Genomic DNA, 1,063,035 nt, shown 5'->3' with positions numbered 1-1,063,035 from the left:
TTTTATTTTTTAATTTTAACACAAAAAATAAATACAGTAAATTAAATTAGCCCCTGGTGATATGAGAGTTAACAGTCCTGATGGCCTGTGGGAAGAAACTCCGTCATCCTCTCTGTTTTCACAGCGTGACAGCGGAGGCGTTTGCCTGACCGTAGCAGCTGGAACAATCTGTTGCTGGGGTGGTAGGGGTCCCCCATAATGTTGCTGGCTCTGGATCTGCACCTCCTGATGTATAGGTCCTGCAGGGGGGGCGAGTGTAGTTCCCATAGTGCGTTCAGCCGTACGCACTACTCTCCGCAGAACTTTCCTGTCCTGGGCAGAGCTGTTCCCAAACCAGATTGTGATGTTCCTGGACAAGATGCTTTCTACAGCCCCAGAGTAGAAGCACTGAAGGATCCTCAGTGAGACTCTAAATTTCCTCAACTGTCTGAGGTGGTAAAGGCGCTGCCATGCCTTACTCACCAGTACGGTAATGTGTGTTGTCCATATCAGATCCTCTGTGATGTGGACTCCCAGACATTTAAAGCTGCTCACCCTAACCACAGTAATCCCATTTATCTCCAGTGGCGTGTACGCCCTCGGATGTTGAGCCCTTCTAAAGTCCACAATCAGCTCCTTAGTTTTTGTGACATTCAAGAGGAGGCTGTTGTCCCGACACCAGAGTGCCAGATCAGCCACCTCCTCCTGGTAGGCCTTCTCATTGTTATCGGAGATCAGGCCCACCACCACCACAGTGTCATCAGCAAACTTGATGATGGAGTTGGAGCTGAACCTGGCCACACAGTCATGTGTGTACAGTGAGTACAGTAGGGGGCTAAGGACGCAACCCTGGGGGGATCCTGTGTTCAGGGTGAGGGGGTTAGAAGTATGTCTCCCCATCTTGACCTCTTGTGGCCTGTCGGTGAGAAAGTCCAGGACCCAGGCACACAGGGGAGTGTTAAGCCCCAGTTTCAGCAGCTTCTCAGCAAGTCTGGTGGGGACTATTGTATTGAAAGCTGAACTAAAATCAATGAACAACATCCTCACATAGCCCCCCTTCTGGCCGTCAAGATGCGAGAGAGCGGTGTGCAGAACCTGGGAGACCACATCATCCGTGGATCTTTTTGGACGGTATGCGAACTGCAGCGGGTCCATATTGCGATGGGAGGAAGGCACAGATGTGGTTCTTGATCAGCCTCTCGAAGCATTTCATGACCACCGAGGCGAGGGCCACCGGTCGATAGTCATTCAAACAAGCTGGAGAGGCATTCTTTGGCACTGGTACGATGATGGATCTTTTGAAGCATGCAGGGACCACGGACTTGGCCAAGGAGAGGTTGAATATAGTGGTGAGCACTGGAGCAAGCTGAGTGGCACAAGACTTTAGTACTCGCCCAGATATACCACCTGGGCCTCCAGCTTTCCTCGTGTTCACACGCATCAGAGCCCTCCTCACGTCGTGCTCGGACACCGAGAATGTGTGCACATCACCGGCGGTGGATCCCCCTCCAGCCTCACTAGCCAGCGCGCTGGCGTTGTTTTTAGACGGCGAGCTAGGGGGCTGTGAGCTTCATGACATGAGCAAGTGCTTTGTCAGATCCCGTGCATCCACATCACGTGTAATATGGATTAGAGTCATACAATCATACAGCGTGGAGGCAGCCCAACCTTTCCACGCTGACCAACATGTTCCATCTACGCTAGTCCCACCTGCCTGCGTTTGACCCATATTCCTCTAAACTTGTCCCATCCATGTATCTGAATGCTTCTTAAACGTTGTGATACTCCTCGACTCAACTACCTCCTCCGGCCACTCGTTCCATACACCCAGCATAATTTGCGTAAAAAAGTAACCCCTCAGATTCCTATAAAATCTTTCCCCTCCTCACCTTAAACCGGTGCCCTCTGGTTCTCGATTCCCCTCCTCTGGGCAAGAGGCAATGTGTCCACTCTGTGCAGATTATTCATTTACTTTTATTGCAGAATATTTAACTGCAATTACTGTACCACAGTACTCAAGTTTCGAGAAGAAAGGCGACTGTTTTGATAGTTTAAATATTAATCTTGTGATTGCCTCACCACCAGCATGAAAGGGGAACACGCAATGTATTGGCCCAAAACCTTTTGTTAGAGCAACCAGAAAATCCTTTGAAGGCTGTGGCAATGTTTTTAAAAAAACATTTGTCCTACCTTTTGAAAACACCAAGCACACAGTGGGCCAAGTCTCAGACAATCTTCACAAATGACTGCATTCCCAGAAGAACAGGAACCTGTGCAGAAAGTAACGCTGGCATTACTGACCCCAGTCTGCATTAGTCAAGAGTCAAGAGAGAGTCACGAGTGTTTTATTACCATAAGTACCGCAAAGTAACATTATTACAATGGACAATGGAATTCTTATATGCACAACAGGTATGCAAACGCAGTACTCAATAGATCATATAATAAGCAAACATAAAAACAGTTCAATAAATTAAAAAAATATATAGTGCAAAAGCAAAACAAACCCGAAAGGTCTGAGTGCCATCAAGGCAGCTTGAAGTTTGTAGCATTCAATAGCCTGCTGGGTTGTTGCAAGAGCACTTCCCAGCAGTTGTAAAGTGGGAGATGATTCTTTTTTAAGTAGTTGGTGTGCAGAAAAAGATGATTTTTTAAAGGAGTTGATGTACAGAGGGGGATTTTTTAAAAAAGTTTAGTTTTGTTTATTGTCATGTTATGCGAGGTACAGTGAAAAACTTTTTTTGTTGCGTGCCATCAGTCAGTGAAAAGTCAAAACATGATTACCATGAAGCCATCCACAGTGTGCAGGTACAGGAAAAAGGGAATAATAATTAGTGCAACATCAAGTCCAATTAAAGATAGTTTGAAGGTCTCCAATGAGGTAGATAATAACTCGAGACCACTCAATAGTGTTGGTAGGATGGTTCAGTTGCCTGATAACAGCTGTGAAGAAACTATCCCTGAATCTGGAAGTGTGCATTTTAACACTTCTGTACCTCTTGCCTGATGGGAGAGGGGAGAAGAGGGAGTGACTGGGGTGAGTTGGAGGGATGAGAGTTAGTGTACAGAAGGAGATGATTATGTTAAAAGTGGTTGGTGTACAGAGAGATGCTTTTTTAAAGTAGTTTGTTTACAGAGGAAGATTTTTGTCGTTTTTTTTAATCTTCTTCTGTACTAAATACTTTTACTAATTCTTCTCCCTCTGTACAGCAATTACCATCAATTGCATATGTGGAAATCAGGACAATTAATTATACCCAAGACACAAGGACTGCAGATGCTGGTTTACATAAATGATAGAACAGTACAGCCATAATGTCGGTGTCGAACATGCTGCCAAGACCACAGCTTATCTACCTGTGCAGAATCCATATCCGTCCATATCCATGTGCCTATCCAAAAGTGTCTTAAAAACCACTAAGGTATCTGCCTTCACCACCACACCTGGCAGTGCGTTCCAGGCACCCACCACCCTCTGTGTAAAAAAAAAACTTGCCCCCTACATCTCCTTTAAACTTTGTCTCTCGCTTAAAAGCTCTGCCCTCTAGTATTTGACACTTCCACCCGAAGGAAAAAAACAAAAACAGGTTCTGACTTTTGTTTTACAGAAGAAGAAAAAAGACACAAAGTGCTGGAGTAACTCCGCGGGTCAGGCAGCATCCCTGGAGGGAGAACGTGAGGAGGCGACGTTTTGTGTTGGGACATTTCTTCAGACTCGGTTAATTATAACAATGCATTCACAAATAAAACACTGACATTAGTTGGAGTGTGCAGGTGGGGATACACAATCTGCATCGGATTGAATGGCTACGTTATCAAAACCCAAAGGGTTTGATTTCACCTGCAGCGGTGCAGTGAGTTTGAGGGCACGTTTTCAGAAATACCTGAGATTGTCAAACTAAACGTGTTTGGCCTTCGCTTTCAACCTGCGTAAACATGAGACCAAGGAACAAGTGAAGGATTCCAATGGCCTTGAACTAACCTGCGGCACGACTCAGCGACTTGGGCAGAAGCAGGAGAATTGTCAACAGCCTCGCCGTCATGTCTTTGAATGTGAATCCAAAAGAAAACAATAAAGAGGCGGAGAAAACAAACAAGAAAACAGAGAGATGTTGAATTCCAAGCAAGAGCAAGGAGCAGGCAAGGTGTTCCTGGAGTGTGTGCCTGTGCCTGTGCGAGTGAGGAGGCGTGCAGGCAGTTAGTTACCTGTGTGGAGGTGGGGCGGGGCAAGGGACTGACACCAGCCACCGCCAGAGTGGAACAGCCTCTCCTCTCCAGCCCACTTCCTGACTCCTTTTATGGTAAGGACAGGTGTGCAGAAAGGCAAACAGTCTGTTGGTGGGGAAAAAAAAGGTGAGGGAAGGGGTGTCGGCGCCCACATCCTGTAATAGAAAGGGGAACTCACTCGGTGTCAATAACTTGGGAAGCGGGACCCTGGCACCTTAAACCGTGCTGAGGCTCAGGAGCAGCTCTTAACTACAGCCTATTAGGCTGCTAAACACTACAACCTCCAAATAGGCTCGGAACTACATAGGCTTGGGGGCATTAGTTTTGTCTTTCTGCACCATTATTATTTGTTTGATTGTTTTATGTGTATGTGTGTGGGTGTGGAAAAAAAAGTGCATGTGTATGAAAGAAAAACAAAAATAATCAGTACATATATATATTCAACATTCAACATAGCTTTATTTGTCATCCAATATTGGACGAAATTCAGTCACCCACAGTCCAACAATAAAAGCATTAAATAAGCATTAAAATTACACAACCCCAAAAACCCCCCAAAACACAGTCCAACAATAAAAGCATTAAATAGGCATTCAAATTACACAACCCCAAAACCCCCAAAAACACAGTCCAACAATAAAAGCATTAAATAGGCATTCAAATTACCCAACCCCAAAAACACACAAAAAAAGAAACATCCATCAAAGAAACATCCATCACAGTGAGTCTCCTCCAGTCCTCTCCTCACTGTGATGGAAGGCCACAATGTCTTTCCCTTCTCCCGCTGTATATCTACTGTATATATATATATTTGTGTGTGTGTATATGTATATGCATGTGTATATATATGTGTGTGTATGTATATAAGCATGTATGTATGTATGTGTATACACCTGCGTGCATGAGGCCCAGATATCCCTCTAAACCTTTCCTGTCCAAATATCTTTTAAATGTTGAAACGACACAAAATGCCTGCACGTAACTCAGCATGACACAAAAAGTAAGTCAGCATTCCAGGAGTGATATGGCAGTCCGAAGAAGGGTCCGACCCAAAACATCACTTGTTCCTTTTCTCCAGAGATGCTGCCTGATTATTTTATATATATATATATACACACACCTATAAATAAAAATTCTGTATATATATGAAATGTATATGAAATGTATACGAAATGTATATGAAAAACATTCTTTATATATACAGTATATATACTCTGAATAATTTTTTGTTTATTATATTGCTTACAGAGTACCATGTTTACATATTCTGTTACGCTGCTGCAAAATAAGAATTTTATTGTTCTGTTTGGGACATATGACAATAAAACACTCTTGATTCTTGATCAGTTTGTTTCAACTTTGCAGCTCCACCATTCCAACCAAGTGTGTCTGTAGCATGCAAGGCATTGTTATGGCAGGCAGAAAGGAAAGCTCTACAGCGGGTAGTCCATAGAGCTCAGAGGGCCATCGGAACACAGCTACCAGACTTGGAGGGCATCTACAACACACGATGCCTCAGAAAAGCCACCAGCATCCACAAAGACTCTTCACACCCTTGCAACAGTCTGTTCGAACTCCTTCCATCGGGCAGACGATACAAGGCCTTCTACGCCCGCACCTCCAGACTCAGGAACAGCTTCATCCCCAGGGCCAAAGCTGCTATGAACCGGTCCTGCTGAGCCGGATGGTCACAACGCATAGATCAACTTGCACTTTACCCTGTCTAAAACTGTTACATTTGTTTCGTTGGGTTGCTGTTGTCTAGATTACTTAAATTATTGCATCGTATGGGAGGCGCAATCCCAATCTCGTTGTACCCCTGGGTACAATGACAATAAAGATATATTGTATTGTATTGTATTGTATTGGGTGCAGCAAGCACTGAGGGCACAGGACGTCTCTCTCTCTCTGTGATGGTTTACATGGAGAGTGTGAATGAATGTACAGAATGTAAACAGTCAGAGAGAGGCGTCCCGTCCCTTCAGAACACTCTGGAATCACCCCTCCGGGTGGCATTCCATGGTGGTTGAGACAGGCGGTGGCCACAAGTGGAGACTTGTCCTTGCAAAGTACTGGCACTGTTGAGGAAATCTGAGACAAAGAACAAAGATTCCTTGGGGAATCCAGAACCAGAGGACATTGGTTTTAGGGGAGCGGGGAAAGAGTTAATAGGAACCTGGGGGGGCAGAATTTTCCCACACAGAGGGTGGTGGGTAAACGGTGACGCAGCGGTAGAGTTACTGCCTTACAGCGAATGCAGCGCCGGAGACCCGGGTTCGATCCCGACTACGGGTGATGTCTGTTTGGAGTTTGTACGTTCTCCCCATGACCTGTGTGGGTTTTCTCTGAGATCTACGGTTTCCTCCCACACCCTAAAGACGTACAGGTTTGTAGGTTAATTGGCTTGGTAAATGTTAAAAAAAATATCCCTAGTGGATATAGGATAGCGTTAATATGCGGGGGATTGCTGGTCGGCGCGGACCCGATGGGCCGAAGGGCCTATTTCCACTCTGTATCTCTAAACTAAAAAAACCGAAACGTTTAAATGTCTGAAGAAAAGTCCCGACCCTGAAATATTGCCGATCCATGTTCTCCAGGGATGTGTAGAAAGGAACTGCAGATGCTGGTTTATACAGAAGATAGACACAAAATGTTGAAGGTACTCAACTGGTCAGGCAGCATCTCTGGAGAAAAGGAACAGGTGATGTTTTGGGTCGGAGCCCTTCTTCGGACTGCCACTATCATTCTCCTGGTATGCTGAGTTACTGCAGAATATTATGTCTTTTCCACATTTAAAATATTTGGTCAGGTACATGGGCAGGAAAGGTTTAGAGGGATATTGGTCTAATGCATGCAGGTGGGACTAGTGTAGATTGGGTATCTTTGTCGGCATAGGCAAGTTGTGCCGAAGGGCCTATTTCAATAGACAATAGGTGCAGGAGTAGGCCATTCAGCCCTTCGAGCCAGCACCGCCATTCAATGCGATCATGGCCGATCACTCTCAATCAGTACCCCGTTCCTGCCTTCTCCCCATACCCCCTCACTCCGCTATCCTTAAGAGCTCTATCCAGCTCTCTCTTGAAAGCATCCAACGAACTGGCCTCCACTGCCTTCTGAGGCAGAGAATTCCACACCTTCACCACTCTGACTGAAAAAGTTCTTCCTCATCTCCGTTCTAAATGGCCTACCCCTTATTCTTAAACTGTGGCCCCTTGTTCTGGACTCCCCCAACATTGGGAACATGTTTCCTGCCTCTAATGTGTCCAATCCCCAAGGACAGGATCCCCCTCGTTCTCACCTTCCACCCCACCAGCCAGCGGATCCAACATATTATCCACCAACATTTCCGTCACCTACAACAGGACCCCACCACTGGCCATATCTTCCCATCCCCTCCCCTCTCTGCGTTCCGCAGAGACCGTTCCCTCCGCAACTCCCTGGTCCACTCGTCCCTTCCTACCCAAACCACCCTAACCCCGGGCACTTTCCCTTGCAACCGCACGAGATGCAACACCTGTCCCTTTACCTCCCCCCTCAACTCCATCAAAGGACCCAAACATTCTTTCCAGGTGAGACAGAGGTTCACCTGCACCTCCTCCAACCTCATCTATTGCATCCGCTGCTCTAGATGTCAGCTTATCTATATCGGCGAAACCAAGCGCAGGCTCGGCGATCGCTTTGCTGAACACCTGCGCTCGGTCCGCATTAACGCAACTGATCTCCCGGTGGCCCAGCACTTTAACTCCCCCTCCCATTCCCAGTCTGACCTCTCTGTCATGGGCCTCCTCCAGTGCCATGGTGAGGCCCGCCGGAAGTTGGAGGAGCAGCACCTCATATTTCGCCTGGGCAGTTTGCGGCCCGGTGGTATGAACGTCGACTTCTCCAACTTCAGATAGCTCCTCTGTCCCTCCCTTCCCCTCCTCCTTCCCAGATCTCCCTCTATCTTCCTGTCTCCACCTATATCCTTCCTTTGTCCCACCCCCGACATCAGTCTGAAGAAGGGTCTCGACCCGAAACGTCACCCATTCCTTCTCTCCCGAGATGCTGCCTGACCTGCTGAGTTACTCCAGCATTTTGTGAATAAATCGATTTGTACCAGCATCTGCAGTTATTTTCTTATACCCCAAATTATCTTATATGTTTCAATAAGATCCCCCCTCATCCTTCTAAATTCCAGTGTATACAAGCCTAATTGCTCCAGCCTTTCAACATACGACAGTCCCGCCATTCCGGGAATTAACCTAGTGAACCTACGCTGCACGCCCTCAATAGCAAGAATATCCTTCCTCAAATTTGGAGACCAAAACTGCACACAGTACTCCAGGTGCGGTCTCACCAGGGCCCGGTACAACTGTAGACGGACCTCTTTGCTCCTATACTCAACTCCTCTTGTTATGAAGGCCAACATTCCATTGGCTTTCTTCACTGCCTGCTGTACCTGCATGCTTCCTTTCAGTGACTGATGCACTAGGACACCCAGATCTCGTTGAACATCCCCTCTTCCTAACTTGACACCATTCAGATAATAATCTGCCTTTCTATTCTTACTTCCAAAGTGAATAACCTCACACTTATCTACATTAAACTGCATCTGCCATGTATCCGCCCACTCACACAACCTGTCCAAGTCACCCTGCAGCCTTATTTCAGTGCTCTTTGACTCTATTTCACCAACATGAAACTGCAAACATGAAATTGCTCAAATCGCATTCTTTGCCTTACTCCAGCATATCAGATACTGGTCCTTCCTTTAATCTCCCTTTACATTTTCTCACACCTGTCCACCAGCACTGTGACACTTCTCCTGACTCTGACATCTCCTATTTCTGTGCTTTCCCAACATGCCAACATCCAAACTTTTCACAACTGTAGGATCATGTTGTAGGGGTCAGACTGCATATCCTTCCTCAGTGTATCCATCACTTTTTGTTGTTCAACTCTGTTTCTCGCTCCACTCACATCGTGTTTCCAATGTGTTTCATGCATCTGGCCCATTTTCCATTTCTGTTTCAAACTCACAGTATGTGCAGCTTTTGTGATTGCTTTCCATAAGATCATTGTTCCCTTTCAGTGGCTCCAAAGTAAAAAACATTGTGACTTCTCTAAGGTTCATCATCCTGACCTCAGGTACTATCTGTGCGGAGTTTGCACGTTCCTCCTGTGCCCAAATGGGTTTTCTCCGGGTGCTCCAGTTTCCTCCCACATCCCACAGACGTGCAGGTTTGTGGGTTAATTGGCCTTCTGTAAACTGCCCCTAGTGTGCATGGAGTGGATGAGAAAGTGGGATAACATAGAACTAGTGTGAACGAGTGATCGATAGTTGGTGTGGACTCAGTGGGCCGAAGGGTCTGTTTCTATACTGTATCTCTAAAAAAAATCATTGTTATTTTAGTCTCCTGAGTTTGCTGAAGGTATTTAATTTAAATTTAAACTAACTTATCTTTCCTGGTAATATATATTTGAATTTAAATGTAAACTTGCTATTGTAGCTTCTACACTCCAGCTAGGGTACCGTCCCATTCACCTCTACCTCATTGAGACATTGGATTTTGTCTATGGAACTGGTGTGTGACAATACCGAGAAATATATTCTGCACTCTGTATCTTGCCCTTTGCTTGTCCATCTCTAATTGACTTTGAACTGACCAAAAAATTTGTCTAATATTATGATTTGGGGTAAGAGAGGAGAGAGTTATAAAGGACCTCAGGGGCAACGTTTTCAGTCAGTGTTTGGACCGTATTTATAAAGCGCCCCCCAGAGGAAGCTATTGAAGTGGGACGCAGGGCCCGTTTCCATACTGAACAGCTCAAAATCTAAGAGCCAACCTTAGTGGCGTGTCTGAAGGTACATTCAAGTAGGACGGGACAAAGGTGATGGGTTTCCTTTGAAAGATATAGATTGGGAAAATGGGTTTTAGTGACAATTTAGTCTTTTCATGGTCACTGATAAATGTATTTCAAACCAGAGTTACTTAATACCTTGATCTAGGATTCCCCAGTTGGTATAATGGGCTCCAAATTCAATCGTGTCTATAGTCCGAGTTTTACCTTAAATACAACAGCATTATCCGCATTGTATAAAGGACAAAACAGAGTGGCAGAAATGATTGAAAACACAAACCAGGTTAGGAAGTTGTGAGATAAGCCTCTCTATGTGGCACTTATAAAATAACAAACCATTGAATACCCATCTTCCGCCCAAAGGAAAGTTTAATTCTCAGTGGAAAGATAGTCAGAGAGTATCACACAAACAAGCCCTTCAGCACAACTTGCCCATGCAGACCAAGATGCCCCATCAACACTAGTCCTACCTGGCCACATTTGGCCCATCTCACCCTAAATTGTTCATAAAGACATCCAAACATCTTTTCAATGCTGTTATAGTACCTGCCTCACCAAACCTCCTCTGGCAGCATGTTCCATACATCCTCCACCTTAGAGTCTTACCTTCGAGAAACACAGAGAACCAGTGAATGGTGCAGATTGAGGTTGCGCCAGCTCTCTTGAAATAACAATCTGTAAATCTGTTTTATGTTCCTTTTCCATGTGGCAAGGTAACTTAAAAGTTGAAACAGGAAGTTATTTTGTTTTTGGAAGTAAAGGCTACAGATTAAAGTAAGCAGATTGCCATAGTGCTGAAATGTTCCCCTTTCACTTCTTTTTAGCTCTGTTCTCCTTTGTGGAGATTCAGATATAAAGCTACAAGTTACAAGCAGCTGATCTGTGCGTCCATAGATAATTGCTGCAAATAATCAAGGCAGCGAATTGTAGCACCAAAAGAGATTAAGATTACAGGATATCAGAGACGGGCATGCTCATGACCAGCGCAGTGGCTGGTTCACTTATTATCACTGGGCATCTTTCTCTTAGTTTAATTTTGAGACACAGCATGGAAACAGGCCCTTTGGCCCATGCCAACCATCGATCACCCATTAACACTAGTTCTATGTAATCCCACTTTATCAACCACTCCCTACACACTCGGGACAATTTACAAAGAGCCAATTAACCTACAAACCCGCATTTCTTTGGGGAGATGGGAGGAAACCGGAGCACACAGAGGAAACCCATACAGGGGTGAATATGCAAACTCCACACAGACTTCGGCTGAGGTCAGGTTTGAACCCGGGTCCCTGGTGCGGAGAGGCAGCAGTTCTGCTCGCCGCGCCACTGTCCAAAATATGAAACAGGGTAGACAGGAGCAGTGATTAATTACATAGGCAAATAGATCAGAGACACAGGATTAAGTGGAAAATGTTTCTAACATGAAGATTTAGAGTTGTGGAATTCCTAAACCAGAATCGATGACTAAGGCACAACACTGCACTGAAAATGTCCACGTCTTATTATCCTAGACAAGCCTCGACCCGACCAACTGCTTGCAATTATTGAGATAGTTCAAGATAAGAGTTGCCAGGTATTTGGGAGCAGCAAAAGCAGTAAACAAAATCTAAATGCATGAAAGAGCCCAGAGGAGGTTTACGAGAATGATCCCGGGGAAGACTGGGTTAACATATTATGAGCCTTTGACAGCTCTGGATCTGTACTCGCTAGAGTTTAGAAGGATAAGGGGAACCTCATTGAAATTTACCGAATAGTGAAAGGCCTGGATAGAGTGGATGTGGAAAGGATGTTTCCGCCAGTGGGAAAGTCTAGGACTGGAGGGCTACGCCTCAGAATAAAAGGATGCACCTTTGATGAGTATGGGTGTCAGGGGTTATGGGGAGAAGGCAGGAGAAGGGTTTGAGATGGAAAGATAGATCAGCCAAGATTGTATGGCAGTGTAGGCTCAATGGGCCAAGTGGCCTAATTCTGAATCCATGACTTATGAACTTAGAAGTAAAATATACAAATTATCTTTATGAATTTTAAATTTGTTTGACGTTTGTCAGTGTTATTTGCCTGGAAATCTGATCAGGTGCATTTTATCAACATAAAAGTGTTTGAGAAGTTGTCCTAAAATATTATGTTGTTCAGCTTACTATGAATTAAAGTTGTTACTACCAACTAAAATTAACAATTTGATGTAAAAAGGTAATAAAAAGGTAATAAGAAATGGCTGGTGAAGTGAGCAAGAAAAATCCTGTTGCTTTGGAGAATTTGCTAAGTTTAATTTAATCTAATTAGCTGCACAATTCTTACAAAACTGGAAAGGAATGTTCTACCCGTGGCTACTGGTTCTGCAGGTTACACCATGAGATATTTTAAACGGTTCCCATGTCCTGGAGGTACAGGGATCAAAGAGGTCAAACTCAGATCATGAATGGAGTTTAATACTAGTGTGAGTGGCCTGCTCTCGCGGGTCAGAGCCCGGGTTGGGAGAGCGGCTGACGGAGCCTGGGTCGGGGCCCAGCTGGGGTATCGAGGATCAGAGCGGCTGACGGAGCCTGCGGCTGGGGCCCGGGTCGGCACCACGGAGGCGTGAAGTGGGGTGTCGACAGCGGTGAGGCTTCGGCAGCGGTGAAGCAGCAGCAACACAACGATGGGGCTTCGGCGTGGTGAAGCCTCGAGGCGGCGACGATGCCTCGCGGGTCGACCCATGGTCGACGATCGATGAGAGCGTGGGAGGACCGCCGTGGGGGAGGGGGGGAGAACAATGGAGGACCCGGCGTGGGGGAGGTGGGGGGAGAACAATGGACAATAGGGAGGGGAGGGGACATTGTGTATGCAAGCAAATAATTTCACTGTGCCCAGTCACTTGTGACAATAAAGTATTCCTATTCCTATTTGTATAGAACATAGGACAGTACAGCACTGGTACAGGCTGTTCGGCCCACATCATCTGTGCTGAACCTGATGTCAAACTAAACTAATCCCATCTGCCTGCACATGATCCATATCCCTCCATTCTCTGCTAGTCTAAGTGCTTCTTAAACATCGTTGTTGTATCTGCTTCCTTCACTTGTGTGGAATTAGTAGTTTAATCAATCCTAAATTTTCAGCTGCATTCAGCACCATTATTTTTGTTAGAGATGCAGTAATACAGAAACACAGTGCAAATAGATGCTTTAGCCCACCGAATCCACATCGACCATCGATTACCAGTACACTAGTTCTGTTATTCCACTTTTGCATCCTACACGTTAGGAACAATTTACAGAAGCCAATTAACCTGCAACCCTGCACGTCTTTGTTTTCCCTGAGTACTTTCTATCTCTTGAAATCCACTTGCAGTACATCTCTTCTCAGTTTCTTTCTTTAAGAGAACACACCACCTCAACTTCCATTTAAGATTGGGGAAGTGATGATTGCCCACAATGGAAGGTCCACCCCCCCATGCCTCTACCTCCTTTGCTTCACCAACCTCAGACCAATGTTGAGTGAGCAGATACACCACAATAGCACGGCAACCGCAAGCATAAACTGATACCTTGTTTGTCTGGCTCTCAGCCTCATTCTGTGCCAATCCAGAACCCAATGGACCGCAGCTATGGCCTGGGGAGCCCGCCGAGCCAGTCCCTGATTGTGCCCCGAAGACCAGAGCCCGGGACGATGGAGCCGGCGACAACGACGGACGTGACCAGTGAGGAGTGAGGCCCGTAGGACGGGAAAGGGAAACGGGGTCTGGCCCACCGCACCCTCGAGGCCGGCTGCGGGAGGCAACCGGGGGAACAATGGTGGACGGGTGAGGAGAGGGACGTCGGTTCACAGGTTGCCCTACATGTCCAAGGGAAGGCAATGGCTGGAGGATGCAGCAGCCTGGTGCTATGTACTGGACTTTGAAGATGGCCAAAACATGGCGCCTCTTGCATGCGAGCACAGTCGACTACTTTGGTACCATTTTCTAATTGGGGATGTGCTTAGGTGTGAGAAAACTACTGGATTGTTTGTACAAAAAGAATTTCACTGTGTATTTGCACTTCGCACACGTGACAATAAAAGCACCATTGAACCATTGAATTTGTGCACACTGTAAACACATTCAAGGAGCAAAAAGTAATTAGGATAAATTTTAGGTTTAAAGTCGGAAAAACGAACATTTTCAATGAGAAATAATCCAATTCCATAGACCATCAAAAAATCTTCTAAAACCTTCCCATCCATGTACCTGTCTAAATGTCTTTTAAATGTCCTTCTTGTACCTGTCTCATCTACTTAGTCCAGTCTAAAGAATGGTTCCGACCTGAAACATCACCAATCTATGTTCTCCAGAAATGCTGCATGACCCGCTGAGTTACTCCAGCACTTTGTGTCCTTTACTTAGTACAGGACCAGGTTAGATGGGGTATCATGATCGGCAGCAATGAGTTGGATTGAAGGGTCTGTTTCCATGCTGGCTCCATACAGTATATTCAATCAATACCTTCTTTGCAAAGGAGTTCTCTGAATATAATCTTAAAATTAGAATCAGAGGACATGGCATGTATACAAGAACATGTTGTAAATATCTTGCTGTTCATTTGCAACAGTGAAAATCAATTTAAAGATTTGTGTAAGTTGTAATGGGACTAGCTTTGATGGGACATCTTGGTCGGCATGGACAAGTTGGGCTGAATGTCCTGTTTCTGTGTTCTATGACATTTAGTTTCAGTTCAAGAAATACAGCGTGGAAACAGGCCCTTCAGCCCACTGAATCTGCACTGACCAGCAATGCCTGTACACTAGTTCTATCCCACACATTTGGGACAATTTACAGAAGCCAATTAACCTACAAACCTGCACATCTTTAGAGTGCGGGAGAAACTGGAGCACCCTTGAGAAAACCCACAGTCACAGGGAGAACGTACAAACTCTGTACAGACAGCACCCGTAGTCAGGATTGAACCCGGGTCTCTGGTGCCGTAAGGGAGCAACTCTACCTCTACGCACGCCACTGTGCCCCCCATTCTATGTGCCACCTCGGGTCTATGACTATAATGGAAACTAACTGTCCACAAGTTGTTTCCTTAGTTGCATTCAGAATTTCCATGCACTTAGATTTCATTACCCTTTTTTGTTCTCTAATTCAAGAATGTTTGGGAAGAATCTGTTTCAGTACAGTGTTAATGATTGATTCAAGAGAACAGAACTCAATGATTGAAACATTTTTCTCATTCCATGTTTTTTCCTTTTTAGGGAGGATAACATACCATCCATCACCACCTCCTCCTCGATTGCTCAGATTAGTGCTTGTGTTGGATGTGCACTGTCCCGTGCTTGCCAAGAAAACACGTGATCAGCTGAGTTATGAAATTATACAATATATCATTATTGTCATTGTACAGGGATACAACGAGATTGGGAATGCACCTTTCAATAGAATGCAATAAATTAATTAGCTAATCAGTATAAATTTATACATCCCAGTGAAACAAAATTAGAAAAAGTTTTCAGAAAGTATAAAGTTCAAGTACGTCTGTGCCGGTTCACTGTGCGATGTGACCATCCGACTCAGCAGGACCGGTTCATAGCAGCTATGGCCCTGGGGATGAAGCTGTTCCTGAGTCTGGAGGTGTGGGCGTAGAAGGCCTTGTAGCGTCTGCCCGATGGTAGAATTTCGAACAGACTATTGCAGGGGTGGTGAGGAGTCTTTGTGAATGCTGGTGGCTTTTCTGAGACATCGTGTGTTGTAGATGTCCTCCAAGGCTGGTAGCTTTGTTCCGATAGTCTTCTGAGTTCTATGGTCTACCCGCTGAAGAGCTCTCCTCTCTGCCTCCGTGCAGCTGAGGTACCACACAGGGATGCCATGCGTTAGGATGCTCTCTATGGTGCAGCGGTAGAAGGTTGTCAGCAGCTGTTGGGGCAGACCAGACTTTTTCAGTGTTCTCAGGTAGAACAGTCGTTGCTGCGCCTTCTTGACCAGCGCAGCGGTGTTAGTGGTCCATGTGAGATCCTCCGAAATGTGAGTGCCCAGAAACTTGAAGCTGGACACTCTCTCCACACTGTCCCTATTGATGAAGATCGGAGCATATTCCCCGTTGTGTGATCTACGGAAGTTGATGATCAGCTCCTTGGTCTTGGAGGTGTTTAGGGACAGGTTGTTAACTGAGCACCAGTCCGCCAGGTTCTGCACCTCCGCTCTGTAGTTTGTTTCATCACCGTTGGTGATCAGCCCGATCACCGTTGTGTCGTCTGCAAACTTGACAATGGTGTTGGTGTCGAATGCAGGAACACAGTTGTGTGTGAATAGGGAGTAGAGCATGGGGCTCAAAAACAGGTGGTTATTACATAGACACCTGCAAAAAGATGAGTAGAAACAAAGAACTGCAGGTGCTGGAGTAACTCCATTACCAAAGATAGACACAAAGTGCTGGAGTAACTCCATTACTCCCGCTGAGTTACTCCTGCACTTTGTGTCTATCTTACCTACAAAAAGATGTTTGCTTTGTAGTTGTTAAGTTCCAACATAGATGTGGATGGGGAGAGGATGTTTCCACTGGTGGGAGAGTCTAGGACCAGAGGCCATAACCTCAGAATAAAAGACATGATTTTAGAAAGAAGAGGAAGAATTTATTTCATCAGAGGGTGGTGAATCTGTGGAATTCATTGCCACAGACGGCTGTGGAGACAATCAATGGATATTTTTGAGGTGGAGAATAACGGATTCTTGATTAGTACGGGTGTTAGGGGTTATGGGGAGAAGGCAGTAGAATGGGGTTGAGAGGGAAAGATAGATCAGCCACGATTGAATGGTGGAGTAAACTTGATGGACCAAATGGCCTAATTCTGCTCCAAAAACATATGAATTTATGAACTCAGAAACCACTGACAGGTACCTCCAAACTAGCCAGGAGTAAATCAAAGAGATAGAATACTTACTTTGCAAGTTTTTCATAGACTTTCATCAGAAGGGCTTGACAAATCTTGGTTGTTTTTGGTGGTGGGAAGCATTATATAAAAATAGTTTTCATAACTATATCACATATGATACAAGTTGGCAACGCAGGGTAATCATTTCCATCTGATATGCATGAAACCCAGTTTTCTCTTTCACTTTTGCTCTGATGTTCATCTTGTCCAACTCGATCCCAATGCCACTTAACAAATCGCAACGTTAGCAGGTTCCAAGAAAGTGTTTTGGAAGCACCCTGACACATAATGTATGGATAGAGTTCAGGGAACAAGGTAGTCTTTGCCTTTTGATAGTTGTAAGGGCATGGAAACATGCCCTTTTGTTCAACTTGCCCACGCTGACCAAGATGCCTCAACTACACTAGTCCCACCTGCCTGTGTTTGGCCTAAATCCCTTTGAATCTTTCCTGTCCATGAACCTGTTTAATGTCTTTTAAATGCTCTTATAGTACCTGCCTCAACTATCTTCTCTGGCAGCTTGTTCCATGTACCCAATTTCTGTGTGAAAAAGTTGTCCCTCGGTTTCCTATTAATTTGTCCACATTGAAGCAATGGCCAAGGAAGCACACCAACACCTCTACTTCCTTAGAAGGCTGAGGACGGCTTAGGAAGTTCAGCATGTTCCCAACAACTCTCACTAACCTCTACAGATGCGCTGTGGAAAACATTTTATAGGGATGCATCACAGCATGGTTGGGGAACAGCTCCATCCAAGAGCGCAAGAAATTGCAGGGAGTTATGGACGCAGCACAGACCATCACACAAACCAACCTCCATTCCATTGCTGGGGTGTCAGGAGTTATAGGGAGAAGGCAGGAGAATGGGTTTGAGAAGGAAAGACAGAATAGCCAAGGTTGAATGGCAGAGTAGGCTCAATGAGCCGAATGGCCTAATTCTGAACATGAACTTAGAAGTAAAAAATACAAGTTACAACAAAAAGCTTTTCACAGTATCTTGGTACACATGACAATAATAAACTAAACTAAAATAATAAAACAGTATTAACTAATTGTCAATTTTAGTTTACAGGTACAGCATGGAAACAGGCCCTTCAACCCATCATTTCCACGCCGAACATTGATCACCCATTCACACTTGTTCTACATTATTCCACTTTTCCTACACACTAGGGGCAATTTGCAGAGGCCAATTAACCTCCAAACCTGCACGTCTTTGGAATGTTGGAGGAAACCGGAGCACCCGTAGGAAACCAACGCAGTCACAGGGAAAATGTGCAAACTCCACAGAGATGGTACCTGAGGTCAGGATCATACCCGGGTCTCTGGCGCTGTGAGGCAGCTGCTCTACTGCCACTGTGCCACCCTCAAATTTGGTGAATAAAATTAGGAAACAAGTTCTTTATTAAAATAAAGGAAAATTAGGTTTGGGTAAAGAATTATGGAGACTTCACAATTTACTTTTCTGCCAAAAAGATGCATTTACAGCAAAACCATAAAGCTGGTGAATTAGTGCCAATATAAAAACTGGCATTTTCATATCACCTGATCACCTCACCATCACCCTCAAACCTCGTTCTTTGTGTAACCTGCTCCAGCCTCCAACTTGATGAGGATACTTTATTGTCACGTGTGTCTAGGTACAGCAAAAGTCTTTGCTTTGCATTCAATCCAGTGGAACCATACTGTAGATAAGCACATCCGTAGATAAGTACAATGGTGCAACGGTTGTAGTGTGATAGTAAACTTCACCAAGACAGTACACAGAGTCGCCACGTTTCTGGCACCCACAAAGTTTCAAAGTTCTGTGGAGTGCAGTCTCATCCTGGCCTTAAAAGCCCGTTGTCTTGGCAGCACCGATCTTCGGCATCTAGAACTTCTTAAGATCTTGGTGTTCCTCCAATTCGTGCACCTTCTCCAGGTGTAATTATTCCACACAGTGGGTTGTATACTTTCAGAACAATGTGTACAAAGTTCTGGAAAGCTCTTCCAAATCTTCTCTGCCTCTCCTTCCTTATGTAGCTCTGTAAAATCTTTCTGTTTTTTGTTCAGTCACTTGATAATTTGCCTGAATGTCATACAGAGTGGAAAAGGGCTCGTCGGCCCAACTCGTCCATGCTGACCAATATGCCCCCATCTATACTAGTCCCACCTGCCTGGGTTTGGCCCACATCCCTCTAAACCTTTCCTATTCATGTACCTGTCGAAATGTCTTTTGAATGGTGTTATAGTACCTGCCTCAACTACCTTCTTTAGACCAGAGATACAGCATGGAAACAAGGGCCTTCGGCCCATTGTGTGTCCATGACAATCAGCGATCACCCCGTACATTTGCACTATCTTTCACACCAGGGACAATTTACAGAAGCCAATTAACCTACAAACTCGTACGTCTTTGGAGTGTGGGAGGAAACCAGAGCACCTGGAGAAAACCCATGTGGTCACAGGGAGAACGTACAAACTCCATACAGACAGCACGCATAGCCTGGATCAAACCCTGGTCTCCGGCGCTGTAAGGCAGCAACTCTACCACTGCGCTACCATGCTGTCCCTGATGGTCCCTGCTCCGGCAGCTCGATCCATACACCCCTCACCCTGTGTGTGAAAACGTTACCCCTTAGGGTTCTTATTATATCTTTCCCACCTTATCTCACCTTAAACCTATGTCCCCTGGTTCTTGATTCCCCTACTCGGTAAAAGACTGTGCATTTACCCTATCAATTCACCCTCAGGATCTTGTACACCTCTATAAGAAGGTGAAGGGGAAAGTCGGCGGCTGTGAACCGTCAGTGAGTTCACCCCCCAAGCTCTTGGAAAGTGCCCTAAATTTCTGTAGTCAGTTTGGGAAAGCAGGTCACGGTGACGTCGGCGCATGGAAGCAGAGGGGTGGCAGCCAGAGGCGATGGACGGCACGTTTGCGGTGGTCACGGGCGGTGGTGTTTGCGGATTCAGCCGCTGGAGGCCCTGCAACAGCTGGGTGAGCGAGTGGATACGATACAATAGGTTAGAACTTCATTTATCCCAGGAAGGGTCTGCCAACAGTCATAAAACACAAGATACATGAAATTAAAGTGACGAGTGGAAAGGATAGGGGATGTGCAAAGATTGGCAGGAGGGGGGAGGGGGAAGTCAGTCTACCCCACGACAGAAGGGGGAGGAGTTGTCGTTTGATAGCCACAGGGAAGAAGGATCTCCTGTGGCGTTCTGTACTGCATCTTGGTGGAACCAGTCTGTTGCTGAAGGTACTCCTCAGGTTGACCAGTGTGTCATGGAGGGGGCGAGCAGTATTGTCCAGGATGCACCAGTTTGAGGAGCATCCTCCCCTCCCATGAATCCAACTCCGCCCCCAGGACGGAGCCAGCTTTCCTGATGAGTTTGTTTTTCCTGTTGGCGTCCGCGGCCTTCGCCCTGCTGCCCCAGCACACGACAGCTAAGATGACACTGGCCACCACCATTGGTAGAACATCTGCAGCATCTTACTGCAGATGTTGAAAGAGGGGAGCCATCTCAAAAAGTGCAGCCGGCTCTGTCCCTTCTTTTACAGGGCCTCTGTTCCTGGACCAGTCCAGTTTACTGTCCAGGTAAACTACAAGGCATTTGTACTCCTTGGTAAACTGCACATCCACACCATTGATGGAGATTGGGGACAGGGGTGTTCCTCTCCTCCTAAGGTCCATCACTAACTCCTTAGTCTTGTCGGTGCGAGCTGCAGGCGATTCAGCCGACACCACCCAACGAAGTCGTTGACTACACCTCTGTATTTAGGATCGAGCGCGGCCTGCGGCAGCTGCGTGGAGCGGCGGTGGACGGAGCCGACAGCATCACGCTGGGCCAGGCTGGCCCCTACTTCATCGAGCCAGTGCTGCCAGGACACAGGGCCTTAAAGTGAGGAAATAAGGAATTGCAGATTTCCTTGGGCTAAGACTGGTCTATTTAGAGACTTGGGAGTACAAACTTGGCAACTCTCTGTGTGCTGTTCCAGGAGAGGGTTTACTTAGTCATTTCACTCTCTTACTTTTGTGCAATTGCACACACGTGAAACGTGTAGTATGATTTAACTGGATAGCATGCAAAAATAATTTTTCACTGTATCTCAGAGCAGGTGACAAAAGTAAATTAAACTAGTTTAGGGGCAGTGGAGTGGTGGTGCAGCACAGTTGCTGCCTTGCTATCCGGGTGCCATCCTGAATACAGGATCCTGTCTGCACGTTCTCCCTGTAACCGTGTGGGTTTCCTCCGGTTGCTCCAGTTTCCTCCCATACTCCAAAGACGTGCGGGTTAAGTTAATAGGCTCTAGTGTGTGTGTCAGATAGTGTACGGAGTGATTCCACGCTGTATCTCTGAAGTCCATCTCTGAACTAGACATATTCTGATAAACAGATTTCTACCACATTTCTGACTTGGAAGGGATTGAAGAGGCAGAGAGGAGTCAGCAAATGTGTTGCAATATATCTGGTTTAACGATCATTACGTTCTCCCTCGATGATGGTATTTGAGTGGTGCAAATGCCAGTTATCGTCCCACAATCGGCTTTGTTCTTCTTCATTACCTGTACAGGTCCTCAGTGGGGCTAATCACTGTAGTGATAATTACAAACAGACACACGGTGATCGATTTGAAGCCGTTGACAAATAAGCTCAGGATATTTAGTTTAGTTTACTGATGGAAACAAGCCCTTCGGCCCACCAAGTCCGTGCCGACCAGCGATGACCCGTACACTAGTTCTACCCTACCCACTAGGGAGAATTTAGAGACCAAATAACCTACAAACCTGTACGTCTTTGGAGTGTGGGAGGAAACTGGAGCGCCTGGAGAAAACCCATGTGGTCACAGGGAGAACGTGCAATCTCCATACAGACGGCCCCCTTAGTCTAACCCGCTGGCACTGTAAGGCAGCAACTCTACCGCTGCGCCACCGTGCCACCCTTATAAATTAAGAACTTGCTAGCCTGATAAGGAACGAAGATGTATTTTGTTTATTTGGATCATGGGTGAAAACCAGACTGAAACTTGGCCTCCAAAACCCAAATATGAACAGAGGTGCTGGAGAGTATCTTTCAACTCTCCACACTCCGTCCTGCCTCTATGATTTGAACTTTGTTTGGGCTCCTCTAATGTCACGTTCTGCCGCATTGTGTTGTGATTTAACTTTGTGGATATTTCCACGGATCCCACTAATGGCTTTTGAAACACAATGGTCTGAATGAAACCAGTATGAGGATCATTAATTAGCTTAATTAATGGGAATCTAAGTTCCTTTGCTACATCAACAAGGACCTCTACTATCATGCTAGGGATTGATTGAAAGATATGGCATGGTAACAGGCCCTTTGGCCCTCCAAGTCCATGCTGACTATCAATCACCTGTTCACACTAGTTCTATGTTATCCCACTTTCTCATCCACTCCCTGCACACCAGGAGCTTTTTTAAAGAGGGCCAATTAAACCTACAATCCACACATCTTTTGGATGTGGGAGGAAACCAGAGCACATGGAGGAAACTCACATGGTCACAGGGGCAACATGCAAACTCTACACACAGACAGCACCCACGGTCAGGATAGAACCTGGGTCTCTGGCGTTGTGAGGCAGCTGCTCTACCCGCTGTGCCACTGTGTTGCCGCCCCAGATGATTACAAGTATTGGGTAATAATTTATCATGTTGGACTTTTCATTCCATTTGTGAAGATGATCCATCTGGAAGATGTTTGTTGAGTAAATAACCATCTACACATTGATATTTATCATTGCTGAAACATCTTGTCAACATGTGACAGGAGATCCAGAGATGAACGTGATTTGATATGAAGACATCATGATTATTTTAGATTTCCCTTTTCAATGTTTCAGCTTGCATCCAAGTTTGCCTGATGAGTCAAAGCACCCTGGCAAACCCACCATAAAGAAAAAATGAGAAGCAATCACATTAATACAACTGTAAGATTAATTATTTTAAATTGGTCTTTTTTTATTCAAAAGTTTTCCAAAAGAAAATGCACAGAAATACTAAGGAACCATCTAAAATTAATTTACAGTTCAAATATGTTTTCTTGGCTTAAACAACTTAGGAAACAAAGCTACAGAACGAGTCTTTTGGAACCGGACAAATAGGTTACCACTGGCAAGTTTGTGGCATGAGTAAAACAATTTAAAAAAAATTAACTCTCTTGATCATATAGACATCTCTATGAAAAATTTTCAAACAATCTGTACAAAAGGTCTTCATAAATTAAATTTCTTTATAATTTAATGGTTGTCTACTAGGCGAGCCTTTAGTAACTGATTATTTCTTTATGTACAGAGGGTTTTTTTTTTCCAAATCATATCCAGATAATAAGTTTGGCACTTAAGTCAGATACCAAATGCAGCCAATTCCATGCAGTTATAGACCTCTCAGATTTCGGAATTAAACAATTCATAGTAATCCGGCAATTATCTGTAACTCTGATTCTGGCTATCATCCAAGTAGGCAGGAATGCTGCAATTTGCCGAGACTTGTACACACCAGAGAAAGTCTTTAAGGAGCACTAATCAGGTAACACAAAAGGACACAAAGTGCTGGAGTAATTCAGCGGGTCAGGCAGCATCTCTGGAGAACATGGATAGGTGATGTTTTGGGTCAGGACCCTTCTTCAGACCTATCACTTGCCAGGCTTTGTTCTGTCCCACCTCTCTTCCAGCTTTCCCCCTCCAGTCAGCCTGAAGAAGGGTCCCAACACAAAACATCACCTCTCCTTGTTCTCCAGAGATGCTGCATAACCCGCTCAGTTACTCCAGCAGTTTGTGTCCTTTTGTGTGTTAACAAGCATCTGCAGTTCTTTGTTTCTACAGGTAATACCACAATTATCTTGCTTTTTAAAAAAAAGATTACATGTGTTGAGAATCTAAAAACTAATTTAAAAAAAATCTCCTAAGCAACAAATATTTTGAAACTATGAAATACACTGATGAGAACTTAATATATTACAATAATTCAGAAAAATAAACACATGAACATAAAACATTCACTGCTAACTCCTGAGCTAGAGTGATTTGGTCTATTGAGACAGGCAGGCCAATGATTTGGCCAAGCACAACAAAGAACAAAACCTGAGGTAGATAACTGATCAAAAGCTGACCAAATGCACAGTCACTGGAGGATGACCTGTTTAGCTTTAAAATACATGTTGTGAATAAGGCAAACTTTACTTGATACAATGTCTAATGAAACAGAGTCTAACCAGATAAAGCTGCAATAAGTTCTTAGATTTCATAGCTTCAAAATCATTCTTATTATATCTAGCACATGTAGTGACAACGATGGAAATAAAAAATATATAAAGTGTGGCACTGCTTGGATGAAAACGTTCCTTCATGCTTTTTTTGTGTCCCTACATTTACACAAAATTAAATGTAAATGCATGTAAAAAGGCACATCGAACTGGTCCGGCACAAAATAACATAAAAAGAGAATTGAAGAAATTCTAAGCTGAGAGATATTTTTTTCTCTCCATTTGTCGAGTTGCTAGCTCAAAATTCTTTGGTAATGTTAAAAGTGCCAAGTATTTTTAAAAAAAATAAACTTATCAGAGAGCTAGTACCCAAAGTTTTGCTAATCTCTCAGCAGTTTATTTTCTACTTTAGCTTTTTTATTTGCTGTAATAATAGATCATTTGCTACCTCACTACTACCTTGTGAGAAATCATAAATTATTTAAGCTTCAACAGTCTCAAAACTTGCTAAAGCGAAGTATAAAAATTGTCATGATAAGCCCACCAACTTTTACCCCTCTGTCTACTCTATTAGAACATCGATTTAATCTGAAAAGTCAAAGGATTGGTTTTAATTTTTCTATATAGCAGAATTCTCAGCTCATCTATATTATAACCCAACCACCTTAACATTTCATTAAATTCAGAAAAAAACACTCCTTTTTTCCTATCATTTCTACTTAGCTAAGAAAAGAAAAATTAAAATCATCTACAATAAAAAAGGTGTGATCCACAACGAATCAAATCGGAAATTTTAATGTTACAAAAAATCTAACAATGCAAGACATTGTTGAGCTACTTTCTACGATTAAATCATTATATCTTTAAAACACTTCAAAACATCTAATGAAACAAGAGATTTAAGGCAGATTGCAATTTGAAGAAAAATAAAATCCTGATGACATCTCTCCACTTCTAATGAAGTAGACATTAACAAATAAAAAGACTCATTAAAAATATCACTTCACAACACTCACACAGCAAGCGTAGAACATCAGTGGAAAGGTGATCTGGTCACTTGTGACACTTCAGAAATTTCCTAGCAAATAATACAGAAGATAAATCAAAGCAGAAGTTGTTAGTCTTCGAAGACCAATCTGACCTGCAACTTGAACAATAAATTTCACTCCATCAATCCATGAATATATATGTCAAAGGTTTGAGAAAAAAAATCTTAAAAATAACCTCTCTCTTTTTACCAAAATAAAGATATTTCCTAGAGGTTTATTTACCTCTTTATGAATGTTAGCATTTATATATACTTGACAGAACTTATACCAAAATATTTGTTTCAGTTGATTTTATTACAAATATTTTTTTCTTAGAATCTGTGCAAAAGTTGACAATTGTTAGAGAATATTAGATCAGAAGCCATGATTGTTTCAGTCCTTATGTGTTCTCCGCCCACCAGGGAGAGGGCCGATCCTGTAGATCTGAAACACAAGAGTAACGTTTTTAATAAGAAGGACTTTTCCACCTTTAATGCTCATCCATTTAAAGAAACTGCGGTTTTCTTCCATTTCTCTGGCTTAGAAGAAAATTTGGACTCATACTCAATGAAAGGAGAAACAATAGGGAAGGGGAGGTGGGGAGGTTGGAGCAGTGGCCCTAAGAAAGGCTGTCCCCAGGGGCTACAACGTGAGCCACAACAACAGCCATGTTACCGGAACGTGTGGCGGGCGAAGAAGTGCTCGCTGGTGCACCTTACGAGTCGGGAGTGGGGTCGGAGGTCGGAGCTCTAAACGTCCGGGGAGACGGTGGGAGCCAGGTCATTCCATTCACATTCAGCTTGCATTTTATACTTGTTTTATTTACGTTTCTGGCACTCCATGATGCTTTAGAGACATGGGAGGGGTGTCATTAGCGGGCCAGTGGTGCATTGTCGTTTCATTATCACGTGACCTCTATTGGTCCAGAAAAACGGACAATCCAGAAAAACTCTGGTACGGAGGGTGCCGGAAAATCAGTGTTCAACCTGTGGTACCTGGCTCAACGAGAGGACGTACATCATTTAAAAGACATTTGGACAGGTTTATGGATAGGAAAGGCGCAGAGAGATGTGGGCCAAATGCGGGCAGGTGGGACCAATGTAGATGGGGCATCTTGGTCAGCATGGGCAAGTTGGGCCAAAGGGCCTGTTTCCAAAGGGCTGTATGACTCTATGACCTACCCCAGGTCCAGCACATCGATGTAATCATGAAGAAGGCACACCAACGCCTCTAAAGTTCAAAAAGATTTGGCATGTCTCTGAATACTCAACAAACCTCTACAGATGTACTGTGGGAAGGATCCTGACTTGTTGTATCATGGCCTGGTTATAGCAGTTGTAATGAACAGGGACTGCAGAGAGTGGTGGACTCAGCCCGGGCCATCACGGGCACAGCCCTCCCCTCCATCTAAAGCTTCTACACCAGTCGCTGCCTCAGGAAGGTGGCATCTATCATCAGGATCCCCAACCTCCAGGCTGTGCCCTCGTCTCACTGCTACCATTGGCAGGAGGTACGGAAGCCTGAAGTCCCACACCACAAGCTTCAGGAACAGCTACTTTCCTCTATACTATGTTCTAATTTAACGGCATCATGTTCGGCACGGACATTAAGAGCCTGTTCCTAGTGCTGTACTGTTCAACAGAGACAACGAACTGCAGATGTTGATCTACAAAAAAAAAAGACAAAGTACTGGAGTAACTCAGCCAGTCTGGTAGCATCTCTGGAGAACATGGATAGGTGAAGAAAGGTCCCGACCCGGAATATCACCTATCTATGTTCTCCAGAGATGCTGCTTGACCCGCTGTGTTACTCTGGCACTGTGTGTATGTACTGTTCTATCTCTTCTTATATTGACTTTACCTTTAAAATGCGCTGTGTTGTATAAATAGGTTGGTTCTGTTATTCTGTCATTTAATTTGCCCTCAGGGAATAACCCAGGAATGAAAAAAAAGACCATGAACACAGGGTATAGTTAATAGCTACCTGAGGATCACTTGCTTTGCTGATAGGAGTAGGGAGAGTGTTCAGATGAAGAATCCACAGAAACTTGCTGCTGCTGTTGACCGCTGGGTTCCTACAATAACAACACGTTTTATACCCTTGTCAAAGGAAGTTCACTACAATTAAGTCATAAGTTCTCATGGTCACCTGCGGCTTCTTACTAATAAGCATCTGTAGTTTAGTTTTGTTTAGAGATACAGCATGGAAACAGGCCCTTCAGCCCACCGAGTCCATGCCGACCAACGATCACCCATTCACACTAGTTCTATGTTATCCCACTTTCACATCCACTCCCTACACACTAGGGGGCAATTTACAGAAGCCAATTAACCCACAAACCCGCACGTCTTTGGAATGTGAGAGGAAAAACTGAAGCACCCGGAGCAACCCCATGGTTACAGGGAGAATGTGCAAACTCCACACAGACAGCACCCAAGATAACGATTGAACCGGCGCTGAAGGACAGCACCCCTACCAGCTGCGCCACTATGCCGCCACAAGTAATTCATGACTATTACTCATGAACTTTATTGCACAGGTCTAGGTGTTTTACTGTCAAGACAATTATGCCAGAAAGAGTTAAAAACATTCGGTAAATCACTCTTTTTGAATGTCCATTCTCCACAAGAACATTAGACATTTTTGCCATCATCATGAATTATTGTCAGAATATGTATGTAACAAGAAGATTGAGTATTAATCATTATACAATGTTAACATACATCAAAATCATGTATATGTCAGACATACATTTCCCATATAAGAAGTCATATTACAGCAATTGTTAAGGTTCACATTTTAAGAGGATGTTTTTTTTTAACTTGAGACCTCGAGCTGTAGGGAGAGATTGGGCAGGCTAGGACTTTATTCCTTGGAGCGCAGGAGGCTGAGGAGTGATCTTATAGATGTGTATAAAATCATGAGGGGAATAGATAGGGAGAATGCACAGTCTTTTACCCAGAGTAGGGGAATAATGAACAAGAGGACACAGATTTAAGAGGGGAAAGACACATGTGAGAGGGGAAAGACAATGGGAACTTGAAGGGCAACGTTTTCATACAGAAGGTGGTGGGTATATGAAATGTGCTGCCAGAAGAGGTAGTTAAGGCAGGTGCTAACAAATAAATATTTGGACAAATACATGGACAGGAAAGGTTTAGAGGGTTCTGGGCAAAACGTAGGCAGGTATGGTCAGCACGGGCAATTTATTTCCATGCTGTCTGACTCGCTGCAGTTGAAAGTAAATAACTGTTTCCATAACTGCTTATACTTGACGGATATACGATGTGTACACTTACTCACCTCCATCGGAACAGTGGCTGTTGGCACATGTGCATACTGGGGAATGTATGCTCCCTGCATGGCCGTGGCAGTCGGAATGTACTTAAAATGAAACCAAACAAAACAAAAATCATTATTATTAACAGTCTCCGGATCCCATCAGCTCACTGATTCGCCAGCTAAGTACACCGTAAGTTATAGCTTAGTTTAGAGATTAGTTTAGAGATACATGGTGGAAACAGGCCCTTCAGCCTACTGAGTCCGTGCCAACCAGCGACCACCCCGTACGCTAGCACAACCCTACACACAAGAGGACAATTTTTACCAAAGCCAATTAACCTACAAACTTGTGCGTCTTTGGAGTGTGGGAGAAAACCAGAGCACCTGGAGTAAACCTGTGCAGTCTCAGGGAGAACGTGTAAACTCCGTACAGACAGCACCTGTAGTCAGGATCAATCCCAGATCTCTGGCGCTGTAATACAACTCTCCCGCTGCGCCACCACTTTTATACTAGATTTCATTTTAATCAACATATAAGAGAGGCAAGAATGGTGAAATAATTTAACATATAAAACTCAGAATATTGAAACATTATTTAAAAGCTGGATGTTTTTTTGAAGGCACAAATAACTATTTGACTATCTCGGCCCCTCGACAGTTTAGGTGGACCGATCCGTTACCACTGGACTCCTCTCGGAGGCCGTGACCTCTGATGATCTGGCAAAATGGATAATCCAGAAAGGTTGGGAACCAAGGGTGATGGAAAATCAGTGGTGGACCTGTATTGCATTCATCAGATCAACTTCCTTCAATGAGATTAATAACTTAAAATGATGCTGCCTTGAGACACCACCTACCGTTCCTGCGTTGTTTATTGAAAGATGACTCATTTGTTGTGCCAGTGGGCTCATCATTGATGTTGGTTGCATTGACATTTGGTGTTCCATGGATGGAGACATTACTGCACCCTAAATGAAAAGAGAAAGCAATTTATCAAGGCACAGAGATGTTTGTTTGGGTTGCATCAAAATAAAGTGGCCGTGTGAGGCGAAGAGATGGAGCGTTTGCGGGTTGATGTGTCCGAGTCTTGGTGATCGTGGAGTGGGCCACTGGAGGCCCTGCAGCAGCGCTCCAAGAGGCCGAGCATGTGGATCGGAGCCGGCCTGCAGTGGCCCCTTGTAGGCAAGTTGGGCAAAAGGGCCTGTTTCTAAACTGTAAGACTATGACACTTTGTGGCATGTTACATACTTCAGAACACCCACAACACTTTCTACCTCTCTGCACAGCAGCTCCTTGGGGTCAAGTCTACAACTCTCTGAAAGTGACAACACAAGTAGGTAGAGTAGTAAAGAAGGTATTTGGTACACTTGGTTTCATAGGTTATGGCATTGAGCATAAGAGTCAGGAGGTCATGATGCAGCTTCACAGGGCTTTGGTTTGGCCGCATTTGGAGTATTGCGTGCAATTCTGGTTGCCCTATTACACAAGTGATGTGGAGGCTTTGGAAAGGATGCAGAGGAGGTTTACCTCAATGATGTCTGGATTAGGGAAATATTATCTATATGGACAGACTTGGATTGTTTTCTCTGGAATGCTGGAGATTGAGAGGAGACCTGATCGGAGTATATAGAATTAGAGGCAGAGATAGGACAGACGGTCAGAACCTTTTTCCAAGGGTGGAAAAATCAAATACTAGAGGGTATAGTTTTGTGAGAGGGGCAAAGTTTAAAGGAGATGTGCGGGGAAAGTTTTTGTGCACATATGGTGGTGAGTGTCTGCAATGCGTCACCAGTGGTGGTGGAGGCTGATATGATAGTGGCATTTAAGAAACTTTTGGATAGGCACATGGATATGCAGGTAATGGAGTGATATGGATTATGTGCAGTCAGATAAGAGTTGGTCTTGGCATCATGTTCGGCACAGACAATGCGGGCAGGTGTATGGATAGGAAAGGTTTAAAGGAATAGGAGCTAAACGCGAGCAGGTGGGACTAGTGTAGATCTTGGTCGACATGGATGAGTTGGGCCGAGGTGCCTAATTCTGTGCTGGATGACTCTATGCAATTGGAATATTCGTCCCTGCAAACTACAAGCAGTACGTTGCGGGTAAACTTACAGCGTGTTGCATTAGGTAAGGTTGGTGAGGCATCCATGATGTATTCTGCACCTGCAATGTAATGTAGAGAGAATCAAATTATATTGTGCAAAAAGGCAGACAGTGTTAAATCCCTGATGGAACTATCACGTAGCATGGAAACCCATCACTAATGGGGAATGACACAAAGTATTGGAGTAACTCAATGGGTCAGGCAGCATCTCTGGAGAACATGGATAGGTGACGCTTCGGGTCGGGACCATTCGTTAGTCAGAACAAGGGTCCTGACCCGAAATGTTGCCGATCCATGTTCTCCAGAAATGCTGCCTGGCCCGCTGAGTAACTCCAGCATTTTGTGTCTTTCCTTGGGAAGCCAGGATCCACAATTCCTTGTTTCTACGTCATTAATGAGGTATGGAAGTACAAAGCATACGCCTGAAAACATGAATGCACAGTGGGATTTGGGGGCCAATTGCATTACCCTTAGCACCACCTGAATTCAAGGCACAAACAAATATTAACTCAGTCAGTGTCATTCTCAATCTACTGGAGCATTTAATTGAAAAATTAATGAATTCATTTTTAAAATGAAGTCCAAGGCTAATGTAGCTACTCAAAAAATATTATCTTGCATTACATTTTTTTAACACACCGCTGGAATAAGTTTAGTTCAGAGATACGGCATTGTAAACAGGCCCTTCGGCCCACTGAAACCATGCCGACCATCGATCACCCATTCACACGAGTTCTATGTATTCTCCTGCTTTCTCATCCACTCCCTACACACTGGGGACAATTAACGGAAGACAATTAACCTACAAACTTGCACGTCTTTGGGATGTGGGAGGAATCCGGAACATCCGGACAAAACCCACGTGATCACAGGGAGATCGTGCAAACTCCCCGCCCCCCCCCCCCCCCTCCCCTCTCAACAAACACACATACAGCACCCGAGGTCAGGATCGAACCTGGTTCTCTGGCGCCTTGAGGCAGCGGCTCTACTTGCTGCGCCACTGTGCCACCCCTGGAAATTATTCGAGATGCTTCAAAACATTTGACACAAAATTATTTTAAAATCAGCCACACTTTACTCCTCGCAACCCAACCTGAAGTCTTGTAAATTTATTATTACGGTTCCTCTCAAGAAACAGAAATGATTTGAAAAGTTTGAAAACCGACCTGATAGGTTGAAACAGGAGATGCAATATACGGTGCAAGTGATGTCTGTGCAATCATTCGATTTGCTGCAATACTGTAAGGTGCTGAATAAAATCTAAAAAAAGACACAACAAACTGCAGAGATCAACATGCGGCAATCGGCAGGATATGGCAATGAAATTGCAAATGTGGGAAACAAATGTCACACCCAACATAATGCTAACTCGTTCAAAAGAAGCTTTGACAGGAGATGGAAAGCACTTAGCATTACTTACCCATTCTGCAAAGCTCCAGGATCATACGCAAGGGTCATGCCAGCCTGAAAATTTAATCGGGATCATCTTAAATAATATTGTTAAATTCCTGTAATAATCTAATATTGTAATTATTATAATATATTAATACTGTTACTAATATTAGATAATGTAATAATCAAGATTTAGCTGTTTCTACTACTTTAAGGAAACTATTATGACACCAAGATATCAAGCAAACAGTTCTCATCATTGTGTTTAAACAGATAACAAAATAGTCAATACTTCAGACAAACTTTAAAAAAATATTATTTCTGTAAATCTGATACAAAATTAATGAGACTTTAGACTTAGATAAGGCAGACTTTAGATACAGCGCAGAAACTGGCCCTTCGGTCCACCAAGTCTGTGCCGACCAGCGATCATCCCATACACTAACGCTATCCTACACACGAGGGACAATTTTACAATTTTTACCAAGGCCAATTAACCTACAAACCTGTACATCTTTGGAATATGGGAGGAAACTAGAGCACCCAGAGAAAACCCAGGGAGAACATACAAACTCCCTACAGACAGCACCCATAGTCAGGAGCAAACCCGGATCTCTGGCGCTGTAAGGTACCAACTCTACTGCTGCGCCACTATGACACCCCTTAATTCTTGTACATTGTTTCAATGCAATGAACTCTTGTCTGTATAATAGCATCTGATGGCTTGAGTTTGTTTGATACACAATATTTGGCCCCAGACCTAAAAGTAGCATCTTGTCCAAATAATAAACTAGTGACTGTTACTATCGATACACCTTCAAGTTTATAGATTATGGACGGCTGTGCACTCATTGGGTCCAAATCTCTGTTGTGGGTGGTCCTGTGGGCGCGGCTAAAGGGGGGGGGGGTTGAGGAGGGATGGAGTGGGTGAGAGGGGGGGGGGGGGGAAGGCGGGATGGAGTGGGTGAGTGGGGGGGGAAGGGGAGGGATAAGGGGGGTTCAGGGGGGATTGAGTGGGTGAGTGGGGGGGGAGGGGGGGATAAGGGGGTTGAGGAGGGGATGGAGTGGGTGGGACAGGTGGGACTAGTGTAGATGGGGCATCTTGATCGACCGAGGCATTGGGCCGATGGGCCTGTTTCTATACTCTAATACTCTATAGTGGTTGGGGTGGAGGGGGGAGGGGAGGAGGTGGGGGGGGGGGGGGGGAGGGGGAACTTCCACTCATAGTGTAGTTAGAGGGGGAAGGGGGGTGGCAGTGAGTGGGTCTTCCACTCCTAGTGTAGTGAAGGGGGGAGGAGGGGGAGGGGGTGGGGGAGGGGAGTTGGGGGGTGGGGGAGAGAGGGAGGAGGGAAGAGAGGCTGTTGGACCAATGCAGGAGAGATTTGGGACCGGAACCATTGGGTGGAAAGCTCTCCTTCGGGCCCAGCAACCCTACTGATCCGTGCACCCATTGGCGGGCGGGGAGCGTCCCCCGGGGCCGCGCCGGGCCAAACCACCCTACAGATTCGTGGACCTGTTGGCAGGCGGGGAGCATGGGCGGGTGAGGTGGGACAGGGAGAAGCCACTGACGTCGGCCTCGTTTCTCCTGCTGGGCTCTCCTGCGGGCCGGGAACCCTCCGGCAACTGACGATCCTGTGGGCCCGGGATCTCGTGGACCTGTTGCCGGGCGGGGATGTCCCCCGGGGCTGTGGGCGGGCAAGGGGGGACAGGGAAGGGGAGAGGGTGCCACTCATCTCGGCCCCATGCCACCAGCGCTGCAGCCTGAGCGAGCTGTGGAACAAAAGCCTCTCCTGCATTGGTCTAGCACCCTCCCCTCCCCCACACCCCCTCCCTTCCCCCTCCCCCCACCTCCTCCCCTCCCCCCTCCCCCCACCTCCTCCCCTCCCCTCCACCTTCTCCCCTCCCCCCCAACCACTATAGAGTATTAGAGTATAGAAACAGGCCCATCGGCCCAATGCCTCTGTCGATCAAGATGCCCCATCTACACTAGTCCCACCTGTCTGTATTAGGCCCATGTCCCTCTAGATCTTTCCTATCCATGAACCCGTCCAAATAGGTCTGTTATTCTGCCTGCCTCAACTGGCATGCTGGCCTTCATAAGGAGAAGATTTGAGTACAGGAGCAACAAAGTCCTTCTGCAGTTGTATAGGGACTTGGTGAGACTACATCTGGAGAATTGTGTGCAATTTTGGTCTCCTAATTTGCGGAAGCACCTCCTTGCTATTGAGGCAGTGCAGCATAGGTTCACGAGATTAATCCCTGGGATGGTAGGACTGTCATATGAGGAAAGATTGGAAAGACTGGGTTTGTATTCACTGGAATTTAGAAGGATGAGAGGGGATCTAATAGAGACGAATAAAATTATAAAAGGACTGGACAAGCTAGATGCAGGAAAAATGTTCCCAATGTTGGGGGGAGACCAGAACCAGGGGACAGAGTCTAAGAATAAAGGGGAAGCCATTTAAAACTGAGGTGAGAAGAAACTTTTTCACCCAGAGAGTTGTGAATTTGTGGAATTCTCTGCCACAGAAGGCAGTGGAGGCCAATTCACTGGATGAATTTAAAAGAGAGTAAGATAAAGCTCTGGGGGCTAGTGGAATCAAGGGATATGGGGAGAAGGCAGGCACAGGTTACTGATTGTAGATGATCAGCCATGACCACAATGAATGGCGGTGCTGGCTCGAAAGGCCAAATGGCCTCCTCCTGCACCTATTTTCTATGTTTCTAGTACGGGTGGCAAGGGTTATGTGGAGAAGGCAGGAGAGTGGGGTTGAGAGGCAAAGATAGATTAGCCATAAATTGAATGGCAGAGTAGACTTAATGGGCCAAATGGCCTAATTCTGCTTCTATATCTTATAAACGTACAAACGACCTCCTCTGGCAGCTCGTTGCATGTACCCACCACCCTCTGTGCGAAAAAGTTGCCCCTCAAGTTCCTGGTAAATCTTTCTCCTCTCACCTTAAACCTATGTCCTCCTATTTCACCATCAGTGGTTTCCACCCCTCTCCTTCCCTTTCAGCGTTTCAAAGATATCGCTCCCTTGCGACTCCTGGGGTTCGCTACTGTGTCTCTTCATTCCACCCCTTGCCCTGTCCCTACCATCTGTGCTGCCGAGACAAACTTGTTTCCCTCTTTCGCAGTTCTGAGGGGCACTCGACCTAAAACATTGATTATTTTCTCTTTCTGCAGATATTGCTCGATTTCCTGTTTATCCAGCATTTTCTCTCTTTATTGGAAGTACCAATGTTGATTGAAACACGAGTAGAAAAAAGCAAATTTCCTAAATAGCGGTTTAATGTATTGCATGAATATCTACTTTGAACTATCTGCACAAATGTGGGCACTGTGGCACAGTGCCAGATCCTAATTGTGGGTGCTGTCTGTACAGAGTTTGTACGTTCTCCCTGTGACCTCATGGGTTTTCTCCAGATGTTCCGGTTTCCTCCCACACTCCAAAGACGTGTAGGTTTGTAGGATAATTGGCTTCTGTAAATTGTTCCTAATGTCGGGTAGAACTCATGTATGAGGTGATCCTTGGTCACCTCGGACTCGGTAGGCCAAAGGGCCTGTTTCCACGCTGTATCTTTAAACTGAACGCACATCATTAAAAAACTCCTCATTTTGACCAGTTGTCGACAATATTATTTCCACAGGGTTATTTTAATTTCATGAGAGCACTTACAAGTCTCACCTCTCCCTCTCGATGCCAAGCCCGGCCATTCTGCACAAATTTGTTTTGATTTTGCCGCTTTTTCTGACCACCATCTGCAAACTTGCAGAGTAATGGTTCTATGGGAGCTGTGAAGACACAAGATCAAGCTTATGGAGTTACATTCTTGTGTGTGTGACTTAAAAACATGAACATTTTACTATTTCATACCACTACACCATTGTTTCCATCTACACCTCACACTGCCTCAGGAAAGCAGCCAACATAATCCATGACCTTCTATATCCCAGTCATTCCCTCTTCTCTCTCTCATCCGGCAGAAGATACAAAAACTGAAAAGCGGGTACCACTGCTCAGGAACAGATGTCAGGCTTCTGAACGGTCCTCCCGCAAGCTAGGGAGTAGTCCCGATACCTCATTACGGACCTTGGACTTTTTCTCCGTAACTGTGCTACTCCAATGCAGTACAACTATATTTTTCCCTTTGTACCTGTTGTACTTGTGTATGTCTTGGTTGTACTCATGTATAATATAATTTGATTGGGTAGCATGTGAACAAATGTCATGCAAGGAAATAGGCCCTTTGGCCCAACATATCCATACCAACCAACATGCCCCATCTACACTCGTCCCACCTGCCTGCATTTGGCCAATATCCCTCTAAACCTATCCTATTCATGTACCTGTGTAAATGTTTGTCAAACATTGTGATGGTACCTGTCTCAACAACCTCCTCTGGCAGCTCCTTCTGTTTAGCCACCACACTTTGTGTAAAAAAAGTTGCCCCAAAGGTCCTATTAAATCTTTCCCCCCTCGCCTTACACCTAAGTCCTCAGGTTCTCGATTCCCCTATTCCGGGTAAAGGATTCTGTGCATTTACTCTATCTGCTCCTCTCATGATCTTATACATCTCCATAAGATCACCTCTCAGGCTCCTGTACTCCAAGGAATAAAGTCCCTGCTTGCTCAACCTCTCCCTATAACTCAGGCCATCGGGTCCTGGCAACATCCTCGCAAATCTTCTCTGCACTCTTTCATCAAAGATAAAATGGGCTGTAGTTATTCGGCAGTCTGAAGTAGGGTCCCAACCCGAAATGTAACCTATGCATGTTCTCCAGAGATGCTGCTTGAGCCGCTGGGTTACTCCAGCACTTTGTGTCTTGTTGTGGTAAACCAGCATCTGCACTTCCTTGTTTCTGTTGTTATTACTGCTGGAGGAAGTAGGGCTCAGGCCTGACCTCTGGTGGCGTCTGTGTTGACTTGCACCCAGAAGGTGAACTGGCTGAAGTGACGCCGAGAGTTAAGTGAAGGAAGGGTTCCGACCTGAAACGTCACCCATCGTTTTTACCAGGTTGTTGAGGGGCTGAGCTAAAGGGAGAGGTTGGGCAGGCTAGGACTTTATTCCTTGGAATGCAGGAGGCTGAGGGGTGATCTTATAGAGGTGTATAAAGTCATGAGGGGAATAGATAGGGTGAATGCACATACCAAGAGTAGGGGAATCAAAAACAAGAGGACATATGTTTGTGATGGGGCAAAGATTTAATACAGACCGGAGGAGAAACCCTTTCCACAGAGGGTGGTGGGTATATGGAACGAGCTGCCGGAGGAGGTAGTTGAGGCAGGTACTATAACAACATTTAAAAGACATTTGGACAGGTACATTTGGAAAACTTTAGGAGATGGGCCACACGCAGGCAGGTGGGACTAACTTAGTTGAGACATCTTGGTCAGCACGGATGATTTGGGCCGAATGGCCTGTTTCTGTGTTGTATGACTATAAAAGCTGAATAGCTCTGGGGCAAGCACTCACCTTTCTGATACTCTATTCTTCCGTACTTTTCTGAACTCAAACACCCAGAACAAAGGAGGTTGTAAAAGTGGTGGACACTGCCCGATCCATCATGGGTACTGACCTCCCCACCATCGAAGGGATCTACAGGAGTTGCTGCCTCAAAAAGGCAGCCAGCATCATCAGAGGCCCACACCACCCTGGCCGCATAGCACTCCTGCCATTGGGAAGGTGGTACAGGAGCCTGAAAACTGTAACGTCCAGGATCAGGAGCAGCTTCTTCTCTACAACCATCAGGCTATTAAGTACCACAACCTCCAAATAGGTTCTGAACTACATGGACGCGAACATTATATTTGCACTATTATTGAGCATTTATTTGTATGTTTTATATTATATATATATATATATATATATATATATATATATATATATATACACACTGAACTTTTTTGTAGGAAGTAACTGCAGATACAGCATTGTCACTGAACTTTTTTGTTTCTTACAGGATTTACAGAGTACTATATTCACATATCTGTGGTGCTGCTGCAAGTAAGAATTTTATTGTTCCGTTTCGGGGCATATGACAATTAAACTTGACTCTTGAATAATGTTATCGTCAAAATCTTGACTCTTGAATGCTTGTGCTCTCGCCAGTCGACTATTTCCTTGTTTGGGATACGTGTGTGCATCAATCACAAAAGGCAGAATGCATGATGATCTGGCAAGCAAGCCTTGTGTCACGCCCTATGACATGCTGCATTGAGGTCATGGAACAAGATGGCTATTTTAAGATCGAAACTGAAAATATTTCTCAAACACATTACTCAAGTTCAGCATTAATTGCTTTCCACTTCTGACTTTCTTTTCCCCGTTTTTAAAAAGCATTCTCATTACTTGAAACATAGGCTGAAAGAAGGGACTGTGTAAAAATAAACTTGCCCTGCACATCTCCTTTAAACTTTGCCCCTCTCGCCTTAAATCTATGCACTCTAGCCTTTGACATTTCCACCCTGAGAGAAAGTTTCTAACTGTCTACCCCATCTGTGCTTCGCATAATTTTATATCTCGATAAAATGTTGTACTTCAATCAGGTCTCCCCTCAACCTCTGGCATGCTCAAGAAAATAATCCATGTTTTGTCCAGCCATTCCTTGTATCTCTTACTCCTTACTCCCTTATTTTTCATTGTTGTGTCAGATAAATCAGTATTCTTAAATAGATGATTTCACATGCCTAATTCTTTGAAATATTCGGACAAACCCACAGTGTATCATCATTTCTCAGAAGTAATCGGATTTCTTCATCATCATCAATAACATCATCTGTTCCATGAATTCACGTCTACATCAGTTTAACAAAGGCCATCAAAACTCACCAGGGACTCCAGGAATGGTCTTAATAAATTTTCCATTAAAATGTGCTATGACTGTCTCACATTTCTCTGTCGATTCCATCCTGGCAAAAAAAAGATTTTTTTGTTAATTTACAGTTATAAAAATTAGCTGAAAAAGCATTAACCACTTTAAGGTGATTGGGGAACCTGAGGGGTAACCTTTTTACATAAAGGGTGGTAGGTGCATGGAACAAGCTGCCAGAGGAGGTAGTGGAGGTAGGTACCACCACAGTGTTTAGAAAACATTTGGCCAGGTAAATGGATGGGACAGTTTTAGAGGGAAATGGGCCAAACATGGGCAGGTTGGACTAGTGTAGATGGGGCATGCTGGGTAAGTTGGGCCAAAGGGCCTGTTTCCATGCTGTATGACTCTATGACACTGGGTAATTAGTCTGAAAAGGTCAGCATGATGATTTTTATATATCATTCCTTTTTTCCTTTTGGGGCAGCACAATGGCACTGCAGTAGAGTTGCTGCCTCACAGTGCCAGAGACCCGGGTTTGATCCTGACTACAGGTGCTGTCTGTACAGAGTGTTCTCCCCGTGATAGCATGGGTTTTCTCCGGTGTTCCAGTTTCTTCACACACTCCAAAGACGAAAAGGTTTGTAGGTTAATTGGCTTCGGTAAAAATTGTAAATTGTTCCTAGGGTGTAGGATAGAGCTAGTGTACGGGGTGAATGCTGGACAACGTGGACTGCCTGGGCCAAAGGGCCTGTTTCCACGCTGTGTCGCTAAAGTCTCTAAATCATATCTAAACAAGAACTTGATCACCTTATTTTATAAAAGATAGAGTGGATTCTGAGCAGAATAGGCGTTCGAGAGGAAACAGGTGAAGATATTAGACAAGAAGGAAAGAGGGGTTTGGCTAAGGAGCAAGAACTGTCAGAAGCAATAATTAATTTTAGAGAATCCTATGAAGAACTGCGAGATCATGTGCAGACTTTGTTTTAAATTAATTTTACTTTTTGTATGTTAATTAAGGTCAATCAATCCTTGGTGTTTCTCATTGCTGAAAACATATTTAGGTTTGGGTTATCAACTCATTGGAAAATAAATCAGATGATGAGGAGCAACATATTTGGATAAAATGCGGGAAGAGGAGTAGAAAAACAGTACGGAAAAGATAAACAAAAGCAGAGGCTGAGGGAGAAATAAAATATTTACATAATACAGAAGAATAATGCCTCCATTCCCTGCTGAGTATTATAATGACCACGTGATGAGTAGAAAATACAAAAACCTATAAGTAAAAAAACTCAGATAATGAGCGTAGAAACAAATTGACATCACCCAGACTACATTGGTGAGGCCACATTTAAAGTATTGTGGTCAGTTTTTGGCACAATGTTATAGGAAAGATGTCAAGCTGGAAAAGATGCAGAGAAGATTTATGAGAATGTTGTCAGGACTCAAGGACCTGGGCTAGAGAGAGAGGTTGAGCAAGCTGGGACTCTATTCCTTGGAGCGCAAGAGACTGAGAGGTGATCTTATAGAGGTGTACAAAATCATGCGAGGAATAGGTTGGGTAAATGCAGAGAGTTTCTTGTCCAGAGTAGGGGAATCAAGAATCAAAGGGCATAGGTTTAAAGTGAGCGCAATCTGGAGGAACAGCAACTCATAATTCCAATTGGGTAGCTAACAACCCAGCAGAACAAAGAATACTCTTTCATTGGAGGGACAAGGAACTGTATGTTTTGCTCAAGATTCCAGCATCTAGAGTCCTGGAGTAACCCAGCGAGTCAAGCAGCATCTGTGGACGACCCTACTTTTTCTTTGCCTGGGTTGGAAGAAGTAACATAAAGGATAACTAGTGTATTTTTCATAATGTATGAAAAACGTATTTTTCATAAGTTTTTTCTTCTTTGTTTCCATTTTGCTCCTTATTGTAAATAATGATGACCAACATTCAACAGTTGAAGCTAAACAAATTGAAGACAAAGGAACCGCAAATGCTGGTTTACAAACTAAAATACAAAGTGATGGAGTAACTCAGTGGGTCAGGCAGCATATCTGGAGAACATGGATGGGCAACGCAAAGGTGATGGAATAGGTGACGCCAGTCTGAAGAAGAGTCCCGACCCGAAACATCACCAGAGTGTTCTCCAGAGATGCTGCCTGACCCGCTGAGTTACTCCAGCACCGTATGCCTTGAATTGACACTGGATATTATTCCTTCAACAATTTAAACAATCTTCTCATTCTGGATGTACTTTGGAGCTGAACAATGTATGCACTGGGATTGATAAAACAGTACCAATTAAGCTTTTAAAATAAAAACAATATACCTTGCGAAGCCAACTCCACGACTTGTTCCGTTGGAATCCCGCAATATCCTTGTGGAGATTACTTGACCGTATGGCTTTAGCATGTTCTCCAGTTCTTGTTCATCCATGGATGGTGGCAGATTGGAGATGTACAAGTTTGTGGGGTCCTGTTCTTGTTGCTGAAATAATATTAGAAGGAGCACTCTGTTTTAAAAGATTAATTGATCTCCATATACTCAAACCTCGCAGTAGAATGGCTTTGAGACCTAGAACGTTCACATTTCCCCCTCAGATGTGATCTGCATGTTTATATTTAGTTTACAACAAGCACAGTGAAGAATACTTTTTCATTGGAGACAGGAAATTGCAGATATTGGAATCAGAGACATAAATTTATACAGCACGGAAACAGGCCCTTGAAGCCAACTCGTCCACACCGACCAAGATGCCCCATCCAAGCTGGTCCTATTTGCCTGCATTCGCCTTATCTCTCTAAAACCATTCTTTCCATTGTGTTTGATTATTTAATTATAACATGAGTGTTTTTGAATTATAATTGGAAATTATTTACTGGAAACACTTAATTCCATCAAGATAAGACAAACATGCTTGTTCAATTTCCTGCAAGAATACAAGAAAACTACAGAACTAAATGTAAAACCCCACTGGAATTCTCAACATTGATTATGAAGCAAATATAAATAAAATTTAAAAAAGGAGAGGTGCAGGGCAAGTTTTTACACAGTGGGTGTTGAGTGCCTGACACACGCAGCCGGGGATGGTGGTGGAGGCAGATACGGAAGTGGCATAGGCAAATGGATATGCAGGGAATGGAGGGATACAGATCACGTGCAGGCAGAGGAGATTAATTTAATTTGGCATCACGTTTGGTACAGGTATTGTGGGCTGAAGGGACATATTCACGTGCTGCATGTTCTATGTATATGTTCTAATGCTGATTTAAAGGAATAGAAATTGGGGGAAAAAGGCACAAAGTGCTGGAGTAATTCAGCGGGTCAGACACGTATCTCGTTGAGAAAATGGATAGGTGACGTTTCAGGACTGGACCTTTCTTCAGAAACAAAACGTCCTCCAGAGATGCTGAGTTACTCTAGCACTTTGTGTCTTCATTTGTAAACCAGCATCTGCAGTTCCTTGTGTCTGAATAAAAATGGGAAACTTGTTCAAAACCCCCCAAAAATTTACTAAAATCTATTGCACACAAAGTGCTGGAGTAACTCAGCAGGTCAGGCAGCAGCGCTGGAGCACATAGATAGACAACGTTTCGGGCCATGAAACCCTCTTCTGACTATTGCTCATTTCTTGCTTTGATGCTGTAAAGTTGTTAAATCAGTTGATTGTTCGTAGCAACATTTCTTGCTTTGATGGCACCTTGAATAGTCTGGAAGTAGTTAAAAGGAAAGCAGGGTTCGTACAAAGGACAGCCTGACTGTAATTGATGCCATTTTGAAAGCGGTGTTGTGTTCAGGGACCTTGCTCAACACAGGACTCTCAGTCATCAAACTAATGTGTAAAAGCGTTAACAATACTACTATGTGGAACATTTCCCAAAATAAAATCAGGGGAAAATGTCAGATGAACAAGGCCCACGTTTGTGTGAAAAGAATTAGGTCAACAAATCAACTGCTCACTGTGCCTGTCCATGTCATCGCAAAAACAATACTCTCATAGTGTCTGCTCATTAAATCAGGGCTGAAGTGCAATAAAAATACACCAAATCAACCTTTTTCGTAAAGATATAAAACTTAGAATCTTTACTTTTCCTTTAGTTTCATGGTCATAGAACCAATGTTTTCAAGGATGTATTTATAGCAACCAGCTTTAGGGGCAGCACGGATACTCAAGTACTTATCATATGATTACTAATCAATATCAGTATATAAATATGGGCTCAAATGGGCTTAGTAATCATACTGATTTTAATTTCTAGGTAGTTACCTTTGCCATTTGGGCTTGGATACCGTTGCCCTTTAAGGCAGCCACTGCCTTCTGAGCTGCAGTCGGACTGTCAAAGTCCACAAAGCCATAACCTGAAACACAACAGCACAAGCACAGTTACCACGTTATTGAATTCAGCCAAGTCTTTGTGCAATTAAATGACAAGTCCGCTTCATTGTCTCTTGAGCATTAATTCAACTCAGAAGCCAAAGATATTGACAGTTCGCTTAACATTTAAAAAAATATATATATGCTTTTTAACAGAAAGGTAAAGCATGATGAGATAACTTTGCTGAATAGATTTGAGCTTTGTACGATCTTAAACTACCTACTTGTAACCTCCTATATTACTGATATCAAAGATAACAGGGAAAATAATGCAATTATTTCAGATCCATATGTCTCTTTTAAATGAGCCACCTCAAACACAACTTACTCATATATATAGTTTGAATTTCTTATTTTGTTGCAAGATGTTACTTTTTTTTTAAATCACCATCAAATTTTCAGCTATAGTCTGTCATTTGTCATCATCAAATACTGTGCTGAGGTTTGTCATTGTGGCATTATAGAGACCAGGCTCCCTGTGATGAGTGACTCATCTCATGTCAACACAAAGACCTTCCAGTGGTCACAAGATACGGCAGGAGCAATGCGGAATAACCTCACTTCTGCGCTGTCATACATCGTACTCCACCAAACAGCCCCTTCAGCCCAACGTGTCCATGCCGACCAAGAGTCAAAGACTCTTTTATTGTTCTATGTCTCGAAACGGAACAATGAAATTCTTATTTGCAGCAGTCCAAGAGAAGTGTAAATATTGTACTCTGTAAAACCCGTAATAAACAACACCAAAAAAGGTCAGCGTGTGTGTGTATATATAGGGAGAAGGCAATAGCCGTGGACCTGTTGTGGCATCTGTGAATTTCTGTGAAAAGCTTTTTAATTGCACGCTATCCAGTCAGTGAAACCCTGTAACTTCCAGCCTAACATCCCCTTGGGAATATCTTCAGCAAAGGGATTGCACCAGTTCAAGGCAAAGGTTCAACACAACCTTCATGGGTAACTACAATTAATGGCACATTCAATGCTGCCCTTGCAAAAACACACGTCCTGGAAAAAGGAACAGAAATCAATGCATGTGGTGAGAATTCCATCACGTTTCTGACTTTGTGCCTTCACAGCTGGTGGAAAGTGGTGAGTCATTCACTGCAGGAGGGCCAGTCTCAGAACTGTTCCTCGTCACTGCATTTATGTCTAGTTTAGAGACACAGAACGGAAACAGCACAGCACAGCCCTTCGGCCCACCGTGTCCACACCGACCATCGATCGCACATTCACTAGTTCCATGTTATCCCACTTGTACATCCACTCCCTACATACTAGGGGCAATTAACAGAGGACAATTGACCTATAAACCCGCCCGTCTCTGGGATGTGGGAGGAAACCGCAGCACCCGGATGAAAACCCACGTGGTCACAGGGAGAACGTACAAACTCTGTACAGCCAGCACCTTTAGCCAGGATCGAACCCGGGCTCTGCTGCTATAAGGCAGCAGGTCTACCGCTGCGCCACCCTAATGACTCTTACCAACTTCTACAGATGCAACGTAGAGAGATCCTATCCGCTGGACCACAGTTTGGTGTGGTAAATATTCTATCCAAGATCTCAAGAATTTGTGAATGCCAACAATCCATCAAATAGACCAGACTCACCACCCATCAACTGGGAAAGCAGCCAAAGTAAACAAGGACCACTTCAACCCCAGTCATTCCCTCTTTTCCCCTCTCCCGTTTGGCAGAAAATACAACAACGAAAGTATGTATCACCAAAATTCACAAATAGCTTCTGCTCTGCTGTTGTCAGACTCTTGAACAGACCTATCATTTTTATCTGCACTTTCTCTGTAACGTTAGACCCTGCACTGTTACTCTTTCACACTACCTTAATGTAGTCTAGTTTAGTTTAGTTTAGAGATAAAGCGTGCAAACAAGCCCTTTGGCCCACTGAGTCCCTGCCAACCTGCGATCCCCGCACACTAACACTATCCTACACACTCGGGACAATTTATAATTTTTACTGAAGCCAATTAACCTACAAACCTGGAGTGTGGGAAGAAATCAGTGCACCTTGATTTTTTTTTAAATGTTGCTTGCAATCTGTTTTCACGTTGTCTGGGAGATCAAGTTGCTTGGAATGGCAGGAAGTAAATAGAAATTAAAAGCAAAGCTGATAACCAATGAAAAGCTTCTGTTAATACAAATAATGGTCGCAAATTACAGGAAAGCTCTGATAAATCAGCATCTGATTTGGAAAAGGGGAGATACAAGGAACTGCAGGTGCTAGAATCTTAAGCAAAAAGACAAAGTGCAGGAGGAACTCTGCGAGTCAGGCAGCATCAGTGGAGGGAATGGACAGATGACGTTTCAGGTCAGGACCCTACTTCAGACTGATGTAGTAGGGGAGAGAAGACTGGAAGAGAGAGGTGACGGCGGAATAAGTCTGGCAAGTGAAAGGTGGATACAGGTATTGGGGTCGTGTTATCAGATGGGTAAGTAAGTGACAATCTAACCAACTACACCAATGTGTTTGATTCTTAAGTACTCTCTGAATTGGCATTGTACCTCCAAGGGAAATTTGGAACACACAATAAATATTGGCCTTGCCAGTAATAATTATTTCCTAATAATGAATAAATAGAACACAATTAAGAAACAATTTAGAACATATAGAAAAGAGCTAGCACAATGAGTTGAATTGAGATGCAGCCTGCATCAACAACATACCTTTGCATTTGTTAGTTGTCTTGTCCAGAATGGCTTTCGTTGATACTATTTTGCCGTACCTATAAACAGAAATAAATTATATACATTGAAAACAAACACTACAGCATTGCATAATAAAATCCTTGAACAAGTTGCAAATCAACCAGGGTGTTCTATTCAATTTTTCATGGTTAATAGCCATCACTTTACAAACATTTAGTCCATCTTTATGGCCAGTACTTTATAAACATTAAAGCTCCATCACCGATTTTCTGGCACCCTTGGTTCCAAAGTCTTGCTGAATTATCCGTTCTGCCAGACCAACGGAGGTCACGGCCTCTGACAGGAGTCCAAAAGTACCGGAACGGTCCACCTAGGCCTTCGAGGGGCCGAGATACCGGCCCGCATAGTCGGCCTCAGAAATCGGCTATGGGAACAGATCTGCTGGCTCTGGCCAGGGTGGACTTCCAGAGCCCCGGCCGCAGGCTGCAAATTCAACCCACAGAAGTCACATTGAGGTCAAGATCGGTCGCCTCACCCGGCCTACGCGCCACGTTCTCAAGGGACTTCTAGGGTTGGGATTTCAGGTGCACTCTCGTAATTTTGTATGGATTAAAAGAGGTGCCAGACCACCAGTTGCCAGAAAAATCGGTGGTGGATCGGTATTAAAACACTAAGATTTGAAAAGCGGGCAGAAAATCTTCTATGAAGAAACAAAGAAAGCTAAAGAAGGGAATGTCAGTCACCTATCCATGTTCTCCAGGAATGCTGTCTGATCCGCTTAGGTACTCCAGCCTTTAGTTTAATTTATTATTATTGGCTCATGTACCGAGGTACAGTGAAAGCTTTTATGTCTTTCCAATGAAATCTTCTATTGCAGTTATTAATTCATTGAATTTTTGTTTATGATTAATTATTTATGTGTATCATGTTTACAGGCCTGTTAAGCTGCAGCAAGAACTTCATTATTCGGTAGTCAATACATATGACAATTAAACACTCTTGATTCTCTTGAAAAGAACATAAACCACAGAAAGGGAAAACTATTAGTTTCCTTGTGCCTTCTCCTCCATTCAGCAAAAGCTTGGGCCCTCTTTTGAGTTTGAGTTTAGTTTATCGTCACATGTACCGAGGGATAGTGAAAGGTTTTGTTGCGTGCTAACCAGTCAGCAGAAAGACAATACATGATTAAGACATACATGATTTTACATTGACATGAACAAAATCCTGCAGTAACACCCTATCACTTGATTCTCTAAAAATCTAAAAACACAGTCTCCATCCGAAATATACTGAGCCCCCATCATCTAGATGAAAAAGACAACAAAGATTCTCTACCCTTGATGAATCCGTTGCCTCTTATCTCTGTCCTGTCTGCCCAATCACTTATTTGGTGACTTTATCAGCAGTGTGTCCTTCCTTGAGAAGACATCAAACCCTATGAACAATTTTCCATCTACTATCTCAACAGGGCCAGCGATGATTACATTAAAACATCCTTGGCCATAGTACATTGCCGTAAGTACTTACTGTACCTTTGTGTTAACTTTCAGCGATTTGATCCAAGGATGTCCGTCATTCAAACCACCTCAAAGTCTTCTCCACGCACTCCCCGGCTAATGCAATAGGCAACTTACGTAAAGTAGCACTTAATTTTTTAAGCCCGCTGCTTAGTTAGAAAATAGTAGGAGGCCATTTGGCCCTTCGAGCCTGCACCCCATTCATTGTGATCATGGCTGATCACCCACAATCAGTAACCCGTGCCTGCCTTCTCCCCATACCCCTTGATTCTGCTAGCCCCAAGAGCTCTATCTAACTCTCCTTTAAATTCATCCAGTGAATTGGCCTTCACTGCCTTCTGTGGCAGAGAATTCCACAAATTCACAACTCTCTGGGTTACATTTTTTTTTTCTTATCTCAGTTTTAAATGGCCTCCCATTTATTTTCAGAATGTGGCCCCTGGTTCTGGACTCTCCCAATATTGGGAACATTTTTCCTGCATCTAGCTTGTCCAGTCCTTTTATAATTTTATGTGTTTCTATAAGATCCCCTCTCATCCTTCTAAATTCCAGTGAATACAAGCCCAGTCTTTCCAATCTTTCCTCATATGACAGTCCTACCATCCCGGGGATTAACCTCGTGAACCAATGCTGCACTCTGTGAACCTACACTGCACTCTGCTGCACTGGTTGCGTGTCTCGGTAGCAGTGCGCTGTTGCCGTCGCCTGCGGCCATTTCCACAAGCGAGTCAGCTGATCTCATAGATGCTCCGCTAGAGGTCTCTGTGTCGGAGCTCCCCCCAGACCTCTGCCTGGGAGCTCCATCGTTAGTAAGCACTACCCGACCTCGAGGGTGGTGAATCTGTGGAATTCTTTGCCACAGAAGGCTGTGGAGTCCAAGTCAGTGGATATATTTAAGGCAGAGATAGATAGATTCTTGGTTCGTGCAGGTGTCAGAGGTAATGGGGAGAAGGCAGGAGAATGGGGTTAGGATGGCGAGATAGATCAGCCATGATTTAATGGCAGATTAGACTTGATGGGCCAAATGGCCTAATTCCGCTCCTTTCACTTATGATCTTGTGCATTCTGAAATAAATTTAAGTATGCATTGGGCCTCAGCAGTTCGGGTGGCATAGAGGTGCAGCAGTGGAGTTGCTGCCTTATAGCACCCGAGACCCGGGTTCAATCCTCACCATGGGTGCTGTTTGTGCCGAGTTTACACGTACTTGCTGTGACTGCATAGGATTTCTCCGGCAGCTCCGGTTTCCTCCCACATCCCAAAGCTGTGTGGGTTTGTAGATTAATTGGCCCTCGGTAAATTTCCCCCTGCTGTGCAGTGGATGCGAACGTGGGACAACATAGAACTAGTGTGAGCGAGTGATTGCTGGTCAGCATGGACTTAGTAGGCTGAAGGGTCTATTTCCATTCTGTATCTCTAATATTGAAACTAAAACTAGTGCCACAACAAAGAAATGCATTTATAACTTTAACATGCTTAGAAAAGGTCTTATAGTATGTAATACACCAAACCACCACACGGGGGAGGATTCAGACTAAAACTGACGCAAGCTAATTGGGGAAACAGGGAGAACTGGCTTAGTGTTTAGTGAAAGAAAGATGGAGATTTTACAGTACAAAATGATACCAAGGGGTGTCACAAGAGCAGTCAAAAAGAAATATAATGCAAGCGGAAGACTTTGATCTTAAAGACGTGTATAAGTCATGAGGGGGAATAGATAGAGTAGATGCATAGAATCTTTTACCCAGAGTAGTGAATCAAGAACGAGAGGGCAGAGGTTTATGGTGAGAGGGGAAAGATTTTTTGGGAAACTGAGAGGCCATTGTTTCACTCTGAGGGTGGTGGGTAAATGGAACGAGCTGCCAGAGGAGGTAGTTGCAAGGGTGCAGATTTACTAGGATTTGCCAGGACTCACAGAACTGAACTGTAGGGAGGTTGGTCAGGCTAGGACTTTATTCCTTGGAGCAGAGGATGATGGGTGATCTTATAGAGGTGTATAAGATCATGAGAGGAATAGATAGAGTAAATGCATAGTCTTTTATCAGAGATGGGGAATCAAGAACCAGAAAACATAGGTTTAAAGTGAGAGGGAATAGTGAGAAGGAAACTTGAATAAGATAGAACTAGTGTAAGTGATCAATGGTTGGCATGGACTCGGTGGGCCGAATGGCCCGTTTGAATGCTGTGTCTGTAAAGCTAAACAATTCATTGTCAGATGTGATTTGGGCCACATCAAACATTCTTGGCATTGTCAAAACTGCTCATTGCTTCATATCATTGAATGCAAGACATTCCAGAAGTCTTCTTGTGTTTTCAGTACCAACTATTGCATTGAATCTCCCTGCCCTTCCCACCCTCACCATAGACAACTAAATAGCCTCTCTCTTTACAAACAAGGTAGAGACCTTGTCCTTGAAACTGATACGAGTATTTATTTTGATCTTTATGCCGTGGAGGCCAGGTCAATGGGTAATTTTAAGGAGCAAATTGACAGGTTGGCGGCGGCGGCGGCGGCGCTGCCCTAGCAGCTGCGGCTTACCTGCAGTCCATTTGTCTTTGTGTTTTTGTTGTTTTTGTTGTCTTAATTGTAGTTGTGATGTGGTGTTTTTGTGTTTGTGTACTATGTGTGTATGTGGGGGGGAGGGGGGGAACTGTAAAATTGTAATATGTGTCCCTTCCGAACGGAGACCCGACCTTTGTGTTCTGGGCCGTGTCTCCGTTCCTGTTGCGGCCTACCATCGGCCCAACTCCTGGAGCTGGCGGCCTCCAGGGCTCTGGTTCGCAGAGCCCGCGGACCAGACTCACCATCAGCGGAGCCGGCCGTTCTCGGAGGCTGCGGGAGCGGCTGCGACTCGCCTTAGGCTCGGGCCGCGTGGATGCCGACATCGGGAGCTCCGGCAGCGGCAGCGGATCGCGGGGCTTGGGTCGGCCCACCGCGGACATTTCACCGTCCGGCGCGGCCTGAAATAGGCCACGGAATTTTCTCTGCTCGGCGGGGGCTTCAATGTCGGGAGCCCCGACCGCCCCGACTTACAGCGGGGCTTGGGTCGGCCCGTTGCGGACATTTCACCGTCCGGCGCAGCATGGAACATGGCAACGACAACAGCCTGACCGCAGGAGAAGACGGCAGGGGAAGAGAAAAAAGACATTCTGGCCTTCTATCACAGTGAGGAGGGGACTGGAGGAGACTCACTGTGATGGATGTTTCTTTTTGGGGGGTTTTGTGTTGGTTGGGGTTGTGTAATTTGCTTATTTTATTGCTCTTATTGTTGGACTGTGGGTGACGAAATTTCGTCCAAAAAACTTGTTTTTTGGATGACAAATAAAGATATCTTGAATATCTTGAATCTTGAATCTTGAGGTTCTTGATTAGAAAAAAGGTGTCAGGGGTAATGGGGAGAAGGCAGGAGAATCGGGTTGAGAGGGAAAGACAGATCAGCCATGATTGAATGGTGGAGTAGACTTGATGGGTCAAATAGCCTAATTCCTCTCCTATAACTTATGAAAACAATGCAATGTATCACCTAACTTTTTTCATAAAAGTTACATAACGCTTATGGGATTGATTATGGTGCATATCAACTCCATTCTCAGCAAGAAGCAGGGCCCTACAATTTGCCTACCACCACAGTAGATCAACGGGGGATGCGATCTTGCTCGCTCTTCACTGGACCACTTGGACTTTAAACACACATACATCAGGCTGTTAATAGACTGATGCTCCGCGTTCAACACCATCATCCCCTCTAAACCTGTTACCAAGCTCCGGAAACTGGGTCTCTGTGCATCCATCTGCAACTGGATCCTTGACCTCCTCACCAATAGCACACAATCCGTACAAATTGGCAGAAATGCTTCCTTGATAACCATCAGCATGGGGGCACAACAAGGCTGTGTGCTCAGCCCCCTGCTCTATATCCACGACTGAGGAGCTGGACAAGGTTCCAACGCCATCTTTAAATTCATTGATGAAACCACCATTGTTGGACGAATTACATATAATGATGTGTCAGAGTTTAGGAAGTAGGTCAGTCATCTGATTGATTGGAGCCAGAACAACAACCTTGCTCTCAACATTAGTAAAACCAAGGAACTGATTATTGACTTTAGATGAAGGTCAAGGATCTACAAACCTGTCTTTATTAATGGGTAGGGGTGGAGGGAGTCAACAACATCAAGTTCCTGGGCATTCATATCTCTGAAGATCTGTCCTGGACCCAGCACATTGATGCAATCATGAAGAAAGACCATCAACCTTAGAAGATTGAGGAGATTCTATGTCGATGAATACTCTCTTGATCTTCTACAGGGTGTACGGTAGACAGCATATTGAGTGGTTGCATCACAGTTAGGTTACTAGGTTAATTCCCGGAATGACGGGACTGTCATATGTTGAAAGACTGGAGTGACTAGGCTTGTATACACTGGAATTTAGAAGGATGAGAGGAGATCTTATCGAAACGTATAAGATTATTAAGGGGTTGGACACGTTAGAGGCAGGAAACATGTTCCCAATGTTGGGGGAGTCCAGAACAAGGGGCCACAGTTTAAGAATAAGGGGTAGGCCATTTAGAACTGAGATGAGGAAAACCTTTTTCAGTCAGAGTTGTGAATCTGTGGAATTCTCTGCCTCAGAAGGCAGTGGAGGCCAATTCTCTGAATGCATTCAAGAGAGAGCTAGATAGAGCTCTTAAGGATAGCGGAGTCAGGGGGTATGGGGAGAAGGCAGGAACGGGGTATTGATTGAGAATGATCAGCCATGATCACATTGAATGGCGGTGCTGGCTCGAAGGGCCGAATGGCCTCCTCCTGCACCTATTGTCTATTGAAAGCCCAGGAACGAAGATTACAAAAAGTGGTGAACACTACATGTGAAGTCCATCATGGGTATTGACCTCCCCACCACCAGGGGGGTCTGGAGGAAGCATTGCCTCAAAAAGGCAGCCAGCACCTTCAAGGACCCACACCACCCTGGCCACTCTCTCACTTCTGCCCTCAGGAAGAAGGTCCAGGAGTCTGAAAAATGTACCGTCCAGGTTCAGGAACAGTTTCATCCCAACAACATTCAGGCTACAAAACACTACGAACTCCAACTAAACTGAACTACGAACTGCCTTTGTTGCCCGAGGGACTTTGGGCTTTGATTTGTATTTTTGCAATATATTGAGTGCTTTTTAAAATTTCTCGAACTATTTTTATGCTTATTTATTATATAATCTATTGAGTACTGTGCTAACAAATTTGTTGAGCTGCTGCAAGGAAGAATTTCTTGGTGCATTTCGATACATATGACAATAAAACACTTGCTTTTGACAATTGAGAACATCATTTCAAGGATCACAGAACAGGATTATCAAGTTTTGCTGGGTAATGTCACTCTGAAACTATTGGTTCAATGGTTTCTTTATTATCACGTGTGCCAAGCAAGGTACAGTGAAATTAATTTTTGTTATACAACTCAGCAAGACTATTCCCGTTCATGACACAATCCCCCGGTTAGTACAGAATGTACAGAACAGCCCTCCGAGTCCATATGCAAGAGACACCATTCTGGTGCCATTTTACGGTCCAGGCTGCAGCTGGCCACAAGGGCCCGTTTTAGCCAGCACCTCCACTTTGGTCGTCCCACAAACCAACGTCCCTTTCCTTGTCTGGCCCTCATCAGCCCTTGTTCCCCGGGATGCGCCTTCTGCAGCGGACCTCGAGGGAGTGGAAGGTACGACCCCCCCCCTCCCCGGAACTCCTTACCTGTGGTATGTTTCAGCGTGATGTTCCCTATTTCAGTGTTTGCAAGTTTGAAGGATCTGAAGAAGGCTTCCGACACAAAATGCCATCTATCCATGGTCCCCAGAGATACTGCCTGACCCGCTGAGTTGCTCCAGCACTCAGTGTCTTTGTTTGTATGGTTGTTTCCTTGCAGTCTTTGCAACCAGATCTCAAAGAGACATGCAATACACTTGCATTTGCAAATGCAAACACGTCACTATTGGAGGAATGCTGTGACAATGGGAGGGGTTTTTACAGATTGGGGCATTTGAGCAGGCTGTCTGCACATTCTTTGCATAACGGAGGGGACCCCCAAAAAATTCCAGGAATGCAGTTAGGCACTTCTGGAAAAAAGATTTGTCGTGTAATTGCCCCTCTGTAAATTGCCCCTTGTGTGTAGTGAGTGGATGAGTAAGTGGGAATAACATAGAACTAGTGTGAATGGGTAATCGATGGTTGGCGTGGCTTGTGATGGTTATGTTGTATTCATCTTTCATACATTTTTGCAAAAAAGAATTTGTGATGATTTCTTAGCATCACCCACGTCATGAAATCTCTGCCCTTTCCACCTTCTCCACAGACAGACGGTCATCGAAATAGCATCTCTCTCCACAAACAAGGTGATTTTGTCTTTGAATCTTGGCTTTGAAATTGATCCGTCCTTACTTTGATCTTTAAAACACTGTAGTGTGTCACCTAGCTTTTTTTGTGATAACTACATGATGATTGAGAATGTCATTTGACAAGGATCTCAGAACCAGATTATCAGGTTCCCCAGTACAATGTCACTTTGAGACTGAAAAACAAAGTGGTGGATGAACTCAGCAGGTCAGGCAGCATCTGTGGAGGGAATGGTCAGACCACATTTCAGGTCAGGACCCTTCTTCAGACAGGCAAACATGTTTACGTCTAATTCTGACGTGTGAAGTACTTGCAAAATTGATGTCCACAATGTGCCGATAAGATTTTCTGTGGCAATTTCACTTAAATTATATTAGAGTCATAGAGTCATGCAGCATGAAAACAGGCCATTCGGCCCAACTTACCCACATTGACCAAAATGCCCCAACTATATTATTGCTGGCTCAAGGCCCCAACTATATGATGGTGCTAGCTCGAAGAGCCAAATGGCCTCCTCCTCCACCTATTTTCTATGATTCTATGCCTGCATTTGGCCCATATCCTTCTAAACATAATTTCAGAAGTCATAGGAGCAGAAGTAGGCCATTTGACCAAATGAGTCTACTCCTCCATTCAATCGTGGCTGATCTATCTTTCCCCCTCAACCCTTGACACCCTTACCAATCAAGTATCTGTCAACCTCTGCTTTTAAAATACTTGGCCTTCTCAGCCATCTATGGTAATGATAATACAGATTCAACACCCATTGACGAAGGAAATTCCTCCTCATCTCCTTTTATTCGGAGGCTATGACCTCTGGTCCTAGACTCTCCCACAAATGGAAGCATCTTCTCCACATCCACTATCCAAGCCTTTCACTATGCAGTAAGTTTCAACGAAGTCCCCCTTCATCCGTCTAAATTCCAGTAGGTACAGGCCCAGTGACGTCAAATGCTCATCATACATTAACGTAATCATGCATGGGATCATTCTCGTAATTCATTTTCTATCCATGTACCTGTCTTTTAAATGTTGTTAAAGTGTTCCCTCCACTGATAAGGTTTATCTTTGATATTGGCTCTTGGCAGAACGGACCTTGTGAGTTTGGCCCGCAGCCACTCTAGACAATGCTGAAAAATTCAGGTATGTTTTAGTTAACATGAAATCGCTAAATGCTCTGTGTCCTCGCCACCCACCATCTGTACTTTGGGTCACAGACTCTCTGTTCAACATCTGCCTCCAGGTGCCTGATAAACATTTATTTTCTCTAGAGGCCAAGTGGGTTTTACAATTCAAGAACGCGTTACATGGTGGTTAATTAGCTCTTCATTAGTTTATCAGCCACCGTGGAACCGGGAAAAGTGGACCAGATGCAACTAGTTCTCAACCTTGAGGGATTGCCAAATTATGTTCTATCCAGGGATTCTTTACACTGTCATCAATAGTTTTCTAAATGTAGTTATTTTACAGAACCCGCTTTAGTCAGAGGGGGGTGGATCAGTGGAAGTCATTACCACAGAAGCTTTAGGCTTTAGAAATACAGCATGGAAACAGGCACTTCGGCCCACGAGTTCACGCCGACCAGTGATCATGCCATACACTAGCACTATCCCACACACAAGGAACAATTTATAATTTTACTGAAGCCAAGTAACCTGTAAAGCTGTACGTCTTTGGAGTGTTGGAGGAAACCAGAGCATCTGGAGAAAACCCACGCGGACACAGGGAGAACGTACAAACTCCGTACAGACAGCACCCGTGGTGAGGATTGAACCTGGGTCTCTGGCGTTGTAAGGCAGCAACTCTACCGCTGCGTCACTGTGCTGCCCTTTTTTGGAACATCAGGTAAAAAAGGTGGAGGCCAAGTTATTGGGTATTTTTGAAGTGGAGAGTGACAGATTCCTGATTAGTACAGGTGTCAAAGGTTATGGGGAGAAGGCAGGAGAATGGGGTTGAGAGGGAATGATGGATCAGCCATAATTGAAAAGCAGATTACATTCGATGGGCCGAATAGCCTAATTCTGCTCCGATGACATGAACCTATTGGAGGGTGCTGATAAAGAAGCCAAGAGGTTCTTCATAGACGTTGGTCATCGTGGACATGAGGACAGTCCAGAAGTTGTGGACACACTATGGTTCTTGTTGGTCGGCACCTTCAGGTTGTCTATGAAGCGCGAACCCTGGGCACACAAGACCTTCCTCGTGATTTTCCGACAGCAGTATTTCCGTTCCCTCTGTTGTTTTGGGGCCAGACCGGTGGAGATTAGGATGGTTTAGCTGGCAGCAGGTCTAACTCTCTTTAGTACTGCCAGTGTGCTTGCAGACCTCCCTGAGATAATTACATACCAGTGACTAGATAATGTGAAGCCCTGTATTCTCTGACAGCTTGGCATTGTGGGACAGCTGGTAGAGCCGCTGCCTCACAGCGCCAGAGACCCATGTTCTATCCTAAGCTCAGGTACTGTCTGTGTGGAGTTTGCACGTTCTCCCTGTGACCACATGGGTTTCCACCCACATCCCAAAGACGTGCTCGTTGTAGATGAATTGGCCTCATCAAATTGTCTCTGGCATGTAGCGAGTAGATGCAGAAGTGGAATGGCATGGAACTAGTGTCAACTGGTGATCGCTGGTTGGCGTGGCTCGGTGGACCGAAGGGCCTGTTTCCATGCTGTATCTCCAAACTAAAACTAAATTAAAAACAAATGGAATTAGAATAAGATGACGACTGCGTGTTTTGCTGCAGGATGGGGCAGTGGCAGAAGAGGTGAAATAATTATTGATCCCTGTCTTCTGCAACGTAGCCATCCAAAACTGCTTGAGGACGTAGCTCAGCGGTAGAGCGCATGCTTTGCACGTGTGAAGTCCCGGGTTCAATCCACAGCATCTCCAGGTTTACTTTTGGATGGCCACCGTGGTGCAGCGGTAGAGTTGCTGCCTTACAGAGCCGGAGACCCAGGTTCAATCCAGACTGCGGGTGCTGACTGTATGGAGTTTGTACGTTTTCCCCGTGACTGTGTGGGTTTTCTCCGAGATCTTCGGTTTCCTCCCACCCTCCAAAGACGTACAGGTTTGTAGGTTAATTGGCTTGATGTATGTGTAAATTGTCTCTAGTGTGTGCAGGATAGTGTTAATGTGCGGGGATCGCTGGTTGGTGCGAACTCAGTGGGCTGAAGGGCCTGTTTCCGCACAGTATCTCTAAACTAAACTAAAACTGAACTTCCAAGGTATTCGTCAGATGCCAAGGCAGCAATGAGTCAAGAAAGAGTAACAAGGTAAACAAGTTGTTTACAATGTACTTTAACACATGGAACTGCCAATGCTGGTTTACTAAAAAGGACACAAAGTGGTGGAGTAACTCAGCGGGTTAGGCGGCATTTCTGGAGGACATGGATAGATTTCTGGTCAAACACAAACTGCATCAGTCTAAAGAAAGGTCCTGACCTGAAATGTCGCCTATCCATGTTCTCCAGAGATGCTGCCGAACCTGCATAAAGCTTGATTTGACTGGAGAGCATGCAGAACAAGCTTTTCACTGTATCTCTGCACACGTGACAACAAATAAATCAAACGGGCTGCCAGGGAGAATAAAACCGCATGATGCAAACCCCAGAAGCCAAGAATAAACACCTGAGACACCCCACCCTCCTCCTGCCCCAGGGATCTGCAAGACCCAGACAGTCTGCAAGTTCCACGTCTGCCTCATCTTGCTCTGCGTAACCAGAGTGGAAGCATGTAATCTTCAATCCAAAGGAAGAACTAAGAACAAAGACTATCCAGTCAAAGTGGAGATACAAATATAGCCATGAATGACAGGGACAATAGACCAGGGTTCATTAACATTGGAGTTACGAGTGCATACGATAATCGTTGATCAGCTAACAGAATTAAAAGTGTTGGGCGGGTTGGACTACATGGAGGAACTTTGGACCAAGAGGATGTACCATTGGTGAGACACTATTGATTGGGCAGTTAGAGTCATAGAGTCTTACAACAGGCCCCTTGGCCCAACTTGCCCACACTGACCAACATGTCCCATCTACACTCATTCCACCTGCCTGCATTTGGCCCATATTCCTCTAAACCTATCCTATTCATGTACCTGTCTAAATGTTTCTTAAACGTTGTGCTAGTACCAGCCTCAACTACCTCCTCCAGCAGCTCATTCCATGCACTCACTGCCACCACCACAGTTGTTTGAGTACATTGAAGCAGTGACAGATTTCCTGGAAGAGCTTCTTGCAGAACACAAAGATTCACATTAAAGAGAAAGCTTTAATGATCATCCTCAGCCATAATTCCAGTTTAAGTCTGGAAGCAGTCCAATTCTTAAATTCAAAGTCACGGTGACCTTGATGGCCACTGGGATTGCGGTTATCTTTCTAGTTAGTAAGTGTTTGTGGCTGCAGCAGTAACATCATCTTCATTGAAGTGCTGCACTGCTAGGATTGCTTTTAACATGTTAAACCGAGGCTCTGACTGCACACATTGAATGCAAAAATTATTCCTAAGTACTTTTATTCTCAAGAGTAACAGGCAAGTTGCCATCAATGTCTTAAATGCTTTACCTTCCAATTAGCATTATTTGCTATTAATATGCCTCCACTGCTGAGGCCTATGGTATTTCCTGGTTGCCAACCATTTTAAATTCCCTTCCCATTCCCGTATTGACCTTTCTGCCCTGGGCCTCCTCCACTGTTCGAGTGAGGCCACACACAAATTGGAGGAACAGCACCTCATATTCCACTTGGGTAGCTTACAACCCAACGGTATGAACATTGAATTCTCAAATTCTCTATTGTCTATAAATTTTAGGCAAGCTCCAACTAAGCACTCCACAGCTGCAGATGCTGTCTACACCCAAGATAGATGCAAAATGTTGGAATAACTGTTCTGAACCTTTTCATGCCTCTAGTTCTCCCCCCCCCTCCCTACTCTCAGACTGAAGAAAGGTTTTGACCCGAAACGTCACCTATTCTTTTCCTGTTCTCCAGAGATGCTGTTTCACCCACTGAGTTAATCCAGCATTTTGTGTCTATCCATAGGTTTTAAGATATGAAAGAGACTTCAGGCGGGGGGGGGTACTAAGTTACGGTACAGCAGATTGCTACATTATCAGGCAAGAGCTAACAAGAGTAAATTGGGAGCGGCTGTTGTTGAGAAAGCCCACGTCAGACGTGGGAGTTATTTAAAGGACAGCTGATCAGAGTTCAGGACCGGCATGTTCCAGTAAAGAGGAGGGATAAAGATGGCAGGGAAAGGAAACCTTAGATGACCAGAGAGGTTGTACATTTGGCTAAAAAGGAAAAGGAAGCACATGCAAAGTTTAGGAAGATAAAATCATATACAGCTTTTGAGGAGTATTATGCAAGCAAGAAAGAGTTAATTAGAAAGGCCAAAAATGGCCACAAAATGTGACTGCCAAGGCAGATTTAAAAAAAACCCAGGGCAGACAACACCAAAATTGGTGGAGTTACGGACAGAGAGGAAGGTTGTCAAAGGACACAGTGCGAGATAGATCAGTTACAGAAATGGGCAGAGAAATGGCAGATGAATTTTTTACTGAACATGTGTGAGGTGATATGCTTTAGAAAGTTAAAAGAAAGAGGCAAGTAGACAGTTAATGACAAAACCCTTCACAGCATTGATGTACAGAGGGATCTTGGGGGTCCAAGTCTGCAGCTTCTTGAAAGTAGCAACACAGGTTGATAGATTAATAAAGAAGGTGTATGGCCTGCTTGCCTTCATCGGTCACTGTCAGGTAGTCATTACAGCTGTATGAAACTTTGAATGGGCCACATTTGGAGTATTGTGTGCACTTCTAGTTGCTCCATTGCAGGAAGGATATGTAGGCTTTGGGGAGGATGCAGAGGAGGTTTACTAGAATGCTGCCTGGATGAGAGGGTATCAGCTATAAGGAGGTTGGACAAATTTGGATTATTTTTTTCTGGAATGTCAGGAGGCCGAGGGAAGACCTAATAGAAGTATATGAAAATTATGAGAGGCTTAGATAAGGTAGATCGTTAGGACCTTTTTCCCCAGGGAGGAATGTCAAAGACAAGAGAGGATAGCTATATAGTCAGAGGGGGAAAGTTTAAAGGAGATGTGCGTGGCAAGTTTTTTTTAAAACACACAGATTGTGATGGGTGCCTAGAACATCCAAACAGGTGTGGTGGAAGCAGATACGTTTGTTGCATTTGTATAGGCACATGGATATGCAGGGAATGGAAGGATATGTATCATAGGTAGAGGAGATTAGTTTAACAGCATCATGTTCGGCACAGACATTGTGTGCTGAAGGGCCTGCTCCTGTTCCATGTTCAATGTTAAATGTGCTGCAACTTTACTACTATACAGCATCAACTATACTGTTTTCCACAGAATTAATGGTTTGATAGAAGTTTACATCACAATTGTTTAAGAGACAAATGACCAAACAGAATTTCAGGAATTAGGGCAGCGCAGTGGTAGAGTTGCTACCTAACAGCGTCTGGGACCCGAGTTCCATCCTGACTATGGGTGCTATCTGTACGGAGTTTGTGCGTTCTCACTGTAACCGCGTGGGTTTTCTTTGGGTGCTCCGGTTTCCTCCCACACTCCAAAGATGCCCAGGTTTGTAGGTTCATTGGCTTTGGTTAAATTGTAAACTGTCGCTAGTGTGTAGGATAGTGCGAGCGTACGGGATGATCGCTGGCCAGCGCAGACATGGTGGGCCGAAGGGCCTGTTTCCACACTGTACCTCTAAAGTCTAAAATAGTTTTCACAATATGCAGCGAGATATTTATCTGAAATGGAGCTGAAATAAAACATGATGGGATACATGGCCTCAATGTATGTTTAGCATTTCTGTGACACCCCAAAATATCAGAGGCTGACTGGCCTATGACAGCTGAAAGTGTGGTCTCAGGAAAAACACAAAAGAGAAATAAAGGCAAATTTCCAAAAGGTTGCAGAAGCTGGATTGTCCACCAAAGCAAGAACACAATTCTGCAGATGCAGCAACACTGACGAAAAGTCATCAACATAAAAAGTTAACTCTTTCCCCGACCACAAACATTGCCTGGCCAGCGGAAGAACGAGAGTTGCAGAGTAGGTCATGCAGGTGCTGCCAAAGACTCTGTCAAGAGAGACTATTGAGCAAGTGTCATATTGACTGAAGAAGGGTTCCGACCCAAAACATCACCTATTATTTTTCTCCAGAGATGCTGCCCGACCCGCTGAGTTACTCCAGAATTTTGTGTCTATCTTTGCAACAACTTTGTTAGGTCTAGTAATTATCACCTGCATGCACACCTGCAGACATTTCTTGAAGCATACATGATGAACTCATTGATTACAGAGATAGGAAGGATTTATCATCAATTTGAATATGATGCCCAAATGTTCTTGTCTGAATAAGTTCCAAAACACATAATTAGACGCACACTTCCAGATTCAGGGACAATTTTTTCCCAGCTGGCTATCAGGCAACTGAACTATCCTATCACCAACTAGAGAGCAGCCCTGACCTCCCATCTATCTTTAATCGGACTTTACTGGACTCTATCTTGCACTAAACATTATTCCTTTCATCCTGTATCTATACACTTTGGAAGGCTTGATTGTAATCATGTATAGGCTTTCCGCTGACAGGTTAGCACACAACAAAAAGCTTTTCACTGTACATCGGTACATGTAACAATAATAAACTAATCTAAACTAGACAGGCATTTAATGTTGAATAACAGCACATTTTAAAATGAGCAATAACAAATGGAAGTAAACGGTTTTGATGGGTTTGTAGCAGATACTTACGGCTGGCAGAGTTTCACCAGATCTTGGTCAGTGGTGCCCGGTGGCAGTCCTCTGATGTAAAGGTTCGTCTTACTAAGCTGTTCCCACCCTGCGTTACTGCTGCCACTGCTGTTGTTGCTGCTCGTGAGGGGACTGGGAGGGGCCATTGGATGCGAGGTGGGTACACAAGAAGTCTACAAAAAAAAGGAAAATGTACTTCATTTTATATTCTTTACACTTTAGACATTTAGAGACACAGCGTGGCCTGCCTAGTCTGCACCGACCAACCATCACCCCATACACTAACACTATCCTACACTATCCTAGGGACAATTTATCATTTTACCGGCCAATTAACCTACAAACCTGTACGTCTTTGGAGTGTGGGAGGAAAGAAGAGCACCCAGACAAAACCCACGCGGTCACAGGAAGAACTTACAAACTCTGTGCAGTCAGGATCAAACACGGGTCTCTGGCGGTGTAAGGCAGCAACTCGACCACTACACTACTGTGCCACCCACAAATTTATTAAACCTGACAGGCAGACTGCATATTTCTCATATACACTGGAATCACATTTGAAAAGTAGATTCTTAATGATTTTAAGGGTAGCAGAGCTGGCAAAGCTGCTGCCTCACAGCACTAGAGACCCAGGTTTGATTGTGACTTTGGGTACTGACTGTATGGAGTTTCCCCATAGAAACAAGTAACTGCAGATGTTGGTTTACAAAAGAGGGCATAAAATGCTGGAGTAACTCAGCGGGTCAGGCAGCATCTTTGGAAAGCATGGATAGGTGATGTTTCACATTGGAACCCTTCTTCACATGCTTTCCCTGTGACCAAGTGGCTTCCCGCTGGGTGCTCCCATTTCCTCAAACATCCCACAGACATGCAGGTTTGTAGGTCAATTGGCCTCTGTAAATTATCCCTAGTGTGTAGGGAGTGGATGCAAAAACTGGGATAACAAATAACTATTGAGAACAGGTTATCGATGGTCGGCGTGAACTCGGTGGGCTGAGGGCCTGTTTCCATGTTTTATTATTAACAGTAAAACAAAATTAATACATGCAATATGTTTATCAACATACAGAAATAGTAATGCGAAATTGTATATCCACTGCTACTAAAATTGAAGTGCAATGGTTAAAGGTAATTGTGTCGTTGAAAAGTCTTGAATAGGCCCGTTGATATGCAGGGGATGGAGGGATATGGATCACGTTGCAGGCAGAGATTAGTTCAACAGTCAAGACTGTTTTATTGTCATATAGGTCCCTGACAGAACAATGAAATTCTTACTTGCAGCAGCACAATAGAATATGTAAACAAACCACTCTGTAAATAATATAATAAACAGGAAAAAAGTTTTTATACGCACATACACATAAAAACAAACAATAATTGTACAAAAAGACAAAACCAATGGCCCCAAATCAATGTAGTTCAGAGCTTATTTGAAGGATGCAGTGTTTATTAGCCTGATGGCTATAGGGAAGAACCTAGCAACATGTTTGGCATAGACATTGCAAGCAGTAGGGTCTGTTCCTGTGCTGTACTGTTCTATGGAATGTGATTTTAAGCCAACAAATCTGGTTTTGCACTCAGATGAAGGGGTTCAATACCTTAAAGTTCAATTGAACTAAATCATTTTTCTTCAATTATCTTGAAGCTTTCTATTTATTCTCAAATTCAATCTTTTTCAATAAGTGAGGTCGGTATCTCGACTACACATGTCGATCATTTGCGATAAACATTCTCGCCGGCTGAGCTACTGTGTGTATGCAGACCTGCGTTTCATCCGTATTTTCCAGTTTTGCTTCTTCGAGGTAAGAAAATACTGCTTTCAAAACTATTAACTAGGTGTATTTATGGTTAATTTGTACAAAACTACGATGATTTTGTTGGTTTTATTGCTTTATGCTTCGATGAGTGAACGAGCTAGTGATGATGAATAACAAACATTTTTTTTGTTTTTTTGTTTTGGAGGTGGGGGGCGAATGAAATGAAATGTATGATTTCTATAACTATCAATAGACTTCTGAATGAGTTCTGCATGTACATGTGTAAGTAAAGTTGTGTAGTGCAAAACTTAGTCGCGAGTCTCCTGACTAATCATGTCTCTTCTGCTTCCCATAACATTGGATAATTTTAATCAGTATTTGATATTCTAATTTTCTGTTATAATCTTGTGATTGTGTAAATTAGTTTAATATACTTGCACCATTTTCTTTTGCATTGTAACTTGGACCAGTATGCAATGGACATGCTTACAAGACTCTATTTGAATTAACATATGATTGACTGTTATTTATTTTGTTTTATATGTTACTGCGCAAAGCCATGCGAATTTGTGCAATTTTGGGCTGTGGGAGTAGCACGTATCACCTGAATAAGTGGATGCAGAATGTGTGTGACTGCCGCAACTGTAAATTTGCAACGGGAAACGGTTTCTGCCGAAACAGTGAGCAGATAGTTTCCCGTTGCAAATTTACAATTAGCGCTAACCAGGTTGTTTATCATTCTAGTGCCAGTAGACCCCAGAATCAGTTCACCCTCACTAGAGGGGGGATAAAGATGGCATGGTAAGGAATTAACATCATGAAGGGACTAAGGGGTAACATTAGATGACCAGAGAGGGTGTAAATTTGACCAAAAACATAAAAAGGAAACACATGCAAAGTTTAGGAAGAGGAAATCATGTACGGCTTTTGAAGAATATAAAGCAAGCTGGTAAGAAATCAATTAGAAGGGCCAAAAGGGGCCACAAAATGTGACAACCAAGTCAGAAAAGAAAACCCCAAGGCAGACTACACCAAAATTGGTGGAGTTGTGGACAGAGAGGAAGGGTGTCAAAGTGCGAGATAGATCAGTTACAGAAGTGGGCAGAGAAATGACAGATGGAGTTTATTCCAAGCATGTGCAAGGTGATGTGTTTTAGAAGGTTGAATGAAAAGGGCAAGTGGGCAGTCAATGACAAAACCCTTCACAGCATTAATGTACAGAGGGATCCTGGGGTCCAAGAATCCCTTGAGTAGATGAGAAAGTGAGATTCATGGAACTAGTGTGAACCTAATCTAAACCTAAACCAAAGTGAGGTGCAGAGGCCCAAGTCTCGCAGCTTGGTTTGGAGGGGATGATTGTGCTGAACGCTAAGTTGTAATGGATGCAACTCATACACAAGTTGATGCACCGCATTTCCATCACACGCGCTTTCACACAAAGAGTGGTGGGTGTACGGAATGAGCTGCTGGAGGGGGTAGTTGAGGCAAGTGCTATCGCAATGTTTAAGAAACATTGACAGGTATCTAATCTCATTACAGAGTGCTATAATTACTCCTTTTACTGTTAATTCGCTAAGTACTCTCATCCCCTGGGACAACCGAGTGGTAAGCAAGATATTGATATATATATATATATATTCATACCTTTTTGTTGCTCTATTCATTGGTTCTATTATTGAAGATCAAAACCCACTCTTACCACCAATTTCTCATAAATTATAAAATGTCATAACCACAGTGGACGACTATTTCCTTCCCCATTGATACAGAAAAAAACCATTTTAAGACAAAACCTTCCCCTTAAATACATCAATCCCTTTCTGTTGAATATCACACGCTAGACGGAGAATAAAGTGGCATCGTGTAAAGGGAGGAAGTGAGCAACAAGAATCAAAAGGGGAAGGGGAAAACAGCAAAAGAATAACTGAAGGAGTAGTCCTCTTCAACCCTCACCACGTCTACCGATGCTCCATAGACGGCATATTATCAGGACGCATCAAAACCTGGTTTGGGAACCTCCATCCAAGGCCACATGAAATTGCAGAGAGTTGTGGACGCAGCCCAGACCATCACGCAAACCAACCTCCCTTCCATTGACTCAGTCTACATGTCACACTGCCTCTGCAAGGCCACCAGCATAATCAAGGACCAATCTCACCCTGGTCACGCCCTCTTCTCCCCTCTCCCAGCAGGCAAGAGGTACAGTAGTTTGAAAACGCACAGCTCCAGATTCAAGGACAGCTTCTTCCCAGCTGTTATCAGGCAACTGAACCATCCTCTCATCAGCTCGAGTGACCTGGCAGTGACCTGACCCCCCATCTCCCTCATTGGAGACCATTGAACAATCTTTAATTGGACTTTATTGGGCTCCATGTTATATCTTGCACTAAATGTCGTACCCTTTATCCTGTATCTGTACACTGTGAACAGTTTGATTGTAATGATGTATAGTCTTTTCTTTGACTGGATAGCACACAAACAAAAGCTTTTCACTGTACCTCGGTACACATGATAATAATAATTTAAACTAAACAAAACAGAGAAGTGAGATAGCGAAGAGCAAGTGGCCACATATGCGCTATAAATCAGCAAGAGCAAACACAAGAGCAAGGGAAGACAGTTCCTTTCAGAGTCATAGAGCACGGAAACATATCCCTTGGAGCATCTCGTCCAATGCCCCAGCAATTAGTTCCCTAGCTTCTCACAATGTCTGGGACTCTGAGGTTCTATCGCCCTTAATATTCTTAAGAAGGGGATACAAAGAAATGCAGATGCCAGTTTACAAAAAAAGGACACAAAGCGCTGGAGTAATTCAGCAAGACAGGTAGCAAGTTCAGTTTAGTTTAGAGATATAGCGCGGAAACGGGCCCTTTGGTGAACTGGGTCCGCACCGTCCAGCAATCCCCGTACATTAACACTGTTCCACACACACTAAGGACAATTTTTACATTTACCAAGCCAATTAACCTACAAACCTGTATGTCTTTGGAGTGTGGGAGGAAACCGAAGATCTCGGAGAAAACCCACGCAGGTCACCGGGAGAAAGTACAAACTCTGTACAGACAGCACCCCCGTGGTCGGGATCGAACCCGGGTCTCTGGCGCTGCAAACACTGTAAGACAGCAACTCTAAGGCTGCGCCACCGTGCTGCCTGTAGAAAAGAACTGCAAATGCTATTTGTCAATTAAGATAGACACAAAGTGCTGTTCAGGCAGCATCTCTGGAATCCCCTATTCCTTTTCTCCAGAGATGCTGCCAGAGTGTGGGTCCGAGGCTTGTCACTTGCTCGCCCTCGAGGACCAGGAGCTGGAAGGAGGAGAGAGCCAGCTCCACCGGCAGATGCTGGGCAAAGGGCTGGTAGGAGAAACAGTGGCGGGTCTAACCTTCCACGCCTTCAAGGTCGGCTGCGGGAGGTGCCCCCCGAAGCACGAAGGCTGATAGCCTGGAGAGGAGAGATGGACGGCTCGGCTCGCTGGCAATCTGAAGGAGGTGATGGCTGCAATGGGCCTTATGGTCAGCTGCAGCTTGGACTGTGTAAGATAGTGCTACAATCTGGCGACTATTGCATATGGACTCAGTGGGCAGTTTCTATGCATGGGGTACTTCATCAGGGACTGTCTTTACGTGTGGCAACAATCTCACTGATCTACACACCACACAGTTGTCAGAGGTTATGGGGAGAAGGCAGGAGAATGGGGTTAGGTGGGAGAGATAGATCAGCCATGATTGATTGGCTGAATAGACTTGATGGGCCAAATGGCCGAATCCTATTCCTATCACTTATGACCAAACAAATATATATCACTGTACCTTGGTAAACGTGACAATTAAAAAAAAGAACCATTGAGAGAACCCAAAGCAATTTTGCAATCTGCGTGATCTTTGCAAAGATGACCTGATCACATTTGCTGCTTGGGTTTGGATTAAATTCCTCTAGGTGATGCACAAGAACATCAACCTGAACTAAAGAATTCCACGCCTTTTTGTGTTTGGACATCAGGCCACCTCACCCCACTTATCGAACAATGGATGTTAAGTGTGATTGGTGATTAAACCACATAACCACAAAGTAATGTAGTACAGGAGCTTGCATCAGTCAAAGTTAACATGATTCTCTGCTAAAGGGCACAAAGTGCTTGAGTAACTCAGCAGGTCAAGCAGCATCTCTGGAGAACATGGATCAGTGGCGTTTCAGAATGAGATCCTTGAGGGCAAGGGTGTCCATCCAAAACATCACATTGTGAGCACTTTAAGGCCCCATATCTGAGGAAGGATGTGCTGGCTTTGCAGAGTTTCCAGAGGAGGTTTACAAGAATGATCCCTGGAATGGTTGGGTTAACATATGATGAGCGTTTGACGGCACTGTACTCGCTGGAGTTAAGAAGGATGAGGGGGGGATCACATTGAAACTTACCGAAGAGTAAAAGGCATGGATAGAGTGGATGTGGAGAGGATGTTTCCACTAGTGGGATAGTCTAGGACCAGAGGCCATAGCCCAGAATAAAAAGATGTACCTTTAGAATTGAGACAAGGCAGAATGCTATCTGAAGAATTTCTTGAGTTTAGTTTAGTTTAGTTTGGAGATACAGCGCAGAAACAGACACTTCAGCCCACTAAGTCTGCACCGACCAGCGATCCCCGCACATTAACACGATTCTACACACACTCGGGACAATATATACTTATACCAAGCCAATTAACCGACAAAACTGTACGTCTTTTGATCTCGGAGAAAACCTACGCGGTCACAGGGAGAATGTACAAACTCCGTACAGACAGCACCCATAGTCGGGATCGAAGCCGGGTCTCTGACGCTGCAAGTGCTGTAAGGCGCAAATTGGAGGAACAGCGCCTCATATTTTGCTTGGGCAGCTTACACCCCAGCGGTATGAACATTGACTTCCGCAACTTCAAATAGCCCTTTGCTTTCCCTCTCTCTCCATCCCCTCCCCCTTCCCAGTTCTCCCACCATTCTAGCTCTATCCCGCCCACACCCCTGACACCAGTCTGAAGGGTCTCGACCCGAAACGTCACCCATTCTTTCTCTCCAGAGATGCTGCCTGTCCCGCTGAGTTACTCCAGCATTTTGTATCTACCTTTGATTTAAACCAGCATCTGCAGTTCTTTCCAACACATCCTCGTAAACCTCCTCTGCACTCTCTCCAAAGCCTCTTCATACTTCTTGTAATGGGGCAACCAGAACTGCACGCAATACTCCAGTTTACAATTCCTGGACGTTACCTTTTCTCCAGCTCTACAACCTGCTCCAAATTCTTAGTTCATCTTGGTACAATTGGCAAAATTGCTTTGCATTCTCTGAAAGCCTGTCCAATTTTTTGATATGAAGTTGCCTGGAATTGGCTCCATGGAAGAAAGCAGAGGGTGATGGTGGAAGGTTGCTTCTCAGGCTGGAGGCCTGTGACTAGTGGTGTGCCTCAGGGTTCGGTGCTAGGCCCGTTATTGTTTGTCATCTACATCAATGATTTGGATGAGAACATACAGGGCAAGATTAGCAAGTTTGCTGATGATACAAAAGTGGGTGCTTTTGTAGATCGTGAAGATGGTTGTGAAAGATTGCAGCAGGATCTGGATCGATTGGCCAGGTGGGCTGAGGAATGGTTGATGGAATTTAATACAGAGAAGTGTGAGGTGTTGCATTTTGGGGATGTCTAACAAGGGCAGAACCTACAAGGGCCATGGTAAGCCTCTGGGGAGTGTTGTAGAGCAGAGTGATCTAGGAATACAGGTCCTTGAAGGTCGAATCGCAGGTAGATAAGGTGGTCAAAAAGGCTTTTGGCACATTGGCCTTCATCAGTCAGAGTATAGAGTATAGAAGTAGGGGGATCATGTTGCAGTTGTACAAGACATTGCTGAGACCGCATTTAGAATATTGTGTTCAGTTCTGGGCACCATGTTACAGAAAAGATATTGTGAAGCTTGAACAGGTTTAAAGAAGATTTACGAGGATGTTGCCAGGACTAGAGGGTGTGAGCTATAGGGAGTTGAGTAGGCTGGGTCTCCATTCCTTGGAGCGCAGGAGGATGAGGGGTGATCTTATAGAGGTGTACAAAATCATGAGAGGAATAGATCTTCCAGAGTAGGGGAATTGAGGACCAAAGGACATAGGTTCAAGGTGATGGGGAAAAGATTTAAACAGGAATCTGGGGTAACTTTTTCATACAAAGGGTGGTGACTTGACTTGGGTGTATGGAACAAGCTGCCAGAGGAGGTGGTTGAGGCTGGGACTATCCCAACATTTAAGAAACAGTTACAGGGGTACATGGAGGGGACAAGTTTGGAGGGATATGGACCTAGTGCAGGCAGTTGGGATTAGTGAAGCTGGAACATGTTGGCCGGTGTGGGCAAGTAGGGCCGAAGGGCCTGTTTTCAACACTGTATCACTCTATGACTCAAGTTTAAGGTGAGTGGGGAAAAGATATAATAGGAAGCTGCGGGCAACTTTTTTTACTCAAAGGGTGGTAGGTATATGGAATGAGCTGCCAGAGGAGGTAATTGAGGCAATTACTATCACAATGTTCACAAAACTTTTAGGCAGATACTTGGATAGGATGGGTTTAGATGGATATGGGCCAAACACAGGCAGGTGAGACGAGGTTAATTTAGTTTAGAGAAACATTACAGAAACAGGTCGTTTGGCCCACCGTGTCCGCACCACCCAGCGATCACCCGTACACTAGTACCATCCTACAAACTTGGGACAACTTACAATTTTTACCGAAACCAATTAACCTACAAACCTGTACGTCTTTGGAATGCGAGAGGAAACTCTGAGCACCCGGAGGAAACCCACACAGTCGCAGGGAGAACATGACCATAAAAACAGCTGCTGTAGTCAGGATCGATCCCGGGACTCTGACGCAGTAAGGCAGCAACTCTACCGCTGTGCCACTGTGCTACTAATGTAGAAGGGATCTGTTGGTCGGCATGGGCACATTTGGGCCAAAGGGCCTGTTTACACACTGTATGACTCTATCTCAAATTTTATACACAACTAGCTCTCATTTGGCACTCATAAGTTTCCTTGGATCTGAGGCCCGTGATGCCCAGCCCATTGCAGGCAGACACAGACATTAGGATAAAGTTATGGCTGCTTCCGAATTGAAGGATCATTCCCGCAAGTGGGCGGTGAACTCTGAATCCGACACTTCAATTTCCTGTCAGATAAGTCCTTGGAGAGTTATTTTCATTTCTCCCTGTCATCCCATCAATCATATGCATTCCAATGAAAGGTCATCAACTCTTCTAAACTCTCTCACACACACTCGTGCTCTCTATCTCCATCTCTTTCTCCCTCTCTCTCCAATGACACTGGCCAGACTGACCACATTTAATTTTTCACTGTGGATTTCAAGTGTTTTTCATTTAATTCCATAATGTGTTTGATCCCATTGCCAAAAAATGTCCAAGCACTATGAAAATGGGGGATGAAGGAAATTGTGGGATCATTTAGTTCATTAAGCCATGGAAAAGCAGCAAAGTGGTGCAGCATTAGAGCTATAGCCTTACAGCACCAAACACCTGGGATCGATCCTGACCTCAGGTGCTGTCTGTATGGAGTTTGTACGTTCTCCCTATAACCTTGTTGGATTTTCTCCGGGTTCTCCGGTTTCCTCACACATTCCAAAGACATGCAGGTTTGTAGGTCAATTGGCTTCTGTAATTTGTCCTTGTTGTGTAGGATGCGAAACTGGGATAACAGAGAACTAGCGGGCTGACGGGCCTTTTTCCCACGATGTATCTCTAAGCCAAAAACTAATCTTCAGAATGGGAATGAAAAGTAGTGAAAAGGATGCAAAGAGGCTTTAAAAAAATATTTTGTCAAGTCCAAATATTCTTATCTCAACATGCCCTTCCACCTATTTTTGTGTCATAGGCAAACATGGACACTTTAAATTCTGCCTCCTTCTTCAGAATATTAATATACATTGCAATTAATTGAGAGCCAGGAACAGATCCCTGGATAGGCCACTAATGTCATCCTACCCAACCGAAGAAGCCTCATTTATTCCAACTCTTGTCTGTGGCAACCAGTTTTCAACCGATGCTACCAGATTTCCTCCAATACCACAAATTCTTTTTTTAAAAGTTTAGTTTAGAGAATCAGGCCCTTTGGTCCACCAAGTCTGCACTATCCAGCATAGCACTATCCTACACACTGGAGACAAGTTACAATCTTTACCGCAGCCATTTTACCTACAACTCTGTACGTCTTTGGAGTGTGGGAGAAAACTGGAGCTCCCAGGGAAAACTCAAGTGGTGACAGGGAGAACGTACAAACTCCGTACAGACAGCACCTGAATTCAGGATGGAAATTGGATCAGGTGCTGTAAGGCAACAACTCAACTGCTGCGCCACTGTACCGCCTACTCTTTTGGAAATATGCATAAGTATCGCATCCGCGAGCTCCCTTCTATTTACTCTGGTTGTTACATGAACTATCGCCATTTTGTCAAATATGATTTGCCTTTCATAAACCATTTTGACTTGGCTAGATTATATTCCACTTTCCTAAATGATTTGTCATTTATTCTTTGATTATTGACTCTCGTGTCTTGTCAACAATAAATGTAGAACTAACCGGCCTATAGTTTCTCATCTTTGGTCTTCCTTCCTTCTGGAATATCATTTGATGTTTTGTAATCCAGAGTCCCTCCTGGAATTCAGTATCTCTGCTGTCATGTGCTATAAAATCCCCAGAGGAATCCACCGGGTCCTAGCAACCTGTCTGCCTTTAGTCATAGAGTCACACAGCACGGAAACAGGCCCATCAGCCCAACCTTTCCATGCCGACCAAAGTACCCCATCTAAGCTAGTCCCACCTGCCAGTGTTTGGCCCATATCCCTCTAAACCATTCCTATCCATGTACCTGTCCAAATGTCTTATAAATGTTGTTATGGTACCTGCCTCAACACCCTCCTCTGGCAGCTCGTCCCACATACCCACCACTCTCTCAGTTTTTCTGATGCCTTGTCCCTCATGACTGCGATGTTTACAAGTCCTGCTATGCCATTTGAAATTAATTAACATCCCATGATAACAGATGGGCTGTGTCCTCCATGGTTACGACATGCAAAATAATGGTTCAATATATCTGCCATTTTTCCTCATATTAAATTTTCCAGCCTCAACTTACTTTACCCACCAACTTCCTTTTATATATCCAGAGAAACATTTACAGTTTGCTTTGATACTTCAGGCATGTTTTGTCTCAAACACTTCGTGAATCTGTGGAATTCATTGCCACAGAAGGCCGTGGAGTCCAGGTCAATGTATAATTTTAAGCAGAGATTGACAGATTCTTGATTAGTAAGGAGTTACGGGGAAAAGGGAGGAGAATAGGGATGAGAGGGAATGACAGATCAGCCATGATGGAATGGTGGAGACTTGATGGTTCAAATGGTCTAATTCTGCTCGTATAACATATGAACTTCTGAAATCAGTTCCACCCCTTATGACCATTTTAGTCTTATTTTTGCTAGTTCCCGAAAAAATCCCAGTCCTCACATCTTTTGCTACTCCTTGCAACTTTTCAATTCAGCATTATTTTTGATTTCCTTTGTTAGCCAGGGATTGTTCCTCTTTCGCCTGGAATCTCTTTCCAAATACAATAGATATAAATTGCTTCCAAACATTATGAACTTGCTGCAAGTCTAAAGAAGGGCCCCAACCCAAAACATTGCCTGTCCATTCCTTCCACGGATGCTGCCTGACCTGCTGAGTTCCTCCAGCACTTTGTGTTTTGATCAAGTTTGCAGCATCTCCAGTTCTTTGTATCTCTGTCGGTACAAATCTACTGAGTTATCTCTTATATAATTTATTTAGTCCATTCTGGACAATGCCAGCCTCATTGCAATGTAGTTGAACTTAAATAAGCTCAAGACACTACTTTAGACCTGGGGTGTTAACTCTCAAATTATCTCTGGACCTTTCTCCTGGCTGAGGAATCTATGAAAAGGGGCGCAGCCTCACAATAAGATGTAGGTCAATTAAAGAAATGTGGACATGCTAGACCAGACCGTCACACAAACCAATCTCCCTTCCATTGACACTTCACGCTGCCTCGGCAAGGCCACCAGCATAATCAAGGACCGGTCTCACCGCGGTCACTCCCTCTTCTCCCCTCCAAGGGTGTCAGGGGTTCTGGGGAGAAGACAGGAGAATGGGGTTGAGAGGGAAAGGTAGATTAGCCAAGATTGAATGCTGGAGTAGACATGATGTGCCGAATAGTCTAATTCTGATCCTAGAACTAATGAACTTGCCAACCATTTCAACTCCCCTTCCCACACTGACCTTTCTGTCCTGGGCCCCTCCACTGTCAGAGTGAGGACATACACGCTGGAGGAACAGCACCTCATATGGGTAGTAGCTTATAACCCAGCAGTATGAATGTTGAATTCTCTCATATTAAGTAACTTCTACTAACACTCCCCTCCCTCTTTGCCCCCTTCTCCTTCCTCCACCCTAGTTGTTTAACCAGTTCCACAGTTCACCATATTGTATCCCTCTTGAGATCACACCTTCCTCAGCCAACAATGGGCCTACCAGGGCACCTCCCTGCCTGAGGTCATTTGTTGCTGGCCCTGATCTTTTCTCACCACCAGCTCTTTACACCCCCCTCCCCCCAACCACTACATTCAGTCTGAAGAAGGGCCCTGACCCAAAACGTCACCCATCCTTTTTCTCCAGAGATGCTGCTTGGCCCACTGAGTTACTCCAGCACTATGTGTCTATCTTTACTGGTTCTTATCACTGTATGGAGGTGCTTCACACCATCAAAGCTTCACCTTTCCCCCCTCAACCTTTGTACTTTAACAATGGCTTGACTCGAGAACCGACCAGTTTAACAGGGCTTTCTCAACTTTAATCTCATAAAACACTTCAAATCATTAACAACTGACAGAAGATTCTTCTTTTTGAGTTTTTCATCGCTGACTGGCCTCTATTTAATTAATAGGTTTATAGTTTCATTTTGAAATAATCACATAGGCAATAGGTACCTAATAGTTCAAAAAGTAAAATTACTTTTTGCATGCCCAAGGAATCATTTGCATTGCTACTGGAAAACCAGAACTAAATATTGAAAACTTGAATTTAAAATATGCAGAAACAAGGAACTACATTTGTTGATTACCATACATAATTTGTGTATTTTCCTTTAAAGATGTAGGGTATTCTTTAATATGGGAATACCATGAACAAGTAAATCACCAATATAATTTAAATAAACAATCATAATCTTTTTTCCAAACTGCATATTATGTTTTTAAAGAAGGATATATATTATTAAGTTTTCGCACTCTTCAGTACTTTAGTGTGTATGTTCCCTACAGAACACATGCACACACACACAGTTGTAAGAAAATAACTGCAGATGCTGGTACAAATCGAAAGTATTTATTTCACAAAATGCTGGAGTTACTCAGCAGGTCAGGCAGCATCTCAGGAGAGAAGGAATGGGTGACGTTTCAGGTCGAGACCCTTCTTCAGACTGAACACACTCTCACACACACACACACACACACACTAATCTAATATCCACCTGAGCAGCCTCTAATAAAAGTAAATCATTCCATAAAGTTGCAATGCAAGAAATACTGATAATTTACATCAATTATTTTCCATGAGGTGGTTCAAAATCATGGACTGAAGATGAGAAGGAGAAGTTTCAAAGGGAGACACAAAGTGCTGGAGTAACTCAGCGGGTCAAACAGCATCTCTGGAGAACATGGATAGGTGAAGTTGATTCAGGTCCCTGAGTTTCAAAGGGGATTCAAGAACTTTTTAAAAAAACCACAAAGAGTGGTTGATATATGGAACTCTCAGCCAGAGGGGGTGGTGGAGTCATAGAAAGAGTCATACGGAACAAAAAGAGGCCCCTCGGCCCAACCTGTCCATGCCGTCCAAGATGCCCCATCTACACTATACTGCATTTATAGTCATATGTATACATAGAGTCAGTTACAATCAGAGGTGGTTATTAGAGGCTGCTTAGATGGTTATTAGATTGGTGTGTGTGTGCGCATGTATGCAGGCACAATACTGTACTGAAGAGTGCAAAATCTTAATATTGTTAAAATCAGAGATATTGAGACAGGCACGGCACAGATGGATACTGAACTAAATGGGATGAATGGAGATGGGCAAAAAGGTTGGCATAGGCATCATGTGTGAATGACCCGCTTCTGTGCTGAGCAACTCTGATTCTATTTCATGTGCACAAATAAAATGGAAGTTCCATGAACATTCTTCTAAATACTACATCCCGTCAATTCTGTTGGAAGGAAGGTTCTTCTGCAAAGGTTGTGCAAGATGTTGGTGAGACCACATTTGGAGTACTGTGGTCAGTTTTAGTCATCCAGCTCTGGGAAAGAGGTCATTAAACTGGAAATGGTGATCTACGAAGAGACTAGAGGGCTTGAGCTATTGGAAGAGGTTGGTCAGGCTAGGACCTCATTACTTGGAGTGCAGAAGGCTGAGGTGTGTTCTTACAGAGGTGTATAAAATCAGAACGGGGATAGATAGGGCGAATGCACAGTGTCTTTCACCCAGAATAGGGGAATCACGAACCAGAGGACGTAGGTGAGAGGCAAATGAGTTAAAAGGGGCTCAAAGGGCAACCTGCTTAGATGGGGCATCCGGGTCAGCATGGACAGGTTGGGCCGAAGGGCCTGTTTCCATGCTGTATCACTCTGTAACTCTAATTCTTTGTCAGGTCAAATATCTGCCTGCTGTTAAATTCCTCACTGGTGCTATTATCCTGTACAGCTGTTTGAGGTGCAGATTTAGTTTCAAGTGAAAACACAATGGACTCTCTGGTCCAAACTACACATCAGAGATCACATCAAAAGTCAAGTACTTGGCTGATTAGGAAAAAATATACATGCAGCCCATTCTGGTATTTCAAAAACCCAGCCATTTCCCAAAATAAATAAAATCAAGGAAACATTCAAAGCAAAATTTTTAAACAAATCTCCATTTTTTAATTTTAAAATTGCTTTAGAGCTTCACATTATCAGTTTGTTTGGCTGCTTTGCAGAACTTTAGTAAATTATCGTACCCTAGTGTATAACTTGCACAAGTTTAAACAAGTCTAGAAATACTTCTAACTTTGAAGGAATGCGTTTGGTCACTCAAATTCCAGTTGCTTTTTTCCTAACAGTATCATATTAATTTTGATTTTTTTGTTCTACCAAAACCAAAAAATTATCAAAATGGAAAATTCGCTCGGGCACCAAACTAAAGCCTTAAAAAACATGTTAAAAAAAGAGGGGTTAGATGATAGAAGGGACAAAAGCTGTAATTTTGGGCTGTATAATAAAAGGAAGGAATGAATCATCAATCTTGCTGCAAACCCTGAATACAAAGTAATTCAACCTCAGAGGTTTAATTGCGGACAAAAGGAATCTCCAAGTTAAATGGCAATGCATGCCCTGGGTTCCATGTCCATGTGGTGTCTGCACATTGACTGCTTCCCTTGTCATTCCTGCACTGAAAGCCTGTTTGTTTTCCTGAATCTGTCAGCCTATTCAAGCCTTTCAGTCTATAGACGAAGCGTGTAAAAAGGAGCATCTTATCAGCATGCTCCAGACCAGCCGGCTTAGTCACATCCGCAGAAAAGTTACACAGCCATTCCAACTGTAGGCCTCACCCACAAGGCTTGACTCATTCTCAGTGCAAACACCCTCTGCTATTGTGCCAGAGAGCAAGAGACACAGCCATGTGTTGTTTCTGTCTACAAACTATTTTAAAGGAATGAAATCATACATCATGTACAAATACAATTTTTACTCTATTCATAATTCACTCATTAAATTACATAAGTTATTTTGAAATTTACATTTTCCAAAATGTTATTAACATTTGGACGACACAGTGGCGCAGTGGGAGAGTTGCTGCCTTACAGCGCCAGAGACCCGGGTTCAATCCTGACCATGGGTGCTGTCTCCGGATTCCTCCCACATTCTAAAGACATACAGGTTAGTCAGTTAATTAGCTTCTGTAAATTGTAAATTGTCCCTTGGGTGTAGGGTAGTGTTAGTGTATGGGATGATCAATGGTTCAAATGTGATACGGCCATTCAATGTGTATTTGATCAACTAATGGTTTATCGCAACTTTAAACAAAATTTACATTGGTTAAGTTGCTTTGTTTTCTTCACATTTGAAACATTTCTTCACACAGAGATGAGAAAACATTTCTTCACACAGAGTGGTGAGTCTGTGGAATTCTCTGCCACAGAAGGTAGTTGAGGCCAGTTCATTGGCTATATTTAAGAGGGAGTTAGATGTGGCCCTTTTTGCTAAAGGGATCAGGGGGTATGGAGAGAAGGCAGGTACAGGCTACTGAGCTGGATGATCAGCCATGATCATATTGAATGGCGGTGCAGGCTCGAAGGGCCGAATGGCCTACTCCTGCACCTATTTTCTATGTTTCTATGTTTAATTTCATTTCTATTACTTGTCATGATAACTCGATTTCAGTTACATTTAGTTTTACTTTGACTCTCTGAAATAGAGTCAATTTCTAATGGATATTGATAGGAGCAATACTAAAGATTATAAGAAAAGACCAAGTGGACCCATTGGGCCCAAACCTCTCCTGCATTGATGCAGCACCCTCTCCTCCCCCACTCCCCTCTCCCCCCTCCCTCCTCCCCTCCCCTCCCATTCCGTCCTTTCTCCCCTCCCCCCTCCCCCCACTCCAACCCCCTCAACCCCCCTCCCTCGCCCTTTCCCCCTCCTTCCTCCCTCCCTCCACCACCTCCCTCCCCCTTCCTTCCCTCCCTCGTAGATTTTAACTTTAAAATATGAATAACTAAAAATATAACACCGATTTCAATGAAACCTCTTCCATTAACACCAAAGGGACGACGGTGATTAAGATGGGCCTAAAATTGTCGCGCTATCGTGTACCGTTTTGGCTGTAGTTCAGGAACAAACAAACAAGAGTTTTAGTAAATAGATAGCAGTTATAAACTGCACAAGCATTTTGGGGAAAAGAGAAAACTTAAATAAGAACATTCATCCTGCATAAAAAGTTAACAGGAACTTCATAAGTCACAGGTGCAGAATTAGGCAATTTGAACCACTATTTAACCATGGCTGATCTATCTTTCCCTCTCAACCCCATTCTCCCCATAACCCTCACTAATTAAGAACCTGTCAATATCTGGCTTAAAAATACTCAATGACTTTGACTCCGCAGCCATCTGTGGTAATGAATTCCACAGATTCATCACCCTCTGACTAAAGAAATTCCTCATTTCCTCAATAGGAGTGTTAAATAATGGGTCCAGAAATGAAAAAATATATTTTTTCATTTTGCCACCAAAACACTTATCCTATTTTCTCACAAAAGGGAACATCTATTGAAAAGTCCTCGCAGCCTTTTAAAAAGACCATCTTCAATCTGAAAGTTTGGAAATTATTTATCAACAATAAAAAATGTGATAGAAAAACTGTCTTGGTATGACTGCAATATGGCTTCCTGTGTATAATATATATTAAAGCTGCCACTTTCTCTCTGGAGGTTTTTTTTGTTACAAGTGACAAACCATGGACTGTGCGCCAAATTAGATTTCCTTGTCCTCTGTTTTCTTGCACTGGGGCAAGCAAAATATTTACAACGCATGCAGCAGATGTTATATGTGCATTATTAAATTAGTAAATTAATATTGGATAAAAATACCTAAAAGTGAGTGATCAGTTCAAATGTAACATGAAACATAGAACATCCAGTACAGCACAGGAACGGGCCCTTCAGCCCACTCTGTCTATGTTAAACATGATGCCAAGACCAACCCCTTGGGCAGCACAGTGGTGGTGTGGTAGAGTTGCTGCCTTACAGTGCCAGAGACCAGGGTTTAATCCTGACTACTGGTGCTGTCTGTACGGAGTTTGTATGTTCTCCCTGTGACAATGTGAATTTCTCTGGGTGCTCCGGTTTCCTCCCACACTCCAACGACACACAGGTTTGTAGGTTAATTGACTTTGGTGAAGATGTAAATCGTCCCTAGTGTGTAGGATAGTGCTAATGTACAGGGATCGCTGGTCGGCGCGGACTCGGTGGGTTGAAGGGCCTGTTTTGCGCCGTATCACTAAACTAAAACTTAACTAAACCAAACCCTGTCCACCTGCACATAATCTATATCCCTCCAATTCCCTGCATTTGCCTATCCAAAATTATTTTAAACACCACTACCGTATCTGCATCCACCACCACTCCTGACAGCGCGTTCCAGACATCCATCACCCTCTGTATATAAAAACATAGTTCACAAGTTCTAGGAGCAGAATTAGGACATTCGACCCATCAAGTCTACTCCGCTATTCAATCCTGGCTGATCTATCTTCCCCCCTCAACCTCATTCTCCTGCCTTCACCCCATAACCCCTAATACCCCTGTCCTGCACATCTCCATTAAACTTGGCCCCTCTCACCTCAAAACAATACCCTCTAGTATTTGATTTATTTCCACCCTGGGAAGAAAAGGTTCTGTCTATCTTATCTATACCATTCAAACTGTTGGATTAAATAATTATTCCATGATGTTACACACAGTTCCCCTTTCACTAACAGAACTTTCTTCCAAATGAAATACCTGAACTTCCATATACTGAAGAAACTCTTTACACCAATGAACTTTGGCTGCAGTCGACATTTTTGTTCCCCTGTGAACAAAGGGTTAACTACAGCGCGTGCAATGATCAGCAACACGTATCTTGTGCTTTATTTTGCATGCATTCAATCTTGTGGTTAGGAGACGCTGGTGATTTCAGTCATAAAGTAAATGAAAAGCAGCCAACATAATCAAAGTCAGCCTGATCAAACATAATCAGTCTGAAGAAGTCCTGATCTGAAATGTCATCTATCCATGTTCGGCAGAGATGCTGCCCGGCCCAGATGAATTACTCCAGCATTATGTGTCTTTTTTCAACATAATCTATGACTTGGCCACCTCCGGTCATTCCTTCTTCATAGTTTGTAAGTTCTAGAAGCAGAATTAGGCCATTTGGCCTATCAAGTCTCCTCCGCCATTCAATCTTGCCTGATCATGGCATGTTCCACTCCCCACTCCCACCCGACAGAAGTTAGAGAAGCTTAAAAGTACACACTACCAGACTCAGGCACAACTTCTTCCCCTCTGTTATCAGGCTTCTGAACGGTCCGTCCATTCACCTCTACCTCATCATGGTCATTGGACTTTGTCTCTGGAACTGATGTGCTATAATGCTTAGAACTGTATTCTGCAAAATCATCATCTATGCATGTTCTTCAGTGATGCTCCTTAACCTGCTGAATTAATCCAGCACCTTGTGTCCTTTTCTCCACCCATTGTGCATGTGTTTGACTTCATGTCATAACAGGTATAACAGGTTTAACAGAGCTTTATTTGTCGTTCGGTACCGAAGTACCGAACGAAACTACATAACAGTCATAGAGGAAAAAAAAAGAACACAAGACACATAACCCCAACACAAACGTCCATCACAGTGACTCCAAACACCCCCTCACTGTGATGGAGGCAACAAAACTTCCCCTCTCTTCCCCACGCCCACGGACAGACAGCTCGTCCCCGACCGACCCGCACAGTCCCCGCACCGGGCGCTGAAACGTCTCGCGGCCGAACCGGGCGATGAAAGGCCCGCGACCAAACCTTGCGCAGCTAAGTCCCGCAGCCGAGTTGCACCGGGCGGTGTTAAGCCCCGCAGCCGAGCTGCACCGGGCGGTGTTAAGCCCCGCAGCCGAGCTGCACCGGTAGCAGTATTAGGCCATTAGGCCCATTGAGTCTACCCCACTATTCAGTCATGGCTGAACTATCCCGCCCTCTCAATTCCATTCTCCTGCCTTCTCCCCATAACTTTTGACACCCTTACTAATCAATAACCTGTCAATATCTGCTTTAAAAATACCAATGACTTGGCATCCATGGCAGTCTGTGGCAATACATTCCACAGATTCACCACCATCTGACTAAAGAAATTCCTCATCTCCTATCTAAACGCCTGTCCTTTTATTCTGAGGTTGTGCCCTCTGGTCCTAGACTCTCCCAGTAGTGGAAACACAAGTCAAGAATATTTCATTGTCATATGTCCTGAAACAGAACAATGAAATTCTTACTTGCAGCAGCACAACAGATAGGTAAACATCATATGCTGTAAAAAACGATAAACAACAACCAAAATTTTCGGTTTGGGGTCTGAGGAAGGGTTCCAACCGGAAACGTCACCTATTCCTTTTCTCCAGAGATGCTGCCTGACCCGCTGAGTTACTCTAACATTTTGTGCCTATCTGCAGTTTGTTTCTAAAGATATAAATTTTTAGAAACATATACATATTATATACAGACACATTTATATCTATATATATATATAAACAAACAGACAAATAAGTAAACAATAATAGTGCAAAATCAAAAATAAGACCCCAAGTCCAGATATAGTTCAGAGCCTATTTGGAGGTTGCAGTGTTCAAACGCCTGATGTTTGCAGGGAACATTGATGTATGTATATATGTAAGTTCAGTCTGAGGAAGGGTCTCGACCTGAAACGTCGCCCATTCCTTCTCTCCTGAGATGCTGCCTGACCTGCTGAGTTACTCCAGCATTTTGTGAAATAAATACCTTCGATTTGTACCAGCATCTGCAGTTATTTTCTTACACTACTTGATGGTATGGTATGGTCTTTTTTGGATCGCATGCAAAACAAAAGCTTTGCCGTGTACCTGGGTACATGCGAGTGAGAATAATAGAGGTAAAGCATAGTAGGAGCGCAGACCTTTCTTGCCGTGAACGTGTCAGGCAGACTCTGTGCAGTGTGGGCGTTGTTCTGTGATCCGGCCCATTGTGGAAGGGGAAATATGCAGAGCCGCCAAGTCCAATACCAGAGCGACTTACATCTCAACCAGTGCGGCAGCCGTTACGACAGAACCCATTTGCTGGCCCTCGGTGCAAGACCAATTACTGTGCTAAAAATACCTTAATAATAAAAAAAACATTATATAAATCTCCCCCCCCACCCCAGGCAAAAAAGAAAGGTTTAAAGCCCACCTGCTTGCTCGATGGATTTCTGATGGGATGACTTGGGAAGATCATTCTTTAACTGGTGCAATAAGTTTGACGAAGGGGGCAAGTTGCCTGACTTCTCTTCTACAACACGGTCGCTCCACTCATTTGAAGTGGGAAGCAGGAAAACGCCCTCCCCGACTATTCTTCCAGGGGAGCCTTTTGCCCGCTAATGCAGCGCAACTGGCCAACTTTTTTCACACGCACGCACGCACACACACACACACAAAGTAAAAGAAAATAAAGTCGCAAGAAGTAAGTTTGAGCGTTGCAACCGGTTGCTGGCGTTGTGTGTTTCACCTCACATCGCGGCTCCCCGCAGCCCCGGCTCCCTCCTCCCTCTCGCTCCCTCCCGCTCCACCAGCCCACATCCAGGGATCACCACACACCCTGCCAACCCTTGCACACCCCACCCCTGCACCCTGCACCCTCCCCCGACCCACCGCACCCCCATTCCCCCCCACTGCCCCTCTCCAAGGGTGATAGGGAGCCAACTCTGCTGTTTTAAGGCAGCTTCCCCAAGCCTAACTTCTGGAAGAGAAAGCAGACCTTCCTCTCAGTGCAATGGTAGGTTCCAACATAAATACTTGGCATTCCAACCACTAACCATCAGATCCTCCCGGGCCGTTCGAGGGAGAGAGAGAGTGAGTTTATCAGATCAGGCGCTTGTGCAAATGGGATCATTTAAAAAACATGGGGGGGAAAATTGACACAAAGTACAGGAGGAAGAAGACACTGCAGATACTGATTGACAAGAAAACACACAAGGTGCTGGAGTAACAGGGAACCGCAGATGCTGGTTGACTTTAAAAAAAAGACACAAAGTGCAGGAGTAACAAGGAACTGCAGATGCTGGTTGACAAAAAAAGACACAAAGTGCTGGAGTAACAAGCAACTGTAGATGCTGGTTGAGTTCCTAAGGCACTTTGTACTTATCCATGTTCTCCAGAGGTGCTGCCTGGCCGCTGAGTTACTCCACCAATTTGTGTATTTTTTAGGTCGGAAATGCAACAGGTTCTGGAATACATCCCATGGAATCAGAGAAAGTCATGGCACAAAAGGAAGTTTAATGCCCAACTGTGCCCACATCTACCACAAGTGTTACTGAGGCTGCTCGTATTTCCTTTTTCTGGTCTTCAAGTGCTCATTCAAGAATTTTTGAAATGTGACATGGGTTTCTGATTCTACCATCATTTAAACCAGTGAGTTCATGAAATTGACTCCAGTGACGTAAGGGCAGCACAGTGATGCAGCGATAGAGTTGCTGCCTCATAGCGCCAGAGCCCCGGCTGACCTTAGGTGCTGTCTGTACGGAGTTTGTACGTTCTCCATGTGACCACATAGGTTTCCTCTGGGTGCTACGGGTTTCTCCCACTCTCCCAAGGTTTGTAGGTTAATTGGCTTCTGTTCATTCTCTTTAGTGTGTAGGATAGAACTAGTGTACGGGTAGGGGTGCCAACAATATCACTCCCAAATAACGGACAAGGTGACATCACCGCCCTGCGCCCCACGTGTCCTCACCCAGCCAGCGGCCACGTGCTCCCGCTCCACCAATGGCGGCCGCACAGTCTGGGAGGCAGGTTGCTACGCAGCCTCCGTTAGGCGGCGCCCGGGCCTCCAGACCTTGACTGTCCGGAGCTAAAATGTCGGAAACTTAAGAGTGTCGGGACCTACAGCATCAGGGCCTACAGTGTCCGGGACTACAGTGACCACTGGGCCTAATACGGGACAAGGGCAGTCCCGTACGGGACAAACCAATTTTGCGCAAAATACGGGATGTCCCGGCTAATACGGGACAGTTGGCAAACCTATGTATGGGTGACCGTTGGTCGGCATGGACCCGGTGGGCCAAAGGGCCTGTTTCCATGCTGTCCTCCACATTGTTTCTCTCTTGAGATCACACCATCCCAAGCCAACAATGGACCTACCAGGCACCACCCTGCCTGTGGCATTTGTGGCTGGCACTGATTGTTCCTGGTCTTTTCGCACCTCCAGCACTTCACCTCTCCCGTCCACCCCCAACTTTCAGTCTGAGGAAACATTCCGACCCAAAACGTCACCTGTCCTATTACTCCAGAGATGCTGCGTGACCCGCTGAGCTACTCCAGCACTTTGTGTCTATCTTTGATATAAACCAGCATCTGCAGTTAGAGTCATAGAGTCACACAGCGTGGAAACGGGCCCTTCGTCCCAACTTGTCTATACCCACCAACATGTCCCACCTGCCTGCCTTTGGCCCATATCCCTCTAAACTGATCCTATCCATTTAGCTGTCTGAATGTTTCTTAAATAGTCCCTGCCACAAATACATCCTCCAGCAGCTCGCTCCATACATCCACCACCCTTTGTGTAAAAAGTTATCCCTCAGGATCCTATTAAATCTATCATCACACCTTAAACCTACTGTGTCCTCTGGTTCTCGATACCCTACTCTGAGCAAGAGTTTGTTCATTTACCCGATCTATTCCTCTCATAATTTTGTACACCTTTATAAGATTGCCCCTCATTCTGCTGCACTCCAAGGAATAGTGTACTTGCCAGCTCCACCTCTCCCTATAGCTCAGGCCCTCAATTCCTGGCAACATCCTTGTAAATCTTCTCTATCATCCCTTCTTTTCTACAGGTAGCATGCTGTATCTCTAAACTAAATTAAATTAAACTAAACTCAACTCAACTAAACCCACCCCTTTTTGGGGGAAACTAATTTTCCTCTCTACTAATCCTTCATTCAAATACTAGTCATTAACCTCTCTACCAAGGGAACAGGTCCATCCTGTCCACTCTATCTCAGTCCTTCAAAATTTTGTATTCCTCAGAATCTTCTGTTGAAAGAAAATACCCCAGTGTGGTACAGGGTATAAAGAGGTACAGAGGTTTGAAAACCCATACTTCCAGATTCAGGGACAGTTTCATCCCAGCTGTTATCATGCAACTGAACCATCCTACGAGATGACCAAAGAGAGAGCACTCCAGACCTCCCATCTACCCCTTGAACTATCTTTAATCGGACTTTACTGGAATTTATCATGCACTGAACATTATTCCCTTTATCCTATATCTGTACACTCTTGACGGCTTGATAGTAATTATGTATAGTCTTCGTTGACTGGATAGCATGCAACAAAAAGTTTTTCAATGTACCCTCGGTACACATGACAATAATAAATTAAAGTAAACCAAATGTGGCCTAACAGTGGCCTAACAGGGATCAATGCAGTTCGCGAATGAGACAATCAGTCTGAAAAAGGGACAAATGTCACCCATCCATGTTCTCCAAAGATGCTGTCTAACCCGCTGAGTTACTCCAGCACGTTGTGTCAGAATGATGATGTTGCTCACATACTCAAATTCCATAAAGACAAAATACTTCATGTTATTTGAATCATCTGATCCCTGATTTTGATTATGCACCTGAAGGTCCCATTGACTCTCTTCACTCCTTATATCCTAACAATTACAATTATTACCTTATTGTTAGCTCTCTTAAAATGCATAAGCTAACAATTCAGAATGAATTGAATTTGCCACTTTTGACTCCAACGAACCAGTCCATTGATATTTTAGTTTACATTATTTTTGTCCATATGCCGAGGTACAGCAAAAAGCTTTGTTTCGCATGCTATCTATACAGATCAGCTAATACTATAAATAAGCACAATCAAGTCAAACTCAAGTACAATAGGTAGAGCAAAGGGGAAGATACAGAGTGCAGAATATTGTTCTCAGCATTGTAGCGCATCAGTTCCATAGACAAAGTCCAATGTCCACAATCGTGTAGAGGTGAATTAGACAGCACCCTAGTTTATTGTAGGACCATTCAGAAGCCTGACAACAGAGCTGTTGATGGAAGAAGCTGTTCCTGAGTCTGGTGGTGCACACTTTCAAGCTTCTGTACCTTCTGCAGGACAGGTGCAGGGAGAAGAAGTAATGATCAGGCTGGTGTCTTCCTAGGCTCCAGGAAGACACCTGGTGTTTTCCAGATGAAGCTTGCTTTGTCACTCCCAACCACACTGCCACTTTTAACATTATTAGATAATTTTGTAATCTCAGCACCTATATACAAGCCTTAATAATTGACCTGTACCCAAGAAAAGTAATAGTTTGAGTATTGAGTCCAGCAGATCCCCACTCCATTCAGCCCTCTGTTACCAGGCGTCTGAAGGGTCCTTCCATAGGCTAGGCCACTGTCCTATTCACCTCTACCCCATTGTGGGCATTGGACTTTGCCTCTGGAACTGATGCGCTACAATGCTGAGAACTATATTCTGCATTCTATATCTTCCCCTTTGCTCTACCTGTTGTACTTGAATTTGACTTGATTATATTGATGTAAATATCTGATCTGTTCGGATAGCATGCAAAACATAGCTTTTCACTGTAGGTCGGTACACGTGACAATAAACCCAAAGTTAACCTGAATTCTAAACCAAGTCTGACGAAGGGTGCCAACCTGAGACGGCACTTATCCATGTTCTCCAGAGATGCTGCCTGACCCACTGAGTTACTCCAGCACTTTGTGCCTTGTTTTAAATCTAGACTTTACTTTAGACTTTAGAGATACAGCGCAGAAATAGACCCTTCAGCCCACCGAGTCCACGCTGACCAGTGATCACCCCGTACACTGACACTATCCTACACACTAGGGACAATTTATCATTTTACCGAAGTCAGTCAACCTACAAACATGTCCTTATTTGGAGCGTGGGACGAAACTGGAGCACATGGAGAAAACCCACGCAACCACAGGTAGAACGTACAAACTCCGTACAGACAGCTCCCGCAGTCAGGATCGAACCCGGGTCTCTGGCATTGTAAGGCAGCAATTCTACCACTGCGCCACTGTGGCGTCCTAATTAATAGTTGTGCCTTCTTATATTTTAATTTATGCCATCCCTCATAATTTTTTTCCAATAACTATCACACTACCAATGTTCGGCTGACTTGCTGTTTTTTTAAAACATCCTTCTAAAATTCAACATCCTGCTAAAATCAGCAACCTTCCCGTTTTCAGCCACTCCGAGTTTAGACTGGAAAATGATAAGTCCGAGCTGACTGCATTTCCTCCCTCACTTCCTTTAGCCACTGAGTACATATTTAATTCATGCCTGCAACTGCCAGTATTCATTGGGCCAAATAGGGTGAATGCACAGAGTCTTTCACCCAGGGTAGAGGAATCAAGAGGACATTAGTTTAAGGTGAGAGGGGAACTGTGCAGCTCAAACAGAACATTGATTTTTACTGGGTTTTGATTTTATATTATCTGTGTGTTATTGTGTTTACAGACCTGTGCGAAGTTGCAGCGAGTAAGAATTTCATAGTTCTGTTGTGGGTACATATGACAATTAAATACTCTTGAATCTTGAGAGCTGTGCTTTAGTTACACTTCACAGCTGCCCTCCTCTTTTTTTAATCAAAATCAGAGCATTTACTTTTAATTTAGTTCCATCTTTTACTGAACAGCCTACAAGTCCATAGGATAATCAAAACTACAGATTGCAAAGGCAATGAGATTGGGCCAATGCATAGTAGGGCCAAAAACATCTCTTTATTGTTGTGATTCAGACTTGACTGCATAATGGGCAAATTCTGACCTTTCCAATTAGTCAATACCTCCCTGGAATCAAAGCAAAGTCATGATCTATTAAAGAATGGCCTTTTCAAACAGGCAATGTGCGAGACAGGCACAGAAGCACTATGTAGCTGGTCATAAAATGGAGAAGCAAGGGCCGGTAGGAGGGTGAACCGGGGTAATGCCTCCAGCGTCTTCAAGGTCGGCTGTAGGAGGCGCCCCCGAGCCATAATGATGGGCGGCGAGGAGAGAGACGTCGGTTCGCGTGTCGATCCGGTCAAAGGCGATGGAGGAAGGCCCTGCAGGAGCCTGGGGTTTCCTGGATTGGGAACTGCTCCAGTAGACTGGGCATGTTGGTGGACCGGACTTTGGACATGGTGCCGAAGTATGGCGGCGCCCGTATGTGTAAATATGCAGAGAATTTCACCGTGCAGTTGCATACGTGACAAATAAAGCACCATTGAACCGTTGAATTGGGAGCAGCTCTGAATGTGCAGTCAGAGAGCATGTTATGTGGTCATTATGTGGATATGTAGGGAATGGGGGGGAATTCAGATTATGTGTCGGCAAGTAAGAGTTGGACTTGGCATCCTGTCCAGCACATACATTGTGGGCCCAAGGGCCTGTTCTTGTGCTGTACCATCAGCTATGTTCCATCAGCTGTACATCATGCTATGTTCCATCAGCAGAATGTTTCTTTGCCTGCTTGGTCTGATGTCTAGAGAGTTCATGGGATCTGGAGCCAAGGTTTTAATCTGCCATGGCCATTTCTTTTCACATGTGCATCAATGTGCTGTCATCTCCAGTGTGGCTTTCCTGCCCGTGCGATAGAATGTACCCAGAGATTTTAGACACAAGGAACTTCCTTGGCAGGTTGAATTTGTCCCCTGCCACCGGGGCTCTGGAACTCCAGGCTAGTTGATGCCGGCAGATCCGTTCCCATAGCCAACTTCAGAAGCCGACTTTGCAGGCCAGTATCTCGATCCCCCCGGCAGCCTAGATGGACCATTCCGTATCATTGGACTCCTCTGGGAGGCCGTGACCTCTGTTGGTCTGACAAAATGGATAATCCAGCAAGGCTCTGGAACCAAGGGTGCTGGACTTTTACTAGGTGCCATCCTTACGAAGAGCGATCACATCAGTCCCAACCCCCACCCAGTCACCAGGCTCCGCAAATTATTTTGCCTCAGAGAAATGAGAAACAGCCGTCACAGATTAAACAGATCAGAGCATTTCACAGTACAATCTCACACCCTATCTCTTGCAAACATCAGGGACATTTTGCTCAGCAGAAATTTGCTGAGCAAGCTCACAAAATATACTTGAAGTAAATAGCACAAGTGAGGAACAGATAATGGTTCTAGCACATTATCATCAACATGGCAAGACTCCAGCAGCACTATACATAAATACAATCAAGTCCAACTCAACCACAATAGGTAGAGGAAAGGGGAAGATACAGAGTGCAGAATATAGTTCTCAGCATTGTAGCGCATTTGTTCTATGGACAAAGTCCAATGTCCGCAATGGGGTGGAGGTGAATCCGACAGTACCCAAGCTTATGGAAGGACCATTCAGAAGCCTGATAACAGAGGGGAAGAAGCTTTTCCCGTGTCTGGTGGTGTGCGCTTTCAAGCTTCTGTACCTTCAGAGCAACAGGAGCAGAAGGGACAAGTCTTTGATTTTGATGGCTGCTGAAAAAACAAAGAACTCCAGATGATGGTTAACACACCAAAGGACACAAAGTTCTGGAGTAACTCAGGGGGTCAGTCAGCATCTCTACCTATGTCTGGGTCTTTAACATTTCGGGTCGAGGCTCTTCATGAGAAGCTGTTCCTGAGTCTGGTGGGGCGTGCTTTCAAGAGAGGAATAGATTGTGTAAACATGAGATATCGGATAAATTCAGAGTTTCGTGCCCAGAGTGGGAGCATCGAGAATCAAAGGACAAAGGTTGAAGGTGAGGAAGGAAAGATTTAATAGGAACCCGAGGGGTAACTTCTTTTGCCAAAGGGTGGTGGGTGTATGGAACGAGCTGCCGGAGGAGATGGGTGACACAGATACTATCGCAACATTTAAGAAACATTTAGACAGGTACATGGATATGAAAGGTTTAGAGAGATGTGGGCTTTACGCAGTCAGGTGGGACTAGTGTAGATGGGACATGATGGTTGTTATGGGCAAGTTGAGCAAGTATGACTCAGTGACTCAATAGTTTATAATAATAGAAACGAGGAACTGCAGATGTTGGTTTACAAAAAAAGGACACAAAGTGCTGGAGTAACTCAGTGGATCAGGCAGCATCTCTGCAGAACATGGGTAGGTGACATTTTGGGTCTTGACCCTTCTTCAGTGATTGTAAGGAAGCGGAGGGAAGAAAGCAGGAAGGGAGATTTATACCTTCACTTAAATCAATAAATGTTTAGTTTGGTTTACAGCGTGTAAAGAGGTCTTTCGACCCACCGAGTATGCCGACCAGCGATCCCCGTACAGTACACTATCCTACACACTAGGGATAATTTTACAATTTTATCGAAGCCAATTAACCTTCATACGTGCGCTTCTTTGGAGTGTGGGAGGAGACTGAAGCACCTGGAAGAAACACACGAGGTCACAGGGAGAACGTGCAACATTTGCACATGGTCAGGATTGAACCCGGGTCTCTGGCACTGTGAGACAGCTACTCTACCCCTGTGCCGCCCAGTGCTGTACGGTTCTCCAGTCATGGAACTTAGGAGAAAACTGATGTGTTCTTTCCATGTTATATATTCCATGTTCTATGGTCCATGTTAGCCTGCAGCAGCCCTGACAATACAATACAATACAATATATCTTTATTGTCATTGTACAGGGGTACAACGAGATTGGGAATGCGCCTTCCATACGATGCAATAAATTAATTAGCTAATAAGTATAAATTTATACAACCCAGTGAAACAAAATTAGAAACAGATTTAAAACAGTATAAAGTTCAAGTAGGTCTGTGCCAGTTCACTGTGCGATGTGACCATCTGGCTCAGCAGGACTGGTTCATAGCAGCTATGGCCCTGGGGATGAAGCTATTCCTGAGTCTGGAGGTGCGGGCGTAGAAGGCCTGCCCAATGGTAGAATTTCGAACAGACTATTGCAGGGGTGTGAGGAGTTTTTGTGAATGCTGGTGGCTTTTCTGAGGCATCGTGTGTTGTAGATGACATCCAAGGCTGGTAGCTGTGTTCCGATAGTCTTCTGAGCTCTATGGACTACCCGCTGAAGAGCTCTCCTCTCTGCCTCCGTGCAGCTGACAATGCTGGAGCTCAGTTAAACAAGGGATCGTGGCTTTACACAGCAACTCAAATGTTCTGTACCAGACAACAGTTACGCTCCAGGACAGTATCTGTTTAGTTTGACAAAGTAACATCTTATTCATCTTCTGTGTTGTCAGGATGGTTATCAGGCACTCAGTCCGGGATGAGACCAAATTATCTCCCGTTAAACTCTGGGAAGATCAAAGACACTCTCTACCCTCACCGCAAATTCTATTCTCTCAGCGTTGATTATAACCCTCTCCCTGGCCAATGTCTCTGGCTTAATTGCAACCTTATTATCTGATCACATCCCACGCAGGATGTACTTCCAACAAAGTCCCAATAACACGAGACCCTGTGTTTGGTTCTATCGCGGCAGCCGGAAGGTGAAGTGTACATCTGACTCCATCCTTTCCCAGCAACAGCAAAGTGTTTCAAGAAAAGACACAAAGTGCTGGAGTGATTCAGCAGGTCAGGCAGCATCTCTGGAGAACATGGATCTCTGGAGAACCCAGCATCTGCAGTTCCTTGTACCTATAGCAATAGGCTTCTGTTAGGCCAAAGACTTGTAATCAGTCACCCTCTCCTTTCCCTCTTCCATATGCTAATTCCCATCATCGAGTCCCTCATTTCCCCTTTACCTCTCCTCTTTCCCTCCCTCTGACCCCCTTACACCCATATCCCTCCCTATGGCTTGACATTTCACTCCTCCTCTTCTCTCCATATCTAACAACCTTTTGTCTCCTTTTCATCTTCAGCCTTTGTCACTTACTCCACCCATCTGCCAATCAACCTCTCCTCATCTGTATCCACCAAACACTTTAGTTTAGTTTTTAGTTTAGAGATACAGTGTGGAAATAGGCCCATCGGCCCACGAGTCCGTGCCAACCAGCGATCCCCATACACTAGTTCTATCCTACACACTGGGAACAATTTTACAGAAGCCATTTAACATACAGACCTGCACATTTTTGGAAAGTGGGAAGAAACCGGAGCACCAGGAGAAAGCCCATGCGGTCACAGGGAGAATGTATAAACGGACAGCACCCGAGGTCAGGTTCAAACCCATGTCTCTGGCGCTGCAAGGCAGCAACTCTACCACTGTGCCACTGTGTTGCCCTTGCCAGGCTTTGTCCCACCGCTCCTCCCAGTTCTCCTTTTCAGCTTTCTTCCCAATACTGAGTATGGTCAGTCTGAAAAAGGTCCCGACCTGAAACATTTGCAGTCCATTCCTCCACAGATGCTGCCTGACCCCGCTGAGTTCTTCCAGCACTTTGTGTTTTGATCAAATATTACATCCCTCAATCCTGTTCTCTCTAAGTTCATCCATTGCTGAAAATCTTGCATTGGAAACTCTGTTGCCTAAACTTAATTTACCCTGACCACGTTATCTAAAACCCTTCTGTTTGCTGATCTATTAAACTGGAGAAGGGTTCCAACCCAGAACGTCACCTATCCATGTTCTCCAAAGATGCTGCCTGACCCGCTGAGTTACTCCAGCACTTTGTGTCTTATGACTCTTGAAATGTTGGCCAAGTTTATGTTTTCAATTCCGAGACTGGCACTAACATGTAATCTTGATTGTCGCAAAGGAAGAGGTTTTCAGCTAGACTGGTGAATGGGACTGAAACTTACAGCATCAGCCTCCCTGCCAGTCAGATTTAACCTTTCCTATCATTCTCTGAACAGATTGGAGGTGGGGCAAGAGAACTAAAACTCCACAAAAATCTTTCTTAAAAATTATCATCTTGCAAACAGCAAGTTAAGGAGGTGTAAGAGATTGGGGCATTTTGGTCAACATGGATGAGTTGGAACGAAGGGCAAGTTTCCATGATGTATGTGACACTGGATGTTGGGACAAAGGGCAAGTTTCCATGATATATGTGTCTGTGACACTCGATGTTGGTATCTTGAATAAAACACAAAGTGCTGTATGAACTCGACGGGTCAGGCAGCATCTGTGGAGGGAACAGATAGACGATGTTTTGGGTTGGGACCCTTCTTCAGTCTGATTGCAGTGGGGGCGGGTGGCGGGACAAGACTATTGACTGTAGAAGGGTCCCATCTCAAAACATCGTCTGTCCGTCCCCTCCCCAGGTGCTGCCTGACCCGCTGAATTCATCCAGAACTCTGATTTCAGCAATTGCATTATCTCTTTAAATTATTATTTGTAAAATTATCATTTTTAAGAAAGTGGGTCGGCTATCATCTACACTGGGAATGGCCAGACAGTGTTTTATTTAGGTTGAGGCCCTTCTTCGGTCTCATTGAGTAAAAAGCAAATAGCTCGAAGAACTCAACAGGTCAGGCATCTGTGGAGGTGGAGGGACAGTCTGAAGAAGGGGCCTAAACCGAAACATCGTCAGTCCATTTCCTTCCACAGACGCTGCCTGACCTGTTGAGTTCCTCCAGCACTTTGTGCTTTGTATTGGGAAATAAACTATCTCCTGAAAAGAGTAATCTTCCCAGTTACTGAAATTGACAAAACAAAAATTAATTGCACGCAATAATTTTAATCACACAATATGATTAATATTTTTTTAAATGACAGGATATCCAAATCCGGAAACAAATTGATACACATCTGATTATTTATACCTCACCCTGGCAACTCCTTAAAATTGAACAAAACTGTCACAACAGTGGTGTCATGTTTCATGACACCACTGATGAGGTATTGGCGGCAAATCCCGTCATAATTAAGACTATCCATTTCCACCTCCATAATGTCAAACAACTGCACCTTCCTCAGCTCTGGGTCACTATAACCCTCATCCACGTCTTTGTTATTCATAGAACATAGAGCAGTACAGCACAGGAACAGGCCCTTCCACCCACAATGTCTGAGCCGAACATGATGCCAAACTAAAATAATCTCCTCTGCCTGCATGTGATCCATATCCCTCCATTCCCTGCACATCCACGTAAACAATTTTGGACATGAAGTGTACAAGATGGCACCTACATGTGGCGACTCGTGTATGTACTCAGTGTGGCCTTCTGTCTTGTACATGGTATGATTGTGCCTGATGTGTAGCAGGATTGTCACTGAACTGTATGCAAGAAAATAATTTCATTGTATTTAGGAACACGTGACGATAAAGTACCATTGGATCATTGAACTGTCTCTTAAATGCCACTATCATATCTGCTTCCACCATTACTTCTGGCAGCGCATTCCAGGCACATTCCAAAGCACTTGAGTTTGAGTTTAGTTTATTGCCACATGTATCAAGGTACAGTGAAAAGCTTATGATGACTGCTAACCAGTCAGCAGAAAGACAATACAAGATCACAATCAAGCCATCCACAGTGTACAGGTACATGTTAAAGGGAATAACGTGAACTTCTGCTATCCCTCCCTCATCGAACCTTAAATAAAACTCTGTGTCTGGATCCTACCTTGTGCTATGTTTTATTCACCCATCACTCCTGTGCCTGCAAAACTGTACAAAGGTCAAGGGTTAAGAAACACCTCAGTGTTAAAATGTTTATGTTTGTATTTAAAACTCCCTATAGATAGACCCTTTTTCTCTTTCATCTGCTTTAGCCTCACAACACTCAATGTTATCTGCATTGCCTCCACTGATGCTGCCTGACCTGCTGAGTGACACCAGCACTTTGTGTTTTGCTCAAGAATCCAGCACTGCAGTTCCTTGTATCTGCATCCTGGTTGCCAAACTCTAACTCCCCTTCCCATTCCCACACTGACCTTTCTGTCCTGGGCCTCCTCCATTGTCAGAGCGAGGCTAAATGCAAATTGGAGGAACAGCACCTTATATTTTGCTTGGGCAGCTTACAACCCAGCAGTATGATTATTGATTTCGCTAACTCCAAGTAACCCTTGCATCCCCTCTCTCTCTCTCTCTCTGTCCCTCCCCCACCCAAGTCGTTATACTACTAGTTTCACTGTCGTCCAGCTGAGTTTCACTCGATCATTTATTATCACCTTCCCCATAGCCAACAATAGACCATTGTGGACTCTACATTTCCCTGATCATCATTGATTTTTGCATATCTTTCATTTATATGTACCTTCTACATCTCCCCTTTCCTTCTCCCCTGACTGTCTGAAGAAGAGTTTCGAGCCGAAATTTCATCTATTCCTTTTCTCCAGAGATGCTGCCTGACCCGCTGAGTTACTCCAGCATTTTGTATCTCTCCACTATTGGAGTCTGAAGAAGGGCCCCGACCCAAAACGTCACTCTCCATCCATGTTTTCCAGAGATGCTGCATGACCTACTGAGTTACTCCAGCACTTTGTGTATTTTTTTTCTAAGGACATCCTGTGTATAATCTCCATGTCCTGAGATCTGGAAAGAAAACCCTTAAGATCCCTACCTTTTAAACTCTCTTTCTACTTTAAGATGTGCCATAAAGCCTTGCTTTCTGAGCAAGCTTTTGGTCATTTTAATTTAGTTTAGTTTAGATTATTATCGTCGCATGCACTGAGGTACAGTGAAAAGCTTTTGTTTGTGTGCTATACAGTCAAAGGACAGACCATGCATGAATACAATCAAGTAGCCCACAGATAAAGGATAAATTAATTAATCGTAGATTTAGAGGGATATGGGCCAATTGTTACAATTTGTTTCATTGGGTTGTTTAAATTAATACTGACTAGCTAATTAAATTATTGCATCGTATGGGAGGCGCATTCCGAATCTCGTTGTACCCCTGTACAATGACAATAAAGATATATTGTATTGTATTGTATTGTATTGTAAAAGCAGGCAGGTGGGACTAGCGTAGATGAGGCAGGAAGCATGGGCAGTCGAGCCTGTTTGCACGCCGTATGACTCTATGATAAAGGGTATAACATTTAGTGCGGGATAAAGTGCGATTAAAGATAGTTCAAAGGTCTCCAATGAGGTAGATGGTAGGTCAGGAACGCTCTCTAGCTGGTGAGAGGACCGTTCAGTTGCCTCACAACAGCTGGGATGAAACTGTCCTTGAATCTGGAGCTATCTGTCCTTGTGGCCATTTGCAAGGCTCACAGTCTCTAACTGTGTCTGATGGCACTTCTCTGTAAAGAGCTTTGGGACATGTCACTACATGAAAGGCACGAGATGAGTACATGGTATTGTTGATTGTTCAAAATATCCGAGTCACCCCAGTTTGACCTGTACTCATTCCCCATATTCTAACACAGCTGTGCTGAAAGGAATGGCCGGAAGCATTGAGCCTATTTATCAGCTTGTCACCTTTGTATTTTTTGTCTAACATTCGGGACTGGTAGATCACTTCAGCTTCCTCTGCAAGCGACCACTAGATTCATGTGGCAATTCTTTATAAATGTGTCCCTGTTGATAAACTACTCCTCACATTGCAACAGGTATAATTGTTTAGGTGGGACCAAAGTAATGATAGCCTTCACTTTAGGTTTCCTGTGGATCAAGAACATGTTATTGGCAAGTTCAATAATATTCTTGGCAACACAGTACGATGTATCTGGGGACTAACAGCAGTGTTTAAATGATAAACAAGAATAAATTGCCATTTAACTGATAAAAGAAAATTGTAATGGAGGCCAAACATGAATAAAATGTAAACATTCAATTAAATGCTTCAAACACAAAAATATGCTATTTTATTCCACTTCTGTATCACACTCTTCTCATTCCATGGACATATTGAAAATATTAACACAGATTTGTTCTGGCCTTTTCTCTCCTCCAGTTCCCTCCCCCCACTCTGTATTTCAGTCTAAAGAAGGTTTCCGTCCTGAAATGTCGCCTATTCCTGTTCTCCAGAGATGCTGCCTGACCCGCTGAGTTACCAGCATTTTGTGTCTGCCTTCGGTGCAAGCCAGCATCTGCATTTCCTTCGTACACATATTAACACGGCCGTTCTGCTGAATTTAAACTAAAATGGGACTGCAAGATTCCTTTGGAAAAATCTACCCGCTGCCTCAGCAAGTTACATAGGAACCATTTTATCGTGCTGTGAATTTTGTCTAACTTCACAAATATGCAATAATGGTTTTTAAAAACATATAAAGTTGTCCACCCACTGAATTCAGAGGTGGCCATAACATTCCACAATTGTCAAATCCACACAGCAGAGAACATCTCCCCCACATTTACAAATTAAGCAAAAAGCCAAAGAATTTACAGCATTTTTTAAACTACTTTTCAATGATCCAGTGACTGACATGATTCACAAAACATTACATGAAAATGAATGTGAATTTTAAGAAGACCAGAGTTGTGCAAAGAAGATGTTGGCCTGGCAACTGTTCTAAGAATTCCACTGCTGGGGGAACATGACAAGACGTCCTTTGATGAGCCTGCCTGTGTTTCTGCAACTTCCTTCTCAGTCACATCCTTAATTTTTTTTTTTTAAACCCAGCCCAAAGAACTACGTGCTTCAATTTTTTTTTCAGAGGGAGATTGTGTGAAAGACTCACTGGCCGACTCACTGTGGAGCAGAGCCAGGGGCTGCCAAAAGCAAGAGAGAAAAGCCTTTGTGTTACCTTTTTAGCTTGCTGTAGACGGTGTGAGCGAGGGCCATATCCCATCGGTGGCACAGACAGCAGCATCTTTTACCGAGCTTGGGTGTCACACCGACAAGCCGCACAGGGGGAGATTATGTTCCACAGGAAGCGAAGCTCGAACAGCGAATCTACAAGCCGGCCAATTTGTCGGGGGAGCGCCACATAACTCACTGCTGTACACGGACAGTCAGTCAGTCCCTGGCAGATCAGTAGGCCTGAGTATTGGGAGGAGTCTGCACAACCACAGGGCAGAGGGAGGAGGGAGGGAAGGGAAGGGAAGGCAGGCTGAGATCACACTGATGAATGAATGGCATTATGCCTGGGGCAGACGCAGGCAAATCCCTTCTGCAGAAAGTGATACAAAAAAAGAAGAGGAGCCATTGTTTTCAGTTAAGAAAGATACCAATCATGAACAGTTTTCTTGCATTGAAGCTCTAAACAGGAACATTTGAAAGATTAAATAATGGCGTAATCAGTACAAAACTCACAAAGTGATTATGCACTGAAACTATACAGAACCATGCAGCATGGAAACAGGCCCTTCGGCCCAACTCATCCATGCCGGCTAACATGTCCCATCCACACTAGTCCCGCCTGCCTGCGTTTGGCCCATATCCCTCTAAACGTTTACTCTCTATGTACCTGTCCAAATGTCTGATAAATGTTGTTATAGTATCAACTACCTCCTCTGGCAGTTTTTCCACATACCTACAACCCTCCGTGTGAAAAAAATATCTGTGTAGAATAAAGGGAAGCACAAGGAACTAGATGCTAATTTCCCAAAAAAGGTGCAAAGTGCTGGAACTAGGGTTCCGACCCAAAATGTCACCTATTGCTTCTCTCCAGAGATGCTGCCTGACCTGCTGAGATACTCCAGCATTTTGTGCTTATCTTCAGCATAAACCAGCATCTGCAGTTCCTTCCTACATGCTCAATATTGGAAAAGCAAATATTCCAGTATTTGATACCTGATGCTTTCCTAATAAGACTGGTCTTTTGAACAATATATATTTACTAGTGAGATGCAAAGATATAAAATATGGTTTTTTTTAAACGACTGCTGGAGGAATTCAATGGGTTGGGCAGCATCTGTGGATGTAGAGGAATGCTTGACGTTTTAGATCAATCCCTGGATCACGACTGAGAGTGGAGGGAGGGGGGAGAGATCCATTGAGCCAGGTAGAGGGAGATGGGGAGGGAGGGTTGCAGATGTACTTGCTGGTTCAGAAGGATGAAGGGGGGATCTCATTGAAATGTACCGAATAGTGAAAGGCCTGGATTGAGTTAAGTTTGAGTTTGAGTTTTGATTATTGTCACGTGTACTAAGCTACAGTGAAAAGCTTTTGTTGCGTGCTAACCAGTCTGTGGAAAGACAATACATGATTACAATCGTGCCATCCACAGTGTACAGATACATGATAAAGGGAATAATGTGAATAACGTTTAGTGCAAGACAGTCCAGCGAAGTTTGATCAAAGATAGTCCAAGGGTCTCCACTGAGGTAGGTCAGAACTGATAGTTCAGTTGCCTGACAACAGTGGCAGAGTGGATGTGGAGAGGATGTTTCCACTAGTAGAAGACCAGAGGGCACAGCCTTAGAATAAAAGGACATACCTCTAGCAAGGAGATGAGCAGGAATTTCTTTAGTCAGAGGGTGGTGAATTTGTGGAATTAATTGCCACAGATGGCTGCGGAGACCAAGTCGTTGGGTATTTTTAAATCAGGGATTGACAGGTTCTTAATTAGTAAGGACGTCAAAGGTTATTGGCAGAAGGCAGGAGAATGGGATTGAGAGGGAATAGATCAGCCATGACTGAATAGTGGAGTGAACTCGATGGGCTGAATAGCCTATTTCTGCTCCTGTGACAGGAACCTCTGATGGGCAGATGGAGCTGGGATTGGGAATGGGCTTCGGGAGACAATGGCTGGTGGGTGAAAGGGAGAGACAGATAAGGAGAGAGAAGAAAGAAGTGGATAGAGCCAGGAGGGAGAGGGTGGGGGATAGAGACGGAGGCTAGAAGGTGATGCGGAGACACAAAAGGCTGCAGATGCTGGAATCTGATAAGTAAGGAAAGTGATAAGTGGAAGCAGGTAAGGGAGGGACAGCAGATGGCTAGAATCAGTTGGGAGGAGGGACAGAGCACTCGGTAGATGAGGTGTGTGGGTGGTGGGCAGATGGAACTAGGTGGGGGAAAGGGAATGGAGCTGAGTGGCAGAGGGCTCATGAGGGTCAGAGGAGCCGGGTGGATCAGAAGAACAAGGAACGTAAGCAGTAGGGGCAAGCTGAATTGGAGAATTCTACAGGCAGAATACGGAGAACAACACCTTTGCTCTCCCTTGATCTCTGCTCCCTGTCTATATCTCCCCTCTCCCCATCTCTTCTCCCCCTTGCCCCACCTCTCCCCTCCTTTTCCACTTTCTCCTCTCACCCTCCCTCACTTCCCTCTCCCCCTTCTTTCTCCTCTCCCCTCCTCTATCCTTTTTCTTTCCTCCCTCCCCTTTCTTCCTGCTCCCCTCTCCTCTTCTCCTGGCTTTTCCTCTGCCCACCTCTCCCTCCTATTCCTCTACCATCCTCTCCCTCCCCTCTCCTCCTCCTGTCCTCTCCCTTCTCTTCCACTCCCCCTTTTCTTCCTCTCTCTCCTCCCCATCTTCCTCCCCTCCATCTCCTCCCTCATAACACACCTTCCCCACCTGGCTCCATCTGCCCATCATCACATTCCAGGTTCACGGCTTACTCAAGGTGGTAAAGAAGGTTACAGGGAGAGGCATATTGTACAAAGGTTAATCAAGGGGGGCATTGGAGTGGACAGACTAAATGAGTGGTAATTGTATGGAGGGCAAACTCATGGCTTTGACATGAGAAGGATGTGTGCAAGTATCGTGAAAAGAGAAGCAGCTGATTAATGATATCGCTGTGAAGTGGCCTTTAATGAAGAGCAGTATAACCTGATACAATTTAAAATTAAAACGGAAAATTATTTAGTTCAATATGAAACCAGGGTCTTTAATCTAAACAAAACAATTAAAGAAGACGTGAGGCATTTTTTTGATTTTGGTAGACTGTGAATCTACCTCAGATGCTTAGACAGAAAACTTTTGTCCAACCATCTGTCAATCCCCCCCTCAACCCCCCCCCCCCCCCCACCTGTGTTCACCTATTACCTGCCAGGCTTTGTCCTCCCTCCCCCCTACAATCAGACTAAATAAGAGCCCCGACTCAAAACATCACCTATCCATGTTCTCCAGAGACGCTGCCTGACCTGCTGAGTTACTCCAGCACTTTGTATCATTTTTGGGGGTAAACCAGCATCTTTAGTTCCTTATTTCTGCAGGTAATGGCTAATGTTCAAAGGTTTAGGCCAAAGTTTAAGAACAAGTCCTATCCCTTTAAGTCATTAGGCCTAACAGGACAGAAGTGATTATTTGAAAGCTAGCATTCAATTAAAGAAACAAACATGTAGCAGGAAACCAGATTAGAAGATTTTTTGAAGAATTCAGCAAAAAATAACCAAGGCAATAATAGCAATAATGCTGGAAATAATAGCAAATCACCGATCAAATGTAAATCACTAGCTGGGGAAAACAAAGTATTTTAAAAGTAAGTAGTGTTGGTGTAATGAATGGAATTGAAGCTGATGTAATGCACTGCATGTTTAGGTTGGGAATAATGGATGTGTGAGTTGTTGTCTACCAAAAATTCCACAAATTCTTTGCTTGTTCCTACAGATTGACAGATAACAATTGTATTTCTTACAAACAGAGGGAGGAATGATAAACTTCAGACTAGCTTACTTGACATGGGGAAAATGCACAAGTCTGTTTTTAATAAAGTGATCAGTCTGAAGAATGGTCTCAACCCGAAATGTCACCCATTCCTTCTCTCCAGAGATGCTGCCTGACCTGCTGAGTTACTCCAGCTTTTTGTGATACCTTCAAATTATCTTTGACAAGTCTGCTATGAAGATTTTGAGCCTGTAACAAGTTGAATAAACGAGGGAGTGCTGGATGTGTCCGGGTACTCTAGTTTTCTCCCACACTCGAAAGACGGGGTACAGCTTTGTAGATTAATTGGCTTCAGTAAAAATTGTAAATTGTCCCCAGTGTGCAGGATAGTGTATGGGGATCGATGCTCAGCGCAGACTCGGTCTAGAGTAAAGAGTGCTCATTGTGATTGTTAGCAGGAATGCATAGGTGGGATAAGAACAATGAAGGAATGGGAAAATTGGATGTTTATTGATAACAAAACTAGAAGAAATGTGTAGGAAGGAACTGCAGATACTGGTTTACACCAAAGATTGACACAATGTGATGGAGTGACTCAGCAGGTCAGGCAGCATCTCTGGGGAAAAGGAATTCCAAGCGCTAACACACAGAACATAGAACAGTACAGCACAAGAACAGGCCCTTCAGCCCACAATGTCTTTTCCGAACATGATGCCAAGACCAACCCTTATCTTCCTGCACATAATCCATATCCCATCATTCCCTTTACCGCCACTTCAGGCAGCGCGTCCCAGGCACCCACCACCCTCTGTGTGTAAAAAAATAAATTCTCCATGCATCTCATTTAAACGTTGCCCCTCTCACCTTAAAGCTATGCCTTCTAGTATTTGACGTTTCCATTCAAGAGAATGGTTCTGTCTACCCTATCTATACCTCTCATAATTTTATGTACTTCTATTAGGTCTCTTCACAACCCCCAGCATTCCAGAGAAAACAATTTAAGTCTGTCCAACCTCTCCCTGTAGCTGATGCTCCCAAATCCAGGCATCATTCTGCCAATTAACCATACATTATGATTGTATACTCAAGGAACTGCAGATGCTAGTTTACCAAAATAATGACACAAAGAGCTGCAGTAACTCAACAGGTCAGGCCGCATCTCTGGGGAACTTGGATAGCAGATGTTTCGGGTGGGGACCCTTCTTCATGGTTGTATGTTTAATAGCAGATTACTGCAAAAGTTGAGAAAGGTTTACCAATCACTGATAAATCAACCAGATAGTAAAATTATTCAGCACATCAAGCATCTGTAAGGGACACAAGGATTCAGAAGAGTTTTAGCAGAATAGACACAAAATGCTGGAGTAACTCAACGGGTAAGGCAGGATCTCTGCAGAGAAGGAATAGGTGTTGTTTTGGGTTGGAACCCATCTTCAAACTGAAAGTAGAGTTGGGGATGGGGGGGATAGGGGTTGGAAATAAACTGTAGGCAAGAAACGACCAGCACAAATCAGGGCCGGCAACAGATGACCTCAGTAAGGGTGGAGCCCACAATGGCTGGATTAAAACATGGTCGGGGAGCAGTGTGAATCACAGAGGGGGAGCAGTGAAAGAGGGTGTTGCAGAACTCCCGTCAGAGGGAAGGAGGGGGGGGGGGTGGGGGGCTGGGCAGGATTTGTGGGTGAGGAAGCAGAAGGGTTAGAGGGGGCAGGGTGTTTGAGAAAGAAGGGTTTGTGGGGGAGGATGGGATGGATAGAGGGAATGGAAAATGCATGAAGAGAGAAAGGGTAACAAGGGAGAGAATAGCCCTCTTTAAGGATCACCATGGCCATCTATGTGTGGAGCTACAGAGCAGGGCAGCACAATGGTGCACAATGCAGCTGGTAGAAAAGCTGCCTCGCCGCACCAGAGACCGAGGTTCGATCCTGACCACGGGTGCTGTCTGTGTGGAGTTTGCACATTTTCCCTGTGACTGCGTGGGTTTCCTCCGAGTGCTCTGGCCTCCCACTTGCAGGTTTGCGGGTGGATTGTCCCTCTGTAAATTGCCCCTAATGCGTAGGGAGTGGAAGCGAAAGTGAGATAACACAGAACTTGTGTGAATGGGTGATCGATGTTCGGCGTATCCGTATCTTTCAATCGAACAAAACATAATGAGAAATGGCAAACAATTTTTACAATATCAAAAGATTGAAACAGCCTCAAAGATAGATTTCATTCAACCTGATTTTAAAAGTGAGATACAACTATGGATTTATCATCTCAATTATCTTTATTAATGTGGTGTGCAAAAGTTAGATCACCAGAGAATCTCCAACTGACGTGGGAAATCCACTTTAAATATAAATGTTCACTAAGAATCTAGTTGAAAACATCCCGCAACCTCAGCTGATGGTCACAAAGCAGGGTGTGGGGGGTTGTCACACAAGCATTTACTGTGATTTTTAAACCAGTTTAAAGTCGTAATGGTGCCAAAGGAATTCCATATGGTAAATATTAAATCCCTGTTCAAGGAAGGAAATTGCTGGATATCCAATGCCAATAGGCTTTTCTTGGAGGTGATTAGATTCTTAGGATATGGTGTTAATTTACACAGTTTAGGAGATGTGAGGTGGTGCATTAACATCCGCAAGGCTTGCACTTTCTGACCCATTCCAGAGTCGTTCCCCTGTTTACAACCTAGTTTCTGATGATGATGTTATTTTATTGTCACATATACCTATGTATCTAGGTACAGTGACATTCTTTGTTTTACATACAATCCAGTAAAATCATACAACAGATGAGCACATTCATAGATACAGTAAGTACAACAGTGCAACGGTTGTAGTGTAATAGTAAACTTCACCGAGATGGTACACAAAGAGTTGCTACGTTTCTGGCGCCCACAAAATCTTAACGTTCTTAAAAGTACAGTCGTATCTCGACCTGAAAGGCCCGTTGTCCTGGCGGCACCGATCCTTTCCTCCATCCGCCGCCATCTTGAAAATGGTCTTTATTCGAGCGTCCGCTGCCATCGTTGGGCAAACATGAATGTTCCAATATTGTCAGGTCATGTATGAATTTTATTAAAAAGTACCTGTATTTAGAACACAAGACAATAGGAGTAGGAAGAGGCCACTCAGCCGCTCTAGCCTACCCCACCAAAGCTAATCTAGCCCAGCCCTTCCCTCTTCTCCTGTGTCAATTACCCCGAGCTTTCAATTCCCTGATCTGTCAAAAATTCAAACTGTTTCTATTTCCTCTTTAATGATATGCAACTCACGCTGTTTCAACACAAGCAAACAAACGGTTAGCCTTAATCTCAAAGAGGCTGAAAATTGCAAAGGGGACGAGTTTAATGGAATGTACTTCAATTTAATGCAGCTTTGATCTGGCAAGATCTGCAGAAGTTTCATTCAGTTTTATATGCTACATTTCAGATTACAATTAAAACACAAAGTACTTGTGCTATAACTCCAGTATAAGCACTCGACTAAGAAAACCAAGCCCAAAGCCAAAGTATTATCTATCTAACTAATTTACAATATCTATCTCACCAATTTTCAATAGATGACTCCAAAAAACAGCTACCTACATATTTTACAGCTCTTTTAAAAAATCTAATCCTGTGGATGCAAGTATATCATTGGGGTTGTCAAGTGGGCACCTCCCTTCATTGGTGTTTCATTGAATTAGGCCCACGACACCTCGGGAAGGCTCAGAAAGGATATCCTGTCTTTGAGAAGTTGCATATCAGAGAAATATTGTATAATGAATAAGTGTTTACAAAAGAAGGGTTTGGAGAATCAGGACAGAATAACAACAGAATTTCAGAAACAAAAGTGAAATTCAGGAACAAAAGTGAAATTCTGAAACAAAATTGAAATTCAGAAACAAAAGTGAACCAGTCCCCCGACATCAGTCTGAAGAAGGGTCTCGACCCGAAACGTCACCCATTCCTTCTCTCCCGAGATGCTGCCTGACCTGCTGAGTTACTCCAGCATTTTGTGAATAATTACATCTCATTGAGCTAATTTGAAGATACACATCTCCAATTACATACCAGCGCATCAAACCTTCTGAAAGAGACATATATTCAAAGACACAAAATACTGGAGTAATTCAGCAGGTCAGCTAGCATCTCTGGAAAAAATGGATTGGTGACGTTTCAGGTTGGGACACTTCTTCAGACTGATTGTGGTGGGGAAGAAGGCTACAAGAGAGAGGGGCAGTACAAAACCTGGCAAGTGATAGGTGGATACAGGTGAGGGAATTTCTTTGATAGGCAGATGAACGCACAAAGAGCAGAGATGAAAAGACAAAGGTGTGAGATAAGAATAGAAGAGGTACGAATTGTAATGTATTGGTGAAAGGGGAGGAGGAAGGGGAGAACTGGGTGTGAGTCCAGGCAAAGCACAGGGAAGAGGAACAAAATCCCTGAGACATTTTAATCCGATTTCTGTTTTGGAGGCACACCAGGAACAGTGGGAGATTTACTAATGACTCATGCCTTTGTAAAAGTGACATTTTCACTATTCTTCCTAAAATCGTTCCAAAGGACAGAATCAATTTAGAAATTAAGTAAGACCCTAACTCAATGATGTGGAAAATCAAGTTGCTTGTGTGTCCAAGAAACAGCCCAGATTTATTGAACTGGAATATTTCTCCTGCTAAACGATCAGAAAATTTATCAGTTATTGTGTGCTTGGGAAGACTTTGGAGAGGGTGCAGCAGATGTTTACCAATGATGCCGTGATTAGAGGGTATTAGCTATAAGGATAGGTTGGACAAGTTAACTCCAAACACCCACCACCCTTTGTCTAAAAAGGTTACCCCTCGTTTCGATTAAATCACCCTTGCCTGCTCAACCTCTCCCTAGTGTTCAGGGTTTGGTTTATTATTATCACCTGTACTGAGGTACAGTGAAAGCTTTTTTTCCATGCTTTCCGGTCAAAGAATAGTTTAGCTTCTTCCCAGCATTCATGGCCCTCGGGGCTCCTCGTTTCTTGGCTGAACTGTTTAGTTTAGTTCAGAGACACGGCGTGGAAACAGGCCCTTCGGCCCACCGAGTCCACGCTGACCAGCAATCATCCATACACTAGCTCCATCTAACACAGCAGGGGCAATTTACAGAAGCCAATTGACCTACAAGCCGGAGCACCCGGAGAAAACCCACACGTTCATGGGGAGAATGTACAAACTTCACACAGACAGCATGTGTCGTCAGGATCGAACCCGGGTCTCTGGCTCTGTGAGGCAGCAACTCTCCCACCGTGCCACTGTGCTGCCCACAACTGCTTCAGGTCTGGCTTGTATCCCTCTGTTGGGAGGTCATGGAGGATTCAAGACATGATTACAAAGTCTCCACACCTGCAGTGCTCCTCAGACTGGTTCAGGCATGAGAATCTCACCTCAAGACACCCATTGACGGTCTCTGTCACTGCCCTAGTAATGAAATGGTTTTCATTGCATGTGGAGTGATAAGTGTCAAAAGCCACATGATTTGCAAGTCGAATCGGTAGGAAGGAAGGCGAATGCAATGTTAGCATTTATTTTGAGAGGGCTAGAATATAAGAGCAGGGATGTAATGTTGAGGCTTTATAAGGTACTGGTCAGACTGCATTTGGACTATTGTGAGCAGTTTTGGGCCCCATATTTCAGGAAGGATGTGCTGGCGTTAGAGAGGGTCCAGAGGAGGTTTACGAGAATGATCAAAAGAATGACTAGACTCACAAATGATGAGCATTTGACAGCACAGGGCCTGTACTCGCTGGAGGTTAGAAGAATGAGAGGGGAAACTTAAAACTTACTGAATAGTGAAAGGCCTGGATAGAATGGATGTGGAGAGGATATCTACACGAGTGGGAGAGCCTAGGAATAGAGGTCATAGTCTCAGAATAAAAGGACGTACCTTTAGAAAGGAGAAGAGGAGGAATTTCTTTAGTCAGAGGGTGGTGAATCTGTAGAATTCATTGCCACAGATGGCTGTGGAGGCCAAGCCAATGGATACTTTTAAAGCGGAGATTGACATTCTTGATTAGTAAGGGTGTCAGGTTATGGAGAGAAAGCAGGAGAATGGGATTGAGAGGGAAAGATTAATCAGCCATGATTGAATGGCGGAGTAGACTTGATGGGCCAGATGACGTACTTCTGTCCCTGAACGTATGTATAAGTATTGTATAAGTAAAAAGGATCAGTCTGAAGAAGGGTCTCGACCCGAAACGTCGCCCATTCCTTCTCTCCTGAGATGCTGCCTGACCTGCTGAGTTACTCCAGCATTTTGTGAATAAATACCTTCGATTTGTACCAGCATCTGCAGTTATTTTCTTACACTATAAGTATTGGGTAACTCTTAACTCCCAAAATCCACCTCTCAGTGTGCAAACTGGACTCCCAAAGCATTATATCAGCCTCCAGGATCATAAGTTTTTAGTGTAAGAAGGAAGTGCAGATGCTGGTTTACACCGAAGATAGAAACAAAACGCTGGAGTAACTCAGCAGGTCAGGCAGCATCTCTAGACAAAAGGAATAGGTGATGTTTCGGGTCGAGACCCTTCTTCAGACTGATGGAGTAGGAAGGAGAAAGTTGGAAAAGAGAGCAGGCATGGGCAGCACATTGGGTGTGGTGTGCAACGGTAGAGCTGCTGCCTTAAAGCACCAGAGACCCGGGTTTGATCCTGACAACAGGTGTTTTCTGTAAGGAGTTTGTACGTTCTCCACGTGACCGCGTGGACTTTCTCCGGGTGCTCCGGGTTCCTCACACACTTTAAAGACATATAGGTTTGTAAGTTCATTGGCTTTGGTAAGTTGTTAACAAAAAATTGTCCCTAGTGTGTAGCTCAGTGTGCGGGGTGGTCACTGGTCAACAAGGACTTGGTGGGCCATAGGGCCTGTTTCCGCACTGTACCTATAAAGTCTAAAGTCTTCAGGAGCGGTGGGGATAGGACAAAGCCTGACAAGTGATATGTGGATGTAAGTGAGGGGATGGCAGATGGGTGGAGTAAGTGACAAAAGCTAGATGTGAAAAGGAGATAATAGTGTGTTGGATAAGGAGAAAAGAGGAGTGAAATGTAAACACGATGGGAGATTTGTGGGCAGAAGGGAAACGGTGGGGAGGAAAAGAGAGGAGAAATTCACAACTATAATGTGGCCATTACAACACAGTTCCATTATAATCGTGGATAACTTAATTCATTGTGGAAAATATGATTGAATTTATGATTTAAAAACAAAGATAACTGTACCTGCTTACACCTGCACTTCCAATTATCCTCCTTCATCTGAAGGCTGCATTTGGTCTCCGCTTCTAACATGAAATGTAAGTTGACATTAATTTTGTATTTAATTCAGCAAATTAAATTTATGTATCTTTTGAGGTAAAGAATTGGAGCAATTAGTTTTCAGACTAAATATAATCTGGTGGCATTAATAGCCTTAGCCTGTGTTTGATGTATAATTTTATACAAATTGGTAATAGTTATGGACAGGTTTAATATAAATTTGTTTATTTCAAGACTTTAGCTTTTTACTCTTAATTCACAGATTATCTGAAGGAACCTTGGATCTGAATTTATCATGAATATGTGCCACAAAAAAAAAGCAAGTTGTTTATGAGGCCACAGTTGGGAGTATTGTGTTCAGTTTTTGGCTACCCTGCTCTAAGAAGGATGTCATTAAGCTGGAAAGAATGAGAAAAAGATTTACGAGGAGATTGCCAGGACTTGAGAGCCTGAGCTAAAGGGAGAGGTTGAGCAGGCTAGGACTTTATTCCTTGGAGTGTAGGAGACTGAGAGGTGATCTTACGGAGGTATGTAAAATCATGAGGGAAATAGGATGTATATGCAGAGTTTTTTTTACCCAGGGTAGGGGAATAAAAAACATGAGGTCTTCAGTTTAAGGAGAGCGAGACAAAATTTAATACAAACCTGAGGGGTAACCTTTTCTCTCAGATGTTTGTGGGTATATGGAACGAGCTGCCAGAGGAGGTAGTTGCAGCAGTTACTATAAAAGCATTTAGAAGACACTTTGACAGTTACATGGAAAGGTAAGGTTTAGAGGGATATGGGCCAGATGTGGGCAAATGGGGCTAGTGTAGATTGGACATGGACACGTTGGGTCGAGGGGCCTGTTTCTGTGCTGTGTTACTCTGTGACTCTGTGTGAAACTATGTCCAATTCACTTAAGCGCCAGGAAGTAATGAGGTGAGTAATGTTTGTAATTTTTGCATCATTTAACATTCAAAATCAACTTGAACAAAATGGATATGTTAGCATGCCAAAAGAACCCAGCGGACTTTGGATCTGTTTCAGGAAATTAATCTGCAGGAAGAAGGGTCTCGACCCAAAAGGTTGCCTGTCCATTCCCACCACAGATGTTGCCTGACCGCTGAATTCCTCCGGCACTTGCGCAAGATTGCAGCGTCTGCAGTCCCTCGTGCCTCCTATCTGCAGGAAGAGATCTTACAGGAACACAAATAAAAGTAACCCCTGGATACGACTTCCTTTCTCCATAGTGTTTCTGTGACGTAATTGTCTGCACAATTCCCACTGTCAACTGATGCCAAAGTTCATTCGATGAAGAAATTTTCAAGCTGCTGATAAACTAAGGAGCTCTCCCTCCTCAACTCAACTTTCCAGCAAAAAATTTAAATGCCGGAAATAGTTTAGTTTAGTTTAGTTTAGAGATACAGCGCGGAAACAGGCCCTTCGGCCCACCGAGTCAGCACCGACCTGCGATCCCCGCACATTACGCCAATCCTACACACACTAAGGACAATTTACACTTATACCAAGCCAATTAACCTATAAACCTGTACGTCTTTGAAGTGTGGGAGGAAACCGAAGATCTTGGTGAAAACCCACACGGTCATGAGTAGAACGTACAGACTCCGTACAGACAACACCCGTAGATATGATCGAACCCGGGTCTACTGGCACTGTAAGGCAGCAACTCTACCCCTACGCTACCGTGCCGCCCAAATACTCAGCAAGTCAGACTGGGAATTTGGGAGAGAAATAGGGTTGACCCTTTGTCTGAACTAGGAAGGGTGGAAAAGAAGCTTGTTAGGTTGCTGGGAGGGGTTTGTCTTTGAAATCCTGAGAAAGATTAATTCTAATTTTTCTTCCCTATAAACTGCTGAGTATTTCCAGTGATTTTCTGCAATTTTAACATTTAAAGGAAAACTAACTACTACACAACCAATTACGTTGGACTGTAGTTGATTGATACATATATTTTTGTTTGCCAATAGCCTCAGTAAGCCCAATTAAGGTCGTTATTTTGTTTTTTAGTTCAGAGATACAGCTCAGAAACAGGCCCTTCGGCCCACTGAGTCCGCACCGACCAGTGATCCCCGTACATTAACACTAGGGACAATTTATACCAAGCCAATTAACCTACAAACCTGTACATCTTTGGAGTGTGGGAGGAAACCGAAGATCTCAGATCTGTACAGACAGCACCCGTGGTCAGGATCGAACCTGGGTCTCTGGCACTGTAAGGCGGCAACTCTAGTGCTGCGCCACCGTGCCACTATTAGAAACAAGGAACTGCAGATGCTGGTTAATAAAAGACCAAGACACAAAGTACTAGAATAACTCAGTGAATCAGGCAGAATCTCTGGATAATTAATGTTTCAGGTCAGGTCCTTTCTTCAGGCTCTGTTGTAGTTAGTTCTCCCTTATACCTATTCTCAGCCTACATCTATTAGGGATTACGCTTGTCACCACTCATTGAGTAACTCATTCAGACCCCGTTTGAAGAAGGGGCCTGACCGCAAACGTCACTGATCCATGTTCTCCAGAAATACTGACTGATGTTCTGAGTTACTCCAGCACTTTGTGTCTATTTTTTCAGTCTTTGGACTTTGGACTTTAGACTTTAGAGATTCAGTGCAGAATCAGGTATTTTGGCCCATCGAATACCCACTGACCAGCGATCACCCCGTACACTGACACTATTCTACACACTGGGGACAATTTAACCAAAGCCGATTAACCTATAAATTTGAAGTCTTTGCAGTACGGGAGGAAACCGGAGCACCTGGAGAAAACCCACATGGTCACAGGGAGGACATACAAACTCCGAACAATACAATACAATACAATATATCTTTATTGTCATTGTACAACGAGATTGGGAGTGCGACTTCCATTCGATGCAATAAATTAATTAGCTAATCAACAGAAATTTAGACAACCCAGAGAAACAAAATTAGAAAGAGTTAAAACAGTATAAAGTGCAAATAGGTCTGTGCCGGGTCGCTGTGTGACGTGACCATCCGAAGGAGACAGTTCAGGGGGGGGGGGGGGCACTCAGCAGGACCGGTTCAGAGCAGCTATAGCTCTGGGGATGAAGCTGTTCCTAGGTCTGGAGGTGCGGGCGTAGAAGGCCTTGTAACGTCTGCCGGATGGTAGGTTCGAACAAAGGAGATGTGAGGAGTCTTTATGAATGCTGGTGGCTTTCCTGAGGCATCATGTATTATAGATGCCCTCCAAGGCTGGAAGCTGCATCCCGATAATCTTCTGAGCTCTGTAGACTACCCGCTGAAGAGTTCTCCTCTCCGCCTCCGTGCAGCTGAGATACCACACAGAGGTGCCATGCGTTAGGATGCTCTCTGTGGTGTAGCGATAGAAGGTCGTCAGTAGCTGTTGGGGCAGACCAATCTTTTTCAGTGTTCTTCGGAAAAACAGTCATTGCTGTGCTTTCTTGACCAGCGCAGCGGTGTTAGTGGACCATGTGAGGTCCTCCGAAATGTGTGTGCACAGAAACCTGAAGCTGGACACTCTCATAGTTAGGATTGAGCACGGGTCTCTGGCGCTATAAGGCACCAACTCGACCTCTGTGCCACCAGGCCGCTGGTCGGCACAGACCTTATTAGGTTCATGTGGCCATCGCTTAGACTGAAAACTAATAGCTAAATACAGTGCTGCAGTGCTAATTTTTTTGGTGCCGGAGCTGTCACTGGTGCCGGAGCGGCCGCTGTTAAATTCCCCGCTAGTTAAAATTCCCCGCTGTTTATTTTGACTTTTCTTTACAGAGGTGCCGGAGCGGCGCTCCAGAGAGCTTAATAAGGTGGGAAGAGCTGTCCCTGAATCTGGGTCTCTCATTTGCAACACCTGTCTCTCTACCTCCTCCCTCGATTTATACAGGGATCCCAACAGTCTTTTCAGGTGAGGCAGAGGTTCACTTACACCTCCTCCAACCTCACCTACTGTTGTTCTCAGTGTGGACTCCCATATTTTGGCGAGACCAAGCATAGACTGGGCAATCGTTTCGCTGAACACCTACCTTCAGTCCTAGGCCTACGTGATTTCACAGTTGCCAAACATTTTTACTCCCCTTCCCATTTCCATACTGACCATTCTGTCCTGTGCCTCCTCCACTGTCAGAGTGAGACCACATGCAAATTGGAGGAACAGTACCTCATATTTCGCTTGGGCATCTTACACCCCAGCGTTATGAATATTGACTTCTCTAATTTTAAGTAACCCCTGCATTCCCTCTCTCTCCGGCCCACCCTGGTCATCCTGCTAGTTCCACTATTCGCATCCGTATATCCCTTTGTAGTCACCTCTTCCACAGCCAACAATGGATCATTGTGGGCTCCATCTTTCCTTGGTCATCGGTGTCGGCTCTGACTTAATTCAGAAGTCAGCCCTTTTCCATATAGTTAAATGTTTTGCCAAACTCCTGTGAAGCTCACTATAACTTAAAATGTTACTCCCATCCCCATTTTTGAGAGATTCTTGCAAATTTAGTTTAGTTTATTATTGTCACATGCACTGAGACGCAGTAAAAAAAACGTTTTATGTGCCACCAGCCAATTCATCATGAGTATAATCACACATGAGTAGAAGAGTGGGACTCAAAGTGCCGGAGTAACTCAGCGAGTCAGGTGGCATCCGTGGAGAACATGATGTTTTGCGATGTTTCAAGTCGGGACCCTTCTTCAAGTTGAACTCATCTGAATCAGAAGAAATTGTTCAGTCAAGCACACTACCTCAGGAAAGCAGACATCCCACTCCTGTTATTCCTTCTTCTCTCTGCTCCCATCAGGCAACAAAATACAGAGGCTTGAAAGCATGCACCACCAGACTCAGGAGCAGTTCCTTTCCCTCTGTTGTCAGGCTTCTGACTGGTCCTTTCATAAGCGAGGGTACAGTCTGGTTCACCTTTACCCCATTGCAGACATTGGACTTTGTCGAAGGAACTGATCCACTACAATTATGAGAGTGTAAGAAAATAACTGCAGATGCTGGTACAAATCGTAGGTATTTATTCACAAAATGCTGGAGTAACTCAGCAGGTCAGGCAGCATCTCAGGAGAGAAGGAATGGGTGACGTTTCGGGTCGAGACCCTTCTTCAGACAATTTTGAGAACTACATTCTACACTCTGTATCTTCCCAAATACTCTACCTATTGTTCTTGAGTTTGTTTGCTTGTATTTATGTAGAATAATATCTGATCTGCTTGGATAGCACACATAACAAAGCTTTTAATTATACCTCAGTACACGTGACAATGATAAACCTAAACCTAAAGTATTCTAATTGACTGTTCTCAGTGGAGAAGGTATAACCTGTTTGTCAATTTCCAAAGTAACTTTAAAGTGGTACTTAAGTTATGCATTACAGTGTATATATCACATTGGTTTTCCACCTGTTATTCATATAGATAGTAAATAGCTGTGTACTGTAAATAGTTGAGCCTCCTGCATTGTTTCCTACAAACCTACAAATAACCCAATTATCCTTAATAAAAAGACAAACAGTGCTGAAGTAACTCAGCGGGTCAGGCAGCATTTCTGGTGAACAATGATAGGCAACATTTTAGGTCGGGACCTTGCTTCTACCTATTACCCTTAATCTGTTTTGTGCCATCGCACTAATCCTGAATCCACACTTGCAAAAGCTCAGATCCCATGAGAATTTATCGTCAGCAATAACCTTTCATGCAGGACCTTATCTAATCGCTTTTGGAAACGCAAATAAACCATATACTAATCATATTATACGTTGTGTGTTATCGGTTCCTTAATAAAGGCATCAGTACTTTCATGACAGGGGATGTTGTGTTATTAATTCCCTATTTTCTCTCTTCTTCCTTTGATACATGGCGATACTGCACATGTAATTCACAAGAACCTTTACAGAATCTAGGGAATTTTGCAAGATTACAACCGATAAATTCACTGTCTTGGCAACCGCTTCTTCAGAACCCAAGGATGCAGGCCATCAGACCCAAAGGAAATGCCAGATTTTGGTCCGTTTAGTTTTCCTTGTACATTTTTCCTTGTGACTTTAACCATTTTAACTTCTTTCACTTGTTTTCTCCAACCATTTCTGTTTTGTTTTTTTACCATCTCCTATGGTGAATCTAGATATTTGTCTGATGTCTCTGCCACGTCCTTTTCTCCCATTATTAAGTTCCACATTTCTGTTTCTAAGAGACTTTTCTGCACGGTATTTTCTTCCTTTCTTTTCACCTCTAGAAACAAAAGGAAAGACACAAAATGCTGGAGTAACTCAGCGGGTCAGGCAGTATCCCTGGAGAACATGGATAGGTGATGTTTCGGGTCAGGACCTTTCATCAAGCTGATTGCAGGGGTGGGGGAAAGAAAGCTGGAAAAGCGAAGGTGCAGGACAAAGCATAGCAGGCCATCACATAAGCGTGTAACCTGCTTTTACATTTTATGTTTGTTCATTCTCATATTCCACTTTATCATTTTTTCATTCACCCTTTGTCCGTCTCTAAAATTCACCCAATCCTCAGGCCCACTAGAGTTCTTTTAAGCCTTTACCTCAATCAAATATAACTTTTAACTTCATTAGTTACACACAGATAAATTGCTTACTCAGTGTCCTTATTTCCCCCCAAAATTATTGAGAATTATGAATTTGTTTTTAATATCTGCCTCTAGTTATCAAGCATCATACTTTTCAATCATGTTCTGAACTACCTTAACAAGCTCACCCCTCTTAATTAATTGCTTAGACGTAGCAGAATAAATATTTGAATGCCATTTTAAAACAACTTCCAAAATCGTACTTGTATCAGTAAACATGTAGATCTTGGTTTGAAATAAAAAATACCTAGTCCAAAGATCCTTGGAAGTTGGCAGTGCATATTTAAGCTAGACAAATACTACCCAGTCTACCCCACAGGTTCAAAATCTTTTACACAAGATTGAAAAATCAAATACTAGAGGACATAGCTTTATGTTGGGAAGAGCAAAATTCAAAGGAGATGTGCAGGGCAAGTTTTTTTTACACAGAGGATGGGGAGTGTCTGGAATGCACTGTTGAGGCAGACAAGATAGTGGCATTTAAGAGGCTTTTGTTTCGGCATATAGATATGCAAGGAATGGAGGGATACAGATTATGTGCAGACAGATGAGATTTGGTCTTGGCATCATGCGCAGCACAGACTCTGTGGGCCGGAAGTCCTGTTCCTGTGCTGCACTGCTCTCTGTTCTGTGTGAATGGAAAGCTGGGCTTTTTTATCTTAAGGACTGTAAAACCAGGAGTTACTAAAGTGTGCCAGTCATGCTATAGCTGTACATAACTTTGGTTTGACCATAATGAGAACACTTTGAATAGTCATAGACATTACAGACATGAAGGCCTCAGAGGGGTTAATTTTCAAGAAAAAATTACTAAAACTATAATTGTTGTCCGTGGAAATGAAAAGCTCCCAGGATTCATTTTATCAATGTTTTCAAAGTATTTAAAGAAAATTATACCATAGAAAAAGAAAAATTGGATCTGCTGATTAGTGAGTCAAGAAACAGAAGAGATAATATATTAATTCAAGTCACACACTTTGTTTATAAACTAAGAAATAATTTCTACGCTCACAGGATTGTGGAATTTTCAAACTCTGCACAATCAACTGTTGATTAGTAAATATGGATTAGTAAATATGCAGATGATACTAAGATAGGTGGTGTAGTTGATAGTGAGGTAGATTTTCAAAGTCTACAGAGAGACTTGGGCCTTTTGGAAGGGTGGGCTGAAAGATGGCAGATGGAGTTTAATGCTGATAAGTGTGAGGTGCTGCATTTTGGTAGGACAAATCAAAATAGGACGTATAGGGTAAATGGTAGGGAATTGAGGAATGCAGTGGAACAGAGGGATCTGGGAATAACTGTGCATTGTTCCCTGAAGGTGGAATCTCATGTGGATAGGGTGGTGAAGAAGGCGTTTGGTATGCTTGCCTTTATAAATCAGAGCATCGAGTATAGAAGTTGGGATGTAATGTTAAAATTGTACAGGGCATTGGTGAGGCCGAATCTGGAGTATGGTGTGCTGTTCTGGTCGCCAAATTATAGGAAGGATGTCGACAAAATGGAGAGGGTACAGAGGAGATTTACTAGAATGTTGCCTGGGTTTCAGCACTTAGGCTACAGAGAGAGGTTGAACAGGTTGGGTCTTTATTCTTTGGAGCGTTAGAAGGTTGAGGGGGGACTTGATAGAGGTTTTTAAAATTTTGAGAGGAACGGACAGAGTTGACGTGGGTAGGCTTTTCCCTTTGAGAGTGGGGAAGATTCCAACAAGGGGACATAGCTTCAGAATTGAGGGACAAAGGTTTAGGGGTAACATGAGGGGGAACTTCTTTACTCAGAGGGTGGTGGCTGTATGGAATGGGTTTCCGGTGGAAGTGGTGGAGGCTGGCTCGATTTTATTATTTAAGAGTAAATTGGATAGGTATATGGATAGGAGGGGATTAGAGGGTTATGGTCTGAGTGCAGGTAGATGAGACTAGGTCAGGGAGAATGGTCGGCGTGGACTGGTAGGGCCGGACAGGCCTGTTTCCATGCTGTAGTTGTTATATGTTATATGTTATATATGTTGATGCTTGAGATTTTTGTTACACATTAGGTCAACTATTCATCAGAAAGAACAGCAACTACAATGTTGACTTTTTTTCCCTCTAAGATGCTCCCTGGCCTATTGTGTGCAAGCAAGCCTGTGTTTTCTGTTGTTATTGCTGATTTCCAGCATATGGTGCTTTAACTTTTGGATCATTACACAATGGATTGTATTCAACACATTACAAGAGTAAAGGGAAGAAAAAAATAACAACAGAGTATTGGCTCATTTCTTTATTATCTCGTTTTGGTGAGATTTATAAAGTGCATTAGCCCCACCTAGTAACAGAACAAAGTGCTGCAATTAAATTGAATACATTTTATATTGGCTGATTGATTTTACTTATTCCGTCAGGAAATATTAATATCCCTTTAAAAAAGAAAATATTAAAGTTACCTCCATAATTAACCATTTGATACGTTACCATGCACCATTTAGTTCACACAATCTTCTGCCCCCCCATGAGATTTCAATATGAACTGCATTTTCAGATTTCAATTTACAGCGTACATGGGAGGCTTCGTCAAAGCTGGTCAGTGGATGATGGCATTGGAAGTTTGAGTCAATGGCTGTTCGAGTTTCTCCCTTTTAATTGTCGTTCTCATGGCAGTTGTCAGCACAACCTGGGAGTTCAGCCAGGAATCTGCATAGTAAATGGCAGAATCTATAAACCACTCATTTAAAAGGATGTACATGGCTGCTTCAGAAATCTTATATGGAATGAAGATATAGTTCCTGTCTGTAATGCTTTTTAAAAAAACATATTTTATTTTTATCTTCCTGTCCACGTTAAGCATGCTTAATATTACTTCTTGTAATGGCAAAATCCAACTCTCCGTCGCTCTTCTGCTTCCCCGGGTAAATTTTAAAATGTCTTCTCAAATGGACTGACAAATTACTTAGTTCGGGGGACAATGAGGGAGGGTTAACAAATGCTGGCCTTATAAGTGATGCCCACATCCCTCAGCAAAAACAATGTAAACAAAGCTTTGGCTATATTCTGTCTCATCTTACCAAGATGAGAAGAGATCATGAAAATAGCTCGGAATCCATGACATTAACCACAGGCTTTGTGAGGCCTTATGATCTAAGGCAAGGTCCTGTTAATCACCATCTGTTGCCTTCAATGGTGGTCCAATTGAATATCATTTGGAATAACCACATAGGACACTAAGGTCAAAAAAATAAACACTGATTATCATTTCATTTTCCATCAACAAGAACAAGTTGGTAAAGTCTGAAGGTCTCGACCCGAAACGTCACCCATTCCTTCTCTCCTGAGATGCTGCCTGACCTGCTGAGTTACTCCAGCTTTTTGTGTCTATCTTTGGTAACGTCACCACCCACTGAACTGGCTGAACAACGCTGTCAGGTTGGAGGTACAGAAGGTGGTGAGATAACCTACTGTTTCATCTTTATGCGATCAAATAATAAGCTGCAGATGTATTGCTCCCAATGAACACAGGTAGGAGTAACACTTTGAGCAACAGTGTCCTCCTCCATCATTTCATGTACCACTATCATGGTGCTAAGTGAGATAGAGCCATACAGTCATACAGCATGAAAACAGGCTTTTTGGCAGCAGCCAGGAAAGCACACCAACTTCCTTAGAAGGCTTAGGAAGTTCGGTATGTCCCCAACAACCCTCGCCAACTTCCACAGATGTGCCTTAGAAGGCATTTTATCAGGATGCATCACAGCATGGTTTGGGAACAGTTCCATCCAAAACCGTAAGAAATTGCAGAGAATTGTGGACGCAGCCCAGACCTTCACACTAACCAACTTCCCCTCCATTTGCACCTCACATTGCCTCAGCAATGTCACTAGCATAATTAAAGGCACCCGGGCCACTCCCTCTTCTCCCCTCTCCCATCGGGCAAAAGGTACAGAAGTGTGAAAATGCACACCTCCAGATTCAGGAACAGTTTCTTCCCATCTGTTATTCGGCAACTGGATCATCCTACTAACAACTAGAAGCAGTTCTGAACTATTATCTACCTCGTTAGAGACCCTCGGACTACCTTTGATCGGACTTTACTGGCTTTATCTTGCACTAAACATTATTCATGCTATTCCCCTCATCATGTAATCTGTACACTGTGGATGGCTCGATTGTAATCATGTGTTGCCTTTCTGCTAACTGCGCAACAAAAGCTTTTCACTGTACTGAAGTACATGTGACAATAAACTAAACTCAAACTAAAACTCAGCTGCCTGCATTTGGCCCATATCCCTCTAAACCTTTCCTGTCCATGTATCTGTGAAAATGTCTTTTAAATGTTAATGTACTTGCATCAACTACCTGCTCTGGCAGCTCGTTCCATACACCCACCACCCTCTGAGTGAAAATGTTGCCCTTCAGGTTCCTATTAAATCTTTCTGTGCTCACCATAAACCTTGATTGTTTTGATTTCAGATTTTGTTGCTTTCCTTGAGAAGGGAAACAGGCCCTTTGGCCCAACTTGCCTATGCTAGCTAAGATGCCCCATCCACACTAGTCCCACCTATCCACATTTGACGCATTTCCTTCAAAACCTTCCCTACCCATGTACTGCCCAAGTGTCATTTAAATATTACTAGACCAAGTGGACCCGTTAGGCCCAAACCTCTCCTGCATTGGTGCAGCACCCTCCCCCTCCCTCTCCCCATCCCTTCTCCCCATCCCCTCCCCCCTCCCCTGCCCCCCCTCCCCTCCTCCCCTCCCCTCATCCCCTCCTCCCTCCTTCATCCCCCTCCCTCCTCCCCTGCCCCATCCCCCTCCCTCCTCCCCTGCCCCTCCCCCCACTCCATCCCCCTCAACCCCCCTTAACCTCCCCCCTTAACCTCCTCCCTCCCTCCACCCCCCTCCCTCCACCCCTCCTCCCTCCCTCCCTCCCTCCCTCCACCCCTCCTCCCTCCCTCCCTCCCTAGGAGATAGATTTAATTTTTGAAATGTGAATAACTTTAAAAATATAACACCGATTTCAATGAAACTTCTTCTATTAGCACCAAAGGGACAACGGTGAATAAGGTGGGCCTAAAGTTGTCATGCTATCGTGTACAGTTTTGGCTGTGGTTCAGGAACAAACAAACAAACAAAAGATAGTTTTAATATATAGATGTTTAGTACCTGCCTCTTCCTCCTCTGGCCGCTTATTCCATATACCCACTACTTTTTATGTAAAAAAGTTACCCCTCAGCTTCCTATTAAATCTTTCCTCTCATCTTAAACCTATGTCCTCTGGTTTTTGATTCCCCTACTCTGGGCAAGAGACTGTGCATTTACCCAATGTATTCCTCTCATGATCTTATACACCTTTATAAGATCACCCCTCATCATCCTGTGCTCCAAGGAATAAAGTCCTAGCCTGCATTACCTCTCCCTTTAGCTCAGGCCCTCAAGTCACGTCTACCGAGGCAATGAAAAGCTTTCAAGGATAGTGCCGTCAGTGGCTGGAGACTTGAGCACTAGCCCGTTAGCTGTCAAAGAGTGTCCACTGCACGGCGGTGGGTCGGGTGACTGTTCCAAAGCTGAGTCGCATTTACAGTCACATAGCGTGGAGGCAGGCCTTTCGGTCCAGCTCGTCCATACTGTCCAAAATGCAGACACAAGCAACATAAGGGCTTGGCTCATTTTCCCAATGGAATGTCTGGTATTATTCACACTCTGTTTTCAGGAACCCTCTTGAATGCACCCAGTCAATGTTGGGGAAATAAAGTCACCCACTGTGAAAATCCTACTGCCTTTCATAATCTGCCTACATATCTCTTCCACTCTCCCCCACTAGCGATTAGGAGGCCAAGAGTCATCATAGTTTTTGCACCTTTCTTATTTCTGAGCCTTACTCATATTGCCTCAGATAAACCCTCCAGTATATCCTCTGTGTGCAATTGTGACATTCCCCTGATCAGTAATGCAACACATGGGTTTTCTCCGAGTGCTCTGGTTTCCTCCCACATTCCAAAGATGTGGAGGTTTTCAGGTTAATTGGCTTCTGTAAATTATGTAGGACATAGAACTAGTGTATGGGTGATCATGGTCAGCACAGTCTCTGTGGACCAAAGGACCCTTTTCCACACTTTAACCCTAAACTAAATTAAATTAAACTGCTCCACCTCTTTTCCTCCCTCTCTCGCGTTTGAAGCATTGAAACCCTGGAACATTGAGTCACCAGCCTTGCCCCTCTCTCAGACTTAGACACAAAGTGCTGGAGTAACTCAGCGGGTCAGGCTGCATCTCTGGAGAAAAAGGATGGGTGATGTTTTGGATCGTCCACGATCCAAAACATCACCCATCCTTTTTCTCAACCAGGTTCGCGGAACCAGGTTCTCTCAACCAGGTTCACGGAAAAGCCACAAGATCATGGACTAAGTACATCTGTCTTGCCTATAATTCTCCTTACAATGAAATAAATCCATCAGTCAACTGTGTGTTTAGTAACCTGACATGTTAAATTATAAATTTAACGTATGGCCCAGTGTTTTCACCAAATTGCCTCTTCTACTCCATGTTTTATTCAGTGAAGTGAATTTTGCTCATGTAGTGATCAATGTTCTCAACTAATGTCACCAAATAAATGAATAACTGGTCATTATCTCAGCTTGTCCTGTCTCTGTGGGCTGATGCAAAATTGCTGCAGTAGTTGCAAGAAGTTGCTCTTCAATGATAATTTGTGAACTAATTTGAAGCAATCCAAAATGGTGGACTACAGCATACATGTAAGTAGATTATGAACTTTAATTTATTAATATTATTAGGAGCAGCAGCACAAGATTTCACTTGTCACGATTACAGTTGGAGCTTTTCACTTATCACCTTGTTTCAGCTATCTTTTAATCCATCCTGAAGATAGACACAAAGTGCTGGTGGAACTCAGCAAGTCAGGCAGCATCTCTGGAGAAAAAGAATAGGTGACGTTTCGGGTTGGAACCCATCTCATTTTTTTCTTGATGATTGTTGAACTTTAAACTATTTGAAAGATCCACAGATCTAACTTCAGTAAATAACTCATAGTACTCTGAATAAATTAAACCTGATAGTCGTTCATTAGTTTAAAATCCCATAAGTTGTTCAACATATTTAGAAATTAATGTCAAAATTGGGAGTATTATAAACAATAAGATACAAAACATTCATGAGATTGTATGATAAAATAACATGATGATGATACTGGAATTACAGCTGCAGAAGTCCTTGTGACTTTTTCAAAAGGCGAGTAGTCTAATTAATACAACTATCAATGAAGATTTTGGTCAGTGACAATGGGAAAATGCAGAAAAATGTTGTTTGCAGTTACGCTAATGCATCTTAATCCTTCAAAAAAATTCCAAACCAAACAACCAGATTTGTGTATTGTTGTCAGCCTCAAAGCTCCAGGGGAGTGTCAATTGTGACAGAATGAGCATGTCTTGATGCTGTCACAAGAAATTTACCAACAGATGGATAACATTGCAAGTATCACAACCCTCCTCTGATTATTCACAAATGACAACCCTTTCCAACTGTAGAGTCAGATTGGATTCTGTGGCTTTGCATGCATTGCAACATTCATGCAATCTGTTACCTTCAGATACAAAGAAAATTATGTCTGTTTTCCCTTATTTTACAAAAGGAGATTTGGCAATCTGCAAACCAAAGCAAAGTTGCTGTTAAACAATACAATATGGATGGTAGATTGCTCAGTCCTGTAATAACATCCGCATGATCTTGAACTATGCAAGAAATATAGAAAGCACCACCAGAGATTATAGTCATGCAGCTGGCAAAGATATACGTAATTGAGAATTTAATTTTAAATAACAATTCCTGAAAATGTCCAAAGTCTGTAAGCCTGATAATCTTTCACAAATATGCTTAGAAATGCGGCTTTTTCTTCTCCTATTCAAAAATATCTGAGAAGACATTGAAATTTGTCAAGCTTGTTCTGTAGTTTATTAGAAGGATGTTATTAAAACATTATTTATAATTTTTACTCTCTCAAAGAATTATAGTTAAGGATTTATTAGCAGTTGTTCTATAAACAAGTATACATCTGGCTGTTATAATGACCACGTAAAAATAGATACATAGAACCACAGTTTTGCCTATATTTTTGGTTGCAATGAGCATAAAAAAAGAATCATTCATGTTCAATAATTATTTTGCCCAAAATAAATATATGAAAGACAGAGATTCTTTCATGTAATCAATGCCAAAAGAGTATTGAGATATTTCCATTTGCCACTATGATCCTGTCCAATAACAACGGTGTAATATTATTTGCCTCTCACAACACAATTTATTCTTTCTGTCCAGAGTTTCTCTTTGGTTGCAAATGGGAAGCAAACATAAATTCTCAGAGCTACACTAAACATTATACCCCTTATCCTGTATCTGTACACTGGAATGGCTTGATTGTAATCATGTACAGTCTTTCCGCTGACTAGTTCGCATGTAACAAAAAGCTCTTCTCTGTACCTCGGTGCATGTGACAATAAACTAAACTAAACAATTAAGTACTTGCATTAGGCATTTCGTGTATGGATTAAATAGGAACAACAGTGGTGGATCTAAATCATAAATTTACATCCCCTTGAAGTGAAGCTTTATTGTCAGAAATCTGTCAAAAGGAAGCAGCAAATGTTTGTCATTGCTGGAAGATTTCTCATCTGGGGCACAGTGCAAGCTCAGTGACTCCAATTGCACTGCCTCGGATTCCTGACCAGTTACTAGTTACTGGTGGATATTGCTTTATTATTGCCACATGCACTGAGAAACAGTGAAAAGCTTTTGTTTGCATGCAATCCAGTCAAAACAAATCATATTATATATGAGTACAATCAAGCCATACACGTACAACCGGAAGTGCAAAGAGAAAAATACCAGAGTGCAGAATATAGTGTCACAATATTACAGTGCTACAGTTAAGTGTTACAGAATAAGTCCAATGTCCGCAAAGAGGGAGGTTGGAAGATCCGAACAACATCCTAGTTCATGGGAGTTCTGTTCAGAAGTCTAGAATAAGATTATTGACATGCTAAGTTTTTCAAAATATGAACAAATTGATTTAAGCCATTGCTCTGCCTAACGGTAGGGAGATGTCGGAGATGGTCCAAGTATATTTAAGAGCAGGGCAATCCCTGTTCCAGGGATACACTGGCCCAATCCCCGAACTCTACCTCCGCTACATTGACGACTGCATTAGTCCTACCTCTTGTACCCATGCAGAACTCACTGATTTCATCAATTTCACCACTAATTTCCATCCTGCTCGTAAATATACTTGGACCATCTCTGAAATCTCCTTACCATTTCTGGATCTCACCATCTTCATCTCAGGAGACAGACTAGTGACCGACATCTACTACAAACCCACTGACTCCCATAGCTATCTTGACTACACTTCTTCCCACCCCATTTCCTGTAAAAACTATCCCCTACTCCCAATTCCTCCATCTGCGCCCAGGATGCAGTGTTTCATACTAGGGCAAGGAGATGTCCACATTCTTTAGGAAACGGGGGTTCCCCTCTTCCATTATAGACGAGGCTCTCACTAGGGTCTCCTCAATATCCCGCAGCTCCGCTCTTGCTCCCCCTCCCACCATTCGAAACAAGGATAGAGTTCCCCTTGTTCTCACCTTCCACCCCATCAGCCGTTGCATACAACAAATTATCCTCCAACATTTCCACCACCTCTAACGGGATCCCACTACTGGCCATATCTTCCCATCTCCACCCCTTTCTGCTTTCCGCAGAGACCGTTCCCTCCGTAACCCCCTGGTCCACTCGTCCCTACCCACCCAAACCACACCCTCCCCAGGTACTTTCCCCTACAACCGCAGGAGATGCAACACCTGTCCCTTTACCTCCCCCCTCGACTCCATCCAAGGACCCAAACAGTCTTTCCAGGTGAGGCAGAGGTTCACCTGCACCTCCTCCAACCTCATCTATTGTATCCGCTGTTCCAGATGTCAACTTCTCTACATCGGTGAGACCAAGTGCAGGCTCAAAACCTCCGCTCAGTCCATCTCAACCAACCTGATCTCCCGGTGGCTCAGCACTTCAACTCCCCCCTCCCATTCCCAATCTGACCTTTCTGTCCTGGGCCCCCTCCATTGTCAGAGTGAGGCCCAGCGCAAATTGGAGAAACAGCACCTCATATTTCGCTTGGGCAGTTTCCACCCCGGCGGTATGAACATTGACTTCTCTAACTTCAGGTAGTGCCTACTTCCCCTCTCTATCCCCTCCCCCTTCCTCGTTCTCCCACTAGTCTTCCTGCCTCCCACTACATCTTTGCCCTGCCCCCTCCCCTGACCGTCACCCAAGCCTTCTCTCCCAAGATGCTGCCTGACCCACTGAGTTACTCCAGCATTTTGTGTCTACCATTGATCTAAACCAGCATCTGCAGTTTATTTCCTACTCCCTTCTATTGATTCCATTTATACCTCATGCTGCATCGGCATAATCAAGATAGACACAAAAAGCTGGAGTAACACAGCGGGACAGGCAGCATCTCTGGAGAGAAGGAATGGGTGATGTTTCGGGTTGAGACCTTCTTCAGGCATAATCAAGAATGAGTTGCACCCTGGCCACTCTCTCTTCTCCCCTCTCCCATCAGGCAAAAGGTATAGAAGTGTGAAAACGTACACCACCAAATTCAGGGACAGTTTCTTCCCAGCTGTTATGAGGCAACTGAATCATCTTACCACAACCAGAGAGCAGCACTAAACTACGATCTATCTCTTTGATAACCCTCGGACTATCCTTGATTGGACTCTGCTGGCTTTACCTTGCACTAAACGTTATTCCCTTATCACATATCTAGACACTGTAATGGCTCAATTGTAATTATGTATTGTCTTTCTGATGACTGGTTAGCATGCAACAAAAGCTTTCCACTGTACTCGGTACTCGTGACAATTAACTAAACTAAACTATTTGTATTTAAAGTGCTCTGAGGGGATAGACAATAGACAATAGGTGCAGGAGGAGGCCATTCGGCCCTTCGAGCCAGCACCGCCATTCAATGTGATCATGGCTGATCATTCTCAATCAGTACCCCGTTCCTGCCTTCTCCCCATACCCCCTGACTCCGCTATCCTTAAGAGCTCTATCTAGCTCTCTCTTGAATGCATTCAGAGAATTGGCCTCCACTGCCTTCTGAGGCAGAGAATTCCACAGATTCACAACTCTCTGACTAAAAAAGTATTTCCTCATCTCAGTTCTAAATGGCCTACCCCTTATTCTTAAACTGTGGCCCCTTGTTCTGGACTCCCCCAACATTGGGAACATGTTTCCTGCCTCTAACGTGTCCGGATGGTGGAGGAGTGGAAATAGCTGGATCGGTTTTACATTGGGCCACTGTTGACAAGACAGATCAAATGTCTTCTTCTAGGCTATGAAGAATTTCTTACTGGAAATTGTCAAATGAATTTTCAAAGATAGAGCTTTGCTTGCTCATCCCCTAATTGACTGTGACATTTAGTAATCTGTTGACAGAAGGTAGCCTCCACTATTAATAACAAAAGAAAATACACAATTTCCTGAGCATATAAGTGAGAATAAATAAAGATGTAAATAAGTCAAAATAGTTTTGCTTTGTAAACATGATAGAGGGTACAGGAGCAAAGAAGTAATGATAAATGTGTGCAAGACAATATTTAAGTCACACTCCACAGGAAAGGTGTGCAGTTTAAATGCTTCTTTATAGGAGGCACATGGAAGTGATAGACACGTACAGTGCAGATTCAGTAGGGTTTTGTTCGGATTTTTAAAAAGTTCTCATGAGACACATGGAACACAGGGCTTAACTTGAACTGTTCAGAAAGACAAAAATGGTTGATTCAAAGTTGTCAAAATTACTTATTTGAAAGGATGAATAGAGAAAAACTAGCATCTGGTTGAGGGTGTATTGGCAAGAGTCATCAATTTTAAAATATCAGACGGATGAGAGAAGTTAGAATTTTTTAGTACACAAAATGTTGGATTGCAGATGTCTTTGTTCCAGAGAATACTTCACACTGTGGTAGTCGCACTATTAAAGTTGACCTATTGAGTCTACACCGACCATCAATCACCCTTTCATACTAGTTCTATATTATCCCACTTTCTCATCCACTCCCAACACATTACAGACTGAACCCTACACATTACATATGTTATAAAGACTGAACCAAAGATAAAGCCAGCACTCGTGAAAGATAGAAACTTGGTTGGACTGCTTGCAAATTCTCCAGCAAAGAGCTGCCACTTCCATAATATCCTGCACATTAGCAAAAGTTGAAGAGTGGAATTTCAAATGAGAAGTTTGGAAGACCGAGCTTCCCCATTTGGTGCTGAGGTTTCACAACCATTTGTTGCTGACGATCCCCAAGGTTTGTGCAATCAGTGGCCATTAAAACAATGATGGCTACTGTGACGTAGTTGTTTCTAGCACGATATCATACAACATTTGAATTAAGAGCACAAAGTGTTCCATTTCTGACCACATCGATGAAACTCTGATGCCACAAATTTGACTTGATTTTCCTGTTTTTGAACAAGGAAGCTTCAGTCGCTTGTCATTTCTCCCAACTGCACCAACTCTGAATGTCACAAGGAAAATTCCATAGCCTGCCATTTGTTTTGTTCTTTTAAATATATAGTTCATCATACCAATTCATGATATTAGTGCTTCATCCATACATGGTCACATCTAATATTATATATGTACTTGTCCACCACCAATTTTCTGACACCCCTGGTTCCAGAGCCTTCCTGGATTATCTGTTTTGCCGGATCAACAGACATTACGGCCTCTGAGAGGGGTCCAAAGGTGCCAACCTGCAGTGAGCCATGGAAATCGGCTATGCCTCCGACCGGGATGGAGTTCCAGATCCCCAGCTGGAGGGGGCAAATTCGACCCGCTGATCAGCCACGGAAGGCCCGATGAGGTGAAATCGGCCACCTCACTTGGCCTAGGCACCACATTTTCGGGGGGGATTTCGAGGGGGGAATTTCAAGTGCGCTCTCGTATTTTTGTCTGGATTAAAGGTGGTGCCGGACCATTAGTGGACCTGTGTAAGAATATTGTTCACGCTAATAAATTATTTCCCTCTGTTATCAGACTACTGAATGATCATCCCATAAGCTAGAATGTAGTGCCAATCTTCCAACCTACCTCATTGCAAAAGTTGGACTTTTTGTCTGTAACTGTAATGCTACAAAGCCGTAACACTATATTCCGCACTGGAATTTTCCCCTTTGCTCTACCTGTTGTACTTGTTGATAAGTGTAAGAAGGAACTGCAGATGCTGGTTTAAACCAAAGATGGACACAAAAAGCTGGAGTAACTCAGTGGGACAGGAGAAAAGGAACGGGTGACGTTTCGGGTCGAGACCCTTCTTCAGATGTCTGAAGAGTCCTGAACTGAAACATTAACTATCTATGTCCTCCAGAGATGCTATCTGATTCACTGACTTACTCCAACACTTTGTGTTCTTCTTTGTGTTCTACTATAGAACTTGTTTATGGCTTGATTGTACTCAAGTATAGCATGATTTGATTTGACTGGATGGCATGCAAAAAAATGCTTTTCACTATCTCAGTATACATAATCATAGAGTTGTAGAATCATACAGAGTGGAAATAGGCCCACGCCAACTAACATGCCCCATCTACACTTGTCCCATCTACACTGCCTGTGTTAACATGACATGACATTGATAAACCAATAACAATATGCAAATTCTGAATTCATTCACTATTAACACATATTTGAGGATCGTATAGTCTGGTATGCAGCCAATAAAGGAGTCTAAATGGAATTGTGATTATGTCTATACTTTCCTTGATGTAAACTTGTCATGAAAAGAAAAGTTAAGTATGAAGACACGTTATTTATTGGCTTAAGACCACAACCAGGGCCTCCGCAATGGCCATGCCAGAAGTAACGAACAGTTAGTTATTAATGGGGTTATAGTCATGCACTCCCACTAATCCCTTGTCAATTTGTACGGTAACAAAAAGGACAAATATTAGTATCAGTCATACAATGTATTTTGATGACTAGAGGGCTGACCCTCAGATCCCCTTTAAACTTTTCCCCTTTCACCTTAAAACTATGGCTTCTAGTATTTGACATGATAGTTATTATTTAACCAGTGTTTAACCAACGTTTAAGAAACATTTAGACGGGTACATGATTACAATACATCTTTATTGTCATTGTACAGGGGTACAACGAGATTGTTAATGCGACTTCCATATGATGCAATAAATGAATTAGCTAATCAACTGAAATTTAGACAACCCAGAGAAACAAAATTAGAAACAGTTAAAACAGAATAAAGTGCAAATAGGTCTGTGCCGGGTCGGTGTGCGACGTGACCATCCGACTCAGCAGGACCGTTCAGAGCAGCTATGGCCCTGGGGATGAAGCTGTTCCTGAGTCTGGAGGTGCGGGCGTAGATCTGGAGGCATCTGGAGGCCTTGTAGCGTCTGCCCGATGGTAGAAGTTCGAACAGGCTATTGCAGGGGTGTGAGGAGTCTTTATGAATGCTGGTGGCTTTCCTGAGGCATCGTGTATTGTAGATGCCCTCCAAAGCTGGTAGCTGTGTCCCGATAATCTTCTGAGCTCTGTAGACTACCCGCTGAAGAGTCCTCTCTGCCTCCGTGCAGCTGAGATACCACACAGGGATGCCATGCGTTAGGATGCTCTCTATGATTAGGATATAGGCCAAACACAGGCAGGTGGGATGAATGTAGATGGGGCATGTTGGTCGGCGTGGACAAGTTGGGACGAATGGCCGGTTTCTGTGCTCTTTGACTCCATCACAATGTATTTAAGCTTCAATCAACTTACAGAGCATGGGCATGAGTCTTGCAATAGTATAAAAAACCTTTACATCTCCTTTAAACGTTTCACCTTAAAACTATGCCCTCTAGTCATTGATATTTCCACAACAATAATAATGGCCTGATTAAGAAGGTTTGTAAGGAAATTGGCAGAGTAGATTTTAGGCTTTAGACAGCACGGAAATAGGCCCATTAGCCCACACAGTCCACACCGACCAACGATTACCCCGTACATTTAACTATCCTACACACGAGGGATAATGAACAACTTACAGAAGCAAATTAACCTACAAACCTGCACATCTTTCGAGTGTGGGAGAAAACTGGAGTACCCAGAGAAAACCCTCATGGTCACAGGGAGGACGTGCAAACTCCATTCAGTCAGCACCCGAGGTCATGATCGAACCCGGGTATCTGGCGTTGTGGGGCACCAACTCTTCCGCTACACCACTGTGCCCCACAAAAGTAAACAAGGGGACATCGGACGGTATGCACAAACATGGAATACAGGGCGATAACTCAAGTGGAAAGAGTACTTGTAAACTGACTAATAATGAAGAGAGCACAAACCGTGATCACAGGTCTTTCCATTTCAATATCAACACTAATGTGCTTAATTAAAACAATAACCATTCTTATAAGGGAGGGAAAATCAAACCCACTTATTATCTGGAGCAAAATATGTTCCTCTCTTTTCATGGTGTTTAAATCATATCTTTAAGCAATCAAATGAGAGAACAGTGAATAAAGAAGATACATAACACATTGCATTATTATTTGGTGGTTCTGCTACAGATTCTGTTGACAGGTTTAATATCTTTTGATTTTAATTTGCACCTTCTTTCTCAAATCAAGACTTTTTGTATTAAATTTAATTACAGAGTATTGACTCCCCCTTCAGTTCAAGTGTTCTTTCATTGTTCGAAGGATTGATTGTATTTGACATGTAACTATAGATTAATTCAGATTTCATTTTCTTCATCTGGTTAGGACAGGAGATGCTGCTGGATTTATATAATCTGTGCAGCTGGATGACAGTTGTGCGACTCTACTTGCAATATTGATTTTTGTGTTTTTCTGAAATAAGCTTGTATTGAGTTTTACAATTCTGATTTTCAAAGTGTCAGCAAAATTATAATTTAACTATGATGTGTTACTGTTTTATCTCAGTTGTTTAGTCTTCTTTCTCCCTTATTGATTCTTATATGAATGAGTTCAAAATGTAGATTGTCAACTAACCCATACGTAACTTTATGAACTTGTTGTAAAATCAAAAACTACTGGAAATGTTCAGCTCAACAAGCAACATCTGAGGAAGAGTGGACTTAAGGAACTGCAGATGCAGGAATCTTGAGCAAAAAAACTCAAAGTGCTGGAGTAACTCAGTGGATCAGGCAGCATCTCTTAAGAACATTGATAGGTGATGTTTTGGGTTCATTTGACAGATAAGCAAGTTAAATACACAGAGTCATTGAGTCTCACAGCATGGAAACAGGCCCTTCGGCCCAGCTTGCCCATGCAGACCAATTTACACTAGTCCCAACTGCCCGCATTTGGTCCATATCCTTCTAAACCTTGGATAGACATAAATGCTGGAGTAACTCAGCGGGTCAGGCAACAGCGGGTTTCGAATCGGAACCCTCCTTCAAATGTTCTGACCCGAAACGTCATCTATTCCTTTTCTCCAGAGATGCTGCCTGACCTGCTGAGTTACTCCAGCATTTTGTGTCTATCTTTGGTATAAACCAGCCTCTGCAGTTTCTACCTACATATTCCCATTAAATCTTTCCTATCCATAGCAAAGGTAAGAATCTGGAGTTAAGCTTCATTATCTAAATTTCTATTTTCATGGAGAATTTTAACAGGAGTTTTTGATTATAATGGTTTCAATTCAATTCCGATGAATTGGGCTGAAAGACCAGTTTCTGTGCTGTATAATTCTATGATTCAATGCAGGCCATTAAAAATTGTTTCTGTAAGTAGAAAACTTCTTACGATTTGGACGTTGAGTGGGTTAACTAAAACTAGTGATATCAGTCATTACGGCATCCTGGAGTTTGTATATTACATCAGAAGGGTGGAGACTGAAATGAAAAAAGAGTGCGATCACACATGGCTGCTTTTTTATTTCCTAACATGCTGGTAGCTTTGGGGGGGGCATTTCAAATGTTGTGAGGAAGAAGCCTGTTGATGAAACAAAGAAGAAGTGTGTGGAGGTCGTCAATGAGGTCACCAGAGGGAGCGTGTTGCTATGCACGTGGTTTAATACCAAAACCAGTTCAATATCCTCGGCCGTTGAGGAAGTGTGAGTATAGTGGAAACGTCAGAGGCATCCTGATATTTATATCACCTCCATTTTCTCACTCTCTTCCCTCAACTCCATTTCACTTTTGTCTTTGGGGTACCGCAACACATTGATTATGCTGGAGTGGGATCCAGTGGTTTGTACTTATTATCCAGGGAAATTCGTTCAAATATCACCACGGTAGCTGGGAAATAAATTTTAGTGAATCAAATATTTTGAATTAAAAAATTTTTTTTAATCCATAATGATAACCCAAGAAATTATCAGATTGTCAGAAAAATTTAACAGGAAATTTATGAGAGAACAGGAAGACGGGCAAGAGGGACTAGCTTAGATGGGGCACGTTGGTTCGCAAGGGTATGTTGGGCCGAAGGGCCTGTTTCCACGCTGTATGTCTCTATGACACTATGAAGTAGTTCGAAAGTCAAGAGTGTTTTATTGTCATATGTCCCAAAATGGCACAATGATGTTCTTACTTGGAGCAGAACAACAGGTGGCTTCATAACCCGCTTTTTTCACAGTGGCTATAGAAGAAGAAAGACAGTGCTGGGAAGTTTGTACCATTTTGAAGCATTTGTAAAGTGGACATCACTATGGGGAAAAGTGAAATTATGAGACACTAAGAGAGCAAGACTCATCAGCAAGCTTCCAAAATGAGTGAGGATCTGGCTAAATCACAACCTGGAATCCAGACGTTCTTTCAGTCTTCATCAAGTTTGTTTTCTAAAATGGAAATAAAGATATGTAGTTTCTTGGATGAAAACAATCTTCCAATATCTCTCAGATCTGCTTGCATTGCTGAGGAGTTTATTTCCCTGTGTTACTTTAGGTAAACAGAAAGCAACCAACACAATCAGACACGTGCTAGGCTTTCATTACATGAAAGAGGTTGAGCAACTGAAAGGTCACAAATTTTCATTAATCATCGATGAGACAACGAACAAGTCAACAAAGAGTCAAATGGCTGCAATTGGAACATACTTTGATGCAGAAAGCTTCAAAATACTGTATTTATTGATCTCATTGATCTGCCAAATGGAAAGGCAGATACCATCTACAATGCAGTTATTCAGTGTTTGCAGGAAAAACATATTCCAATGGAGAATGTAATAGGATTTTGTGCTGACACATGCAATGTTATGTTTGGAGTCCATCATTCAGTTTCTCAGCTGCTTCGAAAGCATCACCCCTGGATCATGCCAATCAAATGCTCGTGTCATTTAATTCATCTGTGTGCGTCTCATGCTTTGTTGAAGCTACCAAAGTCACTGGAGGACTTGTGCAGGAACATTTACTCTCATTTCCGCATGTCCTCACAATGGTGTGATGCTTTCAGAGAATTCCAGGATTTCTTTGACACAGACAATCATAATATCCTCAGGGCAGGACAAACCAGGAGGCTTTCAATGAAAATGTGCATAGACCGAATACTAGAACAGTATGAAGCTCTAAAACTCTACTTCCAAGGAGTTGCAATTGAAGATTCTACACATACAAATGACTCAATCCTGAAGAGCCTGACCAGTATGTTCACATTGGCATACCTTGAGTTTATGTCATATAACCTTGGCAGGCTCACTTCATTCAATAAACTCTTCCAGAGTGAGATTCCTCTTCTGCATGTTCTCAAACATGAAGTTTCACAGTTGTTGGTGGGTCTTTCATCAGATTTTATGGAGCTGTCACATGTCAGAATGTGTGACCCCTTAAAACTCAATGTGAATGATGAAGAACATCACATACCACTATGTAAAGTGTACACTGGGGTGAAGGCCTCAAGCACAATTCAAAGTATTAGTGACAATGTTGGGGCAAACTACCCAGACATTACATTGTTCCAGAATCACTACAAGCAGTTTCTCATGGAATGTGTGAAACAGATCCAGCAATCTTCAGGAACTGGATTTCCGGCAATGTCTAAACCCAGCAGTTGCATACAATCTGACTATACCATCCTCGGCACAATTGTACCAAAAAACTGCTATACCTGGAGGAAGTTGCATCAGTTCAAGATGTTGACATGGAATGGAGGACACACTCCATGCACCCCACTTTGAATGACAGTTTGTCAGTACAGGAGTATTGGAGAGGAGTGTTCACACAGAAAGATAGATGCCTGTGGATACCAAGTGCACCCAAATTTGAGCAAAATAATCAGTGTGTTGCTGTCATTTCCTTTCTCAAATGCTGCCGTTGGAAGGGTTTTCAGCCAACTCAAACTGATAAAGAATGACCACAGGACAAATCCAAGCGAGCTTGCTTGGACTGCTGTTAACAAAACTAACATTTCAGAAGAAAGGGCAACAGCAAGCTGCACAGTTGGATCCTTGCAAGGACATGCTCAAACTATATGCCAAGATGCAGGCTAATGCAAATAATGCAGAGGCAGCTGAACTTCACAGGAAATTCATGGCTGAGTTCTGCTAGTAAAATGGTAAGTTATGAAATGTATTCTTTTTTCAGTTCATCTTTCATCCATCCAAAGTTAATTTCTGGGTACATATACTGTACAGTAGCTGCATGTTGCAGTCTGAACCAAAGACCAGTAAAGAGACTGAAGTGAACATAGTCAATGACCTTTGTTGTATTGAGTTCTTTGTGACACTGTATTCCAGGCACACACTGCACTGGACAGACAATATGCATACCATGCAGGCTAGGCTACATCATATATGTGCACAGTGCATAATGCCTTGCATAACACTGTACAAGTGAGTAACAGAAGCAGGCAGATATGGTGTAGTTACATAGATCTGTTTTGCCTTGTTCCTGTTTGGGTTGCGAAAGAAAAACAACAAATAGCATGCAGGAAGCATTTTTGAATATTTCAGGAAATACCATCAAATTCCAGGATATTTGGGATTCTATTTAAGGATTTTTTTTTTGTGATGTGGAAGCACTGACCTACACTGCCTCCTTGGCTGCTTCCCCACCGGACCAACTGTCGCCACAGCCGGCCCACACAGCTTCCTTGGCTGCTTCGAGGCCACACATGCTGCCACCGCCGACACTTACTTGTACTCCGGCCGCCCACGGGCTGCGACCATCGACTCCGCCGATCCTCGCCTCTCCCCCAGCAGGCCGGGGCTGACAACTCCCTGGATTTCAGGCCCTCTCCAGACCTAGAGACCAAAGAAGGCTCTCCACCCGAAACGTCATCTATCCATGTTCTCCAAAGATGCAGCCTGACCTGCTGAGTTGCTCCAGCACTTAGTGTCCTTTTGTGTATTAACCAGCACCTGCTTTTCTTTGTTTCCACCACTTATACAATGAGAATTCATTATTCGGTAATTCCTTTTTTATTTATAGTAGACAATCTGCAATAATGGTCACCATTGACCTCTCCTGTGGTTCGTTATAACGAGGATTTGCTGTAGTTACTTTTCAAGTTGGTTTTGTGAAAAGCATGGTTTGCATGCCCTGGGTTGAATGGCAGGTTGATGGGCGCCCAAGTTGAGTTGTAGGGTGCCCATGTCAAGTTGGAGGGTGTCCACATTGAGTGCTGGGTTGGAGAGTGCTTGCTTTGAGTGGTGAGTTAGAGGGGTCCCATGTTGAACAGTGCCTAGGTGGAGTCGTGGGCTAGAAGACACCCCAGGAGTGGTGGGTTAGAGATGAGTATGTGGAGCAGTGGGTGACGAGATGCCTGGGTTAAAGGGAGCCCATGTTGGGTGTGACCAGGTTGTCATGAGTTGGAGAATGCCTGTGTTGAATTGTGGGTTGGAGGTAGCCTACATTGAGCGGGGCCCCGTGTTGAGTGGTGGGCATGAGGGTGCCCTGGTTGAGTGGTGAGTTGGAAGGTGCCTGTGTTGCTGAAGGTTGGAGGGTGACTGTGTTGAAGTGGGTTGGTGGATGCCCAGGTTAGAAGGTGCCCATGTTGGGTGGTGCCCTAGTTAAGTGGTGGCCAGGAGGGTGCCCACATTGAGGGTGCCCATATCGAGTGGTAACGCTAAGGTTGGCAAAGGGGTGTCCATGTTGAGGTGGGTCAGAGGAAGCCCATGTTGAGTGGTGCCTGGGTCGAGCGGTGGGCTGGTGGGAGCCCGGGTTAGAGGGAGCCCATGTTGTGAGGTGGGTTGAGGAGTGCTCGAATTAAAGGGAGCCCATGTTGAGCAGTGGACTGGAGGGAGCCCTTGTTAAAGGAAGCCCATGTTGAGTTGCACAGGTAGAATGGTGGGTTGTAGTGCCCAAGTTAGAGAGAGACCATGTTGAGCTGTGGGTTGTTGAGTGCCTGGATTATAGGGAGCCCATGTAGGCTAGAGGGAACCCATGTTGAGAAATGCCTGGGTGGAGCAGTGGGCTGGAAGGAGCCCAGGTTAGAGGGGGGCCACGTTGAGCGGTGGGGCTGGAGGATGCCCAGGTTAGAGGGAGACCATGTTGAGCGGTGGGCAGGAGGATGCCCGGGTTAGAGGGAGACCATGTTGAGCGGTGGGTTGTAGTTCCAGGATTAAAGGGAGCCCATGTTGAGCAGTGGGATGGAGGGAGCCCATGGTAAGTGGTGCCCAAGTAGAATGGTGGGTTGTAGTGCCCAGATTGGAGTGAGCCCATGTTGAGGTAGCCCATGTTGAGCGGTGGGCAGGAGGGAGCCTGGGTTAGAGGTAGCCCATGTTGAGCGGTGGGCAGGAGGGAGCCCATGTTGAGGTAGCCCATGTTGAGCGGTGGGCAGGAGGGAGCATGGGTTAGAGGTAGCCCATGTTGAGCAGTGGGCAGGAGGGAGCCCAGGTTAGAGGTAGCCCATGTTGAGCGGTGGGCAGGAGGGAGCCCAGGTTAGAGGTAGCCCATGTTGAGCAGTAGGCAGGAGGGAGCATGGGTTAGAGGTAGCCCATGTTGAGTGGTGGGTTGAAGGGTGCCCATGTTAGAGGTAGCCCATGTTGAGCGGTGGGCAGGAGGGAGCCCAGGTTAGAGGTAGCCCATGTTGAACGGTGGGCAGGAGGTAGCCCATGTTAGAGGTAGCCCATGTTGAGCGGTGGGCAGGAGGGAGCCCATGCTAGAGGTAGCCCATGTTGAGCGGTGGGCAGGAGAGAGCCCATGTTGAGCGCTGGGTTGAAGGGTGCCCATGTTAGACTAGCCCATGTTGAGCGGTGGGCAGGAGGGAGCCCATGTTAGAGTAGCCCATGTTGAGCGGTGGGCAGGAGGGAGCCCATGTTGAGCGGTGGGCAGGAGGGAGCCCATGTTAGAGTAGCCCATGTTGAGCGGTGGGCAGGAGGGAACCCATGTTAGAGTAGCCCATGTTGAGCGGTGGGTTGAAGGGTGCCTAGGATGAGTGGTGCCCGTTCAGTGGTGGGCAGGATGCCCGTGTTGAGCGGTTGAGTGGAGGGGGCTCAGGGTAGAGGGAGTCCATGATGAGGTGATGCCCGTGTTGAGGGGAGGGTGAGGGGGGCGCGGCCCGGCTCCGAGTCCCGGACGGCCGGACGGGGCGGCGGAAGTGGGCCCAGGCCCAGCCCAGCCCGGGGATTCCCCGGCCGGGAATTTCCGAGCCACCCCGGCCTCCGCCCGCAGCCAATGAGCGGCGCCGCCCAACCTGCAGCGCAGCGGTGGTGTCGGGCCGGGACTGCACTGGGGGACGAGTGCTGGGCCTGAGGGAGCTGAGCTGAGCCGAGCCGGCACTGGGGGGGGGGCGAGGCAGGGGACTGCGAGACCGGGGCCTGGGCTTGGGCCTAACCGAGCTGTGTCAGTCAGTCTGTCCGGCGGGAGGGCAGGGCCAGGTTTCTCCCCGCTGCTGGGGCTCGGCTGACGGGCTGAGGCCTAGGGAAGGTGGCCGGGCCGGGCCGGGCCGGGAGCGGCTCCCTGGGGAGGGGAGTGGAGGGAGCAGCACCGTTACACCACGACTGCCCTGCGACCATCCCTGGGCCTGGCTGCAACCTGCCTGCTGGTGAGTTTACAAACTGCTTTTTCCTGTGTTTTACTGCGTGAGCACCACAGTTTGTGGAGCATCATCACAGCCCCCCCCCCGCCCCCGCCCGCTGTGTGTGTGTGTAGTCAGTTTAGTCAACTTTACATCGACAAGTGTAGGTGGAAAGTTCACTAAAACGACATCAGGCTCAAGGAACTGTGATCCCTATAAAACTGCTTTCTCCCGAGTGTTTTTACTGTGTAAATGGGTCTATAAAGTGTAGGTGGAAAATTCACTAGAAGTGACAACTGTGATCCTTTACAAACTGCTTTCTCCTGAGTGTTTTACTGTATGAAGGATCTATGAAGTGATGGTGGAGAGTTCACAAAAATGTCTCGACCCGAAACGTCACTGATTCCCTTTCCATGTTTTGTAATCAATCCATTACGAAGTATTAAGCCTGAAGAGGGGTCTCGACCCGAAACGTCACCCATTCCTTCTCTCCCGAGATGCTGCCTGACCTGCTGAGTTACTCCAGCATTTTGTGAATAAATCGATTTGTACCAGCATCTGCGGTTATTTTCTTATACGAAGTATTAGGTGAACCACAAAGCATTTATTAAAACCCATACAGGGTGAACAATAAATAATGTTGCACTCCTCCTATCAATTTACAGACTACTAAACTAAAGGGACCAGCAGGCTGTTGTCAGTGGCTGCAATCCTACTCAAATCCCGGACTGGATTGCATGGTGGAATGTGTATCATGCATAAGATATGTGGTGAAGGTCATATTGACAGAGATAAATATGGTTGATCTACACCAGTGATGCTGCCTGACCCGCTGAGTACTCCAGCTTTTTGTGCCTATCTTCACTAAAACGACAACAGGCACAGAGAGCTGTAATCCATTACAAACTATTTTCTCCTGGTTTTTATTTACTGTGTAAAAAATCTACAAAGTGTAGGTGGAAAGTTCACTGAAATGATAACAGGCTCAAGGAACTGTGATCCTTTACAAACTGCTTTCTCCTGTGTTTTTTCTGCGTAAGCATCACAGTTTGTAGAGCATCATCACAGATCCCCATGTGTGTAGTCATTTCAATCAACTTTTTTATCGACAAGTGTAGGTGGAAAGTTCACTGAAATGACAACAGGCACAGGGACCTGTGATGCTTTACAAACTGCTTTCTCCTGAGTGGTTTTACTGTGTAATTGATCTATGAAGTGTAGGTGGAAATTATAACTGGCACGAGGAATTGTAATCCTTTACAAACTACTTTCTGCTGAGTTTTTACTGTGGGAGCAATGGAGTTTGTAGAGCATCACAGCTCCTTGCGTCTGTAGTCACTTTAGTCAAATTTTCATCTACAAGTGTAGGTATAAAGTTAACTAAAGTATCTACAGTCACAGGGAACTGTGATCACAGTTCCTTGGGTAGGTAGTCATTTCAGTTAGTTTTCCACCTACATTTCATAGAGCTAGCAGTCTGTATGCACCACAGTTTGTAAAGTATCACAGTCCTTTGAGACTGTTGTCATTTTAGTTAACTGACCTATCTACCCCATTGGAGACCTAATCTACCTCATTGGAGACCTTTGACCTGACCTATCTACCTCATTGGAAAGTTAATTAAAATGACTACAGATACAAGAGACTGCAGCAGCTAAACTGATGGGCGGAGTATCAAGAGTATAATACCGTAGATGCTGGATGTCTGAAATTAAACGTGCTCAGGTTGGGCAACACCTGGGAGAGAGAAACGGGTCAGGTCATCGAATAATGGAAAGGCAAGGCTAGCAGGAAAAGAGGAGCATCAAAGGAAAAGTATGATGAAGGGCGTGAGATCAGTTGACAAATGAGGTGGTGGAACTTGGTCAGAGAGAATGGTCAAGATTCATAACTTCGTAAGTTCATACATTATACGTTATAGGAGCAGAATTAAACCATTCAGGCCATCAAGTCTACTCTGCCATTCAATCATGACTGATCTATTTTTCCCTCTCACCCCCATTCACCTACCTTCTCCCCATAACTCCTGACACCCTTAATAATCAAGCATCTGTCATTCTCCACCTTAAAAATAACCAATATCTTGGCCTCCACAGCTGTCTGCGGCAATGGATTTCACAGATTCTCCACCCTCTGACTAAAGAAATTCCTCCTCATCTTTCTAAAGACATTTTATTCTGTCCTTTTATTCTGAGGAGATGGCCTCTGGTCCTAGACTCTCTCACTAGTGGGAACATCCTCTCCACATCCACTCTATCCAGGCCATTCACTATTATGTTGGCTGTTTTTCCAAAGCAGTGTGAGGTGTAGATGGAGTCAATAGTGGAGGTCTGATCTGCGTGATGGACTGGGCTACATCTACAACTCACTGCAATTTCTTATGGTCTTAGGCAGAGCTGTTCCCAAACCAACCTATGAAGCAACCTGACAGTATACCTTCTACGGTGCATCTGTTGACGTTTGTAAGAGTCACTGGAGACATGCTCAATTTCTTCAGTCGCCTCAGGAAATAGAGGCGTTAGTGTGCCTTCTTGGCTGTCGAATCAATGTGGTTGGTTCACGACAGATTATTGGCAATATTAACCCCAAGGAACCTAAAGCTCTCAACCATTTCCACTTGATTCTGATTCGGACATGTACTCCACCACGTTTCCTAAAGCCAATAACCACCTCCTTTGTCTTGCTGACATTGAGGAAGAGGTTATTATCATGAGATCATGCCACTATGTTCTCTATCCCCTTCCTGTACTCTTGTCATTGCTCGTTATCTGGCCCACCACAGTGGTGTCGTCTGCAAACGTAGCCAATTTTGGCCATGCAGTTGTGAGCTTGAGTTGGCTTTGATGGAGCCTAGGAGGCTAAAAATTAAGGTTCTAGTGAAATTGGGTTGAACACTGGAGTTACAGGGAAATGAGAGCTTGAATCCACACTTGAGAGTCATACAGCTTGGAAACAAGTCCCTCGGCCAGCTTTCCCACGCGGACCAACATGCCCCATCTACACTAGTCCCACCTGCCTGCATTTGGCCCTTATCCCTCCAAACCTATCCAATCTCTGTACCTGTGTAAATGTTTATTAAATGTTGCGAGAGTACCTGCCTCAACTACCTCCTCCGGAAACTCATTCCATACACCCACCACCCTTCATGTGAAAAGTTACCCCTCGGGTTCCTATTAAATCTTCTCCCGTCACCTTAAACGTATGTCCTCTGGTTGTTGATTTCCCTACTCTGGGCATTAGACTGTGCAATTACTCAATCTATTCCCTTCATGATTTTGATCATCCCTCATCCTCCTGCGCTCCAAGGAATAAACCCCAAGCCAAACCTGGGCCTTCTTGTCCTGGCAACATCCTCGTAAATGTTCTCTGCATCATTTCCAGCTTGATAAGCATCTTTCCTATAACATGGTGATCAGCACAACTAGGTCCCCATGCTCTACAACAAACACTTCCCAGAGCCCTGTCATTCACTGTGCAACATTTAGTGCAATGATACAACATTGAAGTCCAATTAAAGATAGTTGAAAGGTTACCAACGAGGTAGACGGGAGCTAGACACAAAATGTTGTAACTCAGCGGGACAGGCCGTATCTCTCGAGACCCTTCTTCGGACCCAAAATGTCAACCCGAAATGTCATCCATTTCTTCTCTCCAGAGACATTGCCTGTCCCACTGAGTTACTTCAGCATTTTGTGTCTATCTTCAGTGTAAACCAGCATCTGCAGTTCCTTCCCACACAGTTAGGTGGGAGGTCAGGACTGCACTCTAGCTGGTGAGAAATCTGTAAAATTGTTTTTGGATGGGCAGCTATGGCTCCTTTAAATGTAGGGGAAGTGGGTACTGGTGGAGTGCAAGAGAGGACCTCGGCATTCCAGGAGCAATGGTCCCTTTAGGATGCTGAAAGTTGGTGCAGAAGAGGTATCACGCTGGAGGTGTTAGGAGAAGCAGTGGTAATGAAAGCCCTGGATAGAGTGGATGTGGAGAGGATGTTTCCACTAGTGGGAGAGTCTAGGACCAGAAGACACAGCCTCAGAATAAAGCCACAGCCTCGGTTCCTTTAGAATGGAGTTGAGGAGGAAATTCTTTAGCCATTAAATCTGTGGAATTCATTGCCACAGATGGCGCCATTGGGTATTTTTAAAGTGGAGTTGATAGATTCTTGATTAGTTAGGGCATCAAAGATTATGGGGAGAAAGCAAGAGAATGGGGTTGAGAGGAAAAATAGATCGGCCATGATTGAAAGGGTGGAGCAGTCGATGGGCCGAATAGCCTAATTCTGCTCCTATGTCTTTTGGGTGGAGGGTAGGTATGGATGTGGGGAATATTTTGTTCTGATGGTGAAGAAAAGGAATAAAAGCAGGAGTGTGAGAAGTAGAACAGGCATGGTTGTGGGCCATGTTAGCATTAGCAGAGGGGAACCCATCATTGAGAAAAAAAGGAACAACTTATGGAAAAAAAGGAACGACTTATGTGATATGGAAAATGGCTTTGACAGCATCAATGTGGTGGACTAAAATATAATGGAGTCCTTGCAGAAAGTAGAGTAACAAGAAGTGGAGTTCAGTCAGTTGTGGGGAATTTGTAGGTTTACAGAGGATGATAGTCACTCAATTTGCCCCTGTATTGAAAATCAAGAAGTAGGGTAGGGGAGAGATAGGACTGCACCAGGTGCAGGTCCAAGGTAGGTGTAGGTCAGGAACTGGCAGTGAAGGTAATTATGTGTAGGGGAATTTTAATTATTTTTTGACTAAGGGGAAAGTCTAGTGACTGCGACACTCTGTCAACCTAAAAATTCCCCAAACTGCCTGAACTACACTTCTTCCAACTGCTTCTTGCAAGGACTCCTTTCTATTTTGGCCCCTCACATCTGCGCTGACGATGCCTTCTTCCATATCAGCATCTCGAAAGGTAATTAAACTTTCTAATTAGAGTCATAGAGTCAAACAGGCCCTTTGGTTCAACTTGTCCATGCCGACCAAGATGCCCCGTCTAAGCTAGTCCCATTTGTAAGCTTTTGGCCCATATCCCTCTAAACCTTTCCTTTCCATGTATCTGTCCTAGGGTCTTATAAATACCATTCTAGTACTGCCTCAACCACATCCTCTGACAGCTCGTTCCATATACCCACCATTCTCCGAGTTGAAAAGTTGTCCTTCAGGTCCCCTCGTATATTAAACCTATCCCCTCTGGTTTTTGATTTCCCTGCATGATTTTATACACCTCGTAACAATCTTGGAAATCTTCACTGCATTCTTTCCAGCTTAATGACATAATTCAGTGAGGAGAAGAGGAAGCTGTGCTGATATAATCATGAATATAATCATGGGCGGCATGGTGGCGCAGCGGTAGAGTTGCTGCATTACAGTGCTTGCAGTGCCAGAGACCCGGGTTCAATCCCGACTACGGGTGCTGTCTGCACGGAGTTTGTACGTTCTTCCTGTGACCGCGTGGGTTTTCTCCGAGATCTTCACTTTCCTCCCACACTCCAAAGACGTGCACATATGAAGGTAAATTGGCTTGGTAAATGTAAAATTGTCCTTAGTGTGTGTAGGATAGTGTTAATATGCGGGGATTGCTGGTCGGTGCAGACCCGGTGGGCCGAAGGGCCTGTTTCTGCACTGTATTTCTAAATTAAACTACCAGAAAGGAGGTGGGTGGAGTGATGCCGAAGGAGAGGGGCTAGGGCACGGTGGCGCAGTGTTAGAGTTGCTGCCTTACACTCCAAGAAGGGAGGGGGTGGGGGAGGAGGGAGGGAGGGGGTAGAGGGAGCAGGAGAGAGATGGAGGGGGGAGAGAGAGGAGGTTGAGGGGAGGGGGGAAGAAAGGTGAGGTGAAGGGGGTAGGGAGGTGATGTCGATACAGGAAACCTTCCATCTGCATCAGGTATGGCCATAGCCTCAACTTCCCACAACTGTGTTTTTGTTTTGAAGGAGCTGAGTGGAGTGGTGGGAAAGGTTTGTTCAGGGTAAGAACAAGTTGAGCCAGGTAACGGAGGCTGGTCTTGGATTCAGACTGATGTTTGAATCTGTTCAAGGAAGCAGAAAGTCGAGTGTCCTGGTGGGAGATTGTGGATGGACATCAAGAGAAACGTTGCCAGCCGGAGGCAGGAGATGGGAAGTTGCAGTAATGTCGTGGTTATTAATTTATTGGATTGGATTTAATATTTGTGTACTGTATTTACGTGCCTATTAAGCTGCTGCGAGTATAAATTTAATCGGTACATGTGACAATTAAAAGCTTTTGACTTTCAACTCGGTAGTGGGGAAGGGTTTACAGTCAGAAATGATATGGATGTAGTTAAGTGCGTTTTATTGTCATATGCCCCGAAAAGGAACAATGAAATTCTTGCTTGTAGCAGCACAACAGATATGTAAACATAATACCAATAATAAACACCAAGAAAAAAGTTGAGTATATATGAGGGGCGGCACAGTGGTGCAGCAGTGGAGTTGCTGCCTTGCAGCACCCGAGACCTGCGTTCGACCTGACCTGTGGTCCTGTCTGTACGGAGTTTGTACGTTCTCCCTGTAACCGTGTGGATTTTCTCTGGGTGTTCTGGTTTCCAAAGATGTAGACTAATTGGCTTCTATAAATTGTCCCTAATGTGCAGGATAATGCTAGTGTATGGGGTGATCGCTGGTCGGCATGGACTTGGTGAGCCGAAGGGCCTATTTCCGCACTGTATCTCTAAAGTCAAAAGTGCTCCCTGGCTTCCTTCCCCAGCCCCGACCTCATCCCAATATCTTTCTATGAAATGGAGAGACAAGGAACAGTGGAGGGGTTGGTTTACAAAAAAAAGACACAAATGTTGGAGTAATTCAACAGGTCGGGCAGCATCTCTGGAGAACATGGATGGGTGATGTTTCAGCCCACCAAGTCTTGACCTAAAACATCGTTTATCCATCCATGTCCTCCAGAGATGCTGCCTGACTTGCTGTGTTATCCCAGCACGTTGTGACTTTTTTTTTTCATTCTTGGGTCTATTTCTTTCTGCCTTATGGTGAAAGGTGATGAGACTTCAACGATTTAGTGTATTTGTACAGTGTTCTGAAGGTTGAAATGCAATAGTTGATGATAAATATTATTTTTGTGTTGCAGATAATTTTAGACTTGTAATATTGCTTTGGTAAATATGGATAAAAATATTGGAGAGCAGCTCAACAAGGCGTTTGAAGCATACCGCCAGGTTTGTGTGGAGAGGGACAACATCAAGAAATCTTTAGAGCAACGGGTATGTTGTCTGTGAATAGATTATTGTGTACTAAAATTTGGTGTACATTATGTACACTTCAGTGAAAACTCTTACATTATATGCCGTACCTAGATAAGGCTGTTGCCCGTACACGAGCACTACCCTTCACACTGAGGACAATTTACATTTTTTTATCAAAGCCAATTAGCCTACAAACCTGCACATGTTTGGAGTGTGGGAGGAAACTGGGGCTCCCGGAGAAAACCCACGCAGGTCACGGGGAGAACGTACAAACTTCAGAGACTGATGAGGGTCTTAACCTGAAACGCCACCTATCCATGTTCTCCAGGAATGCTGCCTAACTGCTGAGTTACTCAAGCACTGTTTTTTTTGTAAACCAGCATCTGCATTTCCTTGTGTCTCTCTCTAAAAGATAACCAGGCTTTATTTGGAGGAACAGAACATACAAGTATGTGTAATTTGCAAATAGAATCAGAGTAAAGAAAACTTTTTTTCTTGTTCCTGGATACAAAGTGCTCAGGATGTTTGAGGAGTGTGATATCAAATGTATTACAGTGCGAAAAAGAAAGAATGAGGCAGAGAGGTCAAAGAGAGAATCTGTTTAATTATTCTCTAGAACAGCAGAGGGAGCAGTGCACTGCTGAGTGTATTCTATCAGTCGAGGTGTGGGAGAAATACAGAAGAGCAAATATGCTGGAAATTTAGAGGAGCACAAATTAAAGGGATTTTATAATGGAGACTGCACGTTCCTCGATCTAAAACTGAAATAGCACGATTGTTAAGGGCTGAGAGAGAATGAAGAATGTGTAAAATGTGTCCAGGTATTTTTTAAATGTTTTTGGTCCTACAAGGAAGGAGGCGTTATGGGATCTCGTTCTGCAGAATGAGGTAGGTCAAGTTCACCAGGTTTTGGTAGGGGGACATTTGGGAGATGGTAATCATAAACAAATTCAGGTCAGTTGGAGCAATCCAAAGTCAAACTCAGAGAAAGGTCCATTTCAATGGGCTGAGACAATGTGGTCCAGGTAAAACAATAGGCTGTATCTGAGGAAGAGACCATTCAGGTGCATTTGAGGCACATTCCCAGGAGAGGCACAGGGAGAAAAAAACAAATCTGGAGCACTTGGAATTATAATCTGAGTGTTTACACACCTTGTTGCTCTGATTTTATCTTAGATTTCATAAGTGCCTGATCTTTGATCTATTGAGTGCATTATTTTGCCTCCTTGAAAACCATTGCCCCTTCCATCATAGCTAGCAACTGTGATCCCCTCTATGCAGGCAAGGTAGGTGGATGGGGTCAATCAAGGATTTGAAAAGGGAAGAATAATTTGAAAGAAAGAAAAAGCCACAAAAGTGCTGGATTAACTTAGCGGGTCAAGCAGCATCTCTGGAACCTTTCTTCAGACTGATTGCAGTCAAAGGACGAGATCTTGAAGAAAGGTGGGGGCAGGAGAAAACCTGGCAAGTGATAGGTGGATGCAGGTCGGGGGGTTAATATATACTGGTAGAATTCCCGTGCTCTTGCACAGAATCTACATCTAACTCAGAGAGCTAGGTATTCCTCTATTTTATGTCTCATCCAAAAATCACCACCTTTTTATGTACATTGTTTCTTCAGTACTGCACCTTGCCGATATTAGGTGTTCAAATATCCAGAATGGGTCCTGGACCCACAGACGTCTCACTTTACTTCGGAGCACTGTGTCTTGCCAAGTCTAACACATGAATGAAGCTTGTTTATGAGGCATGTTGCAAGATACATGTCTTGTGTCGAGGGAAATTGCTGAAGAGACGGGAAATGTGTTTGGTAATTGCAATATTGCTGATGTGATAATAATTAGGGAACATAGAGGACTGACAAATTCGGGGCATGAGGAACTGCAGATGCTGGTTTACAAAACAGAAGACAAAAAGTACCAGAGTAACTCAGCTGGTCAGGCAACAGCTCTTGACCCAAAATGTCACCTATCCTCGTCTTCCAGATATGATGCCTGATCCGCTGTTCCTCCTGCACTTTGTGTCTTTTTTAGACATATAAATTCATTGTCTTTATCACCAGGTGAATGTTTTATTCATACTTCATTCTCAGTTGCCTTTTATTTCCTTTGCACTCTCAGGAACACTTGGTAGTTGCAAACAGTAGGTTGAAAGAACAGATAAAGGATTATCAGCAAAAGCAAACAGAACTTAAAAACAACATTGAAGAAAAAGATAATCAATTGAGGCTGCTCAGAAAAGAATTGAAGGAGTACACTAAGTCCACAAATATTGAACAACTCCACTGTCGGCCAGCCTTGGAGGTAAGATGTAGAAATAAGATACCAAACAATTCCCTCAAATATCTTTGATAGTAGGCTAGAGGTGACATAGCATGTATCTTCCATAAAGGGAAGGATGGTTTCTTCTTTAAAATCAGTTTTTTTTCTGGAAATGCTGCCCAATGACTCAAGGGACCAAATTGTCCATTGGGTTTTTGCACCATGCTATTATTCTGCTTCATTGCTTGAGGCATACTTTTTGTTTGAGTTTTCTGATTGAAAAATACTAAATGGAAACAGGTCGTGCCCGCTGAGTCCACGCCCACCATTGATCACCCGTTCACACGTTCAAGAGTCAAGAAAGTGTTGTTATCACACAATATGTTCCAAACAGAACAATGAAATTCTCATTTGCAGCAGCACAATAACTGTAAACAATATAATAAATGAAAAAAAATGATATATGTGTGTCTATGTAAACATATACACACAACTTAACTATATACTGAACTATTTTTTGTGTGTGTGTCAGGAGGTCAGGTTCATAGAGGAGATTTTACAGTGGGAAATGTAGAAACAAGGAACTGCAAGTGCTGGTTTACAAAAAGGGCACAAAGTGCTGGAATAACTCAAGGGGTCAGGTACCTATCCATGTTCTCCATGAGGTCACCTATCCATGTTCTCCAGAGATGCTGCCTGACCCGCTGAATACTCGGGTCTCTATTGCTGTGAGGCAGCAGCTGTACCAGCCGTGCCACATTGCTGCCCTTGAGTTGCTGATCTGTTATTATTTCAGATGTTTTTTATGTTTTAGTATCATAATATGGTTCAAGTTTTAATGTTACAGTAAGAACAAGAAACAACATGATGCAGTTTTCTTTCTGAAAGCTCTCCTCTGATTTTGGTAAATCAGATTACAATGACAGGTTAATTTTCCTGGGGAACTTTGCACTAAATTTTTCTGGTGTTTATTTTTCACTCTTTCTAGTGCTTTGACGCTTCAACTGTTGATGTTGTCAGTTGTGTTAGTATTTTATAAAATTAGAATTGAAATGAAAATAAAACCCAGGTGACATCTTGTTCAAGAGAATATGTAGAAATAAGGAACTGCAGATGCTGGGTTACAAAGCATTAGAGTATTCAGCGGGTCAGGCAGCATCTCTGGAGAACATGGATAGGTGACCTCATGGAGAACATGGATAGGTACCTGACCCCTTGAGTTATTCCAGCACTTTGTGCCTTTTTTTGTAAACCAGCACTTGCAGTTCCTTGTTTCTACATTTCCCACTGTAAAATCTCCTCTATGTATGCCTATGTATGTATGCCTACTTTGAAGAGGTTCTCCTCTCTTCAGTGTCTGAAGAAGGGCCCTGACTCGAAATGTTACCTATCCATGTTCTCCAGAGATGCTGCTTGAGCCGCTGGGATACTCCACCACTTTGTATCAATAGAATTTATAGTCTCTTTTATATCTGGAATGGAAGTTGGACAAGGTGTGACAATTAAAAGTCAGTGAAAGCATGATGGTAGAGAGCAAAAAACACTACAGCACAGGAACAGGTCCATCGGTTCCACAATATCTGTGACAATCATGATGCCAAGACAAACTCTTATCCATATCTCTCCAATCCCTGCATAGCCATGTGCCTTTTTAGGGGCAGCAAAGTGGCGCAACAGTAGAATTGCTGCCTCACAGCACCAGACCCAGTTTCGATCCTGCCTACGGGTGCTGTCTGTGTGGAGTTTGCATGTTCTCGCTGTGACCGTGTGGGATTTCTCCAGGTTCTCCAGTTTCTTCCCACACTCCAAAGACGTACAGATTTGTAGGTTCATTGGCTTTGGTAAGTTGTAAAATTGTCCCTAGTGTGTGTAGAATAGTATATGGGGTGATTGCTGGTTGGCACGGACTCGGTGGGCCAATGGTCCGTTTCCGCTCTATCTCTACAGTCTAAAGACTAAATTTATCTAGTCCCATTTGTCCGTGTTTGGCCCATATCCCACTTAAACCTTTTCGATCCATGTACCAGTACAGTGTCTTTTAAGTGCTGTTGTGGTACCTGCCTCAACTACCATCATTTTTTTCCATATAACCATTACCCTCTGAGCGAAAAGATTTCCCAACATGTTCCTATTAAATCTTGCCCCTTTCACTTTAAACCTGCCCTCTCAATCTTAATTTCCCTGCTCTGGGTAAAAGAGTTTGTGCATTCACCCTATCTGTTCCCCTCATGATCCTATACACTTCTATAAGATCACCCCACATCCTCTTGTGCTCCAACGAATAAAGTTCTAGCCTGCACAACCTCTCTCTATAGCTCAGGCTCTCGAGTCCTGGCCACATCTCAAATGTGGCCAGGTGGGGTTTTTTTTCTGAAATCTCAAATCAGTGAATTGAAACTAGAATCTGTAGATTTTACCAGAATGCAATGTGCTGTCTGCATAACTTACCCTGATAGGCACTTGCTGGGTCTCTTAATTACGTGTTTTTCTGCCTGATTAAATTGGGCCTAGATTCGGGAGGTAGCTGATCTTAATCCTGTTGTCATATTGGTGTACATTGCATATTAAAACTGCAAGATCTACTCGTGCCAACAACTTGCAACGCAAACTCTTCTGAGAGCGGATTTGAGCTTTTCACATTCCCTTCTTGTTGGTCCTGCAAATCTTTTAAATGCCCCACACAGACAAAGGCTCGATGTGTCCTCCGTTAGATCAATACTTGTAGTCTTGCACAATTTCAGCAGATGGTGCTCACTGATCGCGAACATGCTTAGTCAGTTGGAATTGGCAGCTATAACCTCTAGTTTGTTATTTTTTACATAAAGGCAGAAAAAATATGCAATTTGTTTTTTTTTAAAAGTTTATCCTCATGATATGCCATCCCAGTTGTAAGGTGATTTGCTTATTTTCAAATATACGTCTTCAAAGTAAAATCTAGTTAATCACAATATATTTCATAATTATATTTCAATATATTTCATATATTTATATTTCAAGGCGAACTGGAAGTTGACTGATTCACCGTTAAAGAAGGATGTCCCTCTGGCAGAGACAGAGCACTGTGCTCCATACAAGTACGTTTTCTCTCCCCTGCTAAATGGTTATTTTCTACAAATAACATTCGTTAACTCTAGACTTGATTTATCAAACTCTGGCAAAAAAACAGATCACAGCAGTTAGAAAATCAGGCACTTTCTCATAATGCTGATTAAAAAAATTTCTATAACAAAGTATGGTAGCATCAGTCAGTGGTTTAGGAGGTTTCTTGAAAATTCCATTCATCTTCAATAAAGGTTGATAAAGTTCTTCAATAAAGAATGAAGACACTGTGGGCTGTGTGTCTTCCAGCGCCAGAGATCTGAGTTCGTTCCTGATTACCTATGCTGTCTGTACGGAGTTTGTACATTTTCCCTGTGACCATGTGGATTTTCTCCGGGTGTTCCGGCTTCCTCCTGCACTCCAAAGATGTACAGGTTTGCAGATGAATTGGCTTCAGTAAAATTGTAAATTGTCTCTAGTGTGTAGGATAGTACTAGTGCATGGGGTGAACGCTGGTCGGCATGGAATCGGTGTGCCAATGGGCTTGTTTCCGCTGTATCTCTGGCCAGTTTCTGCTCTGTAAAATATGAATTTGTATCTTAGTGCAGCAGAAATGAGTTTGTTGGGCTTGATAAGTGCAACATGAAATTATGGTGAGTAAGAGGGAACTTGCCACCTGCTGAAACTGAAGTGCTCTGGTTTCCTCCCATATCCCAAAGAAGGGGGGGTTTATGGATTAATTGTCCCTCTGTAAATTGTCCCTCGTGTGCAGGGAGTGGATTAGAAAGTGGGTCAACATCCAATTGTTGCGAACAGTTGGACAGCATTTACTCGATGGGCCGAAGGGTGTGTTTCCACGCTGTATCTCCAAACTAAACACTCACTGCCCATTGTTCTATTTATTGTACTTTGACTTGCATGTGCTTATGCATGGTATATCTGATTTGTTTGGATAGCATGCAGAATAAAGCTTGTCACTGTACCTCGGTACATGTAACAATAATAAATGCTAAACCTAAAGATATTTTTAAGAACATGTGCTGTAGTTTCAAGTTGGGTTTTTTTTTAAATCCTTTTAACAAATCGTTTTTAACAACGGTTAGGACCTGACAGTTGAAGTAAATGAACAAAGCAATATAAAGACTTTAGACTTTAGAGATACAGCGTGGAAACAGGCCCTTCGGTCCACTGAGCCTGCGCCAACCAACAATCACCCCATACACTCGCACTATCCTACTACACACTGGAACAATTTACAATTTTACCGAAGCCAATTAACCTGCAAAGCTGTACGTCTTTGGAGTGTGGGAGGAAACCGGAGCACCCAGAGAAAACCCACGCGGTCACAAAGAGAATATATAAACTTCACACAGACATCAGCCGCAGTCTGGATCGAATCCAGGTTTCAGCGCTGTAAGGCAGCAACTCTACCACTGTGCCGCTTCTTTCAGCTGATTCTTTGGTTGCTCGCGTCTGACTCATTTTAGTCAATTTTTTCATATCGTTTTTGTGAAAATTGCATATCTAATCTGTTTTCTATATAATTTATTTTGAAAATTTAAGGTAGTTTGGCCCTCTTGTTGTGAAATGTGGTATCCAATATTTACAATAAAAGGCAAGCCGAATTATAGACAGCAACATCACAATCAACCATTCATTACCTTTTGTTTTCACCCTATTAACTTGAAATAAATATCTATAATTAAGAACCTTGCATACGACATAACACATTTCTGTGAGTGGTATATTAAATCTAGTTGGAAAAATCAAGCTTTTATAAGTAAACAAGGCAGGCATGTTAATTAGCTGAAATTTGCAACAGCAAAGATCTCCCAGATAACAAACAACATGAAAGGTTGCAACTTCATTTTATGCCTGACCACATTTGTTCATTCAATGCCTTTCTGCCTGTCATTTGTTGGAACTGAGATCATTTCGGCACTGACAGTAGGATAGTGCTGGTGTCCGGGGATCGCGGGTCGGCGCGGACTCGGTCGGCCAAAGGGCCTGTGTCTCTCGGACTATCCTTGTTCACTGGCTTTATCTTGCACTCAACGCTATTCCCTTATCATGTATCTATACATTGTAAATGGCTCGATTGTAATCATGAATTGTCTTTCCGCTAAACACGCAACAAAAGCTTTGGTCGGCCAAAGGGCCTGTGTCTCTCGGACTATCCTTGTTCACTGGCTTTATCTTGCACTAAACGCTATTCCCTTATCATGTATCTATACATTGTAAATGGCTCGATTGTAATCATGAATTGTCTTTCCGCTAAACACGCAACAAAAGCTTTGGTCGGCCAAAGGGCCTGTGTCTCTCGGACTATCCTTGTTCACTGGCTTTATCTTGCACTAAACGCTATTCCCTTATCATGTATCTATACATTGTAAATGGCTCGATTGTAATCATGAATTGTCTTTCCGCTAAACACGCAACAAAAGCTTTACACTGTACCGCAGGTACATGTGACAATAAACTAAACTGAACTGAACTCTAAACTAAACCAAACATTGTGGGCCGAAGGGCCTGTTCCTGTGCTTTGTTGCTTTATGTTCTATTTTTATTCTGGGTTAACTGAACATACAGTTGTTTGTGATACGATTTTTTAAATATTCTCGAATTCAATCTATCCTTCTATTTCCAATACTATTTGTTTCCAGAGGCCCACTTGTGCTTTGTATCTTGGATTTTTTTTTCTCATGTGCAACCTCTTTAAAATCCTTTTCCTATCTTTGCTTCATTTCCTTCCTTTGTAGTCAGACCCAAACAGAAGTAAGTTAATCTGTGCCCCACTTGGACCCCCTCTTTCCTGTGATCCACCTGGATGTGCACCCATTTCTCCCCCCCCCCCAACTTCTTCCACCTATATTCCTACCATTTTGCACATCTTCTATTATGTCTCCTTATGTCACACCAGGTGACTTTTCATCTCTGTCCGTTGTCCAATCATCTGCCAATCAAGCCCACCACGCTTCCCTGTATCCACCCATCACTCACTAGACTTTGTCCTGCCCTCTCTCACCTCTCTTCCAGCTTTTTCCCCACTATAACAATCAATCTGAAGGAGGGTCCTGACCAGAAACTTTACCTATTTATGTTCTCCAGAGATGCTGACTGACCTACTGAGTTACTCTTTGTGTCTTTTTTTGTTAACCACCATTTGCAGTTCCTTGTGTCTAAATTAATCTCGTGATTCGCAGCGTATGGCTTTGGAGTATTTAATTGAAAATTCCCTTTTTACATTCTTCATGTGCTTGACGTTCAGATCTTGGGTTCAGCTCTTTCTCTGCTGAAGAACAATAAATACTTTCTTCTTGTCCACTCCCGCTACAGTTCCAGTCTTTGCAAGCCTCCAATCTCGTGAATCGACCAATTCAATCTGAAAAACAATCAGGATTTGAAAAGTCACTTTTGTTTAACATTTGAACTTTCACAAGTCCATAAGGTCTGTTATTTATAGTGCAGAAGATTTTATAGAGTCATACAATGTGGAAAAAGGCTCTTCGGCCCAACTTGCCCACACCAATCAACATGCCCCATTTACACTGGTCCCACCTGCCTCTGCTTTTGGCCCATATTCTTCTAAATCTATCCTATCCATGTACCTGTCCAAATGTTTCTTAGCAAAATGTACACTACTTGACTAACTCAACGGATCAAGAGCATCAAATGACGGCAAAGAGATGGTCAACATTTCAGTCCTGGTGCAGGGTCTCAACCCGAAACCTCGACCATCCCTTTGCTTCCACAGATGCCCTCAACCAGCTGATTCTTCTCCCAGTTTATTGGTTGCCCCAGATTCCAGCATCTTGTAGCTTCTTGTTTGTTTTGCGCAATTAAGCTATTACAGTAGGATTCTTGGCATTAGTTGGAAGAAGACATCCCAAATTCTTGCCCCAAACCTCCGGCCAATGATCCATGACAAAATTTGGAGGTATAAGATGAGAGGATTAGAGGTATAGGTCGGGTAGATGCATAGAGTCTTGCACAGAGTAGGGGAATCGAGGACCAGAGGACATAGGTTCAAGGTGAAGGAGAAAAGATTTAATAGGAATCCGAGGGATAACTTTTTCACACAAAGGGTGGTGGGTGTATGGAACAAGCTGCCAGTAGAGGTAGTTGAGGCTGGGACTATCCCATTGTTTAAGAAACAGTTAGTCAGGTACATGGATAGGGCAGGTTTGGAGGGATATGGACCAAGCGCAGGCAAGTGGGGCTAGTGTAGCTGGGACATTGTTGGCCGGTGTGGGCAAGTTGAGCCGAAGGGCCTGTTTCCACGCTGTATCACTCTATGACCCTGAGGATTCATCTTGTTATGATTTCATCACTTTTGAGAAGTCCATTGACATGTACATTGGAAAGAAAGGCCTCTTGGGCTACTTATACAAACCTTTGCCACTGTTCGTGAGATTGAAGTTTGAAAGAAAAAAAAAACTGAAATTAAATTCCTTTTTATTTTGCATATGTAATTGGAACACGATATAGTTGAGCAGGTCATTTTATTGGGTCATTAACCAGTGGCAGCAAAACCTTACTGAATGGAAAATAGATATTTCACAGATAAGTGCATAGGATGCCAGATTTACAAAGCCAGTTTGCACTCCTGCCAGGGCCTTCAGTGAAGTACCTCTGCATTGCTGCTGGCATGTTACCAACCCCTGAAGGGGTGATTATCTTGCCATGCTGGTATAAGTTTGGAGCAGTAATTCAGCAGGATTTACAGTGCCAATCTAGTGCTGGATCTCTGTAAATGCCAGATTAACTTGGACACAAACTTGGCAGTATAAACTGGTTATAAAACATTCAACTTCTGTGTTGAGGAATTAGTTCCAAAATGTGATATTCTCCCATGAAACTAATACATAGTTCCAAAATATTAAAGGTTACACTGCAATAAATGTCATTATATCTGCAACCGAAACTGGTGCAGAGGGGTGTTAGAATTCATACCTGCACGAAGTAAGAAGCCAAAATGTGATTCTCTTCACTACCTGGTGGCTTTCCTCCCAACCAGATGATCGCAGGTTCAAGAGATGTAGGAAAATTGGCTGTTTTGTGTTGTTACAAGTACACCTTCTGTCTGCTAATCACGTACCAGCATTGATTATAGTCATGGCCAATGGAGATCAAAACTATCCCTTGTTTTACCAAAGAAGGTTGTGTAGTGTGCCTGATACTGAGCGATATTAACATTGAGCCATTTTTTTCTGACGTACGTATACTTGCATTACAGAGAGACCATGGAGTTTGCTTTTCAGGGGGTTTATCAAGAATTTAAACACCTGTCCGCCTTGACCAAGAAACAAACAAAACTTCTTGGTAAATGTATCTACAGCAAAGAAGTAATAAGTGAGTACCGTACACATTTGTATTGTACATCAATTGTTTAGGGAATCATTGACATTTCTGTAAAACTGAAGACCTGATTATTTTTATTGTAACAAACTCCATAGAAAATCTTTTTTTTTTTGTTGCTATCTGACACCCTTTATTTCGATTTGCCTTTCCTTTGCCATTTTTGGAACTGGAATGAGCTTTTGTCACAAGCAATGGGCAAATATTTAATTCCAAAGGGAGATTTTGAAGATTTTCTTGATGGGATTGCCAATTCAGTTCAGATAACAGCTTATTGATTTTGCCATGCTGTGTAAAAAAAAATGTTTTCACCTTTTTAATTTATATCCGTTCTTAAAGCCTTCTGCTGCTTCTGTGCAATGATCAACAACCTCAGCATTCAAAGTATGAATTTTGAATACTTGAAATCGTGCAAAGGGAGGAAAACACAGGTTAAAATTAAATTATCGAAAGTTTCATGATGGTGAAATGCTGCTAGAAATATATTTATGGTGCAAAATCCGTAATTGTGTGTAAAATGTTCCTTTCTTAATTCACTATACCCAAACATCAAGATGTTTTAATTATTAACTACCCCAATTACCTCAATAATTATTAAAGAAACTTGCAAAAAAAATTATTTGATAAATGATCAAAAATATAGGCCGTACATTGGTTTAATTTTAGTACTTTAATTTATTTTAGTTTAGTGATATAGCATGGAGTCAGACCGTTTGGCCCATTGAGTCTGCGTCGACCAGCGATCACCCTGGATACATGCTAGGGACAATTTACAATTTTACAGGGGCCAATTAACCTACAAACTTGCACGTCTTGCACGAGTGTGGGAGGAAACCAGATTACCCGAAGAAGATCCACGCGTTCACTGGGAGAACGTGCAAACTGTACAGACAGTACCCAAAGTCAAGATCGAACCTGGGTCTCTGGTGCTGTAAGGTAGCAACTCTACCGCTGCCCCACAGTGCTGCCCTCTACTCAAACAATCCAGATTTATCTTTTGGTATTACAGCAAAGAAAGATTAAACTATTAATAAAGGAATAAGTAGAGAATATAATGAAATTTATCAAGAATTTAAAAATAATAAAAGTATCTATGGAATTTTGAGGAAGTTACCAACATCCCCCAATCTTTTATATAGATAGTGAGTTTGGGAGATCAGTAATGGAAAACATGGAGATGCAAAAAAATACAGAGCATAGAACAGTACAGCACAGGAACAGGAACTTTGGTCCATAATGTCGGAACAGGATGCCAAGACCAACTCTTATCTGCTCGTACATGGTCCACATCTCACCATTCCCTGCATATCCCATGTGCCCATGCAAACGTTTCTTAAAAGCCAGACAACCTTAAATTAAACAGGCATATTGCATCAGTATTCATTATGAAAGATACAGGTACATTTCCAGAAAAAAATTGTGAATTTGGAATTGGAAGAAGATCAACAAAATTTGTGTCATACAGCACGGAAGCAGACCCTTTGGCCCAACTCATCCACATCAACCAAAATGCCCCATCTACATTCGTCCCGCTTGCCTGCCTTTGGCCCACATCCTGCTAAACCTTTCCTACCCATGTACCTGTCTTGTGTTTGACCTGCTGAGTTACTCTAGCATTTTGTGTCTATCTTTAGTATAAACCAGCATCTGCAGTTCCTTTTTAATACATTTTATTCCATTTGCCTGCGTTTGGCCCTTATCTCTCTAAACCCTCTCTTCCCATCCATGTACCTGTCAAAATGTCTGTTAAATGCTGTTATTGTACCTGTCTTGACTACCTCCTCTGGCAGCTCGTTCCATATACCCACCATCTACTGTGTGGAAAAAGTTACCCCTCAGGTTCCCATTAAATCTTCTCCGTCTCATCATAAACCTATGTTCTCTGGTTCTTGATTCCTCTACCCTGGGGAAAATGCTGTGCAAATTGTTGGAGCTGGTGGCTGACCAATCTCTAGGCCCTGAAAGATTTCAGCCTGGTGACTTAAAATAAGTGGCTAGTGAGATAGTGAACACGTAGGTTTTAATTTTCCAAGATTCCCTGCATAGTGTCAGTGGTGCTGAGATTTAGAAAATCAGCCACTTTTGTAGTGAATAGTGGGCCAGGCTCAAGGGTCTGAGAGCAGGAATCCATATTATACCACGCTGCAAGATTACCAGTATAATCAAGGATGAGTCTCGCCCCGGTCACTCCTTCTCCCCTCTCCCATCAGGCAAGAAGTGTGAAAACGCACACCTCCAGATGTAGGGACAGTTTCTTTCCAGCTGTCATCAGGCAACTGAACCATCCTCTCAACAACTAGAGGAAGGTCCTGAACTCCCATCTACCTCATTGAAGACCTTCAGACTATCTTTAATTAGACTTTACTGGACTTTATATTGCACTAAATGTTATTCCCTTTATCCTGTATCTGTACACTGTGGATGGCTCGATTGTAATCATGTATGGTCTTTGCTCTGCCTGGATACTACTTAACAAATGATTTTCACTGTGACAATAAAATGAATTAAAGCCATCTGTTTATGATGTTCCTAATTTGTGATATAAATACCAATAACAAAAATGTGTTTTTTTTCAATTTTAGCCATGCCTTTCTCGATGCCTGTACAATGCACAGATAAAAGAGAACACGAACATGTTGTAAAAGCTATTGTGAAGGATGGAAGTGCAACAAAGGACTTTGCACCACAAGGGCACAGAGCTCAACAGGGAGAACTTCCACTTGTTGAGTCATTGTCTGAGCTGGATATCAAGTTCCCACCCTCTGATAATGACTATGATTTCCTGCACAGTGCACCAGAAAAACCAGGAGTGAAGCTTGCTATTGAAGCTCCTCCTTGTGCAGGAGAAGAGGAGCTGTTGAAAGAGAATGTCCAGGACCTTGACAGTAAAATCTGCATTAAGCAAGAGTGGCCTTCGTTTGAAATGTGCCACGATAAACCAACCAATGAAATGTCTGCCGATCTTTTTTGTGGCGAACAAGGAAAGGGTGCAAATATTAATAAATCCACAGTGGACAGAAATCCATTTAGAGGTCCTTCGAGCCCTTCAGATCATAAACCTCCAGATCTTTTCCTAAAGGTTGAAGAATCTAACCTTAAGCTTCCATCAACGGAGATGAGAGGGCCGCAACAGGTAGGTCACCATTACAAAACCAGCTTGATGCATAATTTATTCCAGTTGCATTATTGGTTTACTTGGTGTTATAGTTCATATTTACAATTGGATCCGATTTTAGTGTCAAAATGACAGGGGCAGTGTTTATTTGTGTTTACATAGTACAGGTCCACCACCGATTTTTTGGCAACTGGTGGTCCAGTGCCTCTTTTGATCTGGACAAAATTATGAGAGTACACTTGAAATCCCCCTCCATCTCCCCCCCCCCCTCCCAGAAGTCCCCTGAAAATATGGCACCTAGGACGGGTGAAGCGGCCGATCTCTTCTTCATCGGGACTTCAGCGGCCGATCGGTGAGTCAAATTTGCCCCCTGCGGCCGGGGCTCTGGAACTCCAGCCCAGCCGGAGCCGGCAGATCCGTTCCCAGAGTCGGCAGATCCGTTCCTGTAGCCGACTTTGTGGGCCAGTATCTTGGCTCCCCTGCAGCCTAGAAGGACCGTTCCAGTATCATTGGACTCGATTAAAGATAGTCCGAAGGTCTCGAGTGCGTAAATAGTAGCTCAGGACCGCTCTCTAGTTGTTGGTGAATGGTGGGCCAGGCTCAAGGGTCTGAGACTTGAGGTAAGGTCCAATTAATTATAGTCCGAAGATCTCCAATGAGGTAGATGGTTCGGTAGCCTGATAACAGCTGGGAAGAAACTGTCCTTGAATCTGGAGGTGTGTTTATTCACACTTCTCTACCTCTTGACTGATGGGAGAGGGGAGAAAGGGGAGTTACCGGAATGAGACTGGTCTTTGATTAGACCGGTGGCCTTGCTGAAGCAGCGTGAAGTATAGATAGAGACAATAGAAGGGAGGTTGATTTGCCTGATGGTCTGGGCTGTGTCCACAATTCTCTGCAATTTCTTGCGGTCTGGATGGAGCTGTGATGAATCCCGATAAAATGCTTTCTATGGCGCATCCGTAGAAGTTGATGAAAGTATGTATGATACCTTTTCACGTCATGACTGAACTTACCAATTTTATCTACTTGTGAAAATAGTTGAAGTACAGCAAGGAATTGTTGCTGATAAGATCAGCATTTATTACCCCATCCATAATTGATCTTAGGAAGTTAGTGGTAAGCTGCAAACTGATGCTATTATACCTGGTTGTTGGTGTTAATGTTTGCGTTGATACTGGATCAGGACCCAACAAAGATGAAGGATCTGCAGATGCTGGAATCTTGAGCTAAACACAAAGTGCTGGAGGAACTCAGCGGGTCAGCATCTATGGAGGGAACGGACTGGCCACCTTTCCGATCAGGGCTCTTCTTAAATGATGAAGGAATAATTGTTTTCAAGTAAGGGCAGAGGATGACTGGAAGAAGCTGAACATGGTTGTATTCCCATGTGCCTCAATCCTCATCCCTTATGGTTTGAGAACTGGTGTCGGAGTAGCCTAGGATGATTGGAGTTTGTGAACAGTGCACACTAGTTCCAGAGGTTGAGAGAGTGAACATTTCAACTCTTGTCTGGCAGAAGGTACAGAAGCATGAAAGTGCACATCACCTGACTCAGGAACAACTTCTTCCCCTCTGTTATCAGGCTTCTGAACAGTCTTGCCATAAGCTAGGATACTGTCTAATTCACCTCTACCCCATTGCAGACATTGACTTTGTCTATGGAACCGAACCGATACTCTACAATGCTGAGAACGATATTCTGCACTCTGTATCTTCTCTTTGCTCTACCTATTGCACTTCAGTTTGAACTGATTGTATTTAGACAGAGCACCAGTGAGGTTGTGCTGCGTTACTGATGGAAACTTGGAATTTCTACATTATGCTATATGTGAAAATCTTGAAGTTGCTGTCAGTCGCTCTGAGTAATGATGATGAACTCTCCTAGTTTCGTTACTACTGCAAAGCCAGAGCCATTAAGTTCTGAATTTGCAAAGAATTATTTGCGACGAATTTTCCGACAACCATGCTTCTCAGCATTAACTGAGTGATATTGGGAAGAAAAGTGCAGCTGATAAAACACTGATGACTGCTCATCATCGTTACTTAATTTCAGCAGTTTATATCCCATCTGAAATTTGAGGATCTGTACAATGAAACACCCAATGCTGAGTTCTGTTGAAATCCACTAGTTTTCTTTTGTGAGATATTCTCATTGGAAAGCAGCATGTTGTGGTGTTGCTTCAATTTAGTTTAGAGAAATAGTGCGGAAATAGGCAATTCGACCCACCGAGTCCGCGCCGATCCCCATACACTAATATTAGCCTACACACTAGTGACAATTTACAGTCTTTACCAAAGCCAATCAACCTACAAATCTGTATGTCTCTGGAGTGTGGGAGGAAACCAGGGCACCCGGAGAAAACCCACACTGTCACAGGGAGAACGTACAAACTCAGCACAGACAGCACCCCTGGTCAGGATCAAGCCCGGGTCTTTGGTGCTACGAGGCAACAACTCTACCGCTGTGCCGAGGCAACAACTCTACTCTACACCATGCTGCCCCAGTCTTTGCTCATGACAAAAAGGCATTACAAGCGGCATTGAAATATTACTGGAAGATGCTTTTCAGATAAATAATGGGCACAAAGTGCTGGAGTAACTCGGCAGGTCAAGCATGGATGGATAGGTGACGTTACAGGTCAGGACCCTTCTTCAGACTGATTGGGGTGGTGGAGGGATCATAATTTCCTGCTGCTTCAAACAGCAAATTATCGAAGCAGCAGTCTGAAGAAGGGTTGCGACCTGAAACGTCACCTATCCGTGTTCTCTAGAGATGCTGCCAGACCCACTGAGTTATTCCAACACTTTGTGTGTATCTGTTTTGGGAAACCAGCCTCTGCACTTCTTCGTTTCTGCATGTTTTTCAGATGCTGCCCCTCATTATTTTTGCAGCTTTTAAATCTTCGATGTGCATCTCTTTCCTGCTGCTTTGCTCCTGATTATATATTTTTTTGTCTCTGCAGTTGCTTCTTGCTGCCCCACTTCCCCTTCCCCTCACTTGAACCTTGTTTTAACTATCTGTTGTTCCAGGTGCCGCTGCAAGCTCCCTGGAATCACTCCGCCGCCATCATTTCCTGCGGCCTCGAACAGCGAACTGTCAGTAAACAGCAGGATTAGCACGCTGGCAGCTCACTTTCTGCATTTAAATAGGGGTTGATCAGACAAATCAGTTCAGCCACCTGCCCAGGGAGGGTTGGTGAAGCACACACACGCCACCTGACTACCCTGTGTCTGCCAGAGAAATCTGCAACCCCACCCCAGTCATTAACAAGCCGCAGAGAGACCTTTATCATTTTAGTTTTATTTTAACAGGAAAAAATGTGATTATACCGTGATTAGAAAACAGTGCATTATTCGATACCGAACCAAAATCACGAATGCTATTTTAATTAAACAACAATTTAACACACAGTGGCAGCATGGGGGTGGTACAGTGGGGCATCAGTAGAGTTACTGCCTTACAGGGCCAAAGACTTCCTGACTACAGGTGCTGTCTGTACGGTGTTTGTAGGTGCACCCTGTGAACGCGCGGGTTTACTCAGGGTGCTCTGGTTTCCTCCCACACTCCAAAGACGAGCTGGTTTATTGGTTATGTGTAGGAAAGAACTGCAGATGCTGGTTTAAATCGAAGGTAGATCACAAAATGCTGGTTAATTCAGCGGGACAGGCAGCATCTCTGGAGAGAAGGAATGGGTGACGTTTCAGGTCAAGACCCTTCTTCAGACTTTATAAGTTAATATAGGTTGATAGGTTAATTGGCTTCTGTAAATTGTCCCTAATGTGTAGGATAGAACTACTAGACAGGTGATTGCTGGTCGGTGCGAACTCAGTGGGCCGAAGGGCCTGCTTCTACACTGTAGCTCTAAACTAAACTAATCAAATGATAATTACATTTTAATTCACTGAAGTACTCTGAACTTCATCAATTACATCATGCTCTTAAGACAGCTCAGTGCCCTTCCACATCCCAAAGATGTATGGGTTTGTAGGTTAATTGATCTCTGTAAATGGCCACTAATATTTAGGGAGTGGATGAGAAAGTGGGATAACGTAGAACTAGTGTGAACGGGTGATCGATGGGCCTGTTTCCATTCTTTTTCTCTAAACTAAACGAAACTAAACCTGAATATAGATTCAGCAAAGGCATCAAGTGAATGGTTTTCTATTCACTTAAATAATTTGTTTTATGTTCAGTTTGAAAAGGAACTGCAGATGCTGGTTTATACCAGAGATAGACACAAAATGCTGGAGTAACTCAGTGGGTCAGGCAGCATCTCTGGAGTAACCTATTTTTCCAAAGATGCTGTCTGACCCGCTGAGTTACTCCAGCATTTTGTGTCTATTGCGGGCAATTGGGACCAGCTTTGATGGGGCAACTTGGTTTGCATGGACGAGTTGGGCCTGAGTAGAAAGTCTAGGCAGGTACTACAGAAGTATGTAAAAGTGAGATTGCTCACCAACTAATGAAGATTCTCCAGTGGAATAAATTGTTGGATGCTATCTTGTGTAATGTTATACGAATGTAAGTGGTGCCTTTTCCAATTATATATGTATAACGTTGTTTGGTCAAAGTGATGCATGCTAAAGAAGAAATCTCTTCAATCTGCTTCTCATTAATCTACATACGAAGTTGGATTTATGTTGAGCAACTTTATTTACCATAGATCTTAGGATGAACTGGATCTAAATGGTCAGCTTGTTGTTGGACATAGTTTTCAGAGTTTGAACGAATGAGTGAATGATATTTTATTGTCACCTGTATCTTGGTACATTGAAATGCTTTGTTTTGCTTGCAACCTAGGCAGTACGCAAGTGTTGCCTCGTTTAGGTGTCAACAAAGTTACAACAGTCCTATCTATTGCCTGCCCCCACATGTTGCAGCCTCCCCCCCTCCATTGATTCCCCCTTCCTTCTTGACGCCAATCGTTCTCGACATCCCCCCACCTGCTCCCCCAGTGTTCTCAGCAGCCCCACGCCGGGTCCCTCCATTGTTCTCAGTGGTCTAACTCGCTCTCGACATCCGCCTCGTTCATGGTCCCTCCTCGCTCTCGGCAACACGGTTCCCGTTGATGCCAGTGGCTCAGGGCTGAAATCGGGAGTCCACGGTGGGCAAGCCAGGCCTACCGGCAGGTCGCTGGTCCGCGGCGAGTAATCCTCAATCCACAACGAGCGGTTCACTGTCCTCGGTCCATGCCAAGCGATCCTCGGTCCTTAGCGAGCACTGCTTGCCGAGACACTCAGAACAACTGTCTGGTCTATATCCTTTCAATGTTACAGTATAGGTTCTTATGTCCAGTATCATTTCTTGCACAGTTAATGTGATAATAGGCAGCATTCTTGAGGTTGAGTAGAGCATATTATGGAAGACATTTACTTGGAGACTAACCACATGAGTGCAAACATGTGTAGGAAGGAATTGGCAAATGCTGGTTTACACCGAAGATAGACAAAGTGCTGGAGTAATTCAGCGGGTCAGGCAGCATCTCTGGAGAAATGGAATAGGTAACGTTTTGGGTCAGAACTCCTCTTCAGACTTGCAAACTTGTATATCTAAGCCCCATGTAAACCGTGTTGGAGTTCGAGACATCAGAGCAGTTACAGAAGGCATGCACCCACAACTCCTGCTACTTATAACTTGGATTTTGGAGTAAAAATCTAACAGTTTCATGGTTAACCATTTTTCCAAATTAGACCCAGCATAATTGAATGTTTTAATTTGTGTGCATGAATACTACAGGGCAAAACATCTTGATTGTGATTCTTGGTATCTCACAGAGCATAAAGTTAAAACAACTTCTGAAGAAGGGTCTCAACCCAAAATGTTGCCTACCCTTTTTCTCCAGAGGTGCTACCTGAACAACTGAGTTACTCCAGCACTTTGTGTCTATCTTTCCCACTAACTAGTATGGGGAATCTGCTCAAAGTCTTTACAAAGAACAAAGCGATGTGTTAGTAGTTTTACACCACTTTAATTGATTTAGTAATGTCATTTTTAATTTGTAGTTTTTTAAGATAATTTCTGTACTTGCTAGGAAGGGCATGAATTTAAGTCACTGCCATTTTATTACATATTGAGGGTAGGTCCTCTTGGAGCTGTCCAAGTCATTATTTGCATGGCGGCCCTGACACTATACTGCATTGCCACTGTGCATTGGGATGGCTTCTTTCAACAAGTTCCCACCAAGTGGTTTGGTTCGGTTTGATTTCAAGTCATAGGAGCAGAAATAGGCCATTTGGCCCATCGAGTCTGCTCTGCCATTCATTAATGGCTGATCTATCTTTCCCTCTCGACCCCATTCTCCTGCCTTCTCCCCAGAACCCTTGACCCCCTTACTTATCAGGTATTTGCATCCGAGATGTCCTCATACTTTAGGGAAGGGGGGGTTCCCCTCTCCCATCATAGATGAGGCCCTCACTCGTGTCTCCTCTGTACCCTGCAGCTCCACCCTTGCTCTCCCTTCCCCTAGTGGTAACAGAGATAGCCCCCCTAGTCCTTACCTTCCACCCCATCAGTCGGCGCATACTACACATAATCCTCCGAAATTTCCGCCACCTCCAACGGGATCCCACCACTAGCCAGATTTTCCCATCTCCACCCCTTTCCGCCTTCCGCGGAGTCCGTTCGCTCCGCAACTCCCTGGTTAACTCATCCCTTCTCACCCAAACCATCCCCTCCCCAGGTACCTTGCCCTGCAAATGCAGAAGATGCAACACCTGTCGCTATACCTCCTCCCTCGACTGTCCTTTCAGTTAGGCAGAGGTTCACTTCACCTCCTCCAACCTCATCTACTGTATCCATTGTTCAGGATGTGGACTCTTAAACATCGGCGAGACCAAACGCAGGCTGGGCGATCGTTTCGCGGAATACCTTCGCTCAGCCCACGTGAACCAACCCGATCTCCCAGTTGCTGGACACTTTAATTCTCCTTCCCATTCCTATACAGACCTTTCTGTCCTCGGTCTCCTCCATTGTCAGAGTGAGGCTAAACGCAAATTGGAGGAACAGCATCTCATATTTTGCTTGGGCAGCTTACAGCCCCGTGGAATGAATATTGATTTCTCTCACTCCAGGTAGCCCCGGCATTTCTTCTCTCTCTATCCCTCCCCCACCCAATTCGCACTGGCTTCTCATTTTCACCCAACAATGGCCTGTTTCCTTTATCATCATTACTTTTTGGCATATCTTTCATTCATTGATCTTTATCTCTCCACATCACCGTCTATATCTCTCGTTTCCCTTACCCCTACCTACCCGAAACGTCGCCCATTCCTTCTCTCCAGAGATGCTGCCTGTCCCGCTGAGTTACTCCAGCACTTTGTGTCTATCATCTGTTAAGTTTGGTTTGGTTTATTATTGTCACGTGTACTGAGGTAGAGTGAAAAGCTTTTGTTTGCATGCTATCCAGTCAAGGACTATACATGATAACAATCAAGCAGAGACCCGACCCGAAACTTAGTCTGCCCCATTCCCTCCACATGCTGCCTGACCTGCTGAGTTCCTCTGGCACTTTGTGTTATTTTTTCTGCTTTCAGAGCTTGGTGAAGCAGCACCCACAAATCCTAGCCAATACCTACATGTACTAGTCTTTTTCTCGCAATGAAATCAAACACTCCATCCTCAGATTTTCTCACGTTGTAGTCCCATCTGTCACTCGCTCGCCTATTTTACTAAAACTATCTCTTCCTTTGCAAGCGCATTGTATCTTAACCACTTTCTCAAGCTCACTTTCTCAACCAGCTTTGTGTTGTAAACAAAAGTTGATCATGTTATTCTTTCCCTTGACATCTAAGTCATTAATACATATTGAGAATATTTAGTTTAGTTTAGAGATACATAAGTTCATAAGTACATAAATTATAGGAGCAGAATGAGGCCATTTGGCCCATGAAGTCTACTCCGCCATTCAATCATGGCTGATCTATCTTTCCCTCTCAACCCTATTCTCCTGCCTTCTCTCCATAACCCTTGATATCCTTACTAATCAATTTGTAAACACACTCTCAATCTCTGCTTTAAAAATACCCAACAACTTGGCCTCCACAGCCATTTGTGGCAATGAATTCCACAGATTCACTGCCCTCTGGCTAAAGAACAGAGTGGGAAGAGACCCTTCGGCCCACCGAGTCTTTGCCTTTTGCCCTGGCGACGGCACAGGGTTGGAGATGTAGGGTGGTCCTGGCCAGACATTGTTCTTGGGTCCTCCACCACTGCACTGCTGCCTCATGCCCCACATCACTGTAGCTGTTCCCAAATAATCTTTTTCAAGAGTGTTTAATTGTCGCATGTACCGACAACGGAATAATCAAATTCTTTCTTGCTGCAGCAATCTCTTTGCATATCACTCCATCATCCACCAGCTGCCTCTCCTCTTTTTTTTCGAGGTACATTGTGAAAACAGGCCCTTCAGCCGACCGAGTCCGCGCCGACCAGCGATCACCTCGTACACTAACACTATGCTTGACACTAGGGTCAAATTACAATTTTACCGAAGCCAATCAGCCTATAAAGATGTGCATCTTTGGATTGTGGGAAGAAACCGGAGCACCCAGAGAAAACCCACGCGGTCATGCAGAGAACGTACAAACTCCGTACGGACAGCACATATAATCAGGATCGAATCTGGGACTCTGGTACTGTAAGGCAGCAGCTTTATCACTGTGCCACTTTAAGCGGGTCCTCAGGGGCAACCTTTTCACTTGGCGGGTAGTTCGTATCAAGAATGAGCTGCTAGAATCAGGATTGAACCCGGACTCTGGTGCTGTAAGGCAGGAACTCTACCACTGTGCCGCCCATTTATTTCTATAAGAAATGGGAAGCAAATTTTGTCCAACTTTGACTGTAATCCGCAAACAAAGCTGGGGTGATACTGGACATCTAAAATAAATACTTAAGAGAGAGAGGAACTGGTTGAGGAGCAGGAGAGATAGAGATTGGTTTCAGGGCAATGACTTAGACTTCATTCAGTTTCTACAACTTTACGGAGATAGGAACAGCCACTGCTCCGAGTTGTCTTTGCCTATGTGATCAACCTTTTAGCGTATATTTTGCCCACATTTGGGTCTGAGTAATAGCGCTCGTTATTACCGATCTGCCATTTTTGATTGAAAGATACAGCATGGAGATAGACCCTTTGGCCCACCGAGTCCACGCTGACCATTAATCACCTCTTCATTCTAGTTCTGTGTTATCCCACTTTCTCATCTACTCCCTATACACTAGGGGCAATTCACAGAAGCCAATTAACCTACAAACCCGCATGTCTTTGGGATGTGGGAGGAAACCGGAGCACCCGGTGGAAACCCATGAGGTCCATGAGAGAACATGCAAACTCCATATACAGGTAGTGCCCGAGGTCAGGATGGAACCCGGGTCTCTGGCACTGCAAGGCAGCAGCACTACCAGCTGCGCCACTGTATTTTTATGTCACAAATTATATTTGGAGGAGGAGATCAGGGAGTATAACATTCTAATTGGCGATATCAACGTTAAATAATCTTAAAAGTGTATAAAAATCAACAAAGCAACCAGTAGAACTCCAAAGAAATTCATTCAATTTTATTGTTGGAGTAAAATGCAGTGTCCGTAGGATTTCCTCAGCATGTAGGCACAAGTTTTGTTGCCTGCAGTATAAACCGTACAGTATATTAATTCTTTTGCATCATGTTTATCACCATTGCTGTTGTAAGAGATTTAGCAAAAACAAATTACACTATTTCCTCTATTGCTTAGAAGCCCTGTGGAGCTGTGAAACACACACACTCTATCACATTACTTGTTACTAATGCCTTTTTCTATTATCTCATTGGATTGTTCTTTTACTAGTTATCTGAGTATCTATTTTCAGTAGATGGCACCCTGCTTTATACAGTGCAGAACTGTACAGAAGCTAAAGAAGCAGCTGATATATACGACGTGATCATCTTCATATGGAATTTAAAATGTACTAAATAAAAATTGCTGCTCTGTGAATTGAGATACATACTCATGGAATAATGATATGCGATGCTTAACAGAGTCGTGTAAAAGTCTCTGAAACTGATGAGAACAGAGAAGCAAACATTTCAGTTTTCGTTAACTTTGTAATTTCCGAAAACTTTTTTTCCCAAGGCAATTAATGAAATTATATGAAAAAAAGACCGCACTTGCCATCATCGACTATTCCTTCAACATCGTTGTCTTCCGTTTGGAGTTGCATCGCTTTTTGCTTCTCTCTGTTCCTAAGTTTCCATCCATCTGTTTGATTTTCCGACCGAGTATACGCAATATACAGGAAGATTCTTACCATACTGCGTATTTTTATTCAGAACAATGGATTTTGGCTGCTTGGGTCTGCAATACTGGCACCTCACGTTTTACACAGGGGCGACATGCTTGAAAAGCAGTGCGTAATTCAAAAACAAGTAAATTGAACATATATGCTGTCAACAGTACATTTGAGCGCGTTGTTCCAAAAATACAAGTGTGTCGATTAAGCTTCGGTATTAAAGGATCAAATGCATTATTTCAAGAAAGCATAAATCATACACGTGGAAAATGCGAGGTGCCTGTATACTCAAAATGTTTAATTGGGATCATAATAAATTTAACAAAGTATGTCTGTATATACGCTTTGTACCATTTTAATCACGAGACCACCTCAGAATGTTTCTGTGTAAATCTGAGCTTCTCCCATTTTACAATGAATCAAAATGTTATTTTGCTAAATTTCTTCTCTGCTTTGCCACAGACGTTTGAATCCTTGCTGGGACAGAGATGTACGTGTCCCAGGGGGGCTCTGATGCATCAGCAAGTGGCTATTATAAAGGTGTTAGGTTTTGCAGTGAGTGTAAGGATGCTGTTCTGCTACCAGAGCTGTGGCAGCTGAGCCCAATTAAGCCCCTGCCTTGCGTGCACACATGTGGTGTTCCAACAGGGGTCACTGGATGAGGAGAGTCTTGGCTAACGGTGCCCTCCCTCCTTGGACAAGTTCTCAGTGCCAGTAATCCTCCGATTTACTCTAGATCCCGTTCCTGCATTGTTTTTGTTGGTGGCTTGTCCAATGAAGGACGCGCAGTATTTGTGTAGAAAGGAACTGCAAATGCTGGTTTATACCGAAGATAGATACAATATGCTGGAGTAAGACACCATCTGGAGTAAGACACAATATGCAGTCAGACACCATCTCTGGAGAAAAAGGATGGACGACGTTTCGGGTCGGGCCCTTCATCAGACTGAAAGTAGGGGTGTTGGAGAGAGGGAGAGAATGCCTTCAAGATAGGCATACCTTGAGGAGGAGTCACCCCCTACTTTCAGTCTGAAGAAGATTCCCGACCCAAAACGTCACCTATTCCTTTTCTCCAGACCTGACCCGCTGAGTTACTTCAGCACTTTTTGTCTATCTTAGGCACAATATTTGCTCTTGTAGTTAATGCAGCTTGTCTCTCAGCAGTATGAAGCTTCCTCTCGGTGGTCTATAACTGTCACGTGAATAGGAAGCCCGTACCACTAGATAGGGAGTGGTGGAGGTTCAGTTTGTTCCCGATGTTCAGCTCTGCTAAATTGGCAGAAAATTAGATCTGGGTCTATTTTACCAGTTACAGAGCTGGAGTAATTCAGAGGATCAGGCAGCATTTCTGGAGGACATGGATAGATGACATTTCAGGTCGGGACCCCTTTTTCCGTCTGTTCTCCAGAGACGCTGCCTAACTACTGTTGTATGTTTTTTTGAGTATGTATATATATATATATATATATATGTGTATGTACTTGTGAGTATGTGTGTATATATACACACTGAACTTTTTTTTCTCTCGTTTATCTTATTGTTTTCAGTGTACTATGTTTACATATTCTGTTGAGCTGCAGCAAGTAAGAATTTCATTGTTCTATCTGGGACATATGACAATAAAACACTCTTGACTCGCTGAGTTACCCCACACTTTGTATCTTTTTTTGGTAAACCAGCATCTGCAGTTCCTGGTAATAAAAAGGAACTGCAGATGCTGGTTTAAACCAAAGATAGACACAAAATGCTGGAGAAACTCAGCGACTCAGGCAGCATCTCTGAAGAAAATGGATAGGTGATATTTCGGGTCAGGATCCTTCTTCAGAGTGAAGGAGTCTGAAAAAGGGTCCCAACCTGAAATGTCACCTATCCATTTCTCCAGAGATGCTGCCCGACCCACTAAGTTACTCCAGCACTTTGTGTTTATCTGCCGTTCCTTGTGTGTCATTTCTACCAGCACAGTTTGCTTTAAAGTAAGTTTATTCTTTTCAAAAATAAAAGGCATACCACATTATTAACTATTACCTCTGGTACAAACTAAAGTGCAGGCGTTTAGTTCAGTCGCAATCTGTGCAACCAGCGTTTCTACTGCTTTGTGTGCTAACGTACCAGTGTCGTCTCAATGCCAAAGTAAAATAGAAAGACCAGTTAACATTTCTTAGTTTGCAACGCAAGATCCTCTTTATAAATTACACCCTCCTGGGACTTGTTACAATCTGCGTTTTATATTCTGTAATTTACAGTATTTAGCAAATACATATGTTTCAGTAGCTCGAGATAAATGTACTGTCTCCACCTAAGCAGACTTAATGTGCAATTTGTTTCAGTAGCTCGAGTTAAATGTTCTGTCTTCACCAAAGCAGACTTAATGTGCAACTGCTAGATACATACATCAAGCAAAATGTTTATTAACAACAGGAAGCAGTGCTATTACACTTAAAATTGGGATATTAATATGCATTGTTAGTGACCCAGCTCTGCAGTTAGAATTAATGTTGGCTACAGAGTAAATTTATAGTTCAAATCGGGATACTGAAGATATTACATGGTTAATACATTTTATTTTTTAGCTCCAAGATGGCAAGTGAAACATTCTGCCTATCAAATTGTTCACAAGCCTTAAGTTCTATAGTTTGAACTGAATTAATTGAAAGATACAGCATGGAAACAGGCCCTTTGACCCACCGAGTGCACACCGACCATCGATCACCCGTTTACACTAGTTCTATGTTATCCCACTTTTGTATCCACTCCCTACACACTCGGGACAATTTACAGAGCCCAATTAACCTACAAAATTAACCCGCACGCCTTTGGGGTGTGGGAAGAAACTGTAACACCCTGAGGAAACCCACACGTTCACAGGGAAAACTTCCAAACTCCACGAAGGCAGCGTCCCAGGTCAGGATCGGACCTGGGTCTCTGGTGCTGTAAGGCAGTGGTTCTACCAGCTGTGCCATTGCCAGCTGCACGCTGTGCTGCCCTAATCGTTTAAAATTATTGTTTTACATGAAAATTCAAGTCTGTGAGAAGTTTAAATGGCTAACTATTGAAATCTCTGGACTTGGAATAAATGGTCACCATTGAGTAACAGTGCATCGCTTTTATTGATCCTGTTATTGAGTATTTTTCACGTTGTAATTTAACAAATGATTAATTTTCATCAGCCAAAAGTAATCTTTGGTACATGTGCGCATTTATTGCTGCTGAGTCATTGTTGTAGAAAAATCTATTTTGTAAAATGGGCATTTTGAGCTGGTCTCTTTATATTCAGCACTGAAGCATATAAAGGGTTGATCAGAATGTATTTTTCTAGACTGCCATAAGGGCTGATTATTCCACTAAAGCTGTTGCATTATAATCTGACTTTTATAGACATATGGTGTGTTTTTTCATTTACACAGCATGCTTGGTAATGAAAAATGTTTCCTCTCTCTCCTGCAGCCTGTGTGGAGTCCTTACCACAATAAGGAGGGGAGATTGCTGCTTCAAGCATCCAGTGACTCTGACCCCGACCGAAAATCCAAAATCTGTGAATTCTGTCATGCACGTTTCCCGGCCAGCACCACATCCAGGGAAGACTTCCTCAGGCATCTTAATTCACACTTTGTGCACGCCACTAAAAATGGATTTTAATGCTTGTACCTTTCTGCAATTGAGATGAAGAAAACAGCCCTGCAAACTTAACATGTTTTACATGGTGTCCAAAATATCTCTTGTTAGTGAGTGGGATTATAAATTTCAAAAGGACATCCTTCAAGGACGGTACAGTAACATATTTTCAGAATTTTTCTATCCTCTTAGGAACTTTTTAGCTCTGGAACAATGTCAGATTATTTATAAAGAAATGCTTTGACAAGATCATTTGAAACTAATTGTCCTTTTGGGCCATTTAATTGTAATTCATCCAAATCAGCATTTAAAGCAAAATCACTGACTATCGCACAAGGAATCTGCTGGCATAAGTACAGTGAATTGTTAATTTTGTGAACTTTATCCATTTTTTAGAGACAATGTTATCTCAAAGTAGACCATTCGGCCCATCGAGTCTACTCCACCATTCAATATTGTCTGATCTATCTTTCCCTCTCAGCCCCATTCTCTTGCCTTCTCCCCATAACCCCTGACACCCTTACTAGTCAAGTATCTGTCAATCTCCGCCTTAAAAGCACTCAATGATGGCCTCCAAGACCATCTGCGGCCATGAATTCCACATATTTACCACCCTCTGACTAAAGAAATTCCTCCTCTTCTCCTTTCAAAAGCTACTTTTTATTAGCGTGTCTTTTTCTCATTTTGTGTTTACTTTAATTGTGACCAGCCCATTGAGCTTGGTATTTACTTGTATTTCATTGTGACCAGCCCATTGAGCTTGGTATTTACTTGTATTTAATTGTGACCAGCCCATTGAGCTTGGTATTTACCCAATCCTATTGTACACAAATTTTAATCTTTCTTTGTTTCCCCAATCGCTCTTGATTCATCTTGTTCATCTTCTTTCCCTTAACTGACATCCCACTAAAATGATGACCAGCCAGTCTAACATCTTGCCGTCCTTTGTTAGTTTATATTGTTCTCAGTTCTTACTCCATGGCTATTGAACCATTTTGTTCAAATCTACCATTGATGTCAATGGTTCAGTGGTACTTTCTTGCCACATGTACCTAAGCACAGCAAAATTCCTTTGTTTGCATACAGTTAGTCATAGAGTCATACAGTGTAAACATATCCCCTTTGGCCCAACTTGCCTATGCCAACCAACAGGCTCCATCTATGCTAGTCCTATCTTCCTGTACTTTGCCTATATATCTCTAAACCTATGCTATCCATGTCCCTGTTTAAATGTTTCTTAAACATTGTGATAATACCTGCCTCAACTACCTCCTCTGGCAGCTCATTCCATGCACCCACTACCCTTTGTGTAAAAATAGTTACTCCTCAGATTCCTCTTAAATCTTTCCCCCCTCACATTAAACCTATGTCCTCTGGTTCTCGATTCCCCTACTCTGGGCAAGAGACTCTGCGTTTACACGATCTATTCCCCTCACGATTTTGTACACTTCTATAAGATCACCCCTCGTCCTCCTGCACTCTAGGGAATAGAGTCCTCACCCGCTTAACCACGCTCTATAGCTCGAGCCCTCGAGTCCTGGCAACATCCTTGTAAATCTTCTCTGCACCCTTTCCAGCTTGACAACATCCAAATGTGGCCTCATTGTCGTCTTATATAGCTGCAACATAACCCCCCCCCCCCCCAAACTTCTATACTAAATACTCTGACTGATGAATGCCAAAGTGCTAAAAGCCTTTTTGACCACCCTATCTGATGATGCTACCCAGTGATGCTACTTTCAAGGAAAGTGGTGTTGCAGGTGGTGCAGAGTTGGGTAGAATCCCCTTGAATTGCTTCCATTCTTTCCTATCCATTTTCAGCTACTGATTTTCCTGTCCAATATCTGGTCTCTTCTCCGGATATATTCCAGGTACTCAACCTCTATTTCATCCAGGAACTGCCTCCAGGAAGCGCAGGTTTGGTTTCTACATCCAAGTTAACACTGTTCAACTGAACCTCATGGCCCCCCTCTCGGAACAGTTGCAATGTCACAAACATTGTCAGACTGTTAATATGACAAATTGCACTGAATGAGAAAAAATATGTTCCAACCCAAGTATTAGGAAGACAATACCCATCGTCTTCAATCCCTATCGCAAGCATAGTTCCTCAGTCATTGCTGCTGTCTTCCTGGCTACTCTAGGAAATTGATTTGCGCTATTCATAATATTGGTGTTGTCACTTTTGACTTCATAAGTCATCGGAGCAGAAGTAGGCCATTCGGCCCATCGAGTCTACTCCATTTTAAATCATGGCTGATCTATCTTTCCCTCTCAATACCTCATGCCTTCACCCCGTAACCTTTGAACCCCTTACGAATCAAGAACCTGTCAATCTCTTTAAGAATACCCAATGACTTGGCCTCCACAGCCGTCTGAGGCAGTGAATTCCATGGATTCAGCACCCTCTGGCTTAAGAAATTCCTCCTCATCATTCTAAAATTACGTCCTTTTATTCCTCTGGTCCTAGACTCTCCCACTAGTGGAAACATCCTCTCCGCATCCACTCTATCCAGGCCTTTCACCATTCCGCAAGTTTCAATGTGTGCCTACTTCCCTGATGCCTATACAACTCTCTTTTAAAGGCACTGATTTATTTTGTTTCCACCACTTTAGTAGGCAGTGATTTCTGGATCCCAACTGTTCAGAGTTTGAAAACAAAATCCTCTCGCCTCCCTGTATTTCTTGCCCAATGTTTTAAATCTTTGCTCCCTGGTTCTTGAACTATCCATGAATGGGGATATTTGTGGTGTCCTTTTTCCACCAAGATAATTACCTGTCTTCTCCACTGCCCATACTTGTCCACTTCCAGAACACACTTCTATTATCTGGAGGTGGAATTGTTCCAACGTATACTAAGTTTCATGTTATCCAAAATTGTTTGTGCTCTACTTTGTTTCAGGAGGATTCTCCCCATTCTTCTTATATGGGGAGAAGGCAGGAAAATGGGGTTGAGAGGTAAAGATAGATTAGCCACGATTGAATGGCGGAGTAGACTCGATGGATCAAAGGGTTTAATTCTGCTCCTATGACATGGATATGTTGGACATGTCAGGCTTGTCAGGAGAACCAGTGGATGTGTTATATCTGGACTTCCAGAAGGCTTTCGACAAGGCCCCACATAAGAGATTAGTATGCAAACTTAAAGCACACGGTATTGTGGGTTCAGTATTGATGTGAATAGAGAACTGGCTGGCAGACAGGAAGCAAAGAGTAGGAATAAACGGGTCCTTTTCAGAATGGCAGGCAGTGACTAGTGGGGTACCGCAAGGCTCAGTGCTGGGACCCCAGCTATTTACAATCTATATTAATGATTTAGACGAGGGAATTGAATGCAACATCTCCAAGTTTGCGGATGACACGAAGCTGGGGGGCAGTGTTAGCTGTGAGGAGGATGCTAGGAGGCTGCAACGTGACTTGGATAGGTTAGGTGAGTGGGCAAATGCATGGCAGATGCAGTATAATGTGGATAAATGTGAGGTTATCCACTTTGGTGGTAAAAACAGGAAAGCAGACTATTATCTGAATGGTGGCCGATTAGGAGAAGGAGATGCAACGAGACCTGGGTGTCGTGGTACACCAGTCATTGAAAGTAGGCATGCAGGTGCAGCAGGCAGTGAAGAAAGCGAATGGTATGTTGGCATTCATAGCGAGGGGATTTGAGTATAGGAGCAGGGAGGTTCGGCTGCAGTTGTACAGGGCATTGGTGAGACCACACCTGGAGTATTGCATACAGTTTTGGTCTCCTAATCTGAGGAAAGACATTCTTGCCATAGAGGGAGTACAGAGAAGGTTCACCAGATTGATTCCTGGGATGGCAGGATTTTCATATGAAGAAAGCCTGGATAGACTCGGCTTATACTCGCTGGAATTTAGAAGATTGAGGGGGGATCTTATAGAAACTTACAAAATTCTTAAGGGGTTGGACAGGCTAGATGCAGGAAGATTGTTCCCGATGTTGGGGAAGTCCAGAACAAGGGGTCACAGTTTAAGGATAAGGGGGAAGTCTTTTAGGACCGAGATGAGAAAGTTTTTTTTCACACAGAGAGTGGTGAATCTGTGGAATTCTCTGCCACAGAAGGTAGTTGAGGCCAGTTCATTAGCTATATTTAAGAGGAAGTTAGATGTGGCCCTTGTGGCTAAAGGGATCAGAGGGTATGGAGAGAAGGCAGGTACGGGATACTGTTGGATGATCAGCCATGATCATATTGAATGGCGGTGCAGGCTTGAAGGGCAGAATGGCCTACTCCTGCACCTATTTTCTATGTTTCTATGTATAATCTGAAGTTTGGAAAATCAGAGAGGTTTCCACTGAACCATTTCAGATGCTGAGGAGATTCTCCTCGCTGCCCCTCACACCACCCTCCCCTCTCAGCTGCCATCATCTCCCACAGTACCTCGCCCAAGCATTCCCCACCCTCCCCCCCATGACTTCCCTCTTTCGGAATCTCAACCACCCTCAGAGATACTGATAGCCCCTTTAAATCTAGCCTCTTAATTCACCCCTCTCCCGACCCATATAATTACTGTTCCCACAACTGTTCTCAGCTCTTGAATTCCCCCTCTGAACTGTGCCCTTCATATACACTGCACCTCTCCCCAATTCATGTGTTCCTTCAAACCTGCTGCTTTATAGAAGCCATGGTCAGCCTCTGTAATATCTCTGTATGTAGCTCAGCATCGATGTTTTGTTTGATAGCGCTTCTGTGAAGTGTTTAGGATTTTTTTTGCTGTGTCGATGGCTCAAATAAATGAAACGTTGTTCAGGTCGGCTGTCTTTCACAGTTTGACACTGAGCGTCAACTTCACACTTTTACTATACAGTAAACCCTCGTTATTACGGACCTCTTTATAATGGAATTTGGTTATAGCAGATGGACCGATCAACCTTCACTGTCAGGCCAGGCTGCCAACGGCACTCCCAACCTGCACTGCCTCCCCGGCTGCTTCCAGGCCGCACCTACTGTCGCCACTGCCCTCCCACACAGCTTCCTCGGCCGCTTCCAGGCCGCACCCACTATCGCCACTACCGTCCCACACAGCTTCCTCGGCCGCTTCCAGGCCGCACCTGCCGCCACCATCAACCCTTACCTGCACTCCGGCCGCCCGCAGGCCGCGACCATTGTCTCCGCCGATCCCCAACTCTCCCCCTGCCGCCAGCAGGCCGGGGCCGTCAACTCACCTGGATTCCAGGCCACAGTTCCTGATCGACAGTCTGAAGAAGTGTCTTGATCCAACACGTCACCTATCCATTTTCTACAGAGGTACTGCCTGACACAACGAGCTACTCCAGCACTTTTGTGCATTAACCAGCGTCTGCAGTTCATTGTTTCTACTACTTGTACAATGATAATCCCTTACTTGGTTATAGCGAACAATCACCATTTCCCACCCCCCCCCCCTCCCCTCCCCCTTGGTCTGTTATTATGAAGGTTTACTGTACTTGCACAACATGCCTAAACATGAACCTCCAACGTTTTGTCCACTTGTGACAATTTCTGCATCTATTTGTTGTACGAATTTTCCAATTTAATGCCAGTGGGAAAAAAATTGTGAAGAGCTTGCTGAAGTTTTATATGATTGAGAGTCTTTAAAATAAATCATTAAAAAGCAATATTTATTGCAATGCTCTAGCCTGTGACCTAAGATGGAAGTTGTATTGTGGAATATTGCATCTGATATTCCAAAATGTGTTCAAAACCTATTTTAGATTATTTTAGAGATACAGCATGGAAACATGCCCTTCGGCCAACCGAGTCCACGCCGACCAACGATCATCCCGTACACCTAAACACACGAGGGACAATTTTTACATCTTACCAAAGCCAATTAACCTACAAACCTGTACTTCTTTGGGATGTGGGAGGAAACTGGAGCACCTAGAGAAAAACCCACGTGGTCGCGGAGAACATTCAAACTCCGTACAGCCAACACCCGTAGTCAGGATCGGACCTGGGACTGGTGCTGTAAATCAGCAGCTCTATTGTTGTGCCACTGTGCTGCCCCCAAAGTATCTGAAAGTAGATTTTGAATTTGTAAGGGCTCCAAGGCTGATCGGCGGGTTGAATTTGTCCCCTACAGTCGGGGCTCTGGAACTCTGGCCCGGCTGGAGCCGGCAGATCCGTTCCCATAGCCGACTTCCGAGGCCGACTTTGTGAACGGAATCACGGCTCCTCGGCGGCCTAGGCGGATTGTTCCAGTACCGTTGGACTCCATTCGGAGGCCGTGACCTCTGTTGGTCTGGCAAAATGGATAATCCAGAAAGGCTCTGGAACCAAGGGCATCTGGTCCATCACGGTCCATCTGGACTCCCACTGTTGGGGGAGTCCAGAACCAGGGGCCACAGTCTAAGAATAAAGGGGAGGCCATTTAAAACTGAGGTGAGAAGAAACTATTTCATCCAGAGAGTTGTAAATTTGTGGAATCCTCTGCCACAGAAGGCAGTGGAGGCCAATTCACTGGATGAATTTAAAAGAGAGTTTGATAGAGCTCTAGGGGCTAGTGGAATCAAGGGATATGGGGAGAAGGCAGGCACAGGTTACTGACTGTACTCGCTGGAATTTAGAAGACTGAGGGGGGATCTTATAGAAACATATAAAATTCTTAAGGGGTCGGAGAGGCTAGATGCGGGAAGATTGTTCCCGATGTTTGGGAAGTCCAGAACCAGGGGTCACAGCTTAAGGATAAGGGGGAAGTCTTTTAGGACCGAGATGAGAAAACATTTCTTCACACAGAGAGTGGTGAGTCTGTGGAATTCTCTGCCACAGAAGGTAGTTGAGGCCAGTTCATTGGCTATATTTAAGAGGGAGTTAGATGTGGCCCTTGTGGCTAAAGGGATCAGGGGGTATGGAGAGAAGGCAGGTACAGGTTACTGAGCTGGATGATCAGCCATGATCATATTGAATGGCGGTGCAGGCTCGAAGGGCCGAATGGCCTCGTCCTACACCTATTTTCTATGTTTCTATAAAGGAGCATCGCATTGCAACAACAGTGATGCCTTCCCTTCCGGACAAGCTAAATGACCTTTATGCGCGCTTTGAGGCACTTAACACCGTGCCTGGGAGGAAGTCCACCCCTACCACCGAGGAGCAGATAATAATCCTGGATTCAGTCGACGTGTGCAGAGCCCTAACCAGGGTCGACCCACGGAAAGCCCCAGGACAAGACAACATACGTGCTCATGTGCTCAAGGAATGTACTAACCAGCTGGCGGAGGTCCTCACAGACATTTTCAACATCCCCCTGTGCCAAGCTACCGTCCCCACCTGCTTCAAAGCCGCCACCATCGTCCTGGTGCCAAAAAAGTCATCTGTCTCCTGCCTCAATGACTACCGTCCCGTGGCACTGACCCTCATCGCGATTAAGTGCTTCGAATGGTTAGTCGTGGGACACATCAAGAATAGCCTCCCCACCTCACTAGACCCCCACCAGTTCGCATACCGCCCTGACCACTCCACAGAAGATGCCATCTCCTCCACCCTCCACGCAGTCCTCCCCCACATAGACAACAAAAAAAACACCTACTCTAGAATGCTATTTATTAACTTCAGCTCGGCATTCAACACAATCATCCCTCAGAAGCTGGTGGGGAGCTCTCCCTGCTCGGCTTCAATACCCCCCTCTGCAACTGGATCGTGGGCTTCTTAACACATCGACCGCAGTCAATCTGTGTTGGCAACAACATCTCAAACACCATCATCCTGAACACCAGAACCCCCAAGGCTGTGTGCTTAGTCCACTACTATTCACACTCAGGTCTCCCCTCAACCTTTGATGTTCCAGAGAAAACAATCCATCTGTCCAACCTCATTCTAGGCACCCACCACGCTCTGTGTAAAAAAACCTGCCCGCACATCTCCTTTAAACTTTGCCCCTCTCACCTTAAAGCTACTGGAATGGCACAGTGATGTAGCAGTTGAGCTGCTGTTTTACAGCGCCAAATTCCAGGGTTTGATCCTGAATATTAGTGCTATCTGTACGGAGTTTGCACGTTCTCCCTGTGACTGCGTGGGTTTTCTCCTCCCACACTCCAAAGATGTGCAGGTTTGTAGGTTAATTGGCTTTGGAAATACTGTAAATACTGTCAATTGTCCCTAGTGTGTAGGATAGTGCTAGTATACGGGGTGATCCGGGGTGATCGCTGGTCGGCGCAGCACTGGTCGGTGGGCTGAAGGCTGTATTTCTAAAGTCTAAAAATTAACAGAAAACAGACAAATCCACCAACTTTCAGATTGATGTTTGCCGTGTCAATTTTCGGTAAAATTCACACCTCTCTATTTACCGATTTATTTTCCAAAGTCTATGCCCTCTAATCTGGGACATTTCCACCCTGGGTTCACCATCACTACAACTGCAAAATCTGGGCCAGTGTAAAATTAAATCTGAATTAAGTGATAAAATTGAAGCCTTTTTTTTCCTCTTTCACCAATACTTAATGAAAACCAGAAGCAGATAAAATCAGTCTTCAATGATGCAGACATTTTTCATTCTGTCCCCAACATGTGTTGTTCCAACCAAGAGTAATGTGGGTTTACATTAATTTCTACTAATTTAGTGAAACGAGGCTCTGTCGGAGCTTGGGGCTTCCCGGGATCGGGAGCTGCTCCTGTCGACCGAGCAAGCGGGTGGACCGGACTTTGGAAATGGCGCCCATATGTGTAAATATGCAAAAAAGATTTCACTGTGCAGTTGCACATGTGACAAATAAAGCATCATTGACTTTAAACTTTAGAGATACAGCGTGGAAACAGGCCCTCCGGACTACCATGTCTGAATCCACAAACCTGTACGTCTTTGGAGTTTGGGAGAAAACCAGAGCACCTGGAGAAAACCCACGGGGTCACAGGGAGAACGTATAAACTCCGTACAGACAGCACCCGTAGACGGGATTGACCCCAGGTCTCTGGCGCTGTGAGGCACTGTGCCGCCCCACGAAGCACCATTGAACCATAAAACATGTACAGTATTTAATGAAAGAGCATCATCTCGCAATCATGAAACAGGGTGATTGTTATAATTTTTTTAATTTGGGGATTTAATTTATCAATTTTACATTATCATCAATGTTTTATTTGGTGCATATTTTAGGTTTTATGAATAATTAGAAATTCCTCAGTGAAATATTTTTCCTAACCATATCTAACGTTCGGGTCACATATTCTGCATCTTCCAGTACAGTAATGACAGCTGCAGAATGAGATCTAATCCGTGGTTCTGGTTTCCTTGCGTATATAGTATGAGCACAGATCAATAGCAGAAGAACATTTGCAGAAATCGTGTTGGCATAATCCATTTCCATTTAAACGATTAAATGATGAGGCATCTGTTCACTGATATGCATGAAGACAGCATCAACATCGTGCTCTAGGATGGGTAAACTGTTGTAGCTCCTGTTTATCCAACTTCTCGCTGCCAACATTGTTACAAAAATGAGCAGAAAACATGCAAATCCACTAAATTTCAGGTTGTGGTTTGCCTGGACACTGAACGCTAAAATTTACATCCCTCTATTTCACCAATAAACTGATTTATTTCCTCTTCTTGATGTTTATTGCCCTCGGCTGAAAGTATGCCATACTCGGGCATAGTAACTTATTTAACCTGGAGAAACAAGGAACTACAGATGCTGGAATCTTGGGTCGAAGTGCTGGAGGAACTCAGCGGGTTAAGCAGCATCTATGGAGGGAATGGATAGACGATGTTTTGGGTCGGGACTGAGCTGCTTGTTTTTAAGATGATTGGAAACAAAAAGCTTGTATCATTTTCATGGACACACTCCTACATTTTACAGTTGACAGATCTGGTGACCATGAGGTTCCTTGCTGATTATCTAAGTAACCTTCCTGGAGAGGAGTGAGAACAATCAAAGTGGTGCAGCTGGTAGAGCTACTACCTCACAGCGCCAGAGACCCGGGTTTGATCCTGACTGCAGGTGCTATCAGTGTAGAGTTTGCAGTTTCTCCCTGTGACTGCATGGGTTTCCTCCGGGTGCTCCGGTTTCCTCGCACATCCCAGGGTCGTGCGCGTTTGTAGCTTCATTGGGCTCTGTAAATTGTCCCGAGTGAATAGGGAGTGGATGAGAAGGCGGGATAACATAGAACTAATATGAACGGGTGATCGATGGTCGGTGTGGACTCGGTGGGCTGAAGGGCCTATTTCCATGCTGCATCTCTAAAATAAACTAATCTTATCTTTCTGTGGATCCACTGCAACTCTTGAGTCCTCTCTGTGATCTGCAGAGCTCTGAGGATGCAGATGTTGGTCGTGAAGAGGGCATTTCCATGAGTTCATCCATCCCACCAATGAATTTTTTTTAGAGATACGGCATGGAAACAGGCCCTTCAGCCCAAGATTTGAAGAGTCTTGCAAAAACAACATCAATGGCACATCTGTGTTTGAAAATTCCACTGTATGTTTGCATGTCTCTCAAGTGGATTAGGGATCATTATTGCTTCACACATCACGCGTTTTGTGCCACATTTGAAATTCACTGAAATTCCTTTTTCTCTGATGTTGAAGGTTGTTTTAGTTTTAGAGATACAGCGCGTAAACAGGCCCTTTGGCCCACCGAGTTCATGCCGACCAGTGATCACCCATACACTAGCACTATCCTACACCACTGGGGACAATTTTACCAAAGCCAATTAACCTACAAACTTGCACATCTTTGGAGTGTGGGAGGAAACCGAAGCACCTGGAGGAAACCCAGGCAACATTGAAACTGGGTCCCTGGTGCTGTGAGCTGTAGGGTGATAGGGCGAGGTTGAGCAGACTAGGACTTTATTCCTCAGAGCACAGGAGGATGATGGGTGATGTTATTGAGGTGTACAAAATCATGAGAGGAATAGATCGGGTTAAACGCACAGTCTTTTGCCCAGAGTTGGGGAATCGAGAACAAGAGCATATAGGTTTAAGATGAGAGGGAAATGATTTAATAGGAACCTGAGGGGTAAACTTTTCACACTAAGGGTGGTGGGTGTATGAAACGAGCTGCTGGAGGAGATAGTGGAGACAGGTACTATCACAATGTTTAAGAGACATTTGGACAGGTACATGGATAGGATAGGTTTAGAGGGATATGGGCCAAACACGGGCAGGTTGGACTAGTGTAGATGGGGCATGTTGGTCGGCATGGCCAAATTGGGCCAATGGGCCTGTTTCCACGCTGTATGAGTCTATGACTTTAAAGCTGCAGCAGGTAAGAATTGCATTGTTTTGTTCCAGGTGCATGTGGAGTCTTTTAAGTCTGGACTCTGAATTCATATATTCATAAGTTATAGGAGCAGAATTAGGCCATTCGACCCATCAAGTCTACTCCACCATTCTATCACGGCTGATCTATCTTTCCCTCTCAATCTCATTCTCATGCCTTCTCCCCATAACCCTTGACACCCTTACCAATCAAGTATCTGTCAATCTTCACTTTAAAAATACCCAATACACAGATTCACCACCCTCTGGCTAAAGAAATTCCTACTCATCTCCATTCTAAAGGTGTGTCCTTTTATTCTGAGGCTGTGGCCTCTGTTTCTAGATTCTCCCATTAGTGAAAACATCCTCTCCACATTCACTCTATCCAGGCCTTTCACTATTTGGTAAGTTGCAATGAGGACCCCCTCACCCTTCTAAACTCCAGTGAGTACAGACCCAGAGCCATCAAACGCTCTTCATATATTAACTCAATCGTTCCCGGGATCATTCTCGTAAACCTCCTCTGAACTCTCTCAAACGCCAGTACATCCTTCCTCAGATATGGGGGCCAAAACTGCTGACAATCCTCCAAATGTGTTCTGACCAGTGCCCCATTTAGAAAATAGTCACACCTTTATTCCTTCTACCAAAGTGCATGACCATACACTTTGCTATGCTGTATTCCATCTACTATTTTGCTCACTCTCCCAATCTATTCAGGTCCTTCTGCAGCCTTTTTGTTTCTCAACACTGTCTGCCCCTCCACCTGTCTTCGTTTCATTGGATAATTTGGCCACAAAACCATCAATTCCATCAGCCAGATGGTTAACATATAACGTCAAAATGGCTGACCCAACACCAACCTGTGTGGAACATCACGAGTCATTGGCAGACAACTGGAAAAGGCCCCCTTTATTTCCACTCTTTGCCTTTTGTGAGTCAGCCTCTTGGGTCTTGGATGGTCTTGGGGCTGGGAAGAGAGGTGTGAAATTTTTAACAGTTTGCAGCTCATCACGTAAATTAACCTTCAGTATGAAGCATACTATATGTGAGCTGAGGTATGGCATCAAAAAGGATTGAGCAGAGGGTTGGCACTAACCCAATCCAAGTGCTTGTTGCAGGCTGCACTTTGGTTGGATTTGTGGCAGGTACATTGGTGGGCGTTGTGGCTTGCATGTTGTAGTGGAGCAAATGGACAATGACTAGACATTTTTGAGATCAGCCAAAGTTGGGAAAAATCCATCATCTCTCTTGGTTGATGAGTTGAGGGCTTTTATGCGCGCAAACAAAAATAGCAATTCATGGAGGTTGATGTTGCTTCCTGGAATTGTTTTATTTGCTACATCCCAAAGATGTGGATTTGTGGGGTAATTGGCTTCTGTAAATTCCCCCCAGTGGGCAGGAAGTGGATATGAAAGTGGGATAACATAGAACTAGAGTGAACAGTTTGATCGATGGTTGGTGTGGACACAGTGGGCTGAAGAGCTGGTTTCCATGCTGTATCTTTCAATCATCAATGGTGAAGGGTAGTGTGGTGGAGCAGTGTTAATGTTGCTGCCTCTCACCTCTGGAGAGCTGCTCTCAGTCCTTACTTTGAGGGAATTTGCACATTTCTCTACTGGATATTCCCAATTTCCTATAAATCCCAATGATGTGCTGCCCTTAATATGGGTTACAAGCCAAAAGGAGTCAAAGGGATCTCAAGAATGTTATTACAGAATTACAGAGTGGGGGAGAGGGACTAACAGGATTGATCTCTTGAGGGTCAGCATGGACTCGATGGGCAAATGGCTCCTGCTGTGGCATCATCAATGTAAGCTGTCCATGCTCCTGGTGTTTGGAATCTGCTCCACAGAGGTGATTGATGATGATTCTTCCAAAGGCTTTCTTTGTGGTGGTGGATGGAAAGCCTCTCATTCAAATGGGCTTCTGTCTGCTTTCTCTGCAAATGATCACAATCCCAGTGTTTCTCTCCAGGGAACTGCAGATGCTGGAATCTTGAGCAAAACATAAAGTGCTGGAGGAACTGAGGGGGTCGGGCAGCATCTGCCAAGGGAATGGGCAGGCGACGGTTCCGGTCGGGACCATTCTTCAGACAGTGTCACCACCATCCCCAGGCATGTTCTCCCCTTGTAGAAACAAGGAACTGCAGTTGCTGCTTTACACAAAAGGACACAAAATGCTGGAGTAACTCAAGGAGTCAAGCATCATCCCTGGAGTCTAAAAAGGTTCAGAGAGGATAGAAAGCCAGCGAAGGCGAGTGGGGTTCCAAGAGGAGGGGGAATGCTGGAAATGAGTGTATGGGGTCTTCATTGGAGGTGAGGACTCCTTCCCATAGAAAATACCCCAGAAGCAGAGGCACCAGAAGAAGTTAAGAAGATTTAAAAAAGGTCCAAAATGTTCTTTTCCCAGAAGAGCTCATGATTTTGCATTGGTGTACGTCATGTATGCTACTTGTATGCTACTTATAGAACATAGAACAGTACAGCACAGGAACAGGCCCTACGGCCCACAATGTCTGTGCTGAACATGATGCCAAGACCAACTCTTATGTGCCTACACATGATCCATATTCCTCCATATCGCCATACTTACAGCGGAGATATTCTTTTGATAGAACTACTTTGTTTAGGGTATCAAAAAATATATATATTTTGTTTTCAACCACCACACTCATTTAGCCACATCTTCAGTTCTGGCAAAACCAATCTGAAACCCTGTTGCTCCATCCACAAAATGCCTCCTGGCCCATTGAGAATTTCCAACAATCTCCCTTTTACATCCAGAAATTGCATTAAAAAATATATAGTTATTCCGGATGATGCTAAGAACATATTGCACTATTCAGACGACCCTCTGGTTATAACACACCGAATATCACAGTCCTATATTTAGCTGTAGACACAGGGAACTGCAGATGCTGGAATTTCAGGCCAAACGCAGTGGTGGAGGAACTCAGCGAGTCCGTTTGGAGAAGGGTCCTGACCCGAAACGTCGTCTGTCCACATTGCCCTCCACAGATGCTGCCTGGCCCGCTGAGTTCCTCCAGCACTTTGTATTTTGCTCTTTATTTCTCTTTTTCTTGCTGTTTGCTTGATCTCGTTGCTAGAGTTGCTTACAGAACGGTTCAAGAACACATCAAATAATTATTGTGAAATAGATAAATAGATTAACCTCCCCCCCCCCCCCCGGAAAAATCGATAAGACAATTTCAGAAACGTGTCGTTGTTTCTGACAGAAACACTGGTGTAATAACGAATATAAAACTTCGAAGTTTTAATCCATTTTCAAAGCGAAGGGTTAGAACTGAAATACACAGATATCCTTTCTGTGCGAGGGGCAGACACATTGTGTATTAAGTGCGTGAACCTATACGTTTATGTGGTTCTTAAAAAGAACAATCAGCCATTCTAGTGTCTTGATTTAGAGGTCCATCAAGGCTGGCGAAGTGGGATATAGATTGCATCTCTGCTACTGTAATAATTATATCATGATTAGAAAGTGAAAGTTGAACAGCAAACCGGGATTCGATTAAAATTCTTAATATAATTTTATATAATGGATTCATTCTGCAGCCTATCCTCACCATATACCTTATAAAAATAACTGGCAGTGAAAAAAAAAACCTTTGCATGTTCTGCTAAAAATAAGAAATAGATTATAGGAACAGAATTGTGAATTATAAAGCAGATTTTTAAATGAACTAAACTCACGAGCTATATATACGTATGAATTATAAAATGGAATATGTTTTAATTAAATGCCAAAGTAAATGTAATACGAAAAATATATGGCATGCTACATCTTTGAGATTGAAGGAACACCATTTTAGAAGTGACAGTGAACGTCCAATGGGGATCTAATCTAAAATGGGGATGTGAATGTCATGACATTTATTTTTATTGAGGGAGATTGATTGCTAATTCTGGAGTTACTTAGTCGCATTTGGAAATTAAATCCTGGTAACAAATAATTGTAGTAGCACTCTGGAGGGGCAGAATCGCCTCTACATGTCACTGCGCTCCTCTGATATTAAATGGATTATTCAGAAAATCTGCCCCGGGTTTGCGATGATGACGTGCCTATTTATTAGTTGGGGTCCCTCTTCAAGAGGAACCGTTTTCCTTTAAAATTGTGCGTTGGTTTGTAATGTGAATTAACCATTAATATATGGAGTACTAACGCAAAGTGTGATGGCGTTACAATAGGATGGTGTAACTCAACCCGAAAGATAACACGTGAAAAATGAACGAGTGCCGGTAACTGGTGGCTGGCTTATCAAACTGTTGGCAGAACTATCGCCGCAGTAACACAATTTGCAGGTTTGGAAATTGTAGGATTTATTACCCCAATAATGGGAATTTCTTAACATTAATGTCAGAGAAAGAGAGGGAGACAAATAGGAGCATATTTCGGCGAATGAGTGGACTTAGTTGTACAAGCCGTGAAAAGTCTCTGATCGGCTTTTCATTAAAGGGAACTTTAAATTCTTAAGATGTCTTTAAATCGTTTGAGGCACGAACTGCATTAACATAAAGACCGTGAAGTGATCATAAGAAATCCGTTCGGCGCAGCGCTGGAGATTATTTTAAAAGGAACCTCGCGTCTGTGCTCATTGAAGTGAAGCCTTCACTTGTTTCATGACGTTTGTCCATTTGCAGTTGTGTCAATAAATGATTTTTATCGAAAACCGATCATCGTATTTGGAATTTATTCTTAGTCTGGTGTGAAACACACAGTAAGGTCTTGTAAATTTAAATCTTTCGTTTTTCTTTAACGAATGGGTCCGCACTTGACGAAGCTTGTTCAAAATATTATTGTGTTAATCTTTCAAAATATGCTGTGCTCGAAATCACGGCACTCGAATGAAATGTGTGGTCATATTACGGCGTAAACTTCCAGTAACCGATTGCATTTATATTATATTTAAAAATATAGCAGCGTTTTATTAATATTAGTTTAACGACGGCCAGCTAATTTACTTGCATTGAACAATCTAACCAAAGCCGCGACAGTAGAAAACAAAACATGACTTATTGGATCGGGTTCATTCTACTTTCATCTCTGGAGCATAAACTTTGATCCGAATAGTACGGAACTGTTCACTTCTATTGTACGCTTACAATTTATTACCAGGGCGGCTGTACATTTGTTGCATCGGCAATAATTTTTCTTTAAGCCATGGTGAAAATATTTTAAAGTGAAATTTATCTCTTTAAAGCACCTTCAGCTAAATTCAGTCCACAGAAGCCGTTTAATATTCGCGTGGATGTCAGGTACATAAATAAATATTGCATCGAGATAATTTGAGTTATTGAATAAAGTGTTTTACAATTGAGATAATCCAGTTGTTCAGTTCTCAGATTTCCCACTTATTTACCCCAAAAAAAGTGTTTGCACAAAAAACGGATTCATTTAAAATAAATAACAGCTGTAAATACATTCTGCCGAGAAAAAAAGAACACATTTGCTTCATCGTGCACCCTTTTGTAACCACTGACTTGGGTAACACTCTTTGATGCTGAAGGTGATCTTTTATGTATGGATTTAAATGATCAATGAACGGCGATATGAATCATATTCTGCGCGCGGAGCCAAAGCGCAGATGACCCCAATTCATCAGCGATTGGCTTACAATGATATTGTCTGAAACATTTCTATAAACAAGTATTTTGAGCTTATTATTGTCCCCACTTTGAATACAATGCCACACTTGGGGCATTTCAAATGAACCGATTTATTTATGTAATTACCAGTATATTGTGAATGAGTGCGTGCAGTTATAATTTACTGAGGCGGATTTTGAGCCTATTTTTCTCTCTCTCTCTGTGTCTTAAATCTGGTAGTGGGAGGGATGGAGTTGGAATTCCTTCTGTCGCGGTGAATGTAATGTCCTCCCGAGTCTCATTTTCCCGCGCCCTCTTGGTGCGGCTGGTGGTAACCATAGAGGCAAAGCTTGTTTGCTTTATTTTTTTTATATATGTTTTTTTTTGAGGCGGTACAATGAAGAGATTGGAGGTAGAGACAAAAAATGGAATCGGGCGAAGCAGCAGGGCTGATTACGAGGTGTCAAAATTGCCAGGAGCAAGAAGGTGATAGCAATCAGGAGCTGAAGCAGGGTGAGAAGATTGCGGCATTCGTGCGGGCAACTAATTATACATCTCATTTATCGACTTGATCAGCAGAACTGGGGAATAGTGACAGATTGGTGAGGCAGGATCGGGAGGTGTTAAAACAATGGGGCCGACTTGACTTCATTATGGCATGCTAATCAGCGCGGGCTGTGTGTGTGTATGTGTGTGTGTGCCTAGATCCTAGGCATAGGGATAGAAAGACATGGATCTGTGCTCTTCAGAATTGCTTGTTCCTCGAGTGGCGCCGCGCCAACAGGCGCTTCCCGCTCTATCAGCTGGGCGCCAAATCCGACAGTAGAACTTTTATCACAATCAGTGGAAACTAAAATGAAATATTCCCTACCTGAGCTACAGCAAAACATTTCCGATCCACCATTAAGCTGGAGGGGCGTTTAGTTATATAAAAATGTAAAGAAATCACATTTAAGGTCAAATGTTTTTTTCCTCCCGCTTTCATCACATTTTTTTTTCAGTGGAGCGAGGTAGATAATTTCGTCCTATTATCAGCCTGAACTGATTCATGTTAACAATCAGGTATAGGCGGGATAATTACAGGTTGCAAACAATAAAGAAATGGTCACAATAACAGTTCAAAATGAGAATGTTAACACACTTCCGTGCGTAAATGGTACATCGGTGGAGAAAGGCGTTTAAAATGTTTCTCATTCTTCAGCACTCTTGTATAACAATATATTTCTATTGTTTCGTTTTCCATAAACACAGTCTGGATATGTGTTCACAAGCCTGTAAAGGATGATTTCACATACGTTTAGATCATGCGAGGAGTAAGAATTTATGTCAATCTCGAGGTCAGAATGTGGTGCTGGAAACCTGAACTATATGTCTATCCAGTTGGAGGTGAAATCGGTTTTAAAGAGTCCACTGTCCCTTTGCAACCGTTTACTGAAAATAGCACCGCCAGGAAATGGTGCAACATGCAAAGAGGGAGCGGAATTTAATCGTTATTACAAAATCATGGAGGCGCTTAGTTAAATGGAGGTAAAATTATTAATTCGACCTTAAAATAATCTAACAAAAGAATGACATAACGCGGATATGATAAATGCGTCATGGGTTCGCTATCACCTTTTGATTTTTTCCGTCTATATCTCGACCGTCACTATAAACAAGCTTTTTTTTTAGTATGTTTGCACTTTATTTAGATGAAACTGCCCGTCCTTTATCACTGCGATTAGCGTCAACACGCCCTATCAATTAGTCAAATTTACAGATCTAATTTACGAAATATAATATAGATTGGACACACCTTCGTTCTGTAATATTGCTTCACTTTCCTATCGCCAATATATGATTACAGACCCCATCGTTAGTCAGATCGGGATTTAAATATTTATTTATTTTAAGGAGAATCGTTGTGTTGAAATCAGCCGACAGGTGCCTGATATTGTTTGTTTTACAGGTACTTCTTTACACGGGTAGAGTGGTGTAATTGCTATACACTGGTGTTTAAAAAAACTAAACCTGAGGGTGGAACGTCGAACTTGTTTTCGTCGGTTATTTTGGGTGGGTCATCTCATCATACGTTCACAGTTCATGGCCAACAGTTTGGCAAGTTTTTTTGCGGTTTAAGACATCTATCTGACATTAAATATCCACACAAATATAAGAACCTAAAATACCTACGGATATTCAATCGTCTGCAAAAATCGCACTTCGTTGTCGCCCTGTTATTAAATGCAATTTGATTTACGTTTGTCAAATTTTCTAGCTTGCAGTAAACTAATTACATAACATTAGCATATTCAGACGCCTATGGACTATTTTGAATTAGGTGTTAAATAGACCTAAGTGAGCCAAACTGCCTTTAAAAGCACAGCATGACCATGTAATTCTTTTTCCAGTTTTTTGGAACGAAACGACAAAACTTCTTTCCAAGTAGCTATCACCCACATTTAGTGTGAAAAGTAATGTAATTGTAATTCACGCTGTCGGGCCTGTCAGATGTTCACGACTTGCTGAAGCTTTCTTTAAAATGGGAAAACTGCCAAATGCACTGTGATATCTCCATCAAGCATTCCAGAGTCAGGTTTGAGCTAAGGTAGCATCTGCAAACGCATGTAAATTGCCAATTAATGTATTAGCATCCCCCCAAAATTAAAAAAAACACACAAAAAATCTGAGATCCTTCTAGCAACCTTACCAACATAATGTGTGCCTTGCCTAAACAGATGAACACTAATTATACTCTGGGGAGTTTCGAAAACCACATAGGTTCACCGAACATTGTTTGCAAAAAATATATATATACCTTCATGGGTGTCAAAAATAGTTTCCATCAGGAACTTAGAACTGAGTAAACATTCGCGATTTTAGCAATGTTCTTGTTGGAACTTGTATGTTTTAATAAATTACTGTAATGAAACAATGCTGTTCATAAAACTTCGGAAATTTGAGTGTTACATGATAAAACAAAATCTCAATATAATCAGAAGGGTCTCGACCCGAAACGACATCTCTTCCTTTTCTCCAAAGATGCTGCCTGACCTGCTGAGTTACTCCAGCATTCAGTGTCTTCGGTGTAAACCAGCGTCTGGTTCCTTCCTGCACAATATAATTCTTTGCAAAGCCGAACAACATAAATTAGCGGGCAACGACATATTAGCACTATTACACAGATTAAGTTGAAACATAAATTAACAAATGTAAACAGAAAAAACACGTTTAGCTAATTCTGGAGAGCATGTATAGTTTAGATGGCGATGTTGCTGTTAAATATATTTGTTTTCTCAGACCGATGAGAAATGGTAATTCTCCAGCAAGAAACTACCTATGCAACCTTGTTAACATTTTGTTTGAAGGCCGTCCGGGGCATCTTATATTTTGCCTTTGGACCCCAGGACACGCATTTCTAATCAATACATCTGATAACATTTCCATAGCGTTGATGATATTTGCAATTCACCAATCGTTTCGGCTGGAAACCGAAATGACTTTCTGTTCCGAATGAATCATAAATATTTATTTCCTAGTCGCAGGAAAATACACATTTTTAGTTCTGAATAAAATTTGGTATCATGGTGTATTTTTTGCTCCAGAATCTTTCTGTTTGGTGATCATAATGTACTTTCATCTCAGACTAAAGTTTTATTTTAACACATATCCTCACCTTCAAATTCACCTTCGTGTGTAATTAATAATTGCAGCTGATAAAGTATTGAAAAGGAAGAGAACACACAACGAAACTGATTTTCTTAAAAAAATACCCATTTTATAAACACAATGCTGGAGTTATGAAACGTTGCACAAGGATTGCTGAGTCTAATCTTTCATCATGTACACGGAATTTAAAGTATATTATTTATTTTATATATTGATATCTGCTGTATATATTAGAATGTTACCTCAACACAAATTTAAGCATTTGGGTGGCTCCATTTTTTTACATCAGTAACAATTGTGAAGATGATTTTTTTACGGTCGACACAAAATGCTGGAGTAACTCAGTGGGTCAGGCAGCATCTCGGGAGAGAAGGGATTGGTGACGTTTCGGGTCGAGACCCTTCTTAAGGGTCTCGACCCGAAACGTCAACCATTCCTTCTCTCCGGAGATGCTGCCTGACCCGCTGAGTTATTCGAGCATTTTGTGTCTACCTTCAATTTATACCAGCATTTGCGGGTTTTTTCCTACACATAAATTATTTTTTTAAGGTTCGTGAAGCGAAATGAGTGTGTATTACTGAGGCAGGCTGTGCAGTAATTCTCGTGAAAACATGTCCTTTATTTTACAGCATAAATTTGTCACATTTATTTCCCTTTTAAAAAAAAAAATATCCATTCAACAATTGCAGGACTGCTGCATTTTATTTTTGCAAAATAAAATGTATAAATTATTTACAAGGTGGAAATAGTTAAATGTATGTAATAATGCCCAACACAAATGTCAAATTGTTAATTGTTCAAAACCTGATGTTAATGATTCAATTTAAACAGAGGAATTCATTAAAAAAAGTCCCACTTTCTCCATAATAGTGTTATTGTGCAAAAACTATGAAGATGCTGTTTCTGTTCCTGAATTATTTGTCCTTGAAATCAATTTAATGCTCAACTGGTCGGACAAAAATAAAAATGCATTGTGTCAGCTTATTGTATTGTTGAATATTTGTTCAAAGCTATTTAGTATTTTAAGTGGAGAGCAGTTATAATCATACTGCGGTAATTAGTTTGAAGGTTTTGCACACATTATGGAAAATTATTTTGAAAGTAATTGTTGAGAGAGTATCCTGACTCAGTTGGTATTTTGCAGAATACTTACAGTGCTCATCAGAATCTCTGCTGGACACACATGGATGAATTTACTGGTAAGAAACCAACCTATTTATTTTGAGCCAGTGCCTAAGTATTGAGGATAGAAACAAATGCTGCAGTAACTAGTGGGTTAGGCAGCATCTCTGGAGAAAATGGATGTGTGACGTTTCGGGTTGAGACCCTCCATTGGGCTGATTGTAGGGGTAGCTGATTGAAAGATACAGCACAGTAACAGGGCCTCTGCCCACCGAGTCCATACTGACCATCGATCACCCGTTCAATCTTATTTGATGTTATTTCACTTTCTCATCCCCTCCCTTACAGCAGCCATTTAACCTACAAACTCGCACATCTTTGGGATGCAGGAAGAAAGTGGAGCACCCAGAGGAAACCCATGCGGTCACAGGGAGAACGTGCATAACCCACAGACAGCACCCAAGGTCAGGATTGAACCGGGACCTTTGGCTCTGTGTGGCTGCAGCTCTACCACCTGCGCCAGTGCCGCCCCTAAATGTTGATGGTTCTGGTATGTTGATCCATAAGACCTTAAGACATAGGGGCAGAATTAGGCCGTTTGGCACATCAAATCCGGCCCACCATTCGATCATGGCTGATCTATTTTTCACTTTCGACCCCATTCTCCTGCCTTCTCCCCGTAACCTTTGATGCCCTTACTAAACAAGAACCTATCAATTTCTGGTATAAAAATACCCAAGGCCAGCACATCCTTCCTCACATATGGAGCCCAAAACTGTTCATAATATTCCAAATGTGGTCAGACTAGTGCCTTATTCCTTGGTTGTCTTCTAAAATAAACTTGGATGTGCTTGTCATAGCGGAAGCACGGCAAAGATTCGAGGTGCATGGGAAATTGTGTGACTGGGACTGTATCAAGTCGAGTTGATTGTCACATGCATGAGTATGGTGAGGTACAGGTACAATGAAAATCTTGCTTGCAGCAGCAACACAAGCACACAGACTCGGACACCGAGGCAGAAAACATAAATTACACATACATGCTACTGGAGGCCTTAAAAATAAAAAATGTGCAGAAACAAAACATGAATGCAAAACATAATTAGCAAAAAAACAGATAATAGATACAGCCAGGCCAAACTCAAATACAATTGATAGATTTGAAGCTTCCCACCGAAAACATCCCCAGTCCATTCCCACCACAGATGTTGCTTGTCCACTGTTCCTGCAGCACTTTGTCTTTTGCTCAAGATTTCAGTATCTGCAGTTCCTTGTTTTTGTGTTGCCATGTTAATGTAAGAAAATAACTGCAGATGCTGGTACAAATCGAAGGTATTTATTCACAAAATGCTGGAGTAACTCAGCAGGTCAGGCAGCATCTCAGGAGAGAAGGAATGGGTGACGTTTTGGGTCGAGACCCTTCTTCAGACTGAAGAAGGGTCTCGACCCGAAAGGTCACCCATTCCTTCTCTCCTGAGATGCTGCCTGACCTGCTGAGTTACTCCAGCATTTTGTGAATAAATGCCATGTTAATGTGTTCTTTTCAAAACTGCCAGGTCAATGGGTTGATAAAGGCAACTCAAGCAGGACAGCAATGGCAGATATGAGTGGCAGTTGTAGAGTTGCTGCCTTACAGTGCCAAAGACCCTGACATGAGGTACTGCCTGTGTAGAGTTTGCCCGCTCTCCCTGTGACTATGTGGGTTTTCTCTGGGTGATCGGGTTTCCTCCCACATTCCAAAGGTGTGCAGGTTTGTAGGTTGATTGGTTTCTGTAAATTGACTCTAGTGTGTAGGATAGAACTAGTGCATGGGTGATCATTGGTCGGCATGGACTCGGTGGGCTGAAGGGTCTTGTTTCCATGCTGTATCTCTAAACTAAAACTGAACTTAGAGAAAGAGAACAAAAGCAATTGTAAAAGTTGTGAAATGTAGGCTTGAGCTGCTATAGAGAACTGAAACCAAAACCCAACCCAAAACATCACCTATCCATGTTATCCACAGATGCTGCCTAACCAATTGAGTTACTGCAGCACTTTTGTCATTTTTGTAAATCTGTACCTGGAGTTCCTTGTGTCTTCAAAAGAGAATGTTTGAAGGCCCAGAAGATCAGATGTTATGTGAGGTGAACTAAAATTGATTTAACTTTATAACAAGGTTGGCCAGTTCTGACACAAACAGATATAGTAGCTGAGATAGTTGAATTAGGTATTGACTCCTGAAAGTTGCAAGGTGCCATGATGGAAGATGAGATGCTGTTTATCAAGCTTGTGTTGGGTTTCATTGGAACAGCACGAGGGCCCACAAACAGATTGGTCAGCGTTGGGGAGTGATGGACAAGTATATGCACAATGAACAAGAGATATCCGCAATGCCAGCATCCAATCTCCACTTGGTTTCTCCAATGTAGAGGAGTCCATATGATGAGCACCGTCTTTCAGATATGCAGGAAATGGAGGGATGTGGATCACATGCAGGCAGAGTTTAACGGCATCATGTTTAGCACATACGTTGTGGGTTTAAGAGCCTGTTCCTGTGCTGTACTGTTCTACCTTCTATGAATGCAACGCAGTAGATTAGAACTACAAGTGAATCGTTGCTTCACGTCAAATGACTGTTTGGAAAGGATTAAGTTATAGATGAGGTGTTTCACTCCCTTCAGATGCATTAGGATACACGTGTTCTGGTTTATTAAAAGGCCACCCTAGATAACTTGTACAAAGTTGACGATAGTAAAAGTAATTATTTAGCTGCACAATGCTTTTGGGTGTCTGAGGATATGAGATTTTATCCTTTGATCATTGAATCAAATTGAATAATTGATTCCTTCGATATACGTGATCATTTCTACAACCGGAGAGCCACAGAAATATGATTTTACTCCTCTGCTTATTTTTGTAGAGCTCTTCTCCATTTATTTCTTCATTTTACTCTCCTTTATGCTTTATTCTGGGATACTGTCACATGGTTCTCTCTTTTCTGTGTACTTCACCACTTTATTACTTTTGTCCCTCCCTGCTGCTTCATCTTCCCACTCATCCCGTGCTGCTGTCTCTCATGGTGCGGTGATCTTGACACATTACGGCTTCTCATCAAGCTGTTGCTGCTGGCTTTCTGGGGCTCTGCCCGTGATCACTTTGATTCAGTTGTCTTTCACTTACTTTGCTTTGCTCAAAGGTTCAATTTTATGCCTTTCCATTATCCCTGGAGTTGTTTTAATTAAATTCTGCATTGGAGAAACAGATTTTGTACACGGGGTTGTCAACAGGAGTAGATTGTTAAAGCTGAAAGGGAAGGGGGATTGTTAGTGTTCATCGAGTCATGCAGCACAGAAACAGGCCCATGTCGACCAAAATGCACCCAAACTAGCCACATTTGCCTGCCTTTGGCCCATATCTCTCTGAACTTTGCCAGTTCATGTACCTGCACAAATGTCTTTTAAATGTTGTTATAGTTCCTCCCTCAACTCCTCCTCAGGCAGCTTGTTCCATATACCCACCGCCCTCTGAGTGAAAACATTGCCCCTCAGGTTCCTATTAATTCTTTCCTCTCTCACAACCTAAGCCCTCTGGTTCTTGATTCCCCTATCCTGGGTAAAAGACTCTCTGATCGATCTAATCCTCTCATGACTTTATACACCTCTATAAGATCCACTCCAAGGAATAAAGTCCTAGCCTATCCAACCTCTCTCTTTAGTTCAGGCTCTCAAGTCCTGGAAACATAAACCTTCTCTGTACTCTTTCCAGCTCAATGACATCCTTCCTATAGCAACGTGACCAAAAGTTGCTGCCTTGCAGCGCCAGAGACCCGGGTTCGATCCTGATCAAGGGTACTATCTGTACATTCTCCCTGTGACTGCGTGGGTTTTCTCCGGGTGCTCTGGTTTCCTTTCACAGTCCAAAGTCATGCAGTTTTAGGTTAATTGGCTTTGGTAAAAAATGCAAATTGTCACTAGTGTGTAGGATAATGCTAATATACAGGGTGATCATTGGTTGGCGCGGACTCTGTGGGCCGAAGGGCTGCTTTCACACTATATCTCTAAAGTAGTGGAAAGTGCTCCCACTCATTATGTGGGACTATTCGGCTTGGAAATAGCAAAGAGAATAAGCACATCTTAAATGTACATGCAACTTGCCAATGAAATTAGTTAAAATTAACTTGTACAACTGATTATTAATTTATTGTAAAAACCATGCAAATGATGGTTAATACACAAAAGGATACAAAGTGCTGGAATACCTCAGTGGGTCAGGCAGCATTTCTGGAGAACGTGGATACGTGATGTTTCGGGTCGGGACCCTTCTTTAGGCCGAGTTATTCAACAAATTCCGATAAGTTATCAGTGTGTAATATAACATACCATCTTCTACTAATTTATTTTAACATTCATGATTGTAAAAATGTGTGTTATTACATTAAAGCTGCAGCAAGTATGAAATTTATTGTTTCATTATTGGTACATATGCCAAATAAACACTCTTGACATACATCCACCGCCACTGGACATACACTATTTGCAATATACTACTTGCAGTTGGGTTTAGTTCTGCCAAGGTGAGGTAATAGTCAGGTGGGTGAAGTCACAACAGACTCCAGTCAAGACATTTTATTTAACATAGCGACAGAATTTGCACCTCACACTTAACTCTACAGACAGCTGGCTGAAGAGGACACCTGTGCAGATGTTGCCTGAAGGGCTGCTGTGCCCTTGCATCTGCACACACCTCTGCTTTTTGTAACTCCCACACATACATCTGGCTGCTGTGGACCCCCCCCCCCCCCACACACACACACATCTGAACTCACCTCTGGCTGATGTGACCCTCCTCACATCTGCACTCATCTCTGGATGCTACAACCCCCCCCCCCCTACATCTGGCTGTGGTCACCCCCACACCTGCACTCTCCTCTGGCCACTGCAAACCCCGACACCTCTGGTGTTGTCACCCCCACACCTCTGGTGTTGTCACTCCCACACATTTGGCATTGTCACTTCCACACATTTGGCATTGCCGCCCCCACACATTTAGCTCTGTGCATCCCACACATCTGGCGGCTGTCACCACCACACAGCAGGCAGCTGCAGACCCCACCCCCCCCCCCCCACCACACACATATCTGCACTCATCTCTGACTGCGGTGACCACTGCCTCCCTTACATCTGGCCACCTTCACCCCCCACACCTCTGGCCGCTGTGACCCCCCCCACATCTGGCCAATCTCACCCCACCCCATCTGGCCTGCCACCCCCCACATATGTCCTGTAGCCCCCCCAACATCTGCCCTGTAACACCCATCTGTCCTGTAACACCCCCCTACATCTGTCCTGTCAACCCCTGCCCACATCTGTCCTGTAACACCCCCCACACCTGTCTTTTATCACCCCCCTCATCATCCCGCACATCTGTCCTGTAAACCCCCACATCTGGCTGCTGCGACCGCCCACATCTGTCCTGTAACCCCCCACCATCTGTCCTTTATCACCCCCCCACCATCTCCCACACTTGTCCTGTAAACCCCCTCCCACACCCGTCCTGTAACCCCCCACACCTGCCCTTTAACCCCCCACACCTGCCCTGTAACCCCCCACACCTGTACTGTAACTCCCCCCCCCACACCTGTCCTGTAATCCCCCCTCACACCTGTCCTGTAACCCTCACACCTGTCCTGTAACCCCCAACACCGGTCCTGTAATCCCCCTCACACCTGTCCTGTAACCCCTCACACCTGTCGTGTAACCCACCCACATCTGCCCGTCACCTTCCACATCTGCCCAACCCCCCACATCTGCCCGTCACCCTGCACATCTGCCCGTCACCCCCCACACCTGTCCTGTAACCCTCCACACCTGTAACCCCCCCCCACACCTGTCATGTAACCCCCCACATCTGCCCGTCACCCTGCACATCTGCCCGTCACCCCCCACACCTGTCCTGTAACCCCCCACATCTGCCCATCACCCCACCTGTCCTGTAACCCCCCACATCTGCCCGTCACCCCCCATATCAGCCCGTCACCCCCCACATCTGCCCGTCACCCCCCACACCTGTAAACCCCCCCACATCTGCCCTGTAACCCCGCACATCTGCCCTGTAACCCCCCCACATCGGCCCGTCACCCCCCACATCTGCCCGTCACCCCTCACACCTGTCCTGTAACCCCCCCACATCTGCCCGTCACCCCCCCCACATCTGCCCGTCACCCCCCCACATCTGCCCGTCACCCCCCCACATCTGCCCGTCACCCCCCACACCTGTCCTGTAACCCCCCACATCTGCCCGTCACCCTGCACATCTGCCCGTTTCCCGCGCGCTCACCTCTGCCTCCAACGGCCGCGGACGCGCGCGCTGGGAAGCGGAAGTGTTCCCTTGGCCCGGAAGTGGAAGGCAGCGGGAAACGGCCCAGTCATCGTCGGTGAGTGAATAAGAAATAAGGAATATGGAGTTAGAATAAGAACGCGTGTCTGACTCTGCAGCCTGAGTCTGAGCCTGAAGCGAAACCGCGGCCTGTTGCCGGGAGCGGTTGGTCGGAGGTGCTGGGAGTTGGCGGCAGAGTTTGTGCGGTGACTGCACTCCCCGGGCTGAGCTGAGCTGAGCCTGAGCTGAGGAGATCTCTCCTCTCGAGGAGAGCCTCCTCTCACCCATCCCTTCTTGCCCCCCACCCCCCTTCCCCATCCCTTCTTGCCCCCCACCCCCCTTCCCCATCCCTTCTTGCCCCCCTTCCCCCATCCCTTCTTGCCCCCCACCTCCCCTTCCCCATCCCTTCTTGCCCCCACCTCCCCATCCCTTCTTGCCCCCACCTCCCCATCCCTTCTTGCCCCCACCTCCCCCATCCCTTCTTGCTCCCTCATCCCTTCTTGCCCCCACCTCCCCTTCCCCCTCTTCACATGGAGCAGTCCAGCACAGGAACAGGCCCTTCGGCCCACAAAGTCTGTGCCGAGCATGCTGTCAAGCCCAACTCATATCTGCCTGCACGTAGACCATATCCCTCCACTCCCATCATAGCCATGTGCGTATCCACAGATCTCTTGACCATCATCGTATCTGCCTGCACCATCACCCTTGGCAGCGCGTTCCAGGCACCCACCACCCTCTGTGTAAAATAAAACCTGTCCTGCACATCTCCTTCAAACTTTGCCCCTCTCACAAACCAGGCTATGCCCTCTAATTTTTGACATTTCTACCCTGGGGAAAAGGTTTTAATTGTCTAACCTATCTATGCCTCTCATAATTTTATATGCTTCTATCAGGTTCTCCCTCTGCCTCCGGCGTTCCAGAGAAAATAATCCAAGTCTATCCAACCCCTCCTTGCAGTTGAAATCTGTGAATCCAGGCAGCATTCTGGTAAACCTCCTCTGAACCCTTCCCGTAACGGGGGCGACACAGAATCATAAGATCATGGGAGAGGAGTAGAATTAGGCCATTCAGCCCATCAAGTTTACCCTGCTGTTCAATCATGGCTGATCTATCTCTCCCACCTAACCCTCCTTTCTCTCCCCCTTTCACCCTCCTGTCTCTGCACCTATCTCTCTTCCAATGCTGCTGATTTAGTTCATAAGTTACAGGAGCAGAATTAGGCCATTTGGCTCATTGAGTCTACTCCACCATTCAATCAGCTTTCCTTCTCAACCCCGTTCTCCTGCCTTCTCTCCATAACCCCTGACACCCTTACTGATCAAATTTACTCCAGCACTTTGTGTTTTCCACAAGATTCCAACATTGTAGTTCCTTTGCTCCATAATACCACCACTATCGTGGACTTAAATTGACAAAGGCGTGGGGAGAGATAGTGCAGGGGGAAGGTTGAGATGGGAAGACAGCAGATACTGGAATTTTGAGCAAAACACAAAGTGCTGGAGGAACTCTGGAGGGAATGGACAGATAATGTTTCGGGTTGAAAGCCTTCTTCGGATTCAGTGTTGTCTGTCCATTTCCCACCACAGCTGCAGCCTGACCCGCTGAGTTCCTCCAGCACTTTGTATGATAAAGGGTGGGTTTGAAGTAATGGCACTGAGATGACCATGGAGGAATTGTAACTGAATGAGCCCCTGCAGTCTGGAGATAGCGAATGACTGGGAGTTGGGTCGCAGATGTCTCTTAACAGAAGCCAGGGTTGATGATGACATGGTGAATTGAAGGGAATTGTACAGGGCTTTGGTGAGACCGCACCTGGAGTATTGTGTGCAGTTTTGGTCTCCTAACCTGAGGAAAGACGTTCTTGCCTTAGAGGGAGTACAGAGAAGGTTCACCAGATTGATCCCTGGGATGGCTGGACTTTCATATGAGGAAAGACTGGATAGACTGGGCTTGTACTCGCTTGAATTTAGAAGACTGAGGGGGGATCTTATAGAAACACATAAAATTCTTAAGGGGTTGGAGAGGCTAGATGCGGGAAGATTGTTCCCGATGTTGGGGGAGTCCAGAACCAGGGGTCACAGCTTAAGGATAAGGGGGAAGTCTTTTAGGACCGAGATGAGAAAACATTTCTTCACACAGAGAGTGGTGAGTCTGTGGAATTCTCTGCCACAGAAGGTAGTTGAGGCCAGTTCATTGGCTATATTTAAGGGAGTTAGATGTGGCCCTTTTTGCTAAAGGGATCAGGGGGTATGGAGAGAAGGCAGGTACAGGCTACTGAGCTGGATGATCAGCCATGATCATATTCAATGGCGGTGCAGGCTCGAAGGGCCGAATGGCCTACTCCTGCACCTATTTTCTATGTTTCTATGAAATAGGTTAGAATAATACAATGGATGTGAAGAAATGTTGAAATTGCCTCAAGACTGGCATCTGTGGTGAGGGGGGGGGGGGGGGGGGGGGGGTCGGGGCGGGATCATTCCTTTGGCATTTCTGGATGTACATGGTTGTAAATGCTTCTGACCTCCTTAATCCTAGTGTGTCATGGGTTGTCATTGCTGAGAATAGAATGTATTTGAAACCTTTCATTAACTTCTTAATTATCAACCCTCATTCATGACCAGATGTGGTAAAACCTTAGGGCTTGAACAGATCTGTTGCTGGCAAGATTGCTTTGTTCTGCCTGTTGCTGTCTAGGGCACACATAGTTCTGTGTTGTAGTCTTACCAGTTTGGTTCTGGTTAGGAAAGCCTGGTGCTTCTCTTGGCATGCTGTTGGCTGTCTTTATTACATTGGTTTGATGGTAATGGTAGGCTGATGAAGACACTGGGGCAAGAGGCAATGCATTGTGGTGGTTCATATTTCTGCTTCAGTTTATATCCCTTTTGTGCAGTTTTGATCTGCTTTGAATCTGCCATTTAGACTGTTGGTGCCACACAACATGATGGAGTGTCTTCTCAATGAGAAGTCGAGAAATTGTCTCTTCAAGCATCGGGCATGTGTCACTGCTTTGATGAAGATGTGTTCAAATTATGTTACCTTGCTCTTTACCTGCTGCAGAACCAATCTGGCAGATGTCCTTCAGTGTTTGGCCAACTCAGTCAATGGTGGTGCCCCTAACCAGGGTGAATTTGCTTCCCAGAGTACATTCTGAGCCCTTGATACACTCAATGCTAATTCCATATGTTGGTCAACATGTGGGACACTGGTTGAACCTGGAGCGACACTGGTTCATCATCTGACGAATGGTGGCCAATGTTAAAGATAGACACAAAATGCTGGAGTAACTCAGCAGGTCAGGCAGCATCTCTGGAGAAAAGGAAAAGGTGACGTTTCAAGTCGGAACCCTTCTTCAGACTGATCTGAAGAAGGGTTCTCACCTGAAATGTCACCTATTCCTTCTCTCCAGAGATGCTGCTTGACCCACTGAGTTACTCCAGCATTTCGTGTTTATCTTCGTATAAACAAATATCTGCAGTTCCTTCCTACATATGATGGCCAATGTTAATCAGATGGAGGTTTCCTTGGATATATTTGACCTGATGCTACAAGACTTTATGGGGTCTGGAGCCAATATTGAAAACTTTCAGATGATTTGATAACAATGAAATAGTTGTGGAAACAAGAGCTATGTAAATGTCATTGCCATACAAATATTTGCCAAGCTTTATTTTAATCTTTTGATATTTATTAATTCAATTTTTTTGTTGAAAATATTAACTAAAGACTATTAAAAAGATTGACTGCTTTGAAGCATACTTAATAGCCTTAATGTCTTAATCTGCTGCACCTTGCTAATTGGTCATTCATCAAGTGTGAACTTTAAGTATGATACATCTGGTCTGGCTCCAAAGAAATACTGCGATATGCAAACTTGCTGATTTGCTGAATTAGCAGCTTATTTCTTGGATGCTGAATTCAATTTTATTCCTTGCAAACTAGAATCTGAGCAATGTTTCTTTATGGCTTATAATTCAGTGCTAAAATGCAGTTGCCCACTGAGTCATTAGGCTGAGGGAGGTGTAGGCAGAGGTCATGAAAATCTCTTAAGATATGCCCATGTTTTGTAATAAAGCTGATTTTATCTTTGAAATTCTCTGCCTTGGGAGGCAGTGGAGGCCAATTCTCTGAATGCATTCAAGAGAGAGCTAGATAGAGCTCTTAAGGATAGCGGAGTCAGGGGGTAGGGGGTGAAGGCAGGAATGGGGTACTGATTGAGAATGATCAGCCATGATCATATTGAATGGTGGTGCTGGCTCGAAGGGCCGAATGGCCTACTCCTGCACCTATTGTCTATTGTCTATCTCTGATTTTCATCCATTTGGCCATCCAATATCTCTCGCACTGCAACATAAAAACAGATGTCAATCAATGAGACATCTGCTGGAATTGAAAATGGGGAAATGTTAAGAGATTTTTATCTTTCAATAAAACATTATTGATAATACAGTGTCAATGTCTCAGAGATGGTGTGGAAATCACGACAAACCTAGAGCCAGCATTCTATTGTACAACAAACAAAGTGGATTTACTCTGTTTTCAAATGGTCGGGGAACCAGCACCGAGCCAGCACCGCCATTCATGGCTGATCATCCACAATCAGTACCCCATTCCTGCCTTCTCCCCATACCCCTTGATAGCACTAACCTTAAGAGCTCTATCTCACTGCCTTTTAAATGCATCCAGTGAATTGGCTTCCACTGCCTTCTGAGGTAGAGAATTCCACAAATGCACAACTCCCTGTGTGACAAAATTTTTCCTCATCTCAGTTTTAAATGGCCTACCCCTTATTCTTAAACTGTGCCCCCTGGTTCTGGACTCCCCTAACATCAGGAACATGTTTCCTGCATCTTGTGTGTCCAATCCCTTAATAAATTTATGTGTTTCTATAAGATCCCCCCTCATCCTTCTAAATTCCAATGAATACAAGCCCAGTCGCTCCATTCTTTCATCAAATGACAGTCCCACCATCCCGGGAATTAACCTTCTGAACCTACGCTGCACTCCCTCAATAGCAAGAACGTCCTTCCTCAAATTAGGAGACCAAAACTGCACACAATACTCCAGGTCTCACCAGGGCCCTTTACAACTGCAGACGGACCTCTTTGCTCCTACACTCAACTCCTCTCATTATAAAGGCCGACATGCCATTAGCTTTCTTTCCTGTTGTATCTGCATGCTTACTATCAGTGACTGATGTACGCGGACGCCCAGGTCTCATTGTACTTCCCCTTTTCCTAACCTGATACCATTCAGATAATAATCTGCCTTCCCGTTCTTGCCACCAAAGTGGATAATCTCACATTTATCCACATTATACTGCATCTGCCATGGATCTGTCCACTCACCCAACCTGTCCAAGTCACCCTGCCTCCTCAAAGCATCCTCTTCACAGAGGGAGGCAAGAGTTTTTATTGTCATTATTCCCAGACAGAACAATGAAATTCATTTTTGCAGTAGCACAATTGAATATGTAAACATAGTACTCTATGTATTTTTATATATGTATATATATATATATATATATTTATAACATACATGTCTGTGAACATACATATGTACATACATACATTCATACATACCCATACATACATGCATACACACATACAAATAAAATCAAACACAATAATAGCGCAAAAAGACAAAACCAATAGTTTCTAGCTTATTTGGAGGTTATAGTGTTTAATAGCCTGATGGCTGTAGGGAAGAAGCTATATGCAGTTGTCGTTATATGCAAATTTAAGTCAACTTCAAATCACATTAAGCAATCAAGTTTGAACAGTTAAGGCATAATTGTAATTCCTCACAGTTGGAGAATGTGGTGTTTGAACAGTTAAAAATGAAAATAATTTGGTCTCCATCTGGACTACTGATTATACATATATTGCCTACACATGTGAGTGATTGTCCAGCTGTGATCTCATGAAGTTTGAAGTGACAAGAAAGACACAATTTGTATTCAAGTTCTTAAAGACTGCGTGTCTGGATGGTTGGAAGCAGTGACCAGATGCATGGTTTGTCAATATCATATCATATCATATCATATATATACAGCCGGAAACAGGCCTTTTCGGCCCTCCAAGTCCGTGCCGCCCAGCGATCCCCATACATTAACACTATCCTACACCCACTAGGGACAATTTAAAAAAAAAACATTTACCCAGCCAATTAACCTGCATACCTGTATGTCTTTGGAGTGTGGGAGGAAACCGAAGATCTCGGAGAAAACCCACGCAGGTCACGGGGAGAACGTACAAACTCCTTACAGTGCAGCACCCGTAGTCAGGATCGAACCTGAGTCTCCGGCGCTGCATTCGCTGTAAAGCAGCAACTCTACCGCTGCGCTACCGTGCCGCCCTAAATACTAAATCTGGATGATGCGAATTACATTTAATTGCATACCTTGTTCACTGTTCTCTTTTGGTCTGAATTTGAGGGGCGTCCTGATAGAAATACAGCTCCAATACCGATTGCCTGGCAACTATTGGTCCAGCATCTCCTTTATTCCAGACAAGGTTACAAGAGCGCACTTGAAATCACCCCCGGAAGTCCCTCCCGAAAATGTGGCGCGTAGGCCAGGTGAGGTGGCCGATCTCGACTCGATCAGCGGATGGTACCTTTCTGCCTGCAGCTGGGGCTCTGGAACTTTGGCCTGGCTGGAGCCGGCCGATGCATTCCCATAACCAACTTCTGCCGCCGACTTTGCAGGTTGGCAAAATGGATAATCCAGAAAGGCTCTGGAACCAAGGGTGCTGGATAATCAGTGGTGGACCTGTATATAAAATTATGAGAGACATAGAAAGGGTAGACAGTCGGAATCTTTTTCCCAGTGTAGGGGAACTGTCAAAAACTAGAGGGCATATCTTTAAGGTGAGAGGGTCAAATTTTGAGGGAGATGTACAGGGCAAGCTTTTTTACACAGGGGGTGGTAGGTGCCTGGGATGTGCTGCCAGGGGTAATGGTGGAGGCAGATAGGAAAGTGGCATTTAAGAGACTTTTAGATAGGCACATGGATGAGCTGGGAATGGAGAGTTATAGATCACGTGTAGGCAGATGAGTTTTGTTTATCTTGGCATCATGTTCAGCACAGATCTTGTGGGCCAAAGGGCCTGTTCCTGCGCTCCTATGTCCTGGATTTCTATGTTCCGTTCTAAGGTTGACGGTGTTAGAATGTAATGAGGGGGGCTCTACCCGTTTTGGAGATTCAACAAAATTAGGCCTCTACAGCAATATGTTTGATCTTCTGAACTACTCTTGCTTTCAGGGTCTCTGCATTTTACTTTGGCTGCTGCTGATATTTGTGATTTCCCTTTCTGCTTAAACCTGTCTCCTCCTTCAGCTGAACTAAACCAATCATGTCCTTGGATTACAACACCGATTACAGTGCATCAAGGGATGTACATTATGAAAATAAACAATAATTACCATGGCAAAACACTCCATTAACATGATTTAATGATAAGAAAGTGTTTCTAAAAAAAAAAGATGCTTCCTTGCCGCTGCAACCCCAGAAACAAATACATTTACTATGCAATTGTGTATTCTGCAGATTACATAATTAATAGAAAGTAAATATTATTTTTCCATTATTTTACCTTACTTATCTGCAACTAGCTGCGATTTTGGAACCATCATCTCAGATTTTAGATAGAATCTTGTTTAATGATCGAATATTTCAAAGTTATCAAGCAATAATACTTCTTGGTTAGAAAATAGAATAATGAACATCAATCTGACCACTGAAATACAAATTAAACTGCAGATGAATTACACAAAAGGATATAAAGTACTGGAGTAACTCGGTGGATCAGGCAGAATCTCTGGAGAACGTGGATAGGTGACGTTTCGGGTCAACACCCTTCTTCAGTCTCTACCTGAAACGTCACCTATCAGTGTTCTCTAGAGATGCTGCCTGATCCGCGGAGTTACTCCAACATTTTGTGTTATCTTATGCATCTGCAGTTCTTTGTTTCTGCAAATGAATTCGTTTTGTAGGCTTTTCTAACCAGGATCTCGTTTTAATTGTCCCAAATCAATGGCTCCCAAAGTTGTGATTGTGGAACAATTGCTGAAATGAACAAAATAATGGAGATGGAGAGATGATTGATGGTGCAATTTTAGTAAAATTATTTTCACTTGGCAATGTAAGTTGTATACTACCAACATTTTGGCATGTATCATTTCATGTATAATTCTTGTATATTTCACTGGGCAGCATTCTGGTGCCGCAGTAGAGTTGCTGCCTCACAGCGAGAGAATCGGGTTCGGTCCTGACTATGGGTGTTATCTGTCCAGAGTTTGTATGTTCTCTCTGTGACTGCGTGGGTTTCTCCAGGTGCTCTGGGTTCCTTCTATATTCCAAAGATGTTCAGGTTTGTAGGTTAATTTGCCTCTAAATTGCTCCTCGTGTGTAATTGCGAAATTAGTGTGCAAAACTGGGGTAACTTTGAACAGGTGTATTGTTGATCGGCACGGATTCAGTGGGCCAAAGGGCCTGTTTCCAAGCTGTATCTCTAAAGTAAAATCTATTAGATTGCTTTAAAGGTTAATGGTTTGGGGTTAGGTTTATTGTCACATATACTGATGAGCCAAAACATTATGATCACCTGCCTAATATGCTGTTGGTCCTCCGTGTGCAGCCCCATACGCAGCAGGGTGCGATGCACTGTGTATTTTAACACATTCCTCCCGTGACCACCATTAAAATTTTCTATGACTTGTACCACAGTAGACCTGTCAGTTCGGACCAGACGGGATAGCCTTTGTTGCCCTCGCGCATCGATGGGCCTTGGGCGCCCAACACCCTGTCGCTGGTTTGTGGTTTGTCCCTCCTCAGACCACTGTCGGTAGGTACTCACCACTGCTGACCAGGAGCACCCCACAAGCCTTGCCATTTCAGAGATGCTCTGACCCAGTCGTCTGGCCATAACAATTTGGCCCTTGTCAAAGTCGCTGAGGTCTACTGCCCATTTCTCCTGCACCCAACACATCAACTTCAAGAACTGACTGTTCACTTGCTGCCTAATATATCCCACCCCTTGACAGGTGCCATTGTAACAAGATAATCAATGTTATTCACTTCGCCTGTCAGTGGCCATAATGTTTTGGCTGATTGGTGTATATCAAGGTACATTATAAAGCTTTATTTTGCATGCTAGTCAGATAATACTATACATAAAAACAATCAGGTCAAATAAAATTTAATTGCAGTAAAATAAACCACTTTTGCAGCAAATAAAATAATTTTTGTAGAATTTTGAGAATGATATTATACACTGTTCTGCTTTATTCCTTTTATATCAAACACGTGTTAAATAATTGTTTTGCATTTAAAAAGACTGCACACGGGTAAATGTCCTGCTTTCATTTCCTGCAGTCCCTCAGTTTCAAGGATGGCTTGCTTTTGTTCTATTTCTGTGGGTCTGTGGCTGAGGAGGTCAATGTGGGAACAGCAGATGGATAGAGGTTGCTTACAGGGATGCGTGGGTTTGTAGTCTGGCAGTGAAGGAGATATTAAGAAGATATTCAAAAATCTTCAACCTGTCCCTTTTAAAATCCACCATCCCTCCCTGCCTGAAGTCCGCCACAATCATCCCACTGCCGAAAAAGTCTGTCATCAGCGGTCTTAACGACTACCGTCCGGTAGCACTCACACCGTCATCACAAAGTGCTTCGAGAGACTGGTCCTGCAGCACATCAAAGCCAGCCTCCCACCCACCTTCGACCCACACCAGTTTGCCTACAGAGCAAATAGGTCTACAGGGGATGCCATCGACACTGCTCTTCACACTGCACTGACCCACCTTGAACACCAGGGGAGCTATGTGAGGATGCTCTTCCTCGACTTCAGCTCTGCCTTTAACACGGTCATCCCGAGCAGACTGGTCACCAAACTTTCCGACCTTGGATTTTCCCAAACCATCTGCCAATGGATCAAGGACTTCCTGACCAACCGCCCCCAGACCGTCAAAATAGGCCCTCACCTCTCCTCCACCATTACACTGAGCACCGGCTCACCACAGGGCTGTATGTTGAGCCCCATCCTTTACTCCCTCTACACTCACGACTGCGCCCCCACCCATCCCACCAACACCATCATCAAGTTCGCGGATGACACGACTGTGGTTGGACTCATCTCAGGAGGAGATGAGACAGCCTATAGGGATGAAATCCAAAGGCTGGCAGCATGGTGTTCAGTGAACAATCTGGTCCTGAACTCCTCCAAAACAAAGGAACTTGTAATTGACTTTAGAAAAACCAGTGTAGAATACGACCCACTCTACATCAATGGGGTCTGTGTGGAAAGGGTACCCGCTTTCAGGTTCCTGGGTACGCACATCGCAGAGGATCTTACCTGGTCTACCAACACCATCACCACAGTAAAGAAGGCACAGCAGAGACTCCACTTCCTGAGGATCCTCAGGAAAACCAACCTGCAGGAGAAGCTCATGTTGTCCTTCTATCGCTGCTCCATCGAGAGTGTGCTGGCATACTGTATAACCACATGGTATGCCAGCTGCTCAGAAAAGGACAGGAAGGCCCTTCAGAGGGTCATCACGACGGCCCAGAAGATCATCGGCTGCTCACTGCCCTCCCTGGAGCACCTGTTCAGCCTACGCTGCCTCAGTAGAGCAGGCAAAATAATAAAAGATCCATCCCACCCCGGCCACCGTCTGTTTGTTCATCTGCCCTCTGGTCGACGTTTCAGGTCGATCAAATCCCGAACAAACAGACTTAAGAACAGTTTTTACCCCAGGGCCATACGAGAACTGAACACTACCTTTGCACTAGGCAACACCGTTAAAAAATCTTGTACTTAATATAATTGTATTTATGTATTTATTTGTTTTTGCATTTATTGCATATATGTTTGTACGCACCGTCAGGATTGGCTATTTTTTAATTTCGTTGTACTCGTTGCAATGACAATAAATGAATATTATTATTATTATTATTGAAAACAGCCTTGAACTATTTTCTCTTCACCTGGCAATTCCCTGCTATGATGGAGCTGTTTTGGGAATTTGGTGTTGGTTGTCTGTATTACATTCGTTTAATTAGGGCCTCAGTGCTGGTGTTGTTGACCTGGGAGAGGAAACTGATGTAGGTTTGTTCATTCTGTCAGTGGATTTGGAGACTTTGCAGGGACAAATTGGTACCTCCCCAGTGCTCTTAAGTTGTTTGCTACCATGTCTCTGAGCCTTGCAGGAGGGCAGGGACCATTGTTGACTGATTCTCACACACGTGGTGTTAACAGCATCATCTTGGGGTTGCAGGATTTTCTAATCTTTAAATGGAGTCTTTCAAAGAGATGTTTGAAAAATATTGTCCTACAACTTTCAAGTTTTGGTCAAAGAACACTTCACAATTTAGAAGTGTTTTCTTTCCATCACAAGCAAAAGGGAAAATGTAACGGTTAATTTGCAATAGTTGCTGAGTCTGGTATTTTCAAATCAATGTTTCAAATATTTCAAATCAACAATAAGTTATATTTAATGTTGTTGAAATGCACATGGTTCATGATCATAATACACAAATGGACTCCAATCCATCTATACAACATTATGAGAATGTGTCTTCACCTCAAGGCATAAAAGTACCATGAGAAAAGACAGAGCAACCTTTTTTCTCCAGAGCTAGAGGTATAAATTAACATGATCTGGCTATCTACAAGTTTCCTTCATCCACGTAGTGTTGCATCCTGATTTCAGTTATATTTGAACTCGTTTTTCACATACCTGAGTTAAAGGTATGAAACTGACAGATCAGGAAGACTGCCAGCTTAAATACAGGTGATCTCTGAGCAGAGTTGCCAAGTTGAACTAGTATTATGAAGAGGTACAAAGCTAGCTGGCCAAACTGTTGCAGGTAAGGAGAAATACTTAGAAGGTTGTACAGGAAATAAACTTAGGAGATTTACGCCACTGTAAAGATATTAAGTTATTATATCGCTTATTGATGATCTTGCCTGTTCTAGCTTGTACACACAACTTGTTTAGCCTCCAGCCTTTGAATTCCAGAACTCTATTATGATAAACAAGTCTGCACAATGGGATTTAGCCTTGATAAACTGGCAGTCTTGAATTCTAAATACAACATGACACCTTCAGCATAGTGACAGACATCCAGATTACTGTGCGAACTGGCTTTGACAAACCAGCAGTTTTGAAATTCCAACCACAAAATAATTTGCAAGCAACTGTTTTAGGTTATAAATAGTGTCAGCAAAATAGCAGAAAAGAGACTTATTACACGGTTGTATATTTCTAAATTATTTCATTTGAAATTGTGCAGAATTTTCATTTGGAGCATTTATTTTGTTGCAGCAGTGATATTTACAAAATAAATTTTATTTGAACCATTGATGCCAAGATCCGATGATTGATTACTTTGCAAAGATTGGCATAATAGATTGCTTGATTAATAATGATAGTTTGATTGCAGCAGAAATAGTGCTATCTGAAATATATTCCAATCATTTTGCTGATTGAATAATGTTTGTTCGCAGTGGAAGTTAAGCTATAGTCATTTAATCAATTACAAATAATTTCTTAAAGAACGGTATGATTCCTTTTAAAATAAAACCATGGGATTTGCCACGGTAGAAGCTAGTACTTATTGTGAATCCCTAATTGCTTTGGCATGATGGGCAGTTAGTTTCCACCATAAACTGCTGCAGTCTTTCTGCTGAAGGCACTCTTATCAGTTTAACCAGTTTAGACCTCACAATGGTTCCAATTCAGAATATTGTGTGTCAAAGGGAAACTTGCTGGTGGTTTTGTTTTGGTTTGTCGATTGCCTTTCTTCTTGGTGGTGGAGGTCAGTGATTTTGGAAGTGCTAATGAAGCAACCTTAATGCAACGTAAAAACAACCGTAAAAGCAACGCATTCTGTGGATGCTCTGTGCAGCACTGGTGAATGTAGTGCATGTGTCTTGGATACATGAAATCCATTGAATGTTGGTGAAATGACGCTCATCCAAGGAAATCCAGACTATTCCATCAAGTAAAGTCAAGTCAAGTTTATTTGTCACATGCACATACACGATGTGCAGTGAAATGAAAGTGGCAATTCCTGCGGATTGTGCACAAAAAAGAATTACAGTTACAGCATATAAATAAAGTTAATACAGTTAATACAGAGAAGACAAAAATTAGTCCCTGGAGTTATAAAAGTTAACAGTCCTGATGGCCTGTGGGAAGAGACTCCGTCTCATCCTCTCCGTTTTCACAGCGTGACAGCGGAGGCGCTTGCCTGACCGTAGCATCTGGAATAGTCCGTTGCTGGGGTGGCAGGGGTCCCTCATAATCTTGCTTGCTCTCGATCTACACCTCCTGATGTATAGGTCCTGCAGGTGGGCGAGTGTAGTTCCCATGGTGCGTTCTGCCGAACGCACTACTCTCTGCAGGGCCTTCCTGTCCTGGGCAGAGCTGTTCCCAAACCAGACTGTAATGTTGCCGGACAGGATGCTCTCTACAGCCCTAGAGTAGAAGCAATGAAGGATCCTCAGAGACACTGAATTTCCTCAGCTGTCTAAGGTGGTAAAGGTGCTGCTTTGCCTTACCCACCAGTACGGCAATGTGCGTTGTCCATGTCAGATCCTCTTTGATGTGGACTCCCAAGTATTTAAAACTGCTCACCCTATCCACAGTAGACCCATTTATCTCCAGTGGCGTGTACGTCCTTGGATGTTGAGCCCTTCTAAAGTCCACAATCAGCTCCTTAGTTTTTGTGACATTCAAGAGGAGGCTATTGTCCTGACACCAGAGTGCCAGATCAGCCACCTCCTCCCGGTAGGCCATCTCATCGTTGTCCCTCCTCCCGGTAGGCCATCTCACAGTGTCATCAGCAAACTTGATGATGGAGTTTGAGCTGAACCTGGCCACACAGTCATGTGTGTACAGGGAGTACAGTACGGGGCTAAGGACGCAACCCTGGGGGGATCCTATGTTCAGGGTGAGGGGGCTAGATGTGTGTTCCCCCATCCTGACCACTTGGGGCCTGGCGGTGAGAAAGTCCAGGACCCAGGCACACAGAGGGGTGCTAAGCCCCAATTCCAGCAGCTTCTCAGCCAGTCTGCTGGGGACTATTGTGTTGAAAGCTGAACTAAAGTCAATGAACAGCATCCTCACATAGCCCCCCTCATCATACTTCTGATGTTGTTTGAAAATGTACAATGATAGGAAGTCAGGAGAGGAGTAATATAACACAGGATGACCGATCTCTGAATGATATTTGTAATTGGCAGTATTTATGTAACTGATTGACTTAAACTTCTGGTCCAATGAAGAGAATGCAGAACATTATCAAGGTATTTTTTAAGGGGGGAATGGAACATGAAAAGCGAATGTTGGATGGAGATAATAATGGAAAATTACTGGTTTGATGCATTTGTTTTATTAATGCTTAACTTTCAAATATTATGTGAACAAAATATACTTGTTATAAGAGTGGCACACATTTAAGCATCTAGTAATGAGTTAAAGTGTGTTGAATTTGAATGCAAGACACTCTAGTTACCATGTGTGTTGCAGTTAGTTACGGCAAAGAAGACTTCTTAATTTATTGATGTGAGCATGGGATATTGTAGGAGACAATTTCATAATGCTAAGTTTATAGTTAGTTGATATCTAAACATTAGCCCTGGCACACCCGGGCTTTCCAAATTCCCCAGCCCAGTTGGATTCCTGTTGATTTTCTCCTGATCTCATCACCAGGAATCTATCCAGGAACCAAACTCATGTATAATTATTTCCATCCATCAAATTACAGATTTCCCATTTGTGTTTAGTTTAGAGGTATAGCATGGAAACGCACCCTTTGGCCCACCGGGTCCATGTCGACCATCCATCACCCGTTTACACATATTCTATGTTATTCCACTTAAGGGAGTGGATGAGAACTCCTTTCATACTGGGGGCAATTTACAGAGGCCAGTTAACCTACAAACCCACACATTTTTGGAATGTCGGAGGAAACAGGAGCACTGAGTGGAAACCCACACTGTCATAAGGAGAACATGTAAACAAGCTCCACACAGACAGCATCTGAGGTCAAGATCAAACTTGGATCTCTGGCTGCAGTGAGTCAGCAGCTCCACCAGCTCCACAGCCACTGTGCTGTCTTTGTACTTCAGTGCTCACAGATTGAGGGGTTCCCTCTTATAAAGTTTTTGCCATCTTCCCAGACCTGTTGGAATCTGCAATAGTGCCCTTACCTCAGCAGTAGACCATAATCTGTGCAGTAAAATATAACTTCATGTGTACCAAAAAACATATCTTTAAATTAAATGTGTGTGCATGTGTATGGAATCTTGTGATGGCATGTGCTTCCTTCCTCAATCCTGTTTTTTCTTGCACTGTGCTGTTAGGTTTTAGCATTTAAAATTTATATTTCTACATTTAACAATGGAAGCTTGCCATGCTGTGTTTACACCTTCCACTGCCAATGAACTTGTAACTCCTCACTCAGATTGCTGAGAAATTTCTTTGTCCCGATCAACATTGCTTCCAAATTGTTGTAACTTTTGTAATTTATTAAATCATATTAATTTATGCACTGCAAAACTTTAATTTTATAATATCAAGGGCGGCACTGTGGCACTAAGTGCTGCACAGCGTCGCAGCTGATAGAGCTGCTGCCTCACAGTGGCAGAGACTGGGTTTTTATCCTGACCTCAGGTGCAGTTTGTATTTTCTCTGTGGGTTTCCTCTAGGTGCCTTGGTTTCCTCTCATATCCCAAAGACATGGTTTGTTGGTTAATTGGGCTCTGTAAATTGCCCCCCCCCCCCCCGGTGTGGATAGGACGGGCAATGGAGTGGACGGGAAAATGGGATAACATGGTACTGGTGTGAACGGGTGATCAGTGGTCGGTGTGGACTCGGTAGATCAAAGGGCCAATTTCCATTCTGTATCTTTCAATCAATCAACTTTCAAATAAATGCTGTGTAGGAAAATAACTGCAGATGCTGGTCCAGATTGAAGGTATCACAAAATGCTGGAGTAACTCAGCGGGTCAGGCAGCATCTCAGGAGAGAAGGAATGGGTGACGTTTCGTTTGGCCGTAGTCGTGAATTGATAAACCTGCCTCCTGCATTCACAGTAGTCTGTTCAATAAGCCTGTACGTTTTCAGAATAATTCTTTGGCACAAACCTCCTCAGGTGAGCTGGTTTCATGCCGATTGGTGAGGTTCAGGGCGAGGTCTTTCTAATTGGAAGCAGTGAGCACAGCTTGCAAACTTGCTTTGACAGCCAATAAATTCTTGCTCCAAAGCTTATTGGCTGAAAAAAAATCATTGAATATTTGTGAATGCCGTAGATATTTAATAGCATACAATTAAAATGCTAATTGATTATAAAAATTATGGATTTGAATACTTCAGTAGAAAACATGAATACATAGAAAACTAAATATATTTATGCTAAATCAATTAAATCACAAACAAGTTAATTGTCATTTATCATGTGTTTCTTCCTTCCACTTGTTCTCCATTCAAATGAAAGCACTCACTGTTTCTGGACCATAAATGAAGCTAATGCAGCAACAAAGACCAACATTTGTGGCTTAAGTGTTGGACAATCTACTTACATTTGCTCTCAGCGCCTTGGCTTCAGGAGTGTCCAACATTGGAGGAGAGTTATGAAATTCCAGATAGTCACATTACAGGTGTTTGTACAGGAGTGTCCAGTTTCCATTCTGTTGTTCAACGCTGATCACCTGTGTGAACTGCTTCTATGTGAACGGTGTAAGAGTGTAAATCTGCACATCTTACTCCGTTTAATCCCGACCTTTTAACTCTGCTTAGCTGAAGTAGGCACTTAGTCTTGACTTCTGGTGTGTGCAGTGTCATGGGAGTTTTAGCTGTTTTAAAGTCCTCATAGAAGTGCTGTATGCAAGAGCTCCATGCTAGGCTCATTTGTTTTCATCAATTACACCCAATGTGCATGCTGCATATAAACTGCCCATCAGTCTCATTAGTGGGATAATGTACAGTTTCCACCCAGGCTTCATAAACTAGCTCAGAATCCCCAAAACCAGACATAAACATGTCTTCCTTGATCCCGAGGAAATGATGAAAAAGAGGCAGCAGACTTGATTTGCCTATTGAATTGCATTTGTGTCTACCATGGTTGTGAATGTAAAATGAAAGATTTAAGTGACTTTCCAGGCGTTCATTTCTGCAGATCCATTTTTCAAATTTTGAGTTGAACAGCATAATGAGTTTTTCTGGTGTTTTTGCCTTTAATAATAGCACTTGCTTTTCAGATTTTCTTCCAATCAACTGATTTTGGAGTATGTGCTGAGTTTGAGTATCTTTGTTGTATTTAACAGTTCTTTATATATGTATTTTAAAAGTTTGTGATTCCTTCTGGAACTGTTTTAAATGTTTATGATTCTCATGAAATTTTACTTAAAAATATGACCATTCCCACTGTTTACATTTGGCATGTAACAACTTTGGTTGTGGAGTGCAGTTAGATTTATGACTACACTTATTATTAATATGTAATAAAACAGGATTTATCATGTGGCAGACCAATGACTCCTGCCATTTTTCCTGGCTGACAACTGGCCACAAACACTTTGTGGCTCATTTTTGGAAATGTACATTAATCTTGTGTACTTTTACAGCATTAGGACCCATACAGGGAATCTCTGGTGTCTGTACGCACAACAGTAACAGCAGGACTCTTCATCTGATCAGATAGAATCCTCACTGAGTTGTTTGTGTAGAATCCAAATCTGGAAGTCAAAAGTATGCATTAGATTTAAATGATGAAAACATCACGCCCTGGTATTCGATGGAATTACCATCACAGAATGCCCTGTTATCAATATCCTGGAGGTTCCCATTGGCTTCTAACTGAAGTGGAGTTGGCACAAGAGCAAGGAATCCTGGGCTGGGGGACTTGTCTCCTAACTCTCAAAAGCCTGTCCATCATCTATAATGTCCAAGGTAGACAAAAAATTCTGGAGTAAGGCAGCATCTCGGGGGAGAAGGAATGGGTGACGTTTCGGGTCGAGACCCTTCTTCAGACTGACGTCAGGGGAGGGGGCGGGAAAAGATAGGATATAGTTGGAGACGGGAAGACTAGGGGGAGGTGATAGAGAGGGAAAGAGGAACTGTCTGAAGTTAGAGAAGTCAATGTTCATACCGCTGGGGTGTAAACTGCCCAAGAGAAATATGGAGCTGTTCCTCCAATTTGCGCTGGGCCTCACTCTGACAATGAAGGAGGCCCAGGACAGAAAGGTCAGATTGGGTATGGGAGGGGAAGTTGCTGAGCCACCGGGAGATTGGGTTGGTTAAGGCGGACTGAGCGGAGTTGTTGAGCGAAACGATGGCCGAGCCTGCGCTTGGTCTCGCCGATGTAGAGAAGTTGGCATCTGGAACAGCGGATACAATAGATGAGGTTGGAGGAGGTGCAGGTGAACCTCTGCCTCACCTGGAAAGACTATTTGGGTCCTTGGATGGAGTCGAGGGCGGAGGTAAAGGGACAGGTGTTGCATCTCCTGTTGTAGGGGAAAGTACCTGGAGAGGGGGTGGTTTGGGTGGGAAGGGACGAGTGGACCAGGGAGTTACTGAGGGAATGATCTCTCCCCCTCCCCAGGAAAGCAGAAAGGGGTGGAGATGGGAAGATATGGCCAGTAGTGGGATCCCGTTGGAAGTGGCGGAAATGTTGGAGAATAATTTGTTGTATGCGACGGCTGATGGGGGTGGAAGGTGAGGACAGGGGGGACAGATGCGGCATAGACAGGAATTGGGAGTTGGGGATAGAGTTTTTACAGGAAACAGGGTGGGAAGAAGTGTAGTCAAGATAGCTTTGGGAGTCAGTATGTTTGTAGTAGATGTCAGTTACTAGCCTGTCTCCTGTGATGGAGATGGTGAGATCCAGAAATGGTAGGGAGATGTCGGAGATATATGGTCTAAATATACTTAAGAGCAGGATGGAAATTAGTGGTGAAATTTATGAAGTCAGCGAGTGTTGCATGGGTACAAGAGGTATAAGAGGTAAGAGGTATGGGTACAAGAGGTATGCAGAACTCACTGACTTCATAAATTTCACCACTAATTTTGCTCTTGGTATATATGATAATTAAATACACTCGACTTGACTTGACTTTTAATGGTGGGAGTGAAAATGGAAGGTGGGCTGTAATGGCCAACATAGAAATCGTGCAAGATTTCAATTCCCTCTCCACAACCATTGATTGGCAGAGTTCCCCAAGTATTCAATAATTGTGTTCCTAGAGATAGAAAGTTGTGTTTCTTGAATAGAATTAATTGATTTTTGCTAAATGTTGATAAAAATACAAAACAACAGAACTTTACCAAAAGGATTAAAAGCAAAATTCAAACCCTATAAATAGGGTATAACTTCTGTTTATCGTTATAAATAAATATAATTGTATTTGAGCAGGTCAATAAAAGATGTGCAGGTTTATCAAATAAATTCCATGCATTAAAATTTTAAAGGGAATTAAGTGTGTATTACCATGCAAGATTGGGAGAACGGAGATGCTATTGTACAACTGGGATTCAGTCGCTCAAATAATGCCAAGCCACTTAGCATTTATTGTCATTGTTAGTGCTAGCTAAATTAAGCCTGCAAGTCTAAATTGCTTTAAATGATTGCAATTGTACTACAGGAGTAAAAAGTGCAACTTAAATTAAAAAGGGTTTTTGAAGTTATTTTAATTCTCAAAAAAAATTAAATAAGCGGATGAAAACATCCAAAGTTGTAAATGTAATTTGAGATAATTCCCTCTTGGTATTTTTGTTCAGCTATTTCAAAATGGCTATTTTGATCAGTTTGTACAACGTGAATGAAAAATGAATATTGTTGCTCAATTGTAATATAACAGCTGTTATTTGATAGAATATTTTGTGTAAATGATTATTAAAATATTCCCTCTGTTAATTGTTTATTTTTTAAAAACCCTTTAAAATGCAGGAGTAAGAAATTTAACTCCAAGCTTTTGTCCTTTCATTGATACTATTGCTGATTGTGTGTTTGAAATCTTTTGCCAAATGTTCACCCTTTGTCTCAGATATATTCAATGACTAAGCATCCATGGTGATCTGATTTATAAATGCACAATCTTCAGGGATAAATAAATGTTTCCCACATAGGGAACAGCCTCTCAGTATGTATCCTGTTGATCAGGCTCACTTTTTCTTAATGAAACGACCTTTTATTCTTCTAAACGCCAATGAGCTTTGGACAATTCTCCTAATTTCTGGAGCCAAGTTCGTGAATCCAGTGCAGCTTTAGATTTATACAACCAGCAAAAATAGGTAAAATTGAGTAAAACACAATTTAATGGGGTTGCCAATCCACTGGAAAAAATTACGAGCTTGAGCTTCTTTATTTTTAATTAATTTTTTTAAATTCCTGTGTGTGGATTTTAAATAACTCGGATATTTAAAAACTGTAAATGCGGCAAAAATCATCAGGGTCTGTTGGGGTTTAAGCAGAACCTCATTGATATGCTGTATAGGAAGGAGCTGCTGATGGTGGTTTATACCAAAGATAGACACAAAATGCTGGAGTAACTCAGCGGGTCAGGCAGCATATCTGGAGAAAAGGAATAGGTGTTGTTTCAGGTCTGAAGAAGGGTTCCGACCTGAAATGTCACCTACTCCTCAATGATATGCTGCCTGAGACCAGTTACTGCTGGAAACTGACCTATCTCTTTGGATGTTTATTTGGTCATCCATATGTGTGCAGATCTGAGGTGATAGGCAATGAGTCTGGATAATAATTTGTACCTGGATGATACTATCCAGTGTGTTCATTAACAATTTAGAGTAATAAACATGTTTCCTTTGGAAACATTTTATCTGAAGAAGGGTCTCAAACTGAAACGTCACCTAATCCTTTTCTCCAGAGATGCTGCCTGACCCGCTGAGTTACTCCAGCCTTTTGTGTTTGTCTTTGGTTTAAAGTATCATCTGCAGTTCCTCACCACACATTTCCTTTGATAATGCTCTCTTCCTAAAGAAAGGTTGAGAGAAGTCTGTTTTGTGCACAGCAGAATCCTCTAATGCCAATTTTAAAGCTTTAGGACTGTGTATCTTGAGACTTCTATCTGATCACACCATCACTTGCACGCAATATTGATGATAACTGACAAGCTGCAAGTTAATTAACATCGAGCTTACTAATTAGATGTACAATTTTTAATTTGAAAGTGACGATTCCTATTTGTGCAGTCTGTACGAGTTGTCGTAATATATCTAGTGCTCGAAACGAATGCATCAATTAGTAAAAACGCAATCTTTTTAATATGATTGAACTATATAATCAAAAATCCACATCAAATATTTGCAGTGGCAAGTATAAACATTGTGATCCTGTGTAAGAACTTTGAGGTGGTTTTCACTTGTGAAATACTGTTATGAAATTGGGGATAACCCAACAAAAAACAAAAGCGATGAAATTGGGTCCGTTAATTAGCAAGGATGACAGGTTCTTGAATTAGTATGTGGTGATAATTAACAGGAAATCTGATGTTGTGTTGTAATTACCACCAATATTTTTGACATAAGGAAAGATTGAAGGTGAATTATATAGATGATAATTGAGTTTAAAAGTTTCATGGTTAATTACTTTTGTGTGTTTTTGTTTGCAGAAAAATGGACAGACTTTTACGACTAGGAGGTGGTATGCCTGGACTTGGACAGGTTAGTGTCCCATTTACAGTCACAGAATCATTGAGCATGGAAACAGACCCTTCAGCCCGACTTGCCCCTGCCAACCAAGATGCCCCATCTATCCTATTCCCAACTACCCGCATTTAGCCCATATCCCTCCCATTTTCTCTGTTAAATTAACATTGAAATATTAAATTAACATTTTGGACAAAAATAGTTTCTGCTGTATTTCTGTTTGTATTTCTCTGGCTGAAATTTTGTTGAAAAGCTTGAGTACACATGTAAAATGATGTCATGCATACAAAAATGAACTTATTTTGTCCCTATGTTTCTAAGAATCACAAAAGTTTACAAAATGGTATCCCAAAATTGCACACATTTTGGGTGTATTTTTGAATGAAACATTCTAATACATTTCCAGCTACTTTATAGCTCTAGAATATGTCTGAAGATACTGCATAAAGATACACAGAATATATTGTGTTTAATAATTCGTAAATGCCAAACCCAGAATATATTGAAGATCTACAGCTGAATTGTTTGTGAATAAATAGAATATTACATGATTTATAATGTTATTTTTTATTTTTGGATGAAAGTCTGTGATAAGCTTATTGTAACTATTCAGTTAAAGATTTTTTAACTTTCATACAAATTTTGTGGTATATGTGCTCATTGACACTGATGCTCATCTGAAGATTGTATTTTAATAGCTTTGTTTGTAATGCTTAAAGGTATTTGTTGGATATGCAATTGGAACATAAATAACTAAATGAATCTTACATTTTGTGTGCCTAATCAGATTTACAAAAGCATTTTGTTGTGCACTTTCAGAGTCAGTTTTTCAAATCATCTGAGAGGGGAAAAGTAGACTAAGGGAAGACTTTTCAGATATTAAGCAACAATCCAATGCTGAGATATAATCCAAAATATTTTGTATTTGCATTGAAGTTTATAATTCTTTTGCTATCATATGTGTGTTATTAATTCTTTGCACATATCCATTTACTATTTAACGGAGGAAAGACACATATTGCGGGAGTAACTCAGTGGGTCTAGATGCATCCCTAGAGAACATGGATAGGTGATATTTTGGGTTGGGGCCTTCAGATTGATTGTAGGAGAAAGAAAGGTAGAAGAGCTTTCGCCCCACCCTTGCAATGAGGCTGACGAAGGATCCTGACCCGAAACGTCACCTATCCATGTTCTCCAGGATTGCTGACTAACCCGCTGAGTTACTCCGGCATTTTGACTTTCCTTGGTAAACCTGCGTCGGCAGTTCTTTTTTTTTTCCTATTTAACAGATCTGTTTATTAGTTTCTAGTTTAAATTGCAGTTTGATTAGGGTTTCAATCTGCTTTAAGTCAAACAACTTCATGCAAATATAATAATCTGGTATTTTAACATCTATTTCCTGGACTTATATTAGAAATTCCCCAGATACAATGCACTACAACATAGTTGAATGAAGGCTCGATTAAAAGAGATGTTTGAGGCAATTAATTGAGTTAGGATTCCTGATTAACCCAGTTTAAAGTGTAATTGGAAATAAATAGTATCAGAAATGTATTGTGAAATATTGCAGATTAGTTGAGGTAATAAAATTACATACAGGTCATACAATTTGCTCTATCTTTGCCTTTCCTGAGAATAGTGACGTTAATTATTGTTTAAATTATGGAATTAAGAGTTTAGTTAAGGTTTTGTTTTTTTCCCTCACCTACTCCCAGATATATTCTCAATTGCTCGCAGAACATGTTTGTCCCCGTTTGGAGTCACGGTCGTTACTTAATTTATTTCCATATCTCATTGAACAAGTCATATCAAGGATGTTTAGTTTCTCATCTGGGTAGTGGAAACAAACTGAGCCTTTAAGGGGTTAAGGCAGCCTGAAATAATTCATTTCCACTTTAATGACCTCGTCTTGCTGGGCCAGGACGACAGGGAACATGCTCCCGACTTGTACAGCGTTTGCCAATTAACACCTCCTATAACAGGTTGCCTCAACTCATCATTGAACTGGGGATAGCAGAAATAGTTTACATTCGGCTGATATTAAGACAGTCTGTTATGCAGTTCTGATTTGCTGCACTAAATAGCGGTTTTAATGTAGATTTGCACAGCTGTAAATGGTACCATTTAAAACTTTGTGTTTAAATATCACTTTTCCCATTTTTTAGGAAGTTTTTTGTTTTGTGAGATTTTCAAATTTATTGCATTTGACATAATACTGTTAAAGCTTATGGTCTTTCTGTGTCTTAGCATCTACTGTTTAGAAGCATTGTGGGGGAGGGTCATTGTTTTATCCAGAAAATAATCAGCAGGATTGAAAGCTTGAAATAAATATTGAAAATAGAACTTGCACACCATTTGTTAATTGGTACTTTCATTGTGCATGTAAAACTGAATGCAAAGACCACAGACTAAGAACCAAACTGTATTGTATTATAATTTTATGTTAGATGAATATTGCTAAAATAATTATTGATCCACTTTAATATTATCAGTTCCATTTTTTCATGTCGCTTTTAAAATATTTAGTCTTTAGAATTTTCAAATTGATTTAGTATTGTAAAAGCTGAGAATCAGCATGGCAGTCACTCATCGATGCTTGTAGCTTTCAGGTGTATTGTTAAATTAAGTGACTGAATTGCAGTGTTGAACTAAGCAGTTTAAGAAAGCGGTTAACAGGTTCCTTTGCAATATTAACACAGAATCCAAGAAAGAAAAGCAGCACTAAACCATTTGGCTCTTCTCGATTGTTCTGGCGTTCAATAAGAGTATGGGTGATATACCTAAGTGCCACTTTCCTGTACTAACTCAATATCCGCTAATTCCCTTCAATTTAAAAAATGCATCATTCTGCCTGGAACACACTTAGTGACTGAGCCTCCTCCTGCCTTCTTGGATAAAGAACTCCACTGAGCAACTCCAGCACTTTTTTTTGTAAACCACTAATTGCATTTCCTTAAACTCCAAAGACTTTCTCTGGATGAAGAAATTTCTTCTAATCCATTCTGAACAGCTAACCACTGAATCTGAGTCTTTGGTTCCTGGACCAAATATCCTTGAATGTACACTGTTATGCCTCATAAACGTAGAACATGGAACAGTACAGTGCAGGAATGGGCCCTTTGGCCCACAATGTTTGTCCCGAAACATGATGCCGTTATTCAGCATCTTGAACGTTTTAATGAAAGATAGATAATATTTTTTTACTTGGGGAAATATAAAATACCAGGTTTAAAGGTGTAATCTGTAGCCATTTCATAAATGGTGGTAAATAAATGTTTCTACGCTTTCTAGTATGCATCAACTATATGTCCTTCCTGTGAAGGAAGGTCATTTTACCTGAACTGTCAACTCTTTACTTCTTCACTGATGTTTACATTTCAGAAGTATTTTAATGGTTGTGAAGTGCTTTGGAAGAGGCCCCGAGTCTGGAGAGACACGATATAAATAGACATACTTTTTCTCTTTTTAGGAGAATTGTAAAAGAGTTTTATGTCTTGCTCCTTTTTTCAATGGTGATCTGAGGAGGAAAATATAGCACACTTTCTTGCTTTACCACTGGTACTTTTGTACTGCAATCACTAGAATATAGAATGGCTTTTGCTGCTTGTTAGGTTGTATATTGTTTACTGTTTAAATTTTGCAAATAATCTTCTTAACAATGGTAAAAATTGATGATGGGAATGTATTATTGTCTGCTCTGCTTCCACTGTCCTGTATTCACATTCATTCTGAAATTAAAGGACTTTTGGTGCGTATATTTTTTTATTTTTCACAACTTCTGTCATCACAATCTTGCACCAGCTACCGACTGTAGCATTTATTTAAGCTAAAATAAATAGTGTCAATGTTCTGTGTAGCACAAAGTGACACTTTGGTATATGTTTAATCAGCAGGTATTTTATTAACATAGAATAGAATTGGCTGAATAATTGATACCGGTTCACACCATGGAAAAGGTGGAGTAATCTAACTAATAGTGTTAATAAATTTGCTAAAAGGACTGAGCAGATAACACTTTGAGGTGTTAGCTTTATGCTGTTATAATGGCAAAAGCCTTTTTTAACACTTTGTCAACAAGAGCAGCCCGAATGAAACTGGAGGTTTTTATGGGTTCATGTATTACAGTAGCTGAAAGAGCTGATATTTGTGCTTTTCAGTTTCGTGAGATGCACATATATGCTGCAATAGAAGGATATCTATCAATCACAGCTAAGATTTTGTTTCTCAATGCAGTAAGGTTTGCAAAATTTCAAATGAGTGGTTTTAATTGTCGTATTGCCCTATCATTCTTATGTAAGGAGGTAAATTCTCGTTTGTGATGAAGGTAAGCTTAAAATTAGTGATCTTTCTGGGGTGTTATTGAATCACCAGACATGGACAGGGTTATGATTACTGCTGTGGAGGTCGGTTCATTCAGTAACAGTTTGTAACAGTGTGTGTGTGTGTGCTATAGTCAGCAATGCCTCATCCTTGCAAACCATATAGCCATACACGTATGCATTGCAACTTCGCTAATTGTTTGGAACAACGTAATTTACACAATAATGTGCCAAGCAGCTTGAATGGTTCATTGTCACATGCTGTGTATTGCAGGCGATGTGCAGGTGGATTGATGAATTGGGGTGAACCAAACAAAAGATTACAATGTTTTGTTTTACCACGGCATTTTTAATCCTGCTTTCGTAGAATCAGGCAAGATGCTGCATTCAGTTTAATTATATTGTGCATCTATATAAACTATATGGTAGGGTGCATAAATAAATCAAACATTCTCTTTTGCAAACTGAATTACGGTTTCCCTTTTTTGTTTGTTTTCTTTTTCTTTCTCAACCTATCGTATGATTCCTACAGGTTTGTAGGTTAATTCTTTCTCGGGCTCCAGAGCTTTATTCACGTGGTTGATCATTAAATGTGCGTCTACTGAATGGACTTGCCTCTTCGGGAAGAGGAACATGCCAATAACAAATCTCAGTCTAATTTAACTCTTACCACTGCAAGTATACTTTTGATTAAGGCTACTGATTGTAATAGAAATAATGGCATGACTCTTCCGTCTTAGTAAAATTGTAGGAATAATTGTAATTTTTCCCATTACCCCAGAGAGCAGATGTCTTAAGGTCTTCACTGGGACAGCAAAACACATCTGAACTTGGCGACCAGCGACAAGAACTTTAGGAATGGCCAGGTTGTTCATGAGAAGGAACCTCTTCATTCTTGCTGGGGGACCAGACATCACATAGTCAAACTTTTTTAACTTTTTGGATTGGCACATAACATCCTCCATATTTTGACCCCCCGAATGCTGCACAGCAGAGGACTGTGTAGCATTTGACATAATTTCAGGTTCAATAGAGCATCATACAATTAGAATCTGAAATCATCACTGAAGCAATGATTACGTTCTCTTGAACATTGCTTCACCACATATCAGGTCAAATAAAACATATATTGAAATGTTTGGGAAGGAACTAACTCTTATCATGCAACCAAGCAAACACCACATCAATATAAGACCTAGGAGCAAAATTAGGCCACTCTGCCCATTAACATATAACATATAACATATAACATATAACAACTACAGCATGGAAACAGGCGTGTCCGGCCCTACCAGTCCACGCCGACCATTCTCCCTGACCTAGTCTCATCTACCTGCACTCAGACCATAACCCTCCAATCCCCTCCTATCCATATACCTATCCAATTTACTCTTAAATAATAAAATCGAGCCAGCCTCCACCACTTCCACCGGAAGTCCATTCCATACAGCCACAACCCTCTGAGTAAAGAAATTCCCCCTCATGTTACCCCTAAACCTTTGTCCCTCAATTCTGAAGCTATGTCCCCTTGTTGGAATCTTCCCCACTCTCAAAGGGAAAAGCATACCCACGTCAACTCTGTCCGTCCCTCTCAAAATTTAAAAAACCTCTATCAAGTCCCCCCTCAACCTTCTACGCTCCAAAGAATAAAGACCCAACCTGTTCAACCTCTCTCTGTAGCCTAAGTGCTGAAACCCAGGCAACATTCTAGTAAATCTCCTCTGTACCCTCTCCATTTTGTCGACATCCTTCCTATAATTTGGCGACCAGAACTGCACACCATACTCCAGATTCGGCCTCACCAATGCCCTGTACAATTTCAACATTACATCCCAACTTCTATACTCGATGCTCTGATTTATAAAGGCAAGCATACCAAACGCCTTCTTCACCACCCTATCCACATGAGATTCCACCTTCAGGGAACAATGCACAGTTATTCCCAGATCCCTCTGTTCCACTGCATTCCTCAATTCCCTACCATTTACCCTGTACGTCCTATTTTGATTTGTCCTACCAAAATGCAGCACCTCACACTTATCAGCATTAAACTCCATCTGCCATCTTTCAGCCCACCCTTCCAAAAGGCCCAAGTCTCTCTGTAGACTTTGAAAATCTACCTCACTATCAACTACTCCACCTATCTTAGTATCATCTGCATATTTACTAATCCAATTTGCCACACCATCATCCAGATCATTAATGTAAATGACAAACAACAGTGGACCCAACACAGATCCTTGGGGCACTCCACTAGACACTGGCCTCCAACCTGACATACAATTGTCAACCGTTACCCTCTGGTATCTCCCATTCAGCCATTGTTGAATCCATCTTGCAACCTCACTATTAATACCCAACGATTTAACCTTCTTAATCAACCTTCCATGTGGAACCTTGTCAAATGCCTTACTGAAGTCCATATAGACAACATCCACAGCCTTGCCCTTATCAATTTCCCTGGTAACCTCTTCAAAAAATTCAAGAAGATTAGTCAAACATGACCTTCCAGGCACAAATCCATGTTGACTGTTTCTAATCAGGCCTTGATTATCCAAATAATTATATATATTGTCCCTAAGTATCTTTTCCATTAATTTTCCCACCACAGACGTCAAACTAATAGGTCTATAATTGCTAGGTTTACTTTTAGAACCTTTTTTAAACAACGGCACAACATGCGCAATGCGCCAATCTTCCGGCACCATCCCTGTTTCTAATGACGTTTGAAATATTTCCGTCATAGCCCCTGCTATTTCTGCACTAACTTCCCTCAATGTCCTAGGGAATATCCTATCAGGACCTGGAGACTTATCCACTTTTATATTCTTCAAAAGTGTCCATACCTCCTCTTCTTTAATCCTCCTAATTTCCATCACTACTCTACTTGTTTTGCTTACCTCACATAATTCAATATCCTTCTCCTCGGTAAATACCGAAGAAAAGAAATTGTTTAATATCTCCCCCATTTCTTCCGGCTCAGCACATAGCTGTCCACTCTGACTCTCTAATGGACCAATTTTATCCCTCACTATCCTTTTGCTATTGACATATCTGTAGAACCCCTTGGGGTTTACTTTTACATTACTTGCCAAAGCAGCCTCATATCTTTTTTTCGCTTTTCTAATTTCCTTCTTAAGATTCCATTGAGCCTGTTCCGCCATTCAATCATGGCTGATCTATTTTTCCGTCTCAATCTCATTCTCCTGCCGTCTCCCCATAGCTTTGACGCCCTTACTAATCAAAAATCTATCACTCCCTGCTTTAACAATACCATTGGCTTGGCCTCCACTGCCATATGTGACAAAGAATTCCACAGATTCACCACTCTCTGGCTACAGAATTCCTCCTCATCTCCATTCTTAATGTCACTGAAAAATGGTTGCAATTGTGCATCCTGTTTTGGAATTCTCTGCGGGACATGATTAACTTTAGTACAAGTGAACAAAAAAAGAAAAATAATTCAGCTGTAATGCATGTTTCCATTACACTCATTGGATATAATGCGATTAATGAATTAGGGAAGATAGGCACAAAATGTTGGAGTAACTCAGTGGGTCAGGCAGCATTTCTGGAGAAAAGAAATACGTGACGTTTGAGGTCGAGACCTTTATTCAGATTGAGGGTCAGGGGAGAAGGAAACTAGAGGTATGAAAAGGTTCAGAACAAATCTGAGCTGGCACTGATGACTAAGGAAAGATTGAGCTCACAATGTCCATTGTTAGCTGTGAAAGAAGTGAAAATGAAGGGATATCTGGATACAAACAGTGGAACTAGTAATTCCTAACAACTAGGGTGGGGGAGGGGCAGAAGCAGAGAGAGGGGGAATGCAAGGGTTACTTGAAATGAGAGAAATCAATATTCATACGTCTGGGTTACTTTAACTCCCCCTCCCATTCCCACACTGACCTTTCTGTCCTGGGCCTCCTCTATTGTCAGAGTGAGGCCCAGTGCAAATTGGAGGAACAGCACCTCATATTTCACTTGGGCAGCTTATACCCCAGCAGTGTGAATATTGACTTCTCTAACTTCAAGTAACCCTTGCTTTCCCCCTCTCTCCATTCCCTCCTCCTTCCCAGTTCTCCGACCAGTCTTACTGTCTCTGACCACATTTTATCTCTGCTTTATTGTTACCTTCTCCCAACTGACAATGATATATGTGTAAGAAGGAACTGCAGATGCTGGTTTAAACCGGATAGACACAAAAAGCTGGAGTAACTCTGAGGGACAGGCAGCATCTCTGGATGATCTATTCTACATTTTCCTTGATCTCTATTCCCTTTGTCCTGTTTTCACACCTTACACTTCCTTTCCTATATATTTCCTTATCTATGTACCTCCCACTCCCCTGACATCAGTCTGAAGAAGGGTCTTGACCCAAAATGTCACCCATTCCTTCTCTCCAGAGATGCTGCCTGTCCTGCTGAGTTACTCAGCATTTTGTGTCTATCTTTGATTTAAACCAGCATCTGCAGTTCCTTCTTGCACTGCTGGGTTGTACATTGCCCAAGAGAAATATGAGGTGCTGTTCCTCCAATTTGCGTGGCCTCACTCTGACAGTGGAGGAGACCTAGGACAGAAAGGTCAGTGTGGGAATGGAAAGGGAAGTTAAAATGTTTGGCAACCGGGAGATTGCATCGGCCAAGACGAACGAACCAGGTAACACCGAAGATAGACACAAACTGCTGGACTAACTCAGTGGGACAGGCAGCATCTCTGGAGAGAAGGAATGGCTGCCACTTTGGGTCAAGAACCTTCTTCAGAACACTATTTGCATTAGGTGGGTTATAAAGCGATTTTGATTGGGATCTGGAGAAGCATTACAAAGTAAATTTCTGAATTGGCAATGAGGAAAAATAAAAGTTGTCTTGGGGAAAAGAAGCAGTCGAGGCCAAAAAATACTTGTTTCCATAGACACCGGTGTCTTAAGAACACAGCTGTTAGTTTCACTGCGGGTAGCCACTGAATTTGACAAGCAATTGGTTCCCTTGACACTTGATCATCTATTGAACAATGTAAGGTGCAACCTTGAGTACTTTTAGTTTGAAGTAACAAATATAAACTTATTGCTATTTAAAAAGACCTTTATTTTTGAAAATCTGGCATAAAAATAACTTTATTACTGCGAGTCTGAAACTTTCTCACCCACTAACCCCCTTTTCCCCATTGACACAATTATTTTTATAAAGTGATTTTCGCCAGGTTTCTTAGGAATGCAACTTTCACATTATAGCAGAACTACGTGTCATGACAGAATCAAATTGCATAAACGTGTTGGTGAATCTCATCATTCTAATCTATCCAGATATAACTAGGGAGGGAGTTTGTGCTCTGAATATTGCTATTGCTTTGTGAGCATTTGGTTTCATGCAATGAAATTGTTTGCTTTTGTTTGGAGATAAAATAAAATGTTGGCACAGAGGAGCAGCGGGTCGAGCTGCTGCTTCACAGTGTCAGAGACCCGGCTTCAATCCTGTCCGCGGGTGCTGCCTGTGTGGAGTTTGCTGATGTTGAGATGTTTAAAATGATTTTTTTTTAATGTGTTTGATTATAAGACATATAAAGAAAATAATCATAATTTAAGTTGCCAGCACTCTAGGGCCCAAGCTATAAGGAGAGGTTGGGCAGGAGGATGAGGGGTGATCATATAGTTGCGTATAAAATCATGTGGGAAATAGTTAGGGTGAATACATAGTCCTTTACCCAAGGGCCAGAGGACATTGGTTTATGGTGAGAGGGGAAAGGTTTGATAGGAACCTGAGGGGCAGCTTTTGCACACTCATGGGTGGTGGGTATATGGAACAAGCTGCTAGATGGAGTAGGTGAGGCACTTGGACCGACCGGTATATGGATAGGAAAGGTTTAGAATGTTATGGGTCAAACATGGGCAGGTGGCACCAGTATGGATGGGGCAAGTTGGTCGGCATGGGCAAGTTGGGCCAAAGAGCCTATTTCCATGCTGTATGATATAATGACTCTTAAGTCAAGAGTATATAATTATCGTGTACTGACAGAAAAATGAAATTACAGCATAACAGGCTTGTAAACACAATGCTCATAGAGCACATTAAAAAAAAACAATAATCAAAAATAGACCTTGATTAATTTAAAGAAAATAGAATAAATATATTTTTAAATAACTTCAACTTCATTAAAAATTAGTTGAAAACAAAAATAAAGAAAAATAAAACATTTTATTGTCTAGCTTTTTGATCATGATTGTTGATGCCATTGAAGTTGGAAAAAAAGACACAAAGTAACTCAGTGGGTCAGGCAGTATCTCTGGAAAACATGGATAGGTGATGTTTCAGGCCTTTGCAACCTGAAACATCACTTATGGTGTTCTCCAGAAATGGTGCCTGACCCGCTGAGTTATTCTAACACTTTGTGTCTATGTTTGTAAACCAGCATCTGCAGTTGCTTGTTTCTCCACCGGAATGTGGCCCTACTTTATATGCCATCCAAGTGATACACAATGTCCTGGGAGTGGATGTGTTGTATCCATCCTTTCTGCTTTGCTTGAGCTTCACTTTTAGACCTGGTAGTGAGTTCAGCAGTGCAGCAAGTTGTCAGTTGTTCTAACAGCTCGTATCCAGCCTGTTCTTAGCTTAGCCTTGCAATGCACAGGTACGGAAGGGCGGCACAGTGGCGCAGCGGTAGAGTTGCTGCCTTACAGCGCCAGAGACCCATCTTTAATCCTGATCATGGGTGCTGTCTGTACGGAGTTTGCACGTTCTCCCTGTGACTGTGTTTTCACTGGATGTTCTGGTTTCTTCCCACACTCCAAAGATGTGCATGTTTATAGGTTTATTGGCTTCTGTAAATTGTCCCCAGTGTGTAGGGTAGTGCAAGTGTACAGGCTGATCGTTGATCAGTGTGAACTCGGAAGGCCACAGGGCCTGTTTCCATGCTATATCTCTAAACACAAATTAAACTAAAGTCAGATCAGCTGGCCCAGGAGATTTTTGCCCTCGCCAGAGATGGCCCAACAAAGTTTTATTTAAATACACTGAATTATAAATGCTAAATTAGCAGTTACATCTATTTTCTAGTTTGAACTGCTGGTGTCAGTAAACAGCTGGTAGATTGGAAGTGGATTCACAATCCTCTGCTTCCAATTATGTTACTAATGTTGCCCTAAGTGTTATTAATTAGATGCTGAAGTAGCTAACTAATAAATTATGTTAATTGCACAGTCTGAAAAGGGGTCCTGACCTGAACCATTGTCAGTCCTTTCCCTCCACAGATGCTGCCTGACCCACTGAGTTCCTCCAGCACTTAGTGGTTTGCTAATAAATTGTATTGATTTCCATACCAATCACATATGCAATGCTCCTTTGCGAAACTGAGGTGGTAGGGGGTAAATAGATGCCTGATCTTTTATGTTGAATTGCTAAAATAAATCTACGCACTGATATTTTAACAGGTTTTTAATCTATGAATCTGTAACACAAATGATCTTGTATATGCCTGCAGGTGATCAGACTATTCCCATTGTCTAAGTGCACTGAACTCTTTAAATTTTCATGCACACTGGACATAATTTCTAAGAAGAATCTGATTGTTAGTATTAAATTGCACGCTGATTTTGCTGTCCTTTTAATTAGATTATTGATAATAGGTTAGATTGATTGCACAAAAGGAAAATAGTGTAAAGCGAAGAAGTGACATATGAGAAAATTCTGCAATACCAAGCAGGTTTGGTGGCATTTGTGGAGAGAGAAACACTTATGATTTTGGGTTGCTATTTTTCATCAGACTGGGTTGCAATGGCTGCATAATATGATGTGGATCTTACAAATAGAATAACGAACGAGATCATAGAAGCTTGTGAAGCAATGCGGAGAGCAGGAAGCCATTCACCCCATTATAATTATGCCAGCTTCTTGCTGAACTATCTGTTCATTTCCAATGTCCTATTCTTTTCCTGTTGCCCTATTTATTATATTATTCCCTATTTATTATATGCCTATTCAAATAATGAGCAAAAAGTGATATGGCGTGTCTGGATGCTTGTACTTTGTTGAAGAAGTTTATTGCGGTAGCAATATTCAATTACAAAGGATAACAACCGAGATTACAGACAACCATTAACTCAAACTGTTCACATCGAAGTTCTCTTCCCACTGACTGGATTTGGGCGCCAAAACCACCACGTGACCCTGCTGGCCAATCCGAGGGTTCGACTCTCATGACCAATCCCTATGGTCGCTAGAGTGATCCATTTAATTTGAAAAATGTATATGCTCAAGTCTGACACAAGGCACTCAAACTATTTACATGCTAACAACTAGCTAGTTAAACCTCTTTAACAGTCTACATTAATATTAGCTGATTCTGGAAAAACTCATGGACCACATTATCTAAAACTCTGCAAGAATGACAAAGGCAAAAGTTGTGATGAGGATTAAAAATAAATGGTACAGAGTCCAATTATAGGTCATTGTGCATTGTTTCTGGTAGCTTATTTTTGATATGAATGGAACAGGTTTATACACAGACTTGGCTTCAAGAGCAATGTGCAGGAGACCAAGTGAGAGCTGTTGCCTCAAATACTCAGGAAAACTGGAATAAATTAGTCTCCCTTGAGCCATTGTGAAATGCTCAGTGGTGGGATTTCTCTGATCACCAATGGCGGCAGCTCACCTCACTATAGAAGATGATTTAACTTATTTGAATGTCATTGCAGCTTTGAGATTTCACCGCAGAAGATGCTGAAAGAAATGTCCTTGGAGCAACCATCTTCAGCAGTCTTCCTCTCCTAACATCATGATTCCGACTGTTTTCTGCTCTTCAACACGTGCCAGCTTTCAGCTAATAAAATTCTTAGGGGTTGTGTCTGCAGATCTCAAATCCTGTTTGATCCAAAATGGTGACTCAAGGAACTGCAGATGCTGGTTTACAAAAAAATGCATAAAGTGCTGGATTCTTCTGTAGTGCTTGTTACTTGTTTGTGATGCATCATTCTCATCCAACATTTCTCTTCCATTAGGTAGATCTAACCTGGCTGCATTTTTGTTCATCTAATCATAGCCAGGGAATTTAATCAATAGCTTCTTTTCCAAACCTTTGGAGATGTCATGATTAGTCCTTTACCTTAATCTTTCTCAACTGCATGCTTCCCCCTTTGTTCAGATAAATGAAAGGTCTCAGTAATCTTCCACACCTTTATTTCACCATTCAGCTTCAGTAATAGCTTCCAGTGGTTGTGTTGCCGACAGTTTGTCCAAAGTCCAAATTTAACATCTAATTGAAGGGGGACAAGAGATTCAGCTTTCACCCTTGCCCATATCTTTGTCACCAATCCTCGTGTGGGCAAGTGGCACAGAAGTGAATGGTGATTTTGCAAGAGGCTGTGTGGAGGAGGTATAGTCCAAATATCTATGGGTGTACAGTAAATCTTTGGAATAGGCAGGGTGAGAGTCCAGGTGTAGTTTACTTCCCCTTTGACTATAAACCCATTGACTCCCACACTTCCGTGGACTACACCTCCTACCACCCTGCCTCTTGCAAAGCCACCATCCCATGAATCTTAAGAAGAGTCCCGACTCGAAACATCACAACCCGTAATCTCAAGAGATGCTGCCTGACCCTCCAGCACTTGTGTCTTTGTTAATCCACAATGTTTCTTCCTTAGGAAATCAAGTCAATTGTGGAAACATTCATCCTGGCATGTTTGAGTTTATGTTCTACATCAATGAAGGTTTTAACTGTTCATTTAGATTTAGATTTAGATTGAGAGATACAGCGCGGAAACAGGCCCTTCGGCCCACCAAGTCCGCGCCGCCCAGCGATCCCCGCACATTAACACTATCCTACACACACTAGGGACAATTTTTCAATTTTTAAAAAAACATTTTACCCAGTCAATTAACCTACATACCTATACGTCTTTGGAGTGTGGGAGGAAACCAAAGATCTCGGAGAAAACCCACGCAGGTCACGGGGAGAACGTACAAACTCCGTACAGACGGCGCCCATAGTCAGGATCGAACCTGAGTCTCAGGCGCTGCATTCGCTGTAAGGCAGCAACTCTACCGCTGTGCCGCCCGTATTATTACAGGCGGCACGGTGCATGCCCTGTAATTACAGTTGAAGCTTGTTTGTGTCTTCAACAGTTACAAAAGTGACCCAGCATAATTCTACTTCCAACATTAAATCTGTAGTCATTCAGGGCAGAATTACAAACTACATTTAAAAGGCACATGCATCTGTGTACCTTTTAAATCTATTGAAGGATTCTACCCACACTACTTCACCACACTTCTGTCTTCTTCTTTGTGAAGCAGCCACAGCCAGACATAAAAGCAGCTTTTTTAAACGACTAGTAGTTCTACTCAATAACCAAAGTCTGTAGTCTCTTTTTTGCTCCGGTTTACTTTCACCCACATGTTTAGACCGTAATGTTGTATCCTTATTGTTTTGATGTGGTTATGCTTTATTCTTAATTGTTAACTGTTTGTTTGTGTTGTCATTTGTGAGCAGAGCACCAAGGCACATTCCTTGTATATGCACATACCTGGCCAATAAACTTATCCATTATCATTATCATTATCTTTTCTGTTTCTATCCTCAATCCTTTCTTCGAATTACTTGACATCTGCCCTTGCCTTAATTTTTGTCACTTCTAATAGACCGCTGTTGCGGAACAGCTCAGAAGGTTCATACTTGCCATTCATACATTGCGAGAACCGTTCAAGTTTTTAAAAAATCTTAAAACTGTCAACTTTGTTTCTTTTAGAAATAATTTTCATGTGTCAAGATGATGGATTGAAAGAACAAGAACTGTATTTAAATAGAGCACAAAGGAACACTTCTGGTGTTCTGCAAGGCCCACTTCTGTGACCTATACCAGTTCTTAGAATTGGCACGGTAGTTGTGCCTTCTGCCTGAATCATTTAAATGGCATTTCGTAGAACTGGGATGAATGTGTTGAACTTGGAGCATCTATCAATTTAACAACCTGGCGTTTTTTTAAACCGAAATATAAATTTGAATATTTCTTTTTAGAACACCCTTTCTTACATAATTATTATTGTAAAATCAATTTCTGAAGTGAAGATTAGGTGTGTTGCTGTTCATATTCAGTTTTGAATTTGTATTGTACTCGGTGTCTAGTACAGTAAAATCATGATCAATCCTCCCTTTTGCTGTCTGGTATCTCAACAATGTTCTCAACTTAAGATGAGCATTTATCAATGTATTTGGTGATCATTTCTATTTATATTTAACCTTTCGTTTCTGATTGCTAAAAGCAAGGTGGTTCATATTTGCACATACTTGTGGTTAAATGCTGGGATTCATTAAATAGTAGTTCTTAGTCTTGGCAAAGAATTTAATTTATTCTGCCTCTGCTGGTTTGAAAATCTTGATCTCAAAGATGAAAAGGCCAATTGTTAACAAATTTTAGTATCCAATCCTTGCTGCTATGAAATTATAGTGAATTGTTCTATTCCTTAATAAAGATGCTCTTCTTTATTGATATCAAAAGTCGTTTTTAATTGTCAGATGTACAAAAACAGAATAATAAAATGTTTACTTGCAGCAGCATAACAGGTCTGTAAACACAATGCACACAGATAATATATAATAAACTAAAATTCAATAAATTAATAACCACAATACCAGTCCAAAACTATAGAACCCTAAAGTCATTAGTGCAACCAAAGACGGTCCATAGAGGTTCATAGTTGAGGTTAGCATTGTGCAGTGTTCAAGAGCCTGATAGTTGTTGGAAAGAATCTATTCCTGAACTGGGTAATCATGGTTTTCACACACCTTTACCTTCTTGCTGATTTCTTGGGACTTTTTCTTAATGACAGAGGAAAGACAGAAGCCGACAAAGCAGAATTCTTCTTACGATGATGATGCATGTACTAGACTACTTGCTATGTCAGATAGGCAAAGAATATCAGTTAACAGGAGTCAAGAATATTGAATTGGCAGATGTACCAACAATGGAACATTTAAATTCTTACTTGTAGCAGTGTATCATGCCTGCAAACAGAATACTCATAGATAACATATAATAAACAAAAAAATCCAATAAATTAATAACCCTAATGCAAAAAAAAAAAATCCAAGTCCCTCGTGGAACCAAAAATAATCCATAATCATAGGTTAGCATTTTATTGTGTTCAGGAACCTGATGATTACTGGGAATAAGCTGTTCCATCCACTAGGTGGCGCCGCAATGGCAGCCTCGCCTACAGTCTGCCTTTTTCAGCTTTTTTGTTATTTTTAGTGTGTTTAAAAAGTATGTGTTAATGTTCTCTGGTTTGTTTTATGTGGGTCGGGCTAAACAAAAGAAACCATTTTTCAATTTCTTACCTTGCCAGAGATGCGATTGTTTTCCGTTTCATATCTCCGGTCGTTCTGCGGCCCAACTTTGTGGAGCTGGATGCCTTGCTCGGGACTGACTTTGAGCCCCACCACGGGGACATCGTGGACTTGCCATCAAAGCGTGCGATCCCCTGCTTGGGATCGACACACCAACCGCGGCCTGCGGAATTTAACATCGAGGAGCTCACAGTCTCGAGTAGAGACCGATGTCGGGAGCTCCAAAGCCGCACGAGGTTCGACTGGCCCCGACCAGGGGTAGATTGCCCAGCGCGGGGGAGCCGAGATTCCCCCCCCCCCGCCCCCCGATGCAGGAGCTTGATCGCCCCGAAGAGGAAAGCCCGACTGCCAGCTAAGGGAGTCAAGATCGTCCCGTCAACAGAAGGTTCGAGGCCCCCGACCACTGGAGGACAAAGAAGGGAAGAGATTGAACTTTTTTTTCGCCTTCCATCACATTGAGGAATGTGGAGGAGTCACTGTGGTGGATGTTCATGCTAAAATGTATTTTGTGTGTTCTGTTGCTTATTATTGGTATGATTGCATGGCAAATGAAATTCCTCGTATGTTGCAAAACATACTTGGCTAATAAAGTAGGATTATGATTATGATGATTATGATTCTTGAACCTGTCGGACACATTGTCAGACTCCCTTATCTTCCACATGGTTTTTGCAAGACGAGAAAATGGCTAGGATGGTGTGGGTCTTTGATGATGCTGGCTGCCTTTTTGAGGCAGCATCTCTTATAGATCCTCTCAATGGTGGGAGCGGGTCAGTACCTGTAATGTACTGGGCAGTGTCCACCACTTTCTGTAATCTCTTTCGTCCCTGGGTGTTCGAGTTGCCGAACCAGACCATGATGCATGATGTAATGAGAAAAACAGGAAAATAAATTTAAGAAAAATGAAATCTCAAGTGCTGTGGGGTTTAGGAATTGATGGTGAAAGTAATTGTTCCTGGTTTGAAACGCAAATGAGAGAGTTACATTGAACCTGAAATATCATCAGTTTGCCAAGTTGGCTTTCAAATTCACAGACCCTTCCTGTTTATCCAAAGTTAAAAAAATGCCTATCACAAAAATAAAAAACATCACAAAATAAAATATTTTGAAAATTTGAAAATGAAAGAAAAAGTATATCAGATGAGGAAGGAAAAAATAAAATTTAAGTTCAAGAAGGTAACCATTTAAAGGCATGGTGAGAATTGAGGTGCTTGGTTCACTAGTAAGTTGATCGTCATAGAAATCTGGATGCATGACACTAAAATTAAAACTATTGTAGTTTGAGAGAAATAGGGTTTGTCTGTTTTATGGAACAGGAAGGAGGTGCTGGAAACAGTAACAGCATCTGTTCGGAGACTGAATCTGATTTCCAATTAATTAGAAGGTGTTTTCAAATCATCAAAACTATTTTTAATCATTGGCCATTCGCAAAGTGTGTCACGGTTTAACGTTCCCTTTCCCAACTGCGTTAGTTATGGAGAAAGGGTCCTCTTGCAACCCAGCATAATTGCACACTGGAGTCCTCCATTAGGTTTAGTCTTCTGGAAGGCTCAGATGCATTTAAGGAATTTTGGGAAGCCACCTCAGATAGAAGGAAGCCAGGAAGGAAGATGTGGAACATTAATATTAAAGTTATAGAGTCATACTGCAGAAAAAGACCATTCGGCCCAACTTACCCATGCACACCAAAATGTCCCTTCTACGTTAGCCCTCCTGCACTCATTTGGCCCATATCCCTCCTTTCCTATCCATGTACCTGTCCAAATGCCTTTTAACTGTTCCTCTACTACCACCTCTGGCAGCTTGTTCTATATACCCACCATTCCTCTGTGTGGTAAAAGTTGCCCCTCAGCTTCCTACTAAATCTTTCCCCTCCCACTTTTAACCTATGTCCTCTGTTTCTTGATTTCCCTACTCTGGGTAAAAGACTGTGCATTTGCCCTATCTATTCTCATGATCTTGTACACCTGTCTATAAAATATTCCCTCTATCTTCCTGGGCTCCAAGGAATAAAGTCCTTATGTTTCATGGTCTTTTTCCCAGAATTATTTTTCATTTTTGCACTGCTATGGGTATGCAGCAAGAATATCTCAGAGTGCATGTAGTGGTCTGCCGTGCAGGCAATGCACCAAATATCTAGAATTGCTTGGAAAACTGCTTAGTTTAGTTTAGAGTTGCAGTGCCGAAAGAGGCCCTTCGGCCCACCAAGTCCACACTGACCAGCGATCTCCGCACATTAACACACTCTAGGACAATTTTACATTTTTATGCCAAGCCAATTAACCTACAAATCTGTACCCCTTTGGAGTGTGGGAGGAAACCAAAGATCTCGGAGAAAACTCACGTGGTCACAGAGAGAATACAAACTCCATACAGACAGTACCCGTAGTCAGGATTAAGCCAGGGGCTCTGGTGCTGTAAGGCAAGAGCTCTACTGCTACGCCGTCGTGTTTCCCAGAAATTATAGTTGGATGAAAGATGTGTGGACAAGAAAAGGCCAGTTGTAATGGATATTTTCACAATCTGTAAATTTCCACAGTGTGGGAACGAATAAAGGAATATATTATTATTATTACAATCTTTTGTAACGTTTCAGAAGGTTAGTTATCAAAAAGGTCACTTGCTCTATTTGAAGTATCAGTGTCATTTGAAGTATAGGTGTCATCAAATTCAAACTTGTTACTAGTAAGAAGCTTATTTATAAATTTCTTAAGCAGGGGATTCATAAAAATTATGGAATATTATGCTACAGGAAATGATTGAAGCAGAGAAGTTTCCAGGGAAAAGTGGATGAAGATTTGAAATGTGAAGAAACAGTGCTATGGGAAGAGAGTGGAATCAAATGTTATGGGTTTTAGATTGATCAAGAAAAGAGCTGGCACAAACATAATGAGCCAACTATTGTCCCCTTTTATTAAAACTTTCTTTGATTATGTAAATAAGGTATATGGATGGGGGGGACACTGGCACAGCGGTAGAGTTGCTGCCTTACAGAGCCAGAGACCTGGGTTCAATCCTGACTCTTGGTGCTGTCTACGGAGTCTGTACGTTCTCCCTGTGATCCCGTGGATTTTCTCCAGGTGCTCCGGTTTCCTCCCACAATCCAAACACGTGCAGGTTTGGAGGTTAATTGTCTTTGATAAAATTGTCCCGAGTGTATAGGATAATGTTAGTGCTGGTTGATGTGGACTCAGTGGTCCGGTGTTTCTGCGCTGTATCTCTAAAATATAAAGTCTAGAGATAAGAATTTGGTATACACCATTTGGTTGCTGATGTCTTGGATATCTTCTGGGGGATAACATGTAGACATTGAATAGTTTGGTTTAATTTACTGATGACATTTTTGATTATGTTGGCATGGTTAACAAAAGAGAGAGATCAGACATGTCTAAGGTATTTATTCACAAAATGCTGGAGTAACTCAGCAGGTCAGGCAGCATCTCAGGAAAGAAGGAATGGGTGACGTTTCGGGTCGAGACCCTTCTTCAGACTGAAGAAGGGTCTCGACCCGAAACGTCACCCATTCCTTCTCTCCTGAGATGCTGCCTGACCTGCTGATTTACTCCAGCATTTTGTGAATAAATACCTTCGATTTGTACCAGCTTCTGCAGTTATTTTCCTACACGATCAGACATGTCTGGTACTACATAACATTATAATTTCCATTTTTTAACACGTGAGTCACTAAATGGATAAACCGAATTTACACAGGTAGATATTTGATATTTACTTGGTGATCTGATTTGGTTTATTTTCAGATCTGATTTGCTTCATTTTCAAACTAGACGACCAAAGGGAACTTTCTTGCCAGTTAGTTAGTATCTGAGGTTCAATCAGATAAGGTTCAGGTTTTGTGAATACTGTTAAATTGTGTCATTAAGGTGCTGGGTAGTGCAGCCTGTATGAATCAGTGATGGGTGCATCTTGCATTAAATTCTGTTCCGGTATGAAAATCATCCTTACAATTTAATGGTTTCTTTTGTTTAAAGTCAAATTGAAAGTACATGAATTTGTACTCTGGTATTTGTGATAAATGAGCATTAAATATTTGAAGAGCTTTTTTGTTTAAGTGGCCTGTAAGACATCTTGAGGTATATTTTGTTCACAGCTGTTACACCTAAGGGATGTTGGTGCATTTTCACAAGCTGTAGCTCGGGCTGTTCTTGTAAAGGCTCCCACATCCCTCATTGGGATGCAGAAGAAGGAAGCTGCTGTTAGCTGCAGTAAGGATTATTCATGTTAGATCAGTGGGATCATTTACGCCATTGTTTTAACCGCAGGTATTGGCAAATCAGATTTTTGACAGATGTGACAGGGCAACTTTCTAATGTGGCATTCTTTCTGAGCATTCAACCAAGTGCTTATTGAGGTAATCAAATACCTACTGTTAAGTTATTATGTGCCATTAGTTGCTGTACAAAACCACAACTTATGTCTATTATTTGTCCATCCTATTGAGAGAATGATCACAGTTTTCTTTTGCATTAAAAAAATCATTCAACAATTGATTGATTTTGGATTTTGTTTGGTTTAATTTCCTAATATGTAATCAAGCAACTGTTGGTTTGTATAAAATACGAGTTTTGCGAACTGGTGCTTGAGTGCGGCTCTTAAATATTATAACTATTTTGAATACTAATTGAATTATAAATATAAATTTTAAGGTCAAAATGTGACTATCAAATTTGGTTTTCATTTGAAAATCACTTTCTTTGCCTATTTGAAACAAATTATTTCAGCTGTGGTGATATATAAAGCAAAAAAAGAAATGAGTCAATGAGTTTGTCTTCATGAAACTATTTGGTGGTTAGAAACGTGTGTTTTTTTTTTGTATTTCCAGGGCCCACCGACTGATGCCCCAGCTGTGGACACAGCAGAACAAGTCTACATCTCTTCCCTCGCTCTGCTAAAGGTAAGTTTAAATTTGCTGGCTCTTTGATCATAATTAATAATGTAATTCAGAATTTAATAAGATTAAGCCTTTCTCTATCTTGGTCTTTTAAATAAATATTACAGCTCTTTGGTGTTTCAATTGCTTAGCTTTCTGTTTGCATTCGAAACAGTGCCTGGTGTCCTTAAATGATGCTTAATTGAGACATGCAAAGGTAGTGAGGAAACAACAAGTCGTCGATTTAGTGTTATGTGGTGGTGTTTAACACCTTCTAAAACATCGTGCTATCTTACCAAGTTGAAAAATACTGAGATGTAATATTCTTGATGTCTTTTGGGGGTGTGCAGATGTTGAAACATGGACGAGCTGGTGTTCCAATGGAAGTGATGGGTCTTATGCTCGGTGAATTCGTCGATGACTATACAGTCCGTGTTATTGATGTTTTTGCTATGCCTCAGTCAGGCACGGTGAGCAATACTTTTATCTCCTTTATCTGAATTAAATGATCAATTATCTGTTGATGATTTTGTCCAAAGCTCAATTGATAGATATATTATTTTACCTGCCTGTAAAGACTTTGCCTTTTTATTTTTCTTTACTTAGGGTGTTAGTGTTGAAGCTGTTGATCCTGTGTTTCAAGCCAAAATGCTGGACATGTTAAAGCAGACAGGCAGGTAGGATACATGATCAAAGTGATCACCAGAAATCCCTGCTTAAAATATCCTTTTTTAAATTAATTTTTCATATGTGCAATTGAATTAAATTTATTTGTCGTCGGTGTATAAATATTTGTGTTTATATCTCTGAAGTTGATATTTTATTTAGCATCTTTTTGTAGTTTCATTTTATACCTATCAACAGTTGTCGTATGCTTGTTCAAATACCTTCACTGTGAAAAAGCTTAAAAATTAATGTTAACAAAAGGCTCAGCAGCACTGCAGAATAGTGTAAATTGCTTCTTGACTGAGTTCCTGGTCCCACTGCTGCTTTAATTGATATTTGAAGGGTGGATATTTACTCTCAAGTGCTGAAAGGGTAAAAACTGGCTCAGGGAAGGTGTGGTAACAGGGTGAAAAATTGAAAGCATGATCTACCACTGCTAATACACATCTTTTTTAATGATAGCGCTTGTATGACACACTTTTTTCACTTCCACACCATCATAAATGTATGTTGAATGAGTTCCCATTTTTCATACTTTATCATGTTATCATGTGCGTGTTGTCCTTTTTGTTGAGCTTAATTTATTTTTTGCCTTCTTTGCTCATAGCAGTATTTGGCCTTTTATTTTCTAAATAAAAACACTCAACCATTTGCTCTGTTTTAGGCCTGAAATGGTTGTTGGCTGGTACCATAGTCACCCTGGCTTTGGATGCTGGCTTTCAGGAGTTGACATCAACACGCAGCAGAGCTTTGAAGCCCTGTCAGAGCGAGCTGTTGCCGTAGTAGTGGATCCTATTCAGAGTGTAAAGGGGAAGGTATGATCAGATTCTTCACAAATATGCTGTTTATCCGACATTAAATCTTCCGTTTGTAAAATACATACCATATATTATTTTATTTAAAGTACTGAAAATGCTCTAATGCCCATTCTTGGTTAATGCTGTGAAGAATGTTAAGTATAAGAGATTAATGTGAGCTGAGCCTTATTAACCGATAATTTACCTTGAAGTTTTACTATCACAAGTATGCATTAAATTTTCACTTCATGGTATTTTTAATTATTGAGATCCATTTACATTTCTTGACTTCTAATTAGAGTAAACCAACATTGAATCATTAGAGGCATGAAGTAGAACTTTGAGCCCTCAATAAATATACCTCCTTGGGGTACAAATGAAGAATTTAGCTTTATTTTTTTACAGATTTTATAAAGAAGATTGAATTATGAAATGATTTGTTTCCCTTGTTAATTATGAAGCTAACCATAAAGAACCATTGCATGAGGGTGTATTAATTTTCCTTTTTTGTTTTAAAACAATGTTGACTAGCAGAGATACGCCACAATCAGAAAGAATGGTTCTGGAGCCCAAAAAATATATAATATAATATAAATTTCCCAAATTGATTGTAAGTTAAAAAGGACTGCACGTTCTTATGCCCATTTTACTGAACTCATTCCAATATATAAAGATAGTTTTTAACTTTGACAATATTACTATGGAGATTTGAGTCCCTATACCATCAACACTCGAGTCTGATGATTGTTAAACTAATGTAGTACCTTGCAAATAATAAAGACTGACGTAGCATGATAATAGCTTGCTGAGTATATAATGAATATCCAGGTTATAATACCTTCCAGAATTAATTGTAAATTTTGAATGTTAAGTGACCACTTCCAATCATTTCTGCTACTTTAATATACCTGCAAGCTAGATAATTGGGAATGTTTAACATTTCCAGTTAGATGATTGAACCGCAGTTTGGGGTACAATTCACCTTTGTTGCAGTGTGTTCTTTCTGTTATTGTTCTGTTCCTTTCTTTTTTATTCTCTTCTGGCCCCATATGCCATTTTCCCATTTCCTGTCTCATGACAGCAGGGAGCAGGTCTATTATCACCTTCTCAGAGCTGTCTGCAAATGTGAGAGGCAATTCGATTTTGCTCTACCACAGGGAGGGTATGTTATAAAGAGAGCAGAATGTAAAGAAATTGACTAGGCGGATTACTGGCTTAAACCACTGCTGAGTAGTCTTGTTGCAGCATGTATGGCCATTCTGATGAGGAAGTTAATGAAGTCATTATTAATAATTTGTCATTTTAGTTACTGGAGGTAAATGTACTTATTACATTTTATGACTAATTTTATCATAGCATGACAGTCATTAATCTTCTGCAAGATACTGCACTAAATTTTTGAAAGGCAATATGTGTAAAGGACATTAGATGTTTTTTAAATGTACTTTTACTTTTCAAAAGTAGCTGCTGAGTTCTCCATTCAGAACAAAAGTATTTGATATCCTATTGTGAGAAGATGCATTTGTACCTTTGAGGCATTGTGCACTGGGTTAAATGCATCATTTATTATTATTAACATCAATATAATATACATTTTCCATTATGGAGAGCCATTTTTTCTCCTTTACAAATTGGTTTAATTTGCTTGCTAATTACAAGACATACACACCATGCACTGTCCCCGCCTTTGTCACAGAAATATCAAAATGGGAGTTATATACTTCTAACATTTGGCTATGTAGATTCTGAATCTGATTTGTAAGATGCTTGACATGATGTAAAACTTTGTCAATTGCACAGATTGGAATTATCTTGCAGGTTGATTAATTGGATGTTGTGCAGATGTGCTTGTGGTTTTCCAGTGTGATTTTTTTTTCCCCATTTAAATATTGCATTCAATTCTGTTTGGCCAGTGTTCATTTTTGTTTTTTATTTGGATTGGATGTTCGCTTTTTGAGGTGAAATATAATAAACCTTTCTTTCCATTCATGGAATAGCAAAGGGAATAGGAAGGGAAGCCAAGAAGAGCTCAGCCTATAACACCAAGGAGGAATTGCTAGTCAAATTGATTATCTCGATAAGACTTTGACCATGATATACTGCTGAGGAATTCATGGGATACCTAGCATTTGCATAACATTTTCAAATTTGATATGCAAACAGATTCAGAGTGCTTTTTATCAACAAATCAGCCTTATTATAATTTACAATATACCCAGGTCACATAATACATGTAGCCCTTACAAAAATAGATTTGAATTTCTTGCAATTTTCACATTGCCTTGTTTTATAAAATTTGTCTTTATGTCTGTTTTGACATGATCATAATAATTTTTGAAAACTTGGTTTGATTAGCTTTTATAAATGCTACTTGGTTCAGTAGTGCAAAGCCAGGTTTATAACCAGTATTACTGTTGCTTCAAACTTCATCAATCCCTGCCATGGGATGCAAATAAGTCCCACTTGAACAGGACAAAATGGTCACAATTACCAGCTGAGAATAATAAAAAAAACATTGAGGAAGTTTAGTTTAGTTTTGTTTAGAGATACAGCAGGGAAACAGACCATCGGCCCACTGCGCTAACCAGCAATTACCCATGCACTAGTTCTATGTTATCCAAGTTTTGCATCCCACACACTAGGGGCAATTTACTGAGGACCAATTAACCTACAAATCTGCACGTCTTTGGAATGTGGGATGAAACCAGAGCACGCGGAGAAAGCCCACGCGGTCACAGGGAGAACATACAAACTCTGCACAGAGAGCACCCGTAGTCAGGATCGAACTTGGGTCCCTGGCGCTGCAAGGCAGTAACTACTGCTGCGCCACTATGCCACCCCAATTAACCTATGTTCTCTGGTTCTTGAGGTTGGACATAGGTTTAGAGGTCCAAACACAGTGAAAATGGGAGTAACCTAGGTAGGCAGCACGGTCAGCACGGTCGAGTTGGGCGGAAAGGCTTACCTCCATGCTCAATAATTCCTTGATTCTAACGGTGCCACCTAAGTGACAATTGTACACGGGTGTAGTTCAAGATACTTACATAGTATTCATTTATGAAGGACATAACAGCTACCTCTGATCATGTTCTCACTTGATGGTTCCAGACATAATATCCAGCAGGAAGCAATAGGAAAGCAAGAAGGAGCCAGAACCACTATTGATTTTTTGTTTTAATCCCTCCATAACTAAGAAACAGAATTGGCAACTGCAGTATCCCAAGTTTTCTACTGCCGAAGATAGTCACAAAAAGCTGGAATAACTCAGTGGGACAGGCAGCATCTCTGGAGAGAAGGAATGGATGACGTTTCAGGTCGAGATCCTGCCGAGTTCAGACCAGGGAGTGAACCAGGTATCTTCTGTGTGATTTGGCATAAATCATACAAAATGGCATAACCAATACAAATGATTTTAATAAAATGGAATCACTAATTTGGAATCTGCATTTTTATTCAATTTTCCATCAAATTGCCCTTAATTAAACTTTCAAAATTAACTCAGACTGCAAAATAAAATTTGGAATAATATCAATGTAGAATACATGCAGAACACTTCACCTTCAGCAGTTAGTCATGGAGTTATAGAGCAGGGAGGCAGGTCCTTCGGCACAACTCTACCATGCTGATCACGGTGCCTACCTGAGCAACTCTCATTTGCAAATGCTGGCAAATGGGACTAGCTTAGATCAGGAACTTGGTCAACACGGACGAGTTGGGCCAAAGGGCCTGTTTCCGTGCTGTATGAATTTATGACTCTATCCATGTACCTGCCTAAATGTCTTTTAAATATTGCAATTGTACCCCCTTCTATAGCTTCCTCTGGCAGCTCAATCCATATACCCATTACTCTCTGTGAAGAAATAGTTGCCGTTCAGGTCGCTTTTAAATCTTCTAGTTCTCACCTCAAACTCTAGTTTTTGTGTCCTCTACCCCAGAATAGAGACTGTGACCATTTGTCTTATCTTTGCCCCTCATGATTTTATATACCGCTATAAGGTCACTCCTCCCTTTCCTGTTACAGGGAAAAATGACTCACCCAAACCAGCTTCTCAAGGCCTCCAGTACTTGCAACAAACTGGTGAATCTTTTCTGCATCCTTTTCAGATTAATGACATCCTTCCTGCAGCAGAGCTTCCAGAACTGCACAAAATGCGCCGTGTGATCTCACCTACGACTTGTACAGTTGGAACGATGTCCACTCCTGTAGTCTATGCACTGTCGAGTAAAGGCAAACACCACCTTTACCACCCTGTCTACCTATCTCCCACTTTCAGGGAACTATGTGCCTCTTCCCCTAGATCTCTTTATTCTCCAACACTCTCCACAACTCTACTGTGTGCATCTAGCCCTGGTTTAACATCAAATTGCAACACCTTTCAATTGTCCGAATAAAATTCCATCTGTCATTTGGCCCTCTCGTTGTAATTTAAGATAACCCTCTTCACTGTCTATTATACCACCAATTTTGCAAAATGTCTAACCATGTTAACACAATGGCCATCCAAATCATTTATATAGATGACAAACAACAGTGGACTCAGCTCCAATCCATGTACCACACCACTGGTCACAGGCCTCCAACCTGGACAAACAACCATTCATGACCACCCCTTACACCATGCTAATTTTCTATCCAATTTACTAGTACACTCTGGATCCCATCTGAACTAACCTTTCAGACAAACCTATCGTGTGGGACTTTGTCAAAGGCCTTGCTGCAGTCCATGCAGACAACGTCCACTACAATTCTTTTCAAAAAACTCAATCAAATTCATGAGATACAATTTTCCACGCACAAAGCCATGCTGATTATGCCTTTTCAAATACTGCTGGATCCTGTCTTTCAGAATACCCCCTATTAATTCTCCCACTGCTGAATATAGGGTCACTAGCCAAAAGTTTCCCAGCTTGTCCCTGCCGCTCATTTTAAACAAAGGCAACATTAGCCACCCTGAAGTCTCAGGGTACCTCACATGTGACTAAAGATGATGTACATATCTCTGCCAAAGTCTCTGCACTTTACTCCCTAGCTTTCCATAGTGCCCCAGGATACACTTGGTCAGGACACAGGGATTTATCCACCTTAATATGCTTTAAGATCACCTGCACCTCATCTTTAGTGATGCACATATGCTCCAAGACATTACAGAATCTTCTTTATCTTATTTTCCTTAGCTATGTCCTGTCGTGTTTTTGCTCTCTTGACTGCCTTCTTATAAGTGCACACTCGCATCTCTTATACTCAAGGGTTTCTGTTGATCCCAGCTGCCTTTACCTGTCATACTTCACTCCTATCCTAGAGCGTCACAGCGAAGCAGCACAAGAGACCCAGGTTCCATCCTGACATCGGATGCTGTCAATGTAGAGTTTGCATGTTCGCCCTATGTCTGTGTGGGTTTCCGCTGGGTGCTCCGGTTTCCTCCCACATCCCAAAGATGTGTGGGTTTGTAGGTTCATTGGTCTCTGCCTCAGTAGGCAGTGGAGGCCAATTCTCTGGATGCTATCAAGAGAGAGTTAGATAGAGCTCTTAATGATAGCGGAGTCAGGGGGTATGGGGAGAGGGCAGGAACAGGGTACTGATTGTGGATGATCAGCCATGATCACATTGAATGGTGGTGCTGGCTCGAAGGGCCGAATGGCCTCCTCATGCACCTATTGTCTATTGAGTCGGCACGTATCTGGCGTAGACAAAGTAACAAAGTTACCTATTGTCTATTGTCTCTGTAAATTGCCCCTAGTGTGCAGGAAGTGGATGAGAAAGCCGGATAAGATAGAACTGGTGTGAACGGGTGATTGATGGTTGGTGTGGACTCCATGGGACAATGGGCCTGTTTCCATGCTGTATCTCTCATCTGTAACAGGAACAGCTGTCCCTGAACACTCCCTTTCAAACTTTTGAAACCTTCTCATTAGCCAATCCTCCCTTTAACTCCAAATAGCCTCTCACAATCAGACGTTGCAACTTTCTGTCTCCAAAGCTGTTAGAATCCTTCTCGAGAGTTCAGTCATGGAAAGAGCCTAGCTCTGATGGTGCACCTGGCCATGTTCTCACACCTGTATGGAACAATTGGCTGGAATTTTCATGGTCGTCTTCAAATAGGTTTTCACCAATTTTGCAAAATCATCCATAATACCGATGTGGAGGAAGGAACTGCAGATGCTGGTTTACACCGAAGATAGACACAAAATGATGGAGTAACTCAGCGGATCAGGCGGCATCTCTGGATAAATGGAATAGATGATGTTTCGGATTTGAGAAGGGTTCTGTCCTGAAACATCACCTCTTCCTTTTCTCTAGAGATGTTGCCTGACCTGCTGAGTTACTCCAGCTATTTGTGTCTATCCATAATACTGATGCCCATGAAGTGCAAGATGACATTCCTCAACAATCACCGAACAGGGGCATTTGTGTCCATTATGATGAAGTGTTTGGATATGAGCAAATCAATTTGTCCTCAGTAATGACCTGAACCTGCTTCAATTTGTCAATCACTACAACAGGTTGACAGTTGATGTGACCTCGCTGGATCACCACTTTGCGCTTGACCATGTGGCCAATAGGAACACCTACATCAGGCTGTTCGTTGACTACAGTTCGACGTTCAACACCATCGTCCCTTCCAAACTCATCGCAAACTCAGGGAACTGGAGCTGTGCTCCTCTCTAAGCAACTCAATCCTTGACTTCCTCGGCAGCAGACCTCAATTCATACAGATCGGCAACACCTCCTCCTTGCTGAGATCATCAGCACAGGCCACCTTCGGGTTGTATTCTCAGTTCCTTGCTCTACTTTCTCTATTCCAATAACCGTGTCGCCAGATACGGCTCCAATTGTGAATCTGCTGACTATACCACCTTCTTTGGACGAATAGTGGGTGAAGACGGGTAAATGGGTTAGAGTGCAGGAAGGAGATTGACAGTCTGGTTGAGTGGTGCCAGAACAACAATCAAGATCGTGGCTGCCTGTTGACTTCAGGATCACAAAGCAAGGGACCGTACATCAGTCTTTATTGGTGGGATGGCATGGAGAGAGTCAACAAGTTCCCGGGCATACAAACCTCTGATGATCTTCCCTGGGCACAGCACACTGATGCAAACGCAAAGAAAACTCACCAACCCCTCAGCTTCCTTAGACGTTTGAGGAGCTCTAGCACATTGCTGAATATTCATCAAACCCGTATAGGTATATGGTGGAGAGCATACTGACATCACAACCTGCTTAAGAATGAAAGAGGCTATAGGACGTGTTGAACAATGCCCGATCTTTTGCGGGTACTGACCTCCCTACTATTGAAGGGATCTACAAGAAGCAAAGCCTCAAGAAGGCAGCTGATATCAACAAAGAGCCACACCACCATGGCCGTGCTCTCTTCCCACTGCTATCATCAGGAAGAAGGTACGAGCCCGAGAACCGTTACCACCAGGTGCCTCCCGGGACACAGAGGTGGTCAAGTGAGGAGAGAGACATCTGCTGCAACTTGGCGCTTACCTGGGTTTATCTGGATTGGGGGCACTGCAGCATTTCCAGCATGCGGACTGGACTTTGGACTTTTTCTTTGTAAATGCTGCCAAAATATGGCGACTGTGTATTTGTGGATTGTGCAAAAAGAATTTCACTGTGCTGTGCATATGTGACAATGAAGAACCATTGAAGACCGGCTTCTACCCATTAACCGTCAGCTTCTTGAACCACACTGCACAACCCTACCTCAACCACTTCCACCCTACCAAACCTCTGTAGTCTTTGTCCTGCTGTTGTGCTTTGACCAAGCCAAATTTTGGCGATATTTACATTTATTATCCAAATCGCAAGGGGGGATTATGATGTATGCAAGTAAGGAACAGTTAACTCAGTACGCACTGAAAGTGTTGCGTTTGTGAAGAAAACAAATCTCTCCAATTATTTTCATGTTAAATTCTACATTTGTTAATTGTCATGTAGAATTGCAGTCACTTTCATATAACAATCAGTATTAGTTTAACAAAAGTCTGTTCTGATCAGACTGAAGCATTTTGTAAGCATTTTGAGAGTATTTGTTGCCTCATAATCAAAGGATAACAAAGGCATTGCAACTATGAGGAAGAACTTTTTCAGTCAGAGAGTGGTGAAGGTGTGGAATTCTCTGCCTCAGAAGGCAGTGGAGGCCAGTTCGTTGGATGCTTTCAAGAGAGAGCTGGATAGAGCTCTTAAGGATAGCGGAGTGAGGGGGTATGGGGAGAAGGCAGGAACGGGGTACTGATTGAGAGTGATCAGCCATGATCGCATTGAATGGCGGTGCTGGCTCGAAGGGCTGAATGGCCTACTCCTGCACCTATTGTCTATTGTCTATTGTCTATAAGGTTTTAAATCATGTTCCGTATTTCCTTTATCGAGGGATGTTTATTATTCTTTGAGTTAACAAGATATGATAGTAATAATGTGCTTTCACTTGAACTAATGCAGAGAACTGCAGGCTACTCCAGCATTCCCAGTGAAACCTCTTGGATCCAATGCCAAATTTAGATGATTATTCCCACCTCGCTGCTGCTCCTTTAAAGTTTATAGTAATGGGGACACGAAGCTAAGAAGTCTCTAAGGAAAATACAAGAAATGCACACACTCTTACCCTGAGGAAGGTCTTTTCCTCGGCTAAAATCGATGTTTTATAAATTATTTCACTGTTTAAAAGTCTAAGCTCACAATCACAGTCTTTCAATGATATTCATTTGGCATGAGTCAGTTTCATTTCTGTGTGCTTTTCATCAGAAATCGCCTGAAAAGTAAGATTTCTCTGAATTTTTTATGCTGTGGGCTTACTGAGGACAGATGATGATGTTTTTCACTTCGGGATGCTTGACAGTGCATTGCAGCATAAAAAAATCCAAATGGTCACAAAACCTCGCTGCTCTTTCAAGGTCACACATTTCACTTAATTTTTAAAGTAAACTGCTGCGAACTGAGTAGTCGATAACTGGTCAGTTGTGGGTGATAAAATAAATTTTAGATGGAACATTAGTCTTTCTCCCAGCTTGCCACATTCACATAATGCCTTTTATTATTTTATGTTCTAATTTTTCCTCAGGTTTTGTTTACATTTGTTTACGTTGGGTAGAATTGGAAGAGATTTCTTCTGCTTTATTTTATTTACTCTTTAAATCTTTACAACCTTTGGAAATGTACTCCACATTTTGTCGCGTTACACTGAATACTGAAGATCAGGAAGCTTACTCTTGGAAAATATGCTATTTTTGGCAATGGTAGTACAGAAAAACAAACAAAAAGAAATGTATTTATGACTGACATACAACATCTGCTTCCAGAAATGACAGTTTGTGAAGAAAGCTAACCAAGTCACACTGCTTTAAGCTAATTATATTTGCAAGGTTGTAGTGAGTGCATATATTATGCAAAAGATAGCATTACATAATTGTGATTCAGCCAGTTTGCCTATTACATTGCAATTTATTGATCTTTGTTTGAAAAAAAAAATGCTCCCAGAACAGAAAATGGTGCATGCTAATGTTTATCTTGCTACCAGTAAATTCACAGCAATCATTTCTGAACATCTCTCCAATAAAGATGTGTTAATTACAAATCAGACAAGGTCTTCCATTATATTAAAGCTACTAACAAGAAGACAGCAGGAATCACACATGTAAATAGTATCATCAGCCCCCACTTAGTCCTATATTTTGATCTGTGGATGCTGCTTAGACTAAAGGTGCCATTAAAGTCTAGTTCCATGAAATAGATCGCAGCCTAAGAATCAAATTTATTCAACAAGAAAATAGACCTTTAACATGAATTTAGCAAACCTGAGAAATAAAAATCTATTGGTGTGCCCAGCTACACGCAGTGGTAATCAGCAGCAAAAATCAAAATTTGTTCCTTCCAGACTGAACAGAATTGCCCAATTGGTCTGTTAAGAGCAGATTTTTGTAGTTACAACTTTGAAAACTTAAAAGGTAATTAAAAATAGAAATTCGGTTTGAAAACATTTGGATTTTGAATAGTAAAATATCTCAGTGTTTCTACTACAGTGTCCAGTCACAGTTTATATTTATTTGTGAAGTTCATGAAAGATGAGACCGGCTTTGACTTCATTTGTGCACTTCATTTCCCTTGAACGGCTTGGTCCAGGTTATGTCCAGATTGGAGTGCTCCATGGTTTTGGGGACTTCAAAGAAAATTAAGTGTACAGTGTATTGATTAAAGAGTCTTGATTTGAAAAGTCATGGACATTAAAGGCGATGCAATATTGCAGAAAATGTTTACTAGAAGGCTGACACAAGTACTGGAGAAACTGAGCGGGTCAGGCAACATCTCTGGAGAAAAAGGATGAGTGACGTTTTGGGTTGGAAACCTTCTTCAGACTCTGTCCCTGGTATCTGAAGAAGGGCTCTGACCTGAAGTGCCACCCATCCTTTTTCTCCAGAGATGCTGCCTGACCCACAGAGTTACTCCAGCACTTTGTGTTTATCTTTGGTATATACCAGCATCTGCAGTTCCTTATACATCATTTACCAGAAGGCTGCCTGGATTAGAGAGTATTAGCTATTACGAAAGATTGGACAAACTTAAATTGTTTTTTCTGGAGTGCTGGAAGGATTGAGGGGAGACCTGACAGAAGTATATAAAATTACTAGACCAAGTTGGGCCCAAACCTCTCCTGCATTGGTGTAGCACCCTCTCCTACCCCCCTCCCTCCCCTCCCCCCCTCCCCACTTCCCCTTCCCCCTCTCCATCCCCCTCAACCCCCCTTATCCACCTCCCTCCCTCCCTAGGAGATAGATTTAAACTTTTAAATGTGAATAACTTAAAAAATATAACACCAATTTTAATAAAACTACTTGCTTTACCATTAAAGCGACGACGGTGAGTAAGGTGGGCCTAAAATTGTCAACCTATCGTGTTCCGTTTTGGCTGTAGTTCGATCACAAATAAACAAACAAACGAGAGTTTTAGTATGTAGATGAGAGGTACAGGTAGAGTAGACGGTCAGAACCTTTTTCTCCAGGATGGACGTTAAAGACCAGAGGGCATAGCTTTAAGGTGAGAGGGGCAAAGTTTAAAAAGATGTGCGGGGCAGGTTTTTTCACACAGGGTGGTGCGTGCCTGGAACATGCTGCCAGAGGTGGTGGCAGAGGCCAATATGATACTGCCATTTGAGAGGATTTTGGATAGGCACATGGATATGGAAGAAATGGAGGGATATTGATTTCATGCAGGCAGAGGAGATTAGTTTAATTGGGCATAATGTTCGGTACAGACATTGTTGACTGAAGGCCCTGTTCCTGTGTTGTACTGTACTATGTTCTAAATTGACTGCAGCCTAATAATTAACATGAAGTGCCTTAAATATTCTCTCCTCCCACCCTCAGTACACCATGGCTGCAATCGACAATCTGCAAAATGCACAGCAGCAACTCCCCTTCAACAGCGACCCGCAAATCCTCAATCCTTAGCGCATGGAAAGGTCAGGCAACTGGTGCACGGGAACAACACATTCTTGAAGTTCCCCTCCACAGTTGCATACCAATCTGAGTTGACAATGTGACCTTATTTTTTTAATCCTTTCTCGAAATAAATGCAGATATTTCCTCCTACCTTTATCACATGTAGATAGGGTGGTCAAAAAGGCTTTTGGCACATTGGCTTTCATCAGCATTGAGTATAGAAGTTGGGAGGTAATGGTACAGTTGTATAAGATATTGGTGAGGCCACATTTAGAGTATTGTGTTCAGTTCCGGGCACATGTTATAGCAAAGATGTTGTCAAGCTGGAAAGGGTGCAGAAAAGATTTACGAGGATGTTGCCGGGACTCAATGGCCTGAGCCATAGGGAGAGGTTGAGCAGGCTAGGACTCTTCCTTAGTGCGCAGGAAGATGAGGGGTGATCTTACAGAGGAGTACAAAATGATGAGAGGATTAGACGCCCAGAGTCTTTTGCCCAAAGAATGGGAATTGAGAACCAGAGGACATAGCTTTAAGGTGAGGGAGGAAAGATTTAATAGGAACCTGAGGGATAACTTTTTCACACAAAGGGAGGTAGGTGTATGGAACGAGCTGTCGGAGGAGGTAGTTGAGACAAGGACTATTGCAATGTTTAAGAAACATTTAGATAGGCACATAGATAGGACAGGTTTGGAGGGATATGGGCCAAATGCAGGCTGGTGGGACTAGTGTAGATGGGACATGTTGGCCAGTGTGGGCAAGTTGGGCCATAGGGCCTGTTTCCACATTGTAAGACTCTATGGCACTATGACAGTACCAGTGCCAGAAAGATTACAAGGGTTCAGGGAGGCATCTCACTAGTGGTCTGACCCACTGAGTTACTACAGCACTTGTGTTATAGAGTCATAGAGCCACAATGTGGAAACATGCACCTCGGCCCTACTTCCCCACAAAAGTCACAGATTTTACTAAAACTATTTTTGTTTGCTCTCTTGCTCAGCAGGAGGTTGAGTATTTCGGATAATTAACTTTAATTTGAGAACAGAGTTTAGCAGTCCACACATTAATTCTCACAACCACCATTCTAAGTGCAAACCTGTTAAATCAACTTGATCTTGATAAATAGTTATTGTTGCTTTTTAAACTTAAAATAATAAAGCACACAGTAATTTCTATCACATATCTTTAAATATAAATTTCACCGAATGCGCATTCAAAATATTTTTCAATGTTTTTTATTTGCATCATAATTCCCCAATAAAACCTGAAATAAATTGTTTATCAGTGACTATAAGGAGTTCCATTGGGCCCTTTCTGAAGCACTCTGGTGTAATTAACACCTTGCTTACCTTGTGTTCATCAAAGTGCTGGCCATTAATGAGTCTGTTATAGTAATGTGCTGGAATTCAGGATTATGACTGCTTGGGGAAAGAACAGAATCATTCTTCCAACAAAATTAGCAGTTGCAATACTGTTTTTTTTAAAACCTGAAACATCAGCATTGGTTCGGGACCCTTCTTCAGTTAATACAGCTTTATATTACAGTATTTGACAATACTGCTCACCCCCTCCATGACACACTGGTCAACCTGAAGAGTACCTTCAGCAACACTGGTTCCACCAAGATGCAGTACAGAACGACACAAGAGATCCTTTCTCCCTACGGCTATTTATCCTCCTCAGATAAATAAAGTTCAACCCAATTGTATCGTATAATTAATGCCAATGAAATTATACTGGTATTTTCTAGACTAGAAGATGACAGCATGGTTCCCCCAAGGTCTCTTTACAAAAATATTTATTAATGATATGGGCAAGCACTGTATACATTGGGTATCTGGTAAGGCCAGGGAGGGAACTGCGATTGACCCGGTTTGCTACTTGGGACTAGCGCTGGGTGTATGGGCTGAATGGTTTCCTTCTGTGCATGATTCTGTGGTTGTGGAGGCTAGTTATCACATCTGGACAATTTAGATAGATAGATAGACAGACAGACAGAGCAAGAGGGAGAGAGAGAATAGAGAGAGAAGAGAGAGAGGAGAGAGAGAGAGAGAAAAAAAATATGACCATGGCGACCATCGATCACCTGTTCACACTAGTTTTATGTTATGCTACTTTCTCATCCACTCCCGACACTCTGAAGGCAATTTACAGAGGCTAATTAACGTACAACCCTCAACGATTTTGGGATGTGGGAGGAAACCAGAGCAGCCAGAGAAAACCCATACAGTCACAGGGAGAATGTGCAAACTCCACACAGTCAACCCCAAAGGTCAGGATCAAACCAAAGTATCTGGCATTGTGAGGCATTGGCTCTACCATCTGCAGGACTTTTAATATCTCTGCTAGATCCAGAAGCAGTAAGTGCAGTGAGTTCCAGATTATCATTACTTTCATTTAAAAATCACTATGCCGCAGACAGACATAATCAAGCTTCCCTTATTTTTACCATATTTACACCAGTATTGACCTTGTTTGCCTCTGGCATCTCCTCTCAAGCTTCATTGTTCCAAGAATTACCGCAGGTTCTGCATTGTAATCATCAGAACCATTCTACCGACTTTTTGTCACGCCTTCCTAAGAATCATCACATCTTTTCTAAAAGAATCCATTCAAGACTGCAAGAAATTGCAGAGAATTGTGGACGCAGCACAGACCATCACACAAACTAACCTCCCTTCCATTGACTTCATCTACACTCTACAGGTACAGAGGTACAGAAGTGTGAAAACTCATACCTCCAGATTCTGGAACAGTTTCTGGAGCAACCTTAGAAATACGCCATTTAGTCATTATTCTCTCTTGTCTCTCCTTTCTGTTGAGGTTAATGATTCTACCCCTGTAATAAATTTTATCTGCCATTTATCTGGCCACTTTATTAGGCTACCTGTCCTCCTGTAGCCTACTGCGGTGTTCTTCATTGTTTACAAGCTTTGTGTCATTGTCATATTTAAACATTATACAGTACACACCCATGTCATTAACAAAAGTTTAAAAAAAGCAGTGGCCCCAGAGGAAACAATACTGTCATCCTCCAGTCTAGAAAACACCAGTTTGATTCCAATGGCATTAAACCGTTATTTGGCTTGTTTTAGTGATACAGCACGGAAACAGGCCCTTCGGCCTACTGAGTCTGTGCCAACCAGTTTTCACCTTCTGAAGTGGCACTATCCTACACACTAGGGACAATGGACAATTTACAATAGACTGAAGCCAATTAATCTTCAAACTTGTATGTCTTTGGGATGTAGGAGGAAACCCGAGCACCCAGAGAAAATCCATGTGGTCACAGGGAGAACATATGAACTCCATACAGACAACACAGGGAGACAGGATAGAACCCGGGTCTCTGGCGCTGTATGGCTACAACTCTCCTGCTGCACCACTGTGCCGCCCAGTTGTGTGAGGCATGAGCAAAAATCTTCCAAACCCCTGTGTAAGCAAATTTGCTTTCATCAACCCATCTTTCATTAACCCATTTTATCTCATAAAATGCAACCGGATTAGTTGTAGGTGATTTGTCTTCAATAAATCTTTTGGCACTCCCTTATTGACTCAAAAGGGCTGACCACAGTTATGGGAATCTTTTATAAACAATGCTTATTTCAGTTTTTCCATGCTTGTTGTTTATCAAAGATTCCCGCAACTGTGTCAGGCCTGAAGTTGATGTCCATTCCCCCTTTCGCCATTTTCCTTATCATCTGTCACCTTCTGTAGTATCCACCCTTATTTCCCGAAGCTACTGGGATGCATTGGTTCTGGACCAAATGAGTTGCATATTTTATGCTTAGCCAGCCTTTTTATTATTTTCTCCATATCAATTTCAACACCATCCATCGTTTGTACTACCTCAAAGTGCAGGAGTAACAGCAGTCAGTCTGAAGAACAGACGTGATGCACAACATCACCTATCCATGTTCTCCGGAGATGTTGCCTGATCTGCTGAGTTATCCGAGCACTTTGTTTTTGCTTTGCAAACCAACATCGAAGCAATGGCCAAGAAAGCACACCAACGCCTCTACTTCCTTAGAAGGCTGAGGGAGTTTGGTGTCTCCCCAACAACCCTTACCAACTTTTACAGATGTGTAGAAGAAAGCATTTAGCATCGCCACATGGTTTGGGAAGAGCCCCATCCAAGACCACAAGAAATTGCAGAGTGGCGGACATAGCCCAGACCATCACACAAATCAACCCCCCTTCCATTGATTCCGTGTACACCTCACTCTGCCTCGACAAGGCCATCAGCATAATCAAGAATCAGCTTCACCCTGGTCACTCCCTCTTCTCTGCTTTCCCATCAGGCAAGAGGTACAGAAATGTGAAAATGCATACCTCCAGATTCAGCGACAGTTTCTTCCCATCTGTTTTCAGATGACTGAACCGTCCTCTCACTAGCTAGAGTGCGGTCCTGACCTCCCATCTACCTGGGTAGGAAGGAACTGCAGATGCTGGTTTAAACCAAAGATAGACACAAAAAGCTGGAGTAACTCAGCGAGCCACTTATATACTTTTATGGCACAACCTCAATGCCCCAACTGTCAACAAATTCAACCTATTCCATTTTCCATTATACTAAGAATGACAAGGGTTTAAAAAAAATTAATTCACAAACATTGTCTCAATGAGAGGATAAGATAGATCAACCACGAATGAATAGCAGAGTAGACTTGATGGGCCAAATGTACCCCTCCCAACCCTTCTGAATTTGGCGGAAAGTTTCCGCTTTCTTATTTAATTTCCGCCATTCCGATTTCACCTCACATTTTTCCGCAAAACAGTCGTTAATTGCAATTTGTCAATCCGGCTGCTGGAGGTCGCTCAGGGTTCTGCTAGAAATCCCCCCGCCCTGGAAGTCTCCCTGAAAATGTGGCACCAAGGCTGGGCAAGGCAACCAATCTCAACCTCATCGGGACTTCCATGGCCAATCGGTGAGTTGAATTTGCAATCTGCGGCCGGATCTCTGGAACTCCAGCCCAGCTGGAGCCAGCACATCTATCCCCATAGTCGACTTCCTTGGCCGGCTAGATAAGCCTGCAAAGCTCTGGAACCAAGAGTGCCAGAAAATCAGTGGTGGAACTGTAATGAGTAAATATTAAATTTAAATGCAAGATTATATTACTATATTCATTAATTAAGATGGGGTTAAAATATAAAACACTGCAGAAAAGCCATTTGCCACCTATTTGGGCTGATTATCAATGAATGTGCAAATGTACTTCAACTTCCGTATGCTTAGTCGAGTCGCATATAGCAACTCTTTTTTCATAACTTAGTCATACATTTTATGACCATTGTTCTTTTATTCAATACCAAGAAAATTGGGATGTGTAAGGAAAAGGCAAAATAGAAAAAACAAAACAAAACAATTTTTTCGAAGGTAGACACAAAATGCTGGAGTAACTCAGCAGGTCAGGCAGCATCTCAGGAGAGAAGGAATGGGTGACGTTTCGGGTCGAGACCCTTCTTCAGACAATTTTTTCTTTGTGTTGCAAAAAGTATCTGTTCAATAACCTTTCTATAAATAGCAGAATACACTCATGATAATCCTGACATTGTACATGTAGTCCAAGAACTAGACTGTTGGAAATAATAGTAGATTTTCACACATGAATGTAGCATAACGCGTATGCGCATTTGGCGTGCATACTTTTTTTTTGCTGAAAAGTTGCATTACATGCCATATTATGAATTTTGATGTAAAATTCTGAATTTTGGAGATCAAAATTATGAATTTGTAAAATCAAACATTGGGAGGTCTGCAAATGGCCTAATTCTGCTCATTTGAGCAGAACTTATGATGTAAGAAATAATCACCTATCTCAATTCATCTCAGGAATTCAAGTCTGCCTTTGAGGTACAAAGGTTCAGTGGTGCTTTTATTGTCACATGCATAAACGCACAGTGAAGTTCTTTTCTAACATACAACCCAGTACAGTATCCCCATAAAAATGTACAGAAATGTCTACTGTGCCCGCATGCAAGAGGCGCCAGGTTTCAGAGCCATTTTCAAAGTCCAGTCCGTGCTCCAGTTGTTATGAGCATTGCCTGATCCAGGCAAGCCCCTGTCTGCTGCAGGTCTCCAGCCATCACCTTCCTTGGAGGAATGGATCGACCAGCGAACCAACATCCGTATTCTCGGCCGTGCACCTTTGTGCCTGAGGTCGCCTGAGATCGCAGTAGGCCAGACCCCGATTATCTTTCCAACCGGCCTTGTTCCTCGTCCTTTGTATTTGTCAATGTCATCGGCTCCATCCTCCTGGTCTCTGGTCTTTGGAGGACCAAGCAGGGGCCAGCTCGTTGGCATCCCCCTGTAGGTCGCGGTTCACCGGGTCCTGCATTCGGCAGCGGGAGATGAGGAGTGGTGATAATTAAAAATAATAAAAAATGTGGATGGCATTTACAGGATTAGAAACAATTTGTTTGTAATAGGGAAATAATGTTTCACAAAGTTCTTCTACTTGTAACTAGGACATCCTGGACAGAGTAATTACTGGGTTGAGGAATAAGAAAGGGAGAACAAGGGGAAAGATTTAATCAGAACCTGAGGGGCAACGTTTCACTCAGTGGGTGGTGGGTATATGGAACGAGCTGCCAGAAGAGGTAGTTGAGGCAGGCACAATAGCAACATTTCAAAGAATTTGGACAGGTACATGGTTTAGAAAGAATTGGAAGACTATAGGCTAAATGTTGGGCAAATGGAACTAGCTTAGATCTGGGTCAGCATGGACAATTTGTGTGGAAGATCCTGTCTCTATGCTCTATGACTAATGGCTGCAGTGTTTTGGGATTTTAAAGAAAGCTTTTGATAAGATCCCCCAAGAGGTGGGGTTGGGTAAATACTTTGGACTGTCGGTCTCATGCAGACGTGGATTGAGGAATTCATTGACAGATGGAAACAGAAGATTAAGAAGACAGAAAGACACGGAATTCTGGACTAACTCAGCAGGTCAGGCAGCATCTCTGCAGAACATGGATAGGTGAAGTTTCAGGTCCGGACCCTTCAGATTGAAGAAGGGTCCGATCCAAAATGTCACCTCTCTGTGTTCTTCAGAGATGCTGCCTGATCTGCTAAGTCATTCCAGCACTGTGTCTTTTTTTAATATAAACCAGCATCTGCAAGGTCCTTGTTTCTGCAAATGCAAAGACACCTTTTTCTCAGAAACGTGTAGGCTGCTGCAGGGATCTGTGCTTGGACCTCAGCCATTCAGGGTAGATATACCAACGATTTGCGTGAGGGAATTAAATGTAATATCTCAAATTTTGCAGACAAGACAATGGCAGCATTGTAATTTTTCGATGACATTCACTGGCAGAACATATGTCAAAAACAAAACAAATCTGCAAAATTAATTACAAAATGGCTGTCGGCATTTGTGTGCAACTTTATTTAGAATAAATTTTAACAGGTATATAATGTGCTTACAGATCTGTGGATTTGGATATTGGTTTTATATTGATTCAAATTAAATTAAAGATGAGAATTCAATTTGAATCAAACGTAATTTCACTGTTATTCACTGACATATTTAAATAAACCAGTACAGAGGATTTATTGTCAAATTCTGCTTTTAAATACAGTTTTTGGTTTAAATCCGTCTTCAATGCAATTTATTTCAGATTCACGGTGATCACCCTTCATGATTTGCAAGCTAAACTTAAACTGAATATTTCATACCTTTATCATAAAAATAGAAGTCATGAGAATGTAATTTAAATCAGATAACCCTGGAGGAAAGTCAAATGAATCCATCTGGGACAGTGAGTGCCCTTATCTCTGGGTAAAATGAGTTAATAAGGGCTTAATAAAGGCAATGATTGTCAATACATTTCTCTGAGGATGAGTAGTGTTCTCTCTTCCAAAGCAGAAGCTGATTTGCGTTGACACTGGAAACTCTTGAGCTGAGAGAAGATTGCATCCAATGTCACCAGAGACGAGTCTTGTTGTGGGCTTGGATATATAGTAGGAGAGAGGGGAAAGCCTGTCATTTTGTTGAAACAAACAACATTTCTGTTATTATGGATGGATAGCATCAGGCAGTCTATTGTGTAATATCATGAATATGTCTACATTAATATTTTATTTATACTACAAAGCTGGCTAGAAAGTAACCTGTCGTGGATCAGTGGTGACCTTGCCTTCGGTTTATCATCCTTTGTTTTTGTTCTAATTGTGACTCTGATGAGGGCCATCTAATTCTATTAGACAAGCAACAGACTCTTTCGTTGAAGAGGGTAAGCAGAGGCTTATGACTGGAGTAGAATGCAAGAGGGAGTTCCTTGCTGGCTATAATTTTGTTGTCATTTCGAGTGTTGTGATCATTTCATTGATGTGACAGGCCTGGGCTTTCCATATAATCCCTCAGCCTGTGGTCACTTTCAGTATTATTTGCTTTCATGGTGATTACATGCTATCTGACTGATTAATATATGTAAGAACAACAAATTATTCAGTTATTGTACCAAGATAACATAAATGTACGTTACATATTTTGGGAAGATGTTGGTTATTAATAACAATTTATGTAAATAGGTTGTCAGATGAGCAAACATACTTTTATAACTGTATATTCCCCTATTGATGTTGCATACAAATTATGTGTTTAATTGATGTCACCTTGCATTACAAGTTATAAAGAGGTGTGTGGATGGCACAATCAGCAGGAAATTCCTTCTACTTGGCTTTTCATTAAGTCTTTGTCTGGAAAGGAGCCAGAGCCAGAGCCAGATGTGACACCAAAGTTCTCTTGAACTGAAACAAAATAATGCTATTTTTCTTTCTTTCCAAAAGGTTGTTATTGATGCCTTTAGACTGATCAATGCAAATATGATGGTGTTGGGACATGAACCGAGACAAACTACTTCAAACCTTGGACATCTCAACAAGCCATCTATCCAGGTATATTTGTCCAGCTGTAAATTCATGGTTCAAATTATTTGCGAATACGCACATCATATTTTACAGGTTGACTCAAATGGAACCTCTATCTTTTATTCTTGAAAGTTTGTACCACTTGACCATCTTAGTCATGTTGGAACCAACCTTTTGTTGACTCATATTACATAGGAACAGCACAGGAACAGGCCCTTCGGCCCACAGTGTCTGTGCCAAACATGATACCAACATAAACTAATCTCCTCTGCCTGCACAAGATCCATATTTCTCCATTTCCGGCATATCCCTGTGCCTATCTAAAAGCCTCTAAAATGCCTCTCTTGTATCTACCTCCACCACCACCCCTGGTAGTGGGTTTCAGGTACCCATCACTCTCTGCATAAAAATAACTTGCCTCTCACCACCTTTAAACTGTGCCTCTCACCTTAAAGTCTTTGATGTTTCCATCCCTGGGGAAAAAGGTTCTGATTGTCTACCCTTTCTATGCCTCTCATCATTTTATATACTTCTATCGGGTCTCCCCTCAATTTCTGGTGTTGCAAAAAAAAAAAAAACAATCCGGCTGTCCAACCTCTCTTTATAGCTAATACTCCCTAATCCAGTCATTGTTCTTGCAAACCTCTCCTGTACCCTTTCCAAACCTCCACATCTTTCCTATAATGGGGACATTCGGAACTGTATGCAATACTACAAATACAGCCTAACCAAAGTCCTACGGACGTTGCAATATCAATGGTACTTTATATGGAGTCATATTATTTGTAACAATATGACTTCATATATTCAATGCCCTGGTCAATGAAAGCAAGCATACCCTGTAACAGTATCTGGATTTTCAAGCTGCAATTATTGTATTGAAGAAAATTATTCTATAATACTAAGCATGATGATTTATATTGCTCTGTGCTTATTGTTTTATGTTGTACTTTTGTTGAAGTCTACGAAAGTGTAAAAGATAATGAGCAGAAATGTGCCAGGGGTTTTGACCGGGCATAGACAAGCCCATGCATGCATATTTCATGAGACTAGTTCCATGCCCCTTTGATGACTGTGCAGTAATGACCTCTCTTGTTAATTTCATGACATTGTTCCAAATCATTACTACAGGATAATGGCTTTCCATAGCCTGAGCTAATCTAGTGCAAGGGAAGTACCTTTGCATTAATAATTGCAACTGTACATAAGTGTGACTTTTCATAATATACATGCCCCCTTTTATTCCAAAAGAGTTAAAAATCTTTGAAAATAACTCGAAGGATTACAGAAGTACTGTGATCACAGTCCCAGCCCAGAGGCAGGTTATTCAGAGACCAGTGAGTCACTTGATTTGCCAAAGTCTCTCCTTTATCAATGAGGTAGTGAGGTGGGAGGGGTGATGCCGGGAACAAGGAGAGACCCAGCGGGGTCGAGAACAAGGAAGGACCGGGGGGGGGCTGAGAACAAAGAGGGACCGAGGGGGGGGAGGGGGGGGGGTCGCCGAGGGATCATCGGGACTCTAATGAGGTCTTTTGTAACTTTGTCTACGCCAGATACGTGCCGACTCAATAGACAATAGGTGCAGGAGGAGGCCATTCGGCCATTCGAGCCAGCACCGCCATTCAATGTGATCATGGCTGATCATTCTCAATCAGTACCCCGTTCCTGCCTTCTCCCCATACCCCCTGACTCCGCTATCCTTATGAGCTCTAGCTCTCTCTTGAATGCATTCAGAGAATTGGCCTCCACTGCCTTCTGAGGCAGAGAATTCCACAGATTCACAACTCTCTGACTGAAAAAGGTTTTCCTCATCTCAGTTCTAAATGGCCTACCCCTTATTCTTAAACTGTGGCCCCTTGTTCTGGACTCCCCCAACATTGGGAACATGTTTCCTGCCTCTAACGTGTCCAACCCCTTAATAATCTTATACGTTTCGATAAGATCTCCTCTCATCCTTCTAAATTCCAGTGTATACAAGCCTAGTCGGTCCAGTCTTTCAACATATGACAGTCCCGCCATTCCGGGAATTAACCTAGTAAACCTACGTTGCACGCCCTCAATAGCAAGAATATCCTTCCTCAAATTTGGAGACCAAAAGTGCACACAGTACTCCAGGTGCGGTCTCACTAGGGCCCTCTACAACTGCAGAAGGACCTCTTTGCTCCTATACTCAACTCCTCTTGTTATGAAGGCCAACATTCCATTGGCTTTCTTCACTGCCTGCTGTATCTGCATGCTTCCTTTCAGTGACTGATGCACTAGGACACCCAGATCTCGTTGTACTTCCCCTGTTCCTAACTTGACACCATTCAGATAATAATCTGCCTTTCTATTCTTACCACCAAAGTGGATAACCTCACACTTATCCACATTAAACTGCATCTGCCATGCATCCGCCCACTCACACAACCTGTCCAAGTCACCCTACAACCTCATAGCATCTTCCTCACAGTTCACACTACCACCCAGCTTTGTATCATCTGCAAATTTGCTAATGGTACTTTTCATCCCTTCATCCAAGTCATTAATGTATATTGTAAATAGCTGCGGTCCCAGCACCGAGCCTTGCGGTACCCCACTAGTTACTGTCTGCCATTCTGAAAGGGACCCATTTATCCCCACTCTTTGCTTTCTGTCTGTCAACCAATTTTCTATCCATGTCAGTACCCTACCTCCAATACCATGTGCTCTAATTTTGCCCACTAATCTCCTATGTGGAACCTTGTCAAACGCTTTCTGAAAGTCAAGGTACACCACATCCACCGGCTCTCCCCTGTCAATTTTCCTAGTTACAGCCTCAAAGAATTCCAGAAGATTAGTCAAGCATGATTTCCCCTTCGTAAATCCATGCTGACTCGGAACAATCCTGTTACTACTATCCAAATGCTCCGCAATTTCGTCTTTTATAATAGACTCCAGCATCTTCCTCACCACTGATGTCAGACTAACTGGTCTATAATTTCCCGTTTTCTCTCTCCCTCCTTTCTTAAAAAGTGGGACAACATTAGCTACCCTCCAATCCACAGGAACTGATCCTGAATCTATAGAACATTGGAAAATGATCACCAATGCGTCCACAATTTCTAGCGCCACCTCCTTAAGTACTGTGGGATGCAGACCATCAGGCCCTGGGGATTTATCAGCCTTCAGTCCCATCAGTCTACCCAACACCATTTCCTGCCTAATGTGGATTTCCTTCAGTTTCTCCGTCACCCTAGGATCTCTGGGCACTAGAACATCTGGGAGATTGCTTGTATCTTCCTTAGTGAAGACAGATCCAAAGTACCGGTTCAACTCGTCTGCCATTTCCTTGTTCCCCATAATAAATTCCCCCGCTTCTGTCTTCAAGGGACCCACTTTTGCCTTGACTATTTTTTTCCTCTTTACATACCTAAAAAAGCTTTTACTATCCTCCTTTATATTATTGGCTAGTTTACCCTCATACCTCATCTTTTCTCCCCGTATTGCCTTCTTAGTCATCTTCTGTTCCTCTTTAAAAGAGTCCCAATGCTCTGGCTTCCCACTCTTCTTTGCTTTGTTGTACTTCTGCTCTTTTATTTTTATGCTGTCCTTGAAGCCACGGGTGCCTTTTACTCCCCTTGGAATCTTTGCTCCTCTTTGGGATAAATTGATCCTGCAACTTCTGCATTATTCCCAGGAATACCTGCCATTGCTGTTCCACCGTCTTCCCTGCTAGGGCCTCCTTCCAGTCAATTCTGGCCAGCTCATGCCTCTGTAATCCCCTTTGCTATACTGTAATACTGACACTTCCGATTTTCCCTTCTCCCTCTCAATTTGTAGAGTAAAACTTATATTGTGATCACTGCATCCTAATGGCTCTTTTACCTCGGGACCCCTTATCAGATCAGGTTCATTACACAACACTAAATCCAGAATTGCCTTCTCCCTAGTAGGCTCCAGTACCAGCTGTTCTAAAAATCCATCTCGGAGACACTCCACAAACTCTCTTTCCTGGGGTCCATTACCAACCTGATGTGTCTATACACTTCAGAACTTATTATTATGCTACTACCATCAGCAGACTGGAGTGACTGGGCTTGTATACACTGGAATTTAGAAGGATGAGAGAGGATTTTATTGAAACATAAGATTGTTAAGGGATTGGACATGCTAGAGGCAGGAAACATGTTCCCAATGTTGAAGGAGTCCAGAACCAGAGGCCACAGTTTAAAAATAAGGAGTAGGCCATTTAGAACAGAGATGAGGAAAAACGTTTTCACTCAGAGAGTTGTAAATCTGTGGAATTCTCTGCCTCAGAAGGCAGTGGAGGCCAATTCTCTGGATGCTTTCAAGAGAGAGTTAGATAGAGCTCAATGATAGCAGTCAGGGGGTATGGGGAGAGGGCAGGAATGGGGTGCTGATTGTGGATGATCAGCCATGATCACATTGAATGGCGGTGCTGGCTCGAAGGGCCGAATGGCCTACTCCTGCACCTATTGTCTATTATCTATTGTCCATTGTTGTATCATCAATGAAGATAAGTGACCAGTACCTTCAGCATCCATACATGCCCAGGCCATAGCACCCCCACCACCGTGTTTCACAGATGTGCTGGTATGCTTTGGATTTTGGGCAGTTCCTTCTCTACTCCTTACTTTGCTCTTGCCGTCGCTCTGATACAAGTTCATCTTCGTCTCATCTGTCCACAAGACCTTTTTCCAGAACTGTGGTTGTTCGTTTAAGTACTTCTTGGAAACCTATTTTTGCAGCTAACCAGTGGTTTGTATCTTGCAGTTTAGCCTCTATATTTCTATTCATTAAGTCTTCTGCAGACAGTGGTCATTGACAAATTCAAACCTGACTCCTGAAGAGTGTTTCTGATCTGTCAGACAGGTGTTTGGGGATTTTTCTAGAGAGAGAATTCTTCTGTCATCAGTTCCTTGGTCTGCCAGTCCCTTTGTGATTAGTAAGCTCGCCAGTGCTCTCTTTCTTCTTAATAATGTTCCAAACAGTTGATTTTGATAAGCCTAAGGTTTGGCTGATGTCTCTAACAGTTTTATTCTTGTTTCCCAGTCTCATAATGGCTTCTTTGACTTGCATTGGCAAAACTTTGGTCCTCATGTTGTTAAACAGCAATAAAATTTTCCAAAGGTGATGGAAAGACTAGCTGCTGACAGCTCTCTTATACCTGCATTAAGGAGGCAATTAAACACACCTGAGCAATTACAAACACCTGTGAAGCCATGTGTCCCAAACATTATGGTGCCCTGAAATGGGGGGACTATATATAAACACGGCTGTAATTTCTACATGGTGAAACCAAAATGTATAAAAATGACTTTTAATAAAATCTGACAATATGCACTTTAACCACATGTGATTTTTTTAATTACAAATCTCAAATTGTGGAGTACAGAGGCAAATAAATGAATTGTTGAGACTTTGTCCCAAATATTATGTTAGATGGGACATAAAGGCTACGGACAACATAATTTAATTGCTATTAATATCCAGTGCAAAACCCAAAGCATAAAAAACACAAAAAGTGCTGGAGTAAGTGCGGGCCATGCAGCATCTCTGGGGGAGATTTCCACAAAAAGCTGGAGTAACTCAGCGGGACAGGCAGCATCTCTGGAGAGAAGGAATGGGTGAGATGTCCTCATTCTTTAGGGAACGAGGGTTCCCCTCTCCCATCATAAATGAGGCCCTCACTCGTGTTTCCTCGGTATCACACAGTTTCGCCCTTACTCCCCCTCCCCCTAGTCGCAACAGACGGAGCCCCCCTAGTCCTTACCGTCCACCCCATCAGCTGTCGCATACTACACATAATCCTCCGAAATTTCCGCCACCTCCAATGGGATCCTACCACTAGCCACATTTTCCCATCTCCTACCCTTTCCGCCTTCCGCAGAGACCGTTCCCTCTGCAACTCCCTGGTTAACTCATCCCTTCCCACCCAATCCACGCCCTCCCCAGGTACCTTCCCCTGCAACAGCAGAAGATGCAACACCTGCCGCTGTACCTCCTCCCTCGATTCTGTCCAGGGACCCCGACAATCCTTTCAGGTTAGGCAGAGATTCACTTGCACCTCCTCCAACCTCATCTACTGTATCCGTTGTTCAAGATGTGGACTCTTATACATCGGAGAGACCAAACGTAGACTGGGTGATCGTTTCGTGGAACACCGCTCAGTTCGTGTGAACCAGCCTGATCTCCCGGTTGCTGGACACTTTAATTCCCCGTCCCATTCCTACACAGAACTTTCTGTCCTCGGTCTCCTCTATTGTCAGAGTGAGGCTAAACGCAAATTGGAGGAACAGCATCTCATATTTTGCTTGGGCAGCTTACAGCCCAGTGGTATAAATATTGATTTGTTTCACTTCAGGTAGCCGCGGCATTCCTTCTCTCTCTCTGTCCCTCCCCCATCCAATTCACACTAGCTTCTCATTTTCACCTTACAAATAGCGTAAAATGGCCTGTTTCCTTTATCATCGTTACTTGTTTGCATATCTTTCATTCATTGTTCTTTATCTCTCCACATCACTGTCTGTATCTCTTGTTTTCCTTATCCCTAACCAGTCTGAAGAAGGGTCTCGACTCGAAATATCACCCATTCCTTCTCTCCAGAGATGCTGCCTGTCCCACTGAGTTACTCCAGCTTTTATGTCTCGCATCTCTGGAGGACATGGATAGGTGACGTTTTGGGTCGGGACCCTTCTTCGGGATGCTTCCTCAGAAGGGTCCTGACTTAAAATGTCACCTTTCCATATCCTCCATAGATGCTGCCTGACATGTGGATGACTCCAGGACTTGGGTTTTGTTTGTAAACCAGCACCTACACTTCCTTGCATCTGTAAAACACAAAGTGCTGAAGGAACTCAGTGGGACAGGCAGAACCTGTGGAGGGAATGGACAGACGACGTTTGGGGTTGTGACCCTTCTTCAGCTTTGGTTCCTTGGGTCATGCTGCCTGACACACTGTGTTCCTCCAGCACAGTATTGCTCAAGATTCCAGTGTCTGCAGTTCCCAGTGTCTCTATTATAACTAATGCTGATTTTTGTAGAATAAAAGATGTTGGTACACATATCATTCCTTGCAGTTGGTGTCTATGGTGGATCATTGTCTGATAAGCTGCTTAAGCTGTTGAAGGGCCTGAACATCTAATTTGATTAATACATTTTATTTTTGATACTATATTCTTTTTGTAATATAAAAAAATATATAAAAAGGTGAGAATTCCAGTTTTTAACATTTTAGAGGTATCATACAAAAATTGTCACAAAAAATCACTGATTAAAACTATTAATCACATTTCATTTCAATTATATATTTAAATGATGCACATACTTAATTTTATGGTGGTGATCTGCAAATTGTGCTCAAGACTCTGTGGTTCCAACATCCATAACCCTTGCTGGTCAATGACAAGGCAATGGATTAATTGTAATTAAAATTTAATCATCTGAATATTTTGCAAAGATTTTTTTTGTCATGTAGCTTCCATGTTTAATTAATGTTGAAATCCTCCATCAGTTTTACTCATTAATTGCTCTCACAAAAACTCTTCCAAGAGATTTCAATGCATAAATGTGATCTTTGATGAAGTTAAGGCCTTTATACCCCATGAATATTAATTAGCTCACCAATTAATTGAGCTGTGTATCATACAAGTCAAAATGTCATTTTTGAGCTGTGTATCATACGTCAAAAAGTCAAAAGTTATTGTGGCAAGATCATTGTTTAATCAATTTATTTTCTCATTGTTTATAGTGTACAACTGATTATTTCTTAAAGATTGGTTGGTCCACAGCATGAACGATGCTTCTGCTGTAAAACACATTTTAAACATGGGATATTTTAACAAGGAGAGGTTCTTTGATTAATCTGGGTGGAGATTTTCTTAATCCCGAAAGATATTGAAGGAAAATATGATTTACTTTTGGGTAGATTAACTAAGTCACTGACGGTCCACAGAGCACAACTTTTCAGGGACATCTCAAAATTATTTATTGCACTTTTTAAAGAACTACGCATCAATATTTACAGATGGCATGCTATTGCTGTCAATGTCAATATTTTGACCTAGTTCCAGGTCTCTATAAAGCAGCTCGGTTGGTAAGATGGATGCAGACAGCTGTACTGTATTACTTGTAAACAAAGGCATGTATGTGAATTATAAATCCCAGTGCAAAAATAATATTTAGTTTACTTTTTGAATGAATTATATTTCAATAGATACAAATTGCACAAGAAAATATTCTTTACTTCCCTTCTCAGTAGTATGTTCATTAGCTTAGATAGTACATTGTAAAACTATGCTATGCTCTGGTTTTTAAAAAAAAGCTTTGTGACAGGTTCATTGGAGAATATCTCTGAGGCGCACTGCTGGAAACACTTTTTTAAATTTCAAAAATATGCTTTATTAAAAAAAAATAGAGGTAATGTAATCAGTGCATGCCTTAATATTCATTGTGTCATCAGATACATACATTCCCTTGGCAGTGCATCAAATGCCACTCCTGCAGCATCACTACTCAGCTTTTACTGAACCTTTGAGGTTGGAAGATTTTATCCTGTGCGATTCATTGGGAACCTTGTCCAGGCAACATTACAGTAAGGCCAGATAGGCTTCCCATGGCAAAGAAAAATGTGAATATCATCATCCTCCATTTCCTCAATTAACATCAAGATTGTTTCAGAAAAGGTTTGGGGTGGTCAGACAGAATCCACCTTAAAGTCAACAAAGTATTATTGAAGGTATATATTCACAAAATGCTGGAGTAACTCAGCAGGTCAGGCAGCATCTCAGGAGAGAAGGAATGGGTGATTTCACAGCATTTTGTGAATAAATACCTTCGATTTGTACCAGCATCTGCAATTATTTTCTTACACAAAGTATTATTGAAGTTAGTCCTTGTAGGGTCATAGTCATACAGTATAGAAACAGGCCCCTTATCCCAACTCATCCATGCTGGCCACGATGCCCCATCTAAGCTAGTCGTAGTAGCTTGTTTTTGGCCCATATTCCTCTAAACATTTCTTATCCATATACCTGTCCAAATGTCTTTTAAATGATAGAAACAAGGAGCTTCAGATGCTGATTTACAAAAAGAAGAAGAGACCCAAAATGTCGCCTATCCATGTTCACCAGAGATGCTGCTCAACACACTGAGTTACTACAGCAATTTGTGTCTTTTAAATGTTATTATTGTACCTGGCTCAACTACTTCCTCTGGCAACTCGTTTTATTTGCTCACTGCACTCTGTGTGGAGGTTCCTGTTACATTTTTCCCCTCTCACCTTAAACCTGTCGTCTGGTTCTTGATTTCTTACCTTGGAAAAAAGACTTACCCTGTCGATTTTCCCTCGTGATTTTATCCATCTCTATAAGATCACCCCTCAGCAATCTGTGCTCCAAGAAATAAAGTCCTCATCTGCCCAACCTCTCAGCCCTTGATTCTTGGCAATATCCTTGTAAATCTTCTCTGTACTCTTTCCAACTTGGTGGTGTCTTTCTTATAGCATGGTGACCAATACTGAACACAATACTCCAAGTGCGTTCTCATCAACATCTTGTGTGCAAGCTATTTTTTTAATACATAAAAGAGTAACAGAAATTTGAAGTTTTATTTCAAATGTATTTATGAATGAATTACACTGAACAAATCTGGTCATAATTGACTGTGATATTGTAAATTTGATGTGAGAAATACAAATTGTGTATGCTTTTAAAACGCGTGTGAACATCAATTTGTTGCCAAATACACCTTCTGTCAATTTTTTTCAGCAGATAATTTGAAACAACCAAAATATGCAGGTTAGCTTAGTCATGTAGCTGTTCCCATTTCAATTGTTAAGCTAGGAATTTTGTTCTTTTAGGCTTTGATTCATGGATTAAACAGACATTACTACTCCATCACCATCAACTATCGGAAGAATGAACTTGAACAAAAGGTAATTGTAATTATTAATCTTTTTTCTGTCTTTTTGATTTACACTTTTACTACTTAACATCTTTGCACATTTAACATGTTGTATTTAAGATTGTCAAGAGGTTAACAGTGGATGACTCCTGCGCACACACACCTCTCATGATTATAAACTAAGTTTGCTGTCTTATAGTAGCACAGTGGTACAGCTGGTTGAGCTGCTGCCTCACAGCACCAGAGATTCCGGGTTTGAAGGTTAATTGGCCTCTATAAACTGTCCCTAGTGTGTAGGGACTGGATGAATTTAGAGGCAGTTGACCTACAAACCCGCACGTCTTTGGGAGGCTGGAGGAAACTGGAACACCAGGAGTAAACCCACCTGGTCACAGAGAGAACGTACAAACTCCACACATACAGCACCCGAGATCAGGATCAAACCCGGGGCTCTGGCGCTGTGAGACAGCAACTCTACCAACTGCCTACCATGCCAGGACTGAAATGCATCCTTTTGAACTTGTTATTTTATGTTTCGATAAGGTCATGAACAAGGTCATAAACCAGCATCTGCAGTTCCTTATTTCTACAGAAATTAGATTACCTAACACGCAAAAACAGATGGTGCCTTGCCATCCTGTCGTCACATAAATGTTAATGGAATTGATGACACAAAGACCTGCAGATGCTGGAATCATGAGCAAGACACAAAATGCTGGAGGAACTCTGCGGGTCAGGCATCTTCTGCGGAGGGAATGGACAGACGACATATCAGGTTGGAACCCTTCCTGATTGGAAATGTCTCTGTCCGTTTCCTTCACAGATGCTGCCTGACTGGTTGAGGTCCACCAAGGGGGGGGGGGATTATTTAATATTATAAGGGGCCAGCACATGTATGCTGAAACTCTGCTTCCAGCTGCTCAATAAACAGGTTACTTTTGCTTGAATTTGTCACTACAGATGTTGTTGAACTTGCATAAGAAAAGTTGGATGGAAGGGCTGACACTTCAGGACTACAGTGAGCATTGTAAACTTAATGAAACCGTTGTGAAAGAAATGCTAGAATTGGCCAAGAACTACAATAAGGTAAAAAAAAAGAAAATCTGCACTAATCTCTGATTTCATTCCTATTTTTAAACTGGTCTGTTAATTACATTAAATTATTTTTAAAGATTATAAATTATATATACTTGAATATTTATTTATTTAACAGGCTGTGGAGGAAGAGGATAAAATGACTCCTGAACAACTGGCAATTAAAAATGTTGGAAAACAAGTAAGTATGGATTGTCTAATTTTGTTTAGTTTAGATACAGCATGGAATCAGCCCTTTGGTCCACTGAGTCCACTCCAACCATTGACCACCCATTCACATTACCTATCCCACTACACTCTAGGGGCAATTTACAGAGGCCAATTAACCTACAAACCCTCATGTCTTTGGGATGTGGGAGGAAACTACAGCACCCAGAGGAAACCCACGCATTCACAGGAAGAACCTGCAAACTCAACACAGACAGCACCTGAGGTCGGGATTGAACCTGGGTCTCTGATGCTGTGAGGCAGTAGCTCTACCGCTGTGCCACTGTGCCACCCTGAATCTGAAACTTTCTTTTCTCTATTATCAGTTTAACTCTCACCAAATTAATGATTGGGATGAATTGCATCTAGGTACAGTCCTGAGTTTTTAAAATATTGGAAATAATTATATGTCTTCCTACAAAAGAAAGGAAAATGTGCATTTATTTCATACAGGTGTATAAAACCATGAGGGGATGATAGCGTGAATTCACAGTCTTTTACCCAGGGTAGGGGTATCAAAAACTGGGGGACGTGAGAAAGAAAAGATATAATATGAATCTGAGGGGCAACTTTTTAATTCAGAAGGTAGTGGATATATGAAACAAGCTGCCAGAGGAAATAGTTGAGGCAGTTACTATAACAGCATTTATAAGATACTTGGACAGGTACATGGATAGGAGCGCCTCAGAGGGATATGGCCCAAACCTAGGCAAATGTGACTAGCTTAGATGGGGCATGTTGGTCGGCATGGACGAGATGGGCCAAAGGGCCTATTTCCTTGCTGTATGCCACTGTCTTTACAGAACATCATAAAACACTTTTTAGTGAATGAAATATTTTAAGTACATCGTACACACAACTCCCAAAAGGAGCAATGCGATAATGACTAGATAATCTGTTTTAGGATTGGTGATTCATAGATAAGTGTTGTCCAGGACTCTGGGGATTACTACGCTACTCTTTGAAATATTGTCATGTGATCATATTTTACAGTGAATGGCAGGCTCTGGGGAGTGTTGTACAGCACTGGGATCTAGGAGTGCATTGTACCTTGAAAGTGGTATCACAGGTAGACAGGGTGGTCAAGAGGCTTTTGGCACATTGGCCTTCATCAGTCAGAGCATTGAGTATAGAAGTTGGGAGGTTATGTTACAGTTTGCAAACATTGGTGAGGTCACATTTGGAATATTGTGTTCAGTTTTTGGCTACCTTTTATAGGAAATGTGTTATTTAGTTGGAAAGAATGCAGAGAAGATTTACACCGATGTTGCCAGGAGGTTGAGAAGGTTGAGAAGGTTCGGAGTTTATTTCTTGGAGAGCATGAGGACAAAGAGTGACCTTGTAGAGGTGTATAAGATCATAGGGGAATAGATAGGGTAAATGCACTGTATTTTACTAGTAGGGGAATCAAGAACCAGAGGTTCTTACACAAGAATGGTGTTTTTACACAAATGGTGGTGGGTGTATGGAACAAGCTGCTGGTGGAGGTAGTTGAGGCAGATACCTTCACAATGTTTAAAAGACATTTGGACAGGTACATGGATAGGACAGGTTTAGAGGGATATGGACCAATCACAGGCAGGTGGTACTAGTGCAGATGGGGCATGTTCGTTGGCATGGGCAAGTTGGGGTGAAGGGCCTATTTCCATGCTGTATGACTACAAATCTAAATCCTCATAAGAGAGTAGAAGTGGCCTCAATCCAACAAGTGCAATTCTCCCCTTTCATTAGAGCATTAGTCTAGACTTTTGTGCTCAGGTTTCTGGTTGGGATTTGAACCAAGAACCTTCTGCCAGGAATGCTGCCAACCATCACTTATATTACTATAAGTGTCAAGTCTTCTTTGGCTTGCTGTCCAGTATAATGGGATTGAACCTCCCCACACAATCTCTACTTCTGAAGGGATTTTCTGTTTCTGTCATATGGTTGCTATTTTTTATACAGCCCTCCTTATTCCTTAACATCCAAGGTTCCCTGGCGTTGCAGATATTTCTTTTTATTTGCTGCCATTTTTAAAAATGGAACATATTGGCTTTGAATTTTTACAATTTCACATGTAAATGCTTCCCACTTACAGTAGACCAACCTTCAAGTAGTTGCTCCCAACCTCCTTTTGCCAGATTTTCTCTTATGCTTTTGAATTCAGGTTACATTCAGAACCTGAATTTTAAGGTCCACCATTTTTCTTTTCTGTAACTACCTTGAAACTTGGATAGACACAAAATGCTTGAGTAACTCAGCGGGACAGGCAGCATCTCTGGAGAGAAGGAGTGGGTGATGTTTTGGGTCGAGACCCTTCTTCATACTTGGAGTTATGGTCACTATCTCCGAAGTGCCCTCCCACTGGCACTCCAGTCTCTGACCCAGCTACATTCCCTAAGAGTCTGAAGAAGGGTTCTGACCAAAACCGCCATTCGTCCTTTTTCCCCAGAGACGATGTCTTACCTGCTGAGTTACTCCAGCATTTTATGTTTATCTCCCCTAAGATTAGGTCCAGTACTGCCCTTTTTTCCAGTCGGAATATCTACGTACTTGATCAAAGTGTTCTCCAGGATACACCTTAAACATTCCACCCCTCTGGGCCTTTCACTTTCAAAACAGTCCTAGTTTAGTTTAGTTTAGTTAAGAGATACAGTGCTGAAACAGGTACTTCGGCCCATCGAATCCTCGCCGACCATCGATCCCCGCACACTAACACTATCCACACTAACACTAAGGACAATTTACAATTATACCAAGCCAATTAGCCTACAGACCTTTATGGCTTTGGAGTGTGGGAGGAAACTGGGGACTCGGGAGAAACCCCACGTAGGATACAGGGAGAACGTACAAACATCGTATAGATACACGCCTGTAGTCAGGATCAAACCCGGGTCTCTGGCACTGTAAGGCAGCAACTCTACCGCTGCACCCCACCATACCGCTGTTAATATTGAGGAGATCAAAATCCCGTCCTGCTCTGGCACTATTACTCTTGTGTCTCTCTAGTATGTCTACATGTCTGCTGCGCGAGCTTATCCTGACTGTCAGGATGCCAGGAGTACCAACATCAAAATGATTGGCCCTTTTTTGTTCCTGGTCTATTAAAGGGGCTTCATTTGAAGATCCCTGTACAATATGCATCCTCATTACTGCAGGAATCGATTCCTTCATCGATATTGTAATGAAAGGGGATTAAACTGAAACGTTAGCTCAGTCTGAGGAAAGGTCCCGACCAGGAACATCACCTCTCTGTGTTCTCCAGAGATGCTGTCTGAGCCGCTGAGTTACTCCAGCACCTTGTGTCCTTTTACATTAACTGTTTCTTTCTTTGCAGATGCTACTTGACTTGCTGAATGTTCCCAACATGTTTTGTTTTTATTACATGTGTACATTAACTAATCAATTGTCACCTGATTTATTTTTTCAATCGATTCTCTTTATACATTTCTACATATAAGCCAAATGAAATACTGAGTAAAATTTGAGGAAAATGTTGTTCTGTTGGTTAATTGGCCGCTTTAAAATTGACCCTAGTGTACGGAGTGGGTGAGAAAGTGGGACATTATAGAACCAGTGTAAACGGGTGATCGATAGTCGGCATGGACTCAGTGGGCCGAAGGGCGTTTCCATGCTGTATCTCTAAACTAGTGTATTGTACTGCATTCATTGCTAACTTGATCTTCGCTACATAAGAAAAATAATTGGATGATTACTCTGCGGAGCACCTGTGTTTAGCTTGTAGGGGAGGAGACTCTGAGATTGCCATTGACTTTAGACGATAATGATGATGATATTTTATTGTCATTTGTACCTATCTATGTGCAGTGAAATTCTTTGTTTTTGCATACAAAGTACACAAAAGACTTGCCACAAAGGCGCCGACAAAGTTACAAAAGTACTCATCAGCGCGGAGACAGGCCATTAGGCCTACCGAGTCCGCATCGACCAGCAATCACCCCGTACACTTGCGCTATCCTACACACTAGGGACAATTTACAATTCTTTACCGAAGCCAATTAATCTACAAACTTTCGAGTGTGGGAGGAAACAGGAGTACCCGTAGAAAACGCAAGTGGTCAGAGGCAGAACGTACAAACTCCATACAACCTTTCATCAGAATATTTATTCATTTACAGATGTCCTCCATTTGTTCACCATCCTCTCTACAGCTCCAAAGTAACCCATTTACTTTCTTTCCCAGTTCTGACCATGTCTTTCACCTGAAATGCTCTCTGTTTCTCACTTTATTTCCACACAGGAAATTGAGGGTTGATGAGATTTTAGAATTTTTTTAGATTTAGAGATACAGTGCGGAAACAGGCCCTTCAGCCCACCGGGCCCGCGCCGCCCAGCGATCCCCACACATTAACACTATCCTACACACCCTAGGGGGAATTTTTACATTTGCCCAGCCAATTAACCTACATACCTGTACGTCTTTGGAGTGTGGTAGGAAACCGAAGATCTCGGAGAAAACCCACGCAGGTCACGTGGAGAACGTACAAACTCCGTATAGACGGCGTCCGTAGTCAGGATCGAACCTGAGTCTCCGGCGCTGCATTCGCTGTAAGACAGCAACTCTACCGCAATATAGAGGTGTACAAAAACATAGGGGGAATTGATGGGGTGAATGCACAGGGTCTTTTACCCAAAGTAGGGGAATCAAGAACCAGAGGACATAGGTCTGAGGAACAAATATTTAATAGGAACCTGAGGGGCAACATTTTCACACAGAGGGTGGTTGGTTAATGGAACAAGCTGCCAGAGGAGGTAGTTGAGGCAGGTACTATAACAATATTTAGTAGACATTTGGACAGGTACATAGAGAGGAAAGGTTTAACTGGATATGGGCCAAATGCCAGCAAATGGGACTAACAGAATAGGGTATCTTGGTCGATGTGGAGGATTTGGACGAAAGGGTCTGTTTCTTTCTGAAACTTTGTATCATTCAATAATGCACTCTTGAAATATTTATATAGATTAAATGTTGTATTTATGCATTTAAGGTGCATGGTAGCAAAGCAATCCAAATGTCTAAGAAAGAACTGCAGATGCTGGTCTAAATCGAAGGTAGACACAATATGCTGGAGTAACTCAGCTGGACAGGCAGCATCTCTGGAGAGAAGGAATGGGTGACGTTTTGCGTCTGAGGGCAGCATAGCTGGTAGAGCCTCTGCTGTACAGCGCCAGAGAACCGGGTCTGATCCTGACTACAGGTGCTGTCTGTGTGGAGTTTACTCGTTCTCCCTGGTATCTCTAAACTAAATTAAGGAAATCTGTCGTCCTTGTGGCATCATTACCAACAACCACAGAACGACACCAATTCTTTTCAACTTGATACTGCACTTAAAAATGATTATTTGATCTGGGCCTTAAAATGTTGGCCATGCCTGTGAAATAAATTTAAGTGAATAGTAATGTTTTCCTGTTTACTTGCAGTAAAATCTCTGAATGTGGGCCCAGCAAATCAGCATTTATGGAAGTTCCAATTAAAAAAAATTACACAAAGACACAAAATTTCAGAAATGTCTTTAAACATTTAGAACAAATTCTTTTGTACATTATACCACAATTCTTTAACTGCATGAAATAACTTAATTTTATCTGCTTTGAACATCATTGAGAGATCAAGAAATCAGTGAAAATGGTTCCTCTGTTCTTTCACTCATTTTGTCTGTGGGGAAAAAAATCAGTTGGCATCCTTCAATGAATTCTAAACTGTAATTAATCTTTTTTTAGCTGAGGATTACCACCTGCATCCTTCCTCTGAACTATTGTCTGATATGTATTTTAGAGACTCGGGATTTGAATATGGTCCACGAATTATTTTCCTTTATAATCAAGAACTCTCTAGTTTAAATCATTTTAAAATTGCTTTGTTTTAAAGCTGCAAGACACTTTCATATTGTATATAATTGGACATGCGGTATTGGATCTGGAATAATGTGGCAAACTCATAAAATTACTACCTTGCCTGGAAAACAATGTTATTTGTTAATAGATTATATCTTTGTCTTTCAGGATCCAAAACGTCATTTGGAGGAGCATGTCGATGTGGTGATGACTTCAAATATTGTACAGTGCTTAGCAGCAATGTTGGATACAGTTGTATTTAAATAGTGAACTGTAATATTATAACGTATTGAGGCATTTTGTTGTGTTTTATTATGAGGTAGTTTCTACACAATTCCCATTATCATTGAGACTGCTGAAGATGACCTAAAATCACAGCCATTACATCTAAAGCTGAGAACAATCGTGCAGTACCTGCCTTTGTTTTTCAACCATTTGTCAGGACAAATGAATTTCAGCTTTGTTTTTCCCATTTTTAAAAATATGGTCGAAATGAGTGTCCAAGTTTGCTTTTTGGTATTTGCACTCGTGTAAATTTTTGCATCTCAAAACTACCAATAAAATAAAAGTTAGAACTGTTCTTTGTTACATGACTTCACACTGTCACATACAGATTTTTCCTGCCTTAAATTTAAAAAAAGGGTTTTGCAATTTATGAAGACTTCAACCTAAAATGCGGCAGCCTTTTTAAAGCCGAAATCTCGACTAGATAAAAGCAGTTAGATGTTCTCTGATCCTTGTTTATTAAGAGTTGTTCTGCACTGCAGAGGTAGCACATGTCTAACACCTCTAGGGTCGGAGCTGTGAATATGGCAGATGCTAAGGTCAAACTAGAGTCTAGTCTGTGAAGAATGACATTTCTGAACCAACTGCTTGGCACGGGGAGACGTTAAGGTACATTAACCCACTAATTCATGAATAAGAGGTGCACAAGATTTTTTTTGGGGAATGTTATGTTATGATTAACCTTGCTACAATCCGGCCATAACTTGCAATGACTGGCGGTTTTAAACGACAATACTCCATAGTCATGACAGATTGTTATAAAAAAATGTTTCTATCATTTATTTGTAAGGGGTTGGTGGTTTTACAGTATCAGGAATAAATGGTGTAAACACATCTGAATGTATCATTGAGTTGCAGATCTGACACAATTGGTATGCATTTCATTCTTGCACGATGAAAACATTTAATTGTTCACCTGTCAGCATTACAATTTTCTTGAAATAAAAAACAAACATAGCGGACTGTGCATGAAATGCAACTATAGAACGGATATAAACATTTCTGAACTGCAGGGCGCTGGATATCAGCACATTTATCATGGAAGGCTTTAACGTCCGTGGTAAAACAACAGTCACGGCGAGGATAAAGTTTTGCGTATGGTGTAATGCACATTTGAAAGTGTTCGACGCTTTGAACACTGAAAATTCTCAAAGCTTTTGAAACTGGTCATTAGATATTTGTTTTTTTATCCCCTCGTGTTTAAACCTTTTTTTCAAAGATCTTGAAATATCCCGAGCTATTAGGAGGTGATCGATTCCTATCAACTTTCAAAGAAAACAAAATATTGTCTTCAGCTCTCTTACTTGGATATTTCCACAACTACCCCCCCCCCCCCCCCCCCAACTTTCCCGGTACTGATAGAGAACTCGGTAATAGTACCGTCTTGAAATGGGTTGGACGATTATTCATGCGGTAGAATTATATAATCAATCTCCTACACGAACAAATTATCTGCAACATCTTAATGTACCAGGCACTTGCTCGTTGTGCACTCCCACCAAACGCTTTTATTGCATTGGTATAGTTATATAGTTGTAACTATATACATAGTTATACCAATGACTAAAGTACTTTGATAACAGAAACTATTATGTGCGCGGGTAAAAATGTAATGAACATGAACCACGTAGATACATAACAGCAAATCCTGCTTGTACTAATTCACAAAGTCCCCACTGCATCCTGATTTAAAGCGGCTTGATTAAATTATTGTATTGTAAGTTTCACCGTATGTGCTTGAACTATGTAATAATTTTAATAGGTGCAAATTCAATTGACAATAGATTTCATTACATCAATCCGACGCGCTGGCGAGTGACCAGATTACACTATTCTCCACTGTTTAGTTTTAAATGCCGAGGAGTAATGGATGAAGTTCCCCAAACGATAATTCCAAAAGGCAACATTATGTTCAACCCCCATATTAATGTATTACCGAGAGAATTGTGATTTCGCTCCTAGTTTGGAGCATAGGACTCCCAAGTGTTTTGACGATAGAACCCTGTGCCTACATATATATAATTCCATGTTATGTTGACCATTTAGTCACTTTTTTAATATATAATTTTTCTACCTTTTTTTCAAATCACATTAAGTTGTGATTTGCATTGTCCCAAGTACTTGGAAATACTACATTTTCCGCGGCACGTTCAGAATAATACTCATACTGGCGCCAGTGAGGCCGCGGTGCAATTTCAAATCACATTTTACATCCGAAGTTTTTAGTGATGAAATCTGCCAATGCGCACCTTAACAAGGGCATTGTCAGACAGAAGAATCATTCTGATTCTTAGCAGAACCTAGCCGGCTATGGTGCGGGGCAACACGGGGGAATTGGGTAAGTTGAGAGGAACATTTGAAGGTGCTTTCATTGACTATAATGCTTTCCAATTCACAGAATAACAGGAAACGCGCGCAAATGTGAAACAATGATATTTAATAAAATAAACTAAAAGTTATTCAGCCGATTGCGTTCACTTCATCTTAAGCGAAAAGGTGATATGTGGAATATTATATACCTACAATATGTGCAATAACTCCAAAGAATGGATTAAAAATGAGTTAAATGAATAATTTAGGATAGCGAATTAAAGTCCAGCAAGTTAATAATTCTTTGTAATAAGCGCAATTGAAGCAAATGACAATGTTTGGGGTATCAAGGAGAATACAATTAAGTATCTTCAATGGCTGGTATGAAAATACGTTGATCTGCAATGCACATTTATCTGTGCGTTTCTATTGATGACATTCTCGCTAAAGCGAAAGAATTACTCTGAGTAAACAGCCGGGAAAATGGCTCTTTCCCCACATGAGCCCCAAATGGCTCGTCCACACATGAAAAGACGCAATCTGAACCAGCACTGCCAGCGTGCAACTTAAATCCCTGCACTTTTCCTGTGAGTGAAAAGGGAAAGAGGCGAGTTCTTCTGCAGAATTCTTCACGTATAGGTACTCTTTTGCAACTTTGCATTCACTCCGTATTTAAAAGATGAACGTCTCTCGTATTGCAAACTTATTTGTTAATATTACTTTAATCATTGCGGGTTTTTTGCGTATCCTTTGCTAACTTTTGTTTCCCGAAAAGGTCTGAGAAACCCGTACAGTCGCTGACGTTGCGCTGGCAGGTTTTTTTCACTATTCATAAATAAATAGATTTAATTAAAAACATATCAAGTGGCCTGCAAGAAGTTGACCCCCCCTTTAGATCTTAAATTGGTCTTCACCCTCAGCCAAAGCGACATGTAAAAATGAAGTCATGCCGAAAACTATTATGCAGTACAAAAAGCATAATTCGCAGATCATAAAATAACGACTAACAATGTTGAATTGCGAACAAAAACCCGCAACAAATAAGTGGCGTGGGAGTATTGGTTATTTACAGTGAAATTACTTTTTCCTCCTCTGTCTGCTAATGCTCATGATTTCGGCAAGAAATCAAAGTCCACAAACAATTTGTGGATCCTTATTCTTTGCAAATTTGCTCTCCTCTGCCCACATCATCCCCCGTCCTAAAATGGGGGAGGGAGGAAGGGATGGATGCATGCTTGTTCGCAACACGCAAACTGTCTGTGCAATGAGATCATCTTGCAATTTGCCATCAGGACTCAGGTGATTATCCCAATTAATGTCTGTCTAATTAAATTACTGTCAGCTGCTAACCAATAGCAAGAGTCGTTTCATTAGTTGTGCAACCGGAGAGATCAAAAGCGAGTCCTTCGTTACTACTGCAAACTGTCAATTGGCCAATTGCTTTTGGGAGAAAAAAATCGAGTACAAGCCCTTTGTGAGAGTGTTTAAAGAATTGCTTTCAAACGCGTTGTGTTTTTTTCCCCTCGCTGTTGCTGAGGGGTTTATTGTCGGGTGAAGTGCTTGCTTGTGAAGCTATGCAGTTGGAGCATTGCTTATCATCATCTATAATGCTCTCGAAGAAATTTCTGAATGTGAACAGCACTTATCCCAACAGCGAGCTTGCTCTGCACGATCCCATCATCTCGGCCACTGATAGCCTGGAGAGAGGTTCACCTCTGAAAAAAATTACCAGGGGAATGACGAATCAATCAGAGGCAGATAATTTTCCCGACTCCAAGGACGCGTCGGGGGACGTCCATCGAAGCAAGCTCTCTCCTGTTTTGGACGGGGTCTCTGAAATTCGTCATAATTTCGATGGATCAGCGGCAGAGAGATACATCCTGTCACAGTCGAGCCAAGCACAGCAACCGACTGCTACTCCGAGTACTATGTTCCCTTACACCGGCCAGCATGGACCCACGCATCCAGCGTTTTCCATCAGCAGTCCGAGTAGATACATGGCTCACCATCCCGTGATCACAAATGGAGCCTACAATAGCATTCTCTCCAATTCCTCTCCCCAAGGCTATCCGGGATCTGGTTACCCTTATCCCCAGCAGTATGGACACACCTACCAAGGAGGACCTTTCTACCAATTTTCTTCTGGTCAGCCAGGGCTAGTTCCCGGCAAAGCCCAGGTGTATTTATGTAACAGGCCGCTCTGGCTTAAATTCCACAGGCATCAAACGGAAATGATCATCACCAAGCAAGGCAGGTGAGTGGATCTTCTTGATTCTTGTGAAAACCACCAATATTTGATTTTAATTGATGCCGCACTGAACGCTAACCAATTTCAGTTGGGAGAATTAGATTGCCATCGCAGAGTCACGGCCACGTTTATTTATTTCGAAACGGCAGACACTAGAAATTAAGTTTCAAAAGACCAGATATTTTAGACAGGACTCGAAATTGTGGAATTTTAATGTATAAATTAATAATTATTCTGTAGTCTGTGGAGAACCTCTCAAGTCCTAGCAATTTGGGGGTTCTATGCACACTGCAGAGTAGTTAACATGTACCTATTCCTTTATTGTTCCTTTATGTACTTATTCCTTTATCAATGTGTTTTTTTTAACCAAAAAGCTTGCGTTTCTAACACCAATGAAGGGATTTTATTTTGGCATCTCTTTCACTTTTTAAAGCACATGAAAGCAATACAATTTTCAAAGTCGGGGCAAAGCAGTGAGTTGATAACTATGCGTTCTGACACAAACAAGCTCGAACACATCTATATTTTAAATTTTTAATGTCTTTCTGTTTTTTATTTCTTTTTGATTTGTATCTCGGTCCTTCTATTTCAGGCGGATGTTTCCATTTCTGAGTTTTAACATATCTGGTCTAGACCCGACGGCACATTACAACATCTTTGTTGACATCATTTTAGCCGATCCAAATCACTGGCGGTTTCAGGGAGGCAAATGGGTGCCTTGTGGAAAAGCGGACACCAACGTGCAAGGCAAGTTATTCTTTCTAGTGACCTGTTCTAGATTCGGTTCGGCAATTAGAGTAACTTGTACAATCACACTATTCCGCCAACTCCTTCCCACAATTGTTCCTTATTCCTCAAATCCCAAACAGTGTGCGTGTGTATGTTTCTGCTTGGCGACCAGTTCCTCTAATGGAGGGACATTCCATTGCTCCTCTTTAGGTAATAGGATTTACATGCACCCAGATTCGCCAAACACGGGCGCTCATTGGATGAGGCAAGAGATTTCATTCGGAAAATTAAAACTGACTAACAACAAAGGCGCATCAAACAACAACGGTCAGGTAATGGATGCATTCTGATGCCATTTCCATGTTCTCCCTGTGAAAAGAAAATCAAAGATTTAAGACCTTTTTCTATAGTGAATTTCAGCACTTAATAAATGAGTTTTGAAACCACTATACGTGAGTGCTATTCTGACGGGAATAGCACTGTATGACAGCTGATATAGATATGGATATATAGAGAGGGTGAGGAAATAAAGCGCGTTTGTTTCTCGGCCAAAGTAATGCTTTTCCGCGTTGTTTTACGGACAGATGGTGGTTCTGCAGTCTTTACATAAATACCAGCCAAGGCTACACGTAGTGGAAGTGAACGAGGACGGAGCGGAGGATTCTAACCAGCCGGGCCGAGTACAGACCTTTACCTTTCCAGAAACACAGTTTATCGCAGTCACAGCGTATCAGAATACAGATGTAAGCAAACCGGCGGCAATGCAGAGCATACAATTGCAAAAGCCTAACAATTGTCTTTATGTGGGGTGGGAGGGAGGAACAAAATATGAATTGTAAATCACACCTTGGTCTGCTCCCATCCTTTTAAAAAAAACTAGAGTTATTTTAATAATTAAAATGCCTAATTTTGGATTAAACGTAGACGCAAAGTGCTGGAGTAACTCAGCGAGTCAGGCAGCATCTCTGGAGAACATGGATAGACAACGATTCGGTTAGAACATAATTTGTCCATGTTCTCCAGAGACGCTGTCTGACCCGCAGAGCTACTCCAGCACTTTGTGTTTGTTTTGTTTTGTAAACTGGCATCTGCAGTTCCTTGTGTACATTGAATTACGCTTAGTGTCAGACGGTACATGGAATGTTATGTTAAAATCCGGAAGTCATACCTGCCGGGTTTCTGATCATTTACAAAAATGTCATCCTTTGAGTTGTGGAATTAAACGCCACAAGGGAACAAAGCCCTTCTCGTCATCTTGTTACCCGGACTTTCGCACTGTATTCCACAAATCTTTTTTTTAAAACCCTTTCAGGAAGCAAATGTAAATTGTTTGCCCCTTGTTGGGTTCCTGAGAAATTGGCGCGGTTTGATGCAAATATTTCTTTATTTTAATTTTAAACAGATAACGCAGCTGAAAATAGACCACAATCCTTTTGCCAAAGGATTCAGAGATAACTATGACACGTGAGTTTGTTCGTTTTATTTTTTTAAAACGTTTGCTGAATTGTTATCGCATTTTAACCGTAGACTTTATATTCCTCTGGCGATTCACGTTCTGGGATCAGATACAGGATTTTTAGTTTGTGATGTGCGTTTTTTGTTAAGAACTCGTTTTTTTGGATACATTTGTGTTTAAATCCCAAGTATTTATTATATTTTTGTTGCTGTTTCCTTGCGGATGTCAATATACTAACAGTAGCAGAGGAATGCTTTGAGTCTAAATATTCACGTGGTGCATGGGGTGTCTTCGAGGTGACCAGACCAACGTAGGGTTGTTGACGTGGGGTTGTTGATTTGGACAGCAAGTTGTCGCGTGGAGAAGCAGTCCACAATGTGAGAGGTTAGATTGGGAGGCAGCGCCAATGAACAGGGAGACTCACTCCTTTCACTGCTGGACATTGAGGGGCAGAGACCGGTGAGGACACCTCTCAAACAACGGATGAGATATCACCCCAGGGGGCACATGTGTGGCAATGGTGCGATATGTAAGGGAAAATGGAGGTGCTAACTACTGGCTATAACAATGGCAATATTGAATGTAGAGACACATTAAGAATCTATTAAGTGTTTCGTGTATATTTAACTTATTTTTGAAATAATGCATTCTTTGTGGAGAGCAGCGAGTCTCTTTATTTCAAAAGTAAACTTTATCCGCAATAAAACAAATGTACAATGTAGACATCGTGCAAAACTCCTAACACAGTGACGGGAGTGATTTTTGGCTTTGCACGGTTTTTATTTCACATTGCTTATTTTATTTTAAATAAAGGTTATTTTTGAAATACTAGAAGACTCGCCCCTCCCCATGAAGAATACACTAAGAGTTACGCGCGGTTATGTTACCTGCTTTATTTTGAATAAAGTTGTTTTTTGAAAATGAAATGCTTTCTTAGTGGAAGGAATGAGTCTGAAGAGTTTTGCACGCTTCTTTTACATTGTATGTAAGGTTTGTCTCTGAAATTTAACACAAGACTCTCTTCTCTCCAGTAAGAATATATTTGGTATTTCTGTTATTTTGCACTGTTGTTTTGAATAAAGTTATTGTTTTGAAAAATAAAAGACTTGCTCCTCTTGACAAATAATATAAATAGTTCTTTGCGGTTATTTCACATTGTGTAAGTCCTTTATTTTGAATAAAGTTTATTCTTTAAGTTAAAATTTATTATTAGTGGCGAGGAACGAGTTTTATGGTTCTTTACACATGCTTTATTTTGAAATACAGCTCGCTGCTCTTCACTCCGAATGGATTAGCAGTTTTGAACGGCTCTTATAACATTATATATGTTTTATTTAGAGCGGTTTATTTTGAAATTTATACAAAAAGACTCGCTGCGCGTCACTACACTGGGTACTAACTTACACTGTCCTTTTTACGCTTTATTTTTAAATGTTTACTTTTGAAATATCTAAGATTCACTGTTCCCCATAGTTTTAACTGAATATGTTTTAATTTGAAATAACACTCGCTGCGCTCCACTAAGAATATATCAAGAGTCTACGTTTCTTAGACGCAATCAGTTCCAACTAAAGCACAATAGGTAGAGCAAAGGGGAAGATGCTGAGTGCAGAATGTAGTTCTCAGCATTGTAGCGCACCAGTTCCAGAGACGCAATGGTGCAGAGGTGAATCTGACAGCACCCTAGCTTATGGATGGACCGTTAACGGAGGGGAAGAAGCTGTTCCTGAGTCTGGTGGTGCGCGTTCTTTTGCACTGTTTATTTTGAGTAAAGTTTTTAGTTTTGTAACAAGTAAGACTTGCTGCTCGCCATTAAGAATGCATTGGGAGTTTTGCTCGGTTTTACGCTTTTATTTTGAATGTAGTTGTTTAATAGGCCTCACAGCTCTTTCCATCCCCTCTCCCTCTCTCTTTCCTCTTTTTCTTTCTCTCCTCTCGCTCTTCCTCTTTCCTCGCCCTCTCTCTCTTTTGCTCTCTTCTCTCTCCTGTCACTTTCTCTTTCTTTCCCTCTCCTCTCTCCTTCCCCCCCCCCCCTCTCCCTCCCAACCCTCTCTTTCCTCCTTCCCTCTCTCCTCCTCTTGTGCAGGATCTACACGGGCTGCGAGGTGGACCGACTCACCCCGTCTCCCAGCGACTCTCCCCGCTCGCAGATCGTGCCGGGCACCCGCTACGCGGTCACCCAGTCCTTCCTACAGGAGCAGTTCGTCAACAACTACGCCAAAGCCCGCTTCCACCACCATGGGGGCCCAGGGCCGGGGGGAGGAGAGCGCAGTGTGCCCCATACCAACGGGCTGCTCTCTCCACAGCAGCAAGCGAATGAGGAACCTGCGGCGCCGTCGCCCCAGCGCTGGTTCGTCACCCCGGCCAACAACCGCCTCGACTTCTCGGCTTACGACGCCGACTTCGCCGGCAACGCGCTGCTGTCTTACGGGGTGGGAGTGAAGGCGCTGCCCCTCCAAGCCAGCAACCGCCCGCTGGGCTACTACCCAGACCCGTCGGGCTGGGGGGCGCGCAGCCCGCAATACTCCTGCAAAGCCAGCTCCGTCTTGCCCTGGGGACGAGGAGCTTCCACCAACTCGTACCTGGAGGAGGCGGCGGCGGCGGCTGCAGCAGCGGCGGCAGCAGCCGAGGGCTTGGGTCCGGCACCGGGAACCGGCGGCACCGACCGCTCCCCCCTATCGGCCGGAGCAGAAGACTCCAAAGGCAAGGAGTTGCCCGACGCCGCCTCTTGGATCGAGACGCAGTCTACCATCAAGACCATGGACTCGGGGGCGGACGCCGGCATCTACGAGCAAGTGAAGAGGAGGCGTATGTCGACTGACGCCCAGCCGCCCGCCCCCGCTCCCCCCGAGAACTCGTCCCCCCTCAAGAGCGAGGCGCTGGCCCCCCGAGACTGCGAGAAGAACTGTGCCAAGGAGATGGCTTTCTACGGCTTCTACTCTCACGCCTGAAGCCCCCCCCCTCCTGCCTGCCGGATAGGACCCACATGCTCTCCAGATCTCCCCACCCTCCAGGTTCTACCAATTCTCCACTACATCATTCCAGATCTCCTCAACTCCTAGATCCCAGAGATTACTAGATCCACAGCCATTCCAGATCTCCTCAACCCCGAGATCCCAGAGATTACTAGATCCACAGCCATTCCAGATATCCAATTCCACCCTGTATCTCACCCAGATCTCCAGAAACTCCCAGACCCCCCCACATCTCCTCCAGATCCCACCCACATCTCGTCCAGCCACCTCCCAAGGATTCCATCCAGATTCATGGGATCCACCGGGTCCTGTCCAAACCTCCTCCAGATCCCACTCTGATCTCCAGATCCCTCCCGCTCCCGGAACAGTGCCAAATCCGAGGCCGGCTTCAGTCTTTGGACCGGGAGATTCCAGCGTGCTGCACAAAACCTATCCATCTCGCTCCAGCCCCCCTGTGTTTCCTCTTCTCCCCCTTGTGCTGCTGACTCCTTCTCTCGGTGCCAATCCTAGGCCGGTTTTTTAAAAACAATTTTGCAAACACCCATCAGTGTTCTAAATGTGATTTAAATAATTATAAGCGTGAAGTTTTAAAATCCGTGTGTTCATCTGTACAGACCACTCCCCAGTATTTCCATTGAAGCTTGGTTTTGTAAATCATGTCTGTACAGGAAAAAAATCCCTTCAATTCCTTTGGCCAACGTTTTGGCGTTGGCGTTCTATATACATGATGTGTACATATTATCATTTTAAATGGTAGAACGGTGGGATTATTTTGCGTTGAATGTCCTCGGGCTCCAGAATAGATTTTAATGCACCCGTTTTTAATGCAGCATAGAATTTTAGAGTCCAGTTCCTGACCATTGCCACGTTGTTTCAGTGACGGAGATTCCCCCCAAGAAATATATCTTGATCTGTTTGCAATAGGGGGGGGGGGGGGGGGGGAAGGGAGGGAGGGGGTTGGGGTCCATGACGTTTTTTCAGGGCTGACATGTAAATTTTGTCTATTCTGTAAAGATATGAACGTGCTTGTATATGGGTATACTTTTCCGTTCCCTCTGAAGTGAACGTCACAGATACTGTTCTTTTTTTTTTCTTTCGCCAGTTAATGTGTAAAGTAAAACAATAAAAAGAAAATTAACCCGTGGTGGTCTTGGTTATATTTATTACAGTTAATCTTTTCTGATTTCCTGCCGTATTTACAGAGCCCCAATTTTTTTACCCTTTTGATCCAATGGCTCGTTTGCTGGATAGCTTAATATAGCTTAATATTAAATATAGTAGGGAAGGAGAGTAATTGTATATGTTGAGCACCGTAAAATGCTAGTTTTGAGTGTGTGTGTGTGGTGGGGGGAGGGGGTGGTAGTGGAGGGTGAAACATTTGCATGTTCCATGTAATCTACTACATAATAAGGTTTTAAACGTTCGCTAGAGTTCAGCTTTGTGAGGAATGTTCTTACATTGAACTTGCAATAATATTTTTACGTGGCTTAAACCCAATGTAGTTTATGGCTATCATCGTCACATCTAGTTGCGGATGCAGGCATGTTCGTCTGTAATCGGAGTTATTTAAAAATCATTTTAATGTTTCTCTCCTTACTGGGGCAGCTAATTCGACATTATATTAATTATTTTGTCTGAATCTTTTCATTGCTCGGTTCGGTATTTGAATCGATAATAAATCCTATAATGATCAGAAATCTTATATTTGTTATGTTCCTATTACTTACAGTTTCTTGCAATTTTTAACATGGTTCAAATCCAATTTAGTTTACAGCGCTCATATTCGCATTTTACCAAGGCAGGCAATAGGCTTACTGTTCATAACTGGAATTTAAATTAATTGTTTCTCGTTTACATCAAATGATCTTTAATTTGTTTTCGAATAATGCATGTTGAATTAATAAATATCCCGTTAGAAAACATCGTGCAAGTAGAGAAAATGAAGTGTCCTGCGACAATTGTTCAAATTAACTAAGATTTTTAGCAGGTACTACCAGTATCTGCAGTTCCTTCCAACTATTGCTTTTCTCCAGAGATGCTGCATGACCTGCCGAGTTACTCCAGTATTTTGTGTCTATCTTCGGTATAATCCAGCATCTGCAGTTCCTTCCTACCGATTTTTAGCAGGAATCTTTAAAAACGTGAATCTGATTTCCCTATAGTAGCATTTCTAAATTTTTGAATTTTCAAAAATACCTACTTTCTACTACTAACTATACAAATGCTGGGGTAACTCTGCAGGTCAGTGATACGACCGCACCCGCTGAGTTACTCCTGCACTTCCCCCCCCCCTAAACCAGCATCTGCAGTTCCTTGTATCGACATTGAACAAAATATAGTAACTATTTAAAGAATCATTGGGTATAATTGTATGGAGAATGGAAAAGATAAGATGTGTCCTGAGAATTTTAACAGTTCAGTCCCAAACTTTTTCCTGATATTCCTACACTCAAATAAAACCGGTTGCACATACTATGCCAACTTATAATCACTAAACGTCTGCATTTTACTGTACATTTTGTCTGATGGGAGAGGGGAGACGAGGGAGTGACCGGGCTGAGACTGGTCCTTGATTATGTTGGTGGCCTTGCCGAGGCAGCGTGAAGTGTAGATGGAGTCAATGGAAGGGAGGTTAGTTTGTGTGATGGTCTGGGCTACGTCCACAATTCTCTGCAATTTATTTTATACCAAGCATATGTAGTTCCTCGTGTTCCGATATTTTGTTTACGTTCGTTGGGGTAAATTTCTGCCATTACTCATTTCCCATGAAAAGAGAACTCGGAAAAAAGTTAATTCATGGTAAAAGATGTTAACATTGGTTCAGGTGCGCTTTCAGCGCATTTTAGAACAACTTACCTCTTAAACTTCGATTGAATGGAAAAAAGCATCCAAACTATGCTGTATCTTTTATTCAATGTGTCGTGACAGAGTTACTCCATCACTTTGTGTTTTCTTTTGTAAACCCACACCTGCAGTTCCTGGTTACTACCTGTAACTTTTATTGTTTGCAATTGCTTTTCTTTTATTTTGACGAGCAGTGATTTTGGGTTTCTGATTGCTGGTGAAGTGCAACGCCTATGATGCCTCGTTTTCTTTACAACAGAAGCACAAACTACATGCATGTAACCGGAGGCCGTTACTAAGGCCACACCGACACGGATCTTCCTTCATTGAACACGGATCGCACTTTCCTGCGCTTATTAAAGCCCTTAATACAAGTTTACGTGGAGTCAGATACTCGCGGAGAGACTCAATTGCTGGAGCAACTCAGCGGGTCAAGCAGCATCTCTAGAGAACGTGGACAGGTGAAGTTACAGGTCTTCACCGCCTGTCCACCTTCTCCAGAGATGCTGCCTGACCCGTTGAGTTACTCCAGCACTTTCTGCCTTTTTTGTAAACCCGCACCTGCAGTTTCTTGTACGTCCGATATTCATACCCCCCGCCCCCCACACCTGCAAATGCAGCGTACCTGCGATATGTCGGACAACTATTTACTTTTTCACAAGTCGTCTCCATGCGTAGTTTAGTTTATTGTCGCGCGTACCAATGTACATGGAAAACCTGTTTTTACCGTGTGCTATCCAGTCCGCGGGAAGACTATACTTGATAACAATCAAGCCGCCCACAGTGTACAGATACTGGATAAAGGGAATAACATTTAGTGCAAGATCAAGTCCAGTAAAATCCGATTAAATATAGTCAGAGGGTCTCCAATAAGGTAGAGCGGAGGTCAGCACCGCTCTCTATTTGTTTACAGGGTGGTTCAGTTGCCTGATGACAGCTGGGAAACAACTGTACTTTACTCTTAACCTAATAAGAGCATTTTACAACTTATAACGCGCTACGTGTTATGTTGATGCATCACGTTCACAAATAATGAGCTGAGATGTTGGGAAATGCTTCCTTAGACAAATGTATCGAATCCGCAGAAGGTGTATGCTTTCAATAATAGTCATGCTCCAAGCCCAGATCCTTCGGATGCAACGTGTAAATACTGCGCACGTTGCTATAAAGCCGACGGGACTCAAAGTGCTGGAGTAACTCAGCGGGTTCGGCAGCATCTCTGGAAAGGTCTCGGGCCGGGGCCCTTCTTCAGATGTAACCAGCATCTGCAGTTCTACGTTTCTACTATAAACCTGGCAATATACAGTACCTGTAAACATGGTCAAGGAGAATGATTCACTGAGCGTTTAAATAACTCATTTTGTGGGTTTTTTTTTCGATTCTTCCAACCCGAAACATCACCTGTCTCTGTTCTCCAGAGATGTTGCCAGATCTGCCGAATTACATCAGCACTTTGTGTCTTTTTCGTTTTGGGGAAACGCTGGCTTGATTGCTACTCTTGGCAGCTCATTTCTGGTGTGGTGGGGAATTGTTTCAGATGGAGTAAACGGTTTCAGTAAAAAAAATGGAGATTAATGGCCTATCTAATGTTTTTTCCCCCCAATGGAATACATCCCCTTGACTAAATCTGAGTTCACTGAAGAAGGGTCCCGACCCGAAATGACACCTCTCCATTCCCTCCACCGATGCTGCCTGACCCGCCGAGTTCCACCAACACTTTGTGTTTTCCTCAAGATTCCAGCATCTGCAATTCTTTGTATCCACTCAATGCTAATCGCCGATTCAATTCGACATACCACTTCATGGCTGACCCTCTGTGACCTTTGGCTCCCACGACCAAGCGATTAATACTTAAATTAGAGACTGTTAATAAAAATATATACTTAGGATATAATGTATAAATACTCCGCACATTACTATAAAGCCGACGGGGCACAAAGTGCTGGAGTAACTGAGAGAGTCGGGCAACATTTTTGGGGAACATGCATAGGAGACGTTTCAGATGAAACAATTCGAGGAACTCTGAATTTCGGCAATACATTTGATTTTTGCGCGGGGGGTAAAAAACTAAACACAAAAATAACATTTGCGCATAAATATGTTAAAGAGAAATCGTTTGACATGGAGATGTCTCACAAAAAAATGCTGAGTCCAATTTCTGACAGTTCCAACAGACCATGATTTTAATTTATGTGTCGGAAGGAACTACAGATGCTGGTTTAAACCGAAGATAGACACAAAGTGCTGGAGTAACTCAGCGGGTCAGGAAGCATCTCTGGAGAAAAGGAATGGATGGCGTTTCGCGGCGAGTCGTCTGAAGAAGGCTGTCGACCAGAAACGTTACCTGTTCCTTTTCTCCAGAAATGCTGCCTGACCCGGTGAGTTACTCCGGCTTTTTGTGTCTATCTAAGGTTTTAACAGATCTTAACGCTAAGCTAAACATGTTGAGGTCTTTGTAAGAGTAAATATGATTTCGCCCGAACAAGTTCACATGCATACAATGCTCTGATATGTGACACGATGACATCCATATTAGTTGCTTGTTATATGTGTGCTGTCGTGGTGGTATATAAACAGGGAGCTTGAATCACAAGTGTCCATATCTGAATCAGGAGATCTGCAAAACAAGACCAGCGGTTTTGCCTATCTGCAAGTGAATTCAACGCTAAATTAGGAACACTCGTCTCATTAGGAGTCTGGAGAAGGGTCCCGACCTAAAACGTCACCTATCCATGTTCTCCAGAGATGCTACCTGGCCCGCTGAGTTACTCCAGCACGTTGTGTCCCTTTAGGATCGCTGGTAACGAAGTTGTTGATTATGCTGAGAGCTTGTCGACAGGGGAGCCACAAGAAATTGCAGATGCTGGAATCTTGAAGAAAACACAAAGTGCTGGGGATCTCAGCGGGTCAGGCATCAGGGAGGGAATGGACAGGTGACGTTTCGGGTCGGGACCTTTCTTCAGATCGTCAAAGAGAATGCATTCCATTGAAAAAAAACATTAACAAGACCTTTAGCCGCAACATTTTTACTGAAACCGTGTACTCCATCTGAGACGATTCCCCACCAGATGAAATCGAGCTGCCAAGAGTAATAATCACGCCAACACTTCCCAAAAACCTTTACAAATCCAAATGATATCTGTACGCCAGTACTGTTCGGGGAAATATTAAATTTATTTTTGGGTAGCGGTGTTTAAGAGGCTTTAGGATAAGCACATGGATATGCAGGAAATGGAAGAATGTAGATCACCATCGTTGTTGCCCTGATATCACAGCTTGTTATTCTTCCTGCAGCATTTATGCCATTTAAAAGTGCTTTCTTTATTACCATCATTCACTTCAAGTCTATGCCAAGTACCTCTTTGAGACTGCAATTAGATTCACCCCCTTGTTGCACTATCTGCAATCATTATGCTTTGTTGGGATTTGCATGCCGACAATGGGTGCCTTCTCTTCTGGCAGTAAAACAGGTAAAGTTGAGATAAAACTCAGAAAGTGCTGGAGGAACTCAACGGGTCAGGCTGCACCAGTGGAAGGAATGGAAAGGTAACGCTTCCAGTCGAGACCCTTCTTTGGAGTCAGTTCTGACCCAAAACATTGTCTGTCCATTTCCCTCCACAGATGCTGCCTGACCGGCTGAGTTACTCCAGCACTTTGTGTTTTGCCCAGGATTCCAGCATCGGATTTCACATTATACCCATTATCCTGTATCTGTACACTGTGAACGGCTCGATTGTAATCATGTATAGTCATGATTATACTTTCCGCAGACTGGATAGCATGCTCAAGATTCCAGCATCTGCAGTTTCTTGTGTCTCCAATCATCCACATGCCCATCTTAAGAAATCTTTTAATACCTTATTACAAAACTATTTCAGATATCATACTTTCCACTGACATATGGGAACATTCTAAGACGGGGCACAGGAAGGATTTGTATGCGGAAAAAAAGTCACAAACTGCCGGAGTAACTCAGTGGGTCAGGCAGCATCTCTGGGGAACAATGTTAGATGTGCTTCACGTCACGACGCAATTTCAATCTGGCTTATATTCACTGGAATTTAGAAGGATAAGAGAGGATCTTATAGAAACATATCCAATTCTTAAGGGATTGGCCAGGCTAGATGCAGGAAAAAAGTTCCCGATGTGGGGGGAATCCAGAACCAGGGGCCACCGTTTAAGAATAAGGGGTAGGCCATTTAGGACTGAGATGAGGAAAAAACTGTTCACCCAGAGAGTTGTGAATCTGTGGAATTCTCTGCCACAGAAGGCAGTGGAGGCCAATTCACTGGATGTATTCAAGAGAGAGTTAGTTAGATTTAGCTCAGGGCTAACGGAATCAAGGGATATGGGGAGAAAGCAGGAACGGGGTACTGATTTTGGATGATCAGCCATGATCATATTGAATGGCGGTGCTGGCTCGAAGGGCCAAATGGCCTATTCCTGCATCTATTTTCAATGTTTTTATGTTTCTATGTTTCCTGAAATAGTCCCAGCCAATCCAACCTCTCCTTATAACTCAAGCCCACAATCCCTGGTAACATCCTGGTGAATCTCTTCTGCACCCTCTCCAACTCAATGACTTCCTTCCTGTAGCTGGGTGACCAGAACTGCACACGGTACTCCAAGTATGATCTCACCAACAACTTGTACAGCTGCATCATGATGTCTAATATGTACCATGGAGATAAAGTGATTAGGGAACATGGGACAACATAATAATTATCAAAGCCAAGTGAAAAGGAAGTCGAGTCACGAGTGTTTAATCTACTGCTGCACCACTGCGCTGCCCTAGATATTGATCCTTAACATCTAGAGCACGGAGCCAATCACACCACTTATGAGGCAGCCATAATTTAACGCTCTTTCAATGGTGAGGTCCCATGTGTCAACGAGTTTTATCTGAATGTGTTCACTGTCATTCCCACACACAAAATAATCTTGGAGATTCAAGGAACTGCAGGTGCTGTTGTTTACAAAGACACAAAGTACTGGTGTAACTAACTCAGGAGGTCAGGCAGTAATCGGGCTACCCTCCAGTCCACAGGAACTGATCCAGAGTCTATAGAACATGGGAAAATGAACACCAATGCATCCGTGATTTCTAGGGCCACCTCTTTTTTTGTGTTATCAAAAAATGTATTCAGTTATTTAAAAACAATATTTACAATGCAGTAAAACAAGCAGAACCCACCACCAGAATACAATACAAACAAATATACCAAATGAAACTATTATACAATTATATTATAATCCCTATCCAGGATGCATCCAATCCCCCGCGGTGCCCAGCGGTCCCGGAAATCCCCCAGGGTGCCCATGGACAGCGCATGATCCCCCTCTAGCACCACCCGGGTGCGGATGTATCCCCGGAAAAGGGGTAGGCAGAGCCCTCTTCCGCCTGGCGTTGTGAGTCGCGGAAGGCCTGCTTGGCCAGGCCCAGGAGCAACCCAACCAGGACATCTTCGGCCCTACCTTCTCCCCTACGCACAGGGTGTCCAAATATGAGGATGGTGGGTGAGAAGTGCAGTCAGAAGGCAAGGAGCAGCCCCCTTAGGTATTGGAACAGGGGCTGCAACCTTACACACTCCATGTACACATGGAACACAGACTCTTCCAGCCCGCAAAAGTGGCAGGCAGCTGGCGAGTCTGTGATCCGCGCGAGGAACAGGTTGCAGGGGACTCCTTGGTGCAGTACCCTCCACCCCAGGTCCCTAATGGAGAGGGGCAGATCCTTGAGTACTCTGGGATGCAGACCATCAGGCCCTGGGGATTTACCGGAGGACAGCTTCATTTATCTTCAGGCTGAGTCAGGGCAGAGGGAAACTAGGTGTATGAAAGGGTACAGAACTATTTAGAGCCCGCACCAATAGCCAAGGAGCCCACAATGGTCCATTGTTGGCTGTGGAGGAGGTGATAATGGAGGGATATGATCAGTAAAGCAGTAAACTGTGTAGGAAAATAACTGCAGATGCTGGTACAAATCGAAGATATCACAAAATGCTGGAGTAACTCAGCAGGTCAGGCAGCATCTCAGGAGAGAAGGAATGGGTGATGTTTCGGTTCGAGACCCTTCTTCAGACTGATGTCAGGGAGGGGCGGGACAAAGAAAGGATATAGGTGGAGATAGGAAGACAGTGGGAGAACTGAGAAGGGGAGGGGGAGAGAGGGACAGAGGAACTATCTAAAGTTCGAGAAGTCAATGTTCATACCACTGGGCTGTAAGCTGCCCAAGCGAAATATGAGGTGTTGTTCCTCCAATTTCCGGTGGGCCTCACTATGACACTGGAGGAGGTCCATGACAGAAAGGTCAGACTGGGAGTGGGAGGGGGAGTTGAAGTGCTCAGCCACTGGGAGATCTGGTTGGTTAAGGCGGACTGAGCAAATGTGTTGAGCGAAATGATCGCCGAGCCTTGGTGCAATCTCCCGGTTGTCAAACATTTCAACTCTGATGATACTGGCTGCCTTTTTGAGGCAGCGACTCTTGTAGATCCCTTCGATGGCGGGGAGGTCAGTACCTTGGTTGGACTGGGCAGTGCCCACCACTCTCTGTAGATCCCTTCGATGGTGGGGAGGTCAGTACCCATGATGGACTGGGCAGTGCCCACCACTCTCTGTGATCTCCTTTGCTCCCAATCCAGGCCGTGATACAACGAGTGAATATGCTCTCTACCACACACCTGTAGAAGCTCAAGAGAGTATTTGGCGACATGCCATTGAAGCAGGAAAGGAAGTGGAAGCCCTGGAGCAGATGGTAACTCCTACACCCTAACCCAGAGCATTTCCAGCTACGCGCGAATGGTGTCTGCATGCAGGCAGTTCTGCAGCCAAGATCATCCACTTGGACTGCTCAGCCTATGAAAGTGATGACCAGTTTTATTTTTTGAGAAGATTGAAGGATCTGTGCAAAATCGCCCAAACATGTATTTATCAGGTAATTGACACTCTTGGGAGAGCTGAGGATTTCATCCCATTTGGCATTACAGTGAGACAACAATGCGTTCGGTTCGTCCAATATTATGGTGTCTCAGAGGCAGGTTCAACAGATGGTAAACACACAATATTGCAATCTCCGACTTCTGCCACCTTTGTCCTGATGGGAAGGAATAATGTGACTGAACATAGACACAAAATACTGGAGTAACTCAGCGGGTCAGGCAGCATCTCTGGAGAAATGGAATAGATGACGTTTCAGGTCGTGACCCTTCTTCAGACTGAAGGGTCTGAAGAAGGGTCTCAACCCAAAATGTCACCATTTCCTTTTCTCCAGAGATGCTGCCTGACTCGCTGAGTTACTCCAGTATTTTGTGTCTATCCGCAGTGTAAACCAGCATCTGCATTTCCTTTCAACACATACTGTGATTGAATGTCCATAACATGTGTGATCATCTGCAACAAAGTCTTCATGCTGTTACAAGGAACAGCAGATGCCCGTTTACAACAAAAAAAGACACAAAGGAGTAACTCAATGGGTCAGGCAACAACTTTGGAGGACATGGACAGGCGACGATTTGGGCCGGGCCCTTCTTCAGACTCCAAACTCTTCATGCCACTGTAGTCTTGCTGGAATTTGTAGGATTGTAGAAAATCTCAGCGATTCCTACCACCAGGAACTTTCTCCAAGATGGGGAGACCTGATAGAAGTATATAAAATTATCATATCATATCATATCATATATATACAGCCGGAAACAGGCCTTTTCGGCCCTCCAAGTCCATGCCGCCCAGTGATCCCCGTACATTAACACTATCCTACACCCACTAGGGACAATTTTTACATTTACATTTACCCAGCCAATTAACCTACGTACCTGTACGTCTTTGGAGTGTGGGAGGAAACCGAAGATCTCGGAGAAAACCCACACAGGTCACGGGGAGAACGTACAAACTCCTTACAGTGCAGCACCCGTAGTCAGGATGGAACCTGAGTCTCCGGCGCTGCATTCGCTGTAAAGCAGCAACTCTACCGCTGCGCTACCGTGAAAGAGGCAGGGCTGAAATATCAAATACTAGAGTACATAGCTTTAAGATGCGAGGGGCAAAATTGAAAGGAGATGTGCGGACCAAGTTTTCTAACTGAGGGTGGTGGGTGCCTGGAACCAGCTGCCAGGGGTGGTGGTGTTGGCAGATAAGATAGTGGCGTTTGAGGCTTTTGGAAAGGTACATGGACATGCAGGGAATGGAGTGATATGGATCACGTGCAGGTGGAACAGTGGCGCAGCGGTAGAGCCACTGCCTTACAGCACAGAGACCTGGGTTTGATTCTGGCTACGTGTGCTGTCTGTACGGAGTTTGCACGTTCTCCCTTCCGGGTGCTCGATTTCCTCCCACACTCCAACAACGTACAGGTTTGTAGGTTAATTGGCTTCGGTAAAAATAATAAATTCCCTCTAGCCTGTTGGATAGTGCTAGTGTATGAGGCGATCGCTGGTTGGTGTGGACTCGGTGGGCTGATGGGCCTGTTTCCGCACTCTCTCTCGAAAGTTTAACGTCTAACGTAAAGTTAAGAGTTGGTCGGCATCATATTCGGCACAGATATTGAGGGCCGGATGGTGTGTTCCTGTGCTGTACTGTTCTAGGCTCTATGTTATGTAGTGAAGTCAGCGGATGGCTGTGGAAAACAAGGCATGTTACTCATTGACATGTAACTATTGTTAACATGACGAACATTCACAAAATGTGCAGTTTGTGTGTGGCATCTTTGTAATGTGATGCGTCAGACAGCGGTAAATGAACGGCGGGAGTATATATTAGAATGTTGCAGATAGACATTTTCTTTTGTTGTACAGACAGGAAAACAGTGCAAAGTTTAGTGAGTCATGTTTTGTTTCAAGGGAAATATATGAAGATGATCACTTGTGCAATTTATATTTATTTGGTATTTATTTCTTGATTTGGAATTGGGTAAACTCTTACATTTACTTTACCTTGCAAGCAGGTTTCAAGCACAGATTCATTCGTAGAGTCATATAGCACAGCTTGTCCCTGTCAACCAAGATACCCCATCTATGCTTGTCCCATTTGCCCGCATTTGTCCCATATTCCTCTAAACATTTCTTGTCCATGTACCTGTCCAAATATCTTTTAAATGTTGTTTAGACTTTAGACTTTAGTTTAGAGATACAGTGTGGAAACATGCCCTTCGGCCCACCGAGTCCGCGCCGATCAGCGGTCACCCAGTACACTAGCACTACCCTACACACAAGGGACAACTTACAATTTTACCAAAGCCAATTAACCTACAAACTTGAGATAGACACAAAAAGCTGGAGAAGTGACCAGTCTGAAGAAGGGTCTCGACCCGAAATGTCACACATTCCTTCTCCCCAGAAATGCTGCACGTCCTGCTGAGTTACTCCAGCTTTTTGTGTTTATCTCCAGTTTAAACCAGCATCTGCAGTTCCTTCCTATACATTTAACCAACAAACCTGTACGTCTTTGGAATGTGGGAGGAAACCGGAGCACCCGGTGAAAACCCACTTGGTCACAGGGAGAATGTAAAACAGCCGTAGAGTTGCTGCTTTACAGACCTGGGATCGATCCTGACTACGGGCGTTGTCTGTACGAAGTTTATACGTTCTCCCCTTACCTGTGTGGATTTTCTCTGGGAGCTCTGGTTTTCTCCCACACTCCAAAGATGTGCAAGTTTGTAGGTTAATCGGCTTTGGTAAAAAAATCGGAAATTGGCCCGAGTGTGTAGAAAGTGTTAGTGTACGGGGAGATCGCTGATCGGTGTGGACTCGGTGGCCAATGGGCCTGTTTCCTCACTGTATCTCTAAAGTCTAGTCTAAAATCTCCAGATGCTAAAAAATGTTACATTAAAAAATGTATCAAAAATTGAAAAGGTTCAAAGTGCGGAAGTTAACCAAAGTCATAGAGTCATAGACTCAAACAGCATGGAAACAGCCCCTTCAGCCCAACTTGCCCACACCGACCAACATGCTCCTATTACATTGCAGACGTTTGGTCCATATCCCTCTAAACATGTCCTATTCATGTATCTGTCTAAATGTTTCTTAAATGCTGTGATAGTACCTGCATCAACTACCTCCTTCGGCAGCTTGTTCCATACCCCCCACTACCATTTGTGTAAAAAAGTCACCTCTTAGGTTCCCATTACATCTTTCCCCTCTCACCTCGATTCCCCTACTATGCACAAAAGACTGTGCGTCTACCTGATCTATTCCTCTCGCGATTTATACTCCTCTTTTAGATCACCCTTCATCCTCCTGCGCTCCAAGGAATAGAGACCCAGCCTGCCCAACCTCTGAGATGTTGCCTGTCCCACTGAGTTACTTCAGCATTTTGTGTTTATCTCCCTGTAGCTCAGGCCGCCGAGTCCACAGAAAGTAATGTGAATGGGTTGCATGAGTGTCTGAAAGACTCTGCCTGTTGGCCAGCCTTACAGTGACATGGAGGGAGATCAGAGCTGGTTGCTTCCCAGCTTCTGAGCCAGCGACAGGGTACAGTCGAGGGAGACCAAAGAGAAGGAATAGGAAAATTATGCATGCAGCAGCAGCAGCGCTCGAGTGCGATAATTAGTACCAGCTTCCAAAAGAGAAAAGAGAAATTTCACACAATAAAACTCAAGTAGTATAATAGCAATCATAGACTGACAGACCTGCTGAGTGTACTTTGCAAAAGTGGCTCCCACACACTAACAAATGACTTGGCATATGGTCTCATTGTTTATTCAGTGCACAGGAGCTATTTATTGCTTTGTAAACTTGGCTGCATGAACACATATCACTTAAATCTGGATAGACACACAATGCTGGAGTAACACAGCGGGTCAGGCAGCATCTCTGGATGAAAAAGAATGGGTGATGTTTCGGGTCGAGACCCTTCTTCAGACTGACTCAGGGGGGGAGGTAAACTAGTGGGCGGCACTGTGGTGCAGTGGTAGAGTTGCTGCCTTACAGCGCCAGAGACCCAGGTTCAAACATGACTACAAGTGCTGTGTGTATAGAGTTTGTACATTCTTCCTGTGACCTGCGTGGGTTTTCTCTGGGTGCTCCAGTTTCCTCCCATAATCCAAAGACGTACAGGTTTGTGGGTTATTCGGCTTGGTAAAATTGTAAATGATCTCATAGTGTTAATGTGAGGGGATCTTTGGTCGGCGCGGACCCGATGGGCCAAATGGCCTGTTTCCACACTGTATCTCTAAACTAAACTAAAAGACACAGAACAACCGGGAGATTACCTTTTTTACTTGCAATCAGTGTTTACACTTAGTGAGTAGACTTAAGTCTACTGAATATATTGGCCTTCACGATCTTCCAGTTATTGAACATTTTAACTCCCCGTCCCATTCCCATACTGACCTTTTTGTTCTGGGCCTCCTCCATTATCAGAGTGAGGCCACGTGCAAATTGGAGGAATAGCACCTCATATTCCACTTGGGCAGCTTACAACCCAGTGGTATGAATGGTGATTTCTCTCATTTCAAGTAACCCCTGCATTCCCTCTCTCTCTCCGTCCCTCCCCCATCCTAGTCGTACTGCTAGTTTCACTGTTCATATCCCTTTGTTATCACCTCTTCCACAGCCAACAATGGACCATTGTGAGCCCCCACCAGTCCTGGGTCATTGGTGCTGGCTCTTAATTTGTTCTGAACCTTTTCATACCTCTAGTTTCCCTCCCCCCTGACTCTCAGTCTGAAGAAGGGTTTTGACCCTAAACATCACCTATTCCTTTTCTCCAGAGATGCTGCCTGACCCACTGAGTTATTCCAGCATTTTGTGCAGTTCCTTCCCACACAACTTTAAAAAAATGATATGTATTAATTTAGTTTTGTTTTCAGTAAGTGTGAAGACTTTAACCTAGAAATTTATATTGGTGTTATTTGCAGACAATCCCTTAACACATTCCTTTGCTATTTTAACACAGGTGTTGATCTATTTAATTGAAATGGGTTAATGTTTCCTTTAAAACATTGGACAACAGAATATTTTACGTGCATTCATCATTTGTTTGTTGATATCACTAATAGTGTTGTTTTAAGACTTGCATGGGAAATATTCTATGTAGAAACAAGAAACTGCAGATACTGGTTTACACAAAAGGACACAAAGTGCTGGAGTATCTCAGCGGGCTAGGCAGCAACTTTGGAGGACATGGATAGGTAAGTTTTTGAGTTGGGATCCTTCATCAGAAATATTCTCCTGCTTGGTAAAGTAATGATAATTCTAAGGATAATTTGGGAGGAAACCGGAGCACGGAGAAAACCCACGGGGTCACAGGGAGAATGTACAAACTCGATAAAGACAGCACACATAGGTTAAATGATGGCGTTTTGGACAAGTTTAGTTTGTGATTATGCATAACTGAGCTTCAAACATCATCGGTATATCCTGAAAGAGTATCACACCATATATTTATATTGTTCTTGTCTTAATCATCAATGAAAAAGCCTCTTACTATTGCCATTTTAATCATAATTTCAATGGCTGCAATGAACTGTTTTTTAAAGCTACAGCATGGAAACAGGCCCTTCGGCATGCCGAGTTATGCTGACTATCGATCACCCGTTCTCACCAGCTCTATGTTATCCCACTTTCTCATCCACTCCCTACACACTTGAGCTAATTTACAGAGGGTCAATTGACCTACAAACCTGCACATGTTTGGGATGTGAGAGGAAACCGGAGCACACGGAATAAGCCCACATGGTCAGAGGGAGAACGTGCAAACTCCACACAGACAGAAAACCAAGGTCAGGATCGAACCCAGGTCTCTGGCACTGTGAGGCAGTGGCGCCACCCGCAGCACCACTGTGCCGCCTATTGGGATCTATTATGCCCAGAAATCTTTTGTCACATTTTGGATCCGAATGCTAAGGAATCTTCGCTGGCAGAATGTTATTTTGCCTGCAAGAGAGGGGTCATTCTAATGTGACATACTGTGCCCTCCATAATGTTTGGGACAAAAAACCATCATTTATTTGCCTCTGTACTCCACAATTTGAGATTTGTAATAGAAAAAAAAATCACATGTGGTTAAAGTGCACATTTGTCAGATTTTAATAAAGGCTATTTTTATACATTTTGGTTTCACCATGTAGAAATTACAGCAGTGTTTATACATAGCCCCCCCCCCCCCCCCACCTTTCTAGTCCCTTTCAGTTTTCTCTTCAGCATATAAAAGGCATGCTCAATTGGGTTCAGATTGGGTGATTGATTTGGCCACTCAAAAAATGCCATTTTTTTAGCTTTGAAAAACTCCTTTCTTGCTTTAGCAGAATGTTTGGGATCATTGTCTTGCTGTAGAATGAATTGCCGGCCAATGAGTTTTGAGGCATTTGTTTGAACTTGAGCAAATAGGATGTGTCTATACACGTCAGAATTCATTATGCTACTACCATCAGCAGTTGTCTCATCAATGAAGATAAGTGAGCCGGTACCTTCAGCAGCCATACATGCCCAGGCCAGAACACCCCCATCACCGTGTTTCACAGATGAGGTGGTATGCTTTGGATGTTGGGCAGTTCCTTTTCTCCACCATACTTTGCTCTTGCCATCACTCTGATCAGATAATCTTTGTCTCGTCTGTCCACAAGACCTTTTTCCAGAACTGTGGATGCTCTTTTAAGTACTTCTTGGCAAACTGTAACCTGGCCATCCTATTTTTGCAGCTAACCAGTGGTTTGCATCTTGCAGTGTAGCCTCTGTATTTCTGTTCATGAAGTCTTCTGTGGACAGTGGTCATTGGCAAATCCACACCTGACTCCCGAAGAGTGTTTCTGATCTGTCAGACAGGTGTTTTCTTTATTATAGAGAGAATTCTTCTGTCATCAGCTGTGGAGGACATCTTTGGCCTACCAGTCCCTTTGCGATTAGTAAGCTCACTAGTGCTCTCTTTCTTCTTAATGATGTTCTAAACAGTTGATTTTGGTAAGCCTAAGGTTTGGCTGATATCTATAACAGTTTTATTCTTGTTTCTCAGTCTCATAATGGCTTCTTTGACTTTCGTTGGCACAACTTTGGTCCTCATGTTGATAAACAGCAATAAAAGTTTCCAAAGGTGATGGAAAGACTGGAGGAAAGACTGGGTGCTGAGGCAATTAAACACACATGAAGGAGGCAATTAAACACACCTGAGCAATCACAAACATCTGTGAAGCCATGTGTCCCAAACATTATGGTGCCCTGAAATGGGGGGGACTATGTATAAACACAGCTGTAATTTCTACATGGTGAATTCAAAATGTATAAAAATACCCTTTAATAGAATCTGACAATGTGCACTTTAACCACGTGTGATTTTTTCTATTACAAATCTCAAATTGTGGAATACAGAGGCAAATAAATAAATGATGGGTCTTTGTCCCAAACATTACGGAGGGCACTGTATCAGTGGTCTGGAAACTACATAGTTCTATTCTACTTTAATAATATGACCAGCTATAGATTTGTATCCTGATGAGATCCCTGGTCCTTCTCTGGCCAGGGTCAGTCTACATGTTATGGTTCAATGGTTCAATGGTCAATGGTTCAACGGTGCTTTATTTGTCCCATGTGCAGCTGCGTAATGAAATTCTTTTTGCATATTTACACATGCAGGCATCACCATGCTTTGGCATCATTTTCCAAAGTCCAAAGTCCAGTCTGCTCGCACGCGCTCAGTCTGCTGGAGCGGTTCCCGATCCAGGGAAGCAAGGGCCTTCGATTGGAACAGCCTGTAAACCGATGTCTCTCTCCTCGCCCGGCCATCTTTGTGTCTCGGGGTCGCCTCCTGCAGCCAACCTCAAAGGCGCTGGAGGCAATACCCCGATTCACCCTCCCACCATCCCTTCCCCTCATGTCCGACATCTCCAGCCGTTTCCTCCCGGTACCGCCGACTGCCAAGCCTTCGGGTTTACAGGGTGGGCCTGTTCCTGTGCTGTACTAGACAATAGACAATAGACAATAGACAATAGACAATAGGTGCAGGAGTAGGCCATTCCACCCTTCAAGCCAGCACCACCATTCAATGTGATCATGGCTGATCATTCACAATCAGTACCCCGTTCCTGCCTTCTCCCCATACCCCCTGACTCCGCTATCTTTAAGAGCTCTATCTAGCTCCCTCTTGAATGCATCCAGAGAATTGGCCTCCACTGCCTTCTGAGGCAGAGAATTCCACAGATTTACAACTCTGACTGAAAAAGGTTTTCCTCATCTCCGTTCTAAATGGCCTACCACCTTATTCTTAAACTGTGCCCCCTGGTTCTGGACTCCCCCAACATTGGGAACATGTTTCCTGCCTCTAACGTGTCCAATCCCTTAATAATCTTATATGTTTCAATAAGATCCCCTCTCATCCTAAATTCCAGTGTATACAAGCCTAGTCGCTCCAGTCTTTCAACATACGACAGCCCCGCCATTCCGGGAATTAACCTAGTGAACCTATGCTGCACGCCCTCAATAGCAAGAATATCCTTCCTCGAATTTGGAGACCAAAACTGCACACAGTACTCCAGGTGCGGTCTCACTAGGGCCCTGTACAACTGCAGAAGGACCTCTTTGTTCTATGTTCCATGTTAGATCTGCCCAACGCATTTGTTGATTGCTCTTCCAAATACTAATTGCCTCATTACAATCCAATGAAATTGAGAAAACATCGAGTTGTGATCCAGCCTTAATTCTTGATTTGATTTTTAGTTCAAACTAACTTTTCAGATAAATAAATAAACCATCAGGATTGCTTAAAAAAAATCTTACTCACAGAAGTAGTATCGACTGCAATTTCTATTTATTCCAAGAAAATAATTACCATAACACGTCTGTCATTTTCTTTTCCTGAATATGCTGTCCCTTGTTTCAGATTTGAATTATCGTTTTCTAGACTACTGAAAGTGCTAAGAATACTCTTGGAAGTGGCGTGTTGTTGACAAGTTTTGAACTGCTGTTTATTAGGGTCGTGATCTGAATGCTGGTCTGAATCCAACAGAGACCATATTTTTGGTAGCGATTCCAACGTTTACATTGCCACATCACGCAGCAACCCCCAACCAATATGTCGTGTAGGTAATCTACTCTCATGTCTTTGCCAAATCTGTCTCATGGTAATCAGACATAAAAGGTATTCAATAACACAACCAACTATTTAATGATTTAATGAAACTTTATTGTCACGTGTACCCAGGTACAGTGAGATGCTTTGATTTGCATACAACCCACTAAAATCATACAGCAGACCTCAATTAGGCAGTTCAGAAGAGTTGCCATGTCTCTCATTCTGCCTTGAAGAATACCTTTAGTGTTCCCTTCCTCGCATTTTAAGTTCAGTGCGAAGCATTCTAAGATGTCAAATTCTCATCAGCAGTCAACCATTGAGTGAGATTTTTATGCACTGTTTCTGCATATTTTTCCATTTTTGTTGCATTGTGCAATTCTTGCTTATGTAGAAAGATCTATCTTGAGGTTAGGATTTCTATCAGCATAACATTGGCAGTAAAATGAATTGCATGACCCACTATAATGCCACAGGGTTTCAGGTCCATTGTTCTACAAAGTGCAGAAGAATTTTCTCCCGGTCTTATTACCTGCGCTCTGTCTGCCTAGGCCTCCTGGATCACCCGTTTGCTAATCACTTTAACTCCCCTTCTCATTCCCACACTGACCTTTCCTTCCTGGGCCTCCTCCATTGTCAGAGTGAGGTCACACACAAACTGGAGGAACAACAACTCATATACTGCTTGGGCAGCTTACAACCCAAAGATATGACCATTAAACTCTTCAATTTTAGGTAACTAACCTACAAACCCCTTGTAACAAAGTACTTAAGTGCATGCTAAGATACAACGCATAATTTTATTGAAGCACTTACAGCATAGGACCTGTAGTACATTACAGCTCCGAGCTGCTACATCTACTGCCTGACGTAGGCGAGTTCTTAATATTATAAAGCACGTACTAAGCGGGACTACTACTAACAAGCACTACGATTGGTTAGCATACAATAGCCCATCTACATCCCCCCCTCCCCCCCTCTTCCCTGTGTCCCACCTGGATTCATGCCTGTTTCTCCCTTTCCCCATTCCCCGCGTTCCCTTTAGTTTAGTTTAATTTAGTTTCGAGAAATTGCAGAGAATTGTGGATGCAACACAGACCATCACCCAAACCAACCTCCCTTCCATTGACCCCATTTTTACCTCACGCTGCCTCGACAAGACCACCAGCATAATCAAGGATGATTGGCACCTGGCCACCCCCTCTTCTCCCCTCTCCCTTCAGGCAAAAGGTATAGAAGTGCGAAAATGCACATTTCCAGATTCAGGGACAGTTTCTTCCGAGCTATTATCAGGCAACCATCCTACCACAACTAGAGAGCGGTGCTGAACTACTGTCTACCTCATTGGAGACCCTCAGACTATCTTTGATCAGACTGTATCTTGCACTAAATGTTATTTACATTATTTCCTTTACAATGTATCTGAGCATTGCAGATGGCTTGATTGTTTTTCCACTAACTAGTTAGCACACAACAAATGCTTTTTACTGTACTTCAGTACAAGTGACAATAAACTAAACTAAACTAAACTAATCATCTCCCAACTTTCTTCCCCTCCCCAACCACACAACAATCTGTCTGAAGAAGGGTCCCAATCTGAAACGTGTCCTCTCCATGTTCTCCAGAGATGTCCCTGACCCACGGAATTACTCCAGCATTTTGTGCCTTGTTATAGTATTTTGAAGAAATATGGGAAAAAATTGGAAATGCATCTTGGTTTAGTAAATTATTTCGGCAAAACAGACTAGCATTATAATAACTGATAGGCTGACAATGCAGAATAAATATTTACATTTTACACAAGAATATGTGTAGACACTGCCTGGCCCATTGACCTACCCTTGACTCTTGATTATCGGAACACAGCTACCAGCCTTGGAGGGCATCTGCAACACACGATGCCTCAGAAAAGCCATCAGCATCCACAAAGACTCCTCACACCCCTGCAATAGTCTGTTCGAACTTCTACCATCTGGCAGACGCTACAAGGCCTTCTACGCCCGCACCTCCAGACTCAGGAACAGCTTCATCCCCAGGGCCATAGCTGCTCTGAACCGGTCCTGCTGAGTCGGATGGTCACATCGCACAGCGAACCGGCACAGACCTACTTGCACTTTATTCTGTTTTAAAATTGTTTCTAATTTTGTTTCACTGGGTTGTCTAAATTTATGTTGATTAGCTAATTAATTTATTGCATCGTATGGAAGTCGCATTCCCAATCTCGTTGTACCCCTGTACAATGACAATAAAGATATATTGTATTGTATTGTATTGTACCCCCTTGTGCTTCTGGTAATGAGCATTTTAGAATTTAGTCTTTAATGTATCCTTTCCCCATTTGGACATTACTAAGATGCTCCATCATAGTTCAAAAGGCTTTTCGCTGTATCTCGGTGCACATAACAATAATAAACCTAAACCTAAACCTGAAACGTGAATGTGTAGGAAGGAACTGCAGATGCTGGTTTTACAAAGATGTTGCCAGGTCTCGAGAGTCTAAGTTACAGGAAGAGGTTCAGCAGGCTGGGACACTATTCCCTGGCGCACAGATGAGGGGTGATTTTACAGAGGTGTATAAAAACATGAGAGGATTAGATCGGGTAGATGCTCTTGCCCAGTCTCTTGCTCATAGTAAGAAATCGAGAAGGGGGATAGATTTTATAGGAATCTGAGGGGTAACGTTTTCACACAGAGGATGTATGAAACAAGCTGCCGGAGGAGGTAATTGAGGCAGTGACTATTGCAATGTTTAAGAAACAATTAGACAGGTACATGGACAGGACAAGTAAGGAGGGATATGGGCCAAACGCAGGCAGGTGGGACACGTGTAGATGGGACATGTTGGTTGGCATGGGCAAATTGGACCGAAGGGCCTGTTTCCACACTGTACGACTCTTTCGACACAAAGTGCTGGGGTAACTCAACGGGTCAGGCCTGAAACCTGAATGACTGGGATGATTCCTCTGATATCTATGAACTGGATTTGCCATCAGTAATCCAGGCAAAGATTTCAACTGTTCAAAGTAGCAAAGTTTACATACTCAACGAGAGCAAATCTGCCACATCTTTGACATCCTGGTTCTTTTGTTTGAGTGGATTATCTGCTGTATCGGAAGTGCTGAATCTCACATGCCGAGATTAGGTGTCTCAAGAACATCCTTTAATGAATTTACAAAATTGAAACAGTAGCTGTGATCAGCCATCTGATGTGACAGTCGCTAATTGTTTTTGCTCTGTTTCAAAGACAAACTAATTTAGTTAAGCAATCTCATCATGTTCCAGTTACTCAGGCATCAAGTGCAGTATGGTGACGTTTATAAATAAATACCTCCTTTCCTAGTTATTTATACAGTCAAATATCTTGTAGTACAGCACAGCACAGCAAAACAGGAACTCAATGACCTAGTTATATCACTGATATTCATTCCAGGATTTCAGAGGATGGAATTTAAATAGTTATCCTAAAACAATAAATGGGCAAAGTACCATATTTTGGATGAAGCAAGATTCATCTGCTGTGTTTTGGAAAACTATTAAGGGTACTTTTACACTATAATGAATGATACTTTATTATCACATGTGACATGACACAGTGAAATTTGTTGTTTTGCATACCATACATAAAGTATGCAAAGGTTTGCCATATATAGGGCGCCAACAAAGTAACAGTGTTCAATGTCGTCCCAATGGTCCATCTTTGTTTTCTTGGCGGCCTCCCCTCCCCCCCAATGTCCAGCAGTGGAAGGACCCGAGACTGTGATCCTCCCCCATAGAGCCTTGGCTTTGGCTGCACCAAGCTTCAGTGCGTCCCTCAGCACGTACTCCTGCAGTCTGGAGCGGGCCAGTCGGCAACATTCCCCAATGGACATCTCACTCTGCTGGGAGACACATTATATTGTGTACAGAGCACTATGTTTACATATCTGTTGTGCTGCTGCAAGTGAGAATTTCTTTGTTCTGTTTGGGACATATGTTGATAAAACACTCTTGGTTCTTGATGTTCTGTCTGGTCTGTCAGGTCCAAATCTCATAGCATTGTTATGATAGTGAAGAGGCAATTTATCCCGCTGCTCAAGTATCGTACAAGACATATTTTTGGGTCATTATCGCATCATAGTTTGCGTTTGTAGTGTGAAAATATGTTGGCCTGTTTAATATATTTACAACAAGGACTACAATTCCAAAACAATATTGTTACAAAAGGGCTTCCCAACATCTCAGGTCATGAAATGTGAAGGAAGAAACTGCAGATGCTGGTTTACACCAAAGATAATAGAGCAGAGCAAGATAGACCACTCGACCCTAATAACCGTGGTATGTCATGGCGCCATTTTAGTAGGCAGAAACGTGCAGAAATATTTTAAAAGAAAAATAATAAAAATCTGTGAATTGATAGATGAGATATATTTTGCATTTTTATGGTATCATCACACATACTGTTCCCCCACAACACTGATTGCACTGCGAGGCATAGCGAATGGTGGGTTTTGCCTATTAAAATGGCTGACGTTCCGCTCCTTTGCGTACTACACTCCAGTATAGGCGATTTCGACGGAGTGGTCCATCTTGCTCCTCTAGTATCTTTGGTTTACACTGAAGATAGACACAAAATGCTGGAGTATCTCAGCGGGTCAGGCAGCATCTCTGGAGAGAAGGAATGGGTGACGTTTCGGGTCGAGACCCTTCTTCATCCAACGTGTTCTATTTAATTCTGAAGAAGGATCCCGGACTGAAACAAGGATCCTCTCCTTGATCTCCAGAGATCTCCCCCGAACCCCTCCCATATTCCCTCCAGCTGATTTCCTCCCTCTGGCCTTACAGTCCACATCAAACAATCTTTATCCATCACATAAACCAACCTCCCATTGACTCTACATTTCGCCTAGCCTCGGCAAGGCCAGCAGCACAATCAAGGACCAGTCTCATCCCGGTCACTCCCTCTTCTACCTCTCCCATCAGGCAAGAGGTACAGAAGTGTGAAAACACACACCTCCAGATTCAGGGAAAGTTTCTTCACAGCTGTTATCACGCAACTGAACCATCCTCTCACCAACTAGAGAGCTGGTGACAAGGCTCTGTGGGGGAGGATCACAGTCTAGGGTCCTTCCACTGCTGGACATTGGGGGGAGGGGGGGGCAGAGTTTGATGGGGACACCCCTCAAACAAGGGAAGGGATATCACGATATCACCTTGGGGGGTGATATTTGGCGCTATGGAGATTGGCTCTGGTGTGTAGATAGTGGATGAGAAAGTGGGATAACATAGAACTAGTGTGAACAGGTGATCGATGGTCGGCGTGGACCCAGCGGTTGAGGGGGCTATTTCCATGCTGTATCTCCAAACTAAACTATACTGTTATGTGAGGACTAGAAAAACCAGGTTAAAAACCCATATTTAGTTTAGTCTATTGTCACGTATTGTCAGGTACAGTGCAATGCTTTTTGTCGTGTGCTATCTATTCAATGGAAAGACTCTACAAGTTTGTAATTGAACTGTCCACAGTGTAAGATACAGGATAAAGGGAATAATGTTTAGTGCAAGATAAAGTCCAGTAAAGTCCAATTAAGGATAATCCTAGGGTCTCCAATGAGGTAAATGGTAGCTCAGTACCACTCTCTAGTTGGTGATAGGACAGTCCAGTTGCCTGATAACAGCTGGGAAGAAACTGTCCCTGAATCTGGAGGTGTGCTTTTTCACACTTCTGTACCTCTTGCCTGATGGGAAATGGGAGTGACTGGGTTGAGACTGGTCCCTGATTATGCTGGTGGCCTTGCCGAGGCAACATGAAGTGTAGATGGAGTCAATGGAGGAGAGGTTGGTTTGTGTGATGATCTGGGCTGACTCCACAATTCTCTGCAATTTCTTGCACTTTGATGGAGTAAAGGCTCCCTGTTCTATACACAAAATAAAAGAAAACTTTTCATGTGACAATAATAAACCTAAACCTTTTAGTTTTAATTTCAGAGATACAGCGCGGAAACAGGCCCTTTGGCCCACAGAGTCCGTGCCGACTGGCAGTCTTCATCCAACACAATAGAGACAATTTACAATCTTTACCAAGGCCAATTAACCTACAAACCTGTACATCTTTGGAGTGCTGGAGAAAACCAGAGCACCCCAGGGAAAACCTAAGCGGTCACGGGAAGAACGTGCAAACTCCATACAGACAGCAGACGTAGTCAGGATCGAACCCGGGTTTCTGGCACTGTAAGGCAACAACACTACCACTGCACCACCATGCCGCCCCAAAACCTAAACTGTTCTTCCTGATCAAGGAGCAGGACATTCAATCAGGTAAACTTTATGTAAGATTTCCAAAATGAAGTTCTGTACTTTTTTTAGCTGTAACTATTTTCGTTTCACTTCTGCCTTACCTTCTGTTCACTGTAATGCTTCAAGGCAGCATTAATTAAAACAACTCGATTTGATAGATGTCCGGATAGCTTAAATTAACTCAGTCGATTTTACTTTCAAATCTCTTGGAAATTCTCTCATAGATTTATAAATGTTCTCACTGATGTGAAGGCAATTGATTAATTCTGCGTGTTTCAGTGTTGCAGCTAGACATGGTGACCCAGATTGAAGTAGACGCTGTTCTTGTCTCAAGTTTAAAATGGAAGACCAGATGCAATCTCTCTGAGAGATTGGTGGGTCACGTGTTAAGATAAAGGCTTCTTTGATTTGGGATGCGATTGAAATGGTGGAGATCACAAGATATCAGCACCTGTGGTGACATCTTGTGATCTTCATAATTTCAACTATAAATTACACCTCAGCGCACAATAGCAGATGCTTAACACCATTATATATCGAAAAGGATCACCTCGTTAATTATCTCCAGTAACTGTGCCTCATCATTTTATATTAAGGACATTATCGCCTGTGATTTTCTGATGTATATTAGATACTGTGATTGACCAAACTTGCTTATAAAAGGAATTGGTTATAATCCAGTCATTTTTGGCATCTGAAGTGTATTTCAAGAAATTAATTGAGTCATAGTCATGCAGTGTGGAAAAAGGCCCTACGCCCCAACTTGCCCACGCCCCATCTACACTAGTCCCACCTGCCTGCGTTCGGCCAATATCCCTCTAAACCTATCCTATCCATGTATAAGTCCCAATGCCTTTTAAACGTTGTGATAGTACCTGCCTCAACCATCTCCTCTGGCAGCTCATTCTATACACGCACCACCCTTTGTGTGAAAAAGTTGCCCCTTGGGTTCCCGTTAAATCTTTCCCCCTTACCTTAAACCTATGATCTTTGGTTCTCAATTCCCCTACTCTGCGTAAAAGATTCTGTGCATTTACCCTATCTATTCCTCTCATGATCTTATACACCTCTGTAAGATCACCCCTCATCCTCCTGCGCTCCAATCCTAGCCTGCTCAACCTCTAGCTGTAGAGGCCCTTGAGTCCTGGCAACATCTTTGTAAATCTTTTCTGCAACCCATCACAGATTTAATGTAGTGCCAGGAATAATATTTAACCATCCTCACTCCAGCCTGGAAAAATATTACATAGATGCTTCATTTCAAATATAAGCCCAGACCATAACACAAACCAACCTCCCTTCCATTGACTCCATCCACACTTCAGGCTGCCATGGCAAGGCCGCCAGCATAATCAAGGTCCAGTCTCACTCCAGTCACTCCCTCTTCTCCCGTCTCCCATCAGGTAAGAGGTACAGATGTGTGAAAACGCACACCTCCAGATTCATATCATATCATATCATATATATACAGCCGGAAACAGGCCTTTTCGGCCCACCAAGTCCGTGCCGCCCAGCGATCCCCGCACATTAACACTATCCTACACCCACTAGGGACAATTTTTACATTTACCCAGCCAATTAACCTACATACCTGTACGTCTTTGGAGATTCAGGGACAGTTTCTTCCCAGCTGTTATTAGGCACCTGAACCATTCTATCAACAACTAGAGAGTGATCCTGACCTCCCATCTACCTCATTGGAGACCCTCAGAAAAACATTTTTCATTGGACTTCATCTTGCACTAAACATTATACCATTATCCTGTATCTGTACACTGTGTATGGCTTGATTGTAACCATGTATAGTCTTTACGCTGACTGGATAGCACCAAACAAAAAAGCTTTTCACTGTACCTCGGTACACGGGACAATAATAATAATAAACTGAACTAAACTTTTAAAGAATCTTGGTGCATCGTTTCAGTGGAGTCATAGAGTCATAAAGTCATAGAGCGTGAAAACAGGGCGTTTGGCCCAACATGCCCACAGCGACCAACATGTTCCATCCACACTAGTCCCGCTTGCCTGCATTTGGCCCATATCCCTCTAAACCTATCCTATCATGTACCTAGCCACTGTAAGAATATTATAAAGAATACAATGTTTAAAAAGATTATAAATTAATGAATGCCTTTGTCTGAGTCTGTCGCTTTACTGCTTGTTTAATCTATCCTATTAACCACAGGAAGGTGCTTGATTCTGGAAACGCATAGCTTGCAATTTTCATCTGAAACAGTAGAGAGCAGTCTTGCACTGAACTGACTGACTCTATGGCTGAAAGCAGATAGTCATCAAGCCATACAGTAAGGATACAGGCCCTTTGGCCCAACTTGCCCATGGCCACCAATGTGTCCCATCTACACAAGTCCTACCTGTCTATGTTTAGCCCACATTCTACTAACCCTATCCTATCCATGTACCTGTCTAAATATTTCTTAAACGTTGTAATAGTACCTGATTATTCATTCTTTTTAGATAGGAACCTCAGGGCATGACTTTATGGTGAGGGGGGCAAAGTTTAAAAGAGATGTACGAGGCAAGGTTTTTACACAGAGGGTGGTGGGGACCTGGGACGTGCTGCATGGCATGGTGGTGGGGCAGATATGATAGTGGTGTTTATGAGGCCTTTAGATGTGCACATGGATACGCAGAGAATGGAGGGATATGGATCAAATGCAGGCATGGACGTTGTGGGCCGAAGAGTCTGTTTCTGTGCTGTACTGTTCTGTGTTTTGTGTTCCAATGGGAATAAATGGTTGTGTGAGGTACTTTATATGATTTATGCAAAGTCCATGCGGGGGGTGGGAGGTGGGGGGAAACTTTTTAAAATCTCTTACCTCGACGGAAATGTGATTTTTTTCCGTCTGCACTGCGAGGATACGCAGAGAATATTTCTGGCAACCTCTTGCTGGGGATCGACATTGGGAGCTCCAACCGCGGGAGCCTGTGGACCTAACATCATGGAGCTGGCGATCCCTGTCAGGGGATCAACCTCGGAGCTCCAACCGCGGGAGCCTGCGGACTTTAACATTGTGGAGCTCACGGTCCCTGGTTAGCGACCGACTTCAGGAGCTCCAAGCTGCAGGAGCTTCGACCGCCCCGATTGCGGGAGCTTCGATCGCCCCGACACGAGGGCTTCGATCGCCGGCTGCGGATGGTTCGACTGCCCCATCCGCGGGAGAACAAAGAGTGAAAAAGATTAGACTTTATTGCCTTCCATCACAGTGAGGAATGTGGGAAATCTGCTGTGGTGGATGTTTATGTTAACATTTATGTAGTTGTGTGTTTTGTTGATTTTTATAGTATGACTGTATGGTAAATCGATTTTCACTGTACCTTAATTGGTATACCTGACAATAAAATACCCTTTGAACCCTTTGAACCTTTGAACCTTTAAACATGGGAGGCTGCTAAGGAAGATGAGAGCTCATGGTATCAAAGGGCAGATACTAGCATGGATATCAGTTTGGCTGGATGGCAGAAGGTAAAGAGGCATTAAAAGGGGCTATTTCTGGTTGGCTGCCGGTGACTAGTGGAGTTCCCCAGGGCTCGGTGCTGGGGCCACTGCTCTTCACGTTGTATATTAATGATTTGGATGAGGGGATTGAAGGCTTTGTGGCCAAGTTTGCAGATGATACGAAAATAGATGGAGGGGCAGGTAATGTCGAGAAAGCAGGGACTCTGCAGAAGGATTTGGATAGGTTGGGAGAGTGGGCAGAGAAATGGCAGATGGAATATAGTACAGCAAAGTGTGGAGTCATGCATTTTGGTAGTAGGAATAAAGCCATAGATTATTTTATAAATGGGGAGAGAATCCAGAAATCGGAGGTGCAAAGTGACTTGTGAGTGCTGGTGCAGGATTCCCAAAAAGGTAATGAATGAATGAATGATTAAATGAATGAATGAATAAGTTTATTGGCCAAGTATGTACACATACAAGGAATGTGTCTTGGTGCTCCACTCACAAGTAACAACACGAACATACAGTAACAATTAAGAATAAAGCATAAAACATTAAAACATTAAGAATACAACATTATGGTTTAGAGCAAAAAGAGACTACAGACTTTTGGTTATTGAGTAGAGCACTACGCGTGGAAAAAAGCTACGTTTATGTCTGGCTGTGGCTGCTTTGACAGTCTGAAGTCGCCTTCCAGAGGGCTTCAAAAGGTTCGTGGCCAGGATGAGAGGGGTCAGAGATGATCTTGCCCGCTCGCTTCCTGGCCCTTGCAGTGTACAGTTCCTCAATGGGGGGAAGGTTGCAGCCAACATCCTTCTCAGCTGACCGAACGATTCGTTGCAGCCTCCGGATGTCGTGCTTGGTGGCTGAGCCAAACCAGACCATGATGGAGAAGGTGAGGACGGACTCAACGATGGCAGTATAGAATTGGACCATCGTTGCCTGTGGCAGATTGTGTTTCCTCAGCTGCTGCAGGAAGTATATCCTCTGTTGGGCCTTTTTGACTGTGGAGTCGATGGTGGCCCCTCATTTAAGGTCCTTGGCGATGATGGCTCCAAGGAACTTAAATGACTCCACAGATGTGACTGTTGTGTTGTTGATGGTGAGTGGGGGGAGGGGAGGGGGAGCTCTTCTGCAAGTCGAATCAGTAGGAAAGAAAGCAAATGCAATGCTAACGTTTATCTCGAGAGGGCTTGTATACAAAAACAGGGATGTAATGCTGAGGCTCTACAAGGCGCTGGTCAGGCTGCATTTGGAATACTGTGAGCAATTTTGGGCACCATATTTGAGGAAGGATGTGCTGGCTCTGGAGAGGGTCCAGAGGAGGTTTACAAGAATAATCCCTGGAATGAGTAGGTTAACATATGATGAGCATTTGATGGCACTGGGCATATATTCGCTGGAGTTTAGAAGAATGAGAGAGGACCTCATCAAAACATCCAGAATAGTGAAAGGCTTGGATAGAGTGGATGTGGAGAGGATGTTTCCACTAGTGGGAGAGTCTAGGACTAGAGGTCATAGCATCAGAATTAAAGGATGTTCTTTTAGGAAGATGAGGAGGAATTTCTTTAGTCAGAGGGTGGTGAATTTGTGGAATTCTTTGCCACAGATGATTGTGGAGGCAAAGTCAGTGGATATATTTAAGGCAGAGATAGATAGATTCTTGATTAGTATGGGTGTCAGAGGTTATGGAGAGAAGGCAGGAGAATGGGGTTAGGAGGGAGAAATAGATCAGCCATGATTGAATGGTGTAGACTTGATGGGCCGAATGGCCTAAATCTACAACTATCTCTTGTGATCTTATGATCTTATGATCACCCAGAGGCAACCCACACAGTCACAGGGAGAATGTACAAACTACACGTAGACAGCACCCGTAGTTAGGATTGAACTAGGTTTCTGGCACTGTGAGGCAGCAACTTTACCGATGCGCCACAGTGCCGCCCCTAGTATTTGATTTTTCCAACCTGGGAAAAGGTTTTGGCTGTCAACCCAATCTATGCCTCTCATCATTTTATATACTTCTATCAGATTTCCCCGTATCTCCAGTGTTCCATAGAAGACAATCCAAGTCTGTCCAACCTCTCTCTCCCTGTCGCTAATACCCTCTAATCCAGGCACCACTCTGGTAAACTTACTCTGCACTCTTTCCAAAGCCTCCGCATCCTTCCTGTAATGGGGTGACCAGAACTGATGCTATACTCCAAATGCGGCCTAGATTTTGGTGGTGGTGAGCTGGCTCCTGGAAATCCCATCGTTCTTGCACTGAAGACAACATCTGGTTCTATTTGCTAGACTTCAAAACAGTGGACCTCCCTTTAACATAAAATGTTTTGTTTTTTAAAATGTGACAATGGTATTATCTTAATGTTACTTGTATTCATGTTCAGCTTGAATATTGTGGGCCGGAGGGCCTGTTCCTGTGCTGTACTGTTCTACGTATAGCAAGGAACTGCAGATGCTGGTTTATACCGATGGCAGACACAAAGTGCTGGAGTAACTCAGCGGGTTAAGCAACATCTCTGGAGAAAAAGGATAGGTGACGTTTCAGGTCGGAACCCTTCATCACACCGAAAGTGGACGAATGTGGGGAACTGGAGGTATGAAATATCCGGAACAAATCAGGAGTGGCAGTAGATGACCAAGGATGGGTGGAGCCCTTAATGGCCCATTGTTGGCTGGGGAAGAGGTGACAATGAGAGGAATGCAGGGATGCGAAGAGTGGAACTGGCAGGACGGCTAAGGTGGGAGGGGAGAGGGAATGCAGGGGTTACTTGAAATTAGAGAAATCAACGTTCATACCCCTGGGTTGTAAGCTGCCCAAACGAAATATGAGGTGCTGATCCTCAAATTTGCATGTGGCCTCACACTGTTCTAAGTTGTAGTATCGAGCCTTGCTGACATTTTCGGTGAAGTTTTGCGGACTGCAGTTATATGTGTGGTCACTAGGTGGAGGTGTTGCATGATCATTCTTCACCGTGGGGCTGCTTTCTGAATAAATTATTTGACTCCCAAATTTTGACTCTCAAGTTACTGCTGAAAAAGTGGTTTTTTTTGTCGATATTACCATGAAGCATTGTAAGGTTCAAGTTAGGACAGCACAGTGGCGCAGCAGTAGAGTTGCTGTCTTATAGCGCCAGAGACCCAGGTTCGATCTGTAGCACTGAGTCCGCGTCGACCAGCGATCACTCCGTATACTGGCACGATCCTGCACACCAGGGACAATTTACAATTTTTTACAGAAGCTAATTAATCTACAAACCTGCATGGAGCACCTGGAAGAACCCCATGTGGTCACAGGGAAGACATGCGAACTTTGCACAGCCACCCTTGGTCAGGATCGAACCCAGGTTTCTGCTGCTGTAAGACAGCAACTCTATCGCTGCACCACTGTGCCGCCTGCATTCTGAATTTGTTCTCTGTGGAAGGCGTGATTGTAATCAGGTGCAGTCTTTCCGCTGACTGGCTAGCACGCAACAAAGAATCTGCACTGCACTGACATATAAAATTATAAAAGGACTGGACAAGCTAGATGCAGGAAAAATGTTCCCAATGTTGGGGGAGTCCAGAACCAGGGGCCACAGTCTTAGAATAAAGGGGAGGCCATTTAAAACTGAGGTGAGATGGAACTTTTTCACTCAGAGAGTTGTAAATTTGTGGAATTCTCTGCCACAGAAGACAGTCGAGGCCAAATCACTGGATGAATTTAAGAGAGAATTAGATAGAGCTCTGGGGGCTAGTGGAACCAAGGGATATGGGAAGAGGTTGGGCACAGGTTGCTGATTATGGATGATCAGCCAGGATCACAATGAATGGAGGTGCTGTCTCAAAGGGCTGAATGGCCTCCTCCAGCACCTATTTTCTATGTTTCCATGTTTCTATGTACCTTGGAACACGTGACAATAATAGATAAAACTAAACTAAACTAAACTAAACTGAACTAAACTAAACTAAACTAATATGACTGGGGAAATAGAAAACAGTGCTTAACCCAGGTAATATCTTCACAAAATATTTTCTGGCCATCATTGTGTGTTAAAGTCTTTAATTTCATTTGCAGTCATTATTTGATAATGTTCCTTGCACAAATGGCGATTATAACACTTGTTTAATTCTGATGAAAAACATGGCCTAAAATAACAAGGGGCTCGTGCAAACTTATTCCATTGTTTGAAGTACGTGCAATCTTGCTGTTCAATAATTTGTGTGTTTAGATAGCACCGCGTTAAGGTTCTTGCATCAGTGCATAATATTAGAGTGATATTTCAAGAATTCCCACTGCTGGCTGTCAACCAAGGCTGACAATAGTCACAGTCGTATCTCTTAAAGGGGGAGTCTGCCCAGCCTGCAACCACTGCTGGATGTCAGTTCTCACTGAGGGGAATATCGCACAATTTGTACTGCTACGGGCAAGAAAGCAGACCACCGCCTCTACCTCTTTAGAAGACCGAGGAGGTTTGGCATGTATCCAAGGACTCTTACTGACATCTACAGATGCACCTCGGCAGGCATCCCATCGGGATGCATAAGACGACACAAAGTGTCCTCTACCGGTCAGGTAGCATCTCTGGAGAGCATGGATGGGGGGAGTTTTCAGGTCGGGACCCTTCTTTAGACTTTTGACTTTAGAGATACAACGCGACAACAGGCCATTCGGCCCAACGAGTCCACGCCGACCAGCAGTCACCCTGTACACTAGCACTATCCTACACCCGGGGGACAATTTACAATTTTTTCCAAAGCCAATTAACCTACAAACCTGTACGTCTTTGGAATGTGGGAGGAAACCAGAGCACCCGGTGAAAATCCAGGTGATCTTGGGGAGAATGTACAGACAGCACCGTAGTGAGGATTGAATCTGGGTCTCTGGCACAGTAGGGCAGCAACTCTACCGCTGCACCACTGTGCTGCCCTGTGGACTGATTGTGGTAGTTGGGAAAAAGCTGGAAAAGAGGACAAATGCTGACTGACCTGCTGAGTTACTCCAGTATTTTGTGTCTATCTATGGTGTAAACCAGCATTTGCAGTTTCTTCCTACACAAATGCAATGTCATTTGTGTGGAAATTTATCATGGTCAGAGTAACACATGATTTTTAATACTGTTCTTGCCCCATATACAAAAGTAATCATTTAAGCAGTAGTGAGGGGGAGGGTGATAAATATTACTGTACTGCTGGGAATGTGAGTAAGTTGTGATAACAGCTGGCATAGGGTTATTTGATACATAACGTGTGATACGTCATGTGATTGTAGCATTGAAACAAAAACCCGAATGGATTAATGTGAAGAGAGATCTAGGGGAATAATTTACACAACATTGAAGAGCATAAATAACTTCTTTAGTCCCTAGAGTCTGTTTTATCATTCAACGACCTTGTTGCTGGAAAGTATTCTAATTTTAACCACTTTTGGTTCATTGAGCTTTTTTTTTTAACACCCTGCATTTAAACAAATCTATCAAATTGAGATTTGAATTATTAATTGAGCTAACATCTGCTGCTCTTATTTGATGATGATTCCACGCTTTTATCAGCCTTTGTGTGAAGTATTTCCTAACCCATCTCCAGAAAGGCCTGTCTGTGATCTAAAGATTACATTCTATTGTTAGCAGATAGAACATAGAACAGTACAGCTCTGGATCAGGCCCTTCAGCCCACGATGTCCATTCTGAACATGATGCCAAATTAAACTAATCTCCTCTGCCTGGACATAATCCGTACTGCTCCATTCCCTTCATATCCATGTACCTTTCCAAAACCTTCTTCTATTCTATCTGCGTCCACCACTACCCCTGGCAGTGCTTCTCAGGCACCCACTATGCTCTGTGTAAGAAAATGTGCCCCGCATATCTCCTTTAAACTTTGCCCCTCTCACTTGAAAACTATGCGCTCTAGTCCTTCGCAGTTCCACCTTGGGAAACTCATTAAAGTCCATTCAAACTCATAAAAGCCTAAATCAAAGCAGATTTATTTATCTAAAATAAATCAATCAATGTATAAATCTAAAAATAAATCAGGATGTACTAGAAACACTCGGCAGTCAGGCAGCATTTATGGAGAGAGAAACCGAGTTAACGTTTCAGATAGGTTCTTTACCAGAACTGGGAAAGAGAGGTTGTTTTATATTGCGGAGAAGGGAGGGTAAGGAGGTAATGAATATAGTGTAACTACTGTAGTTTAGTTTTAGATTTAGAGATACAGCGTGGAAACAGGCCCTTCGGCCCACCGAGTACACGTCGACCAGCGATCACTCATACACTAGTTCTATCCTACACACTAGGGACAATTTACCTACAATCCCAATTAACCTACAATCCCATATATCTTAGGAATGTGAGAGGAAACTGGAGCACCCAGAGGAAATCCAAGCGGTCACAGGTAGAACGTGCAAACTCCATTCAGACAGCCCACGTGGTCAGGATCAAACCCGGGTGTCTGGTGCTGTGAGGCAGTTGCTCTACCCGCTGCACCACTGTGCCACACAGAAGTCACAAAGGTACTGAAGAAAATATAAAGTCAGCTAAAACAAGCATTTGTAAAACATACCTTATAATAGTTATTATATAGAAACTGTATTGCGATCATATATCAAGAAGAATGATTGCTATTATATAATACAATAGTTACGCTATATTCACTATTTCGAGAAACCGGGGCAGCACAGTGACGTAGTGGTAGAGTTGCTGCCTGACAACGGCAGAGACCCAAGTTCGATCTTGCCTACAGGTGCTATCTGTACGGAGTTTGTGTGTTCTCCCTGTGACCATGTGGGTTTCCCCCGGTTTCCTCCTATAGTCCAAAGACGTGTTGGGTTAAAGGTTAATTGGCTTCTGTAAAATTGTAAATTGTTCCTAGTGTGTAGGATAGAGTTTGTGTGTGGGGATCATTGGTCGGTGCGGACTCGGTGGGCCAAAGAACTTGTTTCCGCACTGTATCTAACTTCTAAAAGTCTAATGAAAGCTAATAGATATATTTGCTATCATTATGGTTTCTCGAGGTAGTGAATATAGTGTAACTATTGTCTTGGAGATGAAGATATAAGTGATGGTTGAACTCATAAAATCTCATACTAGAAATCTCCCAGTGGGGTGAACAGTTACACTTAATATAAAAAGGATTTCAGTTTGAGCTTGTTAAATCCCAAGCCTACAATTATTACCAACAAGTTGCAATCTTTGATTTCAGTAGAAATGTTTTCATCTGATTCAAAACTATTTTCTCCTGAAACATAGAAGAATCGTCTACAATCACGCATTGAGTTATCATACACCATCAAGCAGTATATATCACATTAATACATGGAGGTATGTGCGTGTGATTGAGAGGGCGCGTTTATCCCAAAGATTAAATGGATATGATCAAGTATTTCTGAGCAGTGGAACATAGTCATACAGCATGGAAACAGGCCCTTTGGCCCAACGTCCATGCCGACCAAGATACCCCATATAAGCTGGTCCAATTTGCCCATGTTTGGCCCATAACATCTAAACCTTTCCAATCCAAGTACCTGTCCAAATATCTTTTAAATGTTGTTATAGTACCTGCCTCAACTACCTCCTCTGGCAGTTCATTCCACACACCCATCACCTTCTGTGTGGAAAAGTTGACCCTCAGGTTCCTATTAAATCTTTCTCCTCTCGCCTTAAACCTATGTCCTCTGGTTCTTGATTCACCTACTCTGGATAGAAGACTGTGCATTCACCTTATCTATTCCCTATCATGATTTAATACACCTCTCTAAGATCACCCCTCAGCCTTCTGCGCTCCAAGCAATAAAGTCCTAGTCTGCTTAACCTCTCCCCAAAGCTCAGCCTCTCGAGACCTGACAACATCCTTGTAAATCTTCTCTGCACTCTTTCTAGCTTAATGACATTTGTATTTTATGAAAGTAATCACAAAATAGCAAGTGTATTCTATTGATTGTAGGCAGCGGGATCATTGCATAATGATATTGATTGGGTTGTGATTATTATGGGAGATAATAATGATAAGTTTGGCTACATATAACCAATTTGGTTTCACACATGATGTGCTGTGATATATTTATCTGTGACCTTAAAACCACTTCATATTTTCTCTTCTTCATCATTCAATAAGGGGCAGCACAGTGGCACGGCGGTAGAGTTGCTGCCTTACAGCGCCAGAGACCTGGGTTCGATCCTGACTACCGGTACTGCCTGTACAGACTCTGCACGTTCTCCCTATGACCACGTGGGTTTTCTCCAGATGCTCCGGTTTTCTCCCAAACTCCCAAGACATACGGGTCTGAAGGTTAATTGGCCTCTGTAAAATCGTAAATTGTCCCTAATGAGTAGGATGGTGCTAATGTATGAGGTGATTGCTGGTCGGCGCAGACTCAGTGGGGGGAAAGGCCTGTTTCCACACTGTATCTCAAATAAAGTTTATTAAAAGCTTAAAAGATACACAAGCATTGATACCACACCATGGAATGCAGCATTGAAAGCCTGCTTGGTGCATCTGAGATTCTTAATTAATTTACTTGTTAGCTCAGTATCATTCCAGCATCAAAATTCCAATTTTAGCTCCAACTGCGCGTCTAATTTTTGAAGATTAGATTGAGCAGGGAGCTCTCAAGACTGCCCTTTCCACAATAACGTATCTTGAAGAGCAGAGAGGGAGGCACAGTGGTGCAGCTGGTAGAGTTGTCGCCTCACAGTGCCAGAGATCCGGGTTTGATCCTGACCTCAGGTGCTCTCTGTGCGGTGTTTGCGCGTGACCGCGTGGGTTTCCTCTGGGTGTTACGGTTTTCTCCCAAATCCTAAAGATGCGCTGGTCTGTAGGTTATTGGCCCTCTGTTAATTGCTCCTAGTGTCTAGGAAGTGAATGAAATAGTGGCATAACATAGAACTAGTGTAAACGGGTGATCGACAATCGGGGTGGACTCGGTGGGCCGATGGGCCTGTTTCCATGCTGTATCTTTTAATCAATCAATCAATTAATCAATCTTTATGTCCACATTTAAAAATTATTATGGATAATTTCTGGAGTTTAGCATTATTATTTTATTTGCCCAATAAGTATATGAACCAAAGACCATCCTACCTGACCAACACCTAATCACATTTTGGAATGGTGCTTGTTTTCGAGTAAAAAACTTTACTTGACCTTATGAAGAAATTGGAACAGATTGGATGCTTGTAGAATCAAGGAACTGCAGATGATGGTTTACAAAAGAGGACACAAAGTGCTGAAGTAACTCAACAGGTCTAAGCATCACCTATCCCATGTTCTCCAGAGATGCTGTCTGACCCGCTGAGTTACTCCAGCAGTTTGTGTCTAAGTTTCGGGTCAGGACTCAATGCCTATATGTTTAAGAATTCACCATCAATATAATCTTCTAAATTGTCAAGTTATAAATTAAACACAGCTGGATTTGGAACATGAAACTGGATATTCATTAAAGGTCGCTCATTCAAAAGGGGCGAAGCACATCTAATATAAAATGGATTGAAAATTTAATTTCTTACAAATTCCATTCCCCAACAGTAAGATGGATTAGCTACCCGACATAATAAGTGAAATTGTTTATAACTTGGTGTAATTGTAAAGTTATAATGTTAGACTGAACAGCACTGGGTCAAAGAGCATTACAGGCCCTGATTTTGTTGAAAGATTGATTGCCATACAGTGGCAGATTTGATTCTGAACTTGGGTGCTGTATGTGTGGAGTTTGCACGTTATCCTTGTGAGCCATGGGGTTTCATAAATTCTAGGAGCAGAATAAGGATATTTTGCCCATCAAGTCTACTCCGCCATTCAATCATGGCTGATCTATCTTTTCCTCTCAATCCCATTCTCCTGCATTCTCCCCATAATTCCTGACACCCTTGGTAATCAAGAATCTATCACTCTGCTCCTTAAAAATATCCATTGATTTGTCAGTTAATTGGCCTCTGTTAATTGTGAATGAGAAAGTGGGATAACATTGAACTAGTGTGAACAGGTAATCGATGGTGGTTGTGGACTCGGTGGGCCGAAGGCCCTGTTTCCACACTGTGTCTCTTTATTAAAAAAATGGAAAAAAAAGATTAATATAACAGATCTCCAGCATTATTCAATATTTACATTGGGATAAGTTACATCCCTCTTCCTTTGTTAACTAAATTTTGCAGCTTTCTCCAGAACCACAAGAAGCTGCAGATGCTGGAAACGAGTGAAACAAAGTACTGGAGGAATTCAGCAGGTCAGGCAGCATCTGTGGAGGGGAATGAACTGATGACGATACATGTCAGGATTCTTCTTCTAAAATACATTTAATGAAACAGAAAGTAGTGTGCCAACCCCTTATAAAGGTGAGGGGAATAGAAAGGGTGAATTTACAGAATCATTTCCTCAGGTTAGGGGGATCAAGAACCTGAGGACATAGGTATAAGATAAGATAGACACAAAAAACTGGAGTAACTCAGCGAGACAGGCAGCATCTCTGGAGAGAAGGAATGGGTGACGTTTTGGGTCGAGACTCGTCTTCAGACTGAAGATAGTTGACCCGCTGAGTTAACAGGAACCTGAGAAGCAATTTTCTCACACAGAGGATGGTGGGTGTATGGAATGAGCTGCCAGAGGAGATAGTTGAGGCAGGTACTACCACAGCATTTAAGAGACATTTGGACAGGTACATGGATAGGAAAGTTCAGTTTAGTTTAGTTTAGTTTAGTTTAGAGATACAGCATGGAAACAGGCCCTTTGGCCCACTGAGTCCTTGTCAATCAGCAATCACCCGTATACTAGTTCTATCCTACTCACTAGGGACAATTTACAGAACCCAATTTAACTCCAAGCCTGCACGTCTTTCGAATGTGAGGGAAACTGGTGCACCCGGAGGAAACCTATGTGGTCACGGGGAGAATGTACAAACTCCGTACAGACAGCACCCGTAGTCAGGATTAAATCAGGGTCTCTGGCGATGTGAGGTAGCAACTCTATCGCTGCACCACTGTGTCGCCCCAAAGGTTTAGAGAAATATGAACCAAACATGGGCAGGTAGGACTAGCTTCGATGAAGTACCTTGGTTGGCATGGATGAATTGGGCCAAAGGGCTGTACAATTCTATGACTCTAATATCAAGGAGTGTGTAGATTAAGTTTAAAAAATCATCAGAAGTTGGCCTTTATTTCCCCTTGCACCTAAAATACTAGATGTAATCTTTTTGTATTAACATAATTACAGGAAATTTGTGTATTACCATTTGTAACCATGGTGATGGGAACATTATATTGAAAAAGACACATTTATATAGTGCTTTCCAGAGCACTTAGCAGCAAATTAAGTCATTATTGCAATGTTGGAAATCAGGCATTTAATGTGCTAATGGCCAGATAACATTTGCTTGTGACATCAACTGAGGGTTAAATATTGGTCAAGGCATTGCATTCTTTATGTGGGCGGCATTGTGGCACAGCCACAGAGTTGCTGACTCACCATGCCAGACTTGGGCCGATCCTGACTTTGGGCATTGTCTGTGTGTGGAGTTTACATGTTCTGCCCGTGACCTCGTGGGTTTCCTCTGGATGCTCTGGTTTCCTCCCACATCCCAAAGATGTGCGGGTTTGTAGGTTAATTCGCACTGTAAATTGCCCCCTAGTGTGTAGGGAGTGGATGAGAAAGTGGAATAACATAGAACATATGATCGATGGTCGGTGTGGACTTGGAGGGCTGAAGGGCCTGTTTCCATGCTGTATCTCTAAAGTACGACAAAACCTGGCAAGTGCATCTGAAATGCGTCTGAAAAAGAATCTCAACCTGAAACGTCACCTATTCCTTTTCTCCAGAGAAGCTGCCTGACCCGCTGAGTTACTCCAGCACTTTGTGTCTATCCTGGAAAGTGATATGTGGATACAGGTGAGAGGGCGAATGGGTGATTGGCAGATGGTCATCATATTATAGGAAATATGTTGTTAAGCTAGAAAAGACGCAGAGAATATTTACGAGGAATATATCAGGTAAACGCATAGAGTAATTTGTCCCGAGTAGGGGAACCGAGAACCATAGGACATAGGTGGTGTACAAATATGACTCCAACATCACAAAGAGTGATGGATGTGTGGAACGAGCGGCCAGCGGAGGTAATTGAGGCAGGTACTATCGCAATGTTTAAAAAACACTTAAATACATGGATCGGACAGGTTTAGAGGGGTATGGACCGAACATGGGCAGGTGGGACTAGTGTAGATGGGACATGTTGGTCAAAGTGGGCAGGTTGGGCACAGGGCCTGCTGCCATGCTGTACAACTCGATGGGATGGGTGGAGTAAGTGACAAAGGTGAATTTGTCTTTGAATCATCAATGAGCAAAATGTAAAGTGTTGGAGGAACTCAGTGGGACAGGCAGCATCTGTGGAGGGAATGAACTGATGGTTTTGGGTCGGGACCCTTGTTCAGACCGCACTTTGTATTTTGCTCAACATCCCAGCATCTGCAGTTCCTTGTGTCTTCAAATCATCTCTAGTTTGGCCCTTCCTCTCAGCCAGCCGTGCAACCCTTTGAGATTTCTTCAGTAGTTTTTTTTCTGGGCTCTGATTCATCCCAGAATTTTATTGTGCTGGAATTTGGCACCCCCTACTTTCAACTGCCATCTTTTGAGTTTTGGAAGTAATTAACTAATGGAACATAGAACAGTCCAGCAGAAGAAAAGGCCCTTCAGAACACAATGTCTGTGATGAACATGACACCAGGTTAAACTGATCTCCTCTGCCTGCACATGATCCACATCCCTTCATTCCCTACATATCCATGTGTCTATCCAAAACCCTCAAATGCCATTATCATATCTGCCTTCACCACCACCCCTGGCAGTGCGATCCAGGCCCCCACCACCCTCTGTGTAAAAAGAATTGCCCCGCACAACTCCTTTTAAAATTTGCCCCTCTCAACTTAAAGCTATGCCCTTTAATCCTTGATGTTTCCACTCTGGAGATAAAAGGTTCTGACTGTCTACCCTATCTTTGCCTCTCATAATTTTATATAGTTCTACCAACTCTTCCTCTCGTTCTCGGGCATTCCAGTTTTTGACTAAATTATAGGTTACCTACCTTAATGCCCCAAATAGTAACCGAATAGCATTTTATTTAACTGAATACGTATCTTGGAACGTTTTTTTTTTGTTGCTACTTTAAGAGCACTAACTAAATGTAGGGTTATCGTTGTTAGATTGTTGCCTCTGCGGAGTTCCGTTGCGTAGCTGGGGAGACTGTGTTTACGACGCTATGTGCTATATTAAGAATGGTGCCGTGAGTTACCAACTATGCTGGGGTAAGCACAGCGTTATTATAATGCAGCGGCGTTTTCCCGGAGGCAATATTTTTACAGCTCTTTCCCCTCTTCGATTTATAGCAGAAACAATTCGAATATTTTTCCTTCCCCTTGATTAATTTGTAAACTAAGCCATCAATTGCATCTTGCTGCATTTTTAAATGAGATGGCTGATGGAAACGCTCACAGAGGTGTACAGGAGAGGCAGAGGCGCAATTTTATTCCTCCAGATTACGCTGTGTTCTGTCCGACCACATTAGGAAAACACTCACATAGACAATAGTTGCTGCTTGGTGCATTTCTCGTGTTTATTCCAACGCTCAATGCATTTAAAAGGAAGTGCAAGCTGTGCAAACGTGCTGTGAATCTTCCTGCAGACCCTTATCCTGACGAGGGCTGTCTTGAGTCAGTACCCCCCCCCTTGCATTTCCCTTTCTCTGCTTTATTCCGATTGTCATCATCAGTGACCTCTAAATAGCAATTCAGAAAATTAAAAAATTGCAGTTTAACATTGCAAACGTTTGCGTTGCATTCTATCCAATCCGCAATTCCAGTTTGGGGTTAGGATAGCAGCTAAAATTAAAATGCATATATATGTGACCAGGTGCATCAGAAACGAGGACAAGTCAGTGCAGTATTGCCCTTGAGTGGGAGAGGACCCACTGGCTTAAATACTACAAGTCCCACAATCCCCCGCGCACGCCGACGGCACGCCGTTGGTGTTTGATTGGGCGCCCGCGTCCGTGTTACCTGATACGAATAGCAAGCAGCGAGACTGTGGCTGAGTTTGGAGTCAGGTGCAGGCGGCAGGCAGGCAGGGATGGACATCAAGGAGCAGGGAGTACAGATGGAGCCATTGTTACCAACGGTAATTCTTCTTTGGACCTTAAAATACACGTACATGTTTTTATCTGTAGGAAAACAAATAATGTTTTGCAATAATTCAATTGCTTTGGAGATTAATGTAGTAAAGAGTGGCCAGTGGATTACTGATGCTGTAAATGCTGCAAAAGCAATTGTGTTTTTAATCTGCTTTTTGTCCCAATTTGTGTTTTCTTTCAACGAAAGGCATTGATTGAGATTTATTCTACTTGACCTGGCAGAATCCTGTCGCTGCCAGAGTCCAGGCATTGATAGCACGTCAAATACGTTGTGTTTTTAAAATTAAATATGTTGCTCGCACATATATTTTGTTATTAGTTAAAATACAAAGCATTTTTCTGTGAGCCTTAGGCAAATTATAGATATGCATTAAAGTTCACCTCAGCAAGGCTGTGAGTCATGAATGCGGAACATAAGCTGGATGAATTGGCAATGGTCAGTGGCTTCTTTTTGTGTTTGTATGAATTGGAAATAAAATCCAAGGGTCGAGCGGTGAATAGGCTGTGGTGGTGAGAAAGCAAGTCTGAAACATCGACCTGATACAGGGATGGACGTGAGGATTTATTTCTCTTGTTTCATTTGTCCTGACAACTGACATACAGAATGACATTTTCACCAGAAATACCTGGAAATGTTGAATCTGGCAATTAAAATTATCATCTCAAATATCTCAATACTAAGTCCCTTCAAAAGCTTCTTTTTAAAGCTGAAAGCATTTTTCTTGATGTTATTTTGTTCCCTTTCTCATAGTAGTTTCAGTGATCCCCATCTTTTTTAAACCTGAAATTATTAGGAATGAATCTCTTCGGAAGTATATTTTGAATTAATGAATTATTAAGAATAAATTATTTCTGAAATATATTTTAAGAATGAATCACTTCTGAATTATATTTTGAATGAATTATTAAGAATAAATTCAGAATTCTATTTTAAGAATGAATTACTTCTGAACTATATTTTGGATGAATGCATTATTAAGAATGACTTCTGAATTACATTTGGATTAATGTATTAATAAGATATTTTAGTCGTTTTTCTTTACGAGGTTAAATTTTGCCAACTTTAAACTGTGTCATGTGGCACACTTTCTTCTGACTCGATCTTATGTGCCCAACATCCACTTGAGTCTTGTGTACAATAACCTAGATTTGCCTCTTCAGTGCAACACTTTTGAAGTGGCTGCTTTATAAATGGCTTATCTTAAAATACATATGAGTAGTTCACCTGGCCCTTGACACTATTTCATTTACAACATTGTAGACAATGCCTGCCTCTCCATCACAGTATCACAAAAAAGATCCCTGTTTGTGATTGCGTTGAGTTTGCTACGTAGACAATTGCTGCTCTTTCCTTTATTATGAGTATCTCGCTTCAGAAAGTATGGTTCTCTTGCTGTCACGTGTACCAAGGCACAGCAAAAAACACCCTTTGCATTCTTCCCCACGGCCATCAGGCTATTAAACAATACAACCTCTGAACTACATAGACTTGGGAGGCATTGGTTTTGTCTTTTTGCACTATTATTGTTTGTTTTTATGTATATGTGCATGTGCGTATATATGTGCATGTGTATAGTATGTTGAAAGGCTGGAGCGATTGGGCTTGTATACACTGGAATTTAGAAGGATGAGGGGGGATCTTATTGAAACATACAAGATAATTAGGGGATTGGACACATTAGAGGCAGGAAACATGTTCCCAATGTTGGGGGAGTCCAGAACAAGGGGCCACAGTTTAAGAATAAGGGGTAGGCCATTTAGAACGGAGATGAGGAAGAACTTTTTCAGTCAGAGAGTGGTGAAGGTGTGGAATTCTCTGCCTCAGAAGGCAGTGGAGGCCAGTTCGTTGGATGCTTTCAAGAGAGAGCTAGATAGAGCTCTTAAGGATAGCGGAGTGAGGGGGTATGGGGAGAAGGCAGGAACGGGGTACTGATTGAGAGTGATCAGCCATGATCGCATTGAATGGCGGTGCTGGCTCGAAGGGCTGAATGGCCTACTCCTACACCTATTGTCTATTGTCTATTGTATATATATGTATGTGTATATACACACTAACTCTTTTCTCATTTATTATATTGTTACAGAGTACAATGCTTTGCATATTCTGTTGTGCTGCTGCAAATAAGAATTTCATTTTTCTGAATGGGACATATGACAATAAAACACTCTTGGCTCTCGATCAATGTGATTATTGTACTCCAAAGACGTTCAAGTGTGTAGGTTAATTGGCTGGGTAAATGTTAAAAAAATTGTCCCTAGTGGGTGTAGGATAGTGTTAATGTACGGGGATCGCTGGGCGGCACGGACTTGGAGGGCCGAAAAGGCCTGTTTCCGGCTGTATATATATGATATGATATGATAAAGACATTCCCCAACTAAGTAACTCGTGCAGAGAAACAGCCTATTGAGTCCATTTACAATAGTTGCCAGATTTTGGCTCCATCTTGCACAGTTCCAGCTGCAGCTAGCCAGAAAGGCCTGTAGCAGTCATCGCCACATTCAGATCGTCTCTCTTTGCCGGCCCTTGATCCTTCGTGCCCCGGGAGCTGACCCCGAAGGCGCAGAAGGTTTGACCCCCCCGGTTCTCCGACCGGCCCTTTGTCCAACGTCCGCTGGTGTCCCCAACTGGATCACGCTCAGAATCTTTGATGTGACCCAAGTTATGAAAAGTGCAATATTAGTGCAAGCTTTTCTCTCAATCTTGATCAATTTACTAAAGCTGATCAGCAAAAGTTTTTTGTGATGTGTTTGTTAATCTTGGCTTGTTTATAAAATAAATCAACCATCTATTTTTTTTTTTTTTAATTGTCCTGACCTACAAATAAGCTGCTAAATTTAATTTTCTATAAAATTAGCAATGTACATGGGGATTTGAATAAATCATTATGACCTTTAAATAGATAAATCTGGAACATTGGATTGATAAAGTGATTTGGCGACTGTTTTAATTTTTTTGGTCTACAAAATTTAACAATCCTATAAAATTAGATTAATATGCTGCCGTTGATAAGCTTTTAATGATGGACGTGGATTTGGGTAACTTTATCAGAAAGACTACCTTTGTGGGTTAATGTTCAAATTATTTTTCGAGTCATGTTTATTTTGTATTAATTTTAAATGTGGCAACATTTTAAATGATAGAATTGTGAAACTTTCCAAACCAGAAGGCTATGTTTTTTGCTTGGCCAATGAGTTATCCATTTAGTTTATTTCGCTGCCCACTTTGTCACATTCATGAATTATTTATCTGTGAAAGATAGCTGAAAATGTCTAGCATCTCCACCAGTGGTGCAGCGGGTTGAACTGCTGCCTCACAGCATCAGAGACCGGGGCTCGATCCTGGCCTCGGGTGCAGTCTGTGTGTGGAGCTTGCATGTTATCCCTGTGACCACGTGTGTTTCCTCCGGGCGATCAGATTTCCTCCCACATCCCAAAGGCGTGCGGGTTTGTAGGTTAATCGATCATTGGTAATTGTCCCTAGTGTGTAGGGCGTGGATGAGAACGTGGGATAACATAGAACTAGAGTGAACAGGTGGTCGATAGTTGGTGTAGACTCAGTGGATTGAAGTGCCTGTTTCCATGTTGTTTCTCCAAACTAAAAGCTACATTTTTTTCATTATCAGATTTGTTTGCTAATGAATATGCAGATTCTTCAACCTTCGCTTATAATGAAAAAGACATGCCCTTAATGTTTCTTTTCTACCTAACTTGTGTCCTTGACATCATTCCTTCTCAAGATAGGAAATATAAAATAAGACTCACTGCTCTAATTGTAGTGAAATTATTACTTACATTTATTAAGTATTACCTATTTGCTTTTGCATCTAACACCACACTGCCAAAAACTAGTATTTGTTGTTATCCCAGGTTTTTCCAACTTAGACGAGAGGACATAGCTTCAAGGTGAGCAAGACAAATTAAAATAGATGTGCAGAGCGAGTATTTTATACACAGAAGATGGTGGGTGCCTGGAATGTGCTGCCAGGGGTGGTGGTGGGGGCAGATATAATAGTGGCAGATATGATAGTGGTGTTTAAGAGGCCTTTAGTTTAGTTTAGAGATACAGCACGGAAACAGGCCCTATGGCTCACCGAGTCCATACTAACCAGCGATCCCTGCACATTAACACTATGCTACACATACCAGGGACAATTTACACTTCTACCAAGCCAGTTAACCTACAAACCTGTATGTCTTTGGAGTGCTGGAAGAAACCGAAGATCTCAACGAAAACCCATGGGGAGAACCTACAAACTCCGTACAGACAGCACCCATAGTTGGGATTGAACCTGAGCTCAAGCACTGTAATGGAAGCAGCAACTCTGATGCCACGCCCTGCAGGGAATAGAGGGATATGGAACAGGCAGAGGAGATAACTTTAACTTCTCGTCATGTTCAGCATGGGCATTGTTCGATGCTCTATGCTCTCCTTTCAATGAAACCCTAAATTTCTCTGCTGTGTCCTGTTGCTAACTAACTTGGTATGGTCAGATTAGCACCAAGTAGAGATACGCATGCTGGAGTAACTCAGCGGGGCAGGCAGCATCTCTGGAGAGAAGGAATAGGTGATGTTTTGGGTCGAGACCCTTCTTCAGACTGATGTCAGGGGAGAGGAGGGTACATAGATAAGGAAGTGTAAGGTGTGAAAACAGGACAAGGGGAATGGTGATCAAGGAATTTGTAGAATAGATCATTGTTAACTGGGAGAAGGTAACAACAGAGCAAAATGGAGTTAAAATGTGGTCAGAGACAGTAAGTGTCGGATAACTGGGAAGGGGGAGGGATGGAGAGAGAGAGAGAAAGCAAGGGTTCCTTGAAGTTAGAGAAGTCAATGTTCATACCACTGGGGTGGAAGCTGCCTAAGCGAAATATGAGGTGTTAATCAATAGGTGCAGGAGTAGGCCATTTGGCCTTTCAAGCCAGCACCGCCATTCAATGTGATCATGGCTGATCATTCACAATTTGTGCTGGGCCTCACACTGACAATGGTGGAGGACCAGGACAGAAAGGTCAGTGTGGGAATGGGAGGGGGAGTTAAAGTGTTCAGCAACTGTTGTCTTTTTGTGTTTATCTTTGTTTAAACCAGCATCTGCAGTTCCTTCCAGCACCAAGTAAGATGTGTAATGGTGCTCATTCATTCAGCATTGAATTTGCTTGCTTTGAGGTAAATTATTGTGCAAGTTGACGCAAATTATGCATTTTATTTCAAAATTTAGAGAGTATGTCTTAAAATGTAATTGTGTATGTCCGGAATGGAACAAGGGGAACCTCACTGAAATATACCTGAGAATATATGAATCTATGATTGTTCTCTAATAGTTTTAAACATACATTAACTTGTCTGATTATATTGGATAACTGCATTTATATAGTACCATTTTCAAGATGTGGAATTGACACTGGACAGAGAATATCTAAGACTTGAACAAAAGATTATAACAGAGTCATACAGTGTGTAAACAGGCCCTTTGGCCAAACTTGTTCACACTGATCAACATGCTAGTCCCACCTGTCTGCATTTGGCCCATTTCCTTCTAAACCAATCCTATCCATGTACCTGTCTAAATGTTTCTTTAACGTTGTGATAACATCTGCCTCAACTACCTCCTCTGGCAGCTCATTCCATACACTCACCACTAGTTGTGAGAAAAAGACATTTACCTCTCAAGATTCCTATTAAATCTCCTCCCCCCCCCCCCCCCCCCCCCCAGAAGTCCCGCAGAATTCTCAATGGAACAATTCTTTGCACAGTGCTAAATATCAGAGGAGAGAATACTTTAAACATGATTTTGCTTAAACCATTTTAGTTTAGAGTCCTTCTGGGTCCTTTAATCTATTGGTTGTAGACCAAAGAGACAACGCTTTCTATGGCTTTGTTATGTTTCAGATACAATGAAAAAGGTTTAAGGGTAATTCAAGTCATACAAGACATTGAGGCCACATTTAGACTATTGCTCTCTGTTTTAGTCACCCTGTTGTCAAGCTGGAAATGGCTCAATGAAGATTTACGAGGATATTGCCAGGACTTGAGGGCCTAAGTTATAGGGAGAGCTTGGGCAGGTGAGGACCTTATTCCTTGGAGCGCAGGAGGATGAGGGGTGATCTTGTAGAGGTGAATAAGATCAAGGGAGGAATAGATAGGGTAAATGTACACAGTCTTTTACTTGGAGTAGGGGAATTGAAAACCAGAGGACATAGGTTTGAGGTGAGGGGGGGAAAGATTGAATAGGAGCCTGAGGGGCAAAGTCTTTACACAAAAGGTGGTTGGTGTATGGAATGAGATGTCAGAGGAGGTAGTTGTGACAGGTGTGATCACAACATTTAAAAGACAATTGGATAGGTGCATGGATAGTAAAGGTTTAGAGCGATATGGGATGAAGCCGGGCAGGAGGAACGTGTAGATGAGGCATGTTGGTCGGCATGGGCAAATTGGGTCGAAGGGTCTGTTTCCACGCTGTATGACTTTATGACACTGAGATGGGTGTAGTAAACGACTAGTGTAGATGGGGCATGTTGGTTGCCATGGACAAGTTGGGTTGCAGAGCCTGTTTCCATGCTGAAAAATAGAAAAAAAAGGTATTTCATGGGTTTAGTAACCAACTGTGTTATGTGGTGAAGTGCTGAGTAGAGCAGTTGTCGATGATCAGGTTGTCGTGTGTTACCAGATTTTAATCAAGGCAGTAGGTTGAAATTGGGGAAAGGAAGAAGTAATTAAATGTAGACACAGATGCTGGTTTAAACAAAAAAAAGACACAAAGTGCTAGAGTAAATCAGCAGGTCAGGCATCATCTCTGGAGAACATGGATGGGTAATGTTTTGGGTTGGGACTCATTTCAAATTGATTGTAATGGGGGGAGAAAGTTTAGTTTGGAGATACAGCTTGGAAACAAGCACTTCGGCCCAATGACTCCGCACCGACCAGCAATCACACCATATACTGGATCTATTCTACACATTGGGAACAATTTGCAGAAGTCAATTAAACCCACACCCCTGTACATCTTTGGAGTGTGGGAGGAAACCGGAGCACCCGGAGGAAACCCACGCAGTCACAGGGAGAATGTGCAAACTCCGTACAGACAGTACCTGTAGTTGGGTTCGAACCCGGGTCTCTGGCACTGTAAGGCAGCAACTATATCCATGCGTCACTGTTCCGCCCTGGAAGAGAGGTAGGGTTGGGACACAGCTTGGCAGATGACAGTGATGGGTGGACAAAGGCCAGAGATGAGCAGATAACTAAAGACTGAGATAAGGAAAGAAGTGTTGTGAAAGGTGATGAGAAGTAGGTGGAAGGGGATGTGACGGGGTTGGTGGATGAAATGGGTGCATATCCAGGTTGTGAAAAGGGCAGAGAGGGGGAAGAATAAAAGCGTGGTTCTCCACTGATTTTAAAGGGGGAGGGGGAAGAGGATATAAAGCTTGAAGAGAGGAGAGGCAGGACAAAGCTTGGCAAGTAATAGGTGGATACAGCTGGGCCGCACAATGGTGCAGTGGTAGAGTTGCTGCCTTACAGCGCCAGAGACCCGGGTTCGATCCTGACTGTGGGTGCTATCTGTATAATGTTTGCACATTCTACGTGACAGGAGGGTTTTTCTCCGGGTGCTCCGGTTTCCTCCCATGCTCCAAAGACGTGCAGGTTAATTGGCTTCAGTGAATTATCCCTAGTTTGTAGGGTTGTGTTAGCGTACGGGTGATCACTGGTCAGCATAGACACAGTGGTCCGAAGGGCCTGTATCTCTAAAGTCTAAAGATGAGGATGATGTTTTGAATAGGTAGATGGTTGGACAAAGGCCAGAGATGAAAAGACAGGTGTGAGACAAAAGGGTTGAAGAGATGCAGATTGTGAAGCTGAAGGAAGGAATGTAGGTGGAGCGGGGAGGGTAGCAACGGATGCAAGTCCAGGTGGGGCACAGGGGACGGTGTGGACAGGGATTAAAACCCTGGCTTGCCTTCTGATCACGCTCTATTTCTGGTGACTGGAAAGAGTACATATCCACAATATTCTGCAAGGGCATGAACAGACATGCCCACACTCCCTTGGCAGCCAGGCAGCCTGCAAGTGTTTGACGTCAAAGTGTGCGTCAAGCATAATCACTCCATTAAGGGGCCTTTCAGTGCTGCTCAAATAGTATTTCCTGGAGTCAAGAGCTTTAAGATTTGACACGACGTTTGGGGAAAAAATAAATCCCAGGTTAAAAGAAATGCACAGTTTACAACCCAGTGGTATGAACATTGATTTCTCTAATTTCAAGATGCCTTTCCATTTTCTCTCTCCCCATCTCTCCCGACAACTAGTCGTCTTGCTAGCATCATTGTTCGTATTCCTTCGTTATCATCTCATCCACAGGTCTGGACCCGAGATGCTGCCTCTTCCTTTTCTCCAGAGATGCTGTCTGACCCGCTGAGTTACTCCAGCATTTTGTCTTTCCATGTACATTTAAATGTTGATTATAAATTGGTTTAATAATTTAGGGTAAATGAGTGTTCATTATTCTGACAATTTTTGAATGAGTTTAGAAATAAATGTATTTAATAAAAGCAAAGATACTTTTAAATTATATAAAATGTGTACATTTCTGACCAGAGGAATAGCACCTGCAAAAGATTGATTTTGCATCTATTTTAAGTCTGTTTTATTTTTTCAAAAAGTAAATGTTGTTATTGTTTTAAATGTTAGAGATACAGTGTGGATGTAATGTTTAGTAACATTTTGGGTTGGGACCCTGCTTTAAATTGATTATAGTAGGAGGAGAAAATTTAGTTTAGAGATACAGCGTGGAAACAGACCATTCGGCCCCCCCTGTCCGCACCAACCAGCAATTGACCTTTACTCTCGTCGGAGATGTCCTCATTCTTTAGGAAACAGGGGTTCCCCTCTTTCATTATAGATGAGGCTCTCACTAGGGTTTCCTCAATATCCTGCAGCTCCGTTCTTGCTTCCCCTCCACCTATGCGTAACAAGGATAGAGTCCCCCTTGTCCTCACCTTGTACCCCATCAGCTGGAGCATACAACAAATTATCCTTCAACATTTCCGCCACCTCCAACGGGATCCCACTATTGGCCACATCTTCCCATCTCCACCCCTTTCTGCTTTCCGCAGAGACCGTTCCCTCCGCAACTCCCTGGTCCACTCGTCCATACCAACCCAAAAAAAAAACCCTCCCCAGCTACTTTCCCCTGCAACTGCAGGAGATGCAACACCTGTCCCTTTACCTCCCCCCTCGACTCCATCCAAGGACCCAAACAGTCTTTCCATGTGAGGCAGAGGTTCACCTGTACCTCCTCTAACCTCATCTACTGTATCCACTGTTCTAGATGTCAACTTCTCTACATCGGTGAGACCCAGCACAGGCTCAGCGATCGTTTCGCTGAACACCTCCGCTCAGTCTGTCTTAACCAACCTGATCTCCTGGTGGCTCAGCACTTCAACTCTCCCCTCCCATTCCCAATCTGACCTTTCTGGCCTGGGCCTCCTCCATTGTCAGAGTGACGCCCAAATTGGAAGAACAGCACCTCGTATTTCACTTGGGTAGTTTACACCCCAGCGGTATGAACATTTACTTTTCTAACTTCAGATAGTCCCTGCTTCCCCTCTCTCTCTCCCCTTCCCCTTCCCAGTTCTCCCACTAGTCTTCCTGTCTCCAACTACATCCTATCTTTGTCCCACCCCCTCCCCTGACATCAGTCTGAAGAAGGGTCTCGACCTGAAACGTCACCCATTCCTTCTCGCCAGAGATGCTGCCTGACCCGTTGAGTTACTCCAGCATTTTGTCTACCTTCGATTTAAGCCAGCATCTGCAGTTATCTTTCCTACGTAACCTACCAACTCGGCAGCTTAGGAAAGTGGGAGGGAACTGGATCACTCGGAGAAAACCCAGAGAATATACCAACTCCACACAGATAGAACCCGCACGGGGAGAATATACAATCTCCACACAGATAGAACCCGTAGTCAGGATTGAACCCGGGTCTCTGGTGTTGAAGGCAGCAACTCTACTGCTGCACACTGTGCCACCCCTTTTTTAATAAAAAGGGGGGGGGGGGGGGGGGGGTGTGGTGGGAAACAGGGGGGAGTTGGGAAAGAAGGGGGGTGGGGTGGGAAAGAAGGGGAGTGGGAGGGGGGGGGGTGGGATTATGTAGTTACTTCCCATTGGACAATTCAATGTTCCTACTGATGGGTTGTAGGCTACCCAAATGGAATATGAGGTGCTGTTCTTCCAGTTTGTGTGTGGCCTCACTCTGACAGTGGAGGAGGCCGATGACAGAAAGGTCAGGTTGGGAATGTGGAGGGGAGTTAAAATGGTTAGCAACGGGAGATCCAGTAGGCCTTGGTGGACCGAGTGCATGTTTTTGGTGAAACGATGGCCTGGTCTATGTTTGGTCTTGCCGATGTACAGGAGGAAACATCGGGAACACGGGATGCAGTAGATGAGGCTTGGGGCGGTGTAAACAAAGGTGAGTGTGGTTTGACCTTTGATTTTGAGAGGGCGAACAGTTTGTAGTTTAGACCTTGAATTTCCCATCCCAACTGATCTGGTGTGTGTGTGTTCCAATGGGAGGGTGATGTGCCTCCTCTAGGTGACCCTGCCCTACTAAATCATATTGCACTGCTGCTTGGAGTCCCCTCAGCTGGGATTCTGGGGTGGTCAAGGTTGCATGATGTATATTTACACAGTGAATGGTAGGGCTCTGGGGAGTGTTGTACACCAGAGGGATCTAGAGGTGCAGGTACATAGTTCCTTAAGTGGCAGCACAAGAAGATAGGCTGGTGATTGAATGAATACTTTGTCATATGTGACGAGTCACAGTGAAATTCTTTGCATGCATACCCACGATATGCAAATAGTCATCAAATAAGGGAGCTGATAAAGTTACAAGTGTACATGTTATTTGTGCCAGGTCCCCCTTTGTTCTCTCCCGACCCAGGCTCCACCGGCCGTGGGCTCTGACGCGCGGGGGCTCTGGCCTCGGCTACTCCACGGTTCACTGGGAGGTGTGTGCCGCAGCGGCTCGAAAAAGGTTATCAGCACATTGGCCTTCAACAGTCAGAGTATTGAGTATAGAAGTGGGGAGGTCATGTTGCAGTTGCACAAGACGTTGGTGAGACCACATTAAGAATATTATGTTCAGTTTTGGCCACCCTGTTATAGGGAAGATGATGTCAAGCTAGAAAGGGTGCAGAGAATATTTATGAGGATGTGGCCAGGACTCAAGGGCCTGAGCTACAGGGAGAGGTTGGGCAGGCGAGGACTCTATTCCTTGGAGAGCAGGAGGATGAGCGGTGATGTAATAGAGGTGTATAAGATCATGAGGGGAATGGATAGGGTAAATGCACAGAATCCTTTACCTAGAGTAGGGGAATCAAGAACCAGAGGACATTGGTTTAAGGTGAGAGGGGAAAGATTTAATGGGAACCTGAAGGGCAACTTTTTTACACAAAAGGAGTAAGCCTATGAAACAAGCTGCTGGAGGAGGTAGTTGAGGCAGGTACTATCACAACATTTAAGAGAAGATGCCTGACAGCTAATGGGTACTAGTTGGGTTTAATGGGTACTGTTCCCTCCCTTGTATCCCTTCATTATCACCTCTTCCCCAGCCAACTCTGGGCCATTATGGGCTCCATTGTTCTTGGTCATCTATTGCTGCCCCTGGTTTGTTCTGGCCTTCCCTTCCCTTTACTTTCAGTCTGAAGAAAGACACCAAAACGTCTATTAAAAAAAAAATCCAGAGAAGCTGACTGACCTGTTGTTACTCGAGCAATTTGTGTCTATTTTAGGTAATGGGCTGATACAGGAGGGTTTTTTGATATGTAGCTGGTTGGACAAAGGGCAGAGATCAAAAGACAGGTGTGAGACAAAAGGATTGAAGAGTTGTGAATTGGGAAGTATACGCTTTTTGATTTTGATATTGTTTCAAAATCTTACTTCAAATTGCTTTTTCTTTTCAAATATGCCATTTCTTACCTCTCAAACACAAGTTGCAGCTCAATATGACTAGTTCAGGCTGTATTTGATGTATTGCATGCAGTTTTGGACGCGCCATTGCAGGAAGGATGTGGTGGCTTTGGAGAGGATGCAGGAGAGGTTTACCAGAAAGATGCCTGGATTAGAGGGTATTAGTGACGGGGAGAGGCTGGACGAACTTGGACTGTTTTCTCTGGAGTGTCAGAGGTTAAGGGGAGACCTGATAGAAGTCTTTAAAAATATGACACAGGCATAGACAGGGAAGACGGTCAGAACCTTTTTACCAAGATGGTAATGTCAAAGACTAGAAGGCATAGGTTTAAAGTGAGAGAGGCAAAATTTAAAGGAGATGTGCAGAACACGTTTTTTTCCCCAAGGAATGCACTGATGGGTGGTGGTGGAAACGGATACGATAGTGGTGTTTGAGAGGTTTTTGGATGGGTAGGTGGATGTGCAGGAAATGGATGGATATAGATCTTGTGCAGGCAGAGGAGATTGGTTTAACCTGGTATCATGTTGGGTGGGCACAGACATTGTGGGCCTGTGTTGTATAGTTCTGTTCTCTCTGTGAGGAGTCTTGAAATAGGGTGCAAGAAGAAGTAAAAATCTGGATAACAAAATTAATTATCTGAATTAAAGATTTGTAAATCTTCTGCCTTCTGATCTTAAACCCTCTGCACATGTTTGACCTGGACTTTGTGGATTATTTTTATTCTGTTTCAAATTAATGTTGCGATAATTAAATGGTTTGGAGTTTCACTCAAAATTTTAATAATGTCACTGCAAAGGTTTTCATTGCTAGTAAAGCACTGTTTGAAAGCATTGTTTGTTGTACAATGAATTATGGTTTTGTTTCTCACTGCTACATTACAATTTAAAATAATTTTTGGTTTGAATCCATTTCATCTTGTGAATGGATGCAGTTATGAAACTAAAGTAAATACACATGATTTATTTGTGGATGCATGTTGTGATTTTCTGGTTGATGACACACAGCTTCTAAAAGCAAATAATTTATCCACTTATTTTACAGTGTCTTAAATATTTTAAGATCTAGAACATAGAACAGTACAGCTTGGGAAAAGGCCTTTCGGCCCACAATGTCTGTTGAGCATGATGCCAATTAATCTCCTCTGCCTGCTCATAATCCATATCCATCTCCTGCATATCCATGTGCCTATCTACAAGTCTCTTAAATGTAATCAATTCAAACTAGAGTACATTGGATAGAGAAAAGGGAGAAGAACTAAACTGGTACTTGTGGACTCCCCCAACATTGGGAACATTTTTCCTGCATCTAGCTTGTCCAATCCTTTAAGAATTTTATATGTATCTATAAGATCTCCCCTCATCCTTCTAAATTCCGGTGAATACAAGGCCAATTGACCCATTCTTTCATCATATGTCAATGCAGCCATCCAGGGAATTAGCCTGGTGAACCTACGCTGCACTCCCTCACTAGCAATAATGTCCTTCCGCAAATTAGGAGAACAAAATTGCACACAATACTAAAGGTACGGTCTCACCAGGGCCCTGTACAACTGCAGTAGGACCTCCTTGCTCCGAAACTCAAATACTCTCGCAATGAAGACCAACATGCCACTAAGCTTTCTTCACTGCCTGCTGTACCTGCATGCTTACTTTCAGTGACTGATGTACAAGTACACCCAGGTGTCGTTGCACCTCCCCTTTTCCTAATCTGACATAATTCGGAAAATAATCTGCATTCCTGTTCTTGCCATCAAAGTGGATAACCTCATTTCTCCACATTATACTGCATCTGCCCACTCACCCAACCTATCCAAGTCACCCTCACAGCTCACACTGCCACCCAGCTTTGTGGCATCTGCAAACTAGGAGATGTCACATTTAATTGCCTCATCTAAATCGTTAATACCGAGCCTTGCGGCACCCCACTAGTAACTACCTGCCATTCTGAAAAGGACTTGTTAATTCCTACTCTTTGCTTCCTATCTGCCAACCTGTTCTCCATCCATGTCAATACCCTACCCAATATACCACGTGCCCTCATTTTGCACACTAATCTCTTGTGTGGGACCTTGTCAAAGGCTTTTTGAAAGTCCAGATACACCACATCCACTGGCTCTCTTTATCCATTTTACTTGTTACATCCTCAAAAATTCCAGAAGATTAGTCATGCATGATTTCCCCTAGTCAAGCATGATTTCCTCTTAATGTGCAGGAATCGCTGGTCGGTGCGAACTTGGTGGGTGGAAGGGCTTGTTTCCGCGCTGTATCTCTAAACCAAACGATTTCAGACCAGCAGTGTAAATGCATGAGTTCACAAAGCATAGAGAGTACGTGAATTTTAATCATACCGTGTAGACACGCCAGATGATGATCAAATTAAAATTGATATATGAGCTAATGGTGTCTACGGCTAAATTAGGGTTGAGATAGTTATTCGATCAGTGAGTCAAACCGTTCATCTGTTCAAGCCTAAGCACTATGGAAGAGTGTACATGAATTTGGTTATCAGTTTAATTTTAGCTATTTAAATTATTTTGACATATTAGCTAATGTATTCATCTGGCATGAACTTAAGTGAAATAAATTTGCTTAAAATGCTGCATTAAAGATCACTGTTTAGTAACACTAACCCCAAGTTCTCAGCTTGATCTACTAATTTTCTGCACTTGGGCATTGAGGCTGAATTTCCAGGATGAACATAGAACACAGAACAGGACCGTGCAGCACAGAACATTGCCTTCAGCCCACAATGTCCATGCCAAACATGATGCCAGGTTAAACTCATCTCCTCTGCCTGCATGTGATCCATATCCCTCCTTTCCCTGCATATCCATGTGTCTATCTAAAAGCCTCTGAAATGCAAATCTCGTATCTGCCTCCCATTACCACCCCTGACAGCGCATTCCAGGCACCCACCACTCTGTGTTTATTTATTTTTAAAACACAGCCCTACACATCTCCTTTGCTCCTCTCCCCTTTAAAGGTAGGCCTTCTGGTCTTTGATATTCCCACCCTGGGGAAAAATGTTCTGACTGTCTCCCCTATTGATGCCCCTCATATTTTTATATAAAAATAGCAGAAAAAGTAAGGAAATTTGTGTTTGGTAGATTATTTCTTTGTTGTAACAATGCTTCTTGGCAATAAATCTTATACCGTTGGAAAGCCTGTTTATTTCCCTTTTAAATGGTGCCACATTTGTAAGGAACATGCATTTGTGGGATGAGCAGCAGAGCTGAGTATGTGGGTTGCGCCCATGAAAAATTTGCCAAATCTTCTCTGCCAATGCCAAACAGCTTATTCTGCTGTTGCTATTGACTCTTGTTTTGAGCTTCTGGTACCCCCAGGTGCTGACAATCAGGTGCCTGATTGGCACCTGATTGGCAGCATCTGTGAGCATGGGCCCTGCTACAGTGGTCAGTAGGTGTCTGCTCCAAGAATCGGCATGCCACGTTTGACTGATCTGGATAGGGCCCGTGCGATAGGGCAACTTCAAGCTGGTGTTCCACAAAACCAAGTTGCGGCATTATTTGGAGTGAGCCCTAGTACCATCTCCAAAGTGAAGGCCAAGTTCCATATAACGGGGGATGTCAGAGACAGGCCGCGAAGTGGGCGTCCCAAGAAGACGACACCCGAAGAAGACCGTTTCCTCACCCTGTCAGCACTTAGGAACCGTAGGCTGTCTTCTACAGATTTGCAGTCAAGGTTTGCAGGACGATATGGCCGACGGCTCTCTGCCCAGACAATTCGGAACAGACTGCACGCAGCCGATCTCCGGTCTCATAGGGCTGCCAGGAGGCCTGCCATGATTGCCCTTCACCGTCAGGCCCGTTTGCGCTGGTGTCGGCAACACATGCACTGGAACCTGAACATGTGGAGGAACGTTATGTTCAGCGATGAGTCCAGATTCTGCCTACGGCAGTTGGATCATGGGGTCAAAGTGTGGAGAAGACGCGGAGAACGCTATGCTGATTTCTACACCGATAGAGTAACATCTTTTGGTGGAGGCAGTGTGATGGTGTGGGGCGGCATCTCCCTCACTGGAAAAACGAGGCTTGTCATCATTGGAGGCAATCTCAATGCAGAGAGATATCGAGATGAGATTCTGCAACCAGTGGCAATCCCATATCTCCACAGTCTGGGACCGAACTCTATCCTCCAAGATGACAATGCTCGCCCCCACAGAGCAGGATTTCTCAGAGACTACCTCCAGAATTTGGGAGTGGAGGGGATGTAATGGCCTGCCAGCAGTCCTGACCTCAACCCCATTGAACACTTGTGGGATCAGCTTGGGCGTGCTGTTCGTGCCAGAGTGACCAACACAACCACATTAGCTGACTTGCGACAAATGCTGGTTGAAGAATGGGATGCCATCCCACAACAGTGTGTGACTAGGCTGGTGACCAGCATGAGGAGGAGGTGCCAGGCTGTTGTGGCTGTGTATGGTTCTTCCACACGCTACTGAGGCTCCTGTTTATTAAATGAATAAATTGTTAAATTGCCAATATGTCTTGTTTCTTCAGACTTCAATCATCCAATCCACCAAACAACACCGAACAAGAGTCAATGGCAGAATAAGCTGTTTGACATTGGCAGAGAAGATTTGGCAGATTTTTCATGGGCGCAACCCACATACTCAGCTCTGCTGCTCATCCCACAAATGCATGTTCCTTACAAATGTGGCACCATTTAAAAGGGAAATAAACAGGCTTTCCAACGGTATAAGATTTATTGCCAAGAAGCATTGTTACAACAAAGAAATATTCTACCAAACACAAATTTCCTTACTTTTTGTGCTATGTTTATTTTCAATCAGTAAAATGACCCTCTCATAATTTTATATTCTTCTATCAGGGCTCCCTCAATCTCTGGCATACCAGAGAAAACAAACCAAGTCCAAAATCTCCTTGTAGCTAATGCCCACTGATCCAGGCAGCACTCTGGTAAGCCTTCTCCATAGCCTCCGCATCCTTCCTTTAATGGGGTGAGCAGAACTGCAAGCAATACTCCAAATATGGCCTAAGCAAAGTTGACTAACACTGCATCTGGCTGTTGTGCTCAGTGATAGATGGGGTTTTAGGTTTATTATTGTCCTGTGTACAGAGGTACAGTGAAAAGCTTTGTTTCGCATGCTATCCAAACAGATTGGATATACCATACATAAATAAAATGTCAAACTCCAGTACAATAGGTAGGGCAAAGGGGAAGATATTGAGTGTAGAATATTGTCATAATCTATCCAGTCAGCGGAAAGACTATACATGATTACAATCAAGCCACCAAGCAGTGTACAGATACATGATAAAAGGAATAATGACCGCTCTCTAGTTGTTGCTAAGATAGATCATGTAGAATATAGTTCAACATTATAGCGCATCAGTTCCATTGACAAAGTCCAGGGTCCGCAGTGGGGTAGAGGTGAATTGGACAGTACCCTAGCTTATGGAAGGACCGATCAGAACCCTGATAACAGAGGGGAAGAAGCTGTTCCTGAGTCTGGTGGTGTGTGCTTTCAGGCTTCTGTACCTCGTGTTGGATGGGAGCTGGGAGAAGGAGGAATGACCGGGGTGGGACGAACCTCCACTTGAGAGAAACCTTCTCTCTGCTGTAGGTTGATTGATATGTGGGAAGGTTGTTGCTGCATCCTAGGGAAGGATTCTCCAGGCTTGGAGTTCCTGCCAATCCCTTGTTTAACTGGAATCCTAAGTGGCCTCAATGCAGTTACATCTGGTCTGACCAAGTGGAATGGTCCTCCGTTGGTGATGCAGGATCCTGACCCAAAACATAGTTTAGTTTATTGTCATGTGTACTGAGGTACAGTGAAAAGCTTTTTTATTGCATGCTATCCAGTCAGTGGAAAGACTATACATGATTAGAATCAAGTCATTCATAGTGTACAGAGGCATGAAAAAGGGAATAATGTTTTGTGCAAGATGAAGTCCAGTAAAGTCTGATTAGAGCTAGTCCCAAGGGTCTCCAAGGAGTTAGATGGGAGATCAGGACTGCTCTCTTGTTGTTGGTAAGAAGGTTCAGTTGCCTGCTAACAGGGAAGAAACTGTCCCTGAATCTGGAGGTGGGATTTTTCACACGTCTGTACCTCTTGCCTGATGGGAGAGGGGAGAAAAGGGAGTGACTGAGTTGAGACTGGTCCTTGATTATGTTGGTGGCCTTGCCGAGGCAGCATGAAGTGTAGTTGAGTCAATGGAAAGGAGATTGGTTTTAGCTTGCGGTCTTGAATGGAGATGTTCTCAAACAGAAAAATGTTCACATTAGTTTAGTTTAGAGATCCTGCATGGGAACAAGCCTTTCAGCCCAATGAGTCCATGCTGACCATCAATAATCCGTTCACACTAGTTCTATGTTATCCCACTGTTGTCCCAAGTGTGGATGGAGTCGATGGAAGATGGAGTCTGTCCATTCCCTCCATGGATGCTGCCTGACCTGTGTTCCACCAGCACATTGGATTGTTTTGTGCTCAAGATGCCAGCATCTGCAGTGTCTTGTGTCTTCAGAACTGTATTGTGTGAACCACAAGTACTTAGTCTGTTGTTCCTCCACGCAAACATTGGGCCTGGATTCAAAGTGAGTAAGGGATGCTGGATTTTTCCAGAACTAACAAAAATGATTTGAAGCCACTTGCAATTGTTATACTTGAAGCGCACACTTTGTTTTAGGGTCATAGATAGTCATAGAGTGCTACAGCATGGAAACAGGCCCTTTGGCCCAACCTGCCCTCACTGGCCAGCTACACTAGTCTCGCCTGCTTGTGTTTGGCCCATATCCCTCTAAACCTGTCCTATCCATGTGCCTGTCTAAATGTTTCTTAAACATTAACTTTTTCTCAGGCAAGGCTTCATATGTTAAACAACACCACATGCTCACAGACCAAGTTTTGCTTTTGGCAGATGCAACCTGAGTATATCCAGAATTTTCTGTTTTTATTTTAGATTTCCAGCATCTGGACTTTTGTGCACAGGCCATGATTTTTTAAAAACACGCTCTTGATTTTATTGTTTGTGTAAAGCTTTGACATTTTGAGTTGGGATCCTGCAGCATCAACATCAATTTATTGCATCAGATTGAAAATCTTCATCAAGATTTGTAAACCAGGCTGTCTTTACTCGTGCCTACACATCCACAGAGCTTGTCATCATCTCATTAAAGCTAACTGCTGTTGACATTTGTAGCGTCATTGGACAACCAAATCAATTGTGTTCTGTGTGTGCATTGTTTGCAGAGTAGCCTGAAGGTGTACATTTACTGCCCTACTTACAGCCATCTGATGCTAGACTATTGGAGGATTGTTGCCTCGAGATTAGATTGCCAACATTGACATTTGTCCATGGGGCAAATTAATGTTGCAGTTTTGAATTGATCATGAACGCAGTACTAATGCTCGAGAATAGCGTCACGTAAACAGGCCCTTCGGCCCAACTCACCCATGCTAACCAAGAAGCTCCATCTAAGATGGTCCCTGCATTTGGCTCTTATCCGTTTAGTTTATTGTCACGTGTACCGAGGCACAGTGAAAAGCTATTTTTTGTTGCATGCTATCCAGTCAGTGGAAAGAATATACATGATTACAATCAAGCCGTCCACTGTGCACAGATAGAGGATGAAGGGAATAATGTGTAGTGCAAGGTAAAGTCCAATTAAAGATAGTCCAAGCTTCTCCAATGAGGTAGATGGGACTTCAGGACTGCTCTCGAGTTGTTGATAGGATGGTTCAGTTGCCTGATAACAGTTGGGAAGAAACTATCCCTGAATCTCGAGGTGTACGTTTTCACACTTCAGTACCTCTTACCTGATGGGAGATGGGAGAAGAAGGAGAGGGTGAGACTGGTCCTTGATTATGCTGCAGGCCTTGCCGAGACAGCATGAAGTGCAGATGGAGTCAATGGAAGGGAGGTTGGTTTGTGTGATGGTCTGGGCTGTGTTCACAATTTCCTATGAACCTTTCCTATCCATGTAGTTTAAGAAATTTGATCCACTCTTTCATTTGAGGTGCACAATTATCTGATGTCTGGGTCTGAAGAAGGGTCCCGACCTGAAACGTCACCTATCCATGTTCTCTAAAGATGCTGCCTGACCCACTGAGTTACTCCAACACTTTGTGCCCATTTGTGCATTGATCAGCATCTGCAGTTCTTGTTTTTACATGATTATCATGAATTGGTCATAAGTGATAGGAGTAGAATTAGGCCATTCGGCCCATCAAGTCTACTCTGCCAAACCTAGAGGTTGGGCAGGCTGCAACTTTATTCCTTGCAGTGCAGGAAGCTGAGAGGTGATCTTATAGATGTGTATATGAGGGGAATAGACAGGGTGAATGCACAGTCTTTTTCCTAGAGTAATGGAATCAAGAACCAGAGGGCTTAGGTTAATGGTGAGAGGGGAAGTTTTGATAGGAACCTGGGGGGCAACTTTGTCACACAGTGGGTGGTGGGGATAAGGAACGAGCTGCCAGTGGGGATAAGGAACGAGCTGCCACTAGCTGGTGCAGTAACAACATTTAAAGGAAATTTGGACAGGTACATGGATAGGAGGAGTTTGGAGGGATATGGGTCAAACAAGTCTGCAGAAGGTTCCTGACCTGAAACTTCACCTATCCATGTTCTCCAGAGATGCTGCCTGACCCGCTGAGTTACTCCAGCACTTGGTGTCTATCACGGGTAAACGGGCCTAGGTTAGATTAGGCTTCTTGGTCGGTATGGACACATTGGGCCGAAGGGCCTGTGACTCTAAAGGGAAAGACGAAGAGCTCTCAATAGCAGGTCATAGCTTTTGTTGTGTGTGAAGGAAGGACTTCTCCCAGCTAGACAGTTTCTTTAGGAATGTTTTCACTAAAAATTGCTGAATGTTGCAGCCGCTAGTACAACTTTTGAATGGAGTGAAAACCACTTTGCCGGTGTCTGCTAAGGTAACCATGGCCACAGATGTTTGTGTCTGGCTCCTTTCATACCAGAGCTGGAGATATTTGTCGCCCACAGTGCGTAAATGGATCATTCCCATTCTGCATTCAACAAAAGCTGCTTAAATTTAATTCCTGTTTTTGCCATGGCCCTGAAATCAGAGCAAGCAAAAATCTCTCTGTGACGATTGTAAGTCCAGGTTTCTTGACGTCTGCACAAGTGCGACGAGGTCCAGAAGCAATGGAAACGCTGCAGTATCACAGGCACAGATACTGATAACACATCAAAACATAAATTATACATAGACATAAATCGCACAAAATTCTAAAAGAGCAAAGACTGCAGGAAAAAAAAAACAAGTCGACCCTGCAATGTCCAAGTTCAGTCACAGCTTCATTACAGCCATCAGGCTATTAAACGCTACAACCTCCATGTTTTATGTGTGTGGACATATGTATATGTGTTTGTGTGTGTATATATTTTATGTGTATACATTGTTGTATTCTGTTGTGCTGCCGCAAGTAAGAATTTAATTATTCAGTTATCAGGCAACTGAACCATCTTTTGGAACATATGACAATAAAACACCCTTGACTTTCTTGACATTAGTATTTGGTTTTTAGTTTAGTTACTTGCCAAAAGTACTGAGGTACAGTGAAAAACTTTTCTTGTGTGTTATCCAGTCAACGGAAAGACTGTACATGATTACAATCAAGCCGTCTGCAGCGTACAGGTAGAGGACGAAGGGAATAACGTTTAGTGCATGGTAAAGTCCGATTAAAGATCGTTCGAGGATTTCCAGTGAGGTAGATAGTAGCTCAGGTTCTCTCTCAAGTTGTTGATAGAATGGTTCAGTTTCCTGATAACAAGGAAGAAACGGTCCCTGAATCTGGAGGTGTGTGTTTTCACACCTGTACCTCTTACCTGATGGGAGAGTGGAGGAGTGTGCGAGGTGAGACTCATCCTTGATTATGCTGGTGGCCTTGCCGAGGCAGCATGAAGTGTAGATGGAATCAATGGAAGGGAGGTCAGTTTGTGTGATGATCTGGGCTGTGTCCACAATTCTCTGCAATTCCTTGCGGTCTTGAATAGAACTATTCCCAAACAATGGTGTGATGCATCCTAATAAAATGCTTTCTACGACGCAAGCACATACCATTAAATAAGCTCATAGTATTACAAGAGGTCTGTAATGCCTTTTGTTGAGGTTGGATTAGGGTTGTGCATGTTATTCAAGAACCTGAGGGTTGTAGGAAAGTTGCGGTTCCTGAACCTGGTGGTGTGGCACTCAAGGCTTCTGTATCTCCTGTCTGACATGAGCAGAGAGAAGAGGTCACGGCCTGGATGGTGGGAATCCTAGATGATGGATGCTGCCTACTTGAGGCAGACTTGGATTGTTTTCTCTGGGATGCCGGAGGTTGAGGAGAGACCTACTTGAAGTGGATACAATTATGAGAGGAATAGATAGGTCAGAACCTTTTTTCGCAGGATGGAAATATCAAAAACTAGAGGGCATAGCTTTAAGGTGAGATGGACAAAGTTTAAAGGAGATGCGCGGGGCAAGTTTTATTTTACACACAGAGGGTGGTGGGTGCGTGGAACAGGCTGTCAGGGGTGGTGGAAGCAGATACAATAGTGGTAATTCAGGGGCTTTGGGATAGGCACATGGATATGGATGACATGCAGGCAGATAAGGATTGGTTTTGGCATCATGTTCATTACAGACATTGTGGGCGTTAGGGGCTGTTCCCGTGCTGTACTGTTGTAAGCGCAGCAATCCATCGCCTTTACTTCCTGAGAAGATTGAGATTTGGTATCTTAACCAATACTCTTGTGAATTTCATGACTGACTTTAACCACAGTGTTGCTTATTTTAGACTTTAGAGATACTGTGTGGAAACAGGCCCTTCAGCCCGCATAGACCATGCTGACCAGTGTTCGCCCTGTACACTAGCACTACCCAACATACTAGGGACAATTTACAATTTACAGAAGCCAATTAACCTACAAACGTGTATGTGTGGGAGGAGACTGCAGCACCCGGAAGAAACCTACGCAGTCACAGGAAGAACGGCAGACGGCGTCCGAGGTGACAATCGAACCTGTGTCCCTGGAGCTGTAGGGCAGTAAATCTACCGCTGCGCCACTGTGCTGCCCAGGGAGCAGAACATAATGTTAGATAGCAGGTAGCATGTTATTGGGATGTTGCTTGCCTTGAGTTTGGTTAAATTCTTCGGTGTCTCTGCACAGCTGTCAAATTTGGGCCTTAAGAATTTTTTTTTTTCTCTGAAACTTTGCTCATTATTTCACACTGACCGCTTATTTTTAGTAAACTTATGGAAGTTTAGACATTACTTTAGAGATACAGCGCGATAACCTCCAGCCTACCAGCGATCACCCCGCACATTAGCACTATCCTGCACACTAGGGATAATTTTACAACTTACCAAAGCCAATGAACTAGAAACCAATTTATATTCCTTACTTTGTATTCCTCCTTTAGTGATCCTGGACAACTTCAGCAAAGTCATATTATTATGGTACCAAGCCTATTTGTGGATATGCTGCGTGCGGAGTGCTAAAAATAAGTACCTGTTGTGACAAAGATAGAGAAATGAGCCAGAAAAGGAAGCAAATGCTGGAGTAACTCAGTAAAACAGGCAACATCTCTGGAGAGAAGGAATGTGTGACGTTTCAGGTCGAGACCCTTCGAATTGTCACCCATTCCTTCTATCCCAGAGATGCTACTTGTCCCGCTGAGTTACTCCAGCATTTTGTGTCTATCTTCAGTTTAAACCAGCATCTGCAGTTCCTTCCTACAACAGAAAAGGAAGCATGTCGTTGGGACAAGTTTTTCAAGGCCATTTCAGGATTTGTCACATAGGATTTGAATTTTGATTTTCTTGTTTTTTAAATCAGTACAGAAACAGTAAGCTACAAAGCCCAATGACATCAATGTTCTTTTCATCATTTTTCCATCAGATATTCAAGCAGGAATCTAGTGGGTCAGGCAACATCTTAGTTTTTCACCGAAGAAAGGTTTCGACCTGAAACACCACCTATTCCTTTTCTCCAGCGATGCTGCCTGACCCGCTGAGTTACTCCAGCACTTTGTCTTCTACCTGCTTTACCAGGTGTGTTATTTGGGATGCAGACAGCCTTAGCAGTGACAATGAAGTAATTCTTCCTTCCAGTGCTTCTCACAGAGGATTATCTCGATTTTTCTTTATGTTAATGTTTGGTCCAGGTATGGACCCCTGTATATTGGTGAGACCATGCGCAGGGTCGGCGATCGTTTCGCTGACCACTCCGCTCAGTCCGCCTAAACCTACTTGATCTCCTGGTTGCTCAGTACTTTAACTCCCCCCTCCCATTCCCACACTGATCTTTCTGTCACAAATTGGAGGAACAGTACCTCATATTTTGCTTGGGTAGCTTACACCCCAGCAGTATGAACATTGACTTCTCTAACTTCAAGTAGCCCTTGCTTTCTCTCTCTTATCTTCCCCTCCCCCTTCCCTGTTCTCCGACCAGTCTACCTATCACCGACTACATTTTATCTCTGTACCGCCCACTCCCCTGGCATCAGTCTGAAGAAGGGTCTCAACCCGAAAAGTCAGCCGTTCCTTCTCTCCAGAGATGCTGTCTGTCCAGCTGAGTTACTCCAGCATTTTGTGTCTAACTTTAATGTTTGTACAAGTGCAGGATCACATTTCTCTCACCTCACTTGGCAGATTACAACGGTGGAAAGATTAGCACGTTGGGCTGGAAACGGAGAAATTCAGTGTTTAAACATGTCACGACAAGTCATGGCATTAAAAAAACAAAACAATTCTGGTAAATATTTGGCTATGATTATGAAAGTTATTATCGGCATCTAAATTTGTCAGGATTGGGTTGGTATGATCGGCTTCTAAACCAAAAATCCTGCCTCAATATCAGCCAGAATTATGAAGGAAAGAGTATTTTGTTGGTCTTTGTAGCTTTGAGCCTCCACATTCAGGGACAGTTTCTTCCCAGCAGTTATCAGGCAACTGAATCATCCTCTCACCAACTAGAGAGTGGCGCTGAACTGCTATCTACCTCATTGGAGACCCTTGGACTATCTTTGATTGGACTTTACTGCATTTATCTTGCACTAAATCTTATTCCCTTTATTCTCTATCTGTGCACTGTGGATGACTCGATTGTAATCATGTATAGTCTTTCCACTGACTGGATAGCATACAACAAAAGCATTTCACTGTACCTCAGTGCACGTGACAATAAACTATCCATGCACTTATCCAATAGCTTCTTGTACACCACTATCAGACCTACCTCCTGGCAGTGCGTTCCAGGCCCCCACCACTCTCTGTGTATTAAAACATGCCCTGCGCATTTTCTTTTCAACATTGTCCCTCGCACTTTAAAGCTATGCCCTCAGGTTCCACCCTGTAGGAAAGAAGTACGACTGAGTGAGTGGTTTCTGCACTTTCCTTTTTTATTTTGGATTCCCAGTATCAGATGATTTGTTTTTAACGTTTTCACTATCTAGAGAAAAGCTATTTTTTCTTATGAGTGGCCAACCCCTAAAGGTAATAGACTTTTTGGCACTAGTGAAATGTGTCGAGGGAAGAACAATATTACTTTTCCCTCAACAATGTATCAAGATCAGAGGATGTTGGACTTTGTCTCTGGAACTGATGCACCACAATGCTAAGAACAACTGGGATAGGACATAGGTTTAAGGTGAGAGGGGAGAGATTTAATAGGAACCTGAGGGGCAACTTTTTTATACAGAGCTGCCAGAGGAGGTAGCTGAGGCAGGTACTATAACAGCATTTAAAAGATATTTGGTACATGGATAGGAAAGGATTAGTGTCTATCAATCTCTATTTTGGAAGATTAAAGAAGGATCCTTGCATTCTGTTAATCTTTGGACTAATTACTACACCAGTGCCATCAAACACACATCATAAGGTGTAGTCCTTAGTCCAAAGATTAACTCTCCCACTAATGGAAACATCCTCTCCACATCCACTCTATCCAGGCCTTTCACTATTCTGTACGTCTCTGGCTGGAGTTTAGAAGAATGAGGGGGGGCTTCATTGAAACGTACAGAATAGTGAAAGGCCTGGATAGAGTGGATGTGGAGAGGATGTTTCCATTAGTGGGAGTCTAGGAAGAGAGGCCATAGCCTCAGGCGTTCTTTTAGGAAGAAGATGAGGAGGAATTTAGACTGAGGTGAATCTGTGAAATTCTTTGTCACAGAAGGTTGTGGAGGCCAAGTCAGTGGATATTTTAAAGGCAGTGATAGATAGATTCTTGATTAGTATGGGTGTCAGAGGTGATGGGGAGAAGGCAGGGGAGTGGGGTTAGGAGGGAGAGATAGATCAGCCATGATTGAATGGTGGAGTAGACTTGATGGGCCGAATGGCCTAATTCTTTCCTATCTTGTATGAGCTGTTAATTGTTTTAAATGTATTGTTATTTCAGAAGAAGGTCCTGATCGATTAAATTATAGTTCTCTTTGGATAATTAACAAAGTATTTGCTCTATTTTTGCAGAGGACTGATGAAGAAGCAGTGGTGGACAGAGGAGGGTCGTGCGGTATTCAGAAAACACATATTGAAAAAGAAGACCTGGAAGGTAATGCAAAGTCACCGGATATAAGAGGGGTGATTTTAATGCCCCCTCCAATTTCCCATCACATTCTGTTCATTCTAACACCTAAGAATTCAGTTTCATGGTTATATTAAAAAAATACTCATTCAATATTTCTAGTTAATTGTATCTGCAACTCACAACTTATTAATGGTTCTGCATTGAATTCTGAATGACTGTAACAATGAGTTTAGTTTAGAGATGCAGCATGCAAACAAGCCCTTTGGCTAAAATATCTACTACCAAAGTGACAAAATTAAGATGCTGTTATAAAAATTTTGGCTCTTTTTTAAAATACAACACCATACTCAAAGTTTAAAAGCTACATCAAAAATTCAGACACAAAGTGCTGGAATAACTCAGCGGGTCTCTGGAGAACATGAATTAGTGCCATTTTGGGTCGGGACCCTTCTTCAGACTGTCGGGGGAGGGGGGTGGAGGGAGCTGGAAGAGAGCTGGAAGAGAGCTGGAAGAGAGCTGGAAGAGAGCTGGAAGAGAGCTGGAAGAGAGCTGGAAGAGAGCTGGAAGAGAGCTGGAAGAGAGCTGGAAGAGAGCTGGAAGAGAGCTGGGAGAGAGCTGGGAGAGAGCTGGGAGAGAGCTGGGAGAGAGCTGGGAGAGAGCTGGAAGAGAGCTGGAAGAGAGCTGGAAGAGAGCTGGAAGAGAGCTGGAAGAGAGCTGGAAGAGAGCTGGAAGAGAGCTGGAAGAGAGCTGGAAGAGAGCTGGAAGAGAGCTGGAAGAGAGCTGGAAGAGAGCTGGAAGAGAGCTGGAAGAGAGCTGGAAGAGAGCTGGAAGAGAGCTGGAAGAGAGCTGGAAGAGAGCTGGAAGAGAGCTGGAAGAGAGCTGGAAGAGAGCTGGAAGAGAGCTGGAAGAGAGCTGGAAGAGAGCTGGAAGAGAGCTGGAAGAGAGCTGGAAGAGAGCTGGAAGAGAGCTGGAAGAGAGCTGGAAGAGAGCTGGAAGAGAGCTGGATGAGAGCTGGATGAGAGCTGGATGAGAGCTGGATGAGAGCTGGAAGAGAGCTGGAAGAGAGCTGGAAGAGAGCTGGAAGAGAGCTGGAAGAGAGCTGGAAGAGAGCTGGAAGAGAGCTGGAAGAGAGCTGGAAGAGAGCTGGAAGAGAGCTGGAAGAGAGCTGGAAGAGAGCTGGAAGAGAGCTGGAAGAGAGCTGGAAGAGAGCTGGAAATGGCACAAAGTTTGGCAAGTGACAGGTGGATTTTGTTAGTTTAAACCGAAGCTAGACACAAAAAGCTGTAGTAATTCAGCCTGTCCCACTGACTTACTCCAGCTTTTTGTGTCCATCTTTGGTTTAAACTAGCATCTGCAGTTCTTTCCTACACATTTCGCCTGCTCCACTGCAAAAATCTCCTCAAGGTATGTGTACTAGAAGAAATTCTCCTCCTCTCTCTGACGAGAGTTCTGCAACACCCTCTCTCCCTGTTGCCCCTCTGTGATTCCTCCTGCTCCGACTACTTTATTGCATATCTTTCATTCATTGTTCTTTATCTCTCTACATCATCGTCTATATCTCTTGTTTCTCTTATCCCTAACCCGTGTGAAGAAGGGTCTCGACCCAAAATGTCACCCATTCCTTCCCTCCAGAGATGGCTCCTGTCCTGCTGAGTTACTCCAGCTTTTTTGTGTCTGTCTTCAGTGAATTTTGTGAGGTATTGTTAACTGGAAATGTATTTTAAACCTTTGCACAATCTTGATTGGCTTTGGGTTAAAGTGATTTTTCAACTATTTTTTAATATAATGGAATTCCATAGGTTCAACAAGCTTCTGATTAACAAATCCCAAGTGCTGGAGGAACTCAGCAGGTCGGGCAGCATCTGTGGGGGGAATGGGCAGAGGATATTTCGTGTCGGGTCCTGAAGAAGGGTCCTGACCCAAAACGTTATCTGTCCATTTTTTCCCACAGATGCTGCCTGCCCTGCTGAGTTCCTCCAGCAATTTGTGTTTTGCTCAAGTTCCCAACATCTGCAGTTCCTTGTGTCTCTGGGTTTCTCATTAAACCGTACAGAGCTGCTGCCACTTTAATTAGGACTGATTTAAACTTTACACTTTATAGTGAGGAAACAGACTCTTCGGCCCACCGAGTCTATGCCGACCAGCGGTCACCCCATACACCAGCACTATCCTACACACTAGGGACAATTTACAATTCACACAAGCCAATGAACCTACAAGCCTGCTGGAGTGTGGGAGGAATCCGGAGCACCCTGGACAAAACCCACACGATTGCAGGGAGAACATACAAGCTCCCTACTGACAGCACCCGTAGTCAGGATCGACCCCTGGTCTCTGGCAGCATCTTTACCACTATGCCAGTAGGCTGATCTCTATTTATTTTCCTCATTGAGGTTTTCATAAAGGAATAGTGTATTTCAATATCTCTCCCAGATCTGTGCTGGGGAATCGAATGCTTCAATTGAATCTCTTTCACTTCCTTTCCCTTATTATAAATAAAAATAAAGTTGACTGCTGTTTGACTCTTCTTCTCTCTCCCCATAGGTCTTTAAGGCAGGGAAAATATTGATTTTGTCCAATCTAACTTGGGGAACAATTTTCCCTGCAGCTAAAATGTTGTTTCCTGACAAATAAAAATGATATAAATTGATTTATCATTTTTGGAAATGTATTTATTTTCGTTCAGGTTCCATTCTACTGAGCTCACAGCTGCAAGCGTGGTCTGATTAAAGGTTTTACTAAAACTACCTCACAAGGGTAGTTAATCTATGGGATTCATTGCCGCAGACAGCTGTGGAGGCCAAGTCAGTGGATATTTTTAAGGCAGAGATGGACAAATTCTTAATTAGAACGGGTGTCGAGGGTTATGGGGAGAAGGCATGAAAATGGGATTAAGAGGCAGCGATCAGCCATGATTGAATGGCAGAGTAGACTTGATGGGCTGAATGGCCTAATTCTACTCCTATAACTTGTGAGCCTATCTCCACCTATCGCTTAGGTGACATTTTTAGTTGGGATCCTTTATACTCGAAATGTCACCTATCCATGTTCTCCAGCGATGTTGCCTGACTCGCTGAGTTAGTCTGCAATTTGTGTCTTTTCTTGTAAACCAGCATCTGCAGTTCCTTGTAGATCCATCTATTATTGCCAGGCTTTGTCCCATCCTTGGTTCTCTTTTCTGGCATTATCTCTCCAACTACAATCTGCCTGAAGAAAGATCCCGACCCAAAACTTCACCTCCATGTTCTCCAGAGATGCTGCCTGTTCCTCCAGCACTTTCTGTTCTACATAAGATTCCCGTATCTGCTGTTCCTTGTGCCTCTTCTTAACTAAAATGGTGTCAGGCAAGGAATAAAACAATGCAAGTTAAGCCCCTGTTTCCAGTTGGTTTGGAGTACAACTATCAACTATACACAATATAAATATATATATACATATTGCCAACGCTGCTTTTTGTAGTAAAAATGATGCCGGTATTGTTCCTTGCCGTTGATGTCTATGGCAAATTGCCATCTAATAAGTTGCCTAAGCTGCTTAAGGATGAGTTTCAACCCAGTCACTCCTTCCTCTCCCCTCCCTCATTAGGCAAGAGGTACAGAAATGTGAAAACGCACACCTCCAGATTCGGGGACAGTTTCTTCCCAGTTATCTGGCAACTGAACCATCCTATCACCAACTAGAGAGTGGTCCTGACCTCCCATCTACCTCATTGGAGACCTTCGGACTATCTTTAATTGAACTTTACTGGACTTTATCTTGCGTTAAACGTTATTCCCTTTATCCTTTATCTGTACACTGTTCGGCTTGATTATAATCACGTATAGTCCTTTCACTGACTGGTTAGCTTTTCACTGTGCCGCTGTACACGTGATAATAATAAACTAACTGAGCTAAAGTCCATGATCGCAGATCTCAGAGCAAATCCACGTGGTCACGGGGAGAGCGTACAAACTCCGTACAGACAGCACCCGTAGTCGGTATTGAACCCAGGTCTCCGGTGCTGCAAGCGCTGTAAGGCAGCAACGCTACCGCTGCGCCACCGTGCTTCCCAGCGTTTCTGAAACATTGTGATAGTATCTGCCTCAATCACCTCCTCTGGCAGCTCGCTCTATGCACCCTCCACACTTTGTAACAAAAAAAAAGTTACCTCAAGTTCCTATTAAATCTCCCCCCTCTCACCTTAAAACCATATCCTCTGGTTCTCGATTTCCCCTACTCTGAGCAAGAGATGCTGTGCGTTTACCCAATACATTCCTCTCATGATTTTATACACCTCTATAAGATCACCCCTCATCCTCTGCACTACAAGGAATAAAATGCTTTCTTGCTCAACCTCTCCCCATAGGTCAGGCCCCCTAATTCTGGCAACATCTTTGTAAATATTCTCTGCACCCTGTCCAGCTTGACACCATCTTCCCTATAACATGGTTTCCCAAAATTGTACACAATACTCAATGTGACCTCACCAATGTCTTGTATAACTTCAGTATGACCTCCCAACTTCTGGACTCAATACTCTGACTGATGAAGGCCAATGTGCCAAAAGCCTTTTTTGACCACTTTATCTGCACTTCCATGGTACTTTTGATTCCTTGTTTTGTGTTTAAGAGAATGCAGATCATTGCCAGAGGATTGTCAGCGGAGATGGTGATATGAAATCTGTGCCCGCTGGTGATTCAGATGTCTGTTTATTTGTAATTACTAGTCAGTCATGCAACGCTGCGATGTAATGATCACTGTTGTCTCACTAAACATGCTGAGGAGTTCCTTCCTGAAAGTTTGTGGTGAACTAACTCCCACGGGGTTATTTAGAGGTAGTTCTAAAATTTAGCAATCACACATGGTCGTCATAGACCCTGGAACATAGCACAGCACAGGAACAAACCGGTGGCCCAAACCTGATACCAAGTTAAACTGATCTCATCGTTCCTGCACGTGATCCATATTCCTCTTCTGTGCATTTCCTTGTGTCTATCGAAAAGCCTCTTGCACAGCACTATCGTATCTGCCTCTATCACCACCCCTGGCAATGCTTTCCAGGCCCCTGCCTCTCTGTGTATTTAAAAAGAATAACTTGCCTGCATATCTCCATTAAACTTTCCCCCTCTCACCTTGCAGCTATGCCCTTCAGTGTTGGATTCCATTTTATTCTTCTAAATTCCAATAGGTCTCCCTCTCTTTGATCATTGGAAGATCCTCTTATCCCAGGAATCAATCTACTAAATTCATGCTGCACTGATTCTGAGATAATTTGTACGGCAAAGCCGCCAATGTAATCAGACTTGTCCCACTCTGGTCATTCCTCCTTCTCCCTGCTCCTGTCCAGCAGAAGGTGCAGCAGTTTGAAAGTGTGCTCCATCAGACTCAGGAACAGCTTCTTCCCTTCTGTTATCAGGCTTCTCAATGGTCACGATGATAGACACAAAAAGCTGGAGTAACTCAGCGGGACAGGCAGCATCTCTGGAGATAAGGAATGGGTGACGAGACCCTTCTTCCGACCTTATGTTTTGTGATTCCTTCTGAATGGTCCTCATAAGCTAGGGTATTGTCCAATTCACTTCTACCCCATTGTGGCCATTGGACTTTGTCTATGAAACTGATGCGCTACAATGCTGAGAACGATCTGGGTAGGGCATGGGTTTAAATGAGAGGGGAGGGGAGGTTGCCGGGGGTGGTGATGGAGGCAGATACGATAGTGGTGTGCAAGAGGCTTTTCGATAGAAACAACATTTCAAATACATTAGAGCAAGTGCATGGATAGGTAAAGGTTAGAGGGGAAATGGGCCAAATGCAAGGAGGTGGGACTAGTGCAAATGGGACATCTTGTTTGGTGTGGGTAAGTTGGACCGAATGGCCTTTTTCCATGCTGTGTGACTCTATGACTATGTTCTGCACTCTGTATCTTCCCCTTTGCTCTACACTATTGTACTTGTGTTTGACTTGATTGATTTTTTTGTGCATTCAAGAGAGAGCTGGATATAGCTCTTAAGGATAGTGGAGTCAGGGGGGTATGGGGAGAAGGCAGGAACGGGGTACTGATTGAGAATGATCAGCCATGATCACATTGAATGGCGGTGCTGGCTCGAAGGGCCGAATGGCCTCCACCTTCACCTATTGTCTATTGTCTATTGTAGTATTATCTTATCTGATTGGATAGCAGGCAAAATAAAGCTTTTCACCGTACTTCGGTATGCATGACAATAATAAACTAAAATTTAGGAATAGGGGGATTAATATGAATTGGAAAATCAAAATCTGGTTGTATTTTTAATAATTCAGATGCTACTGAGGCAATGAGCTTTAAGTGTATGTGATCTGTACAAAATAATTTCTGATACAACGGTTCATACTGGTTATTGTTGCTTTGACTGCATGTTCATAAGTTATAGGAGCCCATAACGTCTACTCTGGCAATCCATCTTTACAGATCTATCTCTCCCTCCTAATCCCAATCTCCTGCCCTCTCCCAATTACCCCTGACACCCGTACTAATCAAGAACCTGTCAATCTCCACCTTAAAAATATTGATTGAGGTATACAGTATAAACATATCTGAAGATACGTCCTTTTTTTAATGCGACTACTATAGCTTAAGGAAAAACGGTTGACAAGTTTAACTATTTTCTCTTAAAAGAATCATTTGTGAGGTTGGGCCTGGACAGAGTGGATGTGGAGAGGATGTTCCCACTAATGGGAGTGTTTAGGACCTGAGGCCATCACCTCAGAATACAAGGATGTATCTTTAGAAAGGACATGATGAGGAATTTCTTTAGCCACAGGGTGGTGAATCTGTAGAATTCATCGCCACTGACGGCTGTGGAGGCCAATGGATATTTTTAAGGCAGGGATTGACAAGATTCTTGATTTGTAAAGGTGTCAAAGGCAGAAGAGTGGGGTTGAGGGGGAAGATAGATCACCCTTGATTGAATGGCGGAGTAGACTTAATGGGCCGAATGGCTTAATTCTGCTCCTATAACTTATGAGCAAGTTCATCGTGATTAGTTCTAGCTCATCTTCTCCTCTGACTCGCTCTAAATGTCAAAATGAAACTCTGAATAAAGGAGTCTTGTATGCCCAAATTGGTTTACAGTATAATTTGTGGGCAATAGGGATATGTTTTTTCTATTTACTGCACTGAATTACAGAGGTGAAAATAGATTGTGACGTTTACCAGGAAGAGATGAGTTTGAGTTTAGTTTGAGATCTATATAATTAAGTAAAAGGCAGCAATATATCCTCAGGATTGGAAATCGTTGTTCCCAAAATAATTATTGTTTATTTGTGTTATTATAAGAGTTGTTTTCCCGACTCTCTTGGGATTCTTCACACATTCGGCGAATAAATTTACTTGTAAATTCAAAGTGTTTATTTTGGAGACACACGAGACTGCAAATACTGGATTCTTGAGGGTGGCATGGTGGTGTAGCGGTAGTGTTGTTGCCTCATGGTACCAGACACCCAGGTTCAATCCTGACGACGGGTGCTGTTTGCATAGAGTTTGCACGAACTCTCTGTAACCTGCATGGATTTTCGCCACTCTGGCTTCCTCCCACATCCCAAAGATGTACAGGTTTGGAGGCTAATTGGCTTGGTTAAGTTGTCCCTAATGTGTGTAGGATAGTGTTAGTGTGATCGCTGGTTGGCGCAGACTCGGTGGGCCGAAGGGCCTGCTTCAGCGCTGTATCTCTAAACTAAACAAAGCACAATAGTGCTGGAGGAACAAGGTGGGTGAAGATTCTCTGGAGGGAATGGACGTGATGTTTCGGGTCGGGACCCTGCTCCAGACTCCGAAGGGTCTGATGAAAGGTCGTGACCTGAAATGTCATCTATCCATTCCCTCCACAGATGGTGCCTGATCAGCTGAGTTCCTCCAGCACTTTTTTTTCTGCAAAAGAAAAAATTAGGCAACCATTATCCATATCAAAAGTAATTGTGGGTCCCCAGCATATGCCGATAAAGGGCCTAATGCATTGTGTAGGAAGAAACTGTAGATGCTAGTTTACACCAAAGGTAGACACAAAATGCTGGAGTAACTCAGTGGGACAGGCAGAATCTCTGGATAGAAGGAATGGGTGATGTTTTGGGTCGAGACCCTTCTTCAGACTGAGTGTCGGGAGAGGGTTTTACAGCGATAAGGAAGCATAAGAGATCAAAAGAGATGCAGTTCAAGGAAAATGTAGAATAGACCATTGTAAGGAAATAGAAGGTGACGACAAAGCAAACAGAGATACGATGTAATCGGGGACAGTCAGACTGGTCGGAGAACTAGGAAGGGGGAGGGATGGAGAGAGAGGGAAAGCAAGGGTTACTTGAAGTCAATTTTCATACCGCTGGTGTGTAAGCTGCCAAAGCAAAATATGAGGTACATTGTGTTAAGTTCAAGATTGGTTGCTTTCGGAAGCTTGAACCAAGTTTAGTTCAGTTTGTAGATACAACATAGACTCAGTGGGCCGAAGAGCCTGTTTCCATGCCGACCAATGATCACCCACACACTAGTTCTATGTTATCTCAGTTATGCATCCTAAACACTAGGCGCAAATTACCAACGCATTTAATCTATAAACCTGCACATTTTTGGAGTCAAGTCAAGTCAAGTCAATTTTATTTGTATAGCACATTTAAAAACAACCCACGTTGACCAAAGTGCTGTACATCTGATTAGGTTCCAATGGAAAAAAAATGAAACATGCAGTAGCACGCAAACAGTTCACAGCGCCTCCTCAATGAGCCTCAAACGCTAGGGAGTAGAAATAGGTTTTGAGCCTGGACTTAAAGGAGTCGATGGAGGGGGCAGTTCTGATGGGGAGAGGGATGCTCTTCCACAGTCTAGGAGCTGCAACCGCAAAAGCGCGGTCACCCCTGAGCTTAAGCCTAGACCGCGGGATAGTGAGTAGCCCCAAGTCGGCCGACCTGAGGGACCTGGAGTTAGAGAGGGGGGTTAGAAGATTTTGATGTGGGGGGGGGAGTATCCATTTAGGGCTTTATACGTGAATAGGAGGAGCTTGAAGTTGATTCTGTACCGTACAGGGAGCCAGTGGAGAGAGGCCAGAATCGGGGTGATGTGGTCCCTTTTACGGGTACCCGTCAGGAGTCTCGCTGCGGCGTTTTGGGCCAGTTGCAGGCGGGACAGGGAAGATTGGCTGATCCCAGTGTATAGGGAGTTGCAGTAGTCTAGACGGGAGGAAATGAAAGCGTGAATGATTTTTTCTGTGTCGTTGAATTGGAGGAAAGGTTTGATTTTAGTTATGGTTCGAAGTTGGAAGAAGCTGGCTTTTACCACAGCGTTGACTTGCTTATCAAATTTTAATGCAGAGTCAAATATCATGCCGAGGTTTTTGACATGCGGTTTGACTAGGCAGGATAGACTTCCAAGACTGCCTTTTATCAATTTGATGGAGTCGGGGGGGCCGAATAGGATGACCTCAGAGGGCCCACATTGTCACAGGGAGAACTTGCAAGCTCCACTTAGACAGCAGCCGAGGGCAGGATCGAACCTGGGTCTCAAAGCAGTGGCTCTAACAGCTGTGCCACTGTATCAAGGATCTAAAGATCAGGGATTCTTCGTGATCTCCACTGTCGTTTATTTAATCACATTTAATGTGAAACCAAAGAGTTTGTTTTAATTTAGAGACACAGCATATAAACAGGCCCTTTGATCCACTGCATCTATGCTGACCATCGATCACCCTGTGCACTAGTTCTACGTTATCCCAGTTGGGATGCCCTTGGGAAGTGGGAGGAAACCAGAGCACCCGGAGGTAACCCATGCGGTCACAGGAAGAACGTGTCAATTTAATACAGACAGCACCCAAGGCCAGGATCAAACCCAGATCTCTGCGCCACTGAAGCAAGGATCTAAAAATCAGGTATTATTAGTGACCTCCAAGATAGCTTCTGTAATCACATTTAATGTGAAACCAAAGAGAGAGCCATTGTTTCTTCTGAACCAATATTTGAGACCTTTCCTGGGTCAATGCTTCTCCTCCTGACTCTGAACTCCACTATTATCACCGCTCTCAAATTGTAATCCTGGACTCCAACAATTATAAGGCAAGTCATCTCAATCTCTCTTTGTTGCGGAATGGCGACGAGGGTAGGGCATAATTAAATGGTATTGCTTTAACGAGATGGTTTAATAAATACTGGATCTGGCCCCGGTCACAAAGGAACAAGAGAGACATTGAATCACTCAAAGCACCGTGGCACAGAAGATAAATGCCAAATCCTCGTAGCAATGTTTTGAGCAAAGCCTTGAGAGCAGGTGGCTGCTAGGTGACCAAGGGGAAATGGAAAGGATCGTGAAAGATTTCAGACAGAACTCTGACCAGAATGGTTTTAATTGATATCCGAGACACAAGTTCAAACTAGAAAGGGGCAATTGTCGGAAAAAAGGTTAGGAAATTCTTCTCCACACAATTCTGGATGGAGAGGAACACAATTGATGTATAAAATTATGAGGGGAATAGAGTTGAATGCATCATCTCTTTCCCAGGGAACACAGTAATATCAAGTCACCCCTGCATTCCCTCTTTTGCCCCCTCCTCCAACTATTCCACTGTTCGCATCCTTGTATCCCTTCATTATCACCTCTTCCCCAGCCAACAATGGGCCATTGTGGGTTCCTTGGTTATCTGTTGCTGGCCCTTCTTTGTTCTGGGCTTTTCCTTCCATCAGTTCCCTCCCTCTACTTTCAGTCTGAAGAAGGGTCCATGCAAGTTCTCGCTGTGACCATGTGGGTTTCCTCCGGGTGCTCTGGTTTTCTCCCACATCCCAAATATGTGCGGGTTTGTAGGTTAATTGGCCCTCTGTAAATTACGTCTCGTGTAGGGAGTGGATAGGAAGGTGGAATAACATAGAACTAGTTTGAACGGATTATTGATCGTCGGTGTGGACTCACTGGGCTGAAAGCCTTGTTCCCATCTAGGATCTCTAAAGTAAACTAATGTGGACTCGTTGGTGCACTTTTTTCTGTTTGGGAACAGCTCCATTCAAGAGTTTGCAGAAAAATGCGGACGCAGCACAAACAAGCCTCCTTTCCATTGACTATTCTACACCACACTGCCTCGGCAAGGCCGCCGGCATAATCAAGGACCAGTCTCAACTTGGTCATTTTCTCCTATCCCATCAGGCAAGAGGTACATAAGTGTGAAAACGCACCCCTCCAGATTCGGGGACAGTTTCTTCCCAGCTGTTATCAGGTAACTGAACCATCCTTTCACCAACTATAGAGCATCCTGGGCTACCATCTTTGTCATTGGAGACCCTCAAGCTATCTTTAATTGGACTTTAATCAGACTTTATCTTGCATTAAACGTTCTCTACCTTTTATCCTGTGTCTATACATCATGGATGGTTCAATTGTAAGGATGTATAGTCTTTCCGCTGACAGGTTAGCACACAAAAATAAGCTTCTTGCTGTACCTCGGTACACGTGACAATAAACTAGAGTTGGATGATGGGGTGAATGAGAGAATTGGGCAGAAGAGGTCAAAGTGATAAAAGATGCAAGTGTATGGAGGGTTATGGAGCTCTGTCCTTGATGTGAGCAATTCTCTCCAAGCTCTGAGATGTTTGTGTTTTTTTGCCACTTAATCAGTTCAGCTTATTGCAGGTTGAACAGTGCAAATTGCTTTGCCTGTGGATGTCAAGTTGACCTTAGCTATTGGACCTTGGCTCCTTCGAGCTTGCAACTGGAGATATTTGTAAGAAGTTTTATTTTAATTTGTTGTTATCTAAGGAAAGTAATTGAAGCTCTTTATTTAAACCTTTTTTCCTCTTTACCAGAGAGCAGCAGATAGAGAGGATAAAAGATGGACACCAAGTTCAAGAGTAATTCCATTACTTTGCACTATTACTGTTGCACACTGAACTTTTTGTTGTTTATTACGGGTTTTACAGAGCATTATGTTTGCATATCTGTTGTGCTGCTACAAGTAAGAATTTCATTGTTCCGTTTTGGGACATATGACAATTAAACACTTGACTCTTGAAAGTGCTTACCCACCCTTAAGAACACAACAGTAAACAAATTGGTATCGCAAAACAGGCAAATCCTACCTGAATAATGAATAATTTTACACTGCGAGTCAATTTTAACTATAAAAATGGAGCAACAAGGAACTGCAGATGGTGGTTTACCAAAAAAGACACAAAGTGCTGGTATAACAGTCAGGCAGCATCTCTGGAGAACATGGATGGGTGACATTTCGGATTGGGACCTTTCTTCAGACTGATTGTGGTTGGGGAGGGGTGGGGGTGGGTTGATGGTAGAGGGATCGGGAGAGAGGTGGGGCGGGCCAAAGCCTGGCGAGTGATGGGGGGGGGGGGGTTTATAGGCAGATGTTTGTCACTGAGGAAATTCACTTGACTGTGGTTACACCATCTTATGTTCTTCAGTTTCATGATCGTGTTCAACTCTGAAATTCTTTGTGGGAGTTTATATGGCAGTCCATGAATATAATTTGCATAAACAATCAGTCATCACCTCAACGATTAATCAGATTTGTCAGTCGTGATCTACTTTAACAAATCTGGACCAGCTGCCTCTGATCAGCTGAAAATATTCACCATATTTAGTCACTCTTTCACTAATTATGGATCAGTAAATTTCAGACAGCAAATGCAAGGATTGTAGTTTATGAGATGCTTTTGCTGATTTCTGAATAGTAAGGACTGCACGGTGGCACAGTGGTGGTTTTTGCTGCCTTGCAGCTCCAGAGACCCAGGTTCCAACCTGACTACAGGTGCTGTCTGTATGAAGGATGTACATTCTCCCTGTCTCCGGTGCTCTGGTTTCCTCCCACACTCCAAAGACATACAGGTTTGTAGGTTAATTGGCTTTGGTAAGCATTGTAAAATCGTCCCTGGTGTGTAGGATAGTGCTAGAGTACAGGATGATCAGGCGTTGTATCTCTAAAGTCTAATGTAAAGTGCTTTGTGCGACTTCCAAGCCTCAGAGAATGGGTTCTCGAATCAAGAGAACTTCATTTGAGCACTTCTGACATGCTCTCACCAAATCCTTTCCTTGGGATTTGTCAATCTTATGTGCCATTATTTCCGTCTTCTACCATTTTGTTTTATTTTAGTTTAGTTCAGAGGCACAGCATAGAAACAGGGCCTTCTCCCCACTAAGTCTACACCTACCATTGATCACCCGCTCACACTAGTTCTACGTTTTACCACTTTCTCATTCACTCCCTCAATGTCACATTAGAGGCAATTTTAGAGGCCAATTAATCTACAAACCCCTGCACGTCTTTGGGACATGTGATGAATCCGGATTTTGTGTATAAAATCATGAGGGGAATAATAAGGTGAGTGCACAGAGTCTTTTACACGGAGTTGGATGTGGGAGGAAACCACACCCAGAGGAAACCTACGTGGTCACAGGGAGAACGTTGAAACTCGAAGCAGACAGCACCCGAGGTCATGATCGAACCCAGGTCTCTGGCGCTGCAAGGCAGCAGCTCTACCTGCTACACCTCTGTGCCACCACAAGGATCAGGATGAGCTCCTTTGTGTCTTCCAGCACCTGCATGATCCTCAGTCTTCCTCTCTTAATGGCACGGGCTGTCTTCAAGTTTATGTGTGACCTTAATAATTCTGTATTTCAGCTCCCTAATGTGGGGTTGGGCACTTCACAGTGCAGTTCGTGCTGCCTGCCTGCCTGCCTGAATCAATCATGTATATAAGCAGGCAGCCCAGAGTTGGCAGTCTACATTAGGAACCACGTGCGTGACCTAATTGTACATTGTGATCTGACTGATCCCTGTCTGTTTCTCTCAGAGGATGTCTAAATCTCAGCCCCCTTGTGTGTAAGACTAGTAAGAATCGGTAATATTGTTCCTGGTGTGTAGGACAGTGCCCGTGTATGGTTGTGTTTGCTCTGGGTGCTCTGGGTGCTCCCACATTCCAAAGGCTTGCAGTTTAATTGGTTTCTGTAAATTCTCCCTAGTGTGTAGGATAGAACTAGTGTATTGATGATCATTGGTCAGCGCGGCCTTGGTGAGCCGAAAGGCCTGTTTCCGCACTGTATTTCTAAAATAAACTAAACTCTCTACTTTCATTACTTCGTTTTGTCAACATTCATTGTTCTGTTACGGAGTTTGTGTTCATGGCTTAATTTTAAAATTCTTTACCAGTTTGCAGTCTGACGCTTACCTCTAGATAATAGACAATAGACGATAGGTGCAGGAGGAGGCCATTCGGCCCTTCGAGCCAGCACCGCCATTCAATGTGATCATGGCTGATCATTCTCAATCAGTACCCCGTTCCTGCCTTCTCCCCATACCCCCTGACTCCGCTATCCTTAGGAGCTCTATCTAGCTCTCTCTTGAATGCATTCAGAGAATTGGCCTCCACTGCCTTCTGAGGCAGAGAATTCCACAGATTCACAACTCTCTGACTGAAAACGTTTTTCCTCATCTCCGTTCTTAATGGCCTACCCCTTATTCTTAAACTGTGGCCCCTTGTTCTGGACTCCCCCAACATTGGGAACATGTTTCCTGCCTCTAACGTGTCCAACCCCTTAATAATCTTATACGTGTCGATAAGATCTCCTCTCATCTCATCCTTCTCAATCTCCTCTCATCTCATCCATCTCCTCTCATCCTTCTAAATTGTAGTAAACTCTCAGAAAGACAAATGAGTACGAACGGTTCAAATATTTACAGCAGGAATAAAGACTGAAAGAAATGTATTTCAGTAAATCATTTAGAATTGGAGGGGGGGGTTGGGGTTGTGGGAAAAGACACAAAGTGCTGGAGTAACTCAGCAGGTCAGGCACCATCTCTGGAGGACATGGATCGGGACCCTTCTTCAGGCTGGCTTGTGGGTTTACTCTCGTTTTGATATGATACGATAAGATAGAACATGGCAATGAAGAAGGTGGCACTGGCTACCATCGATTGGTAGAACATCTGCAGCATCTTACTGCAGACGTTGAAGGAGCGAAGCCTTCCCAAAAAGTACAGCCGGCTCTGTCCCTTCTTGTACAGGGCATCTGCGTTCCTGGACCAGTGCAGTTTACTGTCCAGATACACTGCAAGGTATTTGTACTCCCTGGTAAACTGCACATCCACACCATTGATGGGGACAGGGGTGTTCCTCTCCTCCTAAAGTCCATAGTCTTGTCAGTGTTGAGCTGCAGGTGATTCAGCCCACACCACTCAACAAAGTCATTGACTATACACCTCTGTATTCAGCTTCCCTCCCCTCACTGATGCAGTCCACAATTGCAGATTCATCTGAAACCTTCTGTAGGTGGCAGGAGACAGAATTATATCTGAAGTCCGAGGTGTAGATGGTGAACAGGAATGGAGGGAGGACCGTTCCCTGTGGGGCCCATGTGTCTCTCACTAACATGTGCGAGACACAGTTCTGTAGCCTGACATATTTTGGTCGTCCAGTCAGGTAGTTGATGATCCAGGACACCAATGGAGCATCCACCCGCATCTTCGTCAGTTTGTTCACCAGCAGTGCAGGCCGGATGGTGTTAAAAGTACTCGAGAAGTAAAAAAACACGACTCTCACAATGCTTCCCGGCTTATCCCGGCGAGCATAAGAACGATGGAGCAGGTGGATGATGGCGTCTTCAACCCCAATCTTTGTTTGGTAAGCGAACTGCAGGGGCCCCAGGTAGGGTTTAACCAGGGGTCGCAGGTGAGTGAGCACCAGCCTCTCCAGGGACTTCATGATGTGTGAAGTTAGCGCCACTGGTCTGTGGTCATTGGAGGAGCTGGGGCGTGTCATATTTGGTACAGGAACCAGGCAGGATGTCTTCCACATCACAGGAACCCTCTCCAGACTCAGGCTCAGGTTGAAGATATGCTGGAGTACTCCAGACCACTGGCTGGCACACGCATCGAGTACCCTGGGGCTGACACCATCGGGACCCGTGGCTTGTCCTGGGCAGAGTCTGCTCAGCCTTGATGGTCAGGTGTGACAAAGACAGGGCAGAGGAAGTGGACCAGGGGGATTGAGGGGGCGAGTCTGTTGGGGAGCAGGGGGGAGGGTGGGCAGAGGCCCCATCATCAAATCTATTAAAAATACACGTTTAGCATGTTGACCCAGTCCTGATTGCTTTCCCTCCCCAGTCTTCTTGTAGCTTGTAATGCTCTTCATACTGCTTCACACATCCCTCCCTCGTGTTGTTCTGCTGAAGTTTCAGCTCCAGCTTCCTCCTGTAGTCGTCCTTGCCCTGTCTTAGTCTCGCCTTCAGGCATTTCTGCACCCGTTTCACCTCCTCCCTGTCACCATTCCTGAAGGTCCTCTTCTTTGGTTGAGAAGGGCCTTTATGTCACTGGTGACGCAGGGCTTGTTGTTGGGGAAACAGTGTACAGTCTCCTCGGGTACAACGTTATCCACACAGAACTTTATGTAGCTGGTACACAGTCCGTAAGTCCATCAATGTCCTCTCCATGGGGACTACAGAGTGCGTCCCAGTCTGTCCTCAAAACAGCCCTGTAGAGCATCATGGGGTTCCTGTGACCACGTCCTCACTGACCTTGTGATCACAGGCAGCCTCTGGATCATTGGATTTTACCTGGCTAGCAGGTGAACCAGGTTGTGGTCGGATCTTCCCAGTGGCGGAAAGGCAATGGAGCTGTCCGCCTCTTTAACATTGGCATACAACAGGTCCAATGCTTTCATATCCCTGGTGGGACAGTCAACATCTGAGTGAACGTGTGGAGGGTAGTGTCTAAAGTCATGTGGTTGAAATCCCCCAGAGAGCGATGAAAGCCTTGGGTGCTGTGTCTGGAGTCTGGCAGTGACTGTGGATGACGTCACTCGCGCGCAGCGAGTTGGCAGACGGAGGAATGTGAACAGCCACCACAAGGGCGTGTGAGAATTCCCTGGGCATGTAATATGGACGGAGACCCCCAGCCATCAGTACAATGTCCGGGCTACACCCACGCTCCTTAACTGTGATGTGACCAGGGTTACACCATCTGTTAACGAGAATAGCAAGTCCTTTACACATCCCACTCTCTCTGCAGTCCCTGACTGCCCGAACAATCTGAAAGTCATCCACACTCGCGTTGAACTCAGGGATTGCCTCGTGGAGCCGTGTCCCTGAGAAACACATCACACTGCTCTCACGGCACTCCCTCTGGGTCCTCACTAGGTGCAGCTAGCTCATTCATCTTGTTATCAACGATCTCACATTCCCCATTGTGATGGAAGGCAAGTATGGCTTGTACCTCCTTTTCTCCGCACGATGTTTTATTCCCGACCGGCATCCCCTGTATTTCCTCCTCTGTTCATTGGGGATTTCTGATGTAACCCTGGCAAAGCTAGCCGGTCGGGGTGGTCGGAGCTCCAGCAGTTGATCCCTGGTGAAGCTCACAAAGAGACCAGCTCCTCGTTGTTGCAGCCGCTGTGCAGAGACAGAGAGACTGTGAAAAAGAGAGGAAAGAGATAATAAGTTTCCCCCACTGCAACATGGTGCAATAATCGAACTAACCAAACCCCCCCCCCAAATAATTAGGAATTAAATCAGTAAAAATAAAGGAAAAGATGATTGACTGTTGGCTGGCTGCCATGTGCACAGTGCCCGAGCTCATTCCAAAGATGTGCGTGTTTGTAGGTTAATTGGCCTCTGTAAATTGCCCCTAATGTGCAGGGAGTGGATGAGAAAGTGGGATAACATAGAACTTGTGTGAACGGTGGTTGGTGTGGACTCGGTGGGCTGAATGGCTTGTTTCCATGCTGTATCTGTAAACTAAACTAAATTAGGATACTCTTCAGATCTTGGTAGGGTTTGTTCTGCTGGAAGTAGCTTGGCCATAAGACTGAAATATTTGATTATGATTTATATTCATTTTGATTCAATTCCAAAGTGCTGTATTAATTTTAATGACTCAATCAAATGGCCATCATTAGTTCAGTAAATTTCAATTACTTGAATTTCCCATGAGAGAGAATAATCTACCGTTTGCTCCTAAGGAAGCAATGAATCTAAATATTAGGAATAAGAAGGTAAATAAATATGTAAGGTTTTTTTTTGTTTTTTTTTGCATCGCTGTGAATATTGTTGGATTACAACATGGGGGTCAGGATTCTACTTAAAAATCCAGGATACACAAGGTACTGCAGGCGCAGGTTTACAAAAGAAGACACAAAGTGCTGGAGTAACTCAGCAGGTCAGGCAGCATCTCTGGAGAAGACAAAATGTGTAGTAATGAACGGCAGCTGCTGGTTTAACCGAAGATGGACACAAAATGCTGAAGAAGGGTTTCATCTCAAAACATCACCTATTCCTTTTCTCCAGCGATGCCGTCTGACCTGTTGGGTTACTCCAGCACTATGCCCATCTTCAGCAACTCTGGAGGACATGGGTAGGTGATGTTTTTGGTCAGGATCCTTAGTACTGATTGTGGTGGGGAGGGAGAAAGCTGAAAGAGAGAAGGGGTGGGAGACAAAGCCTGGCGAGTGATAGGTGGATCCAGGTAAGTGAGGTGAAGTTGATGAACTGATGGATGGACAAAGGCCAGAGATGAAAAGGCAAAAATGTCTGAGATAAGAAGGAATGGGCGGCACGGTAGCGCAGCGGTAGAGTTGCTGCTTTACAGCGAATGCAGCGCCGGAGACTCAGGTTCGATCCTGACTACGGGTGCTGCACTGTAAGGAGTTTGTACGTTCTCCCCGTGACCTGCGTGGGTTTTCTCCGAGATCTTCGGTTTCCTCCCACACTCCAAAGACGTACAGGTATGTAGGTTAATTGGCTGGGTAAATGTAAAAATTGTCCCTAGTGGGTGTAGGATAGTGTTAATGTACGTGTTAATGTACGGGGATTACTGGGCGGCACGGACTTGGAGGGCCGAAAAGGCCTGTTTCCGGCTGTATATATATGAAATGATATGATAAGACAGAAAATGCCTGAGATAAGGACAAAAAATGCTTGAGTGATTTGAATAGAAAGGCACAAAGTGCTGGAGTAACTTAGCGGGTCAGACGGCATCTGTGGAGAACATGGATAGATGATGTTTCGTGTCGGGACCCCTCTTCAGGCTGCAGAAACTCAATGCAGGATCTGTGATGTGGCAGTGCCGTGTTATTTTCTATTCGCATGACTAAGTTCTGCAGCAAGTCTAAGAAGCACATTTGATTAGCTTGCTACAGGTTTCAATTTGCATGCAGGCTTTGTAATCCATGATTAAAAATTTACAATGCTCTTAATATGGGTTAAAGAAGTGCCAATTTGTAATTGGATTTTATGTCCTGTTGAATTTCAGTTTGGTTGTGTTTCTCAGTAAAACCCATTGTCTTGAAAGAGATCAATTTTCAGCATTTCATTTAATAGAAAGGTTCTGAGTCTATGAACAAATTTGGTTCACTGCTTGAATGTTGACTACTGGCGGCATGGTGATGTAGCTGCCTCACAGCGCCAAAGACCTGGGTTTGATCCTGACTGTGGGTGCTGTCTGGACGGAGTTTGTACGTTCTCTCCGTGAACACGTGGGTTTCTTCCGGATACTGTGGTTTCCTCCCACTCTCAAGACATGCATGTTTGGAGGGTAATTGACCTCTATTTCTTGTCCGTAGTGTGCAGGATAGTACTAGTGTACGTGATCGCTGGTTGGCATGGGCTGAAATACCTGTTTCCACACAGTATCTCTAAACTAAACAAAAAGACTAACAACAATGTTGCAATGTAAATGTAGTTCTGAGATATGTAATTATTTGATAGACACACAAAGCTGGAGTAGCTGGGTCAGACAGCAACTGTGGAGGAAAGGAATAGGTGATATTTCGGGTCGAGACCCTTCAGACTGAGAGTCAGGGGAAAGGGAAACGAGAGATATAGACGGTAATAGGACAAATGAATGAAAGATATACAAAAAGCAACGGTGATTGAGGAAAGGTGGAGCCCACAATAGTCCATTGTTGGTTTTGGGGTGGATAACGAGTTATACAGACAGTGAAACTCAATTGGACAGCAGTGAAACTAGTACAACAACTTGGGTGGGGGAGGGACAGAGAGAGAGAGGGGATGCAAGGTTTACTTGAAGTTAGAGAAATCAATATGCATACCATTGGGTTGTAAGCTGCCCAAGCAAAATATGAGGTGTTGCTCCTTCAATTTGCATTTGGCCTCTCTCTGACAATGGAGGAGGCCCAGGACGGAAAGGAAAGTATGGGAATGGGCAAGGGAGCTAATGTGCTTGGCAACCGGCAGGCCAAGGCAGACTGAGCGAAGGTGTTCAGTAAAACAATCGCCCAGTCTGCGCTTGGTCTTGCTAATGTCTAGGAGTCCACACCTGGAACAGCGGATACAGTAGGTGAGGTTGGAGGAGGTACAAGTAAACCTCTGCCTCACCTGAAAGGATGGCATGGGCAAGCTGGGCCAAAGAACTTGCTTCTGCACTATGACTCTATGACTCGCTGGCAATTACCATTCTCATCCTGTGTGAGATGTGTTGCAAGCCAAAAGAGATTCACAACCAAGTTAGGGCCGATCGTGTGACTTTAGTGCTGAATTTGGGAAAAAATAGATTGCACTAGTTGGTGGCATAGCACTGCACATCTTCATTTCTAGCAAGCTTGCTTCTATCCTGACTTTAGGGTGCAGAATTTGCAAGGGTTCCCAGGATCCTCTCCCTTCTGCTCCCACATCCTGAAGTGGTGCGGGTTTGTTGGTGCATGGCAGGAGAATTGGTCGAAACGATGGGGGTGTTTGATAGAAGAGAACAGATCGCAAGTGTCAAGAGTGTTTTATTGTCATATGTCTCCCAGATAGAGCAATGAGATTCTTACTTGCAGAAGTTGAAAACAGCCTTTGGGGCCAGTATTGAGATGATAGGCTGAATAACCACCCACTATGTTGTAAGAATAAATTTGAGAAATAACACTGAAGCCATCCAAGATCAGGACTTGTCGTAGCATTGAGTATTGAATCTTCTCTAGAATGGACACAAGGAAATGCAGATGCTGATTTGCAACAAAAGATGCAGAGCTTGTATAACTCAGCAGGCCAGGTAGCATCTCTGGGGAAGGGTCCCGACCCGAAATGTCGCCTATTATTTCTCCAGAGATCCTGCCTGATCCACTGAGTTACTCCAGCACTTTGTCTCTCTTACAGATTGATGACATTTTGGATCGTGACTGAGGAAAGGACTCCTTTCTCATGTTCTCCAGAGATGCTGCCTCACCTGCTGAGTTAGTTCTGCACTTCATGTTTTTTCGTTTAATTTAGAGACACAGTGCGGAAACAGGCCCTTCGACCCATTGACGTTGTGCTGACCAGTGATCCCAGTTCACGAGCACCAGCCTGGACACTAGGGCCAATTTATAATCTTTACTGAAGCCATTTAACCTACAAACCTGTACGTCTTTGGAGTGTGGGAGGAAACCGGAGCACCCGGAGAAAACCAATGCAGTCACAAGGGGAACGTGCAAACTCCGTACAGACAGCACCTGTAGTCAGGATCGAACTGTAAGGCAGCAACTCCACTGCTCCACCACTGGGCCGCCAATTTTATTGAATTATCTCTTGTGGCTCTGCACAAAACTACATGACCATGTCCATCTTGTGACTCTACACAAAGCCACATGACAATGATCATGCCCATCTTTAAGAGGACCTATTCGTTCTCTAGCTACCCTTTTACTCTGAATTTTAATCAAGATGCTCTTGATATGTTCCTTCACCTTGCCTTCCTGCTCCATTTCTACAAACTTGCTAGCATTTCCCCATTATAGTGCACGTATATTTCACAGCTGTATAAGCCAGTTTTTCAGCATTTATACAGATAAAGTATTCTCATTAGCATTTGACAAGTGTTAAGGCATTATTACCAATGAACCATGTACTTTAGTTCTTCTTAATGATGTTGAGTTCTTGGGCATTGCACAGATTTTAATTGTGGCTTCCTGCGTTTTAATGAAACAAACAAGAGGAAACGTTTTATTCCACTTTTCGTGCCTGAAGCTGTTATCATTAGCCAGGACTTTGCAGAATATTGTCCATGTTCTTTTTTCCGACAACCAATTGTCCGATTCCAAACTGGTTCAGATCTGCAAGGCGAAATTTGGTACTGCCTCCATTGGTGAGACCATGTGTGATCAAAGGGTTTATGGCCATAGAGTTACACAGCACAGAAACAAGCCTTTAGGCCCAACTCGTTCATGCTGACCAACATGCTCCATCTACACTAGTCCCACCTACAGTGCCCTCCATAATGTTTGGGACAAAGCCCCATCATTTATTTACAGACCCATCCACAATTTGAGATTTGTAATAGAAAAAAAATCACGTGGTTAAAGTGCACATTGTCAGATTTTAATAAAGGTCATTTTTATACATTTTGGTTTCACCAGGTAGAAATTACAGTTGTGTTTAAACATAGTCCCTCAATTTCAGGGCACCATAATGTTTGGGACACAGCAATGTCATGTAAATGAAAGTAGTCATGTTTAGTATTTTTTACATGCAATGACTGCTTGAAGTCTGCGATTCATGGACATCACCAGTTGCTGGGTGTCATCTCTGGTGATGCTGTGCCAGGCCTGTATCGCAGCCATCTTTAGCTTATGCTTGTTTTGGGGGCTAGTCCCCTTCAGTTTTCTCTTCAGCATATAAAAGGCATGCTCAATTGGGTTCAGATCAGGTGATTGACTTGGCCACTCAAGAATTGACATTTTTTAGCTTTGAAATATTCCTTTGTTGCTTTAGCTATATGCTTGGGATCATTGTCTTGGTGTAGAATGAACCGCCGGCCAATGAGTTTTGAGGCATTTGTTTGAACTTGAGCAGATAGGATGTGTCTAGAATTCATTATGCTACTACCATCAGCAGTTGTATCATCAATGAAGTTAAGTGAGCTTGTACCTTCAGCAGCCATACGTGTCCAGACCATAACACCCCCACCACCGTGTTTCACCAAAGTGGTGGTATGCTTTGGATCTTAGGTAATTCCTTCTCTCCTCCATACTTTACTTGCCATCACTCTGATATAAGTTAATCTTTGTCTCATCTGTCCACAAGATCTTTTTCCAGAACTGTGGATGCTATTTGAACTACTTCTTGGCAAACTGTAACCTGGCCATCCTATTTTTGCGGCTAACCAGTGGTTTGCATCTTGCAGTGTATCCTCTGTATTTCCGTTCATGAACTCTTCTGCGGACAGTGGTCTTTGACAAATCCACACCTGACTCCCGAAGAGTGTTTCTGATCTGTCGGACAGGTGTTTAGGGATTTTTCTTTATTATAGAGAGAATTCTTCTGTCATCAGCTGTGGAGGTCTTCCTTGGCCTGCCAGTCCCTTTGCGATTAGTAAGCTCACCAGTGCTCTCTTACTTCTTAATGATGTTCCAAACAGTTGATTTTGGTAAGCCTAAGGTTTGGCTGATGTCTCGAACAGTTTTATTCTTGTTTCTCAGTCTCATAATGGCTTCTTTGACTTTCATTGGCACAACTTTGGTCCTCATGTTGATAAGCAGCAATAAGAGTTTCCAAAGGTGATGGAAAGACTGGAGGAAAGACTAGGTGCTGAGAGGTCTCTTATACCTGCATTAAGGAGGCAATTAAACACACCTGAGCAATTACAAACGCCTGTGGAGGCATGTATCCCAAACATTATGATGCCCTGAAATGGGGGGACTATGTATAGAAAGGCACAAAGTGCTGAAGTAACTCAGCAGGTCAGGCAGCATCTATGGAGAACATGGATAGATGGCGTTTCGTGTCGGGACCCTTCTTCAGGCTGCAGAAACTCAATGCAGGATTTGTGACATGGCACAGTGTCATGTTATTTTCTGTTCGCATGACTAAGTTCTGTGGCGGGTCTAAGAAGCACATTTGATTAGCTTGCTACAGTTTTCAATTTGCATGCTCATTCTCATGTTCTCATGTTCTCCAAAGATGCTGCCTCACCTGCCGAGTTAGTTTTGCACTTAGTGTCTTTTAGTTTAATTTAGAGCAGTGCAGAAACAAGTCCTTCGACCCATTGATGTTGCGCTGACCAGTGATCCCCGTACATGAGCACCAGCCTAGGCACGAGGGCCAATTACTGCTCTCATTTCTACATGGTGAAACCAAAATGTATAAAAATGGCCTTTATTAAAATCTGACAATGTGCACTTTCACCACATGTGATTTTTTTTCTATTACAAATCTCAAATTGTGGAGTACAGAGGCAAATAAATAAATGATGGGTCTTTTGTCCAAAACATTACGGAGGGCACTGTACCTGCATTTTGCCCATATCCCTCTAAATATTTCCTATCCATGTACCTGTCCAAATATCCTTTAGATTATAGTACCTGCCGCAACTACCCCACTCCGGCAGCTCGTTCCATACACCCAGCACACCCTGTGTGGAAAAGGTTGTTGCTCATGTTCCTATTAAATCTTTTCTCCCCTCACCTTAAACCTACGTCCCCTGTTTCTTGATTCCTCTACTCTAGGTAAAATACTCTTGATCTTGTACACCTCTATAAGACCACCCCTCAGCCTCCTGCACTCCAAGGAATAAAGTCCTAACCTGCTCAAACCCTACAGCTCAGGCCCTCGAGTCCTAGCAACATCCTCAAATCTTCTCTGCTCACTTTCTGTATCGAATATGTGCTCCTGTCTAGTAATACTTGTACTGAACTGTATGCAAAAATGAATTTCACTGTACCTCGGTGCATGTGACATATAAAGTATCATTGAACCATCCAGAGATGCTGCCTGTCTGGCTGAGTTACTCCAGCACATTGTGTTCTGTTAACAGTGGAGAACTTGGCTGTATCTATTTGCAAGTCATTATCATCAAGTGGCAGGTCAGGTGGAGGAAGGGTTTATCAAGACATGCACAATTCTGAGCTTTGTCAACAGAAGCAGAGATGATAAAAGAGGAACTTATGATACAACTTTGCAAAGGTTTTGGCCTGTCATCCACTTGGGGAGGTTGGATCCTGACTAAGGCTGTTGGCAGTACAGAGTTGTCCGTTCTCGCTGTGACAGTGTGTGTTTTCTCCCGGTGCTCTGGGTTAGACAATAGACAATAGGTGCAGGAGTAGGCCATTCAGCCCTTCGAGCCAGCACCGCCATTCAATGCGATCATGGCTGATCATTCTCAATCAGTACCCCGTTCCTGCCTTCTCCCCATACCCCCTCACTCCGCTATCCTTAAGGGCTCTATCCAGCTCTCTCTTGAAAGCATCCAATGAACTGGCCTCCACTGCCTTCTGAGGCAGAGAATTCCACACCTTCACCACTCTCTGACTGAAAAAGTTATTCCTCATCTCCGTTCTAAATGGCCTACCCCTTATTCTTAAACTGTGGCCCCTTGTTCTGGACTCCCCCAACATTGGGAACATGTTTCCTGCCTCTAATGTGTCCAATCCCCTAATTATCTTATGTTTCAATAAGATCCCCCCTCATCCTTCTAAATTCCAGTGTATACAAGCCTAATTGCTCCAACCTTTCAACATACGACAGTCCCGCCATTCCGGGAATTAACCTAGTGAACCTACGCTGCACGCCCTCATTCGCCCTCATTCTCCCACATTCCAAAGACAGACAGGTTTGTAGGTTAATTGGCTTCTGTAAATTGCCCCTAGTGTGTAGGATGCAAAATCGAGATGACGTGGAACATGTGTATGCGTGATCGTTGGTCAGCTCGGACTCATTGGGCCGAAAGAGCTGTTTCCACGCTTTATCTCTAAAACTCAAACTCTGTGTTCTGTCCATTTCTTTTTGCAATGTTGTAGGAAGGATGCAAAGGTATGAGTGAGGGTCCAGAAAAGAATTGCAAGAATGATTCATGGGATTAGAGACGATGGGACAGTTTTCTGTGAAGAGAAGGAGATTGAAGTAGTGAGGAAGATCTGATGAAGGTACAAAGTGTGGGAGTAACTCAGTGGTTTAGGGAACATACTGAGAGAAGGTCAGATTGAAGTTCGTGAAATGGTGAGGAATCTGGATGGATCCATTTGGCACCTGCAGTTCCTTCATACACATATTTATTTTCCTTGTCTGCAGGCCATCGGACTTTGTACATCGGAGTTCATGTTCCGCGGGAGAGGCGAAGCCACCGAAGGCACAGACATCGCGGGCACAAACATCGCAAGCGTGACCGAGAGAGAGACTCCAGTAACGAGGATGGGAGGGAGTCTCCAACTTACGGTACGGCATTTTGCTTTCACGTTGAAGGTCCACAGTGCTTCTCTAATCCTGGCCTCTTGTGCATCTGTGGATGTATTGGTTGAAGCAAGGAACGCCCACCGAGCCCATGCCGACAACTGATTACACTGTTATCCCACTAGTTTCCCCTCCCTCCCCCACACCTTCCTATTAAATAGGTTCCTACTAATTTTTTTCCCTGTCCACTTAAGCCTATGTCCTCTGTTTCTTGATTCCCCCACTCTGGGTAAAAGACTGTGCATTCACTCTATCTAATTCCCTCATGATCTTATACACCTTTCTAAGATCACCCCTCAGCCTCCTGTGCTCCAAGGAATAAAGTATAGCCCTCTAGCTCAGCCCCTTCATTCCAAGCACCATCCTCGTAAACCTCTGCACTCTCAATCTAAATCTGGATCCATTTATAAAATGTGTCTACTCTGTGTTTCAGATACTCCGTCCCAGCGTGTGCAGTTTATCCTTGGGATTGAAGATGATGATGAACAACATATCCCCCATGACCTCTTCACTGAACTCGATGAGATCTGCATGCACGATGGTGAAGATACAGAGTGGAAGGAGACAGCGAGGTGTGTTGTGTGTCTGAATACTGATCAGTGGCACAGCGGTAGAGTTGCTGCCTCATAGTGGCAGAGACCTGGTTCGATCCTGACTATGGGTGCTCTCTGTATGGAGTTTGTACGTTCACCCTGTGACCACGTGAGTTTTCTACAGGTGCTCGGGTTTCCTCGCACACTCCAAAGACATACAGGTTTGTAGGTTAATTGGCTTTGGTAAAATTGTAAATTGTCCCTAGTGTGTGGGATAGTACTTGTGTAAGGGGTGATCGCTGGTTGATGTGGACTTGGTGGGCCGAAGGGCCTGTTTCCATGCTGTATCACTAAACAAATGAAGTGTGAAACTCTGCTTCTGATCTTTAAATGTTGTTCTGGGTTTAGCTAATTAAATCACAGATAAGATGACAATGGCGCAGCTGGTAGAGTTGTTAGCTTAGTTCAGTCTAGAGATGCAGCATGGAAACAGGCCCTTTGGCCCACTGAGCCCGCAACGACCAGTGATCACCCGTTCACACTAGTTCCATGTTATCCCACTTTCTCATCCAATCCCTACACACTAGGGGCAATCTACAGAGGGCCAATTAACCTACAAACCTGCACGTCTTTGGGAAGTGGGAGGAAACCCATGCAGTCACGGGAAGAAAGTACAAACTTTCACACCCAGTCTACACCCAAGGTCAGAATGGGACCTGGGTCTCTGGCCAGCGGCTCCACCAGCTGCTCCATTGTGCCGCTCCAAATATAGAATAGTCACGTCTTTGGGATGTGGGAGGAACCGGGAGGAAAACCACTGTCGCTCCAAACCTGTGTACTACATATGGCCCAGGAACCTTTTTTAACACCTGATATACTAACTATTTAAAATGAGTTGATGCATTTAAACTTCTGCCCTGTGAGATTAGATGGCTGAAGTTTGAAGAGGATGTTGAGGACGGTGGAGATCGGTGGAGCAAACCGTATGTCGCCACTCTGTCGTTGCATAGTCTGTTTGAGCTGAGGAGCTGCATTCTCAATGGAACGGTCCTGTTGGACATGAAAGCCAGCACCATCGAAGAAATCGGAGGTACATTAAACGGCAGCGTTGATAATAAGGCAACGGTGGGTCAATAGTGCTTGATTGTCACGTGTGCAAACGCATCGTGAAATTCAGTTGTTTTTTTTGGCTTTCAGTTCAGTAAAGTATTGCCATACCTAAGCACATTCCCTGATTTGCAAATGTACAGAAATAGTCCGCTGAGACCGTGTGCAAGAGACGCCAGGTTTCGGCGCCATTTTCAATGTCTAGTCTGCGCTCTAGGTTTTATGTGCGGAGCCCGATCCAGGCGAGTCCCAGGCTGCTGCAGGGCCTCCAGCCGTCGCCTGTCTTGAACATGTGGATCGTTCAGCGAACCGATGTCCCTCTCCTCACCCGTCCAACTTTGTCCCCAGTCTCCCTTAGTCAACCATGAGGGTATGGAAGGCCAGATCCCAGTTCTCTCTCCTGGTATAGCCAGCTATTAACATGTTGATTATAATTATTAAGCAATTTTGCCATATTCATGAAATTGGAGAATGGGATTATGAATCACAAGCATTGGTATTGGTTTATTACCGTGTTTTGAGATACAGCAACTAAGACGTTGTTTTGCATGGTATCCGGGCACATTATACCACACACAAGGACTTTCAGAGAGTGCAAAAGATAAAATAATCAGACTGCAGAATATCGTGTTAAGCTTCAGAGAAAGCGCAGATGAAAACATGCAAGGGCAGCAATGAGGTGGATTGGGAATTTATCCTTGCCATGTGGGCAGTCAGTTCAAGAGTCTGATAGCAGTGGAGAGGAAGCTGCTTCAACATGGCAGTACATGCTTTTAAGCTTTGGTATCTTCTGCCCCTGTTGAGAAGTGGGAAGAGAGAATGACTGAGAATGGTGTGAGTGGTCCTTGACTCTGACTGCTTTCCTGAGGCAGCGTGAAGTGTACATGGAGTCCATGGGGGTGAGGTGGGGGGGGGGGGGGGGTGGGGAGCACCTTTTTCATGCACAGGGTGATGGGTGTATGTAACTAGCTGCCAGAGGGGGTAATTGAGGCAGGTACAATAACACCTTGTAAAAGACACTTGGATGCATGGATAGGAAGGGTTTAGAGGGATAGATGGACAAAATGTTGGCAAATGGGACTAGTGTGGATGGGACATCTTGAACGGTATGGAGGAGTTGGGCCGAAGGGCTTGTTTCCGTTCTGCATGGCTCAATGACTCTGTTGCAACTCACTTTTCACAGATTTAATCCTGGACCAGCAAATAGCCTCAGGTCTAAGCGATGAGATCCGTCGAAAGGTACACCAAGCTCTCCTGAAGCAACATCATCATCAAAGCCAGAAGAAGTTCAGCAACCGTATTCCTATTGTGAGATCCTTTGCCGATATTGGGAAGAAACATTCTGATCCGCATTCCCTGGATAAAAATGGTGAGATGCCAGCATCTATGCTTAAAATCTGTAAAGGAGAATAAAGTCTGCGATAAAATAAGCAATTTCCTTTGTAATTAGAATTAATATAAATATTGAAGCACAACAAACATTATTTATAATAATTGTAAATGATGGAAGGAATATTACATTTTCATTTAATTTTGTTCAGTTAAAAATATTATTTTTTTCAACACCCATTTGTTTCATCCCATTTTAAATTTTTTTTAGATGTTTGTGCTTTTTACAGTGCTCTTTTCAATCTTTGGGAACAGTAAAGCCAACATGATAATTGTGTGTCTTGAAAAGTTGTCTGACCATTCCCCCCACAGATAAAGACACAAAGTGCTTGAATAACTCAGCGGGTCAGGCAGTATCTCTGGAGAATGTGGACACGTGACCTTTTGGGTCAGGATCCTTCTTCAGACTGCTGCTGCCAGACTCGCCACAGGTGCTGCCTGACCCACTGAGTTCCTCCAGCACTTCAAAGGTATTTATTCACAAAATGCTGGAGTAACTCAGCAGGTCAGGCAGCATCTCAGGAGAGAAGGAATGGGTGACGTTTCGGGTCGAGACCCAACTCCAGCACTTTGTCTTTTGCTCAAGATTCCATGGCGTGCAGTTCCTTGAGTTTGCTTCCGGGCATTTGATGAATGGCAACCGGCAAGGAAATGGAAGATACCTGACACTTGTAGTACATAGGTCAAAGTGCTGAGGACAAGGCTGAATTATAAATGCTTTTAGTTTAGTTTAGAGATACAGCATGGAAACAGGCACTTGGACCCACCAAGTCCACACCGACCAGCGATCACTGCACACTAACACTATCCTACACACAAGGGACAGTTTACAGAAACCAATTAACTTACTGTATGTTTGTGGAGTGTGGTAAGAAACCGGAGCACCTGGAGAAAACGCACACAGAGAACGTCCAACTCCGTCCAGACAGCACCCCTTAGGACCAAGCCCGGGTCACTGGCGCTGTGAGGCAGCAACTGAGCCGCCGGCCGTGTCATCCCTTAGATTTCAGATTCACTGGCTGAACTTTACATTTATTTTTAAAACTTGCATTCATCATTTATCCTGTGCGTAGCATCTTGTGTCATTTTGTGAAAATATATGGAACAGACGGAAGTTGTTCACACCATTGTGTTCATGCTGCATAAATCACAGAGCGATTGAGAAATCCCTTTTTCTGGCACGGTGCAAAGCCTTGCATTTTGCAGCTCATCCCTCAATGCTTCTTTATTGAGGTACAGTAAACTTTGTATTATTTTGCATACAGTTCAGTACATTATCACCATACCTAAATACAATCCCAGATTAGGTACAAAGTGCGTAGAAATAGCCCAAGAGCTACCCAGCAAGGGAGGGCTGCCGAGAAGGATGGGGGGACCCGGCAGGCCGCTGCCTGTGGCCTTGTGTGGCGGGAGGAAGCTGCCTGTGGCCTTGTGTGGCGGCAGGACGCTGCCTGTGGCTATATGTGGCGGCTGGCCTGGTTCGCCACTGCCTGCGGCCATGTGTGGCGACAGGACGCTGCCTGTGGCCATGCGTGGTGGCAGACCCCAGCAGGCTGCTGCCTGTGGCCATGCATGGAGGCAGGCCCCAGCAGGCCGCTGCCTGGGACCATGTGTGGCGGCAGGACGCTGCCTGTGGCCATGCGTGGTGGCAGACCCCAGCAGGCCGCTGCCTGGGACCATGTGTGGCGGCAGGCCCCAGCAGGCCGCTGCCTGTGGCCATGCATGGTGGCAGACCCCAGCAGGCCGCTGCCTGGGACCATGTGTGGCGGCAGGCCCCAGCAGGCCGCTGCCTGGGACCATGTGTGGCGGCAGGACGCTGCCTGTGGCCATGCGTGGCGGCAGGCTCCAGCAGGCCGCTGCCTGTGGCCATGCGTGGTGGAAGACCCCAGCAGGCTGCTGCCTGTGGCCATGCGTGGCGGAAGACCCCAGCAGGCTGCTGCCTGTGGCCATGCGTGGTGGCAGGCCCCAGCAGGCCGCTGCCTGGGACCATGTGTGGCGGCTGGCCTGGTTCGCTGCTGCGAGAGAAGATAAAACTGTTTGATGAACTTTTGTAACTTTGTTGGCACCAGAGACGTGGTGACTCTGTGTACTTTCTAGGTGAGGTCTGTTGTATGACTTTACCTGTTGTATGCAAAAACAAAGCATTTCACTGTACCTAGGTACATGTGACAGTAAAGTATCACTGAATCACTTAGCCCATATATAAGAGTCGCCATGTTTTGGCGCCATTCCACCGTCCCAGCTGGCATTAGAGGTCTGTTGCCTCTGTCGGGATAGTCCAGCGGACCATCTCCCCTCTCCTCGCCCGGCTTCCTTCAGCCTTGGGGGTCGCAGAAGATAAGACCCCTGGTTTGCCTAACTGTCCCTTTGATCTTGCATCCGCTGCCATGAACAACCCCCTTCTACCTTCCTCTCTGGTTCTCCGGGTTTCAGGGGAGAGCAGGGGCTGGGCTCGGCGACTTCCCCTGCCGATGTATGGTTGAGGACAGACACCCCTCAATTCTGTCTCCTTTGTCACTGACTCCACATCTGCCCATCCAGTCTCCCTCGCCTGTATCCACCTATCACTTGCTCGGCTCTGCCCCGGCCTGACCTCTCTTCTCCAGCTCTTTTGAGATACAGCACAGAACCTGGCCCTTTGGCCCACTGAGTCCGTGCCGACCATCGATCACCCATCCACGAGCACTATCCTACAAACTAGGGACAATTTACAGAAGTCAATTAACCTACAAACCTGTACAACTTTGAAGTGTGAGAGGAAACCGGAGCTCCTGAAGAACACCCACGTGGTCCCAGGTGAGATAACCTCTGTACAGACAGTACCCATAGTCAGGATCAATCATGTGTCACTGGCGCTGTAAGGCAGCAACTCTACCACTGTGCCACTGTGCTGCTTTTCTCCCCACCACCACCACCACCACCACCACTACTACAGTCAGCTCATCAAGAACTAATCCTGGCACCAGCCAAACGATGCAAGTTTCAGCCTCAACTGAGAGGAGCAAGATTTAATAGAAACCAGAGGGGCACCTTTTTCACTCGGAGGGTGGTGGGTATATGGAATGAGCTGCTAGAGTGGTAGTCCAGGGAGGTACTAAGACAGCATTTAAAAGGCAATTGGACAGGTACATGGATAGGAAAGATTGAAAGGGATGTGGGCCAACCACGGGCAGGTGGGACTAGTGTAGATGGGGCATGTTGGTCGGCATAGAGTCAAAGCATATTTTTTTGTCATATGTCTTGAAATGGAACAATGAAATTCTTACTTGCAGCACAACAGATATATAACCATATCACTCCGCAAAACCCATAATAAACGTAAACAAGTTCAGTATGTGTGTGTGTATATATATATATATATATATATATATATATATATATATATATATATATAAAAAACAAACAGACAAATAAATAGCAACAGTAGTGCAATGTCAAAAATAATGTGCCCATGCCTCTATAGTTCGGAGCCTATTTGGAGGTTGTAATGTTTAATAGCCTGATGGTAGTAGGGAAAAAGCTGCTCTTGATCCTGGACGTTAGTTTTCGTGCTTCTATACCTTCTTCCCGATGGCAGGAGTGAAATGAGAGCGTGATCAGGGTGGTGTGCGTCTCTGATGATGCTGGCTGCCTTTTTGAGGCAGCGACTCTTGTGGATCAATGGTGGGGAGGTCAGTACCCACGATGGACTGGGCAGTGTCTCCTTTGTGCCTGGGTGTTTCAGGTGCCGAACCAGGCTGTGATGCAACCAGTCAATATGTTCTCCACTGTACATCTCACCACAGCTGTGTTAAAATGATTTTCTTTCTCTGACTCTAATCCTTACATGTATTTACTCAAATATACATCCTTTAGTTGCCCTCTCTGCTTGGAGTTTTAAGTCCCATCCATTTACTCTCTGTCATGATTTAATTTTCCATATGCTTCATTCTGCAAAAAGTAACCCAAGCTATGTCAAATATAACTCAAAACCAAAAGTTCTTCACTGACCAAAAACTCTCAAATCTTCATCACATTCTCCTTATAATACATTGGCCAAAGAGGCTATGCTATTTGATTGATTGAAAGATGCAGCATTTAAATAGGCCTTTCAGTTCACGCCGACCTTCGATCACCCGTTCACACTAGTTCTACGTTATCCCACTTTCTCATCCACTCCTGACACAATAGGGGCAATATTTGCAGAGGATAATCCATATCCCTCCATTCCATGCATATCCATGTGCCTATCCAAAAGTCTCTTGAGCACCACTATCATATCTGCATCTACCACCAGCCCTGGCAGTGCGTTCCAGGCACCCACCACCCTCTGTGTAAAAAAAATAAAAATTTTGCCCCACACATCTTTATACTTTGCCCCTCTCACTTAAAGCTGTTCCCTCTATTATTTGATATTTCTGCCTGGGGAAAATGATTCTGACTGCCTACCCTATCTATGGCTCTCGTAATTGTACATCGTTCTATCAATCTATAGAACTACGCAATGAATCCACAATAATTCACTATCAAGCCAATTGATTGAATGACAGATACATCATGGAAACAGGCCCTTCAGCCCACCAAGTCCACACCAACCATCGATCACCTGTTCACACAAGTTGTATGTTATCGCACTTTCTCATCCACTCCCTACACACAAGGGGCAATTTTCAGAAGCCAATTAACCTACAAACCTGCATGTCTGGGATATGCGAGGGAATTGGAGCACATGTAGGAGGCTTACTATATTGTTCTCTAATGATTTGGCTGTTTCATTACTCCAAGCCTGGAAAGGGAATTCCATTTTTCTCCTCAACCATCTTATCTTCCAGGGTAGTAACCTTAAGTGATCATTGTCAGTGTCAATTCTACTTCAGTTTTTATTTCCTTTAATTCCCGCAGGTAAGTTTTATTAGGAAACATTTGCATTTGTTTTGAATGCTGACCATCGATCACCCAAGTTATCCCTTTTTCACATCCACTGTGAGGGTGGACACACACTAGGGGCAATCTTACAGAGGACTAATTAACCGAGAAACCTGCATGTCTTTGGGAATGTGGGAGGAGACCGGAGCACCTAGAGGAAACCCATGCAGTCACAGGGAGAACGTGCGTATTCCACACAGAAAGCACCCGAGGCCAGGATTGAACCAGGATCTCTACCAGCTGCGCCATCGTGCCACACTGGACTGTCCATATTTTCTTCTTAACCTTTGCAAAGTTCTGCTCAATTCCTATCCTTCCCAGAAGTTTGTTTAATACTTTGTGTCCTCTAATTTCATAATTTGTATTGCATTTTCTGCACTATAAATGTGTCTTGCATCTTTTATTGTTCATGTCCTCATTAGTCCTTATGAGTTCTGTGCCTTGTTTCCATCTTTATACCTACTTCTAACAGGCCCAACTCTTTCTGCTCTCTCACTTGTTTCTTTATGGCCTATCGAAAGCTGGTGGGAAGACCTCGAGACACGCTGAAACCTCTCCACAAAGACCTTCAGGTGATTGATTGCTTATTCCCATCACATTTACACATTACTGACACAGTCATAGAGTCATTCAGCACGGAAACATTCCCTTCGGCCCAACTTGCCCACACCGACCAACATGCCCCGTCTACACTAGTCCCATCTGCCTCCTTTTGGCTCGTATCCCTCCCATCCTGTCCTATCCATGGTACCTGTCCAAGTGTCATGTTCATAAGATCATAGATCATAGGAGCAGAATTAGACCATTTGGCCCATCAAATCCACTCCACCTTTCAATCATGGCTGATCTATCTTTCCCTCTCCACCCCATTCTCCTGCCTCCTCCCCATAATCTTTGATCAAAAGACACCCTCAAGATGTATTTTAAATGTTATAGTATCTGCCTCAGCTACCTCCTCTGGCAGCTGATTCCATATACCCACCACCCTCTGTGAAAATGTTGCCCCTCAGGTTCCTATTAAATCTTTTCCTTCACACCTTAAACCTATGTCTGGTTCTTGATTCCCCTACTCTGGGTAAAAGATCCTATCTATTCCCCTCATGATCTTATACACCCCTACAAGGTCACCCCTCAGCCTCCTGCACTCCAAGGAATAAAGTCCTAGCCTGCCCTACTCTCCCTATAGCTCAGGCCCTGAAGCCCTGGCAACATCCTTGCAAATCTTCTCTGGACTCTTTCCAGCTTAATGATGTAGCCTTCCCATATCAGTATAGTAAGGGGTAATTTGCAGCAGCCAATTAACCTGCTATTATGTCTTTGGGATGTGGGAGGAAATTGAAATGCTTAGTAGATATACACACACGTCATGGTGAGAATGCAAATTCCACACAGGCAGTGTTTGAGGTCAAGATCAAACCCCTGTTCTTGGAGCCCAGAGGTAGCCTCTCAAGAAATAAATGGCCTTTTAATTTAAGGGTATTTAAAATTACATTACGACAATGCAATCATTGTTTTCTAATCATGTGTGTTTTGTTTAATGAACATTTTTGGTAAGATAATAAATTTAGACATATGCAATTTTATTGAAGCCAGTTAACCTACAAACCCACACGTCTTTGGGATGTGGGAGGAAACCCACGCGGTCACAGCGAGAATGTGCAAACTCTGTACAGACAGTATCGAAGGTTAGGATTGAACCTTGGTCTCTGGCGCTGTAAGGCAGCAACTCTACTGCTGTGTCACTGCTGCCCCAAATTGTATCACAGAAGCACTGACTGTTGTGAATGATTGATTGTGAGGTATTGAAGCTAGCTTATTGCAATGAGTTATTTAGTTCTGGATATATACATTTTTTGGAATGCTTTGAAACTGATTTTAAAGATTCTGTATCTCTGGAGGACTCTAATCCTTTCCTGTGCATCAGGTCAAATGATCTCTCCACAATCCGCTCCCGCTCATTTGGAAGGCAAAACGGACGTCAGCCGAGAGAACAGCACGGTTGATTTTAGTAAGGTGAGTCACGCCGTGTCTGGCTAACGACCTTAAACAAAAGAAACGTGGTTTTCAACTGAAACATACAAATTCACTTGCGTTGTATAGTTACGTTATGAATTCATACTTTCCCACTGTTCTTACAAAAGCATGGAACACAGCACAGGCCTTTCTGTCCACAGGCGAGTGTGGTAGGGCAGAGGGATCTAGGAGTGCAGGCACAAAGTTTGTTGAAAGTGGCATCATAGGTAGATAGGGTGGTCAAACAGGCTTGATTGTAATCATGAATAGTCTTTCCACTGACTGGACAGCATGTAACAGAAAGGCTTTTCACTGTACCTTGGTACATGTGACAATAAACTAAACTAATGATAGTCACAAAGTGTTGGAGTAACTCAGTGGATCAGCAGCATCTCTGGAGTAAAAGGATGGGTGACGTTTCATATCAGGATTGGGTCTGAAGAAGGGTCCCGACCTGAAATGTCACCCATCCTTTTCCTCCAGAGATGCTGTCTGACCCACCGACTTACTCCAGCACTTTGGTATAAACCAGCATCTGCATTTTTTTTGTATTTAAACTAAACTAATCCTTATATGCCTCTACATGATCCATATCCCTCCATTCCCCGCAAGCTGAGCACCACTGACAAGGCATTTGTTTCAAATAGTGCAGGTCCATGTGCACCGGTCATGACAGCGGCTGGTCCTTGTCCCGCCCCACCGGATGTCAGGGAAGCTCGAACGTGTGGAGTGCCTTGCTGCTGAGCAAACCCCTGCTCAGCTGGATGTACTCGTAAGGCCTCTTGTTACATGGCGTTACATGTACACCGTCAATAAGATAGCAAATCGCACTGCTTTTGCACACTGTCTTAATTTGTATATCCCAATTGAAAATTTCTACATCAGATTTCTCATGCAGTGCCATTATAGCACATGTCTCATTCCCAAATAAACGTTCACTTCTGATAAATTAATAATTTATGGCCAAGTAATTAAGTTTACTGTAATCATTTGAATTTCAAATGCAGTTGAGGTACATTTTTCCACATATGCCCAAAATAAAAACACTGCCCTGATGTGAAATGCAATGTGCTGGAGTAACTCAGCTGGTCAGGCAGCAACTCTGGAGAAAATGGTTAGATGATGTTCTGAGAAGAAGGATCCTGACCCAAAATGCTGCCTGTCCATGTTTCCCATAACATTGAAACAAGGAACTGCAGATGTTGGTTTACAGAACAAAGCCACAGAGTGCTGGAGTAACTGAACGGGTCAGGCAGCATCTCTGGAGAACATGGATAGGTGACATTTCAAGTCTTGACCCAAAGGTCTGACCTGAAGCATCACCTATCAGTGTTCTCCGGAGATGCTGCCTGACTCATTCAGTTACTCCAACACTTTCTGCTTTACTCAAGATTCCAGCATCTGCCGTTGCTGAGTTACTGAGCTGCGGGCATTAAATTATTTTTCTCAGCTTAATGGAGCAAGAATTAAATGTGAAAAGCACTATCCATATCGTGAACAAACACTAGACTGATTTGTTGTATTTGATCGGGAAGCATTCGTTATTTTGCACAGAGTGTACATTTATGGAGATTAACGTATGGAACTGAACTTTTTAACCAAATATTATTCTCAAGGTTTAGCAAATTTGATTTTAAAATGCGCAATGCAATCACAATTGAAGTAAAAAGAGCCGTTAGCAAATGTGACTTTCAAGTCAACCCATGTTAAGAAGCTTCGAAACAGGCTTATTTTAATCCCCTTTTATGTTTGCTGATACAATAAACCAAAGCATTACATTCTTTACTGGATTCTGTTCAACTCGTGGCCTAGGTAGTGAATGAGATATAATTGCTAAGTGCTTTGAATAAGTACAATTCACTGCAAGCCAAACTAGGTCTGGGTGACAATAGTAAATACTATTTCATGTGGGGCATCTGTTAAAGTGGATATTTTTTCTTTCTCACTTGTTTTATTTCCTCCTCTGCTATCATTATTACTTGGGTGTGAAGTTGGGCAGGTGGTTTATACTTGTTAAGATTAAGGGGTACAACAAATCAGTCATAAGATCTAGGAGCAGAATTAGGCCATTCAGCCCATCAAGTCTACTCCACCATTCAATCATGGCTGATCTCTTTCCCTCTCAACCCCATTCCCCTGCCTTCTCCCCATAATCCCTGACACCGTTAGTAATCAAGAATCTGTTGATCTCTGCCTTAAAAATATCCATTGACTTGGCCTCCACAGTCGTCTGCGGCAATGAATTCCACAGATTCACCACCTTCTGACTAAAGACTAAAGAAGTCTACTCTTAAACTGCATTCTTATTAAAATGGGACAGTACAGCACAAGAACAGGCCTTTCGGCCCACCATGTCCATGCTGGATATGATGCCAAGACCATTATTTGTCTACCTTGACGTAACCCTTACCCCTCCATTCCCTGCATGTCCATGTGCCTATCCAAAACTATCTTAAATGCCACAATCTTATCTGCCTCCACTATCACCCCTGGCAGTGCATTCCAGACACCCACCACCCTCCACGTAAAAAGAAAACTAACCCCACACATCTCCTTTAAAATTTGTCCCTCTCACCTTAAAGCTAGTATTTGATTTTTCTATCATGGGAGAAAAAATGTCTGACTGTCTACCCTATCTATTGCCTCTCATAATTTATATGCTTTTATCAGGTCTCCCCGCAAACTCTGGCGTTCCAGGGAAAACAGTCCAAGTCTGTCCAACCTCTTCCTCTAGCTAATGGGCCCTAATCAAAGCTTCATTCTGGTAAACCTCCTCTGCACCCTCTCCAAAGCCTCCACATCTTTCCTGTAATGGTGCAACCAGAACCGCATCCAAATGCAGCCTAAACAAAGTCTGACAGAGTCTGTAACCTGGTTGCCATTGACCGGGGCCCCCTCCACCGGCGGAGGGCGACAGCGCGGTCGTGACAGCGACTACTCCTTGTCCCACCCCACCGGGTGTCAGGGAAGCTCGAACGTGTGGAGTACTCGCGGCTGAGCAAACCCCTGCTCAGCTGGATGTACTCGTCGGACCCAGGCTCCGAAATCCTTCTCGGAAGCCGGCCCCACACAACATGAGCCACCTTTCTTCGACACCCTTCATCTCCCTCCGAGATGCAGGGAAGCATCTCCTGTACGGGCTCCTCCTCCACACCCTGCACTTCCTCGCCCTGCTCCACCGTCCAGACACTAAGTGGCGGTCGGTGTTGCCTTTTGCTCATGAGAGGGCCCCCAAGTGGTGGTCCCTCTATGCAGGGATTCTCACCCTCTACATCAGGGACCTGGGGTGGAGGGTACTGCACCGAGGAGTCCCCTGCAACCTGTTTCTCTCGCGGTTCACAGACTTGCCAGCCGCCTGCCATTTTTGCGGGCTGGATGAGTCTGTGTTCCGCGTGTACATGGAGTGCGTGAGGTTGCAGCCCCTGTTCCAATACCTAAAGGGGCTGCTACTTGTCTTTTGGCTGAACTTCACACCTGCCATTCTCATCTTTGGACACCCTGTGCGTAGGGGAAAGGGTCAGCTGAAGTTGTCCTGGGTGGGTTGCTTCTCGGCCTGGCCAAGCTGGCCGTCCGCAAGTCATGGCGCCAGGAGGAAGAGGGCTCTGCCCGACCTGGCTGCCTGCCTGCCCGCCCCTTTTCCGGGGTTACGTCCGTGCCCGGGTGGTACTTGAGAGGAACTATGCGCTGTCATCGGGCACCCTGAGGGATTTCTGGGACTGCCGGGCACCGTGCGGGGTGGAAGTCATCCTCGATGGGGATTGTAATATCGTTATATAGTAGTTCATTTAGTATATTTGTTTGATTCGTATTATGGTGGTGGGTTTTGTTTTGTTTTATTGTGTACTGTAAATATTATTTTAAATAATTGATTAATTTTTTTTTGATTTAAAAAAAAAAGAGCTGCAATATGACTTCCTGACTCACTACGCAATGCTCCGTATATCTTCATTTCTGAATACATGTTGGTACAATGCATAGACAATTATTTCCCTCCAGTAATAGCTTCACTTGCAAACTTGCTTGTCGGGACAAAATTGTAACTAGATTCATATTTGCAATGTTTCACTGGAATATCAGTGACTGAGGGGAGACCTGATAGAAGTACATAAAATTATGAGACGTGTGGACAGGTTAGAGAGCCGAAACCTTTTTCCCAGAATGAAAATGTCGAAGGTTTAAGGGCACGTGTTTAAGGAGAGAGGGGCAAAGTTTAAAGGAGATGCGCGGGGCAAGTTTTCTTTTACACGGAGAGAGAGATGGGTGCGTGGAACTCACTGCTAGGGGTGGTGGTGAAGGCAGATACGATAATGGCGTTTACGAGGCTTTTAGATAGTCACATGGATATGTAGGGAATGGAGGGATATGGATCATGTGCAGGCAAATGAGATTGGTTTAGCTTGGCATCATGTTCGGCATGGGCATTGTGGGCTGAACGGCCTTTTCCTGTGCTGAACTCTTTACTTTAGACTTTAGAGATACAGTGCGGTCACAGGATCTTTGGCTCACTGAGTCTGCACCGACCAGCGATCACCCCATACGCCATCTTACACACTAGGGATAATTTACAATTTTACCGAAGCCAATTAACCTACAAACCTGCACGTGTTTGGAGTGTGGGAGGAAACCGGAGCACCTGGAGAAAACCCATGCGGTCATGAGAAGAACGTAACTAAATCTTAAAAAAAAAATCTAAACGTGCAAACTCCGTGCAGACAGCACCTGTCGTCAGGATTGAACCCGAGTCTCTGGTGCTATGAGGCAGCAACTCTACCACTGTGCCACTGTGCTGCCCCAAACATTGTGTGTCTGTGCCCTGCCTTACCTTACCTGGTGTAGAAGTCCACATCCATTGGTGTTTGTTATCCCTACTTGCTGGTGGTTTCTCCACTTTGCAATTCCTTAAAGTTCTATCCTCCTTACATTTCAGTCCTCCACAGTTTATTGTCAGTTTATTGTTCATAGGTTTATGTGTCATAGGAGCAGAATTGGGCCATTCAACCCTTCGTGTCTACTCTGCCATTCAATTATGGCTGATCTATCTTTCCCTCACAACCCCATTCTCCCGCCTTCTCCCCATAACCGTTGACACCTGTAGTAATCAATAACTTGTCAATCTCCGATTTAAAAATACCCATTGACTTGGTCTCCACCGATGTCTGTGACAATGAATCCCACCTATTCACCATCCTCTGGCTAAAGAAATTCCTCCTCATTTCCTTTCTAAAGGTAAGTCCTTTTATTCTGAAGAAGGGTCCCAACTCGAAACGTCACCCATCCACATCCTTCAGAGATGCTGCCTGACCCGCTGAGTTACTCCAGCACATTGTCTTTTTTTTGTAAGCTAGCATCCGCAGTTCCTTGTGTGTGCAACTGAATGGCTTCCGTTCGTACAGTTATTTTGCAAATTAAATTGAGCTCAATTATTTGAAGAATTAATTTTGAAAACTAATTAGAGCCTTTGCACCCAACTGTTTAAATTAACTATAACAACTAAAATTATTTTCCTTTGGATGCAAGAGGAGATATCAGAATTTTCTTTACTGCTAATTGTCAAAAATATCATGGGATTATGATTTTAAATTTGCATTTCTCAGAATTGGATTGCACAATAAAATTAATTCACAATTTGTTGGAGTAATAATCTTTTATCACTCTCGCAGAGCTTTTTTGTTAATTAGACAATCTAACAATCGAATGCTCAAATTTTCTTAAGTATTATAATGAATGAAAGCATCTGTTTATTATTAAAATAATATAAGGAAAGATTGTGTAGAAAGGAACTGCAGATTCTGTTTTTTTATCGTCCTATCTGAAGAAGGGCCCTGACTGAAATGTCACTTCCGAGTAAAAAAACTTGACCCGCACCATGCTTTAAACGCTTTTGAGATACAGCGTGGAAACTGGCCGTTTGGCCCACCGAGTCCACACCAAACAATGATCACCTGTACACTAGGAGTATCGTACACATTAGGGGCAATTTACAATTTACAGAAGCCAGTTAATCTACAAACCTCTGGAGAAAAAGGATGGGTGACTTTTCGGGTCAGGAACCTTGTTCTGAAGAAGGGTCCGGACTCAAAATGTCACCCATCCTTTATCCCCAGAGATGCTGCCTGACCCGCTGACTTACTTCAGCACTAGGTGTCTAAGGAGAGATTGTGCAGGCTTTAACTTTATTCCTTGGAATGCAGGAGAGTGAGGGGTGATCTTAGAGAGGTGTATAAAATCATGAGGGGAATAGATAGGGTGAGTGCACACCAGTCTTTTACCCAAGGTCGGGGAATCAAGGACCAGAGGACATATGTTTGAGATGAGAGGAGAGTTTTGATAGGAACCTGAGGGGCAACTTTTTTACACAACGGGTGGTAGGTACATGGAATGAGCTGCCAGAGGATGTAGTTGAGGCAGGTGCTATCACAACCTTTAAAAAATCATCCCCTAGCTAACAATGATCTATTCTACATTTTCCTTGTCCTTCGTCCCCATTGATGTCTCGTTTTCACACCTTACATTCTTTCTCTCTGTCTCCCTCTCCCCTGACTATCAGCCTGAAGAAAGGTCTCGAGCTGAAACGTCACCCATTCCTTCCATCCATTTTGTGTCAAACTAAACTAAACTCCTCAGAAATTTGAGATGATTCCATATGCACCGAATACTCTCTTGAACTTCTATAGTGCACAGTAAAGGCATTTCGACTGGTTGCATCACAGTCTGGTTCTGTAATTCGGAAAGAAGGAAATTACAAAGAGTGATGAACACTACCTGGTCTGTCACGGGTAGTGACCTCCCCACCATCGAAGGGATCTACAGAGAGTGGTGGACACTGCCCAGTCCATCATGGGTACTGACCACCCCACCATCGAAGGGATCTACAGAGAGTGGTGGACACTGCCCAGTCCATCATGGGTACTGACCACCCCACCATCGAAGGAGGTGCTGCCTGAAAAAGACAGCCAATATCATCAAAGACCCTCTCCACCTTGAGACCCTCTCATCTCACTGCTATCAGTGGGAAGGAGGTACAGGAGCCTGAAAACCATGACCTCCAGGTCTTCCCAGCAACTATCAGGCCCTTGAACCACTGTGTGTAATCCAAACCACAAGCATACCTCAGTAGTAAACCAAAATGTACTTTGTTTTACTTTCAGTTCAGTTTATTGTCATGTGTACCAAGGTACAGTGAAAGGCTTTTTGTCACGTGTAGTCCAGTCAAAGAAAAGACTACACAAGATTACAATCAAGCTGCCCACAGTGTACGGATAAAGGGTACAACACTTAGTGCAAGATAAAGTCCAATTAAAGGCTTTCCAATGAGGTATATGGGATATTGGGACCACACTAGCTGGTGAGAGGATGGTTCAGTTGCCTGATAACATCAGGGTTTTCCCTACAATGGTTGACCAATGTCTTTTAGCACATTCTTGGTCCGGTTTACTGAGAATAACTGATAATTTCATAGACATATAGTCATACAACATTTTCATTGAGTCGTACAGCATAGAAACAGCCCATTTGGCCGAACCTTCCCACACCAGCCAACATGTCCCATCTACACTAGTCCCACCTGCCCACATTTGGCCCATATCTCTCTAAACCTGTCTTATCCATGTACCAGTCTAAATGTTTCGTAAGTGTTGCAAAAGTACCTGATGTAACTACCTCCAGCTGCTCGTTACATACACCCACTGCCCGCTGTGTAAATAAAGTTGCCCCTCAGATTCCTATTAACTTTTTCCCCTTCACCTTAAATCCATGTCCTCTTGATTTCCCCTACTCTGGGCAAAAGATTCTCCTACTCTGGGCATTTTGGTGGCAAAAACAAGGAGGCGGATTATTATCTCAATGGAGTTACGTTAGGTAAGGGGGAGGTCCAGTGAGACCTGGGTGTCCTTGCACACCAGTCACTGAAAGTTGGCGTGCAGGTACAGCAGGCAGTGAATAAAGCTAATGGAATGTTGGCCTTCATAACAAGAGGATTTCAGTATAGAAGTAAAGAGGTTCTTCTGCAGTTGTATAGGGCCCTGGTAAGACCACATCTGGAGTATTGTGTACAGTTTTGGACTCCTAATTTGAGGAAGGACATCCTTGTAAGTGAGGCAGTGCAGCGTAGGTTCACGAGATTGATCCCTGGGATGGTGGAACTGGCATATGAGGAAAGATTGAAAAGACTAGGCTTGTATTCAGGAGTTTAGAAGGATGAGAGGGGATCTTATAGAAACATATAAAATTATAAAAGGACTGGACAAGCTAGATGCAGGAAAAATGTTCCCAATGTTGGGCGAGTCCAGAACCAGGGGCCACAGTCTTAGAATAAAGGGGAGGCCATTTAAAATTGAGGTGAGAAAAAACTTTTTCACCCAGAGAGTTGTGAATTTGTGGAATTCTCTGCCACAGAGGGCAGTAGAAGCCAAATCACTGGATGGATTTACGAGAGAGTTAGATAGAGCTCTAGGGGCTAGTGGAATCAAAGGATATGGGGAGAAGGCAGGCACGGGGGTATTGATTGGAGACGATCAGCCATGATCACAATGAATGGCGGTGCTGGGTCGAATGGCCTCCTCCTGCACCTTGTTTCTATAAAACTGGGCATTTACCCGATCCATTCCTCTCAAAATTTTGTACACCTCTATCAGATTGCTCCTCACCCTCTTGCGCTCCAAGGAATAAACCTCTCCCTATAGCTGAGGCCCTCAAGTCCTGGCAACATCCTCGTAAATCTTCTCTGCACCCTTTCCAGCTTGACCACATCTTTCGTATAACATGATGACCAAAACTGCACACAGTACTCTAAATGTGGCCTCACCAATATCTTATATAACAACATGACCTTCCAACTTTCATACTCAATAAATGTAATTTATTGTATATTTATTTGATGTTGCATCTAATGTGACTGTGAAGCTGCAGCAAGTTAAAATTTCATTGTTCTGGTTCAGAAACATAGCGTGGAAACAGGTCCTTCGGCCCACCGAGACCACGCCGATTAGCGATCGCCCCGGACACTACTGTAGTTCTATCCTACACACTTGGGCCAATTTACAGAAACCAATCAACCTAGAAACCCTCACGTCTTTGGGATGTGGGAAGAAACCGGAGCACCCAGAGAAAACCCATGTGCTCACAAGGGGAACGTACAAACTCCTTACAGACTGCACCTGAGGTCAGGATTGAACCCGGGTCTCTGGCGCTGTGAGGCAGCAACTCTACCGCTGTGCCAATGAGCTGCCCCCTATTAAGTACAGATGACAAATAAACATGTTTAATCTCTCTGAAATCATGTGCATGTGGAGCAACCTTTTATATTTATCATATATCATTCATGCATTTGAGCAGAGCTGTAACTATTATTTGTACACCTGGGAAACTATATCTAGAAGCATAGCTTAATTTCTTTTGTCTTTTAAAAGAATGCAGAAAATGCAAATTCCCATAAGCTGATTAATAGAGTAAGGATTGAATATTTCAATTTATTGTAAAAGGAACTGTAAAAGATTTGAGCTGATGGTTCAGTTAATCAGGAGGGATGTTTGGCTTGAGTGAATGCAGCTTAGAGTTGCAATGGCTGCCTCTATGCTAATTCAGTGTAAACCTTTCACTATTGCAGTTGCCAGCACGGCTAATGTAATGTTCTCTTTGCTGTGACTGCCACCTTATGTTGCTGTTTTGACGCATTGCAGCAGATTGTGAGATTGAAACAGCATATAAATCAAGCAGCATTTATGTGAATCCATATTATGTAAGGACAAGAGGAGCTGCAGTTATCTGAAAACCCCTCACCCTGGAGAATGTGAGGTTTCTAGATGCTTCCTGCAGTGTTTTATTTTGCAGCTGACACATATTTAAGGTAGCTAATCACTTTCATAATAAAACTAAGACGGCGACATGCCATTTAGTTGAGAGATTGAAGACGTGATGCTAAAAACAATCAGGATGTTTCTGCTCTGTAAGGGATGACATCAAGGATACTAATTCCACTGATTGAATACATTGAAACATGGATGATGGACATGAAAGAAGAAGATCAAATTATTCCTGCACATCAAATTATATATTTGTTCAGTGTTCTACGAATTTCAGTTTGAGTTCTGGGAACTACCAGATGGAAATGTACAAGACATGTTTTTAAGGTGCAAGGGCAGAATTTAAAGGAGAGTTTTAAAGGGAAGCGAAGCAGTGGAGTTTCTGCCTTACATCCCCAGAGACCCAGGTTCGATCCTGACCACGGGTGCTGTCTGTATGGAATTTGTACATTCTCCCTGTTACAACGTGGGTTTTCTCCGTGTGCACCGGTTTCCTCCCACATTCCAAAAACATGCAGATTTGTAGGTTAGAAACAAAGAACTGTAGAAGCTGGTTTAAACCAAAGATAGGCACAAAGTGCTGGATTAACTCAGCGGGTCAGGCAACATCTCTGGTGAAAAAGGATGGGTGACGTTTTGGTTTGGGACCCTTCACCAAAACAAGGGTCCGGACCCAAAAAAACATCAAACATCCATTTTCTCCAGGGATTTGTAGGTTAATTGGCTTCTGTAAATTGTCTGAGTGTGTAGGTTGGTGCTAATGTATGGGGTGATCTCTGGTCGACGTTTCTGCATTGTATCTCTAAAGTTTAAAGGAGATGTGCGGGTCAAGTTTTTTTTAAACAGCGGGTTGTGAGTACCTGGAACACACTGAGGCAGTGGAGGCAGATTATGATAGTGGCATTTAAGAGGCTTTTGGATATATTTTAGATATGTTCGGCACAGAAATTGTGGGGAGAAGGGCCCACAAGAAAAGTTCTTGTGCTGCACTGTTCTATGTTCTAACTAGCTATATAATCATCCATTAAGTTCTGAACCTTTAAGTAAGTGGATTTTAATATTTGATGCATAGAATTTAATGATCTTGCTCATGGAAACACTGAGTAGTGGATGTGGGATTGATTAAGAGATACAGCATGGAAACAGGCCCTTTGGCCCACCGACTCGATCACGTGTTCACACTATTTCTGTATTATCCCACTTTCTCACCCAGTCAATTTACAAAGAGCCAATGAACCAACAAATGTTAGATTTTAGAGATGCAGCACGGAAACAGGCCCTTCATCCACCGAGTCAGCACCGACCAGCGATCACCCCGTACACTAGCACTATCCTACACAATAGGAATCATTTATAATTTTACCAAAGCCAAATAGCCTACAAACTTGCATGCCTTTGGGATGTTGGGGGAAACCGGAGCATCTGCGGAAACCCTCACGGTTACAGGGAGAACGTGCAAACTTCACACCGGCAGCACCTGAGGTCAGGATTGAATTTGGGTCTCTGGCACCGTGAGGCAGCAGCTCTACCACCGTGAGGCAGCAGCTCTACCACTGTGAGGCAGCAGCTCTACCACCGTGAGGCAGCAGCTCTACCGCCGTGAGGCAGCAGCTCTACCGCCGTGAGGCAGCAGCTCTACCGCCGTGAGGCAGCAGCTCTACCGCCGTGAGGCAGCAGCTCTACCGCCGTGAGGCAGCAGCTCTACCGCCGTGAGGCAGCAGCTCTATCGCCGTGAGGCAGCAGCTCTACCGCTGTGAGGAAGCAGCTCTACCACCGTGAGGCAGCAGCTCTACCACCGTGAGGCAGCAGCTCTATTGCCGTGAGGCAGCAGCTCTACCACTGTGAGGCAGCAGCTCTACCACTGTGAGGCAGCAGCTCTACCACTGTGAGGCAGCAGCTCTATCGCTGTGCCATTGTGCTGACCTTAGTAATTTAATAGTTTGCCTAAAGTTGACCTTCAATGGGTAAAATGATCAATTATTCAGGGATGATGTATTGGGGCTTGTTTTGTGATACCAATATTTTTAATGTTGCTCCCTCTATTAGGTGGATATGCACTTTATGAAGAAGATACCTCCAGGAGCAGAGGCTTCCAACATTCTCGTTGGAGAACTTGAATTTTTGGATCGACCGATAGTTGCATTTGTCCGCTTGTCTCCAGCTGTCGTCTTATCGGGTGTCGCTGAAGTTCCCATCCCCACACGGTTAGTTTAGTTTAGTCTATTGTCACATGTACTGAGTACAGTGAAAAGCTTTTTGTTGTGTGCTATGCAATCAGACTATATATGATTAGAATCGAGCTGTCCTCAGTGTACAGGATAAAGGGAGTATCGTTTAGTGCCAGATAAAGTTCAGTAAAGTTTGTGTAAAGATAATCGGAGAGTCTTCAAGGAGGTAGATGGGAGGTTTGGATCAATCTCTAGTTGGTTGAGTGTAGTTTATTGTCACATGTACTGAAGTACAGTGAAAAGCTTTTATAGTGTGCTAACCAGTCAGCGGAAAGACAATACGATTACAATTAAGCCATTCACAGTGTATAGTTACATAATAAAGGGAACAACATGAATAGCGTATAGTGTAAGATAAAGTCCAGTAAAGCCCAATTAAAGATAGTCCAAGGGTCTCAGACGAGGTAAATAGTAGCTCAGGACTGTTCACTAGTTGTTGGTAGGAAGGTTCACTTGCCTGATAACAGCTGGGAAGAAACTGTCCCTGAATCTAGAGGTGTGCGTTTTCACACATCGGTACCTCTTGCCTGATGGGAGAGGGGAGAAGAGGGAGAGACCGGCGTGAGACTGGTCCTTGATTATGCTGGTGGCCTTGCCGAGGCAGCGTGAAGTGTAGATGGAATGGTGGTTGGTTTGTGTGATGGCTGCATCTACAATTCTCTGAAATGTTTTGCTGTCTTGCATTGCAGAGTGTGGTCGCAGGCCAGACCATCACGCAAACTAACCTCCCTTCCATTTTAGTCTTGTTAGTCTTGTGGAATCATGTGACTCTTTACTTTGTGGTAACCACCTGTTCATGGTGAATGCATTGAAAAAAATTAATTAGAAACAAAAGCATTTCAGCTGATAAGAAAATATAAAACATATTCTCCCTTTTAAGTTCAAAGCATGGAAACTCAAATATTTTAGATCAATCTAGAACTAATTGCAAGGCGAAAAATATTAGGCTTATTTCCCAGATCAACAAGAAATGTTTGCGTTTCCTCTTAACGCCAATTATGAATAGATTGTTTGGGCTCTCATTCAAATGACATTTGGGCAGGTACATAGAAAGGAAAGGTTTAGTGGGATGTGGGCCAAACGCAGGCAGGTGGGACTAGTGTAGATGGGCATGTTGGTTGGCATGGACGAGTGGGGCCGAAGGGCCTGCTTCAGAGTTGTAGGACTCTATGACTAACTTTAAAGTACGTGGGGGTGGGAAACGTGATGTGTATTAAGGCAGACATTTTGCGATGAGCTTGTGAGAGATCTCTGCCGTCATTAATATTGATGGGATTGGAAATTATTAATGTGGTAGCGATGGATAGGCTGCTTCTGTGTTACAAGGGCTTGAATGATGGATGCAAGCAATCTGATACGTGAGGAGATTGGTTGTTGCCTAGAAATGAGGATCGAGGACAGCAAGGATACTTTATGATAAGGGTACATTTACACTTAAATCTTGCACTTACACTTAAATTCTGTCAACATTTTGGACCTTAGATATCATCCATAGAAGAACTGGATGATTTTGAGTCAGTTTGGGTGTTGGAAGTGTACGTAATGGCGCCATTGTTAGTGTAAGAAAGGTGGAGAGTTCTTGTGGAAAATTAGATCATGTTAATTCACAATGAGTCTTAGCTGGTCACTGAAAACTCAGCCAGGTATACATTGCTGCTCTGCCTCCCTGAACAAGTCCCAGACCACTGCTGTGAACTCGAGGCACATATAGCTTGGTTTAGTTTATTACTGTCACGTGTACCAAGGTACAGTGAAAAGCTTTTTTGTTGCGTGCTATCCAGTCCGCAAAAAAACTACACATGATTACAATCAAGCTGTCCACAGAGTACCGATACAGGATACAGGGAATAACATTTAGTGCAAGTTAAAGTCCATTGAAGTCCGATTAAAGATAATCTGAGGGTCTCCAATGAGGTAGATGGGAGGTCAGGGCCATTCTCTAGTTTGTGATAGGATGGTTCAGTTGCCCATAAAATGCTGTCTACGACACATCAGTAGAAGTTGGTGAGGGTTGTTGGGCACATGCCAAACTTTCTAAGTCTTCGAAGGAAGTAGAGACATTGGTGTGCTTTCTTGGCCATTGCTTTAATGTGGTTGGTCTAAGACAAGTTGCTGGTGATATTTACTACCAGGAACTTGAAGCTTTTAACCATCTCTACTTTGGTGCCTTTAATGTATGTGTACTGCTTTGCTTCCTGAAGGTGAACACTACCTCCTTTGTCTTGCTCACACTGTACATCTAATCTGGACCCTTTTGCCCACATTTAGTCCATATCCCTCTAACCTTTCCCATCCATGTACCTGTCCAAGTGTTTTTAAAATGTTGTCATTGTACCTGCCTCATCTACCTTAATTATCTAGGCATTGAGTCTCCTATTTTTCGTGGCACTCTACGCCCAATAAGTTCCTTTACTTTCCTTCAGACTTTACTTTAGGGATACAGTGTGGAAACAGGCCCTTCAGCCCACCGAGTCCACACCGACCAGCGATCCCCGTATGTTAGCACTATCCTACACACTAAGGACAATTTAACAATTTTACCGTGGCCAATTAACCTACAAATCTGCATGTCTTTGGAGTGCGGGAGGAAACCGGAGCACCTGGAGAAAACCCACACAGTCACAAGGAGAATGTACAAACTCCATGCAGACAACACTAGTAGTCGGGATCCTATGTCACAATCCAAATGATTTACTCTTTAAGCGCTTAGATTAATCCTGGGGAGAAATTTTAATCCTACGTTCACCACAAATTTCCTCACTATTAGTTTTGGACCTATTATGCATTGTTGATGGCATTTATGAAGCTTGTAAAGCTGAAATGTTCAAAGTTCCTATTTGTCGCCTACCAAACAAAAAATTCACGATGACCAAGTCTGCTCCTAATGCGTGTTGGATTTACTTCTTTGTCAAGTCAACTTGAGCGTGAGAAAATGTAATATTTACTCTGGTGTCAACACTAATAGATCCTACCAAATGTGTGGACATAAGTAACTACAGATGCTGGCTTACCGATAAAGACACAAACTGCTGGAGTAACTAAGCAGGTCAGGTAGCATCCCTGGAGGACATGGATAGGTGGCGTTTTATGTCAGGACCCTTCTTCAGACTGATGAATCTTTATACAGTCTTTTATACAGTGTATCCCCAAAATCTAAGGAACTTACTCCATAATAAAGTTGTGTATTTGTTCCAAAGAGCATCGAGCTATTGGGTTTATCCCATTTTGCTTCACATGAGATTTGGAATGAGGTGTAAGGTGAGAGGAGAAAGATTTAATAGGAACCTGAGGGGAATCCTTTTTACACAGAGGGAGGCGGGTGTATGGAATGAGACAGTTTGAAGAAGGCTTCCGCCCTGTAACATTACCCATCCTTTTTCTCCAGAGCTCCTGCCTGACTTGCTGAGTTACTCCAGCACTTTGTGTCTAATGTTGCCACAGCAGGTAGTTGAGCCAGGTGCTATAACAATGTTTTTGGAGACATATGGACAGGTACATGGATAGGGAAGGTTTAGTAGGATATGGGCCAAATGTGGGCAGGTAGGACTAGTGTAGATGGGGCATATTGGTTGGCATGGGCAAGTTGAGCCAAAGGGCCTGTTTCCGTGCATTATGACTCTAGTCACTCCCTAAAGGGGTAATTTGTGTGACTTGTGCGAGCTCGGCAGCCTGAATAGACAGCAAACGCCAGAATGAAAATGCAATACTCTGCTGTGATCACTCTCTGACCACTTCCCCTCTATTGCAGTCTCACTGGGAGCGAGGGATTATAGAATTAACCATCTGGATATGAACTCCTGTGATTTTAAGTTAATGAATAGCTGAACAGTAGTATATCTTCATTAAGTAAAACTGTGAACTGGTTTGACAAATCAGCTTTGTTTGCACATATTTCTCACAAAAAGGTGTTCAGTTAATATTTTTACAACATAAAAGACAGGTTCAGGTTCATTAAGTAAAATGTCGAAACAAGGAACTGCAGATGGTGGTTTACACAAAAGGACACTCAGTGCTGGAGTAACTTGGAGCATCTCTGGAGAACATGGATAGGTGAAGTACCAGGTCGGGACCCTTCTTCAGACTGGTCCAAACCCTAAACGTCACCTATCCAATGTTCGAAGAAGGGTCCCGACCTAAAATGTCAACTATCCACCCCTGACCTCCTGAGTTACTGCAGCACTTTGTGTCTCAGTAGCAGTTATATTAAATGTGTGTAAACTTGACTAGTTCACACTTAGGAGGTCAACATCTTGAAAAGTGACCAAAGATTAGGGGAAAATGGAAAATATAGTTAATACCCATCAGGAAAATTAAAGATCCTTAATTTATTTTCCTTTGAAGATAAAGACTGAGAATGGGGGGTGGCACAGTGGTGCAGTGGTAGAAATGCTGTCTCACAGCGCCAGAGACCCTTGTTCGATCCTGACCGTGGGTGCTGTCTATGTGGAGTTTGCACATTCTCCCTGTTACCACGTGGGTTTCCTCTGGGTGCTCTGTTTCCTCCCACATCTCAAAGACGTGCGGATTTGTAGGTTAATTGGCTTCTCTAAATTGTCCCTAGTGTGTAGGGAGTGGATGAGAAAGTGGGAAAACATAGAACGAGGGTGAACGGGTGATCGATTGTCGACGTAGGCTCAGTGGGCCGAACGGCTGTTTGCATGCTGAATCTTTCATTCAATCAATTGGCTTGACAAAGATTTATTAAGTGAATTCATTGGGTAGTTCTATGACAAGCTAGATGCAGGAAAAATGTTCCCAATGTGGGAGGAGTCCAGAACCAGGGGACACAGTCTAAGAATAAAGGGGAGGCCATTTAAAACTGAGGTGAGAAGAAACTTTTTCATCCAGAGAGTTATGAATTTGTGGAATTCTCTGCCACATAAGGCTGTGGAGGCCAATTCACTGGATGAATTTAAAAGAGAGTTAGATAGAGCCCTGGTACTAGTGGAATCAAGGGATATGGGAAGAAGGCAGGTACAGGTTACTGATTGTAGATGATCAGCCATGATCACAATGAATGGCGGTACTGGCTTGAAGGGCCAAATGGCCTCCTCCTGCACCTACTCCCCCCCTTCCCCCACCCCCCCCCCTCCAGTGGGTCTTGTAATGGGCTGCCTGAGGTAGTAGTGGGAGTCCGATGCAAGAGTGGTGTTTAAGAGACTTTTGGATAGGTACATGCATACGCAAGGAATGGTGGGATATAGGTTATTTGCAGGCAGATGAGATAGTCTTGGCATCATGTTGGGCACAGACATAGAAAATAGGTGCAGGAGGAGGCCATTTGACCCTTTGAGCCAGCACTGCCATTGTGGGCCGAAGGGCCTGTTCCTGTGCTGCACTGTTCGACGTTCTACATTTTTTGTAGGATGACGTTTATTCCTAACACAGGCATTCTCTGACTTACGTAATTGTTTGTTCTGTGAACCCTTATGTAAGTCAGATTTTACTTACGTCGGAATCCCCATCTCAGTGGTGACCCACTGCATCTGGGACACTTTCTGCAGCATGTGGCCTTCTGGGTAAGCACCATCGCCATTGTTAGCTGTTTGCCGATGTAAACAAATGAAAGGACTGGATAGTGTGAATGAGGAGAGAAGGTTTCCACTAGTGGGAGCGTCCAGGACCAAAGGCCATGGCGTCAGAATGAAAGGATGTTCCTTTGGAAAGGGGATGAGGAGGAATATGTTTAGTTGGAGGGTGTTGAATCTGTGGAATTCATTGCCACAGAGGGCTGTGGAGGCCAAATCAATGGACATTTTTAAGGTGGAGATTGACAGGTTCTTGATTAATAAGGGTGTTAGGGGTTATGGTGAGAAGGCAGGAGAATGGGGTTGAGAGGGAGAGATAGATCAGCCATGATTGAATCGCGGAGTAGACTTGATGAGATGAATGGCCTAATTCTGCCCCTGAAATTTATGAACTTATAAACTTGAATGATCGCAGTGGTGTGGAAATTACAAACTGCACTAGGGACTGATTACAGAATTGTTTAAGTAAATGTGACTTTACGCAAGTTGCCTGTGGCGCATGAGTCGGGGAGTGCCAGTACTTATATTCCTGTTTCTTTCCTCCACATAGATTTTTGTTTATTCTCTTGGGTCCCCTTGGTAAGGGTCCTCAGTATCATGAAATTGGCAGGTCCATCGCAACACTGATGAGTGATGAGGCAAGTGCTCGATTCTAAAGTTATACAAAAGATTTAATTGTGTGTGTTCTTATTTCTGTTGTGCACTTTGATCATTGATCATTTGTAAATTCAATGATAATTTATTGTCACGTGTACACCTAGGTACAATGAAATGCTTTGTTTTTTTGCATTCATCCTGGTTTAATCATACAGCAGACCTAACCTCGGCAGTACACACAGTTTCTGACGCCGACAAAGGTTTTCCCAATAGTCGGCTAATGTAATTATAGTCGCATTTTTAAGAATGCATAGTTTTAATAATGTTGGCGGATGGGAGGGTAGAATAAAAATTATACAAGAATGGAGGGATGGTCATTTAATTTCATTTTGGCTTCACATTTTTATGCCTGTATAAATCCAAAAATGGAAAGGGCCATATGTTCCTGGTTCTTCCAGAAACAGGTCTGTGTTTAACACGGCTTTGCTTCAGTTTGAACCAGCCCACGTATCTCCATGTTGGATATGAGGAAAGGTCTAGACCCAGAACGTCACCTATCCATGTTCTCCAGAGATGATTATGTGTCGGAAGGGACTGCAGATGCCGGTTTAAACCAAAGATAGACACAAAATGCTGGAGTAAGTGGGTCAGGCAGCATCGCTGGGTAGAAGGAATGGGTAATATTTTTCAGGCCGAGATACTTCGTCAGACTTCAGACCCTCTGAGATACTCCAGCACTTTGTGTCCCTTTACCAAACTGTCTTGTTGGATGTGATGCCATTGGATTTGGTATAGCCAATCCAGCAATAATACATCTGAAGAAGGGTCCCGACCAGAAACGTTACCCATCCATGTTCTCCAGAGATATAGAAAACTCACGTGGTTACAGGGAGAATGTGCAAACTCCGTGCAGACAGCATATGTAGTCAGGATTGAACCCGGGTCTCTGGCATGGGGGGGGGAATAAGCTCTGTGTCAAGGCAGAAGCTCTACATCACTGAGCCACCCCCTGTGTCTTATCCATTCCTCCACAACCTTTTATGCAAGAAGTTTCAGATACTTTTATCAAAATTTATGTCAATTGCCAAGAGTTATTGCGACGGACAAATCAGATTTGGGGAAATCACTCATTTAAGTTTAAATACATAGCAGGAGAATTGTAATAGAAATAAATAAAATGTATTGGGTATTTTTAAAGCAGAGATTGACAGATTCTTGAATAATAAGGTTGTCAAAAGTTATGGGGAGAAGGCAGGAGAATGGGGTTGAGAGGGAAAGATAGATCAGCCATGATTGAATGGTAGAGTAGACACAATGGGCCGAATGGCCTAATTCTGCTCCTGTGACTAATGAACATACTTTTAGATACTCATGATGAACAAATACACACCATATTTCCACAAAAGTGCAATATTCATTCAACACACACTTTGCACTTGAATTAGATGCTAACGTGATCTTGTTTGCAGTTTCAGAATAATTCCCATGTGATCTTTAGACATTAGTTTACTTTAGAGATACAGCATGGAAACAGGCCCTTTGGCCCACCGAGTCCGCACCGACCAGTACACCAGTACACTAGTGTATACCCATACACTAGCACTGTCCGACACACCAGGGAAAATTTACAGTTTTACCAAAGCTAATTAACCCACAAACCTTTATGTCTTTGGAGTGTGGAAGGAAACCTGCGCACCTGTTGAAAACCCATATGGTCACAGGGAGAACGTTCAAACTCAGTACAGACGGCACCCGTAATCGGGATTGAACCTGGGTATCTGGTGCTGTAGGGCAGCAACTCTACCGCTGCACCACCTTGCTGCCCTATTGTTCTTTAGCAAAACAGTAAATTATTGTTCAGAATAAATTAGACTGAAGTTGCAATGGTGGAATTCCTGCTAACTGGTGTGTGAGGATGTCATGTGTAATTGGTTCTTATTTTCTGTGTATATATTGTAGGTATTTCATGACGTTGCCTACAAAGCAAAAGACAGGAATGATCTGGTGGCTGGTGTTGATGAGTTTCTCGATCAAGTGACTGTACTCCCACCGGGAGAGTGGGATCCCTCAATCCGGATAGAACCACCAAAGAGTGTACCTTCCCAGGTATGTGTACGGACCAATGATGTCCTAGAGTCATAGTCCAAACAGCACCGAAACAGGCCCTTCCAACTTGTCCATGCCACCACGATGTCCCATTTATGCCTGTTCGTGTTTGGCTAATACCTAGCCATTTACCTGTGCCAGTTTAGTTTAGTCTAGAGATACAGCATGAAAAAAGGCTCTTCAACCCAACTCTTCCAATCTAGCCAAGATATCCCATCTACGACGGTCCCAGCTGCCTGCGTTTGGCCCATATCCCACTAAACCTTTCATATCCATGTACCTGTCCAAAAGTATTTTAAATGTTGTTATTGTACCTGCCTCAACCTATCTGGGTGTTGAGCATCCTATCTCTTGTGGCAATCTCAGTCCAGTAAGTTCCTTTACTTTACCTGAGACTTTACTTTCTTGACCAAGGCCAAGATGCCCCAACTAAGCTAGGTCTGCGTACGTGCCCACGTTTGGCCATCCCCCTCATCCACCTGTCCAAGTGGCTTTGAAATATTGTTTACTCTTGGATCTTGAACCTCAATGTGCTTTTATTCTTTCATAACTTGGGCAGGAAAAACGAAAGATTCCAGGAATACCGAATGGAACCACAGCTCACGGTGACTCCGAGCCACATGATGAGCATACTGGACCCGAGTTACAGAGAACGGGGAGGTTGGTGAAGGCACCATTCATGTTAAGATGATTGTATTTTACGTGCTTCAATCCCATACTGTTTGAGTGAATACTACAGTGGTGTTGCTAAACGTAACCTTTTTGCTCACCATAACTTTTTAGTTTAGAGATACATCTTCGTATTTTCTTGGTCTGGATGCTTTAGTTGTTCTGAGCATCTATTTATACTGTGGAACCAAGATATTAGAGTCAGGACATTCAGGATTAGAGATATCACTCCTGAATCTTTTCTGCATTTGACAAATTACAATGTCCCAATTCGTGATTTTAAACCCATCTTGAATTTCCTGTTAAACAGATATAATTAAGCTGGAAAGATGGCTGAGAGGATTTACGAGGATACTGCCAGGACTCGAGGGCCTAAGTTACAGGGAGAGGTCGGGGCTAGCTAGGGCTTTATTACTTGGAGCCCAGATGGCTGAGCGGTGATCTTAGAGAGGTGTATAAAATCTTGAGGGAAATTGATAGCGTGAGTCTTCCCCCCCATCCCCCCAAGATACTGGAATCGGGCAGCGTGGATATCGGAAGCCCGCAGGCCCCTGGGTGGGGGCCGACATTGGGAGCTCCAGCAGCGACAGCGGCAGCGTCTTCGCCCGCCCCGAATCGCGGGGCTTGGGTCGGCCCGCTGCAGACCTTTCACCATCCGGTGCGGCCTGGAATAGGCCGCGGGATTTTTCACCGCCCGGCGGGGGCTTCAATGTCGGGAGCCCCGACCACCCCAATGTGGCAACTTCAACAGCCTGACCGCGGGAGAAGACGGCAGGGAAGAGAAAAAGACATTCTGGCCTTCCATTACAGTGAGGAGGGACTGGAGGAGACTCACTGTGATGAATGTTTCTTTTGTTTGGTGTTAGTTTATGACTATGTGTTATTGCATTTTTATTGATTATTCTTATTGGTCTTATTGTTGAACTGCGGGTAATGTTTAATTTCACTACACATTTATGTGTATGTGACAAATAAACGACTATTGACAGAGGGCATAGGTTGCAGGTGAGAGGGGAAAGATATAATAGGAACCCGAGGGGCAAACTGGAGGGTATGTGTATATGGAATGAGGAGGTAGTTGAGTGAAGATGATGTTTTTTAATCTATATGCTATTTAATGAAACGTCTTTTGATTTCTCTACAACCAGGCTCTTTGGTGGATTATATGAAGACATTAAAAGGAAAATCCCATTTTTCTGGAGTGACTTTCGAGATGCCTTCAACCTGCAGTGTGTAGCCTCGTTCCTGTTCCTGTACTGTGCGTGTATGTCACCGGTCATTACATTTGGCGGTCTCCTGGGTGAAGCTACAGAAGGTTGCATCGTAAGGCTCTCTTTGCACAAAATAATATTTGTAATATTTGTTGGCGTTGGTCGTTCAACATGAATAGTGAGAGGCCTGGATTGAGTGGATATGGAGAGGGTGTTTCCACTAGTGGGAGAGCCAAGGACCAGAGGCCATGGCCGCAGAATAAAAGGACGTACCTTTGGAAAGGAGATGAGGAGTTTTCACATTCTCCCTGTGACCTTGTGGGTTTCCTCTGGTTGCTCTGGTTTCCTCCCACATCCCAAAGACATGCGGGTTTGTGGGTTAATTATCCTCTGTAAATTTCCCCTAGTGTGTAGGGAGTGGATGAGAAAATAGGATAATATCGAACTAGTGTGAACAGGTGATCGATGGTCGGCGTGGCCTTGGTGGGCCGAAGGGCCTGTTTCCATGCTGTATCACTAAACTAAACTAAAATGAATGATCCAGGTTTGACCCTGACCTCTGGTGGTGTCTGTGTGGAGTTTGCAGTTCTCTCTGTGCCCTGTGTGTTTTCTCCAGGTGCTCCAGTTTCCTCCCACATCCACAAGACATGCAGGTTTGTAGGTTAATTGGCCCTCTGTAAATTGCCCCAAGTGTATAGGACATAGAAGGGTTCAGTTTACAGTATATAGAGGTTTACAGGTGACTGAAGGTTGGCTTGATCCAAAGGGCCTGTTTCCATGCTGTGTGTCAATCGCTTCATTTGATCAAAAGTTTCAACATTCTTATTCCATGGTTTTTTTTTGGTTTAATATTTTTACATTCCTTTCTGAACTTGGTTGACAAGTTGACTGCGGTAAATATTTTAGATTAATTGTGAGCTGTGGGAAAGCCCTTATTTCAGAAAATGAGATTTCTTGCAAGACCATTGATTATTGTTGATCTCCAGTTGCCCTTGAGAAATATGGGTCATCTTTTCGAACTGCTGCAGCACTTGTGGTGAAGGTAATTATTTAATTACACGTAATTTATTTCTAGTCAGCAGACCAGAAAGCAACATGCAGCATTTTAAATGTGTCTCCTCTCAGCCCCACGTGCAGCCCTTGCTTCAGTAGTCAAAGGATTTATTATGCTTTGAAAATTCTTTACATTATTACCAGAATTATACCATGATTAGGGAGTATCAGCTACAGGGAGAGGATGGACAGACTTGGATTGTTTTCTCCGGAATGCTGGAGATTGCAGGGAGACCCGATAGAGGAATATAAAGTTATGAGAGGCATCCTTCTTCCACAGGATGGAAGAATTCAAATATTAGAAGGCATAACTTTAAGGTGAGAAGGGCAAAATTTAAAGGTGACTAGATGGGCATGGACCTGTTGGGTCCAAATCTCTCCTGCCCGGCAACCCTCCATGCAAACCCACTCATCCACTCACCCATTCCACCCTCCCTCAACCCCCCCCCACTCACCCACTCCATCCTCCCTCAACCCCCCCCTCACCCACTCCACCCTCCCTCAACCCCCCCCCACTCACCCACTCCATCCTCCCTCAACACCCCCCCCACTCACCCCTCCCCCTCGTGTGTAGGATAGCGCTGGTGTATTGTATGGTCGCTGGTCAGTGCAGACCCTGTGGGCTGAAGGGCCTGTTTTTGTGCTGTACGGTTCTATGTTCCCATATTTGCTGTCGGCCTGTTTGATTGAAAAATGGATGCAATTACACGTCTTCCGCAGTTACGGCAGGTTGCTGCTCCTGAGAACTGTTTATAACCCCAACAGCTCTCACTGAGTCCACAAACCCCATTCTCACATGTGTAGGAAAGAACTGCAGATGTTGGTTTAATTCGAAGGTAGACACAAAATGCTGAAGTAACTCAGCAGGACAGGCAGCATCTCTGGAGAGAAGGAATGGGTGTCGTTTCGGGTCTTCAGACTGAAGAAGGGTCTTGACTCGAAATGTCGCCCATTCCTATTCTCCAGAGATGCTGCCTGTCCTGCTGAGTTACTCCAGCGTTTTGTGTCTACCCCCCATTCTCACATGGCAGAGATGCCTGTGGCAATTGTTTGTCCCATAGAAATCTTGGCAGTTCCGGTCGCCCCATTACAGGAAGGATGTGGAGGCTTCGGAGAGGGTGCAGAAGAGGTTTACCGCAATGATCCCTGGATTATCCTCAGTGGATATTTTTGTGGCAGAGATAGATGGATTCTTGATTAGTACAGCTATCAGAGGTTATGGGGAGAAGGCAGGAGAATGGGGTTAGATGGATCAGCCATGATTGAATGGTGGAGTAGACTTGATGGGCCGAATTGCCTTATTCTACTCCTATTCCTTATGATTGGAGGGTCTTAGTTATAAGGGGAGTTTGGACAAACTTGGATTGTTAGAGATTCTTTGAATGTTGGTGTGTTAGTGGGTGGCACAGTGGCCCACTAACTGCTGCCTTACAGCGCTGGAGACCTGGGTTTGATCCTGACCTCGGGTGCTGTCTGTACAGAGTTTGCACGTTCTCCCTGTGACCACGTTGTTTTTCTCCGGGTGCTCCAGTTTTCTCCCACATCCCAAAGAGGTTCGAGTTTGTAGGTTAATTGGCCACTAATCTGTCCCTAGTGTGTAGGATAGAACTAGTGTGAACGGATGATCGCTTGTCGGCTCGGACTCGGTGGGCCGAAGGGCTTGTTTCCATGCTCTATCTCTAAACTAAAAGAATTGCACAGCAAACTACAGGACCACATCCATCCAATGGTTGAATGGTTCTTTATTATCACATGTACAGATGTACAGTGAAATTCTTTTTTTTCCCCAACAGTTCAGGAAACTATGGCCTTACCCAAACACAATTGCCGAGAGTACAAAGAGCATCGAAATGGTCCCCTGAGACCGCATGCAAGGGTTGCCAGGTTTTGGCGGCAGTTTTTAATTCCTCTGGTCCGTGCGCTCGGTGTCCTGGAGTGGTGCCCGATCCAGGCGAGCCCCAGGCTGCTGCAGGGCCTCCAGCCGTCGCCTCCACCATACAATTATCAGTGCGTTCTATGTCAATATGATTTACTGAAATTATTCTTTTGTTTCTAGAGTGCCATGGAGTCTCTGTTTGGAGCATCAATGACTGGCATTGCATATTCGCTGTTCGCTGGGCAACCACTCACAATCCTAGGGAGCACAGGGCCTGTCTTGGTGTTTGAAAAAATACTCTATAAATTCTGCAAGTAAGTATCTCAATGACAGGCTTCAAGTTGCTGCACGGGTTTGGTTGAGTTTGGAGATACAGCACGGAAACAGGACCTTTGACCCACCGAGTCCGCACCATCCCTCGATCACGCCGTACACTAGCCATGTCCAGCACACTAGGGACAATTTACAATTTTTACCAAAGCCAATTCACCTACAAACCTGTACGTCTTTTGAGTGTGAGAGGAAGCCAGAGCACCCGGTGAAAACCCATGTGGTCACAGGGAGAATGTACAATGGCAGAGATGGGCATCTTGGTTGAATGGACGAGTTAGGTCAGTGCTGAATGACTGAAATAATCAGTGCTTTGTAGAAACAAAGAACTGCAGATGCTCGTTGATACACAAAAGGACACAAAGTGCTGGAGTAAATCAGCGGGACTGGAGAACATGGATAGAAGCATTTCGGGTTGGGACCCATCGGTCTGAGGAGGGGTCTCAATCTAAAAGGTCACCTCTCCATGTTCTCAAGGGATGCTGCCTGAACTGCTGAGTTACTCCAGCATTCCATGCAGGTACAGCAGGCAGTGAAGAAAGCTAATGGCATGTGGGCCTTCACAACAAGAGGATTTGAAAATGGGAACAAAGAGATCCTTCAGTTGTACAGGTCCCTGGTGAGACCACACCTGGAGTATTGTGTGCTGTTTTGGTCTCCAAATTTAACATTCTTGCTATTGAGGAAGTGCAGTGTAGGTTCATGAGGATAATTCCCGAGATGGCAGGACTGCCATATGTTGAAAGTTTGGAGGGACTGGGCTTGGAAACACTGGAATTTAGAAGGATGAGAGGATCTTATTGAAACATATAAGATTATTAAGGGATTAGACACGCTAGAGGCAGGAAACATGTTCCCGATGTTGGGGGAGTCCAGGACCAGGGGCCACAGTTTAAGAATAAAAGTTGATAAGGTCCCACACGGGAGGTTGGTGAGCAAAATTAGAGCACATGGTATTGGGGGTAGGGTATTGACATGGATAGAGAATTGGTTGGCAGATAGGAAGCAAAAAGTAGGAATAAACGGGTCCTTTTCAGTATGGCAGGCAGTGGCTAGTGGAGTGCCTCAAGGCTCGGTGTTGGGGCCGCAACTATTTACAATATATATTAATGATTTGGATGATGGAATTCGAAGTAACACTAACAAGTTTGCAGATGACACACAGCTGGGTGGCAGTGTGAACTGTGAAGAGGATGTTAGGAGGTTGCAGGATGACCTGGACAGGTTGAGTGAGTGGGCAGATGCATGGCAGATGCAGTATAATGTAGATAAATTTGACATTATCTGCTTTGGCGGCAAAAACAAGGAGGCAGATTATTATCTCAATAGTGTCAGCTTAGGTAAAGGGGAAGTACACCGAGTCCTTGGTGTCCTTGTACACCAGTCACTGAAAGTAAGTGTGCAGGTACACTAGGCAGTGATGAAAGCTAATGGCATGTTGGCCTTCATAACGAGAGAATTTGAGTATAGGAGCAAAGAGGTATTTCTACAGTTGTATAGGGCCCTGGTGAGACCACATCTGGAATTGTGTACAGTTTTGGTCTCCTAATTTGAGGAAGGATGTCCTTGCTATTTGATGCAGTGCAGTGTAGGTTCGCGAGGTTAATCCCTGGGATGGAGGGACTGCCATATGAGGAAAGATTGGAAAGACTGGGCTTGTATTCACGGGAGTTTAGAAGGATGAGAGGGGATCTTATAGAGATGTATAAAAGGACTGGACAAGCTAGATGCTGGACAAATGTTCCTAATGTTGGGGGAGTCCAGAACCAGGGGCCACAGTCTTAGAATAAAGGGGAGGCCATTTAAAACTGAGGTGAGAAGAAACGTTTTCACCCTGAGAGTTGTGAATTTGTGGAATTCTCTGCCACAGAAGGCAGTGGAGGCCAATTCACTGGATGAATTTAAAAGAGTTAGATAGAGCTCTAGGGGCTAGTGGAATCAAGGGATATGGGGAGAAGGCAGGCACAGGTTACTGATTGTGGATGATCAGCCATGATCACTATGAATGGCTCGAAGGGCCAAATGGCTTTCTCATGCACCTATTTTCTATGTTTCAATGTAATAAGGGGTAGGCCATTTAGAACAGAGATGAGCAGAAACTTTTTCACCCAGAGAGTTGTGAATCTGTGGAATTCTGCCTCAGAAGGCAGTGAAGGCTGATTCTCTGGATGCTTTCAAGAGAGAGTTGGATCAAGCTCTTAAAGATAGCGGAGTCAAGGGATATGGAGAGAAGGCAGGAACGGGGTACTGATTGTGGATGATTAGCCATGATCACAGTGAATGACGGTGCTGGCTCGAAGGGCCAAATGACCTACTCTTGCACATATTTTCCATTGTCATTTTGTGTCTTTTTGGTCAATTTCTACCAATTCTGAGGCATTGATTGATTGCAATATAAAGACTGGAAATAAGCCCTTCGGCCCACTGAGTCCACATTGACCATCGATCACATCACCCGTTCACACTAGTTCTACATTATCCCACTTTCCCATCCACTGCCTACACACTAGGGGTAATTTACAGAGGCCAAACGATTTTAAATGGTTAATAATTGTCAAAAAAATAATGACTTGTTAAAATGTTGTTATGTCATCTCCTCATCATCACCTTTTATAATAGGGAATACGGTTTATCCTACCTGTCTCTGAGAACGTGCATTGGGCTGTGGACCGCCACTCTCTGCCTGATTCTCGTGGCAACCGATGCAAGCTCGTTGGTCTGTTACATCACCCGCTTCACCGAGGAAGCCTTTGCCTCCCTTATTTGCATCATATTTATCTACGAGGCCCTCGAGAAGTTGTATCATCTCGGTGAGACGTACCCTATCAACATGAACATTCGCCTGGAGCAGCTGACACACTACTCGTAAGTCTCTTTCAGTCATTGTTCCAGCATTCCCCTCTCCCATCAGGGAAGAGGTACAGGAGTAAGCGCCCTTTACGTGGTGACTATTTGCCTACCTTGGGTATGCAAGCCAAGAATTTCACTGTGACTTGCCACATGTGACTATAATGTATTCAATTCAATTCAAGTGTGAAAATGCACACCTCCAGATTCAGGGGCAGTTTCTTCCGAGCTGTTTTCAGGGAACTGAACCATCCTATCACCAACTAAAAAGCGGTCCTGAGCTACTATCTACCTTATTGGAGATCCTCGGACTATCTTTGATTGGACCTTTGTGGACTTTATCTTGCACTACACGTTATTCATGTTATTCCCTTTATTCTGTATCTGTACACTGTGGATAGCTCGATTATAATCATGTATTACAGTACCTTTCCGCTAACTGATTAGCACCCAACAAAAAACATTTCACATAGTATAAGAAAATAACTGCAGATGCTGGTACAAATCGATTTATTCACAAAATGCTGGAGTAACTCAGCAGGTCAGGCAGCATCTCGGGAGAGAAGGAATGGGTGATGTTTCGGGTCGAGACCCTTCTTCAGACTGAAGAAGGGTCGTGACCCGAAACGTCACCCATTCCTTCTCTCCCGAGATGCTGCCTGACCTGCTGAGTTACTCCAGCATTTTGTGAAAAAACATTTCACTGTACCTTGGTACACCTGATAATAAACTAAACTGACATTTACGGGGACTTTGCAAGGACCTGTGGGCCCTGAGCAATAGGGGGAGGTTGAGCATGCTAGGACCTGAGTCTAAAAGTGTAAGAGATCTCCTGACCTTGCAATCTCCCCTCCAGCATTACACCTGATAGTTCCCTGGAGGCACAACATTTTAGACATAAGGAACTGCAGTTGCTAGTTTACTTAATAAAAACAAAGTGCTGGAGGAACTCAGCGGGTCAGGCAGCATCTCAGGAGAATGCTCCCGGATAGCCTTTGGACTTTAGAGATACAGCGCGGAAACAGGCTCTTCGGCCTACCGAGTACGTGCCGAACAGCGATCACCCTGTATACACTGTCACTATCTTGCACAGTAGGGTCAATTTATAAATATACAGAAGCTAACTAACCTACAAACCTGTACGTCTTTGGAGTGTTGGAGGAAACCGGAGCAATGGGAGAAAACACACGCGGTCACACTGTGAACATTCAAGCTCCGTACATACAGTACCCATAGTCAGGATCGAACCTGAGTCTCCGGTGCTGTGAGACAACAACTCTACCGCTGTGCCACCGTGCTGCCCTCCTGCATTTGTCAGTGAACCACGTTTGTTAACTCAATCGTAACAAAGAAATCATTAAAATGTTGAACCAGGAGGTACACAGATAGTGATAATGGAACTTTATCATCACTATTCCAAAAGAAAACATACATTTCTTGTTGTTAACTCCGAAATTTGACTTTGCCTATTGATTGACAAATATTACATTTTGCTAAAATGACACTATTTAGTTTAGTTTGGTTTAGAGATGCAGTGTGGATACAGGCCCTTCGGCCCACTGAGTCCGTGCTGACCATCGATCACCCGTTCACCCGTTCACAATTTTACGTTACCATCATTGAGTATAAGTAATGGAACTCCTTGCCCAACAGCTGTGGAAGTACCATTGTAAGCGTACTACCATCTTCACTGTTGCAATTAGGAAAAGCAATGATTGCTAAACTTGCCAGTGGTAAAGGGTCCATATCCAGGCATCATTCTGTTAAACCTCCACTGCACCCTTTCCAATGCCTGCGCATCCTTCCTGTAATGGAACGAGCATAATTGCACACAATACTCCAAATGTGGCCTAAACAAAGCCCTATAAAGCTGCATCATGACTTCCTGACTCTTATGCCCAGTGCCCCAACCTATGAAAGCAACCTTGCCAAATGCCGCCTTTACTACTCTATCTACTGTACTTGTGTTGCCAATTTCCCAAGATCCCTCTATACATCAATACTGTTAAGGGTGGTGCCATTAATTGTATATTTACCCTTGCATTTGACCTCCCAAAGTGCAACCTCTCACTTGTTCAGATTAAACTCCATTTGAAATTTCTCAGCCTGTCTCTGTAGAATCTGTTAAATGAAATTTAATCCAGGCATGTGTGAGGTGTGGCACTGTGGGAGGTTAAATGTCATTGGATCAATTAGGGGGCAATTAACCTACAAACCTGCACGTCTTTGGGATGTTGGGGGAAATCGGAGCGCCTGAAGGAAACCCATGCAGCCGCAGGGAGAACGTGCAAACTCCACACACAGAGGACACCCACGTTCAGGATTGAAGCTGGATCTCTGGCGTTGTGAGAAAGCAGCTCTTCCAGCTGCACCACTGTGCTGCCCTTGCATATATCTTGGTGTCTTGTTCAGCCATTTAACTAATGCCTTGTGAAAGCTACACCAAGTCAACATACATCATTTGCCTTCCTTGTAGCAGCACAACCTCAACTCAAAGCAAAATTAAAATAACAAGTCCTAACTCTGCATTGCATGGAGCAACTATGCTTGTTGAAGGAAGTGTTATTCCCCAGGGCCATGTATAATTAAACTTGCCCTGAACCGTTTCACCTGTGGATAGTTTATTGTGCGAAATGAGAGAATCCTTATTTTGTTAGCAACATGTTAATAATAGTGTAGGATTTACACTACAGCTCTTCTGTGGTGTTAAACACATGTTGTTTTTAGATTAGCTGTCAGGAAATTGAAAAGAAAACATTTTACCCAAATAAGCTTTCAGAGTTTATTTCACCTTGCGTTTCTTCTCACGTACTGGTCATGCATATTTGTTCTCTCTATTGGCCACATTCATACTAGTTGTTAGTGCCGAACATTCTGGGTAATTCTGACCATATTTACTGCATGGATTTTCTCTGGGTCCTCGGGTTTTCTCTCACACTCCAAAAACATGCAGATTTGTAGGTTGATTGGCTTCTGTAAATTGAAAATTGTCCCTAGTGTGTAGGATAGTGCAAGTGTATGGTTTGATCACTGGTCGGCGCAGATTCGGTGGGCCGATGGGCTTGTTCCCATGCTATATCTCTAAACTAAAGCTAAACTAAACTGAAATATTGAGCGTTAACCTGTGATTAAATCTGAGCATGAAACAATTGTCGTAAAATATTAGAGAATGAATACTGCAATTTAAGGGTCGACTAACGAATATTTCTTGTTCCAATAAAGAAGACAATTGTGTTGGTTTTTCTAAGATCACTCTCTTTTTTGTTAATAGCTGCATTTGTTTGGAACCACAAAGCCCCAGCAATAAGACAGTGGAGTACTGGAGTAACAATAATATCACAGCGACAGGAATTCCATGGGGAAATTTGACTCTGTCGGTAAGTTTGCTTTGAAACTACTTGCATTCAATGCTTTACTAACTGTGGTAGAGTATTAGTCATACAGCATGGAAACAGGCCCTTCGGCCCAACCTGTCCATGCTGATCAAGATACCCCATCTACACTAGTCTCACCTGCGTGTGGCCAGTATCCCCCTAAACCTGTCCTATCCATGTACCTTAAAGATTTCCACTTCTCTGCCTCTCCACCTCCCTTGCATCATAAAATCTACGTGTTTAACAAAGGTTTTGTCACCCTGACTCTCATAGTCTTACAGCACAGAAAACGTCCCTTCAGCCCAACTCGCCCATGACCAAGGTGCCTCACCTATGCTTGTTCCATAATCCCAAAAAACCATTGATGTAATTACCGGATACATATCTTCAACGTTATTTTTTTGAACCACCCACCCTTCTGACCTACCAAATAGATTGGAGAGTCTCTTGCCCAGAGTAGGGGAATTGAGAACCAGACGACATAGGTTAAAGGTAAGGGGGGGGGGGGAGGGGGGAGATTTAATAGTAACCCGAGGGGTAAGGTTTTTACACAAAGGGTGGTTGGTATATGGAACGAGCTACTGGAGGAGGTAGCTGAGGCAGGTGTTATCGCAACGTTTAAAAAACATTTAGACAGGTACATGGATAGGATAGATTTAGAGGGATATGGGCCAAGCACAGGAAGTTGGGACTAATGTAGATGGGGATTGTTGTTAGGTGTGGGCAAGTTGAGCTGATGGGCCTGTTTCCATACTGTGTGACTCTTTACTCTATGTACAATGATATCGCTAAATAAATGGAGGATATTGTTTTATGGCCTTATACTGCCATCTGCTTTGAGTTTAGTTTAGAGATACAGGTTGGAAACTTCAGCCCATCAAGTTATGCCGACCATCAATCACCCATTCACTGTGCCCAAGTACATGTGATGATAATGACAAACCATTGAATAGTAAAGGGACAAAAATCAAGATGGTGACATAGTGGCTTAGTGGTAGAGTGGCTGCCTTAAAATGCCAGCGACCCAGGCTCAATTTTGACTACAGATGCTATCCGTATGGAGTTTGTACATTCACCCTGTGACCCTGTGGGATTCTCTGGTGTTCCGGTTTCCCCCTTCATCCCAAAGACATAGAGGTTTGTAGGTTAATTGGCTTCTGTAAATTGCCCCGAGTGTGTAGTCTAGAATTGGTTGATTGTTGGTCGACGCGAACACGGGGGGCTGAAGGGCCTGTTTCTACGCTGTGTCTCTAAAGTCTAAAGAGGGGATTCCACTGTTGAATCTTTCACGTTGTTAAACATAAACAGGCCCAATGCTTGCCACTCCTGCCACATCTCTCTTATTTCTGTCTTGACCCATCTCATTAAACAAAAGATAATATTTCTTCTGTTTGGCTATCCTTCAGAATATTTTTTTCTGCTGGAAGTATTTGCCAATGTCATAGCAATATGGCCAAGTAGACAAGGGGTTATTTCAACAAAGGGGTGGCACAGCTGGTACAGCCACTGCCTCACAGTGCCAGAGAACTAGGTTCGATTCTGACCTCAGGTGCTGTCTGTAAGGAGTTTGCACCTTCTCCCTGTGACCACGTGGGTTTCCTCTGAGTGTTCCAGTTTCCTAACAATTCCCAAAGTCTTGTGGGGTTTGTAAGTTAATTGCCCCCCCTGTAAATTGTCCCTAGTGTGCAGGGAGTGGGTGAGGAAGTGGAACACATAGAACTAGAGTGAACGGATGACCGATGGGCGGCGCGGACTCGTTGGGCCGAAGGGCCTGTTTCCATGCTGTTGTCTAATTATACGTGGAATTGTAGGCATGTTAACGTGAGTACCTTGACAGCTATGTTTACAAATCTCCCTGGTATTTTAAGCTGTGAGATCTTGACAATATAATAATTTTCTGTTTTAGGAGTGTATCCAATTTCAAGGAACGTTTTCTGGAACAGCCTGTGGTCACCATGGTCCTTATGTTCCCGATGTTTTGTTCTGGTCAATAATACTGTTCTTTTCCACCTGCACCTTATCACACTTCCTGAAACAATTTAAGACAAGCCACTATTTCCCTACCAAGGTACGTCATTTTGTTTTTCACAGCTAGATTTTGATTCGAGGTGAAGTTGCCATTGAGAAAATGCGAATTGTCTCTAATTTAGAGAAGCTTAAAACGTCTAAGCTATTTTTCACTAGAATAATACCAAGTGAAAACACAAAAGCACAATGAGGACTTTGTGATTCATTTTTGGCTTCAGATATCAAAGAACCAGAGGACATTGGTTCAAGGTGAGGGAGGGACGATTTAATAGGGACCTGAGGGGTCACTTTTTTACACACAGGGTTGTGGGCATATGGAACGAGCTGCCAGAGAAGGTAGTTGAGGCAGGTACTATAATAATATTTAGATATGATGTTTCCAATTAATATCTCAAGGATCTTACCAGGACTGGAGGGTCTGAGTTATAGGGAGAGGTTGGGCAGGTAAGGACTATATTCCTTGGAGCTCAAGAGGATGAGGTAAGCTTATAGAGGTGTACAAAATCATGACAGGAATAGATCTGGGGTAAATGTGCAGTCTTTTGCCCAGTAGGGGAATTGATAACCAGAGGACATAAGTTTAAGGTGAGGGGGAAAAAACTTTAATAGGAACCTGAGGGATAACTTTTTTTTAATGCATAGGGTGGTGGGTATATGGAACGAGCTGCTAGAGGAGGTACTTGAGGCAGGTACTATGGCAACGTTTAAGAATCATTTAGACGGATGCATGGATAGGATAGGTTTGGAGGTGTATGGGCCAAACAGGCATGTGGGACATATAGATTGGGCATGTTGGTTGGTGTGGACAAGTTGGGCCGAAGGACCTATTTCCATTCTGTACGTCTCCCTCTCTCTCTCTTTTTATTCTCTCATACAGAATACATTGCCATCCAGTGCATATCAGTAGAACTGCAGTCCTTTGGAAATAAATAAAACCTCAAAATAAAACAATGAAGTGCTAATAATAGCGTTGATGTGGTCATGAATGTGGCAAAATAAATGTTGTGTGGCTTTTTTTGCACTGGAAGCTTCACTTGTGAGATGCAAGCTTGTAGTGCCACAAAAGAAGCGTAATTGTGTGCTGTTCCTGGTTGGTTGGAGTACTGTTCTCTCCAGCATAGGATGCTTTACATCTGACCGCCCGCGGGGCCGCAGTCATCGAGTCACAACCTGGAAACAGGACATTCAGCCCAACTTGCCCATGCCGACCAACATGCCCCATCTACACTAGTCCTACCTGCCTGCATTTCCCCCATATTCCTTAAAACCTATCCTATCCATGTACCTGTCTAAATGCTTCTAAAACATTGTGAACGTCCCTGCCTCAACTCCCTCCTCTCGCAGCTCGTTCCATATACCCACCACCCTATGTGGGGAAAAAAGTTGGCCCTCAGGTTCCTATTAAATCTTTTCCCCCCTCACCTTAAACCTATGTCCTATGATTCTCGATTCCTTTTCTCTGGGCGAAAGCGTCTATGCATTATCTGATCTATTCCTCTCATGGTTTTATACACCTCTACAAGATCACCACTCATCCTCCTGTGCTCCAAAGAATAAAGTACTGGCCTCTCAACATCTCTCTATGGCTCAGGCCCTCGAGTCCTGGCAACGTCCTCAAGCTATTAATAGGGAACATCTAAAATTCATGTTTGTATGCTTCATACAAAAGAAATTACTCTGCTACGATACAGTTTTAGAACTTGTATTTGATGCCAATAACATTTGCGTAACTTCAGTTTCCCATTTAATGCAATGATTCCCCATTTGATTAGTTGTGCAGGATGTGTAATTTGTGTTCATGTAATGGCTCTGTCAATGCAGTGTTACGATTCTTTGAACATGCAGATCCACCTCCGATTTTCCGGCAACTGGTGGTCCAACACCACCTTTAATCTGGACTACATGACGAAAGCACACTGGAAATCTTTGCGTCTATCCATGATTTCCTTTTACTTCAGTTTTACTATTTGTTTGGACATGAACACATTCCTTACAGAATTAAACGGACAGTTTAACCACCTGTTTACACTTTTATCTGCTAAGTGATTGATTCTTGATAAAGACTGAGTCATGAATGTTATCTACTTGTCACAGGTGCGGTCGTCAATCAGTGACTTCGCTGTCTTTCTCAGTATTTTAACGATGGTTTTAATTGACTACGGTCTGGGGATTCCGTCACCAAAGCTCCAGGTCCCCAGTGTTTTCAAGGTATTGTATACAATTCAAGTTGCTGTGGCAGGGCATTGACTTTATTGCCTTCTACAAAATTCACCAAAACTGCAAACCGCACAGAAAGAGGTCATTTGGCCAATTGCTGAATCCCACCATTGCTAGTTCAAAGCTGAAGCAATCCAAAGATAATCCCTCCCTCTTGCTTTCTTTAGGTAGCTTCATTGCTTTATTCAGAAACAAAGAACTGCAGATGCATGTTTTAAAAAAAGACACAAATTGATACATAGATACATAGATACATAGAAAATAGGTGCAAGAGTAGGCCATTCAGTCCTTCGAGCCAGCACCACCATTCAATGTGATCATGGCTGATCATCCACAATCAGTACCCCGTTCCTGCCTTCTCCCCATATCCCTGGATTCCGCTAGCCTTAAGAGCTCTATCTAACTCTGTTTTGAATGTATCCAGTGAATTGGTCTCCACTGCCTTCTGAGGCAGAGAATTCCACAAATTCACAACTTTCTGGGTGAAAAAGGTTTTCCTCATCTCAGTTCTAAATGGCCTACCCCTTATTCTTAAACTATGACCCCTAGCTCTGGACTCCACCAACATGGGGAACAGTTTTCCTAGATCTAGCCTGTCCAATCACTTAATAATTTTACATGTTTCTGTAAGATCCCCTCATCCTTCTAAATTCCAGTGAATACAAGCCCAGTCGCTCCATTCTTTCATCAAATGACAGTCCTTCCATCCCGTGAATTAACATTGTGAACCTACGCTGTACTCCCTCAATAGCAAGAATGTCCTTCCTCAAATTAGGTAGAGTAATGATGGAGTAATTCAGCTGGTTAGTCAGCATGTGTGGGGAACATGGGTGACATTTTGGGTCGGGACCCTTCATCAGACCAACCCTTTCCCGACCCGAAAAGCCACCTCTCCATGTTCTCTAGAGATGCTGCCTGGCCCGCTGAGTTACTCCAGCGCTTTGTTTCTATCTTTGGTATAAACCAGCATCTGCAGTTCCTTTTTATCTCATCCCCTCATACCTTGACTCTGCCTTCATCATTTAAAAAATGTTTATTTTCTCTTTTGAGGAATTACAATTCAAACATCATGTATAACACAAGTGAAACATGAACAACATTTTAAACCATTTGGGGCAAATGGATTGTCTATGCTGTACTTTATGTATGAAATATGTATGTATTTAGATGTTAAATTTTTACTTAATAAACTTATTTTGCGTTTACAGAACAGATTGAGATCTCATGCAGTATTTTATATTCAATGACAGCAGATAGATGTTGACGGTTTAAGGATATTTAGTTTAAGGATCTTTCTTGTAACTTAAATCAGAGAGCAATTTTTTTTCTACTTAACCCTGCATTATCAATTGTAAGACAATAGAATTATTCTCCGAAATTCTATTTACTAACGTAAATGTACAAAACATTTAACAAAACATGTCCAAAACAAAGCACTTACATAAAGAATGGATGAGAAACTGTTAGAATTTAAGTGATGTTTGAGAATACATTATTTGGTTAAGATTTTTCTCATCATTTCTTTATTCAGCCGACGCGAGATGACCGTGGCTGGTTGATTAATCCTGTGGGCCCCAATCCGTGGTGGACAATTTTGGCTGCTTTTATACCAGCTTTGCTTTGTACCATACTAGTCTTCATGGATCAGCAGATTACTGCGGTGATTATCAATAGAAAGGAACATAAATTGAAGGTCAGTGCATTTCCACAATCTTTCAACAAGTCGTGACTGTTAAGAAGTATTATTTTTAAATGGAGATCAAGAAGGGTTTCGACCAGAAATGTCACCTATCCATGTTCTCAAGGGATGCCGCCGCATCCACTGAGTTACTCCAGCACATTGTGTCAGCCACTATTTTTAAATCCATAGTTTAGACTTTAGAGATACAGTGTGGAAACAGGGCCTTTGGCCCACCGAGTCCACGTCGACCAATGATCATCCGGTAGCCCTAACGGTATCCTACACACTAGGAACAATATTTACAATGTTACCAAAGCCAATTAACCTACAAATCTGCATGTCTTTGGAGTGTGGGAGGAAACCGGGACACCCAGAAAAAACCTACTCCACTTTGGGAGCGGTCTGTATGGAGTTTGCACGATTTCCCTGTGACCACGAGGTTTTTCTCCAGGTGCTCAGGTTTCCTCCCACACTACAACGACATACAGGTTGCTAGGTTAACTGGCTTTGGTGAAATTTGTAAGTTGACCCTAGTGTGTAGGATAATGCTAGTGTACGGCGATCATTGGTCAGCACAGACTCAGTGGGCCGAAGGACACGTTTCCACACTGTATATCTCTTCCTAAAAGGGGGGATAGGGTTGTTGATTAGTTATCTAAAAATGGAGAATTCATTATTCGTATTGTTGGGTTGAAGAAGGGTTTTATGCCGCCCACAAATCTACAATTCCACAGTAGATAAGAACGTTGCCCGATGGGAGTTGTCCACACTTATCTCAACCTAGATAGGCTAGCACAGTGGCGCAGCGGTAGGGATGCTGCCTTACAATGCCAGAGACCATGGTTTGATTCTGACTATGGATACTGTCTGTACAGAGTTTGTATGTTCTCTCTGTTACTACGTGGGTTGCTCCGGTTTCCTCCCACTCCCCAAGAACGTGCAGGTTTGTAGGCTAATTGGCTTCTGTAAATTGTCCCTAGTGTGTAAGATAGAACTAGTGTATGGGTGATCACTTGTCGGTGCAGACTCGGTAGGGTGAAGGGCCTGTGTCTATGCTGTATAAACTAAACCAAAATGTGATCAGCACAAATTTGTCTATTGTTTACACAAGTGCTATGTCATGTACACAGCTGTAGAGTGTAAAACTCAATGTATTTTATCTTGTCATTTTAAACAGTTTTCATCCTTATTTAAGATACCATAGAAGCTCCAAACCCTTATAATGATTTGCTATTTGATACGTTCTGTAATGTTTCCGTTGTTTTACAGAAAGGGTGTGGTTACCATTTGGATTTGTTTGTAATGTCCATCATGCTTGGGATCTGTTCCATCATGGGCCTGCCCTGGTTTGTTGCGGCCACGGTACTCTCGATATCCCACGTCAACAGTCTGAAGCTGGAATCAGAATGCTCGGCACCTGGCGAACAGCCAAAGTTCTTGGGTATCCACGAGCAAAGGGTAACTGGCCTCATGATCTTCATCCTCATGGGGTCATCTGTCTTCATGACCTCCGTTTTACAGGTAATCTCAATGACTTTAGACTATAGGCTTTAGAGATACAGCGAGGAAACAGGCACTTCAGCCCACCAAGTCCGTGCTGACCTACGATCACCCCTTACACTAACGCTATCCTACACACTAGGGACAATTTACAATTTTACTGAAGCCAATTAACCTACAAACCTGCACGTCTTTGGAATGTGGGAAGAAACCAAATTTGGTTTCCCCGGTGTGGGATGAATAAAGGAATATATTATTATTATTATTATTATTATAACTGGAGCACCTGAAGAAAACCCAAGCGATCACAGGGGAAATGTACAAACTCCATTCAGCCGACCCCCATAGTCAGGATTGATCCAAAGATGTACAAGTTTGAAGGTTAATTGCCTTCAGTAAAATTATCCCTAGTGTGCAGGATAGTGCTAGTATGGGGTGATTGCTGGTCGGCACTGACTTGGTGGGCCGAAGAGCCTGTTTCCGCGCTGTGTTTCTGAAGTATAAATTCCATATTAGTATTTCTGGCTCTGGTTTTGTGCAGACATTCCCAGTGAATGGAGATGAGATACTGACTGGACAACTAGTTAGATAGTTCTATTTGATGGGAGTGATTTCACAACAGTATTAATTAGATGGCTCTCTGCTGAGATTAATGAACTTTTCACACTTCCAAAAATGACTTTCATAATTAGAGATCCTAATGTACTGGATGTAAAGCAGTATAACTCAAGTTTACTTCCTTCCCTCAGGCATGGAACAGAGAAATGTTACAAGTTACTAATGTACATTGATGTTGAAAAATGCAAGTGCAACATTTTAATATAAACTATAGTGCTTTAAAATGAAAGAAAAATAAGTGCTGGAGTAACTCAAGGGTCAGGCAGCATCACTGGAGAACATGGATGAGTGGTGTTTCGGGTCGGGACCCTTCTTTAATCTGAAAGTTGGGGGTGGGGGTGAAGAATTGGAGGCAAGAAAATACCAGGACCAATCATGGAAACATAGAAAAATAAGTGCAAGAGTGGGCCATTCGGAGCTTTGAGCCAGCACCGCCATTCAATAAGGTCATGGCTGATCATCTAAAATCAGTACCCCATTCCTGCTTTTTCCACATATCCCTTGATTCCTTTAGCCCTAAGAGCTAAATCTAATTCTCTCTTGAAACCATCCAGTGAATTGGCCTCCACTGCCTTCTGTGGTAGAGAATTCCACAGATTCACAACTCTCTGGGTGAAAAAGTTTTTCCTCATCTTAGTCCTAAATGGCCTACCCCTTATTCTTAAATTGTGACCCCTGGTTCTGGACTCCCCCATCATCGGGAAAAAATTTCCTGCATCTAGCCTGTCCAATCCTTTAAGAATTTTATATGTTTCTATAAGATCCCCTCTCATCCTAAATTCCAGTGAATACAAGCCCAGTCGACCCATTCTTTTATCATATGTCAATCCCGCCATCCCGAGAATTAACCTGGTGAACCTACGCTGCACTCCCTCAATAGCAATAACGTCCTTCCTCAAATTAGACCAAAATTGCACACAACACGTCAGGTCTCACCAGGGCCCTGTACAACAACAGTAGGACCTCCTTGCTTCTAAACTCAAATCCTCTTGCAATGAAGGCCAACATGCCATGAGCTTTCTTCAGTGCCTGCTGTACCAGCATGATTACTTTCAGTGACTGATGTACAAGCACACCTAGGTCTCGTTGCACCTCCCCTTTTCCTAATCTGACACCATTCAGATAATAATCTGCCTTCCTGTTCTTGCCACCAAAGTGGATAACCTCACATTTATCCACATTATGCTGCACCTGCCATGCATTTGCCCACTCGCCCAACTTATCCAAGTCACCCTGCAGCCTCACAGCATCCTCATCACAGCTCACACTGCCACCCAGCTTTGTGTCATCCGCAAACTTGGAGATGTCACATTTAATTCCCTCTTCTAAGTCATTAATATATATTGTAAACAACTGTGGTCCCAGCATCGAGCCTTGCGGCACCCCTCAAGTCACTGCCTGCCATTCTGAAAAGGACCTGTTAATTCCTACTCTTTGCTTCCTGTCTGCCAACCAGTTCTCTATCCATGTCAACACCCTACCCCCAATACCATCTCTAATTTTACACATTAATCTCTTGTGTGGGATCTTGTCAAAGGCTTTTTGAAAGTCCAGATACACCACACCTACTGGCTCTCCCTTATTCATTCTACTAGTTACATCCTCAAAAAATTCCAGAAGATTAGTCAAGCATGATTTCCTCTTCATAAATCCATGCTGACTTTGACTGATCCTGTCACTGCTGTCCAAATGCGCTGCTATAACATATTTAACAATCGACTCAAGCATCTTCCCCACTACCGATTTCAGGCTAACTGGTCTGTAATTCCCTGTTTTCTCTCTCCCTCCTTTCTTAAAAAGTGGAGTTACATTGGCTACCCTCCAGTCCACAGGAACTGATCCAGCGTTGAGAGAACATTGGAAAATGATCACCAATGCATCCTCGATTTCTAGGGCCACGTCCTTGAGTACCCTGGGATACAGACCATCAGACCCCGGGGATTTATCTGCCTTCAGTCCCAACAGTTTACCTAACACCTTTTCCTGACAAATGTGGATTCCCTTCAGTTCCTCCCTCCCACTAGATCCTTGGTCCCCTAGTATTTCTGGGAGATTGCTTGTGTCTTTCATGAAGACAGAATCAAATTACTCTAACCGTTCTGCCATTTCTTTGTTTCCCATTATAAATTCACCTGTCTCTGATTGTAAGGGCTACATTTGTCTTCACTAATCTTTTCCTTTTTACATATTTAAAGAAACTTTTAGTTTTTATATTCCCTGCAAGCTTTCTTTCATGCTCTTTTTTCCCCCTCTTAATTAACCCCTTTGTCCTCCTCTGAGTTCCTCCGGCCAATTTATATGCCTTATCCTTAGATTTAACATTATCCTTGATTTCCCTCGTTAGCCACGGTTTTATTTTTTCGCCAGATAGGGATGAACAATTTTTGGAGTTCATCCATGCAGTCTTTAAATCCTTGCCATTGCATTTCCACCGTCAACCCTTTAAGTATAATTTGCCAGTCTATCTTAGCCAATTCCTGTCTTATACCTACAAAGTCTCCTTTCTTTAAGTTCAGGACTCTTGTCTCTGAATTAACCGTGTCATTCTCCATCCTAATGTAGAATTCCACCATATTATGGTCACTGTTGCCCAAGGGGCCTTGCACAACAAGATCGCTAACTAATCCTTCCTCGTTACACAATACCCAGTCTTGGATGGCCTGCCATCTAGTCGGTTCTTCTCCATATTGATTTAAAAAAACATCCGTATACATTCCAGGAAATCCTCCTCTTCAGCGCTGCTACCAATTTGGTTGGCCCAATCTATATGTAGATTAAAATCACCCATGATAACCGCTGTACCTTTGCTACCCGCATCCCAAATTTTCTGCTTGATGCTAACTCCAACCTCTCGATCAGGGCCAGCAACAAATGACCTCAGGCAGGGTGGTGCTTGGTAGGCCCATTGTTGGCTAGGGAAGGTGTGATCTCAAGAGGGATACAACGCGGTGAACTGTGGAACTGGTTAAATGATTAGGGTGGAGGAAGGGGCCAAGGGAGAAGAGGAGGGAAGTGTTAGTAGAAGTTACTTAAAATTATAGAATTCAGTGTTTATACTGTTGGGTTGAAAGCAGCCAAGCAAAATATGAGGTGCTAGTTCTGAAGAAGGGTCCCGATCCGAAACCTCAACTATCTTTTTTCACCACAGATGCTGCTTGACCCACTGAGTTACTCCAGCACTTTGTGTCCTTTTTAGCAAACCTGCATCTGCAGTTGCTTGTCTACATTAAAGAAAAATATATATTTTTGTCTCTCTTTTAGTTTATACCAATGCCGGTTTTGTATGGAGTATTTCTTTACATGGGGGCGTCAAGTCTAAGAGGAATTCAGGTAAAGATTCTGTGTTTCTGTGATTGTCGAGAATCAAGAGTGTTTAATTGTCATATGTACCGATAACGGAACAATGAAATTCTTACTTGCAGCAGCACAACAGGCCTGTAATCACAATACACACAGATTAATAAATAACAATTCAATAACTATTAACTGTGCAACTTTCATTAAAAATAAGTTTTGTACTCGTAAAGTTATGCTGAAGAGTTATTCCTTGAGAATGGAAATCCTTCATATCAATGAGCACGAGGAGATACAGTACAAGGAACTGCAGGTGCTAGAAATCTAGGCAAAATGCAAAGTGCTGGAAGAACTCAGTGGATCAGGTAGCATCTGTGGAGGGAATGTACAGATGATGTTTTAGGTCGGGACCCATGAGTCTGAACCTATCGAACAGTGCTGTTACTCAGAGTGATGGGTGCCTGCAACACGTAGAGATACAATGGTGGAGGCAGATACAATAGTGATCTTTAAGAGGCTTTTGAATTGGCACATAGTGATGGATGGTTATGGAAGAGGTGCAGGCAGATAAGAGAGGGTCTTGGCATCGTGTGTGTCACAGATATTGTGGGCTGCAGGGCCCTTTCCTGTGCAGTGCTGTTGTAAGTTTTATATTGTAGATCTATGAAGAGCAATGCTGACCTCCCATCTACCTAATTGCAGACCAACAAACTATCTTTAATTGGACTTTACTGAACTTTATTTTGCACTAAACATTATTCTCTTTATTCTGTATCTGTACACTGTGAACGGCTTGATTGTAATCATGTATGTGTAGGAAGGAACTACAGACGCTGGTTCATATTGAAGATAGACAAAGTGTTGGAGTACCTCAGCGGGTCAGACAGCATCTCTGGAGAAACAGAAACAATGATGTTTTGGACCCAAAACGGTAGCTATTCTTTTTCTCCAGAGATGCTGACTGACTCGCTGAATTACTCGAGCATTTTGTGTCTATCTTTTGTAATCATGTATATTCTTTTCTTTGACTGAAACTCATGCAACAAAAAGCCTTTCACTGACAATAATAAATCACAATAAACTAATTCACTGACAATAATAAACTAAGCTAAACTAACTTACTTGTGCAGTTATGATATACAAGTGATATTTCTGAAGATATAAAGGTTTGGCCACTTTTGTCTATTGCTCAGTTTAGAGATGCAGTGCAGACAAGGGCCCTTCGGCCCACTGAGTCTGTACTGACTAGCGATCATCTCATACACTAGCACTATCCTGCACACTAGGAACAATTTCAATTGTACCAAAGCCGATTAACCTACAAATTGTACATCTTTGGACTGTGGGAGGAAACCGGAGCACCCGGAGAAAACCTACGTGGTCACAGGTAGAACGTAAAAACCATACATATAGCACTCAAGTCAGGATCGAACCCGGGTCCCTGATGCTGTGAGGCAGCAAATCTACTGCAGTGCCAACGTGCTGCCCCATTGAATTAAAGTATTGTATTAAAGTTGTAGTAAATCAATCTTTACAGAAAGTTATGATCTTTGTTTTTTGTAACAGCTCTTTGATCGGTTGAAGCTCTTCGGGATGCCTGCAAAGCACCAACCTGACTTTATCTATCTTCGGCACGTGCCCCTAAGGAAAGTCCATCTCTTTACCGTCATCCAGGCATCTTGCCTGATCATCCTCTGGGTAATAAAAGCTTCTCGGGCAGCCATAGTCTTTCCTATGATGGTAAGAACCAAGCATCGTGAAGACAACTCACAAATTATTTTCACAGTGAAGTCATTTGTAAACGGACACTTCTGTTCTACTTTACACTATCTTGACAATATTGAATTAAAACTGAAAAGCAAATAGGAATGGTTTAGAGGGGTATAGGCCAAACATGGGCAAATGGGACTAGGTGCATCTTGCAGTGGCATGGATGAGTTTAGTTTACAGCATGGAAACAAGCCCTTCAGCATGCACTCTCTGGGCCGACCATCTGTGCACACTAGTTCTATGTTATCCCACTTTCTCATCCACTCCCTACACATGAGGGGGGGAGGGCAATTTACAGAGGGCCAATTCACCTACCAATCCGCAACTCTTCGGAAAGTGGGAGGAAACTGGAGCACCCAAAGGAAACCCAGGCGGTCACTGGGAGAATCTACAAACTCCACACAGACAGCAGTCGTAGCCAGGAACTGACGGGAGTCTCTGGCGCTGTGAGGCAGCTACTCTACCAGCTGTGCCACTGTGCCGTCTGTGGAAAAAACATGACGGTCAGCATGAATGAGTTGGAATAAAGAGCCCATGCTGTATGGTTTTATAACTCCATGAGGGAGAAGGTAAATTGTCAGGTATAAGGGAATCTGAGGGGTAATTTTTAAAAAAATAAAATGATTGCTATTGGCAACGTGCTGCCAGAGAAGATGGTGAAATTAGCCACAATTAATGTTAAGGAGGCAATTTAACAGCCACTTAGGGAAGTCATAGCAGGATAAAGGTCCTAATGTGGATAAGCTAAAAGACTGGAATGGACAGAGGGCTGAAGGGTGTATTTTTGTGCTGCATGACGTCATGGAGTTTTTTCACAAAAAAAATTACAGTTCTTGTTTCTTTAATATATGTAGGAAATATTTAAAACTCGAGCTCAGAATATTATTTGAATTTCAAAAATAGCTGGTTATTTCCAGTTCCGTTAAACTTTAGACCAGCGATCACTAGCACTATCCTACACACTAAGAAATAATTTACAATTTTACCAAAGCCAATTAGCCTACAATCCTGTTTATCTGTGGAATGTGGGAGGAAACTGGAGCACCCGAAGAAAACCCATGTGGTCGCAGGGTGAACATACAAACATCGTACCAATAACACCCATTGTCAGGATCGAACCTGGGTCTCTGGCGCTGTAAAGCAGCTACTCCAGCGCTGTGACTCTGTGCCGCCCTCTGTCACATTTTTCTGGCCAAAGCATCACGTTTTTCAAAGATGGACACAAAGTGTTGGAGTAATCAGCGGTGGAGGGGGAAGGGGAGAAACTGGTGCAAGATCAGCCAGGGTTCGGGGGGAGTGGGGGGGGGGGGGAAGAAACGAGGGGGAGGTTCTTGGGCAAGAAAGGGAAGGAAAGGGGGGAAATCATAGGGTTGGATCTTGAGGGAGAAAGGGGAGGGGGAAGGTGGCTATTGTATGATAGTTGCTGAAAATTGGAGAATTCAATGTTCATATCATTGGGCTGCCAGCTACCCAGGTATAATATGAGGTGCTGTTCCTCCAGTTTGTGTGTGGCCTCACGCTGGCAACAGAGGAGGCCCTGGACAGAAAGGTCATTGTGGGAAGGGGGTTAAAGAGGTTAGCGGGAGATCCTGCACGCCTTGGTGGTGGAGGTAGATATGAGAGTGGCTTTTTAAGAGGCTTTTGGATAAGCACATGGATATGGAGGGATATGAGTGATGTGCAGACAGAGGATATCAGTTTAACAGTATCGACGACTGCATTGGTGCTACCTCTTGCACCCATGCAGAACTCACTGACTTTATACACTTCACCTCCAATTTCCACCCTGCCCTTAAATATACCTGGACTATCTCTGACATCTCCCTCCCGTTTCTGGACCTCACCATCTCCATCACAGGAGAAAAACTAGTGACGGACATTTATTACAAGCCCACCGACTCGCACAGCTATCTGGACTACACTTCTTCCCACCCGGTCCCCTGCAAAAAGTCTATCCCCTACTCCCAATTCCTCCGTCTACGCCGCATCTGCGCCCGGGATGAGGTGTTTCACACTAGGGCTTCCGAGATGTCCTCGTTTTTCAGAAAACGGGGCTTCCCCTCCTCCATTATAGATGAGGCTCTCACTAGGGTCTCTTCTACATCCCACAGCTCCGCTCTTGCTCCCCATCCCCACACTCGCAACAAGGACAGGATCCCCCTCGTTCTCACCTTCCACCCCACCAGCCAGCGGATCCAACATATTATCCACCAACATTTCCGTCACCTACAACAGGACCCCACCACTGGCCATATCTTCCCATCCCCTCCCCTCTCTGCGTTCCGCAGAGACCGTTCCCTCCGCAACTCCCTGGTCCACTCGTCCCTTCCTACCCAAACCACCCTAACCCCGGGCACTTGCAACCGCACGAGATGCAACACCTGTCCCTTTACCTCCCCCCTCAACTCCATCAAAGGACCCAAACATTCTTTCCAGGTGAGACAGAGGTTCACCTGCACCTCCTCCAACCTCATCTATTGCATCCGCTGCTCTAGATGTCAACTTATCTATATCGGCGAAACCAAGCGCAGGCTCGGCGATCGCTTCGCTGAACACCTGCGCTCGGTCCGCATTAACGCAACTGATCTCCCGGTGGCCCAGCACTTTAACTCCCCCTCCCATTCCCAGTCTGACCTCTCTGTCATGGGCCTCCTCCAGTGCCATAGTGAGGCCCGCCGGAAATTGGAGGAGCAGCACCTCATATTTCGCCTGGGCAGTTTGCGGCCCGGTGGTATGAACGTCGACTTCTCCAACTTCAGATAGCTCCTCTGTCCCTCCCTTCCCCTCCTCCTTCCCAGATCTCCCTCTATCTTCCTGTCTCCACCTATATCCTTCCTTTGTCCCACCCCCGACATCAGTCTGAAGAAGGGTCTCGACCCGAAACGTCACCCATTCCTTCTCTCCCGAGATGCTGCCTGACCTGCTGAGTTACTCCAGCATTTTGTGAATAAATCACTTGTTCAGTTCTGTTGAAGTCTGCGTACGTTACAGGTACTGGCGCTGGTGTTCATCCGAAAGCTGATGGACTTCATCTTCACCAAACGAGAGTTGAGCTGGCTGGACGATTTGATGCCTGAGAGTAAGAAGAAAAAGTTAGAAGATGAAGAGAAAGAAGTAAGTGAAATCAACACCACCAAAGCTTGATTTGCGGATCGGATTGGGTTTGGAGCATGTCGAAGAGGTTTTGGCAGAGTCTCAGCCAGCTGGAAATGATCCCGGATATTCGTCTTGTTTTATTTTCAGATGTTATTTTCACCATGTTATAGGAAAGATGTTGTCAAGCTGGAAAGGATACAGAGAAGATTTATGAGGGTGTTGCCAGGACTAGAGGGTCTGAGCTATAGAGAGAGGTCGAGTATGCTGGGACTCTATTCCTTGGAGCACAGGAGGAAGAGTGGTGATCTTATAGAGGCGTATAAAATTAAGAGAGGAATAGATTGGGTAGATGCACAGAGTCTCTTGGCCAGAGTAGGTGAAACGAGGACCAGAGGACATAGGTTTAAGGTGAAGGGGAAAAGATTTATATGGAATCTGAGGGGTAACATTTTCACACAAAGGGTGGTGGGTGTATGGAACAAGCTGCCAGAGGAGGTATTTGACGCAGGGACTATCCCAATATTTAAGAAAATGATGGATAGGACAGGTTTGGGAGGGATATGAACCAAACGCAGGAAGATGGGACTAGTGTAGCTGGGACATGTTGGCCAGTATGGGCAAGTTGGGCTGAAGGGCTTGTTTCCACACTGTATCACTCTATGCCTCTATGGGCGAGATTGCCGCTATTTGATTTGCAAAACTCCAAGGAGTGGGTGCATTTGACTTGATACTTGATGAAAATCTTGTGGAGTCAGATCTGGAAATTATATATCAGTTGTTGGTGTTGTCGGCCTGAGATTGTGGACAGTTAAAGATCAATGCATTTGATTGTTTTTACAAATTATTTAAAGATTTCCTTCTGGCTGTTGGATCCGCAATTTTTTTGTGTCTTCTGCTAGTATCCGAGCCTCCCACATGAAGGTTTGTTGGCAAAAGAACGTAGGTAATCTTTTCAGATGACTAACATCTCATCTGTTTACGAAAAGCAGCATTATCAATATAATTGAAGATGGAGAGAAAATGTGTAGGAAGGAACTGGAGATACTGACGTAGAGGGGAGGGAACTATAGTGTTGAAGTTAGACACAAAAAGTTGGAGTAACTTAGCAGGACAGGCAGCATCTCTGGAGAGAAGGATCGTGTTGGGTAGTTCCTTGAGATTGTTATGTTCGATGTGTGTCATGTCTTTAGAGGACATTTTGGGAAGAAAGCATATAATCCGTCAATTCATCGCCGAATTGCCAGAGGAGGTAAGAGGAAGGAACTGTAGGTGCTGGTTTATACCAAAGATAGACACAAAGTGCTGCAGTAACTCAGCAGGTCAGGCAGTATCTTTGGAGAACATGGATTGGTGAATTTCAAGTCACGACCCTTCCTCAGATGGAGAAAAACATTAGCTTAATTTCTGGTGAAGCTAAATCATAAGTGAACAGTGCAATAGCTCTGTTTAATTCCAGTACTTAGAAACATAGTCATAGAACACGAGGTCGAGGGTCATCTGAAGAAGGGTCTCGACCCGAAACGTCACCAATTCCTTCTGTCCAGAGATGCTGCCTGTTCTGCTGAGTTACTCCAGCATTTTGTGCCTATCTTCAGTGTCAACCTGTATCTGCAATTTCTTCCTACACGGAAGTTCCCATCTGCTGCAGGTAAAGCCTTTGACTTTAACTGGTGTATTGATAAGGTCATGTTATTGGAGCAGAATTAGGCCATTCGGCCCATTGAGTCATTGAGCTAGGAGTGACTGTAATGCTTGCTATGTCTCTGGTAGGCAGGCATCTGCCATGGGCAAGCTGTGTCTTAGAGGTTGTTGGGTCGCCCATTCAAGTTGAAAAAATCTAAATGGGTGCCAGCCAGCAACCTCTGACCAAGGGCAGGTTCATAAATCGTGGGACCAGAATTAGGCCATTTGGCCCATCAAGTCTATTCCGCATTCAATCATGGCTGGTCTATATTTCCCTCTCAACCCCATTCTCCTGCCTTCACCTCAACCCCTGACACCCTTACTAATCACAAATCTGTCAATCTCCACCTTAAAAATACCCAATGACTTGGCCTCCACCGCTATCTGTGGCATCTGTGGATTCCACAGATTCACCACCCTCTGGCTAAAGAAATTCCTCCTCATCTCCTTCCTAAAGGTACTTCCTTTTATTCTGAGGCTATCCCCTCTGGTCCCAGACTCTCACACTTGTAGAAACATTCTCTCCACATCCACTCTATCCAGGCCTTTCACTATTCGGCAAGTTTTAAAGAGGTCCCCCCCTTATCCTTCTAAACTCCAGCGAGTACAGGCCCAGTGCCGTCAAATGCTCATCATGTGTCAACCTAGTCATTCCTAGGATCATTCTTGAAAACTTCCTCTGGAACCTCTCCAACACCAGCACACCTGTCCTCAAATATGGGGCCCAAAACTGCTCACGGTCCACCAAGTGCGGTCTGACCAGTGCCTTATAAAACCTCAGCATTACATCCCTGTTTTTATATTCTAGTCCTCTTGAAATAAGTGCTAACATTGCCTTTGCCACAGGTAAGGTCACACTCTCTCCTTTTATCATTTGTGGACTCGGCACAAATAATCTTTAAGGACAGGGACCTCCAAGGTGTCGTCTTCACCTTATTGTGCTTTAGTTTGGAGCAAGCACCATTTTTCCGATGATACTTCCTCTCCCCCTCCTCATTTAAACCCAGAGAGATGGCCACATTCAACCAAGATCAACTTTAGGTGCTGAGGCAAACCGCAGAGTAAAGAACTTACCTCGGGATGAGAAGAGAAGAGAAAGATAATGGCCATGCGGTCAGGCTTGTGTGAATTTATTTGTTGAAGTGAATAACCATTTATGAATAGAACATTTCTTAATTCCATAGGAAGAACAAATAATGCTAACATTAGCAGAGGAAGGAACAATTCAGTTACCATTGGAAGGAACCTACAGGTAGTATTTATGTTACAGGTTTTCTTTAAGGTATCAATCAGTTTTATTATAAGGAAATATTCACTGCTGTTTTGTAACTGAGGGGGAAAGACGATTGTGGTGCTTTGCCCATTCCTCTGGAAACTGAAAAAGCAGCTGTCTGTACAGAACGCATAGTTGTGTTGAAGGGGTGTTGTGAAGGTGGGTGACTGGGCAGGGCAGGGGGTAGATGTTATGGCCAGCCTTGCATCCAGTAAGGCACAATTGGGGCAGTGCAGCAGTAGAGTTGCTGCCTCACAGCGCCAGAGACTCGGGTTCAATCTTGACCCCGGGTGCTGTCTGTGTGTGGAGTTTGCACGTTCTCCCTGTGACCGTGTGGGTTTCCTCCGGGTGCTCTGGTTTCCTCCCAGGTTCCAAAGAGATCAGATAATGGTATACATAAATCCAATCAAGTCAAACTCAAGTACAATAGGTACAGCAAAGGGGTCCTCGTAGGGTTTCCATTGTGACCTGGGGAAATTGCTTTTTTCTTTAAAATAAATTGTCTGTTAAAAAAAAAAAATAATGTCAGTGGGGGGGAGAGGAGGAGGGGGGAGCGGAGAGGAGGGGGTGGTGGTGGAGAGGACGGGGGGGTGGAGAGGGGTGGGGTGGGTGAGGAGGGGGAATGGGGTGGGGGAGGAGGGGGGAATGGGGTGGGGGAGGGGAACGGGGAGAGGGAGCCACTGACACCATCCTTCCAGCGGCCATCTTCTTTCTCCTTCACTCCAAAATTCTTAAGGGGTTGGACAGGCTAGATGCAGGAAGATTGTTCCCGATGTTTGGGAAGTCCAGAACAAAGGGTCACAGTTTAAGGATAAGGGGGAAGTCTTTTAGGACTGAGATGAGAACGTTTTTTTTCACACAGAGAGTGGTGAATCTGTGGAATTCTCTGCCACAGAGGGTAGTTGAGACCAGATCATTGGCTATATTTAAGAGCGAGTTAGATGGGGCCCTTGTGGCTAAAGGGATCAGGGGGTATGGAGAGAAGGCAGGTACAGGATACTGAGTTGGATGATCAGCCATGATCATATTGAATGGCGGTGCATGCTCGAAGGGCCGAATGGCCTACTCCTGCACCTATTTTCTATGTTTCTATGTAAGATACAGAGTGGAGAATGTAGTTCTCAGCATTGTAGTGCATCAGTTCCAGAGACAAAGTCCAATGTCCACAATGGGTAGAGGTGAATCGGACTGCACTCTTGCTTATGGAAGGACCGTTCGGAAGCCTGATAACGGCGGGGAAGAAACTGTTCCTGAGTCTGGTGGTGCAGGCTTTCAAGCTTCTGGATCTTCTGCCGGCTGGGAGCAGAGAGAAGTAGGGATGACTGGGATGGTGCCAGCCTTTCATTACGTTGGCTGCTTTTCTGAGACAATTCTTTCTTTCCACATATAATATTGAGGATTCTCCCTGGTCTTTAGATTGTTTGGGAAACTAATGCCCTTCAAGATCCTTCTTCTGGTCTCTCCCTGACGCTTACGATCCTCTCTGATCCCAAGTTTGAGTGGGCAGAAGTTTTAGCACCAATATTCATCAGGACAGCTCTTTATTAGTCAAACAGAGATCAAATGACAGGAATTGCCCCAAACTAACTCATTTCCATTTCTGTATCTTTTTGTTGCTACACCTTGGGTCTATGTATTTGGTGTGATCTTAGAAATCTTGGATATGTGTTTAGACACAAAATGCTGGAGTAACTCAACGGGTCAGGCAGCATCTCTGGATAAAAAGGTTGGGTGATGTTTTGGGTCGGGACCCTTCTTCAGTCTGGGCAGTCCAGCATTTTGTGTCTATCTTTGGTATAAACCAGCATCTGCAATTCCTTTCTACACATTCCATAAGTGTATGACGGAGATACAAGGAACTGCAGATGCTAGAATCTTGAGCAAAACACAAAGTGCTGGAGGAACTCAGCGGGTCTGGTCGCATCTGTGGAGGGAATGAACGGACAACATTTCAACTCGGGATCCTTCAGCCTGAAGAAGGGTCCTGACCCAAAATGTCGTCTGTCCATTCCCTCCACGGGTACTGCCTGACCCGCTGAGTTCCTCCAGCTGTTTGTGTTTTGCTGGATACATGCAGTATGTTGATCACCCTTGGTAAAGGTGCTGTGAGGCAACTTCTTTGCAATGGGGAAGATTAATCTGTCATTAGCACGGTAGTATAGGCATTCTAAATCTTGCTTGTATGTTTGTAATGTTTCCTTTACAATAGGTACAAGAATTGAAATGTGTAGTTGTTTTACATTCAAAATGCTGGCTGTTTAATCATTTAGAAAAAAATATTCATTTTTGGTAGAATGATTTTTCAAAAATATAATTTTTTAAGGCATGATCCTTCTGATATTAACATATCTGATGAAATGGCCAAAACATCTGTCTGGAAAGCTCTCCCCATGAATGCGGAAAACGCTAAAAATAAGAACACATCCTTTCCATCAAAAAGGTACTTTTATTTAAATTTATTTCGATAATGAGCTGAAATTGATGTTACAGTAAAATTTCTTTAGCTAACAAGGGACTCTATTCCTTGGAGCGCAGGGGGGTGAGGGGTGATCTTATCGAGGTGTATAAAGTCATGAGAACAATAGATCGGGTAGATGCACAGTCTTTTGCCCAGAGTATGGGGAATTGAGAGCCAGAGGACATAGATTTAAGGTGAGGGGAGAAAGATTTAATGGGAACTTAAGGGATAACTTTTTTTACACAAAGGCTGGGGGGAGGGGGGGGGGGGGGGGGGTGGGGGTGTATGGAACGACCTGTCGGAAGAGGTAGTTGAGGTAGGTACTATCGCAATGTTTAAGAAACATTTAGACAGGTACATGGATAGGACAGGATTAGAGGGATATGGACCAAATGCAGGCAGGTGGAGCTAGTATAGAGTGGCATGTTGGTCGGTGTGGGAAAGTTGGGCTGAAGGGCCTGTTTCCACTCTGTATCACTCTAGGACTAGAACATTATGTCGTAGACAATATGGTCTGGTGGTCTGGCACCTCCTTTAATCAGAAAAAATTCCGAGTGTGACCTTGAAATCCCCCTCAGAAGCCCCCCCTGAAAATGTGCCTAGGCCGGGTGAGGTGGCCAATCCCGACCACATGGGGATTTCCGTGGCCGATCTGCGGGTTGAATTTACTCCATGCAGCCGGGGCTCTGGAACTGCGGCCTGGCGAAAGCCATCGGATCCATTCCCATAGCCGGTTGCCGAGGCATCGGATCCATTCCCATAGCCGGTTGCCGAGGCCGACTTTGCGGCTGGTGTTCTGGCGCCTAGGCGGACCGTTCCAATACCATTGGACTCCTCTCGGAGGCCATGACCTATGTTGGTCTGGCAAAACGGATAATCCAGAAAGGCTCTGGAACCAAGGGTGCTGGAAAATCTTGGAAAAAGCTGCCGGTGGACTTGTACAACATTTAGTGCAAGATATAACATTGTTGGAAGTTCAAATGATAAACAAATTAAAAAAACTCTACCCAGTACAAACCTCCGAAGAAAGTTCTCCTAGTTCTTGTTCGGATTCTTGGGGGAAAAAATTGACCTAATTGATTATTTGTAGCTGTGCTGATTGAGACAGAATTAGCATCTCTCTTAATCTCCTGTTTTCATTCCATTCCCGTCATAAGCTCCCCTTCCTTACCTCTCTAGAAGCTAATCTCCCCAAAAGGTAAGTCAGTCTTCCCTTTGATCTCTTCACCATTCATACTCCATAACCATGTAGCGATTTATTGATCACTCTCTGGCTATTAATACTGTTTTACACAAGCTGTGTGGTACAATGCGTGGTAGAAAACATCAAATGGAGACACAAGGAACTGCAGATGCTGGAATCTTGAACAAAACACAAAGTGCTGGAGGAATTCAGCGGGTCAGGCAGCATCTGAATGGACAGTTGACGTTTTGGGTAGGGGCCCTTAGTTATAGTTCGGTTTAGAGATACAGTGCGGAAACAGCCAATTGGCCCACCGACCAGCAATCACACCTACGTTAGTTCTCCTCCTACCCTACATTAATTCTGTTCTACACTAGGGGCATTTTACAGAGGGCCAATTAACCTACAAACCTGCACATCTTTGGGATGTGGGAGGAAACCGGAGCACCTGCAGAAAACCCACGCCGTCACAGGGAGTATGTACAAAATACACACACAGACAGCACCCTAGGTCTGGATCGAACCCGGGTCTCTGGCGCTGTGAGGCAGCGACTCACTTGGAGAGGAGGAGTACTTCTTCAAAGTTGTCAAACTCTGAAGGGATTTCTCAATGAAACAGCAGAGTGTAGACACGAGGAACTTGCAGATGCTGGAATTTAGTCTGAAGATCCCGACCCAAAACAGCGGCTGTGTATTCCCTCCACAGATGCTGACCGGTTGCGTTCCACTTTGTTCTTTGCTCAGGAAAACCATAAAACATGGAGCAAAATTAGGCCATTCAGCCCATCTAGTCTACTCTGCCAATCAATCATGGCGGATCTATTTTTGTCTCCAAACCTGAACCTCAAATATTCGGAGAAATCAGACACAGAGACCGTTCAAATAGAAAGTGAACTTTGACGATGTTTTCTCTGCACAGCACCTGTGTAAAAGGTGTGATTTTTGGTCTTGTTTTACTGCTTGCTGACATGCTGTTTTCTTAACTTATTAGTTTGAATGAAATAAAAGTTGCAAATATAAGGATGTGCGTTTGATTTGCGGAGTGTGGCGGAACGACTGCATGGAACATCTCACTTCAAGTCATTGCAAGTTGTATTTGCATGCAGTTCAGGTGTGGTCCAACCAATCTTCGGCAAATGTAATTTTTCTTTCCCTTTTTATATTCTCAGCTCTCCTGCTTGCAATGAATGGAAAATGGACAAGAAAGCTTACTCAGGGAAGGATATTGACAGGGAAACATGTCTTTAATCGATTTTGCATTTATTTCATGTTTAACTGCTCTTTGAAAATCGGTGCCACCTTTAATTAGTTTCTTCCATTCAATTCCAAAGCTACTAGACTTGTAACGTAATGGTTTGTTATTGAGACCAGCGTGTCATGGTGTGCGTTGGTTACACAGTTTTATCCATTAGGTACTAACAAAGCATCAAAGATTTTAACTATAGAACTATAGAAGTATTAGTATATACCATATAAGATAATTAGAATATTGGACACATTAGAGGCAGGAAACATGTTCCCAATGTTGGGGGAGTCCAGAACAAGGGGCCACAGTTTAAGAATAAGGGGTAGGCCATTTAGAACGGAGATGAGGAAGAACTTTTTCAGTCAGAGAGTGGTGAAGGTGTGGAATTCTCTGCCTCAGAAGGCAGTGGAGGCCAGTTCGTTGGATGCTTTCAAGAGAGAGCTCTTAAGGATAGCGGAGTGAGGGGGTATGGGGAGAAGGCAGGAACGGGGTACTGATTGAGAGTGATCAGCCATGATCGCATTGAATGGCGGTGCTGGCTCGAAGGGCTGAATGGCCTACTCCTGCACCTATTGTCTATTGTCTATTGTCTATTGCAGTTAATATATCCAAAGACTGCCATATGTTGTAACGTAGTGGTCTAATATCACATTTAGACTTTTTACCTGTAATTTGAAAGTCAATGTTTGTGATTTGGCATTTTAAAGATAAAAGTATCTGCTCTATGACACGTTGCTTTATATTGGTTTACAAGTTTATATTTCGGTCTTAATATTTCAAAGTAATGAGTCTGTGATTTAGGTATCGTCCTATTCAAAACCTACCATCTTGCTAGATGCTTTTCATATTCTGTAAGATTGTATTATGCAATATTCAAAAGCTTTATCCAGAAAAATACAACATAGATATAGGTTTTCAAAGAATTATAGTTATTTAAAATTAATTAATATATTTTCTAGTTTTAATCCATCCCTAAATCCATTCTGGATTGATTTTTAAGATCATGACACAGGTACACCACATCTGGATGCAACATTAATAATGTGATTTAATTTGTTGTGTGGAACTGTTTAGAATTTACTGGCCAAGAAATTATTTCTACTTTTTCTTTCTGTGCATTAAAACAATGTTGTGTGTTGTGCTAACATTGATTGTAGAAGTTCCCTTGGATAGTCTTTATTAGCTCGTCTTTTGAACGATTCCCTGGTGGAGTGGCATAGTGCGTCCACGTAAGGACCACCAACAAGCCGATGTGTACAACCCAATGTTTTCTACATTGAATGATCAAATGTTATGCTCATAAGTCATAGGGGCAAAAGTTAGCCCATTTGGCCCATCGAGTCCACTCCGCCATTCAATCATGGCTGATCTATCCTTGCTGCTCAACCCCACTCTCATGCCTTCTTCCCCATAACTTTGACACCCTTACTAATCAAGAATCTGTCAATCTCTGCTTTAAAAATGCCCAATGACGGCCTCCACAGCTGTCTGCGGCACTGAATTCCACAGATTCACTGCCCTCTGGCTAAAGAGATTCCACCTCACCTCCTTTCTAAATGTACGTCCTTTCAGGTAACTAACCAACAACATAACTTTAGAATGGAGATGAGTAGGAATTTATTTAGCCAGCGGGGGGTGAATCTGTGGAATTTATTGCCACAGACGGCTGTGGAGGTCAAGTCATTGGGTATTTTTAAAGCGGTGATTGACAGGTTCTTGAGGTGTCAAAGGTTATGGGGAGAAGACAGGTAAATGGGGTTGAGTGGAAAAGATAAGTCGGCTGAGATTGAATGCCAGAGCAGACTGGATAGGTTGAATGACCTAATTCTGCTCCTATGTCTTACAACCCTTTCCCTCCCCCACTTTTATTCCATTTCACATGTATCCCTTCCTCTGACTTCACATTTCAGGCCTCTTCAGCAAAAGCTGTTCACAGAGGGGTGTTCCGGTGATGCAGTGGTAGAGTTGCTGCCTTACAGTGCCAGAGACCCGGGTTTGATCCTCACTATGAGTGCTCTTTATGGAGTTTGTACACTCTCCCTGTGACCATGTGGGTTTTCTCCCATATACCAAAGAGGTACTGGTCTGTAGGTTAATTGGCTTCGGTAAAATTGCAAATTGTCCCTAGTGTAGGATAGGGAGCAAAGCAGCAAAGTTTGTAGTTGACCGGGATTGGCTGTTTAATTAATCGTGTCTCAGCTGAAACATGTTGCTCAAGTCAAGTCAAGTCAAATTTATTTGTCACATACACATACACGATGTGCAGTGAAATGAAAGTGGCAATGCCTGCGGGTTGTGCACAAAAAGAATTACAGTTACAGCATATAAATAAAGTTAATAAGTTACTATTAGTGTTGACAAAAATTTAGTCTCTGGGGTTATAAAAGTTGACAGTCCTGATGGCCTGTGGGAAGAAGCTCCGTCTCATCCTCTCCGTTTTCACAGCGTGACAGCGGAGGCGTTTGCCTGATCGTAGCATCTGGAACAGTCCGTTACTGGGGTGGCAGGGGTCCCTCATGATCTTGCTTGCTCTGGATCTGCACCTCCTGATGTATAGGTCCTGCAGGGGGACGAGTGTAGTTCCCATGGTGCGTTCTGCCGAACGCACTACTCTCTGCAGGGCCATCCTGTCCTGGGCAGAGCTGTTCCCAAACCAGACTGTAATGTTGCCGGACAGGATGCTCTCTACAGCCCCAGAGTAGAAGCAATGAAGGATCCTCAGAGACACTCTGAATTTCCTCAGTTGTCTAAGGTGGTAAAGGCGCTGCTTAGCCTTACCCACCAGTGCCGCAATGTGCGTTGCCCACGTCAGATCCTCTGCGATGCAGACTCCCAAGTATTTAAAACTGCTCACCCTATCCACAATAGACCCATTTATCTCCAGTGGCGTGTATGTCCTTGGATGTTTAGCCCTTCTGAAGTCCACAATCAACTCCTTTGTTTTAGTGACATTCAAGAGGAGGCTATTGTCCTGACACCAGAGTGCCAGATCAGCCACCTCCTCCCGGTAGGCCTTCTCATCGTTGTTGGAGATCCGGCCCACCACCACAGTGTCATCAGCAAACTTGATGATGGAGTTTGAGCTGAACCTGGCCCCAGTCATGTGTGTACAGGGAGTACAGTAGGGGGCTAAGGACGCAGCCCTGGGGGGATCCTATGTTCAGGGTGAGGGAGCTAGATGTGTGTTCCCCCATCCTGACCACTTGGGGCCTGGCAGTGAGAAAGTCCAGGACCCAGGCACACAGAGGGGTGCTAAGCCCCAGTTCCAGCAGCTTCTCAACCAGTCTGCTGGGGACTATTGTGTTGAATGCTGAACTATAGTCAATGAACAGCATCCTCACATAGCCCCCCTGGCTGTCCAGATGAGAGAGAGCGGTGTGTAGAACCTGGGAGACCGCATCATCCGTGGACCTGTTCGGACGGTATGCGAACTGTAGTGGGTCCATGTTGCGAGGAAGGAGGACGCAGATGTGCTTCTTGACTAGCCTCTCAAAGCATTTCATGACAACCGAGGTGAGGGCCACCGGTCGGTAGTCATTTAAACACGCTGGAGAGTAATGGGCAGCAGAGTGTCGCAGCGGGTAGAGCTGCTGCCTTACAGCACCAGAAACCCGGGCTCAATCCTGAGCTCTGTGTGGAGTTTGCATGTTCTCTCTGTAACTGCATGGGTTTCCTCCAGGTGCTCCGGTTTCCTCCCACATCCCAAAGACATGCGGGTTTGTAGCTTAATTGGCCCTCTGTAAATTGCCCCAGTGTGCAGGGAGTGGATGAGAAAGTGGGATAACATAGAACCAGTGTGAACGGGTGATCGATGGTCAATGTGGACCGTTTCCATGATGTATCTGAACTCTAAATGCAATTAATTTCTTGGCCACAAATTCAAAATGCAGTGAAGAGAATAGAATAGTTGGTGTACCACAGTGATAATAACAATACTTGAGGCTGCAAAATAAAGCAGTTACTTTGCGCAATACGTGACGTACATTCTCTCTGTGTGTTTTAAAGTTCTGTGAATTAAATGAAAGCAGCTACTTAAGGAGTCAATGTCGTCTGTGAACACTATCTCCCTCAACGCCACACCACTCATCTCTTGAAGTACGAAATAACAAAATAAAAGAATGTGCAAACACTTCTGATTTATCAATATTTCTCTTGATGTATTGTATACTTTACATTATACACTCTAAATGGGACATTTGAATTTAGAGATTTCACTTCATTCCATAACTATTTTAATTGTAAATGTATCATGTTTTTAAACTTGGTGTGATTAATTTTTCAGTGAATCACAAAATCCTGTATTAGATGATTAAACAGTATTAAAAATGATAAACCGGTTTATTTTAAACTCTTGTGATTTCTTGATGAAGTATTAGTTTGGCAGCAAGAGACACCTGCATCATAGAACATGCAAACGTAGGGCACAGGAACAGATATGGCAATATGGTGGCGCAGCGGTAGACTTGCTGCCTTACAGCGTCAGAGACCCGGGTTCAACCCTGACTAGACTGGTGCTCTCTGTACGGAGTTTGAACGTTCTCCCTGTGACTGTGGGTTTTCAACGGGTGCTCCGGCTTCCTCCCACACTCCAAAGATGTGTAGGTTAATTGGCTTTGGTAAAATTGTAAATTTTCCATAGTGTACAGGATAGTGCTAGTGCACAGGGTGATAGCTGATCGGCATGGACTCGGTGGGCTGAAGGGCCTGTTTCCAAGCTGTTTCTCTAAAGTCAAGGTTTCAAGGTCAGTTTATTGTCCCATGTACCAATTAAGGTACAGTGAAATTTGAGTCTAAAGACTAAACAGATATTTTTATCTTTATACTTATGATTTCCAACATAACTGCTAACTTATTCATCCAAAAACGGATACTGAATGCACAGTAAAACAAATTTGATGCAAAAGACTGCTTAAGAAAAAATACCCAAAGTGCTCGGCGGGACAGGCAGCATCTTAGGAGAACATGGATAAGTGACCCTTCCTCAGACAGATTGTAAGTGTAACAAAATATATGCAGGATTCAAGGATTCGGATTGATGAATGGAGAAAGCACATGCTGGAGCACACAACTATTAAAGCAAGGTATAAGTAAAGCACAGAAAAACTATGAACTATCAATAAAGTAACAATACAAAATACCAGGTCTCGCGCCCCTCTGCGTATATGATTCTCCTGGCTGGCTGTCACCAAGCTCTTCCCCCCCCAAGGTGAAGCATGTATTTATATAATAATTTTTATCACTAAGAACAACAGGTGATTACATGTCAAGCTAGCTATCCTCCTTGCTGTCTCATCCGGGAGAGATGCTGCTAATTTAGCTGACAACTCCATTTTAGCTGACATAGTCTGTCATCTCACATTACGGGGGGGGACGGGGACTGGAAGCAACAACACACCAGGACAAACCAGGCCCGGGACCAGATGACCATGACCAGGGTGGTTCCCTGATAACCTGATTGTTGTCTAGGGACGATGTGATCCCAAGAGAACTGTGAACTGGTTAACCATCTTTTAATGGAGGAAAGGGGGCAAGGGGAGGAGGATGGAAGGGAGCAGGGAGGGGAGCATTTGTAGGTTACCTAAAATGGGAGAATTCAATATACCGCTGGGGTGTAAGCTATCCAAGCAAAATATGAGGTGCTGTTCCTCCACTTTGCGTATAGCATCTCTGGCAATGGAGGAGGCCCAGGACAGAAAGGTCAGTGTGGGACTGGGAAGGGGATTTAAAATGGTTAACAACGGAGATATCCAGCAGGCCTTGGCCGACTGAGCTCAAGAGTGCAGGGCGAAAAGGTCGCCAAGCCATCGCGTGGTCTCACCGATGTACAGGAGGCCACATCTGGAACACCGGATGCTGTAGATGAGGTAGAGCAGGGACATGTGAACCTCTGACACTTTGGATCCTTTCGTGTAAACCAGCATCTGTAGCTCCTTGATTCCATGGACAGTTGATAGAATTGGTAGTGAGATCATCTGGTTTTATTGATGCATAGGAGTAATCTGTTGTGTTTTCAGATGATTTTAAGAGACAGAATGTGGCTGAGAACAGCATTTTAATGTTCATAACTCAGTGGAGTAGAATTAGGTCATTTGGCCCATTGAGTCTACTCCACCATTCAAACATGGTATACAATACAATATATTTTATTGTCATTGAACAAGTACAGCGAGATTTTTGAATGTTGCTTCCATATCGATGCTATCAAATATATAAATAAATCACGGCGAAAATGAAAACAACAAAGGGGGGGGAAAGGAAAAAATAAAGGGGGAACAAGGTAAAGAGCAAAAAAAGGTTTGTGCAGGGGTCAGTTGTGTCAGATGGCCCTGGGGGCAGAGACAGATCATGGTGGGCTCTCGGCAGGACCGATTCAGAGCAGCTATAGCTCTAGGGATAAAGCTGTTTCTTAGTCTGGAGGTGTGGGCGTAGAAGGCTTTGTAACGTCTGCCAGATGGAAGTAGTTTTATCTTTCCCTTTCAACCCAATTCTCTTGCCTTCAACCTTTGATGGCCTCACTGATCATAAAATGGATGGAACACTACTGCACAGGAACAGGCCTTTTTGACGTTTCCACCCTGGGGAAAAAGGTTCTCTCCGTCCACCCTGTCTAGGCCTCTCATAATGTTATACACTTCTCTCAGGTCTCCCCTCAGCCCCCAACATCATGCACATCTTTTGAGGAAAGCTGCCCATCAAAGAAACGTTAAAGAACAATCACTGATGTGGGATCACTGCTGAGTTAGGTTCTCAACAGTACTCATCTGAAAAGAATAATACTGATGGTAATTATGGTCCCCATTTAAAAAAAAAAAGCTTTTGTGGTTTTCTGCTTTTTTCATTAAAAAAGCAATTCCAAATTTAAAAAAAAATCATATCTTATTTGTTAATTATAAAAATATATTAATTACTTAAAAAAATACATTTAAAAAAAAAGCACAGTGTTGGAGAAGCTCAGCAGGCGAGGCAACATCTGTGGAGGGACCAGACAGATGTGGTTTTGGGTTGTGACCCTTCTTCAGACTGGTCCAACCAGGATTTTAGACATCTCTGGTCTTTGTTTAACCATCTGCCTATCAAACCTCCCCCCCCCCCCCCACCTCAACTGTATCCACCCATCACTTGCCAGGCTTTGAGCAAACACCAAAGTTACTGTGTATCAGATGATGCCAAGCTTACTTAGTGCTTTTCTGTTTAGTTTAGCTTAAAGATACAGCATGGAAACAGGTCCTTCTGTCCACTGACCAATCACCATTAACACTAGTTCCATGTTATCCCACTTTTTCATCCACTCCCTACACAGGGGCAATTTATAGAGGGACAGTTAACCTACAAACCTGCACGTCTTTGGGATGTGGGAGGTGACCCATGCGGTCACCAGAACATGCAAACGCCACATAGACAACACCTGAGGTCAGAGCGGCTGAGTTGTTTCCTTACAGTGCCTGAGACATGGGCTCGCTCCTGACTACAGGTAGACGTACGGGTTTGTCGGTTGATTGTCCCTCTTTCCAAAGACGTACGGGTTTGTAGGTTAATTGTCCCTCTGTAAATTGCCCCTGGTGGTAGGAAGTGGGTGAAAAAGTGGGATAATATGGAACTAGTGTGAATGGGTGATCAATAGTCAGTGGGCCGAAGAGCCTCTTTGCATGCTATATCTCCTAACTAAACTCTGGCGCTGTGAGGCAGCTGCTCTCCCAGCTGCGCCACAAAGCCGCCCCAAACAAGTGTTAGATTAAAAAAATGTAGCCCGTGTTAAAAGATGAGCGGCAACTGAGATGCTTATTAATCCATTTTATTTTGAGGAACGAACTTCAATGGAATGAAAACACCGCAGAGCAACAATTGCGTGAGGTGGCGGGGGCAGGTAAGGCCGCGGGAGGCCTGGGAATGCTGAGCTGGCTTAGTAAGGGATGCAGACTAAATCGCTGTCTGACTTGTCTTCCATCAGGTCTTCTAGGTCGATTGGCGGTAAACTGCTCAACGGCTGTAGTAAGTAGCGGGCGGGCTCCTGGTCTGGTGCGTCCCCCCAGGTGGGCATGTTCTCTGCATGTTGCAGCCACATGTTTTCAGGCTCATTGCTTTCGTCGTCACTAAACCACGCCTCCTGGTAACAGAATATCAGTAAACCCTCGTTATAACCGACCACGAGTCAGAGATTACCGAGTAATCTTGGTAGGAAAAATTAAAAAAGATTCACAAAGAGTGGTGGGGATATGGATCTTACAGAAATGTATAAAGTCATGAGAGGAATAGATCAGGTAGATGCAGAGTCTCTTGCCCAGAGTAGGGGAATCGAGAACCAGACATAGGTTTAAGGTGAGAAAGGAAAGATTTAATAGGAACCTGAGGGATAACGTTTTTTACACTAGTGCGTGTTTGGAAAGAGCTGCCGGAGAAGATAGTTAAGGCAGGTACTACCACAACATTTATAAAACATTTAGACTGGTACACGGATAGGACAGGTTTAGAGGGATATACGTGGCAAATGCAGGCAGGTGGGACTAGTGGAATGGACATGTTGGTCAGTGAGTACAAGTTGGGCCAAAGAGCCTGTTTCCACGCTGTATGACTCTATGATTATACACAATTGAGGCCGAGATAGAGTGGATGTGCAGTAGATGTTTCCATTAGTGGGAGAGTCTAGGACCAGAGGGCAGAGCCTCAATAAAATGATGTACCTTTACAATGGAGATGAGGAGGAATTTCGTTAACCAGAGGAATATCTGGAATTCATTGCCACAGACAGCAGTGGAGGCCAAGTTAATGGGTATTTTTAAGGCAGAGATTGACAGATTCTTGGTTAGTAATGGCGTCAGGAATAATGGGGGAAAGCAGCAGAATGGAGTTGAGAGGGAATGATAGACCAACAATGATTTTGTATACCTCTATAACATAGAAACATAGAAAATAGGTGCAGAAGTAGGCATTCGGCCCTTCGAGCCAGCACTGCCATTCAATTTGATCATGGCTGATGATCCAAAATCAGTACCACGTTCCTGCTTTTTCTCCACATCCCTTGATTCCGTTAGCCATCTCAGTCCTCAATGGCGTACCCCTTATTCTTAAACTGTGACCCCTGGTTCTGGACTCCCCCATAATCGGGAACATTTTTCCTGCATCTAGCCTGTCCAATCCTTTTAGAATTTTATATGTTTCTATAAGATCCCCTCTCATCTTTCTAAATTCCAGTGAATACAAGCCTAGTCAACACATTCTTTCATTACATGTCAGTCTCGCCATCCTGGGAATTAACCTGGTGCACTCCCTCAATGGCAAGAATGTCCTTCCGCAAATGAGGAGACGAAACTGCACACAATACTCCAAGTGTGGTCTCTCCTGGGGCCTGTACAACTGCAAGGACCTCCTTGCTCCTGAACTCAAATCCTCTCGCTATGAAGGCCAACATGCCATTTGCTTTCTTCACTGTCTGTTGTACCTGCATGCTTACTTTCAGTGATGCTATCCAAGAACGCCCAGGTCTCGTTGCACCTCCCCTTTTCCTAATCTGACACCATTCAGATAATAATCTGCCTTCTTGTTCTTGCCACCAAAATGGATAACCTCGCATTTATCTACATTATACTGCATCTGCCCACTCATCCAACCTATCCAAGTCACCCTGCAGCCTCATAGCATCCTCCTCGCAGATCACACTGCCACCCAGCTTTGTGTCATCTGCAAACTTGGAGAATACTAGACTGGTCAACCTCTCCCGAGGCCTTAGAGTCATGGAAACATCCTCGTAAATCGTCTCTGTACCCATTCTAGCTTGGCAACATCTTTCTTCTAATATGGTGCTCAAAATTGAACACAATTCTCTAAATGCGACATCACCAACGGCAATATGACCTCTCAACTTTTACACTCAGTACTCTGATTTTTGTTTAGTTTTTAGCTACAGCATGGAAACAGACCCTTGGACCCACGCCGTACACTAGCTCTATCCTACACACCAGCGACAATTTACAGAGGGCAATTAACCTGCAAACCTGTACGTCTTTGGAATGTGGGAGTTTCGTGTTCTTGACACCAATTTCGTGTTCTTGTTCTATGCCTGTATGAAACTTTGCGAGTCTTCAAAGTACAACAGAAGTCTTAATTACAGTAACTCAATGCTGGCAGCAAGACAACTAAAATGGCTGCCACCCCACAATCTGACTGAACACTCCACACTGTGTACAGCCAAGATAACTATGTACAAAACATCTCCCTTTGTCCTGTGCAGTGCCACCTGCTGCACGGGAGGATCAACAGGTCCTCCCACCCCACACAGTCCACCAAACATCACAGGGAGGAAGCCAGAGCATCTGGAGGAAACCCATGCGGTCACATCTGAATGTGCAAACTCAGTACAGGGAGCACCTGGATAGTGCACAAACTATCAAGAAATGTCCAATCCTGTGGCCAGGCATTAAGGCCTGAGTTGCAGACAGAGGTTGGGCAGGCTAGGACTTTATTCCTTGCAGCCGAGGAGGATGAGAGGTAATCTTATAAAGGTGTATAAAATCATGCGAGGAATAGAGAGGGTAGATGCAGAGAGTGTTTTACTCGGAGTAGGGGAATCACAGTATCTTGGTACATGTTACAATAATAATAAACTAAATACACTAAAATGGATGGCAACTGGGAAATCCAGAAAGTCTTAGCTTCAATTGGTTAGCAACCGGGAGATAATCATACAGTGTAGAAATAGGCCTTTCAGCCCAGCTTGCCCACACCAACCAACATGCCCCATCTACACTAGTCCCACCTGTCTGCATTTGGCCCATTAGCCCTCTAAACCTGTCCTATCCATGAACCTATCCAAATGTCTTTTAAATGCTATTATAGTATCACCTCCAGCTTAACTATCACCTCCAGCAGCTCATTCCATACACCCACCACCCTTTGTGTGAAAAAGTTGCCCCTCAGGTTCCTATTAAATCTTTAACCCCGTACCTTAAACCTATGTCCTCTGATTCTTGATTCCAGAGGTCTTGAGTCATAGAGTCATACAGTGTGGAAACAGGCCTTTGGGACCAATTTGCCCATGCTGACCAACTTGCCCCATCTCTGCATTAAACTCCATAACCATTCCTTAGCCCACCTGCCCAACCAAGATCCTGCTGCAATGTTTGACAGCCATTCTGCTCCAATTTATGACAACGTTTTTGAGTTAAAATGGCTGGCAACCAGGATATAAGTTCATAACTTATTGGAACAGAATTAGATCATTCGACCCATTGAGCCACCATTCAATCATGGCAGATCTATCTTTCCCTCTCAACCCCATTCTCCTGTCTTCTCCCCATAATCCCTGACACCCTTACTAATCAAGAATCTACCAATCTCCACCTTAAATATATCCATTGACGGCTTCCACAGCCTTCTGTGGCAATAAATACCACAGATTCACCACCCTCTGACTTAAGAAATTCCTCCTCATCTCCATTCCAAACGTACATCCTTTTATTCTGAGGCTGTGCCCTCTGGTCCTAGACTCTCCCACGAGTGGAAACATCCTCTCCACATCCACTCTATCCAGGCCTTCCACTATTGGGAGATATGCTGGCACTTACTTTGCTCTTATTTATCCAATGTTCCTCCAGTACATTTCCATGCAACTTGCTGAAGGTTAAGGCACGTTCCAGCAAATGGCTCGCAGTTCCTATCTGTCCAGCCAACATGCGGCAGTAAGCTTTGAGATGCAAGAGCCGTGTATAAAATACTGGCAAGGTTTCACACTGTCGTTTGAAGTCACGGAGGTGCTATTCAAATCCGAAATAAAATGACACCATTTACTTATTTCAATATTTTGTACAGTTTAGAAATACAGCGGGGAAACAGGCACTTCAGCCCACCAAGTCAGCGCTGACCATCAATCACCTGTTCACACTGGTTATATGTTATCTCATTTTCTCATCCACTCCCTACACACTGGGGAGGTGGTGGGGAAGGGGGGGGGGGGGGGGGGGTTATCAGAGCCCAATTAAGCTACAAACCACCACGTCTTTGGGATGTGGGGGGAAACCAGAGCACCCGGAGGAAACCCACCCAGTCACAGGGAGAATGTACAAACTCCATACTGACAGCACCCGTGGTCAGGATTGAACCTGGGTGTCTGGCGCTGTAGGGCAGCAACTCAACCGCTGCACCACCGTGCCGCACAAGTGAGAACATCATTGATTTATTTTCAGTAACCATGACAATTAAACATTTGATTATTATGAAGGTGCTGAATCATTGTAAAACTAAAAATACAAAGGTTTCAATAATATGCTTTAAAACTTTTGATTTCCTGCCATCACGTTTTACCTGACCAACATGCAACTTCAATTACCTTAATGGTTTTACTGGCAACTTCAAAAGAGCGGCACGATGGCGCAGCGATAGAGTTGCTGCCTTACAGCGCTTGCAATGCTGGAGACCCGGGTTCAATCCTGACTACCGGTGCTGTATGTATGGAGTTTCTACGTTCTCCCCGTGACCTGCGTGAGTTTTCTCCGAGATCTTCGGTTTCCTCCCACAAAGATGTGCAGGTATGTAGATAAATTGGCTTGGTGAATCGAAAAATTGTCCCTAGTGTGTGTAGGATAGTGTTAATATGCGGGGATCGCTGGTCAGCACGGCTGGTCAGCGTGGACCCGATGGGCCAAAGCGCCTGATTCCGCACTGTATCTCTAAACTAAACTGAACTAAAAATTGGATAAAAATAAATGTAGAACTGTACAGCAGAGGAACAGGCCCGTTGGCCGAATGTGACTGCACGTTAAACTAATCTCCTGTGCCCGCCCTTGATCCATACCCCTCCAGTACCTATATATCCATGTGCCTGTCCAGAAGTCTCTTAAACGCTCATATTGTATCTGCCTCCATCACAGTAAGTTCTGGGCACCCACCACTCTGTGTAAAAATAAATTTGAACTGCAAATCTCCTTTAAATCTTCCCCCTCTTTCCTTTTATGCTATGCCATTTAGTCTTTGACATTTTCATCCTGGGGAAAAAGGTTCTGACTGTCTACCGTTTCTGTGTCTCTCATAATGTTATATACTTCTATCAGGTCTCCTTGTCACCTCCGGCATTCCATAGAAAAAAAATCAGTTTGTTTGACGTCTCCTTTTGGCTAATACCCTCTCATCCAGGCAGCTTTCTGGTAAATAACAGAGGTGATACCATTTTAATAAAGACTTGAAGAATAAAAAACAAACCTCTTTAGTTTGCTGGTAAACCTCCATGACCGTTTCTTGTCTTTCTACCAACGCTTTTCTAAACACCAATATCTGACACTCCAAAAACTTGGAATAACCGTACATGGAGAACAGTGAAGCATTCGTGTGAGCCGCCAATTTCTTTGCGATTTTAAAAGACGGAATAGCCTTCCTCCAACGTGACAACCTTAGAAACCTATGTAGAAACCAAGACTAAATGTTAGCAACGGGAAACATTGCAGTTAAAAAACATCAAACAATTGCATGGTGGTGCAGCAGTTGAGTTGCTGCCTCACATCGCCAGAGACACAGGTTCAATCCTGACTTCAGGTGCTGTCAGTGTGGGGGTTTCCCCTTCTCCCTCTGACCATGTGGGTTTCCTCCGGGTGCTCTGGTTTCCTCTCACATGCGTAGGTTAATTGGCCCTTTGTAAATTGTCCCCTAGTGTGGAGGGAGTGGATGAGAAAGTGAGATAACACAGAAGGACACAAAGTGCTGGAGTAACTCAGCAGTTCAGGCAGCATCTCTAGAGAACATGGATAGGTGACGTTTCGGGTTGACACCCTTCTTCAGATTGAAAAAGTGTCTCGACCCGAAATGTCACCTGTCCATGGTCTCCAGAGATACTGCATGACCTGCTGAGTTATTCCAGCATTTTGTATACTTTTGTGTAAGCCAGCCTCTGCAGTTCATTGTGTCTACAGGATAACAGAAACTAGTGTGAATGGGTGATCGATGTTTGGTGTGAGAATCGAGAATTTAAAAACTAGATTTTTAACCAGATAAAACAATTTATCTCTGGTCTCAAATCTGGTGATATTGCAGTTTGTTACAAAAGATGACTATGAAGTATTTGTTACAGTGGTGCTTAGTATTTTGGGTAAGTAGAAAGTGTATTTTGAAATTAATAAAATCTTAGATTGTTGTTTAGAAGATATTCAAAGAGGATATTGAATTTATGTTTCTCTGGAACATCAGAGACTTGATAAGAGTTAATTTAAAAATATGAGAAGCATAAATAGGGTAGATGGAGCCATTTTCACAGGGTAGAAATGTCCACCACTAGAGGGCATAGCTATTTGGTGGGAGGGAGTAAGTTTAAAGGAATTGTGCGGGGCAATTTGTTTTACACGGAGACTAGTGGAGGCCTGGAACGTACTGCCAGGGGTGGTGGTGGAGGCAGATACGATAGGGGCGTTTAAGAGGCTTTTGGATCAGCTTATGGAAGTGAAGGGAATGGAGGGATATGGATCATGTACAGGCAGATGATATCAGTTTAACTTGGCATCATGTACAGCACGGACATTGTGGGCCGAAGGGACCATTGCTGTGCTGTTCTATGTTCTATGTTCCATGTTCAGGAAACGTGATGAAGGACACACACCAAATCAGCGACTTTGATGCTGAAGTAGAAATGGTCAAGAGCTTCAAGTTCCGGCATAAATATCACCAACAATCTGCCCTAGACCAACAACGTTGATACTATGGCCAAGAAAGCACACCAACGCCTCTACTTCCTCAGGAGACCAAAGAGGTTCTAGTGGAGAAGGATACGATGGTAGCTTTTAAGAGCTGTTGGATTGGCACATGGATGTGCAAGGAATGGACGGATATGGATCACATACAGACAGATGTGATTAGCTTTAACTTAGAATCATGTTCAGCATTGACATTGTGGGTTGTTTCAAGATCATGAAAGGTCTTGTCCTACTGCCTTTTGTTCTTTCTATTAGCAATAAATTCCACCGGGTGGCGCATCGTTGGCAGCCTCGCCTACAGTCTGTCTGACCCTTTTGTCTTTTTTTGTTCATTTTAGTGAGTTTAAAAGTATGTGTTAATGTTTTCTGGTTTGTTTTATGTGGGGGGACAGGGGAAACTTTTTTTCAATCTCTTACCTTGCCAGAGAAGCGATTATTTTCCGGATCGTATCTCCAGTCGCTCTGTGGCCTAACATCATGGAGCTGAAGGTTTATCTCGGGACTGACTTTGAGCCTCACCGCGGGGCATGGACTTGCCATCAGAGCGTATGATCCCTTGCCTGGGATCGACGTTCCAACTGCGGCCTGCGGACTTTAACATCAAGGAGTTCGCAGTCTCGGGTTGAGACCGACGTCGGGAAGCTCAAAAAGCCACACGACGTTCAACTAGCCCCAACCCAGGGTAGATCGTCTGGCGCGGGGGAGCTGAGATTTCCCCCCGATGCAGGAGCTTGATTGCCCCAAAGAGGAAAGCCTGCCGCTGGCTATGGGAGTAAAATGGTCCCGTCAACAGAAGGTTAGAGGCCCCCGACCATTGGAGGACAAAGAAGGGAGAGATTGAACTTTTATTTCACCTTCCATCACAGTGAGGAATGCGGAGGAGTCACTGTGGTGGATGTTCATGTTTAAATGTATTTCCTGTGTTCTGTTGCTTTTTATTGGTATGATTGTATGAAATGAAATTCCTTGCGTCTTGCAAAACATACTTGGCTAATAAAGTATGATTATGATAAATATGAATTTACCAGAGGGCCACTGATGCGTGGAGAGTCAGCATTATATTCTTTTCCGACTTTATTAAGGGATCGTCAATGATTCCATTAACAAAATTAAGACATTCTTCAAACGGCCTTAGTGCAAAACCTATAAACAAAAGAATCGCAGTGTGATTTCCATGTGTTCCTGGATCAGTCACAGACCGTGCTCCAGCTGACGAGAAGACCAATCAGTTGCCTAATAATAGCTGCTGGTCTTCTGGGAAGGAACTGTCCCTAAATCGCGAGGGGTGAATTTTCACACTTCTGCACCTCTTGAGGTGAGACTGGTCCTTGATTATGCTGGTGGCCTTGCCGAGGCAGAGATGAGAGGTTGGTTTGTGAATTAGATGCAGCTCAATCCATCACACAGACCAGGCATCTAAGATCATAAGATTGTAAAGCATAGGAGCAGAATTAGGCCATTCAACTCATAGAGTTTTCTCCGCCATTCAATCATGGCTGATCATTTTTTCACTCTTGGTCGTTCCAATCTTTAACGCCCTTACAAATCTACATGTTGTGCTGGCTTGGAAAAGCAGCCAACATAATCAAAGACCTGTCCCGCCCCTGTCATTCCTTCTTCTCCCTGCTACCGAACCGTAGAAGGTACAGACGCTGGAAAACACCCATCACCAAACTCAGGAACAGCTTCTTCCCCTCTGTTGTCAGACTTTTGAATGGTCCTTCCATAAGCTGTTATACCATCTGATTCACCCTCCCCATTGCAGACATTGGACTTTGTCTCTGGAACTGGTGTGCTACAATGCTGAGAATTATATTCTGCACTCTGTATCCGAGATGTCCTCGTGTTTCAGAAAACGGGGCTTCCCCTCCTCCATTATAGATGAGGCTCTCACTAGGGTCTCTTCTACATCCCGCAGCTCCGCTCTTGCTCCCCATCCCCACACTCGCAACAAGGACAGGATCCCCCTCGTTCTCACCTTCCACCCCACCAGCCAGCGGATCCAACATATTATCCACCAACATTTCCGTCACCTACAACAGGACCCCACCACTGGCCATATCTTCCCATCCCCTCCCCTCTCTGCGTTCCGCAGAGACCGTTCCCTCCGCAACTCCCTGGTCCACTCGTCCCTTCCTACCCAAACCACCCTAACCCCGGGCACTTTCCCTTGCAACCGCACGAGATGCAACACCTGTCCCTTTACCTCCCCCCTCAACTCCATCAAAGGACCCAAACATTCTTTCCAGGTGAGACAGAGGTTCACCTGCACCTCCTCCAACCTCATCTATTGCATCCGCTGCTCCAGATGTCAACTTATCTATATCGGCGAGACCAAGCGCAGGCTCGGCGATCGCTTCGCTGAACACCTGCGCTCGGTCCGCATTAACGCAACTGATCTCCCGGTGGCCCAGCACTTTAACTCCCCCTCCCATTCCCAGTCTGACCTCTCTGTCATGGGCCTCCTCCAGTGCCATAGTGAGGCCCACCGGAAATTGGAGGAGCAGCACCTCATATTTCGCCTGGGCAGTTTGCGGCCCGGTGGTATGAACGTCGACTTCTCCAACTTCAGATAGCTCCTCTGTCCCTCCCTTCCCCTCCTCCTTCCCAGATCTCCCTCTATCTTCCTGTCTCCACCTATATCCTTCCTTTGTCCCACCCCCGACATCAGTCTGAAGAAGGGTCTCGACCCGAAACGTCACCCATTCCTTCTCTCCCGAGATGCTGCCTGACCTGCTGAGTTACTCCAGCATTTTGTGAATAAATCGATTTGTACCAGCATCTGCAGTTATTTTCTTATACTGCACTCTGTATCTTCTCCTTTGCTCAACCTATTGTACTTGAGTTTGAAGTGATTGTATCTATATATGGTTTATCTGATCTGTCATCTAATCATCACCTGTTCATTCCCTCCACCGAATAGCCTAATTCTGCTGCTGTTTTATGACCAACCCAAAATGCCAAGTATCCATGTTCTCAAGGGATACTGCCTGACTCGCTGTGTTACTCCAGTACTTTGTCTTTTTTTTGTTGTAAACCAGTATCTACAGTTTCTTGCCCCTCCTGCTTACCCATTCTTGTTATTTGTTTAGATTTTGTTAATTATGTGATTATTGTTTTAACTATTACGTTTTTTAATGTTTAAGAATTTAACTTTTGGAATAAAGGCATAGTTTTTTATTTTGAACGTCACAAATCTGGACCAATATTATTATGGTTTAAATTCATTTCATTGTTCAAGGCGTAATAACTGTATCCTAGTGTTACAGGTCCCCCTCTCCTCCCCCCACAATTTTCTGGCAACTGGTGGTCCGACACTCCCTTTAATACACACAAAATGGCAAGAGTGCGCTTGAAGTCCTCACCTGGAAGTCCCCCTGAAAATGTGGCACCTAGGCCGGGTGGGGCAGCCGATTCCGACCTCATTGGGACTTTCGTGACCGATCGGCAGGTCGAATTTGCCACCTGCGGCCGTGGCTCTGGAACTCTGGCCTGGCCGGAGCCGGCAGATCCGTTCCCATAGCCGACATCCGAGGCCAACTTTGCTGACCCATTGAGTTTCTCCAGCACTTTGGTTTTGGCTCAATGACACCATGAACTAAATTATTTTTTTCATAGTACCTGGAATAATTTACTAATGGAGATTTTGGTGATACATTTAATTTAAAGGCCTACTAGAATTAGGCCTTTGCTACCATTTTAACTCCTCTTCCCATTCGCACACTGACCTTTCTGTCCCGGGCATGCTCCACTGTCAGAGTGAGGCCACACGCAAACTGGAGGAACAGCACCTCATATTTCGCTTGGGCAGCTTACAACCCAACATTGAATTCTCAAGTTTTGTGTAATTTCTACAAACACGTCCCTCCCTCTTCCCCCCATTAAAAGTCTGTTAACCAGTTCCACAGTTGGCAACAATGCATTCCTCCTGGGCTCACACCATCCCCTATCAACTTCCTTCCCTGAGGTCATCTGGTGCCAGCCCTGATTTGTCCTGGGTTTTTTTTTTGCTTCTATTTTTTCCCCTCTCTCCCTCCTGTAATTAGTCTGAAGAATGGTCCCGACCCAAAATGTCTCCTATGCATTTACTCCAGCATTTTGTGTGTATCTTTCGGGTGGCACAGTGGCGCAGCGGTAGAGTTGCTGCCTTATTGCGCGAGACAAGACAATAGACAATAGGTGCAGGAGTAGGCCATTCAGCCCTTCGAGCCAGCACGGCCATTCAATGCGATCATGGCTGATCACTCTCAATCAGTACCCTGTTCCTGCCTTCTCCCCATACCCCCTTCACTCCGCTATCCTTAAGAGCTCTATCCAGCTCTCTCTTGAAAGCATCCAACGAACTGGCCTCCACTGCCTTCTGAGGCAGAGAATTCCACACCTTCACCACTCTCTGACTGAAAAAGTTCCTCCTCATCTCCGTTCTAAATGGCCTACCCCTTATTCTTAAACTGTGGCCCCTTGTTCTGGACTCCCCCAACATTGGGAACATGTTTCCTGCCTCTAATGTGTCCAATCCCCTAATTATCTTATATGTTTCAATAAGATCCCCCCTCATCCTTCTAAATTCCAGTGTATACAAGCTTAATTGTTCCAGCCTTTCAACATACGACAGTCCCGCCATTCCGGGAATTAACCTAGTGAACCTACGCTGCACGCCCTCAATAGCAAGAATATCCTTCCTCAAATTCCTCAAAAGACCCATGTTCAATCCTGACTACAGGTGTGTCTGCACGTTCTCTCTGTGACTGTGTGGGTTTCCTCTGGGTGCTCCGGTTTCCTCCCACACTGCAAAGACGTGCAGGTTTGTAGGTTAATTGGCTTCTGTAAACTGTCCCTAGGATGTAGGACGGAACTAGGGCACAGGTGATCGTTAGTCGGTGCGGGCGGTGGAGCGAACGGCCCAATTCCAAGCTGTATCTTTAAACTAAACTAAACTTTTCTATATACCAGCATCTGCAGTTCCTTGTCATTACAATTTAATTTCTTTTGTTTTGTTCATTGGGATTTAACAGCAGAGTCACAAGACGTCAGTCCGATATTATGCAGATAAATATAAATATTTTAAAAGTTACCAATCGTAGGATACTTACCTTGCTGGAGTGAAAAATCCAGGCAAGCAGCATAGAATGAAGCTTGTACCAGCACATTGTGTCGTGAAACTGCAAAGTCTTTCATAAATGCCATGAGTTCCACATAGTCTGAGAGTCTACAAAGCAAAGAACGACTTATTTTAATGATGCATTATTCTTCTAGCTTTTTGTTGAATCATCGTCACAAGAAAGAGTTGACCTGTACATTATCTGCTGCCCATATATGGATATGATTAGATTTCTGATTACAGTATCTATAGCAAAGAACGTTGTCACCCCCTGTGCTGTAACTTTGAAAGAGCTATCACATAACATCCCCTCTTTTCCAAATTTCTCCATATCAAACGGAGACCCATTGTTACCATTGAATTTAGACCCAAGTTACCATTGAATTTACCAGCACTATCTTTTAAAAGTCATGAATGCCAGATCAATGCCCGTGCGGCACAGTGGTGCAGCAGTAGAGCTGCTGCCTTACAGTGCCAGAGTCCATGAGAGGAATAGATTGGGTAGGCACACAGAATCTCTTGCCCAGAGTAGGGGAATCGAAAACCAGATGACATAGGTTTAAGGTGAGTGGTGAAAGATTTAGTAGGGGTCTGAGGGGTAACTTTTTCTCACAAAGAGTGGTGGGTGTGTGGACCGAACCGCTGGTGGATACAATTGAGACAGGTACTTTCGCTATGTTTGAAACCTTTAGCCAGGTACATGGATAGGATATGTTTAGAGGAATATGAGCCAAACACCAGCAAGTGGGACTAGTGTAAATGGGACATGTTGGTCTGTGTGGGCAAGTTGTGCCGAAAGGCCTGTTTCCATACTGTATGAATCTATGCCCGTGACTCAATAACCCGGGTTGGATCCTAACTAAGGGTACTGTCTGTACAGAATTTGCATATTCTGCCCATGGATTTTCTCCGGGTGCTCCAGTTTCCTCCCACATTCCAAAGGCGTACGGGTTTGTAGGATAATTGGTATCTGTAAATTTGTCCTTGGTGTGTAGGATAGAACTAGTGTACGTGTGTACGCTGGTAGGAGTGGACTCCACGCTGTTTCCACGCTGTATCTCTAAACTAAACTGAAGAAGGGTCTCAACCCCAAAAGTCACCCATTCCTTCTCTCCTGAGATGCTGCCTGACCTGTTGAGTTACTCCAGCATTTTGTGAATAAATACCTTCGATTTGTACCAGCATCTGCAGTTATTTTCTTAAACTAAACTATCTCTCAATTCAGCATAAGAAATATATGTCCTTATTAGCATCCAGATTTGTTTTTGTAAATTCATTTAAATCCATGTCCTCGAACTGCTAATTCTCACCGAATATCACAACTATACATAATTGTGAATTCATCTTTCTCTCGGTTTCTCAAGCCTGGCCACATAACTAAATCCCCTTGTTCCCAAGACAATAGTGGTGAATTTGCTGTGCACTCTTTCCAAGCCCTTTACATCCTTCTTGAGATACATGGCCATGAGATGTAATCAGTGAATTACTAAAGTTGCCAATCAAATTTCTTGCTTTGTTTTTGTTTTGCTTGGTCAGAAACACATGAACCTTCATTTCAAAAGGTTTACCTATGTTCTGTTATCCTTGCAGTTGTGTAAAACACAAAGTGCTGCAGCGGGTCAGGCAGCACTTGTGAAGGGAATGGACAGATGACGTTTTGGGTCGGTACTCTTCTTCAGACAGATGGAATGGAGGGGTGGGAGGGGGGAGGAAGAAAGCTGATAAAGAGACTTTGGGGCAGTTTAAAGCCTGATAAGTGATAGGTGGATGCAGGAGAGGGAGTGATTGGCAGATGAGTAGAGGAAGTGACAAAGGCTGGAAGTGAAAAGGAGAAAAGGAGTTCTGGGCACCATGTTATAGGAAAGATATGGGCAAGCTTGAAAGGGTTCAGTAAAGATTTACGAGGATGTTGCCAGGACTAGAGGGTGAGCTATAAGGAGAGGTTGAGTAGGCTGGGTCTCTATTCCATGGAGCGCAGGAAGATGAGGGGAGATCTTAGAGGTGTACAAAATCATGAGAGGAGTAGATCGGGTAGATGCACAGAGTCTTTTGCCCAGTGTAGGGGAATCGAGGACCAGGGGACATAGGTTCAAGGTGAAGGGGAAAAGATTTAATAGGAATCTATGGGGTAACTATTTCACACATAGTGTGGTGGGTGTATGGAACAAGCTGCCAGCGGAGGTAGTTGAGGCTGGGCCTATCCCATCATTTAAGAAACAGTTAGACAGGTACATAGGACACGTTTGGAGGGATATGGACCAAGTGCAGGCAAGTAGGACTAGTGTAGCTGGGACATTGTTAGCCGGTGTGGGTGAGTTGGGCCGAAGGGCCTGCTACCACACTGTATCACTCTATGACTCTATGACAAAAAGGTGTCAGATAAGGAGAAAGTAGAAGATGGAGTGAAATGTAAAGCCGGTGGGACGGATATGGGTGGAAGGAGTAGTGGTTGGGGGTTTGTAGGTTAATTGGCCTCTGCAATTTGCCTCTAGTTGTAGTGGGATAACTAGTGTGAATGGGAGATCGATGGTCGGTGTGGATTCGGTAGGCCAAAGTGCCAGTCTGCGTGCTGTAAACTCGAAAGACCTATATAGTGAAGTTATTCGTTTTGAGACCTGCTTCAATAAAAACAGTGTTACTGAAGTCCACAAGAGCAGATCTCTATATTTTAGCTTGGTATACATAATAGGTTTGCATTTTGCTTCATTGACTTAATGTGCAAACTCCGTGCAGCCAACACCCATAGTCAGGATGGAACCCGGGTCTCCGGCACTGAAAGGCAGCAGCTCTGCCGCTGTGCCACTGTACAGCCCATTTAAAAGACATTCGGACAGGTACATGGACAGGAAAGGTTTAAAGGGATCTGGGACAAATACGGGCAGGTGGGTCTAGCTTAGATGGGGCATCTTGGTCGTCATGGACGAGTTGGGATGAAGGGCCTGTTTCCAACACTTGGAAAAGTATTGACGTTCCTTCTTTGCCATTGAATTAAAATCCTGGAACTTTGTAGCTAATGTTCATTAAAAATACTGTCTGGATTCATGGGTGTGATTCGGCATCAACTTCTCACAAAGTTTGAGATATCCTGGCCTTGCTGGCAATGAATACTAAAATATAAATTGGGGAATGAGCAGAATAGATAGGGTGAATGCACAGTCTTTTACCCAGAATAGGGGAATCAAGAACCAGAGGACATTGATTTAAGGTGAGAGGGAGAAGATAAGAACCTGAGGGGCTACTTTGCACACGGGGTGGTAGGTATATGGAATATGCCAGAGGAGGTAGTTGAGGCAGGTCCTATAACAGCATTTAAAAAGGCATTTGGACTGGTACATTGACAGGGCCAAATGAGGAATATGGGCCAAATGCGGGCAGGTGGGACTCATGTAGATGGGGCGTGTTGGTTGACATGGTCAAGTTGGGCCGAAGGGCTTGTTTCCGTGGTGCATGACCCACTGACTCTCCTGGTACAAAAATGTAAAATTAATTTTGAATCTAATTATCCATCATCTCTTTGGGCATGCAATGATTTTGAAAATTTATAAACGATACACTTACCGGCCTGTCAGAAGCAAGGCTTTGGTCAGAATAGGAATGATGTAAATATCCAAATTGGGCTTATTTAACAGTCCAGCAATTTTGTGTGCCTGGCGTCCTTAAAAGTCCAAAGAAATATGTTAGAGTTACAGGAAATTTACATAAGGAGTGTAGCAATATGATTGTATCAGTGTTTTAATAAGAACCTGAAGAGGAACTTTTTCACATAGACGGTGGTAGGTATATGGAATGAGTTGCCGGAGAAGGTAGTTGAGGCAGGTACTATAACAACATTTAAAAAGCATTTGGACATGTGCATTTAGAAATAAGGAACTACAGATGCTGGTTTATCAGGAAAGACCTGAATTAAGAGGGTATTAGCTATACAGAGAGGTGAGCCAAACCTGGATTGTTTTCTCTGGAAAGTCAGAGGTTGAGGGGAGACCTGATAGAAGTATCTGACAGAGTGGAATAGCCCAATGGGTCAGGCAGCATCCTGAAGAACATGGATAGGTGTGGTGGCACAGCGGTGCAATGGTCGAGTTGCTGCCTTACAACGCCAGAGGCCCAGGTTCAAACCTGCTGATGGATGCTATCTGTATGGTGTTTGTACATTCTCCCTGTGACCACAAGGGTCTTCTCTGGTTTCTTCCCACACTCCAAAGACTCCAAAGGTTTGTAGGTTAATTGGCTTCAGTAAAATAGTAAATTGCGTCTAGTGTTTAAGATAGTGTTAGTGTACAGGGTGATCACTGGTTGGCACAGACTCGGTGGGCCGAAGGGCCTGTTTCTGCGCTGTACCTCTAAACTAAACTATAACATACCGTATTCAATACATTCAGCAAGCTGTCCACCACAGAGCTTTACTTCAGAAAGGGCGCATAATAAACGGCCAATCATTTGCATTCCATCCTGATTCTTGTTCAGAGCCAAACACTTCTGTAGAACTACTATTTCCATTCTCGTGCTCCTATCTCTGTAACCCATGAATTGATAGCAGCGGAAGGCATCTATGTAAGCAGCTATTATCTGTGGATTACAGAAAACCACAATTATTCGGAAAAGTGGGGTTGAAGTTTCTACTCTGTTGAATTATTCTTATTGTTTATCTTCATAACAACTGGTAAATAAATGTTCATGGAAAATGCTTGGAGAACAAGGAAGGATGTTGTTAAGCTGGAAAGAGTGCAGAGAATATTTACAAGGATGTTGCCAGAACTCAAGGGGCTGAGCTATAGGGAGAGGTTGGGCAGGCTTGGACTTTTTTCCTTGGAGTGCAGGAGACTGAGGGGTGATCTTTTCGACGAGTATCAAATTATGAGGGGAATAGATAGGGTAAATGCATGGGGTAAATGCACAGGATCTTTTACCCAGAGTTGGGGAATCAAGAAAAACTGGACATAGATTTAAGGTGAGAGGGGAAAGTTTTAATAGGAACCTGAGGGGCAACGTTTTCACACAGAGGATGGTGGGTGTATGAAACGAGCTGCCAGAGGAGATAGTTGAGACAGGTACCCTAACAGCATTTAAAAGAAATTTGGACAGGAACATGGATGGGAAGGTTTAAAGGGATGTGGGCCAAACGCGGCAAATGGGACTCGCTTAGATGGGCCATGTTGGTCGGTATGGTCGTTGGGCTGAATGGCCTGTTTCTGTGCTGCATAACTCTATGGCCTTAGTGAAGAACACATTTTAAAAAGGAATCAATTGTATTCAAAGCAAAATCTCTTATGATAAATTAATTTCAGCAGCAATAATCAATCTTAACTATTAAATAAATTCTGGAACACCTTCCAAAGCACTGTCTATGTTTAAACCGCTGCGGATTGAACATATTGGCAGATTTCATGTTCAGAGGAAGTGAGAAGTTTAGTAGAGGTGAGAAAATACCAGTTTAAAAAACACTGGATTTTTGGACGATTGTGTCTTGAGTCTAAATTCCGCTCTGTTTAAATAATTAAATGATTAGAAGTACAAATTGAAGAGAGTACTTTGACATCTATCTTGTGTATGCATTATGCTAACATCACAATTATAAAGGTGTGCTGGAAATCACCGTGTGTTGTGGCAAGACACATATGCGGCGGGTAACTTAGTTTTGAGAGTCGAGGTTAGAATGGGGAGAATTTGCACCAGGATTATGCCCACTTCTGATGTTTCAAGGGCATTGCTGGATTGAGATCAGATGCACCAATTCCTTGGCACCCCATTCACAAGCTCACACATGCTAAGTAGATGGATGGCATCTGCTACCAGATGTCCCGACATTTCCATCCCTTAAAAATTTCCGTCAGTGTTATTTACGGCAGATAAATAAAGAAAAACCGCCAGGGCCTGATCTGCAGGTGGAAGCGATCCATTAAAGAGGACCACTGGTTTTATTTCTTGTGACCATGTTTGGAAAATCATTGCTCTGCACTTTAATGAACATTGTCACGGTTTCTGATCTCTGGTGCATTTTTCACATCCAACTTCAACCAATCTTCGCTATCCACATCACCTCCGATTTCTTCGTCATCTGCAAACATACTTGTCAGACCTACTACAATGACATCCAGGTCGTATATATATATATATGAAATACATAAAATAATATATAATATACTGTGGAATATATATAACAATGAACAGTGTGGCAAAGCTGCTGCCTCACAGCACCAGAGACCCGGGTTCGATCCTGACTACGGGTGTTTGTATGTTCTCTCTGTGACCGTGTGGGTTTTCTCCGGGTGCTCCTTTTTTTTATCCCATACTCCAAAAACATGCAGGTTTGTAGGTTAATTGGCTTCGGTAAATTTTCCCTGGTGTGTAGGACAGAACTAGTGTATGGGGTGATCATTGGTCAATGTGGACGGTGTGGGCCGAAGGGCCTGTTTCTACACTGTATCTCTAAACTAAATTAAACCATAGGTACAGTAAAAGACACTTGGACAGGTACACAGTTAGGAAAGGATGGGAGGGATATGGGCCAAATGGGACGAGCTTAGATGGGGCATGTTGGTTGGCATGGACAAGTTGGCCCGAACGTTCTGTTTTGGTGCCATATGATTCTATCACTGAAATCCCTTTGTACCCTACCTATGGTTCTGTGACTCGACAGTAAGAATGTATGACACCTTTACATGGGCTTTAAACCTAATCTAAATGGAGAAGGAGAACAGGAAGGTTGGCGGTTGGGAGGAGACCTGATTGAAGTGTATAAAAGTATGAAAGACATAGATAGGGGAGCCAGTCAGAACCTTTTCATCAGGGTGGAAATGTCAAAAACTAGAAGCCATAACTTTAAGGTGAGAGGGGCAAGGTTTAACGGAAATGTGAGGGGAAAGTTGTTTTTTACCGAGAGGGGGCGGGTGCCTGGAACGCACTGCCGGGGCTGGTGGTGGAGACAGTGACGATTAAGAGGCTTCCAGTTGAACACATGGATATGGAGGGGTATGGAGAAGCTTAATTTAACTTGGCATCTTGTTTGTCCATGTTCACAAGTCGTAGGAGTGGAATTAAGCCATTTGGCCCATCGAGTCTACTCTGCCATTCAGTCATGGCTGATCTATCTTTCCCTCTCAACATTATTGTCCTGCTTTCTCTCCATAACCCCTGACACCCTTACTAATCAAAAACATGTAAATCTTCACTTTAAAACACCCATTGATTTGACCTCCACAGCCATCTGTGGCAATGAATTCCACAGATTCACCACCCACTGACTAATTAAATTCCTTATTATGGATGCTATTATGGATAGGATATTATGGATATATAGGTTTAGATATCAGATATTATCCATATTATGGATAGGATAGCTATAGATATGGGTAGGCAGGTTTAGAGGGATATGGACCAAATCTCAATCTCAATCTCGTTGTACTTGTACAATGACAATAAAAGATATTGAATTGTAAAGGCAGGTGGGACTAGTGTAGCTGGGACATTTTGGTCGGTGTGGGCAAGTTGGGTTAATGGGCCGGATTCTGTGCTGTATGACTCTATGACTATGACTCCTCATCTCATGAAAGGTACGTCCTTTTATTCTGAGAGTTATTCCAGCATTGGAATAGATTGGGTAGATGCACAGAGTCTCTTGCTTGGAGTACAGGAATCGAGAGCCAATGGGCAGAGGTTTAAGGTGAGGGGAGAAAGATTTGACAGGAATTTAAGGGGTAATTTTTTTGCACAAAGGATGGTGGGTGTATAGAACAAGCTGCCGGAGGAGGTAGTTGAGGCAGGGACTATCACAACTTTTAAGAAGCAATTAAGATAGGTATAGGGATAGGACAGGTTTGGAGTGATATGGGTCAAACGCAAGCAGTGGGACTAGTGTAGGTGAAACATGTTGGTCGATGTGGGCAAGTTGGGCCAAACGGCCTGTTTTCACACTGTATGACTATGACTCTATGACACTTGGTGGCTTATTCTTGTTCGGCAAGGGCATGGTGGGCCGAAGGGCCAGTTTCTGTGCTGTGCCGTTCTGTGCTCTATGATACACACATATTACAATCGTCATTGTTGAGGCAAACCTTAAATCCATTGTTGGAGAGTTCGGCACAATTAATTTCCATTACTATAGTCAGCAAAGCGGGCAACTTGCACGTATTGTTCCTTTTGAGACAAAACGTTTGCCACAGGAAGGACAGGCAGTGGATCTGCTGATAAACAACCGGTGCGACTCTGTCCCTGCAAAACAAAGACATCATCGTTCAAACATTATTCACAATAACGAGATCAGGATCGAACCCGGTTCACTTGGCTCATAACCGTCTCATCCTTTCCTATCCATGTACATGCCCACAATGTTCATGCTGAACATGATGCCTGGTTAAACTTATCTTGTTTGTCTGTATCCTTCCATTCCCTGCATATCTATATGCCAATCCAAAAGCCTCCCAAATGTTACGATCGTATTTGCCACCATCACCACCCCTGGCAGCATGTTCCAGGCCCCCACAACTCACTACGTAAAAAAAAATACTTCACACATCTCCATTAAATCCCCCCCCCCCCCCACCTTGTAGCCCTCTAGTGTTGGGCTAGTCCACTCTGGAAATAAAATCTCTAACTGTCTATCCTATCTCTGCCTCTCATAATTTTATGTACTCCTATCAAGTCTCCCTTAACCTCCGATATTCCATAGAAGACAGTCCAAGACTGACCAACCTCTCCCTGTAGCTGAAGCCCTCTAATCCTGGCATCATTCTGGTAAACCTCCTCCGCATCCTCTCCAAAGCCTCCCCATCCTTCCTGTAATGGGGTGACCAGAACTGCACGCAATACTCCAAATGCAGCCTAACCTAAGTCCTGTAGAACTGCTTCATGAAATATCTGAATTATAATTTAAGAGAATCTACAAGAAAGATCCACTATTGTTGGTTGTAGTTCCTTCACTAATCTATAGTAACTGAAACCGGGCATTGTCTATTTATTTGTCTGACATTTTTACATACATTGAACTTTTTGTTGTTGTTTGTCACAGATTTTACAGAGTACTATGTTTACATATTCTGTTGTGCTGCTGCGTTAGAATTTCATTGTTCTGCTTCGGGACATATGACAATAAAACTCTCTTAACATATCATCAAGTTGCCGTTTAGTTTAGTTTAGAGATACAATGCAAAAACAGGCCCTTCGTGCCCACTGAGTCCACACTAACTAGCGATCCCTGCACACTAACACTGTTCTATACACACTAGGAACAATTTACAATTATACCAAGCCAAATATTCTGCAAACCTGTATGTCTTTGAAATGTGGGAGGAAACCGGAGCACCCAGAGAAAACCCTCGCAGGTCACGGGGAGAATGTATAGACTCCATACAGACAAGCACTTGTAGTCAGGATCGAACCAGGCTCTCTGGTGCTATAAGGTAGCAACTCTACCGCTGTGCCACCAGGCCGCCCAAGAGATATGACAAAATAAAATAATGTGTTAAATATATTAAAATGATTCCTACTCAGCCAAGTCTGTTAAGATTTCTTTGTCCAGGTGTCTCTGTGCCTGCTTGTAGTTTTCAATAGCATATCTAATTAATTGCGTCAGAGCGAAATTTGGAAACTTCTTGTTCAGGAACTTTAACCCTTTCTTGAACTGTTTCTCAGCTTCTTCCAAGTGGCTAGTCTTAAAATGCACCTGAAACAGATTCAATGGATCAATGCACCAGAAAACCTCAGCAGAGAACATTAGAGCAATTTAGACTCACAGGCAATGGCATCACACAAACCAACCTCCCTTTCATTGAAGATAGACACACAAAATGCTGGAGTAACCCAGCGGGTCAAGCAGCATCTTTGGAGAAAAAGAAAAGGTGATGTTTCGGGTTGAGACCCTTCTTCATACTGTCAGGGGAGAGGGAAATTAGAGATATGAAAAGGTACAAAGAACAAATGAATGAACGGTATGAAAAGGAGAAATCAAAGCCAGCCACGATGATCAAAGAAAATGGTCCATTGTTGGCTGTGGAGAAGGTGATAACGAGAGATGCGAACAGTGAAACTAAGCAGGACGACAGTGAAACTGGTATGATGACTGGAATGGGGGAGGGACAGAGAGCGAGGGGATGCAAGGATTACATGAAGTTAGAGAAATAAATACTTATACCGCTGGGTTGTAAGCTGCACAAGCAAAATATGAGGTGCTGTTCCTCCAATTTGCATTTGGCCTCACTCTGACAGTGGAGGAGTCCCAGGACAGAAAGGCCAATGTGGGAATGAGAAGGAGAGTTAAAGTGTTTGGCACTGGGAGATCGCGTAGGCCAAGGTGGACTGAGCAAAGATGTTTGGCGAAACATTGAGTCCATTTACACCTCACGCTGCATTGCAAGACCAACAGCATCATCAAGGGCGAGTCGCACTCCGGCCATGCCCTTTTCTCCCCTCTCCCATCAGGCAAGAGGTAGAGAAGTGTGAAAACGCACACCTTCAGATTCAGGGACAGTTTCTTCCCAGCTGTTATCAGGCAACTGAACCATCCTACCAACAACTAGAAAGCAGTCCTGAGCTACCATCTACCTCATTGGAGACCCTCAATGCTTTAACTGGACTTTATCTTGCACTAAACATTATTCATTTTATTCCCTTTATCATGTATCTGTACACTGTGGATGGATTGATGGTAATCATGTATAGTCTTCCAACTGACTGGTTAGCAAGCAATAACACGTGACAATAAACTAAGCTAAACTAAATATGCTGGAATCTTGGTGGGTCAGACAGCATCTGTTGAGAGTCTCGAAAGGCATTTTGGGTCGGGACCCTTCATCAGACTGATGGAGTCGGGGGGAGGGGGTGGTGGAGGGAGAAAGGTGGAAGAGAAAGATGGGAGACAGGGCAAAGCCTGGTAAGTGATAGGTGGATAGAGGTGAGGGGGAGGGAGTGTTTGACTGACAGATGGGTGGAGTAAGTGACAAAGGCTGGTGGGGAAAAGGAGACAAAAAGGATGTCAGATAAGGGGAAAGAAGAGGAGTGAAATGTAAAGCTGGAGGGATGGATATGGTTGGAATAGAAGAGAGAGGATAAAACGGAGAGATGAGACTCTGGGATGGGAGATTAGAGTGTGGCGGAGGGGAAAGGGGAGGGTTTATTTAATTAGGTTAGCCAAGCTGAGACAGGGAATTGGTTTCTCTTACCTCTCCTTTGAGGATAAATACACAGGCTCGTTCGAAGGCAAGGATTTTAACATTCTTTGAGGTGTCGGCATATTCAAAAGCTGGTTTGCCTTTGTGAATTAAATTCAACATATTTTCTGCTTCCGTTAGATAAGACAGAGCCTGTCGAGAAAACATGGACAAATCCAGTGTTAGAAGCCAGTTGATCTAGACAGCTACATGGATAAGAAAGGTTTTGAGGGATATGGGCCAAACGTAGGCAGGTAAGACTAGTGTTTTGTTGCCTTAACTCTAATCAGATATTTAAGAATAATATAACATATAAAATCATGAGGGAAATAGATAGGGTGGATGCACAAAGTCTTTTACCCAGGGTAAGGGAATCAAGAACCAGAGGACATAGGTTTAAGGTGAGAGAGAAAATATTGAATAGGAACCAGAGGGACAACTTTTGTACACAAAAGGTGGTAGGTGTATTGAATGAGCTTTCAGAGGAGGTAGATGGGGCAGGTACTATTGCAACATTTAAGTAACATTTTGATAGGAACTTGGATAAGTTTAGAGGGATATGGGCCAAACACAGGGGACTAGTGTGGGACTAGTGTAGATGGGGCACTTTGGTCGGCATGGGTAAGTTGGGCCAAAGTGCCTCTTTCCATGCTGTTTGACTCCATGAATCTATGATCACATGTTTCAATTACACATGTTTAATGCAGCTTTGTCTGATATAATTTTGATTTTTATGAAGACATAATGAACTGCAGATGCTGGAGTCTTTACTTGGACTTTACTGGACTTTATCTTCCACTAAACGTTATATCCTTTATCCTTTATCTGTGCATTGTGGAAGGTTTGATTGTAATCATGTAGAGTCTTTTCTTTCTCTGGACAGCAGGCAAACAAAAGCTTTACACAGTACCTTAGTACACGTCACAAAAATAAACTGGACTAAAATGAATGCCAGATGATGTAAACGCACCATCAGGTTATTGGATACGTGCAACGCTGCAGCAGCAGTTTCCAACAGATAAAAAAATGTCTTTGCCACATTTCCAGTTCCCATCCAGTGGCGAACGAGAGGACAATAAACAGACTCCAATATTGGTTTACAATCACAACTCTTGCCAAACAGGTATGTGTATTCTTCACAATCTTTGAGCAATTTGTCTATCCTTTCAATAAATTCAGAGTCGTCGCTGTAAGGAAACATATTGACCGTTAATAGGATGGCACAGTGGCGCAGCAGGTAGAGTTGCCGCCTCACAATGCCAGAGACCTGGGTTCGATCCTGACTACGGGAGCTGATGGTGGGTGGAGTTTGAACGGTGGAAACGTTCTCCCTGTGACTGTGCGGGTTTTCTCCAGGTGCTCTGGTTTCCTCGCACATTCCAAAGCCGTGCAGGTTTGTGGGTTAAATGGCTTCGGTATTGTAAATGGTCTTGAGTGTAGGATAGTGCTAGTGTACAGGTGATAGCTGTCTGTCTGTGTGGAGTTTGCACGTTTTCCCTGTGAACGCGTTGGTTTACTCTGGGCGCTCCTGTTTCCTTCCACATCCCAGGACGTGCGGGCTTGTGGGTTGATAGGCCTTTGTAAAATTGTCCTTAGTGTGGAGGGTGTAGATGAGAAAGTGGGATAACATTGAACGAGTGTGAAGGGGTGATCAATGGTCTCGGTGGGCCGAAAGGCCGGTTTCCACGCTGTACCTCTAAACTAAACTAAACTAAATTATTGATTCTTCGAATGATTACATTCTTAGGGCAGCATGGTAGTACAGTGGTGGAGTTGCTGTCTTCAGCGTCAGTGACCGGGTACGATCCCAACTATGGGTGCTGTCTGTACGGAGTTTGTACGTTCTCCCCGTAACCGCATGGGCTTTTCCTGGGTGCTCTGGTTTTCTCTCACATTCCAAAGATGTGTGGGTTTGTATGTTAATTGGCTTTGGTAAAGATTGTACATTGTCCCTAGTGTGTATGGGAGTGCTAATGTACGGGGTGATCGCTGGTCGATGTGGACTCGTTGGGTTGAATGGCCTGTTTCCGTGCTGTATCTATAAACTAAACTAAACTACACTAAACAAAAAGTAGCTGCTAAAATTGTAAACGTTTTAAACATTTTCTTTTACCTTCCGGCTGGTACATGCATGCTTGTGATCACAGGACCTGAAAGATAAAGAATAATTTGCTGTAATACTGTACTAAAGAGACAAGTTACTTCAAATCAACTATACAGAAATCAAATAGGTTGGCACAGTGGCACAGCTGGTAGTGCCTCTGCCTCACAGTGCCAGAGACCTGAGTTTGATCTAGATCTCAGGTGCAGTCTGTGTGTGGAGTTTGCATGTTCTCCGTGTCCGTGTGGGTTTCCTTTGGGTGCTCCAGTTTCCTCCCACATCACAAAGACGTGCAGCCTTGTAACTTTTTGTAATTTTACAGGCTTCTGTAAAATTGCCCTTAGTGTGTGGGGATTGGATGAGAAAGTGGGATAATGTAGAACTAGTGTGAATGGGTCGGTGTGGGACCGTGGGCAGAAGGGCCTATTTCCATGCTGCAGCTCTAAACTAACCTAAATAGCATGGTAAAGTACTTTTTTGGACTTAGTACCTGGCTTCTGAATGGTCCTTTCATAAGCTAGGGTACTATCCAATTCACCTCAACCCCATTATGGACATTGGACTTTGTCTGTGGAACTGGCGCGCTACAATGCTGATAAATACAGGGGATGGACGTAGGTTTATAGTGAGAGGGGAAACATTTAATAGGAACCTGAGAGGCAACTTTTTTTATACCATGAGGGGCGGGGGGTGGGGGGGGGGTGCGGGTTGGTGGGGAGGGGGTTAATAGGTCACCTAAAATTGGAGAATTCAATCTTAATATTGTTAGGTTGTAAGCTACTCTTAAAAGAGCGTAGTTTAAGATTGGTTGTAAGAGAGAGAAGAACGATAGAAGCATTTTACAAGTGTTAGCCCTATGCTTCTGAAGCTAAAGACACATGGTGGAAGAAAGGTAGACAGAGGAACACAAAAGGGCACAATTAGATCATATTAGACTCATACAGCGCGTAAAAAGGCCGTTCAGTTCAACTTGCCTATGCTGACCAGGATGCCCCATCTAAGCCAGTTCCATTTGCCCACGTTTGGCCCACATACCTTTAAATATTTCCTTTCCATGTACCTGTCCAAATGTTTTTTAAATGTTGTTATAGTACCTGCCTGCCTTAACTACTTCCTCTGGCAGCTTGCTCCATATACCCACCATCCTCGGTGTGAAAACAATTGCCCGTAACAGGCATAGGTTTAAGTTTAGTATTGTCACATGTATCAAGGTTTGTTTTGCATGGTCTGCAAACAGATCAGATAATACTATACATAAACACAATCAAGCCAAACTCCAGTACATTTGGTAGAGCAAATTGGAAGACGGAGTGCAGAATATAGTTCTCAGCATTGTAGCGCATCAGTTCCAGAGACAAAGTCCAATGACCGCAATGAAGTAGGGGTGAATTGGGCAGTATGCTAGCTTATGGAAGGACATGCCTGATAACAAGGGGAAGGAGCTGTTCTTGAGTCTAGTTGTGCATATTTTCAAGCTTCTGTATCTTCTGCCGGATGGGAGCGGGGAGAAGAAGCAATGACTGGGGTGGGACAAGTCTTTGATTATGTTGACTGCTTTTCTAAGGCCGCGTGAAGTGTAGATGGAGTCAATAGTGGGAAATCTGGTCTGTGTGATGGACTGGGCTGTATCCACAAATCCCTACAAGTTCTTATCAGGCCTGTTAAGTTAAATAAACATTTATAAACAAAACTATTCAAATGCCATCTTTGAGAGATTTAAGTACCTTCTACACGTCCGAATAATGCTGAGTTACTAATAGCGAGAGAAACATTACTGACAACTAAATGAAAACGAATAATTGTGACTTTGGTAAATTTTTACAGAGAAACACATTCTCACTTGTTTTGGAACCAATAATTTCAAATATGATTTATGCCAATAAAGTACGTTTGGACTGACTTGCATTTGGATATAATTCACAACAGTCTCACCTATCATGCTTTTAAACTTTACTTTACTTTAGAATTTATAGGCCCTTCAGCCCACTGAGTCTGCACTGACCAGCGATCACCCTGTACACTAGCACTATCCTATACACTAAGGACAATTTACAGAAGCCAATTAACCTACAAACCCACATGTCTTTGGAGTGTGGGAGGAAGCCGGATCACCCGGAGAAAATCCACATAGTCACGGGGAGAACTTTCTGTACAAGCTCCGTACAGATAACACCTGTAGTCGGGATTGGGGTGGGACCTCAATGAAACTTAAAGAATAATGAAAGGCTTGGAGAGGATGTTTCCACTAGTGGGAGAGTCTAGGACCAGAGGCCATAGCATCAGAATAAAAGGATGTACCTTTAGAAAGGAGATGAGGAGGAATTTCTTTAGTCAGAGGGTGGTGAATCTGTGGAATTCATTGCAACAAATGGCTGTGGAGGCCATCAATGAATATATTTATATTGACAGATTCTTGATTAGTACGAGTGTTAGGGGTTATGGGGGGGGGGGGGGGGGGGAGGCAGGAGAATAGGTCTGCGAGGGAAAGATAGATCAGGCATGATTGATGGTGGAATAGACTTGATGGGCTGAATAGCTTAATTCTGCTCCTATAACTTAGGGATTTCTGGAGCTGGTGTTCGAAGGCAGTGACTCTACCGCTGTGCCACTGAGCTGCACCCAGTGCCATTTAGGTCATTTGAACTTGCGATTTTTATTCGTTACCTTGTTCAATATATTTGATGGGACTAATCGAGGATTGGCTGGTTGACGTATCTATTGGATAAGCGCTGGATGACAGACTTGGATTTCCGAGCCTTGATGGAAGATCTAAAGAATGAAATGACTTTGAGACAACATGTCATGAAAAATAAGACTTTAAAAGCAAAGAAATGTAAAAATCCAATGGAAATCATAAACAAACATGGAACTGTACAGTAGAAACAAAGAACTGCAGATGCTGGTTTATACCAAATATAGACACGAAGTGCTAGAGTAACTCAGTGGGTCAGGTAGCATCTCTGGAGAAAAAGGATAGGTGACGTTTTGGGTTAAGACCCTTCTTCTCCAGTCTGGAGAATGGTCTGAACCTGAAAAGTCACCTATCCATGTTCTCCAGAAATGCTGCCTGACCCACTGAGTTACTCCAGCAATTGGGGTACATATAGGATCTCTAGTTGTACTGCACTTGTGTGTTGGTCCACTGTAGACTGACGATTCTCTCCTCAAATGGACACACCAGAAATTGTAGCTGGCAAGAGTGTTTTATTGTCATATGCATTGACAATGGAACAATCAACCTCTTACTTGCAGCAGCTTAATAGTCCCGTAAATGCAATAACAAAAAGATTTAAAAAAATAATTACAAAAATCAATAAATTAATAACCGTAGTACTAGTACAAAAAAAACAAAGTCCATAGTGCAACCAATGGCACAGCCCATGGAAGATCACAATTACTGAGGTTAGTGTTGTGCAGTGTTCAAGAGCCTGATGGTTGCAGGAAAGAAGCTTTGTAGTTTAGTTTAGTTTATTTTATAGATATGTATCATCTTATCTAACTGCAACATGACCTCCCAACTTTTATACTAAATACATCAAAGAATTTTGTGACCGTAGCATATAGAAGACACAGTTTCTCTCCACCTATGATTTTTTGCATGGTGGTTGATTACCTTCCTCGCTGCCTTTATCTGTGGAATAGCCACCTACATTGGCGTGGCTCATGGTGGTGTACAATTCCCTGCGCCTCTGTATGGTGCTCTCGCTCTCTGTAACGCCAAACTTTACCATGGTCCGGTGATCGTAAATGAAGTCACCGTCTCCACAAGTACGGCACCTGCGAGCTGCGTTCTCCAGGAACCTGGTGCACTTCAGGTGTAGGGACCTCTTCTGCTCCTTTAGCCACAGATCGTTGGCTGTTTCGTGCACAAGGGCAATACAGAAGCGCATCACTTTACACTTCAAAACCAACGCTTTGTCTCGTATGTCTGAAAGGAGAAACATCCATTGTTAAAACCCATCGCTTATTAGCGGCATCTACGCAGCAATTTTGGCCTGTCCACCTCCCTTTTAAAAGCATTTCTTTACTCTGGAATTAATTTGTGTTTATATTCCTAATTCTATTTTTTTAGTGCAGTTTAGTTCAGTTTAGTTTAAAGTTTAGGGCGGCAGAGTGGTGCAGCGGTAGAATTGCTGCCTTACAATGCCAGAGACCCAGGTTCAATCCTGACTTTGGCTGCAGTCTGTACGGAGTTTTTACGTTCTCCCTGTGACCGCATGGGTTTCCTCTGGGTGATCTGGTTTCCTCCCACACTCCAAAGATGTGCAGGTTTGTAAGTTAATTGGCTTACAATTAGAGATACAGCGAGGAAACAGGCCCTTCGGCCCACCGAGTCCGCGCCGCCCAGCGATCCCCGCACATTAACACTATCCTACATACACTAGGGACAATTTTTACATTTTACCCAGCCAATTAACCTACACACCTGTACGTCTTTGGAGTGTGGGAGGAAACCGAAGATCTCGGAGAAAACCCACACAGGTCACGGGGAGAACGTACAAACTCCGTACAGATGGCGCCCATAGTCAGGATCGAACCTGAGTCTCCGGCACTGCATTCGCTGTAAGGCAGCAACTCTACCGCTGCGCCACCGTGCCGCATGCCCGCGCCATCTGTAAATTGCCCTTAGTGTATAGGATAGTGCTAGTGTACAGGGTGATTGCTGGTCGCCGCGGATTCGGTGGGCTGAAGGGCCTGTTTCCACACTGTATCTATAAATTCTAAAGTAAAGTTTAAAAGCATGATAGGTGAGAATGTTGTGAATTATTATCCAAATGCAAGTCAGTCCAAATGTACTTTCTTCGCAGTTTGCACATTCTTCCTGTGACCGAGTGGGTTTCCTCCAGGTGATCCGGTTTCCTCCCACATATGCAGGTTTGTAGGTTAATTGGCTTCTGTAAATTATCCCAAGAGTGTACAGGTGATCACTGGTCGGATTGAACGGTAGGCTGAAGGACCTGTTTCCACGTTGTATCTCTAAATGAAACTAAGCTAAGCTAATGAAACTAAGCTCACCGATCACCCTGTACGCAAGTTCTATCGGACACTCTAGGGACAATTTACAATTTACCAAAGTCAATTAACCTACAAACCTGCACATCTTTGGAGTGTGGGAGGAAACCGGAGCACCCGGAGAAAACCCATGCGGTTACGGGGAGAAGTTGCAATCTCCTCAAGCACCCATGATCAGGATCGAACCAGCTGTAAAACATCAATTCTACCACTGCGGCACCGTGCCATCCATTTTTAAAATTACATAGCACTGGTGCAGATAGATACTATATTCTATCCAACTATGTCCTTGCATCAGCTCGATCAAGCCAAAAGAGGGGAAACTATGGGCCTGTTTGACTGACTTCAGTGGTTGGTAAGATTTTAGAGTCCATTGTTAAGGATGAGGTTTCTGAGTAATAAGCACATGATAAATAGGCCGGAGTCAGCATGGTTTTGTGAAGGGGAGATTTTGCCTGACAAATCTGTTAGAATTCTTCAAGGAAGTAAATAGCAGGATAGACATAGGAGATTCGGTAGGTGTGTACTGTATTTTCTGAATGCCTTTGATAAGATGCTGCACGTGAGGCTGAGGTCTGATGAGAGCCCAAGGTATTAGAGGGAGGATACTAGCATGGATAGCAGGTTGGCTGGATGGCAGAAGACAAAGAGTGGGAATAGAGGGGCTTTTTCTGGTTGGTTGCCGGTGACGAGTGGTGTTCCACATGGGTCGGTGCTGGGGCCGCTGCTCTTCATGTTGTATATCAATGATTTGGATGGGGGAATTGATAGCTTTGTGGCCAAGTTTGCAGATGATAGGAACATAGGTGGAGGGGCAGGTAGTCTAGTGGAAGCAGGGAGTTTGCAGAAGGACTAGTGTAGATGGGGCACAAAATGCTGGAATAACTCAGACAGCATCTTTGGAGAAAAGAGAATAGGTGACATTTTGGGTCGGAACCCATCCTTAAACACTTCCTATAGATGGGACATATTGGTCAGTATGGATGAGTTGGGACAAATGGCCAGTTTTCGTGCTGTATGACAATGACGCTAATGGTTTGGCCGACATATGCAGACGAGGGCAGATGGTTGTTTCCGGACACTGGAAAAGAGGTTTCCCAACAGATATGACCATTTACGATGCTCCCAGAGTTTACCTCTTTCATCATCGTCCTCGTGTAGATGTTCATCGGAGTCTCCGATGTGGGCACAGAAGCACTGGAGGAGATGGGTCTCCTCACTCGCATCCATGGGAGCACTAAAGCCGCTGTCATTCCTCGATGCACATTCGAATGTCCGAGACTTCACCAGGGATATAAGGGACTGATTCAGCTTTTGCTCAGCGCCTTCAGGTAAGATGTACCGAAGCATTTTGGTGGTGAAAGTGTGCCCAATGATTGAGGCACACTTGACAACAACCTGTTCTGTGGTGTTCATCCTATCAAGTTGAGCTAAGGCTATACCTGTAACGCAACAAAAATATATTTTGGTGTTATGAAATTGTGGTATAATTCGTTAAATAAACGGATCATACAACAGGCCCTTTGCCCAACTCGCCCATGCCGACCAAAATGCCCCATCTACCCTAGCCCACCTGCCTGCATTTTCCTAGATCCCTCTAAACTTAATCCATCCATGTAATTGTCCAAATACATCTTAAAGTGGCAACTGAACCATCCGATCATCAACTAGGGAACATCCTGACCTCTCTTCTACCTCAGACTATCTTTAATCAGACTTTACCTTACGCTAAACATTATTCGCTTCATCCTGTATCTGTACACTATGGGCGGATTGATTGTAATCATGCATAGTCTTTCCGCTGTCTGGATAGCATGCACCAAAAAAGCTTTTCACTGTACTTTGGTACACATGACAATAATAAACTGAATTAAACTAAACAATTTCTTTTAAATGTTGTTATTGTACCTGACTCAAGGACTCAAAGATAGACACAAAATGTTGGCGTAACTCAGCAGGACAGGCAGCATCTCTGGAGAGAAGGAATGGGTGACGTTTCGGGTTGAGATGGGTGTCACCCATTCCTTCTTCAGATGGGTGTCACCCATTCCTTCTCTCCAGAGATGCTGTCCAGCTGACTTACTCCAGCATTTTGTGTCTATCGTCAGTTTGAACCAGCATCTGCAGTTCCTTCCTCCACATATGACTCAACTACTCTTTTAGAAGCTTTTTTCCTACTAACTCACTACCCTCTGTGTGAAAAAGGTGCACCACAGGTTCCTATTAATTCTTTCCCCTCTCACCCTAAACCTACGTCCCTCTGGTTCTTGACTCCCCCACTCTTCATTTCTGTATTCATTGCAGCTAAATGGCTCCATCATAATTTATAGGCATTACAGAAGGTTAACAGATATGGCATCATGCTGGGCTGCAGGGCCTGTTCCTGTGCTGTACTGTTCTATGTTCCATGTAAGTGTGAATGTACTAGCATTTTCAAACTAACATTTTGATTGATTGAAAATAGACCCACAGTGCTGGAGAAACTCAGCGGGTCAGGCAGCATTTCTGGAGGGAAAGGAGGGGTGGCATTTTGGGTTGGGCCCTTTCTTCAGACTCAATTGAATTGATTGAAACGTACAGCATGGAAACAGGCCTTTGGTCCACCCAGTCATCGGAAAGAAAGTACAGGAGTCTGAAAACCATGACCACCAGGTTCAAAAATAGTTTCTTCCCAACAACAATCAGGCTATTGAAGACTACACAAAACAAACTGATGAACTATGGACTGTTTTTGGTTGCACTAAGGACTTTGGCCATTTCATTTCTCTCATATTACAACATAGAACATGATGCCAAGACCATCTCTTATGTACCTTCGCGTAATCCATATGCCTCCATGACCTGCATATCTATGAGCCTATTCAAAAATCTCTTAAATTCCAGGCACTCACCACCCTCTGTATAAAGAAGTTGTCCCACACATCACATTTAAACATTGCCCTTCTCACCTTAAAGCTTCGCCATCTCGTATTTGATTTTTCCATCCTGGGAAAAGGGTTCTGACTGTCTGAACTATCTTTGCCTCACATCATTTTCTATATTTCTATCGAGTCGCCCCTCAACCTCCAGCGTTCCAGAGAAAACAATCCAAGTCTGCCCAACCTCTCCCTGTAGCTAACACCTCCTAAACCAGGCATAATTCTAGTAAACCTCTTCTGCAGCATTTCCAAAGCCTCCACATCCTTCCTGCAAGGGACCGACCAGAACTGCATGCAATACTCCAAATGCAGCCTAATCAAAGTCCTATAAAGCAGGGAGTTATGGACTTTGATCCCAGGATTCGTCTGTACCACAATGCTGTTAACGGATATGCCATTAATTGTATACACTCCCCTTCCATTTGACCTTCCAAAGTGCGTATATATCTGTAATTTGTAAATTGTCCCTAGTGTGTAGGATAGTGCTTGCTGGTCAGTGCACACTCGGTAGGGCCTTGGGCCATCACCCGTTCACACTAGTTCTATGTTATCTCACTTTCTCATCCACTGCCTACACATAAGGGTCCATTTACAAAAGCCAGTTCACCTACAAACCTGCATGTCTTTGAAATGTGAGAGGAAACTGGATACTCGGGGAAAACCCACGCGGTCACAGGGAGAACGTGCAAACATTACACGGACAGCACCCAGAGTCAGTATCGAACCGGGGTCTCCAGCGCTGTGAGGCAGCAACTCTACCGCTGCGCCAATGTGCTGGCCTTTTCCAATCAGCTTCAGCCCAACTCGTACATGCCAATGAAGGTGCCCCATCTCCAGTGGCACAGTGAAGCAGCGGTAGAGTTGCTGCCTTACAGACCCGGATTTGATCCTGACCACAGGTGCTCTCTGTATGGAGTTTGTAAGTTCTCTGTGTAACCATGTAAGTTTTCTCCGGGATCTCTGGTATCCTCCCACTCTCCAAAGGTGTCCAGGTTTGTAGGCTGATTGGCTTAGTAAAATTGTAAATTGTCCCAAATGTGTGTAGGAAAGTGCGTGAATCACTGTTTGGCATGGGCTCAATGGGCCGAAGGGCCTGTTTCCGCATTATCTCGAAACTAAATTAAATCTACACTAGTCCCATCTGCCCGCGTTTGGCCCATGGCCCTCCAAACCTTTCCTGTCCATGTACTCGAGAGGTAGCTGTTGCCCATAGACTCACCTTTCAGTGTAAGTGGAATAGTGATTTCCTGTAGGTTCACGGTTTCTCCGATACTGCACACAAACTGCTGGTTGTCGGCCTTTGTGTTCTGATCCAGCGCTATCACCTTTCGGCACTTTTGCGCCTCCCCCCCCGAAAAACTTAATAATTTGTCTTTAAAATGAGAGAAATAAAATGTAAATGAAACATTTGCAAAAATTCTGACGTTAAAGTATGGAGTGGAAATACCAGGAGGTAACTATGTACAGTATATTTGATCACAGACTCATACAGCAGAGGCACAGGCCCTTCGGCCCAACTTGATTTATTACTGACCGATATATTTGAAATGAAGGATTACTTGAAATAAACAAAATTGATTTGGAGTCAAGGAGTCACAGTATGGAAATAGGCCCTTCAGCCCAACCCGTCCATGCCAGCAAGAATGTTCCAGCTACACTAGTCCCACCTGCCCATGTTTGGTCCACATCCCTCTAAACCTTTCCTATCCATGTACCTGTCCAACTGTCTTTTTTATGTTATTGTTGTACCTGCCTCAACTACTCCCTCTGGCAGCACATTACATGCACCCACCACCTTCTGTGTAAAAAAAGTCACCCCCCAGGTTCCCATTAAATCTTTCTCCCCCTCGCCTTGAACCTATGGCTCTTGATTCCCCTACTCTGGGTAAAATACTCTGTGGGATTTAGGGATTTACCCCAAATATTCCCTTCATGATCTTACACACCTCTATAAGATCACCCCTCAACCTCTTGCGCTCAAAGAAATAAAGTTGTAGCCTGCCCAACCTCTCCCTTTAGCTCAGGCCCTCGAGTCCTGGCAGTTGTGCTGAGGATGTTGACAGGACTTGAGGATCTGGGCTATCGGGAGATGTTGGGCAGGTGTGAGGGGAAAGATTTAATAGGAACTTGAGCGGCAACATTTCCCAGAATGTAGTGGGTATATGAAACAGGCTGCCAGAGGAGGTAGTTGAGGCAGATACTATAACGACATTTAAGCCATTTGGACAGGTACATGGTTAGGAAAGGTTTAGAGAGATATGGTTAAACACAGGCAGGTGGGACTAGCCTAGATGGGCCATCTTGGCCAGCATGAACAGATTGAGCAAAAGGGCCTACTTTTGTGCTGAATGACTCTATGACTACACCGATGAGCCAAAACATTATGACCACCTGCCTAATATGCTGTTGGCCCTCCGTGTGCTGCCAAAACTGCGCCGACCCGCTGAGGCATGGACTTTACTAAACCCCTGAAGGTGTCCTGTGGTATCTGGCACCAAAACATTAGCAGCAGATCCTTCAAGTCCTGTAAATTGCGAGGTGGAGCCGCCATGGATCAGACTTGTCGATCCAGCACAACCCACGGATGCTCAATCGGATTGAGATCTGCAGAATTTGGAGTCTAGAGCAACACCGTGAACACTTCATCATGTTCCTCAAACCATTCCCAAATGATGTGTGCAGTCTGGCAGGGCACATTATCCTGCTGAAAGAGGCCACTGCCATCAGGGAATACCATTGCCATGAAGGGGTGTACCTGGTCTGCAACAATGTTTAGGTAGGTGACATGTGTCAAATTGACGTCCACGTGAATGGCCGGACCCAGGGTTTCCCAGCAGAACATTGCCCAGAGCATCACACTCCACACTCCCTCCACTGGCTTGTTGTCTTCCCACAGTGCATCCTGGTGCCATCACTTCCCCAGGTAAACAGCGCACACGTACACGACCATCCACGTGATCTGAAAGAAAACGGGACTCATCGGACCAGGCGACCTTCTTCCACTGCTCCAAAGTCCAGTTCCGATGCTCGCCAATGTAGGTGCTTTTGACGGTGGACCCCTAGGGGTCAACATGGGCACTCTGACCGGTCTGCAGCTATGCAGCCCCATACGTAGCAGGGTGCGATGCACTGTGTGTTATGACACAGTTCTCCCATGACCACCATTAAAATTTTCTGTGACTTGTGCCACAGTAAACCTTCTGTCAGTTCGGACCAGTCGGGATAGCCTTCGTTGCCCTCGCGCATCGATGAGCCTTGGGCGCCCAACACTGTGTCACCGGTTTGTGGTTTATCCCTCCTCGGACCACTGTCGGTAGGTACTCACCACTGCTGACCGGGAGCACCCCACAAGCCTTGCCGTTTCAGAGATGCTCTGATCCAGTCGTCTGGCCATAACAATTTGGCCCTTGTCAAAGTTGCTCAGGTCTTTACTCCTGCCCATTTCTCCTGCATCCAACACATTAACTTCAAGCACTGTCTGTTCACTTGCTGCCTAATATATCACACCCCTTGACAGGTGCCATTGTAACAAGATAATCAATGTTATTCACGTCAGTGGTCATAACGGCCCCATAGCAGAAGCGTCCACGTCACGGGGCTGGAAACTGGAAGTGTCCTGAGCTAATTCTGCTACCAGTGAAGGCTCGCATTGATTGTCGCCGGAAGCCTGCGCCCTTTTCAGGACGGACAATGACAATGATGTAACATTAGAAACATGGATCATGGACACGAAGGAAGAAGAAGAAGTGGTCATAATGTTTTGGCTCATTGGTGTATTATCCCCAACAGGAATTCCTGAAAATGTTTAAGAGCTCAATAGAAAATTTTTGAGCAACTTTAGTTTAGTTTAGTTCAGTTCAGTTCAGTTTAGTTTTGTTTGGTTTAGTTGATTTAGAGGTACAGCATGGAAATAGGCACTTGGGCTCTCTGAGTCCACGCTGGCCATTGATCATCCATTCACACGTTCCATGTTATCCCACTTTCTTATCCACTCATTCCCTCTCTCCTAGATGCTGCCTGACCTGCTGAGTTACTCCAGCATTTTGTGATACTCTACACACTAGGGTCAATTTACAGAATCCGATTAACCTACAAACCTTTGGAATGTGGGAGGAAACTGAAACACCTAGAGCAGTGCTTCTTAAACTACTTCAGTGTCATTCACCCTTGAGTCTTTATCACAAAAGTTCATTCACCATCGACTAAATTTTCTTATGATTTTTGGTAATTTTCGTCTTTCTCCCTTGTGTATAATTTGATATATAATTTATTTTGTCACATGAGCAAAAAACATAACTCAACTCATTTCTTATGTGTTTATTTTATTGAACTTTTTGAACATCCTAAAAATATGTAAAGAAAACTAGGAGTGAAAAAAAAGAAGCTTAATTACCACTGGAGTTGGAAAATCATTCTATTAGAATGATAAAAAAGCATTCCAACGTCTAAACACTGGGCTTCAGCCCCATCTTACCCTTTCGGGCTTTGATTACTTGGAAAAGTAATATTTTCTTGGAAAACTAGCTCAAAAAACCATGGAGTATGTGATTTAATATATTAGTATCCAACTAATATAATTTCCTACAACTCTCCCCGACGAAAGCTCACAATACCACCAAATATCAACTTGTCATATTTGGTATACTTCTCTCCAGAAGCTGGCTCTTCCAAATCCAGATATATTTTAAAAAGTGTGCATGTGTACTGACATGTATTTGTCACATGCATGCTCAAAACATCATCACAACATTGTTGCTCAGTTCTGAATATCTGGCGCCTTCCCATCCTCCCAACTAGGAGTGACAAAAAAATTAAGAACAGACAAATTATTAGAATTTTTCTAGTTTACCCATAAAGTAAAGTTAGTAAACTGTCTTAAAACTTAGAAACAATGTTTTCTTGTTGTGTATGTTTACCACAAATAAATGACAAGCAGTATACTTCTACACTTATCATCAGTGACTAGGATGTTCCTGTACACTTGTGACAAGCTTCTCAAACCGACGTTCAATTTCCTTCTCCAAAGCAACCCGCATTACCGAATCAACAGACTGAAGCGAATTGCTTTTTTTAGATTTCAATTCTACCAAGGTCGAAAATCCTTGTTCAGACAGGAAAGTTGTTGTCATCATTACTGGTGGTTGAAGGGCCTCCAAGGCAATTGATTTGTATTCAGGGAAAGCAAGTAATCCAATCCAATCGTCTCCATCATAGGAGTACCTCTCAAAAGATGATTTTTGAGTGAAGTCATAATGAAGCTCCATCAACACTTCTGACATTTCCCCAAAATCTACTTGCTTGATGTGGCTGGTGATAAAAGGATTAACTATCCACATCTGATTTTCCAAGTCCTGCAGATGCTTCTGAGGAAAATATGTTTCAAAATTTTTAGACAGCAACTGCAGATGGTCGGAAATGATGTCGTTCAGTGTTTTCTCCAGATCAGGTTGCTTTTCTTCCCACTCACACTCTTTGAGGAAGCTTTCCAAATGTGGGAAATTGGAGAAATTGCCTTTACGAATGTTAACATGCCACATGGTGATCTTCATTTTAATGGCTTCTATTTTCCCCAAGGAGATCGAAGATGTCACCTCCTTTACCTTGAAGTGACAGGTTGAGCCGATTCAAATGTTCAAAAATAGAAGTCACGTAACACAATTTGGCCAGCCAAAAATCATTGTTGAAATGCATTGCTTTCACGTCACCTTGCTCAGTAAAAAATACAGACAGTTCATTCTTCAGGGACAGTACTCTTTCAAGACTCTTCCACGTGACAACCATCGAACTTCAGAATGCAGGAGGAGAATCATGTGATCTGCAGACATATCCTGGCATAGCTCAGCAAACAGCGAACATTTTTTTGCTTGTGGGTGAATAGCATTGACAATTTTCACCACATCTTGCAACAATACTTCCAGCTCATTTTTCTGGTCATTGCAACAAGTGTTCAGTTTCTTGGCAGCCAGTGCTTCCCAATGTAAACAACAAGGTAAAACGGTGCAATTATGGGATTTTTCTTTGATGCGAGCGGTGACTCCTTTATGTTTCCCCATCACGGCTGCAGCACCATATGTAGTCACATCAACACATTTGCTCCAAGATAAATTTTCATTTTCCATGAATTCGTCAAGCTTGGAGAAAATAAATTCACCTGTAGTTTGCTCTCCGACTGGCAAGCAAAAGAGGTAATGCTCAACAATGTTTCCCAAGCTTTGATCCGGGAAACGACAAAACACAATGAGTTGTGCATCGTTTTTAATTTCATCAAACTACTGAGCGGAAAATGGTGCTTCCAACAGTTTTGCCATCAGCTGATGCTTCAGATCTTCAGCAATCATAGTAGATCGAAGTTTCATTGTGTCATTGGACAAAGGAATTTGCACTACTTTATCCACTGCTTGCTTTCCACTGTGTGGTAGATTGGCAATGATTTTCAAAACACAGTTTGACAACTTTCTCAGCCTCTGTGTATTGCTTTTTTTCTTTCAGGAGCACATAGGACATAGATGGGACATGGGACATAGATACAGGGTAAGGGGAGGGAGGTTTCGGGGGGATGTGAGAAATAACTTTTTCACCCAGAGGGTGGTTGGAGTCTGGAACTCACTGCCTGGGGTGGTGGTGGAGGCGGGAACACTCACAACGTTTAAGAGGCATTTGGATGGGCACTTGAAATGCTACAACATTCAGGGCTACGGTCCAAATGCGGGAAAATGGGATTAAAATTAAACTGTGTTTTGGTAACGGGCGGCGCGGACACGATGGGCCGAAGGGCCTCTTACTGTGCTGTAGGACTCTATGACTCTATGACATGTGCTATTTGAAGAGAGGCAAGAAGAAGAGGTTTTTTAGTCACAGTGTCATTCTTTACCATCGACTGGAAGAAATTCTGCTGCTTCCACAAATACTCACAAGTGTTTTTGAAAAACTCTATGGAGTTGTTTTGATGATTGCTATGCTTTCTTCTTAAATGAGTCTGTAATTTTGAAGGAGCCAGGCACTGGTTGCTATATTTTACACTGCAAAACATGCACTGAGTTGAGGCAGTAGGGCTTGTTAGTTCCTGGTGGGGAAGGAATATGCTATAAAATGATATATTCTTCGTTCCACTTTGTTTTCTTGAGTTTTGATGAGTGGGTACTTTGGTCCTGGTATTTTCTCTTGAGATTAAGTTTTCCTTGCCCATATCATTAACAGAGTCATCATCTGTAACATACGTAATTGCATTTTTAAGCTTGTTATCCTCAGTTTCCTTGTCACAAGTGACTTGTCTGCTGAAAATACCTCCTCTTGAGTCCTGTAGGAAAATAACTGCAGATGCTGGCGCAAATTGAAGGTATCACAAAATACGGGAGTAACTCAGCAGGTCAGGCAGCATTTGGGAGCGAGGGAATGGGTGACGTTTCGGGTCGAGACCCTTCAGTCTGAAAAAGGGTCTTGACCCGAAACGTCACCCATTCCCTCTCTCCTAGATGCTGCCTGACCTGCTGAATTACTCCAGCATTTTGTGATACCTCCTCTTGAGTCCTGTTCGTTTCACTTTCTTTCAGAAATGAACTACTTCCTCCTGCACACTCTTCCTCTCGAGCTGGTTTCTTTAGGTACTTCAACAAAGACATAGTGTCTTAATCTGCAAATCAAACTCACAAAATACTGAAGTCGCTAGAATAGAAAATGCAGAATATCACTACAAGAAAATGGCACAATCTAACTTTAGATTGCCTAAAAACGGGGTTCAAATCTCCTTAATGTAGCTAGAATTCATGTTGCTTGATGCAAATAAGTGCTAGTAGATTGAAGTACAGTAAATATATATATATAATTCTAGTATTAGCAGAAAAATAGCTCAATTGGCAACACAAAGTAAAGTTACAGTTCGACAGTTGCCTACGGTGATCCTCCAGTGTTGCCGTTTATAAATTTATGATCCCACTAGCTTGTCTGGTCTTCCCTAAAAGGTTATATTACAGTAAATCTGGGAAATATCCTGCTACTTTGAAATTAGAAAACCATAGGTAGAGAGAAAAAACATATCAAATTTCCAGCTCCACTGCCATTAAAACCAATAAGAGCTTACTAACCACTTTAATGGCATTGGCTTTTTTACGTATAGAAAAAATATATATAAATATCTGAATAAATGAAGTAATTCACCCTTCATTCACCCCTCTAGTTTTATTCACCCCCAAAATAATTTCATTCACCCTTGGGTGAACCATTCACCAGTTTAAGAAGCACTGTCTTAAAGTACTATTATCCATTAAACGGAACTGCAGATGCTGGTTGAAACCAGTATGTTGCTTCTATGTCCTGTCCTCTTTAATCTGACTATTATCTTGCACTAAGTGTTATTCCCTTTATCGTGTATCTGTACACTGCGGACAGCTTGATTATACTCATGTCTATCCGCTGACTGGCTAGCATACAACAAAAGAAGCTTTTCACAGTACTTTGGTACATGTGATGATAATGAACCAAACCAAACAATGATCTAAAATGCATTTGCTTTTCTGTCTGTTTCTCTGCTGGCTTGACTGGCGGTGCTGTGCAAAGACAGACTCACGCTGCATGAGTAACTTGGTTCCGGTGTTAGAGAGTACAATGTCACTCTCATCCTCATCCTCTTCCTCCAGGGGTTCCAACACGACGAGGTCGCTGTAATACAGGCTCCTGAGTATCTCTTCACAGTAGTATGGCACTCCGTAACTACGTTCCATCAGCAACCTGTCCCCCAGAGCAAAGGAAAACAACAACCTTACTTAGTTTTTAGTTTTAGTTTTAGAGATACAAGCGCAGAAACAGGCCCTTCGGCCCACCGTGTCCACGCCGACCAGTGATCCACGGCACACTAACACTATCTTACACCCTAGGGACAATTTACAATTTTATCTAAGTCAATTACCCCACAAACCTGCATGTCTTTGGAGTGTGGGAGGAAACCAGAGCACCTGGAGAAACCCACGCATAGTCAGGGAGAACGTACAAACTCGCACTTACTGAAGGAATATAATTAAGTTTGCAACAGAGAGACATACAAGAGAGCAGATACTGGAATCTAGAGCAAAGCACAACGTGTCCTGGTATTAATAGATGCAGCATGGTAACAGGCGGCACAGTGACACAGCGTTAGTGTTGCTGCCTTACAGCGCCACAGACCTGGGTTCAATCCCGACTATGGGTGATGTCTGTACGGAATATGTACGTATTAAATCTTTCCACCCTCACCTTAAACCTATGTCCTCTGGTTCCCGATTCCCTTATACTGGGCAAAAGACTCTGTGCATTTACCCAATTTATTCATCTCGTGGTTTTGTACACTTCTATAAGATCACCCCTCATCCTCCTGCGCTCCAACGAATAGAGTCCTCGCCTGCCCAACCTCTCCCTATAGCTCAGACTTTTGAGTCCTGGCAACATTCTGGTGAATCTCTTCTGCACCATTTCCAGCTTGACAACATCTCTCCTATAACAGGGTGACCAAAATCGAACACAATACTTTAAAGATAGACACAAAATGCTGGAATAACTCAGCGGGTCAGGCAGCATCTCTGGAGAAAAGGAATAGGTGATGGTTTGGGTCAGGAACCCTTTTATGTAGACTGGTTTTCAGACTCTAAATGTGGCCTGACCAATGTCTGGTTCAACTGTAACATGACATCCCAACTCAATGCTCAAGACTGATGATGGCCAGTGTGCCGAGAGCCTTCTGGCCCACCCTAGATACCCTCTGATACAGGTCCTGTGGGGTTTTGTACTTACATCTCCAACTCTCGTGGGATACTAATCACGCCCAGGATCTGGCAGGCAAGTGGGCGGATTATACTTGGATCCAAGCCAGACAGCTTCACGTAGGACGTTCTCTGGCTCCTCATGACCATGATCGCGGCTTGGCACGGCGGCTTCTCCGCTGTAAATGGTCGCAATGCCATCACCATAAACAGTGGCAGTGTTGCACGCATCTGCAGGATAAGCTCCCATGACGGCGTGTCAATATATTGGACTTGATCGATGACCAGCAACACCGTGTCAGTTATAACGTTCTACAGGGAGCATGGCAAGAATAGACAATTAGACGTACATCTGCTGGTCAATTATCTCCAGTTGATCTACTTGCAAACAATAAGATTACAATTATTATAAATGTAATTACTTTTCTGAATGGTCCTTCCAAATGCATCTTGCACTAAATATTATTCCCTTTATCCTGTATAAGTACACTGTGGAAGGCTTGATTGTAAAGATGTATAGTCTTTCTGCTGACTGGATAGCACGCAACAAAAGCTTTTCACTGTACGTCGGTACATGGACAGGATTAAACTAAACTAAAACTAGAAAGTAAGCCAAGGTACTGTCCCATTCACTTCTATCCCAATTGAGGACATTGGACTTTGCCTCTGGAGCTGATGCGCTACAATGATGGGAACTATATTCTGCACTCTGTATCTTCCCCTTTGCTCTACCTTGGACTTGAGTTGGGCTTGTTTGTATTTATGCATAGCATTATCTGCTCTGATTGGATATCTAAGCCTATTTTCTAAATATAGTAGAGTCATACAGCGCGGAAACTGGCCCTTCAGCCCAACTCATCCATGCTGACCAAAATGCTTGATCTAAGCTGTCCACTTTGCTCGTGTTTGGTCCATATCCCTCTAACTTTTTCCTATCCATACACCTGTCCAGGTTATTGTAATGCTCTTATAGCACTTGCCTCAACTATCTGCTCTGCCAGCCTCTTCCATAAACCCACCACTCTCTTATTAAAATCTTGCCCCTCTCACCGTAAACTCTGCGTCTTGATTCCTCTACCCTGGGTAAAAGACCCTGTGTATTCACCTTCTCTATTCCCCTGTTGATCTTAAATACCTCTGTAAGATCTCCTATACTCCATGGAATAAAGGAGAGACTGGGTCAATCTCTCCTTTAGCTTAGGTGCACGAGTCCTGGCATCTTCCCCGTAAATCATCCCTACATTCTTTCCACCTTATATGAAGGATTCTAGTTGAAAATGTAAGTATTTTCTGACTATCATAAACAGACTTCAAAGAACTGGCAAGAATTTAATAATTAATGTCTATGTATTGTATCAGTATTACTTTAATTTGACAAATATGGTTAAATATTTCTTAAGCATTCATTTTAGAGACTTTAAGCTTTAAAGATACAGTGCGGAAACAGGCCCTTCGGCCCACTGAGTGCATGCTGACCAGCGATCACCCCGTACACTAGCACTGCCCTACACACTAGGGTAATTTACAATTTACAGAAGCCAATTAACTTATAAACATGTACGTCTTTGGAGTGTGAGAGGAAACCGAAGCACCCGGAGAAAACCCACGTGGTCACAGGGAATACGTGCAAACTCCGCACAGGCAGCACCTGTGGTCAGGATTGAACCCAGGTCTCTGGCACTGTGAGACAGCAACTCTACCGCTGCACCGCTGTGCCCCTCCAAATTAATTGTATTGATTCACCGGTTAAAATACTTAATGTCTTGAAGGTAAGGGCATGCCAGCAGAAATAATTATACCAACAAACACAGTTCTCCCAACAGGAAGTGAAATGCTGATAAATCAGGATTATGCCTATTTGTTTAATTCTTGACCAGAAATGCATTGGCTTTTAAAATCTCATTAAACAATTGTTACCTGTCTGATTACAGCAATCACGTAATTTCGAAATGTCCTGTGCTTGGTTCTACTGTCCATGAGAGATACTCTTTCAGAAATTGGAAACTGAAAAACAAAATTAAGATATTACACTCTCCCAGCCACCATTTTTTGTGTCCAAACATAAAACATGATTACAGTTAGACATTTGACGATGGAAAGTATTTTTTTGCAGGAGAAGCAATGAACTGCAGATGCTGGTTTGTAGAGTCCTGGAGTAACTCAGCAGGTCAAGCAGCATCTCCGGAGAACATGGACAAGTGACGTTTCAGGGCCTGGACCCTTCTTCAGACTGATTCTTCAGACTTCAAGAAGATTACAATCGAGCTGCCACAGTGTACTGACACAGGATGAAGGGAATAACGTTTAGTGGGACATAAAGTCCAGAAAAGTTTGATTAAAGAATACAGAAGATAGACACAAGGTGCTGGAGTAATTCAGAGGGTCAGGCGGCATCTCTGGAGGAAATAGAGAGGTGGCCTTTCAGGCTGGTCCCGTTTCAGACTGATTGTGGAAAAAAAGATGGTAGAGTGGAGGGACAGGAAGAAGCCTGGCAAGTGAGAGGTGGGTACAAATGAGGGAGGAAAGAGGGTTGACAGGCAGATGGTTGGACAAAGGTTAGAGATATTGAAATTTTGGTTTGGTCAGTCTGACCCGAAACATCACCTATCTATGTTCTCCACTGATGCTGCCGGACCCGTTGAGTAGCTGCGGCACATTGTGTCTTTTTGTTGCTTTCCATTCTGACTGGTCGTGTGATGGAAGTCACTGTCCAGGCGCAGAATTCTCAACCTCACCATTTTATCACGGCGGAAGAAACAGTCCAAGTTACTGTTAAAAAGTTTGATATTCTAACAATTACTCTTTGTCTATCTCTTTTCTTGATCAACTAAATTTCAAACTAAGATCTGTACTTGATCAAGAGCCATACAACAACCATCCTTCGGCCCAGTTCGTCCATGCTGACTCATTATTTGTCCTGCTTGACCCATATCCCTCTAAATCTTTCCTATCCATGTACCTGCCCAAAGATCTTTTAAATTTTGTTATAGTACCTGCTTCGCCTACCTTCTCTGGCACCTCGTTCCAAATACCCACCACCCTCTGTATGAAAAAGTCACCCCTCAGATTCATATTAAACCATTCCACTCTCACCTTAAACCTATGTGGGTCCCTTGAAGACAGAAGCAGGGGAATTTATTATGGGGAACAAAGAAATGGCAGACGAGTTAAACCGTTACTTTGGATCTGTCTTCACTGAGGAAGATACACACAATCTCCCAAATGTTCTAGGGGCCGGAGAACCTAGGGTGATGGAGGAACTGAAGGAAATCCACATTAGGCAGGAAATGGTTTTGGGTAGACTGATGGTACTGAAGGCTGATAAATCCCCAGGGCCTGATGGTCTGCATCCCAGGGTAGTTAAGGAGGTGGCTCTAGAAATAGTGGAAGCATTGGAGATCATTTTTCAATGTTCTATAGATTCAGGATCAGTTCCTGTGGATTGGAGGATAGCAAATGTTATCCCACTTTTTAAGAAAGGAGGGAGAGAGAAAACGGGTAATTATAGACCAGTTAGTCTGACATGAGTGGTGGGGAAGATGCTGGAGTCAATTATAAAAGACGAAATTGCTGAGCATTTGGATAGCAGTAACAGGATCATGCTTGACAAATCTACTGGAATTTTTTGAGGATGTAACTAGGAAAATTGACAGGGGAGAGCCGGTGGATGTGGTGTACCTCGACTTTCAGAAAGCCTTCGACAAGGTCCCACTTCGGAGATTAGTGGGCAAAATCAGAGCACATGGTATTGGGGGTAGCGTACTGATATGGATAGAAAATTGGTTGACAGACAGAAAGCAAAGAGTGGGGATAAATGGGTCCCTTTCGGAATGGCAGGCAGTGACCAGTGGGGTACCGCAAGGTTTGGTGCTGGGACCCCAGCTATTTACGATATACATTAATGACTTAGATGAAGGGATTAAAAGTACCATTAGCAAATTTGCAGATGATACTAAACTGGGGGGTAGTGTGAATTGTGAGGAAGATGCAATAAGGCTGCAGGGTGACTTGGACAGGTTGTGTGAGTGGGCGGATACATGGCAGATGCAGTTTAATGTAGATAAGTGTGAGGTTATTCACTTTGGAAGTAAGAACAGACAGGCAGATTATTATCTGAATGGTGTCAAGTTAGGAAGAGGGGATGTTCAACGAGATCTGGGTGTCCTAGTGCATCAGTCACTGAAAGGAAGCATGCAGGTACAGCAGGCAGTGAAGAAAGCCAATGGAATGTTGGCCTTCATAACAAGAGGAGTTGAGTATAGGAGCAAAGAGGTCCTTCTACAGTTGTACCGGGCCCTGGTGAGACCGCACCTGGAGTACTGTGTGCAGTTTTGGTCTCCAAATTTGAGGAAGGATATTCTTGCTATTGAGGGCGTGCAGCATAGGTTCACTAGGTTAATTCCCGGAATGGCGGGACTGTCGTATGTTGAAAGGCTGGAGCAATTAGGCTTGTATACACTGGAATTTAGAAGGATGAGGGGGGATCTTATTGAAACATATAAGATAATTAGGGGATTGGACACATTAGAGGCAGGAAACATGCTCCCAATGTTGGGGGAGTCCAGAACAAGGGGCCACAGTTTAAGAATAAGGGGTAGGCCATTTAGAACGGAGATGAGGAAGAACTTTTTCAGTCAGAGAGTGGTGAAGGTGTGGAATTCTCTGCCTCAGAAGGCAGTGGAGGCCAGTTCGTTGGATGCTTTCAAGAGAAAGCCGGATAGAGCTCTTAAGGATAGCGGAGTGAGGGGGTATGGGGAGAAGGCAGGAACGGGGTACTGATTGAGAGTGATCAGCCATGATCGCATTGAATGGCGGTGCTGGCTCGAAGGGCTGAATGGCCTACTCCTGCACCTATTGCCTATTGTCTATTGTCTATTGTCTATGCCCTCTAATTCTTGAAGATAGACACAAAATGCTGGACTAACTCAGCAGGACAGGCAGGGTCTCTGGATAGAAACAAAATGGATGATGTTTTGGGTCGAGATCCTTCTTCAGAATGAGAGTCGGCGAGAGGGAGACAGAGAGATCAAAGGGGATAAAGCTCAAGGAAAATGTAGAATAGATCACTGTTATCTGAGGGGAAGATGACAATAAGGCATACAATCAGTTAAATTTAATCAGGAAGACAGTGAAACTAGTCAGAGAACTAGGATGGGGGAGGGATGGAAATAGAGGGAAAGCAAGGGTTACTTGAAGTTAGAGAAGGCAATTATCATACTGCTGGGTTTTAAGCTGCCCAAGTTAAATACTAGTTCTTGATTCCTCTACGCTGGAAAAAATGAGTGTGTGCATTCATTCTATCTATTCCCCTCATGATTTTATACACATCTATAAGATCACCCCTCAGCATCCTGTGCTCCATTCTTAGCCTCCCCAAAATGTCCAATTGTCCAGCCTCCCAAACTATCGTGCACTGACCCTTCTAAAAAGAACCAAATTGAGGTACAACTGTGATATGTCTACAGAACAATCTCTGTTGTTAGAGCACAATTATAACTGGAATAGATTTTACTGTGGAATGATTGATTGATTGAAAGGTTCAGACCCTTATGCCCACCGAATCCATGCCGACCATCCATCACCCGCTCACACTAGTTCTATGTTATCCCACTTCCACGTCCACTCCCTGCACACTAAGGACAATTTACAGAGGACCAAATAACCCACAACCCGCACGTCTTTGGGATATGGGAGGAAACCCATGCGGTCACAGGTAGAACGTGCAAACTCCACACAGGGTCACAGAGAGAACGCACAAACTCATGCACAAGCAGGCAGCATCCGAGATCATGATCGAACCCGGGTCTCTGGCACTGTGAGGCACCGGCTCTACCCACTGTGCCACTGTGGAGAAGTGATAGAAAGACTGCTTATGAACATATCAAAAACATGCAACGTAGACATTGTTAAGTGGGAACAAGTTGTTCACGATAAGAAGGGACATCATGAAAATACTTCCCATAGTGAACCCATCACACAACTGATGGTAACACAAATATCAAAGGAAAATGCAAGATTCTGCATTGTCACATGCAGGATTCACTGAATAATCTTTGCTTGTCTGCTCCCAGCAAAAGAATCAGTCTCGCTACTCATCACAGAAATCTACAAAATGTTTGATGATATTCTTGCCTCTTTTCTATAACATGGATGAAAGAAATAGTAATTGATACAATGTACAGACCCTTTGGCCCACCCATTCCGCGCCGACCATCCATCACCCGTTCACACTAGTTCCATGTTATCCCACCTTCTCATACACTCCCTACACACTAGGGGTCAGTTTACAGAGGGCCAAGTAATCTACATACTCACACATCTTTTGGATGTGGGAGGAAACCGGAGTACCTGGAGGAAGCCCACACTTTCACAGGGAGAACGTGCAAACTGCACACAGACAGCACAACTGAGGTCAGGATCAAACCCGGGTCTCTAGCGCTGTGAGGCAGCAACTCTACCACTGCGCCACTGTGCCGCCCTTCTCCACAGATGCTGCCTGACCCAAGAGTTCCTCCAGCATGCTTTGTTTTGCTCAAGATTCCAGCATCTGCAGTTTTCTTGTGCCTCTATATATTGTCGTACAATTGGTTAATGTTCGCTCGCGAGAGATTGTTTTTTGTACCTTCACAAAAAGTAGATCATTTAAGAGACATAAATCTTCCACCAAGTCTGGCTTTGTAATCTTGCTCAATAAAACTCTTTCTCGCTCGGCATAGCTTTTACAGTGGTTCACCTGCAGCAGTAATGCCATCATGGTTTGAATAGTATAATAGGGCTCAGTAATGTCCATTTTCCCCAATTCATACGGTAACACCCTGTACCGGACATCAAAAAGAATGAAAAACTGATATTAATTAAAGGATCAATTCATTCCAGTCGTAGAATCATACAGCATGGAAACAGGCCTTCAGCCCAACTCATCCATGTTGACCAAGATGCCCATCTAACCTATTCAGATTTGCCTGATTTTAAAGGCTTTCCTATCCATGTATCAGTTCAAGTGTAGGGAACTTGATTCCCCTACTCTGGGTAAAAGATTTGCTGAATCTATTCCCCTCATGAACTTTTGTGCCTCTATGAGTTCACCCCACAGCCTCCTGCACTCCAAGGAATAAAGTCCTAGCCTGTCCAACCTCTCCCTGTAGCTCAGGCCATCGAGTCCTGGCAACATCATCATAAATGTTCTCGGCATTCTTTCCGGCTTATTGACATCCTTCCTACAGCAAGGTAACCAAAACTGAATACAATACTCCAAGTCCTGACTTACCGACACTTTGTACAACTGTTTTATTTGAAAGTGAGTTTGGTTGCCTCTTCTGCCACTTTCATGCAGATGGTTTGCCAATGTGTTGCAACTGTGCCTTAGGTTTAATTAATTGAGACACCTAGCTGTTTGGAGAGGTGGGGTTAGCTGTCACAATGGTGTCCAGCCCTTTCACAAATTCCCTTCTGATAATTCTGTTCTTTAGAAAATAACTAACCTTTGTACAAAAGGACAAGAGTGCAAAGAAGATTTAAGGGCCTGTCCCACTTAGGCCACTTTTTTGGCTACTGCTGGCGACTGCCGAAATGTTCTTTTACCCGACAATGACCACGACAATGCCGAGTCAGGTCGAGATTACACCGTCTTCGGAAACATCGCAAAATTCCCATGCTGTCGATGCTTCTCTGGCGTCCTAATTTTCGCTGAAATCACTGACAAGTCGGTAAGTACTTGAGAGTTTTGAACTATAACATCTTGTATGGGTTACTTAAAAACCAAGCTTCACTGTAACAAGGCATAAACTGGATTTACTTCCAATTTACTAATAGCTGTATTAACAAAAATAATTTAATGTGGTTAAGTGGATTTTTGTGAAAAGTGTGTGGGCATTCTTTGAAAATGTACGGGAGATGCATATTTGGTTTCTGGGTTGCATATCTGGGTAGGGAGCCCACTTTAAATGTAATGGCTGATGGCCATAAACATCGCGAAAATTCCCACGCTTACCTGACCGTCAAACTGTCGCCTTCAATCTACCTGTCAAATGTCCTGACGGTAAATAAATTGGTTAAACACAAACATTTTATGGTATTTTGAAATGACTTTACTTATTTTAATATTATGTGCTTCTAAATGCATCTAAGAGAACATATCAAACCTGGGGACAGCTTGCGACAGCGCCCGCAATAAGCAACGATAACTGGCGACAAGCCAGCTGTCGCCAAGAAATTTCACTCCCGATGATTTCTCAGCGATGCGCTGAGATCCACTATGATTTTTGGAAGACTCCTCACGATCGTGCCCGCGACATCCCGGCGATCTGACAGCGACAGCCTAGTCGCCCGGCAGTCGCCTTAAAATCGCCTAAGTGGGACAGGCACTTGACAATGATGTTGCCAGGGCTTGATGGCCTGAGCTATAGGGAGAGGTTGGGAAGGCTCGGACTTCATTCCTTGGAGCGCAGGAGGCTGAGGGGTGATCTTATAGAGGGATGTAAAATCACGATAGGGTGAATGCACAGTCTCTTACCCAGGATAGGGGAATTAAGAACTTGAGGACAGGTTTCAGATGAGAGGGGAAAGATTTAATAGAAACCTTGAGGGGCAACATTTTTTCACTCAGAGGGTGGTAGGTATATGGATGAGCTGCCAGAGGAGATACTTGAGGCAGATACTATAACAACATTTAAAACACATTTGGGCAGGTACATGGATAGGAAATGTTTAGAGGGATATGGGCCAAATTCAGACAAATGGGAATAGTTTAGATGGGGCATCTTAGTTGGCATGGATGAGTTGGGCCGAAGGGCCTGTTTCCGTGTGATATGACTACAAATTAATTTTGTTTATTTGAAGTAATACTTAATTCAAGTGTATCGTTCGATAAGAAGTAATTGCTTTTGAGCCACTAACCTCATGTCTTGTGCTAGTGATGTACGGATGATTTCGGCGAGGAGTCGGCTTTTGCCGTAGCCAACGGTCCCCTCGTACATGATCACCTGGCAACAGTCCATGGACTGCTGGGCCTTCGCTGTTACAAACTTCTTAATGGCCTTGTGGAAAACTCTCATTTCCTTCTCTCGGCCTTTAAGGAGAAAAGATTGAGGGGAATAGATCGGGTGGAGTCTCTTCATAAGTTCTAGAAGCAGCATTAGGCCATTTGGCCCATCAAGTCTACTCTGCAATTCAATCATGGCTGATCTATCTTTCTTCTGCCTTCTCCCCATGACCACTGACACCCTGACTAATCAAGAATTTGTCAATCTCCACCTTAAAAATATGCAATAATGGCCTCCACAGTCGTCGGTGGCAATGAATTCCAGAGTTTACCTAGAATAATGGAATAAGGAACCAGAGAACATAGGTTCAATGTGTAGGAAGGAACTGCAGATGCTGGTTTACACTGAAGATAGACACAAAATGCCGGAGTAACTCAACGGGTCATGCAGCATCTGTGGACGTCATGGAAAGGTGACGTTTTCGAGTTGCAATGCTTCCTCAGACCAGAGCTAGGGGAGAGGGAAACTAGATGTATGAAAATATTCAGATCAAATCAGAGTTGGCACGATGGCCAAAGAAAGGTGGAGCCCACAATGATCCATTGTTGGCTGTGGAAGAGGTGACAACGAAGAGGTATATGGATGTGAACGGTGTAACTGGCAGGATGACACTAGAGTGGTGGAAGGGGGGACGGAGAGGGAATGCCAGAGTTCAGCTGGCCTCTATGGCCAGCAGCAGCTTGCACTGTGTAAAATAGTGCCAAAATCTGGCATCTACTGCATATGGATTTAATGGGCTGTTCCTGAGCATGGATTTTTTTAGGGATTGTCCTTATGCATGGCAATAATCGTACTGATTTTTAGTTTAGTTTAGACTAAACTGAACTAAACTAAACTAAAGTTGAACTGAACTAAATTAAACTAAATTAATCTCAAACTCATGGGTGATCGATGGTTAGTGTGGACTCGAACGGTTGAAGAAGGGTCCCGATACGTCACCCATCCTTTTTCTCGAGGGATGCTGCCTGACCCGTTGAGTTTTGCCAGCACTTTGCGCCTATTTATCGGAGTGGCTGTGCTGTATCTCTAAACACTTCTCCGTGGATTGTCACCTTGCCATGGTGGAGAAACTTGTGTGGTCCTGAGATCCTGAGAGCGATGCTGTCTGGAGCTATGCCTGACAAAGAGAAATCCAACCAAGACATCAACGGTAGAACAAGCGGAGGATGATGGCTGAATTTAATGGAGCGTCACAACAGCTGGGAAGGCGGATGAATGGCTGCAGCAGAAAAGGGTCTCTGGTCGTCTTGGACTCCATGCCACTGGATCCTGACCCAGATCTGTCAAGGACCATGTGGTGGCTGTCTGTGCACCAGTCTCCCCACGTTAAACAAAGTCACGCGCAGGCGTCCTCCAATGGAGAGGACAGTCATACTCGCTTCGAGTGACCGCCGATGATCTCTAAACAAAAACAATAAGATACTTCCCGAGTTTTGCAATTTGGTTAACATGAACTCACCTAAAAGAGGATAATCATCATCTTTTTCAACGGAGATTCGAGGTTTTCCAAGTATCCTAAGGAAAATATACAAGGAACTTAAAATGATTTATTGTTAATCTTAAAACATAAGCAATTAATTATTTTTCAACTTTTGTTGTTATTGTTAGTTGATCAAGAAGCTCAATCAAACCCTGAGCTCAACAGCGGGCTTGCACTATTAGTAATTATAATTAACACAATAATTAATTCATGCTATTGTAATGTTAATTATTCACTATATTGAACTGAATATTTTTTATAATCCAGTAAAGCAAAAGTTGGAAGTACTCCACGGAGCAGGCAGCACCAACGAAGAAGTAGTTAATTAGAAATAGATTTTAGTGTTTAGTATTTGGAGATACAGTGTGGAAACAGCCCTATCAGCCTTCTGTGACCTTGCTGACTAGCGATCACCCATACACTAGTTCCATCCTACACACCAGGGGACAATTTACAGAAGCCAATTATCCTGCAAACCTGCAAGTCTTTGGGATGTGGGAGGAAACCGGAGCACCCGAGGAAACCCCACACAGTCACAGGGATAAGGTACAAACTCCATACAGACAGCATCCATAGTCAGGATTGAACCCAGGTCTCTGGTGCTTTGAGGCAGCAACTCTACCACTCCGTCACTGTGCTGCCAAGTTGCTGTCTAACTTGTTAAGTTTGTGTCTTCTCCTCAGGAGTAGTTGGATATTTTGAGAACTAAAATTGTGGAACAACAACTTTTTACTGCCTTTTATGAGGATGTTGGGCAGGCTAGGGCTGTATTCCTTGGAGCATAAGGGGTGATCTTATTGATGTGTATACGATCATGAAAGGAATAGATAAATGCACAGTCTTTTATCTAGAGTATGGAAATCAAGAATCATTGGGCATGGGTCTATATATATATGTATATATATATAATCATATATATAATCATATACTAGCACAAGTGTGCCCGTTGGGCCCGTCCTCGTAGGGTTTCCATTGTAAACGGGAGGGGAGTGGGGGGGAGGAAAGGGGGAGGGAAGGGGGAGGGAGGGAGGGGAGGGGGAGGGAGGGGTGAGGGGAGGGGGGAAGGGGGGGATGGGGGAGGGAGAGGGGAGGGAGGGGGGTAGGGAGGAGGGAGGGGGGAGGGAGGGAGGGGAGGGGAGGGGAGGGGGAGGGAGGGGGGAGGGAGGGGGGAGGGAGGGGGAGGGAGGGAGGGGGAGGGGAGGGGGGAGGAAGGGGGACCTCCCCTTTTCCCAGTACCCCTCTTTCCCCGTTGGGCCCGTCCTCGTAGGGTTTCCATTGTAACCGGGAGGAGGGGAGGGAGGGAAGGGGGAGGGAGGGAGGAGGGAGGTGTGGAGGGAGGAGGGGAGGGGGAGGGAGGGGGGAGGGGAGGGAGAAGGGGGGGTGAGGGGGAGGGAGGGGGGAGGGAGAGGGAGGGGGGAGGGGAAGGGGGGAGGGGAAGGGGGAGGGAGGGGGACCTCCCCTTTTCCCAGTACCCCTCTTTCCCCGTTGGACCCGTCCTCGTAGGGTTTCCATTGTAACCGGGAGGAGGGGAGGGAGGGAAGGGGGAGGGAGGGAGGAGGGAGGTGTGGATGGAGGAGGGGAGGGGGAGGGAGGGGGGGAGGGGAGGGGGGAAGGGAGGGGAGGGGGGAGGGAGGGAGAGGGGTAGGGGGGAGGGGGTGGGAGGGGGAGGGGAGGGGGAAGGGGGAGGGAGGGGGACCTCCCCTTTTCCCAGTACCCCTCTTTCCCCGTTGGGCCCATCCTCGTAGGGTTTCCATTGTAACCGGGAGGAGGGGAGGGAGGGAAGGGGAGGGAGGTAGGAGGGAGGTGTGGAGGGAGGAGGGGAGGGGGAGGGAGGGGAGGGGGAGAAGGGTGAGGGAGAGGGGAGGTAGGAGGGTAGGGGGGAGGGAGGGGGGAGGGGAGGGGGGAAGGGGGAGGGAGGGGGACCTCCCCTTTTCCCAGTACCCCTCTTTCCCCGTTGAGCCCGTCCTCGTAGGGTTTCCATTGTAACCGGGAGGGGAGTGGGGGGGAGGGAAGGGAAGGGAGGAGGGAGGTGTGGAGGGGGAGGGGAGGGGGAGGGAGGGGGGAGGGGAGGGGGAGAGGGGAGGGGGGAAGGGGGGGGGGAAGGGGGGAGGGGAGGGAGGGGAGGGAGGGGGGAGGGGAGGGAGGGGGTAGGGGAGGGAGGGGGTAGGGGAGGGGTAGGGGAGGGAGGGGGACCTCCCCTTTTCCCAGTACCCCTCTTTCCCCGTTGGGCCCGTCCCCGTAGGGTAACCAGAAGGGGGGGAGGGAGGGTGGAAGGAGGGGGGTGAGGGAGAGGGATGGAAGGGTGGAGGGAGGGGGACCTCCCCTTTTCCCAGTACCCCTCTTTCCCCGTTGAGCCCGTCCTCGTAGGGTTTCCATTGTAACCGGGAGGGGAGTGGGGGGGAGGGAAGGGAAGGGAGGAGGGAGGTGTGGAGGGGGAGGGGAGGGGGAGGGAGGGGGGAGGGGAGGGGGAGAGGGGAGGGGGGAAGGGGGGGGGGAAGGGGGGAGGGGAGGGAGGGGAGGGAGGGGGGAGGGGAGGGAGGGGGTAGGGGAGGGAGGGGGTAGGGGAGGGGTAGGGGAGGGAGGGGGACCTCCCCTTTTCCCAGTACCCCTCTTTCCCCGTTGGGCCCGTCCCCGTAGGGTAACCAGAAGGGGGGGAGGGAGGGTGGAAGGAGGGGGGAGAGGGAGAGGGATGGAAGGGTGGAGGGAGGGGGGGGAGTTAGGGGGGGAGGGGTGAGGGAGGTGGGGAGGGAGTTGGGGAGGAGGGTCGGAGGTAGTGGGGATGGAGGTGGGAAGGAGTGGGGAGGAAGGGGTTGAGGGGGGAAGGGGGGGGAGGGAGGGAATAGGGGCCCCATGCTGATCTTTAAACAACAATCATTTGCTTTTCGCAACAATGTAGAACCCATCTCACACAAGCATTGTGACGTCACAAGCTGAAGACCTTGAAAAAAAAGTTAAAAATAAAAAAATGTAAATTTGTAAAGAGTAGACACCCAATAGCAGCTGCTTGTCCATTGTGACGTCACACGCTGAAGACTAAATCCGCACCGCAGCGCCCCCTATAGGACCATCAATAATTCATGGCGGGGGGGGGGGCAGCGCTTTAAAACCTCTGTAACTTAACAAATATGCGTCCGAATTAAAAACAAACATCATTTTCCAGCAGATGTCCCCTTGGTGATTAAGGCTGCGCAAAAATCTTGGCGCTACGGTTTACCGTTTTGGAGAAATCAGCGAAATCAAATATACATACATATATATTACCATACAAGATCTGAGTTTTAGTAGTATACTAGCAAAGAGGGCCCGTTGGGCCCGTCCCCACACCCCCCATTCTCTCCTCCCCCAGCCCCACTCTTACTCTCCAAGTGTGCCACACCCCCCATTCTCACCTCCCCCAACCCCAATCTTACTCTCCCCACACCCCCCCTTTCCCCACGACCTCCCCTTTTACGACCCCTGTTGTCCCCCTCCCCAGTCCCCATTCTCAGACCCCGCCACCATTCTCTCTCCCCCAGACACACTCTTACTCTCCCCCACCCCCCCCTTTCGCCAGCACACCCCTTTCCCCTACTCTCTCTTGCCCCCAGCACCAACAGGTCCGGGGGGGGGGGGGGGGGGGGGAGGGGGGGGGGGGGGAGCGCATCAGTGAAAGGTCGGGGGGGGAGGGGGGAGCGCATTAGTGAAAGGTCCGGGGTGGGGGGGGGGGGGGAGAGAGCATCAGTGAAAGATCCGGGGGGGGGGGGGGGGGATAGCGGGGAGAGGATCTCCCGGGTGTGGGAGAGAGGAGAGAAGCAAGGGGAGAGAGGGGCACAGACGCACAGCAGCGCCACGCTGAAAGCCTTCAATAAATCAGCAGGAGGGGGTTGCATGGGCATTTTGACGTCACACGCTGAAGGCCATGGAAAAGACGGCTGGAATTTTTTTTTTTAAACTAAAACCTCTGTAACTTAAAAAATATACGACCGAATCAAATAAAAATATCATTTTCCAGCAGCGTTCAGCGTGGTGATTAAGGCGGTGCAAACATCGTGGCGCTATGGTTCACCGTTTATGCCGAAAATCAGCCGAAAAAATGAGAGATTTAAAAAAAGACCTTTAAACCTCTGTAACTTAAAAAATATACGACCGAATTAAATAACAATATCATTTTCGGCAAGCGTCCAGCGGTGTGATTAAGGCGGTGCAAAAATTGTGGCGCTACGCCTCACCGTTTTGCAGAAATCAGCCGAAATCACTGTTACAAATATACATACAAGTCAGAGTTTTAGTAAGATTAGATAGATATATAATCATATATATATATATATGATCATATATATATAATCATATATATATTTGATTATATATATATATTTGATTATATATATATATAATCATAGGTGAGAGGGGGAAGATTTAATTGGAACCTGAGGGGCAACTTATTTCACACAGAGGGTGGTGGGTGTATGGAACAAGCAGCCAGAGGAGGTAGGTGAGGCAGGTACTATAACAACTTTTACAAGGCCTTTTGAATAGGTACATAGATAGGAAAGGTTTAGAGGGATTTCAGCCAAACGCAGGCAGGTGGGACTAGTGTAGATGGGCCATGTTGGTCGGCATGGGCAGATTGGGCTTTTTCCGTGCTGTATGACTTTGAAACTTTGAAATCTCTTTGTATCCTTCTTAGAATTCACAGTCCTACACAGTTTATTGTTGTCAGTTCATAGTTCATATGTTCATAGGAGCAGAATTAGGTGATTGAGTCCAGAAAGTCTACTCCACCATTCGACCATGGCTGATCAATTTTCCCTCTCAAGCCCATTCCCGGTTTAATCCTTGACACCCTTACTAATCAAGATCCTTTCAATCTCCATTTTAATAACACCCAATGGCCTGTCCTCCACCTCCGTCTGCGCCAATGAATTCCACAGATTCACCACCCTCTGGCCAAAGAAACTCTTCGTCATCTCCATTCTAAGCGTGCAGCCTTTTTATTTGAGGTTATGCCCTCTGGTTCTAGACTCTCCCACTCGTGGAAACATCTTCTCCACATCCACCCTCTCTTGGCCTTTTATTATTGGGTAAGTAGTTAAACGATGACTTACTTCTGATGTTTCTTGGACAGGTACTGGTAGATAGTGCCTGGGTTAGCTACACCTTTCATAGCTCGCTTGGGAAGTTCAAGGAAGTAAGAAGAAGGCATCTTGGCGTGGTAGTGAGTCTCTTCATCACAAGAGACCATTCCTGGATAAGTCATCATCAAGCGTGCGGCCAGATTTACTTTACGACCAATCACTTTTCAATGGGAAATGATATAAAATTACTTCTTACAATTATCATTGCATATTTAATACATTTAGTTTAGTTTAGTTTTTAAGATATAGCGTGGAAACGGGCCCTTCGGCCCACCGAGTCCACGCCTACCAACGATCAGCCATTCACATGAGCACTGTCCTACACACTAGGTACAATTTACCAAAGCCAATGAACCTGCAAACCTGCATATCTCTGGAATGTGGGAGGAAACCGGAGCATCCGGAGAAAACCCACGCGGTCACAGGGGGAACGTACAAACTCTGTATAGACAGCACCCATAGTCAGGTACAAACCCGTGCCTCTGGCACTGCAACAGTATGCAACAAAAGGCTTTTGACTGTACCTCGGTACACACGACAATAATAAAGTTAACTAAACTAAACAAAATATGTAAAACAAGAAATTGTCAACACAAAACCTGCTAAAATGTGCAGACCGAAACTGCAGATGCTGGTTTATACCAAAGATAGGCACAAAGTGCTGGAGTAACTCAGCGGGCCAGGCAGCATCTCTGGAGAAGAAGGGTTGGTGATGTTAGGGTCGGGACCCTTCTTCATACGTCAGAACGGGCCAGACCCAAAACGTCACCCATCCTTTTAACGCTGAGTTACTCCAGCACTCTGTGCCTAACTCCGACAAAACCTACTACCTTTGGGTTAGCTATTATAACTTGACAAAAGGTGTCTGTTTACCTGTGTACTCGTGGCGTAGAGGGTGCCCAACAACTCCACAGAATAAAGGGCCACTGGCCACGCCGATTGATGCTACGCTGAAATATGGGAACACATAGAGTGACAGAGAAACACAGCACAGAAGCAAACCCCTCTGCCCACCATACCCACGCTGATGGGACCTATTCACCTGGGGGTCCCAGTGTGGTGCCGCTGGGAACAATGGGGGAACCGGCGGGTCGGGGTGAGTTGGGGGGGGGGGTTCTGTCACCATGTGTGGCGACAGACGGTAGAAAGAACTATTTGGTACTTTTGTAACTGTTGGCGCCAGGCGGGGTGTTGACCCTTGTGTGCTGCCTAGGTTATATGCAGAACAAAGCATTGCACTGTACCTTAAGTAAAACTGTTCTCAGCAGATATTTACATGGCACAGATTCGAGCTGTGCATTTGGCAGTAATCTTGATGTTTTCCTTATTGCCTCTGCAAATGAATCTAAAGTCAGTTTTACACAAAGGGTGGTGGATGTATGGAACAACTTGCCAGAGGAGGTAGTTGAGGCAGGGGCTTTCCCAGCATTTAAGAAACAGTTAGACAGGTACATGGATAGGACTGGTTTGGCAGGATATGGACCAAATGCTGGCAGGTGGGACTAGCGTATCTGGGATATGTTGGCCGGTGTGGGCAAGTTGGGCCAATGGGGTGTTTCCACACTGTATCACTCCCTGACTCTCGGTTGAATGCTTACCTGACATATCGCAATTTAGTGCAGAACTCATGCACATTGTGGGCACACTGTAAAGCATTTCCACATTCATCTTCTCCTTTGTCACCAGGAAGACCAAAAGCACAAAGAAATGTACATCCCTTAAATTAAGAACATACATGTTACAAGCATGAATGTCACAATTGGATTTAAACACATGTTTACAACCGACCAGCACTGTGAACCGATAGACCTCTGCTGTAGATGCATAAAGTCATACAGCGTGGACACAGGCCCTTCAGCTCAAATTGCCCACACCGACCAACATGCCCCTTCTACACTAAACCCACGTGCCTGCATTTTGCCCATATCCCTCTAAATCTATCCGATCCATGTACCTGTCTAAATGTTTTTTAACTCTTGTGATAGTGCCTGCCGCAACTACCTCCTCTGGCAGCTTGTTTCATTCACCCACCTCCCTTCGTGTGAAAATGTTGCCCTTCATGTTCCTATTAAATATTTCCCCTCTCACCTGAAACCTATGTCCTCTTGTCTTTGATTCTCCTATGGCTCTACGGCTCTTAAGTAAAACTGTTTTCAGGGGATATTTACCGAGGATGGATTCAAGTTGCGGATTCGATGGGCCGAAGGGCCTGTTTCCATGTTGTTTCTCTAGACTAACCTGTTAGTGCCATCTGCTGGCTACTTACTTTGTCAAACATAAAGACTTTATTTATCCTCCCCTGATAGTTTCTGAATTCGTTGTTGATTCCAACACAGCAAGCCTGAATGGATTGGCATTGATGGTACATGGTCGCATTTTCCACAAACTGCAGGTTCACAAACACCACCGTCGCAGGTCGCATTTCAGACAAATAATCCAGCGGTACAGCATCGTCAATCTAAACATCAACAAAAATTCACTCGGTTAAGTGATGCAACTTAGAACAGATAGAGCTTTCATATTAGAATCAGAGAGACATAGGCGTCACAGTGGTGCAGCAGTAGAGCCGCTACCACACAGGGCTAGAGACTCGGGTTCGTACCTGACCTCAGGTGCTGTCTATACAGAGTTTGTACCTTCTTCCTGTGACCCACGTGGGTTTTCTCTGGGTACTTCGGTTTATTCCCACATCCCAAAGAAGTACAGGGTTATAGGTTAATTGTCCCTCTATAAATTGTCCTTAGCGTGTAGAATAGAACCAGTGTACGATGGTCGGCATGGACTCGGTTGGACTAAGGTCCTGTTTCCATACTGTATCTTTAAACTAAATTAAACATTTGGCAGGGAAACAAGTCCTTCAGCCAACTCGTTCATGCTGACCAAAATGCCCCGTCTATGCTGGCCCCATTTTCCCCTGTTTGTCCCTCATTCCTCTAAACCTTTCCTATCCATGTACCTGTCTAAATGTCTTGTTATTGCGCCTGCCTCACCTACCATCTCTGGCAGTTCTTTCCATATACACACCATCCTCTGAATGAAAAAGTTGCCCCTGAGTATATGTTTCCTATTAAATCTTTCTTCCGTCACCTTATACTTATACTTACAAAATTCTTAAGGGGTTGGACAGGCTAGATGCAGGAAGATTGTTCCTGATGTTGGGGAAGTCCAGAACAAGGGGTCACAGTTTAAGGATAAGGGGAAATCTTTTAGGACCGAGATGAGAAAGTTTTTTTTCACACAGAGAGTGGTGAATCTGTGGAATTCTCTGCCACAGAAGGTAGTTGAGGCCAGTTCATTGGCTATATTTAAGAGGGAGTTAGATGTGGCCCTTGTGGCTAAAGGGATCAGGGGGTATGGAGAGAAGGCAGGTATGGGATACTGAGTTGGATGATCAGCCATGATCATATTGAATGGCGGTGCAGGCTCGAAGGGCCGAATGGCCTACTCCTGCACCTATTTTCTATGTTTCTATGGTTCTTGATTCCCCTACTCTGGGGAAAATACTCTGAACTGACACCAATAAACTGTGTAGGAATGTGAATTCTAAGGATACAGAGATTTCAAAGTTTCAAAGTCATACAGCACAGAAATAGGCCCTTTGGCCCAACCTGCCCAGGCTGACCAACATGGCCCATCTACACATCCCACCTGCTTGCGTTTGGCCCATATCCCTCTAAACCTTTCCTATCTGTGTACCTGTCCAAATGCCTTATAAAAGTTGTTATAGTACCTGCCTCACCTACCTCCTCTGGCTGCTTGTTTCATACACCCACCATCTTCTGGGTGAAAAAAGTTGCCCCTCGGGTTCATATTAAATCTTTCTCCTCTCACTTTAAACCCATGTCCACTGGTTCTTGATTCCCCTACTCTGGATAAAATACTCTGTGCATCTATTCCCCTCATGAATTTATACACCTAAGATCACCCCCCAGTCTCCTGTGCTTCAAGGAATAAAGTCCTCTCCTGCTCAACCTCCCCCGGAAGCTTAGGCCCTCGAATCCTTGTAAAATGCTGAACAAAGTTTATGTTCCACAATTTTAGTTCTCAAAAGACCCAACTACTCCAAAGACCTTGTGCACGGGTGATCGCTGTTCGGCATGGGCTCGGTGGGCCGATGGTTTGTTTCCATGCTGTATCTTTAAACTCTACACTGGCTCTAGACATAAATGGACATTAATATTTCATACCTTAAGTAAAACTGTTCTCAGCAGATATTTACGTAGCACAGATTCGAGCTGTGCATTTGGCAGTAATCTTGACGTTTTCCTTATTGCCTCTGCAAATGAATCTAAAGTCAGTTTCTTGCGAACACAGAAAATGCCCTAATCTTGGTAGATGATCGCCTGTGAAAACTAGCACCAAGAGAATTAACATACTTTTACTGACACCAACTTCTTGATATTCCAAGTGAGTCCCACATTTTGCCACGTACGCTTCAACTGAAAAGCGAGGATCTCTCTTTATATAACGCACCTGCATTAAAAGGACATTTTAACATGTAAACGTACTCTGTGTTTGTGGCTTAAATCAATAGATGGCTTCCTTTTTTATTGCCAACATTTTTTACATTGTTATGGCTAACTTGCAACAGGTATAAGAGTGTAACTCCATCTATCTATATATTACGAAAACTCTCATCTTGTTAGTTTGTATATATGTTTATTGTTCCCGAAAGAAAGCCAAAACTGTACACGATAGCGCAACAATTTTAGGTCCACCTTACTCACCATTAATAAATGCGCTCCCCCCCCCCCCCCCCCTGCCGGGAGGACCGGCGTCCGTCCCGGCGTGCCCCGCGCCTGACCTTCCTCCCATGGTGTAGCACGGCGGCAGAGGGTTAAACAAGATGGCCGTTTCCGCCAAGCTGCCACTGCAGGAGAGGTTTCCACCCAACGGGTCCACGGCTCGCGATGGCTGATGTGATGGCTGCCCGGGGCCGAGGTGAGTGGCTCCCTCTCCCCTTTTTTCTCCCCCCTCGCCCGCCCACAGCCCCGGGGGGCACTCCCCGGCTGGCAAAGGGTCCACGGATCGTTCATTGGGGGAGGGTTGCTGGGCACGCAGGAGAGGCTTGCACCCAACGGGTGAGGTTTGCACCCAATGGGTGCAGGAGAGGTTTGCACGGAGGGTTGCCATGCCTGCAGGAGAGTTTTGGATCAGTTGGGGGAGGGTTGCAGGAGAGGTTTGCACCCAACAGGGGTTGCCACGCCAGCAGGAGAGGTTTGGACCCAATGGGTCCACGCCCGTCTAGTTTTAAATTAAAAATGTGAAAATCTCCACTGCCTTCTCCACAAGACCATAAGACATAGGATTTAGACTATTCAGTCATTGGGCATTTTTAACCCAGAGATTGATAGGGTTTTGATTAGGGTGTCAAAGGTTATGGGGAGAAGTCAGGAGAATAGGGTTGAGAGGGTAAAACAGATCAACCATGATTGAATGGTGGAGTAGACTTGATGAGCCGAATGGCCTGATTCTGCTCTTATGTCTTATGAATTGATGTGCTACAATGCTGAGAACTATGTTCTGCATTCTGTATCTTCCCCTTTGCTCCTCCACCTGTTGTGCTTGAGTTTGATCTGATTGTATTAGTTAGCTAGCTTTGTTTATTGTCACGTGTACCGAGGTACAGTGAAAAGCTTTTGTTGCATGCCAACCAGTCAGCAGAAAGACAATACATGATTACAATCGATCCATTTACAGTGTGTAGATACATGATAATAGAATAACGTTTAGTACAAGGTAAGGCTAGCAAAGCCCAATCAAGGATAGTTCAAAGGTCATCAAAGAGGTAGATAGTAGTTCAGCACTGCTTTCTGGTTGTGGTAGGATGATTCAGTTGCCTGATAACAGCTGGGAAGAAATTGTCCCTGAATCTGGTGGTGTGCGTTTTCACACATCTATACCTTTTGCCTGATGGGAAAGGGGGAAGAGGGAGTGGCCAGGGTGTGACTCATCCTTGATTATGCTGCTGGCCTTGCTGAGGCAGCTTGAGGTACAAATTGAATCAATGGAAGGGAGGATGGTTGGTGTGATGGTCTGGGCTGTGTCCACAATTCGCTGAAAATGTATTGCGGTTTTGGATGGAGCTGTTCCCAAACCAAGCTGTGGTGTATCCTGATAAAATGATTTCTATGGTGCATCTGTCGAAGTTGGTGAGAGTTGTAAGGGACATGCCAAACTTCCTAAGCCTTCTAAGAAAGTAGAGGCATTGGTGTGCTTTCTTGGTCGTTGCTTCAATATGGTATTATCTGATCTGATTGGATCAGAAACAAAGCTTTTCACTACACATGACAATAATAAAGTTAAACCTAAATTAGGTCTGTAATTTAGTGAGAAATATTGAACGTACCTTTACAGCTCTTTCATTCTCGATCTTCTCGACGACAATATTGGATCGATCACACAGCTCCCAGGCATTTGGGGATAAAATCACAGTGTTGGCTGAAGCGAGTCCTTCAGCTTTACGGACTTCATCGATCGCTCGCCCTATTAATGCATAGTAACGGGAATCCTCGTCTCCCATCACCACTTTGGAAAGCTTCCCCGCCGAAATACCTGCAAAGAAAGAACAAAGACTGTGAGTTCATAATCGATACTTCAAAACTCACTCGTTGAAATTTCCAGGATGCTTAAAGGCCCGGATAGAGTGGAAGTGGAGGTAGGGAAAGGCCAGAATAAATCAGGGTGCACATCAGACGACCAAGGAGGAATGGAGCCCACAATCGCCATTGTTAGCTGGGGAAGACGTGATAATGATGGGATGCAGTTATGTGAACAGTGGAACTGGTAGGGTGACTAGGGTGGGGAGAGGGGGGTGGGGGGGGGGGGGGGGGGGGGGTGGAGGGAATGCAGGGGTTACTTGAAATTAGAGAAATCAGCGTTCATACTGCAAGTTTGTAAGTTGCCCAAGCGAAATATGAGGTGCTGATCCTCCAGTTTGCATGAGGCCTCACTCTGACAGTGGAGGAGACCCAAGTCAGAGATGCTGCCTGCCCTGCTGAGTTACTCCAGCATTTTGGGTCTATCGTCGGTTTAAACCAGCATCTGCAGTTCCTTCCCACACAAGGTCAGTATTGGAATATATTGCAGCCCTGATTTGTTCATGTCTTTTCCTCCCTCCAGTTCCACCCCCCCACCCCCCTCTACTTTCAGTCTGAAGTGTCCCAACCCGAAACGTTACCTGTTCCTGACCCGCTGAGTTACTCCAGCGCACTCTGTCTATCTATGAGCAACTATAGTTCTTTCCCACACATGTACCTGTCCAAATGTTTTTTTTAAAATTGGCGTGTTTCCCTGCTGTATTTCTAAACTAAACTAAATTAGAGATTACCTATTTTTACTCTGAGCTTCACTCCCACTTCTGTTTCCCTGTTGTCGCATTTGTCCTGGATATTCATGCTGCACTTCACAGCCAAGGAGAGCACCTCACTCAGCTCTTTCCTGTGTTCTCTCCACAATGCCAACATCGCATCACCTGTGAAGACACAAAATGGAGGCACAGTAAAGAACCATAATGAAAAGCCATTGAACCATTGAAATAATCACCAAGTTTCAAAAAATGTTCATTTACAACTTCTCACCTGCGTAGTTCACAATGTCTCCCCCTGCTCGAAGAATATCTAAAAGATATTAGGATTAATAAGAATTATTTGGAATAGCTATGATGAGCAAAACCAATTAGCCACATCACTACACGTTGCCTTTCTTAAAAGCTATCAATAGATTGATTTTGATTGATTGAAAGAAATAGCAGCAAAACAGGCACTTCGGCCCATCGAGTCCATGCTGACCATCGATCACCCTTTCTCACTAGTTCTATGTTATCTTCAAAGCGCGAACCAGCTTCTGTTATCAGGCTTCAGTTCTGTCCCTTCCATAAGCTAGGATACCATCCGATTCATCTCTACCCCATGATAGAAACAAAACGCTGGAGTAACTCAGCGGGTCAGGCAACATCTCGAGAGAAAAAGAAAATGTGACGTTTCAGGTGAGAACCCTTTTTCTGTCTGAAGCAGAGTTCTAACCTGAAACGTCGGCTATTCCTTTTCTCCAGAGATGCTGCCTGACTTGCTGAGTCACTGTTCATACCACTGAGTATGAACAGTAAGCTGCCCAAGCAAAATATGAGGTGCAGTTCCTCCAATTTGGCCTGAGCCTCACTTTGACAATGGAGGAGGCCCAGGACAGATAGGTCAGTGTTGGAATGGGAGGGGGAGTTAAAGTGGTTAGCAGCCGGGAGATCAGGTAGGTTTAGGCAGACTGAGCATGGTGTTCAGTGAAACGATTGCCGAGCCTGCGCTTAGTCTCATCGATATACAGGAGTCCACTCCTGGACCAGTGAATACAGTAGATGAAGGTAGACACAAAATGCTGAAGTAACTCATCAGGTCAGGCAGCATCTCAGGAGAGAAGGAATGGGTGACTTTTTGGGTCAAGACCCTTCTTCAGACAGGTGCAAGTGAACCTCTGCCTCACCTGGAAAGACTGTTGGGGTCCTTGGATGGAGTTGAGGGGGAAGGTATAGGGACAGGTGTTGCATCTCCTGCAGTTGCAGGGGAAAGTATCTGGGAAGGGGGTGGACTGGGTGGGAAGGGACGAGTTAACCAGGGAGTTGCAGGGGAATGGTCTCTGCGGAAGGCGGAAAGGGGTGGAGATGGGAATATACGGCTTGTGGTGGAGGTGGTGAAAATGTCAGAGGATTAAGTACTATATGCAACGGCTGATGGGGTGAAAGGTAAGGAATAGGGGGACTCTGGCTTTGTGCGACTGGGGGGGAGGGGGAGCAAAAGTGGAACTGTAGGATATCGAGGAGACATGTGAGGGCCTCATCTAATAGAGAAGAGCGGAACCCTTGTTCCCTAAAGAATGAGGACATCTCGGATGTCCTGGTATGGAACCCCTCATCTTGGGCACAGGTGCTGCGTAGATGGAGGAATTGGGAGAAGGAGATAGTCTTTACAGGAAGCATAGAAAATAGGTCCAGGGGGAGGTCATTTGGCCCTTCGAGCCAGCACTGCCATTCATGGTGATCATGGCTGATCATCCACAATCAGTAACCTGTGCCTGCCTTCTCCTCATATCTCTTGATTCCACAAGCCCTTCGAGCTCTATCTAACTCTTTTAAACTCATCCAGTAAATTGGCCTCCACTGCCTTCTGTGGCAGTGAATTTCACAAATTCACAACTCTCTGGGTGAAAAAGGTTTCTTCTCGCCTCAGTTTTAAATGGCCTCCCCTTTATTCTTAGACTGTGGCCCCTGGTTCTGGACTCCCCCAACATTGGGACCATTTTTCCTGCACCTAGCTTGTCCAGTCCTTTTATAATTTTATACGTCTCTATAAGATCCCCTCTCATACTTCTAAACTCCAGTGAATACAAGTCCAGTCTTTCCAATCTTTCCTCATATGATAGTCCCTCCATCCCAGGGATTAACCTCGTCAACCTATGCTGCACTGCCTCAATAGCAAGGACGTCTTTCCTCAAATGAGGAGACCAAAACTGCACACAATACACCAGATGTGGCCTCACCAGGGCCCTATACAACTGCAGAAGGACCTCTTTGCTCCTCTACTCAAATCCCCTCGTTATGGCCAACATGCCATTAGCTTTCTTCACTGCCTGCTGTACCTACACACTTACTTTCAGTGACTAGTGTACAAGGACACCCAATCTCGTTGCACTTCCCCTTTACCTAATCTGACACCCTTGAGATAATAATCTGCCTCCTTGTTTTTGTCGCCAAAGTGGATAACCTCACATTTATCTACATGATACTGCATCTGCCATGCATCTGCCCACTCACTTAACCTGTCCAAGTCTCACTCAACCTATGCAAGTCAAGCAGGGTGGGAAGATGTGTAGTTTAGATAGCTGTGGGCGTCAGTAGGTTTATAATCGATATCCAGTCGATAGTCTATCTCATGCAAATGAGACGGTGAGATCAAGAAATGGTAGGGATATGGCGAGTCTGGAAACTTGTTCTTTGTTGAAGAAGTTTATTGCGACAGCAATATTCGATTACAAAGTTTTCTTAACAAGATTATAGACAACCATTAAAACTAACTGTTCTCTTCGAAGACGTCTCCCAACTGACTCTTTTTGGGCGTCAAAAGCGCACATGACCACGCTCTCCAATCAGCGGTGTCGCTCTCTGGACCAATCCCTACGGTCACACCCACACGTGACCTTGCTGGCCAATCTGAGGGTTCGACAACTAGGACCACTTTCTATGGTCGCTACAGGGTGATGTTGGAGATGGTCCAAGTGAATTTGAGTGCAAGATGGAAATTAGTAGTGGTTAATTAGTAGTGAAGAACTGTAGATGCTGGTTTCCACAAAAAAAGCACAACGTGCTGGAGTAACTCAGAGGATCAGGCACCATCTGTGGAGGGACTGGTTAGGTGATGTTTCAGGTCAGGACCCAATCAGTTGACGATGCGTCCTGACGTGAAACGTCATTTGTCCGTTTCCTCCACGGATACTGCCTGACCTGCTGAGTTCCTCCAGCACTTTGTGCTTAGCTACAGAATAGTCCCTGTGTGACCGAGGCCTGGTGCGGTAGGCCTGGTGCAGTAGACACCAGCCCCGAGCCCACTGTCCGTTGTTCCCTCCCCCCCGCCCCTCCCCCTACCTCACCGCCCTTGCCCCTCCACCACTACCCTGCCCCATGCAACCCATCTCCAACCACCACTGCTCACCCCTCCCCCTCCATTCTGTCCCTCCTCCCCGTCCCAACATGCTCCTCCATGCAACCAGCCCCACTCCCCGCTAGACTCCCCATCCCTCCCCCTCATCTCCACCCCTCCACACCGTCCCTCCCCCATCCTTACCCGTGACCCCCTCCACTCCTGCTACTGCCCCCATCCCTCCCCCGCCACCACCTGCCCCTCCATGCGACCCCCTCAATCCCTGTTACCCCCCCTTTCTCCCCCCATCCCCACCACCCCCACTCCCCGTCCCTACCCCCCTGTTCCTCTCCCCCTCCGTCTTCACTCCTCCTCCCTCCCCCACACTCTCCACATGTCCCTCCATGCCACCCCCTCCACCCCGCTACAACCTCCCCATATCCCCCCCAGGCGGAGGCCAGCATGCGTTGCCATGCTCCCCACCCCCAAGCCGACAGCCGGCCACCTGCCTGGAGTCAAGGGGTATGGGGAGAAGGCAGGAACAGGGTACTGATTGTGGATGATCAGCCATGATCACAGTGAATGGCGGTGCTGGCTCGGGGCCGAATGGCCTCCTCCTGCACCTGTTGTTTATTGTCACTTACGGTCCACGATTTCGGTGATGTAGCCGTTGAGCGTGCGGGTGAGGTGGTCGGCTCCGCTGCCTTTCTTACTGTTCTTGGTGTAGGTCTCCGTCAGGCTGGTAAACCCTGCAGTGGGCACGGCAAGTGGGTCACGGCACCTGGCGGTCCCAGCCCTTACACTCCTCGTCCCACAACCCTACATCCCATCCCCCTACACACACCTGCCTCACCCCATCCCCCACATCCACCTGCCTCACCCCATCCCCATCCCCCTACACCCACCTGCCTCACCCCATCCCCACCCCCATCCCCCTACACCCACCTGCCTCACCCCATCCCCACCCCCATCCCCCCACACCCGCCTGCCTCACCCCATCCACCCACACCCACCTGCCTCACCCCGACACCCCCATCCACCCACACCCACCTGCCTCACCCCATCCCCCCACATCCACCTGCCTCACCCCATCCCCATCCCCATCCGCCCACACCCTCCTGCCTCACCCCATCCCCACCCCCATCCCCCCACACCCACCTGCCTTACCCCATCCCCACTCCCATCCCCCCACACCCTCCTGCCTCACCCCGACATCCCCATCCCCATCCCCATCCCCATCCCCACTCCCATCCCCCCACACCCTCCTGCCTCACCCCGACATCCCCATCCCCATCCCCCCACACCCTCCTGCCTCACCCCGACATCCCCATCCCCATCCCCCCACACCCACCTGCCTCACCCCATCCCCACCCCCATCCACCCACACCCACCTGCCTCACCCCATCCCCACCCCCATGCCCCCACACCCTCCTGCCTCACCCCATCCCCACCCCCATCGCCCCACACCCACCTGCCTCACCCTTCCACTCTCATCCCTCCTCTCATACATTCCCCACCCCTCCACTCCCCACCCATGCATTCCTCGCCCCTCAACCCCTGAATCCCCTTCTCTCCACTCCTTCCCCTCCACCGCCCACCCTGTCCCTCTACCCCCAGAGTCTCTGTCCCTCTAACCCCATCCCTCCACCCTCACCGCTCCACCCTCACCCCTCCAGTCATACACTCCCTACCCCTGCCCTACCTGTCCCTCCACCCATTCCTAGTCTCAGGCCCACCTCCACCCTTCTACCTCACCTTATAGCTATGCCCTCTAGTCTTTGACATCTCTACCCTGTGGGGAAAAAGGTTCTGACTGTCTACCCTCTCTGTGCCTCTGCTGGTCTCGTGGCCCTCAGTCGGGGTACCTGAGATGTCAGCGAAGAGAAGGACTCCATGGAAATGCTCGACATCGGGGATGGGTCTGTCCACCCCCTCATACACCACCAAGTCTGGCACGTTGGCGGCCAGCTTGCAGATCTTGTAGGTGCCGGCGAAGAATGACCTCTGCTTGATCTTCAGCCGGGCGAGAGGGCGGACGAAGCTGACGGCATGCCTGTTGGCGACGTGATCCATGTCCCTACAGTGCCCCACCAGGGTTCCTCCCTCCTCCCTCTGCTCCTCCTCCTCCTCCTCCCCTCCAGACGCCCGTCGCCCCCGGTTACCTTCCCCGGCGACCACTGCATTGTGAGGTCACATGGAGACGGTGGGGGTGAGTGGTCATAGTTCCAGAATGATTGCCCCCCTTTCACCGATGGACCTTCGGACAGGGAAGGTGTAGAGAGGGACATGTGCCAAACGCGGGCAGAGTTGCTGCCTCGCGGCGCCAGACACCCAGGTTCGATCCTGAGGACAGGTGCTGTCTGTGTGGACAGGTGCTCCCTCTGGCCACATGGGTTTTCTTCAGGTGCTCCAGTTTCCTCCCGCATTCCAAAGACAGAGAAACATAGGCAATAGACAATAGACAATAGGTGCAGGAGTAGGCCATTCAGCCCTTCGAGCCAGCACCGCCATTCAATGTGATCATGGCTGATCACTCTCAATCAGTACCCCGTTCCTGCCTTCTCCCCATACCCCCTCACTCCGCTATCCTTAAGAGCTCTATCCAGCTCTCTCTTGAAAGCATCCAACGAACTGGCCTCCACTGCCTTCTGAGGCAGAGAATTCCACACCTTCACCACTCTCTGACTGACATAGAAACATAGAAAATAGGTGTGAGAGTAGGCCATTCGGCCCTTTGAGCCAATCAATATGATCATGGCCGATCATCCAAAATCAGTACCCTTGTTCCTACTTTCTCCCCTTATCCCTTGATTCCGTTAGCCCTGAGCTATATCTAATTCTCTCAATCATACAGAATTGTAGGTTAATTGGCCGGTAAAAAAATTGTAAAATGCCCCTAGTGTGTAGTACAGTGCCAGTGTATGGGATTCGCTGGTCGGTGTGGACTTGGTGGCCAAAGGGCCTGTTTCTGTGCCATATCTCTAAAGTTTAAAGTTGAACGTAAAGGTAGGTCAAGCTTAAATGGGGCATTTTGGTCGGCATGGTCGAGTTGGGCCAAAGGGCCTGTTTCCATGCTGCATGTATGCTGTATGTACTCAATCACAATCAGGGACACAATGAGTAGATAGACACAAAGTGCTGGAGTAACCCAGTGAGGCAGGCAGTATCTCTGGAGAAAAAGGATGGGTGACATTTTAGGTTGGGACGCATCTTCATGCACAGCACTAGCCAATTTGCCCCCTTAACTGATTTGTAGGTTAATTGGCCTCTATAAATTGCGAACTCAGTGGGCCGAAGGGCCTATTTTGGTGATGTATCTCTAAAACAAAAGTAAAGTTTAATCCGTGGTGATGGGAATGATAAAGAAACAAAATAATAGTTAGATTGTTAAGACCATAAAATGTTAGTAATCAGGAAAATCTCTGACCTCATAAAAGGAACAAAAGGTTAGAGCACAGTAGTTAGGTAGGCAAATGGAATATAGGTTCACCACTGATTTTCCAACACCCTTGAGGAGAGAGGAGTCCAATGGTACCGGAACGTTCTGCCTAGGCTGCTGGGGGGCCGAGATATCGTCCCGCAAAGTCGGCTATGGGAACAGATCTGCCCGCTCTGGCTGGGCCTGAGTTCCAGAGCTCCGGCCACAGAGGGCAAATTTGACCCGACAAATTCGGCCGCGGAAGTCCCGATGAGGCCTGACCCGGCCTAGGCACCACATATTCAGGGGGACACCTGGGGGGGGGGGGAGTTTCAAGTGCGCTCTCATAATTTAGTCCGGATTAAAGGAGGTGCCGGACCATCATGTTAAACACAAATTGCTGGAGGAACTCAGCGGGTCAGGCAGCATCTGTGGAGGGAACGGACAGACAGTGTTTCGGGCCGGGGCTAATAGTGTTGGGTGGGTAAAGCTGGAAAAGAGAGATGAGGGCGGGACAAGCCTGGTAAGTGATAGGTGGATACAGGTGGGGGGGGGGGGGGTTAATTGGCAGATGGGTGGAGTAAGTAACAAAAGGTAAAAAGGAGGCAAAAGAGTGTCAGATAAGGGGAGAAGTGAGATGTTCAAAGGTTGAAAGGTTAGTTTATTGTCACATGTACCAATTAAGGTACAGTGAAACTCGAATTACCACTGTAAAGCCAGAGGGAGGGATATGGGTGGAAGGGGATAGGGGGGAGGGGAACGAGGGAGATAAAAGGGAAACAGGGGACTCGGGGATGGGAGATGAGCATATGGAAGTTCAAGCTCAAGTCCAAAACACTATTTGTCCCCATGGGGCAATTTACATAGGCACGTAGAGCAGTACAAAAACTATTGGGGGGGGGGGGATTAACGGGGTGAGCAGCTGGACGGGGTGGTTGGGAGTTGAGAAGCTGAACAGCCTTGGGGACAAAGGTTGCCCTTCTCCTCTGTGTCCTACAGCCTGGAAGAGGAAAAGAAGCAAGGTGACTGGGGTAGTAGGAGAAATGTGTACATACAGGTGAGGGGGGCGGGGGAAAGGGGGGTCATTACTTGAAATTAGAGACATTAAGAGTCAAGAGCATTATCTTTGCAACATGCCAATTTTAACTCTTGATTCAACTTGCACCCTATAATCCAGTATACTGTTTGGGGGCCTGTAGATAACTCCCATCGGGGTCTTTTTCCCTTACAATTCCTCAGTTCTTTCTCCGGTCAATACAATACAACAGATTGACCATACAGTTGTGAAAGTTAAATAGTACAAAATCATTGTATCAAAAATAAAAACAATATAATCACACATGATGTTTTCTGACCAAAAAAAAAGGTGTCGGCAGAAGGCAAAGCTTATTGTGCCTTCCCTTAATACTTAACAAAATATAATGAAAAAACCACAACATCATAAGTCAGAAGCAGATAAACAAAACATAGAAAGAAACACAAATATAGTCAAGAACCATCATTTCTGTCATGTCTATCCACATACTGCCTCTACATCTCCTGATTCTGTCACCCCTCGCAAGGGACTGAATTTCATTCCTCACCAATAGAGCTACCCCACCCCCTCTGCCCACCTATCTGTCTTTTCGATGGGGCGTATATGCCTGAATATTCAGTACCCAGCCCTGGTCATCTTGCAGCCATGTCTCTGTAATTCCCACAACATCATATTTGCCAATATCTAACTGAGCCTCAAGCTCATCCACTTTATTTTTTATACTTCGCACATTCAAATACACTTTAACTTCGGTATTCACCTCCCCTCTCACACCGGTCACTATTGGCCCTGACCTTACTCTCTTATCCCTTCTCGAACTTTCCTTCCCATTAATTCGGGAGTCTTTTGCAACTTTTCCTGTACTCACTTCCCCTTTAACTCCATCTTTATACTCCCAATTTGTCAACTCATTCCCCCGCTATTTAGTTTAAACCCACATGTGTAGCACTAGCAAACCTGCCCGCCAGAACGTTGGTCCCCCTCCAGTAATTGAGGCAGTGCAGCAAGGGTTCATGACATTGATCCCTGGGATGGGGCGGGACTGACATATGAGGAAAGATTGAAAAGACTAAGCTTGTATTCACTGGAGTTTAGAAGGATGAGAGGGGATCTTATAGAAACATATAAAATTATAAAAGGACTGGACAAGCTAGATGCAGGAAAAATGTTCCCAATGTTGGGCGAGTCCAGAACCAGGGGTCACAGTCTTAGAATAAAAGGGAGGCCATTTAAAACTGAGGTGAAAAAAAACTTTTTCACCCAGAGAGTTGTGAATTTGTGGAATTCTCTGCCACAGAGGGCAGTGGAAGCCAAATCACTGGATGGATTTAAGAGAGAGTTAGATATAGCTCTAGGGGCTAGTGGAATCAAGGGATATGGGGAGAAAACAGGCACAGGTTATTGATTGGGGACGATCAGCCATGATCACAATGAATGGCGGTGCTGGCTTGAAGGGCCAAATGGCCTCCTCCTGCACCTATTTTCTATGTTTCTAGTTAAGGTGTAACCCGTCCCTTTTGTACAGGTTACCCCTACCCCAGAAGAGATCCCAGTGGTCTATAAATCTAAATCCCTGCCCCCTGCACCAGCCCCCCAGCCACACATTCAGATCCCCTATCTCCCTGTTCCTGCCCTCACCAGCACGAGGTACAGGAAGCAATCCAGAGATAACCACCCGAGAAATCCTGCTTTTCAGTCTTCTTCCTAACTCTCTAAACTCATGTTGCAGAACCTCCTTCCACTTCTTCCCAACGTCGTTTGTGCCTACGAGAGCTGTCTTTGCGGAGTTTGTACGTTCTCCCCATGACCACGTGGGTTCTCTCTGGTTTCCTCCCATATTCCAAAGCTGTACAGGTTTGTAGGTTAATTGACCTGTACATGACTGAATTGAATAAACGTTATTAGCCAAATATGTACACAGACAAGGAATTTGCCTTGGTGCTTTGCTCACGAGTAACAACACGATATACAGTAAACAATTAAAAATAAAACATTATAATTGAAACATGTGAAGAATGAAATAAAATACCAGAGCACAAGGAAGTTACAGACTTTTGGCTGTTGCTCGTGGAAACAAAGCAAGTGCTCGTGTGCCAGTGATTGCTGGTTGGCACTCACTGTATCTCTAAAGTCTGAAGAAACATTTTTGCCTCGTTCTCAATTAAGCTAACTTTGTTGAGAATGAAGTGACGTTTTGTTCGTGTTGTTTCCTTCATCGCCTACTGTGGACTTTGTCCCTGGGAACACAATAAATCGGGTCTGTAGATGTTTAAAGTTGGATCAATTACATAGGAAGTTGGAAGAGTTTGTGGGAGATCAATTATCTCAGTCCATGATAATGTTTAAAGGTCTCCAAAGCTATGCTTGGTCAGGCCGACCCTGCAAGGCTGCCAGGCCTTCATGGGCAGGCCAAGAACTCTGCACTTACAACAGCTGGGACTTGAAAATAGCACCACTAGCGACTCTGTATACTGTCTCAGTGTGTTACTGCTGTACACTTGTGAAGAAGGGTCTCGACCCGAAACGTCACCCATTCCTTCTCTCCCGAGATGCTGCCTGACCTGCTGAGTTACTCCAGCATTTTGTGAATAAATCGATTTGTACCAGCATCTGCAGTTATTTTCTTATACACTTGTACTGTATCTGAAATGCTTATCTAAGATGTATCTAAATACATGTAGAGTATAGTGATACTGGTACTGAATTGTACACAAAAATGGATTTCACTGTAAATGCAGGAAGGATCTGCAGATGGTGGTTTACACCAAAGATAGACACAAAATGTTAGAGTAACTCAGTGGGTTAGACAACATCTCTGGAGAAAAAGAATAGGTGTGTTTTGGGTTGAAACCCTTCTTCAGACCCATTTCGCTGAAATGTCAATGACTTTCACTGTACCTTGGTACATGTGATAAGTAAAGTGCCATTGTATCATTGCACCATATTCTGCAGGGCTTCATGTCCCTATCATGTTTAATTACTTCAACATACCAACATTTAAAAGACATTTGGACAGATACATGGATAGGACAGGTTTAGAAGGAAGGTGGGCTGAGTGTAGGTGGGGCATGTTGTTTGGCCTGGGCAAGTTGGGGGTGAAGGGCCTGTTTCCACGCTGTATGACTATAACTCAGCAGGACAGGCAGCATCTGTGGAGGGGAATGGACAGACAATGTTTTGTGTCAGGACCCTTCGACAGAACTGTCAGAGTCACACAGCAAAGAAACAGGCCCTTCAGCCCAACATCCATGCTGACCAAGATGCTAACCATCTAAGCTGATCCCACCTGCCTGCGTTTGGCATATCCCTCTAAAGCTTTCCTATCCATGTACCCATCCAAGTGTCTTAAATGTTGTTACAGTAGCATCATCAGTGTCATGTGTTTTTGATCATTTTTAACCCTTTCTGTTGCTGGTTTAAATTTAAATGACATTGGGTTATTGATTTGTCATTTTACAAAAGGTTCATGAGTGATATTCGTTTTGTTGTCAGCTCTGTACGATACGATACGTTAATACTTTATTTATCCCAGGAGGGAAATTGGTCTGCCAACAGTCATAAAACACACAAAGATACATGAAACATGAAATTAAAGTGACGAGCGGAAAGGATTGGGTATGTGCAAAGATTGTGGGGAGGGGGAGTCAATCTACCCCACACGACAGAAGAGGGAGGAGTTGTACAGTTTGATAGCTGTCAAACTAGGCCAAAACCCCATCCTCCCCTCCAAGATCAGCTTCCATGAATCCAACTCCGCCCCCAGGATGGAGCCAGCCGTTTTGATGAGTTTGTTTTTCCTGTTGGCGTCTGCGACCTTCGCCCTGCTGTCCCAGCACACGACAGCGAAAAAGATGGCACTGGCTACCACCGATTGGTAGAACATCTGCAGCATCTTACTGCAGACATTGAAGGAGTGGAGCCTCCTCAATGTATATATGTACATCCATGATTATGATGGAGGCAGAAGCGGCAGCAGATGCTGGAATCTGTAGCCAAAACTTAGCAGGTCAGCCAGCTCACAGGGAATGGACAAGTGACATTTTGGGTTGGGACCCTTCATCTTCACTGAAAGAGAGGAGGGGATGTAACCAGTGTAAAGAGATAGGGTTGGGGTGGGGCAAGGACAAGCCAATGATAGGTGGATACAGGTGAGGTGTACATCTTTGGCTTGGTAGATCTTGTCTCACCCCTCCCCTCCATCCCACCTATTGCTGCTGGCTAACCTCCCCTCTTAATCTATCATCCCACCTATTTTTACTGCTTCTTCCCCTCTACAGTGAGGTTCCCGAACCAAAAACGTTGACTATCCATTTCCCTCCACAGATGCTGCCTGGCTCGTTGAGTTACTCCAGCATCACCCATTATTTTTGACCTATTATTATAGTTTTCACTCGGTTACCTGTACTGCTGAGGTGAAATTAGTTTAGTGCCCCCCCTTTATAGTATATCAAATAAATAATGTGTGTAAACAATCTTCTGTGCGAGATTTCTCTTTAAGAACTTTACAATTTGCTTGCTGGATATGAGCATCTTCAACACCAAGCAATGGATTAGAGATAGAACATTAAGGTTAAACAAAATGTTAATAGGATGCTACAGTGGTACATCTGGTAGATTTGCTGCCTCACAGCGCCACAATCCTGACCATTGGTGCTGTCTACGTGGAGTTTGTACGTTCTCCCTGTGACCGCGTGGGTTTCCTCCGGGTGCTGCAGTTTCCCCCCACATCTCAAAGATGTACAGATTTGTAGGTTAATTGGCCCTCTGTAAAATCACTCCTAGTGTTTAAGGAATGGATGGGAAAGCAGGATAACATAGAACTAATGTGAACGGGTGATTGATGTTGGAAGGTCCTGTGTCTATGTTGCTCTATGTTGCTCCCTCCCTCCCTCCCTCCCTCCCCCTCTCCCTCCCTCCCTCCCCCTCTCCCTCTCTCCCTCTCCCCCCTCCCTCCCCCATCCTGTGTTGTGCCCCTGGATGAAAATATAGTTGAACGATCATATATTTGCATCCTAAATGAGGATGAGAAAACATTTCTTCACACAGAGAGTGGTGAGTCTGTGGAATTCTCTGCCACAGAAGGTAGTTGAGGCCAGTTCATTGGCTATATTTAAGAGGGAGTTAGATGTGGCCCTTTTTGCTAAAGGGATCAGGGGGTATGGAGAGAAGGCAGGTACAGGCTACTGAGCTGAATGATCAGCCATGATCATATTGAATGGCGGTGCAGGCTCGAAGGGCCGAATGGCCTACTCCTGCACCTATTTTCTATGTTTCTATGTTTCTAAACATAATGAAGATTCAGTGAAACTGAACTACAGATTTAGTGCCATGAAAAGTTTTATTCATGCTTACAGGTTGTGCCTTGTAGAGGTTTGCAATAGTTATCTGCTTAAAACATACTTAATTTCAAACTGGGATATTAGACTTTTTGTTTAAACAAATCTTTTAAATGAAAAAGATTTAAATAGATATTGATTACAATTATTTGTTCAAATATATACAAATTATTTGTTAGAAAAATAATTTTCCAAAATAGATCTGAACAGGTAGTTTGGTCCATTGATACAGAATTGCTGAGGTGATGCTTAAACTTCTCATGCTATTCCTTTAAAGTATCCTTTTAATAACATTTATTTACTTAAATTCCTGCTTCAAAACACATTACACTTTAAGTAGATTCTTTTGCATGCAAAGCAATATGGCTTCATATAACATTGTGTTACTTGCAAAACACATAGCTGTAAATATTTTATCAAGGCATGGCCAATGTTACATCACAAAATGCTAAACTGAAATCAGATCCATCTTTTACTTGAACTCGCTGAAAATTCCATTTCAGAGTCCCTGCAGGGAGAACAGCAGTTAGATTCTTTGCACAGAAAATTAAGCTGCATAAAGATTTGTGAATAATATTACTCAAGTCAAACAGTGAACGCAATATTCATAAACGCAATATATATTTCAGGTCTCGACTCATTAAAATAGCAAAAGGACTCGATATTGCCAGAGACCTGATAGAAGCATATAAAATTATGGGAGACACAGATAGAGCAGACAGCAACTTATAACCTTATAGCAGCACGGTGGCACAGCAGCAGATTTGCTGCCTCACAGGACTTGAGACCCGGGTTCGATCCTGACTACGGGTGCTGTCCGTACGGAGTTTGTACGTTCAAAACCTATCAAAACCTCCACTCATCTGTATCCATCTATCACTCACCAAGCTTTGTCCTGCCCCCACCTCTCTTCCAGCTTTATTCCACACCCACCACAATCAGTCTGAAGAAAGGTCCCAACCCAAAATGTCACCCATCCATGTTCTCCACAGGGTGTCTCAGTAGCGCAGCTGTAGTTGCTGACTCACAGTGCCAGAGATCCAGGTTCGATCCTGACTATAGATGCTGTCTGCACAGAGTTTGCAAGTTCTCCCTGTGACTGCGTGGGTTTTCTCCTGGTGCCCCATTTTACCCCCACATTCCAAAGAAGTGCAAGTTTAGAGATTAATTGGATTTGGTAAAATTGTAAGTTGTCCCTAGTGTGTAGGATAGTGTTCAAGATGGGCCAAAGGATCTGTTTCTACACTGTATCTCTAAAGTTTACAGTCTTTTTCCCTGGGAGGAAATGTCAAAGACTAGGGGCATAACTTTAAGGTGAAAGGGCCAAGTTTGAAGGAGATATGTGGGACAAGATTTTCACTCAAAAGGTGTTGGATGTCTAGAACGTGTTTGCAGGGGTAATGGGGAGGTAGATACGATAGTGATGTTTCAAAGGCTTTTAGATGGGCATGTGTATAGGCACTTGGACAGGTACATGCATAGAGAATAGATAAAGGAATAAGGAATGCAGCATTAGGGATAAAGGAAGATCAAAGTGGTTAGAGTTATACAGTGTGGAATCGGGTCCTTCGGCCCAGCTTTCCCGTGCCAACCAACATACCCCATCTACACTAATCCGCCTACCCATGCTTGGCCCATATCCCTCTAAACCCATCCTATCCATGTACCTGTCTCAATGTTTCTTAATGTGAGAGGGGGAAAGTTTTAAGGTGAGACAGGGGACGTTTTAAGGTGAGAGGGGGAAAGTTTTAAGGTGAGACGGGGGACGTTTTAAGGTGAGAGGGGGAAAGTCTAAGGTGAGAGGGGGAAAGTTTTAAGGTGAGAGGGGGAAAGTCTAAGGTGAGAGGGGGAAAGTCTAAGGTAAGAGGGGGAAAGTTTTAAGGTAAGGGGGAAAGTTTTAAGATAAGAGGGGGAAAGTCTAAGATGCGAGGGGGAAAGTCTAAGGTGAGAGGGGGAAAGTTTTAAGGCAAGGGGGAAAGTTTTAAGATAAGAGGGGGGAAATCTAAGGTGAAAGGGGGAAAGTCGAAGATGAGAGGGGGAAAGTTTAATGGAGATGTGCTGGGGAACATTTTTTTTTACACAGACTGGTTGGGGCTGGAACGAACTACCAGGGGTGGTAGTGGAGGCAGATACGATAGTGGTGTTTAAGAGGCATTTAGATAGGCACATGGATATGCAGGGAATGGGGGGATATGGATCACGTGCAGGCAGATGAGATCAGTTTAACCTGGCATCATGTTCGACACAGGCATTGTGGGCTGAAGTACTACACTGTCGTACGTTCTATGTTCTTTGGCTGTAGATATATTTGGCAGTAGTATAATTGCTTCTTACCTTAACTCGTCCTTTTTGGATCCAGTTGACAAAGTCCTTGGCAGCCTTGGTGTCCATTACAGCGCTAATCTCACTGGAGAAGGTTCCATCGTCATGTCTTCTGTCCAATTCATCAGGAAGCACTTCGTTCGGGTTTTCTTTACTCTCTTCTGAAAACCTGAACATTTGGCAAGAACTTTAGAGAATGAATGAGTTCATAAGTCATAGCAGAATCAGGCCATTCGGTCCATGGAGTCCACTCCGCTATTCAATCATTGCTGATCTAACTTTTCTATTTCAACCTCATTCTCCTGCCTTTCCTCCTTGACCTTTGGCACCCTTACTAATTAAGAACCCGTCAATCTCCACCTTAAAAATAACGAATGACTTGGCCTCCATAGCCTTCTGTAGCAAATAATTCCACAGAGTTACCACCCTCTGGCTAAAGAAATTTCTCCTCATCTTCTTTCGACAGGTATGTCCTTTTATTCTGAGGCTGTGCCATCTGATGCTGGTCTCTCCCACTATTGGAAACATTCTCTCCACATCCTCCCTTTCCAGGACTTTCACTATTCTGTAAGTTTTCAATATCAAATTAGCCCAAGTTAAATTAAAGTGGTATAGATAGCTCTTCTAAAAAGTGTTTCCATAATGCTAATTGGAAATAATATAACAAATGAATCAGAGAAAACTATTTGTATTACAAGAGCCACGTTGGTTATAATACAATCTCAATTGAGCAGTAGAGAATCGCTTAAAAGTTACTATGGAACTTGACAAGTAGAAAAAAACCTGTCTTTTGGAAAAACAGAGGGGGTGGGGCGGGGGGGTGAGAGGGAATGTTTCCATGTAACCTCTCCGCAGCATTCAGACATCTTTGTCTCTTAAAAACACTATCTGTCAGTTGCACCTCAGGTGGCCATGGAATTGATTGACAATTGTTTCTTTTGACATTTGTGCAATTATACTCTATTAATCAATATATCAGGTTTTAGTAAGCCTGAAAGTAAGCATGCAATTACAGCAGGCAGTGAAGAAAGCAAATGGCATGTTGGCCTTTATAGCGAGAGGATTTGAGTTTAGGAGCAAGGTGCTTCTACTGCAGTTATACAGGGCCGTGGTGAGTCCACACCTGGAGGTTTGTGTGCAGTTTTGGTCTCCTGCTATTGAGGGAGTGCAGCGTAGGTTCACCAGGTTAGTTCCTGGGATGGCAGGACTGACATATGATGAAAGAATGGATCGACTGGGCTTACATTCACTGGAATTTCGAAGGGTGAGAGGGGACGAGAGGGGATGTTGTAAAAACATATAAAATTCCTAAGGGATTGGACAGGCTAGATGCAGGAAAAATGTTCCCGATGTGAGGAGAGTCCAGAACCAGGTGTCACAGTTTAAGAATAAGGGGAAGGCCATTTAGGACTGAGATGAGGAAAAACATTTTCACCCAGCGAGTTGTGAATCTGTAGAATTCTCTGCCACAGAAGGCAGTGGAGGCCAATTCACTGGATGTTTTCAAGAGAGAGTTAGATATAGCTCTTAGGGCTAACGGAATCAAGGGTTATGGGGAGAAAGCAGGAACGGGGTACTGATTTTGGATGATCAGCCATGATCATATTGAATTAGGTGCTAGCTCGAAGGGCCTACTCCTGCACCTATTTTCTATGTTAGTATTTTTAGCTTGGAGCATCAAAAATGAGCTTATTGAAAATCTTAGGGGAAAAAATAACTCTGTTAGTGTGAGTCTGATATGCTCTCACCTCAACCCCTTCCCTCCATTGACATAATTGTCTTTATACGGCGATTTATTATAACGCTGGATTTCTTGGGATGGCTATATGCCTGATGGGAGAAAGGAAAAGAGAGAGTGAGCGGAGTGAGCCGTGTCCTTGAACATGCTAATGGCCTGCATGCTGCCTCAGCAAGGCCAGCAGCATAATCAAGGACCATCTCACCCCGCTCACTCAGCAAGGCCAGCAGCATAATCAAGGACCATCTCACCCTGCTCACTCAGCAAGGCCAGCAGCATAATCAAGGACCATCTCACCCTGCTCACTCAGCAAGGCCAGCAGCATAATCAAGGACCATCTCACCCTGCTCACTCAGCAAGGCCAGCAGCATAATCAAGGACCATCTCACCCCGCTCACTCAGCAAGGCCAGCAGCATAATCAAGGACCATCTCACCCTGCTCACTCAGCAAGGCCAGCAGCATAATCAAGGACCATCTCACCCCGCTCACTCAGCAAGGCCAGCAGCATAATCAAGGACCATCTCACCCCGCTCACTCAGCAAGGCCAGCAGCATAATCAAGGACCATCTCACCCCGCTCACTCAGCAAGGCCAGCAGCATAATCAAGGACCATCTCACCCCGCTCACTCAGCAAGGCCAGCAGCATAATCAAGGACCATCTCACCCCGCACACTCAGCAAGGCCAGCAGCATAATCAAGGACCATCTCACCCCGCTCACTCAGCAAGGCCAGCAGCATAATCAAGGACCATCTCACCCCGCTCACTCAGCAAGGCCAGCAGCATAATCAAGGACCATCTCACCCCGCTCACTCAGCAAGGCCAGCAGCATAATCAAGGACCATCTCACCCCGCTCACTCAGCAAGGCCAGCAGCATAATCAAGGACCATCTCACCCCGCTCACTCAGCAAGGCCAGCAGCATAATCAAGGACCATCTCACCCCGCTCACTCAGCAAGGCCAGCAGCATAATCAAGGACCATCTCACCCCGCTCACTCAGCAAGGCCAGCAGCATAATCAAGGACCATCTCACCCCGCTCACTCAGCAAGGCCAGCAGCATAATCAAGGACCATCTCACCCCGCTCACTCAGCAAGGCCAGCAGCATAATCAAGGACCATCTCACCCCGCTCACTCAGCAAGGCCAGCAGCATAATCAAGGACCATCTCACCCTGCACACTCAGCAAGGCCAGCAGCATAATCAAGGACCATCTCACCCCGCTCACTCAGCAAGGCCAGCAGCATAATCAAGGACCATCTCACCCTGCACACTCAGCAAGGCCAGCAGCATAATCAAGGACCATCTCACCCCGCTCACTCAGCAAGGCCAGCAGCATAATCAAGGACCATCTCACCCCGCTCACTCCTTCTCCCCTCTGGCAAGAGGTACAGAAGTGTGAAAACACACACCTCCAGATTCAGGGACAGTTTCTTCCCAGCTGTTATCAGGCAATTGAACCATCCTATCAACCACTAGAGAGCAGTCTTGAGCTACCATCTACCTCATTGAAGACCGTCAAACTCTCTTCAATCAGCTTTTATTGGACTTTATCTTACACTAACCGTTATTCCCTTTATCCTGTATCTGTACACTGTGGACGACTCAATAGTAATCATGCACAGTCATTCCTTTGACTGGTTAGCATGCAGCAAAAAGCTTTTTACTGTACCTATAAACTAATAAACTAAAATAAACTTTTCCAGAACAGCTATTGAATTTGATGGATATTTGAGCAATGATTAGATTTGCAGTTAAATTAATACAATATTGAAACTGTTATAACATAACAAAAAAGACAGCTTAATTTTAAATTTTATTTGTACGATACAATCTTTCTCTATCGCTCTTATATTATTAATAGAAAGCATAATTCAATTGTAATAATACTGCAGTATTATCTTCTTAATGTTTTCTAATTTACAGTGGATTGATTTTACTGTTAATTTACTTAACTAATATTGCATTATTTATTGAACATCTGACTTTTATAAAATAATTTAGCTTATATTTATTATTGTCATGTTGTACATTGAAAAGCTTTGTTTTGCATGATATCCATACAGATCAGATATAGATGGGTCTCGACATGAAACGTCACCTACCCAAGCTCTCCAGGGATGCTGCCTGACCCACTGAGTTACTCCAGCACTTTGTGTGTTTTTCAGATTGAGCATACAACCAAGTCAAACTCAAATAAAATAGATAGAACAAAGGGGAAGACAGTGAGTGCAGAATATATAGTTCTCAGCATTGGAGCGCACCAGTTCCATAGATAGATAAAGTCCAATGTCCGCAATGCGGTAGAAGTGAATTGGACAGTACGGTAGCTTATGGGAGGACAGTTCAGAAGACTGATAACAGCGGGGAAGAAGCTGGTGCTGTGCGCTTTCAAGCTTCTCTACCTTCTGCTGAACGGGAAAGGGGACAAGAAGTTACTGCTATTTAATTCGTTTTTAGTTTTAGTTTAGTTTAGTTTATTGTCACGTGTACTAAGGTACCGTGAAAAGCTTTTCTGTTACGTGCTATCCAGACACTGGAAAGACTATATATAATTATAATTGTCAAGGGTCAAGAGTCAAGAGTGCTTTATTGTAATATGTCGAAGATCGAACAATGTTCGAAGTCGATTCCTGACAAAGGGATCGCAAGCTCCACGATGTTAGACCGCAGGCTCCCGAGGTTGGAGCTCCCAAAGTCGATCCCCAGCAAATGGACCGCCAGCTCCACGATGTTAGGCCACAGTGCGGACGGAGATACGACACGGAAAAAGTCGGATATCCATCGAGGAAAGAAATTAAAAATGTTTCCCCCACCCCCCCCCCCCCCCCCCCATAATACAAAACTAAAGATACACTAAAACATACATTCACACACAGACTAAACACAACAAAAGAAAAAAAGGAGGAGACAGACTGTTGGCGATGCTGACATCGTACGGTGCCACTCGGTGTTATAATATGTATCATATAATATATGATTACAATCGAACTATCGACAGTGTACAGATACAGAGTAAAGGGAATAAAGTTTAGTGCAAGATAAAGCCCAGTAAAGTCTAATTAAAGATAGTCCGGGTGTCTTCAATGGGGTAGATGGTAGCTCAGGACTGCTCTCGAGTGGTGATAGGATGGTTCACTTATCAGGCCATTGAACCATCCTATCACCAACCAGAGAGCGGTTCTGACCTCCCACCTATTTCATTAGAGACCCTCAGAATATCTTTGATTAGTTGGATCTTTGATATGTTTGGTCTAAAATCACATAACAATAGTCATAACGTGAATGATTCAATAATAATTGGAAGTACTTACTCCCTTCTGCTGTGTCCTTTTATCAGCCAGTCAATGAAATCCCTTGCCACTTTCATCTCCAGATATTCACTTAAGTTATTCTTGTAGCTTCTGTCTGAGTATCTGGTAGATTCAATGTTTCTCTTAGAAATGCCCCTGCTAAATTTCAGCAAATATTTTTCCGTATGAGTGGAGCTGGTATTTAGAGTAATATTAGCACACCGCAAACATTTCAACAAAGATAATCCCGATATCAAGATGTACAAACATTAGTAATGTACAAGTTCCACATTGCATCCATTTGTATGGCATCCACTCACATAACACACTGGGGAGTGTTGTAGAGCAGAGGGATTTAGGAGTGCAAATACATAGTTCCTTGAAAGTGGCATCATAAGTAGATAGGGTGGTCAAGAAGGCTTTTGGCACATTGGCCATCAGTCTTGAGTATTGAGTAGAGAGGTTGGGAGGTTATGTTATAGTTGTACAAGACATTGGTGAGGCCACATTTGGAGTATTGTGTAGAAAGGAACTGCAGATTCTGGTTTATACAGTAGACACAAAATGCTAGAATAACGCAGTGAATCAGGCAGCATCTCTGGAGAACAAGGATAGGTGATGTTTCAGGTTGGGACTGGAGGTAAGAAAAGGCCAGAACAAAGCAGGGCTAACAACAGATGACCAAGGAAGCCTATAATGGCCCATTGTTGGCTGGGGAAGAGGTGATAACGAAGGAATACAATGTACAATTTTGTTTACTCTGTTATAGGAAAGATGGAAAGAGTGCAGAGAGGATTGGCAAGAATGTTGCCAGGACTCGAGGGAATGAGCTCAATGGAGGGGTTGAGAGGCTAGGAATTTATTCCTTGGAGTGCAGGAGGCTGAGGGGGGTGGGTGGGGTGGGGGGGGGGGGAATCTTACAGAGGTGTACAAAATCATGAGAGGAATAGATTGGATAAATGCAAAGTCTTTTACCCAGACTAGGGGAATTGAGAACCAGAGGACATAGGCTTAAGGTGAGGGGGGGAAATTTAATAAGATTTAATTTAATTTGAGGGGTAACTCTTTACAGAAAGGGTGGTTGGTGTATGAGCTGCCAAAGGAGATAGTTGAGGCAGGTATTATCACAATGTTTAAGATACATTTAGACAGGTACATGTATAGGATAGGTTTAGAGGGGAATGGGCCAAATGCAGACAGGTGGGACTAGTGTAGATGGGACATGTTGGTCCATGTGGGAAAATTGGGCCGAAGGGCCTGTTTCCACACATTATCACTCTTTAACTTGCTTTGTTTATGAAACTTGATTGTACTCATTGAAATAGCAATTGAAAAGAATGAAAGATTCGGGGCAATTGAAGCTCCTACGGCTTGGAGCTCCCGAAGTCGGTCCCTAACCAAGGGACTGCGAGCTCCATGATATTAAGTCTGCAGGCTCTTGGTAGCGGTTGGAGCTATCAAGGTCAATCCCCAGCAAGAGGCCACCAGCTCCTTGATGTTAGGCCACAGTGTCGATGGAGATATGATATGGAAAAAAATTGCATCTCCGTCAAGGTAAGAGATGAAAAAAGTTTCCCCCAATCCCCCCCCTACCCAATACAAAGCTAAAGAACACAAAAACATACATTTAACAACATACTAAAAACAACAAAGAAAGAAAAGGACGACAGACTGTTGGCGAGGCTGCCATTGTACAACGCCACCAGGTGGATGAGTGACTCACCCATTTTGGTGCTTGCCGTAACCTGCCAGTGAATCTACAAAGAGTTTTGCCTTGAAGTAGTCGGAGATGGAATCAACATCACTTGTATAAGTTCCTTCTACGTGTCTCTTTGCTTTGTCACTCCTTGAAGAGAACTTAAACCATGAGTAAGTGGCACATGTAAAAATTACATTTGCAAAATCTTTTACCCCAGGAAGCGGCCGCCATTACAATTTTAAGTTATGTCATGATCCTAAGATGCAACATTTGTGACCCGTATCCATCTATCACTTGCTAGGCTTTATCCTGCCCCCACCTTTCTTTTTGTTTCCTCCCCCCCACTACATCAGTCTGAAGGGTCCTGACCTGAAACCTCACCTGTCCATTCCCTCCACAGATGCTGTCTGACCCGTTGAGTTCCTCCAGCACTTTGTGCTTTGATATTTAATGGACAAGAAATTTATGATCAGGAAATTATTTTATTTTGCGAAATAGTGAGATTTTATTATTTAAATGCATTTCTTAAATGTTGATTTTATACAGCAAGTGAATATAAAACATGGAAAAGTACAGCACAGGGGGAGGCCCTTCGGCCCACAGTCCATGCCGAACGTAATGCTGAATCGTGTGCCTATTACATGTGCCTATCCAAAAACCATCTAATGACACAATCATATCTGCCTCCAGCACTCCTGGTAGTGCATTCCAGACATTCACCACTCTTTGTGTGAAAAACCTGCCCCGCACATCTCCTTTAAACATTGCCCCTCTCACCTAAAAGCAATGGCCTCTCATCTTTGACATTTCCATCCTGGGAAAAAAAGGTTCTGACTGTCTACCCTATCTATGGCTCTCATCAATAGACAATAGACAATTGACAATAGGTGCAGGAGGAGGCCATTCGGCCCTTCGAGCCAGCAGCGTCATTCAATGTGATCATGGCTGATCATTCTCAATCAGTACCCCGTTCCTGCCTTCTCCCCATACCTCCTGACTCCACTATCCTTAAGAGCTCTATCCAGCTCTCTCTTGAATGCATTCAGAGAATTGGCATCCACTGCCTTCTGAGGCAGAGAATTCCACAGATTCACAACTCTCTGACTGAAAAAGTTTTTCCTCATCTCAGTTCTAAATGGCCTACCCCTTATTCTTAAACTGTGGCCCCTTGTTCTGGACTCCCCCAACATTGGGAACATGTTTCCTGCCTCTAACGTGTCCAGCCCCTTAATAATCTTATACATTTCGATAAGATCTCCTCTCATCCTTCTAAATTCAATAGACAATAGACAATAGACAATAGACAATAGACAATAGACAATAGACAATAGACAATAGGTGCAGGAGTAGGCCATTCAGCCCTTCGAGCCAGCACCGCCATTCAATGCGATCATGGCTGATCACTATCAATCAGTACCCCGTTCCTGCCTTCTCCCCATACCCCCTCACTCCGCTATCCTTAAGAGCTCTATCCAGCTCTCTCTTGAAAGCATCCAACGAACTGGCCTCCACTGCCTTCTGAGGCAGAGAATTCCACACCTTCACCACCCTCTGACTGAAAAAGTTCTTCCTCATCTCCGTTCTAAATGGCCTACCCCTTATTCTCAAACTGTGGCCCCTTGTTCTGGACTCCCCCAACATTGGGAACATGTTATCTGCCTCTAATGTGTCCAATCCCCTAATTATCTTATATGTTTCAATAAGATCCCCCCTCATCCTTCTAAATTCCAGTGTATACAAGCCCAATCGCTCCAGCCTTTCAACATACGACAGTCCCGCCATTCCGGGAATTAATCTAGTGAACCTACGCTGCACGCCCTCCATAGCAAGAATATCCTTCCTCAAATTTGGAGACCAAAACTGCACACAGTACTCCAGGTGCGGTCTCACCAGGGCCCGGTACAACTGTAGAAGGACCTCTTTGCTCCTATACTCAACTCCTCTTGTTACGAAGGCCAACATTCCATTGGCTTTCTTCACTGCCTGCTGTACCTGCATGCTTCTTTTCAGTGACTGATGCACTAGGACACCCAGTTCTCGTTGTACGTCCCCTGTTCCTAACTTGACACCATTCAGATAATACTCTGCCTTCCTATTCTTACCACCAAAGTGGATAACCTCACACTTATCCACATTAAACTGCATCTGCCATGCATCCGCCCACTCACACAACCTGTCCAAGTCACCCTGCAACCTCATAGCATCTTCCTCACAGTTCACACTACTACCCAGCTTTGTATCATCTGCAAATTTGCTAATGGTACTTTTAATCCCTTCATCCAAGTCATTAATGTATATTGTAAATAGCTGCGGTCCCAGCACCGAGCCTTGTGGTACCCCACTAGTTACTGCCTGCCATTCTGAAAGGGACCCATTTATCCCCACTCTTTGCTTTCTGTCTGTCAAACAATTTTCTATCCATGTCAGTACCCTACCTCCAATACCATGTGCTCTAATTTTGCCCACTAATCTCTTATGTGGAACCTTGTCAAAGGCTTTCTGAAAGTCAAGGTACACCACATCCACCTGCTCTCCCCTGTCAATTTTCCTGGTTACATCCTCAAAGAATTCCAGAAGATTAGTCAAGCATGATTTCCCCTTCGTGAATCCATGCTGACTTGGAACAATCCTGTTACTACTATCCAAATGCTCCGCAATTTCGTCTTTTATAATTGACTCCAGCATCTTCCCCACCACTGATGTCAGACTAACTGGTCTATAATTTCCCATTTTATATACTCCTATCAGGTCTTTCCTCAGCCTCTGGCATTCCAGAGAAAGCAATCCAAGTCTGTCCAACCTCTCCCTGTAGCTTATGCCCTCTAATCCAGGGAGCATTCTGGTGAACCTCCTCTGCGCTCTTTCCAAAGCCTCCAGCCTTCCTGTAATGGGGTGACCAGAACTACATGCAATACTCCAAACATGAATGCAGTTTTTCTAACAGCAATCTGCTAACTGATTGATATTTGCCAATAGAACCAAATGTGTAAAAATAATTCATTAGGTTTAAAGAATGGCTGTTGATAGAAAATTGGCTAAAGAGCAAGATATTAATAAATGGAAATCTTTCTGAGTGGAAAGTGTACGGAATATTGAAGATTACTATTGATTACTGAGCACCAGGATTCGGAGATTTTTTGATTATCGCAGAACTAGACCAATAGGTGTTAGATGAATTTTATCACAGATAATCACAACATATTATATGTGTGAACAAGGAAGCAAAAGAGGGTACAAATGTTAAGTGGAACTGCTTACTGATATTGATGAGATTCAAGTGGTTAAGACTATAATCTCTGAACCTTACTGCGCTGCTGTAGTAGAGGTAGAATGGTTAGCAGTAGAAACAAAGAACTGCCGGTGCTGGTTTATACCAAAGATAGATACAAAGTGCCAGAGTATGTCAATGGGTCAGGCAGCATCTCTGGACATAAGGGATGGGCGATGTTCTGGGTCGGGACCCGGTAACAGTTGGATTAACGGACTGAAAGAAATAACAAACTATGGAGATGCTGTAAATCTCGTGAGAACATGAACGACTAGAAGACTCAACAGGTCAGTAACCATCTATAGAGAAAATAGAGATGTTCGCTTATAATGTTAATCTTCTTCAGAGAAGAACATCGACAAACCAACTTGAAGAGTCAAAAATGAAAAGATACTCATTTAGGTATTATGAATTTAAGTTATGGTGAAAGGTTAATGAACTTCAACTAATTTATTGGTGTGGGCATTATGGAAGTGCAGATGCTGGAATACAGAATACTGGAGGAACTCAGCGGGTCTGGCAGCATTTCTGAGAAAAAGAATAGTTAACGTTTTGGGTCGAGGCCCTTATTCAGACCAATAGAATTTTGAATAATCTGAAGACGGGTCTCAACTTGAAACGTCACCTATTCCTTTTTTTCCAGAGATGCTGCCTGACCCGCTAAGTTACTCCACAATTTTGTGTCTATCTTCGGTGCAAACCAGCATCTGCAGTTCCTTCCTGCAGACACTGGAATCTTGTGGTAGAGTGGATGTGGATAGAGTGGATACAGAGAGGATATTTCCACATGTGGGAGAGTCTAGGACAAGAGGCCATAGCCTCAGAATAAAAGGACGTACATTTAGAAAGGATACGAGGAGGAATTTCTTGAGTCAGAGCGTAGTGAATCTGTGGAACATTGCCACAGATGGCTGTGGAGGCCGTCATTGGGTATTTTTAAGGCGAAGATTGTGACAGGTTCTTGATTAGTGGGTGTCAGGGGTTATGGGGAGAAGGCAGGAGAACGGGGCTGAGAGGGAAAGATAGATCAGCCATGATTGCATGGTGGAGTAGACTTGATGGGTCGAATGACCTAATTTTGTTCCTAAAACTTATGAACTTCCTGTGCTGTACTGTTCTGTGTTCTATATGACACATAGAGGTGACTAAAGGACATTGTTCAGTATTACCAGAGACACTTATTGTAGGTGTAAAAAAATACTAAAGGAAAATACTTTACCCATTTGCCGGGTGGTTCAACAGCCATTCTACGAATTGTTTGGCACGCACCTTGTCCATATGTATACTGTAGTCACTGCCAATCATGCCTTCTATATGCCGTTTCACATTCTGTAGTGAATTGGATTTATCCAGAGAGTTCTCTGAAGTGTCCAATGTACTGTTTAGAAATATAGTTGCATATTATTATTCATACCTAACAAATGATGCATGAAATCATTTATATCACATGCTTAATATTTCTCTGTAACTACATAAATGGAAACAGCAAATTAAATCAGGTTCTTCAACACTATACAACACTAACCTCAGCAACTATGATCTTCTATGAACTGTGTCTTTGGTTGAACTACAGGCTTTAGTCTTTGCACTATTACGGTTACCGCATATGATGATTATTAATTTGTTCTATTTTTTATCATTTATTGTCTGTGCTAATGTACCTGTGTTTACAGGCTGTTTAGCCTCAGCAAGTAAAACTAATTTTGCCATCAGTACGTATGACAATTGAGTACTCTTGACTAAATTGACTAGGGTCCTCTCACCCCTTCCAAGGTCTATTTGACCAGCGGTTCAGGAACAGCTTCTTTCCCTCAGGCTGTTCGTCTACTGAAATGCTCCACCTGACTCGGAGGGGGGGGGGGGGGGGGGGGGGTTTAGCACCTCACATAGCACTGCACTTTATAATCTCATTTAATGTGCAATTAATAATTTACCTGCTCTCATTGATGGTTTTAAATTCACCGTTTACATGCTGTAAACTCTAGGTTAAATGCTTTACCTTTTACCGTTTACATGCTTTAATCCCCTGTCTATATGTATTGTATTGTATTGCACTGTCAAATTGTATTGTACTGTATCGTATTGTACTGCACTGTCATCCCCTGTCTATATGTTTTGCATTTGTATTGCAATATGGCCCCTGGAGGCACTTTGTTTCGTCCCATTCGGTGCATGATCTGTAAGGAGTGGAATGACAAATAAACTAAACTTCAAACTTCAAACAGTGGAGCAGTGGGTAGAGCCACTGCCTTAGCACCAAAGCCCCAGCTTTGATCCTGACTACAGGTGCTGTTTGTATGGAGTTTGAAAGTTTTCCCTGTAACCGTGTGGATTTCCTCCAGGTACTCCGGTTTCCTCCCACACTCCAAAGACGTGCAGGTTTGTAGGTTAATTGACTTCTGTAAATTGTAAATTGCCCCTAGTGTGTAGGATAGTGTTAGTGTATGGAGTGATCACTTGTTGGCGTAGACATGGTGAACCGAAGGGTCTGTTTCCGCGCTGTATCTCTAAAGTAAAGTAAATAGCCATTCATTTAATTTAGTGTTTTGGGATCTCCCTTGGTATAAATTCAGGAGATAGAGGGCTTCCTGTTTGCAAATGCGCTTGAAATAATAGGAATAAAACCTCCAGAAATCGGAGGTGCAAAGGGACTTGGGAGTGCTGGTGCAGGATTCCCACAACATTCATCTGCAAGTCAAATTGATGGTAAAGAAAGCAAACTCGATGCTAGCATTTATTTCAAGAGGGCTTGTATACAAAAACAGGGATGTAATGTGGTAAGGAGCTGGTAAGGCCATATTTGGAATATTGAGAGCAATTTTGGGCACCATATCAGAGGAAGGATGTGCTGACTCTGGAGAGGGTTCAGAGGAGGTTTACAAGAACGATCCCAGAAATGAGTAGGTTAACCTATGATGAGTGTTTGTCGGCACTGGGCCTGTACTCTATGGAGCTTAGAAGAACGAGGGGGGACCTCATTGAAACATACAGAATAGTGAAAAGCTTGGATAGAATGATGTGCAGAGGATGTTTCCACTAGTGGGAGTGTCTAGGACTAGAGGTCATAGCCTTAGAATTAAAGGACATTCATTTTAGGAAGATGAGGAGAAATTTCTTTAGTCAGAGGGTGGTGAAGCTGTGGAATTATTTTCCACAGAAGGCTGTGGAGGCTAAATCAGTGGATATTTTTAAGGCAGAGATATTGGATTCTGGATTAGTGCAGGTGTCAGAAATTATGGGGAGAAGGCAGGATAATGGGGTTAGGAGGAAGAGATAGATCATCCATGATTGAATGGCGGAGTAGACTTGATCGGCCGCATAGCCTGATTCTACTCCTATTCCATATGACCTAGATTGCACCAAAGTCATGGTTGAAAGTTGCACTCAGACTTAGTTGCAAAGGTGATATATTCTATGAAGCAGCACAATTGGGCAAAGCATTAGATTTATTTTCCTTTGCATTAAAAATATATTTAAAAACTTCGAGTAACTTTATTAAAACAACAAAAATTGAAATGCATAACGACAAAACTAAAGATGTAAAGCGGATATTTTTAACCCTTAAATGTCTGCAATTATCACTGAAACAATGATGTTCGTGATACTGACATAAATAATAATAAAAGTTAGCTTTGGAAAATGGGTGTTTTGATTCACGTAAGCAGCAATAAATGGTGCTAGTCTTCCCGAATGGGTAGTTGAGTTAATGGAATCTGGTTTTGGCGGCATAACAGATATCAGGATGACTTTTTAAGAAACGTATCAATTTAATAAAGTGTTCGAACTGATGGCTAGTTGCCTTTCAATGTCCGTTAGCTTCTGCAGTTCATTTTTCGGAAGAATAACGTACCTGGATGTTTCTTCCGAGTCCTGTATTGGTTTTTGGGAACTATTCTGTGCTAGCATCAAAAGCAGCACTACCACAACAGAGTCAATGCCTTTCATCTTATCCTGCTGCAAACAAGCACACATTCAAAGGAGAGCATAAAAAAATAGCCGATTTCACTGGTGGAAAAAACGAAGAAATTATTCATGTTCATACATTTATGTTCATAAGTTCAGGTCTACTCTGCCATTCAATCATGGCTGATCTATCTTTCCCTGTCAACCCCATTCTCCTGCCTTCGCCCATGACCCCTGACACCATTACTAATCAAAAATCTGTCAATCTCCGCCTTAAAAATATCCCTTGATGGCCTCCACAGCCATCTGTGGCAATGAATTCCACAGATTCACCACCTTCTGACTAAAGAAATTATTCCTCATCTCTTTTCTAAAGGTACGTCCTTTATTCCGAGGTTATGGCCTCTGGTCCTAGACTCTCCCACTAGTGGAAACATCCTCTCCAAATCCACTCTATCCAGGCCTTTCACTATTCGTAACTTTCAATGAGATTCCCACTCGTCCTTCTAAATTCAGGAAAATGTAGAAAATTCTTGGAGTTAAAAATGAATTGCAACTCAGACACAAGCAAGTCATCTCATCTTCCACATCAATAATAGACAATACCACAAACACAGCTTTCTTCTTCTTTACACTCCCCTTTCTTTTTAGTTTAGTCTTGTGGTACAGCGTGGTAACAGGCCCTTTGGTCCACCGAGTCCGCGCTGACCAGCGATCGCCATACACTAGCACTATCCTACACACTAGGGACAATTTATAATTTTTACCGAAGCCAATTAACCTACAAACCTGCATGCCTCTGGGATGTGGGAGGAAACCGGAGTGCCTGGGGAAAACCCTCATGGTCACATGGCAAGTCACGCCCCGGTCACTCCCTCTTCTCCCCACTCCCATCAGGCAAGAGGTACAGAAGTGTGAAAATGCACACCTCCAGATTCAGGGACAGTTTCTTCCCAGCTGTTGCCAGGCAACTGAACCGTCCTATCAATAACTAGAGAACGGTCTTGACCTACCATCTATTGCATTGGAGACCCTCGGACTATCTTTAATCAGACTTTACTGGACTTTGTCTTGCACTAAAACGTATTCAAGTCAAGTCAAGTCAAATTTATTTGTCACATACACATACTGTGCAGTGAAATGAAAGTGGCAATGCCTGCGGGTTGTGCACAAAAAATAATTACAGTTACAGCATATAAATAAAGTTAATAAGTTACTATTAGTGTCGACAAAAATTTAGTCTCTGGGGTTATAAAAGTTGACAGTCCTGATGGCCTGTGGGAAGAAGCTCCGTCTCATCCTCTCCGTTTTCACAGCGTGACAGCGGAGGCATTTGCCTGATCGTAGCATCTGGAATAGTCCGTTACTGGGGTGGCAGGGGTCCCTCATGATCTTGCTTGCTCTGGATCTGCATCTCCTGATGTATAGGTCCTGCAGGGGGACGAGTGTAGTTCCCATGGTGCGTTCTGCCGAACACACTACTCTCTGCAGAGCCATCCTGTCCTGGGCAGAGCTGTTCCCAAACCAGACTGTAATGTTGCCGGACAGGATGCTCTCTACAGCCCCAGAGTAGAAGCAATGAAGGATCCTCAGAGACACTCTGAATTTCCTCAATTGTCTAAGGTGGTAAAGGCGCTGCTTAGCCTTACCCACCAGTGCGGCAATGTACGTTGCCCACGTCAGATCCTCTGTGATGCGGACTCCCAAGTATTTAAAACTGCTCACCCTGTCCACAGTAGACCTTTACCATGTATCTGTACACTGTGGATGGCTTGTTTGTTATCATGTTTAGTCTTTCTTTGACTGGATAGCAGGCAACAAAAAAAGCTTTTCACTGTACCTCGGAACATGTGATAATTATAAACTACACTTCAGCCCAACCTGCCCATGATGATCAAGATGCCTTATCTATACTAGTCCCACCTGCCAGTGTCTGGCCCATATATCCCTCTAAACCTTTCCCACCCACAAAAAGAGCTCCTTTGACAGAGGAGTACAGTACCAGTTAATTTCAGTTTAGTTTAGAGATACAGCGCGGAAACAGGCCCTTCAGCCCACCGAGTCCGCACCGACCAGCGATCCCCACACATTAACACTATCCTACTGCTAGGGGGAATTTACACTTACACCAAGCCAATTAACCTACATACATGTATGTCTTTGGACTGCGGGAGGAAACTGAAGATTTCGGAGGAAACCCACGCGGTCATGGGGAAAATGTGCAAACTCCGTACAGATAGCACCCATAGTCGGGATCGAACCCGGGTCTCTGGCGCTGCAAGCGCTGTAAGGCAGCAACTCTACCCCTGCCCTGGGCAAATTCTGGGCTCGACCCACCAATAATTGAAAGGCAAGCAATATTTGATGGTGAGGGGGAAGATTCAATAAGAACCTGAGGGACAACTGTTTATTTGAGTGGTGGGTGTATGGAATGAGCTGCTGAAGGAGGTAGATGAAGCAGCTACTATTGCAATGCTACAATCGCAAAGTTTAAACATATTTGAACAGGTACATATATAGGGTGCTGGTTTGTTCCGAAGACAGACACAAAGTGCTGGAGTAACTCAGCGGGTCAGGCAGCATCTCTGGAGAAAAAGGATGGGTGATGTTTCCGGTCGGAGCCTTTATTCAGACTCCCGAGTCTGAACTTGAGTCTGAAAGGCCCCGACCCAAAATGTCATCCATCCTTTTTTTCCCCCCAGATTTGCTGCATGTTCTTCAGAGTTACTCCAGCACTTTGTCTCCATCTTAGGTTTCGAGGGATATGGTCCAAACATGGGCAAGTGGGACCAGTATAGATGGGGCACGTCGGTCAGCATAGGCAAGTTGGACCGAAGGGCCTGTTTTCACGCTGAATGACTCTATCGTACAGGACCATCTCCCCTTCTACAGGTTCTCCCCATGGTGTTAACGTTCATCCTTACCTTCCGAGGAGTCACTTAAGATCAGAATCAATCCTGCAGATAAACCGTAGCTTCTCTTCCCCTGAGAGGCGGTGATGGTGCTGAAAGCTTCTCAGTGCTCCCACAGAAACATGATCCCTTTATATAGTTGATGGATGGTTGGGCGATTGGAACAAGTGACGTCACTTCCATTTAAAGAAACTCACTTTGCGCAGTTGCTGCCCCTGTCCCTCTGACATTTTGGATCACTAATTGTTGAATCATCCTCTTTTTTTAAAACTTTGCATTCCACCTGATTTCAGGAAAATCACTTAAGATTTTTTACTCTTCCGGATGGCTTCCTATTTTCCGAACAATTGAATGCTTTTAGCTCGGAGTGAATGGTGCATAACAAAGCCGTTCCGTTTCTTTACATTGCCAGGTGTTTGTGCTCAGTGAGTTTGATGGTTTACGGAGAGGTGAATGAGTTAGAGGGGGAGTGAAGCCGACCATGGCCCAACCAGGCAGTCCTCTTCTAGTAGACAACAATTGGGCGAATTCAATCTGGTGTCTGCAGAGCAAATAGTTGAATATTTTGTTTCGGATTAGTTTTGTGGCGGAGTAATTGAGCGGGTCTGGCAGCATCTCCGGAGAGGTGACTTTGGGTTACATTTCACGGGATGGATGAGGTTTCTGGTCGGTACCTTTTCTGCACAGAGTTTAGTTTAGAGATACAGCTTGGAAAAAAAGCCTTTCAACCCACCGTGTCCATGCCGACTATCGATCACCCGTTCACATGTTATCCCACTTTCTCATCCACTCCCAACACACTGTGGACAGTTTACAGAGGGTCAATTAACCTACAGACCCGCACATCTTTGGGATGTGGGAGGAAATCAGAGCACACGGAGGAAACCCACAAGGTCAGAGGGAGAACGTGCACAATTTCGACATAGAAGAAAAAATATATATAAATCATCTTTTTGAGACCTGGATTGTTATATTTTATCAACACAAATGCTTAAATGGAAATAGTTGTATATTGGAACTATTACAATATTGGAAAATCAAAACCTCAGATGTTGAGAAACTGAAATGTTGGAAGAACTCAGTAATTTGAGCAGCATCTGTGGATGAAGAAACCGTACAATGTGTCAGGTCAAAGACCCTTCGTTAGAATTCAACAAAGGGTCCACCTAACTGGTTGTGTTTATCCAGCATTTCTTGAGTTGTCATGTTTAATGCTTGCTTAAAAATGTTTTCAGCTGTCAGTGACTGAGGGAGAAACATTGTTGTAGGAAGTGGGACATGTGGATGTAGAGATGGCTGTATGCAGCACCACCTAGATTATGGTTCTTGTCCGTATACCACTGAAACACAAATGAGAACAACAATCACGGCTTGCTTTGAGATGGAAGTTGCTTGCTTTTTAATTTCTTTCAAGAACCAACCAAATAATGGGCTGGTCATTTTTTTTAGTAATGTTTTAGTTTAGTTTTTTATTGTAACACGTGACAAGCTTTTTCCATTGCGTGTTATCCAGCCAGCAGAAAGGCTATACATGATTACAATCAGGCTGTCCATGGTGTACAAATGCAGGGTGGTGGGAATAATACAAGATAAAGTCCAATAGAGTCTGATTGAAGATAGCCCAAGTGTGTCCAACGAGGTAGATGGCAGTGTGTAGGAAGGAACTGCAGATGCTGGTTTAAACCGAAGCGAGACATTAAAAGCTGGAGTAACTCAGCGGGACAGGCAGCATCTCTGGGAGAGAGAGGTTAGGACCCCTGAGGTAGTTGAGACAGGTATTATAACAACATTTAAAAGACACATGGACAGGTATAGGAAAGATTTACGAAAGAATTCGAGGGAAATGTACCAAAAGCAGGCAAATGGGACCAGCTTAGATGGGGCATCTCAGTCGGCATGGACAACTTGGGCCTCTGACTCTATATGGCAGGGCAGCAACTAGTCAAATAACAAGCTGAAAGAATTAACAATGGTTTTTCCACCAAGAATTGGCCCAGTATTTTACACATGATTTTACTTAATAACATGGAACATAGAACAGGTCTGTGCTGAACACAATGCCAAGACTGTGTAGGAAAGAACTGCAGATGCTGGTTTAAATTGATGGTAGACACCAAATGCTGGAGTAACTCAGCGGGACAGGCAGCATCTCTGGAGAGAAGGAATGGGTGACATTTTGGGTTGAGACCCTTCTTCAGACTCGTGTCAAGGGAGGGGGCGCAACAGAGATAGAATGTAGTCGGAGACAGCAAGACTGGTGGGAGAACTGGTGTTGGAGACAGTAAGACTGGTGGAGAACTAGTGTTGGAGACAGCAAGACTGGTGGGAGAACTGGTGTTGGAGACAGTAAGACTGGTGGAGAACTAGTGTTGGAGACAGCAAGACTGGTGGAGAACTGGTGTTGGAGACAGTAAGACTGGTGGAGAACTGGGTCAGAGATAATGCCAAGTCTTTTATCTGCCTGCACGTGATCCACATCCCGCTATATCCATGTGCCTCTGTTGTATCAGCCTCCACCACCACCCCTGGCAGTACATTCCAGGCACCCACCACCCTTTGTGTAAAAAAACTTGCCCCGCACATTTCCTTTAAACTTTGCTCCTCTCAACTTAAAGCTATGCCCATTAATATTTGACATTTTTATCCCAGGAAAAAAGGTTCTGTCTCTTATAATTTTACACACTTCTATCAATCTCCCAGAGAAAACCATCCAAGTCTGCATGACCGCTCCAAAGTGGATGGTTTAAAATAAATAATTTTCAGGGAAATTTCCTTTAAAGTCACGTAGCGTTTTATAAACTGCAGTGCTCAACGTACCATGGCTTGGAAATCCACTTCTTTGTCAACAAGAGCTTTTGAAATGTGTGCTGCTTGTTGGAAATGGACATTATCTGAAAGAGACTGTATTAGTGAGATGATATTCCACTTTGCGCGATGTATTAAGCTAAGGCAAACAAAATGGAAGTGATAATTCCGAACAATATATTGACATCTTTCAGCGAGCATTATAATGCATTAAACTGTACAAATATGCGTTCTGTATACATGCACAGAAAATTACTCAGATGTTAAATAGAATGTCTAATGCTCCATAATGAAGTATTATTGCTAATGCAGTTTGGATTGCAGATAGGTCTACGATCAGCAGTTTAAATATAGGTATGATTTACTTAAGCCACTGAATGATCGAGTAGCTCTCAACCTCATCATCTGCTGTTCCATGAATCAGGAGATAATCAACCAATCTGAAATTGTCATCTCTTTCCATCAGGGGCTGTTGCTGGTGGCAATGGATGGTGGGTTTGCAGTAGTGACGTTGAGGGCTGTGCGAGGCCCTACAGCAGCCTGGCGAGGGATGTGGTCCAAACCGCGGGCAGGTGGGACTAGTATAGATGGGGCATCTCGGTTGGCATGGGCGAGTTGGGCTGAAGCCCTGTTTCCAAGATATATGACTCTACAACTATGATTCTAATATCAAAAGTCAGTCTTTAGACTAGGTATAGAGCATGAATACAGGCCCTTCGGCCCACTGAGCCCGCGCTGACCAGTGATCACCCATACACTAACACTATCCTACACACTAGGGACAATTTTACCAAAGCCAATTAACCTTCAAACCTGTACCTTTGGAATGTGCGAGGAAACCAGAGGACCCGGAGAAAACACATGTTTCTACAGGAAGGAAGTACCCACTCCATACATACAGCACCTGTAGTCAGGATCGAACCAGGGGCTCTGGCACTGTGAGGCAGCAACTATATCTCTGTGACACTGTCGCTACAAGAGTCCCTGGTATGTTGAATCATAAAGCATTAAGAATACAATTTACAAACAGTATCATTTATTTGCAAATGACGCAATTTACATAAATTTTTAAATATTCTTAAACGAACAGCTTTCGTTGTTGAATTTAAAAAAAATGTCAAGTCAAGTCAAGTCAATTTTATTTGTATAGCACATTTAAAAACAACCCACGTTGACCAAAGTGCTGTACATCTGATTAGGTACTAAGGAAAAAATGAAACATAACAGCATATACAAAACAGTTCACAGCGCCTCCTCAATGAGCCTCAAACGCTAGGGAGTAGAAATAGGTTTTGAGCTTGGACTTAAAGGAGTCGATGGAGGGGGCAGTTCTGATGGGGAGAGGGATGCTGTTCCACAGTCTAGGAGCTGCAACCGCAAAAGCGCGGTTTTGATGCAAATGATGCAAACTGACAATGTATAATAACATCTGATAATGGAACAAAATTCAAAAATATCTTATGCAAATATAGCATTGAACCGACAGATTTTCATAAGTGGTGAATATAATTTGAAACACTTTGGCCATTTTTGCAAAAATAAGTCAGGTTACAATAATGTAGCATTTAGTTTAATGACAGGTTACAACTGGACCATCAATAGATTCCATCAAGGAATTAATGATCTTTTAATCTTGAATCAGTGAAACAAGGTATAGAGAGAAAATGCTGAATAATCTATCACATCCACTATAGAAGCAGATACAATATACGACAACTAAAAAACACATTTGGGCAGATGTATGGCAAGAAGTATCGAGGACAATGGGCCAATGGAACTGGCTCGGTAAACCAACTTTTCAGCATGGACAATGTGAGGCAAATAGTGAGAGGCCTGGATAGAGTAGATATGGAGAGGATGTTTCCACTAGTAGATTAGGACCAGAGGCCATAGCCTCAGAATAAAAGGACGTACCTTTAGAAAGATGAGGAGGAATTTCTTTAGTCAGAGGGTGGTGGATCATTGGAATTCATTGCCACAGATGGCTGTGGAGGCCGTCAATGGATATTTTTAAGACGGAGATTGACAGATTCTTGATTAGTAAGGGTGTCAGGGGTTATGGGGAGAAGGCAGGAAAATGGGGTTGAGAGGGAAAGATAGATCAGCTGTGATTGAATGGCAAAGTAGACTTGATGGGCTGAATGGCCTAATTCTGCTCCTATAACTTATGAACTTACGATTATATCACGTCATTTTAACTTCAACGAATTTCCAAAATGAACCATTTGTTTGATGTTGGCAATTGGACAAATGAAAACATAAAAAATTTCACATAATACATTAACAATTTGGACATAGAAGAAAAAATATATATAAATCATCTTTTTGAGACCTGGATTGTTATATTTTATCAACACAAATGCTTAAATGGAAATAGTTGTATATTGGAACTATTACAATATTGGAAAATCAAAACCTCAGATGTTGAGAAACTGAAATGTTGGAAGAACTCAGTAATTTGAGCAGCATCTGTGGATGAAGAAACCGTACAATGTGTCAGGTCAAAGACCCTTCGTTAGAATTCAACAAAGGGTCCACCTAACTGGTTGTGTTTATCCAGCATTTCTTGAGTTGTCATGTTTAATGCTTGCTTAAAAATGTTTTCAGCTGTCAGTGACTGAGGGAGAAACATTGTTGTAGGAAGTGGGACATGTGGATGTAGAGATGGCTGTATGCAGCACCACCTAGATTATGGTTCTTGTCCGTATACCACTGAAACACAAATGGGAACAACAATCACGGCTTGCTTTGAGATGGAAGCTGCTTGCTTTTTAATTTCTTTCAAGAACCAACCAAATAATGGGCTGGTCATTTTTTTTAGTAATGTTTTAGTTTAGTTTTTTATTGTAACACGTGACAAGCTTTTTCCATTGCGTGTTATCCAGCCAGCAGAAAGGCTATACATGATTACAATCAGGCTGTCCATGGTGTACAAATGCAGGGTGGTGGGAATAATACAAGATAAAGTCCAATAGAGTCTGATTGAAGATAGCCCAAGTGTGTCCAACGAGGTAGATGGCAGTGTGTAGGAAGGAACTGCAGATGCTGGTTTAAACCGAAGCGAGACATTAAAAGCTGGAGTAACTCAGCGGGACAGGCAGCATCTCTGGGAGAGAGAGGTTAGGACCCCTGAGGTAGCTGAGACAGGTATTATAACAACATTTAAAAGACACATGGACAGGTATAGGAAAGATTTACGAAAGAATTCGAGGGAAATGTACCAAAAGCAGGCAAATGGGACCAGCTTAGATGGGGCATCTCAGTCGGCATGGACAACTTGGGCCTCTGACTCTATATGGCAGGGCAGCAACTAGTCAAATAACAAGCTGAAAGAATTAACAATGATTTTTCCACCAAGAATTGGCCCAGTATTTTACACATGATTTTACTTAATAACATGGAACATAGAACAGGTCTGTGCTGAACACAATGCCAAGACTGTGTAGGAAAGAACTGCAGATGCTGGTTTAAATTGATGGTAGACACCAAATGCTGGAGTAACTCAGCGGGACAGGCAGCATCTCTGGAGAGAAGGAATGGGTGACATTTTGGGTTGAGACCCTTCTTCAGACTCGTGTCAAGGGAGGGGGCGCAACAGAGATAGAATGTAGTCGGAGACAGCAAGACTGGTGGGAGAACTGGTGTTGGAGACAGTAAGACTGGTGGAGAACTAGTGTTGGAGATAGTAAGACTGGTGGAGAACTAGTGTTGGAGACAGTAAGACTGGTGGAGAACTGGTGTTGGAGACAGTAAGTCTGGTGGAGAACTGGGTCAGAGATAATGCCAAGTCTTTTATCTGCCTGCACGTGATCCACATCCCGCTATATCCATGTGCCTCTGTTGTATCAGCCTCCACCACCACCCCTGGCAGTACATTCCAGGCACCCACCACCCTTTGTGTAAAAAAACTTGCCCCGCACATTTCCTTTAAACTTTGCTCCTCTCAACTTAAAGCTATGCCCATTAATATTTGACATTTTTATCCCAGGAAAAAAGGTTCTGTCTCTTATAATTTTACACACTTCTATCAATCTCCCAGAGAAAACCATCCAAGTCTGCATGACCGCTCCAAAGTGGATGGTTTAAAATAAATAATTTTCAGGGAAATTTCCTTTAAAGTCACGTAGCGTTTTATAAACTGCAGTGCTCAACGTACCATGGCTTGGAAATCCACTTCTTTGTCAACAAGAGCTTTTGAAATGTGTGCTGCTTGTTGGAAATGGACATTATCTGAAAGAGAGTGTATTAGTGAGATGATATTCCACTTTGCGCGATGTATTAAGCTAAGGCAAACAAAATGGAAGTTGTAGCGACCATAGAGAATGGTCCAGGTCGTCGAACCCTCGGATTGGCCAGCGAGGTCACGTGGGAACGCGACCATGGGGATTGGTCCAGGGAACGACATCGCTGATTGGCCAGCGATGTCAGGTGCGCGTTTGGCGCCCGTTTTAGTCAGTTCGGTGAAGTCTTCAAGGAAGACAGTAAGTTTGTATTGGTTGTCCTGTACCTTGTTGTTTAACTCTGTATTCGTGTATTGCGGCTGCAATAAACTTCGTCTACAACCAACAAGTTTCGGACTCGCCATATTGGTGACCCCGACGTGATCTGGACGATCACCGACTGAGCAGGAACCCGACGCCTCGTTGACGATGGCTGAGCAGGGCACACCGGAGTCAAGCGCGGCAGGCGTTCATCTTCCGTTATTTTGGACGTACGCACCGCAAGCTTGGTTTATCCACGCCGAGGCTCAATTCCATATAAAGAAGGTGTCGGACGAGTCCACGAAGTACTTCTACCTCGTCAGCGCGCTATCGCCGGACACAACCAAGCGCGTGATGCGGTTCATCGTAAATTCACCTGCGGAAGACAAATACGAGGCCATGAAGAAGGTATTACTACGAACCTTCGGGTTGAATAAGCATGGTGGTGCGGCAAAACTTCTGCACCTACCGGATCTTGGAGACCAACTGCCTTCCGTCCTCATGGCCGAAATGATGATGTTAGCCGGTGAGCATACGGATTGCCCGATGTTTGAACAGGCATTCCGCGAGAAACTTCCCGAGGATGTCCGACTGCTGCTTACGGATTGTTCTTTTAAGGACCCCGAAGCATATGCAGCGAAAGCGGACGCGCTCATAGCGGCAAAAAACAAGGCAAGTGGTTCAATCAACAAAGTCTCGACATCAGTGACCACGCCACAGCGACGGCAAGATGGCGCCACGTCTCCCGCCAATTCTCCGAAAGCCCGCCAAAAAGATCTGCACAAGCGCGGCTAGTGCTATTATCACCTACGATGGGGTAACGAATCCCGCAACTGTCGTTTGCCTTGTACCTTCGCGGGAAATGCCTCGGCCGATCGTACATAGGGGCAGTTACGATTGGCCAGAACCGGCGCCTCTATGTCCATGATCGATTCACGGACACAGAATTTTTGGTAGACACGGGAGCCATCGTCAGCATAGTGCCGCCGACCGACCTCGAAACCAGATCGGGTAAGACAGGTCCCACCCTCATCGCGGTTAATGGCAGCCCAATTCGCACTTTCGGTACACGGAAGATGTCCCTTGTGTTAGGCCTCCGCACGTACGAATGGCCATTCATCATAGCCGACGTCAAACAAGCGATCCTGGGCGCAGATTTTCTCTGGGCTTTTTCACTGGTTCCTGATGTCCGCGGTAACGACCTCCGACCCTCTGCCGAAGATGAGCACGTCGCTCCGACAATCGCCTCCTCGCCCAGCCCTACTGTCCAGGCCGTCGTCGCGGCCCCCGACTCGTATGCTGCGATTCTGGCAGAGTTCCCAGAGCTGCTCGTCCAACGTTTTGACGCACCTTCGGCTAAGCACGGTGTGGTCCATCACATCCGCACCGAAGGCCCTCCCGTTTTCGCTCGGGCCAGGAGACTACCGCCAGACAAACTGGTGGTGGCAAGGGCGGAGTTCAGGAAGATGGAGGAAATGGGAATTGTCCGTCAGTCTGACAGCCCGTGGGCCTCGCCGTTACACATGGTCTCCAAGGCATCTGGGGGGTGGAGGCCATGTGGCGATTATCGGCGTCTCAATGCTGTCACCACGGCTGATCGCTACCCCATACCGCACCTACAGGACTTTTCATCTGGGCTGGAAGGAGCGGTGGTGTTTTCCAAAATCGATTTGGTGCGAGGATACCATCAGATTCCGGTGCGACCGGAGGACATACAAAAAACTGCAACTATTACTCCGTTCGGGTTGTTTGAATGGTTGCGTATGCCTTTCGGTTTAAAGAACGCGGCACAGGCTTTCCAGCGACTGATGGACCGCGTGGGCCGGGGTTTACCCTTTTTGTTTATTTATTTAGACGACATCCTGGTAGCCAGCCCCTCAGTGCAGGAACACCAGGCCCATTTGCGGACCGTGTTCCAGCGGCTCCAAGACCACGGGCTCATTATCCAACCCTCCAAATGTCAATTCGGCCTGCCTGCCCTCGATTTTCTAGGGCACAGAATTACTCCTGCCGGCGCCGCCCCTTTGCCCGAGAAGGTGGAAGCTATCCGGGCTTTTCCCAGGCCTACCACAGTAAAAGGGCTGCAGGAGTTCGTAGGCATGGTTAATTTCTACCATAGATTCGTCCCGGCAGCGGCGCGAGTCCTGCGCCCGCTTTTCCAATGCCTTGCAGGGAATCCGGTAGAGTTGTTGTGGTCCCCGGCCGCAGAGTCGGCTTTTACGGCAGCTAAGGCAGCCTTGGCAGACGCCACCATGTTGGTCCATCCGAGCCCCTCCGCCCCCACGGCCCTGACGGTTGATGCCTCTGACGTGGCGGTGGGTGGAGTTCTGGAGCAGCAGGTCGGTGGCCGTTGGCAGCCTTTAGCGTTTTTCAGCCGGCAACTAAATTCGGCCGAGCTGAAATATAGCGCATTTGACCGAGAGCTTCTGGCTCTCTATTTAGCTGTCCGTCATTTCAGGTATTTCCTCGAGGGCCGCCCATTTGTGGCATTTACGGACCACAAGCCATTAACATTTGCTTTTTCGAAATTGTCTGACCCATGGTCGGCCCGCCAGCAGCGGCACCTGACTGCTATCTCCGAATTTACCACAGATGTCCGTCATATCGCGGGTAAGCTTAATGCCGTGGCTGACGCCCTGTCTAGACCTGCTTTTCCCCCTATTTCGGCGGTGGACTGCGAAGTGGATCCCCAGGAGCTCGCGGAGGCACAGCTCTTAGCGGATACCGTTTCGGCTTACCAGTCCACCACTTCGGGATTGAAGTTGGCCCAGGTAGCTTGTGGGTCGGAGGGCACGAAAGTCTGGTGCGATGTTTCTCTTCCTCGTCCCAGGCCGATAGTACCGCCCTCCCTTCAGCGCCGGGTTTTCGATGCCATTCATGGGCTGGCGCACCCGTCCATCCGCTCCACCTCTGCCTTGGTAGCAGCGAGGTTTGTCTGGCATGGCCTGCGGAAACAGGTAGCGGGGTGGGCACGTTCCTGCGTGCCCTGTCAGACCGCTAAAGTCCAGCGCCACGTCCAGCCCCCCGTACAGGATTTCGAGGTCCCGGTTTGTCGTTTTTTCCACATCCACGTGGATTTGGTCGGGCCTTTGCCTTCCTCCCGGGGCTACACCCACCTCCTCACGGTGGTGGATCGGTTCACCCGGTGGCCAGAGGCTTTCCCATTGTTTGATATCTCGTCAGCGTCTTGTGCTAGGACTTTGGCCCTTCATTGGGTAGCTCGTTTCGGGGTCCCGGCAGTTATTACAACTGACAGAGGTCCACAGTTCACTTCGTCCCTCTGGGCCGCGCTGGCGGAACTGTACGGGTCCAAGTTACAACCCACAACTGCATATCACCCCCAGGCAAATGGACTCGTAGAAAGGTTCCACCGCCAACTTAAGGCGTCCCTCAGTGCAAGGCTTGAAGGCCCGGACTGGGTAGACCAACTCCCTTGGGTTCTTTTGGGCATCAGGACTGCTCCTAAGCCAGATCTCGGTGCGTCGTCCGCAGAGCTAGTATATGGCTCGACACTTCAAGTACCCGGAGATCTGTTTCCGGACCCTTCAGCCCTGCTCCCTACAGTCCCATCAGCGTTAGCATCTCTCCGGGAACGGGTGGGCTCCCTGGCTCCAGTGCCGACTTCACGTCATGGGTGTTCCATGGTACATGAACCGTCTTCCCTGAAGGACTGTGAGTTTGTTTTTCTGCGTAAAGATGCCCATCGCGCCCCGTTGCAGAAGGTCTATCAAGGGCCGTTCCGGGTTTTACGTAAGGGAACGGCTACTTTCACCTTAGACATGGGCGGCAAGAGTGAACTCGTCTCGGTGTCCCGGCTCAAACCTGCCCATTTGGACCCGGATCAACCAGTCCTGGTCGGTCAAACCCCTAGGAGAGGCCGACCTCCGTTAGTTCCGCCCAGTCCAGAAACCCCCGTTCCGACAGTTCCTCCAGGACCCCCCGTTTCGGCAGTTCCTCCAGAACCCCCCGTGCCGGTAGTTCCTCCAGAACCTCTCGTTCCGGCTGTTCCTCCAAGTCCGGAACCTCCGGCTCCTGTGGTTCAGGCTGTCCCTCTCCGTACTCGTTATGGTCGCGAAATCCGGCTCCCAGCTAGGTTCCGCACCTCGGGTTCTGAGGGGGGTCATGTAGCGACCATAGAGAATGGTCCAGGTCGTCGAACCCTCGGATTGGCCAGCGAGGTCACGTGGGAACGCGACCATGGGGATTGGTCCAGGGAACGACATCGCTGATTGGCCAGCGATGTCAGGTGCGAGTTTGGCGCATGTTTTAGTCAGTTCGGTGAAGTCTTCAAGGAAGACAGTAAGTTTGTATTGGTTGTCCTGTACCTTGTTGTTTAACTCTGTATTCGTGTATTGCGGCTGCAATAAACTTCGTCTACAACCAACAAGTTTCGGACTCGCCATAAAGTGATAATTCCAAACAATATATTGACATCTTTCAGCGAGCATTATAATGCATTAAACTGTACAAATATGCGTTCTGTATACATGCACAGAAAATTACTCAGATGTTAAATAGAATGTCCAATGCTCCATAATGAAGTATTATTGCTAATGCAGTGTTTGGATTGCAGATAGGTCTACGATCAGCAGTTTAAATATAGGTATGATTTACTTAAGCCACTGAATGATCGAGTAGCTCTCAACCTCACCATCTGCTGTTCCATGAATCAGGAGATAATCAACCAATCTGAAATTTTCAGCTCTTTCCATCACTTTAGAATTCTGGAAAACAATTCAAAAGATTACTCATAGAAGCAAAGAAGTGCAGATGGACACAAAAAGCTGGAGTAACTCAGCAGGTCAGGCAGTATCCTCTAGAGAAAAGGAATAGAAGAACAGGAAGGTCTCCACCCGAACGTCACCCATTCCTTTGCTCCAGAGATGTTGTTTGACCCACTGAGTTACTCCATCTTTTTGTGTCTACCTTCGGTTTAAACCAGCATCTGCAGTTCCTTCCTACACAAAGAATTGCAGATGCCGGTTAATACACAATTCAGGCACAAAGTGCTGGAGGAACTCTGTGGGTCAGGCAGCATCTATAGATGGGATGGACAGATGACATTTCAGGTTCGGACCCTTCCTCAGTGATAAAATTCTATTTAATGTAGAGATGGCTGTAGCTTCTGAAGTAGTCACCTATGATTTAAGAAAAGTCAGCGAGACTTAACAGTTTTCATGTTCATAAGCCTTGGAGGCAGAATGAGGCCATTCAGCCCTTCGAGTCCACTCCACCATTTCAATCATGGCTGATCTATCTTTCTCTCTCAACCCCATTCTCCTTCCTTCTCCCCATTTATCTTTCAATATGTAGAAATATGGAACTGCAGATGCTGGTTAATACAAAAAAAAAGGTCACATAGTGCTAGAGTAGCTCAGCAGGTCAGGCAGCAAATCTGGCGAACATGGATGTTTTCGATAGTGGTATGGATATATTTTAGAAAGTTTCGATTTGTTTAGTTTAGAGATACAGCATGGAAACAGGCCCTTCGTCCCACCGAGTTTTGCTCAAGATTCCAGCATCTGTAGTTCCCCATGTCTCCATCTCTCTATCACCCTCTGTCACTTAAAATAAACTCACTTTCTGTTCTCCCCACTTCTGATTGATGATCTTTGACCTAAATGTTAATGCTGTTTCTCTCTCCACAGATGCTGCCTAATCGTGTGTTTCTTGCATTGTCTATTTTTGTTTGAAATATTTGAGTAGTTCTTCAAATCCTGCAGTAAATTAGAAAAGTTTTGAATTAGTTTAGGGAAACAGCATAGAAACAGGCCCTTCGGCCCAGAGTCCATGCCGACCATCGATCACCCGTTCACACTAATTCAGTGTCGGAACCTTGTCCATGTTCTCCAGAGATGCTGCCTGATCCGCTCAGTTACTCCAGTACTTTGTGTCCATTTTCAATAAATAGTAACATTGGCTGGGATACACAACTCAATCCCAGACCATCAAATTAGGTTAAAATTGCTGCAGTGTGACTGAAATCTTAAAAATGACGAGACCTCACCTTGTAGAACTGAAGGTTGTCCTCTTTCGTAGGGTAGCCCATGTAACGCTCAGTATAGATAGAATCTGTAGATAGATCAGCCATGATTGAATGGTGGATTAGACTCAATGGACCGAATGCCCTAATTCTGCTCCGATAACGTATGGACTTATGGTAACATTTGAAACACAGCTAATTTAAGTTAAATAACTCCTAAAGAATATACTCAAACAACTCTTCCAAAAGTATTGATTTTGGATATGTGAATTATGTCACATTTTTCAATTTTCATATTCAGTGTGTGCTGGTTAGCTTAGTTTAGAGATACAGCTCTAAGTCCATACCGACCATTGAGCACCTGTTCACACTAGTTCTACGTTATCCCAGTTTCTCAACAACTCCCTACACGCTAGGCACAATTTACAGAGGGCTAATTAACCTACAAACCTGTCTTTGGGATGTGGGAGGAAACCGGAGCACCTGGAGGAAATCCACGCGGTCACAGGGAGAACGTGCAAAATCCTCACAGACTGTACCCCGTGGTCAGGAGCAAACCCGGACCACTCTGCCACCCATAAGCCACTCTAAACCTTCTACTGTTAAACAAAATATGCCTGCTCTGATTTAGCACTGGAAATATACTAAATATGGTTTAAACATGCATTCTTTTAAGTATTGTGGGAGATATTTCCATTTAGTTGAATTGTTCTTTGCTGCTCTAAGAACAAACAAGAACATTGAGAAATTAAAGATTAATATTGATACAGCATTAAAATCGGCACATGGCTTTATAGAGCTGTACAATGTGGAAGCAGGCCCTTTGGCCCACCTTATCCATGCCAACCAACTTAGCATTTTGGGCCAGTCCAACATGTTTGCATTTGGCCCATAGCTCTTTTTACTCAAGTTGAATAATGAATCATTATTATGTTAATTCAGCTGTCAAATCTTGACTAAATTCATCCATTTTTAGTTTAGTTTATTGTCACGTGTACCGGGATACAGTGAAAAGCTTTTGTTGTGTGTTAACCAGTCAGCAGACAGACTGTACATGATTACAATTGAGCCATTCACAGTCTACAGAGACATTTTCAAGGGAATAATGATTATATTCTGCATTTTGTATCTTTCCCTTTGCTTAGTTCAGATGCTCACTATAACACACGAAAACCAAAAACCAAACGTGTCTCCACCACAGATATCGGACACAAACAGTTAATTTTAAAGTTATATCTATGTGGATGTTGCCAGGATTTGAGGGCCTGAACTACAGAGTGAGGTTGAACAGGCTCAGACTTTATTCCTTGGAGTGCAGGATGATGAGGAGTGTACTTATAGAGGTGTATAAAATCATGAGGAGAATAGATAAGGTAGAAGGCACAAAGATAGCCTTGTAGGGGCACAGGGATTGGTCCAGACCATCGAACCCTCTGATTGGTAGAAGAGGTGAGGTGGTGCACAGGTAAAGGTACCAGGCAGTCTGGTTTAGAACTCCGAGAGAGACAGTAAGATTTATGGTTGTCTGTCGTTTCGTGCGTTGGTTGTCACGGTTGTTAATCTTACGATAAACGTCTACCTCAACGCACATCGCCTACGACTCGCCATAGTGGTGACCCCGACGTGATCACAGATCACCAAGATGTCCCATCGGGAGGCATCGACGCCGAACGCAGTCGGCGTTCATCTGCCCCCGTTCTGGGCCCACCAACCACGCCTGTGGTTCGCCCAAGCAGAGGCACAGTTCCACCTCCGGGGAGTACAGGAGGACGAGACCAGGTTCTACCAACTATTGAGCGTCCTGCCGTCGGAGACGTCCGCACGGGTCGCACAGTACGTCACCGACCCGCCAGAAACCGGCAAGTATGCGGGCCTCAAGTCGCTGCTGCTGAAAACCTTCGGCCGCAGCCAACAACAGCGGGCCAGCACACTCCTGCACTTACCTGAGCTCGGAGACCGACCGCCGTCGGTCCTCATGACGGAGATGATGACTCTAGCGGGAGAGCACACCAAATGCCTCATGTTCGAGGAGGCATTCCGCGAGAAGCTGCCAGAGGACGTCCGCGTAGTCCTAGCAGACGTTACTTTCGGGGACACGATGGATTTCGCAGAAAAGGCGGACGCACTGGTCGCGGCAAAGACGAGGCGCGCCGGCTCAGTAAATCGGGTTTCCATACTGGTGAGCGACCGACCGCGCGGCCAAGATGGCGCCCATCCGCCGCCACTTTTCAAAAAACCCGCCAAGCTGCTACGTCGACGGCGGCCATTTTGTAACAGGCCCGCGACATAGAAACACACCAGCGCGGCTGGTGTTTCTTTCATAGACGGTGGGGAGCAGCGGCACGCAACTGTAGAAGCCCCAGCACATTCTCGGGAAATGCCTCGGCCGATCAAATGTAGAGGCAATCTCGATCGGCCAGAACCATCGCCTCTACCTTGCTGAGCAACATACAGGTACCGTTTTCCTCGTGGACACCGGGGCGATCGTCAGCATTGTGCCTCCATCCTGCCAGGAAGCGCGATCAGGTAAGACCGGCCCCCCACTCATTGCGGTGAACGGCAGCCCTGTCCGTACCTACGGAACATGGGACATGTCCCTGTCCTTTGGTTCTAGAACCTACAACTGGACTTTCATCATCGCAGATGTAGGCCAGGCAATCCTGGGAGCGGATTTCCTTTGGGCTTTTTCATTGATCCCGGACGTCCGCGGGAAGAGCCTGCAGCCGTCGTCCAGTAGCGTTGACCCTCCCGCTCCTTCGGTTTCCGTGTCATCCAGCCCGACTGTCCAGGCCATCACCACGACCTCCGACCCGTTTGCTGCGATACTCGCTGAATTCCCGGAGCTCCTAGTCCAGCGTTTCAACACACTTGCCGCCAAGCATGGAGTCGTGCACTTCATCCCTATGGAGGGACCGCCTGTTTTCGCCCGAGCCCGACGCCTACCCCCTGATAAGCTGTCAGTCGCTCGCGAAGAGTTCCTCACTTTGGAACGGCTGGGGATCGTATGCCCGTCAGACAGCCCGTGGGCCTCACCGTTACACATGGTCCCAAAAGCATCTGGGGGTGGAGACCATGTGGCGATTACCGACGTCTGAACGCCATCACCACGGCTGACCGATACCCGATCCCGCATATTCAGGATTTTTCTGCCAGCCTAGAGGGTGCCACGGTATTCTCAAAACTGGACTTAGTCCGAGGGTATCACCAGATCCCGGTTCGCCCTGCAGACATCCCTAAGACCGCCACGATCATCCCGTTCGGGCTTTTTGAGTGGCTGCGGATGCCTTTCGGCCTCAAAAACGCCGCCCAGGCGTTTCAACGCCTCATGGATCATGTGGGTCGGGGTATGCTTTTGTGTTCATATATCTGGATGATATTTTCGTGGCAAGTCGGTCGGCTCACGAACACCGGTCCCACCTGCGCTCCATATTCCAAAGGTTGCAGGACCACGGTCTGATCCTACACCCGTCCAAATGCCAATTCGGACTATCCTCAGTCGATTTCCTGGGTCATCGGATCACACAGGCCGGTGCCGTTCCCTTGCCCGAGAAGGTGGCTGCGATCCGCTCTTTCCCCCGCCCCGACACTATCAAAGGGTTACAAGAGTTTGTAGGCATGGTGAATTTTTACCACCGATTCGTCCCGGCGGCAGCTCGCATCATGCGCCGGCATTGCCCTAGCAGCTGCGGCTCACCTGCGGTCCATTTGTCTTTGTGTTTTTGTTGTTTTTTTTGGTCTTAATTGTAGTTGTGATGTGGTGTTTTTGTGTTTGTGTACTATGTGTGTATGTGGGGGGGGAGGGGGAAACTGTAACATTGTAAATATGTGTCCCTTCCGAACGGAGACCCGACCTTTGTTTTCTGGGCCGTGTCTCCGTTCCAGCTGCGGCCTACCATCGGCCCAACTCCTGGAGCTGTCGGCCTCCACGGCTCTGGTTCGCAGAGCCCGCGGATCGGACTTACCACCACCGGAGCCGGCCATCTTCGGAGGCTGCGGGAGCGGCTGCGACTCGCCTTAGGCTCGGGCCGCGTGGATGCCGACATCGGGAGCTCCGGCAGCGGCAGCGGGTTCGTCCGCCCCGGATCGCGGGGCTTGGGTCGCGGACATTTCACCGTCCGGCGCGGCCTAAGATATGCCGCGGGATATTTCTCTGCTGGGCGGGGGCTTCAATGTCGGGAGCCACGACTGCCCCGACGTGCAGCAACAGCGGCAGCAGCGTGTTCGCCCGCCCCGGATCGGACTTATCATCGGCGGAGCCGGCCGTCTTCGGAGGCTGCGGGAGCGGCTGCGACGCGACGCGCCTTGGGCTTGGCCCGCTGTGGACCGTCCGGTGCGGCCTGCAACCACAACAACCTGGCTGCGGGCGAGGACAGCGGGAGAAGGGAAAGACATTGTGGCCTTCCATCACAGTGAGGAGAGGACTGGAGGAGACTCACTGTGATGGATGTTTCTTTGATGGATGTTTCTTTTTTTTTGGTGTGTTTTTGGGGTTGGGTGGTTTGAGTGCCTGTTTGATGCTTTTATTGTTGGACTGTGTTTTTGGGGGTTTTGGGGTTGTGTAATTTGAATGCCTGTTTAGCGCTTTTATTGTTGGACTGTGTTTTTGGGGGTTTTGGGGTTGTGTGATTTGAATGCCTATTTAATGCTTTTATTGTTGGACTGTGTTTTGGGGGTTTTGGGGGTTGGGTAATTTGGGTGCCTGTTTAGTGCTTTTATTGTTGGACTGTGTTTTTGGGGGGTTTTTTTGGGGGTGTAATTTAATGCTTATTTAATGCTTTTGTTGTTGGACTGTGGGTGATTGAATTAACATTTTGTTCAAGATGGCCGCGCCGTTGTGTTTGGCTGCCTGCCACTGTATGTTTCTTTTTTTTTCCTAGTCAGATGTGCAGCACTTTGGTCAACGTGGGTTGTTTTTAAATGTGCTCTACAAATAAATTGACTTGACTTGACTTGACTTTTCCAATGCCTCGCGGGTAACCCCACTGAGCTCGTGTGGTCCCCTGCTGCCGACGCGGCTTTCACGGCGGCCAAGCTGGCCCTCGCGATCGCCACCATGCTCGTCCACCCGCGCTCCTCTGCCCCCACCGCCCTCACCGTCGATGCCTCCGGCGTGGCGGTGGGGGGCGTCTTAGACTGGCAGGTTAACGGCCTCTGGCACCCTTTGGCATTTTTCAGCCGCCAGCTCACTGGCCCCGAAATAGCTTACAGTGCCTTTGATCGGGAACTCCTGGCCCTCTACCTGGCGATCCGTCATTTTCGCTATTTTTTAGAGGGTCGCTTTTTCGTGGCTTTCACTGACCACAAGCCACTGACGTTTGCTTTTTTGAAGGTTTCCGATCCGTGGTCGGCCCGCCAGCAGAGAAACCTCACTTTCGTTTCGGAATTTACCACCGACGATCGGCACATTGCGGGAAAACTAAACGCCGTGGCGGATGCCCTGTCCAGACCAGCGGTTTCCCCGGTTGCCGAGGTAAGTTCCGGGGTGGATTTCCAGGAGCTCGCGGAGGCTCAGCGCCTGGAAGACACCCCCTCCCTGTACCCCCACACCACCTCGGGGTTGCGGTTGGCACAGGTAGCCTGTGGTCCCACGCGTACCAAACTCTGGTGCGATGTTTCTCTGCCACGCGCCCGCCCGGTAGTGCCCACTTCCATGCGGCGCCAGGTTTTCGATATTATTCACGGCCTGGCACATCCGTCCATCCGGGCCACTTCGGCTCTGGTTGCGGCTCGCTTTGTCTGGCAGGGGTTGCGGAGGCAGGTGGCCGCCTGGTCCCGCTCCTGCATTCCGTGTCAAACCTCCAAGGTACACCGGCACACTCGGCCCCCCGTCCAGCAGTTCACGGTCCCTGCAGTCCGATTCCTCCACATCCATGTGGATCTCGTCGGCCCGTTACCCCACTCCAGGGGCTACACCCACCTCCTCACGGTAGTCGAGCGGTTCACCCGGTGGCCAGAGGCGCTCCCGTTGTCCGACATCTCAGCAGCCTCCTGCGCGCGGGCTCTGGCACTAAATTGGGTTGCCCGTTTCGGCGTCCCGGATGTCATCACTACCGACCGGGGCGCCCAATTCACCTCGTCCCTGTGGGTGGCTCTGACTCAGCTGTGCGGGTCCCGATTACAGCAAACCACCGCCTATCACCCCCAGGCCAACGGGATGGTGGAGCAGTTCCACAGGCAGCTTAAAGCGTCCCTCACTGCCCGCCTGTCCGGCCCCGACTGGGCCGACCAGCTCCCATGGGTTCTCCTGGGTATCCGCACGGCTCCGATGCACGATCTCGGAGCTTCCTCGGCAGACCTGGTCTATGGCTCGCCCCTGCGGGTACCAGGCGACGTTCTCCCTCAATGTTCCACCCCCCCCCCTCCATGCCAGCACTCTTAGCTTCACTCCGAGCGTGGGTGGGGTCCCTGGTCCCGGTCCCTGCTTCTCGTCACGGGGATCCCCCTTCACATGTCCCGCTGGCCTTGGGCGACTGCGAGTTTGTGTTCCGACGCATCGATGCCCACCGTCCCCCGTTCCGGCCGGATTACCAGGGTCCGTTCAGGGTAGTGAAGAAAGGCACAGTCACCTTCACGTTGGAAGTGGGCACACGACAGGAGGTCGTCTCGGTGGCCCGCCTCAAGCCTGCTTATTTGGACCCAGACCAGCCCGTCACAGCGGCTCAACCTCCTCGCCGGGGCCGACCTCCGGCCGCGGCTCCCGTAAAGCAGTTTTCCCTCTCGCTGCCCCCGTTCGGGACTCCTCTTCCCCCGGTCGCCTTGCCACTGCCGCCTCCGGCTCTGTCAGTTCCCCCTCCTCCCGCGGTGCCGGCTTCCCCATCCCCACCCCCGGTGGGGCCTCCCTCTCCTCTCCGCACCCGCTCCGGTCGGGTGGTCCGGGCACCTGCCCGGTACCGCGCCGAGGGTTCTGGGGGGGGGGGGGGTCATGTAGGGGCACAGGGATTGGTCCAGACCATCAAACCCTCTGATTGGTAGAAGAGGTGAGGTGGTGCGCAGGTAAAGGTACCAGGCAGTCTGGTTTAGAACTCCGAGAGAGACAGTAAGATTTATGGTTGTCTGTCGTTTAGTGCGTTGGTTGTCACGGTTGTTAATCTTACGATAAACGTCTACCTCAACGCACATCGCCTACGACTCGCCATAGCCTAGCCTTTATGCCAATGAGAAGTGAAAACTAAAAAACAAATTGGGGAATGAGAGGAATAGATAGGGTGAATGTGCAGTCTTTTAGCCCAGACTAGGAGAATCAAGAACCAGGGGACATGTGTTTAAGGTGAGAGGGGAAAGATTTAATAAGAATCTGAGGAGCAACGTATTCCACACAAAGGGTGATGAGTATATGGAATGGGCTGCCAGAGGAGATAGGTGAGGCAGAAACTATAACAACATTTAAAAGACATTAGAAGAGGCACGTGGATAGGAGAGGATGAGGGCCAAACACGGCCACGGGGGAAATGGGGTATCTTGGTCGGCATGGGCAAGGTGGGCCGAAGGGCCTGTTGGCATGCTGTATTAATCTATATTTCCATTGTCCATAAAAATATGATGGTACATTAATTATAACTTACCATAATATGTCCAGTTGGACACAGGAGCAACAGCAATACCACCTTTAAAGACTTTGGAGCCTGCTCCAAGTACCATGGATGTGACATAGCCTCCATAAGACTAAAATGAATGGAAAGCAACAAGTTATTTTCAATTATCATGCACTGTTTAGTTTAGTTAATCATCACGTGTAACGAGCTCCAGTGAAAGCCTTTTTGTTGCGTGCTAACCGGTCAGCGGAAACACTACACGTGATTACAATCAAGCCGTCCATAATGTACAGATACAGGATAAAGGGAATAACGTTTAGTACAAGATAAAATCCAGTGAAATTCGATTAAGGATAGTCCGAGGGTCTCCAATGAGGTAGATGGGAGGTCAGGATTGCTCTCTAGTTGTTGATAGGATGGTTTAGTTGCCTGATAACATGGGAAGACTGTCCCTGAATCTGGAGGTGTGCGTTTTCACACTTTTGAACCTTTTGCCTGATGGGAAAGGGCAGAACAGAGAGTGACTGGGGTGAGGCTGATCCTTGATCATGCTATTGGTCTTTTAAATGTTGTAATAGAAGCTGCCTCAACTACCTCCTCTGGCAGATCATTCTATAAATTCTCCACTCTCTGTGTAATTCCCCTCATGATCATCTACACCTCTATAAGATCACCCTCAGCCTCCTGCGCTCCAAGGAATAAACTCCTAGCCTGCCCAATCTCTTCCTAGAGCTCAGACCCACGAGTCCTGGCAACATCCTCGGATATCTTCTCTGCATTCTTTCCAGTTTATTCCTATTCCATTCTTTTCAGACATCATTCCTACAGCAGGGTGACCAAAACTGACCACGATACTCCAAACATGGCCTCACCAACAGCTCATTATGAAACCCATGCTCCCTATATAAAATAATCTATCATTATTCATTTTGTAGGCATACCCATCAAGAGCTAGCAAAGTTATATTTACACAAGTAGTAAAATGTAATTTTGAATAAAAATCCAGTTATGGTAATGATGATGCAACTTGTTTAACACAGAACTTTGAAGTCTGAAGAATGGTCTCAACCCAAAACGTCACCCATTCCTTCTCTCCAGAGATGCTGCCTGTCCCACTGAGTTACTCCAGCTTTTTGTGTCTATCTTCGGTATAGAACTTTACCTGATCCACTCATGAGTTTTAGGGAAGGGAATGTGTTTGCATTGCATCAGGTAAAATATTCCAGAATCATCCTAATCTCCCTCTGAAATAATCTGGCAACCCATTTATTTCAGAGTTAATATGGGATGGTCAATAAGTGGTAATAAACTTTTGTGACAATGTAGATAATGCTAGTTGTGTGCTGTTGTGTTCACTTCATCCCTCTTAACTAACCTGGTGCACTACTGAATTAATAGCACTGCAAACATGTTATTAATTTTTCAACAGCATAATACAAATGAATCCATAAAATACATACAAGAAAATCATATTCGTACTGGAAATAATTTGCAGACTTACCCATCCCCAAATTGCTATTCTAGTTTCATCGATGAATCCCATTTCTATGAATTTTCTGTAAAATAACAAATATTGCCTAGTTTTATTGAGCATACAAGTTAGTAAACTGAGACATGTTTTGTTCAAAGTCAATATTTTAAATACTTTAAACTAGTGTAATGCCATAGTCACAGTCATACAGCATGGAATCAGGCCCTTCGACCCAATTTGCACATGCCAACCAAGAAGTCTCATCTACACCAGACCCATCTGCCTACATTTGGCCCATATCCCTCTAAACCTTTCCTATCCATGTACCTGTCCACATGTTTTTTACATGTTATAGTTCCTTTGGAGCTCGTTCCAGATACACACCACCCTTTGTGTGAAAAAAGTTGCCCAGGTTTCTCACAACTTAAATCTATGTCTCATTCTGGAGCATCCGCGATGCTGAGAAGGTCGTGGATAGCACGTATAGCGAGTTGGCCACACCACAAGTAAAAGATAAGCGGACAGAAAGGAACGGGTGGCCACTAGCCAGCGTAGCAGTAGGCAGGTAATGCAGGAGTCCCCTGCGGTCATCTCCCTCCTAAACAGATATGCCATTTTGGATACTGTTGGGGGAGATGCCTCATCAGGGGAAGGCAGCAGCAGCCAAGTTCATGGCACCGTGGGTGGCTCTGCGGCAAAAGAGGGGAGGAAAAAGAGTGGAAGGGCTATAGTGATAGGGGATTCAATTGTAAGGGGAATAGATAGGCGTTTCTGCGGCCGCAAACGAGACTCCAGGATGGTATGTTGCCTCCCTGGTGCAAGGGTCAGGGATATCTCTGAGCGGCTGCAGGACATTCTGAAGGGGGAGGGTGAGCAGCCAGTTGTCGTGGTGCACGTTGGCACCAACGATTTAGGTAAAAAACGGGATGAGGTCCTACAAGGTGAATTTAGAGAGCTAGGAGATAAACTAAAAAGTAGGACCTCAAAGGTAATAATCTCTGGATTACTACCAGTGCCACGTGCTAGTCAGAGTAGGAATAGGAGGATATTTCATATGAATACGTGGCTTGAAAAATGGTGCAAGGGGGAGGGATTCAAATTTTTAGGACATTGGAACCAGTTCTGGGAGAGGTGGGACCAGTACAAACAGGACGGTCTGCACCTGAGCTGGAATGGAACCAATGTCCTCGGGGGAGTGTTTGCTAGTGCTGTCGGGGAGGATTTAAACTAATGTGGCAGGGGGATGGGAGCTGGAGCAGAGAGACAGAGGGGTGTAAAATGAGGGTAGAAGCAACAGGTAGCAAGGTGAAAAGTAAAAGTGGCAGGCAGACAAATCCAGGGCAAAAATCAAAAAGGGCCACTTTTCAACATAATCGTACAAGGGGTAAGAGAGTTGTAAAAACAAGCCTGAAGGCTTTGTGTCTCAATGCAAGGAGTATACGTAATAAGGTGGATGAATTAAATGTGGAGATAGTTATTAATGATTATGATATAGTTGGGATTACGGAGACATGGCTCCAGGGTGACCAAGGCTGGGAGCTCAACATCCAGGGATATTCTATATTCAGGCGGGATAGACAGAAAGGAAAAGGAGGTGGGGTTGCGTTACTGGTTAGAGAGGAGATTAAAGCAGTGGAAAGGAAGGACATTAGCTTGGAGGAAGTGGAATCGATATGGGTAGAGCTACGAAACACTAAGGGGCAGAAAACGCTAGTGGGAGTTGTGTACAGGCCACCTAACAGCAGTAGGGAGGTTGAGGATGGCATCAAGCAGGAAATTAGAAATGCACGCACTAAAGGCGCAGCAGTTATAATGGGTGACTTCAATCTACATATAGATTGGGTGAACCAAACTGGCAGGGGTGCTGAGGAAGAGGATTTCTTGGAATGTTTGAGAGATGGTTTTCTAAACCAACATGTCGAGGAACCAACGAGAGAACAGGCCATTCTAGACTGGGTATTGAGTAATGAGGAAGGGTTAGTTAGCAGTCTTGTTGTGCGAGGCCCCTTGGGCAAGAGTGATCATAATAAGGTAGAGTTCTTCATTAGGATGGAGAGTGACAAAGTCGATACAGAAACAAGTGTTCTGAACTTAAAGAAAGGTAACTTTGAGGGTATGAGGCGTGAATTGTCCAAGATAGACTGGCGATTGATGCTGAAAGGGTTGACGGTGGACATGCAATGGAAGGCATTTAAAGGTCGCATGGATGAACTACAACAAGTGTTCATCCCAGTTTGGCAAAAGAACAAACCAGGAAAGGTAGTGCATCCGTGGCTAACAAGGGAAATCAAGGATAGTATTAAAACAAAAGATGAAGCATACAGATTAGCCAGAAAAAGTAGCATACCAGAGGACTGGGAGAAATTCAGAGTCCAGCAGAGGAGGACAAATGGCTTAATTAGGAAAGGGAAAATAGATTATGAGGGAAAACTGGCAAGGAACATAAAAACAGACTGCAAAAGCTTTTATAGATATGTCAAGAGGAAAAGATTAGTTAAGGCAAATGTAGGTCCCTTGCAGTCGGAAACAGGTGAATTGATCATAGGGAACAAGGAGATGGCAGACCAATTGAACAAATACTTTGGTTCTGTCTTCACTAAGGAAGACATAAACCGTCTGCCGGAAATAGCGGGGGACCGGGGGTCTAATGAGATGGAGGAACTGAGGGAAATCCAGGTTAGTCGGGAAGTCTTGTTAGGTAAATTAAATGGATTAAAGGCAGATAAATCCCCAGGGCCAGATAGGCTGCATCCCAGAGTGCTTAAGGAAGTAGCCTCAGAAATAGTGGATGCATTAGTGATAATTTTTCAAAACTCTTTAGATTCTGGAGTAGTTCCTGAGGACTGGAGGGTAGCTAATGTAACCCCACTTTTTAAAAAGGGAGGGAGAGAGAAAACGGGGAATTATAGACCAGTTAGTCTAACATCGGTAGTGGGGAAAATGCTAGAGTCAGTTATTAAAGATGTGATAGCATTACATTTGGAAAGTGGTGATATCATCGGACAAAGTCAGCATGGATTTACCAAAGGCAAATCATGTCTGACGAATCTTATAGAATTTTTCGAGGATGTAACTAGTAGAGTGGATAAGGGAGAACCAGTCGATGTGTTATATCTGGACTTTCAGAAGGCCTTCGACAAGGTCCCACATAGGAGATTGGTGTACAAACTTAAAGCACACGGTATTGAGGGTTCAGTGTTGAGGTGGATAGAAAATTGGTTGGCGGACAGGAAGCAAAGAGTAGGAATAAACGGGTCCTTTTCGGAATGGCAGGCAGTGACTAGTGGGGTACCGCAAGGCTCAGTGCTGGGACCCGTTATTTACAGTGTATATTAATGATTTGGACGAGGGAATTGAATGCAACATCTCTAAGTTTGCGGATGACACGAAGCTGGATGGCAGTGTTAGCTGCGAGGAGGATGCTAGGAGGCTGCAGAGTGACTTGGATAGATTAGGCGAGTGGGCAAATGCATGGCAGATGCAATATAATGTGGATAAATGTGAGGTTATCCACTTTGGCGGCAAGAACAGGAAAGCAGAGTATTACCTGAATGGTGACCGATTGGGAGAAGGGGAGATGCAACGGGACCTGGGTGTCATGGTGCACCAGTCATTGAAAGCAAGCATGCAGGTGCAGCAGGCAGTGAAGAAAGCGAATGGTATGTTGGCATTCATAGCAAGAGGATTTGAGTTTAGGAGCAGGGAGGTTCTGCTGCAGTTGTACAGGGCCTTGGTGAGACCGCACCTGGAGTATTGTGTGCAGTTTTGGTCTCCTAACCTGAGGAAAGACGTTCTTGCCTTAGAGGGAGTACAGAGAAGGTTTACCAGATTGATCCCTGGGATGGCGGGACTTACATATGAGGAAAGACTGGATAGACTGGGCTTGTACTCGCTGGAATTTAGAAGACTGAGGGGGGATCTTATAGAAACATATAAAATTCTTAAGGGGTTGGAGAGGCTAGATGCGGGAAGATTGTTCCCGATGTTGGGGGAGTCCAGAACCAGGGGTCACAGCTTAAGGATAAGGGGGAAGTCTTTTAGGACCGAGATGAGAAAACATTTCTTCACACAGAGAGTGGTGAGTCTGTGGAATTCTCTGCCACAGAAGGTAGTTGAGGCCAGTTCATTGGCTATATTTAAGAGGGAGTTAGATGTGGCCCTTGTGGCTAAAGGGATCAGGGGGTATGGAGAGAAGGCAGGTACAGGCTACTGAGCTGAATGATCAGCCATGATCATATTGAATGGCGGTGCAGGCTCGAAGGGCCGAATGGCCTACTCCTGCACCTATTTTCTATGTTTCTATGTTTCTATGTTTCTATGGTTATTGATTCTCCTACCCAGGGTAAAAGGCTCTGTGCATTCACCCTATCTATTCCCCTTATGATTTTATTCTTCAAATATCAGGTTAGATTAAAGGCAGCAAAACATAATTATCGTAAAAGTCTGCTAAGTAATATTCTTGATTCCCCTACTCTGGGTAAAAGGTTCATGAGAGGAATACATAGGTAAATGCACAGTCTTTTACTCTGAGTAGGGAAATCAAGATTTAGAGGACATAGGTTTAGGGTGAGAGGGGAAATATTTAATAGGAACCTGAGAGACAACTTCTTTTTACACACAAAGGGTGATAGGTGTATTGAATGAGCTGCTGGAGGAAGTGGTTGAGGAAGGTACTATAACAATGTTTAAGAAACATATAGACAGGTAGCTGGATAGGATAAGTTTAGAGGCATGTGTGCCAAATACAGGTAGGTGGGACTAATGTAGATGGGGCATACCTGGGCAAGTTGGGCTGAAGGGCTTGTTTCCATGCTGTATGACTCTATGACTATTTACCCTGTGCCTATGCACTGTGGACAGCTGGATTATAAGCATGTATAGTTTTTTCTTTGACTGGATAGAACACAAACAAAAGCTTTTCACTGTACCTCGGTACACGTGACAATAAACTAAACTAATACAGCGTTATAAACTCCGAGTGTTTACGCACCGTGTTGCTCTGATTTGGTCTTCAACTTCATAAGTGCCTAATCTTCGATATATTGCGTGCATTATTTTGTCTCCTTGATAACCACTGCCCCTTCCGTCAAAGCTGGCAACTATGATCCCTTCTGTACTGGCAAGGTAGGTAGCCCAGCCGGTGGAGAAACTGGCGTCAGCTTTCTGACTGCATGGGCCTCCGTATCTGCAAGAGATAATACAGCAGCAATTTTACTTTAGTGATATGGTGTGGAAACAGGTCCTTCAGCCCACCGATATTAGTTCTATCCTACACACTAGGGACAATTTATAGAGGCCAATTAACCTACAAACCCACACTTTGGAGTGTGGGAGGAAACCAGAGCCCCCAGTTGAATCCCATGTGGTCACAGGGAGAACATACAAACTCCATACAGACAGCACCTGTAGTCAGGATCGAACCCGGATGTCCGGCACTATAAGGCAGCAAGTTTACTGCTGTGCCACTGTGCCGCCCTAAATCACTTTAATCAAACTTTATCTTCCACTAAATGTTGTGCCCTTTATCCTTTATCTGTGCACTGTGGACGGTTTGATTATAATCATGTATAGTCTTTTCTTTGACTGGATAGCATGCAACAAAAGCTTTTCACTGTACCTTGGTACACGTGACAATCAACTAAACTAAACCAAATGACAACCAAAGATGCAGTCCATAGAGGATCATAGAATATAGAAACAAAGCACTGCAGATGCTGGTTTACTAAAAGAAGACACGAAACGCTGGAGTAACTCAGCAAGTCAAGCAGCCTCTCTGGAGAACATGGATAGGTGACAATTTGGGTCGGGACAATTTGGATAGGTGACAATTTCAGTCCAACCCATCCATCAATGTCCTGATCTGAAACGTCACCCATCCATGTTCTCCAGACCCAGTGAGTTACTTCAGCATTTTGTGTCTTTTCCATGGAAGATTACAGTTGTCACTGTAACTGTACAGTGTTAAATTTGGATAATGTTTTTAGGTTAAAGCAGCTTTTAGGATCTCACTTACACATCGATGAGCAGTGGATATTTCTTTGTCTTATCAAAATGTGGTGGAAGTACCATTTGATACCAATAATCTGAAAAACATTTCAATTAGTAGCACTTAACACAGTTGTCATTGACACGGAACAAAATTTGTCTTGGGACATGACAAGGATAACATCCTGCCACTTTGTATTTTTTACTTATCTGACTTTTAAGCAAATATTGATGATAGATAAGGCACTTCCCACTGGGTACACATAGACCTTTTATTTCTAGATCTTTACAGTACATTCAACGCACATATTAAAGATTAACCAATGTTCAAATAAAGCTTTGCAGAAGTGTGTGAGATGGCTTTTTATCAAGCTGTCTTTATTAGCAGATCGGGAACAAATACCATTTTGCCACTTTCATTGTTTGTTACATTTTCCTTTTCGATTAGATTTACTTTAAGGGTACTGTAAAGTTTGGTTTAGAGATGTAGTGGGGAAACAGGCCCTTCAGCCTACCGATTCCACGCTGACCCGTACACTAACTTTATCCAACACACTCGGGACAATTTACAATTTTTAACTGAAGCAAATTAACCTACAAACCCGCACATCTTTTGAGCTTGGGAGGAAACTGGAGGGAAAACCCACGCAATCACGGGGAGAACATTCAAACTCTGTAGAGACAGGCACCCATAGTCAGGGTTGAACCTGGATCTCTGGGGCTGGAAGGCAGCAATTCTACCACTGCACCACCCTTATGTTGAGAGATAATTCTAATATAATGTCATTCACAGATTGTACAAGACATTGGTGAGGCCACGTTGTGTTCAGTTTTGGTCACCCTGTTATAGGAAAAATGTTGTTAAGCTGGAAAGAGCGCAGACAAGATTCACAAGAATGTCGTCAGGATGAGGGCCTGAGCTATAGGGTGAGGTTGAGCAGGCTAGAACTTCATTCCTTGGAGCTCAGGAGGATGAGGGGTGATCTTATAGAAGGTGTATAAGATCATAAGATCATAGATAGGGTAAATGCACAGTCTTCTATCCAGGGTAGGGTAATCAAGAACCCAGAGCACATAGGTGAGGGGGGAAGATATACTAGGATCCTGAGGGGCGACTTTACACAACCTTTTCACACAAAGGGTGGTGGATGTATAGAACAAGCTGCCAGAGGTGGTAGTTGAGGCAGGTACTTTCACCATGTTTAAGAAATATTTAGGCAGGTACATGGATAGGATAGGTACAGAAGGATATGGGCTAAATGCTAACAACACCTATGTCACCACCGAGGGCGGCACAGTGGCGCAGCAGTAGAGTTGCTGCCTTACAGCGCCAGAGACCCAGGTTCGATCCCAACTAAGGGTGCTATCTGTACGGACTTTGTATGTTACATACATAGAAAATAGGTGCAGGAGTAGGCCATTCGGCCCTTTGAGCCAGCACCGCCATTTAATGTGATCATGGCTGATCATCCACAATCAGTTCCTGCCTTCTCCCCATCTCCCTTGATTTTCTCCCGTGACCGCATGGGTTTTTAGTTTAGTTTAATTTACTCCAAAGACGTACAGGTTTATTGGTTAAATTGCTTCTGTAAATTGTAAATTGTCCCTAGTGTGAATGGCCTAATTCTGCTCCTATGTCTTATGATCTTAACACTATATTCTACATTGGTATATTTTTCTTTGTACTACCTGTTGTATTTGTGTATGGTTTGATTGTACTAGTGTATAGTATGATCTGATTTAATTGGATATCATGCAAACAAAAGCTTTTCACTGTACCTCAGTGCACATGACAATACCCAGACCAAAAGTTAATCTATATCCATCTTGTTGTGGAAACAGAAGGCTTTGAACCATGCTGCCTGTGTTTCTTTGGAAGATGTATCTAATTAATCCCACTTCTGTGATCCATTTCCCCCAGAGCCCTGCACATTTTTATCTTTAATTATTTATACAGTTTTCTATTGCAAGTTACCATCAAATCTGCTTCAACTACATAGAACATAGAACACCCCAGGCAATTCATTATAGATCACAAAGAATATTAATAGTGAATTTTCATCAGCTATGACAAACAAAATAGTTATCTGATTTCTGACTAGTTTTAACTATTAATATCTATCGGCTGTGGACTGTTAACTAACAAAAAGGCTTAATTATACATTCTATTTTCATCACCACTGTACAGAATAACTTTTATTTAGCACAACAACATTAAAATGTTAGCAGTCCATTAGTCTTTTCTGTCTAATAATTGAAAAGAGTTAACTTACTTGTTCCATCTAATTGTAAAGACTTGAGAATTTTTGTTGGCATTTGAATATCCTTCATATTTTCTTCCAAATCTTTATTATCTTCGAGAATTGTTATCACTTGAAGCAAAATAATATGTCTTTAGTTTCCCAAAGATCCATTATGATGACAGAAAGGTCAGTATGGGAATGGGAAGGAGAGTTAAAGTGTTTAGCAACCAGAAGATCGCTTAGGCCGAAGCTGATTGAGCAAACTCTAACTCTCATTCCCACACTGATCTTTCTGTCCTGGGCCTCCTCCATTGTCAGAGTGAGGCCAAACATAAATTGGAGGAACAGCACCTTATATTTCAGCTCACAACCCAACTGTATGAATATTGATTTCTTCAACTTCAAGTAACTCTTGCATTCCCTCTCTCTCTGTCCATCCCCCACCCTAGTCATTGTACTAGTTTTACCATCATCCTGTTGAGCTCCACTGTCTAACTTTTTTATCATCTATCCCACAGCCATCAATGGACCATTGTGGGCTCCACCTTTCCTTGATTATCATTGCTTTTTGCATATCTTCCATTGTGCTGACATGGATAGAAAATTGGTTGGCAGACAGGAAATAAAGAGTAGGGATTAATGGGTCCCTTTCATAAGAGCAGGCAGTGACTAGTGGGGTACCGCAATGCTCGGTGCTGGGACCTCAGCTATTTACAATATACATTAATGACTTAGATGAAGGGATTAAAAGTAACATTAGCAAATTTGCGATGACACAAAGCTGGGTGGCAGTGTGAACTGTGAGGAGGATGCTATGAGGATGTAGGGTAACTTGGACAGGTTGTGTGAGTGGGCAGATGCATGGCAGATGCAGTTTAATGTGGATAAATGTGAGGTTATCCACTTTAGTGCTAAGAACAGGAAGGCAGATTATTATCTGAATGGTGTCAAGTTAGGAAATGGGGAAGTACAAAGAGATCTGGGTGTTCTTATTCATCAGTCACTTAAAGTTAGCATGCAGGTACAGCAGGCAGTGAAGAAAGCTCATGGCATGTTGGCCTTTATGACAAGAAGAGTTGAGTATAGGAGCAAATATGTCCTTCTGCAGTTGTGCAGGACCCTAGTGAGACCGCACCTGGAGTACTGTGTGCAGGTTTGGTCTCCAAATTTGAGGAAGGATACTCTTGCTATTGAGGGTTCACTAGGTTAATTCCCGGAATGGTGGGACTGTCATATGTTGAAAGACTGGAGCGACTAGGCTTGTATACGCTGGAATTTAGAAGGATGTATCATCTGCGGCTCTTCCCTACACAGTATTCTGGTAAACCTCCTCTGCACCCTCTCCAAAGTCTCCACATCCTTCCTGTAATGGGGTGATCAGAACTGCACGCAATACTACAAATGAGTCCTGACAAAAGTCCTATAAAGCTGCAACATGACATTCTGACATTTTGACATGCCGAGGTAACTCAGCGGCTCAGGCAACATCTCTGGAGAGAAGGGATGGGTGACGTTTTGGGTCAGGACCCTTCTTCATAATTCTATCAGGTCTCATCTCAACCTTTAATGCTCCAGAGAAGGGTCCTGACCCGAAACCTCACCTCCTTTTCTTCCAGAGATGCTGCCTGAACTGCTGAGTTACTCCAGCCCTTTGGGTCTATCTTTGGTGTGAACCAACATCTGCAGTTCTTTGTTTCTACTTCTTAATTGTTCATGATTGTGGTTGACCAATTTTGTATCTGCAATCCCATAGCAAGACCCATGAATAATCCATCTTCAACAACACGCCATTCATTATACAAACTATGATATTTGTGATCACCTGTATCATCAGAAGCATTGTAAATTCCAAAGGTAGGAACACCAGGTCCTGCATAGAGTAAAAGGTGGATATTAAGTCCATGTTAGCTGGCAGCATCCTGTTTTAAACAATTATTATCCATGTTTTGCTTACCGTAACAAGACAGCAAATAATAGTTTCCATTTCTGCTAAAGTAGGCGGAGTAGTACTGGCAACGCTCTGTCATCAGCTCACAGGTTATACACTGTGGCTTCTGGGTACCTGCTCCAATGTTAACTCTGTGTGTGAAATAAAATTAAAATAAACCATGTACTGAACTGAAGTGGACTTCACCCAGGTTTATTGAGGAATGGGTGTGAAACGAGTTGTCCTTTTTACATAGAAACAAGGAACTGCAAATGCTGGTTTACAAGCTTTTCGGCCCACCAAGTCTATGCCAACCAGTGATCACCCCATACACAAGCACCGTCCTACAAACTAGGAACAATTTATAATTTTTACTGAAGCCAATCAGCCTACAAACTTGTATATCTTTGGAGTGTGGGAGAAAACCAAGCACCTGGGGAAAACCCACGCAGTTACAGGGAGAATATGCAAACTCCGTACAGACAGCACCCATAGTCAGGATCGAATCCGGGTCTCTGGCACTGTGAGGCGGGAACTCTACTGCTGCACCACTATGCCATCCAGGACTTCATTCAGGGTTATTGAGGAATGACTGTGAAATAAGTTGTTCTTTTTATGTAGCAACAAGGAACTGCAGATGCTGGATTACAAAAGAACACAAAGTGCTAGAGTAACTCAGCGGGTCAGGCAGCATCTGTGGAGAACATGGAAGGATGATGTTTCAGGTCGACATCTTCTTCAGACTCTTCTTTTATTTGTTATAACTTGAACCGGGAGTAGAAAGTAGAGAATAGCCTCCAGCATAATCAAGGACCAGTCTCACCCTGGTCACTTCCTCTTCTCCCCTCTCCCATCAGGCAAGAGTACAAAAATGTGAAAACGCACACCTCCAGATTCAGGGACAGTTTCTTCCCAGCTGTTGTCAGGCAACTAGACCATCCTCTCACCAACCAAAGAGCAGTCCTGACCTCCCATCTACCTCATTGGAGACCCTTGGACTATTTTTAATTGGAATTTACCTTGCACTCACGTATTTCCCTTTATCATGTATCAGTACATGATGGATGGCTTGATTGTAATCATGTATTGTCTTTCTGCTGACTGGTTAGCATTTAACAAAAGCTTTTCGCTGTACCTCGGTACATGTGACAATAAACTAAAACTGATGATTCAGAACCCGGAGAATTACAAACTTTAAACAGAGGTCTGGATGGGGAATTGACAGCTAGTGAACACAATCTCTCTTGTAGCCCTGGCCACCTCCATTGCCAGAGAGAGGTCACACACAAACTGGAACTATCATCTCATATTCTGCTTGGGTAGCTTATGGGTGGCATAGTGGTGCATTGATGGAGCTGCTGCCTCAGCGCCCCAGGCCAGGGTTCGATCTTGACTACGGGTGCTGTCTGTACGGAGTTTGCATGTTCTCCCCGTGACCGCGTGGGTTTTCCCCAGTTTCCTCCCACATTCCGAAGACGTACAGATTAGTAGGTGAATTGGGTTCTTTACATTTTCCTTAGTGTGTAGGATAGTGCTAGTGTATGGGGTGATTGTTGGTCGGTGCAGACCTGGTGGGCCAAAGGGCCCGTTTCCGCGCTATCGCTAAACCGAACCTAATGGTATGAACATTGAATTCTCCCATTTTACGCAATAACCCTCCTGTCCGCTCTCTCTTTCCTGTGCCCCCACCCCTCTCCCTCCCAGAGAGCCCCCATTTATTTCAATACTCCTCTACCCCCTTATCCCTGCACCCCTAACACATCTATTTAGAACATACAACAGTACAGCACAGGAACATGCCTCTGGCCCACAATGTCCAAGTGCTGCCTGCACATGATCCATATCCTCCATTCCCTGCATATCCATGTGTCTATTTAAAAACACCACTAATGCATCTGCCTCCATCACCATCCCATCCCCCACCATCTCTCACCACTCCAGTCACCCTGCTCCTTTCCACTCCTCCATATGCTAATTTCCCACCAGACTCCCACATTTCTCATTTATACACCCCCACCCCCCCCTTCCACCCATGTCCCTCCCTCCAGCTTTACATTTCCCTCCTCCTCTCCTTATCTGACACCCTTTTGTCTCCATTTCACCTCCAGCCTTTGTCACTTCCTCTACCCATCTGCCATTCACCCCCCTCACCTGTAGCCACCTATCACTTGCTGGTCTTTGTCCTGCCCCCGCCTCTCTTTTCCAGCTTATTCCCTCGCTACTCCTATCCATGTACCGTTAAAGGTGGACACAAAGTCATGGAGTAACTCAACAGGATTGGAGCAAGTCAACTCCAACATCTCTGGAGTAAAAAAGGATGGGTGATGTTCAGGGTTGGGACCTTTCTTACGGGTACCCATGCCACCCGTAAGCTACCCTGGTGCACTAACAGTAACATCATATACAGCCACTGCTCTCCTGATTTGGAAGCAGTGACTGTTAAGTGCAGATCCTTCTATCTGCCGTGTGAGTTCACTGTAGTACTCATTACTGTGGTTTACATACCACCAGATGCTAACGCCAGCATAGCTCTCACCCTGCTGCATGACACTGTAAACAAACAGCAACAGGCTCACCCTGAAGGAGTGCATGTCATTGCTGGGGACTTTAATAAAGCATGCTTAAGGACAGTACTCCCCAAATTTGTGCAGTATGTACAGTGTGCCACCAGGGGGAAGAACACACTGGACCATGTTTATTCCAACTTAAAGCACGCTTACAGAGCAGTACCTCTCCCACATCTGGGTCTCTCAGACCACCTTTCACTGCTCCTGATCACAGCATACATCCCACTCAGGAGGCAAACTAAGACAGACACAAAGGTTATAAGAACCTGGCCATCAGGAGCACTCACAGAGCTTCAGGACTGCTTTGCACGCACAGAATGGACTATATTTGAACACCAGGACCTAGAGGAATATACGGAAACTGTTCTGTCCTATATAAAAAGCTGCACCGATAATGTGACTATTAACAAACACATCCGGGTATACCCCAACCGCAAACCCTGGATGATTAGAGTGGTACAGTGTCTTTTGGAAGCGCGCTACTCTGCCTTCAAGTCTGGAGACAGAGCACAATACAGCGCGGCAAGGGCTGAGCTGAGGAGGGGCATCAAGGCAGCTAAGGAGGACTACAAGAGGAAAATAGAGGACCATCTAACTCAGAACAACCCACGACAGGTGTGGCAGGGTTTACAGCAGATAACCAACTACAAGGGCAAAACATCTGTGACTTCCAGCGTGGATACCTCACTGGCAGAGGAACTAAATTATTTATTTGCCCGTTTTTAGACTGCAGTGCCACACACAGCCATCCTGCCCCCACCATCTACCACACCCAACACGCTCACTTTACAGGAACACCAAGTGAGACGTGTACTAAAGATGGTGGATCCAAATAAAGCAGCAGGACCTGATGGAGTACTTGGTAAAGTGCTGAAAGCTTGTGCTGACCAGTTTTCAGAGGTCCTCACAAAGATCTTTAACATCTCCCTGACACAAGCCACCATCCCATCCTGCTTAAAATCGGCTAATGATTATCCCTGTCCCCAAAAAGCCTGCTGTCAGTAGTCTAAATGACTACAGACCAATAGCCCTTACATCGGTTGTGATGAAATGTTCCTCCCACACTCCAAAGACGTACAGGTATGTAGGTTAATTGGCTGGGTAAATGTAAAAAAAAAAAATTGTCCCTAGTGGGTGTAGGATAGTGTTAATGTACGGGGATCACTGGGCGGCACGGACTTGGAGGGCCGAAAAGGCCTGTTTCCGGCTGTATATATATGATATGATATGATATGATAACACATCAACGCCATCCTTCCTCCCAGCTTTGACCCTCATCAGTTTATCTATCGAGTAAACAGATCTACAGAAGACGCCATCAATACAGCCCTCTACACTGCACTGAGCCACCTGGAGCGCCCGGGGACCTATGTAAGAATGCTTTTCATAGACTACAGCTCGGCATTCAATACGATCATCCCAGGCATATTAGTGGACAAGCTGTATAATAACCTGGGTTTTCCCCCATCCATCTGCGCCTGGATAAGAGATTTCCTCACAAACCGCCCACAATCTGTTAAGATCGGCCCCCACCATTACGCTCAGCATTGGCTCCCCGCAGGGCTGTGTGCTGAGCCCCCTCCTCTATGCTCTGTACACACACGACTGCACTCCTATTCACCCCTCCAATTCAATCATCAAATTTGCAGACGACACAACTGTGGTTGGTCTGATCACTGGAGGGGATGAGTCTGCGTACAGAGACGAGGTTCGTTCTCTGTCCGGATGGTGCGAGGCAAATAATCTAGCACTAAACACAAGCAAGACAAAAGAAATGGTGCTGGACTTCAGGAAACAAAGAGCGGCACCCACCCCATTTCATATAAATGGGGAGGAAGTGGAGAGGGTCTCCACCTTCAAGTTCCTGGGGACCACCATCTCCCAGGACCTCTCCTGGACTGCAAATACCAAAGCGGTAGTGAAAAAGTCACAGCAGAGACTGCACTTCTTAAGATTACTCCGGAAAAACAGACTGAAGGAGAATCTGCTGGTGACCTTCTACCGCTCCACCATTGAGAGTGTACTGGCACACTGCACCATTGTGTGGTATGCTGGCTGCTTGGCTGCAGACCAGAAGGCCCTCCAGAAGGTCATCAGGACAGCAGAGAAAATTATCGGCTGTCCACTACCTTCTCTGAAGAACATCACCAGCTCGCGCTGTCTGAACAGGGCCAGAAACATAATCAAGGACAGCACTCATCCAGGACACGAATTGTTTGCTCTCCTGCCCTCTGGGAGGCGCTACAGGAGCCTAAGGGCCAGGACAAATCGACTCAAAAACAGTTTCTTTCCCTGGGCCATAAGAACAGTGAACGGAAGCACATGACTTGACTACTCTAATTTTCGTCGCATATTTTAAAAAAGAGACTTTTTTTAGAATTTTAGGTGTAAAACTCATTCATTATTTATTAGGTTTTTTAATTGTTTTCTTTTATTGATACTGGTATTTGTTGTGTTGGTTCGTATGTCTATGCAATTGTCTTTGAAAGATATGCACTGTCGCACTGTTATCAGCTGTAGCACTTCTAATTTTGTTGTACCTTGCGTACAATGACAATAAAGGCATATTATTATTATTCTTCTGTCTTTTAAATGTTGCTATAGTACCTGCCTCAACTACCTCCTCTGGCAGCTCGTTCCATACACCCACCACCCTCTAAGTGCAAGTTCCCCCTCAGGTTCCCATTAAATCTTTCCCCTCCTTAAACTGATGAACATATATTAGTCAAACTACATAATTTTAACCCCCTAATTTTATTATTCATGGAATATTTATCGTTTTAGTTTTAGAGATACAGTGCAAAAACAGGCCCTTCAGCCCACCGAGTCTGCGCCGACTAATAATCTCCGAACACTAACCCTACCAGACACACTGGGGATAATTTACAATTTCACCATGGCCAATTAGCCTACAAACCTGTACATCTTTGGAGTGTGGGAGGAAACTGGATATATACACATGCATACATATACTTAAGTTAGATTTAATTCAATTGACGAGGAGCTCTATAAAAGCTGATCACACAGTGATTTCCAGCACACACCACTGGACTCAGCCACTAATTCTCCATTTCACTCACTTATAAACGTTTCTTCGTCCTGGATAGTCCTTGTACTCGTTGCTGATGTAGTATCTGCAAGGCAAGCAAAGGTACAAGGCATATTAGGCTATAACAAATGAAAAACAACAATTAGCAAATTATTTCGAACATAGATTAGTACAGCGCAAAAACAACACAGTGGCGCAGCGGTAGAGTTGCTGCCTCACAGCCCTGAGAGCTAGCTTCAATCCTTACCATGGGTGCCTGTCTGTATGGAGTTTGTACATTCTACCCGAGACCGTGTGGCTTTTTATCCGAATGTTCCTAAAAGTCTAAAGATAGAACTAGTATACGGGTGATTGTTGGCTGGCATGGACCCAGTTCTCTAAACTAAGCTAAAGAATAGGCCCATCAGCCCACAATGTCTGTGCTGAACATGATGCCAAGACCATCTCATCGATTGGGCTTAATCCATATCCTTACATATCCTTGTGCCTATCTGTTTTGTAGCATTAAATCCCACTATTGTATCTGCCTCCATCACCACCCCCACCCCTGAACAGGAACATGGATGAGAACGGTTTAGAGGGATACGTGCCAGTTACAGGCAAACGGGATCAGCTTAGATGAGCCATCTTGGTTGACATGGGCGTTGGGCCAAAAGGCCTGTTTCCATGCTGGATAGAACCTAAAACAGTCTTTCAGCAAACAACTGAGTTTGTGAACAAACCGAAACCAATATTTGAACAATGTGTTAAGGATTCTAGTAAGAGATAATTTATTTTTAGTAGAGATCTAGTAAGAGATTAGGAGTGGCACAGTGGCGTAGTGGTAGAGTTGCTGCCTTACAGCGCCAGAGACCCAGGTTCAATCCTGACTATGGGTGCCGTCTGTACGGAGTTTGTACATTCTCCCTGTGACCGTGTGGGTTTTCTTGGAGTGCTCCAGTTTCCTTCCACACTCCAAACACAAGCAGGTTTGTAGGTTAATTGGCTTCGGTAAAAATTGTAAATTGTCCCTAGTGTGTAGGATAGTGCTAGTGTACAGGGCGGGACGATTGCTGATCAGCGCGGACTCAGTGGGCCGAAGGACTTGTTTCCGTATTGTTTCTCTAAACTAAGCTAAATATTCTTGTTTTATTTCCCATGTACTTACAGTGTGGAGTCTTTCAGAATCAATATGTTGATCACTTCCCATTTTCCTTTGGTCACTGCTGTTGCTTTTAGCTTAAACAGAAAAAGTATTACAGCTCGTTAATTTGCATCAGTTTAGAAAAGGTTTAAAAAGACTGAAATAAAATGCTTTTTGTTTACATACCGGATTTCCTTCCACCTTGTGAATATGTTTATATCCATTACCATCACTCAACACTTTGAAGAAACTCGAACCGTCACGTGTAAAGAATGGATCTGAAGGGCGGAACTGCAAACAATAAAACAAAAATCTGAAATATTGGTATACTACGAGGTATATTCAAGAGTAAAACAATGAAAAACACATGGACTGCTCTGAAAGTAAGTATATTTGAAGTCAGAGTCATACAGCACGGAGACAGGCCCTTACCCATGTCCACCAAGATGTCCCATCTACTCTAATCCCACCTGCCCATGTTAAACCCATAGGTGATACATTTACACTGTCATAGAGAGATACAGCATGGAAACAGTCCACACCAACCATCGATCACCCATTCACACTAGTTCCACGTTATCTCAATTTCTCATCCACTCCCGACACTCTAGGGGCAATTTACAGATGGTCGATTAACCTACAAAACCCGCACGTCTTTGGGATGTGAGAAGAAACCGGAGGAAAATCCACACGGTTACAGGGAAAACGTGCAAACTCCACACAGACAGTACCCAAGGTCAGGATTGAACCCGGGTCTCCAACGTTGTGAGGAAGCTGCTCTACCAGCTCCAGAGTGCTTTAGCTGAATATTTTATAAAGAACATTGTAAACCAAATGAAACTTTAAGACAGTCTAGTAGGTTTGTGGCTATCATTATTAAAACTAGATTGTTACCAACTGAATTTAAATCTTCCAGCCCCGTATGGCGGGATTTAAACTTGGATCTTCAGATCGTAAATACTGGCCTCTAGATTACTAGAGGACTATAAGGATTTAGGGTTGCTAAGTGGCGTAGCAGTAGAGTCACTGCCTGACACTGTCAGAGACTTGGGTTTGATCCTGATCTCGGGTGCTGTCTGTATGGAGTTTCTACGTTCTCCCTGTGACCACGTAGGTTTCCTCCGCGGGGAGTCAGTGGGCCAAAGAGCCTGTTTCCGCGCAGTATCTCTAAACTAAACTAAAGACAATTAAATACTCTTGAGAAAAGAATGCAGGCATGGAAAGTTCAATACACTAATTTGCAGAGAAGTAATTTAACTAAGACCATCATACCGCACCAATCCATCCCGTTGTACTTTTCTCAGCAAACTGTTGCTCCTAAAGAATAAATATTCCGATTAAAAAATATTTAGACTACCTGCGCATAGAAAGATGTTAGACACATTTTAACTAGTAATTATGACATCTGAGGGAAAATGATTTAAAGGTCGTCACCTTCAGACATGTCCAAATATTATTTTCCTTTACATCGCAGATTGTTAAAACAGAATAATCTTGTCTTCTTTCTAACCACTGCACAGCGATCCGATTTTCTGTGACCCAGGTTATTACACTGAGATAATAACTAAAAATACAAATAAAAACACTGAAAATACTCCGATTTGCACATTGAAAAATAGTTATTTAGAATGTAGAAGTCCACTTTATGTTTTAATACATTTTAGATGATACATACTGGTAACTTTGAAAGATCATCGACTTTGCTGTGACATCTGAAAATTTACACTGGTTGACTTTTTTTAAAAAGTGAAAACAAGTGTGGAAACAGGCCCTTCGGCCCACCGAGTCCGTGCCAACCATCGACCATCCTTTCACACTAGTTCGATCCTACACACTAGGGACAATTTACAGAGGCCAACTAACTTACAAACCTGCTTATCTTTAAAATGTGGCAGGAAACCAGAGCACCCGGAGAAAACCCACACGGTCAGAGGGAGAACATGAAAACTCCGTACAGACAGCACCCAAGGTCAGGATCAAACCAGGGTCTCTGGCACTGTAAGGCAGCAACTCTACCACTGCGCCACCCAATGAATGACATTACCTGATAAACCAAATTTAATGATACAGCATAAAGATAGCCATTCTTTCATACAAAGTACATTTACAAGACATTGAGAGCAACGCTTATTTACATAGCACAGTCATTTAGAAAAAAATGTCTCAAAGAGTTGAAGGCTGACTAAAAATTTGGTGAAGGAGCTGGATAGAGGAAAGAGGTGGAGTGGGTAAAGAGGTAGGGAGGGATTATCAGAGGTAGGAACCTGGTACATTGGAAGTAGGGCTATCAAAAGTGGAAATAAGGGAGGAAGATATACACCAGATGAAGCATAGTGGCACAGTTGCTGCCTTACAGCACAAGAGACCCCGGATCAAAGCTGACCATGGGTGCTGTCTGCATGGAGTTTGTACGTTCTCCTTGTGACCGCGTGGATTTTCTCCGCATGCTCTGGTTTCCTCCCACACTCCAAAGACGTACAGGTTTGAAGGTTAATTGGCTTCGGTAAAAATTGTCCCTGGGGATAGTGCTAGTGTGGGGGAAATTGTCCCTGGGGATAGTGCTAGTATACAGGGATCACTAGTCAGAGCAGACTCAGTGGGCCGAATGACGTGTTTCTGTGCCGTATCTGTAGAGTCTAAAGTCGAGATGCTGAGAGCTCCAGGCGATGGGAAGGATGAAAGGATAGACATAACTAAGAGCAAGGGGCCAAGGTCAAGAAGGGATTAAACAAGAAAATAAAAACATTGCATCTGAAGTGTTGGGTGTATTTCCACTTTTGATAGCCCTACTTCCAATACACCAGGTTGCAAGGTGCTGTGGTTCACTGGTAATATGGTACAGTATAGATTATGGACATCAATATTTTGGATAGATTTTCTCAAATTCTCCATGTCTCTCAGTATTCCTATTCAATAACCTAACTTTTTTTTCCTTTCAATTTGCCCTACCTCTGTTGGTCTTCATCACTAAAGCCCCTCTGCTCTGTTATCATCCAAGTATCTAAAGGTATCCCCTGTTATCAGGCTTCTGAACGGTTCTTCCATAAGCGAGGGTACTGTCCGATACACCTCTACTCCATTGCAGACATTGGACTTTGTCATGGAACTGATGTGCTACAATACTGAGAACTATATTCTGCACTCTGTATCTTCCCATTTGCTCTACCCAATGTACCCGTGTTTATCTATGTATGTATGGTATATCTGATCTGTTACACTGCAACCTAAAGCTGTGTTGCATCTCTTTTGTGTCTCTTCATTAAATACTAATAGAAAATTCAAGGTAGCCCCCTTGGCATGACCTTTCACAGCACATCCTGCTTTTCCTGAATTAGCTACTTGCCATTTCCATGAGATCTTCAATTATTCCATGACTTTCTGGATTAGTGTGAATTTTAGTTCAAACTATGGCTTTGGGAAATCTTCACAATTTAATTTGTTAGGGTGACTATATGCATCTTTAGTGCAGTTTAGTTTAGAAATACAGCATGGAAATAGGCCCTTCAGCCCATCGATTTCACACCAACCATCGATCACTCGTACACCAGTTCTACACGTCTACACTTTCGCATCCTACACACTAGGGACTATTTACAGAAGCTAATTAACCCAAAAACCCGCACGTCTTTGGAGTGTGGGAGGAAACCGGAGCACTCGGAGGAAAGCCATATGGTCATGGGGAGAATGTACTAACTCCGTACAGACAGCACACATAGTCAGGATCGAACCCAAGTCCCTGGCGCTGTGGTAGCAACTCTACCACTGTGGCATCCGCTCTTTGATTTGTTGTTGCAAGATGGTGTTACCTGCTAGTCCGACGATGTTAGGGGATATCTGAGCTACAAAGAGGAAACATGCTAAGGATCCCAACCCAAAGCTTTGTCCGTCCTTCATAAGTTAGGCCATTCCGTCCATCAAGTCAACCCCGGTATTCAATCATGGCTGATCTATCTTTCGCTCTCAACCCCATTCTCCTGCCTTCTCCCCACAACTCCTGCCACCCTTACTAATCAAGAATCTGTCAACCTCCACCGTAAAAATATCCATTGACGGCCTCCACAGCTTTCTGTGGCAATGAATTCCACAGATTCACAACCCACTAACTAAAGAAATTCCTCCTCATCTCCTTTCTAAAGGTACATCCTTTTATTCTGAGGCGATGGCTTCTGGTGCTAGACTCTCCCACTAGTGGAAACAGCCCCTCCACATCCACTCTATCTAGGCCTTTCACTTTTTGGTAAGTTTCAATGAGGCCCCCCTCATCCTTCTAAACACCAGCAAGGTAAGGCCCAGTGCCTTCAAACGCTCAGTCATTCCTGGGATCATTCTCGTAAATGGAATCCTTTTCCCTCCTCAGATGCTGCCTGACCAGTTGAATTTCTCCAGCACATTGTGTATTGCAAAGGAAAGTAATGAGGTTGAACTGCTGAGCTCCCTGTTGTCAAATACCAAGCTGGTATTTACTATTCAAGCATTTTAAAGAGTTTGACACAGGGGAAATAACTGGAGAAAATACACTCCAAGACAACAGAGAAAGCAAAATAAAAATGGTGTACCTTGGTTTAACTTCTTCTGGGGCTGGAAGTTCAACGGACATTAAGGTCTCGGTATCTACAACAAATAACCTTGCAGTAGGACTGTTAGATCCAGCCTAATTTTAAGAAAAAAAATTGTTTCCATGGTAATAAATATAGCCCTAAATTGTGTCAGTGAGAATCAGGAATACGGTCTCTTATCAATAGTAACTGCTCAAGAAAGATAAATGTAAATTGCTATACTTTTAAATATTTTTTATTTCACACATTATTGATTGATTAGTGACTATTGTTTGACTATTGATCAGCAAGGTTGTCAGGGGTTATGGGGAGAAGGCAAGAGAATGGGGTTGAGAGGGAAAGATAGATCAGCCATGATTAAATGGCGGAGTAGACTTGATGGGCCGAATAGCCTAATTCTGCTCCTATAACTTATGATCTTAATGAACACATTACACAGAGCGTATATATGAAGGAACTGTAGGTGCTGGTTTACACTGAAGATAGATACAAAATGCTGGAGTAACTCAGCAGGTTAGGCAGCATCCCTGGAAAAAAGGAATAGGTAATGTTTCAGGTTGAGACCCTTCTTCAGACTGCACAGATTACAGAGAGTGATGAATACCTGGAACACACTGCCAGGGGCGATGGTGGAGGCAGATATGATAGCGATGTTTGAGAAGCTGTTTAGATGGATAGCAAGTTTTAGAGGGATCTGAACCAAATGCAGGCAAATGGGACCAGCTTAGATGAGGCATCTTGGTTGGCATGAACGAGTTAGGCTGAAGGGCCCGTTTCCCTGCTGTATGACTCAATGACATGCAGGGAATGGAGGTATATGGAGCACATGAGATTAGTTCAACTTGGCAACATGCTGATTAGTGTTGGCAACATGTTGATTGGCAGATGAGATTAGTTCAACTTGGCAACATGTTGGGCATGAACATTGTGGGCTGAAGGGCATCTTCCTGCACAGTATACTGTTCTATGATTTATATTTTATACTTTAGAGATTCAGCATGGAAAGATTTAATAGGAATCCACGGGGTAACGTTTTCACACAAAGGTGGTGGACATATGGAACAAGCTGCCAAAGGAGGTAGTTCAGGCAGGGAATTTTGAAGAAACAAGTAGACAGGTGCATGGATAGAACAGGTTTAGAGGGATATATAGGCCAAAGGATCAGGTAGGACTAGTGTAGATGGGGCAGATTGGTTGGTGTGGGCAACTTGAGCCGAAGGGCCTGTTTTCATGCTGAATGACTCGATGACTCAGTGACTCTAATTTAGGAAGATTCTGGGAGTTTTGCAGACCTACAAGCACTCTGCAGTTTGAAAAGTCACAGCCAAAATAACACACAACATAGGAGCAGAATTAGGTCATTTGGCTCATCGAGTCCGCTCTATAATGATGTCTTGAGTTGTAGAGAACAGACCGTTACCTTTTTAAAATACATGTCTTTATGGAAAATATTGAAAGGACTTTTGTACCTTGGGATATGGAATCGACACTGTTTCTGGGTACTGTCCATTGCCGTAAAATGAATACTCTATAGCCTCTGTCTCGGTATCGTTGTATTGGCCATAGGCAAGGAACTTTCCATTTGGTGACCACCAAAGAGCACTGTATGTGGAAAGCATTTCCTCTGTGACAGGAGAAGAGGTATTGTTTCAATGATTATTATTCTTATTTTCATTTTTGCAATAAACAGATGCTGGTTTGCACAAAAAAAAAGACACAAAGTGCTGGGGTAACTCAGCGGGTCAGGCAGCATCTCAGAGGATGCATTTCAGATCAGGACCCTTCTTCAGACTGCATCATTTAGTAAATAACACAATCTCTGGCCACTCAAGGAACTGCAGATGCTGGAATCTGGAACAAAATACAAAGCGCTGGAGGAACAGGGGCAGCACAGTGGTGCAGCTGGTAGATCTGCGGTTTCACAGCACCAGAGATCCAGGTTCAATCCTGTCTTGGGGCGGTATCTGTATGGAGTTTACACGTTCTCCCCGTGACTATAATCCTCACCTGCCGAGTTAACTCTTTTTCTAACGTTTATAATCTTTTTTAACGTCCAGTGCAAAGACATTACCAGCATTATTTAACGGACTGTTAAAGTACTAAACAATAATATACAATTAAGACATTAAAAAATTATTGTCAGAGGTATTGCTGAATATATAACAGTTTACTTCATAAAATGTCACTGTAAAACCATTCACACTTTGGAAAACAGGACTTTGATTTACAAATCCCTTTCACTCTTGGCTAATAATTTGTCACTCCTTGCACAGAGGAATATTCTGTTCCAAAACAGACATAATTAGTCATAGAGTCATACACCATATAACCTTATCCTTCAGCCGAACTCGTCCATGCCGACCAAGATGCCCCCTCTACACTAGTCCCACCTGCTCATGTTTGGTCCATGTCCCTCTCAACCTTTCCTATCCATGTACAGTGCATTGAGAAAGTATTCAGACCCCTTCACCTTTTCCACATTTTGTTACATTATAGCCTTATTTTAAAATGGATTAAATTCATTTTTTAGCATCAATCTACACACAATGCCCCAGAATGAAGAAGCGAAAACAGGTGTTTAGAAATTTTTGCAAAGCAATTAATAAGAAATAACACATTTACATAAGTATTCAGACCCTTTGCTATGACACTCAAAATTGACCTTAGGTTCATCCTGTTTCCATTGATTATCCTTGAGATGTTTCTACAACTTGATTGGAGTCCACCGGTGGTAAATTAAAATGATTGGACATGATTTGGAAAGGCACACACGTGTCTATATAAGGTCCCACAGTTGACAGTGCATGTCAGAGCAAAAAACCAAGCCATGAAGATGAAGGAATTGTCTGTAGACCTGTGAGACAGGATTGTGTCGAGACACAGATCTGGGGAAGGGTATAAAACAATTTTTGCAGCATTGCAGGTCCTGAAGAGCCCAGTGGCCTCCGTCATTCTAAATGGAAGAACTTTGGAAGCACCAGGACTCTTCATAGAGCTGGCCGCCTGGCCAAACTGAGTATCGGGGGAGAAGGGCCTTGGTCAGGGGGGTATCCAAGAACCTGATGGTCACTCTGACAGAGCTCCAGAGTTCCTCTGTGGAGATGGGAGAACCTTCCAGAAAGACAACTATATCTGCAGCACTCCACCAATCAGGCCTTTATGGCAGAGTGGCCAGACGGAAGCTACTCCTCAGTAAAAGGCACATGACAGCCCACTTGGAGTTTGCCAAAAGGCACCAAAGGACTCTCAGACTATGAGAAACAAGATTCTCTGGTCTGATGAAGCCAAGATTGAACTCTGGCCTGAATGCCAAGCGGCACCGCTCATCACCTGGCCAATACCATACCTATGGTGGAGCATGGTGGTGGCAGCATCATGCTGTGGGGATGTTTTTCAGCGGCAGGAACTGGGAGACTAGTCAGGATCGAGGGAAAGATGAATGGAGCAAAGTACAGAGAGATCCTTGATGAAAATCTGCTCCAGAGCGTTCTGGACCTCAGACTGGGGCAGAGGGTCACCTTCCAACAGGACAATGACCCTAAGCACACAGCCAAGGCAATGCAGGAGTGGCTTCGTGACAAGTCTGTGAATGTCCTTGAGTGGCCCAGCCAGAGCCCGGACTTGAACTCGATTAAACTTCTCTGGAGGGACCTGAAAATAACTGCGCATCGATGCTCCCCATCCAACCTGACAGAGCATGAGAGGATCTGCAGAGAAGTATGGGAGAAATTACCCAAACACAGGTGTGCCAAGCTTGTAGCATCATACCCAAGAAGACTTGAGGCTGTAATCGCTGCCAAAGGTGCCTCAACAAAACACAAAGGGTCTAAATACTTATGTAAATGTGATATTTCAGTTATTTCTTTTCAATTACTTTGCAAACATGTCTAAACACCTGTTTTTGCTTTTTTATTATGGGGTATTGTGTGTAGGTTGATGACAAAAAAAAATCAATTTTAAAATAAGGCAGTAACAACAAAATGTGGAAAAAGTGAAGGGGTCTGAATACTTTCTGAATGCACCTGTTCAAGTGTCTTTTAAATGTTGTTATGGTACCTGCCTCAAATGTCCCCCTGACAGCTTGTCCCATATACCCACCTATCTCTAAGTGAAAAAGTTGAATCTCAGGTTCCTATTAAATCTTTCCCTTCTCAACTTGCACCCATGCCCTCTGGTTCTTGATTCTCCAACTCTGGGTGAAAGACTGTGCATTTACCCTATCTATCCCCCTCATGATCTTATACACAAGATCATAAAAGAATGTCTAGATCCCTCTGCAATAATACCTCTGCTAAACACTATTGCTCAACTTGAGAGAAGCCTGTGAGATAGTCTTTGACTTTAAATGTTCCTAGGATTTTATAAAACGTTAACATTAATTAGATTAAGGGGAGACCACATTTGGAGAAGGTTCTTGGCACTGACAGGAAATGTTCTTGTAATAACAGGATGCGGTCGAGATGACCTTTTATAAAACATGATTTTATCTCATGCAGTAGGAATTGAGAAATAAATTATGATGTAAAACAGATTCAAATCGTCTGCAGTAATCTTGTCTCTGATCACTGCTTACTAACTCCCATGGAATGTGCAAACACAATGTGTCATCTCATGTAGACCAGGTAGACAAGGCGGCTTTTAGCACGCTGGCCTTCATCAGTCAGGGAACCGAGTATAGAGGTAGGGACCAAGAGACCAAGTGCAGGCTCGGCGATCATTTCGCTGAACACCTCCTCTCAGTCTGACTAAACCTACCTGATCTCCCAGTTGCTAAGCACTTTAACTCCGCCTCCCATACTGACATTTCTGTCCTGGGCCTCCTCCATTGTCAGTGTGAAGCCCAATACAAATTGGAGGAACAGCACCTCATATTTTGCTTGGGTAGCTTACACCCCAGCAGTAGGAATATTGACTTCTCTAACTTCAAGTAACCCTTGCTTTCCTTCTCTCTCCATCCCCTCCCCTTCTTCTTCCCAGTTCTCCAACCAGTCTTACTGTCTCCGGTTACATTTTATCTCTTGTTGTTATCTTCTCCCAACTATTCTACATTTTCTTTGATTCTCATTCCCTTTGTCCTATTTTCACACCTGACACTTCCTTATCTATGCATCTCCCTCTCCCCTGACATCAGTCTGAAGAAGGGTCTCGACCCAAAACATCACCCATTCCTTCTCTCCAGAGATGCTGCCTGTCCCTTTGAGTTACTCCAGCATTTTGTGTCTATCTTCGGTTTAAATCAGCATCTGCAGTTCCTTCCTGCACATAGAAGTAGACGTTATGTTACAGTTATACAATTCATAATAAGTGTGAGGTGTTGCATTTTGGGAAGTCAAACCAGGGCAGGACCTAGACAGTGAATGGCGGGGCCCTGGGGCGTGTTGCAGAGCAGAGGGATCTAGGGGTGCAGGTACATAGTTCCCTGAAAGTGGTGGCACAGGTAGATAGGGTGGTCAAGTAAGTATAGAAGGTCATCTCGACCGCATCCTGTTATTACAAGAACATTTCCTCTCAGTGCCAAGAACCTTCTCCAAATGTGGTCTCCCCTTAATCTAATTAATGTTAACGTTTTATAAAATCCTAAGCAGGCCTTCATTAGTCAGGGTATTGAGTATAGAAGTTGGGATGTTATATTACAGTTGTACAAGATGTTGTGCAAAGCCCCTTGGGCAGCAGTGACCATAATATGGTGGAATTCTGCATTAGGATGGAAAGTGACACGGTTAATCCTGAACTTAAAGAAAAGAGACTTTGAAGGTATGAGACGGGAATTGGCTTGGATAGACTGGCAAATTATACTTAAAGGTTTAACGGTGGAGATGCAATAGCAAAGATTTAAAGACCGCATGGATGAACTCCAAAAATTACTCATCCCTGTCTGGCGAAAAAAATAAAACGGGGAAGACGGCTCAACTGTGGCTAACGAAGGAAATGAAGGATAGTGTTAAATCCAAGGAAAAGGCATATAAATCGGCCAGAGGAAGTAGCAAACTGGAGGACCAGGAGAAATTTAGAACTCAGGAGGACAAAGGGTTAATTAAGAGAGGGAAAAATAAAGAAAAAAATATATAAAAACTGACTCTAAAAGCTTCTTTAGATATGTTAAAAGGAAAAGATTAGTGAAGACAAATGTAGGTCCCTTACGGTTTATAATGGGAAACAAGGAAATGGCAGAACAGTTGAACAAGTAGTTTGGTTCTGCCTTCACTAAGGAAGATACAAACATTCTCCCAGAAATACTAGGGGATCGAGGATCTAGTGGGAGGGAGGAACTGAAGGGAATCCACATTGGTCAGGAAATGGTGTTAGGTAAACTGTTGGGACTGAAGGCAGATAAATCCCTAGTGCCCGATGGTCTGCATCCTAGAAAGACAGTAAAAGCTTCTTTAGGTATGCTAAGAGAAAAAGTTTAGTAAAGACAAATGTGGGTCCCTTGAAGGCAGAAACGGGTGAAATTATTCTGGGTAACAAGGAAATGGCAGAAGAGTTGAACAGGTACTTTGGATCGGTCTTCACTAAGGAAGACACAAACAATCTCCCAGATGTACTAGTGGACAGAGGATCAAGGGAGACAGAGGAACTGAAAGAAATTTGCATTAGGCGAGAAATAGTATTGGGTGGACTGATGGGACTGAAGACTGATAAATCCCCATGGCCTGATGGTCTGCATCTAAGGGTACTCAAGGTGGTTCAAGAAATCATGGACGCTTTGGTGATCATTTTCCAATGTTCAATAGATTCAGGATCAGTTCCTGCGGATTGGAGGGTAGGTAATGTTATCCCACTTTTCAAGAAAGGATCGAGAGAGAAAATGAGGAATTATAGACCAGTTAGCCTGACATCAGTGGTGGGGAAGTTGCTGGAATCAATTATTAAAGAGGTAATAACGGCACATTTGGAAAGCGGTAAAAGGATAAGTCCAAGTCAGCATGGATTTATGAAGGGGAAATCCTGCTTGACTAATCTTCTGGAATGTTTTGAGAATGTGACAAGTAAAATGGATGAAGGAGAGCTAGTGGATGTAGTGTATCTTGACTTTCAGAAAGCCTTTGATAAGGTACCACACGGGAGGTTGGTGAGCAAAATTAGAGTACATGGTATTGGGGGTAGGGTATTGACATGGATAGAGAATTGATTGGCAGACAGGAAGCAAAGAGTAGGAATAAATGGGTCCTTTTCAGAATGGCAGGCAGTGGAGAGTGGAGTGCCGCAAGGCTCAGTGCAGGGGCCGCAACTATTTACAATATATATTAATGATTTGGATGATGGAATTAGAAGTAACACTAGCAAGTGTGCGGATGACACAAAGCTGGGTGTCAGTGTGAACTGCGAAGAGGATGTTAGGAGGTTGCAGGGTGACTTGGACAGGTTGAGTGAGTGGGCATATGCATGGCAGATGCAGTATAATGTAGATAAATGTGAGGTTATCCACGTTTGCAGCAAACACAAGGAGGCAGATTATTATCTCAATGGTGTCAGATTAGGTAATCTCAATTCTCTTGACGACATTAACAGCCATATCGAAGCAATGGCCAGGAAAGCACACCAATCCCTCCACTTCCTTAGAAGGCCTAGGAAGTTCAGCAGGTCCCCAACACCTCTCACCAACTTCCACAGATGCACTGTAGAAAGGATTTTATTGGGTTGCATTACAGCATAGTTTGTGAACAGCTTCCTCCAAAACCGCAATAAAATCGCAGAGTTGTGGATGCAGCCCAGACCATCACGCAAACCAACCTCCCTTCCAATGGCTCCATCTACAGTTCACACTGCCTTGGCAAAGCCACCAGCATAATCAAGGATGTCTCACCCCAGTCATTCCCTCTTATCCCTTCTCCTATCAGGCAAGAGGTACATATATGTGAAAATGCACACCTCCAGATTCAGGGACAGTTTCTTCCCAACTGGCATCTGGCAACTGAACCGTCCTCTCACCAATTAGGTTGCCGTCCTGACCTCCCGTCTACCTCATTGGAGACCCTTCGGATTATCTTTAATTGGACTTTATCTTGCAAGATAAATTATTCCCTTAAACCTGTATTTGTCCACTGCGGACGGCTTGATTATAATTGTGCATAGTCTTTTCACTGACTGGATAACATGCAACAAAAAAGCTTTTCACTGTACCTCGGTATACGTGACACTACACCAAACCAAACTAAAAATGAAGGATCTATGGTGAAGATGACTGGGATGGGATTTGGATATTTTAGCCAGCAGGGTGTCAGTTATCACAGGCATTTCGACGTTCAGCAGAATGTCTGGACCAAAATATATTTCTAATCATTATCTAATTAACTAAAATGATCATGTCTCTTAATTTACCCTCATAAACCCAGTCAGGGATGCCATTGTAAATTGTATCTTTCTTTCCATCGTTTGTTAAGGCTACAGCAGTACTTCCAGGGTTATCTTTGAGATAAATATTGTAATTCCAAACATAGACCTGTAGAGAAGAGGAGATTAGTTTTAAAATATCGTGTGGAAATTCTCTCAAAACATCAGGAAATAAATAAAATATAAAATACCATCATTTCATCAATTAGTTCAAAGATCCAACTAAAGTGGCAAAAATACAAGCTTTGCAGAAACCAACAATTAATAACGTGACTAAATCTTTTTAAATGTTGGATATTATAAAATGACCCATGTTTCATGTTTTAACAGAATAAACTTTGGCTTGCATGCAAAATGATTTATGTTCAGTTAAATATTATTAAAAATGTACTTTGGAAACAAGATTGTTGAATAAATATAACTAACCAACTTATGGCCCACTGGAGCCCATTTTATATTCTGTATTTGGTGATTGAGGAAAGCATTCTTCACAAAGTTACTAAGGAAGAAGAGATTATCTTAATAAAGCATCATTATATTTTCAACATAAAGCACAAATAATAATATTTTGTTCCAAAATTCTCACTCACCTAATTGCCAAATTATAAATGGAATATGAGGCTGTAAATGAATGTCTCCAGTGCTGTGAAGGAGAGAGAGGGTGTCAGTGTACAACCAATTGCATAGGACATTACTTCACAATCAACCATTATGGACTCTAACCTACTGATGCTGGGCCTGATTTGCTCTGCCCTTTCCTCCCCTCCTGTTTATTTTCCACCCCCACCCCCTAACCCCTACTTTCAGTCTGAAGAAGGGTTCCGACCCGAAACGTCACCTATTCCTTTTCTCCAGAGATGCTGCCTGACTCGCTGAGTTACTCCAGCATTTTGTGTCTACCTTCATAGGTCTCAATGAGCGTTTTCACCCCACAGCTTGGCCGAACTCACACTTGCAGGGAGGTTAGCAGACTTTGCCCAATTCATTTTAGGTTCGGTTAGAGATACAGCACAGAAACAGGCCCTTCGGCCGACCGAGTCCACGCCGAACAGCGATCCCCGTTTCACTAGCACACACAACACACTAGGGCAATTTACAATTTTAACCAACGCCAATTAAACCTACAAACCTGCACAGCTTTGGAGTGTGGGAAGAAACCGGAGCACCCGTAGAAAACTCACAAATGTACAAATTCTATACAGACAGCCCTCTTAATCAGGATCGAATCCGGGTCTCTGGCACTGTAAGGTAACAACTCTACCGTCAGTATTAATTCCTAATAGGTGTCTTCTTTTCCAGGCCAATCTACACCCTGCTCCTTCCTCCTTCTCAGACTGATCCTTAATTGTTCTTGTATATCTTGCCTTCCATATCTGTTTAGCTTTAGCGAGGGTCTATTTGGTTTAACTCCCCATGCACTTTGCATTTGAAATAAAATAAATCAACAAAAAAGAAATGGAAACTTCAATAACTTTAAACCTTCTTGCGGTGCTAGCTCGAAGGGCCAAATGGCCTCCTCCTGCACCTATTTTCTATGTTTCTTCAGTCTAAAATAATGATGAAAGTTTTTAGTTGCACAGTTTCATTTGTCAGGATAGACTTTGAACCTAAATAATGCATAATGGTAGGGAATATAATATTTAATAAAATTAAAAGATACTCTGGGACTTTATTCCTTGGAGTGCAGGGTGCTGAGGGGTGATCATGAGGGGAATCATGAAGGGAATAGAAAGGTTGAATGCAAATACTCTTTTACCCAGTGTAGGGGAAATAGAACTAAAGGATGTAGGTTTAAGCTGAGAAGTGAGAGATTTAATAGGAACCTAAGGGGCAACTTTTTTCTCACCAAGGGTGGTGGGTATATGGAACGAGCTGCCAGAGGAGGCAGTTGAGGGAGGTACAATAACAACATTTAAAAGACACTTGGACAGGTACATGATTAGGAAAGATTTAAAAGTGATATGGGTCAATCGTGGGTAAATGGGACTAGCATAGATGGGGCATCTTGGTTGGCATGGATGAGTTGGGCAGAAGGGCTTATTTCCCGCTGTGAGACTCCTTGACTATTTATTGGGAATTTGAACCATCAATAAAGATACATGTCAGTGCTCACATGAACGGAATATGGGGTATTTGTTTCAATAAAATGTTTACCATTCTGGAGTCTGCAAGATTTGCAGGTGTTCCCACTGGAAGTGTTCAATGCTTTTGATTGTACTAAACCAATAATAAAGATCACATAAAATTGCCGCATTACCTTTGTGTGATTACTTTCCAGAAGTACATATTTTCGATCGGCTGAGAGAGCATAATTAACAGCGTAGACTTCCGCCTAGACATCAAAAACAATAGGTAAAGTTAAAACAAGATGACTAACATCAACATAAGGAACTGCAGATGATGGAACCCTGAGTAAAAGTCTGCAGGAGGGTCGCAACCCAAAACGTCACTTGATGAGATGAGAAAACATTTCTTCACACAGAGAATGGTGAGTCTGTGGAATTCTCTGTCACAGAAGGTAGTTGAGGCCAGTTCATTGGCTATATTTAAGAGGGAGTTAGATGTGGCCCTTTTTGCTAAAGGGATCAGGGGGTATGGAGAGAAGGCAGGTACAGGCTACTGAGCTGAATGATCAGCCATGATCATATTGAATGGCGGTGCAGGCTCGAAGGGCCGAATGGCCTACTCCTGCACCTATTTTCTATGTTTCTATGTTTCTATGACCATGTGGGAGAGTCTAGGACCAGAGGGCACAGCCTCAGAATAAAAGAATGTACTTTTAGAAAGGAGATGAGGAGGACTTTTTTTTTTACAATAAAGATCAACATACCGGATAAACAAGCCTTTTGGTCCACAATGTCTGTGCCAAGCATGATGCCAAGTTAAAACTAATCTCCTCTGCCTGCATGTGATCCATATCCCTCCGTTCCCTGCAAATCCACATGCTATCTAAAAGCCTCTTAAATGCAGATATCGTATCTGCCTCCACCACCACTCCTGGCAGCTGATTCCAGACGCCCACCATTCTCTATGTTAACAAAACTTGGCCCACACATCTCCTTTAAACTTTGCCCTCCTCACCTTAAAACTATGTCCTCTAGTCTTTAGCATTTCCATCCTGGGAGAAAAGGTTCTGACCATCATCTGTCTATGCCTCTCATAATTTTATATATTTCTATTGGGTCTCCCCTCGGACTCCGACGCTCCAGAGAAAATAATCCAAGTTTGTCCAATACCCTTTAACCATTCTGGTCATCCTCCTTTGCCCCTCTGCAAAGCCACCCCAGCTTCCCTGCCAGACCTACTGTCGCCACCGCCGGCCCACACAGCCTCCGCAGCCGCTTCCAGGCCGCACACACCGCCGACCCTTCCCTGCACTGCAGCCGCCCGTGGACTGCGACCATCGACTCCGTCGATCCTCTTCTCTCCCCCAGCTGCCAGGAAGCCGGGGCCATCAACTCACCTGGATTCCAGGCACGGTTCCTGCGACCGTCTGAAGAAGGGTTTCTACCCGGAACGTCACCTATCCATGTTCTCCAGAGGTACTGCCTGACTTGATGAGTTGCTCCAGCACTTTGTGTCCTTTTGTGTATTAACCAGTATCCAAAGTGGTTTGTCTCTAATACTTACACAATGATCCTTAATTCTTTCATTTCATTAATAATAAATAGCGGACAATCGGCAATAACAGACACCATAATGGTCTGTTATCATGAGGGTCTACTGTATACTGATCCTATTTTCCTGAACTTGATCCATAATGTTCCATTTTGGCAGATAAAGTGTTCATTTGGACACTTCTTAAGTGTAGTAAAAATCTCTCCCTCCATCAGACAGGTGGTTCCAGATCCTAACATCCTCAAACCCCCTCTCAGAGAAATGGCAGATGGAGTTAAATCCGAGCATGTTGCACTTTGGGAGGCCGAATGCAAGGGGAAAGGTACAGTTACTGGCATGAACTCTAACAGCATTGATGTGCGGAGGAATCTTGGGGTCCAAGTCCAAAGGTCCCTGAAAGTGGCAACACAAGTAGGTTGAGCGGTATGCTTGCTTTCATAGGGCTGGGAATATAAGAGTCAGGGAGTCACGATGCAGCTTCATAGAACTTGGGTGAGGCTGCATTTGGAGTATTATGTGCAGTTCTGGTCACCTCATCATAGGAAAGATGTGGAGGCTTTGGAAAAGATGCAGAGATGGTTTACCAGAATGCTGCCTGGATTAGAAGGTAATTTTACACAGAGAGTAGTTGGTGCCTGGAACATGCTGCCAGGGGTGGTGGTGGAGGCAGATACAACAGTGGCATTTGAGAGGTTGCTAGATAGTCACGTGGATATGCAGGGAATGGAGGGATATGGATCACGTGCAGGCAGTGGAGATTAGTTTAACTTGGCATCATGTTTGGTGCAGACATTGGTTGAAGGTCCTGTGCCTGAGCTGTATTGTTCAATCTTTTATGTTCCCTTTCAACATCTTATCTCTTGTCATAAGCTGATTATGTTTTTACACACTTCCACTATGGAAAAAACAAGGACCTGCAGATGCTGGTTTACAAAATAAGGACACAAAGTACTGGAGTAACTCAGCAGACAGCATCCCTGGCGAACATGGGTAGGACCCTTCTTCAGACTGGCAGTAATATTAGGTTTAAAATTATTATTGTCACATGTAGCGAGCTACAATGATAAGCTTTATTTTGCATGCTATCCAATCAAATCAGATAATAAATACTGAAATACAAATCAGGTCAAACTCGTACAATAGGTAGAGCAAAAGGGAAGATACAGAGTGCAGAATATAGTTCTCAGCATCGTAGTGCATCACTTCCAGAGACAAAGTCCAATATCCGCAATGGGGTAGAGGTGATATTCTATTTACCAGATCTTTGCGCTATTACTAAACCAGTTTGTGTCTCTCCGTAAGCAAATTAAACTGCAGGTGCTGGAATCTTGAAGGGAAAAAAACAAAGTGCTGGAGGAACTCAGCAGATCAGGCCATCTCTGTGGAGAAAAATGGATAGATTATGTTTCGGGTCAGGACCCTTCTTCAGCCTGATATAGGTTTAAGAGTGGTAGGAGGTGAGAGATTTAATAGGGACCCGAAGAGCAATTTCCTTACACAGAGGGTGGTAGGCATATGGAACAAGCTGCCAGAGAAGGTAGTTGAGGCAGATACTATCACATTTAAAAAAAACATTTGGACAGATACATGGATAGGAAAGGTTTAGAGGGATATGGTCCAAACAGAGTAGAGTAGATGGGGTAAGTTGGTCAGCATGGGCAAGTTGGGCCAAAGAGCCTGTTTCTACGCTGTATGACTCTAGGTTGGGTAGAAAATGATTTAAGCTGTAATAAATCAGGAGGTGGTGAAATGCTTGCTGTCCTTCATTTTTAACCAATGCTTCGAACATTAATTAATCCTTAAGCATTGCCAAACTACAACTGGCAAATTGGGCCAAAGGGCCCATTTCCCCGCTGTGTGACTCTATTATTGATGTCTTCTTTTCACAAATGCTGCCTGGCCCACTTAATTCCTCTAGCACTTTGAGGTTTGCTCTGTATCCCTCTGAAGTCTTCTCACAATCAGCCTACCTTTGTATCATCGGCCAATTTTGCAGTCACTTTGTGCCAAATATGAAAAGCTGAGACTCCAGCTCCAATTCTGGAGTCAAACCACACCTTGAATTAACCAGAAGCAGCCCCTCTTATGACTAGCCTCCATTTCCAATCATCCAATCTATTTTGAGAGCATCGACCCCATAAAAATCGAACACACAGACATGTGCCACAGACATGTACTATTTCAGGTCATTCGATGCCAAAATCGGTTTAGAAATGTGGAAACATAAATTTTCTCAGTGTCCACAGCAGGTCAAACGAGCACAGTAGAAAGGTCAAGGTGACTTTTGTACCTGGAGGTATAAAATGTAAAAGCTCTACAGTTATAAAACACTGGCCTGGCCTCAAACAGAGGTTTGTGCTCAGCAAACATCACTACATTATTAGAAGGACATGAAAGTGTTAGAGAGGCCCCCTAAAAAAGTCACACAAGGATGGTTCCTGTGACAGCATCAATATGTATGTAGAAATAACAAACTTCAGATGCTGGTTCTACAGGCTTGAAGAAGGGTCCCGCCCAAACAAGTCACCTATTTATGTTCTCCAGAGATGCTGCCTGACCTGCTGAGTTACTCCAGCACTTTATATCTATCTTTGGTACAAACCAACATCTGCCAACAATAGTTCCTTCCTATTGTGTTATAATAGTCACTGGTCTGCTGCATATAAACTAAAATTGTTTTGTTTAATTGGCCATTTTAACTCACTTTTTTTTCCCCCCAAGAATTACCCAGGTTTATTGATCATTGCCATAAGTTCATTTGCCGCACAGGTTTAGTTTAAATAACATGACAAACTTCACAGCAGACAGAAAAATACTGGTGCAAATCAATACATCTGTAAGCCCAACTATATATCACATAATTATACAAGTATGAAATAAAAAATACTTACAGAAGTGGTGTTGTGCAACAACACGAGTGATTCATTTGTTTCAACGTTGTTCAGAATAACGTTGTTGTATTTGGATCTATGTAAGTATTCAGACTCTGAAAGTATCAATGGGGCAAGAGAAATATTTTAAGTATCAATGTATTTGCATACATTTCAATAATGAGAAAATATTAAGGTAACCTTGGTGTGTTCTAGAAAAGGGACAAGGAAGGAGGATATCAGAACCAGATAAAAATATTAAGGTATCTGAAATCACCACTTGTAAAATTGATGGTTATCAGGAACTGCAAATGCTGGTTTACAAAAAGAAAAGGCAAAGTGCTGGAGTAAATCAACAGGTCAGGCAATAGAGGGAAGCACAGTGGTGCAGTGGTAGAGTTACTGTCTTACAGCACCAGAGACCCAGGTTTGATCCTGACTATGGTTGCTGTCTGTATGGAGTTTGTACGTTCTCCCTGTGACTGCGTGGGTTTTCCCTAATTTCCTCCCACATTCCAAAGACATGCAGAGTTATACATTAATTGGCCTCTGTAAATTGTCCCTTGTGTGTAGAATAGAACAGGGTGATCATTGGTTGGCGTGGACTTGGTGGGCCAAAGGGCCTGTTTCCACTTTGTGTCTCTAAACTAAAGGAAATCCAGAGGCTTTGGGAGAAACATAAGATTAACTGCAGTGCATTTTGAGGTGATACACACTGCAGCGGCTCCGTAACAATGGAGGAAAGAGTGAATGTTTTGGATAGTTGATGAGGGGCAATCAAATGTCAGATGATGATGATGATGTCTCTGAGAAGCGTCATCTGTCCATTTCCCTCCACAGATGCTGCCTGGCCCACTGTTCCTGCTGTACTTTTTGCTCAAGATTTCTTCATCTGTACTTCAGTGGATCGGGCAGCATACGTGGAGGGAATGTGTGACCGATACTTCTGGTCGGAACCCTTCAATCCAGAACATCGCCTGTGCATTCCATCCACAGATGCTGCCCAACCTTTTGAATTCCTCCAGCACCTCGTGCCGTGCAATAGGGACTGTTTCCACAACATTAGCTGCAACATGTTTGGAATAGATAGGGTGAACGCGGAGAGTCTTTTACCCAGGGTAGGGGAATCAAGCACCAGAGGACGTAGGTTTAGGTGACAGAGGCAAGTTAGAATAGGAACGCAAGGGGCACTGTGGTGAATGCATGGAACAAGCTGCAGAGGAAGTAGTTGAGGCAGGTTCTATAACAGCATTTAAAAGACACTTGGACAGATACATGGATAGGAAAGGCTTAGAGGGACATGGACCAAATGTGGGCAAATGGGATTAGTTTAGATGGAGCATCTTGGTTGGCCTGGATAAATTGCGCCATAAGCATTATTCCTATGCTGTATGACTATGTTATATCCTATTGATGGATAGTCCTATCCATGTTCTGCAGATTTACTGGCTGACCTGAGTTACTCCACCACTCGATGTGTTTTATGTTGTAAACCAGCATCTACAGTTCCTTTTTATTTAATCCGTTACTCTGGATAGGTGAAAGATTCAAAGTTAAATTTTCAAATAAACAATAACATGCCTATTTTGTCTCTTGTAATCTTCATCAATACAGCTCTATCATTGTTATTTTAAAAAAATGAACCCCTTTGACGATTTTAAAATCAGTGTTGTTATGGAGTGTGAAACAATGAAACAATAATCGTTACCTGATATCCACCAAATATAATATGATTTATATCTGTATGTTCCTCGGAAGAAGTCCAATAAAGTAAACGTTTGACGATCATCCTTTTCCTGGGTTCCTAAGTCAAAAATGGTAAAATACAAAATATCATTTATCAACTTAAATAGAATGTTGGCTAACTAACTTAGTATTTAATGCTTCTCAAATAAGATACATGACTTTTTTATAAAACTATGCATCAGAATGGCACCAAATGCCTTTGTAGCCATTGTCTCTGGAACAAGAATTGATATTAGAGCATATTTCAGTACAGCACAGACACAGCCCCTTTGGCCCACAGTGTCTGTGCTGAACATTATGCCAAGAACAACACTTTTACCTGCCTGCACATAATCCATATTCCTCCATTACAAGACTGGCAAAATCATCCTAATCCCAATGTGAAAGCTTTCCCCTATTTCATCTTTATCCTTTCCCATAACTGCAAAATCCAGCTGAATTTTGATTAGTGTTACAACAATCTTCCCTGTACATCTCCTTTAAACGTTGCCTCTCTCACCTTAAACCTATGTCCTCTAGTTCTTGACATTTCCACCCTGGGAAAAAGATTCTGACTGTCTACCATATCCACGCCTCATAATTGTATATGCATCTATAAAGTCGGCCCTCAACCTCCAATATTCTAGAAAAAACAATCCAAGTCTGTCCAATCTCGACCTGTAGCTAATATTCCCTAATCCAGACAGCTTTCTGGTAAACTTCTCTGCACCCTCGCAAAAGCCTCCACACCCTTTCTGTAATGGGGTGACCAGAACTGCACACAAGATCAGTGTCTCTCTTCTAACTTAAATTACACTGAAAGACACAAAGAACAATTTCCAGAGGCCAATTAACCTACAAACCGGCACGTCTTTGGAGAGTGGGAGAAAACCAGAGCAGTCATGGGGAGAACGTACAAACTCCATACGGACAACACCCAGAGTCGGGATCGAACACGGGTCTCTGGCTCTGTGAGGCAGCAACTCTACTGCTGCGCTACTGTGCCTCCCTTGACTAAATTCTTGACAGAAGGTGGCTCTGGAATTGTTGGCCCAGTAACAAGCAAAAAGAGTATGCGCAAATATTCTGCACATTGTTGTGCAGAGGAAGAAGATAATGGAAATTGAAGGCAAGAAAATATTTGTAAGTCACCATGGCAACTAACGTGTCGAAGGCTGAAGACTGAGATAAGAGGTGAACATCTGACACCACAGCTGGAAACATCAACGTTATAAAATACAGAAGTGAAAGTACCAAGATAAGAACTATATGGATTGCAAAATCTACCATTGGGAAGGTGCTCAGGGTTACAGAGATCTGTTTTGCTTATATCAAAGTCAGGGAGTCTTACAGCATGGAAACAGGCCCTTCGGCCCAATTTGCTCCCACTGACCAACATGCTTCAAAAGAGATCCTGTTTGCGACAAATGTTAGGAAGCGTTTATTTTCATTATTGGTGTACTTAAGCACTGTCATGCTATCAGTCAAGAAGGTAGATTCCTCCAGCTTAAGCTGCAGTTCTTTTTGCAGCAATGTGTCGATTCTGACAGCTAAGACTGTAGCTGCAAGCTCCATTCTGGGAATCGTCATTTGCTTCAATGGTGCCACTCTGGCCTTCCCCATTAAGAATGCAGCATGTACTTCATTGTTATCATTCTCCAGTCTCAGATATGAAGCAGTACCGGAACCACTTTCACTTGTGTCAGAAAAGTGATGCAGCTGTGCAAATTTGATTTGACCAAAGTTTGTAGGCTTCATTCACCAGTCCACTCTGAACTCCGAGATCTTCTAACCACTCTGTCCATCGCTGGGAGAAGATTTGCGTTATACTCTCATCCCATCCAAGTTTCTTCTTACAGAGATCCTGCTAAATTAACTTGGCTGGTAGTGTAAATGGTGCAAGAAATCCCAAAGGGTCGTAAACAGAACCAATCACAGACAGGATGCCCCATCTTATACATGGTCGATCCTGAATCGAGATTCTGAACTTGAACACATCTGTTTCAACGCACCAGTGCAATCCCAGTGCTCTCTCCATGGGCAGATTGTCTTTGTCCAAATCCAACTCCCGGGTCTCCTTGGCTCTGTTATCTAGTGGAATGGTTTCCAATACAGCACGGCTGTTGCTAATCCATTTCGATAGCATGAATCCTCCTTTGTTGCAGAGGGAAGTCAAATGTTTTACCATTTGAATCGCTTCTTGTTCCGTAGACATGGATTTTAAACAATCGTCCACATAGAAATTGCTCCTTACTGAGTTTGTCACTTCTTCAGAAAAATTAGCTTTATTGTCCTCAGCGGTTTTCCTCAATGAGAAGTTTGCACAACTTGGTGATGACACTGCTCCAAAGAGATGTACCTTCATCCGGTATTCAATAAGACCTTGTTGTGCATCACCATCCGGCCACCATAGGAATCGCAAGTAGTCAACATGTTTTTCCAATACCTTGACCTGATGAAACATTGCCTTGATATCCACCATCAAAGCTACCAGCTCTTGTCTGAATCTAATGAGAACTCCGATGAGTGAGTTTGTTAGGTCTGGACCCTGTAGCAGTTGACAGTTAAGTGATTTACCCTTGAAAACCGCAGCACAGTCGAAGACCACTCTTAATGTTCCTTTCTTTGAATGCTACACCCCATGGTGTGGGATATACCAAAGCTCTCCATCACTTCGATTCAGCTGGTCTTCTAGCACCCTTTCGGCATAACCGTTATCAATCATCTCTGTGAGGAAAGATGTATATTCATCATGACATTTCGTATTCTTGCCAAACTTGCGTTTCAGATTCTGAATGCGTTGTTCTGCAATGCAACGATTATTTGGCTGACTAACACTTTCTTGTTTAAAAGGTAAATCTAGGCAATAATGTCCTTCTATCATCTTTACTGAGTGATTCATAATTTCCAAAAAATTTACTTCTTCTCTGGACATTTCTTCTGATTCCTTGCTGGTTCTTTCATTGAAGTCGTGATTATATTGTTTGGTCAACAACTCCTCTAGATTTACAATTGATATTCGATTGACGGCAGCAGGAGTATAGTTATTCCTTTTCCTGCCTTTGTTGTTCCTTCTCAAGGAGCCATAGATAACCCATCCGAGTATGGTTCTCACAGCAAACGGTCCATCTCCTTGACTGGTAACAGCCTTTCTAGATTCTAATGCCTTCAAAGCATTCGTTCCGATAAGTAGGTCGATATCAGAATTTATTTTAGGTATCTTGACATCCTTCAAGTAAGGCCATTTTTCCAAGTCTTCTTGCTTAGGTATATTTGGATGAGAGACGGGCATACTCTCTTGTGTAAATACATCAGATATTTGTATAAAATTGTCTTCCTCCAGACTAGATATTTCCATACTTGTGATATGATAACTATCGTAGCATTTCTGACCATTCATGGTGTTCAAGAGAAGCTTAACCTTTTCTCCTATAACGTCCAGCCTTCTCATCAAGCTTTCTGTGCATAAGGTAGCTGAACTTCCACTGTCCTAAAATGCGGATATTTCCAACACTGTATTCCCCACGCTGCTCCTTACCTGTACTGGTAAGATGGAGAAAATACAGGTTTCTACCCCGGCCCCAATATGTGCATTTAACTGAGGTGAGGCAACAACATCGCTCGTAGCTGGCTTCTCATTTTGTTCCATTTGCTCCGGCTTCTCGTCCGTATTCCTCTGTTCAATGTGAAGCAATTCAGGAAGATCTTGTTTGCATATATTACAAGTTATCCGATTCCTGCAGTCTTTAACCATGTGTCCTTTCTTCAGATATCCATAACAGATTCCTTTCTCCTTCAAGAAGTCAATCTTTTCTTTATATTCCTTTTTCTTGAATTTTCGACACCATCTTATAGTGTGACCAACTTCATTACATGAAAAACAAAACCCTTGTGGTTTAACGGTAGATACATCCTTTTTCATTCCGTCCTTCATTTCTACGGGTATTATGGCAGCAGCAAAACTGCTTTCCTTAGGTCCTGATCTTCCCTTGGTTTTAGTAAAGGTAGAGCCTTTGACAGCTTCTGATTTAGGATCTTGAATATTCCCATAGCGTAGGTTTGACATTAACCGTACTTCTCTTTCCATGAAATTCACCAGGTCAGGAAGCATGGCCTCTCTATCGTCAACCTCCTGTATCAGACCTGCTTTATCTCTCCACTTTTCTCTAAGCCGATAGGGCAGTTTTAGATGATAGCCTTCATATCACTAACAACATTCATTTCTTCCATGTGGATGCTATTTCTCATTGAATTACAACAACCCCTAAGAAATATCGTGAACTCATGCAAAGCCTTCACATCTTCCGCCTTGATAACTGACCAAGCAAAGGCCTTTTTCATGTATGCGTTAGCAATCTTGTGTTTGTTACCAAAATGCTCTTCAAGCAACTCTCTTGCCATTTGATAACCCTAATCCGCAGACAAATGTCGACAACTCTTAACAAGCTGCTACGAATATCCGCTGTTGTATTGCTCCAGAAATCGTAAACGATCTCTGTGACTTGTAGTTTTCATTTCCACTCCTTCTTCAAACGCTACTATGAAAGTTTCATATTGTAAAGGATCACCATCATATTTAGGAATTTCCATTGGGGGTAAGGTGACAGAAAGATTTTGTTGAACCATGAGCTCGCTGAGTCTCATTTGATTCCTTACCAATTCATAGAATTCATTTTGAAATCCCTGGCTTAGTGCAGATCGATCCGAATAAATGTTGTCACGAGCCCCATAATCCGTTGTTTGTCTCTGGCTGGGTGCAAGGTAGCTGATGAACAGGCCTCTGAGAAGAGTACTGGGTTGGCTCTTTTCGAGCCTTAACAGACATCCCAAAGGTAGGTTGCTTCAGTCTAGTTTTGTCGGCCATCCACTTACTCAGTGCCAGTTTGGCATCACGAGACCAGACTGGCTCTGGCTGTGGGTTGACTTTAGCTGTTGTTTCCAGCTTAGTAGCTCCTTCTTGGATTAAGGAACTCTTCTTCTGAGACACTCTCGAGCTGCATTTTGATCTTTGGCCTTCCAGTATGTTCCTCCTTGCCCCAGCAGCTGCCAGCTTTGTGGCTATTTACAACTGTTCCTTCTCTCTCTTCAGCTGTTCTGCTTGTCTTTCAGTCTCTCTCTTCAGCTGTTCTGCTTGTCTTTTCAGCTGTTCCTCTTGTCTCTCAGTCTCTCTCTTCAGCTGTTCTTATTGTTCCTCAATCTCATATTTTGTCTCCAAGGCGGCAGCTTCTAGCGAGAGAGCAGCCATCTCAGCTTCAGCTTCCATTTGAGCAGTTGAACTGGCTACAGAACCAGATTTACGTCTAGATCTTCGCGTTGATATGTTTGAAACACTATCCTGAGGTATAATTTCTTCTTCCACTTCAATACCTTGTTGCACCGCACCTTCTACTGTAGAGTGCAATGTTTGAGCGATGGCTTCAGATAACCACTTCTCCGCGTCAGCCGTGGAAGCCGTCCAGCGAATGCAGCGCCGGAGACTCAGGTTCGATCCTGACTACGGGTGCTGCACTGTAAGGAGTTTGTACGTTCTCCCCGTGACCTGCGTGGGTTTTCTCCGAGATCTTCGGTTTCCTCCCACACTCCAAAGACGTACAGGTATGTAGGTTAATTGGCTGGGTAAATGTAAAAATTGTCCCTAGTGGGTGTAGGATAGTGTTAATGTACGGGGATCGCTGGGCGGCACGGACTTGGTGGGCCGAAAAGGCCTGTTTCCGGCTGTATATATATGATATGATATGATGAAACCATCAAAAAATTCCACCCTCTCTTGGAACCACTGAGTGTGCCATTCGAGTTGCTCCTTTGGTAGTTGTATACACAGTATTGAGTGTTGGTTTTCTCCAACCTCATCCAGATTAGATTGTACAATGTTCGCATTTTCATCTGATTCCATTAGTTCCTTCAGATATTCAATTAATTTGATGACCTGCTTCCACAACTTGTCTCTCTCCTTCTGGCATCTTTCCAGATAGGCTGCTTGCCCTTTTTCCAAAAGTTGAATGTCTCTTTTCTCATATCTTCTTGATTTTTGTTCCGCATTTCCCTCCTGTGGCGGTTCTTCATACTTACCTGATGGAAGATCCATGATGAATTGGTGCTTATCGCTATGTTCCAGAAACACCAGAAGAAATCAAAACAGAATGAGTATTTTTTCAAAACACATGATTAATTCCAAGGCTGAAAGTCTTCGACCAGTACTTATGGTAAACAATTGCTAGCTGAGCACCTTATCTTGTAGAAGTTCACAACATTGTTAATTTTCAAGGTGGTTGATTCTACTGCACCACGAGGTTCTTGGTTGATGGGAAGGATACTGGAGATCATGCCAGACGTTAAAGGTTTTGTGCGTACTGTACGACTTCAAACTAAGGACAACATCTTGGTAAGACCAATAACCAAGATATGTCTGCTTCTTGAAGGTGAAGCAGATTGAAGAATTGCTAAAGAAGTTTGAATGCCAACATATAATGCATATTACTTTTGCTTTTGATAAATATTAAGCTTTTATAGCTCCTTTTAATATCTATTGGTAATTGCTTCGTTATATACGCAGAACAATTAGGGGCTGGTGTGTAGGAGCCATTTACGCTTAATTTAGCTACTGGCATTGTATTATGGCTATGTTTAATATTTCTAGTTTCTGTCTTTTTTTGCATGCTTGTGGGTGTGATTTGATACGTAATGGGGAGTGTCCACATGGGAGGAGGCTAGCGTAGTGACAGAGATTGTGGGTCAGTTTAGTCGGAGGATGGAGAGAATATAGTTTTTTACCACGCTCACGTCTGCCACACTCACGTCTGCCACACTCGCACCAGCCACACTCACAAGGACCACACGGTAACGACTACACGATTTTTACTGTATTGTTTGAAGAAGAAACAGTTGATAAGAATGAAAAGTTATGAATTACTCTTTTGATTTGTGCTACTTTAATAAAGACCAATTAATCAAGAAACAGCGTTTGGAAGATTCGTTTTTGTTATCTCAGAGTGCGGTTTGTGCGTAAGCTATACCTCCATTCCATCCCCGAGCAGTAATGGCTATCGAAGTTGGACTTTGAGAAGGTATAGAAACTGCCATTACACACACAACATTGGTACTTTACAGACACAGAATGATAGCAAAGGCTGCATTTCAATACAAAACCAAAAGCAGACCGGTCGGTAACAATGGCATGAATCACAGTGACGGATGCAATGGAAGCTAGTCACAAGAGGTGCAGCATCAACATAAAAGGGCAAAATGTTGTGATCCCCAGAAAAAAAACATACATCCTCAACAAAAATTCATAAGCCATGGGAGCAGAATAAGGCCATTCGGCCCATCAAGTCCACTCCACCATTCAATCATGGCTGATCTATCTTTCCCTCGTAATCCCATTCTCCTTCCAGCAATTACAGACCAGGTGCCATCAAATGGTCATCGTAGTTAACCATTAGTTTAAATCCCAAGTAATTATAGAAAATGATTCACAAGAACATAACATATAACAGCAGGATTACGGCTCTTGTCCCTTGAACCTACCCCATCATACATCAAGATTATGGACTACAGCTGTTTTTTATGTCTGTAATATACATACATGAAAGAGCAGCGACACAAATAGAGAGAGTGGTAAAAAAGGCATATGGAATGCTTGCCTACATCGACCAGGATATTGAGTATAAGAGTCAGGAAGTCATGATGCACCTTAAAGGGTTTAGTTCAGCTGCATTTGGAGTATTGAGTGCAGTTCTGGTCACCCCAATACAGAACGGCTTTGGAATGGATGCAGAGGAGGTTCACCACGATGATGGCCTTGATTTGGGGGTATTATGGGGGGGGACAGCAGTGGAGTTTCTGTCTTACTGGTCCAGGGACCCGGGTTCGATCCTGACTCCACGTGCTGTCTATACAGAGTTTGCATGTTCTCTCTGTGATCGCATGGGTTTTCTCCTGGTGCTCCAGTTTCCTTCCACATCCCGAAGACATTCAGGTCTGTAGGTTAATTCACTTCTATAAATTGTCCCTAGTGTGTAGGATAGAAGTAGTGTTTGCTGGCCGGCGCAGACGCGGTGGGCCAAAGTGCCTGTTTCTGCTCTGTACCTCGAAAGAAAACTAAAACTACAAGGAAGGCTTTGTGTGCTGTTTGACTTTATAACTTCTCAGACTCCAAGGTAATTTCTAAATACTGGAGAGGATCAAAGTTACAGTGAGAGTTGATAGCTGTTTTAAGGAAATTAAATGCTGCCTAAAGTAGAGCAGAGCAGGGTTGTGGTAGGTAACGTGTCGCAATGGATTAAGATTACAATTACATTTGAGATAAAGGAGAGGGAAATACCACGGGTGTCAACAGATCTTTAAACATGAAACAATCAGTGAAAGTTGATGATAATTATGTGATCAATAAACTTTTTGATTGAAACATGCCGTAGCAATTAAGCACTAACCCAAGATTGCTCAAGATTTTAGGGGATTTCAAAACTCAAAATTGTCATGACGATTTGTATATCAATGGCAAGACTATAGTACTTAGAGTCATAGTCAGAAAGCCCAACTTGCCCACACCAACCAAACATCACTGTCATATCCACCTCAACTGCTACCCCTGGCAGCGTGTTCCAGGCACCCACAACCCTCTGTATAAATAAAACTTGCCAAAACATCTCTAGACCTTGCCCCTCTCGCCTTTGACCTTGCCCCTCTCGCCTTTGACCTTGCCCCTCTAGCCTTTAACCCATGTTGTCTAGTGTTTGATTTTTCCACCCAGGGAAAGGCATTCTGACTGCTCACTACACCTGATATTTCAAGGTTAAATCATGTATTGAATCACGAGGGGAATACATAGGGTAAATACACTAGAGCCTTTACCCAGAGTACAAGAAATCTAGGGCGGCACGGTGGTGCAACGGTAGAGTTGCTGCTTTACAGCGAATGCTGCGCCGGAGACTCAGGTTCGATCCTGACTACGGGTGCTGTACTGTAAGGAGTTTGTACGTTCTCCCCGTGACCTGCGTGGGTTTTCTCCGAGATCTTCGGTTTCCTCCCACACTCCAAAGACGTACAGGTATGTAGGTTAATTGACTGGGTAAATGTAAAAAATTGTCCCTAGTGTGTGTAGGATAGTGTTAATGTGCGGGGATCGCTGGGCGGCGCGGACTTGGTGGGCCAAAAAGGCCTGTTTCCACGCTGTATCTGAAATCTGAAATATGAAAAAATAAATATGAAAGAGCCAGAGGATGTAGGTTTAAAGTGAGGGGGAAAGATTGAATAGAAACCCAAGGGACAACTTTTCTCCCCACACAGAGGGCAGTGGGTATATGGAATGATCTGTTGGAGGAGGTAGTTGACGTAGGCACTATAGCACTGTTTAGCAGACATTTGGACAGGTACATGGACAGGAAAGGTTTAGAGGGATATGGGCCAAATGCAGGCAGGTGGGACGTGGAGATGGGACATCTTGGTCAGCATAGATGAGTTGGTCTAAAGGTCTGTTTCCGGGCTGTATGACTCTATGACTGAATTCTTTGGCTATTTTTCAAAATTGTTGCAGACGTTTAGGTGTAATCTTTTATGTTTCTAACAGCAGAGATGAAGTAATATTCCACTTCCACATCCATAGATGTCCATTGCATAAGAATATTTTATTAATGCCAATGTTAAAGAAATGGTAAAGGAAACCAGAATATTGTTCCTCAACTCAAATATGTAAAACCTCCTGATATGAACGAGAGTTTGGTTGCTTGTTCCTCTAGAGTCCAAAAAGGCACCAGGCCTTGGCCATTGAAGGAGGAGGTGATAAAATATAGACACAAGAGGCACAGTGGTGTTACAGTATAGTTGCTGCCTTTCAGTGCCAGGGGCCTGGGTTCGATCCTGACTATGGGCGCTGTCTGTATGAAGCTTGTACATTGTCCCTGTGACCGTGTGAGTTTTCTCTGGGTGCTCCGGTTTCCTCCCACATTCCAAAGATGTGCAGGTTTGCCCACACGATAATAATAAACTCAACTAAAAACACCAAACCAACAATGTAGTATGAAGACAAAAACAGTCCCCCAACTCCCTCGTGCAATGAATGCAGTTTGTAGTTCGCAGTTCAGCTGGAATTTGTGGCAGTCAATAGCCTGATGGTCACTGGGAAGATGTAAATGTAGAGAGGCTAGTTGCAGTACTTTATGAGTCAATAAATTGGCTTTGGTAAAATTGTAAATTGTCCTTAGTGTGTAGGATAGTGCTAATATAAGGGGTGATCGGTGTGGACTCGGTGGGTCAATGGGTCTGTTTGCGCGCTGTATCTCTAAAGTGTAAAATAAAATAAAGGGCATTGATTCAGGGCGATTGTTAAAGGGGCAACCGATGGAATTAATTTTCCTGCTGTGAACCATCATGAACTGGAACAACATTAAATGCCACTGAAAACAGATTCAGCAGAAACTTTCAAACGGGAATTTAATAAATACTTAAAAGAAAACAAATGCAGGAGGTACAGAGTGGGACTAATTACACGGCTCTTAAAATAAACTTTACAGACAAAAGGAACGACGATAGCCTCATTCAGTTTTCAATTATATAATTTCTATAATTATTATTTTGTTCATTAAAGTGGGACAGTTTTAATTATATGCCACATGTCTATTTGTATTTACAGCTTCAAAAAAACTTGGGTGGCTTCAGTCAATCAATAGGCAATTTCAATCTTTGAAGTAGGAGTTTAAAAAAAACATCAATCTGTTTGTTCTTCATTAGAAACAATGAAACGCAGATGCTGGTTTATAAGAATGGACACAAAGTGCTAGAGTAATTCAATGGGTCAGGCAGCATCTCTGGAAACATGGATAGGTGGCGTTCTGGGTCAAGACTCTTTTATTCACATTTTGCATTATACCAAGCCATTAAATAAGAGTACTAAATGTGCTAGAGAGAGTAGAAGAGTATTAGCAGCAAGAACATGTCCTCATCAGTAAAATACATCAAAATATAGATTCACAGGGAATCTTGAGCAAATAACAAAGTGCTGGAGTAACTCAGTGGGTCAGGCAGCATCTGAGGGAATGGACAGGCAACGTTTTGGGTCAGAACTCTTCTTCAGACTGATGGGGAGGGGGGAGAGGCTGGAAAATAGAGATGTGGGCAGGACAAAGCCTGGCAAGTGATAGGTGGAAACGTTTCACTGTCCTTCTGATTAATTTTGCTGATTGTATGCCTTGTTGTCACCTTCCCTTCAGCTAACAATGATCCATTCTACACTTCCTTGAGCATCGTCTTCTTTTATCTGTCATTTTCACATCTTACCCCTTCGTCTCTCTAGTTTCCCTCTCTCCTGACTCTCAGTCAGAAGGGTCTTGACCTGAAAAGTCACCCATTCCTTCTCTCAGTGGGTCAGACAATGGGACAATTGAGTTGGGGCCCTTCTTCCCAAAATGTTGCCAGTCCATTCCCTCCACAGATGCTGCCTGTCCCACTGAGTTACTCCAGCATTTTGTGTCTATCTTCGGTGTAAACCAGCATCTGCAATTCCGTCCTACACAAATGATAGGTGGATACTGGTGCGGGGTGGGGGGGGGGGGAGAGGGGGAGGGGGGGGGAGAGGGGGCAGCAATTGGCAGATGGGTGCAGTAAGTGACAAAGGAGGTGAAAAGGAGACAAAAGGGTGTTGGTTAAGAAAAGAGGAGTAAAATGTAGCGCTCGAAGGGGGGATATGGGTGGAAGAGGACAGGCGGATGTTCTTTGATTGGAATAATTGGTAAGTTAAAGATGACAACACAGGAATGTAGACGCTGGAATCTCGAGCAAACACAAAGTGTTGGAGGAACTCAGTGGGTTAGACAGCATTTGTGGAGGGAATGGACTGGCCACAATTTCCCTACTTGAAACATTCTCTGACCCACTGGGTTTCTCCAACACTTTGTGTTTTGTTCAGATTAAAGATGTCAAACAGTACTGGATCCTTTAGGAGTTAAGAGTGTTTTATTGTCATACTCAACCAAGTGGACCCGTTGGGCCTAAACCTCTCCTGCACTGGTGCAGCACCCTCTCCTCCCCCACTACCCCCTCCCCTTCCCTCTCCAACCCCATCCCTCCATCCCTTCTCTCCACCCCCCTTCTCCCCCCACTCCATCCCCCTCAACTCCCCTTATGCCCCCCTCCCTCTCCAACCCCTCCCCCTCCAACCGCCTTCCCCTCCCCTCCCACTCCATCCCTCAACTCCCCTTATCCTCCCCCCCTCCCTCCTCTTTCTATTAGCACCAAAGGGACGACGGTGAGTTAGGTGGGCCTAAAATTGTTGCTCTATTGTGTACCGTTTTGGCTGGAGTTCAGGAACAAACAAACGAGTTTTAGTATATAGATGGATAGATGTCCCAAAACAGAACAGTGAAATTATTATTTGCAGCAGCACAACAGATATGCAAACATAGAACTCTGTAAACACCAATAATAACCAACAATAAATAAATAAATATCTATAAAAATATATGTAAATATATCTGTAAATTAATAGTGCAAGACAAAAACAATGCCCCCAAGTCTATGTAGTTTGGAGCCTATTTGGAGGCTGCAGTGTTTAGGAGCCTGATGGTTGTTGGGAAGAGGCTGTTCTTGAACATGGACATTATAGCTTTCAGGTTCCTGTGCCGTCTTCCCGATGACAGGAGTGAAATAAGAGCATGGCCAGGGTGGTGTGGGTCTCTGATGGTGTTGGCTGCCTATTTGAGGCAGTGACCCCTGTAGATCCCTTCGATGGTGGAGAGGTCAGGACCCATGACAGACCGTCACAAAATGCTGGAGTAACTCAGCAGGTCAGGCAGCATCTCTGCAGAGAAGGAATGGGTGACATTCCGGGTCAAGGCTTTATCTTCAGCCTGAACATAGTCTGCCAACAGATGCGCGTCCACACCGAGAACAACGGATTCAGGAGGTGGGGTTGGAGGAGGTGCAAGTGAACCTCTGCCTCACCTGAAAGGAGATGTAACACCTGTCCCTATACCTTCTCCCTCAACTCCATCTAGGAACCCCCACTAAACCATCCCTCCAGAGTCCAAAACATTTTGTAATCTCCTAGTAGTTCCTGACAGATTTATGCTGCTTTGCCTCTGTGGAGCAGACCGTGTGGAATGGATGCGTCCGAGCTACAGGATATTGGTGAATATTTTCCAAGCATATGTTTGGAGATACAATGACATCTTCTGCAGATTCAAGGCATGGTGAAACATCAGGGTGACACGCTGTGGGGGCAGAGTCTTTGCAATCTGATGGTGATTAATTCATCAATCTCTGACGGTCCAAGAAACATTTTTTTTTAAAAGCACTCCACAGATACACCGGAAAACAGCACAGATGACGTGCAGCAACGTTTAATAAAAGCTTCAAATGGACTTACCATTTGACCTTAGCACGGCAATGGGAACTATTATCACGACCAGAATCACCACAGCAGTAATGACGCTCAAAACTACTTTACAAACGGTCTGAAATACAAGAGACGATTTTGTTTAGAACACTTCGCAGACGGTGTGATATACAAGACAATATTATTGCCTACAACCCTTGACAAACGGTGTGAAATACAAGAGATTTTACTTGGAAGCCTCCATTCTACAAGGAGCTATCCAGTGTTTAAAATAAAACTCCAAGCCTCGGCAGAGAATGCGAAGTTACAAATACAGTCACAAGCTAATAATCTCTCTGTCTACCAACTCGTCCCAATCAGCTCCCTTGCTTGCAACCTGCTGAGCTAAAACAACAGGTTAAAACTTTGCACTAGAGAGTAGTTATTTTTTTGAAGGTGGGGAGGGGGATTAAATAACTATGTTGTGCCATAGCCGTGCTTCAGAAATATTTCTGTATTTACCTGCATGGTTGGTCGAACTCTCGTCTGTGGACGGATGTTTGGATTGTGACTGCGCTTGGACGGATGCAAAAGGGAAGTGATTCCAAAAAAAACTTGTCCAAAAAACTTTATCACCTCTTCGCTTGTACCTAGGACTTTTTTTTGTATTGGCTCAGTAAACTTTTGTTAAATATTATCTATATTAATTAAACATCGGTCGTTTTCCAAAGGTTAACTGATAACAAGAGACTAATGTTGCGGCTTGGAGCTTCCAAATACAAGAGGTTAAAGTGGGAAAATAAGCTATCGTTTGCACTGCTGTTGCCAGGGTTGGACGTGGACCTGGCTGGCTGCCGGAACAGCAGATTTAACGACTGAGGTTTGGGTTATCTCAGAATCCCAGGCAGATTTAAAGCCATCGTTTGCAGCTGAGAGACTCCGGATAGGGTTAGAGAGAAAAAAAAGTGTCGAGGGTTTTAATTTTGGCTGGAACATTGTAGTATTTGCAGTTGCAAAGTATAGGGTTACTACGCCCAATGTTCTCAGCATGACGACATTCCACCAAGCGAGTTCCACATGTTCATTTGAATTGGGACAAGTCAGCCATAATTTGTTGGGCGCCTAAATGCAATAATATTTTTGATTTTTCTCTCCTCCCTGATATCTAGTGCGATGCCAACATACCGCCTTCTGCACTTGTGTTGATTGAATGTTGTCATTGCGTTACGCTGTTTGCGTAAAAACCCATGTACAGCAAAAATACTTCTGAAGGACAAGGACATTCTAAACGTACTTCGTAAAAAATATATATTTTTTAAAACACAGTGGGAGATTAAAAGTCAAGTCCTCTCGCTCACCACCGGGGTAAAATTGTTACTGGCCATGCCTTTAATGTGGGAGGGTAACAGAGTGAGAACATCAAGAGTGTTTTCTCGTTACATGTAGCGAAACAGCACAATTAAATTCTCACTTGCAGCAGCATAATATGTATGTAAACACAGCACTCACTAGACACCATAATAAACTACAAAAAGAAGTTCAGTATTTAAATCCCATCCAAGATATTGCAGAGTGTAACTTTTTTTGCACAAATAGTGGTGGTTGTCTCGAACGAGCTGCCCGAGAATATAGCTGAGGCAGGAACTATCGCAATGTTCAAGAAGCATTTGGACAGGTACATTGATAGGACAGATTTAGAGGGTTACTAGACTAAGTGGACCCGTTGGGCCCAAACCTCTCCTGCATTGTTGCAGCAATCTCTCCCCCTTCCCCCTCTCCCCTCCTCCCCCATCCCCCACCCCCACTCCCCCTCCCCTCCCCCTTCCCTCCCTTGGAGATAGTTTTAAACTTTACAATGTGAACAACTTTAAAAATATAACACCGATTTCAATGAAACCTCTTCCATTAGCACCAAAGGGACGACGGTGAGTAAGGTGGGCCTAAAATTATCACGCTATCGTGTACCGTTTTGGCTGTAGTTCAGGAACAAACAAACGAACAAACGAGAGTTTTAGTATATATGCAGGCAGGTGGGACTAGTGTAGATGAGACATGTTGGTTGTCATGGGCAAGATAGGCTGAAGAGCCTGTTTCCACATGATGAGTTGTGGAGGTGAAAAGGAGACATCCAAATCCAAAACCACTTTTGCTATGTACTGCATACATCATTAGAGTTACCATGCCCCCACATAACATCGATGAGATCTTGTAAAATAATTTTTTTAATAAAATTAGATGGGCTAGATTATTTTTTCCAATTTGCTTAGCTTCATGGTTATGCAAAGACTTCCCAGTACTTTTAATATTTTTCTTGTACAGTGAACAAAGAGACAGAAGCATGCTGTACCCAACTCATGTTGTGGAAAAGCCTCCTGTGAGATGCCCATGGTTCCAAATAATTGTCATAGCCTCTTGGGTCCTAATAATTTTCTTGCCTCTCTGCCTGTGGGACAGAGGATCCAGCAAGGGTGAATGAAGGCCTCGGCTGAATAACACCCTCCTCCTGATTAAATGTTAGCAATTATATGCCACGTTGTCACCTTCCCCTCAGCTAACAATGAAACATTCTACATTTCTCTTCAACTTCATCTGCTTTGATCTGTCATTTTCACACCTTACCCTTCCACAATGGGGACCCGGCATGGGGGAACTGCTGGGGGGGGGGGGGGGGGGGGGACAAAAGGAGGAGCCGGTGTGCTTTGTAACTGCCAGCACCATAGGTGGCCGCTATTTGTATACATTCGGTATTCAGCAAAGAATTTCACTGTGCCTAGGTCACATGTGACAATAAAGTATTCCATTCCATATCTTTAGACTCCCTCTCCCCTGATTCTCAGTCTGAAGAAGGGTCTCGACCCAAAATGTCACCCATTCCTTCTCTCCAGGGATGCTGCCTGTCCCGCTGAGTTACTCCAGCATTTTGTGTCTATCTTGAGTATAGAAGTTGGGATGTTATGTTACAGTTGTACAAGACATTGGTGAAGCTTTATAAGGAATACTGTGTTGAGTTTTGGCCACCGTCCTATAGGTAGAATGTCATTAAGCTGAAAAGAGTGTAGAGGGGAATTACAAGGATGTTGCCAGGGCTCGAGGGCTTGAGCTACAGGGACAGGTTGGAAAGGCTTTGACTTTATTCCTTGGAGCACAGAAGGATGAGGGGTGATCTTATAAAGCTGTAAAGGATCATGAGAGGAATAGATACGGTGAATAAGGGAATGAAAAAAACAGAGGGCAGAGGATTGAGGTGAGATGGGAAAGATTTAATAGGAACCTGAGGGGCAACCTTTGCACACAGAGGGTATGGAACAAACTACCAGAGAACGTAATTGAGGCAGTTAATATAACAACATTTAAAAGATACTTGGACGTACATAGATAGAAAAAGTTTAGAGGGATATGGGCCAAACGTAGGCAAATGGGACTATCGTAGACCATGTTGGTCGGCATAAACAAGTTGGGCCAAAGGGCCTGTTTCCATGCTATATGATTCTATATCTTTACTTTGTAAGAGTAAGCAGTATAGTTTTTGTACATTAGTCTGATGTGTAGGTGTGGTCTTAAGATTGACGGGGTCATTAACATTAAGGCACTTTGTCAGATGACTAACTATTTGAACTTTGTATAAAACTTGATTCCATCAGTTAAATATTGACAGCAGCAATGCACAGATATGTTTTCATGATACATCTGGTCTGAGTGGTTTATGTAATACTTCACAGTACAAGAACAATTCAATCGTGATAGGACAGAACTGTTGATGCTAGTTTATACCAAAGATGGGTAGGATAGGTTTATGGACAGGATAAGGTCTGAAGAAGAATCTTGTCTATCTAAGGTTTAGAGAGGGATATGGACCAAATGCAGGCAGGTGTGACCAGTGTAGATGGGGCATGTTGGTCAGTGTGGGTAAGGTGGGTGGAAGTACGAGCTTCTATGCTGTATGACACTATGACTCTTTCTATGATTCTATAGACACAAAGTCCTGGAGTAACTCAGCAGGTCTGGCGGCATCTCAGGAGAAAAAGGATAGGTGATGTTTCTGGTCGGGACTTTCTCAGACTGATTGTGGAAGAACTTGAGGCGAGAAAAAACCCAGGACAAATCAGGGCCAGCAACAGATGACGACAGGCAGGGTGGTTCCCTGGGAGGCTCATTGTTGTCTATTGACGGTGTGATCTCAAGACGAATACATCTTTGTGAACTGTGGTACTATTTAAACAACGAGAGTGGAGGAAGGGGGCAATGGAGGAGGAAGGGTTAGAGGAAGGGGAGTGTTAGTTACTTAAAATTAGAGAATTCAATCTTCATGCCAAAAATAAACAAAAAGTCCTGGAGCAGTATCTCTGGAGAAAAAGGATGGGTGACGTTTCGGGTCAGGACCCTTCCTCAGACTGATTGTGTGGTGGGGTGAGGGGAAGAGCTGGAAGCGAGAAAAGACCAGGACAAATAAGGGCCGGCAACAGATGACCTCCAACAGGGTGGTGCTTGGTAGGTCCATTGTTGGCTAGGGGAGGTGTGATCTCAAGAGGGATTCAACGTGGTGAACTGTGGAACTGGTTAAACAACGAGGGTGAAAGAAGGGGACAAGGGGGGAGGGGAGGGGAGGGGAGTGTTGGTAGAAGTTACTTAAAATGAAAGAATTCAATGTTTATACTTCTGGGTTGTACTACCCATGCGGAATATGAGGTGCTTAGTTTAGACAAACAATGTGGAAACAAGCCCTTCACGCGGCGAGTCCACGCCAACCATTATTATTTATTATTAAGCAGACTCATGGTCCATTAGAATACACATACAGTACACAGTATATACATATATCACCCCGCACATCACTTCTACCCTACACACTAGCAACAATTTGTAGAGGCCAATTAACCTGCAAACCCTCGTGCCTTTGGGATGTGTGAGGAAACCGGAGCACCCAGTCACAGGGGAATTGCACAAACTCCGTTCAGACAGCACCCATGGTCAGGATCGAACTTGGGTCTCTGGCGCTGTGAGGCAGCAGCTCTACCGTGCCGCCCAGGTGCTGTTCCTCCAGCTTGTGTGTTGGCCTCACTCTGGCAATGGTGCAGGCCCAGGACAGAAAGGTCAGTGTGGTAATGGGATTGGGAGTTAAAATGGTTGGCGATGAGGAGACCCGACATACTGTCACACTGTCAACTATACACTGATAGGCTAAGACACCAGCAGCTGCTCAGTGATGTGGGTTGGACATGGAAAACCAATAACAGTTGTGATGGAGCGTCAACACTTCTGCTGTGAACCCGGGATGCTGTAACAGCTGCTTCTGGAGCCAACTGAATGGGAAAAATAACCCTTAGGAATTTAATCTTAAATACAGTGTGGAGCTCAAGGAACCCTTGATATGTCCTCAGTGAGCTCATATCATAAATTTAGTTGGTAATGTTCGTGAAAGATAGCTGTGCATGTGTACTGATGCATACAAACAAAACAATTAGATAGGGTAGACAGTCAGAATTTATTTTCCCAGGGTGGAAATGAGGAAACACATAGATTTAAGGTGAGGGGCAACGGTTAGAGATGTGCGTGGTAACTTTTTTAATACAGTGAGTGGTTGGTGCCTTGAACATGCTACCAGGGTTGGTGGTGGAGGCAGATACAATTGTGGCATTTAAGAAACGTTTGGGTAAGTGCACAGTGGCAGAGTGGTCAAGCTGCTGCCTCATAGCGTCAGAGACCTGGGTTTGATCCTGACTGCGGGTTGGTATGGAGTGTGTACGTTCTCCCCAAGATTGTGTGGGTTTTCTCTGGGTGCCCCGGTTTCCTCCCACATTCCAAAGACGTGCAGGTTAATAGGTTTCTGTAAATTGTCTATCATATCATATCATATCATATATATACAGCCGGAAACAGGCCTTTTCGGCCCACCAAGTCCGTGCCGCCCAGTGATCCCCGTACATTAACACTATCCTACACCCACTAGGGACAATTTTTACATTTACCCAGCCAATTAACCTACATACCTGTACGTCTTTGGAGTGTGGGAGGAAACCGAAGATCTCGGAGAAAACCCACGCAGGTCACGGGGAGAACGTACAAACTCCTTACAGTGCAGCACCCGTAGTCAGGATCGAACCTGAGTCTCCGGCGCTGCATTCGCTGTAAAGCAGCAACTCTACCGCTGCGCTACCGTGTCCGCATCATGTTCGGCATTGACATTGTGGGCCGAAGGGCCTGTTCCATTGCTGTACTGTCCAATGTTCTAATTGTTATTTGTAGCCAGATTTGTAGCATCATAGTTTCCTCCTGCAAACTGATGGCCTTTTGTTTTTCCTGCATCCCAGGGTATTTTTAATAATTGGAGCCCAAAGTTATATCCATTCTGAGTGAATCCTGATTTTTAATGTATCAGGAGGGGAGAACGCTGTTGTTGTCAAATAGGAAACTGTAGTCTTGAATTGAGAGATAGATTTGCTTGAGGCTAGGGGTCGATACTCACTGTCACATCGCACAGTGATCCGGCACATATCTACTTGCACTTTATTCTGTTTTAAAACGGTTACAATTTGTTTCATTGGGTTGTTTAAATTAATACTGACTAGCTAATTGAATTATTGCATCATATGGGAGGCGCATTCCCAATCCCCTGTACAATGACAATAAAGATATATTGTATTGTATTGTACTGCATGCTGATCTTACATTTTTTATTTATTGATTTTTCTTTTTTATTTATTATATTATCCATTGAGTGTTATTTAGGGGCAGCACGGTGGCACAGCGGTAGATTGCTGCCTTACAGCGCCGGAGACCCAGGTTTGATCCTGACTACAGATGTTGTCTGCACAGAGTTTGTACGTTCTCCCTGTGACCGCGTAGGTTTTCCCCAGTTGCTCCGGTTTCCTCCTGTACTCCAGACTTATAGATTTAAAGGTTAATTGGCTTCAGCAAAATTGTAAATTGTTCGGTGTGTAGGGTAGTGCTAGATTGATGGCCGGCTCGGACTTGGTGGGCCTATTTTCACATTTTATCTCAAAGTCTAAAATCTACTGTGTTTACAAACCTGTTGTGTTGCTGCAAGTACGAATTTCATTGTTCTGTTTTGGTACATATGACAATAAACCACTTTTGAATAACATTTATATGCCACCCTGCACAAAGTTGCCTGGAGTTGTAGATTTAGAAGTGGACCACCATAATAATCATCCTGTGAGTGGAATGAAGAATAAATCAGTGTTTCTGAAGAGGTCTGGAGATTATTGAAGAAAGCAAAAGTCAAGAGTGTTTTATTGTCATATGTGTTGAGTGTATATATATATATACTTTTTAAAATCTTATAAACAATAATAGTGCAATGATGTAGTTTGGAGATTATTTGGAGGTTGTGGTCTGATGGATGTAAGAAAGAAGCTGTTTCTGAACCTAGATTTTACAGTTTTCATGCCCTTATACATTCTTCCTGATGGCAGGAGTGAAATGAGGTTGTGGCCAGGGTGGTCTGGGTCTCTGATGATGCTGGCTGCATTTTTGAGGCAGTGACCCCTGTAGATCCCTTCAATGATGGGGAGGTCAGAACCCGCGATGGATTGGGCAATCTTCCTCGTCCCTGGGCTTTCAAGTTGCTGAACCAGGCCTCAATGCAACCAGTCATCTCTCTACCGTACACTTGTAGACGTTCAACAGAATATCCATTGATATACCGAATCTCCTCAATCCTCCAAGGAAGTAGAGGCATTGATGGGCTTTATGATCTTTTCCAAAATCCCAGATATAATCCCTGGAAGAAAGCTCTGCAAATGGCAGAAGATTTCATTTCTCCATCTCCACCTCAGGAGTCATGTTAGCCACATTCATTACCAACTGGTACGGACAGCACCCGTAGTCAGGAGTGAATTCGGGTCTCCGGCGCTGTAAGGCAACTCTACCGCTACGCCCTTGTGATTATATTCATTTCTTCGCATCCCTTAAGGAATGCTGCAGTACTTCTGGTGATACCCTCATGATGCTTTTGAGTAGGGTGCACCCATATTTGGATGGAGAGCCGCTGACTACGGGTGCTGTCTGTATGAAGTTTGTACGTTCTCCCTGTGAGTTTTCCCTGGGTGCTCCGGTTTCCTCCCACACTCTAAAGACATACAGGTTTCTAGGTTAATTGGCTTTGGTAAAATTGTAAATTGTCCTTCGTGTGTAGGACAGAACTAGTGTACAGGGATCACTGGTTAGCACGAATTCGTTGTCTTGTTTCTTAAGGGCCTGTTTCCACGCTGTATCTCTAAACTAAAACTAGAGGGCAATAGCTTTAAGGTGAGAGTGGCAAAATTTAAAGGAGATGTGTGGGCTGGGCTAAGTGGTGGGTGCCTGGAACGTGCTGCCAGGGGTGGTGCTGGAGGCAGATACGATAGTGGTGTTTAGTATAGTTTTTTGTCACGTGTCCCGAAAAACAGTGAAAAGATTTTGTTGCACGCTAACCAGTCAGCGGAAAGAAGGGTCTCGACCCGAAACGTCACCCATTCCTTCTCTCCAGAGATGCTGCCAGTCCCGCTGGGTTACTCCAGCTTTTTTTGTCTATTTAACGGAAAGATATGATTACAATCAAGCCATCCATAGTGCACGGATACAGGACCAAAGGGACTAACGTGTAGTGCAAGATAAAGTTCAGTAAAGTCTGCTTAAGGATAGTCCGAGGATCTCTCACGAGGTAGATAGTAGCTCAGGACTGCTCTCTAGTTGGTGATAGGATGATTCAGTTGCCTGCTGGGAAGAAACTGTCCCTGAATCTGGAGGTGTGTGTTTGCACACTTCTCTATCTCTTGCCTGATGGGAGAGGGGAGAAGAGGGAATGAGACTGGTCCTTGGTTATACTGGTGGCCTTGCCGAGGCAGCATGAAGTGTAAATAGCAGTGTTTATTATTGTCATGTGCACGGAGATACAGTGAAAAGCTTTTTTTGCATGCTATGCCGTCAAACCATACTGTCCATGAGTACAGTACAATCTAGCCATATACAAGTACAACAGGTAGTGCTCGCGAAAGTGGGAAATAAAAGATGTTGAGGATTTTGACGATATAGTTTGACCTATAATTGAGAATATTCACATTTCATTGTACATTGAAAGGAAGAAGTGAAAGCAAAATTTCACAAAAAAAGAAACTTATTTTAATCACCAAACATTTATATTTTCATTGCTGCAAAGGCATACTAACACCCTCGGAGAAGTAGCAGATTGAAACAACTGTTCCTCATCATTTGTCAGTGTCAATCACTTATTCCCCTGGAGACTGCGTTCATATCTTGTCATGATAAATCTTGCTCAGAGAGAGAGACAAACATTCTTTGTTCCACCAGCTTTGTCCCGTTCTGTTCCCAACGACTGATCAACTTCTCCGAGGCACCCACTCCATACACTGGATAACACTCAACCCAGTCCCTGTGACTCTCATTGGTATTGGTAATGATTTATTACTGTCATGTGTACCCGAGGTATATTGAGAAGCTTTTGTTTGCATGCTATCCCAATGGAATCAGATTGTACTATACGTGAGTACCATCAAGCCATACACATGTATAACAGGTAGTGCAAAGAGGAAAATACCAGTGTGGTTTTACAATCCAGAGACAGTGCAAAGAGAAGGTTACCAGAGTGTAACCTACACATACTATATTGCGTACATTCGGCCTTGTCTTTAGTCTACACATTCAGTACAGTGAGCCCTGCTCAATCATGTAGAGGCCACTTTGAAGTCTGGTTTTAGGTTTCATCTTCACCTCATGATTGTCCAAGGCAACATTTGATGCTCATCACTCCTACACCTTGCAAAAAGCATAGACATAAAAACACCTGAGAAAACAGCCAGCGTTGAAATGAAAGCACATCAAGAAGATCAGGGGGCCAATATGCTTCCTCAGAATAGACGGATGTACCTTTAGAAAAGAGATGAGGATGAATTTGTTTAGCCAGAGGGTGGTGAATCTGTGCAATTTATTGCCACAGACGGCTGTGGAGGCAAAGTCATAGGTGTTGATAAAGTGGAGATTGACAGACTCTTGATTGGTATGGGTGTTAGGGGCTAAGGGGAGAAGGCAGGAGAATGGGGTTGAGAGGGAAAGATCGATCAGTCAAAATTGAATGGCAGACTACTTAATGGGCTGAATGGCCTAAATCTGCTTCTGTGGATTATGAACCCATGAATTTCTCACTCTGATTACAATTAAGACAGTGTTCATCAATATTCAGCTTAAAGCAAGTGCCAATCCCATCGCAAGTCTTATCTGTGACATTCAACGTATTTGATGTAGTCAAATTTAGGCAGCTTGAAGGGAACTTCTCTCCATTTTTTATATGTAGATTTTCCATCATTCTTCTCATTGATACACACAGCGAAATTTCGGATCGACAAGCAAGGAAAATTCACTGCTCGATGAACCATCAACGTTCCCCAAGACTATGAAAGTAAAAGTGGTGAAAAGTCAGTTTTCGGCGAGCAACCAAATATGTATCATTTGAGCTTGTTACGTTGACATTGAATCATATTTCAAACATTTCATGCAATATATGCAACACCATAATTTTGAAATAAGATGAATTTACGAGGATGTTGTCAGGACTTGAGGGCCTGAGCTATAGGGAGAGGTTGAGCAGGCAAGGACTTTATTCCTTGGAGTGCAGGAGGATGCTGGGTAATCTTATAGAAGTGTATAAGATCATGAGAGGAATAGATCGGGTAAATGCACTATTTAAATGCACTATTCCCCTATTCCCAGAGTAGGGGAATTAAGAACCAGAGGAACCTGAGGAGTAACATTTTTTACAATATGGAATAGAGAATGAGCTGCAAGAGGAGATATTTGAGCCAGTTACTAATAACAACATTTAAAAGATGTCTGGACAGGAACATGGATAGGATAGATTTGGAGCGATTTGAGCTGGTGGGACTAGTGTAGATGAGGCATGTTGGTCGGTGTGGACAAGTTGGACCAAATGGCCTGTTTCCACACTGTATATATGACACTAAGCAAGGAAATCTCAAAACGATACAATCGAGGAAATAAAATCCCAGTTACCTGACCACAGTTCCTGCAATAAATCTCTTCGTTTGTTTGATAATCGAGACATTTGTCTTGGAGGGCCTGATTTTCACGCACACCATACAAATCTCTGTGGCAACATATGGACAATTAAAATTCATATTTAAGACTGAAAGAAATAAAATTACATCCTGCAAATAATCAGGTTAGTTACACAACATTGCTGGCATTACAGCAGCTGTGACTTGGCACGGGATATCTAACAGTAAGAGCGTTTTAAGAACACAGAACATTCCAGAAGAGTCCCAAATCAAAACCATCATATGATCACGACAAAGGAGTAGTATTAGGCCATTCTACCCATTGTATCAACTCTAACAATCGATCACGGCTGATCTATTTTTAACTCTCAATCCCATTCTCCTGCTTTCTCCACTTAACCTTTGCCGTCTTTTCTAATCAAGAACTTTCTGTTTTAAAACTACCCAATCCACAGATGTCTATGCCATGAATTCCACAGATTCACCACTCTCTGGGTAAAATTCCTCATCTCCTTTTTAAAGGTTCGTATCTCCTTTTATTCTGAGGCTGTGCCCTCTTATCTTAGACACTCCCACTAGATCCTCTCCGCATCCACTCTATCCAGTCCGTTCACTATTCCGGAAGTTTCAACGGGATCCCTCCTCATTCTTCTAAATTCCAGCAAGTACAGGCCCAGTGCCGTCAAAGGCTCATCATATGTTAACCCAGCAGTTACTCCAGCACTTTGTGTCTTTCCTTGTTAAACCAGCATCTGCAGTTCCTTGCTTCTACAATATTTTACCAACGGTTTTGAGAAGATAACATAATAGTTAAAATTTAAGCTGATGCATTTCCTGGTATGTTTTCAAAAGTTTTATTGAATCTTACTTGAATTCATCTGTGACATTCACATGGTGCATGCTTTCAATCACTTGAATATCCTTTCCTGTACAGGCCAGTCTGCTACAAGTGTTGCAGTGGAAAGTCACGATGGAAGGATCACTTTTAATGCTCTTCCCCAAACTCTTCATCTTTTTCATTTTGTACTCCATTAAATTCTGCAACTGCTTTTCATCGATCTGACCATTAGAAGAGAACAATATATTTTTGTTATGTAGCTTACAAACTGCATCAACCATTTGTTGCACATTTAAGGATAATAGTATTCCTCATCTCGATATGTTCAAGTCAAATGATTGATTATTATTCCAAAACACAAAGTGCTGGAAGGCTTTATAATGCACGCGCCCGACCACGTTTTGAATATTGTGAGCAGTTTTGGGCCCCATGTCTGAGGAGGGATGCGTTAGGTTTAGAGAATGCCCAGAGGAAGTTTAGGAGAACGATCCCAGGGATGATTGGGTTCACGTATGATGAGGGTTTGATGGCCCTGTACTCGCTGGAGTTTAGAAGGGTGGCAGGGGATCTTATTGATATCTTCTGCTGGATGGGAGCTGGGAGAAGGAATGACCGGGATGGTACAAGTCTTGGCGCTTTTCCGAGGCAGCGTGAAGTGTAGATTGCTCCAGTTTAGTTTACTTTATTTAATGTCATGTGTACCGAGATACAGTGAAAAGCCTTTATCTTGTGTGCTATCCAGTCAGCAGAAGGACCATACATGATAACAATCAAGCCATTCACAGTGAACAGATACAGGATAAAGAGAATAATGTCTAGTGCAAGATAAAATCCAGAAAAGTCTGACTAAGGATAGTCTGAGGGTCTCTAATGAGGTAGATGGGATGTCAGAACCACACTCTAGATGGTGATAGGACAGTTCAGTTGCCTGATAACAGCTGGGAAGAAACTGTCCTTGAATCCGGAGATGTGCGTTTTCACACTTCTGTACCTCTTGCCTGATGGGAGAGGGGAGAAGAGGGAGTGACCGGAGTGAGACTGGTCCTTGATTATGCTGGTGGCATTGCCGAGACAGCGTGAAGTGTAGATGGAGTTAATGGAAGGGAGGTTGGGTTACATGATGGTCTGGGCTGCATCCACAACTCTGCAATTTTATTGCGTTCTTGGATGGAGCTGTTCACAAATATGCTGCAATGCAACCCAATAAAATCCTTTCTACAGCGCATCTGTGGAAGTTGGTGAGAGTTGTTGGGGACCTGGGCTGCATCCACAACTCTCTGGACAGAGCTCACAACTTACGTCTTGGACAGAGCTGTTCCCAAACCACACTGCGATGCAACCCTGTGATATTAACCTTGCTGTGTGGCTGACGGAGCGGAGGAGATAGATTAAGAAGCTAACGATGGCAAGGGAGATGATGATGGAGTTGGTTTCAATTGGGATATCACTGGATTCAGGTGAGTGTGTTGTGGGGGTTTGATCAAGGATTGGTCTCTTTTTCATGTTACCTGTTTCTTGTATTCCTCTTCTGGCATTTCCTGCACCTTCTTAATTGCGTCATACATCATGGATTCACGGTAAACATTTACGTGCTCACGTTCTAGGACCCCTGATCCCTCACTGGCTACAAGGGCATACGTACTGTCATCGGACCGAGCCCTCCCGCGAGCCTACATGTAATCAACAGGGAAAACAGAGTCAGAGTCATGCCGCACATAAACAAGACCTTTGGCTCAACTTGCCCACATTGACCAACATCTACACTAGACCCACCTGCCTGCGTTTGGCCCATATCCCTCTAAACCTATCATATCCAAACCTTACCCTTTCTAAGACTCCTTTCAAAGCTGCCATAAAACTTTTTTAAATACTGTTTTAATCCTGTTTTAACTATAGCTTTAAATACTTTATCCATGCTATATCTCTAAACTAAACTCAATTATACAAATGTATAGAATCAAAAACTAGAAGTATCCTTTTGAATCTGTTGATCTTAAAATTATTTATTTCTACCAACAGTTAAGTTGCTTTGAGAACCACACAGAGATAAATGTTGTATTTACTTTAAACAATGATTCTCAGTTAGGGCCATACAGTGGTGCAACTGGTAGAGCTGCTGCCTCACAGTGCCAGAGACCTGGGCTTGATCCTGACTACGGGTGCTGTCTGTATGGAGTTTGTACGTTCTCCCGGTGACCACGTGGGCTTCCTCCAGGTGGTCCGGTTTCCTCCCACATTCCAAAGACATGCGGGTTTGTAGGTTAATTGGCCCCCTGTAAATTGTCGCTAGTGTGTAGGGCGTGGATGAGAAAATAGAATAACTGGACTAGTATGAACGGGTGATCGATGGTCGGTGGGATACTGTGAGCCGATGGGCCTGCTTCCATGTTGTATCTCTAAATTAAACTTCTTGACTAGCACGGGTGTCAGAGATTATGGGGAAAAGGCAGGTGAATGGGGTTGAGAGGGAAAGATAGATCAGCCATGATTGAATGGCGGAGTAGACATGATGTGCCGAATACCCTAGTTCTGCTCCTGTAACTAATGAAACTTAACTAAATTAGGTCCCAGAAGTAAAGTAAAGACTCTAACCCATGTGTACTAACCAGTATTAATCAGCTTTTGACAAAGATTTGGTTAATTATCACTTAGCCAAAAATAACAAAAAATTGAAAAATTAATATCTGCCATCACACCTTCTCCACCAAAACTTACTTGGACCATGGCGATCTCATTAGTAACAAGGCCGTAACGGATTACAAAATTACATTCCTTGATATCCAGACCTTCTTCAGCCACGGTGGTTGCAATCAGAAGGTTTATTTCCCCATCACGAAATTTGTTCAGCACCTCCTTTTGTTCATTCTATTTAAAGTATAAAGTTTCATTAGAAAAATTAAAATGAACAAAACTTTGACATGACTAGCATTTAGCCTATCTACAGTGCCCTCCATAATGTTTGGGATAAAGACCCATCAATTATTTATTTGCCTCTGTACTCATTATGGAGGGCACTATATAAAATCAATTGTCTTGGTGTTATAGACAATAGGTGCAGGAGTAGGCCATTCAGCCCTTCGAGCCAGCACCGCCATTCAATGCAATCATGGCTGATCACTCTCAATCAGTACCCCGTTCCTGCCTTCTCCCCATACCCCCTCACTCCGCTATCCTTAAGAGCTCTATCCAGCTCTCTCTTGAAAGCATCCAACGAACTGGCCTCCACTGCCTTCTGAGGCAGAGAATTCCACACCTTCACCACTCTCTGACTGAAAAAGTTCTTCCTCATCTCCGTTCTAAATGGCCTACCCCTTATTCTTAAACTGTGGCCCCTTGTTCTGGACTCCCCCAACATTGGGAACATGTTTCCTGCCTCTAATGTGTCCAATCCCCTAATTATCTTATATGTTTCAATAAGATCCCCCCTCATCCTTCTAAATTCCAGTGTATACAAGCCCAATCGCTCCAGCCTTTCAACATACGACAGTCCCGCCATTCCGGGAATTAACCTAGTGAACCTACGCTGCACGCCCTCCATAGCAAGAATATCCTTCCTCAAATTTGGAGACCAAAACTGCACACAGTACTCCAGGTGCGGTCTCACCAGGGCCCGGTACAACTGTAGAAGGACCTCTTTGCTCCTATACTCAACTCCTCTTGTTATGAAGGCCAACATTCCATTGGTTTTCTTCACTGCCTGCTGTACCTGCATGCTTCCTTTCATTGACTGATGCACTAGGACACCCAGATCTCGTTGAACTCCCCCTCCTCCTAACTTGACACCGTTCAGATAATAATCTGCCTTTCTATTCTTACTTCCAAAGTGAATAACCTCACACTTATCTACATTAAACTGCATCTGCCATGTATCCGCCCACTCACACAACCTGTCCAAGTCACCCTGCAGCCTTATTGCATCTTCCTCACAATTCACACCACCCCCCAGCTTAGTATCATCTGCAAATTTGCTAATGGTACTTTTAATCCCTTCGTCTAAGTCATTAATGTATATCGTAAATAGCTGGGGTCCCAGCACCGAACCTTGTGGTACCCCACTGGTCACTGCCTGCCATTCCGAAAGGGACCCATTTATCCCCACTCATTGCTTTCTGTCTGTCAACCAATTTTCTATCCATGTCAGTACCCTACCCCCAATACCATGTGCTCTAATTTTGCCCACTAATCTCCTATGTGGGACCTTGTCGAAGGGTTTCCGAAAGTCGAGGTACACCACATCCACTGACTCTCCCCTGTCAATTTTCCTAGTTACATCCTCAAAAAATTCCAGTAGATTTGTCAAGCATGATTTCCCCTTCGTAAATCCATGCTGACTCGGAATGATCCTGTTACTGCTATCCAAATGCTCAGCAATTTCGTCTTTTATAATTGACTCCAGCATCTTCCCCACCACTGATGTCAGACTAACTGGTCTATAATTACCCGTTTTCTCTCTCCCTCCTTTCTTAAAAAGTGGGATAACATTTGCTATCCTCCAATCCACAGGTATTGGTGTGATATTCAGGTGTGATTTCGAGCGGCACAGTGGCACTGCCGTGGTCGGGTTGCTGCCTCACAGCACCAGAGACCTGGGTTCGATCCATACCAGACGTACTGGTTTATAGGTTAATTGGCTTCAGTAAAAAATTGTAAATTGTCCCCTAGTGTGCAGGATAGTATTAGTGTATAGTACTAGAGCTTCCACGCTCTATCTCTAAAGTCAGTGTACAGTGTACTGAAGTAAAAAACAAAAACAAAACATAAGTTTATTTTGCATTACAATATGTGAGCCCAGGGAACATCCTGGTGAATTTTCTCTGCACCCTTATCAACTGAATGACATTCTTCCTGCAGCTCGGTGACCAGAACTGCAGCAGTACTCCTATTGTGGTCTCACTAATGACTTGTACAGCTGCACCATGATGTCCCAACTTTTGTACTCAATACTCTTCCCAATGAGGGCAAGCGTGCCAAACATCTTCACCACCCTGTCTATCTGACTCACAATCTTTAGGATACTGTGCACCTGTACTTCCAGATCTCTCTGTCCTTTAACACTCCACTATCTACTGCGCAAGTCCTGCCCTGGTGTGACATCGTACAGTGCAACATCTGCCGCTTGTCCAAACTAAATACCATTTGCCATTCTTAGGTCCACCTTTCCAATTGACCTAGATCTTGTGTAAGAAGGAAATGCAGATGGTGGTTTACACTGAAGATAAGACACAAAATGCTGGAGTAACTCAATGGATCAATCAGCATCTCTGGAGAAAAGGAATAGGTGACGTTTCAGGTCAAGACCCTTCTTCAGATTAAGTCGGGGAGAGGGAAAATAGAGGTATGAAAATGGACAGAACAATCAGAGCCGCCACTGATCTAGATTCTGCTGTAAACTTAGATAATCTTCCTCACTGTTTACTATCCCACCTATTTTGGTGTAATCTGCAAATTTACTGAAAACATTAACTATATTATCATGCAAATTGTTAATATAAATGACAAACAGCAGAGGACACAGCAGGTGGGCCAAAGGGCCTGCTTCTATGCCGTACCTTTAAATTAAACTAAATTGTTGGAGGTTGATTAGAAAGACATAGTCATAATCTTACAGCGTGGAAACGGACCCTTAGAGCCAACCTGCCCCCACCAGCCAACATGACCCATCTACACTAGTCCCACCTGCCTGCATTTGGTTCATATCCCTCTAAACCTATGCTATGCATGTACCTGTCTAAATGTTTCTTAAACGTTGCGATAGTATCTGCCTCAGCTACCTCCTCTGGCAGCTTGTTCCATACACCCACCACCCTTTCTGTGAAAAAGAAAAAAATACATCATGAACGTGGACATTCATAGATGCAGGAGGATGGGATTTTACCTGAGTCATGTGCATGACTGTCAAAGTAGACTGACTATTGTTACCAGCTCCAATTAAATAATGTGCCTTGATTCCAACGTCCTTAAACTTCTCCATCTCTTCAATCCACTCGTGCAGAGCATGTGCATTTTGCCGGGTCTTTGTGAATATGATACCTCTTGAATTTCGCTTTTTGGTGAATTCCTGAAGTATAGATGTTCGTAGTTTTGCCAGTTTTCCGTTTTCGTACTGAGGTTTTTCAGCAAGACTTTCAAGTATGGCTTGTTGTTCTGGAACGAATAATTAAATAAATGGTTAATCCTTTGAGGCCCACTGACATTTCCAGCCAAGTTTCTGACAACACTCCAGGTGAGTGAAACTCTGCATCTCGTGCAAAAGTCATAACTTTCACCCTTCAATGTGCTGACTTTATTCAGTCGTGTGTATAATGTTATCACAGTGTGGGGTCCGTCCATACTCCATCAAAGTCGCCACACAAGTAGATAGAGTGATAAAGAAGGCTTATGGTATGCTTGCCTTCATTGGCTGGGGCATTGAGTGTAAGAGTCAGGAAGTCAAGATGCAGCTTTATCGGACTTCAGTTATGTCACATTTGATGTATTAGGTACGGTTCTGGTCGCCCCATTATAGGAAGGATGTGGAGGTTTTGGAAAGGATGTGGAGGAGGTATGATGTCTGAATTAGGGAGTATTCTCACAGAGGCCCAGGAGCGGTTGGAGCAGCTGGTGCAGTGTTGGTTTAAAAACGTTCCATCACACTTCAAAAGAAGTGGTCTGGAGGAAGCCGCTGATTGGTGGAAGCAGACTAGAGGAAGCAGCTGATTGGGCGTAACCCCAGGTTTGTATTTCTGCTTTCTGTCCGTACTTTGTAGTTAAGGGTTCAGTGAGTTAAGGGTTCAGTGCTTTTTAGTAAAGGTACAGTTTAAAGGATTAAGAGGGAGTTGATTTAATTTGGGGGTAAGACATGTCAGTTGAGATCGGCCCCGTGGAATGCTCATCCTGCAACATGTGGAAGATCAGGGATATTGTCGGTGTCCCTGATGACTACGTGTGCAGGAAGTGTGTCCAGTTGCAGCTCCTGGCAGACCGCATTGAACGATTGGAGCTGCGGTTGGATTCATACTGGAGCATCCACGATGCTGAGAAGGTCGTGAATAGCACGTACAGTGAGTTGGCCACACCGCAGGTAAAGGTTAAGCGGACAGAAAGGGAACGGGTGGCCACTAGCCAGCGTAGCAGTAGGCAGGTAGAGCAGGAGTCCCCTGCGGTCATCTCCCTCATTAGCAGATATGCCATTTTGGATACTGTTGGGGGAGATGGCTCATCAGGGGAAGGCAGCAGCAGCCAAGTTCATGGCACCGTGGGTGACTCTGCGGCAAAGGAGGGGAGGAAAAAGAGTGGAAGGGCTATAGTAATAGGGGATTCAATTGTAAGGGGAATAGATAGGCGTTTCTGCGGCCGCAAACGAGACTCCAGGATGGTATGTTGCCTCCCTGGTGCAAGGGTCAGGGATGTCTCTGAGCGGCTGCAGAACATTCTGGAGGGGGAGGGTGAACAGCCAGTTGTCGTGGTGCACATTGGCACCAACGATATAGGTAAAAAACGGGATGAGGTCCTACAAGGTGAATTTAGGGAGCTAGGAGATAAACTTAAAAGTAGGACCTCAAAGGTAATAATCTCTGGATTACTACCAGTGCCACGTGCTAGTCAGAGTAGAAATAGGAGGATATTACAGGTGAATACGTGGCTTGAAAAATGGTGCAAGGGGGAGGGATTCAAATTTCTAGGACATTGGAACCAGTTCTGGGAGAGGTGGGACCAGTACAAACAGGACGATCTAAACATCCAAGGACGTACACGCCACTGGAGATAAATGGGTCTATTGTGGATAGGGTGAGCAGTTTTAAATACTTGGGAGTCCGCATCGCAGAGGATCTGACGTGGGCAATGCACATTGCCGCACTGGTGGGTAAGGCTAAGCAGCGCCTTTACCACCTTAGACAACTGAGGAAATTCAGAGTGTCTCTGAGGATCCTTCATTGCTTCTACTCTGGGGCTGTAGAGAGCATCCTGTCCGGCAACATTACAGTCTGGTTTGGGAACAGCTCTGCCCAGGACAGGATGGCCCTGCAGGGAGTAGTGCGTTCGGCAGAACGCACCATGGGAACTACACTCGTCCCCCTGCAGGACCTATACATCAGGAGGTGCAGATCCAGAGCAAGCAAGATCATGAGGGACCCCTGCCACCCCAGTAACGGACTGTTCCAGATGCTACGATCAGGCAAACGCCTCCGCTGTCACGCTGTGAAAACGGAGAGGATGAGACGGAGCTTCTTCCCACAGGCCATCAGGACTGTCAATTTTTATAACCCCAGAGACTAAATTTTTGTCGACACTAATAGTAACTTATTAACTTTATTTATATGCTGTAACTGTAATTCTTTTTGTGCACAACCCGCAGGCATTGCCACTTTCATTTCACTGCACATCGTGTATGTACGTGACAAATAAATTTGACTTGACTTGATCTGCACCTGAGCTGGAATGGAACCAATGTCCTTGGGGGAGTGTTTGCTAGTGCTGTCGGGGAGGATTTAAACTAATGTGGCAGGGGGATGGGAGCATGAGCAGAGAGACGGAGGGGTGTAAAATGAGGGTAGAAGCAATAGGTAGCAAGGTGAAAAGTAAAAGTGGCAGACAAATCCAGGGCAAAAATCAAAAAGGGCCACTTTTCAACATAATTGTATAAGGGGTAAGAGTGTTGTAAAAACAAGCCTGAAGGCTTTGTGTCTCAATGCAAGGAGCATTCGCAATAAGGTGGATGAGTTGAATGTGCAGATAGTTATTAATGAATATGACCAAGGCTGGGAGCTGAACATCCAGGGATATCCAATATTCAGGAGGGATAGACAGAAAGGAAAAGGAGGTGGGGTAGCGTTGCTGGTTAGAGAGGAGATTAACGCAATAGAGAGGAAGGACATTAGCTTGGAGGATGTGGAATCGATATGGGTAGAGCTGCGAAACACTAAGGGGCAGAAAACGCTAGTGGGAGTTGTGTACAGGCCACCTAGTAGTACTAGTAGAGTTGGGGATGGCATCAAACAGGAAATTAGAAATGCGTGCAACAAAGGTAAAACAGTTATAATGGGTGACTTCAATCTACATATAGATTGGGTGAATTGAGTGACATAGTTAATTCAGAAACAATGGTTCTGAACTTAAAGAAAGGTAACTTTGAGGGCATGAGACGTGAATTGGCCAAGATAGACCGGCAATTGATTCTTAAAGGGTTGACGGTGGATATGCAATGGAAGGCATTTAAAGACCGCATGGATGAACTACAACAATTGTTCATCTCAGTTTGGCAAAAGAATAAATCAGGGAAGGTAGTGCATTCGTGGCTAACAAGGGAGATTAGGGATAGTATCAAAACAAAAGATGAAGCGTACAAATTAGCGAGAAAAAGCAGCCTACCAGAGGGCTGGGAGAAATTCAGAGTCCAGCAGAGGAGGACAAAGGGCTTAATTAGCAAAGGGAAAATAGATTATGAAAGAAAACTGGCAGGGAACATAAAAACTGACTGCAAAAGCTTTTATAGATATGTGAAGAGAAAAAGATTAGTTAAAACAAATGTAGGTCCCTTGCAGTCAGAAACAGGTGAATTGATCATGGGGAACAAGGACATGGCAGACCAATTGAATAACTACTTTGGTTCTGTCTTGACTAAGGAAGACATAAATAATCTGCCGGAAATAGCAGGGGACCGGGGGTCAAATGAGATGGAGGAACTGAGCGAAATCCAGGTTAGTCGGGAAGTGGTGTTAGGTAAATTGAGTGGATTAAAGGCCGATAAATCCCCAGGGCCAGATAGGCTGCATCCCAGAGTGCTTAAGGAGGTAGCCCCAGAAATAGTGGATGCATTAGTGATAATTTTTCAAAACTCTTTAGATTCTGGAGTAGTTCCTGAGGATTGGAGGATAGCTAATGTAACCCCAGTTTTCAAAAAGGGAGGGAGGGAGAGAGAAAACGGGGAATTACAGACCAGTTAGTCTAACATCGGTAGTGGGGAAAATGCTAGAGTCAGTTATTAAAGATGGGATAGCAGCACATTTGGAAAATGGTGAAATCATTGGACAAAGTCAGCATGGATTTATGAAAGGTAAATCATGTCTGACGAATCTTATAAAAAATTTTGAGGATGTAACTAGTAGAGTGGATAAGGGAAAACCAGTGGATGTGTTATATCTGTACTTCCAGAAGGCTTTCGACAAGGTCCCACATAAGAGATTAGTATGCAAACTTAAAGCACACGGTATTGTGGGCTCAGTATTGATGTGGATAGAGAACTGGCTATTTTCTATGTTTCTATGTTTCTATTAGTGACAGGGAGAATTTGGACAGAGTTGGAATGTTTTCTCTGGAACATCAGAGGTTGAGGGGCGATATGATGGAAGTATATAAAATTATAAGAGGCATAGATAGGGTAGACAGACAGAACCTTTGTCCCAGGATAGAAATAGACATGTCAAAGAATAAACGGCATAGGTTCACGATGAGATGAGCAGAGCTTAAAGGAGCTGTGTGGGGCAAGTTATTTTACGCAGAGGGTGAGGGATGCCTGGAACCTGCTGCCAAGGGTGGAGGCAGATACGATAATGGCATTTATGGGCACATGGATATGCTGGGAATATGGATTATGTGCAGGCAGTTATGAGTTGGTCTTGGCATCATGTTTAGCGCAGACATTGTGCGCCAAAAGGCCTGTTCCTGTGCTGTGCTGTTCTTTGTTTTAATGCTGCCAACACAAGAAGAATATCAAAAAAAAAGAGATGAATGGGCGTACATGGGGGTTGGGAGGAGAGAGATCAGGGGTAGGGTGGAGGGTATTACTTAAAATTGGAGAGTTCAATATTTATACAGTATTCTCCAATTTTTGGTAACTAACCAACCTCACTCTCTTCCTTACCACATTTTTTCTCCACTACCCCTCTCTGGTGCCCCACCTGGACTCATACCTATTTTCTCTCCCACTCCCCTTCCAACTACATTATTTCCTCTGGCTTCACAATTTTCAGTTTTTCTATCCTGATCTCACACCTTTTATCTTTTCGTCTCTGGCTTTTGTCCAACCATCTGCCTATCATCACCCACCCATCGCCGGTATCCACCTATCACTCTCCAGGCTTTATCCTACCCCTCCTAAATTTCTCCCCCCTCCAATCATAATCAGTTTGGAGAAAGGTCCCAACCCGAAACGTCACCTATCTATGTTCTCCAGAGATGCTGCCTGATCTGCTGAGTTACTCCAGCAATTTGTGGCTTTTTTCATAATGTTGAGTTATAAGCTACCCATGCGGAATACAATATGCTATTCAGTGCTCTAAGGTATGTTGCATATAAATAACTCAGGAAGTTCGGCATGTCCCCAAGAACGCTCACCAACTTTTGCAGATGTGCCGAAGAAAGCATTTTATCGGGAGGCATCACAGCATGGTTTGGGAACAACTCCATCCAAGACCCCCAGAAATTTCAGAATAATGTGGACGCATCCCCAGACCATCACACAAACCAACCTCCCTTCCATTGACGTCATCTACACTGCACGCTGCCTCAGCAAGGCCACCAGCATAATCAAGGACCAGTCTTACCCCGGTCACTCCCTCCTCTCCCCTCTCCCATCGGGCAAGAGGTACAGAAGTGTGAAAACGCACACCTCCAGATTCAGGGACAGTTTCTTCCCAGCTGTTATCAGGCAACTGAACCATCCTATCACCAACTAGAGTATTCCTGAGCTACTATCTACCTTAATGGAGACCCTCAGACTATCTTTAATCAAACTTCACTGGACTTTATCTTGCACTAAATTTAATTTTAATTGCAAGTTTTCATGTGCCTGTTGGGTGTTGTGACTTTTGGCAGACCAATTTCCCTCCGGGGATGAATAAACTTCTATCATATCGTATATCACTGTACACTGTGGATGGCCCAATTGTAATCATGTACAGTCTTTCCACTGACTGGGTAGCACACAACAAAAGCTTTTCAATGTACCTCAGTACACGTGACAATAAACTAAACAAAACTAAAATGGAAGAAATGTCACATGAAATTAACTCTGGAATGTTAAAGTACATTACCATTAAATAAAGTAATAAGAAATTTATCAGTGTCATCCAACTTTGACTTTGGTAGTTCCTCTTCTTCTGTATTCTTTTTCCTTTTTTCGCCTCGATAGAAGATCGTGAGATAATTGTACGCATCAACCATCCTTATTGTGTCGTTGATCATTAGGGCATCGTTATATTTCCTTAGATGTTCTGCACAGACTCGTAGTTTTCGATTCTCCGTCTTTGCCCCTGTGGATGATCATTTATGAGCACTAACAGACACTTCTGCACCATGTATCAACTACATTGCAACTGAGTCAAATATTAGGACGGCACAGTGACGCAGCAGGTAGAGCTGCTGCCTCACAACGCCGTAGACACGGGTTCGATCTTGCCCTTGGGTGCAGTCTGTGTCTGGAGTTTGCACGTTCTCCCTGTCATTGCTTCGGGTTCCTCCGGATGCTCAGGTTTCTTCCCACATTCCAGACGTGCGGGTTTGGAGGTTAATTTGCTTCTGTAAATTGTCCCTAGTGTGTAGGCTAGAGTTAGTGTACGGGGTGCCCGCTGGTCGGCGCTGATTTGGTGGGACGAAAGGCCTTGTGTTCATGCTGTAGCTTTCAATAAAACAATTAATATGGTAGATGCGTAAAGTGAGAGATTTCAAAGAAAAATAAATAAGGACTGGCTAATTGGATTTTAAAAATGCGGAACAGATTTTACAAATGTCTTATAAACATAAACAGAGCATCTTCTCAGAAATAAAGAACTGCAGATACTGGTTTACAAAAAAAAGACAGGAAGGTTTGGAGCAACCTCACGGGTCAGGCAATATCTCCGGAGAACATTGATGGGTGCTACAGGGATAGGTGTTACATCTCCTGCGTTTGCAGGGGAAAGTGCCTGGGGAGGGATGTAAGGGATGATTGAACCAAGGAGTTGCGGAGGGAGAGGTCGCTGCAGAAGGCGGAAAGGGGTGGAGATGGGACGGTTTGACTGGTGGTGGGATCATGTTGGAGGTGACGGAAATGTCGGTCGATGATGGTTAGTTTAGTTTGGAGATACAGCATGGAAACAGGCCCTTCAGCATACCATGTCCATGCTAACCTTCGATCACCCATGCACTAGTTCTATCCTACATACAAGGGACAATTTACAGAAGCCAATTAGCTTACAAACCTGCCCGTTTTTGGGATGTGGGAGGAAACCGGAGCACCCGGAGGAAACCTAAGCAGTCACAGGGAGAACGTGCAAACTCCATACAGACAGCAGCCGTAGTCAGGATCAAACCTGTCTCTGGCACTGTGAGGCAGCAACTCACGCGCTGCGCCACCGTGCCACCTCACTGTGCCAATGTGTTGTATGCGGAGGTTGGTGGGATGAACAGTGAGGACCAGGGGATGCTTTCCTTGTTTGGTCGGTGGTGGGGAGGGGGAGGTTGAGCAGAACCACGAGGCACAGAGGGGCCATCTCACCTGTTTTCTCTTTTTGGACAATCCACTGTTCGTACGACTGTGTGCCAAAGTCTGAGGTGGCACTTTTTCCAAGAAATGTGTGAATTTTTGACATCATATCTTTGATCTTGCATCCAAAAGGATCCTTTAACAAACACAAACATTTAAACTCCCTTCCCATTCCCACACTGACCTTTCTATCCTGAGGCCCAGCGCAAATTGGAGGAACAGCACCTCATCTTTCGCTTGGGCAGCTCACACCCCAGCAGTATGAACATTGACTTCTCCAATTACGTGACCCTTGCATTCCCTCTCTCTCTCTCTGTTCCTCCCCCATCTTAGTCCTGCTAGTTTCACTGTTCGTATATCTTCGTTATCACCTCTTCCACAGCCAACAATGGACCATTGTGGGCTCCACCTTTCCTGGGTCATCAGTGCTGGCTTTGATTTGTTCTGTACCTTTTCACACCTCTAGTTTCTCTCTGCCTTGACTCTCAGTCTGAAGAAGGCAGCACGGTGGCGCAGCGGTAGAGTTGCTGCCTTACAGGAATGCAGCGCCGGGGACCCAGGTTCGATCCCGACTACGGGTACTGTCTGTACGGAGTTTGTACATTCGCCCTGTGACCTGCGTGGGTTTTCTCCTAGATCTTCAGTTTCCTCCCACAGTCCAAAGACATACAGGTTTGTAGGTTAATTGGCTTGGTAAATGTAAATAAAAATATCCTTAATGGGTGTAGGTTAGTGTTAATATGCGGGGATCGCAGGTCGGCACGGACCAGGTGGGCCGAAGGGCCTGTTTCCATGCTGTATCTCTAAACTGAACTAAATAAAGGGTCTCGGCCTGTAACATCACTTATTCCTTTTCTCCAGAGATGCTGCCTGACCGCATGACTTACTCCAGCATTTTGTGTCTATCTTTGGATCAAACCAGCATCTGCAGTTCCTTTCTACACATAGGTCAATTAGTTATGTTGGCTGAATTCCCCTTCTTCCACACTTGTGACATTTGACACAAACTGCGATGCATAAGGGCCGATGTTCACACTACTGGTGCCATCTCCTGCCTCGATGGCGTGAAGACAAACATGGCCTTTCAAGGGCAGCTGATGGATTTGAAACATATTAGGGTAGACGGTTTAAAACAGGAGAAATGCTCTGTACCTTCTTCCCGATGGTAGAATTGAAATGAATGTGTGGTCAGGGTGGTTTATTTAGTTTAGTTTAAAGATGCAGTGTGGAAACTGGCCCTTCGGCCCACCAAGTCCGCACAAACTAACAATTACCTCGTACACTAGTTCTATCCTACACACTAGGGACAATTTTACAGAAGCCAACTAAGCTACAAACCTGTACGTCTTTGGAGTATTGGAGGAAACCGGAGCACCCAGAGAAAACCCATGCGGTCACAGGGAGAACACACTAACTCCACACAGACACCACCCATAGCCAGGATCAAACCCGGGTCTTTGGCACTGCAAGGCAACACTACTGCTGCATCACGTATTTTGTAAACCAAACATCTGCAGTTCCTTGTTTCTGCAAAATGGAGACTTTATTATGTTCATCCCATATTAAGCCTGGGTAGCTTACAACCCAACATTGAATTCTCCAATTTAAGGTAACCTCTAACAATAACCCCCCCCACCCCCCCCCCCCTTTAATCCTCACCTGGACTTCCACCTATTTCGCCCCTGGACACCCACCTATTCCATCCACTTTCTTTCCTCTGGCTTCACAATTGGCAACTCTTCAATTCTGTCTCACAGCTTCAGTTTTTTTTGTTATCTATGCCCTAAACATCTACCTATCAAACATCCCCCTCACCTGTGCCCACCTACTACCTGCCACGCTTTGTCCTGACTCTCCCAGCTTCCTCCTACAATTGGTTGGAAGAAGGGTCCCGACCCAAAACGTCATCTATCCATGTTCTACAGAGGTGCTGCCTGATCCATTGTGTTACTCCAGCACTTTGCGTCCTTTTGTGTAACCCAGCATCTGCAGTTCCTTGATTCTACATGTCACAATTGTACTGTATAAGATAACTTGGATGGAAAAATCCTACAGAACTGCAAGTGAAACCTGAAGCTTCACATTGGAGCAAATTTAAATCCAAACAATTCCTCCAGATTTTAAGAGAAATTATAATAATTCCAAAGGTATTTTTGTTGGATGGTCCTTGTAATAATTCCAAAAGTACCTTTATTCTTCCTTCAGCTATTTCCATCTTTTTGACAGGATCTTTCACTTGGTCTTTCAGCTCTGTCAGGTATTTCTTCACAGTCATTATCTTATAGGCATCGAGATTTGCACAGATCTACAGAATTTAAAAAAGAGAATTGCCAGTCAGATTCATATAACAAATGGAGGCACAAGAGACTGCAGATACGCAGTCTTTAGACTTTAAGGATCTCGGATAGGATGTTTCTACCAGTGGGAGAGCCTAGGACCAGAGGCATAGCCTCAGAAGGAAGGGACGCACCTTTGGATTGGAGATGAGGAGGAATTTCATTAGTCAGAGGGTGGTGAATCTATGGAATTCATTGCCACATGTCATATTGACCTCTCTGGCCTCCACCAGAGTGAGGCCAAATGCAAACTGGAAGAACAACACCTTACATTTTGTTTGGGTAGCTCACAACCCAACGATATGAACATTGAATTCTCCAATTTTAAGTAATCTTCAAACACTTCCCTTCCCCCCCTCCCATCCTTCCCCCCCCCCCCCCCATCTTCCTCTAGTAGTCCGTTAACCAGCTCCACAGTTCACAACAATGTATCTCCCATGGGATCACACCATCCCGAGCCAACAATCAGCCTATCAAGGAACCTTCTTTCCCGTGGACATCTGTTGCCACCCCTGATTTGTCCCGTTTTTTTCTCACTTCCAGCTTTCACCCACCCGACCTCTCCCCCCACTCCCACTGCAATCAGACTGAAGAAGGGTCCTGACCCGAAACATCATCCATGTTCTCCAGCAATGCTACCTGACCCGCTGAATTACTCCAGCCCTTTGTGCCTATCTTCAGATCAGTTTATCTATTTTATTATTATTACTGTTACGTGTACCAAGGCACGGTGAAAAAAATGTTTGTTCAGTGCTATCTAGTCAGCAAAAAGACTATTTATGATTACAATCGTGCCAGCCACAGTGTATCAATGCCGAATAAAGGGAGTAACATTTAATACAAGATAAATTTAACTTGGCATCATGTTCGGCGCAGATTACGTGGGCCAAAGGGCCTCGTTTTGTGCTCTGTTCCCAGTTAAAGCAATCTGTTCATACTTCTAATTGAAATTGATTGGCATTTTGACCTTTGACTCAAAAAAGTGGTCGATAGTTGCTATTTTGTGATATTGCGGTGTGTATTTTTAACTTCAATGAATGCATAGGTCAATAAGAACAAGACTCTGCAACGAGCCTCAACAAACAGACCACTCACCTTTAATAGGAATTGATTATCTCACTTTTACGTATCGCTCAATAATCTCATTAATTTTCAAAGGGACAAAGGCTATTGAGACTTAAATTAACATGTTTAGATAGAAAAAGAGTTAAAATTGAATTCTAACTTTCTTTCAACAACTCTAAGATGTTGAAATTTGTTTGGTAACAATTTTCTGCAGAAGATATAGACACAAAATGCTTGAGTAACACAGTGGGACAGGCAGCACCTCTGGATTTTCTTCAGAAGAAGGGTCTCGACCCAAAACGTCACCCAATCCTTTCATCCAGAGAAGCCGCCTGTCCTGCTGAGTTTCTCCACCATTTTGTGTCTATCTTCGGTGTAAACCAGCATCTGCAGTTTCTTTCTACCAATTTTCTGAAACTGTTTTCATAAGTTCATAAGTTATAGGTGCCAACATCAAACAAATGGTTCATTTTGGAAACTCGTTGAAGTTAAAAAGATGTGATATAATCGTATGTTCATAAGTTGTAGGAGCAGAATTAGGCCATTCGGCCCATCAAGTCTACTCCACCATTCAATCACAGCTGATCTATCCTTCCCTCTCAACCCAATTCTCTTGCCTTCTCCCCATAACCCCTGACTCCCATACTAATCAAGAATCTGTCAATCTCCACCTTAAAATTATCCATTGACAGCCTCCACAGCCATCTGTGGCAATGAATTCCACAGATTCACCACCCTCTGACTAAAGAAATTCCTCCTCAACTTTCTAAAGGTACGTCCTCTTATTCTGAGGCTATGGCCTCTGGTCGTAGACTCTCCCACTGATGGAAACATCCTCTTTATATTTACTCTATTCAGGCCGTTTTATTTGTATTTCCTAATTATCACATTTAATCTCTTTCCCAAGGCTTGATTTTACCGGGTTGTATGCAAAACCATGGTTCTATCAGTACAATGCTGAATCTTACTTGCAAAATATGCGATTCTGCCCTTTGCCTCTTCTTGGCACCACCCACGCCTGGCGATGCCGTCAGTCCCAGAATCTGAGGAAGTGGCTTCACGTCAACCTCTTTCTTGTTGTTCAGCTTCTGCTCAATGTATCTTGTCATGATGCTTTTGTACACATCTTCCTTCTGCGTGTGGTGACATTCATCAATGATAATCAGCGAGAAGTCTGGAAATAGGAAAGGTTACTTTGAATCAATCCATCACATCTCAGTATCACACCACAAGATCACAGGAATAATCTGGCCTGAGGTTTATTATTGTCACGTGTACCGAAATACTGAGAAAAGCTTTGTTCTGCATGCTATCTTAACAGATCAAATAATGCTATACATAAATACAATCAAGTCAAACTCAAGTACAATAGGTAGGGCAAAGGGGAAGATAGAGTGCAGAATATAGTTCTCAGCATTGTAGCGCATCAGTTCTGGAGACAAAATCCAATGTCCGCAATGGAGTAGAGGTTCTAATCAATCTACTATCGATAGTAGATTTTTTAATAGGAATCTAAGGGGCAACTTTTTCCACCCAGATTGTAGTGGGTGTATGGAACGTGCCGTCAGAGGAGGTAGTTGAGGTTGAAATGCTCACAACAGGTACGTGGGTATGAAACGTTTAGAGGGATATGGTTCAAATGCGGGCTGGTTGGAGTAGTGGAGCATTTTGGGCAGCCCGGGCAAGTTGGGCTGAAGGGCCTGTTTCCATGCTGTATGACTCTATGAGATGGAGATGAAGATGTTGGAGTGGGAAGGGATGAGTGAGAGATAGATCAGTATATTGTTTATGACCTGCAGACATCCAGTATAATGTCAGAAGTAAAATTTCACATAATTTGTTTTGAAACTGAAATATTTGGATACCTTTTATTCACCACTGAAGAAAATAGATAGCAGAAAGGGTTTTACAAGGGTCGATTCTTTGCATTTTAACAGATGAATTTACTGACATCTACAACAAATCAGTATACGGACCAGGATACAGCCAGGACAATGTTGAGTTCACGTACAGAAATATAATGTCCCGGAAGAGGTATTTAACAATGTGGAAGATAGCTAGGTTTATTTTGGCAATGTTTAATGATTAATAACTGTTGGAAACACTGGTTAAAATGAAGAACAGCAATAGACAATAGGTGCAGGAGTAGACCATTCGGCCTTTTGAGCCAGCACCGCCATTCAATGTGATCATGGCTGATCATTCTCAATCAGTACCCCGTTCCTGCCTTCTCCCCATACCCCCTGACTCCGCTATCCTTAAGAGCTCTATCTAGCTCTCTCTTGAATGCATTCAGAGAATTGGCCTCCACTGCCCTCTGAGGCAGAGAATTCCACAGATTCACAACTCTCTGACTGAAAAAGTTTTTCCTCATCTCTGTTCTAAATGGCCTACCCCTTATTCTTAAACTGTGGCCCCTGGTTCTGGACTCCCCCAACATTGGGAACATGTTTCCTGCCTCTAATGTGTCCAACCCCTTAATAATCTTATACGTTTCGATAAGATCCCCTCTCATCCTTCTAAACTCCAGTGTATACAAGCCTAGTCGCTCCAGTCTTTCAACATATGACAGTCCCGCCATTCCGGGAATTAACCTAGTGAACCTACGCTGCACGCCCTCAATAGCAAGAATATCCTTCCTCAAATTTGGAGACCAAAACTGCACACAGTACTCCAGGTGCGGTCTCACTAGGGCCCTATACAACTGCAGAAGGACCTCTTTGCTCCTATACTCATCTCCTCTTGTTATGAAGGCCAACATTCCATTGGCTTTCTTCACTGCCTGCTGTACCTGCATGCTTCCTTTCAGTGACTGATGCACTAGGACACCCAGATCACGTTGTACGTCCCCCTTTCCTAACTTAACACCATTCAGATAATAATCTGCCTTCCTATTCTTACCACCAAAGTGGATAACCTCACACTTATCCACATTAAACTGCATCTGCCAAGCATCCGCCCACTCACACAACCTGTCCAAGTCACCCTGCAACCTCATAGCATCTTCCTCACAGTTCACACTGCCACCCAGCTTTGTATCATCTGCAAATTTGCTAATGGTACTTTTAATCCCTTCATCCAAGTCATTGATGTATATTGTAAATAGCTGCGGTCCCAACACCGAGCCTTGCGGTACCCCACTAGTCACTGCCTACCATTCTGAAAGGGACCAATTTATCCCCACTCTTTCTATCAACCAACTTTCTATCCATGTCAGTACCCTACCTCCAATACCATGTGCTCTAATTTTGCCCACCAATCTCCTATGTGGGACCTTGTCGAAGGCTTTCTGAAAGTCGAGGTACACCACATCCACCGGCTCTCCCCTGTCAATTTTCCTAGTTACATCCTCAAAAAACTCCAGTAGATTAGTCAAGCATAATTTAGTCAAGCAAACACTTCACCTCGTGATTTATTGCAGCTTGAATCATTCTCTACCATCCTGGAGTCATACAGCATGGAAACAGGTCCTTCAGACCAACATGCCCCATCTACAAAAGTCCCTCCTGCCCGCATTTGGCCCATATTCTCTAAACCTTTCCTATCCATGTACCAGTCCTTTCACCTGTGAAGGCATTCATGTCTTTCACCTGTGAAAGCATTCATATCAAGAGGGCTTGTATACAAAAACAGGGACGTAAATGTTGAGGACGTTGGTAAGGCCGCATTTGGAATATTGTGAGCAATTTTGGGCACCATATCTGAGGAAGGATGTGCTGACTCTGGAGTGTGTGATCCTCGGACTATCCACGATCGGACTTTGCTGGCTTTACATTGCACTAAAAGTTAGTTACAGTGTATCTATACACCATAAATGGATCGATTGTAATCGTGTATTGTCTTTCTGTTGACTGGTTAGCACACAACTAAAGCTTTTCACTGTACCTCGGAACACGTGACAATAAACGTTTCCATGCTGTGTCTTTCAATCAATCAATCAATCAATCAATATTACATAAAGATCTATGGCAAAAGTTTCAATAAATAGCACATTAAAAAAGCATAATCAAGGAGGAGGTGTGAGTAGAACACAGAGTGCAGGAGTAACTCAGCGGTTCAGACAGCATCTCTGGAGAACAAGGATGGGACCCTTTTTCAGAGTCTGAGTCTGGAGTGCAGAAGGCTGTGGGGCAACCTCTTAGAAGTGTATCAAATCTTGAGAAGAAGAAGGGTCCTGACCTGAAACTTCTTCAATGTCTGAAGAAAGGTCCCGACCCAAAACATCGTCTATCCATGTTCCCCAGAGACGCTGCCCGACCCGCTGAGTTACCCCAGCACTGGATTTCCAACATTTGCATTTCCTCGTGCCCACGAAGGTAAAGTCTACCTGATACTTTTAGGTCATTTGCTTCCCCGTCTGTGGCTTCTACCAGCTGGTTCTCCAGGATCTGAGCGGTACAGATGATAATGTCGTACTCACGCACCACCTGGGGGAAGGAGATCTTCAGCTGGGTGTCACCACTTATCTTGCTCACGCGGTACTTGTCCTTCAGGAAGCGGTTAAACTCCTTACGGAAATGCTGATCAACGAGGGCCACCTAGAATACATGTTAGTGTGAAAGTTTAGTTTAGTTTATTGTCACAACTACCAAGGTACAGTGAAAAGGTTTTGTTGTGTGCTATCTGGTCAGTGGAAAGACCATGCATGATTACAATCAAGCCAGCCACCGTGTACAGATACATGGTAAAGGGAATAAGGTTTAGTGCAAGATAAAGTCCTATTAAAGATAATCCGAGGGTCTCCAAGGAGGTAGATGGGAGGTCAGGACCTCTCACTAGTTGGCGATAGGACGGTTCTGTTGCTTGATAACAGTTGGGAAGAAACTGTCCCTGAATCTGGAGGTGTGCCTTTTCACACTTCTGTACCTCTTTTCTGTTGGGAGAGGGGAGAAGAGGGAGTGACCGGGGTGAGACTGGTCCTTGATTATGCTCGTGGCCTTGCTGAGGCAGCGTGAAGGGTGAATGGATATACATGTTGATAGAAAATGAATGGGTAGCACACAGAACAAAGCTTTCCACTGTACATGTGACAATAATAAACCTAAACCTGAACCTACATTTAATTTTAAAAACAAATTTGTTCTTTTGATGATGAATCTGATTCCCACCCCATTATGTTGGCTGCTGTCCCGAGGTAGTGTCAAGTGTACTTGACACTACCTCGGGACAGCAGCCAACATAATCAAAGACTTGTCCCACCCTGGTCATTCCTTCTTCCCTTGCTCCCATCCGGCAGAAGATACAGAAACTTGAAAGCAAACTCCTCCAGACTCAGGGACAGCTTCTTCCACTTTGTTGTCAGGCTTCCATGTACTTGTTCTCCTAGACTCCTCTGCTCTACACTTCCCAGGGCCGTTCATTGTGAAGGCCCTGCCCTGGTTTGACTTCCCTCACCCTTACCTAAATTAAACTCCTTTGTGGCACAGTGGTGCAGCTGGTATAACCACTGCCTCACAGCACCAGGGACCCGGGTTCAATCCTGACCTCAGGTGCTGTCTGTGTGGAGTTTAGACTTTAGAGATACAGCACAGAAACAGGCCCTTCGACCCACCAAGGCTGCACTGACCAGTGATCACCCTGTACACTTGCACTATCCTACACACTAGGGACAATTTTACTGAAGCCATTTAACCTATGAACCCGTACGTCATTGGAATGTGCGAGGAAACCGGAGCACCGAGGAAAACGTACATACTCCGTACAAACAGCACCCGTAGTCAGGATCAAACCCGGGTCTCTGGCGCTGTAAGCCTGCAATTCTACCGCTGCGTCACTGTGCTGCCCTTTCCGCACGTGTGGGTTTGTAGGTTAAATGTGTTCCGTAAAGTTGCCTCTAATATGTAGGGGATGGATGAGAAACTGGCATAACAGCTAGTGCGATGGTTGGCGTGGACTTGTTGGGGTGAGGGGCCTGTTTCCATGCCGAATCTCCAAACTAAACTAAGCTATTGCTCGGCCCACTTGACCAACTGATCAAGATCTCACTGTAAGTCTTGATAACCGTCTTCACTATCAACGATACCATCCATCTACCATCTATCCTAATGTAGCGCGTCGATAAAGGCAAGGAGCCAGGTATTTCGGGAAGGTATATTTATTGTATCGTGGGTCTCAGACGGGTCTAGTCTGCCGGAATGGCTTGGCGCCCAAACCTTGTCCTTGTATACCTGAGTCCAGGACCGCCTCCCGGGACTGGTCCATTCCCGTGCCGAGGGGTCGGTAGTAGTATGGCCCGACCTTTGGGAGCCGCCACAGTACCCCCCCCAGATCCGGAGGCACGAAACGCACTGGTGGTCGCACAACCCGACCGGACCGCGTACGGTAATCGGTCGACAGAGGGGCCGGCGGAGGCACAGTTGGAGGGACAGGCGGTGGGACCCGCAAAGGGGGGCGACCTCGTGGCCGAGGCTGGGCCACCCGCACCGGTTGGTCGATGTCTAAGTGGGCCGGCTTCAGGCGGTCAATTGACACGGCCTCCGGCCGGCCCCCCATGTCCAAAACAAAGGTTGTCTGTCCGTGCTCCAGCACCCGGTACGGGCCTTCATACGGCCTCTGGAGTGGCGCCTGGTGGGCGTCACGGCGCAGGAACACAAAGGCGCAGTCCTGGAGGGCCGATGGCACGTAAGGGCGGAATGTCCCATGGCGGGACGTCGGCACGGGTGCGAGCTTGCCAACTCGCTCTCGGAGGCGATGTAGGGTGGATGAGGGCGGTTCCTCTCGCCCCGGCAACGAGGGCACGAACTCCCCGGGCACCGTGAGCGGTGACCCGTAGACGAGCTCCGCTGAGGATGAAGCCAGGTCTTCCTTGGGGGCAGTCCGGATGCCCAGCAAAACCCATGGTAGCTCGTCCATCCAGTCGGGGCCGGCGAGTCGCGCCTTCAGCGCTGCCTTCAGCTGCCGGTGGAACCTCTCCACCAAGCCGTTTGCCTGCGGGTGATAGGCCGTGGTGTGGTGCAGCCGCACGCCCAACAGGTGGGCCATGGCCGACCACAGCTCGGAGGTGAACTGTGGCCCCCGGTCCGATGAGATGACCACCGGCACACCAAAGCGAGCAATCCAGTGCGCGGCCAACGCACGAGCGCATGTGGCTGTAGACGTATCCGCCAGTGGTATGGCCTCCGGCCACCGCGTGAAGCGGTCCACCACCGTGAAGAGGTGGGTGATGCCCCGGGACGGCGGGAGCGGGCCCACAATGTCCACGTGCAGGTGGTCGAAACGGCGGCAGGGTAGACCGATCCCTTGGAGTGGCGCCCGGACGTGGCGTTGAATTTTTGACGTCTGGCACGGAATGCAGGTGCGGGCCCATTGGCCAACCTGCTTGCGCAGACCATGCCACATGAACCGCGCAGCTACCAATGAGATCGTTGCCCGGATGGATGGGTGAGCCAGCCCGTGGACCACGTCGAACACCCTCCTGCGCCACGCGGCCGGGACGATGGGGCGCGGCTGACCTGCCGACACATCGCAAAGTATCGTCGTCGCTCCGGGGCCGAGGGGAACATCCTCAAGGCGGAGGCCAGAGATGGCAGTCCGGTAGGCGGGCATCTCCCCGTCCGTTAGTTGGGCCTCCGCCAGGGCAGAATAATCAATGCCGGGTGCCACTTCTAACACGGCATTGATGGCGGGGCGAGACAATGCGTCGGCCACCCGGTTTTCCTTCCCCTCGATAAAGCGGATGGAGGTGGTGAATTCTGATATGTAGGCCAACTGGCGCTGCTGTCGGGCGGACCATGGGTCGGAGACCTTTGCCAGGGCGAAAGTGAGCGGCTTGTGGTCCGTGTAAGCGGTGAACGGGCGGCCCTCCAGAAAATAGCGGAAGTGACGAACGGCCAGGTACAGGGCGAGGAGCTCGCGGTCGAAAGCGCTGTACTTCTTCTGGGCGTTGTCGAGGTGCCGGCTGAAGAAGGCCAGGGGGCGCCAACCCCCGTCCGTGAGTTGCTCCAGTACGGCACCAACCGCCAACTCTGAGGCGTCCACCGTAAGGGCTGTCGGGGCATCCTCCCGTGGGTGAACAAGCAGCACAGCCCGAGCCAGGGCCTCCTTCGCGCCGTCAAAGGCTGTTACGGCCTCGTCGGTCCACACGACGGTCTTACGCTTGCCCGCCAGCAGCTCGTATAGCGGCCGCATGATGTGGGCCGCGGATGGCAGGAACCGGTGATAAAATGCCACCATGCCGACGAACTCCTGCAGGCCACGCACCGAGGATGGACGGGGAAACCGGCGGATGGCGTCTACTTTGTCCGGCAGGGGAACCGCTCCTTGCGAGGACACACGGTGGCCGAGAAAGTCGATTGTGGCCACGCCAAAGCGGCACTTGGCGAGGTTTATGGCCAACCCGTGTTCGCTGAGCCGCTGGAAAGCTGCCGGAGGTGGGCACAGTGCTCCTGCCGCGAGCGGCTGGCTACCAACATGTCATCAAGGTAGACAAATAGGAAATCCAGCCCGCGACACACGCCGTTCATTAACCGCTGAAATGACTGCGCGGCGTTCTTGAGGCCGAACGGCATCCGTACGAACTCGTAGAGTCCGAACGGCGTGATGATTGCCGTCTTGGGTACATCCTCCGGGTGGACCGGGATCTGGTTGTAACCTCGCACCAGATCCACCTTTGAAAATATCGTGGCCCCAGCCAAATGGGCGTTGAAGTCCTGGATGTGGGGCACGGGGTATCGGTCCTCGGCGGTAGCGACGTTCAGCCGCCGATAATCCCCGCAAGGCCTCCAGCCCCCGTTTGCCTTGGGGACCATGTGGAGTGGAGATGCCCATGGGCTGTTGGAAGGGCGGACGATCCCCAAGGACTCCATCGTGCGGAACTCCTGTCGTGCCAGGCGTAGTTTCTCAGGCGGGAGTCGGCGTGCTCGTGCGTGGAGGGGTGGGCCGGTAGTTGTGATATAATGGTACACCCCATGCTTGGGGGTCGAAGACCGGAATTGCGGGGCCATAATATCCGGAAAGTCCGCCAGCACCCGAGCGAAATGGGAGTCCACGGACGACAGCGGGCGTATAATGGGGTCATTCAGCCGCAACGCGATGGGCTCCATCGTGGCGGAGTGGACCAAGCGCTGCTGCCTGACGTCCACGAGGAGAGAATGCGCCCGCAGAAAATCGGCCCCGAGCAACGGCTGGGAGACGTCGGCGATCGTAAACAGCCACGTAAAATGACTGGCGCCGAAAACGATGTGGACCGTGCGGACGCCATATGTTTGAATAATGCTCCCATTTGCCGCGGTGAGGATGGGCCCCCGCTTCCCAGAACGAATGTCCAGCGGCGAAGGGGGCAGGACGCTCAGCTCCGCCCCGGTATCCACGAGGAAGCGGCTCCCGGACCGCCGATCCCAGGCGAAGAGGCGGTGAATCTGGCCGGCCACCGCAGGGACTATTGGTAGCCGGCCCGGGCGTTTTCCGGAAATGTGCACGGCTGGCGGCATTGTCGGGCTGCCGCACCCCAGCGCTGGTGGTAATAACACCAGTACCTCTTGCTGGTGCTGGCTGGAGCCTGCTGGTGTGGGACTGCAGGTGCACGACCCGCAATGGCCACCGGGGGCGATCTCGCAGGCCTCCGGGACGTAGCTGTCACTCCTTCCACAGCTCCCCCGCCCGACCGGAGAAAATCGGGCGCTTCTCGAGTGACGTTAAGCGCACTGACGTCATCACGGCGCGCCGCCCACAGCGCGTCCGCGCGCCTGCCGAGGGCCCGGGTGTCTGCAAAGGAGGCGTCGGTGAGCTGCAGGCGAACGTCGGCCGGCAGCAGGTGCAGGTATGTATATTCAAACATCAGGCACGGTCTGTGCCCGTCGAGCAGCGCGACCATCTCCTTCAGGAGGCTAGATGGGCGCCGGTCACCGAGGCCTGGCATGTGGAGGAGCCTTTCGGCCCGCTCCATTCGGGTTAGCCCGTAGGTTTGGAGCAGCAGCTCCTTAAGGGCTTCATATTTACCGTCGGCCGGTGGGTCCTGGAGGAACTCCGTTACCTCTTCGGCCGTGTCCTGGTCAAGGGCTCCCACCAGGTGGAAAAACCGGGTGTTATCCACTGTGATGCCCTGCAGCTGGAACTGGGCCTCCGCTTGGTAAAACCAAACGCGAGCCCAGGTGGTCCAGAAGGTCGGGAGCTTGATTCCTACCGCGTCGACAGCTGGGGCCTGGTCGGCCTGCGAGCCGGACGGGCGGTCGGCTTTTGCTTTTGTGCCCATCCTAATGAATGGACCGTCGAGGTCACCAATGTAGCGCGTCGATAAAGGCAAGGAGCCAGGTATTTCGGGAAGGTATATTTATTGTATCGTGGGTCTCAGACGGGTCTAGTCTGCCGGAATGGCTTGGCGCCCAAACCTTGTCCTTATATACCTGAGTCCAGGACCGCCTCCCGGGACTGGTCCATTCCCGTGCCGAGGGGTCGGTAGTAGTATGGCCCGACCTTTGGGAGCCGCCACACTAATGTCATTAGTGTTATATCGTTCCTGCATTGTATGAAGGTTTCCAGCAGGAGGCACAATTAATTACCTTGTTAACGAGCACAACAACCTTGCCTGTCTTCCCCTGTATCTTCAGTTTGTCTAGATGGTGTCTGGCGATGTAGACAGCCACCCTGGTCTTTCCGCTTCCCGTGGGAAGGCAAATGATAACGTTTCTGCCTTCCAAGGCCGGAGCTGCTACTTCCTGCTGGTAGTCTCGGAGATGGAGCTCAGGGATCGGAGAACGCCGGCCTGTCTCTATGTCCTCCTCATCCAGATCTAGAAAACAAAGCAGAGAATAGAGTAGCAGCGGTACAGTGGCGCAGCGGTAGAGTTGCTGCCTTACCGAGCCAGAAACACGGGTTTGATCCTGACTACGGGTGATGTCTATACGTTCTCCCTTTGGTGCCATCAGTGATGGCAGTCTCGCCTACAGTCTGTCTGTCTTTTCGTCTTTTTTGTTATTTTGTAGTGTGTTTTAAAAAGTATGTGTTAATGTTCTCTGGTTTATTTTATGTGGGGGGTGGGGGGTCGGGGGAAACCTTTTCTCAATCTCTTGTCTTGTCGGAGATACGATTGTTTTCCGGATCATATCTCTGGTCGATCTGTGGTCTAACATCATGGAGCTGGAGGCTTTTCTCGAGACTGACTTTGAGCCCCACCGCAGGGCCGTAGACTTACCATCGGAGCCTGCGATCCCTTGTCTGGGATCGACGCTCCAACCACGGCCTGCAGATTTCAGCATCGAGATGCTCGCAGTCTCGGGTGGAGACTGATGTTGGGAAGTTCCAACCCCCAGGAGGTTTGAACAGTCCCGACTCAGGAGTCCAATCGCCCGGCGGGGGGAGCTGAGAACCCCCCGATGCAGGAGCTTGATCGCCCCGATGCAGAGGGTTTGACCACTTGTTGCGGGAGCCAAGATCGCCCTGACAAAGGAAGGTTCGAGTGCCCCGACCGCGGGACAACATAGAAGGGAAGATTGAACATTTTTGGCTTCCATCATAGTGAGGAATGTGGGGGAGTCGATGTGGTGGATGTTCATGTTAAAAATTTATTTGGGTGTCTTGTTGCTTTTTATTGGTATGACTGTCTGGCAATCTGTATTTCACTGTACCTTAATTGGTACCTGTGACAATAAACTGACCTTGAAACCTTGACTGCGTGGTTTTCTCTGGGTGCTCCGGTTTCCTCCTACACTCCAAACACACACAGGTTTGTAGGTTAATTGGCTTTGGTAAAAATTGTAAATTATCCCTGGAGTGTAGGATAGTGTGAGTGTACGGGGATCGCTGGATAGCGTGGACTTGGTGGGCTGAAGGCCCTGTTTCCATGTTGTATTTCTAAAGTTAAAAACAAGATTGACTGACATAGAACTGATTAAAACACAAAGTGCTGGAGGAACTCAGTGGGTCAGGCAGCATCCATTTCAGGTTGGGACCCTTCTGCAGACTGGTTCCCTCCACAGATGCTGCCTGACCCGCTGAGTAATAGATTCATACAGCGTGGAAACAGGCCTTTCGGCCCAACTGGTCCATGCCGACCAAGATGCCCAATCTAAGCTCGACCCATTTGCCTGCAACTGATTCATACCCCTCTAAATCTTTCCTCTACATGTACCTGTCCAAGTGTCTTTTAAATAGAACCTGGAATGGTACAGCACAGGAATAGTCCAGTCGGCCACAATGTTTGACTGATCTCATCTGCCTGTGCATGATTCTTATCTCTTCATATCCATGTACCTATCCAAAAGTCTCTTAAATGGCACAATCTGCCTCCACAATCACCCATGGCAGTGTGTTCCAGGCACCTATCACTGTCTTGCCCCGCACGTCTCCATTAGACTTTCCCCCTCTCACCTTAAAGCTGTGCCCTCTAATGTTGGACATTTCCAACCTGGGAAAAAGGTTCTGACTGTCTGCCCTATCGATGCCTCTCTTAATTTGATATATTTCTGTCATGTCTTCTCTCATGCTCGCATGCCTCAACTACCGCCTCTGGCAAACTATGTATTTTATACTGAATTCCACCAGCACTTTGTGTTTCACTCAAGATTCCAACTTCTTGTTTTTCCAGAGATGTGAATAATATATGTAACAAACCCATCCCAATTGCAGATGGCTTTGTAATGCTGTCATTTTTTGGCCATTCAGAAAACATTAAAGCTAACATTTATAGTTATTTCCCAATTGTCTTTGAGATGGTGAGTGTAGCAGTTGGGAGGTCATGTTTCACATATGCAAAACGTTGGCAGGGCCGCATTTAGAGTATGGTGATCAGGTTAGGTCGTCCTGTTCTTGGTAAGATGTTGACAAGCTGGAAAGGGTACAGAGATTTACGAGGATGCTGCCAGGACTCAAGGGCCTCAACTTTCGAGATAGGCTGAGCAGGCTAGAAGTTTATTCCTTGGAGCACAGGAGGATGAGGAATGATCTTATAGAGGAGTACAAAATCATGAAAGGAATAGATCAGGTACTGTACATGCCCAGTATTTTGCCCAGAATAGGGGAATCGAGATCTTAAGGACATAGGTCTAAGGTGAAGGGGGAAAGATTTAATAGGAATCTGAGGGTTAACATTTTCACACAAAGGGTGGTGGGTGTATGGAACAAGGTGCTGGAGGAAGTAGTCGAGGCAGGTACTATTGTAACGTTTAAGAAACATTGAGACAGGTATATGGATAGAATAGGTTTAGAGTGATATGGGCCAAATGCAGGCAGGTGGGACGAGTGGAGATGGGGCATGTTGGTCAGCGCGGGCAAGTTGTTTCTAGTCTGTATCACTGTCTGACCTGATGTGCTCACTGCCCCTGTCATTCCAGTGATAGAAAAGGCTGGTCGGGAGCTTCCGTTGAAGAAAGTCTTGGGGAGTTGCTGTTGCCCAATTGGTAAATGGTGCAGTCACCAGAGTTCACCCTTGATGGAGGGAGTGATGATAGAACATAGAACAGTACAGCACAGGAACGACCCTCAAGATCCGTCCGAACATGAAGCCAAGTTGAACTCATCTCCTCTGCCTGCGCGTGATCCATACCCCTCCATTCTCTGCGTACCCACGTGCCTATCCAAAAGCTTCTTAAACGCCACCATCATATCTGCGTCCACCACCACCCCCTGGCATTTTGCAATTCTCTGTGCCTCTAAAAGAATGAAAATATTTGTCGACACCCACCCTTTCTTTTGCCTCTTTCTACATTCCCCTCTGCCAATGTGACTTAAGAACCAATACTGCCAGTAAGTTTGGGAAATTATTAATACACTTGACAGTACTAAGTCATGCTGGCATTTATCCATGCAAGCTCAGCGCCAGGTTTGATAGGCCCACCGAGTCCACGCCGACCAATAAACCTGATACATTAACATTATCCTAAATTCTAGTGACAATTTACAATTTACAGAAGCCAATTAACCAACAAACCTGCATGCCTTTGGACTGTGGGAGGCAACAGGAGCACCTGGAGAAAACCCACGTGGTCACAGGGGAGAATGTATAAACTCCGTACAGATAGCACCCAGTCAGGGTCGAACGTGGATCTCTGGCACTGTATGGCAGCAACTCTACCGCTCCCCCTCACCCCCCCCTCCAAATTTCTCCCCTCCCTCCCTCCCCAGTGCCCCACCTATTTCTCACCTGTATCTAGTTATCGCTTGCCAGGCTTTGTCCTGCCCCTCCTCTCACCCAGCTTTCGTCACCCTCCCCTCTACAATCAGTCTGAAGGAGGGTCCCGGCCCAAAATGTCACCTATATACATCCTCCAGAGATGCAGCCTGACCCGCCGAGGTTCCTTAATAATCCCTGATCTTAAATATAAGCAAAAACTTTGTTTTATTTTCACACTGTCATCCCATTTTTCCCCCCATTTTCCAGTCAGGATCGAACCCGGGTCTCTGGCGCTGTGAAGCAGCAACTCTACCACTGTGCCTGCACTTGTCACCCTTGCAATCCCAGACGGAGAAATGTTCCAAGGCCCTGGTGCCAGAATTTTACGGTGTGACAGAAGGGAACGACTGACTCATCTTTGCAACCATCCTCTTCAATCTTCTGTTAAGTCTTCTGCCATGACAGATTTCATGGGTAAACAGAACTGAAACTGATAATGGGTGCTGTGCGGAAATGGAAGGCACAGCGACAAACAGATCATTTAATAACATGAAGGAAGGAACGGCAGGTGCTGGTTTACATCGAAGATAGACAGACATTCCTGGAGTAACTCCGCGGGTCAGGCAGTATCACACCTTACCATTCCACATATCTCTAGTCTCCCTCTCCCCCGACTCTCAGTCTGAAGAAGGGTGTCGACCCGAAATCTCATTAAAAAAACATGATTTACCCATCTAGTTAGTGATGGACAGGAGACAATGGCCAGAATGAACATTGATAAGCAAATTCACTCACGTTAGTGCAGTTCAGTTTAGTTTAATTCTTTTTAGTTTAGTTTTGCTTAGAGATACAGCACAGATACAGGCCCTTCGGCCCACTGAGTCCACACTGACCAGCGATCTCCCGTACACAGAAGGCACCGTAGTCAGGATCAAACCCGGGTCTCTGGTGCTGTAAAGCAGCAACTCTATCGCTGTGCCTGCACATGTCATTGCATATTAAACTTGAGAGCTGGAATCAGTCCGTGTCAGCATAGTGCCACAAGCAACATACTAGTGTAGATTTGACTATAATATACACGTACTCAACAAATATTTGCTTAATAGGAACCTGAGGGGGAACTTTATCACACAGAGGGTGGAACAACTGCCAGAAGAGATAGTTGAGGCTGGGACTAGTTTTAGAGATACAGCATAGAAACACCGTTTGGCCCAACAAGTGCTACCGTGGGGGAGAAGATACAGGAGTCTGAAAACCGTGACCTCCAGTCGGGACCCTTCTTTAGACTGATTGTGGGGTAGGGAGGGAGGAGGACAGTCAGAAGAGGGGTGGGGGCTGGACAAAGTCTGGTAAGTGATAGGTGGATACAGGCGAGTGGGGTTTGATTGGCAAATGGGTAGAGTAAGTGACAAAGGCTGGAGGTGAAAAGGAGGCAAAAGGGTGTCAGAGAGGAGGAGTGAAATGTAAAGCCGGAGAGAGGGATTTGGATGTGGTGGGGGGAATGGGAGGAAAGATGGGTGGAATAGAGGGGGAAATGTGTGTGCACTGGAGTGGGGGCACAGGAAAGAGGGGAGGGGGTTAAACCTAAACTTGAAGAATTCAATATTCATACCATTGGGTTGTAACCTACCCTAAATGGAATATGAGGTGCTGTTCCTCCAGTGAATTCTGCACCTGAAGTTTGGGCCATAAAATAGAACAAAGGGTAGTAGGGTGGTGACTCTTTCACATGTGCTGATGCCATCAAGTTCTCATGTTATCTTTATTATTTTGTGGAACAGAATTCCTCACTAGATTATACCTGTTGTTTGGTTTTATCATTAACCCTTGTCTATTTTAACTCTGCTTATAATCAGAACCACTTCATATATTGAGAGTGCAGTAAAATTTGATAAGATATCTTGATGGAGACACAAGGAACTGTAGATGCTTACAGAGGTGTTCAAAATAATGAGAGGAATAGATCGAGTAAACACACAGAGTCTCTTGTCCAGAGTAAGGGAATCGAGAACCAGACGACATAGGTTCAATGTGAGGGGAAATGATTTAATAAGAACCTGAGGGGTAACTTTTTTATACAAAGGGTGGTGGGTATGGAACAAGCTGCCAGAGGAGGTAGTTGAGGCTGGGACTATCCCAACATTTAAGAAACATTTAGACAGGTACATGGAACAGGATAGTTTTAGAGGGATATGGGTCAAACACAGGCAGGTGGGACTAGTGTAGGAAGACTTGGTGGTTGGTGTGGGCAAGTTGGACCAAAGGGCCTGTTCACATGCTGTATGACTCAATAACTCAATAACACACAATGCTGGAGGAACTCAATGAGTCAGGCATCGTCAACAGTAGGGAGGAAATGGACAGATAAAATTTCTGGTCGGGACCCTTCTTCAGACTGATTCTAAAAAGAGGGAGAAAGCTGGAAATGAGAGGTGCATCAGGTCATAGATATCTTGATTGTTTCCCTTTGTCTACCTTTGATAGTTTCCATGCAGGTTTAAAACTGGTTATAGTTTGATCAATCAAACTTCATCAGACACACTTTGGATAATGTGAGCTTAATTTTACTGTGTAAATTTGAGACTAGCTTACTTAATAGTGAGAATTAACACGTTGCTCTCAACACATGTTGCCTGGAGAGGATTATTTGCTGTAATAATTCCTATGATTTTCTGGATGGAAACAGGCCCTTCGGCCCACCTTGTCCATGCCGATCAAGATGTCCCAACTATGTTCGTCCCACCTGCCCACATTGGCCCAAATCTCTCTAAATCTTTCCTTTCCATGTATCTGCCCAAGTGTTTTTATTAAACATCGTTATAATACCTTCCTCAACCAGTTCCTTGGGCAGCTCATTCCAAATACCTACCATCCTCAGTGTGAAAAAATTGCCCTTCAAGTTCCTATTAAATCTTTCCCCGCTCACCTTAAGCCTATGTCCACTCTCCTTGATTTCCCTACCCTAGGAAAAAGACTGTGCACCTACCATATCTATTCCCCTCATAATTTTATACATCTCTATCAGATCACCCCTCTTCCTTCTGCTCTCCAAGGAATAAAGCCCTAGCTTGCCGAACCTTTCCCTGTAGGTCAGGCCATCAATTCTATGTTATTCCACTTTGTCATCCGCTCACTACACACTAAGGCCATTTACAGAAATTAACCTACAAACCCGCACGTCTTTGGGATGTGGGAAGGAGCTGGAGCACCCGGAGGTAACCCACGAGAACACAGGGAGAACGTGCAAACTCCACAAATACAGACAGCACCCATGGCCAGGATCGAACTCGGGCCTCTGGCGCTGTAAGACAGCGGCTCTACCAGCAGTGACACTTGAGTCCTGGCAACCTCCTCGTACATCTTCTCTGCACGCTTTTCCAACTTAATGGCGCCCTTCCTATTGCTCGGTATTCTAAAGTAACCAATTATTACTCTGGTCACAATTTTGCCAAAATATAAATCCCAAACAACCTTGTCAAATGAGTCCAAGCTAAAGCAGACAGAGGCAGCAGCAGAAACCAGACTGCCGCTGTGCTAGGTTGGTCAGAGCTGTCGAGCTCAATTCTCAGACAGATTTTAACAAGTCAATGTTCAAAGCTCGTCATCAGAACCATAGTTATGAAAGTGGCAGCCGTCAAACTAAACCGGAAAGTTAAGCCTTATTGTACCTTGGCAATTGTCAAAGTTTATCATTTAAATGACGATGGTACAACGCCCTGAAGTCAAAGGAGCTGAATCCTATGTCAACACAGTACGAGCGCCAGGAATATTATCTGACAGCCTCGATGGAGCATGAAATCTAAAGGCTAGATTTCAATTCTTACAGCTCTTTCTTAAACAAAAGAGGCGATGCCATTAATAATATTATCTGTCTTGCACATGTCACGGTAGCGCAGCGGTAGAGTTGCTGCTTTACAGCGAATGCAGCGCCGGAGACTCAGGTTCGATCCTGACTACGGGTGCTGCACTGTAAGGAGTTTGTACGTTCTCCCCGTGACCTGCGTGGGTTTACTCCGAGATCTTCGGTTTCCTCCCACACTCCAAAGACGTACAGGTATGTAGGTTAATTGGCTGGGTAAATGTAAAAAAAAAAAATTGTCCCTAGTGGGTGTAGGATAGTGTTAATGTACGGGGATCACTGGGCGGCACGGACTTGGAGGGCCGAAAAGGCCTGTTTCCGGCTGTATATATATGATATGATATGATATGTCCCGAAATAGACTTGGGTTTTCTGATGGGTATGTAATACGTTCAGGGTTAAAGATAAGACTGTGCCATCACCTGTGCTACATAGTGTTACAAAGGTAAGATCATGCCACCCCCAAGGTTAGTCAACTTTGATCCCTATGTTAGTATCAGATTGTCATGAACAATGCAATAAAAGTAAGCAAAAAGCAAAATAAAGCTGGAATTACAGTTAAACTTTGTTAATATGGCAAGCACGGGACTTATTAGATGCTAGACTGACAGATTTTCCTGACTATTGGATGTTATTCCTTCAATACAATCCCAGGGTGGCACAGTGGTGCAGCGGTAGAGTTGCTGCCTTACAGAGCCAGAGACCCGGGTTCGATCCTGACTACGGGTGTTGTCTGTACGGAGTTTGTACATTCTCCTTGTGGCCTTGTGGGTTTTCTCTGGGTGCCCTGGTTTCCTTCCACATCCAAAAGACATACAGTTAATTGGTTAATTGGCTTTGGTACAATTGTAAATTGTCCCTTGTGTGTAGGATAGTGCTAATGTACGAGGTGATCGTTGGTCGGCATGAAAATGGTGAGCCGAAAGGCCTGCTTCTGCACTGTATCTCTAAAGTCTGGTCTTGTCTCATCTCAATGCATCAAATTGACCAGAGGAGAGAACCTGGCAAAATGACAAACCTTAAAGATAATTCAAAACAAAAGGGTCCCGCTACTCAACTTCACTTGAACTAAGTCCATATTAGTCTCATCGTTACATGATCTAATTGCTTGCTATTGAACCCCATGGATTTTTTGCCAATTAATTTTAATTCTCAGCAAATCATTGGGACCTTGCATTCATATTCTAGATATGATTTTCTAACAAGTAATGCTCCCTGCACAGAGTACACTTTGTAAGATCGCTCCAATTACTTAATACTTGTGATGCCTTATTGCATTTTTGTCAGGGAATATTTAACACGACAGGTGGCACAGTGGTGCAACGGTAGAGTTGCTGCCTGACAGCACCAGAGACCCAGGTTCGATCCTGACTACAGGTGATGTCTGTACACAGTTTACACATTCTCTCTTTCACTGCCTGGGTTTTCTCCAGGTGCTCCGGTTTCCTCCGCTACTCCAAATTTGTAGATTAATTGGCGTTGGTAAAAATAGTAAATTGTCCCCTAGTGAGTCGGATAGTGCTAGTGTACAGGATAATCGCTGGTTGGTGTAAACTCAGTGGACCGATGGGCCTGTTTCTGCTCTGTGTCTCTAAACTAAACTAAATTAAAAAGGTGTAATAGAACAATAGTAACAAAAAGAAACGATTTGGAGAGGATAATCCAGATGCATGTTCCTTCTCCCAAGCCTCCCAGGCTTCAACTCTTTTAAAATCCACCTTCTCAATCATAAGCCCAGAAGACATAGGAACAAAAATATGTCATTCAGTCCATCAAGTCTGTTTCACCATTCACTAATGGCTGATCTATTTTTTCCTCTCAACCCCGTTCTCCTGCCATAACCTTTGACCCCCTTACTAATCAAGAACCTGTGAATCGCCGCTTTTAAAATACCCAATGTAGAGTGGAGCAGCTGTAGTGTTGATGTCGTACAACGCCAGAGACCTGGCCGCCTGGGTTTTCTCCGGGTGCTCTGGTTTGTTCCCAAAGACTTACAGGTTTGCAGGTTAATTGTCTTCTGTAAATTGGCCCCACTGTGTAGGATAGAGGGTGATCGCAGGTCGTCACTCGGTGGGTCGAAGGGCCCATTTTCATGCCGTATCTCTGAAACTAATACTAAAACTAAAGATTTGTCCTCCACTTCCATCTGTGGCAATGAATTCCACATATTCACCAGCCTTTGGCTAAAGAAATTCCTCCTCACCTCCTTTTTAAAGGTACGTCCTTTTATTTGAGGATGTGTCCTCTGGTTCCCCAAATTCAATCCTTTAATTCCACTCTATTTCATCTTCTGAAATTCCCCGAATAATATATTTTTTCATCCAATGCTTCTACTTCTGAATTCCCCATTAGCAAATCTTTCCCCCAGAAACTTAATCACATCCACCCCATTTTACCAACATTCTTACTCCCTGCATTCCATTCATAGAATAAGTTTTGGTCACCATGTAGTAGGGAAGATGTCAAGCTAGAAAGGGTGCAGAGAAGATTTCCGAGGATGTTGCCAGGACTCGAGGGCCTGAGCTATCTGAAGAGGTTGAGCAGGCTAGGACTATATTCCTTGGAGCGCAAGAGGATGAGGGGCAACCTTATGGAGGTGTACAAAATCATGAGAGGAATATATTGGGTAAATGCACAGGGTCTCTTGCCCAGGGTAGGGGAATCACGAACCAGAGAACATGGGTTTAAGGCGAAAGGGGAAAGATTTTATAGGAACCCGAGGGGTAACACCTTTACACAAAGGGTGTAAAAAGGAATGTGCTGCTGGAGGAGGTAGTTGAGGTCAGTATTATCGCAACTTTTAAGAAACATTTGGGCAGGTACATGGATAGGATAGTTTAAAAGGATATGTGCCAAACAAAGGCAGGTGGGGCAAGTGTAGATGGGGCATGGGTCGGCATGGGCAAGTGGGGCCAAAGGGCCTGTTCCCACGCTGTATGACTGGTCCTCTGAAAACAATTGCCTGAAATATTCCATTACATTAAAATAAATTATGCAAGATAGAAAACATAGGTAATAAAAAATAAGCTGCAATTTCATTGACCAGAGTTGTCATAGTTTACAGAGAAAGATTTGAAATATATTCCAATTATATCAAATTATTATGAATTAGATGTCATCAAAACACTGTATAAATTCTGGATTCCTGGTAAATAAGTGTTTATCATCGATACCTGACAATGTCTTACCTGAACTGATATTTTCTTCTTCAGACTCATCACAGCCTCTATTCTCCAACTGACTGTCATTTACGCTGCAAATACTTGCCTCTAAAGAATCCACAACCAAATCTGTTTGAAAAAAGGAAATCACAACTATTAATCATTTCCCCCTACTATGTATTGTAAGTAAAACACAAGGTGCTAGAGTAACTCAGCGGGTCAGGCAGCATCTCTGTAAACGCGCACGTCTTTGGGGTGTGGGAGGAAACTGGAGCACCCAGAGGTAACCCATGAGAACACAGGGAGAAAGTGCAAACTCCACACACAGTCAGCACTCGAGATCAGGATCGAACCCGGGTCTCTGGTGTTGTGTTGCAGCAGCTCTACCCGGTAATAAGGTCACTCCTCAGAAAAAAAAACCCAAAATAATGAAACGAATAGATTCGTAATCGCAGAGGCTCTTGCCCAGAGTAGGGAAATTGAGAACCAGAGGACATAGGTTTGTCCATATCCACCAGATCCATGTGTCAATCTAAAAGCCTCTTAAATGCCACTTTCGTATCTGCCTGCACCACCACCCCTGGCAGCACGTTCCAGGCACCCACCACTTTCTGCATAAAAAAGCTAGCCACCCCTTCTCTTCCATTCACCTCTACCCATTGCCTACATTAGACTTTGCCTTTGGAACTGGTGCGCTACAATGCTGAGATCTTCCCCTTTCATCTACCTATTGAACTTGAGTTTGAACCGATTGCATGTATATATGGTATACCTGGTCTGTTTGGATAGCATGCAAAACAAAGCTTTTCACTGAACCTCGGTACACAGGACAATAATAAACCTAAATCTAAACTTCCCCTGCACATCTTCTTTAAACCTTGCCCTTCGCAAATAAAAGCAGTTACTTCCTTAGAAGGAAGTTCGGCATGTCCCCAACAGCTCTCACCAACAAGGGCAGCAGGGTGGTGCAGTGGTAGAGTTGCTGCCTTACAGCAGCAGGGACCCGGGTTCGATCCTGACTTTGTGTGCTTGTCTGTACGGAGTTTGTACGTTCTTCCCGTGACCTGCTTAGATTTTCACCAAGATCTTTGGTTTCCTCCCACACTCCAAAGATGTAGGTTTGTACGTTAAATGGCTTGGCATTAAAATGTAAATTGTCCCTCGTGTGTGTAGGATAGTTTTAATGTGCGGGAATCGCTGGTCGACACAGACTAGGTGGGTCGAGGGGCCTTTTTCCCCGCTGTGTCTGTAAACTAAAGTAAACATCTATAGATGCACCATAGAAAACATTTTATCGGGATGCATCACAGCATGGTTTAGGAACAGCTCCATCCCAAAACTGCAAGAAATTGCAGTGAATTGTGGTTGCACCCCAGACTATCACACACACCAACCTTCCTTCCTGTGATGGCAACTTCAGTCCTTTCCAATAAAGTCCTTTCTGCTTGCCATTACTTCTCCGGGAGTGGGAGTGAACTTGACGCAAACCAAACAGATTTTCCAAACGTATTTTCAGTTTAATTAGTCGTTTATTGAAGTAATAATACAAACAAGTCTGTATCTCTCCAAGCTTTCAGCTCTCGTCGTCGCAGGTCTGTATCTCGCCATTCTCCCTGTGTCTGACCCCTCCCGTCTCTGCGTATCAAGATATACTCCTTAATTCTGGCTCCTCCCAGACCGTTATGCCCATATATGTATTCGTCTCATGACAGCCCCCAAGTGTCCAAAATAATACAGCAGGATATCTAGACAAAATAATATAATATGCTAAAACATCCAGCACAAACACAAATAGCTTCTACACTTCCATTGACTCCATGTACACCACGCTACCTCGGCAAGGCCATCAGCATAATCAAGGACCAGTCTCACCCCGGTCACTCCCTCTTCTCCTCTCTCCCATCAGGCAAGAGGTACAGAAGTGTGAAAGCACACGCCTCCAGATTCAGGGACAGTTTCTTCCCAGCTGTTATCAGGCAACTGAACCATTATATCACCAATTAGAGAACAGTCCTGAGCTGCTATGTACTTCATTGGAGACTTCGGACTATATTTAGTTGGACTTAATTGGGCAAGTTGGGCCGAAGGGCCTGTGTCTACACTGTATGACTCTATGACTTTACTGGACTGTATTTTGCACTAAACATTATTCCCTTTATCCTGTATCTATACACTGTGGATGGCTCGATTGTAATCATGTATAGTCTTTCCGCAGACTGGTTAGCGCACAACAAAAAGGTTTTTCACTGAACCTCAGTACACTGAAATAAACGAAGCTAATTAAAGCTATCATAGCGCAATATAATATAGGTTAGTATAGAGAAGGGAACTTGACAGAGATGATTGTCAAGGATTACGGGGAGAAGGCAGGAGAATGGGGTTGAGAGGGAAAGGTAGATCAGCCATGATTGAATGGCGGAGTAGGCGATAGGCCGAATGGCCTAATTCTGCTCCTAGAACATAAACTGTGAACTTATATAGGCTTGGGGAGAGTTCTCAGGAGTGGAACTCTTATGTAATCAGGGGACTGCCTGTATCATTCTAACGTTTGATAACACAGAACCCACGGTGTGCAAGTGTTTGCAGTCAGTAACTGCCATCTGCTGAATTATAAATGTAATGACATTTATAACAAGTAGACCAAGTGCCATCTCCTGTCAGCCCAGTGTAACTGCAGCACAATAATTCCAATCGAAAAACTCAAACAGAATCCAGCAAGTGAAGACTATGCTTTGAACAACCAAACCATATAACAAGTAGTACAAAGAGAAAATTACTAGAGTGCAGAATATACAGAACATAGATTGTACAGTGCAGGAACAGGAACTTGATGTCTGGCAGGTAATGGGTTGATAGAGGCGAGGAGGGTTATTTGCCAGGCAAATGGTTGTGGAAAAGGCCAGAGATGAAAAGACAGAAGGTGTGAGAACAGAAGATTGAAGAGTTACGAATTGTGATGCTAGAGAAAGGCTTGTAGCTGGAAGGGGAGGGTGGGAGAGAAGAAATGGGTGAGAGTCCAGGTGGGGCACTGGGAAGGTGGGATAAAGGCTGGAGGGGTGGCGTTAAGTAGTTACGTAAAATTGGAGAATTCAATGTTCATACCGTTGGGTTCTAAGCTACCTAAGCTACCTCGAAGGTGCTGTTCCTCCAGAATACATGCGGTGTCCTTCAGGCAATGGAGGAGGCCCAGGTCAGAAAGGTCCATGAGGGAATGGGAAGGGGAAATAAATGGTTGGCAACTGGGAGATCTGGCAGGCATTGGCGGACCAAGCCTGTGGACACAATGTGTTGGGAGTAACTCAGCAGGTCAGGCAGAATCTCTGGAGAACATGAACACAAAGTGCAGAAGTAACGCGTGTCTAACCTTTGAATAATTCCTTGACGGTTCAAGTTGATTTGTGGATTTAACTAGGAAACTAGGTATTGAACAAATCACTCGGTGAAAACCACTTATTTATAATCATACTTATTACAACTTAAGATTGTTTATAATCTTACTCATATGTAAGTATAACCTTAACTTATTATAAACTTACTTATATCCTTAAACACTGACAATACAATCAACAGGTGCAGAATAATCCATAACAAACAGGATTCACAATGAACAACAGGGACTCCAAAGGATGATTGGATTCAAAGAATTGGTACACGTGACAATAATAAACCAATATCAATAATAGGTGATCAATGGTCGATGTGGACAGTGGGCCGTAGGGCCTGTTTCTATACTGTATCTCTGAAACTGAAAACTAAACTAAAGCTGTTCCCGAGTCTGGTGGTAAGTGCTTTCATGCCATTGTATGTTCTGCCCAACAGAAGAGCAGACAAGTGGGAGTGACCAGGGTGAGAAAAGTCCTTGATAATGTTGGCTGCTTTCCTGAACAGCATGGAATGTAGAAGGTGTCAGCGGTGGGGAGTCTGGTCTGTGTGATGGTCTGGACTACATCCATAATTCTCTTATTATCTGTCATATGATCACTACGGTTAATGATTCCTCTCCAATAGATTCTTTCTGCTCATCTTTCCATATGCAAGGGATTAAGGCCAACGATTATTCAATATCCAAATCACATCTGTCTTTTCTATTCATCACAGGTTAATTGTGCTAATGACAATGCTTAATTAAAAAACGTTGTGCCTTAATTTTTTTGTAAACCAGTGTCTGCCATCTTCAATCCAATTAAATACATTTATTCTTAATTTGAGGGACGCTATGGATCCCCAGAAATTTGCGAAGAACAGGTAAATATTAAAGGCTGCACGGTGGCACAGTGGTAGAGCTGCTGCCTTACAGCACCAGAGACCCTCATTCGATCCTGACTACGGCTGCTGTGAGCACAGAGTTTGTATGTTATCCCGTGACCACATTTGTGCACATCTTTGGAGTGTGGGAGGGAATCGGAGCACCCGGAGAAAACCCACGCGGTCACAAAGAGAACGTGCAAACCCCATACAGCATACAGTCAGAATCGTACGAGGGTGTCCGGCACTACAAGTCGCCAACTCTACCGCTGTGCCACCCTGCCGCCCAAATTAAATACATTTATTCTTAATTTAAGAGGTTATAGATCCCCAGGACTAGTTTGCTTGTCTGTAAATATTTGCAAAGGGCAAGGAAATTGTAAGGAAAAAGTTCAATAAGAAATATATAGACAGTGCAATTAAGACCAAACCTATATCCAAATATCACATGCTAATTTCATTAGCTCTTTACATTTAAAAGCGAAAGGAGGAGGTAACATTTTACACCATAAAGACTTTGCAAATATTATTTATTATTGAAGGAACTATGTCCAGGTAAGAGAGAGGGAAAAGACGCAAAGTGCTGGAGTAACTCAGCAGGTCAGGCAGCCTCTCTGAGAACATGGAAAGGTGACGTTCTGGGTTGTGACCCTTCTTCGGACTGACTGTAGGGCAGAGAAGAAAGCGAGAAAAAGGTAGAGGCAGGGAAAGCGTGGCAGGTAATAGGTCTGATTCACCTCTACCCCATTGAGGACATTGGACTGTGTCTCTGGAACTGATGCGCTACAATGCTGAGAACTATATTCTGCACTCTGTATCTTCTCCTTTGCTCTACCTGTTGTACTTGACTTTGACTTGATTGTATTGTTGTATAGTATTACCTACCCTATTTGGATGGCATGCTAAACTTTTCAAAGATTTAATAAAAACCCGAGGGGCATCTTTTACACACAGAGTGTGGTGGTTATATGGAATGAGCTGCCAGAGGAGATAGTTGAGGCAGGTACAATAACAATATTTAAAAGACATTTGGACAGATACATGGATAGGAAAGGTTCAGGGGGATATGGGCTAAACACGGGCAAACACAACTAGCTTAATGGGGGCATCCATGTCGGCGTGGGTTGGACTGATGGGCCTGTTTCCGTGTTGTAAGACTCTTTGACCCAATGCTGATAGTTTAATTCACTAACATAAATTGTCTTTACATCACTGTAGACTTTGTGCAGAACTAGTAAAAGTCCTGGATTTTAACTAAAAAAACATATGTCAAATACGAAAATGTATCAAACTCCTTGGTAATACTGTAATCCAATTGGAAAAGTAAGAAATTTCTGTTAAAAAAAAAAAAAAAGTATAGTTTTTAAAGTATTAAACAAAACTAAAACATAGAGCACGCCTGTCAATGGCAGAAAGTTTCAGTTTACAGTTCAGTGAATTGCTGAGGTTGCGCTTTGGCTTCTGACGGGGCAGAACATCACGAGGTGAGAATGTTTAATCGTCATATGTACCAGGAACGGAACAATGAAATCCTTATGCAGCTTAACACAACGCACCAAATAAAGATATAATAATAAGCAATATAATACATTATAACATCATAAGGGATAGGAGTAGAGTTAGGCCATTCGCCCCATCAAGTCTACTCCGACATTCAATCGTGGCTGATCTATCTCTCCCTCCTACCCCATTCTCCTGCCTTCTCCCCATAACCTCTGACACTTGTACTAATCAAGAATCATCTATCTATCTCTGCCTTAACATTATCAGTAATACTAGGTAAGCATACCATGGGGAGACACAGTAGCACAATGGTAGAGCCGCTGCCTTACAGTGCCAGAGACCCGGTTTTGATCCTGACTACGGGTGCTGTCTGAACGGAGTTTATACATTCTCCCTGTGATTGCGTGGGTTTTCCCTGGGTGCTCCGGTTTCCTCCCACACTCCAAAGGTGTGCAGGTTTGTAGGTTAATTGGCTTTGATAAAAATTATAAATTGTTCCTATTGTGTATGATTGTGCGGGCATCGCTGGTCGGCACGGACTTAGTGGGCCGAAGGGCCTGTTTCCATGCTGTATCTCTAAATTAAACTAAATTAAAAGATAATCTGAGAGCAAAAATAGAACAAAGGTTATCACCAACAATAGTCATAATGGAAGAGAAAATGGTATTTACAACATGAATTTGCTTTCTGGAAACATCCTCTGCACATCCAAGGACATCTGGAAGATAGACACAAAACGCTGGAGTAACTCAGCGGGTCAGGCAGCATCTCTGGAGAAAAGGAATAGGTGACATTTCGGGTTGAGTCCCCTCATCAGACTGCTAAAGGTTCTGATGAAGGCAGACTGAAGAAGGGTCCCTCTTCGGTGTGTCTATCTTCAGTGCAAATCAGCATCTGCAGTTCCTTCCTCCACATGAAGTTATCCAGAGTTGGCAGATCAGTCGGCAAGTGACACTCAGCCGTCCCGTTTTGGGACACCGTGCTCCGTAATCCCCTCTTTTAACCTCACAGGTTGAAGATGCCTTCAGCAGAGACGAGCTCTCAACAGTATAAATTAAAAGGATCATCAACAAAATGTCATCATTTGTTGATGGTTTAACACTAACCAATTGCTCCCGTACATTACTAAATCTACAACTTCAGATTCATAGACGTGCATATCTCTGAAGATCTGTCCTGGACTCAGCACATCGACAGAATCATAAAGAAAGCCCATCAATGCCTTTACTTCCTTGAGGAGATTTGGTATGTCGATGAGTACTCTCTTGAACTTTTACGGGAGTATGATAGAGAGCACACTGACTAGTTACACGACAGCCTGGTTTGGCAACTCAAATGCCCAGGAACAAAGGAGATTACAAAAAGATGGTGGACACTGCCCGGTCCATCATGGATACTGACCTCCCCACCATCGAAGGGATCTACAGTGGTAGACGCTGCATGTACTGACCTCCGCACCAACAAAAGGATCTATAGGAGACAATGCCTCATAAAGGCAGCCAGCATCATCAGAGACCCACGCCACCCTGGCCACACTCTCGTTTCACTCCTGCCATCGGGAAGAAGGTGCAGGAGTCTGTAAACTGTGACCTCCAGGTTCAGGGACAGCTTCTACCCATGAACTATCATGCTCCTGAACACTACAAACTCCAACTGAACTACAAACTATGAACTGCCTGGGTTGCACTAGAGACTTTGGGCTTTTGTTCTGTTTATGCAGTCATATTGAGCTTTTTTAGTTATTTAACCTTTTTTTGGTTTGTTTATGATGATTATGATCTATTGAGTACCGTGTTTACAGACCTGGTGTACTGCTGCAAGTAAGAGTTTCATTATTCTGTTTCAGTACATATGACAATTAAACACTCTTGATTCGACTCTTGAAGTTCGAATACAGAATGACAAAATAATCACATAGAAAGGAGAGGGTGCAGAACAAGCTGCAAGAAGGGTGGAGAATGAGTGGATGTCATTTGGAACATAGTATGTAGAATAGTACAGCACAGGAACAGGCCCTTCAGATCACAATGTCTGTACCGAACATAATACCAATATAAAACAATCTCCCCTGCCTACACATGATCCATACCCCTCCATTCCCTGCTTCGATGGAGCAGCTTGGTTGGCATGAATTAGTTGGGCTGAAGGACCTGTTTCTGTATGGCTCTAAACCATTCTTATGAAACAATAATCTTGTCATCGTCATGTTGCTCTTTGAGGGAGATTGCAGCACTACTGAACGGTCATCCTGCATTATATCAGAAGATAAACTTTTGAAGTACTTCATTGGAATGTAAAGTATGTTTTGAAAGGTGCTATATAAATGAAAACCTCATGAAAACCTTTATCGCAATATATTTAATCCGTGTGATAATTATAAGTAAAATCATTTAAGTTGGAGCTCTTGGATAAAGTCAAAAATCACCAAGAAATCTATTGCAATTAACATATGCCTACTTTAAAAAAAGGCTCCAAATAGTTTATGGCTTTTTTGGTTGATATGGCTGATGGAAAAGACAGCTGGGAAATATCATGCCCCAAATTTCCACTCCAATTAATTACACCATTTCAAAAATAGATGCTGCATTTTTTACCAACTTTGGCATTGTGCAGAAATTAAGAAGGTACTGCGCAACACTTAATACGACCCTAACTTTTAATTAAGAGTAATTTCCGACTAGTGAAACTCTAACATCATTAGTAAAAAGCTGCTAACCTCTTGGCTACCTTCCACCAGGGGTGTTTTGTGCCTTAGTGTATAACACATTTTTCAAGTCATCAAAAGCTCCATGAATCTCAGCTGTGACACTGTGATCTTTGACATTTTCGATCTGGAATAGGGAGCTGAGCTGAGAATCCCTTCTGCCAATGGAGCTGTTTTGGAATAAACTTTATAATTATCAGTTGTCTACTTAATGTACTATTTACTAATTGGCTGGCACGCACGATGGCAAATCCATCCAAAGAAGAGTAAATTAGTCATTAACTAATAGACATAAGAAACGGTGCCATGCCACCTTTTCCACAGCTGAAGATCCAAAGCCATCAGTCTGTATGTGCACGAACGTCTGTCCTTAGTCTAAACTTTGAAAGAACTAAATTCCACGCCGAAAGTGTAAGACTCTGATCTTTTTTCTCCTTTCTGGCACCATGTAAAGGATCTGGAGACTTACCCTTTCGGAAGTTAGAGTCATGGAGTCATCCAGCACAGAAACAGGCCCTTCTCCCAACTTGTCCATGCTGACCAAGATGCCCTCTATTTAAGCTGGTCCCATTTGCCCGTGGTTGGCTCTTTCCTATCCATGTACCTGTCTAAGTGTCTTTTAAATCTTGTTCTTGCATCTGCCTCAACTACCTCTTCTGGCAGAAGCAAGGAACGGCAGATGCTGGTTTACCAAAATAAGGCACAGTGCTGAGATAAACTGCTGGGTTCTTTCAGAGAACTTCTTTCTCTGTCAGCTCATTCCACATACCCACCATCCTCTGAGTGCAAAAGCTGCCTCACAGGTTATTATTAAATCTTTGCCCTCTCGTCTTAAACCAATGACCTCTGGCTTTTGATTTCCCTACCCTGAGTAGGCAAAATACTTTGTGCATTCACCTTATCTATTCCCCTCAAGATTTTATACACCTCCACAAGATAACCCCTCAGTCTCCTGCACTCCAAGGAATAAAGTCATAGCCTGCCCAACCTCTCCCGATAGCTCACCTCTCGAGTCCTGGCAACATCCTCCTAAATCTTTTCTGCACTCTTTCCAGCTTAATTACTTTCTACCTGCAGCAGGGTGACCAAATCTGAACACAATACTGCAAATGCAGCCTCAGCATTGTCATGTACAACTGTGACATATTTCACTTGTATACTCAATACCCTGACTGATGAAGGACAATGTACCGAAAGCCTTCTTGACTAGTGAGTTGCCCTTATGGCCGTGTATGAAGTCATGAGGGGCATGGATAAAGTGAACACTCAACCTTTTTCCCAGGGTGGGGGATGGTAAAACTAGAGGGCAAAGGCTTAAGGTGAAAGGGAAGAGCTCTGGGCCACTCAGAAGGAAGTCCATAAATGAAATCAGGATCACGTGCAGGCGGATGAGATTGGTTTGTCTCGGCATGGACATTGTGGGCTGAAGGGCCTGTTTCTGTGCTGTAGTTGTATGTTCTATGGTCTGAGCTGCCAGAGGAGGCCATTGCGGTGGATACAATACTGACTTTTACAACTCATTTTGACAGAAATGTGGATAGGAGGGTTTAGAGGGCTAAAGGGCAACGGCTCAGAGAGCTATCAGGTAAACGCACAGAGTCTCTTGCCCAGATTAGGGGAATCGAGAACCAGTGGACACAGGTTCAAGGTGAGAGGGGAAAGATTTAACAGGAACCTGAGGGGTAACTTTTTTACACAAAGGGTGGTAGATGTATGGAACGAGCTGCCGGAGAAGGTAGTTGAGGCAGGTACTATTGCAACGTTTAAGAAATATTTAGGCAAGTACGTAGATACAATAGGTTTAGCGGAATAAGGGGCAAATGCAGGCAGGTGGGATTAATGTAGATGGGGCATGTTAGTCGGTGTGGGCAGGTTTCCACTCTGTATGACTATATGACTAAATGGGACTAGTCTCCTACTTTCAGTCTGAAGAAGGGTTCTGATCAGGAACTGCTCCAGACCGAGCGCGCACACAGACCGGACTTTGGAAATGGCGCCAAAACATGGCAGCACCCACATGTGTAAATATGCAAAAAGAATTTCACTGTGCAGTTGCACATGTGAGAAATAAAGCACCATTGAAACCTCGTCCATCCTTTTTCTCTATAGATGCTGCCTGGCCCGCTGATTTACTCCAGCACTGTGTCTATCTTTGGGGCTAGGTGGGCTGAAGGGCCCTTTTCCATGCTGTACAGCTCTATGGCTATAACACTCCCACCACCACAATGAAATTTGCTGTACAGGGTAGGTTGAGGTCCAGAAGACTTCTTTGACTGGGATGGAGGGTGGGAGTGAGAGAGGCGAGTACAATATTGTTGCAGCATGTGTACTGACAACAGAATTATGAAATTCTTACTTGCAGCAGCATAACTGGTCCATAAACACAGTACTCATAGCTCACATAATAAACAAAACAAAATCAATTAATTATAAAAGTCAATATTAGTGCGAAAAGCCAGCAGACCATGTACAATGAAGACACTTCATAGTTCATAGGTGTTTGTAGCATTCAAGAGACTAATGGTTAGTTTCAGTTTTAGAGATACAGCATGGAAACAGGCCCTTCAGCCCACCGAGTCCATAGCTCTATGTTATCCTACTTTCGCATCCTACACTGGGGACAATTTCCAGAAGCCAATTAACCTGCACATCTTTGGAGGAAACTGGAGCACCCAGAGAAAACCCACATGGTCACAGTGAGAACGTACAAATGCTGAGCAGACAGCATTAATCAGTATTGAACCCGGATCTCTGGCGCTGTAAGGCAGCAACTCTACCGCTGCACCAAAACTGTAACAGGGTTAACGCCCGACAGCTATTAGGAAGAAGCTACTCCTGAACCTGGATGTTACAATTTTCAGGCTCTTGTACCTTGGATCCGATGGCAGAAGTGAAATGAGTGCATGGCCAGGGTGGTGTGGGTCTTTGATGATGCTGGCTGCCTTTTTGAGGCAGCGACTCCTAATGGGATGACAGAATGAACAGTGACTTCCGTGGTGGCAGCTGGAAGCACCACTTTGTGAAACAGATGTTGACCTGGGTCTTGAGTTCTCACACCTAGCACTGCTCCCTTTTGCGTTCCAGCAAAACATCAATCAGCCAGCAGCTGATTATTAATACTTGCAATTTACATCTCGCATTTAGTCAGAAGCAGTTAGGGGCAGCACAATGGTGCAGCGGTAGAGTTGCTGCCTTACAGCTCCAGAGACAGTGTCAAGTTTGATCATCAATCACCTGTTCGCACTAATTCGATGTTATCCCACTTTTGCATCCACTCCCTACACAATGGAGGGAAATAACCTACAAACCCACACGTCTTTCAGATGTGGGAGGAAACTGGAGCACCCAAAGGAAACCCACATGGTCACAGGGAGAGTGTACAAACTCCACACACAGACAGCACCTGAGGTCAGGATCAAACCCAAAACTCTGGCACTTCCTAACTAGGTTAGGAAGAGGGGATGTTCAACGAGATCTGGGTGTCCTAGTGCATCAGTCACTGAAAGGAAGCATGCAGGTACAGCAGGCAGTGAAGAAAGCCAATGGAATGTTGGCCTTCATAACAAGAGGAGTTGAGTATAGGAGCAAAGAGGTCCTTCTACAGTTGTACCGGGCCCTGGTGAGACCGCACCTGGAGTACTGTGTGCAGTTTTGGTCTCCAAATTTGAGGAAGGATATTCTTGCTATTGAGGGCGTGCAGCGTAGTAGGTTCACTAGGTTAATTCCCGGAATGGCGGGATTGTCGTTATGTTGAAAGGATGGAGCAATTAGGCTTGTATACACTGGAATTTAGAAGGATGAGGGGGGATCTTATTGAAACATATAAGATAATTAGGGGATTGGACACATTAGAGGCAGGAAACATGTTCCCAATGTTGGGGGAGTCCAGAACAAGGGGCCACAGTTTAAGAATAAGGCGTAGGCCATTTAGAACGGAGATGAGGAAGAACTTTTTCAGTCAGAGAGTGGTGAAGGTGTGGAATTCTCTGCCTCAGAAGGCAGTGGAGGCCAGTTCGTTGGATGCTTTCAAGAGAGAGCTGGATAGAGCTCTTAAGGATAGCGGAGTGAGGGGGTATGGGGAGAAGGCAGGAACGGGGTACTGATTGAGAGTGATCAGCCATGATCGCATTGAATGGCGGTGCTGGCTCGAAGGGCTGAATGGCTTACTCCTGCACCTATTGTCTACTGTGTGGCAGCAGTTCTACCCACTGTGCCATTGTGCAATTTCACTTTGGAAATAACATTACTGGATAGAGATAATTAATAATTACTTGCTTATTTTCTTATGTGAAGAGATTGTCACAATTGCTGCTATATTAGCTGTGCTGCGATTTACAAACATGAGACTTTAATAAAAGCTTTGATAGTGCACAGGAAATTCCTGGTTGGTCAGCACTTAAATATGTGATAACGCGTAAAAACATGCAATAAGCATAATAATTACTTTTGATAATTGATGCTATGTAAGTGCAAATTATAGAGAGAGTATTCTGATCCAAAACAAAGTTGGGAATGAGTAGGGAACAAACATGTACTTTGCCAAGTTCCACCTTTCTCCTTTTTCCTACAATTTATGGTACCTCATGCATGTTGTAATTGGTATTAGTTATACAGCATGGAAACAGGCCCTTCAGTGCAACTCACCCTCGCCGACCAAGATGCCCCAACTACACGTCCTGTTCACCTGCGTTTTGCCGATATCCCTCCACACCCTTCCTATACATGTACCTATCCAAATGTCTTTTAAATGGTGTTATTGTACCTGTCCAAACTACCTCCTCTGGCAACTCGTTCCATATACCCGCCATCCTCAGACTATCTTTAATTGGACTTTACAACACGATTTTATCTTGAACTACACATTATACCCTTCATCATCTGTATGCTGTGGACTGCTTGATTGTAATCATGTATAGACTCTCCAGTGACTGGTTAGCATGCAACAAAAGTTTATGTTCCATTGGTACACGTGGCAATAAACCAAACTAAACTAAGGGTCCCGACCCAAAATGTCAACCATCCTATTTCTCTGCCTGACCTGGCCCACTGAGTTACTATCTACACAACCTTTCACTCACCAGCATTTGTCCCGCCCCCACCATTACAATTAATCTGATGAAGGGTCTTGACCCGAAACATCATCTATTCATGTTCTCGAGAGATGCTGCCTGACCTGCTGAGTTATTCCAGCACTTGTGACCATTCTAGAATCAGTGAGTGCAGACAATACAGTAATACAAACATTTACCTGAATTCCCAGAAAGATCCATTGCCAACATGTCTGACAGGAGACTGCTTCCGCCATTGCTATCCTCTTCAGCGTTTGGCTCATTATACAAGTCCAGATCATCAAGACTTGTCTGCTCATCTCTTAACGCAGTCAGCAGGTCTGGCTTTGCATTATCTGTGTTGTTTTGCACGTTAGATGGATCTTGACTTTCATCAGACGAGTCTGCATAGAGATAAATCGGGATTAAGGTGGCACGGTGGCGCAGACGTAGAGTTGCTGCTTACAGCGCAAGAGACCCGGGTTTCATCCTGACCGTGGATGCTGTCTGTTTGGAGTTTCCACGTTCTTCCCGTGGCCTGTGCAGGTTTTCTCCAAGTGCCCCGGTTTCCTCCCACACTCCAAAGATGTTCAGGTTTGTAGGTTAATTGGCTTGGCAAAATTGTACAATTGTCCCTAGACTGTGTAGGATAGTATTAATGTACAGGGTGATCGCTGGTCGGCGCAGACTCGGTTGGCTGACGCAAAACTAAAGTCTAAACTAAAATAAACTCTAAAGGGGGTATTTAAAAAAATGTGGAGAAACAAGGAACTGCAAACTCTGGTTTTGGTGTCAGTATCAATAAACGATGTCTGCCATCTGAGACTGAGATGAAGTGTGAGGAGTGTGGGCCGGCACAATGGCGCAGCAGTAGAATTGCCGCCTTACAGCGCCAGAGACCCGGGTTTGATCCTGACTACCGCCGCTCCACTGTAAAGTTCTTCAGACTTATGAAGGTCCATCAGTCTGAAGAAGTGTCCTAACTAAAAAGGTCATCTGTCAAGCCCCTCCACAGATGCTGCAGCACTTTGTGTTTTACTCAAGATTGCAGCTTTTTTGCATCTTGAACTTATTTATCTTAGCACGTTGCAACTTCACAGCTCCCAAAATCGTAAGTATAAACAGTGTGTATTGTAAAATGTACAGTAAATCAATTTAGTTTTAGCTTTCATAGTTTAAATACAACAACATTGGATAACGTGGTGTCTCCATCTAAATGTTACCTGGGAACCATGATTTATTGGCAGACCATCCTACCAACTAGAGAGCAGTCCTGAACTACTACCTACCTCAGTGGATACCCTTGGACTAACTTTGATCAGACTTCACTGGCTTTATCTTGCACTAAACATTATTCACGTTATTCCCTTTATCATGTATTTGTACACCGTGGACGACTCGATTATAATCATGTATGTTTTTCGGCTGACTGGTTAGCACGCAACAAAATCTTTTCACTGTACCTCGGTACATATGACAATAAACTAAATTGAAACTAACAGCGTTCCCGATGATTTTGCAATTACTCCACGTTACCAAGCTTTGTTGTTTTTAAATCACGGTAGGAATGTTGGCATTTGAAGAGGGAGGGATGATTTAAGCTTCAAATGAGAACGACACTGTTCTATTATTCCCTCATTTCACAAAGGTGGGAACAGTCAAAGTCAGTAAAATGACAACACTGTTACATTAAGTACTGAGCATCCCATTTACACCTCATAACCTGGCCCAGGCAAAACACACACCTCAAAATTGGATGTCACTCTCTGATACATCACGAAAACAGAGATGTGCTTACTGCTAACAACCAACAACTCCTTTGCAAAATAAAAAATCACAGAATTATGTTACGGTTGGCCCTGAGCCATAGGGAGAGGTTGGGCAGGCTAAGACTATTCCAAGAAGCGTAAGAGGCTGAGAGGTGAGTTTATAGAGGTGTACAATATCATGCCATTAAGCTGCAAAGTGTGCAGTCAGGATTCATGAGGATGTTGCCAGGGCCTGAGCTATAGGGAGAGGTTGAACAGGCTAGGACTTTACTCCTTGGATTGCAAAAGGCTGAGGGCGATCTTAGAGGTGTATATAATCATGAAGGGAATAGATAGGGTGAATGCACAGACCTTTACTGGTAGGGGAATCGAGAACCAGAGGACATAAGTTTAAGGTGAGGGGGGAGGGGAACATATAGCAACCCGATAGAAAATAGGTGCAGGAGGAGGCCATTCGGCCCTTCGAGCCAGCACTGCCATTCAATGTGATCATGGCTGATCATTCTCAATCAGTACCCCGTTCCTGCCTTCTCACCATACCCCCTGACTCCGCTATCCTTAAGAGCTCTATCTCGCTCTCTCTTGGATGCATTCAGAGAATTGGCCTCCACTGCCTTCTGAGGCAGAGAATTCCACAGATTCACAACTCTCTGACTGAAAAGTTTTTCCTTATCTCAGTTCTAAATGGCCTACCCCTTATTCTTAAACTGTGGCCCCTTGTTCTGGACTCCCCCAACATTGGGAACATGTTTCCTGCCTCTAACGTGTCCAACCCCTTAATAATGTTATACGTTTCGATAAGATCTCCTCTCATCCTTCTAAATTCCAGTGTATACAAGCCTACGGTAGGTAACGTTTTCACACAGAGGATGGTGGGCGTATGGAATGAGCTGCCAGTCGTTGAGGCAGTTACTATCACAGACCTCACAACATTTGATTTTACAAATTCATAATTTTGATCTCCAAAATTCAGAATCTTACATCAAAATTCATAATATGGCACGTAATGCTACTTTTCAGCTAAAAAAAGGTGTGCACGCCAAATGCACATATGTGTTGCGCTACATTCATGTGTGAAAAACAACTATTATTTCCAACAGTCTGTAGTTCTTGGACTACATGTACAATGTCAGACCTATCATGAGTATATTGTGCTATTTATGGAAAGGTTATTGAACAGAGATATTCTTTGCAACACAAAGAAAAAATTATTTTGTTTTGTTTTTTCTATTTTGCTTTTTTCTTACACATTCCAATTCTCTTGGTATTGAATAAAAGGACAATGGTCATAAAATGTATGACTAAGTTATGAAGAGTTGATATATGCGACTCGACTAAGCATAAGGAAGTACTTGTTGAAGTAAATTTGCACATTAATTGATAATCAGCCCAAAAAGGTTGTAATTGGCTTTTCGGCTGTGTTGTATATTTTAACCCCGTCTTAATTAATTAATATAGATATATAATCTTGCACTTAAATTTAATATTTACTCATTACAGTTCCACCACTGATTTTCTGGCACTCTTGGTTCCAGAGCTTTGCTGGTTTATCCAGCCGGCCAAGGTAGTCGGCTATGGGGATAGATGTGCTGGCTCCAGCTGGGCTGGAGTTCCAGAGCCCCGGCCGCAGGTTGCAAATTCAATCCACTGATCGGCCATTGAAGTCCCGATGAGGTCGAGATTGGCTGCCTTGCGGAACCCCTAGTGACCTCTAGTGGCCAAATTGACAAATTGCAATTACCGACTGTTTTGAGGAAAAATGTGAGGCAAAATCGGAATGCCGGAAATGAAATAAGAAAGCGGAAACTTTCCGCCAAATTCGGAAGGGTTGGGAGGGGTGCTATTACAGCATTCAAAAAACATTTAGACAAGTTCATGGAAAAGATAGGTTTAGAGGGATATGGGCCAAACGCAGGCAGATGGGACCAGTGTAGATGGGACGTTAGTCGGCATGGGCAAGTTGGCTGAAGGGCCTGTTTCCGTGTTGCATGACTCTATTGTACAAGATGTTGGTGAGACAGCTTGAGAGCACGCATTACCAAGTTCAGGATCAGCTTCATCCCCATTGTTATCAGGCCACTAAACAGTCCTCCCATAAGACTGTCAGGTTTGTAGGTTAATTGACCTTTGTAAATTGCCCGTTGTGTAGGAAATGGATATGAAAGTGGGATAACACAGAACAAGTGTGAATAAGTGATTGATGCTTGACATGGATTCGGTGGCCTGAAGGGCCCATTTCCATGCTGTATCATACTCGCGAGCTAATGCAATAAAGGCAAAAGATTAGCTTAAATTAATTTAACAAGCAACAACATTGGAATTGCATTTGTCAGTATTGACCCAACTTTCCAAGAAACTTTATAGTTTGTTGCAGTAATCGTCCCATTGTTTCAGACACAAAATGCTGGAGTAACTCAGCGGGTCAGACAGCATCTCTGGAGAGAAGGAATGGGTGACGTTTCGGGTCAAAACCCTTCTTATAGACAATAGTCAATAGGTGCAGGAGTAGGCCATTCAGCCCTTCGAGCCAGCACCACCATTCAATATGATCATGGCTGATCATTCACAATCAGTACCCCGTTCCTGCCTTCTCCCCATATCCCCTGACTCCGCTATCATTAAGAGCTCTATCTAGCTCTCTCTTGAAAGCATCCAGAGAATTGGCCTCCACTGCCTTCTGAGGCAGAGAATTCCACAGATTTACAACTCTCTGAGTGTAAAGGTTTGTCATCATCTCCGTTCTAAATTGCCTACCCCTTATTCTTAAACTGTGGCCCCTTGTTCTGGACTCCCCCAATATTGGGAACATGTTTCCTGCCTCTAGCGTGTCCAATCCCTTAATAATCTTATATGTTTCAATAAGATCGTCTCTCATCCAAAATTCCAGTGTATACAAGCCTAGTTGCTCCAGTCTTTCAACATACGACAGTCCCGCCATTCCGGGAATTAACCTAGTGAACCTACGCTGCACTCCGTCAATAGCAAGAATGCCCTTCCTCAAATTTGGAGACCAAAACTGCACACAGTACTCCAGGTGCGGTCTCTCTAGGGCCCTGCACAACTGCAGGACCTCTTTGCTCCTATACTCAACTCCTCTTGTCGTAAAGGCCAACATGCCATGAGCTTTCTTCACTGCCTGCTGTACCTGCAGGCTAACTTGAAGTGACTGATGAACAAGGACACCCAGATCTCTTTGTACTTCCCCATTTCCTAACTTGACACCATTCAGATAATAATCTGCCTTCCTGTTCTTACCACCAAAGTGGATAACCTCATATTTATCCACATTAAACTGCATCTGCCATGCATCTGCCCACTCACAACCTGTCCAATTCACCCTGCATCCTCATAGCATCCTCCTCACAGTTCACACTGCCACCCAGCTTTGTGTCATCTGCAAATCTGCTAATGTTACTTTTAATCCCTTCATCTGTCATTAATGCATATTGTAAATAGCTGTGGTCCCAGCACCGAGCCTTACGGTGGTACCCCCACTTGTCACTGCCTGCCATTCTGAAAGGGACCCGTTAATCCCTACTCTTTGTTTCCTGTCTGCCAACCAATTTTCTATCCATGTCAGTACCCTACCCCCAATATCATGTGCTCTAATTTTGCCCAAACTGATGTCAGGGGAGGGGGCGGGAAAAAGATAGAATCTAGTCAGAGACAGGAAGACTAGAGGGAGAACTGGGAAGGGGGAAGGGATAGAGAGGGAAAGCAGGGACTATCTGATGTTAGAGAAGTCAATGTTCATACCGCTGGGGTGTAAACTTACCCAAGCGAAATATGAGGTGCTGTTCCTCCAATTTACGCTGGGCCTCACTGTGACAATGGAGGAGGCCGAGGACAGAAAGGTCAGATTGGGAATGGGAGGGGGAGTTGAAATGCTGAGCCACCAGGAGATCAGGTTGGTTAAGGCGGACTGAGCGGAGGTGTTCAGCGAAACGATCGCCGAGCCTGCGCTTGGTCTCGCCAATGTAGAGAAGTTGACACCTGGAACAGCGGATACAGTAGATGAGGTTGGAGAAAGTGCAGTTTAGTTTAGAGATACAGCGTGGAAACAGACCCTTCAGCCCAGCAAGTCCACGCCGACCATCGATCAGTCTGAAGAAGGGTTCCGACCTGAAACATCACCTGTTCCTTTTCTCCAGAGATGCTGCCTGACTCGCTGTGTTGCTCCAGCTCTTTGTGTCTACCAATCATCGATCACCTGTTCACACTAGTTCAATCCGACATTCTAGGGACAATATACAGAAGCCAATTAACTTACAAACCTGCACATCTTTGGAATGTGGGTGGAAACCAGAGCATTTCCGGAGGAAACCCACGCAATCACAGGGAGAAGGTGACAACTCTGCACAGACAGCTGCCTGTTGCGTGTGGACACACTGTTAGATGGAGAAACATTGCAGTTGAAAACTTACCTTCTGTGTCGGTCTTGCAATCATTGCCAGCTAGTATATCTGCAAGAACCTCGTGACCTGTCTCTCGCAAGATGTCCAAGAACTTGGAGAACCAACCTGGAGGTTTCACCACTAATCTCGTCAGTAGCTCGCGGATTCCTGCTTTTTCTCCAGACTTACTGGTTTCCTGCATAACCTAAAAAGACAGACTAAGGTCAACGTTGAAGGATATTTTCACAGCCCTGCTATGATTCACACATTTATTTTGTATGTATTGGTTAGCAAAAATTGCAGCAGGATTTTGATCAGTTGGGCAGGTTGGCTGAGGAATTGTTAATGCACTTCAATTTAATGCAGAATAAGTGGTGTGTCTCAGGTTCGATGCTGGACCATTACTGTTTGCCATTTATGTCAATGATTTGGATGCGAATGTACATGGCATGATTTGCAAGTTTGCAGATGTCACGAAAGTGGGTGGTATTGTAGATAGTGAAGATGGATGTCAAAAATTGCAACAGGATCATGTATTTTTTGGACAGACTTGCTGAGAAATGGTTAACAGAGTTTAACGCAAATAAGTGCTAGGTGTTGCATTTTGGGAAGTCTAACTAGGGCAGGACCTTCATTGTGAATGGTAGGGCACAGGGGAGTGCTGTAGAGCAAAGGGATCTAAGAGTGCAGGTTCATAATTTCTTGAATGTGGCATCAAAGGTAGATAGTTGGTTGAGAAGGCTTTTGACACATTGGCCTTCATCAGTCAGAGTATTGGGTATAGAAGTTGGGATGTTATGTTACAGTTGTACAAGATGTTGGTGAGGCTACACTTGGAGTATTGTGTTCAGTTTTCATCACGCAGTTATAGGAAGGACGTCACTAAGCTGGAAAGGGTGCAGAGATGATTTACGAGGATGTTACCAGCACTCGTGCGTCTGAACTATAGGGAGAAATTGAGCAGGCTAGTACTTTATTCATGAGAGGAATAGATCAGGTAAATGCACAGTCTCTTGCCCAGAGTAGACCCTTCTAAGGAAAGGTCACGACCCGAAACATCACCCATCTTTTTTCTTCAGAGATGCTGCCTGACCTGCTGAGTTATTCCAGCACTTAGTGTCTACCTTTGGCTAAGCTCATCAATGCCAACCAAGATACCGCATCTAAGCTAGTCCCACCTGCAACGTTTGGCCCATATCCCTCTAAATCTTTCCTATCCATGTTCCTGCTCAAATGTCTTTTAAATCTCATTATTGCATCTGACTCAACTACCTCCTTTGGCAGCCACAGGGAATTGCAGATGCCGGTTTAGCAAAAAAGACACAAAGTGCTCGAGTAACCCACTCTTACTCCAGCGCTTGGTGTCTTACCTCCTCTGGCAGCTCGTTCTTTATACTTACCACCCTTTATGTGAAAATGTTGCCCCTCAGGTTCCTATTCAGTCTTTCCCCTCTCACCTTAAACCCATGTCCTCTGGTTCTTGATTCCTCTACGCTGGATAAAAGACTTTGTATTCACCCTAAATATTCCCCTCATGGTTTTATACACCTCCATAAGATCACCACTCAGCCTTCTGCGCTCCAAGAAATAAAGTCCTAGCCTGTCCAGCTTCACCCTATACCTCAGGGCTTTGAGTCCTGGCAACATCCTCGTAAATCTTCTCTGCACTCTTTCCATCTTATTGTATTAGGGAATAGGTCTTGTCCATGTAAATATTAGTTCTCATATTTTTCTTAAGTTTTGGACTACGCACATATTCTGAGTGAAAACTTTAAATGAGCGGTGTGGTAATGACAATATTTAGCCACTTGGGGGCACACTTATCTTCTGCAATTACTCGAAGGATTGAAAATTTTCATTAAAAAGCTTCCAAATAGAATCATGTCTCATACAGTGGAAAGAGGCTTTGACCCAACGTCCATGCCGACCAAGGTACCGCATCTACACTGGTCCCACCGGCCCGTGTTTGACCCATATCCCTCTGAACTTTTCCTATCCATGCACCTGTCCAAGTATCAATTAAATGCCGTTACAGAAAATGCCTCAACTACCTCCTCCAGCATCTTGTTCCATATACCAACCACCCGGTGTAAAAAAAGTTGCCCCTCAGATTCCTATTGAATCTTTCCCCTCACACCTTAAACTATGCCCCTCAGTTCTTGATTGCACCTCCCTCCACACTACCCCCCAAGTTCCTAATTTAATCCTGCACACCTTTTACTTCTGTAGGCAGCACAGTGGTGCAGCAGGAGAGTTGCTGCCTCACAGCACCAGAGACCCGGGTTCCGATCCTGACCTCAGGTGCTGTCGGTCTGGAGTATGTACGTTCTCCCTGTGGTTTTCTCCAGGTGCTCTGGTATCCTCCCAATTCCCAAAGACGTGCGGGTTTGTAAGTTAACTGACCCTCTGTAAATTGCCCTTCGTGTGTAGGGAGTGGATGAGAATGTGGGATAACATGGAACTAATGTGAAGTGTGATCGATGGTCGTCGTTAACCCAGTGGGCCAAAGGGGTGTTTTCCTTGCTGTAAACAACAAACTGTGCAAAAGATCAGAACTCCTGTGAAAGTCCTAAATTGCTGTACAAGTGATGGTGAATATTATTTTGAGTAATATTTTGTTCTAATGCTGAACCTATCATGGATCAAATAATGGTCCATAAATATATTTATTTATTTTCATATTTCAGATACAGCGCGGAAACAGGCCTTTTCGGCCCACCAAGTCCGCGCCGCCCAGCGATCCCCGCACATTAACACTATCCTATACCCACACTAGGGACAATTTTTTAAAAAACCATTTGCCTAGCCAATTAACCTACATACCTGTACGTCTTTGGAATGTGGGAGGAAACCGAAGATCTCGGAGAAAACCCACGCAGGTCACGGGGAGAACGTACAAACTCCTTACAGACAGCGCCCGTAGTCAGGATCAAACCCGAGTCTCCGGCGCTGCATTCGCTGTAAAGCAGCAACTCAAGTTAAGAAGAGGGGATGTTCAACGAGATCTGGGTGTCCTAGTGCATCAGTCACTGAAAGGAAGCATGCAGGTACAGCAGGCAGTGAAGAAAGCCAATGGAATGTTGGCCTTCATAACAAGAGGAGTTGAGTATAGGAGCAAAGAGGTCCTTCTACAGTTGTACCGGGCCCTGGTGAGACCGCACCTGGAGTACTGTGTGCAGTTTTGGTCTCCAAATTTGAGGAAGGATATTCTTGCTATTGAGGGCGTGCAGCGTAGGTTCACTAGGTTAATTCCCGGAATGGCGGGACTGTCGTATGTTGAAAGGCTGGAGCAATTAGGCTTGTATACACTGGAATTTAGAAGGATGAGGGGGGATCTTATTGAAACATATAAGATAATTAGGGGGTTGGACACATTAGAGGCAGGAAACATGTTCCCAATGTTGGGGGAGTCCAGAACAAGGGGCCACAGTTTAAGAATAAGGGGTAGGCCATTTAGAACGGAGATGAGGAAGAACCTTTTCAGTCAGAGAGTGGTGAAGGTGTGGAATTCTCTGCCTCAGAAGGCAGTGGAGGCCAGTTCGTTGGATGCTTTCAAGAGAGAGCTGGATAGAGCTCTTAAGGCTAGCGGAGTGAGGGGGTATGGGGAGAAGGCAGGAACGGGGTACTGATTGAGAGTGATCAGCCATGATCGCATTGAATGGCGGTGCTGGCTCGAAGGGCTGAATGGCCTACTCCTGCACCTATTGTCTATTGTCTATAACTCTACCGTTGCGCCACCGTGCCGCCCCGATCCATCCACCCATCCACTGTTTCTGCCTCTAAATTTTCCCACTGAACCTATTCGAGGTCAGGAGACATGAGGAACAGCAGATGCTGGAATCTTGAGCAAAACGCAAAGTGCTGGAGGAACTCAGTAGGTCAGGCAGCATTTGTTGAGCGAAATGGACAGATGACGTTTTGGGTCTGCCCCCTTTTTCATACTAAAAAAAGACACAAAGTTGTGGAGTAATAGGCAGCATCTCCGGAGAACATGGATAGACCCATCTCCCATGTCCCATCTACACTAGCCCACCTGCCTGCATTTTGCCCATATCCCATTAAACCTATCCTATCCATGTGCCTGTCTAAATGTTTGTTAAATGTTATGATAGCACCTGTAAATTAGTTTGTTTAGTTTAGCGATACATTGCGGAAACAAGCCCTTCAGCCCACTGAGTTTGCGCTGACCAGCATGAGCACTATATTACACACCAGAGAAAATATACAATTTTACCGAAGCCAATTAACCTAAAAACCTGTACGTCTTTGGAGTGTTGGAGGAAACCGGAGCACCCAGAGAAAGCCCGTGTGGTCACAGGGAGAATGTACAAACTCCGTACAGACAGCATACGTAGTCAGGATCAAACCAGGATCTCTGGCGCTGTAAGGCAACTGTACTGCTGCGCCACTGTGCTGCCCATTCCCCCTCCATTGCCCCATTCCTCCAAGCCAAAAAGCAAAGCTTCTCCTAAATAACTCAATCAAAATTGACTAGGTGAAGTCAATAGACAATTGGTGCAGGAGTAGGCCATTCGCCCCTTCGAGCCAGCACCACCATTCATTGTGATCGTGGCTGATCATCCACAATCAGTACCCCGTTCCTGCCTTCTCCCCATATCCCTTGATTCAGCTATCTTTAAGAACTCTATCTAACTCTCTCTTGAAAGCATCCAGTGAATCAGCCTTCACTGCCTTCTGAGGCAGAGAATTCCAGATTCACAACTCTCTGGGTGAAAAAGTTTTTCCTCATCACCGTTCTAAATGGTCTACCCCTTATTCTTAAACTGTGGTCTCTGGTTCTGGACTCCCCCAACATTAAGAACATGTTTCCTGCCTCTTGCGTGTCCAATCCCTTTATAATCAACCTTGCGTGTCCAATCCCTTTATAATCAGTTCTGCAGTGAATGGCTTAGTCATGTTGAGATATAGGACCAACCCTACATATGTATTACCACTGGCATACTGCACGTTGGAAACAATGAGTTATTCATGATATGAGCAGAGTGGTCATACGTGTTTTACATGATAAAATCTGATGGTGGTTTAAAATGTGTTTGTCGTGTAAAGGGCACCAGCTGAATGCCAATAGATGTGAAAATTGTGATCCCCCCCTCCCCCCTCTCAAGAAGGGTCCGGACCCGAAACGTCACCTACCCATGTTCTCCAGAGATGCTGCCTGACCCACTGAGTTACTCCAGCACTTTGTGTTTCAGTTTTATAATACAGTGAGGAAAAAGACCCTTCTGCCATCCAAATGCACGCCAAAAGTGTTCACTGTGCCTTGAAACACGTTATAATAAAGGAATCATTAAACCATTGATGTGGGAGGAAACTGCAACACCAGGACGACACCCATATGGCACAGGGAGCACGTCCAAACGACAGACAGACAGACACACACACACACAGAGAAACAGCACCTGTAGTCAGGATTGAACCCGGGTCTCTGGTGCTTGAGGCAACTCTATCACTGTGCCCTGACTTACATATATTGCGCTTCAATGTGTAGCATATGCAATCTTTATATTCGTGTGCCCCGACATAGCTAATGTCTGCACACACGGTTCCTAGAACTCCACTTACACTCCGTGCTGCCTCGGGAAAGCAGCCAACGTCAAAGACTTGTCCCACCCCAGATATTCCTTCATCTCCAGCAGAAGATACAGAAGCTTGAAAGCATACACCACCAGACTCAGGAACAGCTTCTACCCCTCTATTGTCAGATGTTTGAATGGTCCATCCATAAGCTAGGGTACTGTCCGATTCACCTCTACCCCATTGGTCTTTGTCTCCAGAACTGATGCGCTACAATGCTGAGAACTATCTTCTGCACTCTTTGCTCTACCTGTTGTACTTGGGATTGGCTTGATCGCATCCATGTATGGTAAATCCAGACCTCCCAACATTTGATTTTACAAATTCATAATTTTGATGTCCAAAATTCCGAATTTTACATCAAAATTCATAATATGCAACTTTTCAGCAAAAAAAAATATGCACGCCAAATGCGCGCACGCGTTGCGCTACATTCATGTATGAAAGACAACTATTATTTCCAACAGTCTGTAGTTCTTGGACTACATGTACCTATCATGTAGTATATTCTGCTATTTATAGAAAGGTTATTGAACAGAAATACTTTTTACAACACAAAGATTTTTTAATTTTTTTTTTCTATTTTGCTTTTTCCTTACACATCCTAATTCTCTTGGTATTGAATAAAAGAACAATGGTCATAAAATGTATGACTAAGTTATGAAGAAAGAGTTTCATTTAAAACTGCACATACTTAATTTCATTGAAGACATACCTGCTCCAGTGGTCTTCAACAGCAAATCACAACGGTCCATGTCCCCCCCACTCCCACTCTATCCCCACTCCCCCCCCCCTCCACCCCCCCCTCCACTCCCCTCCTCACCCCCTCTTCCCTCCCCACTCCCTTCCTCCGCACCCCGCCCCCCAACCCCCACTCCTCCCCCTCCCTTCCTCTGCTCCCACCCCACTCCCCTCCCCCTGACCCCCACTCCCCTGCCCCCCTCCCCAATTCACCCACCCCATCCCCTCTCAACATTAATGGGCCTCAAGCTACCTGGCGAGGCCAGGCCTGGCCAGGTGAGTGGCGGGCGAGGTGGTGCGAGGCAAGGGGCAGGGCTCCCTTCCATTAACTCCATCTACACTTCCTCCCTTCCATTAACTCCATCTACACTTCACGATGTCTCGGCAATGCCACCAGCATAATCAAGGACGAGTCGCACCCTGGCCACTCCCTCTTCTCCCCTCTCCCATCAGGCAAAAGGTACAGAAGTGTGAAAACGTACACCTCCAGATTCATGGACAGTTTCTTCTCAGCCGTTATCAGGCAACTGAATCATCCAACCACAACCAGAAAGCAGTGCTGAATTACCATCTACCTCTTTGGTGACCCTTGGACTATCTTTGATCGGACTTTTCTGGCTTTACCTTGGCACAAAAAGTTATTCCCATATCATGTATCTATACACTGTAAACGGCTCAATTGTAATCATGTATTGCCTTTCTGCTGACTGGATAGCACACAATAACAGCTTTTTACTGTACCTTGGTACACGTGACAATGAACCAAACGAAACTATAAAAAGCTCTACCATGTTTATTCCATAATAACATGTAGCTTAAACTATGCGTATATCCATTTGGCAGGACATAGCAAATTTTTGTCTAAACACACGGTTCTTTGAACTGGTAGGAGCCTGGTGTTAAATAAACACCATGATCTACTGATGCACCACTGTGCAACCATGAAATTCTACATTCATATGGTTATGCAATAATATAGAGTGATTGCACGGCAGGCGAGGTCATGGACCCTGACCCGTACTGTTGCCAATTGTGGGAGAAGCACGTCAGCACGTCTCCGGCTCCCTCCCGGTGCTCCGAGTGTCCCGCCACCTCTCTCCGTTCCTGCACTCCTCCAGGCTCGGCGCCCCTGCTCCGTGCCTCGCTTCCTGCGGCTCTATGGCCCCCGCCGCTCCTGCTGACCCTCCAGCTTTTCTCCCCGCTCGCCCTCTCCATCAGTCAGGCTCCGCTTCCACTTGGCCGGCGCTCAACACCTCGAGGCTGGGGCTGCCGAGCAGTGCCGTGGCCTGGTCCTCCGCCTATTGCCTCGGCTCCCAGCGCCCAGCCCAGCTCTTGCTGCTGCTCGGCCTCCGCTGCCCATCGGCCGCTCCCCGGCTCCTCTTCCTCTTCGGGCTCGACACTCCGCTCCTCCTCCTCGTCCACCACCTCCTCCTCCAAGGCCGTCGAGCACGGCTCCCTGGGCCCTTCGCCCTCAGGCCACGATGGGTCACCAACCTCCAGCGTTCGCTGCTTCTACCCCTGCAGACCCTCCAGGCCCCTCGGCTCCGGTTCTTCCCGCTGCTCCTCTCCCAGCTCGCTCAATCCCATCCTTTGCTCCTCCTCCTCCACTTCTTCTCCCCCTGCCGGCCAGTCGGCGGCCCTCTGCTTCTCGGCCTTGCTCTCCTGGCTCCATTCTCGGCCGCATTTACCTTTCTTCGCCAGGTGGCCAGACGTCTTCTCAGCTGCTTCTTGCATCCGCGGGCTTGGCAGCCCTTCTCCTGGTTCCTCTTCCTCCGTCAGATCCTCCATCTTCTTCCTCATTTTTTACAGCACAAAAATTGGCCTTTTGGTGGCTTTTTAAAGGTAAGAATGTCCGTGTTGCATGTATTGGTAGTGTATGCAGTAAGCTGCCATGTCCTCCAGATGGCTTGAGCGTTCACCTAATACACAGCTTAGTCACTGCCTGGGCAACAAAAACAATAATACTAACGGGTGTGGCAGTTTTCATAAATGCATTAGCTACATGTTGACTCATGGTCAGGATGGGAGAACACACATCTAGCCCCCTCACCCTGAACATAGGATCCCCCCAGGGTTGCGTCCTTAGCCCCCTACTGTACTCCCTGTACACACATGACGGTGTGGCCAGGTTCAGCTCAAACTCCATCATCAAGTTTGCTGATGACACTGTGGTGGTGGGCCGGATCTCCAACAACGATGAGAAGGACTACCGGGAGGAGGTGGCTGATCTGGCACTCTGGTGTCAGGACAATAGCCTCCTCTTGAATGTCAAAAAAACTAAGGAGCTGATTGTGGACTTTAGAAGGGCTCAACATCCAAGGACGTACACGCCACTGGAAATAAATGGGTCTACTGTGGATAGGGTGAGCAGTTTTAAATACCTGGGAGTCCACATCAAAGAGGATCTGACATGGACAACGCACATTGCCGCACTGGTGGGTAAGGCAAGGCAGCGCCTTTACCACCTTAGACAACTGAGGAAATTCAGAGTGTCTCTGAGGATCCTTCAATGCTTCTACTCTGGGGCTGTAGAGAGCATCCTGTCCGGCAACATCACAGTCTGGTTTGGGAACAGCTCTGCCCAGGACAGGAAGGCCCTGCAGAGAGTAGTGCGTTCGGCAGAACGCACCATGGGAACTACACTCGTCCCCCTGCAGGACCTATACATCAGGAGGTGTAGATCGAGAGCAAGCAAGATTATGAGGGACCCCTGCCACCCCAGCAACGGACTGTTCCAGCTGCTACGGTCAGGCAAGCGCCTCCGTTGTTACGCTGTGAGAACGGAGAGGATGAGACGGAGTTTCTTCCCACAGGCCATCAGGACTGTTAACTATTATAACTCCAGGGACTAAATTTTGTCTTGTCTGTATTAACTATAATTTATATGCTGTAACTGTAATTCTTTTTTTGCAGGCATTGCCACTTTCATTTCACTGCACATCGTGTATGTGTATGTGACAAATAAACTTGACTTGACTTGAGGTCAATAGATCAGAATCAATGGATCAGTGTGAGGTGTAATTGGAGTCAATGCAACCAACCTCCCTCCCATTAACACCTCACGGTGCATCGGCAAAGCCACCAGCATAATCAAGGACGAGTCTCTCCTCTCCCATCATGCAAGAGGTAGAGAAGTGCGAAAATGTACACTTCCAGATTCAGGAGCAATTTCTTCCCAGCTGTTATCAGGCAACTGAACCATTCTATCAACAACTAGAGAGCTACCATCTACCTCATTAGAGACCCTCGGGCTATCTTTAATTTGACTTTACTGGACTTTATCTTGCACTAAACGTTATTCACTTTATTCCCTTTATCATGTATTTGTACACTGTGGATGGCTCGATCATGATCATGTATTTTCTTTCTGCTGACTGGGCGTGATAAACGCTTTTCACTGGATCCCGGTACACGTGACAATAAACTCAACTCAAGCAGTTCCTTGTCCCTTTCTTACAACTATCAGGCTCTTAAACACTACAACCTCCAAATAAACACTGATCTAACTTGGGGACATTATTTTTGACTTTGCACTACTATGGTCTATTTATTTATTTAACTTTTTTATTGTTTACTATGGTGTTTAGAGAGTACTGTGTTAACATATCTGTTGTGCTGTTGCAAGTCCGAATTTCATTGTTCCTTTTTAGGACATGTGACAATAAAACACTTTTTATTCTTGTTTCTATTCCAGACTTTGTGCCTTTTTTTGTAAACTAGCATCTGCAGTTCCTTGTGCCTACTCCAGCGCTTTATTTATTTTGTTGTAAACTAGCATCTGCATTTCCTTATTACTACTGCAGCATTTTGTCTTTTTTTTGTTGTAAACTAGCATCTGCAGTTCCTTGCATCACTTGATATTTGCTTCAGCAGATTGGCAGCGATACAGTTGACTGAATTAAAAAAGGGACTCACGTTTTGCAGGTCATCCATGGTAAAAATGCCTTGATTCCAACAGTGGACGGCCACTTCACGGGGGGTCATCATGGCGATCAAGGTTGGGGAGAGGATTCTGACCAGCTGCACCTCCAGGTCGTTGCGGGCTTCCAGAGAAGGTGGCATCGGATCTCCTGCTTCGAGGTCAATGTATTGTGCAGCATTTGGACAACCCCCCTCTCTCAGCGCGGTGACAAACTGGCCAAACCAACCTTCTGCTGGTGGCCTCTGGATGATCTTGGTCAACAGCAGGCTGGCGCCAGCTCGGTTGCCCCTTTGTGACTTACTTGCTCTGATCTCCTCCTTGCCCGCCTCGTCAATGAATTGGATGAAGTCCAACACGGGTTCCACCTGGATGATTTCAACCAAGCGGTTGAAAAAGCACTCCAGGAGCCCCAGATGCTGCCGCTGCTGTACGTCGCCACCACTCATACCTCCTCTCTTCCAAGATCCCGCCCGCCCGCCCTTAGCCAAACGAGCACTGTGAGCATTCCCTTCCTCTCCCCTCTGCCTTTAACAAGGGCACCGACTTTCACTTTCGATTCCGCACTGCAATGCCGAGAAACATTGGTGACGCGTCAACTAGAGGCATTTCGATTGGGATGGAGAGGAAGCAATTACTGCATGAAAATTTAATGCAGTTTAAGTCCCAGCTCAGAGAACAGTCGGGCAAACAAAGAGGGTTCACTTTTCAGATGGAAGAGTTTTTCTTCATTATTTTCTGCAGAAAGAAAGTGTGCTGGAAGAACTCAGTGGATCAGACAGCATTTGTGTAGGCAAAGGGCAAACTTCAGAATCACTGTTATTTTCTCATTTGTCATTTACTGCAAAGCTGACAAAAGCCCTGAGTCAGGTAGCATCTCGGGAGGAATAGAATTGGTGACGTTTCGGGTCCATACCATTCTTCAGGCTGCTGCCTGATCTGCTGAGTTATGTGTCTAGCTTGCAAACCAGCTTCTGCAGTTCCTTCCTACACAGAAAAAGAAGCCGTCTTGGATTTAAAGAGAATGGGGAGGGGAAAACTGTTTCCATGCAACTCCCTGCAGCAATCGGACATTATTGCCTTTGTTTGTTTCATAGAACAGAGAACAGCACAGGAACAGGCCCTTTGGCCCACAATGTCCATGTCGAACATGATGCCAAGGTAATCCCCTCGGCCTGCACACAATTCATGTCCCTCCATTCCATGCATATCCATGTGCTTATCTAAAAACCTCTTAAATGATACAATCATATCTGTCTCCGGCAGCATGTTCCAGGCCCCCAACACTCTCTGTAAAAAACATTTGCCCCTGACATCTCTTTTAAACTTTGCCCCACTCAATTTAAAGCTATGCACTCTTATCCTTGACATTTCCACCCTAAGGAAAAGGTGCTAATGGTCTGCCCTATATGCCACTATGCTTAGTTTAGAGATACAGAATATAAACAGGAACATCGACGGTTGAGGGGAGACCTGATAGAAGTATATAAGATTACGAGAGGTATAGATACTGTAGACAGGCAGAACCTTTTCCCAGGGTGGAAATGTCAAAAACTAGAGGCCACATGAAGAGATGTTGGACAGACTTGGGTTGTTTTCTCCGGAATACCGGAGGTTGGGGAAGCTCTGATAGAATATGAAATTATGATAAATATAAAATGATGAGAGGCATAGATGGGGTAGACATTCAGAACCTTTTTTCCAGGGTGGAAAAATCAAATTCTAGAGGGCATACCATTAAGGTAAGAGGGGCAAGGTTTAGAGGAGATGTGCAGGGTAAGTTTTTATAGAGAGCGTGGTGGGTGTTTTTATAGAGAACATGCTGACAGGAGTGGTAGTGGATGCAATACGATAGTGGCACTTAAGAGACTTTTGGACAGGCAGATGGATATGCAGGGAATAGAGAGATATGGATCATGTGCAGGCAGAGGAAATTACCTTGGCATCATGTTCAGCATGGACATTGTGGGCTGAAGGGCCTGTTCCTGTGCTGTCCTACACAATGTTCTTTAGCTAACAGAGGATTGCTGTCTTGATAGGAGCTCTAGCTAACTTTGAATTAGCAAATGAAAATAAATAGTGAGATAGTAAAATAACGCTTCTGGATAATGAAAAACAAATAGAACTTAATTTTAAGTGAGCTATCTTTAAAAAAAAAAATCAGGTATTTGTAATTATAGGTTTAGGTTTATTATAGTCACATGTACTGGGGTACAGTGAAAAGTTTTGTTTTTGCATGTTATTCAATCAAATCAGATAAAACGACATAATTGCAATCAAATCAAACTCTAAGTACAATAGACAAAATAGACACAAAGTGCTGGAGTAACTTAGTTCCAGGCAGCATCCCTTGAGAACATGGATGGATGATGTTTCGGGTCATGAAGAAGAGTCTGAAGGGTCCAAACCAGAAACATGAGTCTGAAGAAGGGTCCTGACTCGAAAAGTCACCGATCCATGTTCTCCACAGATACTGCCTCAGCTGCTGAGTTACTCCATCACTTAGTGTCTTTTCTTGTAAACTAGCATCAGCCATTCCATGTTTCTACATCAAGTACAATACCCATTAGCTTTAAACAGACTTTAGATTTTATAGATACAGCATGGACACAAGCCCTTTGGTCCACCGAGTTCATACCAACCAGTGATCATCCTGTATATGAGCATAATCCTACACACTAGGGACAATTTACAATTTTTACTGAGACCAATCAACCTACAAACCTGCACGTCTTTGGAGTGTGGGAGGAAACCGGAGCACCCAGAGAAAACATGGATGGATGAGGGAGAATCTACAAGCTCCGTACACCCGTTGTCAGGATGGAACCCGGAACAATGACTTTACTGCTGCGCCACTGTGCCGTGCTGTTTATTTTCATCAGCTGGCATTTGCCAAAACCTTGACCACATTCAGGCATGGGGTAATAATTGGCATGTAACATTTATGTATCTTGCACAAGACGATCACGCGATGATGAATTGCAGGAGAGGAGTCTGACCACTCCCCCCTGTCATTCATTAGCCATGTCATTCCAGAGTATGGGAACACCTCCAACTAAATGCTCCCTCCCAAACCAAGACACCTCACAAGGTATGTGTTGGTCCCACAAGGCAGCCTACCATCTCCTTCACAAGGGAAGGACCCTAATAGATGGTCTTGTGAACAGTGCCTATGTATTATGAAATAAAAGAAGTGTATTCTAAATGTTTCCATTGAGTTTGTAATTCCTTATTAGACTTTACTTTAGACTTTAGAGATATAGAATGGAAACAGGCCGTTCGGCCCACCGAGTCTGTGCCGACCAGCGATCACCCCGCACAATTACACCATCCTACACACCAGCGAACAATTAACTTACAAACCCAATTAACTTACAAACCTATGCATCTTTGGTATGTGGGAGGAAACTGGAGCACCCGGAGAAAACCCACACGATCACCGAGTGTACAAACTCCATACAGACAGTACCCAAAGTCAGGCTCGAACCATGGTCTGGCGCTGTAAGGCAGCAACTCTACCACTGTGCCACCCTGCAATATATGTTGATATATATTGATATAATTCATCGCAGGTAAATAGGATGGCCAGTCATGGAATTGAGTATAGTGCTTGGGATGTTATGTTACAGTTGTGCAATACGTTGGTGAGGACATACTTGAATTATTTTGATCGGTTTGGGCACCCTGATATAGGAGAGGTGCCATTAAGCTGAAAAGTTGCAGAGAAGATTTACAAGATGTTGCCAGGACTCGAAGGCCTGAACGAGAGGGAGAGGTTGGGCAGGTTAGGGCTTTATTCCTTTGAGCGCAGGAGAATGAGAGGTGATCTTATAGAGGTGCTGAAAATTATGAGGAGAATTGATACGGTGAATGGGCAGAGTCATTTATTTGGTGGGGCAATCAAAGGGCATAGGTTTATGGTTCGAGGTGAAAGATTTAGTAGGAACCTGAGGGTTCTTACATATGATTGTATTATAAATACAATCAAGTCAAACTCAAGTACAATAGGTAGAGCAAAGGGGAAGATACAGAGTGCAGAATATAGTTCATGGTATTGTAGCGCATCAGTTCCATAAACAAACTCCAAATGTCCGTAATGGGATAGAGGTGAATTGGACAGTACCCAAGCTTATGGAAGGACCGTTCAGAAGCCTGATAACAGAGGGAAAGAAGCTGTTCCCGAGTTTTGTGGTGCGCACTTTCAAGCTTCTGTACCTACCCAACGAGAGCGGGGAGAAGGAATGACCGAGGTTGGTTGTGTTCTTGGTTGCTTTTCTGAGGCAGCGTCAAGTGCAGATGGAGTCAGTGGTGGGGAGTCATGTTGGTGTGATGTTCAGGGCAACATCCACAACTCTGCACGTTCTGGTGGTCTTAGGCAGAGCTATTCCCAAACCAAGCTGTGATGTAACACGACAGTATGCTTTCTATGTCCAACCGCGGGCAGGTGGAACCAGTGTAGATGGGGCAGCTTGGTCAACATGGGTGAATTGATTCGACATGCCTGTATCAGTCCTGCATGACCCTACGATTCTATATATCTGATTAATATACTGTTTGGTCTGTGAGCAATTACAAATCTACATTATCACACTACGCTGAGGCAGCTTAGAAACTATGGTTAAATCTGTGATTATTTTTTACTGTTTTATTGAAATAGTTCATTGAAAAGGTTTGAATATGATGCCACATTTTAATTCACTTTTTCATTTTTGAGGGTGGCACAGTAGTGCAGCGCTAGAGTTGCTGCCTTAAAGAGCTAGAGACCTGGGTTCGATCCTGTGTACAGGTGCTGTCTGTATGGAGTTTGTACGTTCTCCTTGTGACCGCATGGGTTTTCTCCAGTTGCCCTTGTTTCCTCTCACACTTCAAAGACATGCATGTTTGTAGGTTGATTGGCTTCAGTAACAATTTTGTAAATTGTCCCTCGTGTGTAGGATAGTGCTAGTGTATGGGGTGATTGCATGTCGGCGCGGACTCAGTGGGCCAAAGGACATGTTTCCGCGCTGAATCTCTAAAGCCTAAAGTCTAAAACTTAGAAACAGCTTTGCACAGTGGTTGAATCTGAGATTGTTTTTTAACTGATTTATTTAAATAGTTAATTGATTTTTTAAAAAAATATGCCATTTTTAAATCACTTTTTCATCAGAACAACGGTTTATAAATCTTGTGTCGGAAGGAATTGCAGATGCTGGTTTAAACCGAAGATAAACGCAAAATGCTGGAATAACAGGCAGTATCTCTGGAGAGAAGGAATGTGTGACATTTACGGGTCGAGACCCTTCTTCAGACAAATCTTTAGGTTTAATTAACAGAACTACAAAAAAAATTGTTACAAAATCCTTAAAATGGGTTTTTCCATTTGTGGCCCAAAAATTGATGTGCTTACCTGCTGCTGTTTTTGCAAAATATTTGGAAATTTCTGATTTTGGTGGGGGTTTCCATTGCATTCAATGTTCTACAGAACAGAAACCTGAACTCAACCAGCTAGGGATAGATTAAACAAAGTTCACTTTTGTATACTTGATTGTAAATTTTGGAAAATATTTGATTAATCTGCATTATATAGAACATAGAACAGTACAGAAACAAACCCATCGGCCCACAATGTTTGTGCTGAACATTGCAAGTTAAACCAATCACATTTGCCTGTGCATGATCCATATGCCTACATTCCCTGAACTTCCATGTGTCCATCTAAAAACCTCAAATGCCTCTATCGCATCTGCCTTTACCACCACCCCTGGCAGTGCATTCCAGGCACCACTACTCTCTGTGTAAAAACCATGCCCCACACATCTCTATTACATTTCCCCCCCTCCCACCTTAGAGCTTTGCCCTGTAGTATTGGACATTTCAACCCTGGGAAAAAGGTTGTGACTGTCAAAAAGTCATGATGCAGCTCTATGGAACATTGGTTAGGCCGCATTTGGAAAATTGACCTACAAACCTGTGTGCTTGGTGTAGGGGGAATCCGGAGCATCCAGAGAAAACCCACGTGGTCACAGGGAGGACGTACAAACTCCGAACGGACAGCACCCATAATCAGGATGGCACCCGGGTCTCTGGCACTGTAAGGCAGCAACTCTACCGCTGGACACCGATGCCACTCCGTTCGTATGCTGTACTGTTCTGTGTTCTATAAATGCTTGTCAAGAAGTGGATATTTTTAAAACGGGGTTATGAGGGGGAAGGCAGGAGAATGGGGTTGAGAGGGAAAGGTAGATCAGCCAGGATTGAACGGAGGAGTAGACTCGATGGGCCGAATAGCTTAAATCTGCTCCTATGACTTATGAACTTAGGACACACTTTGGAATGTTGATTAATTTTCACTCTACCTGTTTGCATCAAAGTACAATACCAAAATAATCCAGGCAGGATTGCTGAAGGGCTGCAAGGGGGGGCGGGGGAGCGAGAGCTCTCCTAAAGTCTCTTAAAGTCATAGAAACAAAGAAAATAGGTGCAGAAGCAGGCCATTCGGCCCTTTGAGCCAGCACTGCCATTCAATATGATCATGGCTGATAATCCAAAATCAGTACCCCATTCCTGCTTTTTTCCCCATATCCCTTGATTCTGTTAGTCCTAAGAGCTAAATCTAACTCTCTCTTGAATACATCCAGTGAAGTGGCCTCCCTGCCTCTGTGGCAGAGAATTCCACAGATTCACAACTGGGTGAAAAAGTTTTTCCTCATCTCTGTCATAAAAAATGGCCTATCCTTCATTCTTAAACTGTGATCCCTGGTTCTGGACTCCCCCAACATGGGGAACATTTTTTCCTGCATCTAGCCTGTCCAATCCTTTAAGAATTTCATGTTTCTATAAGATCCCCTCTCATCCTTCTAAATTCCAGTGAATACAAGCCCAGTCGACCCATTCTTTTGTCATATGTCAGTCCTGCCATTCCAGGAATTAACCTGGAGAACATATGCTGCACTCCCTCAATAGCAATAACGTCCTTCCTCTAATTAGGAGACCAAAATTGCACACGATACCCCAGGTGCGGGCTCACCAGGGCCCTGTACAACTGCAGTCGGACCTCCTTGCTCCTAAACTCAAATCCTCTCACAATGAAACACAGAAACATAGAACGTAGGTGCAGGAGTAGGCCATTCGGCCCTTCGAGCTTGCACTGCCATTCAATATGATCATGGCAGATCATCCAACTCAGTATCCTGTAACTGCCTTCTCTCCATACCCCCTGATCCCTTTAGCCACAAGGGCCACATCTAACTCCCTCTTAAATATAGCCAATGAACTGGCCTCAACTACCATCTGTGGCAGAGAATTCCACAGATTCACCACTCTCTGTGTGATGACATTCCAACATGCCATTAGCTTTCTTCACTGCCTGCTTTACCTGCTGCTTACTTTCAGTGACTGATGTACTAGCACACCCAGGTCTAGTTGCACCTCCCCATTTCCTAATCTGACACCATTCAGATAATAGTCTGCCTTCCTGTTCTTGCCACCAATAACCTCACATTTATCCACATTAGACTCCATCTGCCATGCATCTGCCCACTCACCCAACCTATCCAAGTCACCCTGCAGCCTCATAGCATCCTCATCGCAGCTCACACTGCCACCCAGCTGTGTGTCATCTGCAAACTTGGAGATGTCACATTTACTTCCCTCATCTAAATTGTTAATATATATTGTAAATAACTGGGGTCCCAGCACTGAGCCTTACAGCACCCCATTAGTCACTGCCTGCATTCTGAAAAGGACCCATTAATCCCTACTCTTTGCTTCCTGTCTGCGACCAGTTCTCTATCCATGTCAATACCCTACCTCCAATACCATGTGCTCTAATTTTGCACACTAATCTCTTGTGTGGGACCTTGAGAAAAGGCTTTTTGAAAGTCCAAATACCCCACACCTACTGGCTCTCCCTTATCCATTCTACTCGTTACTTCCTCAAAATTTCCAGAAGATCAGTCAAGCATGATTTCCCCTTCATAAATCCATGCTGACTTTGACAGATCCTGTCACTGCTTTCCAAACATTACCCATCCTTTTTCTCCAGAGATGCTGCCTGACCCGTGATTTACTCCACCACTGTCTATTTGAATTGTATCCATGCTTCTGTACCACGTCAAGCAGCATTGGACATTTTAGTGGCTGTCAAGGGTTTTTAACTAATCATTTCACCAATTCAAATTTTCTTGGCTCTAAGTATAAAGTTAAATGTCTTTTCAATTATATTGTGGATACAGTACAGTTCCATTGTTTGCAAATGTCTAATCTCTACTTCCATTACTTTTTAAAATAAAACAAAAAGAGATACAACTTGTGGAGGTGAGATTAAAATTAACAGAGAAAGCAAAGAACAGTTCATTAAATATTAAATTGGCCTGATACAGTGGAACTCTAGTGCAAACATTCAAAATGTAACATCCAAAGTTTAAAGATCACGAAGCAGCAACTCTTCAAGAAATAGTTATAAATGTCAACTTATCCAAGAAGTTGAACAAAAATAATTGTTTGCAAACATTTTATATACGAAGAAATAGCAGAAAGTTGTGAACACTGCCCAGTCTAACACACAATATCTGCTTACTAAAATGGCGCTGAAATGTACCCATGACCTACTACGGTATTTAGGGTCGAGTCTATCTTGCGGCCGGAACGACAACGGTCCCAAATGCCCCCGCAGTGCATCGTCTTCATGCACTGCTCTACTATTGGCCGCGGCCACCAGCCATCACTACCGCTTGACCAATGGGAGCGGCTGCAGTGTGAATGAACGGACCAATGGGGGCATGGGAGGCGGCGATTGGCCGAATGGCGAGTCGGTGGCAAGCGCGAAACACCCAATGAGCGCGAAGGAGCCCGTGGCGTGGCCAATGGGAGATGGCGCCGGGCGGCGGTCTGGCCAATGGGAACGGGGAGGCGGCGGTCTGGCCAATGGGAGCCGGTGCCTGGCGGCGGTCTGGCCAATGGGAGCGGGCGCCGGGCTGGCCAATGGGAGCGGTCGCGGTTCGGCGCGGAGCGGGCGCACGGTGAACACTCGGCGCCGGCCACTCGCACCCGGCCATGGCGTACCCTGGATACGGCGGGGTGAGTCCGCCGTCTACACGGCCGGCAGGCACACAGGAGCGCGCGCGCCGAGCGGGGCCCGGGGCTAGAGAGAGAGAGAGGGAGCGGCGCACCGGGCTGGGCCCGAGGGAGCGCCGAGCGGGGCAAGAGGGAGGGAGGGAGCGCCTCGCCGGGCTGGGCCTGAGGGAGCGGGGCCCGGGGCAAGAGGGAGGGAGGGAGCGTCCGTCTCGCCAGCCCGGACTAGGCCCCGGTCGGTCCCCAGCCTCGGGCTGGCCGCCGGACCCAGTGATTGTCCCCAAGGCTGGGGCTGGGCGGCGCGGCGGGCGGGGGATCGCGGCGGTGCCGGTGGCAGTGCGCTGCGGGTTGGGCTGCGGTGCGGTGCGGCGGGCGGAGAGCGCACTCCATTTTAGCTGGGCTTAAACCTCCAACACCAAGTAAAATGGCGCGTGCGGCTGAGTTATTTCATGGCATTGCCCAGCTCCAGTGGTGGCCATTACACGGCGTGCAGCTTCCTGGAACAAGTAACGTTGCACATCCATTCAATGCGTTAGAACAAGTAATATTACAGAATCGTTAGATGCATGTAACATTAGAACAAAGATTATTGCACATCCATTCAATACGTTAGAACATGTATTATTGGAGATTCATTACAAAAAATATTACTGATCCATTCAATAGATTAGAACAAATATATTAGAGATTCATTCAATTCCTTAGAACAAGTAATATTAGAGATCCTTTCAATTCCTTAAACAAGTATTATTACAGATCTATTCAATGTGTTAGAACAAACATTCATGCAATTCTTTAGAAGGTAATATTACCGATCCATTCAATGCTTTTGAAGTAATATTACATATCCATTCAATTCCTCAAAACAAATATTGGAGATCCATTCAATTCTTTGGAACAAATAATATTACAGATCTATTCAATTTGTTTGAACAATAATCTTTTGAGAAACAAGGAACTTCAGATTCTGATTTACAAAAAAAGACAAAATCAGCTAGTCACTAACACGAAGTCACTGACTCATTTGGTAAGGCAGCAGTGGCTAGCTGACATTTCGGGTAGGGACCCTTCATCAGAGGTTTCAAGGTTCATTCAATTCGATTGAACAAGTATCTTTTCTAAACATACTGGTTCTATTGCTATTTTGTAGATGTTGGGTTCCTAGTCAGTGGATGGGGGAGAGGGGTGAGTGGGATTATATAATCTGGAGTAGGAACACAAGAGACTAGAGTAAAAGACACAGTGCTGGAGTAACTCAGCTAGCCAGGCAGCATCTCTGGAGAATAGGGATAGGTGGTGTTTCTGGCCTGAAGAATTTAGAATATGGGTTGCATATTTAAGTACTTATTGAAGTGATTCTAAATAATTGTATATTAGAGAAGTATGGAAGGAAGTTAACAATGGGGGTGGGAAGAGAAGAGTTTTGGCAGCCAATGGCTAACTTGCCTGGTGTGGTTTATGTTTCTATATGACATAGGAGGATATTTTGGCCCATCTAGTCTGTCCTGGTTCACAGCAATTCTTTCCACCCCCCATTAATCATACCTGTGACTCATTCTACCCACGTTCACATAATTTGTCCCAATTTGCCTACACAGTACAGTTAATTTTCAGTAACAAGTTAACCTACTGACATGCACGCACACCTTAGTGATGCAGGAGGCACCCCCTGGAGGAGACCCACATGGTCACAGGGAGAATGTTCAGGTTGCAGCTCTGCTATCAGTACTGCTGTCCAAGAAAATGAAAATACTTGTTCAGTAGTGTTTTAATAAAGATGAACATACGTTAGCTTGGTTTAAACAGACATTGCATCAGCCCCCTTTGATTCCTGTACTACAAATACATGTCTGTAAAAATGCTTGCAAGATTTTTTGAGTTATAAGAAGATAGAATGGATAAGCTGGGCCTGTCCTTCCTAGAGTGGGAGGCTGAGAGGTGACCATACATAGATGTATAAAATCACAAGAGACATAGATAAGGTGAATGTTCACAGTCCTTTTTCCTCACAATTGAGGAATCCAGAACTAGAGGGCACAGGTATAAAGTGAGAGGGTAAAGATTTAAAAAACCTGAGTGACAATTTTGTCACACAGAGGCTGGCACATTGATGATGTTTAAAAGATATCTGCACAGGCACATGGATAGGAAAGGTTAGAGGGATATGGGCCAAACATAGGTAAGTAGGCCTAACTTAATAAAGACTGGTCGGCATGGACAATTTTGACCAAAGGGCCTGTTTCCGTGCTACATGACTCTTATTTTTCTAAATTGATTTAGAATATCCAGGGATGTTAAAAATGGTGGAAAAGTAATATTAATAGGTCTAAGACAAATGAGGAAAGTTAACTAATCATGAGAAATAAAGCTTTAGACATTCCAGGTAAAAGAGGCATCTAATTGTGAATTGAATCAAGCAAGGAATATGAAACATGTGCAAAACATGATCTACAATAGGATAAGTGTTAGCTCAGGGATGAAGTTGCGTTGAGAAGCTCTAGCAAGAAATGAGCAGAAATGGAACCTCGATGGGTAAAATTAAGAAAAATAAGTGATTTGATTGCAGTGGGTTTGTGTATCATTCTACCCCAGCCCCACTTTCTACACTTGGTGATAGAGATTTAAGCACCCTACTTCAGAACATCATAATAGGTTTGAATATGTAGATCAGCTCAAGTCAACAAAGGTAGGTAATTTTTGTTGTGATGTGTTTTGGAATTGAAAGCAAACCACAGCAGATTTCATATTGGACAATGAGCAGGATTAAATTAATCTTCCAGCAGTGCACAAATAGTAATTCAGTAGTACCATAATATAATCTAACTCAACACAATATTTGGGCTATGAGATAAGAGGAAATAGGACTAGGGAATTTCTGGAGATAGACATAAAATGCCAGTGTAACAGTGAGTCAGCATCTCTGGAGAAAAGGAATAGGTGACGTTTTGAGTCGGATCCCTTCTTCAGACTCAATTGCTGGCATGGGCCAAATAGCTTGATTTTGCATTGTTACAAGCATAAGATCTTTTAAACTGGAGAAGTGAAAACTACTCGGAAGGTCCTAGATTAGAGTTAGATTGTCATTCATGTACAATGTGAGCTAGACACGGTACATAGGGCAAACTTGTTAATGGCTAAACCTGTGATAGAGCAGTGGGGGTTGTTCAGAAGAGAATTTAATGATACGGAGACAGTTTAAATGCTTACGAGGCAGAGTTTAGTTGCCAAAGGAGAGCAATGGACACAATTAAGGAAATAAAGTTAATAAAAAAGGCTATTGCTGGGACTTAAGTGCTTGAATTGTAAGGAGAAATGGGATAGGATGGGACTGTTTTTTCCCTGGAGCAAAGGAGGCTGAGGGTTGGCCTTGGTTTGTAAACTGATGAGGTGCATGGACCAAACCTTTTTCCCAGGGTAGGGAGGTCTAAAATTAGGTTACGGGTTTAAAGTGAGGGAAATACTTAAAGGGGTACTGGGGAAGTTTATCCACACAGAATGTTTGGTTTTGATTGCAAGACACAGCGTGGAAATGTGCCCTTCGACTCACCGAGTCCATTCCGGCCATTGATCACCGGTTCAAGCTAGTTCTATGCTATCCCACTCTTGCTTCCACTCCCTGTACACCAGGGGGCAATTCACAGAGGACCAATTAACCTACAAACCCTCATGTGTTTGCAATGTCAATGCAATATGGGGAAGAAACTTGCGCAGCCACAGGGAGAACGTGCAAACTTCACACAGACAGAACATGAGTATGGAAATCTGACTCGTGTCTGTCAATATTAACAGGATGACATGGCATAGGGTTATTTATCAGTTTGCTATTTAAGAGTGAGCTAAGCCAGAGATTTATGTGACATAATTCCGTAACAATTTGTAAAAACATTAAGGGGAATTATAATTAAATAATTTGAAAATGTTCATGGTGGCACAGCTGGTAGAGCTGCTGCTTCACAGCGTCAGAGACCCGGGCTCGGTCATGACCACAGGCGCTGTTTGTGTGAGCTTGTACGTTCTCCCTGTGACTGCGTAGGTTTCCTCCCAAATCCTAAAGACTTGTAGGTTAAGTGGCCACTATAAATTGCTGCTAGTGTACATGGAGTGGATGTAAAAGTAACAGGGATAACAGAACTAGTGCGAATGGGTGATCGATGTCGGTATGGACTCAGTGGGCCAAAGGGCCAGTTTCCATGCTGTGTTTTGGAATCAATCTTACCTGACAAACCTTACTAGAATAGTAGTAATTTACCTGGAAAGCCAGGGAGTATTTGATAATAATGTGCCACTCAAGATGTAAATCTCTCAACTCTTGCCCATCTACTGGCATGGAAGGTGAGGATTTTCATCTCCCAATTAAGTTTTGACAGAGAGTTTTTAAGTGGGTTCTTCTTCCCACAAAGAGCCCGTGCCTTCCCACTAAGAGCCTTCGCATGTGTAGTTTCCTGACCGTCTGCATTTGGGGAGGTGACTTTACTGCTAACTTGTAGGTAGTTTCTTGGGCTCAGTATAACTGTGGCATGGTAACGTGGGTGTGTGGAACATAGTGGAAACCTGTTACTTTTGATGCCCTAAGGCAATTCCTGTTACTGACTCGTAATAATTACAGAGGCATCAAGAAACTATAGTTCTTCACGATTCACATTTGTTTCCGTTGAAACTGACAGGGTGTACTGTGCTGTCTGCAAAGGATTTTCATATAACTAACCAGTAACTGTCAGGAGTATGGAAATCTAACACGGTGAGATGACATGGGATTATTTGTCACCATATACTGTCAATGTTAACCTAGGCAAAAACATACAGGTGTGTGGGTAGACTTGAGAAAATGCAGATGCTGAAATGAGATGAAATGAGAAGTGCTGGAGTAACTGCATCTGGCAGCATCTCTGGAGGACATGGATAGGTGAAGGTTTGGTCAAGACCCTTCTTCCGACCCTCGGTCTATGTCCTACAGAGATGCTACCTGTCTCGCTGAGTTATTCCAGCACTTTGTGCTGTTTACTGGTGTGTGGATATTTTCCTAAGGGGTTTAATAAAGTTTGTGAGTCTGAAGGCAGTTTTCTTCTCTTAGTAGATGAATACATAGATAATTTCATCCAACACTCCCTTTCTGAGGACTCGTAAGCACCCAGTGCCTCCTCTTCCCCCCTCCCCCCTTTCAGTTTTAAATCCACTGCCGGTCAGCATCTGACCTTGGCAAAGGAGAAGCCTGCACCACAGATCTTTGTGGCAGCTGTTCAAGGTCCCTGGTAGGCACTATTGCTTGGCCACTGACGACAAAATCCAGTCAAAAAACACGTTTTGATGTTGATTTAAAATTTCCTTAAATTAACATTTTCACAATGCTTGTCTATTTTATTTATTTCATTGATCTTTGCTCTATGTACGGTTTCGAGTACAAAATTGTTCAACTGGAGGTATACATAATTTGTACACCAGAAGATGTAGCAGGCATTTCTAAGACTGAGAAATTATCCGATTGATTACAAAAAAAAATGTTTTGAAACTATGATACCTTGCAGACAGAACTTTGAACAGCTCAGTGAAACAAAGAAAGTAATGAAGTGTAAGAAAGAATGTGTTTTTCTAAAAATCATGAAGGTTATCAGAGTTGCCAAATATTTTTGCCTTTTTTGTTGTCGTAATATAAGGAGGATTGTGGGCCCATTGAACGAGGATACAGGGAAGACTTAATCATTTTAAAGTTGGGAGATTTGTCAAATGAGTACTTTGTATCCGTTTTCACAGTGGAGAAAGTGGACAAAATTCCATGGACAAGGGAACCTAAAATAAGTAATGGGAGAGCTCAGTGGATTTAATATAAACTAGACCAAGTGGACCCGTTGGGCCCATTTCTCGTAGCGGGGGGACAGGGAAGGGGAGAGGGTGTCGTCACTGAGTGAGCCCTATTCCCCCCATCATCTCTCCTGACCCCCACCTCCCTCCCTCCCTCCCCCACCCCCATTTTCCCCTCCCTCCCCCCACCCCCACTTTCCCCTCCCCACCCCCACTCTCTTGCCCCCCACTGTCCCCCTTCCCCCCCACCCCCAGTCCCCCCCACCCCCACTGTTCCCCCATCCCCTCCTCCCCCCTGCGCCCACTCTCCCCGACCCCCTCTCCCCCTCCTCCCCCACCCCAACTCTCTCCCCACCCTCCACCCACTCGATCGCCACGCCCACTCCCCTCCGTGGAGCCGTTGGCTGGGAAAAGCACTTAGCAGTGCCCGTGCGTTCAACGCTGACTACCGACGTACGAGTCTCCGCCGGGGCCGGGCGAGGGAACAACTGAGGCCAGGCCGGAGGGGAGAGGGAACGACAGGCTGGGAGGGGGGAGGGAACTGCTGAGGCCGGGTGAGAGGCCGAGGCCAGGGGAGGGAAGAGGGAAGGGGGAAGGACTGAGGGCAGGCGGCGGCGCTGCTGGCAGCCATCTTCTTTTGGCGAGCGAGGAGCAAATGAAGTGGAAGGGGGAGCATTGTGACTTCATACGCTGGGGAGTTTCAGGAAATGGGTTAGAAAGTGATTTTTAAGCTTTAAAAATGTAGCTTCAATTTGAATGAGAGTTGTTATATATTATGCGCAGGATAATGGTGAGTAGTGGGCCTGTTGGGCCCATTCCTCGTAGAGGGGGGGGGCTGGGAAAGGGAGAGGGTGTGACTGAGGAGGCCATTCTCTCCTCCCTCAACCCTTTCCCCACGACCCCCCCTTTTCCCCACTCTCTCCTCCCCACCCCCTCCATTCTCTCCTCCCCACCGCCACTCTCGCTCTCCCCACCCCCCCTTTCGCCACCATCCTCCTTTCCCCCACTCTCTTCCTCCCACCCCCTCATTCTCCTCCCCCAGCCCCACTCTTACTCTCCCCCACCACCCCCCTTTCCCCCCACTCTCTTCCCACCAACCACCCTCCCCAGTCCCACTCTCCCTCCCACCCTCCCCGTCCCCCCCACTCTTACTCTCCAGTAGTGGACTACTGGAGACGGGCAGCGCGGCGGCGGCTGTGGCCTAGCCGAGCTGGGATTACTCATGGCGGTTGTGGGGGAGCAGTGAGGGGAGAGAGAGGAGAGAACTGAGGGGAGAGGGGAGCCCCTGATTGTGGGTGGGCGGCTCCGCTAACGGCATCCATCTTGTTTGTGCGAGTGAAGAGAGAGTCCGTGCGTGCCCTATGGTGATGTCATACGCACAGCAGCCCTTGGAAAAAGGTGTTTAGAAATGAGATTTTTGAACTTTTAAATGTTTCTAACTTTAAAAAAATAAGACCAATTTAAATAAAACTTGTTATAAAGAGTCGTCGCGAGAGTGGCGATTAAGGTGGCTCAAAAATTGTGGTGCTATGGTTTAGCGTTTTGGCAAAATCACAGAAAAACGTATATTTACATACAGATATATATATATATATATATATATATATATACACACACACACACACACACAAGATCTGCGTTTTAGTAGTATAGATAGATAGATAGACTTATTTATATATTTATTCATCTGTCTATTTATTTGTGATGGAGAAAATATTGGGACTTAAGCTTTCAATAACTTAATCTGATGGTTTCTACACCAGGCTTTAACATAGGTAAGGAACTTGCAGATATATTAGTCATAATTTTGCAAAGCTTTTTAGACTCATCTTGGATTGGAAATTTTCAAATATAACTCCATTATTTTAAAAGGGGATATAAAAAAGCTGGTAACCACTGACCTGCCGTTTTAGCATCAATTGTAGGGAACCCACTGTTTAATTTGACAAGCATTCTTTATTCAGAATTGAGGAACAAGTCATGTCTGTCTAAATTAGTTGATTTATTTTTTGAGGCAGTCCCTAGAACAGTGGATAAGGAATGTCTTTAAATTTGTCTATATAATGTTCCCGTCAGATTGTGTATGATCAATTATTAGTAAACTGAAAGAGCACAGATAACCTTGAGATGTGGCTTCGTAAGAGCCAAAACAGAGGTGGGATTGGCAGGATGTGACGTGGTCCCAAGGATCTGGAGGGTGCTCAGTTTTTCAGCATGTGTATTACCGACTGTAATTATCATTTTATCTGTTGGCAAAATCCTCATCCGTGCTTTTTTGTTAACTTCCAGAACTAAACATTTCCATTCTCTCCTGGTTTATTGCCTGCAACCCCTCCCCACCACCTCACAAAATGATTTCCAAACTTTTGTCTTTACCCTAAAGTCTCTGCAAACTCACCCGACTGCTGCAGCTGTTTCTATCCTAAATGAACTCTCCCATGTATCTTAATGTTGAAATTCTTAATCCTTGCACCCAAATCCTTTCATGTCTCTGTATCCTTTCCCAGTGCTGTAGTCCGAAGAAAGTCAATCAGGCCCATGTGCACCATTCTGGTGGATGTAGCTACTTCAGAAATATTATCCCTTCTACTTGATTCCCTCTTGACTATGTCTATCAATGTGGATGTAACCTTTTCAATTCCATCTTATTGTCCTAGCTGTATGTCGGTTGAAGGCTACATCAAATAAATATTTTAAAGACTGTGATTATACATTTTTAAAATTTAAAAAATATTTTATTTCTTCAAAATATTCTACGATTGGTCAAATAGGATCCGTCTTTTAGAACTTTGTGCTCGTAATTTCTGGGTAACTTGAATTTCAGTCCCAATGATGATGATGACATCAGAAGTCCCTAATGCAGCAGTGAAGTGCTTTTATTTGATAAGTAAAGAGCAAACCTACTAGTTTAGATTGTTTAAACAAGCAATTTGTTACACTTCCTATAATATGCAGGTTCATGAATGTCACTTGACAATATTGAGCTTATTTTTGAAACAAATGCCACCTTGTGTCTATTAAAAGTGATTGTGTTCTGTCTTGTCAGTATGGAGGTTTTAGTGGACATATGACTGGTATGGCAGGGCCTGGTGGGCCGATGCATGCCGCTCCAGGCGCATATCAGACTTACTCTGCATACTCTGGCTATCCTGCTGCTTCAGTTGACCCAATGTGGAGTTACTTCACTGCAATCGCTGGACAAGTAAGTACTCTGTGCTGTGGTTTCCTGGTGGGAATTGAATGTTGGTTAAAATTGCCTGAAACCAGCTACATTTTATTAAATATTTAATTGTTATGGTTTGATTCAACAAGTTTCTCGGCGCTGTTAATTGAGCAATTCATTATTGATTAAATTACAAGTTGTTCTGTTATAATATAATTTCCTGACAATTTCCTAAGAATGATCAGCCATGATCACATTGAATGGCGGTGCTGGCTCGATGGGCCGAATGGCCTACTCCTGCACCTATTGTCTAACCCATGTTATAGAGAATCTTATTATAGTACTAGAATTGTGTCAATGATAGGAAGGGGGTGAGGAACTAGAGAGTTTCAGACTCGTAATAAGTTATTTTTCCCAACAGGATTTTCAAAACTAACGGTCTTTTTTAAAATCCAAGTAAATGAAATCTGTGCTAGATTGTTAGTTTTGTTTGGAGATACAGTGCGGAAACGGCCCCAAGATATTGTTTAAACGAGCAATTTGCTACACTGTTCCTGTAAGAAATTGGTTATGAAGGTTACTGAACAAAAGAGTTTTTTGTTGTCTTGTCGTTAAGGAGATTTTGGAGGACATGTGACTAATTAGGCCTGCGTAATATAAAGAGTGTTCACTTTTTCATCAATTGTGTTACATCTCATTCACATTGGGGGGGGGAGTGCATTATAGTACAACTACTTGTACAAGAGAGTTGTGGCTGTAGAGCAGCCCAAGCCATCATGCAAATCAACCTCCCTTCCATTGACTCCATCTACACTTCATGATGCCTTGGCAAGGCCTCCAGCATAATCAAGGACCATTCTCAGCCATTCCCTCTTCTCACCTCTGCTCTCAGGCATACGGTACAGAAGTTTGAAAACGCGCACACCTCCAAATTCAGGGACAATTTCTTCCCAGCTGTTATCAGGCAACTGGATGGTCCTCTCTCCAGCTGGAGTGTGCTCCTGGCCTGCCATCTTCCTTATTGAAGACCTTTGAATTATCTTTAATCAAACTTTATCTTGCACTAAATGTACCATTTATCCTTTATCTGTACACTGTGGACAGCTTGATTGTAATCATGTATAGCTTTTCACTATACCTTGGTTCACATGACAGTAATAAACTAAACTAAAGTAAACTTGTTTTTGCACTTTGGGAAGTTTTAATTCTGCACTTTTGGGGGAAAAACAGTTTTGATGCTCATTATTAGTAATCTAATGCTACTTTATGGGGCATTGTTAAAGTTGGAAACCTCAAAGAAGTTCATATCTGTGTCAAAGGACTGCTTTTTAGTTTAAAACAGCAACATTATGTTTTTGCCTTTTCTCTCCATTGAGCCTACGTTTATCTGACGTAGTGTTCTTGAGGCTGAAACATGGTTGCAAAATCAGCAGAATTATTCAATTTTACAACCCCCATGTACATTTTTTTTGATTAACTCTTATAATGGCCTGAAATTCACACCATATTTTTGGAAGTGGTGCAAAAATGTCCACAGAAGAAGTTCACTGCAAAGTAAACAAACTTTAAAACCTGTTGTTAAATGAGTATGTATTTTCTATCTCCGGTTCTTTTCTGTCTAAAGCACCAACTTGTTATTTATATCATTAATAAATGTTCTCATTACTGGGAACTCCATGTGTAACTCATGCTGTGATATTTTCTTAACTAGTGGCATATTAGTACATTAGGTTTGAATTTCTAGCTCTTTCGATTGTACTATGGGGAGTTGAATTTGTTACAATAAATTCTACTTTAGCTCTACCTCCTCCTGCCTCTCTTCTGCTTGCTGTTTTTTCTTTCTTCTGTTACTTAATACCAGTAACTTAATACTTAATTACTTAATATGAAGACACAAGGAACTGCAGAGGCTGGAATCCTGAGCAAAACCATGCTGGAGTAACTTAGTGGCTCAGGCAGTATCTGTGTAGGGAATGGATAGGCGATGTTTTGGGTTAAGGCCCATCTTCAGCCTATCCATTCCCTCCACAGATGCTGTCTGACTTGCTGAAGTGCTCCAGCACTTTGTATTTTGCTATGTATCATACCTCTTTAGTCAGACATTTGGCCATATGTCCTAGCATATAACATCTCCAAGTTTGCGGATGACACAAAAACATCTCCAAGTTTGTGGATGACATAAAAACACCTCCAGTTTGCGGATGACACAAACCTCGGTGGCAGAGTGAGCTGAGAGGAGGATGCTATGAGGCTTATTCACAAAATGCTGGAGTAACTCAGCAGGTCAGGCAGCATCTCGGGAGAGAAGGAATGGGTGACGTTTCGGGTCGAGACCCTTCTTCGAGAACCTGCTGAGTTACTCCAGCATTTTGTGAATAAATGGATTTGTACCAGCATCTGCAGTTATTTTCTTATGCTATGAGGCTGTTGGGTGATTTGGATAAGTTGGGTGAGTGGGCAGATGCATGGCAGATGCAGTATAATGTGGATAAATGTGAGGTTATCCACTTTGGTGGCAAGAACATGAAGGCAGATTATTATCTGAATGGTGTCAGATTAGGAAAAGGGGAGGTGCAACAAGACCTGGATGTCCTTGCACGTCAGTCACTGAAAGCAAGCATGCAGGAACTGCAGGCAGTGAAAAAAGCTAATGGCATGTAAGAGGTGACCGTGGCTGACAAGGGAAGTCAAGGACAGTATAAAAATAAAATAAAAGAAGTAAAACATAGCAAAGATGAGCGGGAAGCCAGAGGATTGGGAAACTTTTAAAGAGCAACAGAAGATAACTTAAAAGGCAATACGGGGAGAAAAGATGAGGTACGAAGGTAAGCTAGCCAAGAATATAAAGGAGGATAGTAAAAGCTTCTTTGGGTATGTGAAGAGGAAAAAAATAGTTAAGCCAAATGTGGGTCTCTTGAAGACAAACAGGTGAATTTATTGTGGGGAACAGGGAAATGGCAGACGAGTTGAGCAGGTACTTTCAATCTGTCTTCACTAAGGAAGACACAAACAATCTCCCAGACGTACTAGTGGCCAGAGGACCTAGGATGACGGGGGAACTAAAGGAGATTCACATTGGGCAGGAAATGGTGTTGGGTAGACAGATGGGACTAAAGGCTGATAAATCCCCAGGGCCTGGTGGTCTGCATCCCAGAGTACTTAAGGAAGTGGCTCTAGAAATTGTGGACGCATTGGTGATCATTTTCCAATGTTCTATAGATTCAGGATCATTTCCTGTGGATTGGAGGGTAGCTAATGTTATCCTACTTTGTAAGAAAGGAGGGAGAGAGGAAACAGGGAATTATAGACTGGTTAGCCTGACATCGGTGGTTGGGAAGATGCTGAAGTCAATTATAAAAGATTAAATTGAGGGTGTGCTTGTATACACTGGAATTTAGAAGGATGAGAGGGGATCTTATTGAAACATATAAGATTATTAAGGGTTGGACACGTTAGAGGCAGGAAACATGTGCCCAATGTTGGGGGAGTCCAGAACCAGGGGCCACAGTTTAAGAATAAGGGGTAGGCCATTTAGAATGGCGACGAGGAAAAACTTTTTCAGTCAGAGAGTTGTAAATCTGTAGAATTCTCTGCCTCAGAAGGCAGTGGAGGCCAATTCTCTGGATGCTTTCAAGAGAGAGCTAGATAGAGCTTTTAAAGATAGCAGAGTAGGGGTATGGGGAAAAGGCAGGAACGGGGTACTGATTGAGAATGATCAGCCATGATTGCATTGAATGGTGGTGTTGGCTCGAAGGGCTGAATGTTCTACTCCTGCACCTATTGTCTATTGAAATAGTGGCACATTTGGATAGCAGTTTACGAAGGGGAAATCTTGCTTGACTAATCTTCTGGAATTTTTTTGAGGGTGTAACTAGGAAAATGGACAAGAGAGAGCCAGTGGATGTAGTGTACCTAGTGGATGTAGTGTACTTTCAGAAAGCCTTTGATAAGGTCCCACACAGGAGATTAGTGGGCAAATTTGAGCATTTTGCCCACTAGGTATTGGGGGTAGGGTACTAACATGGATAGAAAATTGGTTGGCAGACAGGAAACAAAGAGTAGGGATTAGCGGGTCCCTTTCAGAATGACAAACAGTGACTTAGTGGGGTACCGCAAGGCTCGGTGCTGGGACCGCAGCTATTTACAATATACATTAATGACTTAGATGAAGGGATTAAAAATAACATTAGCAAATCTGCAGATGACACAAAGCTGGGTGGCAGTGTGAACTATGAGGAGGATCCTCTGAGGATGCAGGGTGACTTGGACAGGTTGGGTGAGTGGGCAGATACCTGGCAGATGCAGTTTAATGTGGGTAAATGTGAGGTTATCCACTTTGGTGGCAAGAACAGGAAGGCAGTTTATCTGAAAGGTGTCAAGTTAGGAAAAGGGGAAGTACAACGAGATCTGGGCGTCCTAGTTCATCAGTCACTGAAAGCAACCATGCAGATACAGCAGGCAGCGAAGAAAGGTAATGGCATGTTGGTCTTCATAACAAGAGGAGTTGAGCAAAGAGGTCCTTCTGCCGTTGTACAGGGCCCTAGTGAGACCACACCTGGAATATTGTGTGCAGTTTTGGTCTCTTAATTTGAGGAAGGACATTCTTGCTATTGAGGGAATGCAGCGTAGGTTCTCCAGGTTAATTCCCGGGATGGCAGGACTGACATGTGAAAGAATGGGTCGACGGGGCTTATATTCACTGGAATTTAGAAGGATGAGAGGGGATCTTATTGAAATATATAAGATTATTAAGGAATTGGACACGCTAGGTGCAAGAAACATGTTCCCCATGTTGGGGAAGTCCAGAACCAGGGGTCACAGTTTAAGAATAAGGGGTAAGCCATTTAGGACTGAGATGAGGAAAAACTTTTTCACTCAGAGTTGTGAATCTGTGGAATTCTCTGCCACAGAAGGCAGTGGAGGCCAATTCACTGAATGTTTTCAAGAGAGAGTTAGATTTAACTCTTAGGGCTAACAGAATCAAGGGATATGGGGAAAAAACAGGTTCGGGGTACTGATTTTGGATGATCAGCGATGATCATATTGAAAGGCGGTCGGTGCTGGCTCAAAAGGGCCAAATGGCCTACTTCTGCACCTATTTTCTATGTATGTTTTTAATATCCTTTATAGTACTTCAAATGAAAATCAGTACCCTGGGGCATTGTTAAAGACACTATCTAAATGAAGGTTGTTCCTGAAAGATGCTAACTAAATGCACTAGTCATTACATTGTTAGAATTTTATTTGAAGTCCCACCCAAATTGTTGCATAGATTTTCAATGCCTCAGCAATAGTTAGCCTTTGAAACTCACAAGATGGACAGAGAAGGAAGGCGATTTAGCTTACTTTACAAGTAGATTCTGTTTTGTTTTCCTCATCAATTCCAGTATAGCAGCTTTTTAAACTGTTGATATAGTCTGGGGTTTGTTTCCTGCCCATTGTTTTTTTCATATCCTTGTATCCTGCTTTTGTCCTGCTCTCCTTAACCTGGTATACTAAACACATTACTTTATGCTCTATCATAGATATTTAGATAAAACCTAAAATTGGATATTTGTGTTTCCAACATTAAGATATCTACCTTTTAATTTATAAAGGACTCTAAGCACATTTATTTTGCAGGATGGTGAGGTGGATGCTGAGGAATTGCAGCGATGCTTAACTCAGTCGGGGATACACGGCACCTACAAACGTAAGAAATTTTCCTGTTTGTGCAGCGCACAGCTTTAATTGTACACTTGAACACTTTGAATGTATGGTCCTTGGAGCTGGTAATGAGCACGGCCACTGCTCCAATGTTTTATTTAGCAATATTGTGAAGAAATAAAACATGAACTAAGCTATATGTGTGTTGGTATGGAACTGCAGATGCTGGTTTACACCAAAGATAGACACAAAATACTGGAGTAAATCAGCAGGTCAGACAGCATCTCTGACAACACGTTGCCTATTCCTTTTCTCCAAGCGATGCTGCCTGACTTGCTGAGTTCCTCTAGCATTTTGTGTCTAAACTACATTTGTACTTGCTTTCAAATGTCAAAAAAATCAGCATTGTTTTAAAACCTTTTTCCTTCTGCTTTCTTTGTTCTATTTTGAACTGGATAAACTAAATTAACTTGTAGGGGAGACAGAGAGAAGAGTAGGTGAAAGTATTTATTGTTGGAGTTGAATCAAATTTGCTTCCCCCCATGATAATAGAGCCATGACACTTTATAATTTTAGTAGTGAGAGTTTGGAAGGCTTGCCAGTTCAGGCTGATTGCATTGTCTGTGATTCTTCTGGGAATTTCAAGACTTGAGCTCGGCTAAGATTTTGCACACCTGCTTTTAGTCCTGGTGGCATCCTGATTACCATGATACTTTAATGTAGTGTGAAGGAAACGGATCGTCATCAGTGAAGAATGATTCAGGAAGTAAAAGAATTAACAAGGAGGAACTTGGAGGGGTGTAGTCCTGCAGTTGTGAAAGGCACTGTGCTAATACAAGTTATTTTTCTTTTAATGTGGAATGAGGATGTTTGCAGGGGAGTATCTTAACGTTTTTAAAATTATTACAGAAATGGCTTGTCATTTAATTGAAAAGAATTAACATTTATTTGAAATATCTTTCATGCTTGGATTTTTCAATTAATTGTAGACATATGATCTTATAATTCATGTATTATTTAGCATTAATTTATGTGTTTGCTTTACAGCTTTTAGTTTGGAGACCTGCAGAATCATGATAGCCATGTTGGATGTATCCTTAGCTTTTCAACGTATTGGTACCACACGTAGTCACTATTAGGCACGTACAGTCCTCTGTCCAGTTTTTAGCTTTTTCTGATTAAAACAAAGATTAAATTTGTGAAACTAGGTGCTCTAAATCAAAAATGAGATTGAAACCGCTGTTTAGAGATATAGCGTGGAAACAAGCCCTTTGACCCACAGAGTCCAAGCCGACCATCGATCACCTGCTGATCATTAAATTTACTTTAGGATCATATTTTCAGCACTCAAATTCATAAATTTTTATGTTCACTGTTTTAAAAAAATGCAGTTTTGCTTATTTTGATGCACTTTGGTTAATTGCACTTTGGGATATTAATGGTCAGGGCATTGAGTATAGGAGTCAGGAAGCCATGATGCAGATTTATAGTTATTTAGGTAGGCCACATTTGGAGGATTGCATGTAGTTCTGGTCTGGTGGGGAGGCTTTAGAAAAGGTGCAGATAGGAGGGTTACCAGGATGATGCCTGAAGTAGGGGCTATTAGCAACAGGGAGGTTAGACAGACTTGGATTGTTTTCCCTTGGAATGCCATAGGGACCCTGGAATGCTGGAGATCTGATAAAAGTGTAAAATTATGAGAGGCGTAGATAGTTCAGGCAGTCAAAACCTATTTCCCAGGATGGAAATTTCAAAAAATAGAGGGCACATCAAAGGAGATATGTGGGGAAAGATTTTGTGTGGTGAGTGCCTGGAATGCACTGTTGGGGGTAGTGGTGGAAGCAGATATGATAGTGACATTTAAGACTTTTGGATAGGCACATGGATATGCAGGAAATGGAGGGATGTGGATTATGTGCAGGCAAATATAGTGCCCTCCATAGTGTTTGGGACAAAGACCCATCATTTGTTTATTTGCCTCTGTACTCCACAATTTGAGATTTGTAATAGAAAAAAATCACATGAGTTTAAAGTGCACATTGTCAGATTTTATTAAAGGGTATTTTTATACATTATGGTTTCACCATGTAGAAATTACAGCTGTGTTTATACATAGTCCCCCCATTTCAGGGCACCATAATTTTTGTGTTCTATGCCTGTATGAAACTTTGCAAGTCTTCAAGGTGCAACAGAAGTCTTTATTACAGTAACTCAATGCTTGCAGCAAGACAACTAAAATAGCTGCCACCCCACAATCTGACTGCACACTCCACATTGTGTACAGCCAAGATAACTATGTACAAAACATCTCCCTTTGTCCTGTGCAGCACCACCTGCTGCACGGGAGGAAAAACGGGTCCTCCCACCCCACACAGTCCATCAAACATCACAGTCCCCCATTCCAGTTTGAACGTCTCTATTCCTGACTGAGTCGCCTTGGGGGAGTACCACGATTGCAACGTGTCGATCGACGAAGGAACCACAGGCAGATCGGCGGGGAGTTCGTCTGGTGGAACTTCGTCAAGCCAGGTGAGAGGCAAATCAGGCACTCCAGTGTCCACACAATTCGGCACTGGGGTGTCCGACTGCTTGGTTCTGTAATGCACGGTTTTCGTAGCTACGATTTTCTTGTTATCCCCCAGAGCATGCTTCCTATCTCTAGCCATTGAACCCCGCTTTTGCTTCTGAAGAGTATTATTAGTCCGTTTCTTTCGTAATCCACCCCCTTTAGTTTGCTTTTCTTTGGAAGCATTGAGTCCATTGAACTCATCAATAAATTCTTCACAGTGAAGAAGGTGATGCTCTGGTTCCCAAGTGTCTTCATTACTTCCATAGCCTTTCCATCATATCAGATACTCCCACTTCCCCTTGTTATTTTTCCTTTTGTCGACAATCTTCTCCACCTCGTATAGATCTCCTGAAGCCATACCCGCTTCCAGAGGCAGTCGCTGCTTGCTTGCTGGTGTTACTGCTGATGTTTCCGCGGCCGTATTACACAAGTGCTCCTTTGCAGACTGACGGCAGAGTTCCTTGTCGATGGCGTGTTCTTGTTCTATGCCTGTATGAAACTTTGCGAGTCTTCAAGGTACAACTGAAGTCTTTATTACAGTAACTCAATGCTGGCAGCAAGACAACTAAAATGGCTGCCACCCCACAATCTGACGGCACACTCCGCACTGTGTACAGCCAAGATAACTATGTACAAAACATCTCCCTTTTTCCTGTGCAGTGCCACCTGCTGCACGGGAGGAGCAACGGGTCCTCCCACCTCACACAGTCCATCAAACATCACAATAATGTTTGGGACACATGGCTTCAAAGGTGTTTGTAATTGCTCAGGTGTGTTTAAATGCCTCCTTAATGCAGGTATAAGAGAGCTCTCAGCACCTAATCTTTCCTCCAGTCTTTCCATCACCTTTGGAAACTTATTGTTTATCAACATGAGGACCAAAGTTGTGCCAATGAATGTCAAAGAAGCCATTATGAGACTGAGAAACAAGAATGAAACTGTTAGCGACATCAGCGAAACCTTAGTCTTTCCAAAATCAACTGTTTGGAACATCATTAAGAAGAAAGAGAGCACTGGTGAGCTTACTAATCGCAAAGGGACTGGCAGGCCAAGGAAGACCTCCACAGCTCTATAATAAAGAAAAATCCCCAAACATCTATCCGACAGATCAGAAACATTCTTCAGGAGTCAGGTGTGGATTTGTCAATGACCACTGTTTGCAGAAGAATTTAAGAAGTGTTACAGTTTGCCAAGAAGTACTTAAAAGAGCAATCACAGTTCTGGAAAAAGGTCTTATGGGCAGATGAGACGAAGATTAAAATATCAGAGTGATGGCAAGAGCAAAGTATGGAGGGGAGAAGAAACTGCCGAAGATCCAAAGCACACCACCTCATCTGTGAAACACGGCGATGGGGGTGTTATGGCCTGGGCATGTATGGCTGCTGAAAGTAATGGCTCGCTTATCTTCATTGATGATACAACTGCTGATGGTAATAGCATAATGAAATCTGACGTGTATAGACACATCCTATGCTCAATTTCAAACAAATGCCTCAAAACTCATTGGCTGGTGGTTCATTCTTCAGCAAGACAATGATCCCAAACATATTGCTAAAGCAACAAAGGAGTTTTTTAAAGCTAAAAAATGGTCAATTCTTGAGTGGCCAAATCAATCACCCAATCTGAACCCAATTGCGCATGCCTTTTATATGCTGAAGAGAAAACTGATTGGGAGTAGCCCCAAAACAAGCATAAGCTAAAGATGGCTGCAATACAGACCAGGCAGATCTGATAAAAGGCATGCTCAATCACCAGAGAAGACGCCCAGCAACTGGTGATATCCATGAATCACAAACTTCAAAGCAGTCATTACATGCAAAGGATATGCAACAAAATACTAAACATGACTACTTTCATTTACATGACATTGCTGTGGCCCAAACATGGTACCCTGAAATGGGGGACTATGTATAAACAGTGTTGTAATTTCTACATGGTGAAACCAAAATGTATTAAAATGGCCTTTTTTAAAATCTGACAATACGCACTTTAACCACATGTAATATTTTTTTTTCTATTACAAATCTCAAATTGTGGAGTACAGAGGCAAATAAATAAATGATGGGTCTTTGTGCCAAACATTATGGAGGGCACTGTAAGAGTTGGTTTTGGCATCATGTATGACAGACATTGTGGGCAAAGGGCCTGTTCCTGTGTTCTGTTCTGTAATACTGCAAATGCATTGAAATACTGTAAATTATTTTTGAAGTACTTGTGTTACATCTCAGCTAAATGTTTATTTTTATCAACAACCTACAAAATTCTTAACTCGAGCATTTCAGAGAGATATGACTGGGAAAATGGGCTTTAATGAATTTAAAGAACTATGGGCAGCACTTAATGGATGGAAACAGAACTTCATGATGTATGATCAGGACAGAAGTGGGACTGTAGAACCTCTTGAACTCGGCCAGGCTATCACATCAATGGGTAAGCTGAAACATGGTTTTAATCGTCATGTACTGAAAACAGAACAATGAGGTTCTTGCAGCAGCATAACAGGACTGTAAATCTGTGGAGAATATATTAGGTAATGACTATGTTGATATTACATTGTGGAAATATTGGACAGTTTAGTCCTTTTCTTTACTCTTTCACTGTTTTGTTAAAGTGGTAACAAATAAAATGTCATCCTTGCTATCCTGCAAATAAGACCGGGGTTAACATAACTAACTGAGCAAGATTTTTGTGCTTGTAAATATATTTGAAACATTTTTGAATATAGATTTTCAAACTTTTAAATAAACCTTTCCCAGAGATGCTGCCTGACCCACTGAGTTACTCCAGCTTTTGTGTCAATCAAAAAATAAGTGGGGTTGGGTACTTCTTAGAAGTGGGACATGGATGGTGACGTATGAATTTAGTTATTAAAACAAAACTGAAAGAACTAAAGTTCTGGAACAATTTTTGTGAATATTGGGCTGATATACAGGATTTATTAAAACTTGTTTTAACTTTCTTCATGACTCATGCTGAGTAATCTATATTTTATTATTTCAAAACTATTGATTAAGGCTACTTTGCTGCCTTTGTCATGAGATTTTGTTATATGCAATTTAAATATTTAGAAAATGATACCATTCTTTATTGAAATACTTTATTTTGGTCACCCTCGTGATAGAAAGATAAGGTGAACGAAAAGATTTTGTATTTTGCTAAACAATTTAGACTGAAGTCTTAAAATATTTGCAATCATTCCCTTCCAGTATGTCAAGAACTAAATCTTTACCAGTTGATGACCTCAAAACATGCCACATGTCCGTTGTAGATTGGAGTGGATGTTAATCACATCCTAAAAAAATAGCTTTGGTGGTGCTTTACTGTGCTATTCTTAGGAATGTGATTGCTACTTCCACTGGTTGATCTCTCAGGAATAGCAATTTCAGAAGGTGCCACAATAACTGGATGTCAAGGAGTGTAACTTGTGTTCTTCCCATCCGTTTTCACATCAGTCCGAATATGTCCCTAAGACCTTCGGATATAAGAACAGAATTGGGCTATTCGGTCCATTGAGACGAGTCCACAATTCCATCACAGCTGATCTATCTTTCCCTCTCAACCCTATTTTCCTGCCTTCTCCCCGTAACCTCAGACGCCCTTACTAATCAAGAATCTTTCAATCTCCGCTTTAAAAATACCCAATGTCTTGGGCTTCTCAGCTGTCTGTGGCAATGCATTCCACAGATTCACTACTCTCTGACTGAAGAAATTCCTCCTCATCTCTATTCTAAAGGTTTTCTGAGACTGTGCCCTCTGGTCCAAGACTCTCATTACTGGAAACATCCTTTCCACATTCATTCTATCCAGACCTTTCATTATCCAGTAAGGTCTGGATGAGATCAATGTCACCATCCCATTCCCCCAATTTTAATCCGTTGAGGTAATTCTAATGGGACTGGCATTGTAAACATTTAGATCATAGCACATGGCACACAATTTGGCCCATTGAGTCCATGTATCTTATTCTTGAATCATCCCACACATCAGTGAAATTATTTATAGAAAATATATATATTTTAAATTTATAGAAAATTTAACTTAATTTAACAAGGACTAGCTTTCAATGATACAATGATACTTTATTGTCACACGTACCGAGTACAGTGAGAATCTTTGTTTTTGCATACAACCCAGTAAAGGATTTGTTGACTGTACTCAGAGTTGCCACGTTTCTGAGGCCGACATAGTTCCAATAAGTTAATCGAACAGTCTTATCAACACACAGAGGCAACCCAGGACTGCCACTGCCCCAAGCAGCAGGTGGGCCCCCGCCAGGTCCCCCTTTTGTTCTTAGCGGCCCCCCACTGGGTTCTCCCTTTGTCCTCGGTGGCCCCCTACTGGATCCCCCTTCGCAATCTGCGGCGCAGATCCCCCTTTTCTAACCTTTTAGAAACATAGAAAATAGGTGCAGGAGGAGGCCATTCGGCCCTTCGAGCCAGCACCGCCATTCATTGTGATCATGGCTGATCATCCACAATCAGTAACCCGTGCCTGCCTTCTCCCCATATCCCTTGATTCCATTAGCCCCTAGAGCTCTATCTAACTCTCTCTTAAATCCATCCAGTGATTGAAGGCTTTTATCTGTATGTGTTGACTTTTTTGTGTTAATATTTGTAAGAAAAGGGGACCAAACAAAAGGTTTACACCATACAAGGTTTTTTGTATGCTGTAAACCGTTTTAGAAACATAGAAAATAGGTGCAGGAGGAATCCATTCGGCCCTTCGAGCCAGCACCGCCATTCATTGTGATCATGGCTGATCATCCACAATCAGCAACCCGTGTCTGCCTTCTCCCCATATCCCACGATTCCATTAGCCCCTAGAGCTCTATCTAATTCTCTCTTAAATCCATCCAATGATTTGGCCTCCACTGCCCTCTGGCAGAGAATTCCACAAATTCACAACTCTCTGGGTGAAAAAGTTCCTTCTCGCCTCAGTTTTAAACAACTCTCTGGGTGAAAAAGTTCCTTCTCACCTCAGTTTTAATATGATTAAAAGACTATCAATTTATTAATTTAACTAGTTGTACAAAAATGTAAGCAAAATATTTGAAAGGAACAAGAGTAACATGATGTCATGGCACCCACATGTTTAGGGAATAAATGCATGCATGATGTGTTCATAGAGAGTTAAAGCTGGTAGAGCCGCTGCCTCGCAGTACCAGAGCATCGTGTTCAGTCCTGACCTCCTGTGCTGTCTGTGTGTGGAGTTTGCCTGTTCTCCCTGTGACCGCGTGGGTTTCCTCTTCGGTGCTCGGGTTTCCTCCCACATCCCAAAAACCTGCAGGTTTGTAGGTTCATTGGCCCTGTGTCTATTGCCCCTAGTGTGTAGGGAGTTGATGAGAAAGTGGAATAACGTAGAACTAGTGTGAATGTGTGAGCAATGGCAGGTGTGGATCTCAGAAGACTAAAGGGAACTAGAGATAGATGGAAGAGGAAAGACAACAGGATGATAAGGGAGAGAGACACATTTTTTGGCGAGGTGTGTTACAGCAAGGGCATCGATTTGTAATATTGAAACTGAGCCCTGGCAGAAGTTCACCAAAAACCAGCATTGGTGGTCAAGGTTGTTGCTGGCTGAGCAGAATAATCAAGAGAATGAGTCTGAAGTCATCCTTCATAAAAGGAGACTGCATAGTTGAGCATAAGGTAATTGAGCTAGTTTATACTTTCCTTGTGTAATTTCTTTTTTTTGACGTATGCCGCAAAACTAACTTTTTTTACCCAAGCTAGCTAATGTGACCGTAGAATGTTGTAAAGTATTAAGAAAGAATAAAGTGATTTAACTTCTGAAGATTTGTACACTCTAAAGCAGGGGCGTCAAACTCATTTTAGGTCAAAATGCGGCTTCATGCGGGCAGGATCAGTTGTGCACGGGGGAAACGCACGCGCGCGCTCCCACAGCTTTCGTTGTCTTCGTTTTTTCAATCTGCTCTCATGTGTCTCAGTCTCTGCTATAACTACAAAGTGTTTCACTTTACGAATTTTGTATCTTATGAAGACGATTGCCTAGCAAGCATTACTTTTATGATTGGTATCTGGGCCCTAGATAGAGTGGATGTGGAAATAATGTTTCCAGTAATAAGAGAGTCTAGGACCAGAGGTCACACCATCAGAATAAAAGATCATACATTCAAAATGGAGATAAGGAGGAATGGGTGGTGAATCTGTGGAATGCATTGCTGCAGACAGCAGTGGAGGCCAAGACATTGGGTATTTTTGAGACAGAGATTGATAGGTCTTGATTAGGTTACAGGGAGAACGAAGCCAATAGAATGTGGTTGAGAGAGAAAATAGATCAGCCATGGTTGAATGGCAAAGTAGACTTGATGGGCTAAATGGCCTAATTCTGTTCCCCTGTCTTATAGTCTTCCTACAGTGTTTATGTATTGTCCACAATGGGCTGTCTGGGTGGTGAACAGCCAAACAGCAGCTACCTGACATGGTGAAAGATGGTCTGTCCGTCATCTCACCTGAAGGCCCCGCACCCCATTCTTCTTATGTCTTTCAATAGACAATAGGTGCAGGAGTAGGCCATTCGGTCCTTCGCGCCAGTACCGCCATTCAACGTGATCATCCACAATCAGTACCCCGTTCCTGCCTTCTCCCCATATCCCTTGACTCCGCTATCATTAAGAGCTCTATCTAACTCTCTCTTGAAAGCATCCAGAGAATTGGCCTCCACAGTTTCACAACTCTCTGAGTGAAAAGGTTTTTCCTCATCTCCGTTCTAAATGGCCTACCCTTATTCTTAAACTGTGGCCCCTGGTTCGGGACTCCCCCAACATCGGGAACATGTTTCCTGCCTCTAGCGTGTCCAATCCCTTAATAATCTTATATGTTTCGATAAGATCCCCTCTCATCCTTCTAAATTCCAGAGTATACAAGCCCAGTCGCTCCAGTCTTTCAACGTATGACAGTACCGCCATTCCGGGAATTTCTTCCCCCTCACATCCTCTCCCTTCATCTTTCATGTTCTTCTCTACCCTCACCTTCTCCCTCATCTGCCCTCTCCCTTTCCTCAGCCTATCCCTTCTCTTATCCCCACTTCCAACTACTCTCCCACTCCCCTCCCTTACTTCATCCTCTCTCTTTCCTTATCTCATCCCTAAATCTCCTCTCTTCCCTCATCCCTAAGCACCATTCCTTTTCTCCTGCTCCCTTCCTCAACCCCTCTAGGTCCCTACCTCCTTTCTTTACTACCTACTCCCCCACTCCCCTCCCTCGACACCCCTTCCTCATCTGCTCCCCCTCTCCCTTCTCTTCCCTATTCCTGCATTACTACCAGCATGTCTTCACATCCCACCTAACCTTAACCCAAACCCAGAGCCCCCACTCTGGAGAATAGCTCAGATTTTGGATTGCTGTCTGCGGCCCCATTCACAGTGCGGCGACTTCCCACCAGCCTCTATCCACGCACTCACCTGGGTCTCGGGTACATGGTGGTGGTCTCTGTGGCGGCAGCCCAGGCACTTCCCGGTCGGTGTCCACAACGCTGAGACTCCCCACCTTCCCCAGCGCAGCCCCTTCCCGCCCGCGTCACCGCATGGCCGGGTATGGGCGTAGCTTCCACTCACTCCTGGGAGCTGGGGAGTGGGGAGGTGACAGCTACAGATCGGACTTGCAATCTCCTTCCGCGCAAAATTCATATTTCCTGCGAGTTTTAAGTAGTCATGTAGCTCGCTTTATGTGTATAATCTAACAGCACTGGCTTTTCCCCAAATCATCCCGCAGGCCGGTAGTTTGACACCCCTGCTCTAAAGCAACATGCTTTGAGAACTAGAAACAATCCATGCTATTCTGGGTTGAAATGTTGGGGGAGTCCAGAACAAGGGGCCACAGTTTAAGAATAAGGGGTAGGCCATTTAGAACGGAGATGAGGAAGAACTTTTTCAGTCAGAGAGTGGTGAAGGTGTGGAATTCTCTGCCTCAGAAGGCAGTGGAGGCCAGTTCGTTGGATTCTTTCAAGAGAGAGCTGGATAGAGCTCTTAAGGATAGCGGAGTGAGGGGGTATGGGGTGAAGGCAGGAACGGGGTACTGATTGAGAGTGATCAGCCATGATCGCATTGAATGGCGGTGCTGGCTCGAAGGGCTGAATGGCCTACTCTTGCACCTATTGTCTATTGTCTATTGAAAATAAAACAACCTTGTTTATCAGCTGTACTTTATGTTCGAGTCTGGGATTCTTTATGTAATAGTCACCACGATTGCTTATTTTTTTAGCTGATATTTTGGATTTTTGTCCATCTTGCAGCTTGTCTGATAAAGCTGAATTATTGCATTTATGAAGATTTCTGTAGTGTGTGTCAATCATTGAAAATCTTAATCCTTTCTTGCTGTTATATTCTGCATTAGTGCCTGCTCCAACGAGTCTTTTGTGATACTCAATTTGTGACTTCATTTACCCCGCATTATTACTGAAGCATCCCTAAACTGCTCAACGAGTAGGTTTACCTTTTCCCCTGGTGTGAATGAAGGTTGCAGCATTCTGCAACCCTCTGGTCCTTTGGTGCTAGCCCTGTACCCCTGGAGAGTTGATAGATTATAGCCAACAATATGGCAAAATGTCACCATAGTCATGATGCTATACAGCACAGTCACAGACCCTTTGCCTCACCTTGTCCAAGCCAACCATTGCATTCGCCCACAATAAACCCATCTACCCTAGATTCACCAGGCAACTTGTAATTCACTTTGGCTGGAGAGCTTGTTTTACCTCTAATGTAATGCCAGCCTTTCCACTGCCTCTTATTTTGATCTTTCCCAGTATCCAGGCAACCATTTTATGTAATCATGCCTGTGCTAAAGTCCTCTACTCAGCCCTGAAGAAGAATCTCCATAGCACCAGTAAATTCCTATTCTTTATTTTCTAGTTTTCATTATTGTTGTTGTTCAAACCAGCATAAATTATTGCTGTTGTTTAAACCAGCATAAATTACATAGAACTGGAATCATTTTTGTTTTAGTGTTGAATCTGTTAGCTCTTTCCCTGTTCAGTTAAATCTCCAATGCTTTCTTACCCTTTTTTTTCTTTGCTGTTTTATTTTCATGCAATGTAACCTGGTCAACCATTTTCCCTACGGTTTCTGGGTTTGGTAATTGGGTTGCAAGTTATATTTTTTAAAATGACTTGGATTTTGAAAGCAGGCTCTAAACAAAATCAGTGCTGAGAAATAATATGGTGTATGTATAACATATATTGTGTAAATATACTGTCGCTGACTTCCCCGTGGCATGGAAATATGAACTCGTGCCAGTGAGGTAATGATTTGTCTGTATTCCAAATTCATACAGGCAATAATATAACATTGACTGCAGACATGAAGTTATTTAACATTAAAACTGTGCCAGTCTGATGCTGCAGTTTGCTTTCAGCATGGTGGTATGTTATCTGAAACGTGCCTCAACGAGGGAGCTTGGAATTGCTGTTAGCCTCTGTGGGATTCACATTTCTCTCTGGCTTTTTGTAGACTCCACAAAATATCTTGTTGTTCTTCATCGAGGAACAGTTTGTTTTGCAAATGTAATTTTTTTTGTATTTCTAGGATACAGGTTGAGTGCCCAAGCTATAAATGGCATCATTAAACGCTACTGCAGAGATGGGAAGACTTACTTTGATGACTATGTTGCCTGCTGCGTAAAGTTACGGGCAATCACAGGTATGCTCTTTTTTGGATGCTCACCAATTTCTTCTTTGTAGAACATGGTACAGCACGGGAACCCACAATATTTGTGCGAAACATGATACCAAGTTAAACTGATCGCATCTACCTGGACATGATCCATATCTCTATTCTCTGCACTTCTCTGTGTCTACCTAAAAGCATTTAAAATGCCTCTCGTACTGAATAAACCTGGCATCAGTGTCATCATTAGTGTGTTTTGATGGATTGGGGGGGGGGGGGGTATGATAAAGTGCCCCATTTAAGACCAGAATTAAAGTTTAAAATAGTCATAATTTGGGCCGGCACAGTGGCAGTAGCAGTAGTGTTGCTGCCTTACATGGAATTATATAACACAGAAATGGACCCTTAGGCCCAACCCATCCATGCTAGTCCCATTTGCCCAGGATGCTACAAAATTCTTGCATTTTTCAGTTTAATATGTACAATATTTGCTTTTCTTAATAAATTTCTTCTATCTTCAGGGTGCAAAAAAGTAGTTTTTCAACATGATTCAGTTTTCACCTCCCTTTTGATGTTTTTTTGTTGTCTCATTATTGGCCATTTTGGACCATTGAAATCTGCTTACAATCTTGCAGGTTTTCCATTTTTGTTATCTTAATTTTTTTTTACGTTCACAAGTTGTAGGAATAGAATTAGGCCATTCGGCCCATCGAGTCTACTCCGCCATTCAATCATGACTGACCTCTGCCGCCTAATCCTATTTTCCTGCCTTCTCCCCATAACCCTTGACACCCGTTTTAACCAGAATTTGTCTATCTCTGCCAAATATCCACTGACTTGGCCTCCACATCCCTCTGTGGCAATGAATTCCACAGATTGACCAAAGAAGTTCCTCCTCGCCACCTCAAACAAGGTGAAGTTCCGTAGTCTTTTTCCCCACAGTAGAGGAGGGTTTAGGTTGAGGGGATGATTTTAAAAGGGACCTGAAGGGCGGCTTTTTCACGCAGAGGTTGGTGGGTATGTGGAATGAGCTGCCAGAGGAGGTAGTTGAGATAGATATTTTAACAGCGTTAAAAAAAAAAACCATTTGGACAATTATACAGACAGGAACGGATTGGAGGAATTTGGGCCAATACTGGCGAATGGTTGGTTGTAATGTGGTTAGCACTGATGAGTTGGGCTGAAGCTGTATGATTCTATGAGCTGTGTATTTCTTGTAACTTCAGCAATTCAGTATTTGTTTTTGTAACTTTTTGAGTGAAAGTTGTGTAAGATTCTGGAAATAATCAAGGCATCTAATATAATGTTGCCGTTGTCTGATTTACTTGCAGGACCTGGGAGACACTAGTTCATTTATTTCCTCTTTCCCCGTATTGGCCTGGTGACCAAGTCTCATTAAATATCTCCCAATGCTTTCCTGGTTAACATCTACCTCTCTAAGGAATTAACATTTCCGTACAATTTCCATTTCTTTATGGCGCTCATGCAGATTTTAGTTATTTTGAATTTGGAGTAGTATCCAGTAGCAATTTACTCAGAATGTAAAAGGTATTATCTTTTGTTACAGATGCTTTCAGACGAAGGGACAGTCTGCAACAAGGATATGTGAACTTCACTTACGATGATGTAAGCAGCTAAAGGATAATGAGCTTTACTATGTCTTTGTTTCTAAAGGGTAATAACAGCCCATGAAAATAGATATTGTGGGATGACTGTTTAATTTTGGTAAGATTGGTGCAAAGTGGGACTGATTTCGGGCATCAAGGAGGTAGCGGCAGAGTGGTGCAGCTGGTAGAGCTTCTGCCTCACAACGCCAGAGGCCTGGGTTTGATCTTGACCCTGGGTGCTGTCTGTGTGGAGTTTGCACATTTTCCTTCTGACCATGCGGGTTTCCTCCGAGTGCTTGGGTTTCCTCCCACGTCCAAAGACGTGCACATTGTAGGTTAATTGTCCCTACATTGTAGTGAGTGAATAAGAAAATAGGATAACATGGAACTACTATGAATGGGCGGTCTGTGGTCAGTGTGAACTCAGTGGTTCCATGCTTTATCTCTGAATACTGAAAGAGCTGGGCTTAGCTGGGAACTCAGAGCTCAATGCTTATTAAATCTCTCAGCAACCTCAATGATCCAGGTGCCTGTTTCCCACTCCTAATTGTATGTTCACACATAACCCTTGTAATCACACTTTAACGGGTTTTTTGTTTCGTTTCGAGGTAAGCATGGAAGCAGGCCCTTTGGCCCACCAAGTCCATGTCAAATATTGATCACCCGTTCACTAGTTCTATGTTACCCCACTTTAGCATCCTGCGCGCTAGAGGCAATTTACAGTAAGAAGGAACTGTAGATGCTGGTTTACACCGAAGGTAGATACAAAATGCTGGAGTAACTCAGCGGGTCAGGCAGCATCTCTGGAGAGAAGAAATAGGTGACGTTTTGGGTCGAGGCCCTTCTTCAGCCAATTAACCTATGTAATGCTTCCCCTGGCGAAATGTTGGTGTTTTCCCAATTCAATTAAATTTGGACGGCACAGTGATAGTGATGTTGCCTTATAGCACCAGGGGCCTGGGTATGGGTGTGTCTGTACGAAGTTTGTACGTTCTCCCTGTGACCCCGTGGGTTTTCTCCGGGTGCTCCAGTTTCCTCCCACACTCCAAAGACGTACAGGTTTGTAGGTTAATTGGCTTTGGTATGTAGGATAGTGCTAGTGTACGGGGATTGCAGGTCAGCGCAGAGTCGGTGGGCCTAAGGTTTCTGCGCTGTATGTCTAAAGTCGAGCCTAAAGAATTCTAGTGAATCAATATTTTAACTCAAAAGGCCAAATAAAGTTTGAATTACCAGCTTCAACAATTCTAGATGAATTTAACCTGCGCTATTTTATAATCTATATTGCTATTTACAACTTGTTCCACATGGAATTAATGTTTCTTTTTAATCTTGCTTCTTTGTTCTTTCTCGTAGTTTATCCAGTGCACCATGTCCATTTGAACACACAATTGCATCCATTTTGCAAAGATCTGTTGTGGATTAACACCAGTGATTTATATTGCTGAGAAGATAAACTAAGCCTACTTACACTGCATAAATGTCTAGTGGTTTTGTATATTTTTTTTCTTTTTTATTGTGTAAAATAAAAAAGGAAATTGGATTTTATGATGTGTACACTTTGTTATGCTCTCACTTGCCAAATTACATATTTCTTTAATAGCTTGCAAAATATTACTTTACACGTTGGTGGTTTTGTGATTGTGCCTCTTGGAAATTTTGCATAGTTTAATTACAAAAGTTTAGGTTTTGGGCCTATTGTAATGTATGATGTAATCAAGCTAATGTGAATAATTTTCTTTTGTGAACCAAACGTTACTTTGCATTTAACTAGTATTTCCATTTGCAATTTATTAAAAAGTTATATATTTTTCACATTTTCATACTGTTTTATCATGTAATAAAATACTTTACTTTCTTGTTAATGCTGGATTCCCAGTTGTCAATGCAATACAATAAAAAATAGTGGCAAAAGTTTTTATACAAGCGTCTTTGTAAAGAGAAATTGGTGCTTCATTATTAGGTGTATTAATTAGCTCGTTTAGTTTAGAGATACAGCACGGAAATGGATTCTTTGTCTCATTGAGTCTGCAAGGACCAGCAATCAACACTATCCTACAAACGAGGAACAATTTACGATTTTCACCAAAGCCAAATAACCCAGATCAGCATGTCTTTGGAATGTGGGAAGAAACCAGAGCTCCCGGCAAAAACCCACGTGGTTAAAGGGAGAGCGTACAAACTCCGTACAGACGGCACCCGTGGCCAGGATTGAATCCGGGTCTCTGGTGCTGTAAGGCAGCAACTCTGCCGCTGCGCCACTATGCTGCCCTTGTGGCTATTTTAGACATGTCCTTGGGTAACAGCGTGAACATGCCCTTTGGCCATGTCCCATCCATGATAGCCCCATTTCCTGTACCTGGTTTATATGTTTAGTTTTGAGATCCTTTGCACCACTGAATCCACGCTGACCAATGATCACCCCATACACTTGTTCTATGCTACCCCATCTTACATACCAGCGGTGATTTACAGAAGCCAATTAACCTATAATCCTGCATGTCTGGAAAGTTGGAGGAAACTGAAGCACCCATAAAAAAACCCATGCTGTCATAGGGAGAATCCAGACAAATTGCAAGAGGGCACTTGAAATCCCCCCTCCCCCCCCCCCGAAAATGTGGTGCCTAGGCCGAGTGAGGCGGCCGATCTTGACCTCATTAGGACTTCTGCTACTGATCGACGGGTCAGCCTCCTGTGGCTGGGGTGAGGCCAAAGACAGCAGATCAGTTCCCATAGTCGGCCCCTTGAAGGGCTTGGTGGACAGTTCTGGTACCGTTGGACTCCACGGAGACTGGGACCTCTGTTAATCCAGCAAAACGGATAATCCAGAAGCTCGAGGCACTGGAAAATCAGTGGTGGATCTGTACTTGTCTCTGAGGGGAATGTCCACAGGGGATTCCTGCACTCTTCCTTTATTCCATTTACCTTTCCTCGTGATCACCCAGCTACTTTCTGCCTGTATCTTGGGTGTGACTACCTCCCTAGAATGTGCAGCCAATAATAACTTTAGACTTCAGAGATACAGTGCAGAAACAAGCCCTTTGCTGAAGGTCCGAGCTGACCAGCGACCAGCGGTCGCCCCTTATGCTAGCACTATCCTGCACTGCGGGGACAATTTTACAACTTACCGAGGCCAATTAACTGCATGTGTTTAGAATGTGGGAGGAAACCGGAGCACTCGGAGAAAACCCATGTGGACACGGGGAACGTACAAACTCCGTACAGACAGCACCCGTAGTCAGGATCGAATTCTGGTCTCGAGCTGTGAGGCAGCAACTCTTATCACTGCTGCTGACCTGTAAATAAACCTATTTTTGTTTTTTAAATTTGTTCAAAACTGAAAAATAGTGCATTTGGAAATGCATTGAGAATCTCGAGAGCATGCATTGATATCCCACAGAAACACTCAGCTAGTAGCAAACCTCAGAAACTCAAACTTGTAATGACTTGGAGGGCCGAAAAGGCCTGTTTCCGGCTGTAGATATATGATGATGATGATGATGATGATGAGGTCTTAATAGTTGATTAATCCTTGATAGATCAAACAAAGTATTCATGAGTTACTCCTTGGCTGCTTTGGCAAGGCTAACTGTATAATCAACATGTCTCACTCCGGTCACTTCTCCCCTCCCATCAGGCAAGAGGTATAGAAGTGTGAAAACGCATACCTTCTGATTCAGGGACTGTTTCTTCCCAGCTGTTATCAGGCAACTGAACCATCCTCTCATCAACTAGAGTGGTCCTGACCTGCTATCTATTTTTTTTAAATAACCAAAATTGTAGCAACTGGGGCATTTGGGTTGTGCAAAAATTTCACTGCTATGGATTTGTGACACTAAAGAATCCTTGAACCTCATTGGAGACCTTCGAACTATCTTTAATTGGACTTTATCTTGCACTAAATGCTCTACCCTTTATCCTGTATCTGTATACCGTGGACAGCTTGACTGTAAACTTGGATAGTCTTTTCACTGAATGGTTAGCACGCAACAAAATGCTTTTCACTGCACCTTGGTACACGTGACAATAATAAATTAATCTAAACTAAACCAAACCTATGGGCTACACGTATGAACACTTTAGGGCGGCAGGCACAGTGGCGCAGCTGGTAGTGACGCTATCTCTCAGCCCCAGAGACCAGGATTCGATCCTGACCTCGGGTGCTGTGTGTGTGTGCAGTCTGCAAGTTCTCGCTGTGACCGTGTGGGTTCCTCCAGATGCTCTGCTTTCCTCCCACATCCCAGAGGTGTGTGCGTTTGGAGGTTAATTGGCCCTCTGCAAATTGCCCCCAGTGTGTAGGGAGAAAATGGGATAACATAGAACTGTGAACGGGTGATCTGTATAGACTCAGTGGGCTGAAGGGCCTGTTTCCATGCTATAACTCCAAACTAAACTAAATTAAGCGAGTCATTCTCAAATCCCAGAGATTGCCTAAAATGATTGAAATGGTGATGAATTAGTTAAGATGGAAATAAAGATTCAACTTCAGAAGATTCAGGTTAACTCTTAATTTATTTGCAGCATTAACATAATAAAAGTTTGTCTTCCAAATTGTATTTGTTACACATTGTACAGCTGGGAACAAATTGGAAACATTCAAAAATAAATGGTAAGTGTTACATTGTACAAAACCTAGTATACAGTGAATGGCTTTATAAATGCTTAAAAATAGTTATGTATTAACACACTTCACAGAAGAACAAAATTGTCATAAAGAGTTGGTTTCTTAGTTTAGTTTATAAATTCTTGGAGACAAAAATGCCGAATTGCCATCATGCAAAAAGGCAAGATAAGAAAGGACATTAGAAGGAACACCAGTAGCAGATTTGTTGTTTTTTTGCCTTAGTGAAGGGTAAAAGTGTTTGGAAACTGTTTGAAACTAAACCAGTAGGAAAATTGTGCTCAGATGCAGAAACCAGGTTTATTTAACGGGAAAATTTGGAACACATCCATACTGTTAAAGCTTTTATAACCAGCAACAGAAAAAACTACTTACAGGGTATGGATGCTTTCAAGTACTAGACCCTGGTTCTTGGAGTATTAATAGATTTATTTTAGAGTTGTATTAATTTTTATTTTTACAAACATTCTCTGTCTTTTGAATTCTCCATCGGTACAGTATCTTACTCCAAATGCCATCTCCTTCTTAGCTGTACATTATCAGAATGTGACTATTTACAATGTTCTATGCAAAATTTCCAGTTAAAAGTGAAATTGTGCAAATTTAAACTGAATGATTACACCATTAATAAGAAAAACACCAACGAAGCAACGCATAAGTTATATGTTTTCGATAGTTGTTGCTCACTCAAATGAGTCAGGAAAAATAAATAATGCCATCAAATGATTTTTGTTATCCTTTTAACATCTCATGAACATGTCACAACCATGACAAATTTAAAAATAAATGCATTTTAAATTTATGTATATCTCACATGGACCACATGGCAGCTTGAGTTAAGTGCAGTGAAAATGCACAATGGTTTGAGTGTAAAAAATTGAAAAAAGGAACTGTTGATGCTGGTTTACCAAAAAAAAGGAACACAAAGTGCTGGAGTAACTCCGTGGGTCAGGCAGCATCTATGGAGAACATGGAGAGGTGACGTTTCAGGTCGGGACACTTCATTCTGAAATCGAAATGCCACCAATCCATGTTCTCCAGAGATGCTGCCTGACCCATTGAGGTACTCCAGCACTTTGTGCCTTTTTGTAGTGTAACATATATAATTTATTCTACAGTGATGAAGACTATATAAGTTACAAGGGAATTATCTCTTATTCCCATGTGAAAGTTAGGCAGACAGTAAGATTTTTTAAGGATGATTTTTGCAATTGTGTTGTGAGATGCGAAAATATTATTGATAAAATGATCATCTTTTGTGGTTTAATGAAACATTGTGTGCTTTACGTTGTGACTCACCTAGTCCTAAGCACTGCACAATACCTTGCATCTTGGCTGCTCTAGACAATGAAAATAGCTATGGTTTAATTAGATAGTACATCAGTTGATAATATCTTAAAGGTTCAGAGAAACTTTATGTTTTGACTCATGGTACGATTAAAGAACAAAAGCCACAAAGCTCTCAGGCTATGAATAGCTTTCTTCCAAATCATCGAGCTCGTGGGTGGCACAGTGGCACAGCGGTGGAGTCACTGCCTCACAGCGCCAGAGACCCGGGTTCGATCCTGACTACAGGTGCTGTCTGTACGGAGTTTGCATGTTCTCCCTGCGACTGCGTGAGTTTTCTCCGGGTGCTACGGTTTGCTCCCACACTCCAGAGACGTAGAGATTTGTAAGTTAATTGGCTTTGATAAAAAATTATAAATAGTCCCTAGTGTACGAGGTCTGCACACTAGGGACAATTTACAGGGTGGGGAAAGATTTAATAAGAACCTGAGGGGTCAATTTTTTACACAAAGGGTGTATGGGTGTATGGAATGAGCTGCTAGAGGGGATAGTTGAGGCGGATACAGTACCATCGTGATGTTTAGGGAACGTTTAGTCAGGTACAAGGATAGAAGAGGTTTGGAGGGATATGGGCCAAACGCAGGCAGGTGGGACGAGTGTAGACGGGGCATGTTGGGCGGTGTGGGCAAGTTGGGCTGAAGAGACAGTTTCGACACCGTATGACCCTATGAATCTATAAATTTTTGCTCTTTCTGAACAAATTCATTTCGGTGAATTTATTTTAGAGATACATAATTGAGACATTGAAAAGTTAAAATCATTAACAAACGTTTCATGCTCTGAACTGTACCTAAGTTGATTAAGATACCAACAAGAGTGAAAAGAAATTGCAATGTTGTTATGTTGGACTCCTGATGCAGAGTAAATATTTCGAGACGTCGTTTACCCTGACTTATCTGAGATAATGTTTAAGCCAATGTTCACATATTTATATGAGGTCAAATCAAGTCATAAAAGGTTTTCAAATTTGTAACACCTAGGGTAATGAATGTTGTCTACATGGATAGCAGTGGAAGAATGTTATTCTGGCTGGAGATCTGTGACCAGTGGAGTTCCACAGGGATCTGTGCTGGGGCCTCTATTGGTTGTGATACATTTAGAGAACTTGGACAAAAAATGAAAATGGGTTGTTTAGTAAAGTTTAAAGATGACACAAAAATTGATGGAGTTGCGGGCAGTAAGGAAGGGTGTCAAAGAAAGTAGGATGTCGATCAGTTACAGATATGGGCAGAGAAATGGCAGATGGAGTTTAATCTGAGCAATTATGAGATGTTGCATTTTGAAGGTCAAATATAAAGGTAAAGTATACAGTTAATGGCAGGACACCATTGATGTACAAAGGGATCTTGGAGTCGAAGCTCGGTGAAAATGGCAAAACAACTAATGGTGTGGTAGAAAGGCATACGGCATGCTTACCTTCAATAGTTGGGACATTGCGTTTAAGAGACTGAAAATCATGTTTAGCAGTTTTATAGGACTTTGGTTAGGCCGCATGTGGAGCAATGTGTGCAGTTCTGGTTTACCCGTAACAGGAAGGATGTAGAGGGTTTGGAGGGGATGCAGACGAGGTTCACCAGAATGTTGCTTGGATTAGAAGGTATTAGCTATAAAGAACTTGAATTGTTTTCTCTGGAGTATCGGAGGCTGCGAGGACAACTGATAGAAGTTTATAACTTTATGAAAGGTATAGATAGGGTAGACAGTCAGAACCTTTTTCCTAGGACTCAGCTTTAAGGTAAGAGAGGGAAAGTTTAAAGATGAGTATAGAAGTTGGGAGGTCATGTTGCAGTTGTATAAGATGTTGGTGTGACCACATTTAGAGTATTGTGTTCAGTTCTGGGCACCATTTTATAGGAAAGATATTGTCAAACTTGAAAGGGTTCAGAGAGGTTGAGTAGGCTGGGTCTCTATTCATTGGAGCACAGGAGGATGAGGGGTGATCTAAAAGAGGTATAGAGGAGTGGAATAGATTGGGTAGATACACAGTATCAGAGTAGGGGGAATTGAGGATCAGAGGACATAGGTTCAAGGTGAAGGGGAAAAGACTCAATAGGAATCTGAGGGGTAACCTTTTCACACAAAGGGTGGTGGGTGTATAGAACAAGCTGCCAGAGGAGGTAGTTGAGGCTGGGACTATCCCAACGTTTAAGAAACAGACAGGTACATGGAGAGGACACGTTTGGAGGGATATGGACCAAACGCAGGCAGGTGGGACTAGTGTAGCTGGAACATGTTGGCCGGTGTGAGCAAGTTGGGCCGAAGGGCCTGTTTCCACACTTTATCACTCTATGACTATGTGTGGAGCAGGTTTTTTACACAAAGAGTGCAGAGTGCCTGGAACGAGCAGTGAGGTGTGGTGGTTGAGACAGATATGATAGTGGCGTTAAGGAGACTTTTAGATAGACACATGGATATGCAGGGAATGGAGGGTTAGGGATCACATGCAGGCAGAGGACATTATTTATCTTGGCATCATGTTCGACACAATCTTTGTGGGCTGAAGGGCCTGTTCCTGTGCTGTGTTCAACATTTAAATGCAAAAACTGTCTTAACTATCAGTGTTATTAAGATAAGTAGTTGTATTAATCATTAGATTGGAAAGCAAAAAAAGGAACAATTTGAATTAGAAACAAAGAACTGGAGATGCTGGTGCTAGAGGGCTAGAGTAACTCAGTGTCAGGCAGCATTTCTGGAGAACACAGATAGGTGACATTTCAGGTCCATGTTCTTCAGAGATGTTGACAAACAATTTGATCTGTTGAGCGTTTGAAGGCACCGGGCCTGTACTCACTGGAGTTGAGAAGCATGAAGGGGGACCTCATTGAAACTTACTGAATGGTGAAAGGCCTGGATAGAGTGGATGTGGAGCGGATGTTTCCACTAGTGGGTGAATCTAGGATCAGAAGCCATAGCCTGAGAATAAAAGGAAGTATCTTTTCTAAAGAGATGAGGAGCGATTTCTTTAACCAGAGGGTGATGAATCTGTGGAATTCATTGCCACAGATGGTAGTGGAGGCCAAGTTATTAGGTATTTTTAAAGTGAAGATTGACAGTTTCTTGATTGGTAAGAGTGTCCAAGATTATGGGCCGACGGCAGGAGAAGGGGGTTGAGAGAAAAGGTAGATCAGCCATGATTGAATGGCGGAGTAGACTCAATGGGCTGAATGACCTAATTCTGTTCCTATGACTTATGAACTTATGAAAAGATACTAATAAACTGGAATGAATTTAGAGCAGATTTACGAGGTTACACACAAAGTGCTGGAGTAACTCAGTGGGTCAGGCAGCATCTCTGGAGAAACAGAATAGGGTTTTGGGTCGAGACCCTTCTTAAGGGGAGAGGGAAAGTACAGGTATGAAAAGGTACAGAACAAATCAGAGCCGGAACTGATGGCCAAGGAGACAACAATGGTCCATTGTTGGTTGTGGAGGAGGTGATAATGAAGGGAAGTGAACAGTGAAATTAGCAGAATGACCAGGGTGGGGGAAGGACGGAGAGAGAGGGAATGCAAGAGCTACTTGAAATTAGAGAAATCAATGTTCATAGATTTACAAGGTTGTTTAGTTTAGAGTTTAGTTTAGAGACACAGCATGGAAACAGGCCCCTCAGCCCACCGATGAACTTGTAAGCTGCCTGCCTTTATGTCTTCTCCATAACCATGGACTTATTAAATGATTATTCAAAAATCAGTATCTTAAACATCTGCTACCATGTGAACCAAGCACCAGATATACAAAAATATTTATTGCACTTTAGACTTAACGAACCTTTCACGACTAAGACATATCTGCCAAGTTCTTGGTTGGAATTGGCAGCTGTAATCCACATGTATGCCTGTTTCTCAGGCCACTATTATACTAGACTCCTATAATGTAACTTCTTCACTATGAAGATTCAAATGCGTTTTCCCATTCCTTCATAGAATAGCAACGTTAGAGGAAAAAGAAAACAAATATGCAAGCTGAACGGGGGTTGAGTGGAATGGGTGAATGTTAGTTTAAGCACAAAATGTACAATTCCCACTTAGTTAAACGAGCTATCAGCTCAGTGTGCTTACAGTAGCTTTTTTTAATTTCAAGTAATAATATTTAGTTCGGACCTGAACTGCAGCCTTTGTTTGTCAGACATAAGTATACAGACATTGTTCTCCCTTGCCCTCCCTCCCGCCCCCCTCCCCAACCCATGAGCTCTCTAGTTTGAGTTTAAATTAACTTCATGCAACACAGAAACCAATGTAACGGCATGCATTTCAGGCATTATTATTTAAGGTGCCTTCGATTACTGGCAGTGCGACGATGTTTTAAATGTATCGTTATTGAAGCTTTCAGATCATTGTTAAAGAGGAACATTGACATTGGGAGCTCAGAGCTGATATGAATCTACAGTGCTTTTGCATATGGACAGTTTCTTTCACAGACCCCTGAGTCGTACATGGAGGATGCTATTCATCAAAAGGAAAAAACAGCCACTCAAAGCAGCAGAACTATTGAGATGCAGAGTGCTCATTGGTTATTTGCCTGGAAGACCAGGATCTGACAGATGCCTATGGAGGCCCAACAGTCCCGTGGTGTGCATCGAGGGGTTGGGTAAGGAGGGGTGTCGTGTTGACTGTCGGGAGGGCTGCACCTGCAGTGGTTGCGACGGCAACTCTTGCTCTTGTTCTTGGTCCAAAAACGCGGCAAAGTTGTCTTCCGATATAGTGTTGAGGTGAACACCACTGGACAATGACTCTTTGGATTTCAGGTTGGATTTCTCAAAGTCCAAAAATTCTGGACTCTGTAAGAAAGAATTGAAACTCATGGTGGGAATCTATCACAAGAGATGCAGCAAGAAGAGAGGTTGCTGGAGATAGACACAAAACTGTTATCAGGCAACTGAACCATCAGACCAACAACTTGAGAGCCGTCCTGGACTACTATCCACCTCATTGGAGACCCTCTGAATATCTTTGATCGGACTTTACTGGCATTATCTTGCACTAAACGTTACATGATTCCCTTTATCATGTATCTGTACACTGGATGGCTCAATTGTAATCATGTATTGTTTTTCCGCTGACTTGTTAGCACACAACAAAAGCATTTCATTGTGCCTTGGTACTAGTGATAATAAATTAAACTCAAACTCAAACTCAAGGTGCTGGAGTAACTCAACAGGTCAGGCAGCATCTCTATAAAAAAAGGATAGGTGACGTTTCGGGTCAGAACCCTCCTCCTTTATCTTTGCTTTGCTGCCTGAGCCGCTGAGTTACTCCAGCACTTTGTGTCTATCTTCGGTATAAACCTGCATCTACAGTTCCTTCCTACACGAGAGGTTTCAGGACCTTTGTTGCTCAAATGCCTGTTATCAGGCTTCTGAAAGGCCATTCCACAAGTTTAGTTTAATTTAGTTTGGAGTTACAGTGTGGAGACAGGCCCTTTGGCCAATCAAGTCCACGCCGACCAGCGATCACCCCGGACACTAGTTCTATCCTACACACTTGCAATTTCACGAAGCCAATTAACCTACTAACCCTTATGTCTTTGGAGTGTGGGAGGAAACCGGAGCACCCGGAAAAAGCACACACGGTCATGGGGAGAATCGACAAACTCCATATAGACAGCACCCGTTGTTAGGGTCGATCCCAGGTAAGGCGGCAGCAGCAGCAGTTCTGCCAGCTGCTCCTCTGTGCCACATACGCTAGGGTACTGATTCACCTCTACCCCATTGCAGACATTGGACTAATGCTGAGTACTATAATTCTGCACGCTGCATCTTTCCCTTTGCTCTATCGATTGTACTTGAATATGACTTGATTGTATCCATCTGTGGTATCTGATCTGTTTGGATAGCTTGCACAGCAAAGTTTTTCATTATACCTCACTACACGTAACGAATACATCCAAACCTTCAAGGCGACACACGGCAGATTTGACATTCTTCTGCCATAGATTCCTCCCCCGCCCTCTCCCTCCACATCCCATCAACAACACATTGTGGAAACCTTTGTCCTGAGTCTTGCCTGAAGGTAGGTATAGACTGTTTCATATATGTGTGGACTGATACAGGCCCTAATGTTGGTGCCTGAATCATAGAACATAGAGCATAGAGCGTAGAACAGTATAGCACAGGAACAAATCCTTTGGCCCACAATGTCCATGCTGAACACGATGCTAAGATAAACTAATCTCCTCTGCCTGCACGTGATCCATATCCCTCCATTTTCTGCATATCCATGTTCCTATCCAAAAGTCGCTTTAACTAATTAAATTAAACTAATCTCTTCTGCCTGCACATGATCAATGTCCCTCCATTCCTTGCATATCCATGTGTTAATCCCAAACTCTCTGAGACACACACTATCATGTCTGTCTTCACCTCCACCGCCGGCAACGCATTGCAGGCACGCACCACTCTCCATGTTAAAATCCTGTCCTGCACACCTCCTATAAACTTTGCCCCTTTCCCCTCAAAGCTATGCCTTATAGTATTTGACATTTCTATCCTGGGAGGAAAGGTTCTGACTATGTCCCCTATCTATGCTCGTGCCCATTTGTTTAGAGGGATATAGGCCAAGCACGGGCCAATGGGATTAGCTTAGATGGGGTATCTTGGTTCGGCATGGACGAGTTGGGCTGTGGATAGATACAAAAAGCTGGAGTAACTCAACGGGTCAATCAGCATCTTTGGAGAAATGGAATAGGTAATCTTTCAGGTTGAGACCCTTCTTCAGACTCAGGGGAAAGAAGAGTTTCAGTCTGAAGTTTAGTTTAGTTTAGTTTTGTTTAGTGATACAGCACGGAAACATGACCTTCGGCCCACCGAGTCCATACCGACCAGGAATCCCCGCACAGGAGATTGGTGACTAAAGTTAGAGCACATGATATTGGGGATAGGGTGTTGACATGGATAGAAAATTGGTTGGCAGACAGGAAGCAAAGAGTAGGAGTAAACGGGTCCTTTTCAGAATGGCAGGCAGTGGCGAGTGGAGTGCCGCAAGGCTCAGTGCTGGGGCCGCAACTGTTTACCATATATATTAATGATTTGGAAGAGGGAATTAGAAGCAACACTAGCAAGTTTGCGGATGACACAAAGCTGGGTGGCAGTGTAAACTGTGAAGAGTTTGCAGGGTGACCTGGACAGGTTGAGTGATTGGGCAGATGCGTGGCAGATGCAGTATAATATAGATAAATGTGAGGTTATCCACTTTGGCGGCAGAAACAAGGTTATTATCTCAATGGAGTTAGGTTAGGGCAGATTATTATCTCAATGGAGTTAGGTTAGGTAAGGGGGAGGTGCAGCGAGACCTGGGTGTCCTTGTATACCAGTCACTGAAAGTTGGCGTGCAGGTACAGCAGGTAGTGAAGAAAGCTAATGGAATGTTGGCCTTCATAACAAGAGGATTTCAGTATAGGAGTAAAGAGGTTCTTCTACAGTTGTATAGGGCCCTGGTAAGACCACATCTGGAGTATTGTGTTCAGTTTTGGTCTCCTAATTTGAGGAAGGACATCCTTGTAATTGAGTCAGTGCAGCGTAGGTTCACGAGATTGATCCCTGGGATGGCGGGACTGACATATGAGGAACGATTGAAAAGACTAGGTTTGTATTCACTGGAGTTTAGAAGGATGAGAGGGGATCTTATAGAAACATATAAAATTATAAAAGGACTGGACAAGCTAGATGCAGGAAAAATGTTCCCAATGTTGGGCGAGTCCAGAACCAGGGACCACAGTCTTAGAATAAAGGGGAGGCCATTTAAAACTGAGGTGAGAAAAAACCTTTTCACCCAGAGAGTTGTGAATTTGTGGAATTCTCTGCCACAGAGGGCAGTGGAAGCCAAATCACTGGATGGATTTAAGAGAGAGTTAGATATAGCTCTAGGGGCTAGTGGAAACAAGGGATATGGGGAGAAGGCAGGCACGGGTTATTGATTGGGGACGATCAGCCATGATCACAATGAATGGCGGTGCTGGCTCAAAGGGCCGAAGGGCCGAATGGCCTCCTCCTGCACCTATTTTCTATGTTTCTATGTTTCCATTAACACTACCCTACACACACTTGAGACAATTTTACTTATACCAAGCCAATTAACCTACACACCTGTACGTTGGTGCTCTCTCAGCATCTTTTCTCCAGAGATGCTGCCTGACCCGCTGACTTACTCCAGCTTTTTGTGTCTAGCTTCGGTTTAAACCTGCACCTGCAGTTCCTTCCTACGCAGTTGGGCTGAAGAGCCTGTTCCCACACTGTATGGCTCTATGACCTCTGTCCAGTAATGGATGTTTACCTGTGGAGTTGTCGGGAAACTGTGGTTGGTGGTTACGGGTTGGACGGTATGTATCACTCTCGACGATGGTCTCTGGTAGTCTCCTGCCGCGGTCACCATGCTGTATGCCGGAGGTCCCAACATGGACTGCCGTTGTAGTAACTGCAAGATGGCATGAATGTCAGTCGACATCTGTGTTTCCAATCTAGAAAATAAACGACACGGAGAGAAAAGGTTTAGAAGAATATGGGCCAAACATAGGCAGGTGGGACTAGTGTAGATTGTAAGACAACAAGCTTTTTTCTATGTCAGCAAGACAAAGGAGCTTGTGATCGACTTCATTGACACATTCCGGTATACATTGATGGCGCCAAAGTAGAGATGGTTGAAAGCTTCAAGTTCCTAGAAGCAAATATCCCAAGCAACTTCCCTGGACCAGTCATATTGAAACAATGGCCAAGAAAACACACCTATGCTCTACTTCCTTAGAAGACTTAGGAAGTTCGGCATGTCCCCATCAACTCTCACCAGCTTCCACAGATGCGTCATAGAAAGCATTTTATCAGGATTCTGTAATAGTTTGGGAACAGCTCGTCCAAGACCGCAAGAAATTGCAGAGAATGGTGGACATAGCCCAGACCATCACACAAACCAATCTCCCTTCCACTGACACCATCTACACTTCACATTGCCTCAGCAAGGCCTCCAGCATAATCAAGGACGTGCCTCACCCCGGTCACTCCCTCTTCTCCCCTCTGCGATCAGGCAAAACGTACAGAAGCGTGAAAACGCACACCTCCAGATTCAGGGACAGTTTCTTCCCAGCTGTTATCAGGCAACTGAACCATCCTATCACCAACCAGTGAGCAGTCCTGTCCTCCCATCTACCTCACTGGAGACCCTCAGACTGTGATCAGACTTTATCTTTCACTAAATGTTTTTCCCTTAATCCTGTATCTGTACAGTGTGGATGGCCCGATTGTAATCGTGTACAGATCCACCAATAATGTTCGAGAAACTGGTGGTCCGGCGCCTCCTTTAATCCAGACAAAATTACGAGAATGCACTTGAAATTTCCTCTCCCCCCGGAAGTCACCCTGAAAATGTGGCGCCTAGGTCAGGTGAGGCAGTCGAGCTCAACCTCATCGGGACTTCTGCGGCCAATTATCGGTATCTTGGCCGGGACCTCTGTTGGCAAGGCAAGCCGGATAATACGGCAAGGCTCTGGAACCAAAGGTGCTGGAAAATCGGTGGTGGTCCTGTACAGTCTTTCCGCTGACTGGATAGGATGCAACAAAAAAACCTTTTCATGTACCTCAGTGCACATGACAATAAACTAAACTAACCAGATGGAACTTCTTGCTCGCCATTCCCAGACAGACTCGACTTAAATCACTTAGCCATCACCTTTGATTTTGGAATAGAAATACTCAATCATGTCTAGAGGCATGGAAGGATAGTTATTCTTATGAGTTCAGTAAACAACCAGAAATGTGGCAAACTATCATTTGATTATTTTTAAAAAACTGTATTACAATTTTTAAAATTCTTATTTACAACTTTAAAATGTGCTTGAGAGATTACTGTGGAGAAAATAATAGCATTTGGTAATACAACTCTAAAATCCAGGACATTGCAAAATGTATTCCAATATTGTTTTTTGTAATGTCAAGTGCATCAGTACAACAAACTACATTCAGTAAATGTTACTTAAAGATTTTAATTATAATTGGAGGTTGAGGGGAGATTTGATGAAAGTATATGAAACGATCAAAGGCATAGATAGGGTAGACTGTCAGAACCTTTTTCCCAAAGTAGAAATGTCCAACAGGAGAGGGCATAGCTTTAAGGTGAGAAGGGTGAAAGTTTAAGGGGGATGTGCAGAGAAAGTTTGTTTCCACATAGGGTGGTGGGGGCCTGGAACGTGCTGCCAATGGTGGTAGTGGAGGCATTTGATAAGATGGTGCTGTTTAAGAGGCATTTAGATAGGCACATGGATACGCAGGGAATGGGGGGATATGGATCACGCGCAGACAGATGAGATCAGTTTAACTTGGCATCAGGCTTGGCACAAACAAGTGACTTGGAAAATACTTTGTGAATAAATACTAATTAATTATTATCAAAGAAGCACAATGGCGCAGCTTGTAGAGTTGCTGCCCCACAGCGCCAGAGACACCGGTCGATTCTGACTATGGGTGCTTTCTGCGTGGAGTTTGCACTTTCTTCCTGTGACCACATGGTTTCCTCCATGTGCTCCGGTTTCCTTGCACTTCACAAAGATGTGCGGGTTTGTGGGTTGATTGGCCTATATAAATTCTCCTTTGTGTGTGGAGTGGGGAGTGGATGAGAAAGTGGGATAGCATAGAACTAGTGTGAATGGGTGATTGATGGTTGGCATGGACTCAGTGGGCCAAAGGGGCTGTTTCAATGTTGTACCTTTCAAAAATAACACTCTTTTAAAAATATATATATTTTGTTCTGGCTGATACACGTTTTTAAAGCTGGTAACAAGGAAATATTCTGTCCAATAGTCTTCAGAATTCATCTTTATTACTTGTTTTAAAAAAGTGTATAAAACCATGACGGGAATTGATAGGGAAAATGGTATTTTACCCTGGGTAGGGGAATCAAGAACCCGAGGTAATACATTTAAGATGAGGGAAGAAAGACTTAATAGGAACCTGAGGGGCAACTTTTTCATACAGGGGGCGGTGGGGAGATGGACCGAGCTGCCAGAGGAGGTAGTTGAGGCAGGTACTATGACAACATTTAAAAGACGCTACATGGATAGGAAAGGTTTAGTGGGATACGGGCCAAATGTGGGCAAGTGGTACTAGCTTAGATGAGGCATCTTGGTCAGCATGGATGATTTAGACCGAAGGGCCTGTTTCCATTTTGTGCGTCCCTAAGATTCTAAACAATATGGAACCAGTACATCTGGCCAATTAATTTGTTCTGGTGCACATAGGAGAAAATTGTTCTGATCATCTAATTCATCCTGTTGGCACATCTCATCAAATCAAATTCTTTTTGTCCAAATTAATCATAAATTTTTATTAAAAATAAAAACTGCAGATGCCAGAAATCTTGCACGTAAGTTCACAAATCATGGGAGCAGAATCAGGCCTTTCGATCCATCGTCTACTCCATCCTTCAATCGTGGCCGGTTTATCATTCCCATTCAACCCCATTCTCCTGCCTTCTCCTCATAACCTTTGAAATCTAAAATAAAAGCAGAAAATGCTGGAAACACTCAGCAGGTCAGGCAGCATCTATGAGGAGAAAAACAGAGATCAATCATCTTTCATAGTTACAAACAAAGGCGATTATTATTTTACTCAAATATCTTTCCTTTATTGGAGGTGAGTAGTACTCATTACCTGCTGAGGTGTTCTTGAAGTAAATCTAATCTGTGCTCCACCTCACCATAGGTTAAGTCGCTTCCTGACTCTGAGATACCAGGGGCTGCATGAGAAGATGCAGACTGGGTGGACATATCAGGATATTCCACAGGTTTTCCACTTTCCCAATCCTTTAGTCTCTCGCTGGCATCTGGTGAAATCCAGAGAGCATAAAAAATGAAAAGCACTTTCAACGCTATCAAAATCACGTGAAAAATCATGAGAGGAATAGATTGGGTAGATACACAGAGTCTCTTGCCCAGAGTAGGGGAACTGAGAACCAGAGGACATAGGTTTAAGGTGAAGGGGGGAACCTGAACCTGAGGGGTAACTTTTCCACACAAACGGTGGTGGGTGTATGGAACAAGCTGCCGGAGGAGGTAGTGGAGGCAGGGACTATCGCAACGTTGATGAAACATTTAGACAGGTATATGGGAAGGACAGGTTTAGGGGGATTGGGCCAAACACAGGCAGGTGGGACTAGTGTAGCTGGGACATGTTGGTCAGTGTGGGCAAGTTGGGCCAAGGGGCCTGTTTCCACGCTGTAAGACTATGACTTGGTGTAGAAACAAAGAACTGCATCTCCTTGCTTACAAAAGAAGGCACAAAGTGCTGGAGTAGCTCAGTGGGTCAGGCAACATCTCAGGAAAATGTGGATAGGTGGCGTTTTGGGTCAAAGCCCTACAATGAATCTGAAGAAAGGTCTCGACCCACAACATCGTCTGTCCATGTTCTCCTGAGATGCTGCCTGATCCGTTGAGTTACTCCAGCACTCCGTGTCTTCCAACACTTGGCGTGTTACCTTTGGAGAATTCCTCGTGACAAACCCATGTAGAAGATTAAAATGTTGAAACCATTAACTAGGAGACACTACTAGGAGATAAAAGGAACTGCAGATGCTGGAATTGTGAACAAAGTGCTGGAGGAACTGGAGGAACTCAACATGCTGGAGGAACTCAACGGGTCAAGCAACGTCTGTGTCTAGAAGCATGCAAGGTTAGTTATTCTCATGAGTTCAGTATACAACCAGAAATGTGGCAAACTATCATTTGATTCTTTGTAAAAAAACTAAATTACAATTAAAAAAAATCTTATTTACAACATTGAAACTTGCGTTTGGGTCTGTGGAGAAAATAATAGCATTTGGTAATGAAACTAAAATACAGGACATTGCAAATTTGATTCCAATATCCTTAAAAAAATATCAGGTGTTATAACAAACTACATTCAGTAAATGGTACTTAAAGATTTTAATTATAATTGGAGTTTGAGGGGAGATCTGATAGATATATATGTAGTTATGAGAGGCATAGATAGGATAGACAGTCAGAACCTTTTTCCCAGGATGGAAATGGCCACCACTAGAGGACATTGCTAAACGTGGGAGGGGGAAAGTCTAATGGAGATGATGTTTCAGGTCGGGGTCTGTCTTCAGACTCCCAACCTGAAGCATTGTCTGTCCTTTTCCTCTACAGGTGCTGCTTGACCCACTGAGTTCCCCTGGCCCTTTGTGTTTTGTGCAATATGATTACGTATATCTGCTATGAATACATATTGTGGGTTACTAAGGTGGAAAAGCACAAGTCCACATCAGCTGGGACTTGTTGGCCGGTGTGGGCAAGTTGGGCCGAAAGACCTATTTCTACACAGTATCACTCTATGACTCTATAACTCTATCTGGTTGTACCATGATTTATCATTGTCAACAAGATTATTCTAACAAGGTAATTTAAGAAAAAAAACATCACATAAGGAATGAAAAAAAGACAAACTGGAACTTTTTCAATTATGTGATGTTACTTCATTTTTAAAAAAGGCACAAAATGCTGGAGTAGCAGCGGGTCAGGCAGTATCCCGGGAGAACATGGATAGGTGACGTTTCGGGCCGGGACCCTTCTTCTGAATGATTGTAGGGGGAGAAAGCTGGGAGAGAGGAGGAGCAGGCCAAAGACTGGCGGGTGATAGGTGAGCACATGTGAGGAGGGTTTTGATAGGCAGATGGTTGGAGAAAAGCCAGAGATGGAGTAAAATAGAAGGTGCGAGACAAAAGGATTGAGGAGTTGTGAATTGTGAAGCCAGAGGAAGCAACGTTGGTGGATGGGTAGGGAAGAAATAGGTGTGAGTCCAGGTGGGGTGCAGCTAGGGGAAAGGGGTGGAGGGGAGGGGGAGATAGGGGAGGGGGAGGGGGGGAGAGAAAGGGGAGGGGAAGGAAGGGTTGTAAGAGGTTACCTAAAATTAGAGAACTTAATGTTCATTCATGCTTTGATATGCTGATATACGTGATTGGTCAAGTGCAAGTTGCCGACAGACTTAAGTTATTTTTCTATGTTGTTCGTTTTGAAGCATATTTCATGTAGTTCTGAGATTGAAAGGGAAACAGGAACAGGCCACTTGTCCACTCCGGCCTGTCCCACTAGTCGATAGGATTTGTTTCAGGATTCAACTCCTCCACATCCTCAAAGCCCCCGAATCCCCGATCTTTAAAAAAAAATCCACTTCCTCTTGAAATACTCCCATTGATCTTCTATTCATAGCTATCCTGGGAGGCAAGACTCACACCCTCTTGCAGAGTAGGAAAAAACTGCAGATGCTGGTTTAGATCGAAGATAGACACAAAATACTGGAGTAACCCAGCGGGTCAGGCAGAATCTCGGGAAAGAAGGAATGGGTGACGTTTCAGGTTTCGGCCAGCATTTTGTTTCTACCCTCCAGCAGGGTAGCAGGTACTCTCAAAACATTTAAGAAACAATTAGACAGGTACAGGGATAGGCTAGGTTTAGAGGGATATGGGCCAAATGCAGCCAGGTGGGACTAGTATAGATGGGAAATGTTGGTGGGTATGGGAAAGGTTCTTGATTCCCCTACTCTGGTTTAAACACTCCGTGCATTCACCCTGTCTATTCCTCTCATGATCTATAGACGGCAGTCTGAATTTTTCTATTACTACCTTCAAAGCAGTCTAACTGCAACTTAAGATCTTTCACGCCAGTAAAACTGGTGTATCTGGAATGCAAATAACAGAACCCAGCTCTGGGCTATTTAAATCTCAAGCATTGCTGATTCCAGGGGATTTAAATAGCTTTACCATCTGCTAATTATTTTCCTCACTCCGGCTGTTTAATCCTCTGTGAATATTTCACTCCTTGGCGTCACTGTTCTCATATCAGTATTGCAGTCATAGAGTCTTACAGCACAGAAACAGGCCCTTCGGCCCTTCTCGTCCATGCCCCACCGACACTAGTCCCACCTGCCTGCGTTTGGCCCAGATCCCTCTAAAATCCATGTACTTGTCCAAAAGTCTTTTAAATGTCGAATCAAAGTGTGGGGTGGTGCAGTGGCGCCACGGTAGAGTTGCTGCCTTACAGCGCCAGAGACCCAGGTTTGATCTTGATTACGGGTGCTGTCTGCACGGAGTTTGTACCTTCTCCCTGTGACTGCGTGGGTTGTTTCCGGGTGCTCAGGTTTCATCCCACACTCTAAAGACGTGCAGGTTAATTGGTTTGGAAGTTAATTGGCTTCGGTAAAATTGTAAATTGTCCCTAGTGTGCAGGATAGTGCTAATGTACAGGATGATCTCTGGTCAGTGCAGACTAGGTGGGCCGAAGGGCCTGTTTCCTCGGTGTATGTCTAACGTAAAGCAAAGATCTGCAGATGCTCATTAATACACAAGGTCTGAAGAAGAGTCTCGAACCGAAACGTCACCGATCCATGTTCTCCAGAGAAGCTGCATGACCCGGCAAGTTGCTCCATCGCTTTGAGTCTCTTCATTGTAAACCAGCATCTGCAGTTCCTTGTTGCTACACTGTGAGGTTTTATTACTTTGTTAGATTTTGTTTGGAACCATACCTGGACACTTTGCTCTTTTTTCAGCTTTTAAGCTCTGAATGTCAGTTCCCTGTGCAAAGTCTAGTCTGCAGTTCACTTCTATCTCTGCTGGATAATCCAGTATGCCAGAACATAATGGCTTCTTCTCTTCATCCATGGAGGTAGAACAGGAGGATGATGCACTCCGTCTTTCTTCTGAGTCCCGTTTTCTGTAGTAAAGTTGATGGTCACTTCTTGGGATGTCTTGCGACCCTCCTTGCTTCCCGTATTCATCTTCATCATCATCTGTGATAGCAAATATGACTAAACAAAGTAAGCAATTGTTATTTTAAGAAATAACTCAAGAGCCATAAGTTTATAAGTTCAGAGGTTCTAAGAGCAGAGTTAGGCCATTCGGCTCATCAAGTCTACTCTGCCATTCCATCATGGCTGATCTATCTTTCCCTCTCAATCCCATTCTCCTGCCTTTTCCAAGAATCAAGAATCTGTCAATCTCCGCCTTAAAAATATTCAATGACGGCCTCCACAGCCGTCTGTGGTAATGAATTCCACAGATTCACCTCCCTCTGACTAAAGAAATTCCTCCTCATCTCCTTTCTAAAGGTATGTCCTTTTATTCTGAGGCTGTGCCCTCTGGTCCTAGACTCTCCCACTAGTGGAAACATCCTCTCCACGTCCACTCTATCCAGGCCTTTCATGATTAGAATCAAGAGTGAGAGTTGTGAGCACTTACAGACATTAAGATCAGTCGATAATCAAGAGAGTCCTGAATGTTTTATTGTCTTATGTCCAGGATAATTAAACTCTTACTTGCAGCAACACAACAGATATGTAAACATAATACTACAAAACTCATAATAAAACAACACAAAAAAGTTCAATATAATGTAAACACAAACAAAATAAATTCACAATATTAGTACAAAAATAACATCCTTAGGCTGACTCATGAGCGTCACAGCGGGCAGAGCTGCTGCCTCACAGCACCAGAGACCTGGCTTTGATCCTGACATGGGGTTCTGTCTGTGTGTGTAGATTGCACGTTCTCCATGTGACCACGAGGGCTTCCTCCGGGTGCTCCGGTTTCCTCTCACATCCCAAAGGCATTTGGGTTTGTACGTTAATTGGCATCTGTAAATTGCCATCAGTGTGTAGGGATTGGATGGGAAAGTGGGATAATATAGAAGTAGTGTAAATGGCTGATCGAAGGTCAGCATGGACATGGTGGGCTAAAGGGCATGCTGCATTGTCAACTGTACTCAAGATTAAAATCTACTTTAACTTTTAATTTGCACTGTATGCGCTCGGTACAATCTTACCATCCAGTTGCATCATTTCAATTGTAACGCATTTTAGGCATTCCCGGGAATTATTCATAATCTGATTTCTCAGTAAGTCAACAATGTTCATTTTATGTCGTAATCCATGTTGAATTGGTGGAAATAGGTCCTTCAGCCCACCGAATCAGCACCGACCAGCGATCACCCCATACACTAACTCTGGCCTACACACTAAGGACAATTTACAGAAGCCAATCAACCTACAAACACGCACATCTTTGGAATGTGGGAGGAAACCGGAGCAAGGGAAGAAAACCCACGCGGTCAAAGGGAGAATGTACAAACTGGGTACAGTCAGCACCTGTAGTCAGAATTGATCCTGGAACTCTGATGGTGTAAGGCAGCAACTCTATTGCTGGGCTACTGTGCCCCTTTGCATAATCACCCCAACACGATACACATTAAACAGTAATGTTGTTGACGTTTGCATCTCAAGGGCAGGATAGTCGGTATTATGTCTTTTATTCTTCGGAGGAATAAACACACATGCTCTCATACATCGGTGTTGCTCTAACCGGAAGTGAAGACTTTTATTTTGTTTTCACATGCATTTTATATCTGGTACACAGGAAGTGACATCAGTATAAGAGCACAGTTAAACAGTTTCATTTTAACATCCAACACCCCCACTTGCTCTTATGCTGTGCATTACATTTAACAACATATACAACATAACTTAATCTGATTACATTCTCTGTATCATCACATTTTACACATTTACAGTGTTCAACCTTTCAAAAAAAAAATGTTGTTATGATTTTACACTCCAAACATATAATCCCTGAATTTCTCAGTTTTAAACTTTGTTGCAGGCTTAGTTAAGATATCTGCAACCATGTCTGCTGTTGGACAATACTCAATGATTACTTTCTTATCACTGAGTGCAGACCGAATGAAATGATACCTAATGTCGATATGTTTGCATCTTTGTCGGTTCACTGGGTTCTTTGATAATGCAATCGCACCTTGATTGTCCTCAAAGATTTTCACTGGCTCGTACTGGCAATCTTTGTCCATTCCTTTCAATAGCTGCACAAGATACAAGCTCTCTTGTGTAGTAGCCGCCATTGCCATATATTCGGCTTCACATGTGGATAAGGCCACTGTCTGCTGTTTCTTGGATTTCCATGAAATAACAGGCCCATTTTCAGACAAACTAAAACAATATCCTGTTGTGCTTCGCCTGTCATTTTGATCTGCCGCCCAGTCAGCGTCACTGTATGCAACAAGTTTGAGTTTTTCCTCTCTTTTCTTGTAACACAGCTCCTGGTTTATAGTACCCTTTAAGTACATCAACACATGTTTGGTAGTTATCCAATGTTGTTCTTTAGGCTCTGCTAGATATTGTGACAGTTTACTGACAATCCAGCTTAAATCAGGCCTTGTACATGTCATCACATATATCAAGCTGCCTACCACTTCCCTGTATTGTGTTGGATTAACAGGCTCATCATCATCATAAAAGTTTTGTTTCTGTTCACATGGAGTTGACCTTGTTTTACAGTCAGACATTCCAAACTTCTCCAGTATTTTTGCTATGTACCTCTTTTGGTTCATTTTTATTTCTCCCTCTGTCTGTGAAAAATCAATGCCTAGAAAATGTCTAAGTTTCCCAAGATCTTTCATCTTAAACTTTGCACTTAGCATTTCTTTCACACCATTGAGAGATTCTTTATCACTGGCAGCAATAATTAGGTCGTCAACCCACATGATCAGAATTATTCTCTCATTTTCAGTCTCTTTACTGTACACGCAGTGATCTGCTGGATTTTGTGCGAAACCATTTTTACTGAGATGATCATGCAGCATCTTGTTCCAGTTCCGTCCTGACTGTTTCAGTCCATACAGTGATTTGTTAAGTTTGCAGACCAGCTTTTTACCTGTGTCTGTTTTCACTTCAAATCCTTCAGGTTGTTCAATATACAGCTCACAATCTATTGGAGCATGTAGATAAGCTGTTTTCACATCCATCTGGTGTAATTCCAAATCGTACTGAGCTGCTAGCTGCATCAGACTGCGCACTGATGTCATGTTAGCTGTTGGGGAAAACGTCTCCTTGTAATCTATTCCTACTACTTGACTATACCCCTTTGCAACATACCTGGCTTTGTATGTCTCAGTCTTATCTGAAGATTCTTTTACTGCAAACACCCACTTCCCCCCCACTGCATTTTTGCCCTGTGGTAGTGTGGTTAGAGTGTATGTGTCATTTTCTTTGAGAGATTCGATTTCCTCCTTCATAGCTTTAGCCCAAATGTCAGATTTTGATGAGCTCATAGCTTCTTTGAAGGTTTGTGGAACATTATACATCACTCTGTAGCAGTAGTCTACATTTACATTTATCTGGTCATCCTCTTCTCCTTTACACTCATAGTCTCGTAAGTACTGTGGCCTTTTCCTTTCTCTCTTAGGGTAGCGTGTGTTCTGACTACTTTCACCCTGTCCAGTTTGAGTGTTGCTATCACTCTCAGTAGTATCAGTGTGTGACTTCAGTGTCACTTCTGGACTCTGATCAGTCACCTCTGCGTTTGGTCTGGGGGATGTTAATCTCTTCCCAGGATAGTCATCATCACTCATCTCCATATCTGTCTGAGTTTGGCTTTCAGTTACACTTTTTGTTATGAACTTCACTAGTCTGTTTTTGAGAACTCGCCCTGTCTCTGGGTAGTAGACTAAATATGCAGGGCTGTTTTTGTCATAACCTACAAAAATCCCTTTTTCACATCTTGAGTCTAACTTCTTTTTGACTTGTTTGTATGAGAAACAGACTGATCCAAACTTCTTCATTTTTGAAAGATTAGGCTTTCTGCCTGTCACCATGTAGTGTGGAGTCTGACCAACACGTTTGTTGTAGCATCTGTTGCGGATTACTGCAGCAGTCATTACAGCATATGTCCACAATTCTTTCGGTAGGTTACTCTCGAGTAGCATGCACCTTGCCATTTCAAATAGCGTTCTCCAGTTTCTCTCAGCTGTCCCATTTTGATGAGGGGAGTAAGGTGCGGAGGTTTCATGCCTTATGGCATTTCTACTGAGCAATGATTGGAAATCTGCTGCTGTGAACTCTGTGCCATTATCAGATCTTATGCACTTAATTTTTCCATAGGGGGCCACGTCTGCTATGAACTTTTCTGTAGCTTTTATAGTGTCACGGTTTGTTTTCAAGAAGTAAACAAACACTGCTCCTGAATAGTCATCTGTGAAAGTTTGTATGTATTTGTATCCATCTTTTGCTTCTGGCTCTATAGGGCCAGCCAAATCAGTATGCACTAACTCAAGTGCTTCTTTAGCCCTTACATCTGGCTCTCTGTTCCTGCTCTGTGCAAATTTGCCTTTTATACAGACCTCACAGTTGAGTTTGGACTTATCAACTTTACCTTTGATTTTCATGCCCTCTGTTACCCTCTCTAACTGTGATACATCATCATAGTTACAGTGACCAAGTATCTCGTGCCATGTTTGAATATCATAACACCCGTGACATCCGTCATTAGTTTTATGACTTACAGTGTTTAGATAGTATAGTCTGTCGTACTCCTTAATGTCGAACTTGGTACGGTTCTTGTGGATGAGCTCGTTGCTGCCTTGGTGAAAGATCACTGAAGCTCCGGTGGTCGTTGCTGCCTTGACAGAGAAGATGTCCTGTGGGAATGATGGGATGTACAACGCCTTTCTCAGCGTTGTCCTCACACGACGGCCCTCGCTGTCTCTCAGGTACACCTCTGCTTCGCCTTTCCTCCGTGCAACACCGCTCGTCCTTGTCCCGTCAGCCAACTCGATGAAGTGTTTGGCGGGCTGGAAAGTCTCATCAAAGTTCTTAAACTTTTCAATGTCTGTGATTATGTGTGACGTTGCGCCCGTGTCGACCATAAGCCCTTTACGAGTCTCTTCACTTGCCTGGCAGTCATTTATTTTGAATGCAAATGTGTGGTCGTTGGAGTCGGATGCTTGTTTCACGTTGTCTCGCTTTTTCTTTCTGCAGTTTGCCTCCTTATGAGTGGGGCTCTTGCAAAAACTGCACCACTGTCTCTGTTCTTTACCGCTGCGCTCTCCGCTGCATTCCCATGCTTTGTGTCCCGTCTGACCGCAGTTGTAGCAGGTGAATGTTTTCTCTGAGCCTTTAGTCCTTTCTTTCACCCAGCCTCTTGCTTTCATTACGTTGTCGTCACTCATATGGCCGCTAAATTTTTCAGTGCTCTCGTAGCTTCTTAACTTGGTCTTAAACTCACCAAAAGTTGTCTTCTCATCACCCTGTGTTATGTGGATGGCAAATGGCTTAAATGTCTCTGGCAAGCCTTTCAGAATCATGGCAATCAGCAGCCCGTCACTAAGAGTCTCTCCTGCTTTTCTTAGTGCTGTAATCGCCGTTTCTGCACGAATAATGTATTCTGTTATACTTTCGTTTATGGCCTTTTTCAGCGACGTCAGCTCGGTGTAGAGGCCGATCACTCGCGGCTTCCCTGTGTCCGCGTAATGGCTCCTCAGTAGCTGCAACGCTTTTCTCCCGTCGTCTGCCGCTTCTCTCATAATGAGCGACAAACTTTTGTCGTCTAGCACTTGTATCAGCTCGGCGTAGGCTCTTTCGTTTTTCTCGGCTTCCTCGTCGTCTTCTTCGTCGGTAGCCGGCTCGTTGAGAATTGTTGACTTTAAGCCTTGTAGCCGCAGGTGGCCTAAAAACTTTGTTTCCCATAATTCGTAATTCTTTTCATCTCCGTCGAAGCATAATCTGTTCCATCGGCTTCCACCATCCCTCCTGGGCCCATAACCTGTTGACGTTTGCATCTCAAGGGCAGGATAGTCGGTATTATGCCTTTTATTCTTCGGAGGAATAAACACACATGCTCTCATACATCGGTGTTGCTCTAACCGGAAGTGAAGACTTTTATTTTGTTTTCACATGCATTTTATATCTGGTACACAGGAAGTGACATCAGTATAAGAGCACAGTTAAACAGTTTCATTTTAACATCCAACAAATGTAATACAGGTATTAATAAATACCATGAATTATTTTATTCTTAGTACAGATCCACCATCGATTTACCGGCACCTTTGGTTCCAGAGCCTTGTCGTATTATCCGTTTTGCGGGACCAGCAGAGGTCACGGCCTCCGAGAGGAGTCCAACGGTAACAGAACGTTCTGCCTCGGCCACCGGCCCGCAAAGTCAGCCTCGCATGTCGGCTAAGGGAACGGATGTGCTAGCTGCAGCCAGGACGGAGTTCCAGAGCCCCGGCCGCAGGGGGCAAATTCGACCCGGCCGCAGAAGTCCCGATTTGGTCGATATCGGCTGCCTCACCCGCTTCCCGAGGGGATTTCGTGCCTCAAAAAGGCATCCAGCATCATCAATGACCCACACCACCCTGGCCACACTCTCATCTAGCTACGAGTAGGGGAAGAAGTTTCAGGTGCCTGAAAACCGTGACCTCCAGGTTCAGGAACAGCATCTTCCCAGCAACTATCAGGCCCGCCCTTGAACACTGAACAACACTAACTTCAGCAACTGAGATCGACTATGAACAGAATTGTTGGTTGCATTTCCGACTTCAGTTTTGGACTGTTATGGTTACCTTGTATTACTGTCATTAATTGGTTGCATTATTGATTATTATACATTTGTCAGTGTGCTATTGCGTTAACGGTCCTATAAACTCCGCTGCCCGTCTACTCACCCACACCTCGATCCGTGACCATATCACCCCCGTCCTTTATAAACTCCACTGGCTCCCCATCCCCCAGAGAATCCAGTACAAAATCCTCCTCATAACCTACAAAGCCCTCCATAACCTGGCCCCATCCTACCTGACCGACCTCCTCCACAGGCACACTCCCACCTGCACCCTCCGCTCTGCCGCTGCCAATCTCCTATCCCCCCACATCCGGACCAAACTCAGATCCTGGGGGGACAGGGCTTTCTCCATCGCTGCTCCCACCCTATGGAACTCACTACCCCAAACCGTTAGAGACTCCTCCACACTCACCACATTCAAAACTTCGCTGAAGTCTCACCTGTTCAGTACTGCCTTCAACCACTGAAGGTCACCTCACCTTCTGTCTCCTTTCTCTGTTCGTTTATTTATTTACTTATTTATCTATTTATTAATTTCCCTATGTTCTCTAAATTTCTGTAAAGCGTCTTTGAGTATATGAAAAGCGCTATATAAATAAAATACATTATTATTATTATTATTATTATAATGTTGCAGCAAGTAAGAATTTATTGTTCTGTTGTCTTTCCAGATGACAATTAAATATTCTTTACTCTTAACTTGATATCATGAAATATCATATAATATATATATATATCGTCAATGAAAACAGAACTCTTGTCAAAATAAGCAATTTTTCTTTTGACTAAAATTATTTTGAAATGAGAGTTTAAAAGAACCAAGAAAAATGGCTCAAACTAAAGATGTTTAAATTGGAATATCTGCCTGTTTTTGACAAATTCAGCTTTTCAGGTTAGTTTAGTTTATTGGCACGTGTAGAAGTACAGTATAGGTACAGTATAAAGCTTTTTGTTGTCTGCTATCCAGTCAGCAAGAATACTATACATGATTATCAAGCTGCCCACAGTGTACAGATACATGATAAAGGCCATAGCCTCTGAATAAAAGGACGTACCTTTAGAAAGATGAGGAAGAATTTCTTTAGTCAGAGGGTGGTGAATCTGTGGAATTCATTGCCACAGAAGGCTGTGGAGGCCGTCAATGGACATTTTTAAGGTGGAGATTGATAGATTCTTGATTAGTGAGGGTGTCAAGGGTTAAGGGGAGAAGATAGGAAAATGGGGTTGAGAGGGAAAGATAGATCAGCTATGATTGAATGGCGGAGTAGACTTGATGGACCGAAAGGCCAAATTCCGCTCCAATAACATGATCTTATGAATAATGTTTAGTACAACATAAAGTCCAGTAAAGTCCGATCAAAGATAACTTGAGGGTCTACAGTGAGGTAGATGGGAAGTCAGAACTGCTCAGGGCTAATGGGATAAATAAACATAAATTTAGATAAGCACTGGATAAGCATTTAGATAAGCATTAGATAAATAAACACGAATTTAGAAGGATGAGAAGAGATCTTATCGAAACGTATAAGATTATTAAGGGGTTGGACACGTTAGAGGCAGGAAACATGTTCCCAATGTTGGGGGAGTCCAGAACAAGGGGCCACAGTTTAAGAATAAGGGGTAGGCCATTTAGAACTGAGATGAGGAAAAACTTTTTCAGTCAGAGAGTTGTGAATCTGTGGAATTCTCTGCCTCAGAAGGCAGTGGAGGCCAATTCTCTGAATGCATTCAAGAGAGAGCTAGATAGAGCTCTTAAGGATAGCGGAGTCAGGGAGTATGGGGAGAAGGCAGGAACGGGGTACTGATTGAGAATGATCAGCCATGATCACATTGAATGGCGGTGCTGGCTCGAAGGGCCGAATGGCCTCCTCCTGCACCTATTGTCTATTGTCATAAGGGATAAATAAGCATGATGGATAAATTACCTGCGTTAGTTTTCTTCTTGAAGGAAAGTTTTCTTCTTCTCGGTTTGGGAATATCCTGGTCTGAATCATCACTGGATTCTGCTTGGAGAAGGAGGTCTGCCTAGAGTACAGAAGAACAGAAGTATTTCCCTCTTCATCACCAATCATTGCTTCAAACTTAGCTAAAAATAAGCAGTAGACGCATGGAACTGCAGATACTAGAATCTTGCTTAGGAAATAAAGTGTTGCCGCAGCTCAGCGGGTCAGGCAGCATTGGTGGAGGACATGGACAGATGATGTTTCAGATCAGGACCCATCTTCAGGCACAGTCTTGATCCAAAACGTTGCCTGTCCATGTTCTCCAGAGATGCTGCCTGACCCGCCAAGTTACTTCAGCACTTTGTGTTCTTAGCCAAAATTAAATCCAATCTGACATTTTAGTTTAATTTAGTTTAGCTTATTGTCACGTGTACAGTGAAAAGGTGTTATGTTGTGTGTTATTCAGTCAGCGGAAAGACTGTACATGATTACAATCAAGCCGTCCACAGTGTGCAGATGCAGGACAAAGGGAATAAAATTTAGTGGAAGATAAAGTCCAATAAAGATAGTCCAAGGGTCTCCTATGGGGTAGATAGCAGGTCGGGACTGCTTTCTAGTTGGTGACAGGATGGTTTAGGCAAGAGCTACAGAAGTGTGAAAACGCACACTCCAGATTCAGGGATAGTTTCTTCCCAGCTGTTATCAGGCAAATGAACCATCCTATCTATAACTATGGGGCGGTACTGGGCTACCATCTACCTCATTGGAGTCCCTTGGACTATCTTTAATCGGACATTACTGAACTTTATTTGTACTAAGCGTTATTCCCTTTATCATGTATCTATACACTGTAAATGGCTCGATCGTAATCATGTATTGTCTTTCGGCTGACTGGATCGCACGCAACAAAAGCTTTTCACTGTACCTGACAATATTGTCACATGACATAAACTAAGCTAAACTAAACTAAACTAATGATTTAGACCTTGCCTGACTGCGATTACTGTGACTTTGTCTATTGCAATGTTGGGCTCAAAGATTTTATATAACAAAGTTGTTTGGCAATGGTATGAGATACTGAGATAAAGGCAACATTTGTCACTGATATCTTTTCTGAGTGATACAAGTGAGACATCTAATCTGATCTACAATATTACCTTAAGCTTGAGGAAGGATTCTATTGAAGGTCAAAGATGATGAATGGTTTGATAGAAAGAAGAAAGAGCTTGCATTGTTTCTGTCCTCCACAACATTTTCACAATGTCCCAAAATACTTGCCAATCAAACCAGTACTATTGAATACGGCTGTGGAAAATATGACTTTACTTTAGACTTTATACTTTATATTGGGACTCTATCCTAGCTTTTTTTTCAGATTAGAGATACAACATGGAAACAGGCCCTTCTGCCCACCGTGTCCATGCCGACCGATGATCACCTGTACACTAGTTCTATGTTATCCCAGTTTCCCATCCTACGTACTAGGACTACTGTAGATGGGGCATGTTGGTCGGCATGAGAAAGTTGGGCCGATGGGACTGTTTCCACGCCGTATGGCTCTATGAGGTATTTTCTTAACGTATTATATCAGGCGACTTAACTTTAGTCTTTAGAGATACAGTGCAGAGGCCCTTCGGCCCACCAGGTCCATACTGTTCAGTGTACGCTGGCACTATCCTACACACTAGGGACAATTTACAATTTACTGAAGCCAATTAACCTACAAGCCTGCATGCTTTTGAAGTGTGGGGGTAAATTGGAGCACCCGGAGAAAATCCACACGGTCACAGGGATAACGTACAAACTCCATACAGACAGCACCCGTGGTCAGGATCAAACCAGGTCTCTGGTGCTGTGAGACAGCAACTGTAATGCTGCGTCACTGTGCCGCCCCCTAAAGGTCAAGTATTAGTGGGAACACTGAGTAAAAATCACTGGCCCTTTGTAGGAAAGGGCCATGGGATCTTTCAGAACCACCCGTGAAGGCAGGGTTACCTGGACTTTATCCGTACTGATATTAGAGTCATTGAGTCATGCAGCACGGAAGCAGGCCCTTCAGCCAAATGCGTCCATGCCAAGTAAGATGGCCATCTAAACTAGTCCCATTTGTCCACATTTGGCCCATATCCCTCTAAACCTATACTATCCATGTACTACCAGTTTGAGTGTCTTTTAAATGTTGTTATAGTACATGCATCAACTGCCTCTGACAACTCATTCCATATATTCACCACCCTCTGTGTGAAAAACCTGCCCCTCAGGTTCCTATTAAATCTTTTCTGTCGCAACCTAAACCTATGTCCTCTGGTTCTTCATTCTCCTACTCTGGGTAAATGACGGTGTACATTCACTCTATCTATTCCCCTCGTGATTTTGTACATGTCCATGTGATCAGCCCTCAGCCTTCTGCTCTCTAAGGAATAGAGTCTTAGCCTGCTCAACCTGCTTCACTTTCCACATTTCAAAAGAGCATGGCAACAAGATTTTTTATTCTATATTATTCTTCCTGCTGACAGCATCGCAGTTAATTACCGATTTAGTCACCAACTTGAATTTATAGATCTTAATTTATCTGCTGAAGATAGACACAAAATGCTGGAGTAACTCAGCGGGACAGGCAGCATCTCTGGATAAAAGGAATGGGTGATGTTTCGGGTCGAGTCCCTTCTTCAGACTGCTGTCAAGTAAAAATGTACGATGGTATGGTAAATATTAAGTAATTAAGAACATATAACTTAGCACAGTACAGCACAGGAACAGGCCCTTCGGCCCACAATATACCTGCCGTACATAATGCCAAGATAAACTAATTTCTGTCTGCACGTGATCCATATCCCTCCATTCCCCACATATCCATGTGTCTATCTAAAAGCCTCTTAAACGCCACTATCATATCTGTCTCCACTGGCAGCACGTTCCAGGCACCCACCACTCTGTAAAATATCATGCCCCATACATCTCCTATAAACTTTTCCCCTTTCCCCTTAAAGCTCTGTCATCTCGTCTTTGACATTTCCAGACTGCGAAAAAGGTTCTGACTGTCTACCTTAACTGTGCCTCTCATAATTTTATATACTTCATAAGTTCATAAGTTATAGGAGCTGAATTAGGCAGTCGATCCATTGTCTACTCCACCATTCAGCCATGGCTGATTTATCTTTCCCTCTCAACTCCATTCTTCTGCTTTCTCCCCATAAACCCTGACATCCATATAAATCAAGAATCTATCAATCTGCGTCTTAAAAATACCCAATGACACCCGTCTGTTGTAATGAAAACCACAGATTCACCTCCCTCTGACTAAAGAAATTCCTCCTCATCTTCTTTCTAAAAGTATGCCCCTTTATTCTGAAGCTATGTCCTCTGATCCAAGACTCTTGCACGAGTGGGAACACCTCTCCACATCCACTCAATCCAGGCCTGTCACTATTTGGTAAGTTTCAATGAGGTCCCCCTCATTCTTCTAAACTCCAGCGAGTACAGGCCCAGTGCTGTCAAACGCTCATCATACTTTAACCCAATCAGTCCTGGGAATCATTCTTGTAAACCTCCTCAGGACCCTCTCCAACACCAGCACATCATTCCTCAGATATGGGGCCCAAAACTGCTCACAATACTCCAAATGCAGTCTGACCAGCGCCTTATAAGGTTTCAGCATTACATCCTTGGTTTTATATTCTAGTCCTCTCAAAATAAATACTAGCATTTGCCTTCCTTACTACCGATTTGACTTGCTTGCTGCCTCTCTGTATCACAATAATAATTTAAGGTTTGCCCACTCTGTGATAATAAATGTAAAACATGATTTAGTACAACTTCAGGCAGGTGGGACTAGTGACGGGGCATGTTGGTCGGTGTGGGCAAGTTGGACCAAAGTACCTGTATCCACTCTGTATGACTCTATGACCACTCATGTTACACTGACTGCATCAGGTAGGTTCATTCCTCCTCCTTTGTAAACCAGGATATACCATTTGTAGTCCTCCAGTCTTTAGCAGCCACTTCACCTGAGGAACTCGCATCTACTCTCATCTACTGTACCTGTTGTTCTCGGTGTGGCATCCTATATATCGGCGAGACCAAGCGCAGACTGGGTGATCCTTTCGCTGAACACCTACACTCAGTCCACCTTGGCCTACGTGATCTCCCGGTTACCAAACATTTTAAATCCTCCTTCCCATTCCCACACTGTCCTTTCTGTCCTGGGCCTCCTCCATTGTCAGAGTGAGGCCAAACACAAATTGGAAGAATAGCACCTCATATTTCACTTGGGCAGCTTACAACCCTGCAGTATGAATATTGATTGTTTCCATGGGCCTGTTTCCATGCTGTATTTCTAATCTAAACTCTAACTTTGTAAATCTATGCATATTGATTTCCCTAATTGCAAATATCTTACATTCCCTCTCTCCCTGTCCCTTCCCCACCATGGATGTCCTGCACTGTTCGTATCCCCTTGTTATCGCCTCCTCCACAGCCAACAATGGACCATTGTGGGCTCTTTGGCTCTGATTTGTTGTGCACCTTTTCATCCCTCGTTTCCCTCTCCCCGACTCTCAATCTGAAGAAACGTCTCGACCTGAAACGTCAGCTATTCCTTTTCTCCAGAGATGCTGCCTGACCCGTTGAGTTACTCCAGCATTTTTGTATCTATCTTCTTCCCTTCAATCCTTTAACTCAGTCTTAAATTTGGGGATTTTCTGATTTCACTTCTTGATTAGTTAGGGTGTCAAACGTTACGGAGAGAATGCGGGAGAATAGGGTTGAGAGGGAAAGGGAGAGCAGCCATGATTTATGGGCCCTTATGACCCTTATGGCCTTATGGTCTTACAAATTTTCTTTGATACCTTCGAGCCTTCATCCCGTAAATTGAACGTGAGTTCCAGATTTGTTAAGAAGAAGTCGGAAAACTCTGGATACATGTCCAAAACCACCAGTAGATCTTCCCTTTGTATCTTATGCAGATCACAATATGTTAGTGCCCGAACATCAGCATTAGATTTCCCCGGTCTCGCGTAAAGATGGATCATTTCACCAAAGATGTCATTTTTCCCTGGGAGGAAACAGATATTTTGTTAAAATCAAAGTTTCTTGGACATAATTTGAGTTACTATTTCTCCCTAACTACAGCATCAGGATTCAATATTCATAACATTGCCTAGCGTACATCCCAACAGTATGAACATACCATTGCCTAGCACACATCCCAACAGCATGAACATCACTGAAGCTAGACACAAAATGCTGGAGTTACTTAGCGATAGGTGAGTCCCACCCACACGTCTTTTCCAGCTTTCTCTCCCCCTCCCTCCATCACAATCAGTCTGAAGAAGGGTCTCAACCCGAAATGTCACTTATCCATGTTTTCCAGAGAAGCTGCCTAACCCGCTGAGTTACTCCAGCACTTTGTGTCTTTTTATGATTGAAACATGTAATGCATAGGTTTTGGAGATCTTTTGACATTTTGTTATTAATACATAATATTGTCTCCGTTATAGGACTTCTGAACGGTCCTTCTATGAGCTTATATAAGGGCAACACAGTGGCACCACGGTAGAGTTGCTGCCTAACAGAGGCAGAGACCCAGGTTCAATCCTGACTACAGGTGCTGTCTGTATGGAGTTTGTACATTCTCCCTGCGACGCCGTGGGTTTTCTCCCGGTGCTCTGGTTTCCTCCCACACTATAAAGATGTGCAGGTTTGTAGGTTAATTGGCTTCGGTACAATTGTAAATTGTCCCTAGTGTGTAGGATAGTGCTAGTGTACGGGGTGATCGCGGACTCGATGAGCTGAAGGACCTGCTTGTGCTCTGTTTCCCTAAAGTCTAAAGTATAAACAGCCCATAGCCACATACGGTAAAAAACCCATCTTCATGAGAATTAGCGAGGCCAAGAATTTCATATGTCTCAATTATTTTAACAGCATGCGGTCCCAAAATAACAAAGGCAAAATATGGACACTAATTACTTCTTAACAGAACCTTGACACGGCCGAGATAATATTTACGAATGTTGTCTCAACGGCATGGAAAAGAAAATATATGAGGTGGTATTACGGAGAAAACATATTCATGATAGTCAGAAATTGTTAGATAAAATAGCCGGGAGCTGCAAAGATTTACAATGGTTTTGTCTTTTGAGTAGCACCATTATGTCAAGATTTACTCGGAAGACCATTTATCTGGTGAAAAATGAGCAGTTTTTGTAAGATTTAGCTTAGAACACCTGCTCAATATCAGACAGACATTGAAAAATAGCCTAATTATACAGAGGATTTGTCAATAACCTGGAGAGGCAAGGAATATCATGGTATGATGAATGGGGCTTTAATTTTATAATACAGCACCTGCATGTGAAGGTTAAACAGCAAGAAAGTGCTACAATACATCTCTGTTGACAAGTGCAAAGCACATTTTTAAGAGACACTGCATTTAGCAATTACACGAGTCCTCAAACAATTTTTGGACAAATTTGCCAGTTATCACTCTATTCAATCATGCTTTGGCAAACAATGTACAGATAGCTATTAAAGGGAAGTTTCCCAGTCTCAATAAAGCCCTGGCTCTATAAATCTATTGATATGGATCATGTGATACTCATTTAATGGAAATATACCCATTGACAGGAAACATTTAGTTGCTATTTATTACAAAGTTCTCATGTTTCTACTTCCTAGCCTGTGAGAGCATAGGCAGAGGTACAGCACAGGAACAGGCCCGTTTGTCCACAAAGTCCATGCCAAACACAATGCCAAGTTAAACTAATCTCCTCTGCCTGCACGTGATCCATATCCCTCCATTCCCTGCATATTCAAAAGCCTCATAAGCACCACTATCGTATCTGCCTCCACCACCACCTCTGGCAGCATTTTCCAGGCACCCACCACCGTCTGTATAAAAACCTTGCCCTGCACATCTCCTTTAAACTTTCAATAGACAATAGACAATAGGTGCAGCAGTAGGCCATTCGGCCCTTCGAGCCAGCACTGCCATTCAATGTGATTATGGCTGATCATTCTCAATCAGTACCCTGTTCCTGCCTTCTCCCCATACCCACTGACTCCGCTATCCTTAAGAGCTCTATCTAGCTCTCTCTTGAATGTATTCAGAGAATTGGCCTCCACTGCCCTCTGAGGCAGAGAATCACAGATTCACAACTCTCTGACTAAAAAAGTTTTTCCTCATCTCTGTTCTAAATGGCCTACCCCTTATTCTTAAACTGTGGCCCCTGGTTCTGGACTCCCCCAACATTGGGAACATGTTTCCTGCCTCTAACATGTCCAACCCCTTAATAATCTTATACGTTTCGATAAGATCCCCTCTCATCCTTCTAAATTCCAATGTATACAAACCTAGTCGCTCCAGTCTTTCAACATATGACAGTCCCGCCATTCCGGGAATTAACCTAGTAAACCTACGCTGCACGCCCTCAATAGCAAGAATATCCTTCCTCAAATTTGGAGACCAAAACTGCACACAGTACTCCAGGTGCGGTCTCACTAGGGCCCTGTACAACTGCAGAAGGACCTCTTTGCTCCTATACTCAACTCCTCTTGTTATGAAGGCCAACATTCCATTGGCTTTCTTCACTGCCTGCTGTACCTGCATGCTTCCTTTCAGTGACTGATGCACTAAGACACCCAGATCACGTTGTACGTCCCCTTTTCCTAACTTGACACCATTCAAATAATAATCTGCCTTCACACTCACACTTATCCACATTAAACTGCATCTGCCATGCATCCGCCCACTCACACAACCTGTCCAAGTCACCCTGCAACCTCATAGCATCTTCCTCACAGTTCACACTGCCACCTAGCTTTGTATCATCGGCAAATTTGCTAATGGTACTTTTAATCCCTTCATCCAAGTCATTGATGTATATTGTAAATAGCTGCGGTCCCAACACCGAGCCTTGCGGTACCCCACTAGTCACTGCCTGCCATTCTGAAAGGGACCCATTTATCCCCACTCTTTGATTTCTGTCTGTCAACCAACTTTCTATCCATGTCAGTACCCTACCTCCAATACCATGTGCTCTAATTTTGCCCACCAATCTCCTATGTGGGACCTTGTCGAAGGCTTTCTGAAAGTCGAGGTACACCACATCCACCGGCTCTCCCCTGTCAATTTTCCTAGTTACATCCACAAAAAATTCCAGTAGATTACCTTCAGGCTACACAGGGAAGAAGTCAGAGAATGGGGTTGAGAGGGAAAAATAGATAAGCCATGATCAAATGACAGAGTAGACTCGATGGGCCAAATGAACCAATTCTGCTCCGATGTCTTCTGATCATATGCTCTCTTGCCTTGGATATTTCTACCCTGGGACAAAGGTTCTGACTGTCGACCCTATCTATGCCTCATAATTTTACATACTTCTATTCCTCAGCCAACAAAGTTCACAACGAATCAATGAGAAAGCCAGATATTTGAATGTTTCTAAATTGTTCTATTTCTTATTTTGTCTTTATTTTTAGGTTCTGTAAGATCATTAGGTAACTTTTGGGTAACCAATACTGCCATTTAAAAGGAAGGCTCTTTTGGGAATGTTCCAATATTTCCCAGAACTTCCCCACACATAAAGGCTTGAAGATCAATGCGTAATTCCAAACAGAACCTTTCACAATAGATACGAGGGATTCCCTTGGAAAACAAGAACAAGTACAACAAGGAGACGGGGCATCTTGTTTCTGTGCTGTATGACTCACTGACTATAAAACACATTTACAATATGGCACATCGGATAGGTTTATGTTTATGTTTATTATTATTACGTGTATTGAGGTACAGTGAAAAGCTCTGTTTCACTGTTATCAGGCAACTGAACTGTCCTCTCACCAGCAAGAGAGCGGCTGTGGCCTTACTTGAGACCTTTAGTTAGACTTTGTCTTGCACTAAATATTGTACCCTTTATCCTGTAGCTGTATACTGTGGATGTCCTGATTGTAATAATGTGTAATCTTTTCTTCAACTGGATAGCATGCAAATAAAAGCTTTGGCCTGTACCTTGGTACACGTGACAATAAGAAACTAAATTAAAGTAAACTAAAGTAAACAAAACTAAAATAAACTAAACTAAACTAAACTAAACTAAAATGAACAAAATTAAACTAAACTAAACTAAACTAATAAATTCAACAACGCTTACTGATTCGTGTTGACTTACCAAGGATTGCTACGACAATGTTATCCTTCAGGATTTCTATCGACCCCCGAGAGATGAAGTAAAGTGCAGTAAGGATGTCACCGCCGTGGACCAAAGTGTCCCCAGGTGGGGCGTGTGTGGTTTTAAACTTCATGGCCAGGGCTCGGAGACATCCTTTACTGGCTCCTTTGAAGGCCTTGCAGTTCTGCAGTAATGCTTGATTGAGGTGAAGACAGATATCTGCCTGGAGACATTCAGGAAACCCCTTAAGGACCTAGTGGAGAAATTACGCTTTAATAATAATGAATAGGCATTGCAATCATTAATTCTAGTCAGCGGAATATATCTCCATTTACGATTATAGAGTTTGCTTTTTAAGATACTGCATTTATCAGTCAGAACCATCTCAATGATTCAATGGCTTTAATATCACATGTCCAGACGTGCAGTGAAATTCTTTTTTTTTGCATACAGTTCAGTGAAGTTTTGCCATACCCAAGCACAATCCCTGATAGTGCAAAGAGCACAGAAATAGTCCACTGAGACCGCATGCAAGGAGCGCCAGTTTTTGGCGCCATTTTCAAAGACCAGTCCTGATGCGCGCGCTCAGTCTCCTGGAGTGGTGCCTGATCCAGGTGAGCCCCAGGCTGTCTGCACCTTGTTTCATATGTTAATTAAAAATATCAATTAATTTAAGTACTAATTTTCAAAATTCTAGATATCAGTATTGAGATCACTTTCTGTTCAGACTATGGACTCTATGCCACCTGTTAGACAAACAGATATCTTTCTGATCCTTTGCTCTGCATCTTTTAACACACCAACATGCTGTAACTCCAAACTAAACTTTAAACTAAATATGTAAATAGTTCTTTCTTTCTATCCTAGTTAAACCATCTCAAGTACAATTCTCAGCCTGTTAAAATATTAATGGAAAGCTGATATCTTTATTATGAATTCAGTTTTAGAGATTAATTAAAAAGAACTGTGTGTGTGTAAAATTCCTGATAGATATGTTGACTATCAGTAATAGAGTGAAATCTATCCTAATATACTTTTTTATCAATATCTCGACACACGTGTGCATCAATTTTGAAACTTTAATTTGTATTATTATTGAATATTTAAGGTTTATTTCAAAGAGATTTAACCCGTAAGAATTTACCAAAGGATCTCCTATTTTGCAATTGAATAATTCACCCAAAGTGATTGAAAAACTAAACCTCTATTCAGCCACCAGGTGGCAAAATGTGCATCCTTTATCTATCTCTGAATAGATTTTTATATCTAACAGAACAAATTCACCAGGAGTAATAGATATGTCTAATGATCAATAGGATTGCAACGTTAAGATATAATTTTTTGGTGATTGGTTTGGGAAAATATGTTTTCAAAAGTTGATTTGGATTGGTTGGGTCTTATTTTTGTCAAACAATTGCTCACATCTCACATGGGGTTAGGAGGGAGAGATAGAGCAGAATGGAAGAGTAGAATTGATGGTCGAATGGCCTAATTCTACTCCTATTCCTTAAGACCTTATGTCCTTATAGATCACAGAACAGTTACTATGTTTACATATCTGTGGTGCTGCTGATAGTAAGAAATTCGTAGTTCCGTTTCTGGACATATGACAATAAAACACTCTTGACTCCTGTCTCCAGCAGAAGAACAGGCCCATTGTCCTGCAATGTTTGTGCCGATATACTAATCTGCCTGCATGTGATCCATATCCCTCTATTCCCTGTATACCCACCCATGTGCCTATCTAAAAGCCTCTAAAACACCAATATCATATCTGCTTCCACCATCACCCCTGGCCGTGTGTTCTAGGCACCCACCATCCTCTGTGTAATAACACTTGCCCCACACATCTCCTTAAAACCTCTCTTCACCTTAAAGCTATGCCCACTAGTATTTGACATTTCCACCCTAGGGAAAATCCCTATCTATCATTGGCAAGAAAGAGGAGTTAAGACAGGTACAGCGGCAGAACAGGTTCTGACTATCTACCGTATCTCTGCCTCAAATTTTTATATTCTTTGATTTGGTCTCCCCGCAACCTTTGATGTTCTAGAGATAACAAGCCTAGTCTGTCCAATCTCTCCCTGTGGCTAATACTCTCTCATCCAGGCATCATTCTGGTAAATAATATTCTGCAAATTCTAAAAATATTTTTATTATTCCATTCTGTGCATTATAGATGATCTTAACAGGTGGAAATAAAATGTGTGCAGCAAGATAAATAGTAATTGGCCACTAACTCACAACAACCTTGGACGGCACAGTAACGCAGTGGTAGAGCACTGCCTTACAGTACTAGAGACACGGGGTCGATCCTGACTATGGGTGCTGTCTGTATGGAGATTGTACGTTCTCTCTGCGGCCACGTGGGTTTTCTCCGGGTGCTCTGGTTTCCTCCCACACTCCAAAGATGTACAGATTTGTAGATTAATTGGCTTGGTCAAACTGTAAATTGTCCCTATTGTATAGGATATTGCTAGTGGACAGAGTGATCGCTGTTTGGTGTGGACTTGTTGGGCCGAAGAGCCTGTTTCTGCGCTGTATCTCTAAACTAAACTAAATCTTCTGTGTATTTTCCTGTGCAGAGTTATAAATAGTGCGATGCCGTGTTTCCATGTGAACTACTGCACCCTCAACCTAATCTCTTTTCAAATCTTGTCCACGTCATTCTTGAAAGATTCTTGGCTAATAATGGCTTTTAAGCACTGCGTGGAGCACGGATTCTACTTTTTCTTTCGTTTGATTTTGTGGCAATTTTCAATTACCTTCCAAGTTGTTAAATATCGCACTTCTATTGACTGAAACCGGTGGGAGTGATAATGAAAGAGATCGATCACACTTGATTTCAGAGGCAGCTGCAGTCTGAAGCATTGTAATGACATGTTTCCCTTGCTTGAGTGAGATTGTAAGTGCCCGGGAGAATCATTCTTCACTGCTGAATTCACGGTATTTCAGAGGAGCTTCTGTTTTCAAGACACACGGCTGTCTCCTTGCTGCCTCTTTACACGCTAGACATTTACCAGTCCTGAGAAGACCCAAGGAAATGCAGACGCTGGAATCTTGAACAAAAAATCCATGAGTTGGAGGAACTCAGTGAGTCAGGCAGCATCTGTGGAGGGAATGGACAGATGACGTTTGGGGTTGGGACCCTTTGTCAGATTCAGTAGATCACAGTTGCTGAGGTTAGTGTTGTGCAGTGTTCAAGGACTTGATGATTGTTGCAAATAAACTGTTCTTGAACCTGGAGGTCACTGGTTTTCAGGCTCCTGTACCTTCTTCCCGATGGTAGCAGCGAGATGGGAGCGTGGCCAGGGTGGTGTGGGTCGCTGATGATGCTGGCTGCATTTTTGAGGCAGCGACTCCTGTAGATCCCTTGGATGGTGCAGAGATCATTACCCCGTGATGGATGGGCACTACGTGAGTCTTCCTGAGGTGGCCTGTTATGGATCTAGAGATGCACGAAACTGCAGCTGCTGGAATCCTGAAGAAAACTACAAAGTGCTGGAGGATCTCAAGGGCTCGGGCGGCATCTGTGGTGGGAATGGACAGACCACTTTTCAGATCGCGAGCCATTTCAGATTCTAACGTCAGTCAATAGTCTGTCCCCTGTGATGGAGGTCACAGAAAGGTCCCGGCCTGGATTGCCGTCTGTCCATTCTCTCCACAGATGCTGCCTGACCCCTTGAGTTCTTCCAGCACTTTGTAGTTTACCAGCACTTTTCCAAGTGTAAAATACCTTAATGATATCTAATGTGAGCAGCTTAGAAACTCTCTCTTAAGGCTAACAGTCAAATCTCTACATTTGTACATGGAGCATAGAGCAGCACAGCATAGGAACAGGCCCTTCGGCCCACAATGTCTGTGCTAAACATGATGCCAGGATAAACTAATCTCCTCTGCCTTCACATGATCCATATCCCTCCATTCCCTGCATATCCATGTGTCTATCTAAAAGCCTCTTAAACGCCACTATCATATCTGCCTCCACCATCACCCCTAGCAGTGCGTTGCAGCCCCCACCACCCACTTTCCCTAATCTGGCAGGGAAGTCTATTACTGTGGAGGAATAGAGAGAGTGTTGGTCGGTGAAAACAAATAGGTAAAAAGTAAACTCTTCATTGATTTTGTGGTTTCCCTGTTATGTTGATAGAAGTCAGTTTTTAGTTCTGGAATTAGTCAATTTCAAGGCAGGTTTATTTCTGCATAACCATGCAAAATGCAGAGTGCACTTCATGGGTAACTAGCCAACCCTTTCATTTTGGGTAGAAATGCAAGAGACTGCAGATGCTGGAATCATGAGCAAAAAGCACAACGTGTTGGAGGAACTCAACGGGTCAGGCAGCGTCTGCGGAGGGAATGTTTTATTTAGCTTACAGATACAGCATGGAAACAGGCTCTTCGGCCCACTGAGTCCACGCTGACCAGCGGTTCCTGTACACTAGTTCTATCCTACAAACTCGGAACAATTTATAGAAGCCAATTAACTTGCATATCTTTGGATTGTTGGAGGAAACCGGAACACCTGGAGAAAACCCATGCGGTCACAGGGAAAATGAATAAATAGTTGGTTCAAACGTTCATAATTCATATGATCAGAATTAGTCCATTCAGCCCACTGAGTATACTCTGCCATTCAATCATGGCTGATCTAGGTTTCCCTCTGAACACTATTTTCCTGCCCTCTCCCCATAACCTTTGACAACTGGAGCTGAAAAGAAATTAATGATGCAGAAATTCTGGTGTTAACTGGGCTGGCAGAGTGTAAAGAACCCATCCTCCTTTCTCCCCTCATTTCCCCCACCCCTTTCCCTCTGCCCCAGCTGGATACACACCCATTTCCCCTCATCCCCTTTCGCCCATCCCCTTCCACAGATAATCCTTCACCTGGCTTCTATTTTATGGCTCTTTTATCCTTACGTCCATATCTCACACTTTTTGGCTTTTCATCTCTGGCCATCCACCCATCTGCCAATCTGAAGAAGGTTCACCTCTTCCTTTTCTCCACTGAGCCACTGAGTTACTCCGGCTTTTTAGGTCTACCTTCAGTTTAAACCAACATCTGCAGTTCCTTCCTTCATCTACCACTTGCCAGGCTTTGTCCCGCCTCCACCTCTCTTCTATCATCCCTCCCCCCTCCCCTCTCCCCCACAATCAGTCTGAAGGGTTCCTACCCGAACCATTGCCTATCCCTGTTCTCCAGAGATGCTGCCTGACCTGTTGAGTTACTTTGCGTCTGTTTGGTGGATTGGAGGAGTAATCTCATTTCAAAGAGGAAATGCACCACCTTTTTATTATGGTAAAGGAAAGTGCCTTCAGTGTCGACCATATCTATGCTTCACATAATTTTCTACACTTCTATCAGGTCTCCCCTCAACCTCCAACGTTCCTGAGAAGACATCCAAGTCTGTCCTCTCCCTGTAGCTAATACCCTCAAATCCAGGCATCATTGGTAAACCACCTCTGCACCCTTTCTAAAGCCTCCACATCCTTCCTGTAATGGGGTAAACAGAACTGCACACAATACTCCAAATGAGCTAGTGAGTATTTCTGGTGAACGTTTCCAATTTTTCCATCTTTGCAGCTTAATAGTTCCATTCACATTTCCCTGAGCTGGAATCCCTTATTTCTCTGTATGCTGGAAGTCATAGAGTCATGGAGTTATACAACATGGAAACAAACCCTTCGGCCCAATTTTCCCATGCCGACCAAAGTGCCTAATCAAAACTAGTCCCACCTACCTGGGTTTGGCCCATATCCCATATCCCTCTAAACCTTTCCTATCTCAAGTTTGGGCGGTCCAGCCAGAATAACTGAACTGGTTTATGTAAAGCTACAGTCTACAGCTACGTTATGCCTGTGGTAGTGAGAATTAAATGTCACCTACTCTCAAGAAGGGTTCCATCTTGAAACATCACCTATCTGTCTGAAGAAGGGTCCCAACCCTAATCCGTGTTCTCCAGAGACGCTGTCTGACCCGTTGAGTTGCTCCAGCACTTTGTGGCTTTTTCTTTGGCCAAGAGAGTGTTGGATTTCTTGAATGATGTTGAAGCACATCCAATAACTCGGCAGCAGAGAATTTTTGGATGGTTGTTGAAGAAAATTATTTTAAAAGAATTGCTTCCAACTAAAAATTCACAACGCGCTTCTTTAATCGACATAAATTTCATATTATAATGAAGAACATTGAAATAACGATTAACTCTTGAGCTACCTGGCTGCTCCTGGTAAATTTCTGCCTCCTAGGACCACGAGACTGGTCCATCGTTATCAGAGTGAGTTTGTGAGAATTGCCTCAATATCTTCCCAGGTGTAAAATCTCGTTTACATTTGGAGATGAAAGGAACCGCAGATGCAGGAATCTTGAGCAAAACATAAAGTGCCGGAGGAACTCAACGGGTCAGGCGGCATCTGTGGTGGGAATGGACAGACAACGTTTCGGGTCAGGACCCATTCTTCCTGAAATGTCGTCTGCTCATTCCCCCACAGATACTTCCTGACCCGCTGAGTTCCTCCAGCACTTTGTGTCATGTTCTTTTATGTTTTGTCCTTCGTGACGTGGGTGGAAGTGTTACCACCAGTGACAGCATGTCTGAAGAAGGGTCTCGACCCGAAACGTCGCCCATTCCTTCTCTCCTGAGATGCTGCCTGACCTGCTGAGTTACTCCAGCATTTTGTGAATAAATACCTTCGGCCAGTCACAGCATAATCTCTTACTTTATTTAAGTGTGATCATTGCATTTTTCTAGTTTTTAGTTTTTAGAGATACAGCATGGAAACAGGCCCTTCGGCCCACTGAGTCTGCGCCGACCATTGATCACCCCATTACTATTTCAACGTTATCCCACTTTCTCATCCTACACAGAGGCCAATTAACTTGCAAACCTGCACGTCATTGGAATGCGGGAGGAAACCAGAGCACGCGGAGAAAGCCCACGCAGTCACAGGGGGAACGTGCAAACTCCACACACAGACAGCACCTGAGGTCAGAGTTGAACCCGGGTCTCTGGAGCTGTGAAACAGCAGCTCTACCCGCTGTGCCACCGTGCCGCCCTATGAGCTGCCATCCTTATGAAACATGGAGGACACATGCAGCATGATAACAATAGATGCATGCTTATAATGATCAGATTAATTATAAATCACTTTTATGCTTCATCTCAAAAACTAAGATCTACATTCATAAAACCTGGATGTAAAAGGGGAAGGCACATAAATGACGCATACCAGATAAACAAGTTTGAATAGACATATTAAATTGATCTAAAACAGAGGTTTCCATCTACAAAAGAGCAAGGCAAACGTATAAAGCCTTTTAGTGCAGGACTCCTTTTAGTTTGAGAACAAAAGAAAAGACAAGATAAGTCAGCATGTGACACCAAGTTAAAGCCTAATACAATAAACAACAGTAGCACATGCAGAATTAACTATTAGGCACCAAAATCGCATCATTATTTTAAATTCTTCTGCTACAATAGCATAAATCTAGTTGCACTATGCTTCTGGAGTCACAGAACTGCAGATACTGGAATCCTGAGTAAAACACGAAGTACTGGAGGAACTCAAGCGGTCAGGCAGCATCTGTGGAGGGAGTGGACAGATGATGTTTTGGCTCAGGACCCTTCTTCAGTCCCTTAGTCTGAAATTCCTCCAGCACTTTGTATTTTGCATCATCATTCTTCCTGGATCGCAGAGCAATAACCAATAATTTACAGTAGATATAATGATGGGGTTCATGTTCCTCATGATAATTGTCAATTGAACTAAACAGTAAGATCATAAACATGCACAGTTAAATGGGGAATTTAGGAAAAGGCACTGTGCTGGAGTAGCTCAACGGGTCAGGCAGCATCTCTGAAGAACATGGATAGTTGACGCTTCGTGTCGGGCCGCTTCTTCAGATGGACGGAATATGGGGGGAGGGGGGGCAGAAAGCTGGAAGAGAGAGGTGGGGGCAGGACAAAGTCTGGCAAGTGATAGGTGGGTACAGGTGAGGGGGGTTTGAATGGCAGATGGGTGAACAAAGGCTAGAGAAGGCATAAGGTCGTGAGATAAGGATAAAAGAGGACTGAAATTAGATTAGAGGAAGGAATGTAGGTGGAAGGGGACATGGCGGGCATGAACAGGGGGGAATTGTGAGAGAAATGGATAAAGGTGAGGGGGGTTTTGATTGACTTATGGTTGGACAAAGACCAGTGGCTACTACAGTCAGTCTGGAGAAGTGTCCCATCCTGAAACATTGCCTACGCATGTTCTCCAGAGGTGCTGCCTAACCTGTTGAGTTACTCCAGCACTTTGTATCTTTTTTTGTAAACCAGCATCTGCAGTGCCTTGTTCTGGGCCTTTGTTAAACCTTGTTATACTGTGTTGCGCTGAGAATTTCAGCATGAAAGTGATAAAGAAGTTATCCAAAAGCACCAGAAAATGTTTAGCTAGTGTATTTAGATGTAGGTGATTATTTTGTAACAGGATTACTTTTTATTACTGTTAAGCACATACTGCTACTAAACATTTAGTTTTACAAGCAGGGATCTCATTTATAATTTATTGATGGTTAGAAATTATAGAAAAGTTAAAAAATACACTTTAATTTACATCTGTTTCTTTCATCACTTTTAATCTCATCATTGTGTATTTTGTCTTCAATATATATGTTTGCGTTGAAAAGGGCTCTCAAAGTTACACTTTAATTGTGTGGAGCTCTATTACTTTGATCAGTTATCAGGCAACTGAACCATTGTACCAACAAATAGAAAGCAGTCCTGAGCTACTATCTACCTCATTGGAAAACTCGGACTATCTTTAATCAGACTTTACTGGACTTTATCTTACACTAAACGTTATTCACATTCTGTACACTATGGATGGCTCGATTGTAATCATGTCTAGTCTTTCAGAATGGTTTGCACACAACAAAAGCTTTTCATTGTACCTCGGTACAAGTAACAATAAACTAAACTTAAACTCAAACTCAAACTCAGATATTTCTTCCATGCACAAATAGTATCAATCTGCAGTGTAACCTGCTGAAAAAAAGACCCTAATAATTACAAAAAGCCTCTTAACAGCTGGCAAAAACTCTGTGGGCATCTGTAACTGTTAACTTAACATGAGGTAATGCTGACACAAGGAACTAACTGCAGATACTGGAATCTTGCGCAAAACACAAAGTGCTGGAGGAACTCAGCGGGACAGGCAGCATCGAAGGTGGGAATGGACAGACGATGTTTTGGGTCAGGACCCTTCCTCAGACAGATGGAGTGGGGGGGAGAAAGCTGGAAAAGAGAGGTGTGGTGGGACAAAGCCTGGCAAGTGATACAGGTGAAGAGGGTTTGATTGGCAGATGGGTGATAAAAGCTGGAGGTGAAAAGGAGACAAAAGGGTCTCAGATACGAGGAGGGAAATGTAAAGCCGGAGGGGGCATAGGGATGGAAGTATTACTACTCCTTTAGTGCTGACCACGAAGCCCAGGCCAATTTACTTGATTGATCAATAGAGTCATACGGCATAGAAAAAGGCCCTTCAGCCCATATCGTCCATGTTGACCATGATACCCCATCTAAGCTAGTCTCATTTGCCTGTGTTTAGACCAAATATCCCTCTAAACCTGGCATATTTATATACCTGTTCAAGTGCAGAATGTTACATCTTACATTTCCATGAGTTTCTGGGATGAATTGGTTAATATTACTTTAAGAAAAATAAGCATGCTTACTGATTATGGTTAAGAAGATAGTATTCTTATGTCAATATATAGTTACATGTAAAATTGGTGTTTTTTTAATAGCACTGCAAATCTAATGAAATGCTCAATCATACTTTTATCCTGAAATAGAATAAAATGGTATAACATTCCTTTTGACATTCATAAAATGTAGCTTGCTTCCATCAGTGTAACATCTAGTCATTTATATAATTGATTTCTCCAGAGACACAAGGAACTGCAGAAGCTGGAGTCTCAAGTAAAAGGAGAAACTCAGCAGGTGAGGCAGCATCTGTGGAGGGATTGAACAAGTGACGTTTTGGGTCAGGACCCTTCTTTGATCGTCAAACCCGAAACATTGTTCTGTCCATTCCCTCCACAGATGCTGCCTGACCCGCTCAGTTCCTCCAGCACTTTGTGATTCTTGCAGAGGCTGTTTTTTTCCCCCAAAGGCATCCAGCTCATCCTATGTTTAGATTATTTTAATAAAAACTGTAGAGATTTGATGAGAAAGATGTTTGTGAATGTCATGCAGCAACAGTTTGCTCGAAAAGCATGCAGATCAGACAGGGATGCAGCGGTCTAAAGGCTGGAACGGTGCAGCTAATACAGTAACGTCGGCATGCATGCAAATGGCTTCAACTTAAAGCACGGAGAGTAAATCACCACAGTAAAACAGACCAACCTGTTCACAGTCATAACGTTAAAATGAACACGCTTAAAACGAGATCCGCATACCACAAGCCAAATGCACATGGAGATAATAGACCTGGAGAAATGTCGACTGTGGGATGAAAACTTTCAATCAATTTTTGTGAGATAAGAACTGTAATTTGTTAATGATGTCTCTATCATCCCACAGTTGACTTTACCCCGAACTCGATTAGTTGCAGACTCATGCAGAAACCTCATAACTGAAAAACAAAAGCACCAAACAAATTCAGTAAGATGCAATATTAACAATGGTGTTTTCCACATCTGTATACAATATTGGCATATACCTCCTGTTCTTACCAGAGGGGGTGGGTTAGTCCAAGTATTAAGTTGTGAAGCGGGTAAGGAAGAGATAAGTTTTTATAAGTACAGCAAATAATTAAATGTCGTATCACATTGACTTTCTTTTTTCACCAGTACATCCCATTCTGGGAATTGAAACTTTTAAACATGATTCAAAACATGTTATTACACTTAGAAAGGTTAAGTGTTAAGTGTTAAGTGTTAAGTGTTAAGCGTCTTTGAGTGTATGAAAAGCGCTATATAAATGTAATGCATTATTATTATTATTATTATTATTATGTGTAGGAGATAATTTGCTGGTGATGTCTTAAAATGTGCATTTGTTATCTTTAGATCCAATTATTCCATTATGATTGGAGTCATCAGGTCAAACAGCACAGAAATAGACCATTTGGCCCACCTTGTCCATGCTGGCCAAGTCCCTGCATTTGGTCCATAGCCCTCTAAACCCTTCCTATCCATATTTCTATCCAAATGTCTTTTAAAAATCATAATTGTGTTTGTTTCTACAGCTTCTTCTGGCAGCTCTTTTCAGATACGGACCACCCTCTAGATGAAAATATTGTCCCCAAGGCCCCTCTTAAATCTCTCCCCTCTTCCCTAAAGCCTACATCCTCCTGTTAGAATCGTCTATCCTGGGAAGAAAACTGTGAGCGTTCACTTTATCCGTGTTGCTCATGACCTTGTACACCTCAATAAAGTCACCCCTCAACCTCCTACACCCTAGAGAAACAAGTTCCAGCCAGTCCAACCTCTCCCTATAACCCAAGCCCACAAGCCCAGGTGACATCCTGATGAATCTCTTCTGTACCCATTCCATCTCAATAACATCCTTCCTGTAGCTGGGTGACTAGAACTGCACTTGGTTCTCCAATGGTCTCCAACAGTTCAACATCTCACAGGTCCCAAGGCAAATTCCCTGCCCAAGAAGAGAAGACCTCTTCATTGTCTTCACGGACCTCTTCGCTGCCACCCCTGGCAGTGCGTTCCAGACCCTTAACACTATCTGGGTAAAAAAACTGCCCCACATATCTCCATTAACTTGACAAGATGGACACAGACAAGATGGCACCAAAGCCAGGCGACTCTTCCCTTGCTGGTCCCAGAAGTGGATCTACTATCAATACAATCATTCATTACAATCCCTCCACTCTTTTAAATCTTTATTTCAACAGCAGCATTTCCCTTTATCTTGTATCCGTAAACTGTGGACGGCTTGATTGAAGCATGTGTGGTCTTTCCATTGACTGGATAGTATGCAACAAAAAAACGTTTCACTGCACTGATAATAATAAACTAAACTAAACCAAAATTTAGTTGACTTCATCCCACAAGCACTAACAGCAACACTAACATGAACCTACAAGCCCGCATGTCTTTGGGGTGTGGGAGGAAACTGGTGCACCTGAAGGAAACCCACGCGGAGAACGTGAAAACTCCACACACAGACAGCACCTGAGATCAGGATCTAACCGGAGTCTCTGGCACTGTGAGGCAGCAGCTCTATCAGCTGCATCACTGTGGTGCCGTTGAAGAATTTACATGTAATTCATGTATAATTTTTTGTGTGTTGTCTATGTTCCTGTGTTACTGCTGCAAGCAAGATTTCCACTATACATGTACCTCTTCATACAAGTGATAATATACTCAACAACTTGAATATATGCAGCATGATTGTAATGAAGTATTTCAAGTTTAAGAATATGCAAGTGATATTGATCAGTTATGAAGGAACAACGAAGTTGATAAGTCCACGTTCTGCAAATGAAATTTGTTACCTATTTTCACAAGTTACAGTGAAACTTTACTGAAAACTTTACCACAGCCTTACAAATTTTATGCAGTGGAATCTCAATCTTATGTTAATATCATGAATTCTACTGTTGTGCTAAAATACAATTTTGTTATTAAGGAGTGTAACAATTGCTTATCGACAGGACGTATAATCGATACTAATTCAGTGCATGAATGTTACCGTGATACGCAATCAAAAACATTATCAGCCCTGTTAACTGTTTGTTCATGAACTGGAACGAAATATATGTATAACATTAGTTCCTTTATGATCCGCTAGGTAACTTGCCAGCCAAGGATGGGAGATGCTGAAGTCAAAGTCCCGTAAACTGGCTCCATTTTAAACATGCCGATGTAGCTCAATGACAGAGACATAGTCATACAGCACGGAAACTGGCCCTTCGGCCCAACACATCCATGTCAACCAAGATGTCTCATCTAAGCTAGTCCCACCTGCCTGCATTTGACCCGTATCTCTCTAAACCTTTCCTATCCATGTACCTGTCCAAATATCTTTTAAATGTTGTTATTATACGTGCTTCAACTACTTCCTCATTCTATATACCCACCACCCTCTGTGTGAAAAAGATGCCCCTCAGGTTCCTATTAAATCTTTCCCGTCTCACCTTAAACCTTGGCCTAATAGTTCTTGATTTCCCGGCATTGGATAAAAGACTGTGCATTCACCCTGTCTTTTGCTCCCATGATGTTATACACCTCTATATGATCACATTTTCGCCTCCTGTGCTCGAAGGAATAATGTCCTAGCCTGCCCAACCTCTCCCTATAGCTCAGGCCCTTGAGTCCTGGCAAAATCATCATAAAACGTCTCTGCACTCTTTCCACCTTAATTCCCGAAAACAGAGTGTCCAAAACCGAACACAACATTCTACGTGCAGCCTCATTAATGTCTTGTAGAATCTTAGCAGTTCTTTAGAAAATGTGAACTGATGGCAAAAATTAACAGCTCTCTCAATGAGGTAGATGGAAGGTCAGGACCGATCTCTGAACCATACTACCAACAACTAGAGAGCCGTCCTGACCTACCATCTACCTCATTGGAGTTCTTCAAACTATCTTTAAACAGACTTTACTGGCCTTTATCTTGCACTAGACATTATCCTTTTATCATGTACCTGTACACTGTGGACGGACGGCTTGATTGCAATCATGTAAAGTCTTTCTGCTGACTGGATAGCACGGAACAAAAAGCTTTTCATTGTACCTCAATACACGTGACAATAATAAACTAAACTAAACTAAACTAAAGCTCTTATTTATTTCAACACATTATTAATGATAGGAAAAAAAAAAATGGCAATATTACCCTTAACCATGAGCCGTTCTATCCTGGGCTGCACAGTGGCGCAGAGGTAGAGTTTAAGCCTTACAGCGCCAGAGAACCAGGTTCAATCCTAGCTGAGGTCAGGATCGAATCCAGGTCTCTGGCACTGTGAGGCAGCAGCTTGATCATCTGCGCCACAGTGCAGCCCTTCTTGAGGATCAAGTTCTGAATAGGAAAATGACATACTCTAACAGTTTAATGCCGGAACATTAGAATTCTAATGGCCAACTCAACAATTGCGGCTCGGCTGCGGGACGTTTCAGTGCCCGGTGCGGCTCGGCCGTGGGACGTTTCGGTGCCCGGTGCGGCTCGGCCGCTGGACTTAACATCGCCCGGTGCGGCCGCGGGACGTTTCAGTGCCCGGGGCGGCTCGGCCGCGGGGCCTTCCATCCCCTTGCGGGGGCTGTGCGTGTCGGTTGCCTCGGTAGGGGTCGAGCTGCCTGTCCGTGGGTGCGGGGGGAGGAGAGGGGAAGTTTTGTTGCCTCCATCACAATGAGGGGGTGTTTGGAGTCACTGTGATGGATGTTTGTGTTGGGGTCGTGTGTCCTGTGTTCTTTTCTTTTTTGCTGTGTCTTGTGACTGCTGAAATTTCGTTCGGTGTTTGTGCCGAGTGACAATAAAGTTTTGTTATGTTATGTTATGTTATGTTATTGATACTTCATATAGACTTCACTGATTTTTAGAGTCATAGAGTCATACAACGCAGTAACTGGCCCTTTCGTCCAACTTGTCCATACTGACCAAGATGGTCCCATTTCCCTGCTTTTGGCCTATATCCTTTCTATACCTTTCCTGTCTATGTATCTGTCCAAATGACTAAATACTGTTATCGTATCTGCATTAACTACCTCCTCTGCTAGGTACTATAACAGCATTTTAAATATCTGGTTCTATATACCCACCACCCACTGAGTGAAAAGGTTGCTCCTCAGGTTCCTATTAAGTCGTTCCCCTCTCACTTTAAACAAATGCCCTTTGGTTCTTGATTTCTCTACTCTGGGTAGAAGACTCTGCACATTCACCCAACCTAATCCCCTTCACAGATCTCTATAAGATCGCCCCTCATTTTCTTGCGCTCCAAGGAATAGAATCCCAGCCTGCCCAACCTCTCCCTGCAGCTTAGCCCCTTGAGTCTTGGCAACATCCTCGTAAATCAGCTCTGCACTCTTTCCAGCTTATTGACGCACACCATATTTTGTTTTTTAGCTTCCACTCAAATGAATCTGAATTGCTGCATTCTAACCTATGGCAGGGCCAGACGATGTGATTACTGGCAGTAGTTATGTCCAGGTATCCTCCACCCTTCATTGACGTTGTACATTGACAGATAGACCACCCCTTCCAAGATGCCTGCTTTCACACAAGCCTTCTTTTCACTACTTACAGATTCATTCTTTGCAGTGTTTTCTCAGCCACACTTCTATTTGGAAAGAATCTCAGGGACACACAGATCTGTGCACATACCATATTCATGTCAATGCCGTTTGTGTACGTCCAAGCATGTTGGAAGTATTCCTCCAGTCTTTGACGGAGAGGGTTGGGAATCTGATGGAACCGTATGAATTCCTTGACTCGCAGCATCTGCATGTGATACCTTGCCGTGCCAGAGTAGAGCCGCTGGATAATGGCAGAGACGTTACCAAAGATACTGGCATACATTAGTGCTGAGGAGAAAACACAGGCCTAATTAGCCAGGCTACTCGAGAACTTACATTTGTTTAAAGCAGGTACTATCGCAACGCTTAAGAAACATTTGGACAGGTACATGGATAGGACAGGTTTAGAGGGATATGGGCCAAACGCAGGCAGGTGGGACTAGTGTAGATGGGGCATATTGGTCAACGTGAGCAAATTGTTTGGAAACAAGTCCAAACGAAGGACTTGTTTCCACGCTATATGATTCTATGACTCAATAAAGTATTTTCTTCATGTATTGTGTCAAGCAACTTAACTTCAGAGACTTTCGAGATACAGCGCGGAAACAGACCCTTTGACTCATCGAATCTGCGCAGAGTACACGAGCTGTTTCTCCAAAATAAACAAAATATTCTACACTCTGTATCCACCCGGAGAAAACCCATGTGGTTACAGGGAGAGCAGAGAGCACCCATACAGCACTCCATACAGAGAGCACCCATAGTCAGGCTCGAACCTGGGTCCCTGGCGCTGTGAGGCAGCAACTCTACCGCTGCGCAACCGCGCCCTCTTATTTTAATTGAGTTCAGTTTGATGCACAATCAAGGGCTGTTTCCAGGCTGCATCGCTCAATGATTCGATGATTCAGGAGTGCAGTTAGGAAATTGCCAGTGAAGGATTACCAAGAACCAAGACCAAAGAGGGACCTGGCTTTGGGAGGGGGGCGGGAAGAAGGGGGGTGCCAGGAATAAAGAGGGGGGTGGGAGGTGGGTGGAAGGCGGTGGGGGCCACCAAGTACAAAGAAGGACCCAGTGGGGGGAGGGAGGAGAGGTGAACTTCACTGTACCCATTGTACCACTGTGCATGTAGGTACATGTGACATATGACTTAGACCCATATCTGAGGAAGCATGTGTTGGTGTTGGAGAGGGTCCAGAGGAGGTTTACAAGAATGAACCTAGGGATGATTGGGTTAATGCTCAATGAGTGTTTGACAGCATTGCGTCTGTGCTCGCTGGAGTTAAGAAGGATGAGGGGGGAACTCATTGAAACTTACTGAATAGTGAAAGGCCTGGATAGAGTGGAGGTGGAGAGGATATTTCCAGTGGTGGGAGAGGGAACAGCCTCAGAATAAAAGCACGTACCTTTATAAAGGAGATGAGGAGGAATTTCTTTAATCAGATGGTGGCCCTTCTGTGGAATTCATTGCCACAGACGGCTGTGGAGGCCAAGTCAATAGATATATTTAGGGCAGAGATTCACAGATTATTGATTTACAAGGGTGTCGGAGGTTATGGGGAGAGGGCAGGAGAATGGGGTTGAGAGTGAAAGATAGATCAGCCATGATTGAATGGTGGAGTTGGGCCGAATGGCCTAATTCTGCTCCTGGAACTTATGAACATGAATAAAGTATCATTGAATCATTGAAGAAAAACGTGGAGTGAGGATTACTTACAACCAATTAGCATGACGCAGATGGAAAAGATCTTCTCTGAGTTGGTGTTTGGTGACACGTTGCCAAAGCCAACGCTGGTGAGGCTGCTGAAGGTGAAGTAGAGCGCGGTCACGTATTTATCTTTGATGGATGGTCCAGAACTGACATCGCTGCCGTTGTACCGTTTCTCAATCTGCTCGCCCAGCGAGTCTAGCCACCCAATCTTGTGCTCCAGGTAAGGTCTCTCCACGTTGCCAATGGCGTACCAAATGCAGGCCAGCCAATGAGCGATCAGGGCGAATATACACATGAGCAGCATCAGAACGGCCGCCCCATATTCGGAGTAGCGGTCCAGTTTACGGGCAACTCTTACCAAACGCAGCAGACGAGCTGTCTTCAGGAGGCCGATCAGCGTGGTCGTCGTCTGTTGGAACAGGGAGATTATGAGCAAGACTGCTAGAAATTGCAGAGAATAGTGGACGCAGCCCACACCATCACACAAACCAACCTCCCTTCCATTGACTCCAGTTATGCTTCATGCTGCCTTGGCAAGGCCACCAGCACAATGAAGGACAAGTCACACCCTGGCCACTCCCTCTTCTCCCCTCTCCCACTGGGCAAAAGGGTCAGAAGTGTGAAAATGCACATCTCCAGATTCAGGGACAGTTTCTTCCTTGCTGTTATCAGGCAACTGAACCATCCTATCACACCTAGAGAGCAGTCCTGAACTACTATCTACCTCAATGGAGACCCTTGGACCATCTTTGAATGGACTTTACTGGCTTCATCTTGCACTAAATATTATTCACATTATTCCCTTTATCATGTATCTGTACGCCATGGGTGGCTCAATTGTAATCATATATTGTCTTTCCGCTGGCTGGTTAGCACGCAACAAAAGCTTTTCACTATACCTCAGGACACATGACAATACCGAGGTATAGTGGTACTAAACTCACTATACCTCAACTAAATTCATGAGCGATTATAAAAAGTTATTACAGAGGAATGTTGTTGATTACTAAGGGTGACTGGGGTTATGGGGAGAATGCAGGTGAATTAGGTTGAGAGGGAAAAATAGATCAGCCATGATTGAATGGCGGCGTAGACTTGATGGGCCGAATGGTCTAATTCTGCTCCTAAAGCATGACTTATGAACTGGAACAAGGAATTGCAGATACTGGTTTCCAACAAAAAAAGATGCAAATTGCTGGATTGACCAAACGGGCACTATTATTGTTTGTTTATTTTTTTAACTTTTAATCTATATATACTGAATTTTTTTTGGTTTATTACAGCTTTTACAGGATACTATGTTTACATATCTGTTGTGCTGCTGTAAGAATTTCATTGTTTGGTTTTGGGACATTTGACAATAAAACACTCTTGCGAGTCAGGCAGCATCTCTGGAGAACATAGAGTTTTAGTTTTGTAGGTTTAGAGATGCAGCATGGAAACACTGTTTGGCCCACAGAGTCCACGCCAACCATTGATCACCTGTTCACACTAGTTCCTACTTTTGCATCCTATACACAAGGGGCAATTTACAGAAGCCAATTAACTGACAAACCCGCACGTCTTTGGAAAGTGGGAGGAAAACCGGAGCACCTGGAGAAAACCCACGTGGTCACAGGGAGAACGTACAAACTCCGTACAGACAGCTCCTGAGGTTAGGATCGAACCCAGCTCCCTGGCGCTGTGAGGCAGCAGCTCTACCAGCTAAATTCTGCTCCCATTGCTCACTAAGAGAATCTTGTTATTTGCAACATTATTTCGACTGCAGGCATTAACGTGGAGAATGTGGTCGTTTCCAGAGTACTTCTGAAGATGAACATTAATTCTATTAGCATCAGCTTTTCAAAAGACTAACCCCTGATATTCACAGAAATAACCTTCCATTTATCTTCATTTTTGCAAATTGTAGATAAAATGTCATGTTTTCTCGGTGCCTTTACAGAGGTTTATTGATATGTAAGGGAAAGCTATTGGGCCTTCTGACAAGTATTGATGAAAAGAAACCTCCATTTATTCCTCTCGGCAAGAAATATTAATCTTATTTTCCTGCCCTTTCAAAGCACAGTTGGCAGAAATGATTGTCGAGGCATTGAATGCCGATACAAACTATTGTATCTATATAAACTGCTCGTGTGTCATTGGGATTGAAAGGATTTTAGCCACATGACCATTCTATAGTGGATTTGGCACAATCAACTGAACTCCTTTTTTAATATAAGGTCTCTCTCATAAACCAGCACAAATAACAGTTCAAAATCTTCACGAACGTCCTAAAAATAGCAGTGACTGAACACAAAGCAGGGTTGGAATCCTAAAACCATTTGGTAAATGTTTAATATTGTGGCTTCCAGCTTCATTTCATTCTTTATTTTGATTTCTCTAAAGGGCTTGGCGCACTTTCACACGCAAAAGTCCAGATGCAAAGACTTTTTTTTGAACAGATAAGACCAAAAGATCTTTTGTTCAGCCTTACACCATCAGTACAGTAAGCACACAAAGAAATAATTTACTGCGATGTACGTAGAATGAAATAGAGAACAGTGCAGCAGACACAAGGAACTGCAGATGCTGGAATCTTGAGCAAAAGGACACAAAGTGCTGGAGTAACTCAGGCAGCATCCCTGGAGAACATGGATAGGCGAGGTTTCAGTCCGAAGTCTGGAGTCCGGAGAAGGGTCCCGACTTAAAACATCGCCTATCCATGTTCTCCATGGATGCTGCCTGATCCACTGAGTTACTTCAGCACTTTGCTTTTTTTGCTCATAGAACAGTACAGCAGAGGAACAGACTCTACTGCCACGATGTCCATGCCAAACATGATGCTGTTAAACTAATCTCCTCTGCCTGTACATGATCTATTTGCCTCCATTCCCTGCATATCCATGTGCCTATCTAAAAGTCACTTAAATGCCACTATTGTATCAGGGAGAACGTGCAAACTCCACACAGACAGCACCCGAGGTCAGGATCGAACCTAGGCCTCTGGCACTGTGTAAGGGGGCAACTCTACCATGTGCGCCATGAACTTTTATAACTCCAGAGACTACATTTTTGTCTACACTATAGTAACTTATTAACTTTATTTATATGCTGTAACTGTAATTCTTTTTGTGCACAATCCGCAGGCATTGCCACTTTCATTTCACTGCACATCGTGTATGTGTATGTGACAAATAAACTTGACTTGACTTGGCTTGACTTGACTTCACATTGAACTAATGTGAACAGGTGATCGAAGGTCGGCATGAACTCGATGGGCTGAAGGGCCTGTTACCAATTAGGTATTCACTCAGCATTTTGATGTTCCTTTGGATTTCCAATTTGATAAAGCTGACGTGACTTCTAAAGATACAACGTGCCAGAGTAACTGGGCAGGTCAGGTGGCCTAACCCGTTGAGTTACTCTTGCACTTTGTGCCTGCTTTGGTAAGCCAGCATCTGTGGTTCCTTACCTCTAGAGCAGACATGTCCAAAGTCCGGCCCGGGGGCCAATCGCGGCCCGGGGGCCAATCGCGGCCCGAGGTCAGATTTTATACGGCCCGCAGCTTCCATCTTAAAATGTATTATTTATGGCCCGCCAGCACTGTCTAACAGAATGAAGGTAGGGGGAGGGGGAGAGGGGAGGGGAGAGGGCGACTACACCTCCCGGCGGTCAGCGCTGCCCGACCTCCCCGCCCTGAGCGGGAAAGGCGACGGCGACGGCGACTACACTTCTCGGCGACGGGGTTGAGGGCGTGCGGGGGGGGGGGGTCGGGAGAGCGGCAGCTGAGCTCTCGTCACCCCGCACGCTCATTGGCAGGCACTCCCGTCAGTCGGGCAGGTGCCTCATCCCTCCCCCGCCCCGAGCGGGAGAGGCGACGGCGACTACACCTCCCGGCGGTCAGCGCTGCCCGATCTGCGGATTGTCAGACGCGAGGTCCGGGGGGGGGGGGAGCGCATTAGTTAAAGGTCCGGGGGGGGGGGGGGGGAGCGCATTAGTTAAAGGTCTGGGGGGGGGGAGCGCATTAGTTAAAGGTTCGGGGGGGGGGGGGCGGGGGGCATTGGCCCTTGGGTATTTTCACATTATCAAATCTGGCCCTCTTTGAAAAAAGTTTGGACACCACTGCTCTAGAGTCATAGAGACTTATAGAGTCATATTGCAGAGAAACAGGTCCAACTTGTCCATGCTGACCAAGATGCTCCATCTAAGCCAGTCACATTTGCACATGTTTGATTCATATCCTGAGTTTTGGCTTTAGTTTATAGTTTTAGGGATCCAGCATGGAAACAGGCCCTTCAGTCCATTGATACCACGCCGACCATCCATCACCCGTTCACACTAGTTCCATGTTATCCCACTTTCTCATCCACTCCCTACCCACAAGGGGCAATTTACAGAGCGATAATTAACCTACAAACCTGCACGTCTTTGGGATGTGGGAGGAAACCGGAACACCCGGAGGAAGCCCACGCGGTCACAGGGAGAACATGCAAACTCCATACAGACAGACAGCACCCGAGGTCGGGATCGAAACTGGGTCTCTGTCGCAGTAAGGCAGCAGCTCTACCCGCTGCACCACTGTGCCGCCGCCCTTCTGAACCTTTTCCATCCATTTACCTGTGCAAGTGTCTACATGACATGACCTTTGATTGTACGACTTACCTCGTCCGACCCTGACCCAAAGATCAGAAGGTCAAAGGGTATGGCAGCAACCATGTCGATGAGAAACCAGCCTTTGAAGTAGTGAATCGCGATCTTGGCCGGATGACTAACCACCTCTTCATTTTGGTTCACATAAGTCGCCCTGAAGTTTATTAGGATATCGATAATGAACATAATGTCCACGATTAAATCCACCACGTTCAACGGACTGCAGGAGTATCCACATTCCCTCCTCTTCTTCTCCTCCCTGTCATTGAGCAGGAAGGCGGCAGAGTAGGGAGTGAAGATCGCCGTGTAGATCACCAGAAGGAGGATCAGCCAGTCCCAAACGGCCTTGAACGGACTATAGTGCAGGATGGTGAGTTTGTGGATCCGAGGAGTCTGCAGCTTGTACTCAGGTAGAACATCAGCTCCAAGAGATAGAACCTGGGCCAGGGAGAGATGGACGGAACTTAGTTTAGTTTAGAGATACAGCGCGGAAACAGACCCTTTGGCCCACCGAGTCTACACCGACCAGCGATCGGCCCATAAACTAGCACTTTCCTACACACTAGGGACAATTTACAATTTTTACCGAAGCCAATTAACCTACAAACCTGCACGTCTTTGGAGTGTGAGAGGAAACCGGATCACACGGGAAAACCCATGTGATCATGGGGAGACCGTACAGTCAGCACCTGTAGTCAGAATCGAACCAAGGGTCAGTTTAGACATAAGGACTTAAGGGGCGGCATAGTGGCACAGTGGTAGAGTTGCTGTCTCACAGTGCCAGAGACCCCGGTTCGATCTTGACTACAGGTGCCATCCAAACAGAGTTTGTACCTTCTTCCCTTTACCACATGGGTTTTCTACAGGTGCTCCGGTTTCCTCCCACATCCCAAAGAGGTAGGTTTGTTGGTTAATTAGCCTGGGTAAAATTGTAAGATTGTTTGCTGTTGTAAAATTGATAAGCACCGAGAAAAAAACCCCATAACTTTCTGTTCTCCTGAAACAAAAGGAAATCTTTAAAAAGCATTTTATCGGGATTCATCACAGCATGGTTTGGGAACAGCTCCATTCAAGATCATACGAAATTGCAGAGAATTGTGGGCGCAGCCCAGTCCTTCACACAAACCAAACTCCCTTCGATTGACTCCATTTACACTTCGCGCTGCCTTGGCAAGGTCGCCAATATAACCTACACGAGTCTCACCTTCTTCTCCCCTCTTCCATCAGAAGTATGAAAACGGACACCTCCAGATTCAGTGACAGGTTCTTCCCGGCCGTTACCCGGCAACTGAAACATCCTCTCACCAACTAGAGAGAGGTCCTGACCTAACATGCACCTCATTGGAGACCTCTGGATTATATTTAATCGGACTTTACTGGACTTTATCGTGCACTAAACGTTATTCCCTTCATCTTGAATCTGTACACTGTGGACGGCTTGAGTGTAAACATATATAGTCTTTCCACTAACTGGATAGCGTGCAACAAAAAAGCTTCTCACTGGACCTCGGTACACGTGACAATAATAAACTAAACTAAACTAAACTAAACTAAACTTTCTTTTCAACTGAAACATCAGGAGATCTTTAAAATTAGGGTTAGGTTTAATTTTATTATTGTCACGTGTACAGTGGAAAGCTTTGTTTTGCATGCTACCCAATCAGATTAGATCAGGGATCTTGGAGTCCAAGTCCATAACTCTGTGACAGTGGCAACACAAGTGGATTGAGTGGTAAAGAAGGCATATGGTACCCTTGCTTTCATTGGTCAGGCATTAACAAGAGGTCATGATGCAGCTTTATAGGACTTTGGTTACATCAGATTTGGAGTATTGTGTGCAGTTCTGGTTGCATTTAATTTTTATCCCCCCAGGATACGTTTAAAGTGAGAGGGGAAAGATTTAATAGGAAACCGAGGGGTAACTTTATCACAGAGGGTGGTGGGTAAATTGAATAAGCTGCCAGAGGAGGTAGTTGAGGCAGGTACTATAACAACATTTAAAAGTCATTTGGACAGGTACATGGATTGGAAAGGTCGAGAGGGAGTAGCTTAGATGGGGCATCTTGGTTGGCACGGTTGAGTTGGGCCGAAGAACCTGTTTCCGTGCTGTGTGACTCAATGACTCTACGACACAAGGACTGATATATAGGAAGGATTTAGAGGGTTATTGACCAATGTAGGCAAATAGGACTAGCCCCGTATGTCAACGGTTGACATGGACAAGGTGGGCCGAAGGGCCTACTTCCGTGCTGTATTACTCTACCACTCTGAATCCTGGCTATCGGCTTTTTAGACATTGTTTTGGGAATTAGTAGACAATAATATCAATTTCCTCTAGGTGGCAGTGATACTTTGATATTTGAAGCTTTAAAAAAAATAAAGCTGTGTTAACCAGATTTTATGTAAAGTACCTGATGTTATATACAGTATAAGAAAATAACTGCAGATGCTGGTACAAATCGAAGATATTTATTCACAAAATGCTGGAGTAACTCAGCAGGCCAGGCAGCATCTCAGGAGAGAAGGAATGAGCGACGTTTCGGGTCGAGACCCTTCTTCAGACTAATACCAATACAGGTATTACTGTGAATTAAAAATACATACACTCACCTCCCATGTTGTTGCTGATAGACATCCTGTGTTAGTTTCTTACCATCATGTTTGTTTGCCTCCATCATTAAGTTTTAGTTCTAGAGACACAGCATGGAAACAGGCCCTTCGGCCCACCGAGCCCACGCCGACCATCGATCACCCATTCACACAGTTTCTACGTTATCCCACTTTCTCATCCACTCCCTACACACCAGGGGGCAATTTACAGAGGGCCAATTAACCTACAAATCCACGTCTTTCAGGATGAGGGAGGAAACCGGAGCATTCGGTGGAAACCCATGAGGTCACAAGGAGAACATGTAAACCCCACACAGACAGCACCCAAGGTCAGGACCAAAGCCTGGTCTCTTGCACTGTGAGGCAGCAGCTCTACTAGCTGCACCACCTTGCTACCCTGTTTCAAACGCTTGGTTTAGTTTAGAGAAACAACAAGGAAGTAGGCCCTTCGGCTCACCAAGTCCGTGCTGACCAGTGATACCCGTACTGTTTCTTTTACACTGAGCACTGAGCTTCAATCTTTTTGCATGAATATTGGGTTTTTTAATTTATTGAATTTTATTTTGTTTATTATGTATCTATGTACTGTGTTTAAAGGCCTGTTATTCTGCTGCGTAAGAATCTCATTGTTCATTTTTTTCGATACATATGACCATTAAACACTCTTGACTCTCTATCTCTTGACTCTTGCTCACCACTTTCCCATGTTGACATTTCTTTATTTACTTTAAGTTTTAGGTTTAGGGGAAATATATAAAAAGATCACTCAGAGGGTAATGCGGGATTTTCTCCGCCCGGCGGGGGCTTCAATGTCGGGAGCCCCGACCGCCCCAACGTGGCAACTCCAACAGCCTGACCGCGGGAGAAGACGGCAGGGAAGAGAAAAATACATTCTGACCTTCCATCGCAGTGAGGAGGGACTGGAGGAGACTCACTGTGATGGATGTTTCTTTTGTTTGGTGTTGGTTTATGATTGTATGTGTTATTGCATTTTTATTGATTATTCTTATTGGTCTTATTGTTGAACTGCGGGTAATTTTTCATTTCACTGCACATTTATATGTATGTGACAAATAAATTGACTATTGACTATTGAGTAGGTACATGGAACAAACCAGAGGAGATAATAAAAAGGAACTGCAGATGCTGATTCATATCAACGATAGACACTAAATGCTGGAGGAACTCAATGAGTAAACTCAATGGTCGCGAAGTGAAAAGCCACCCATTCATGCTCTCCAGAGATGCTGCCTGACCCACTGAGTTACTCCAGCACTTTGTGTCCATCTTTGCAAGAGGATGTAGTTGAGGCAGGTACTGCAGTGGCATTTAAAGGACATTTGGACAGGAAAGATGTGGAGGGATATGGGCCAAACGCAGGTCATTGGGACTAGAATCTTGGGCGGCATGACCGAGTTGGGCCGAAGGGGCCGTTTCCCTGCATTATGACACTATAGTTATCTAATCTTTGCCACTTTTACCAATTAGGTGGGGATATCTTGGTCTGAATGGACGAGTTGGGCCGAAGGGCCTGTTTCCACACTAAGTGCCCCTATGACCTTTTATCATGGTCCCTGATTCTACTGAAGGGTCTCGACCCAAAACATCACCCATCCATGTTCTCCGGAGTTACTACCTGACCCGTTGAGTTACTCTAGCACTTTGTGTCTTTTTTGTAAACCAGCATCTGCAGTTTCTTGTGTCTCAATATTAAAGAACCTGTTCATTTGCAGAAACAACGATCCCTTGAGACTTCACATTCAAACCATTATCTTCCAGTATTTAATGTAGTTCCAATGTGATGCCTCTATTAAACACACTTTTTCATATTCTGATAACAAGTATGAGGTGTTGCACTTTGGCTTGTCAAACTAGATGTCATATTGTTCTAGTCCCATTTACCTACATTTGGCCCATAGCCCTCAAAACCCTTCCTATCCATACATCTGTTCAAATGTATTTCAAAAGTCGTAATTGTATCTCTATAACTCAAGCCCACAATCCCAGCTAACACCTTGGTGAATCTCTTCTGCACCCTTTCCAACTTAATGTCATCCTTCCTATAGCTTGGAAATAGCCATCATCTGCCTCTAGAGCGTCCTTGGGCAGCTCATCCTCGATACGGACTACCTTCTGAGTGAAAAAGTTGCCCCTGTGGACCCAGTTTCATTTCTCTCCTCTCAGCTTAAGCCTGCGCCCTCTAGTTTTAGAGTCCTCCACCGCAGGATAAAGACAGTGAGTTCACTTTTTCCATGCCCCTCATGGTCTTGTACACCTCAATAAGGCCACCTTTTGGCTTCTTGCACTCCAAAGAAAAAATACCCTATGACTATGACTCTATGACTATGACCCTAGAACACAATGACTCATTGACTATGACCCTATGCCTCTATAACTCTATGACTATAACTCTATGACCCTATGACTATGACTATGACTTTATAACCCTATGACCCTCTGGCTATGACCCTGTGATCCTATGACTCTATGACTATGATCCTTTGACTATGACTATGACCCTATGACTATGACTATGACCCTATGACTTTATAACTATGACTATGACTCTATGAGCCTATGACTGTATAACCATGACCCTCTGACCCTAAGACCCTGACTCTATGACTATGACTCTATGACTCTATGACTATGACTCTATGACCCTAAGACCCTATGACCCTATGACTCTAAGGCTATCCAGGGCTCTACCATTTTACTGTAAATTCCCTGCACTGATAAAATGAGAGGGGAAGGATTTAATGGAAACCTGAAGGGCAACTTTTTCACTCAGAAGGTGGAGGGTATATGGAAGAGCTGCCAGAGGAGTTAGTTGAAGTAGCTGCAATAATGACATTCAGAAGATACAGGGACAGGTACATGGATAGGAATGGTTTAGAGGGATAAGGGCCAAATGCAGGCAGGTGGGTTTATTGTTGATGGGTCATCTTGGTTGGCTTGGGAAAGTATGGTTGGAGAGCTTGTTATTGTGCTGTATGACTCTATGAGAGCCAGAATGGCAATATTTAATACTATTTTAAGATATATTTATTTGTCTGAATGTGTAAAGTAATTACAAGTGTCAAGCTTTGTAAAATCGAATAATAAAAATTTAGTGAACCATACTGTTATGTTCTTTATAAGTTTCCTGACAAGCAATTTTCATGATAAACTTTCACACTATCATTCCCTGTGGATATTAGTTTCTGTCAACCTGCTGTGGTGTGACTTATAATATTGTCTCCAAAGGCAGTTCTTTCCTTCAGCTTCCTATAATGATCCAAATAGGTTTATGTTTATTATTGTCACGTGTATCAAGCTTTGTTTTGCACACGATCAAATCAGATCAGACAATACTGTACATAAATACAATTGAGTCAAACTCCAGTACAATAGGTAGAGCAAAGGGGAAGATACAGAGTGCAGAATATAGTTCGAAGATTGACACAAATAGTTGGAGTAACTCAGCGGGCCAGCAGCATCTCTGGAGAGAAGGACTAGGTTACGTTTCGGGACGAGACCCATCTTCTCAGCGTTGTAGTGCATCAGTTCCAGAGACAAAGTCAAATGTCTGTAATGGGGTCAAGGTAAATTGGACAGTACCCTAGCTTATGGAAGAACCATTCAGAAGCCCGATAACGGAGGGGAAGAAGTTGTTCCTGAGTCTGGTGGTGCACACTTTCAAGCTTCTGTACCTTCTGCCTGACATGGGCTGGGAGAAGAAGGAATGATCTGGGGTGGCACAAGTCTTTGATTATGTTGGTTGCTTTCCAGAGGCAGAGTGAAGTGTAGATGGAGTCAATGGTGGGGAGTCTCGTGTGATGGACTGGGCTACATCCACAACTCTCTGCAATTTCTTGCGGTCTTGGGCAGAGCTGTTCCCAAACCAAGCTGTGATACAACCTGACAGTACGCTCATTGATTTTGTTTATTTTTCTTTTCAAACTTTGGAATCTGATGCCTGGTGCCTGCCACCTTATCACTATTTGCTCTATCTTGTAGTGATGTTGCTTGCAGCTGAGCTGATATCTCTACCACAGACCTTGCCCTTTTACCCATATTGCTCGAATTTTAATCATCAAAGCAGTGCCGGCAGAATGGAGCAGGTTAAATGCTGATTAAAACTGTAAACTGCAGTTTAGCTTACAGTTTGCCCACATTTGGGCCATATCCTTGTAAACCTTTCCTAACCATGTACCTGTCCAAGTCTCTTTTAAATGTTGTTACCGTACCTGCCTCCTGCCTCGAGAGGCATCACAGCATGGTTTGGGAACAGCTCCATCCAAGACCATAATAAATTGCAGACAGTTGTGGACGCAGCCCAGACCATCGCAAAAACCATCTCCTTTCCATTGACTCCATTTACACTTCACACTGCCTCGGCAAGGCCACCAGCATAATCAAGGACCAGCCTCACTCCCTCTTCTACCTCACTCCCTCTTCTCCCCTCTCCCATCAGGCAAAAGGTACAGAAGTGTGAAAACGCACACTTCCAGATTCAGGGTGCGTTTCTTCACAGCTGTTTTCAGGTAAATTAGCCATCCTAGAAACATAGGAAATAGGTGCAGGAGTAGGCCATTCAGCCCTTTGAGCCAGCACCGCCATTCAATATGATCATGGCTGATCATCAAAGATCAGTACCCCGTTCCAGCTTTTTCCCCATATCCCTTGATTCCCTTAGCCCTAAGATCCTATCACCAAATGGAGAGCGATCCTGACCTCCCATCTACCTCACTAGAGACCCTCGGACTATCTTTAATTGGACTTTACTGGGTTTTATCATGCACTAAACGTTATTCTCTTCATCTTGTATCTGAACACTGTGGATGGCTCGACTGTAATCAAGTATTATCTTTCTGCCGACTGGAAAGTATGCAACAAAAGCTTTTCACTGTACCTCGCTCGGTACACCTGACAATAAACTAAACTAATTATCTACCTCTCTAGCAGCTGGTTCCATATACCCAGCCATATACTGAGTGAACAATTCTGCTTAAAATTAACTTTTTAAATACATGTCCAGATTACAGTAATAATGTTATCTTAATTACATTGAATATTATTCCCTGGTTTTGTAACTTGCTGAGATTTCCAACATTTCTTAAGGATACCAGAACTACATAATTAGCAGAAGGAATGTTTCATTTGTCTGCCTTAGGCAACTGTGATTTAATTAACCCAATTACTGCAATAGTTAGACTGTTTCCCAGTGGTCATCTACAAGAAGGATCTGGCTTGTGGACTAAGGGACGTGTCTCTCCATCAGTGCGTGGTGGTGTTTCAGAACATAGTACAGCACAGGAACAGGCCGTTCAGCCAAAGTTGGCTGTGCTGAATATGATGCCATGATAAACTAATCTCATCTGCCTGCAGGTGATCCATACCCCTCTATTCCTTGCACATCCATGTGCCTCTTCAAAAGCCTCAAGCGCCACTATCATATCTGCCTCCACCACTACCCCCGCAGTGCGTTCCAGGTCCCCACCACCCTGTAAAAATATTGCCCCACACATCTATATGCTAAAACTCTCGTTTGTTTGTTTGTTTGTTCCTGAACTACAGCCAAAACGGTACATGACAGCGTGACACTTTTAGGCCCACCTTACTCAAGTTGTCCCTTTAGTGCTAATGGAAGAGGTTTCATTGAAATCGGTCCTATATTTTTAGTTATTCACATTTTAAAGTTTAAATCTATCTCCTAGGAAGGGAATGGGGAGGGAGGGAGGGAGGGGGTGGAGGGAGGGGGGAAAGGGAGGGAGGGGGAGGAGGGTGGATAAGGGGGGTTGAGGGGGATGGAGGGGGGAGGGAAATGGAGAGGGAGGGGGGGTTGGAGGGAGGGGGAGGGTGAGGGGAGGGGAGGAGAGGAGGGAGGGGGAGGAGGGAGGGAGGGAGGAAGGTAGGGAGGGGGAGGGGAGGGGTGATGGGGAGGGTGGAGGGGGGGAAGAGAGGGTGCTGCACCAATGCAGTAGAGGTTTGGGGCCAATGGGTCCACCTGGTCTAGTCTTTAAATTTTCTCCCTCTCACCTTATAGCTATGTCCTCTAGTGCTGGACAGTTTCTACCCTGGGAGAAAAGGTTCTGATTGTCTACCCTATCTAAGGACGATGGTTGGCTGGCCGATCCAGATGGAGGTGACGGCTGGATGCTCTGCAGTAGCCTGGGGATCGCCAAGATTGGCACTGCTCCAGGAGGCCAAGCGTGCGGATTGGACGCGTCCTGCACCTACAGCTCTGCTTGGCCAGGCCGACCCGGCAACATTGCCAGGACAACGGGCCTTTATGGCCAGCTGCATTCAAAGCAACTTGGACTTTGAAAATGGTGCCAATACCTGGCGACTCTTGTATATTGTTGCTATGGACTATTTCTATACACTTGCACATAATATGGGATTGTGGTTATGTATAGTGATAATTTGCTGAACTGGATTCACATAAAGAATTTCTCTGTACCTCGCTCGTACATGTGATAGTAAAGAACCATTGAACCATTGAAGCATTGAAGCATTGTCTCTCATAATTTTACATACTTCTATCAAGTCTCCCCTCAACCTCCGACATTATAAATATCCAACCAATATGACAAAGTGACTAAATCTGGCAGATATGTGGCAGATACTTGATGGGCCTATCTCTGCTCCTATTACTTATGACCTTATGACATGACTTATATCCATGTCTATGTCTCAGGTTTTGGGGAGGGTGCAGAAAAGGTTTACCAGAATGATGAAAACAAGGATCTACAGATGCTAGTTTACTAAAGAAGCCACAGAGTGCTGGAGCAACTCAGCAGGACAGGCAACATCTGTGGGGGGAAATGGACAGTTGACATTTTGGGTCAGAACCCTTCTTCCATCTTCAGTCCAAGAAGGGTCCCGACCCTAAAAGTAGTCTATCCATGTTCTCCAAAGATGCTGCCTGACCCACTGAGTTACTCCAGTGCTTTCTGTCTTCTTTACCAGAACTTAGTCGTCAAACTTAGTCGTCAAACAGGACTTAGTCATCAAACCCGCTGACAAGGGAGGTGCTGTGGTGGTCTGGCGGGCTGACCTCTACAGGACCGAGGCCAGACGACAACTCTCAGACATCTCTTCCTACTTATCGCTGGACCATGACCCCACCGACAAACACCAAACCTTTATCATCAGCACCATCACGGACCTCACCATTTCCGGCGATCTACCCTCCAATGCCTCCAAACTTATAGTTCCCCAGCCCCGCACGGCCCGATTCTACCTCCTACCTAAAATCCATAAACAGAACTGTCCCGGCAGACCCATTGTCTCTGTCCCACTGAACTTATTTCCACCTACCTCGACTCCATCCTATCCCCCCTGGTCAGATCCCACCCCACCTATGTCCAAGACACCTCACACGCTCTCCATCTCCTCGATAACTTCCGGTTCCTAGGCCCCCACTCCCTCATCTTTACCATGGATGTCCAGTCACTCTACATTTCCATCCCCCACAAGGATGGTCTCGAAGCCCTCGGTTTCTTCATCGCCCGTAGAACCAGCCAATCCCCATCTACTAACAATCTCCTCCGCCTAGCAGAGCTGGTTCTTACCCTTAACAACTTCCCAGCCTGAAGAAGGGTCTCGACCCGAAACGTCGCCCATTCCTTCTCTCCTGAGATGCTGCCTGACCTGCTGAGTTACTCCAGCATTTTGTGAATAAATACATTCATTGTTTACCAGAATGATGCCTGGATTAGAGGGTATTAATTCCAAGGAGAGGTTGGACAGACTTGGATTGTTTTCTCTGGAACGCCAGAGGTTCAGGGGAGACCTGACAGAAGTATATAAAATAATGCTAGACATGGAGAAGGCAGCACCATAGATAGAATGGTAAAGATGGCATATGGTGTGCTTGCCTTCACAGGTTGGGTATGGAGTATAAGAGTCTGGAAGTCATGTTGCATCTTTATAGGACTTTGGTTAGGCTGCATTTGGGGAATTGTATTCAGTTCTGGTTGTCCCATTTGCAGAACGGATGTGGAGGCTTTGGAAAGGGTGCTGGGGAGGTTTACTAGAATGCTGCCTGGATTAGAGGGTTTCAGCCATAAGCAGAGGTTGGACAAACTTAGATTGATTTCACTATAGAATGCCAGAGATTGAGGGGAGACCTGATGGAAGTATATAAAATGATGAGAGGCATAGATTCGGTAGACCGTCAGAACCCTTTTCGCAGCGAGGAAATGTCAAAGACTAGAGGGCATGGCTTTAAGGTGAGGGGAGCAGGGCTTAAAAGGCTTACAATGGTCGGCATGTCCCCAACAACTCTCACCAACTTCTGCAGATGAGTTGTGGAAAGCATTTTATCACATTATGTAACAGCATGATTTGGTAATAGCTCCATCCTAGACCGCAGGAAATTGCAGAGAGTTGTGGACGTAGCCCAGACCATCACGCAAACCAACCTCCCTTCCATTGACACCATCTACACCTCATGCTGCCTCGGCAAGGCCACCAGTCTCACGCCGGTCACTCCCTCTTCTCCCCTCTCCCATCAGCTAAGAGGTACAGAAGTGTGAAAACTCACACCTCCAGATTCAGGGACACACACACACAGTTTCTTCCCAGCTGTTTTCAGGCAACTGAACGATCTTATCACCAACCAGAGACCGGTCCTGTCCCACCATCTTCCTCTTTGGAGACCCTCAGATCATCTTTAATCGGAATTTACTGGACTTTATCTTGCATGAAATGACATTCTCTTTATCCTGTATCTGTACACTGTGGACGGCTTGATTGTAATCATGTATAGTATTTTCGCTGACTGGATAGCACGCATCAAAAACATTTCACTGTACCTTGATACACGTGTCAATAATAAACTAAACTACACTAAACACGGCAAGATATTTAAGCAGAGGCTGGTGATTGCCTTGAATGCACTGCCAAGGGTGATGCTGGAGGCTGGTACAATCGTGCATTAAAGAGGCTTTTATATAGACACATGGATATGCAGGACCTGTTTTCATGCTGCATGACTATGAGACTCTATGGGAGTGGAGGAATATAGATCACGTGCAGGCAGAGGAGATTAGTTTAACTTAGCTTCATTGATATGGTCGGCTGAAGGACCTGTCTCTGTGCTGCACTTTTCTGTGTTCTATATTCTTCGAAACATAACTAATCAATGTATTTTCTACAAATTAGAATTTAAGCACAGTGGCACAGAAGTCGAGTTTTTAAATCTCATTGGGCGGCACGGTAGCACAGCGGTAGAGTTGCTGCTTTACAGCGAATGCAGCGCCGGAGACTCAGGTTCGATCCTGACTACGGGTGCTGCACTGTAAGGAGTTTGTACGTTCTCCCCGTGACCTGCGTGGGTTTTCTCCGAGATCTTCGGTTTCCTCCCACACTCCAAAGACGTACAGGTATGTAGGTTAATTGGCTGGGTAAATGTAAAAATTGTCCCTAGTGGGTGTAGGATAGTGTTAATGTACGGGGATCACTGGGCGGCACGGACTTGGAGGGCCGAAAAGGCCTGTTTCCGGCTGTATATATATATGATATATGATATATGATATATATATATATTGGGATAAGGGAGATGACTTTGTCACTGGCGTATACATTAAATGATTTTCCAACCAATTATAAATGCCTTACAGCGCCAGAGACCCGGGTTCGATCCTGACTATGTTGCGCTATTTGTATGGAGTTTGCAAGTTCTCCCTGTGACCGCGTGGGTTTTCTCCGAATCCTCCAGTTTCCTCCCACACTCCAAAGACGTACAAGTTTTTAGGTTAATTGGCTTCTGTAAATTGAAAATCGGCCGCAGTTTGTAGGATGGTGCTAGTGTACGGGGTGATGGGTAGTTGGCACGGACTCAGTGGGCCGAAGGGCCAGTTCCCATGTTGCATCTCTAAAGTCTAACGTCTAAAGTCACATCAAATTCAAATTCTGTGCATTGTAGTCAAAAACATACATGATTCATTCACTAATTTGAATTTGAAGAATTGAAGACACTATGCAAGAGTCTGAAGAAGGTTCTCGACCCGAAAAGTCACCCATTCCTTCTCTCCCGAGATGCTGCCTGACCTGCTGAGTTACTCCAGCATTTTGTGAATAAATCAAAGGAACAAAACTACAATGCTTTAGAAACACAGGCAAGGAATTTGGCACCCATTCACTTTATCGACTTAATACATGCAAATGTATCTCCTTTGCTAGAGACACCATGCCTCGTCAAAATACAAATTCATTCCTGGCAGTCTTCCATCTTCCCTCAAATTTATTTTACCGCTCTTTTGACCTTTTCAGAGTTTTAATGAGTTGTTGTAAAGCTACACGTTAGAAATGGTACTCAAGCTCACACATTACCTTGGTGGTACACTAACAAGAAAGTACCTGAAACTGTGGTGAATTGAAAAGGAATTGGATCAGAACTCATGTCTGCACTAACAGGATTCCGACTGATTTAAACACAAAATGCCAAAGACAAATGAAAATCTAATTAACTGATACTTTTTATGTGCGAAGCTTTGGAAATCCCTTCTGACAACTGTGGTTGAGGATGTTGGTATTTATAGATGAGAATTACATGTAATTCAGTACCTCTTCCTTGTTAAAATTTGGTTTAACTGCCAGTATAAATCCCAATTAGTGTTAATCTACAGCACTGCCAGAATCTGAGCCTTTCCAAGTGCTATTTTCTTGTTCAAAAGCCCGATTAACAGAGTGCCCTTCTTCCAATATAAACTGAAACCTTTAACTCAGTATCTTTCAGCGATTACCATAACCCAAATTTAACAAAGAACACAATATTAGATCTCAGTGATAGACACAAAATGCTGGAGTAACTCAACGGGTCAGGCAACCTCTAGGGAGAAAAGGAATAGGTGACATTTCGGGTCAGAACCTTCTTCAGACCCGAGAAAGCTGAGGAAGGGTTCCGACCCAAAACATCACCTATTCTATTTCTCTAGAGATGCTGCCTGACCCGCTGAGTTACTCCATCAATTTGTATATTTCTTCATTATAAACCAGCTTCTGCAGTTCTTTCCTATACATCTCAGTTTCAGGATATTAGTTGCCAATTGATTGGGGCAGCACAGTGGCACAGCGGTCGAGTTGCTTCCCTACAGCTCCAGAGACCCGGGTTTGATCCTGATTACGGGTTCTGTCTGTACGGAGTTTGTACCTTTTCTCTGTGGTCGCATGAGTTCTCCCTGGGTTCCCTGGTATCTTCCCACACTCCAAAGACGCACAGGTTTGTAGATCAAGGGGTATGGGGAGAAGGCAGGATCGGGGTACAGATTGCCATGATCACATTGAATGGTGGTGCTGGCTCGAAGGGCCGAATGGCCTACTCCTGCACCTATTGTCTATTGTCTATTAATTGGCTTCGGTAAAATTTGTAAATTGTCCCTTGTGTGTAGGATAGTGTTAGTGCACAGAGTGATCGCTGGCCGGCGCGGACTCAGTGGGCTGAAGGACCTTTTTCTGCGCTGTATCTCTAAATTAAACTAAACTACAACTGAAGATGTAACTTATAATTTGAACAATTCTCAACTTTTTTTAATGAATCTAGAATTTTGTTAAAACTAACTAATGTCCCTCTCAATGCACTTCAAATCCATTTACACTTCATTGTCATTCAATGGTCTTTTAAAAATTTCTTTGGGATAAGAGAGTTTATTTTGTCACTGGAGTGCATATTAAATTACTTTCCAACCTACTATAAATTAGGAATAGAACGTACAACTATTTAATAAATTTCACATCATTAGACATCCCAGTGACTGATTTAGTTTTTCTACCATATTGATGTACTGATGAGCAGGCAATTTTTTACAGAACAATGTCATACAAACAGCAAGTAGATAGAGGAGTAGATTCCAAAGGATAAATGTAGACACAAGGATCTGCAAATACTTTTATACAAAAGAAACACAAAGTGCTATTTAGTTTAGTTTAGTTTAGTTTAGTTTAGAGATCCAGCATGGAAACAGGCCCTTCGGCCTACCGAGTCCGCGTCGACTAGCGATCACCCCAGACTGTCCTACATACGAGAGACAATTTACAATTTACAGATTCCAATAAACATACAAACCTGTATGTCTTTGGAGTGTGGGAGGAAACCGGAGCACCCGTAGAAAGCCCTTGCAGGGCACGACGGTTTCCCTCATAGAACATAGAATAGTACAGCACAAGGGACAGGCCCTTTGGCCCACAATGTCTTTATGAAACAAGATGCCAAGGCCATCCCTTATCTACCTGCACATAATCCATATTCCTTCATTCCTTGCATATCCATGTGCCTATCCAAAAGCTTCTTAGATGCCAAAAACATAGGTTCTATCTACCCTATCTATGGTTCCCATATTCCTATGTATTTCTATTAGGTCTCCCTGCAACCTCTGGCATTCTAGAGACAAACAATCCAAGTCCGTTGAAACTCTCCCTGTAGCTAATACCCCCTAATACAGGCATCATTCTGCTAAACCTCCTCTGCATCCTCTCCAAAGCATCCACATCCTTCCTATATTGGGATGGCCAGAACTGCACTTAATACTCCAAATGTGGCCTGACCAAAGTCCTATAGAGTTGCATCATGACTTCCTGACTCTTATACTCAATGCCCTGACCTATGAAAGCAAGCACACCATTTGCCTTCTTTACCACTCTATCTACTTGTGTTGCCACTTTCATGGAGTTATGGGCTTGGGCCCCAAGATCCCTTTGTACCTCCATGCTGTTAAGGGCCATACCATTAATTGTATTCTTTCCACTTATATTTGACCTCCCAAAGTGTAACACCTCACCCTGGCTCAGATTAAGCTCCATCTGCCATTTCTCCACCCATTTCTGTAGCTGATCTACACCCCCCCTTATACTTTGACAACCATCCTCACAGTCCCCAGCAAAACTTGGTGTCGTCTGCAAACTTATTAACCAAGCAGGTACATGGTTAGGAAAGGTTCTGAAGGATATGGGTCAAGCCTAGGTAGGGACTAATGGAGATGGGACATGCTGGTCGGCGTAGGAAAGTTGGGCCAAAGGGCCTATTGCCATGCAGTGTGTCTCTATGCAGAAACAAGGAACTATGGATGCTGGTTTACCAAGGAAAGACACAAAGTGTTGGTGTAACTCAGCGGGCCAGGCAGCATCTCTGGAGAATATGGATAGGTAATGTTTCAGGTCGGGACCTTTCTTCAGACTGTGTCAGTTTGTATACCAGAATCTGCAGTTTCTTGTTTCAAGATTTAAAAGACATTTGGACAGGTACATGTATAGGTAAGGTTTAGATGGATTTGGGCCAAATGTGGACATATGGAACGAGCTTAGATGGCGCATCTTGGTCGACGTGGACGAGCTGGGCCGAAGGGCCTGTTTCTCTGCTGTACGCCTTGACAACTATTAAAATAGAAATTATCCAAACTCTAACCCGTCTACATTCATGTCCAAATCATTAATAGCAAGTCAAAAAACGTGCTAACTTGCTCCACACATCCCCTTTAAATTTTGCCACTCTCGCCTCAAAGCTACACCTTCAAGTCTTTGACATTTTCACACTCGTTCTATGTTCTCCCACTTTCACGTCCACTCTTTACGCAACTTATACCGGCACAATTCACGCACGTCTTTGGCGTGTTGCAGGAAGCTGGAGCACCTGGAGGTAACCCATACGGTCACAGGGAGAAGGTGCAAACTCCACACACAGACAGTAACTGAGGTCAGGATTGAACCCGGCTCTCTGGCATGGTAAGGCAGCAACTCTACCACTGAGCCACTGTGCTGCTCTGTATAATCACCCCAACATGATACACATTAAACAGTAATGTAATACTTAACGTACACAGATATTAATGAATACCATAAACTATTTTATCTCTCAAAACGATAATGAATCGATAGTGATTGATTGATAAAACTCTTCAGAGGTATATATGTCTCCAAAACTTCCTTCCAACCCAAAGCCCTTACCTGTGTCACCTTCTCTGTCACATTGTGTGTCCTCTCCTTCACGTTGGGTGCTATGATGGTCTTCTCTGACGAAGGTGGAGATGAAGTCTTCTCAGCTTTTATATCCGAAAAATTCAGGGTGATTTGTGGTATCTTGCCAATTGTGCTGTACTTGTTGAGATTCGAATCGGAGGTTGAGCCCAAGAGACTCGACTTGAAATGACTCAGAGGTCCTGAGGCACAAGATGGTAAAATATGTCACATTTATTCTGTGCATCAAATCTTTTACCCAAGTTCACATTTTCTATTAGACTGAGCCTTCAGTTTATAAATTATAAACGATAGACTGTTTCATCTGTTTAATAATAACAATAAAAATATACATTATTAATTTCAGGTATTAAGGTTAAATTACTGTTGATCTTTAGATAATTACATGATTTGTGCATCTAGAAAGAAAGCTAGTATAATTTTTGTCTGCTAGCGTTTTAATAAGTTTTCAATCTTGTAGGATGATCTTGAAGAAAACTGAAAAAACAGATGATATCAAGTGTTCTACAGTATTCATGGTGCTATTAATAATATTAGTAACATATTAATAATAATAGCTCTAGGTAGCTGATGGTGAGAAGAATGGCCCAATATTGCACATCCAGGCACGGCACGGTGGCGTAGTGGTAGAGCTGCTGCCTTAGAGTGCCCAAGACACGGGTTCGATCCTGACTACAGGTAATGTCTATGGAGTTTGTACGTTCTCCCCATGACCTGCGTGGGTGCTCCGGTTTCCACCCACACTCCAAAGATGTACAGGTTTGTAGGCTAATTGGCTTGGTAAAATGGTAAATTGCCCCTTGTGTGTAGGGTATTGTTAGCGCGCTGGTGGGAACAGACTCAGTGGACTGAAAGCCCTGTTTCTGCACTGTATCTCTCAACTAAACGTAAGAAAACTGAACAGAACTCAGGTGATATCAAATGTCCTACAGTTTTCAGGTTGCTATTAATAAACTAGTCTCGCATCGTAACCAACGCTCTACTGTAGCTGAGATGACAAAATGGCCCAATAATACACATCAAAGAGATAAAGAACATATATATTTTCACTGCAGTTTCTTGATAATGTCAAGTCAGATTTGCAGTACCATTTCCTACAATTTCCAAATCTGATCAAAAAAATAAAGGGATGTCAAAATGTAGGAAATCACTTCAGATGAATGTCACTGCTGTATCAGTCTGGTCCCAGGGAATAAGGGCTGATTGACAGAACCACATAACAAATCTAAGATATCCTGATAAATCTGTCTGTCAGATAAAAAATATTACACAGTGGATAGGTTTAGCACAGGTGGCCAAATCAAATGTAATAAATATCAGCATTTAAATGGGTTGGACTCCTTTGGAATCTTCATAAGATATATTTGCAGCCCATTATACCTGACTGTGGGCTTGTTGGAGGCACCGTTTCAACATGTGGAAGGTGAATATAATTAATTAATTATTTTATAGAGTCATAGGGTCATGGAGTCATACAGTGTGGAAACAGGCCCTTCGGTCCAACTTGCCCATGCCGACCACCATGTCCCATCTACACTAGTCCCATCTGCCTGTGTTTGGCCCATATCCTTCTAAACCTATCCTATCCATGTACCTGTAGAAATGTTTCTTAAACGTTGCGATGGTATCTGCCTCAACTACCTCCTCTGGCAGCTCGTTTCATGCACCCACCACCATGTCTGTAAAAAAGTTACCCTTTAGGTTCCTATTAAATCTTTCCCCACTCACCTAAAACCTATGTCCTTTGGTTCTCGATTCCCCTACTGTGGGCAAGAAACTCTGCGTGTTTACCCAAACTATTACTCTCATGATCTTGTACGCCTCTCTAGGATTACCCCCCACCCTCCTGCGCTCCAAGGAATAAAGTCCTAGCCTGCTCCAACTCTACTTATAGCTCAGGCCTTCAGGTCCTGGCAACATCCTTGTAAATCTTCTCTGCATGTTTTGCATGCGGGTGGAAACTGCTGAGAGAAAAAGGACACTCTGTTTTATTCAAGATCTAATTTAAGCTACAACAGGGAGACCAAATCACACATTTCACCCACAGTGGAATAATTTCCGGATCTTTCTTGACAAATACGATGGATGATATTTGCATCTCTAAGGTCCAATTAGATTTTGATCACAACACACTTTGAGATTTCATCCAATTTTACTTGTGGGGTGTTGCTCATTTTTACAAAACTGGTAGCAGGGAGGATTCCTGCAGAGACCATTCCTCTCATGATTTTGTACACCTTGATAAGATCACCCCTCATCCTCCTGTGCTCCAAGGAATAGAGTCCTGGGTGTATTAACTGGGTGTGTTGTATTTACAGGCCAATAATGTTGATGCATGTAAGAATATTATTGTACTATTGATGGTACACGACAATTAATTCTTGAACTTTGGATGCTATGCCCACATCACAATATTCCTGGGTAAAGTAAAATTAGCATCACAGGTGGACGGGTGGTGAAGAAAGCTTTTGGTACCTTGGCCTTCATCGGTCAGGGAATTGAGTCAAGAAGTTGGGATGTTATGTTACAGTTGTACAATACAATGTTTGTGAGACTGCACTTTTAGACTTTACTTTAGACTTTAGAGATACAGCTTGGAAACAGGCCGTTCCGCCCACCGAGTCTGCGCCGACCATCGATCACCCCGTACACTAGCACTATCCTGCACACACTAGGGCCAATTTACAATTATATCAAACCAATTAGCCTACAAACCTGTACGTCTTTGGAGTGTGGGAGGAAACCGGAGCACCTGGAGAAAACCCATGCAGTCACAGAGTCTTTGACCCACAGTAGGGGAATCAGGAACTAGAAGGCATAAGCTTAAGATGGGAAAGAGTTTATAGGAACCTGAGAGGCAACTTATTCATGCAGAGGGTGGTGGGTATATGGAACGAGCTTCCAAAGAAGGTAGATGAAGCAGGTGCAATAACACCATTTAAAAGACATTTGGACAGATACATGGATAGGAAAGGTTTAGAGGGATATGGGCCAAATACAGGCAATTGGGACTAGCAGAGATGGGGCATCTTGGTCAGCATGGATGAGTTGGGCTGAAGGGCCTGTTTCCATGCTGTTTGTCTTCATGATTCCATACCTCCTAAACCATCTAAAAACAGGTTGCATTTTTGTAAAATCATCTTATTGGCTTTTACTCTGCAGAAATCCTCCCTGCTACCAGTTTTGTAAAAATGAGCAACACCCCACAAGTAAAATTGGATGAAATCTCAAAGCGTGTTGTGACCAAAATCTAATTGGACCTTAGAGATGCAAATATCATCTATCGTATTTGCCAAGAGAAATCAGAAATTATTTGACTGTGGGTGAAGTGTTTGTTTTGGTCTCCCTGTTGTAGCTTAAATGAGAAGATCTTGAATAAAACAGTGTGTCCTTTTCTCTCAGCTGTTTCCACCCACATACAAAACACGCAGAGGTTTACAAGGATGTTGCCAGGACTCAAAGGCCTGAGCGAAAGGAAGACGTTGAAAAGGCTAGGACTTTATTTCTTGGAGCGCAGGAGGATGAGGGGTGACCTTATAGAGGTGTGCAAGATCATGAGAGGTATAGGATGGGTAAACACCAAGAGTCTTTTGCCCAGAATGAGGGAATCATGAACCAGACATGGGTTTTGGTGAGGGGGAAAGATTTAATGGAACCTGAAAGGTAACTTCTTTACAGAAAGGGTGGTGGGTGTATGGAATAAGCAGCTGGAGGAGATAGATGAGGCAGGTACTATGCAACATTTCGACAGGTACATGGATAGGATAGGTTTAGTGGGATAAGGGCCAAATGTGGGCATGTAGGACTAGTGTAGTTGGGGCATGTTGGTTGGCATGGGCAATTTGGGGCAAGTTGGTCCGAAGGGCCTGTTTCCACGCTGTATGACTCTATGACTATATGACAATTCACTAATTATCACTTTTCACCTGTTATCTCTGCTACTCTCAAGATTGAAAACAGCTACATTTTGAATCAAAAGGAATGTAGGTTTCTCTCAAATTTTCTCTCTCAAACATTTGCTGACATAAAATAGTGATGCAGCGGGTAGAGCTGCTACCTCACAATGCCAGAGATGCGGGTTAGATCCTGACCTCGGGTGCTCACTTTATGGAGTTTGCATCTTCTCCCTATGACCGTGTGGGTTTCCTCCTGGTGCTCTGGTTTCCATGGATATGGATGGGCGACGTTTCAGGTCGGCTTTCGACAAACTGAGTGTAAAGAAGAGTCCCGACCCGAAAGGTCACCTACCCATGTTCTTCACTGATGCTGCTTGATCTGCTGAGTTACTCCAGCACTTTGTGTCTTCTTTTGTAAACCAGTAGCTGCAGTTCCTTATGTCCAAATCTGTCACTTTTCACACAGCTATGAGGTCCTGATCGATACAAGATTTGAGTCTTGATAAAGGTATTGGCACTGGTACGAATCCTTTCTCTTTTGCTTTATACATTAATACATTTTAATCTAACTTAATGTTGGAAGGAATTAGGAACTGAATTATTCAACAATCACATGTTAATTCAAGTTAACATGTGTTGTACGAGATTCTCTCATTTCAGATATGAGAATTACATCTATTAAAAGTTTGGAATAGTATATTTTTAAACTGGAATTTTAGGAAATAGTTCGGGAACATTTGGGGCATGATCTCCAAATACTGTTTTCCTTAATAAAGATATTTTTACCAGATCAACAATGCTTTTAGTAAAAGTTTCAGATGTTTGCTTCAATTTTGGGTCTTAAATTTGAATTTGTGTGAGTTTTAAAAGTCAATAAAAGAGTAAAGGTTAACGGAGTACACATATTTTGTGTGCAAAATCATGAGAGGAGAGATCGGGTAAACACACAGAGCCTCTTGCCCAGAGTAGGGGAGTCAAGAACCAGAGGACATAGGTTCAAGGTGAGGGGGTAAAGATTTAATAGAAACCTGAGTGGTAACCTTTTTTACACAGTGTGGTGGGTGTATGAAACGAGCTGCCAGAGGAGGTAGTTGAGGCAGGCACTATAACAACATTTAAAAAACACTTGAACGTGTACTTGGATAGGAAAAATTCAGAAGCATTTAGAGGTTTATAGGGTGGCACAGTGGCATAGTGGTAAAGATGCTGCCTTACAGCGCTAAAGACCAAGTTCGATCCTGGCTATGGATGCTGTCTGCATAGAGTTTGTACATTCTCCCTGTGACCGCGTAGGTTTTCTCCAGGTGCCCCGGTTTCCTCCCGTATCCCAAAGAAGTATAGATTTATAGGTTAATTGGCCTCTGTAAATTGTCCCCCTAGTGTGTAGGGAGTGGATGACAAAGTGGTTGATGGATGGCAGGCATGGACCTGGTGGGCTGAAAATGCCATGCTGTATTTCTGCACTAAAACAAACAATGACCATAAAATTCTATCTCCATCAGATGCAATGACCAACACATTTCCAGAAATTTGCTAGCACTGGCTGATAACATTTACATCTGATAAATTAATATATCTTCTTCACAGCTAGTGAGATAAGCAGAATTTGGAATGAGAATCATAAAGTTGTCATGCACAGAAAATAAATGTGATTTTATTCATCTTTTCCTTCAAATAGAACGTCGTCAAAGTAAATTGATGGCACCAAGTGATTAATATTGAAATTTTTTGCTGAATAATGCTGTGAAATAGATTGAAAGAGTTATGGGGATTGACTGATGTCAACATGATCCCAGAATATGTCCAACAACCACACGCTCTGTCCTGATTATGCTTCCAGTAACAGGACTGCACGGTGGCACGGCAGTAGAGCTACTGCCTTACAGTGCCAGAGAACCGGGTTCAATCCTGACTACCTGTCCTGTCTGTGCAGAGTTTGCACATCCTCCATCTACAGAAAACATGGACAGGTGATGATTCAGGTTGGGGCCTTCTTCACACTGAGGGAGTAGGGAGGAGAATGCTGGAAAAGAGAGGTGGGGGCAGGACAAAGCCTAACAAGTGATAGGTGGATACGGGTGAGGGGGATATTTACTTGCTGCAGTTTAACATGCCCGTAAACACAATACACATTGATAATATAGAGTAAACAAAAAAACCCAGTAAATTAGTAACTCAAATACTGGTGGAAAAAGAAAGTTCAAAGTCCTTAGTGCAACTAATGACAGTCCCCAGTTGCTCCTTGGAGTGCATGACAGGCCAGGAGTTTATTCTTTGGAGCACAGGAGGATGAGGGTGATCTAATAGAGGTGTACAAAATCATGAGGGAATAGATAGGGTGAATGCACAGAGCCTTTTACCCACAGTGGGGGAAATCAAGAACCAGAGGACATAGGTTTAAAGTGAGAGGGGAAAGATTTAATAGGAACATGAGGGGTACCTTTTTTTCCACACAGAGGGTGGTGAATATATGGAATGAAGAGGTAGTTGAGACAGATTTAATAACAACATTTAGAAAAACATTTGGACAGGTGCATGGATAGGAAAGCTTTAGAGGTATAAGGGCCAAATTTTTTTATGCAGGTGGGACTAGCATAGATGAGACATCTCGGTCGGCATGGACGTGTTGGTTCTTTTACCCAGGGAAGTGTAATCAAGAACCAGAGGGCATCTTGGTCAGCATGGACAAGTTTCTGTGCTAAATGACTCTACAATTCTATTTTTGACATTGAGGGACAAAATGTTGTTTTTATCTTTAAAGATAACACTACGTTATTTCTTACTGGGGTCATTCTAATCCAACTCACTCTGTAAAACCTCACTAAAATGGATTAGGCACCTATTCAACAGCTCACCCCATCTTTCAATGAAAAATACAACTGAGCAGGATGTAAAATCTTGTGACATGTCCATCCTTGCCTGTTTCCTTCCATTAGGTAAGATAAATTCCTTCCAGTGTTCTCATTAAATCCTGATTGTGCTGTGGTGAAAATGTTCCTGATTTTATGCCATGCTCAATTTTATTTTTCATTGTCCTATGCGGTGAGCTGTAAAATAGGTGCCCAATGCATTTTGTTCGGTTTTGCAGAGTGGGTTAGATTAGAGTGATTCTTCTGAGCAAGGCAAGCAGTAAAGTTTCCAAAGAATAGACTGAGTGTAAGAGTCAGGAAGTCACAATGGAGCTTTTTATGACTTAGGTGAGGCCGTATTTGGAGTATTGTGTGCAGTTCCAGTCGCCACACTACAGGAAGGATGTGGAGGTTTTGGAATGGGTGCAGAGGAGGTTTACCAGAATGCTGCCTGGATTAGGAGGTATTAGCTACAGGGTGAGGTTGGACAGACATGGATTGTTTTCTCTGGAATGCTGGAAGTTGCCAGGAGACCTGAATCTAAAATGATCTAATCTAAAATTATGAATCTATTAACAGAATAATAGCCAAAATAATGTAACCAGACATCGGGTTGCGTCACAGCAAAAGAGTGGCATGGTGGCACAGAGGTGGAGTTGCTGCCCCATAGACCCGGGTTCAATCCTGACTGTGGGTACTGTCCGTAAGGAGTTTGTACATTCTCTCTTTGACCGTGTGGGTTTTCTCCGGATGCTCCGGTTTCCTCCCAGGTTTGTAGGTTAATTAGCTACTGTAAATTGTCCCTAATGTGTAGGATAGAACCAATGTATGGGTGATCATTGGTCAGTGGGCCGAAGGGCCTGTTTCCATGCTGTATCATTAAACTAAACTAGACGAGTGTCTAAACTAAACTAGACAAATGTAGGAGAATGGGGTTAGGAGGGAGAGACAGATCAGCCATGATTGAATGACGGATTAGGTTAACATATGATGAGCGTTTTTTGGCACTGGGCCTGTACTCGCTGGAGTTCAGAAGAATGAGGGGGAACCTCATTGAAACATCCAGAATAGTGAAAGGCTTGGATAGAGTGGATGTGGAGAGGATGTTTCCACTAAGGGAAAGGACAAGAGGTCATACTGTAGCTTCAGAATTAAAGGATATTCTTTTAGGAAGGAGATGAGGAGAAATTTCTTTAGTCAGAGGGTGGTGAATCTGTGAAATTCTTTGCCACAGAAGGCTGTGGAGGACAAGTCAATGGATATTTTTAAGACAGAGATAGATAGATTCTTGATTAGTATAGGTGTCAGAGGTTATGGGGAGAAGGTAGGAGAATGGGGTTAGGAGGAAGAGATAGATCAGCCATGATTGACTGGGAGAGCAGACTTGATGGGCCGGATAGCCTAATTCTACTATCACTTATAACCTTATGGCTTATGAAGATCATGCTAGGTGTAGCGGCCAGCTTCTCGTCTATCTCAATTAGCTCCCAAGCTACCACTTGGGCCCGCAGACCGGGTCAGCGATAAGCGTAATAACTCGAACAACTAATAACAGAAATCCTCCCAGACGTTTAATAGTTAGTCTTCTTTATTTGAAGGTGCAATAAACATATTGGCATATCTCTTGTTATCGACTGGTTATTAATTGCTAGGTAAAATTCCATATCTTACCACAGTCTACGCGATCGTTACGAATTGCCAGATATAACTTCGACACAGTTTGTATTAATCTTCTAGTTAATAAAACTTACAGGCGATTACATCATGGCTGATAAATCTTTTGGCGGAGCTTCTAGCTGACCCTCTGTCAGCACCTCCCAGCTCACCCACTATGCCAGCACGTACCCAACTGCCCGTACTCTGGCTCCGCCTAGTCCCTACGTAAGCATTGCATTAACTCTGTAGTGTCCAAACTACAGCAGAATACAAGGTAATAATATTATTAAGCAAAAATAACTAATAACTGCAAAATGGCTCCTACACTAGGAATAGATTAGGTGAATGCACTGAATCCTGGTGAGTCTACATTTAGAGTATTGTGTTCAGTTTTGGGCACCCTGCTATGATGTTGCTAAGCTGGAAAGAGTGCAGTGATTTTTTTTGTAAACTAGCATCTGCTGTTCCATGTTTTTATGGCTCAATGTAACTTGTGAGTCTCGGGATATGATCTCATTAAGGTTTACTATCGGAAGGAGTAATTAGAATACAGATTTTACAGTCCACTGAGCTAGCTTTATTTTACATTTCTCCATGGTAATTATAAACTCCCAAATCTTTCATAATATTTTTAAGTTAGGAATTTCTGATTGATTTATTGTGGTAGAGATTAAAATCAGCATTTTGTTGCCGGAATCAACAGGAGCACTGTGTTCGGCTTTGGTCATCCTCCTATAGGAAGGATTATTCGCTATAGTAAGGATATTGTTAAGTTGGAAAGAGTGCAGAGAAGATTTACGAGGATGGTGCCAGGACTTGAGGGCCTGAGCTATAAGGATGGGGTTGGACAGGCGAGGACTTTATTCCTTCGAGCGCAGGAGGATGAGGGCTGATTTTATAGAGGTGTGTAAAATCATGAGGGGAATAGAGAGGGTGAATGCACAGAGCCTTTTACCCAGAGTAGGGGAATCAAAAACCAGGGGACATAAGGTGAGAGGGGAAAGATTTAATAGGAACCCGAGGGGCAACTTTTTCACACAAAGGGTGGTGGGTGTATGGAATGACCTGCCAGAGGACGTAATTGAGGCAGGTACAATAACAACATTTAAAAGACATTTGAACAGGTACATGGATAGGAACGTTTTAAAGGGATATGGGCCATATGCAGTCTGGTGGGACTAGTATCGATGGGGCATCTTGGTCGGCATGAGTAAGTTGGGCCGAAGGACCTGTTTCCATGCTGTATTGCTAACTCTATGACTCTGAGATGTCAGGTTCATTACATGGATTTCAAACCCACTCTCAGAGTCAAAACGAAGTAGAGTGCATCCTCCAACAAAACCACACCTTATAATAAAAATTAATAATGTATATTCAAGTCATTATAATGATTGATTAAATATAAAATATCAGTAAACATCACTGTTCTTTACTTAACTGTTTCATATCAGTTAATTTAATTCAGCTTGAGTTTGAAGGATCTTGGTCAGGACTCAACAAACAAGTGAATGAAAATACTGAAGAAATGGCAAAATTACACGCAGGCTTCGATAAAGAATTACCTTTAATATTGCGTCCGTTGTCTATGAAGGCAGCCAGAAATTAAAGCAAGAAAAGGAACAAAAAAAATACAAAATACTAAACACTAAATTAATAGAAATACATATTAGTGCAGAGGTTTGTCTATGTAAGAGCACAGTAGTAAGTGTAACAAATTCTCATTACATAATTCTCAGGAATAGGGCCATACAATCTCCGGGTCTACATTTATTAATGATATACTTTTGGCTATTTCAATGGACTCACATCGAATGTGAATCTCATTATGTCACAGTAAGCTTCTTCACAGCATGAGGAAGCCTTGTTTCTCAAAGGGACAACCATAAAGAGAATGGAGAAGCGTCACAGAGTCATGCAGCACCAAAAGAGGCCCAACTGCAGAGGACATAGGTTTAAGGTGAGGGGGGAAAGATTTAATAGGAACCCGAGCAGCAATTTTTTTACTCCGAGGGTGGTGGGTGTATGAATGAGCTGCCGAAGGAGGTAGTTGAAGCAGGTACTATTGCAATGTTTAAAAAACATTTGGACAGGTACATGGATAGGATAGGTTTCGAGGGCTATGGGTCAAACGAGAGCAGGTGGGACTAGTGTACATGGAGTATCTTTGTCAGCATGGGCAAGTTGGGCTGAAGAGCCTGTTTCCATGCTATGTGACTATGATTTCAAGATTCCCCATCTAAGGGGAGGGGGAGAGGGGTAGATGGGTGGAAGTGGAGGCGAGAAAAGGCCAGAACAAATCAGAGCCGGCAAAAAATGACCTCAGGAAGGGTGGAGCCCATAATGGCCCATTGTTGGTTGGGGAGTATATGGAGAAGGGTTGGAATCCTTCTTCAGACTGTGTACTGTGACTGTGTACTGTATACAGGCTGGACTTTGTATACTGTCTCAGTGTACTATTTCTATACACTTGCACGGTATCTAAGATGTGCTTATGTACGTTAATACTTGTACTGAACTGTGTGCAAAAATGAATTTCACTGTACCTCCGAACGTGTCATAATCAAACACCACTGAACCATTGAACCATTGACTCACACATTATAAATGTGCGCCCTGCAGTGATTCATCAATGGGTACTAATAATCCCGCAACCACTGTGTGAGTCAACCCAGAAAAGGGCATCTGTACTGACTCACATTATTGGCTGAAAACAGGGAGAAGGCTCACCTCTCCGTCTTTGTACCAAGAGATCATCAATCACGAATATCCTTCGTACGGCAAAATGATTCACCCCTTGCAAAGGGGCTGTCGAATATTATGCAGTTGGAGAGATTGCAGTGACTCATGACATTATCAGAGCAAACTATTTAAGTTTCGAGACACCTGTTTCTTTCAAATTACATTTTAAATTTAAAATTTAAAAAATGATGACATTGGCCCTATTAGGGTAATTTTTAGGCATTAAGTCATACAGCATGGATACAGGCCTTTCCCGTTTCATATACGTTCGTTGCATATACCCACCACCCTCTGTGCGAAAAGAGGTTCCTATTAAATCTTTCCCCTCTCATTTGAAACCTGTATCCTCTGGTTCTAGAGTCCCCTACTCTGGGTAAAAGACTCCATGCATCTAGTCTTAATGTTCGCATGTCCATGCCGACCAAGATGCTCCATCTAAGCTAGTCCCACCTGCCCGTGTTTGGCCCATATCCCTCTAAACCTTGAAGATAGGCAGAAAATGCTGGAGTACCTCAGAGGACAGGCAGCATCTCTGGAGAGAAGGTATGGGTGACATTTCAGGTTGAGACCCTTCTTCAGACTTAGTGTCAGGGGAGAGGGACATTAGAGATGTGGAAGAGTAAGGTGTATAAACGGCAGATCAAAGCAGATGCTGGTCAAGGAAATGTAGAATGGTTCGTTGTTAACTGAGGGGAAGGTGCAATGGTGCATACAATGAGTAAAATTAATCAGGAGGATGTGAAACTAGTATGAGAATTAGGGTTAGGGTGGGGGGGGACAGAGAGAGAGGGAAAGCAAGGGTTACATGAAGTTAGAGAAATCAATATTCATACCACTGGGTTGTAAGCTGCCCAAGAGAAATATAAGGCACTGCTCCTCCAGCTGTTCCCCCTCTGTGAACCATCCCTCCTAACATTTCCTATCCATGTACCTGTCCAAATGTCTTTTTAAATGCTGTCTCAGCTACCTGTCTCAACTACCTCCTCTGGCAGCCCGTAGAAACAAAGAACATCAGATGATGGTTAATACAGACAAGGACACAAACTGCTGGAGTCACTCAGCGGGTCAGGCAGCATCTCTGGAGAACATTGAGAGGTGACGTTACAGATCCCGACCCGAAACATCACCTATCCATGTTCTCCAGTGATGCTGCTTGACCCGCTGAGTTACTCCAGCACTTTGTGTCTTCTGGCAGCTCAGCTTGTACCATGTACCCACCATCCACTGTGAGAAAAAGTTACCCCTCAGGTTCTCAATTATCTGATCTGAGTTTATAGCATGCAAAGCAACACTTTTCACTGTACCTCAGTGCACATGACAACAATAAATCCAAAAATATTCCTGTTTACTCAGCATTTGGTTATCAACATTGACTGTGATCAAATCTGTTGAACAAATCCTCTGTGAAGTGCCTCGGGATGTTCTGCTATACTGTAGATGTTCCAGAAATACAAGATTTCATATCTTGTTTACCTATGGTCCTACAATAGGACCGACATTGGCATTTGTGGATTAAATAATTATAATATTGGGCCCATGACCATTTTCACAAATTGATTGGTTGAAAGATGCAGAATGGAGATGCAGTTCGGCCCACTGAGTCCACGCTGTCCATCAGTCACCCGTTCACATTGGTTCCATGCTATCCCAACTTCCTATCCACTCCCTACACACTAGGGGCAATTTACAGAGGGACATTTAACCTACAAACGCGCACGTATTTGGGATGCGGGAGGAAACTGGTGCATCTGGAGGAAACACACAGGGTCACAGGGGAACGTGCAAACTCCACCCAAACAGTAGCCAAGGTCAGGTTCAAACCCAGGTCTCTGGCGCTGTGAGGCGGCAGCTCTACCAACTGTGCCTCTTTATAATTGAGTCATTTGCAAGTCAGATTAGATGATGCAATGACACAGAAGTTACAGCTCCAGGTTCGATCCTGAGCTCGGGTGCTGCCTGTGTCAGTGGTCGATGGTCGTGGTGGACTCGGTGGGCCGAAGAGTCAGTATCCACACTGCATCTTTCAATCAATCATTCAAGCCATCAGATCTGTTCATAGGTTCATGAGCAGAATTAGGCCATTCAGGCGATTAAGCTACTCCGCCATTCAATCATGACTGATCTATCTTTCCTCCTCAACCCCATTCTCCTGCCTTCTCCCCATGATGCTTGATGACCAATGGTCTGCATTGAGTCTGTGGGCTGAAGGGCCTGTTGCCATGCTGTATCTCTAAACGTGTAGGAAAGAACTGCAGATGCTGGTTTGCATCGAAGATAGACACAAAATATGGGATAGGCAGCATCTTTGGAGAGAAGGAATGGGTGATGTTTCGGGTCGAGACCCTTCTTCCAGCCCGAAACGTCACCCATTCCTTCGCGGAGATGCTGCCTGACCCCCTGACTTACTCCAGTATTTTGTGTCGGGATCATTAAATGTTCAGTGACCTAACCTCATGGAAAACACGGTCGGTAAAGAGGTGAAAGGGCTTACCTTCACTTGCATGTCGATCCCGAAATATGATGCGAGAGTTGACGTGATATCCTTCGATATCATGGACTGAAGATGCTCTCCTTAGACTGCACACACTTTCCCTTGACTGGTTGTAGGTTAGGCCAGAGGTAGTCTGTAACATGTCCGGGTCCTGCCTGTCCCATTGCAGCTTTGGTGAGGAATGGTCGAGGGGTCCTGGCAGGTTGTTAAAGGGTGGGGAACTGCCCGAGTCTGTCAATGGTTTCGTGTCCTCAGACTTCGAGGGTCCGCAGCTTTCACTTGTGGGCGACTTCAAGTCCTTCATGGCCAATGAGTCGTCGCTGACTTTAGACGGTTCCACCACCACCACGTCTGGGTCCTCCTGAGGCAGAGACTGCTTGCTGCATGTGAGGAGCCGGATTGCTGGCAACTTCAACCTGAAGAACCGTCCTCGGCCTGAAGCAAAGAAGATAAGGGAATGTTAAGATTATCTTGAGTTCTTTTTTGTTTTTAGAGATACGGCGAGGAAACAGGCCCTTCGGCCCACCGAGACCATGCCGACCAGCAATCCCCGCACACTAACACTATCCTACACAGTTTAACGCCATCAACAGTGTTTAATTCATAAATTCATGTTTCTAGACCAAGTGGACCCGTTGGGTCCAAATCTCTCCTGCATTGGTGCAGCATCCTCTCCTCCCCCTCCCCTTCCCTCCCTCCCTCCCTCCCTCCCTCCCTCCCTCCCTCCCTCCCTCCCTCCCTCCCTCCCTCCCTCCCTCCCTCCCTCCCTCCCTCCCTCCCTCCCTCCCTCCCTCCCTCCCTCCCTCCCTCCCTCCCTCCCTCCCTCCCTCCTCTCCCCCCTCCCCCTCCCACCCCTCCCTCCTCCGCTCCCCCCTCCCCCTCACCTCCCCCTCCCCCTTCCCATCCCCCCTCCCATCCCCCCCACTCCATCCCCTCAACCCCCCTTTTCTTCCCTCCTCCCCCCTCCCTCCCTCCCCCCCTCCATCCATCCCTTTTCCTTCCTCCTCCTCCCTCCCTCCATAGGAGATAGATTTAAACTTTTAAAATGTGAATAACTTTAAAAATATAACACCGATTTCAATTAAACATCTTCCATTAGCACTGTGAGTAAGGTGGACCTGAAATTGTTGCGCTATCGTGTACCGTTTTGGTTGTAGTTCAGGAACAAACAAACAAACAAACGAGAGTTTTAGTATATAGATAGCAGAATTAGACCATTCGGCCCATCGTCCACTCTGCCATTGGATCATGGCTGATCTATCTTTCCCTCTCAACACCATTCTCCTTCCTTCTCCCCATAACCCCTGACACCCTTACTAATCGAGAATCTGTCAATCCCCACCTTAAAAATACCCAATAACTGTCACATCTTTGCGCCTGATATGGAATAATGATACTAACACAATATTTACAGGTTACATTCCTTAGTCTCTATGTTTATTATCACTGCCGACCGTGGCCTCCTGCCTTGGCTTACACAGCGCACACACCATCTGACCACAAAGTCAGCTGATACAAAGGTCAAGATATTTGCATATCATTATCATGACTCATCGTCATGATATCCCTCCTTTACCAGAATTAAACTTTAAATTAATATGTGTTCTTTCTAATATACTTTCCAATTAAATTCTTACAAAGCATATTTGTGCTTCTTTGTGTTTTCATTTGTGTTCCAATAGCTCACAAAACAAATGCATTACAACTGTCTTTTTTTTCCACAATTAAACAATTCTTTATCCTTAAAAAATATTATGTTGGCTTTATTAGCCAAATACACCTTGGCCTATGAAATACTAACTAAATACGTACAAATACAGCACAATTTTTTTTTTTTTTCCTTTAATACAAATAATAACTCGTAAGCTTCCTTTGCCTCTAAACAAATGTCATATTCATCTGTATAATTACTAAGCAAAACTATGACCTATAACACAAAATCGTCGTATTGCTTGGGGACTCTTCTTTCACGTTTGGTCTACCAGCTGGCGCAGGAGCATCAGAGCCTGTTGAATCTGCCAAGGTGTTGTCATCCAGACACCATCTCTGCTCACCACCTGTGTTGCAGCCTGCTGCCTCTGGAACTCTGGTCACCCCCTCAGAAATGCTGGTTGTCTCTGGAACACCGGTCACCTCCTCAGGGATGCCCTCTGGCCCCTCTGAATCGGTAGCTCTCAGTGGACTTTGGGCCACCTCGATTCGAGTGTTTCTCGACATGTACTTTTTGACACGATACATTCCTCTTGTAGATAACACCTTCTGGAGACCTGACAGTCACCCTGCTGCCGCTCCTCGATACAACATTGTATGGCTGGCAATGGTAAGGAGTGTCTAATGAGTGACAAATGTTGTCACCTCTCTTGACTCTGGATGTAATTCCAGTTGGTGATATCCCCACTTGAGATCAATTCTGGAGAACACTTTACTGGTTGATAACTCTTGTAGCACCTCATCGATCATTGGAATTGGGTGTCTTTTTCTGATTATTGCCTCACTGGCTCTCCTCATGTCAACGCATAGTCTGATGTCATCATTGGGGTTCGGCACCATCTCTACTGGACTCACCCATGGTGCCGAATGTCCAACTGGCTCACTAATGTCCTGATCAATCAACTCCTTGATTTTAGCTTCTACTTTTCCACGAATTCCAAATGGCGTTTTCAGCACTGATTGTGCTTTCAACTTGACTGTTTCATCAATGATTAACTTCACATGCAGGCCTTTTAATTTTCCAACCCCTTGGAATACTGAGTGAAATTCCTGCCTCATGTCATCACATGACTGCACTGAATTGACATGCACTCCGATGTGAAGCACTCCCAGCTCTCGAGCTGTACTTCTACTGAGCACGGGTTCTCCCTTATCCTCTATCACACATATTTGCATCCTACCGACACCTGTCTGAGTCTCGCCACAAAAAGGGGCAACTGTCTCGCCCTCTTCATGTTTTATTTTGCGGAATAAATGGCGTTGAAATGTAGTATTCGGCACCACCACATAATGGCTGTTCAATGCATCAACGGCTTTCTTAGTCTTCCTTCATTCCGGTGTCAGGGAGTGTTTTAAACATTTCTCAAACCACTGGCCCCATGGTGAAGAGAAGCAATGCTCTCCACTGTGCCTTCTGCCCCGGTGTACTCTCATCAAGAAAGAGCCCGTGACTGTCGGCATAGGCCTCGAATTCCACCAGCCAAGCGTTCCACTTCATGTTGACGGTACTCGCATCACCCATCGGATCCGTGTGGAACTTCGCGAAGTGCTAAGAAATCAGCTCCAACGACTGCCTTTATGACCTTTTTCTAACCTTTTTCCAGCTCATAGCCACGGATTCAGAATCCAAAATGTCCAAAATATCCAAAATCCAAAATATTGCCAATGTCACATCTTCGCCACTGATGTGGAATAATGATACTGACACAATATTTACAGGTTACATTCCTTCGTCTCTATGTTTATTATCTCTGCCGACAGTGGCCTCCTGCCCTGGCTTACACACCACCAAAGTCAGCTGATACAAAGGTCAAGATAGTTGCATATCATTATCATGACTCATCGTCATTGACAATAACAGCTTCCACAGCCATCTGTGGCAATGGGTTCCAAAGATTCACCACTCATTGACGAAAGAAATTCCTCCTCATCTTTCCAAAGGTATGTCCGTTTGATTCTGATGCTGTCCCCTCTGGTTCTAGACGCTCCCACTAGTGTAATATTGTCACATGTACGTGTTCGTGTTTTCCAGAGATGCTGCCTGGCCTGCTCAGTTACTCCAGCACTTTGTGTCTTACAATAAATTCTTACGTGTATCAGCGTAACATGTCTGCAAACACAGATAACACAATAAGCAAAAGAAAGTTCGATTCCTGGTTAAATGTAGTCACAGATGAGCAAAAATGCAATTGTTTTGACTTTAGACTTCAGAGACACTGCGTGAAAACAGGCCCTTCGGCCCACCGAGTCTGCGCTGACCAGCGATCCCCCCATACACTGGCACGATCCTACACACTGGGGGCAATTTACAGAAGCCAATTAACCAACAAACCTGCAAGTGTGGGAGCACCTGGATAAAATCCACGTGGTTACAGGGAGAATGTGTAATCTCGCACCCAAGGTCAGGATCGAACCTAGGTCTCTGGCGCTGTAAGGCAGCAACTCTACCACTGCGCCACAGTGCCGCACCATTGCTTGCACCATTTGCTTTTGCTAATGACTGTTTTTTCTTCCTGAAAATCCACTTCATGGGGTGTGCATGTTTCCTGTGCAATTGAGCGATTTAGGAGAGCCTAGAACCAGAGGGCACAGGCTCAGAATAAAAGGACATACCTTTAGAATGACGATGAGGAGGAATTTCTATAGCCAGATGGTACTGGGTATTTTTAAAGCCGAGATTAACAGGTTCGTGATTCGAAAGGATGCCAGAAGTTATGGGGAGAAAGCAGGAGAATGAGGTTGAGGGGGAAAAAAAGACATTCGTCATCTTCATTCTAAAGGTACAACCTTTTATTCTGAGGATCTGCCCACTGGTCTGAGACTCTCCCAAATTGTTCGATTGCAGAGGCTAAAATATATAACCCACAAAGTGGATTTTCAGGGAGAAAAATCAGACATTCGCAAAAGTAAACAGGTGACATTATTTCCCACCTGTGACTGCATTTAAACAGGAATTTGCTTGCTGCCAAGAAGGTTAGCTCTAGGTTTAGATTTAGGTTCGTTATTGTCACATGTACAGAGGTACAGTGAAGATCTTTGTTTTGCATGCTATCCAAACGTTCAGATTATACTATAGACACAGTATAGACACAATCAAGCCATACTCAAATACAATAGGTAGAGCAAAGGGGAAGATACAGACTGCAGAATATAGTTCTCAGCATTGTAGTGCATCAGTTCCATAGACAAAGTCCAATGTCCGCAATGGGGTAGAAGTGAATCGGACAGCACCCGAGCTTATGGAAGGACCATCCAGAAGCCTGATAACAGAGGGGAAGAAGCTGTCCCCGAGTCTGGCATATTGTAATTACAATGACACACAGAATATAGAATTGAAATCTGATTAGAATATTCATTAATATCTAAGTGATATGCCAAGGAAAAGAACATTTTTGTACAGAAATAGCTATTTTAATTTTGGATTCCATTTTGCAGTTTTTCTTCATTCTCTGAGCCAAGAGCTGCCATCGAGAGAGCTAATCACATTTGTGAGCATGTATAGACATAAAGATCAGTCTGAAGAAGGGTCGAGTCAAAAGAGTCAAGAGTGTTTTATTGTCAAATGTCCCAAAACAGAGCAATTCAATTCTTCCTTGCAGCAGCATAACAAATACGTAAAACTTAGTACTTTGTAAACACGATAATAAACAACCAAAAAGGTTCAGTATATATACATATACATATACATATATGTATACACACACACACACACACACACACACACACACACACACACACACACACACACACACACACACACACACATATAATATACACATATATATATATCTGTATATATGTGTATCGGGGTGGATACATACACCGATCAGCCAAAACATTAGGACCTGATGAGCCAAAACATTATGACCACCTGCCTAATATGCTGTTGGTCCTCTGTGTGCAGCCCCATACGCAGCAGGGAGCGATGCACCGTGTATTGTGACACATTCCTCCCGTGATCACCATTAAAAATTTCTGTGACTTTCAGTTGACCTTCTGTCGGTTCGAACCAGACGGGGTAGCCTTCGTTGCCCTCGCATATCGATGAGCCTTAGGAACCCAACACCCTGTCGCCGGTTTGTGGTTGTCCCTCCTCGGACCACTGTCGGTAGGTACTCACCACTGCTGACCAGGAGCACCCCACAAGCCTTGCCGTTTCAGAGATCCTCTGACCCAGTCGTCTGGCCATAACAATTTGGCCCTTGTCAAAGTCGCTTAGGCCTTTACTCCTGCCCATTTCTCCTACATCCAACACATCAACTTCAAGAACTGACTGTTCACTTGCTGCCTAATATATCCCTTCCCTTGGCAGGTGCCAGGCACGCACTACCTGCTGTGTAAAAAAACCTTGCTCCACACATCTCCTTTAAACTTTGCCCCTCTCAACTTCAAGCTATGCCCTCTAGTCCTTGACATTTCCACCCTGGGGTAAAGGTTCTGACAGTCCACCCTACCTATGCCTCTCATTATTTTATATACTTCTATCAGGTCTCTCCTCAGCCTCCGACCATTATAGGATTTTCCTCGTTGGTCGGCGGGACCTCACCCGTAGGCTCGTTAGTCGCGGGACTGGGAACCCACCTGAAGGCTCGTCGGTCGGCGGGACTGGAAACCCGCCTGAAGGCTCGGTGCATGGCGTAAATGGGAGGGAGCTGGAGATGGCGGACGCGAGGAGCAAGGGCCAGTGGAAGGGTGTATCGGGGGATTGCCTCCAGCGCCTTCAAGGTCGGCTGCAGGTGGTGCCCCCGGGACACAAAGATGGCCGGGCGAGGAAATATGGAGGGACATCGGTTCGCTGGAACTGCTCCAGTACATTAGACCGGACTTTAGACTTTGAATAATGGCACCAACAATGGCGGCGCCTGCAGGTGTAATACATGCAAAAAGAATTTCACTGTGCAGTTCCATATGTGACAGATAAAGCACCAGTGAACTGTTTCAATCCCCTTTGGCAGGGTCCTGGAGAACTGTGGGTAGAAAATGCTGGAGTAACTTAGCAGATTTGGCAGCATCTCTGGAGAACTAAGATAGTTGCAGAAGGCTGAGTATTGATCATAGCTCATAATATTCTGGACGGTCTGCTTGTAGAATGAGTAAGATGCACTTGCAGAATGTAAAATACTTCACATTGGAAATCTGTCAGCATCCCTTATTCAGGGTTGCCTCTGATGCTGGTTTCCAGATGTGTTATGTTTAGGCTGAGCCTGACCGCAAATTAGAATTTGTTGCCCTTGGATTACGTTGCCTTTTTGATCTGCCAGGGGTGTGGTGGAGGCACAATGATGTTTAAGACATTTTTACATTTAGTCTAGTTTAGTTTAGGTTAGAGATACAGCGCGGAAACAAGCCTTTCGCCCACCGAGTCCACATCGATCAGTGATCCCTGCACACCAACACTATCCTACAAACACGAGGGACAATTTATAATTTTACCAAACTAATTGGCCTACAAACCTGTAAGTCTGGAGTGTGGGAAGAGACCGGATCACCCGTAGAAAACCCACGTGGTCGCAGGGAGAACGTACAAACTCCATACAGACAGCACCCTTAGTCAGGATCGAATCCGGTCTCTGGCACTGTGAGGCAGCAACTCCATCGTTGCACCATCGTGCTGCCCTCAGCAGCTTTTAGATGGGCAACTATTTATCCCCTTTCCACCCCCTTCCGCCTATGTTCCTTCCTCTGGCTTGACAATTCACAAATCTTCCACCCTTTTGTCCCACCCCTTCTGTCTTTTCATCTCTGGCCTTAGTCTCTGGCATGGATAGAATGCAAAAATTACTGGGAAGTAAAACAAGACACAAAGTGCCAGAGAAACTCCGCAGGTCAGGCAGCATCTCCGGAGACAAATCCGTTACGGCCACAACTCTACCGCTGCGCCATAGTGCCGCTCCGCGTCATATGTCCATTCCATCCACAGATGCTGCCTGACCCACTGAATTCCACCAGCACATTTTATGTTAACCAGCATCTGCAGTTCCTTGTATCTGTTGAAACGTCAAGTTGGATTTCATAAACTGAAACCCAATTTTTATTTTATACCCCACCTACACAATTTCTGTTAGAATTATGCTTTTCATTGGCAGCAGATTCTGGATTCATTTTGTGCCTGATTTTCCAAAAGTAAATGATTCATTCTCATTTTTCATTATGAAATTAAGGATGTATGCCACATTATTTAAACAAATACAATAACAATCAATGTAAGTTACACATTAATTGTCCTGCAGTTTACAAATCAATTAATCACAGAATTATCAACTAGTTGTTCTTATTGTCATTGCAGCAATTTTTGGTGATAATAAGGTATTGTTATCATTTATTTTTCTTTGCTGCCAAAAATGCACAGACATTTCAACATAGAACAAGTAATAAAATCATGAGAGGAATAGATAAGGCGAATGCACAGTTTTTCACCCAGAGTAGGGGAATTGAGAACCAGAGGACATAGGTTTAAGGTGAGAGGGGAAAATATTAATAGGAAACTGAGAGGCAACATTTTTTATACAAAAGTTGGTAGATACCTAAAGGAACGAGCTGCCAGAGGAGGTAGTTGTGGCAGGTACTATCACAACATTTAAGAAACATTTCGACAGGTACATGAATAGGATAAGAAAATAACTGCAGATGCTGGTACAAATCGATTTATTCACAAAATGCTGGAGTAACTCAGCAGGTCGGGCAGCATCTCGGGAGAGAAGGAATGGGTGACGTTTCGGGTCGAGACCCTTCTTCAGACTGATGTCAGGGGGGCGGGACAAAGGAAGGATATAGGTGGAGACAGGAAGATAGAGGGAGATCTGGGAAGGAGGAGGGGAAGGGAGGGACAGAGGAGCTATCTAAAGTTGGAGAAGTCGACGTTCATACCACCGGGCTGCAAACTGCCCAGGCGAAATATGAGGTGCTGTTCCTCCAATTTCCGGTGGGTGGAATAGGATAGGTTTAGAGGGATACGGGCCAAACACAAGCAGGTGGAACTAGTGAGGATGGGGCATGTTGGTTGGCGTGGGTAAGTTGGGCCGAAGAGTCTGTTTCTACGCTGTACAACTCTATGAGAACAGTACAGAAAAAGACACAAAGTGCTGGGGTAACTCAATGGGTTAGGCAGCATCTCCAGAGAACCTGGATAAGTGATGTTTCAGGTCAGGACTCTTCTTCAGGCTAATTTAGTCTTCAAACTGAACTGCCCAGTTACTCCAGTACTTTGCGCCTTTTTTTGTAACACAGCTTCTGCAGTTCCTTGTTTCTGTATGGAATACTGCACAAAAACACAGCTTTTCACTGAACCTTGCTACACCTGACGATAATAAACCTAATCTAACCAAATAAGTTAGTTTTGCAATGGTGCCTTCTAGTTCTTGAGGGTGACGCATGCTCATAATTCCCATTGCTATTAGTTCCCACTAACTGACTTTAGATTTTAGACTTTAGAGATAAGCGTGAAAACAGGCCCACTGAGTCCATGCCGACAAGCGATCACCCTGCACGCTAGCACTCTCCTACACACCAGGGACAAATTATAATTTTTACCAAAGTCAATTAACCTACACGGTCTCATGGAGAATGTACAAACTCCATGCAGACAGCACCCATAGTCAGGATTGAACCCAGGTCTCTGGCGCTGTAAGACAGCAACTCTACCACTGCGCCACCGTATCGCTCCTGCTGGGATTTATTCCGGAGACCATCCTGGGTGCTCAAGAAAATTGGACTCTTCTACCCGGTATTTCCTCGGTCACTCAAGACAGCTCAAACCTCCGGCATCTGCACTTCCTCTATTTCCAAGCGGCACAGTTGCGCGGTTGTTGTCTCACAGCGCCAGAGACCCGAGTTCGACCATGACCACGGGTGCTGTCTGTACAGAGTTTGTACATTCTCCCTGTGACTGCGTGGGTTTTCTCCCACACTCCAAAGATGTAGAGATTTGTAGGTTAATTGACTTTGGTAAAAATTATAATTTGTCCCTAATGTGTAGGATAATGCTAATGTACAGGTTGATTGCTTGTCAGCGTGGACATGGTGGCCTGTTTTCACTCTAAAGTCAGTTAGTGGGAACAAATAACAATGGGATTTGTCTGTACAGTTACACACGGGTGCTGTCTGTATGGAGTTTGCACGTTCTCCTTGTTTCTGGGTGCTCCGGTTTCCTCCCACGTCTCAAAGACTTGCAGTTTGTATCAAGAACCATAGGTTTAAGGTGAGGGGGGGAAAGATTAATAGGAACTTGAGGGGGCAACCTTTTTATACAAAGGGTGGTGGGTGTATGGAATGAGCTACCGGAGGAGGCCGTTGAGGCAGGTTACTATCACAATGTTTAAGAACCATTTAGACAGGTACATGAATAGGATATGTTTAGAGGGATATGGAGCAAACACAGGCAGGTGGGACTAGGGTAGATGGGACATATTAGTCGGCATGGGCAAGTTGAGAAAAGGGCCTGTTTCCACACTGTATGACTCTATGACTCTATGACTCTATGGCAGGGCACGGGTTGGGCCAGTGGGCTTGTTACTCTATGGCAGGGCACGGGTTGGGCCAGTGGACCTGTTACTCTATGGCAGGGCATGGGTTGGGCCAGTGGGCCTGTTACTCTATGGCAGGGCATGGGTTGGGCCAGTGGGCTTGTTACTCTATGGCAGGGCACGGGTTGGGCCAGTGGGCTTGTTACTCTATGGCAGGGCACGGGTTGGGCCAGTGGGCTTGTTACTCTATGGCAGGGCACGGGTTGGGCCAGTGGGCCTGTTACTCTATGGCAGGGCACGGGTTGGGCCAGTGGGCTTGTTACTCTATGGCAGGGCACGGGTTGGGCCAGTGGGCCTGTTACTCTATGGCAGGGCATGGGTTGGGCCAGTGGGCCTGTTACTCTATGGCAGGGCATGGGTTGGGCCAGTGGGCCTTTACCAATGGTATGGCTCAACCAGGATTGCTATATTATGATGCATGTCTATAAATTCAGGTTGATGTTTTCAAAAAGGCACATTTTGTTTTATTAATGGCATGAAATATTATTTAAGCATGAAATATTATTTCCCCTGGTTCACCCTATGCAAACATCGTTCACTCTGTTTCACTGCTTCAATATAAATGTGCCAACGTCTATTACTGATTTTGCTGACCTTGAGAACAACTCATCTGAAAAGGGAACACTCAATTTATTTCTGATTCAACAGTCAGGAGCCATATATATGCACAACACAGCACACATCCCAAGACTGAATGCACCTCAAAGCAGGCTTCACAAGGGGACTAGAATATAAACTAGGGGACGTAATGCTGAGGCTCTCTGTAAGGCACTGGTCAGACCGCATTTGGAGTATTGTGAACAGTTTTGGGCCCCATATCTGAGGAGGGATGTACTGGCTCTGGAGGGGGCCCAGAGGAGGTGTACGAGCATGATTTCAGGAATGATTGTGTTGTAATGAGTGTTTGACAGCACTGGGCCTGTACTTGGTGGAGTTTAGAGGAAGGGGGGACCTCATTGAAACTTACCGAATAGGGATAGGCCTGGATAGAGTGGACGTGGAGAGGATGTTTCTCCTAGTGGGAGAGTCTAGGACTAGAGGCCAGAGCATCAGAATAAAAGGACATACCTGTAGAAAGGAGATGAGGAGCTATTTCTTTAGTCAGAGGGTGCTGAATCTGTGGAATTCATTGCCAGACGGCTGTGGAGGCAGTCATTGGGTATTTTTAAGGTGGAGATTAGTAGATTCTTGATTAGATGGGGTTGAGAGGGGAAGATAGATCAGCCATGATTGAATGGCAGAGTAGAGTTGACCGCCTAATTCTGCTCTTTCACTTATGAACACGAAGTTGGTCGCATTACAAAAAATTGTTCTGTAAATATAAATCGCAGTGGGGTTTACGGCATCAGATTTTCACTGACATCGTTAGTTCCCAACCGCCTGCATGTGCTTTGAAGGAAACATGGCGTTTGACAGGATGATTTCCCCAAGGGAAAGAGTTTTATACAACGTGTGGTCCACTGTTACATACGAGCAATTGAGAGATTGTTTGTGCATATGTTAAATGGCATCATGCCTATTTTTAGAGTCATAGAGTGACAGAGTCATGCAGCGCAGAAACAGGCCCTTTGGCCCAACTTGCCCATACTGACCAAGATGCCCCGTATAGGAATGTGTAGGAAAACAACTGCAGATGCTGGTTAAAATCGACGGTAGACACAAAATGCTGGAGTAACTCAGCGGATCAGGCAGCATCTCGGGAGAGAAGGAATGGGTGACGTTTCGGGTCAGTCTGAAGAAGGGTCCGGATCTGAAACGTCACCCATTCCTTCTCTCCCGAGATGCTGCCTGACCTGCTGAGTTACTCCAGCATTTTGTGTATGCCCCATGTATGTTAGTCCCACCTGCCGTATTTGTCCCATATTCCTCTAAATCTTTCCTATCCTATCTAGAATAGATTGAGTAGATGCATAGAATCCTTTACCCAGATCACAGTGGTGTACGGCTGTGCAGAGGTAGAGTTGCTGCCTCAACACGACAGACCCGGGTTCAATCCTGACTACGGGTGCTGTCTACACGGAGTTTATACATTCTCCCTGTGACCGCATGGGTTTTCCCTGGGTGCCTGGGTTTCCTCGCACACTCCAAAGATGTACAGGTTTGTAGGTTAATTGGCTTTGGTACAATTGGAAAATTGTAAATTGTCCCTAATGTGTGTCGGATAGTGTTAGTGTGCAGGGATCGTTGGTCAGCGTGGACTTGGTGGGCCGAAGGGTTATGTTTCCGCGCTGCATCTTTAAACTAGGACTAAAAGTAGGGGAATCAATAGTCAAGAGAAGGGTCAAGACTATTGTATTGGCATATGTCCTGAAATGGAACAATTACATTCTTACTTGGTTGAAGGTGAACGGGGAAAGATTCTGAGGGACAACCTTTTCACACAGAGGGTGGTGGGTGTATGGAACAAGCTACAAAAGGAGGTAGTTGAGGCAGGTACTATCACATCATTTAAAAGTCGTTTGGACAGGTACATGGATAGGAAAGCTTTTAGAGGGACATGGGCCAAACATGGGCAGGTGGGACGAGTGTAGATGGGGCATCTTGGTCAGCATGGACTAGTTGGGCTGAGGAGCCTGTTTCCAGGCTGTATGACTCAATGACTATCCTTGAACCTGTCCAAATATCTTTCACTACATTAAAAATGACAATAGAAATAGTACTTCGAATTTGAACCATCAGCTAGAATTCTCACACTAAAATCAACTGAAAACAATCTTTGGATTTTACCCCATGACTGACAATTACACCTCACTTTTAAAAACAACTTTGTAATTTGAAAATATTTCGCAGATTCCATAATTGTCTTAAGCTTATCTTATCATTGCTCCAAAAATAAACTCGACTGTTTTTCAAGGTGGTTTTCTGAATTTGCACTTAAAGATTTGTGAATGCAGCGACCAAGATAAAAGGAACATTTGATTAGGTCAATAGACAATAGACAATAGGTGCAGGAGTAGGCCATTCGGCCCTTTGAGCCAGCACCGCCATTCACCGTGATCATGGCTGATCATGCACAATCAGTACCCCGTTCCGGCCTTCTCCCCATATCTCCTGACTCTGCTATCATTAAGAGCTCTATCTAACTCTCTCTTGAAAGCATCCAGAGAATTGGCCTCCACTGCCATCTGAGAATTGGCCTCCACTGAGGCAGAGAATTCCACAGCTTCACAACTCTCTGAGTGAAAAAATTCTTCCTCATCTCCGTTCTAAATGGCCTACCACTTATTCTTAAACTGTGCCCCTTGGTTCGGGACTCCCCCAACATCAGCAACATATTTCCTGCCTCTAGCATGTCCAATCCCTTATAATCTTATATGTTTCACTAAGATCGCCTCTCATCCTTCTAAATTCCAGAGTATACAAGCCCAGTTGCTCCAGACTTTCAATGTACGACAGTCAAGCCATTCTGGGAATTAACCTCATGAACCTACGCTGCACTCCTTCAATAGCAAGAATGTCCTTCCTCGTTTGGAGACCAAAACTGCACACAATCCTCCAGGTGTGGTCTCACTAGGGCCCTGTATAACTGCAGAAGGACCTCTTTGTTCCTATACTCCCCTTGTTATGAAGGCCAACATTCCATTGGTTTTCTTCACTGCCTACTGTACCTGCATCTTCCTTACAGTGACTGAGGCACTACGACACCCAGATCTCGTTGTACTTCCCCTTTTCCTAACTTGACACCATTCAGATAATAATCTGCCTTCCTGTTCTTTCCACCAAAGTGGATAACCTCACATTTATCCACATTAAACTGCATCTGCCATGCATCCGCCCACTCACACAACCTGTCCAAGTCACCCTGCAACCTCATAGCATCTTCCTCACAGTTCACACTGCCACCCAGCTTTGTGTCATCTGCAAATTTACTATTGTTATTTTTAATCCCTTCATCCAAGTCATGAATGTATATTGTAAATAGCTGCGGTCCCAGCACCGAGCTTTGTGCTACCCCACTAGTCACTGCCTGCCATTCTGAAAGGGACCCATTTATCCCCACTCTTTGCTTTCTGTCTGCCAACCAATGTTCTATCCATGTCAGTACCCTACCCCCAATACCATATGCTCTAATTTTGCCCACTAATCTCCTATGTGGGATGTGGTCGAAGGCTTTCTGAAAGTCAAGGTACACTACATCCACCAGCTCTCCCCTGTCAATTTTCCTAGTTACATCCTCAAAAAATTCCAGAAGATTAGTCAAGCATGATTTCCCCTTTGTAAATCCATGCTGACTCGGAACGATCCTGTTATTGCTATCCAAATGCTCCGCAATTTCGTCTTTTATAATTGACTCCAGTATCTTCCCCACCGCCGATGTCAGACTAACTGGTCTATAATTTCCTGTTTTCTCTCTCCCTCCTTTCTTAAAAAGTGGGACAACATTAGCTACCCTCCAATCCACAGGAACTGATCCTGAATCTATAGAACATTGGAAAATGATTACCAATGCGTCCACGATTTCTAGCGCCACTTCCTTAAGTACCTTGGGATGCAGACCATCAGGCCCTGGCGATTTATCAGCCTTCAGTCCCATCAGTCTACCTAACACCATTTTCTGCCTAATGTGGATTTCCTTCAGTTCCTCCGTCACCCTAGGATCTCTGGCCACTAGAACATCTGGGAGATTGTGGTCTGGGATGTCTTCGTGCGTGGTGCTGCCATTGGTTGCCAGAAATTAAAAGGTTTTTAATTTGTGGCAGTGGCTTCCTTAAATGTTACACCTACTTGCTTCAAGCAATCAATTTAAGCAGAAAGCAAAATTTCTACCTTGATAAAAGCTTTTATAAGAAGTCTTGAGACTTCTGGAAGGATAATGGTTAATTACATTGGTATAACACGCTACTATATATAGTCGGTACTGCTTGCTTTCAAAATGATGTACCATCTGTTTCAATTAAAGCAGCAAACTTATACACATTATCCTTGATTAAGGGATTCCATTAAAGTATCCAAACAGATCCAGCTATACGATGCAATAAAAATTACAGGCACAACACATCAGGACTGACTGCGATAAAGTTTACCTGTGGAAGAATCACTGGAATGAGGACTGCAGGCTGAAACACAATTGAACACAATTGGTTACACGCAGCATAGTTTTTGACTGATTCCCGAACAGTGGCACATTGTAAGACATGGACTGTTCGAAGACCTTTATTTCATTAAACCTGAAAAACGTTTAGGGGCTTGTAAAGTAAATTATGGATCTGTAATTACTTTTTTTTAACATGGTAATTATATCAAACCCGAGATAATCCTTTACTTACCTGTTTAATCAATTCCCATCAGGACCGCTCAGCACTGCTAGAAGATCTAAGTGTTCATTGCACTATAGGAAGTGATAGTTCAGTTGCGAAGAATTATTGAGTATGATTTTGTTAAATAGAGGTTAACTAGACTCTGATCATAGTCAGCTTTGTAATATATACATGCGCGCATACACACACATGCAAACACATATGTAAACACACACAAGAACAAATACACACACAAATACACACACATACACACAATGCACACACATACAAACATACACAGCCACACAGCCAAACACAACCACACTTACACACGCATGCACATCCACACAAGCACATCACACACAAACAGACACAGACACACACCTACAAACATATATGCAAACACACACACATACAGAAACAAACACACAAGCACAGACACACATACACACACATACACAGACACATAGACACACACACACAGACACACACAACCACAGATGCAGCCACACATCCACACACTCACAAACAGACACTCACAGAATCAAATACAAACACAGAACTATACACACAGAATCACACACACACACACACACACGTACAGGCACTCACACACACAGAATCAAACAGACACCCATTCACAGACACACTCTCTCATTCACAGACACACATACAGAATCAAACACAGGCAGAATCAGACACACCCACACAGACACATATATACAGACATACACAGACACACACACACACACACACACACACACACACACACACTCACAGACACACATACAGAATTAAACACACATGGGCACACACAGACACAGACACAGACACAGAAACACATACATAGACACACAGACACACAGAGAATCAAACATACAGTATACACATACACAGAATCAAATGCATACATGCTCAGACACTCACACAAACACTCATAGACAAACATACAGAATCAAACACACACGTGCGCACACACACCCCCCACATACACACACCCACACCCCCCCCACATACACACATCCACACACCCCCCCACATACACACATCCACACACACCCACCCCCCCCCCCACATACACACCCCCACACCCCCCCCACACACACACACCCACACACACACACCCACACACACCCCCACATACACACACCCACACACACCCCCACATACACACATCCACCCAACTCCCACATACACACACCCCCACATACACACATCCACACACACAGACACGTACAGCCGGTGGAGAGGCAGGTGGGCAGCGAACCTGTAATTTGAGAGGCAGAGGCTGGGCTCTGGTGTGTGTTGCCTGGTGACCGGTGCCCACGCTGGCACTGGGTGGTGGAGGCACCGCCGTGGGTTTTTGTCTCCTCGGTGCTGGTTAGATGATGCACGTTGCTCCCACTGGCTGCCCTGATCTGACTGGGGCATGTTATTCATTGTGATGCATTATTCCTCATTGAAAGAGCCTATTTATACACGTTTCAGAAGCTGCAACTTTCTTTTATTCAGTCTGAGAACTACCAGTAAGGTCATCTTTATCAAAAGTGCAAACAAAATTGTGCAGCACTCAAATTGTTCACTATCAGCTGTGATAAGATTGGTTTTCCCGAAGGATTACAGTCTTGTAAAATGCAGTGTTGCTTTCATTTCATTATTGTAATCTTGTGCTTTAGTTGCAGCATTAAATTCACCCTTTTCTTTTGCAAAACCAATATTTTGAAAGACTGTTTTGATTTTGAGACTTATTTTCCATGATACTGTTTTGACACCGGTTGTTTCTTGCTGTAGAGAAATACATCGTGTTCCCTGCTTTATGGGAATATATAGATTCATTGAGTCAAACGACATGGAAATGGGCCCTTCAGCCAAACTTGTCCATGGCAACCAAGATGCTCCATCTAAACTACTCCCACCTGCCCGCGTTTGGCCCATATCCTTCTAAACCTTTCCTATCTATGTACCAGTCCAAGTGTCTTTTAAATGTTGTTAGAGTAAGGTGTAAGTCAGAAAGTGATTTGGTCATCATTCTTGGGATAACTGATATATAGTTCCTCTTTCCTCACAACTCAGCAAGTTATACTTTTTCACAAATATGTCCAATGGCCTTTTGAAGGATTCTTATCAGATATGTAAGCTGCATCAGGAATTCTACTCCAGATTAGTACTTGCTGCAATAAGAATACTTTTCTCATCGGTCCCCTGTCTTATTGCTGGTAACATTAGGTTTAGGTTTATTATTGTCACGTGTACCGAGGTACAGTGAAAAGCTTTGTTCTGCATGCTATCCAAATAGATCTGATAATACTGTACATAAATACCCTCAAGCCAAACTCAAGTACAATAGGTAGAGCAAATGGGATGTTGCAGAGTGCAGAATATAGTTCTCAGGATTGTGGCACATCAGTTCCAGAAACAAAGTCCACTGTCCGCAAAGGGGTAGAGGTGAATAGAACAGTAGACTAGATTATGGAAGGACCGTTCAAAAACCTGATTACAGAGGGGAAGAAGCTGTTCCTGAGTCTGGTGATGTGCACTTTAAAGCTTCTGTATCTTCTGTCAGACGGGAGCAGGGAGAAGGAAGAATAATTGGCGTGCGATTTCTCATCTGGATACCACTGATCCAGCCAATGGACATAATTCTCCCAAACATCAACTCATATAATCTTAAATGACCCTGTTAAATCTTCACTTTCCTCTCGTAGAGATGGTCATAGATTCTGTACTTTCTTCACATCATTGATATTTGAACGTCCAGAAATGAAAGAGACTACAGAGAGAGGTGGACACTGCCCGTTCCATCACGGGTACTGACCCCCCCACCATCGAGGAGATCTACAGAGAAAGTTGGACACTGCCCGGTCCATCACGGGTACTGACCCCCCCACCATCGAGGGGATCTACAGAGTGTGATAGACGCTGCTCGGTCAATCACGGGTACTGACCCCCCCACCATCGAGGAGATCTACAGAGAGAGTTGGACACTGCTCGGTCCATCACGGGTACTGACCCCCCCACAATCGATGGGATTTACAGAGAGTGATGGACACTGCCCGGTACATGGAAGGGATTTACCAAAGGCAGATACAAAAGTGGTATTAATACTGGCTTTTAGATAGGCACATGATATGCAGGCAATCGAGGGAGGTGGCTCACATGCAGACAGAGGAGGTTAATTTAACTTGGCATCATGTTTGGCACGCACATTGTGGGCTGAAGGGCCTGTTTCCCTGCTGTGCTGTTCTATATTCCAACAGCTTTGCCCTTTAACTTAAAATACATTTGTAAGCTGCTTCACAAATCTCACTGTGCCTGTACCCCTTTAAAAGCTGTACCATTTTATACATAACATATTTCTTCACATTTTCATCAATAATGCATTAGTCACGCATCTCTATATTTAATTTCATCTGCCGTGCACCTCCTAACTTCACCAGCCTGCCCAGATTTTCCTGCCTGCTGCAAATCCCAGCCTTAAGTCCTCTGACAAAATATTCCATCCACCTTCAGGTCGAGCCCCTTCTTCAGAACGCAGCATCTCTGGTGAACATGGATAGATACATAGATACAGAGATAATAGGTGCAGGAGTAGGCTATTCGGCCCTTCGAGTCAGCACCGCCATTCAATGTGATTGTAGCGACCATAGAGAATGGTCCAGGTCGTCGAACCCTCAGATTGGCCAGCAAGGTCACGTGTGAGCGCGACCGTAGGGATTGGTCCAGAGAGCGACATCGCTGATTGGACAGCGTTGTCATGTGCGCTTTTGGCGCCCGAAATGTTCAGTTCAGAGGAGTCTTCGAAGAAGACAGTGAGTTTTTGATGGTTGTCCTTTACCTTGTTGTTTAACTTTGTATTCGAATATTGTTGCCGCAATAAACTTCTTCTACAACCAACAAGTTTCCGGACTCGCCATATGATCATGGCTGATCATCCATAATCAGTACCCCGTTCCTGCCTTCTCCGCATACCCCTTGATTCTGCTAGCCCTAAGAGCTCTATCTAACTCTCTTTTTAATGCATCCAGTGAATCGGCCTCCACTGCCTTCTGATGCAGAGAATTCCACAAATTTGCAACCCTCTGGGTGAAAAAGTTTTTCATCTCAGTTCTAAATAGCCTACCCCTTATTCTTAAACTGTGGCCTCTGGTTCTGGACTCCTCCAACATTGAGAACATGTTTCCTGCATCTAGTGTGTCCAATCCCTTAATAATTTTCTATGTTTCTATAAGATCGCATCTCATCCTTCTAAATTCCAGTGAATACAAGCTTCCCCTTGTCCATTTTACTTGTTACATCCTCAAAAAATTCCAGAATATTAGTCAAGCATGATTTCCTCTTCGTAAATCCATGCTGATTTGGACCAATCCTGTTACTGCTATCCATCTTTACATCTTTATATCACAAAATGCTGGAGTAACTCAGCAGGTCAGGCAGCATCTCAGGAGAGAAGGAATGGGTGACGTTTCGGGTCGAGACCCTTCTTCAGACCCTTACATCTTTAATAATCGACTCCAGCATCTTCCCCACCACTGATGTCAGGCTAACTGGTCTATACTTCCCTGCATTCTCTCCTTTCTGAAAAAAGTGGGATAACATTAGCTACCTTGCAATCCACAGGAACTGATCCAGAATCTATAGAACATTGGAAAATGATCCAATGCGTCCACGATTTCTAGAGCCACCTCCTTGAGGTCCTTGGGATGCATACCACCAGGCCCTGGGGATTTATCAGCCTTCAATCCAATCAGTCTACCCAATACTATTTCCTAACTAATGTGAATTTCCTTCAGTTCCTCCGTCACCCTAGGCCCTCTGTCCCCTAGTACATCTGGGAGATTGTTTGTGCCTCCCTTAGTGAAGACAGAATCAAAGTACCTGTTCAACTCGTCTGCCATTTCCTTGTTTCCCATAATAAATTCACCTATTTCTGTCTTCAAGGGACCCACATTTGTCTTAAATATTTTTTTCGTCTTCACATACCTAAAGAATCTTTTGCAATCCTCCTTTATGTTCTTGGCTAGCTTACCTTCCTACTTCATCTTTTCTCCTCATATTGCCTTTTTAATTACCTTCTGTTGATCTTTAAAAATTGCCCAATCTTCTGGCTTCCCGCTCATTTTTGCTATGTTATACGTTTTCTCTTTTATTTTATACTGTCCTTGACTTCCCTTGTTAGCCACGGTCGCCTCTTATTCCCCTTAGAATCTTTCTTCCTCGTTGGATTACTCCCAGAAATACCTGCCATTGCTGTTCCACTGTCATCCCTGCTAGGGTCTCTTTCCAGTCAACTTTGGCCAGCTCCTCCCTCATGCCTCCATAGTCCCCTTTGTTCAATTGCAATACTGACACTTCCGATTTTACCTTCTCCCTCTCAAATTGCAGATTAAAACTTACCATATTATGGTCACTACCTCCTAATGGCTCCGTTACCTTCAATTCCCTTATCAAATCTGGTTCATTACACCACACTAAATCCAGAATTGCATTCTCCCTGGTAGGCTCCAGTACAAGCTGCCCCAGGAATCCATCTTGGAGGCACTCTACAAACTCCCTTTCTTGTGGTCCAGTACCAACCTGATTTTTCCCAGTCAACCTGCATTTTGAAATCTCCCATAACTACCAAAGCATTACCTTTGCTACATGGCAATTTTAACTCTTGATTCACCTTGCACCCAATATTCAGGCTACTGTTTGGGGGCCTGCAGATAGGGTCTTTTTACCCTTACAATTTCTCAGTTCTATCCACAATGACTCTACATCTTCTGATTCTGTCACCCCTCGCAAGGGACTGAATTGCATTCCTTACCAACAGAGCTACCCCACCACCTCTGCCTACTTGTCTGTCTTTTTGAGAGGACATATACCCCTGAATAACATAGAATATAGAACTTAGAAAAAAGGTGCAAGAGGAGGCCATTTGGCCCTTCGAGCCAGCACCACCATTCATTGTGATCATGGCTGATCATCCACAATCAGTAACCTGTGCCTGCCTTCTCCCCATATCCCTTGATTCCGCTAGCCCCTAGAGCTCTATCCAACTCTCTTTTAAATTCATCCACTGAATTGGCCTCCACTGCCGTCTGTGGCAGAGAATTCCACAAATTCACATCTCTCTGGGTGAAAAAGTTTTTTTCTCATCTCAGTTTTAAATGGCCTCCCCTTTATTCTTAGACTGTGGCCCCTGGTTCTGGACTCACCCAACATTGGAAACATTTTTCCTGCATCTAGCCTGTCCAGTCCTTTTATAATTTTATACTTTCTGTAAGATCCCCTCTCATCCTTCTAAATTCCAGTGAGTACAAGCCCAGAGTTTCCAATCTTTTCTCATATGACAGTCCCACCATCCCGAGGATTAACCTCATGAACCTATGCTGCACTGCCTCAATAGCAAGGATGTCCTTCCTCAAATTAGGAGACCAAAACTGCACACAATACTCCAGATGTGGTCTCACCAGGGCCCTGTACAACTGCAGAAAGACCTCTTTACTCCTATACTTAAATCTTCTTGTTATGAAGGCCAACATGCCATTAGCTTTCTACACTGCCTGTTGTACCTGCATGTTTACTTTCACAATATTCAGCTCCCAGCTCTGATCCTCTTGCAGCCATGTCTCTGTAATTCCCGCAACATCATACTTACCAACCTCTAACTGAGCCTCAAGCTCATCCACTTTATTTCTTATACTTCGCGCATATATATATAACATTTTTAATTTGGTATTCATCTCCCCTCTCACACCGGTTGCTATTTCCTAGAGGTGACCTTTTGGATCAGGACACTCCTTCTGACTCAATAGGTGATGGTTTCAGGTCGGGGCCCTTCTTCAGAAATCAAATTGTCACCTATCCATGTTCTCCAGAGATGCAGCCTGACCAGCTGAGTTACTCCAGCAGTTTATGTCCTTTTCTGTAAATCACCATCTACAGTTCCTTGATTCTCCATCTACCTTCGCCATCTATCTAAACCCCGAACTACAAACCGTCTTAATTGTGCTAGGGATTTTGTTCTTTTAGACTTTAGAGATACAGCGTGGAAACAGGGCCTTGAGCCCACCGTGTCCGTGTTGACCAGCTATCACCCCGTACACTAGCACTATCCTGCACACTAGGACCAATTTACAACTTACCAGAGCCAATTAACCACCAAACCTGTATGTCTTTGGAGTGTGGGAAGAAACTGGAGCACCCAGAGAAAGCCCACGCGGTTACAGTGAAAACGTACAGACTCCATACAGACAGCACTTGTAGTCGGGATTGAACCCGGGTCTCTGGCACTGCGAGGCAGCAACTCTACCGCTGCACCACTGTGCCGCCCTTTTGTTTATATATATACTGAACTTCTTTTTGTTTATTATACTGTTTACAGAGTACTGTGTTTACATATTCTGTTGCGGAGCTGCAAGTAAGAATTTCATTCTTCTGTTTAGGACATATGACAATAAAACACTCTTGACTCTTGAGTGGTGAACACAGCCCAGTCCACCACAGGCGCACCACCTCCTTCCATCCAGTCTATCTTCACGGTGCAGTGCAAGGCTAGAGCTATCGTCAAGGATACCTGCCACTCTGGCCATTCCTTTTTGTCTCATCTGCCTTCTGGGAGAAGAAACAGGAGCTTGAAGCTCAATTGCCCAGACTTAAGAACAGCTTCTTGCCTGTTACCAGACCCCTGAACCAATCAATGTGTTCACACCACTTCCATAGCTCAGTGCAGACAGAATGTTCATCACTTTTTTGTACATAATAATAAAAACATAGAAAATAGGTGCAGGAGTAAGCCATTTGGCCCCTCGAGCCAGCACCGCCATTCAACATGATCACGGCCGATCATCCAAATTCAGTACCCCGTTCCTGCTTTTTTCCCATATTCCTTGATTCCTTTAGCCCTAAGAGCTAAATCTAACTCTCTCTTGAAAACATCCAGTCAATTGGACTTCACTGCCTTCTGTGGCAGCGAATTCCACAGATTCACAACTCTCTGGGTGAAAAAGTTTTTCTTGATCTTAGTCCTAAATGGCCTACCAATAGCTACTGTGATTGCAGTGGTTACTGTTACGAGCAAGTTCCTGATTTTCCACAGAATCTTTCACCTGCTCTGAACATCTTCGCTCAGTCCGCCTTGGTCTACATGATCTCCCGGTTGCCAAACACTTTAACTCTCCTTCCCATTCCCATGCTGATCTTTCTGTCCTGGGCCTCCTCCACTGTCTGAGTGAGGGCACATGCAAATTGGAGGAACTGTACTTCATATTTTACTTGGGCATCTTACAACCCAGCAGTATGAACATCGATTTCTCTAATTTCATGTACCCTTGCTTGCATTCCCTCCCTCCCTCCCTCCCTCCCTCCCTCCCTCCCTCCCTCCCTCCCTCCCTCCCTCCCTCCCTCCCTCCCTCCCTCCCTCCCTCCCTCCCTCCCTCCCTCCCTCCCTCCCTCCCTCGCTCCCCCAGTTCCACTATTTGCATCCCTTTATCCTTTCGTTGTCACCTCTTCCCCAGCCAACAATGGGCCAATATGGGCTCCACCTTTCCTAGATCATCTATTGCAGGGCCAGATTTGTTCTAGGCCTTTTCCTACCTCCAGTTCTCCCCCCCACCTCTACTTTCAGTCTGAAGAAGGTTTCGACCCGAAATGTCACCCATCCTTTTTATCCAGAGATGCTGCCTGACCCACTGAGTCACTCCAGCACCTTGTGACAATCTTTCATACATTTTTGAGATGTTGGCAGCACGGGAAAGATTGGAGACACAAGGAACTGCAGATGATAGAATCTTGCATAGAACACAAAGTGCTGGAGTAACTCAGCAGGTCAGGCAGCAACTGTGGATGACATGAATAGGTGACGTTTCAAGTCGGGATTTTTCCTTATCCAAAACCTCACCTACCCATGTGCTCCAGAGATGGTACTTGACCCACTGAGTTACCCCAGCACTTGTGTCTCTTTTTGTGGTTAAGTTGAACTTGCTTTGTGGGCATTTTTAAAAGATTAAAGTAACTCACTGGATAAGTAACATACATCGATGGTGTTTAGAAGGATGAGGGGGGACCTCATTGAAACTAGAAGGATGAGGAAGGACCTCATTGAAACTTACCAAATAGTGAAAGCCTGGTTAGAGTGAATGTGGAGAGGATGATTCCACCAGTGGGAGAGTCTGGGACTGGAGGCCACAGCCTCAGAAGAAAAGGAAGTACCTTTAGAAAGGAGATGAGGAGGAATTTCTTTAGTCAGATGGTGGTGAAACTGTGGAATTCATTGCGCCAGCAGCCATGATTGAATGGGCCAAATGGCCTAATTCTACTCCTAGAATTTATGAACTTATGAACTTATTATGAAAGCAAATCGATTTCATTTGGTTCTCTTCCTGTCCACAGACACAACTTGAAGGTAACATATTTGACAGACATTGATGGATGGAGTGTAATTAATAAAATACTTTCAAGTTGACCTTGCACACACTGCTGCAAGTAAGAATTTCATTGTTCCGTTTCGGTACCTATGGAAATAAAACTCTCTTGACTCTTGGCTCTTTCTTGAACTGAATTAGCTTTACACTGTCGACTTCATGATTAATTATACCATGTAACGTCAGGACTGAACATGGTATTGGATTATGCTCCTTAATTTTGTGTTAGATACCTACAGGTATAGTGCACATGCCACCAGAGGTCATGCCAAGAGTGAAATAAAAACACGTGCATTCTTCATGTGCCAGGCATACATTGTAACAACGTCTCAACCAAAACCAACATAGACATGAATCTCTTCATAATCTATGTGCATCATGAATATATGTATCGCCCATATCCATACGTTTTATTTGATTCCTTCGCTTTTCTGTACAGTCATCAAATAGTCCACACAGACCTCGCCTCGTGTGTAGATTATGCTAATGGCTCGGGGATTTCCAGCAGGAATTACAAACCTGTACGTTTTTTATATTCTTCACGAAAGACAAGGCTCAGAATTGGTAATTTTGTCGGGTCAGAATCCGATGAAATTGTTTCATATTACAAATCATTTTTATGTCAGAAGTTTCAGTTGGAATTTATATCCCGATTTAAATATTGTGTAGAACAAGTATTTAACATTTTACCTTAACTTTTGACCCCATCTGAACAACTCTATATTATACTGACCTTTCAGCAAAGCATCTATGAATAATTTCCTTTCTGCAGCAGTGCTATAGATCTAGTTTATCATCAGAGCGTTTGGCTAACCTGTGATCTTCCTGTATTCAAAGGGTGCATACTCTGGGATTTGTTATGTTAGATTATAGATTCACTGTGTTTTGGGCTGATAGTAATACAAAAATGGGAATCTGCAGAGCTCAGTGCATAAGACAAAGCAAGGGAATAATGCAATGGCAGACTATTCATTTCATCTGGGACAAATGTCAAGGTCACAATTTTATTTAAGAGACTGAATTGTACAGAGCTTGAAATTTTAACTGATAGCTGCAAGAGTTCGGGTGACATGAGTTTTAAGTGAGGAATCCAGACAGTTTGATTGAATTTTTTGAACCGAGAGTCTGAGCTATAGGGAAAGGTTGAGCGGGCTGGTTGGGACACTATTCCTTGGAGCGTAGGAGGAAGAGGGATGTTCGTTTAGAGGTATACAAAATAATGAGAGGAATAGATCGGGTAAAGAGTCTTTTGCACAGAGTAGGAGAACCGAGAGCCAGAAGACATACAGTAGGTTTAAGGTGAGGGGGGAAAAATATAATGAGGGGGTAGTTGAGGCAGGTACTATCGCAACATTGAAGAAACATTTAGACAGGTAGACGGATAGGACGTTTGGAGGGATAGGGTCTAAATGCAGGCAAAGTGGGACTAGTGTAGCTGGGACATGTTGGCCAGTGTGGGCAAGTTGGGTCGAAGGGCTTGTTTCCACACTGTACCACTCTATTACTCTATGATAGGACAGGTTTAGAGGGTTCAAATGCAGGCAGGTGTAGATGGGGCAAGTTGGGCAGTTTGGGCCGAAGGACCTGTTTCCACTCTGTGTGATTCCATGGCTATGATTGAAAGTTACAGCATGGAAACAGGCCCTTCGGCCCACTGAGTCCACACCATAAATTTCAAGAAAGCAATAAATTGGGTATTTTTAAGGTGGAGATTGTCAGATTCTTGATCAGTACTGGTATCAGTGGTTATGGGGCAGAGGCAGGAGAATGGGGCTGAGAGCGAGAGATAGATTAGCCAAGATTTAATGGTGGAGTAGACTTGATGGGCCACATGGCCTGCTTCTGCTCCTAGATCATATGAATATCCATGGACAATAATGGTGGTGATATCAATAGGGAGGTTATAAAGGCATCAAGGGGCCTCTGCCGAACCTACTGCGGTGATCTTTGTTAAGGTCAACTCATCATTAGCAGATCCCCCAGTTTGTTCCCAGTTTCGGGCATCTCTACATATGGATGTGGATGTCACGTGTGGATCACCCACTGCCTCAGGCAGAAAGAAATGCCACTGAGCCTGTCCTCTCGAACCCCTTTGTTAGCGCTACTGTGTCATCTTTTAAAAAGCAAACAAACAAGCAAGCCGCTAAATTATTTAACCCGAGACCCAGTTTGTTTACACTCCGAGCAATAGTAGAATAGGAGAAAGAAGGAGAAGCTTTTGCAAACTAGTGCAACAATGAAACACCTACAATACTTTCACTAAAGCCCTGCCAGTAATGAAGCTTTTTATAGCCACCAATGAGGTGAAAGCCGTAATAAATAATGGGTGCAAGTCGATTAATAATCATCTTTGTATCAATGGTTAGGTCTGACAACATCCCATGATCAGTTAGACCAGGAGATGTCTCCAACTGTTGAAATAAATCAATTCCCTTTACCTAGGCTGGCAGCATGGTGTTCAGTGAACAATCTGGTCCTGAACTCCTCCAAAACAAAGGAACTTATAATTGACTTTAGAAAAACCAGTGGAGATTACGACCCACTCTACATCAATGGGGTCTGTGTGGAAAGGGTACCAGCTTTCAGGTTCCTGGGTACGCACATCGCAGAGGATCTTACCTGGTCTACCAACACCATCACCACAGTAAAGAAGGCACAGCAGAGACTCCACTTCCTGAGGATCCTCAGGAAAACCAATCTGCAGGAGAAGCTCATGTTGTCCTTCTATCGCTGCTCCATCGAGAGTGTGCTGGCATACTGTATAACCACATGGTATGCCAGCTGCTCAGAAAAGGACAGGAAGGCCCTTCAGAGGGTCATCACGACGGCCCAGAAGATCATCGGCTGCTCACTGCCCTCCCTGGAGCACCTGTTCAGACTACGCTGCCTCAGTAGAGCAGGCAAAATAATAAAAGATCCATCCCACCCTGGCCACCGTCTGTTTGTTCATCTGCCCTCTGGTCGACGTTTCAGGTCGATCAAATCCCGAACAAACAGACTTAAGAACAGTTTTTACCCCAGGGCCATACGAGAACTGAACACTACCTTTGCACTAGGCAACACCGTTAAAAAATCTTGTACTTAATATAATTGTATTTAATTGTATTTATGTATTTATTTGTTTTTGCATTTATTGCATATATGTTTGTACGCACCGGCAGGATTGGCTATTTTTTAATTTCGTTGTACTCGTTGCAATGACAATAAATGAATATTATTATTATTATTATTATTATTATTATGTTACCTTTGCTCAATTATGCAATGATGTCCGATATATGATGCTTAATTCCAGCCCTTAAGAATCTGCAGGCCATTAAACTCCTCCAGCTGATAATAATGTGCAGGCAGTGAGTATATTTGCTGGCTTATTTGTAATTTCTGAGAGATGTGGCCAAGAAGGCTTTCTGCACCATGGTCTTCAACAGTCAGAGTGTTGACTCGAGAAGTTGGGAGGTCATGTTACAGTTGTACAGGACATTGGTGAGGTCACATCTGGAATATTGTGTTCAGTTTTGGCCAACCTGTTACAGGAAAGATGTTGTCAAGCTGGAAAGGGTGCAGAGAAGATTTACGAGTTTGTTGCCAGGACTTGAGGGCCTGAGCTATAGGGAGAGGTTGGGCAGGCTAGGACTTTATTCCTTGCAGCACAGGAGGGTGAGGGATGATCTGATAGAGGTGAACAAGATCATGAGAGGAATAGATTGGGTAAACGCACAGAATCTTTAGCCAAGAGAAAGGGAATTGAGAACAAGAGGACATAGGTTTAAGGTGGTGGGGAGGGAGGGGAGGGAGGAGGGGGGGGGGGGGGGTGGGTAAGGCAGGTACTACCATAATGTTCAAGGAACGTTTTCAAGGAACATTTGGACAGGTGCATGGATAGGATAGTTTCAGAGGGATATGGGCCAGATTCAGGTCAGGCAACCTTTTTGTAGAGGGAATGGACGTACAGAGAAGGACCCCAACCCAAAACATTGTCAACCCTGTCCATTCCCTCCACAGATGCTGCCTGACCTGCTGTGTTCCCCCAGCACACTATATTTTGCATCAAGATTTCATTCTTTTCTCTTCAATTAGAGGTGAAAAAACCATGAGGTATTGATAGGGTAAATGCACAGTCTTCTACCCAGAGTAGGAGAATCAAGAACCAGAGGGCATAGGTGAGAGGGGAAAGATTTAGTAGGAACCTGAGGGGCAACTGAAGGGTGGTGGGTGTATGGAATGAGCTGCTGGAGGAGATAGTGGAGGCAGAAACCATCACAATGTTTAAAAAACATTTGCACAGGTATATGGTTAGGATGGATTAGGAGGAATGAGGGTCAAATGCAAGCAGATGGGACTAGTGTAGATGGGGCATGTTGGTCAGCATAGGCAAGTTGGACCGAAGGGTCGGTTTCCATGATATATGATTCCATAACTTTACGGCATAGCTTTAAGGTGAGAGGGACAAAGTTAAAGGAGATGTGCAGGGCAGGTATTTTCCAGAGAGTGATGGAGAATACACTGCTGTGGTGGAGGCAACTATGACAGTGGCAACTATGACAGTGGCATTTAAATGATAGGCTCATGCAGGGAATGGAGGACTATGGATCACGGTGCAGGCTGATAAGAGTTGGTCTTGACATTATGTTTAGTACAGGCAATGTCGGCTGAAGAGCCGGCCTTGTGCTGTACTGTTCTCTGTTCTATGTTCACCACAACCTTGCCCCTCCATGCTTCATCTATGAGATGCTCAACCAAGAAGCAAAGAACTGCAGATGCTGGTTTATACCAAAGATAGAAACAAAATGCTGGAGTCACTCAGTGGGTCAGGCAGCATCTCTGGAGTAAAAGGATGAATGACGTTTGGGGCCAGGACCTTCAAAGAGGAGGAGAGCACAGGAATCACAGAGCGATGGTGGTGAGAGAAGGTGTCACAGAACTCCTGTTGGAGAGAGGAGGAGAATGAGGCATTTTTGGGCAGCACAGTGGCACAGCGGTAGAGCTGCGGTCTTACAGCGCCAGAGACCTAGGTGCGATGTTGACCACGAGTGCTGTCTGTATGGAGTTTGCACGTTCTCCCTGTGACTGCGTGGGTTTTCTCCATGTGCTCCAGTTGCCTCCCACACTCCAAAGACATAGAAAACAAAGATGTACAGGTTTGTAGGTTAATTGGCTTCAGTAAGTTGTAAACTTTTCCTTAGTGTGTAGGGTAGTGTATGTGTACTGGGTGATCGCTGGTTGTCGTGGACTCAGTGGGCCGAATAGCCTGTTTCTGCGCTGTATATCTAAAGTCTATAGTCAAGTGAACAGTCCTCTTATAAATTAGCTGTGCAGTCCCAATCTTCCAACCTACCTCATTGTGGGAATTGGACTTTTTAGTTGTAAGGATAATGTTATAATGACATACAGGTGATACCTGGTCAGAGCGGACTCGGTGGGCTGAAGGGCCTGTTTCCGCGCTGTATGTCTAAAGTCTTGGAGGAGATTTTGCAGTAAAATGGAGACGCAAGGAGCTGCAGATGCTGGAATACCAATAAAGTCAATTTTTGTGTCAGGAGAAGATGTGAGATCCTCACGGTAGAATACCCCTGGAGCAAGCTGAACCGGCCTATGCACGCACTCCTGCCTACAGCAATGCATCTGCAGGAAAAGACTGAACCATGTTCAGCAATCCCTTCTGAGTTTTGAAGCAAATGCATCAAAGGATTCAGTGCATGGCCAAGGAGGCTCATGCTCGCAATACTGGGCTCGGAGGTTTTACCAGCTTTCTCTGCAGCTGATGTTTTCTTGATTATTTGAAAAGCTGAGGACTGTGAAATTCTTCATTGTCTGCTTTTCAGTGAGAATACACCTGGAAACAGTCTTAATTATTTTCCTCTGAATATTTGCGAACAATATATGTATAAAATCGCAATAAAGTGAACCATTCATGTTTTACAATTTGCTCATTCTGAGGGAATCCATCCCTCAGATTTCAGGTTCTCATCATATAAAACATCAAACAGTGCAGCGCACGAACAGGCCCTTCGGCCTTCAATGACTCTGCTGAACATGATGCCAAGTCATACTGTAGAACCAAGGAACTACAGATGCTGGTTTACACAACAGGACACAAAGTGCTGGAATAATTCAGCGGGTCAGGTAGCATCTCTGGAGAACATGGACAGCTAATGTTTTGGGGCCTTAACTATACCTGTCTTTTGGTCGGTTCCGTTGAACAGTACTTGTTCCGGGCATGCACTGGTCCTATCCCCCAACTCTTTCTCTGCGACATCAATGACTGAATCAGGGCTGCCTCCTGCACCCGTGCAAAACTCATGGACTTTATTAACTTCACCACTAACTTCCACCCTGCTCTCAAATTCACTGGACTATCTCGGACACTTCTCTCCCCTTTCTTGATCTCTCTGCCTCCACTACAGAGGACAGACTATCGACTGACATCTACTATAAACCTACTGACTACCACTGTTACCTGGACTACACATCCACCCACCCTGACTCTTGCAAAGACACTATCCCCTACTCCCAATTCCTCCTTCTCTGCTGCATCTTCTCCCAAGATGAGGCTTTCCATTCTCGGACATCCGAGATGCCCTCTTTCTTTAGTAGAAGTGTTTTTCCCTGCTGTCATAGATGGATCCCTCACCCATGTCTCATATGTGTCCTGTAATTCTGCTCCCACTCCCCCTCCCCCCAGATGGAACAAGGATAAAGTTCCCCTTGTCCTCACCTTTCACCCCAGCCGAGCCTGCATCCAACACATCATCCTCCAACATTTCCGTCACCTCCAACGTGATCCCACCACCAATCACATCTTCCCATCCCCACCCCTTTCCGCCTTCTGTGAAGATGATTCCCTCCGCAAATCCTTGGTTCACTCATCCCTTCTCACCCAAATATGGATGTGGACCATGTTCCATGAGGCAGAAGTGATTAGTTGAACGGCATCATGTTTGGCACACACTGTGGGCCAAAGGGCCTGTTCCATGTTCTATAGTACTGAGACAAACGAGAAACCCTGGAAATTTGCAACATAAAATATTGTCTGACAGACAGACTCAGTGAAGGCAAGGTGAAAAGGACACTCACGTGTTTCTTTGCCTGGCGGCATGTGATTTATATCGTCGGGAGACAGCAAGGATTTCTCTTCATCGACGAAATCAAAGCTTATAATGAACATTATGACCATGCCTTCTTCATTCTTGACTGGAATGATATGGGTGTTGCACAGGAACGTTGATCCTAAACCAGAAAAGAAAGGTCAGTGGTCAATCCCCCCAGAAGAAATATTGAACAAAATCCATTTCTGAAAATGAGTAATGGTGCTAAATGTGTAGCATGGAACTGCAGATGCTGGTTTAAACTGAAGATAGATGTCAGGCGGCAGGGTGGCGCAGCGGTAGAGTTGCTGGCTTACAGCACTTGCAGCGCCAGACACCCGGGTTCGATCCCGACTACGGCTGCTGTCTGTACGAAGTTTGTACATTCTCCCCGTGCCCACGTGAGTTTTCCTCGAGATCTTCAGTTTCCTCCCACACTCCAGACATATGGAATTGTAGGCTAATTGTCCCCAGTGTGTGTAAGATAGTGTTAATGTGCTTTGGTCAGTGCGGGATCTTTGGTCGGTGCGGACTTAGTGGGCCAAAGGGCCTGTTTTGGCACTGTATCTCTAAACTAAAACTAAACTAAACTAGACATCAATGTCTGGAGTTACTCAACGGGTTAGGCAGCACCTCTCGAGAAAAGGAATCGGTACTAAAGTTATTTGTCTTATTGTTTGGCTTCATGTAATGACTGAACAGGTTTAGATTTTAAAATAATAATTATTCATGATAGCAACTTTACTTCAAACATCATGGATTTTATCTTGCACAAAACGTTATTCCCTTTATTTTGTATCTGCACACTGTGGACGGCTCAATTGTAATCATGTATAGTCTTTCCGCTAACTGGATAGCACGCAACAAAAGATGTTTTCACTGTACCTCGGTACACATGACAATGAACTAAGCTAAACGAAACGAAACTAAACAACAGCACAGCTGGCAGACCTGTTGCCTTACAGCGCCAGACACCCCGGTTCGATCCCGACCTTGGGTGTTGCCTGTGTGGAATTTGCACGTTCTCCCCGTGACCGCTTGGGTTTCCTCCCACATCCCAAAGACTTGTGGGTTTGTAGGTTAATTGACCCTCTGTTAGTTGCCCCTGGTGTGTAGGGAGTGCATGGGTAAGTGCAATAACATAGAACCATTATGACTGAGTGATCGAGGGTCGACGCAGGATCGGTGGGCAGAAGGGCCTGTTTCCATGCTGTACCTTTCAATTCAATTCACTTGAGGCAGAAACAATAGTGGCATTAGAGGGCATAGCTTTAAGGTGAGATGGGTAAAGATTAAAGGAGATGTGCGCAAACGTTTTTAACACAGAGGGTGTTGAGTACCTGGGACGTGCTGCCGGGGGTGGTGGTGATACGATGGTGGCATTAAAGAGATTTTGGTTTGCACGTGAATATGCAGGGAAGGGAGGGATAAGGATTAAGTTTCGGCTGATAAGCATCATGTTCGGCATGGACATTGTGGGCTGAAGGGCCTGTTCCTGCACTGCACTGTTTCATGTTCTATAATTCAATTCAATTCAATTATTCATAGGATCTCTTTCGCTTTTACAGAAAGTTCCCATTGAGATGGGTCCACCTTTTAAAAGTATGTTGAGAATCACAATGATGTGAAGTACCTCGAACAATCTTCCAGCTCATTGTCAATGTGACTTACGCTGTCAGAATGTAACTAAGTGTTTATCAGCTTTGATTCAGGGTCCATGACTTTGCGCAAATGTAAGTTCTCCTGCAGGGTGAAGAGTATTTTCTTGAACAGCATAATGCACACCAGCGTTTTGGGATTATAGAGGAAACAAATGTAGATCACATACCACTGATAAGACTTTCCAAAAGTTAGTCACCAGATAACAGAAGTGTGATTGATTGAAAGATATAGCATGGCAACAGTTCCTTCAGTCCACCGAGTCCAGGCCAACCAACGATCACCCGTTCACACTGGTTCTATGTTATCCCACTTTCGCATCCATTCCCTACAAACTAGGGAGAACTTACAGACGGACAATTAATCTACAGTCCCGCACGTCTTTGGGATGTGGGAGGAAACTGGAGCACCCAGAGGAAACCCATGCGGTCACATGGAGAACGTGCAAACTCCACACAGACAGCACCTGAGGTCAAGATCGAACCTGGATCTCTGGCTCTGTGAGGCAGCAGGTCTATGCACGCACCACTGTGGCATTGAGAAAGTTCTTGTTGGTAGATCTGATATTCCATGCACAGGTTAGTGTGGAGTTTGCACAATCTTCCTGTGACCACGTGGGGCTCCTCCGGTTTCCTCCCACATCCCAAAGTCGTGCGTGTTTGTAGGTTAATTGGCCCTCTGTAAATTGTTCCCTGGTGTGTAGGGATTGGATGGTGTGTAGGGATTGGATTCTGTGAATCACTAAGGTGATTGATGGTCGGCGTGGACTCGGTGGGCCAAGGGCACGTTTCCATGTACCTCTACAGTAAACTAAAATGCTTGTTCACAATTTTGTTATCTCAATTTTTAAAGATTCGCATGTAAGTATAATTACAAGATTAAGAGAGGACTGTATGGAATTTGAAAGCTAGTGACAGGAACTTTCAGGTTTTAGAATTTAAATTGTGTTTAAGGCTGTCCTCTGGAAATATCAGTAGCCAGCACATTTAAATTTAGGAGATGATTATGATATCTAACCTCTAATTAGGGATAAGACAGACAATAATATTTTGCATTGAAACTATAATGGAGCACCTTATGTTAAATACAAATGGATTACAGTTTATCTGACACCCTTTTGTCACCTTTTCATCTCTAGCCTTTGTCCACCTGCCAGGCAGCACAGTGGCACAGTGGTGGTGTTGCTGCCTTACGCAGCCAGAGATCTGGGTTCGATCCTGACTAAGGGTACTGTCCGTATGGATTTTGTACGTTCTCCTTGTGACCTTGTGGTTTTTCTCCGGATGCTCCAAAGACATGTGGGTTTGTAGGTTAATTGGCTTCTGTAAATTGTCCCGAGTGTGTAGGATAGAAGCAATATATAGGTGATTGTTGGTCGGCATGGACTGGGTGGGCCAGAGCCTATTTCCATATTTGATCTTTCAAAATTTACCAATCAAAGCCCCTCCTGAAGAAAGGTCCAGACCCAAAGCGTCACCTATCCATGTTCTCCAGAGATGCTGCCTGACCCCCTGAGTTACTTCAGCGTCTTGTGCCTTTTGTGTTTTAACCAGTTCTTTGTTTCATCCCCCCCTCAGCTTTATCTACCTATGACTTGCCAGATCTTGTTCTGCCCCCACCCAGCTTTCTCCCCCCTACTACAATCAACCCAAAGTTGGGTTCTGACCCAAAATGTCACCAGTCCACTCCCTCCACAGATGCTGCCTGACCCACTGAGTTCCTCCAGCATTTTGTGTGTTTTGCTCACTTGCTTACCATTAGGGTGCTTTGAATTTATTTCATTCACGTGCTGCAAGTTTGTCCCAAAAACAACACGTAAATCTCTGTGTTAATGTGACTTGGCTCATTTTAGGTCTAGGTTCAAGCTTATTATTGTCACATGTACCGAGGTTCAATAAAAAGCTTTGTTCTGCATGCTATTCAACCTAATCAGATAATACTCTACTTAAATACAATAACCTCACACTTATCCACATTAAACTGCATCTGCCATGCATCCGCCCACTCACACAACCTGTCCAAGACACCCTGCAACCTCATAGCATCTTCCTCACAGTTCACACTACCACCCAGCTTTGTATCATCTGCAAATTTGCTAATGGTACTTTTAATCCCTTCATCCAAGTCATTAATGTATATTGCAAGCACCGAGCCTTGCGGTACCCCACTAGTCACTGCCTGCCATTCCGAAAGGGACCCATTTATCCCCACTCTTTGCTTTCTGTCTGTCAACCAATTTTCTATCCATGTCAGTACCCTGCCTCCAATACCATGTGCTCTGATTTTGCCCACTAATCTCCAATGTGGGACCCTGCCGAAGGCTTTCTGAAAGTCGAGGTACACCACATCCACCGGCTCTCCCCTGTCAATTTTCCTAGTTACAGCCTCAAAAAATTCCAGAAGATTAGTCAAGCATGATTTCCCCTTTGTAAATCCATGCTGACTCGGAACGATCCTGTTACTGCTATCCAAATGCTCCGCAATTTCGTCTTTTATAATTGACTCCAGCATCTTCCCCACCACTGATGTCAGACTAACTGGTCTATAATTTCCCATTTTCTCTCTCCCTCCTTTCTTAAAAAGTGGGATAACATTAGCTACCCTCCAATCCACAGGAACTGATCCTGAATCTATAGAACATTGGAAAATGATTACCAATGTCTCCATAATTTATAGAGCCACCTCCTTGTACCCTGGGATGCAGACCATCAGGCCCTGGGGATTTATCAGCCTTCAGTCCCATCAGTCTACCCAACACCATTTCCTGCCTAATGTGGATTTCCTTCAGTTTCTCCGTCACCCTAGGATCTCTGGCCACTAGAACATCTGGGAGATTGTTTGTATCCTCCTTAGTGAAGACAGATCCAAAGTACCAGTTCAACTCGTCTGCCATTTCCTTGTTCCCCATAATAAATTCCCCTGCTTCTGTCATCAAGGGACCCACATTTGCCTTGACTATTTTTTTCCTCTTCACATACCTAAAAAAGCTTTTACTATCCTCCTTTATATTATTGGCCAGCTTACCCTTGTACCTCATCTTTTCTCCCCGTATTGCCTTTTCCCATAAATGCTGCCTGATCTGCTGAGATTTTGCAGGATTTTTGGTTTGTATACTTAAGTTTGGGTACTGTTCTATTCACCTGTACCCCAATGTGGACATTGGACTTTGCCTGTGGAACTGGTGCCCTGCAATGCTGAGAACGATATCCTGCATTCTGCAACTTCTTCAATAGCAAGGGGCACGGAAAATTCAGATGAAGAGTCACGGTCGCCTTTTCATGGGCAAGCAGAAATGAATAATAAATGGTGTCCTTTCTAGTAAAACCCACAACCCCTTAAATTAATCGAAAAGACATAATCTGTGCAGTTGTGACAGAGTACAGTTAATCAAGGCTGTTCAAATAAAGATTTGGGTCAGAATTATGAGCAATTGTGTTGATTTAAGTAAAAGGCTATTGGCTATCTATTTAACAGATTATATTTCCCTATTTCTTGCAGAAGCAATGAAGTGACACTTAATTTGACATTTATAACATTTCACTTTGGCAACAGAACAAGAAGGATTAACAGCAATTACAGATTGTACTAAATATGTAAGTCAGATTCCACAAAACAGCAATGAAAATTGGCTTTCACCATTCTCCCGTATTACAGAGAAAGATTGGCTGCAATTTCTCAAGTATAAAAGCCGGAAAGAGTGCTGAGATTTAGGAGGATGTTGCCAGGACTCGAGGGCCTGAGCTATAGGGAGAGGTTGAGCAGGCTAGGACTTTATTCTTTGGAGTGCAGGAGTGCAAGTGGTGATCTTGTAGAGGTGTATAAAATCATGAAGGGAATACATTGGATAAATGCACAAGCTTTTACCCAGAGTGGGAGAATCAAAAACCAGAGGACGTAGGTTTAAGGTGAAAGGGGAAATATTTAATAGGAACTTGATGGGCAACTTTTCACTCAGATGGTGGTGGGTGTATGGAACAAGCTGCCAGAGGAGGTAGTTGAGGCAGGTATTATAGTAACATTTAAAAGACATTTAATCGGGTGCATGGATAGGTTTGGTTTAGAGGGGTATGGGCCATCGCTTGCAGGTGTGACTAGTGTAGATGGGGCACGCTGGTCAGCATGGGCAAGTTGGGCCAAACGGCATGTTTCCATGCTGTCAGACACTATAAAAATACCAGAAATTGTACAATTATTCTGGTATCCTTCACAGAGTGACTCATTTCCACTGTACTCTGAAAGTGCGAATGGAATAAATGCTGGAAATACTGATCAAATTAGGAGGCATTGAGGAGGCAGAAAGAAAGTTTGGGATTCAGATTAATGCCCCTCCTTCAGAACATTTAAATGTAAAGCAAAAATATACCATTAATGGCAACATCTTAAACAGCATTGGTGTACAGAGGAAAACGTGTTGGTTTGTAGGATAATTGCCCCTCTGTAAATTGCCCTTAGTGTGTAGGAAGTAGTTAATAAGGTGTGATAACACAGAACTAGTGTGAACGGTTGATCAATGATCAGTGTGGACTCGGTGGACCAAAGGACCTGTTTCCATGCTGTATCTCTTCACCAATCAAATGTTCGTAGTGAACATCTTGTGCGTTAGGTACAGTTAAATAAATGTTCCTGTTATAACGGGAAAAGTTACAAACAGATGGGGTGGCATGGTGGCACTGGGGTAGATTTGCTGCTTTACAGCACCAGAGACCAAGGTTCGATCCTGATTATGGGTGCTGTCTGTATGGAGTTTGTACGTTCTCACTGTGACCGCATGGGTGTTCTCTGGGTGATCTGGTTTCGTCCCACGCTCCAAAGAGGTACAGGTTTGTAGGTTAACTGGCTTTGGTAAAATTGTAAATTGTCCCTAGTGAGTAGGATAGTGTTAATGTACGGGGATTGCTGGTCGGACTCGGTGGGCCAAAGGCCTGGACCTGAAATGTCACCTATTCATGTTCTCCAGAGATGCTGCCTGCCCGCTGAGTCAGTCCAGCACTTTGCGTTTTACTCAAGATTCCAGCACCTGCAGTTATATTGATTGGCAGCTATCTGGCAGCTGTGCATGCAACCAGAAATTATACAATTATACAAATAGAAGGGATTAATTTCCCTTTTAGTATTATTATTTCACCTCAGGCATTCACATGACAGGAGAAATACAGCTAGATAATTTAATTCACAAAATTGATACCTAAATGAGTAGTTCAACTTCCTAGATCAAATTATGTTTTTTATTTGCTGTCATTCCTGCATATGGACTTCAATCTCTTTTATTGTGAAAGATACAAAATGCTGGAGTGACTCAACGGGTCAGGCAGCATCTCTGGAGAAAAAGAATAGTGACGTTTCGGGTCGGGACCCTTCTTCAGACTGAAAGTAGAGGTTGAGGGTGGAGGGGGGGGGGGGGGACACGGGGGGGGGACGGGACGGGGGGGGAGGGGAAATAAACGGGAGGTGAGAAAAGGCCAGAACAAATCAGGGCCAGCAACAGATTGACCTTAGGAAGGGTGGAACTCACTGTGGCCCATTGTTGGCTGAGGAAGGTGTGAAAACTAGATGGATACAAGGATGCGAACAGTGGAACTGGTAGGTTGACTAGGGTGGAGGAGGAGGGGAGAGAGAGGAGAGGAGGGAATGTGGTAGTAACTTGGAATGAGTGAAATCATCGTTTCACATCCATGATCCCACCCGAAACGTCACCTAATCTTTTTCTCCAGAGATGCTGCCTGACCCGCTGAGTTACTCCAGCATTTTGTGTCTATCTTTGGTATTCTTCTATTGTGATCATTCTTCATCATTCACGGAATGACAACAAATAATACAGGCACTGGAATCCAGAATGTAGGCTCCGTGTTAACATTGTTTCACAGAAGAACGATTCCATGAGGCACAATGGGAGAATTCCTTTGATCATCTCTCCCCCACCATTCCAATTACAAAAGGACGGAGACAAGAAAATCTTTATCTGACACTAATTTCCCCGGTCTCCTTGATCTTACACATTTCAAGAGAACCATGAGTATCGTGCAAAAACAAAACAAAGCCCATAGTCTGGAAGAAGAAACAAAAAATTCCAGGTGTTGGTTAATACGCAATAGGATACAAAGTGCTGGAGTAACTCGGCAGGTCGGGCAGTCAAAACGTTACCGATCCATGTTCTCCAGAGATGCTGCCTGACCCGCTGAGTTACTCCAGCAGTTTGTGTCATTTTGGTGGTCTGAAGGGCCTATTTCCGTGGAGCATCTCTAAAGTCCAAAGTTTTTGGAGTTTGGGAGGAAACCGGGGCATCCGGAGAAAACCCATGTGGTCACACGGAGATTGCACTTACAGACAGTAGTCAGGATCAAACAAGTTCTCTGGCTCCGTAAGGCAACAAGTCTACCGCTGCACCACTGTGCTTCCCCAAAGTGCAGGTTTGTAGATTAATTAACTTCTGTAATATTGTCCCTTGAATAGAACTGGTGTGTGGGTGATTGTTGGTTGGTGAGACTCAATGGGCTGAAGGGCCTGTTTCCATGCTGTATCTGTAAAACTAAGCGTTTTTGTGACAATAAAGGACACAAAGTGCTGGAGTAACTCAGCAGGTCAGGCAGCATCTCTGGAGAACATGGACAGGTGATGTTTTGGGTCGGGACCCTTCTTCGGTCTGATCAAACTAACCTTTCTTCAGACTGACCTAACTTCACATTAATCTACGCTTTGAAATATAATGTTAATAATTAACAGAAGTTAGTTCTTTCTCTGTGCCTTCCTGTTTTATTTCTCTCCCTGCATTCCATCAGCTTCATCTTGACAGCATTTCTGTTGAAGGGCCATGACCAGAAGCATTGTCTATCCATTCCCTCCACAGATGCTGCCTGACTAGCTAAGTTATTCCAGCACTTTGCTCAAGATACCAGCATCTGCAGTTCTTTGTGTCTCCATTACATCTGCAGTTCTTTGTGTCTCCATCAGCCATGATCATATTGAATGGCGGTGCAGGCTCGAAGGGCCGAATGGCCTACTCCTGCACCTATTTTCTATGTTTCTATGTTTCTATTAGCCGTTAATTAAATCAAGGAAAGCCAAAACATTTATTGAAAGTGTGTAGGCTGATTATATGTTAACAAAACAATCAATTTCTGTGATTTTGAATGCTCTAGTCAATGTGATTAATATATTTCATCAATGATCATAAGAACAGAAAAAAAAATCACAAAATCATTTTGTTCATTCAAATACTATGCATAAATATAACAAACTAGTGTAAAATATAATGAGTAAAGAGTGCTTGATTAGTGCAATATTGAATTAGAGTATTGTGTTCAGTTTTAGTCACCATGTTATATGAAAGATGTTATTAAGCTAAAAAGGGTGCAGAGATTTATGAGGATGTTGTGAGCAGGCTAGGACTTTATTCCTTGGAGTGCAAGAGGATGAGGGGTGATCTTATAGAGGTGTACCAGATCATGAGAGGTATAAATCAAGCAAATGCACAGTCTTGTGCACATAGTAGGGGAATCAAGAACCAGAGAACAAAGGTTTAAGGTGAGGGGGGAAAGATTTAATAGGAACCTGAGGGATAACTTTTTTGCACAAAGGGTGGTAAGTGTATGAAATGAGTGGCCGGAGGAGGTAATTGAGGTATTATTTCAACGTTTAAGAAACATCTAGACAGGTTTAGAGGGATATGGGCAAAGGCAGGCAGGTGGGACTAGTGTAAAAGAGGCAAGTTGGGCAAAGGGCCAATTTCCATGCTGTATGACTGACTCGATGACGGTCCATGATGAGCTAATATTAGTCTACAGGTGTACTGTAGAGAGCAATGACTGGTTGCATCATAGCCTGGTTTGGCAACTCAAACTCCCAGGAACAAAGGAGATCTACAGAGAGTGGTGGACATTGCACGGTCCATCATGGGTACTGACCTCCCCACCATCGAAGGGGTCAGGCAACGTCACTGAAACATAGAACATAGAAACATAGAAAAATAGGTGCAGGAGTAGGTCATTCGGCCCTTCAAGTCAGCCCCACCATTCAATATGATCATGGCTGATCATCTAAAATCAGTACCCCCTTTCTGCTTTTTTCCCATATTCCTTGATTCATTTAGCCCTCAGAGCTAAATCTAACTCTCTCTTGAAAACGCCCAGTGAATTGGCCTGCACTGCCGTCTGTGGCAGAGAATTCCACAGATTCACATCTCTCTGGGTGAAGAAGTTTTTCCTCATTTCAGTCCTAAATGGCCTACCCCTTATTCTTAAATTGTGACCTCTTGTTCTGGACTCCCCCAACATTGGGAACATATTTCCTGCATCTAGCTTGTCCAATCCTTTAAGAATTTTACATGTTTCCATAAGATCCCCTCTCATCCTTCTAAATTCCAGTGAATACAAGCCCAGTCGACCCATTCTTTCATCATATGTCGGTCCCGCCATCCCGGGAATTAATCTGGTGATCCTACGCTGCGCTCCCTCAATAGCAATAATGTCCTTCCTCAAATTAGGAGAACAAAATTGCACACAAATTCACTTTTTGAAAGTCCTGATACACCACATCCACTGGCTCTCCCTTATCCATTCTACTTATTACATCCTCCAAAAATTCCAGAAGATTAGTCAAGCATGATTTCCCCTTCATAAATCCATGCTGACTTTGACCGATCCTGACACTGCTTTCCAAATGTATGTCTGTATCATCTTTAATAATGGAAGAAGGGTCCCATCCTGAATCATCACCTGAACATATTCTCCAGAGATGCTGTCTGACCTGCTGAGTTACTCCAGCACTCTGTGTCTTTTCCCACTGGCTCAAAAAGGCAGCCAATATCATCAAAGACCACACCATCCTGGCCATGCTCTCATCTCGATGCTACCATAGGGAAGTACAGGAGACTGAAAACCATGACCTCCAGATTCAAGAACAGTTTTCTTCCCAGCAACCATCAGGTCTTGAACACTGCACAACACTAACCTCAACTACTGTGATTTTCTAAGGACTGTGTCTTAGGTTGCATAGCAGACTTCAGTTTTGCACTAATATGGTTCCCCAATATGACAGTTATTAATTTTTTAATATTATTATTATTATTATTATTATTATTATTATTATTATTATTATTATTATTATTATTATTATTATTATTATTATTATTATTATTATTATTATTATTATTATTATTATTATTATTATTATTATTATTATTATTATTATTATTATTCATCTATATCTGTGTTAGTGCATTAATGGGTCTGTAAGCTGGAGCAAGTAAGAATTTCATAGTCCTGTTGCCGGTACATATGACAATTAAATTGGTGGCATAGTGGCGCAGCGATAGAATTGCTGACTTACAGCGCCAGAGGTACAGACCAGGGTTCAATCCTGACCTCAGGTGGTGTCTGTGCGGAGTTTGTACGTTCTCCTTGTTACCGCGTGGGCTTTCTCCGGGTGCTTCACTTTCCTCTCACACTCCAAAGATGTACAGGTTGGTAAATTAATTGGCTTCTGTAAATTTGGCCCTGTACGATAGTGCTAGAGTACGGAATGATCGCTGGTCGGCAGGGACTCGATGGGCTGGCGGGCCTGTTTCCACGCTGTGTCTGTTATCTCTAAAGTCTAAACATCCGTGCCCCACTTGAAAGTTCACTACAATATAATTATGTAACAATAACCTGAGCCACAGTAGCAGAAGAATCTTCTATTACATTTTACGTTGTTAATGTCCAATGAGCTATTCACGTGTTGTATTTCTTAATCCTTCTTCACAAAAGAGATTCCTTGTAACCATTAAAATTTATATCAGTCAGAGGATTGGTTTAACAGTTCTATCACTAAGATCCACAGCCTGTGTCTGTGACAACCCCAGCTTGTATTTCCTTTGGCAGCACCTTCGGTAATTAATAATTGACAATGGTTTCTCAAATTTATTTACAAAGTGACCATTAGATGACACAGACCTGCAAGACACTGATTGAATAATGCAACAACTCTGACCAAATGGAAGATCGAGATGACTTTAAAGTTGTTTTATTATTTCCTCACAATTATTTGCCTCTGGTTTACTCTTCAATAACCAGAACAAACGAACATAGGAACATGGGGTGGCACAGTGGCGCGGAGGTAGAGATGTTGCCCTACAGCGCCAGGGTCCCGGGTTCGATCCTGACTATGGGTGCTGTTTGTATTGAGGTGACCCCCTGTGTCACCTGGGGTTTCTCCGGGTGTTCCGATTTCCTCACACACTCACACACTCCAAAGACTTACAGACTTGTAGGTTAATTGGCTTGGTATAATTGTAAATTGTACTTGGTGTCTGTGGGATAACGTTAATATGCAGGGATCGCTGATCGGCGCGGTCTCGGAGGTTAAATGTGTAGGAAGGAACTGCAGATGCTGGTTTACACTGAAGGTAGGCACAAAATGCTGGAGTAACTCAGCGGGTCAGGCAGCATCTCTGGAGAAAAGGAGAAACAGGTGACATTCAGGGTCAAAACCATTCTTCAGGTTATTTGGCTTAGATAAAAATGGTAAATTGTCCCTGTTGGGTAGGATAGTGCTAGTGTATGGGGTGATCGCTGGTGGGTAGGGCTTGGTGGGCTGAAGGGCATGTTTCATTGCTGCATCTTTAAGATCTAAAGTCTAAACGTCTAAAAGGTGGATCAAAAAGCAAAGTGGTGGAGTAACTCAATGGGTTAGGTAGCATCCATGGAGGGGGGTGTTTGGCAGATGGGTGGAGTAAGTGACAAAGGCTGGGGGTGAGAAGGAGCCAAAAGGGTGTCAGATAAGGAGAGAAGAGGAGGAGTGGAATGTAAAGCTGGAGGGAGGGTTATGGGTGGAAGAAGACGGGGAAGAGAAAAGAGGTGGGTTTGAAAAGGTAATGAAATGAAATGGAAAAGGGAATTAAAAGATGATGATCATTTGGCTCTTTATGCCTGTACCACAGTTTAAGATTAGAGATGACCTTGCATTTAGTGTCCTAAACTTAAACTAATCCCATATCCCTTGATTCCTTTAATATTCTGGCCTCCTCCATTCCTCACCCCCCTCCCCCCTTCCCCTTTAAGTTCTACCTCATCATTCCATCTATCATTTCTCACACACTCCAAAGACGTAAAGGTCTGTAGATTAATTGGCTTCGGTAAAAATTGCACATTTTCTCGTGTATAGACAATAGACAATAGACAATAGGTGCAGGAGTAGGCCATTTGGCCCTTCGAGCCAGCACCGCCATTCAATGTGATCATGGCTGATCATTCTCAATCAGTACCCCATTCCTGCCTTCTCCCCATACCCCATGACTCCGCTATCCTTAAGAGCTCTATCTAGCTCTCTCTTGAATGTATTCAGAGAATTGGCCTCCACTGCCTTCTGAGGCAGAGAATTCCACAGATTCACAACTCTCTGACTGAAAAAGTCTTTCCTCATCTCTGTTCTAAATGGCCTACCCCTTATTCTTAAACTGTGGCCCCTGGTTCTGGACTCCCCCAACATTGGGAACATGTTTCCTGCCTCTAATGTGTCCAACCCCTTAATAATCTTATACGTTTCAATAGGATAGTGCTAGTGTACGGGATGATCGCTGGTCACCGCGGACTCGGTGGGCCGAGGGGCCTGTATGCACGCGGTAACTCTAAAGTCTATTTCCCCCCTCAAAGAACGGAACAACATTCAATGAAGTGAAAGGGTTAAAATAATTTTCCACAATCAGAGTCATGAGCAGGGCCACAGATCTGTTAATGTTAATGTTGTTCCATTCGATCACAGTAATGTTTTGTACCCTATTACTACATCCAAAGTGTTTTTTAGAATACAAACTTATTAATATTATATGAATGTTGCTGAGATCCGGTGCTAATATTGGCTGGTGAGGGTGTCTGGCACTTTGATCAATTTTTCTGTTGCATTCGCTGTGTCAGATCCATGGAGATCACAAAGGGATTTCTTTTAACAGGAGATCATTAGTGGGCATGTCTACAAAAGTGACCATAACAATAGTTCAAGGACGGCACGGTGACGCAGCAGTAAAATTGCTACCTCGCCTGAGACCCGGGTTCGATCTTGACTACGGGCCCTGTCTGTACGGAGTTTGTATTTTCTCCCTATGACCACATGGGTTTCCTCCGGGTGCTCCGGTTTCCTACAACAACCTAAAGACCTAAAGGGTTTGTAGGTAAATTGGCCTTCTGTAAAATAAGCCCTGATGTGCAGGGAGTGGATGAGAAAGTGGGATAACATAGAGGTAGTGTGAATGGGTGATCGATGGTCGGTGTGGGCTCTATGGGCCGAAGGGCCTGTTTCCATGCTGTATCTTTCAAACTATTTTTCAATGTCAATTCAATGTAATATTCAATTTTATTTACACATCACCGGGATTAAATAATGCCTTGTTATTGTGCTTTTTTTTGGCTATGTGTAACTGAAAACAAATTTGAGTCAGTCATTGTGTTACCCAAACACAGTTTGACTGTATAATTTCAGGAACTCTGACAGTGATATACACTCCAATATTATTAATAGTTCAATGGTACTTTATTGTGACATGTACCTAGGTACAGTGAAATTCCTTGTATGTCTTAAGTTCAGTAGAAATCTGACTATATGTAGGCACAATCATACTCAAGCACAAGAATGTACAGGATGACACGGTGGCACAGTTGCTGCTTCACAGTGCCAGGTTTGATCCTAACTACGGGTTCTGTCTGTACGGAGTTTGTACGTTCTCCCTGCGACCACATGGGTTTTCTCTGGGTGCTCCGGTTTCCTCCCACACTCCAAATACATGCAGGTTTGTTGATTAATTGGCTTTGTAAATTATCCCGAGTGTGTGGGATAGTACTAGTGAACAGGGTGATCGCTGGTTGGTGCAGACAGTGGGCTGAATGGCCTTTTTCCCATGTTTAAACTAAACGGTGTAAGAATAGTAGATTAGTCCCAGGGAACTAAGGGGCCCCTGTCAGATTTGTATTATTAAAAGATTGTAAAGGTTATACCGGCAATTAATGAATTAGATAAATTATTCTGTGAGAATTTTTATTGCAGGTGCATCTTTTAATTAATTTTTCTAATGTAGCTTTGAAGCTTATGGAAACTGTCACGATTTACTCCATAAAATGCATGATTAGGATGTAAAAGTAAATCCACATTAAATGACTGCCTCGTTTGGTAAAGATGGAGGCAGTCTTTCTCCTCTTGTGCTTTCCTTGGTTCATTTTCCTTTCATCTCCTGGGGGGCTGAGTCACCATTTTGCTGCAGAGAGACAGTAAATGGCATCTCTCTAGCCACCAGACGGCTCTTGGAACTGCACCAGGACACCACCTATGATCCATCCTCATTCAAGATGCCTAATGTAAGAGCAATGGTGAGGGACTGTGACATCTGGAGCATTGTGTATAGTTGGTAAATTTGAGAAGTTGTGGGGCAGTCCTTCCTGTAGATGAGACACAGTGGCACAGCGGGTAGAGCCACTGCCTCACAGCACCAGAGGCCCGGGTTCGATCCTGACCTCGGGTGCTGTATATCTGCATGGAGTTTGCACGTTCTCCCTGTGACCACATGGGTTTCCGTCCGGTACTCCAGTTTCCTCCCACATCCCAAAGACGTGGGTTTGAAGATTAATTGGCCCTCTGTAAATTGCCCCCCGAGTGTGTAGGGAGAGGATGAGAATGTGGGATAACACTTGTTTTGTGCAAGCAAAGAAATAGATATTGAAGTTAATTCCTAAAATGATACATAGTGCACATCCTGTGACTCATCTCAGGAACAGCTTCTTCCTTTGTGTTATCAGGCTTCTGAACAACCCTTCCAATAGCTAAGGTACTGTCTGATTCACCTCTACCCCGTTGCGGTCATTGGATCCTGTCTGTGAAACTGATGCGCTACACGGCTGAGGACTATATGCTGCACTCTGTATCTTCCCCTTTGTTCTACCTATTGTACTTGAGTTTCACTTGATTGTATTTAAGTATAGTATTATGTATAGTATTATCTGACCTGATTGGATAGCATAAGCTTTTCACTGTACACATGACAATAATAAACCTAAACTTTTAGAATTTACTTTACACTTTAGAGATACAGCGGGGAAATCGGCCCTTTGGTCCACCAAGTCTGTGCCGACCAGCGATCACCCCGTACACTAACATTATCCTACACCCTGGGGATCATTTTTACAATTCTACCAAAGCCAATTAATCTACAAACCTGTACATCTTTGGAATGTGGGAGGAAACCGGAGCACCCGGGGAAAACCCACACGGTCACAGGAAGAATGTACAAACTTCATACAGACAGCGCCCGTGGTCAGGATCAAACCTGGGTCTCTGGCGCTGTAAGGCAGGAGCTCTACCACTGTACCATGTTGTCGTCCCTAAACCTAGACCTTCAGTGGGAAAACACTTCAGATGGGATTACAAGAATAGATTGTGGGTCTGAAGAATGGTCTTGACCCGAAACATCACCTATTCCTTTTCTCCAGAGATGCTGCCTGACCCGCTGAGTTACTCCAGCATTTTGTGTCTCTCCTCAGTGTAAACCACAGCTCCTTCCTCCACAAGTATATTTTTCAGAGCGTTTCACATTTAAGATGCCAGTGTAGCGGAGATTAATAATAATAATAATAATGCATTACATTTATATGGCGCTTTTCATACACTCAAAGACGCTTTACAGGGATTTAAAGAACATAGGGAAGTGAATAAATAGATAAATAAGTAAACGAACAGAGAAAGGAGACAGAAGATGAGGTGACCTTCAGTGGTTGAAGGCAGTGCTGAACAGGTGAGACTTCAGTGATGTTTTGAATGTGGTAAGTGAGGAGGAGTCTCTGACGGTTTGGGGTAGTGAGTTCCATAGGGTGGGAGCAGCGATGGAGAAAGCCCTGTCCCCCCAGGATCTGAGTTTGGTCCGGATGGGGGGGATAGGATTAGACGTCAGGTTTCAGTTGGAATCGTGGGCGAGCAGAGAGGTGCTCTGGCTGTTCTGTGAGGGCAGAAGGAAATGCAAGAATGCAAAGTGACATTCAAATGTTTCTCCTCTACTTGGCTTCACATTTCCTGGCACACTGCTTCTTCAACACCTGTTAATCCACTCCTGCCTTCACTTCATTGCTATCTGTCTGGAGTGCACTGGTGTGTCAAACAGGCATGGACCTGCTGAAGTAGATGGAGTGGTAAAGTAGGCACATGGTACACTGGCCTCCATCAGTCGGAGCACTGCGCATACATGTCAGGAAGTCACCATGCAGCTTTACACAACTTTGGTTAGACTGCGGTTTTAGTTCAGTTTCTTGTCATGTGTACCGAGGTACAGTGAAAAGCTTTTTTGTTGCGTGCTATCCAGTCAGCGGAAAGCCTTGTACATTCTCATCTAAAGCGATGATAACAGTATAACAGAGCTTTATTTGTCGTTCGGTACCGAAGTACCGAACGAAACTACATAGCAGTCACAGAAAAAAAAAAGAACACAAGACACATAACCCCAACACAAACGTCCATCACAGTGACTCCAAACACCCCCTCACTGTGATGGAGGCAACAAAACTTCCCCTCTCTTCCCCACGCCCACGGACAGACAGCTCGTCCCCGACCAACCCGCACAGTCCCCGCACCGGGCGCTGAAACGTCCCGCGGCCGAACCGGGCGATGAAAGGCCCGCGACCAAGCCTTGCGCAGCTAAGTCCCGTGGTCGAGCCGCACCGGGCACTGTTAAGTCCGCAGTCCAGCGATGAAAAGCCCCGCAGTCGAGCTGCACCGGGCGGTGTTCAGCTCCGCAGCCGAGCTGCACCGGGCACTGTTAAGTCCGCAGTCGAGCCGCACCAGCGATGAAAAGCCCCGCAGCCGAGCTGCACCGGGATGTTAAGCCCCGTAGCCGAGCTGCACCGGGCACTGTTGAGTCCAGCGGCCAAGCCGCAGCGGGATGTAAAGTCCAGCGGCCGAGCCGCACCGGGGTGTAAAGTCCAGCGGCCGAGCCGCAGCGGGTGATGTTAGGCCCCGCAGCCGAGCCGCAGCCCGCGCCGTGAGGAAGAGAAAAGCCCCCCCCCCCTCCCACACCCACACCCACCCCCACCCCCACCCCCACCACCCCCTCCCACACATACACAACCAAAAAAATATACAAAAACCATCCCAACACCGACACTCAACAAAAAAAAGACGGACAGACTGCTAGTCAGCCGCTGCCGTTAGGCGCCGCCACGTGATGTAACCCACAAACAGCAATGTGCCCAGCACCAATCCCTGAGGCACACCACTTGTCCCAGGCCTGCAGTGCAATAAACAACCTTCCACTATCACCCTCTGCTTCCTTCCATCAAGCTCTCTCTATCTACTTTGCTAGCTCTCCCTAGATCCCATGCATTCTAACCTTCCAAAGCTAAGTTTATTGTCACGTGTACCGAGGTATAGGGAAAAGCTTTTAGTTGCATGCTGACCAGTCAGCGGTAAAACTATACATGATTACAATCGTGTATGTCAAAGGCTGTACATCATTACAATCACAGTGTACAGATACGGGATAAAGGGAATAATGTTTAGTTCAAGATAAAGTCCAGCAAAGTCCAATTAAAGGAAATCTGAGGGTCTTCAATTTGCCTTCAGTTCTGGTCGCCTCATCACAGCAAGGATGTGGAGGAATTGGAAAGGGTGCAGAGGAGGTTTCCCTAGAATGCTGCCTAGATTAGGGGGTATTTGCTAGAAGGAGAGGCTGGACAAATTTGGATTGTTTGTCAATGTTCCAAAAGCCTTCTTTACCACCCTATCTACCTGTGACTCCACTTGCAAGGAAGTATTTCTTGCACTCCTAGATCCCTCTGCTCTACAACACTCTCCACAGCTTACCGATCACCCTGAAGGTCTTTGACTTCCCAAAATGCAACACCTCACACTGCTCTCCATTGAACTCCATTAGCCAATGGATGAGTAAGTGGGAAATATAGAACTAGTGTGAACAAGTGATCGATGGACTATGTTGTATCTTTCCATTCAATTAGAGAAATTCAGTGGTTCAATGGGCACCTGTCCTTGGTGTGTGGGGAAGATAGACACACAGTGTTGGAATAACTCAGCTAGTCCGGCATCATCACTGGAGAAAAAGGGTGAATGTTTGGGTCGGGACCCTTCTTCAGACTCAGCCTGAAGAAGGTTCCCGACCCAAAACATCACCCATTCTTTTTCTCCGGAGATGCTGTCTGACCCGCTGAGTTACTCCAACACTTTGTTCTATCTTCGGTATAAACCGGCATCCGCAGTTCTTTTCTACACACTTGGTGTGTCGGGAGTGGATGAGAATGTGGGATAACGCAGAACTAGTGTGAACAGGTGATCGATGATCAGCCTGGGGCTCGGTGGGCCGAAGAACCTGTTTTTATGGCTTATCTCTAAACTAAGCTAAATTACAGCAAAAGTTTCATCTCCAATCGTACCAAAGGACTTTATGTTTCTGATTAAGATTAGAATGGTGTCATTTCCACCACTCTGCTTAGCTTGCTAGGCCTTTGCTGATTCTTGCACAGTTTCATTTAAAGGGTCTCGACCCGAAACGTCGCCTATTCCTTTTGCCCAGAGATGCTGCCTGACTCGTTGAGTTATTCCAGCTTTTTGTGTCTATCGTCGGTCGGTGTAAACCAGCATTTGCAGTTCCTTCCAACACATTAATTTATAATCATGCAGCTTTTAAAAAAACAGCTGACAACTTCAGATTCTGTTAATACTATCCAGAGGCATCTTAGTTGCCAAGTGACCGTATAGTCGGATGGGCTAAAGGCTCTGAAGGGACTTTGTGCTGTCGTTGGGTTGCGCTGCCAATTCTCTGAGGCTGTTTACTCGGTTAACTGTGTTGCAAATGTTAAAACAACACTAGATTCGCCCCTAGATGAAGCCCTGAGATATAGTTTTGTAGCTGCATCGTGGGAACGGAGATAATCGCCTCTTGAAAAATTCTCCGCCTTGGCTCAACAAATAATTCTCTGTAACGGAATCATAGAGTCATAGTCATAGAGACCTACAGTGGGAAACAGGCCCATCAGCCCAACTTGCCCACACCGACCAGCATGCCCCATCTACACTAGTCCCACCTGCCTGCATTTGGCCCATATCCCCTAAACCTATCCTATCCATGTACTTGTCTTAATGTTTCTTGAACATTGCGATAATATCTGCCTCAACTACCTCCTCTGGCACTCGTTCCATACACCCCTTTGTGTAAAAAAGTTACCCCTCAGGTTCCTATTAAATCTTTCCTCCCTCACCTTAAACCTATGTCCTCTGGTTCTTGATGCCCCAACTCTTGACAAGAGATTCTATGCATTTCCTCAATCTATTCCTCTAATGGTTTTGTACACGGTTTTGTATAAGATCACACCTCATCCTCCTACACTCCAAGGAATAGAGTCCTAGCCCGCTCAATCACTCCCTGTGGCTCAAGCCCTTAAGTAATCTTGACAAAAGAAACAACAGTGTGTTGGTCAAAATTATTTAAGAGGGAGTTAGATGTGGCCCTTTTTGCTAAAGGGATCAGGGGGTATGGAGAGAAGGCAGGTACAGGCTACTGAGCTGGATGATCAGCCATGATCATATTGAATGGCGGTGCAGGCTCAAAGGGCCGAATGGCCTACTCCTGCACCTATTTTCTATGTTTCTGTGTGTGAGTTCACTGTTCAGTTCTCGATGTAAGGAGAGCAAAATAAGAGTGAGATTGGCGCAAAATTGTACAAGAGAAATTATTTTAGACTTTAGAGCAACAGCACAGGAAACAGGAAACAGGCCCTTCGGCTCACCGAGTCTGCGCCAACTAGCGATTACCCCGTACACTAGCACTATCCTACACACTTGCAATTTTCCAATTTTTGTAAGCCAATTAACCTACAAACCTGCAGTTCTTTGGAGTGTGGGAGGAAACTGGAGCACCCGAAGAAAACCTCCATGGTCACAGGGAGAACGTACAAACTCCACACACACAGGTCAGGATCGAACCCGGGTCTCTGGTGCGGTAAGGCAGCAAGTCTACCGCTGCGCCACTGTGCCACCCAATGTTCTAATTTCCTTTTGTTCCAGTTACTGCAGTGCAACCAAAGGCAAATAACTGTGAGGAAATAATAAGCAAGCCTTAAGTCATCTCGATCCGAGGCAGTGGCTCTGCCGCTGCGCCACTGTGCTGCCCCTGCAATTAGCACCATGTTTGTGTGGGTGCAGCACCTGCAATGGTCTGTCATTGTGGCTGAGATACGGACTGCACAGACAGCGGAATGAAGTCATCACCATTGTTGCCAGGATACTGGGGGGGTGATCTGCATGCTACGCTGTAGATGGTCACACACCAGCTGATGTGGAGGGGCCGGCCAAGAACAGGCTTACAGTCAATGTCACCTTGCACAGCGGGAAGACCTGCAAATCTTGGCAATAAACCCCACACCCTTCCTCTGCTCTTTTTAACACGACACTTGAGTAACTTTTTTACTCAAAGGGTCTTTATAGGAAAGAAGTGGTCAAGCAGGCAAGGGTAGTGTGAATTGTGAGGAAGATGCAATAAGGCTGCAGGGTGACTTGGACAGGTTGTGTGAGTGGGCGGATACATGGCAGATGCAGTTTAATGTAGATAAGTGTGAGGTTATTCACTTTGGAAGTAAGAATAGAAAGGCAGATTATTATCTGAATGGTGTCAAGTTAGGAGGAGGGGGAGTTCAACGAGATCTGGGTGTCCTAGTGCATCAGTCAATGAAAGGAAGCATGCAGGTTCAGCAGGCAGTGAAGAAAGCCAATGGAATGTTGGCCTTCGTAACAAGAGGAGTTGAGTATAGGAGCAAAGAGGTCCTTCTACAGTTGTACCGGGCCCTGGTGAGACCGCACCTGGAGTACTGTGTGCAGTTTTGGTCTCCAAATTTGAGGAAGGATGTTCTTGCTATGGAGGGCGTGCAGCGTAGGTTCACTAGGTTAATTCCCGGAATGGCGGGACTGTCGTATGTTGAAAGGCTGGAGCGATTGGGCTTGTATACACTGGAATTTAGAAGGATGAGGGGGGATCTTATTGAAACATATAAGATAATTAGGGGATTGGACACATTAGAGGCAGATAACATGTTCCCAATGTTGGGGGAGTCCAGAACAAGGGGCCACAGTTTGAGAATAAGGGGTAGGCCATTTAGAACGGAGATGAGGAAGAACTTTTTCAGTCAGAGAGTGGTGAAGGTGTGGAATTCTCTGCCTCAGAGGGCAGTGGAGGCCAGTTCGTTGGATGCTTTCAAGAGAGAGCTGGATAGAGCTCTTAAGGATAGCGGAGTGAGGGGGTATGGGGAGAAGGCAGGAACGGGGTACTGATTGAGAGTGATCAGCCATGATCGCATTGAATGGCGGTGCTGGCTCGAAGGGCTGAATGGCCTACTCCTGCACCTATTGTCTATTGTCTATTGTCTATTGGTGCGGAGTAGGTCTACGAAGATGTTGCCAGGACTCGAGGGCCTGAGATACAGAGAGAGGTTGAGCAGGCTAGGAGGGCAGGAGGATGGAGGGTAATCTTATAGAGGTGTACTAAATCATGAGGGGGATAGATAGGGTAAATGCGCAGTCTTTTGTTCCCACAATTGGGGAATCAAGATCCAAAGGGCATAGGTTTAAGGTGAAGTGGGAAATCTTTAGTAGGAACCTGAGTGGGAACTTTTTACACAAAGGGTGGTAGGTGTATGGAATGAGCTGCCAGAGGAGGTGGTTGATCAGGTATTATTGCAATGTTTAAGAAACATTTAGATCGGTATGCGGATAGGATAGGTTTAGGGCATTTGGGCCTAATGCAGGCAGATGAGACTAGTGTAAATGGGGTGTCTTGGTCCGTGTGGGCAGGTTGGGCTGCAGGGCATGATTCCATGCTGTATGACTATGCTTCTCTTGAGGCTAAAGCAAGTAATAGGCGTTACGTCCCTTTGAACAGCAACCTCACAGCGATGTACTGTTCATTTTGTTTAGTTTTCAGCTCAGTCTAGAGATACAGCATGGAAACAGGCACTTCAGCCCACCCAGTCCACACTGACCATCAATCATCCATTCACATCAGTTCTATGTTATCCCACTTTCCTATCCACACCATACATAAAAGAGGCAATTTTCAGAGCAATTTAAGGGCCTGTCCCAGTTAGGCGATTTTAAGGCGACTGCCGGCGACTAGGCTGTCGCCGAACGTTTGCCGGGGTGTCGCAGGCACGATCCTGAGGAGTCTTCAATGAATCGTAGCGGATCACGGTGCGTCGCGGATAAATTTTCCAGACAGAAATTTCTCGGCGACAGCTGGCTTGTCACCAGGTATTGTAGCTTATTGCGGGCGCTGTCGCATGCTGTCCCCAGGTTTGCTAGGTTGTCGCAGATGCATTTAGAAGCACGTAATATTAAATTAAGAAAAGGCATTTGAAGATACCAGAAGATAGTTTTGTTTAACCAATTTATTTACCGTCAGGACATTTGACAGGTAGATTGGAGGCGACAGTTTGACGGTCAGGTAAGCGTGGGAATTTTGTGATGTTTCCGAACACGGTGTAATCTCTTAGCCAGGTGCTAGTTTCACAAAAAAAGTAACTTGTATCGACCTGACTCGACATTGTCGTGGTCATTGACGTAGGGTAAAAGAAAATTTTGGCGATCTGCTACGACTTTGACAGACGCCGGCAGTCGCCTTAAAAATCGCGTAACTGGGACAGGCCCTTAACTCCAGCACTCTGTGTTTTTTTCTCCCTGGCTCAATAAGGCAGCCTATATCAGCAGTATCCACCTCACCTCACATCCGGAATCTTGGAATCATCCTTGATCAAACCCTCTCCTTCGACAAACACATCAAACACATCACAAAGACAGCCTTCTTCCACCTCAAAAACATTGCCCGTCTCCGTCCATCCCTCTCCTCCACAGCTGCAGAAACCCTCATCCACGCCTTCATCACCTCCCGTCTGGACTACTGCAACAGCCTCCTCTATGGCGCACCCTCAAAAATCATCAATAAACTTCAATACATTCAAAACTCCGCTGCCCGTCTACTCACACACACCTCGATCCGTGACCATATCACCCCCGTCCTTTATAAACTCCACTGGCTCCCCATCCCCCAGAGAATCCAGTACAAAATCCTCCTCATAACCTACAAAGCCCTCCATAACCTGGCCCCATCCTACCTGACCGACCTCCTCCACAGGCACACTCCCACCTGCACCCTCCGCTCTGCCGCTGCCAATCTCCTATCCCCCCACATCCGGACTAAACTCAGATCCTGGGGGGACAGGGCTTTCTCCATCGCTGCTCCCACCCTATGGAACTCACTACCCCAAACCGTTAGAGACTCCCCCACACTCACCACATTCAAAACATCGCTGAAGTCTCACCTGTTCAGTACTGCCTTCAACCACTGAAGGTCACCTCACCTACTGTCTCCTTTCTCTGTTCATTTATTTATTTACTTATTTATCTATTTATTAATTTCCCTATGTTCTCAAAATCTCTGTAAAGCGTCTTTGAGTATATGAAAAGCGCTATATAAATAAAATGTATTATTATTATTATTATTATTATATCATCAAAGACCCACGCCACCCTGGCCATGCTCTCATCTCGCTGCTACCATCGGGGAGAAGGTGCAGGAGCCTGAAAACCCTGACCTCCAGGTTCAGGAACAGCATCTTCCCAGCAACCATCTTGGTTGTTGAACACTGCACAACACTAACCTCAGCAACTTTGATCTTCTGTGGACCGGTTTTGCACTACTCGGGTCATTTAGCATTATGATTGTGAATTTATTGTGCTATTGGTTGTTATATATTTCACTGTGTGTTATTGTGTTAATGGATCTGTTCATATCACCAGCAACTTGGCCATTGCCCACCAGCAATGGCCAAGTAAGCACACCAACGCCTCTACTTCCTTAGAAGGCTGCGAAATTCAGCATGTCCCCAACAATTTTCACCATAGATGTACCGTAGAAAGCATTTTGCTGGGATGCATCGCAGCATGGTTTGGGAACAACTCCATCCAAGACCGCAAGAAATTGCAGAGAGTTGTGGATGCAGCCCAGACCATCACACAAACCAACCTCCCTTCCATTGACTCCATCTACACTTCACTGCCTCAGGAAGGCCACCAGCATAATCAAGAACCAGTCTCACCCCGGTCACTCCCTCTTCCCCCCCCCCTCTCCCATCAGGCAAGAGCTGTTTCCCAGCTGTTATCAGGCAACTGAATCATCCTATCAACAACTAGAGAGCAGTCCTGAGCTACTAGCTGCCTCACTGAAGACCCTCGGACTATCTTTAATCGCACTTTAGTAGACTATCTTGCACTAAAAGTTATTCCTTTTATCATGCATCTGTACACTATGGAAGGCTTGATTGTAATCATTTATAGTTTTTCCGCTGACTGGTTAGCACGCAACAAAAGCTTTTCACTGTACCTCTGTACACGTGACAATAAATAAAACTAAAATAAACTGTCATGCTGCTGTAAGTAAATATTTCTTTGTCTGTTGCTTTTCAATAGAAAATCAGGTAGACCAAATGAAGTGTTTTTAAAGATTATTTTATTTACATTTAATTGGACGAATCTAGATTTTATTAACCAACAGGACTGCTCTGTGTTTTGAGCATCATGAGTTAGTTATCTGCGAATGAGACCATTTCATCCTCCAGGTTGAGGTTTATTATTGTCACGTGTATTGCGGTACAGTGAAAGATTTGTTCTACATGCTATACAAACAGATCAGATAAACCATACCATAAATACAATCCAATCAAACTCAATTACAGGCACACCCCGACCTGTGTAAGGGTTATGTTCCATGAACCCTTTCGTCAGTCCGATTTTACTTAAATCAGAATCACCATCTCCATCCCCTGTGTGATATAACTCACTGAGAATATTAACTGTCTCAGCGGCGTCTGGGGCACTTTGTGCGGCGCACGACCTTCTGGGTAAGCACCCATTGGCGGCTGGTTTCCGATGTAAACCTGAGTGATTGCAGAGTGTTGTGGAACTGACAAGCTGCCTTGATTGCACAGGGGACTGAGCACAGGGTTGTTTACGCAAGTGCGAGTTCACGTAAGTCGTCTGTCGCACGTGAGTCGGCGAGTGTCAGTACAATAGGTAGGGCAAAGGAGAAGAGTGTAGAATATAGTTCTCAGTATTGTATCGCAAGGACTGTTCAGAAGCCTGATAACAGAGGGGAAGAAACTGTTCCTGAGTCCGGTGGTAGCAGGGCAAAAATCAGGAATGGTAAAATTCTGGACTTGGTTAAGCTGCATTGTTAATGAGTGTCATATAGATGTGAGAAGCTTCAATTTACCATGCAGTTTAATGGGAATGGATGTTAATGAAAACTCATTTGTCATTCCTGAGAGCATGTAATGAGTCATGTCATTACTTTAGACTTTACAGATACAGCGTGGAAACAGGTCCTTCGGCCCATCGAGTCTGCGTCTACCACGATCACCTTGTACGCTAACACTATCCTACTCATTAGCGACAATTTACAATTTTTTTACCAAAACCAATTAACCTACAAACCCGCATGTCTTTGGGATTTTAATGGAAACCGGAGCACTTGGCCACACGAAGAACGTCTAAACTCCGTACAGACAGCATCCATAGTCAGGATCGAACCCGGGTCTCTGGCACTGTAAGGCAGCAACTCTACTGCTGTGCCACTGTACCGTACTGTTAAGTCCTGTGAAGGGCATCAGAGTACTGTTACACCCTTGCTTGATAGACAATGCTTCCTTACCAGTGAACTGTTTCATTTCTGATGACTGTGACCAATATTTAAACATGATTACAGTGCTGGAGTAACTCAGCAGATAAGGCAGCATCTCTGACGAACAGTATGGGTGTCAGGGGTTATGGGAAGAAGGCAGGAGAATGGGGTTAGGAGGGAGAGATAAATCAGCCATGATTGAATGGCGGAGTAGACTTGATGAGCCGAATGGCCCAATTCTACTCCTATCACTTAGGAACATTACCATGGATAGGCGATGTTTCGGATCGAGACACATGCAGGCAAAGGAGATGAGTTTATCTTAGCATCAGGTTGAGCACAGACATTGTGGGCTGAAGGGCCTGTTCCTGTGCGGTACTGTTCTATTCTCTTTGTTCTATTTACTTTCCCTTCAAAATAAAAAGAAGCCGATGCAAATCACTAATTATCTGTATATATTAAATTATATCCTCAATACATAATTTACATGCATTCAATTATACACCAAATTAAAAGTTCCTATGAATAGTTATCAAATCTACATTCAGTCAATCTAACAGGCTTTAGAATCATATAGATCATGGTCATAGAGTGATACAGCGTGGAAATAGACCTTTCGGCCCACCTTGCCCACGCCAAACAACATGCCCCATCCACACTAGCCCCACACCTTGCATTTGGCCCATATCCTTCTAAACATCCTATATTATGTACCTGTCTAAATGTAATTTAAATGTTGTTTTAATATCTGCTTCAACTACCTCCTCTGGCAACTCGTTTCATACACCCACCACCCTCTGTGTGGATAAAGGCCCCTCAGGATCCTATTAAATCTTTTCCCTCTCACCTTAAACGTAATGTATGTCCTCGGTTTCTTGATTCCCTTACTCTGAGTAAAAGTCGCTGTGCATTTACCCTATCTATTCCCCATGATTTTATACCCCTCTATAAGATCCCCCTCAGAATCCTGCACTACAAGGAATAGAGTCCTAGCCTGCTCAACCTCTCCCTATAGCTCAGGCCTTCGAGTCCTGGCAACATCCTTGTAAATCTTCTCCACACCCTTCTAGCTTGACAACATCTTTCCTATAACATGGTGCCCAAAACTGAACACAATACTCGAAAATGTGACCTCACCAACGCCTGCAATGTACCAAGATAGAGAAACCTGGCATCCCACACTACCACATTGAGAATCACAGTCTGATGAATGGTCCCGACTCGAAACATCAGGCTGACGAAGATTCTCCACCCGAAACGTCACCTATTCATTTTCTCCGGGGATGCTGCCTGACCCGCTGTGTTACTCCAGCAGTTTGTGTCTATCTTTAATATAAACCTGGATCTGTAGTTCCTTCTTATCACATAGAGGTTTTTTTTAACCCTGTGTATGTTTGCAGCAGGAAACAAAAGGACTGCAGGATTAGTTTTGGTCCAGTTAAGTTGTCAATAAATGTAAAGAAATCAGTAATTTTTGGTTGAGGAATCTTGCTTTGAAATTTTCTCCAAGTGACGGATTAAAACATTTTGTCGCAAAGAATACTTTTTATTCTGCATCTCATTTTCGATAAGACGAATAACCTGGATTCATATGATTTTTAAAAACTCAATGCATTGTTTTTTAGGAAGAATGACATTAACAATGTGCAGCGTGACATCCGTTTACTCGAACAGTTGGTTTAGTTGTTGCAAATTGTCTGTGTGATTAATGTCTAACACCGAGCTTCAATTGAAACATTCTCATTGTTCCTTCAGTCATGACAGAAATGATGTATTATGTTCAGTTTGTCTATGTTTATAATTAGTCTGGAACCACAAGGTAATTCAGGAATTGCATTGTTGGGCCCTTAATAGAATATGCTGCGTAAACAGTTCCAGAAGATATAATGTGAGGAACAATGGCTTCACTTCACTCTTTGGAATTGGCTGACTAAAGTCTTTCAATCAACGTTGAACACATTTATGGCATCATAGAGTCATACAGCACGGAAACAGGCTCTTCGAACCTACCTGTCCATGCTGAGCTTCTTCCCCTCTGTTATCAGGCTTCTGAACAGTCCTTCCATAAGCTAGGGTTCTCTCTGATTCACCTCTACCCCATTGCAGACATTGGTCTTTGCGTCTAGAAGTGGTCCGCCACAATGCTGAGAACTATATCCTGCACTCTGTATCTTCCCCTTTGCTCAAGAGTCAAGACAAGAGTGTTTTATTGTCATATGTCCAGAAAATACAGAGGTCAGGCAGCATCTCTTGAGTCTGAAGTGTCTCAACCCAAAACTCACCATGTTCTCCAGAGATACAGCCTGGCCCTCCAAGTTACTCCTGCACTTTGTGTCTTTTTGTATCCTCTGGTTCTTGATTCCCTTACCCTGGGTAAAAGAGTACCTGTCCAAATGTCTTTTAAATGTTGTTATAGTACCTGCCTCAACTACCTCCTCTGGCAGCTTGTTCCATATACCTTTTACATGTGTATGAAAAAGTTGTATCTGAGCTACCTATTAAATCATTCCCCTCTCACTTTAAACCTATGCCTCCTAATTCTTGATTCCCCTACCCTAGGAATCATCTCATGATTTTATACACTTCTACAATATCGCCCATCAGCCTCCTGCACTCTTAAGCAATAAAGTCCTCAAATCCTTCATGATATTGGTTTGAGCATAAATCAGAACCTGTGACCTCTAGACTCTTGTACAATATTCCAGGACCACAGGACACAATTATGGACCATTTAACGGATTTGAGGCTTTATGAGGTTGTGGCTCCGCATTAGAGCTAACTGCTGAATTGCTAGCAGCATCATGCAGTCATTTTACATAATAATGCGGCTCCCCTTATTTGCCAACTCTGCCAACCTCAAGGCAATGCTGCATTGAGCAGAGAGGAAATATAAATTAACTTCCACGACACAATCCCCTAGACACAATCTTATTTTAATCATACTGAGTCGAGTTTATGTTGCTGGAATGGAGAATGGAGATATTCTGCAGACGCCAGGAGCTACAGAGGATGATTTACAGGTCTAAAGAAGGGTCCCAACCCGATATGTCGCATATCCATGTTCTCCAGAAACACTGACTGACCTGCTGAGTTACTTTAGCACTTTGAGTGCCCTTTTGTTGTAAACCATATTCTGCCCTCTCACTTCTCCTTTGTACTTGAGTGTGACTTGGTTGTATTTATGCATAGTGTTATTTAATATTAGTTTTAGTTTTAGAGATACATCGGCTCACCAAGCCCACGTGGAGCAACAATCCCCCATATCCTAATCTGTGCATTGACCCACCGAGCCTACACGGGCCAACAATCCCCCATACCCTGATCTGTGCATTGACCCGAGCCTACACGGGCCAACAATCCCCCATAACCTGATCTGTGCATTCTCTCCACCTATTCACCTCATGATCTGATACACCTCTATGAGATCATCCCTCAGTCTCCTGCACTCCCAGGAATAAAGTTATAGCCTGTCAAACCTCTCATGTTCATGTCATAGGAGCAGAACTAGGCCATTCGGCCAATCGAGTCTGCTCTGCCATTCAATCATGGATTACCTATCTTTACCTATCAATTCTATTCTCCTGCCTTCTCCCCATAAACCTTGACACTCTTACTGATCAAGAATCTGTTAATCTCCACCTTAAATATGTCCATTGACTTGGCCTCCATAGCAGTCTGTGGCAATGAATTCCATAGATTCACCACCCTCTCACTAAAGAAAGTCCTCCTCATCTCTTTTCTAAAGGTACGTACTTTTACTCTGAGGGTGTACCCTCTGGTCCTAGACTCGATCACTAGTGGAAACATTCTCTCCACTTCCACTGACCAGACCTTTCACTATTCGGTAAGTTTCTATGAAATCCCCCCTCTGATTGCACATGATCCATATCCCTCCGTTCCCTGCCAAGAATTGTGGTTTCAATTCTAACCATCTGCTGGTCTATGATAAATGCAAATTTTTAGGTCTCAGACGATATTTGCAAAACATTTATTTTTATTACTTTGGTAATGTAGATCACCCATTTAATTCCCCTTGGTTCATTCATGGTCAAATATTTGGTTTTTTTGTTTGAAGGTGAGATGGTACTTTACTGGAAATAGGCGTGTGTTGCTCGATGTTATTTGATGCCTTGAGAAGGCATTTGTTTACCGGAAGACTAAGTATAGATTCATTAGGCAAATCGCAGTTCATCAGGATAGGATGTGGAGTATTCTGAGCAAACAGACTGGCATTAAATGCATGATCTGTGTTGACTTTACAGTAAAATTAGTTTGATCAGCTTCTACTAAGCTATCTGTGTGACACTCTCGTTGATACTCAGCTGTACTGGGTGGCACAGTGGTGCAGCTGGCAGTTTTAAGTTTTAGAGGTACAGTGCGGAAACAGGCCCTTCGGCCTGCCGAGTCCATACCGAGCAGTGGCTGCTGTACACTAGCGCTGTCTGACACACTAGGGACTATTTACAATTTTTACGGAAGCCTATTAATCTACAAACCTGTACGTCTATGGGATGGGGGAGCACCCGGAGAAAATCCACGTGGTAGCAAGAAGAATGTACAAACTCTGTACAGACAGCACCTGTTGCCAGGATTGAACCCGGGTCTCTGGCGCTATGAGGCAGCAACTTTACCGCTGCGCCACCCTGATGCCCTAGTCCTGACCTCTGGTGTTGTCTGATCCCATCCAGTGAAATAACATTGATTGCCTGCTCCCAATCATCTGCCTACATATATGTCACCAGCTCTTCATTGTCACTGGATCTAAACCCTGCAATCCCTGCCTCACAACACTGCGACAGGAACAGGACAAAAATAACATATCGAGATGCAGCTGGTAGAGCCGCTGACGCACAGCATCAGAGACCCAGGATCGATCCTGACCTCGGGTACTGTGTGGCGTTTGCATGTTCTCCCTGTGACCATGTGGGTTTCCTCCTGGTGCGCCAGGTTCCTCCCACATCCCAAAGACATAGGTGGTTGTAGGTAAATTCCCGCTAGTGTGTCGGGAGTGGGTGTGAAAGTGGGCTAAGTTTAATTTAGAGATACAGCGCAGAAACAGACCCTTCAGACCACAGAGTCCACGTCGACCATCAATCATCCATTCACACAAGTTCGATGTTATCCCACTTTCTCATCCACTCCCTACACACCAAGTGTGTAGAAGGGAACTGCTGATGCTGGTTTATATCGAAGATAGACACAGAGTGCTGGAGTACCTCAGAGCTCAGGCAGCATGATTACAAGAATGATCCCAGGAATGAGTAGTTTAACCTATGATGAGCATTTGTCGGCACTGGGCCTGTACTCGCTGGAGTTTAGAAGAATGAGGGGAGACCTCATTAAAACATACAGAATACAGAATAGACAATAGACAATAGACAATGGACAATAGGTGCAGGAGTAGGCCATTCGGCCCCTCAAGCCAGCACCACCATTCAATGTGATCAAGGCTGATCATTCTCAATCAACACCCCGCTCCTGCCCCCTCCCCTGACTCCGCCATCCCCAAGAGCTCTATCTAGCTCTCTCTTGAATGCATTCAGAGAATTGGCCTCCGCTGCCTTCTGAGGCAGAGAATAGTGAAAGGCTTGGATAGAGTGGATGTGGAGATGTTTCCACCAGTGAGAGAGTCTAGAATTAGAGGTCATAGAATTAAGATGTTCTTTTAGGAAGGAGGAGAAATTTCTTTAGTCAGAGGGTGGTGAATCTGTGGAATTATTTACCACAGAAGGCTGTGAAGGCCAAGTCAGTGGATATTTTTAAGGCGGAGATAGATTGATTCTTGATTAGATTAGTCAGAGGTTATGAGGATAAGGCAGGAGAATGGGGTTAGGAGGGAGAGATCGATCAGCCATGATTGAATGGCGGAGTAGACCTGATGGGCCTAATGGCTTAATTCTACTCCTATTCCTTATGACCTTATGACCTCCAAGATGGATTCTTAGAGCAGCTTGTACTGGAGCCTACCAGAGAGAAGGCAATTCTGGATTTAGTGTTGTCCAATGAACCAGATTTAATAAGGGGACTCAAGGTAAAGGAACCGCTTGGAGGTAGTGACCATAATAAGATTAGTTTTAATCTGCAATTTGAGAGGGAGAAGGCTAAACCAGAAGTGTCAGATATCAGCAGGAATGACAGTGGAACAGCAATGGCAGGAATTTCTGGGCATAATCCAGAAGATGCAGGATCATTTCATTCCAAAGTGGAAGAAAGATTCTAAGGGGGGTAAGAGGCAACCGTGGCTGTCAAGGGAAGTTAGGGATGGAATAAAGCTAAAAGAGAAGATGTATAACATTGCAAAGAGTAGTGGGAAGCCAGAGGATTGGGCAACTTTCAAAGGACAACAGAAGGTAACAAAAAGGGCAATATGGGCTGAAAAGATGAAGTACGAGGGTAAGCTAGCCAAGAATATAAAGAAGAACAGTAAAAGCTTCTTTAGGTGTGTTAAGAGAAAAAAATGAGTAAAGACAAATGTGGGTCCCTTGAAGGCAGAAACGGGTGAAATTATTATGGGTAACAAGGAAATGGCAGAAGAGTTGAACAGGTACTTCAGATCTGTCTTCACGAAGGAAGACACAAACTATCTCCCAGATGTACGAGAGGACAGAGGATCTAGGTAGACAGAGGAACTGAAAGAAATTTGCATTAGGCGAGAAATAATATTGGATAGACTCATGGGACTGAAGGCTGATAAATCTCCAGGGCCTGATGATCTACATCCCAGAGTACTCAAGGGGGTGGCTTTTGATATCGTGGACGCATTGGTGATCATTTTCCAATATTCAATAGATTCAGGATCGGTTCCTGTGGATTGGAGGGTAGCTAATGTTATCCCACTTTTCAAGAAAGGAGCGAGAGAAAAACAGTGAATTATAGACCAGTTAGCTTGACATCGGTGGTGGGGAAGATGCTAGAGTCAATTATTAAAGAGGTAATAACCGCGCATTTGGATAGCAGTAAAAGGATTGGTCCAAGTCAGCATGGATTTATGAAGGGGAAATCCTGCTTGACTAATCTTCTGGAATGTTTTGAGAATGTGACAAGTAAAATAGATGAAGGAGAGCCAGTGGATGTAGTGTATCTAGACTTTCAGAAAGCCTTTGATAAGGTACCACACGGGAGGTTGGTGAGCAAAATTGGAGCACATGGTATTGGGGGTAGGGTATTGACATGGATAGAGAATTGGTTGGCAGAAGGGAGGCAAAGAGTAGGAATAAACGGGTCCTTTTCAGAATGGCAGGCAGTGGCGAGTGGAGTGCTGCAAGGCTCGGTGCTGGGGCTGCAACTATTTACAATATATATTAGTGATTTGGATGATGGAATTAGAAGTAACACTAGCAAATTTGCAGATGACACAAAGCTGGGTGGCTGCGAAGAGGATGTTAGGAGGTTGCAGGGTGACTTGGACAGGTTGAATGAGTGGGCAGATGCATGGCAGATGCAGTATAATGTAGATACATGTGAGGTTATCCACTTTGGCGGCAAAAACAAGGAGGCAGATTATTATCTCAATGGTGTCATATTAGGATAATTACATTCCTAATTTGAGGAAGGACGTCCTTGCTATTGAGGCAGTGCAGCGTAGGTTCACGAGATTGATCCCTGGGATGGCGGGACTGACATATGAGGAAAGATTTAAAAGACTAGGCTTGTATTCACTGGAGTTTAGAAGGATGAGAGAGGATCTTATAGAAACATATAAAATTATAAAAGTACTGGACAAACTAGATGCAGGAAAAATCAGCCATGATCACAATGAATGGCGGTGCTGGCTCAAAGGGCCAAATGGCCTCGTCCTGCACCTATTTTCTATGTTTCTGTTTCTATGGTTCTATGACCTTATCTCTGGAGAAAAAGGATGGGTGGAACAATATTGATATACCTTTAGAAAGGAGGTGAGGAAGAATTTCTTTAGTCAGAGATTGGTGAATCTATGGAATTCATTGGCACAGATGGCTGTGGAGACCGTCAATGGTTATTTTTAAAGAGGAGATTTATAGATTCTTGATTAGTACAGGTGTCAGGGTTATGGGGAGAAGGAAGGAGAATGGGGTTGAGAGGGAAATATAGATCGGCCATGATTGAATGGCAGAGTAGACGATGGGCTGAATGGCCAAATTCTGTTCCTGTGACTAATGAACGTATGAAGGGTTGCAGTGGTCATGTAGGCAGCTCACCACTACCTTCTCAAGGGCAACGAGTGATGGAGAATTAAATGCCTGCTCAGCCAGTGAAGCCCACAAACAGCTCAGAGGTGACCTGTGAGCCCCAATAATTGTGCTAGATTCTACAAACAGCGCTCCCGTGACACCTTGAAATGGTTCACTATTCTTGACCCACTCCTTCACTCATAACAAACAACATACTTTAATCCATATTTTGCATTTCGATTTGCATTAGTACTATACAATTGTGAGGCTAAGCTAGTTTAATGCTAAATGTTTAATGGGGGTGGCATGGTGGTGTGGTGCAGTGGTAGAGTTGCTGCCTTACAGTGCCAGAGACCCAGGTTCAATCCTGACTCCATGTGCTGTCTGTACGGAGTTTGTACGTTCTTCCTGTGACCACATAGGTTTTCTCCGGGTGCTCCGGTTTCCTCCCATCCTGTGAGGTTATGCTGGTTTGTAGGTTAATTGCCTGCAGTATAGATTTTAATTATCCCTGGAGGGCAGTGCTAGTGTACGGGGATCTCTGGTTGGCATGGACACGTTGCGCCGAAGGGCCTATTTTCGCACTGTATCCAAACTATACTAAACAGTATCAAGAAACCTGAGACACATCAGTAGACTCCTGAAAGGAGATGGGATTTTGAGAATGTGTGCTTGATCAAGAAAAATTCTCAGCGTTAATTACTATTGAACCTAAATTGAAATTAAAAACTGGCGTGGGATTTAAATTCAAATGGACTGGGTTGGAACTTGACTCTGAGTCCTACATCAAGTTCTAATCCAGAGACTAGAATTTGAGTTTGAGTCTCAAGTATCTATAGAAATGCTTCAATAACTCTCAGTATTGACTCTGACGTTTAAATCATCAATCTATGTTTTTCTTTTTACAAACTTGTAGAATATTGGACTAATGGAATAGAAAATTGTATAGTCTCAAAATTTATTAAATACTAGCAAAAGAAAAGTGTGGACAGGTGAATGGTTTGTTAGACACATCACCAAACCAGGATCCGACCCCACCATTTTTTAAACAATGCCCTTTTCCCCAGAAGGCCACAAAGTGCTGGAGTAACAGCGGGTCAGGCAGCATCTCTGGAGAACATGGATAGGTCAGGACCCTTCAGGATAGGACCCTTCTTTGGACTCAACCTGAAATGTTACCTATCCATGTTCTCCAGAGATGCTGCCTGACCCACCGTTACTCCAGCACTTTGTATCTTCTCCAATACCAATATCATGCTTCCAAGTCATTTAATTGTGAATAGGTTTCTACTGTAAGATGGAAGAATCTTTACTTTTATGTAATATCTGACAGTCGAGTATTAAACACTCTTCATTTTTCTTTAACAATTCTGAATTTATAAATGTTGATGACTACTTTTTGTATTTTCTGCTTTGCAATGTAACTACCAACCCTTACATCAATAGGAACACCGACAAATAAGATCTGAAACACTTTACAGAATTACCGCCTATTGTTGAAATGAAAAATTGCACAAGTTATATTGGGTGCAAACTGCAATTGTGATTTATCATGATTGTTCTGCTGAAAGTTGAGAATGAACTAACTCAATGTTTTTGTTTAGTAGCGTCACGTGAATGAACTAACCCAATGTTTTTGTGTTGGTTTAGTAACCTCATGTGTACCATGGTAAGTGAACAATTTCTATTTGACGTGCTATGCAGTCCAATTAGGACATACTATATATGAGTACAATCGAACCAAAGTACAACATTTTGGGCAAACTGAAAAAGGTGTCCTTTTGTGTCTGAACAAACATCTGCAGTTCCTTGTTCTGGGGTGGAAATGCCAAATTCTAGTGAGGATAGCTTCAAGGTGAGAGGGGCAAAGTTTAAGGAGATGCGTGGGGCAGGTTGTTTTTGCACAGAGAGTAGTGGCTGTTACCAGGGGTGGTGGTGGAGGCAGGTACAGATGGTGGCATTTAAGAGGCTTATCGATGAGCACATGAATGTACGGAGAATGGAGGGATATGGATCACATGCAGGCAGAGGAGATTAGTTTAACGGCATCATGTTCATCAGGGACTTTGTGGGCTGAAGGGCCTGTTGCTGTGCTGCACTGTTCTCTGCTCCATGTGCCAACGATAACACAACCGTGGCTTTGCTGTTCACGGGTTAATTGATGAGACCGTGCTGGGAATATTTTCGTGTTATTTTTGCAGACATTCCTTTACTATTTAATAAGCATACAAAAGCCTTGGGTTTCCAAAGGGCCAGGTTTTAATATTGGAAACCAGTGTTCGCAAGTATTTTATGACTGCTATCCCCTTTGTTATATTTTTGCTTGAATTGATTCATTTACCAGAATATCAGATTAACATGAAATGTAATTTGCAGAGCAAACAGAAGCAGACAGTGGCACAAAGCATGCAGATCACTTTGTTCCAGTCTATAAATAGCTTTTTGTTTTGCCAGCATAAGAATTAGAGAAACATAAAAACATAGAAAATTAGGTGCAGGAGTAGGCCATTCGGCTCTTTGAGCCAGCACCACCATTCAATGTGATCATAGCTAATAATCTAAAATCAGTACCCCGTTCCTGCTTTTTCCCCAGATCCCTTGATTCCTTTAGCCCTAAGAGCGAAATCAACACCTCTTTCGAAAAGGTCCAGTGAATTGGCCTCCACTGCCTTCTGTGGCAGAGAATTCCACAGATTCACAACTCTCTGGGTGAAGAGATTTTCCTCATCTCAATCCTAAATAGCCTACCACTTATTCTAAAACTGTGACCCCTAGTTCTGGACTCCCACAACCTTCGGGAGCATTTTTCTTGCATCCAGCCTGTCCAATCCTTTAAGAATTTTATATGTTTTGATAAGATCCCCTCTTATCCTTCTAAATTCCAGTGAATACAAGCCCAGTCGACCCATTCTTTCATCATATGTCAGTCCCACCATCCCGGGAATTAACCTCATGAACAGACGCTGCACTCCCGCAATAGCAATAATGTCCTTCCTCAAATTAGGAGACCAAAATTGCACACAATACTCCAGGTGCGGTCTCACCAGGGCTTTGTACAACTGCAGTCGGACTTCCTTGCTCCTAAACTCAAATCCTCTCGCTATGAAGGCCAACATGCCATTAGATTTCTTCACTGCCTGCTGTATCTGCATGCTTACTTTCAGTGACTGATGCACAAGCACACTCAGGTCTCGTTGCACCTCCCCTTTTCCTAATCTGACACTATTCAGATAATAATCTGTCTTCTTGCCACCAAAATGGATAACCTCACATTTATCCACATTGAATTGCATCTGCCATGCATCTGCCCACTCACCCAACCTATCCAATTCACCCTGCATAGCATCCTCATCGCAGCTCGCACTGCCACCCAGCTTTATGTCATCCACAAACTTGGAGTTGTCACATTTAATTCCCTTGTCTAAATCGTTAATATAAAAATAACTGGGGACCCAGCACCGAGCCTTGCGGCATCCCACTAGTCACTGCCTGCCATTCTAAAAAGGACCCGTTAATTCCTAGTCTTTGCTTCCTGGCAGAAAACCAGTTCTCTATCTATGTCAATACCCTACCCCCAATACCATGTACTCTAATTTTGCATATTAATCTCTTGTGCGGGACGTCAAAGGCTTTTTGAAAGTCCAGATACACCACATCCACTGGCTCTCCCTTATCCATTCTACTTGTTACATCCTCAAACAATTCCAGAATATTAGTCAAGCATGATTTCACCTTCATAAATCCACGCTGACTTTGACCGATCCTGTCACTGCTTTCCAAATGCGCTGCTATAATCTTTAACAATCGACTCAAGCATCTTCTCCACTACCGATGTTAGGCTAACTGGTCTATAATTCCCTGTTCTCTCTCTCTCTCTCCTTTCTTAAAAAGTGGGGTTACATTGGCTACCCTCCAGTCCACAGGAACTGATCCAGAGTGGAGAGAATATTGGAAAATTATCACCAATGCATCTACGATTTCTAGGGTCACCTCGTTGAGTACTCTGGGATGCAGACCATCAGGTCCTGGGGATTTATCTGCCTTCAGCCCCGACAGTTTACCTAACACCATTTCCTGACTAATGTGGATTCCCTTCAGTTCCTCCCTCCCACTAGATCCTCGGTCCCCTAGTATTTCTGGGAGATTGTGTCTTCTTTAGAACAGGTCTTCTAGCTTATTCTAAAGTTAACCGAAATATTACTCTGGAGATTGACTTGAACTTCGAAGTTAAGAGTGCTGATTTGCTGAAAGGCAACTCCAAGCTGCTCAAAGTGTCAAATCAGATGAAAAATGCATGGTTGAGGCTAAAAGGGATGAATTTCTCATTGAGTCAACAAACTATGTTGATTATTAAAACGTAATCTGGAATAATAGGTTCAGGTGTATTTGCTCAGGATAAACACTGCTCAGTTATCTACCTGGTTTCAGTTAACATAACAGTCATTTTCGTCGAAACAAGGAGCTACAGATGTTGGTTAATTCACAAAAGGGCACAGAGTGCTGGAGTAACTCAGCAGGTCAGGCAGCATCCCTGGAAAACATAGATAGGTGAGATTTTGCATCAGGACCCTGTTTCCTACTACATCCTATTTTTGTCCCAGTCAGAGAGTTGTAAATCTGTGGAATTCACTGCCTCAGAAGGCAGTGGAGGCCAATTCTCTGAATCCATTCAAGAGAGAGCTAGATAGAGCTCTTAAGGATAGCGGAGTCAGGGGGTATGGGGAGAAGGCAGGAACGGGGTACTGATTGAGAATGATCAGCCATGATCACATTGAATGGTGGTGCTGACTCGAAGGGCCGAATGGCCTACTCCTGCACCTATTGTCTATTGTCTATTGTCACCCATTCCTTTTCTCCAGAGATGCTGCCTGAGCCGCTGAGTTACTCCAGCATTTTGTGTCTACCTTTCTCAATGTTATTTTCACCCGATATAAAAGAATGGATTTTGGTCCTTCTGTCCAGGAACAGCTTCTTCCCCACTGTTATCAGACTACTTTAGAGGCGGCACGGTAGCGCAGCGGTAGAGTTGCTGCTTTACAGCGAATGCAGCGCCGGAGACTCAGGTTCGATCCTGACTACGGGTGCTGCACTGTAAGGAGTTTGTACGTTCTCCCCGTGACCTGCGTGGGTTTTCTCCGAGATCTTCGGTTTCCTCCCACACTCCAACGACGTACAGGTATGTAGGTTAATTGGCTGGGTAAATGTAAAAATTGTCCCTAGTGGGTGTAGGATAGTGTTAATGTACGGGGATCGCTGGGCGGCACGGACTTGGTGGGCCGAAAAGGCCTGTTTCCGGCTGTATATATATGATATGATATGATAGACCTGGGATCGATCCTGACTATGGGTGCTGTCTGTATATAGTTTGTACGTTCTCCCCATGACTGCATGGGCTTTCGTCGGGCGCTCTGGATTCCTCCTACACTCCAGACGTACAGGTTTGTAGGTTAATTGGCTTTAGTAAGTTGTATAATTGTCTCTAGTGTGTAGGATAGTGCTTTCGGGATGATCACTGGTTGGCACGGACATGGTGGGCCAAAGGTAGGGTTACCAACTGATCCGTATTAGCCGGGAGAATCCCGTATTTTGAGCTAAATTGGTTTGTCCCGTACGGGACTGCCCTTGTCCCGTATTAGGCCCGGGGGGCGCTGTAGGCCCAGACGGCGCTGTAGGCCAGGACGCTGTAGGTCCGGACGTTGTAGGTCCGGACAGTGTAGGTCCGGAGGCCTGGGCGCTGCCTAACGGAGGTTGTGCAGCAACCTGCATCCCAGCCCAGGCGGCCGCCATTGGTAGAGCGGGAGCACGTGGCCACTGGCTGGGTGAGGTCACGTGGGGCACGGGGCAGTGACATGACCTTGTCCCTTATTTGGGAGTGAGATAGTTGGCAATCCTAGCCAAAGGGCCTGTTTCCACACTGTATCTCTAAAGTCTACTGAACGGTCCTCTCATAAAATAGGGTGTAGTCCCAATCTTCCAACCCACCTCATTGCGGGCATTGGACATTTTATCTGGAAGTGTAATATTACAATGTTACACTATATTCTGCACACTCTGGTATTTATCTCTTTGCACTACCTGTTGGACTTGTGTATGACTTGATTGTACTCTTTATGTCCGGTCACTCCCTCTGCTTCCCTCTCCCATCAGGCTCATAAACCTCTAAACCCTTCTTATCCATATATCTGTCTCAATGTCTCACAAAACTTAGCTTTAGTTTTAGAGATACTGCAAGGAAACAGGCTCCTCGGCCCATGGAGTCTACTCCGACCGGCGATCACCCCTTACACTAGCACTATACTGCACATTAGGGGCAATTTACAATTTTTACCAAAGCCAATTAACCTACAAACCTGCACGTCTTTGAAGTGCCTGAGGAAACCAGAGCACCTGAAGAAAACCCAGGCAGTCACAGGGAAAACGTACAGACTGCGTACAGACAGCACCCGCGGTAAGGATCGATCCAGGGTCTCTGGCGCTGTGAGGCAGCAACTCTACCACTGTGCCACTGTGCTGCCCTAATTGTTTCCACTGGCAGCTCCTTCCAGATAGTCTACCCTGTGAGTGAAGTTGCCCCTGAGCTCTGTTGTGATATTGCTGGGACTACTTTGTGTATCCCAAGGACTACTTTGTTTGCATGTGCAGGAATGCGTATATAAGAGGTTGGTGTGATTGGGTGGTCACTCTGGATCCAGATGACCACGGAATAAACAGCCTGGAGTTGAGCTCCAGCATTGTAACCTTTTATACACGTGTACTTGTGGTCCGTCCAGAGTCACTAAAGGTACAACATTGTTGTACTTCGTGGTCCGGTACCTGTTGTACATTTAGTGACTCTGGACGGACCACAAGTACACGTGTATAAAAGGTTACAATGCTGGAGCTCAACTCCAGGCTGTTTATTCCGTGGTCATCTGGATCCAGAGTGACCACCCAATCACACCAACCTCTTATATACGCATTCCTGCACATGCAAACAAAGTAGTCCTTGGGATACACAAAGTAGTCCCAGCAATATCACAACATCCCCCTTGTCTTATAAAAGAAATATGCTCCTGCTTAAACTGTGGGCAGTGCAGTAGAAGTTTGCAGCACTTCCTACCTGCAGTTTAGAAACTATTCCATATTTTGTCTGTCATCTCACTAAAGAAACCCAAAATTAATCCCACTGATTATTTTCTCCCAAGGACCTTGCTTGTCCTGCTGCAAATTTTCATTTATTTTTTCATTGGAGCGGTACAAAGCTCTGTGTATGAATTAATCTTACTGACAAAACTTTCGCATGTGTCAGCAATTTTCTGTTTAAAGATAAACCTCCTCATCCCTGTCCTCACTGAATTAACATCAGTTTTAAATAGATGACTCTTGTTCACTGATGCTCTGTGAAGAAGTGGCTTCTTCTTGTGATCAGCCTGGTCTTCAGGTGGCTGGTCGACTAGTCAACAGTGTTGACTCATTCCTTCTCTCCAGAGATGCTACCTGTACTGCCGAGTTACTCCAGATGTTGTGTTCTACCTTCGATTTAAACCAGCATCTGCAGTTCTTTCCTACAGGTCAGTGTTGAGTACGTACAGTATACAGGTCCACCACCGATCTTCAAGCATCCTTTCTGGATTATCTGTTTTGCGGGACCAACAGAGGTCACTGCCTCTGAGAGGAGTACAACGGTAGCAGAGTGGGCTGCCTGGGCCGCCGAGATACCGGCCCATAAAGTCAGCCTTGGAAGTCGGCTATGGGAGTGGATCTGCCGGCTCCTGCCGGGCTGGAGTTCCAGAGCCCCAGCCGCAGGGGGCAGATTCGACCCGCCGATCGGCTGTGGAAGTCCCGATGAAGTCGGGATTGGTCGTCTCACCCAAGCTAGCCGTCACATTCTCGGGGGAGGGATTTATGGGGCAGTCTCATAATTGTGTCCAGATTAAAGGAGTCCAGATCCCAGGAAAATTATATAAAGGTGACTTGGAATAACAGGCCTGGAACCTATTTGGTCCCTGAAAAGGACACAAAGTGCTGGAGTAACTCAGCTGGTCAGGCACCATCTCTGGAGAACATGGATGGGTGACGTTTCGGGTTGGGTGCCCTTTGCAGACTGTTGTGTTGGAGCAAACAAATATACTTGTTTAAAGCAGAAAGTGCTGGAGAAACTCGACGGGTTTAGGTTTAGGATAGGATTATTATTGTCAAGTGTATCGAGGAAAAGCTTTGTTTTGCATTCTATTCAATTAGGTCGGATTATGCCACACATAAATACAATCAGTTCAAACTCAAGTACAATAGGTAGAGCAAAGGGGAAGATACAGAGTGCAGAGGAAAGTCCTCAGCATTGTAGTGCATCAGTTCCAGAGTCAATGTTCAATGTGTGGGCCAAGCTCTTTTACACAGAGTGCAGCAGAGACTTTTAAATAAGCAAATAATCAGGTCTTGATTAAGCTCTTTATTGTCCATGCCGACCAAGATGACATTTGGGCTGATCCGATTTGCCCACATTTGACCCATTTTCCTCGAAACCCTTCCTATCTATGTATCTGAAGTCGAGTTCCGACCCAAAATGTCACCTGGCCATTCCTTTCACAGACACCACCTGATCCGCTGAATTCCTCCAGCACTTTATGTCTTTTGATGTAGAGCAGCATCTGCAGTTCTTTTAGTCTAGTTTAGTTTGGAGATACACTGTGGAAACAGGCCCTTCAGCCCACTGAGTCTGCTGACTCCCCATTACACTAGTACACACTACACACCAGGGACAATTTACAGTTTTCACCAAAGCTAATTAGCCTACAAACCTGCATATCTTTGGAGTGTGGGAGGAAACCGGAGCACCCAGAGAAAACCCATGCAGTCACAGGGAGAACATGCAAACTCCGTACAGACAGCTCCCGTAGTCAGGATCAAACCCACGTCTCTGGCGCTGTGAGGCAGCAACTCTACCGCTGCACCACAGTGCCGCTCCCTTGTGTCTACACTTCCGGCTACCTCGGGAAAGCATCAAGTATAATCAAAGAATCTAGTGTGTAGTCCAAACTTGTCCAGCCCACCCCGTTGCTAACATTGGTACCTTATGTTTTGTATCTGTCCATATATTCTAGTATACCTTCGCTTCCACTTGACTTAATATAACAGGCACATAGGTTAAATCAGAGAGTGTGCAAATAGATGGGTAATAGAATTCTGTCGAGTTCTTCTGGGTGGCTTGGGTTCGATGAAGCCCTGAGGTCTTGCAACCTTATTCATTAAATTGCTGCCAAGTTAAAAAGTACATTCTTGGCAATTGAGTTTGCTTTAACAATCTGAATGGCATTTTGCATTTCTTGCGATGAGTTTAACTCAGTGGCAAATCTGGATTACTGGACTGAAATCAGCAGCTGAACTATTAATAGAGCAGTAGCCTCACAGCGCCAGAGGCCCAGGATCGATCCTGACTTCGAGTGCTGTCTGTGTGTGGAGTTTGCACGTTCTCCCTGTGACCGCATGGGTTTCCTCCGGGTGCTCCGGTTTCCTCCCAGCATCCCAAAGATGTGCGGGTTTGTAGGTTAAAATTGACCCTCTGTAAATTGCCCCTAGTGTGTACGGAGTGCGCGGATGAGAAAGTGGGATAACATAGAACTAGTGTGAACGGTGATCAATGGTCTGCGTGGACTCTGTGGGTCGAAGGGCCTGTTTCCATTCTGCATCTCTAAACTAAAGTAAACTAAAATTCATTGCCGAATGAATATAGTCTAGAAAGACCAATAAATCAATCATTCTTCTGCCTGTAGTAAAGCCAGCATGGGGAACTAATTAGAAGAAGGGAGTGCACACAAGTGACTCACCAATAATTGCCAGTTAAAGGATCACGTTGAATTTTCCCCCCATTTAGAATGGAAGGAATTACAGGCAGGAGAGGGTACCAGTATGCTGAAGATAGACCCAAGATGCTGGAGTAACTCAGCGGGACAGGTAGCATCTCTGGAGAGAGGGAATGGGTGGCGTTTTGGGTCGAGACCCTTCTGACTGATCTTCAGTTTAAACCAGCATCTACACTTCCTTCCTTTACCAGTATGCTGCCTGGATTTCAAGGTAATAGCTATAAGGGGAGATAGACAAACTTGGGTTGTTTTCTCTGGAGCGTTAGAGGCTGAGGGGAGACCTGACAAAAGTATATAAAATTATGAGAGGCATAGATAGGGTGGACAGTCAGAACCTTTTTCCCCAGGGTGGAAATGTCAATATAGGGCATAGCTGTTAGATGAGAGGGGCAAAGTTTAAAGGAGATGTGTGGGACAAAGTTCTTAATATCGATGGCGGTGAGTGCCTGCAACCTGCTGCCAGGGGTGGTGGAGAAGGCAGATATGATAGTGGAGTTTAAGGGGCTTTTAGACAGGCTCATGGATATGTAAGGAATGGAGGGATATGGATCATGTGCAGGTAGAGGAGAATAGTTTAACTTGGTATCATGTTCATCAGGGACGTTGTGGGCTGAAGGGCCTGTTGCTGTGCTATACTGTTCTATCTTCTAAAATAAAATTCTTTCTCTGCACTCACAGGATGGACATTTTGCTGGCAATGCCGGCTGGTAACATGACTATTCCCACATTGAAAATATATAATTTCTGCTGAAGGCATGATCAAATCTTCACTGTAATCCAAGATTTGACATGTGGATCAATATGATAAACTTTACACAGGGTACAGATCACAACAGGGTTTGCTGCTTTTTAATTACATTGTAATGGTGCAGCGGGTAGAGCTGCTGCCTCACAGTGCCAGAGTCCCGGGTTTGAGCCAGACCATGAGTGCTGTCTGTGTGGAGTTTGCACGTTCTTCCTGTGACCACGTAGGTTTCTGAACATGATGCCAAGTTATACTAATCTCCTCTGCCTCCACGTGACTCGTATCCCTCCATTCCTTGCATATCGGTGTGCCTTTCTAAAAGTCTCTTTAACGCCACTATGACATCTGCCTCCACCAGTTCCAGGCCCCCACTACCCTCTGTGTAAAATACATGCCCACGTCTCCTTTAAACTTTGCACTTCTCACCTTAAAGCTGCGCCCTCTAGTATTTGACATTTCCACCCTGGGAAAAAGGTTCTGAATGTCTACCCTATCTATGGCTCATAATTTTACATGCTTCAGTCAGGTCTCCCCTCAACCTCTGACATTCCAGAGGAAAATCAATCCAGGTCAGTAAATCTTTGTTGCAAATCTCAAACTAGACAAATTAGCTTAACACCTCTCATTTGAGCATAGCTTCACATGTTCATAACGAGCAGAATTAGGCCATCTCGCCCATCGAGTCGACTCTGCCATTGGCTGATCTACCTTTCCCTCTCAACCCTATTCTCCTGCCTTCTCCCCATAATCCTTGACACCCTTACTAATCAAGAATCTGTCAATCTCTGCGTTAAAAATACCCAATGACTTGGCCTCCACAGCCGTCTGTGGCAATGAATTCTTAATAAATTCTGGGTAGTGAAATTCTTCCTAGTCACCTTTCTGCAGAATCTGCGTTTATATTAATCAAGGAAAATGCTCTGCAGATACTGCGTGTTCTAAATCAAACAAATTGTGATTTCAATGCAAAGCCTGACTTCATTTTGTGGCTATTCATTGAATGGCGATTGTCTTAGTTTTGCATGTAATGTCTTTCACAAAAATCACAAGCAGATGTGCTAAATATAACAACATAATGCATCGGCTCTTCTTGAATAATGTATCACCGCAGGAAGGCACAATATCCAGATGTGTCAGGTCTACTTATGTCTGATTTGCTGTTGTTCATTTTAACAAAATATTAGGTTGTTATATTAAATATTTGTTTGTAATACTAAAAAACTACAATCTGCATCGGGACTTGAATATTGCTTTAGGTTTTAACTGATTCCAACCTGAACAAAAGACCTCCAAAGGTGCACTTGAATATTTATTTTTAAACACACCAGTAATCTCAGAGGCACAACCATGTACACTTTACACTTATGTGCATTTTGCTTTCAGACTGCAGCTTTTGAAAATGCTCAGGAAACACAAGTGTCTGTAAATCACTTAAGGTCATCAGGTCATAAGTACTATGAGAAGAATTAGGCCATTTGGCCCATCAAGTCTACTCCGCCATTCAATCATGGCTGATCTATCTCTCCCTCCTTGCCAGGACCCGAGGGCTTGAGCTTCCAGGAGAGATTGGGCAGATCTAGGACTTTATTCCTTGGAGCGCAGGATGCTGAGGGGTGATCTTGTCAAGGTGTATAAAATCATGAGCGGAATGGATAAGGGTAAATGCACAGCGTCTTTTACTCAGAGTAGGGGAATCAAGAGAGTTTAGTTTAGTTTATTATTGTCACGTGCACTGAGGTACAGTGAACAGGTTTTTTGTTGCATGCTATCCTGTCAGTGATAAGACTATACCTGCTTACAATCAAGCGTCCACAGATACAGGATAAAGGGTGTAACATTTAGTGTAAGATAAAGTCCAGAGGAAAGAACCAGAGGACATAGGTTTAAGGTGAGAGGGGAAAGATTTAGTAGGGAACTGAGAGGCAACTTTTTCACTTAGTGAGTGGTGGTTATATACTGTCCTTCGGGTTCCTATTAAATCTCTCCCTTTTCACCTTAAATCTTAAATCCACTACTATAAATCTAAAACCTTAGCAAAAGCCATGATATTATGGAGGCACAAGGAACTGCAGATGCTAGTTTACAACAACAAAAAAGACACAGTGCTGGAGTAACTCAGTAGGTCAGGAAACACCTCTGGAGAACTTGGACAGGTGATGTTTCGGGTCATCTGCCTATCAATCCCCCCCCCCTCCACCTATATTCTTTCCTCTGGCTTCACAATTGTTACCTCTTCTATCCTTATCTCACACCTTTTGTCCTTTCATCTCCGGCCTTTGTCCAACCATCTGCCTGTTATAAATCCTCCTCACCTGTATCCACCTATCACGTACCAGGCTTTGTCCTCTCTCCCAGCTTTCTCCATCCACCCCCCCCACGCCCCTTGCACAGTCTGAAGAAGGTTCCCGACCCGAATCATTGCCTATCCATGTTCTCCAGAGGTGCTGCCTGACCCGTTGAGTTACTCCAGCACTTTGTGCCACAATATTATCTTTAAATGAAGTAAAAGATTGAAAATCGAAGGGGAAAAGTCAAAGTATTTTTCATTAATAACTGAAATATTTAAATATCACAATTAAGGGCGGCACTGTGGTGCAGCGGTAGAGTTGCTGCCTTATGGCGCCAGAGCCCCGCCCGGGTTTGATCCTGACTACGGGTGTTTGTATGTTCCCCCTGTGACTGCTGGGGGTTTCTCCGAGATGATCCGGTTTCCTCCCACACTCCAAAGACGTACAGATTTGTAGGCAAATTGCCTTGGTAAAATTGAAAATTGTCCCTCGTGTGTGTAGGGTAGTGTTAGTGTGCAGTAATCGCTGGTCGGCGTGGACTCGGTGGGCCGAAGGGCCTGTATCACTAAACAAAACTAAACTAAAAATATATAATTTTGAAATAATCACAATGATTTGTGACTTAAATGTGACTTAAAATAACATCTTTCAGGGGAACTCCACCAAATGTGTTCAAACAAACTGAGGCGTGAGGAGTGTGTGTGTGTGAAGTGTGAAGGGGAGAATCTGAAATTGTAATAACTTCAATAACGATTGATTCTGTTTATTTCCTATTTCATATTTACCTGTTTAAATTCACCGCTACAATCTGCAACACTTATATATTTTTTTTAAACTGCGCTAACTCGTATCATTTAAGAATCTACCATAGTTTTGTGGCCCATTTTTAGTTTAGTTCAGATATACTGCATGGAAACAGGCCCTTCGTCCCATCTAGTCCACGCCGACCAGCGATCACCTGTACACTAGTTCTATCCTACACACAGAAACCAATGAACCTACAAAGATGCACATCTTTAGAATTTTAGTTTAGTTTAGAGACGCAGCGCAAAAACAGGCCCTTCGGCCCATCTAGTCCACGCTAACTAACGATCACCCACACACAGGCACTATCCTACACACTGGCAATAATTTACAATCTTTACTGAAGCTAATTAACCTATAATCCGGCACATCTTTGGAGTGTGGGAGGAAGCCGGGGCGGTCACAGGGAGAACATGCAAAGTCTGTGCAGACAGCACCCGTAGTCAGGATCAAACCCGGGTCTCTGGCACTGTGAGGCAGCAACTACCAGCTGTGCCACTCTGTGCTGCCCTAATATATCTGTCCAAGTATCTTTTAAAAGTCATAGCTGTAACCGTTTCTATAGCTTCCTCTGGCAATAATAATGAAGCATTTAAATATCACAATTTTAAAATTATTGGCTGTCATATCCTGTAAATTGTTCTCATAGGAATGCCAATATGTTTATTCACAATCTTTTGCTATTTTAATCCAGGCATAACTGCCTTTAAAGTACTTTGCTTAAAGTCTCCAATGGATTCCTACCCTTCCAATCATTCAACACCAAGCAGTACATTTTTCATGCTTCTATTTCAGTCAGAGACTCAGAGACTCAGAAAAGCTAGAGATAATAAGCTGTAACATCCGACGCCGTACCTTGCGAATTCTTCTTATGCAAATGATTCAGACTTGCAGTTCAATGCAGTTCAACAAATGAGCAAATAATAGTAGTTTAGTTTTGTTTAGTTTAGTTTAGTTTAGAGACACAGCACAGATACAGGTCCTTCGGCCCACCGAGTAGTCCGTGACAACCAATGATGCCCGCACATTACCACTATCCTACACACACTAGGGACATTTACAATTATACCAAGCCAATTATCCTACAAACCTGTACGTCTTTGGAGTGTGGGAGAAAACCGGAGCACCCAGAGAGAACCCACGCAGGTCACCCACGCAAACTCCGCACAGACAAGCACCTGTAGTCTGGATGAACCCAGGTCTTTGGCACTGTAAGGCAGCACATCTTACGCTGCGCCACTGTGCCGCCACTATTATGCAACTCGTAGGGGCAAATGGAAAGACCTGCTGAGTTACTCTGCACTTTGAGACTTTTTTTGTAAACCAGCATCTGCAGTTCCTTGTGTCCACTTCCCACGGAATAGCTCAGCTGCAAACAGTCGTCTGACCACTTGACATGAATACAACTGTCTGTATCAAATGCGTTGAGCACCAGAATTTAAAATGAAAAATCTAACTGCATTACATGTTCTTAGATAGCACCTACAGTTATTTTCAAGAAGCTTTTGAAAATTTGCAAAGTGTCAAATCACTATGGTAATCAGAATTTAACTGTTGCTTTAATGTATCTCAGTACCTTAATGGTGAATCTGGGATGCTGCTTTACCCAAGATAGATACAAAATGCCGGAGCAACTCAGCCCGGCGGGTCACGCAGCATCCCTGGAGAAAAGGAATAGGTGATGCCTTGGGTTGAGATACGTCCTCGGGTTCCAGAGATGCTGCCTGAGCCGCTGATTTGCGCTGGCATTTTGTGTCTGTCTTCGGTGTGGCAGTCCCTTACTACACATGCTGTCTGACCTGCTGAGTTACTCCTGCACTTTCAGCCGTGTGACTCCATGATTTGAAGCGTGTTCTCGCCAACCACCAGTGTGGTTCCACACAGTTGAGTACACCACCATAACCTGCAACCTCATGGTCTGTGCTCACCACACCATCCCTTGACACCGGATCAATCCTGGTTCAGTAAGGGACGAACAATGGACTATCAATGGCAGCAAACAGATATACCCAAACAGTGTAGAAGTTGGGAGGTCATGCTACATTTGTACAAGACATGTGTGAGGCCACATTCAGAATATTGTAGATAGATACAAAATCCTGAAATAACTCAGTGGGACAGGCAGCATCTCTGGAGAGAAGGAATAGGTGACGTTTTGGGTTGAGACCCTTCTTCAGAAGAGTGTTCAGTTTTGGTCACCCTGTTATAAGAAAGATGTTGTAACGCTGGAAAAGATGCAAAAGATTACAACAATGTTATCAGGTCTCGAGGGCCTGAGCTATACAGAGAGGTTGAGCAGGCAAAGACTTTATTCCTTGGAGCGCAGGAGGATGAGGGGTAATGTTATAGAGGTGTACAGGATCATGAGAGGAAAAGAGAGGGTAAATGTACAGAATCTTTTCCCCAGGGTGGGGGAATAGAGAACCAGAGGGCAATGGTTTAAGGTGAGAGGTAAAAGATTTAATAGGAACCTGAGGGGCAAAATATTTTACACAAAGGGTGGTAGGTATATGGAACGAGCTGCCAGAGGAGGTAGTTAAGGCAGGTACTATCACAACATTTAAAAGACATTTGAAAAGGTAGGATAGGTTTAGAAGGATATGGGCCAAATGCAGGCAGATGGGACTTGTGTAGTAGATATTGCATATCGGTCAATGTAGGCGTTGGGCCAAAGGGCATGTTTCCATGCTGTATAACTCTATGACTCTAAATGGTGGTGTCCAGACGACCAAATCTACAATGCAGGAATGCTAGTGTGTGTGTCTGATATCACAAACTTACCATATAATAAAAAACTGCTAGCAAACTTACAGCCAACAGTTTTTTTTAACACAGAGGGCGGTGAGTGCCTGGAATGCACTGCTGGAGGTGGTGGTTGAGGCAGATAGTGGCATTTAAGAGACTTTTGGAGAGACGCATGGATATGCAGGAAATGGTGGGGTGGATTATGTGCAGGTAGATAAGAGCAGCCCACAATATATATGTTCAACATGGATATTGTGAGCTGAAGGGCTTGTCCTTGTGCTGTACTGTGCAACCCCGAAACGTCATCCTTTCCTTCTCTCCAGAGATGCTGCCTGTCCCACTGAGTTACTCCAGCTTTTTGTGCCTACCTTCGGTTCTATGTTCCATGTTCTGTAGTAGATCAAAACTTTTTAAGTTCAATCGCATACAGCTGAGGATCAATAATTACAGTCCTTCCATAAGCTACGGCACCCAGAAAACATTGGACTTTGTCTCTGGAACTGATGCGCTACAATGTTGAGAACTATATTCTGTACTGTATCTTCCCCTTTGCTCTACCTATTACACTCTGTTGACCTGGCTATATTTCTGGTTCTGGTTGATTACTGCACAAACACCTCATAAGTGGTTATCTCGTGCAGGTTTATGCAGAGTATTATCTGATTTGACTGGATGGCATGCAAAACTTGCCAAGCCTCCCACTGTACCTTGGTACACGTGCCAATAATAAACCTAAACCTACACCAAAAACAACTAATATGGGGCAGGAAGTCAAAAGCCAATTCTTTTGCATGTGTGTTGAACTTTTAAGTTTATTTTCACTTCTTTGCCAATTCTGAACATCAATATTCTGTACTCAGTGACTATTTGCTGACATTTAGTAACCGAGTTGCAATGAATCTTTCCAAGGATTTAGTGGTTAAATGCCAAAATACAGTTACACATTGAGTTTGCCTCATAATTTGTCAAAATCCCACACAGCTCTTTACGAAGTTTCCTTAACACCCTTGTTTCCTTTGCAAAGATTGATAATTACACTGTGCTGCATCGATGTATTCATTGATTCTTTTTGTTTTGCTTATTTTGCAGGATCTTGGAAATATTGTTATGGCTGGCTTCTGCTGGCTCCCACTAATTGCCTGGAGGATGTCACAGTGAGCTGCCTTCTCGAACCAGTGCTGACTGGTGAATGTGTTTCTACAGATCTGTTGGGTAGGGACTTCCAGAAGTTAGAAGCTGCAACGATGAAGGATCAGCGCTCTATTTCCAGATCAGAATGATTTGTGACTTGAACGCAAACCTTCTGTGGGATTAAAGTAACAGATTTTAGAGCAACTCCACCCAATGTGATCAGACAGTTTGAAGCTTGAGAAGTGTGTGTGTGTGTGTGTGAAGTGTGAAGGGGAGAATCTTTTGAAATTGTCATAACTCCAATAACTGTTTAATTTAATTCATATTTACACATTTAATTTCACCACTGCAAGCTACAAATTTGTTATATATTTCTAAAACAGTGCTAACCCACATAAATTAAGAAACTACCCTGGTTTTGCAGCCCATTATCTGCAGTTTGGTTTAGTTTAGTTTAGAGATACAGTGTGGAAACAGGCTCTTCGGCCCAGCACTATCCTACAGTGGGTGTAGGATAGTGTTAATGTGCGGGGATCACTGGGCGGCACGGACTTGGAGGGCCGAAAAGGCCTGTTTCCGGCTGTATATATATGATATGATATGATATGATACACACTAGGGACAATTTACAATCTTTACCGAAGCCAATGGATCTACAAACCTGTACGTCTTTGGGATGTGGGTGGAAACCGGAGCACCTGGGAAAATATCCATGTACCTGTCTACATGTTTAGAGATACAGTACGGAAATAGGCCCTTCGGCCCACTGCGTTCGTACCGACCAGCAATCTCCCTGTACACTAGCGCTATCCTATGGCAAATGAACAATTTTGATGATGCCAATTAACCTACAAACCTGTACATCTTTGGAGTGTGGGAGGAAACTGGAGAACCCAGAGAAAATCTACATGGTCACAGGGAGAACGTACAAACTTTGTACAGACGGCACCCATAGTTAGGGTCAAACCCAGGTCTCTGGCGCTGTAAGGCAGCAACTCTACCATTGTGTCACTGTGCTGTCCTGTTGGCCCGTTCAATTTTATTAGCACAATGACAGATTAAGGATTTTATCTGCTGGGAGCAAGAGATAATTTGGAAACGTCATACAGTCACTACGGGACTATACACTCCAGCAACAGGCCCCATCGGCCCACCTAGTCCATGCTGATCAAGTTGGCATACTGACCCAGTCCTATTTTCCTGCATTTGTTTAGTTTAGTTTATTGCCACGTGTATCAAGGTGCAGGGAAATGCCTTTTTATGCTGTGTGCTATCCAGTCAGCGGAAAAACTAGACATGATTACAATCAAACCATCCACAATGTACAGATGTAGGATAAAAGGTATAATGGAGAGAGCAAGATTACGTCCAGTTAATAATAGACTGAAGGTTTCCAATAAGGTAGATAGATATGTCAGGAGCACTCTCTCGTTGTTGATAGGATGTTTCAGTTGCCTGATAACAGCTGGGAAGAAACTGTCCCGGAATCTGGAGGTGTGTGTTTTCACACTACTGTACCTCTTGCCTGATGGGAGAGGGGAGAAGAGGGAGCTCAGGGCTAAAGGAATCAAGGGATATGGGGAAAAAGCAGGAACGGGTATTGATTTTGGATGATCGGCCATGATCATATTGAATGGCAGTGCTGGCTCTAAAGGGCCAAATGGCCGACTCCAGCACCTATTTTCTATGTTTCTATGTTTCTAGGAGTGACCAGGAGTGAGATTGGTCCTTGATTACGCTCGTGACAATAAAGTACCATGGACCATTGCACTCCTAATTACATGGCAATATTTTGCGGTGTTCAGGCAAATTGTTTTACTTTTGGCCTTGAGGAAATAAAGAGCAAAAGTTTTCAGCCCATATCACCCTGAAGCAATCAGCTTGATATAACTCGACACCCCTGCTTAATGCTCTCAGCATTACTGTAGCAGAATAGGAAGTGTCAATTAACAGCAAGTGTGGAACATTGTAAGCTTCAAGTAGCTTGAATGTCAATGTTCAGATTTTTACTAAAATAAAATCATTTGTGAAAATTGTTTTAAAATTGACTTGTATCTGAAAGCATTCGTACAAGATTGCAGTAAGAAATGCCAAGAAATGCATATGTTGCTCCATAATTAAAAATGGTAATCAAAATCACAGGATAGAGATTTATTTTGGGATATTTCTGATTTGAATTGTACATCCTGCTGGCAAACCGTTCCCCAGTGGGAACCCCACACTTTGGGGGCCTAGTCGCAGGTAGCAATTTCTATTAAAAAAGATGAGTTTCAAGCTGTTGGGTTCATTAGACGCAGCACAAAAGCAAGTCCTGTGAGGGAGGTGGTGTTACAAATGGATACTGACGATCAGAGGAATGAGCAGACACAAGGAACTGTAGATGCTGGAATCTTATGCAGCTTAGTTTAGTTTAGTTCATTGTCACGTGTACCAAGGTACAGTGAAAAGCATTTGTTGCATGCTATCCAGTCAGTGGATAGACTATTCATGATTACAATAATGTTGTCCATAGCATACACATAGATGACAAAGAGAGTCACGTTTTGTGCAAGAGAAAGTCCAATAAAGTCCGATTAAAACAGAACACAAAGTGCTGGAGTAACTCAGCAGGTCGGGCAGCATCTCTTGCAAACATGGATGGGTAACATTTTGGTCCAAGACCTTTCTTTAGAAGTTATCCGTAACTGCTTACTCCACAAGAATGCCAAATCAAAGCCAGGAGAGTGATAGGTGGTGGGCGTATGGATGAGCTGCCAGAGGAGGTAGTTGAGGCAGGTACTGTAACAAGATTTAAAAGACATTTGGACAGGTACATGGATAGTAAGGGTCTAGAGGGATATGGGCTCTATAAATCATGTAGGTTTCCTCTAGGTGTTCCGGTTTCCTCCCACATCCCAAAGGGTTTGCAGGTTAAACGGCCCCTAGTAAATTGCCCCTCGTATATAGGGAGTGGATGAGAATGTGGGATAACATAGAACTAGTGTAAATGGGTGACCAATGGTCGGCGTGGATTGGATGGGTCGAAGTGCCTGTTTCCACTGTGTCTTTCAAAAGGAAAATTCCAATGTCCCAATGTTTAGTTTAGTTTAGTTTAGAGATTAGAGTTTAGTTTAAGCAGCCGCAAGTAAGAATTTCACTGTACCGCTGTGTAACTATTGCAGTACAAGGGATGAAAATCATAAACAAACTGCAGTTAATCATTCCAATTTTTAATTGCTTCAGTTTCCGCAGATACTGCCTGACCTCCAGCGTGGTTCCAGTATTTTCTGTTATCTCAGAATAAGCTCATTTTCTCATAAAACAGCTTTGCGGTAAGGAATTTATATAATTAGCTCACAAACAAATCAGCGTTCTTACTCCATCTCTGTACAGCAATTATATTGAGAGATGTTTTGAAAACCCAATTAACACACATCCAACTGTGCTCCATTTCAGCAAGGAGAACATCAGAAAAATTCATAGATAGACAAAGGAGAATAACTGCTCATTGAGAGGAAGAACAAATGTCTCTCTCCATGGGGGTTATGTACTAAAGTCCATGCAGGTTTTCTCCCTAATTTATTTCCAAGACTCTGATGGATGTCATTTGATGTCCGAACCTGAGAAGTACTAAACATCTTTCTTCATGCTGCCTTGTTGAGTAAATTATTAATTCTTAGCAATTGAGATACTGCCAATAAATCTATATTTCAACAAGGCAAACAATAACAGAGCTCATACTTCACATTGCTAGGTTGCTCTACAGGGCTGTTTTGCTACGTATAAAATAAGTAATCCATTGAATATAGAAGACAGAACAGTGCAGCACAAAAACAGGACATTTGGCCCACAAAGTCCGTGCCAAACATGATGCCATGATGAATTGATCTCCTCTGCCTGCACATCATCCAAATCTCTCCATTCCCTCCATATCCATGTGCCTGTCCAAAAACCTCTTAAATGCCACAATCAGCCTCCACCACCACACCTAGCAGCGCGTTCAAGGAATTCACCACCATCTACAACATAGCACATAGAAAAGTACAGGACAAGACCCTTGGCCCACAATATCTGTGCTGAATATGATGCTAAAACAAACTTTTATCCACTTACACATCATCCATATCACTCCATTCGCATATCCTTGTATCTATCCAAAAATCTCCTAAACACCACTATCATATCTGTCTCCACCAGCACCCCTGGCAGCGTGTTCCAGGCACCCACTGCTCCCTGTGTTTGAAAAACTTGCCCCGCACATCTGCTTTAAACTGTGCCCCCCTCACCTTAAAGCTGTCCCCTCTAGTCTTTGATATTTCCATCCTGGGAAAAAAAGATATACTATTTAAGCCTCTCATAATTTTATAAATTGTCTATATATATAGTATAAGAAAATAACTGCAGATGCTGGTACAAATCGATTTATTCACAAAATGCTGGAGTAACTCAGCAGGTCAGGCAGCATCAGTCTGAAGAAGGGTCTCGACCCGAAACGTCACCCATTCCTTCTTCAGTCTGAAGAAGGGTCTCGACCCGAAACGTCACCCATTCCTTCTCTCCCGAGATGCTGCCTGACCTGTTTATAAATTGTCTATCAGGTCTCCCCTCAACCTTAGCGTTCCAGAGAATACAATCTAAGTCTAGGAACACAAATCTAGTGATCCTGATATGATATCAATGCTCTTTCTAAAAACACCCTCAGTTTAGTCATCGAATAGTGAAAGGCTTGGATAGAGTGGATGTGGATAGAGTGGGTGGGGAGAGGATGTTTCCACTAGTGGGACAAGTCTAGAACCAGAGGTTATAGCCTCAGAATAGAAAGACGTTCCTTTGGGATGGAGATGAGGAGGAACTTCTTTAGTCAGAGGGTGGTGAATCTGTGGAATTTTTAAAGGCAGAGATAGATAGATGCTTGATTAGTATGGGTGTCAGGTGTTCTTGGGAGAAGGCAGGAGAATGGGGTTGAGGGGAAGAGTTAGATCAGCCATGATTGAATGGCAACGCAGACTGGATGGTCCGGATGGCTTAATTCTTCTCTTATCACTTATGAACTTCTGAATCAGAGTTCACAATAAGAATTAAGCAACACAGAAACTGGTCCAGTGACGCACCAACAAGGACATAATCGGGCTTAACTGGACTGTATCCTGCACTATTCGTTATTCCCTTTAACCTGTCTCTGCACACTGAGGTCAGTTTGATTATAATCATGTATAGTCTTTTCGCTGACTAGATAGCACGCAACAACAAGGTTTTCATTGTATCTTGGTACACATGCCAATAAACTAAACTAACTAAACATCTTGGTCGGCATGGACGTCTATTTCCGCACCATATGACTTTATAAATCTATCTGGAAGAAACTCACACTGTTACAAAGATAACGTGCAAATCTCTCACTGGCTGCATCAGACATCAATATGAAGCCCAGGTTTATTTTAGTTTAAGAAGATGGACACAAAATGCTGGAGTAACTCAGTTTGGGATTGGGACACTGTTCTTCATTAACTATGTCTTTCTGATTTCTTTATAATCATGTGTAGGAAGGGACTGCGGATACTGGTTTAAACTGAAGATAGACACAAAATGCTGGAGTAACTCAGCGGGTTAGGCAGCATCTCTGGAGTAAAGGAATGGGTGACGTTGCGGGTCGAGACCCTTCTTCAGACTGAGAGTCAGGGCAGAGGGAAAGTAGAGGCATGAAAAGGTACAGAGCAAATCAGAGCCGGCACTGTTGACCCGGGAAAGGTGGAGCCCACAATGGTCCATTGTTGGCTGTGGAAGAGGTGATAACGAAGGGATACAAACAGTGAAACTAGCAAGATGACTAGCGTGGGGGAGGTATGGAGAGAGAGGGAACGCAAGGGCTACTTACAAGGGTTACTTGTTTAGTTTAGGTTATTGCCACTAGTACCGAGGTACAGAGAAAGGATTTTTTTTATTGCATGTCATTTGTCAAAGGTAAGTTCCTTCAGCATTTTATGGTTGCCTGGAATGAATTAGAAATATTTTCATTTTGGAATTCTCTTCAAATGCTTTTATGGACCTGGATGCCTGAATGGTGAATACACAGTTAGCTTTAATTGTGACCATCAGAGGAGAAAGAGGACTGTTGCAAGTTTCACTAGATTAGATGAGGGATCATAGTTGACATGGACTCAAGAGCCCGAGCTACAGGAAGCGGGCAGGCAGGCTAGGACTTTATTCCTTGGAGCGCAGGAGGATGAGGGGTGATTGTGTAGAGGTGTACAAAATCATGAGGAGAACAGAAACGGTGAATGTACAGAGCCTTCTTCCCAGAGTTGAGGGATCAAGAACTCGAGGGCATAGGTTCAAGGTGAGAGGGGAAAGATTTAATGGGGTGCAAACCTTTCACACAAAGGATGGTGAGTATGTCGAATGAGCTGCCAGAGTAGTTGAGATAGATGCAATAATAACATTTAAAAGACATTCGGACAGTTCCCAGGATCGGAAAGATCCATATTGGAGGAATATGGGCTAGATGGAGGCAAAATGGGACTAGATGGGGCATCTTGGTCGGCATGGGCGTGTTGGCCTGAAGATCACTTGTCAGCCTCCAGTGTTCCAATAAATAAAGTACCAGCTTAGTCCTAGTCCTAGTTACAGAGGAAAAAGTCCAACGACCGCAATGGGGGAGGTGGGAAGATATGGATTGTGCCCTAGCTTATGGAAGGACCATTCGGCAGTCTGCAAACAAAGGAAAATAATCTGTAGCTGTAGAAGAACATAGCTGGACTGTACTAGTTTGAATTCTCTCATTTTAAGTAACTTCATCTCACACTCCCCTCCCCTCTTCCTCCACCCTAATCATTTTATCAGTGCCACAGTTCACCACATTATTTCCCTCTTGAGATGACACCTTCCTGAGCCAACAATGGACCTGCCAAGCACTGCTCTGCCTGAGGTCATTTGTTGCCTGCTCTGACGGGACCTGGTGTTTTCTCACCTCCAGATCTTAACCCCCCCCCCCACACTTTCCTTTCATTGTGAAGAAGTGTCCCAAACAAAAACATCACCTATCCTTTTTCTCCAGAGATGCTGGCTGACCCACTGAGTTACTCCAGCACTTGGTGTCTATCGCTGTACTAGTTAATATGCTGCTTAGTGCTAGACATTTGAATATTTGTGCTTTGAATTCTCCATTCAACCAACTTGTCCAAAGCAAATAAATCAATAAGGAAAGCAATTCATTGCTGCAAAATATGCAAATAAAATTATAAATATCAATCCTGCCTGTGACATATACCTAAAGAGCTTCCATTTAACACCAGACACTTCTTAAAGATAAATGCATAATTAAATCTGAGAAACTAGATATAACCACGGTGTAATCTTCATTTCACCAGCATTAGCTTCTATTTCTAGGTCAATGACATCTGTAAGATTAATCTATAATGATTAATATTCCACAGTGAGACAGAGTTGTCTTTACACGTGGCGGTTTGAAATGACTGCTTTTTAAGTCAATTGACTAGAATAGTACACAAATAAATAATTCCCAGGCCATGCATGTGGCATCACATGTCTTCATATTATATTAGAACATAGACCAGTACAGCACAGGAACAGGCCATTCGGCCCATGATGTCTGGCCAAACGTTAGTTTAGTTTAGTTTAGATTAGTTTAGTTTAGTTTAGAGATACAGCATGGATATAGGGCCTTTGACTCACTGAGTCCATGCCGATCAATGTACATTAGTCGATGTTATCCCATTTTCAAATCCTACACACTATGTGCATTTTACAGAAACCAATTGACCTTTAAACCCACATGTCTTTGGAGTGTGGGAGGAAGCGGGAGCACTTGGAGGAAATCCATGCGGTCACAAACTCCACACAGACAGCACCGGTAGTCAGGATCAAACCTAGGTCTCTGGTGCTATAAGATAGCAGCTCGACCACTGTGCCTATGTGTCTTATAATGGCAAGACCAATTCTTTTCTGTCTGCACAGGATCCATATCCCTCCATTCCCAGCATATCCATGTGCCTATCCACAAACCTCTTAAATGGCACAATCGTACCCGCCTCCACCACCACCCTCGGCAGCGTGTTCCAGGCACCTACCACCCTCTGGCCCTTACATCTCCTTTAAACTTTGCCGCTCACACCTTAAAGCTATGCCCTCTAGTATTTGACATTTCCAAACTATGAAATAGGTTCTGACTGTTTACCCTCTCTATGCTTCATCTATATACTAAAACTCTTGTTTGTTTGTTTGTCCCTGAACTACAGCCAAAACGGTACACAATAGTGTGACAATTTTAGGCCCACCTTACTCATCGTCATCCCATGGTCCTATGGAAGAGATTTCATTGAAATCAGTGTTATATTTGAAAAGTTATTCACATTTTAAATGGGGGGGGAGGGGGAGGGGGAGGGAGGAGGGGAGGGGAGGGGGTTTGGGGGAGGGAGGGGATGGAGAAGGGGGAGAGGGAGGGGGTGGAGGAGGGAGGGAAGGGAGGGAGCAAGGGAGGGAGCAAGGGAGGGAGGGGGAGGGGGTTGTGGGGGTGGGGGAGGTGGTGGAGAGGTGGGAGGGGAGGGGGAGGGGGAGGGGGGAGGGGGGAGTGGGGAGGAATTTGTGGGGGAGGAGAGGGTGCTGCACCAATGCAGGAGAGGCAACCCTAAGGGGGAGGGGGAAGGAGGGGAAGAGGGGAGACGGGGAGGTTGGGGAGAAGGAGGGGGGGAAGGGGGGGAGGGGGAGGGAGGGGGGAAGGGAGGGAGGGGGGTGACGGGGAGGGAGAGGGAGGGGACGAGAGGGGGGAGGGAAGGGAAGGAGGGGGAGGGGAGAGTGGGGGGGGGAGGGGAGGAAGCATTGGGGAGGGGGAGGAGAGGGTGCTGCACCAATGCAGGAGTGGTTTGGGCCCAACGGATCTACTTGGTCTGTTTTTATATATTTCAATCAGGTGTCCCATCAACCTCCAGCATTGCAGAGAAACCAATCCAAGTCTGTCCGACCTCTCCTTATGGCTAAGACCCCCTAATCCAGGCAGCTTTCTGGTAAACCTCCTCTGCACCCTCTCCAAAGCCTCCGCATTCTGCGTGTGATGGGGTGACCAGAACTGCACGCAATACTCCAAATATATGATATACCAACTCACAGCTACTGGAGATAAGTTAAAAATTCACATTCTTTGACCTATTTTTTTTTTTTTGACCTATGACCGACCAAAAGGACTATACTTGATAAGTAAAAAGTTCTCCAATTTTATCTTTTGAATGTAGAATATATAATATACACAATTTATTTTTTATTAGTTAAATGCAAAATGCAGGAGTAACTCAGCAAGTTAGGCAGCAACTCTAGAGAACGGATAGGTGACTGAAGAAGGGTCCAAAAACATTGTCTATCCATCCACTCCACAGATGCTGCCTGACCCGCTGAGTTCCTCCAGCATTGTTTTATCCCTCAAGATTCCAGCATTTGCACTTAATTGCAGCAACATTAATTGATTTGTTCTATTCTTTTGTTTACTTTGTTATCGACTCAGTACAAAACTAAACTTATGATCTGACATTTTTGCATTATAAAGCTACTTAAATATCAAATATGATGGGGCGGCACAGTGGCGTAGCGATAGAGTTGTTGCCTTACAGCGCCAGAGACCCAGGTTCGATCCTGACTACGGGTGCTGTCTGTGCGGAGTTTGTACGTTCACCCTGTGACTAAGTGGGTTTCCTTCGGCTGCTCTCGTTTCCTCCCACATTCCAAAGACACGCAGGTTTGTAGGTTAATTGACATCTGTAAATTGAAAATTGTCCCTAGTGTGTGGATCTGATCGCTGGTCAGCACGGACTCGGCAGGTTGAAAGGCCAGTTTCCACTCTGAATCTCTAAAGTCTAAACTTAAGTTTAGTGAACCAGTATCTGCGGTTCCTTGCTTCTAATTTGGTGGTGGATTTGGTTTCTTATAGTCCCATGTACTGAGATACAGTGAAATGCTTTTGTTTGAGTGCTATCCAGTCAATTCATATTACAGACACCTTTCTTCCAGCTTTCTCCACCACAACACCCAGTCTGAAGAAGGGCCCTGATACAAAACGTCACCTATCCATGTTCTCCATGCTGCCTGACCCGCTGAGTTACTCCAGAACTTTGTGTCTTTCACAAGAGGACAAATATTTAAGGTGAAGGGAGAAAGATTTAATAGGAACCTGAGGGGCAACTTTTACACAGGGTGTGAAATGAGCTGCCAGAGGAGGTAGTTGAGGCAGGTATTATAACAACGTTTAAGAAACATTAAGACAGGTACATGTATAGGACAGGTTTAGGATATAGACCATAGCCGGCAGGTGGGACAAGTGTAAATGGGGCATGTTGATCGGTGTGGGCAAGTTTAGTTTAGTTTAGTTTAGTTTAGTTTAGTTTAGAGATACAGCGCGCAAACAGGCCCTTTGGCCCACCAAATCTGCACCGACCAATGATCGTCTCGTATACTAGCACTATCCTACACACCCGGGGCAATTTACAATTTTACCAAGGCAATTTGCCTACAAATCTGTACGTCTTTGACTGTGAGTATAGGAGAAAACCCATGCGGTCACAGGGAGAATGTACAAACTCTATACGGACAGCAGCCGTAGTCAGGATTGAAGCCGGAACTCTGGTGCTGTGAGGCAACAACTCTACCGCTGCGTGTTGGGCCAAAGGGCCTGCTTTCCATGCTATATGGCTCTATGTTTTCACTTCATGCTTTCAGGAAAACATGCCAAATCTCTGGGTGACTGGAATGTAGGTAAAGTTTAATGGAGATTTCCGCATTGGTTTGTTCCCAACGTTGGAGATGGTGATTAACAGCGAGCCATACATGGGTCAGCGAGTTGACTTCCAAGGCAAGTTATTAAATTTGCATAATTACATATAACCTTCTACACCAGGCCTTGATTTGCCATCAGTAGTAAATTAAGTTCTGAGTAGGTGATAAATTACGTGCTAATTGGCTGGCTCCCCGCAGCCTCCCATGCTCCAGGTTTGTCCAAAAAAAGACACAAAGTGCAGGAGTAACTCACCGGGTCAGGCAGCATCTCTGGAGAACATGGATAAGCGGTGTTTACACTACCTATTCTTCCCATAATGTTATATACTTCTGTCAGGTCTCCCCTCAACCTCTGGCATTCCAGAGAAAACAATTCAAGTTTGTCCAAAGATAAACACAAAATTCTGAAGTAATGCTGGAGTAACTCAGCGGGACAGGCAGCATCTCTGGAGAGAAGAAATGGGTGACATTTTGGGTCGAAGAAGGTCTGAAGAAGGGTCTTGACCCATTCTTTCTCTCCAGAGATGCTGCCTGTCCCTCTGAGTTACTCCAGCATTTTGTTTTTATCTTCGGTTTAAACCAGCATCTCCAGTTGCTTCCTGTACATTAAGTTTGTCCAACCTCTGTTTGCAGCTAATGCCCTCTAATCCAACCACCAAGAGTATCGTTTCTCAGCATTTTAGCAGAATAGTCCCAGAAAATAGTCCAATCTTCACAATGAAGTCCACAATGTCTTCATTCACAGAAACAAAATGCTGGAGTAACTCAGCGGGTCAGGCAGCATCTCTGGAGTAAATGGAATAGGTGATGTTTTGGATAAGAACTCTTCTTTGTGTCTTTTCTTGTAAACCAGCATCTGCAGTTCCTTGTTTCTACGCTATGTCTCCAATCACATTAGCTATTTTGAATGACTAATTAAAAATTCTGACACAATGATTGCAACATAAATAAAGTATGAATTTAGCTTAAGTTAAAATTGCAATTATTAAATTCAGAATATTTTAAAAATATGTTTCTCAGCCATGATTGATTAGCGGAGCAGAGTCTATGGTCTGAAGGGCCTAATTCTGCTCCTATGTCTATGGCCTTATGGTCTATCTCTGTTTGAATTCACTTTTAGATATTTAAATTTAGTACCTGTTTGTTTTGGTCATCCTGTTATAGGAAAGATGTTGTTAAAGACAAGCAGGTTTGAAGGTTAGTGTAGGTTAACTTTGTCGGGTGAAGAAAGGATTTACGAGGATGTTGCCAGGACTCGAGGGCCTGAGATATAGGGAGGGGTTGGGCAGGCTAGGATTATTCCTTGGAGAATGAGGGGTGATCTTATAGAGGTCTACAAAATCATGAGAGGAATATATTGGGTAAATTCAGAGTCTTTTACATAGAGTGGAGGGATCGTGAACCAGAGGACATAGGTGAGGTGAGGGGGAAACCTGAGGTAACGTTTTTACAAAAGGGTGGTAAGTGTATGGAAGGAGCTGTCTGAGTAAGTAGTTGAGGCAGGTACGATCACAACCTTTTGGAAACATTTAGACAGGTACATGGATAGGATAGGTTTGGGGGGCTATGGGCCAAACACAGGCAGGTGGGACTAGTGTAGATGGGGCATGTTGGTCAGCATGGGCATATTGGGCTGAAGGGCCTGTTTCCACCTGTTTGAACTCTATGTCCTGTATGTCCAGAATATTTTACACTGAGAATTTTGCACTGCAGAAACTCTGTCAGATTACCCAGTCCAGTATAATGTGCCAAATTCCAAACATCTGTTTCTTTAAGTCTTCTCTGGCAAAGAGGATTTCAATGACATCAGCTCCCTCAGTGCAAATCAAATGTTAGCTGGCCCGGATTTAACAGTCGACTGTGAAGGAATAGTTTTTACTGATCCTCCAGCGTGTTATCCACAAAGATTTTGGAGATTCTATGGCATCATTTTCCCTTCCACTGATGTGATTTTCAGCTGGGGCCAAATTGAAGAATTCTTAAGGGCAATAAGGGTAGTTTATAAAAAGTTTTTCGATTATTTCAATAAAGAGAAAATAAATAGGTTCATATACATTGAACTTAGACGGAATTCTGAAATAGAAACATAGAAACATAGAAAATAGGTGCAGGAGTAGGCCATTCGGCCCTTTGAGCCTGCACCGCCATTCAATATGATCATGGCTAATCATCCAGCTCAGTAGCCTGTACCTGCCTTCTCTCCATACCCCCTGATCCCTTTAGCAAAAAGGGCCACATCTAACTCCCTCTTAAATATAGCCAATGAACTGGCCTCAACTACCTTCTGTGGCAGAGAATTCCACAGATTCACCACTCTCTGTGTGAAGAAATGTTTTCTCATCTCGGTCCTAAAAGACTTCCCCCTTATCCTTAAGCTGTGACCCCTGGTTCTGGACTCCCCCAACATCGGGAACAATCTTCCCGCATCTAGCCTCTCCAACCCCTTAAGATTTTATATGTTTCTATAAGATCCCCTCTCAGTCTTCTAAATTCCAGCGAGTACAAGCCCAGTCTATCCAGTCTTTCCTCATATGCAAGTCCCGCCATCCCAAATATCAAATAAACTTTTAATAAACCAAAATGATGATTTTTAGGGGCACCTTATTCACACAGCGGGTGTTGGGTGTATGCAAGGAGTGCAGAGGGGTAGTTGAGGCAGGTACCATAACAACATTTAAAAGACATTTGGACAGATATATGGATAGGACAAGTTTAGAGGGATATGGGCCAAATGCAGGCTAGTGGGACTTGCATAGATGGGGCATCTTGGCTGGCATGGGCTAGTTGGGCTGAAGGGCCTGTTTCCTTGCTGTATCACTCTATGACCCTATGACTTTTATTATCTTAGGAGTCCAAGAAAATGTTAACAAAGGCTTTAGGGGCCATCTTGGTTAGCATGGAAATATTTGGTTGAAGGGTCTGTTTCTGGGCTGTAAGACTCTATGATACTAATTGTGCATTAAAAAAAATCACATCAATACACAATTTCAGCTTGGACTGGATTAACAGGATCACATCCAGTGGAAAAACAGGGTGTTACTGACAGCAATTAGTTAGTTTAGTTTATTGTCACATGTACCGAGGTACATGAAAAGCTTTTGTTGTGTGCTAACCAGTCAGCAGAAAGACTATACATGATTCCATTCAAGCTGCCACAGTATACAGATACAGGATAAGGGGAATAACTTTAGTGCAAGATAAGGTTCAGTAAAGTCCGATTAAAGATAGTCCAATGAGGTAGATGACAGGTCAGGACCGTTCAACAGCTGGTGATAGGATGGTTCAGTTGCCTGATTACAGCTGGGAAGAAACTGTCCGTGAATCTGGAGGTGTGAGCTTTAATACTTCTGTACGTCTTGCCTGATGCAAGAGGGGAATTCTACATTTAATCGCATATCTGCAGATGCATGTAATGAATACATGGGGCATTTACTGATTAAATAAAGGAATTATGACCCTAACAACAAATGCTAATTTCGCAGTCATTACAGCCTACACTTCTGACCATTCAGTGGAAATATAAACATCTATATACTAAAACTCTCGTTTGTTTGTTTGTTCCTGAACTACAGCCAAAACGGTAGCGCAACAATTTTAGGCCCACCTTACTTACCGTCATCCCTTTGGTGCTAATGGAAGGTTTCATTGAAATCGGTGTTATATTTTTAGTTATTCACATTTTAAAGTTTAAATCTACATCCTAGGGAGGATAAGGGGGGTTGAGGGGGATGGAGTGGGGGGGGGGGGGGGGGAAGGGGGAGGGGGAGGGAGAGGGAGGGGGAGAGGAGGGGGGAGGGAGGAGGAGGGAGGGGGGGAGGAGAGGGTGCCACACCAATGCAGGAGAGGTTTGGGCCCAATGGGTCCACTTGGTCTAGTTTATAAACAAAAGGCACTTTAAGTAACGCTGTAAACTGGGTGGCACAGTGGCACATCTGATAGAGCCGCTGCCTCACGGCGCCAGAGACTGGGTTCGATCCTGACCTCGGATGCTGTGTGTGTGTGGAGTTTGCACACTGTCCCTGTGACCGTGGGTATCTTCTGGGTGCTCTACGGAGTTTCCTCCCGCATCCCAAAGACGTGGAAATTTGTAGGTGAATTGGCCTCTATAATGTGTGTAGGGAGTGGATAAGAAAGTGGGATAACATAGAACTGGTGTGAACAGATGATCGATGGTCAGCGTGGACTCAGTGGGCCGAAGGGGCTGATTCCATGCTTATATCTCTAAGCTAAACTAAACAAATAACAAGCACAACCAGCGATCTACTCTTGCAGTGAATGTAGAATATTTGGAACAGTTCACATTTCTGGAAGATGGAAATTTCATTAGTGCTTATTTCCATTATTAATTATTAAAGGAAGGTGCACTTAGACAGGCCCTAATGTATAAACACATTCCTTAAGAAAGTAATTTACCTTGAATGACAGGCATGAACAGTTGGAGGGATGGTTACTGTGTTACATTCTCCAATTTACCACTAGCTTGAATACACTCGTATTGAAAATACGAAATAACTACAAAAATGCACTTAAGAAGATTAATTGTGGTGACGTTGCGGATCAAAGCCAAAAAACATCATATTTTGCAAAGTTTGGTTATTCATGTTTAGGTGCAAAGTTTTGGTAGTCTACAAATAAATATCGCTCTGTACAGACATCCCTCCAATATTATTCGTTTTACTCTAGAAAAGGCTTTTGAGGATTTGGGAATCCTCACCTGATAGAAATATGAGAAAGGGTAGACATTCAGAGCCTTCTTCCCAGGGTGGAAATGTCAAAGATTAGAAAGAAAAAAAAAAGACACAGTGTGCTGGAGTAACTCGATGGGTCAGGCAGCATCTCTGGATAACATGGGGAGGTGACATGTCCTTCTGAGATGCTGCCTGGCCTGCTGAGTTTAGCACTTTCGGTCTTTTTTTGTAAACCAGCATTTGCAGTTCTTTGCATTTACAAAGACTAGAAGGCATAGATTGCTTTCCCTTAATAGATGTGTGACTCTTTGACTCTATGGCATTCAAAGAATCCAATATTACTGAGTTGTCGACCCCTGAGACAGATTTTGCCACACACAAAGACAGACAATAATGTTGTGTTAGCGATCCATTTCATGCTTGATTAAAACCAGCATTGCATATGTGCAGGAAAAAAATGTTTTTCAGCAGTTACTGACACACTTTGGCTGACATGCAAATTATATTTTCATCAGCCAGCCCATTCTGGGAAAGAAAAAGTCCATTACTTTCACAAAGGAAATTGAGAACACTTATCACACTAAATTAAAAACCATGCCGTAAAAGGGAATGATTGTAATTTATGTGCTGTTCATTTGTACAGGGTCTTTCCTGGAGTCTTTGCCTCGAACATCTGGAACAGATCCAGATGGATGTTTGCGTCTAATTCTGTGCAAAGAGAAGGGACGTCACATTAATATTTTTCTGCACAGACCTGCATGGACCATTTATTAACGTGTATCTGGAATCAGCAAGCTGAGGAAGCTGGAGAAACGGATACAATTACGACTTTCAAAAAACATTTGGGCAGATGGATGGATAGGAAGGGTTTAGAGAGCTATGAGCTAAATGTAGGCAAATGGGAGAAGCCCAATGCCAAATAGGTCAGAATTGACAAGAAGGGCCGAAGCGCCTGTTTACGTGCACTACAACTCTAGCCTTTGTAGGCCTCTGCCTAGCCTTTCTCAACATCGGAGGAGCATAGGTGAGTGCATAAGCCTCCCATTACCACCGGGAGCAAGTTGACATTTGGCACTTTGGATTTCTAACATATTGTCCTGTGTATTTGGAAACATATGATTCTATACAGTAATCAAACGTAAAATCTTATGCGACGTATAATATTAATACATTTTTAGGTTCCTTCAAAAAAGATATTAAATGTATTTTATTTAAATTGCTCATCACAAGTAGGTGAGGTAAACATATATTATATCAGTGGTGTGATATATCTATAGCAGAGATCACTAAACATGGATATGCAGGGAATGGAGGGATGTGGATCATGTGCAGGCAGAGGAGATTAGTTTAACATGCCATCATGTTCAGCACGGACATTGTGGGCCGAAGGGCCTGTTCCTGCGCTGCACTGATCTATGTTCTATGTACAATCGCACCCTGACTTATGTAGGGGTTACATCCTGCGGACCCTTGTGTAAGTCGGATGTTATGTAAATTGGAAATGAAAGTGCTACTGTGCACGTCCATTTATTATTCAACACGGAGACCACAGGGGAACTGCGACGTGGAGACCACGGGGGAATACTGACGTGGAGACCATGGGGGAACTCCGAGGTGGAGAGCACAGGGGAACTCTGACATGGAGACCACGGGGGAGCTCCGACGTGGAGACCACGGGGGAGCTCCGACGTGGAGACCACGGGGGAGCTCCAATGTAGAGACCACGGGGGGGCTCCGATGTGGGGATCACGGGGGAGCTCCGACGTGGAGACCACGGGGGAGCTCCAATGTAGAGACCACGGGGGGGCTCCGACGTGGAGACCACAGGGGAACTCCGACGTGGGGACTACGGGGGAGCTGCGACGTGGAGACCACGGGGGAACTCTGACGTGGAGAGCACAGTGGAACTCTGGCATGGGGACCACGGGGGAGCTCCGACGTGGAGACCACGGGGGAGCTCCAATGTAGAGACCACGGGGGGGCTCCGATGTGGGGACCACGGGGGAGCTCCGACGTGGAGACCACGGGGGAGCTCCAATGTAGAGACCACGGGGGGGCTCCGACGTGGAGACCACAGGGGAGCTCCAATGTAGCGACCAGGGGGGAGCTCCGACATAGAGACCAGGGGGGAGCTCTGACGTGGAGACCACAGGGGAGGTCCAACGTAGAGACCATGGGGGAGCTCCGACGTAGTGACCATGGGGGAGCTCCAACATAGAGACCACAGGGGAGCTCCAACATGGAGAGCAGGGGGGAGCTCCGATGTAGAGACCAGGGAGGAGCCCTGAGTCTGATTCCTAGTCTATACTGCTTTTTTTCCTGTGATCAGGACGGTATATCGGACTTGGCACAATTACCCATGAACTACTTGGCTTTCTCCAGTAAAATGGTGGTATAGTCACTCAATAAACATCAACGCCTCCACTTCCTCAGGTGATTGAGGAAATTAGGCTCGTCTCCAAACGCTTACCAACTTCTACAGATGCACCATAGAAAGCAGACTGTCGGGTTGCATTACCGCTTGGTTTGGAAACAGCTCAGCCCAAGACCATACAAGACATTGCAGAGAGTTGTGGATGTAGCCCAGCCCATCACACAGACCAGACTCCCCACCATCGACCCCATCTACACTTCATGCTCAAAAAGACACAAAGTGCTGGAGTACCTTAGCGGTTCAGGCAGCATCTCGGGAGAACATATTTAAGTGATGTTTCGGGATGGGACCCTTCTTCAGTTCATCTGCAGTTCCTTGATTCTACACCACGCTGCCTTGCGAAAGCATATACCACCAGACTCAGGAACAGCTTCTTCCTGTCTGTTAATCAAGCTTCTGAACTATCCTCCCATAAGCTGGGGTGTAGTCCCGATCTTCCAACCTTCCTCATTGCAGACAATGGACTTTTTCTCTGGAGCTGTAATGCTACAGGGTGGCCAAGTGGCACAGCGGTAGAGTTGCTACCTTACAGCACCAGAGTCCTGGGTTCGATCCTGACCACGGGTACTGTCTGTATTGAGTTTGTACGTTCTCCCTGTGACCGTGTAGGTTTTTACTGGGTTCTCCCGTTTCCTCCCACACTCCAAAGATGTACGGGTTTATAGGTTAATTGGCATTGTCAAAATTGTAAATTTTCCATGGATAGTGCTAGTGTATAGGGAGATTGCTGGTTGGTGCGAACTCTGTGGGCCAAAGGGCCTGTTGCTATACTGTATCTCTAAACATGTCGACAGGTACCTGAGTAGGATAGGTTTAGATGGATATGGGCCAGATGCAGGCAGGTGGGACTAGAGTAGATGGGACATGTTGGTTGGTGTGGGCAGGTTAGGCCGAAGGGCCTGAATCCAAATTGTACGACTTTATGATTCTAAGTCCGAATACCGAGAAATGCTGTTCTGCATTCTGGTATTTATTTCTTCACCCTTCCTGTGTATGACTTGATTGTACCAAGCATGACTTGGTGTGGCATAATCTGATTTAACTGGAGAATATGCAAACATTGTTTTTCACTGTATCTCGGTACACATGACAATAATAAACCAACAGCAATATTAACACCAGCAACGGCCGTGATTCTGTACTTTCCCATCGTAACCGCCAGAATAAAAACTGAACTCAGTGCGATCTTAAGCCCCGTCTAATTCCACGGCAGAATCTGCAGAATAATCCACGTTAGACACGAGGAGCTCCAGGAGTCATGAGAATTTAAAACTGTGTAAATTCTTTAGGAGTGAATAATCTTTGCACTGAATCTGCTCTGAACAGGGAGTACACTGCCACTTATTTGGTAAACGTCAATTCAATTTACTTCGACCATCTCCGACACCTCCCTCCCCTTTCTTGATCTCACAGTCTCCATCACAGGAAATAGACTATTGACTGACATCTATTACAAACCCACTGACTCCCACAACTGTCTCGACTACACTTCTTCCCATCCTGCTTCCTGCGAAGACTCTACCCCCTACTCCCAATTCCTCCGTCTATGCCACATCAGCGCCCAAGATGAGGTGTTTCATACCAAAACATCCGAGGTGTCCTAATTCTTTAGGGAACAAGGGTTCCCCTCTCCCATCATACCCCGCAGCTCCGCCCTTGCTCCCCCTCTTCTTAGTTTCCTTCGTCCTCACCTTCCACCCCATCAGCCGTCGCATACAACAAATAATTCTCCAAAGGATCCCATCACTCACCACATTTTCCCATCTCCACCCCTTTCCGCCTTCCGCAGAGACCGTTCCCTCCGCAACTCCCTGGTTAGCTCATCGCTTCCCACCCAAACCACCCCATCTCCAGGTACCTTCCCCTGCAACCACAGAAGATGCAACAACTATCCCTATACCTTCTCACTCGACTATGTCCAGGGACCCCGACAGTCCTTCCAGGTTAAGCAGAGGTTCACTTGCACCTCCTCCAATCTCATCTACTGTATCCATTGTTCAAGATGTGGACTCTTATACATCGGAGACCAAAGGCAGACTGGGCGGAACACCTTCGCTCAGCCCACCTGAACCTACCCGATCTCCCAGTTGCCAGACACTTTAATTCTCCTTCGCATTCCTACACAGACCTTTCTGCCCTCGGTCTCCTCCATTGGAGGAACAGCATTTCATATTTCACTTGGGCAGCTTCCAGCCCAGTGGTATGAATATTGATTTCTCTCACTTCAGGTAGCCCCGGCATTCCCTCCCTCTCTATCCCACCCCCACCCAAGTCACACGAGCTTCTTGTTTTCACCCTACAAACAGCTAACAATAGCCTGCTTCCTTTATCATCGTTACTTTTCGCATATCTTTCATTCATTGTTCTTTATCTCTCCACATCACCGTCTATATCTCTCGTTTCCCTTATCCCTAACCAGTCTGAAGAAGGGTCTCGACCCAAAATGTCACCCATTCCTTCTCTCCAGAGATGCTGCCTGTCCCGCTCCAGCTTTTTGTGCCTATCTTCAAGTCGGATGTTTCTGGTTGAGAATGGAGCTGGAAAATGTGCAGAGATTTACGAAGATGTTGTCAGGACTCGAGGCCCTGAACTATAGGGAGAAATTGAGCAGGCTGGGACACTATTCCTTGGAGCACGGGACGATGAGGGTGATCTTATAGAGGTGTACAAAATCATGAGAGGAATAGATCAGATAGACACGTGGAGACTCTTGTCCAGGGTAGGGGAATCGAGAACCCGAGGACATAGATTTAAGGTAAAGGGGAACGGATTTAATAGGAATCTGAGGAGTGGTGGGTGTATGGTATGAGCTGCTGGAGGAGGCATTGAGACAGGGACTATCCCTACATTGAAGACACATTTGGACAGGAATATGGATAGGACAGGACAGGTTTAGAGGGATGTGGATCAAACGCACGCAGTGAGAATCTTGTAGATGGAACAAGTTGGGCTGAAGGGCCTGTTTCCACACTGTATGACTCCATGACTCTATATCTACCATGCCGGATATTTCTGGTTGAGAACGAGATCCCAAATGAGTGTGTTCTTCTGGCCAAATAGGTCCTCCTGTTTGCCAGAGGGATGGAGGGAAGTTCTAATCCTGAAGAAGCTGTGGAATTAGGTCCTTCTCGCCACTTCCATCCAAGATGTCCCATCTAGAACACATTACACCACAGCACAAGAACAGGGCCTTCGGCTCACAATCTCTGTGCTGAACATGATGCCAAGATAAAATAATCTCCTCTGCCTGCATGTGTCTGAAGAAGGTTCCTGACACAAAACATCACCTATCCAAGTCCACTTGAGTTGCTACCACTCCCCATTTCCTGCATAACCATGTGCCTATCCAAACGCCACTAATTATCTGCCTCCACCACCAGTACTGGCAGTGCCTTCCAGGCACCCACCACCGTCTGCGCGAACAAATTGCCCCATACATCTCTTTTAAACTTTGCCCCTGTTGTAAATTTCAGATTCAATGACATTGTCCACAATATATATCCTCACCAAAGAAGAGACACATCACATGAAAGGAAACTGGTAATAGATTTTTACTGATTAATAGAGTTATACAAAGCATGCCAACCAATTGCCCAACGACATTAGTAATCAATTTATCTGTTCTGAAAACATTCAAAGAATACGTATTGAAATAAAGTAAGTTTGTTGGTTTCATAATTCTGGCCCATTTAAATAGAGTCTTAAAGTTTTACAGCATGGAAGTGGCCCTTTAGCCAATCAAGTATCCGATAAGGGTGGTACAGTGGCCCTTATCCACCGGGTTCCATCCTGACTACGGGTGCTGTCTGTACGGAGTTTGTACGATCTCCCTGGGACTTTGTGGGTTCTCTCCAAGATATCTGGTTTCCTCCCACACTCCAAAAACATACAGGTTTGGATGTTAATTGGCTTTGGTAAAATGTAAAATTGTCCCTATTGTGTAGGATAGTGCTGGCGTACGGGATGATCGCTGATCGGCGTGGACACGGTGGGCTGATGGGCCTGTTTCCATGCTGTATCTCTAAAATCTAAAGTCTAAATCAACTACCAATCCCCCATTTACACTGCTCCTACACAGTTCTCATCTTATTCCCCCCACATTCCCATTAACTCACTCAAAAACTAATGGCAATTTACAATGACCAAAGACTAAAATGCAATTTCATTACACCATCTCCCGATGTAAACAAATGATTTTAATTTCTCATTAAAACACTGTAGCTTTAAAATTAAATAAAAAATGTTGCTTGGCAAACTTCCAAATATGGGGATGGCTGAATATATTAAATGTAAACTAGACCAAGTGGACCCGTTGGGCCCAAACCTTTCCTGCATTGGTGCAGCACCCTCTCCTCCCCCCTCCCCTTCCCCCCCCTCTCTCTCCCCCCCCTCTCTCTCCCCCCCTCTCCCCCCCCTCTCCCCCCCCTCTCTCCGCCCCCCTCTCTCTCCCCCCCTCTCTCTCCCCCCCTCTCTCCCCCCCCCTCTCTCCCCCCCTCTCTCTCCCCCCCTCTCTCCCCCCCCTCTCTCTCCCCCCCTCTCTCTCCCCCCTCTCTCTCCCCCCCTCTCTCTCCCCCCCTCTCTCCCCCCTCTCTCTCCCCCCTCTCTCCCCCCCCTCTCTCTGCCCCCCCTCTCTCTCCCCCCCTCTCTCTCCCCCCTCTCTCCCCCCCTCTCTCTCCCCCCCTCTCTCTCCCCCCCTCTCTCTCCCCCCCTCTCTCTCCCCCCCTCTCTCTCCCCCCCTCTCTCCCCCCTCTCTCTCCCCCCCTCTCTCTCCCCCCTCTCTCCCCCCCTCTCTCCCCCCCCTCTCTCTCCCCCTTTCTCCCCCCCTCTCTCCCACCCTCTGTCCCCCCTCTCTCCCCCCTCTCTCCCCCCCTCTCTCCCCCCCATCCTCCCCTTCACCTCTCCCCACTCTGTCCCCCTCAACCCCCCTCCCCTCTTGCTCCCTCCCTCCACCCCTCTCCCCTACCCCTCCCCACTCTCCTCTCCCCCTCCCCCCATTCCCCCCTCCCTCCTCCCCCTCCCTCCCCCTCCCTCCTCCCCCTCCCTCCCCCTTCCCCCCTTCCCCTTCCTCCTCCCCTCCCCCTCCCTCCCCCTCACTCCATCCCTCTCAACCCCCTTATCCTCCCTCCTCCCCCCTCCACCCCCCTCCCTCCCCCCCCCCTCCCTCCCTAGGAGATAGATTTAAACTTTAAAATTCAAATAACAAAAAATATAACACCGATTTCGATGAAACTTCTTCCATTAGCACCAAAGGGACGACAGTGAATAAGGTGGGCATAAAATTGTTGTGCTATCGTGTACCGTTTTGGCTGTAGTTCAGGAACAAACAAACAAACAAGAGCTTTAGTATATAGGTAGAAGTAACTATTTTGAGGGATAACTTTTTCACACAGAGGGTGGTGGGTGTATGGAACAAGCTGCCAGAGGAGGTAGTTAAAACTGGGACTATCCCAACGTTTAAGAAATAGTTAGACAAGTTAGGCAGGTACATGGATAGGACAGGTTTGGAGGGATATGGACCAAAAGTAGGCAGGTGGGACTAGCGTAGCTGGGGCATGTTGGCCAGTGTGGGCAAGTTGGGCCTGTTTCCACACTGTATCACTCTATGACTCTATGACTCCAAGTATAACAGTAATAATGAAAAATATTAACTTTGAAGAAATGTTAGTGCTCCTATTCTTTTGTAATTACTGGTTCACTTTTATTCGACTCAATTTTAATTAAATTTTCTCTGAGAGCCTCATAGTTGAAATATTGCACGAGATTGTTCATGTTTCATTTATAGATCAGTAATTCTTTGTCCAAACTTATAATAATTGAGTTGAACTTCTCAAATGCAAATGAAAAGTGGGAAGCTCTATTTAACTTTGTTCAGTTTGGTCTTATTTAAGATCACTCGTGTACGCTAGGTTGAAATTTAAGCAAAATACTGAAAAGGAATTGAAATGATATATCTTTCACTTAATGGAATAAAACTAAAACTATCAGTTCAAATACTGAGAATATAGCACTGAATAAATTAACATGACTTTGTCCGTATATTTCTGCTAGTTTGCATCATAAATAAGACACACTCACACAAATGGTGGTGGGCGTTTGGAACGAGCTGCCAGATGTGGTAATAGAGGCAGGGACTATTGCAATGTTTAAGAAACAATTAGACAGGTACATGGATAGGACAGGTTTGGATGGATATGGGCCAAACGCATGCAGGTGTGTCTCGTGATGAAAGAATGGATCGACTGGGCTTGTATTCACTGGAATTTATAAGGATGAGAGGGGGTCTTATAGAAACATATACAATTCTTAAGGGATTGGACAGGCTAGAGGCAGGAAAAATGTTCCCAATGTTGGGGGAATCCAGAACCAGCAGTCACAGTTTAAGAATAAGGGGTAGGCCATTTAGGACTAATATAAGGAAAAACCTTTTCACCCACTTTCTCTTCCACAGAAAGCAGTGGAGGCCAATTCACTGAATGTTTTCAAGAGAGAGTAAGATTTAGCTCTTAGGGCTAATGGAATCAAAGGATATGGGGAGAAAGCAGGAACGGGGTACTGATTTTGGGTGATCAGCCATGATCATATTGAGTGGCGGTGCTGGCTCGAAGGGCCGAATGGCCTATTCCTGCATCTATTTTCTATGTTTATATGTTTCTATGTGTAGATGGGACATATTGGTTGGTGTGGGTAAGTTGGGCCGAAGGGCCTGTTTCCATGCTGTATGACTCTATGACACTGTAGGATCTTCTGAATCCCACAACAGAAACCAAAGAACAAATGACATTTAGCTGAGCCAGTTACCTTGTGTCACGTTTATTCCAGATGCCCCTTTTACCTACATTCTCACCAATCATAACCCGTGTGCAGATAAGGCCAATTAGTGCGTCTGACCTTGGAGTTGTTATTGAGCTCTTGTGGCTGGACCTTCTCGTGAGGTGTTGGCGGGTCGCCAGCGGTGACAGGCTGAATGCAAAACCAACGAGGGCGTGAAGGTGCCACAACACCATAAAATTAACATCATATGAGCATAAACATAAACATAGAACATAAAACAGTACAGCACAGGAACAGACCATTCAGCCCACAGTATGTATTCTGAAGATAATGTCAAGATAAACTCATTTTATCTGCCAGCACATGCTCCATATTCCAACAGGCTCTTGAACACTGCACAACACTAGCCTCAGCTATGAACCATGGTCTTGCTGCACTAAGGGGTTATTGTTGTTTTGCACTAGTCATTGTGGTTATTAATATATTGAATTGTTGATTATTACACATTAACTGAGTGTTATTGTGTTCACGGGCCTGGTAAGTGTGACAATTAAACACTGTTGACTCTGCTATCTTCCATTTCTATTATATATCTAACACTGAAGATGGACACAAAATGCTGGAGTAATGCTGAAATGCTGAATAACCAACGTCTCAATCTGAAATATCAGTCTGAAGAAGGTAACGACCGGAAACATCAAATGTTCCTTTTCTCCGGGGAGGCTGCCTGACCCACTGAGTTACTCCAGCATTTGGTGTCTATTTTTGCCTTCCTTTCTACTGTTTTCTATTGATTGGACTCTGTTGAAAGAGCAGCTGGAAACTGCTATAAACATCACTACACTCATTCAAACATTTGTTGACTCTCACCCTTTCCTTTCTGCTCCCGATCAAGTCTTGAATCCAACCAACACTCCAGTCACCCTGCCTTCCCCACCGTACCTCATCTCCCACCCCACAGTCCCCATTTCCCTTTTATCCACCCTCCCCTCTTTCCGCTCCTTGCCCCCTCTCACACATACCCCTCCCTCTGGCTTTACATTTCCCTCCTCCTCTTCTCTCCTTATCTGACACCCATTTGTCTCCTTTTCAGCTCCAGCCTTTGTCACTTACTCCACCCATCTGCCAATTACCCCCCTCGCCTGTATCCACCTATCACTTGCTAGGTTTGTCCCCCCCCCCCCCATTCTCTTTTCCAGCTTTCTCCCCTCCTACTCCATCGCTCTGAATAAGGGTCCCAACTTGATACATCATTTGTCCATTCCCTCCACAGATGCTGCCTGACCTGTTGAGTTCCTCCAGCACTTTCTGTTTTATCATCCTCCCATGTTCATCATGTTTCGCATGTTTAGGCATAGAAAGGGTAGTCAGTCAGAACATCTTCCCCAGGTTGGAAAAATCTAATATTAGAGGGCATAGGTTTAAGGCAGTGGTGTCCAAACTTTTTTCAAAGAGGGCCAGATTTGATAATGTGAAAATACCCAAGGGCCAATGCCCGCCTGCCCCCGAACCTTTAACTAATACGCTCCCCCCCCCCCCCCGGACCTTTAACTAATGCGCTCCCCCCCCCCCGGACCTTTCTTTAACTGATGCACTCCCCCCCCCCCCGTAGCGCCTGCCAATGAGCGTGCGGGGTGAGGAGAGCTCAGCTGCTGCTCTCCCGTCCCGCACGCCCTCAACCCCGCCGCCGGGAAGTGTAGTCGCCATCGCCTCTCCCGCTCGGGGCGGGGGGTGGGGAGGTCGGGCAGCGCTGACCGCCGGGAGGTGTAGTCGCCCTCTCCCCCTCCCCCAACCTTCATTCTGTTAGACAGTGCCGGCGGGCCATAAATAATACATTTTAAGACGGAAGCTGCGGGCCGTATAAAATCTGACCTCGGGCCGCGATTGGCCCCCGGGCCGGACTTTGGACATGTCTGGTTTAAGGTGAGAGGGGCAAAGTTTAAAGGAGATGTGCAGGGCAGTTATTCTTTTACACAGAGAGTGGTGATTCCCTGGAACGTGCTGCTGGGGGTAGTGGTGGAGGCAAATACGATTGTGCCGTTTAAGAGGCTTTTAGATAGATTCATGGATATGCCGGGAATGGAGGGATATGGATCACATATAGGCAGAGGAGATCCGTTTAACTTGGCATCATGTTTGGCACAGACATTGTGGGCCGAAGAGCCTGTTTCTGTGTTGTACTGTTCGATGTTCTACTTTTATTAAGAGATATTCATCCAGTTTAAATGAAAAATACAACCTCTTCAGAAAATACAACCTCTTCTGAAGAAGGGTCTCGACCCGAAACGTCACCCATTCCTTCTCTCCCGAGGTGCTGCCTGACCCGCTGAGTTACTCCAGCATTTTGTGAATAAACCTCTTCAGAAAAAGCAGGTAGCAAATAACAAAGGCTCTGACTGTCATTTTCCAACATTTTTGGATTAACGGCATAATTTCAGAGAGCATGAAAACAATTACTATGGTTCTCTTCTTTAAATTAAAATGGGTGAAAAAGAACAGGCAAATTAATTGTAGTTGAGTCAGTGTGAAATTAAAGGTGGGAGAACTATTGGAAGTAAATTTGAGAGAGTGTTTCATTGTCACTTCGAGAGGCACACAGAGTACAAATCTGTTCAGTAAAAGGTTCTGTCTGACTGATAAGATCGAATTTTTAGACAATCTTTGACAAAGTACGACAGAAAGTCTGTAATGTGGAACGATTAGAATCCATGCCAAAATCCCTGCACTTTGAATCTTCCCCTTTGCTCTACTTATTGTACTTGAAATTGGCTTGATTGTATTTAGACAATAGACAATAGACAATAGGTGCAGGAGGAGGCCATTCAGCCCTTCGAGCCAGCACCCACATTCAATGCGATCATGGCTGATCACTCTCAATCAGTACCCCGTTCCTGCCTTCTCCCCATACCCCCTCACTCCGTTATCCTTAAGAGCTCTAGCCAGCTCTCTCTTGAAAGCATCCAACGAACTGGCCTCCACTGCCTTCTGAGGCAGAGAATTCCACACCTTCACCACTCTCTGACTGAAAAAGGTCTTCCTCATCTCCGTTCTAAATGGCCTACCCCTTATTCTTAAACTGTGGCCCCTTGTTCTGGACTCCCCCAACATTGGGAACATGTTTCCTGCCTCTAATGTGTCCAATCCCCTAATTATCTTATATGTTTCAATAAGATCCCCCCTCATCCTTCTAAATTCCAGTGTATACAAGCCCAATCACTCCAGCCTTTCAACATACGACAGTCCCGCCATTCCGGGAATTTATGTACAGTATTGCCTGATCTATTTGGATAGCATGCAAATCAAAAGCTTTTCACTGTACCCCAGTTCACGTGACAACAGTAAACCTAAACCTAAAATGCACTTCCTTTGAGTTAACTCCCACAGGTTCTGCTGTTTCCTCAAGATGGCGATGGGGATGGGCGGAGGAGAGGATGGGTGCTGTTGACCAGGCAGGGGCCTCACCTCCCGTGCCCTCTGGGGGTTCTGTCGGCCGCAGGAGGTGTCCCGGGGCACGGTGGATAAGCGGTGGCTGTGGGAGAGGAGGGGATGGCTCGTTCATGGGTTGAGATGTCGGTGGGGTGGGCCGTTGGAGGCCCTGCAGCATCGGGGGATCGCGTGGATTGGGCGCTGCTGGAGGCCCAACAGAGGTCGGGCGAGCGCATGGATCGGACGCGGCCTGCAACGGCACGGAGTGGCGGAACAGCGATGGAGGACACCGACAACATCGACAAGCCAGGCTGGCCCCTGGAACTCCTGTATGCTAAGATTTAATTGGATTGTATGCAACATCTTTTCATCTTTTACACTTCCTTATCTCTGTTACTCCCTCTCCCCTGCCACTCAGTCTGAAGAAGGGTCTCGACCCGAAACGTCACCCATTCCTTCTATCCAGAGATGCTGCCTGTCCCGCTGAGTTACTACAGCATTTTGTGTCTTTCTTCAGAGTAAACCAGCATTTGCAGTTCCTTCCTACACATTTCATTGTACCTAGTTACATGCCCCCTCCCAACAACCATCAGGGTCCTGAAAATTGCACACAGCAACCAAACTATGAACTACCAACTCTCTTGGCTGCACAATGGATTTCAGGCTTCCTTACACTAATATTGTTTTATTTAATTTATTGAACTTTTGTTGTTTGTTAATGATATTATCCATTGAGTACTTTTTATAAACCTGTTATACTGCTGCAATTAGGAATTTATATGGCAATTAAAATGTTTTGACTCTTGACGTGAGATATTGGAGTGACTGTCCATCCCACAGATCGTGAATGGACAACCCAAGGCCAGCCAGCCCCCCTGAAATTCCACTGGTTCTTCCCCTTCCCCCTCTTGTAGCCAGGTTACCCTGACTACCCTCAACGCATCCACTAATCCTCACTCCACCCCCCTCCTCTCTCAACCCCCACCAAACAGCAGGACTTTGCCTCAACCTCCATCCACTCCCCGAAATGTCACCTATTCCTTTTCTCCAGAGATGATGCCTGACCCGCTGAATTACTCCAGCATTTTGTGTCTTTCCTTTAGCATGAAACCATGTGTGGTGGCACAAATGAGCAACCAGATTCATTAGGATAGAATCGTACAGAGCAAGTCCAAAGAAGGGTACAAATCCAAATTGCCACCTATCCATGTTCTCCAGGATGCAGCCTGGCCCACTGAGTCACTCCAGCATTTTGTGTCCTTTTTTTGTAAACCAGCATCTGCAGTTCCTTGTATCTAGATCAATTTCTTTCCTTTAGTTTACTTAATCTTCACACATCTAATTAATTTCCAGCTCATTATTTTTATTAGAAAATTCTTTAATTATTTAAATCCAATTGAACAGTTTCTACTTTTCGCAAGAAGAAATATATAAAAATCTATGAAGGGCTTTATGAGACAGGAACTATCAAAATGCTTCCGCTGTACGTCCATGGAACAGTGCAGCCCAGGAACAGGCCCTTCAGCCCACAATGTCTGTGGCGAACATGATGCCATGTTAAACTAATTTTCTCTGCCTGCACATGATCCATATCCTTCCATTCCCTGCATATCCATGTGCCTAATTTATTTTAATTCATTGAACTTTTTTTTGCTTCTTATATTAACTATGAGTACTGTGTTTACAGACTTATCCTCTTGCAAGTAAGAATTTAATTGTTCTGTTTTCGTTATATATGACAATTAAAATGGCCCTCCATTCCCTGCGTATCCATGCGCCTACCGAAATGTCACCCATCCATGTTCTCCAGAGACGCTGCCTGACCTGCTGAGTTACTCCAGCACTTTGAGACTTGTTTTTGTAAACCGGCATTTGCAACTCCTTGTGTCCACTTCTCATGGAATAGTTCAGTTGCAAACAGTTGTCTGACCACTTGGCATAAATACAACTGCCTGTATAAAATGCGTTGAGCACCAGAATTTAAAAGGAAAAATCTAACAGTTCTTAGATAGCACCTACACAGTTATTTTCCAGAAGCCTTTGAAAATTTGCAAAGTTTCAAATCACTATGGTAATCAGTATTTAACTGTGGTTTTAATGTATTTTGGTATCTCAATGGTGAATCTGGGATTCATTCTGAAAATTGTGTTATGATCACGAGCAATGCATGTTGTTTGCAATAATTTGGTTAGCAATCACTCGAGTGAACTGTTAAGATCCCACGGGCGTACATAATCATATAACACACATTGCTGCACTGGTGAGTAAGGCAAGGCAGCGCCTTTACCACAGACAGCTGAGGAAATTCAGAGTGTCTCTGAGGATCCTTCAGTGCTTCTACTCTGGGGCTGTAGAAAGCATCTTGTCCGGCAACATCTCAATCTGGTTTGGGAACAGCTCTGCCCAGGACAGGAAGGCTCTGCGGAGAGTAGTGCGTTCGGCTGAACGCACTATGGGAACTACACTCGCCCCCCTGCAGGACCTATACATCAGGAGGTGCAGATCCAGAGCCAGCAACATTATGGGGGACCCCTACCACCCCAGCAACGGACTGTTCCAGCTGCTATGGTCAGGCAAACGCCTCCGCTGTCACGCTGTGAAAACAGAGAGGATTTTCTTCCCACAGGCCATCAGGACTGTTAACTCTTATATCACCAGGGACTAATTTACTGTATTAATTTTTTTTTTTGTGTTGTGTCTTTTTAAAAAAAATGTTGTAGTTTTAGCACAATCCGCAGGCATCGCCACTTTCATTTCACTCCACATCTTGTATGTGTATGTGACAAATAAAGTAGACTTGACTTGACTTGACTTGATGTTACAAGGAATTATATTGCGTGGGTTTTCTCCGGGTTCCCCGCTTTCTTCCCACATTCCGAAGAGGTGCAGATTCGTAGGTTGTTTGGCTTTGTAAATTGTCACTAGTGCGTAGGATGCAAATTTGGGATAACATAGAAATAGTGTACATGGTGATCGTTGGTCAGCGAAGACTCGGTGGGTTGATGGGCCAGTTTCCACGCTTTATTACTAAGCCAAACTAAATTAAACTAAACCAAAACTAAACAAACCAAACCAAACCAAAAGTCTAAGACATTGGAACACCTTTTCAGAATCCATTGGGTTACTATTTAGACATTAAATTATTACTGTTTTACAGATTATTCTGCCCAATACATCCTAGATACCTCATCTAAGCTAGTCTCAGCTTGTACCTGCCTCAACTACCTCCTCTGACAGCTCATTCCCTGTACCCATCACCCCCTGTGTGAAAAAGTTGCTTGCCAGGTTCCTACTACATTTCCCCCCCTCACCTTAACCTATGTCCTCTGGTTCCTGATCTCCCTACCCTGGAAGACTGTGCATTCACTCTATATATTCCCCTCACGATTTTATACCTCTCAGTAAGATTGCCACTCATCCTCTTGTGTTCCAAGCAATAAAGTCCTAGCCTATCCAACCTCTCCCTATAGCTCAGTCCCTCGAGTCCTCAAATCCATGGTCACTAGCAACAAGTCTGCGCCGCCATTCGATCATGGCTGATCTATTTTCCCTCTCAACCCCATTCTCCTGCCTTCTCCCCATAACCTTTGACACTCTTACTAATCAAGAATCTGTCAATCTCCACTTTCAAAATACCCAATGACTTGGCCTCCACCGCCATCTGTGACAATGAATTCCACAGATTCGCCACCCTCTCTAAAGAAATTCCTCCTCATCGCCACTTGTCCTGATGAACCTATTCATACCCATATTGATGCATTATTCTAATATATATCATTGTTGTAACACTCCAGCTTAATACTCTCACCTATTGGTACTTTTTTAGTGAATCTAAATTGTCCCTAAGGTACACATAGTGTCCATAAATGAGTAAGAAGAAACTGCAGATGCTGGTTGAAAGACACAAGAGTTTATAGACATGAAGGTAGGCACAAAATGCTGGAGTAACTCAGCAGGTCAGGCAGCATCTCTGGAGAGAAGGAATAGGTGACATTTTGGGTCAGAACTCTTCTTCAGAGTGAAAGATAGAGGTAGAGGCGGGTCTAGCGTAGATAAAACATCTTGGTTGACATGAATGACTTGGGCCGCAGGGCCTGTTTCTATGCTGTATGATTCCATTACTACATTCTGTCTATAACTACATTCTGCACTCTGTATCTCCCCCTTTGCTCTCCCTATTGTATTGTGTTAGATTTGATTGTATTTCTGTATACAGATAACCATCGTTATAAAGGACCATAGAGGGAGGGAATGGTGTCTGTTATTGCCGATTGTCCTCTGTAACCGTGTAGCGGACTCACTCCAACTACCCAGTGGTCACTCCATGAAACACCCAGTTATTCTCAATTAGAAAAGTCCCTTTAAACAGTTAAAACATGTATTTTAGTTACTGCAAGCTAAAAATACTCAAGGCGGTTTATTACGTTGTTTAATAGTGTATCATTGCACAAGTATCCGTTGAGGCAATTGCTTGTCAATATCAGTGACTTCCCACGGTGTAACTAGTACCCCGTGTTGTTAAACAGACTGATGTCTGATTACTGTGGGGATGCTCCATCCACTGTAAAAAAAAAACTGTGATAAAGAGGTCCCTAATAATCAGGGGAGACTGCAGTATTATTTGATCTGTTTGGATAGCATGCAAAACAAAGCTTTTCACTGAACCTTGGTACACGATGACCAGCAACCTGTCCTAGACCATCCACATCAAAGCAACAGCCAAGGAAGCACACCAATGCCTCTACTTCCTTAGAAGGCTTAGGAGGTTCGGCATGTCCCCAACAACTCTCACCAACTTCTTCAGATGTGGCGTAGAAAGCATCACAGCAGTGTTTGGGAACTGCTCCATCCAAGACCGTAAGAAATTGCAGAGAGTTGTGGACGCAGCCCAGACCATCACACAAACCGACTTCCTTTCCATTGACTCTAATTACACTTCACGCCGCCTCGGCAAGGCCACCAACATAATCAAGGACCAGTCTCGTCACGGTCACTTCTTCTTCGCTCCTCTCCCATCAGGCAGGAGGTAGAGAAGTGTGAAAATGCACACATCCAGATTCAGACAGTTTCTTCCCAGCTGATATCAAGCAACTGAAACATTCTGTTACCAACTAGAGAGTAGACCTGAGCTACTATCTACCTCATTGGAGACATTTGAACTATCTTTAATTGATATTCCCTTTATCATGTATCTGTACACTGTGGATGGCTCGATTGTAAGCAGGTATAGCCTTTCCATTGACTGGTTAGCATGCAACATAAGTTTTTCACTGTACTCAGTACAGATGACAATAATATAAACTATACGTGACAATAATAAACCTAGACCTGTACGTGATCCTTGGAATTGGAGACAAAGCTAGTGCCTTATTAAAGATTGCACTCAAAGATCCCTTTGTTACCCTATAGTCAGCAGTGTGAGGTACATTCGCGGTCAAGGTATATCAGTGGGCTGTGCAATTAATACATTTTACATATAGCCAATCTTTTTTTTCCCCCCAGTTGACAAAGTGGATGTGAAAGAATATTTAACAGAGGAAGTGGGAAATATACAGAATGAGGAATTCATTTAATGAAATGAATCGAGGTATAAATTTGACTCAGGCAGGCAACCAGGGCTGGCCCCATCAACATGATTACATTTCGAGGTTGTGCTTCCAAAATTCACAAGAGGTCTGTGTGGGACTGAGGGAAGGTAAATAGCCTCGTGACCGTGCTGATATGTGGACGCTTTGCTCAATCCTTGCACAAGGGCGTGCATTCACCAAAGTTAATAGACAGTCGTTCTTTTACATGTGCAGAGCACAATCTTAAATGGCGGCATCAAGAACAATTACATATATTATTTGTGATTAACTACAATAAACACCGGACTTGCCAGGAAAGCTCAACTTACGATGACGTCAGGCAACTTGATGGAAGAATATTCTTACTGACAGACTAAATATACATTCTACCCTTGTGCAAAAATTAAAATTTGTCAAAATCAACTGATGTAACCTGACTGTGGCCTGTTGAATATATCCAACCTAATTCAGATTAGTTTGGATTTCTAACCTAAATTTGCTCTCATTTCTGTCCAAAACATCACACATGATTATAAATGATTTTCAGAAACAGAAGCCGACTCTTTTCAAGGAGAGAAAAAAAGCAAGACTGCCATCTGGAAATGTTCTATTCTCTGGGTTTAAGGATGGAAATGATTAATGTACAATTAGAGAAAGAGCTGGGGCTGTGATCCATAAATGGATGGCATACTGTTCATTATTACGTTTCCCCTCCCCCGTACGCTCTTATTCAAGGTATATAAGTGGATTGTGCTATGAATACATTTTACATGAAACTAATGTTTTTTTCACACTTGACAAAGTGAATGTGAAGGAACATTTAACGTTTATTATACCATTGCTGAAACTTAAGGATTCTATGTCGTAGAATGAATCCCCGATCTTGAAAATGTACGTGAAGCTACTGCAAGATGTGAATCTGTAGAGTATGTTTTGACGACATATACATTCCTTTTCACCTCATTGGTACAAATAGGTCAATTTAGACCTGGGCTTGTTGTGTGGAATATGATACACTGAGCAACGGATTAATGCACCTACAAATTCAATTTCAACAAAGCTGATTGTAACAGAGTAATTCTACGAAAATAATATCCGAGCAGATGTTGCCCTGACTCAGATTCCATCTTTCACAAAAATCACTCTGTGATTCAGAATGCTTTAGGTGTGTTGCACACTAGTTCAGTTTAGAGATATAGTGCGGAAAATGTCCCTTCACTCCACTGAGTCTGCACCAACCACTGATCACGCATTCACACATGTGTTCTATCCTGCACACTGGAGAGAATTTATAGAAGCCAATGAACCTATGGACCTGTACGCCTTTGGAGTGTGGGAGGAAGCCGGAGCACCCATGTGTTCACAAGGAGAATTTGTAAACTCCGCACAGACAGCACCTGTAGTTAGGATCAAACCCGGGTCTCTGGTGCTGTAAAGCAGCAACTCTACTGCTGCACCACTGTGCCATAATAATGACTTCAAGTAATTATCTTACAGGACTGGAGATACAAGATGCAGGAGATACCGATGCTGGAATCTTGAGAAAAAAGCCCAGAAAGTGCTGGAGGAACTCAGCGGGCCAGGTAGCATCTGCAGAGGGAATAGTCAGAGGGTGAAAGGGGCCCAACCCAAAATATCGTCTGCACATTTCCCTCCACAGATGCTGACTGACCCACTGAGTTCCTCCAGCAGTAGAAAGAGGAACAGCAGATGCCAGTTAATACACGAAAGGTCACAGAGTGCTGGAGTAACTCAGCAGGTCAGGCAGCATCTCTGAAGAACGTGGATAGGAAATGTTTTGGGTGAGACCTCCAGCACTTTGATTTTTGCTACCTCCCAGGTCATTGCCTCAGAATCGAGGATGACTTGCCTCAACACTGATTTAGTGGGCTTTGAGTTGGAAATTGAGTCCAATGTGGAGACATACAAGATAAGGTTCTTGATTAATTTAGTTTAGTTTATTATTGTCAAGTGTCCTGAGGTACAGTGAAAATCTTTTTGTTGCGTGCTATCCAGTCAGTTGAAAAACAAGACATGATTACAATCAAGCCGCCCACAGTGTACAGATACAGGATAAAGGGAACTATGTTTAGTGCAAAATATAGTCCAGTAAAGTCCGATTAAAGATATTGAAGGTCTTCAATGAGGTAGATGGGAGGTCAGAGCCGTTCTCTAGTTGGAGAGTCGATGGTTCAGTTGCTTGATAACAGCTGGGAAAAAACTGTCCCTGAATCTGGAGGTGTGTGTTTTCACATTTTTGTACCTCTTGCCTGATTGGAGAGGGTAGAAGAGGGAGTGTCCAGGATGAGACTGGTCCTTGATTATGCTGGTGGCCTTGATGAGGCAGTATGAAGTGTAAGGCATCAAAAGTTTTGGTCAGAAGGCAGGAGAATGGGGTTGAGAGGGAAAAATAGGTTTGCTGTGATTGAATGGCGGAGCAGTCTCGATGGGCTAAATGGGCTAATTCTGTTCCCTTGTTTTATGATTTTACATAGGAACCAGACTCTTACACAGATGGATAGAGCATTTGCTGGATAGTGCATTGCTTCCCCTGCTAACTCTGTGCATCCAATGCATGGACTCAAGATTCTCAATACCTCCCGGAATGTTCTTTATCTCCGAGTGGACTTAGGCCAGAGATTCTATGAAGACAGTTTGGATGATACATTTCTTTTAGCACAATCTTTGAACCTTTTCCTTTGTCTGCCTGGTTATATCTTCCCATGACAGATTATATACACAAAAGCAAAGAACCATTTTGGAAAAATGCTAAGATTTCGGAAGGAAACACAGTGGGAAATACGTGCATCTACCCTCAGGCGATGTAATAATTTTCTCTGCAAAGAGTACTGTTTCAATCAAGCACTATTTTAACACTGCTAAATCTTTTTATTTTTGTTATAATATACCGTTGATGCACATTGATCAATATCATTGGCATAAACCCACATAACAGTCACAGTTAAGAGCAAATATTTCATTTCAATTACCATTTTATATTTTATTCATTGGGAGCACTAAGAACAATTAGATATGTATGAAGGAACCACAGATGTTGGCTCATACCGAAGGTAGATACAAAATGCTGGAGTAACTCAGCGGGATTTGCAGCATCTCTGGAGAAAAGGAATGGATGACATTTCGGGATGGGACCCTTCATCACAACAATTAGATGTTGTTTTTCTTGTGTTAGGAAATGTTTAATGCACTGGTATCTGTAATATCCAACTGCCAGCCCTTTAGGGCTAATTTCCCTGCCTCATACCGTGGCTTTTACCTTGGAAGATAATAATCCTATCATGAACCTCAGGGAAGTGTGAGCCACTGCACATGGGGGTGTTGCATGCAAGAGGAAAGTATACAGTTGATGGCAACATCCTCAGCAGCATTGGGGTCTTGGGGTCCAAGTTTATACTCACTGAAGGTGGCAACACAAGTAGAGTGAACAGTAAAGAAGGCCTATGGTATGCTTGCTTTCATCGGTCGGGGCATTGAGTATAAGTCAAGAAGTCATGATGCAGCTTTATAGGATTTTGGCTAGGCCTCATTTGGAGTATTGCGTGCAATTGTGGTTGTCCCAATAGAGGAAGGATGTGAAGACTTTGGAGAGGGTGCAGAGAAAGTTTACCAGAATGATGCCTGGATTACAGGGTATTAGCCATTGGGAGAGGTTGGGCAGACTTGGATTGCCTTCTCTGGAACATCGGAGGTTGAGGGGAGACCTGATAGAAGTGTGTAAAATTGCGCTTTACACCAAAGATAGACACAAAGTGCAGGAGTAACTCAGTGGGTCAGGCAGCATCTATGGAGAAAAAGGATGGGGGATGTTTCGGGTCAGGAGCTTTCTTCAGACTGAAAGTAGGGGGTGGGGGGAGAGGATGGGGTGTGGGGGGAAGGGCTGGAGGTGAAAAAAGACCTGGATCTATCAGGACCAGCCACAAATGACCTCCGGCAGGGTGGTTCAGGATAGGTTCCTGGTTGGCTAGAGAAGCTGTGATCTCAAGTGGGGAAACAAGGTGGAGAACAGTAGAACTGGTAAAATGACTAGGGTGGAGGAAGGGAGCAAGAGGGGAAGGGAGAGAGGAGGGAGATGTATGGGACAAGCCTGACAAGTGACAGGTTGAAACAAGAAACTGCAGATACAGGTTTACAAAAGACATAAAGTGCTGAAGAAGGGTCTCGACTCAAAACGTCACCCATTCCCTCTCTTCCAGACGCTGCCTGACCTGCTGAGTTACTCCAGCATTTCGTGATACCTTCGATTTGTACCAGCATCTGCAGTTATTTTCCTGCACAAAGTGCTGCAGTAATACTACTGGTCAGGCTGCATCCGTGGAGAACACGGTGAGGGTGAGACAAAAGAATGTCAGATAAGGAGAGAAGAGGAGGAGTGATATGTAAAGCTAGAGAGAGGGAGGGATATGGGTGGAAGTGGATGGGGATGGGGAGGGGGGGGGGGGGGGGGAGGAGAAGGGGGACTCTCTCGATGAAAGGGAAATTTGAGAATTGGAGGAAGTTGGAATCTTAGAACCTACATATATATTTTCTGTCATTAGACTGGAGAAGTTACAATCCCCCGACCAAACAAACAGATGTCATATCATAAAACATTGAACATAGAAGAGTACAGCACAGGAACAGGCTGTACAGGAGTGATGAATCATAACATAAATAATGTACACCATGATTGCTGCATGTTTCCTTTCAAGTCTTCTTAAAACCCTCTTTTAATTAACACCAAAGGCAGGCAAACCAGAAAAGCTGTTATATTAGAACGTAGTACAGTACCACATGGGAACAGGCACAATGTCTATGCTGAACATGATGGCAAGACCAACTCCTATCAGCATGCACATGATCCATATCCCTGCATATCCATGTGCCCATCCGAAAGTCCCTTAAACACCATAATCGTATCTGTCTCCAACACCACACCTGGCAGCACGTTCCAGGCACCCACCACCCTCTGTGTAGAAAAACTGCCCTGCACATTTCCTTTAAACTTTGCCTCTCTCACCTTAAAGCTATATCCTCTGGTTTTTGATATTTCCATCCTGGGACAAAGGCTTTGACTGTCCACCCTATCAATGCCTCTCATAATTTATTCACAAAATGCTGGAGTAACTCAGCAGGTCAGGCAGCATCTCAGGAGAGAAGGAATGGGTGACGTTTCGGGTCGAGACCCTTCTTCAGACTGAATACTTTTGTATACTTCTACGAGGTCTTCCTTCAAACTCCAGCGCTCCAGAGAAAACAATCCAAGTCTGTCCAATCTCCTCTTGTAGCTAATATCCTCGAATCCAGGCAGCCTGCTGGTAACCCCCCTCTGCACCCTCTCCAAAGCCTCCATGTGCTTCCGGTAACAGGGGCGGCCAGAAATGCACAAAATACTCCAAATGCAACCTGACCCAAGTCCTACAAAGGTGCATTATTACTTCCTGACTCATACTCAATGCCCCGACCGATGAAGGCAACATACCGTATGCCTTATTTATCACTCTATATACTTGTGTACCTTGCATGTCCATGTAACTGTCCATGAATACTCAATTATAATTCTATTTTTTATTAAAAAGTCATGTTGTGGCTACAACCAGATACTCCCTCCTATGCTGGCTTGACAGGGGAATGAATGTGCATTAGGGTAATGACACCTGTTTCTTCATGCCTGACTAAATCTATAGCAGAACAGCATGAGTTGAATCACACGTGTGCAGTATAATGTGCAGAGCGTTAGGATTGATTAACACGAGTTACTTTAAGTTTCCAAGTCTCCTCTGAACTTAATCTCCGCTAATCAAGAGCTGCCAATTCGTAACCCATCAATTTTATTATTGTTAATTAATTAATATAACCAACCAATGACTGGAACTACAACAACAGGATTTGTATCTATAACAACAGGATATGTGACAATGCTATTTATATTTTAACAGTAAACCATGCTGGTTCTGCGAGGGAATAGAGGAACATGGACCATGTGCAGACAGATGAGATCAGCTGCACTTGGCAACATGTTCGGCACTAACGTTGTGGGCTGAAGGGCCTGTTACTAGGCTGTATTGTTCCATGTTCGGCACTAACGTTGTGGGCTGAAGGGCCTGTTACTACGCTGTATTGTTCCATGTTCTATATTTTTATGACTGCAATGTTGATAATTTGGTAACAGCATTCAAACAATTATTTTTAGTGATTGAATATTAGATTTCTCCTTTATTAAATATAATCTATCAATTTTAATTCATTCTTGGAAATTAAATTCACAAGTGCAATCTTGTAAATAATAGCATTGATTTCCCACTGTGTATATTTCCTTCAGAAATTTCTATTTAAATATTTTCTTTTCATAATACATTGTATGTAGTAATATTTACAACAGTTGGTGTGTACCCTACATGAATTATGCATAGATGATATGAAATAAATAAAACTGCTTCTTTAAACATTATAAAGTGAACAGGGTCCTTTTAATAACAGAAAATTATTCAAGGGAATAGTTGGAGTGAATGCACAGTCTTTTTCCCAGGGTAAAGGAATCAAGAACCGGAGTACGGAGTTTGTACCTTCTCCCCCGTGACCGCGTGGGTTTTCTCCAGATGCTCTGGTTTCCTCCCACACTATAAAGACGTACAGGTTTGTTGGTTAATTGGCTTCTGTAAATTGTAAATTGTTCCTAGTGTGTAGGATAGTGCTAGTGTACAGGGTGATTGCTGATCGACACGGACTCGGTGGGCTGAAGGGCCTGTTCCCGCGAAGTTTCTCTAAAATTAAAAAAAACTAAATTAAGGACATAAGTTTAATGTGAGAGGGAAAAGATTTAATGGGAACCTGAGGGACTTGAGAAACCTGGGATTTTATTACTTGGAATACAGGAGGATGAGGGATGATCTTATAGATGTGTACAAAACCATGAGAGGAATAGATAGGGTGAATGCAGGATGTCTTTTCCAAGAGTAGGGGAATCAAGTACCAGAGAACAAAGATTTAAGATGAGAAGGGAAAGAATTATTAGGAACCTGTGGGCAATCTTCTCACTCAAAATGTGGTGGGTATATGGAACGAGGTAGTTGAAGCAGGTACTATAACAACATTGAAAATACATTTGGACAGGTACATGGATAGGAAAGATTTAGAGGGATATGGGCCAAATGCAGGCAAATGGGACTAGCTTGGATAAGGTGTCTGGTTGGCATGAATGAGTTGGGCCGGACGGCCTGTTTCCTGTGCTGTCTGACTCTAATCATATTTACATGCTTCAGAGTATCTAGACCTTTTTAAGATCTCGTTGATTGTGTTACGGGCCTGTTGTGCTGCTGCAAGTAAGAACTTCATTAGATAGACACAAAATGCTGGAGTAACTCAGCGGGACAGGGGGTGTCCCTGCTGAGTTACTCCAGCATTTTGTGTCGATCTTCGGCACCTGCAGTTCCTTCCTGCATAGTAAGAACTTAATTGTTCTGTTGTTGGTACATATGACAATTAAACACTTGACTCTTGAATAACTTGCCTTTTAGATTATACCAACGGAATCCACTAAACAGTCAACGTTTTAAAACATTAGAAAATAGAAATTTGAACATCTATCAGTAGCATTTGTACTACGAATAAGATGGTAAACCTGATTTGGAGCCCTAAACTGCGAGTTTAGGAAACACAACTCTGCAATTCTTTGCAGTTTCATAACATCTTCCCTTCAGGCTAACAATTCAATCATTTTAGGATAAGGTTAGTGGATGACAATAAAGCCTGATGCCTATGTGATGTCAACTCTCATATGTCAGCTGAAACCCCCCAGCAGGACAGGAGGATCGCATCCGAAATGCTGGTGATTTGCAGGAAAGGATTTTCCAAGAGGAATCAGGAATTGGGAGCTCATTCCAGGAGCAACTCAATGTTCTGTCCAAAGCCAGGCAAGCACATTTGGCCCTTCTCACCTGCCACATGGGAGCGTCGGAGGTTGAGGTGAGACCCAATAGAAGGATACGTGTTTTCTCCGGATGCACTGGTTTCCTCTCACACTCCAACGATGTGCATGATCGAAGGTTAATTGGCTTCTGTAAATTATCCCTAATGTGTAGGATTGAACTGGTGTACGGGGTGATTGTTGGTCGGCCCAGACTCAGTGGTCGGAAGGGGACTGTATCTCTAAAGTCTACAGTGAAGTGTAGATAAGGTAGACAGTAAGAGCCTTTTTCTCAGATTGGAAATGTCAAAGCGTGGAAGACATAGCTATGGGTATGGAGAGGCAAAGCTTAAAACCATGACACATAGGAGCAGAATTACGTCATTAGGCCCATGGAGTCTGCTCCACCATTGATGGCTGATCTATCTTTCCCTGTCAACCCCAATCTCCTGGCTTCACCCCGTAACCCCTGACATCCTTACTAATTAAGAATCTGTCAATTTCCGCCTTAAAAATATCCATTGACTTGGCCTCCACTGCCATCTGTGGCAATGAATTCCACAGATTCATCACCCTCTGACTAAAGAAATTCCTCCTCATCTTTCTAAAGGTACGTCCTTTTATTCTGAGGCTGTGCCCTCTGGACGTAGAATCTCCCACTCACTGTATAAGCCTTTTTCAATTGTTATTTCAGTGCTGTAACTTTATAGCAAAGATCTGCCACATTACTCAGAAAGTAAAGCTACTTGGCCAGGGTTCAAGTCAAGGCATCCCCTTACTTTCTAAATTATAGGGAGACCTTTGTGTGCTGCTGACTCATTAGGTAATAGGTGATAGGGATACCTGTGCTAAACATGAACAAGGTCTCCAGATCCAATTGCAAACTTTGGCAAGCTTTCAAGCCAAGAAAAAAATTGTAGATTGACATATGAAGGTTATATTTGCGAGGCAGAGAAATGCTATTGGAGATTCTAATGGAAGAGGCCATAGAGTTATTTTAAAGGATAACATTTGAGGTTCCGACTAGCTCGTTTGGACACTAACACAAAGCCAAGTTTCATCAACGGTCTGCACTGAATTGGCTGATCCAAGAGAGCAATTGACCTAGTAAACATGACCTTTTAAAAACGAGCTCTCCAGGTATGGGTTCCTGTTTATTATCCAATGAATAGATCCAACTCACGTGACCATTGCTTGGAGCAAGAATGGATATCAAGGTACAACATCCAACGGACTTTGCAGGTTCCCTGGGCAGAGCTCGGAGGGGAATTTTACGTCCTGCCTAATTTTGAAAGCAGACCCAACTCCCCAGCCAAACCCTAGGACTGTAGAGTGACACAGTGGCACAGTGGGCGGAGCTACAGCCTGGGTTTGATCCTGACTTCAGCTGCTGTCTGTGTGGAGTTTGCACATCCTCCCTGTGACCGCGTGGGTTTCCTCCGGGTGTTCCGGTTTCCTCCAACATCCCAGTAGGTTGATTGGCCCTTTGTAAATCGCCCCTCATGTGTAGAGGGGTTGGGTGAGGAAGTGAGATTACATAGAACTAGTGTGAATGTGTGATCGATGGACGGTATGAGCACAGTGGGCCGAAGGGCCTGTTTCCATGCTATATCTAAAAACTAACCTAAACCTTGGTCACGTTTGGTGTTAGTTTGGACTTTGGAGATACAGCACAGACACAGGCCCCTTGCCCCCCCCCCCCCCCCCCCCCCCCCGAGTCCGCGCTGATCAGCGATCACCCCGTACACTAACACTATCCAACACACTACGGACAATTTACAATTTACAGAAGCTAATTACCAAAGCTTTTCACTGCACCTCAGGACAGCTGGCAGTAAACCAAGCTAAACTAAACAATTAACCTACAAACCTGCTCGTCTTTGGAGTGTGGAAGGAAACCGGAGCACCCGGAGAAAACCCACACGGTCACAGGGAGAATTGTACAAACTCCGTACAGACAGCACCCGTAGTCAGGATCGAAACCGAGTTTCTGGTGCTGTAACACAGCAGCCCTACCGCTGCGCCACTGTGCCACTCCAAATGTTTTCAAAACATAACTACGTAAAGAGTCCCCATCTCAGACACAAACTCATCTCCCACTGACCCTAATAAGAACATCGGTGAACTTTTACAGTTTAGGAATTTTCTATCTCCCTGAGATCAGCGTGCAGCAGAGGGATGCGTGGTCAGAAAGGAACAACTAATCTCCCACAATGTGCATATTCCGGCACACGTGAAATGTAAAATATAAAAATTAGATTCTCTGACTTTTCTCTGACAAAGCTGAATTTTCAAACCTCAAAGTTCAAGCAGACCATGGGAATTATTCTAAACCATCAGTGTAATGATCAATTTAATGAACAAATTAAATCGAATAAAAAGCCTTACAGCTGTACACTGGAACAGACTTTTCTGCCCACAGTATGCGTGCTGAACATGATGCCAAGTTCAACTAATCTCCTCTGCCTGCACATGATCCATATCCTTCTTTATCCAGGTCATAGCCATCGAATCAAACAGCATGAGGACATTGAAAACAGCATCGATATAGGCCCTTCAGCCCAACTCATCCATGCCGACCAGATGCCCCATCCAAGTTAATCTCATTTGCCTGCATATGGTTCAAATCCCTCTTAACCTTTCCTATCCATGTACCTGTCCAAGCGTCTTTCAAATGCTGTTTTCGTACCTGCCTCAACTACCTCCTCTGGCAGCTCGTTCCATACACTCACCACCCTCTGAGTAAAAACTTTCCGCTCAGGTCCCTTTTAAATGTTTCTCCTCTCAACTTAAACCTATTATCTGTGGTAATTCATTCCCCTACTCTGGGCAAAAGACTGTTTATTTATGCTATCTATTCTCCTTGTGATCTTATACACCTCTAAAAGATCACCCAACTTCCATCTGCGCTCTAAGAAATAAAACCCTAGCCTGCCTACCTCTCCCTATAGCTCAGGCCCTCAAGTCCTGGCAACATCCTCGCAAATCTCTGCACCCTTTCGAGCTTAATAACATCTTTCCAATAAAGGTACAAAATGCTGGAATAACTCAGCGGGACAGGCAGCATCTCTAGAGAGAAGGAATGGGTAACATCACCCATTCCTTCTCTCCTGAGATGCTGCCTGTCCCGCTGGGTTAATCCAGCATTTTGTATCTACAATTTAAACCAGCATCTGTAGCTTTCCTAAATGTCTTTCTCAAAGCAGGGTGACCAAAACTGAATGCAATACGCCAAATGTTGCCTGACCAACATCTTGTACAATTGTAAAATAACATCCCAATTTCTATACCATATTGTATCCCTCTTGATATCACATCTTCCCCAGTCAACAATGGGCCTACCAGGGCACCGCCCTGCCTGAGGTTATTTGTTGTCGGCCCCGATTGGTCCTGGTCTTTTCTCGCCCCAGCTCTTCATGCCCCCCCCCTCCCTCCACCCCCGACTTTCTGTCTGAAGAAGTGGTCCTGACCCAAAACATCATCTGCCCTTTTACTCCAGAGATCCTGTCTGATTTGTTGAATTACTCCAGCACTTTGTGTCTATCTTTGGTATACACCAGCATCTGCAGTTCTTTGTTTCTATACTCAATACCCTGACTGATGAAGGCCAATATACCAAAAGTCTTCTTGACCACCCTATCTACCTGTGATGCCACTTTCCAGGAACTATGTACATGCATTCCTAGATCTCTCTGCTCTACAACACTGCATACAAACCAACTTCCCTTCCATTGATTTCATTTACAATTCAGGCTGCCTCAGCAAGGCCACCAGCATAATCAAGGACCAGTCTCAACCCGGTCACTCTCTCTTCTCACCTCTCCCATCAGGCAAGAGGTACAGAAGTGTGCAAATGCACACCTCCAGATTCAGGGACAGTTTCTTCCCAGCTGTCATCTGGCAACTGAACTATCCTATCACCCACTAGAGAGTGGCCCTGAGCTACCATCTACCTCATTGGAGACCCTCAGACTATCTTTAATCAGACTTTACTGGACTTTATCTTGCACTAAACGTTATTCCCTTTATCATGTATCTGTACACTGTGGATGGCTTGAATGCAAACATGTATAATCTTTCCGCTGACTGGATAGCACGCAACAAAAAAGCTTTTCACTGTACCTCAGTACATGTGACAATAAACGAAACTAAACGACAGAGCCCTGCCGTTCACTTTCAAGATCCTGCCCCATGGTGACTTCCCAAAATACAACACCTTGCACGTATCTGCATTGAACTCCATTAACCATTCCTCAGCACCCTTGGCCATCTAATGAAGATCACGTGGCTAGATCCTGAACATATGCTATCTAAAAGCCTCCACAATCCACTAAAACCCTCGTAAATGCCAACATTAAAAAATAATACCAGGAAAAATAAAACTATATAATAATATCCAAATATTCAACATGAAAACAATTGCACACTCCTCACATCGAAAAATAATATCTACAATCTAAACCTGCACAGCATCCTTTGTTCACTAATTGCCTTGGATTAATTATGTATAATTGGATTTTCAAAGTCAGTACATTGAGATCACATAACATAAGAAACCACTATCAAGGGATAGCAAGGCAGATAATTTTTCTATTGCAATATAAAGTAGTGCACTTTTTATTGCTTCTCATGCAAAGGTTGAGAGTACGTTCGCACTTCCTGCATCTGATAACAAAATGAAACAGTTTTAGATCAAGTTTCCTCGCGTTGAAAGCATGAAAGGTCACTTTCATCTCTGCCACCCATTTCCCAGCACCAAAGGGAGTTAAACAACAGTGAGAGGAAGTGTACATTGCCAATGAAGAGCTTACTGATATCCCAGTGTAATATTAAAGTACTGTCTCTGAGTGCGAGATCTAATGACGATTATTGAAGTGGGATGAGAATTTGCCTTCGGTCTGAGAATGGAAACATGATGCCAACCACACATGGGTGGCACGGTGGCACAGCGTTAGAGCTGCTGCCTTACAGCACCAGAGTCCCGAGTTCGATGCTGACTACAGGTGCTGTCTGTATGGAGTTTGCACATTCTCCCCGTGACCTGCGTGGGTTTTCTCCGGGTGCTTCAGTTTCCTCCCACACTCCAAAGACATATAGGTTTGTAGGTTACTTAGCTTCAATAAAAATTAGAATTTGTCCTCAATGCGTAGTATAGTGTCAATGTGCGGGGATCGCTGGCTGGCACGAACTCGGAGGACCGAAGTGCTTGTTTCCACACTGCATCTCTAAACTCAACTAAACATAAAGAAACTGCGTTCAAATGAATTGAACCAGGCACTGCATCCTGCCCCTTCTCGATTTCTGTAATTTCATCCAGCTATACAATACTTCTCAACTTTCATCTCCCACAATTCCAACCTCCCATACAGTCATTTTCCACTCCATATTTGTGGTCATCCCTTTAGCCCAAATGTCCATGAACGAAGGAGATCATAGAGAGTGGTATACACTGCCTGGTCCATCACACATACTGACCTCCTCACCATCGAAGGGATCGACAGGAGGTGCTGCCTCAAAAAGGCAGCCATTAGAGACCCACACCACTCTGGCCACGTTCTCATCTTGCTACCACCATCAGGAAGAAGGTACTGGAGCCTGAAAACCACGCCCTCCAGGTTCAGGAACAGCATCTTCCCAGCAACCATCAGGCTCTTGAAAATTGCACAACACTAACCTCAGCAACTGTGATTTTCTATGGACTGTGTCTTTGGTTGCACTTCGGACTTTGATCTTACACTATTATGGTTACCTAATATTACAGTTATTAATCTTTTGTATTATTAATTATTATCTTTTCATCGGTTTGTTATTGCACTAATAGGCCAGTTAATTTGCAGCAAGTAAAAATATAATTGTTCCATTGCTGGGATCAGTCTGAAAAGGGGTCTCGACCTGAAACGCCACCTATTCCTTTTCTCCACAGATGCTGCCAGAGCCGCTGGGTTACTCCAGCATTTTGTGTCTCCCTATGGTATATCTGTTTGGATAATGTGTAAAACAGTGTTTTTTACTCCGTTGTGGTACATGTGACAATAATAAACCAACATCAATACTCTCTAATCTGAATTGTACACGTTATTTCAGATGTGGCCAACACGTTATTTTATAAAATGTATTCAATACCCTGACTATAGAAGGCAAGTATATACTGCAGGAATTCCTCATCACCTTGGACTTGTGCACCGAGTTATCATTATTTCCCAGTGATCTGCCATCGACTTCTTGACCTCTCCATTTTGGTTCGCCCAAAGTGCATCGCCTTGCACTTAACGGGATTAAATTCCGTCTGTCACTGTACTGCCTATTTCAGATGTGGAAAGATGAGACGGCAACATGTTCACAGGCTGGACAGGAGAGGCAAGGACAATCAGAGGCAGGAAGGATGTTTGCAAGGAGAAACGGGAAGGGGTTTGGAAGGGGTTTAAGAGGACATAGGTTTAAGGTGAGGTGGGATAGATTTATTAGGAACCCGAGGGATAACAACTTCACACAAAGGGTGGTGGGCTTATGCAACGAGCTGCCTGAGGAGGTAGGCACTACTATCACAACATTTAAGAAACATTTGGACAGATACATGGATAGGATATGTTTAAGAAGGATATGGGTCAAACACAGGCAGGTGGGACAAGTGGAGATGGGGCATGTTAGTCGGTGTGGGCAAGATGGGCCGAAGGGACTGTATGACTCATTGATTCGAATGATAACAGGTTTGAAGCAGAGTAAATCAATATCTGAGGAGAGATCAACGTTCAAAATATCAGCTAAAATGGTCGGGGTAAAAAAATGGGATGTTAGTAAATTGGTGAGAACATAGAGCAGCGCAGGAACAGTATCTATGGTCTTACCATTCCCTCTACAGACTATTAACTTTTTAAAGATACAGCGCTGAATCTTCTGCCCACTGTGTCAGAAGATTCAGGATTATAGGTGAATTGGCTTCTGTAATTTGTAAATTGTCCCTCGTGTGTAGGATAGAGCTAGTGTGTACAGGTGATCGCTGTTCTACGTGGACTTGCTGGGCGAAGGGTCTGTTTCCACTACGTATCTCTAAACTAAACTAAACTATTGCAGAGGAAGAACTGTTTTGAAAATGAATTAAATATTGCTGCCTCTCAAACTGAATTTTGCGTTGTGGTAGCAAACAGAATTGCATCTGAAGAGGAACTCAGCAATTCAGAAAAAGTTTCCAAACTAGATTGTTTTTCAGAGAGTTGTGTCTGCAGAAAAGAAAAAAAAACAGATACTGTAATGAGAAGATTACCCTTAACTGGGTAGACCGTTCTCATGGAACATGGAACACGGAACACTGTATGATTTATAATCACACCTCAACATATCACGTCAACACTGATCTTTTTGCTCAAGCACACTAATTAGGTCAGTTTATCCCTTGCAAGGAACTATGTAAATTTCTCTTAAACATCGTGATTTTATTTGATTCAACCACCAACTCTGGCAGCCCGTTCTGGACACCAACTATTATGTGTGTATCTATTTACTAAAACTCGTTTGTTTGTTTGTTTGTTTCTTTGTTCCTGAACTACAGCCAAAACGGCACATGATAGCGTAACCATTTAGGTCCACCTTACTCACCTTCTTCCTTTGGTGCTAATGGAAGAAGTTTCATTGAAATCTGCGTTATATTTTTAAAGTTATTCACATTTTAAAGTTTAAATCTTTCTCCTAGGGAGGGAGTGGGAGGGGTGGAGGGAAGATAAGGGGGTTGAGGAAGATCGAGTGGCAGGGGGAAGGGGGGAGGGGAGGGGAAGGGGGAGGGGGGGCAGGAGTTTGTGCTGCACCAATGCAGGAGAGGTTTGGGCCCAACGGGTCCACTTGGTCTAGTATAATATATATTTTTAATTGACTTTTCCCTTTTTGAGGCAAGTTAATAAATTGTTTTCTTTTGAGATAAGTTCAAATGCCTTCTGAAAAGTCATAGTGCCATAGAATATGGACACAGGCCCTTCAGCTCAAAATTCTCCATGTCACCAAGATGTCCCCTCTACTCTCATCCCTCCTGCTTGGCCCTTATCGCTCTAAACATTTCCTATCCATGTGTCTGCCCAAGTGTCTTTTAAATGTTGTTATAATACCAGCCTGTGCAAAATAGTTTTACTGAGATCTGACCAATTCTGTTGTACTGCTCTGTCGCATCATCAGAGACTCACACCACCCTGGCCACACTCTCATCTCATTACTACCATCGGGATGAAGGTCCAGGAGCCTGAAAACCCTGACCTCCAGGTTCAAGAACAGCTTCTTCCCAGCAACCATCAGGCTCTTGAACACTGCACAACACTAACTGATCAGCAACTGTGATCTTCTATGGACAGAGTCTTTGGTTGCACTACGGATTTTGATTTTGTACTATCATGGTCACCTAGTATTACTGCTATTAATTTATCATATTATTAATTATTATATATTATCTGTGTGTTATTGCATTTTACAGGACTGTTAAGCTGCACAAGTAAGAATGTCATTGTTCCATTGCTGGTACATATGACAATTAAACACTTGACCCTTGACTACTGACCTTTGCTGCTTTTTTAATTTAATAAATACAGGTTTATTGTTGTCTAAGCTTTATAATTTATCAGAGAGTTATTAACCTGTCCTTGAGAATCCAGATTTACGAGGCATCTCGACAGGTAGCTGGTTCATTTTTCATCCATGACATTTACTTTTGAGATTACTTTGCACATAAGGTCATGTTTGATTCACAGCACATTAGTTAAAAATGTATGGTAAATTCCCAGATGAGTTTATGATTTAAGTAATAAAGACATTTCTGATTTGTGTAAGAAGAAATAAATTGCAGCAGATTTGGAAGAAATAAATTGCAGCAGATTCCTTTTAAAATAAATAATTACTTCAAGCAATCTAAAGATGTTCGTGGAATGGGAATAGAAGCCAGATTTAATCAGTTTTAAGATTAAAAATTGACTCAATGAAACTGCTGTGGTACTCAGCTGGAACTATTAGAACATGGAACAGTACAGTATGTGTAGGAAAGAAACCTAAAGTCATTTATATCCTACCCTTGCATCTGTCTCCAATACCACCCCTGGCCATACGTTCCAGGCACTCACCATCCTCTGTGTAAAAACAACTTTGCTCCTCTCACATTCAAGCTATGCCTTCTAGTGTTTGACATTTCCACCCTGGGAAAAAGGTTCTGACACTCTACCCTATCTGTGACTCTTATAATTTTATGTACTTCTATTAGATCACCCCTCAACCTCTAGCCTTCCAGAGAAAACAATCCAAGTCTGTCGAATCTCTCACTGGAGTTAATACCCCCTAATCCAGGCATTATTTTGGCAAAATGCCTCTGCACCCTCTCCAAAGCTCCAATCCTTCCTTGGAGCGGCAGGGGGCATAGTGTTGCAGCGGTAGAACTGCTGCCTTACAGGACCAGAGATCCTGACTGCGGACGTTGTCTGTATGGAGTTTGTATGTTCTTCCTGTGATCCCATGGGTTTTCTCCGGGTGCTCCGGTTTCCTCCGACATTCCAAAGAGATACAAGTCTGCAGGTTAATTGGCTTTGGTAAAAAAATCGCAAATTGTCCCTATTGTATAGGATAGTGCTAATGTGACACTCCTGCATTCATCTTCGAAGAGCAGTGAATTGTAGTCAAGGTCATTTAATTGTCATTTGCACCAAAAGGGAACAAAAAAAATCCTACTTGGAGCAGCACAACAGGTCTGGAAACACAGTACGTAATAACAAACTAAAAAGTTTAATAAATTATAAAAAAATACAATATTGTGCAAAAGAAAACAAAAGCCCGAAGTCCCTAGTACAACCAAGACAGTTCATAGTTTTGAATTGAATTGAATTGAATTGAATTGAATTGAATTGAATTGAATTGAATTGAATTGAATTGAATTGGATTGAATTGAATAATTTTTTATTAGCCAAGTAGAAATTCATACAAGGAATTTGCCTTGGTGCTTTGTTCACAAGTAACAGCACGATATACAGTAGACAATTAAGAATGAAACATTATAATTTTAACATGTGAAGAATTAAATAAAATACCAGAGCAAAAGGAGGTTACAGACTTTTGGCGGTTGAGTAGAGATACTGCTCATGAAAAAAAAAGCTGTTTTTATATCTGGCTGTGGTGGCTTTGACAGTCCGGAGTCGCCTTTCAGAGGGAAGAGTTTGTGGCCAGGGTGAGAGGGGTCAGAGATGATCTTACCACTCTCTTCCTGGCCCTTGCAGAGTACAGTTCGTCGATGGGAGGAAGGTTGCAGCCAACAACCTTCTCGGCTGATCAAATGATGCGTTGCAGCCTCTGGATGTCATGCTTGGTGGCTGAACCAGACCAGACCATGATGGAGAAGGTGAGGACAGACTCTAAGATGGCAGTATAAAACTGGACCATCATGCCAACCATTGATCATCCATTCAACTCGTTCTATGTTATCTCATTTTCACCTCCACTCCCTATACACTAGGAACAACTTACAGAGGGCCAATTAACCTACAAACACGCACGTCTTTGTAATGTGGAAGGAAACTGGAGCACCCGGAGAAAACCCATGTGGTCACATAGAGAGCGTGCAAACTCACTACAGACAGCACCAGAGGTCAGGATCAAACCTGGGTCTCTGGTGCTGTGAGGCAGCAGCTCTACCGCTGCACCATTGGGCCATTGCCTGATGATTGCTGGGAAGAAGCTATTTGTTGCTCTACCAGGGATTCAGGCACTTTCGGTGTGAGTGGTGTATGCACACAATACTCCAGGTGCGGCCTCACCAAGGCCCTGTACAGCTGCAGTAGGATCTCCTTGCCTTCTCCCCCGTGTGAGTACCCCTGTGGATCTCCAGAGAGGAGGAGTAGAGGAAACGGTGGTGGCAGAAGTCACACCGAAAGTGCCTTCCTCCATTGCCAGAGTGAGGCTACACGCAAACTGGAGGAACAGCACTTCATATAAGAAAATAACTGCAGAACAGCACTTCATATTCCGCTTGTGTAGCTCACAGCCCAACGGCACAAATATCAACATTAGAGATACAGAGCGGAAACACTCTACGTCAACGGTAGAGTTGCTGCTTTTCAGCGCCAGAGACTCGAGTTTGATCCTGACTACGGGTGCGTCTGTACAGAGTTTGTACATTCTCCCTGTGTCCACGTGGGTTTCCTCTGAGTGTTCAGTTTCCTCCCACACTCCAAAGACGTGCAGGTTTGTAGGTTATTTCACTTCTGCAAATTGTAAATTGTCCTTAGTGGTGTTGGATAGTGCTGGTGTGTGGTGTGACCGCTGGTCGGTGTGGACTCGGTGGACCGAAGAGCCCGTTTCCACGCTGTATCTCTAAAGTCTAAAGTCTTAGTCTAGTGATCATGTGGATGGAACTTTAGTTGATCAACAGCAAGTAACAAGTATCACAGGGGAGGGGGGAGGGGGAAGGGGAGAGGAGAGGGTGCTGCACCAATGCAGGAGAGGTTTGGGCCCAATGGGTCCACTTGGTCTGTTTATATTTAATTCCCTCATTAATGTATGTTTTGAAAATCATGTGTCCAATAACTAAATCCATTGGAGTCTCAGAGTCAAAGCCTGCCACTTGGAAAATAACCCCATATTGGTGAGCTGGCATTTGGAGTATTGCATTCAGATTTTGGTCACCCTGATATTGGAAGTGCAGAGAAGATTTACGAGGGTGTTGCCAGGACTCAAGGGTCTGAGCTATAGGGAGAGGTTGGGCAGGCTAGGACTGTATTCCTTGGAGCTCAGGAGGCCGATGAGCAATCTTATGCTGTAGATGTGTGTAAAATGATGTGAAGAATAGATAGGAGTGAATGCACAGTCTTTTACCCAGAGTAGAAGAATCACAAACCAGGTGGCATAGGTTTAATGTGAGAGGGGAAAGATTTAATAGGAACCTGATGGGCATTTTTTTTCCACTTAGAGGGTCGTGGTATATGGAACGAGCTGCCTGATGAGGTAGTTGAGGCAGGTACAAAACAGCATTTAAAAGTCAGGAACATGGATAGGAAATGTTTAGAGGGATGTGGGGCCAAACACGGGAAGGTGAGACAAGTGTAAATGGGGCATGTTGGTCTTGTTTAATTTAGTTTAGAGATACAGCACTGAAACAGGCCCTTCGGCCCACCTAGTCCGCACTGACCAGTGATCCCTGCACGCAAACGCTTTCCTACACACACTAGGGACAATTTTACATTTATACCAAGCCAATTAACCTAAAAATGTGTACGTCTTTGGAGTATAGGAGGAAACTGAAGATCTCGGAGAAAACCCACGCAGGTTATGGGGATAACGTACAAACTCCGTACGGACAGCACCCATAGTCTTGATCCATAGATTGAACCTGGGTCTCTGGTGCTGTAAGGCGGTAGCTCTACCACAATGCCACCATATGTCGGTATGGACAAGTTGGGCTGAAGGGCCTGTTTCCACGCAGTATGACTATTTAATCTGAGTAGTTTATAAGGTATGAACACTGAATTCTCCAATTTTAAGTATCCACCTATCACTTGTCAGGCTTTGTCCTGCCTCATCCCTCTTTTCCAGCTTTCTCCCTCCCCCCCCCCCCCCCCCCCCCCCCCCACTCCATGTTTTATAAGTGAAGAGCGCGGAGCATTGGTAGAAAATGTTCGGGAAATTCACAGATGACTTCATGCTTTAAGTAATAAAGATATTTCTGATTCATGGAAATGCTGGAGGAACTAAACTGCAGTAGATTTCTTTAGAAAATAATTACTTCAAGCGATTTAAAGACGTTTGTGGAATGAGAATAGAAGGCAGATTTCATCAGTTTTAAGATGAATAATCGACTCAATGGAACTGCTGTAGGACTCTGATGTAACAATTAGAACAGTCCAGAACAGGAACAGGCCCTTTTGCTAACAATGTCTGTGCCGAACATGACGCCTAGGCTAACTCCTATCTGCCTGCAAACAACCCATATCTCTCCATATCCATGTGCCTATCTAAAAGTCTCTTAAGTGCCATATCTACTAAAACTTCCAGTAAATATATCCAGCATGACTTCTCCTTTTGACAATCCATGCTGACTTTCACCGATCCTGACACCGTTTTGCAAATGTTCTCCTGGTAATACTATACTAATGGACTCTATCATTTTCTCACCGTGGACATTCAGCTAACCAATTTATGTTCATTGTTTTGGCCCAGGCTTAATTTACATCAGGGTTAATCTCCTTGTTACATCAGGGTTACATCAGTTGCCCTCCAATCCACCAGAGGTGATCCCGAATCCAAACAATGTAGAGCCATAGAGCGTGGAAACAGGCCCTTCGACCCAACTTGTCCACGCCATGTAATGGATGGCGTTCCATTGGGATTGTAACTTGGGGCCTCAACAAGGGATGTGAACAACAGGAATGAAGGAGAGTGAACATGGAACAGTGCAGCACAGGAACAGGCCCTTCGGCCCACAATGTCTGTGCTGAACATGATGCCAAGAACCTTCAGACCCAACCGGAACCTTCTTCCCAGTGTGGAATTGTCAAAGACTAGAGGGCTTGGCATTAGGGTGAAATGGGAAAAGTTTAAAGGAGATGTGCGGGCAAAGCATTTTTACACAGAGAGTGATGGGTGCCTGGAACACATTGACAGGGGTGATGATGGAGGCAGATAAGATAACGGCATTCAAGACCCTTTTAGACAGGCACATGGATAGGCAGGGAATGGAGGGGCATGGAGCACATGTATGCAGAGGAGATTAGTTTAACAGCATCATGTTTGGGATGAACATTGTGGACTGAAGGGCCTGTTCCTCTGTGGTACTGCTCTATGTCTCATGTAGTTGATAACCTTTCTGTTGACACAAAGCTGGGTGGAAGAGTAAGATAAAGGAGGTATTGGAAAGTTATAACTGGATAAAGGTACTTTAGGTATTAAAGTAAAGGTCTGACAACATTGAATATTTGTGAAAAAAAGTGAAATTGTCCATTTTAGCAGGTAAAATGTAAAAAAAACCTCATTATCAGAATGGTGTGAGATTGCAAAGTCGAGAGTTGCACAGAGATCTGGGAGATCTCGTGGACAATTCCCAAAAGACTAATGTACAGGAACAGGAATGCTACTGAAATGTTATCACTTATTGATAGGGGAATTGAATTAAAAAGTATGAAAGCTATGCATCAGCAACGTAGGACATTGCTGATACCACAACAGGAACACTGTGTATAATATTGATCTCCTTCGGCAATGATTTGGATGCAAATCATAGAGAGTTCACAATACTGATATCTAGAATATTAGCATGATTTTGTACGTAGGAGGTCGTGACTCTCCAATCTGATTGATTTTGTGAAGATGTTACCAAAAAGGTTGATGAGGGCAGAGCTATAGACATGGACTTCAGCTGAGCAGTCCACAAGGTTCCTCTTGGTAGGCTGCTCTGGAAGGTTAGATCGCATGGGATCTAAGGAGAGGCAACTGACTGGATACAAAATTGGCTTTATGGAAGGGTGATGATGAAAGGTTGCTTTTCTGACTGGAGGTCTGTGACGAGTGTTGTGTCTCAGGGTTCGATGCTGGGCCCATTCTTGTTTGTCATCTACATCGATGATTTTAATGAGAACATTTAAGGCATGATTTGCAGATGACACTAAAGTGGGTAATATTGTAGATAGCGAAGATGGTCGAAGAAGAAATTGCAGCAGGATCTTGATCAGGTGGGCTGAAGAATAGTTGATGGAATTTAATACAGAGAAATGCTAGGTGTTGCATTTTGGACAGTCTAACAAGGGCAGGACCTACATAGTAAATGGTAGGCTCTGGGGGGTGTTGTAGAGCAGAGCGATGTAGGAGTACAGTTACATAGTTCTTGGTAGATAGGCATCACAATTAGATAGAGAGGTAAAGAAGGCTTTCGGCACATTGGCCTTGATCAGTGAGAGTATTGATCAGTGAGAAGTCAGGAGGTCATGTTCCAGTTGTATAAAACATTGTTGAGGCCATATCTAGAGTATTGTGTTCAGTTCTGGCCACCATATGATAGGAAAGATGTTGTCAAGATGGAAAGGGTGCAGAGAAGGTACACGAGGATGTTGCCAGGACTTGAGGGCCTGAGCTACAGGGAGAGGTTGGGCAGACCAGGACTTTATTCCTTGCAATGCAGGAGGATGAGGGATGATCTGATAGAGGTGAACAAGATCATGAGAGGAATAGATTGGGTAAACGCACAGAATGTTTAGCCAAGAGAAGGGGAATTGAGAACAAGAGAACATAGGTTTAAGGTAAGGGGGGAAAGGGTAAAAGGAATCCGAGAGGTAACTTTTCTTTACACAAAGGGTGGTAGGTATATGGAACAAGCTGCAGAGGTGGTAGGTAAGGCAGGTACTATCATAATGCTTAAGAAACATTTGGACAGGTACATGGATAGGATAGGTTCAGAGGGATATGGGCCAAACGCAGGCCAGGCAGCATCTGTGGAGGGAATGGTCGTACAGATAAGGGCCCCAACCCAAAACATCACCTGTCCATTCCCTCCACAGATGCTGCCTGACCTGCTGAGTTCCTCCAGCACACTATGCTCTTAGATTACACACTTTTCTGTCCAATTAGGAAATATCACCTCACTGCTTTGGGCAATGTCAAGCCCATGACGAGACTTAAAACTCAAAAGACTTTTACAGGGTGGTACAGCGACAGAGTTGCTGCCTTACAGCGCCAGAGACTCGGGTTCGATCCTGATGATGGGTGCTGTCCGTACAGTTTGTAGGTTCTCCTTGTGACCACGTGGTTTTTTTCCGGCTGCTCTGATTCCCTCCCACACTCCAAAGATGTACAGGATTGTAGGGTCATTGGTTTTGGTAAAATTGTAAATTGTCCACAGTGTGTAGGATTATGCTAGTGTATGGGGATAGCCGGTCTGTATGGACTCGGTGGGGTGAAGGGCCGGTTTCCGCACTGTGTGTCTAAAGTCTAAAGTGGACGTATATTGGACATATATTTACATGTACACAATTACATTACAAAAAAATTGTACAAGGTTACTCCTATCACTGTGACTCCATTTAGAAGCAATTTATCTCGAGTGAAGCAGATTCTTTTAAAATAAATAAGATTACGATGTCACACAGAATCACCTTAACCTTCGTCTGAAGAATTCTGAGTTCATATTCTGTAGCTTCAGTGGTTTCATGATACCTTTGACTGAATGAGTAGTGAACAAGAAATTCCTACTGTAAATGTTTCATGCAATCAGATAAACAGGATGAAAAGGAATTACAAGAAGAATCGCAGGGAAGTTGACAGACTAGAGGTAGCAATAAGGGCTGTCTTTTTCTTAAAAGCTGGATTATTACTTAAAAGTGGAATTCTTTGCCATAGAAGGAGGCTGTGGAAGCCGTCAATGGATATTTTTAAGGCATAGATAGATAGATTCTTGATTAGTACGGGTGTCAGGGGTTAATGGGAGAAGGCGAGAATGGAGTTAGGAGGGAGGATAGATCAGCCATGATTGAATGGCGGAGTAGACGATGGGCTAAAAGGCCTAATTCTGTTCCTATTACTTATGTTGCCGGGACTCTAGGGCGGAGCTCTAGGGAGCGGTTGGGTAGGCTAGGACTCTATTCCTTGGAGCGTGGGAAGATGAGGGTGATCTTATAGAGGTGCATAAAATCATGAAAGAAATAGATAGGGTGAATGCACAGTATCTTTTAACCAGCATAGGGGAAATCGAGATCCAAAGGACATAGGTTTAAGGTGTGAGGGGAAAGATTTAATAGGAACCTGAGGGGCAACCTTTTCCACAGAGGATGGAGGGTATATGGAACGAGCTTCCAGAGGAGTTAGTTGGGGCAGGTACTATAACAACATTTAAAAGGTGCTTGGACAGGTACCTAGATAGGAAAGTAAGAACAAGGAACTGCAGATACTGGTTTACACAAAAAGACACAAAGTGGGTCAGGCAGTATCGCTGGAAACATGGACAGGTTAGGACCCTTCTGACGGGTCTGAGGAAGGGTCCCAACTCGAATCTTCACCTATCCATGTTCTCCGGAGATGCTGCCTGAATCGCTGAGTTACTCCAGCACTCTGTGTCCTTTTATGGATATGAAAGTGTTTGAAGATTATTGGCCAAATGTGGGTAAATGGGAATAGCTTAGATGGGACACCTTCATCAGCATGGACGAGTTGAGCTGAAGGGCCTGTTTCTATGTTGTAGAAACATTAAAACATAGAAACATAGAAAATAGGTGGAGGAGGAGGCCATTTGGCCGTTGGAGCCAGCACCGCCATTCATTGTGGTCATGGCTGATCATCCACAAACAGTAACCCGTGCCTGCCTTCTCCCCATATCCCTTGATTCTGCTAGCCCTTAGAGGTCTATCTAACTTCATCCAGTGAATTGGCCTCTACTGGCTCCTGTGGCAGAGAATTCCACAAATTCACAACTCTCTGGGGGAAAAAGTTTTTCTCACCTCAGTTTTAAATGGCCTCCCCTTTATTCTTAGACTGTGGCCCCTGGTTCTGTACTCCCCCGACATCGGGAACATTTTTCCTGCATCTAGCTTGTCCAGTCCTTTTTTAATTTTATACGATCCCCTCTCATCCTGCTAAACTCCAGTAAATACAAGCCTGATGCCACTAATAATAAAGTCAATCTAAAATTTCAGGCCCTCAGTTTCTCAGGAGGTCTTTGTAAGGAGGTCTTCTATCTTGCCAGCAGTTGCTTGGACATTTTGTATGGCTCACAGTATTCACAGTGAGATGGTGGGAGGCAGTATGGAGATCAGAATTCAAAACAAACATAAAGCACAGGAACGGTACCTAAGGCCCAGAACGTCCATGCCGAACATAATGATAAACTAATCCCATCTTTCTGTACATAATCCATATACCTCCATTCCCTGCCGATCCATGCACCTAATAGCCTTTTAAATGCCATTATTGTATCCTCCTCCACCACAACCACAGGCAATGCGTCCCGGGCCACTGCCACCTCTGCGCAAAATCTTTGCCCCTTTCACCTTAAGGACTATGCCTTCTTACATTTCCACTGGGAAAAGGTTCGGACCGTCTACCCTATCTATCCCTTGCATAGTTTTACATACCTCTATAATTTTATATACTTCAATTTTGGCATAGTTGGGGTAGGCAGACAGAATCATTTTCCAAGGGTGGAGTTGTCCAACACTGTGGGCATTGATGTAATGTGAGAGGGGGAAGGTTTAAAGCAGATGTGCGGGGCAATGCTTTTTTTTTACACAGAAAGTATTGGGGGCCTCAAATGCATTGCCGGGGTGGTGGGTGCAAACACAATAGTGGCAATTAAGAGACAGAAAAGTGCAGGGAATAGTGGGATATGGATCATGTACAGGCAGGTGAGATCAGTTTTACTTGACATCATGTTTGGCACAAATATTGTGAGCTGAAAGGCCCGTTGCTGTGATTAGATTAGTTGAATTCAGTTTATTGTCACGTGTACAGAGGGTACAGTGAAAATATTTTTGTTGCCTGCTAACCAGTCAGCGGAAAGACTGTGCATGATTACAAACGAGCCGTCCACAGTGTACAGATACATGATATAGGGAATAACCTTTAGTGCAAGATAAAGTCCAGTAAAGTCCGAATAAAGGTAGTCTGAGGGTCTCCAGTGAGGTAGTTAGTAGCTCAGGACTGTTTTCTTGTTGGTGATGGGATGGTTTAGTTGCCTGATAACAGCTGGGAAGAAACTGTCCCTGTAATATGTGTAGGAAAGAACTGCAGATGCTGGTTTAAACCAGTCTGAAGTAGAGTCTCGACCCGAAACAACACCCATTCCTTCTCTCCAGAGATGCTGCCTGTCCTGCTGAGTTACTCCAGCGTTTTCTGTCCCTGTATTATGTTCCATGTTCTATCAGGTCTCCCCTCAACCTCAAGGATTCCTGAGAAAACAATCCAAGTCTAACCAGCCTCTCCTTGTAAATAGTATTCTTGAACCACCCTCAGTCCACTCTTGGACCCAAGCCTCACCACCTTGACTGTTGTCCACATAATTTCCAAAAGAGCGAGGGATGGTGCCAATGTGGACTGTTGGAAGGTTCCAACAAGCGTGCTCCAAAGTTAACTCTTCAACAAAAATGCCAGTGTAATACTTATTCAGCTTTCAATGCAAGTGAAACCTCAATAGTAGTTTGTCTCATGTCAAGCTCTGAGTTTTGGATAGAACCGATCACAAGCCTACGTATAACAGACCCAAATAACAACATATGGTTGAAAAGCAGCTGAAAATATATCAGAACAACACATCACATCCTAAAATCACTCAATGAGCAAGACATACTTGAAAGACTGTAGGGAATATGCATCATTAGTGTTTAGCTTATATATAGCCTACATAGAGATTGACAAAACATTAATTGATTGAATGAAAGATACAGCATGGAAATAGGCCCTTCAGCCCACTGACCGTGCTGATCGTTGATCACCCTTTCACACTAGTTTTATTTTATCCCACCTTTACAGGTACTCCCTACACATGTAGGCAGAATATAGAAACAAGGACCTGTAAATGGTAGTTTACACCTTCTGAAGGGTCCCGACCTGAAATGTCACCTACCCATGTTCTCCAGAGATGTTGCCTGACACATTGAGTTACTCCAGCACTTTGTGCCCTTTTAGGGGCAATTAACCTACAAAGCCACATGTCTTTGGGAATTGGGAGGAAACCAGAGCACTTGGAGGAAACCCACGCGATCACTGGGAGAACGTGCAAACTCCACGCACAGACAGCACCCGAGGTCAGGATCGAACCCAGGTCTCTGGGTCTGTGAAGCAGCGGCTTTACCAGCTGCATCATTGTGCCTCTCTTAACATATGTTGAGAAGGAGGAGAAAGTAGTTCCAGAATCTCCTAAACATATGTGGGAGGCCCACATTTTCTACGCAATTTCATTTGTAACAAACAATGTGAAATATTTGCAAAAAATACTTTAAAAGTCGTCATTGGTATTCAAATAATATTTTAATTGCTGCTCACAATTGCTGCCACCAAGAAGAAGTTGAAGGAATTCCAGCAGAAGAAGACTCCGCCGACTCCAGGTGCCAGAAAGAAGAGAAGGACAACAGATGATGGAACAGAAGCAGCAACAGCTCCCGCCAACAATGACCAAGAAAATTGTGAGGTAAATCCCTGCAGATGTAATGTTATGGTCGAGAGTCTAGTTGATGTAACTGTTTTCCAACATACAAGTTATGTGCAGTGCACCTTTATCTGGCTTAATATATATCCCCTTACCCACTGTGTGCAAGACTCACGGTAAATGCATGTTTTACTCATGCTATTTGCATCAAAGTATAAAGCCGATTTTAGATTTGTGAATTTTATTTTCACTTGTTGTATATGGATATCACTGGTAAGTGCTTTCTCCCCTGTGCATTCCTGATGGAAGGAATGTGAATTATTTGAAGAATTTACTTTGGATTGCATTCTGTTCTTTTGTGAGATAGTTCTTTTTTTTTTCCTCAACACTTTTTAGAACTGGATGTGAAAATAATTACATTCCTATTTGAGGATTTTTGTTTCTGATGCAGTTCTTGTTTTGTTGGAAAAAAATTGTTTTTATATTAAATTGAATTATTTGGTTGAATTTAATTGGCTCCCAGCTATTGTTCCACATGTACATATTGGTGGAACCTCTACCTCACAGCGCCAGATAATTACCTCACAGCGCCAGATAATTATTCCTGAAATCATCACAAGTAATGCAAGTAAGCATGCAGGTACAGCAGGCAGTGAAGAAAGCTAATGGCATGTTGGTCTTTATGACGAGGAGTTGAGAATAGGAGCAAAGAGGTCCTCCTGCAGTGGTACAGGGCCCTAGTGAGACCGCACCTGGAGTACTGTGTGCAGTTTTGGTCTCCAAGTTTAAGGAAGGACATTCTTGCTATTGAGGGAGTGCAGCATAGGTTCACTAGGTTAAATCCCGGAATGGCGGGACTGTCATATGTTGAAAGACTGGAGCGACTAGGCTTGTATACACTGGAATTTAGACGGATGAGAGGGGATCTTATTGAAACATATAAGATTATTAAGGGATTAGACACGCTAGAGGCAGGAAACATGTTCCCAATGTTGGGGGAGTCCAGAATCAGGGGCCACAGTTTAAGAATAAGGGGTAGGCCATTTAGAATGGAGATGAGGAAAAACTTTTTCACTCAGAGAGTTGTAAATCTGTGGAATTCTCTGCCTCAGAAGGCAGTGGAGACAATTCTCTGGATGCTTACAAGAGAGTTAGATAGAGCTCTTAATGATAGCAGAGTCAGGGGGTATGGGGAGAAGGCAGGAACGGGGTACTGATTGTGAATGATCAGCCGTGATCACATTGAATGGAGGTGCTGGCTCGAAGGGCTGAATGGCCTACTCCTGCACCCATTGTCTATTGTTTATTGTCTAATTCCAACATAAATCAAGATCAACTCAGCGGTCACAAACTCCTCGATTCTTATCAATAATATAATCTCTAAATATATCCCAATCTAACATTTCCTAAGAGGACAGCCGTATTTTTGTTATTCTTCATTATGTTATAAATTTGTAATGCATAACATTTCTAAACCCAGTTACATTAACTCATTTTTGTCATCTGTTAAACAGGAAGAATCAGTAGAATGGGACTGCATTGATGTGTTAGTTATTAAATAATGAGAACCAGCCCGTCTGTAATGTATTGATGGATGGTTCCACAGAAAATGCCTGTGACTGGAAAATTTGATTCCTAAAACAACAATTAAGGTCCTGGAATCCACGTAATAAACAACAAAAAAAGATTTTGTCAGTTGACATCGACCAATTAGCCCAATTGCTAACAGATGGAATTTTTGCAGAATGCAGTCCTTAAAAATACTAATGGGAATTCTAATTTTGATAAAATGTTTGTATTTCTCCCCTGCAAACTAACACAAATACATTAAAGTCAAGGAAGAGGAATATCCAATTCATTTAATTTACATTTTCTTTGTGGAAAACAATGTTGAATATAGTTGACATGTGATATCATCAATGTTATGTAGGAATTCAAGGCCGCAGGCTGCTGCAGAGGCCAAGTCATTGGGTATTTTCAAAGTGGAGATTGACAGATTCTTGATTAGTACGGGTGTCAAAGGTTATGGTGAGAAGGCAGGAGAATGGGGTTGAGAGGGAACGGTAGATCAGCCATGATTGAATAGCGGAGTAGACTCAATGGGCCAAATGGCCTAATTCTGCTCCTACAACTTATGAACATGAATATAGTTGAATACATGAATATATCCATGTTCTCCAGAAATGCCTGACCTGCTGAGTTACTCCTGTACTTTGTGTCATTTGGTGTTTTTAAAGCTGGACTATTTCAAGTTTATATTTGTAAATCTATATAGGAATCTGTTATTTAAAGCAGTTTTCAAATACTTCTGCATAGGAAGGAACTGCAGATGCTGGTTTAAACCAAAGATAGACATAAAAAACTGGAGTAACTCAGAGGGACAGGCAGCATCTCTGGAGAGAAGGAATGGGTGACGTTTCGAGTCGAGACCTTTCTTCAGACTCACTTTTACCCCACTATTGGAAATCCATCAATGGAAGTCAACAAGACAAATGACATATAAATAATAGACATCTTAGAAATGATTGTAGTTCAACGATAAAATATTACAGGTTGTGTTATGTAGTGTGCATTACAGAATATATTTAGTGGGTGTATTCTTGAAGACAATTATGCACGTTAAAATTATTCAGTTGGTTAAATGGTGAAAATGTAACGAGGCAGAGAGGAAAAGTTCAGCTTTGTAATGTAAAGCAATCTGCTTGTCAAACCTGAGGAAGGTGTTGAGAAAGATAAAGGAAAGTAATGCATCTTTTCTTAGATGTAGGATGAATTGCAACCACAGGGGAATGCTATTTTATACAAAGCAAAACCTACTGTTTTTAAAATTACTAAAGAAATATCCTATTTGTTACATTTATAGGTAGTATGACAATGTTTAAATGAATATTTGGACAGTTACATGGGTTGGAAAAGTTCAGAGGGATATGGGCCAAACTGGGGTAGGTGGGACTAGTGTAGATGGGGCATCTTGGTCAGCATGGACGAGTTTGGCCGAAGGGCTGGTTCCATGCTGTACGGCTCTATGACTCTATCCCTGTTATCTTCAATTAGTAAATGTCTCTGACAGCAGAATTTGATTCCTAAAACACCAATTAAGGTCCTGTGTAGGAAGGAACTGCAGATGCTGGTTTAAACTGAAGATAGACATAAAAAGCTGGAGGAACTCAACGGGACAGGCAGCATCTCTGGAGAGAAAGAATGGGTGACGTTTTGCTCTGGAGAGAGAAATGGGTGATGTTTCAAAACCTCACCCATTCCTTCTCTCCAGAGATGCTGCCTATTAAGGTCTATTAAGGTCCTATAATCCATGTAATAAACAAAAGCAACCAGCAGGCTCTTGAACACTGCACAACACTAACCTCAACTGTGAAATCTTATGGAGTATCTGTGGTTGCACCAAGGACTTTAGGGGTTTCATAATCACTGGTATTATGATGATTAATTTATTGAATTTTTATTTATTAGAGGTGGGGGCAGGATAAAGCCTTTTCTCTTATCATCTCTTGACTTTGCCCAATCAATCATTGGACCATAAAAGGACCATTGAACCATCTGTCTATCAAAAAATCCCCTCATCTGTATCCCCCTGTCAATTGCCAGCGTTGTCCTGCCCCCACCTCTAATCCAGCTTCCCCCACCCCCTCAGCCCCATTACTATCTATCTGAAGGCGGGTCCCAAACCGAACCGTCACCTATCCATGTTCTCCAGAGATGCTCCCTGACCCGCTGAGTTACTCCAGCACTCCATGTCCTTTCATGGATAGGAAAGCATTTGAGGATTATGGGCCAAATGTGGGTAAATGGGAATAGCTTAGATGGGGCACCTTCATCAGCATGGATGAGTTGGGCTGAAAGGTCTGTTTCCATGTTGTATGATGATGCCACTAACAACTGAGTCAATCTAAAACTACAGGCCTCAATTTCTCAGGAGGTCTTTGTAAGGATAAGACAGGTCTTCTACCTTGCCAGTAGTTGCTTGGACATTTTCTATGGCTCACAGTATTCATAGTGAGATGGTGGGGAGGCAATATGGAGATAAGAAGGTAGAACATAGAACATAAAGCACAGGAACATCTTCAGCCCAGAATGACCATGCCGAACATAATGATAAAATAAACTAATCCCATCTACCCATGTCTCCAGAGATGCTGCCTGACCAGCTGAGTTACTGCAGCAATTTGTGTCTTTTCCTCCCCGATTGTCAAAGTTTCATGGTTAATAACCATCACAGGTGTTCACATGATATTTATCCTGAAAATTATTTTTTCCAGTAGCTATTTAAAGAAATGCAACTATATGTGGTTGGCAATGCGTTTAGAACTGCCTTCTGTTCCTGACAGGTAGTCTGTGCTTTAGTGCATTTCAAACTGCATACAGTTTGTGGCTCCAGTTCAAATTAATGCTGGTTTATAAACAGCAGAACAAAAATCAATAAACACACCACTCGGAAATCCCACAGTCCACATTTCATTATCATCATTCAGCATGGAATTAACCACTTCCTCACAACATCGTTATCTACGGAATGGGGAGCAAAAACAAACAGAGTTTGATTTGCACGCGTTAGTATTTGACTGCTATTCTTGGAAGTGCAATGCAGTAAAGGACTTCTGTACAAGGTGTGAATACAGTCACTGTGGGATGTGCTAATTAGTGCACAGGAGAGGTTTTGTGCTGCACCTCGCTACGAAACCATGCGTCAAATTATTCTGGAGAAATAGAAGATTTTGTTTAAAGAATTCAGGAGCAAAGTGAAACTAGCTTTATAAAGTACTATAGAATCCCAATTTCTGTTGAATCCTCATGATACAAAATACATTTACTATTATTGTTTGTTTATTGTGCTGCTGCAAGTAAGAATTTCATTGTTCCATTTCAGGACATATGACAATAAAACACTTTTAGTTTAAATGTTTTAGTTTTAGAGATACAGCGTGGCAACAGACCCTTCGGTCTACTGAGTCCGTGATCCCCATACCCTAGCACTATCCTACACACTAGGGACAATTTATCATCTTTACTGTAGCCAATTAACCTACAACCCTGCTGTACCCACAGCCAGGATCTAACCAGGGGTCTCTGGTGCTGTAGGCAAAAAAATTACATGCGCCACCATGCCACCCAATACTCGTGACTAGAACATAGAACAGTACAGCACAAGTACAGGCCCTTCAGCCCATAATGTCCATGACCAGTGTGATTCCAAGATAAACTAATCTAGTTGGTCTAATCGCACACTGTGGGCAGCACAATGGTGCAGTGGGTAGAGCTGCTGCCTCACAGCGCCAGAGACCCAGGTTCAATCCAGACCTCGAGTGCTATCTGTGCGGAGTTTACACATTCTCCCTGTAGCGTATAGGGAGTGGTTGCGAATTTGCAATAACATGGAACTAGTGTAAACGGGTCAGCGTGGACTCGTTGGGCCGAAGGGCATTTAGACTTTAGAGATACAGTGTGGAAACAGTCCCTTCGGCCCACCGAGTCCAAAGTGACCATCGATCACCCCCATACACTATCCTGCACCCTAGGGACAATTTACAATTTATCAAAGCCAATTGACCTGTACAAATCTGTACACCTTTGGAAAGTGGGAGGAAACCTGAGCACCCAGAGAAATCCCACGTGGTCACAGAGAGAACGTGCAAACTCGTACAGACAGCACCCGTAGTCAGGATCGAACCTGGTATCTGTAAGGTAGCAACTCTACCACTGCTTCACTGTACCACCCAAAATATGTTTGGAAAATCCTTCCAATTGGATACAAAAACATTATTGGTTACAAAGATGTAAAATATTACGGATTACAATAAGATTTTATGTAGACATGTAGGAAATAAAGTGACTGAGCTGAAAATTATCTCAAGAGTTTTCACCAGGCTCGGTTTTGATTGTGTAAAATAGTAACATGTTTCACCTCTCTCCTGCTTTTACTTCCACATTTCTCCTCATACACATGGCAATCATTAGTTTGTTAAATGGACTCTTAACCATGTGTCAACTTGTCAGCGTTTCACAAGGAAAGTCAAATTTCTCTCCTGTCTTTTTAAAGTTATTAATGTGAACCAATCAGGTAGGTTTGAAGGCACAAATGCCGGCTTGTCACAATTAATCAGAGAGTGGAAAGTGGAAGTGAAAACAGCAATGACCATTTCCATTCTTTCCTGCAGAAGTGTGCAGAAGTTATGTAGAAAAGTTCCACAGCTTCCAAGAGACTCAGTTACTTGTAGATAGACACAAAATGCTGGAGTATCTCAATGTGTCAGGCAGCATTTCTGGAGAATAGGAATCAGTGACTTTTCGGGGCGAGACCCTTCTTCAGGCTGGTCTAGTTTAAAGAAGGGTCACGTCCCAAAATGTCACCTATTCCTTTTCTCCAGCGATGCTGCCTGACCACTGAGTTACTCCAGCATTTTGTGTCTATCTTTGGTGGAAACCAGTTCCTTCCTAAACTTTTGTTCTGCCTAATGTTAGAGTCATAAAGCATAGAAACAGGGCCTTCTGCCCAACTCGTCCATGCTGAGCATGATGTCCCATCTACACTGAACTGAACCTTCTTACCAACAACTAGAGAGCAGTCCTGAACTACTATCTGCCTCATTGGAGACCTTCGGACTATCTTTGATCGGACTTTATTGGCTTTATCTTGCATTTAACATTATTCATGTTATTCCCTTCATCATGTATCTGTACACTGTGAATGGCTCGATTGTAATCATGTATTGTCTTTCCATTGACAGGTTGGCATGCAACAAAAGCTTTTCACTGTACCACAGTACACATGACAATTAGCTAATCTCAGAATCTCAGAATCTCAAAACTATGCATCACACCTGCTTGCATTTGGCCCATATTCCTCTGAATCTTTCCTATCCATGTACCTATCTAAATGTCTATTAGGAATTAAGAATTAAGAATGTTCTTCCTGCTATACGCAGTATTGCAAACTATTGATGGTAATCCCCAAAATATAATTTTCAAGGGAAGAATTTTTTGAGCCATGATTCATCGTTGCCTTGTTTAAGTTTATTTTCTTCAAGATTGTAGTCATATTTTGAAGGTCTCTACTTCCTTAGAAGATTGAGAATTGATATGTTGATGAAAGCTCTCGCGAACAGGTGTTCAGTAGAGAACATATTGACTGCTTGCATCACAACCCGGTTCGGAAACTCAAACGCCAAATAAAAGAGGTTCCAAAAAGTGGTGATCACTGCCCAGTTAATCACGGATACTGACTTCCCTACCATTGAAGGGAACTAGGGGAGGCGTTGCCTCAGAGAAGGCTGCCAGCATTATCAAGGACCCATACCACCCTGGCCACACTCTCATTTCACTCCTGCCATCAGGAAGAAGGCACAGGAGTCTGAAAACTGTAACGTCCAAGTTCAGGAGCAGCATCTTCCCAACAACCCATCAGGCTCTCGCACACTACGCCACACTAACCTCAACTACGAATTATATACTGTCTTTGGTCACACTAAGGACCTTTTGTGTTTTTGTGTTAGCATTAGGTTTACTAGACTTTAGAGATACAGTGTGAACAATGTCACCTATGGCCCTTGCTTATCAGTGATCACTCCGTACACTAATACTATCCTACACACTAGGGACAATTTACAATTTTTACCAAACCTAATTAATCTACAAACCTGCAGATCTTTGAAGTGTGGGAGGAAATCAGAGCAACCAGAGAAAACCCATGCAGTCACAGAGAGAACGTGCAAACTCCTTGCAGACAGCACCAATAGTCAGGGTCGAACCTTGGTGTCTGATGCACTATGTCACTTTATTGAATTTTACTTATTATTTATTATTACTGCGTGCATGATGCCAAGTTAAACTAATTTCCATTGCCTGCATGTGGTCCATATCCATCCATTCCCTGCATATCCATGTGCTTGTCCAAAAGCCTCTAAAATCCTCTTAAATCGTATCTGCCTCAACCACCACACCTGGCTGCACATTCTAGTCATCTAACACTCTGTGTAGAAAAACTTGCCCCGCAAGTCTCCTTTAAACTTTGCCCCTCTCACTATGTGACTTCACCACAAAAGCGTGTCTGTCTGTCACCACAACTTATAAGTCATAGAAGCAGAATTAGGCCATTCAGCCATTCACGCCTACTCCGCAATTCGATTGTGGCTGATCTATCTTCCCCTCTCAACCTGATTCTCCTGCTTTCTCTCCATAACCCCTGACACCCTTACTAATCAAGAACCTGTCAATCTGTGCCTTAAAAATACCCAATGATGTGGCCTCCGCAGCCGTCTGTGGCAATGAATTCCATAGATACACCACCCTCAAGCTAAAGAAATTCCTCCTCATCTCCTTTCTATAGTTACGTCCTTTAATTATGAAGCACAAATTGTGACAACTCCTTGATCTTTAAGCATCGGCTTGAAATAAAGAGTTGGCCTCGTAAATCTATTTGTAATCCAAAATATATTGGATAATTAAAGCCAGTCATAATGCTCACACAATTATCCATCATTGAAAATGTCAGAGACCTTGAAATGTCATTTTTTTCAAGAACTCAAACATAAATCTGCTTTCAAATTTAAATATATTTTGTTCTAGGTATCCAAACATATACATTTATAAATTGCTAACTGCAAGTAGATTGCACTTCAGATAATCTGTCATGGCAGTGGAGATGAGAATATTCTGTTTTATAAAGTACACATATTTTGGTAGTGCACATGTTTATAATAGCATGAGAGCTCAGAGCTCAGAGAGAGAGCAGAGAAAGGATACATAATCCCTTGAAAGTGGTGTCACAGGCAGGGCCGTCTTAACGCATGGGCCTGATGGGCACTTGCCCGGGGCCCAAACGAGCATAGGGGCCCCATGCTGATCTGTGTATGTTAAGTGACTTGCAATAAATAAATACTACTTTAAAAATGTAGGTTCAATAAGTGCTTTTTTCGCAACATTTTCGGTCCCTAAGTGCTTCTCACAGCGATCTGTTTCGCAACAATTAGCTCCCTAAGTGCTTTGCTTTTCCATCCCTAAGTGCGTCTCACAGCGATCTGTAAGTGCTTTTCGCAACAATGTAGCACCCTAAGTCCATCGCTAAGTGCTTTTCGGTAAGTGCTTTTCGCCGGCACGACAGGGGGGTGGGGGAGAGTAACGGTAGGGGCCCCAGTACACTGCTTTGCCCGGAGGCCCATAATGCTGTAAAAACAGCCCTGGTCACAGGTACTGTAGGTCAAGGCTTTCAGCACTTTGGCAGAGTACTGATATAGAAGTTGGGAGGTCATGCTGCAGTATATATAAGATGGTGGTGAGGCCACATTTATTGTATTGTGTTCAGTTTTGGTCACAATGTTATAGGAACGATGTCAAGCTGGGCAGGGTGTAGAGAAGATTTACAAGGATGCTGCCAGGACTCAAGGGCCTGAGTTAGAGGGAGAGGTTGAACAGGTTTGGACTTCCATTCATTGGAGAGCAGGAGGATGGTGATCTTCTAGAGGTGCACAAAATCATGAGGGGAATAGATCAGTTAAAAGCACAGAGTCTTTTACTCAGAATGGAGGAATCAAGAACTAGATGATATATTTTTAATGTGAGGAGGAGGGGGGGGGGGGGCTAGGGCTAAACTTGCTGGGCTAAACCTTTGTCAGGTTTAGATAACAGACGCAGCTACAGTCATTGTGGGAGAGCTTCAAATCCAAGGTTAACTAGTTGCTGTATCTTAAAAGATGAATCAGAATAGTATTTAATCGGCATGGTGGCGCAGTGGTAGAGTCGCTGCCTCACAGCGTCAGAGACCATGGTTCGATCCTGACTACGTGCGCTGTCTGTACGAAGTTTGTAATTTCTCCCTGTGACCACATAGGTTTTCTCCGGGTGCTCTGCTTTCCTTCCGCATTGCAAAGACGTGCAAGTTTGTTGGTTAATTGGCTTCTGTAAATTCTCCCTTGTGTGTAAGATAGAACTAGTGTATGGGTGATCATTGGTCGGCGTGGACTCGGTGGGCTGACGGGCTTGGCTTCCATGTTGTATCTCCAAAACTAAAACTAAAAACTAATGTTGGTATACAAAAGAAGCTATTAGGTGCTGGAGTAACGTTTCAGATCATGACCCTACTTCTGTCTGATGGGGGGGGGGGAGGAAGAAAGTTGGAAAAGATATGGGGCAGGACAACAGACCAGGCCATGTAATAGGTGAACACAGGCGAGGGAGTTGTATGATAAGCAGATGGACAAAGGCTAGAGATGAATAAAAACTGGTGTTGCGAAGAGTTGCGAATTGTGAAGCCAGATGAAAGAATGTTGGTGGAGGGGGAGGGGAGAAATGGGTGTGAGTGGGGCACAGGGGAGGGGGGGGAAGAAGTTTTGTGGAGAAAGGAGGGGGGGGGGAATGGGGGGGGGGGGGTTGCTGGAGGTTACCTAAAATCAGAGAATTCAATGTTCAAACCATCAGGTTGCAAGATACCCAAGTGGAATATGAGGACAAGTGTATGAAAATATAGCAAACAGATTTGTGTGAACCAGAGATGATTCCATGAAACAGAGAAGACAACTGATTTCCCTTTGAAACAGCAGTGTTGCTGGAAGATCTTCAAGCTTGTTCTTTAGCTAGAAGTATGGTGGGGTTCTGAAATCTCCATCAGTTGAGGCATCTCCGAATACCCCCCTATCCCCCACCCCCCCCCCCCTCCACGCTCCCTTGTTTGATTAGTACTCACAACTGTGTCGGTAGCATCAGGTTCATAAGTTCATAAGTTCTAGGAACAGAATTAGGCCAATCGACCAATCAAGTGGACTCTGCCATTCAATCATGGCCGATCTATCTTTCCCTCGCAACCCCATTCTCCTGCCCTCTCCCCATAACCCCTGACAACATTACTAATCAGGAATTTGTCAATCTCCACCATCAAAAATATCCATTGACAGCCTCCACAGCCATGTGTGGCAATGAACTCCACAGATTCACCATCTGCTGACTAAAGAAATTCCTCCTCATCTCCTTTCTGAAGGTATGTCCTTTTATTCTGAGGCTACGGCCTCTGTTCCTAGACTCTCCTCTGCACATCATTCTATCCAGGCCTAAGAAAGCTCGGGAGTCCCAAGAGATCCTTTGTGAGAGTGGAGCAGGGTGAAGCAAGGCATGCAGAGAGGCAATGAATTAGTCATACAGCAAGAAAACAAGCCCTTTGGCCCATCTTGACCAACATGCCCCATCTAAGCTAGTCCCACCTGTCTGTGTTTGGCCCTCTAAACCTTTGCTAGCCATCTACTTGACAAAATGTCTTTTAAATGTTATTTATTTACCTGCCTCAACTACCTAGCTCATTTTATATACTCACCACCTTCGGTATGGAAAATGTTGCCCCTCGGGTTCCTATTAAATCTTTCTCCTCTCATCTTAAGCTTATGTCTTTTGGTTCTTGATTCCCCTTCTCTGAGTAAAAGACTCTGTGCATGCATTCGCCCTATCTATTCCCCTCATGATTTTATTCACCTCCATTAGATCACCCCTTAGCCTCCTGCACTCCAAGGAATAAAGTCTGTCCAAGTCTGCTTCAAGTCTGCCCAACTTCTCCCTAAAGCTCAGGCCCGCAAGTCCTGGCAACATCCTTGTAAATCTTCTCTACACTCTTCCCAGCTATTTCATACCAAGACATATGGTGAAAAGACATCATTGCATCATAGCACTGCAATACCTACATTTTCCATATACAATTGCTATAAATATATCACACAATCTGTCTCTTCACGTTCCCTATAATTGATTTTGCTGCTCATCCTGCCTCATCCTTTTTCCTATGATCAGCAATGTCACATTTTTTCTTTCGTTAAGAAGTGGGGAGCGGTTCCCAATGGAAGGAGATAGTGGTGTTTAAGAAACATTGAGATAGGCTTGTGGATATGCAGGGAATGGAGGGGTATGGATTATATGCAGGCAGACAAGTGATAGTCTTGGCACAGAGTCATACAGCACAGAAACAAACCCTTTTGCCCTACTCGTCCATGCCAACCAAGATGCCCCATCCAAGCTAGTCCCACCTGTCCACCTTTGACCCATTTCCCTCTAAATCTTTCCCATCTGTCAAAGAGACTTTTAAATGTTGCTATAGTACCTGCCTCAACTACCTCCTCTGGCAGGCATCTCCGGACATTGTGGGCCAAATGGCCTACTCCTGTGCTGTACTGTTCTATGTGAAAGAAGAATACACATGTGCAGATGCTGGAGATGCTGATTTATGTGTAGATGCTGGTTTACACTGAAGATAGACACAAAATGCTGGAGTAACTCAGTGGGTCAAGACACAAAATGCTGGAGTAACTCAGTGGGTCAAGATCCAAAATGCTGGAGTAACTCAGTGGGTCAAGACACAAAATGCTGGAGTAACTCAGTGGGTCAAGATCCAAAATGCTGGAGTAACTCAGTGGGTCAAGACACAAAATGCTGGAGTAACTCAGTGGGTCAAGACACAAAATGTTGGAGTAACTCAGCGGGTCAAGACACAAAATGCTGGAGTACAGATTGATATTCTACAAGAGTCGTTAAACTTGCTTTCTATTGAATTAAATTTAATTTAAAATTCATCAACTCAACAATAAATGTTATACTCTGGTCTTTAACATCAGAGTCAAATTGTACAGGGAGTGAAATAAGTGATTTGCCCACATCTACCCAAACTGGACTGTTTCTTTTTTTTGGAACTAATTTGGCACAATCTCATTGCTTAAAATAGAAAAACATTGGATGAAATCTTCAGTGAGAATTTCACAGAGAAAATGTGTTTGGAAATTCAATGACATGATGCTGATTAAAAAAAAATTTTTGCAACCCAAAATTCAGTAACAAAATGGTTATGCCAATAAGCTGGAAAGAGTGCAGAGAACATTTACGAGGATGTTGCCAGGACACGAGGGCCTAAGGTACAGAGAAAGGTTGGGCAGGCTAGAATTTATTCTGTGGGGTGCAGGAGGCTGATAGTATAGCAGGAGGGTGATAGTATAGAGGTGTATAAATCCATATGGATTGAAGGGCCTGTTTCCATTCTGTATGACTCTACGACTCCTCAACCCAGAATAAAACATGTTAGTTGCCATCATGAAATTGGATTGTTACATGGATAGGACAGGTTTGGAGGGATATTGGCCAAGTGCGGGCAGGTGGGACTCGTGTAGCTGGGACATTGTTGGCCGGTGTGGGCAAGTTGGGCCGAAGGGCCTGTTTCCACACTGTATCACTCGATGACTCATTGATTTCTGATCAGAATCAATCCAACTGTGTTGATGTTTCCAAAATGCTGGGGTAACTCAGTGGGTCAGTCAGCATCTCTAAAAAACATGGATAGGTGACATTTTCGGGTCGGGATCCTTCTTCAGAATGAACGTAGTGGGGAGCCAATTGGAAGAGAGGAGGGGCCAGATAAAGTCTGGAAAGTGATAGGTGGATACAGATGAGTGGGGCTTTTGATTGGAAGATGATTGGACAAAGGACAGTGATGAAAAGGCAAAGAGTGAGAGATAAGCAGCTAAGGATGGAAGAGGCGTGTATTGTAAAGCCAGGAGAAGAAATAGAGGTGGAAGGGAACAGGGGGAGGGGGAATGGGAGAAATCGGTGCAAATTCTCGTGGGGTACAGAGAAGGGGTGGGGGCTGTTTATAGGGTTAGTTCCCCAAAATTGAAGTATAATGGTGTGAAGTCTGAAGAAGGATCCCAATCTGAAACGTCACCTGTCCAGGTTCTCCAGAGACACTGAGTCACTCCAGCACTTTGTGCCTTTCCTCGGTACACCAAAATCCGCAGTTCCTTGTTTCTCCGGTATAATGGCAGACACCACCTTGCATAGCTTCTGTGCTTCAGAGAAAATCCAAAAAATTTATACAAGTTTTTGTAGGAAGATGAAAAAGTCTACCTGTTTTAATTGTGGATAAAATCAATGAGCCAGTCCTGGCCTATGTCAACTTCACCCTGGCGACAAGCTTATGAAACATAAGCACCAAAGGTTAAAGGTTTCCTCATCCATTTTCAATGACACCGAAGCATAAATCAAAACGGCTTTACCTAATGGACGGGCTTCCTGTGGGTAATGTTTGAAATACAGAGACCAAGCACGGAATGGAGTCAGAGTCTTATCAGTGCTCGACTACAACTCCACACCATTACAAAAATCTCCTTGTATCTCATTACTTTTCCTGAAGCAAGCAAAGAAAGAACAAGGAATAGTTAGGGGGGAAAAAAAGACAAATTAAGTGATAAGGATTGCTGGGGAGCTAACATCTGCTTTTACAGCTGTGAGAGATTTTAAAAAAACCTCAATATAGGTGCTAAAATTCACGAATAGTTGTAAACGGAATGAAAACGATTTGTAGGTTTTTTTAAGTTTCTGAAACTGTCAAGAATTTGAGGCAATAGTGTAAGTGTCGTATAAAAAAGATTGACAAGGAATGTGCAGAGAATTCATTTTTCAATTAAAAAGCAGGTCAGAAAGAAATGGAATTATAGGACAAAACACCAAAGAAAGGAATGCGCGGGTATAATATTTCCACATTCAATTTGTGTTTTCCAGTCTCTTTTCAGTCAATGGTCAATGTGGTGTTAGATTCATAAAGCAATATAAAATGCACCATTCATGAGAATATGTGCTGTTAATGATCAAGGGGAAAAAATAATAGCTGGCATGGGAACAGTTATATTAATTGGTCCTGCCTATTCTTGAAGGATATGCCAAATGAGAGAGTTGATCAGGGTGCAGTTAAAATTGGGGGAGGGGAGCTTTGTTGGCCTTGGAAAAAAAAGTGCAGATGCAAAGAAAGAATTTAAAAATGTTTAGAACCCTGCCACAGAAAAAGACCTGATTGGTTCTGAAGCTCATGAGCTTGACTGCTAATAAAATTAAAGCAGAGCTATTTTTAGATCCGATATTTAAATCGTACTAAAAGCAATGATTCCATTTTATTTTCTTGATATTTTACTCGCCTTTTAGGTTTATTAGCTTCAGAGCTGTCCGTACAGTCTGGGCTGTGACTAGTGTAATGGTCTGAGGTGACTTAAGGCTATAATCATAACATTAGTCATGGTGCTGATCCGTGTGGCTGGTATGTTCAGTGGATGTGTGCTTACTGCCAAGGTAGTAGCTGGAGGAAGTCCCATGTATGACAAGCCTGATTTGGACGTCTCCTGGGGTCCATTAACCAGCCTGTCAGCTGAACCTAATGAGTCACACAGTAATGGCTTCCATCTTTACTGGCAGTGCAGCTAAACACCATCCCCACAAGATGGTATCAATATTGAGGCACAGACAATTAATCTAACAAGCATGCTCACTGTAAAATAGGATATTTGAGTGTGGGGAAAAGGAAGGAAAACTGTTAAAGATATTGTCCAAGAATAAAAGATCAAATATTGTTCAAGAATAAAAGAACAGATATTGTTCAAGAATAAAAGAACAGCTTAAAAAAAAAACCCCTTCAGTTTAGGTTTAATTCTTTAAGATTTTCTCTTGAACATTTGATAATATCGTTTCATTTCCATCTATGATTTTTCCAAGGTATTTATAATATCTTAGATTTCTATTTAAGTTATTAGAAATATCTTGCATAATTTCTCTTTACGGTATATTTAATATCATTGATTTCTCTAAGATATTTTGAATATACCACATGACTTCTCTAAGATATTTGTTTAATATCTTACGATTTCTCTAAGATATTTTTAATATCATAGATTTCTCCTCAAGATATTTTTTAACATCTTACGATTTCTCTTTAAGACATTTAATATCTTACAGGATTTCTCTTTAAGAATTTTAAAAATATCACAAGATTTCTCTTTAAGAAATTTAATTCTGTTGAAGATATAGTTAAGTATGAGTTTAAAGGACGACTTACTCACAATGCTAATGAGTTAAACGTAATATTTGAACACATTAGACAATTGCTCCAGCTTTAGAAATGTATCCATAGAATCCATTTGCTTTGACCTTCAAATGACAATTTCCCTTAAAATAAGTAATCTCCTATTTTATAGGGAGGGGAAATGGATTTTTTATCATATGTAATTTAATCTTGACAAATTGGTTCTCCAACCACTCAGATGTATTGTGAGAACCTTGGCATGTGAGGTATCACGTTCCATAATTTTGGCATATTTGTTTGTTGATCAGACTAGTTCATGTCTCCTTTGAATAATGTGCTCTAAGACTAGATGTGTGAGATCTCAAGATACAATTGGATTTTATAATAAATCTCGTCTTTAAGGAAATAATGACACTATGACCGTGAAGGACTTGTTTTGGAGGCAGCGCAATGGCACAACAGGAAGAGTCACTGCCTCACAGTGCGAAAGACCTGGGTTCAATCCTGACCTCGGGAACTGTGTGTGTGTGTGTGTGTGTGTGTGTGTGTGTGTGTGTGTGTGTGTGTGTGTGTGTGTGTGTGTGTGTGTGTGTGTGTGTGTGTGTGTGTGTGTGTGTGTGTGTGTGTGGAGTTTGCACACTTTCCATGTGAACGCATGGGTTTCCTCTTTTTCTCTTCCCACATCTCAAAGACGTGCGGGTTTGTAAGTTAATTGGCCCTCTGCAAAATTGAATGTGAATGAGAAAATGGGTTAATAAAGAACTGGTCCGAACAGGTGATCGATCATTGGCGTGGATTGGTGGGCCAAAGGGCCTGTTTCCACATAGCATCTCTTTAAAAAAAAGTGTTGCTTGGTAACGAATTTTGATTCCAAATCCAAATCCCGATAAGCAAACTGTTAATAGATTCAAGAAGACATGAGGGGAGTCAATTTTCATGTGCTCAACTTGATAGTTAATGAGACAAAAATAATGCTGTGGAACAAATAATTTTATCTTTCAATTGAAAATTTGCTTTAGAAAAAGACCAATTTTTGTGGAGCTGTAACTCTGTTTCAAAGAGGCTTAATGTTTGTTTGATTCTATATTGATTATGTCCTAGGCGACAGAATGATTAAAAAAAATATTTAAACATCTTTTGCTGAAATAATAATTTTAATTTCTATAAACTTTGAACAATTTGTTTATTGAGGTAGTTGCGGTAGGTACAATTACAGCATTTAAAAGACAGTCACATGGATAGAAAAGGTTTAGACGGATATGGGCCAAACACAGGCAGGTGGGACTAGTGTAGACAGACAGGGTACGGATAGATAGGGGGGGGGTTATAGATAAATAGATGGAATAGATAGGGTAAATGCAGGAATAGATCGGGTATAATAGACAATAGACAATAGGTGCAGGAGGAGGCCATTCGGCCCTTCGAGCCAGCATCGCCATTCAATGTGATCATGGCTGATCATTCTCAATCAGTACCCCGTTCCTGCCTTCTCCCCATACCCCCTGACTCCGCTGTCCCCTAGCTCTCCGCTGTCCCCCTAGCTCTCTCTTGAATGTATTCAGAGAATTGGCTTCCACTGCCTTCTGAGGCAGAGAATTCCACAGATTCACAACTCTCTGACTGAAAAAGTTTTTCCTCATCTGTTCTAAATGGCCTACCTCTTATTCTTAAACTGTGGCCCCTTGTTCTGGACTCCCCCAACATTGGGAACATGTTTCCTGCCTCTAATGTGTCCAACCCCTTAATAATCTTATATGTTTTGATAAGATCTTCTCTCATCCTTCTAAACTCCAATGTATACAAGCCTAGTCGCTCCAGTCTTTCAACATATGATAGTCCCGCCATTCCGGGAATTAACCTAGTAAACCTACGCTGCACGCCCTCCATAGCAAGAATATCCTTCCTCAAATTTGGAGACCAAAACTGCACACAGTACTCCAGGTGCGGTCTCACTAGGGCCCTGTACAACTGCAGAAGGACCTCTTTGCTCCTATACTCAACTCCTCTTGTTATGAAGGCCAACATTCCATTGGCTTTCTTCACTGCCTGCTGTACCTGCATGCTTCTGTGGCATGAATGCAGAATTTTTCATAACCCAGAGAGAATTAGAAACCAGAGGACATAGGTTTAAGGTGAGGAGGAAAAATTCAATAGGAACCTGATAATGCCTCAGATCTGTTAATTGATCCACAATTGTGACCTGTTGTCCTGGAATATTGTACAAAAGTCTAGAGGTCACAGGTTCTGATTTATGTGCAAACCAATAGCATAAAGGACTTGAGGACTTTATTCCTTGGACAAAGGAAGATGGCAGATGATTTTCTTATAGAGGTTTATTTAATCATCTATAAAAGATAGATTGGAATGGATATGGTGAATGCACAGAGTCTTTTACCCAGAGTAGGGAAGTCAAGAACCAGAGGACATAGGTTCAAGGTGAGTGGGGAAGATTTAATAGGAACCCGAGGGGCAACTTTTTTTTTAAACACAAGGGTGTATGGAACAAGCTGCCAGAGAAGGTAGTTGAGGCAGGTACATCACAACGTTTAAAAAACATTTGGACAGGTACATGGGTAGAATAGGTTTAAGGGGATATTGGCCAAAAGCAGGCAGGTGGGACTAGTGCAGATGGGGCATAGAAACATAGAAACATAGAAAATAGGTGCAGGAGTAGGCCATTCGGCCCTTCGAGCCTGCACCGCCATTCAATATGATCATGGCTGATCATCCAGCTCAGTAACCTGTACCTGCCTTCTCTTCATACCCCCTGATCCCTTTAGCCACAAGGGCCACATCTAACTCCCTCTTAAATATAGCCAATGAACTGGCCTCAACTACCTTCTGTGGCAGAGAATTCCACAGACTCACCACTCTCTGTGTGAAGAAATGTTTTCTCATCTCGGTCCTAAAAGACTTCCCCCTTATCCTTAAGCTGTGACCCCTGGTCCTGGACTTCCCCAACATCGGGAACAATCTTCCCGCATCTAGCCTCTCCAACCCCTTAAGAATTTTATATGTTTCAATAAGATCCCCCCTCAGTCTTCTAAATTCCAGCGAGTATAAGCCTAGTCTATCCAATCTTTCTTCATATGAAAGTCCTGCCATCCCAGGGATCAATCTGGTGAACCTTCTCTGTACTCCCTCTAAGGCTAGAATGTCTTTCCTCAGATTAGGAGACCAAAACTGTACACAATACTCCAGGTGCGGTCTCACCAAGGCCCTGTACAACTGCAGCAGAACCTCCCTGCTCCTATACTCAAATCCTCTTGCTATGAATGCTAACATACCATTCGCTTTCTTCACTGCCTGCTGCACCTGCACGCTTGCTTTCAATGACTGGTGCACCATGACACCCAGGTCACGTTGCATCTCCCCTTTTCCTAATTGGCATATTGGTTGGTGTGGGCAAGTCGGGGCTGAAGGGCCTGTTTCCATGCTGTATGACTCTATGATTATGAATTTGTGGCTATTCCATCTTTCCATATTCAATGCAAGTCACACATTGGTATAAGAATTCCAAAAGAAACATTTTACCTGTGCAACATAAAAAGTTATGTATAATTATTACATATGTCCTGTGAATGAAAATTGCATGGATTCTGGAAGTAATGGAGTGTAATTTTATTGCTGAACTGGTTAATAATCTCGACAAGCGGAAATACATTTTTAATTGATTTACAAGGCACGTCTGCAGTTGTTAACCCAATATCTACTTCTGTTGTTTTCCAACCTGATTTCTTTATTGGGCAAAGATTGATTGCCTTTGAGAAAATCCCACAAGGCAAAGCAGGTTTCATCTTGGTTTAGGTTTATTATTGTCACGTGTATCAAGGTACAGTGAAAAGCATTGTTTTGCATGCAATCCAATCAGCGCAGATAACACTGTGCATAAATACAATCAAACCAAACTCGAGTACAACAGGTAGAGTGAAGGGGAAGAAATAGTGCAGAATATAGTTCTCAGCATTGTAGCTCACCAGTTCCATGGACAAAGTCCAATGTCCACAATGGGGTGGAGGTGACTCAGCAAGTACCCTAGCTTATGAAAGCACCGTTCAGAAGCCTGATAACAGAAGGGCTGTTCCTGAGTCTGGCGGTGTGCACTTTCCTGAATCTGGCGGTGTGCACTTTCAAGCTTCTGTACCTTCTGCCTGACGGGAGTGGGGAGAAGAAGGAATGACTGGGGTGGGACGTCACCCCCTGGCTGCGGAGGCTTTGATCGCGCCAGCTGCTGGAGCTTCGATCGCCAACTGCGGATGGTTCAACTGCCCCGACTGCGGGAGAATAAAGAGGAAGTTGATTGGACTTTTTTTGCCTTCCAACACAGTGAGGAATGTGGGGAATCCACTCTGGTGGATGTTTATGTTAACTTTTATGTAGTTGTGTGTCTTGGTGCTTTTTTTTAGTATGGCTGCGCGGTAATTTGAGTTTCACTGTACCTTAAGTGGTACACGTGACAATAAACTGACCTTTGAACCTTTGATGATGTTGGCTGCTTTTGCAAATCAGTGTGAAGTGCTCCGGAAAAGCAGTCAGCATAAAGCAAAAGTCTTACTTCTGATATCCTGTTTCCTACTTTCTCAAAACATAGGAGGCCATTTGGCCTCTTGAGTTTATACTGGCAAGAGCAATCTCAACAATCCCATTTGCCCACTTACTTCCCTGCAATCAATTCTCTCTCACATTATTTTTTTTCTATCCATCTACCCTGGTGGTAACTTACACTATCCGCCTGGACCTACCTGATCTCCCGGTTGTCAAACACGTTAAGTCCCCTTCCCATTCTCACACTGACCTTTCTGTCCTAGGCCTCATCCATTGTCAGAGTGAGGCTAAATGCAAATTGGAGGAACAGCATCTCATATTTTGCTTGGACAGTTTACAACCCAGTGGTATGAAATTTGATTTCTCTAACTTCAAGTAACCCTTGCATTCCCTCTCTCTTCAATCCTCCCCCACCCAAGCTACACCAGCTTCTTGTTCTCACGTAGCAAACAGCTAACAATGGCCTGTTTCCTTTATCATCGTTACTTTTTTGCATATCTTTCATTAATTTGTTCTATATCTCTCTACATCACAGTCTATATCTATCGTTTCCCTTTCCCCTGACTCTCAGTCTGACCCAAAACATCACCCACTCCTCCAGAGATGCAGCCTGTCCCATTACTCCAGGATTTTGTATCTATCTTCAACAGAATCAAAGACTTGTTTGTGCATCAATACAAATACAGGCAGCTAATCTGTTGGTTCCAATTATTAGCCAAAGTAATCAAGGGCCTTTCTCATTCTGGTCATTCCCTCTTCGCCTCTCTCCCGTTGGACAGAAGATACAAAAGCTTGAAAGTGCGCACCACCAGACTCAGGAACAGCTAATTCCCCTCTGTTATCAGGCTTCCGAACAGTCCTACCATAAGCTAAGGTGTAGTGTTGATCTTCCAACCTATCTACTTGAGGATGTTTAGTTTAGTTGAGAGATACAACATGGAAACAGGCCATTTGACCTACCGAGTCCGCGCCGACCACCGATCCCCATACACTAACGTTATCCTACACACTAGAGGCAATTAACCTACAAACCCCCATGTCTTTGGGAAAAGGGATGAAACCAGGCCACCCGGAGAAAATCCATGTGGTCACGGGGAGAATGTGCAAACTCCGTACGGATAGCACCCCCACACAGGATTGAAGGGGGGGGGGGGGGGGGGAGTGGGGGAGGAGATGGTGCCGCACCAATGCAGGAGAGGTTTGGGCCCAACGGGTCCACTTGGTCTAATAGACACTAAATGCAAGGGTAAAGCTTGGTAAACACATCAATATTACGTTATTTACTATCACAAAAGACAGATCTAAATATTATCCTCATGGTAAATGAGGAAGAAAAAAGATTTAAACACAAATCCAAAGCAAATGCTTTTAGAATGGAGAAGAGGAGGAATTTCTTTAGCCAAAGGGTGGTGAATTTGTGGAATTCAGTGTCACAGACGGCTGTGGAGGCCAAGTCATTTAGGTATTTTTAAAGCAGAGATGACAGATTCTTGATTAGTATGGGTGTCAAAGGTTACAGGGAGAAGGCAGGAGAATGGGGTTGAGAGGGAAAGATAGAACAGCCATGATTGAATGGTGGAGTAGTCTCGGTGAGCCAAATGGCCTAATTCAGCTCCTATGACTTGCAAATTTGTGCACAAGAACAAAGAAGCTCTTATTAACGACTTGGACGTGAATATAGAAGTCTTGATCAGCAAGTTTGCAGATGACGCCAAAGTGGATGGTATCATATGTAGAGAAGATGGTTGTTAAGAATTACAGCCGGCTCTTGATCAGTTTGGCAAGTGGGTTGAGGAATGGTTAATGGAGTTTAATGCAGATTGGTGCAAAGTGTTGCATTTTGGGAAGTCAAACCAGGGCAGGACCTTCACAGTGAGTGGGAGGGTGCTGAGGTGTTTTGTACAGCAGAGGGATCTAGGAATGGAGGTAGAGAGTTCATTGAAAGTAGTGTCAAAGCTAGATAGAGTGATCAAAAAGGGTTTTGACGCATTGGCCTTCATCAGTCAGCGTAACGAGTATAGAAGTTGGGGTGTAATGTTACGGTTGTACAAGACGTTGGTGCGGCCGCACTGGGACTATTGTGTTCCGTTTTGGTCACTTATAGGAAAGATGTTGTTAAGCTGGAAAGGGTGCAGGGAAGATTTATGAGGATGTTGCCAGGACTTGAGGGCCTGAGTTATAGGGAAAGGTTTAGGCAGGCTAGAACTTTATTCCTTGGAGCGCAGGAGGCTGAGGGGTCATCTTATAGAGGTGTACAAGATCATGAGGGGAATAGATTGGGTAAATGCACAGTCTTTTAACCAGAGCAGGGGAATCATGAACCGGGGGTCATGGGTTTAAGGTGAGAGGGGCAAGATTTAGTCAGAGACAGTCATGGAGTCATAGAGTCATACAGCGTGAAAACAGCACTTTGGCCCAACTTGCCCACACTGGGCAATATGTTCCAGCTACACTAGTTCCATCACAAAGTCCCGACACTGTATGTTTCCGACATTTTAGCTCCGGACAGTGGAGGCCCGTGCACCGCCTAACGGAGATTGCGTAGCAACCCACCTCCTGGCCTGGGCAACCGCCATTGGTGGAGCGGGAGTATGTGGCCGTTGGCTGGGTGAGGTCAAGTGGGGCGCGGGGCAGTGACGTCACCTTGTCCCGTATTTGCCACTTAGATAGTTGGCAACCCTAAGCTGAAGGGCCCTCGAATCCTTGCATTATATCCCTGTAAATCTTCTCTGCACGCTTTCGAGCTTGACAACATCGAATGAACATACAAATTTGTTTAATTTAGTTTAGTTTCGTGATACATTGCAGAAACGGGCCCTTTCTTCGGCCCCCTGAGTCCGTTCCGACCAACGATCCCTGTGTACTGGCACTATCCTACACGCTAGGGACCATTTACAATTTTTTTTTACCAAAGCAAATTAACCTTCAAAAGTAACGTCTTTGGAGTGTGAGAAGAAACAAGAGCACTCGGAGAAAACCCTTGTGGTCACAGGGAGAAATTACAAGCTCTGTACAGACAGCACCTGTAGTCAGGATCGAACCTGGGTCTCTGGTGTTGTGAGGCAGCCACTCTACCACTGTCCCACTGTGCCGCTTCAAAAATGACACAACTTTTATCTGCGGCCTAATGGACCACGAGTCCCTCAGTCGAGAGTTTAATTTCTTTAGCAACCTGTCACGGTCGTTGTCAGAGTCTCTGAACAGAATAACGAGGGAAAACTTGAAATCTTGCTCCAGGTTCCAACGTATGTTCACCAGCTAATTCTGGTGTATCTCCGTCCGCAGCGGATTCATTGCCTTTGTTAATTCCACAAATTACAACTTTATTGACAGGTACACGTTTCATAACTGAGATCAGATAACTGTAATGTTCAAGGTCTCTGTAATCCGAAACAAAGTTTGGGGCAGCACAGCTGTGCCTCACGGCACCAGAGACCCATGTTCCACCCTGACCTCGGATGCTGTCCGTGTGTGGAGTTTGCACGTTCTCCCTGTGACCGCGTGGGTATCCCCCCACATCCCAAAGACGTGCGGGTTTGTAGGTTAACAGGCCCTCTGTAAATTGCCCCTTGTGTGTAGGGAGTGGATGTGGAAGTGGGATAGCAGAGAACCAGTGTGGACGGGTGATCAATGGTCGGCGCAGACTCAGTGGGCCGAAGGGCCTGTTTCCATGCCTAAAAGGAAAATTGTTGCTCAATGCCAGACTTTGATTCCACATCACAACAAAGTATCTAAACTGTTTGTAGATTCAAAAGGACATTACGGCCGTCAATGGGAAAAAGATTGCATTCACCGTGTGTGCTGCCCCGAGTGAACGTAGAACTAGCATGAATGGGTGATCGATGGTCCGCATAAACTCCTGATCTGATAAGGGGACTAGAGATAAAAGAGCCATTAGGAGGCAGTGATCACAACATGATAAGTTTTACTCTGCAAATGGAAAGGCAGAAGGGAAAATCGGAAGTGTCGGTATTACAGTATAGCAAAGGGGATTACAGAGGCATGAGGCAGGAGCTGGCCAAAATTGACTGGAAGGAGGCCCTAGCAGGGGAGACGGTAGAACAGCAATGGCAGGTATTCCTGGGAATAATGCAGAGGTTGCAGGATCAATTCATCCCAAAGAGGTGGAAAGACTCTAAGGGGAGTAAGAGACACCTGTGGCTGATAAGGGAAGTCAAGGACAGCATAAAAATTAAGGAGAGGAAGTATAACATAGCAAAGAAGAGTGGGAAGACAGAGGCTTGGGACTCTTTTAAAGAGCAACAAAAGTTAACTAAAAAGGCAATACAGGGAGAAAAGATGAGGTACGAGGGTAAACTAGCCAATAATATAAAGGAGGATAGCAAAAGTTTTTTTAGGTACGTGAAGAGGAAAAAAATAGTCAAGGCAAATGTGGGTCCCTTGAAGACAGAAGCAGGGGAATTTATTATGAGTTAAACCGTTACTTTGGATCTGTCTTCACTGAGGAAGATACACACAATCTCCCAAATGTTCTAGGGGCCGGAGAACCTAGGGTGATGGAGGAACTGAAGGAAATCCACATTAGGCAGGAAATGGTTTTGGGTAGACTGATGGGACTGAAGGCTGATAAATCCCCAGGGCCTGATGGTCTGCATCCCAGGGTACTTAAGGAGGTGGCTCTAGAAACAGTGGAAGCATTGGAGATCATTTTTCAGTTCTATAGATTCAGGATCAGTTCCTGTGGATTGGAGGATAGCAAATGTTATCCCACTTTTTAAGAAAGGAGGGAGAGAGAAAACGGGTAATTATAGACCAGTTAGTCTGACATCAGTGGTGGGGAAGATGCTGGAGTCAATTATAAAAGACGAAATTGCTGAGCATTTGGATAGCAGTAACAGGATCATTCCGAGTCAGCATGGATTTACAAAGGGGAAATCATGCTTGACATATCTACTGGAATTTTTTGAGGATGTAACTAGGAAAATTGGAGTCAGTGGATGTGGTGTACCTCGACTTTCAGAAAGCCTTCGACAAGGTTCCACATAGGAGATTAGTGGGCAAAATTAGAGCACATGGTATTGGGGGTAGGGTACTGACATGGATAGAAAATTGGTTGACAGACAGAAAGCAAAGAGTGGGGATAAATGGGTCCCTTTCAGAATGGCAGGCAGTGACCAGTGGGGTACCGCAAGGTTCGGTGCTGGGACCCCAGCTATTAACGATATACATTAATGACTTAGATGAAGGGATTAAAAGTACCATTAGCAAATTTGCAGATGATACTAAGCTGGGGGGTAGTGTGAATTGTGAGGAAGATGCAATAAGGCTGCAGGGTGACTTGGACAGGTTGTGTGAGTGGGCGGATACATGGCAGATGCAGTTTAATGAAGATAAGTGTGAGGTTATTCACTTTGGAAGTAAGAATAGAAAGGCAGATTATTATCTGAATGGTGTCAAGTTAGGAAGAGGGGATGTTCAACGAGATCTGGGTGTCCTAATGCATCAGTCACTGAAAGGAAGCATGCAGGTACAGCAGGCAGTGAAGAAAGCCAATGGAATGTTGGCCTTCATAACAAGAGGAGTTGAGTATAGGAGCAAAGAGGTCCTTCTACAGTTGCACCGGGCCCTGGTGAGACCGCACCTGGAGTACTGTGTGCAGTTTTGGTCTCCAAATTTGAGGAAGGATATTCTTGCTATTGAGGGCGTGCAGCGTAGGTTCACTAGGTTAATTCCCGGAATGGCGGGACTGTCGTATGTTGAAAGGCTGGAGCAATTAGGCTTGTATACACTGGAATTTAGAAGGATGAGGGGGGATCTTATTGAAACATATAAGATAATTAGGGGATTGGACACATTAGAGGCAGGAAACATGTTCCCAATGTTGGGGGAGTCCAGAACAAGGGGCCACAGTTTAAGAATAAGGGGTAGGCCATTTAGAACGGAGATGAGGAAGAACTTTTTCAGTCAGAGAGTGGTGAAGGTGTGGAATTCTCTGCCTCAGAAGGCAGTGGAGGCCAGTTTGTTGGATGCTTTCAAGAGAGAGCTGGATAGAGCTCTTAAGGATAGCGGAGTGAGGGGGTATGGGGAGAAGGCAGGAACGGGGTACTGATTGAGAGTGATCAGCCATGATCGCATTGAATGGCGGTGCTGGCTCGAAGGGCTGAATGGCCTACTCCTGCACCTATTGTCTATAGTCTATTGTCTATTGACCTGTTTCCATGCTGTGCTAAACACAACTAGTCTGTTGTCCGATACCTTATGTTAACTTCATTTTCAGAGGCTGCACAGCGGCGCAGCGGTGGAGTTGGTGCCTCACAGCTCCAGAGACCCGGGTTCAATGCTGACTACAGGTGCCGTCTTTATGGTGTTTGTACGTTCTCCCTGTAATTGCGTGGGTTTTCTCCAGGTGCTCCGGTTTCCTTCCACACTCCAAAGACGTACAGGTTTGTAGGCTAATAAAAAATTGTAAATTGTCCATAATATGTACGATAGTGCTATTGCACAGGGTGATCGCTGCTCAGGGCTGACTTGGTGGGCCGAAGGGCCTGTTTCTGCTCTGTATCTCTCCAAAGTCTCTCTCTAAAGTCATTGGTAAATGCATTGAACCTTGCGTATATATTCTAGATTTTTCTGGTAATATCAAATAGAACAGTAGGGTGAGATCAAGGACACGAGGTTAATATAAGTGCACAATTGGTCTAAGTGCTTATTAATGTCTGAACTACTATATGACTTGACACAAAAAAACAGCTGGAGCCGGCTTCAGGTAGTGGTTCTGTCTGATGTCAGCGGAATAGACAGGCCTTGGAATAGCTGACAACAAAGCCCCTCCTTTCCCCGTCCTTTTTAAAGTCTACAGGGTGGGGAAAGTTTGTCACAAGATCCCGATCTGAAGCAAAAGCAGCGGATTCACTATAACCATCAAAGCAATGAATCTTACAAGGGCCGTAAAAGACACAAAGTGCTGGACTAACTCAACGGGTCAGACAGCATCTTGGGATACTGGAGAAGGGTACCGATCTGAAACATCGCCTATCCATGTTCTCCAGAGATTATGCCTGACCCGCTGAGTTACTCCAGCACTTGTGTCTATCTTTGGTATAAAGCAGCATCTGCAGTTTCTTTTTATTACAAACAAATACATTCTGTCCATTTTCTCCACAGATTCCGAATTCCTCCAGCACTTTATTTTTGATTCAACATTCCAGCATCTGCAGATTCCTGTGTCTCCATAAAAAAAATCATGTATTAGCTCTGTTGCAGTATATGTTATGCATGTGATTTTTCAGTCCAAACTGAGGTGCCCTCACCATAAACAAAATCAACCCTCAACCTCAGTAGGCATCTCTGAACCTTGAGTCATAGAGCCATTGAGCACAGAAACAGGCCCTTCAGCCTAACTCATCCATGCTGAGCTTCTAAGCAAGTCCCATTTGCTCACATTTTAAAAATCCCCCTCAACCTGTTCTGTCCACCTACCTTTCTAAGTGTCTTTAAAATGATGTGATAGTACCATCCTCAACTAGCTTCCTTGGCAGCTCGTTCCAAATACCCACCACCCTCTGGGTTAGATTTTAGGGTTTTCAGGTTTAAAAAGAAAATTGAAATAACTGTCAATGATGACATATCAGGAAAATTTGATCTGGATCATCAGGCTGAAATTATTTCTTAGGAAACTGCTAAAAACTTTAGACAAAATCTCAAAGTTTTACCTTGGTGGAGGATTGACTTAAAATGGCTCAATTCCCTTAAAATGGTGAAAGAGTCAGGTGGGTTATGATTGGTGCAAAGAAACTAGCTTAATTAACATGTCTTATTCAAGCTTTATTATTTTAAATTCTGGTCGTTTGTTAAACCTTTCCATTGAGTCTTTAATGTTATCTTTAGTGCAGTATATACTGCAGTATATAATTTTACAAGAAGTTGGAAATGGTATTGGATGTCTCTGTAAATTTGACTAACATTTTGTATAATGCAGTCATTTTCTGTACGAACCAGCCAATCTCCCATGGGGTTTATTGTGGAAGTCATTAAGAGGTGCAGAAGAGATTCACCAAGATGTTGTGTGGGCTCGTAAATGGAGGCACAAGGAACTGCTGATGCTGGTTTCCAAAAAAAGACATAAAGTGCTGGAGTAATTCAGTGGTTCAGGCAGCATCTCTGGAGAATGTGGGAAGGAGATGTTTCGGGTTGGGACCCTTCTTCAATGCAGATTGCTTGAGTAACTCAGCGGGTCAGGCAGCATCTCTGGAGAACATGGATAGGAGGCGTTTTGAGTCCCACTTGGGCTTGCGGATTTGAGATAAAGGGATAGGTTGGGATGGATATATGGAAAGGAGAGGATTAGAAGGATATGGGCCTAACATGGGCTGGTGGGACTAGTGTAGATGGGGCATATTGATCGGTGGGCAAGTTGGGCCGAAGAGCCTGTTTTCATGTTGTGTGACTGTGACTCGATCAGAGTATTAATATAAATTTTGCCTAATCATAATTACCTTCACACAGGGCTAGCATTTAACTGAATTAACAAGTTATGTATCAATTTGATAAGAGGCCGATGTTAATACCTCAAATTTGCCCCACTTTAGATTTTAAATCCTGACTGATATTGTAGTAAACTAAATAATCAATCCCATTGGTATAAATATGTTTCTCACTCGAGTGTTATATTCTCAATAACTCATTTTTATTTTCAATGTATTTTATTGAGTCTATTATTCAATTATTATTAATTCATATATTATTAATGTATATTATTGAGGTACATGTGACAATTAAACCATTGTGCCATAACAGGTCTTCTACCTATCTCGTCCATGCCGACCAAGATGCACCATCTAAGCTAGTCCAAGCTGCCCACATTTGGTCCATATCTCTCTAAACCTTTCATATCCACATTGCAGTCCAAGTGAAACTATTTGCCATTATGTCTGCCTAATATTTTAAATGTTACCAAATTACATAAAGGATGAAACAAACTGGGAGAAAGAAGATCAAAGGTTATTGTTCAGCACTGCTGTAGCTTAAATTATACTTGGAAAGCGCAAACTTGTTGTAAACTATCGTTTTAGACAATAGACAATAGACAATAGGTGCAGGAGGAGGCCATTCGGCCCTTCGAGCCAGCACCGCCATTCAATGTGATCATGGCTGATCATTCTCAATCAGTACCCCGTTCCTGCCTTCTCCCCATACCCCCTGACTCCGCTATCCTTAAGAGTTCTATCCAGCTCTCTCTTGAATGCATTCAGAGAATTGGCCTCTACTGCCTTCTGAGGCAGAGAATTCCACAGATTCACAACTCTCTGACTGAAAAAGTTTTTCCTCATCTCAGTTCTAAATGGCCTACCCCTTATTCTTAAACTGTGGCCCCTTGTTCTGGACTCCCCCAACATTGGGAACATGTTTCCTGCCTCTAACGTGTCCAACCCCTTAATAATCTTATACGTTTCGATAAGATCTCCTCTCATCCTTCTAAATTCCAGTGTATACAAGCCTAGTCACTCCAGTCTTTCAACATATGATAGTCCCGCCATTCCGGGAATTAACCTAGTAAACCTACGCTGCACGCCCTCAATAGCAAGAATATCCTTCCTCAAATTTGGAGACCAAAACTGCACAGTTTGTTCTATGCAAAGGGAACACGTGAAGAAAGGATATAAAGACACTGGAGTAGATACCACAAGAGCACGGCAAACAATAAGACTTCCTTTGTTATCTTTTTTCTGTTGATTTTTGTTGTTAATTTTTCACTGTTATTTTTTCAACATGGAGCAGATTTTAAATATATCTTGGCACACCTCATTCAATGAGCACAAGACTGCCCAATGTGGCACCAAGCCTAGAATCTATTCACTGCCAGAGTTATTATTTGCTTGCGCTTCGAAGCAGACATGTTTTAGAGAATGGGAAGGGCACGGAGATTGTTGCTGTGGTAAATAAAGATGCTTAAATGATTGCTAATTGGAACAACAAATTAACAATAAGAAACAACAGAAAGTTTGAGGTGGAGCAAGGGAGAGAACTGATTATAGATGGGGAGAACAAAAAATGAGCTCTGCATGAAGAGAAAAGTTGAGTCATAGAGTCATACAGCATGGAAACAGACCCAACTTGCCCATGCCGACCAACGTGCCCCTACACATTCCATTTGCCTGTGCTTGGCCCACATCCCTCTAGACATTTCCCATCCATGCACCTGTACCAATGTCCTTCAAATGCTATCATAGTACCTGCTTCACTTACTTGGAGACACTTGGAACTGCAGATGCTGGTTGACAAAATAGGCGAATGTGAAATGTGAAAGAGTGTAGGTGCAGGAGATCGGGAGAGGAAGATGGGGTGAAATCTCAAAACTATTTCTAAACTAAACTAAACTAAACTAAACTAAACGGGTGTGAGACCAGGTAGAGCACTGGGAAGAGAGGAGTGGGAAAGGGGGGAGGGAATAATGGGGGATGGTTTGTAGGTTCTCCTTCGTTCAAGGAGAAAGAAGTACCAGGAGAAATAATAACAAGTTAGTTGTTTGGGGTCACAAGAAAATGCAGATGCTGGAATCTTGAGCAAAACGCAAAGAGCTGGAGAAACCTGGCACAGCTGGTTTACAGCATTTCTGTTTTAATTTCAGACTTCCGCTATCTTCATCAATTTGCATTGCACTGATTATTATTGAAAGATCCAGCATGCACACCGGCCATGCGGCCCAATGAGTCCACGCCGACCATCGATCACCCTTTTACACTAGTTCTATCTTATCCCACTTTCTCATCCACTCCCTACACACCAGGGGCAATTTACAGAGGGTCAATTAACCTGTAAACCGGCACGGCTTTGGGATGTGGGAGGAAACCCACACAGCCACAGGGAGAACGTGCAAACTCCACACTGACAACACCTGAGGTCAGGATCGAACCTGGGTCTCCGGCACTGTGAGGCAGCAGCTCTACCAGCTGTGCCACTGTGCTGCGCTGGTGCCAAGCTTTGGAGGTAGCTGTGAAAAATTATGATCGGCACAATATGACTGACCTTAACAAACCACTGTGGAATAATACTGTCATAGTCAAGTATTCACACCTCAATATGGTCTTGTTAACATTCCATGAAAAATATGCATTGTAAATCTTTCAATTTCCTTCCTGTTAGCTACAAAATTTATACTGCTATACCCTCATAGGAATTAACTCCAGAATTGCTCATTATTTTTAAAAAAACTAGTTGATCTTGAATGTTTTATAAAAATTTATGATCTGGAATTATATTAAACGTTAAGGCATCCATAAATCTAGGTTCGGACCATTTATCATTTAATTTATCAATTGGATGTTGCAATATTTGAAGATATTTTCCGTTATTGTTTCTTTTTTGAAAATGTTATACCCGCCCAGAGAATAAATTTAACATTATTGAAACTGTCAATAGAAAATTAGAATAAATTTAGTTTTGTTTCATTTAGTTTAGAGATTTACAGCGCGGAAGCAGGTCCTTCGGCCCACCGAAGTCCATGCCGACTAGTGACCCCCGCACATTTACACAAGCCTACACACACTAAGGACAATTTTACACTTATACTAAGTATACAAACTCAAGCCAATTAACCTGCAAACCCGTATGTCTGCAGTGTGGGAGAAAATCGAAGATCTCGGAGAAAACCCATGCAGTCACAGGGAGAACGTACCAACTCCGTACAGACAGCACCCGTAGTCAGGATTGAACCCGCGTCTCGGGTGCTGCAAGAGCTGTAATGCAGCAACTCTACCGCTGCGCCATCGTGCCGCCCTAATAAACATATTGTCTTTGTGTTTCAACCATGTGGCTGCTCAAATCCAAACACAAGATGTTTTGAGGGAAAGATAGAACAGCCATGATTGAATGGTGGAGTAGACTTGATGGGCCAAATGGCCTCATTTTGCTCCTATGACTTATGAACATGAATATAGTTGAATACCTAATTATATCTGTGTTCTCCAGAAATTATGCTGAATCCGCGCAGACCATCGATTACCTGTTAACTCTAGTTCTATGTTATCCCAATTTCTCATCACACCCTACACAGCAGAGGCAATTTACAGAGGGCCAATCAACCTACAACCTCCACATCTTTAGGATGTGTGAGGAAACCGGAGCACCCGGAGGAAACCACACTTTCACATGAGGAACGGTCAAATTCCATACAGAGAGCACCTGATGTCAGGATCGAACCCTGGTGTCTGGCACTGTGAGACAGCAGCTCTACCCGCTGCGCTACTGTGCCCTTCCTAGATTAAACAGCAAAATGCTAAATGTTCTTTTCGATACTAGCTGCAAAAGTTAGGTAGATCCTTCCCCGTTAATTCATGCATAATAATATTTAGAACATAGAACAGTATACCACAGGAACAGGCCCTTCGACCCACAATATTTGTGCCAAACATGATGCCAGGTTAAACTAATCTCTACCTGCACATCTCCGTATCTGTCCACTCCCTACATATCCATGTGTAATGCTAAAAGCCCCTTAAACGCCACTATCGTATCTGCCTCCACCACCACCCCCTGTAGCACATTCCATGCACCTATACCTCTCTGTGTAAAAATCTTGCCCCACGCATCTCCTTTAAAGTTTGCCACTCTCACCTTAAAGATGTCTCTCTAGTCTTTGACAGTTCCACCCAGTGAATAAGGTTCTGACTGTCTGCCCTCTCTATGCCACTCATCGTTTTATGCACTTCTATCAGGAATCCCTGCAACCTCTGATGTTCCAGAGAAAACAATCCAAGTTTGTCCAACTTCTCCCTGTAGCTAGTACCTCTTAATCCAGGCATCATTGCAGTTCACCTCCTCTGCATAATCTCCAAAACTTGCACATCTTTCGTGTACTTGTAATATTATAGGGAAGTTCTTACGCTTGACAATATCTTTTGTATTAATCCTTGGTTGTCCCACTGTGTACAATTTATATTAGTGCATATGAGCCCAGAACAGAGTTTGCAAGTAAATAGATTTTATTGTCATGTAATGAAGACCAATCATGAAGATTAAACTAAAGTCTAAAAATGTTTTGTGTGTCAATGGCAATGTAGAATTGCAGAAACTTCCTTGACAGTTTCGAATAGGTGCAATTGATTTTAATAAAACTGTTTTATGTAGCTACATTTGCTGCAGACATTCATAATTGACTCACTGAAGAGTAAGTACAAGCTTGCACAAAAGATAATACTTTAGTTTAGTTTAGAGATACAGCATGGTACCATCCTTCGGCCCACTGAATCCGCGCTGACCAGCGATCACCCATTTGCGCTAATTCTATGTCATCTGGACGGCATTGTTGTGCAGCAGTAGAGACCCGGGTTTAATTCTGACCTCGGGTGCTGTCTGTACAGAGTTTGTACGTTCTCCCTGTGACTGCGTGGGCTTTCTCTGAGTACTTCGGTTTCCTTCCACACTCCAAAGATGTAAGGGGAATAAGAGGTACCAGTGGCTGACAAAGGAAGTCAAGGCCAGCATAAAAATAAAAGAGAATAAGTATAACATAGCAAAGAAGAGCGGGAAGCCAGAGGCTTGGGACGCTTTTAAAGAGCAACAGAAGATAACTAAAAAGGCAATAAGGGGAGAAAAGATGAGGTATGAAGGTGAGCTGGCCAATAATATAAAGGAGGATAGTAAAAGCTTTTTTAGGTATGTGAAGAGGAAAAAAATAGTTAAGGCAAATGTGGGTCCCTTGAAGACAGAAGCAGGGGAATTTATTACGGGGAACAAGGAAATGGCAGACGAGTTGAACCAACACTTTGGATCTGTCTTCACTAAGGAAGATACAAACAATCCCCCAGATGTTCTAGTGGCAAGAGATCCTAGGGTGATGGAGGAACTGAAGGAAATTCACATTAGGCAGGAAATGGTGTTGGGTAGACTGATGGGGCTGAAGGCTGATAAATCCCCAGGGCCTGATGGTCTGCATCCCAGGGTACTTAAGGAGATTAGGCTAGAAATTGTGGACACATTGGTGATCGTTTTCCAATGTTCTATAGATTCAGGATCAGTTCCTGTGGATTGGAGGGTAGCTAATGTTATCCCACTTTTTAAGAAAGGAGGGAGAGAGAAAACGGGAAATTATAGACCAGTTAGTCTGACATCAGTGGTGGGGAAGATGCTGGAGTCAATTATAAAAGACGAAATTGCGGAGCATTTGGATAGCAGTAACAGGATCGTTCCGAGTCAGCATAGATTTACGAAGGGGAAATCATGCTTGACTAATCTTCTGGAATTTTTTGAGGATATAACTTGGAAAATGGACAGGGGAGAGCCGGTGAATGTAGTGTACCTTGACTTTCAGAAAGCCTTCGACAAGGTCCCACATATGAGATTAGTGGGCAAAATTAGAGCACATGGTATTGGGGGTAGGGTACTGACATGGACAGAAAATTGGTTGGCAGACAGAAAGCAAAGAGTGGGGATAAATGGGTCCCTTTCAGAATGGCAGGCAGTGACTGGTGGGGTACCGCAAGGCTCGGTGCTGGGACCGCAGCTATTTACAATATACATTAATGACTTGGATGAAGGGATTAAAAGTAACATTAGCAACTTTGCAGATGACACAAAGCTGGTGGCAGTGTGAACTGTGAGGAAGATGCTATGAGGTTGCAGGGTGACTTGAACAGGTTGTGTGAGTGGACGGATGCATGGCAGATGCAGTTTAATGTGGATAAGTGTGAGGTTAGGAAAAGGGGATGTACAACAAGATCTGGGTGTCCTAGTGCATCAGTCACTGAAAGGAAGCATGCAGGTACAGCAGGCAGTGAAGAAAGCCAGTGGAATGTTGGCCTTCATTACAAGAGGAGTTGAGTATAGGAGCAAAGAGTCCTTCTACAGTTGTACAGGGCCCTAGTGAGACCGCACCTGAAGTACCGTGTGCAGTTTTGCTCTCCAAATTTGAGGAAAGATATTCTTGCTAATGAGGGCGTGCAGCCTAGATTTACTAGGTTAATTCCCGGAATGGCGGGACTGTCGTATGTTGAAAGACTGGATCGACTAGGCTTGTATACACTGGAATTTAGAAGGATGAGAGGGGATCTTATTGAAACATATAAGATTATTAAGGGGTTGGACACGTTAGAGGCAGGAAACATGTCCCCAATGTTGGGGGAGTCCAGAACCAGGGGCCACAGTTTAAGAATAAGGGGTAGGTCATTTAGAACGGAGATGAGGAAAAACTTTTTCAGTCAGAGAGTTGTAAATCTGTGGAATTCTCTGCCTCAGAAGGCAGTGGAGGCCAATTCTCTGAATGCTTTCAAGAGAGAGCTAGATAGAGCTCTCAAGGATAGCGGAGTCAGGGGGTATGGGGAGAAGGCAGGAACGGGGTACTGATTGAGAATGATTAGCCATGATCACATTGAATGGTGGTGCTGGCTCGAAGGGCCGAATGGCCTACTCCTGCACCTATTGTCTATTGTCTATTGTCTATTGTAGAGGTTTGTAGGTGAATTGGCTTTGGTAAAAATTGTAAATTGTCCCTGATGTGTATAGTAGTGCTAGTGTATGGGGTGATCACAGGTCGCCGCGGACTAGGTGGGCCAAAGGGCCTGTTTCCACGCTGTATCTCTACAGTCTAAAGCCTAAAGTCTAAAGTCAAAGTCTCACTTTCTCATCCACTCCCTACACACTAGGGACAATTTACAGAGGGCCAATTAACCTGCAAACGCGCACATCTTTGGGATGCAGGAGGAAACCGGAGCACCCGAAGGAAACCCAAGTGTCAAACGGAGGACATGCAAACTCCACAAGGTCAGAATCAAACCCAGGTCTCTGGCACTGTGAGGATCTATCAGTCAATCGGTCTGCTCCATCAGATGGAAACATTGAACTGCAGTTGCTGATTTACAAAAAAGGCTCAAAGTGCTGGAGTGACTCGGCAGGTCAGGCAGCATCTCCAGAAACATGGATAAGTGACATTTTGGGTTGGGGCCCTTCTTCAGACTGATTGTGGCAGAAGGGGGAAGCTGGAAGAGAGTCGGGCAGGAAAAATCCTGGCAAGCTCTATCAACTGATCTACTGTGCCATCCTACACTACCGTGCAGCTCTTATGTACAAAAGATATTGTAACATGTAAAAGCTCCCTTATGGTATCGCAAATGCAGGAAGGGAGCAAAAGGTGGCACTCATTGTAGCACGGTCTCTGCTTTAGTAAGTCATTTGCATTAATTACCAATGGTGCAAATGTGTACAAAGCATTTGGCATTGTTGGTTTGTCAACATTTCATGTATCAAAAGTGGAATTGTCAGCAAGATAAAGGAGATAGTGACCAACTCCTTGAAGCGAAGCGATCGGTTTGCACTGATGGCGCTGAAGTAGAGATGGCGAGAAGCTTCAAATTCCTAGGAGTAAATATCAACAACTTGTCCTGGACCAGCCAAATCAAACAATAGCCATGGAAGCACACCAACGCCAATATTTCCTTAGAAGGCTTAGGAAGTTTGGCATGTCCCCAACAATCTCACCAACTTCTACAGATACGCCGTAGAAAACATTTTATCGGGATGCATCGTAGCACGGTTTGGGAACTGCTCCAGCCAAGACCGCAAGAGATTGCAGAGTTGTGGACACAGCCCAGACCATCACACAAACCAACCAACCTCCCTTCCATTGATTCCATCTGCACTTCAGGCTGCCTCTCATAGTCAAGGACGAGTCTCCAAGGAATAAAGTCCCCATTCTCTCCCTATAGCTCAGGTTCTCGAGTCCTGGCAACATCCTCGTTAATCATCTCTGCAGCAGGGTGACCATAACTGAACACCATATTCCACATGTGACCTCACATCTTGTACAACTCTTCACTGAAAGATAAAGAAAGCATTCGCTGCTTGATGATTCAATATTAAGAACATTGCCAAATGGCTAGATGACAGGAAATTATTGGTCGAGTATATTCAGATAAGAAATTGGATGATATTTTGATATGAAGATTACGCAGGAATATGGTGCTCTTGCAGGAAGAAAGCTTGTAAATAAATAATCAACCATTTGTAGTCTGCAGAACCATGTACTCCTGCTTTCATTTTGTTGTTTAATTGGTTTTATTCCCAATGGATTCTCGTGGTTTTCTTTGTAGAGGCACGGTAGCGCAGCGGTAGAGTTGCTGCTTTACAGCGAATGCAGCGCCGGAGACTCAGGTTCGATCCTGACTACGGGTGCTGCACTGTAAGGAGTTTGTACGTTCTCCCCGTGACCTGCGTGGGTTTTCTCCGAGATCTTCGGTTTCCTCCCACACTCCAAAGACGTACAGGTATGTAGGTTAATTGGCTGGGTAAATGTAAAAATTGTCCCTAGTGGGTGTAGGATAGTGTTAATGTACGGGGATCGCTGGGCGGCGTGGACTTGGTGGGCCGAAAAGGCCTGTTTCCGGCTGTATATATATGATATGATATGATATGATATGATATGATATGATAAACAATCCTAGATAGTCGCTCAGTTGTCTATCTGCCTATCAAAATACCTTCCTCATCTGCGTCAGCCATTACCTGCCAGGCTGTTCACTGTCCCTAGGGCAGTGTCAAGGATTATGGGGCGAAGGCAGGAGGGAGATAGATCAGCCATGATTGAATGGCAGAGTAGACTTGATGGCCCAAACGGCCTGATTCTGCTCTTATCACATGACCTTCTCTCCTTTAATTTTCTCCCACCCCATCCCCCTCCCCAACAAATCAGTCTGAAGAAGGGTCCTGACCTGAATCGCCACATATCCATGTGCTGTTTGACCCACTGAGTTACTCTAGCACTTTGTGTCTTCTCACTGCTTCAGTAGGTTATCATTCCCCAATCCCACAACAATACTACACTCAATCTGCCTGTTAATGATGATGGTTATAGTTCTTTAATGTATTCATTTCACTTGATTGATTGATTGAATGATACAGCATGGAAACAGGTCTTTCGGCCCACTGGGGCCATACCGATCATTGATCACCTTAATTTAGCTTTACTGGGTTTTATACTGCACTAAACATTAGTCCCTTTATCCTCTATCTGTACACTGTGGACAACTCGATGTAATCATATATAGTCTTTCAATAGCACACAACACAAAACTTTTCACTACAATAAGCTAAACAAAACTAAACACTAGTTCTATGTTATCCCACTTTTACCTCCACTCCCGACACACTCGGGGCAATTTACAGAGGGCCAATAAACCTACAAACCCGCACAGTCTTTAGCATGTGGGAGGAAACCGGAGCACCCAGAGGAAACCCACACGGTCACAGGGAGAGCGTGCAAACTCCACACTGATAGACAGCACCCATAGTCAGGATCAAACCCAGGTCTCTGGCACTATAAGGGAGCAACTCTACCCCTGCGCCACCGTGCCGCTTATGATATTTCCATTTGATGGCTGTATAGTCTTATTAAATACCATGCAATTAGTAATACCGCGCTGAAATGGGATGTATTTGAAATTTGCATCTCAAATATGATGATGGAGTTTATTTAGTACCCAAATAATTCAAGGTAAAGAAATATAATGCTCTGGGCCCACATAGGTGTGTAAATAAAAGAACGTTTAATTCTTTTAAAAAATTTCTTATTACCAAATGTTCTGTCAACATGAGAATTCCACTGACAAAAGGGGTCTATAAATAACTTCCAATGCCAACATGAAAACCAATTCATCTGATTCATCGTTTAGCTATAGACACAAGCTGAATCAATCTGAATACATTTAAATGTGGTAGTCATTATTTAACAGGTAGGAAACACTTTGTTGAGAGGGACAATGTCAAAGGCTAGGAGGCATGGCTCTAAGGTGAGAGGGGCAAAGTTTAAAGGAGTTGTGTGAGGCAAGGGTGGTGGGCGCCTGGAACTCGCTGCCAGGGATGGTGGTGGAGGCAGATACGATAGTGGTGTTTCTGAGGCTTTTTTAGATACATGCATATACAGGGAATGGAGGGATATGGATCACATGTAATTAGAGGATATTAGTTTATCTTGACAACATCCCCTGTGAAAGGGGAGCAGAGAGAATGACCGGGATGGAAAGGGTCCCGATATAGTACAAATACTAGAGGGCGTAGCTTTAAAGTGAGAGGGGCACATTTTAAAGGAGATCTATGGGGCTAGTTTTTATACACAGAGGTGGTAGGTGCCTGGAACACGCTGCTGGGGATGGTGGTGGAGGCAGATATGATAGTGACATTTAAGGCTTTTGGACAAGTACATGGATATGCAGGGAATGGAGGGATATGGATCACGTGCAGGCAGATAAGTGATGATCTGGCACAGACATTGTGGGCCGAAGGGCCTGTTCCTGTGCTGTACTGTCCTATGTTCTATATATATAATTTTTTTTTAAATGTAAGAATGAAAGCTTACTTGAGGCGAAGTAAGGTGAGAGGGGAAAGATTCAATAAGATCCTCAGGGACAGCTTTTTTACACAGAGGGTGGTGGGTATTTGGAATGAGCTGCCAGAAGAGGTAGTTGAGGCAGGTACGATAACGACATTTAAAATAGATTTGGACAGGTACATGGAGAGGAATGGTTTAGAGGAATATGGGTTACATGCGGGCAGATGGGACTAGTGTAGATTGGGCATGTTGGTGGGCAAGGAGGAGTTGGGCCGAAGGGCCTGTTTCCCTGCTGTATGACTATGACTAAGGGTCAATCTATCTGTACCATACATAGTCAGTCAGAATGGTCAGTCATAGGCAGTCAGACATAGTCAGTCAGCATACTTAGTCAGCAAGGGTAAGTTGGGCCGAGGGGCCTGTTTCCACACTGTCTGACTCTCAGTTTCACTATATCTGTACCATACATAGTCAAACTGAAAATGCAAGGCACTTGACTGATACAGTGCTGGGTAACTGCATTTGTGAATGACAAGGATTTGGCAGACCAAATATTCAAGTAGATTGCATTAAGCAGCAATTAGCTTTTACTTAGTATTTTATTGTGAACAGACTGTCTTTAAACTGAACATTAGTGGAAGAGTTAGCAGCTAAATATACCTCTGAATGAGTTGCCAAATGATAGGTTTCAGAATCAGACTTGTACTTCAATCTGTGTTTCAAGAACACAATGAGGACCGCTGTGTTTATTCGTTCTAGTTCTAGAATCTGTGTTAAGTTTGAGAACATGGCCAGGCCAGGCCGACCCCTATAACTCCCACCCAGTGTCGCCACCAGGACAACGGGCCTTCATGGCCAGGTTACGACTCTGCATTCGTAACAGAATGACACAGAGTGCTGGAGTAACTCAACGGGTCAGGCAGCATCTCTGGAGAACATGGATAGGTGACATTTCCAATCGAGTCCCTTCTTCAGACATTCTTAAAATTTTGAACTTGAAGGGTACAAGATGGTGCCAGGAACGTGGCGACTCTTGTGTAGGAAGGAACTGCAGATGCCGGTTTACACCGAAGGTAGACACAAAGTGCTGGAGCAACTCAGCGGATCAGGCAGCATCTCTGGAGAAAAGGAACTGGTGACTTTTCGGGTCAGAACCCTTCTTCAGACTGAAAAAGCAACTATTGTGTACTGCCTCAGTGTAATTTACTATTTATACACTCCTGAGATACCCAAGTTTAATTTATTGTCACGTGTACCAAGGTACAATGAAAACCTTTTGTTGCGTTCTCTTGTTCATGAATATGATTTTTTCGATCAACATCTGCTTTGATCGGTCGTCTTCATGCCTTACCCTTCCATATCCCTAGTTTCCCTCACCCCTGACTCTCAGTCTGAAGAATGGTCTCGATCTGAAATGTCACCCATTCCTTCTCTCCAGAGATGCTGCCTGACTCTCCGAGTTACTGCAGCATTTTGTGTTTATCTTCAGTGTAAACCAGCATCTGCAGCAACAGTTCCTTCCTAACACATTTCGTCTCCAGTTCCTTATTTCTGTATTCTCAAGATTTTTACGGCACTGTATGCAAGTAAGGAATTTCACTGTTCCTAGGTACGTGACAATAAATTACCATTGAACCACTGAACCATTGAAAATTCAGCCACGAATAATGAAATGAAATGAAATTCACTCTGCTAGCTCTTCATGTAATGGGTTTAAGCATTATTAACCAGCTTCTATCTGATTCAAATCACCAGCTTAAATATATCCTGTTTAAACTTAACAAACTTGATTTCTCCAATTTGAGGTTCCGCTTCGGTATCTTACAATTTAATAGACATAGAAGGACAAGGAACTTGGAACAGTACAGAACAGGAACAGGCCCTTCGGCCCACAACTCTGCCCAACATGATGCCAAGACCATCACACATCTACCTGTGCATAATCCATCATCCTCCATTTCCTGCATATCCATGTGCCTATCCAAAAACATATTAAGCACCATTGTCGCATCTGCCCCCACCACTACCCCCGGCAGTGTGTTCCAGGCACCCACCACCTTCTGTGTAAACAATTAGCACCCCACATCTAATTTAAACTTTGCCCCTCTCGTTTTAAAGCAATGCCCTCTACTATTTATACTATATCAGGACCTTTTTCATCCTGGTCATTCCCTCTGCTCCCCTTCCTGTTGATGTCTAGATAAGCTAATTTCCTCTGCCTGCATGTGATCCATATCCCTCCACTTCTTGCATATCCATGTGTCCAGCTAAAAGTCATTTAAACGCCACCATCGTATCTGTCTCCACCACCACCCCTAGCAGCTTGTTCCAGGCACCTTTCAACCATGCCACGCACAACTTCTTCAAACTTTGCCCCTCACACCTTGGAGCCATGCCCACTAGTCTTTAACAATTTTTCCATAAACACGGTACTTATCTATTGTTGCCCTTCTAGGGCACCCAACTCTGCCTCTGTCCTCCAGTCAGCTATATCTGCCACCGATTTTCTGGAACCCTTGGTTCCTGAGCCTTTCTGCATTATCTGTTTTGCCAGACCAACAGAGGTCACGACCTCTAGGAGCAGTCCAACGGTACCAGAACGTTTCGCCTCGGCCGCCAAGGGGCCGCGATACCGGCCTGCAAAGTCAGCATCGGAATTCGGCTATGGGAACGGATCTGCCGGAGTTCCAGAGCCCCGGCTGTAGGGGGCAAATTTGACCCGCCGATTGGCCACGGAGGTCCCGACGAGGTCGAGGTCGGCCTAGGTGCCACATTTTGGGGGGGTGGGGGGGCTTTCGGGGGGATTTCAAGTGCCCTCCCATAAGTTCTGGGAAATCGGTGGTGGATCTGTATTTGGAACATTACTCCGTCCAACCCCCCCATCATTGCCTTTCATTAGATGGTAATGGCATGAACATTTTTAAGAAACACCTCCCCTTCCCCCTCTCTCTTTCCTGGGTCCCCCAAACCCTGGTATACAAGCATTTTTTCCACCAGCCTTACATTTCTTACATCTTCTTTCCTTATCAGTTTGTCTCCTTTAGTTGTCTCAGTTTATCTGTTTGTCTCCTTTGTGTTATCTTTGGTCCTCTTTTCGCTCATAGTCTCATAGATTCATAGAGAGTGGAAACAGGCCATTCGGCCCAACTTGCCCACACCGACCAACATGTTCCATCTACACTAGTCCCATCTGCCCGCGTTTGGCCCATATCCCTCTAAACCTATCCTATCCATGTACCTGTCTAAACGTTTCTTAAGTGTTATGATAGTACTTGCCTCAACTGCCTCCTCTGGCAGCTTGTTCCATACACCCACCACCCATTTTGTGTAAAAGGTTGTCCCTCCCTCACCTTAAACTTAGGCTCTCTGGTTCTTGATTCTCTGAGTAAAAGACTGTGCATTTACTGCCTCCTTTTCATCTTCAGCCTTTGTCCAGCCATCTGCCTATCAAACCCTCCCCCCCTCACCTGTATCCACCTATCACTTGTCAGGCTTTGCCCCACCCCCACCTCTCTTCCAGCTTTCTCTCCCTTACTGCAATCAGTCTGAAAAAAGGTCCTGACCCTAAACGTCACCTGTCCATGTCCTCCAGAGACGCTGCCTGACCCGCTGAGTTACTACAGCGTTCTACAGGAGATCATTTGTTCGTAATTGTTCCCTGTAATCTCCAAATCAGTAACATGAGAATCTGACTCAGCAAAGGTACCAAGCTGCTGTTTTAAGGAACAAACATTACGTCACTGCTGGAGCGATTACTCCCCCTAGAAAGCCACTATATCTGCCTCCACCATCACCACTGGCAGTGTGTTCCAGGCGCCCACCACACTCTGTCCAAAGTAATCTGCCCCGGGCGTCTCCTTTAAACTTTGCCCCTCTTGCCTTGAAGATGTGCCCACGCATTTGACATTTCCATCCTGGGCAAAGGTTCTGACATAGATAGGGTCTACCCGATCTATACCTCTCATTGAAGGTAGACACAAAATGCTGGAGTAACTCAGCGGGTCAGGCAGCATCTCTGGGGAGAAGGAATGGGAGACATTTTGGGTCGAGACTCTTCTTCAGACTCTCATGCCTCTCATTATTTTATCTACTTTTATATCCTATTCAGATTGTAAAACCCAAGGAAGGTACATGTTTTCTGAGTCTTACTGTATACACGCTGATTTCTCAGCGTGGGTTTCGACACATTTCCTATCCATGTCCTCCCGAGATGCTGCCTGACCTGCTGAGTTACTCATGTACTTTGTGTTTCTTTTGTAAACCAGCATCTGCCAGGGCCAGATTAAGTTAGTGCGGGGTCTGTAGCATATGTTATAAAGGGGCCATAAATACGGTGCAAGGTGATATCACTGCCCGCGCCCCACGTGACTTCACCCAGCCAGCGGCCACGTGCTCCCGCTCCACCAACGACGGCCGCCCCGGCCGGGAGGTGGGTTGCAACCTCCTTTCGACGAACACACTCGGCCCCGCTCCCCGAACACACTCGGCCCCGCTCCCCGAACACACTGGACCCCGCTCCCCGAACACACTCGGCCCCGCTCCCCGAACACACTGGGCCCTGCTCCCCGATCACACTCGGCCCCGCTCCCCGAACACACTGGACCTCGCTCCCCGAACACACTCGGCCCTGCTCCCCGAACACACTGGACCTCGCTCCCCGAACACACTCGGCCCTGCTCCCCGAACACACTGGGCTCTGCTCCCCGAACACACTGGGCCCTGCTCCCCGAACACACTCGGCCCTGCTCCCTGAACACACAGGCCCCGCTCCCCAAACACACTCGGCCCTGCTCCCTGAACACACTCGGCCCTGCTCCCTGAACACACAGGCCCCGCTCCCCAAACACACTCGGCCCCGCTCCCCGAACACACTGGGCCCTGCTCCCCGAACACACTGGGCCCTGCTTCCCGAACACACTGGGCCCTGCTCCCCGATCACACTGGGCCCTGCTCCCCGAACACACTGGGCCCTGCTCCCCGAACACACTCGGCCCTGCTCCCCGAACACACAGGGCCCCGCTCCCCAAACACACTCGGCCCCGCTCCCTGAACACACTGGACCCCGCTCCCCAAACACACTCGGCCACGCTCCCCGAACTCCGTTAACATTAACGAGCTCCATTAGCCCACATTGTCTGGCCTATAGTGTCGGGGCCTACAGCGGCCCACGGGCCTAATACGGGACAAGGGTGATCCCGTACGGGACAAACAAATTTTGCCCAAAATACGAGATGTCCCGGCTGCTACGGGCCAGTAGGCAACCCTAGGTGCTTCCCCCACCCGGTCTACCCCGGTCTCTCTCCTCTGTGCCGCTGCCTGTCTCTGTCTTGCTGCCAGTCTCTGTCCCTCTGGGTGTGTGTGTGGGGGGGGGGGGTGAGGGTCTGTGTCTCGGGGTTGGCGGTTGGTCGTGACACGCCGGCTGCCCATTGGTCCGCGCCGGCTGCCCATTGGTCCGCGCCGGCTGCCCATTGGTCCACGCAGCCCCGCCAACACATTCAAACCGCGGCGGTTGGGGAGCGGCGCACGCAACACAGCGCCCCCCAGTGGGATGCCGATTTCAAACATTTAGTGCGGGACCCTCGAAAGTGCGGGGACCGAAGCAAATACTACTTTTGCTACTATGTTAATCCAGCACTGGCATCTGCATTTAAATTAAACATTCTTCATGCTTGACAGTTCCTAGTGGCTGCTTTATAGTATTCATATCCTTTGAAAACTTTAAAGTTAATTTTACAGTAAATTGTAATAGTGACAAATTTTAAAATAATAATTGTACTCTTAGTTAATAGCTGTGCTTCTTATAACCTCTATAGCCAACCCTGGCAGCACGATCCAGGCATCCACTACTCTCGGTATAATAGAACATTTGAGAAAATAATAATTCATTCATTTTATCACAAATGTACACCAAAGATATCATACTTTACTGCTTAGCCTGATCAGTCTGAAGGAGGGTCTCGACCCGAAACGTCACCCATTCCTTCTCTCCCGTGATGCTGCCTGTCCCGCTGAGTTTCTCCAGCTTTTTGTGTCTACCCATATTTTACTGCTTCATGGCTAAATAAGCTAAGCAGTTATCTCTTTAATATGTACTAGATCAAGTGGACCCGTTGGGCCCAAACCTCTCCTGCATTGGTGCAGCACCCTCTCCTCACCCACTCCCCCCTCCCCCCTACTATCCCTCCCTCCCTCCCTCCCTCTTTCCCCTTCACCTTAAATCTATGTCCTCTGGTTCTTGATTCCCCTTCTCTGGGTAAAAGACTGTGCATTCACCCTATCTATTCCCCTCATGATTTTGCACACCTCTACAAGATCACCCCCTCATCCTCCCGCTCTCCAGGGATTAAACTCCTAGCCTGCCAAGCCTCTCAGGTGTTGGAGCCCTGGCAACATTCTCGAAAATCTTCTCTGCTCTCTTTCTAGCTTAATGGCATCTTTCCGGTAGCCGGGTGCATTCAACCCACCCTATTCTAATTGGTATGAGAGTTTGCACTATGGGTACGCCCTTCAGGCAAGGCAAAGAACGACAATCAGAATTCCTTGCTTTAATAAGCATCAAGCTGAAAAAATACTGCATGAGGGCAGGATTTGAATCATTAGAATCGCAATCTCACATAGCTGAAGAATCTTGCTGTGTTGGGTCTGAACACAAATGGTGACAGCCACCACCAAGGGAATTATGCGAAGCACTTACTGGAAACGTTAAACAGAATTGGTGGAGAATTAAAAACTAGAAAGCAGATGGCTTGTTTCTGCAACTCAAAATCCTAGGACACTTTGAATTGCTACATTAATATTCTCCAATAACAGAAGTGTAACTCACAAAACTTATAAAGCTTTAAACAATGCTGTAGGCTCTTTATTACAACCCCATTGCAATTATTTCCTGTTGATAAAAAACGATTAACATAATGAACTTTGGCCATTTATTTCAAAAATATCAGTCACTGAAAAATCGGGGTGGCACGATGACACAGCGGTAGAGTTACTGCCTTACAGCGCCAGAGATCCGGGTTCCATCCTGACTAAGGGTGCTGTCTGTACAGAGATTGGTCTGCGCGTGACTGTGTGGGTTCTCTCCGGGTGCTCCGTTTCCTCCCACACTCCAAACACATACAGATATATTGTCAATTGTCTCTAGTGTGTAGGATAGTGTTAGTGTACGGGGTGATCGCTGGTTGGTGTGGACTCGAGGGCCGAAGGGCCTGTTTCCGCGCTGTGTCTGTAAAATCTAAAGTCTAAGCTAACCTGTGCAGCTGAGAACTTTGAACATAGAACAGTGCAACAGTGCAACACCCTTTGGCCCACAATGTCTGTGCTGAACGCAACTTCTTACTAGGATAATCACATTCAGTTGTTCAATTGAATTGAATTGGTTTGAAAGATACAGCAAAGAAACAGGCCCTTCAGCCCACTGTGTCCATGTAGACCACAGATCACCCATTCACACTCTTTCGATGGTATCCCACTTTCTCTTCCACTCCCTACACATTAGGGGTAATTCACGGGGGCCAAATAGCCCACAAACCTGCACGTCTTTGGAATGTGGGGGGACACCAGAGCATCTAGAGGAAACCCATGCGGTCACAGGGAGAGCGTGTAAACTCCACACAGACAGCACCCAAGGTCAGGATCGAATTTGGCCCTGTGAGAAAATAGACAATAGACAATAGGTGCAGGAGTAGGCCATTCGGCCCTTCGAGCCAGCACCACCATTCACTGTGATCATGGCTGATCATTCTCAATCAGTACCCCGTTCCTGCCTTCTCCCCATACCCCCTGACTCCGCTATCCTTAAGAGCTCTATCTAGCTCTCTCTGGAAAGCATTCAGAGAGTTGGCCTCCACTGCCTTCTGAGGCAGAGAATTCCACAGATTCACATCTCTCTGACTGAAAAAGTTTTTCCTCATCTCTGTTCTAAATGGCCTACCCCTTATTCTTAAACTGTGGCCTCTGGTTCTGGACTCCCCCAACATTGGGAACATGTTTCCTGCCTCTAACATGTCCAACCCCTTAATAATCATATGTTTCAATAAGATCCCCTCTCATCCTAAATTCCAGTGTATACAAGCCTAGTCGCTCCAGTCTTTCAACAAACGATAGTCCCGCCATTCCGGGAATTAACCTAGTGAACCTATGCTGCACGCCCTCAATAGCAAGAATATCCTTCCTCAAATTTGGAGACCAAAACTGCACACAGTATTCCAGGTACAACTGTAGAAGGACCTCTTTGCTCCGATACTCAACTCCTTTTGTTATGAAGACCAACATTCCATTGGCTTTCTTCACTGCCTGCTGTACCTGCATGCTTCCTTTCAGTGACTGATGCACTAGCACACCCAGAACTCATTGTACGTCCTCTTTTCCTAACTTGGCACCATTCAGATAATAATCTGCCTTCCTATTCTTACCACCAAAGTGGATAACCTCACATTTATCCACAATAAACTGCATCTGCCATGCATCCGCCCACTCACACAGCCTGTCCAAGTCACCCTGCAACCTCATAGCATCTTCCTCACAGTTCACACTGCCACCCAGCTTTGTGCAAATTTGCTAATGTTACTTTTAATCCCTTCATCCAAGTCAACTCTACCTGCTGCACCACTGAGACATCTTATGTGGCAGCTGCTAATAGATGCATTTTACCATTTTTCTCTCCAGAGGAAGATAAGGAATGGATACTTCTCTGGGTACTCAGGAATTGACCTTTCGGCCCAACGTCCATGCTGACCTAGATACTCTATCTAAGCTTGTCCCGTTTGTCTTTTCTTGACCCATATTCCTCTAACCCTTTCCTCTCCATGAACCTGTCCATGTCTTTTCAATGATGTTATTACACCTGCCTCTTCTGTCTTCTCTGGCAGCTCGCCCCATATACCCACTACCCTCTGAGTGAAAATGTTGCCCCTCAGGTTTCTATTAAATAATTTTCCTCCCACCTTAGTCCTACGCCCTCTGGTTCTTGATTCCCTACTCAGGGTAAAAGATTCAGTGCATTCACCTTTTGTATTCCCACCCCGATCTTATCCACCTTAATATGATCAGCCCCTCAGCCTCCTACACTCCAGGGAATAAAGTCCCAGCCTGCCCAATCTAGGCCCTCAAGTCATAGAGTCATAGAGTCATAGAGTCCTACAGCACAGAAAGAGGCCCTTCGGCCCATCGTGTCCGCGCCGCCCGTTACCAAACACAGTCTAATTTTACAAGTCTTGGCAACATCCTTGTAAATCTTCTCTGCACTTTTTTTCAGCTTATCAACAATCCTTCCTATAGCAGGGTAACCAAAACTGAACAAAATACTCCAAAGTGGCTTCACCAACATCTTGAACAACCCGCAATATAGCGTCCCAAATTCTATACTCAAAGCCCTGAATCATGAAGGTCGATGTGTCAAATGCCTTCCTCATCACCCGATCTATCTATCATGCCACTGTCGGAGATCTGTGCACCTGCACTACAACAATCCCCAGGGCCGTTCCATTCAGTGTGAAACCTGCCCTGGTTTGACTTTGAAAAATGCAACACTGCACTTTTCTGCATTAAAATCCATTATCCATTCCTCCTCAGCTCACTTTCACAACTGGTCAGTCATGATAGATATGAATGGAGAAATGGGAAGCACATTTTAAATACCTTTCACACATTAGGAACCGCATCATTCAATCCCTTGTGTTTGCTCAGCCATTCGATTAGATCATGATTGATGTCGGGGCCGGATTAAGTTAGTGCTGGGCCCGTAGCATATGTTATAAAGGGGCCTTAAATACGGGACAAGGTGATGTAACTGCCCGCGCCCCACATGACATCACCCAGCCAGCGGCTACGTGCTCCTGCTCCACCAATGACGGCCGCCCGGGTCGGGAGGCTGGTTGCAACCTCCGTTTGGCGAACACACTCGGCCCCACTCCCTGAACACACTGGGCCCCGCTCCCTGAACACACTCGGCCCCACTCCCTGAACACACTGGGCCCCGCTCCCCGAACACACTGGGCCCCGCTGCCTGGGCACACTAGGGCCTGACCCCCAACATACTCGGCCCTGCTCCCCGAACACACTGGGCCCCGCTGCCTGGGCACACTAGCTCCCGCTCCCCGAACACACTCGGCCCTGCTCCCCGAACACACTGGGTCCCGCTCCCCGAACACACTCGGACCCGCTCCCCGAACACACTCAGCCCTGCTCCCCGAACTCCGTTAATGTTAACAAGCTCCGTTAGCCTACATTGTCCGGGCCTACAGTGTCGGGGCCTATGGTAGCCCGCTGGCCTAATACAGGACTCTCAGAGAGTGTGTGATGGAGGGGTTTAGTTTAGAGATACAGTGCGAAAACAGGCCCTTCGGCCCACCATCCATACTGCACACACTAGGGACAATTTTACACATGCACCAAACCAATTAACCTACAAACCTGTACGTCTTTGGACTGTGGGAGGAAACAGAAGATCTCGGAGAAAACCCACGCGGTCACTTGGAGAACATACAAACTCCGTATAGACAGCACCTGTGGTTGGGATGGAACACGGGTCTCCGGTGCTGCAAGCGCTGTAAGGCAGCAACTCTACCGCTGCGCCACCGTGGGGAGAATGACGGAGGATTGCCAGAAGAGGGCTGGAGGAATGGGAGCCGAGGGTGCCAGAGAAGTAGAGACAGGGAGGGCCGGAGGAATGCGGAAAAGTTAGGGCCGGAGGAGTGAATAGAGGCGGGACTGGAGGTATAGGGGTGAGAAGGACGGAGTAGGGGTAGGGAGTGCAGGAGCAGTGGATGCTGAGAGGCTTCAAGGTGTGAGTAGAGAAGGTGGTAGAAGAATGGAGGAGGAGACAGGGCCCGAGAAGTGAGGAGAGAAGTCCAGGGGATTGGTGAGAAAGAGGGCCCAAGCTTTTGGGATGGGTGAGAGGGAGTTGCAGGATTTTGGGGGAATGGGCCAGAAGAGTAGAGAGAGAGAGAGAGGTACGGACAGGTAGGGGCTGAGAAAAGGCCGAAAGTGTGAGGGAAAGTGCCTATGGAAATGGGAAGTAAAGGCCGGAGGGGGGGGGGGGGGGGGGGGGGGGGGGGAATGGAGGGTGGTGTGGGGGAAAGAAGTTCGGAGGAAACAGGGAGAGCGTAATGGAGATGCGCCCCTCAGTGGGATTCCAATTTCAAGCATTTAGCGCGGGGCCATCAACAAACACGATGAAAAACCGAGTTCCACAATCCAATGGGTGCATGGAACGAGCTGCCAGAGGAGGTGGTCGAGGCGGGTACTATAACATCATTTAAAAGAGTCTTGGACAGAAACGTGGACAGGAAATGTTTAGAGGGATATGGGCCAAATGCAAGCAAACTGGAGGTGTATAAAAACAGGAACTGCAGATGCTGGTTTACAAAAAATCACAGAGTGCTGGAGTAACTCAGCGGGTCAGACAGCATCCCTAGTGGATAGGTAACGTTTTGGGTTGTGGGGGATGGGGGTAGGGAGGGGGAGAGGGAAAGAATGCTAGGAGTGGCAGGACAATGCATGGCCAGTAATAGATGAACGCAGGGGAGAGGGGGGTTGACAGGTGGATGGTTGGACAAAGGTCATTTGTCCAACTACCTGTGTATCAAAGACCAATTGCCCAACCATCTGCAATGGATAGGACTCTTGCATCCATCCATAAGACACAAATGACTTGATTCTCACGAACACTAGATGTCGATTGTAGTGCTGTAGACTCTACCAATTCTTAGCTGAACTGTGATATAGACAACAACAGGTAAATTAGAAATTCTGCATTGGGAGAAATTGATCTTGTCTGTTTCATTCTGAATTAACGAAGCCCCATATGGATTGATTGATTTGGGACATTACCAAGGAGGGCGCTTGTTGTGCAATGAACCTAATTTGCACCATATTAATTCCACAAGGTAAATAAACTGTTGGAATTACCACCACCATCTCAATCACCACAGCAGGAAAACTGTCTCAAAGTGCCAACTTCACGATGCACAGTAGATAACTTCAATGCCTCACTCAATCTGACCTTTTCCTAATTAAGAAAGATCTTTGTTGCACAAGACATTTATTAACTATCATGACGATGATCAAAAATACTGGAGAAAAATAGTTCCATGCTCATCATACATCTGCAATATCGCAACATTTAAATCAAAAACTATAACGGTGACAAATAGAAAAATATTATTGTAAATGCACTTAAAATAGTATTGACACTTGATGGATATCGACAGGTATAAATTTAGAGCTTTAGTTTTAGAGGTGCAATGTGGAAACAGGCCTTGCCGATCAGTGATCACCCTGCACACAAACACTATCCTACACCTACACACTCGGGACAATTTACAATTTTATCAAAGGCAATAATTAACCTACAAACTTGTACGTCTTTGGCGTGCGGGAGGAAACCAGAGAAACCGGAGAAAATCCATGCAGTCACAGGGAGAACGTACAAACTCCATACAGACAGCACCCGTTATCAGGATCGAACCCGGGTCTGTGGTGCTGTAAGGCAGCAACTCTACCACAGCGCCATCGTGCTATCCTGCTATGCCACCATGCCACCCATTCGGCCCATCCAGTATGGGCTATCTCTCAGCAGAGCAACACCACTAGTCACATTCTTCGGTTTCCTATGTCCCTGCACCACAACCATTGTGCCAATCAACTGCTTTTTGCCTACATAAAGCAGTAATTTACCATAACCAATTTAAGCAACCTACAAAGGCAGACTGTACAAATTAGGCAGACACAAGCAGCCACCCGAGACTGGGATCAAACAGCACCTTGGAGCTATGAAGGCAGTAATATTACCTGCTGCACCACCGTACAACTCATTTATTTCCTTGTGTGGTTATCATTTGCCTAAGACACTGTCCGTTAAACCTCAGACATAGAACATAGAACAGTACAGCACAGGAACAGGCCCTTCGGCCCACAATAACCATGCCAAATATAATTCCGTTAGACAAATCTCCTCTGCCTGCACATGATCCTTATCCCTCCATTTCCTGTATATCGTACTCGTATCTTCATCACCATTATCATATCTTAAACACCATTACCCACTACTCTTTGTGTAAAACAAATGTGCCCCACTAAACTAACTAAACTGAGCTAAACTAAACTAAACTAAACTAAACTAAACTAAACTAAACTAAACTAAACTAAACTAAACTAAACTAAACTAAACTAAACTAAACTAAACTAAAAATCCCTTAACACTGGAATAACTCAGCGGGTCAGGGGCATCTCTGTGGAAATGGATAGGTGATGTTTTGGGTCAGGATCCTTCTTTAGGCTGATTGTAGGGGGCTGGGGGTGGGGTGAGGGGGGTGGTGTAGGAGTGGGGGAGGGGCAGGGAGGGTATGGAAGGAAGTAAAGACCAGGACAAAATATGTCGCCAGCACAGATTTGTCCTGGTCTTTACTTCCTTCCATACCCTCCCTGCCCCTCCCCCACTCCTACACCACCCCCCTCACCCCTCACCCCTCACCCCTCACCCCCCACCCCACCCCAGCCCCCTACAATCAGCCTAAAGAAGGATCCTGGCAGATTGTTGGAGCCATTTATTTCTAATTGCTGGCGAGACGTCACCAACAATCGGCCTATCAGGGAACTACCCTTCCTGAGGTATATAAGAAAATAACTGCAGATGCTGGTACAAATCGAAGGTATTTATTCACAAAATGCTGGAGTAACTCAGCAGGTCAGGCAGCATCTCAGGAGAGAAGGAATGGGTCGAGACGTTTCGGGTCGAGACCCTTCTTCAGACTGAGGTCATCTGTTGCCGGCTCTAATTTATTCTAGTCTTTCTTTTGCTTCTACATTCTACAATCAGTATGAAGAAGGGTCCCGACCCAGAATGTCACCTATCCATGATCTCCATAGATGCTGCCTGACCCGCTGAGTTACTCCAGCACCTTGTGTCTATCTTTGGTATAAACCAACATCTGCAGTTCCTTTTTATTAGATTATTATATTAAAAATCCTTTCAATTTTGCCCCTTTCACCTTAAAGTTCATAAGATCACATCCTAGGAGGAGAATTAGGCCATTCAACCCATTGAGTCTATTCCACCATTCAATCATGACTGTCTATCTTTCCATCTCAACCTAACTGCCTTCTCCCCATAACCTTTGTTGCACTTACTAATCAAGAACCCATTAATGTTGCCTTTAAAATACCCAATGACTTGGCCTCCACTGCCATTTGTGGTAATGAATTCCACAGATTCATCGGGTGAAGGAATTCTGGGTGAAGAAATTCCTGCTCATCATCTCCTTTCTAAAGCTACATCCTTACACGAACTATGTCCTCAGACAATTAACATATTTTTTCCGTTCAGTTAGGTCCAATACCGATGTGCATTTATTTCATAGGATGTCCAAAGCACAATTAAGAATTCGAGAATATTTCCAGATATTGCAGTTAAAGAATTATAAAATACTTTTCTGCCTCCTACCGTCTTTGTGATAGTAGATCACCATTATTCTTCTCTCCTCTGAGCCAAGCAGAGCTTGGGCGATCTGGGCAATGGCATTCCGCTTGCTCTCCGGGCCATGGAGGAAGTCACACGTGCAGGGCTTCTGCATGATGTCCGGTCTGGAGAAGCCAGTCATTTCACAAAACCCATCATTGCAGTAAATAATCGCACAGTTCTGCACCCTCGCATTGGCAATGATGAATTTTCTATCTGCGAAGAAAGGAATGGAGCAATGAAGGGTGATGCGACACGCGGCTGCATTGTTACAAGTCCTGACTAATGACCAGCAGGTCACCTCCACTTTAAAACCAGATGCACTGCACATAATCTTTACTTCACTTTAAACTCAACTAAACTAAACTAAACCAAACTACACTAAATTTGTGGCTCTATGGCTCTGCGACTGTACGATTGTCCAGCTCTGTGACTCTGTGTCTCTGTATCTCTGTGTCTCTGAGTCTCGGTGACTCTGTCTCTGCTTCTCTGTCTCTTTGTGCCTCTGTGTCTCCATATCCCTGTCTCTGTGACCATGTTGCTGTGTCTCTGTCTCTCTGAGTCTCTGTGTCTCTATGCCTTTGTGCCTCTGCATCTCTGTGTCTCTGTGTCTGTGTCTCTGTGTCTCTGAGTCACTATGTCTCTGTGTCTTTGTGACAGTCTCTGTCTCTCTGTGACTCTGTGACGCTGTGACTTTGTGTCTCTATGTCTCTGTGACTCTGTGTCTCTGAGTCTATGTGTCCCTGTCTCTGAGTCGCTGTGTCTCTGTGTCTTTGTGACTGTCTGTCTCTCTGAGACTATGATTGTGTGTCTCTATGTCTCTATGTCTCTATGACTCTGTATCTCTGAGTTTCTGTGTCTCTCTAACTCTGTGTCTCAGTGTTTCTATGGTTCTGTAACTCTGTGACTCTGTGACTCTGTGACTCTGTGACTCTGTGACTCTGTCTCTCTGTGACTCTGTGACTCTGTGACTCTGTGACTCTATGTCTCTGTGACTCTGTGACTCTGTGACTGGGTCAAGGTCCACTACAGGAATTTGGCAGGTCAATCAAGGCGAAAATATCAACAAAAATAGTGCACTGTTGGAAATCCTAGCCTCAACTTGAGATATTAAACAATGAATCCCCATACAGGTGAAACCTGCAGACCCTTAGGAATTATTTGAAGAACAGAGTTCAGTCTGTGCTTTGGCAAACATTTATCACTTAATTTACACTGCCAAATATAGATTAATTTTCATTGCCGTTCAAAGGGCCATCCAGTTGAAAACTGTCTTCAGAGGTTTCCTATTATAATCTTGGAATGATTCATTTACTGACTTTGAACATTCCTTTGGTGTTTAGATATCTCAGTGATGTGAAAGAATGCCAGTTCCTTTATTAGAGAGAAACAAAGAACTGCAGATGCCGGTTTATTTTTTAAAAGGCTTAAAGTACTAGAGTAACTCAACACATCAGGCAGTATCTCTGCAGTACATGGATAGGTGATGTTTTGGGTCGAGACCCTTCTTCATACTGAATGTAGTGGAGTGGGGGCGAGGGAGAAATCAGGTAGAAAAGAGGTGGAGGACAAAGCCCGGTGAGTGATAGGTGGATACAGATGAGGTTGATAGGCATATGGTTGGACAAAGGGTAGAAATGAAAAGACAGAAGCTGTGAGATAAGGATAGAAGAGATGTGAATTGTGAAGCCAGAGGGAAGAATATAGGTGAAAGGGGACAAATGGGTGCGAATCCAGGTAGGTTTCTTTCATTGTTTGGGTAAATAGAAGGTCTGCCCAGAAAATAAATATAGAGTCATAGAGTCACACAACATGGAAACAGGCCCTTCGGCCCAACTAGCCCATGCCACCCAACATGCCCCATCTACACTAGTCCCAACTGCCTGCGTTTAGTCCATATCCCTCCAAACCTTTCCTATCTATGCATCTGTCCAAATGTCTTTTAAATGTTGTTATTGTATCTGCCTCAATTACCTCCTCTGACAGCTTGTTCCATTTACCCACCACCCTCTGTGTGAAGACGTTGCTCCTGAAGAAATAATATCTTTATAAATACACATTGCATCTGTTGGTCATTTTGTAGAGAAAAAGTCTTTCATCCAGAGCAACTAACGAGTGATTGTAAGAATTGTGTTCATGTTGAACCAGTCTTTGATTTTCAAGATTACTCACCAATTTTTGAACTGCTGAAATATGGCTATGCACATACACAGTGACATTTCAATTTTTCCAACTGTGTATCTAATGAAATCCCACACACAGTTTTTGATGTTTCTAGTATTAGTTTCCACCAAGATAAACCAATTAACTTTAGTAATTTAGTTCAATGGGAAATATTCCATGGAAACCTATTATGTACAGTGTAAAAATGAGGCGATGTGACCACTATGCATCATGTCTTATTCTAAATGTGCTGTGCCAGGGTAAAACTATCAATTCCAGCATAAATCTTAATGTCTGACTTGTAAATCTAACAATGACCCCCAACAAGTATTGGATTCTGATTAAAGGACAGTAACTTGAATTGTTCAGCTCAGTTGAGAGTTACAACATGGAAACAGGCTCTTCGCCCCATTGAGTCGATGCCGACCATCGATCATCCGTTCACACTAGTTCTATGTTATGCCACCTTGTCATCCACTCCATACACGCTAGGGGCAATTTTGGCTATAAAGAGAGGTTAGAGTCATAGAGTCACAGAGTCATAGAGAGTAGAAACTGGCCATTCAACCTAACTTGACCATGCCGATCAACATGCCCCACATATACAATTCCATCTGCCTGCTTTTGACCCATATCCTTCTATACCTATCCTATCCATGTCCCTGTCTAAAGGTGTCTTAAACATTGTGATAGTACCTGCCGCAACTAACTCCTCCAGCAGCTTATTCCATACACCCACCACCCCTTGTGTAAAAAAGTTACCCTTCAGGTTCCCATTAAATCTTTCCCCCCTCACCTTAAATCTGTGTCCTCTGGTTCTGGATTCCACTATGCTGGGCAGATTCTGTGCGTTTACCCAATCTATTCCTCTCATGACTTTGTACACCTCTATAAGATCACCCCTCATGCTCCTGTGCTCCAAGGAATAAAGCCTGAGACTGCTCAACCTCTCCCTTTAGCTCAGTCCTTCGAGTCCTGGCAACATCCTCGTAAATCTTCTCTGAACCCTCTCATGCTTGACAACATCTTTCCTATAGCATGGTGAGCAAAACTGAACACGATACTCTAACTAATGTCTTGTACAGTTGTAACGTCTACACTCAATACTCTGACTGATGAAGGCCAATGTGCTGAGGTTGCACTGATTTGGATTGTTTTCTCTGGAACGTCTGAGGTTGATAGAAGACCTGATAGCACTAGTGTCTTCTTTTGTAAACCAGTATCTACAGTTCCTCGCATCTCTACCGATAATTAATTGGGAACAATTGATCACATATAAGCATTCCTACATGTCAGATAACTTCAAAGTTTTCCCTAGGAATTTAGTTTCGCAGTGGTTTAGAGATATAACATGGAAGCAGGACCTTCGGCCCAACGAGCCTAATCCGATCATCGGTCACCCATTCACACTAGTTCTATGTTATCCAACTTGCTCTTCCACTCCCTGCACATTAGGTGCAATTTACAGAGGACCAATTAACCTACAAACTAGCACGTCTTTGGAATGTGGGAGGACACTGGAGCACCTGGAGGAAACCCACGCGGTCACAGGGAGAACGTGCAAACTCAACACACAGACACCACCCGAGGTCAGGATCGGACCTGGGTTTCTGGTGCTGGGAGGCAGAAACTCTACCAGCAGCATCACTGTGCCACTCCTTTGTCACCCTCTCCATGGATGCTACAGAACATTTCCAAAATCGAGTTATATTTCAGATTTTCAACGGTTGTGGCATTTTCCTTTTGTGAATTTGAAATGAAAATAATTTAATTGTGAAGAAAATGGCATGGAAAATTGATAAACCAGTGCTAATTGAGGAAGTATGTTATGTTTAAATAGATCATTTGCAACTAAACTCCTCCTGCATTGTGTCACTGAAATATATTCATTCCTTATTTTTTGTTTAATCATTTTCTAAATAGAACTATTGAGCTGTGAAGCACAGAAATGTGGCATTGTATCCATATTGACCTTTTGTCCTCTGTAACAATCTCATGTCCTCCACACTCAATCTATATCTTCCTATGTGGTGGCTTTTCAAGTGCCTGCCTCACCATCTCTTTGGGTGGCAGAGTGGTGCAGCGGTAGAGTTGCTGCCTCACATTGCACGAGACCCGGATTCGATTCTGACCTCAGGTGCTGTCTGTACGGAGTTTGTACATTCTTTTTGTGGTCGTGTGGGTTTTCTCTGGGTGCTCTGGTTTCATCCCACACTCCAAAGACATACAATGGTCTTGGTAAAAATTGTAAATTGGCCCTAGTATGTAGGATAATGCTGGTGTACGGGGTGACTTGGTGGGCCGAGGGGCCTGTTTCCCCACTGTAGCTCTAAAGTCTAAAGTACAGTCTAAACACAGTGATTGCCCTGAATGTGGAGCCCTGACTCCACCACCCCCTACAGCAGTAAGTTCCAGTTATCTACACTTCATTGTTTTCAAAAAACTTTCTCCTCAAATCCACTTTAAAAAACTTCTTCACACCTTAGACCATTGCCTTTTCTTGCTTTCAATGCTCCTACCATGGGAAAAAGATTCTGACTGCCTATCCTATCTCTGACACTATAATTTTATGTATCTCTATTAGGTACTTTCTAGTAATATATCTATTAGAAACATGTTCTATGTTCAGTCTTCCATGTTCTGTGATCTATGTTCTGTTCTATGTTCATGTTCTGTTCTGTGTTCTATGTTCCATGTTCTATGTTCTGTATTCTATTTTCTATGTTCTGTGATCTACATTCAGCTTCTATGCCCTATGTTTAGTGTTCTATGTTCTATATTCTATGTTCAGTGTTCTATGTTCTATATTCTATGTTCAGTGTTCAGTGTTCTATGGTCAGCGTTCTATGTTCTATGATCATTGTTCTATATTCCATGTTCTCTTTGTTTTATGTTCTATATTCCGTGTTCTACATTCTATGTTCCATGTTCCATGTTCTGTCTTCTGTGTTCTATGTTCTGTGCTCTATGTTCTACATTCTGTTCTACATTATATGTTCCGTGTTCTCCAACACTGACAAGGACCCAGCATCAACAATGTTTCCCGCCCTGAAGCGATGTCAACTCCCTGGTGAGCAGAATGTTTAAGTGCGTCAGTGGTGAAGCTTCCTGCCTGGCCCGTTGCAACTAGCTCTCAACCATAGGACCCAGGAGATGTGCGCACCTGTTGGTGACTGGGAACCCAGCCAGCAATGTCATGTGGGCAGAGACAAAGAGCTTGCGTGCTTTATTTTATATAGCTCGCACTGCACCGGGAAAGCAGAATGACTGTGCAGGGAGGCAGCAATCAAAACAGGCCTGCACCAAACTGATATGTGAATAGGGCTTGGGTTTAGATTTAGGTTTATTGATGTCACGAGTACTGAGGTACAGTGAAAAACATTGTTTTACATGTTATCCAATCAGAGCAGATATACCATACATAGTCAAACTCAAGTACAATAGATAGAGCAAAGGGGAAGATACAGAGTGCAGAATATAGTTCTCAATGTTGTAGTGTATCAGTTCCATAGACAAAGTCCTATGTCCGCAATGAGGTGGAGGTGAATTGGACAGTACCCTACTTTATGGGAGGATTGTTCAGAAGCTGAATAACAGAGGAGATGAAGCTGTTCCTGAGTCTGGTGGTGCGCACTTCAAATGCATCTAGTTTTACAATGTTTCTTCTACTGACTATTCTGCTGGCCACTTTGGAACAATCTCTACCCAATTACTAGGCACATTCTCCAAGAGACAAACTGTTGGCAGCTGGGCTGCAATCAGCAGTGTTTTTACTCAGAGAGAGCCAAGATACCCAACGTGTGAAATAGAAGGAAAAAGTAATCAGAATTCTACAATAGAAGTATGATTTAAAACAAAGCTGGAGAAACTCCTTTTGATATCCAACAGTACAGTAACTTATTAGAAATGCTTGGTGCTGAAATCAAAAAACAGATATTCCAAATACTGCCTGGATTAAAGGATATTGGTGTGGTTTAGAAATATAGCATGGAAACAGGTCCTTCGGCCCATTGAATCCATGCAGACTATCGATCACTAGTTCTGTTATCCCACTTTCCCACCCACACCCTGCACACTAGCGGCAATTTTAGCCATAAGGAGAGGTTGAACAGACTTGGATTGTTTTCTCTGGAACGTCGAAGGTTGAGGGGAGAGCTGATAGATGTATATAAAATTATGAGAGACATAGATAGGGTTGACAGTCAGACCATTTTTCCCAGGGTGGAAATCTCAAAGACCAGAGGGCAGAGCTTTAAGGTGAGAGAAAAGTCTAAAAGAGAAATGAGAGGCGTTTCTTTTACACAGAGGGTGGTGAGTGCCTGGAATGCACTGCCAGGGGTGGTGGTGGAAGCAGATATAATAGTGACGTTTAAGATAGTTTTAGATAGGCACATGGATAAGCAGGCAATTGAGGAATATGGATCACATGCAGGCATAGGAGATTAGTTTTAGGCATCATGTTTGACGCGGGCACTGTGGGCTGAAGGGCCTGTTCCTGTGCTATACTATATGGAACATGGAAACATAGACAACTTTGTTGCAGTGCCTATCAAGTTGACGTCATGAAATTTAGATGCTGATGCATTTGCAAGTACAAGGAAATAAAATGGATAATAAAAACAAGAAAATATTGGGAACACTCAGCAAATCAGACAGCATACATGGAGAGAGACACAGGGTAAATGTTTCTTCATTACAGAAAGGGTTTAATGCATTCTTTGTTCATTCATATAACATGTAAGAGTCATATAGTCATACAGTATGGGAAAGAGCCTTTTGGCCCAACTTGCCCTCGCTGACCAACATGCCCCATCTATGCTAGTCCCACCTGCCTGCTTTTGGAACATATCCTTCTAAACATGTTCCATTCATGTACCTGTCCAAATGTTTCTTAAATGATAGTACCTGCCTCAACTACCTCCTCCAGAAGCTTGTTCCACACACCCACCACCATTTGTATCAAAGAAATTGCCACTCAGGTTCCTATTAAATCTTTTCCCCCTCACCTTAATCCTATGTCCTCTGGTTCTCGATTCCCCATACTCTCGGCAAGAGACTGCGTATTTACCCAATCTATTACTCTCATGATCTTCTACACCTCTATAAGATTACCCCTCAGCCTCCTGCGCTCCAAGGAATAAAGTCCTAATCTGCCCAATCTCCACCTTTAGCTCAGGCCCTCGAGTCGTGGCAAAATCCTTGTAAAATATAAAACGTAATGAGCATGTTTTCACATTCAGATCACTTGTAAAAGTCACAGGTTTTTATTGATTGAAAGAAGTAGCATGGAAACAGCTCCTTCTGCCCATTGAGACAATGCTGATCATTGATCACCCGTTCTCACTAGTTCAATGTTTTCCCAGTTTTGTATCCACTCGCTACACACTGAAGGTAATTTACAGATGGCCATTTAACCTACAAACCCACACGTCTTTGGGATGTGGAAACCCATGCGATCGCAGGGAGAACGTGCAAACTCCACACACAGTCAGCACTGAAGGTCAGGATCGAACCTGGGTCTCTGGCGTCGTGAGGCAGAAGCTCTGCCAACTGCGCCACTGTGCCACCTATGAGCTGGGTTCTGTAAGCCAACTTGTCTCATGTGGGTAAACACGTTACACTGGCAATCTTATGTTCCTGATTCACATTGCAAGATGTGAACCAACACTAGCAAACACACACAAGGAGAAAATACACCTCATTTCTGTTTATCTGAGCTTTTTCTAACACTGGTACCAATGCCTAAAGATATCACTCTATTCAAATTGCTGTGATATATGGTACAACTTTGTTCTTAAGTACAGTGTCACTGAAATAAAATATAATTTCACCCACTGCTTTATATAGAAGCACATGACACCAACACTCTACACTTGACGGGAAGTACGATTTTCAATCTCCAGTGCATGTTCTTTCAAATTGGAGTTTATCCCCTCTACATCGGTCTGTACCGTCGCCTGGTGGGACTGTCAATTATATAAAGGAATAGAGCAACGTAGCGGCTCAACATTGGATTTTCCAAAGCAATAGTGAATCGCTCGGTTATCATTTTGAAAGAAAACCAAACACACATTAAATCTAACAATAATAAACCCGCGTTAGGATTATTACAGATTCCCTCAGAGCTTAATTGTAAAAAGGGGACCCTGGCTGGGATTAAGCGGAGCTTGATAGGGGGGCAAGGAGGTGTGACAATTTTCTACTTACTTTGACCCTCGAATTTCCTGATAATAGTCCCCAAAAAGGTGTTTTGCGGTGCAACATGCCCTCTTCTCACCGGCATGGTTGTGGTGCTGCGGATGGCTCGCCCCGATTTAAACAGCAGGTTGACAATCCGCCCGGGCAGTCAGTCAGTCAGTCGCTCCTCTCTCTCTCCAACCACACTGCCTCTTCCTTTGTCACGAAAGCATCATCAACAACACAGCCTCTCCCCACTCGCCAGCGCCAGCAACTAGGACTCGGGCTCCAGATGTCCCAGCGAGCAGGGCAGAGAAGGTCTATGCCCCGATCCACTCGCTCGCAACACGAGCATTGCAAATGATCAGAAGGAGCTAGTTCGTCCTTTCCCTGCGAGCGGCCGCGGTGGTGCTGAACGCAAGATTTCAGTACGCCCGGAGCCCGGCCGACGCTCTCCTCACGCAGTTCTGATTACCCAAGCGTGTCTGTGTACAAATGATCACCACCCATTCCACTTGGCCATGGGATTGAGCAAACGGGGCACAGGATTAAAAGCAAGGCAGGGGGGGAAGGTGGAAAGAGGGAGCCCCGCGCCTCTGCTGCTTGCAAAGTCGAGACAGTTGATAATGGAGGAAAAAAACAATCACTGCTCTCCGTGGTGCTGAAAGCAATTCCCTGGTTAATTTGAAATGGCGTAGAAGATGTTCCAGCGAAGTGTACACTTCCACACACAAACAGCCAAAACAGGCAGGCAACTAAATATAACCGTGCGATTCACATGTAGATACGAAATAAGGTGATTTTCCGTACAAGAGCACGATGCCAATACTATCTATCAATCTCCAAATAAGGAGAAGAATTATCAACGAAGAACGTTAAATGTCACAGACCGTGAACTGTTCGACATTGGTGCACATATTTAGTTGTGTGTTTCGTGTCTTTCGATTGCATTTAGACACATCTGTGTCTGTAAGTCAAAGTGAAGCAAGATACTAAAAGCAAGTCCCATCTCAATTGCACCTATCTGGGCCTCGACCATCAAGTGACAAAGTGGAGTTATCAGTAGAAATGAAACGCCACCAAGTTGCGGGCAATATGTGAGAGGGGGTAATCATAACTGGCACGCACAGACATGGGACTTACCCAGGGTTTAGAACTTTCTAAGGTAAATGTCACTCAAATATTCCCAGTTTCGCCAAATCTACCCAACTCAGGCCATGAATGAACAGAAGATGATGCAATATATTCATCGTGCTCACAGGAAAGGGAGGGAGACCACGGAGAACCACGCAAAACGCATTCCAGCCAACTGATGGAGTAACTAGGAAGTATCATTGCTCTGTCAATATTTTTCTCCTGCCTATTTTCTCCTGTCTTGCACATTTCATTGAAGAAAATACTTTGTAACTCAACACCGACAGAAGAAAATGCTTTCCAATTCAGTCGTGGAATGTAGTTGAGGTGAATGTTACAGAGGCAGAGAGTGATAATCACACAGCATGGAAACAGGCCCTTCCATCCAACTTGCCCACAACGACCAACATGTCCCATCGACACGACTACTGGGTATTACTTCCACCTGCCTGCATTTGGCCCATATCCCTCCAAATCTATCCTATCCATGTACCTGTCTAACAGTTTCTTAAGATGGCAGGAGGGGACTCTACCTGGGATGTGATATAGTGGGTCAGTCTGAAATCCATCACCCTGCAAACTTAATTTTCCCCCAAACAACCTGCTGCATGTTTTCCTTACCATAATTTTCACTTTTTATTCCCAGTATTAAATTGATCCTCCCTGCCCAGATGTAATCTCTCTCTATGCAATCTTTTTTACAATATTTCAGAATTTTAATCAAAAAAAATCTGTAAATGCTCTGCTCCTGTAGAAATATTCTGAATATCTTAAACCCCTTTTAAACTGATAGTTTCCATTCTTGAGACTGACTGGATGGTTTCATGCCATACGCTTTGGCTCACATTTCAAACTTCTGCCCTCTTATCCAAGGATGAGTATAGTGCCAGGGAGAAGAGTGGAACAAGTGTTATGGATGATAGAGGATTCTACTCTGGGACCAGCATAGAAAGAAGCTATGGTACCACCTTGGATCCTGGATCTGTTTAGACTTCACTTTAGGGATGCAGCTTGGCCCTTCGTCCCACAGAGTCCACGCCAACCAGCGATCACCCCGTACACTAGCACTATCCTACACACTAGGGACAATTTAAAATGTTTCCAAAGCCAAGTACCCTACAAACATGTGCATCTTTGGAGTGTGGGAGGAAACCGGAGCACCTGGGGAAAACCCATGCAGTCACAGGGAGAATGTAAAAACTCCATACAGACAGCACCCATAGTCAGGATTGAACCTGGGTTTCTGGCACTGTAAGGCAGCAACTCTACCATTGCGCCACCATGCCACCCTCTAATTTGCCCCAGTGTGGTCTTGACGTCTGATCTATCTCATTGGAGAACTATCTTTAATCTGGCTTTATTGTACTTTATCTTGCACAAAATGTTGTACCCTTTATCCTGTATCTGTACACTGTGGACGGCTCAATTGTAATCATGTATAGTCTTATCTTATAATGGATAGCACGCAACAAAAGCTTTTCACTCTACCTTGGTAGACATGACAATATTAAACCAAACTAAACTAAACCCTTTGCATTCTGCACTTGGGATAGAAGATATACTAAGATATAAAACTAAAGTTTTATAAAAGCTAACAGTGTTTTTTGAATGGCAGCTCCACCAACACTCACTACACACTCAGGGCAATTTTACAGAGAGCCAATTAACCTACAAACTCACATATATGTGGGAGAAAATCGGAGATCCCAGAGAAAACCCATGTGGTAACAGGGAGAACGTGCAAACTCCACACAGACAGCACCCAGGATCGAACTTGGGTCTCTGGTGCTGTGAGCCAGTGGCTTTACAAGCTGTGCTGCCAGTCATTTTGATTAAAATTTTAAACTTGTTTTTCATCGTGTTCAAATTGCGCAGTAAAGATACTTTCAGCTATAATAATCTCCTTATTTAGAAACTTATGTAAGTCATTGATATTTACTGAGTCTTCCTCTTCTTTCAAGTTGCCTTTCAAAGCAGCCTCTTCGAGCTAGCTTCTGACCTTGCAATCCCTTCCTTTGGGTCAGTGCTATTTCTTGTCCGCTTAACAGAATATTTTACTGCATTTGTAAGCCCACATCTAAAGAAGATGTCAATGAGTATTCCTGAAATCTTTCTCATTCTCATTTGAAGTTTATTATAGAGTCATAGAGTCATACAGCACCGATACAGGCCCCATCAGCCCAACTTGTCCATGCTGACTAAGATGCCAAGAGTCAAGTCAAGAGTCAAGAGTGTTATATTGTCATATGTAACTGAAACAAAACAAAGTCTTACCTGCAGCAGCACAACAGATGTGTAGTCTATTTTTTTACATTTAATATTATTTTATTTTACATTTAATTTATTTTAATTTACATTTAACTATTCCCATTTGCTCGTGTTTGGCCCATATCCCACTAAACATTTCCTATCTATGTACCTGTCCAAATGTATTTTAAATGTAATTTTGGCACCTGCCTCAACTACCTCCTCTGGCAGCTTGTTCCATATACCCACCACCCTCTGTGGGAAAAGGTTGTCCCTCTGGTTCCTATTAAATCTCTTCCCTCATCTCTAGATAACTCTCTAGGATGCTGTCCACATGGAGTCAGTGAAAATCCATTTTTACTCAAGATATTTGATGATTTGGACACAGGAATGTATTGCAACATCAAAGAATACTTTGGCATTTATGAGGATCTTGCCAGGACTCGAAGCCTGAGCTACAGGGAGAGGTTGGACAGGCTAGGACTTTATTCCTTAGAGTGCATGAGGCTGACAGGTGATCTTATAGATGTGTATAAAATCATGAAGGGAATAGATAAGGTGGATGCACAGAGTCTTTTAACCTGGGTGGGATACCCAAGACTGAGAGGTCTGAGATACGATACGATACGATACGATAACACTTTATTAATCGAGGGAAACCAATTTCCCTCCGGGGATGAATAAAGTTTTTTCGTATCGTATCGTTATCGTATCTCAAACCTCTCATTCTTGAGTCTAGATCGCTTATGGTTTTTTAAAAAGCTCTTAAAAATCGTAAGATACATTAGCAGCTGTTATAAAGCAGAATTATCCAGACTGCAACACTATTCAGGAAGCAGGTTAGTCTTGCACAAGGTAGTATGTACCTTCACAGCTCGAACCTCAGGGAGCTCTGGAAGGGTGATGCCATAAAGCAGGCAGCACTCTTTCACAGAAGATAGACACAAAGTGTTGGAGTAATGCAGTGGGTCCTGCAGCATCCCTGGGGAAAAAGAATAGGTGATGTTTCAGGTCGAGACCCTTCCTCAGAATGAGATTCAGAGGGGTGGGATACAAGAGGTATGAAAAGGTTCAGAACAAATCAGGGCCGGCAGCGAAAGGTGGAAACTAAGCACTTTACAGGTCCACCACTAATTTTCCGGCAACTGGTGGTCCAGCACCTCCTTTAATCCTCCTTTAATTATGAGAGCGCACTTGAATTCCCCCCCAGAAGTTCACCCGAAAATGTGGCGCCAAGTCCAGGTGAAGCGGCCGATCAGCGGGTCAACTTTGCCTCCTGCGGCCGGGGCTCCAGAACTCCAGCACAGGCGGAGACGGTAGATCAGTAGTTTAATTGGCTACTGTAAATGTGTGTGTACAGTTGATCATTATTTGGCGTGGACTCGGTGGGCCGAAGTGCTTGTTTCCACACTGTGTCTCTAAAGTAAAAACTAACCTTAACTAACTTAAACTGAACTAAACTAAACTAGACTAAACTAAACAATTAAACTAAACTAAATTAAACTGAACAGAACTGAACTGAACTGGACTAAACTAACCTAAACTAAACTAACCTCATTGACATTGCCATTCATTGCCACAGAAGGCTGTGAAGACCAGGTCAATGGATATTTTTAAGGCAGAGATTGGCAGATTCTTGATTAGTAAATGTGTCAGGGGTTATGGGTAGAAAGCAGGAGAATGGGGTTGAGAGGGAAAGATAGATCGGCCGTGATTGAATGGCGGAGTGGGCTTGATGGGCCTAATTGCCTAATTCTGCTCCTATATCCTATGAGCTTATAAAACTAAATTAAACTGAACTAAACAGACTGTATTGCGAGGCTTTTTGATCGAATTTATTTTCAAGTACTTGATGGAGTATAAGTTGCAGAAATAAATAGCTAGAGTGTGATGCTTCACAGGTAGATTCAATGTTATCACTGGTTTAATTAGCTCAGCGAAACATTTATCTTTATTCTATAGCACGTATTACACCAACATACTCAGACTGCCCATTTAATTGGTCTGTAAACACCAATCTTTGCACCACCTCATCTTGCATGTGCATACATCCCTCTCTGTCAAAGGTTGAAAGGTTCAAAGGTCTTTTATTGTCACGTGTACCAATTAAGGTACAGTGATATTCGAATTACCATACAGCCACACTAAAAAAAAGCAACAAGACGCACAACTACATAAATGTTAACATAAAAATCCACCCCAGCGGATTCCCCACATTCCTCACTGTGATGGAAGGCAATAAAGTCTAATCTTCCCTCTTTATCTCTTTATTTAGTCAGTGGACTTGCTCATTTTACTCATCTGCAGTTTACCCCTTCCCTCTCCCACTACTTTCAGTCTGAAGAAGGGTTCCAACCCGAAACGTCACCTATTCCTTTTTCTCCAGAGATGCTGCCTGACCCGCAGAGTTATTCCAGCACTTTGTGTCTATCTTCTCATATTCCCATCTATGTAACATCAACACTGACATTTAATCTCATCTTTCGCGTTATTGGAGTTTTTGGTCATAACGGTTATTGTGTTTGTTTATGTTTCAGTGTGCTGTCTGAGCGTCTGTATCTGAGTGAGATGCTGCTGCCAGAAAGATTTTTATTGTGCCTGCGTCTCACAGTACTTCTTCATTTGACAATAAACGCGATTGACTTAACTGAGTAATATTTCACTTTAATCCATTCTGACAATGTTTGGCATGACTGGCAAACCTTGATTTACTCTTTCCTTCCTTACACACAAGAAGAGTGTGCAGAACACCAAGGAGAGAGAAACCAGGGCAGGGTGTGGTAGGGTTCTGAGGAGCATTGTAGAGCAGAGGGATCTGGGAGAGCAGGTACATAGGTCCTTGAAAGTGGCGTCACGAGCAAATATGGTGGTCAAGAAGGCTTTTGGTACATTGGCCTCGATCAGTCAGAGTATTGAGTACAGAGGTTGGGAGATTATGTTACGGTTGTACAAGACATTGGTGGAGCCACATTTGGAGTATTGTGTTCAGTTTTGGGCACCCTGCTACAGGAAAGATGATGCAAAGCTGGAAAGAGTGCCGAGAAGTTTTACAAGGATATTGCCAGGACTTAAGGGCTTCAGTGAGAGGGAGAGATTGAGCAGGGTATGCCTTTATTCCTTGGAGCATAGGAGGATGAGGGGTGATCTTATAAAGGTATGTAATATCATGAGGGGGATAAATAGGGTGAATACACAGTCTTTTTACCCAGGATAAGGGAATCAAGAACCAAGGACATAGTGTTAAGGTGAGAGGGGAATGATTTGATAGGAACTTGAGGGACAACCTTTTCACACAGAGGTGGTAGATATAAGGAACGAGCTGCCAGACAAAGTAGTTGATACAGGTACGATAACAACATTTAAAAGAGTCTTGGACAGGTACATGGATAGGAACGGTATAGAGGGATATGGACCATGGAGATATACAGTACAGAAAAAGGCCCTTCAGTTCAAGCTGATTAAGATGCCCCATTGAAGCTAGTCCCACCTGCCGCATTTGGCCCATATCCCTCAATGGCACTATATGAGTATAATCAAGCCACACACAAGTACAACAGGTATTGCAACGAAAAACAATTAGAGTGCAGAATATAGTTTTTCAGAATTGTAGAATAACACCTCAGAGAAAAATCCAATGTCCGCAATGAGGTAGGTTGGGAATATAATCAACATGCATCTGCAGTTCCTTCTTACACATAAACATGTACAACAGGTAGAGTGAAAAAAATATATACAGAGTGCTCTGATAGATCGGGTCATTGAGTATAAGAGTCAGGAAGTCATGATACAGCTCTATAGGACTTTAGTCAGGCTGTACTTGTGCAGTATCGTGTGCAGTTCTCGTCACCCCATTACAGGAAGGATGTGGATATAGTTACCTACTGTTATTAATATATTATTGATTATTGTATATTTACATGAATGTTACTTCAATACATTTGTTAAGCTGCTGCAAGTAAGAATTTTATTGTTCTGTTGCCGATAAGGATAACCGTTAAACACTCTTCAGTCTTAAATTTAGTTGGTGGAAGTCGGTGGACGTGGAGGGATTTCCATCCGGGTGTCGACTACTAAAACCCTACTGAGACCTGGGTTCACTGTGAGGCCTCGGTTCACTGAGGCTTGGTCCAATGAGAGGTCTTGGTTCGCTGAGGCCTGGTCCAATGAGAAACCTGAGTTCACTGAGGCTTGGTCTAATGAGAGGCCTTGGTTCAATAGGAGGCCTCAGATTACTGAGGCTTGGTCCAATGAGAGGCCCAGTCCAATGGGAGGCCTCCATTCACTGAGGCTCAGTCCAATGGGAGGCCTTGGTTCACTGAGGCTTTGTCTAATGAGGGGCCTCTAGGTTCACCGAGGCCTGGTCCAATGAGAGGCCTGGTCCAATGGGTGGCCTTGGTTCATTGAGAGGCCTGGTCCAATGGGTGGGCTTAGATTACTGAGGCTTGGTCCAATGAGAGGCCTTAGTTCACTTAGATGCCTGGCCAAATGAGAGGCCTCAGTCCAATGAGAGGCCATGGTTCACTGAGGCCTGGTCTAATGAGGGGCCTGGAACAGGATGGAGTGCAGAGATGAACGAGACACAGCAGCTGAGGGAAGAAGCTGTTCCTCAGTCTGGTGGTGCTGCACTCAGGCCTCTCCACCAATAATTGTCATTCCTTCTGCCAAGATCCTTGTCTTCAACTGCTTAGTTTCTGGACCTTAAGATCATCCTGTGTGAAGGAGTTTGTGGTCACAGCTTGCAAGAGTTGTTTTGAATTGTCTTTTCACTTGTTTACACAGTCTAGTGACATAAAGCCTGATGTTTACACTGAATGCTCCATTTCACATTTAGTTCATATCAAATATATTTCGAAATTAGCAAAGCAAAATCAATGTTGTTCAAAAATTTTGTGATCTTGTTTTTTCAGGTTTCATAATGCAAACAAATCTGCAGCAAACGTGCTCGTCTTTGGAATGTGGGAGGAAACTGGAGCACGCGGAGAAAACCCACGTGGTCACAGGGAGAACGTGCAAACTCCGTACAGACAGCACACGTAGACAGGATCAAACCCGGGTCTCTGGCGCTGTGAGGCAGCAGATCTAACGCAGTTGCTGCCTATATAATCTAACACTGTTAACAAGAAATTGGATTATGGGCAATCAGAATCTTGACGCAATTTATCTGCCTTTGTTCCACATGTCTCGATACTTATGGCTTACAAAAAACTATCTCCATCTTGACGTCCTACTGAAGCCAGAATTTGGGGATTGCGTTCTAGATTTCCAGATGTAGACACAAGCAACTGCAGGTGCTGTTTTACACCAAAGGACACAATGTGTTGGAGTAACTCAGCGGGTCCAGAGAACATGGATAGGTGCTGGTTTGGGTAGGGTCCAAAGAAGGGTCCCAACCCAAAACGTCATCTAACCATGTTCTCCAGAGATGCCGCCTGACTTGCAGTTACTCCAGCACTGTTTTTGAGATGTCCACTTCTCTCAGAGATTACATTTCTTCTTGATCTCACTCTAAATGGTTTAGCTTCACATTTTCCTCTTGCCAGGATTTAGTTTTGCTGAGTTGTGCTTGCAGCATACTTTCATTTTAAGTAATTGAATTAGATCAGCTACTACACCACAGGGATTCAAACTTAAGTCTGTAGAACCAATATAATTTCATTCTTGTCTCATTCTGCAGATTCCACGCTGTATCTCTTCCATGACCAACACACGTCTTGCGATTGACTGCTGATGCCTTAACTCTGTATTGTTGATGTGGATCTGACCAGCTCAGCCCAAGCCCTGCTTCCTCCATTCAATTTTGCTTCCCGAGAGAAAAACTCCAACATTAGTCATCTTGATGACTTTTTACATGTGCTCTAGGCTTTATTGATTTTTTGTAAATGGACAACTAAACCTCTTTACTGAGCTGCAATCTCGCAGTGTTGAGAAAGTAAAGAGAAAGTAAAGTCGAAGTAGATGATCACAAACCAAGGCACATTGTAGAACTTCTGCTCAAAGTTTTCCTCCTTTGCTTAGTTTTAGACAGAGGTACAACGTGGAAACAGGCCCTTCGGCCCACCGAGACCGCGCCAACCAATGATCACCCCGTACACTAGCACTATCTTACATACTAGGGATTTTTTTTTTTTTCACCGAAGCCAATTAATCTTTTGTCTTTGGGGGTGGGAGGAAACTGGAGCACCCAGAGAAAACCCACACTGTCACAAAGAGAACGTAGAAATTCCGTACAGACAGCACCCATAGTTAGGATTAAACCCGAGTCTCTGGCGCTGTAAGGCAACATCACTATGGGTGATCGCTGATCACCGCGGACTTGATGGGCCGAAGAGCTGATTTCCAACTTGTATCTCTAAAGTCTAAAGTCAGGATCAACCTGACTTTGGTGCTGCAAGGCAGCTGCTCTACCATCTGCGCTGCCCATCTTATATCATCTTTAATTCCAAATAATTTATAAAACCCAATCATAAGGAGACTTCTAATTCTGTGCCTTATCATTTCTACTTTTAATTTTTATACAGAAAGTTAATAAATACCATCCAAAGGCCCACATAGTCAACATCAATAGATAATATTAGACAGACATGACCTCACCTCTGATCAAGACGCTTTCCCAGGTAGGGAAATCAAGATCGAGGAGACATTTGTTTAAGATCAGATAGGAAAGATTTAATAGGAACCTGAGGGGCAACCTTTTCACACAGCGGATGTTGTAGATGTGGTACAAGCTGCTGGAGGATGTAGTTGAGGCAGATACTATAACAACAATTAAAAGATATTTGATCAGGTACAAGGATTTAAAAAAAGATTGAGAATGATTAAGGGCCAGGCACTGATATAAGGGACTAGCTTGGATGGGACATCTTGGTTGGCATGAATGAGTTGGGCTGAAGGGCCTGTTTCAGTGCGGTATGACTATGACTTAGTATAAGAACCTGAGGGACAACTGTTTCACACAGGGTGGTGGGTATATAACACGAGCTGCAAGAGGAGGTAGTTGAGGCAGGTACTATATTATACCTGTTATTATAGTAACTATAACAACAGTTAAAAGACATTTGGTCAGGTACATGGATAGAAAAGGTTCAGAGGGATATGGGTCAGGCATGGGTAAAAGGAGCTGGCTTGGATGGGGTATTTTTGTCCGTATAACTTACCGTACAGCGAAAGGCCCGGATAGAGAGGATGTTTCCACTATTGGAAGAGTCAAGGACAAGAGGGCACAGTCTCATAATAAAAGGACATACCTTTAGAAAGGAGATAATGATTTGGTGGTGAATCTGTGGAATGCATTGCCACAGACGGCTGTGAAGGCCAATTCATTGGGTATTTTTAAAGTGGAGATTGACAGGTTCTTGATTTGTAAGGGTGTCAAAAGTTACAGGGGGAAGGCAGAAGAATGGGGTTGAGATGGAAAGATAGAACAGCCATGACTGAATGGTGGAGTAGACTTGATGGGCCAATTGGGCTTATTCTGTTCCGAAGTCATTTGGTCTTCTGAACTACAGATAAATTAGGCTGAAGAGTCTGCTTCTATGCTGTATGACTTGAAAACATATCCATGCTAACTCTCTTTGATCTGATTATTTTATATGAATTCTGGCAATCATAGATTCTGAGCATGTTAGATGAAAGTTTATTTCAGTCAATGTTCGAAAAGAACAACTCCTCTCTCATAGAAACATAGAAACAGAAACATAGAAAATAGGTGCAGGAGGAGGCCATTTGGCCCTTCGAGCCAGCACCGCCATTCATTGTGATCATGGCTGATCCCCACAATGTCATACCTACCAATCTCTAACTGAGCCTCAAGCTCATCCACTTACTTCGCGCATTCATCTATAGTACTTTTAATCCTTTGCTCATCTCAGCTTCCACATCGATTCCTATTACGCTTGGCCATTCTCTCCTATTGCTTCGTGAGCTTTCTGTCCCACTAATTCTGGGGTGATTCTTAATTATTCCTGTACTCTCTTTCCCTTTAACTTCATCCTTATCTATCCCATTTGAATCCCCCCCCACTATTTAGTTTAAACCCACCCGTGTAGCACTGACAAACCTGCCTGCCAGAATGCTGGTCCCCCGCCTGTGAGGTGCAACCCGTCCCTTTTGTACCGTCCACCCTTACCCTAAAACAAATCCCACTGGTCTAAGAATCTAAATCCCTGCCCCTTGCACCAGCTCCTTAGCCACACATTCAGGTCCCGTATCTCCCTGTTCCTGCCCTCACCAGCACGAGGAACTGGAAGCAAACCGGAGATAATCACCCTGGAGGTCCTGCTTTTCAGCCTTCTTCCGAGCTCTCTAGTCATGTGTAAGAGGAACTGCAGATGCTGGTTTACACCGAAGATAGACACACTCTCATTTTGGTTTGAAATATCTGCTAACTAATTCATCAATAAATGCCAAGCTCAATAAACGTAAGCTCAATAAAACTGCTCATGCACAGATAAAATATCGCAGATTTACTTGCAGAAATGCAAGTTTAAAAACATAATTAATATTTCATAACTTCCAGAGTAAACATTGACCTGCACATGAAATCAAATGCATGAGTTAGTTTTATGATAATGTGGATTTTGGTCATGGGTTTTCTCTCATTTATCACTTGGCTCCTGAAATCTGTAAAAGATCATAAATCATCTAATAATATTGCTGAATCAGTCCAACTGAGAGCTTAATGCTATTCAAAGGATTGAGACCCACTTAAAGTATGTTCCATCTGAGTCCTCAGGCCTACCGTTTTGCATGCATTGTCCAAAGAATCCTAATTTGAAAAGGATTTCACAACTTCAAAGAGAGACACAGCTCTGAGTCCTACTCAGAACTACATATGGTATGTGGCAGAGAAAGACACCCTTCTACTTAATTGAACCATTCTCCACACACATCTCTGCCAGCCTGACACTTCCATCACTGTGGCTCTTGTCTTAAATGTTTCTAATTATGAGAAACATAAGTATCTTTGTTTGGTGGTTACAGGAAGACTTGGTTAGAATGGTGGCTACAGGAAGACTTAATTAGGTAACAAAGTAGGTCTTGATTACAGAATAAAATGATTGTCCACAAGTTTAACTTAGTTGTCAGTAGATTCAATTTTCTGTTACAATGATATATCAGCCATCAGCTCCTCTGACATGAACTTATGAATAAATTATTTCCACTTATTGCCACAGGTGTTGTGGAGCCTCATTTCATAATATGATATTTTAGTTTGTTTTTGCCAGGTAAATTACAATTTAATTTCACTGAGGAGAGCTTTGTTAATGACTTATTAGTGTTTGTACTTGTAGCTATGGCTGCTTCCATTCAATGGAGGCACAAATGTCGCTTTATACAATTTAATTTAGTTTTGTAAATATGTCGTTTTTTAATTCTCCGTCAGTTGTACATTTCCCACAAGTGGGATTAACCAATTGACCTGCCCTCGATCCTCTCCAGTTTTGGCGTTAGCCTTTTTACACATCTGGAATGAATTGTACATTTTCAATACTTTCAGCTGATTAAATTTACCACCTAAATATTGTTGTCACTTTTTGGTAAAATTTTCAGCATCTGACACAAAGTCAAAAACTTCAGCGATGTGTAACTATTTAAAACCTGGAGGTGAGATCTGAAGATGAAAAGTTAAGGAAGAACATGGCTTAACACTATTGCATTAAACGTGAGAATATAAAAGGGACATCGAACGTTAAGTTTCCATCTACTAATTTTCTTTTCTCCTTGTTACTGATATGGTTTCTTCATCTTTATGTCTTAGTTGGTAACGCAAATTTCACTGTACCTTAAACTGTGACAATAAACTGACCTTGAAACCTTGAGACTGAATAAATTCATTAGACATTGGAACTGAATTAGGCCATTCGGCTCATCGCGTTTGCTCCGCCCTTCGATCG

General features: G+C 44.0%; 11 protein-coding genes across 25 annotated transcripts; 5 read left to right on the top strand and 6 right to left on the bottom strand.

Annotated features, from left to right (window-relative positions):
- Positions 1–22,900: 22,900 nt before the first annotated feature.
- On the bottom strand, positions 22,901–97,891 carry LOC144595916 (RNA-binding motif, single-stranded-interacting protein 1-like). 4 transcript variants are annotated; one of them, XM_078403822.1, is made up of 14 exons: positions 97,661–97,891; positions 61,495–61,667; positions 45,820–45,878; positions 43,034–43,125; positions 41,096–41,253; positions 38,792–38,871; positions 35,638–35,753; positions 31,983–32,026; positions 31,729–31,822; positions 30,571–30,621; positions 29,313–29,423; positions 28,477–28,557; positions 27,157–27,247; positions 22,901–25,617 (listed from the first exon to the last, which is right to left on the bottom strand). In XM_078403822.1, exons 1-13 carry the CDS (start codon positions 97,724–97,726, stop codon positions 27,164–27,166), a joined length of 1,209 nt encoding a protein of 402 aa, XP_078259948.1. In that variant the 5' UTR covers positions 97,727–97,891; the 3' UTR covers positions 22,901–25,617; positions 27,157–27,163. The 4 variants fall into 4 exon arrangements, with proteins under 4 accessions (XP_078259948.1, XP_078259949.1, XP_078259951.1 ...); XM_078403823.1 differs by having other exon boundaries at positions 35,647–35,753; XM_078403825.1 differs by lacking the exon at positions 97,661–97,891 and adding an exon at positions 82,636–82,679.
- Positions 97,892–132,331: 34,440 nt separating this feature from the next.
- tank (TRAF family member-associated NFKB activator) lies at positions 132,332–178,638 on the top strand. 3 transcript variants are annotated; one of them, XM_078403818.1, is made up of 8 exons: positions 137,976–138,220; positions 143,454–143,700; positions 145,291–145,423; positions 147,526–147,708; positions 150,664–150,740; positions 155,942–156,057; positions 158,646–159,196; positions 172,891–178,638. In XM_078403818.1, the coding sequence occupies exons 3-8, from the start codon at positions 145,325–145,327 to the stop codon at positions 173,080–173,082; spliced, it is 1,218 nt and encodes a 405-aa protein (XP_078259944.1). In that variant the 5' UTR covers positions 137,976–138,220; positions 143,454–143,700; positions 145,291–145,324; the 3' UTR covers positions 173,083–178,638. The 3 variants fall into 3 exon arrangements, with proteins under 3 accessions (XP_078259947.1, XP_078259944.1, XP_078259945.1); XM_078403821.1 differs by lacking the exons at positions 137,976–138,220; positions 143,454–143,700 and adding an exon at positions 132,332–132,354; XM_078403819.1 differs by lacking the exon at positions 143,454–143,700.
- A 22,306-nt stretch (positions 178,639–200,944) lies between these two features.
- On the top strand, positions 200,945–283,559 carry psmd14 (proteasome 26S subunit, non-ATPase 14). Its single transcript, XM_078403817.1, has 11 exons — positions 200,945–201,036; positions 222,610–222,661; positions 244,145–244,216; positions 244,543–244,662; positions 244,799–244,869; positions 245,523–245,673; positions 265,877–265,984; positions 275,799–275,873; positions 276,803–276,928; positions 277,056–277,118; positions 283,148–283,559. The coding sequence occupies exons 2-11, from the start codon at positions 222,614–222,616 to the stop codon at positions 283,244–283,246; spliced, it is 933 nt and encodes a 310-aa protein (XP_078259943.1). The 5' UTR covers positions 200,945–201,036; positions 222,610–222,613; the 3' UTR covers positions 283,247–283,559.
- A 2,616-nt stretch (positions 283,560–286,175) lies between these two features.
- tbr1b (T-box brain transcription factor 1b) lies at positions 286,176–293,902 on the top strand. Of its 4 annotated transcripts, none has more exons than XM_078403816.1 (6): positions 286,176–286,213; positions 288,415–288,569; positions 288,762–288,883; positions 289,136–289,294; positions 289,954–290,015; positions 292,094–293,902. In XM_078403816.1, exons 2-6 carry the CDS (start codon positions 288,419–288,421, stop codon positions 292,956–292,958), a joined length of 1,359 nt encoding a protein of 452 aa, XP_078259942.1. In that variant the 5' UTR covers positions 286,176–286,213; positions 288,415–288,418; the 3' UTR covers positions 292,959–293,902. The 4 variants fall into 4 exon arrangements, with proteins under 4 accessions (XP_078259942.1, XP_078259939.1, XP_078259940.1 ...); XM_078403813.1 differs by lacking the exon at positions 286,176–286,213 and adding an exon at positions 287,119–287,828; XM_078403814.1 differs by lacking the exon at positions 286,176–286,213 and adding an exon at positions 287,714–287,824.
- A 41,652-nt stretch (positions 293,903–335,554) lies between these two features.
- Positions 335,555–458,245, top strand: LOC144595911 (sodium-driven chloride bicarbonate exchanger-like). 2 transcript variants are annotated; one of them, XM_078403810.1, is made up of 27 exons: positions 335,555–335,688; positions 362,116–362,197; positions 388,143–388,286; positions 388,735–388,873; positions 389,764–389,924; positions 391,125–391,310; positions 396,757–396,807; positions 398,160–398,248; positions 410,095–410,252; positions 416,355–416,442; positions 418,361–418,507; positions 419,067–419,167; positions 420,325–420,499; positions 423,497–423,630; positions 426,266–426,511; positions 429,765–429,870; positions 431,774–431,935; positions 433,990–434,103; positions 435,644–435,805; positions 437,063–437,314; positions 441,173–441,241; positions 442,772–442,945; positions 445,967–446,089; positions 448,939–449,006; positions 451,351–451,467; positions 452,643–452,683; positions 453,838–458,245. In XM_078403810.1, the coding sequence occupies exons 1-26, from the start codon at positions 335,641–335,643 to the stop codon at positions 452,662–452,664; spliced, it is 3,318 nt and encodes a 1,105-aa protein (XP_078259936.1). In that variant the 5' UTR covers positions 335,555–335,640; the 3' UTR covers positions 452,665–452,683; positions 453,838–458,245. The 2 variants fall into 2 exon arrangements, with proteins under 2 accessions (XP_078259936.1, XP_078259935.1); XM_078403809.1 differs by lacking the exon at positions 452,643–452,683.
- A 3,503-nt stretch (positions 458,246–461,748) lies between these two features.
- LOC144596277 (adenylate cyclase type 10-like) lies at positions 461,749–532,915 on the bottom strand. Its single transcript, XM_078404500.1, has 33 exons — positions 532,708–532,915; positions 531,487–531,591; positions 527,798–527,836; positions 527,548–527,691; positions 526,567–526,772; positions 524,594–524,690; positions 524,405–524,493; positions 522,484–522,675; positions 521,816–521,934; positions 521,091–521,167; positions 520,188–520,377; positions 515,083–515,138; positions 513,478–513,649; positions 511,205–511,397; positions 506,500–506,586; positions 504,614–504,894; positions 503,390–503,578; positions 496,074–496,213; positions 493,073–493,378; positions 490,537–490,851; positions 489,588–489,692; positions 486,936–486,972; positions 485,793–486,009; positions 484,835–484,975; positions 483,164–483,339; positions 481,733–481,889; positions 478,043–478,247; positions 477,240–477,336; positions 473,674–473,789; positions 469,606–469,723; positions 467,103–467,298; positions 465,473–465,661; positions 461,749–462,018 (listed from the first exon to the last, which is right to left on the bottom strand). Exons 1-33 carry the CDS (start codon positions 532,913–532,915, stop codon positions 461,815–461,817), a joined length of 5,163 nt encoding a protein of 1,720 aa, XP_078260626.1. The 3' UTR covers positions 461,749–461,814.
- A 7,946-nt stretch (positions 532,916–540,861) lies between these two features.
- On the bottom strand, positions 540,862–556,895 carry gcgb (glucagon b). The gene is made up of 6 exons (XM_078404499.1): positions 556,801–556,895; positions 554,170–554,328; positions 549,707–549,826; positions 548,005–548,142; positions 542,967–543,123; positions 540,862–541,140 (listed from the first exon to the last, which is right to left on the bottom strand). The coding sequence occupies exons 1-6, from the start codon at positions 556,893–556,895 to the stop codon at positions 541,132–541,134; spliced, it is 678 nt and encodes a 225-aa protein (XP_078260625.1). The 3' UTR covers positions 540,862–541,131.
- Positions 556,896–563,792: 6,897 nt separating this feature from the next.
- On the bottom strand, positions 563,793–634,126 carry fap (fibroblast activation protein, alpha). Its single transcript, XM_078404498.1, has 26 exons — positions 633,863–634,126; positions 633,392–633,479; positions 620,018–620,113; positions 618,331–618,425; positions 614,079–614,153; positions 612,412–612,464; positions 612,248–612,320; positions 611,810–611,930; positions 604,957–605,111; positions 603,488–603,582; positions 600,366–600,495; positions 600,204–600,248; positions 599,118–599,222; positions 598,956–599,026; positions 597,840–597,893; positions 592,220–592,344; positions 592,088–592,135; positions 590,296–590,394; positions 588,051–588,120; positions 587,028–587,222; positions 582,068–582,122; positions 580,597–580,696; positions 573,059–573,123; positions 571,703–571,775; positions 566,727–566,800; positions 563,793–565,282 (listed from the first exon to the last, which is right to left on the bottom strand). The coding sequence occupies exons 1-26, from the start codon at positions 633,866–633,868 to the stop codon at positions 565,181–565,183; spliced, it is 2,268 nt and encodes a 755-aa protein (XP_078260624.1). The 5' UTR covers positions 633,869–634,126; the 3' UTR covers positions 563,793–565,180.
- Positions 634,127–642,437: 8,311 nt separating this feature from the next.
- On the bottom strand, positions 642,438–713,485 carry ifih1 (interferon induced with helicase C domain 1). Its single transcript, XM_078403812.1, has 16 exons — positions 713,029–713,485; positions 702,808–702,982; positions 696,815–697,018; positions 683,142–683,243; positions 672,547–672,776; positions 666,378–666,588; positions 663,019–663,224; positions 660,838–660,954; positions 658,662–658,785; positions 657,220–657,438; positions 651,084–651,352; positions 647,924–648,073; positions 646,717–646,878; positions 645,239–645,429; positions 644,366–644,459; positions 642,438–643,746 (listed from the first exon to the last, which is right to left on the bottom strand). The coding sequence occupies exons 1-16, from the start codon at positions 713,479–713,481 to the stop codon at positions 643,570–643,572; spliced, it is 3,084 nt and encodes a 1,027-aa protein (XP_078259938.1). The 5' UTR covers positions 713,482–713,485; the 3' UTR covers positions 642,438–643,569.
- Positions 713,486–721,953: 8,468 nt separating this feature from the next.
- On the top strand, positions 721,954–752,412 carry LOC144595910 (sorcin-like). The gene is made up of 8 exons (XM_078403808.1): positions 721,954–722,089; positions 730,926–731,081; positions 736,665–736,734; positions 737,736–737,779; positions 741,540–741,687; positions 748,802–748,915; positions 750,450–750,508; positions 751,843–752,412. Exons 1-8 carry the CDS (start codon positions 722,066–722,068, stop codon positions 751,867–751,869), a joined length of 642 nt encoding a protein of 213 aa, XP_078259934.1. The 5' UTR covers positions 721,954–722,065; the 3' UTR covers positions 751,870–752,412.
- An 8,235-nt stretch (positions 752,413–760,647) lies between these two features.
- kcnh7b (potassium channel, voltage gated eag related subfamily H, member 7b) lies at positions 760,648–1,050,124 on the bottom strand. Of its 6 annotated transcripts, none has more exons than XM_078403802.1 (17): positions 1,049,792–1,050,124; positions 1,041,407–1,041,637; positions 873,663–873,815; positions 856,972–857,004; positions 841,716–842,150; positions 838,048–838,068; positions 828,055–828,266; positions 811,528–811,953; positions 806,893–807,295; positions 805,267–805,466; positions 789,947–790,190; positions 785,627–785,832; positions 780,762–780,861; positions 771,951–772,232; positions 768,084–768,255; positions 764,722–764,905; positions 760,648–761,231 (listed from the first exon to the last, which is right to left on the bottom strand). In XM_078403802.1, exons 1-17 carry the CDS (start codon positions 1,049,865–1,049,867, stop codon positions 760,965–760,967), a joined length of 3,645 nt encoding a protein of 1,214 aa, XP_078259928.1. In that variant the 5' UTR covers positions 1,049,868–1,050,124; the 3' UTR covers positions 760,648–760,964. The 6 variants fall into 6 exon arrangements, with proteins under 6 accessions (XP_078259928.1, XP_078259929.1, XP_078259930.1 ...); XM_078403803.1 differs by having other exon boundaries at positions 771,951–772,214; XM_078403804.1 differs by lacking the exon at positions 838,048–838,068.
- Positions 1,050,125–1,063,035: the final 12,911 nt, after the last annotated feature.

Source organism: Rhinoraja longicauda, chromosome 8, assembly GCF_053455715.1.
Source record: "Rhinoraja longicauda isolate Sanriku21f chromosome 8, sRhiLon1.1, whole genome shotgun sequence".
Classification (NCBI taxonomy): Eukaryota; Metazoa; Chordata; class Chondrichthyes; order Rajiformes; family Arhynchobatidae; genus Rhinoraja; species Rhinoraja longicauda.
The sequence above is the reverse complement of the archived record's forward strand: the minus strand, read 5'-3'. Positions and strand labels throughout refer to the sequence as shown.

Coding starts and splice junctions, on each gene's coding strand:
- LOC144595916 (XM_078403822.1), bottom strand. CDS start 97,726: ATGCTGCTGTCTGTGCCACCGATGGGATATGGCCCTCGCTCACACCGT. Junction 41,254..43,033: donor TCCAAGCCCAAATGGCAAAG/GTAACTACCTAG, acceptor ATATTATTTCAG/CAACAAGAACAGGACCCCAC. Junction 29,424..30,570: donor CTTACCTAATGCAACACGCT/GTAAGTTTACCC, acceptor CTTTTCATTTAG/GGTGCAGTAATGTCTCCATC.
- tank (XM_078403821.1), top strand. CDS start 145,325: ATGGATAAAAATATTGGAGAGCAGCTCAACAAGGCGTTTGAAGCATAC. Junction 145,424..147,525: donor AGAAATCTTTAGAGCAACGG/GTATGTTGTCTG, acceptor TTGCACTCTCAG/GAACACTTGGTAGTTGCAAA. Junction 147,709..150,663: donor ACTGTCGGCCAGCCTTGGAG/GTAAGATGTAGA, acceptor TTATATTTCAAG/GCGAACTGGAAGTTGACTGA.
- psmd14 (XM_078403817.1), top strand. CDS start 222,614: ATGGACAGACTTTTACGACTAGGAGGTGGTATGCCTGGACTTGGACAG. Junction 222,662..244,144: donor GTATGCCTGGACTTGGACAG/GTTAGTGTCCCA, acceptor TTGTATTTCCAG/GGCCCACCGACTGATGCCCC. Junction 275,874..276,802: donor AGAATGAACTTGAACAAAAG/GTAATTGTAATT, acceptor TTGTCACTACAG/ATGTTGTTGAACTTGCATAA.
- tbr1b (XM_078403813.1), top strand. CDS start 287,149: ATGCAGTTGGAGCATTGCTTATCATCATCTATAATGCTCTCGAAGAAA. Junction 288,884..289,135: donor CATCAAACAACAACGGTCAG/GTAATGGATGCA, acceptor TTTTACGGACAG/ATGGTGGTTCTGCAGTCTTT. Junction 290,016..292,093: donor TTCAGAGATAACTATGACAC/GTGAGTTTGTTC, acceptor CCTCTTGTGCAG/GATCTACACGGGCTGCGAGG.
- LOC144595911 (XM_078403809.1), top strand. CDS start 335,641: ATGGACATCAAGGAGCAGGGAGTACAGATGGAGCCATTGTTACCAACG. Junction 362,198..388,142: donor TGAAAAAGAAGACCTGGAAG/GTAATGCAAAGT, acceptor CCTTGTCTGCAG/GCCATCGGACTTTGTACATC. Junction 398,249..410,094: donor GCACGGTTGATTTTAGTAAG/GTGAGTCACGCC, acceptor TCCCTCTATTAG/GTGGATATGCACTTTATGAA.
- LOC144596277 (XM_078404500.1), bottom strand. CDS start 532,915: ATGGATCACGTCGCCAACAGGCATGCCGTCAGCTTCGTCCGCCCTCTC. Junction 489,693..490,536: donor AGATAAAGGCAGCGAGGAAG/GTAATCAACCAC, acceptor TTCATTCTTTAG/ATCTTCCATCAAGGCTCGGA. Junction 484,976..485,792: donor ACGTATCCAATAACCTGATG/GTGCGTTTACAT, acceptor TTTTCTCGACAG/GCTCTGTCTTATCTAACGGA.
- gcgb (XM_078404499.1), bottom strand. CDS start 556,895: ATGAAAGGCATTGACTCTGTTGTGGTAGTGCTGCTTTTGATGCTAGCA. Junction 554,329..556,800: donor GACTCGGAAGAAACATCCAG/GTACGTTATTCT, acceptor ATTTCTAAACAG/TACATTGGACACTTCAGAGA. Junction 548,143..549,706: donor TACGGCAAGCACCAAAATGG/GTGAGTCACTCA, acceptor GCTGAAATTTAG/CAGGGGCATTTCTAAGAGAA.
- fap (XM_078404498.1), bottom strand. Junction 618,426..620,017: donor TTATATTTGGTGGATATCAG/GTAACGATTATT, acceptor TGATACTTTCAG/AGTCTGAATACTTACATAGA. Junction 571,776..573,058: donor ACAACCTTCAGTTCTACAAG/GTGAGGTCTCGT, acceptor ATTGTTTTCCAG/AATTCTAAAGTGATGGAAAG.
- ifih1 (XM_078403812.1), bottom strand. CDS start 713,481: ATGAGTGGTGGCGACGTACAGCAGCGGCAGCATCTGGGGCTCCTGGAG. Junction 702,983..713,028: donor CCATGGATGACCTGCAAAAC/GTGAGTCCCTTT, acceptor CTGTCTTTTTAG/GTTATGCAGGAAACCAGTAA. Junction 660,955..663,018: donor CAGAATCGCATATTTTGCAA/GTAAGATTCAGC, acceptor TAAATTCTGTAG/ATCTGTGCAAATCTCGATGC.
- LOC144595910 (XM_078403808.1), top strand. CDS start 722,066: ATGGCGTACCCTGGATACGGCGGG. Junction 722,090..730,925: donor CGTACCCTGGATACGGCGGG/GTGAGTCCGCCG, acceptor CTGTCTTGTCAG/TATGGAGGTTTTAGTGGACA. Junction 736,735..737,735: donor GATACACGGCACCTACAAAC/GTAAGAAATTTT, acceptor TTTGCTTTACAG/CTTTTAGTTTGGAGACCTGC.
- kcnh7b (XM_078403802.1), bottom strand. CDS start 1,049,867: ATGCCGGTGAGAAGAGGGCATGTTGCACCGCAAAACACCTTTTTGGGG. Junction 842,151..856,971: donor TTCCAGTGATTCTTCCACAG/GTAAACTTTATC, acceptor TCTTTGCTTCAG/GCCGAGGACGGTTCTTCAGG. Junction 807,296..811,527: donor TTGGGTCAGGGTCGGACGAG/GTAAGTCGTACA, acceptor CTGTTCCAACAG/ACGACGACCACGCTGATCGG.